The sequence below is a fragment of the Plenodomus lingam genome (assembly GCF_022343315.1).
Source record: "Plenodomus lingam strain CAN1 chromosome Unknown contig_19, whole genome shotgun sequence".
Taxonomy (NCBI): Eukaryota; Fungi; Ascomycota; class Dothideomycetes; order Pleosporales; family Leptosphaeriaceae; genus Plenodomus; species Plenodomus lingam.
The window spans coordinates 577880-1456155 of record NW_027093936.1 but is presented as its reverse complement, the minus strand read 5'-3'; the positions used below and the strand labels follow the sequence as shown (position 1 = coordinate 1456155).

General features: G+C 47.6%; 298 protein-coding genes across 298 annotated transcripts; 159 read left to right on the top strand and 139 right to left on the bottom strand.

Annotated features, from left to right (window-relative positions):
* Positions 1-79503: 79503 nt before the first annotated feature.
* IAQ61_004511 (uncharacterized protein) lies at positions 79504-81151 on the top strand (the record flags this gene model as incomplete). Its single annotated transcript, XM_003839111.2, has 4 exons — positions 79504-79703; positions 79754-79898; positions 79983-80515; positions 80562-81151. The coding sequence occupies exons 1-4, from the start codon at positions 79640-79642 to the stop codon at positions 81149-81151; spliced, it is 1332 nt and encodes a 443-aa protein (XP_003839159.1). The 5' UTR covers positions 79504-79639.
* Positions 81152-82006: 855 nt separating this feature from the next.
* On the top strand, positions 82007-83522 carry IAQ61_004510 (uncharacterized protein; the record flags this gene model as incomplete). The annotated part of the gene is made up of 5 exons (XM_003839110.1): positions 82007-82779; positions 82838-82908; positions 82962-83043; positions 83101-83309; positions 83362-83522. The coding sequence occupies 5 exons, from the start codon at positions 82007-82009 to the stop codon at positions 83520-83522; spliced, it is 1296 nt and encodes a 431-aa protein (XP_003839158.1).
* A 1390-nt stretch (positions 83523-84912) lies between these two features.
* Positions 84913-85197, top strand: IAQ61_004509 (uncharacterized protein; the record flags this gene model as incomplete). Its single annotated transcript, XM_003839109.2, has 1 exon — positions 84913-85197. The coding sequence occupies one exon, from the start codon at positions 84913-84915 to the stop codon at positions 85195-85197; it is 285 nt and encodes a 94-aa protein (XP_003839157.2).
* Positions 85198-85570: 373 nt separating this feature from the next.
* On the top strand, positions 85571-89492 carry IAQ61_004508 (uncharacterized protein). The gene is made up of 3 exons (XM_066096380.1): positions 85571-85977; positions 86130-87894; positions 87940-89492. The coding sequence occupies exons 1-3, from the start codon at positions 85820-85822 to the stop codon at positions 89338-89340; spliced, it is 3324 nt and encodes a 1107-aa protein (XP_065953698.1). The 5' UTR covers positions 85571-85819; the 3' UTR covers positions 89341-89492.
* Positions 89493-89546: 54 nt separating this feature from the next.
* Positions 89547-96756, bottom strand: IAQ61_004507 (uncharacterized protein). Its single transcript, XM_066096379.1, has 3 exons — positions 96644-96756; positions 95679-96581; positions 89547-95632 (listed from the first exon to the last, which is right to left on the bottom strand). Exons 2-3 carry the CDS (start codon positions 96216-96218, stop codon positions 90356-90358), a joined length of 5817 nt encoding a protein of 1938 aa, XP_065953697.1. The 5' UTR covers positions 96219-96581; positions 96644-96756; the 3' UTR covers positions 89547-90355.
* Positions 96757-97842: 1086 nt separating this feature from the next.
* Positions 97843-98364, bottom strand: IAQ61_004506 (uncharacterized protein; the record flags this gene model as incomplete). The annotated part of the gene is made up of 1 exon (XM_003839106.2): positions 97843-98364. The coding sequence occupies one exon, from the start codon at positions 98362-98364 to the stop codon at positions 97843-97845; it is 522 nt and encodes a 173-aa protein (XP_003839154.2).
* A 256-nt stretch (positions 98365-98620) lies between these two features.
* IAQ61_004505 (uncharacterized protein) lies at positions 98621-98980 on the bottom strand (the record flags this gene model as incomplete). The annotated part of the gene is made up of 1 exon (XM_066096378.1): positions 98621-98980. The coding sequence occupies one exon, from the start codon at positions 98978-98980 to the stop codon at positions 98621-98623; it is 360 nt and encodes a 119-aa protein (XP_065953696.1).
* A 21-nt stretch (positions 98981-99001) lies between these two features.
* On the top strand, positions 99002-100032 carry IAQ61_004504 (uncharacterized protein; the record flags this gene model as incomplete). Its single annotated transcript, XM_066096377.1, has 5 exons — positions 99002-99010; positions 99058-99101; positions 99323-99386; positions 99474-99866; positions 100009-100032. The coding sequence occupies 5 exons, from the start codon at positions 99002-99004 to the stop codon at positions 100030-100032; spliced, it is 534 nt and encodes a 177-aa protein (XP_065953695.1).
* A 252-nt stretch (positions 100033-100284) lies between these two features.
* IAQ61_004503 (uncharacterized protein) lies at positions 100285-103401 on the top strand (the record flags this gene model as incomplete). The annotated part of the gene is made up of 1 exon (XM_066096376.1): positions 100285-103401. The coding sequence occupies one exon, from the start codon at positions 100285-100287 to the stop codon at positions 103399-103401; it is 3117 nt and encodes a 1038-aa protein (XP_065953694.1).
* Positions 103402-103507: 106 nt separating this feature from the next.
* IAQ61_004502 (uncharacterized protein) lies at positions 103508-103828 on the bottom strand (the record flags this gene model as incomplete). The annotated part of the gene is made up of 1 exon (XM_066096375.1): positions 103508-103828. One exon carries the CDS (start codon positions 103826-103828, stop codon positions 103508-103510), a length of 321 nt encoding a protein of 106 aa, XP_065953693.1.
* A 78-nt stretch (positions 103829-103906) lies between these two features.
* Positions 103907-105635, top strand: IAQ61_004501 (uncharacterized protein; the record flags this gene model as incomplete). The annotated part of the gene is made up of 3 exons (XM_003839105.2): positions 103907-104002; positions 104063-104788; positions 104847-105635. 3 exons carry the CDS (start codon positions 103907-103909, stop codon positions 105633-105635), a joined length of 1611 nt encoding a protein of 536 aa, XP_003839153.2.
* Positions 105636-106739: 1104 nt separating this feature from the next.
* IAQ61_004500 (uncharacterized protein) lies at positions 106740-107228 on the bottom strand (the record flags this gene model as incomplete). Its single annotated transcript, XM_066096374.1, has 1 exon — positions 106740-107228. The coding sequence occupies one exon, from the start codon at positions 107226-107228 to the stop codon at positions 106740-106742; it is 489 nt and encodes a 162-aa protein (XP_065953692.1).
* A 710-nt stretch (positions 107229-107938) lies between these two features.
* On the top strand, positions 107939-108346 carry IAQ61_004499 (uncharacterized protein; the record flags this gene model as incomplete). The annotated part of the gene is made up of 1 exon (XM_066096373.1): positions 107939-108346. One exon carries the CDS (start codon positions 107939-107941, stop codon positions 108344-108346), a length of 408 nt encoding a protein of 135 aa, XP_065953691.1.
* Positions 108347-110087: 1741 nt separating this feature from the next.
* On the bottom strand, positions 110088-110590 carry IAQ61_004498 (uncharacterized protein; the record flags this gene model as incomplete). Its single annotated transcript, XM_066096372.1, has 2 exons — positions 110088-110470; positions 110542-110590. 2 exons carry the CDS (start codon positions 110588-110590, stop codon positions 110088-110090), a joined length of 432 nt encoding a protein of 143 aa, XP_065953690.1.
* A 584-nt stretch (positions 110591-111174) lies between these two features.
* On the top strand, positions 111175-112806 carry IAQ61_004497 (uncharacterized protein; the record flags this gene model as incomplete). Its single annotated transcript, XM_066096371.1, has 4 exons — positions 111175-111319; positions 111379-112077; positions 112127-112369; positions 112415-112806. The coding sequence occupies 4 exons, from the start codon at positions 111175-111177 to the stop codon at positions 112804-112806; spliced, it is 1479 nt and encodes a 492-aa protein (XP_065953689.1).
* A 951-nt stretch (positions 112807-113757) lies between these two features.
* Positions 113758-117145, bottom strand: ADA1 (putative zinc finger protein; the record flags this gene model as incomplete). Its single annotated transcript, XM_066096370.1, has 4 exons — positions 113758-114337; positions 114392-115512; positions 115558-117068; positions 117136-117145. 4 exons carry the CDS (start codon positions 117143-117145, stop codon positions 113758-113760), a joined length of 3222 nt encoding a protein of 1073 aa, XP_065953688.1.
* A 166-nt stretch (positions 117146-117311) lies between these two features.
* Positions 117312-119126, top strand: IAQ61_004495 (uncharacterized protein; the record flags this gene model as incomplete). Its single annotated transcript, XM_066096369.1, has 5 exons — positions 117312-117335; positions 117380-117448; positions 117826-117977; positions 118105-118623; positions 118685-119126. 5 exons carry the CDS (start codon positions 117312-117314, stop codon positions 119124-119126), a joined length of 1206 nt encoding a protein of 401 aa, XP_065953687.1.
* A 723-nt stretch (positions 119127-119849) lies between these two features.
* On the top strand, positions 119850-121894 carry IAQ61_004494 (uncharacterized protein; the record flags this gene model as incomplete). The annotated part of the gene is made up of 3 exons (XM_066096368.1): positions 119850-120020; positions 120125-120696; positions 120778-121894. 3 exons carry the CDS (start codon positions 119850-119852, stop codon positions 121892-121894), a joined length of 1860 nt encoding a protein of 619 aa, XP_065953686.1.
* Positions 121895-122217: 323 nt separating this feature from the next.
* Positions 122218-123456, bottom strand: IAQ61_004493 (uncharacterized protein; the record flags this gene model as incomplete). The annotated part of the gene is made up of 1 exon (XM_003839098.2): positions 122218-123456. One exon carries the CDS (start codon positions 123454-123456, stop codon positions 122218-122220), a length of 1239 nt encoding a protein of 412 aa, XP_003839146.2.
* Positions 123457-124076: 620 nt separating this feature from the next.
* IAQ61_004492 (uncharacterized protein) lies at positions 124077-124292 on the top strand (the record flags this gene model as incomplete). Its single annotated transcript, XM_066096367.1, has 1 exon — positions 124077-124292. One exon carries the CDS (start codon positions 124077-124079, stop codon positions 124290-124292), a length of 216 nt encoding a protein of 71 aa, XP_065953685.1.
* Positions 124293-124298: 6 nt separating this feature from the next.
* Positions 124299-125396, top strand: IAQ61_004491 (uncharacterized protein; the record flags this gene model as incomplete). Its single annotated transcript, XM_003839097.1, has 3 exons — positions 124299-124573; positions 124628-125192; positions 125253-125396. 3 exons carry the CDS (start codon positions 124299-124301, stop codon positions 125394-125396), a joined length of 984 nt encoding a protein of 327 aa, XP_003839145.1.
* A 389-nt stretch (positions 125397-125785) lies between these two features.
* IAQ61_004490 (uncharacterized protein) lies at positions 125786-129214 on the bottom strand (the record flags this gene model as incomplete). The annotated part of the gene is made up of 2 exons (XM_066096366.1): positions 125786-128188; positions 128885-129214. 2 exons carry the CDS (start codon positions 129212-129214, stop codon positions 125786-125788), a joined length of 2733 nt encoding a protein of 910 aa, XP_065953684.1.
* Positions 129215-136504: 7290 nt separating this feature from the next.
* On the bottom strand, positions 136505-138967 carry IAQ61_004489 (uncharacterized protein; the record flags this gene model as incomplete). Its single annotated transcript, XM_003839095.2, has 1 exon — positions 136505-138967. One exon carries the CDS (start codon positions 138965-138967, stop codon positions 136505-136507), a length of 2463 nt encoding a protein of 820 aa, XP_003839143.2.
* A 934-nt stretch (positions 138968-139901) lies between these two features.
* Positions 139902-140932, bottom strand: IAQ61_004488 (uncharacterized protein; the record flags this gene model as incomplete). Its single annotated transcript, XM_003839094.1, has 3 exons — positions 139902-140168; positions 140385-140771; positions 140828-140932. The coding sequence occupies 3 exons, from the start codon at positions 140930-140932 to the stop codon at positions 139902-139904; spliced, it is 759 nt and encodes a 252-aa protein (XP_003839142.1).
* A 1228-nt stretch (positions 140933-142160) lies between these two features.
* On the top strand, positions 142161-144815 carry IAQ61_004487 (uncharacterized protein; the record flags this gene model as incomplete). The annotated part of the gene is made up of 1 exon (XM_003839092.1): positions 142161-144815. The coding sequence occupies one exon, from the start codon at positions 142161-142163 to the stop codon at positions 144813-144815; it is 2655 nt and encodes an 884-aa protein (XP_003839140.1).
* Positions 144816-145213: 398 nt separating this feature from the next.
* LSM2 (U6 snRNA-associated Sm-like protein LSm2) lies at positions 145214-145675 on the top strand (the record flags this gene model as incomplete). Its single annotated transcript, XM_003839091.1, has 3 exons — positions 145214-145227; positions 145294-145441; positions 145541-145675. 3 exons carry the CDS (start codon positions 145214-145216, stop codon positions 145673-145675), a joined length of 297 nt encoding a protein of 98 aa, XP_003839139.1.
* Positions 145676-146732: 1057 nt separating this feature from the next.
* On the bottom strand, positions 146733-147937 carry IAQ61_004485 (uncharacterized protein; the record flags this gene model as incomplete). Its single annotated transcript, XM_066096365.1, has 4 exons — positions 146733-147100; positions 147221-147533; positions 147837-147864; positions 147930-147937. The coding sequence occupies 4 exons, from the start codon at positions 147935-147937 to the stop codon at positions 146733-146735; spliced, it is 717 nt and encodes a 238-aa protein (XP_065953683.1).
* A 2514-nt stretch (positions 147938-150451) lies between these two features.
* IAQ61_004484 (uncharacterized protein) lies at positions 150452-150826 on the bottom strand (the record flags this gene model as incomplete). The annotated part of the gene is made up of 1 exon (XM_066096364.1): positions 150452-150826. The coding sequence occupies one exon, from the start codon at positions 150824-150826 to the stop codon at positions 150452-150454; it is 375 nt and encodes a 124-aa protein (XP_065953682.1).
* A 535-nt stretch (positions 150827-151361) lies between these two features.
* IAQ61_004483 (uncharacterized protein) lies at positions 151362-157034 on the top strand. The gene is made up of 8 exons (XM_066096363.1): positions 151362-152835; positions 152899-152943; positions 153010-153540; positions 153591-153923; positions 153982-154263; positions 154313-154866; positions 154917-155389; positions 155440-157034. Exons 1-8 carry the CDS (start codon positions 152733-152735, stop codon positions 155783-155785), a joined length of 2667 nt encoding a protein of 888 aa, XP_065953681.1. The 5' UTR covers positions 151362-152732; the 3' UTR covers positions 155786-157034.
* A 1881-nt stretch (positions 157035-158915) lies between these two features.
* Positions 158916-161612, bottom strand: IAQ61_004482 (uncharacterized protein; the record flags this gene model as incomplete). Its single annotated transcript, XM_003839087.2, has 1 exon — positions 158916-161612. The coding sequence occupies one exon, from the start codon at positions 161610-161612 to the stop codon at positions 158916-158918; it is 2697 nt and encodes an 898-aa protein (XP_003839135.2).
* A 341-nt stretch (positions 161613-161953) lies between these two features.
* IAQ61_004481 (uncharacterized protein) lies at positions 161954-162811 on the bottom strand (the record flags this gene model as incomplete). The annotated part of the gene is made up of 3 exons (XM_066096362.1): positions 161954-162240; positions 162353-162713; positions 162782-162811. The coding sequence occupies 3 exons, from the start codon at positions 162809-162811 to the stop codon at positions 161954-161956; spliced, it is 678 nt and encodes a 225-aa protein (XP_065953680.1).
* Positions 162812-163743: 932 nt separating this feature from the next.
* Positions 163744-165029, bottom strand: IAQ61_004480 (uncharacterized protein; the record flags this gene model as incomplete). Its single annotated transcript, XM_066096361.1, has 2 exons — positions 163744-164324; positions 164408-165029. The coding sequence occupies 2 exons, from the start codon at positions 165027-165029 to the stop codon at positions 163744-163746; spliced, it is 1203 nt and encodes a 400-aa protein (XP_065953679.1).
* Positions 165030-165219: 190 nt separating this feature from the next.
* Positions 165220-166113, bottom strand: IAQ61_004479 (uncharacterized protein; the record flags this gene model as incomplete). Its single annotated transcript, XM_066096360.1, has 2 exons — positions 165220-165614; positions 165822-166113. The coding sequence occupies 2 exons, from the start codon at positions 166111-166113 to the stop codon at positions 165220-165222; spliced, it is 687 nt and encodes a 228-aa protein (XP_065953678.1).
* Positions 166114-167861: 1748 nt separating this feature from the next.
* Positions 167862-168689, bottom strand: IAQ61_004478 (uncharacterized protein; the record flags this gene model as incomplete). The annotated part of the gene is made up of 2 exons (XM_003839083.1): positions 167862-168405; positions 168469-168689. The coding sequence occupies 2 exons, from the start codon at positions 168687-168689 to the stop codon at positions 167862-167864; spliced, it is 765 nt and encodes a 254-aa protein (XP_003839131.1).
* A 1248-nt stretch (positions 168690-169937) lies between these two features.
* Positions 169938-174810, top strand: IAQ61_004477 (uncharacterized protein). The gene is made up of 8 exons (XM_066096359.1): positions 169938-170433; positions 170484-170508; positions 170559-170811; positions 170866-171544; positions 171901-172076; positions 172097-172839; positions 172892-174069; positions 174124-174810. Exons 1-8 carry the CDS (start codon positions 170261-170263, stop codon positions 174710-174712), a joined length of 3816 nt encoding a protein of 1271 aa, XP_065953677.1. The 5' UTR covers positions 169938-170260; the 3' UTR covers positions 174713-174810.
* Positions 174811-176413: 1603 nt separating this feature from the next.
* IAQ61_004476 (uncharacterized protein) lies at positions 176414-177226 on the top strand (the record flags this gene model as incomplete). The annotated part of the gene is made up of 1 exon (XM_003839079.2): positions 176414-177226. One exon carries the CDS (start codon positions 176414-176416, stop codon positions 177224-177226), a length of 813 nt encoding a protein of 270 aa, XP_003839127.2.
* A 506-nt stretch (positions 177227-177732) lies between these two features.
* Positions 177733-178169, bottom strand: IAQ61_004475 (uncharacterized protein; the record flags this gene model as incomplete). The annotated part of the gene is made up of 2 exons (XM_003839078.2): positions 177733-177981; positions 178071-178169. The coding sequence occupies 2 exons, from the start codon at positions 178167-178169 to the stop codon at positions 177733-177735; spliced, it is 348 nt and encodes a 115-aa protein (XP_003839126.2).
* Positions 178170-178744: 575 nt separating this feature from the next.
* Positions 178745-179906, top strand: IAQ61_004474 (uncharacterized protein; the record flags this gene model as incomplete). The annotated part of the gene is made up of 3 exons (XM_066096358.1): positions 178745-178801; positions 179113-179350; positions 179479-179906. Coding segments are annotated over 3 exons (723 nt in total), but the record flags the coding sequence as incomplete, so codon positions are not given.
* A 44-nt stretch (positions 179907-179950) lies between these two features.
* Positions 179951-181943, bottom strand: IAQ61_004473 (uncharacterized protein; the record flags this gene model as incomplete). The annotated part of the gene is made up of 2 exons (XM_066096357.1): positions 179951-181136; positions 181186-181943. The coding sequence occupies 2 exons, from the start codon at positions 181941-181943 to the stop codon at positions 179951-179953; spliced, it is 1944 nt and encodes a 647-aa protein (XP_065953675.1).
* Positions 181944-182361: 418 nt separating this feature from the next.
* Positions 182362-184690, bottom strand: IAQ61_004472 (uncharacterized protein; the record flags this gene model as incomplete). The annotated part of the gene is made up of 5 exons (XM_066096356.1): positions 182362-182729; positions 182782-182954; positions 183005-183165; positions 183229-183730; positions 183783-184690. 5 exons carry the CDS (start codon positions 184688-184690, stop codon positions 182362-182364), a joined length of 2112 nt encoding a protein of 703 aa, XP_065953674.1.
* An 815-nt stretch (positions 184691-185505) lies between these two features.
* Positions 185506-187428, top strand: IAQ61_004471 (uncharacterized protein). Its single transcript, XM_003839075.2, has 2 exons — positions 185506-186468; positions 186538-187428. The coding sequence occupies exons 1-2, from the start codon at positions 186029-186031 to the stop codon at positions 187238-187240; spliced, it is 1143 nt and encodes a 380-aa protein (XP_003839123.1). The 5' UTR covers positions 185506-186028; the 3' UTR covers positions 187241-187428.
* A 162-nt stretch (positions 187429-187590) lies between these two features.
* On the bottom strand, positions 187591-190406 carry ATP1 (Alpha subunit of the F1 sector of mitochondrial F1F0 ATP synthase). The gene is made up of 7 exons (XM_003839074.2): positions 190118-190406; positions 189743-189894; positions 189622-189678; positions 189445-189565; positions 188959-189394; positions 188852-188893; positions 187591-188618 (listed from the first exon to the last, which is right to left on the bottom strand). The coding sequence occupies exons 1-7, from the start codon at positions 190187-190189 to the stop codon at positions 187849-187851; spliced, it is 1650 nt and encodes a 549-aa protein (XP_003839122.1). The 5' UTR covers positions 190190-190406; the 3' UTR covers positions 187591-187848.
* Positions 190407-190442: 36 nt separating this feature from the next.
* On the bottom strand, positions 190443-192143 carry IAQ61_004469 (uncharacterized protein). The gene is made up of 4 exons (XM_003839073.2): positions 191837-192143; positions 191758-191781; positions 191636-191695; positions 190443-191541 (listed from the first exon to the last, which is right to left on the bottom strand). Exons 1-4 carry the CDS (start codon positions 191867-191869, stop codon positions 191080-191082), a joined length of 579 nt encoding a protein of 192 aa, XP_003839121.1. The 5' UTR covers positions 191870-192143; the 3' UTR covers positions 190443-191079.
* Positions 192144-192752: 609 nt separating this feature from the next.
* IAQ61_004468 (uncharacterized protein) lies at positions 192753-193416 on the top strand (the record flags this gene model as incomplete). The annotated part of the gene is made up of 4 exons (XM_066096355.1): positions 192753-193001; positions 193055-193135; positions 193186-193344; positions 193393-193416. 4 exons carry the CDS (start codon positions 192753-192755, stop codon positions 193414-193416), a joined length of 513 nt encoding a protein of 170 aa, XP_065953673.1.
* Positions 193417-194046: 630 nt separating this feature from the next.
* IAQ61_004467 (uncharacterized protein) lies at positions 194047-196839 on the top strand (the record flags this gene model as incomplete). The annotated part of the gene is made up of 1 exon (XM_066096354.1): positions 194047-196839. The coding sequence occupies one exon, from the start codon at positions 194047-194049 to the stop codon at positions 196837-196839; it is 2793 nt and encodes a 930-aa protein (XP_065953672.1).
* A 310-nt stretch (positions 196840-197149) lies between these two features.
* On the bottom strand, positions 197150-198228 carry IAQ61_004466 (uncharacterized protein; the record flags this gene model as incomplete). Its single annotated transcript, XM_003839070.2, has 3 exons — positions 197150-197416; positions 197483-198058; positions 198130-198228. 3 exons carry the CDS (start codon positions 198226-198228, stop codon positions 197150-197152), a joined length of 942 nt encoding a protein of 313 aa, XP_003839118.2.
* A 1115-nt stretch (positions 198229-199343) lies between these two features.
* On the bottom strand, positions 199344-200084 carry IAQ61_004465 (uncharacterized protein; the record flags this gene model as incomplete). The annotated part of the gene is made up of 1 exon (XM_066096353.1): positions 199344-200084. The coding sequence occupies one exon, from the start codon at positions 200082-200084 to the stop codon at positions 199344-199346; it is 741 nt and encodes a 246-aa protein (XP_065953671.1).
* Positions 200085-200288: 204 nt separating this feature from the next.
* Positions 200289-201646, top strand: IAQ61_004464 (uncharacterized protein). Its single transcript, XM_003839069.2, has 3 exons — positions 200289-200400; positions 200447-201195; positions 201428-201646. Exons 1-2 carry the CDS (start codon positions 200371-200373, stop codon positions 201074-201076), a joined length of 660 nt encoding a protein of 219 aa, XP_003839117.2. The 5' UTR covers positions 200289-200370; the 3' UTR covers positions 201077-201195; positions 201428-201646.
* Positions 201647-201718: 72 nt separating this feature from the next.
* On the top strand, positions 201719-202612 carry IAQ61_004463 (uncharacterized protein; the record flags this gene model as incomplete). Its single annotated transcript, XM_066096352.1, has 3 exons — positions 201719-201861; positions 201919-202488; positions 202540-202612. 3 exons carry the CDS (start codon positions 201719-201721, stop codon positions 202610-202612), a joined length of 786 nt encoding a protein of 261 aa, XP_065953670.1.
* A 1766-nt stretch (positions 202613-204378) lies between these two features.
* On the top strand, positions 204379-205058 carry IAQ61_004462 (uncharacterized protein; the record flags this gene model as incomplete). Its single annotated transcript, XM_003839067.1, has 2 exons — positions 204379-204440; positions 204497-205058. The coding sequence occupies 2 exons, from the start codon at positions 204379-204381 to the stop codon at positions 205056-205058; spliced, it is 624 nt and encodes a 207-aa protein (XP_003839115.1).
* Positions 205059-205563: 505 nt separating this feature from the next.
* On the bottom strand, positions 205564-206626 carry IAQ61_004461 (uncharacterized protein; the record flags this gene model as incomplete). Its single annotated transcript, XM_003839066.2, has 3 exons — positions 205564-205747; positions 205796-206375; positions 206608-206626. The coding sequence occupies 3 exons, from the start codon at positions 206624-206626 to the stop codon at positions 205564-205566; spliced, it is 783 nt and encodes a 260-aa protein (XP_003839114.2).
* Positions 206627-206761: 135 nt separating this feature from the next.
* IAQ61_004460 (uncharacterized protein) lies at positions 206762-208162 on the top strand (the record flags this gene model as incomplete). Its single annotated transcript, XM_003839065.1, has 5 exons — positions 206762-206824; positions 206877-207191; positions 207240-207404; positions 207464-207659; positions 207708-208162. 5 exons carry the CDS (start codon positions 206762-206764, stop codon positions 208160-208162), a joined length of 1194 nt encoding a protein of 397 aa, XP_003839113.1.
* A 773-nt stretch (positions 208163-208935) lies between these two features.
* Positions 208936-210210, bottom strand: IAQ61_004459 (uncharacterized protein; the record flags this gene model as incomplete). Its single annotated transcript, XM_003839064.2, has 3 exons — positions 208936-208991; positions 209047-209684; positions 209744-210210. The coding sequence occupies 3 exons, from the start codon at positions 210208-210210 to the stop codon at positions 208936-208938; spliced, it is 1161 nt and encodes a 386-aa protein (XP_003839112.2).
* An 884-nt stretch (positions 210211-211094) lies between these two features.
* Positions 211095-211639, bottom strand: IAQ61_004458 (uncharacterized protein; the record flags this gene model as incomplete). The annotated part of the gene is made up of 2 exons (XM_003839063.1): positions 211095-211514; positions 211562-211639. 2 exons carry the CDS (start codon positions 211637-211639, stop codon positions 211095-211097), a joined length of 498 nt encoding a protein of 165 aa, XP_003839111.1.
* Positions 211640-212226: 587 nt separating this feature from the next.
* On the bottom strand, positions 212227-212412 carry IAQ61_004457 (uncharacterized protein; the record flags this gene model as incomplete). The annotated part of the gene is made up of 1 exon (XM_066096351.1): positions 212227-212412. The coding sequence occupies one exon, from the start codon at positions 212410-212412 to the stop codon at positions 212227-212229; it is 186 nt and encodes a 61-aa protein (XP_065953669.1).
* Positions 212413-212459: 47 nt separating this feature from the next.
* Positions 212460-212717, top strand: IAQ61_004456 (uncharacterized protein; the record flags this gene model as incomplete). Its single annotated transcript, XM_003839062.1, has 1 exon — positions 212460-212717. One exon carries the CDS (start codon positions 212460-212462, stop codon positions 212715-212717), a length of 258 nt encoding a protein of 85 aa, XP_003839110.1.
* Positions 212718-214834: 2117 nt separating this feature from the next.
* Positions 214835-217374, top strand: IAQ61_004455 (uncharacterized protein; the record flags this gene model as incomplete). Its single annotated transcript, XM_003839061.2, has 6 exons — positions 214835-214985; positions 215043-215138; positions 215224-215593; positions 215647-216034; positions 216082-216262; positions 216312-217374. The coding sequence occupies 6 exons, from the start codon at positions 214835-214837 to the stop codon at positions 216893-216895; spliced, it is 1770 nt and encodes a 589-aa protein (XP_003839109.1). The 3' UTR covers positions 216896-217374.
* Positions 217375-217582: 208 nt separating this feature from the next.
* Positions 217583-218677, top strand: IAQ61_004454 (uncharacterized protein; the record flags this gene model as incomplete). The annotated part of the gene is made up of 3 exons (XM_003839060.1): positions 217583-217661; positions 217712-217809; positions 217871-218677. 3 exons carry the CDS (start codon positions 217583-217585, stop codon positions 218675-218677), a joined length of 984 nt encoding a protein of 327 aa, XP_003839108.1.
* A 612-nt stretch (positions 218678-219289) lies between these two features.
* On the top strand, positions 219290-220310 carry IAQ61_004453 (uncharacterized protein; the record flags this gene model as incomplete). The annotated part of the gene is made up of 4 exons (XM_066096350.1): positions 219290-219328; positions 219389-219403; positions 219459-219509; positions 219561-220310. 4 exons carry the CDS (start codon positions 219290-219292, stop codon positions 220308-220310), a joined length of 855 nt encoding a protein of 284 aa, XP_065953668.1.
* A 1364-nt stretch (positions 220311-221674) lies between these two features.
* On the top strand, positions 221675-223063 carry IAQ61_004452 (uncharacterized protein; the record flags this gene model as incomplete). The annotated part of the gene is made up of 1 exon (XM_003839056.1): positions 221675-223063. One exon carries the CDS (start codon positions 221675-221677, stop codon positions 223061-223063), a length of 1389 nt encoding a protein of 462 aa, XP_003839104.1.
* Positions 223064-223987: 924 nt separating this feature from the next.
* On the top strand, positions 223988-226828 carry IAQ61_004451 (uncharacterized protein). Its single transcript, XM_003839055.2, has 2 exons — positions 223988-224609; positions 224662-226828. Exons 1-2 carry the CDS (start codon positions 224082-224084, stop codon positions 226366-226368), a joined length of 2235 nt encoding a protein of 744 aa, XP_003839103.2. The 5' UTR covers positions 223988-224081; the 3' UTR covers positions 226369-226828.
* A 747-nt stretch (positions 226829-227575) lies between these two features.
* IAQ61_004450 (uncharacterized protein) lies at positions 227576-228109 on the bottom strand (the record flags this gene model as incomplete). Its single annotated transcript, XM_003839054.1, has 1 exon — positions 227576-228109. One exon carries the CDS (start codon positions 228107-228109, stop codon positions 227576-227578), a length of 534 nt encoding a protein of 177 aa, XP_003839102.1.
* Positions 228110-228659: 550 nt separating this feature from the next.
* On the bottom strand, positions 228660-229450 carry IAQ61_004449 (uncharacterized protein; the record flags this gene model as incomplete). The annotated part of the gene is made up of 2 exons (XM_003839053.2): positions 228660-228904; positions 228955-229450. The coding sequence occupies 2 exons, from the start codon at positions 229448-229450 to the stop codon at positions 228660-228662; spliced, it is 741 nt and encodes a 246-aa protein (XP_003839101.2).
* Positions 229451-229625: 175 nt separating this feature from the next.
* On the top strand, positions 229626-231566 carry IAQ61_004448 (uncharacterized protein; the record flags this gene model as incomplete). Its single annotated transcript, XM_003839052.2, has 1 exon — positions 229626-231566. One exon carries the CDS (start codon positions 229626-229628, stop codon positions 231564-231566), a length of 1941 nt encoding a protein of 646 aa, XP_003839100.2.
* A 380-nt stretch (positions 231567-231946) lies between these two features.
* IAQ61_004447 (uncharacterized protein) lies at positions 231947-233666 on the top strand. The gene is made up of 4 exons (XM_003839051.2): positions 231947-232156; positions 232211-232558; positions 232625-233198; positions 233260-233666. The coding sequence occupies exons 1-3, from the start codon at positions 232063-232065 to the stop codon at positions 233164-233166; spliced, it is 984 nt and encodes a 327-aa protein (XP_003839099.1). The 5' UTR covers positions 231947-232062; the 3' UTR covers positions 233167-233198; positions 233260-233666.
* Positions 233667-234392: 726 nt separating this feature from the next.
* IAQ61_004446 (uncharacterized protein) lies at positions 234393-237474 on the top strand (the record flags this gene model as incomplete). Its single annotated transcript, XM_066096349.1, has 6 exons — positions 234393-234998; positions 235054-235093; positions 235148-235241; positions 235301-235607; positions 236063-236127; positions 237444-237474. 6 exons carry the CDS (start codon positions 234393-234395, stop codon positions 237472-237474), a joined length of 1143 nt encoding a protein of 380 aa, XP_065953667.1.
* A 224-nt stretch (positions 237475-237698) lies between these two features.
* On the bottom strand, positions 237699-238197 carry IAQ61_004445 (uncharacterized protein; the record flags this gene model as incomplete). The annotated part of the gene is made up of 2 exons (XM_066096348.1): positions 237699-238052; positions 238123-238197. The coding sequence occupies 2 exons, from the start codon at positions 238195-238197 to the stop codon at positions 237699-237701; spliced, it is 429 nt and encodes a 142-aa protein (XP_065953666.1).
* Positions 238198-238240: 43 nt separating this feature from the next.
* IAQ61_004444 (uncharacterized protein) lies at positions 238241-241576 on the bottom strand. Its single transcript, XM_066096347.1, has 2 exons — positions 240452-241576; positions 238241-240345 (listed from the first exon to the last, which is right to left on the bottom strand). Exons 1-2 carry the CDS (start codon positions 241258-241260, stop codon positions 239205-239207), a joined length of 1950 nt encoding a protein of 649 aa, XP_065953665.1. The 5' UTR covers positions 241261-241576; the 3' UTR covers positions 238241-239204.
* Positions 241577-242573: 997 nt separating this feature from the next.
* IAQ61_004443 (uncharacterized protein) lies at positions 242574-242885 on the bottom strand (the record flags this gene model as incomplete). The annotated part of the gene is made up of 1 exon (XM_066096346.1): positions 242574-242885. The coding sequence occupies one exon, from the start codon at positions 242883-242885 to the stop codon at positions 242574-242576; it is 312 nt and encodes a 103-aa protein (XP_065953664.1).
* Positions 242886-247522: 4637 nt separating this feature from the next.
* IAQ61_004442 (uncharacterized protein) lies at positions 247523-249237 on the bottom strand (the record flags this gene model as incomplete). The annotated part of the gene is made up of 3 exons (XM_003839044.2): positions 247523-248982; positions 249036-249072; positions 249187-249237. The coding sequence occupies 3 exons, from the start codon at positions 249235-249237 to the stop codon at positions 247523-247525; spliced, it is 1548 nt and encodes a 515-aa protein (XP_003839092.1).
* Positions 249238-249779: 542 nt separating this feature from the next.
* Positions 249780-251078, top strand: IAQ61_004441 (uncharacterized protein; the record flags this gene model as incomplete). Its single annotated transcript, XM_003839043.2, has 1 exon — positions 249780-251078. The coding sequence occupies one exon, from the start codon at positions 249780-249782 to the stop codon at positions 251076-251078; it is 1299 nt and encodes a 432-aa protein (XP_003839091.1).
* Positions 251079-251418: 340 nt separating this feature from the next.
* IAQ61_004440 (uncharacterized protein) lies at positions 251419-253627 on the top strand (the record flags this gene model as incomplete). Its single annotated transcript, XM_066096345.1, has 3 exons — positions 251419-251435; positions 251697-252744; positions 252833-253627. 3 exons carry the CDS (start codon positions 251419-251421, stop codon positions 253625-253627), a joined length of 1860 nt encoding a protein of 619 aa, XP_065953663.1.
* A 4186-nt stretch (positions 253628-257813) lies between these two features.
* IAQ61_004439 (uncharacterized protein) lies at positions 257814-258618 on the bottom strand (the record flags this gene model as incomplete). Its single annotated transcript, XM_003839041.2, has 2 exons — positions 257814-258399; positions 258464-258618. The coding sequence occupies 2 exons, from the start codon at positions 258616-258618 to the stop codon at positions 257814-257816; spliced, it is 741 nt and encodes a 246-aa protein (XP_003839089.2).
* Positions 258619-259317: 699 nt separating this feature from the next.
* Positions 259318-259984, bottom strand: IAQ61_004438 (uncharacterized protein; the record flags this gene model as incomplete). The annotated part of the gene is made up of 2 exons (XM_066096344.1): positions 259318-259843; positions 259914-259984. The coding sequence occupies 2 exons, from the start codon at positions 259982-259984 to the stop codon at positions 259318-259320; spliced, it is 597 nt and encodes a 198-aa protein (XP_065953662.1).
* A 482-nt stretch (positions 259985-260466) lies between these two features.
* On the bottom strand, positions 260467-263292 carry IAQ61_004437 (uncharacterized protein; the record flags this gene model as incomplete). Its single annotated transcript, XM_066096343.1, has 1 exon — positions 260467-263292. The coding sequence occupies one exon, from the start codon at positions 263290-263292 to the stop codon at positions 260467-260469; it is 2826 nt and encodes a 941-aa protein (XP_065953661.1).
* A 405-nt stretch (positions 263293-263697) lies between these two features.
* Positions 263698-265225, top strand: ARC2 (ARP2/3 actin-organizing complex subunit Arc34; the record flags this gene model as incomplete). The annotated part of the gene is made up of 5 exons (XM_003839040.2): positions 263698-263915; positions 263984-264225; positions 264281-264703; positions 264753-264902; positions 264955-265225. Coding segments are annotated over 5 exons (1113 nt in total), but the record flags the coding sequence as incomplete, so codon positions are not given.
* A 210-nt stretch (positions 265226-265435) lies between these two features.
* IAQ61_004435 (uncharacterized protein) lies at positions 265436-266737 on the top strand (the record flags this gene model as incomplete). The annotated part of the gene is made up of 1 exon (XM_003839039.1): positions 265436-266737. One exon carries the CDS (start codon positions 265436-265438, stop codon positions 266735-266737), a length of 1302 nt encoding a protein of 433 aa, XP_003839087.1.
* A 619-nt stretch (positions 266738-267356) lies between these two features.
* On the top strand, positions 267357-269591 carry IAQ61_004434 (uncharacterized protein; the record flags this gene model as incomplete). Its single annotated transcript, XM_003839038.2, has 3 exons — positions 267357-267607; positions 267661-267946; positions 267999-269591. The coding sequence occupies exons 1-3, from the start codon at positions 267453-267455 to the stop codon at positions 269589-269591; spliced, it is 2034 nt and encodes a 677-aa protein (XP_003839086.2). The 5' UTR covers positions 267357-267452.
* Positions 269592-269776: 185 nt separating this feature from the next.
* On the bottom strand, positions 269777-271184 carry IAQ61_004433 (mitochondrial 54S ribosomal protein mL54). Its single transcript, XM_003839037.2, has 2 exons — positions 270366-271184; positions 269777-270232 (listed from the first exon to the last, which is right to left on the bottom strand). The coding sequence occupies exons 1-2, from the start codon at positions 270790-270792 to the stop codon at positions 269991-269993; spliced, it is 669 nt and encodes a 222-aa protein (XP_003839085.1). The 5' UTR covers positions 270793-271184; the 3' UTR covers positions 269777-269990.
* A 686-nt stretch (positions 271185-271870) lies between these two features.
* On the bottom strand, positions 271871-272701 carry IAQ61_004432 (uncharacterized protein; the record flags this gene model as incomplete). The annotated part of the gene is made up of 1 exon (XM_003839036.1): positions 271871-272701. The coding sequence occupies one exon, from the start codon at positions 272699-272701 to the stop codon at positions 271871-271873; it is 831 nt and encodes a 276-aa protein (XP_003839084.1).
* A 1755-nt stretch (positions 272702-274456) lies between these two features.
* On the bottom strand, positions 274457-274798 carry IAQ61_004431 (uncharacterized protein; the record flags this gene model as incomplete). The annotated part of the gene is made up of 1 exon (XM_066096342.1): positions 274457-274798. The coding sequence occupies one exon, from the start codon at positions 274796-274798 to the stop codon at positions 274457-274459; it is 342 nt and encodes a 113-aa protein (XP_065953660.1).
* Positions 274799-275394: 596 nt separating this feature from the next.
* IAQ61_004430 (uncharacterized protein) lies at positions 275395-277129 on the bottom strand (the record flags this gene model as incomplete). The annotated part of the gene is made up of 3 exons (XM_003839033.2): positions 276877-277129; positions 275956-276826; positions 275395-275910 (listed from the first exon to the last, which is right to left on the bottom strand). The coding sequence occupies exons 1-3, from the start codon at positions 277086-277088 to the stop codon at positions 275395-275397; spliced, it is 1599 nt and encodes a 532-aa protein (XP_003839081.1). The 5' UTR covers positions 277089-277129.
* A 209-nt stretch (positions 277130-277338) lies between these two features.
* PRP16 (DEAH-box RNA helicase prp16) lies at positions 277339-280308 on the top strand (the record flags this gene model as incomplete). The annotated part of the gene is made up of 1 exon (XM_003839032.2): positions 277339-280308. The coding sequence occupies one exon, from the start codon at positions 277339-277341 to the stop codon at positions 280306-280308; it is 2970 nt and encodes a 989-aa protein (XP_003839080.2).
* Positions 280309-280556: 248 nt separating this feature from the next.
* Positions 280557-282919, bottom strand: IAQ61_004428 (uncharacterized protein). The gene is made up of 2 exons (XM_003839031.2): positions 282256-282919; positions 280557-282201 (listed from the first exon to the last, which is right to left on the bottom strand). Exons 1-2 carry the CDS (start codon positions 282481-282483, stop codon positions 280756-280758), a joined length of 1674 nt encoding a protein of 557 aa, XP_003839079.1. The 5' UTR covers positions 282484-282919; the 3' UTR covers positions 280557-280755.
* A 705-nt stretch (positions 282920-283624) lies between these two features.
* On the top strand, positions 283625-284632 carry IAQ61_004427 (uncharacterized protein; the record flags this gene model as incomplete). Its single annotated transcript, XM_003839030.2, has 1 exon — positions 283625-284632. One exon carries the CDS (start codon positions 283625-283627, stop codon positions 284630-284632), a length of 1008 nt encoding a protein of 335 aa, XP_003839078.2.
* A 376-nt stretch (positions 284633-285008) lies between these two features.
* Positions 285009-285974, bottom strand: IAQ61_004426 (uncharacterized protein; the record flags this gene model as incomplete). The annotated part of the gene is made up of 2 exons (XM_066096341.1): positions 285009-285890; positions 285954-285974. 2 exons carry the CDS (start codon positions 285972-285974, stop codon positions 285009-285011), a joined length of 903 nt encoding a protein of 300 aa, XP_065953659.1.
* Positions 285975-286138: 164 nt separating this feature from the next.
* On the top strand, positions 286139-290127 carry IAQ61_004425 (uncharacterized protein; the record flags this gene model as incomplete). The annotated part of the gene is made up of 3 exons (XM_003839028.2): positions 286139-288559; positions 288610-289012; positions 289064-290127. Exons 1-3 carry the CDS (start codon positions 286313-286315, stop codon positions 290125-290127), a joined length of 3714 nt encoding a protein of 1237 aa, XP_003839076.1. The 5' UTR covers positions 286139-286312.
* A 1071-nt stretch (positions 290128-291198) lies between these two features.
* Positions 291199-292743, top strand: IAQ61_004424 (uncharacterized protein; the record flags this gene model as incomplete). Its single annotated transcript, XM_003839027.2, has 2 exons — positions 291199-291457; positions 291527-292743. 2 exons carry the CDS (start codon positions 291199-291201, stop codon positions 292453-292455), a joined length of 1188 nt encoding a protein of 395 aa, XP_003839075.2. The 3' UTR covers positions 292456-292743.
* Positions 292744-294834, bottom strand: IAQ61_004423 (uncharacterized protein). The gene is made up of 3 exons (XM_003839026.2): positions 294543-294834; positions 293507-294382; positions 292744-293452 (listed from the first exon to the last, which is right to left on the bottom strand). The coding sequence occupies exons 1-3, from the start codon at positions 294549-294551 to the stop codon at positions 293165-293167; spliced, it is 1173 nt and encodes a 390-aa protein (XP_003839074.1). The 5' UTR covers positions 294552-294834; the 3' UTR covers positions 292744-293164.
* Positions 294835-295143: 309 nt separating this feature from the next.
* Positions 295144-296197, top strand: IAQ61_004422 (uncharacterized protein; the record flags this gene model as incomplete). Its single annotated transcript, XM_003839025.2, has 2 exons — positions 295144-295417; positions 295479-296197. The coding sequence occupies 2 exons, from the start codon at positions 295144-295146 to the stop codon at positions 296195-296197; spliced, it is 993 nt and encodes a 330-aa protein (XP_003839073.2).
* Positions 296198-296816: 619 nt separating this feature from the next.
* IAQ61_004421 (uncharacterized protein) lies at positions 296817-297199 on the top strand (the record flags this gene model as incomplete). Its single annotated transcript, XM_066096340.1, has 3 exons — positions 296817-296906; positions 296951-297003; positions 297058-297199. 3 exons carry the CDS (start codon positions 296817-296819, stop codon positions 297197-297199), a joined length of 285 nt encoding a protein of 94 aa, XP_065953658.1.
* Positions 297200-298671: 1472 nt separating this feature from the next.
* IAQ61_004420 (uncharacterized protein) lies at positions 298672-301152 on the top strand (the record flags this gene model as incomplete). Its single annotated transcript, XM_066096339.1, has 4 exons — positions 298672-298697; positions 298756-298814; positions 298949-299161; positions 299282-301152. 4 exons carry the CDS (start codon positions 298672-298674, stop codon positions 301150-301152), a joined length of 2169 nt encoding a protein of 722 aa, XP_065953657.1.
* An 812-nt stretch (positions 301153-301964) lies between these two features.
* Positions 301965-302351, top strand: IAQ61_004419 (uncharacterized protein; the record flags this gene model as incomplete). Its single annotated transcript, XM_003839023.1, has 1 exon — positions 301965-302351. The coding sequence occupies one exon, from the start codon at positions 301965-301967 to the stop codon at positions 302349-302351; it is 387 nt and encodes a 128-aa protein (XP_003839071.1).
* Positions 302352-302473: 122 nt separating this feature from the next.
* IAQ61_004418 (uncharacterized protein) lies at positions 302474-303043 on the bottom strand (the record flags this gene model as incomplete). The annotated part of the gene is made up of 3 exons (XM_003839022.1): positions 302474-302658; positions 302722-302832; positions 302890-303043. The coding sequence occupies 3 exons, from the start codon at positions 303041-303043 to the stop codon at positions 302474-302476; spliced, it is 450 nt and encodes a 149-aa protein (XP_003839070.1).
* Positions 303044-304031: 988 nt separating this feature from the next.
* On the top strand, positions 304032-305535 carry IAQ61_004417 (uncharacterized protein; the record flags this gene model as incomplete). Its single annotated transcript, XM_003839021.1, has 6 exons — positions 304032-304035; positions 304097-304148; positions 304205-304412; positions 304465-304621; positions 304670-305055; positions 305104-305535. 6 exons carry the CDS (start codon positions 304032-304034, stop codon positions 305533-305535), a joined length of 1239 nt encoding a protein of 412 aa, XP_003839069.1.
* Positions 305536-305988: 453 nt separating this feature from the next.
* On the top strand, positions 305989-308971 carry IAQ61_004416 (uncharacterized protein; the record flags this gene model as incomplete). Its single annotated transcript, XM_003839020.2, has 8 exons — positions 305989-306072; positions 306402-306493; positions 306601-306643; positions 306701-306760; positions 306941-307407; positions 307456-307717; positions 307768-308434; positions 308484-308971. 8 exons carry the CDS (start codon positions 305989-305991, stop codon positions 308969-308971), a joined length of 2163 nt encoding a protein of 720 aa, XP_003839068.2.
* A 1154-nt stretch (positions 308972-310125) lies between these two features.
* Positions 310126-311362, top strand: IAQ61_004415 (uncharacterized protein; the record flags this gene model as incomplete). The annotated part of the gene is made up of 3 exons (XM_003839019.1): positions 310126-310245; positions 310383-311140; positions 311239-311362. 3 exons carry the CDS (start codon positions 310126-310128, stop codon positions 311360-311362), a joined length of 1002 nt encoding a protein of 333 aa, XP_003839067.1.
* Positions 311363-311758: 396 nt separating this feature from the next.
* On the bottom strand, positions 311759-313669 carry IAQ61_004414 (uncharacterized protein; the record flags this gene model as incomplete). The annotated part of the gene is made up of 2 exons (XM_003839018.1): positions 311759-312938; positions 313329-313669. The coding sequence occupies 2 exons, from the start codon at positions 313667-313669 to the stop codon at positions 311759-311761; spliced, it is 1521 nt and encodes a 506-aa protein (XP_003839066.1).
* A 591-nt stretch (positions 313670-314260) lies between these two features.
* TIF1 (translation initiation factor eIF4A) lies at positions 314261-315678 on the top strand (the record flags this gene model as incomplete). The annotated part of the gene is made up of 3 exons (XM_003839017.1): positions 314261-314294; positions 314446-314589; positions 314666-315678. The coding sequence occupies 3 exons, from the start codon at positions 314261-314263 to the stop codon at positions 315676-315678; spliced, it is 1191 nt and encodes a 396-aa protein (XP_003839065.1).
* Positions 315679-316433: 755 nt separating this feature from the next.
* Positions 316434-317716, top strand: IAQ61_004412 (uncharacterized protein; the record flags this gene model as incomplete). The annotated part of the gene is made up of 3 exons (XM_003839016.2): positions 316434-316502; positions 316625-316808; positions 316899-317716. 3 exons carry the CDS (start codon positions 316434-316436, stop codon positions 317687-317689), a joined length of 1044 nt encoding a protein of 347 aa, XP_003839064.2. The 3' UTR covers positions 317690-317716.
* A 256-nt stretch (positions 317717-317972) lies between these two features.
* IAQ61_004411 (uncharacterized protein) lies at positions 317973-318680 on the bottom strand (the record flags this gene model as incomplete). The annotated part of the gene is made up of 1 exon (XM_066096338.1): positions 317973-318680. The coding sequence occupies one exon, from the start codon at positions 318678-318680 to the stop codon at positions 317973-317975; it is 708 nt and encodes a 235-aa protein (XP_065953656.1).
* Positions 318681-319405: 725 nt separating this feature from the next.
* On the bottom strand, positions 319406-323138 carry IAQ61_004410 (uncharacterized protein). The gene is made up of 3 exons (XM_003839014.2): positions 322600-323138; positions 320857-322544; positions 319406-320807 (listed from the first exon to the last, which is right to left on the bottom strand). Exons 1-3 carry the CDS (start codon positions 322693-322695, stop codon positions 320063-320065), a joined length of 2529 nt encoding a protein of 842 aa, XP_003839062.2. The 5' UTR covers positions 322696-323138; the 3' UTR covers positions 319406-320062.
* Positions 323139-323345: 207 nt separating this feature from the next.
* IAQ61_004409 (uncharacterized protein) lies at positions 323346-324649 on the top strand. The gene is made up of 2 exons (XM_003839013.2): positions 323346-324438; positions 324491-324649. The coding sequence occupies exons 1-2, from the start codon at positions 323477-323479 to the stop codon at positions 324579-324581; spliced, it is 1053 nt and encodes a 350-aa protein (XP_003839061.1). The 5' UTR covers positions 323346-323476; the 3' UTR covers positions 324582-324649.
* Positions 324650-324978: 329 nt separating this feature from the next.
* RPS15 (40S ribosomal protein uS19) lies at positions 324979-325796 on the bottom strand (the record flags this gene model as incomplete). The annotated part of the gene is made up of 5 exons (XM_003839012.1): positions 324979-325048; positions 325112-325408; positions 325490-325547; positions 325708-325726; positions 325779-325796. 5 exons carry the CDS (start codon positions 325794-325796, stop codon positions 324979-324981), a joined length of 462 nt encoding a protein of 153 aa, XP_003839060.1.
* A 657-nt stretch (positions 325797-326453) lies between these two features.
* Positions 326454-327115, bottom strand: ALTA5 (ribosomal protein P2; the record flags this gene model as incomplete). The annotated part of the gene is made up of 3 exons (XM_003839011.2): positions 326956-327115; positions 326690-326901; positions 326454-326636 (listed from the first exon to the last, which is right to left on the bottom strand). The coding sequence occupies exons 2-3, from the start codon at positions 326846-326848 to the stop codon at positions 326454-326456; spliced, it is 342 nt and encodes a 113-aa protein (XP_003839059.1). The 5' UTR covers positions 326849-326901; positions 326956-327115.
* Positions 327116-327169: 54 nt separating this feature from the next.
* Positions 327170-328481, top strand: IAQ61_004406 (uncharacterized protein; the record flags this gene model as incomplete). The annotated part of the gene is made up of 2 exons (XM_003839010.2): positions 327170-327360; positions 327417-328481. Exons 1-2 carry the CDS (start codon positions 327355-327357, stop codon positions 328479-328481), a joined length of 1071 nt encoding a protein of 356 aa, XP_003839058.2. The 5' UTR covers positions 327170-327354.
* A 474-nt stretch (positions 328482-328955) lies between these two features.
* Positions 328956-330920, top strand: IAQ61_004405 (uncharacterized protein; the record flags this gene model as incomplete). Its single annotated transcript, XM_066096337.1, has 1 exon — positions 328956-330920. One exon carries the CDS (start codon positions 328956-328958, stop codon positions 330918-330920), a length of 1965 nt encoding a protein of 654 aa, XP_065953655.1.
* A 68-nt stretch (positions 330921-330988) lies between these two features.
* IAQ61_004404 (uncharacterized protein) lies at positions 330989-332952 on the bottom strand (the record flags this gene model as incomplete). Its single annotated transcript, XM_066096336.1, has 5 exons — positions 330989-331216; positions 331279-331886; positions 332017-332253; positions 332334-332438; positions 332559-332952. The coding sequence occupies 5 exons, from the start codon at positions 332950-332952 to the stop codon at positions 330989-330991; spliced, it is 1572 nt and encodes a 523-aa protein (XP_065953654.1).
* Positions 332953-333460: 508 nt separating this feature from the next.
* IAQ61_004403 (uncharacterized protein) lies at positions 333461-334054 on the bottom strand (the record flags this gene model as incomplete). Its single annotated transcript, XM_003839007.2, has 1 exon — positions 333461-334054. The coding sequence occupies one exon, from the start codon at positions 334052-334054 to the stop codon at positions 333461-333463; it is 594 nt and encodes a 197-aa protein (XP_003839055.2).
* Positions 334055-334465: 411 nt separating this feature from the next.
* IAQ61_004402 (uncharacterized protein) lies at positions 334466-338113 on the bottom strand. The gene is made up of 4 exons (XM_066096335.1): positions 337624-338113; positions 337410-337550; positions 337331-337344; positions 334466-337277 (listed from the first exon to the last, which is right to left on the bottom strand). Exons 1-4 carry the CDS (start codon positions 337657-337659, stop codon positions 335207-335209), a joined length of 2262 nt encoding a protein of 753 aa, XP_065953653.1. The 5' UTR covers positions 337660-338113; the 3' UTR covers positions 334466-335206.
* Positions 338114-338626: 513 nt separating this feature from the next.
* Positions 338627-339019, top strand: IAQ61_004401 (uncharacterized protein; the record flags this gene model as incomplete). The annotated part of the gene is made up of 1 exon (XM_066096334.1): positions 338627-339019. The coding sequence occupies one exon, from the start codon at positions 338627-338629 to the stop codon at positions 339017-339019; it is 393 nt and encodes a 130-aa protein (XP_065953652.1).
* Positions 339020-339530: 511 nt separating this feature from the next.
* On the bottom strand, positions 339531-342911 carry IAQ61_004400 (uncharacterized protein; the record flags this gene model as incomplete). Its single annotated transcript, XM_066096333.1, has 2 exons — positions 339531-340643; positions 340692-342911. The coding sequence occupies 2 exons, from the start codon at positions 342909-342911 to the stop codon at positions 339531-339533; spliced, it is 3333 nt and encodes a 1110-aa protein (XP_065953651.1).
* Positions 342912-343502: 591 nt separating this feature from the next.
* IAQ61_004399 (uncharacterized protein) lies at positions 343503-343880 on the top strand (the record flags this gene model as incomplete). Its single annotated transcript, XM_066096332.1, has 3 exons — positions 343503-343574; positions 343649-343678; positions 343752-343880. 3 exons carry the CDS (start codon positions 343503-343505, stop codon positions 343878-343880), a joined length of 231 nt encoding a protein of 76 aa, XP_065953650.1.
* A 670-nt stretch (positions 343881-344550) lies between these two features.
* On the top strand, positions 344551-345447 carry LCL3 (putative endonuclease lcl3; the record flags this gene model as incomplete). Its single annotated transcript, XM_003839002.1, has 1 exon — positions 344551-345447. The coding sequence occupies one exon, from the start codon at positions 344551-344553 to the stop codon at positions 345445-345447; it is 897 nt and encodes a 298-aa protein (XP_003839050.1).
* Positions 345448-346169: 722 nt separating this feature from the next.
* Positions 346170-346445, top strand: IAQ61_004397 (uncharacterized protein; the record flags this gene model as incomplete). Its single annotated transcript, XM_066096331.1, has 2 exons — positions 346170-346277; positions 346329-346445. The coding sequence occupies 2 exons, from the start codon at positions 346170-346172 to the stop codon at positions 346443-346445; spliced, it is 225 nt and encodes a 74-aa protein (XP_065953649.1).
* A 195-nt stretch (positions 346446-346640) lies between these two features.
* Positions 346641-350455, top strand: ARG4 (argininosuccinate lyase; the record flags this gene model as incomplete). The annotated part of the gene is made up of 4 exons (XM_066096330.1): positions 346641-346994; positions 347064-348580; positions 348744-350294; positions 350348-350455. Exons 1-4 carry the CDS (start codon positions 346655-346657, stop codon positions 350453-350455), a joined length of 3516 nt encoding a protein of 1171 aa, XP_065953648.1. The 5' UTR covers positions 346641-346654.
* Positions 350456-351791: 1336 nt separating this feature from the next.
* Positions 351792-352757, bottom strand: IAQ61_004395 (uncharacterized protein; the record flags this gene model as incomplete). The annotated part of the gene is made up of 2 exons (XM_003839000.1): positions 351792-352216; positions 352268-352757. 2 exons carry the CDS (start codon positions 352755-352757, stop codon positions 351792-351794), a joined length of 915 nt encoding a protein of 304 aa, XP_003839048.1.
* Positions 352758-352999: 242 nt separating this feature from the next.
* IAQ61_004394 (uncharacterized protein) lies at positions 353000-353881 on the top strand. The gene is made up of 3 exons (XM_003838999.2): positions 353000-353304; positions 353357-353563; positions 353653-353881. Exons 1-3 carry the CDS (start codon positions 353170-353172, stop codon positions 353848-353850), a joined length of 540 nt encoding a protein of 179 aa, XP_003839047.1. The 5' UTR covers positions 353000-353169; the 3' UTR covers positions 353851-353881.
* A 1822-nt stretch (positions 353882-355703) lies between these two features.
* Positions 355704-356270, top strand: IAQ61_004393 (uncharacterized protein; the record flags this gene model as incomplete). The annotated part of the gene is made up of 2 exons (XM_003838997.2): positions 355704-355873; positions 356166-356270. The coding sequence occupies exons 1-2, from the start codon at positions 355727-355729 to the stop codon at positions 356268-356270; spliced, it is 252 nt and encodes an 83-aa protein (XP_003839045.2). The 5' UTR covers positions 355704-355726.
* Positions 356271-357346: 1076 nt separating this feature from the next.
* On the top strand, positions 357347-357697 carry IAQ61_004392 (uncharacterized protein; the record flags this gene model as incomplete). Its single annotated transcript, XM_066096329.1, has 1 exon — positions 357347-357697. One exon carries the CDS (start codon positions 357347-357349, stop codon positions 357695-357697), a length of 351 nt encoding a protein of 116 aa, XP_065953647.1.
* Positions 357698-358961: 1264 nt separating this feature from the next.
* On the bottom strand, positions 358962-360146 carry IAQ61_004391 (uncharacterized protein; the record flags this gene model as incomplete). Its single annotated transcript, XM_066096328.1, has 4 exons — positions 358962-359083; positions 359150-359613; positions 359692-359848; positions 359906-360146. 4 exons carry the CDS (start codon positions 360144-360146, stop codon positions 358962-358964), a joined length of 984 nt encoding a protein of 327 aa, XP_065953646.1.
* A 7493-nt stretch (positions 360147-367639) lies between these two features.
* IAQ61_004390 (uncharacterized protein) lies at positions 367640-367864 on the top strand (the record flags this gene model as incomplete). Its single annotated transcript, XM_003838991.2, has 1 exon — positions 367640-367864. One exon carries the CDS (start codon positions 367640-367642, stop codon positions 367862-367864), a length of 225 nt encoding a protein of 74 aa, XP_003839039.2.
* Positions 367865-368394: 530 nt separating this feature from the next.
* On the bottom strand, positions 368395-368802 carry IAQ61_004389 (uncharacterized protein; the record flags this gene model as incomplete). Its single annotated transcript, XM_066096327.1, has 2 exons — positions 368395-368702; positions 368790-368802. The coding sequence occupies 2 exons, from the start codon at positions 368800-368802 to the stop codon at positions 368395-368397; spliced, it is 321 nt and encodes a 106-aa protein (XP_065953645.1).
* A 766-nt stretch (positions 368803-369568) lies between these two features.
* Positions 369569-372719, bottom strand: IAQ61_004388 (uncharacterized protein; the record flags this gene model as incomplete). Its single annotated transcript, XM_066096326.1, has 2 exons — positions 369569-372310; positions 372396-372719. The coding sequence occupies 2 exons, from the start codon at positions 372717-372719 to the stop codon at positions 369569-369571; spliced, it is 3066 nt and encodes a 1021-aa protein (XP_065953644.1).
* A 1788-nt stretch (positions 372720-374507) lies between these two features.
* Positions 374508-375990, top strand: IAQ61_004387 (uncharacterized protein; the record flags this gene model as incomplete). Its single annotated transcript, XM_066096325.1, has 4 exons — positions 374508-374541; positions 374591-374650; positions 374757-374864; positions 374989-375990. The coding sequence occupies 4 exons, from the start codon at positions 374508-374510 to the stop codon at positions 375042-375044; spliced, it is 258 nt and encodes an 85-aa protein (XP_065953643.1). The 3' UTR covers positions 375045-375990.
* A 646-nt stretch (positions 375991-376636) lies between these two features.
* IAQ61_004386 (uncharacterized protein) lies at positions 376637-377156 on the top strand (the record flags this gene model as incomplete). The annotated part of the gene is made up of 3 exons (XM_066096324.1): positions 376637-376673; positions 376731-376957; positions 377007-377156. 3 exons carry the CDS (start codon positions 376637-376639, stop codon positions 377154-377156), a joined length of 414 nt encoding a protein of 137 aa, XP_065953642.1.
* A 363-nt stretch (positions 377157-377519) lies between these two features.
* On the top strand, positions 377520-378470 carry MDE1 (Methylthioribulose-1-phosphate dehydratase; the record flags this gene model as incomplete). The annotated part of the gene is made up of 4 exons (XM_066096323.1): positions 377520-377627; positions 377706-377849; positions 377925-378259; positions 378356-378470. The coding sequence occupies 4 exons, from the start codon at positions 377520-377522 to the stop codon at positions 378468-378470; spliced, it is 702 nt and encodes a 233-aa protein (XP_065953641.1).
* Positions 378471-378843: 373 nt separating this feature from the next.
* IAQ61_004384 (uncharacterized protein) lies at positions 378844-382289 on the bottom strand. The gene is made up of 6 exons (XM_066096322.1): positions 381675-382289; positions 381380-381542; positions 381194-381324; positions 380942-381145; positions 380536-380893; positions 378844-380411 (listed from the first exon to the last, which is right to left on the bottom strand). The coding sequence occupies exons 1-6, from the start codon at positions 381995-381997 to the stop codon at positions 379323-379325; spliced, it is 2268 nt and encodes a 755-aa protein (XP_065953640.1). The 5' UTR covers positions 381998-382289; the 3' UTR covers positions 378844-379322.
* A 207-nt stretch (positions 382290-382496) lies between these two features.
* On the top strand, positions 382497-382886 carry IAQ61_004383 (uncharacterized protein; the record flags this gene model as incomplete). The annotated part of the gene is made up of 3 exons (XM_003838985.2): positions 382497-382504; positions 382568-382698; positions 382747-382886. 3 exons carry the CDS (start codon positions 382497-382499, stop codon positions 382884-382886), a joined length of 279 nt encoding a protein of 92 aa, XP_003839033.2.
* A 403-nt stretch (positions 382887-383289) lies between these two features.
* On the bottom strand, positions 383290-387087 carry IAQ61_004382 (uncharacterized protein; the record flags this gene model as incomplete). Its single annotated transcript, XM_003838984.2, has 1 exon — positions 383290-387087. One exon carries the CDS (start codon positions 387085-387087, stop codon positions 383290-383292), a length of 3798 nt encoding a protein of 1265 aa, XP_003839032.2.
* Positions 387088-387682: 595 nt separating this feature from the next.
* On the bottom strand, positions 387683-390867 carry IAQ61_004381 (uncharacterized protein). Its single transcript, XM_066096321.1, has 3 exons — positions 390240-390867; positions 388888-390134; positions 387683-388822 (listed from the first exon to the last, which is right to left on the bottom strand). Exons 1-3 carry the CDS (start codon positions 390583-390585, stop codon positions 388370-388372), a joined length of 2046 nt encoding a protein of 681 aa, XP_065953639.1. The 5' UTR covers positions 390586-390867; the 3' UTR covers positions 387683-388369.
* A 5807-nt stretch (positions 390868-396674) lies between these two features.
* On the bottom strand, positions 396675-398820 carry IAQ61_004380 (uncharacterized protein). Its single transcript, XM_003838980.2, has 2 exons — positions 398334-398820; positions 396675-398271 (listed from the first exon to the last, which is right to left on the bottom strand). Exons 1-2 carry the CDS (start codon positions 398497-398499, stop codon positions 397427-397429), a joined length of 1011 nt encoding a protein of 336 aa, XP_003839028.2. The 5' UTR covers positions 398500-398820; the 3' UTR covers positions 396675-397426.
* Positions 398821-398845: 25 nt separating this feature from the next.
* Positions 398846-400439, top strand: IAQ61_004379 (uncharacterized protein). The gene is made up of 2 exons (XM_003838979.2): positions 398846-399469; positions 399528-400439. Exons 1-2 carry the CDS (start codon positions 399256-399258, stop codon positions 400148-400150), a joined length of 837 nt encoding a protein of 278 aa, XP_003839027.1. The 5' UTR covers positions 398846-399255; the 3' UTR covers positions 400151-400439.
* A 24-nt stretch (positions 400440-400463) lies between these two features.
* Positions 400464-401705, bottom strand: IAQ61_004378 (uncharacterized protein; the record flags this gene model as incomplete). The annotated part of the gene is made up of 3 exons (XM_003838978.2): positions 400464-400989; positions 401045-401313; positions 401368-401705. The coding sequence occupies 3 exons, from the start codon at positions 401703-401705 to the stop codon at positions 400589-400591; spliced, it is 1008 nt and encodes a 335-aa protein (XP_003839026.2). The 3' UTR covers positions 400464-400588.
* A 1234-nt stretch (positions 401706-402939) lies between these two features.
* On the top strand, positions 402940-404893 carry IAQ61_004377 (uncharacterized protein; the record flags this gene model as incomplete). The annotated part of the gene is made up of 3 exons (XM_003838977.2): positions 402940-402990; positions 403038-403664; positions 403715-404893. 3 exons carry the CDS (start codon positions 402940-402942, stop codon positions 404891-404893), a joined length of 1857 nt encoding a protein of 618 aa, XP_003839025.2.
* Positions 404894-405258: 365 nt separating this feature from the next.
* IAQ61_004376 (uncharacterized protein) lies at positions 405259-406363 on the bottom strand (the record flags this gene model as incomplete). The annotated part of the gene is made up of 3 exons (XM_066096320.1): positions 405259-406047; positions 406164-406222; positions 406288-406363. 3 exons carry the CDS (start codon positions 406361-406363, stop codon positions 405259-405261), a joined length of 924 nt encoding a protein of 307 aa, XP_065953638.1.
* Positions 406364-406414: 51 nt separating this feature from the next.
* IAQ61_004375 (uncharacterized protein) lies at positions 406415-408194 on the top strand (the record flags this gene model as incomplete). Its single annotated transcript, XM_066096319.1, has 5 exons — positions 406415-406466; positions 406701-407332; positions 407393-407587; positions 407637-408056; positions 408108-408194. The coding sequence occupies 5 exons, from the start codon at positions 406415-406417 to the stop codon at positions 408192-408194; spliced, it is 1386 nt and encodes a 461-aa protein (XP_065953637.1).
* A 722-nt stretch (positions 408195-408916) lies between these two features.
* IAQ61_004374 (uncharacterized protein) lies at positions 408917-412725 on the top strand. The gene is made up of 4 exons (XM_003838974.2): positions 408917-409548; positions 409604-409936; positions 409988-411753; positions 411805-412725. The coding sequence occupies exons 1-4, from the start codon at positions 408945-408947 to the stop codon at positions 412546-412548; spliced, it is 3447 nt and encodes a 1148-aa protein (XP_003839022.2). The 5' UTR covers positions 408917-408944; the 3' UTR covers positions 412549-412725.
* A 2480-nt stretch (positions 412726-415205) lies between these two features.
* On the bottom strand, positions 415206-418802 carry PRP10 (U2 snRNP component prp10; the record flags this gene model as incomplete). The annotated part of the gene is made up of 1 exon (XM_003838973.2): positions 415206-418802. The coding sequence occupies one exon, from the start codon at positions 418800-418802 to the stop codon at positions 415206-415208; it is 3597 nt and encodes a 1198-aa protein (XP_003839021.2).
* A 477-nt stretch (positions 418803-419279) lies between these two features.
* On the top strand, positions 419280-419501 carry IAQ61_004372 (uncharacterized protein; the record flags this gene model as incomplete). Its single annotated transcript, XM_066096318.1, has 1 exon — positions 419280-419501. One exon carries the CDS (start codon positions 419280-419282, stop codon positions 419499-419501), a length of 222 nt encoding a protein of 73 aa, XP_065953636.1.
* Positions 419502-420428: 927 nt separating this feature from the next.
* On the top strand, positions 420429-422321 carry IAQ61_004371 (uncharacterized protein; the record flags this gene model as incomplete). Its single annotated transcript, XM_003838971.1, has 1 exon — positions 420429-422321. The coding sequence occupies one exon, from the start codon at positions 420429-420431 to the stop codon at positions 422319-422321; it is 1893 nt and encodes a 630-aa protein (XP_003839019.1).
* A 480-nt stretch (positions 422322-422801) lies between these two features.
* IAQ61_004370 (uncharacterized protein) lies at positions 422802-424688 on the bottom strand (the record flags this gene model as incomplete). Its single annotated transcript, XM_066096317.1, has 1 exon — positions 422802-424688. One exon carries the CDS (start codon positions 424686-424688, stop codon positions 422802-422804), a length of 1887 nt encoding a protein of 628 aa, XP_065953635.1.
* Positions 424689-425016: 328 nt separating this feature from the next.
* On the bottom strand, positions 425017-425735 carry IAQ61_004369 (uncharacterized protein; the record flags this gene model as incomplete). Its single annotated transcript, XM_003838969.1, has 2 exons — positions 425017-425327; positions 425381-425735. The coding sequence occupies 2 exons, from the start codon at positions 425733-425735 to the stop codon at positions 425017-425019; spliced, it is 666 nt and encodes a 221-aa protein (XP_003839017.1).
* A 766-nt stretch (positions 425736-426501) lies between these two features.
* Positions 426502-428265, top strand: IAQ61_004368 (uncharacterized protein). Its single transcript, XM_003838968.2, has 4 exons — positions 426502-426916; positions 426972-427111; positions 427165-427402; positions 427457-428265. The coding sequence occupies exons 1-4, from the start codon at positions 426641-426643 to the stop codon at positions 427814-427816; spliced, it is 1014 nt and encodes a 337-aa protein (XP_003839016.1). The 5' UTR covers positions 426502-426640; the 3' UTR covers positions 427817-428265.
* A 285-nt stretch (positions 428266-428550) lies between these two features.
* Positions 428551-428892, bottom strand: IAQ61_004367 (uncharacterized protein; the record flags this gene model as incomplete). The annotated part of the gene is made up of 1 exon (XM_003838967.2): positions 428551-428892. One exon carries the CDS (start codon positions 428890-428892, stop codon positions 428551-428553), a length of 342 nt encoding a protein of 113 aa, XP_003839015.2.
* Positions 428893-428966: 74 nt separating this feature from the next.
* On the top strand, positions 428967-430923 carry IAQ61_004366 (uncharacterized protein; the record flags this gene model as incomplete). The annotated part of the gene is made up of 8 exons (XM_066096316.1): positions 428967-429027; positions 429095-429125; positions 429364-429386; positions 429438-429599; positions 430274-430345; positions 430398-430485; positions 430534-430826; positions 430877-430923. 8 exons carry the CDS (start codon positions 428967-428969, stop codon positions 430921-430923), a joined length of 777 nt encoding a protein of 258 aa, XP_065953634.1.
* A 69-nt stretch (positions 430924-430992) lies between these two features.
* IAQ61_004365 (uncharacterized protein) lies at positions 430993-431586 on the top strand (the record flags this gene model as incomplete). Its single annotated transcript, XM_066096315.1, has 3 exons — positions 430993-431036; positions 431097-431432; positions 431490-431586. The coding sequence occupies 3 exons, from the start codon at positions 430993-430995 to the stop codon at positions 431584-431586; spliced, it is 477 nt and encodes a 158-aa protein (XP_065953633.1).
* Positions 431587-431833: 247 nt separating this feature from the next.
* Positions 431834-434202, top strand: IAQ61_004364 (uncharacterized protein). The gene is made up of 2 exons (XM_066096314.1): positions 431834-432236; positions 432290-434202. Exons 1-2 carry the CDS (start codon positions 432003-432005, stop codon positions 433910-433912), a joined length of 1857 nt encoding a protein of 618 aa, XP_065953632.1. The 5' UTR covers positions 431834-432002; the 3' UTR covers positions 433913-434202.
* A 434-nt stretch (positions 434203-434636) lies between these two features.
* IAQ61_004363 (uncharacterized protein) lies at positions 434637-438143 on the top strand (the record flags this gene model as incomplete). The annotated part of the gene is made up of 1 exon (XM_003838963.2): positions 434637-438143. The coding sequence occupies one exon, from the start codon at positions 434637-434639 to the stop codon at positions 438141-438143; it is 3507 nt and encodes a 1168-aa protein (XP_003839011.2).
* Positions 438144-438353: 210 nt separating this feature from the next.
* IAQ61_004362 (uncharacterized protein) lies at positions 438354-439720 on the top strand. Its single transcript, XM_066096313.1, has 2 exons — positions 438354-438936; positions 439091-439720. Exons 1-2 carry the CDS (start codon positions 438827-438829, stop codon positions 439494-439496), a joined length of 516 nt encoding a protein of 171 aa, XP_065953631.1. The 5' UTR covers positions 438354-438826; the 3' UTR covers positions 439497-439720.
* A 92-nt stretch (positions 439721-439812) lies between these two features.
* IAQ61_004361 (uncharacterized protein) lies at positions 439813-442733 on the bottom strand. The gene is made up of 3 exons (XM_003838960.2): positions 441868-442733; positions 441689-441766; positions 439813-441571 (listed from the first exon to the last, which is right to left on the bottom strand). Exons 1-3 carry the CDS (start codon positions 442067-442069, stop codon positions 440793-440795), a joined length of 1059 nt encoding a protein of 352 aa, XP_003839008.1. The 5' UTR covers positions 442070-442733; the 3' UTR covers positions 439813-440792.
* Positions 442734-443293: 560 nt separating this feature from the next.
* Positions 443294-443539, top strand: IAQ61_004360 (uncharacterized protein; the record flags this gene model as incomplete). The annotated part of the gene is made up of 1 exon (XM_003838959.2): positions 443294-443539. The coding sequence occupies one exon, from the start codon at positions 443294-443296 to the stop codon at positions 443537-443539; it is 246 nt and encodes an 81-aa protein (XP_003839007.2).
* Positions 443540-444273: 734 nt separating this feature from the next.
* On the bottom strand, positions 444274-444783 carry IAQ61_004359 (uncharacterized protein; the record flags this gene model as incomplete). Its single annotated transcript, XM_066096312.1, has 1 exon — positions 444274-444783. The coding sequence occupies one exon, from the start codon at positions 444781-444783 to the stop codon at positions 444274-444276; it is 510 nt and encodes a 169-aa protein (XP_065953630.1).
* Positions 444784-448948: 4165 nt separating this feature from the next.
* On the bottom strand, positions 448949-451805 carry IAQ61_004358 (uncharacterized protein). The gene is made up of 4 exons (XM_066096311.1): positions 450677-451805; positions 449977-450620; positions 449675-449914; positions 448949-449582 (listed from the first exon to the last, which is right to left on the bottom strand). The coding sequence occupies exons 1-4, from the start codon at positions 451326-451328 to the stop codon at positions 449406-449408; spliced, it is 1713 nt and encodes a 570-aa protein (XP_065953629.1). The 5' UTR covers positions 451329-451805; the 3' UTR covers positions 448949-449405.
* Positions 451806-460903: 9098 nt separating this feature from the next.
* Positions 460904-463275, bottom strand: IAQ61_004357 (uncharacterized protein). Its single transcript, XM_003838957.2, has 5 exons — positions 462911-463275; positions 462551-462833; positions 462368-462498; positions 461655-462308; positions 460904-461600 (listed from the first exon to the last, which is right to left on the bottom strand). The coding sequence occupies exons 1-5, from the start codon at positions 463028-463030 to the stop codon at positions 461085-461087; spliced, it is 1704 nt and encodes a 567-aa protein (XP_003839005.1). The 5' UTR covers positions 463031-463275; the 3' UTR covers positions 460904-461084.
* Positions 463276-463964: 689 nt separating this feature from the next.
* IAQ61_004356 (uncharacterized protein) lies at positions 463965-467168 on the bottom strand. The gene is made up of 2 exons (XM_003838956.2): positions 465573-467168; positions 463965-465437 (listed from the first exon to the last, which is right to left on the bottom strand). Exons 1-2 carry the CDS (start codon positions 466214-466216, stop codon positions 464324-464326), a joined length of 1758 nt encoding a protein of 585 aa, XP_003839004.2. The 5' UTR covers positions 466217-467168; the 3' UTR covers positions 463965-464323.
* Positions 467169-468220: 1052 nt separating this feature from the next.
* IAQ61_004355 (uncharacterized protein) lies at positions 468221-468721 on the top strand (the record flags this gene model as incomplete). Its single annotated transcript, XM_066096310.1, has 2 exons — positions 468221-468291; positions 468487-468721. The coding sequence occupies 2 exons, from the start codon at positions 468221-468223 to the stop codon at positions 468719-468721; spliced, it is 306 nt and encodes a 101-aa protein (XP_065953628.1).
* A 509-nt stretch (positions 468722-469230) lies between these two features.
* IAQ61_004354 (uncharacterized protein) lies at positions 469231-470691 on the top strand (the record flags this gene model as incomplete). The annotated part of the gene is made up of 1 exon (XM_003838953.2): positions 469231-470691. One exon carries the CDS (start codon positions 469231-469233, stop codon positions 470689-470691), a length of 1461 nt encoding a protein of 486 aa, XP_003839001.2.
* A 1501-nt stretch (positions 470692-472192) lies between these two features.
* IAQ61_004352 (uncharacterized protein) lies at positions 472193-472579 on the bottom strand (the record flags this gene model as incomplete). Its single annotated transcript, XM_066096309.1, has 2 exons — positions 472193-472398; positions 472561-472579. 2 exons carry the CDS (start codon positions 472577-472579, stop codon positions 472193-472195), a joined length of 225 nt encoding a protein of 74 aa, XP_065953627.1.
* A 38-nt stretch (positions 472580-472617) lies between these two features.
* IAQ61_004351 (uncharacterized protein) lies at positions 472618-475056 on the bottom strand (the record flags this gene model as incomplete). Its single annotated transcript, XM_066096308.1, has 4 exons — positions 474113-475056; positions 473199-474039; positions 472936-473106; positions 472618-472849 (listed from the first exon to the last, which is right to left on the bottom strand). Exons 1-4 carry the CDS (start codon positions 474588-474590, stop codon positions 472618-472620), a joined length of 1722 nt encoding a protein of 573 aa, XP_065953626.1. The 5' UTR covers positions 474591-475056.
* Positions 475057-475557: 501 nt separating this feature from the next.
* Positions 475558-476491, top strand: IAQ61_004350 (uncharacterized protein; the record flags this gene model as incomplete). The annotated part of the gene is made up of 5 exons (XM_066096307.1): positions 475558-475721; positions 476161-476211; positions 476260-476273; positions 476372-476436; positions 476486-476491. 5 exons carry the CDS (start codon positions 475558-475560, stop codon positions 476489-476491), a joined length of 300 nt encoding a protein of 99 aa, XP_065953625.1.
* Positions 476492-476504: 13 nt separating this feature from the next.
* IAQ61_004349 (uncharacterized protein) lies at positions 476505-477976 on the bottom strand (the record flags this gene model as incomplete). Its single annotated transcript, XM_003838951.2, has 2 exons — positions 476505-476762; positions 476816-477976. 2 exons carry the CDS (start codon positions 477974-477976, stop codon positions 476505-476507), a joined length of 1419 nt encoding a protein of 472 aa, XP_003838999.2.
* A 648-nt stretch (positions 477977-478624) lies between these two features.
* IAQ61_004348 (uncharacterized protein) lies at positions 478625-479104 on the bottom strand (the record flags this gene model as incomplete). Its single annotated transcript, XM_066096306.1, has 1 exon — positions 478625-479104. The coding sequence occupies one exon, from the start codon at positions 479102-479104 to the stop codon at positions 478625-478627; it is 480 nt and encodes a 159-aa protein (XP_065953624.1).
* Positions 479105-479208: 104 nt separating this feature from the next.
* On the bottom strand, positions 479209-479778 carry IAQ61_004347 (uncharacterized protein; the record flags this gene model as incomplete). Its single annotated transcript, XM_003838950.2, has 1 exon — positions 479209-479778. The coding sequence occupies one exon, from the start codon at positions 479776-479778 to the stop codon at positions 479209-479211; it is 570 nt and encodes a 189-aa protein (XP_003838998.2).
* A 2112-nt stretch (positions 479779-481890) lies between these two features.
* IAQ61_004346 (uncharacterized protein) lies at positions 481891-482623 on the top strand (the record flags this gene model as incomplete). The annotated part of the gene is made up of 2 exons (XM_066096305.1): positions 481891-482112; positions 482309-482623. The coding sequence occupies 2 exons, from the start codon at positions 481891-481893 to the stop codon at positions 482621-482623; spliced, it is 537 nt and encodes a 178-aa protein (XP_065953623.1).
* Positions 482624-482901: 278 nt separating this feature from the next.
* IAQ61_004345 (uncharacterized protein) lies at positions 482902-484248 on the top strand (the record flags this gene model as incomplete). Its single annotated transcript, XM_066096304.1, has 5 exons — positions 482902-483042; positions 483093-483365; positions 483431-483506; positions 483559-483722; positions 483769-484248. The coding sequence occupies 5 exons, from the start codon at positions 482902-482904 to the stop codon at positions 484246-484248; spliced, it is 1134 nt and encodes a 377-aa protein (XP_065953622.1).
* A 411-nt stretch (positions 484249-484659) lies between these two features.
* Positions 484660-486658, top strand: IAQ61_004344 (uncharacterized protein; the record flags this gene model as incomplete). Its single annotated transcript, XM_003838948.2, has 2 exons — positions 484660-485785; positions 485842-486658. 2 exons carry the CDS (start codon positions 484660-484662, stop codon positions 486423-486425), a joined length of 1710 nt encoding a protein of 569 aa, XP_003838996.2. The 3' UTR covers positions 486426-486658.
* A 367-nt stretch (positions 486659-487025) lies between these two features.
* IAQ61_004343 (uncharacterized protein) lies at positions 487026-488128 on the top strand (the record flags this gene model as incomplete). Its single annotated transcript, XM_003838947.1, has 4 exons — positions 487026-487043; positions 487090-487161; positions 487231-487377; positions 487460-488128. The coding sequence occupies 4 exons, from the start codon at positions 487026-487028 to the stop codon at positions 488126-488128; spliced, it is 906 nt and encodes a 301-aa protein (XP_003838995.1).
* Positions 488129-488210: 82 nt separating this feature from the next.
* IAQ61_004342 (uncharacterized protein) lies at positions 488211-489197 on the bottom strand (the record flags this gene model as incomplete). Its single annotated transcript, XM_003838946.2, has 1 exon — positions 488211-489197. The coding sequence occupies one exon, from the start codon at positions 489195-489197 to the stop codon at positions 488211-488213; it is 987 nt and encodes a 328-aa protein (XP_003838994.2).
* Positions 489198-489218: 21 nt separating this feature from the next.
* Positions 489219-491075, bottom strand: IAQ61_004341 (uncharacterized protein; the record flags this gene model as incomplete). The annotated part of the gene is made up of 1 exon (XM_066096303.1): positions 489219-491075. One exon carries the CDS (start codon positions 491073-491075, stop codon positions 489219-489221), a length of 1857 nt encoding a protein of 618 aa, XP_065953621.1.
* A 904-nt stretch (positions 491076-491979) lies between these two features.
* On the top strand, positions 491980-493884 carry IAQ61_004340 (uncharacterized protein; the record flags this gene model as incomplete). Its single annotated transcript, XM_066096302.1, has 5 exons — positions 491980-492190; positions 492251-492457; positions 492505-493031; positions 493099-493630; positions 493688-493884. 5 exons carry the CDS (start codon positions 491980-491982, stop codon positions 493882-493884), a joined length of 1674 nt encoding a protein of 557 aa, XP_065953620.1.
* Positions 493885-496799: 2915 nt separating this feature from the next.
* Positions 496800-499236, top strand: IAQ61_004339 (uncharacterized protein; the record flags this gene model as incomplete). The annotated part of the gene is made up of 3 exons (XM_066096301.1): positions 496800-498419; positions 498477-498691; positions 498748-499236. Coding segments are annotated over 3 exons (1869 nt in total), but the record flags the coding sequence as incomplete, so codon positions are not given.
* A 397-nt stretch (positions 499237-499633) lies between these two features.
* IAQ61_004338 (uncharacterized protein) lies at positions 499634-501157 on the bottom strand (the record flags this gene model as incomplete). Its single annotated transcript, XM_003838943.2, has 3 exons — positions 499634-500038; positions 500108-500770; positions 500825-501157. 3 exons carry the CDS (start codon positions 501155-501157, stop codon positions 499877-499879), a joined length of 1158 nt encoding a protein of 385 aa, XP_003838991.1. The 3' UTR covers positions 499634-499876.
* A 1738-nt stretch (positions 501158-502895) lies between these two features.
* On the bottom strand, positions 502896-504641 carry IAQ61_004337 (uncharacterized protein; the record flags this gene model as incomplete). Its single annotated transcript, XM_003838942.2, has 2 exons — positions 503715-504641; positions 502896-503663 (listed from the first exon to the last, which is right to left on the bottom strand). Exons 1-2 carry the CDS (start codon positions 504078-504080, stop codon positions 502896-502898), a joined length of 1134 nt encoding a protein of 377 aa, XP_003838990.1. The 5' UTR covers positions 504081-504641.
* A 1557-nt stretch (positions 504642-506198) lies between these two features.
* IAQ61_004336 (uncharacterized protein) lies at positions 506199-507322 on the bottom strand. Its single transcript, XM_003838941.2, has 2 exons — positions 506760-507322; positions 506199-506707 (listed from the first exon to the last, which is right to left on the bottom strand). Exons 1-2 carry the CDS (start codon positions 506845-506847, stop codon positions 506253-506255), a joined length of 543 nt encoding a protein of 180 aa, XP_003838989.1. The 5' UTR covers positions 506848-507322; the 3' UTR covers positions 506199-506252.
* An 8-nt stretch (positions 507323-507330) lies between these two features.
* On the bottom strand, positions 507331-509194 carry IAQ61_004335 (uncharacterized protein; the record flags this gene model as incomplete). The annotated part of the gene is made up of 5 exons (XM_003838940.2): positions 507331-507378; positions 507564-507658; positions 507736-507902; positions 507998-508833; positions 508901-509194. Coding segments are annotated over 5 exons (1440 nt in total), but the record flags the coding sequence as incomplete, so codon positions are not given.
* A 276-nt stretch (positions 509195-509470) lies between these two features.
* IAQ61_004334 (uncharacterized protein) lies at positions 509471-509908 on the top strand (the record flags this gene model as incomplete). The annotated part of the gene is made up of 1 exon (XM_066096300.1): positions 509471-509908. One exon carries the CDS (start codon positions 509471-509473, stop codon positions 509906-509908), a length of 438 nt encoding a protein of 145 aa, XP_065953618.1.
* Positions 509909-510211: 303 nt separating this feature from the next.
* IAQ61_004333 (uncharacterized protein) lies at positions 510212-512791 on the top strand (the record flags this gene model as incomplete). The annotated part of the gene is made up of 1 exon (XM_003838938.2): positions 510212-512791. The coding sequence occupies one exon, from the start codon at positions 510212-510214 to the stop codon at positions 512789-512791; it is 2580 nt and encodes an 859-aa protein (XP_003838986.2).
* A 274-nt stretch (positions 512792-513065) lies between these two features.
* Positions 513066-514801, bottom strand: TRM5 (tRNA(m(1)G37)methyltransferase; the record flags this gene model as incomplete). Its single annotated transcript, XM_003838937.2, has 2 exons — positions 514270-514801; positions 513066-514216 (listed from the first exon to the last, which is right to left on the bottom strand). The coding sequence occupies exons 1-2, from the start codon at positions 514670-514672 to the stop codon at positions 513066-513068; spliced, it is 1554 nt and encodes a 517-aa protein (XP_003838985.2). The 5' UTR covers positions 514673-514801.
* Positions 514802-515371: 570 nt separating this feature from the next.
* Positions 515372-520093, top strand: IAQ61_004331 (uncharacterized protein; the record flags this gene model as incomplete). The annotated part of the gene is made up of 1 exon (XM_003838936.2): positions 515372-520093. One exon carries the CDS (start codon positions 515372-515374, stop codon positions 520091-520093), a length of 4722 nt encoding a protein of 1573 aa, XP_003838984.2.
* Positions 520094-523650: 3557 nt separating this feature from the next.
* On the top strand, positions 523651-524602 carry IAQ61_004330 (uncharacterized protein; the record flags this gene model as incomplete). Its single annotated transcript, XM_066096299.1, has 4 exons — positions 523651-523992; positions 524054-524121; positions 524170-524246; positions 524298-524602. The coding sequence occupies 4 exons, from the start codon at positions 523651-523653 to the stop codon at positions 524600-524602; spliced, it is 792 nt and encodes a 263-aa protein (XP_065953617.1).
* A 1630-nt stretch (positions 524603-526232) lies between these two features.
* On the bottom strand, positions 526233-527821 carry IAQ61_004329 (uncharacterized protein; the record flags this gene model as incomplete). Its single annotated transcript, XM_003838935.2, has 2 exons — positions 526233-527600; positions 527675-527821. 2 exons carry the CDS (start codon positions 527819-527821, stop codon positions 526233-526235), a joined length of 1515 nt encoding a protein of 504 aa, XP_003838983.2.
* A 316-nt stretch (positions 527822-528137) lies between these two features.
* IAQ61_004328 (uncharacterized protein) lies at positions 528138-529548 on the top strand (the record flags this gene model as incomplete). The annotated part of the gene is made up of 3 exons (XM_003838934.2): positions 528138-528270; positions 528361-528589; positions 528645-529548. Coding segments are annotated over 3 exons (1266 nt in total), but the record flags the coding sequence as incomplete, so codon positions are not given.
* Positions 529549-529836: 288 nt separating this feature from the next.
* Positions 529837-532181, bottom strand: IAQ61_004327 (uncharacterized protein; the record flags this gene model as incomplete). Its single annotated transcript, XM_003838933.2, has 4 exons — positions 532047-532181; positions 531798-531993; positions 531381-531592; positions 529837-531330 (listed from the first exon to the last, which is right to left on the bottom strand). The coding sequence occupies exons 1-4, from the start codon at positions 532125-532127 to the stop codon at positions 529837-529839; spliced, it is 1983 nt and encodes a 660-aa protein (XP_003838981.2). The 5' UTR covers positions 532128-532181.
* A 286-nt stretch (positions 532182-532467) lies between these two features.
* SSB1 (Heat shock protein ssb1) lies at positions 532468-535529 on the bottom strand. Its single transcript, XM_066096298.1, has 9 exons — positions 535383-535529; positions 535274-535324; positions 535089-535215; positions 534869-535034; positions 534435-534813; positions 533774-534285; positions 533709-533722; positions 533449-533476; positions 532468-533388 (listed from the first exon to the last, which is right to left on the bottom strand). Exons 1-9 carry the CDS (start codon positions 535423-535425, stop codon positions 532864-532866), a joined length of 1845 nt encoding a protein of 614 aa, XP_065953616.1. The 5' UTR covers positions 535426-535529; the 3' UTR covers positions 532468-532863.
* A 737-nt stretch (positions 535530-536266) lies between these two features.
* IAQ61_004325 (uncharacterized protein) lies at positions 536267-536747 on the bottom strand (the record flags this gene model as incomplete). Its single annotated transcript, XM_003838931.2, has 2 exons — positions 536267-536533; positions 536595-536747. 2 exons carry the CDS (start codon positions 536745-536747, stop codon positions 536267-536269), a joined length of 420 nt encoding a protein of 139 aa, XP_003838979.2.
* Positions 536748-537507: 760 nt separating this feature from the next.
* Positions 537508-538901, bottom strand: IAQ61_004324 (uncharacterized protein; the record flags this gene model as incomplete). The annotated part of the gene is made up of 3 exons (XM_003838930.1): positions 537508-538277; positions 538326-538781; positions 538838-538901. The coding sequence occupies 3 exons, from the start codon at positions 538899-538901 to the stop codon at positions 537508-537510; spliced, it is 1290 nt and encodes a 429-aa protein (XP_003838978.1).
* Positions 538902-538919: 18 nt separating this feature from the next.
* On the bottom strand, positions 538920-541303 carry IAQ61_004323 (uncharacterized protein; the record flags this gene model as incomplete). The annotated part of the gene is made up of 6 exons (XM_003838929.2): positions 538920-538964; positions 539015-539087; positions 539663-540077; positions 540134-540303; positions 540351-540994; positions 541043-541303. The coding sequence occupies 6 exons, from the start codon at positions 541301-541303 to the stop codon at positions 538920-538922; spliced, it is 1608 nt and encodes a 535-aa protein (XP_003838977.2).
* A 766-nt stretch (positions 541304-542069) lies between these two features.
* RPS13 (40S ribosomal protein uS15) lies at positions 542070-543092 on the top strand. The gene is made up of 5 exons (XM_003838928.2): positions 542070-542278; positions 542332-542378; positions 542434-542475; positions 542589-542691; positions 542740-543092. The coding sequence occupies exons 1-5, from the start codon at positions 542133-542135 to the stop codon at positions 542855-542857; spliced, it is 456 nt and encodes a 151-aa protein (XP_003838976.1). The 5' UTR covers positions 542070-542132; the 3' UTR covers positions 542858-543092.
* Positions 543093-544070, bottom strand: IAQ61_004321 (uncharacterized protein). Its single transcript, XM_003838927.2, has 2 exons — positions 543807-544070; positions 543093-543721 (listed from the first exon to the last, which is right to left on the bottom strand). Exons 1-2 carry the CDS (start codon positions 543924-543926, stop codon positions 543290-543292), a joined length of 552 nt encoding a protein of 183 aa, XP_003838975.1. The 5' UTR covers positions 543927-544070; the 3' UTR covers positions 543093-543289.
* A 286-nt stretch (positions 544071-544356) lies between these two features.
* Positions 544357-551118, bottom strand: IAQ61_004320 (uncharacterized protein; the record flags this gene model as incomplete). Its single annotated transcript, XM_066096297.1, has 4 exons — positions 544357-546633; positions 546685-546831; positions 547162-548676; positions 548867-551118. The coding sequence occupies 4 exons, from the start codon at positions 551116-551118 to the stop codon at positions 544683-544685; spliced, it is 5865 nt and encodes a 1954-aa protein (XP_065953615.1). The 3' UTR covers positions 544357-544682.
* A 1220-nt stretch (positions 551119-552338) lies between these two features.
* IAQ61_004319 (uncharacterized protein) lies at positions 552339-554978 on the top strand (the record flags this gene model as incomplete). The annotated part of the gene is made up of 1 exon (XM_003838924.2): positions 552339-554978. One exon carries the CDS (start codon positions 552339-552341, stop codon positions 554976-554978), a length of 2640 nt encoding a protein of 879 aa, XP_003838972.2.
* A 1725-nt stretch (positions 554979-556703) lies between these two features.
* On the bottom strand, positions 556704-557516 carry IAQ61_004318 (uncharacterized protein; the record flags this gene model as incomplete). The annotated part of the gene is made up of 1 exon (XM_003838923.1): positions 556704-557516. The coding sequence occupies one exon, from the start codon at positions 557514-557516 to the stop codon at positions 556704-556706; it is 813 nt and encodes a 270-aa protein (XP_003838971.1).
* Positions 557517-561662: 4146 nt separating this feature from the next.
* On the bottom strand, positions 561663-563215 carry IAQ61_004317 (uncharacterized protein; the record flags this gene model as incomplete). Its single annotated transcript, XM_003838921.2, has 3 exons — positions 561663-562453; positions 562507-562832; positions 562908-563215. 3 exons carry the CDS (start codon positions 563213-563215, stop codon positions 561663-561665), a joined length of 1425 nt encoding a protein of 474 aa, XP_003838969.1.
* A 361-nt stretch (positions 563216-563576) lies between these two features.
* IAQ61_004316 (uncharacterized protein) lies at positions 563577-564814 on the top strand (the record flags this gene model as incomplete). The annotated part of the gene is made up of 2 exons (XM_066096296.1): positions 563577-563853; positions 563913-564814. 2 exons carry the CDS (start codon positions 563577-563579, stop codon positions 564812-564814), a joined length of 1179 nt encoding a protein of 392 aa, XP_065953614.1.
* Positions 564815-565238: 424 nt separating this feature from the next.
* IAQ61_004315 (uncharacterized protein) lies at positions 565239-565981 on the bottom strand (the record flags this gene model as incomplete). The annotated part of the gene is made up of 2 exons (XM_003838919.1): positions 565239-565517; positions 565586-565981. 2 exons carry the CDS (start codon positions 565979-565981, stop codon positions 565239-565241), a joined length of 675 nt encoding a protein of 224 aa, XP_003838967.1.
* A 584-nt stretch (positions 565982-566565) lies between these two features.
* Positions 566566-568633, top strand: NPL4 (nuclear protein localization protein 4; the record flags this gene model as incomplete). Its single annotated transcript, XM_066096295.1, has 4 exons — positions 566566-566774; positions 566836-568300; positions 568350-568461; positions 568626-568633. 4 exons carry the CDS (start codon positions 566566-566568, stop codon positions 568631-568633), a joined length of 1794 nt encoding a protein of 597 aa, XP_065953613.1.
* Positions 568634-569081: 448 nt separating this feature from the next.
* Positions 569082-570491, top strand: RFC2 (Subunit of heteropentameric Replication factor C (RF-C); the record flags this gene model as incomplete). The annotated part of the gene is made up of 2 exons (XM_003838917.1): positions 569082-569197; positions 569303-570491. The coding sequence occupies 2 exons, from the start codon at positions 569082-569084 to the stop codon at positions 570489-570491; spliced, it is 1305 nt and encodes a 434-aa protein (XP_003838965.1).
* Positions 570492-570815: 324 nt separating this feature from the next.
* On the bottom strand, positions 570816-571490 carry IAQ61_004312 (uncharacterized protein; the record flags this gene model as incomplete). Its single annotated transcript, XM_003838916.2, has 1 exon — positions 570816-571490. The coding sequence occupies one exon, from the start codon at positions 571488-571490 to the stop codon at positions 570816-570818; it is 675 nt and encodes a 224-aa protein (XP_003838964.2).
* A 1981-nt stretch (positions 571491-573471) lies between these two features.
* Positions 573472-574145, top strand: IAQ61_004311 (uncharacterized protein; the record flags this gene model as incomplete). Its single annotated transcript, XM_066096294.1, has 2 exons — positions 573472-573525; positions 573594-574145. 2 exons carry the CDS (start codon positions 573472-573474, stop codon positions 574143-574145), a joined length of 606 nt encoding a protein of 201 aa, XP_065953612.1.
* A 398-nt stretch (positions 574146-574543) lies between these two features.
* Positions 574544-575041, top strand: IAQ61_004310 (uncharacterized protein; the record flags this gene model as incomplete). Its single annotated transcript, XM_066096293.1, has 1 exon — positions 574544-575041. One exon carries the CDS (start codon positions 574544-574546, stop codon positions 575039-575041), a length of 498 nt encoding a protein of 165 aa, XP_065953611.1.
* Positions 575042-575412: 371 nt separating this feature from the next.
* IAQ61_004309 (uncharacterized protein) lies at positions 575413-576171 on the top strand (the record flags this gene model as incomplete). The annotated part of the gene is made up of 1 exon (XM_066096292.1): positions 575413-576171. One exon carries the CDS (start codon positions 575413-575415, stop codon positions 576169-576171), a length of 759 nt encoding a protein of 252 aa, XP_065953610.1.
* Positions 576172-576819: 648 nt separating this feature from the next.
* CKS1 (Cyclin-dependent kinases regulatory subunit (Cell division control protein cks1)) lies at positions 576820-577336 on the top strand (the record flags this gene model as incomplete). The annotated part of the gene is made up of 4 exons (XM_003838915.2): positions 576820-576935; positions 576993-577137; positions 577188-577246; positions 577303-577336. 4 exons carry the CDS (start codon positions 576820-576822, stop codon positions 577334-577336), a joined length of 354 nt encoding a protein of 117 aa, XP_003838963.2.
* Positions 577337-578883: 1547 nt separating this feature from the next.
* IAQ61_004307 (uncharacterized protein) lies at positions 578884-579090 on the bottom strand (the record flags this gene model as incomplete). The annotated part of the gene is made up of 1 exon (XM_066096291.1): positions 578884-579090. One exon carries the CDS (start codon positions 579088-579090, stop codon positions 578884-578886), a length of 207 nt encoding a protein of 68 aa, XP_065953609.1.
* A 1799-nt stretch (positions 579091-580889) lies between these two features.
* On the top strand, positions 580890-585078 carry IAQ61_004306 (uncharacterized protein). Its single transcript, XM_003838913.2, has 3 exons — positions 580890-582037; positions 582302-583506; positions 583561-585078. Exons 1-3 carry the CDS (start codon positions 581676-581678, stop codon positions 584232-584234), a joined length of 2241 nt encoding a protein of 746 aa, XP_003838961.2. The 5' UTR covers positions 580890-581675; the 3' UTR covers positions 584235-585078.
* Positions 585079-585456: 378 nt separating this feature from the next.
* IAQ61_004305 (uncharacterized protein) lies at positions 585457-591729 on the bottom strand. Its single transcript, XM_003838912.2, has 3 exons — positions 591368-591729; positions 588582-591313; positions 585457-588535 (listed from the first exon to the last, which is right to left on the bottom strand). The coding sequence occupies exons 2-3, from the start codon at positions 591204-591206 to the stop codon at positions 585860-585862; spliced, it is 5301 nt and encodes a 1766-aa protein (XP_003838960.2). The 5' UTR covers positions 591207-591313; positions 591368-591729; the 3' UTR covers positions 585457-585859.
* A 1770-nt stretch (positions 591730-593499) lies between these two features.
* Positions 593500-596046, top strand: IAQ61_004304 (uncharacterized protein; the record flags this gene model as incomplete). Its single annotated transcript, XM_066096290.1, has 1 exon — positions 593500-596046. One exon carries the CDS (start codon positions 593500-593502, stop codon positions 596044-596046), a length of 2547 nt encoding a protein of 848 aa, XP_065953608.1.
* A 414-nt stretch (positions 596047-596460) lies between these two features.
* Positions 596461-597678, bottom strand: IAQ61_004303 (uncharacterized protein; the record flags this gene model as incomplete). Its single annotated transcript, XM_003838909.2, has 1 exon — positions 596461-597678. The coding sequence occupies one exon, from the start codon at positions 597676-597678 to the stop codon at positions 596461-596463; it is 1218 nt and encodes a 405-aa protein (XP_003838957.1).
* Positions 597679-598389: 711 nt separating this feature from the next.
* IAQ61_004302 (uncharacterized protein) lies at positions 598390-600267 on the top strand (the record flags this gene model as incomplete). The annotated part of the gene is made up of 1 exon (XM_003838908.1): positions 598390-600267. The coding sequence occupies one exon, from the start codon at positions 598390-598392 to the stop codon at positions 600265-600267; it is 1878 nt and encodes a 625-aa protein (XP_003838956.1).
* A 2564-nt stretch (positions 600268-602831) lies between these two features.
* Positions 602832-603460, bottom strand: IAQ61_004300 (uncharacterized protein; the record flags this gene model as incomplete). The annotated part of the gene is made up of 3 exons (XM_066096289.1): positions 603307-603460; positions 603063-603173; positions 602832-602879 (listed from the first exon to the last, which is right to left on the bottom strand). The coding sequence occupies exons 1-3, from the start codon at positions 603433-603435 to the stop codon at positions 602832-602834; spliced, it is 288 nt and encodes a 95-aa protein (XP_065953607.1). The 5' UTR covers positions 603436-603460.
* Positions 603461-605270: 1810 nt separating this feature from the next.
* Positions 605271-607920, bottom strand: IAQ61_004299 (uncharacterized protein). The gene is made up of 3 exons (XM_003838905.2): positions 607008-607920; positions 606749-606959; positions 605271-606702 (listed from the first exon to the last, which is right to left on the bottom strand). Exons 1-3 carry the CDS (start codon positions 607138-607140, stop codon positions 605391-605393), a joined length of 1656 nt encoding a protein of 551 aa, XP_003838953.1. The 5' UTR covers positions 607141-607920; the 3' UTR covers positions 605271-605390.
* On the bottom strand, positions 607921-609795 carry ERG10 (erg10, acetyl-CoA C-acetyltransferase). Its single transcript, XM_066096288.1, has 5 exons — positions 609476-609795; positions 609341-609390; positions 609193-609265; positions 608643-609132; positions 607921-608568 (listed from the first exon to the last, which is right to left on the bottom strand). The coding sequence occupies exons 1-5, from the start codon at positions 609538-609540 to the stop codon at positions 608050-608052; spliced, it is 1197 nt and encodes a 398-aa protein (XP_065953606.1). The 5' UTR covers positions 609541-609795; the 3' UTR covers positions 607921-608049.
* A 167-nt stretch (positions 609796-609962) lies between these two features.
* On the top strand, positions 609963-613325 carry IAQ61_004297 (uncharacterized protein; the record flags this gene model as incomplete). Its single annotated transcript, XM_003838903.2, has 3 exons — positions 609963-610078; positions 610137-612855; positions 612914-613325. The coding sequence occupies 3 exons, from the start codon at positions 609963-609965 to the stop codon at positions 613157-613159; spliced, it is 3081 nt and encodes a 1026-aa protein (XP_003838951.2). The 3' UTR covers positions 613160-613325.
* Positions 613326-615788: 2463 nt separating this feature from the next.
* Positions 615789-616073, top strand: IAQ61_004296 (uncharacterized protein; the record flags this gene model as incomplete). The annotated part of the gene is made up of 1 exon (XM_003838902.1): positions 615789-616073. The coding sequence occupies one exon, from the start codon at positions 615789-615791 to the stop codon at positions 616071-616073; it is 285 nt and encodes a 94-aa protein (XP_003838950.1).
* A 67-nt stretch (positions 616074-616140) lies between these two features.
* On the top strand, positions 616141-616512 carry IAQ61_004295 (uncharacterized protein; the record flags this gene model as incomplete). Its single annotated transcript, XM_066096287.1, has 1 exon — positions 616141-616512. One exon carries the CDS (start codon positions 616141-616143, stop codon positions 616510-616512), a length of 372 nt encoding a protein of 123 aa, XP_065953605.1.
* Positions 616513-617255: 743 nt separating this feature from the next.
* IAQ61_004294 (uncharacterized protein) lies at positions 617256-618015 on the top strand (the record flags this gene model as incomplete). The annotated part of the gene is made up of 3 exons (XM_003838901.2): positions 617256-617511; positions 617568-617638; positions 617701-618015. The coding sequence occupies 3 exons, from the start codon at positions 617256-617258 to the stop codon at positions 617740-617742; spliced, it is 369 nt and encodes a 122-aa protein (XP_003838949.2). The 3' UTR covers positions 617743-618015.
* A 337-nt stretch (positions 618016-618352) lies between these two features.
* IAQ61_004293 (uncharacterized protein) lies at positions 618353-619927 on the bottom strand (the record flags this gene model as incomplete). Its single annotated transcript, XM_003838899.2, has 1 exon — positions 618353-619927. One exon carries the CDS (start codon positions 619925-619927, stop codon positions 618353-618355), a length of 1575 nt encoding a protein of 524 aa, XP_003838947.2.
* A 215-nt stretch (positions 619928-620142) lies between these two features.
* Positions 620143-620439, bottom strand: IAQ61_004292 (uncharacterized protein; the record flags this gene model as incomplete). Its single annotated transcript, XM_066096286.1, has 1 exon — positions 620143-620439. One exon carries the CDS (start codon positions 620437-620439, stop codon positions 620143-620145), a length of 297 nt encoding a protein of 98 aa, XP_065953604.1.
* Positions 620440-620531: 92 nt separating this feature from the next.
* On the bottom strand, positions 620532-621338 carry IAQ61_004291 (uncharacterized protein; the record flags this gene model as incomplete). Its single annotated transcript, XM_066096285.1, has 1 exon — positions 620532-621338. One exon carries the CDS (start codon positions 621336-621338, stop codon positions 620532-620534), a length of 807 nt encoding a protein of 268 aa, XP_065953603.1.
* Positions 621339-621741: 403 nt separating this feature from the next.
* On the top strand, positions 621742-623299 carry IAQ61_004290 (uncharacterized protein; the record flags this gene model as incomplete). The annotated part of the gene is made up of 5 exons (XM_003838898.1): positions 621742-621800; positions 621857-621961; positions 622011-622016; positions 622085-623044; positions 623110-623299. 5 exons carry the CDS (start codon positions 621742-621744, stop codon positions 623297-623299), a joined length of 1320 nt encoding a protein of 439 aa, XP_003838946.1.
* A 302-nt stretch (positions 623300-623601) lies between these two features.
* Positions 623602-624448, bottom strand: TVP23 (Golgi apparatus membrane protein tvp23; the record flags this gene model as incomplete). The annotated part of the gene is made up of 3 exons (XM_003838897.1): positions 623602-623756; positions 623862-624194; positions 624352-624448. 3 exons carry the CDS (start codon positions 624446-624448, stop codon positions 623602-623604), a joined length of 585 nt encoding a protein of 194 aa, XP_003838945.1.
* A 479-nt stretch (positions 624449-624927) lies between these two features.
* On the top strand, positions 624928-625842 carry IAQ61_004288 (uncharacterized protein; the record flags this gene model as incomplete). Its single annotated transcript, XM_003838896.2, has 1 exon — positions 624928-625842. The coding sequence occupies one exon, from the start codon at positions 624928-624930 to the stop codon at positions 625840-625842; it is 915 nt and encodes a 304-aa protein (XP_003838944.2).
* Positions 625843-626339: 497 nt separating this feature from the next.
* Positions 626340-627970, top strand: IAQ61_004287 (uncharacterized protein; the record flags this gene model as incomplete). Its single annotated transcript, XM_066096284.1, has 4 exons — positions 626340-626541; positions 626719-627066; positions 627312-627531; positions 627616-627970. The coding sequence occupies 4 exons, from the start codon at positions 626340-626342 to the stop codon at positions 627968-627970; spliced, it is 1125 nt and encodes a 374-aa protein (XP_065953602.1).
* Positions 627971-628883: 913 nt separating this feature from the next.
* On the bottom strand, positions 628884-629066 carry IAQ61_004286 (uncharacterized protein; the record flags this gene model as incomplete). Its single annotated transcript, XM_066096283.1, has 1 exon — positions 628884-629066. The coding sequence occupies one exon, from the start codon at positions 629064-629066 to the stop codon at positions 628884-628886; it is 183 nt and encodes a 60-aa protein (XP_065953601.1).
* Positions 629067-631000: 1934 nt separating this feature from the next.
* On the top strand, positions 631001-631426 carry IAQ61_004285 (uncharacterized protein; the record flags this gene model as incomplete). The annotated part of the gene is made up of 1 exon (XM_066096282.1): positions 631001-631426. The coding sequence occupies one exon, from the start codon at positions 631001-631003 to the stop codon at positions 631424-631426; it is 426 nt and encodes a 141-aa protein (XP_065953600.1).
* A 118-nt stretch (positions 631427-631544) lies between these two features.
* On the bottom strand, positions 631545-633245 carry IAQ61_004284 (uncharacterized protein; the record flags this gene model as incomplete). Its single annotated transcript, XM_003838892.2, has 5 exons — positions 631545-631958; positions 632008-632784; positions 632832-632986; positions 633035-633121; positions 633170-633245. The coding sequence occupies 5 exons, from the start codon at positions 633243-633245 to the stop codon at positions 631545-631547; spliced, it is 1509 nt and encodes a 502-aa protein (XP_003838940.2).
* Positions 633246-635515: 2270 nt separating this feature from the next.
* IAQ61_004283 (uncharacterized protein) lies at positions 635516-635767 on the bottom strand (the record flags this gene model as incomplete). Its single annotated transcript, XM_003838890.2, has 1 exon — positions 635516-635767. The coding sequence occupies one exon, from the start codon at positions 635765-635767 to the stop codon at positions 635516-635518; it is 252 nt and encodes an 83-aa protein (XP_003838938.2).
* A 682-nt stretch (positions 635768-636449) lies between these two features.
* On the top strand, positions 636450-637695 carry IAQ61_004282 (uncharacterized protein; the record flags this gene model as incomplete). Its single annotated transcript, XM_066096281.1, has 3 exons — positions 636450-636830; positions 637077-637423; positions 637509-637695. Coding segments are annotated over 3 exons (915 nt in total), but the record flags the coding sequence as incomplete, so codon positions are not given.
* A 1252-nt stretch (positions 637696-638947) lies between these two features.
* On the bottom strand, positions 638948-641947 carry IAQ61_004281 (uncharacterized protein; the record flags this gene model as incomplete). Its single annotated transcript, XM_066096280.1, has 2 exons — positions 638948-639028; positions 639089-641947. 2 exons carry the CDS (start codon positions 641945-641947, stop codon positions 638948-638950), a joined length of 2940 nt encoding a protein of 979 aa, XP_065953598.1.
* A 790-nt stretch (positions 641948-642737) lies between these two features.
* On the bottom strand, positions 642738-642974 carry IAQ61_004280 (uncharacterized protein; the record flags this gene model as incomplete). Its single annotated transcript, XM_003838886.1, has 1 exon — positions 642738-642974. The coding sequence occupies one exon, from the start codon at positions 642972-642974 to the stop codon at positions 642738-642740; it is 237 nt and encodes a 78-aa protein (XP_003838934.1).
* Positions 642975-643530: 556 nt separating this feature from the next.
* On the top strand, positions 643531-644702 carry IAQ61_004279 (uncharacterized protein). Its single transcript, XM_003838885.2, has 2 exons — positions 643531-643715; positions 643789-644702. Exons 1-2 carry the CDS (start codon positions 643538-643540, stop codon positions 644637-644639), a joined length of 1029 nt encoding a protein of 342 aa, XP_003838933.1. The 5' UTR covers positions 643531-643537; the 3' UTR covers positions 644640-644702.
* Positions 644703-644772: 70 nt separating this feature from the next.
* Positions 644773-646332, bottom strand: IAQ61_004278 (uncharacterized protein; the record flags this gene model as incomplete). The annotated part of the gene is made up of 1 exon (XM_003838884.1): positions 644773-646332. The coding sequence occupies one exon, from the start codon at positions 646330-646332 to the stop codon at positions 644773-644775; it is 1560 nt and encodes a 519-aa protein (XP_003838932.1).
* Positions 646333-646458: 126 nt separating this feature from the next.
* IAQ61_004277 (uncharacterized protein) lies at positions 646459-648097 on the top strand (the record flags this gene model as incomplete). Its single annotated transcript, XM_003838883.2, has 6 exons — positions 646459-646889; positions 646947-647006; positions 647054-647172; positions 647220-647839; positions 647888-647957; positions 648004-648097. The coding sequence occupies exons 1-6, from the start codon at positions 646560-646562 to the stop codon at positions 648095-648097; spliced, it is 1293 nt and encodes a 430-aa protein (XP_003838931.2). The 5' UTR covers positions 646459-646559.
* A 717-nt stretch (positions 648098-648814) lies between these two features.
* Positions 648815-652875, top strand: IAQ61_004275 (uncharacterized protein; the record flags this gene model as incomplete). The annotated part of the gene is made up of 4 exons (XM_003838882.2): positions 648815-649246; positions 650150-650164; positions 650633-650955; positions 651006-652875. 4 exons carry the CDS (start codon positions 648815-648817, stop codon positions 652873-652875), a joined length of 2640 nt encoding a protein of 879 aa, XP_003838930.2.
* Positions 652876-653274: 399 nt separating this feature from the next.
* KRE33 (killer toxin resistant protein) lies at positions 653275-656717 on the top strand (the record flags this gene model as incomplete). The annotated part of the gene is made up of 5 exons (XM_066096279.1): positions 653275-653291; positions 653344-653383; positions 653441-653586; positions 653641-656421; positions 656501-656717. 5 exons carry the CDS (start codon positions 653275-653277, stop codon positions 656715-656717), a joined length of 3201 nt encoding a protein of 1066 aa, XP_065953597.1.
* Positions 656718-657003: 286 nt separating this feature from the next.
* Positions 657004-658859, bottom strand: IAQ61_004273 (uncharacterized protein; the record flags this gene model as incomplete). The annotated part of the gene is made up of 3 exons (XM_066096278.1): positions 657004-658268; positions 658329-658508; positions 658568-658859. 3 exons carry the CDS (start codon positions 658857-658859, stop codon positions 657004-657006), a joined length of 1737 nt encoding a protein of 578 aa, XP_065953596.1.
* A 407-nt stretch (positions 658860-659266) lies between these two features.
* On the top strand, positions 659267-659638 carry IAQ61_004272 (uncharacterized protein; the record flags this gene model as incomplete). Its single annotated transcript, XM_003838879.1, has 1 exon — positions 659267-659638. One exon carries the CDS (start codon positions 659267-659269, stop codon positions 659636-659638), a length of 372 nt encoding a protein of 123 aa, XP_003838927.1.
* A 185-nt stretch (positions 659639-659823) lies between these two features.
* On the top strand, positions 659824-660927 carry IAQ61_004271 (uncharacterized protein; the record flags this gene model as incomplete). The annotated part of the gene is made up of 1 exon (XM_003838878.2): positions 659824-660927. One exon carries the CDS (start codon positions 659824-659826, stop codon positions 660925-660927), a length of 1104 nt encoding a protein of 367 aa, XP_003838926.2.
* A 441-nt stretch (positions 660928-661368) lies between these two features.
* Positions 661369-662487, bottom strand: IAQ61_004270 (uncharacterized protein; the record flags this gene model as incomplete). The annotated part of the gene is made up of 4 exons (XM_066096277.1): positions 661369-661545; positions 661655-661782; positions 661875-661985; positions 662334-662487. The coding sequence occupies 4 exons, from the start codon at positions 662485-662487 to the stop codon at positions 661369-661371; spliced, it is 570 nt and encodes a 189-aa protein (XP_065953595.1).
* A 3055-nt stretch (positions 662488-665542) lies between these two features.
* IAQ61_004269 (uncharacterized protein) lies at positions 665543-666203 on the bottom strand (the record flags this gene model as incomplete). Its single annotated transcript, XM_003838874.2, has 4 exons — positions 665543-665584; positions 665651-665843; positions 666019-666109; positions 666170-666203. The coding sequence occupies 4 exons, from the start codon at positions 666201-666203 to the stop codon at positions 665543-665545; spliced, it is 360 nt and encodes a 119-aa protein (XP_003838922.1).
* A 415-nt stretch (positions 666204-666618) lies between these two features.
* Positions 666619-666943, top strand: IAQ61_004268 (uncharacterized protein; the record flags this gene model as incomplete). The annotated part of the gene is made up of 2 exons (XM_003838873.1): positions 666619-666655; positions 666735-666943. The coding sequence occupies 2 exons, from the start codon at positions 666619-666621 to the stop codon at positions 666941-666943; spliced, it is 246 nt and encodes an 81-aa protein (XP_003838921.1).
* A 206-nt stretch (positions 666944-667149) lies between these two features.
* Positions 667150-668467, bottom strand: IAQ61_004267 (uncharacterized protein; the record flags this gene model as incomplete). Its single annotated transcript, XM_003838872.2, has 2 exons — positions 667150-668285; positions 668359-668467. 2 exons carry the CDS (start codon positions 668465-668467, stop codon positions 667150-667152), a joined length of 1245 nt encoding a protein of 414 aa, XP_003838920.2.
* Positions 668468-668748: 281 nt separating this feature from the next.
* SMG1 (Serine/threonine-protein kinase smg1) lies at positions 668749-669163 on the top strand (the record flags this gene model as incomplete). Its single annotated transcript, XM_003838871.1, has 4 exons — positions 668749-668778; positions 668832-668903; positions 668952-669059; positions 669119-669163. The coding sequence occupies 4 exons, from the start codon at positions 668749-668751 to the stop codon at positions 669161-669163; spliced, it is 255 nt and encodes an 84-aa protein (XP_003838919.1).
* A 424-nt stretch (positions 669164-669587) lies between these two features.
* IAQ61_004265 (uncharacterized protein) lies at positions 669588-671640 on the bottom strand. The gene is made up of 4 exons (XM_003838870.2): positions 671021-671640; positions 670854-670952; positions 670598-670794; positions 669588-670517 (listed from the first exon to the last, which is right to left on the bottom strand). The coding sequence occupies exons 1-4, from the start codon at positions 671117-671119 to the stop codon at positions 669803-669805; spliced, it is 1110 nt and encodes a 369-aa protein (XP_003838918.1). The 5' UTR covers positions 671120-671640; the 3' UTR covers positions 669588-669802.
* A 770-nt stretch (positions 671641-672410) lies between these two features.
* On the top strand, positions 672411-674759 carry IAQ61_004264 (uncharacterized protein; the record flags this gene model as incomplete). Its single annotated transcript, XM_003838869.2, has 1 exon — positions 672411-674759. One exon carries the CDS (start codon positions 672411-672413, stop codon positions 674757-674759), a length of 2349 nt encoding a protein of 782 aa, XP_003838917.2.
* A 355-nt stretch (positions 674760-675114) lies between these two features.
* TMA22 (Translation machinery-associated protein 22) lies at positions 675115-676602 on the top strand. Its single transcript, XM_003838868.2, has 4 exons — positions 675115-675368; positions 675420-675439; positions 675497-675584; positions 675660-676602. The coding sequence occupies exons 1-4, from the start codon at positions 675326-675328 to the stop codon at positions 676076-676078; spliced, it is 570 nt and encodes a 189-aa protein (XP_003838916.2). The 5' UTR covers positions 675115-675325; the 3' UTR covers positions 676079-676602.
* Positions 676603-676952: 350 nt separating this feature from the next.
* IAQ61_004262 (uncharacterized protein) lies at positions 676953-683609 on the top strand (the record flags this gene model as incomplete). The annotated part of the gene is made up of 1 exon (XM_003838867.2): positions 676953-683609. The coding sequence occupies one exon, from the start codon at positions 676953-676955 to the stop codon at positions 683607-683609; it is 6657 nt and encodes a 2218-aa protein (XP_003838915.2).
* Positions 683610-684189: 580 nt separating this feature from the next.
* IAQ61_004261 (uncharacterized protein) lies at positions 684190-687193 on the bottom strand. The gene is made up of 2 exons (XM_003838866.2): positions 686405-687193; positions 684190-686124 (listed from the first exon to the last, which is right to left on the bottom strand). Exons 1-2 carry the CDS (start codon positions 686627-686629, stop codon positions 684262-684264), a joined length of 2088 nt encoding a protein of 695 aa, XP_003838914.1. The 5' UTR covers positions 686630-687193; the 3' UTR covers positions 684190-684261.
* A 279-nt stretch (positions 687194-687472) lies between these two features.
* On the top strand, positions 687473-688208 carry IAQ61_004260 (uncharacterized protein; the record flags this gene model as incomplete). Its single annotated transcript, XM_066096276.1, has 2 exons — positions 687473-687785; positions 687913-688208. 2 exons carry the CDS (start codon positions 687473-687475, stop codon positions 688206-688208), a joined length of 609 nt encoding a protein of 202 aa, XP_065953594.1.
* Positions 688209-688297: 89 nt separating this feature from the next.
* Positions 688298-688510, top strand: IAQ61_004259 (uncharacterized protein; the record flags this gene model as incomplete). Its single annotated transcript, XM_066096275.1, has 1 exon — positions 688298-688510. The coding sequence occupies one exon, from the start codon at positions 688298-688300 to the stop codon at positions 688508-688510; it is 213 nt and encodes a 70-aa protein (XP_065953593.1).
* A 1311-nt stretch (positions 688511-689821) lies between these two features.
* On the top strand, positions 689822-690049 carry IAQ61_004258 (uncharacterized protein; the record flags this gene model as incomplete). Its single annotated transcript, XM_066096274.1, has 1 exon — positions 689822-690049. One exon carries the CDS (start codon positions 689822-689824, stop codon positions 690047-690049), a length of 228 nt encoding a protein of 75 aa, XP_065953592.1.
* A 556-nt stretch (positions 690050-690605) lies between these two features.
* IAQ61_004257 (uncharacterized protein) lies at positions 690606-693622 on the top strand (the record flags this gene model as incomplete). Its single annotated transcript, XM_066096273.1, has 4 exons — positions 690606-691447; positions 691499-692006; positions 692060-692129; positions 692190-693622. Exons 2-4 carry the CDS (start codon positions 691506-691508, stop codon positions 693620-693622), a joined length of 2004 nt encoding a protein of 667 aa, XP_065953591.1. The 5' UTR covers positions 690606-691447; positions 691499-691505.
* A 2-nt stretch (positions 693623-693624) lies between these two features.
* On the top strand, positions 693625-695277 carry IAQ61_004256 (uncharacterized protein; the record flags this gene model as incomplete). The annotated part of the gene is made up of 4 exons (XM_066096272.1): positions 693625-694398; positions 694480-694599; positions 694660-695087; positions 695136-695277. 4 exons carry the CDS (start codon positions 693625-693627, stop codon positions 695275-695277), a joined length of 1464 nt encoding a protein of 487 aa, XP_065953590.1.
* A 391-nt stretch (positions 695278-695668) lies between these two features.
* Positions 695669-695968, bottom strand: IAQ61_004255 (mitochondrial 54S ribosomal protein mL53; the record flags this gene model as incomplete). The annotated part of the gene is made up of 1 exon (XM_003838860.2): positions 695669-695968. One exon carries the CDS (start codon positions 695966-695968, stop codon positions 695669-695671), a length of 300 nt encoding a protein of 99 aa, XP_003838908.2.
* A 346-nt stretch (positions 695969-696314) lies between these two features.
* On the top strand, positions 696315-697800 carry IAQ61_004254 (uncharacterized protein; the record flags this gene model as incomplete). The annotated part of the gene is made up of 2 exons (XM_003838859.2): positions 696315-696676; positions 696741-697800. Coding segments are annotated over 2 exons (1422 nt in total), but the record flags the coding sequence as incomplete, so codon positions are not given.
* Positions 697801-698374: 574 nt separating this feature from the next.
* Positions 698375-699767, bottom strand: CYS3 (cystathionine gamma-lyase cys3; the record flags this gene model as incomplete). Its single annotated transcript, XM_003838858.1, has 3 exons — positions 698375-699398; positions 699495-699580; positions 699642-699767. The coding sequence occupies 3 exons, from the start codon at positions 699765-699767 to the stop codon at positions 698375-698377; spliced, it is 1236 nt and encodes a 411-aa protein (XP_003838906.1).
* An 854-nt stretch (positions 699768-700621) lies between these two features.
* IAQ61_004252 (uncharacterized protein) lies at positions 700622-702355 on the bottom strand (the record flags this gene model as incomplete). Its single annotated transcript, XM_066096271.1, has 3 exons — positions 700622-701556; positions 701622-702280; positions 702345-702355. 3 exons carry the CDS (start codon positions 702353-702355, stop codon positions 700622-700624), a joined length of 1605 nt encoding a protein of 534 aa, XP_065953589.1.
* Positions 702356-702859: 504 nt separating this feature from the next.
* IAQ61_004251 (uncharacterized protein) lies at positions 702860-703728 on the top strand (the record flags this gene model as incomplete). The annotated part of the gene is made up of 5 exons (XM_066096270.1): positions 702860-703273; positions 703324-703382; positions 703434-703498; positions 703563-703589; positions 703643-703728. The coding sequence occupies 5 exons, from the start codon at positions 702860-702862 to the stop codon at positions 703726-703728; spliced, it is 651 nt and encodes a 216-aa protein (XP_065953588.1).
* A 278-nt stretch (positions 703729-704006) lies between these two features.
* Positions 704007-705365, bottom strand: CYS9 (Thioredoxin reductase; the record flags this gene model as incomplete). Its single annotated transcript, XM_003838856.2, has 6 exons — positions 704007-704155; positions 704209-704932; positions 704983-705098; positions 705149-705204; positions 705291-705297; positions 705347-705365. The coding sequence occupies 6 exons, from the start codon at positions 705363-705365 to the stop codon at positions 704007-704009; spliced, it is 1071 nt and encodes a 356-aa protein (XP_003838904.2).
* A 944-nt stretch (positions 705366-706309) lies between these two features.
* On the bottom strand, positions 706310-707924 carry TRM82 (tRNA (guanine-N(7)-)-methyltransferase non-catalytic subunit trm82; the record flags this gene model as incomplete). Its single annotated transcript, XM_003838855.1, has 4 exons — positions 706310-706498; positions 706552-707434; positions 707489-707688; positions 707772-707924. 4 exons carry the CDS (start codon positions 707922-707924, stop codon positions 706310-706312), a joined length of 1425 nt encoding a protein of 474 aa, XP_003838903.1.
* Positions 707925-708127: 203 nt separating this feature from the next.
* IAQ61_004248 (60S ribosomal protein uL10) lies at positions 708128-709193 on the top strand (the record flags this gene model as incomplete). Its single annotated transcript, XM_003838854.1, has 3 exons — positions 708128-708371; positions 708436-708568; positions 708620-709193. 3 exons carry the CDS (start codon positions 708128-708130, stop codon positions 709191-709193), a joined length of 951 nt encoding a protein of 316 aa, XP_003838902.1.
* A 426-nt stretch (positions 709194-709619) lies between these two features.
* On the bottom strand, positions 709620-710765 carry IAQ61_004247 (uncharacterized protein; the record flags this gene model as incomplete). Its single annotated transcript, XM_003838853.2, has 1 exon — positions 709620-710765. One exon carries the CDS (start codon positions 710763-710765, stop codon positions 709620-709622), a length of 1146 nt encoding a protein of 381 aa, XP_003838901.2.
* A 1122-nt stretch (positions 710766-711887) lies between these two features.
* On the top strand, positions 711888-713618 carry IAQ61_004246 (uncharacterized protein; the record flags this gene model as incomplete). The annotated part of the gene is made up of 5 exons (XM_003838852.1): positions 711888-711974; positions 712035-712335; positions 712402-712625; positions 712674-713281; positions 713345-713618. The coding sequence occupies 5 exons, from the start codon at positions 711888-711890 to the stop codon at positions 713616-713618; spliced, it is 1494 nt and encodes a 497-aa protein (XP_003838900.1).
* A 2441-nt stretch (positions 713619-716059) lies between these two features.
* On the top strand, positions 716060-718082 carry IAQ61_004245 (uncharacterized protein). Its single transcript, XM_003838850.2, has 5 exons — positions 716060-716334; positions 716390-716426; positions 716486-716553; positions 716605-716987; positions 717039-718082. The coding sequence occupies exons 1-5, from the start codon at positions 716179-716181 to the stop codon at positions 717550-717552; spliced, it is 1158 nt and encodes a 385-aa protein (XP_003838898.1). The 5' UTR covers positions 716060-716178; the 3' UTR covers positions 717553-718082.
* A 275-nt stretch (positions 718083-718357) lies between these two features.
* Positions 718358-719353, top strand: IAQ61_004244 (uncharacterized protein; the record flags this gene model as incomplete). The annotated part of the gene is made up of 2 exons (XM_003838849.2): positions 718358-718694; positions 718767-719353. 2 exons carry the CDS (start codon positions 718358-718360, stop codon positions 719351-719353), a joined length of 924 nt encoding a protein of 307 aa, XP_003838897.2.
* A 390-nt stretch (positions 719354-719743) lies between these two features.
* Positions 719744-721093, bottom strand: IAQ61_004243 (uncharacterized protein; the record flags this gene model as incomplete). The annotated part of the gene is made up of 2 exons (XM_066096269.1): positions 719744-720838; positions 720902-721093. The coding sequence occupies 2 exons, from the start codon at positions 721091-721093 to the stop codon at positions 719744-719746; spliced, it is 1287 nt and encodes a 428-aa protein (XP_065953587.1).
* Positions 721094-721464: 371 nt separating this feature from the next.
* On the top strand, positions 721465-721791 carry IAQ61_004242 (uncharacterized protein; the record flags this gene model as incomplete). Its single annotated transcript, XM_003838847.1, has 3 exons — positions 721465-721474; positions 721534-721592; positions 721651-721791. The coding sequence occupies 3 exons, from the start codon at positions 721465-721467 to the stop codon at positions 721789-721791; spliced, it is 210 nt and encodes a 69-aa protein (XP_003838895.1).
* Positions 721792-722087: 296 nt separating this feature from the next.
* On the bottom strand, positions 722088-723889 carry IAQ61_004241 (uncharacterized protein; the record flags this gene model as incomplete). Its single annotated transcript, XM_003838846.1, has 2 exons — positions 722088-723438; positions 723486-723889. 2 exons carry the CDS (start codon positions 723887-723889, stop codon positions 722088-722090), a joined length of 1755 nt encoding a protein of 584 aa, XP_003838894.1.
* A 288-nt stretch (positions 723890-724177) lies between these two features.
* Positions 724178-726653, top strand: IAQ61_004240 (uncharacterized protein). The gene is made up of 4 exons (XM_003838844.2): positions 724178-724398; positions 724797-725348; positions 725395-725687; positions 725737-726653. The coding sequence occupies exons 2-4, from the start codon at positions 724815-724817 to the stop codon at positions 726380-726382; spliced, it is 1473 nt and encodes a 490-aa protein (XP_003838892.1). The 5' UTR covers positions 724178-724398; positions 724797-724814; the 3' UTR covers positions 726383-726653.
* A 1890-nt stretch (positions 726654-728543) lies between these two features.
* Positions 728544-730958, top strand: IAQ61_004239 (uncharacterized protein; the record flags this gene model as incomplete). The annotated part of the gene is made up of 4 exons (XM_066096268.1): positions 728544-729024; positions 729085-729374; positions 729438-729673; positions 729731-730958. 4 exons carry the CDS (start codon positions 728544-728546, stop codon positions 730956-730958), a joined length of 2235 nt encoding a protein of 744 aa, XP_065953586.1.
* An 816-nt stretch (positions 730959-731774) lies between these two features.
* On the top strand, positions 731775-733982 carry IAQ61_004238 (uncharacterized protein). The gene is made up of 2 exons (XM_066096267.1): positions 731775-732258; positions 732314-733982. The coding sequence occupies exons 1-2, from the start codon at positions 732056-732058 to the stop codon at positions 733728-733730; spliced, it is 1620 nt and encodes a 539-aa protein (XP_065953585.1). The 5' UTR covers positions 731775-732055; the 3' UTR covers positions 733731-733982.
* Positions 733983-734641: 659 nt separating this feature from the next.
* On the top strand, positions 734642-736408 carry IAQ61_004237 (uncharacterized protein; the record flags this gene model as incomplete). The annotated part of the gene is made up of 3 exons (XM_066096266.1): positions 734642-734950; positions 735002-735754; positions 735833-736408. 3 exons carry the CDS (start codon positions 734642-734644, stop codon positions 736406-736408), a joined length of 1638 nt encoding a protein of 545 aa, XP_065953584.1.
* Positions 736409-736800: 392 nt separating this feature from the next.
* Positions 736801-738419, bottom strand: IAQ61_004236 (uncharacterized protein; the record flags this gene model as incomplete). Its single annotated transcript, XM_003838839.2, is given in 2 exon segments — positions 736801-738051; positions 738063-738419. Coding segments are annotated over 2 exon segments (1608 nt in total), but the record flags the coding sequence as incomplete, so codon positions are not given.
* A 1135-nt stretch (positions 738420-739554) lies between these two features.
* On the bottom strand, positions 739555-739794 carry IAQ61_004235 (uncharacterized protein; the record flags this gene model as incomplete). The annotated part of the gene is made up of 1 exon (XM_066096265.1): positions 739555-739794. The coding sequence occupies one exon, from the start codon at positions 739792-739794 to the stop codon at positions 739555-739557; it is 240 nt and encodes a 79-aa protein (XP_065953583.1).
* Positions 739795-739834: 40 nt separating this feature from the next.
* On the bottom strand, positions 739835-741421 carry IAQ61_004234 (uncharacterized protein; the record flags this gene model as incomplete). Its single annotated transcript, XM_003838837.2, has 1 exon — positions 739835-741421. The coding sequence occupies one exon, from the start codon at positions 741419-741421 to the stop codon at positions 739835-739837; it is 1587 nt and encodes a 528-aa protein (XP_003838885.2).
* A 137-nt stretch (positions 741422-741558) lies between these two features.
* IAQ61_004233 (uncharacterized protein) lies at positions 741559-742482 on the bottom strand (the record flags this gene model as incomplete). The annotated part of the gene is made up of 2 exons (XM_066096264.1): positions 741559-742008; positions 742099-742482. 2 exons carry the CDS (start codon positions 742480-742482, stop codon positions 741559-741561), a joined length of 834 nt encoding a protein of 277 aa, XP_065953582.1.
* A 353-nt stretch (positions 742483-742835) lies between these two features.
* On the top strand, positions 742836-743385 carry IAQ61_004232 (uncharacterized protein; the record flags this gene model as incomplete). Its single annotated transcript, XM_066096263.1, has 3 exons — positions 742836-742876; positions 742940-743069; positions 743314-743385. The coding sequence occupies 3 exons, from the start codon at positions 742836-742838 to the stop codon at positions 743383-743385; spliced, it is 243 nt and encodes an 80-aa protein (XP_065953581.1).
* On the bottom strand, positions 743368-743661 carry IAQ61_004231 (uncharacterized protein; the record flags this gene model as incomplete). Its single annotated transcript, XM_066096262.1, has 1 exon — positions 743368-743661. The coding sequence occupies one exon, from the start codon at positions 743659-743661 to the stop codon at positions 743368-743370; it is 294 nt and encodes a 97-aa protein (XP_065953580.1).
* Positions 743662-744757: 1096 nt separating this feature from the next.
* On the top strand, positions 744758-745755 carry IAQ61_004230 (uncharacterized protein; the record flags this gene model as incomplete). The annotated part of the gene is made up of 3 exons (XM_066096261.1): positions 744758-745076; positions 745129-745663; positions 745719-745755. The coding sequence occupies 3 exons, from the start codon at positions 744758-744760 to the stop codon at positions 745753-745755; spliced, it is 891 nt and encodes a 296-aa protein (XP_065953579.1).
* A 735-nt stretch (positions 745756-746490) lies between these two features.
* On the top strand, positions 746491-746752 carry IAQ61_004229 (uncharacterized protein; the record flags this gene model as incomplete). Its single annotated transcript, XM_003838834.1, has 2 exons — positions 746491-746542; positions 746598-746752. 2 exons carry the CDS (start codon positions 746491-746493, stop codon positions 746750-746752), a joined length of 207 nt encoding a protein of 68 aa, XP_003838882.1.
* Positions 746753-749341: 2589 nt separating this feature from the next.
* Positions 749342-749723, top strand: IAQ61_004228 (uncharacterized protein; the record flags this gene model as incomplete). The annotated part of the gene is made up of 2 exons (XM_003838832.2): positions 749342-749530; positions 749592-749723. Coding segments are annotated over 2 exons (321 nt in total), but the record flags the coding sequence as incomplete, so codon positions are not given.
* Positions 749724-751018: 1295 nt separating this feature from the next.
* On the bottom strand, positions 751019-751606 carry IAQ61_004227 (uncharacterized protein; the record flags this gene model as incomplete). Its single annotated transcript, XM_003838831.2, has 2 exons — positions 751371-751606; positions 751019-751321 (listed from the first exon to the last, which is right to left on the bottom strand). The coding sequence occupies exons 1-2, from the start codon at positions 751593-751595 to the stop codon at positions 751019-751021; spliced, it is 528 nt and encodes a 175-aa protein (XP_003838879.2). The 5' UTR covers positions 751596-751606.
* A 563-nt stretch (positions 751607-752169) lies between these two features.
* IAQ61_004226 (uncharacterized protein) lies at positions 752170-752812 on the bottom strand (the record flags this gene model as incomplete). Its single annotated transcript, XM_066096260.1, has 2 exons — positions 752170-752481; positions 752531-752812. Coding segments are annotated over 2 exons (594 nt in total), but the record flags the coding sequence as incomplete, so codon positions are not given.
* A 436-nt stretch (positions 752813-753248) lies between these two features.
* Positions 753249-754692, top strand: IAQ61_004225 (uncharacterized protein; the record flags this gene model as incomplete). The annotated part of the gene is made up of 3 exons (XM_066096259.1): positions 753249-753616; positions 753682-753825; positions 753883-754692. Coding segments are annotated over 3 exons (906 nt in total), but the record flags the coding sequence as incomplete, so codon positions are not given.
* Positions 754693-755188: 496 nt separating this feature from the next.
* Positions 755189-757725, bottom strand: IAQ61_004224 (uncharacterized protein). The gene is made up of 4 exons (XM_066096258.1): positions 757423-757725; positions 757184-757362; positions 756649-757124; positions 755189-756598 (listed from the first exon to the last, which is right to left on the bottom strand). The coding sequence occupies exons 1-4, from the start codon at positions 757469-757471 to the stop codon at positions 755473-755475; spliced, it is 1830 nt and encodes a 609-aa protein (XP_065953576.1). The 5' UTR covers positions 757472-757725; the 3' UTR covers positions 755189-755472.
* Positions 757726-758448: 723 nt separating this feature from the next.
* IAQ61_004223 (uncharacterized protein) lies at positions 758449-759657 on the top strand. The gene is made up of 2 exons (XM_066096257.1): positions 758449-758874; positions 758988-759657. The coding sequence occupies exons 1-2, from the start codon at positions 758794-758796 to the stop codon at positions 759249-759251; spliced, it is 345 nt and encodes a 114-aa protein (XP_065953575.1). The 5' UTR covers positions 758449-758793; the 3' UTR covers positions 759252-759657.
* Positions 759658-771985: 12328 nt separating this feature from the next.
* PCN1 (DNA polymerase delta processivity factor) lies at positions 771986-773258 on the top strand (the record flags this gene model as incomplete). The annotated part of the gene is made up of 6 exons (XM_066096256.1): positions 771986-772034; positions 772262-772270; positions 772324-772364; positions 772416-772845; positions 772902-773191; positions 773241-773258. 6 exons carry the CDS (start codon positions 771986-771988, stop codon positions 773256-773258), a joined length of 837 nt encoding a protein of 278 aa, XP_065953574.1.
* A 319-nt stretch (positions 773259-773577) lies between these two features.
* IAQ61_004221 (uncharacterized protein) lies at positions 773578-775081 on the top strand (the record flags this gene model as incomplete). Its single annotated transcript, XM_066096255.1, has 6 exons — positions 773578-773631; positions 773681-773691; positions 773738-773817; positions 773874-774086; positions 774136-774253; positions 774307-775081. 6 exons carry the CDS (start codon positions 773578-773580, stop codon positions 775079-775081), a joined length of 1251 nt encoding a protein of 416 aa, XP_065953573.1.
* A 252-nt stretch (positions 775082-775333) lies between these two features.
* On the bottom strand, positions 775334-776273 carry IAQ61_004220 (uncharacterized protein; the record flags this gene model as incomplete). Its single annotated transcript, XM_066096254.1, has 2 exons — positions 775817-776273; positions 775334-775611 (listed from the first exon to the last, which is right to left on the bottom strand). The coding sequence occupies exons 1-2, from the start codon at positions 776229-776231 to the stop codon at positions 775334-775336; spliced, it is 693 nt and encodes a 230-aa protein (XP_065953572.1). The 5' UTR covers positions 776232-776273.
* A 2029-nt stretch (positions 776274-778302) lies between these two features.
* On the bottom strand, positions 778303-778662 carry IAQ61_004219 (uncharacterized protein; the record flags this gene model as incomplete). The annotated part of the gene is made up of 2 exons (XM_066096253.1): positions 778303-778540; positions 778619-778662. The coding sequence occupies 2 exons, from the start codon at positions 778660-778662 to the stop codon at positions 778303-778305; spliced, it is 282 nt and encodes a 93-aa protein (XP_065953571.1).
* A 90-nt stretch (positions 778663-778752) lies between these two features.
* IAQ61_004218 (uncharacterized protein) lies at positions 778753-780492 on the top strand (the record flags this gene model as incomplete). Its single annotated transcript, XM_066096252.1, has 3 exons — positions 778753-778850; positions 778919-779948; positions 780004-780492. The coding sequence occupies 3 exons, from the start codon at positions 778753-778755 to the stop codon at positions 780490-780492; spliced, it is 1617 nt and encodes a 538-aa protein (XP_065953570.1).
* A 641-nt stretch (positions 780493-781133) lies between these two features.
* IAQ61_004217 (uncharacterized protein) lies at positions 781134-782418 on the top strand (the record flags this gene model as incomplete). The annotated part of the gene is made up of 2 exons (XM_066096251.1): positions 781134-781142; positions 781876-782418. The coding sequence occupies 2 exons, from the start codon at positions 781134-781136 to the stop codon at positions 782416-782418; spliced, it is 552 nt and encodes a 183-aa protein (XP_065953569.1).
* A 211-nt stretch (positions 782419-782629) lies between these two features.
* IAQ61_004216 (uncharacterized protein) lies at positions 782630-783687 on the top strand (the record flags this gene model as incomplete). The annotated part of the gene is made up of 2 exons (XM_066096250.1): positions 782630-782886; positions 783408-783687. 2 exons carry the CDS (start codon positions 782630-782632, stop codon positions 783685-783687), a joined length of 537 nt encoding a protein of 178 aa, XP_065953568.1.
* Positions 783688-784197: 510 nt separating this feature from the next.
* Positions 784198-784407, top strand: IAQ61_004215 (uncharacterized protein; the record flags this gene model as incomplete). The annotated part of the gene is made up of 1 exon (XM_066096249.1): positions 784198-784407. The coding sequence occupies one exon, from the start codon at positions 784198-784200 to the stop codon at positions 784405-784407; it is 210 nt and encodes a 69-aa protein (XP_065953567.1).
* A 2182-nt stretch (positions 784408-786589) lies between these two features.
* IAQ61_004214 (uncharacterized protein) lies at positions 786590-787066 on the bottom strand (the record flags this gene model as incomplete). Its single annotated transcript, XM_066096248.1, has 1 exon — positions 786590-787066. The coding sequence occupies one exon, from the start codon at positions 787064-787066 to the stop codon at positions 786590-786592; it is 477 nt and encodes a 158-aa protein (XP_065953566.1).
* Positions 787067-788453: 1387 nt separating this feature from the next.
* Positions 788454-789504, top strand: IAQ61_004213 (uncharacterized protein; the record flags this gene model as incomplete). Its single annotated transcript, XM_066096247.1, has 2 exons — positions 788454-788826; positions 789182-789504. 2 exons carry the CDS (start codon positions 788454-788456, stop codon positions 789502-789504), a joined length of 696 nt encoding a protein of 231 aa, XP_065953565.1.
* Positions 789505-789546: 42 nt separating this feature from the next.
* IAQ61_004212 (uncharacterized protein) lies at positions 789547-791111 on the top strand (the record flags this gene model as incomplete). Its single annotated transcript, XM_066096246.1, has 3 exons — positions 789547-789796; positions 789894-790330; positions 790617-791111. 3 exons carry the CDS (start codon positions 789547-789549, stop codon positions 791109-791111), a joined length of 1182 nt encoding a protein of 393 aa, XP_065953564.1.
* Positions 791112-791499: 388 nt separating this feature from the next.
* On the top strand, positions 791500-793074 carry IAQ61_004211 (uncharacterized protein; the record flags this gene model as incomplete). The annotated part of the gene is made up of 1 exon (XM_066096245.1): positions 791500-793074. The coding sequence occupies one exon, from the start codon at positions 791500-791502 to the stop codon at positions 793072-793074; it is 1575 nt and encodes a 524-aa protein (XP_065953563.1).
* Between the last annotated feature and the right edge of the window lie 85202 nt (positions 793075-878276).

Below are 878276 nucleotides of genomic sequence, written 5' to 3'. Positions count from 1 at the left end.
TATCTATTTAGTCTTAGTAGTGCGCTATCTACTTTCTAATAATATATTAATACTACGCTTATAGAGTTACTTAGATTATATATAATAGCCTACCTTAATAATATCCTAATTTATTTAGGAGGAGACTAGTTTAACTATATAGAAAAAGTAAAGCGTGTACTTATACTATTAAAAGAAGCAGGACTATACCTAGACTTAGAGAAATGTGCTTTTAGTATTAAGGAGGTACGCTACCTAGGCTATATTATTAAGGCAGGCAAATTACTTAGACCTAACCCTAAAAAGCTTAGGGTAGTATAGGAATAGGAATCCCCTAGAAATATAAGAGAGGTGAGGAGTTTTCTAGGTTTTGCTAACTTCTACTATAATTTTATCGCAAAGTTTTCTAAAGTAGCAGCGCCTTTAAACTAACTAACTAGGAAGGATACCCTATTCTAATAGGGAGAGGAAGAATAGAGTGTATTTAATATACTAAAAAAGGTATTTATATCTAGACTAGTACTAATATAATAGGACCTAGCTAAAGAAATATTATTAGAAGCAGACTATTTAGGATACGCTCTTAGGGGTTACTTATTATAAAAAGTTAGGGGCGTCTAGCGCCTAGTTACTTACTACTCTATAGCACTAACACTAGAGAGACAAAACTATAATATATATAATAAGGAATTGCTAGCTATTATTAAGTGTCTTAAAAGCTAGTTAGTAGAGTTATAGAGTATTTATAAACTATTTATAATATTTATAGACTATAAAAACCTAGAGTACTTTACTAGCCTTTAAAGCTTAAGCAAGCAATAGTGCTGCTAGGTAGAGGAACTTTTAAAATATTAGTATATCCTATAGTATAGACCTAGCTATCTTATAGGATAACCTAATACCTTAAGTAGGTAACTATAAGACTTAAACTCCTCTAAAGCAACACTATAGTTAGTAATACGCCCTAAATTAATTTAGGTTATAGTATTAGAAGTAGAGGAGGCGTCTAAGTTACTAAAGGGCGCTAGCCTTTTTGCTAACCTATATATATAGACACTATAGGACAAAGCAGTATTAGAAGATAAGATATACTAAGTGCGTCTTAATACAGTTTAGAAAGGCGCTAGGTCTTTCCTAGTTCTAGCTAATATAAAGTAATAGATTAGGGACTATACAATTAGTATATATAGCACTTTGCTTTAGAGGGGCGTTATTTAGTTACTAATATAGGAACCCCTTATAACTACTATTATATAGCAAGTATATAAATTAGGTTTAGTAGGATATCTAGGAAAGAATATAATATTTTAAATACTACACTATAACTATTATTAGGATAGAATATTAAGAGATATTACGTAGTATATATAGAACTACTATTTTTATAGTACTTATATCTCCTAGAAGCGCTAATAGGGCCTGTTATAACCTATACTAGTTATATTATAATACTAGTCCTAAATATCTATAGATTTTATAGTTAACCTACTTATAAAAGATAATAGCAAACCTTAGTTCCTATTAGTTATTACTAATAGATTATCTAAATATATTTAGCTTAAAGCAACAGTCTCTATAGTAGCTAATTATTATATAAGGATCTTCTAGGATAACTAGTAGTAGTTCTAGGGCTTCCTATCCTCTATTATTACTAACTAAGGCTCTAACTAGTTAGGATCCTTCTAGATAATATTATGCTAGATAATAAAGATAAACTAGTTACTATCTACTACATATTACCCCTAGACAGACAGCAGGACAGAGTAGGCAAACTAAGAGGTGTAGGTAGTGCTGCGTATAATAGTATGCTTTAAGTAGACTAACTAGCCTAACTACCTACTAGCCTGCTAACTTGCACTTAATAATAAGGACTCTAGTATAACTAGTGTTAGCCTAAATCTACTTTTAAATAGGTATACTATAGATGTAACAACTTAGGTAGGTAGGGCATCCAAAAGGTATCCTATACGACTCAAAGGCATATGGGAGTGCGCGTCTATACGGAAAAGGATGAGATTCCTACACCTATAGGTCTTGTACGAAAGGACAAGAAGAACATGCCTATCCTAACTATAGGCGAGCTGTTCTCTATATATATAAGTGAGTTAGGCCTTTATTAGGCCTAACTTGGTATGGAATAATAGGTAGGTAATTCTGCCTTATTATTACACTACCCCCTCCTATAGAGAAAGGATAGTCCCTATCCTTAGGATTAGGTTTAGATCCCTTAGTAAAGAAGAGCTTTTTGCAAAATAAATCCACCTTTACCTCTACCTTTACCTTTACTTCTTCTTCCTATAGCACAGACCCCTATCCCTAGCCTGCCTATAACTAGCCCTCTACCTACTAACTTTCTTATTCCTATATCCCCTAAATTTTTAAACTTTTTAACCTATATCTATCCTATCTAAAATCTAGTAAGTAATAGATCTATATAATTAAAATAGTCGCTAATCTAAATTAGATCTAAATACTATACCTATCCTAGTGCTACTAGGAGTCTTGCTAGCCGCCTACTGTACTCTGTGCATGCGAGCTATTAGGGCTCTAGCTTAGGGCAAGTTTATTAACTTTAACTTTGCTTTATAGAACTCTAAGAAATACTAGTACTATATTTTATAGAATAAGTATTGCAATCTAGTTTATATCTAAGTCTGCTAGGTTTCTTTTCTAACTATAATAGATTCCTAGTTATATTAGGCCTAAGTACTCTCTTCTTTAAGGTGCTTTAGATAAGTACTATAGTTAGATAGTAAACCCCCCTAAGGAGTCTGCAGGAGCCTAGGTGTTAAAGCGCTATTAGAAGGATATTAACTAATTTAAGGCTACTATTTAGAGGACTACCTAAAACCTAGCTAAAACTATTACTATTACTAAATCTTAGACTAAGGGTATAGAAGCTACTAAGATCCTTATAGCTATATATTATACTGCTACATCTAATTCACGTTAGCTTTAGAATAGTATTTATAAGATAGTCTTAGTAGTTAGGGGCTTAATAAGGGCTATTAATAAACTTAAAGAGGAAATAGTACTAAATTAGGAGGTAACCTTTATAGTGTAGGCTAAGATAAAGGTATTTAATAAGAAGGCGTCTAAATTAGTTCTAGCTCCCACACCTGCTACACTAGTTATCTAGAAGCTAGCTAAGAAAGATAGTCTAGGCGCTATCTTAGCTAATACAGAGTCTAAACTAGGGTCTAATAGAGAGATAGATATAGAATAAGGAGGTTTCCTAGGGGTAGTGTCCTAGGAACCTTAAAGGTTCTAAATAGGATATAATAATAAATAGTAATAAGAATAATAGTAATAGGTAGTAGTTAATAGATAATGCGTAGCTAAATAGGATGTGAATTAGTTCTAATACTAGGTATAATTGTCGTGAAGTAATGTTAGATCCTCTTTACCTTTTTCCTAGGCTTAAATCTATTTTAGTAAGCTGTGTAGGGGACCTAGCTAATTTAGATACTATTAGTAGAATACCTATAATTTATAGGGAGCACCTATAAAGTTAGAGGCAGGATACTAAATAGGATTAAGATTGTGTCTAACCTACTTAACCTTATATTTTAGCTTAGATTAATATAATTTGCTAGCTAGGATTTCTTCTACCTCCTATTCCTTTACACCTTATATAGGGGTACTAGGGGGCTTTAGAGCCTCTTATCTAGGTAATAGGTCTTAGGGATCTTTATATAGTATATTAGGAGAGAAAACGTTATAGATCTTAGAACTAGGTAGTAATTAGAGGCAATACGCGTTTCCTACTTGTTCTAATACCTTAAAGGGACCTTCCTATTATTTAGATAGTTTTTAGCTAGGTCGTGAAATAGCAAGATTAGTAGTAGATAGATAAATATAGTTACTAACCTTCTAGTTAACTAGATAGTAATAGCAATTAGTAGTAGAGCGTATTTAGTCTTAAGCTCTTTCTATATTTTCTTTAGCAATCTTCTAGGCGTTGTGTATCTAAGTAGCAAGGGATAAGGCGTCCTTATAGTTTAGTTTCTCTAGTATAGTAGATAGGGTCTTTACTAGTTTCTAATACTAACTTTGCTTTAGTAAGGAACTAAAGAGGAGCTAATATAGAGCTATGCTAATAGATAAATATAGAAGAGTACTTTAGGCACAGTCTATTATAGGTAGTAGGTTGCTCTAGTTATCTTAGTAATAGGATACAAAAGGCCTTAGTCTCTGATTAATATACTTATTTATAATCTTAGTTTGTCTATTAGTTTATTTATAGTAGGTAGTAGAGAGCTTAACTTTAGTGCCTATAATCTAATAGAACTTAGACTAGAAACTAGATATAAACTAAGGGCCTTAATTAGAAATAATAGTATCTAGAGTGTGTCTGAATTTGTACACCCACTAAACAAATAAGGTAGCTATACCTTAGGCGTCTATAGTTTTGTGGCAAGGGATAGTAATAGCTTGCTTTAATAGGCGATTAATAATAACCATAATCTAATTGTAACCACGTTAATCCTAGGGAAAATCCTTAAAATTAATGCACAGGTGTTGCATTGGTAGACTAGGGATAGGAAGGGGGTAGAGCATGCTAGGGAGTTAGTGCTATCTTAGGTGCCCTCTCCTACATAGGATATAGTTTTAAATATAGCGTTTACAGGTAGTCTCTATACCTTTCTAGTAGTAATATTAGGCTAGAATCTAATAGGTTTTAGTAGCTAATAGGTAGGTAGTAGACACTTAATTATAAGCCTTACAAATTAGTCTAGTACATAGGACTAATCTAACAGGCACGCAAAGTTAATCCTAGTAGAGAAGGAGTTAATTTTCTATCTAATAGTGCTTAGGTAGCTCTAATCTTTCTATTAGGAATAAGGACCTATTTTCTTAAAGAAGAGTTTTAATAAGTTCTAGGGATCTAAGAGTTATAGGGTTCTAAACTACTATAATTAAAGCAAGGATTAGTAAGGAACGCTTAGCTAGGTAGTCTTGCGCTAAGTTAGAGTTAATTTAGGGGTGTAACCTATCTAGGGCGATTATTACTTGTAAACAATTATCCCTCTAAGTAGTCTTAAGGTTAACTATATCCTATTCCCTTCTACTTAGGATATTAGCTTAGGCGTTATAAGATCTAGGAGTATACTTGATTTAGAAGTTAAAAGGACTTATAACCTCTAGCTATCTAGCTTGCCTAGCACTAAGGACTTTAGTAGACATAAAGTACTCTAGTACTCTATAGTCTGTGTATACTCTAATAAGGTGCTAAGTACTTATTAGGTTAGCACGCTATTTCTTAAAGGCGTAGATTATTGCAAACAATTCTTTATTATAGATTTCCTAGTTAAGTTTAGAACTAGTAAGGGTCTAACTAAAGAAGGATACAGGGTACTATTTCCTATTAGGATGCTCCTGTAAGAGGACAGCTGCAATAACTCTATTAGAGGCGTCTATCTCTAGTTTTAGAGGGTACTTAGGATAGAAGTAAGCCAAGCTTAGGATTGCTAGCAGGGCATTCCTAAGCTAGTTAAAGGCTTGTTAGCATTCTAAAGTCTATACAAATAGGGTAGCAGGACTCTAGAGAGTAGTTAAGGGCTTAGCTATCTTAGAGAAGTTTTCCACAAATTACTAGTAGAATCTAGTAAATCCTAGGAAGGACTTTACTCTAGTTATTGTCTTAGGAGCGGACTAGTTTTAGAGTACTTTAACTTTGTTAGGGTCTACCTCTAAGCCTTTGTTAGTAAGGATATATCTAAGGTAACAGGTACAAGTTATGTAGAATTCGCTTTTCTTAATATTAGCCTGTAATCTAGTAGAATAAAGACGCTTAAGGACTTTTTAAACATAATCCTTGTAAGTAGCAAGGTTCTTAGAGTAGATAAGGATGTTATCTAGATAGGCAATGCAGAAGTTATCTAAATAGTCTATTAGTACATTATTTATATAGCGCTAATAGGTTATAGGTCTGTTATATAGCCTAAATAGTAGGACTTTGCATTTATAGGCACTATACCTAGTGCAGAAAGTAGTATACTCCTCTAAGTTAGGGTTTATTTAGATCTTATTAAAGGTAGCATAAATATCTAGCTTAGTAAAGATTTTTGCTTTAGCTAGCTAGGATAATAGATTATCTATGTGGGGTATTAGATACGCGTCCTTTCGCGTTAAGCTATTAAGCTTACAGTATTCCACGCAGATCCTAAGGCCTCTATTTAGCTTCTTAACACACAGGATAGGAGAGGCGAATAGGCTCTAACTAGTCTCTATAAAACCTTTCTATAGGTGCTCTTGTACATATTCCTTAGTAGCCTAGAGTTCCTTAGTATTTTAACAATAGAGGGGACTCTAGTAGTTTAGAAGGGGTTCCTCTAGGACTATCTTATAGTTATAAGGCTAGTAGATTAGAAGTTTATTAGCCTTAGCCTTATTAAAGACGTCCTAATAGGAATTATAGTTAGATAGGAGCTTCTAATCTAATAAGCTATAGTTAAAAGTATCCTGTTTAGATAGTATTTAGATCCTACGCTTAATCTTATATAGGCTAGTAGTAAAGAATTTATTAGAAGGTTTTTTTATATTAAAATAGAAAGTATTAGTAGAAATAGTAGTAATTTAGAATTTTGCAGGTAGGGTAATAGTTAGCGATTAGACTAGGGTAGGTAGCGTAATAGGTTTAGTAGCAGCCCTATAAGTGGCTAGAATTTTAAGTATACCACGTATCCTGTTAATTAAACTAGGACTGTTTTAGTTCTAGTTCTCCTCTTAATCCTAAAGGGCGTCTCTTCGCAAGATGTCGTGGGTAAATAGAGTAGATAGCACTTGCTAGTAGAGTTGTACTAGAATAGGAGGTGCAGGGTTGTAGGTTAGAGGATATTTCTCTAGCTAGATTAGTTAAGATTTATCTATATTAATTAGGATTTAGAACTATTTTAGCTAGTGTTATCTAATAATATAATCCTAAGAACCTAAGTCTACTATTATAAAGGGGCAGTTATAAACCTTTTAGCTACTAACTATTATATAAAGCTAAATATAGTAGGCAACTAGGGAGGTAATCTAATCCTAGAACCCTTTAATAGTAAGCTTATATAGTAGCTTTTAGATAGGTACCCTAAGCGTAGAAGAGATGTTATAAGTAATTTTTAAATTAAGAAATAAGTAACCTTAGGCCCTAGTATCTACTAAAGCGTTTAGGCAAACACTAGATCTATTAAGGCACAGGGTTATACATGCAAGTAAATAGGAACTAATAAATAATTTAGTTAAGGAAAGGTTTAACAGGTTATATTAAGTTAGGCCTAGGAAGGAGGATCCTCCTAGGCGTTATTGTTTCCTGTCTAATAGCTATCTAAATTAGTTAATTTAGCGGTTTCTTCTTCCTTAGAATTCTTAATAACCTGTTCTATATCTATAGCCTAAATCCTAGGGGGTTTAGGGTAGTTACTAGAGAAGTGCCTAGGCTTTCTATAATTATAGCAAGTTGCTAGGGTTCCTGTTGTGGTAGCGCTAGGAGTGGCTAGCGTGGCGGATAGGGGTTAATTATTTTAAGGGGTAGTGCCTTGTTATTAAAAGTAGGGCATATAAGGTTTAGCTATTAAAGGTCTATTATAGGGTTTCTAATTAGCGTCTAAATAGGACTAGTTTCTAGAGTGTTAGAAGGGGGTTAGTCCTTTTCTAGATAACAGAGTAGTCTAGATAGGAGTAGACAAGGTAGGGTATAGGCAGCGTTCTATGTTAAAAGCAGTAAGATAATCTACTATAGTCTTAAAATTATTGTGCTAATTCTGTTAGAAAGCAAGGTTTAGCATCCTTAGGGAAGGTGTAATCTTTATCTAGAGGTAGTAATACTACTCTAATTAAGGTACTTCTCCTCTAATAGCAAGACTCTAGAATTATAACTTAAAAGTAGGGAACGTCTCTATATTAGTTATATACAGGCAGTTAAATATAGTCTAACTCTTAGCTATCTTATTTCTAGTAATAAAGTAAGTTTAAAGGAGGGTAATTATTTCCTTAGCTTTTTAGAATTAAAGACTTAGGGAATTAGATAGGTAACGTGGCTCTAAGTATTCTCTTGCTAGTCCTAAGCAGTGTCCCTAGACTAACGCTATCTAAGCTCTAGAAGAGGGGTAGTAATTAGCGTTAATCTCTAGCCTATCCTAAATGGATGCTTGCTATTATCTAAAAGTAGGGTTAGCACTATTACTAAGTGTGGAGATATTTAGCGTCTTTTTAGATTATCTCTTAGCTTTTATAGCATATACTATAGGGTTTAATATAGAAGCTAAAGACTAGCTAGGTTAGGTAGTACCCTATATCTCCTTACAGAGGGAGGTGTTGTACAACTAATTAGTGAGTTGCTTAACTTATTCCTCTAACCTCTCTTTTTTAGATAGGGTTAATATATATTTATCTTTAAGGGAAGTGTTGCTTTAAGATCTCCTAGGAGCACGAGGTACCTCTAGAGATAGATAGGAAGCAGGTCCTTCTAGGAGGGCGTTGTTAATTAAGTCTTCCTTATCTAATTTCTTTCTATTAGTGAATAGGCTTTTAAAGGTAGCTAAACTAGATACCCTTCCTTTGCCCTTATCTAATATTTTGTAGTTAATAAGAATAATAAATATTTTCTTTCTTCTAGGGGGTTTAGTTATAGGAGGATATTAGCTTTGCCTCTAATTCCTCTAGGCTTTTAGTAGTCTCTAGGTCTCTACCTTAACGCAATCTAACGCGACTTTTCTAAAGGTAATCTAGCACCACCTATAGGTCTAGAAGTCTAAGCCTATAGGCTTTAGTTATTAGAAGTTCTAATAGCTATTCTAACTGTAGAGTTGCAGGGTTAGGTAGCTACTAGAACTAAATTAGTAGCTTAAAATAACAATAAGTGCGATATTCTTACATGCTATTACTAGCTAGGATAATGTTCTTCTTGTAATATAATAACTTAGGTAGGTAGGGCATCTAAAAGGTATCCTATATAACTTAAAGGCATATAGGAGTGCGCGTCTATATAGAAAAGGATAAGATTCCTACACCTATAGGTCTTGTACGAAAGGATAAGAAGAATATGCCTATCCTAACTATAGGCGAGCTGTTCTCTATATACATAAGTGAGTCGGGCCTTTATTAGGCCTGACTTGGCATAGAACAATAGGCAGGCAATTCTGCCTTATTGTTACAATAGACACGCTATAAAAGATAATATTACTACTAGTAAAGCCTAAGAATCCTTATAGAGAGGCTATAGCGTTCTTGTCGCACCTATAGAGGGGTGTAGAGCTAGCGTAAGCTACTATTATATTCTAATAGTAATAATAATAGGAAGTAATAAACTAGTCCTAACGCCTAGCTAAAAAGTTCCTAAAAGGTAATATAGTTTAGTTTATAATACGTAATATAAAGATAAACTAACTAAGTAAAAAGTTTAACTAGCTATAGGTAAAGTATAGAGTAATAGAAGTCCCTACTCTACTTATAGTAGTATTAGATTTACTAGGGAACTTATATAAGACTATATATATAGATCTACTAGAGAGAGCTACTAATAACCTGCTACTAAGCTAGAAGCTTTAGGACTTATAACTAGGTCTAATAGTTACTCTAGAAAATAAAGATATAATGCTAGATAAATAGGAAGTAGAAGAGATCCTTTATACAAAGAATATAAGAGGAAAAGGAAAGCGTTAAGTCCTAGTAAAATAGAAGGGGTATATTAATCTAATATAGCACCTGCTAGAGGTAGTGTAGGATACTAAGGCTCTAGATAGGTTTAAGGAATAGTATAGGGATACTATGTATAATAATAGCCTAATACGTATAAAAGTTAGGAGGTAAGGGTAAAAGGAAACTAGAATAATAACTTAGACCTTTGTTATAATTAAGAAGTAGAAAGGTATTAGAGATATCTTTTATTTATCCTAATAATACTCTAAGTAAGTGCCCTACTACTAAAGTTTTATAATATAGCTAATAATTAGGTAGCAGTGTCTATACTATTACTATCTATAACTAACCCCCCCCTAGCCCCCCTTAACTATTATTTATATTATTCTAACGCCTCTATATCTCTTAGTAATAGTAGTAATGCTTACGCGTGTTATAGGTAGGGGAAGACTTAGTTAACAAGTATAAGCAGTAGTAGTAGTAGTAGTAGTAGGAGGAGGGCAGTACTTTAATAGCTTGCTAACGTATAGTACCCTAGGCCTAAAGAAAGCAAATATTAGAATAGATATAAAGGGAATAAGGGAAAATTAATACTAATAATAAGAGTCTTAATGCTACAGGTAGTGCGCTTAGCAGCGCTCTTAAGCTTATTAATATAAAGGTTAGTTTAGGCCTAGGTCTTATTTATACGCTAGTTAATACGCTAGAAGGTAATACTAGTAGTAGTAGTAAGCTATATAATATTATTATTACTATAACTACTATATAAAGGCGTAATAGCAGACTAAAGTAGAAACGCTAGAGCACTAGTAGTAGATAGAATAATAGCACTAAGCTAATACTAATTATAGGCGCGTAAGTAGGTAGTAGGGGCAAGTAGAGTAATAGTGTTATTAGTTTAAGCCCTTAATATAAGATCCTTAAAATAATAGTAGAGTTAGTAGAACTATAGCACAAACTAGTAATAGGTGCCTTTAGTAGGTTTCCCTATAAAGGTGCTAAGGGTCCCCTTCTTTGCAATATAGAGGTAATCCTCCTAGTAACTATAATAAAACTAAAGCTAGTTATAAAGAGCTTAGCAAACGTTAGGATTATTAGTAAGGATAGCTTCTAATTAAGTATAGGTCTTGTAGCTGCAATAGCAGGACTTGTATAAGCGCCCTAGATATAGTTAGAACTTGCTACAAAGAAAATAAAAATTAAGGGGAACTTACTACTACCTTCCTAATAGTTATACTTACTAAAGAGATAAAGCTGGTTAATATACTAATTATAGGGAAGTAGCTTTATAAAGCTACTATTATACTCCTTATTATCTAAGTTACTAGAAATAATAAAGCCGCTAAGTAGCTATATTTAGGGAGGTGTGTGCTAAGCAAAAGTTAGTGCAGGAAATATAGGGAGAACACTAGAAGTACGCACCTTATCTTAGTAGGCCTAGCGCAGGGTCTAACTGCCTTATGGTAGATCCCTACTACTAGCACTAGCAGCTGCAGACAAAGATATAATAGGAACTAGAGGGGCAGGATTAATAGAAAAAGATTAGAGAAAGGGCCAATTAGTAGGGAAAATCTGCTGTGTAACAAAGTAAGTTTAGGAAATTTATAATAGGGTAGGATAGCTATATTAGAACTTGTGGAAATTTGGATTACTAAGGTTAGGAATAATTTGGGAGATGGATTATTAGATTGTATCTACTACGATTGTACTCATATATATAGAGCTTCAGCTACCCTTACTAGAAGGTGAATAATTAGTAAACCTTCCTTACTAGAGCTCCTGCTTTTTATTAGGCACTTAGCAGTAAGCTAGCAGTTAATTAGATAGTAGGTTATACAGGGGTATTAATTAGGATTAATTAGGATTAAGATGCTCTATAATCCAGTTAATATCCCTCCTACAACACACCCCCTAGGTATAGGTAGATCTTTTATTGTTATAGTTGCGCTTATAGTTAGTAGGTAGTGTAGCTAATTAGAGCGTTGTATATCTAAAGGGTTAAATTAGCTTACCCTTTAGATACTAACTAGCACGCCTTCCTTATTTAGCCTACGCTTACACGCGTAGATATTATCTAGATAGAGCTCTATAACTCTATCTACCTAACTATAATCTTTACTATAGCTTAAGTTATAAGATTATCTAACCCTAAAGATCTAAACTATGCCTATATCCCTACTAACCTATCTTAGTTAAAGTTAAAACCTGCTACTTGCGCTTACTCTACCTGCGCTACCCTTATCGCCTCCTGCGTAGCTAAAGCTATAGTTGCTAAAGCTACTACTACTAAAGAAGAGCGCGCTACTACTAAGCGTAAGGCTATTATAGAGTGTGTAGTAGCTAAGTGCGTAGCTACTACTACTATAGCTAAGATTATAAAGCTAAGGCAAGGCGCTTCTACTCTAGCTCCTACTACTCTAGCTCTAACTCTAGCTCCTACTCCCCCCTAGACCCTACCTAAGGCCCCCGCTCCTGCGCCTGCTCCCTCTCTAGCTCCTAAGGAGACCCTAAGATCCTCCTACTATAGAGAGCCTAGTATTTATTATGCTAAAACTTATCTAAATTATCTACGCTTAGCACTCTTTAATAAGTCTAATAGCAAGTGCTATAACTTTTCTAGTAGGGGGACTTAGTACTAGTAGTGCTCCTCTAGGTATAGCTATGTCCTAATATATATAATCTATATAAGAATTTTTCCTTTATAACGCTTTTAGTAAGATCTTATACTAATAAACTAATAGCCCTAAGCTTGCCTAACGCTCTACGCTGTCCTTCCTAGCAAGGAAGTAGGCAGGTAAGAGCTAAGACCTTCTTAAGGATAAGAAGCAAAGGGTCTTAGTGCTCCTTAAGGAGAGCGAGGCTAAACAGCAGGAGCTAGTAAAAGCTGCTGCTACTGCTGCTAAGCTTGCGCGCAAGGCTGCTTCTGCAGCTAAGGGCGCCTAGAGCTCCTTATTAGAAGATAAGGACTCTAGCTCCTCTAAGGTTCCCCCTATAGATCCTAGGATAGGGCAACCTAGGTAGCCCCCTATAGACTCTAAGGCACGCTTTGCGCGCGTAATAGAGCTCCTTAGGGAAGCTACCTAGTTAATAATAGAGAGGTAGGCTATAGTTAGTTATTTTTATATTATATTAATAGATCTTATATACTACCTTACTTTAATTAACGCTATATAATATATACTCTACTATTATATAACTTTAGGTGCTCCCTAAACCTTATAAATTATTGTGTAGTTAGGTTTTTAGTAAGCCTATTAGCTAGTATATTGCTAGTAGGTAGGTAGGTAATGTAGAAAGATCCCTTTGTATACTCTTACCTAAGCTACATGTTTTAAATATCTATATAGCGTAGCTTAGTAGTGATCCTTTTATTATTACCTACTACTAACCTAATAGTTTGTTAATTATTACAATTAATTGTCTAGGTAGTATCTAAAGTAAGGTGTATTTTAGTTAAAAAGCGTTTTAACGCTATTGCTTCTTTGCTTACTTGCTTAAGCGCAAGGAGCTCTGCCTTAGTAGTTAAAGTAGTAATAGTTAATTATTAAGCTGCCTTCTAAATAATAGGTCCTCTAAAGAGCGTGATTAGGTATCTATATAATAATTGCTAAGTATTAATATTATTAGTAAATAACGCATTACTATATATTATAAGCTTATTAGGATCCCTATTCCTATATTAGATTAATTAGTATTAAGTTTAGTATAGATAGACAATCACTTAATTAACTGTATTAAAGTGTTGTTTAGATAGGTTAGTAAGGTATTAGGAGAGCTAGGAGGCTATATAGGCAATATTAGGGCGCACCATAATTAAGGTGTAAAGGATTAATCTAACGCGCTCCTGATAGTCCTTAATCTCCTTTTTAGTGGCTTCTCTAGTGCTCTTTTTAATATCTTTACTTAATAGTAGTGTAGTAGGGAATTTTCCTGTCTCTGCTAGATTAAATTTCTTTGTAATCTTGTTAATGTATTTATTATAAATAAGCATTATTATCTATCTCTTTCTATCCTAGATTACTCTCACCCCTAGAAACCAGCTTATAGGTCCCTTCTCTTCTATAGTATATCTTTGCTTTAGAGCTTGGACGACTTTGTAAGCTTAGCTTGCGTAGTTTTAGTGATAGAGCGATAGGATATCGTCCACATAGAATATTAACAAGATACTGCGATCTCTGTTAAAGAATAGGCATAGCTCCTCTTTAGAAGCAATAAGCTTATTTTCTTGGAGTGTAGTTAAGAGCTTATTATACTATAATAATAGTAAGTCTTTTAATCTATATAGAGCTTGTTTAAGCTTAACGCACTTCTTAGGTATTTAATATCCTTTAGGTAGCTTACAGATAACTATAGGGTGTTAATCCCTTAAGGCGTTAAGGAAAGCTCTAATAACGTTATATTAATATATCTTAAGGTTAAACTTAGCTCTAATAGCTATTGTAGTCCTAAAGGTTTAAGCTGCTAGGGTAGCTACGTAGGTTAAATAAATTAAGTTAGTAAGCTGTAGATCTCCTCTTACTACTATCCTTGCTTTGCACTTAATTTAGTAACTATCCTAATTAAGCTTGTATATAAACACCTATTTATATAGGAGTAGACGCTCTCCTTTAGTTAGCCTATTAATCTCCTCCTAGGTACTAGCTTTTAGTAGAGTATTAATTTCTTTATATGCTGCGTCTCTAAATTGCTGTCCTATTTAGTGGTTATAGAGATCCTTCTATTGTTTTGGCTCTTTTTGTAGAGCGTCCTAGTGCGTATTCCTTTTAGGGTTTTTAGGAGATTTGCTCCCTATTGCTGCTACAATCACAGCGTAGATTATAGCGTTTAGTTTAGGATATACTAAAAGATTATATAAGGGATTTCTAATTAGATCTATATCTAATAGATCTATTACTATATATATCCCTACACTTGTAGAGCCTCCTAGTGGTTTATTAGGGTCCTATCCCTAAGCTTGCTTACTAACACGCGTTAGTGGCAGTCCTTTAACTTGCAGTTTTCTACTTCTTCTAGGAGCTCTAGGTGCCGCTTGTAAGGGATCTGCAGGAGATATAGAATCTAGTCCTAAAGCAGGTAGGTAGGAGCTCTGCTTACCACCCCTATAAGAGCTAGATAGGGTACCCTTACCTATCTCTGTGCTCTTATAGAGTGACCCACTAATAGCACTCTCCCCTCTAGGTCTTTCCTAGGAGCTACCTATTGTGGTGTTAAAGTAAGTTAGATTACTACTATCTTAGGTAGTAAGACCCTAATCTATAACCTGTATAGATCCTTTGTCTCCTGTACTAAAGTTTAGTTCTAGTGTTAGTTTAGGAGTTTAGAGCCCTATTAGCTTAGGGGACTTTGCATAGATCCTTTGTGCTAAGCTGGCCGTGCTTAGTACCCACGCTAGAGGTGTCTGCTTAGGGGGTTATAAATTACTAGGCTAGCTAGCCTAATTATCTACCTCCTCTAGCTCTACCCTACCCCCTAGCTCCTACGCTAGGTTTAGTCCTCCTTGCTTACTAGACTCCTTATGTTGCTCTGCCGCAATACAAAGCTAATTAAAGATATTAAGCTCTTTATATGCTTCTCCTGCATCGCGGATCTTATCTTTGCTAATAACATTAACTATCTTTTAAGCCTCTAACTATTAAAGCTGCTCTAGATCTTTCTCTTTATAGAAAAGATCCTTATTAAAGGTAATATTCCGCGTTGTAATAATCTAATTAAGTAAGGGGATCTATATCCTATATATATTAGATGCTCTATATCCTACTAGATATCTAATATAACCCTAAGGGTTCACCTTAAAAACCCTCTTATGACGCCTAGCTGCTTAATCTTAGTTAAGGGGGTAAGCTTAACAGCCATAGGCGTATATTCCGCTCCAATTAGGGCAGAGATTAGTAGTTGCCTTCCTTATCTGCTCTAGTTGCCACCACCTAAAGTATCTAGTAAACTAACAATCTAGCACTTTGTTAGGTAATATTATATTGTAAGTATAGGACAGGCTTATATTGTAGAGCTAAGTCGCTGCTTTAACAATTTTAGGCTAGAGCTTTGTTAGTAGGTTAGCACTAATCCTTATTTTAATTAATTTCGTTATAATCTCCTGCCCTACTCTTTCTGCTCCTCTATTAGGTTTATAGGTATATACGGGTAAGCTCTTAATTTTAATACTATTATTAGCTGCCTAGATCTAAAAGCGAGATTCGCCACGCTAAGGGAGCGTTGCAACATCGTTGTCTTGCATAATCTTAACTATGCTAAGCTTATATTAGTTAAGTATTAAGCTCTTGAAATTTTTAAACACCTATATAATCTTATTAAGGTTTTTAGCTTGCAGTAGATAGGTATAAAGCTTTCCTAAGTAGTCGCACTTTAATACCAAGATCCATTGCTTGTAAGCCATACCTGTTAGCATGTTAAATAGATCCTATAATACCTAGTAGTATAGACGTGGTAATCTTTCCCTTAGTTATCTTAATATAACCTGTTAGGCATGTGTAATAGCGCAGTGCTCGCATTTACTCCTAGGAGTTCCTTTAATCCTAACATTTATTACTAACTTAACTAGAGCTTTAAGCGCCTTAGGTCCTAAATAGCCTAATTATTAGTGCTAAAGCTCCTTACTATCGTGTCTTAGGTAAGTCGTCTAGGATTGTTAGGGTTATTTAGGCACTATACTTTAGATTATTTAATAAGGGGTAGAGGGCTTGTATTCTAGGAAAGTTAAGTTAAACTTGCGTAGTAACTTGGCTAATACAACACTCTTTTCTAATAATCCAAACCATAAGGTGGCATCTAGCCTAAGGAACTAAACTCCTACTTTAAGCAATTAAGCTTCTAATATAATATTTATATAAAAACCTTCTACTAACACCACGTTAGTGAGCACTAAATCTTCTGTTTTTGGACCTCTTGGTCCATTAAGAGCATTAGGGATCACTCTAGTCCCTCTACCTAAGATTAGAAAAGCTTAAGTTCCTGCTTTAACTATCTTATATTTAACTAATCTAAACAAGCTTTCTTCTAGGTAGCTTATATTATTAACTAGGTGCACTGCACCCCTGTTATTAAAGATAGTGCTCTTTAATAGAGCGTAAGCTTTAAAGTCTATGGTTAAATAGATCCTGTTTGTTTTCTCCGCTATTAACATAGGGTTAATTAGTGCCGCCTAGATACTGCCTAGATAGGTAATCGCGTTTTCTTTTGCCTTACCACTATAATCTTAATTAATAGGATAGGACTTAATTAGAGTTTTTCTTAACTCTTTGAATTTTGGATTCCTATTAATCTTTTTCTTAATCTCTAATTGTTAAGTAGTAGTAAGCTTGTTACCTGTATTAATCTAAGCTTTAATAACGTTTTTATATTTAGGAGGTTTCTATAGGTAAGATCTACTGTATAGATATAAAGACTCCTTCTTAGGTTAGTTAGAAGGTGGAGCTCCTATTATTGCAAACACTCTAGGACCCTTAGAGCTTAATCTTATGTTGTTTTCTTAGAGCAGTAATAAATAGATCTTAGTAACCTATAGGAGGTTATAAGTTAGCTCTCCTATTACTAACTTTTTAATAATCCTTTAAAACATAGTTTAACCCTAATCTAGTAAGATCCTAGTAGATAGAGCTTTAAGATAATCCTATACTATAAGCTGTCCTTTAATATTAGGAACGTTATATACCTTAGCTTGCGTATACAGGATTGTCTACTCCTTCTGCTAGTAATTAGCGTCTTAGCTACTCGTCTTTACCTTAGCAAGATAAGCTTTGTACTACAATCTTGCTAGTGTTGCAGCGCTTAAGTTAGTTAGCGCTAGGTTGTTGCGGAGCACTTAGATTAGTGCTTAGAGGGTTACTCTTCCTTAATTAACAAGCTCTATATAGGCTAGGGTAAGGATCCCTTAATCTACTATATTATTAACCTATGTAAAGAGGTTCTAGATTGCTAATAACTTTAATACCTAATCTAATAAGCAGGCTTAGTACTAAGCTATTTAGAGCTTGTACTGCTCGCTCGTTGTGTTAGATAGCGTGATATCTGTTAGCATGTTAGGCTTAATAGGTTTATTTTTAAAGTGGTTTTCAGCATCTAGAGCCTTAGGGTCTACCTCTGCCTAGATCCCTTTGGTTAGGGCATGGTATCTAAATTGAATGTACCAGGTGGGCCAGTTGGTTAATCTAGTAAGTAGGATATCCCCCTTTAGGATTTAGTCGCTTATAGTGGAAGAGTAATAAGTAAGCTTTTTGCTTAAGAAATAGTATAAAGAGTAAAGCTTTCTAGCTTAGTGTCTAAGTTAAATAATACGCTTAAATAGATAGGACAATCTTTTAATAAGGTAAAGCGCGAACCAGGCTTATAACTGTAGAAATTTAGATTACTAAGGTTAGGAATGATTTAGGAGATAGATTATTAGATTGTATCTACTACGATTGTACTTATATATATAGAGCTTTAGCTACCCTTACCAGAAGGTGAATAATTAGTAAACCTTCCTTACTAGAGCTCCTGCTTTTTGTTAGGCACTTGGCAGTGAGCTGGCAGTCGATCAGATAGTGGGTCATACAGGGGTATTGATCGGGATTGATTGGGATTGATCGGGATCAAGATGCTCCGTGATCTAGTTGATATCCCTCCTGCAACAGAACTTTTATAGTAGGGTGCTAAAACAAGCGTATAGACGCCACGCGCGCGTACTACTTAATATATAGGCCTATTACAAATTAGGAAGAAATATAAAGATATAATAATAAAACCTAAGAATATATAGAAATAAAGCCTAAAATAGATTATAGGGTATAAAGATATAACCCTAGACCCCTAGAAAGATAATTTTATAATAGTTTATAGGGAAGGTTAGGGGTATGTAAAGGGCTTAGGCTTATGCCTAAGCCTAGGTCTAACACAAGACAGACCAAGTCTAACACTACTACTAAGCGAACACATTGCATACCTATAAAAAGGCGCTAAGGGCTTACCTCTCCTTTAAGATACTAAATACTATTATCAACGCTCATTGCATTCTCCCTTAAGGCCAGTCCATAACAGTTAAGGAGAAGCTAGTAGGGGGTTAGGCCTAGATAATAAAAGTATAGATACTACTACTTAGTAGTTAGCTATATTATAAAGTTTTATTAGTAAGGCACTTACCTAGAGTGTTATTAGGAGTAAATAAAAGCTATCTCTAGTACCTTTTTGCTTCTTAATTATAACAAAGATCTAAGTTATTATTCTAGTTTTATTCTACCTTTACTTCCTAGCTTTTATACGTATTAGGCTATTATTATATATAATATCCCAATACTATTCCTTAAACTTATCTAGAGCCTTAGTATTCTATACTACCTCTAGTAGGTGCTATACTAGATTAATATACCCCTTCTATTTTACTATAACTTAATACTTTCCTTTTCCTCTTATATTCTTTATATAAAGGATCTCTTCTACTTCCTATTTATCTAGTATTATATCTTTATTTTCTAGAGTAACTATTAGGCCTAGTTATAAGTCCTAAAGCTTCTAGCTTAGTAGTAGATTATTAGTAGCTCTCTCTAGTAGATCTATATATATAGTCTTATATAAGTTCCTTAGTAAGTCTAATACTACTATAAGTAGAGTAGGGACTTCTATTACTTTATACTTTACCTATAGCTAGTTAAACTTTTTATTTAGTTAGTTTATCTTTATATTATATATTATAAACTAAGCTATATTACCTTTTAAGAACTTTTTAGCTAGGCGTTAGGACTAGTTTATTACTTCTTATTATTATTACTATTAGAATATAATAGTAGCTTAGACTAGCTCTACACCCCTCTATAGGTATAATAAGAACGCTATAGCCTCTCTATAAGGATTCTTAGGCTTTACTAGTAGTAATATTATCTTTTATAGCGTATCTATAGTATACTTATTTAAAAGTAGATTTAGGCTAATACTAGTTATACTAAAGTCCCTATTATTAAGTACAAGTTAGTAGGCTAGTAGGTAGTTAGGCTAGTTAGTCTGCTTAAAGCATACTATTATATATAGGACTACCTATACCTCTTAATTTACCTACTCTATCCTACTATCTATCTAGGGGTAGTATATAGTTAATAGTAACTAGTTTATCTTTATTATCTAGTATAATATTATTTAGAAAGATTCTAACTAGTCTAAGACTTAGTTACTAATAATAGAGGATAGGAAGCCCTAGAACTATTACTAGTTATCCTAGAAGATTCTTATATAATAATTAGCTACTATAGAGACTATTACTTTAAGCTAAATATATTTAGATAATCTATTAGTAATAACTAATAAGAACTAGGGTTTACTATTATCTTTTATAGGTAGGTTAACTATAAAATCTATAGATATTTAGGACTAGTATTATAGTGCTACTAGTATAAGTTATAATAGACCCTATTAGCGCTTCTAGGAGATATAAGCACTATAATAATAGTAGTTCTAAATATACTACGTAATATCTCCTAATATTCTATCTTAATAGTAGTTATAGTGTAGTATCTAAAATATTATATTCTTTCCTAGATATCCTACTAAACCTAATTTATATACTTGCTATATAATAGTAGTTATAAGGGGTTCCTATACTAGTAACTAAATAATACCCCTCTAAAGCAAAGTGCTGTGTGCGCTAATTGTATAGTCCCTAATCTATTGCTTTATATTAGCTAAAACTAGGAAGGACCTAGCGCCTTTTTAAACTATATTAAGACGCACTTAGTATATCTTATCTTCTAGTACTACTTTATCCTATAGTATCTATATATATAGGTTAGTAAAGAGGCTAGCGCCCTTTAGTAACTTAGACGCCTCCTCTACTTCTAATACTATAACCTAAATTAATTTAGGGCGTATTACTAAGTATAGTATTACTTTAGAGGAGTTTAAATCTTATAGTTACCTACTTAAGGTACTTAGTTATCCTATAAGATAGCTAGGTCTATACTATAGGATATACTAATATTTTAAAAGTTCCTCTACCTAGCAGCACTATTACTTGCTTAAGCTTTAAAGGCTAGTAAAATACTCTAGGTCTTTATAGTCTATAAATATTATAAATAGCTTATAAACACTCTATAACTCTACTAACTAATTTTTAAGATACTTAATAATAGCTAGTAATTCCTTATTATATATTATATAGTTTTATCTCTCTAGTATTAGTGCTATAGAGTAGTAAGTAACTAGGCGCTAAACGCCCCTAACTTTTTATAATAAGCAACCCTTAAGAGTATATCCTAAATAGTCTGCTTCTAATAATATCTCTTTAGCTAGGTCCTATTATATTAGTACTAGTTTAGATATAAATACCTTTTTTAGTGTATTAAATACACCTTATTCTTCCTCTCCCTATTAAAATAGGGTGTTCTTCCTAGTTAGTTAGTTTAAAGGTGCTACTACTATAGAAAACTTTATAACAAAATTATAGTAAAAGTTAGTAAAACCTAGAAAACTCCTTACCTCTCTTATATTCCTAGGGGATTCCTATTCCTATACTACCCTAAGCTTTTTAGGGTTAGGTCTAAGTAATTTACCTACCTTAATAATATAGCCTAGGTAGCGTACCTCCTTAATACTAAAAGTTTATTTCTCTAAATCTAGGTATAGCCCTATTTCCTTTAATAATATAAGTATACGCTTTACTTTTTCTATATAGTTAAACTAGTCTTATCCTAAATAAATTAAGATATTATTAAGGTAGGCTATTATATATAATCTAAGTAACTCTATAAGTATAGTATTAATATATTATTAGAAAGTAGATAGCACACTACTAAGACTAAATAGATATACTAACTATTTATATAGCCTAAACTAGGTATAAAACGCTATTATAGACTTATAACCTTCTACTATTCTAACTTTATAAAAGGTAGTATAAATATCTACTTTTATAAACTATTTTACGCTATATAGTATATATAAAGTTTCCTTAATAAGTAGTAGTAGGTATTAGTCTAAGGTTATTATACTATAAAGTATCTAGTAATCTATATAAAGGCGCTAACTACCTAATAGCTTCTTTACTAGTAATACTAGAGCTCTAGCTATAGAAGAGCTTACTTAAATCTAGCCCTTATCTATTAATTTAGTAAGTTATATTCTTAGTTCTAGTAATTAGTTACGTAATATAGGGTCTAGGGGACCTTATAAGGGGTTAGGCTAGGTTCTATCTAGGAGAGTTATTAACTAAATATAGTAATCTATACTACCTTAATAGGGTAGTAAACTACTTACTAACTCTTTGTTAAATAGGTCCTTAAACTCCTATAGTTCTAGTAGTAACTTTATCTTTCTAGTTTTATACTTAGGTTTATAGGAAACTATATAGTAATATAGATAGTATATATATTAATAGGGCTTCCTTTATTAATACTTCCTAGATATTTTATTAGGCGTAAGTTATATATTACCTATAAAATATCTAGTATATTTATTATAAAAATTTATACCTATATATCTTCCTATTAGGATTCTTACTTTAGTAACCCTACTATAACTAGACCTAAGATAATAGAGATACAGGTAGGATATAGGCGTCTCCTGCTCTCTTGCACTACTATATTTCCTGCCTCCCTAATTATTAATTTGCCTTATAGAATATCTATAATAACGCCCTCTCTATATAGCTATAGTCTACCTAGTATTAATTAATAGAAAAGAATAGGTACTATATAAGCTAAAAGCTAAGACTACTAACTATCTAAATTATAGTCTAATACTACTAACTATAAAATTCTTATACTCTTAGTAATTCCCTAGGTATATTATAAGGGTTACAGGGGAATATTAATATAGTTCCTACTAATCTATCTTGCTAACTTTTCCTTAACTATACTAAAACACTAGTACCCTAAATTAACTATTACTTACACGTTCTCTACTCTACCTAGGAGGAGGGGAATAAAGAAAGGAGGATTATTTAGCCTAGCCTTAATATCTAGGGGACACTTAATAGCCTCTACTATTAATAATTCCTCTATTATAGTGTCCTCCTTATACCCCTAACTTAGCCTAGGGTTAGGGGTAGCTAGTTTCCTAAATTAGGGCTGCTTGCTAATACTATAACTATCTTAACACCTACTAGTTATAGTAATAGGGTATTAGGATATACCTATATAAAATAACTACCCTATCTATACTAGGTATAGACCCTTGCTAGTTTTTGTGTATTAAACAGGTCCTATAGGATCTAGTTAGAATATAATATTAGTAGTTTAGTAGGTATACTTAATAAGGCTACTACTTCTACTATATTTATATTACTATCCTAATCTAGGGTAGACTTCTACTAGGGTTTCTTACACTTACTAGCTTAAAGAAAGTCTAGTTCTAGGGAGGCTATTTTAATATCTACTATAATTATCTTATATTCTTTTATAGCTATATTATAGTTTATCCTAGAGACTCCCCTATTAAGGGAAACTAAGCGTATATAGCTATTTAGTAATTAGTAAAGTTATAAAAGCTTCTATTTATTATCCTAGTATAGACCTCCTAACTATATAAGAAGCTATATAAAATTTATAAAGAACTCTATAAAAGGCTAATTTTAGCCCTAATATAGGTATTCTAATATAACTTAGGCGCGCTCCTGCCTATAATAGTTACTATAATAGAATACTAGGTAGTTAAGAAACCTACTTATATCCTAACGCTTGCGTGTACTATCCTTAAAGTATAGTGCTATAGCGCGCTAGACTATAGGTAATAACTAGGACTAAATATATATACACCTTGCCTCTTTATCCCTAATAAAGACCTTATCTATACGCAGTTTAAATTCTATAGTTATTTACTAAGAGGAGAAGTTTGCCTTAGTGCTATTATATAGCAAGCTAACTAGGAAGGGTTTATAACCTAAGGTAGAGGGGGGTAGAGGTAGTAGATTATTAAACCTAGCAGGCTTAGAGGGGGGTTAGGATAGAATCTAATTACGTATTTCTATATTCTATTAACGTAGTATAGCTATTATAGCAGAGTCTTAAGCCTATAATTCTATTAATCTATAGACCTGCTATATTAGCCTTTCTACTATATTAGGTTGCACCTAATTATTCTAAGTATCTAGCGTATCTATCTCTTATTACTATTATAGTATATTTAGAAGAAGATACTAAAATATTATAGACTAGCCTTAAGGGAGAATATAATAAGCGTTAATAATAGTATTTAGTATCTTAAAGGAGAGGTAAGCCCTCTACGCCTTTTTATAGGTGTGTAGTATATTTACTTAGTAGTAGTAGTGTTAGACTTAGTCTATCTTATATTAGGCCTAGGCTTAGGTATAAGCCTAAGCCCTTTATACTAGCTAGTAGTATTTAAGAATATTGTATTTATTATTATTCTAAGCTACTAATTTAGTTCTAGTAGTAGTCTAACCCTATAACTCTATAGTTAGAATAGCTATTAGAACTACTAATAAATAAAGCCTATAGGCTTAGACCTCTAGACCCCTAGGTAGTGCTAGATTACCTTTAGAAAAATCGCGTTAGATTATATTAAGGTAGAGACTTAGAGACTACTAAAAGCCTAGAGGAATTAGAGGTAAAGCTAATATCCTTTTATAACTAACCCCCCCCCCCTAAAGAAAAGATTTATTATTCTTATTAACTACTAAAATATTAGATAAAGGTAAAAGAAGGGTATCTAGTTTAGCTACCTTTAAAAGCCTATTTACTAATAGAAAGAAATTAGATAAGGAGGACTTAATTTATAATGCCCTCCTAGAAGGACCTACTTCCTACCTATCTCTAGAGGTACCTTATACTCCTAGGAAATCTTAAAGTAACACCTTCCTTAAAGATAAATATATATTAACCTTATTTAAAAAGGAGAGGTTAGAGAAATAAGTAAAGTAACTTACTAATTAATTATATAACACCTCTCTCTATAAGGAGATATAAGGTACTATCTAACCTAGCTAGTCTTTAGCTTCTATATTAAACCCTATAGTATATACTATAAAAGCTAAGAGATAATCTAAAAAGACGCTAAATATCTCTATACTTAGTAATAGCGCTAATCCTACTTCTAGATAATATTAAGCGTGTATTTAGGATTAGCTAGAGATTAGTACTAATTACTACCCCTCTTTTAAAGCGTAGATAGCGTTAGTTTAGGGACACTACTTAGGACTAGCAAGAGAATACTTAGAGCCACGTTACCTATCTAATTCCCTAAGTCTTTAGTTCTAAAAAGCTAAGGAAATAATTACCCTCTTTTAAACCTACTTTATTATAAAAAATAAGATACCTAAGAGTTAGACTATATTTAACTACCTATATATAAGTAATATTAAAATTTTCCCTACTTTTAAATTATAATTCTAGAGACTTGCTATTAGAGGAGAAGTACCCTAATTAGAGTAGTATTACTACCTCTAGATAAAGATTACACCTTCCCTAAGGATAGTAAACCTTACTTTTTAATAAAATTAGTATAATAATTTTAAGACTATAGTAGATTATTTTACTACTTTTAATATAGAATACTACTTATACCCTACCTTATCTACTTTTATATAGACTACTTTATTATCTAGAATAGGACTAACCCCCTTCTAATACTCTAGAAACTAGTCCTATTTAGACGCTAATTAGAAACCCTAAAATAGACCTTTAATAGCTAAACCTTATATACCCTACTTATAATAATAAGGTACTACCCCTTAAAATAATTAACCCCTATCTACTACTCTAGCTACTCCTAGCGCTACTATAATAGGAACCCTAGGAACTTACTATTATAATAACTTAGGTAGGTAGGGCATCTAAAAGTTATCCTATATAACTTAAAGGTATATAGGAGTGCGCATTTATATAGAAAAGGATAAGATTCCTACACCTATAGGTCTTGTATAAAATGATAAGAAGAATATACCTATCCTAACTATAGGCGAGCTGCTCTCTATATATATTAGTAAGTTAAGCCTTTATTAGGCCTAACTTAGGATAGAATAATAGGCAAGTAATTCTACCTTATTATTACACTACCCCCTCCTATAGAAAAAGGATAGTCCCTATCCTTATAATTAGGTTTAGATCCCTTATTAAAGAAAAGCTCTTGCAAAATAATTCTACCTTTACCTCTACCTTTACCTTTACTTCTTATTCCTAGGGCACAGACCCCTATCCTTAGCCTGCCTATAACTAGCCCTCTACCTACTAACTTTCTTATTCCTATATCCCTAATTTTTTAATTATTTAACCTAATTAATCTAAAATCTAGTAAGTTTTTAATCTATATAATTAAGCAGTTGCTAATCTAAATTAGAACCTTTAGCTATACTAGTACTAGTACTACTAGGAGTCCTTCTAGTTGCTTATCGCGCTCTCTATATAAGAGTAGTTAGGGCTCTAGCTAGGGGCAAGTTTAATCATTTTAATTTTAAGTCTAAGAATTCTAAGAAGTGCTAGTACTATATCTCCTAGAATAAGTATTATAATCTAGTAAGTATCTAAGTCTAATAGGGTTCCTTTACTAATCCTAGTGAACTAACAGGGAGAGTAACCCATTCAAACAAGGAGAAGTGGGAGGGGCAAGGTTTAATAGTAGTAATCCTATAGCAGAGGATATAGGTTTAATGCAGAAATATAAGTAAAAAGATAATATTATAGCGTTAAAGTAAAGTCTATAGGAGTTATCCTTTTTCTATCCTCTAATCCTTTATACCTTTATACTATTTAATCCGCCTAACTTTTTAGGCTAAGCCTTGTTTTTCTCCTACACATCCTATACTATAGCACAAACCTCCCCCTCCTTTAAGCTTAGCCCTATTAAGCTTAGCCCTTACTCTCCTCCTCTAGGTTAGCAACCCTGGTTCCTAGCTCGTCAAGCTTTAGGTAAGGGAGTAGGGGTATCTAGGGTCTCTAATCTTGAACCTAAACTTAATAAGACAGTTCTCCTCTGCGCCCTTACTAGGCTTCCTGTATAGCCTAGCCCTAGGCGCCTAGATCCCTCTACCTTTTGTTCCTCTTTAATAGCTCCTAGATACTTTTTAACTATATCTAGAGTCTCTAATTACTTAATCTATCTATTATACCTCTACTACTCTCCTACCTTAGTAGGCTATACCCCCTTTATACTAAAATAGGATTAGTCTAGTACCCTAGCTTCCTTATCCTTACTAAATGTAAGCTTCTTATTCTTAACGCAGATAGCCTAATTCTTCTTTAACTCTTTTACTATCTTAACCTAACTCTTCCTAATCTATACTCCTATCCTTTCTCTATTTAAATCTCCTATTAGGTACTTCTAGATCTCTACCTTTACTAAAGGGTTATCCTATTAAACCTAATATATAATTGCCTTTAAGACTTAGGTTAGATAGGTAGCCTAGATATCTCTAGGAAATTGCTATTAGACTCTACTATATTTAACTAGGTGCCCTAATAGAGTCTTTAGGGCTATACTTATCTATAGGTAGGCTAGTGCAATCTCTATATATATCCCTATCTCTAGCACCTCTATTATTATTATATTATCCTATACTTTTATATACTATAGTAGAACTATATACTATATTTAAGTAGTAGGTCTAGTAGATCTATATAGTATTACTAGGCTTATAATCCTTACCTATCCTTTTTAATAGATTTCCTTCTCCTATTTTACTATAGGGCACTTCTCTCTTAGCTTTTTAGGCTAGTGCACCCTATCTTCCTATACCTAGATATAGGCCCTCTTGTTCCTCCTTAACCCCCTATCTATCTAATTTACCTAATTCTTCTATACTTCTTTAAATCTAATTAGGAGCTTAGTGTAGTTATCTTAGTCCTTATTATTAAAAGAAACTAAGCCTTAGATTATCTTAAGCCCTTATCCTAACTGCGCTGCCTTAGAAAGGTTTACGTCCACATAATAAAAGAATATCTAGTCTCCTGCCTAGGCGTACTTAGTGTAGTATAGGTATAAGATTAGGTTTATAGTTTCCTAGATTATAGTATATTAGAGCTAGTATCCTATATCCCCTTATACTAGCTATTAAATAATAGAGTGGTATATAGTCCTGCACTACCCTAAATTAGCTACCTGCTTTATCTCCCTTAAGTGCTATTTATACATCTTAAAGCACTTATCTACTATCCTTACTAGTTCTAGGTCTTTATAGATCTAGGTAAAGGTGTCTAGGGTTATACTTCCTTTCTATAAGAAGCCTTAGTAACTCTGCTTAAATTTTATTACCTGTTGTAGTTAGGCCTAGTTAATTATTAGTGCTATCTTCTTTAGCTAGTAGTAATAAGCTTATAAATCCTTAGAGGTGTAATCTTAGTTAAATAGCTTAGTAAAAGCTACTATAGTAACTAGGTTAGCTTGCAAATTTCCCTATTCTCTAGGCTTATAGTATAGCACATTTAGCTATCTATTACTTACCTCTATATTTAGAGTCTAAGTGTAGAGCCCTATCTTGCTAGTAATAAACTTTAAGTAGCTAAAGCATACCTAATTTAAATCCTGCACTATCCTCCCCTTAGCGTCCTAGATAGGGCTGTAATTAGTAACTTTATAGTACTATACTTTAACTAGCTTCCTTTGCTTAGTGTTATTAAGTACGCTACTCCTAATCCTGGCAGCAATTAATTATAGTGCAGAGCGTTAGTTTTTGCACTAATATGTTATGGACTGGCCTTAAGGGAGAATGCAATAAGCGTTAATAATAGTATTTAGTATCTTAAAGGAGAGGTAAGCCCTCTACGCCTTTTTATAGGTGTCTAGTGTGTTCGCTTAGTAGTAGTGTTAGACTTAGTCTATCTTCTGTTAGACCTAGGCTTAGGCATAAGCCTAAGCCCTTTATATACCCCTAACCTTCCCCTATAAACTATTATAAAATCGTCTTTCTAGGGGTCTAGGGTTATGTCTTTATCCTCTATAATCTGTATTAGGCTTTATTACTATATTTTTTAGTTTTGTTATTATATCTTTATATTCCTTCCTAATTTATAATAGGCCCATATATTAAGTAGTACACGCGCGTAGCGTCTATGCGCTTGTTTTAGTACCCTACTATAAAAGTTCTAACGTAGCTATCCTACCCTACTATAAGTTTCCTAAACTTACTTTATTATATAGCAGATTTTCCCTACTAATTAGTCTTATCTCTACTCTTTTTCTATTAATCTAGCCTATATAGCCTCTATTATATCTCTATCTACTACTACTAGTGCTAGTAGTAAGGAACTACTACAAGATAGTTAGACCCTACGCTAGGCCTACTAAGATAAGGTGCGTACTTCCTATATTCTCCTAATATTTCCTGCACTAACTTTTGCTTAGTATACATCTCCCTAAACCTAGCTACTTAGCAGCTTTATTATTTCTAGTAACTTAGATAATAAGGAGTATAATAGTAGTTTTGTAAAGCCACTTCCCTATAATTAGTGTATTAACTAACTCTATCTCTTTAGTAAGTGTAACTATTAGGAGGGTAGTAGTAAGTTCTTCCTAATTTTTATATTCTTTATAGCAAGTTCTAACTATATCTAGGGCGTTTATGCAAGTCTTATTATTACAGTTACAAAACCTACACTAGGTTAGAGGCTATCCTTACTAATAATCCTAACGTCCGCTAAGCCCTCTATAACTAGCTTTAGTTTTATTATAGTTACTAGAAGGATCGCCTCTATATTATAAAGAAAGGGACCCTTAGGACCTTTATAGGAAAACCTACTAAAGGCACTTACTACTAGTTCGTGCTATAATTCTACTAGCTCTGCTATTAGTTTAAGGATCTTATATTAAGGGCCTAAACTAATAATACTATTACTCTACTTGCCCCTTCTACCTACTTACACGCCTATAATTAGTATTAGCTTAGTACTATTATTCCCTTTACTACTAGTAATCTAGCGTTTCTACTATAATCTACTATTACGCCCTTATATAGCAGTTGTAGTAACAATAATATTATATAGCTTACTACTACTACTAGTATTACCTTCTAGCGTATTAACTAGTATATAAATAAGACTTAGGCCTAAACTAACCTTTATATTAATAGGCTTAAGAGCGCTGCTAAGCGCACTACCTAAGGCATTAAGACTCTTATTATTAGTATTAGTTTTCCCTTGTTCCCTTTGTATCTATTCTAATATTTATTTTCTTTAGGCCTAGGGTACTACGTGTTAGTAAGCTATTAAAGCACTACCCTCCTCCTAACGCTACTACTACTACTGCTTATACTTATTAACTAAGTCCTCCCCTACTTACACTACGCGCAAGCGTTACTACTATTACTAAGAGATATAGAGGCGTTAGAATAATATAAATAATAGTTTAAGGGGCGCTAGGGGGGGGTTAGTTATAAATAGTAATAGTATAGATACTACTACCTAATTATTAGCTATATTATAAAGCTTTAGTAGTAGGGCACTTACTTAGAGTATTATTAGGATAAATAAAAGATATCTCTAATACTTTTCTACTTCTTAATTATAATAAAGGTCTAAGTTATTATTTTAGTTTCCTTTTACCCTTACCTCCTAGCTTTTGTGTGTATTAGGCTATTATTATATATAGTATCCCTATACTATTCCTTAAACCTATCTAGAGCCTTAGTATCCTATACTACCTCTAGTAGGTGCTATATTAGATTAATATATCCCTTCTATTTTACTAGGACTTAATACTTTCCTTTTCCTCTTGTATTCTTTATATAAAGGATCTCTTCTACTTCCTATTTATCTAGTATTATATCTTTATTTTCTAGGGTAACTATTAGACCTAGTTATAAGTCCTAAAGCTTCTAGCTTAGTAGTAGGTTATTAGCAGCTCTCTCTAGTAGATCTATATACATAGTCTTATATAAGTTCCCTAGTAAGTCTAACACTACTATAAGTAGAGTAGGGACTTCTATTACTTTATACTTAACCTGTAGCTAGTTAAACTTTTTACTTAGTTAGTTTATCTTTATATTACGTATTATAAACTAAACTATATTACCTTTTAGGAACTTTTTAGCTAGGCGTTAAGACTAGTTTATTACTTCCTATTATTATTACTATTAGAATATAATAGCAGCTTGCGCTAGCTCTACACCCCTCTATAGGTGTAACAAGAACGTTATAGCTTCTCTATAAGGATTCTTAGGCTTTACTAGTAGTAATATTATCTTTTATAGTGTGTCTATAGTATACCTATTTAAAAGTAGATTTAGGCTAATACTAGTTATACTAGAGTCCCTATTATTAAGTGTAAGTTAGCAGGCTAGTAGGTAATTAGGCTAGTTAGTCTGCTTAAAGCATACTATTATGCGCAGCACTACTTACACTTCTTAGTTTGCCTACTCTATCCTGCTGTCTGTCTAGGGGTGGTATATAGTAGACAGTAACTAGTTTATCTTTATTATCTAGTATAATATTATCTAAAAGGATCCTAACTAGTCTAAACCTTAGTTAGTAATAATAGAGGATAGGAAGCCCTAGAACTGCTACTAGTTGTCCTAGAAGATCCTTGCACAATAATTAGCTACTATAGAGACTGTTACTTTAAGCTAAACATATTTAGATAATCTATTAGTAATAACTAATAGGGACTAGGGTTTGCTATTATCTTTTATAGGTAGGTTAACTATAAAATCTATAGATATTTAGGACTAGTATTATAACACAACTAGTATAGGTTATAATAGACCCTATTAGCGCTTCTAGGAGATATAAGCACTATAATAATAGCAGTTTTAGATATACTACGCAACATCTCCTAATATTCTATCCTAATAATAGTCGCAGCGTAGTATTTAAAATATTATATTCTTCCCTAGATATCCTACTAAACCTAATTTATATACTTGCTATATAATAGTAGTTGTAAGGGGTTCCTATATTAGTAACTAAATAATACCCCTCTAGAGCAAAGTACTATATGCGCTAATTGCATAGTCCCTAATTTATTACTTTATATTAGCTAAAACTAGGAAAGACCTAGCGCCTTTCTAAACCGCATTAAGACGTACTTAGTATATCTTATCTTCTAGTACTGCTTTGTCCTATAGTGTCTATATATATAGGTTAGCAAAGAGGCTAGCGCCCTTTAGTAACTTAGACGCCTCCTCTACTTCTAACACTGTAACCTAAATTAATTTAGGGCGCATTACTAACTATAGTGTTGCTTTAGAGGAGTTTAAATCTTATAGTTATCTGCTTAAGGTATTAGGTTGTCCTATAAGATAGCTAGGCCTATACTATAAGATATACTAATATTTTAAAAGTTCCTCCGCCTAGCAGCACTATTACTTACTTAAGCTTTAAAGGCTAGTAAAGTACTCTAAGTTTTTATAGTCTGTAAATATTATAAATAGCTTATAAACGCTCTATAACTCTACTAACTAACTTTTAAGATACTTAATAATAGCAAGCAATTCCTTATTATATATAGTGTAGTTTTATCTCTCTAGCGTTAGTACTATAGAGTAGTAAGTAACTAGGCACTAGACGCCCCTAACTTTTTATAATAAGCAACCCCTAAGAGCATATCCTAAATAGTCTACTTCTAATAACGTTTCTTTAGCTAGGTCCTATTATATTAATACTAGTCCTAATATAAATACCTTTTTTAGCGTATTAAATATACTTTATTCTTCCTCTCCCTATTAGAATAGGGTGTTCCTCCTAGTTAGTTAGTTTAAAGGCGCTGCCACTTTAGAAAACTTCGCGATAAAATTATAGTAGAAGTTAGCAAAACCTAGAAAACTCCTCACCTCTCTTATATTTCTAGGGGATTCCTATTCCTATACTACCCTAAGCTTTTTAGGGTTAGGTCTAAGTAATTTGGCTACCTTAATAATATAGCCTAGGTAGCGTACCTCCTTAATACTAAAAGCACATTTCTCTAAGTCTAGGTATAGTCCTGCTTCTTTTAATAGCATAAGTACACGCTTTACTTTTTCTATATAGTTAAACTAGTCTCCTCCTAAATAAATTAGGATATTATTAAGGTAGGCTATTATATATAATCTAAGTAACTCTATAAGCGTAGTATTAATATATTATTAGAAAGTAGATAGCGTACTACTAAGACTAAATAGATATACTAACTATTTATATAACCTAAACTAGGTGTAGAAAGCTATTAAGGACTTATAACCTTCTACTATTCTAACTTTATAAAAGGTGGCGTAAATATCTACTTTTATAAACTAACTTACACTAAATAGTGTGCGTAAAGTTTCCTTAATAAGTAGTAGTAGGTATTAGTCTAATATTATTATACTATTAAGCATCTAGTAATCTATATAAAGGCGCTAACCACCTAATAGCTTCTTTACTAGTAACACTAGAGCTCTAGCTATAGAAGAGCTTGCTTAGATCTAGCCCTTGTCTATTAATCTAGTAAGTTGTATTCTTAGTTCTAGCAATTAATTATAAGATATAGGGTATAGGGGACCCTATAGGGGGTTAGGCTAGGTTCTATCTAGGAGAGTTATTAACTAAATATAGTAATCTATACTACCTTAATAGGGTAGTAAACCACTTGCTAACTCTTTATTAAACAGGTCCCTAAACTCTTGTAGTTCTAGTAGCAACTTTGTCTTTCTAGTTTTATACTTAGGCTTATAGGGAACTATACTATTAGTAATATAGATAGTGTGTATATTAATAGGACTTCCCTTATTAACACTTCCTAGATATTTTATTAGGTATAAGTTATATATTACCTATAAAATATCTAGTATATTTATTATAAAAATTTGTACCTATATATCTTCCTATTAGGGTCCTTAATTTAGCAACCCTACTATAACTAAACCTAAGATAATAGAGATACAGGTAGGATATAGGCGTCTCCCACTCTCTTATACTACTATATTTCTTGCCTTCCTAATTATTAATTTACCTTATAGAATATCTATAATAACGCCCTCTCTGCACAGCTATAGTCTGCCTAGTATTAGTTAATAGGAGAGATTAGGTACTATATAAGCTAAAAGCTAAGACCGCTAACTATCTAAATTATAGTCTAATACTACTAACTATAAAATTCTTGTACCCTTAGCAATTCCCTAGGTATATTATAAGGGTTGCGGGGGAATATTAATAAAGTTCCTACTAATCTATCTTGCTAACTTTTCCTTAACTGCACTAAAACACTAGCACCCTAAATTAACTATTACTTACACGTTCTCTACTCTACCTAGGAGGAGGGGAATAAAGAAAGGAGGATTATTTAGCCTAGCCTTAATATCTAGGGGACACTTAATAGCCTCTACTATTAATAATTCCTCTATTATAGTGTCCTCCTTATACCCCTAACTTAGCCTAGGGTTAGGGGTAGCTAGTTTCCTAAATTAGGGCCGCTTGCTAATACTATAACTATCTTAATACCTACTAGTTATAGTAATAGGGTATTAGGACATGCATATATAAAATAACTACCCTATCTATACTAGGTATAGACCTTTGCTAGTTTCTATATATTAAATAGGTCCTATAGGATCTAGTTAGGACGTAATATTAGCAGTTTAGTAGGTATACTTAATAAGGCTACTACTTCTACTATATTTGTGTTGCTATCCTAATCTAAGTTAGACTTCTACTAGGGTTCCTTAGACTTACTAGCCTAAAGAAAACCTAGTTCTAAAGAGGCTATTTTAATATCTACTGCAATTATCTTATATTCCTCTATAGCTACGTTGTAGTTTGTCCTAAAGACTCCCCTATTAAGGGAAACTAAGCGTATATAACTATTAAGAGATTACTAAAGTTATAAAAGCTTCTATTTATTATCCTAGTATAAACCTTCTAACTATATAAGGAGCTATATAAAATTTATAAAGAACTCTATAAAAGGCTAATTTTAGCCCTAATATAAGTATTCTAATATAACTTAGGCGCGCTCCTGCCTATAATAGTTGCTATAATAGAACACTAGGTAGTTAAGAAACCTGCTTATATCCTAACGCTTATATACACTATCCTTAAAGTATAGTGCTATAGCGCGCTAGACTATAGGTAATAACTAGGACTAAATATATATAAACCTTGCCTCCTTATCCCTAATAAAGACCTTATCTGCACGCAGTTTAAACTTTATAGTTATTTACTAGGAGTAGAAGTTTGCCTTAGTGCTATTATATAGCAAGCTAACTAGGAAGGGTTTATAACCTAAGGTAGAGGGGGGTAGAGGTAGTAGATTATTAAACCTAGCAGGCTTAGAGGGGGGTTAGGATAGAATCTAATTACGTATTTCTATATTCTATTAACGTAGTATAGCTATTATAGCAGAGTCTTAAGCCTATTATTCTATTAATCTATAGACCTGTTGTATTAGCCTTTCTACTATATTAGGTTGCACCTAGTTATTCTAAATATCTAGCGCGTCTATCTCTTATTACTATTATAGTATATTTAGAAGAAGATACTAAAATATTATAGACTAGCCTTAAGGGAGAATACAATAAGCGTTAATAATAGTATTTAGTATCTTAAAGGAGAGGTAAGCCCTCCACGCCTTTTTATAGGTGTCTAGTGTGTTCGCTTAGTAGTGGTGTTAGACTTGGTCTGTCTTGTGTTAGACCTAGGCTTAGGCATAAGCCCAAGCCCTTTATATAATAGGGCGCTTTATTCTTAACTATAGCATACTTATCTTTAGTAACACCCTCTTCTTCTAGTATTATTATCTTAGTATCTAGAGTCTTATTAAGTTCCTTAAGTAGTCTAGGTAAAGAGTTGCGTAATTTATTTATTACCTCTATATTAGTATCCTATAGTTATAGGCCTGCTACTATATATTAGCTAATAATTCTAAACTCCTAGTAAATATTCTCTCCTATCCTTTTTAAGAGCTAGGCAGCGTGTCTTCCTTAAGCTCTTGTTATCCTTTGTATAGGCGATTCTACTAGAGATTCTTCCTCTAAGATATAGGTGGCTAATTTAATTTCTCCTAGGGTAGTATCTAGTATATCCTTTATCCTCTTCTTATAACTCTATAACTCCCTTACTATACTTCCTAACCTTAATAGTCCTCTATTCTAGACCACACTCCTATCTAGTAGTATAGTCTAGGCGCGTCTAGCGTAGGATATAGTCCTAGGTAGCTAGTTATAACCTAGATTCTTAATCTCTTGTGTTACCCTCTCCTCCTCTACTTTCTTTTTAGCTACTTCTCTGCTTTCTTATAAAGAGCTAGCTAGAATATCTTTAATTTCTTTTAGTACTAGTATCCTATAGTTTATTAATAACCTTATACCCTCTTTCTATATCTATTTACTTAGGGGGATTATACTAAGTAGCACCCCTACCTAGTTCTCTAACTTCCTATACTATTATAGTACTAGGTGCTAAATCTTAGCGTAAGTACTATCCTCTTCCCTATAGTGTATATTAAAGTTACAAGGGTTGCTTATACCTTTAAGCATTAGTCTAGGTAGGGTATATAGGCCTGTTACGTAGTAATAAATAATTACCCTAATACGTTGCAAGAAATAGTCCTCTAGTTCCTCCTTAGCCTTTAAGATAGTATCTACCTTTCCTATTAGCTTAGTAATTATAACCTAGACCCTATGCTAGTTAGTAATATTAATAAAATTATCTTTTAACTAGTTTCGCCCCTATATTCTATAGTATATCTCTAAGTTTAGGAAGCTAGTAAGCTAGTCTAGACCTACGTGAAATAGGAGGTACCTTACGTCTATGCATCCTTAGTGTGTCTAACTAACTTATAGGGTAAATTAGCTTAGGTATTTCTAACTAAATTTAGTATAATTAGTGTAGATATACTATATTACTAAGCGTATTTTATTAAGTCGCTTCTTATATATATTGCGCGCTTCCTTTATAAATAGGTACTATAACCTAAAATTAGCTACACTACTATATAACTGTATAAGTGCTAGGCTAGACTCTATAAAGCTCCCTGCTACTAGTATTAATCCTAAAGTTTTATTAAAGTGCTCCCCTAGTGCTCCTATAAAGTTGTCTGCAATATTCCTCTATTACGTAATAGTGCTTACACGTATCTTGTTAATCTAGCTACCTATAGTTGTACCTCCTTTCTATAGAAGAGGGATACCTTTATAAAGTGCCTAGGTCTGCGCGTTAAACTCTTTAGGCTAAACTAAGTCTAACTTTTTAATAGCTAAAAGACTCCTCTATTATAATATATACTAATAGTCTAGTATAAAACTTCTAGGTGTTATAGGCTATAGCTATAACCCTCTAGGTTATAGGCTTAACCTTAGGGACTGTAGGGAACCTATTAATATTAGGGATTCTAGTAAGCCTAGCTTAACTACTAGCTACTTTCCTTTCTAGACTTCTAATAACTATTTAGGGCTTATTATTTTATTTAGGATCTTCTAGTAGTAGCTTTATTAGATACTTATAGTTTTATTAGATATCTAAAGTTTTTAGTGTAGTTTATTATAGTAGTAGCGGCGTAGGTAGAATATATATAGGAACACGTGTGCCTTCCTATTATACTTACGCCTTCCTATTATTCTCTTACCTTTACTTTGTTCTACCTTTACTTATTTATTATCCTTCTACCTTTACGTATTTATTACCCTTCTACCTTTACTTTCTTATTATCCTTATTGTAATTGCTTGTCTACGTGTAGGTAGGTAGTTAGTATAGCTAATTAGAGCGTTATATATCTAAAGGGTTAAATTAGCGCACCCTTTAGATACCTATTTAGGACTAGCGCGCTTCCTGCCTTCCCCCTACTAATCTTACGCCTGTCCCCTAGCGCATCTTTTCCTAAGTTTTAACACTAAAGTATTAATACTATTAACTCTTAATTATTAATTATCCTCCTCTTAATTACTTTTGCTAGAATCTAAGATATTAAAATATTAGTATTCTGCTTATTCTTTGTCTAAGAGCGTCCTAGGTCTAATCTTAAGAGTAGGACTGCCTATATCTAGTTGCAGGATTTCCTAGTCCTAATTCTCTAATTTAACTTCCTTATTTTCTTCTCTTCCCTCTATACCTAACTTATTAAACTGCGTAGGTGGCGCTTAGAAGATATACCTATTTTCCTATAGTGCCCTATCCTATAACTTTATAAGTCCTTAGTCTTCCTAGTTTACCTTATCCTAGCTTCTCTAGTAAAAGATCTTTATCCTCTAGCCTAGTATTATATATATAAACTTAGTTCTATCTAAATTTTTTAGCTAATACGTCCCTAACTCTAGAAAGCTCTACGCTACTAGGTATAGACCTAGCTATTTATTACTAAGTTTCCTATCTCTAGATATATCTATCTAGCAGACTAAATCCTATAGTAGTACTAATAAGCTAGGGCTAATTTCCTCTCTTTAAATTTCCTTATAGTTATCCTAATATTCTTTCTTCTATAAGCGTAGCCTCTTAATTCTTAACACTATATCTTTAAGAAACTAATCTCTTAGGTTAACCTAGGTAGCCCTTACTACTAGTAGCTAAGCCCTATCTATTATCTGCCTAAAGGGAAGCGTCTACTATATTAGAAGAGCTAGTTTAATTAGGAGCACTAGGTTCTAACTAGTAACTAGCTAGTATATAGAGTATCTAGTATTTTCTTAAATAGATATTTAGTTAGCTAGGAGTACTATTAGTAGATTAGAGACCTAGCTCCTCTAGAGCTTTGCAAGTGCGTTAATAATTAGTTTATACCCTCCTTTAATTTTTCTATTAGCCTAAGGGTTATAGGCGGAGATCTAAACCCTACGTATACTATAGACAGTGGCTAAATTATAAATAACTTTTTAGAAGTTAGGCCCCCTATTAACTATAATCCTTTGCACTATGCTCTATCTATATAGGATGTCTTCGTATATAAATTTAGCAATAGTTTTTAATCTATTATTTAGTAATACTTATACTTTAGGCTACCTGCTTAAATAGTCCTAGGCTATTACTAGGAATTATTTCCTAGAATTATAAGGCATGTAGACTACGTTAATAGCTACTATCTCCTATAGTATATAGGAGTAGGTGTTAGTAAGTATGTTAACCTTCTTCTTGCTGCTTCTTTTCTAACACTTATAACACGTATGTAGAGTAAGCCTTACTATCTTATATATCCTTTCCTACTAATATTGCTAAGCTATTATTAAGTAGATAGTATTTACCCTATAATAACTAACAAGGTGATGTATTTCTTATATAGCAGCAATCTTAATATCTTTATTATTAAATACTTGTCTTACTACTATATTTTAAGATATCTTGCAGAAGAGGAACCTATCTCTTATAAAGAAGTTTAATACTTATTTCTTCTATACCCTTAACTCCTTCTATAGAATATCTAGGATTTTAAACCTAACTAGAAACTAGGCAATTCCTTCTAACTTAGTGCTATATTTAGGACGTAGTACTTTGTCCTTTATTAGATTATATAACTTAACGTTAGTAATTATGTGCTTAATAAAGTCTTTAATATTATCTTTGGTTTTATCTAGGGGTTCCTATCTATCCTCTTTTAGATATTAGGATAGAGTATCTATAACTATATTCCTCTTACCTAGAATATATTAAATTTTAAAGTCCTATGCTAAAATAGTAGCAAGCTACCTATTTATTACCCCTCCTAGTATTTTACTTAAGGACTAATTAACCTAAGCAATTAAGGTTTAAGCGTCTATCTTAATAATAAATAGTATTCTATAGAGCTAAACTCTAAACTTTTTTAGGGCCTATAGCACTACTCTACACTCTAGCTTAGTAGAGTGCTACTTTGCTTTAGACTTTAACTACACGGTACTTTTAAACTAGCATAGATATTGCCTTCTATCTAGCCCTATTTGTTCTAGGGAAGCTCCTACGCCTTCCCTACTAGCGTTTACTATAAGGTAGATAGTCCCTCTAGTCTTATAATTAATAGTTATTAGGGCTAGTGCTGTAGTAATAAAATGCTTAAGCTCTTTTATTACTACCCTCTATAGTTCTTCCTATATCTACCTAGTGTCGCCTTGCAGGAGTATAAATAATAGCTTTGCTTAGATAGCAAAGCTAGGAACCTATATCTAGTAGTAGATACAGATCCTAATAAATATCTAGACTTCCTTTATATTTCTATATTCTAGCTATTTTATAATCTTTTCTACCTTTATATAGTTAGGGTATCTTCCTTTAAAGCTAACCTTATAGCCTACAACGCTAAGATAAGTTATACCCTAATAATATTTCTTTCCTAAAACTATACCCCCTACTCGCTTAATATCTACTAGGACTTGGTTAAGCTACTACACATGCTTAAGCACAAATCTCTAGACCCTAGGAAGCGCCTCTTCGCCCCTATAGTTAGTCTTAGGCCCCCCTGCTATTATATTATCTATAAATAGTATTATATAAAGGGAATAATTATATAGTATTTTTATTATAATTCTCTAAAAGGCTACTACTAAGTTTGTTGCTCCTTGTACTATAGTGCAGGATTATAGTAGGCTAATAGAGGTGTGTATAGTAGTTATATCTCTACTATCTAGGTAAAGGGTAATCTAGTTATATCCTAAAAACATATCTATTAGGGATAATATCTTACACCTAGCAAATTTCTTAGAGAATTTATCTATAGTTAGAGGTAGGTTTACGTCCCTCTAGCTAACCTTATTTATATAGATAGTATTTTAGACTAGTTAGTGCTTCCTATCTTTCTTTACTACTAAGAAATATAGGTTCTAGTATAGACTATTACACCTCTTAAGTGTTCCTTAATCTAGACGCTCTTCTAATATCTAAACAAATTCTTCTTCTACTACCTTAGCTACTAGGAAACTATATATTTGCTATACTTTATATAGGATTATCTTTATTTAGTAAGGCAGGCTAACATCTTAAGTAATACGTCTACTTTCTCTAAAGTTAAAGGTAATAGCTACTTCTCTATTAAGAATTATTTCTTAAAATAGAGTCCTTTCTACTACTAATAAGTCTAGACTAAATTTCTATTCTTGTATCCTCTTAGTAGTTAGCCTAGACCCTCTTAGAAATAATATATATCTTTTCTTAAAAAGATAGTTAAAAGGGCTAAGGTTAACTCTTTCGCGAATACTAAGCTTTAGTAGTTAGTTTTCCTTAGCTACTATTTTCTAGTCCTCCCTTCTAAACTCTATATCCTTATCCTTCTCTTTTAGGTTGTCTACTAGTTAGATTTTCTTACTAACTTTTTTGTACTTAGTGCTTACCTTAGTAGCTATTTGCACTACTTTTTATTATGCACCTTAATTTAGCTTATATATTACTAATATTAGGTTTAGCTCTTAGATAGCCTATAGGTCTTTGCTTGCCCCTACACTATATCCTATAGTTTATACTGCCTATTTTTCTAGTATCTTTTTGTCTTCTAAGGTAAATAGTTATTTATATTTACTAAATCCTATTTATAGCTCTATATAGTCTACCTCTTATAGAAATTTTAAATATACTATATATTCTGCTATGTAGCATTTATCTCCTAGGTATTAATTTTATAGGATCTCTTTCCTAAGCAAGGGTCCTGCTGTTAGTTTTCTAACTTGTCTTCCTCTTCTATTTTATCTCTATCTTCCTGCTTTAGATCTAAGGCTATAAAGACCGCATTCCTTTCCCTATCTAAGGATAGCACCTAGTAGGTAACCCTCCTATAGATATTATACTAAATAGCTAGCCTAGTAGAGGTACACTATAGCCCTCCTAATATAGCTAAGTAGGTTAGGTTTGTAATTACTCTAAAATAAGTTAGGGTCTCTACCTCCCCTATACATACTAGCATATTCCACGCGGTTCTAATAAATAGGTCTATCCTACTATTAGCTATAACTACCCCCTGCGTATACCCTAGGGTCTAGGTTAGTGTCTTAATAGGTACCTATAACGCCTGCGCAGCACTTAATCTTAAGAGATTTATTTATACCCCTATATTAATTAGGTAGTTTACTATATTCCCCCTTATACTAGTCTAGCAGGTTAGTAGTTCTGCGTAGAGAGTTATCTAATTTAATTCCTAGTTAGCGTAAGACTTATCTTTTTCTTCTTATATAACTAAATCTTTTCTATATCTATCTAAGTTTTATCTAAATTAGAGCCTTACTTAGGTATTAAGTACTTCTAGCATCGCGCGTATATTACTCTAACCTAGCGCAGGGTTCTTTACCTCTAGCTCCTCTAATTAGTTAATATATCTAAAGGGTGAAATTAGCGCACCCTTTAGATACCTATTTAGGACTAGTGCACCTTCTAGGCCCCCTAGCTCTGCTATATTTACCCTGCTAAAGTAGTTATTATCCTATAGGACTTAAGTCTAGGGTTCCTGTAATAATGTCTTGATTTATTCCTATAGATAATCTTACCCTAGTAGGTTAGCTACTATAATTCCCTAGACTTCCTGCCTAAGAAAAGTAGCTACTATTTAGTTTAGGCTTAGGCGTATTATTCCCTTAAGCTCTTTATTCTTTACTTCTTTAAACTATACTTTTCTTCTTATTATTAGTAGGTCCTGCTTAGGCCCTAAATTTATATAGCCTTTACCTATATTATCTAGTAGCTAGATTATTATAAAGGGGTCTATATAGGCCTAAGCTAGGTATAGAATCTCTAGGGTCTCTTTAAGTTCTATCTCCTTACTTACTCCCTCTTCTTAGTTTACTAGGTTTTGTGCTAGTCTTCCTCGCCTGCGCTTCTAGATTAATCCTATCCTTACTTCTTCTAAGACTTAGTCCCTTTGCTTTTCTTTCTCCCTTGTAGAGGCGTAGATCCTAGGTGTATTCTTGTCTGCTAATCCTAGGATAATATATCTTAAGTCTACATAATCTAGTGTTATTACTACTATATCTTCCTTATTAGTTTATAGTATTTAATAGTTTAAGAACTACTTATATTCTTTTTAAGTATCTACTAGTTCTAATCCTTAATTCTAGGAAGATATTATATTAGCTCCTGCTCTTTTTGCTGCTAGGTAGTCTAGTCCTTAAGTCTGCTTCTACTACTAGCCTCTTAAATCTATTCTATTAAATAGTTCTAGCTTAACCTATAACACTAGCTAGCTAAGGATATCCTTAGTAACTTTATAGTATTTACGTAACTTTTTCTTTATCTAGTAAAGAGTATAGTTCTATAGTGCTAGCTTAGTAACCTACCCTAGTCTTTTATATAATAGTCTATAGTAAAATATCCTAGTCCTTATTTCTAGATTCTAGGAAGTGCTTACCTACCCTAGCGCTATAAGTTCTAGCTAGGGGGGGTAGTCCCTTACTAGGTAGGTTTCTAATCTATATATATTATAGGTAGGTAGTTTCTTATTATACCCCCTATAACTCTATAGCCCTAGCTAAGTAGTTAACGTTTGCGTAGGGCCCTAGGTTCTTAGCTAGTTTATTAGTAACCCTCTAATTACTATAGTATTCTAATATATTCCTTGCTCTATCCTAGCGTTAGTTATATATAAAATAAAGTAGAGCTAGTTTACTAGGCTTTTTAGTAGCAGGCCTATTACGTAGTATTCCTATAGCCTATTAGCCTTAGCTAAACTTATCTTTATTTTTCCTAGTACCCTAATTAACTAGTCTATTTCTAGGTTAATATTTAGTAGTAGTTAGGTAGTAGCTTGCTCCTTTCTAACGCCCTTTACTACCTCTATAATTTCCTCCTTTATAGGCGTAGCTTTTACTAATTCTAATATCTAATATACCTACTAAGTATCTTCTTCTATTTAGCTAGCTAATATATATTTTATTCCTTCTCTTTACTAATAGATTCTTTTAACGTAGGTATAGATCTTCTCTAGCTTATAGCTTGCTACCTTATTACTATTAGGCCCTCCTAGCATACTAAGCAAGACTAGCTCTTTATCTACCTAGGGTAACCCTCTAAAGAAGAAAAATCTAACTTTGCTTTTATATAGCTATTTAGATACTAGGCAGGTATTACTATATACTATAAAATTAGTATAGTAGTCTAAGAGACCTAGGAAGTTTCTAGAGGCTTCTTATATATACGTATCTAGGAAGGTTTAGGTACCTATCCTTTAGGCTATATCCTAGTCCCTCTAGTGCTCCTTTATAGCTTCCTGCAGCTCCTTCTAGTCTTGCTTCTAGTAGGGTCTAAGCTTCTTTATAAAAGTTCTGTATATAGTATTATAGAAGTCTAGTAGAATTTTTAGCTAATCTACTTTATCTAGCCCCCTATTTTCTACCTAGTAGTTATAGTTATCTAGGAACTTTATAACCTCCCTTCCCTAGAACTAAAAGTTAGTTTTCCTAGGCCTTATAGGGACAAGGACTCTTCTTAGGGGTCTAGAGGTTTCTATTTTAGTTAACCCTAGGGTAATATTACTTTCTCTAGGTATTATTCCTAGTAAAAAGGATAGGCTTAGTTAAGGTAGTAGGCTTCTATAAATATTAAAGGAGGTGTATAAACTAGTAATATTAATTAAAATTATTACATAAGTTAGTATCTGCTTGCTTATATTACTTCCCCCCTTTCTTATCTCTTACTTTTATAGACTATATTTTATTTTTAGTAGATTCTTATTACGTTAGTAACTTTAGCCTAGCCCTATTTTCCTGCTAATAGCGCACACTATCCTATAGCCTTTACTATAGCTTTTCTATTAGTAGCAATATTCTAGGTGTTCTAGCACTTCTAGTATTGCTAATGCATTTTATAGTTCTAATTATTCTAATAGTTCTAGTTATTCTAGTTCTAGTTGTTCTAGTTCTAGTTGTTCTAGTTCTAGTTATTCTAGTTATTCTAGTTCTAGTTATTCTAGTTATTCTAGTTCTAGTTGTTCTAGTTCTAGTTATTCTAGTTCTAGTTATTCTAGTTATTCTAGTTCTGGTTATTCTAGTCGTTCTGGTTCTAGTTCTTCTAGTTCTAGTTATTCTAGTTCTAGTTATTCTAGTTCTAGTTATTCTAGTTGTTCTAGTATTTCTAATGTTTTCTAGTTAGCCTCTTAGTATTGTTACTCTATTCCTACTAACGCGCGTTAGCCACGTCCTAATATAGGCCTACTATTTTTGCCTTAATAATATTAATTATTAACACCACCTATTTTTTAATTTTTCTCTACCCTCCTTATACTTAGAGAAACGTCCTCTTAGTTATATACTACTAGGCCCTCCCCTTTACTAAGATAAGATAAGTTCCCCTTAGGCTTTGCTATTTAAACTAACAGGGAGAGTAACCTATTTAAATGAGGAGAAGTAGGAGGGGCAAGGTTTAATAGTAGTAATCCTATAGCAGAGGATATAGGTTTAATGCAGAAATATAAGTAAAAAGATAATATTATAGCGTTAAAGTGAAGTCCACAGGAGTTATCCTTTTTCTATCCTCTAATCCTTTATGCCTTTATACCATTTAATCCGCCCAACTTTTTAGGCTCAGCCTTGTTTTTCTCCCACACATCCTATACCACGGCACACTAGTAAATTCCTTCCTTTATTAGCCTAGAGTACTCTACCCTTTAGGGTACTCTAGATAAGTTCTATAGCCTAATCGCAAACCCTGCTAAAGGGGATAAGGATAAGGATACTATAGTTACTTATTAGAAGGATATTAAGTAGTTTAAGGCTACTATTTAAGAAGCCGCCTAAAACCTAGCTAAGTGTATTACTATTACTAATACTTAGACTAAGGGTATAGAAGCTACTAAGATCCTTATAGCTATATATTATACTGCTATATCTAATTTATATTAGCTTTAGAATAGTATTTATAAGATAGTCTTAGTAGTTAAGGGCTTAATAAGGGTAATTAATAAACTTAAGGAGGAAATAGCGCTAAATTAGGAGGCAACCTTTATAGTGTAGGCTAAGATAAAGGCAATTATTAAGAAGCTATTTAAATCTATTCTAGCTCCCGCACCTGCTCTAAAACTAACTACACTAGTTATCTAGAAGCTAGCTAAGAAACCTAGCCTAGGTAGTATTAAAGCTAATATAGAGTCTAAACTAGGTTCTAATAGGGAAATAGATATAGAATAAAAGAGGTTTCTTAGGGGTAGTGTCCTAGGAACCTTAAGAGTTCTAAGATAGTTCTAACTAGGATAAGATAATAAATAATAGTAAGAATAATAGTAATAGATAGTAGTTAATAGCTTAATCTATATCTAAATATAATATAATTTAGGTCTAATATTAGATATAATTAATATAAAGTAATATTAGATCCTCTTTACCTTTTTCCTATACTTTAATCTATTTTAGTAAGCTATATAGGGGACCTAGCTAATTTAGATACTATTAGTAGAATAATAATAATTTATAGGGAGCTCTTATATAGTTTAAGGTAGGATACTAAATAGGATTAGGACTATATCTAACCTACTTAACCTTATATTTTAGCTTAGATTAATATGATTTGCTAGCTAGGGTTTTTTCTACCTCCTATTCCTCTATACCTTATATAGGGGTACTAGGGGGTTTTAGAGCCTCTTATCTAGGTAATAGGTCTTAGGGATCTTTATATAGTATATTAGGTAAAAAAACGTTATAGATCTTAGAACTAGGTAGTAATTAGAGGCAATACATGTTTCCTACTTGTTCTAATACCTTAAATAGACCTTCCTAGCGTTTAGATAGTTTTTAGCTAGGTTATAAAATAGCAAGATTAGTAGTAGATAGATAAATATAGTTACTAACCTTCTAGTTAACTAGATAGTAATAGTAATTAGTAGTAGAGCGTATTTAGTCCTAAGCTCTTTTTATATTTTCTTTAGTAATCTTCTATACATTCTATATCTAACTAGCAAGAGATAAGGTGTCCTTATAGTTTAGTTTCTCTAGTATAGTAGATAGGGCCTTTTCTAGTTTCTAATACTAACTTTACTTTAGTAAGGAGCTAAAGAGGAGCTAATATAGAGCTATACTAATAGATAAATATAGAAGAGTACTTTAGGCACAGTCTATTATAGGTAGTAGCTTACTCTAGTTATCCTAGTAATAGGATATAAAAGGCCTTAGTCTCTAATTAATATACTTATTTATAATCTTAGTTTATCTATTAGTTTATTTATAGTAGGTAGTAGAGAGCTTAACTTTAGTGCCTATAATCTAATAGAACTTAGACTAGAAACTAGATATAAACTAAGCGCCTTAATTAGAAATAATAGTATCTAGAGTAGATCTAAATTAGTACACCTACTACACGAATAAGGTAGCTATACCTTAGGCGTCTATAGTTTTATAGCAAGGGATAGTAATAGCTTACTTTAATAGGTAATTAATAATAACTATAATCTAATTATAACTATATTAATCCTAGGGAAAATCCTTAAAATTAATAGATAGGTGCTGTATTAGTAGACTAGGGATAGGAAGGGGGTAGAGCATGCTAGGGAGTTAGTACTATCTTAGGTACCCTCTCCTATATAGGATATAGTTCTAAATATAGCGTTTATAGGTTATCTCTATACCTTTCTAGTAGTAATATTAGGCTAGAATCTAATAGGTTTTAGTAGCTAATAGGTAGGTAGTAGATACTTAATTATAAGCCTCACGAATTAGTCTAGTACATAGGACTAATCTAGTAGGCACGCAAAGTTAATCCTAGTAGAGAAGGAGTCTATTTTCTATCTAATAGTGCTTAGGCAACTCTAATCTTTCTATTAGGAATAAGGACCTATTTTCTTAAAGAAGAGATTTAATAAGTTCTAGGGATCTAAGAGTTATAGGGTTCTAAACTATTATAATTAAAGTAAGGATTAGTAAGGAACGCTTAGCTAGGTAGTCTTGCGCTAAGTTAGAGTTAATTTAGGGGTATAACCTATCTAGTGCGATTATTACTTATAAGCAATTATCCCTTTAGGTAGTCTTAAGGTTAATTATATCCTATTCCCTTCTACTTAGGATATTAGCTTAGGCGTTATAAGATCTAGGAGTATACTTAATTTAGAAGTTAAAGGGACTTATAACCTCTAGCTATCTAGCTTACCTAGCACTAAGGACTTTAGTAGATATAAAGTACTCTAGTGCTTAGTAGTCTATATATACTCTAATAAGGTGCTAAGTACTTATTAGGTTAGCACGCTATTTCTTAAAGGCGTAGATTATTATAAATAATTCTTTATTATTAATTTCCTAGTTAAGTTTAGAACTAGTAAGGGTCTAACTAAAGAAGGAGATAGGGTACTATTTCCTATTAGGATGCTCCTATAAGAGGATAGCTATAATAACTCTATTAGAGGTATTAGTCTCTAGTTTTAGATAATACTTAGGATAGAAGTAAGCTAAGCTTAGGATTGCTAGTAGGGTATTCCTAAGCTAGTTAAAGTCTTATTAATATTCTAAAGTCTACATAAATAGGGTAGCAGGGCTCTAGAGAGTAGTTAAGGGCTTAGCTATCTTAGAGAAGTTTTCTATAAATTCCTAGTAGAATCTAGTAAATCCTAGGAAGGACTTTACTCTAGTTATTATCTTAGGAGTAGACTAGTTTTAGAGTACTTTAACTTTATTAGGATCTACCTCTAAGCCTTTATTAGTAAGGATATATCTAAGGTAATAGGTACAGGTTATATAGAATTCACTTTTCTTAATATTAGCCTATAATCTAGTAGAATAAAGACGCTTAAGGACTTTTTAAATATAGTCCTTGTAAGTAGCAAGGTCTTTAGAGTAGATAAGGATATTATCTAGATAGGTAATATAGAAGTTATCTAAATAATCTATTAGTATATTATTTATATAGTGCTAATAGGTTATAGGTCTATTATATAGCCTAAATAGTAGGACTTTGTATTTATAGGCACTATACCTAGTGCAGAAAGTAGTGTACTCCTCTAAGTTAGGGTCTATTTAGATCTTATTAAAGGTAGCATAAATATCTAGCTTTATAAAAATTTTAACTTTAGCTAGCTAGGATAATAGATTATCTATATAGGGTATTAGATATATATGCTTTTATATTAAGCTATTAAGCTTATAGTAATCTATATAGATCCTAAGGCCTCTATTTAGCTTATTAATGTATAGGATAAGAGAGGCAAATAGGCTCTAACTAGTCTTAATAAAACCTTTCTATAGGTGCTCTTGTATATATTCCTTAGTAGCCTAGAGTTCCTTAGTATTTTAATAATAGAGGGGACTCTAGTAGTTTAGAAGGGGTTCCTCTAGGACTATCTTATAGTTATAAGGCTAGTAGATTAGAAGTTTGTTAGCCTTAGCCTTATTAAAGACGTCCTAATAGGAGTTATAGTTAGATAGGAGCTTCTAATCTAATAAAGTGTAGTTAAGAGTATCCTATTTAGATAGGGTTTAGATCTAACGCTTAATCTTATATAGGCTAGTAGTAAAGAATTTATTAGAAGATTTTTTATATTAAAATAGAAAGTATTAGTAGAAATAGTAGTAATATAAAATTATATAGGTAGGGTAGTAGTTAGTAGTTAGACTAGGGTAGGTAGCGTAGTAGGTTTAATAACAGCCCTATAAGTAGTAAAGATTTTTAGTATACTACGTATCCTATTAATTAAACTAGGACTATTTTAGTTCTAATTCTCCTCTTAATCCTAAAGGGCGTCTCTTTACAAGATATTATAGGTAACTAGAGTAGTTAGGACTTGCTAGTATAGTTAGACTAGAATTAGAGGTGCGGGATTATAGGTTAAAGGATATTTCTCTAGCTAGATTAATTAAGCTTTATCTATATTAACTAGAATTTAGAACAATTTTAGCTAGTATTATCTAATAATATAATCCTAAGAACCTAAGTCTACTATTATAAAGGGATAGTTATATACCTTATAGCTACTAACTATTATATAAAGCTAAATATAGTAGGTAACTAGGGAGGTAATCTAATTTTAGAACCCTTTAATAGTAAGCTTATATAGTAGCTTTTAGATAAGTACTCTAAGAGTAGAAGAAATATTATAAGTAATTTTTAAATTAAGAAATAAGTAACCTTAGGCCCTAGTATCTACTAAAGTGTTTAGATAAATACTAGATCTATTAAGGTATAGGGTTATACGTGTAAGCAAATAGGAACTAATAAATAATTTAGTTAAGGAATAGTTTAATAGGTTATATTTAGTTAGGCCTAGAAAGAAGGATCCTTTAAGGTGTTATTATTTTATAACTAGTAGCTACCTAAATTAGTTAATTTAGCAGGTTCTTCTTCCTTAGAATTCTTAATAACCTATTCTATATCTATAGCCTAAATCCTAGGGGGTTTAGGGTAGTTACTAGAGAAGTGCCTAGGCTTTCTATAATTATAGCAATTTACTAGGGTTCCTATTGTAGTAGCGCTAGGAGTGGCTAGCGTAGCAGATAGGGGTTAATTATTTTAAGGGGTAGTGCCTTATTATTATAAGTAGGGCATATAAGGTTTAGCTATTAAAGGTCTATTATAGGGTTTCTAATTAGTATCTAAATAGGACTAGTTTCTAGAGTGTTAGAAGGGGGTTAGTCCTATTCTAGATAATAAAGTAGTCTATATAAAAGTAGATAAGGTAGGGTATAAGTAGTATTCTATATTAAAAGTAGTAAAATAATCTACTATAGTCTTAAAATTATTGTGCTAATTCTATTAGAAAGCAAGGTTTAGCATCCTTAGGGAAGGTGTAATCTTTATCTAGAGGTAGTAATACTACTCTAATTAGGGTACTTCTCCTCTAATAGCAAGACTCTAGAATTATAACTTAAAAGCAGGGAATATCTCTATATTAGTTATGTACAGGCAGTTAAATATAGTCTAACTCTTAGCTATCTTATTTCTAGTAATAAAGTAAGTTTAAAGGAGGGTAATTATTTCCTTAGCTTTTTAGAATTAAAGACTTAGGGAATTAGATAGGTAACGTAGCTCTAAGTATTCTCTTGCTAGTCCTAAGTAGTGTCCTTAGACTAACGCTATCTAAGCTCTAGAAGAGGGGTAGTAATTAGTGTTAATCTCTAGCCTATCCTAAATAGATGCTTGCTATTATCTAAAAGTAGGATTAGCACTATTACTAAGTATAGAGATATTTAGCGTCTTTTTAGATTATCTCTTAGCTTTTATAGTATATACTATAGGGTTTAATATAGAAGCTAAAGACTAGCTAGGTTAGATAGTACCTTATATCTCCTTATAGAGAGAGGTGTTATATAATTAATTAGTAAGTTACTTTACTTATTTCTCTAACGTCTCCTTTTTAAATAAGGTTAATATATATTTATCTTTAAGGGAGGTATTGCTTTAAGATTTCCTAGGAGTATAAGGTACCTCTAGAGATAGGTAGGAAGTAGGTCCTTCTAGGAGGGCATTATAAATTAAGTCCTCCTTATCTAATTTCTTTCTATTAGTAAATAGGCTTTTAAAGGTAGCTAAACTAGATACCCTTCTTTTACCTTTATCTAATATTTTAGTAGTTAATAAGAATAATAAATCTTTTCTTTAGGGGGGGGGGGTTAGTTATAAAAGGATATTAGCTTTACCTCTAATTCCTCTAGGCTTTTAGTAGTCTCTAAGTCTCTACCTTAATATAATCTAACGCGATTTTTCTAAAGGTAATCTAGCACTACCTAGGGGTCTAGAAGTCTAAGCCTATAGGCTTTATTTATTAGTAGTTCTAATAGCTATTCTAACTATAGAGTTATAGGGTTAGACTACTACTAGAACTAAATTAGTAGCTTAGAATAATAATAAATACAATATTCTTAAATACTACTAGCTAGTATAAAAGGCTTAGGCTTATACCTAAGCCTAGGCCTAATATAAGATAGACTAAGTCTAACACTACTACTACTAAGTAAATATACTACACACCTATAAAAAGGCGTAGAGGGCTTACCTCTCCTTTAAGATACTAAATACTATTATTAACGCTTATTATATTCTCCCTTAAGGCTAGTCTATAATATTTTAGTATCTTCTTCTAAATATACTATAATAGTAATAAGAGATAGATACGCTAGATACTTAGAATAATTAGGTGCAACCTAATATAGTAGAAAGGCTAATATAGCAGGTCTATAGATTAATAGAATTATAGGCTTAAGACTCTGCTATAATAGCTATACTACGTTAATAGAATATAGAAATACGTAATTAGATTCTATCCTAACCCCCCTCTAAGCCTGCTAGGTTTAATAATCTACTACCTCTACCCCCCTCTACCTTAGGTTATAAACCCTTCCTAGTTAGCTTGCTATATAATAGCACTAAGGCAAACTTCTCCTCTTAGTAAATAACTATAGAATTTAAACTGCGTATAGATAAGGTCTTTATTAGGGATAAAGAGGCAAGGTGTATATATATTTAGTCCTAGTTATTACCTATAGTCTAGCGCGCTATAGCACTATACTTTAAGGATAGTACACGCAAGCGTTAGGATATAAGTAGGTTTCTTAACTACCTAGTATTCTATTATAGTAACTATTATAGGCAGGAGCGCGCCTAAGTTATATTAGAATACCTATATTAGGGCTAAAATTAGCCTTTTATAGAGTTCTTTATAAATTTTATATAGCTTCTTATATAGTTAGGAGGTCTATACTAGGATAATAAATAGAAGCTTTTATAACTTTACTAATTACTAAATAGCTATATACGCTTAGTTTCCCTTAATAGGGGAGTCTCTAGGATAAACTATAATATAGCTATAAAAGAATATAAGATAATTATAGTAGATATTAAAATAGCCTCCCTAGAACTAGACTTTCTTTAAGCTAGTAAGTGTAAGAAACCCTAGTAGAAGTCTACCCTAGATTAGGATAGTAATATAAATATAGTAGAAGTAGTAGCCTTATTAAGTATACCTACTAAACTACTAATATTATATTCTAACTAGATCCTATAGGACCTGTTTAATACACAAAAACTAGCAAGGGTCTATACCTAGTATAGATAGGGTAGTTATTTTATATAGGTATATCCTAATACCCTATTACTATAACTAGTAGGTGTTAAGATAGTTATAGTATTAGCAAGCAGCCCTAATTTAGGAAACTAGCTACCCCTAACCTTAAGCTAAGTTAGGGGTATAAGGAGGATACTATAGTAGAGGAATTATTAATAGTAGAGGCTATTAAGTGTCCCCTAGATATTAAGGTAGGGTTAAATAATCCTCCCTTCTTTATTCCCCTTCTCCTAGGTAGAGTAGAGAACGTGTAAGTAATAGTTAATTTAGGGTACTAGTGTTTTAGTATAGTTAAAGAAAAGTTAGCAAGATAGATTAGTAGGAACTATATTAATATTCCCCTGTAACCCTTATAATATACCTAGGGAATTACTAAGAGTATAAGAATTTTATAGTTAGTAGTATTAGACTATAATTTAGATAGTTAGTAGTCTTAGCTTTTAGCTTATATAGTACCTATTCTTTTCTATTAATTAATACTAGGTAGACTATAGCTATATAGAGAGGGCGTTATTATAGATATTCTATAAGGCAAATTAATAATTAGGGAGGCAGGAAATATAGTAGTGCAAGAGAGCAGGAGACGCCTATATCCTACCTGTATCTCTATTATCTTAGGTCTAGTTATAGTAGGGTTACTAAAGTAAGAATCCTAATAGGAAGATATATAGGTATAAATTTTTATAATAAATATACTAGATATTTTATAGGTAATATATAACTTACGCCTAATAAAATATCTAGGAAGTATTAATAAAGGAAGCCCTATTAATATATATACTATCTATATTACTATATAGTTTCCTATAAACCTAAGTATAAAACTAGAAAGATAAAGTTACTACTAGAACTATAGGAGTTTAAGGACCTATTTAACAAAGAGTTAGTAAGTAGTTTACTACCCTATTAAGGTAGTATAGATTACTATATTTAGTTAATAACTCTCCTAGATAGAACCTAGCCTAACCCCTTATAAGGTCCCCTAGACCCTATATTACGTAACTAATTACTAGAACTAAGAATATAACTTACTAAATTAATAGATAAGGGCTAGATTTAAGTAAGCTCTTCTATAGCTAGAGCTCTAGTATTACTAGTAAAGAAGCTATTAGGTAGTTAGCGCCTTTATATAGATTACTAGATACTTTATAGTATAATAACCTTAGACTAATACCTACTACTACTTATTAAGGAAACTTTATATATACTATATAGCGTAAAATAGTTTATAAAAGTAGATATTTATACTACCTTTTATAAAGTTAGAATAGTAGAAGGTTATAAGTCTATAATAGCGTTTTATACCTAGTTTAGGCTATATAAATAGTTAGTATATCTATTTAGTCTTAGTAGTGTGCTATCTACTTTCTAATAATATATTAATACTATACTTATAGAGTTACTTAGATTATATATAATAGCCTACCTTAATAATATCTTAATTTATTTAGGATAAGACTAGTTTAACTATATAGAAAAAGTAAAGCGTATACTTATATTATTAAAGGAAATAGGGCTATACCTAGATTTAGAGAAATAAACTTTTAGTATTAAGGAGGTACGCTACCTAGGCTATATTATTAAGGTAGGTAAATTACTTAGACCTAACCCTAAAAAGCTTAGGGTAGTATAGGAATAGGAATCCCCTAGGAATATAAGAGAGGTAAGGAGTTTTCTAGGTTTTACTAACTTTTACTATAATTTTATTATAAAGTTTTCTATAGTAGTAGCACCTTTAAACTAACTAACTAGGAAGAACACCCTATTTTAATAGGGAGAGGAAGAATAAGGTGTATTTAATACACTAAAAAAGGTATTTATATCTAAACTAGTACTAATATAATAGGACCTAGCTAAAGAGATATTATTAGAAGCAGACTATTTAGGATATACTCTTAAGGGTTGCTTATTATAAAAAGTTAGGGGCGTTTAGCGCCTAGTTACTTACTACTCTATAGCACTAATACTAGAGAGATAAAACTATATAATATATAATAAGGAATTACTAGCTATTATTAAGTATCTTAAAAATTAGTTAGTAGAGTTATAGAGCGTTTATAAGCTATTTATAATATTTATAGACTATAAAGACCTAGAGTATTTTACTAGCCTTTAAAGCTTAAGCAAGTAATAGTGCTGCTAGGTAGAGGAACTTTTAAAATATTAGTATATCCTATAGTATAGACCTAGCTATCTTATAGGATAACTAAGTACCTTAAGTAGGTAACTATAAGATTTAAACTCCTCTAAAGTAATACTATACTTAGTAATACGCCCTAAATTAATTTAGGTTATAGTATTAGAAGTAGAGGAGGCGTCTAAGTTACTAAAGGGCGCTAGCCTCTTTACTAACCTATATATATAGATACTATAGGATAAAGTAGTACTAGAAGATAAGATATACTAAGTGCGTCTTAATATAGTTTAAAAAGGCGCTAGGTCCTTCCTAGTTTTAGCTAATATAAAGCAATAGATTAGGGACTATACAATTAGCGCACACAGCACTTTGCTTTAGAGGGGTATTATTTAGTTACTAGTATAGGAACCCCTTATAACTACTATTATATAGCAAGTATATAAATTAGGTTTAGTAGGATATCTAGGAAAGAATATAATATTTTAGATACTACACTATAACTACTATTAAGATAGAATATTAGGAGATATTATATAGTATATTTAAAACTACTATTATTATAGTGCTTATATCTCCTAGAAGCGCTAATAGGGTCTATTATAACCTATACTAGTTACGTTATAATACTAGTCCTAAATATCTATAGATTTTATAGTTAACCTACCTACAAAAGATAATAGCAAACCCTAGTCCCTATTAGTTATTACTAACAGATTATCTAAATATATTTAGCTTAAAGCAATAGTCTCTATAGTAGCTAATTATTATACAAGAATCTTCTAGGACAACTAGTAGCAGTTCTAGGGCTTCCTATCCTCTATTATTACTAACTAAGGTTTAGACTAGTTAGGATCCTTCTAGATAACATTATACTAGATAATAAAGATAAACTAGTTACTATCTACTATATACCACCCCTAGACAGATAGTAGGACAGAGCAGGCAAACTAAGAAGTGCAGGTAGTGCTGTGCATAATAGTATACTTTAAGCAGACTAACTAGCCTAACTACCTACTAGCCTACTAACTTGTACTTAATAATAGGGACTTTAGTATAACTAGTATTAGCCTAAATCTACTTTTAAATAGGTATACTATAGATACGCTATAAAAGATAATATTACTACTAGTAAAGCCTAAGAATCCTTATAGGGAGGCTATAGCATTCTTATTATACCTATAGAGGGGTGTAGAGCTAGTCTAAGCTACTATTATATTCTAATAGTAATAATAATAAGAAGTAATAAACTAGTCCTAACGCCTAGCTAAAAAGTTCTTAAAAGGTAATATAGCTTAGTTTATAATATATAATATAAAGATAAACTAACTAAATAAAAAGTTTAACTAGCTATAGGTAAAGTATAAAGTAATAGAAGTCCCTACTCTACTTATAGTAGTATTAGACTTACTAAGGAACTTATATAAGACTATATATATAGATCTACTAGAGAGAGCTACTAATAATCTACTACTAAGCTAGAAGCTTTAGGACTTATAACTAGGCCTAATAGTTACTCTAGAAAATAAAGATATAATACTAGATAAATAGGAAGTAGAAGAGATCCTTTATATAAAGAATATAAGAGGAAAAGGAAAGTATTAAGTTATAGTAAAATAGAAGGGGTATATTAATCTAATATAGCACCTACTAGAGGTAGTATAGAATACTAAGGCTCTAGATAAGTTTAAGGAATAGTATAGGGATATTATATATAATAATAGCCTAATACGTATAAAAGCTAGGAAGTAAAGGTAGAATAAAACTAGAATAATAACTTAGATCTTTGTTATAATTAAGAAGCAAAAAGGTACTAGAGATAGCTTTTATTTACTCCTAATAACACTCTAGGTAGGTGCCTTACTAATAAAACTTTATAATATAGCTAACTACTAAGTAGTAGTATCTATACTATTATTATCTAGGCCTAACCCCCTACTAGCTTCTCCTTAACTATTATCTATATTATTATAACACTTTTATATTTCTTAGTAGTAGTAGCAGCGCTCTTATATAGTATAAGTAGGGGAAGACTTAGTTAATAAGTATAAATAGTAGTAGTAGTAGTCGTAGTAGGATAACGGTAGTGCTTTAATAGTCTACTAATATATAGCACCCTAGGCCTAGGGAAAAATAAGTATTAGAATAAATATAAGGGAATAAGGGAAAATTAATACTAATAATAAGAGTCTTAATAATATAGGTAGTATACTTAGTAGCACTTTTAAGCTTATTAATATAAAGGTTAGTTTAGGCCTAAGTCTTATTTATACGCTAGTTAATATATAAGAAGGTAATACTAGTAGTAGTAGCAAGCTATATAATATTATTATTACTATAACTACTATATAAGGGCGTAATAGTAGACTAAAGTAGAAATACTAGAGCACTAGTAGTAGATAGGATAATAGCACTAAGCTAATACTAATTATAGGCGCGTAAGTAGGTAGAGGAAGTAAGTAAAGTAATAGTATTATTAGTTTAGGCCCTTAATATAAGATCCTTAAACTAATAGTAGAGCTAGTAGAATTATAGTATAAATAAGTAGTAAGTAACTTTAGTAGGTTTTCCTATAAAGGTCCTAAGGGTCCCTTTCTTTATAATATAGAGGCAACCCTCCTAGTAACTATAATAAAACTAAAGCTAGTTATAGAGAGCTTAGTAGATATTAGGATTATTAGTAAGAATAGCCTCTAACCTAGTATAGGTCTTATAACTATAATAGTAAGAGTTATATAAACGCCCTAGATATAGTTAGAACTTACTATAAAGAATATAAAAATTTAGAAGAACTTACTACTACCTTCCTAATAGTTATACTTACTAAAGAGATAGAATTAGTTAATATACTAATTATAAGGAAGTAGCTTTATAAAACTACTATTATACTCCTTATTATCTAAGTTACTAGAAATAATAAAGCTACTAAGTAACTAGGTCTAGGGAGATATATACTAGGTAAAAGGTTAGTATAAGAAGTATTAAGAGAATATTAGGAGTATACACCTTATCTTAGTAGGCCTAGTATAGGGTCTAACTACCTTATAGTAGATCCTTACTACTAGCACTAGTAGTAGTAGATAGGGATATAATAAAGGTAATAGGGGCTAGATTAATAGAAGAAAGAGTAGAGATAGGGCTAATTAGTAAGGAAATTTAGTTATATAATAGAGTAAGTTTAGGAAATTTATAGTAGGGTAGGATAGCTATATTAGAACTTTTATAGTAGGGTACTAAAATAAGAGTATAGATATAACACACGTGTACTACTTAATATATAGGCCTATTATAAATTAGGAAGGAATATAAAGATATAATAATAAAACCTAAAATATATAGTAATAAAGCCTAATATAGATTATAGAGGATAAAGATATAACCCTAAACCCCTAGAAAGATAATTTTATAACAGTTTATAGGGAAGGTTAGGGGTATATAAAGGGCTTAGGCTTATACCTAAGCCTAGGCCTAATAAGATACACTAAGTCTAACACTACTACTACTAAGCAAACACGCTACACACCTATAAAAAGGCGTAGAGGGCTTACCTCTCCTTTAAGATACTAAATACTATTATTAACACTTATTATATTCTCCCTTAAGGCTAGTCTATAACATATATAACTTAAAGGTATATAGGAGTGTGTAAGGTTCTAGTTGTAGGTAATAGTATTTGCTTTATACTAGATAGAATAGTGTAGAGATGGCTATTAGTATAGTATTAACACGAGAATAATACTTGTCTTGCCTAAGCCCTACGTAAAGCGCAGGTTTTACGCAGCTTAGGCGCTAAGACACTAAACCTAGCTAGGGATGCACCTAATTAACTAGAACACTATAAGGTGTCTTTATAATAGGGTTGTTATAGAATCTCCCCCTCTAGCTATAGTCCCTAGTAGCAACCTATAGCCTTAATAAAAACCTTACCCTATAGGGAAGGAAAAGAGTATCTATAGTTTAACCTATAGATATGCTATATAAGCGTTCCTTCTACGTGTTACGTATATTATAGGCGTATAGTGCGCGCGCATTGTTATGCTATAGTATAGAAAGTTAACTATTTACTTATTACTTAGCCTAAGGCCTAAGCTCTATATATTATAAATAACTAAATACTTTACTACTATATACCTTAATCTTTAAGCACCTATAACGCACCTTAACTATATATCCTACGCCTATTAATATAGTTTACTATCTAAACCCTAAATATATTAAGAAGTTATATCTTTATAGTGCCTAGCCCTACACGTTTAACGCGCTAGCTAAGCACGTGAATTAGGTAGCCCTAGCTACAACCTGCCTATGCTACGCTTAAAATATTACTAAGCAGAAAAAGGATTATAATATACCTAAGCATTATTACTATAAGCACTACACTACTAGTAACTATAGTAGGTGTACTAAGGTTAGTACTAAGAGTTTACTTTAGGTGCGCTATAGCTAATTTCTATAGGTGCCTTAGGTAATAAATAGTTAATTAAATTGTTTATACGCCCTCTACGCTAACTACAACACTATAGTTATAAAAACTACTACTCTAAGAATAGACGCTAATATAATTGCTATAGGCGTTAAGCTTACACGCTACTAGCGCTAGTTTAACTTAGAGCTATTAAGCTACTGCTACGTCGCTGCCTATACTAGAACACCTTTAGGTGCAGCTACCTAGGTCCCTACTACTTTGCCCTAATTCCTTAGCTTAATCCTTATAGAGTAGTATTATATTATAGCTGCGCTTAAGTAGATTATAGGCTATATAGCTAGACTTATAAGTGCGCTTATTAAGTGTATATAGGGCGCATACTAACTAGTTTTAGGCTCCTAATAGTAGTAATAATACTAATAGCTCCTCTAGTAATAATAATAATAAGGAGGGTGCTAGTGTTAAAGCTAGTAATAGTAGTAGAGATAAGGAGGATACTAAAGGCAAGGAGGGTGCAGTTAAGGGCGAGGGCGCTTAAGAGGAGTAGGTGTGTTGCGCGTAGGGCGCAATTCCTATAAATTATGTTAGGCGTTTTTATATTTATAGATACCTATAGGCCTAAGGCTATATTTAGGCTAGAGGCTATATAAGAAGATATACTTCTTTACTATATTTTCTATATATTACTTATAATCCTTTTTTACTTTCCTTATATAAGGAGCTTTACTAAGTTTATATTATTAAATTATATTATCTATATTCTTAAAGTCTAAGAGTAGAGTCTAGGTATCCTAGGATTTATTATAGCCTTTCTAGCGGAGTAGGTATTATAGTTAACCTTTCCTTTTCTACTTCCCTAGGATCTTCTCTACCTCCTAAACTTCTTCTCTTTTAGGTGTTACGTCTAGTAGGAGGGTGTTATCCTTTTCTCCTATCCTAGGATTCTAATATTCTAGTAGGGAAATATAGAATACGTTATAAATATAATAGGAGGGTAGAAGGAGTAGGTAGTATACCTATATTCTAACTACGCCTTATATCTAAAATAGGCTAATAAACTTGCTAGATAGCTTCCTGCTAGGTTATTTAGCTAAGTTAATATACTTAGTACTAAGTAGTACTAGATCTCCTAGGTAGAAGGTTTCTTCCTTATATTTCTTATTATAGTATTAGCTCTAATATTCGCGTGCTTTCTCTAGCTATTCTTTTATTATTGCTCTTACGCTATACATACGCTTTACTCTTTTAATTACGTCTAGTATCTCCCCCTCTAGCCTACTAACCTTAAGTAGCTTAGTAAGTAAGGGATGCTTGCTATATACTACCTAGAATAGGGTAACTTTTATTAACTTATATACTAAATTATTATAGGCAAACTACGCTATAGGTAGGAGCGTTACCTAGTCTTCTTAAGAGCTTAATATAAATATTCTTAAGTATTATTCTAGGGTCTAGTTCTAGTGTTCTATTTGCCTATCTATCTGTAGATAGAAGGTAGTACTTAGCCTGCGCTTTACCTATAGTTAGTAGCAGATTTCTATCTAGAATAAAGAGGTAAAAATTGCTCCTCTATCTAATATAATACCTTTCTAGATCCTAAACTTTAAAATAATATATATAAAGTAAGCCTCTATAAACTATTTTATATCCTATATTTTTAAAGTAGGTATATAGAGTACTATTTTTAAGAAGTAATATACTATTATAAGGATTGTATTAAACACGCAACCTATAGGGTCCTTTGCTAGTAGTAGGCTAGTAATAAAGTCTAGTGTGACTTCCTTAAAGATTTCTCTAGGGACTAGCAGTAGTAATAGCTTTCTATATTAGGTATATCTTAGAGCTTTGCTCCTCTAGTAAATAGTATATATTCTTACGTAATCCTAAATATCTTAATATAGAGTAGGCTAGTAGTATATCCTCTTAATTAGCTTAAGCGTCCTATATACGCTAAAGTAGCCTGCTATATATAAGTTATAGTTCTAGAATAAAATCTCTTACCTAATAGCTAGTTCCTCTAGAATATATATTCTACTATTATATCTTAGGACTTCCTTCTTATCTAAGCGCTAAACATGCGCTTTTCTATAGTTTTAAGTGCTATCCTTAGGTATTAAGCTTGTAACTTGTTGCTATATAAAGGCGTCCCCCTACTATAACTAGCGTAAGGTCTTAATAAGTAATTAGTACTCTACTATTATAGGTTTACTACTAGCTAATACCCTAGCTAGTAAGCGTGGCACGCATAGCGTGCACACTATAGCGCTAGTAGTAGGGACCTTTCTAGTTCTATAAACTATAGCAACATACGTCTTACACGCGCCTAATAAGCTCTACTTATCTATAGATTTACTTACTCTACTAAGTCTATCCTTTATAAGTAGTTTACTCTATAAGGTAGGTAATAATTAGGTTAGTAATAGGTTCTCCTATATATAATCTGCCCTTCTTAAGGGGCTATCTATAGAGTTAGTTTTCCCTAATCTATACTCTACCTTAATGTTAAAAGCTCCTAGATATATTACCTAATAAGCTTATTACAGGTTTAGCTTCTATATAGCGCGTATCCTATATAGGTTATTATAGTTACTTAGCACTTATATAGTATACTAGGTGCCTTAAAGCTATAAATAATAGCTAGTAGCTCTAAGTTATAGACTTTATAATTTAGCTTAGCAGCTTATAATTTCCTTAAGATAAAGGTAACTAGGTGCTATTTATTATCTTTAAAAAGTTATAAAAGGATACCTACAATAGCAAAGGTAGAAGTATCTATTTCTACTTAAATAGGGCGCTTAGCGTTAAAGTAGTATAAGATAGGCGCGCTTAAAAAGTATTTTTTAAGTATCTTAAAAGACTTATCTATAGTAGGTGTCTAAGTAAAGCTATTATCCTTTTAAAGTAAATTAGTAAGGAGGGCAGTCTATATAGCAGAGCCTATAATAAAGCGTTAGTAGAAGTTAGCAAAACCTAGAAAAGATTATAGTTCCTTAATATTAGTTAGCTATAGCTATTAGGTAATAGTTTCTACCTAAGCTAGATTAGTGTATACACCTTACGTGCTAATAATAAAGCCTAGAAAGTAGACCTTATTAGATATAAAGGTGCACTTTAGTAGGTTAATAAATAACTCTACTTTATATAGTAATTAAAGCACAGCGTGTATAGCATGCTAGTAAAGCGTAATATTATTACTTCTAGTATAAATAAGGATATTATCTAAGTATACCACGTATATATAATCTAAATATTTAATTAAGGCTCTATTAATATAGGCCTAGAAGCTAGTAGGGGTATTAGTTAGCCTAAATAGTATTACTAGATATTTAAAATAACTATAGCGTATATAGAAAGCTATTTTCTATTTATCTCCTATCTTAATCTATATTCTATAGTAGGCGTTCTAGAGGTCTAGGGTTGTATAGTAGCGTGCGCCTAATAGGTAGTCTAGTGTCTCTCTAATTAGTAGGAGCAGGCAATAATCTTTAATAGTAATTACATTTAAACTATAGTAATCTATGTAAAGGTAAAGTATTCTATCTTTCCTAGGAATAAATAGGATAGGGGCCCCTATAGGGCTAGTGCTATAGCAAATCTAGCTATTACGTAGCGCTTATTCTAAGTACTCTCTAAGTAGCTTTAGCTTATATAAGGAGAGGTTGTAGAGTAGACTATATAGAGGCTCCTTGCCTTCTAGAAAAGGAATAGTATAGTCTAAGGACTTAAAATTTAGAGGGGTAGTAGCTACCTCCTTACTAAAGATATTAGAGTAGTCCTTTAAAGCATCTAGTATACGCAGCTCTTGCGCTATATATACTTAGTAGATATAGGTATTATATTCTAAGTCTATACTAGTAGTCTATATAATACTAAGAAGTAGTAGGTTAAGACCTAATTATTATATATCTTCTTCTAACTCTTTAGTAGTAATAAGCTAAATACTAGCTACTTTATATCCCTATCTCTAGGCTTAAGAGCTATAGTTAAGGTAAATATATCCTTACTAAAGGAATAGATTACTAAGTAGTAGTAGCGAGCCCTTCTTATTAACACTATACACAGTTATCTATATATAGCGCTTAATACCTATATTATTAGCTAAGTGTACCTAGAGTGTATATACTGCGTAAGTACTCTATTACTATCTTCTAATCTAGCCTAACTAAGGAAGCTCTGCTCCTTTAATAGGTAGTAGGCTTATTTTAATAGCAGTCTTTTAACTAATTAGGCTAATATCTACCTAAGGGTCTAAAATAACCTATAGTTATCTCTTTAGGGTTATCTCCCTAGCTACACTATATATGCGCTTTATGCCTAGTAAGATATATATTAGAATACGCCTTACTATCCCTAGGTTATTAGTAAGGCTTAAGCTTTTCCTGTCTTATTAATACGCACAGGGATCTAATTTAGGTTACTACTTTTATACTTATTAGTATAGTAGCCTTTCTTTTAATATTTAAAATAAGTAACACTATTCTTATCTTAAGGTAGCTTATTTATAAAAGGAGGTAGCTTCTCCCCTAGCTTCTAGTCCTTATATCTAGTGTTTCCCTTAGGACATATATTATAATTACGCGTTAGAGAGGGTTAGTGTAGGTTTTACTTAAGTGTAGAGCCTAACACTATTAAATCCTCTCTTATTACTAGTACTTAGTAGTAGTTAGTAATTACTTGCTATATCTCTAGCCTTAGCTTTAAGAAAAGATGCTAGACTCTCTATTATTTAGTTTAGGGAGTAAGTTAATCCTCTAGGACTTTAAGGTATATTATAAAGGAGTAAACTATTTAGTCCCTACGCTATATTACCTAAGTATACGTTATAGCTACTTTAAGTATATAATTAATAGGGTTAAAGAGTAAGTTAAGTATATACGCCTTAAAATACAACTAGGTTAGTATTATAGTAGTTGCTCTAAACGTGCGCTTAAAGTGCGTGTACTATAGTTCTTAGGGGTCTCCTACTAAGTACTATATAGCCTAAAGAACCTTATCCTTATTATAGTACAAAGTCTATAGTAATAGTAGAAAGGCTCCCTTATAAGAGTAAAAGAATTTATAATATTTCTTAAGGTTTTTTCCCTTATATTCTAATAGATCCTTTAGTTTTAGCATGCGCTTTAAAGGTAGGGGCGTTAGCGCCCTAGATACGCCCTACTTATATATATTTTTAAGTGTCTTAGGGATATCCTCTATTATACTCCCTATTAAGTCTAGGGTAGTGTCCCTTTCTAGGCTTTTAAGGTGTAGGATCTTAGCTTCTAGTTTACGTAGGCGTTATAGTTTCTAGAGTTTATTACGTCTCCTTTAGGCAGCTTAGATACGCTTATTAAGCGTTAAGTCTATATCTAGTATAGGGGTTTGCTACTTATTGCTTAGGGGGGAACTACTTACTAGTTCTTCCCTTAGTTATAGCTTAATAGGGGGTGGTTATATTTTTGCTAGTAGTACCCCTTAGCTATTTACGCGTGTAGATAGAGCTATCTCTAGACTATTAAATAAGAAGTATTATTATATAAGGTTCTAGTTATAAGTAATAGTATTTGCTTTATACTAGATAGAATAGTGTAGAGATAGCTATTAGTTATAACAACTTAGGTAGGTAGGGCATCTAAAAGGTATCCTATACAACTTAAAGGCATATAGGAGTGCGTGTCTGTATAGAAAAGGATAAGATTCCTACACCTATAGGTCTTGTACAAAAGGACAAGAAGAATATGCCTATCCTAACTATAGGTGAGCTGTTCTCTATATATATTAGTAAGTCAGGCCTTTATTAGGCCTAACTTAGTATAGAATAATAGGCAGGTAATTCTACCTTATTATTACACTACCCCCTCCTATAGAGAAAGGATAGTCCCTATCCTTAGGATTAGGTTTAGATCCCTTATTAAAGAAGAGCTTTTTGCAAAATAATTCCACCTTTACCTCTACCTTTACCTTCACTTCTTCTTCCTAGGGCACAGACCCCTATCCCTAGCCTGCATATAACTAGCCCTCTACCTACTAACTTTCTTATTCCTATATCCCTAATTTTTTAAATATTTAACCTAATCTATCTAAAATCTAGTAAGTATTTAATCTATATAATTAAATAGTTACTAATCTAAATTAGAACCTTTAGCTATGCTAGTACTAGTACTACTAGGAGTTCTCCCTATTGCTTATCGCGCTCTCTATATAAGGGCAGTTAGGGCTCTAGCTAGGGGCAGGTTTAATAATTTTAATTTTAAGTTAAAGAATTCTAAGAAGTGCTAGTACTATATCTCCTAGAATAAGTATTGCAATCTAGTAAGTATTAAAGTCTAATAGGGTTCCTTTACTAATTCTAGCAGATTCCTTCTTTTATTAGCTAAGAGTACTCTACCCTTAGGGGTGCCCTAGAAGAGTACTATAGCCTAATAGGAAACGCTACTAAAGGGGATAAGGATAAAGAGGCTATAGTTGCTTATTAGAAGGATGTTAAATAGTTTAAGGCTACTATTTAAGAAACTACCTAAAACCTAGCTAAGTGCGTTACTATTACTAATACTTAGACTAAGGGTATAGAAGCTGCTAAAATCCTTATAGCTACCTATTATACTACTATATCTAATTTATATTAGCTTTAGAATAGTATCTATAAGATAGTCTTAGTAGTTAGGGGCTTAATAAGGGCTATTAACAAACTTAAGGAGGAATTAGCACTAAATTAGGAGGTAACCTTCCTAGTATAGGCTAAGATAAAGGCGTTCTATAAGAAGGAGTCTAAATTAGTCCTAGCTCCTGTACCTGCTCCTAAGCCTGCTACACTAGTTATCTAGAAGCTAGCTAAGAAAGATATTCTAGGCGCTATCTTAGCTAATACAGAGTCTAAACTAGGTTCTAATAGAGAGATAGATATAGAATAAAGAGGTTTCCTAGGGGTAGTGTCCTAGGAACCTTAAAGGTTCTAGGTTAGTTCTAAATAGGATATAATAATAAATAGTAACAAGAATAATAGTAATAGATAGTAGTTAATAGCTAATACGTAGCTAAATAGGATATGAATTAGTTCTAATATTAGGTATAATTATTGTAAAGTAATATTAGATCCTCCTTGCCCTTTTCCTAGGCTTAAATCTATTTTAGTAAGCTATGTAGGGGACCTAGCTAATTTAGATACTATTAGTAGAATACCTATAATTTATAGGGAGCGCCTATAGAGTTAGAGGTAGGATACTAAATAGGATTAGGATTATATCTAACCTACTTAACCTTATATTTTAGCTTAGATTAATATAATTTGCTAGCTAGGATTTCTTCTACCTCTTATTCCTCTACACCTTATATAGGGGTACTAGGGGGTTTTAGAGCCTCTTATCTAGGTAATAGGTCTTAGGGATCTTTATATAGCATATTAGGCAAGAAGACGTTATAGATCTTAGAACTAGGTAGCAATTAGAGGCGATACGCGTTTCCTACTTGTTCTAATACCTTAAAGGGGCCTTCTTATTATTTAGATAGTTTTTAGCTAGGTTATAAACTAGCAAGATTAGCAGTAGATAGATAAATATAGTTACTAACCTTCTAGTTAACTAGATAGTAATAGTAATTAGTAGTAGAGCGTATTTAGTCTTAAGCTCTTTCTATATTTTCTTTAGCAATCTTCTAGGCGTTATACATCTAAGTAGTAAGGGATAAGGCGTCCTTATAGTTTAGTTTCTCTAGTATAGTAGATAGGGTCTTTTCTAGTTTCTAATACTAACTTTACTTTAGTAAGGAACTAAAGAGGAGCTAATATAGAGCTATGCTAATAGATAAATATAGAAGAGTACTTTAGGCATAGTCTATTATAGGTAGTAGGTTGCTCTAGTTATCTTAGTAATAGGATATAAAAGGCCTTAGTCTCTAATTAATATACTTATTTATAATCTTAGTTTGTCTATTAGTTTATTTATAGTAGGTAGTAGAGAGCTTAACTTTAGTGCCTATAATCTAATAGAACTTAGACTAGAAACTAGATATAAACTAAGGGCCTTAATTAGAAATAATAGTATCTAGAGTGTGTCTAAATTAGTACACCTACTACACGAATAAGGTAGCTATACCTTAGGCGTCTATAGTTTTATAGCAAGGGATAGTAATAGCTTACTTTAATAGGTAATTAATAATAACTATAATCTAATTATAACTATATTAATCCTAGGGAAAATCCTTAAAATTAATAGATAGGTGCTGTATTAGTAGACTAGGGATAGGAAGGGGGTAGAGCATGCTAGGGAGTTAGTACTATCTTAGGTACCCTCTCCTATATAGGATATAGTTCTAAATATAGCGTTTATAGGTTATCTCTATACCTTTCTAGTAGTAATATTAGGCTAGAATCTAATAGGTTTTAGTAGCTAATAGGTAGGTAGTAGATACTTAATTATAAGCCTCACGAATTAGTCTAGTACATAGGACTAATCTAGTAGGCACGCAAAGTTAATCCTAGTAGAGAAGGAGTCTATTTTCTATCTAATAGTGCTTAGGCAACTCTAATCTTTCTATTAGGAATAAGGACCTATTTTCTTAAAGAAGAGATTTAATAAGTTCTAGGGATCTAAGAGTTATAGGGTTCTAAACTATTATAATTAAAGTAAGGATTAGTAAGGAACGCTTAGCTAGGTAGTCTTGCGCTAAGTTAGAGTTAATTTAGGGGTATAACCTATCTAGTGCGATTATTACTTATAAGCAATTATCCCTTTAGGTAGTCTTAAGGTTAATTATATCCTATTCCCTTCTACTTAGGATATTAGCTTAGGCGTTATAAGATCTAGGAGTATACTTAATTTAGAAGTTAAAGGGACTTATAACCTCTAGCTATCTAGCTTACCTAGCACTAAGGACTTTAGTAGATATAAAGTACTCTAGTGCTTAGTAGTCTATATATACTCTAATAAGGTGCTAAGTACTTATTAGGTTAGCACGCTATTTCTTAAAGGCGTAGATTATTATAAATAATTCTTTATTATTAATTTCCTAGTTAAGTTTAGAACTAGTAAGGGTCTAACTAAAGAAGGAGATAGGGTACTATTTCCTATTAGGATGCTCCTATAAGAGGATAGCTATAATAACTCTATTAGAGGTATTAGTCTCTAGTTTTAGATAATACTTAGGATAGAAGTAAGCTAAGCTTAGGATTGCTAGTAGGGTATTCCTAAGCTAGTTAAAGTCTTATTAATATTCTAAAGTCTACATAAATAGGGTAGCAGGGCTCTAGAGAGTAGTTAAGGGCTTAGCTATCTTAGAGAAGTTTTCTATAAATTCCTAGTAGAATCTAGTAAATCCTAGGAAGGACTTTACTCTAGTTATTATCTTAGGAGTAGACTAGTTTTAGAGTACTTTAACTTTATTAGGATCTACCTCTAAGCCTTTATTAGTAAGGATATATCTAAGGTAATAGGTACAGGTTATATAGAATTCACTTTTCTTAATATTAGCCTATAATCTAGTAGAATAAAGACGCTTAAGGACTTTTTAAATATAGTCCTTGTAAGTAGCAAGGTCTTTAGAGTAGATAAGGATATTATCTAGATAGGTAATATAGAAGTTATCTAAATAATCTATTAGTATATTATTTATATAACACTAATAGGTTGCAGGTCTGTTACACAGCCTAAATAGTAGGACTTTGTATTTATAGGCACTATACCTAGTGCAGAAAGTAGTATACTCCTCTAAGTTAGGGTCTATTTAGATCTTATTAAAGGTAGTATAAATATCTAGCTTAGTAAAGATTTTTGCTTTAGCTAGCTAGGATAATAGATTATCTATATAGGGTATTAGATACGCGTCCTTTCGTATTAAGCTATTAAGCTTATAGTAATCTATATAGATCCTAAGGCCTCTATTTAGCTTCTTAACATATAGGATAGGAGAGGCGAATAGGCTCTAACTAGTCTTAATAAAACCTTTCTATAGGTGCTCTTATATATATTCCTTAGTAGCCTAGAGTTCCTTAGTATTTTAATAATAGAGGGGACTCTAGTAGTTTAGAAGGGGTTCCTCTAGGACTATCTTATGGTTATAAGGCTAGTAGATTAGAAGTTTATTAGCCTTAGCCTTGTTAAAGACGTCCTAATAGGAGTTATAGTTAGATAGGAGCTTCTAATCTAATAAGCTATAGTTAAGAGTGTCCTATTTAGATAGGGTTTAGATCCTACGCTTAATCTTATACAGGCTAGTAGTAAAGAATTTATTAGAAGATTTTTTTATATTAAAATAGAAAGTATTAGCAGAAATAGTAGTAATTTAGAATTTTATAGGTGGGGTAACAGTTAGCAATTAGACTAGGGTAGGTAGCGTAATTAGTTTAGTAGTAGCCCTATAAGTAGCTAGAATTTTAAGTATACTACGTATCCTATTAATTAAACTAGGACTATTTTAGTTCTAGTTCTCCTCTTAATCCTAAAGGGCGTCTCTTTGCAAGATATTGTAGGTAACTAGAGTAGATAGCACTTGCTAGTGGAGTTATACTAGAATAGAAGGTGCGGGGTCGTAGGTTAGAGGATATTTCTCTAGCTAGATTAGTTAAGATTTATCTATATTAATTAGGATTTAGAACTATTTTAGCTAGTGTTATCTAATAATATAATCCTAAGAACCTAAGTCTACTATTATAAAGGGGCAGTTATAAACCTTTTAGCTACTAACTATTATATAAAGCTAAATATAGTAGGTAACTAAGGAGGTAATCTAATCTTAGAACCCTTTAATAGTAAGCTTGTATAGTAGCTTTTAGATAGGTACCCTAAGCGTAGAAGAGATATTATAAGTAATTTTTAAATTAAGAAATAAGTAACCTTAGGCCCTAGTATCTACTAAAGCGTTTAGGCAAATACTAGATCTATTAAGGTATAGGGTTATACGTGTAAGTAAATAGGAACTAATAAATAATTTAGTTAAGGAAAGGTTTAACAGGTTATATTAAGTTAGGCCTAGAAAGAAGGATCCTCCTAGGCGTTATTGTTTCCTGTCTAATAGCTATCTAAATTAGTTAATTTAGTAGCTTCTTCTTCCTTAGAATTCTTAATAACCTATTCTATATCTATAGCCTAAATCCTAGGGGGTTTAGGGTAGTTACTAGAGAAGTGCCTAGGCTTTCTATAATTATAGCAATTTACTAGGGTTCCTATTGTAGTAGCGCTAGGAGTGGCTAGCGTAGCAGATAGGGGTTAATTATTTTAAGGGGTAGTGCCTTATTATTATAAGTAGGGCATATAAGGTTTAGCTATTAAAGGTCTATTATAGGGTTTCTAATTAGTATCTAAATAGGACTAGTTTCTAGAGTGTTAGAAGGGGGTTAGTCCTTTTCTAGATAATAGAGTAGTCTAGGTAGGAGTAGACAAGGTAGGGTATAGGTAGTGTTCTATATTAAAAGTAGTAAGATAATCTACTATAGTCTTAAGATTATTATACTAATTTTGTTAGAAAGCAAGGTTTAGTATCTTTAGGGAAGGTATAATCTTTATCTAGAGGTAGTAATACTACTCTAATTAGGGTACTTCTCCTCTAATAGTAAGACTCTAGAATTATAACTTAAAAGTAGGGAATATCTCTATATTAGTTATATATAGGTAGTTAAATATAGTCTAACTCTTAGCTATCTTATTTCTAGTAATAAAGTAAGTTTAAAGGAGGGTAATTATTTCCTTAGCTTTTTAGAATTAAAGACTTAGGGAATTAGATAGGTAACGTAGCTCTAAGTATTCTCTTGCTAGTCCTAAGTAGTGTCCTTAGACTAACGCTATCTAAGCTCTAGAAGAGGGGTAGTAATTAGTGTTAATCTCTAGCCTATCCTAAATAGATGCTTGCTATTATCTAAAAGTAGGATTAGCACTATTACTAAGTATAGAGATATTTAGCATCTTTTTAGATTATCTCTTAGCTTTTATAGTATACACTATAGGGTTTAATATAAAAGCTAAAGACTAGCTAGGTTAGATAGTACCTTATATCTCCTTATAGAGGGAGGTGTTGTATAACTAATTAGTAAGTTACTTAACTTATTCCTCTAACCTCTCCTTTTTAGATAGGGTTAATATATATTTATCTTTAAGGGAGGTGTTGCTTTAAGATTTCCTAGGAGTATAAGGTACCTTAAGAGATAGATAGAAAGTAGGTCCTTTAAGGAGGGCGTTGTTAATTAAGTCTTCCTTATCTAATTTCTTTCTATTAGTAAATAGGCTTTTAAAAGTAGCTAAACTAGATACCCTTCCTTTACCTTTATCTAACATTTTGTAGTTAATAAGAATAATAAATCTTTTCTTTAGGGGGTTTAGTTGTAGGAGGATATTAGCTTTACCTCTAATTCCTCTAGGCTTTTAGTAGTCTCTAGGTCTCTACCTTAACGCAATCTAACGCGATTTTTCTAAAGGTAATCTAGCACTACTTATAGGTCTAGAAGTCTAAGCCTATAGGCTTTGGTTATTAGAAGTTCTAATAGCTATTCTAACTATAGAGTTGCAGGGTTAGATAGCTACTAGAACTAAATTAGTAGCTTAAAATAATAATAAGTGCAATATTCTTAAATTCTATTACTAGCTAGGAGGATATTCTTCTTATAATATAATAACTTAGGTAGGTAGGGCATCTAAAAGGTATCCTATATAACTTAAAGGCATATAGGAGTGCGCGTCTATATAGAAAAGGATAAGATTCCTACACCTATAGGTCTTGTACAAAAGGACAAGAAGAACATGCCTATCCTAACTATAGGCAAGCTGTTCTCTATATACATTAGTAAGTCAGGCCTTTATCAGGCCTAACTTGGCATAGAATAATAGGCAGGCAATTCTGCCTTATTGTTACATTAGTATAGTATTAACACAAGAATAATACTTGTCTTGCCTAAGCCCTACGCGAAGCGCAGGTTTTACGCAGCTTAGGCGCCAAGACACTAAACCTAGCTAGGGATGCACCTAATTAACTAGAACACTACAAGGTGTCTTCACGATAGGGTTGTTATAGAGTGCGTATTTATATAGAAAAGGATAAGATTCCTATACCTATAGGTCTTATTACTTATATAAAAGGATAAGAAGAATATACCTATTCTAACCTAGGTAAGCTGCTCTCTATATATATTAATAAGTTAGGTCTTTAGTAGGGCTAACTTAGCATAGAATAATAGGCAAGCAATTCTGCCTTATTATTACAAACCTAACCTAAGCACTAGGTCTATGCAACCTAAACCTAACCTAGTACTACAGCTAGTGTGCACTAACCTAGATTTACTAGCCTACCTATCTTTGCTAGCCTATACTTAGGTCCCTTAGGCTAGCGGAGGCCTATATCCTAATAATACCTATAACCTAATTTATACCTATAGTCTATATAACCCTAACTTAACCTAAGTGTAGAAATTTGGATTACTAAGGTTAGGAATAATTTAGGAGATAGATTATTAGATTATATCTACTACGATCGTACTTATATATATAGAGCTTTAGCTACCCTTACTAGAAGGTAAATAATTAGTAAACCTTCCTTACTAGAGCTCCTGCTTTTTTATTAGGCACTTAGCAGTAAGCTAGCAGTTAATTAGATAGTGGGTTATACAGGGGTATTAATTAGGGTTAATTGGATTAAGATGCTCTGTGATCTAATTAATATCCCTCCTGCAACACACCCCCTAGGTATAGGTAGATCTTTTGTTATAGTTGCGCTTATAGTTAGTAGGTAGTGTAGCTAATTAGAGCGTTATATATCTAAAGGGTTAAATTAGCTTACTCTTTAGATACTAACTAGCGCGCCTTCCTTATTTAGCCTGCGCTTACGCGCGTAGATATTATCTAGACTAAGCTCTATAACTGTAACGACTTAGGTAGGTAGGGCATCCGAAAGGTATCCTATACGACTCAAAGGCATATGGGAGTGCGCGTCTGTACAGAAAAGGATAAGATTCCTACACCTATAGGTCTTGTATAAAAGGACAAGAAGAACATGCCTATCCTAACTATAGGCGAGCTGTTCTCTATATACATCAGTGAGTCGGGCCTTTATTAGGCCTAACTTGGCATAGAACAATAGGCAGGCAATTCTGCCTTATTGTTACACTAACTCTATCTACCTAACTATAATCTTTACTATAGCTTAAATTATAAGATTATATAACCCTAAAGATCTAAACTATACCTATATCCCTACTAACCTATATCTTAGTTAAAGTTAAAAACTACTACTTACGCTTACTCCACCTACGCTGCCCTTATTACCTCCTGTATAGCTAAAGCTATAGTTACTAAAGCTACTGCTACTAAAGAAGAGCGCGCTACTACTAAGTATAAGGCTATTATAGAGTGTGTAGTAGCTAAGCGCGTAGCTACTACTACTATAGTTAAGATTATAAAGCTAAGGAAGGGCGCTTCTACTCTAGCTCCTACTACTCTAGCTCTAACTCTAGCTCCTGCTCCTCCCTAGACCCCGCCTTATATCCCCGCTCCTACTCCCTCTCTAGCTCCTAAGGAGACCCTAAGATCCTCCTATTATAGAGAGCCTAGTATTTATTATACTAAAACTTATCTAAATTATCTACGCTCTACGCTCTTTAATAAGTCTAATAGTAAGTGCTATAACTCTTCTAGTAGGGGGACTTAGTACTAGTAGTACTCCTCTAGGTATAGCTATATCCTAATATATATAATCTATATAAGAATTTTTCCTTTATAATACTTTAGTAAGATCTATACTAATAAACTAATAGCCCTAAGCTTACTTAATATTCTACGCTATCCTTCCTAGTAAGGAAGTAGGTAGGTAAGAGCTAAGACCTTCTTAAGAATAAGAAGTAGAGGGTCTTAGTGCTCCTTAAGGAGAGTAAGGCTAAGTAGTAGGAGCTAGTAAAAGCTACTACTACTACTACTAAGCTTGCGCGTAAGGCTAATACTATAGCTAAGGGCGCCTAGAGCTCCTTATTAGAAGATAAGGACTCTAGCTCCTCTAAGGTTCCCCCTATAGATCCTAGGTTAGGGCAACCTAGGTAGCTCCCTATAGACTCTAAGGCACGCTTTGCGCACGTAATAGAGCTCCTTAGGGAAGCTACCTAGTTAATAATAGAGAGGTAGGCTATAGTTAGTTATTCTTATATTATATATTAATAGATCTTATATACTACCTTACTTTAATTAATACTATATAATATATACTCTACTATTATATAACTTTAAGTGCTCCCTAAACCTTATAAATTATTATATAGTTAGGTTTTTAGTAAGCCTATTAGCTAGTATATTACTAGTAGGTAAGTAGGTAATATAAAAAGATCCCTTTTTATACTCTTATCTAAGCTATATATTTAAAATATCTACATAGCGTAGCTTAGTAGTGATCCTTTTATTATTACCTACTACTAACCTAATAGTTTGTTAATTATTATAATTAATTATCTAGGTAGTATCTAAAGTAAGGTATATTTTAGTTAAAAAGTATTTTAACGCTATTACTTCTTTACTTACTTATTTAAGCGCAAGAAGCTCTGCCTTAGTAGTTAAAGTAGTAATAGTTACTTATTAAGCTACCTTCTAAATAATAGGTCCTCTAAAGAGCGTGATAAGGTATCTATATAATAATTGCTAAGTATTAATATTATTAGTAAATAACGCATTACTATATATTATAAGCTTATTTAGATCCCTATTCCTATATTAGATTAATTAGTATTAAGTTTAGTATAGATAGATAATTACTTAATTAACTATATTAAAGTGTTATTTAGATAGGTTAGTAAGGTATTAGGAGAGCTAGGAGGCTATATAGGTAATATTAGGGCGCACTATAATTAAGGTGTAAAGGATTAATCTAACGCGCTCCTAATAGTCCTTAATCTCTTTTTTAGTGGCTTCTCCTATGCTTTTTTTAATATCTTTACTTAATAGTAGTATAGCAGGGAATTTTCCTATCTCTACTAGATTAAATTTCTTTGCAATCTTGTTAATATATTTATTATAAACAAGCATTATTATCTATCTCTTTCTATCCTAGATTACTCTTACCCCTAGAAACTAGCTTATAGGTCCCTTTTCTTCTATAGTATATCTTTGCTTTAGAGCTTAGATAACTTTGTAAGCTTAGCTTGCGTAGTTTTAGTAATAGAGCGATAGGATATTGTCTATATAGAATATTAACAAGATACTATAATCTCTATTAAAGAATAGGTATAGCTCCTCTTTAGAAGTAATAAGCTTATTTTCTTAGAGTATAGTTAAGAGCTTATTATACTATAATAATAGTAAGTCTTTTAGTCTATATAGAGCTTGTTTAAGCTTAACGCACTTCCTAGGTATTTAATATCCTTTAGGTAGCTTATAGATAACTATAGGGTGTTAATCCCTTAAGGCGTTAAGGAAAGCTCTAACAACATTATATTAATATATCTTAAGGTTAAACTTAGCTCTTATAGCTATTATAGTCCTAAAGGTTTAAGCTACTAGGGTAGCTGCGTAGGTTAAATAAATTAAGTTAGTAAGCTATAGATCTCCTTTTACTACTATCCTTGCTTTGCACTTAATTAGGTAACTATCCTAATTAAGCTTGTATATAAACACCTATTTAAGTAGGAGTAGACGCTCTCCCTTAGTTAGCCTATTAATCTCCTCCTAGGTACTAGCTTTTAGTAGAGTATTAATTTCTTTATATACTACGTCTCTAAATTGCTATCCTATTTAGTAGTTATAGAGATCCTTCTTTTATTTTAGCTCTTTTTATAGAGCGTCCTAGTGCGTATTTCTTTTAGGGTTTTTAGGAGATTTACTCCTTATTACTACTATAATTATAGCGTAGATTATAGTATTTAGTTTAGGATATACTAAAAGATTATATAAGGGATTTCTAATTAGATCTATATCTAATAGATCTATTACTATATATATCCCTACACTTATAGAGCCTCCTAGTAGTTTATTAGGGTCCTATCCCTAAGCTTGCTTACTAACACGCGTTAGTAGTAGTCCTTTAACTTGCAGTTTTCTACTTCTTCTAGGAGCTCTAGGTGCTGCTTATAAGGGATCTGCAGGAGATATAGAATCTAGTCCTAAAGTAGGTAGGTAGGAGCTCTACTTACCACCCCTATAAGAGCTAGATAGGGTGCCCTTACCTATCTCTATGCTCTTATAGAGTAACCTACTAATAGCACTCTCCCCTTTAGGTCTTTCCTAGGAGCTACCTATTATAGCGTTAAAGTAAGTTAGATTACTACTATCTTAGGTAGTAAGACCCTAATCTATAACCTATATAGATCCTTTATCTCCTATACTAAAGTTTAGTTCTAGTATTAGTTTAGGAGTTTAAAGCCCTATTAGCTTAGGGGACTTTATATAGATCCTTTATGCTAAGCTAGCTATACTTAGTACCTACGCTAGAGGTGTCTGCTTAGGGGGTTATAAATTACTAGGCTAGCTAGCCTAATTATCTACCTCCTCTAGCTCTACCCTACCCCCTAGCTCCTACGCTAGGTTTAGTCCTTCTTGCTTACTAGACTCCTTATATTACTCTACTATAATACAAAGCTAATTAAAGATATTAAGCTCTTTATATACTTCTCTTATATTATAGATCTTATCTTTATAGATAATATTAACTATCTTTTAAGCCTCTAACTATTAAAGCTACTCTAGATCTTTCTCTTTATAGAAAAGATCCTTATTAAAGGTAATATTCTGCGTTATAATAATCTAATTAAGTAAGGGGATCTATATCCTATATATATTAGATGCTCTATATCCTACTAGATATCTAATATAACCCTAAGGGTTTACCTTAAAAACCCTCTTGTAACGCCTAGCTACTTAATCTCTATTAAGGGGGTAAGCTTAATAGCTATAGGCGTATATTCCGCTCTAATTAGGGCGGAGATTAGTAGTTGCCTCCCTTATCTACTCTAGTTGCTACTACCTAAAGTATCTAGTAAACTAATAATCTAGCACTTTATTAGGTAATATTATATTATAAGTATAGGATAGGCTTATATTATAGAGCTAAGTTGCTACTTTAATAATTTTAGGCTAGAGCTTTGTTAGTAGGTTAGCACTAATCCTTATTTTAATTAATTTTGTTATAATCTCCTGCCCTGCTCTTTCTGCTCCTCTATTAGGTTTATAGGTATATACAGGTAAGCTCTTAATTTTAATACTATTATTAGCTGCCTAGATCTAAAAATAAGATTCGCCACACTAAGGGAGTGTTATAATATTATTATCTTGTATAATCTTAACTATACTAAGCTTATATTAGTTAAGTATTAAGCTCTTAAAATTTTTAAACACCTATATAATCTTATTAAGGTTTTTAGCTTGTAGTAGATAGGTATAAAGCTTTCCTAAGTAGTTATACTTTAATACTAAGATCTATTGCTTATAAGCTATACCTATTAGTATGTTAAATAGATCCTATAATACCTAGTAGTATAGACGTAGTAATCTTTCCCTTAGTTATCTTAATATAACCTATTAGGCATGTGTAATAGCGTAGTGCTCGCATTTGCTCCTAGGAGTTCCTTTAATCCTAATATTTATTACTAACTTAACTAGAGCTTTAAGCGCCTTAGGTCCTAAATAGCCTAATTATTAGTGCTAAAGCTCCTTACTATTATATCTTAGGTAAGTTGTCTAGGATTATTAGGGTTATTTAGGCACTATGCTTTAGATTATTTAATAAGGGGTAGAGGGCTTATATTTTAGGAAAGTTAAGTTAAACTTGTGTAGTAACTTAGCTAATATAACGCTCTTTCCTAATAATCTAAACTATAAGGTAGTATCTAGCCTAAGGAACTAAACTCCTGCTTTAAGTAATTAAGCTTCTAATATAATATTTATATAAAAACCTTCTACTAACACTACGTTAGTAAGCACTAAATCTTCTATTTTTAGACCTCTTAGTCTATTAAGAGTATTAGGGATTACTCTAGTCCCTCTACCTAAGATTAGAAAAGCTTAAGTTCCTGCTTTAACTATCTTATATTTAACTAATCTAAACAAGCTTTCTTCTAGGTAGCTTATATTATTAACTAGGTGCACTGCACCCCTATTGTTAAAGATAGTGCTCTTTAATAGAGCGTAAGCTTTAAAGTCTATAGTTAAATAGATCCTATTTGTTTTCTCTACTATTAATATAGGGTTAATTAGTGCCGCCTAGATACTACCTAGATAGGTAATTATGCTTGCCTTACTACTATAATCTTAATTAATAGGATAGGACTTAATTAGAGCTTTTCTTAACTCTTTAAATTTTTAATTCCTATTAATCTTTTTCTTAATCTCTAATTATTAAGTAGTAGTAAGCTTGTTACCTATATTAGTCTAAGCTTTAATAATATTTTTATATTTAGGAGGTTTCTATAGGTAGGATCTACTATATAAGTATAAAGACTCCTTCTTAGGTTAATTAGAAAGAGGAGCTCCTATTATTATAAACACTCTAGGACCTTTAGAGCTTAATCTTATATTATTCTCTTAGAGAAGTAATAAATAGATCTTAGTAACCTATAGGAGGTTATAAGTTAGCTCTCCTATTACTAACTTTTTAATAATCCTTTAAAATATAGTTTAACCCTAATCTAGTAAGATCCTAGTAGATAGAGCTTTAAGATAATCCTATACTATAAGCTATCCTTTAATATTAGGAATGTTGTATACCTTAGCTTGCGTATATAGGATTATCTACTCCTTCTACTAGTAATTAGTATCTTAGCTACTTATCTTTACCTTAGCAAGATAAGCTTTATACTATAATCTTGCTAGTGTTATAGCGCTTAAATTAGTTAGCGCTAGGTTATTATAGAGCACTTAGATAAGTGCTTAGAGGGTTACTCTTCCTTAATTAACAAGCTCTATATAGGCTAGGGTAAGGATCCCTTAATCTACTATATTATTAACCTATATAAAAAGGTTCTAGATTACTAATAACTTTAATACCTAATCTAATAAGCAGGCTTAGTACTAAGCTATTTTAAGTTTATACTGCTTGCTTATTATATTAGATAGTATAATATCTATTAGTATATTAGGCTTAATAGGTTTATTCTTAAAGTAGTTTTTAGTATCCTAAGCTTTAGGGTCTACCTCTACCTAGATCCTTTTAGTTAGGGCATAGTATCTAAATTAAATATACTAGGTAGGCTAGTTAGTTAATCTAGTAAGTAGGATATCCCCCTTTAGGATTTAGTTGCTTATAGTAGAAGAGTAATAAGTAAGCTTCTACTTAAGAAATAGTATAAAGAAAGAGTAAAGCTTGCTAGCTTAGTATCTAAGTTAAATAATACGCTTAAATAGATAGGACGATCTTTAATAAGGTAAAGCGCAAACTAGGCTTATAACTGTAGAAATTTAGATTACTAAGGTTAGGAATAATTTAGGAGATAGATTATTAGATTATATCTACTACGATTAGACTTATATATATAGAGCTTTAGCTACCCTTACTAGAAGGTAAATAATTAGTAAACCTTCCTTACTAGAGCTCCTGCTTTTTTATTAGGCACTTAGTAGTAAGCTAGCAGTTGATTAGATAGTGGGTCATACAGGGGTATTAATCAGGGTTGATCGGATCAAGATGCTCCGTGATCCGATTGATATCCCTCCTGCAATACTAAGCTACTAGCCTATGTAACCTAAACCTAACCTAGTACCTAACCTAGTGTACACTAACCTAGTTTTACCTCCCTAATTCCACGTACGCGCAAAGACGCCACATTAGTCTGTAATCACAATATTTCTACAGATCCTAACGTCTACCTGGCTAGAACGGTGCATCCATAATGTCAACCAATCTATGCCCCGAGTTAGCAGACGCAGTTGTCTATTGTCCACGTGGGGTTAAGCGTAAGCTACAGACATAGAACTTGCCAACTGAAAAATTAACCGAGTCACAGGCAGAAGAGCTTCTACAATCCTTAATCCCAAATCCTACGTGCAACAAGAGCTTTGGAGGCAAGCGCCAGTTTTGACTGGCAACACCAAGTTTGAGCCACTAGCAAACACAAAAAATATTCTCGTTACTGGCGGTGCTGGGTTTATGTAGGTATTCATCTTTTTTTTTATCCTACTCGTAACTTTAGCATAGAACTTGTTAGTCCAAGAGCACTTGCTGACATGCTGTAGTGCATGCTGGTTTGTCCGGCATCTGGTCCTCACGTACACCCACTACCGGGTGGTCTCTTTCGACAAGCTCGATTACTGTGCAACGCTCAACAATACACGAATCCTGCATGATCGACCTAATTTTGTCTTTGAGCAAGGAGACGTGACTTCGCCGGCTACCGTAAAGCGCGTGCTTCGCAAATATAACATCGACACCATTTTTCACTTCGCTGCACAATCTCATGTCGACCTAAGCTTTGGCAATTCCTACGAATTCACCAATACGAACGTTTATGGTACACATGTCTTACTGGAGAGGGCCAGAGAGCATGGCGTCGACCGGTTTGTACACATGTCAACGGACGAAGTGTATGGTGACGTGGAAGTTGGGGCGGCAGACCTGAGTGAAGCAAGCATATTGGCACCTACGAATCCATATTCGGCCAGCAAAGCAGCAGCAGAGATGATGGTGAGCGCGTACAGAAGTAGCTTCAAGCTGCCCCTTATCACAGTCAGAGCCAACAACGTATATGGTCCCCATCAGTTTCCAGAAAGTCGGTGCCTCATCTTAGTGGTCTACCATGAGCTGACGCAATGCAGAGATTATCCCGAAGTTCATCATGCTTCTACAAAGACAGAGAAAGCTGCTATTACATGGTGACGGTTCACCGACCCGTCGCTACCTCTATGCTGGCGACATTGTTGATGCACTGGATACGGTATTCCACAAGGGCGACATTGGCCAGATTTACAACATTGCCTCGAAGGACGAGATATCGAATATTGGTCTATGTCATAAATTGCTGGATATCTTCGGCTATCCACATAGTAGGGAGGAAGATGTCGAGGAACGAGTACAGCGAACCGAGAACCGGCCCTTCAACGACCAACGATATGCGACAGACGGCTCCAAACTCGCAGCATTGGGTTGGCAGCCCACGACGACCTTTGAAGATGGACTTCGAATCACAGTAGATTGGTATCGTAAGTTTGGCGAGGTGTGGTGGGGCGACATTAGCAAGGTCCTGACTCCATTTCCTGTAGTGGACGGGCGCGAGATATGGACAAAGGAGGAGCACGAAGACTTGTTGTCATCGTCGTCGTCGTCATCGTCGCCATTACCGTATGAAGGCGAAGTGGGGTCCGAGACGCCGAGGAGTAGAGATATGGAAAGAGAAGTTAAAAGATGATGAGATGACGTTGCAATAGTGAAGGTGTCAAAGGCTGTGCCATGCCCCCCTCCCTTTGCATTTGCATGGAGGGTGAGAGATGAAAAGATGAAAAGTAAATGCATGAAGGGGATGAACGGTGCACCGTAGCTAGCCCACCAATTAGTCTTAGACAGAATGGCTCACATTGAGTGGTAGCACCCAACCACTCACTGCCGACTGCTGGCTGGCTAGGGGAACGTGCCAATGGAAAACCCTTTTTTATTATTTTTTTTTGGACGAGGCTCAAGCAGTCAATGGATGGGTCGCATGGCAGGTTCATAATATTTCCGTCCCGACGCTTTCTTGCGTGATGCATCATAGGACAGTAAAGCACCTATGTAGGTGGAGAGAGATAGTGCAGCCAGGCACACCAGACACCACACTGCGCACACACACCGCACAGCCTCTTGCGCGCGTCAGCCATGGGGCGCTCTGGGCGCTGGTCTGATTCGAAAGATTGAAACACGCAACGCTCCACGCCTCCACTGTGCAGAAACGCTCGCTTTAGTTTGCTCGCCTTTTCTGCTTCGGCGCATTGATTCAATTTCAATCCTCCTCTCTCGACCGGCCGTAGTTAATCGATAAGAGCTACCGTCACCCGTTACCCCCTTCCCGTCACCCATCACCTATCCGATCCACCTACTCATCAAGTTGAAGTTGATAAACTTCAAGTGCCCCTATCACATCAGTTGCCCCGCACGTCACCTGTTGCCCAACCCCCTTCTAAGTATCTCTGCATACAAAGGCGCGCACCTACTTCCACATTCACGCACGCGCACGCGCACACGCGCACGCTCGTACTTACGCTTGCCACATAGTTCCAAAGACCCAAGCATGGGCTTCCTCAGCAAGAAGAAAGACGAAGGCGATGACAGCAATCGTTCGGCCTTGTTCGGCGGCCGCAAGAAGGAGAAGAGCGGCGGCGCCCCTGCACAGAACCCGTACGCTGCGCCTGTGGCCCAAGACGCCTATGCCCAACCACCGCCAGCTTACTCCAGCCCCAGCGGCCAGGATAGATATCGCCAGGAAAAGTCGCCCGCAGTGACGGCCCCGGGGCAGAACTACGGACAACGACCCACGCCCTCTGCCGCCCCCTCTGGCTACAGCGTCCAAGGTGGAAGCTACGCCGCCCAGCCAGGTTATGGCAACGATCGCTATGGGGGAGGTGGGGCAGCAGCGGCTCCTTCGCGCGGCCCTGGAGGCTACGGGGGACTGGGCAGGACTGCATCCAACGATACAATGAGCACCGACATGGGCCGCAATGAGCTCTTCGGCAACGCTGCACAGCGACAGCAGGCGAAGCCATCCCAGCCAGCGGGCTCTGGTCAGAGTGGCGCTTACGGGGACAGCCAGAGCGGGGGATATGGAGCTACTTCCGGAGGGTACAACGCGGACACGCCTGGGGGCTATGGTGCCTATGGTGACCGTGAGTTGACAGCCGAAGAACAGGAAGAAGAGGACATCACCGCGACAAAGAACGAAATCAAGTTCATGAAGCAGCAGGACGTTTCCAGCACACGCAACGCCTTGAGGCTAGCCCAGCAAGCCGAGGAGACTGGACGCGACACATTAGCACGACTGGGAGCTCAGGGCGAGCGCATTCATAAGTACGCCAGACACTCCACCTCCTTTCCACGTATAGACATGCTGCTGACCCCCCACCAGCACTGAACGTAACTTGGATCTGGCCAGCACCCAGAATCGCATTGCCGAGGAGAAAGCGCGGGAACTCAAGAGTAAGACCCTCAGCATGGCCTTGTCGTGTACTGGTCCATTGACAACCACACAGCGTTGAACAAGTCCATGTTCGCAATGCACGTTGCCAACCCCTTTACGGCGTCCTCCCGCCGTGAGGAGCGCGACAGGAAGATGTAAGCTTGGACCCAGGATCGTGATCTAGCGGCCAACATAAGCTAACAGTCGACTAGTATGGAGACTCACCAGGCTGAACGCGCACAGCGAGATGCTACCCGCAAAGCTGCCTGGGAGACTTCGGCTCGTAACGATGGTGTCAATCGCTCACTGCAAACTGTCGGAGCAGCAAAGGGCAAAGGGACCTTGGCCGAGCGTGCCAAGTACCAGTTCGAGGCAGACTCCGAGGATGATGAGATGGAAAACGAGATTGACAGTAATCTTGGTAAGTTTTTACATTGCAGAGTCAGTCATGATCAATAGTAATGTCTCGGCAGATGCACTTCATGGTGCGGCTAAGCGCCTCAACCATCTCGGTCGTGCCATGGGTGAAGAAGTGGATACGCAGAACAAGCACATTGAACGCATCATTGGTAAGACGGATAGGGTGGACGATCAGATTGCCATGAACCGCGCGCGATTGGACCGTATTAAATAGGAGCTTCCTCTTCATCATAGACGTGTGGTTGCTCAATCTGTCCTGCAAGCATTCAAATTACTCGAGCCAGACACGACACATGCGTCTCCAAGAGACTATACAGAAGGGTGTCTATACAACGAACTTGGCAGCCAAATCCTCTTAATGTGGCATGTCCGTGATGATGCGGTATTTGCACAGATATTGCATGCGGTTTCTGACAAATGAAGAACTCGCAGACTCTTGACAGCGCCTTGAGATGATGACATCCTGTTTTTCTTTCTGGTCAAATACCTCCAGCAAAGCCGTCTGGCTTGTCTTGAGATTGGCGTGGAAGGAGATAGCAGATTAGAGAGCACGACTGGCAGGCAAGGTAGATGATGGTAATTATACAGGAGTCACTATTATATATCAGCGGATCTCTCTATGTTTACATTTCTAGAATCCATAGCTTAAACAAAACTTGCCAATGCCACATGATGAAATCGAATCTGTTGTTCTTAGCTCTCTAATTTTACAGGTATGGAAGTTTTAAAGGAACTAGTAATAATAGCATATAGTACTTGCTGTAGTCTAAATCTGCTGTCTAGGGCATTGCCATTCACTGTCGATCCGTAGTCAGGGTCACCCTACACTTCACCTACACCTACACCCAACCCACCATAATAGCGCTGATATTTCATTTTCAGGACTGAAGTGCCGCTTAACACTATCACGATTACATCTTACAATCTAAACATAGTCGCCAAATATCGAACATGATAGATCTACTCTCTTCTCTCATTTTCACGCCCCTCAACACTACGGCAGTCGCAAAACCAGATTCGACGCCTGTAGCGCTTACCTTTTGTGCTACGGTCGCGCATAAACCGTGCTGGAGAGACGTTCGTCATCCTTCTAAAGGTCGCAGTCCGTTACAACATGAGTACGTTGTGCTGGTTGCAGGGCCTGATGAGACCATCTTGCTTAGTGCGGATGCGCAGCAAGCTTGAAGCCTGTCGGCCAGGTCAACAAATGTGGTAGACCATACTACCTCGAAATACCCTGCTCATGTACGTACGACGATATTATCGTCAACATCACCGGCCATACAGGATGATTCCCTGGACACGTCCTCGCCCCCTGATATGTCGCCACCGCACACGCCTTGTTCACTCAATGGACGTGGATCGGGAGCAAATGAGTGCGAGGACCCCGAGAATATGACCCTGAATATGCGACTCACCTCGTCGCTGGGGCGATTTCGGAAGATGAGCTTCAACAACGCCGAGAGAACGAGGAATTATACCGCGTGCGCTATGCAGATGGCAAAAGGTGGGGCCGGGAAGGTGAGGCGAGGCAATGGCTCTTTCAAGAGATACTGTGTAGGGACATCAGGCGAGCTTGTAGAGGTTACGACAGGGCACTGAAGATGACAGCCGAGATGGAGCAAAAGAGAACTGCTGGTTGGGCTAGAGATAGGAAGCTCGGTGGAAAATCCAGGCTAGGCAATGGCACACCAGGGCACAGGGGACACGAGAAAATGCAAGAATTCTTCCAGGACACGATGAAAAGGACAAATATAGGGACCTTCGACGTAGAAGAAGAGGGCGCTGACTCAGAAGCGGAGAGGAGAACGAGGAAGAGGGCTCACAACATGCCTCGCAGGACTGACTTCCAGGAGCAGACTAGCGAAGAAGAATCGGACAACTATTGAGGCCGCGCAGTTGCGGGAGAGCCGGGAGAAATGATCTAAGCCAGAGGCGAGTTTTCTCGACAAGATAAATGCAGCAGATAACGACTACGGCTTTGGTGGTACTGTAGACAGCTTCCAGATGTTGAACAGGGTGTTAACGGGCCAGCCCAGACAATAGCAGTGGAGCAGCGGAGCAGCGGTTCGGTCCGGTTTGGACAAGAACGGAAGCATGGGCGGCAAATCCTGCCAAGCCAGATGCGGGGAGAGGTACCAGCTTACTTGTACTACAATAGCACTATAGTTACCTAGTGCGTTTGGTACAGTGAATTGTGGGCTATAGCTTTGCTGATGGCTCCAGATAGGTAGCTGCTGCAAGGTACGCCATATCATACTACCTAGACACCATCACCACCATTATCACCTGGACACCACCACCACCACCACCACCACAAGCACTGCTGCAGCCACTACTGCAACCACTTCCATACATTGCCTGCCACCTGACTATCTACTGGACATTCGTTCCCGCTCTATATAGTAGTGGTAATCTATCTTCACTTCCGCCACCACAACACAACCCCACACAAGACATACACCACACCACGCCAAACCCTTTACTCAATAAATTGTACGCACGTCAATCATGGGCGGAGAAACCCGTCATCGCACCATGCCTCCTCTTTCGCAAGAGTACCCAACACGGGCAGCGGGACCTGTTGGCAAGCAGATTCACCACATCTATCAAGACCGTCTGAGACAATTCCTCGATGCTGGACAATACAGAGAGCAAGGACTTATTGGGTAGGTGATGGTGGCAGTGCTGCTGCTACTGCTACGTCTTCTTCTCCTTCTTAGTCTTTTTGCTGCCTCACACCCTCACCTCCCTCCCCTCTTCCGGAACAATCTAAGCAAAGACTGGCGCACGGACTCGGTGCTGACAAGCGGGGATGCAGCAAGCTCCACGAAGCCACGGCATCCGGTCCTGACTACATCAAGCTCTCCGTCTACTCGCCGCCCGATCTCACGCGGCCCCTGTTTCGCGATGCCACCTCACACAAGTTTAAGCCCACCAAAGTCGGCGAGTCGTTTGGTCCCAGCTGGTCGACGCACTGGTTCAAAGTGCAGCTCACCGTTCCCAAGGCGCTGCTTGACAAGGAGCACCTCGAATTTGTCTGGGACGCCAACAACGAAGGTCTGATCTGGACAGAGCAGGGCGAGACAGTCCATGGCCTCACCGGTGGTGGCGAGCGCACCCAATGGATTCTGCCAAAGTCGTTTCGTGACGGCAAGGAGCACACATTCTATATAGAGATGGCCTGCAACGGCATGTTTGGCAACGCCCCGGGCGGTGATTCCATTCAACCACCGGACCCCAACAGGTACTACCAACTCCACACCGCCGAGATTGTCGCCGTCAACCTGCAAGCCCGGGGCCTCTATTTTGACTTCTGGGAGATATCTGATGCGGCTCGTGAGTTCCCTGTTGACTCAATCGAAGCCCATGACGCGCAACAGATTGCCAATCGCATCATTGACACCTTCATCGCTGGCAATGGAAGTAATCAAAGCATTGTCGCGGCACGCAAGATAGCAACTGAGTATATTGGAGCTGTCGACTCACATAAGGTCTATGATAGTGGCCAGGAGGCTATCGTAACAGGTATTGGATACTGTCATATCGACACATGTTGGCTGTGGCCTTTCGCAGAGACGAAGCGCAAGGTGAATAGATCGTGGTCGAGTCAGTGTGATCTCATCGATCGATACCCCGAGCTACGCTTCTGCTGCTCACAAGCCCAGCAATACAAGTGGCTGGAGCAAGACTATCCCTCGACATTTGACCGCGTTAAGGAGAAGGTCAAAGACGGAAGCTTTCAACCCATTGGTGGGAGTTGGGTGGAACATGATACCAATCTACCGGGCGGCGAGTCTCTCATCAGACAATTTCTATATGGCCAACGCTACTTCGAGAGTAGGTTTGGCCAACGCTGTCGCACGTTTTGGCTCCCAGACACCTTTGGCTACTCGACTCAGCTACCGCAAATATGTCGAATTTCAGGCATGACGAGGTTCTTGACTCAGAAATTGAGCTGGAACAATATCAACACCTTTCCCCACACAACCTTCAATTGGGTCGCTCTTGACAACAGCCAGGTTATTTGTCACATGCCGCCGTCAGAAACCTACACTTGCGAGGCAAATTTTGGTGATGTCAAACGAAGCGTGTCCCAGCACAAATCTCTTGATCAGGACAAATCATCACTTATTGTCTTTGGAAAGGGTGATGGCGGAGGCGGCCCAACTTGGCAGCATCTTGAAAAGCTCAGGCGATGCCGCGGTATCAGCGACAAGACTAACCTTCTGCCTCGCCTCAAGCTTGGCGATTCTGCCGATGACTTCTTCGACCGTCTAGAGAAGAAGATTGCGAACGGCGCCGAGCTTGTGACATGGTACGGCGAGCTGTACTTTGAGCTACATCGTGGCACGTACACGACTCAGTCGAACAACAAGCAGAATAACAGAAAGTCTGAGATCATGTTACGCGATATCGAATATCTAGCTACTTTGGCTACGCTTAGGAATGGGTTCGGCAAAACCAGTTCATACAAATACCCGAAGAAGGAAATCGATGACATGTGGGAGAATGTTCTACTTTGCCAGTTTCATGACTGTCTTCCAGGAAGCTCGATCGAGATGTGTTATGATGATTCTGACAAAGTAAGACTCATATTCCGCCTGCTGGATCAATATTGACATATCTAGATATATGCGACAATTTTTGCCATTGGCGAGAGACTCATGTCTGAAGCACTTGCTGAACTTGGCTTCGATGATACATTTAGCCTAGAACCAAGCAGCAAGTTGGCTGCGCTAAACACCTTGCCATGGCCGCGCAATGAGATTGTCAGACTCCCATCTCCTGTCGGTCAGACTACTTATGGTCTTGCCCATGGTAATGGATTGGGTCCAATGTCTATTCGACCTCTTGCATCCACTCATTCCGCAAGCATCGCATCCATTGAAGAAGTCCGTACAAATGTCTTCGAACTTCGCAATACTCAATTTGTCGTAGAGGTAACGGATGGTGCTATCACTTCGCTCTACGACATTTCTATCGGCCGTGAACTCGTTCCCAAAAGCAAAAAGGCTGCCCAATTAGTCATTTATGATGACAAGCCGCTTTATTGGCAGGCTTGGGATGTCGAAGTATACCACCTAAACTCTAGGAGGGAACTCTCACCTTCCAAAGTGACTATTGCTGAGGACAGCATTCACCGTGTCTCTTTGATCGTTGAGACAAAGATTTCAGACAAGTCCTGGATTAAGACGACCATCTCTCTCCCTGCTGCCATTGGCAATGCACCAACTGCGATTGAATTCCACGCAGAGATTGAATGGCACGAGACCATGAAGTTTCTCAAAGTAGAATTTCCAGTTGATATCGTCAACACCGAAGCAAGTTACGAAACTCAGTTTGGGATTGTTCGACGTCCCACACACTACAACACCACATGGGACATGGCCAAGTTTGAGGTTTGTGTCCATAAGTGGGCAGATCTGTCAGAAGCCACGTATGGTATTTCAATTCTGAATGATAGCAAATACGGTTTTGCGGTCGCTGGAAATGTGATGCGACTCTCACTCCTTCGTGCTCCTAAAGCGCCAGACGGTCACGCAGACATGGGGAACCACAAGACCCGCTACGCAATCTTTCCTCACGCCGGCCCCCTGAGCGAAGTCACTGTCCGCAAAGCTTTCGAATTCAACAATCCACTTAGGATTGTGGGGCACAAGACCAGTTTGTCGAGGAATCCAAGTTTGCTGAGCACATTCCAAATCCACGGCGCGCCGAACCTTGTTCTTGATACTATTAAGCGCGGTGAAGATGATGAAGATGTTTCACGCGGTGAGTTGCCAATCCAAAAAGGGCATAGTGTTATTTTACGCGTGTATGATGCGTTGGGCGGGAAGAGCAAGGGTGTTCTTACTTGGGGTGAGGTACCCGTGAAAAACGTAGTAAAGGTTAATGCGCTAGAAGATGATCTACTGGATCTTAGTGAGAGTATGGTGGAAGTGGAAGTGCAGAATGAGAAAAAACAGAAGGGGTTCAAGCTGGAGCTCAGGGCGTTTGAGATCGCAACGTACAAACTAGTGCTAGAATGATGGCATGGTAAAATATTTTTAGCTTACAGCATGCTTTGATCTTTCTGTATTGCATCCTTTTTAAGCACCTATTAAAATGGGCTCCTTACAGATGTTCCCGCCCGTACAACAAGCGAAACCATCCAACAGCACAGAACAAATGAAAGAAAAACGTTATCATTCATCACATCCTGGCCGCGCATTCAGAACAGCTTTGCACCAAAAGTCTGGGTGCCGCCTCAGCAGTCAATGACAACCGAAGGCGACGTTACTCTAACAGTTTGACAATTAAATGACAGCGACATAACAACCACCATCTCTGTGGCTGGACATCGCCCGCGTTCGGAGCCCATCAAAGTCCAACTTGATGTAGCAAGTAGATGATTGTACACGTGAAGGTCAATCAGTAGCCCGATGCTTATTGTTCTCCAGTGATGTAGCAGGGGGAAAACACTATTGTCCCTGTGAACTCTTCCGTCGCTTCTGCAAAGTACGTTCATTGAGGCCTCTTGATTGACGAAACATAACCTTATTGAATGAGATGGCAAGAAAAGCGAGCGATGGTATGAACCCAACTTGAGCACTTCATGTGAGATGGGTATATACAGCATGCACAACCAGAAGCCAAGCGAATGACAACTCCTCCAATGAAAAACGTCGACGAGACGTAGCTATGATCAAAAACAAAAGATACGAAACCACAAGGGGAAATAAATATATAGACCAAGTTAGAAGAATCGCATTAGCGCTTTGAGTACATCCGACTGACTCTCACGGCTTTGATGCCGTGGGAATCACATACTAGAGCAGCTTTGCTATGCGAGATAATTGTAAGGTCCGGGCAAAGGTACACTCCGCAAACTAACTGCAAGCTGTTTCCTGGTGCACTACCATTCGAAACACCGCCAACACCAATGCTTGCAAATTTTGCATACCAAACTGTGAGCATACGCATACAACCAACTGGTTTAATGCGTGAAATGAAAAATAAAAGGGCAATTTACTGTAAAAGTACCAAATTATAGGTGTAGATTTTTTACGCGCCTCTATCGTGATTAGCTCGAGGCGTAGGATCGGCATCCGGTGTCGTTGCATCTTCTTGAATGGGTGCTTTGGGAGTCTCGATGGCGAATTCTGCCACGGCATCGCCAGGAGCGGTGGGGAAGATCTCTGGGGGAGTGAGTGACGTGGGCGGGGCCTCGTGGATGGCTAGACCACCTTCGTATTCCTCTGCAGCTTGATCTTCGGTGATCATCGGGGGAGGGGACGACGGAAGCGTTGATTCGTGGACACCAACATCGTCGACAGAAATGACACTACCCCTGCTGTTTGTGCGCATCATCTCAATACCCAGTTTAGATGTGGACTTTGGACGCGACTTTGGACTTCTGACGCGAACATTCATATGGCCCAGCTCGTCGTCTTCGTCGTCACCAGACTCGGCTGATTCGTGTTTGCGTGTCTCAAGTATACGTCGTTTAGCACCAACCTGCTCTGCCGACCGTTGACGTCGGATGGTTGAGTCCTGAAGGACAGCCGGTGCAGAGTCTCCATGGGGTAGGTCAGGCGCACCTGAACGATTGTGCACCGCCGTCTTAGGATCCCGATTACCTGCATCGTCTGTAATTCCCAGGCCACCCATAGCTCTTGCGATATCACGCTCGCGCCAATCGTCGGCGTTATGGCAAGCTATGAGAACAGGCATATCCTCGCCTGCGCGACTATCAGTATCGCCGAAGAAGCTAGAGCTGATAGAGTCCTCGCGGCTGGACCCTCGATAGCTACCAGAGGGCACTGGAGGGAAGCTGGAAGAGTTTGATGTGGGGCTGTCCTCCTGGCGTGTCGATTCCTGTCGAAGCCCGGATGAGGGCAGTATAGACGGAAACATTTGGTTTGGCGTCCATCCTGGTGGAGGTGCTTTCCACTGACACAATCTCCCCAAGGTATCTGTAAGCTTGGCGATCGTTGGAGGTTTCTCAATGAGTGCATCAAAGTAATGTGGGGCCTGGAGCTCCTTCAAATACCCTGTAACTGCGACGATGGGAGTGTGGGTGTTGGCATTTTTTGTGTCTCGGATCATGCGAGCGACATCTGCACCATTGACTTGTGGCAGTCGGAACTCCATCATGATGACGTCGAACTTGACTTCACCCATTGCATAACGAACAGCTTCCGAGCCATTCGTGACCGTCAGTGTGCGGCAGCGCAATTTTTCAAGAAGCTTCTCCATAACCAGACGTGAGACTGGATGGTCTTCGCAAATCAACACGTCCAATGGTCTGAAGAATGGTCCGTCCCCGAAGCTAATCTGTGACAGTCGACGAGAACTCTGCCGGCGCCGTTGGACCCGAAGAAGGGCTTTCGCTCTAGAATCCTCTGTATCAGACGATGAAGGAGAGACATCTAGCACTTGACTACGCCGTTTGTAATGCCCAGGCAGCAGATCACGCACAACATCGTCCTCTTGAGAGCCCAGAGTCTGAGACCGGGCACGTGGTGAGGAAGCACTCATCTGGCCCACAGATGTCTGTTTCTGGCCAGGGACAAGTTTCTCAGGAGGTGCAGTAGCCGGCCCTGACGGCGTTTTCGCGAACTTGATGGGCGAGACAGCTTCTGATGATGGTCTCAAGCCAGAAGGTCGCGAAGTATCAAAGAAGCTGCCAGGCTGCAACGAGGACGGATTACTAGTCGAATGTGAAAGCGTGCTTGAGCTGCTCGAAGTCTTGCGGCGGTCATGGTGTTGCCCTGTGCTGAACTGGACTAGCAGAGGTGATGAGGGCTGTGAGCCACGGCTTGGTGACGAGTGAGGTCCACTAACAGAGGGCGAAGATGGCCTTCCACTAGCTCTGTTCGTTGAGAGTGTACGCTTAAGAGGTCCTGGCAACATTGGACTGTTCTCCAGGGATGGTGATGTGACATTGGGGGATTGCACCGCAGGACCGGGCTTATTCTGTGGAAGCATGGCCTCTGCACGCAGCTTTTGGATGACGTCTTTGTTCGCCTTTTCGAGCACAGGCAAATTTTTGTAACTAAAGTTACCAAAGTCGTCCGCGGCCATCGGCTCACTCAGCCTTCGTGTTCTGCCCTCACGCACGTGGGCTGGAATGTGAAGAGGTATTAGACCTCGTTTCATGGTTGAAACGGTAACCTGCGAACGCACTCTAGAAAGCGCATCATGTGGACGGTCTGGGTAGTCAGCGCTGGGCGTGCCTGCGGACGAGGTGGTTTGGTCTTCAAACTCTGGGGTGAAATTGGCCATAGCAGCTCCTCGTGCGTCAAAATATTCCGTATCTTCCGGATTCTCCGGCGCTGGAATGAAAGAGGCTTCGTGGTCACGTATATCATCCCAGTTGACTCCGGCGAACCAAGGGTGATGCTTGATTTCCTCGCCCCCACTCGCGTACTTTTCATCCTTGTTGGCTCCAAGACGTTGAGTGGGATCAGAACACATGAGCCTATTCATCAAGTCTTTGGCATCATCTGAGATATCATAGAGCTCATCATCGTCCTCAGGCCAGTCAATTTTACGCTCCAAGATGTTCTGAAATACCTCGTCTGGTGTGTCAGCGTGAAAAGGAGGGTAGCCGTATAGACACTCGAACAAAATACATCCCAACGACCACCAATCGCTGACCTCATCCTGGCCATTTCCAGCAATCGTCTCGGGTGCAAGGTAATCTGGGGTACCGACAAATTTGCGATTGTTGTCTTCTGGGTCGAACAAAGCCATTGGCGGAGGTGGCATTGTCGAAGTAGCTGGCGGAGTGCTGTTTTGAGCAAGGGCAGAGGAGCTCATAGATTGGGGTGCTGGGTCCAAGTCGGGGGAGCCATCGTCACTATATGCTTCTTCCTCAATAGGCGACCGTGCACGTGGTGGACCGGCAGAGTCGTCGATAGAGAAGCGACGGAGCATTGCCTGAAGCGCATCGCTGTCTTGACTTTCGCTCTTACCAGATGTTCGTCTCGAGGGATTGCGACCTTGTGAGCTTTCTCGATTGAGGCTGAAATAAGATGGCTGCCCAATGTCTCCAGCTAAAGCAGGCGTCATGTGTGGTGTCTGAGATGGCGATGGATTGAGGTCAAACGAAGCAGATCGTGATGAGCCCATGGAAGTTGCTCGATGGAACGGACCGGTCTTCAACAGATCTGGAGCTTGATCTGCAGACTTAAGAGCGCGCTTCTGACGGCCAATCATGCCCATACGAGACAAGCCAAAGTCAGTCAATTTCAAATGGCCCTTGCCATCAATGAGGAGGTTGTCCGGTTTCAAGTCACGATGGACGATGTTTCGACTGTGAAGATGTTCGACACCAAGGACCACCTCAGCCAAATATTTCTTGGCCCAATCTTCAGGTAAAGCGCCGAGAACCTTGATCAAAGAGGCGCAATCACCGCCATTAAGATACTCCATGACGAGATAGAGATAGTCCTTGCTCGAGAACGTCCAGTATAACTTCGCTACGAAGTCGCTCTCGCCTTGCCACATCATAATAGCTCTTTCGGCCTTCACGTTGGTGACTTGATTCTTTGCAACCATGTCCGCCTTCTTTAAGACCTTGATGGCATAGTATTCTCCGGTAGACTTCTTTTTGGCAAGGTAAACACTACCAAAGGCACCTTTACTGATCGGTTTAATAATTTCGAAGTCTTTGATGGAGGGAGGAACAGCGCGAGCTTGTGGTTGAGTGGTAGGTATGAGTCGGGGCGAAACTGGTCTTGGACCATCTGATCCTGCCGTCGATGACTGCCTGCGATGATGATGATGATGATGGTTGAGAGCGTGCGAGATAGCTGGCGAAGAAAATTCAGTTGTCGTCAAGACTGGCGAATTGATGGGTGACTGCAGCGCTTCTACACCACTGGGAAGACGTGGCTTGGTGGTCCTTAGCGGTGAAGACGGCGGTGGAACCATCGTACGAGCGGGGGACTGCTGTCGGCTTGACAGAACGCTTGGAAGGATGAGACTCTTACGCTTCCTTTCTCGTGAACTTGCAACTCTGCTCAGTCCAACGTCCGATGCCGCCGGTGAGTCCGCTCGTCGTGGGCCAGACAGTACAGAGGAATGCATGCTCGTGTCGCTTTCAGCACCAGCATCACTCTCGAAATGCATAGAGTGGCGCTTGTTCTGGTTGACAACATTAATGGCGCCTGCATGGGTTTTGGGGGTTTGGCAACCTCCTTTGGGACTGCTGGAACGATTCGAGCCAGCAACTGACGACTCTCGACGACCTACACGCGCAGGAAGCGAGAAGTCGGAGGCATTGTTGCGTAGAGCCTGGGCTATGGCCGACGGGGCGTCGAATGAACCTGGGAAGATGCCTTCTTCTGCAGTAGAAATGTCATTCGAGTCCGATGGGGGCTCCTCTACAACTGGCTCCTCTTCAGACGAGCTGTCCTCACCAGCCGCAATGCGCGCAGCCTTGACTATTGCGGCTTCGATGCACTCTTGGACCAAAATGTCAAATTCTACACGGAGACGCTCAGAGTACTCTAGAACCCGTCTGTGGCGTGTAACAGCATCGATCTTGGCCTTGGCCAATCTATTGGTATCTTCACAGAGCAGCTTTAGGCCTTCAGTATGATCGGATGAGCCTGATGTCGGAGATTGCCACTGCAAGACCTGCGAGATACGATTCTCCGACTGGGGGGACTGCGTACGAATCTCAGCTGCGGACTGTCCGCGAGCAGTATCTTTGATGGCAGGCGTGTTGATCTCAAGTGCAGTATCACACAAATCGAGAACCAGCTCCACGATTCGAGCCAAGGGCCGACGCACAGCGAAGGAACGTGCACGATGATGACCAAAGCCCGTAGATCGCTCGGTCCGCTCTCGAGATCTTGAAGGAGGAGAAGCAGGCGAGTTGCGTCCAGATGGTGTGCCTGATGAAGGGGTGGATGAGGAGTGGATTATCAGTCCCTTATATTCAGCCGGCATAAGGGGTTGGACAGGATCCATCGAGGCAGCACGAGACCGCTGACTGTGTGCTTCGAGCGTGTCCAGCACCCTGACGATGGCATTGCGGTGTTCGGCGAGGGTCTCTTGAGCCATCTGCACGTCCATCTCGGCACGATGTTCCTGAAGACAAAGCTCAGAATGCTTTTCGAACCACCACGGCGTGATCTGCCGCTCGCAGATGCGACAGAGGACGGGGAGTGGTGGCGGATGGTTCCTAGGGTCGTTGGCTCCTTGCTCGGCGAGGCCCGTCAGATAGTGAGCTAGAACCTCTGCACCCACTCCCAGCGATTCGACCAGAAATTCGGGCAAATCAATCGTCACTTCACGAAGTATGGAGGGTCGAACCATCCACATTGTCTGCACACAGTTAGCTCATTTCCAAGCCCCCGACCAGCAAACCTACATGGCTCTCTTCCCCCGTGGTACGATCGTACACCATGATACCCTGTGCCTCTAGGTTCAGGAGCTGCTCCTCTTCTTCGGCAGCTAAGGTGGGCGATAGTGACGAAGCCTCTTCGGCCTCGAGTGCCGTTGGCTTCGACCGCCGCTTGTGCAAGATGGAGTGCTGGCCGAGGCGGACAGAGAAGCGGACAATGTGGCTGCGTGAGTCGTACTTGCGAACCGACTCGATGGTCTCGGCGAAGGCGTCGGCACCAGCGTAGATGATGTCGAGCACCGGCTGCCCTATGACTTGATCGGGCAGAGAGCCGATGACGTCCTTCCACGACGGACTTACGTAGCGGATCTTGCCCTGCAGGTCGAGGTCCATGATGATGTTCAGGCTGTGTTCAGCAGCCTCCTTGAGATCTTGACGCTCCTCGCGCATGTCCTGGCTGACGGTACGCTCCATGTTGACGCGGTTACCAGGCGTGCCCACGGCTTCCTGCCGCAGAGCAGTGACGGCTGGCGGAGCCAAGGTTGCAGGCTTTGTCTGATCGGCCATGGCGGAGCCGCAGTGTTTGTGTGGGGGCCGTTCGCCCTCAGGCGGACTGAACGAATGCTATGAGCAGACGACTCCCATAGTCTGGCGGCCGAGGGAGGGGGCGGACTTGTTGTGGCGGTGGGAGAAGCGTGGGTTGGAGGGTGGTGGTCGGTGGTCGGTGTCAACAGAGGACTGATGGCAACGGCGCGGCAAGAGCAGGCGGACGAGCGCGACCGGAACGGGGAATGTGGCCGCCGCAGACGAGGCTAGACGTACTGCATTGCGCGACCGATGTAGCGATTGAGTTGTGGTGAGCGGCTTGTAGAGGTCACAGAATGCGGGCGCGAACGTGGTGTTGATGGTGGGCGTGGGTGTGGCTATGGACTTGGGTTGTGGTTAGGGGCGACCGAAAGAGATAGAGCGGGGAAGTAGAGGGGGGACAACACACACACACAGAGAGAGAGAGAGAGAAGAGAGGGAGGGAGGGAGAGAGAAAGCGTCGGGAGAGAGTCGGGAGAGACAACAGAGACAACAATTTTGGCGCAATGGCCGGTCGGACGTCTGCCCAGGTTAGAAAAGAGGGGTAAGCAGGTCTCTAGAGAGGGCAGCGGCAGCACCAGCAGCGTGACCATGGCGGCGCACGCTGCAACAAGACGGAAGAGATGGGCGATCAATCCCATAGGCAAAAACGCTCCGCCCAGGCCTGTGAGGATCCCAAAGGCAGGCTGCCCTACTACCCGGTATTACTACTACTACTGCTACATAAGTAGCCCACCATATAGACAGTACACTGTACATCGTACACTACACACAATACACAATACACAATAGGTACACGCGCCAGACAATATAGATCAACATTCAGACATGCACCACCACATTAGTCGTCCCAAGGCTGCTGCTGCTGCAGCAATTGCTGTCCCCAAGAGCGTGCAAATCACTTACCTACTCTAGGACAGCACCGCATTATTGTCACGTTCGTTGATCTGTGTTGACAGTGTCTCTTGTTTTTTCTTTCAGATCCAGCTATCCTGTACACAGATGGTTTGCCGACACTGACAGTAGCAGGACTGACAGTATGACAGCCCTAGAAGTCTTGAACCGTCAGGCTGGCGTCAGGCTGGCGTCAGGCATTCTCTTCATCAGTCCACCGTCAGGCGACTTCCATGTCCGTTGAAAGCTGTCTGCAGCCAGCTGTTGAACGTTGCACTGCTTCGCTTCTTTATTGCTTTCTTGACAACCATGTGCCCCCTCGGTGCATGCAGATCCCTATCAACGAATCATAGACAGTGAGTAGCTGCAGCCATACACACACACACACACACACTTAGGTACATGTATACTACATACACACACTACATAGGTATTACATACTATACAACACACTACATATATACTATGTAGAGTATCATAGTATAGGTACCAACCATGGGTGGGTATGGTGCGGGGCAAACGGCTTCCGCCCCGAGCCAATCCAAATCCACACCAAACCTGGGGAAGAGGGTTGCGCAATCCAGCGATCCACTGTTTTCAACGTTGGAATGTGACAGCAACTCGCTGAATGGGCCGCATATGCAAATATTCCCTCGGCCGTTCGTTCTGTTTTATGTGAGGGTATGTCTGCAAATGCGTTGGGCCCTCTGCCTCAGTCAAAGTGCACCGCCTCAGGCTTATGTACACATATCCTGCCCGAGGCCGCGCTCTTCAAGACGATGCGGGGATCCTCTCGGCTCGCCTTCACTTTCTTGCCATCCACCTCCTGCTGCTCGTACAGAACCTCCACTACCTCCCCATCAATCCAACCTGGCAGGGCATACCATTGCGCTGATTGACCCTTTTTTGGCACACGTGTTATGCTTCCCGCCGCACTCGATGGCTTGTTCTGCTTCCCATCAATGCTCGTTTGCTTCTTGCTTGGCCTGCCTGGATGGCTCGAATGCTGATCGCCTGCTCGTTTTTGACCGCCAGAAACATCCGAGTGTTGTTCATCTTGAGACGTTTGGAGGGCTTTGCGATTCTTTACAAGAAATTTCTTGTACTCTTCCCTATTTCGTTCCATGCTCTCTGGATCATCCCAATATGAGGTGCAATCAGTCGCATCCTTCCTGCCGTTGTTGTGATATGCGCCATGGGCTGCCGCACTCTTTGCATATTGTCTGGCCGACATTTTCGATGAGAGTGATCTCTCGGCTGGTCGTGCGGCACACAAGGATGCGGGATAGGTGTGATCACTGTGATGCGCAAGTCGACAGCGGATTGCGAATGCGAATGCGAATGACTTCCTCACAGGTCTGCAAACTACGCGAAACATGCTGAATAGGCGCATGCAGCTTTATGCCTTCGTCGAGCCAGCCCCCTTTGTACCAAACTTTTGAGGAGCACTTTCTCTGACGTAGGTATCAGTACCGGTACCCGAGCAGGCCTCATTTCCATCTTGCCCAGCCACACGTATCATTCTCCTTTCTCCCCAATGACGATGCTATGATTCTATGAACAGTGCTCGATTGTGGTACCAGGTATTTCAATTGGTCGCATCGTATGGTACGCAACGCCTTCGCTACGACGTCAACGAATGCGGGATGGCGTTGGCCCTCGGCGCATCTATTAGCCAGATCGTGAAGCACGGCCCGATTCGCAACATTTGGGAGCAACTGGCGAGCATACGGTAGTGTGAAAACGTTTGACTTAAATCTTGCTGGTACAGTGTACAGCACATACCTAGTGCTCGCTACCACGGCCCCAAGCTCGGGAGTTTCGAAGTTGCCCAACAACTTACAGGGCATACAGTGTGTGTACCTTTGATAATGGTAAAGGTGCGCATGCATCGAGAGATGCCATTCCAATGCTACAGTCCACATAGCAAAACGCCAGCGCAGTCTATGGAAAGGGGAACCCGCTGCTTAGGTAGGTACCATACCATATCTCTCTCCTCTATATTGCATCCTTGTGTAATCTAGGCACATTACACTGATACATAGAACGATGTTGGTCATCAGAGACGCGTCGCGTGGAGGCCCAAACGCGTGATCATGTGGCTGCCTGTGCAAGCACGGCCGCTAGCATGCCATTGGCCAATGTGCCACCTCCTGTGGTGAGACACTGAGCCTGGCACACAATTTCTCGAGGTCTGTATCCTCCACACTCGACGGCTGCGCTGGTGCTCGTATTCATTCTCTTGCTGCTAGTAAGGTAAGCTTCCGTCTCTTCTATGGCGTGGCAGTACTGGTACATGTCTGCGCCTGCGAAGATGCTGTGCGCTGACTCACTGTCTTGTAGAGCCTCAGCCTGTTGTTTCCTTTGGCAACCCTCGCGTCGTCTCTCGTCCCCCACGAGCCCCATCTCTACTCTACACCACCAAGGCAAACACCTGTCTTTGGCACTTCCACTTTCACGTCCACGCAACGCATCCCCATCACTCCTTGCCCTTGGTCAGGATTGCATCTACGAAGCCGTCCCGCCTGCTTTGCTGCTTTCGAGCAGTGCATCGCCAGCGGTATCCGCACACTGGCACCTGTATTGCATAAACTGTGCAATTCTTTGTCAACGCGACCAAGGCAAACGCCTGTTTCCGTGCAAAAGAAGCAACCTTGGCCTCAGAAAGACAGCCTGTGTCCCTGCGTCGTGCATAAACCCCGTTACCTAGTGAAAGACTACCTGGCGGACGACGGGGTGAGTGACAAGTCTTCTAGGACGCTGTACTTTGCCAGCTTAACTTGATCTGGTCTTCTGTTGTTCTCCCATTGATTTGGAAGACGTATATACAACGCCTTCATTTCTTTCCTGCTCCAGAATCTGATCCTCTTCTGGGTAGCTTGAGAGGTTGTGCCGCGATTGATCGATCATTTGATCGCCACAACTGCAAACGAGTGTGTTGCACCTTTCACAGCAAATCTCAACAAATAGCGGCTCGAGCACGATCGCAACGCTGCGCTGCCCCTCCAACGCACATATATAGATCCTCATCGCCTGCGCCTTTCATCGAACCAATAGCTTTCTCCAACCATCCCCTTGACCGTCACACTAGACATTCACTTTCAAACCTCGTACCATATCGATCGCGCACAACATATCCTCCTCCACCAGAAGAATGGACGCGAACCCATCACAACAGACACAGCCGCTGACCCAGCAAGTGCTCGACCCTCGGCGATTGGGAAGAAACAATTCTGGTCTCAATGATGGCGACATCGCTGACGTCCTTCTTATCCTTCATCCGGCAACGCCCACAGCGATACGCATCGTCGAACAGGCAGCACATCAGCGGCCCGAACATGTGCTCTTCCGCAACTCTCTTGAATCAATGGGCAGCTCCTTAACCGACATCGAAGAGCAGGAAACAATCATCATCGATGTTCATGGTGACAGGACGGGACATAATTCACGTGCCGGCGCTGACCTGGCTTTGCGAATGTCTTCGGCTCGTCGACTGAAATGCAAGGATCTTGGTTTCATCTTCGGTCGCAACCCCGCAAGCGCAGACATCATATTTGGGAACGATTCCGGAAAGCGGATCAGCAACCAGCACTTTCGGATATACTTGAACACAGATGGCATCATCATGCTCGAAGACATGTCGACAAATGGTACAATTGTCGATGACGTGCTGTTGAAGTGCAAAGACGCTCGATTCTCCAAGATTCGGATGCTAAGCTCAGGTTCCATCATCTGCATACAGAACTCAAATGACGCAGAGATGATCAAGTTCATAGTCCGCATACCATCGCGCGTGACTTCAATGTCGCGTTTTCAGGAGAACCTCCGTAGATTCATAACCGAATGCACCCCTCACACGGACGAAGATCAAGATGAAGCTGTGCAGCGGATCACACAGCATTACGGTGGGCCTGCCATGAAGTGGGATGGAGGTGCAAATTACAATATAATTGGTCAAGTTGGTAAAGGCGCCTTTGCGACTGTGTACCAAATCGCGACCAAAATGGATGGCAAAGTTCTTGCTGCGAAGGAGCTTGAAAAGCGCCGCTTCGTCAAAAATGGCATGTTGGACAAGAAGATTGACAACGAGATGAGAATTATGCAAGACCTGCGACACCCGAATATTGTCGAATTTGTGGAGTACCATGACCAAGGCGATTACCTGTATATCATTATGGAATTTGTACGTTGTGGGGACTTGCAAGGTTACCTTAACCAAGTCGGGCTGATGAAGGAAGATGTTGCGAAGACGATGGCCCAGCAAATCTTGAGTGCGCTCCATTATCTCCATCGATCACAAATTACGCATCGCGACATTAAGCCAGACAATATACTTATCGCTGACGTGGATCCATTTACGGTCAAATTATCAGACTTCGGCCTGTCCAAGGTGGTCAAGCACGATGAGACTTTTCTCAAGACCTTCTGTGGCACATTGTTATATTGCGCTCCCGAGGTATTTCCCGACTACGGCACTGGCTCCGTCAGAGGTACCAAGCGTCGTCGCGGCGCGAAGGTGTACCATTCGTACAGCTCCTCAGTGGACATATGGTCGTTCGGAGGTGTTTTATGGAATGCCCTCTGTGGTGAGCCACCTTTCAAGGGCATTTCGGATGCTACTGGAGAAGCCATGTACAACAATATCATGTCCTCACACCTTGATCCAACGCCACTGCAGAGAGCTGGCGTCTCAGCTCAGTGCATCGATCTGCTTATGCAGATGCTTCGCACCGATCCCTCCAGACGCCCGACTGATCGAGAGTGTCTCAGCCATGAATGGTTGAAGGATGGAGCTGATGTTCTAGCCGATCCCATCTTACAGTCCATCGTCGAAGAAGATGAGTTGGAAGACCCGGAAGAGCAGCTTTCTCAGCTAAATATACGTGAGAAAGTCCCTGAGTCAGATGAGGACGAAGAGGCAGACATCCTTTCCGACGATGAGCTTATGGGCTTACTGGACGATCGAGCTTCCAAACGGCCACGAGCTGACCCACTCTTCCCACGGAACCAGCTCCGTGACCACGATGACTCCAGTGCAGCTCCTTCATTCCAATCGTCGCATCTAGTGGGGGAAGGCGAGAGCTTCCAAATCATGCCAAAGGCGAGGCAGCCACGCTTATTTGGTGAGATCGGGCAGTCTGTTCTGCAAAGCTTCAGGACCCTCCATGCTCATGCGGAAGATGCCTTGGCTGATGACCAGTTCATCCATGGTACGCCAGATACTGGCGAGGCGGATATCAGTCACACCGTCGGTGGAGCTGAGCAGGACGGGGCATCTACACCACATTCCAAAGGAGGCTGCAACTTCTCGTCTCCAAGTCTGCTAGGTACAGAATCTCTTGTGCGCGATATGAACGTAACATCGCCACACTCGCCAGGGTCAAGGGCTCAGAGCCCCGCTCTGCCCGCCACGCCAAAAACACCAGAGTTCCTACAGAACAGCTCGCTACATCGGTCGTCAGGGAACTTCAGCCAGATTAGCGAGCCGACGCCTAAGGCTAGGCAGCCTGGCATCAATCGACAAATCAGTCTTCCCGTGACGGCATCTTACTTCTATGACCCCATGGATCCCAGCACACATAATCTAGAGTATGCTTCTAGAGTGAGTGGTATTGACTTTGTGTCACAGGGAAGTCTCACAGATGGTGGCGCAGGAACAGAGAGCAACACCACGCACGGCTCACAAGCCAGCGGATATTCGACAAGCTCAAGCGCGGCAGCAGTGTCCGCACCAGCCGTCCCTAGTGTTCCCGACCAGCTGAATAATGGACCGTCGACGCGTCATCTCGGGAAGTTGGTCGCCACTCCGGAATCCTTTGCTTCGAATCTCGTTCTGAACATCGATCAAAGCACGACGTCTTGGGGGCGTCTACCCAAGAACACAATCGTGTACGAGGACTCGCATGACACGCGCATCCCAAAAACGGCTTTCATCATCTTCTGGTACTCTTCGGGTGGGGACAGCCGGAACATAGTGGATGAGCTGTCGCAAAAAGGCAAAGATTGGACGAGCCTTGAAAATCTCCATGTCGGCATCTGGACATGTGCAACATTTGGCATCACGGTGAATGGCAAGCTTCTCAAAGAGCACAACGACAAGGGATATGCACTGTATGGTCATTTGCATACAGGCGACATTGTGCAAGTGTATCAAGACCCCAAAGGACCCGCCTGTCAGAAATTTAGATGCGAGTTCTATCTCGGATCTGGCCGTGAGCCCCGGCCAGCTGGCAGCAGTTTCGACACTCTGGTCGGGACCAAGGTGGTTTAATGTGGACCAAAGAAGACGACAAGAGTGAACAAAAGTAACGAAGGAGGGAACATTGTTAATGAATATGGGTTAGCGGGGCGCTGGTGGATATATGTATGTATCATGTTTAGTATGCAGTTAGCATTGCATTTTCATGGCGTTTGGCCTGCAGGTTCAGAAGACAAATAGTCAATCTAGTGGGGATTGGTGGCATCACACAACAATTTAAATCCAGACATTTCTCGTCTTTGCGTGCCTTGACGGCAGCAGTAGCGGATGGTGGATGGGTGGCAGTTGCATGTAGTTGCAGTAGAGTAATGTCTAGGACTCGGTTTGGGCCTAGCGACCCGGTTTTGAAGTGACATGTGGCCCGAAACAGAACAAGGGTAGGTCCAAGGCCAGGTAAGTTACTCAGCATGCCGTCGACCCTGCCTGGACGGTCAGACATGTATTCTACGCTGCGAGTGGACACACCCAGTCCACTTTGCCCGTCCACACCCTCTTCCCAGTGCATCCGTCTCGCGCCATGAGGCACTTTTGGGCCCTGCCCGCTGTATTGCGCATTGCGCTTGCAAGCCAGCACGCCTTCAGTGTGTTTGATGACCTGCTTGCATTCCCCCAGGTACCGTGACTAGGATGCGCTTTGCGCTGTTGACACGTCATTGCTAACACTGTGCACCAGTATGAAATCGCATGGCCAGACACGTTTGTTTCCGAAAAGCATGCGACATCGCTCCTCTCTCAGGGCTACTCACCCAGCTCCAGTGCCACGACACCCGGCACGCAAGCGACGCAAGAGCTCTCCAAGCGCGCGGCCTCGCACGCAGACAGCCCGCTGCCCACCGAAAAGAGCCTGGGTCAGACGTATGAGGCGGTTGTGTTGCACGGGCAGCGCTACCTCTGCAGCATACCCGTGATTCCCGACCAGGAGCCGCAAAACAGCACAACGTCGGCCGAAGATGCCAAAGCTGAGGAGGAGAAGGAATTAGTGCGCGCCGCAGATCGTGGGTGGCAGCTGCTCGAAGGCATGCGTGGCAACTGCATCTACTACCTCAGCGGCTGGTGGAGCTATAGCTTCTGCTACATGGATCATGTCAAGCAGTTTCACCAACTACCGCCTAGTCGGGGGGTGCCCATCTATCCGCCCGTTGAAGACACTAGTGTGCACAGCTTCATCTTGGGCAGATACCCAAAGAACGACAAAGGCAGCAAAGCCGGCGGGCACAAGTCGTTGGGCAGCGAGCAGGGCAGCAAGGCAGCATTCGACGACGAGGGCAATCACCAAGAGGATAAGGGCCTCGAAGTGCCACGTCTGGAGACCAAGGGCGGCAGCAGATACATGGTGCAGCGACTTTCGGAAGGTACCGAATGCGACCTCACGGGGAGGCCGCGCAAGATCGACATCCAGGTAAGCGCAACGAGAGCAGCATGTCCGTCTTGAGCCTGACTAACCACAGTCCCATTAGTTCCACTGCAACCCCCAATCTGCCGACCGCATCGCCATGATCAAAGAGACCAGCACTTGTTCCTATTTCATGATCATTGACACCCCCCGCCTCTGCCGCGACGCTGCCTTTCAGCCGCCCCAAAAGAACCTCGCCCACCCCATCGCCTGCCACCCTGTGGTTCCAGACTCCCAATTTGATGCCTGGACCGCCGCGAGAATAGATTCCGAGAGTGCTGCGCAAGCCGAGCACCCAACCACCGAACCCGACACAGCCAAATCGAACCCTCTGCGCGACATGAGCGAAGGCGTCGAGGGCACTACTAAACCTAGGCCCATCATTGGCGGCATAGAAGTTGGAGGCCAGACCCTCGTTGGCAGCGAAGGTAAAGTGATTGAGAAAAGCGTGGTGGTGGGAGGCGGCAAAGAAACCTACATTGGCACCGTCGCCAGCAGTACAGGCAAGCAAATGTCCAAGGAAGAAATGAAGAAGCTTGAAATTGCCGATCCGAAGGATGTGGAGAAGCTCAAAGGGAATCTGAAGAAGTTGGCGGGCAGGAAGGGGTGGAAGTTGGATCTCGTGGACACACCGAGAGGCAGGGAGTTTAGGGGTATCATTGAGGCAGATGAAGAAGACGCAGAGACGGAGAAGAAGGTTGAGGAGGGCGAAGGGAGAGCAGAGGAGAAGCACGGTGGCATGGACAAGGGCAAGTGGGCAGGAGGCGATGGCGATGAGGAGCGGCAGGTCGAGTACGAAGAGGAAGAAGAGGTGCAGGAAGGTAGCGAAGAGGTTTACAAGGACGAATTGTAAAGTGAGGCGTGTGGAGTATAGTGCTAAACTGGTAAAGAATACTAGAGTCAACCCTTTCTAGTCGTCTACGACACTTGCTGAAGGTTGCGCTGCCGCGACCAGACAGCCAAAGTGTATGAAGGATGCGCAGTGTTGATAGTGTTTGTACAGCTACCGTGTACGCATGAAAGAGAAGAAGCAACGAGGTCGGAATAGGCACCTCTTTGAAGTCACCGCCTACACAGGGCGCACCTTGTTGAGCCATCCGATCCGCTCGCGACCCATGTTTTGACAATCCTCATGGTATCTTGCGTCGGTTGCTTCACAGCCCAGACTCTCTGTCTCTAGCCTGGACCGGTAAGAGTAGGAAAGGGAAGCAAGTCTGGGGGGGGGATTCATGGCACATCCGACTAGTGGCCATGACGCTAGTGTACACTCATGTACTCCTTTTTTCGCATACTCTACATACATATATACTCTAGCTAATGCAGTGCAACTCCTGGTCCTGATGAGATAGGTAGCGGCGGTTGCAAGTAAATTGCTTGCCCGAAACATGAGCTGAGCGTACATGAAGCAGCCCTGTAGTAGTCTGTCTGGATGGCTTTCAGGGGCACCGCATGTGTACATGCCGGTCTCCACGTCTGTTGGAAAAAAAATCAATCAATAGGACTCGTGAAGCATCGGACCAGGTATCCCCTTCCCTGTCCAGCAATGCGCGTGTGACAGTCCGCCCGGGTTAGCCATGTAGTAGTACGACCATGATCGTCCAAACATGATCTGCCTATCAGCAGCCAACGAGCCAATGGTAGCCAGTTGATCGCGTCGGCGCACGGCATGTCTGGTTCGGGCCATGTCTTGGATAAAGTGGATGTAGCCATAACCTGTCGCGCTGGTGACACGTTGCCGTTCATCAATCGATGCTGCAGGCTGGAGCAGTGGCTTAGATCGGACCCGATCTACGCCTGGGATGATCCAGGTTGGGGCGGAGACTCCACTTCGTGTCTCTATAGCTCAAAGGATTTCGAGGTACGTTGTGCGAGTGATAGTATAGTCTAGAGTACTAGAGTCTCGTCTTTGCACATTTTCCAGCGTCATTTGCGAGGCGGGGGGGCACCGGGGACCGGCTCATGAGCCGTCGTTGCTCGTCCAGGACACACAAGTACAAAGCATGCACTGGCACCTGACACAAGACCGTTGCATTGAGGACCTGGTTGTGGGGTTGAGCATGTGGTTGCACAATCTACGTCCAAGGCACGACTTTGGTGGCGATGGGAGGGCGCCATGTGGTCTGCAGGTTGGTTCCAGTCCACCTGAAGGCCGTGACATGGGAGAGAGGCTGGCAACGGCCCAGCTATGTGTGGTGGTCAAGACTTGGCCCAATCCATGTAGCTTTCCTTGGGTGAGGGAAGAGGGAGACGGAAGGGGGAACGACTTTGGACCGGTCCTTCGTCTGTGTGACCAAGTGATGCGGTCATGAAACCCTGTCTTTTGTCTCAAGTTTGAAGTCACGGAGCTCGGCCTGTGGAAATGCGGGAAAGGTGGTTGAAGGGCAAGTATGGCCTCGCTGTAACCCAGCTCGCGCCCAGTCATCTTACTAGCTTGAGCTACAGGCATGTTGTGCAACTCGCAACTCCCTGATACAGTAACGATGGATGCTGCAGGCCGAAGTCGCAAAAGTCAGCTAACCAAGGACTGGCTGGTTGTATGGTAGGCTGTGCATGATTGATTGCCGGCTGGATGCGTGACTGCTTTGGGAAGTAGTGAGGGAAGTAGGGGGGAGGGAGGTGGGGCTGGTGAAAGACATGTCGCAGGCGTCGTGGTCATCCGTTAGCCAGATTGCGGTATGGGCACGATGACGGCAGGTCAGAGGTGCGATGCAGACTTGTAGGGGGCTTTATTTGGGCTAGGTTGCATTGGCTGTGCATGTCAAGATGGGCTGCAGGCGGCCATGGAGGATCATGGACGGCTTGGGGGCGGGTTTTTTTGTTGTTTGTTGTTTTTTGTTTTTTGTCGTTTTCTTGTTGTTGTTTTTGTTTGTGGTCGGGTGGAGATCCGGTTGGATTACCGTACCAGGGACGGTTGCGGCAGCGTGGAGCAGCCTCGTGGGCTGCACAAGGGGGGAGGGGGCTGGAGGAGCCAGGCTGGAGGTTAGCACGATGTGCCGGGTGGGCTGGCGGTGGTAGAAGTGACAGGTGGGGGGAAAGGACGGGCACAAAGAATGAAGGGGGAGGGGATGTTGGTGTCGTGTCCTCGACCAACGTTGACGGCCTGCAGTGGTCGAAAGAGGGTTAGGCGGCAGGCGGCAGGCGGCAGGCGAGGGATGGATGTCGTTGATGTCGTTGGGACAGTCGTGCATGGGCAGGAAGCACCTACTAGAAGGACACCAACATGTTGATGTTGATGTTGATGCTGATGTTGATGTTGATGCTGATGTTGATGTTGATGTTGATGCTGATGTTGATGTTGATGTTGATGCTGATGTTGATGTTGATGTTGATGCTGATGCTGATGTTGATGTTGATGTTGATGCTGATGTTGATGTTGATGTTGATGCTGATGCTGATGTTGATGTTGATGTTGATGCTGATGTTGATGTTGATGTTGATGTTGATGTTGATGTTGATGTTGATGCTGATGTTGATGCTGATGTTGATGTTGATGTTGATGTTGATGTTGATGCTGATGTTGATGTTGATGTTGATGCTGATAGGACAAGGCGTGTGGTAGAGTAGCCATCCATGTCTATTCCCTAGGTGCTGTGCTGCCTACTCTAGATGATGTTGGAGATGATGTAGGCTGGTTTTGGCTACCGGTACCGGTAGTTTGTATGCATTGTATACTATATACTCCTACATGCATATGCCTATGTGATGGACCAAGGTTAGACATGGCTACTCTACGTTGGTAGGTGGACAGTGTAGCATGTAGGTAGTAGAGTAGGCCTCCTAGGTACAGGACTCTACAGGTCATGTGTTCAATGCATATGCAAGTAAAGCCTACCTACCTTGTCATCATGGCCGGCAGCAGCTAGCCGCCGCTAAGAGCGAACCAAAGCCGATTTCCCACGTGCGGCTTGCTCCACCCTCCAGCTTCACCCTTACAGTACAACGAGGGACTATCGCAACTCGAGTCTAGCAGCCCCTCTCTCCTCTCTCTCTCTTGCCTATCCCCTGCCCCTCGCCCTCTTCTGCTCTGCCTAGTTAAACCAATGGTGCATGCATTCATCTAGTCACCATACACACACACACACACACACATCTCTCTCACTCTCTCGCATCTCGTTTTGTCTTACTCTCCTTTTTTTGGGGGGGGGGGGGAATTGAACTTTGGCTGCTAGCTATCCTACCCACCCCTACCTACTACCATACCTCCATACCTCGCTGCTGCAATCCACGGCCGCCTGCTGCTTTGCGAGCCGTCTGTCTGTCCATCAAAATTGCCGCTGCGTCGTCGCACAACAAGGACTTCTAGACCGCTGCCTGCCTGCCTGCTTGCTGGGAGAGTAACCACTGCTGTCGCTAACGGCTACGGCTGCTTCTCTAACGGCTACTGCGACTGCGACTGCGACTGCGACTGCGACTGCGACTGCGACTGCGACTGCGACTGCGACTGCGACTGCTACTACTACGGCTACTACTACTACTACTACTTCTACTACTACTACTACTACTACTACTACTACTACGGCTACGGCTACGGCTGCTGTTGCTGTTGCGTCGCCCCGTCGCCTAGTGCCATCCAGAGCCAGTCGTGTGTTCCCGCCGTGGATGCAAGGCACGCACTGCACTCGTTGATCCGGCTGCGACACCCACCCTCCTCTCTCCTCTCCAACCAAACCCAGCCCTTGACGCTGTCGCCGATGCGTGCTCCCCCCTCCCCCCTCCCCCTCCCCCTTCCCCCTGCTTCCCATCTGTTCTTGCTCTTGCGCGCGCGCGCTCTCTCTCTCTCTCTTTCTCTCTCTTGCTCTTCTGAAATCCTTCCTGTCATCCTTCTTGTTGTTGTAGTTGTGGTTGTAGTTGCTGTGGTTGTGGTTGTGGCTGCTGTTGCTGTTGCTGCAACGCTATCGGCCATCGTCGTCATCGTCGACTGCGCGAACACGTGAGCTTCTTTTTTCAGCCCAGGCGCCATCCTTCGCCGCATTCAGGACCGACGCATTGTCACTCCCGAGCAGCCAGCCGCCAGAGCAAGTCTCACCCTCTCTCGGCCGCCGTGTACGACCGCGATATACATAACGACGCCACTCACAGCAGCCCCCCAGTGTACCCGTTTGCCCTCCATCTCCCAGGGCACTCAAGGAGAGCCCGCAAAGAGAGCGCGCCTGTGCTGGTGCCGGTGCCGGTGCCAGTGCCAGTGCCCGCTGCAGCGCCCTCCCGGACTGGAGAGACGTGCAGCCCGCTCGCCAAAACAAGTCCAAGTCCAAATCGCATCCATCCGCGCTCGCATCGCCATTGCCAGCCTCTTGGCCACCAAACATCAATCCTGGGAATCTCCCCCACCCCCATCTCCATCCTCCCACCCTCCCATCCACTCACCACCGCTACCGCTACCGCTGCCACTCCCACTCCCACTCTCACTCTCACCACCGCTACCGCTACCGCTACCGCTACCGTTACCGTTCACGTTACCGTTACCACTACCGCTACCACTACCGCTACCATCACCACTCCCGCACTCGCGCCTGCCCGTCAAGTCCTCGAGTAGTAGTCCTTGGCACGCAATTGTCCCTCGCCCTGACCACACGGGTCCTGTCCTATCCTGGTCCTGTCCTGGTCCTGTCCTGGTCCTGTCCTGGCACGTCCTGGCACGTCCTGGCCTGCCCTGGTCCTGTCCTGTTCTACCCTGCCCCACCCCACCCACTGATCCACGCCCGCCTCGCTGGGGAAGGAGCGTCCGAGCATCCTAGCATCCTACCATCCTACCATCCTACCATCCTGTCCCTCCAACTGCTCTCGACTCTGGCCTCGACCATCACCCATCACCCATCTTCCTCTCTTTCTCTCTCTCCCTCTTACTCTCCCTCTCCCCCTCCCCCTTCCTCCCCCTTCCTCTCCCTCTCCCTACCCTACTCTACTCTACCCTCCCCGCCCCCCTCTTCTCCCCTCCACCCCCGGTCGCTCGCCATCCATCAACCCTCTGCGCGCCCACCGCTGCTGCCACTCCTTCTCCCTTCCACCACCCTGCCAGTCTCCCCACACCTTCCCCCTTCGCTCTCCTTCCCCCACTCCCCACCCTCTTTTGTCCGCCTCTTCGTCCTCTACTGCAAAGGACTTTCAGGCCCCATTCTGAGCGCAATCGCTGCCGAGCTACCCTAGGTATCCCTTCATCGTTCTCGCTACCTCTTGCTCTTCACTTGCACCCACCTACCTCATTGACTAGCCTCTCTTTTGTCTTTACTTTCCAACACCCTCTCTACATCGACCATTCACCAGACTTTGTTCGCTGGTTTACCGCCTCACACGCTTCTCCCTCTCCGCTACTCGCCCCGCATCCACGCCGCTCCCGCACATCTTTCTTTATTCATCATCCTTGGCAACAAACCAGCCCTCTGTCTCCAGTCACGATGTCTCAGGGCCAAGCGCTTCCCCCGATCACCTCGTTGACGAGCAGTCTGTCGCCCGCGGAGCAGAGTCCCAACCCTCTGAGACAGCATTCAGAGGCTCGTGAAGTGCGCGACTCGGGCAACTGGTCCATCTCCCAAAGTAAACGTGCGTGTCCCAGGCCTCTGTCATTTTGCACGTGTCCAACCATCTGACAAGTTTCTTAGACTCCTCCAACGTGTCCCAAACCATGGGTCTGCAGGTACAGACACTGCTCAATCCTTCCGACGACTCGCCGGCGCGCGGTGGTATCCCGGATACTCCCTCTTCAGCCAGGTATCCATCCGGACTTTCGCAGCTATCACAGCACCAGCCGAATGCTCTTCCCTCGCTGAACCAAGGCTTCGACAACCGCCTCAGCTACGAGGCCGGCTCCATGGTCGACTCTCGACGTAGCAGCGTAGACAGTCGCATGCACGCTGGCATGACGCATCTTGCCATCAGTCCTGCATCACCCTATGAGAGCCAAAATGCCTCTCGAGTATCACTCGTCTCCAATCTCCAACACCAGCGTGGCATCACCAATGCTGAGACACGACCTAATGGCACCTCTCCCTTATCGCCCATGTCCCGCAGCAGTACACGAGCAAATCATCCACCACGGCGAGCTCCTGTCATCAACCCTAATCCACGAAGCGTATCGGGCATGCCGGATCCCATGGCTGCTGCTCCTACAAAGGGCTACGCATGGGCGTTCCCAGCCGAATTTGAGCCACCAGATGACAGAAGAGCTTCAAGTAGTGGTGAGTCCAGTATAGAACGCTCCACTGTTCCATCGCGTCAGAACAGCTTCGCTACGTCCGTCAACAGCAGCATATTCACCTCGGATTCCAAGCTTCCCATGGGTCAGCAGCGACTAGATGATGGCAGGCACACCTATTCTTCTCGCGGTTTCCATGCACTAACCAAGCATAGATGTTCAGAGCACTCATCACCATTCGATGCAGCATCGCAGCGTTACCAGTCTCCACAGTATGGATCATGGTGCTGGTCTGCCCGGCAGCGGTAATTACAGTCGTACGCCAGAGCTTCGTATAAGCCACAAGATGGCGGAGCGGAAGCGGAGGAGTGAGATGAAGAATTTATTCGATGAGCTGAACAATATCCTACCAAATTCACCGGGAAGCAAGTCCAGCAAATGGGAGGTTCTGACCAAGTGTAAGTTCGATGCTACTATTTAGCTCCTCAGCTAACCTCTTGGAGCCATCGAGTATATTAGAAACCTGAGCGCGTCTCACACGAGGGCTAACAGAGAAGTCGAGAGCCTACGAGCCCAGGCTGAATATGTTCGCCAAGCCCGACAAGAAAACATGGATTTACGCAATGAATTGAACGCTGTATGGACTGCTCTGCGCCGCGCGGATCCCGCCGGTCCACATGTGTATGGAACCAATACTGCTGCCTTGGCGCAGCAACACGCTTCGGCACCCACTCCTTCCAACAACATTCTCCCGCCATTACAACAGCAACAACAGCAGCAGCAGCAGCAAGCACCTCCACCGCAACAAACCGCTCATTGGATTTCGTCTGCACCATCTGCAATGCAGGGCGTCGAATTCGGGGGTGTTCGACCTTACGAGCATCCTCATCGCTGAAACACTGCGAATACCTGGCACCATATCAATTATTGATGTCACCAGCGCTAGGAGCATACCCTGCGCCAGGGAAAATTTACGCCTTTGATTCAATCTAACGTCTCGCCATTTTATTTCATCAAAAAAGTTATCCCATCTTTTGACTTTCACCCACGGGACTGCCTCCACAAAAGGGCTCCTTCGCAGTCGTCATCATCGTCTACGCTAGAGAGAGCCTCTTTCAAAGGGTAGCACTTTTGTTTCATCGCATGGTCGCACAGTCAATGGACCAAAGTCAGCGCTGTTGCAACTTGTCGACCAGTCAAACCCAATTTTTTTTTCATTATAAGTCTCTCCTATAATGGATTAGCTTTGCCCGAGGGGCGCATTCAAAGACCTCTTTCTCGTCGGTAAATCTTTGTTCGAAACTCTTACGCATGTTCTTGTTACTTTTGGGGAGAAACATTGGCGCTATCGGGAGTTCTCTATATACCCATGAATCGAAAATATGGGGCAAAAGGAAATCGGACCATCGGAAAAGTTTGTCGGGACTTTCTGATGCCATGTGCCTAGCACGGTGGTGCCTGGACCAAGGTCTTACTTGAGCTTTTTTGAGAATTTGTTTGCACGGCTGCTCGCCATGACGGGGTTTACGTCGTGTTGGCCGAGGGTCTGTTTCCATACCTTTTTTGTCGGGCCTGCGGACAGGCAACCCGACCTTTTCAATCCATCTGTGCCTTGGATTCCTTGTGCACTGGCTTCTTTTGCTCGCATCATGCTGCTGCTGCTGTAACACCATGAAAGATTCGGATAAGGACGCGTTCAACGCGGTAGTTAGCGCCTGGACAGTTTTCATCTCGGGTAGACGTTGTCCATAAATAGGAGTCGTCTAGTCCACAAAGCTAGTCTATATTTCGGAATCATCTACGCTTCATCATCGTTATCTTTTTCCTCCACCACCATGCCCGTCTGCTACAGAGGCCCGGACCTTGTCTGTCCCTCTCCACCCTCCTCCGTCTGGCTGGTCCTCATGCTACTTCTCCGCCTACTCCGACTAACGACGCCAGGAAAGATTCTTGGCTCGCCATCCAAGGTCATGCTACTCGTTACTCTCGACAACCCCATTGGCTCCTCGCTGTCGAGATGCTGGGGACTCTGTGGCGGCTGGGGTGCAGAAAAGATATTGGGCTGGACCGTCATACTAGAAGTACGGCGCAGGCGTTCAGGCTGGCCTCCCTCTTGAGCGCTAGTAGGCGAGCCAGGCTGCGGTTGCAGAGCAGGCACGTCGGGTGTCGAGGCAGACGGATGTAGGCGAGCTTGTTGGGCTGGGAACATGGGCCCCGAGTGGGCTGCTGGCGGTAAGGTGGAAAAAGGGTGCGAGTGTTGTTGGTCGAGGACGCTTGAGGAGGGATGCCCGTGCATGGAATGGTTTGAGGAGCCAGGCATGCCGTGAAGAGACTTGGGTGTTCGGGAGACTTCTTCCGTGGGCTGCAGATTTGAGCGCGTGAGATTGTTACCGCTCGTCTGGGCGGCGCGGGTGTAGCGATCGATCCTATTTTGTGTCAGGGTTATGCGACCTCATACACCCCACGTGTTCTGGACCTACATCTGAAGCTCTTGGTTGAGCGTTTCATGTCGGAACGCCTCCCGGACGCTGGGTACATTCGACCTCGCCATGTCATTGCCAGAGACACCTGGAAGGTGATAGTTGGCACCCAGCCACTTCTGCTTAACAATATGTTCAAAGCCACTTTGCTCAACCGAGTGTTTGGCAAGTTCGCACATGTCTACCGCACTCAACTTGTAAATTTGCGCTGCGACTGAATATTCTTCGATGAGTGGCTCTTTGGTAAAAGCGAATTGAAGAGGGTCGTCGGTGGACAACGAGACATTGAGACCACGGCGAAAGTAGCTCAAAAAGGGGTTACGTTCATAGGCCAGGAACAATGCGTTATTGCTGAGAGGCGACATGGCAACACCAATTTGTTCGAGATAAAAGATATACTGTAGGAGTGGAACTTTGCGAAGCAGCAGACCATGACTGATGCTGTGGCAGCAAAGAACAGCAGCAGCTAAATGGTCAGTGTCTCCAGCTTCACCACAGTGTGGCCGAAGTAGAAAGGTGTTGAAGCCGCGCTGCTTCCTCCAGACATTCAAAGATGCCATGTTCGCAAACAAGTAGTACATCCAGTAACTGTAAGGAGGATTCTGCTTTGTGCTCCATTCCTTGGGAAAAGGAAACTTCTTGTACACTCTCCTTTCAACCTTGCTCTCGTCATCGACGCTATCAAAGCCAATGACACGTTGTAAAAATATATGAAGTTTGGGGTGAGTCGTAGGATCTTTTGTGACCTCAAACAAGGGCTGGAATATGTTCACAATCACTTGTTGGAAATTATCCATCAATCCAGTCGCCTTGTAAACGTCAAACAGACGCGGCACCTGTACTAGCCAGCGGACATTTGGCGAGAAGAGCTTATTGTCAATGACCCAGGCAGCAAGCTTATCCCATTCGTCAATGTCACGACCGTAAATAGATATGCGCCACTCCACGAACTGGTACTTGCTTGACTCGAGATCGGCGATGACCTCTTTGGTAATCTCAGCGAGATAGCGTCCCTTGATAAAATTGTCTGTCTTGAGGAAGATGGTTCGCAGACGTGACTCTCCAATGGGATTGTACTTGAGGTTGAACTTGTCGAATCGATGGAATGAGTCGGTGTGTGCCTATCTTGTAAGCCGATGTCAGGAATCAAGTGGTCGGCCACCTACATGCATATCCAAAGTGTCAATACTCAGGTCATATGCTGTCAAATTAATGGATTCGAAAACTTCCTTCAAGGTCAAGTGTTTACCATCACGGAACAAGACTACCTCGTCGGGTGATTTCTTCATCTTTGACTTGATGAAACGCAGTAGGTGCTTTTGATTCATACAAGCCGAGTGATGTACGTGAGTGTCGACTTTTCTTACATTGTAAAAATCTCGATGTGGTACCTTCTTGCTATCGGCCGTCTCTTGGTACTCGTTTAGAAGGTAGTATAGGTTGAATTTACCCTCTAGATACTGTAGGCGACGGAAGGCAAAGCTCTTGCTAGGTCCGTCAGAAGAAATTTCAAGGATAGAATCAAGATCAATGTAGAATTCACGCAAAGTCGGGATCGCTACGATGGGCTGATCGAGCTCCGCCGACTTGGCAGTTTCGTACACCTGGAATACACCACTGTCATCCAGACGGAACGACATCTCTCCAGGACCCGGTACTGGTAGTAGGTCGTCTAGGTAAAAGTCTTCTCCGATGTTTGTACCCATTTTACGCGGGGGTTTTGGTGGGTCTGTAGGCTCTAGTATGGTGCTGCTCTGCAGACTACTAGAGGCATTGCGACGCTCTTTGGAGGTGTCATTCCACACCGGCTCTGGGTGAGGTGGGTATATGCGCCACCCTGGCTCGTCTTTTGGATTGTCGAAATTACGCTGTAGCGATAAGCGGATGTACTTGTGACGTAAATCCAGCACTTTTTGCACATTTGTATAAATGGCACTGAGCTCCGCTGTGACGTTGGAGTCGGACATGGCAAAGCCTCCTGCTCCCGATCCTACTCCTATCCCTGCGCCTGCGCCGTGTATGCCTTCTGCAGCAAGTAGAGGTTTCGATTCACGGGGCAGTTCCGGATGATGTGTGTGAGAACGAGCGTTGAGGTCGGCCTGAATCAAGGGGTCGACTTGATCATAGCTTCCATGAATGTTGGCAGCGTGTGATGGTGAATCTTGTGGGGCATCTGCATGTGACAGGCCAACAGGCAGTGCAGACCTATTTCCTTGATTGGTGAGACTGGCATTGCTCTTGCGTGAACGAATGCTGTCGGTTCTGCTCACAAGGTCGACGCCTTCCGTGGCCATGGCCATGGTGGTGGGGAACGTCTTGGCTCGTAGGGCTGGACTGTACGTGTCGCCTGCTTGCGAGCCGCCATACTGGGTTTCCAGCTGGTGGCGCTGATAGAATTGCTTGGCTTCCGTATGGCTCATTTGCTTCTCGGCCGTGTAGTCATAGAAGGCGGTACGGCGTTGTTTGTCGCGGGGTAGCATGCCATCGCCCTCCTCTTCTATGCTACCGTCGGCCGGGTCCTGGATTGTGGCCGTCGCGCCACCGCCTGCCCGTGTAAGGCTGCTGCCATCAGGCTCAGGCTCAGACAGAGTGGCACTGACATCGTCTTCGGAGCTGGGCATCTGGTCGTCTTGAGGGCACAGGTCGGGCGATGCATCAGCATCTGCAGAAAAAGTTCCTGGCAATAGTCCATTAGCAGAGGGAAGGTGCAATCGAGGTAGAAGGTTGATTTTGGCCTATGATACCTTTTAGCATGGTGCTGCCCATCACTGCTATGGTGTTCAGGTAGGGATGGCAGTGACAGCAGGATTGTGGATTGTGGGGAGAAAGGAGGGGAGGGGAGGGAGGGGTGTCACAAATGTTCTCTCATACAGGACTAGGTACATATGGGCAGTAGTGACGCGCTTCGGAGATGGCCGCCATGTCGCCTAACCCCGTGATCGACGTACCATTTGTGGCACCATTTCAAACTTGACCCGATGTGTGTAGGTGGTGGTGGGTGGCTACATGACGAATGCTGGTGCTGGTGCTGGTGTCGGTGTCGGGCGCTCAGTCTGTGTGAGTAAGAGGGGATGATTTACCTGCACACAAATATAGAGAGAGAATGCTAGATGTGTGTGTGTGTGTGTGTGTGTGTGTGTGCATGTGTTCGTGGTCGTGGTCGCGTCGTGGAGACAGGAGAGCTACTGCTCTACTACCTGTAGATAGCATACGTGTACAGAGCTATACTATATTCTCTATCTTTCTGTCTCTCTGTCTCTCTGTCTTTCTCTACTTACTTCTCAGGCTTCAGCCTCCACGCTCCACGCACGCCCTTGAAGCGCTCTCTGGCGCAGTTGGGAAGGCCAGCACCATCAGTCGTCACGTGAGAGTGATGGGACTACCATGTAGCCTTATCCTAATCCGACCAAGTGCTAACTCCTAAACAGACCTAGCGAGTGGTCCAAGCGCTAAAATTTCAAAGTCAGTCGGAAGCCCAGACGGCCAACGGGCGAAGAAGAAACTCTCAATCTTCCTCAATCGTCCTCAATCGTCCTCAATCGTCGCCATCACCACCTACTGCACCCAAAAGTTGCCTTACCATCATGTAAGCTGTCGCTCACTCCCTCGCAAAAACGGGCCCCCTTCAGTGTGTACTCGGTGCACATGAATCTTCTCTGCACGGGAGCGTCTGTTCACGTCAATTGCTTGTGCTCATTATGCATTTCTTCTAGGTTTCTCTTCCGACGCAGCGCTGTGCGTGCATTCAGCGCCACGCCCTCGAAGGCCTTCCTTGCCCAACCACGCTCCATTACTTCCATCACACCTTCCGCCCTCCGCCTACGACAGCAATCTTGGTCCGTTGCCTCTTTCCAGCGCCGATTTGCCAGCGACGAGGCGACCAAGACCGAGTCTGCAGCTGAAGCCGCCGAGGCTGCTGAGGCAAAGGAAAACTTTGCTCAAACGGCAGCAGAGGCTCCCGTCGAGGAGAACTTGACGCCGGCACAGCAGCAGGCGCAAGCTGACCCCACGAACGCCTCTGCGACTGTCACGCCTGATGCTCTCTTCACTGCTGAGACTACGTTAAGGACCCGACCCCGCCGCGATACTTCAGACGCTCCACCAGGCAGGACACTGTACATTGGCAACCTTTACTACGAAGTCACTGCAGACCAGCTGCAGCGCGTCTTCTCGAGGTTTGGTGAGATCGAGAATGTGAAGATTATCTACGACAACAGAGGCCTGAGCAGAGGGTAAGCCTCTTCCCACGTACTTGTATCTCTCCAATGGTCGTGCTAACCCTGCTGCGCTCAGATTCGGATACGTCGAGTTCAAGAACATCCCAGATGCACAGACTGCCATCGATAACCTCGACATGCAGGTGTTCGAAGGCCGCAACCTCGTTGTCCAGTTCCACCGTGAAAAGCCTGGGTTCGGCAAAAATAATCGCGCCAACTCCACCAATTCTCCCTCCAAGACTCTGTTTATCGGCAACATGTCGTTTGAGATGTCAGACAAGGACCTGAACGACCTGTTCCGCGAAGTCCGCAATGTTGTCGACGTTCGCGTTGCCATTGACCGACGGACCGGCCAGCCCAGAGGATTTGCTCACGCAGATTTCCTGGATATTGCCAGCGCCACACATGCCAAGAATATCCTGGCCAACAAGGTTGTCTACGGACGGGAGCTCCGCATCGACTTTAGCCACCCTGCTATCGAATCAAGAGACAAGCGCGCGGACTCTACTCAAGAATAAAAGAGAGAAGAGGTGATGGTGCATTCCTACCAGCCCAGGAGCAAGGGAAACTTCGGCCAAATAATGACACTGGATGTGCAACCGAGGCAGGACTGCGAATGAACTGCCGACGAAGATTATGGCACGTAGCAATGCTCCACGTTGTCGCGGATAGGCTGTTAATGTATGGGTGGCTCGGACTGCATGTACTGGATGTGAATGAGGAGTGATTGGCGTTTGTTGTCTCTCTTCCTGCATACTCTGAGCAGATGATGGGGGGAGGGCCACACGCTCTGATGTCGTCTCAAAATGTACAATAGAAACTTCTTCACTACCTAGTAACAGAACTTGAACGATCATGGATTTGTACCTTGTGACTTGGTCGTGTGCGTATTCCATCGAAGGCGGGCATGATGCGGCGCTCGGGTAGCCCCACCCGCGAGCGAGAAACGACCAACTGCCTCTCTGCCTGTGCCTGTGCCGAGGTTGCCGCCACCACCACCACCACCGCCGCCGCGCCTTCCCCCACCCAGTGTTGATGATCAAGCAGCCAACACATCATACATGGGATCTATTTGACAACAAGACAAGCTTCCAGCGCCTCGACACGCCAACAACTCCGATAGATTGACTCATTGTTGATACACCGGCAAGCCAACTTCATCGACACATCGACGGCCGAGAGAGTGAGGAGGCAGCAGCTCGTTCTTTTCCTTCTTCTTTCTTGTTGGTCTCCTTGTCGCAATGTCTTTCCTCGGTGGTGCAGAATGCTCTACCGGCGCCAATCCACTCAACCAATTCACCAAGCACGTACAGGATGACAAGTCGCTACAGCGGGATCGCCTGGTCGGGCGCGGACCTGGCGGGCTCCAGGAGAGCATGCGAAGCCAGCAGATGGGCGGTGGCTCAGACGGTGTAAGTTGTGCTCTCAGTGAGGCCATGTACGGATTTTGGGGGGGGGGGGGGTCTATGGTAGCAGAGGACATGATGGATGCTGACGGGACACGGCGCCGCCGCAGATGATGAACGAGTTCATGCAGCAGAATGCACAGCTGTCCCAGGGTGCCGGCCCCGCCTCACCCTTTGCCATGGAGCAGATGCACAGAGAACTGGAGAGGGCCCAGCATAGCGCCTCGCCCGCCTGGGCAGCAGAGTTCGATCCGGGCATGCAGGCACCCCAGATGGGCCCCGCGATGCAAGAGCGGACCGCAGGCTTCAATCCCGCAGAATTTGCCAAATTCCAGCAGATGAACCCGGCCGCACGCACGGCGAGCCCGACGACGGCGCCCCAACCCTCCATGCAGGGCTATCAGCGGCCCATGTACGGCATGAATGGTATGGGCATGGGCGGCATAGGCGGCATGGGCATGGTGGGCGGTATGGGCATGATGCAACAGCAACCGTACGCGCCCCAGAACTTTCAAGAGCCCATGCAGGACTCGGGCAAGGGCAAGGGCCGCATGGTGGAGCTCGACGACCAGGACTGGGAGGCCCAGTTTGCGCAGCTGGAGCAGACGGACCAGCTCGACACGGAGGCGCTCGACGCCCAGGCGAACAAGGACATCGAGGCCGAGCTCAATGAGCTGGACAGGTCAGTAGCCCAGGAGGCCGTTGATTTTGGCGACTTCGAGTCCGTCTGGAAGGGGATCCAAGCTGAGACTGAATATGCTAGGCAACTGGCCAACGAGGACAACTTTGTCGAAGGGCACGTGGGCGATCTGGACCAGTGGGAGGGCTTCGACGGCTTGAACACGCACTCGGTCCGCGACCCTGCCATGGGCGATTACCTGTTCGAGCAGGAGAACCTGTTCACCAACGTTACCAACCCCTTCGAAGAGGGCATCAAGATCATGGAGGAAGGCGGGAACTTGTCTCTTGCCGCGCTTGCCTTTGAGGCGGCTGTGCAGAAAGACCCAAATCACATCGCCGCCTGGGTAAGACTGGGAGAGTCTCAGGCACAGAATGAGAAGGAAACGCCGGCGATACGCGCCTTGGAGCACGCGCTGAAACAGGACCCCTCCAACCTCGAGGCCCTGATGGGCCTTGCAGTATCCTACACGAACGAGGGCTACGAGAGCACCGCATATCGGACCCTCGAACGATGGCTTGCCACAAAGTATCCCTCCCTCATCAAGGAACCGCTGTCCTCCGACGCCGACATGGGCTTCACTGATCGCCATCTACTTCACGAAAAAGTCACAAACCTGTTCATCGAGGCTGCCCAACTCTCGCCATCTGGTGAACAGATGGATCCGGATGTCCAAGTTGGTCTCGGCGTCTTATTCTACGGTGTAGAAGAGTATGACAAGGCTGTCGACTGCTTCGGCGCCGCGCTCGCCTCCACCGAGTCAGGCGTTTCGAATTCTTCATCACAAGTCCATCTCCTCTGGAACCGACTTGGTGCAACGCTCGCCAACTCGGGTCGAAGCGAGGAAGCCATCGACGCCTACTCACGTGCACTTGCTCTTCGTCCCAACTTTGTGCGCGCACGATACAATCTTGGTGTATCTTGCATCAACATTGGCTGCTTCACGGAAGCGGCCCAGCATTTGCTGGGGGCTCTAGCCATGCACAAGGTTGTGGAGAAGGAAGGCAAGGAAAAGGCCAGGAAAGTCGTCGGTGAGGGAGTGTCGGAAAGTCAGCTTGACAACATGATTCAACAGAATCAGAGTACAAATCTATACGATACGCTGAGACGAGTGTTTGGCCAGATGGGCAGGCGTGACCTGTCAGACATTGTGGGACCGGGTATGGACGTAGAGCGATTTCGAGGAGAGTTTGAGTTTTGAGCGTGTCAAGGATGGAATGCAAATAATTACAGATCGTGTGCAGAAGCCGGAAAAAGGCGATGAGGTTTATGACGATTGGCTTTTAGAAAGAAAGGTCAGGATACGGCAACGGGACAGCCGGGATGAAGGGGAACTAGGGAACAGCTGCTGTTTTGGCACGAAAGTGGTCGATATTAGCATGGACTGTGTTTGGAAGTTGCATGGTGGCATTTGACAAGTTTGTCTACATCAGTCTCGGATCCAGACTGTAATCGTTTTTTGTACACATTTACAGTCTATATATATATATATATATCCATATATATAAGTAGCATAAATAGTCATCAGACGACGACCGTCTCACCCACATCACATAGTCCAACGTCAATTCCCCACTCCAGCCCTTCTGCCTCCACCCCCTTCCTCCAACGCTCACTCGGCTCGGTGACGGGCTCAAAGCTTGCCGAATAGGAGCCCCGAAAGGTGCCGTAATGCATGCCTATACTTCTTTTACTTCTCACATCCTTGTGAATACTAAGTGAGTCTTCTGGACTACAGTGTTGATTTGAGAGGACGGAGCGTGGTTTGAAACATCCAATGGGCAATAGCGCAAGATCAAAAGGGCCGTAGAGTTGTCCTATGTCTTTAAAGGCAGGACATGATGGGTGAGGACTATGGTGATGGGAGAATTGAGCGTCGGAATCCACAGCGCAATAGCCCGTATCGCCCGCAAAGAAGAGCCGTTTGCGAGTGTCCATGTCTTGAACTCCATCTTTTCTTTTGTCGGCATCTGTGTCTGTGGAAGGAGCTGGGGATTGGATGACCCAACTGCACCATAGCGTGCTGTCGAACCCCCAAGGCGTTCGTCCAGATCGGTGTTGGGCAGGCGTACAAATGACCTGTGCAGCAGCCACTCCCTCCTTTTCCATGGTAAATCCATGCCACCAGTCCATATCCTCGACTTGGTTTGCTCTGATACCCACACCCAGGCCTGTCAATACAGCTTTGACGCCCAATCCGCAAAAGAAGCGCAAGTCACCGTTTTGCTTGGCCATGAGTTGCTTGAGGGTTGCCGAGTCAAGATGATCGTAGTGATCATGCGAGATGAGTACTGCGTCAATCTCTGGCAAGTCGTCGATAGTGCAGGGCGGTGGTGTAAACCGGACGGGACCGACGAGGTTATATGGCCCTACGCGCTCGCTCCAGACGGGGTCGAGCAAAAGGCGCATACCCCGCTCCCCGGGTTGTGAGGCAGGAGTCTCGATGAAGAAAGAAGCATGGCCGATCCATATTACCTTGAAACTATTCTTTTGCTGCCGTGATGTTGAGGTAGGAGTGAAGTCAGGTCTCCGTACGCCAACGAGTCCCGCGCGATCACTGGGCACAGGAACAAAGTTTTTGGTCGTGTTATGAAAGCGGCCACGGAATGCAGATATGATACCAGAAGACTTGTACGACGGCCATGGGTTCCGAAAGCTGGTTGGTGGGTTGTCTATGTGATGGGCTGTTGTGTATCCGTCAGGTTGGAGTTGGGCCAGGGCGGAGATGCGGGAGCTCGGATTTGACATTAGGCAGTCTTCCATTTCCTCTCTCTCTCTCTCTTTCTCTTTTTTCTCTTTTTTCTCTTTTTTCTCTTTTTTCTCTTTTTTCTCTTTTTTCTCTTTTTTCTCTTTTTTCTCTTTTTTCTCTTTTTTCTCTTTTTTCTCTTTTTTCTCTTTTTTCTCTTTTTTCTCTTTTTTCTCTTTTTTCTCTTCTCTCTCTTCTCTCTCTTCTCTTTTTTCTCTTTTTTCTCTTTTTTCTCTTTTTTCTCTTTTTTCTCTTTTTTCTCTTTTTTCTCTTTTTTCTCTTTTTTCTCTTCTCTCTCTTCTCTCTCTTCTCTTTTTAAATGTTGAACTAATTATCCAGTAGGGATTGTTCAGCGTGAAGATTAATCTCCCACAGCAGTAGGCTAGGAGTAGCCAATGTAGTCCCACTTGGTCATGTGCACATGCGCGAAACGGCATTCCCATTCGTCCAATGGCGCTCTCGCGTAGAGGTAGGTAGCAACTATTCTTCTTTTCCAATTCCAATTCCAATTCCTCTCTTCTCTCGCCTAACTAAATACCTATTAGCTAGGTGACTAACTACGGTCCTGTTCATATCTTCGCGCCATCCACCCAATCATCCGACCAATCGACACACGTGAGCATGTCTCTAGCTAAACATGCGGCTCCTTTGTGCGTCGCCGCCGAAGCGCACCCTCAAGCCAGGGGTTTGGTTCTGCTACCTGCCCGATAAGGCCAAGAGGCCGTGTGGCTCGCCATTTGGTCTGGAAAATTTCGACCAAGTTATAATTCCTGGTTCCCGGGATTTTGGGCGGGAGCCTCAGCTCTCCTCCCTCTTTAAGAACGACGACTACACTGAGCTCTGCGACCATTGAACAAAGATGAGACAGTTCGTCATCAGTGCGAGTGCAGCATGGCTGCTTGCCTCTACTACGCAGGCACAGCTTTATCCCAACCAGAGCCCATTGAACCACACGTGTCAATTGCAGAAGCCAACCTTGTCTTGCCCAGAGCAAGATCCCTCTCAAGTTGATTCTTGCTGTGTGGAAACCTTCGGTGGTTTGCTGCTTTCAACTCAATTCTGGAATACTCAAACTGGTCTCGAGTCCAAAGGACAGGTACTCCCAACAGATACATGGACACTCCACGGCCTGTGGTAAGAATACCTCTCTTGGAGAAAAATCTGTTACCGTATCTCAAACTGCCATAGGCCCGACTTCTGCAACGGCTCATACACCCAATACTGTGACCTAACGCGGCAATACGACCCCGTCCCCTCCCCCAACACCACCACCGGTCTGCCCAACGGGACCTTCGTAACCCCCTACACCGGCCCTGACATTGGCACCTTCCTTGAGCCCTTTGGCCGCTATGACCTACTCTCGTACATGAATACTTACTGGGTTGCCCAAAACCAGCCCAACCCGGACTTTTGGGCCCATGAATTTAGCAAACATGCTACCTGTTTTTCCACCTTCAATCTGCCTTGTTATGGACCACTGTATCGTCAGCACGAGGAGGTTGTGGATTTCTTTGAGACTACAATCAAGTACTATCAACGATTCCCCACCTTTGATTGGTTGGCCGCAAAGAATATCAAGCCTTCCAACTCTACAACATACACGTACTCTAGTATGCGCGATGTGCTGTTTGAACAACACGGTGGAATTCCTTTCTTGGGCTGCTCAGGTCCACGCTTCAATACCACTGCTGCTGGCAGGAACTCCACGGATAATGGCTACACTGTATTAACCGAGGTCTGGTACTACGAACATGTAAGCTGGGCCATGATAGAATGATGACGAGAGTAATAGCGGCTGACTTACCACTCCCAGGTCTATGGCCGTCCTCAAGAGGGAAGAACAGTGCCAGTCAACGCATCGTCGACTTATCTAACAAACTGTGCGAAGACAGCGGGTGCCATTCATTATTACGAGCGTGCGAACGGATCCGAGAAGGATCCTCGTATGCCATTCTAGATTCATGGGCACACAAAAATAAACGGCAGACGGATTTCATAGACTATGTGATGGCCAATTAAAACTATAGTCGATTAGAAGTATGCGCTCGTGGGCAACTATTGCACCATTCACGCCGCAATACTAGAACCAATCTTGCACAACAGCCTCATCGCATTGGACATTGGCCGGGTGCGTATAGAATATGAAACGAGTGTAGAGAGTATGGAAGATGGTCCACACCTGGTCTACACGCCCTGGTAATGCCCTCAAGGAATTTACAACTTTTGATATGAAAGTGAAGTGGCGCTAATGCCAGGGTTTTCTTTGCTCGCTCGATCTCCAGGCTGCACCAAATGCTTGGCCTACAAAATATCCTGACTATGAGTGTATGCAAGCCAGATGATCGTTTAGGATGCATCAGTCGACTGGGTCTCCGGAATGGCCGGATTATTCTGACTCTCCGAACGGCTTGTAGGTGACCCACTAGCCGCTGTCCTCTGTGCCTCTAGCGTCTGCACCTGAATACCAGGGCTACTATCCCTCGGGGTTGTTTCGGCGCGCACCTCCTCCTCGTGTGGGCTTTGCGTGTCGGCAATGGGATGGGACTCGACATGCTCGCTCTTGATCTGCAGCGAAGATTTGGCGGTAGATCGAGTGGTCTGGGCCCGCGAATGAATGGTATCCTCGTGGCCCTTGTCAAAAAGCTCGCGCGTATAGTCATGCTGTAACCGCGATTCATCTACCCCGCGCGGAAACATTTTACCCATGATTGCATCATGCTTAGACTTTGCAGTCTCCAAGGCTCCACGGCCACTTGGACTGGGCGTCTCGGTCGCCTGTGTCGATGCATGGTCTTGAAGATGGGTGGGCGTCCCAGAGGGCGACGACTCACTCTCTCCCTCTCGTCGCGCATGCACCTTACGCAGGTTCGCTGCTGATGACTGAGAGCGCATATCCGGGCGACCATCTTTGCGGATCAGTATGCCATCAGCATTCCGAACAGGTTTAGTTCGAGTCTTCTTTCCGACCTCGTACGTCTCACCACCAGACTCGACGCCAATGGCAAGAGTCCCACTAATGGTCATCGCACGATCGGTGGAAGGCGTATAGCCACGACGAGTACTGCCTCCGCCACCTCCGGTACCGCGGCGTGCGATACCAGGCGTTCCACGCACAGCATGATTGTAGAACCCATCAGTAAGAGTCTGTGACTCTGACGCACCACGCCAGTCCTCGCGTTCCCAATCTGGACTGTGGAACTGGACTGGCATACTCTTTCTGACCCTTCCGCCGCGACTTCCGGGTCCCCCGCCTCTTCCTCTGTCACGAGGACGGTGTTCTACATCTCGCTGAGAGGCTGCTCTCCAACTGTCATCTTGGGGGTAATCGTGTGTACCGAATGGTGCATTCGAGGGTGGCTGTGACTGAGTACTGACAACTGACCCATTCAAGCGTGGCTGTGAGGGTAATGGGTGTACAGGCGGCATAAACTGAGACTGAGAATCTTGGGCAGGTGTATGAGATGCTAGCGTAGAGCTGACGAAAGACGGAGCCGACTCGGTGGTTAATCTTTGTCGCTTGGCCGAACTAGGAATTTGTGCATGAATATTGTACAGGTTATCCACTTCAGTCCCATGGCTGCGCTTGACACCGGAATTTACGGCTGCCCATCCACTGTTTTGGCTAGGTACATGATCATGATGTAGGGTGGTCTCAGGCGTCGTCGTCGTTGTCGTCGCGTGCGTCGTGAAAGGATGGTGCGGCTGCAACTCTGGGGATGGCTGCGCAGAAGTGGGTTCGCGTAGATTTACAGGCTGTAGAACAGGTCCAGGACCGGAAGGTTTACGGTCCGTTTCTTCTAGGCGTTGGATCTTGTTCTTCATGATCTCAATTGTGATTTTAAGCATATCCACCTCGTTTGCCTTTTGTGTAGTGATTAATAATTGCTGAGCCATCAGTTCGATAGCCGAATCTTGCCCGCTCGCTTGTTGTGCTGATGGTGCCCCTGGATGTTGTTGCGGGTGGCCTTCAGCCCTACTAACGTTTAATTCATGCTTCAAACTCTCCAGAACCTGCCGCATCGCCTGTATTTCGTGTGATAATCTCACTACTGCGCCGTCAACACGCTGCAGCTCTCCGCTCTGAAAGGCTATCTGGCTGCTGAATTCGCGACGCAGTGTTTCTCCAAGGTAAACATGAGACTCTTCCCCGCGTCTGATATCACGGGTATGGGCGGCAAGAGCACCGCTATTCTGAGAGATCTGAGTCTGCAGTCGCTGGATCGCGTCAAGGCTGACCTCTGGCGGTGAACGAGGATAGGGCTGATGTTGCGACTTGCGAGATTCGTAGGGAGAGTGTTTCATAGTCCCGTCTGGCGCATGTGCATGCGTAGCAGTGAGTGGTGCACTCACAGGGGCAGTGAATGAACCATTCTTATAGTTCCTCTTCTCGACAGTCGGCTGAGTCAGCTGTGGCGGTGTTTCCCCTTGGTGATTCTGGGCTTTTGATCTGCTGTTGGGCCGAGCTGTGGATGTCTGGGGAGAACGTGCAGCTGTTGATATAGACAGCCGTCTGTTGTTGTCGCGGTGTTGCACCATGGCTTGTTCATAGGTAAGATCCCGGTGAGATTCTTGGTGGGCATGTTGATAACCCTGTCTGGGTGGAAGTGAGTCCATTGCAACGCCTGCCATGAATGTGGCCAATGCTGACGGTTCCGGTGTAGGTGAGGGGCTGAAAGAATCCTCAGTCTTCAGGAGATCTTTCGATGTGTGCTCCAAAGGCTTTACAATGATAACTTGGGTTGGCGACAACTCGCATCTCAGTTCGATGCGGCTGAGCTTGAAGAAATCTCGGTCGCTGTCCACACATCAGATTTCAGGAAGTTTGGTCTCAAAGGAATATGGCGTGTAGGAGAGAGGACAGAAGGACGAGGGATTTAAAGGGGAGGCATGGACGAACTCGTGCCAACAAGTACCCCAACCAAGACTACAGTGCCGATCGCCAGGTTTATGACGACGGCTAAAGACTGAAAACAGGTGCAGAGGGAGAAGTCGATGAGATTACCTACCGATAGTGCCGTTTACCAGGAGGCGCATCTACTACGGAAAACCCAAATGGCGATTCAGTGCAGAGCGCTGGACAGCAAACGGGCTGTATTGTGCTTGGTAAAGAGTCAGCGATGTGAAGTAATGCGCGAGCAGCGGCGGGCGGGTTTAATAGATGATAAGGTTATAGCGTAGGAATTAATAGGCCAAACTAGCGCGAGTGCGCTTAAAGAAAAATTAAAATGCCATGTACCTCTGATTGGTACCGGGATAAGACCCTATACTAGGCAGATATTGATAGCTTACTGGAACGGGAATTGTGCGACGAGAACGGGCGGACAGCGTGAAACGTAAAGGCGAGCTTACCATCCTTCAAGATCTGTACCCCTGGCCGCTGCCTGTTGCCTGCCACTGTTGACCAAGAGGCTTCGGTAAGATCCGCGCAGGGCAGGGACATAGTACTAAAAGCAAGTCGATTACATCAGTCCTCGTTGCCTCTGCACACCCGACGGCTGTCTGTCTCTTGTCACTTACGCTGCCAGTGATCCTGCACCAGGAATTATAGAACTCGCCCAGGTAACGGTTGCACTTCTGACAGTACCCTTTCGTCGAGCGATTGTCCGCTGGAGCCGGGATAGGGACGTCTTCTATGCGCTCAACAGGATTCGCCCCCATGGACACCACGTCGGCCTGCACATGGACGGTGACTTTTGGCGGCGTCTGGACGGACACGCACTCGTGCTCAGGTGAAGGAGAAGCGCCTGCAGGGAAGCGCTGTTCCGTGGCTGCCATATGTCACAACAAGGCACGAGTCTCCTACGCGTAATGGCTCCTGTTCCAGCGTACTCGAGAATGATGAACGGGAAACGGGCCGAGTTCTGGTGCGATTGAGTATGAAGCAAAGTCTGTTTTCTCCTTCCTTGGGCGCTAGGAGTGGGGAGGGGGTGTGTGTGTTAAGGTAAGCGTGAGGTGTAATCGCGTAAATTAATTATCTAGGGGGACCCAGAAGAAGCGCTTCCCCTGCGAATTGCCACCGCGATTTGAATGAAGGTGAATGGATGATGGAAGGCAGACAAAAGGGCAAAAACAGCTGGGGAGGCGGTGGGGGGGGGGGGAAAGGGTTGTTCACTCGAGATTAGAAAAAGGGCGATGGCGTAACATTGAAAAGGGCAAAAAAAGGAAAGCATGTAATTTAGCAGGAACCATTCCAGGTTGAGCGGTTCAGGCTTCCTGTTGAAGCCTAGCGTCCAACGCTACAGAAGCTTTGCATCCATTGTTTGGTTTTGCATCCTTGCTATATCCTCTACAATACCCCCAGCGGCCCCGATTCATCATGTAATATACTTTTGTTCGGAGCTGCCTTTGTCTGCGGCCATGTACGTATGTACTATGGTACTACTCTGCATATTGTGCCGGGAGGCCCAACAACGTCTCCTAATCCTAATCCTAATAGTAGGTAATACCAACACTTGGCTATGATGCTAACGTGAACCTAATTACGACGCGCTTACGGAGTACCACCACCCACCCACCCGAACCAAGAAGTCCATTCAAATCTTGCCAACCCACCTACTCTGTGTACATGACATGACCGTCTGCCTACTTTACTTTGCTAACCCAGCCCATGGCAACCGTAGCTCTGTTCGTCCCACCACGATTGCCCGCTAAATCAACAGTGACGATGACACACCATTTGCACAGCCAGATCATGTGCCATAGCAACAAAAAAAGCCTTTCGTAATCACAAATACGGTAAGGGTGCCCCGAGCATGAAGCGGCCAAGCGCTTGCATCCTTGGATTCAGCTATTCCCTCCCCCTCCCCCCCACAAGGACAATAGATGGTATGTATAGCGGAGCCGTCTTCCCCTTGTTACGGACCACGAGTCTACAGTATATTGTTATATACTATACATACTATATCATGCGCTTCGATAGCACATGTACATAGGTAGCCTGTGACAAGCCTGTCTGCTCTAGAGTCTGTTTAATTTCCTCTTGACGCCAGTCTACTGCATAATCCAACCGGCTAATAGCTGCTGAACGCTTGATTCCGCACAACATGAGACAGTGCATGCGCCCAGACCAGCACATCATTGTTTCTAGAACCCAGCACATGATGCGAATCCATCCTTTGTCCATGCCGTGATTCGCCCGTTGTCTGTCGACAACATGAGATCTTGTGTCGTGCTTTTCATTGCAGGAGCGGAGGGCGCAGTTCATATAACCATGGAATTAGCGCTGCGTGAACTTGTATTTAGCATAGGGTTAGGCTATGCCAAGCTCTACTAGCTAGCTAAGCAAGGTTAACTAAATATTATGCTATAAGATTTTATAACACGTTCTAAACCTATTCTAAATATATTCTATACTAGTAATACTATAAGCTACTACTACTATACCTATTACTAATATATCCCTTATATCCTATATAAGTAGATTAAAATATATTTAGAATATATTCTTAATAGGTTATAGAAGCACTATTAATAGTACCTTACCCTTAGCTACGTCCTAGATAATATTAGGGTATAGCCTATAGTTAGCCCTAATAAGGTAGTTAAGATAGAGAGTAGAGAGCGCTACTACTATACTAAGATTAATAATAAGGGCACCTTATATAGAGTAAGAATAGGTTCTAAACGTGTTCTAAATAGGTTCTAATATTCTTAGGCTATTCTAGGTACTAGGGGCACTCTATATACCTATACTAAAAAAGATTATAGGCTTAATATAGCCTACTATAAGGTTAGTAAGGTTAAGAAGACTAGCTAGCCCTTTATAATAAAGGTTTATAAGGTAAAGAGTAAATATATTATTAACCTATTCTTAACTTATTATATTAATATATATAGACTTCTATATAAAGGTTATATATAATTACTAGAATACTTCTTACTATAAGTTATTTAGAATATATTTAAAACTTATTACTAATATATTTTATAGAAGTTCTCTAAGCCTAGCTAGTAGCTACTATAGGCCCCTTAATAAATACTAATACCCTTCTAAATATAATTTAGAAGAAGACTTATACTAGCTATAATAGTAATAAGGTATAGCCTATAAGAACCTATTAAAAACACGTTACTAACTTATTATAGCTTAACTTTATTACTATATCTACCCTACTAAGGATTTAAGGTTATTAGGTTCCTTATACTATCTACGCTTATAATTATCCTAGCTATAGTAAGTTATTTATAATATATTATTAACCTATTCCTAATATATTTTAAGACTATTACTTTAATACTAGTATAGACCTTACTAATTCCTACTAGAATACTACCTAGTTCTACTTGTAGTATACTTTTATAGAGCCTAGGGAGGATAGGAAGGATAGAGAAGATACTAGAGAGGGGGAGGGAGATAATAATAGTAATAAGTAGGAATACGTTAAGAATATATTAAGAATAAGTTCTAATAAATAATATATAATAGTATATAACCTAAAAGGGTAGTAGTAATTACTAAAATAAACTCTCTACTCTTCTCTTTTTTTTTCTATCTACTAAAAGTAAAGTACTATTTACTTTTATAGGGTCCTTTAATAGTATATAACTTTTTCTTTTAACTTTTATAAGTATTATAAAGCTCTAGTAGTTCCTTAGATTAAAGAAGAATCTAGTATTTATAGGTGTCTAGCTATAATATATTATTAATATATTCTAAATATATTTTAAGAGACTAGACTTATATCTCCTTTTTACTACTTTTACTAAATATTATTTATAGTGTAAAGGGGAGCAACTATTTACTCCTCTTCTTTACTCTCTACTTCCTCTTTAGCCTCTACTCTAGCTACTACTTCTTATTATAGACTAGCTATCTTAGAGGGTTCTTAAACCTTAGAGGAGGCACTTAGTATAGTCTACTCTACTAGTAGAGAATATATTATTAATGTGTTTAGAATATATTCTTAAGCATTTACTATTAAGCTCCTATAGAAGATCCTTGCTTCTATAATACCTTATATTATAGTTCTGCTATAGTTTACTAGGGCTATTTAAACCTTAGGATAATACCTTTTAAGGTAGTAGATAAGATTACCTCTATTAGAGAAGTAATACTAAAATAGTTATTAATATATTATAAATATATTCTAACTTATATATATATATACTCTATAAAGTTCCTATACCCCTAATCTAGCCTAAATAGCCTAGTAGAAAAGCTTGCTAGGAAATACTATACACCTATTATTTAGGTAGGATATTATAGGAGAGAATACCCTAGTATTAGATAGAAGTAACTTAAGCTTAATATATTACTAGTATAAATCCTACTTAGTATTAGAATAAGTTTATAACGTGTTCCTAACATGTTCTATTATATACTAACTTTAAAAGATCTTTATAAACTATATTAACTAGTTATATCTAATAATATTAGGAAAGATAGATAGTAAAATAGTATTAAACTCTTAAATATAAAAAGTTCTTATAGAGTATAAGAAGAAAGAAGAAGAAAGAGAAGAAGAAAGAATATATATTTATCTACTTATATATACTTATATAATAGACTAGAATATATTAAGAACTAGTTAGGAACTAGTTACTATATTTATAGACTAACCCTACCTTATATAAAAAGTAGCTATCTCTTTCTTAAGTTTAAACTATACCTTTTATAATTTAAATAGTGCCTTTTTCTATGCAAGTTCTTCCTTATCTACCTCTAGCTTTTCTTTTCTCTCCTTTAGAGCCTAATTACTAAGAAGAGCCTTTTATTATAAAGTTTATAGTTATAGACTAATAATAAGTTAGGAATATATTATAAATATATTTTATAAAGCATACCTTTAGGTTACTATTAGTAGAGAAGAAGAGCCTAGTAGTAGAGAAGATAGAAAAGGGGCTAGTAAACTTCTTTCTAATACCGCTCTACTACTTACCCTCTAGCTTTAGGCTTTTAAGCATACTCTTTTATTTCTTATTAGGACTAAGATATATCTAGTTAAGTTAGATATAGCAAGACTTGCTTTATTATTATCTAGAGTATTATTATTATTATAGGACGCGTTCTAAACACGTTTTAAACATGTTTTAATTAGTAAATATATATAATACTAGTATAAGACTTACTTTCTTCCCTCTAAAGCTTTTTAAGGTACCTTTACTTAAGCCTATTAGGAGTTCTATAGTTATAGTATATTCTAAACTTACTCTAGGCTTTAAACTCTTTTATATCCTATAGATCTATCTAGTATGCACTATATAATATTACTTATATAATTCTAATAGGTTAAGAATAGGTTATAAACTTACTTCTAAGTAGCCTTAAGAATACTTACATGCTTACTAGTTTTATATCCTTTCTAGCCTGCTTGCTTAGCTATATTTAAATAAGATTCTAGTTTTTCCTATACCTCTTTTAATATTTTACTATAGTATTGCATAATTCTAGTAGTAATTACTAGGTTTTTCTTATAGATTACCTAGTTTTAGGTATCTTTAGAGGGTTTATATTCTAATTATATAAGAATAAGTTAGGAACACGTTTAGAATAAGTTTAGAATATGTTTACTTACGTAAGAGGAGGTTAGTAAGCTAAAAGTATTCCTCTACTATTAATGCCTATAGTAATTTACTTAGATATAAAGAGGTAGTATTAACTAGCTCTCTTTTATATGCTTTATAAATACTTCTTTATAGATATACTTAATAAAATCTTATATAAGATTAAAGTTGCTAGCGCTAGTTACGCTTATAGGGATTAATTAACTAGAGATAGCGCCTAAGTCCTAGAAACAAGTTAGAAACACGTTACAAATAGGTTATAGTGCGCTATAAAACTTGCCTATTATCTACTTATTATATATATTAATAGTAGTCCTATAGAATCCCTATAAGTAAATATGCCTCTATAATACTTATCTTTTTATAAGTGCTTTACACTTCTAAAAGAAGTTAGTAATAGTAACTTAATATATCTTAGTTATATCCTTATCTATAATAATTTAGCTAAGTATAATAACTATAATATATTAGAAACATGTTATAAACCTATCCTTAATATATACGCTTCTTTTCCTATAGGTAGAAGATTACTATTAGAATCTCTACCTATACCCTATATAACCTCTTACATAATATATCTATCTAGAATATATCTTAATCTAATAGAATTAATACCTACTCTTTAAAAAGGTAAATAATTAAGTTACCTAAGCTTAATATAAAGATTTGCTATATATACACCTATAGTAATGTGTTAATAATATATTCTAAACCTATTCTCTTACACTATGTATAGTTTTAGGATCCTAATACTTTATCCTCTACTTATAGTATACTCCTCTAAGGCTACTCTTAAATAGGAACTATAGAAGCTTTTTACACTTTATAATATATAAGATTTTATCTTTATTTATAAAGCTAATATATATTTCTTTAATAGAATAGAAACCTTTAAGTTAGAGATAGGTTTAGAGCTAGGTTAAGTTTAGGAACTAGGCTATAACAAGTTAGGAATATATTTATAACAGGTTATAAATAACTTATATTATATAAGCTATAGAGTAAGTATAGGCTATAACACCTTTACTACTTCCTTAATATTACTATTAGATAGTATTAAGGGAGGAGGAGGTATATATATATATATACTAAAAGAAATAATAGTAAAAAAAGGTATTACTACTATATCTATTAGTATAATTACTTAGAAGGTAACTTTATATAGGATTTTAAATAGAGATCCTTGCCCTTATAGATAATTAACGCCTAGAATATATTAGGAATATATTAGGAATAGGTTATAATATGCCTACTACACTTCTTTATCTAGCTTAACTATAGCTTAACTACAGAATATAAAGCAGGACTACTAGAAAGATTTAATATCTCCCTAGTTAGAAGACCTTATAGATATATAGAGTCTACCTCTAGTAGTACCTAACTAAAATAATATTTTTTCCTAGTAGTAGATATTAGGCTATAGTTCTAATAGCTAATATATAGTTAAGCCTATTCTATAATTTACTAACTTGTTATTAATATATTTTAAATATATTTAAGTTTTGCTCCCTACCTAATTTACTATAGTCCTTATTATAGGATAATAAGACACCTAGTAGTCCTTATAAATCCTTAAAGAGAAGCGCTTAATAAGGCTATAATAATAGCTTCTTATTTATAGTTCTCTTTATAGAATTTTCTTAGGTACTATACTTTTTAAGGTTTAGATCTAATTATATAATATATTATTAATAACATAATAAGAACACATTTATAACATGTTCTTAAGATACTTATACACTTTTACCCTAGAGTATTAGTATTTATACTAGCTTGCTAGCTAGCTATTAAAGAATAGTAAAGTTATAGGCCTATTAAGATAGATAGACTAGTAGGAGTATTATACCTACTAGAATTAGAATAATTTAAGAACATGTTCTTAACGTGTTACTTATATAGCCTGTATAAGCACCTCTTCTTTTATTAGGTAAGAGCTATCTTTATATTACTAAACTAGTATTATATACCTATACTCTTAGCTATATAATTAAGGGTATACTAGGAGAATAGCTATATACTTAATAATTACTAGTATAAGTAGTAGTCCTTAACTATTACTATAAGTAAGGTATATATTATGCCCCTATAATATATTACTAACCTATTCTAAACTTATTCTATTTACTTTTACTTACTTCCTTAATACTACTACTACTATCCTTCTCTAGCACTTTATATAGTTGCCTAAATTTATCTCTAATATTACTATCTAGTTTAGATATATTATCTAGTACTACTATACTAAACTTTAGTATAGTATTTAGGAACACCTATATATTATTAAGAATAGGTTTAGAACACGTTTAAAAAAGATAGTAATAAAAACTGCGTTTACTTGCTTAAATTACCCTAATTTATACTTAACTATAGGCTAGTTTATATAACTATAAAAATTTGCCGCTGTGACGTAGACTTGAACCTATAGGGATATTCTAACCACTCGGAGTAAAGCCCAAGTCGCCCGACGCTAAACCCATGGTCATATGACATGCCACCACGCAGGAGCGCCCATGGACTCACGAGCAATTAGCAAAGGCGGGACCCCTCCCACGCCTGTCCTGTTTACTTTACCGCAATCAAAGCAATCCCGTTGCGCGCGTCCTGACAAGCGCGCGATAATGCCTGTATTTCGGTATCAGTCCATTTGACACTGAGATTATCCCAATTCTTAGTAGCGTATTCCCGACGATATTGCTGTTGCATTGCCTGTAACCGGCGCATCTCTCGTGGATCGCTGGTTCCGCTGTATACGATAAAGGCAGTGCAGCGCGGCAAGGATTCGTAAATCCGGCCAATGCGCTTGACAGTGTGCGAGACAATCTCGCTGAGCTGCGCATCTTCAGCGTGCTCACTGCCCTCCTCACCATCGGTCGTCGGTCCAAGTCGTTGTATACCATCCAGACGAATGGCTTCAACGTCAGCTGTCTTGGCATCATCCCACCAGCCTCGTTTGAGTTCGAGTTCGCGCAGGCGTCCCCAGAGGAAATCGGCCCCATCAGCAGCGCCGTCTTGATCCTCAGCTCGGCCAAGCATCACACGGCTGATGCCCTCCACCACCTCATCGTCGGTTCTACACCCCACCGACATTTGCGCTTGGCCGCCGTGACCGCGCCTTGGTTCACCCCAATCTACCACAGCACCAGATCGATGCATTTCATTCGAATGGGGCCGTATGGCGCGCTCAAGTCGCTTGAATATGGATTCAGCATTGGTATCACCCGATCCCCAGCGTGGGCCCTTTTCGCACTTCTGCTTGACCAAGTCGAGACAGGTGCGAGCGTCCTCGACACTGTCATGCCCACTCGCACCTTTCTGAACTTCACGCTTGAGATACTTCTGTGCAAGCCACTTCAGCGATTGCTTATACGGTGGCCCGCGCGGATGCGGGTAGAGAATCCCTGTATCAACCAAGAAAGGATGGGTAAGCTTCATTGCGGTGAGATCTGAGTTCAGCGAGTGTCCCACGAGGATTGTACGTGGAGTGATGAGCTTCAGCAGTTCCTTCTGTATTTCCGACAGTGTGGTGGTGACATCTTGTAGCATGGCCGCAGTTATGCCCGACCACTGGGTTAGATAATCCTTGATAGCCACTTCGGGCTTGACAAGCTTATCCAGAACTACGGTACCCTCCCAGTTCATTAGGCTGATTCGGGTGAGGACAAGCTGATCGTCTTCGGCCTTGCACATTTCGCAGTCGATGGAAAGAACATGTCTCCCTGCCGTGAGACTACCATGCTCGATCTGCTCTTCCGGCACTTCTCCGTCTTCCAGTTTATCCACATTAGTGTCTACCCAACCGTCTTTCACGCTTTGCTTATGCTGCTCCCTTTGTTTACGGGCGGCCTCTTTTGCCTCTGCGGTGACGAACATGGCTGGATGCAGGACGAAGTCATTCTCCTGTTGGTCGACAAGCGTGGCCAAATACTCGGTGATTCGTGTGCGCTTGTTCTCCCAGTGTTTTGCATTTTGAGGCATGGGCCCTTTGTGCGTGCCACTCTTCTTCAACTGCTTTTCTTCTTGGGTCTTTGGTATTTGTGAGGTTAGCATGGTGTGGATGGGCGAGTGCACTCTGGTGTACTGATTGTTACGATGCTCTCCAGGAGTCTTGATGGGCCATACGTGGTCGAATATTTCGGCTAGAGGCTTCAAACATGTTGGCAGCCGGTCGGGCCGCAGACTAGCCGGATAGAAGTCATCAGGAGTGATGTTCAAATGCTTGCGCTGCACAGTCTGCTCATCCGCGGCTGTGGCATCGGACTTGATGTCCTGGGCGTCTGCTTCGCCTCTGGGGCTAGATGAGGGTACAGGCTCAAGAGATACGGTGCCATTGAACATGCCAATCTCCAGTCCCGGCACCAAGAGCATGACAACCCGCTGAATGCTAGCGCGACTACGCACTGAGACCCACTGCGGCGCATTCCCATCCGCAAGCAGATAAAGCACGAGCGTTTGCAGATCCCCCAGTTTCACATGCGATTGCAAGCGAGCATGAGGTGAATGCTGGATGGCTGGATAGCTCCGCCGTAGCTTGCGCTCCGTTCGGCGCTCCGTTCGGCGCTCATCAGGCTGCTCAGAGCCCGACTTGTGTGTAGCAATGTTGTCCTCATCTTCTTCATCGTCAGCATCTATGGGCACCTCGACGCTGTCGGACTGTCGCCGCAGGTTGCGGTTGGGTGAGAAAGATGTCGAACGACGGTGGCCATGATTGCTGCGTTGAGCCTTGCCCGCCCGCCGTCTTCGCTTCGAGGGGCCGACTACCTCCCAGTCGCCTCCCTCTCTATTCTTGTCGGCGGCGGCGGTCGTGTCTGGCAACTGCTCTCCTCGCAGGTGCGCCAATGTCGCGCCGAGGCCCACGTCGATGGGCGGTTGGTCGCGGTCGCGGTCGCCTCGCTTTCGCTTTGACATTTCGGAGGCACTATCTGGCGGGCGGGTGCGGTGAGGGTGAAAAGGGCTCAAGGCTCGGGCGTGACAGACGGGCGAGAATTGAACTTTGAAGCTCGAGAATTTATTCCAGTCGGCTGACATAACCGTAGCGGTGGTAGTAGGTAGGTGCCTCCCCTTAGCGCCGCGCTAACTCTGCCGGTGGCCTCCCTCGCCAGCACTCTCTCATAGTGATACTCTGCTCTCACGATGTCACCTTCTCCGCTCCCGGCATCTCAACGTCCACTAGCCGTATCCATCAAGAGAGGCTAATGAGTAGGAAAATAAAGTTATTGAAGCAATACATTACTCCCAAGCAATTGGCAAACTTTGTTATCAAGTCACGCCGAGTCTAGGTCAGAATTGCTACCGAAGAAAGATTAAAATCGCCTTCATTCCTATATGAGTGAAGGCTAAGTGAAGATTAGACGTAACACATTGATAGTCTTCTGAACTTTGATTGATTGAAGCATCATTGCTCTACACCAGGTTTCTCCAGTTCAATAGAAATACAGAGTGCATATCTACCTATACATGCATGTACAAAATCTCTGAAATTGCCTCACTCCGAAGTATAGACTATGTGCCACCCCATGTGGGCATCATACAACAGACAGTCATTTGATGCGTTACTGCAACATCGCACTCAGACAGACGCAAACCTTCGAAGACACTGGAATGTTCACCTTACTCACCAGTATCACTATGCACAATCTTGCATCATCTTGTATCTTGTGTTCTTGTATCATCCTCACAGGCAAAACATGCTCCTTGCTTGATTGCTTCCTGGGTTCATCCGCTATGTACTTTGCCACTATAATTGCGATACTTAGAACGATCGATCGATCGGATGCACTCGCGAGTGCATGCTGTTATGACAGGTCAGACAGCCTCTCATGTACGTCTTGCTCTCGCCATGAATGTCGTCCAGGAAAAGTTGATATAGTCAGTACACTTAACAATACATGTGAGGCTGGCTCCTCTCAGGTTGACGTGCGGAACACATCGAGCTACCCAGGCTGCCTCTTCGTCCACTGTTTCACAGCTTTCCTCTTCTACTGTCCACAGCGTCTCTGAGCTTTTGAATCACCTCACCAGGATCCGAGGCGCCGAAGACAGCGCTACCAGCAACGATCACGTTGGCGCCAGCGTTCGCAGCCTGATCGATGGTCTTCTCGCTCAAGCCACCATCAACCTCGATGTGCAGTTCGGGGTATTTCTGCCGCAGCGCTGTGACCTTGGGAAGCTCTGAAGCCATGAAGGACTGGCCACCAAAGCCAGGTTCAACAGTCATGACCAAGACCATCTGCCAGAGTTAGCATGTGTCTGGTCAAACTGCATGAGCTGGCAGAAGTCGGCCAACTTGAGCGGAAATGGCTGAGTTGACTGAGTTTCACACTTTCACAAGCTGTGGGTCGTCGTAAACGGACCAGGCCTATGCCTATGCATCATTTGGCTCGCTGCTTAAGCGCCTTGAGGAGAAGCCGCTCAAGCAACGTCACTTGAATCGGAAGTAACTCACATCAGGTACCTCTTCCTTGACAGGGTTTGCTAGGATGTCCCACAGCACGTCGACAGGAGTACTAGGCTTGATAGCAATGCCAGCTTGCATGCCTTCGTTGTGGATATACCGTATGAGTTCTTTGGGCGATGTCTTCCGGTCCGACTTTCCGCTTGGGGACTCTGCGGCCGTCGAGGAGATGGCCGCCTCATAATGGAAACAGTACAAATCACAGCCTGCTTTTTTGAAGTCGCGCACCCACTTCTTGGGCTCGGCAATCATCATATGGCAGTCAAACGTCCCTCTCCCGTGTGCGGTGAGCGGGCGATCAACGTGAGAGCGGATCTTGGTTACAACAGGTGCACCAAAAGTCATGTTGGGCACAAAATGGCCGTCCATGATGTCGACCTGCACGCGTCAGTCACGGGTTCCGTGAATGAGACGGGCGGGTGCAGAAAGCACACATGAAGCCAGTCGGCGCCTTGGGCCATGGTGTCAGAGCACGCTTTGCCCAGGGCTCCAAAGTCGGCCGACAGAATCGACGGCGCGATGATAGCGGGCGGTGACATGGCGGTTAGCTGTTTCTTGAGGAAGAAGTGCGGTGTGTTTGGGGAGTGTGGTTGTAGGTCGGATTGGCGCCAACGACGAATGGCTGGAAGCTCGTGATAATCAAGTCTGGTGTTGTACTCTAGATGGGTGGGTGATACTGCCCCTCCAAGCCCCGCGCCATGCTTGGCACACCGTACCGCTACCCCTTCCTTTCCTTCACAGATGCCGGGTGCTCCCAGCCCATCACCACCACCGTGGACGTCAGTTCACTTCTTCGGTGCACGAATGCTCCCGTGTGCTGGCTGGCAACCCACCAAATTAGAGTTGCAGGTACCGTACACTCTGTCACTCTGTGACATTCGTTGTTATACTCGTTGTTTTTGTTGTTGTCTCGGTTTCCTGATCCATACCGGTACTCTACCGGTATTTTATCCCCTCTCCACCTCCCTCCTCTCACACCCTTGCTCTCTCTCCTCTCTCTCTCTCTCCACGCTCACGCTCCATGGGTCCATTCGACCAACTTCTCGAAGCGGAGCACCCAGTTCGATAAGGCGACGCGCCGCTACGGTTATTCACAGGGCGAACATGCTGTACTTTGCTGCTGCGTTGTCGGATTGGCCAACCGTGCAGAAGACAGACCCCCGAAATAGCACAGCCGGGCGCTTACACTACCCACACCCCCCAGCCTTCATGTGTAGCGCAACCTCCCTCTAGTCACAATCAAGCAGCGCGTGGTAACCATCTTGCCCGCTGCAAGGACCCACGAGCCAACCACGATGTTTCTCTGATGGTCGGCATGCCGTGGCCATACCTTGCCGCTATCAACTCCCCACCTCGCCTCGGCCCTCTTTCGCCAGTGGCCAAACTGCTGGCAATGCAGGTCCCCAAAGTGCCACGGTAGCACTAGCCTGGGTTGAGTTGACAAGTAGGCGTCTAGATGCGATATATCCTCTTGTTGCTGCGCTCGAGATGCCATCTCGCCCTTTTCCGCCATTCACTTCTTATCTCCCTTCCGAGTTTCTCTCTGCCCCCAAGTCTTCGTTGATCGAAGCATTTCATTTTTACGAGTAAGCTGTTGACCAGCGCCTCTTTGGGTTATTATCCAGCTTAATATCGCTTCCATTCACTACCCTGTATACATCTGCGTTCAGATCAGACTACCACGCCGCATCCCCAACACCTCGGATTTTAAAATACTCTTAGTAATAATAGCATAGGGCTGTGCTCACCTCAGCTCAATATACCATTATGCCAGAGTTACTTCATACTGCAGGACACCAATCTGCAGCACTTGGCATGGTAAACCCCCGCTATGCTGCGTCTCCGCTGGTTCAGAGACCAGCGCTTAATGTCACTGATGACGACGACGACACCATCGCCGCCTACTACTTCGCACCACACTATTCCTCTACTTCCACAGATCTTTCCAACTCAATGTCCTCAGAGAATATGGACGACTTCCCGACACCGAAAGCACGCTTATTCGACATGACGGCCCACGTCTCACCCGGCTTCCCTGTGCAGTCAGCGACTGGTCCCATGTCGCAAAGGGCTAGTCGCACAGATAGTGACTTCGATTCATTATACGACATGTCCGAAGACGAAGCAGAAGTACCTCTTCATGCTTCAGCGTCTGTTAAGAAGTTTGCCACCCGACCGAGGAGAGCCCATTATCCGTCAATTGTTATTCCATCACCTTCAGCTTGGCCTACGATCGAGAAGCTAAAGAGTGCGACATCTGCGGTACCCGTCACTACTACGCCTTTACTAACCCCGTCCCGTCGCTTTCTTGAGATGATTGATTCACACAACCTGCAGGTGCCTGAACGGTCCGCAGCACCATCCTTGGACGGTAGTCTAACATCAGAAGAGATGGACAAACTCAGTTGTCCGGCAACTCCCGATGTATTGCGGCGACGCGGATCCTTCTCGAGCATCGATTCTTGGGGACCAATGCAGCTTGACATGCAGGCCATGGAAACGCTTCAACATCTGGGTAATTCGCCTTGCACGGAACAAGACGAGCTACAGACACAGCCAGTTGCTGATAGAAGAGGGGAGATGCAAGAGTTGCCCCGCCCGAATCTCCAGCTCCAGATTCCAACGGCCGTCTTCGGAAACGGATCTTCTGGCAGCACCCCTGTTTCGATCCTTTCCATTCCATCTCCAGGAGGGTTTTTCTCCTCACTCCAATCGAATGCCCGTCACACTTGGAGCATGTCTAAAAGGGAAGATTCAATACCAAACACCTCAACAGCCGAAAATTTCTACAATCTCCCATGGGACAACCGCAAGGAGGTTTCGTCAGAACCAGTTCCAAAAATACCACAACGATTGTCTACGCTAGCAGGATCGACTCTCGATGGCTTCGACGAGCCTCTGGCGACGGCACGACCCGTTATCCTCAGTCCCGTGGAAGAGAATGTTGAAATCAGGGAAATCAAGCCAAGCAAAACCATTTTCCAATACAACGAGAATTACAACGCCGAGCTTGAGAAAGTGTCATGCGTCAACCTCGAGATGACAGGCCGCTGGTTGGAAGAGCAGGATGAGCTACAGGCCGCTCTACGTACTATGAAGAACGTGAGCTCGCCCAGGCTTTCCGGTGGCACTCACAGCCGCGGAAACTCACTCGAAAAGCTTGCCGTCAAGAAGTCTGTCAAGTTCGCCGAAGAACCAAACAAGTCGCCAGCCCACGACGAGTCGGCACCAAAGCAGATAATGACCTACGTTCAAGGCCTTGAGTATCTCCGTTCCCGGTCTCAGAAGAAGGACACCTTCATCCACCGTCAGACTCGCGCTGAGGCAATGCACGTACAGCGCCGATGCAGTCCTCTTGCACACCGCAATCAACTCCTTGGTAAGTTCGAGCTTAATCAGCCGGAACGCCCGGCGCCACCGCGTCCTGTGTCCGAATTCTTCGTCAATGACCCAACCGTACTTAAGGAGAGGATTGCGCGTGCACAGATGGAGCGCCAGGCGCTCGACCAAATGCTTCCGATTCACTGGGTACTGCAAGCACAGAAAAAACTCAACGGTGGAAAGCTATTAAGCAAACCCGCTGCACGATGTGTTGCGCGTGCCGATACACCACGCATCCTTGACGTCGGCGGCGTGCCTACGAATGACTGGGCCTGGGATGTTGCATATGATTATCCCAACGCTACAGTGACTACCGTCTACACCGCGGGCAGCAACTTGTCAACCAATGTCGCAGGGCCAGACAATCACAAGAACCTTGCAGTTCCCAACCTGTGGACTCTTCCCTTTCCCTCCAACCACTTCGACGTCATCTCCGCGCGGACACTTCATGAGCTCTTGAAGACTCGCAAGCCCGTAGGTCGCTCCTCAGATGAGTATGATCTCTGCCTCAAGGAGTGTAACAGGTGCCTTAAGTCCGGTGGCATCTTGGATTTCTCTCTCATGGACGCTGATATGGTTCACGCTGGTCGCAACGCCCAGGCCATGGGCGTTGAGTTTGGCTTCAATCTGAAGACCAGGGGCTATGATGCGCAAGCCACAAAGACCTTTCTGCCTCGTCTCTCAAAGGCTGGCTTCAAGAAGGTACAAAGGGCGTGGATTATTCTGCCTATGGGCAAGACAGCGGCGAATTGGAAAGAGAACCTTGCCGTGGGCGCTGAGCCAAATATTCAGGAGAGGAGAATTACTGATGACGGATCGATCGAACTTGACACTGCGCCAGTATATGGCAGCACAATGGATGCAGCGATGATGACAGGTATCGTAGGTAGTTGGACGTGGGAGAGGTGGCTGTTGAAGCTGCAGCTAGAGATGGGCAAAGAAGAAGAGAAGCTTCTGGAGGGTGTTGTTCAGGTTCTAGAGGAGGGTGCTCAGGGAGGTGCTGGATGGAGGACGCTCACAGGGTGGGCGAGGAAGCACTGAAAGGGCGGCATAAGCACTCGGTGGTAGGTTCCTTCTGAAATTGGATTGATATTGGCTGGCATAGTAGACTTCCAGAGATACCTTTATACCAAGTAGCATGTTGGAGTGTTCGCAGCTCACTTGCAAACATGACATAGTCAGTAAGCATGGCCTTCGCTTATGTGACGTGCACTACGTCTCATCTCACGGCTACCTCCAAGGGATCGCAGCTACGGGTGGTGAAGGGGCACTTCACGTGAGGCCACGGTCCAGAACAGGCGCGCGAACCCCACGCGGTCCAAGCACCCACTAACGTTCCCCAACTCCCGACATCACACACCTTGTGCAGCGCAATCCATCAGTACCAATAACGGCCTTCCTCTTCTCTTCCTTCCGTTTACTCCATCTCAGCAATAATCATGCTGTTCTTCAGGTTCGCACCACCTTGCCGCAAGTGAACAAAGGGAGCATACGCCTAACATCACCCTCCTACACACAGTTTCTTCAAAACGCTCGTCGAGCACGAAATCACCGTCGAACTGAAAAACGAAGTCCAAATCCGCGGTACATTGAAGAGCGTAGACCAGTATCTGAACATCAAGCTGGACAATGCGGAGGCTGTAGATGAGATGCGCTGGCCGCATCTGGTGCGTCCTCTCCCTCGCCCCCACTGTACCCACTTTCCCTTCTCATGGATTCTGCGCGTGTTTTGAGAAGAGTAGATGGGCTAAAGAGACGAAATGTAGTGCTCAACCAAGGACATGTTCATCCGCGGCTCGGTCGTCCGATACGTACATTTACCCTCTGGCGCGGTGGACACGGCGTTGTTGGAGGACGCAACGAGGCGGGAGGCCGAGGCGGCGAAGAACAAGGCGAAGTGAGGGGTCGGTCTGTCTGGCTTATGGAGATTTTCTTTTGGGCTGCAAGGTGAGGGGATGGGTATAGCTACAAAAGTGGCATGAAGGAAAGAGAGAAAGGTCGCACGACACCACAGATGTCTTGAAGGAGTGTACGCACCGCGCGCTGGCAATGAACGCGCAGTATGTGGTAGCAAACACGTGGAGGACTTGACGCTTGAATACGACCATCACACACACGATACCCAGAGACCGCGAATGGAGATGGAGGCTCGATACCAGTCAAGAACAATCGGCTGTTTCAGACATCTCTGCTTAATGCGATATACAAATCTTGTCCCACATGTGAAGCTCTCCCAACTACCAACTACATACTAAACACGCCCAGAAGATCATTCTCTCTTAGTGCGCCGCACTCTCTGAGAAAAGTTACGGCATCCATGACGCTATTTTCAAGGCATACATTCACGACTTTGGGATGGTTGGCGGCTCGGCATGTGCTTTCATTCGGTTCTATTGGGAAGTTTTCTTCCGACACAGATGCCGCCTCTCTACGACTTGTTTACAACTACCATCATACCAGAGTGGTGGTATACAACACCATCAACAAATCAGCATAAAAGGACGTATTGGTACGCACATAGTAGACAACATCTGTCTCGGCTGATACAGTCGATCGGAACTACAGTCTTCAGAACAGCGAGACGTCGAATATTCAGCTTGCTGCCAATACCTCGGGGATTCTCTCTTGCTACTTCCCATTAAACATTCCCTGGTGGGTGCAAACTACTTTAGTAAGTATGGTAGAGATTCTCTTGTTCTCCTTTACCATCTTCTCCCGCGTTATCATTTTAGAAACACTGCCGTGCTGTTGCAATATATCTGCTTTCCGATGTTCGCGGCATCTCGATGGATGGAGGATATGTTCCATCTCCGCCGACTTCAAGTCTAGACGTCGGAAGAGCGTTGTTTGGATAATATAAGGGACCAAACCCATAGGCTGAGACATCGATGTGGAGTAGGACCTATGGGATGGACACGAATCACAGCGTTTTGAAATTTGTCTTTGACCGTGCGGGCATCATTCACAAGTGGCAAGCATCTTCTTGAGCACGTTCATCAAGGTACCATTCTCGAGGGCAGCGGCAACGCGTTCCTTGTCGCCAAGCTGCTTGTTGACCTGTTCATCTGTGCTGTGGGTGCCCTTTTTGATGCGCACATCGACACGGAAGCGCGGAGGGAGAGCCTGCTCAAGACGAACACGCACGCCTAGGCCGATGACGGTGGCCAGTGAGCAATGGGTAATGGTCGGTGTGATCTCGACCAGGACAGTGCTGATGGCAGATAGCGGCGAGGTGGGGGGCAAGATGCGGATGTCAGGTAAGTTGACGACCGAGAGCGAGCCGAGCGAGAGGGGGTGTTCGGGATCGCAGATGGTGGAGATGAGGTCTGGGGGCATAAGGTGGCGGGTTAGTTTAAGAAGACACAGGCATGAGGTAGGCGAATTGAAGAGAGCAAAGAGAGAGAGAGAGAGAGAGAGAGAGAGAGAGGAGAACAAGTTGGCCATACCGTAAATCTCCTGCTCGTCAATGGCCTCGGAGGTCTCGTCGTCATCATCGTCGTTGTCCGAGTCGGTCGCTGAAACCGGGGCATCAAAGGGGTCGCTGAAGGGGCTGTAACGCGGTATCAGGTCGGTAATGAAGCCAGCCCCGCCACTTTGCTGCCGCCTGCCCGTCGACTCACGGCGGCGCGAGGGCAGGTCAGACGGGTTGAGGATGGTGGGGTTGGCATTATCTTTGTCGAGCTCCATCTGGAGTAGTTCGCGTTTGTACGGCGTGGTCTGGTAGCTTTCAGGACAGGAAATCGGTGAAGGATGCTGGTCCTGATTTCTCGAGTGGTTGGCATCATATCATGGCATACCTACCTGGGCATGGTGGGGTTCGGTCTAGGCGCTTGGCAAACTGTACTGTATTGTACTGTATCTACCATACCGGCGTTACCCAAGGGCTTCTCGGTGGCTTAGTCAGGGAGAAAAAGTCTCTTCCACCTGCATCCGTTCCGTTCATCCGTCCGTCCGTTCACACCCCTGGGCCCTTCTAGACTACATGCCTACCCACTCCTAACAGTACAACAGTATTCACGGTACTAGAGTACACACAGTACTAGAGCAATGTACTACTCTGACTTTCCTGGTCACCAATAGACTACCCTGGCTGGATCCTGTTAAGCATGCTCCCTCCATCAACTCATCTCTCACTCCATTCTGCGCAGCACTTACCAACTCATTCAGGGCAGCGACAATCACACACAGCGTTCAACTTTCAATCAGAAACAAAGTTCCTCCTCCGTCCCCTCCCCCACGACTCAGTTGAAACAAAGCAGCTCACCCCACCAAGAGGGGTGTCATCGTCATGTTCGATAGACATCTCTGCCCAGCTCATCGTCACCTTGTAACGCCTGGGATGAGGGGTGGGGGCGAGGAGGGGCGAATGGGCCGGCCAACTCCAGGCTCTGTTAGCAATTGCTGTACTAATAATCGCCCGACAGTTTAGCCGCCTGCAAGGATGCCCGCTGCCGTGTGGGGTTTGTCGTTTGGCTGCACTGCACTGCACCGTGCAAACCACTCTTGTCTTGTACGCGCATCCCGCATCCTTGCTGTTGTTGCTGGGTCCCGCCCAAGTATCACCAGAGGCTCCTCGTGGTCCTGCAAGTCATCCGCCCATCTTAAATGCGTTCTCCGTCCAACCCTATTCTGCTGTACCGCGCTTGTGTGAGACGGTCGTCTCCGTGCCATGTCTACCATAGTACCTACATATCGTGGTACTCTACACAGTACTGCGCTCGAGAGCCTGTTAAACACTAAATCCCGCCTCAACTGTTAGTAACACGTGCGAGGCTGCCCTGTAGACTATGAAGAGTAACTACTAGTATGGCATGGTCGCGCAGGGAAGCCTTGGAAGTGTACCAGGCGTTGCCGAGCCTTCCTTTGCATGCAACCCAGCCACTGACAGGTGTTGGCGTTACCGTAGGGGACTGCACCGAATCTTCCTCGATACGACACTGGCAACATAACTGGAACCATGAAGGAAAATAGCGCTAATCATTGCCATCGCTTTCGTTCTCCCGCACATATTCAGGAACAAGCGGCGTTGCCGAAGACGACCCACGACCCAATACTAAGGATTCGGGTCCGCTGTAGTCAGAGCCATTGTAACTTGATTCGCCATATGCCGCTGCGAGGATTCCACTATGCGAATCAGGCGGGAGCAGCCGGTCATGTCTTGCACCAGCACCACCATCCATCTCCATTGGGAAGTGCTAATTGTCCTCGCCACAATAGACTAATCGTCCTCGCCCTTCCTAATAGGGAAGCGCCAAGGGGTAATCGCCCAAGTACTCCGTCTCGGCGTTGAATGTAATTTTCTATGATACAAGGAGATACAATACCTACCCAATTCGCTTTACGGCTGTTGCCAGCGGTGAAGTTGCGGCTTTCGCCAGCAAACCTAGGGTGGGAGTGAAGGATATACCACGTGATTATATTAACCTAACTACTAATATTAAGGTTAAGCTATTAGTGGCTGCGATGGGCGAGGTAAGGGTTATAGTAGAGGTAAGGGTTGCGGTAGAGGTGGAGGGTAGAGGTAAGGGTTACAGTTAGAAGTTTTAGTATTCTACTCTAAATGCACGGACTAAATCTAACTTAGATAGGACTAGCTATAACCTAAATAGGTTAGATAAGACTAGCAGGTTCCTAAATAGGACTAGACTAGGGGGTAAAAATTTTCTATAGAGCTTAATACCACAAAAAATATCACGATATCTTAAACACGCTCTAGAGTTCAGCACCTATTTTAGCTAAACGCGTCGCCTGTTAGTACCACGCCATCACGTACAGGTTAGAAACTAGTAGGTGAATATAAGTAATACTTATCCTCTGCCTACTTAACTCGCCACTAACTACTAAGATAGTTATCTGCTATAATCCTACTACCGCTCGCTTAATTTTTTTATCTATAGAATTTTTCCTTACTAGATATTTACGTTTTAAAAGCACGATACAGTTAGTGCTACCTTAGCTTGCTACTAATTTGCTAGGCGGCCGGGGTATCTGGCGCTAAGTGCTTAGGGCGAGGACGATTAGTCTATTGTGGCGAGGACAATTAGCATTTCCCATCTCCATTGTCTCTCTTTGACACGCTCAGAGAGTAGGCCAGTTCTCCACGGCGGTAGCCCGCAGACTCAGGTGCTTTGACAGCCTATCCCCACCAAGCCTGACTCGCTCTAGGTGCAGGATGCCATACTGTATATCGCAGTGTTCCAATGTGCAAATCGCACGCCATTGTCGTCGCCCACTGCAATCATGCTTCCCCGGTGCCGATGAATGGCCAGCCGTACAGAATAGCTACAGTATAATCGGCAAGAGGAAAAAAAAATCCCGGGAAGCCCTACTCCTCTGCCGCTCTTCTTTGCAGCCGGTAGATAGCGCGGTGGATGTAAGGTAATGTTCTGCCTCGTGTTCGCTTCATGCGATGCCTCGCTCCCTGTCTGTGCGACACGACGAGAAGGTCATTTCGAGGTAGATAGTGGCATAGATAGTGGCAGACGGGCAGCATGTGGCCATTTGGAGTAATATTGTTTCATGCGCGTTCTGCTGAAGGTGATGCGTCTGTTGTGGGAAACCTGGCACACGCTTGCAGCCAACTAGGCGTCTGTACGAATCAATTCGCCGAGGTATCGTGCTAGCACACGCTCAGCGATTCAGCGATGCAGGTGCACGGCAGATGACGGGATTCCTCTTCATGCCCAACCCGGCCGTTGGCGTTTGTGAGCGGAGGTCGAATCTGTGGACATGGAGGTGGTGCCGGTGGTGGTGGGTAAGGGCGGGCACGATACCAAGGCACGGGCAGCAGACATTGAACGGCTCCCGCCGTCTCTGATGATAATCGCTGCGGCGGGCTGCTGTGTCAAGTGTGCAGGCGTCGACCACGAGCTCCTGAAGATCGTGCCAACAAGGTCACAGGTGTACGTACAAGAATGATGATCTGATGATCCAGAATAGGCTTGCCACTTGGCTCTTCTCCTCGGCAAGCCTGCTCCTGACGACTTGGTGTCGTCGTATTCCATGTCCAGCATGGTAATACAAAATGTGCCTATTATGTACGTATTCGTCATGGGAGACTACTGTCGTGCGTTTCTGGAAGGGAAGGGGGAGGGGCATTCTAGAAGACCCGCCCGGTGGCACTGGGGGCGCTGTCACCCTACATACTGTACTAGATACAGTAGTACAGTATAGCACCGTACTGAGTAGGGAAGGGTTGTCCAAAGGGGATAGCAAAGCTTCTACGGCGGCTGAGCTGTTTGGATCCAAGTACGATAGATGGCAGCACAGCACTCTATCAGAGTACAGATTACTGTACCCAGTTACAACGCTGGAGTACTCTAGAGCATGTAACCGTATCGTAACCAGGCCCATCAGGCCGCATCGACCAGACGGGAAAGACAAAGGACAGAGTCTTGAGAGGACTGACTCGCGAGTGGCCATGGGCCTGGCCTGAACCATGGTCACGACCACGGCCCATTCGGCTGTCTGCGGGCGCAAGGGTTATCGAGACCTTTGATCCAGCCCTATCAGAGAGGCAGGGCGCGACTAGGAGTAGAGTACTTGTGCGTCTACGATGCCTCCCCAACGGGCGGCAGCTGTGACTCTCCGCCTTGCTCTTCCCGCGATCCAACGATCCAACGATCCAACGATGCAAACGAACGCAGCCGCCCGTTCGGGGGATGGTATGACTGGCAAACTTTGGATGCCTCTTCTATGCTGAAGATTTCTGCCCTCGAACGCGCTGGGTGAGCGGTGTTGTGTGTGCGACAGGCGACGACCACCTTCCAGCTGCCAGGGCGGTGTTTTTTTTTTTCTTTTCTTTCCTCTTTTTTGCCCCTGCAGTCTATATTATAATAATAGAAGCCATCTCTACATACTGCTCTCGTAGTGAATGGCCATACCAACCCTAGGCACTGTACCTAGCATCCACACGCTTCCCGCCGTTGCTTGTTCGACACAACTAAGTTGCCTTACCTGGACAAGTTTAGCACTCCCTCCCCCCTTCACCACTTCACACCCCTGCGACCAAGCACCAGGGGCCCCCCCCACGAGCACGGTAGTTCCCATTGCCCGCCGCTGCATCTTTGGAGACGAGCTCTCACGCGCTTGTGCCTACACAGAGTGCGTAGACTGGGCTTGGTGCCTGCGGCTCCTGGCTCCTGGCTCCTGCAAGTTGCAAGTTGCATCGACTAACCTACTGGCTACTGGCTGCCAACTTGCCCCTTCATACAACCACGATCCGCCCTGGTCCTCCTCCCCCCCCTTCCAAGGCTCTTTCAGCTCTCAGGACTCAGGAGAGCCCATACTCTTACTCTAGTACATACCCTACCACAAACCAGCCCCTCCCCCTCCCTCCCCGACGACGCCACCAAAGTGCGCACGCGTGAGCCACGCTGCGAGCCCGCTGCTTGTGCGCTTGCAAAAGTCCCCCCGACATGACAGACGTCGTCTCCACCCTCTAATCCCTTATGCGCCTTGATCTGCCCGTTTTTGTATAACCCAGTAGGGCAACCCACCCACCCGGCACTGCGGAGATTTCGCACCCGCCTACGGCCCTGAATACCTCCTCCTACTACTGTTACTGTTGCCACTGCTACTACGACCGAGTACATACTGAGAATCCAACTTTCTTTCTTTCTTTCTTTCTTTTTTTTGGCTCTTTCAGCAGCCATCAAGCAGTCGCCAGCCTCTAGTCCTTTCACCCTTTCCCCCCCTCCCCCCCCCCTCTTCCTCCTCATCGAAACTTCTTCATCCCGCCAGCAGCCTTTTGCATTCTGGACCGCACGCGCCGCCCCCCCCCCCCCTTCCCCTCCCCCGCTTTCATTGGCTGTTCGCCGACCATCGCACACAACCTCACGCTTTTAGCGGGCTGGCTGCCGAACAACCCCGCTGCTTGCGACCATCGCCCCCCAGGACCCGTAACTGTCTCCCCAGAAAGCCAGAAAGCCTGGAGAAGAAAGAAACACCAACGACGGCATGCCCCCGGAGACCTCTGGACGGCCACTGCTGCCCCAGACGGCACAGATGCAGAGCTTCACTTTCGCGCCGCCAACGCTGGCACCGCGCGAGAACCAGCGCAGTGAGTGCTTATGCCGGACTTCGCCGAGACTCTCAGCTTGCTCATGATGCTGATGCGGTGTAGATTATGTCTTCGTCGACGAACACAACAGACACAAGCGTCTCAAAGGTAATGTCATGGTGGTCCCTCTCGTCCCCTTTGCACCATGGGTGGCCACTTGCTGATGCTGCGCAGTGATGAGAGCTTGTGAAGGCTGTCGGCGGCGCAAGATCAAATGCGATGCTGCCACAACCAATGCATGGCCCTGCGCCGCCTGCATCCGCCTCAAACTCAACTGCGTGCCACCGACGGTCAGCTACGACAAGGATTTCAATGGCTCGCAAACCTTTGAACTGGAACCCAAGCCTCTCGAGTACGCGCCAGAGGAGCAGTCTCAGCACGATTATCAGCGCCATGCCGTCGTGCCCCATGGAATGCCTCACCAAATGACATCCTCTCTGCCTTCACCCGCACAGGGCATGTACCATTCGTCGCCATACGGGGATCACCAACCACAGGAACCAGTCCACTACCAGTCCATGTCGCAACCCCAAGTCGTGCCGCAGAGTATGAGCTATGCCCCGCAACAGGCGTATGCTCAGTCATCAGCGCCTCCCCCTGCCATGACCATGACACCACCAGAATCCGAGCCGAATTGGCGTAACGATTCCGTGTCCAGTCTATCCGATGCTCTCGGTGAACTCAAAATCGATCACACAGCCATCGGTGAGTATCTGCGCAATCGGCGAGACGAGTGCCACTAACCCCACATACAGCGCCGTACATTACAAATATGAAGAAGGCACTGGCTGAGACGCCAGCGCAAGAGGAGTTTGAGGTGCAGTTGCCGCCTTCCGTCAACATGGACCAGACCGTCCGCATCCCTCCAGAGATGATGCCGTCGGAAGACCGCGCATTGCACTATTTCGACTACTTCTTCACCAACATTCACCCTTATTGTCCCGTCGTCAACAAGGCCTATTTCTACCAACAATGGCAGAATGCGCGTGATTCTATATCGCCACTCATGCTCGAAGCCATGTTCGCTTGCTCTACATTGATGTTGGGCCACGTAGAAGAAGGGAGCAAGTGGCTGGCGTTGGCGACAAGTCAGTACCTTTGACTTAGAATCTATCTGCATGTACTGTTTTGACTAACCCAGTTCAGAGCACGAGGAAAGTTTCAAAGACGTGTCGCGTTTAAGCACGATGCAGGCAATGGTCCTCCTCCTCAAAGCCCGCGAGGCCTCTCCGAAACGAGGCTATTTCTGGCGCTCCTGGATGGCCACTGTCAGTCTTGTTGCCATGGCAAAGGATCTAGAACTGCACGAGCACTACGATACCCACCGAATGGGCAAGGACTGTGGTTCCACCGCACACGATTGCGTAGCTAAGACGAGGGTCTGGCAAATGTGTTTGATCTTCGAGGCCATGATTGGAGGCCCTCAAGGTACGTTGTGATTTCGTTTGTCGAGGGATCTGCACTCACGTTGGTATAGGACGATATGACTTTGGGGTTGATCCAGAGACAGTGGATCTCGAGATGCCGAGACCGATTGCAGGACAAGACCCTGACGAATTCCAAATCGCGCGCCAGTTCGTTCAATACACCCGCGTTGCTAGGAACGTCTACGGTTCGGCGTTGTTGTTTGGGAAATTGAGGAAGAAGACGGCGGATTGGGCATTGGATCCTGCTTTTGTGGCCCACAATGCAGACTTCTCGCTCTGGCTACGAGAAGTTCCAGAAGACATGCAGATTGTGTATCCCCAGGATGGCAGTGCGCCCTGGATACCATCTCATCAAATCGCCAACTTGCACAGTTATCACTGCCTGGCCATAGTCATGCACTTCCGCCCGCAGCTTCATGCCGTTTCAGACTCTTATGACGGTATATGGAAACAACATATGCTTACCTGCTACTCGGCCGCCAAGAACCTTTGCAAGCTACAGGAAGCCATTTTAAAGACGTACGGAATGCCCGGCCTGCTGTGTATGGTGAGGGGCATCAGCTTTCACATATATGCCATTTTGACATGCACCATGTTGCACCTGGTATGTCCAATCCACACAGCAAACTGCATTGATAAAGACTGACAATCTAGGTTGCTATAACGTGTCCTGATCCAGACATCAACGACGAAGCAAGGGACTTCTTTGTACGCCATATGCGCATCTTGGAAACATGCACCCCTTCCTTCCCCATGCCTGAGATGCAACAGCAAGTCAACAATCTTCGTCAAGCCTTTTCTGCCGATGTGTCAAAGCCATTCGAATTGAAGCCGACATTCCCATTTGGAAGCCCACAGGTCGCTCCTCAGTCAAGTCCGCTAAGCAACCATGGCTCCTATCGCCCTCGTCACCCAAGTCATCCCTCGCCGCTGGAACAACCAGGTCAGATCAACTACCATGCCCATCCCATAACTCCACCGATTTCGGCATCCGGCCACGAATCGAAGACTGACTCTCCCGTAGCCCAGTCTCTGGTCATGATGGCATCTGGTCAACGCGCACCCCAGTCGGCCTCTGTTATGCAAATGCCAGACAATGTGCAATGGAACCCCCAGCGTATCTTTGAGTAAGTCAGGTGTCGGATCGTTGTATTGCCATTTCACTGACGCTCGGAAGACAATGGAATGTAGCATTTGGTACGCCACCCCCCACCAGCGCGTCTTCACAGTCCTCCCCGCCGCTAAGACCCCCTCCTTCAGGCAACTACGATCTACGGGTGTCTCAGGATGCCTCTCAATCTGGCTATCAATTACCAAATGCGTCTCCTCAATCGAACAATATGCATGGAACTTCAGGTCAAATGCCGCCATCATCGACCTATGCCACACCCAATGCTTCCTATGTCACGCCTACAATGTGGCAGGAAGTCGTGGCTAGCTCGTTTGGAGATGGTCTCAAACGCAGATGGGATCAAGGAAACTCCCCAATGGCCGACCAGTCCATGTACAAACGAGCTCGTTGAGCCTCGAATATTCCGACAGTCCTGAACCACAACAAGGATCCGGAGGATCACGAGAAGCTTGGTGTGGCTTGAGGTCTTGTATGATGGAGCATCTCATTTGACGAACCTTCGGCGATTGGCTGGGGAATTCTGCAGTTGTGGCGCTCTTACTTTACGATGCATCGGCGACAAAGGCAAAAGCGTTGACCAGGCCCCTGTATTCCTGGCAGTATCACGTCACTGGAATGTCGGGTAACTGCTACAATGCGGTTGAGAATTGTGCTCCCAAGAGCATTTATGCATTTCGCACGCACAGCAATGCATGTTCGTGGGACGATTGGCGCTGCGTGACGCATCGGATCACATATTGGAACAAACTCAATGTTCGCTACTACAGGCGTTCCCTGCTTGTTGCAGCTTTGGATGACGCAACCCAATTTCCTCAAGCACAACGAGATGATCATCGTCTCGCATTTGATGGTATATGAAGGATCCACGAGTGCATGGCGCGCAGCAACGAACTACGCACAAGACTCGATTGTACAAGAGTGTGGCAAGAGGGCCATTTCCAGCCAAACTAGCGAAACCATGCAGCACGCTCAAAACTTAGAATTGACATCTAGCCAACTACTCCGCACAGTGGTCTGCAAAATTAATTGCAGGTTATGATATACCGGAGGACCTTCCTATTCGGTCAAAATGTCATTTGCTCGTGATGACAAGGGAGCGGCCGCCTCCGACTCGTATCGCGCAGAGTCCTGACGATCATCCTTGATAATCGATTAACGCCTAGCGACAAATCTAGCCGATGAACTTTTTAGACCTGCTTCGCTTCCGGCCATGAAATGCGACGGCACGCTTGCATCTCACCAGACTGCATTTGTGACAGACAGGGATCCTGCGAACCTCTGTAATGTTCTGTACGGGTTTCAAAATACGCCATACAGAGACTTGATTGCGCAGCCTCATCATATGACTGCAGTCTATCAACCGCACCCAGGATTCCCGGAAGTACACGGGCTTTTGAAGAAAAAAAAACAGGCTCCGTTACATGGCGATGTACCAATTGCGCCTTCGTAGTCCATCAAGTGGCATACTCGGGCCGAAGAAAACTGACTGCCATTTGAGCGGGTTGTGTGTATACCACAGCAGAGTAAATATTGGACGCGCGTGTAAATAGCCATAGATAGCCAACAACACTGTGTAAAAATAATGCTTGTTGACCATCTATAATTATTACCAAGCAATAAAACTCGGACCATTGCGAGCCTGAAAAGTGTAAAGAGATCGACTGTTTGCCTAACTCACGAAACAGGCTCGTGGGCATCAACGTAGAGTACCCAGGCCAGACGCTGACAATATTGTGCTCGCGCATCCGTCGACCCGGGCTAAGAATCTGTGATGTCGATCACAACGATGTCATTGCTTACTCCATGATGTTCTAAGCAATGGGAAATGGCTATTTGACCGACCAACAAGTCGATGGCCATGAAACACGCATCCAAAAGACTTGTCCTCTTCTCTGCTGCGTAAGCCAATCCCGACCCTGCATACCCCATCTGCTCCCCAATGCACCGTTACTCCAACGAGTCCCAGCCTACGCCATGTCCAGGTTATCGCTGTACCCAAAGGTGAACTTTCCGCACCCTAGCATGTAAGAGTAGGCCAGATAGCCACACCCCATCGTGTTAGGTGGCATGGCCAAGATCCTACTTTGTTCATCAACTCGTTCGCCAACCCGTGTCCCAACCAACGGCGGGCTTGCGAACACCTCCAAGCTCAGCAATGACACTCAGCTCGTGTGAGCACGAGCAAACCACCCGTCACAATGCAACGCCCCCTCCCCTTTCCCCGTCTCATCCGCCTACGCATACCTCTACTGTAGGAAAAGGAGTCAAGTTTACCCGGGGCACAGCGGCTCGGTGTAATATCTAGTAGCGACCATCAAGGTCGACCACAACCTTGGATTTCCCCCCCTACCCGATCCCGAGGTACCGTACGCGAAACAAACGATCAAGGGATAGCAAGCCAGCGTGAGAAGCATGTGAAAAGAATAAAATACGAGCTCGGACGGGACTCCGTGCATGGCAAATCCTTGTGGGGAAGCGGTTCCGACGACAGGTCGGAAAGAGGGTTCCGAACGTTGGGACGAGGGCGGATGGCCTGCGTGTGAATAGAGTATTGGGGGCGGGAGGGAGGGTACCATGGCGAAGGTAGGGGTGGCAAGTGCATGTAACGGTATAACAGTACATGTACGCTTTTACTGGGTGCCTCGGGGTGCGCTGCGTTTATTTAAGGGTTACAAAGCAATGGGGTAGGTATGGCGAATGCTGCGCTGCCAGGGCGTGGGATGTTTTGTGTTGGGCACCTGTGTCGCCTGGCTGCCGTATCAGGGATGTGGGTTAATATAGGCGGACAAAGGATGAAGCTGGATGCGATTGTGTCCAACACTTATCGGCGTGAATGATTCGTCGAGGATGAGAGGGTATGTCATCACATCGCATTTCACCCGTCGCCTACCCTGGCAGTACACATTGCCAGACAAAGATCGAGTTGTGGTATGCGTGCCCTCCTCCCGGACATCGTCTCCGAGCCGTTCCTGCGTTCTTGAGGCCATTGCCACGGAATATTCACCCCAGCTTCGTTATGCATACTGTGTAAATGCGAGTCATCCGCGTAGTCTATCATGATTCAATCAACCTGAGCCGACTCGTATTGCTCGAGACTTTTTCTGCTGGATTGATATCTTTCATTGTCAGGGCAGGGTCCAGTCGCCTCTACCGTGGTGCATCATCAGCCCACCTTGTATCGAATGGTGGGGGCAACGATCGCACAGGTTTGGCGGTCAACCTTGACATGGCTTGACTCGAAGCAGAAGCAGTAACTCACAGTCAATAAAGAAAGGGTAAAAGATACAGTACATACAAAGGCAGGACACCTGACTAATGGGAGACTCGGAAGGTATTCGTGCAGGCCAAGAGGAGAGTGGGAATACTAGAATGAACGAGATACATAGTATATCCGAGCCATGTTTCGTTAAAATAGCAAGAAAAAAGCACTGCTTGAGTTGAAGTTGAGCCAAAGTGGGATCCAGATATGGTGTTTCCGTTAGCACGGTCATCTGAAATTGGCTAATGTATCTGAGTATACACTACACCCACCCTTCCCCATCTTTCCCCAGCTTGAACAGCCCGTTCTTCTTCTTGTCCACAGCCCACCTCTCACACCAAGCCTTCATCTTTTCCCTACTCTTCGCACTCCCCACATTGACTGTAGGAATGATTTTGTCAATCCTAAGCGCACAACAAAACATGGAAAGCTCCCTGAAACTACTGTGTTCACTATAGGGCACACCAAAGCAGCTTGCACGGCTGGTGCTGCCTCGTTGTGGCGCAAGGTCCTTCATAGAGAAGCTGCTTTTCCAATTCTGCGAGTGCAGGACTGTTTGCACGGCAGGGGATTCAGTGAATCGACTGTTTGGTGGGCGGTAGTTCCAGCCAGAGGGCCGAAAACCGACGGCGCGGGAGAAGGTGTCGGCATAGTCACGCAGATAGTCGTCAAGGGTCTCGGCACGGATCTCAAAAAGAGGTGTCATGTGCACCTGCGCATCTCTTGGATCTGTTGTTAGGAGGGCATCGAGTTCCGGATCTTCGAGGGCCTTGCAGATTCGTTGTTTGTTGGGAGGAGCGTAGATCTTGCTCTTCAGAGCTTTGGCAATACCAGTGCATATTCGCTCTTTCCCAATGCTGTAGGTGCCTACGATGACGAGGAGACGGCCTCTTTGGGGACTTTTGGGCTCGTCTGGGTTTCTTATGTTGGAGTCTTTGCGCACAAATTTGACCATGCCTTGACCAGCTCGCTCTCGCTTCATTTGCTCCCATCCGTCTGATTCGTCTGCATTTACCTTGTTGAGACTGACACACATGTCTGCGCAAGCCTGTATAACCTGCTGCTGTGGTGGAAAAGCGTACTTGGGATTGAGATAGGTCGTGTCAAGGTAACAAGCATCCAGCTTTTGCTTTCGATTTTTGCCACTGACCGCGTCTAGTACGTCAGGTCTGAGCAGTGGGTGTTCAATATGTGCCTGGCAAGCGCGGAAGTCACCGCAATGTAGCACGCGTTGAAGCTTCATCATCTTTCCTTGTCCCGTTTCCTTTTCAAAAAGGAACAATGAACTGCCCGGGCAATGATTTGCTGATATCATCGTGACATGTACGCCTTGTGTGCCGGGTACCTCTGTCTTCTTCTCGAAGTCGAGATCGACGACCCATTTTGGGTCAACACGGAGTTGCTGTCGAACAAGATTTCCAGTGACTTTGCTGCAGTAGATGGGGCCGTGAGCCCATGAAGACGTGAGCCCAATGTAGTGATCACTGTGGAAATGGCTCAGAAAATATGCGTTCTGACCCTTCACTGCTCCATAACGGAATGCATCAACGGCGATGAAGAATCCAGGCATGATCTTATAGAAAGGGCAGGTGCGCTGAAAGGCTGGCTTCCCTCGCGATGCGTTGTTCTCAGCAGCGGCAGTTGCCCAAGCAGCATCTTCCGCATGACCAGCCATCAACTTCGAAAACGCCGACTTGGGCTCGGAGCTGAGTGTTGAGATCTGAAATGGATTTGTCTGCGCCGGCTTAGCGGGCCGGATCGGCCGTTTAAAGGCTTTACTGGTAGTGGTGGGGGTTGTCTCTCGTTCATTCTTGGCTTGAGTTTTCGGTAGAGGACTTCCATCCAAGCAAGCGTTGACATGTTGGGATATCTCTCGCTCAGCAAGACCGGAAAGGGTGCTGCTACAGATGGGGCAGGAGGGCGCATCGCCGGCATCTTGAGCTGGCTCTTTGAGCATGACCACATCGGTTCCAGAGTCAGGGAACAATTGCGGCGCATCAAACTTGTCGGGATCACCTTCAAACCCAGCTTCCTGCATCTCCAGTTCTCTTTGCGCCTTCATCCAACGCCGCTCGTCATATTCTTCGCCTTCAAGTGAGTCATCGTCTTCAAGGTCTTGAAATTCGTCAAAGTCTTCATCGCCAAATTGCGATGTACCCTCAGACTTCAACAGTGGAGGTACATGAACAATGGGTGTTCCAGCGACGTCGATGTTTGCGTTACCAGGGCTTGTGCTTTCGGGTGCGTCCTCACATTTGATGCTGACCAATACATTTTGCATTTGCTCAACTGATTCTTCGACTTCAGAGGCGTCGGAGTCGGAGTCAGAGTCGTCTATAAAGGGTCCAGATTTCTTGCGTGCTTTGGGTGCTTGCTTAGGCACCTCCACAGCCTTTGACCCGTCCGAGGGAACACTCTCATCGGGCAGTGGAAGAGGCGGGGACTGTGCCAATACTGTTGTTACAGGTTCTTCATATGTCTTCCTTTTCTTGTGGCTGCCACCATTCTCATTGTATCGCTCCTCGCCACTGTCTGGGGTACCCATGTAATGCCCAGTATCAGTATCATCGCTCCAGCCAACATCCTCTTCTGTCCCGTCCAACACAACGGTCGTATTGCTTCCACGTTCCTGGAGGAATATGCGATTGTTGATATCTTCTGCCTTCTTGAAGAAGGCCATAATGTTTCCATTTGCCGGCGTTTGCGGTTTCGGCCTCCGACCATGATTTGCAGATGACTTCTTGGCCCAGTCCGAAGAAACGAGCGTTGTTTGTGTAATTTTCTTTTTCGCGGGTGGCGTAGCTGTCTTCGATTTGGATGTATTTGTAGGGATTGCAGTTTTGACAGCCATGTCAGCGACGTAAGACGAGACGCGGGGTGGCGAGGGGGCGCGGCCGGTAGAGGGCACCAATTGCAGTGTCTCAGGCAGAGCGCAATTCTCCCTTGGATTTCTGAACATCAAAAGGAAAGACAGGTCACGAGGGGCGCATCGACGATGTTGGTGGTGGTGGTGGTGTTGCTGTCTGGTACCAAGGCACTGAAGGCAGTGGCAAGCAGGTCGCGCCAAGAGAAGACGCGCAGTCACGTGTTACAGTGGATGATCAATCTTTGACCCATTTTTGGACAAAATCCTACAATGTCAACTTCCGTCAGCAACGAGATACAGTCAAGTCGACAAGGTAAGTTACATTGACGAAGAAACATCTGCTTGCAAGCCAAACTATATCGTAGCCCTTCCAGACGCCTTTCATACGTATGGTGATTATATCTACAGCAATTATACCTACGGTAATGAGCCGTTTATTTCCCATCCCATACTGGCGGCCCAGGAGCTGTGTAAGTGGTCGGGATCGGATAGTACGACCATCTCAACACTGAACCATTCGCATTATACGCCCCTGGAAAGGCTACCAATGGTTTTGGCGATCCATCCCCACCCTCTGTGACCTGAACTTGAGCGCAAGAGAGATACATTTGTGCACCACCAACCGACGATGCTTGATGCAATGCAATAGACTCCACACGAACAAGGTATTTACCGCTTGGCGTAGCCTTGGGGATAACAAACTCAACCCGTTTCTTCTCTGCTTCACGTGTCAATAAACGTTGCGCCGGAGATTTTGATATCTGACGGAGACATACGGTAGGCGGGCCATGTGCTCCCACTGCTAGTCAATGGGCTCCCCACTGTACTGATACTCGCAGCTTTGAACCACAGGTCACCCTCTGCCTCCCATGTGTTGATATCTGAATTTCCCGGAACTTTCGCCATGTAGAACTGGACAGGGCCAAAGTGCGAGATGGATGTTTCAGCAACAAAGCCTAAAGTATCACCAGCGGCAACAATCGCAATTCCAGTGCCTGGCTTGCTCTGAAAGCATCGCATGTCCGCACTTATCACTGACGTTACACCAGAGTTTGTTTGATAGTTCTTGGTCTGGCGGATTGAAGTCCATTCTTGAGCTTCGGCGACTCCATTGAGAATAAGTTTCGGGAAGCGATCTGAGTGCATTAGTAGAATCTTAGTCTCAGCAGTGGTGGAACTAACAGTGGGCCTGGGCTGCTGTCGCCAGGAACATTAGGAGGGTAAAGGAAAGCATGTTGGTAGACCGATAGTCGACGAAATACGGCGATAGGCCATGAAGAAAATGTCCACATCTTAAGATGTCGCATGCTGTGAGACACATGCCGCTTGCAGTCATGCGGTACACTAGACATACCCGCATAGTATTGCGATGGATATGTATCGGCAGTTCTGAGCGAGTGGACATTGACGAATAGATTATTCGTATAGGATGCCGGGATCGAGCTCGAATGGTAGATATCGCACAACACTCGCAATGGTATCCATTTGTTAGAATAGTATTTTCAGATACTGCGGCCACTTCAAATGGAACTTTCTCTGCTATAGTGGGTTCAGGACTGCCATTTCAAAAAATGATGAATGATAGGCCAGCACGTGATGGCCAGTGCTATATGTTGGAGCTACGAAGACATAAAACATTTGATACCTGTGTGGTCAGACTACCATTTTCAATAACTCTAAAAGTTCACTCTTTTTCTCCTCATGCAAGGTTAGAAGCATACGCATTTTGTCCAAGAATCTAGCCACCGTGTACACTCAAGCCATACAATCCGATATCTCATCCATGCTCAACACCACTTCTCATTCACAGAGGCCCACTCAGGAAATTTCATCGTCGTCTTAACCAGAAATATAATCAGAAATACTAGTCTGTGCTGAAGTAGAATGTACGAGATACACCAGTGATAGAATCCATGCATATTAGACCTCAACTTGGTAGATAATATAGACAATGTAATTAGATAAATTGGTCTTTTTTGAGAAGTCATGGGCGACACAATCAAGGAATTTGATCAACTAAAGTTAAGCATGAAAACGGTCACTAAGGAGCTTCATCATAGAAAAGCTGCTTTAGTCATAAGCGGCAAGGAATGTATGTTATACGCGATCAGTGCGTGGGGGCAATTGTAGCGACTGTGAAAAACAAAATAAAGCTCACAACCCAAAACCCATATTTACTTCCATGAAAACATAACAAGGAACATTCTGAAGATATATCAACAACCTAGTAAGGGCAGATAAAGACAGGCTGGCGCATCTTCCCACCACACTCATACTCTCCTTTGTCCGGCTCGGAATCACCCGCCTCGTCGAAGCAAGCGATTTCCTTGCCATTACAGAACAGAGCGCCTGGGTTGTCTCCCGAATTCTTGTATTCACACTTCTCTCCAGCAAGGTCGACATCCCATGTTCCTCCTGGGTAGGTCATACCAGTATCAGAAAATGGTACCGTCTTCGGCTCTGTCGCTATGTCGGTACGGCACTCAGCACCTGTATCGTAGTCTATGGAAAAGAAAAGCCAGTCGAAGGTCGAGGCTTCGGGTGTATATTCGCCGATGATGCTAAGAGCTTTGGTAGGTCCCGCTGGAGGCACTGACTGACCATTTGCTCCAGGGCTTTGGTGGTCAGCACGAGTGGCGCCGTTCCATATAGTCCGACTTAGCCCTGAGTCATCCCAGCTCGATGAGTCGCTGCGAATGAAGTCTTCAATTGCTTGTACACGTTGCTTTCCTGTCTTTGAGTCGTCCCATGGCTTTGGGTCATAGTTGAAGTATGTAGCAATGACACCAGCTACAATCGGGGCGGCTGAAGATGATCGTTAGTCTTTCTTATCATTGGCCAGTTTCACTACTCACCGAACGATGTGCCTCTCTCTTGGCCCGGAGTACCTTCACCTTCGTTTTTGTTGAATCTCGATTGTACTTCAATCTTGCGAGCGTCGGTACCTCCAGGTGCATATATCATGTCCTCGTCTTTGCCCGCCTGAGAGTAGCTGGTTTTCTTGCGTTGATCGTCAACAGCACCCACGATCAGGATGGGCATGTCTGGCCCAACCAGCGTTTTGGGTAGTTTGTTGATATCAGGTAGAATATCTCCAAAATTACCAGAAAATGTAACAAACGGTATACCTAGCGCAAACAGGCTTTCAAAGATGGGACGCAAAAAAGCGGTGTGTGTGGGGTCCGCCTGAGAGAATCCTAGACTTGAGATGATCACTGTTTTCGAACGTCGGTCGGCTCTCTCATCATCAGCTAGATGATTCACCACATCATCTATAGCCTTGATGAAGTCTGCCGTCGATCTAGACCTTTCGGGCCTCATCTTAACTGAGACGAGAGTCGCCCGTTTGGCTACACCATACTTTTGACCCACAGCTTTAGAGGAAACCTTTGTGCCGTGCGATGTGTCGCTGCCATCTGAATCTTCAGCCTCACCAGCGTCCTTGGACGGCTGGGTCTTTGGACGGCTGGGTCTGCAGTGTTTCGACGTTTCCAAATTCCGACTGGCCATCTGACTGGAGTGAGGGTCAGCATTCAAGAAAAGGAATATATTGTCATGAAAGAACGCACATTTATGACTCTGAGCGCAGCCCCAGAGTCAATGTCATAAACCCAGGTTCCAACTCCGGCATTGTCGTCGTACACAAAATCGCTCACTTGGTCATCTTTCATCTCTCTGGACAAGGTCAATACGCAGTTTCTTAGGTTGGGCTGGACGACATGACTGACTTTGGCTGACTGACCATGTTCAAATCCCAACTGGCGGGTGCTTGTTTTGTCCACGTAATCGCACGTTTAAAGATGGCAAGACGACTAGTGACAGCCATGTATGAAGAATGGATCATCCCCGAGAGCCTCGATGCCCGGGCATTACGAGGAATTTCAAGTCCACTGTCGGAGACAGCTCGCTCATCGTCAACGGGACCATCTTCCCCCAGAGGTGATACGATGCCAGCATATGCCTCCAGCTCGCTCTTAGCCGCTTCCCTCAATTGAACATGACCCCAGCCAAGAACATGACTAGTTCCCGGATAAGTAAACTCGATGATCTCCTGATCGGGATTCGTGAGTTTGGTGTTGATGAAATCACGAGTCGCTTTAGTCTCCTCGTCATTGTAGTAGTCCTTCGCAGCAATGTTGTAGAACAGATCATCGCGTGGAATATGCCGGCACGCTTCGAGCGCCGCCTGGAGAATGCAGAGAAAGTCTCCTTTGAGATCTCATCAAGCTGAAGCCACGGGTGCTCTAGTGATCGAAAATTGTTAGTATACTATTACGTAGACTGTCAACTCAATGTGCATACCTGGAAGGTACTGAAGTGTCTCTCGGTCGCTCAAAGTGACCAACCAAGATGGAGTCCCGTCAGATGTTTGATGAGCTCTGACGTGCTCAGACCCGCAAATATTCCTAAGGTTCTCCCCAGCTTTGGAGATCTGCTCAGAATTGGTAGGATCAATCGGACGGACAATGATAACATTTGGGCCCAAATTCGGAATGTCTGCTTCTACCGCAGCGCTAGATCCACTACCCCATATGTTAGGGAAAGCGTTGACTACAACGTTGGCGGATATCAACAAGAGGCATGAGGCTCGCATCGTGAAATAATAAAAGGGGTAGTTGACGAGAAGAGTACGATAATGACAATTTGATCACCGTTGAGAATACCGTGTTATATAGGCCATGTTATCACATTGGTGTGAAGCAAATTGCCTTTGGCTCTGCAGTCTCATGACATGCAATCCCAAAATAGTGACTGATGGGCATGAAATTACTGTACACATAAAGACCATAGATCTGAAACGAAGGAAGCAGATCACTGCCAATGGATGGCAAACGGAGAATAGAGAGGGCACGAAAGAGGGGGATGGTGACCAAGGCGCAGCATGGCGGAGGATCGCTGAGTAGTACATCGCAATCATTGCTAGGGTCAAGAGCAAGTACCGTACCCGGGGCAAGACGAGCGCCACTGGGCCTGATGAGCGAGCGGGTTGACCTCTCAATGAAAAAGGATATGCGCCCCGAAACAAAGAAGTGTGATATTAGAACAGTTTGAAGCAAGTCGAATGATGAGAACGACTAGAGCTTACTTGTTTGAGGCTTCTTCCATTGCGCGGGTAAATCGACGAGCAGACCTTAGTTTTATAGCCTTCCTACGATGGTGCCGATTGTTAGATGGCGAATAAAAAAAAATCAAAGTTGGGACCAGCACATCAGATAGCTCTTGGCATTCATATTGAACTTGACGAGGGCCCCCGCTATTCAAGACGTTTGCGAACATGACGTCACCTGATTACCCAGATATACTATGTGGTTGAGCCAATCTTGCAGAGCGCCTAAAGGATCAGTATCCGAGACAGATGTCTACCTGATTGATGATTGATAACCGGTGCATTGACAGGGTAGCCCATGAATCAAGATACGAAATACCACTTTTACTGGTCAGCACATCGATCGCACATCATGTTGTGGATTCTGTGTGCGTTGAACGCTCAGCTTCGATTGTGTCGATTCGCCTTCATGTCTTTGGTACAGAATAGTCTCTGGTACATCTCACAGTCGAGGCGGTTCATCTCATGGCAATGCAGTAGCGCAGTTACGTAAACGTATATCTTCGTTTAGACCCAGAGGAATTTCCAAGGCAGTTGATGTCACGGCCTCCCATCTGACCAAAACTGATGCGAAGATAGCCCAATGTGACTACATACTGATATGTTCTTCCATCTAGCCGATCACAATTTGTACAGTACTGTCAATGAGTTATTTATGTTCGCTGTTTTTGAAGCATATGTGCTACTAGTTTGCTGTATCTTTCCAGAGATATTGATGTATATCTTATTTCGTGAGGGTGGGAGGCCGATAGGCGTCCATAGGTAAGTGATTCTCCCCGTTCAAGATTGCGTCAGCTGAGTCAATGTCTCTAGTGAACGTAAGAAAATTCTATTAGGTCGCCCCAGTGCATGATACTTGGATCGATGATCATACCACAGTTGACGTGTGATGTAGGTTAGGCAAAGGAGGCCATGACTTTCTACACTAACTCCTTGCGTCACCATTTCCAAAATATAACAAACACCAATTACCTGTTTGATTGTAGTCGTTTCTGTAGCACTTTCGGTGGGCTTATACCTATGTCCGCAGGGCTTGAGCTTCTGCCAGCCCCATTGTGGCCATGAATTTGCCGGTTAAAGTTCAAGTTCCACCACAGCTTTCATTCGCGGTAGTCGCTACAACAGATATGGGCTCTGACGTCTCACTAGGAGTAACCGTAGGGTTTATTCCGCGTGATGTAAGCTGCATGCGTACATAGGGCATCATCTTTGGTTGTGAATATGAGGATTAAAAATTAATAATTTCCGCGTCCTCGGCCCCTACCTCTGCCACGCCCGCGCTTCTTGTGGTCCCAATTACCTCTGAAGCCTCTACCACCCTGATGACCGTTTCTTTCGTCTCGCTCCCTGTCTTCCTCTTCTCTCCGCATCATCTCTCTCTCTCGCTCCACTTTCTCTGCCTCCAGCTCTTCTGGACTTTTTTCGACTCGTACCTCTGGCTTCTTGAGGTCTGTTGGATATCTTGGATGCGCTCCATATTTACAGCCTTTGCCTTCTGGGCAGAACCCACACAGGTAGTATGGACATAGCTTATCTTTCTTGTTGTGCTTGAGGGCGCAGTGTGGCCCTAGGGGACAAAATCCGCGATCGTAATGGGGGCATGCTGGCCGTTTTGCTTCCGGATCGATGTGGAGGTAGAGGCAGTCGTCGCCGTTAGAGCATGTTTGTGTCCGCGCGTAGTATGAACACTCGGGCATTCGGCGCAGATTGTACTCGTGAAGAAACTCGCAGGTATCACCCTTTTTACATAGCCCCCTAAGCCAGTGCTTGCACACAAGACTATAGCGTACAGATTAGTTCAAATACGCACACAAGATGGCCGCGAATAATGGAGCTACACACTTGTTATAGGAAGACGTGACATGATGCTTATTTGGGCATCGATTGCCGTCTGGGCAGTGGCCCTGCATGAAAGCTTTACATGTCGGTCGATCAGGGTTCAAGCCAAAGCGATATTCGCGTCGAAGAAAGTCGCTGAATTTGAAGGTATATGTTGGCAGTCCAGGCTCCTCCTGCGCCTGGTTTGGTGTCTCCGCAGCTACTGGCGTCATGACTTCGGCCATGGTGCAGCCAATCACTATGCTCGGCGATCTTCGCCCTACAAGTACATCCAACGACGCCTATCAAAGAAATCTTCTTCCAACACTGTGTGGGTGGAGCATATGAGGAGACAGTCGTGTGGAGGATAACTGGGCGGTTGCAGACACAGATAGGATATGCACGCCTGTGGTGTAGTAATGGCCTGCCTGTGTTGAGTTCCAAGCAGGGCTCGATTGTGTGCAGTTCTGGTTTGTGTTGGTGGTGACTGGTGAGACCCCGTCTACTCTATCTGAGCACTTGCAAGGTCGACGCGACTAACCAGCTGCACGTGATTAGCCAAGACACTAGCGCGTTTTTCGTCATTATCATCTGCAATCTTTCTCACATACTCACATCTTCTGCGCAACGCGAATGATCCTTGCTGACAGGACGACCACGCAAACATCTCAATCGACTAAGTATCTCATGAAGCCTTCGCATTTTTATCTGCCGCTGGCACAATGACGGCAGCATATGCAAAGCTTCGGGGCGAGATTCACAGCTTTTTGTCGATTGATCATTATAATCACATCGCTGTACGAGTAATCAGTAGAGTAAAACTTCTAAACTGAAAAGCAGATTTCGTTTTCACAGATATGCGACTATCGACTCGTAATGCTAGAGCTCCACAGCGTGCATCTACAGTAGCTGCGGCTTTCCTACCCGGCTTGGCTTTACCTCGCAGAAGTCACGCAATCTTTTCCCCTAGCCAGGTTCCTGCACAACCTGTACACGGCCTCTAAGACAGTGAATTCAGTTCACAGTTTTCGGCCACGTACACAGTACGCACCAGCAAGACTGTAGTTGATCTCCCTAGTATCTTCCGTTGTGAACGGCTTTGCTGGTCAAAGGCTGCGAAGATACAATTCTGTATTTGTATCGACCAATAATACCATCATAGATCCGGTAAACCAAGCAGGTCTCGGTTGCGACGATGTCATGTCACCACTGTCAATTGCATGACCAAAGATGATTATAGTCTTTACTACTCTTGGATCGTCTACGGAAGCATGGATCTTGATGCATGTTCCGGCAAATCCAGCATGAAACCCAACATAAGCCTACTCTAAGGAGCACGAGTACTGCCTAGTAGTGGAGCGAATATGTGAAGTCCCGCGCGGAAGACGTTGCCTAATGCAAGAACCTGGCGCAGTCTATTGTGAGAGGTTATCATCGACTGCGGTGCTTCCGCCGCCATCCTTAAAAATCACTACTGTAATGAGATATATAATTTCACGGTCGCATATAGAGGGTATTTCTCCAGTTCCCACATCAACTTCGGAAGCAGTATAAATATCGCTGAAGGACCCTCATTTTCCTTGGAGAAATAAGGTTGTAGCGATGGCTGCAATGTGAGGAAACTTCGATCAACTGCCGAACGTACACTCGATACACTCTTGACCACCCGTGGGAATATTTAGTCGGCACAGGCATGAGGAGAGGCACAGTATAATTCCTCCAAGAGCCGGGTACCGATCTCGAAGCTCCCTCTGTTTCCTGGAGTGTAGGCCCAGTGACGCAGCTAAGCTGCTAGTTACCTAGCTGACAGCCGACCATGAGCCGAGCGTACCTCTCTTCCCACGACCACCTCGACGCCAACTTCCCAGCACCACCCGAAGCCATGTATTGGAACGGTGTATACTATCCCAATTGGCGCATCTATCGCGAACAGGCGCCCATCTCCTTGAACTATGATGTCATATCGCACGTTTTCTATGCATTTGCCTGGTTAGTTGTGTGCTCGATGGTAGCATCAGCAATGACTGACACTAGTATAGGGTGAAAGATGATGGAACAGTCTACGTATGTCCTGTGACCGGTGGTGAACGACATGAATTGACCGCGCATTATAGCTCAGTGATGAGTGGGCGGATACTCAGATCGAAGTAGCAGGTACTGATGATATTCCGGCTACAAAGGGCTGTTTGAATTCTTTCGCTCTGTTGAAGAAGAAGTATACCAAGCTTCGAGTGGTTCTTTCCGTTGGTGGCGGTGGGAAAGGCAGTGAGCCATTCGCTGGGGTTGCTCGAGATGCCAGCCACCGCGAACGATTTGCCCAATCATCATTGCAGTTGGTGCAACAATTCGGGATTGATGGAATTGATAGTGAGTTTGGCAGAAGTCCCGTTGACTTGTGGTCGCTGATGAAATTTCACATAGTCGATTGGGAGCACCCTGCCGATGCCAAACAGGGCCAGGACTATATTGCTCTGCTTGCTACATTGCGACAGTATCTACCAGCTCCCCAATACACCCTCTCCTCGGCTCTTCCTGCTGGTGAATGGGCCCTTCAGCATATCAACCTAGGGCATGCTGCCTCCTACCTGGACATGATCAATCTAATGGCGTACGATTTTTCTGGCCCTTGGGTATCTAAGACTGGCCACCAGGCGCAGCTATTCACTCCACAAGTGCCGCATTGTCCCGAAGCTGCCATATCCTGTCACTCTGCTGTCTCATACCTCGTGCGACAGGGTGTGCCACCGCATAAGATCATTATGGGGGTGCCTGCATACGGTCGATCTTTCACGGGGACACGCGGTGTTGGCCATTCGTTCAAAGGCCAGGCTGGTGAAGAGGGCACATTTGAATACCGGGATCTTCCATGCCCGGGTGCGGAAGAACACGTCGACCAACAGCTTGGTGCGGCTTACTGCATAGGTGGAGACGGCGGGTTCGTTACCTACGACACGCCTCAGACAGTTCGCATGAAAGCAAACTATGTGCGACAGAATGGCCTGGGAGGGCTCTTTTACTGGACGGGAACTGGTGATGCAAGCTCGATTCATCAAAAAGACCGTAGTTTGGTCTACAACGGCTTCCTTGGTCTGTTTCCGCAGTAAGGTTCCCTAGATTCCTACCAAGTCCTTGGTCGGGAGTGTGGTGTGGTTCCTGGATTGAGAGGGAGACTGGGAAAAAGAAGTGCATATCAGCATAGCGTCTTAGCATGACCAGAAGCGGGATTTGTGGTCTAGCTACGTGTTCATATCGAGAACCATTGTGAGCTACGAGCCGACTGATGAATTGCGAATGAGTCGGATTTAGGTAGTGAGACGCTCGGGCCACATCTGATAGGTGAACTCAGCTAGGCCCTGGGTTCAACATGAAGCATGAGCGCCGCTTAGAGGCCAGACGTCACACACTTGCAACGGACCACAGCCACCAATCTGCCTCTGCACCCACCGTCTGATGAAGAGAAAGTGGGGAGTTGGGGAAATTGAAAAAGCCTTTCGATTCGATAAACAGTGCACCTTCCTCTCGATCGACACAAGCGCTCATCTCCAATTGCGCGTGGGTTAATGCGGCCGTCTCTTGGCCCCCCGTGCCTGCACCCTCTGCTCTCTTCACACCCTCTACGACGCTCGAATCTAGTACGCCGGCCCGGTGACAGGATATATGGGCATGGAGTCAGCGCTGACGCTCAACGCAGCTGAATACAATCCCATCGACCACCTGAACGTCATCTTCTCCCACCCGACTGCCCTCTCGTCCATCTCCGCCACCGCCGACGCGCTCCGCAATTACCAGGATGACCTTGACGAAGACATTGCAGAGGTGGTCGCCATACAGTCGGCCTCGGATGCGGACAGCGTGCGGCGCATACAGCTTGCTAAAGCAGAGCTGGCAGACCTCTTCACCAAGATCGAGAGCGTGCGCGAGCGAGCCATGCAGACGGAGCAGACCATCACTGAAATGACGGCCGACATCAAGCGTCTTGATAGCACCAAGAAGAACCTCACACTATCCATGACGGCCTTGAAGCGCCTCCAGATGTTGACCACGGCGTACGAACAATTGCGTAGCTTGAGCAAGTCACGCCAGTATCGAGAGTGTGCCCAACTGCTGCAGGCAGTCATCCAACTCGTGGCGCATTTCAAGAGCTACCGCTCCATCGATCAGATTGCAACGCTCAGTCGCAACGTGGCAGATGTTCAGGGCGAGCTTTTGGAGCAGGTCTGCGAGGACTTCGAGCTTACTTTCGCAAAAGACGAGACTGCACAGCGTAAAGCTATGCTCGCAGAGGCGTGCTTAGTCATCGATGCACTTGGCGAGTATGCGCGTATAAGACTAGTCAATTGGTACTGCAACACCCAGCTGCGGGAGTATCGGCAGGTGTTCCGTGGCAACGATGAAGTGAGTGCACGACTCAGAAGGTGCCCTATGTTACTTTACTGATTGGGTCTAGGCTGGCTCGTTGGACAACATCGCCAGACGGTATTCATGGTTCAACCGGATGCTGAAGACTTACGATGTGGAACATGCTTCTATTTTCCCGTCGTATTGGCGGGTGAATGAGCAATTGGCCAACTCATTCTGTGAAGGTACACGGGAAGACTTTAAAGGCATATTGCGCAAGTCAATGCAAAGAGGAGACGGCCAGACTCTAGACGTGGACCTCCTTCTATCTTGTTTGCAGGAGACACTCAACTTTGAGCAAAGTTTAGAGCGGAGATTCTCCAATGAATCTCGCTCCTCTATAGACACAATGGCTTCCAAGGACGACCGACAACCTGGCTTCAGTCAAGCCATCTCAGAAGCCTTCGAACCTTACATGAGTCTCTGGGTAGAATCACAAGACAAGCAACTCGCTAGTCTGATGCCAAAGTATCGACAACAGCCGCTACGAAATACCGAGGAAGAATTCTCGCACCAAGCTGTCATGCCGTCGTCTACGGAACTCTTCCATTTCTATCGCCTGACCCTAGGACAGTGTGCCAAGCTATCGACAGGGGCCAGATTGCTAGAGTTATCCACGACATTTGCGAGATACTTGGATCAGTATGGGCAGCAAGTGTTATACTACACGCTGAGCGAAAGAGCCGGATCTCAAGGACCTTCTGTAGAGGACGCAATTCTGATCCTCAATACTGCAGATTACTGTTATACCACCTGTAATCAGCTCGAAGAGAAGATCAAGGGTCGTATTGACGAGGAATTCAAGACGAAGGTCGATCTTCAAAGCCAAGCCGATGTCTTCATGGGCATCGCCAGCGCTGCAGTACGCATGCTAGTCCGTAAGGTTGAGCTTGCATGCGAGCCCAGCTGGCGGGAGATGCGTAACACACCTTGGGCGAAGCTCGAAAGTGTTGGCGATCAGAGTACATACGTTGCAGAACTTCTCCGCAATGCCAAGGAAACCGCTGGCCCGATATTGAAGTATCTTCATAAGCATCAATATGCACGAGCCTTTTGCGACAACCTTGTGGACCTGATGGCCTCTACCTACATTGGCAACATTGTACAATGCAAGCCCATTTCCGAAGCCGGGGCGGAGCAGATGCTGCTGGACTCGTACGTCTTGAAGAAGGGCTTCACGGAGCTGCCTACGCTCAACGAAGAAGCAGGCGTAGCCCCGCCAGCTAGGTAGGATACTGCTCCACCTCCCACCTATCCAAAATCTACTAACAACCCTACCAGCTTTGTCAAGCGTGTAAACCAGAGCATGTCCAAGATTGATCCCCTCCTCAAAACACTCCAAGTTCGGCCCTCACCCCCCGAAGCCCTTGTGCAAGCCTACCTCATTCACATCGCCGACAAATCCGATGCCAACTTTCGTAAGATCCTCGAGCTCAAAGGCATTCGCAAGGCTGAACAAACCCAACTTGTTGACCTTTTTTCGGCCTTCCGCGCAAGCCCGAATCATGAGAATCTTGTAGCCAACTCGCCCTTTCTCACGCCGCTGCAGATTGGCCCTGTCCACGGTGGAGGTATTGGCAGTCTAGGGAATGCAGGTAGTGTGATGTCACCAAACTTGGGTGTGGGTGGCAGATTCGATGCGACAGGCTTGGGCAACATGCTGGTGAATGCGGCAAGGGACGGAGTGGATCGTTTTGGGAGCCCAGCGCCGGGAGCAGGGCTTTTACCATCTGGTGGTGGTGTTGGTGGGGATAGCGCTGGTGGCGATGCAAAAGCGAACCTGGAGAGCAATTTGAAGAATATTGGGAAATTTTTCAGACGCGATACAGGCGGATTTAGGGGGTTTGGAAGGAATGAGGATGGGAGATGAGGTGTTTTATAGTGTCGAATACTGGTATGGATTCTAGTATGGAAGTTGTCAAGATGGCAGTACATATAGACAGTAACGGCGCAACATGGTATTGCTACTTACTAGTTGATATATGATGATCTTGCTATTTCCATACGATAGTTTAGACAGTCTTTGCAACAATGAGTTTGTACCTCTCTCTGACTTACCAGAGACACGCCACACGCCTGTCAAGACGCCCATCCCAACCGTAGCAAACAAGCTCGTACAACCAGGCTAATACTCTACTGATGAGCTCGTTCCCAGACATATCGGAAATAGAATTCTCAACATGTCATCCCCTAGCTATAGTATGCCGAAGTTTGCGGCTTTCCTCCTCCCCCCCGCCCAACCACACAGGCGAGCAAAGACTTGGTAGGTACTCTACAAGTAGGTATGACGTGGATCCATCCCCGCCACCCTTGAACACATTCCCGGCGCATCTCGGCCGCGCATCATCATTCTCCCAACCAGGGCCTGGTATGCGCTGAGAAGCATACTTATATGCGCGTGATGTCGAGGTGCGTGTCATACCCGGTATGGAAGAGGTTATATCCGCTGCGGGTGTTATGCTTATCTAAGATAGGTAGTGCAGGATTAGCGTTGGTGGGAAAAGTTGGGGTTTCTTTTGTTCCCCTGCTGTGTTGGATGTTCTACTCTTTTCTTGTGTCTTTTTTTCTGTTTCTGTTTTCATCTGATTTGTAGATTGGTTTGGGAGGTGAAAGTTTCGTGGTGGTACTTTTTGTACCTATTGTGTGTGTGGGGTGTGACTACCCACCGTACCTACGATTTTGTTTGCCACTTTTGGAGAAGACCTACCTACCTACCACATCACGAGACGGGTTTCCCACTCGTGCGGTTGGTACCGGTACCTACACCCTCCTGGAGGAATTAAACATCAAATTACAAGCTCAGCAGTCGTACGCAAACCAAACTATCACAATGCAATCGCCTACTATCCTCTCCCGTACAAAAGGCTTTTTAGGCATCACATCACTCAACCACGTTGGCCGAGATGCGTACATCATCATCACCCTGCGTTCCCTCCGCATGTTCACAGCGGGAATCCCCAGCCTCATCCTGGCACTCTTCTTCTCCTCGCTGAAGTTTCCAGACTCGCGAATTGGCATCTTCATGACGCTAACACTGTTTGGCGACGTCCTGCTCTCACTGCTCCTCACTCTCGTAGCCGACAAACTCGGGCGGCGGAGGATTCTGTTTGGAGGAAGCGTGATGATGGCCGGCTCGGGTGTCGTGTTTGCGCTGTCGGAGAACTTTTGGGTCCTCTTGGTGGCCGCCGTGTTTGGCATTATTTCCGTGACGGGCGCGGATTGTGGGCCGTTTCGCGCGGTAGAGGAGAGCGTACTAAGTGGGTTGACGGATGAGCGGACGAGAAGTGATGTGCTGTCTTGGTATGTGACGGCGACGACTATGGCCGGGGCGGTGGGCGCAGAGGTGGCAGGGAGGACGGTGCATGCGCTTGAGAAGAGTAGCGGGGATGTTACAAAGGCTTATCATGCCTTGTTTTGGGGGTATGCAGGGTTTGGGGTGTTGGGAAGTATATTATGTTTGGGGTTGAGTGATCGGTGTGAAGCGGCGGGTGAGAAGAGGGCGGAGATGAAAGAACGGGGGAGGGGGAATGGAGAGGGAGACGGGGAAGAGGAAGAAGTGTTGTTGGAGGCCATGACACCTAGTACAGCAGATGGATTCGAAGACGGCGAAGAACGCCGTGCGCGACGACGGGATCTTCGTGTCCCGGAACCGCAGAATCAGAGCTACTTCAGCCAGATATCCAAACCGACAAGGACCATCATGTTCAAGCTCTGGATCCTCCTCGCCATCGACTCCCTGGCCGATGGCATGACGCCTTATTCTCTCATGAACTATTATGTCGACCAAAAGTTCCATCTCTCCAAGTCCAGGCTCGGGGATATCCAGTCAGCCTCGCAGTTCCTGTGCGCTGTCAGTGCCGTGTTTGCTGGCCCCCTTGCAAAGCAGATTGGGCTCATCAACACAATGGTCTTCACTCATCTTCCCTCGTCAATAGCAAGCGCTTTCATCCCTCTACCTAAGACCGTGGGTCCCACGATTGGGTTATTACTGTTCCGCGCTGCGCTCAATAGCATGGATCAAGCACCGCGTACCGCCTTCATCGCCGCAGTCGTAAAGCCAGAAGAACGTACAGGTGTCATGGGTATCACGAGTATGGTACGTACGCTTGCCATGAGCGTCGGTCCGTCAATCACAGGTTTACTCTCGGGATCTGGAAACTTCTGGGTTGCATTTCTCGCCACGGGCATCTGCAGGATCACGTATGATCTGGGGCTCTGGGTACTATTCGTCAACGTCAGGGTGGACAGAGATACGGGGAGGCAAGAGGACACGGATAGCTTAAATGATGATGCATGGGATGGATTATTGGGTGACAGTGATAGCGAAGGGGGGAGCGAAGGGGGAAAGGTCAAGGATCTTGACCGTGACGAACATAGAGTCTGACATATATGCATATACACCCTCTTTAGGACTACATGTTACTAGCTATCAAGCAGTTCTTAATAAGCCATCGTCTCGTCCCCTATTCCACAGACTTTGAGGCGTTCGCTGTCCTTAATTGCAGCGCTTATTACAAAAGTAACCCGCGAAATATTATGTGCTTGACTAGTCGTCCGGTTAGAAGCTCTTAAGTTGCAGCTGCTAGCTTGTCTTCGTTCAGCCAGCATGTCATGCCTCCAAACATCTGCCCATATACAGCCGCCATAATCATAACGTGCTTTCGTATCTCCAAAATCCTTCTCCTCCGCTTTCCCCTCTCGCATAGGACCTTTTTTTCCCGCCCAATGCGCTCTTCCTTGGAACCTTCCAGTGACTCATCATGTCACCTAGCAATTTCTTTGCCAGTCCTCAAACCACCACCTTGGAGCTCAATTATCCACCGATGGACATGTGACGCTCGTCCACATCCACCATTGCAATGGTCAACTCTCCTGTCATCCCAACCCGTCTCAAATCACCCCACCCAAAGCCCGCTCCACACTCCCCCTCGCCTCCTCCAACGCTCTGCTCAACTCCCCTTTCTTATGTGCCTGCTTGACTTCATAATGCAGCCTTACTAACTCCTTTGCGCGCTTAATGTCTACATCGTCGTCATCGTTCTTTTCCTTCGCGTCTCCGTTCGTGCTTGCAGTCGTGGTTGTAGAGTGTTGCACATCACCAGGGCGTGCAGAAACAAGTGCCAAAGCGGCAGCGGGGTCCTGTTGGAATTCATGTCAGCGGTGGTTCTTATACTGCATATATATGCTGGAGAAGATGGAGGGGCGTTGGGTAGAGGGAACACACGTACGCAGACGCGGAGGGACACGAGATCGGAGAGGATTTCTGCGAGGCGCATCGAGGGTTGTTCAGAATCCGGGATTGAGGAGGCTTGTTCGGTTTCGGGCATTGTGGATAAATTTAATTTCGTCGTTGTTGCTGTCGTTGTGGACCTTGGTTGCGCGGCTGTACCGGTTTGTGCAGCAGCGTCCTGTGGTGCGGTGCAGTGCACCGTAATCAAAGCGTGTATATTTGATGAATCTCTTTTTCCCTCTTTTCCTCTTATACAATGATGTCAACCCCTATCAGAAACGGTTCCCCATATGTTCTGTCGACGACACGCTCGTTTCTGTAGCCAAGAGCGAGAAGTAACATTGACATCGAAGTTGACGTCGACAAAGCCCCCAAAGCTCAGACCTCGTTCCTCCCCCACCACCCCCAACCCAACCTAACCTAACCCCACACGCACAACTCCGCAAGCGTGTTTTTCCCACAAGACAAAAGATTGCCGGGTATATACCTCGTTATTGCCGAACTAGTCCGGAATCCGAACGTCAAAACTTTCGGCCTCTTTTTAACACGCAACGTCAGGTACCCCATTTCAAAAACTTTTTGCTTCTGACCAATCTACGCTCAAACTCTCGCTATTTCTTAACTCTTGGCATTGTGTCTCGCTCTTGGGAGGTTTAGGGATACTAGGTATAGCAAGACTGGTTGCTGATCATGGCGAGTATACAAGCTATACGGGCGAATTGCCGCAAGGTACGTGTTTTTGTTTTGTTTTGGGGTGAAGGTGTTGGACCGATTGCGTATTATGCGTGGGTATGGTGAGGGGGATGATCACCGATGGTAGAAAGAGCATGAAAGAAGGAGAGTCGATTGAGGGGGATAAGATGTGGGATATCAGGCTCGAGATGTACCTAGGTGTGAGCAAAAAAAAAGAAAAAAAAAAGAGAGGCTGGATAATATATTTTCAGACGGACCTTTTGCCTGCGCACGCAAAACAACAAAAGTATTTGGGGGGGAGACATGAAAATTTGATCAAGACATACAATTCCTAATACAAGGAATAGGTCATGTGCATAGGCCGTAACTACGCCGATCACATCAAGGAATTGTCGTCTGCCACACCCAAGCAGCCGTTCTTTTTCCTCAAGCCTCCCTCTTCCATTCTTCTTCCAGGCGCTGGTCCTGTACTGCGCCCGCGTGGGGTGAATATGCACTACGAAGTCGAACTCGGTCTCATCATGGGCAAGCAATTGAGAGATTTACACCCAGAAGATACAAAAGGTGCCATGGATGCTATTGAAGGTATGTGAAATAACAAGAATTCTTGTTCTGCTCTGGCTATATTCCATGCGTGAAGACCCCACAATCACCGCCCAAATGAACAATGTAAATATGATTATACAGCCCAAGGAACTAACACATGAGACAAGGATACATTCTTGCCATCGACATGACAGCTCGGAACGTGCAAGACGAAGCAAAACGCAAAGGCCTCCCCTGGTCCATAGCCAAAGGCTTCGACACTTTCATGCCTATTTCAAACTTCATTGCCAAGCACCGGATCCCGGATCCTCAGAAAGCGCATCTCTGGCTGTCCGTGAACAACGAAGTAAAGCAGTCTGATAACACCGAGTTGATGCTGTTCCAGATCCCGAGGCAGTTGAGCGATATCAGCAGGGTCATGACGCTGGAGAAGGGCGACATTGTACTGACGGGAACGCCCAAGGGCGTGGGGCCGGTAAAGACGGGCGATGTGATGAGGGCCGGGTTGAAGGTTGATGGTAAGGACATCGAGGAGGCAGGGATTGAAGTACCTGTGAAGGATCGGGAAGGCCTGTATGAGTTCAGTGAGACTTAGATGGGAGCCCTCTGACACAGCAACAAGAGAAAGCTTATGCAGGATCAGAATTTTGGATTCTTCTTCTTCATCTTCAAAAATGTATCAAAATCAAGATCCCTGGTATCAGGAATTGCCCTTCTGATCCGGCGGGTGGTGTTGTTCGAGATTGCAGCTGTCGCCCGTGTCTTTGCTACTCTCGGACGTAGCGACGCGGAAGGCTCCTCTGGGTTGGCTGGTGGTGTCGAGGAAACCGAACCCTTTCGAGCTATACTTCCTCCCCTCTTTGCTCTATTTGACCGAGCAATTGCATGAGACTGGCTTTGTTTCTTTTGAGTATGGATTGTTTTATCCGAAATGTTTTGTGTGATACTGGCTGCCTTGTCCAGCGCATCCGGACCAGCAAGCCCATCGTCTCGTGCCACTTTCTTCCTCGGGCTCACTGATGTGGACTTGACTGGTCGTATCTGTGCCTCTTGAAATGGCTGATATACGCACGAATGACCTTGTGAGCGCTTCACGCATGGCCCGCATGTCGGTTGCGCTTTGTCGCATGCCATGTGCCGTTGTCTACATGAAGTGCACGAGCGTGCCTTGACCACTGCTTTCCTAGGCGGTGTATTCACACTTTCTGCTGCGCTATGCTTCATGAAATCAACGTTGCTCTTATTGGTTCGCGTACTTTGGGTCTTCAGAACGACGATGAGCTGCTCCCGTTGGCTCGAGCTGGCTGTGTCCACGTGAGATGGTGGCCTTGCAGGTGCAACGAATCTGGGTTTCTTCCGCGGACTCGTAGCAAAGAGCTGGACAGACTGCTTTGATGTGCCTTGGGTGATGGTTGATGACACCCCAGTACCCATGACCCGCTTTCTTGGATTCGCTGGGCGTCTAGTGATCGTTTGCATTGGCTGTTCAGATGCCTTCACTTCGCGACTTGGCAAAGCCCGCTCATCTCTGACCTTTTCAGGAGTCCACGAATTTGATGGAGGTGTTCGTTGAATATTTGTATTTTCGATAGCCTGTGTGTGTTCTGATGTGCTGCTTGCGGTGACTAACAGCGTGGCAGGAGCGATGGGTGCTATCCGAACTGGCGAACCTGGTTGGATACCACCACCCTGCCGTTCTTGTCCATCATCTAGCAGTCTTGAAAGCTTTGAATTGTATATGGACGGCCTCTTGAATAACCTTTGTCTTGCAGATCTGATGAACGGGAGCTGAGGGGTTGGTGGCCGTAGCAATGCATCTAAAGCGCTGATTCAGTCAGCAATTGCGGGTCGAAGGTGAGCCTCTCTGCACTGACGTCTCAGTTCCTGGACTTGCTGGGACCTGAACCTCAGCACAGCCTATTTGTGCATTTATTCTCTGAGGAATATTTACACACTCATCTTCAGTCTCTGAGTTGTCATCTACCCCTGGAACTGGAAGCCTGTGAGTGGGGGTTGTGACTTGATGATAGCTCGACTGCCGTTGAGCGGGGAGATGCTGCACTATAGGCTGCACTGTGGGTTGCAATGGAGCCGGTATTTGTTGTCCACAGTTCAGCCCATGAAGCTCCTTCTCCAGTAGTTTGATACGACAGGCATCCTCCTTTTGTCGAGAGTCGAGAAAATCGACACGTCTGGTCAATTTTACAAGCTCATCAGGCAGCAGCTTCACGTTGACCACGTCGTCTGCCAGGCCCTCAACCTGTTTGTCAAGCTCAATCTGCTTCTGCCGAACATTCTTGTTTTCGTCTCGAAAAGCTTTCAGCTGAGTAATCTCGGCCATAGCCCAGTTCTCAAATCTATTCTCCTCGTCCACAGCTTCCATGGCGATCATCTGTTGTTCTACATGCCGAACGCGAGCAGTTGCAGCTTCAACAGCTTCGGCGATAGCTTCAGTCGTCTGGAGGCGAGCATCGTAGGCTTCATGCTGAGCGGTCAGACCTCGCATTTGCTGCAGAAGCCATGCGTGTTGCTTCTTTATTTCCGGGCCCCATAGCAATGCCTCGGCGGTGGCGAAGGGTAGACGTTGGGGTCCAGTATCATTCTGGGCAGAGGAAGGTCTTCGCGGCGTCATGTTGATGGAAGACTTACGGGGTGAGACAAGGGGCGAGGGAGCATTGGAAGCAGCAGCGTCGTGCAAGGGCTGATGAACGGTGGAGTGAGCCGACGACGAATGACGGGGCGAAAAGAGCGGACACAAGCGAAAGGTGAATCGCGATGCTTCTTGAATCCAACCAGGGAATGCTGGTACAAGAAAGGCGATGGAGTTTGGGAAATGACAAAGTGGGATGCTCGATGCGACGTGTTCTTGTTGATGGAGGTAGGCACGACACTGGGTGTGACTTCCACGGCCGCACTACTGATACGGTTGCCAAGGGCGTCATGAGAAACGACATACACAAACAGCACTGTTCGAGTCAACCTTGCCAGCAATGCGAAGTAAACCTCTTTCTTATTTCATGCTACCTACGAAGTTGCCTCCAAAGGTGACTCTACTGCTTCGGTCCTTTCGGTGCATCTAACATCTCATCCCTCTTCATGATCCTGATTTTCAAATCGCTCTTTTCGCTGCTCGACTCGGCTTCAGCATCCTTGGATCTATCCGCAACAACACTTCTGTCGTAGCTACTGGGGTCTATGCCTAGGATACCACCGACATTATTGCGGTCGCCTGGGACTGAGAACTCGCGAAAGGCATAGCGCCACTCATTGAGAAAGCCACGAATTGCCTTGCCGACTTTGTCCTTGCCATTCTTGGAGTGATGGCCGGTGCCGGTGATGGCGTAGACAGGCCGGGATGAGGAACTGTGCTTCAGGAGAATGCCCTCGAGGTATGAGACGGACTCGTCTGGGTGGAGGCCTAGTAGGGATGAGTGAGGGTTCCCATTGTTCCGCAACGGAGCGCTACTCACCGTGGAGATCGACGTACAGCTCTTTGAAGCCGTCCGCGTCTTTGTTGCGCTCTTCGTACAGAATGCGAGCAGCTTCGCGGTGGGCTTCGCGCATCAAGTTGTTCTCGCTCTGTCCGCGAAGACTGAGAGCTTTGGCAGCACGTGAATCACTTCGATTCCAAGCCTGAGCGGCACTACACACTGTTAGGGATGATTGAGCCATGCAGCAGATGATGATTCCTACCTCTGCAGAAACTTGTTACGTAAGCTGCCGTGCTTGAACGCTTCAGCGCGAGCCTTGAGATACGCTTGATTGCCTTTCTCGCCTGTTTCCAGCCAGGGTATATGTTGGGGAGCTGGTATCGCCTGCGCGGCTGCACTGTTCTCTCGAGTGCCATTGAAGCTCTTCGCTGGCCTTAGCGTCTTGCGAACGGGGGTGGCAGGTGCGGGGGATGGTGACATGCGTACAACATCTGCAAGATTGTTGGGCCCGGAAATGTCTCTGTGGCTATTATGACCACCCCGCTTACCGTGATGCCGCTTTCCCGTCTTTGCTGCAGCTGCGGAACCCAAGCTTGGGAATGCCTCGTTATCATCTACGGCCAGTATGGAGGGAGTAGGCGCACGGGACTGTTGTCGACTGCCTGTCCTTGATTGTGGACGACTGCCCGCTCCTGGGACGAAGTTGGCAAACGGACTCAGGCCCGGTGGAGGTCGTGTAGGTCCTCCTGTGAGGCCATATAGCTGCTCTAGGGAAGTCGCTTCTGATGTGGAGATCTGGGGTGTTCCCAGTGAAGAACCGTTGTATTGGAGGTTTGGAAACTCATAATCAGACATTTGGAAGTTTGGAAGAGAGGCAGGTGGTGGGGGAGTAGCAGCATCCGAGACGGCCATACGAGCCATTAGCGCTGATGGGTCATGGGAGAATAAGCACGTCTCGCCAGCTAAGCAGTTGCCATTGAGGAAGTACCTAAGCATTTTGTCAGTATGCATGCATCTTGGTTGCACGCGGGTACACTCACTTGCACAGGGTCTTGCTGGTATCATGGCTAAATCTACAATCCGCCCTTGCACAGTGTCCCGTGGACAAGAAGTATTTGCATACAATGTTACTCTTCTGCTGGCCAGCAGGTGTTGCGGGTCTGAATGCAGGACTCATCGACTTCCCGATGACGAAGCCGGCCTGCTCCTGGGAAGGTGTGGGCATCTGCTGCACGTCTGCCGTCTGGCCCATGAGCGCAAGCAGCGCCGCACTGAGGTCGAAACCATTGGCCTCGAGCACCTTTTCAATCTCCTCGTCGGACCGATCGTCGCGTAGAATCGATCGAAGCATGTCATATGGGCCCATGTCCATGGTTTGCGGTTGCACCCATTCTGCGGCGGCGCCATTGAGCGTGCCCTCGCCCATGAGGGATGATTCGGTGCTCCCGGAATCGTCATTGACCAGCCAGTCGACCGAGTGGCCGTCCAAGTCGCCATACGTCTCCGCACTGGGACTCACGCCTTCACTGAACTGGTAGGCGCTCAGACTCGGACTATGAGGGATGTGCGGGCTCGAGAAGGCGAGGCGCGGCGACGGTCGAGGCGAGGTAAAGGGGGATGCGGTCGACGACTTTGCGCGGTTGAAGGCAGGCGGCGCAATGCCAAAGCCGGGGGGAGGGTTTGTGGTGCGCGGGGAGTGGTTGGCCTGCCATGGGGCGGGCGATGGGCGGCGGATGATGGTATGGCGGCTGGGGGGAGGTGAGCTGGAGGAGCTGCCAGCGTCTCGATAGCGCCAAAGACAGTCGAGCACCACGTTCTCCAGAGACTTGCCCGTGAGACCGGTCTCCTTGCGCAGCAGCTCCTCGAGCCTGTCGGTCTTGTCCTCGTCATCCAGCGCCTCGTCCTGCAGCACGGGCAGCGCGTGTTCGTAGATGTTGTCGGCGACCATGGTGATAGCGACTCTAGTAGGGCCGCGGAAGAATACGGGGCGCGTGTGGGTTTACGGGCGGTGATTGGGGGCGGGAGCGGGGAAAAAGGATTATGGAGTCTTAAAACGGGACAGGCAAGCAGGTGCAGCAGTTGCACAGGAGCGAAGGCGCGGCGGGCAAAGGAGGCTGGCCTGGTGAACAAGTAGGTAGGTAGACAATAAGATGGGAAGAGTAAGCGGCCGGCGCGTCGTGGTGAAGCAAGCAGCAGCAGCAGTCGAGGGCGAGTTTGTCGTCCCGCAGACGTCTGCGAGACTCTGCAAATGCGCCAACAGGGGCCAAAGGCAGTGTCAGGCTGTGAGCCAATGCCTGGGCCGATGGTGATGGCGATGGTGAGGGCGAGGGCAAGGTCGAGTGAAGCTCCGGGCCAGGGACTACACTACTACTAAGTTACTGCTGCTGCTGCTACTACTAACTACTACTACTACTACTACTACTACTGCTACTACGCTTACTACGTTGGGACGTATGTGGGACTGGACTGTCCCTATGCACCGCCTGGCACCAACTACTCTCTCACCTGGAACTCTCTTGGCTGGGCTCTCTCTTCTTCACTTGGTTGGCACTCTTTCACTGGGGTGCAGACAGCTGTGTCGACCCAAGGAAGCACGCTATTGCTAAGAGCAAGCAGCTGAAGTGGCTAGGCAGACCATTCCAAGGTTCGATGTTACCGGTACCACGCTGTAGCAGCAGCACTTTGTATAGAGTTACGTAGTCTCCAGTCTCCCCCCAAACCCCAAACAGGCAGAAGGTGCGAGGGACAGCGCGAACCTGAGGCCGAGTCACGTGCAAGCAGCCCATGATCATCTACCATGATGAAACCAGCACACCAAAAGGAAGGCAGCCTCCCGCCCCCAAAGCACCAGCGCTAGAGTAGTTCGACCGCCGTCATCATCTCAACCGCCACAACACACCAAACGTCTACCGCAGCCATCCACGCCAGAGTACATGCCCAACTCACCTACCCATACCGGTACCCCAGCCCAGGCTCACCCCGTCTTACCTCCCGTCAAGCATACGTTTCTTGACGAAATGGCCCCTCCCAGCCATACCAACTAATCTCTTCTCTCCATCCTGCCCATCCTTCCCACATCTCATCCCCTGCCGTCTCTTACTCCCGCGCCGTTCCGCATTGGGACAGTCAGCGACTGCATACATACAGTAGGTACATACATACATACATACATACCTACCTACCTACCTACCTACATCCATACAACCACATTGTGATCGCATCACAGCCCTCCCTCCACTCCCTCCCAAGGGTGAAGGGTGAAATACACCACCCACTTCTGTTCAGAATGCCGGCTTCCGCCGAGTACGATGTCCGCGCCCTCGCGCTGCCCCTCGAAGACGAAGAGACCGGCCAGTCCCCCATCTGGAGTCGTCGGAGTCCCCAGTCCTTCCGTCGCGCAACCACAACCCCAACATGGAAGCAGCGCGTCTTCTCGCAATATTCTTCCCTCACCCGCCGCATCTCTTCACAATATGCCAAACTCAGCTTCATCCAAAAGATCCTCTTCATCCTCGGGAACCTGCTCATGGCAACCCTGGCCATACTCTTCCTAGTCTACAATGAGAAGATCTTTGCCAAACTGCTGCCCGCAGCGAAGAAATGGAGAGAGGTACCAGGCGGATGGTGTATACTGTGGGCGGCCATATTCTTGGTCTCGTTTCCACCCTTGATAGGATACGGAACTTTGTTGGCAATATCCGGCTTCGTCTATGGCTTTCCAAACGGGTATGTCTCTCTCTGCTCGACACTGTATTCTCCAATCTACTCCCCTCGAAAACTAACAAATCCTCCAAGATGGTTCATAGCCGCCACCGCCACAGTCGCCGGCAGCACAGTATCCTTCCTCATCTCCCGGTCGCTCCTCAAATCCCTCGTCCAGCGCCTCATAGCAAAAGACACGCGGTTCACCGCCCTCGCCCTGACCATGAAACACGACGGCCTCAAACTCCTCATCATGATCCGCATGTGTCCGCTGCCCTACTCTCTCACAAACGGCGCAGTCGCCACATTCCCCACCGTCCACTGGGCCTCATTCGCCCTCGCAAACGCCATTGTCAGCCCCAAACTCATGCTGCACGTTTACATTGGTTCCCAGTTTGAGAAGCTGGCGGATAGCGGCGGGAAGATGGATCCGGGCACCAAAGCCCTGTCCTACATTTCCATTGCCATTGGCATCATTGCGGGCGTCGTGACGGGCTGGTTCATGTACCGCAAGACGAAGCAGAGAGCGGCGCAATTGGAAGCCGAGGAGCGCGCGGGCATACGGCGGACGAGCATCGAGGACTTGGAAAATGAATACGTTGATGATCCGAGTGCGCTCGAGGCTGCGGCCAGGCTGCGCGAAGACGACGACGACATTAGTCTACGGAGTGGCTGGAACAATGATGTCTATAGCGATGAGCCGCCGGAAACGAGCGATGCGGTGGAGATTGGCGACGATCCGTTTGGGGACGGTGATGGGGAGGAGACGGATGAAGACGCGAGGGAAGACAAATGATTGGGTTCACGTGCATAGATGGATGGGCCACAGGGAAGAAATATAAATGGTGGCGTAGAGCAACATGAATGCAACATGAAAGAATACAAGTGCGATTTTCAGACTTGTTTTTTAAAAATAAAATAGACCCACTCCGCCTCACTGCAATCAATGTACACACTTCCCCCTGGACGAACTACCAAAACACACTTGCCCTTCTCGAACCATTCTCTCTGGCTCAAGTCTGACAATGTGACAGATGAATACAATGACTACACTACTACTACTACTACTACTACTACTACTACTACTATCACAACATGTACCAATACTTTCAAGACTGACAAAGGACAAATGAATACAATGACTACACTACTACTACTACTACTACTACTACTATCACAACATGTACCAATACTTTCAAGACTGACAAAGGACAAATGCATCAAGCAGGCTGCATGTCGGAAATGTCACAATCAACAGTCATTCATCCAGGCAAGCGTCAAGTGTACAAACTGAACTTGTCTTCGATATTGAAACAGCTGATGACAGCTCATGATCGAGAACTCATCATACTATTATACATCTGTTCCCAAAGATCTCCGGTCCACCATTCATTCTCCACGCCTCTAGACAAATGACTTGGTGAAAGATGTGGCAACCTCCTTCAACTTCGACTCGATATCCTTGCTGAGAGCGCCTTCCCGATCAATGGTGTTGAGCAATTCCTGCTCGTTGGACTTCAGGTGAGCCAGGAAATCAGCCTCCCATTGCAGAACCTTGTTTACGGGAACCTTGTCAAGGATACCGTTGACACCGGCGTAGATCAAGGGGACCATCTCGTTGACAGCCATCGGAGTGTATTGCTTCTGCTTGAGAAGCTCGGTAAGACGCTCACCACGGCTGAGGGTCTGCTTGGTAGCAGCATCCAAGTCAGAACCGAACTGGGCAAAAGCAGCGACCTCACGGTATTGAGCCAAGAAGAGCTTGAGGGAACCAGCGACCTGCTTCATGGCCTTGACCTGGGCAGCGGAGCCGACACGAGAAACCGAAAGACCGACGTTGATGGCAGGGCGGATACCCTTGTAGAAGAGCTCGGCCTCGAGGAAAATTTGTCCATCGGTGATAGAGATGACGTTGGTAGGGATATACGCAGACACATCACCACCTTGGGTCTCAATAATGGGGAGTGCAGTCAAAGAACCTCCACCGAGCTTGTCATTCATCTTGGCCGAGCGCTCCAGCAGGCGAGAGTGAAGATAGAAGACATCACCGGGGTAAGCCTCACGACCGGGGGGGCGACGCAGCAACAAAGACATCTGGCGGTAGGCGACGGCCTGTTTGGTGAGATCGTCGTAGATTACCAGCGCATGCTTGCCATTGTCGCGGAACCATTCACCTGAATGCTCGTTAGTAAATCTGTCGTTCTATGTGTCGCTATGTGACATTGATTGTGTCGTCAAAAGAGTCTTCAACTGTGCCGTAGTAGATGCGTTACATATTGACATATGCAAGAAATGGAACGAGTATGCTACCGTAGAGGTTGCAAGGCCCGTCACATGAGATTGCAACACATAACCAGAAAACAAGCAAGAAAAAAGCACAACACAATCATAATGCAATTTCACTTACCCATAGATGTGCCGACGAACGGCGCGAGGTACTGAAGGGGAGCTATGGCGTTATAGTTAGTATTGGAGGGTACAGAGTGCATTATAAAGTTTCGTGTTTTGACATACCGGCCTCTGAGGCGGTGGCGGCCACCACGATGGAGTATCGCATAGCGTCATTTTCTTCGAGGGTCTTGACAAGCTGGGCCACAGTGGACCGCTTCTGACCGATTGCAACGTAAATGCAGTAGAGCTTCTTCTTCTCGTCGGTTCCCTTGTTCCATCGGTTCTGGTTGAGCATGGCGTCGAGGGCAACGGCGGTCTTTCCGGTCTGACGATCACCAATGATCAACTCACGCTGTCCACGTCCAATGGGCACCATGGCGTCGACCGACTTGAGACCAGTCTGGACGGGCTCGCGGACGGACTGACGGGGCAAGATACCGGGAGCCTTGAGTTGAGCACGGCGCCTCTCCGTGGTCTTGAGGGGACCCTTTCCGTCAATGGGGTTACCGAGCCCGTCAACGACTCGTCCGAGCAAAGCCTCGCCGACGGGGACATCGACCTGGAGCTGTTAGATTCCTGTACTGGGCCTTTGACCGGCGATTGACGTACAATAGCTCCGGTACGCTTAACGGTCTCGCCTTCCTTGACCAATCGATCGGAACCGAAGAGCACGACACCGACCTGGCCGGCTTCCAAGTTCATGCACATGCCCTTGACACCGGAAGCGAACCTGGGTATCCGTTAGTGTCCGTGGTGGCTGGCTGGAGGGTGTGGGTCTTGGCATACTCGACGAGCTCCTCAGCCTGGACGTTGTTCATGCCGTGGACACGGGCGATACCGTCACTATTGCCTCGTCAGCTCCCTGCTCCTCTGGAAAAGCAATGCACGCAATGGCGCGCTGGCGTACCCGACGGAAAGCACACGTCCTGTCTCGGCGAGGCTGCTCTCCTCCTGCACACCGCGGATCCTCTGCTCCAGGATGGAGGAGACCTCGGTCGGGCTGGCTTTCGCCTCGGAGGCATAGGAACGGATTGCGCTGGTAAAGGCCGGGGCGCGGGTCTGGTGTGGTTGAAAAAGTCGTCAGTACTTGGTCGGTCTCAGGCTCGGCAGAGGGGAGCTCCCCCCTCCCCCATCTACCCAGCGCTGCCGCCGCCGCCCAGATCCGTCAACCATCGATAACGGTCAATTGCGGTGCCAATGGCATCAGAGCGCGCTTCTCTAGGCGGGCAATGATGGCTAGGCGGGCGGCGGGCGCAGGTGTAGGCGATTGCGATGGACTTACCGATGCAATTCTACCCGTGGCAGAGATTGCAGCGACCCGGCGGCTCGACTGGCGGATGGCTCTCGAGAACATTGCTGCGGTGCTCAAGAGACGATTTCTGGGGCACTGCAACCAATTGAGATTGATGCAGGAAAGAAGGAGGGGAGATGGTGATGGAGTGGAATATGGGGAGCTCTGCTACGAGGAAGAAAGTCCTGCGGCTTCGGGAGGAAAGCGCAACCCTTGGCGGCTACCCTAATCCCAAAAAAGCCCGCAACGAAGTAAACACGGCGGCGAGAACCAAGGTTGGAACTGGCCTTTACCCACAATCACACCCACGGCACCATACTCCATCCACGACACGTCCTCTTTACACTCTCTGTCTCTGGGTTGTGTTTATTAATTTCTACATTGGTAAAGCATCAATCACAGCTCACCACCTGGACGAATCAAACAAATGTGAAAAGTCAAATCGTATCTACTACGAAACTCGTGTTTGTGTCAGATGTAATGGTTTGCTGAGCCAGAATGCCTTTGTGATTGCAACTGTTGTCTATATGCATCTCTGGGATTCGGAGAGTTTTTTTTTCTTTTGATTCCCAGAAAGTAAACCAAGTGCATTTTCTACAGATTCCAAGGTCATGGTGATTATATTCTAGACTAAGCATGGCGATAGTGATAGCATTCTGAAGAAACTAAAAAAACACTTTCCACAAGGCATACGGATGTCTGCCATCTCCACTCTCCACCCCAATTCAACCAAGCCAAAGGACGACAAAGACTGTCATGAACGCCACGTACACCTCGCTTGTATGCAAAATTATGCCCTCCGCTACCTTCAATACAGACCAGTTCCTCCAATAATACCTAGCTCTTTTGGTGCCTTCCAACGCTCACGTACATTACTTGGCTGGCCCATTCTTATACAGTTGACGTTTAATTTACACGTATCCATCCTCGTGTCTCTGTGCAAGTACTCCCAATCATTTGGCCGAGCCATTCTGGCTCTTCTCCTTGCTCTTCCTGAATTTCCGAATCTCCTGCTCCACGGCCGAGTCTACCCTACGCTTCAACTCGGGTCGGTAGCCGAGCGAGAAGAGGATCTCAAACCAGACGAAGAAGGGGGCAAGGAAGATTGCCTGTACCAGATTGTCGAGCAGGGCAGGTGCGCGGCCCTCGAACTTGCCATGACCGATAAACTGCGCCAACCAGCATGCGATGTTGATTGCGCCAGCCCATGAATTCGCTGTTGCGCCGTACGTTGATGTAAGATGGTTTGCGACAGCGGTACCTCCAATCAAAATGGGTGCAAGTAGTGCCCCAGCGACAGGCTCCATCAGAATGTAGAGTGTCGAGTAGAGGACGGCCCCGACGGTTCCGACGTTCAGGGGCAGATTGGGTATCGATAGCCATGATGGTAGTGGGACGTTAGGCGTGTTGGTGAGCTGGCCATTATAGTATTAGCTAGAATGTTGCATCATGGCGTGTATATATGTATATATATAGGGAGAGAGGGGGGAGAAAGGGAGAGAGACTTACAAGCAAAAACGACGTCAATAGGATCGGAGGCACACAGAGTATGTGTATCCCAACATTGACCTGACGGATGCGTATTAGCTGACATGTGAAAAAGCTGCGTTGGAACACAAGGTATTATTCACTTTGTTGTGATGATAGGCGCCATACTGTGTCCAAGTTAGCCTGAGTCGCACAGTCGGCCCAAGGAGAGATTCATCATACAAAGACGAGCTGCTTCTCGAGGTTCAAAGACATGGTAGCCGGATGCGGAACTGTTGCGCGCGCGTGTGAATGTTGCGAAGATTGGGGAAAGCTACCACATGTCTTGAAATCTGGCTGGTGCAAATCAGACGCAAAACAACGACTTGGGGCCGGGTTAGAGAGGTAGAGACGCAGTGACGAAGCAAGCAAAGAAAGATGTGGCAGGGTGTGAACGTCTGACCAACATGAGCGAGCGGGTGGGGTTGCACGAGCTGGCAGGTTGGGTTGGCAGGTGGCGGCTGCCAACGACCGCGCTGTGCTTAGGCGAACGATTTTCCGCGCCGAACATTCTGGGCCCAGGAGTCGACTCACTCTACTCTACTCTACTCTACTTCACTCTACTTTACTCTACACCGGTACTGACTGTCTTGCTGCCTGCCTGCCTGCCTGCCTGCCTGTCTGCCTGTCTGCCTGTCTGTCTGCCTGCACCCAAGCTGCTTCAGTCTTTCAAAAAGATTTAGATCCATCCACACACCCTTTGTTCTCCCAGAGATACACCACATCGCACGCCAAACCCGCCATTTCCTGTGCTTCGGACCCTCCTTCTGGTACACAGCGCAAACGTAGACACACATATATATACATATATATCGCGCATGGACTGCTGAAGACCGACTTTTGAGCGCTGCGCTCTTGGAGGAAGGCGCCTCTCACTCAGCGCTCTTGCGCCCGTCTCAGCACCCGCCCGCTCTTCCAAGTGGACAAGCATAGAATCGCATAGCTCAGAAGAGCTTCATCCTCTAATCCTTCGCCTGACTGAGTGTACTGCCGACCACCACCAAGTCGCTTACCAAACCCGCCAAACAGTACCAAAAGCCACGCGCCCTACCCACATACTCCCCCCCCCCACTTCGAACCTGTCGCACAGTTCGCAGTCATGTTCTTCCTCAAAGAGCTTGAGAAGACGATCCAGCTGCATCCCTCATACTTTGGCCCCCTCATTCGCCAGCATATCCATCGAGAATTACTGCAAAAGGAAGAGGGCTCAAGCACAGGAAAATATGCCATCGTGTGCATACTGGACGCGTTCGAGATCTCTGATGGTAAAGTGATGCCTGGGTCTGGATCTGCCGAGTATGTCGTGCACTACAAGGCCATCGTCTGGCGACCATACAAGGGAGAGGTGGTATGTGCACTCTCGAGGGCCAGCTTACAACGTTGAGGCTAACCATTGTGAAGGTGGACGGTGTCGTCGTCTCCGTCCTCCGCACTGGCTTCTTTGTAGATTGTGGTTCTCTGCAGGTATTCGTGGGCCGCCATGTAAAGCCAGCCTCGAGTAGTCTCTCCGAACTTGAATTAACAGTTGATAGATGATTCCGAGCGAGGTCAAATTCGATGCCAACGCGACACCACCGCAGTGGACCGACGATGGTGAGCAGGTGATTGAAAAGGGTACCAACATCCGCATCAAGATCAAGGGTCTGAGATCTGAGGTGGAAAAGATGTACGCTGTTGGCACAATGAAAGAGGTACATGTCTTGGCTGTCATCATTCCTAATCTTTTACTGACCCTCCAGGATTATCTCGGCCCGCTGTCATAGAGTCTGCATCTACATCAGGCATCAGTGTCCTCACACTTAAGCGCAGTGCCTTGCTTCCGTTAAGACGACGACGCATTGCCAATTGGTTTGCGCAAAGCAAAGCAGCGAATGAACACAAGGACTATTGTAACAACACAGCTGCACGAGGCGTTTCGTCAACAGAATTACGAAGTTTTATCGCGTTTGAAATAATTTGGATTCTGGAATTTGTAATTCGATCTCACGGTATAGGATACAGCGTCCTCTTGGAAATGGTCCCAAGTCAGGGCAACTTGCTGCGTCATGCAATGCTCGTTTACAACAACATTTGATAGCCATCACACCCAAGCGCCCAAATTGTATCTGAATAGAAATGAACATTTTGAGCTCTTTGTGTTGCACCCTACTAGTGATGTCCCCGCCCCGTCTCAAAGAGTGGCTTGGACCATTTCGGCCAACGCGAGCTCTCACACCTCCGCCTAACTCCGCAGCTGAGGACCCCTTGGTCACCAACTTGCAGCGCGCAATCATAGCGCAACAACTTGCTGCAGGCTCCTTTACCCCCGGCAGTCTGCAAACTATTTTCAAAAATATGCTGTAATCACAAAAAAAACCTCTACAGAATACACACACCTTACACACGACGTCAGCATGCCTCGCGAACGCGCCGTGCACGAGGAGGAGGCGGAGCTCTTGTCCAAAGAGCAATCCGCACGCCATCTAGAAGATAGCTACGATGATTCTACATCTTCTATATCCACCACCTCGCTCGTTCTTGAACATATCAACGATCCCTCTATCAATAGCACATTGCGTGCGCAGCGGGGAGAGAAATATACGGATGACGATGAGCCCGGGCAGACACACGAGCAATTCGACATTGAAGACGGACGATATCAAGCCCCTGTAGCCGTAGACAAAAAGGCACGCAGGTTGCTATGGATCATCGGGTCGATATGTGTAGTTGGCTGGGGCCTTGCGCTGGTGTTCTTCCTGATGAGCGGGTCCTATAAGCCGATTTCGAGTCGCCCGCACGATCCGTTGGCAAGTTCTACAAAAGGCTCTGGGAAGAAGGTGACCATGGACGAGGTCTTCGAGGGGCACTTCTCCGCCCGACGACAGAGCGTATCTTGGATATCGGGACCGAGCGGAGAAGACGGCCTGTTGCTTGAGAAGGGTGCAAGCGATGGGGCGTACCTGGCGGTGAAAGACATTAGGAGTAGAGATAAAGATCATGCATCAAAGCCTGCACCCAAAACGATACTCATGAAGAAGGGCAGTTTCGAGGTAAATGGAAAGACAATCTCCCCTTCCAACGTCTCGCCTAGTAAAGACTTCAAGAAAGTGCTGGTCAGCTCCGACGTCAAGAAGAACTGGCGGCACTCAAGCACGGGCAAGTTTTGGATCTTCGACGTTGAGACGCAGACTGCAGAGCCTCTCGACCCAGAGCACGCAGAGGACAGGGTACAGCTGGCACAGCTGTCCCCACAGTCCGATGCGATTGTCTTTACACGGGACAACAACATGTTTTTGCGCAAATTAAATTCTAAAGAGGTGGTCCAGATTACCAAGGATGGAGGATCTGAACTCTTCTACGGCATACCCGATTGGGTCTACGAGGAAGAGGTGTTTGCAAGTAATATAGCAACCTGGTGGTCCGAGGACGGCAAGTACGTCGCTTTCCTGCGCACCGACGAGTCAACTGTGCCCACATTCCCTGTGCAGTACTTTATTTCACGACCAAGTGGAAAGGAGCCCAAACCGGGTGAAGAGAGTTACCCTGAAGTCCGTGACATCAAATACCCCAAGGCAGGCGCGCCAAATCCTATCGTATCATTACAATTCTACGATGTTGCCAAGAACGAGGTCTTCAGCGTCGAAATCGAAGATGACTTCACAGATGATAATCGTCTCATCACTGAGATTGTCTGGGCTGGCAAGAGTGGGAAGGTACTCGTCCGGGAGACAAACCGAGAAAGCGACATACTCAAGGTGGTACTTATCGATGTTCAGAAGCGCTCTGGAAAGACTGTGAGGACTGAAAATGTTGCTGAGCTTGACGGTGGCTGGTTTGAAGTTTCGCAGAAGACATCCTTTGTGCCTGCTGATCCTGACAACGGTCGCCAAGAGGATGGGTATATCGACACCATTATTCATGAAGGCTATGATCACATTGGCTATTTTACTCCGCCGGATAACGACAAGCCCGTTGTGCTCACACAGGGTCAATGGGAAGTTGTAGATGCACCCTCACGAGTCGACCTGAAAAACAACCTCGTGTACTACATGTCTACGGAGAAGAGCTCCATCGAGCGGCATCCTTATTCCGTATACCTGAATGGCACCGGCAAGCAAGAAGTCGTAAGCGACAGTGGTTCTGGCTACTATAGCGCCTCCTTTTCCTCTGGTGGATCCTTCGCTCTGATCTCCTATGAAGGCCCGGGTATTCCCTGGCAAAAGATCATTAGCACACCCACCAATACGGAAAAGTATGAGAAAGTGATAGAAGAAAACAAGTCCCTCGACCGCGTCGTCCGCGAGCGGGAGCTCCCCACTCTCCACTACGAGACTATTGACGTCGATGGCTTCACTCTCAACGTCCTTGAACGCCGCCCTCCTCACTTTAACGCGAAGAAGCAATACCCTGTATTGTTCTACCAATATAGTGGTCCTGGTTCCCAGACTGTGGACAAGCAGTTCAGGGTTGATTTCCAATCCTACATTGCTTCTTCTCTCGGCTACATCGTCATCACAGTTGATGGTCGTGGTACCGGTTTCCTCGGCCGTAAATTTCGTTGCATCACGCGTGGCAACATTGGGTACTACGAGGCCCACGATCAAATCGCCGTAGCTAAGCTCTGGGCTGCGAAGAAGTATGTTGACAAAGAGCGTCTTGCGATCTGGGGTTGGAGTTACGGCGGCTTCAACACCCTTAAGACGCTTGAGCAAGATGGTGGGAAGACGTTCAAATATGGTATGGCTGTTGCACCTGTGACAGATTGGAGATTTTATGGTAAATCAACCCTCTCCTACTTCGATGCCTTCTTCCCGGGTCCATCGCCCACCCCACCTCCCAACTTATGCCCGAATTCACTAACATCCCATGCCTTTTCAGACTCCATATACACGGAACGCTACATGCACACGCCCCAACACAACACCGCCGGCTACAACAACAGCACGATCAGCGACGTAACCTCCTTGTCCCAAAATGTCCGCTTCCTCGTCATGCATGGCGTGGCTGACGACAACGTGCACATGCAAAATACGCTTAATCTACTCGACAAATTGGATCTAGGGGGTGTGGAGAATTACGATGTCCATGTCTTTCCGGATAGTGATCATAGTATTTACTTTCACAATGCTAATCGCATCGTCTATGATAGTAAGTCGTATGCCTTCTTTCTGTGTCGTGATGGGAATAGGCAAGTAGGAGACATGTGAATGTGAGCTAATGTGTATGGCAGAACTACGATGGTGGCTTATCAATGCGTTTAATGGTGAGTGGGTTAAAATCAAAAAAGCGGAGCCCAAGGCACAGATTGATGGAAAGGACCGACGGCGCTGATTTGGCAATATGGTTGATTTCCTCTTATGCGGGTCAATAAATCTTATATCTCCTGTTGCTCACTGTTGATTTCCACACTCAAAGCCATCTGTGCACTTGTCCCTAGCCACATCACGCGTCCACAAGAAAGAAGAATATGGTCTTACCCTCGTCAAACAACCACAAAAATACAATTTGACCATGCATTCACACCGACTCTCCAAAAATCTCCAAATTTTCGTGTCCACCCCTACGCAAAAAAATCTTCATACTCTCCAAAACTTGCTCTTTCAGATTCGGCCGCGTCAAATTCTGGCCCGGGAAGCCGCCATATGTCGAGTCAAAGTCGAACGGCTCGAGCGCTTTCCAGATGCCATGAACCTTGGCAGGCGGTAGTGGAATCATATTAGGATACGACCACATGAACGCATAGGACACGGTGTCTGGAACACGATGGACATTGTTGAACGCAGACTAGCATATATGATCAGTACTAAATTCTCCAAAGCAAAATGAGGGTGAAAACGTCCCAGGACTTACGGGGACACTCATCATCGTATCCGCGATGAACAATTTCTTCTCCCAGAGCAAAAACGCACTTCCGTCGAAATGGCCTCCTGCTTGAATCATCTTGACCGCACCGCCCACCTCCTCAATCGGCGTAACACCGCGTGTGAATTTCCGCACGCCCTCGACATCCTCGCGGTTCAGCCAGTCTGCATCGTCGCGGCTCATGTACACTGGACACTTGAACGCATGTGCCCATTCGAGATGCGTGGTGTAGAAATGCGGATGGCTGATGACGATTGCTTTCAGCCCACCCTTTGACTGGACAAAATCGATGGTCAGTTGATCAAGGAAAGCAACACAGTCCCAGAGTAAATTGCCCTTGTCAGTTTGGAGGAGGATGGCGCGTTGTCCGATCCCGAGTTGTTTGCGCGTGGTGGTCGTGTCTGCAAGACCTGGCGGCAGTTCCGAGGGTGTTAGGGGCCGCGTGGAAATATAGTGCATGCGGGCATCATTGGGGTCAGTTTCGTACGTGTTTTTCTGGAGAGAGTTTTCTTGCTTGAGACTGGTCCAGGATTGGCCGGATGGGGGGACGTATTGGCGGGGGTCCTAGGGTGGTTGTCAGTGTGCATGTTGGGTGGTGGAGTAGTAGTAGTAGTAGTAGAATGCTTATGACGTACATCGCATATGCGACAACTCTCTGGATGCTGGGAGAGAGGGACATCGTATTGCGTGCCGCATGTTTCACAGATGGCTAGGTCGCTGGGTTGAAATGCCATGTTTGCAAGTATTGGATTGAAATTGGGAGATCGAGGGTAATCTCCTAAGAAGCTGCGGAGCTGCGAATGACCGTAGTGGTGGAATGTTCAGTGATACTTATCAGCTTCCAAAAGTGGGGTTAGAGCTTAGGAAATATAATTACCCTGGACAACTGCGTACTCGTGCGAGCTGTGACAATATAATACTTACAATCAAGAGGTGAAGATACGAGATTTTCAAGTCTAGAACATTAGCTTATCAAGTAGCTTTTCGCTGCGCAGTTCTCATCAAGAGATGCTAGTGGCTATATCCCATACTAATTTCTACAGGTAGCATGGTCGATAATGCTTGCTAATCAGCCCTGAACATGTCATCATAGTCTCGCTCTCTGTCCATGAATCTGGACATACAAATCTCAGTAAGCAAATTTTGAGCAGCCATTGTTGTAAAAGCTTTGGGGTTGCTTTGCATAAGGTCGGCAATGTTGGTAACTATCTACTTCTTCAGCCAATCATTACTTTGTGGGCGAAATGCTTGGTATCTCTTTTTGCACCGTTCATAAACTTCGATGGTATTAGCAGCGATTCAAAGAGGCCCTGTTGTAATATGTAGTATTGCTTGTGTGTCATTTCTCTTCTCAGGTATGCGAGATTAGCTACGCCAAAGAACCTTCGACGATCCAGACCTCCCCATTCGAGACTTTGTCGGCTACGCTCGTGACTGCCACATCGCCAGGTTGAATCTGAAAACTTGGTCAGCCCGCTATAATTTATGACAGTATTAAAAGCAATGTTCATGCTAATCTGCGATGAGCAAGTACGGTAATCAGAACAAAAAAAAGGCTAAACTGTCTGGAGAAGTAAGTCGAGAGCAGCACTAGCTGGATTGATAGGGCGTTCCGCGGCCCTGATGTAGTTGAACGTGACCCACGACTTCGATCTGGCCAAAAAAGAACCTGGGGTATTTGGCTGAAGCCAAACGAATGCTGATGAGAGTGGGACCTGTAGACTGTTAATATAATGCTAACTAGCCGTAATCTGCATGCCAACGTACTCGAACCCACGCCACTTTCGTGACCAGGAATAATATGTTAAAGGTCAACCTTAACCTGGCGCCATAACCAACTAGTTATATGTTAGAGAGTCAAGTAACGGGAATTGGATACTACGAACCTCGGCCATCTCACCATTTGATTGGTTGCTTGATGAAGATTTGACCAGATGCAGGCAATATAATTGCGAATTCGGTATGCGGGAGTAAAAGAAATTTGCTTGCGGTGGGCACAATGTGGGTCCCACAGCAAGCAAAGACTGCCGACAAATGATGAATCGTTCAGGCTTACCTTCTTTTGGCCGTCTTTGCTCTCCCACCAAACCTCATTGCCATAAAGTGTCTTGACCTTCTTTCCCTCCTCCCAGGGGCTCTCTGTCACAATGTGTCGCTGTACGAAGCGCTCCAGATTCTTTCGCGCCCGGTCCTCGCCACTGCTGCCCTCATATGCATTTGCGCCAAACGAGTTGTAGTCTTCTGGATCTTCCCATGGTTTCCTCTTAAGGCCACGCATAAAGGTGTTGTCTGGCGCCAGTACTGTTGTGTTTTGGGCAGCATCATCCAAGCGACCAGAGACTGCGTCTACATCGCGAGTCAAGCTACTGAAGATGGCGATATTCTGCGTTTTCCCTATCACGTCTGAGATGATGACTCCGGTAGAGACCTGGCCTTCGGGCTTGCCCATGAGATAGCTACGAAGTGGTGATTGCTCGCTGAGGATGTCAAATGACCTGATGATACTGTCGAAGGGCCGCGACTCGGCGGAGCAGGCAAGATACAGACTGACGGTAGCAAGTGGGTATACAACGATATTCCGAGCTCGCATGGTCGTTCAAACGTTGCGCGTTTGAATGTTTGTGGCGGATGTTGGGAATCTTGAGAGACACAGACGCAGTGGTGGGTTGCATTCACACACGTCATGCCGCGGTGAAGCCAAGCCTCGTGACTTCGTGAGTGATCGGCAGGCGCGGCTAGTACGATGGGTAAGTTAAGAAGTCGAGATTCGCGATTCTTAGACTTGCCCATGTCCACTCACCACACCACATGGCACATGCCTTGACAACAGCAATAAGTTGCGCTCCCCAGCGCTTGCCTGGATCGTAAATCTAGTCATGGAGTTTTCGGTCCCGACGGTTACTATTGTAGGTCTTGCGCTTTGTGATTCGAGGCAATGAGCTGATTTCATAGGACGATTTATGCGCGTTTCACGCGACACATTTTCCTCACGTTGTTCTGCCTGATCAATTTCTGCACGGTGCTGGAAACATGATCGCTCAGGACCATGCTGAACCCACCGAGGAGTATTTCGACGTGGAGCCGGAAGATGATCTAGGCTATTACCCTGATGGCGCCAAACGTACCCTCACCGATGAGCAAATTGCCATTTTCCGACACTCAGAAATTCGGGAGATTTTGCGCGAGCGACGATCGCGATATAATCATGGTGATCGCTCTGAAGGTGAAGTCTCAGGAAATGAGCTTGCCTCGGCGGATCTACCACCTCACGGTCACGGGAGCCCCAAGACGACTTGCGCAGCCACATCTACAGGCAATGCATACGTCGAAGATCTCAAGCAGAAACATTCGGGTCCAGGGGAAGAATCCAAGGTACAACGATGGGCGACAAGCAGTGCACGTACCAAAAGACGAAACAAGAGGAATCGTGACAAGTACCATGCGAAGAAGAGAGCTGAACGGGAGAAGGAGCAGGGACCAAACCGCAAGGACAGTGGTGATGAAAGTGACGAGTGGGATCCCTGGCATCAGGCTACGGGACCGGATGCGCAGAAAGAAGAAGTTTTCGATCTGGACTACTGAAGGTTATGAGTGCTGTATTGCCAGAAAAGTACAGTCGCAATCCTACGCAGCCGACTCGTAGCACATGAACACAGTGTTGATGGTCGAAAAGGGCACACGTAGGACTATTACGTGCTACGGTGAGTTCCAAGATCTTTTTCAAAATTATGTTATGATGAAAATTAGTTATCGTCATCCTTAGGCAGAGATGGGATTGGACTTGAGCTGAGTACGAAGGCCCTTCTGGAGTCCGACTTTCGGTTCGTCTAACCTCATCAATGACGAGTAAATAATCTTCTCTCTGATTGCATGTTCTCCATCACGATTTTTGACAACGAACTTTTGGTATATACTTACTGACTTCTACTTAAGGCAAGCTGTATGAGACGGCTTCTTCTCTCCATGCGCGCTAGGAATAGATATTGTACCATTGCCATTCTGCGAGAAAATAAATATAAGTCTAATTAGTACATATGGGTCAAATTCACCTTTGAAAAAGCGGCAAAATGTCTCACCTTCACCTCACCTTTATCTGTTTGTCTTGACATGTGTGCGCTGTTGCGCTACACTACCGACGCCTAGTTTCATGACCTCAACAATTCTCTGAATCTCACGCAAACTCTCACCTCAGCCAGACAGCGTAGCAGAGACCCACATACCGACATGGCGCGTGCTACTCGTGCCAAACCTCCAAGGATGGAACAAGAGAGACCAGTGAATAAGGTCATCAAGCGGCCTGCGCGTGGTTACCACAAATTCAGAAATGGGATCCTGAACGTGAAGCCTAAAGGCGGCGAGAAAGCAATGTAAGCTCAATCCATCATACACGATCGTGCACGAAAGATAGCTAACAGGTCTGGTAGCACCAAGACCAATCAGAGCTCACCTTTGCTTCGACTACCTGCTGAAATTCGCAACAAAATCTGGGCATTGTCGCTTGGAGGACAAGTGATGAGGCTTCTAGGGAGTGTTCCTAATGGATCTCGTCGTGTCATAGCACTGTCATCAACTGAACGCAGTGGTGTCGCACTGCTCCGAGTATGCCGTCAAATCTACGCAGAAGCTGCGGGTATGCCTCTATCACTCAACACGTTTTCATATTACCAGCACCCCGCGGTCTCGCTTTTCAAATATTTTAAGCCGCACCAACGCAAGCAGATCACCTCCGTAAGAGCGGACTTAGACGGCATAACATTCGAGACATCGGGGGGTTTGGATCTCGATTGGACTAGAAGACTTTTTGAATTTTTGCCTGCACTGAAGACATATCGATTGTGCGTCTTCAAAGAAGATACAACATCCCCTGCCAATAGCCATAAAGGTGGGGTAATAGAGAGAATCGTGTACAAGCGAATCAAGTCCCTGGCTTTGGGCGCTGCCATCAACTTTGGGGTAGAGTACATTGCGCAGGACTTGCGAACTTTCAATAGCGAGTAAGTCGTTTTCAGCCTATTTGATGAACAGCACAACTCACAAATGTTTAGGTGGCACAGCAAGGTCCATAGAAATACAGTGGCAGGTGGTACACTATCAAATCCTGGACCGTCAGACGGTTGATCGATTCTTGTCGCCTCCAGCTCAAGGATTGCGAGTCAACAACGGCGTGAACTTCTGGGAGTAGGGATATTCACTGGTCAGTTAGAAACATCTGAAGGAGCTGCTCGACTACCTCTAAACAGGCCGGAAATCACAGCTGCTCATAGTCAAGCAAGCTCTGAGGGTTCTGCACATAAAAAAGGCCTAGTTCCTGAAGACTTTTGGAGGTCCAAAACAGGGCTTTAGAGTAATGCCATAGTGGAACAATTACGATATGGGCATCCTTGTACGACCAAAATGCTGTGGATTCATGGTCATGACGACGTCAAACTGACTAACTGACACTGTTTCGCCCTATACTCAGATAATTACTCTACCCTCGACAGAAATTATCCGTTGGCGTGAAAATTGTATTTGTTTGCCTCGTACTATTTGGACTAATCGAAGTCGGCCTCGCCAGCAACCATCACGTTGAAAAGATCGAGTAGGTGACGTAGCTGCACACTTCTCTGCTCACTCGAGGCGGACAAACATGAGGCTACTTGTAGACCAAGAAGATGTCTCTTGATAAGATTAGTATAATGGCTTTCGCTTTGGCGAAACTATCACTAATCACACCAAAATACAGCACTACTGCCATTCACTTCTAGAAATGTGTGGAGAGAGTTCGGATGATCTCAATGTACAGCTGAGATGGGTTGACATACGCCCCGGAGTCAAACTATCACTTCCGTTAACATGGAAGCACATCATCTCTGCTGGGATATTGCCATATTTGACCTAGGTTGGGCCGCAATAAGAACTTATTATAATCATGTATCAAGGTTTGAAACACTTACGAGCAAGTGGACCTGGACTATCGAGTATGTTAGATGTGGTTCCTCTTCTTCCAACGCATCATAAGAGAGATACTGGATTTCTGCAAGGAAAAGAGCTTAGTGGGATACCTTAATAAGGATGGTCATATGGCTGGTTGTGAAAGTGTCTTGAGGTTCACGATAACAGGGACATGGAAGTTATCTTCGGTTTCTTTTCACTCGACCCATGTGGGATCAGGGTTTTGGGGTACTTGAAGTTCTTTTACTAAACATCAAGCATGCTCTAGCCCATGAGAGTGAATTTTGCTCGATTTCACTGTTAATTTTTTATGGGACATGTGTATAACGTTGTGTATACTTGACTGTAATTAAATTAACCCTTGGAGAGTTACATTCTTATGCATTTCCAGCTAATTTGACCATATTGATCCCAAAGACATCCTTGACTGAATTAAAAATTCATTCTCAATTTTTTACTCGTGATAGCAGACACTCTCGAGTCCAAGTAGGAAACATGGAAACCAAATATCAATTTACACGTGTACATTTTATTATGGTTATGATGCGATGAATCCTATGGTGAAGTGAAACGACACACGCGAACAAACCACATCATTCCATTCCCTCTGCACTCTAGGTACGCAATGAGCTCCCAAATTCTAGTCACGCCGTTTGTATTTCACACCCAAGAGCAAAGGCGTACTAGTCTGTTCACGCGGTCCATCTTTCACACCCAGGAGCAGAAGCGTCCTAGTGCGTTCAAAAGTACCGTGCCGGTGGCCTCTGCGCGTTTGAAGCCTCTCCTCTCACTTATATCGATGCCCTCTCTCCATAAGCTGGACTATACAACTGATTTACAAACTCACTCAACTACATCTTTCCGCCCCAGACTTTGCAGATTCATATTTGATCCAGGACAAAACCACCAAGCTATCAACTGATCATAAAATACAAGACTTCGCAATCAACATGTCTTTCCAAAACACAGAGTCAGTTATCCTCGACATCGAATCTCCATCCTCCCGTGCTCCGTAAGTCACTTCCCAATCCCGAATTCAAACACCTATCCACTAACAACACAACCCAGAGCCTACACCATCCAAACCCAATCCCCATTCTTGCGCCTCCCAGCCGAAGTCCGCAACCGGATCTACAACCACCTCTACACTCCTGCCGCAGCCATCGCGCGCAACAAACCTACCTACCATCGTCCCTCCCCCTTCATCACCTCTCCCCCAAATCTACCCGCCCTCTCACAAACTTGCCACCAACTCTGCTTCGAAACCCGTCTCCTCCCTTTCTTGTCATCCGAATTCACCGGCAGCCCTTCGAAACTCATCGCTGCCCTGCGCGCTCTAGCACCAGAACATCGCGCACTGGTTACACACGTGACTTTCCTAGTCAGCTACGATGACACTCGATTCTCACCCACGAGACCTCCGGTGGGGTTGCTGGGGTACGAATTTGCGGAGGCGTTGCAAGCATTGGTGGAGTTTGAGGGCGTGGAGATGGTGAGCGTGGAGCGGGTGATGGGGTACTGGAGTCGGGGGGTGGAGTTGGAAGATTTGGTGTATGAGGAACTTGAATATATGGGTATGGATTATGTGGATGTTGTGGTTATGCCTGAGCAGGGAGGGCGTAAGCGATGATGAGATGATGGGCATCCTGGGGTGATCGCATGCCTTGAGAACTGTTCTGGATGACATGGTGTTCGAGATTGAGATTCGGAAATTCTGTCTGATGTTGTGGGGTTGGCACTTGGCGTGGTGATGCTGAGAAGAGCTATTGGGAGAGTCAGGATACGGTTCGGAGAGTTTGAAGCTTTGCGAAGCCCTAGAAAATCGACAAGATTGAGCGGTCGATGGCACTGTTGTGAATTGAAAGTGCAACGCGTCATCGTGATACCATGTGACTTACTTCTGAATGCCCGAATACTAACATCTCGAACGCTTTCGATCACGTTGAAAGGTTCTGTGTTTGATGTAAGGTATAGACTCAATTTATACACACTGTTGGACGCACTACGATAAGCAGCTTGGGTAGTATGATGGTAATGAGGAATGAGAATTTTTCAGGATTTAAAAGCGTCCAGGGTAACAAGAAATAGGACTACTACACTACTGCGAATGAACCTCTCCACACTTCTCAAGGACATCATGGACCGGCGCCAACCTTAAGCATGCTTTCTACGATAGGCTGGACATCAACACCAGCCTTCTTCTTCTGCGTGAGAAGCACCAGTAGGGGAGTCACTTCTTTGGGTGCACGCAATGCTGCAACCTTCGGTACAACCTTGCCGAGTATCTTGGCCTTGGCTCTATCTTTTTTGCTAGGCGTCCTCGTTACAGTCAGTCAAACATCACAGCATGCACACAGATCAACTCACAAAGATTTCGTGTCTGCGGCGGCAGCAGCTTTTGCTACTTCTGTCTTCACTGCCGAAAGATCTGGCGCGGACGTAGTCTCGGGAACGGCCGATACAGCTGGATCTGGCACAGTGGGAGCTGCTGCCGCTTGGGATGGGATGGTTGCAGACTTCGCTACGGTCGCAGGCTCCGTCTCATGGGGCACTGATGCCGCCTTTTGTAATGGCGCTGCTGCATCCTCAGAAATCGGTGCGAGTGTTTCTGCAGGAGCTGCTGCGATAGCGTCGTGTTCGGACTCCACTGGGTTGTCGACAGCCGTATATGCAGGGGCAGGTTCAGGTTGCGAGATAGGTGTGTCTTCTTCAACTGCTGCGACAGGCGGCGGCTCAGGGCTCGATACTGTTTCTTCTGGTTCGGGGACGGGTGCTGTTTCCGCAACCGTGGCTTCTGAAGGCTCTTCTGGAACCTCTTCTACGATAGGTTTGGCCACAGGCTCCTCGCCCAAAAGTGCAGGTGGCTCAGCGGGCTCGACGTCGGACATGCTAGAATGAGGATGGTATAAAGGAAAGGATGGACTGCTAGTGAGGTGTGACGGTAGAACTGAATGCAAGAGAGTAAGACGTGGGTTGAGAATGTTGGACTGTTTGCGGATGATGTGAGGTGGGAACAGTCCATTGTTCTCAGACGAATTGTATTGTTGTTATCACGATGCTTGGAGGAAGGAGTGAACAACGCAGATGGCGCGACATGTATTTGTTCTTCTGAGAAGGCAGTGACACTACTGAGATGAGGCAGGTACAATTTCTACTGAAGTTCATGTATACCTACTTACATGCAATGTATGCGATCATCGATTGATATGCTGGCTTTGCATCGGTCAAGCTTTGGTCGCAAATTAACGGCGGCAAGCACCCTAGTGCCACAAGCAACTGTCGGGATGGCATTGATCGAGAGAATGCTGTATCAACTCTGGAAGTGTTGATATGATGTCGCTTCCAGATTCCGACAAGACGGGGGAGGTGAAGTCGAAGCAGGTGGTGGTGATGGAAGTGGGTCTGGGTAACCCTGTCTGCCTGACGTAATCAAGCTACTAGCTAGTAGGACACGGATGCGTCAACCAACGCTGGAGCCATCAACCTCAAACATCGACTATACGCGTCGGCTGGCTGCGGCGCCATTATCCCATACCACTCAACTCAACGCGATCCTGCCCGTCTTGAAATGGCATCAACCGTCGACCAGAAGCGCCTGAAGGCTACCAAATTCCCACCCGAGTTTGACAAAAAAGTCGACATCGAGAAAGTCAACATCGACCTAATGAAGAAGTGGATCGCGAACAGGATCACGAATATTCTGGGAGATGAGGACGACATTGTGGTGGAGACATGTTACAACCTAGTTGAACAGAATCAATTTGTAAAAGAAACTCCTACCGCTTGCCGCGACACAGACTGACCTCAACAGCCCAAGATTAAAGAGATACAAATCCAGCTCACAGGCTTCCTCGGCAAGGACACTGCTACCTTCTGTAAAGAACTATGGGACTTGATGCTGAGCGCTCAGGAAAGTCCCATGGGCGTCCCCCGCGAATTGCTCGAAGCGAAGAAGCTGGAGCTACAACGAGAGCAGGTAAGGTAGCCAAAGCTTGTGTAGTAAACATTGCTAACAAGCACTCTAGCTCTCTAAAGCCGCTGCCGAAGCTCGCCGCCTGGAAGAGAAGGAGCAGAACGACATGGTTGACTCTTTCCGCCGAAGCGAACGTGCAGACCGACCAGAGCGTGGTCGCGGCGGAGGTAGAGGCTTCCGTGGAGGCGACCGAGGAGGGAGAGGCAGAGGAAGAGACTTTGATCGAGGACCGTCGCGACGTGATTCGAGATCGCCTCCGTATGTCTGCCAATGCTTAATCAAAGGAATTTCACTGACTTGTAACAGAAGGCGGAGATCGCCGCCACCGCGTCGCGAACGTGACATCTACATTCCCAGTAGTAGAGGTCATACACGTCGAGGACGTCGTTCTCCTTCTCGCGAGCGCCGTCGCTCACGTTCAAGCGATCGCTCCATGTCTCCTCCACCTCGTCGTGCACGCCGCTCACCCTCGTCAGATCGATCACGAACACCGCCACGACGCCGCCCACGATCGCCCTCTACCGACCGTTCCAGATCACCACCTCGCCGTTCGCGACGTTCTCCACGATCTGGGGGACGGAGAGACAGGTCATGGTCCCCCAGCCACGACAGCAGGAGGCTACCCAGGCATACTTCGCGATCTGTTTCCCCTCCAGTCAAATCGAGCTCACCAGCGCCCAGGGTGTCAGTATCGCGTTCCCGAACACCGCCTCGACGTCGTCGCAGATCGCCTTCTAGCTCACGATCAAGAAGCCCTGTGAAAAGCCGACGACGTAGGTACAGCTCTTCTGGGGTTGAGTCTGCAGCTTCTCGACCTGATATAAAAAGGCGGAAGCGTTCGCTCAGCTCCAGCCGGTCAAGGTCACCAGTAAGGACGAGCAGATCACGGCGCAAGCATACGCGTTCTCCCTCGCGCACACCAGAAATTCTCTGAGAATGTACCGAAGACATAGGTCAGTATGAGTCAACTTAGACTATCTTCCAGATTCGGTACTATGAGCCGAGGCAAACAAGCCATAACACTAAACGTTCGCCATCGTGGAACTAGTCGTTCTTCACGAGCGCTAGCCATCAGGAACGACAACCCTGTTTCGGGCTGCCATCTGCAGTACTGACCATGGTACAGTCCCTGCGCGCCACAGAGCGTGCCAGTATGGCCTCCTTCTTTCTCTCTACTATATACGATGATGTCCATGTGCATCTATCCCAGTCTCTCGTAAATCACTTCTCTATACTATGCCTTCCCAGATAAACATATTGAGCAATGTCAAACAATGCCTTTCATGTTGATCATTCTTCCCATGGTCATGTCGTGATTGTTACTGTTGCCGCGACTTTCAGGTGTGTGGTTAGGTGTCGTTGGCTGCGGGCATTACGCACTACCCTGCCTGTGCTGTAGTCATTCGACTGTCCCGAGCGATTCGACGCTGCATCGAGCGTGTAGCTTTCTGCCAATAGAGGAGGCGTCCCGTTTAAACGTATTCTATAAACAAGTTGTGTCTTGGGTCTTGGGGACCCGGATTCGTATGACGTCTCAGCCTTTTCGCCGCTTACATTGTGCAGCCACTACGCTGATATCGTCGAGTTTGCCTGATGATAGCAAATTAACACACTGCATTGCCATTGAGCGTTGTATTTGACGTACCTCCTTCAATCGACAAGCCTTCATCGATCGCCTTCTCCATATATGGACTTTCTGCAAACGGATCCTGCGCAATCGTCCTTGCAGCATTGACAAGTCGCTCTGCCACGAAGCGCATGCCGTCAGAATACGTCTGGTTCTCGGTCTCGTTTTCACCGCGCCACTTTTCCAAGCTGTCCAGCACGTTTTCTACGACTTCGTGCTCCCAGAGATTGTCGACTACGCCGTCGGTCATGGCAAGCACAATGTCTTCTTCCGCGATCTCTATGCGGTCCATGATGGCGTTTTCATTTGGCGTGTCCGGGCTGTTCGTCCCAAGTTGTCGCGGACAATCAAACCAATGCCACTGCTCCTGTGTCTTGTATATGACCTCCTTGCTACTAGGGCGGATGACGAGGATCTGGCTGTCGCCAAGTTGCGTGACATATAGGATTGGGTGTCCCGGTTTCTGTTCGTCAGACGTGAGTAGGGCGCCGCAGACTGTTGTGGTACCGTGCCATTCATTCGGCTCGGTTGTGGCTTTCTTAGTGAGGTCGTACGCCGTCTGGAGGTATGCGACTGGGTCAGGTGGTGAGGTGGGCGAGTAAGATGCGCCTTTAACTTCAAGCGCCCAAAAGTGGAGGATCAAGCGGGACCAGAGACTACAGATGCAATATGTCGTTAGTTCATACAAAAAACTCTCTCTCATTGTAGAACGTACGCAGCGTGGCCCTTCTCTCTCGTCGCCCAGGCTCCGACTCCGTCGTTCGCTGCTATGAAGCTTTCGTTGACTAACACCGCATCGTCGCCATTGGTAACCCCGCGTATCATGTCTCCATTGACCCTTGGTCTTCGGTCTCTACTCTTGTCATGTGTGCTCAGCGGCTCTGAGAAGCTGGTTGAAGGCAATGAGAGAAACGGCGGAGGGAATGGGCGTGAGGGTCTCTTTGCGAAGAGCGCATAACCAGCTTCGAAGTAAAATGGCGACTTGATCTTAGACGGTTGTGCGTCCGAAGGTACAGGTGTATTGGTGCCAGCGCCTGTTTGGGCCTCTGCAACTTTTTGGGCGAAGCATCTGGTCGACTGCGCGAGTAATGCCCTCCGCGGTGGTGCTGAGATCCACCAGCGCGAAGTATGGAAGAGCGATCTGGGGGTGGGACTGCGCAGGCGAAATGAAGGCGCGAGCATGCCAGCGGCTTTTCGAAAGACAAAAAGTTATCAGGACTGAGCGCCCGACGCTGTTATTAGAAACGCATAGAGGCGTTGAGGTGCTTCGGCTCGTTTTCGGCGTGCGGAGAGCCTACGCACATCACTCGTAGGCCTTTTGGAATGGTTGAGGACGAGGCTTGCATGCCAAGACTGCACCTGATGACGTCGCGGGAGTGTTGTACGTCTGGTACCGGTATTTGCAGATTTCAAGACTTCAGATTGAAAGATGAAATGTGCTTCTAGCAACCACAGGCGCAAACGGCCAGATCCAGTGCTCGGACACAGTGGAGGACAGACGTGTGGAAGTCAGCTCTCATTTCCGTGCTCATCTCGCTTCTAGTCTATCTCGTCATGCAGGAACTCGCATTTCTAGAGCCACTTGATCGTGGCTTAGTATAATCATCAATTACTCTGAAATTGGTCGTGATATACACTGCGAAATGCTCATCTGGGAAACATGACGGAGAATCCGCCCAACTGTTGAAGCTAGATCGGTTCATCTGGAATTAATTCTGATATGTACAGAACGAGAAGGTAATGTCAGTTTTCAGAACCACAGAAAGCACTGACGGAGGGCTCACCACTGTAACAAGGGCCAGAGAGGTGATAGTGAAAGAGTAACTTGGCATCAATGACATTGGTGACATTGGCTGTAGCTACTTACTTGGTTTCAAAAGCAATTAGGAGCGTGTGCCCGCTCATCTTGCATCTCACGCCCCCTTTTCTTTTAATGGCCCTTCCTAGAGCTGTAACCACATGGGCCAACGTGTTGAATCGATCCTCTGGAGAGTACGCCCTGTGGTATCGCGAACAAACGCCTAACAATGCAAAGCCCAATCGTTTCGTCCATGCACCCAGCTTGTTTAAGCCCTTCGCTTTGCAAAGTTTTCCAAGTCTGGTTTGGTAGCGACGCCCAGTACAAATTTCCTACTTGCATCTGTGACGACAGCGAAATCTTGCGCTCCGCTTCCATCTACGCCGCCCTTGAAGAACTCTTCCAGCTCCTCCAACTCGGTCTCGGTAGTAATGACCTTGTACCTCCGGCCGCGACGTTGGAATTTGTGCATAGCCTCTTGTACTGGATCGCTTTCTTTGACCTTGCTTTCTTTCAGGAGCTGCTGCAAGCGTGGGATGCTGATATATCCTAGGAGTGCGCGGTTCTCTTGCGATATGACGGTAAGGTGTGTGTAATCACGCTCGAGACCAGACATGAGCGCCCATGATATGGGATCGGTGGGTTGTACGGAGAGCGCAGGAGGAGGGTCGAGATCTTCTACCGTAGCCTGCCGCCCATCAGTCATGACTGAGTGAATTGTGGTGCATCACGTACACCACGGTACTTGTTCGCCCACACGGCCTGGAAATCGCCCTCGGTTGCGCCGTTAGGAGCGGTTGCTGCTGAGGCCATTGTTGGAGACTTGTGCTGAAGTGTGGCTGGCGCAAGTTTGAAGATTCACGGCAACAGATGATTGTGCAGGGCCTACCGGTAACCATGCACGCGCCAACAGCTTTTTGGTACAAGTGTGGCCGCATCGATTTGCATAGCGCCTAGTGTTTCATAAGCTGAGCACTACATAGTACATACTAGCAGGCGAGGTATCCATGTACACTTGTTTGGTCTTGATGAGCTACTGTGTGTGTGTGTGTGTGTGTGTTGCTGTCAGGGAACAGCGGAACAGCGTGCAAGCGCAAGTCGTGAGTTGGGGACAAGGAGCTCGCAGCATGGGAGCAAGAAAATGATACACAGTAGAGCTCTTCAAAGCTATGGCTCAAGCAGCCTGTTAGTGACACCGGGCGCTATTCAATACCATGTGTCTTCGGACACGCATTGACAGACTTTTTCCTATTACAATTCTTATAGGCAGGTGGTGACGAACCCGAAAAGCCAGTCATGCCTGATGAGGCCTGCTGGCGAAGATATTGTAGCATCTTTCCACACTAATTCGTACCTACAATTTGATAGGCAGGTTGTAATATTCACCGAAGATACATGCGTCACAGGGACCCAATGTTCGCGTTCGTGCTCGTGTTGGGTCTCTGCTCGCTCATTCCTACTTGGTACTGGTGTTCCTGTCCAAGATGATACACACGTGATGGGATCGCGCGCCTAGCGACAACCTTCAACCACAGACACTCGCTCTTCTTGAAGGTCCGCAACTCGTACACCATTTCCAACAGCATTTTGGCTGCACTGCCACCTCTTGGGATAGCTTTACCCCGGCACTACAATGATCGCATCCGATGCCTACGAGTACAATACTACCGAGGCACACATGGCCGCCGTCACCGTACCTATGCCCCTCGATCGACCAATAGTTTCACGAGACGAGATCGAGTACATGCGTTGCAAGCGCTACTGCGCCGAAAGATACTCAGGCCGAAGCACTAAACGAGGAATATATCTGGGTGTTGTGCGGTTGAGACCTCAAGATGGCTCCCCTAAGGCAACCGCTGGAAATCTGGCAAGACCGCAGGAAAACGTCTGATCGGAATACTGAAAGCACGCTGCCCAGTTATCATTGCGATCTAGAGGGCATTAAACCACTCCACGTGCGACCGTGAACGATGCGACCAGAAATGCGCCAACGAGTCTCGCCGTGTCCAAGACCAAGATCAGACTGCACGATAAGGAGGTTCAACTTGGGGAACGATACAGGTATGAGCGATGGGAGCAGCTTCGAGGAGTCAGACGACACCGAAGTATACCTTCCTGTACATGGGGAACGCTTATCGATAATTAACACCGATACGAAATTCCCCGCCTTTCGGCCGTGACTCGCATGCGGGAAGATCAGGGAGATGTCCTGTTGAACGCCTTTAGATCAATCGCAACGTATTTGGACCGTCCGGTAGAGCCATGACATCGGTAAACTGTGTATTTCTGGCGATGACTATCTTTTCTGGCCTTCGGATGATCTAGAGGATATGGAGATTCTCCGCTCAAGTTGCAACCGCTTTTCGCATGAGCTTTCAATATTCTGATATTCAGCTCGTCTCTGTACCTTTCCTTCTCCTTGACAGGGTACCCTCGTTGCTCTCTGCCTTATCAATTTAAACCTGCTCGACGATTTCATCACACAAGCGCTTCAGATTCAGGGTGGATCATCGGAGGTCCGTCAACACTACAGCTGACAGATGATCGCATTTGCAATGCAGCAGTTGCCTTTTATGTCTTCCTACCCTTTCCAAAACCGACTTGTTTTCCAACACGGAGAGGAACGCCAACGATACGTACATGAGTGGAGCCTTCGCAGAAATGGCTGCGCCCAGTACTTGGCATAGATTACTGAGTGAATTGGACTATTCCCTATCCAATAACAAGAATTGAACGAACTTCGAGAGGTTTTCAGTGGCTTGTATGGTTCCGAACTATCCCCAGATTCCTGCGTTTTACAATCGATCTCTCCAATTAACTAGCCTAGGTCATTGGCTTACGTCACACTATCTACTGTATCCGAGGGCTGGACCAAGTCGCAAGCTGTTTTATAGCAGTGCGACGCTGATGCCACAGTACAATGTTTGAAGCTGGCCTACTATCAGTATATCTACAGGCCGGAAATGGCAAGCATTCCTACAAGACTGTATTGCCGGTGTGAGGTCTGACACGCTAAAATCGACCTGCGTATTGAATGGGCTACTTAATAGGCCAACCTGCGGATCGGCTGCGTGGTAGTTTGTTGTGAGTATCATAATTGCCTCAAGTGCATTCTACTCTGGCTGGTGCTAACATCACTAGGTACATAGTCGAATAGCAGAAGGCTATGAGTGTCATTCACATAGCAAACGCTATGTCCTAGGGCTTGTGGATCGTACTTTTACTCTCGATACGCCACTCTAGGTAGCCCCTCAGCACGAGCACGAGCACCAATACTGTACCAAAGAAGTCTGGCCACGCCACACAACAATTTCAATAAGAGCTTGGAAATGTCTTGCACCGAGACACATGGTTCAGAAATCCGGGTACTCTCAAGTGCGTACCGCTTTGTTACTGATGACCGTCCGTCAACGAAAGTCACGTATATCAGCAATCCGGTCCGAGTCATGAGAAGGTGGAAGCCTGATCAAGGGAGTTGTGCGGCCGAGCAAGAGCTTGTGAGAACACCATTTTCGGCATCATCTCAACACGGCGGACTCATCCCTGAGGCTTGCTCGTGAGGCCGCGTTGCACGGGCCAAAACCACCGCTTCGCGACAGCACGAACAGCAAACCCCCAACAACATAGCAAACACGACTTATAGTCGCTGCATCTTTAGCATTTTACTACGGCGCTTCTAGTAGTGGCGTTGAAATAGGCCACGAGCTCAAGATAACGGCAGCGCCTGCATTGCGGTGATACCTACCTACCTACCTACCCATCGAGGGCACGTGACCGAGAGCCCAGGTCGAATTCAATAGCGCTGCTGCTGCGTTCTCTTAACAACGTTCTCCCCACACCAACCCGCGACACGACCCAACCACCCACTGCGCACCATCAACCAGGACACCCACCCATCACCTGCGCGCCTCACTCAACGCGCCTGGCATCTCGACAAGGTAATTCGCGAACTTTCGCATCCCTTACGCGTCAACACGACATCGCACAACCGTCAGCTCGACCCAAGCAATGGCGGAAGAAGTCAGCGCACCCGTGTCTGCGGACGCCACCAAGACTTTGGAGGAGACGACGCGTTCTGAAGGCGCCATTGCAGAGCCTGCCGTCGCAGAGGCGAGACCGGACGAGGGCGGAGTCGTAGCCACCTCAGGTGTCACGGAAGGTACGTACCCTATCCGTGCAGAGTCGCGTAGAGATGGCTGACTCGGCTCCAATCTAGTCCCTCCCACCGACCCCACCACAGAAGAGCCCGCTGCCAAACACGATGACTCTGCCGACGGGCAGGCAGACACGCCAGCCCCAGATGACAAGACTGGTAAGAAATCTTAGCATTACAGTTGGCCAAAGACTTCATCGGATGGCTGTCGAGGAAGCGTGCATTTGCTGACACGCATCTTCAGACGCACCTGCCACCGAAGATGCACCCACGAGCAACGGTACTCCCCCACCCAAAAAGGCTACAAACGGCAAACGCAAGTCTGGAGCGGGTGTACCCGAACATAAGAAGAAAACACCAGCCAAAGGCAAAAAAAATGCACCTAAATTGCGGCTCGATGTCTCAGCAGGGGACATGTTCATGGTCGCCATGCGTGGATATCAGCCATGGCCTGTAATTGTGTGCGACGAGGAGATGCTCCCCGAGTCCTTGCTCAGCAAGCGTCCTGTCAGCGCTAAGCGCATTGATGGCACGTATCGTGAGGACTTCCTTGAGGGCGGCAAAAATGCGAAGGATCGGCGATACCCGGTCATGTTCTTGGGCACCAATGAATTGTGAGTATAGCCTTGTTCGTTCTTGACTTGCTCCGTACTGACGCGCATCGCAGCGCTTGGCAAGTGAACACCGAACTCCTGGACTTTGACATTGAGGAGGTGAAGAAGGACGTCGAGTCCGGCAAGCAAGGCAAGAAGAACAAGGCTCTGTGGGAGGCTTATCAAGTCGCTGCAGAAGGCCATGATCTCAACCACTTCAAGCAGTTGCTGGACGCGCACGAGTCAGCATTGCAGGAAGAGACTGCAAAGCTTGAAGAGAAGGAGCAGTTGAAGAAAGAGAAGGCTGAAAAAGCCACGAAGCGCAAGAGCACGGCCGCGGCTGGCTCGGAGGATGTAGAGATGGAGGATGCTGGTGACGGTGCCACCCCGTCCACGAAGAAGAAGTCTACCAAGAAGCGTAAGAAGACTGACGAGAGCGACGGGGAAAACGAGAATGACAAGGTATGAGGTACCATTTGCCGAACCATCAATCGCTAATATGCTGACAGCCTGCAAAGACCCCTAAGACAAAGCTGAAGCTCACCACCAAGACTCCTAAGGAGGCTTCGGCAGCCAAACCAAAGAAGGAGCCCAAGTCTAAAAAGAAGGCAAGCGAAGAAGCTGAGCCGGCTGTTCCTGAAGAGCCTCCAATGACTGAAGAGGAGCGTCTGCAGAAGCGCGAGAAGCAAGGTAAGCAGGCGATCATCTTGGGACTTTTTTTCATGCCTGACCGTATTAGTTCTCTATCTCCGCCATCGCCTCCAAAAAGGCTTTCTCGCACGAGACCAGGCACCCAAGGACGAAGACATGTTGAACATGTCCGACTACTTGAAGCAACTTGAAGCCCATGAGGACCTCGAGGCCGAAGTGATCAAGAAAACCAAAGTTCACAAGGTGCTCAAGGCTATTATGAAGCTAGAGACAATTCCGTTGGAAGAAGAGTATAACTTTAAGACGCGCTCGAACGATCTCCTTGGAAAGTGGAGCAATGCGTTGGCCTCGGAGAACGAACCCACCAGTGGTGTAGGTGGGCCATCGGCCGAGCCAGCCACAAATGGTGCGAATGAAGGAGATGAGAAGAAGACGGACTCAGTCAAGGACGAACAGATGGCTGAGAAGACCGACGACGAGGAAAAGAAGGATGATAGCCCGGCAGCTGATGCTACCGCCACGAAAGCTGCCGACGCAGATGGCGACATTGCAATGTCTGAGGCAGACAAAGAGATTATCAAGGACGCACCAGCAGTAAAAGCTGGGGCTGAAGCAACAAACCCAGCTGCGGCAGAGAATGCCACCGATGATACCGAGATGTCCACTGCGTAGGTTGGCCGCTGCTCGTGGTTCTCGCGGGGCAGCGAAAGGCCCGGCTTCCAAGATGCGGGTGGCTGCCTTCTGCAGACTCTTTAAAAAGAAAACACGGCCCCACGGTCATTTAATTGACGGGGCATCGGGACAAGAGTGTATCGTGTCTAGCGTTTGTTCCTTGATTTCACTGGCTTTCGGGTGCTTCGAGCTCTGTACATATATTCCAGTACGGTGATGAAAGTGGATTGGGCGCCGTTGTGGGAGGAAAGGCGGGGACTATTGTCGTAGCGTGTTCCGGACGTATTGCTTACGGTAGAGTAGCGTCGACAGATTGCTAGGCTGCTGGCGTTGTCAATTTGTCAAGTCTGCAGCTACCCGGACGAATGAGACCGTTTGGAGATTGATATAACTCATGTGTGATGCACCATTGAATGGCCTGTCGATTTCAAGACCTCAGAAGAGCGTACCGGTATGCCGCCACACGTTTCCGCGATGGCATTCCACCCTAGATGTGGCGCGTCGCGCAGCTTGCCCCACGTATCATGATGACGTCTCGTCAATGCTGAGGTCCACAACGAAACCATACACGGTAAATTCGCAAAGCTCGTGAAATCGAACAATACCTGGTCTCTCTTAATTGTGCTTATGAAATCGCACTTTACATCTCAACTACATCTTCCACTCAAACGGCCAACAATCTACAAAATGGCAGGCGCAGCGCGAAAGGACCTCCTCAAGAAGGTGTACACAATGGTACCGCCCATGCTTGAGAGTTTCCATAAAGGTAATCAATGCAAAAATGAATCACCATCATCTGGCTAATGCTTTCATCAGGTCAATTGGGTCGTGTAGCGGTCATTGGTGGCAGCGAAGATTATACGGGCGCACCATACTTCTCCGCCATGGCCTCTGCGAAGCTCGGCTGTGATATGGTATGCTCTGGTGGTCACTTTCCCTAAAACCTAAAACTCCAAAGCTCTAACAAGTTCCTAGTCACACGTAATATGTGAGCCCGGCGCCGGCGCCGTCATCAAAACGTACTCCCCTAATCTCATGGTGCACCCATACATGCGCCAATCCAAGAACCTTGCTCAATCTGAGAGCGCAGACACCGTCTCCAAAGAAGTCATAGGCATGCTCTCGCGGCTACACGTCATCGTAATCGGACCCGGCCTCGGTCGTGACAAGCTCATGCAAGACACATGCGCAAAGGTCATCAAGGAGGCGAGAAAACAGGGTATCCCGTTTGTGCTTGATGCAGATGGTTTGTATCTCGCTCAGACACAGCCAGAACTGGTGGAGGGCTGTACTGAGTGTATTCTCACACCCAATGTGGTTGAGTTTGGACGATTGGCCAAGGCAAAGGGTGTGAATGTTGATGAGGGTGACCCAGCGGAGCTCTGCGCGAAGCTGTCGAAGGCATTTGGAGGTGTTACTATCATCCAAAAGGGGGCGAAAGACTACATCTCCAACGGATCCCACACTCTTGTCTCCCATGGCAAAGGCGGGCTGAAGCGATCCGGTGGCCAGGGAGACACCCTAACAGGTAGCTTGGCTACCCTCCTGGCTTATAGAAAAGCGTACCATGACAAGATTTGGGATCACGGGACAGATATGTCAAGAGCCGAGACACTTGCCCTCGCAGCGTATGGTGGTTCGTGTATTACAAGGGAGTGCTCAAGGTTGGCGTACAAGGAGAAGGGTCGGTCGCTACAAGCCAGTGATTTGACAGATCATGTGCATACAGCATTCCTTAATGTTATTGGAGAGAAGGAGGAGAGTCCGATGCTGGAAGAATAGCAGACCAGGGTCCGCTGGAAATACACAGCGCAGGGAGTCATGGATACATATGGCACGTAAACACATAGGCAATAGATATTGAGTGTACCAAGCACGATTTCTCGAGGCAGGTGATTGATTCCCCTTGTCTTCTCAAAACTCTCGGCTCTTGACCAGACGAACAGCTGTGTCCAATCTGGATCTGGGTCTCACGGCAGCCACCATGTGTCAGCCTGTCTGCGTTGCAATCATCGTCTGGGGCCATTATTCGCACACGTATTACAGCATGCGCTACGAGCGCATATTACCATCAGACAAGTACGGTATATGCAGCCATATTCCTGCTCGATCCAGCTTCACGGCATTGGACCAATGATGATCCTCTGGGTATGTCTTTCTTTACAAGCTGCACTTGCCCCACCTCCACTTCTCCAAAACACCCACATCCTACGGTAGCTCACGCACGCTTATACCCGTTCAATTGCGATCGTGGCTGATGCGAGGTTGCGCATCATCCTGCTCATGTCCAGATACTTGGTCACTCCTTTGCCAATGACACCGACGGTATAAGAGCTGCCATGTCCTCTCCCCGCTCGATGAATTACGGCCAGTCGATTGGTTTAACGGTACAATATGACAACTTCCCTTGACCTTACCAACCAAGCTCCAGAGGTATTTCATTCGTTATCTGTCACCTTTGACCTTTGACAGAAGCTGAAGAACACCATCTAGGGCACCAAATTATGGGTTCGACCAATACTGCTCGTAAATGCACTCTCTCAAATCACTGACTCGAATCTAGCTACTCCATCTAGGCAATCTCGAAGTCGACGATGCCTGGATCGTCCGCGGTGTACACACCCTTTCCCCAACCCCATCACCCCCCAACTCATTCCCCACATAGGCCAACACCTCGACCCGCTCCAACCCCAACCCCCCCAACACGCGCCGCAAGCTACTCCTCGCAGCTTACCTAATCGCCCACCCCACCCACGGCCTCATCCTCTTTGAAACCGGTGCAGGAACCGACTACCCTGAAATCGTCGGCCCCCAAGTCGACGACCTCTTCTCCCGCGTCGACTATGACGCCTCGATGAATCTCGACGCCCAAATCGCACTCACGGGCCACTCGATTCGCGACGTGAAAATGGTAATCATGGGCCACTTGCACCTCGACCACGCGGGAGGATTGGAGTATTTCAAGGGCACCAATGTCCCCATTTACGTGCACGAGCTGGAGCTAAAATACGCCTTTTATAGCGTCGCAACCAAGATTGATAACCACGTCTATCTACCGCACTACCTGACGTTTGACTACAACTGGGTACCGCTGCATGGCTCCCACGTCGACTACTTGGCACCAGGTCTTACCGTTCACCATGCGCCTGGCCACACCCCTGGGCTGTGCATCTTGCAGCTCCATCTCAAGCGCACGGGAACCTGGCTGTTTACAAGCGACATGTATCATGTAGTGGAGAATTATCGGGATACAGTGCCCCAGGGCTGGCTGGTGAGGGACTACGAGGCTTGGTTTAGGAGCCATGCAATGGTCAAGGGGATTGTGGGGCGCACGGGGGCAAAGGTCTTGTTGGGGCATTGCTGGGATACGGTGAGGGAGTTGGGGGTCGAGTTTGCGCCGAGGAGTTATGAGTAGGTGGGGGTAGGTGAGGGAGAGATGTGAGAGAGCGGTCCGGGGAAAGAGGTCGTAGGGTCGGGGCTGGGAGGAGAAATCATGGCGATGGTATTGGTAAGCAGTCATGTTTAACTGACGTTCTTTATGGAAAGTAAAACTATAGTAAACAATGCCGACAGAGTTTTTATCCGTTAGTTCGTCGTCGGTTACATGTACATGTACAATCAAGGCAATAGGTATGCCTCGCACCCTGCCTACTAGGTTAACATGGCTACGCAAACATAACCGCTTCGATTGCTTAACACTAGACTGTTTTACACATGAAAGATTTCATCTCACTAACATCATCATAGCTAGACAAGAAAATCCTCCAACCCCATCATTGCCTTGGCAGAAAAATACTCACATGTCACCCGCGCAGCAATTCCCATCCCACCACCCTTCCAACCCAAACCACAATAAATAATACCCACCATCCCTCATCGAATTCCGGAATGAAACACCATCACACAGCCCCATCCCCTCCACAATTTTTCCTTTGAGAGAGGTAGGAAGCGGGGTTTGGCGGGGATGCAACGATGTTCCCTCTCCTCCGGCTCTCTTTCCCTTCCAGATATGTCTGTGTGTGTGGGGGGGGGAACCCACGGGGTTGCATAAGTTGACCAGGGTGCGTGCTATATAGATTGATGAAAATTCCCGCTTCGATTAGTTTCACACAGTGCGCACGAGTCGGGCGGAGGAATGTGAGACGTGAGAAGAGAGGGGGGGATGTGTATTTATAGGGTTGGATTGGATGGGGGATGTGGAAATGGGAATGTGGTTGTGGTTGTGAAGATGGGTATGGAGTGTGGAGTGGCTGGGTGGAGTGCAGTTGGTGGATCAAGGGCTTGAGCAGCGATTACAAGATTACAAGGTTGGGAGGTTGGTGTAGTGGTTCTGGGTCCTGAAGTGCAAACAGGTGAGCGTGGAGGTATAGGCAAGGGTCGTCCGAAAAAGGCCGTTTGTTTCCCCCGACCACAAAACACAGGCAAGAGAGAGTGTTAAGGGGCCGTCATCTGATTCCGGGTACCGCCAGCCCCAGTCTAAGTGTTTCAAAGATCTGGTGTGAAGGTGGTGGACGCGCTAAGCCGGCGTGAGATAAACCATGGGACACTTCCTTTGTCTTTCCTTTCAGAGAGGGTGAAGAGTTGCACTGCCGCATGCTCTGTGCAAACCCCCCCACGCACCCACGCACAGCATGACTGTCTTTGAACAAAGAAGAGAAAAATGAAGACCTACCGCATGTTGCAACAGTCGAAGATTCTATGGATGGACTGGAGTTCCATCCTTGCGCTCATCAATTCACTGCATAGGTGAACGACTGCGATCACGTCCCAGTGCCGAAAATGGAGCCCAGGGCAGAAGACTACTACGACATGCCCGTCGACCTGTTGCCGTCGGCCAACTTTGCGGGCCGGCCCATGAGTGACATTAGCATGCTCGATGGGATGTGGACAATGATCATTTCATCCTCGGACGAGGAGGAGGACGGTGAGGACAATGTGAAAGGTCAGATCACATCAAGACTAAATCTGCCGCAAGCAGCAGAGACGAAGGCAACCAGGCCAGGCATACAGCCAGAGATCAGGATATCGAGTTCATCGAGCGAAGATCTGAAAGCGCGGTTGAGGAGATTGAGTGACGACGTCAAGATCATGGAGCGACCGCGACCGAGGAAGAAAAGTAAAGATGACACGAGAGCAGGTGGAAGCATCGAGAGAAAGTTCAATGATGCCGAACTCCCTCCACCTTGGAGGCCGCTGCCACCTGTACCTGAACAAAGAGGTGCGAGTAATAGTAGTAGTCGCTTTGAGGTTCAAAAGACATCTGACTTTCCCGGCTCTATCTCGCAAAAGTTGCGCGTGCAAAAGACGTTGCGGCAGAAAAAGATGGGCACCCTGAAAACGCATCCTCTGGAACGCGATGCAAGACGAGCGCCCAATTCGGCGAATTCCATGTTGAAAACCCCTCGTGAACTCTATGCGATTCCGGAGAGACAGGCCACGCACGGTGAAGAGCGCGACCCACAAGTTATACATGATGCGCCCTCGGAAGGGATCGATCCGCATTCTTGGACACGAAGATCAACACGGGCGATATCCCCAGCCAATACTGTGGCTGCGTCACCGTCGCCAGTGCAAGCAAGCGCTCCTCTCGGTGATACCCAAGAGATCAAAGTTGCGATCCAAAGGATATACGAGCCAGGACCCATCCATCTTCAAGAACATGCAGCGATGCACCGACGAGATTCGGTCGCTAGCCTGGATGAGTTTGATGGTGCACAAGACAAAACACAAGAATCTGCCGACAGGACTGCGGAGGAGGCCGTCATCCTGTTCTTTGCAGATCTTGGCGTGGTGGACGAGGTTACCGATGCCAGCCTGGACAGATACTGGCTCGGACCTAGTCGAAGATACAGCGTGGACTACTCCTACTGCCATGAGCCAGATGAGTCGTGGCGCAGGCCCAGCAACACAAGTGTGACAGAAACAAGAGCCGTGAGTCCTTCTGCCCGTGTGGCGCACAGCCTCGACGGTGAGGGCGACGGCGACGGCTCGAGGTTCTCGTCTTCCTCCACGTCATCCAATACATACTCGCCCCCGGCGAACAAGAGCGCACGGACCAGGCTAGGCAGGCTACTATCGCCAGCGCTTCCTGGGACAGCCTTCTTGAGGGCCCCTGCCATTTTCGAAAAGCAGGCAAAGAGATGGCAGGCTAGAAATGAGGGAGGGTAGCCTAGTAGGCGGCATGTTGGAAGAAATGAAGGTCAGCTTTTGCAGCGGAACGGAAGGTCCTGTCAAGCTCTGCTCTCAAACTCTGAAGATTGGAGAAGCGAATTGTGGGAGCGGGCCCGGCAAGGATGGATGTCGGTGAAGGAGGGTCATGGGATGGGTCATGATGGGGATTGAGGATGGGTAGGAGAGCGGGCCTGATTAGGCAATTCGTGATGTTTCGTACAGTACCCGATTGGAAGTTGCACGGGAATGGGCAGACGATCGTTCAGTCTGGAACGCATTCGATTGTCGGTCGTGCAACTAGGGCATGATGAGGAGGAGGAGGAGGAGGAGGAGGAAGATGACGACATGTGCTGACGACATGTGCTCTCTGGCTTTGAGCGACAATGAGCAGAGAAAGGGTGAGCGGTGGTCGGACGGAAAAACGAATAACGGGTGGAGGAACCAGGTTGTGGTCGGGGTGGACACGGGATAGGCAAAATTGGATCGATTTGTGGGCGTGGTCGTGTTGAGTCTTGCCATACAGGTACAAGTCTACAAGGAGATTAACCACAAGGAGATAGGATACAATAGAATACAATAGAATACAATACAAGACTGCCCATGTACGGCACTTGATGCAGTCAAGGGCGATCCCCTGTGCCAAGCATACTGTTTGTGATGGGACGGGCAGTCAGCTGACTAGGACAAGGGTCGGCCCTCACCCCTCCGAGGCTCCGAAAAGGGCAGGCTCCCTTGCCCAGAAAAAAGTGAAGGGACGAATGACAAGGTCGGACGGGGGGGGGTGCAGCCAATCACGAGCCAGTCTGACCCCTGTTGATCCTCCCCGTGCACCTTGCCCCCTTTGGCCTAGCCAGCTGCTTTCTGATCGTCCTTTTCACCCACCGCCCAGGACGGGCCGCAGTCGTCAAAAACGGGCGCAAAAGCAAACGCCAGCCAACGCCAGCCAACGCCAGCCAACGCTGAGCACGACGCCAGACGCCAGACGCCAGACGGCCGACACGAGCCAACGCATCGCATGAACCCTGGTCGGCCTATGGTGCCGTGTCAAAAAGCCCCATCGCGCCCACATCTCCCGTCTGGTTTGTTTCTATTGCCCTTTACTGTCTTGACAGCCCACTTGTTTGTCTGCTCTGCTCTCTTGCAACTCTACTCTGCCCCTCCACCACCACCACCATCATCATCATCATCATCATCATCATCAACCAATTTTTGCTGTTTGCACCCACCATACTCAACGACACTACCATCCTCCTATCCTCCACCTATTATGGCTTATACTCTGTTCTACAGTAGCAGTAGCAGTAGCAGTAGCAGTAGTGGTGGTGGTAATAGTGGCGGTGGCTACATCAACAAGCTCGAGCAAGCCAGACAAGAATTCTGGAGCAGTCATCCACATCTCTCAGAAGAACAGCTTCAGCTGTCGTGGTTACAGACCGTCTCTGCACCCCCCTCCACCAATTCCTGCCCTCCCACTCGGCCGTCGATAGCCAGCCAAACACCCCGCACGATGCGACACAGTATGCCAAGCATGGCCGATTTCTCGGTAGGAGATAGACCCCTTGTTTTGCACACCCTCCCCCTTCTGACTTCCTCAGCCACCCCATTTCGGATACATGGACCGTACTCACTCAGCGCCTGGCGTCACTCATCCACCCTCTGCCATCGGCCTAGACAGCTCTGAGCTTGAGAGATGCACGACCAGCTACTCAGACTGGCAGTCTACCGCTCAAGAGCCAGCAAACGACTACACACTCTTCTCCCAGAACTCGATGAGAGCCCAAGCCCTCCTCCACCCAATCGACGAGGCAGCCTGCTTCCCCACCGGCAACGGCAACGGCAACGGCATGGTCGAGTACAGCCCCAACGACTACGTCAGCAACTGCATTGAGCCCATGAGCTCGAATTCTCTCTTCACCCCCACTCCCCACCACTCACAACAGCAAGGTCAACTGACGCCAAATCAGTGGTGTTCATCGTCTGATGCATCCACCTCGCCCAGCACCCCCGTAACCGCCCTGATGACGCCCGTCACGCAGTCGAGTGACATGAGCCGTCAGGGAAGTTATAATCCTCATTTCGTTGATCATGTTTCCATGTTGCGTGTTCAGTCTGCTTCTTCTTGCGCGCTTCCCATCCTCCCTGAGGAGGATGGAAGTTTTCCTTTTTCGTTTGACGCTGAGTCAAAACCCATCAGCAGCAATGCTGATGGTGCTCAGTTTTCGCACTTCACTGGCTTCAGTGAGGGTTTCCTTTCTCCGTCTCTCCATCCTGTTTCTGCAAGTGCGCACGGACTTGCTTCTATCGACAACGAACAGTCGGACCTGGCGGAAGATATGCGGAGGTCGACATCAGCATCCTCTAGTGAGAGCAGTAGGAGTGAGGCCTCGGTGCCCCGCTCGACCCATTCTCGCCGTTCCCGTCGCGAACGCGAGATCAATGCGCAAGCCGCCTCTCGTAAGATTGCCCCCAAGGCAGTCGAGCGCCTCCAAGGGACCGAGTCCATGACATCCCATGCTCAGATGGCAAGGATAAGGTCCGAGGATGGCTCCTCGAAGACGGTTGGTCTTCTCACCAAGACGCCCTATGTGCGGCCTTCCCACCCGAAGATCATGTGTTCGTTCTGTAGTGAGCGTCCCGATGGCTTCCGTGGTACTCATGAACTCGAACGTCATATTGCTCGTGCTCACGCGCCAAGTCGCAAAGGCTTCATCTGCATCGATGCTTCAGCTGATGGCAAGTTTCTCGCAAACTGTAAGCACTGTCGTAACAAGAAGGTCTATGGCGCCTACTACAACGCCGCCGCCCACCTTCGCCGTGCCCACTTCCACCCGCGCAAGCGAGGCCGAAAGGGCAAGAATGACGAAAAGCGTGGCGGCATCGGCGGCGGCGACGACCCACCCATGGACTATCTCAAGCAAAACTGGATCCGAGAGGTCGAAGTCGACAACAACAGGCCCACGCCTCCTTCTCCACAAACTGCTTCCGACGAAGCCACCACCACATCCACCAATGAGACATTCGATTTCAACGCCCCAAGCCCCATCGACCCCTCCACTGCCTCTTATTCTCAACAACAACAACAACAACAGCAGCAGCAGCAGCAGCATCAACAGCACATGCCATCCTCAATCCCCACCCAAGTTCACATGGACCCCAGTCTTCTAATCGACTACGGGATGAGTATGAATGCAAGTGAACCCATGATGCTGTACGCCAACCCAGCTTTCCCCAACTTCGACCCTACCCTTGTAGTCCCCAACGACATGAACCACTTCCAGTTTGACGCCGATGCTGGTTACTAAGTCTTTTTTTTTTCGCCTCTCTCTCCATCTCTCTCTCGCGAGATTTCACTTCATGTACATACATTTTCCTCACCTCGCCCGCCCCCTGTTTCTGCACAGACACGGTCCTGTATTGACCACCGGTCGTTTTCTACAAGAAGCGATCGCGGTAGGCCTGCACCCGTGTCCCTGCTATGATTTCTTTCAACGAGCGCATGCGTTTTTTCTCAGCTGCTTCTTACTTTTGCCGCAGCTCGCACTGTGCGCCTTTTTATTTATTTCTTTTTTGCTGGCTTGTTGTTGGCGTGTTGTTTTCAACGGCGTCTCGGGAAGGGGAAAGGGGGTTTGTGCTAAATGCTGGATGCGTTGTGCATGATGTTTTGGGTTGGGTTTTGGGTGGTGGGATTCGGGATTTGGGTTTAGGAGCTGCGGGTTCCGTACTCTAGAGCTCTGTGCGTATGGCTATACACGTTGGTTTGGCTATGGCTATGGCTATGAATCTTATGAATCAGTTTCAACATGACTTGGCTTTATTACTTTGTGTGCATGTGTGTTGTGTTGCGTGTTGCGTTGTGTGTTGTGTTGTGTGTTGTGTGTAGGGGAGTAAGGGTATGGGAGTAGATTATACTATGCTGTACTCTACTACACTCCTGTCCTGTACTGTCCGGTCCTATGTGTATACCACCATAAACCCCACCCCATGCACAAGCATATCCACAAGCACAAGCAAGCATAAACCACCCGTTACTTATTCCGTTGAAGTGATGATTCGTGGTATACTACTTGTGCAAATCTACTGATGATTGATCTTTTCACGCGATGTGCTTAATCTTCTTCCTCCTCCTCCCTCCTCCCTCCTCCCAGCCCTAAATACCATCCACGAAGGACGTTGAAGTCGTGTGTGTTGGGTTTGTGGGTCAGTAATGGGCTAGCGGGATTCTGTGGTTTTACTTGTTTCGAGTACTGCTTGCTATGGCGGGGTGTGGGGTGTGCGTGAGGCGTGGTGGTTGTGGTTGGGTTTGTGGGGAGGGATGGCTAAATGCAAGAGAGAGAGAGAGAGAGAGGAAATTGGGGGTGTGAATGAATTGGATTGTGGAATATATGTGGTCGAGAGTGCTTTGTTGTGTTCTTTTTTTCCAAAATGGTGTTCACGTATACATTCGTTTCTTGGATTTCCGACAAGAAATCAATCTCTCATCTTTTTCTTTCTTTACAACCTCCCCTCTGTTTAATTAGGATAATTCCCTCCATCCAACCTACCCACCGGATTCGCTGGCCCCCCAGTCTGCCCCTTTTCTCCCCCAAGCCTCACCGCCCCCTCTTTACTCTGATCAATCGCCTCCCTCGCCTCCCTCTGCTCCGCCTTCTTCCTCTCCAAATCACTCGCCAGATCCGGTTGGCTCCCACCACCCCCCATTCCCTCGCCCCCCTTGCTCACCGCATCTGCTACTTTACCCTCACCAGGCGCGGCCATCTGCTCGCCATCGAGCTCCCGGTGGCGCCCTACGTCTTCGCTGCCGAGGCCTTTTGCTTCTTCGCCGGCGGGTGCGCCGTGGATGCCTTTTCCTTGGCCGTATTTTGCGTTGAGGAGGCCCGAGGCGTCTGAGGCTTGTTTTGTGGGGAGGGGTGTCGAGGTTGGAGTGCTGGCGGAGGTGGTGGACTTGGACTCGGTGGGGTCTTTGGAGATAGGGTTTGAAGGGTTGGTGTAGGCTGTTGATTGAGGAGGTTGGGTGGCACCGGTGGGGTTGAGGGCGTCTGACATTGTTGCTGTGGTGTGGTGGTGGTGGTGATGTGTGTGGTGTGGCAATGATTTGGTGTGTGTGGTGAGGACTTGAAGATTGCTTTTGATGTAGGAGAGCGTATCCTGATTCCAGAGATTAAGTTGCTTTCAATGGCAAGTTTGAAGAGGGATTAAGGACAGAAGAGCTTGGTTTCAGGACTATACTTTCCTCAAGTTCCTATGACGTAGGCGGGGCCTGGATCGTCATTCACCACCTACTTGATACCCCCCGCAACAAGCATCTGTGCCCTAGTCATGTGAATGCGCGTCAAAAAAAAACCCCGTAAGAGTTTTAGTGGGCTGTTCTGATAAGGGGCATAACGTCAGTTGGCTTGAACACTTTCATGTCTTCTTATGTAAGCGTTCCAGGAGCCATGCTACACTGTGCTCCATATATAACGGTGACTACGCACGCGTAAAAATAGTAAAAGATCCCCTCAGGTTTTCCCCGTTTCGTAGTAAATAACCCATGACGCCTATAATGATCCTCATCCAAACGCCTTCGCTATGCTTAGAGACCAAGTAGGAGGAATTACTCCATTTCCATGACTACATCGACTGAAGATTCTCTGGTCTCGACGTGATTTGTTGTTTCGCGGCTCTCTCGCTTCGATTCTGCCGCCTTTGTCGCTTGTTCTCGTGTCTTGCGACACCACTCTTCAATAGAGTCTACTGCACCGCCTTCGATTTTGATCGTCTTTGGTTCCGCTGGAACTCCGAGCGCCGTTCCTTGAAAGCGTGATTCGACACCAGTCTTGCTGTGCTTTTTCATAAGGGCTGAAAGCTATTAGTGAATCAGTCCCCAGCAGCAGGGGGTGGATGCATACTATTCAAGTAATCCTCCATCTCCAGTTGATTTAGTTGCTCCGTAGGGTTCTGAGCCACGGGCTTGTAAGTGCCAGCTATCCGCCTGATCTCTCTGTTCTGGTCGCCTTTGACCCATTCAATAAACTCGTTGACGTCGGCTGTGTCTTCTGCATTGCGACGCGCTTCTTCGTTCTCTCTCGCAGTCGTGTTTGCATCGTAATCCTCCAGCGGTTTGCGCAGAATCTCTTTCCAGAGCTCTTCACTAGCTGTCAGGGTCGGCACTAGCAACCCGCAATCCTGCATAGCCATGCGCACGTCGGTGATGTCTGGGGTGAGGTCGTTGTGATTGGAGAATGCGTTGTAAGCTGTGCGCTCGGCGAGCAGGGAAATGTAGCGCGCAGTGAGATCCACGACGGTGTCCACAGCCGAAGGCTTCCCGTGATGGAAGCCCGTTGCACGCAAAATATGTAGGACTGCCGGCCGCAAGAGGCTGAGGAACAGGTCGTTTTGAGACATGTTGGCGCGCGTTGGGCGTTGAGCGTTGAGCGTTGAGCGTTGGGTGGTTCGGTGACGGGGTAATATTTTATGGCTGAGCAAGACAGAACATGTTTGTTGGTCACGCGATGGTGCAGCCCAGCACCGTGAGGAAGTTCGGCGGCCTGAATAGGGCGATATGATTCAAGTGAAGGAGATGCAGAGGTGTTCGGGTTCGCGACCGAAGATTCATAGTTGCGCATGCCAAGCCCGCAACCACGTCCTCAGACTTCCCGAAGACGTCTCCATTTGTCCCCCCAGATTCTACACTACATTCGACCGCGCAAACGCCACGAATGTTGCGCCCGCTGGCGTCCACACCCTCTCCTCGCGAGTCGTCTTGCAGTCTCTTACTTGCATCGCCTCGACCGCGAAGATGAAGCTCAAGCTCAAGAACCCAACAGCGGCACCCGCCCACGCGTCTGGAGAGGCCCCATCTGCTGATGCTGCCACACCCGTTTCCGCCAAACCTGGGGGAGGACTGAAGCTCAAGCTCAAGCCTGCTGCGTCTTCCACACCCGTTGCGCCCTCTACAGCCTCTGCGCCTGCTGCGCCAGTCGCGCCCACGGCCCCAGATGCTGCCGAGGGCGCCAAGCCAAAGCGCAAGTACAATAAGAAGCCCAAATTCGATGAGAGCGGGGCGGTGATTCCCCCAGGCAAACCAGGCCCAAAGAAGCGAGTGCGCGATGATGAAAACGACGAGTTAGACACCCCCGCTGCGAAGCGCAAGCCAAAGCCCACCGCAAAAAGCCTGGCCATGGCCAACGACAGCAGCGACGACGAAGTCATGGCCGAACCTGCTCCACGACCCCAGCCACCCACCCAACGCGTACCTTCTCTCAAACTGTCTATCAAGCCCAAGACAGGGGCCTCTGGTACACCTGCTCAACCTGGCACCAAGACAGCCATCCTCAAAGTCAAGGGCGCCGGGAAGCCACCCGTTCGGCCGTATGGCGTTGGTTACGACAGCGAAGCAGAAGAGGCCGAGGTAGATCCAGCCATAGAGTCACAGTTCGTGCTGCGAATGCAACCAGGTCCCGACTGTGATCTGCTGCGCAAGTCCATTGAGGAGAAGACGATTGGCAAGTCCGTGTCCGCAGGAGGCCCCGGGGTCTATTTCAGGTTCTTTGACCGTGAGGGCAGGAGAGCTTTGATTCAAATACAGAACCGACAATACGCCGCTACCATGGTCGAATTGCCGGCCGTCATTGAATCATTAAAGAGCTGGAATAAGAAGGATTGGGTCAAGACCGCGGACATTTGCCAAATGCTTCTGGTCCTTGGTAGAGTAAACAACGAAGAGGAAGCCAAAAAGTACCCTCGCCCATCCTACGTCGAGCCAGATTCGCATCGCTTCCCTCATGGTCTCACGCCACCTATGCAATGGGCCCGCAAGTTACGCTTCCGACCTCGCAAGTCTTACCTTGATGTCGAGCGAGCTGAGGCACAAATGAATCGACTCCTAGCAGAAGACGAAAAAGCCATTTCCACCAGATACGAGCTCATCGACAGTGGGGACGAGTCTTCTGATAATTCTAGTTCCGAGGAAGAGCTGGATGACGAAGAGATGCCCGATGGCAACCAGGTGGAAGACGAAGGAATGGATGCTGCCGAGATTGAACAAATGCTACATGCAGGTTTCATGGAGGATGACGAGGTCGAAGTAACGGGCAATGGTGATGATCTCGAAGCTATGTTTGGAAACTCGGACAATACATTGCAAGTCGAGACCCCTACGACTGCCCACGACGTGGCCATGCACGCCATCAACCCGAATGGTAGTATCACACTGGAGACAGATACTGCAGCATCCACCCCTGGAGCGGCGACATCGGCAGATGACGATGACGATGACGATGACGCTGACTCAGACGATGAGGTTGACGAGGTTGACGAGGCTGCAGCAGCTGAGGAGCAACGTCAGGAGCAACTTAGGGCAGAGATTGCGGAACTGGAAAAGGCCATCGCACAGAGCGTAGAACAACGCGAGAGGCATACCAACTTGATGTACAAGAAGCGCCTGCAAGCCACGATCGACAAGCAAAAGGCGGACTTGATCATCAAGCAAAGGCAACTGAACGAGGAGGTCGAGGAATAGGCACAGAGCCCGGAATTCCCCACAGGAAGGGAAGAAGCTTCTGGCATCAGATCTCATAATTTTTCCACAGCATTGCATGGCCATGGCGTTTGGACATTATACAGTAGCATTTCAAGGCGTTGAAAGGATGAAGACAAACAACCATCTCGATTGCAAGAATACCATTCTATATCATTAAAGTGATAAACATGTGTTCTTGATTATGCGCGCAACCCTAAGCTCCTGTCCATCGTGAATAAGGACCCCGAAGAACCTGGGAGCCTGGATACCTTTGAAGCCCTGTGTCATGTCACGTGTCACAGACACTGCCAAGACCACCTGATAGCGCTAAATCTAGCCGCCCATGCATTCATTGCCCCACGTTCTTTCTTTGATCCTCCAGCACCAGTGCAAACAAAACCCGACAAAGACCTTCCTTCGCACGCCTTGAATTGAACTAACATTCACCTTTTAGTAAACGACTGACCCTAGCTTTCTTAACCAGGCGAACATCAATATGCCACACATCGGCCGACCTCCGTACACGGAAGCGCAGATTGCCGCGATGACCTCCAAGGAGGAGAAACTCCGTGCGATCGCAGAGTATCAGAGTATGTGATAGAGGAGGCGTTGGGACGAACAAGGCGTTGATGAGTCAATGACAGGCTATAACTTGCGCCTGAAGAAAGAGGTTGAAGCGCAAGCTGCGAGATCCAACGGCCACGCAGGACAGGGAAACCCAGGCGCCGAAACGTATCGCAAGCCCTACGATTATTCCCCCGGTCCCAAGCGTGGTGGCTACGCAAATGGCATTCGAGGCCGTGGTATCTATCATCCATATTTGCGCTCGCAACCGCATTTCAAGAACAAGACTGCCATCTTCAACAAGTCAGATACCGAGGGCTCAGACACAAACGACGCGAGTACATGGCCATCTAGCAACAAAAGCTCAAAAGTGATCCGCCAACCAAATTCCGAGCCTGCGACGCTTTGCCCAGCGCTCACCTCGACAGGTAAATCCGTGACGAAACAATCATTCGGGTCCAGCATGTCCTTGCATGATTCTAACTAATATTCAGGTGTATGCACACGCCACGCATGCCCATACCACCACGATCCGAACAAACAAGCCATCTGTAAGCGCTGGTTGTATAAGGATGACTGTCCAAAGGGCGAGTTCTGTCCGCTTTCGCACACCGCCACAGCTGAGAATGCACCGACATGTCTGCACTTCCAGGATGGCCGATGCAATAATGATGAGTGTCGATTCGCACATATTCGCGTCAACCCCGCGGCGTTGAACTGTGAGGCATTTGGACGCTTGGGTTATTGCGTGAAAGGGGACAATTGTGCGGAGCTACATGCACACGAGTGCCCCACTTTCTCCAACACTGGTGACTGCTCGTATGGGGATAAATGCCGCTTAGGACATGTTTACCGTGCATCTCGGATGAGAAAGACTACCAGGCCCTCATCCGAGGCGTCTGACAAGTGTGAAGATGATGTGGACACGGCAAAAGATACCCAGACTTGGGTCCCAGATTCCAGGGATCCTCCCACTTACAAGTCTCAGCAGTTTACTCAGCAAGCCGATTTTGTTCCCTTAGATGCCGACGATTAGATTCGGTCTACCAGCGGTTCTGTTTCGACCTTGTAGGTGATCCTGCCCTGCTGTTTTTTTCAAGGTCGTTGCCTAATTTCCGTCGTTTCAAAGTCTTGTCCCTCTTACAACTTAGCGCTGGTAGGTTTTTCGTTTCTAGTGTTTGTGGCTCGTCTTGACTGTCCAAAGTCACAAGTTTCAGAGTCACGGTGTGTATAGGGCTTTTGATGATACCCCTGCTTCACGCGATGTTGTTTTCCTTTCAATCGATTCTGCATTTGGCAATTGTTCATGTTTGGGAGACTACGACGAACCAAAGAGAAGGCTGTCACGTAGTTCGTGCTGCGCAAGGCGTCCTTGTGGTTGACGTTGGCTCTCTAGTATATACCCAAAGTTTCCATTACGAGAGAAGACAGAAAAAGCATGTAATGAGAGAAAAAGGTTATAATGAAGAGACATGATGACCTGATACATGCCGTGATGCACTGATGCTTGATGGCGCTGCGAAAAGTGATTGGTGCTGTTTGACATTATTCTCATTGTGATATCTGAACCTCCTGGAAACCTCGCCACCAGTCCACGTGAAGACTGAGTCCACATATTATCAGGGAATACACTTTAGCTGACACTGAAGACTCAAAAGGCAATCGGACCGAGCCTCTGACGTAATAGTTGTCAATCCATTTGCACAATCTCTCCCAAATAGAAACTACGGGAAAATAAAGTGCGTCCAGTCAGCCATGCCTTTACAACGGAGGCTGAGACTGTCGGGATGGTTGCTGCGGCCTGGGGGGGGGCCTTGGCAGGTCCCCTCGTCCTACAATTCCCTGGCACGCCTTGCCATCCCGCCCTTCTCATTCGCACAACAGCCATGTGCGCTGCCACTTTTACGAAGAGCCTACGCAAGTACAAGACTACGCTCAAAGTCGTTTGAGTGAGGGGCTGAGAAGAACTGTAGAAAGAGCTGAGCAAAGGGCCTGAACCGGTTCACGTGGAATCTGGAATTGAGGATTGCGTGTACCTTGTTTATTTGGGCTTCGAACGAGCCGTGTTTTGGAAAGAAGACTTTCTTCAATCACGCGTGCGTGATCATTTGCACGAGAAGTTTACTTGTCCAGGCCCTGGTCTGCAATCGCGACGTTTAGCACTCGGTACAGTCGCAATTGTACCGAAACCGTGACGACGACGACGACGGCGACGACCGCAATCGCACTTGCAATCTCACCTCTCGCTCCCAACTCGCAACCATGACGCTCAAAGATTTGCTCAAGAAAAAGGACAAAATTACCCAGGATACCAGCACCACGACTACACAACGCACACTCTCGCCCTCGATCCCAGAATTCCAGTTCCTGCGCACGACCACGAGCACGCAGGAGACGATCGAACCACCGAGTTTCCCGGGCGACCCTGCGAGAAATGACAAACCTCTGTTGAGCCCCGAGCCGTCTAGTAGGTTTGGACGGTTTAGGAGCAAGAGTAGTGCGGGTGCACAAGGGCAAAGCAGTGGTGCTGGCTGGCAGGGCACTACACCCGAGGTTGATACTGGTGGGAATGGAAACAGCAAAGGCAAACTGTCAGAGCGATTGCACTTTGGACGGTCACGCTCAGCCACCAGTGTTAATGTGCCAGACAATCTGCCCGATGTCGGGGGGGATGGCGTAGCAAGGACAGAGGAAGAGGAAGCGAAGTGGGAGAAGAGGGCCACGGTTCTTGTCGCAGGGGGTCTTGCGCATGGCGCTGGGAGCGCAAGTCAGCCTGGGACACCGGGTTTTGAAAATGCAGATTTTGGGGCGGTGAGGCCTGGGCTTCCGAGAGAGAGGATAGGGAGTGCGAGTGCAGCCGGTGACGAGGTGAGTTTTGTGATTGTGAAAGGCGAGGGATGGGTCGGCTGACGGTGTGATTTAGGAGACTATACAGGAGGCTATACGGCTGCATGAGAAAGGAAGTAAGTGGCTTGGGTAGCTTTTTCAGGAGAGTTGGGAGCTCACGAGATGAGCAGATCTTGAAGCATCAACAGCGCTCTTTGGCAGACTTGCTGAACCCAATGGCGCAAACAATGCTTTGGCACAGGTCCTCTACGGTCTTGCATTACGGTACGTTGATGCCCTATCAAAGCCTGAGGCAATGTCTCCTTGGATCTAACACAGTGCAGTCATGCATGGGGCATCGAGCCTGATCCCTCCCAAGCTGTACACTACCTTTCCATGGCCGCTTCTAATAGTGCGTCCATTGAGTCACTCGCTCTCCAGGCTGGCATCACCAAAGGTGGCGCTGCAAAGGGCGAGCTGGTCCTTGCCATGTACGAATTAGCCAATTGCTTCCGCAATGGCTGGGGGGTGAAGAAGGACCCGGCAGCTGCGAAGATGTACTACGAGACAGCGGCGAATCTAGGGGATACAGACGCCATGAACGAGATTGCATGGTGTTATATCGAGGGCTTTGGGTGTAAAAAGGATAAGGTACGTCGGACATTGTTTTTTTCCATTGCTCAAAGTCTCGTTGAGTTGGTTCTACCTTGCTTTTCTTCACTTGATTGGGTTTGCAAGGCGCGCGTTCCTCCGCTTGCTAGGAATATACACCGAACACAGGCCCCTTCACCGGTCACATTTGCTATATATTCGATTCAAGTGTGTTACGCGACGCTGTACGCCCAACAGTCAGCATTCATCCTTGGCTATTTTTGAGACGCCTTGCTGCTTGCATCTCAGCCACGACCGTGGGGTGCGCATCTGAGACATGCAGACTGCCACCAACATCGCTCGCCTCCCCCGTCACCTCTTCGCCTCACTGTTTGGGCAGCAGTGGACAGCAGCTACTGTTCGCATTGTTGTTCGGCTGATGCGGAGACGGGTGGATAGGATACTGTACTCTATGCACAGTACCGTACCGTCGCTAACGCCTCAATCTAAACCAGTTCAAGGCGGCTCAATTTCTGCGGCTCGCGGAAACGAAGGGGAACAAGACTTTAGGCAATACTTGGTAAGTCCAAACATCTTTCCTTTACACTGCCGCCATGCCGTCATGATTTCGTTTTCCCTTGGAGGAAGCGAGCGAGATGCATCGAGATGGCATCTAGACACACAACGTTATTTGGCTCGTAGCCGCGGGAACAAGACAGCCCGAGCCTCGCGCCGTCACATTGCCAATGAAGGGCACACGATCCACACGATCCACACGATCCCATGGCAGCGCCATCCGCCATACCATCAACTCCCGTCAAATCAATACAAGACGACCAAGTCCCCAAAACGACCATGACGCTGCTCCGGCGCTATCCACCCTCGCCGCCAGCCAGTCTCGACCCGCATCTGCCAAGCGACATCGATTGGCCGTGCGGCTCCCATTTGCAGCCACACCAGTCTCGCTAAGGCGGACCGCACGCGGACACTGCTCGACGGCCCATACGGCATCTCGCCCTCAACCCGCACCAGCAACCTGTCACCCTTCTGCTGTCCTGTTGTTCCCCACACGCCCACTACGAGTCCTCTGCTGCGCTGCACACATCATCCCATTCGGCTGTGACATGGCCGTTTTACCACTTTCGGGCCTCCCCTCCAGCCTCGATTGCGCCGCCATGGACCACTGGCGCGGTTGGGAGGGGGGTTGAAAAAACTGTCATGCTGACCCGCGGCCCTGGGTCGCGTTGCCTGCTCAGACATGGCATTGGTACACGTGGCAGGGTATTGCTGGCTACGCTGTCGTGGGGAGTGCGGGCTGGAAGGGGAGGGTTTGCGACCATGGACGGCGCTGAGCGTTGACCGTGTTGGTGTTTTCTTGTCACTTGTCCAGAGTAGGGTTGAATCGATGGGGGGGGGGTAGAGGGAAAACGACTCACGAGGTGTGTGTGGGTTTGACCTTGTCCTGCCCTCGTCTCGCCTCCTGGTCGCGACAAAAGCCGTCCGCCAGCAACAAACGACGGCAGCCGCGCATCGCGACAGAGAGACGGACGCGAGGGACAGGAAGTTGCGGGAATTGTACCCGCAAGGGCACGACTTGTCTTTTCCTGGACCACACACTGGTTCCGTCATAGTATTCCACTGGGGACCACTCTACGATGGAACCTGCATCAGCCGACGGATTTACCCACCGTACAGCAACAAAGGCCAGACCAGAACACACGCTCTATCCGCCCGATACCTTTCCCCCCCCCCTGGCACCTCACCACTGGACACGCCACACAACTGACAAACCCCATTCATTCATTCTTGCTTGCCTGCTCTTGCTTACTTTCACTCTCACTCTCACCTGCTCTCCCCAGACAACCCCCCATGCTAACCCCTTGTTCGCGCAAACAGGATCTGGAAGGACAAGTACAATCCAAAGTAGGTCTAGCCAGCGTACGCATAGCCATCCACTTGTGAGCGGGCTGTGGGAGGAATCGCGGGCGGATTTCAAGGTACGCGGGGGGTGGGAGTTGGGGGAGGGGAGCGAGTGGTGTGGAGACTGGGATGCGTAGTGGTGAGGCTGGAGTGCGGCGCGTGTGCGTACAGTGTGTGTGTAGGAGTGGTGTGGCGCAGCGGGGCACATTGGTGCTGATGATAGTCATCCTCCTATTCATCCTCATACCCCCACACCCACCCATATCCAACTCCCAACCCCCCACCACCAACAACTACTACAGCAGCACAGAAGCCCAGATGCATTTCCCTATCCTGAAAACTTGGTGACGCTATAGTGGAAAATCCGGGTATGCTTATTGGTTGTTTGGTATTCTTTTGCGCTGCTTTATGTAGGGCTGGGTAGGGCAAAGGGAATGGATGTGTGGGGATAGGTTTTGGGTTGGGGGAGCGAGGTAGGCAGGTTGGGTAGAACAGATGGGTGGGCGAGGTAAGAGGCAAGTTAGCAAGGCTGGATGGGTATGACCTTGCCTTTGACTGTGACTGTGACTGTGACTGTGACTGTGACTGTGCATCACAAGGTGATGCCTGAAAAACGGCAATCTTTGATTTCTCTGCTCTGATCCCGTTTCCATACTATTCCTATCCCCATCCCATCCCATCCCATCTCATCCCATCCCATCTCATCCCATCCCATCTCATCCCATCTCATCCCATCCCATCCCTCCCTCCCTCATTACCAACCCCAACCCGCCTCAAATCCCGGAAAAACGGGGGCAAAACAAACGCCACAAGAACAACAAGACATGTGTATATATAATCAACGAAAAAATCAAGGCTCAATCTCGCGGCAATACACTATTGTGGTGAGAACAAAGGAGAAAGGAATTCCATTTACAATGTATCAATCATGCCGTGCATCAGTTTCCATCAGTTGCCATCAGTGCCATCAGTGCCATCAGTGCCATCAGTGCCATCAGTGCCATCAGTGCCATCAATCATCCATCCATCAATCCACCCATGCAGGAGAGAGTGCCATTTCGGTCACTTCTCGTTCCTTGATTGCCTCCCCACTTCCCCCTAATCATCCATCATCCATCAACCATAATCCATCATCATCATCAACATCTCAACGCTCGCTTCGCTCTGCATCAACAAGTGCCAAAACAAAAAACACAAACAAAAGAAAAGTACAAAGGAAACAAAGGCAAAGTACAAAAGTCAAATCCACCTCGACACGGCAGACCGACACCCGACCACGGCTTCCCACCTCGGCCGGAGAATGAAAACCCATCCCAAAAAAGGAAGAGCAAAAGCCCCCAAGTCCCGCCATGTTGATGCTCAAAAAGAAAATGCCCGACGTTGCCGTCCCAACGATGTTGTATAGAAGTCGCGGCACAGGCCAACAACCAAGAGCGAGGATGGAATAGGAAAGAGAAAAAAAATGGCGATAAAAGGGTTGAGAAGCCAAGTATGCAACTTTGAGACCCTATAGGTGTGTGGGCCCCCCTTCTTTCCCCCCTCCTCTCTTCCCATCCATGTGTGGGAATTGGGGGGGTGGGGGGCCAAGAAGTGAAGTCGCTATGCTGGGTTTGTAAACACAAATGAAATCAAAGCAAAACAGCAAAATATATGCAAGCTTACGCAAGAAAAGGGTGATGTTGGGTTCATGCATTTGGGTGTGTGGGTGTTTGTGGGTGGGCGAGGTGTTCTCGACCCTCAGGTTTCGACCTTGGTCGGGCCATCCGACGTCGTCGGTCGGGACATGGCAGCCGACTCTTCGACGATGCGCTTGAACTCGTGGACAACCTCGGGAGCGATCTTGTCCCAGAGCAGACTGCGAGTGTAGATTTCGGCGGCCGAGTCACCCTTGTTCTGCTCGCGCATGGCGGCCAGGGTTTCGGCCAGGTTGCGACGATGCGAGGGTTGGGAGCCGGGCGAGAGTGGGTCACTGAGCTCGTCCGTCGTCATGCTATATCTTTGGCGAGTAAAGTCCATCGAGGTCAGGCTGTTGTATTGCGCAGGGGTGACGGAGAAGAGCTGTTCGTGCTCTTGGTCCTTGGTCGGGCCGGTGAGATGGGAGTGCAGTTGATCGAGGTGGGAGCCAGAGAGGCCAGCCAGTTCGGAGCCAGAGAGGGTGGTCTTGGGCCAGGCCATGCCCGAAGGCGTGGGTTCCATGCCGGTGACATGATTCGCAATGATGCCTTGCTCGTTCAGCGTGGTAGAGACACCAGCATCCTTGAAGATGCTGTCCAGCACGGTAGCCGAGGCCGCGCGCACCTCATCAGGCATACGTGGAATCGGCGGGGCGGCGGTGCCAGACTTGCTTGCGACAAAGGCGCCACACAAGAGGAGCATGAGAAGAAGGCCAGAGGCGACAGGCTTCTCCTCCTCCTTGGTGCGGGAGACGAGCGACAGTTCTTGCGTCTGTTGAGGGGGCGTCTGCTCGTCCGAGGCAAAGTCGTTGACAAAGATGTAGTTGTCCCAGTCGCTGTGGCCCATGTTGAGGTTGTCCATTTCCGAGGCAAAGTCGGTAAAGGTGGTGCTGGGCGCAGCGGCCATGCCGTTGCTGGTGGCCGCCTCGAGACGTTCGGTGAGGACGGAGACCTTCTTGCGAAGCTCGCCCGACTCGAGCGTGTGGGTGCGGACAAGCTCCTCCTTGTCAAACTGCAGCTGGTTGATCATGTGATGCATCTCCATGGACTCGCGGTGCCAGTTCTCCTTTTCGGCCAAGAGGGCCTCGTACTCGACACGCATGGCGGCAAACTCGTCCTGCATGCTGCACATCTTCTCGATCCAAATCTTCTTTTCCTCTTCAAGCTCCTCGGTGTGCTTCTTCTTTCGTTGCCGGGAGTCAAGACTGCGGTCACGTTAGCTGATGAACGAGGGGAGGAGGAGGAACCAAAAAGGCAGGTGATGGACCCGAGCGAGGAACGCGTGACCAAAAACCCGAGGGAGTTACATACGCGGCCTGTCTGTTGCGGAGAAGTCGTTTTTGTTGCTTGAGCTCCTTGAGGTCTTCTTCGTTGGTGCAGTTTTGGATGAGGTTGTCAATGTTGAAGAGATTCCGCTCGGCCGGGATGTCGAAGCGGGCATTCTTCTTCCGGATGCCGCCGTCACGACGGGGGGAGTAGGAGCGAGGGGGCGTGTTGGGCCTCATCCGCTTGGGGCCCGGCCGTGAATCCATCTCTTGCTGGTTGAAGGCCATCCAGTCCGAGTGGGTGTGGGGCGACATGGGCTGCTCGGGAGCGGCGGCCTGGGGGAAGACGGCACTGGGTCGGACGTTGGTGTTCATGGGCAGGCCGGGGTAGGACATGTGCTGCTGGTCGACAAAGGGGGCGGCACCAAAGTCTCCGGGACCAAAGGGGTTCAGGGCCTTGGGGCCCGTCGGCGTCCTGGATCCAGCATTGTCGGTGACGGGCCACGACTGTTGGCCATAGGTGGCGGCCTGGTTGGGGGGCAGGCGGGCAAAGGGGTTGTTACTTTGCTCGGTGAAGAAGGGGTTGTTGCCGTTGGTGTTGACGACAGAATTGGTGGCCGTACGGTCGATGAACTGGCCGTTGCTAAAGTCTTCCCAGATGGAAGTCTCTGGGGAGAAGACGCCCTGGGTGCTGGTGGAGGGCGACATGAGGACGGGGGTGTCGAGGATGTTGCAGTCCAGGGTGGTGTTGTCGTCAAAGGAGAAGGTCGAAGGTTTCCGGTCCATGGCGTTGATGGTCGAGGACGGCCGGTGAAAATCCATATGATTTTGGGGGTTGGTGGAGGAAAAGTCCATGGCGGGCTCTTTGTAGCAAAGTACCGGTGTAGCCGCGGGACTGGCGGTGTGGATTGCTCTTTTCGGTAATCTCGATCGCTGGGACGGATAACCAGCGAGGGGAAAACAAAGTTCAGGTTGGGAAGATGGACAATCAAACGTGCTAGAAGAGGGGCAACAGAGGCGATGCGCAGTCTCTTGAAGCGAACGGCAGGTGAAAGCACTGAGGCTTGCGTCGTACCTAGTGAGAGGAGGGGGGAGGAGGGGTGGGGAGGGGGGGGGGGAAGAGAGTAGTAGTAGAGGGGGCCGTGTGATGGTGGTGGTGGTGGTGGTGGTGGTGGTGGTGGTGGTGGTGAGTAGTAAGTAAGTAAGTAGGCAGGTGGGGAGACGGGACTAGCGGTAGATAACTAATTGATGGGACACTTGGTGCGGTGGGCGGGGTGCGAGTTGTGTGCGACTGCGACGAGGGGGGGAGGGACCATGGGCAAGCCGGCGTGCACGACTACTTTGCTGGGGCTTGCTGGGGAGGGGGAGGGTCACTCTCTTTCCGTGGGGATGCACGCAAAACCGGGCTAGCGATGCCGATAGGATGCTCTGGGGCCTGTCGGGTAGGCATGCATCACTGCAGCACTCTCCACCCAACTGACTGGCTGACAGCGCTCGGTCGACGAGTGAATGGAGCCGTGGCTGGCGCTGGGGGGGGGGGAGGGGGGGGAAGAGGATGGAAGGGGAGTGGAGTGGAGTGGAGGCCTTCCCCCCCTCTGTTTGCCCTGCACTCTCACGCGAGCCATCGCAGTGACTGCTTCCAACGTGCGTAGCAAAAGTGATGCTGGGGCCGTTGGTTGTTCCGACAAGCGGCCGTCATGGGGAGACGCTGGGAAGGGGAAGGCGAAGGGGGGGTGTGACAATGAGTGTTCATGGCAATGAGAGAGATTCACAGGCGAGCGAACGGGGAGAAGAGAGGGGGAGAGGGAGAGAGGGAGAGAGGGGGGAATGGGAGGATGGAAGGGAAAGAGGGGCCCAGCTTGGTTGGCTGTTTGTCTACCAGTAAGCATAGTATACCATTACAGTACAGGTACAGTACGCACAGTCAGACTACAGAGTACCGGTATACAGTCGTAGACAATGGAACATGGAGAGAGTGCCTGCCTACTCTGTCGACCAGGTAGAGTACGGTACGGTACGGTACGGTACGGTACAGTAGGTTCCCGTGCCGCTTCCACTACTTTGTCCATGGCCAGCTACGACTACGGCAAGTCCATGGTCTCTCAATCGTATCGATGGCAAGTCCCAGTGACTCTATTGTACATAGCCGGTACGGTAGTAGACTCTACCTACCTACAACCAAGTACTACACCCACTCTAGCCCTGCGCGGGCCGGCCCATGAGCCAGCCAGAATTCCGCCGCGGTCATGACCCTCATTCGTCACCGTCTGCCCGCTTCCGTGGTGAAAACTCTGGTCGATACAGGCAAAGACGAGCAGGCCGGCCATGCACCAAGAGGGGCTCTCCCGCGACGCTGGTCCTGACTCTTGCAGCAATCCACACTCCTTGTCCATGTTCGTGTTGTTGTTGGTATTACTGTTGTTGCCGTGGCTGCTGCTGCTGCTGCTGCTGTTGTTGTCGTGCTTGTCGTGCCTTGTCATGGGAATTGTCCATGATGTTTTGGGTAGTGGACGGCGCGCATCATGCCATGGAGAGTATAGTAGTAGGTCAGCGTGTACAGAGTAGTCTGGCTGGCATGGGTAGCGTGTGTGTACCATAGGGTAGTGGGAAGCAAGTCAATCATGGGTGCACATCTGCTGAGCAACACCATCCGGACACTGGACAGGGGGAGGGGGAGGGGGGAGCAAATGGGAAGCACCCGCCTTTTTCCGATCCATCCAGTCCATCCAGTCCATCCCCCAACTTTTGCCCTGCCTCAACACCACGCAACACAGTCCACACACCACACACACACACACAACCTCTCTCTCTCCACACAAGCCAAAACTAAACTACCCGCGACAAGCCTACCTTGCCCCCACAAGTCACCCAACTCTGAGACTCACCATCTCTCTCTCTCTCTCTCTCTCTCTCCTCCTCTCGCCAATCTGCCCACTTTTGCCCGTCAACCCACTCTGCGCCAGACCCCTCTGGTCCGCCATAATGCCATAATGGTGTCATCTGTCCAACTTTCCCTCGGCCGCCTCCCTTGGGACATGGCCATGCCTGCGCACGAGTCATCTCACCGCTCTCTCCCCCACCACCGCCTCGCGCGCGCACTTGCACACACGCACCCACTCCTTGCCTTCCCATGTCTATTTTGGCTCTTCTGTCTTGTCGTCGTCGACGGTGACTATACCCCTTCCTGTCACGCTTTTCCTCTTTGTTTTCTGTAAGCTCACTCTGATCTTTTCTTGAGTGGGGATGGGTCCAAGGCACCAAAAGTAGTTGCATCCCCATCTGGCGGCAGTAGGTATGTACTCCTAGTAGTAGTAGGAGTAGTAGTAGGAGTAGTAGTAGTAGAGTAGTAGAGAGAAAGAGGGAGGAGGAAAGGGGGGCCTTGCTTTGTGTCACCATGTGCGGCAAACACTGCAGCCACCACCCAGCTGTGCTTGCCCGTTCTGTGATCACGGTTTGAGATCCGATGATGCGCCTTGCCGGCTGGTCGGTACGGTACGGTACGGTACGGTACAGGCGATTTACGACGGACTACACTACAGACACTGCCGTACTACCCAGCCCCTAGTCCCTTTGCCCTACTCTACTACCTACTCTAGCAATACCTACCGTACATACTACATACTGTATCCTACCTAGTTTGACTGACTGCCCTGTGCGTCATTCCCACATCTCTCTCTCTCTCTCTCTCTCTCTCTCTCCCTCTTCGAGTTTCTACACATTGCCATGATTCCTATTCAAGTCTCCAACCCTGCTTTGCCCAGCCCCAAGACTCTAAACCTGTCATGCTAACTCTGTCGTCAAGCGCGCCTGCCAGTCTCACACAGTAACCAAGCCCACCGGCCGTGACATGGAATTCCCATAATATCAGTATGAACAAGCAACCAGCCACCCAACCCGTCCATGAAAACCTCCCCAAGCCCTCTCTGGCTCCCTCGCTCCCTAGATAGCCCAGCACTAAAATTAAATCCTCTAAACACAACACTGCTGCACTCCTCCTGCACACTGCGGGCCGATCTCACACAGCCACATGGAGACACGCACTGCGGGCGCTCGGGGACCTGGCTTGTTTGCTGCTGATTCGTGAGGCCTGTTTCTCAGCGTAAGAGGGGGGTGGCGCCGAGTCTGGTACGTGTGTATGCAACGCGGTGTTTTGGAGGGGGGTTTGAGGTTGAAGTTGGATTTTGGATTTTGAGGGTTGAAGTTTGAGGAGGAGGGTAGATGAATTGTACTTTGGACTGCACTGTACTGTATTCACACAAATACTGTCTCAGGAAATCTCCCTCCATCATACAATCCCGTCCTGTCCAGTCTATCCAAGTGTAAAATCAACACACAATCATCCCTCACCTCAACCCCAGATCATCACATTGCCCTGCCCTTCTCTTCTCTTCTCTACTCTACTCTACACCACTCTACACCACTCCCCTCCATCCAACCTACCCTGCATACCACAAAACACAACACAACACCACACCCCCCATCCCACTTCACCGGAACCCACAACCCAGACCACCAAAAAAAACCCCCAGCTCAGATCCCCTCCGCTGCATCGTGACGTTGCCCTCCCAGCCCACACACACAAACGCATCACACACACTCAACAGCCTCATCCCAGCTCGGAAAAAAAAATCAAGCCCCCCAGTCATCCATTGTCAACAACAACAACAACAACAACAACAATGTCAGTAGTACCAACTACAGTACAGTATAGTAGCAGGCACAGTACCAACAACAAAATAACAACACCACCCAACCACAACACCGCACAGCACCGCGTCCGAGCCCAACGCGTGCAGCGCATATCTCGCTCCCACCAGCTCACCCACTTGCGCCCATGCCCATGCCCATGCCCATGCACATGCCCCTCTCCCCATGTCCACAATCCAATCCAATCCAATCCACCTACCGTGCCCACGAAAAAATCCACCCCAGGCCCTCGCGTTCCTATCCCGCCCGGAGGCAGCCAATTGCGGGGCGGGAAAAGATGAGGCTGTAGCGGTGTGTGTGTGTGTGTGTAACCCTTGTTTTTTGGTTTTGGATGGAGGGGGGTTTTGGATGGAGGGGGTTTTGGATGGGAGGGGGATTGTGGTGGTATTGTGGGCATGGAGATGTAGATGCGCGGATAGATGGGTACATGCACGCATTCACTCACACACACACACACATGTACTCACACACCTACATACTCACACACCTACATACTCACACACCTACATACTCACACACCTACATACTCACACACCTACATACTCACACACCTACATACTCACACACCTACATACTCACACACCTACATACTCACACACCTACATACTCACACACTCACACACCTACATACTCACACACTCACACACTCACACACTCACACACACTCGCACACCTACATACTCACACACACTCACTCACACACTCACATACACACAGGACACCTACATACTCACACACACTCACTCACACACTCACATACACACAGGACACCTACATATGCACAACCTCCCCCCGCGCTTCCCCGATTGGCGAGCCATACCTACGTCCCAGCCACACGTTTTTCCAACCCAGTCAGATCTGTGCGGAGGGAGGAATTTCCTCTGGGAATCTCGAGGGGTGGGTGGAGAGGGTGTTGTGTGGTATGTATGTATATGTATGTATGTATGTATGTATGTATGTATGTATGTATGTATGTATGTATGCATGTGCGTGTGTGTTGTGCATAGGTACCGTAGCTGGTGGGTAAGTAGTAGTACAGTACCCGTACCTTGAAGTTCGTAGCTTGGCAGAGTGGGGGGAGGGGCTGATCCCGTCTGCGCTCTTGCGCGCTCTCTGCGCGTAAAAAAAGATTTGAGCGTGAGCAGTATCGAGAATGGGTGGGAGAGTGTGAGTCACATGGCCATGCTGCTTTCAAATGCTGTCGCGGGGTCTTGTCCCTCTCCCGGACGCCCCGCCCCCAATGGGAAAAACAGGAAGAGCAAAGAGGAATGAATGGATTGATAAGAGCCGGACCGAGCGTACCCAGCACGGTGCTATTATGGTTTTTTCTTTACACAAAAACCCCCCTTCCCCCCCCCAGCCCCGCGCAATCCCAACTTTAAATAAACACCTACCGAAGCCTGCGCGAGATGGGGGAAAAAGTGGCCGTGGCGTGGCTGATTGTCGCGATCGCTCACGCTTGTGTATGTTTGCGAGGCCGAGCTCCATGGCGCGAGACTGACAGCGTGAGATACGGCATGGCAACCTATAGCTGTACGCGGATTGATTTTAGTGAGGTGGGACTTTTGTGCTGAAAAGGCGAAACGGATGCGGTAGAGGATCCCATTGATGAGCTGGAGCGCACAACGGGCGTGAGTCAACCAAGTAGGTTGCAAATCTGAAACATTGGACCGCTGCGCGAGCACGGATAGAACGGCCTCAAGCAGGTAGAGCCATTCCACTGTTGTTTCGGACGACGCGTCTCGCTGTTGTTGTTGTTGTTGTTGCGGTGAGGAAGGCGGACGCGCATTTGTCAGATCAGGTAGGGCAGGCAATGAGCGGTCAGCATGTCATTCTCCCTTACGGCCGTGGAGGTGTGTTTGACAATTGTGGGATGAGACCATCGCTCCGTTACCATGACAGGTTACAGGCCGAAGGGTAGACCGTAGCAGCATCTCCTCTCTCGTGCGACCGGATCCTGGAGCTTGGAGCATCCTGAAAAGGCACGTGATTACACCGTCATGGCCTCGGGGATGACTCAACGACAATGGACTGGCCCCCTGAAAACGGCGGATGAGTTGTAAATGAGGTCATGGATGGAAGGACAAGGAAGATAGACACAACAGATGACATGGCACGGAGAGATGGCTGTAGAAAGAACAAGGGTCGACTCGACGCGTCCTCCAGCTTCAACTTGACCGTTGTATTGTATTATTGCCTCTCACTCGTGTGAGGACGTCTGGGCATCTTTGGACGAGCTGTTGCTTTGTGCCATTCAACATCCGCAGAGAGCGAGATTTGGGAGGATACTGACCTTTGAGTGCTCCCTTCCAAATTTCTCATTCTCGCTGATTTGATATCGGCGTGTCTCTCTTCACCCTCTTTTCAAAGTGGTCACAAGTGAGCCGTGGCTATACGATGCGCCTCCTCTTCATATGCCCTCATTGTCGTCCCGAGCCCAAAGCTTCACCGTGCGGTCCTTTCCTCCGCTCACAATCCAGCTCGCGTCGCTCGTTACATCGGTGCTGAACACTGGGCCTGAGTGTCCTTGCAATGTTTTGCAGTGAGCCCAGTCATCGGCAGAGAATATCTGAATATTCTTGTCGAATCCTGATGAGATGACAAACGTCGACGCTTTCTTTGGGATGACTTCGCCTTCTGCAGTCTCTTGAAGTGGTACGCCGCTTGCAGGCCCATCCGTGCCCCTATACCAGCGCAAGTCTGTGACACCTCCAGTGTTTGCGGCAATCGAGTTGGTTTCTCGCATAGCCCGGACATCCCAGCATTTCATAAAACCATCTCCAGATCCAGAGAGTAGACGGTGGCCGTCTGTGGCCCAATCAAGACCGTAAATTGGTTTGATGTGGCTTTCCAACATGTAGATGACACGACCTGTGCGAATGTCCCACACACGTCCAATACTATCCAAGCCTGCGCTTGCAATCAGCGATCCATCTCCGTTGAAGCTCACAGCATAGACTTCCTTGGAGTGGCCTTCCTGAGTAAGAAGCTCTTGCCCCGTGTTGACATCCCACAGTCGCCATGTTGTGTCATCCGAAGCAGAAGCAAGATATCGTCCAGACGGATGGAATGCCAATCGACAGACACGGTCAGTATGCCCTTCGAGAGTCCGTAACGGCTTATCGTCCTCCAGTGACCATAGTTGAATCTTTCCACCGGCGCCGCCAGACGCAAAGTTTACGCTCGAAGTCGATACCTGGCTGTCGGGCAGGGTCGCGCCTGGCATCCAGTCAATACCAGTTGTGCGCTCGGTATGTGCTCCACGATACGCTTTCTTCTGCGTTAGACTCGGTATCTCCAACAGCGTAACTTTGCCACCCCAGGTACCATATGCGATGTATTGGCCATTGGGTGAAACTCGAACGATGCTCACTGGCCGGTCTGCAGTTTGCGATCCGTACAACTCGAACCCCTTCAGCCGGTCTTTGATCTTATTGCGAAACTCAATGTGTGTCTTCAGCGGTATTGTGGCTTCGCGACGCTGGTATGCGATTCGGTCCTTGGCCCGGGGGAGAGAGTATTTGGCCATATCACGTCGCGCATCGAGCAGGGACTGCGTGCCCTGGGTGTAGAATTCCTCCTGTTCATCGCCAGGCGCATCGTCTGCCTCCTGCATTTCTACATCTGCTGCATCTTGGCCAAGTGCCTCGGCAGCGTCAGCCAACAGGGCTCGAAGACGATCTCGTCGCTCCGAAGGTCCTTCACCAAACAGCGTTATGGGCTCTCCCAGCGACCGCAGCTTGGCTTTGACATGACGATCCGCAGTCGGCACTATCAGCTGCGCGGCCCGTCGCTTACGATCGAATTCATCCATGAGGGTCGCAGCATTTTGGTTTCCTGCACCTGGCAGAGCATGGTCGCGGTCGATGGCTGGTTGGGTTAGCCCCTAGCAAGCACCACAGGTGCACTCTGGGAGAACATACGGACGTTGCCAAAGTCGATGCCATCCATTGCGCCATCCTAGACATGTTGATCAGCTTCATGTTGTGAGCATACCGTGTCAGTACATAGACAGCTCGTCAAGCACGTGAAGGCATCTCTCTTGCCTAATTGCCAAGTCTAAAAGCAACTCACCCCGCCATTTTCCTCCTCCACATAGGCCTGACGCGCCGGATGCATACTCATGCTTGTGATCTGTCCCACCACACGGGAAGGTTTGTTGCTGCTCGAGATAAGTGAGCTTCGAGAAAGGAAGTCTGGTTCCCCAGCTAACTATCGGCCGTTCCGCAGTTTAGGCGGTAGGGCTGGGCTAACTTAGCGCCGGTTATGTCATGTCCTATGGGCACCCGTGCTCCAGAGACGCAAGACACCTGCTGTCTGTTTTGACAAGTGGACAAGCCAACGTCAAATTGGGCAATGACCTTTGTCAAGACAAGTCTGACAATCACCTAGGCCACTTGGCAATCTTTTCCGCAAGACAATATCCTCGCCGCCATGCTACTGGTCATGGTACGTACCGCAATCATAGCCCTCAGACGACAGACACTAGCCGGATCGGCAATGACGACCGCCAATGCCCTTCCCTAGGCCAAAAGTCTCTTTTGCCTTCAACATTCATTGTCACTCACACTTATACCGCGATTATGCGCAACAATCACTTTCTGCACCTCGCTATTGTCTCGTCTTCTACGCACTGATTCTTTTGCCTCTAGTTTTGGGCGGTGGCCATGTCATTCGCCATTACCAGCGCCGCGGGTCCCGCTCGGTTATCACAAATGTCGCGACGCGCAACCTCTACAAGCTTCTTCATGTTGGCCCTCTCCGCATCCTCAATGGGGGCGTCTGGACAATCTAGCCGGTCTAGCCAAGTGCAGTACGCCCCGCCAACCTGCCCCCTCAACAGGAACACCTCGCCTGCTACAATCGGGCTGCGATCGTTGCATTCCACTTCACACAATTGGAAAGCCATGCCACAGTTCACCTACCATGTCGCTGCATCCTATTCGGCAAAACAAGACCGTTTCAATGCGGAGCAGAACCTCTTCACAAACCCGCCCTATGACCCCAGCATAAGCAAGGATACCGATGTACGAGAGTGCAAGGGAGCGTTGGACAAGCGGCGTCGGGCAAAGAGTGGTCAAGATGCTTTTTTTTACAGTCAGGTGGGCAACACGAACACGACGGCATTTGGTGTAGCAGATGGTGTAGGAGGATGGGTCGAATCTGGCCTGGACCCCGCCGACTTCTCCCATGGATTGTGCGAGTACATGGCTTGCGCTGCTCGATCATGGCCGCACGGCTCGAACACGACTTCGTTACACCCGAGAGACCTGCTACAGGTCGCTTATGATGAAGTGACCGAGGACCGCAGCATTGAAGGTGGAGGCAGCACAGCCTGTCTGGCCGTCGCAGAACCAAACGGCCATGTCGAAGTGGCCAATCTGGGCGACTCAGGATTCATGCACCTAGGTTTGAACGCCGTGCGACATTTCACGCAGCCCCAGACGCACGCCTTCAATACCCCGTACCAGCTCTCCAAGACGCCCAAGCGCATGCTCGTGCAAATGGCTGTGTTTGGTGGACCCGCAGCACTATCAGACTTGCCCAAGGAATCGAGTGTGACGCACCACAAAGTGCGCCATGGAGATGTGCTCGTCTTTGCAACAGATGGCGTATGGGATAACCTCAGCCCACAGGATGCGCTAGGCATCGTCAGTCGCCACATGGTTGACCTAGGTGCGTGGGTAGAGAAGGATGGAACGCTGGAAGTTGGACATGATCTTGCGAAGCTGGTGCAAGCGGATTCAGCTCGCAAGGCAGATAGCGGGTCCCTCCAAGCTAAGATTGCAACAGCGATTGCGAAGGAAGCCAAGATAACTGGATTGAACACTCGCCGAGATGGACCATTTGCAAGGGAAGTGCAAAAATACTACCCTGGAGAGAACTGGCATGGTGGCAAACCCGACGACATCGCTGCTGTTGTAGCTATTGTGCTTGAGCAGGCACCGCCCCGCGCAAAATTATAATTACATTCTGTCATTGTCTTGTTGTTTGGCTGCATGGGAAGGCGTTTGGACATATATCAGAGCACAGAGAATCTGGGCGGCGCAAGAGGGTAGAAGTTTACAGGTTGGTGTCTATCTCGATAGTACAGTAGATATACCGCATCTTTCAATGACTGTTATGTACACGACTATAAAAGGAGGCTGGGAATAACAGTCGCATAATACTCATAGTGAGGCAGGCAGACCTGATGGGCTACGTTTGGAGACGTAGTCTAGAGGTAGTGCTCACCACTCGGCCTCTACTACAAGGTCGATTGAAGATAAAGGTGTCTTCGTACTCGCAGAAAACTTCAAGAAGCATATGGCACTTCGTGTATCGTACATGGTGTTTCGACCGTTGGCTATCATTACTCGTGCCGGTGTATTTGGACGGTTGGGCCTAGGCTGGGTGTTTGTTTATGGAGAGCGGGCAGTTGCCTGGCAACGCGCCCACGCGAACACCAGCAATTGGCTGCCGCGCGCTTTGAACGTCAACCAGAACTCACCCACCGCCAGCATCCATCCCTACGACAAACAGCCGCCTACCACCTAGGCCTTATGTATGCGCAACTAACACTACAGTCGACAATCGCTAGCCAGCATATCCTCCCATCTTCCTCATAACGACGCGCCTGGTCCACCGCGCGAAACCACGACAATGGCTACCGCATCACCCACGCCTCTGGGCGGCTCGTCGTATGGGCGCATGCGCTCGCATTCTATGATCCGACCCAGGAGAGATTCCCCTTTGTCGGTGCTTGGACAGTCGCAGGGCTTCTCCGCAGACGCGCCCATGATGCAAAACATCAACATCGGCGACAGCTCCGATGACGAAATCCCTCAGCCCATGAAATTGAGCGCTTTGACGACAGCTCTGCTGGCGCAAAATGATGTCATGTCGCCAGAGAAGAGGAAGCCCAAGCTACGAATTACGCGCAACAGCTCTGGCTCAAATACACCGGTGCAGGATACCGTCACACCTGCGCCGAGTCTGCGCATAAAACGAGTACCACTACGAGGCGCCCCTATGAGGAGGTTGCGAAGAACGCCTCAAAGCGAAGAAGAACACCCTCCCTCTCAAGATCAAGAAAATCTGCCCGTTTCAGTGGTCAAAGTACAGCATGAGAACGTCCCCGATTCCGTCCTTAAAGTTACCGGATCTGTCATGAAAGTAGCAGAGGATCGAAACGCACAGCAACCATCACAATCACAATCGCCCATCCAGAGACAATCACATCAGCAAGAAAGACCAATGCCATTACAGTCGATAAGCGCGAATACACCCCGAAGACCAGCACCACCCCCACCTCCGCCAAAGATGTCAGTCTTAGAGACAGCCACAGTTGCCGCTGGAGCAGCTACTACCAAGACGAGAGAGCGAAAAAAGCGTAGTACGCTATCCGTGAATGGAAAGCATTACTCGCAAATGGATCGGATAGGAAGAGGGGGTAGTTCGGCCGTGTATCGGGTCATGGCGGAAAATTTCAAGTTACTAGCACTCAAAAGAGTGAAGCTTGAAGATGCAGACGAGGCTGCGGTTCGAGGTTACAAGGGCGAAATCGACTTGTTACAAAAGCTCAAGAATGTAGATAGGGTTGTGCGACTCTACGACTGGGAGGTAGATGAGCAGCGACAGGTTCTCAGCGTGGTATGTCTCAATCAGCTCCAAGACAAAGGCAAACTTGCCGCACATTTTGCATGTGACTAACATACCATAGCTCATGGAACTTGGAGAGTCTGACCTAGCACGCATAATACGAATGAAGCTTGACCCAGCTGATGGTGACGGTAAACTTGATTTGAGTTTCACCCGCTACTACTGGAAAGAGATGCTTGAATGCGTCGGCGCAGTCCATGATCACGACATTGTACACTCTGACCTTAAACCCGCAAACTTTCTCCTCACTTCCGGCCGCCTCAAACTCATCGACTTTGGCATTGCCAACGCCATCGAAGTCGACCACACAGTGAACGTGCATCGCGACTCGCACATCGGCACACCAAACTACATGTCTCCCGAGTCGCTCGAAGATTCCGCCGGCGGAGCCAAAGGCCAACTGTCCAACGGCAATGGCAGCAAAGACATGGCCCTGGGCAAGCCATCGGATGTGTGGAGTCTGGGCTGTATCCTCTACCAAATGGTCTACGGCCGGCCCCCCTTCGCCCACATCGCCAATCAAATGGCCCGCGTGCTCGCCATTGTGAATCGCGACTACGAAATCCAATTCCCCGACCTCGGCGTCGGGGATGTTCGCGTGCCCCCAGGTCTCAAAGCAACCATGCGCCGCTGTCTCAACCGCGACGCCTCCAAACGGCCCAACATTGCACAGCTCCTCGACGAGCGCGATCCCTTTTTGTACCCAGACGGCGGCGAGGATTTGCGAATCCCACAGGATCTGCTCGGCCAAATCATCCAGCGCGTTGCGGATCGGTTTAGAGATCCGAATAAAAGTGCGCCGACGGATGAGGAGATCCGTCAGTATCCAGCGAGTTTTTACGAGAAGATTAGGCAGTTGCTTGAGCAGGACTGATTGATCATGGCTTTGTCTATTTATCTTATCTATCCACCACCCACTTGCATCCTTTTGGAAAGAAATTTCCTTGCCTCTTTGGGAGCTGGCGCTTGCGAAAACTGTATGACCGATTTTCCTCTGGGCTCCAGTGTTGTTTTTGACTTTTTCAGAGGGGTTTTCTTGGATCCTTATTCCCCCTCCCTTTTTCTTTGGGCTCAAGAGCATTTGGAGCGTTTACTAGCGAGGCGCTTTTCTGGCTGGTTCATGTTTGTTCGATCCCATGGCAGGTTCTTCTCATGCGAGGCATGTGCTTTCTTTTGTCTTCACTGTGCTCTCGACGCCTTTTTTATTGTATATATACCCGTGTTTTGAGATGATCGTGGTGAAATAATGACTCTTTTACCTTTTATTGTTGATGTATTTGTGGATATGTCGTTGGCCTTCCTAAAAACACGGAATGGGTTTCAACTGGCTTGACTTGAATTGATGAAGTTCGCGGGAGATGCTGTGTAGGGTCAATGCGGACACTTCTGACGTGGACTCAATCCCTAGAGTGTGAGGGGACCTCCTGCACTACACGCACGTGCTCGCCCCTGACGATTTGAGATCGAAATCCATCTAACGCTGCATGTATATGGTGAGCTGCTCAAGATCTCCCTATTTGAGTACGAATCCTTCAATTATATCGTGGGAGCTTCATGCGCATTCTGTATAGGTGATGGGGTAAGGTACTCAGGTGATGATATACGTCGATCAAGGCAGGAGTGTGGGCGGCCAAATTCAATGGACCTCTGTGCAAGTGCTTTAGCCGTGCTTGAAATGTAGAGTGAAGTCGCTTAGCACACTTTATGAATTCTAATAGTGAATTTATCACTGCAAGGCAATGAAGGTAACGATTGAATCATTTCTAACTAAGAAAAGTGGAGCTGACTTGGAGCTGTACTGTGTAAGCTTCGATGCTGTGGAGACAGTCACCTCTACAGCGACCTCGCGCTTTCAGTACAAGCTTATCACGTATGAGTGTCACCTCTCTCTCCCATTAGCAATCTCCTGGGAATCTCGTCGCTCACCTTCTTCTTCGCCTGCACTCCCTATTTACTGTACCCATGATTTTTCATTTGTGAGCAGACCAAAGAATTATCGCTCGACATTCGATTCCGCCTAGGTTGATTTAAGCCTATACCTTCTAGGTGTAAAATCTACATGGCTTTGAGAGATAGTTGCTATGAAGTTCAAATCCGTTCAGTATTTTGTGGAAGATACTGAATGGGTTTAATTTTACTTGCTTGAGTTCTCGATGATAAGTTCACTGCAACAACATGCAGGCGAGCGGAAACGTGGAGTAAAACTCCAATGGCGACTCATCATTCTTATAGCACTTCCAGGCGAGTTATCTTCGTCAAAGTTCCATGGTAACAATTTTTTGGCGTGGAACTGTGCAGGTGTTTAAGACATATATTGAATTTTGGAGTCCCTGCTACATAAGAATGATAGCACTGTCTTCGCTCGTTTCTTACACCGATCCAACTTTACTACATTATTCATGTCCCTGAACATCCGACTCATATGAACCTCTTCACTCAAACGCACCAGCTCTCACTCCAGTAAGTTAGTATGCCAGCCTTCAGCTCTCAAAAACGACGTCGATGTCTCCACGTCTCGTCCTAATATGTCTATCCCGTCTTTTTTCGTCTTTTCTATTTCTGTGCGGCCACGTGAATATAACAGCACGTCTTAGACTTGGGAGCAATATTGATGGAACTGTCCAGATCGAATTATTGGTCTGGAGTAGCCCTCCAATACTACGTTCATCCGAGTCACATCTCTCGTTTCAGTACTGAGCCTCATGTGATTAATGCTGTTCTGTCCGAAGGAATGAAGTCTGCGGAACCAATCGAAGCAGGTGATTTTGGCACTCTTGGATACACTGGCATGATATGGTAGTATATTCGCTTTCGTATAAATCTGTCAGCAGGTTTGTCCTCAGGATCGATTGGGTTGTGAGATTTACAACATTTCTGTGGCGGAAATTTGCTGTACGCTCGATGCTGAATATTTTGTCTCCGAGGACATGCTCCCATATCTGGGTTCTAATTTCGGCAGGTAGACGAAGGAGAGGCAAATCTTGCACATTCTTCTTTCTGCTACATGTTGCCAGTACTTTGTGAAAATAGCATAACGTTCACGGCGTCTTAGTCACTTACATCTTTGTCACGCGTCATGCGCTTGGTCTTCAGCATACCGTTCTCGAACTGACAGCCCGAATGGCCAGCGTGGGTAACTTTCTGTGAGCGTTGCGACTTGATTGACTTCTTCTGGTTGACTTCCATGTAATGACTTAGATATGCAATTGAAGAAAGTTACAAAGAAGGTGGAGGGATTGAAGAGGTGGGGGAGTCAACTGCAAGTTATATAGAGATTTGCTTGGAAATTTGGTAGAATCCTTGGTCATGCTTCCTTGACTTGAGCACCTAGTAGGAGAGCGTTTATGTTGCAACACTGTTATTGTTTGGGAAACTACCTGCGGAGCACACAGATGGTATTACCTACTCACGAAGAAGCTTATGTTCTCCGATGTACCGCTGCAACAGATTTAGTTGTACTCATGTGTCCATAGGTCATATAACACTACGCTATGACCATATCGAGATAAAAGACAAGGCTGCTGTATAGTCTGTAGTAGTCCAGAGGCATATAAGGAAAGCTAGTGAGATTATAATGAGGCCGTCACTCTTGATCCTTGGAGTCCATGCATCGAGAATTATGACCTCTTTGAGATTTTGCAAGGAGCCAGAACAAAAGTTTGACCTTCAAACCTCCACTCAAACGCTCCACATGCTGTCCACACACCGTCTCAAGCCCCAAGAATCCCAAATCCCCCACCCTATCTACCACGCCAACCTACACTCAAACCCAAACTCGAAGGCCTTCCGGCCCCTGCTCACCCTCTTCTCGATCCTCTGATCGATGTTCTCCTTCCTCCACCTCTGTTCGATGGCCGCACGCAGCCTCGCACAGTTCACTGAGAAATCCAAAACAACAAGTCTCAACCGCGGCAACCGTTCCACCAAGTCAGCCACGCGGTAGGACATAAAAGGAAGACCTAAAGTGCCTTGTAACAGCCAGTACCTCAACTCAATATGAATATCACAAATCATATTCACGCCGGTCGGTGGCAGTGGCCGAAGCAACAAGTACACGCATGATTTAGGGTAGGTGAAGAAGCAATTGTAAGTGTAAGGATACAGCATGGCTTCCGCGTAGATCTGGCGGCATGCTCGGAGGAGGGCCACGCCACAAGTGTTGGGGGCCGGACCTGTCGGTTTGGCAACCATGACCTTGGTAGCCCTATAGTCTATGTAGAACTTGTTACCACCGAGGGCGAGCTGCCAGATTTGGTTCCGGATTTCAGGGGGGAGACGGAGAAGAGGGGAAGCGATGTTTTGTTTGCAGCTGTTGCGGTGTTGGTTGGCATTTTCTCCTATGTGGTTTGTGGGGTTGGGGACTTACATTTTGAAGTATTTCCCGCTCTTACGCTCGACGTTTAGTAGGCCGTTGTCGAATCGTCGGACGGGAGGGTAGCGCTTCCTTTTCTTGATTGCAATGGAGCTGGACGATAGGCCAGGTTTTGGTTGAGTTGAGGGCGTGTGTCTTTTGGGGGCTATGTTATCTGCTTGGGTGTGGGTATGTGATTGGGATGTAGATATATGATTGGGTGTGGGAATAGGATGGTGGAGACCGGAAGATGGAAAGTTTGGACGGGAGGAAGTCTTATATTTATTATCCTGTTTGGGGGCCACTCACATAAAAATAGCCGCTTTAGGTTCTCTCACTTGTTAAGTAAAGGCAGGACGATGATGTGGCTTACGGAAGATGGATTGCTTGCTTTCCTTCACCATTGAGGCCGCTCAGGCGGACATACAGACTGAAGTTTACAATTGAGCTCATTGTCACAAAACCATTGAGAGAGCATTTCGCCAGCATACATTGCAAGATAGACTTGGTATTGGGCAATTTCCCTCTGATGTTCCGGTTTATACCATACCAAATCGCTAGGGCTGCCTATACTTCTTGGAATGCTCTTCTTACCGTTCAGAAGGTCAATCCCGATTCGATCACAAGCACATGCACTGTGTATGGATAGAATATCTAGAACCAATGATATCCATGTGTCTGAATACAGGTCGATGAAGCGAGATGGACCTCAGGTTAACACAGCCGATTCGTACTCAGCGACAATCTCATCAATATCTTTGTACTTCCTCATGAACATATCCAATAAAAATTGCCGGGCCTCCCCAGTGATTTCTATCCAACGATATAGACGCCCATCCCTCTTGGGCTCGTGAAGATAGATTCTTTTAACGACACGTCTCAAACTGCCGAAGATCTTTGTTATAGGTGGACGAGAGTATCTTGCAGATTTTCTCAAGCGACGTGATTCCAGGCACTTGCTGAACTGGAGTTCCATGATGTTGTCTCGCACGTATTGGGGTAAGTCCTTTGTCTTTGTCTTTTTGTTGTGTTGACCATCAAGGATGTTGAGCATGTTGCGTTGGTAGGGGTAGCATATTGCCTCTGCGTAGATCTGGCGGCATGTGCGTAGAAGGGCAAGGCTATACTTTGGCTCTTGTCGGCTCTTGTCTGTACGTGTGTATTGATTTACCGTGCAGATTCGCCCATGCTGAAGCCATGCGTTCAGCTCTGTCCCAACTAATGCCAATTGCCAGATCTGAGTCCGAATTTCAGACGGCAGGCAAAGCAAAGGCGGCCGAGCATTCTGCTTTGTACTATGATATGTCAGATCAACTTTGAGTCTTCCATATTACGTGTATGGCAAAACCATGAGCTTACATCTTGCTGTACTTTCCACTCTTGCGCTCAACGTCCAATATGCCGTTCTCAAAGCGACGGACAGGCTTGTACTTGCGCTTGGACTTCTCAACCCGAGCATCAATGAGTTCTTTGCTGGATGGGAGTTCTTTGGCTGCGCTTTTCTTGGGCGCCATGGCTGCTGGTGTGGTTGTACCGATGCAGATGTTGGGAGGTGGAGGGGGGAAACGGTGAAAAGGAAGAGACTGGAGGCCGCTCAGGGGGGTAATACGTGGTGAATGATGGAAAAGAATTCGAGTGAACTTCATTTTTCTGCTCTTACCCTGTTGGTGAAGGTGAGACGCGTTACTGGCAAGAGCGACACCTGCTCCACGTCACTAGCAATCTCACCTGTGGTAAGTATAATATATTAATTTCTACTTTCTTCACTGTTAGCTTTACCTACAAGCTGCCGACCAAAATTGAGCAAGTCAACTTCACTAGTACAAGAATTCACAATATTCCATAAGCTACCAGACCTGTTCCAGGTAGGGCTGGATCCTCAGTAAGTATGCAATCGACTTTTCTCTTTCAAAAAGCCACAGAGCGCCCTACAAGTAATCCTACCAGTTATACTGAGATATTTTCAGTTTTTCGTGTAAATGCACACTTCTACCACATGAGCCTTTTTGGGGGTTTACAGGACGGTCAGGTGAACAGTGAATTATTTATTACTACGAGAACTGCGATATCCACGAAGCAGAATTACCTCCTCACATCCTTACTCATCGTCAACTCAGCTTATACCTTCGCCCTCGTTCTCACCAGCCCGGACCAGATTTTGCGGGTGATTCTTTCCGATATGGTGTCGGATTCCCACCTGCTCACCGGTCTGGCTACTGGTATACAAACTCGAGCGTCACGTCCCAGCCAGCTCTTCTGAACTGGCTGGTGAAGCCGTTTTTCTGCCTCAACTTACCTTGCTCATCGATCGCACCCGTGGACACAACCACAACTACCTGCTTCAACTCACGAGATAGACCCCGTAGGGAGACGCCCAAAACACCCACTTCGTCCTCGCGATTGTCCCAGCGTGAGTACGGCTCACACTCGAGACGAATCTGCTTGATGCTGTCGTGGGCGTAGCCCTTCATCTGATCCATCGCCTGTGCGGCGAACTTGCTGAACACGAAGGTGTTAGCCTGGTATGGCAGCAACGCCGTCTCAATGTACACCTGGCAACAGGTCTGGAGGAGTGCAAAGCACTGCCTCGGGCAATTTTTGCCCTTGATCTTGGGGAGAGGCCTCAGGCCCTCACTCCCAATCTCGAGCGTATGACCGCTGAGGGCCAACTGCCAGATCTGGTTCCGGATCTCGGCCGGCAAACGCAGAAGTGGTGAGTCCCTCGCGTTCTGTTCCAAGCTAAAAACTAATCAGTGCCTTTATTGGTGCTAGAATTGTCTAGTGACAGTGTGATATCTGTTAAGCCTACAGTTCGAGCTCCCTCTCACCCTTGGAATCCATGTCGATGACCCCATTGCTGAGACGCTGGATGCTGTCCATGCTCTTCGCCTTAGTGATACACGAGCCGGTCACGGCATGAGTCTGAAGTTCCTTGCTGGGTGAAGGACGCCGGGCGGCCCTGGTGAGGTTGGCGGGTGTGGGTGAGGGAATTGAAAGAGAGAAACGTGTATTTGGAAAGGGAAATGGCTGTGGTAAGAGAGGATGATAGCCTACGCCCACAATGCCAAGCAATCTAGTACTGACATGCAATCCGTGTAACTATAGACAGCCGCCTGTAGAATAGTCATAACTGCAACATCAGCTCGCTGCCCTACGATGGTGACGGTGAGAGTTGCCTGCTCCGTCTCTCATCTATGTATGCCTTATTAAAATATTGGACTATGGACTGCCCGTGAAATTGTATCTTTGGATTTGCGTCTCTACAATGTCTGGTCAGTCTCACCCTTTAGGAAGGAGCTCGAGGACGAGTTTCCCATACCTACAAATGCACTGCCAAGCGCCTTTGGCCCCTACATGATTGTCTACGCAACGTCGACGAACGCCCTCTTCCTCCTCCCTCCAATCCTCTCCTTCTCCTCTGCCTCCATATCCTCCAGTCTCACAAACCTCGCCTCATCGACTCTTTCGCTCACATACCTCAGTGCAGCCACATTGAATCCGATCTGATCTTTATTCCCCACTAACGTCTTCCTTAGCTCCGCTCTCATGTTTTCCAACACTGTTTTCAGCTCCCGGCTCGCAACAATCTGTTTCTGATGCGTCTTCAGCATGAAGAAGAGGACGCGGCAGGTAAGAGTGACATTCCATTGTTTCTGGACCCACAAGGCTATGAAGGTGAAAAGAGCGGGTAGTGATGCGAATGGAAGAACGAGAAGCGCGTCATGGAGTTGTGCAGCAGGTATCTTGGACAAGGTGTTGAGAACGTGGCGTTCTGCTGATATATTTCCCAAGGCAAGGTACAACGGATTCCGCTGCGGTGGAGCCATTTTTGGGTTGAGTCTGCGCTGCGCTTCCCAGTCTCGAACAACTTCTAAGTCTTCGATGCCGAGATCTAGTGCTTCTTGAATGCGCTCACCGGCCGTGAGGGTGCTAATAGTCTGTTTGGATGCGTCGACTGCTTCGGCACGGTCACCGTTGAGGTTGTCTTCATCTTCAAGAGAAGTGGCGAGTGTTTTTTCATACATGTCTTCCAATTCACGCTCACGCTCTTCTTCAAGAAAGATTGGTTCGTCAGACCGCGTCCAAATGCGTATGCTCTTGTCGTGACTGGCTGTGACGATGAAGTCGCCTGTTCGGGCGACGGTCATGGCCCAAATCTCGCCATGATGACCCTTGAACTTCTGGATTTGCTCAAATTTATCGCCGTCCCAGCTCTTGATTGTGCGGTCTTTGCTGGCGCTGAAGAAGATGTGTCGTTCATCGGTGTCAACGGGATGCGGGATGAAAGAAATTTGCATGATGCTGTCTTCGTGGCCGAAGAGGGCTTTGTGACAGTCACCAAAATCAAGACCCCAGATTCGAACATTTTTATCGGCCGAGCATGTTGCAATGAGTTTACTGTCACTAGATATTGACATGTTGAGGACGGGTAGCTTGTGACCATACAGGTTGAGGAATAGCTTAAGCGAATCAACAAAGAATACCTTGACTGTGTTGTCCAGAGTTGCAACGGCGAGCAGTCTGGAATCCGGGGAGAAGTGGATACTCAAAACGTCATCATTAACTTTTAGTATGCGTGACTGTATAAGCTTGAGCTGAGGTGTCGTGCGCTTGGTACCAGGAATCTCTTCCTGTACAATCTCAAAGTTCCAGAATTTGACAGTCTTATCTGCGCTACCGGTGATGAGTGATTTTCCATCCGGATGGACCTGCATTGTCCAAACCGCGCCTTCGTGTGCTGGAATCTTGTCGAGTAGAGAGGAGGCTGCAATATCGTATAGTTCAATATCGCCATCCTTTGTGCCCACCACTACGATCTTATCACCAGGTAAGAAGGCGCAGCACAGGGCGTATCCACATTCCAAGGTTCGCAGGCAATTCTGCGTCTTGACGTTCCAAATTTTCAAGCCACCACTTGATGCAGATGCCAGCATACGGTCGTCTGAGCTGAGTGCCAATGCACGTATGTCGTTTCTATGGCCAGAAAGCTCCACTGACAAGGTTCTGCTGTAGTCTGGCACATCGTCTGACTTGGTTTTGCTTCTCGTGGGTACTTCGTAAACTTCAATGAGGTTGTTGTTGGTGCCAACCAATAGTTGGAGTTTCTTGTTCCCTCTTATACGCATCCACGACACTGATCTGACCTTGCCCGCTGTGCGTACAGTGACATATGGAACGATGATGTCACTGATTTCCGCGTCTGCGAGATGGACTTTCTCCTCTCCATCCACATCTTCAGGTGCTTCGCCGTTGGTTTCGTGTTTTGCCTTTTCACGCCTCCTCTTCCTCTTTCTGATCAACGCTTTCCGGACTTCCTCTTCGCTCTTTATTCGCCAAAGCTCGACTGCCTTCTCTGCACCGTGCACCGCAATGTAGCCGGACTTATTGTGGAAAGAGATTCCCTGCGTTCTGTCCTTTCCTGTCCGATACAGCAGGCCTCTCGATGTGAGGTAGCTTTGTTCTGTTGCATCGCCGATGGTAGTTGCTGCTTTGCGGAGTCCAGTCAAGTCAATGGCCCATACTTTCAGCTCACCATCACTGCCTGCTGTGATGCAGCCGCTACCATCTGGCTGGACTCCTAATGCCCAGCACTCCCCATTGGTCTGTGCAATGTGAGTCTCGATGCAGTGTTGCGTTGTGACGTCCCAGATCTTGATCAATGCATCTTTACTGGTGGAGAGGAGATATGCCTGGTCGGTGTCCATGTTCGTGTCTTGAACCTCACCACCATCTTCCTGAGGCGCCGCGCCAGGGTGTATGAAGTGCAATCCGGTGATCTGGCCCTTGTGCCCCCTCAACTTGAACAGGCCAGTCTCGGACACTAGGTCCCATATCACAATGTCTGTATCTTTTGCACCACTGGCTAGGCGCACTCCCGTCTGGTCAAAAGTCAATGTTGTGACGGCTGATTTGTGTCCGTTGAAGCTGATGACGACAGTCGACGTGCGCGCATCCCAGATCCGTATGCTACCGTCCGCATAGCCCACAGCGAAAACGTCCTGGTCGATGTCGCTCCGACATATGACAGTGACCTCTTCCGTGCAGGTATTGTCTCGCCACCTGCTCAGCAGTTCGCCCTTCTTCACGTCCCAGCAAAGTACTTCTTCGTTGGCAGCGGCGTATGCGCGGCCAGCACCCGCATGCCGGCTGGATCCAGGCTGGACGAGACCGTCGGGAGTCCATAGCATGTTGGAGGTGGCCGTCGCGACCACACCGAACGCGTCGGTCTGTTCATACTTGCTGCGCCAATTGTTAGACGGAGCTCTACTCGGACTGCGCTGTCATGAGAGTTCACCTACCTGTACGACTTGACCATTGCGCCTGCCTGCTTCTTTCGCAGCTGTCAAGTCTGGGTAGTGGCTTGCTTGCTTGTGTTTGTGAGAGTGAAATGTTCTATTGAAATCGCATGCTTTCACTGTATCGATATTGATCTTGCACCACGGACACTTGGTCGTTCGAGGGGGAGAAAACAGGGCATGTATGGTTGTCGTTGACTTTTCGTCGCACTTTTTTGACAGGGTAGTTAACGTTAGTTGGTCAGTTACGGCAAGTTAAAGGTAAAGTGAACCAACCCCCACACATTGCGCTAAAGTGTTTGTGCCTACCAGCTTCATGCACAAGCCACCAAGGGCCCCACTCTCCAACACCACAACGACACCCACAGCGACACCTCCGACACTCCGCATCAGCCTCGGGCGACAGCTTCCCCTACTGCCTTTTGCACACCCGTGGGAAGCCCAACCGTCACCATGCTTCTCCTCGACTACCAGAACGTCCTCATTGAGTCTCTGCTGAAGGACCGCTTTGCTGGGTGTGCACTCCCCTACCCCGCCGCCGCCGCCGTCCGCTTCGCCCAGCCAGGTAGCTAATCGTGGACAGAGGTGCTCCGGCAAACATTGACCAGGTCGTCTCTGACTTCGATGGCGTCACTTTCCACATCTCGACCCCAGAAAGCAAGACCAAGATATTAGTGTCACTCAACATCAAATGCTACCAAGAGTTGGTCCAGTACGGTGCACAGTCGGTGCTGGAGCGCGAATATGGGCCGTACATTGTCGAACCCGAGTCTGGCTATGACTTCTCTGTACTAGTCGATCTGGAGAATCTGCCAGAAGGAGACGGTATGGGCAATGGCAAAACAAGCTGCAACATGAGCCTCGTGCTGATAACTCACAGCGGAGAAGGAGGACTTGGTCAGGCGCATCTCTCTGCTCAAGCGAAACGCCATGGCGGCACCCTTTGAGCAGGCTTTCGACGAATTCCATCAATTGCAGGAGGAGGCTTCGAAGTACACCTCCGAGTCGGCGCCGCAAGGTGTGGCAGAGGGTGGTGTCGTGCGTGCAATCCACTATCGTGACGAGGAGGCCATCTATGTCAAGGCCAGCCACGACCGCGTCACAGTCATCTTCTCTACCGTCTTCCGTGAGGAGACGGACAGGATCTTTGGCAAAGTCTTTCTACAAGAGTTTGTGGATGCCCGGCGGAGAGCTATCCAGAACGCACCACAAGTGTTGTTCAGACACGACCCACCACTAGAGCTGCAAGGCATTCCTGGGGTTGACAAGTCTGGTTCTGCCGATATCGGATACATCACATTTGGTATGCGTATTTCATAAGTCGGGAATCCCTCTGCTAACGCGTGCAAAAGTGCTCTTTCCTCGCCATCTCACCAAGCAGAGACGAGAGGAGGTCATCTCACACATTCAGACCTTCCGAGACTACTTTCACTACCACATCAAAGCCTCCAAAGCCTTCATTCACTCTCGAATGCGCAAGCGGACGGCAGACTTCCTGCAAAGTATGTCGAAACGACAGTTTTACGGTCAGGCGCACATGCTAACAGATTACAGTACTACGTAGAGCCCATCCAGAGACAGAGGAGAAAGAGCGCAAGACAGCTAGTGGACGTACATTCAGGGTCCAGGCGTGATACACCCTGAATCTATAGTCTAATACCTCTGCTATACTAGATGAATTTCCCTTGAGCGTATCAATTTCGGCTTGTGTGCGTTGGTTGGTACAGTGGGCAAAAGCTGAACCTGTCGAGTTGCGATGGTGTACCGGTACCTATGCACATGTCATGAGTGTTTGTTAAACAATAAACACAACATTCAACCATGCAGCCGAGTACTCTTTTAAGATGTGATATGTCCGCCCTTGTAATCTAAACTTGAGAACCTGCTACGATACTCACCAGTAGCTGGTGTTGCGCATTGACCCCTCACAAGTCGCGACTCCTCCCACTTTAATCGCGTCCCCTCATGTTCGCAACCCCAGCTTCTGTGAACAATTCGCATCAGCGCCATTACCACATCCTGCTACGCCTCCAAAATGTCCGAAGGCACCCGGCCCAAATACGACAACCTCCCAGGCATTGATACAGCACCCGATATTTACGAGACCCCCGATCTCGCTGAGGATGTTTCGACCATTCAAGCCTCCACCGCTGTTTCCGAATCAGACGGCGACGACGACGACGATGAGCCAAACCGATCTGCAGTGAATCACCGGCGACTTCAGACGGATCAAGCCCGCAGTCGCTTCCAGCCTTCAAGGGTAGATGCACACGGTGTCGACTTCTCAGACAACGTCGCTGCACAGCGTCGATCATACCGGACATCCACACAACGCCGGCGGCGGAGAGGGGAAATAATAGGTGATGACAGCGATGAGGAGGAGGAGAGTTTTGCCAGGAAGCTTCTGAGGTTGAAGCACGAGCTGGCTGGCCTGGAGCACGAGTATGAGCAGAGACTGGCAAGCGGTGACAAGTCGAAAATCGAAGAGCAGGACCCCAAAGAGGTAATGGACATACTCTCAAGCAAGGTGGACGTCATTTATGCGGCGCATAAGGGAGGCGCACGTGGTCCAGAGGCGATTCTCGATCGGACAGTAAAAAAGTTCGACAGTTACAAGCCCTTCGACCCGAGTCGGCATATCAGCAGGGCAATCGAGAATCAACCACCGCTACCAGGAACGCAAATACAAAAGGGTCAACTCGAACTTGTGTTGAAAAAGGCGGCAGAATTTGATCAACGCATTACGCAACTGGAAAACAGCCTGGGCTTGAGTGGGAACACAATGCCAGAGATAAGCGAGAGCTCTACGTTCCCAGTCTTCACCACCTTGACGAGGCTGGAGCAGACACTCGCGTTGATTGGAGACGCTTCGTCAAACAATGTGGAGGCTGCATCGCAGCAAATCAAGAAACTCACAGCAGAAGCTGAACACCTCAAGGAAGTCAGGGAAGAGGCTGCACAAACGGGCTCAAGCTCTGCAGATGGCATAGCCGTAACATATCCAGACCAAGAAGCGAAAATAAACGCGCTCTACGGAACGCTACCCTCAATCGACAAGCTATCACCAGCACTTCCCTTGATGCTTGAGCGATTGCGCACATTACGCCATGTACATACAAGTGCGTGGCAAGCGGACCAGGTTTTGACTGAATTGGAGCGTCGCCAATCGTTACAAGAGGGGGAGATCAAGAAGTGGGAGCGACAGCTGGTAGTAATAGAACGCGATGTCAAAAAGAGCGAAAAGGCCATGGTCGATAACATCAAGGTTGTTGGTAACGACGTCAAGATGCTCGAGGAGAGGGTAGCAAAGCTACTTTCAGATGCGCCCGGGCAGTGAAAGCCAGGGAACTAGTTTTCAATGCTTGAGTATTGTGCATAGCCTCCGTACATTACAAGCCTTACAACCTGTACAGTGGTATAGAAAACGATCTCGAAGATGGGCATGGTAATCTGGACAGTGAAGCATGCATAAAGATACCCAATTCATTGCTTGGTTTCACCTATCTTTGGCTATAATCTTCTTCTTCGGCTGTGTATTATGTTCAATCTGCTCTATTGCTACTTGTGACTCCTGATGCTCTTGGACGATACAAAGTCTTGCTATGCTATCAAGGCAAAAAGCGCGAACTTGGCCATGGTGTTGCAAAGCGTTAAGGTATGGGTGAAAGGATACTAAGCCTATTGTTTATCGGTACCGTACCGTACGTGGTTAACTCAGCATCGGCCCAGCCAACCGGAGCCCGTTACTCCTCCGCATAATTACACTGTCTTGTTGACGAACAATTGCGCATGCATCAGCGCGATGAGATTATGCAACCATCATTCTCCTGGTCATAGTCCTTGCCAAGCCTGATAATTTACCATTTACCATCTTACTACGTACTGGAGCAGCTGCCCTATTGTTGCTGTCTCTCAAGGTGGAGCGATGGTGGTGTGAGGGGTGATCGGCGACAATTCCAAGGTTCCGCCGACGAAATTTATGTAGAACCAGCCTCCAGCTATTTCCTGGCTCCAGTACTTGATCACTACTCTCATCTTAAGCAATATAAATCATGTCCAAACGCAAGAATGAGTCGCGCGCCATTCGTACAGCGAAGAAGAGGAAGGCAGCCATTACCAATGAGGAAGTGTACAAGAACTTTCGCGCCGGCCTTTTTGACCCCAAGGTGCTCGCAGAATACACAAAGTACTACGCGAACTCGCAACCGTATGCGCCAATCCAATTCCCTCAGATCGCAACGTGCCTAATTCAGGGTGTAGCTATAAGCATGCGGTCATACAAGATCTAGTTGACGACAAGCTGCTGCGCAATGTCCGCAACGAGATTCGCGAAAACATACACTTTACGCCCAAGGAGACGGATATCTACAAGATTCACCAATCCGGTGATTTGGCAAACTTAGATGGCCTTGAAGATAGCGCGTTGGAGCGCCTACCGTCGCTACTCACTTTGCGAGATTCCTTGTACTCGTCGGCGTTCCGAAAGTACCTCTCTTCGATCACCAACTCTGGTCCATTGAGTGGTGTAAAGACTGATATGGCAGTGGTGCGTTGAGCTGGAATCATGTCCATATATTTTCATGCTGATTACGATGCAGAATGTATACACACCAGGCTGTCACTTGCTCTGCCACGACGACGTTATTGGCAGCCGGCGCGTGAGCTGGATCCTCTATCTGCTCGATCCCGACATCCCATGGAAGCCGGAGTATGGTGGCGCACTACGACTCTACCCTACCGAAAACCTCAAGACACCTGACGGCGATGCGGTCAAAGTGCCACAGCCTGACTTTTCGCTCTCGATACCTCCAGCATGGAACCAACTGTCCTTCTTTACCGTCCAACCCGGCGAGAGCTTTCACGACGTCGAAGAAGTATACAGGCGCGGCGTCGAAGAGAAAGTTGAGGAAGATGGCGGACGCATCCGCATGGCCATTAGCGGCTGGTTTCACATCCCACAAGAAGGCGAAGAAGGCTACGAAGAAGGTCTGGAAGAGAGACTCGCAGAAAAGTCCTCGCTTGTTCAACTACAGGGTGGCAAGGCAGACATCTTCGACGAGCCGCGCGCCCATTGGGTCGAGAACCCAGACTTTGAGGAGCAGGTCAAAGACGAGGATAAAGCGCTGACTGAAGAAGACTGCGAGTTCTTGATCAAGTACATGAACCCGCACTACCTGGTGCCCGACACGGTGGAGGAAATGTCCGAAAGATTCTCAGACGAGTCAAGTATCCAAATCGGACAGTTTCTCTCCAAAAGGGTTTCCGCCCGCTTGCGCGAATACCTCGAGTCCAAGGACCAGGAGCCAACCCCCAGTCTATCACCAAATCCCCACTCCGAGGCGTCCAAAGTTGGCGTTGCGCGACCCCCGCATAAACAGCGCTATCTATACCGTCAAGCCGTCCAGCCTCGACCCTCGACGCCCTACCCAGAAGACGACGGCACAATGACGCCGTACGACCAATTAGTAGACGACCTGTTCCCGCACCCAGCGTTCCACAAATGGATCTCCATTGTCACGGCGACGACGGTGAAGAAGAGCAATATCTTCGCACGTCGGTTTAGGCGGGGCATGGATTATACGCTTGCGACTGCCTATGAGGAGGAGGAGCCGCAACTTGAAGTCTGTCTCTGCATCACGCCGTCCAAGGGCTGGGGCGACGATGAGGCCGAGCAAGGAGATGCAGATGATGGAGGTGAAGAGGCCGACAAAGCACAGCGGAACGGTAGCAACAAGGACAAGGCCAAAGCCAAGGCCAAACCACAAGAAAAAGAACAAGAACAAGAAGAAGAAGCCATAGAAGTAGGCGGCTACGAAATGTACATGGCCGGCGACGACTCCGACTCCGACTCCGACCCCGACTCCGACTCTGAAGACACACCAGCACCAGCACCCCCAACCACAACAACAACCACAACAACCACCACCACCGGCGCCGGCCCCCGCCGCAAAACAAAATCCGACCCCGCAATCTACAAATCCGCATCCCACAACGCCCCCGACGACGGCATCCTGCTCTCCCAACCTGCATCCTGGAACCATCTTGCGGTTGTGCTGCGCGATCGCGGTGTCCTGCGCTTTACAAAGTATGTGTCGAGGAGTGCGCGGGGGGATCGGTGGGATGTGGTTGGGGAGTTTGGGGTGGAGTTTGGGGAGGATGAGGGGATTGAGGGGGAGGGAAGAGTTGGGTAATTTGTGTGAGGGGTGTTCATCTTGAGGGGATTTCTTCTTCTTCTTTTCTCTCTCTCTCTCTCTCTCTCTCTCTCAACAAAGCCTCTTCCCCTGTGTACAGCATTAGTCTACATGAGAGGAAAGCAACTCGAAAAAAACAGAACATAGCTGTCAAATAGCTACACGTATCAAGTACAGAAAAAAGGGCAAAAATTGGATCCTTTCTGCGGAATATAGTCTGGAGTATTTACAGTCGTATACATGCGCACATATTGTACATTTCTTTCTGTCTTGTTTTCCGGACATGTACAAAAGTCACGGATTCCATGCATCCATGCATCCACGCATCCAGACACATTCTTCAACCCCTCCAAAGTCCACAAACACAGCCAACAACCCCCCAACAGCTTATCCTCAGCCCTACCCCATAGCCTTCAAGAAATTCGCCTCCTTGATAGCGGCCCGGCGCTTATTCCGCAGCGCCTTTGTCAACTGCTCGCGCGCATCCTGTGCGGCAATTGCGCCGGCCAGACTGCCGTCGCCGGCGGGCAAGTCGATTGTTTGTTCGTAGATGGGGACCTTGGGGACCAGCATTTCCGGGTTCATTGCTTGTTCCTTGCGCAACCGTTTTGCGGCGAGACGGCGTTGTTTTTTGGATTTGGCTGAAAGGGACAGGGTTAGTGTGGTGGTTGTGAAAGTTGTTTGTGTGTGTGAGACAGAGAGGAAAGAAAGATGATCCGAGCAGTGAAAAAAAAAGGGCAAGGGAGAAGTAAACAGTCTCCAAAGAAAACTTACAAAACAAATCTCCCGCGCCCCCAACATCCCCCTTACTCTCCTGCCGCGCCAAAACCGTCCACAACCAGGCCGGATACTCCTCATCCGCCAACGCCACGGGATCCTGCGCGTTCTTCAAAAAGTTCAGCCCCTTGAGCGGTTGGCCGGCCGGTATACTGCTCTTCACAAGGGGCCCTGCCGACGGTTTCTTCTTGGCTGCTGCCGCGCTTTCGGCAGCTTGCGCTTTCAGCTCGGGGGAGGGGGCGGGAGTGAGGGGTGCGCTGAAGGGCTGTGCGGATGAGGTCGAGGTTGCGGTTGTGGAGTAAAGGGTTGGAGTGGTTGTGAGGAAGCGTTGGGCTTGTTGTTGGCGTGGTTGGTGGCGGGGAGTTTTGTTCTTCAGGGGGAATTGGGAGACCCTTGATGCCCGAAGGCAGGTGCGGCATATCATTTTGAAATTGTGTTGTTGGGGGGGGGGGAATGCTGGCTGGCTAGCAATCGGTCGAGGCTTGCTGGTTGCTGGTGTTCTCAAAAGTTTGAGGCATGGGGAGAGATCGGGATGGCTCCGGTGGGTTTCGCCGATGCCGAGATGGGGAGGGGCGCTCAACCATCAGCCTTGTGACTTGCGAGCGTATGTGGTTGTATGAACCCGGCATGTTAGGAGCTCACAACGACCAGATAGTCATTGATGCATGAAAGAGGATCCTGGCATCGGTGCCATGGGGCATGATGATTCCGGCTTCACATGCACCAATCTATAGCTACTGTCTATCTGGCTGGCAGTTGAGGCCCGCAATATACCGGTACACATGCCACCACTGGACATGCCACCTTCCCTATTCATCCACCGTCCCGCGTGGGGAACATCCGCATGGCCCGGACAAGACCCCAATGCTGTATGCCATGGCAGCGGAGAACAGACCTGAAGTCCGGCTTGATCATGATACCAGAGAGGAGAAATGACAGACACCACGAGTACACAAGACATGTTGTCGTGAAGTGTTTGATGGACATGTATATAACATACTTCAAATTGCGACCATGTATATCTGAGTAAGGCAGATTGCAGTATATGCAGTGTAACCAACCCTCACACCCATCACATCCACCATATCCGACGCACATGCCGCGCGCACTCGTCATCTGCCCATATGGCTGCCTGACGAAGCGCCTACTTCAACCCTCCAATGAGATCGTACAACAATGAAAACATGAAAAATTCGTGAGAGAAGGTCGGGAACGTGTGAGTGAGTGTGGGAAAGTAATGATTCCCAAATCGCCTGCCTGCCAAAATAGCCGGATTTGCCAGAACGCCGTTGTTTCCAGATTTTTGCGTCGCTGCAAAAGCCAACCGAGTGCAAGCAAACTCAAGTTGCAAAATAGATAATAGGATTATGTCAAGGAGTGTGAAGAATGAAAACATCCGATATGTACATGGGAAGCGAGAGCAAGGCAAAAGACCCATCTAGAGGTATCAAGTGGAGAGACGGTAAAAGGACCAGACCAGAAAGAACGACATGTCAGAGAGCTCAGATCCAGGCCATGGGTGCTGCCTGGTGAGCAGTGCCAAATCGGCTGCTGAATAGAGGTTGGATCTCGGAGAGATAGTCTGCCGCACAAAACGCTGCGAGGTTCCTGGAGCGCATCACGCTGTGATCGGCCTCTGACTCGACGTCTCGTGCTACGCCGCTGAACTCTTCGACAACCTCGTTAAGTTGCTCAAGCTCCTTGCCAAAAGGGTGGGATTCCTCCTCGATCGTGGCTTTGAACATGTCAAGTGATGCTCGCTGCTCCTTGGAACTGCGGACTGAGTTGAAGCTGTTGCGGCCAGGAACATGCTGAAGCGAGCGCTTGTGTGCCAGTCGCTCGTGGGCACGCTTGCTGTGGGAAATTGCTCTTGACGGAATGGCGGGCACTGGCTCTACAATCTCTTCCTTGACCTGCTGAAGGCTCGTGGTCGACGCAGACTTCTTGAGTGGCTTGCCAGCAGGCGCAAAGTAGCCTGAAAGGTGGTTCGTTTTTGGCGAAGTAGGCGAAGAAGATTCCACGGACGAAGCATCGGTGAGGGCGGTATCTCTCGAAGCATGTGAAGAAGCACGGGAGCGTGTTGATACGCTGTGGTCTGAGTCCTCGGCCGACGACTGGCTCAACGAAGTGGACGAGGAAACATGTCTGGTGCCAATGATATCCGGGGCGTTGTAGCTGAGCATGTTGGTGGTTGAAACGAGAGCGACGGGCAAGGAGATCTTGTTACGGTCAAAGTGCTGCGACATATTCCTCATGCTCTGGCTTCTGGTCGGGGTCGACGGCTGAGCCTCTGTCCGCTTGATGCGTTTCGTCATGGCACGAGCAAGCGACATGATGGCTTAATTCCGGATTGATTTGGAGGAATGGCAGGCTCACAGTCCAGTGGTGGGTTTGGAGGGCCGGTAATTCTAGGAAGGACTGCAGTTGGTCGCTTGCCGGAACAAGTGCTGCACGTCAGTGGGGTAGTGCCGAGGATAAAACAGATTCCAGAAGGCACGAGGGCAGACAGGTCGAGAAGTGTCCCGATGGTCTTGACTAGTGCGCCTGGCGTGCGTCGATTGTCTGGGAAGAGAAAGTAGTTGCAGTCAGGTCACGCTGTACACTGCGAGACGCTCGGTCGGAATCGCGTTTGTCTTGTGGTGGGTAGAGTGGTAGTAGAGTGCGACACCGCCTCCTGAGTCGTGATTGGAAGTGGTACTTGTGCTACCAAGGGTCGCAGTACTACAAGGCTGACGGATCGAGAATAAGTTTCAGGCTAGGAGGGTGTCCAGATGAGTTTCTCTGCGTTCTTTGCCGTGGTTTTGCTGTTCTTTTTGTTTTTGATGCTGAGCTCGCAGCGGTTACTGTTGCTGGAAGAAGTGTGTTGAGAAAGGAACGGGGTGGGAAATGATGTGAGTGTGAAGAAAGAGGGTCTGTCAAAGAGAGTGTGTGGAGACCAGCTGTGTCGTAAGGAGCGTACACCAGGTCGCGATCAAGGAGTGAGTGATTGCTCAGGGAAGCAAACAACGTAGGTAGAACGAACGAACGACGGAAGGGAGGAGTCAAGGAAAAGGACCTTGACAGAAAAGGGCAGATGCGCAGCGAGGGTGCGGGTTTGAAAAGCCTAGCACGGTCGTGGCGATGGGCTAGACAAGGCCGCCGCGTCGACATGTCTTCCAAAGATTGGTAGGGATGACAAGGGTTGGGGGGGGGGGGGGTTTGTTTTTTGCCAGGAGTGAATTGGGGCGGGCCAAGAGCCAGCATCGACCAGCGAACCACATGGCGAATGGGAAGCCAAATCCACGAATTTAGTGGGGCCGCAACGAGCTGGCAGAGTTTAGCGGATAGTGTGTTTTTTTCGCTGTGCTAGCGAATGGGCGGCGTGCGCACCAAGAGGAGAGATTTGCCGCCCGTCGTCACAGATTGAAGGGGGGGGGGGGGGGGGGGTTGTGGGAAGGGGAGAGAGAGAGAGAGGGAAGGGGAGGGTTGTGGAAGTTTTGGCGGAGTGCCCCGGTTCCCTTCACTTGGTTGGATGCACTGGCCGACTAGTTGTTTCAACACTTCGGCGCCCACAACACACTTGGCCGACCCTACGGTACCTTGGACCCATTCTCAGCTAGATGAGACGGGCTCCATCCCGTGACGCGGCATTGACGTTGAGAAATTGTGAAGAGAATGGTGGATGTCGAGCGAGCAGCATACTCTACCGTCCACAGAGTACAGTCGCAATAAAACTGTCGTGTTACAGTAGTGAGTGCCGGTACAGAGTATGTTGGTGTTGGCTGTAGGTGTGGTGGGCGCAGCATGCACGCATCCATCCCTCCTTTCCCTCGTCTAGTAGCATCCACGCATCTGTCAGGTACCGTGGCACCGCTCAAAGAGGGTGGAAATAGGATGTACCTAGTAGTAGAAGTAGAGTATAGTACTGTGCTGTAAGTATGAGTCTGTACGTACGTACGTGATTTCTGCGCCCACGCCCAACGTGAACAGCCGGCACTCTTAGAACCCTTGTCCAAAGGCGCCAAAAGCAGGCCGTTCACTCGATAAGATGGATGACCCTGCTTGATTGGAATCCTGTGCCTTGCAGTCGCGCGCATACCCTCATTCGGTCACAATGCTGCTGCACAGTAGAGTAGTATCAGCTCAGCTGCTCGTAAGCTGTGCAGTGCACTGCTCATCTCTCCCCTCTTCATCACAGTGCACCTCGCCGCCGCCTTGCATCCTCGCTGCAGTTTCGAAACAATCTCCCACCGACGACGCTGACGGCGCGGACGTGGCCCAACTTGCATGTTCGAGACTGGCTCGCCTATTCCGTCGGCTGGATCGAGGGGTTCCACTTTTTTGCCTACGCTTTTGTCGTCTTCGGCCCAGTCCCGTCCATGATCGGCGCTTGTTGGTCGCAGAGACGAACCGTTGCCCTTTCGCTTGAGCCGACTCATTGCCATGAACATAGAGTAGGTCGGGTACCAGGCATGTAGGTACAATTTACCATGTATGCCATCTGCCATCATCCAATGTCAGACCAGCGGGAAAAGTCTTCATGGGCAACCCGTCATATAACGACACATGATACAACCACGTCGCTCCGCCGTCGAGATGAAAGGAGCCCAGGTCGGCAAGGGCGTGGCACCGAGAAACAGAGGAGCGGAAGATTTGTGAAACATGTGTGAGCGCATGAATCGCCGCCGCCGTGGTGAGAGCAGCCTCGCTACTGTCTGTATGTGTGATGCCTCAGATAAACTTCCGACCATGGTGATTGACAACTGTGAAATCCGCGCCCAAACTACCTAGCCCGACGCACATTCGATAGTCGCTCAATAACCTGGAGCGTGTAAAGTAGGAAAGGTAATCGCCCATGAGACGAATAATCAATCCCCACCACTACCAATCAACGAGACCATGTCATCACAGCTGAATAAGGGGTCCACCAACAACACCACCACCACCACCATGTCGTCGGAAATAGAGGGTGTTGTGGTCCACTTGGAACGGGGATCAAACCTGCCACTGCTGATTTGCTGTGTCGTCACGCATGCATATCTCGGTATTACTCCTCCATCGATTCCCATCCCTTGTCTACACCATCACCCTCTTCCTCTCCATCCTCGCTCTCGCCTTCCTCGCTATCAGAGTCGGTATCAGGTTCATCGAGCCCAATGAGACGTTCTTTGCCATCTCCCTTGATTTCTGGAACCTTGCTGGCGAACGCTGCACGTACCGCTGCGTTCGTGCTCGTGTCCCAAATCTGCACGGCTCCTTTGCTGCCCGCAATCGCTAGCCGGAAACCTACTTCCTTGTCGGGTGCAAACGATGTCGAGAACACTCGTCCGACGCCAAGGTCTCGCGACACCACCATGCTTGGGCCGCTTTCTTGAATGTTCCACAGCTTCACTTGCTTGTCTGTCGAGCCTGTCACAAGGAAACCAGGTATGATGGGATTGATATCAAAAGACGAGATGGACTCGTCGTGCGCTTGCAGAACCCAGACTGGTTTCGATGCAGACGGATCTTTTGGCGCATTGCGAGTGTCGTGGTAATGTATCATGCCATTTTCGGTAGACACCTGTTACAGTTAGGATTCGTTTTTTGGCATCATGGTAATACTCACATAAAAGTAATTGGGGTCATGAGGGTTCCAACGGACAGTCTCGACGTCACTTTCAACACCCCATCGGGGCGCCTTTGCTTCGGGAGCTCGCATATCCGCAGCCACCACAGTCCGATCATAACTTCCACTTAGGAGCGCTGTAGACTCAACTGGGTGCCATGCTACCGAGCAGACCTTGTCGGTGTGGTAGGTGTATGACTTGGCGCACTTGGTCGTATTCAAATCCCAAAGCTTGATGGTCTTGTCTGCGGATGAGGAGGCAAGCAGGTTGCGGTGGTGACGATTGGCGGCAAGAGAAAGCACAGAGTCGACGTGGAAATCGTCATTTGCCTTCTTTGACTTTTTCTTTTTCTTCTTGGGCTTGCCTGCACTGGCAGCATCCTCAGCACCCTGGCCCAAGACTGCGTCTGGGTACATGCTATCCACGACATCCAAATTCCAAATCTCGATGTCCGGGTCCATGGTACCAATCGCCACGTAGTTTCCCTTGCCATCGCTTGAGCCAACAGACTTACCTACTGGCAAATCCAGCCATTCGACAGCAAGTGGGATGGCGGGCAGCATGATGTCGTGGTGGACGTAGAGATTGTCGTCCTCGTCCTCGTAAACGTAGACTTCCAGATGTGCGACCTCGTCTTCTATCCGTCCGGCCAGGACGAGATTGTCTGTAGCCAAGATCTGCAGCTCTTCCCGTTCCTCATCCTCGTCCTCCTCTCCGCCTTGCATGGTGATGTACGGGTCGTCTTCGTCGTTTTCGTGAAAGACCAAGTTCTTCACATTGCCAAACATGGCCATGGTGTCGCCCTGGTCTTCGGCAACATCGTCGTCATAGTGCTCGAGGTCGTATTCTTTGAGGTCGTCATCCACATCGCTATAGAATGAGTACAAGGCCGTGCATGTCAGATGGAAAGAGAGGCTCACTCGTTCTCACTTGCTTTTGGCTTCTTTCCAGATGTGCCATTCTTGACCTTAGCTTCCTCTTGTGCCTCTTCGAGTTCTTCCTTGGCGTCCTCGAGTTGCAGGTTTGCCAGTTTGGAGATGCGCTCATATTCGTCTTCGTCGAATTGATATCTTGACGGGAATGGTGCTGCGAATCCACGCGGCACCCATGTTGTTGCTGTGATCATAGACATGATGTGTGGTGAGGAAATGGGGCCGGCGCAGTAAAGCCTTGCTGGTGGTAAAGTTGGAAATAATTTTGGCCTACCCCACCGTAACTGGCTAGAGCTCTGACGTCTATCGATAGCGATAACCTAATTTGCGGACCTCCGAGCACTCATCAGTTGATCACCGCCCGAGAGCCACATTGCTAGCATCGCCGGCTCTTTCACTCACCAGCCCGCATTGCACGCCGCATTGCTCGCCAACAAGAAAACGCCCTATATGGATCGTGAGAACAGCCCAAAGAGGCGGAAGATTGATAGCGAAGAATATTCGATTGCGCCTCGCCCCAAATTCCGCAAGCCAAATCACCCTCGCGACTCTGCACCATCTTCACGAGCGCATACGCCCAGACTACACGATCAAGGCTCCAATGGCCACCATGGCCCCCAGAAGCCTTTTACCGGGCCAGAACCCCTGGTTGAGGATTTCGACTCGATGGCGCTGGATCGCGACTGGTACGGTGGGGAAGAAAACGGGCATACCTTTGGCGACGACACGCACAACCCATTCGGAGGCGCCGACAGCACCTGGCAGGACGCGCAGCGAGAGGCTGCTTTGACCGAGAAAAAGCAGAACAATCGCGCAAGCATGAGGGCGCAGCAGAAACAAAAGGACGTAGACGCGTGGGAGACGAATCGGATGCTGCAGTCTGGTGTGGCCCAACGACGAACCTTTGACGATGACTTCGACGATGATGAAGAGGGCATGCGCGTGCATATACTGGTCCACGACCTCAAGCCGCCATTCTTGGATGGCAAGACCGTCTTCACAAAACAGATTGACCCGGTGCCCGCTGTGCGTGACCCACAGAGTGACATGGCCGTCTTCAGTCGCCGAGGCAGTCGAGTTGTAAAGGAAAAGAGGCAGCAAAAGGAACGGCAAAAACACGCACAGGAAGCTACTAGCGCCAAGGGGACCACGCTGGGAAACATCATGGGCGTCAAAGAAGACGACGCGGACAGTGCCGCTCCCATGCCCGAAGAGGAGGAGAAGCAGGGTGGAAGCAAGTTTGCACAGCATCTGAGTAAACAAGAAGGTGCTAGCGCTTTCAGTAAGAGCAAGACGCTGAGGGAACAACGCCAATATCTCCCAGCTTTTGCAGTGCGAGAGGATCTCTTGCGTGTGATTCGCGACAACCAGGTCGTCATTGTAGTCGGCCAGACTGGGTCTGGAAAGACGACGCAATTGACGCAATTTCTCTTCGAAGACGGATACGCCAAACATGGGCTCATCGGTTGCACGCAACCACGTCGTGTAGCTGCCATGAGTGTAGCCAAGCGTGTCAGTGAAGAGATGGAGGTCAGACTAGGAGGTCAGGTTGGCTATGCAATTCGATTTGAAGACTGCACCAGCAAAGAGACCAAGATCAAGTACATGACTGACGGTGTTCTGCTTCGAGAATCTCTGGTTGAGCCAGATCTTGACAAGTACTCGTGCATCATCATGGACGAGGCTCACGAGAGAGCCTTGAATACCGACGTGCTCATGGGGCTACTGAAAAAGGTGCTTGCACGAAGAAGAGACCTCAAACTAATAGTCACGTCAGCTACGATGAACTCTGAGAGGTTTTCGCGATTCTATGGAGGGGCCCCAGAGTTCGTCATCCCTGGACGTACATTTCCAGTCGACATTCAGTTTTCTCGGTCGCCGTGCGAAGACTATGTGGATAGCGCGGTCAAGCAAGTCCTTGCCATCCACGTCTCCCAGGGTCCTGGCGACATCCTAGTCTTCATGACAGGCCAGGAGGATATCGAAATCACCTGCGAGCTCGTGGCTGAAAGGCTGAAGCTCCTCAATGACCCACCGAAGCTCAGTATCCTACCAATCTACAGTCAAATGCCTGCAGATCTCCAGGCCAAGATTTTCGAGCGTGCAGCACCAGGTGTCCGCAAAGTCATCGTGGCGACGAATATTGCAGAAACGAGTCTAACAGTCGACGGCATCATGTACGTTGTCGACGCCGGCTTCTCCAAACTTAAAGTCTACAATCCCAAAATGGGCATGGACACGCTCCAAATCACGCCCATTTCCCAAGCCAATGCCTCGCAGCGCGCCGGTCGCGCAGGCCGCACGGGTCCAGGGAAATGCTTCCATCTCTACACAGAACGGGCATTTCGTGATGAATTCTACATTCAGACCATTCCTGAAATTCAGCGCACGAATCTGGCCAACACTGTGCTCCTGTTGAAATCCTTGGGTGTCCGCGACCTCCTAGACTTCGACTTCATGGACCCACCGCCACAAGACACAATCACCACCTCCCTCTTCGACCTCTGGGCGCTCGGCGCCCTCGACAACATCGGCAACCTCACCCAGCTCGGCCGCACAATGACGGCCTTCCCCATGGACCCCTCGCTCGCCAAACTCATCATCACTGCGGTAGACTACGGCTGCACGGAAGAAATGCTCACCATCGTCGCCATGCTCTCCGTCCCCAGCGTCTTCTACCGGCCCAAGGAACGGCAAGAAGAATCCGACGCGGCGCGCGAGAAATTCTTCGTCCCGGAAAGCGACCACCTCACCCTGCTGCACGTTTACAGTCAATGGAAAGTCAACGGCTACAGCGACTCGTGGTGTCTCCGCCACTTCCTCCACCCAAAGGCCCTGCGCCGCGCAAAGGAAATCCGCGACCAAATCAAAGACATCATGGACAAGCAGAAAATGGCCCTCGTCTCCTGCGGCACCGACTGGGACGTTGTCCGCACCTGCATCTGCAGCGGCTACTATCACCAAGCCGCAAAAGTCAAGGGCATCGGCGAATACATCAATCTCCGCACCAGCGTCACCATTCAACTTCACCCGACCAGCGCCCTCTACGGCCTCGGTTACCTCCCCGACTACGTCGTCTACCACGAACTCATCCTCACGAGCAAGGAATACATGTCCTGCGTCACCAGCGTAGATCCCCATTGGCTCGCAGATCTTGGCGCCGTCTTCTACAGTATCAAGGAGAAGGGCTATTCGAAGCGTGATAAAAAGATCGTCGAGATTGAGTTTAATAAGCGGGCTGAGCTCGAGGCTAAAATGGCAAGGGATAGGGAGGACGAGGAACGCAGACTTCGGAACGAGGAGGAAGGGGGTGTGAGCGCGGCCAAGGTGGCGAGCGTGAAGAAGGGGGGTGTGGGTGCGGAGGCAGATGGAGATGGTGTGGTGAAGAGGCCGGTTAAGAAGAAGTTTGGGCGTAGGTGAAGGGCGGGCTGGGTTGGGATACATGGTTGCGGGATTTTGCATGTATGTAGGGTGTTTCGTGGATTATGGTGTCCCTAGCCTTTTCTCGCCTTTACCGCCCTGTCTATGTGTACCTATAGGCATCGTGACTATTCTTCTTCCGCTTGGCCATGTCAACAGCATACTGACACGATTACTCGTCGCATCCATAGAGATCTACTATTTCCAATTGTACATAAACTACAGTTTAATACACAGCATTGAGGCCCCTCGACTTAAACTTAGACATAGACATTATAATTAAGAGAACTCTGTCACGATATATACCCATTCCGAAACAGTCCACTCCAGCGCCGTAACAACAAAGGGTATGCTAAAGGAACACGTAAAATAGTTAATCACAACAAACAATAAGCCTCCATCAGCATTCTTCTTCGTCTTTCCCAAGCCTCCAATTGGCCCCTAGCATCACTCTTCTGCAGTAGAGTTCATCTTATGCGCCGCCTTGACGAGCGCCTTGAGTCTCTTCTCCATGACGCTGCGGCCCTCAAGCGTATGCCATACCTGATGCGGTGCCTTCTTAACAATATCAAAGGCTACCAGGTTATCCGTCAGCCTGGTCAGATCCTCCTGCTTGCGCTCCCACTCGCGGTCCTTGCCACAGGAGATGCCGCTCGACACAATGGCAAGCGGTGTATCAGCGCTTTGAATATTCCTTGACGAAACGACTTCGTTCTTGGTGAGCGAGTCGGCAAGCAGGTTCTCCTGGAGCTGTGCCTTGATAAATTTGCCGGATTGGTAGGCGTTGCGGCCGTAGACACGGTCTTCGCGTGTGCGACCTTTGAAGATTGCGCCGGCGAGACGGACAGTGCCAAGAGGAGAGATGATGCCCCATGCCCATAGAAGAAAACCGCGACCGGGGCTACCAATGCGGTGAAGCAGGTCCTCGTGGAGGGGATCGATCATCATGATACCGACGACTTGCTTGAGGTGGCGGGAGCTAAAGATACGCGAGACGATGCTTCCAGAACCGGCCGAGACGAGGATCCATGGGCCTTCCTCCCCAGTTACGGAGAGGGCCTCCGAAAGCGCGTCAGCCGACATGCCGGCCGAGTGTGGAGAAGGAGCGTTGTCGGAGAAGGCATAGCCTGGACGATCCCAGTAGCAGTAGCGCGAGATGGTGCCATTCTTGTAGGCTGCATAGGCCCAGTGCTCGAAATCGTACTCGAGGGGCTCTTCTCCAGCCTCGAGGAGAACGGTAGGGTCCCTGGTCTCACCAGTGTAGGTGACGTTGCCAACACATGCGAGGTGCACAGCATACTTGTCACCATCGACGAGAACACGGTCGCCGTACATCTTGAGGGTTGCATCGCTGGTGCGCAGGCCGAGGGTAGCAGTCATTAGGATGACAATGATGATGAAGAGTACGGTCAAGGTAGTTGCAATGAGAACCGCAACCCACTCCTTGAGAGTGCGTCTTGTCTCTGCCCGGCCAGTCAGACGCTCCTCCTCTTCCTTCTTGCCGTATGCGACGACACGATCTGTTAGGATGCACCAGACGGCCATGAGGAATGCCCAAATGACACTGGCAATACCGACCCATCCTTCCTCCAGCCGAAGACGTGGTACAGCCAGAATGATGATCATGTCAATCGCAAGGAGCACCGCAATGATGGCCGTGGTGATGCGCAGTCCTTTGGCTGGCGTGACGAAGAAAATGGTAGCCACGAGAAGATTTCCGAGAGTAAGACATGTGTAGGCGAAGTCGAAGAAGCCCGATCCGCGCGTATGAAGACCAGGTGGAGAGACGAAGATGGAGACCAACAAAAGCACCCACCACAGGAAGGTGACGACTAGGAAGAGAACGGTCAGGTAGCGCATAGCCCGCACCGTCCAGAGATTGTATGGAGATACCTAACAAGATCAGACATGGCCCAGTTTGTGCGTGTATACTACAGTCCAACTTACCGCTGGGTCATCTGGATCCAAGTAGCCATCGGCGTTCGGTGGCGGCCTGGGACGGTCGAGAAGACGGGTACGCTCGTTCGGCTCCTCATAGCTTCTCCTCGAGGGCTCGTAGCTACGTCTCGAAGACCTGGAGACGCCATCATCCTGTGGAATTGGGTGCGGTGGCTCCACGTTCAGTTGATCGCCATTCTGCGAACTGTTCTGGCCGCCTTTCCACATGCCCGACATCTGGAGTTCTCTTTATTGAGCTAGGTGTGACCACCCCTACCAGTGTGAGACGGACTCTGGGAGGTCGTGGGAGGATAGACAACAGACGTCCTGGGTCAGCTGGAAAAGCAACAAGAAACCACAGAGGGATTCTACCGCGGTATGGAATGTATTAGAAGCTTTTGAAGAGCTTGTAGAAGAAGAGCAGACAGTTCTGAGGGGGCGGAGAGAGGTTGCTTTTGTTCGAGGCTCGAAGTTGCGCTAATGATTGGGGATCGACGTCATGGCCGTCACCTTTGACTACTTGCACCTAGCACGGTAGACTTCGAGACTTGGTACATAGACTTGGTAGAGCTAGGGCATACTACTATGGTAGTAAGTATACTGTACTGGATTACTCCCAGCTACGCATCATTTTGAAGCCCGTCCAGTCCGTGTTACTGGAGCTCAGCCCTGTGGCGGAACTCTATTGCCCACCACAAAAGCACAGAATGCCAGGATACAACATCTCCTCCCCGAAAATATACGGTAGACGGTGGATAGGAAAAGTAGCGTGCGGTGCCTCCAAGCCTGCTTGCCGTCGTCTATCTACTACCGTGAGGGCCCTTTGTACTCTAAGAGTAAGTTGTTCCAAGTGGCCACAGCCCCGCATACGTCATTGAACTCCTTCCCCCCCCATCTCCCCCTTCTTGCTTCTGTGTCTCCTTGGCCTTCTTGCATGCCATCGCGCTCTCGCTGTTGGAGATGTTCGGGACAGTGAGCCAGCAGACATCTCTCACGGCCGTGAAGATCTTCATCCAACCAGGATATTTTACACAACTTACTGGATCCCTGTCTCCCTCACTATCAGGCACCATACACCACCCCACATGCCGTGAACCTGCCTCACTCCCCTCACCCCTTGTACATCCCCGTTCGGCGTCACCCCCCCCCCCCCCCCCCCCCTCCACCCCACGATCCCCCAATCTCCACCCAGCTTTCTTTCCCAAATACCGGTCAACGTTTGACGCGCTTCCAAAAGTCGGCCAATCACCCAGCTGCGGATCACCACAGGCCACATTGATCACAGAACCTTGTTCTAGAGCAACTTACAGTAAATAGGTTTCAACACACTCTCCCTCTCTCACACATCCACGCACCTGTCTCGAGCCAAGACACGGCCATGTCGGACCTGGCGAAGCAGTTTGCAAAAACCAAGCTTTCCGCCCTGCCCCCACCAGAGCCGCTGGTGGAAGAGCAGCCGGAATACGAGGATGATTCGTCTTCGGCTTCGTCCATGTCCAGTACCGGCACAGTGATACCGTCTGGCGCTTTGAGGCCTGCGCCTGCGATACACTGGTCCGACTACTTTGCCCAGGAGTTTTATTTGGAGCAGGATAGGCCAGGACAGGGCCATGCAAAGTTTCATGTGTACCTGACCCCGCCCGCGAATGTCAAGGCGCCATTGCTCGTCTTGCATCATGGAGCTGGTAGCTCGGCGATGAGTTTTGCCCTCATGGCCAAGGAGGTGCGCAAGGCTATGCCAGACATTGGTATCTTGGCCGTCGAGGCACGAGATCATGGAAGTGTGGTCTGGACTGCAGACGGACAAGTGGATGAGAACCTCAGTGTTGAGCTGCTTGGACTAGATCTGGTGGACATGATGCATCTCACGCAGACGAGAGTAGGCTGGCAAGAACTACCCCCCATCATCTTGATCGGCCACAGTCTCGGTGGTGCTGTAGTCACCGAGGCGGCCAGCAAAGGATTATTGGGCAACAAACTGCTTGGTTTTGGTGTCTTGGACGTGGTCGAGGGCTCGGCCATGGAAGCACTGGGACACATGCAAACCTACCTGTCCAGTCGGCCACAGACTTTCCCTTCTCAAGCGGCAGCAATCGAGTGGCACATACGATCACGAACACTTCGCAATCCCCAATCAGCGAGAGCAAGTGTTCCCAGTCTTTTGCTGCAGACATCAGATGGCCGGTGGGCGTGGCGGACAAAACTGTCTACCACCGAAACATACTGGGAGAACTGGTTCACGGGCATGAGCGGAAAGTTTCTGAACAGCAAGGGGGCGAAGCTGTTGATACTCGCTGGAACAGATAGGCTGGACAAGGAATTGATGATTGGACAAATGCAGGGTAAATTTCCCAGAGGGCATGCTATTCGTCAAAGAGGTATTTAACACCACGCAGGTAAATTCCAACTGCAAGTCTTTCCAGCCGCAGGCCATTTTCTTCAAGAGGATCAGCCCGAAAAGACAGCCGAAGTGGTAGTCGAATTCATCAAACGCAATGATCGAAGTGCGCTCGTGCTGCCCCCAAAAGTCTCAGATCTGCTTGCTCAAGGCAAGAAGGTATAGATTCATAGAAATGGCCTGTCTCTGCTCGGTTCCATGAGCATGCTCTGTGGATAAAGACTTAGGCTGCCGTATGCTGAGGTATGTAACGACTGCATCTCTGGATTACCATTTTTTTTTCTTCCTAACAACGCCTAGTATGCCTCATAACGCCAGGTATAGATGCATGCATACAAAAAAATGTGGACAGGGGGGGAGAAGTTCAAGGTGAACCTGCTTCTTCACCGTCTGCAGTAACACTTGCTCCTGCTTTAGACCTGTACTTCCGTCTTCTCTTGCGAGGTGCTGGATCATTAGCGTCGCCTTCGTTGATAGCATTTTCACCGGCACCTGGTGCGGTCGGTTGGTCCCCATCTTTCTCGGCAGACTTTGCTGGCTTGGTAGCCTTGGGTTTGGGTGGGCCTGTGTCTTTCTTGGCCTTCTTTACGCTGAGCGGATTAGGACCCTTAGGGCCCTTTTGACGTTTCTTCGAAGGTTTTGCGTCTTCCGTAGGCTTAACCTCAGTAGGTTCTTCATCGTGTGCCTCGCTATCATTGCGCTTCCGCTTCTCACCTGCCTCCGGCTTCCGCTGACCTTTGAGCCCCATTCTAAACTTTGACTTCTCTTCTCGTTCGCGCAATTCCTCTGTGACATCTGCCATGGGCTCCATGAGCACCACCGATTTCGAAATGTATATGAGCGGTACGCCGGCAATGCGGCGCATTCGTTTGCGCACGTCGACATCGTTGCTGCATACAATGTAGCGGAACTTGTTGGTCTTGTTGTCTTTGGGGTCCACGACTGAACTCAGACACTCGAGGGTAGACAGCGGTTGTTCGAGATCCTGATGGTTACATCTTCGCCGCTCGTACTCTTTTGCTTGGAGGATCAGGGTTTCGTTCTTGGGCTTCGCGAGGTATAGATGGCGCATGTCGCATGTCGTGATCATGGGCTTGACTTGGCCACCGAGCATCTTCTGGAGTCGCGCGACAAGGTCGATCTTGCATCTGTAGGCATCTTCAAGGATCTGTGAGTCGAGCAGGACCTGGTAGGGTTCGCGGAAGCCGAAGTTGAGTTCATATTGGTGAAGAAGCTTTTTATAAGCCTTTTTTTTAGTCAGTCAGTAAGTAGATTCACCTTCATCTCAGGAGAGAACAAGAGAGCCTGCCTTTGCGCGCTTCAGCTTCATTGCGGACGCGAGATGTGTGGTTTTGCTGGGAGTTTGGCAGTTGTGGAGACAAAAGTTCGGTGATGCAAATGTTCTCGAAACTTAATGCGGCGTCAGCGTCCGTGCACCCAACATGCCGCATCGACGTCTGCGGCCTTTACAGTAGGGCAGGCACCCCCGTTGACCTCCGCCTTTCGAAGATCAAGGCCTGAGGGCCCCCCCGATTGCAGCCTGCCTGTACATAATCCAGTGCTTCTCCCATATATATTTGGTCTTGGTCGAATCGCCCCTCCCATACACATCCTGGCCCCATTAGCCTTTGCGTCTAATTGCTCGATGCGCCCGCGGTAGCACCCAACATGTTGAGCGAGACCCCCGCTGACGCTCAGAGCGACGAGGCCAAAAGTAGCGCCACCAGCGCCAACAGTGGCGCCACGACTGTGGCTGCTGCTACAAAGCCCCCTGATGTATCCAAGGCAGAGGTTGAATATGATGACTTTGGGCTACCTATACGGAAACGGCGGCCTAGGACGCCCGTCAGCGAGACGTCAGACTCCTCCGATGAGGGGGAGAAGTTCGAGGACACGGTAGCTTCGAAAGCGGCCGGCCACGATATAGAAGAATTGGCTAGGGTGGACAAGCAGGATGATAGTACAGGAAAAACACCTGGGCTCGTGACAGAGATTGTACCCGAGGAAGCGAAGTCAGAGAGAAAGGCGCCACCCCGAATCAATGACCGTGCAGAAGACACCAATTCGAACGCTGGGCACACGGAGAACGACCAAAAATCAACAGGGAAGGAAGATGCTGTTGGTGCAACATCGGCGATGAAGGAGAACCGTGAAGAGGAGACGAAGGATGCAGAGAAGCAGACGTTGAAGAAAGACGGTGTGGAGGAATCGGTAGAGAAGAAAGAGACTCCAGACAAGCATGTGGATGACAAAGGTGATGGTGATTTGGGCACACAGCAACTTCAAAGCACACAACAGTCCTCAGCAGCGAGTGCAACCGCGCCTGCACACCGCCATCAAACCAGCATCATATCCGTAAACGAGTACTCGCATCAGCATGCTGTCCTACAACCTAAACAGAAAGAAGAAGTAAAGGAGGATGAAGGCGAATGGCAGACCATGCCTGCGTATGCCCACTATGACATGTACGACGATGACAACCGCCTCATTGCAAAGGAGAATGCGGAAGAGCTGGAAGACATGAGTGGGTACGCCAACGTTGGCGGAGCGGCGAAAGGCTACACGAGGGTCATCATGGACGATGATGCGGATTCGCAAACAAGCCTGGACGACAACACCGCCTATTTGTTCAAAGAGAAAAGCACCGCACTGGCTGACGAAGACGAAGAAGGCCGAGATCCACTCAGCCAATTGCAGACTACGAAGAATCTCCTTACTGAAGGACAACGTGTCGCATACGTCGGGCTAGTTCGTCTAGCCATGGTAGAGATGGGAAACAAGTTATCCAAGATTGAAAGAAAGAGCAAATCTGTCAAGAAAATGCTGGACATGCATACAGAAACTTCAAGAATGTGGGCTCAAAAGATCATGGTCAGATTGTATGGACACATGGACATCAATGCTTCCGAGCAGATCATGATCGAGCAACTCTCGGAGCATGGCGTCGTCCCTGCAGATCTTGTTCCAGCTCTGATGCAGAACGCTCGAGTGAAGAATCCTGCTGCCGAAGAGCCGGAGGCGTCAGACTCAACAAAAGATGGCGGGTCCGCGCGACCATCTGTCTCTTCCCCGCGACCTCAAACACCCGTAGACGGAGTACAGTCCCGGCGAAAATCGGATTCATCAGATAGCCTACAGTCATCATCTCCTCCGCCATATGAGCAACACCATGGAGATGACTATCCCGAAGTGAAGAAACCCTCACAATTGCCCAAAAGTAAAAATTTGGATATCGATCTTCGGTGGACAGTACTTTGCGATCTGTTCCTAGTATTGATCGCAGATTCAGTCTACGACTCGCGCTCAAGGGAACTCTTCGAGCAGGTTGGAAAGTATCTGAGCGTGGACTGGCTCGAGATTTGCCGGTTCGAGAAGCGCGTGACAGACGCTTTGGAAATGCAAGAACAGGCCGACAAGGAAAATTGGAATGAAGACGAACACATGGTCAACCGGGCGAAACGGGCGCGCAACAAGCGTCTTGCTTTCATGGGTCTTGCCACGGTGGGAGGTGGCCTTGTTATTGGTCTATCTGCTGGATTGCTTGCTCCCCTCATCGGTGCGGGTCTTGCAGCAGGATTCACGACTATTGGTGTCGCGGGGACTAGTACATTCCTTGCAGGCGCTGGAGGTGCAGCCATCATCACCTCGACAGGCGTTGTCACGGGTAGTACGGTAGGTGTCCGAGCTGCCAACAGGCGGACGGGTGCGGTCAAGACATTCGAATATCGACCTTTGCACAACAATAAAAGGACGCATCTTATTATTACTCTTGCTGGATGGATGAACGGCAAGGTCGACGATGTCAGGCTACCATATAGTACTGTAGACCCTGTCATGGGCGATATATACTCGGTTCTTTGGGAGCCCGAGATGCTGAGGAGTATGGGTGCTACCATCAATATCCTTGCCACCGAAGTGAGTAGAAAATGCCCAAGGTGCGACACCGTCCGATTAACACGTATTAGGCTTTGACGCAAGGTCTGCAACAAGTGCTTGGAAGTACTATATTGACAGCTCTCATGGCTGCTATGACACTTCCTCTTGCGCTCACAAAGCTATCGTATCTCATCGACAACCCGTGGGTTGTCTCGCAAGCCAGAGCAGACATGGCCGGTCTCATTCTTGCCGACTCGCTCATTGACCGCAATCTCGGAACGCGGCCTGTAACGCTAGTCGGTTTCTCTCTGGGATCGAGAGTTATATTCTCGTGCTTAAAGGAACTTGCCAATCGTGGTGCTTTTGGCGTGGTCCAGAATGTATACATGTTTGGTACGCCTGTCGTTGCCAAAAATGACGACTATGTCAGGGCAAGATCCATTGTTCCCGGAAGGTTCGTCAACGGGTATGCTACAAATGACTGGATTCTTGGTATGTCTTGGGAGATTGTTCTACTCCGTCTGTTGCTGACTGCTTAATCAGGCTACTTATTCCGTGCAACTAGCGGCGGTGTTATGCGCGTGGCAGGTCTCGCACCTGTGCAAGTACCTACGATCGAGAACGTGAACGTTACTGAGTTAGTACCGGGTCATATGGCCTACCGTGCTGCAATGCCCAAGCTCCTTCGAGAAGTTGGGTGGATCGTGGAGTCTGATGAATTCGCTGAGATCGAAGACCCGGATCCGGACAATCACGAATTGCGCCAACGCGAGCTCATCAACGAGATCGAAGAAGCTCGCAAAGAGCTTGAGAAGAAAAATGCTGAGAAGGAGAAGAGGGGTGGCAAGCTAAGTTGGTGGAAGAAGAAAAAGGGAGACAAGAAGGAGTGGGAAGTCTATGACGAGAACTCCACACTGCCGCACCATAAACCCATTGATGCGGATGGTGATCCAGCAAAAATTGCAGAAAATCCCATCATGTTCGACATTGACGCCATCAGGAAGGAAGTTGCCGCACTCGCAGCTGAAAGCAAAGAGTATAATGCCGAGGCCGAATTTGAAATCAAGGAAATCAAGAGTACGTTACCGCCGATGAAGATCGATATTAGTACCGTACCATCACCGCCGTACTCGAATCTTAGGGAGACGAAGAGTTATAATGATAGTCTTGCGACGTCATCAATAGACAGCAAGACAGCCACAAACGGGGCACACACCTCGGCCGGCACCAGTACGTTTGGAAAGAATACTTTTGAAGAATACGATGAATACGATGAAGGTGCGGAGCACATGGAAATGACCTTTGAGTCCTCCTTCCGCGAACCATCACCATCAGCAATCAAATCTCCGATGCCAGCGAGCACAGGACACTCGGGAGCGTCAACGCCTTGGGAGCCGACGCCGATCAAGTCCCCATGGAACCCGGAGTCACAATCCGCCTGGGACGACCTGACACCAGCGGAACGACCACCATTAAAATCAATGAAGACGAGTCCCGACCCAATAACTTCAACCAATACAAATGGTAATCCAGGATACAACGCTTGGGCCGATGAGTTTGATGACGACTTTGGAAAGGAGAAGGAGGTTCAGATGACGTTCATGTGAAGCATCATCTCTCTTGCTTTGGTTGGTGCGTCCGGGTGTATTGTTTGTACTTTCAGCGCGCATTTTGGGCGTTGGTCTGGCTGTTTTCTCATGGCGTTGTCTGCTCTTCTGGACTGCCCTCTCAGCCATTTTTTGGCTGTTCTCGTGGAGAGAAGGGAGTGTGATTTCAAGGGGCCTGTTTTGGGTATGTGGTCACCATACAGCATCAAGACTTTGAATTTTCCGACGCTACGTATTAATGTTTAACAATCTTATCATGTCAATATTGTACTCCGACTAGGCTCTCCTGCTGTGCGATATTCGCAGGCATAGCAGCATATCTAACCCAAGGTTCAGGTTATGGGATTGAGCTTGTGCTTGGACCAACATCGTCATACGTCTCGATGCGTGCCACACCCGCACAGCAACACAGCACAACACTGCGCAACGAATGACGACGGAAGAAGCATCCCCTCGCGCCACAACTCACACTGCAATAAAGCCATGCGGTGAAACCGTGCAGCAGTGGAAGCCGCGTGTCTTGCTATTTTGGTCGACCAAGGAAGACCAACTTTACACTCGCTGATGCGGGGAATGACGGAGGCCAGCCACTGGCGCAAGGGGGCTCCGTTCGTCATAGTTGAGACAGTGGCAAGCCATCTTTACAGCGGCAACCCTAATAGCAACCCCAGCAACGTACCTGCGACGTAATACTAGTGGTCTGCTGGTGGCTGCTCAGCTGTTTAAACTGGTGCCAACAGTATTCCTCTTGGTTGTTCTTTCTCCCCCTGCTGTAGATCCTCGAGTGGCTTCCTTGAGGGCATGGATATCACTTGAACTATTCTCGAGTCATCTTCTTCATCGTTTATCCTCTTGTTGTACAGCTCAAACCCGGACTAACCAATGTAAACGACATCCATCATCATGGCCATAACAACGATCCAGATGCGTGAAGGCAAAGAGCTCGTCGGCGAGAACGGCCAACGATACCTCCTCGTTCAGGCCATGGGCCAGCCAAACGTTTGGATTGCCGTCGACGCTGCCACACAAGAGAAGCTTTATATAGTTAAGTAGTCCAGCGACGACGACGATATGCCAGGATGGCCACGCTTCCAACACGAGATGGTCATGCACGAGCTGTTCAAGGAACACGATGCCATACGTCCACAACTCGACCGTATCCCACCGACCTCGCACGCCGATCCACCGAAATTAGTGCTTGAGCTCTTGCAGACGACATTGTGGGATGCGCGGCGGAAGCGCGAATTTAGCGATGCAGAGCTCAAGCAGGTTATGCGGCAGATTCTCCTGGGTCTGCAGGAAGTCCATCAACGGGGCCTTGTCTACGCTGGTACGCACTTTTTTTCTTCTCGGTCATTCTGATACTGCTCTTTCTCACAAACTCTAACACGCTATACAGATCTCAAAATGGAGAATATACTCCTCAGCAACTTTGTCCCATCCGCCTCGTCCTCTACTCCATCCTCCACTAGCCCGAACCCTTCCAAGCCAGATATCACCGCCAAACTCGGCGACCTAGGCATCGTAATGTCTCCCATGCGCGGCACCGTACAACCCCTCGCCTACCGCGCCCCAGAAGTCTACTTTCGCCAGGAAATCACACCAGCAGCGGACATCTGGTCCTGGGGTCTCATCTACTGCCAGCTCCTCGAAGCGCAAGCATCTTTCCAGAACTCGGGACTCTATGACGAGTTACTCCAAGGTAATGGCACGGGTTTTGTGCAAAAGGAACTCAGCGTCAGGAGGGCTATTGCCAAAGACTTTGATCTCGGAGGCGTGCGGTATTATGACGGTTGCGGGCTCGAGGGGATGGGAAGAGAGGGCGGTCAGTGGGAGGCGTTGAGACGGAAAGGGGTTGGGGAGCGAGCTATCGGATTTCTAAAGTGGATTCTTAATCCTGTGCCTGGGGAGCGGCCAACGGCAGAGCAGATTCTCAACTCTGAATGGCTGGCTTCTACATTTCGTGAAGATGCTACTCCCGCCTCCACCTCCTCTTCCACCATTACACCCTCCACCACTACTCCAGCCCACCCTCCCGCGCAAAAACCACGCAAAAATAGTGAACCAAGCCTCGTCACCAAACTCTACAACCAAATCACCAATACCAAGCGCGACCGCTCCCCCGACTCAGAATCCTCGTCGCAAACAAGGGAGGAGCAGAGAAACGTCCGTCCCACGCCTTTAACAGACTTTGGGGCTCGCGAAGCGGATGCTGCTGTGAATGTGAGGGAGCAAAAGGGGGTCACGGACAGGCCAGGGACGGCTAGGAGTAGCTCTGTGGATGTGGGGACGGGGACGTTTTTGAATTATGGAGGGTTGATGGGGTGAAGGGGTGGGAAGGTATGGATGGGTTTGTGTCGGGTTTGCTTTATTAGTTCGTAGAGGGAAGGGGGATAATGTTCATGACGGGCTTGGTCATGTATCCTGTGTTGCGTATCATATTTCATCTTGCGTCTGTGATGAGCGTGTTCGTACCACACCGTACTGTGCACACACACTAGACATCTGGAATCCCCGACTCACTGATTTTCCAGCCAGGCTATCCTTGCGCCTCTGTACCAAGATTCTATATCACACCGAGCGTATGCAATGCATAAATGGTAATTCAAAATGTCATCACATTGCAATGCAATACTGTGTGTTTACCTGTTTTATAACCCTAAACGCTTGTACATATGTCTGATTGAAACGATGAAACCGGGAAATCTGGAAATAATGACTATTTGCGCTTGTGAGAGCCCTACATTTTAGGCAAACATTGATGCAGCAAAGAACTGCTGTGCCAACCCATCTGTACGTTGGCCAAAATTGCAAAGATAGCAGTGGATATCCTAATTTTTCCCAATCTTTCCAAAGAAAAAGATTACAATCCTGGTACGTGATCCATTCATAACAGACGCAATTTCCGGGAACCTTTTGTACAGTTTTGCTAAACGAAGCTTGTCCCCAACCTGCCCCTCCAGTCCCCAACAATCCTATTCAAACTCAAAAGAATATCGCCCCGCATCGGATACGCCTGTAGAAGGCTTCGAGCCCTCTACGTCTCGACTTCCTGCTTGCGGCGACGCATGCTGCCAAAGCGTTTCTTTAGGCTACTGCCCATACTAAGGCCATTGAAGCCACTTTGGCCAATACCAGAGGCGTCGGCCGTATAGGGGCCAGCGGGAGAAAGGAGTGCTGCGTCTGGGTGGCCAGTGCTCTTGCTGCGGGAGTGGCGAGTTGATAATTCGGTTCCCGTGGCGCCGAGGCGCTTGTGGTCTTTGAGAGCCTTTTCAATGGTGAAGGAGGGTTCACCTTTGCCTTTGAGGTCGTCGGGGTGGTAGTGCTGGATAATGTGTTAGGAGATTTTTTTTACTAAAGGAGATCTGGTGTAACTTACCTGTCCAGGCCATCGGCGGTAGTCGCCGCCAGGTTCACGCTGTAGGTCAGCGCCTTCTTGATAGTGAAGAACTCTGCCGAAACGATCAGGCATGCCTGGTGGAATGTTTGCGACGCCTTCCAGTGGACGGTGGCGGGTCAGAGCGTCCTTGATATTCTCCTCTGGAGTGGCCCTCAATGCCTCCTCGTTGGATTCCCGAACCGCTGCGACTGGACTGTACTTTTCATTCCTGTTTCGCGCAAGACTGGCGGCATCATACGGGCCTTCGTGATGGTACTGGGAGAATCCCGCGCGATCGAGACGGTCGATGACGTCGGCGCCTTGAAAGTTCTTCTTTCTAAGATGAGGAGCACGATGAGCAACTTTCACTTCTTTACGGATTTGGTCAAGGGGCCGGTTGGACGTGTCACCGGGGTAGCGTTCCCGTAGTGATCCTCTGCGAGCATGTGCGTTCGTCTGAAAGGTCGGTTTACCAGGACTGCTCGATCGTCGAGGACGACCTTCATTCAAGTGCCCCAGAATTTCTGAGCGATAGTCGTGAGGCCGGAGGAAGTTCTCACGACGAGGGCTAGCCGATTGGGGAGGAGAAGGATAATTGTGCCTCCTATCATTCTTGGGGCTTGAGCGCTCACGAGGTGTTCCAAAAGGATTTTTTGTGTCTGAAGATGCTCTTGATCGACGGTACGGGTTGGTCTCCACAGAACTCCCCGTTCTTTGCTCTCGAATATTTAAGGATGCAAGGTCTTTTGTGATTCCATCTGAGCCAGGAGGTGTAATAGGTTCTGCAGGTGCAAAAGTGGACCGAAAGCGTGTGTTCAATCCAGTCTCGTCACTTGGGTCTGGCTCGATCAGAGGATCGATCAAAGCATGTTTCGCCTTGGAAAGTCAGTATTATTGATGTTGCAGCAGAAGCGATGCAGTAGTTGAGATGAGTGAGACAATGAAGTTTTCTTCTTCTTCTTTTGGAGCGAGGCTCGAATGACATGTCCCAAACACGTGCGCAACGCAAGGGACGACACGACAGAAGCTGACCTACCTGCTCCATAATGCTTTTATTATTGAAAGATGTTTCAAGTCTTTGAACGGCTGAATAGGCTGGCTGGCTGGCAGGGTGGAAGATGTTTTACGAGGGAACGAGGGGGAGATCTAGAATGCGAGCAGGTGACAATGGGAATCGGCCTAGATATGGCAACGATGGAAAAGGGCTTACTTGGCAGGCACGACGACGCGTAACATGTCATCCTGCTCGCCCGTAAACCGCGTCAGTCTCTCTGGCTGGGAAACCCCAAAAAGATGCCAACCCAAAGAATGCCAACCCAAAGGTGCCCACTCGCAAAGAGAATGACGTACGCCGGATGCGCTAGGGCCGAGAGCGGAGCATCAAGGGTATAATCAATCCTTAGTTCAGCTGTGGAGCCGCCTTTCTCTCTTCCCGCCCAGCCACCTCCCACACCCCCCCCCCCCCCCCAGTGAGCTGCAAGCGAGACTGTCGAATGCCTACTCCTTACGACAATGAATGGAAGATTGACCACAGCCACAAGATCAATATGTTGTAACCCTCCTCAAGATTGATTCAAAAGGAGGAGAAGAAAAAAACCACCCCAGAAGCCCCCAAGGAATCAAACCAGAGTCCAGACATGCCCCTTGTCGCTTACCCAGACTCCGAGTCTGACGAGGACGATAAGAGCAACACGGTATTGGCACAGCCAGCACAGCCTGTCAGCAAGTCTGCCGCCGTGAAGCGCAAGCACAGCGGAGAGCACAACCTCCCACCACTACCAGCAACTTTTCATGACTTGTACTCGACAAATGCCCGCGTCAGTACAAGCGACAATCCCAGTCTCCACGGCGGCCGAAAGCGGGCTGTACCGCACGTGCAAGGCAATTGGCCGAGCCATGTCTATCTAGAGTGTGAGATCTCGTCTTGATATCCGTTTGCGATGGAGGGTGACTGTCGGCTGACGTGATGGAGGGATTCCTTCACAGACCGAAGCAGACGGGTTGCACAAGTTGATTAAGCATGTCAAGGACTCTTTGGAACTACAGAATGCCACTCGGGCAAAGCAGCTTCCCATCCCAGAGATCATACCCTCTCTCCAGTCAGACCTAGCTTCCCCGCTGCCATTGCATATCTCGTTGTCGCGAACACTGCAGATCAAGACGGAAGATAGAAGTGTCTTTTTGGAATCGTTGGAGCACTCTATACGGAATTCTGCAGTTCGCACCTTCCATTATGCTTTTCATGGCCTCAAATGGGTGCCCAATTTTGACCGCAGCAGATGGTTCTTGGTTCTCAATATCACGAGGCCGCCACAAGATGAACTCAATCGACTGCTCAACGCCTGCAACCAAGCTGCCCAGAAGCACGGCCACGCTGGTCTGTATACCGGTGGAGAGGGTGACGGGCCGATGGAGGCCAGCGAGACCTCTCCAGAGTCTACCAAGCGCAAGGCGCCAACCTTGGGCGACCGCTCCGCCTTCTTCCACGTCAGTATCGCTTGGAACCTGTCTGAGCCTGCTCCTGAATGGATCTCCTGGGTCAAGAACATTGATGTCGGCGCATTCACGCAGCCGCCAGAAGCTGCGATTGATGTAGTCAAAGTGAGGATAGGCAATGTGGTTACCAGCATCGCCTTGGGATCCAAGCGACCTGGCCTGGCCATGCGAGGCAGTCTCATGGGCTTGGGTTGATTGTTATGCGCGATGGATCAGCATGGATGTGGGGTCGATCTTACCAGGGGTCCCTCGGCTTCGTCAGGCGTCGATGAGTTGTACTCTGAATATCCAATCAGAGCCACAGTTGTTTTCGACGTCATCCCATATGTACTGTGTAAGGTGTGGCGCGGCCATGATCTGGACTCGTGTCAGTTGTCACCTTCATCCCACCTCTGACCAAACCTCACATATTTCACAAAAAGTTCTCTGTAGAGTACAGTGCAACTTCTTCCCAAGCTATCAGACCGACCCAGTTATGGAACCGGGGGCTGCATCCAGACTTTGTGCACAGGACGCATGCAGTGGTGCAGGGTTGAAGGCATACGTGAGAGACAGTAACCCAACATACGTCATCTTATAGCCAACGCTGTAACAGCTATATGGCCTCACCGCAACAACGAAAGGAGTTGAGAACAGTCAAGTGTGTACATTTCAAGCTTTGAAGTGTGCCGTGATGGCCCATGGTATATCCCAGCTTCAAATGTGCTTCTTCTAGTGTAAGAATCCTACTACGCCCGAACTGCACGTAGACTTGACTTTTCGGAAACTATCCGACGTTCGACTTGAGACTTGTTTACTTGTGACTTCATCTACCATGCGACGCAGTAGACCACCCACTCTGCAACGCGACCATGGGGAAACTATGCTTCTAGAACCGTCGACATATGCCACAACGCTTTGTGAAGTATGCTGCCACTCCATCTTATCATATGCAAGCTAACATCGTAGGTGATCAATACATCTTCCTCTCCAGCTGATCAGTCGGTCAATCGCCTTTGGATGTAAGCTGCTCTTGTCGGCAGACAATGACGAGATTGGTCTAAAATACGAGATAGATATAAACATGCCGGAGCACTTTTTGCAACCACAAAAACCCTGAACACAATGAGACTTCAAACATCTTTGAGTGCATTTACACCGCGATGTGAGCCCGCTTTCCAACACAGCATCATCTCGCTCCGAAACTCAATAACGTGAGACCTTCCCAGCCTGCACACCCACTTGCACGCTACTTATCCCCAAGTCGTCGTATTAAACGATACGGATGGAGAGCAGTCTCAATCTTCCTATTGTAATGCCGAACATCCGCGTTGTGAAGTAGCAATTCAAGGCGGAGACGGCCTAGTGTATGCTTATACAGCAAGCTGAATTTCATCGAGTGCCAATGCGCCAACCAACAATATGCACAAAAACAAACCCCCCAAGCCAGATTCGCACAAAACCAGAAGATCTATACTTGTAGAGATGGGAAATATCCCAATTTCAACAATGGCTTGTGTACGAAAGGAGGTAGATTTGCTATTGCTTCACAAAAGCCCATGTGGAGAGAGAGGCGTGGGTTCCAGAACCAGGCGATCATTGGCGAAAATGGAATGGATGGGCGAATACGCCCCTTATATAGCCAACTATTAATTGTCAGTTCTTGTTCGTTTGCTACTGGTCATCTGGCGATCGAGCTCTCGGCTGATGTTGTACGTTGAGGGAATTTTCGCCTGAGTAGTGGTATGTAGGTAATTAAAATACCAACTACTAAGCCAGTCAGTGCCAAGTTAAGCACCAATAAGACAGATTCTCGGGGGCTTCCCTTGTTGACTACCATGTTTGCAAGGGGATGCTCATACATGCTCTGCAGGGGGATTACTTTGTGGTGCAAAAGTGTGTAGTCGGATGGACTGAAGATGAATGATGCATGGTGTCGTATTATGCACGCTTGGCCGCGATCCGAATCGAGTATTATCGTAACCAACAAGTCCAGACTTTTCAGTTGGAGCGGACATTTTGATGACGAGCAGACGAGATACCTAGCGGCGATGCCATTGCTCCTGAGTCGTGATACCAAGCGCACATGCCTCTGGCAATAAGTTTCAATGTCTTGGGATGTGGGATTGAGCCAATTAAAGAGGCATAGAGCAGGGATGAAGGTTAGAAAGTGGGCACGAGTCATTCTGTACCTGCATCTCGGCAGCGGTAACAATGACTGCAGACATGGGTTTGTCGGTCTCATCAAGGCGGTCACAAAGTCTAGCCGTTGGCGTCTTGTAGGAGAGATTGTGTTGCGATTTGATCGGCCATTCTTTGGCGATACGAGCGCTTGTGCGGCCTATTGTTCCTCAGAGTCGTCGATTTGCTGCAAGAAGAGATCAGCCGTACGGTAGTGGAAGACCGAAGGACCGAAGGAGCTCGACAGCAACATACATTGTATACATATTATAGAGAAGACCCAACCAACTTCATTCGAGGTCGGGAAGCTGGTCGCCTTGCTGCAGTGATTGAGGGCGATGGAGCTGGAGGAACCAGCCCCCTTGTCAGGAGAGATTGGTGCTAGGCCACAACCACGTCGCTTGAGCTATCTCGAGAACAGCACCATACTGATTTCGTCGACTCCTACCCCAGGACTTCATTTCCACAACACGGCCACGATGCCGCACTATGCGGGGCCTGAGGTGTGAATGCTTGCCGCCCAAGCCCTTTCCCTGTAACTTTACCCACTGTGGTATGTTAATCTCCAGGACCCCTAACCTAACGGCTTCGAGGCTGGCGAGCCACTCTGCCTCCATGGCCAAGGCACATCCATCAAAAGCGCTGCGCCCCCGTAGGTTGGTCGAGTTTCCTCTCCACGCAAGGCTATTCCGTTACGCATCAGCAGCCTCGTTGACAAGTCCTTTGGCCTTTGTGCCCAATTCACTCTTTTCTATACTTAATATAATACCCGCTTCACTCGTTCAGCGGACCTTCACTGCCGACAGCCCGCGCTATACGCAGTCGACAAGAAACACAGGATGAAGTACTCGTTTGTTGCCGCCACCCTTGTGGGCGCCGTTCTGGCTATCCAACACCATGGCCACGCTGGCTTTCACGCTCGTCGTGGAGGATACGAGGTGAAGCAAGAGGATGTCTGCACGGTCTACACCACCGTATACGTGACTGCACCCGCACCTGGTAAGTCCGTCTCGGGCCCACGGAGAGTCTTCGGGGCACAGGCATGAGTGCCTTTGTTCTGAGCAAAATAGTTGGGAAAAAGCAGTTGGGCTTGGAATATCTGAGGCTGATGCGACCTAGTTCCTACTGCCGTTACGAACTCGACCACTGGCTATCCAGAGGGTAACCCGCCCGTTTGCACCTCCTGCAAGCCTGAGACCCCAATCCAGACGCCCGTTGTCCTGTCCTCGACCCACGGCGCACCAGTGCCCTCCAAAGAGGCGCACCCTCCTGTCCCCGTGGCGTCAAAGGAGTCGCACCCTCCTGCTTCAGTTCCGGCTTCTTCCACACCTTGCGAGGAAGAGGAGGTTCCTACTCCTACCCCTGCTGTGCCAGTCGCCTCCAAGGACGGTCAGCCTCCTGCACCAGTCCCCGCCTCATCTACCCCTTGTGACGATGAAGATACTCCTGCTCCCACTCCTGTTATATCCGTTGCCTCGAAGGACGGTCACCCTCCTGCTTCAGTTCCCGCCACATCTACGCCCTGTGATGAAGAGGAGGAAACTCCTGCTCCTACCCCGGTCGTGCCAGTTCCTGCTTCATCCACGCCTTGCGACGAGGAGGAAGAGACTCCTGCTCCTACTCCAGTTGTGCCTGTAGCCTCTACGGAGGCTACCCCCTCTGCTCCTGCGCCAACGTCGTCTGCCCCTTGCACGGATGAGGAGGAGACTCCAGCCTACACTCCTGCGCCTGTCCCCTCCCAAGCAGCATACCCTCCTGGCCCGAAGCCTGAGACACCGAAACCAGAGGTCCCCAAGCCAGAGGTTCCCAAGCCAGAAACCCCGGCGCCACCTTCCCAGGGATCATACCCTCCTGGCCCGAAGCCTGAGACACCGAAACCAGAGGTCCCCAAGCCAGAGACCCCGGCGCCACCTTCCCAGGGATCATACCCTCCTGGCCCGAAGCCTGAGACACCGAAATCAGAGGTCCCCAAGCCAGAGACCCCGGCGCCAGTCCCTTCCCAGGGATCATACCCTCCTGGCCCGAAGCCTGAGGCACCCAAGCCCGAGACTCCTACTCCAAAGCCCGAGACTCCTAAGCCAGAGACCCCCAGCCCTGCCCCTAGCACCTCCAAGGCGGCCGACAAGCCTAAGCCAACTGGTGGCTACAGCTCTGGTGGCCGCATCGAGACCAACGGCGACAAATGGGCCATTACCTACACTCCCTACGCCGCCAACGGAAACTGCAAGACGCAAGACGAGATCAAGGAAGACATCAAGAAGATCTCCGAGCTCGGTTTCACCACCATCCGCTCCTACAGCACCGACTGTGGCGTTTTTGAGTTTGTTGTGCCTGAGTGCCAGAAGTACAAGCTGAAGATCATCTACGGTATCTTCCTCGAGGGTGCTGGCAAGGGTCCTTTCTCCGAATACGCCAACGCCCAGCTCGAAGACATCAAGGAGAAGGCTCCCAAGGATAGTGTCGCCATGGTCATTGTCGGCAACGAGTGCATGTTCAACAACAACTGCCCAGCTAACGAGCTCGCCTCGTACATTGATTACGTTCGTACTGAGCTCCAGAAGGCTGGTTTTCCCCAGGACATTGCCATCACCACCACCGAGACTGTCGGTGTCTGGGAGGAGAAGGGCGCCGCTCTCTGCGGCCACATTGATGTCTTCACCGTCCAGGTTCACCCTTTCTTCACCTCCACCGTTTCCGCCGAGGATGCCGGTGACTTTGCGGCCCAGCAGCTCGAGCAGGCGGCCAAGGTGTGCCCTGAGGCTGCTGCCAAGGGCATGTACATTACCGAGATCGGGTGGCCGAGCGCCGGCCAGACCAACGGCAACGCTGTGGCTAGCAAGGAGATGCAAAAGGTGGCCATGAAGAAGATTATGGAGAAGGTTGGTAGCAAGGCCTGCGTCTTCTCCTTCCAAGATGACTTCTGGAAGCCCCCTGGTTCGCTCGGTGTCGAGCAGAACTTTGGTATCCTCGATGCTCTGACTTCGTACTAGACTTGACTTGCTTTTGGCTCTTTCTTTCTTTCCGACGCAAAGTTGTTTTGGCAGGGAAGACGGGAAGAGTGTACTATCTTGTACTTTATGTATGTAGTGCGCGCACTTTTTTGTGTCAATAATCTTCGGCCTACTTTACGCGTCTTACGCTTTTTCAACGTCTATCCCTCCATCCACCTACAACCTTTTTCCCTTGACTAGGTCTGTTATCCTTTTTGTTTGATTGTCGTTGTTCTAAGCCATGTCGAATAGCGGTGGCTTGTCGGTAGTTTTTAGTTTTTAATCTCGTATTCCTATACTACACACCTCATCCTTGCCTTGCAGTTCATAAACAAGCTTTTCCCGAAGCCCCGATCAGCCCGTTTGCTCATCTAATCGTGCTGAAGAAACAATCTCTACAGTGGGGGCCTGCTGTTGGTCTAATTTCCGAGCATGCCGGGCGTGGGCAAATTCGTTTATTAATTATTGCCAGTGTGCTGGGATGAGCGGTATGTGAGAGCTGAATCAGATGCTGGGCGCCTGTGAACAAGAAATGTCGTCCGCTAGAGCCGCTACGAAACGGGACGAGTAGCTATCTAGATTCTGATGTGAGATTACAGGTAAATGTGAGATAGAGTAGATATGTACCTACATGTGTCGATAGAATGCATCCTGCCAAATCTAGTTAACACTTTCAAACATGACGGGAGATCGACAACAGACACCCGTTTTGCCCGTCCTGCGTCGAACCTTCGGTTCCCAGCTTCTAGCACTCGCCCAACCCACGATAATTATCGATACGAAAAGCACACCCACCCGCCGTCCGCTTAGCCATGCCGCCCAATCGCGCCCGTGCTCGGTACCGTCCGTGGACAGTGGCTACCGCCGCTGGCGTCAGCTCGCTCGTGCTTCCTGGCCTGACGCTGGCTCGCTTGTTCGCCGCATCGCACTCGCCGTACCCGATGGCTTATGCAGGGCTGGTTAGCAGTGTCACGTTTGTCTTCTTTGGTTATGACAAGATGCAAGCGCGGAACTTGAATTGGCGGGTCAAGGAGTTGACGCTCCATGGGCTGGCGTTGGCAGGAGGGTGGCCAGGCGCACTTGCTGGTATGCATTACTTTCAGCACAAGACGCGCAAGACCGACTTTCAAGTGCTCTTTTGGGGCATTGTCTTGCTATGGGAAGCTCTGTCCTACGCCGTCTGGCAAGGCCTGGTATGAACGGCATGAAGAATGAGGTGCCTTGACGGATAGTATAACATACAGAGGCAACTACTACGAGGACCTTCCTACCCAACCAATCCAGTCTGCAAAACCCGGCTTATCCCACGGTTCACCCATTGTTACTCCGCCTTCTTGCTTGTTGTATCAGCCTTGTGCTCGACCTTCTGAGTCGCTTTGCCCGTCATTGTTGAGACTCGGTCGAGCGCGCTCTTCTGGTATCCCTGCAGCGCCTCCCAGTCGACTCGCTCCATTGCACCTTTCGACAAGTTCTGCGCCGAGCCCCAGATCTGGGTCGCTGCTCGAACTGTGACAAAAGAGTACCATCAGCGGCCGGTCAAAGGGCTAGTGAGTCGGTCTGCAGTTTCACCAGCTTGCTCTCCAACTGGGTTCTTCATCGCGCCACCGGCTATGCCACTGATGCCTTTCTTGAGGGTAGTCAGGTCCTCCTGGTCGGAAGTTGGGACCTTGTTGATTTGGTCTAGAGCATGTTAGCCTAATTGATCTATCGAGCCTCCCAGGGTAAACAGTTCCCTACCTTGCAACATGTAAGACATCTTGTTCTCTCCCATGGTCTTGAGAGCTTGCTTCTCCATGGCGCGCTTGGCTTCAGGGGAGAGGCCGAAGAAGTAGAGGTAGGCGCCAGCCAAAGCCAGGAGGCCAGCGACGATGGTGAAGAAGCCAACAGCCATGACGAAGAAGTCGGTGTAGTAGTAAGGTGAGGGTGTTGAGAAGTAATTGAAGCTGCCAATAGAGGGGTAGGACGGTTGAGATTGAATGTGTGCGATTGAGGGCGTTGGTGTAGCCGTTTATGTATGCACCTGGGCATGACGTAGAAACGTCACTGTTGCAGTATCCAGGTCTGCCCCTGGTCGCCCTGTGTACCTTGGTAACTGTGAACCTCTTTCTCGGCAAGGGGGAACAGTGTCGCTCCCAACAGAGCTGGCGTGGGCGAAGAAGTGTTCCAGCGCGGTTACATGTTTGAACAGGATGGTGCCTGCCATGGAGAGGCGTAACCTGGGAAGTGGAATGCACTTTAGCTGTTGGAAAGCTGCATAGGTGGAAGCAGTTGGCTGTTGCACCTTATGGTAGAGAGAGCCCCAAAGTGTGTGCAATGTCATAGTAAGTATACAGGCCTACTTCCGTGTATAATACAAAAGTCGGTGCCGACCCATAGATGCCGTACACAACAAACAAAAGGGCTAGTAGTACACAGTGTGCTGACCGGTGCGGTTGCTAGACGGAATCGAGTACATGGTCTTTGGTGCATGCTAGGAAGAGGAGTAGCTCCAGATGTCTCTCGTCCAATTTGCTGCGCCACAAAACGACAGGCGCAGGCCGCGAGGCGGACACGACCAACGAATGCGCCTTCCCCCCCACCCACCTCCTTTGGGTCTTTCAAGACCACTGACGGAGCGCCTGGTTTTACATCTTCCTCTGCCTCCTGTTGCACTATTCTCCTCCTCTACCCCTTGTCCCTTTTTTCTTCTTTCATATTCGCATTTCCATTGATACCTGTTGTACCTACCGACGAGAGAGAGAGAGAGAGAGAGAGAGAGAGACCCCTCTTCACCCCCACCACATCAGCTGCAAGACGCGCCTGATAGGCAGTCCAGGTCTGACAGTCAGCCGCGAGCCAACTCAGCTGCAGTCATATTACTGCGAGAAAGCTCGCCCATCATGAGTAGGACTGCGTCCCTCACTCTTTGTCTTCTATAATCGGCCCAGCTAACACCGAGTCGCAGTGACCAACATGCTCAACAAGCTGCATGGCCAGCCGGACAGCTATGATCGCAAGTCAGTACCTTGATACCCCGCCAATGATACTCGCATGCTGAGCAGGCCCGCCACAGATCCCGATATCGCTTTGGCAAGACTTTGGGCGCTGGAACCTATGGTATTGTCAGGGAAGCCGACTGCCCCGAGGGCAAGGTGGCCGTGAAGATCATCTTGAAGAAAAATGTTCGCGGCAACGAGCAGATGGTGTACGATGAGTTGGAGATGTTACAGCGCATGAAGCATCCACACATTGTCAAATTCCACGATTGGTTCGAGTCTAGGGTAGGCATCGTATGGGCAGCCTGTGCCGTAGCCTCGAGCTGACAGCGGGTAGGACAAGTACTACATTGTGACCCAATTGGCGACTGGTGGAGAGTTGTTCGATCGCATTTGCGAAAAGGGCAAGTTTACGGAAAAGGACGCTGCCGAAACGATTCGACAGGTACTGGACGCCGTCAACTACCTCCACCAGAACAATGTTGTCCACAGAGGTGCGTTATCAGCCCCAACAGGAGCTTACATGGCTAACAATCCCTTAGATCTCAAACCAGAAAACCTCCTCTACCTCACACGCGATCCGAACTCGTCCCTTGTCCTGGCCGATTTCGGTATTGCCAAGATGCTCGACTCCAAGACCGAAGTTCTGACTACAATGGCTGGCTCCTTTGGATACGCAGCACCTGAAGTTATGCTCAAGAAGGGTCATGGCAAACCAGTAGATATGTGGTCTTTGGGAGTCATCACCTACACTCTCCTATGTGGATACTCACCATTTCGGTCAGAGAACCTTGCAGATTTGATTGAGGAGTGCAAGAACGGCCGCGTCATCTTCCATGAACGTTACTGGAAAGACGTAAGCCCCGAAGCCAAGGAGTTCATCAAGAAGCTCCTGGAGCCAAACCCAGACAAACGACCCAGTAGCGAGGTTTGTCCAAAAAATTCCCACTCCGAGGCCTCCTACTAATAGGAACAGGAAGCACTCAAGCACGTATGGCTCAGTGGAAGCACCGCCAGCGACCGCGACTTGCTACCAGAGATCAAGGCATACGTTGCAAAGGCACGTCTCAAGCGTGGCATCGAGCTTGTCAAGCTTGCCAACCGCATCGAAGCGCTCAAGATGCAGGAAGACGAAGAAGATACCCCCCCAGGAGAAGCAGACGTGCCAGCCAACTCTCGGCAAGCTGCCGGCGAAGCAATTGCAGCACACTCTACTGAGAAGGGCTTGCCTACCAACGAGGATGCCAATGCTGCTTCTGGTTCTAGCAAGGGACCTGGGCGTTTGAGCCGGCTTGCCAAGGGAGCCATCTTCCGAGAGATCGTGCTGGCCAAAGTGCGGGAGATGAAAGAGCAAGAAGCCCAGAAAGAGTTCGAGAGGAAGGCTTCAGAATCATCGAAGAAGGGTTAATCACGGAGAAGAAACGGCTCGTCTCTTTGTTTGCGTGAAGTTCCCAGAAACCCAGGATAACTGCGGTTTTAGCAGATGTCCTTGACTTGTTAGCGGCCTGTGACTCAGCCAAAACCGGCGACGATTGTGTATAGTGGCCAGCGTGAAAAGAATGATTGCTTGTGTCTTGTCGTTGTATCCCAAATGTGCTGTTATGCGTGATTGAAATCGCGGATTCTACCATTGATGTTTGCCAGCACGGAGTGATTGCATGGATAGATGTTTGGATCCAACCGGACGGCCCGTTGGGGTCTAGCGCCCTTGGCAATGAATCCCTAGACAGATGGACTTGCGGCGCGTCAACGGGTTGAGCCCGCAACGCGCATTTCACTGCACCAGCGACACGATCCAGTCCGGCCTCGACGACCCTTGGCATCTGCTTGGATAGATTCTGCGACCAGAACGACACCAAGGATGGAGAGTGCGGCGAAGCGCAAGGCTGGCAGTGCAGCAACGGCCGACAGCGATGGGCGCCCTAACAAGCGCCAGAAAGTACCGGTACGTGCAGCCTGCAATCGGGGCGAGGGGGCGGGGAGGGGGGGGGGGGTTTTTGTAGGCATTGTCGGTGGTGGGCCCCGAAATAGACGAGGGAAAGAGAGAACGAGAGAGAGAGAGAGGAAGTTGTTGCGATGCGGCATGGTTCCTGGACAAGGAGCGCGCGACACCTAGGAGTGGTGGCTCAACGAGTCGCACATCACCTCCGACGGCCCCTCCCATGGCGCCCGCACAACACCAAAAGCAGCCCCGCGATAGCTACGTACAGAGCCGCAGAGGGGCCTCCAGTGTCTTCTGTGCGAAAAGATGGCTAACGCAGCGAATGCACGCAGGCCGAGAACACCCCCAGCGCTGAAACGGTAGAGTCGACAACGGCGCAGGGCTTGAAGTTCCTCGAGAGCTTGAAGCAGGCAAAGGACAAGACGTACGTACCCGCCCATGGTCGCTAGCCTCGCTCGGGGCAGCTCATCTGTTCATGCTTGCGCTTGAGCACCTGCTACATGGCTCCGTCGACGGACTGACACTGCGTAGGGGACGGCCGATAGCGACCCATTTCCTCACCCTACCCAGCAAGGTACGCATTCACCATGCTGATACATCCAGCCCATGACCCACTGACGCTTGCCTGCAGACCGAAGTGCCCGACTACTACGAACAAGTCAAGCTGCCCATTGCTATAGACACTATCGAGGTACATTTACCCTTCCTTTCCACCCCGTGCTGACACCATGCCCCACAAGTACATCTCATAAGCCAGCTTCCCAAGCTAAACACTCATCTTTCGCCCTCCAGACCAGCAACAGCTTGCACCCATGTTTATTCCATCTCGTAGTGGACTATGGACATGATACTAACAAACATGTACTTGTAGAACAAGCTCCACAAAGGAGCTTACGCAACTCTCGCCCAGGTTGAAAGCGACTGTAAACGCCTAGTCAACAACGCAAAGGCTTTCAATGAGAAAAAGTCGCTCCTCTACGAAGATGCCGAGCGTCTACGGAAGACGGCGTCGAATTGGATGGTCAAGCACAATCCGGCCTACCGAGATGGCAACTATATCGCAGTCCCAACACCTATTCCCGGCGAGGAGAACGTCACTCCCGGAAGGCCTACTCCTCGAGTCGTATCCACACCACGAACTGCGCATACCCCAGCAACCATAGAGACTGTTGACCGTCCACGACGAGCGGCTGCCGCTGCACAGGCCACACCTGCGCCATCAAAACTACGCCATTCCGCTTCTGTAGCTCCGGAAGAGGACGACAATCCAGAATACACAGGGAAGACCTTCCAGCAGGCACAAGAGCAAATTGTTCGCGAGCTCATCGAGCATGAAGAGTGAGTGACGACTGCATCGAATCGAAGCCTCGACTAACCATAACCCAGTGGCGGTCTGCAGATATTCGTACCATTCCAGAACCTCCCATCAAGAAGTCTGAGAGATTATTACCAGCTGATCAAAGACCCCATGTCATTGTCAGCTGTGCACAAGAAAGTTCGAGGCATCATCGGTCGTGAGGCGCCAACCGGCCAAACCCTCTTCAAGAGCTGGGACGCCTTTGAGAACGCTGTGAGCTTGATCTGGAAGAATGCACGCATCTACAACGAGGATGGAAGTGACATTTACAACCTCTCCCTAGAGTTTGAGGTACGCAATAGTTTCGCCGATTCATCAAATGAGGTGTACTAACGGATTAGGAAATCTTTTACAAAAAGCTCAGAGAAGCCAAGGCGAAGGTCAATGAACCAGCTCAGCCGAAGCTCAAGCTCAACTTGTCAAACGCTGCTGCAGCTCCTAAGCAGCAACTTAAGCTGAAGCTCAGACAGAGCCCAGCATCAGATCCAAACACACCAGCTGCACGTAACTCTACTACTCCTGGTGTCATTGTTGATAGCGATGCCTTGATACGACAACAACGCCACGTCCTTGACAGCATGGCCGGTGGTCGACCCTCCCGTGCATCACCAGTCGTCAAGGCTTCAACACCATCAGTATCCACTAATCCGTTCTCTGGACCGCGAGGTGGATCAGCTACGGTGGCACCACTTCCCACTACTCAGACCAGGACTGCTAGATCACCACCAGCTGTTAACGGTGTCAAGCAAGATGTCCAGTCCCCTGCGTTGAGCGCCATAAAGCCGGCCAGCACCACGTCAGATGGCCAGGGAGCGCGTCTTGGCGTTCCATCGCAAACACCACATCCAGCCATGGCACCGCCTGCCCTCAATCGAGTATCAAGTGGTAGTCCACATCCCAATGGAATGAGTCAGCCAAACGGCGTATATGGTACACCGCAACCACCGACTTACTACGCTCCTCCCGCTGTCCCACGTGTGGACAGCTTCCGCAAGGTTCCCCTCAAGAGTAAGTCCTCCTTATCCAACTACTCCGTCATATACTTATGATTTGTTAGGCATCGACGAAGCTCTCATACCCAGAATAACACTGAATACGCACCCGGCTCTCAACCTTGCTAAACCCTGGTCTGTTGTCGTTCCGGCCAGCTTAACCAAAGTCTCCCACAGCGCCACCATTGTCGTCTCCCCCACAAACTCGTACATCCAAATCACCCCCAAGGTCCCCATTGCTCTGACAAATCGTCTCTACCGCCTCTTCGTTACTGTAAATGGAAACCGCACACTCGAAGTCAATCGTGTTCCTGTCACCGCGGGTATCAACGGTAGTAGTCCCGGACCTGGGTACGAAGGCGGCAAGAAGAAAGGTGAGCCAGTTTTCGAAGCAAAGTTGGTCGGGGGGGTAAACAGGATTGAAGTGGAGATTGTCGCGGAGAAGGAGCACAAGGATGGCGGAGGGGATGCAGCCAAGGACAAGAAGGAGGATCAGATTGAAGTTGAGAAGAGCACGATTTTCCTGCATCTGATGAGACAGGCGTCGTACTAGGCGGATGACGAAGACTTGATGCAGTTTCAGTGCCATACTCAATGATGGCAAAGGTTTGAGCGGACTGAAAGCGGGAAGAGCCACGGGGAATTTGCATTAACTGGTGGTGTTGTTGGTGTTGTTGATGTTCTCCTTGTCCTTTCCCAACAAAGGGAATTGGGCGATTAATTGAAAGGTGGACCGGGAATACCAATTGGGATCATGGGGGTGTGGGTGGTTATCGGCGAACAGTGTATCTCTCTGTGTTTGCCAATTTTATATTTTTCTATAGGGTTTTGCTACACGGCCCATGGGGACTGTGTTTCTTTTAGGGTTCAGGAGCGATGTCATGGCTATGTGGGGGAGGGGAGCGCATCGAGAAGTTTTCTAGTTCCTCGATTCTCGCTCAGGCGATGGATGGGTCTTGTTCGATTAGGGCTTGGGTTGGGATATGTAGTAGCAGACTTTTCCACGCATTCTGGCCTTTGTTCTTCATACGATTGCGATGTGGAAGCGGGTGGTTGTCGCAGTAGTGGATTTATTTTGGTGGTGGACGGTGTGGGTTGCGAGTTTGTTGCTGTGTCTTGTAGGAATAGTATGATAGTCAATCAGATTGTTCATGTGGGTATGTGCATTGTTGCTTATGGGTAAGTGACGGTCAATTCTTGGTAGTAGGCTTAGATGAGTGGTTAAAAGGGAGCAAATATGAACAACTGTGGAAGATGGTGGAGGTATTGATGTACCCCTTGCGGTGTTGTTTTATTTAGGCTAGGTGTAGGGCCGTTGGTGAAGCACTATTTTTAGGTTTACTAGTTTAACATCTACACTCTTACTGTACGGTACGGTACTGTGAGCATGTGTATAGCTAGAATCTGAAATCTTGTGACTTTACGATAGTTGTTAATCACAATGAAAAGGGCCAGACAACTCCCCACATGTGCGTATAGATCAAGACCAAGATAAATGTGGTGGATCTCAAATAGTAGGAAACTATAGTTTCTAAAACCTAACATTCGGATTGTGGACATGGTGATGTTATTGTTAGCATCTCACCCACGTGAGATCGATCGACATGCTTTCCTGAGTTTGACGCTAGTACCCCAGAAGTTTGGGGCGATCCAAGGTGCGACAGCGCAACCACACACAATGTCCAAACACCAAACAAACAACACAAAATGACGAACCTGGACATGCTGCTCCTCAAGGGAGCGTCGTCCAATAACCCAGAAGAGAACCTGAAAGAATTGCGCTACACTGTACTCACAAAAGGAATCCCATCCAACCTCGAGGGCATGGTACGTTCATCATCGCCCTGTGACGCTGTCGCCTACCCACCACCCTCCCCCAACCCCAGCAACGCATAAGAACCACATGTCCAGAGATGGCTGCCGAGTTCTTTGTTGGCTGACTATTTCCCACCCATCTTTTTCAGTCCGAACTGCGCATCTACGTCTGGCTCATCCTGCTCAATGCGCCGCCGCTCAAAACTGACGTCTACCTCGACCTCGTTCGACAAGGCGCGTCGCCCGCGCACGCCAAAATCCAAAACGACACCTTTCGCACCTTCCAGGGCGATCCGCTGTTCCGGCGGCGCGTCACGCAAAACAGCATCACACGCGTGCTCAACGCCGTGGCCTGGCGGCTCAACGATGCGCACGAGGCGCGCGTCAACGGCTGGCAATCCCCCCCGACGCTGTCCGAGTTTGGTGGCAGCCCAGACGCCTCGATGATGTCGCGGCATTCGCTGACCGGGGGCACGCGCACAGAAGCCTCGACGACAAACGACGCCGAGCAGATTGGCTATGTGCAGGGCATGAATGTGCTGTGTGGGCCGTTTTTATACGCGGCCAGGAGCGAAGTCCAGGCTTTCACGGGGTTTGAAAAGCTGATTACGCAGGAGTGCCCGGGGTATGTGAGGGGCTCGATGGAGGGTGTGCACAAGGGTCTTGCGCTCGTCGATCGCGTCCTCGAGGTGGTGGATCCCAAGCTCTATGCACATCTCATGGCGCACCACATGGAAGCGAGAATCTACGCCTTTGCCTCCGTCCTCACAATGTGTGCCTGTACCCCGCCCTTGCCAGAGGTCCTGCAGCTCTGGGACTTTCTCTTCGCATACGGCCCCCATCTCAACATCCTCTGCATTGTGGCACAGCTGGTCCTGCTGCGTACCGACATCTTGAACAGTCCTAGGTAAGTAAACGCTACAGTCATTTCCTGAGGAGCGGCTACTCTCCCTTTTCTTAAAAAGATATTTCCAAGTCACCTGTACTGACCCTTTCGTCAAACAGCCCAAACACTATCCTCCGCAATCTTCCCGGCCTCAATGCCTCCAAGATCATCGCCGTGGCTATGAGCTTCGCAGGCAAGATACCAGAGGCCATGTATGCAGAGATTATCAATCATGCAAAGTGAAGGGGCCGGGTGTGCATCGGATTGACATGACGCTTGATACTGGGGGGTGGTTTATTTTTAATGAGATATGACGGTATGACGGTATGATACCCTTGAGCAGAGATAGGCTTGTAATACGCAATGAATGACTTGTATGACTGGAACGATATGATGCTTGTGCCTCTGGTATTTTACCTGTGAGCGAGGTTTCGTCAAGTGCATGAAGTTGCCGCGCACCTTTTGAAGGAGAAGGTTGATGTTGGGGACACAATCGGCAGGGGCTTATCAACATATTTCTACGCAAGAGTTCCGGGTCCCCTGGGATTACGCGTAGAAGTCAAGAAGCTGGATTGCGTGACATGGTACTTGATACTATTCTGGCCCTCGCATCAAATTAACGTGGACATGGATATATGTTCACGGCACCTCAGCATCATCATCATCGCCTCCAAACCCAAAGCTAAACCTCCCTTCCCCTTCCACATCCTCGACCCCCTTTGTCAACGCCTCCCACCTCCCCCGGCCCCCCTTCCCCCTCTTCTCCAACTCGGCCAAGCCGTCTGCCAAAACCTCCGGAAACCGCTCTCCCAACCGCTCGACAAACAATTCATACGCAGAATCACAGACGTCTTCGCGGAAGCCACTGACCTCTGCCCTCTGGTCCCTCAAAAACGCCAGAACATCTGGTAATTTCTTGCGGGGCACAAAGTTCTGTGTGAGCGCTAGACTGTCTTCGAGATTGAGGACGAGGTGGAACCAGCCAGAGGGGACGTGCAGGACCTCGCCGGCGTGGCAGATGCCTTCTTTGCAGCCGGGGGTTTGCCGCGCGAGCTCGTGGAAGGTGAGCATGTACTCTGCGATGCTAAGCGGGCTTGTGATTTCGCTCTGGTCGTCGCTCACGATGACGCCGGGGGGTGGTGGGATGTCGGGGCCAGCAGGGAACATGAGCCAGTACTTTGACCCTGTGAGCACGGCATTCCACGCACTTGTCGCATTGGGGTCTTTGTGGAAAGTGGAGCCGCTGCGGGCAGGGCCCATGATCATCCAGCGGCAATCTGGGCGGTGTTCGTCGAGCACGCCGAAGAGGTCATCGCCGAAGCAGGTGGGGCTCCAGTAGGAGGCGTGGGGGGAGTGAGGGGGAGCCGTGATGTCGATGTTGGTTTTTGGGGCAAAGGCGCGGTCGAAGAGGTAGAGGGGAGATTCGTCGGCGTTGTCGTGCATGTAGGTCATGTAGGTTGACATGGGCCAGTCTACGGCTTCTGCACGGAATTTGGTGTCTGCATACTCGGACAGCAGGTATTCTGGGGTCCAGGTACCGTACACGGGCCATTCTTTGACGGGCGAGGTGAGGATGAAGGGTTTGTCCACCCAGGTTTCGGCGTATTCTTCGTAGGTCAGGTCGGTGAGTCGGGAGATTTCATTGCTTTTTGGTATTTTGGCGGCGTAGGAGTTCAGTGGGGTGTGGGCGCATTGGAAGGGTCGGTAGAGAGTGTCAGAGAAAAGGTTGGTGCACGGTATGGATGTGATATGTTCTCTGGGTGTGCGGAGGTATGTTGCTCGCCATGTTCCACGCCACTCAAAGTCTTCTGGCGGTGAACTGGTCGGTGATCAGCAATCGCAAATCGTGGCTGTACTGGTCGTTGAAAGAAGGATTATAGGCACAAAGTTGTGCAAGAGGATACATGAACACATTCCATGTATCAATCTTTCTTATGCATGGCACTGCAAATCTCACTCCTCAGATACTTGGAGGCTGGCAATGCTAGGAACAGGGAAAGCCCATTTGCACAATGAGTGTCGAAGGGCTCTATCATCCGAACCGTTTGCACACCGCTATACATTCCAAGACACAACAGAGCGGCGTAATTTCTCTCCAAAAACAGGTCGAGTGGAATTGACAGGGAGTGGAAAGGTCTGATGACTGCAGGTATGACTGGAACATACGAAATGGGAAAGATGGTGGCAGCATCCCAAACTTAAGACTCACCTCACAAACAAGGCCCTCCAGAGTTCGTCCAGTCTGGTGAAAGCGTACAGGGCTCGACATGTGCTTCCCAGTCGTACCAGGACGTCAGCATCGAATGACTCCAATATGTGGCTGAGAAGCTCATCGGGCAGCCTGGCGAACAGTCCACAGTGCGACTTTATATTTTCAGTCGCAGTGTATGCATTCCCGGCGGGCTTGATCCCAAGAGGATGCGAGGGGAGTGCTATCGCCACACATTCATCGTCGTCCTCGAAGTTTGCCTCTTCCGCGAACTTGATTTTTTTCGAGGGTCGTGATTCGACATAGGCGATGCTGGGATTCTCTACCATTCCGGGTGCCATGTTCACGGCCGGATTGGGAACGATGGATGCTGCGTGGTTGCCCACAGTCACACACGTTGTAGCAAGAAAAAAAGAACCCACACATACACACACACACACAAAAACACAGAGAGACAATAATAGTATGAGGCAAACGTAACGCCTTCCAAAGAGTCACACTCGGGTACGAGTAGTGCAGTGTGCAGTGCGCAGTGCATGGATGGCGTGGGCAAGGTATCGTTGGGCTAAAGTCGGCCATGTTCCGTTACTGCGCGGCGTGGTGGCGGTAACCGGTTCGGGTTAGCGTGCAGCGCGACTCTAAGAGTTTTTTTGTCCCAAGGTTATATCAGTCGCCCACCACCGAGCCTTTTACTTCCATCACACCAACCCAACCCACAACACAACTATACACACACACACACACAAACACACATACCTGCTTAGATACCCCTTCGATTCTCATACTGAGGATCTGGTATCTATTTCTTTTTCACCCACCTCACCTTCACACACGCGGCGGCATCCAGAGGATCCCCCCGCCTTAACCCCACCACGAGCAAATCTTCGACTACGGTGCAGCACCAGTAGTCGCCCGCGCTCTTCTTCGCAATCATGGCTGACAAAGGTCTCGAGGATGTGCCTGAGGGTGAGTGCTATCCATCTCCTGTGTCGCCGTCTGCGGTTGCGCGCTCGCTGCCGCCGTGCGACACACACTGACAGTCCGCCCGCCCTGCCTTGGGCTGCTCAAAAATCCAAAATCAGTGTTCCGAACAGTTAGCTAAGTACGCGACACACAGGCCAGATCGAGTCCAACTACGACGAGACCACCGACTCGTTCGACAACATGAACCTCAAGGCTGAGCTCCTTCGCGGAGTCTATGCCTACGGTTTCGAGCGCCCGTCTGCCATCCAGCAGCGTGCCATCATGCCCGTCATCAAGGGTGAGTTTTCCCACCCACCCACCGCACCAGCCCACGCTGGCGACACAAACAGCAAATAACTAACTCGCCACATCAGGTCACGATGTCATTGCACAGGCCCAGTCTGGTACCGGTAAAACGGCTACCTTCTCCATCTCCACCCTGCAGAAGATCGACTCCAACGTCAAGGCCTGCCAGGCGCTTATCCTTGCCCCCACCCGTGAGCTCGCCCAGCAGATCCAGAAGGTCGTTGTCGCCATCGGTGACTTCATGGACGTCCAGTGCCACGCCTGCATCGGTGGTACCAGCGTTCGTGATGACATGAAGGCCCTCCAGGACGGTCCCCAGGTCGTTGTCGGTACTCCCGGTCGTGTCCACGACATGATCCAGCGTCGTGTCTTGAAGACCGACCACATGAAGATGTTTGTTCTCGACGAGGCCGACGAGATGTTGTCCCGCGGTTTCACCGAGCAGATCTACGACATCTTCCAGCTGCTTCCCCAGTCCACCCAGGTCGTCCTCCTTTCTGCCACCATGCCTCAGGACGTCCTCGAGGTCACCACCAAGTTCATGCGTGACCCTGTTCGCATCCTCGTCAAGAAGGACGAGCTGACCCTCGAAGGTATCAAGCAGTTCTACATTGCTGTTGAGAAGGAGGACTGGAAACTGGACACTCTCTCCGACTTGTACGAGACGGTCACCATTACCCAGGCTGTCATCTTCTGCAACACCCGCAGGAAGGTCGACTGGCTCACCGACAAGCTCACTGCCCGTGACTTTACCGTCTCGGCCATGCACGGCGACATGGACCAGATTCAGCGTGATGTCATCATGAAGGAGTTCCGTTCTGGATCTTCCCGTGTCCTCATCGCCACTGATCTCCTTGCCCGTGGTATCGATGTGCAGCAGGTATCCCTGGTCATCAACTACGATCTCCCCGCCAACCGCGAGAACTACATCCACCGCATCGGTCGTGGTGGACGTTTCGGACGTAAGGGTGTTGCCATCAATTTCGTCACCGCCGACGATGTCCGCATGATGCGCGAGATTGAGCAGTTCTACAGCACACAGATTGAGGAGATGCCCATGAACGTGGCTGATCTCATCTAAGAAGTTGTTCTTCTTTGATTTCTTTGACTCGTACTCTCCGCACCCGCTAGCTTTGTTGGCCTATCTGGTGCAGAGAGGGTGGTCATCTAATTGAGTGTGCCTGCACGGTCGGGCGGCGCTCGTCGATTGATTCGGTTAAAAAGTGGTACGAGATAAGGCGAGCCGTCGCCTTTTCATCGCGGCATCTCGGCGTTGGTCTCTAATGTGCGAAATGATTTCCCTAAAAGAATGTCTGCATATGATAGAGATGCGATGCTTTGTGGTGGGATTGTCTCTCTTATGCAGTTTCATGTTTCTGTTTTACGATTTGGAGGACCAGCTGCGAGTTGTCACGGCTTGTCGCGGTGGGATTTGTTTTCCGTGGCCACGACTGTCGACGATAACGATCATGGGTTTCCAATCATATAGAGATGCGGTTCAATTGCATGGATTTTTACTTCACTCGCTTCAACTTTGTCACTGTGACGTGCATGGGACCGACGGGTAATCGGATGTGGATCCTTCCACTTGGACAGCATTAGTGTCCGCGCCCAGAGATGATTGACATGTGTAGATGGACGTCTTCAAGAGCCAAGAAGAACCATCATGTCCATATCAGTCAAATTGTACTACGGAGTAGAGTAAAGTCGAGTTGTACTGCGGAGTAGAGTGAAGGCTCTCGCAGATCACCCACCGCTTCCATACTGCACGTATCGATAGCCTCGGCCCATGACATCAACCCCTCCGACTCCGAAGGTCCCCAATTCGCGCTTCCCATGAGACCAACAGCATGGCTCGCCCAAAGCAAAGCCATTGCGACCATGGCTCTTTCCCAGTCTTCTATTGTGAGTCCTTTCTACGTTGTATTTCCTGTCTCTTGGTGCCGTACTACTCCTCCTCATCATCATTACACAAACATTGCTTTGGCCTCATGGGAAGTCACTAGGTAACCTTGGATCTCTTCTAGCAAGCCTTGAATCGCCTTCGAACATATACCCCTCCACCAACGCAATGGTACAACTGTCCGCTCACACGGCGCGCTGCTGTCCTGATACTCCTCTTCCCCGACCGACATGGCGACCTCAAAGTTGTTCTCACAATGCGAAGTGCACAGATGAGGAACTACGCAGGTCAAGCTGCACTGCCTGGAGGTAAGTTCGGCAGACAAACTACACTGAAGGAGTAATCCTGAGAAATACCACGTATAAAATTGGCTAAAAGCGTACATCTATTTTCCACAGGCAAAGCAGATACCCTGCAAGAAAGCCCTTGGGACACCGCCCGCCGCGAAGCCTACGAGGAGATTGGTCTTCCCATGAGCGACGACAAGCTCCGTGGCTTCAGCGTAGAACACCTCTGCGAACTACCCACCAACCTCGCCAAAACAGAACTCGGCGTGCGGCCCTGTGTCGCATTCTTGCGACCATCCAACCTACCATCCGACAATAGCACACCTACGTCGCAAGCAGATGACGTATCCGTCGAAGAACGATTGATACCCCGTCTCGACCCCAAAGAAGTAGCCGCAGTCTTTACCGCACCTTTCCACAACTTTCTATGTAAAAAATGGGAGGGCGACGGGCCCGGGCCTGTACAGAAGAACGGGAAGCCTGAGAAATGGTACAGGGGTGCTTGGACGGATTGGCATGAGTCTCGATGGCGAATGCACAATTTCTACATACCGCGGCCTCCACCTTTACCTACTTCCATACTCCGAAACCCAGCCAAATCTGCACAAACTTTGACTTCATACTCCTCGACGGACAAGGCACATCCGGAAGGCGATGACCCCCGACCTGAACCTAGCGCCCTAGACGATCTCACAGCGTTCAGGGTGTTTGGCATGACAGCGCGAATTCTAGTCGATGCGGCAAGGGTAGCGTATGGTGAAGAACCACAGTTTGAGCATAACAGTCACCATGGAGATGAGGATATGATTGGGAGGCTGTTGAAGATGGGTCGGTTGAGTGAGAAGGGGCAGAAGGGGGAAGAGTTGACCAAGGAGGTTTTGACACAGGCTAGCAAGATGTGAATGCAATGCAATTTGACTCAAGAGCAAAGTTTCAAGAATATCTCCGGGTGATTACTTGAGCGAGAAGTGCAGACTAACTGAAATGTGAGCAGTTCAATCATTCAATCGAACCAAGGAGAAGATGTTTAAGGGCTTTGATTCCAAAGCGTACTATAGAAGCATTTTCAAAGTCCCTAGCTAAATACCGGCCCGGTCTGCAAATAACATCTGCCACCACGAAGGACCTCGTGACACAACCAGACTTGTCCTCTCCGTCATAAACGTCTTTGTTTCCATGAATTCGTCAATTGCTATACACCACACCATAGGTGGCCGGCGGATTCCCATTCGAGACTTTCCGATACGACACTTTTGCCTCGCACCACATCTCCCCTTTTTCATTGTAATACTCAAAAGAAACAGCCAACCTCCTCTCTTTCGCATACGCCTCCAGCAGCGGCCAATCCTCCTTATAAATATTAATATTCCTAAACGCAACCGTCCTCAGCCCCGCCAAGTCATCCAGCCGGGCTATCAAACCCCTCACATCTTCAGCCAACGGACGCTTCGCGCAAAACTTTGCACCAAAGAACACTTTCCTAACGGCATTCTTGCCGTCCTTGTCCACTGGTCCCGTCAGGAAGGCTGGCAGGTTGGCCGGCTGCTGGCCCACGGCATGTTGAAAGGCGTTCAATTTGTACGCCAGCAATTTGGTTTCGGCATGGGTCTGGTGGCAGACTAGACTTAGGGTGAAGAGGTCGTGCCAGGTGTAGAGGAAGATGGCATCGTCGCTTTCGGCTGCGGGGATCAGTTGGCCTGAGCTGGATACTTCGTGGCCGCCGATCACATGGGCGTAGATTTCATCCCGGATTTCTCGGGGAAGGCTGAGGAGGGTGGGGGGGCTGGTTGGGATTGTTAGGGGTTGTGGATGGAGAGGTTTGCGGTTGAGGTGGTTTACGTACGGTTTTGATGTGATGGGGGAGGAAGATGGTGTGTCCTCGCATATGGTCATTGTGGAGTTTGGAAAATCCGAGACCTCGTGGTTGGAAGGCAGTCTCTTTCGTTGATATTATGGGTTTTATAGTTGAATGTTGGATGTATTTGTGTGGTGTAGAGCGAACGAATTTGATCAACAGTGAGGACAAGCACAGGGCCAAGGGCAAGTGAGTTACAAGTTAGCTTTGACGTCAGATGAACTGATCGGGCTCTCTTATATAAGAAAAATAAAATATCAGGCTTGGAATTCTAGGTACGAATCTATATTCTTCTTTCTTAGTGTATGCACGCGCACCATGGTTCTAAACTGCACTAGTGACCAAATATCCAACGATTATATTCGACATGGAACTTCACTGGCCGTGCTTGCATGTTTGTTCGCCTAGTTTTGAATCATAGGATACTGTATTGAAATTACTGCGCAGTTGCAATGTATCCGCAGTCTTTCAAAGGTACATCTTTGAAAGCAAATCTTAGTCGCAACGCAGCATCTCTAAACAACAATCTGGTACATTCCTACAATGTAGCCAAGTATACATGTTCAGCACCTACAAGTATTAGCCAAATACATGGTTACAATAGCGTATATAAAATTATTTAGCAAAAATGCGTTTGTGCATGCTTTATGGCCCATAACACAGATGAATACAAATTCGCTTCATGCATGCATCGCGTGCGCAGTAGTTTCATTACTAGGAACGACATCATCACCACGGAAGCAATGATCTTGATTCTCACCATCTCTACCACTTTTCTCGTCAATGCCGTGCTTTGTAGCTCTCGCAAGTAGTCTACAGTCATGAGTCCGTATTTGGATCGAGCTGGTAGGTATCTAATCTCCAACGAATCCCTTCTACATCTAGAGAAACATGGCTCTATTCCATATCTTGAGTGAAGCAAATCAAGGTTACAAGGGGTAAAAAATGTCGCAACCTGAGCTCTATAACGTAGGCACGCGCTTCGCGTCACTGCAGGCTCTGGGTTCATTGTGGTGAGATTGTATTGAATGGCGTTTGGAGCAACAAGAACGTTTGCGATCATTTCCGGCTAATTCTTGCTCCTTTGGTCGAATGCGCGTTGTCTCATGGTTGTCACCTAGTATCTCCTGCAGATAGAGTAGTCGTCGCAACTTTGATGTGACATGTATGGTAATGTGGTTCAAAGTGTATGCGGTGCAAGGTTGCAAATTCAGCGCAAAAGGAAGAGATTGAACTAAATGAAGATTCGCACTCAACCACCAAATGATGCAAATAGCAGAGGTGAAGGTGACAGATGAGACTACATTTCAGATTTGAAATGTAAGGGAATTTTGTAACGGTAGGCCGAACATGATTGCTAAATCCACGCCGCCAAAATTGTAGCTCTTCGTTTCATCTGCCAGATTTTGCAGTCAACCTACTACATTCCACTAAGCACGCTCTGCACGCCCACAGTATTGACATCATCCCTTCTGGCAATATACAACTTGAGCTCCTGCGCATCTTGCCCACTTGCTGCCCTCAACCTATCTCTCAGCGCCTCCGGCCCAATGATGAACAAGGTGCTCACATCTGTCAAAACATCCATAGCCCCGGGCTCCAGCTCGTCACCCATGGGCCAATCCCTCACAAGCTCAACATAGCGATTCATGTCTTTCGACACACTCAGCCCGCCGACCTGCGAGACAGTGAAGCGGAGAAGATGCGCAAGGACTTGGGCGCGCAGGCCACGAGCTAGTTCAGCAAGGAAGAGGGAGAGGTTGCGGCCAGAGAGAGCGGTAGTGGCTTGTGTAGCGACACGACTGAGAAAGGCGGAAACTTCTCTGCATGCTTGGGTTTCGCTTGTGACCATTAGGTCGTCGTCTTTGGGTCGAAAGTCTGTCTTCTTTTGTTGGGAGAGGAGTTTGCTGACCCAGTTCAAGGAAGCCGTGAGAGTGAGGTTGAGAATATTGGAAAGCTTGGATTCGAGTGTTGCCATTGTAGAATTGCTGGTCTTCTCGAGTTCGCGACGAATGGTGAGGTTGGGTGCACAGAGTGGTAGGAGGATCGTGGTAATGGTTTGTTCCAGTAGATGGAGAATGGTGGTTATGGTGTGAAGAGATGGTAAATGCGTGAGGTCTGGTGGTGTTTTCGAATTTTCCTGCAAAGCGGCGTGGTCTTGTGCACTACATTGATGTTAGCACCTCATATGTATTCTTCATCGCCATAACTTACGCCTCTAGAGCAGTCTCGAGATACATCTCGCCCATTTGCCGCAGGAGCAGGTTCAGTAGAATTTGTACATCTTTTGGCGTCTCGTTATTGGGCGATAGCTCTAGTCCTCGCCCAACCCCTTCTGCCAGCCACTTGAGCATTCGCTTAGCAACTTGCAGGGACAATTTTCCGTCTTCATCTGTGACTTCGATATCCTTCTTCTCTTGCTGATCTTCTCTAAGGCCGGCAATGCGGAGCAACGTGGCTTTTTGACTTGCTGGCAGATCTGTGCTTTCGAGGCGCTCCATGTACTTGTCGCGCGCAGACGCTGCAAGTTCTTTGCCTCTTTGAGCAAGTGATCCAAAGTATGATGTTGGCGTCTTGCTTCGTCGGGAGTGGTATATAGTAAACTTTAGTAGCAGGGAAGAGTAGAGCTCTTCTAAATTTTTCTTTTCGCGCTCAATATACTTTTCGCCAATGAAATAGGAGGAGAAGAGCTCCTCAAGCTGTTGATCCAGTGTGGCCGCTATTTGCGAGGTTGCAGGTTCTGGATGCTCCGTCAAGCCATGCGACTTTAGGTCATCTACTAGCTGGGTGATGTACCCTCGCGAAGCTTGCAATGAACGCAAGAAGGCAAGGGAAGACAATTCGCTTGCCTTTTCCAAGACCATCTCAAGTCTTTGTTGTATCGACTGTTGAAATATACGCTCAATGAATTTCACCAAGACCTCCTCATAGTATGGAAATGCTCGTCTGATGATCGCAGACTCTTCTTGAACAACAATCTTAACCTCATCGATCAGCGATTGCAGCGTTGGCTCAACACCGGGTGGCTCTGCATCCGGATCTTGGAGGCGATCCCAAGTCTCTGCATCTGTTGAGAGTTCTTCTGCAGTCAGTTGCATCCGCTCAATGAAGAATGAATGCTGGTTAACGTATGTGCCAATGACACTCGAGCCATCATTGAATCCTCGCAAGGCGATGGCACAGTCGCGCATGCCATTGTAGTTCGGCCGCCTATAACACTCATCAAATTTGACGAGTAAGTCTTTCTCTAGATTCTCCAAAAACTTCTCAATGACCTCGTTCGTGTTGTATTTCGATACTTGCATTGGCGTCTTCTTCACGCCATTCTGTGCCTCGCCATTGACACGATGGTTACTGTCTGGGTTCAGACGAGTACTGATACGCAAGAGTTGGCGGGCAATCTCAGCACAACGCACAATGTCACCACTTCGTCGGTGATCTTCCAGGATATTGAGTTCACCCCGCTCGCTGACCTCTTGCCAGCATTCGATGAGAAACTTGGCGTCCAAAGCTTTCTTGCGTTGACGATCTAGCTCCTCCAACCTCTCGCCGATGCGCATGGCAACGTTGCCACCAGAATCTGATCCGCCATCGTCGTTGCCGTTCAACGAGCTGTCGAGTTTCTGGAATCGGTCCATGGATTGCTCAAGTCTCCGACCCAAAGACTCCACATTCTGATTATGCTGGGTTTCGGCGCGTCGTACAGCCCCAGAGAGCTCATTTTCCTTCTCCTCCAGATCCTCGGATAGGTACGTCAGTCGTGTCAGGGCATGTTCGAAGGTTCGAATGAGCGGTTTCGGATCAAAAGTGACCTGGCCTGTGGTGGCTCCTGATCTTCGTGAAGCGGGGACGGCGGCATCGGAGAGGTCTTCGATGAAGTCCTTTACTATGAAGTCTTTGCTCTGATTATATCAGTAGGCCGTACAACGTGACTTCTGTTCCTCGCGGGTATCTTACCGAGAACTTCTCTAATGTGAACTGCGGTGCTCGCAACGAGGTCCGCGAAGTCGCGTGAACAAGTGTAGATACTGACTCGCGATGGCGAACCTGCATCGTGTTGCGAGTCTATTTTGGTACCTGTTGAGCGCAAGAAAGGGTACCGTCACTCTTTCACAGCTTGGTGTCACCGCCTTGAAGCTGCTGGTTGGGCGCTGTCGCAAAGCATAGGGCACTCGCGCTCACCACTAACACTGGCTGGCTACGGCCAGACTGTTTTCGATACGGACGATGTGATATTAGGATTGGGCGCGCGCCATACGTGGCTGACCACTATGAAGACGCATCAACAAGCTGCTGCTGCCTCCTCGCGTTCGAGCTTCAGGGTGGTTGGATGTGGCTTGTTGCGCGGCACCCCCACGCCTCGGTGGCAGCTCAAGCCGACTAAGCAATGGGTGGTGGTGAGTGCCATCATGCACCCTTGGAGAGGATCCCTCCCCCCCCCCCCTCTCTTCCATGGGAACCATCATTCTTCTCCTCGAGACCCTGCACAGGGCAAACATGGGAGAGCATGCTTGGACTGCCCACAGCCATGCGCACTTGCGACGACTTTCGCACACTTGTACACTTACACGCAATGGCGCGCCTCGTTCTAAGGCGGAGCACCCCGGCTGACTTGTGCTCGGCAGCCACGGCCACGGCGCGCCACACGTACGTGTGCACCAGCCTCACTTGGGAATTTCCCATATGTGACCTCACACCCCCCCCCCCCGGGACTTGACACGCGCCATTCACAAGTCCTGTATTTTAAACCTCGTATACTGTTGACTCGTCTCTAAGAAGTCCAATCGACGGTTGATTCTACTGCGGAACCTCAACCTCAACCTCCTTGCTCGCAATGGCAGCCACAGGCATCACGCCGTTACAAGAAACTGCCTTCCGCCGCGGTACCTTGAGAGGAAAGCCACTAACCGCCCAAGAACGCGAAGAACTCATCAAACCTTTCCTCCCCTCCGAACCCGCCACCTCCTCCGAATCAGAATCGAGAAAAAGGAAGGCAGCCCGCGACCGCAAACGCGTAGCTCAACAAACCAAGCGCAAGCATGGACCTGTCAAGGTCTTCGTACACTTTGCTGTATACCACTTCATCGCACTGCTTTTCAGCATCTTCTTCCGCTTCCGCCGCGCATACCGACTTGTACGTGGGAAGATAGTCTCGCTGCTCAAGTACCACCATCGCACGCCCGAGTTCATTGCCCACGATGTCAAACACCTCGAGAAGATGCCCAAGCACCTTAGCGTAATAGTCGAATACCAAGAAGATGATGGCAGCCAGGGAACAGCCGGGCTTGAAGGCCTCGTAAACGATGTATGCGAGATTGCAGCGTGGACGGCCAGTGCAGGCATCCCATTTCTGAGCGTGTACGAGAGGACCGGTGTGCTGAAGAACTATCTCCCCCAAACACACGCCAGTATCTGGAGCACTTTGGAAGCTTACTTTGGGCCTCAGCGGAAACCCTCGCTCTCCCTTCGCGCGCCCCACTTGAGTTCTTATTCTCCGCCAAACACGCCTCTTCAGAATGCAGAGCTCAATGAAGGGGCCCCAAAAGAGGAGCGACAACATCTGACGGTTCTTCTCCTCTCTGAACACGATGGTCGCGACACTATAGTGGATTTGACGCGCACACTCGCTGAGATGGCCCAGAAGGGTGATGTGCAACAAGAGCAAATCAACAGTGATTTGATTGACGCCCAATTGAACGACCACGTCTCGAGCGAGCCTGATTTATTGGTTTTGTTCAGCCCGACTGTACAATTAAAGGGATACCCACCATGGCAACTTAGGTTGACAGAGATCTTGTAAGTTGCCAAGCTATCGACACTCTAGATACGACCACTAATCCACGCCCAGCCATCTACCAGACAACAAGGGTGTCAACTACCAAGTCTTCCTCAGAGCGCTCTACAACTTCGCCAAGGTTGAAATGCGCCTTGGAAGGTGACCACATCACACATTCTTCTGTTATAGATTTCGTAGTTTCCAAATACCCAAATTCAATTCAGCTATCCACTACGTGACTCATTGACATACCGTCTTCATTCAAGCAAGTGCGATCTCGTGGTTTGTCAACGTGTAAAGTGTACTTGATATAGAGGACACTCAGTCTGATGTTGATCCAGTCATCCCGCCACATCACGTAAAGTTAACCAAGAATGGATAATTTGGAGGTATCTTAGATGTGATAGATGGTGCTATCAACACCATATCTTTATGCCCACTGCGACTGCTTTTGTGCGTCACAGCCATCGAGTAGTGCACCTAACACCTGTATTCGTTGTAGGTCATCAAGTACATCATCCACCCCACAAAAGAACCCATGCAACCGAGACCCAGACCATTTACTTGAGGGGAATGAAACGGGAAGAGTGAGTGGCACCAATACCGGGCCTTCCGTGCTTGACGGGCTTGCTGTGTGAATGTTAGCCATCTCTTCAACGTCAAAAAATCAATTTCTTAGGAGGGAATACGCACTATGAGATGGAGAATTCTCCGAGGTAGTGGCCAACCATCTCGGGCTTGATTTCGACCTGGTTGAACTCCTTTCCAGAGTAGACACCAATGACGCTGCCGATCATCTCGGGAACAACGATCATGTCACGGAGGTGGGTCTTGACGAGGTCGGGCTTCTCGTTGGGCTTGGCCTCCTGCTTCGATTTCCGGAGCTTCTTGATGAGACCCATGGGCTTGCGCTTGAGACCGCGGTTGAACCTACGGCGGGCACGGGCGTGGACGAGATCACGGAGCTCTTCTGAGCCAAGGTCCAGAAGCCTTTGTATGTGATCAGTATATTGCAGCGAGTTTTTTCATTTTCAGCGCAGGCGACCTGTCACTGAGTTCGGAAGGACGTACTGGTCAAGGTCGACACCACGGTACGAGAACTTGCGGAACGCCCTCTTTGCCTTAAGAGCTGTGAATTATATCGTCAGCCCAAACTCTCTCTTGTTGTGCTTTTGTCTCCTCCGCCAGCGCATCTTTCGCGAATTGATTCGAGGACATTGTCTAGCGATGTGCGATCGATTGTAATGGTACGAGGAAAAGGGTTGGGTCGGGGGAAGGATAGAGCATACCGGCAGCCTCCTCGGCGTTCTGTGTCGCAGTTAGCATCCAGTGATTTCCATTTAGTACAGCCAACACATACGTATTCTGTGTCAGCCATGATTGTAGTTGTCGAAGTAGCTAGACAGTTGACTTCGGAGGGGTCGCAAGGTAGTTGTCGGTCTGTCTTGAAATCGATATTGCGGAGTGTGCTGACAGGAGGGTGCTAAGCGAGCCAAGACGCGCGAATCTAGGTCACGTGCGAAAGGGCTCTGGAACATCACCAAGGGCACCATCGTTGGACAAAGGATACAGCCTCTTTTGTAATTTGCGTGAAAACGATGTACAATTCTAATTTCAGATTTGATTGAGATTCCATGTATGAATACTGCACCGGGTCGTGTCTGACCGTGACTGAGGCTCCCAGTGCTTTTCTCTTCGCCCTCGCACCCTGAGGAATAACGCAAAAATTAGTCAAATGAAATTCCCGAATTAAGTTTCCGGTTACTGTATGGATTTCTGCATCATTCCAATGGTCACTGTCAAACTCACGACAAAGTCTCACGAAGAGGAACAACATATCACTGAGGGTGCATGGCATCAATTCCGGGTGTCCTAACAAGTGCATAGAATTGCACTGTTGTGAATATTTTCTCCTCCTCCCATCAACCGCTCGCACGACACCGCCCAATGCTCGTAATCGTTCCGCATGATTCTCGTGATAACCGAGAGATTGACCAGATCATACTTCGTAGACGTGTGACGCATGACGATACGCTTAGTCGAAGAGACCGAAGCCCATGTCGTCGTCGGACTCCTCCTTCTCCTCTTCCTTCTTCTCCTCAGCGGCGGGCGCGTCAGCAGCACCACCAGCAGCAGCGGCGCCACCAGCGGCGGCAGCACCGCCACCGGAGCCACCAGATGGAACTGAGGCGAGCTTGGCAGATCCCTCAGAGATCAGCTATTGTGTGTTAGTATACGATCATGATAATGCGCACCCAGAACAATGCTAACCTCGTTGATGTCCTTGCCGTCGAGCTCGGAGATGAGCTTATCAAGACGCTCATCGTCGGCCTCGATGCCAACAGAATCAAGGACGGCCTTAACATCGGCGGCGGAAGGGGAGGCGTTTCCACCGAGACCCAAGAGGAGGTATGCCGCGAGGTGCTTCATTTTGACTGTGTTGGGTGGTCGATTGGGAGGAACAGGAGTTCAATCGATTTAACCTGTAGTTATAAGTATTCGCCTTGCAAGTATTGTATGAAGGGGAATTTGCATACCGTGATAACGGAGACTGAAGCTTCAAGTTCTAGTCGTGTTTGTCGTGCGTAGGAAAGTTCGGTCGCTTGCGAATATTGATGTGGTGGGATTTCGACGGACCAACGCTAGACCTATCTGGTCAAGCGCAGATCGCCGCGTTCAGACACGTGATAGGGCTTGGTCAAATAGCGAAGTATAAAGCAACCTGTCTGCGCCTTTGCTTTGCGCTCAGTCTCCTGGCCGCCCACCCATTTAATATCTCGTACTCGCCTCCCCGTGCGCCGTCTTCGTCTGCGCTTTCCTCCGCGCCCCCCCCGACTACATATACCGGCGACTTTTCCACTTGGAAAGCATGTACAACTTGCTCTCACATCGATTCGGCTGGTAACACTGAGTCAACCGCTTATCAGTCGCCCAATATGAGTGTGAGCACTGCGCGCCCAACCGCGCCCTTTTCTGTATATTAATGTACTCTGTTTAGGCTTTCAGGGATCTGATGTCTATAGTAGACCCTTCAGCTCCAAAGACATCCACTACATCCAAGCCAGTCGCACCCGCTGGAGCGTCCAAACCGGTGTCGCGACCAGCTGGAGGGGCAAACGGTGCTTCGCCGTCGCCTCAGCTAAAGCGCAAGGCATCTGGTTCAGTAGAGAGCAGCCAGGCCAAGATTCAGAGGAAAGAAGCTGCTAGTCAGACCACAGCGAACGGAGTTGTACGTTCCACGTCAACACCAGCGGCGCTGAAACCGACCCCTGCGCCGGTCACCACAGTTCCATACCGTGGGACTGCAGCCCCATCCTCCATGAAGACCACAAGTCCGGCAGTACGCAAGCCTCCTACACCAGCAAGCGCCCCAACAGCCGCTTCTAAGGCTGCAGCTCCAGCTCCGAAACCCGCTCCGGCATCCACTGCAGCTCCGAAGAAAGGCTATTTGGCTCTATTACAGAAGGCGAAAGAGAAGGATGCGACAAAGCCCATTGCCCCCCCTATCAAGCACGAACCAACCAAGATTCTAACGAAGAAAGAGCGGTTGGCCCTGAAGGCAGAGGCCAGTGCAGGTGCCAAGGGAAAGAAGCCTGTTGCTGGACTACCTTCAAAAGCAGTTGATTCCAAGGCCGATGCATCAAAGCGGAAGCCCATTGAAGTCGGCTATCAAGGGACAGCGCGACCCGCCAAGAAGCCTGTCGAGGTGGGTTATAAGGGTACCGCTCGACCCGCTAGTGCTCCAGCATCATCAAGTCGGAATGGCACACCGGCTGCAAAGGCTAAGCCGGCTCCAGGCAAGGGACGCTACGATGGATACGCCGATTGGGATGAACTCGATGATTTGGAGGACGATGAAGAAGACTACGAATCCGATGCCTCCTCCGTCATGGAGGGTGGTATCTGGGATGTCGAACAAGAAGAGCAACTTGCCCTTAAGGTTGCAAAGAAGGAGGATGCTGAAGCGCTGGCCGAGGAGATGAGACTCAAGCGTGAAAAAGATGCTCGGAAGCAAAAGCTGTTAGCCATGTCAAAGGCAGCTGCAGCAAAGAGGAGATTTTAATATTGGGCTGGAGTAATGGTTTACGACTACACGGACGGGCATACCAGTTTTGGGGCGTTTCATTAGCATCTGCATAGCCATGGGTCAGCGGAACAGTATTTGTTTTCATCAAGGCGCATATTTGTTTGTCCATACCCAAGGCCATAGCCATGCCTTTCAAGTGAGTATATGACTTCGACTAGTGTAGAGTATCAAGGCTAGCAGTGATCAAGCCTCTAGTCTCAGAAAGGAAGATCGGTACATACATTCGCCTCTTCGACCACAACCACGCCAGAGTGTGAAATGTCCGGCATCGAACGCGTGGAGCTTTCATTCACGATCCATGCCCTTCATGCTTTTAGCAGCACGAGTGCCACTCTGGCCAAGTGGACGGTCGCTAACAAACCAAACATGTAACAACAGCACATTAACAAACAATTACGACTGTCTGGCATTGACAGCTCACAGCCCAACTCATAAACTTCGTCGGTCGACATGATCACCAAGCACCCATACAACTATACTATATCCCCCTCCACTTGCCAACATCCTTTAGATAATAACGCCCGTAACGCCAAAGACATGCCCGCATTCCTAAAGCGTCTTAACAGTCGGTTCTCTGGTCGCTCTGAGCGTACCCACTCCTGTTCAACACCATCGCTACAGCAATACGTAGGCAGTGCGAAAGCTGGCGACGATGGCCGTTACTCTACCGACACTATCTACACCAAACCAAGCAGCAGCCGCACTTCCCTCGTAGCACTCCCTGTAATCACTGACAACGGACCACCCGGCCGCAACCGCTATGTAGACGACGACATCTTCTGGAACAGCGTGATGCTGGAAGCCGACCATGATCCCCCGAGGCACTCATCGTTACCCATGAGTCCAGGGCAAAAGCCGGGCTTTTATAACATCGAGACAGTGACCAATGTAGACGCGAAGGATCCGCTTCGCGGATTTCAGGACACAATGAGAGAAGAAATCCACAGGGAACACTGTCCCAAGCCACCTATACGACGACACTCTGCTTGGCCCACAGCTGGGCTTGGAGAAAGTGCTATTCCTCGCGATGAGATCAGGCGGAGTAAGACAAACAACGATCTCATCGTCATAATGGCACGGCCTCTAGACAGCGAGCCTCCAGCGCAAGTCCCACCATTTCCTTCCGGGCCGCCTGCTCCCACTGCTGTCGATGTTTCCTCAGTTGAACATCTAGATCACGCTTATGATCCACCATCGCGAAGAGCCCAGTCGCCCCCTCACACATCCGCCGAACAGTGTGTCGACGATGAGGAGGCTCGGAATAACGAAACACTGACATGGAACTCAGTTCTTGGTGAGATTTTAGCCAACGGTGCACTGAATCCATTCATGAGAGAGCGAGTCCATGAGCGCGTTAAAGCCAGCTCCTTTACTAACGGTATCGGACACGGCAAACGACCCGTGACAGCCCGAGCAGCAGGCCTGGTGCCGAACTTTAGTCGCCCTGTATACGGAAGCGGATTCTACTCGAGAACGAGTGTAGAACCTCCAATGAAGATAGATGAGGCACATGGGCCAAGTCCCGTAGGGGAGGATTCTAGTGAAGCTGCGCCAGAGAGCAACCTCCCTAACGGCACTCATTCCTCCGACAACCTTTACCGCTCTCCCACTCCTGCATCTGACTTCCCAGCCAATTTTAGTGACCTTCTCACAGAACACCTCACACCCGCCGAATTCTGCCTCTATAGCCGCCTCATTGGCCTCCCCTCCCCCTCTCATGACCCAACCAGCCCATCCTCCTCCTCAGCAACACCCCTCCACGCCCAGCTAGTCCACAGCCTACACACGCTCCTCCTAGGCCTACAAGAGCGCAACAACACGCTCAAAGAAGACCCCAAGCCGCAGCACAGCAGCAACCTCGAAGCCAAAAGCACGGCAACGCACGCACTGCAAGAAGACGTGGCGTTCCGGGAGGAGCAAATCATCGAGCTGAAGCGCTGCTTCGACTATGCGATCAAAGTCCTGCAAGGCTGCTGGGCGCGGGAGTGGGAGCTCTGGCGCACGCTGGCGGATATCAGGAGGAGGCATTTGGCAGCTGTCGGGCTGCTGGGGAGATTAGTTTCGCGGGGGGTGGGGAGGAGGATTGGGGAGTTGGCGGATGAAGAGGGGGCTTTGTATCGGGGGATGCCGGAGGGATATCCGCGGGGGTATGATGCTCGGCAGCTGGGGTGTGAAGACTGGGATGAGGATGATGAGGGGAGGGGATCTGGGCGACGCGGTGTCGGGGAGAAGGAGTTGGATGCGTTGATGTTGATGGCGAAGCAGAATGTGGAGATTGTGAAGCTGGATGTGGGCGAGGTTGTGTATATGATGCGGGAGTTTCGGTGTATGGTGAGGAAAGCGGGGAAGAAGATGGAAGAGGAGCGGGAGCGTGAGAAGGGGGAGCCTGGGGAAGGGTCGTTGAGAGATGCTTGAGCTATCTTTTTTTCTGTATATGCGTAGTGTCAAGTTTTGAGTTGGAGTGCGTGCATGCATATACCAAACTATAATCTTGACGGTTTATCAAAGCTGAACAGCCCTCTTCCTTCCTTCTCTTTATCCTGCCACACCCATCCAGTCTTGCCCACGATCTCCGACGCGCCACTAGCCATTTGTCGTAGCGTATTCTCATCGCCATGGTTCGCCAGAAAGCGCTTTCCATCACTCTTCAATCGTCCAACAATATGGCCTCGGAGTGGACTCCCATCTCTCTCAAACTCGACCGTGTATGTCTGTAGCTCGTCAGCCTCATCACCCATTTTAGGCCTCTTAAAATTAGCCAAAAACTACATACCTCAACAATAGCATCACCTTCTGCTTTCACTGCCAATTCTGGAACTCCCACATCAGTGATCTGCTCTGGTAGCGGATTGACCAATGGATACCCCCCTTCCTTCCTCGGCTCATTTGATAATACAATGGCACACTGATAACTCATGACCCCACCATTACACAGCACAAGCCCCGTTTTCCCCTTGCTCTCTCTCAACGCCCTCGTCATGGCCGTGAGCGCGTGCATACTGTAATTATTGCCCGCGCCACCAAAACTCGTCAATCCACCCAACAGCGTCAAGCTCTTCTCTCCGCCTAGGATCGGTAATCCCAGATGCGTAGCAACCATCTTGGGAACAATGGGGAAACAAGAGTATATATCCAGGAGATCGATGTCGGAAGCCGAAATCCCAGAGAGCTCAAGACAGGTGTCGATGGAGCGAGATATACTGGGTGATGTGTAGAAGTTTGGTCGTTTCCAGAATTCATCGCTGTCTTTTGTGCTGGCGCCACCGAGGGGGTATATCCATTTTGAAGCTGGGATACCGAGGGTGCGGGCGAAGGAGGTGGATGTGAGGATGATTGCTGAGGCGAGGTTGACTGTGTTGAAGGCGTTCATGAGGAGGGGATCTGTTTGAATTGGGTAAGCAAGTCATGGCGACATGGATGCGAGTACGATGAAGCAAGCCTTTTATGCATCCATGCGTGTTGTATAGCAGAAAAGTATAGGCCGGGGAATTGAAGCCAGAATAAAACATACATGGAAAACAAATCATCCTGTTTCTTCCTCCGACCGTCCCAATAACTTCCTCACTATCTGCCTTTCCCTGATTCCATGCAAACTCGTTACGCTCTGCCACTTTTGAAAATTCGGCGTAGAGTTTTGCACTCTCGATGTGGTTCGCTTGCACACTTTGTCCACGGTGAGCACGAAATGCGTTCTCGTAGAGGGGGTAAACGTGTATCGGTGCGCCAATCTGATGCACCGCGCCCAGATCTATATATCAGAGCAGGTGAGTGAGTGAGCGAAGAAATAGAGCCGTTGCTAACGGAGAAAAGAGAAGAAGAATCACATACTATTGCCTAGATCACGACCGGTAGGTGTGAAGACCGAGTCTACGGCTTCAGAAGGGGCAGTCCAACCAGGTGGGGGAAGTTTCCGAGCTGCTGCACATGCGGATACTAGGGAATGCCAGAGTAGAGGTTAGCAATATATTCCTGATTCAACTTCCTCCCGGAACAAGATAAAGACTGAAAGAAAGAAAAAAAGGAATAAGAAATAACGAGTAGAGAACTACTCACAAGACGCCAACGCCTCCCCTCCAGTAACAACAGCAACCCTACACTCCCCCCTCGCCACCCTCTTCGCCGCCTCATCCACCAACTTCCCCGGCTTATCCCCCCCATGCTCCGAATACCTCTTCCACCCCACCTTCGCCCCAACCTCGAGCTTCTCCGCCAACAAGCCCGGCAAATCCGGATACGGCCACGTCCACGTCCTCACTACGTCGAGACTATCAATCGCAGCCTGGAGCTCCGCCACCGACGAGGAAGATGGAGGAAAGGCATCTTGCAAGGCTGCGTGAATGGATTCTAGCATGAGTATTGCAGGCTCTTTGGCGTCGGCGAGGGCGGTTGAGCGGTTCTTGATGTCGCCGACTCCAATGATTATGGGGATTTCGCGGGTGGTTGCCATGGTGGAGAGTGTCTTTGGGGAGGGAGTAAGGGTTGTGTTGGTGCAATTGTTCTCTGGGATGTAGAACAACTTGATGACCGTGGGCGACGGTAGCTTATATATCTATACTTGATTCATGTTTAGGAGCTTATGATCAGGACCAGAGGATATGGTCATTTTGGCGTCCGTAGACGCGCTTTTGAATGGGGATGAGAATGGGGTTGTGGTTTGCCGAGGTAACTTTGTCAGGATTGGGATGTTGTTGTTCGGCGCTTTTAGTTGCACTACGTACGTACAGTCTGTAACATCTGATAGTATCAGTATGGCGCAGGTACAATTGATTTGTACATGAAGCTGCGGTTAGTTGAAATTGGTTGGAACGGGTACCTTTATAGCACGCGGTGCAGTTATCCAAGTAGCTTGTTATTCGCATTTCACAATCCAATCAACCAAACACCACCACAAAACCCAAGAGCGCACAGAAATAAATATTCCCATCCCGCATATCAACCATCCCACCCCCCTCCCTTCACGACCCAGCACTCTCCCTGCACCTAACAACCGAACCCTTGAAATACCTCCGATAGCGTTCAAAACCAAACCCACCCTCCTCCAACTCCCCACCCTCCGGATCCCCCGCCCAACAAACAACCCGACACCCGCCAACGCGCTCCCCGCCCTCGACCAACACCCGCTCACACGTCTCCCAGCGATACGCCGCCGTCTCGTACGCCGCGAGCCGCGCAAACCGGTCTGCAGAGGCGACGTGCCAGAGGACGCCTGTTACTGGGACGCTGCCGGTCAGGCTGGGCAGTAGGGCGGGATTGATTCCCCACATTTTGATGCGGTAGCCGGTGAGGGTGGCGGGTTTGGGGGAGGGGGGTTGGGGCAGAGCGAGGATGGATTGGAGAACTTCGGGGTCCATGAGGGAGCCGTAGAAGAAGATGGGGAAGGGGTGGAAGGGTTCATTGGGTGGGTTTGAGGTTGGGGGATTGGGGGGGTTGGTTGTGGGCTGGGAGGATGTGGGTGGGGGAGGTGGAGGGGGTGGACGTGCTCTTGAGGGTTTGAGTAAGGGTGTGGGTAGGGGTGGAGGGGGTGGAGGAGATGGAGGTGGAGGCGGCATTGTGGTACTTGGGATTCAAATCTTTGTCTTCCTGGTGAGATGAGGGTGGATGTGGATGCGGATGTGGAGGCGAAGGCAGAGGAGCATGGCCCATTATTGAAGCTACTACCATAAGCGCCAAAGTGCACATTCGCATTTATGACAAGACCGCTCTCTAATATTCAATATTACAACAAGCAGCTCACCGCAACTGTTTCGCTCCCCAGCTCGCATGGCGCTTATTGCGGCGTAGCCCAGTTATATCCCACATGCACTGCAATGGTAGTAAGCCATCCGCGCTGGCCCCTCCCAACACCACACCACACCACACCAAGCATCTAAACAACAACCCTCTTCTAATCCCCCCAAAACAAGCCCTAAAAGAGTCTTGAAGAAGCCACAGACCCTCTATCCTCTTCCCTCCCCCCCCCCTCAACCCCACAAACCACAAACCACAGCGCCAAAACAAGATCGCCCATCCACCCCAAAACAACAACAGCAAAGCCCTTCAAAAGAATATGCACATTCCATACCATCTCCTCACCCTTGCCCCCTGATTATCCCATCCATGTCTGCAAGTAATTACAAGCACAGCAAGAAGCCGTATCCTTCTTTCATCTTTCTCTTCCAAACTCAAGGCCCAAGGTCTCGAGGCCGGAGGAGCGAGACCTCGATCTCGACGTCGGAAAGAAAAAGCAAGGAAATAAGAAGAAAGCGGGAGAAAGCGACAGAGAGAGGAGGGAAAGAAAGAAAGCGTCACTATACACAAGCACACACGCCCGACCTAAAAAAAACATAAAAAGGCCAGACAAGGGGGGGGGGGTCATCCCAAGCCACAGGATAAAGAAAAACCAACAACAATGCTCGCTGTGGATCTCTCTCTCTCTCTCTCTCTCTCTCTACATGTATCTCCTACCCACCCTCACTCCCAAACGTGTCCCATGCTAACAACCGAGTTTTGAATCCCCTCCAAAATTCCTCATAGTGTCAGGTAAATAAACAACAACCGGGAAAAGGAGAAAGAAAGTCCGAGGAAAAGAAAACACCCCCCCCCCAGAAAAGTAATACATGTTCTTTTCCTCTACATGCAAGTCCCTAACCTTTCCTTCTCAGCAGCGCCCCAAATCCTATCAGAGAAGATAGTAATCCATCCCCCAACCGCCCTTGTTGTGTCTAGAATTTAAACGTACTCTTCTTCCTGCCCAGGCTAAATCGATTCTTATTATGAGCCTCCGGAAGAGACGGCGGCTGTTCGTCGTGACTATTCTTGTGCCCATGATCATCTGCGCCATCGCTCTTGTCCGCTTTTGCCTGCCAAAACTTTGGTTTGCCTTTTAGACTGATGCTCGTGTGCCGGAAGCGGCTCAGACCACCTTTGCCTATGCTCGCGTGGCCATTGGCCGGTTTATCCGATTCGGCATGGGCCGTTGTCGTTGTTGTGGAACTCGTTGTAGCGTCCCCGTTGGATCCACCAGTCGTCCCTCGTTTCTTCTCTTCCTCAACCGCGGAGGCTTTGCTCGCTGCTAGGGCGGCACGTAAATCTTCTTCCTGTCTCCTGTAGTTTTCGCGGCGTTGGAGCTCCATTTCTTTGCGCTTTTGCTTCATTTGCTTTTCGAGTTCCTTTTCGGCTGCTTTGCGCTCCTTTTCTTCTTTGCCGCTTTTGCCAAAGAGCCCCAGGTTGCTCTTCTTCGGGGCGAGAGCGGGTATGGTGGTAGAGACGTGTTGGACCGGCTGGTCTTGGGTGTCGGCTTGTACGTGGGCGAGTGGTGGTGCGGTAGCTGCGTGATCGAGACTAGCGAATTGGTCGCCTTCTTCAACTGTGGGCGTGGTGGCGTTGTGAAGCGGGTGCTGCACGTAACCGTTTGCCAAGCCATTAGACTTTGGTGTTGTGACTACGGCTGCTTCTTGGTTCAACTTTGTAGCCATTTCTGCTGCTGCGAGACCCTCTGCTTCTTGTTCCTTCATCATGGCTTCTTCGGTGGTTTCCTGGTAGAAGAGAACGTAGGCGCACGCGAGGACGTTTTCGCCGCCGAAGAAATTCCGAACGTAGGCTTTGTCGACGGGCTCAACCATTTCGTCGTCGAAAAGTAGCCAGCCGCGATCCTGTGTCTTGATGATTGACACGTAATGACCGTGATAGGGACCGCCGCCAATATGCACCACGACTGCGTACAGCTCGTATAACCGATCTGGATCCTCGGCGTCATCTGTCGTGTTGAACAAGCGCAGGTAAAATGGATAAACGACGCGGTGGAACAGCTTCTGCAACCGTTGCAGATCCTCTGTATATTTGAACCTCTTTAAATGCAGTGCCAAAATCTTTGGTAGTCGCTTAATCTTCATGCGCTTCTCCGCCTCTTGTAAGCCACCACAATTGTCGCAGTGAAACTTGTTACGCTCGCACAACATCTCTTCCTCGGAGAATTTCCGTAAACAGCTGGTCACGGACGAGTGCTGCTCGAGATCGACGGACAGATCCAAGAAGATCTCGTCTCGTTGGGACGTATTCTCGCATGTCAGACATCTAGTCTCTGATGTCAATGTGCCTTCAAAAAGTTCATGTACCCAGCCAGAGTTCACCTTGGTGGGCGCTGGTGTATCTCGAGCGACGACCTCGCCGGAGGTAGTTGTGGTTCCGTTGGCCTCTGATTCGCTATTATCCATGATGCGGTTCTTGGAGTAGTGCTCGACGTTCTCTACCACCTCGTTTAGCAAGAGATTTAAAAACTCGTGTGCATCTTGGTGCATTGGTGTCCGAAACATTTCGTTGTCTCGCCGCAGAATCTCGAGGAGTTTGTGAGGACTGACGACGCCTATGCGTGATCTGTGTGCGATGACGGCCTCGAATATGTCTTTCAACGAGGAGAATAACGAATCCTTCATGCCATAGGCACTTGCATTTTCATAGTCCATTTGCAGTACAGGGCCTGCTGCCAACGCCTGCTTCTTCTTGTACTCTGGGGAATCCTTGTTGTCTTCCGGCTTGGTTCCTCCAGGCTGGTTCGGGCCACCAGGGGTCGTGGCTGGCTTCCCCGGTGTCTTGGACGTCGGACTCGACAACGAGGTCCGCGCAGCCGGTGACAGCGCCGAGTTTTGGCCATTGTTGAGGTTCGTGTTCAATCGAGGAAGCGCGGCCGATGCAGGCCGCTCAAGCGATTCTGGCGGCGAACGGGCGGGGAAGTTGATGACCTGTTCCCGAAAGGGGGCCGAGTAGTATAGGCATTGCACTATGGAGTTGCAGTAACTGGGAGAAGGGTAAGTGAGGGACACAGGCGATACAGATGGGCTAGATAATACCATGTGCTTCCAAACTACAGGGTGGGTGGGTGGTCAGCATACAGGCGTGGCAGAGGAGGAGAAGAGCGACGGGACTTACATTCTCAAAGCCAAAGAACTTGTCGCTGCCGTCGGTGCGCAATGGTCCAGCGTTGGCGAGCAGCTTCTCCAGCGGTGTTGGCTCGGGCGCGTTGGGGTCCTTCTTTACGGGTGCGGTGCCGACTGCTGGACTTGTGGGGGCCTGCAACAAACGACGTCAGTGTCGGCCATTTGTACGCCAGCGCGTGCGGTGGGGGCGCGCGTTCAATACATACAGCGCCCGATTTGAGACGGCCAAAGAAAGAGGTCATGAGTGCTTGGCCGGGCTGGGAGGGCAGAGGACGGTGGGACGTGCAAGAGTAGTCGGAAGGGGCATGCGGCGCAGTCGCTGGTCAAGCAGCGGACAGGTGGGCGTAGGCAAACTGGAGCGAGCGGGCGTGGACAAGTCGCGGAGTGTGATGGTTGGCTTGGGGGAGGGGTGTGGGCGTAGGCGTGGGTGTGGGTGGATGTGGGTGTAGGTATGGGCGTGGTGTGTAGAAGGAGCATGGGGAGAGAGAGAGAGAGAGGAAGAGGAAGAGAAATGAGAGATAGAGCCAGAGAGGGCGGAGGAGCAGCAGTGCAGGATTGCGCTTCACGGTACGCAGGCCGAACGCGAGGCTTGGGCAACTAACGGCATCTACAGCAAGATGGGGATGGGAAGGCCGACGCGCAGGGCAAGGTTGCTGCGAACACTCGGTATATTCGGTATGGGGACTGGGGTCTGTTCTGTACAATGATATAGTATCATGGAAGCTGGTGTATCGTATGTAGCCGTTGGAACCACTTGGCATTCAGCCGTTGAGACTTGATTGGTTGAATGGACGATTACGTGTGACTTGCTGAGAAGTGGGCCATTCTATACCTGGAATACGTACACACAAATAGATACATTACGGTATACATACTCGTCTAGTCAGTCGCCAAAACCACCCACCTCCCCCCTCGCAGTCCCCCGACAGTGTGGAGAGAGCTGGTACGTCTTCAGTATGGGCAGATACTACCTCCATATAGGATAGAGGCTGCCTATATACACCGTCCCCGGAACCTGGCACCAAGCGAACCCGTCTTTCGTCACCCAATCTCCTTGCACTCACAGCCACTGTGCAGCCAAACAATGTGGGGAGGGGGGGCCCTCTGATGCACCCTCGTTCAACGGCCGCCGTCTTCACACACACACACACACACACACACACACACCATCGGCCATCCACGACGGACGACGACCGATCACTGATGCTGATGAGCCCACATGCAGTCTGCCCTGATTTCCCCCAACTCTCCACCACCACCATCACCATCACCATCACCACCACCGCCTCCTCTTCCTCCTCCGCCGCCGCCGCCGCCGACGCACACCCAGACTCCATACCGCCCGCCGTGGTGGTGTCACCACCCACACCCAACTTGGTGTGCCTGACGCCTAGGAGTACTAACTCATTCCATTTGCCCCAAAAAATAACTCGCCAAGTTCCACCAACCACGTGCGATGCAGCCTCGAGCTCGCTTCTAGATTCAACACAACTGGAACTTCTGGAACTGGTCAACTCTGGCCCTAGCCTCCCTTCCCCGTTCTCGGGTCAAGCTTCCAGAACAAAACACACAGACACAGACACGTTGCCGCTAAGGCTGTAAAAAGAAAAGGCAGGCAACTGCAGACATGGGAGGTTTCACAAACAATACAGAGTAGGCTGGAGCTCACTTGATCTCACCCACTACTCTCAGTAGGTTTTGCGTTTGGCGGGCGCAGTAGAGACGGGGTGCGCATGCATGCTAGGCCCCCCCCATCAAACCAACCCGCACAGCACAGCTCATGTACCTATGCCAGCCGCCAACATCATCCATGTGCCCCGCAGCCGCCCCCAGTCGGTATTCCATCCGGTGGTCATGGTGAATGGAAACTGCTGAATAGAGGACAACCAGACCATTTCATTCCACCATGCCTTCCCCGCTTCCTCAACACTCGCTTGCTACCTGAGCTGCTCTAGTAGCAAGCAAGCATGCTCGACGCTGCAAAGGTATATCCCATCACTCACCCCTGCTGCACCCACGGCAAATGCAGAGGCTCGCCCAACAAAGTATGCAAACAAAAGACAAACAAAAAAAAATACAACAACATCAGCTTGCAAAGCCCCCATGTCCGATACTACAACCTCCGCAGCCGTTTGCTAGCGCCTAGTTCAATCGCAGTCCGACTGTTAAGAATCAGGTCCTCGTTCCCTCCTTCGGGCGGATTCGCCTGAATGTACTCTCGACGTATCCGTGCAGCTTCCTTGTCCCATGTAGCCACCCGCTCCTTGAAGTCCGCTGCATGCGCCGTCGCATCCTCTCGTGCATGGCTGGCTTGCTCGAGGTAAGGCTTCTTGACCTCCTCGCTTGCCATGCGCCATCGGAGCCCAATCGCGTTCCTGATCTCTTGTTTCGACGCCTTGGCTTCTGGGTTCCCCGTCGCCGCCTTGCGTGCATCATCCCCCTCCTGTTTGCAAATATACCAAAAGTCCTTGGTGTACAGCAGGAAAGGATTCACCCCCGTCCGGCCTGGCTTGATCGGCCGTTCACCAATTTCCGTCAGTATGGCTCCGATGATGGCAGCCTCATAGTCTTCGTCCCGCTGCACTCGCGCTGGCTTAGCGTTCTTCTGCGGTGATACCGCAGGTTCAAAGCGGCGTTTGCCATCCAATGTCGGAGTCGTCGAGGCCTCCACTTTCATCTTCTTTTCCACGAGCGGACTGGGTATCTGTATAGGCCCAAGGATCGTCTCGGCCACTTCGGCAGCAACTCGAAGACCTGACAAGTAGGCCCCGTGAACCGTCGCTGGATGTGTCCCACATGTAGCTTCACCAGCAAAGTGCAATGGCCCATGTGGCCGTGCCATGACATCATAATCGCCTGCTTGTGTCTGTGGCCCAACGTACGAGTAGCTACCGCGAGCATAAGGATCTCTCTTCCACCGTGTAACAATCGTTTCCGACGGAAGTGGGACGGGGTTGGGTGCGAACATGGAATCGAGTCTGTCGGTGACCTCTTTGACTAATTGGTCATTCGACGTCGCTTCGGCGTAATGAGCAGCATCGCCTGCCATCAGCGCAACGAGCACAGGCTTGCCACTTGTCTTGATGCAGTTCCAGAACAAGTAAAACCGCCCGCGTTTGGCTGAGTAGTCTTCAGGGCGCATGCTAGCGTCGATTTCTGCCTCATTGAGCAAGCCGAACATGTCTCGTTCTGGCTCCCAAAATGCCTTCTCGTAAACGAGGATGATCTACGCAGTTTGTCAGATCTGTCATTGCAACAGTAAACGAATACAGACCTTGTTGAGCAGGCCAAAACCCATGCGTGCAATGACGTCCTGCTTCCAGTCTGGAAGTGGGGGTTGAAACTCAACAGAACCAGACTTGAGCACGCCGAGAGGAGTGGTCAGGACGATCTGGTCTGCTTCATATGTTTCCCCATTGCTGCACTCAATCTTGACAGCTTTGCCGCTTTGGCTCCCGTCCGTCTGATAGCGAACCGTCCTGACTGGCGAATTGAACCGGATATCGAGCCTGCTTGGACTTTGCCATAGGCCTCGTGGAACCTGTTGGAAGCCCCCAATCACTTCCGAATGCTCGCCCTCAAACTCGTTCCCAATGTCTTGATCCCATCCACTCAGACTGAGTTGATTCACACTTACAGCATTGGCATACTCAAGATTAGCATGATGCCAACTAAGCAGACGCATGTCTTTGGGCTGCATATCGAGAATGCTCTGGTATTGTCGAAAACCTTCGTCCATGGTCTGTCCAAGCGTTGGGAAGTCGGAGCCTTTTGCGATGGTGTCCAGATCTAATGATTGTGAAGTGGAGGCTCCAAGTTTCAGCTTCCATCCCAGGCTCTGCATAGTCTCTGCTGCAGTGATGTCAGGATTGAAGCCAGCACTCAGTTGATATGCTCGTCCGGCCAGCTTCTCTACACCCGTCGTAGGCTTCTCCTCCTTCGTTGAGGCTGCATGATCAGCGTTCGCTAGCAGCGATACGTCGGCTTCCTCAGTTTGCGCAATTGTTGGGCCTCCGTTATCGCTAGGCTCGCGGCCGAACAACAAGAAGCTGCGGTCACCCTCTACCGTCCGTTGCACTGCCGGCTTGTTACGATAAACAGCTGCACGTTCTAAGACGTCGTTGTATAGCTTCTCCACCAATATATCTTGGCTTCTCTCGACAACCGTCCCATCATAATCATAGAGAATGGTATTGTCGCGTAAGCCATGATAGGGAATGCCGAGTTGCCCACGGATGATCGTGTTTAGGGGATTCCCATGCTCGAAACCTGTGACAATTTGTGCGCCCATCTCAGCAGTACAACGATGTCCTGGAGGGAGGGAAGAACTCGACTGGTTGAGGAAGGGATGTGAATACACCCGACCACCGACCCGAGGTCGAGCTTCAAGTATGACGATCTTTGGTGCACGCTCGCCTGCTTCTGTCAGTTGGTTACCAAGCTGAGCGAACAAGCCTTCCAGATGTCTCGCACAACCTAAACCGGACATTCCCGCACCAACTATAATGATTGTTCGTTGCAGACCAGCTTTAGCCTTGGATTTGGGAGTCGGGCCAGCGGTATTCGGTATCTCCACGCAGCCAAAGTTGATGTAACCATTTCTCAGCAGCCACATATACGCCACTTTGGCCAGTCCAAAGTGCCGCTTGTCGCGCGCACAGCCTGCTGCTTCTTGTAGAGACACATACACGAGCGGATTGCGATGCCATATCCGTAGTATGGCGTTTCTGATGTTCAAATAGATCGTCACCTGTGCTTGATTGATGTGTTCTCGCAGAAGCCGGTACTCTGCGGGATGGAGAGCGAAAGGGTTTAGTCTGCTGTTCTCTGCTGCCAGAATGCACTGTCGTCCAAACTCCTGCCATGATATCGTTGTAGGTATACTTGAGCTTGCTTTTAATTCAATCACCTTGCCGCGAGCTGGTGTGGAATTGGTCCTCCGGTGGACGCTGGGCCGACCAGCCATCTGAGGAAGTTCAGGAGTGGAAGAAGCATGTGATACACGATCCAGACTTTGCGGCGTTCTTGCCATGACACCAGCGTCTTCTTGATGATTTTTCAGTGGAGGATGCCGTTTTGGATCATGGGTTGCAGTACGCATATTCGGTTCAGCCTGCACGTTGTTTGTCCCATTCCCCATGTTTGACTGGGGAGTGAACGGATCCTGCAGCGGCGAATGAGCGTACATGTGTCCATATCCGTTGATAAATGCTCCAGGGGTAGACGCTTCATGATCGTCTCCGCCACTTATATGGCCAGTACTAAGCTCGGACGTATCGTGGGATTCACCATAGTGTACCGAGGACGTAGTTGACTCCCTGCCGTATTCCAGGTTACTAAGCCCGGTCATGGGAGTGATGCCGCCTTTCAGATGTATACTGTCACTGGACATTGGCACCGACAGAAGATCATCGTGGGATTGATCGAAGAGGTATGTTCCGTCATCGAGTGCGCTAGGATCGGTGGTGGATGCGAAGGTGGAGGTAGAGAACATTATATGATGATTGGAGGGCTAAGCACAGGAGGACGAAGCGCACGAACGCCGAGGAAAGGGCTATGTGCAAGAATGAACCATCCGGCTAGATTCGCTGGCAAATCGGTGATATGTGTGTAGAAAGACTGGATGGGAAATTGCAGTCATGTAAAGATTGGTTATCGATGGCGGGAGCGCACATGGTAGATGCGATGCCGTTCAAGCGGTCGACTGAGGTCGAGGCGTTGAAAAGGCGGATGTCACGTGTGTGCGGGCCGTATGCGTCGACGATAGCTTCCCTTGCGGTCGGGAAGGGGCTTGTCCACTACATCGCATCTCTCCGCAACGCTTCGCTGGACACTGGCTGTTAGGCTGGCTCTGTTTCAGGAACGATGGGCCACAGAAACGTACTGGCGATGGGGATACTTGAAGACTGGTCTCACGACGCGGTTTCCGCACGGTGAACTGTGCCTAGCCCGAAAGGTGGCAGAATCCCTCCCAACTCCCAATACACTCAAATGCGACTCCGCCACTGCTACACCCAGGATTGATTACCACAACGTAACTTGCAAAGGGACGAGTAGACTCCCACTCGATTGGGCCAGCAAAAAAATGGTCCTGACTGTTGACGCACAGTTTATCCGCATTGCCATGTTTTCTAGGCAGCAATCAGCCACCAGTAGAGTACACGGTCAGAGGACATGGATTGTCGTGAAAACTCATCGCTCCTACCTAGGAATAGCTTAACAAAAACATAGGGCAGGAAGCAAACTACCCGTACAGTTGAGGTGAGTGCGTTACAGTCATCAGTCTTCCTCATACATGACATGACAAGTACCTGGTACTGACGACACTATCCAGTTGATAAAGATGCTGCTGAAACTATCACCAAGCACCATGCAGTTAATACTATACACCAGTCTACGACTCCCAATCACCACACTATTGGCAACATCTGCATCCAAGTTCACACGGATACACCCATCATAAACCACCATATCTTTTTCTTCGATGACAAGATCATGGTATACTTGGTAGATTGCAGGATGTTGGCAATATATCTAGTCACTGGTCCATGAGTATGTTGGCGAGTCGCGACTCTACCATCCATCAATAGGATCGATGGGTACGAGAGAGAGCGGCAGCACCAACACCAGCACGGTGGAACAAGTGGACCATTCAGCGCGTGTCTATCTTTGGTAGCGCAACAGTGTTCTCGAGGGCCGGAATATCGAATAGCATCAAAGAGGCATGTGGCTGTAGAGTTTTGACCATGCTAATTGGAGCGATCTGCAAAGACTTAGTCTGGCCTCAATTACCCCAGACTGTGACATAACGAGGACCCCTGATTTACTCAATGAGTGACCATCGTCATCAAATACTCTACGATCTTCTGTGTGGTAACATAGTGTCCATCAAATCTTCACGTCGCGATGTACTCATGACTCGTAGCCCAACCTATTGAGACTTTATCACATCCATAATTACAAACTTCAACAACGACACAGTGCTATATGTGAAAGATGCTGGGCATGCCAAATTCTTCATAAAACAAGTCACATGGGGCACAACACGCTAGCGCGGAATTACGTCCTGATCCCGCGTTGCTGCTTCTTCACTTCCTTGAATTCTCACCGCTACACTCTTGCGACAGTAAACAATGCGATGGCCTTGGTCAGGCCATGACGAGGAAAAGAAGAGGAATGCCGCTACCAGATCAAAGCGAGCGGAGACAGCAAACTCCTGGACAGGGACGTTGTTAGAGTCGCGGACTCTAGTTCCTTCTGTCGCATTGACAGTCTCGACGGTTCTCGGACTGCGCCTCTACAAGGCGTACTTTCGGCGTATCCCAACAGTCAATCACATCAAACCCGATTATTTTCGACGCAGGACTCTGTTCGGCCAGGTTACGAGCGTTGGCGATGCAGACAACTTCCGCTTGTATCACACCCCAGGTGGAAGATTAGCGGGGTGGGGATGGTTGCCATGGAAAACTGTACCGACCAAAAGAGAGGCGCTCGTCAAGCAGACGGTAGGTCCTGTACTGATTCTATGGAGATTACGTCCTCGGCGCATCTCTTCTGATTGGATGCTAAAGGCAATACAGCTTCACATTAGAATAGCTGGTGTCGATGCACCGGAACTTGCCCACTGGGGACGCGAAGCGCAGCCGTACTCGAAGGAGGCCCTGGACTGGCTGACGCAATTAATCCTCCATCAACGAGTGCGTGTGCGCTTATATAGGCGCGATCAATATGATCGGGTGGTAGCACAGGTTTACTACCGCAGGTGGTTCTTCAGGCAAGACGTGGGATTGGAAATGCTGAAGATGGGGCTGGCAACGGTGTATGAGGCTAAGAGTGGGGCCGAGTTTGGTGATGTTGAGCAGCAATATCGTGCTGCCGAGGAGAAGGCCAAGGAGAGTAGGGCTGGGATGTGGGCAAAGCCAAATCTACTACAGAGACTGGGTGGGGCGGGGACAAAGGCGCCGGAAAGCCCTCGGGAGTACAAGAGCAGACACACGGCAGCAGAGAAACAAAAGAAAGCGGCGTGGTAGTTGTAAAGGAGAAGACCACGTTGAACTTGAGGTTGGGTGGTTGCAAGCACAATTCTGCAGATGGAGGGAAAGCTGCGTGCGAACTGTACATGTAAGAAGATGGGACCTACTACTACTACTACTACTACTACTACTAAACTTATACATGCATACACTATATGTACATACACAGTGCTATTACTCCTCCTACCCTGTGGTACAGAAGAGCAACAGGACATGACTCGCACAAAAGCATGGAGATCGCAAGAGAACAAGTTCATCCAAGACGTAGATCGTCTGAGTCACTGGACAAGCAGACTTTGCAGTGGAGGTGAAGATGGCCAAGGACAGACCAGTCATTGTTGAAGCCAATCGAAGTTGAATTTTGGGTGCGATTTGCCCTATGATTCACGATCGCAGCCACGGAACCCATGTTCCCTCCCCAGGCTGACGGAGACGTTGCAAGTGGACAACTACACAACAGAAAATTTTGATTCCCGTCCAAGCGTTGGTCTTTGTATGTAGCGCCGCGATCGGTGCGACGTGTAGATGAGTGAAGTGTGGCTCGCGTGGTCTGATGTTTGCATTTGCTGGACAAGAAAAAGGCATGCTATGGTGATAGTTCCATAGGTAGCGAGGATAGACCAAATCTGGCCTTGCAGCAGAATGCTTTTTAAAGACTTCGCCCTCGGCCATGGTAGGAACTGGCTGCTGGCTCGACAGCTTTTGTTTACTGAGCGACCATGATCCTGTCCCATGACTCTCCTCCTCCTCCTCCTCCTCCTCCTCCTCTCTTGTGTCCTGACCGCCCGGAAACGCGTCAGAGGGCTGAGGGCTTATCAGTATCATCAGTGCGACCCCCCCCCCCCCGGGTATCGGCCGAGTACTGATTGGCCGACCAGTGCAATCCTTGGGGATTTTTTTTGGGCTATAGCATCACACCTCTCCCCCACAGTTTACTCATAAATCATATCAAGACGGGAGGTCCTTCGCACTCTGCTCTGCTGGGCTTGAGCTGAAGCAGTCTTCAATTGCACCCTCTCCGCCCATTGAGCGTCCCTTCCTTTCGCGTTGCCCGCCTGCCGCCTTTGTCCTACCAGCACTCATCGTCTGGAGATAGACAGCCCTATCTTGACTCTTGAGCTTGCAACCTTTCCTTCCCCCTCCCCCTCGCCCTCCTCTCCTCCTCCTCGCCCTCCCCCACGGCTGCTCAGATCGCCTGTGCGATATGGCTTTCGGTCGGCTGGCTGGACGCGCACCTGCCCTCACTGCACGACTCCGCTCCATTGCACCTTCCACTCCCTCCTCTCGCACCTTCACAGCGAGGAGTACCAGGCCACTGACTGCGCTCCGATCGAGCCCCGAGTCGCCTGCAGCCCTCCGCCAGCTGCGCGCTTTCACACACGTCTCTCAGTCCTGGAATAAGACGCAAGAGGCACCCAATGCGCAAGCCTATCTGAACAGCGGCGCCATTTCTGGTGCACGTGATCTTGTCGATGTGAAGAAGGTTTTGGTCATTGGTAGCGGTGGTCTCAGCATTGGTCAAGCGGGAGAATTTGACTATTCAGGTAGGTGAAAGAGAATGATCCCAAGAGCGCACAATCCCTCAGAAAACTTGAAATTGACCCAAAAGCCAGGCTCACAAGCGCTGAAGGCTCTGAAGGAAGCCGGCGTCAAGTCGGTCCTCCTCAACCCCAACATTGCGACTATCCAGACATCGCACGTGCTCGCCGATGAAATCTACTATCTACCTGTCACCCCCGAATACGCCGAATATGTCATCCAAAAAGAGAAGCCAGACGGCATCTTCCTCAGCTTTGGTGGACAGACTGCGCTCAACTTGGGCGTCCAGATGGACGCCAAGGGCATCTTCGAAAAATACAACGTCAAGGTGCTGGGAACAAGCGTGCAGACATTGAAGACCAGTGAGGACCGTGATCTGTTCGCGCGTGCTCTAGACGAGATCAACATCCCGATTGCAAAGTCGATCGCCGTAAGCACGGTGGACGAAGCGCTGGAAGCAGCGGAGAAGGTCGGATACCCCATCATTGTTCGTGCGGCGTATGCGCTCGGTGGTCTTGGTTCCGGTTTCGCCAACAACGCAGAGGAGCTCAAGAATTTGTCGGCTCGATCTCTGACTCTGTCGCCGCAAATCTTGGTCGAGAAGTCGCTCAAGGGCTGGAAGGAGGCTGAATATGAGGTTGTGCGCGATGCAGCGGATAACTGCATCACGGTCTGCAACATGGAGAACTTTGACCCGCTGGGTGTACACACCGGTGACAGTATCGTCGTTTCTCCCAGTCAGACCTTCAGTGACGAGGAATACCACATGCTCCGGTCTGCGTCCATCAAGATTGTCCGACACTTGGGAGTGGTGGGCGAGTGCAACGTGCAATACTGCCTGCAACCAGACGGTCTTGACTACAGAGTCATTGAAGTCAATGCGCGTCTCTCTCGTTCCTCTGCATTAGCCTCCAAGGCCACTGGATACCCATTGGCATACACTGCCGCCAAGATCGGTCTTGGACACACCCTTCCTGAACTGCCAAATGCCGTCACCAAGACCACTACGGCCAACTTCGAGCCCAGTTTGGATTACGTTGTGACCAAGATGCCCCGATGGGACCTTGCCAAGTTCCAGAACGTCAAGCGCGATATTGGTAGCTCCATGAAGTCGGTTGGTGAAGTCATGGCTATCGGTCGTACGTTTGAGGAGTCCTTCCAGAAGGCCTGCCGACAAGTGGACCCCAAATTCCTCGGTTTCCAGGGCGAAAAATACGGCGAAAACCTCGACAATGAACTTGCGAATCCCACCGATCGCCGATGGCTCGCTGTCGGCCAGGCTCTATTCCACGAAGGATACACTGTCGACCGTGTACACGAGCTCACCAAGATCGACAAATGGTTCCTTCACAAGCTCCAGAACATTGTCGATTGCACTCACGAGCTCGAGGACATTGGCAGTCTCTTTGGGTTGAAGAAGGAGATCATTCTCAAGGCCAAGAAGATGGGATTCTCTGACAAGCAGATTGCAAAGGCGGTCAACAGCACCGAAGACGAGGTTCGCGCCCGCAGGAAGAGCTTCGGTATCAGGCCCTGGGTCAAGAGGATTGACACACTGGCTGCCGAATTTCCAGCAAACACAAACTATCTTGTCAGTCATGCCATTATGCCCAGTGAGAATGATTACTAACGTGTGTGTAGTACGTGCGTATCCCACACTGCTGTCGTGTGAGCGACATGGCGTCTTCTAGGACCCATCATGGCCGTAATCACGAACATTGTTTTCGAGTGTAGACGCTAACTTGTATCTATAGACAACCTACAATGCCTCATCGCATGATGTCACGTTTGATGATCACGGTACAATCGTTCTTGGTAGCGGTGTCTACCGTATTGGTAGCTCTGTGGAGTTCGATTGGTGTGCTGTCAACGCTACTCGCTCTCTGAATGCGCTCGGCAAGAAGACTGTCATGATCAACTACAACCCTGAGACCTACTCGACTGACTTCGATGTCGCTGACAAGCTGTACTTTGAAGAGTTGAGCTACGAGCGTGTCATGGACATCTACGAGTTGGAAACCGCAAGCGGCGTTGTCGTTTCTGTCGGTGGACAATTGCCGCAAAACATCGCTCTTAAGCTCCAGGAGTCTGGAAAAGCCAAGGTCCTTGGTACTAACCCTGAGGATATCGACAAGGCCGAAGATCGTCACAAGTTCTCCTCCATTCTCGACTCGATCGGTGTGGACCAGCCTGCATGGAAGGAGCTCACATCTTACGAGGAGGCCAAGAGTTTTGCAAGCTCTGTTGGATATCCTGTCCTTGTCCGCCCATCATATGTTCTCTCTGGTGCCGCCATGACCGTCATCCGTAGCGAAGACGAACTCAAGGAGAAGCTGCTTGCTGCCTCCTCTGTTTCCCCAGACCACCCGGTCGTCATCACCCAATACATTGATGGGGCACAGGAGATTGATTGCGATGCGGTTGCTTCAAACGGCAAGGTTCTCGTACACGCGGTCAGCGAGCACATTGAGAATGCCGGTGTCCACTCTGGTGATGCTACCCTTGTTCTGCCTCCTGTCAACCTGGACAAGAGGATTCAAGAACGTGTCAAGGAGATTGCCGACAAGGTTGCAAAGGCCTGGAACATCACTGGTCCCTTCAACATGCAAATCATCAAGGAGGAGGTCGAGGGCGCCGAGCCTAACCTGAAAGTTATCGAGTGCAACCTTCGCGCATCTCGCTCATTCCCCTTTGTCAGCAAGGTTCTCGGTACCAACTTCATCGATGTTGCCACGAAGGCACTTGTCGGCCGCGATGTTCCTGAACCAACCGACTTGATGGCTGTGGAAAGACCCTACCTTGCCACCAAGGTCCCACAGTTCTCATGGACCAGGTTAGCTGGTGCTGACCCTTACCTTGGCGTCGAGATGGCGTCGACTGGTGAGATGGCCTGCTTCGGAAAGGATCTTGTCGAGGCATACTGGGCATCAGCCCAATCGCAAATGAACTTCCGTCTGCCACAACCTGGTGAGGGTCTGCTTTTCGGAGGTGACACCACCGCGAACTCGCTCCACTCCACGTCCCTTGTTCAGATCGCCAAGTACATCCACTTCCTTGGTTACAAGTTCTTTGCTGCCAACCAGGACGTCAAGACACTGCTTGAGAAGAATGTGGAAGGTCTCAAAGTTGATGTGATTGAATTCCCCAAGGAGGACAAGAGAAAGCTGCGCGAGGTGTTTGAGAAGAACGACATCCGTGGATGTTTCAACCTTGCCAAGTACAGGGCGAACGGCCTGCTTGACGAGGACTACGTCATGAGAAGGAACGCTGTCGACTTTGGCGTGCCGTTATTCATGGAGCCCAAGGTGAGTAACTCATACTCTGTTGCCACAATGAATCTATGCTAATAACATCGCAGACCGCCGTCCTCTTTGCTCAGTGCATGAGCGAGAAGCTGCCCAAGAAGGAGGGTATCCCTAGCGAGGTTAGATCATGGAGCGACTTCGTCGGCGGCCGCCCATTGTAGATGACAAGTCACGGTCACGTTCACGGTCATGAAGCATTTGAATGAAAGGGGTCGAATGAGAAAGGGAGGAGAAATCGAGGCGAAAGAAGTGTACCCACTTCTGATTAGTGTGGTTTGAGCAACGGTTCAGCGGAAGCACTGTAAGAGAGAGAGAGAAAGGGAAAGAAGAAGATCCTTTCCATGTTCATGTACATCTATTCTCACCTCTCCATCATGTGCCTGCTTTTTTGTCGGCCAGTCTTACAAGTCCGAGGGCGTTGAGGAGGATTGGTTGGAAGCAACGGCGTGCGGTCACGCTTCTTCTTGTTCCTACTTTTCTTCTTCTGTCTTTTCAGGATTCTATCATTATCATTACTTTCCGGGAAAGCGAAAAAAAAGGTCGGCTCGGGCGTCTGTTGAAGTCTAGCGCGGGATTTTCAACTTTTCTAGCGAAATGGGCGAAAAAACAGTACCGTATTCAAAACTCGGGTTTTTTTCGTTTTCCACGATTATATATCTTTGTGTTTGATCCTACTAACACCTAGCTGCGTGCGGTTCATGTATCCGTATCACTTTAGACCCCCGTTTATTCCCGTCTGGCAGACTCGTGGAGGTAGAGGTATATATCTATGGGTGTTGGGCTCAAATGGACTTACTTTTGTACGTGGTGGGTTGGGTTGGGGGAAGGGATGCTGTTTGTTTGTTTGTGGTGGTTGTAGTTGTGCGTGTATATTCGTTGTATCTGTCTGTATGCATGCATGTAGTACAAAGAGCACCGGCGGCAGCAGCAGCAGCAAGCTCCAGTTTAAACACAGCATATGGTATGAGGAGGATGGTGTGTACCATGCCAAAAGCGATGGTGCAGGAGTGGATAGGCTGGTGTTGAGAGACGTGCATCGTGTGTGAGATTAGCACTGGAATAACGGTTGTTGTGCTCTGAGGGAGGGAAGAAATAAATATATATATGTAGAGAGAGAGAGAGAGAGAGGTGGGTGAATAGTCCATGAGCAGGGATTTCCAGCTGGACTTGAAGTACGCATGGAGCTACGAGCTCTTTCTCTGTCTTGTCTGTCTAGTCTCTCGTGCTCGTGCTCGCTCTTTGATGGGAAAGAAGAGCAGTGGAAATAAGGTGGGGAAGGAAAAAAATGGAAAAGGAAAAGCGTAGAGAAAACACTCCCACCACCAACCACCCTCTGTCCGGGGGGGAGAAAACGCCTTGCGCACCCGCTCGCATCAACTTTCTTCAATCAAGAAATAAATAAAAGATGAAATCGTGTGTATTGTCAAGTAGACTTTGCAGTCTGTACATGACGTATCACGATACCCATCTCTCTCTCCCTCTCTCTCCCTCTCTCTCTCATGAAAACTTCCACCGATTCCCGCAATTCATGCACTCGCAAAACGTCGTCATCGGCTCATCGGCACTCCTCGTCTGCGCCTGGCTGTACGAGACCATCTTCTGCTTGCACTTGCCGCACTGAAATTCCTTTGAGATTGCCTTTTCCACCTGGGCGACCATGGCCTGGTTGATATTTTCCTGCTCGAGAATCTTGTCTTCTGCGCGGCGCTCGTCCGACTTCATTTCATCGTGCGTCATGACGACGAAGCGCTTGGCCGAGATGTCGCCGCTGAAGACGCGCTTGCGGAGTTGGGGGTTGGTCTTGTTCTTTAGGTTTTGGAAGAGGGAGCGCATCTTGGCCTTGTAGGCGTCGTTGATGGAGCCGGCGTTGGTGTAGGCAGCTGCTTCGACTTGCTTGGCTATGACGAGGATCTCATCGGGCACTGTGCTGGGTTAGCGAGCTGGGTGAGTAGTGTGCGCTGCGGTTGACCTACTGGCTTCACTCATAAACGCCAGACCGTCGTACATGAGCTTTACACAGGCGTCTCGTGAGTCGTTGCCAGTGACTTGGTACTTGACCTTGTCGGTCCTGTGGTTGCGCTTGTCTGCGGGCACATCGTGCTTCTTCTTAGCCGCTGCGGGAGCAGGCGATGCGGTGCCTGATGGTGGAGGAGCCGGAGATGCGGATGCGCCGCTGTTGGCTGCCGTCTTTGCGGGGGTGCCCTTCTTGGGTTGCTTCTTGACTTGATCCCTCCATTTTGATACCAGCTCGGTAGCTAGCCTTTGCACGGCCGGGTCTTTGTGGGTTCGCAGGCGGTTGATAGTGACACCGATCCGTGTTGAGCGCAGTAAATCCTCGGTCGCGTCGACACCAGTCTTGAGGCCGTTGAGTAGGTTGAGGATGTTGGCACTGGGTTCGTTCTCCGCGACGGCCTTGCCAATCGCCTTGCCGCGCAGTTCGATCTCTTTGGCGTCCATGGCCATGTTGATGATGGTGGTGCCGAGCTGGCTGCGCAGATGGGTCGCGTGGGGGCGATGTCGGCGTTGTGGATGGTTGTGTGTGTTGGGACGAGTCAGGCGACAGTGATGGGGTTGTTATCACGGGTGAAGGAGGTGGTGTGCGTGTGTGAGTGTTTGTTGGCGGTTTTGATGTGTGCACTGAAGTTGTCGTGTGGTTTGCAATGACGAGGTCCGAGCGTGAAGACGCGCGCTAACTAGTCTCCGCGTCCACCTTCGACCTTCTGAACGATGGGAGGCTTGAGGGAGCCGCAACCGTCCAATTGTGCAACCGCGCCAGCAAACAACCACGTCCGCTCTACAAAGACCAGATTCACACCAATCTCCTTGTTTTCCTATCACGCATAAGCACACAAACACACCAATACACACATTCAACATGACCGAGAATGCGCCCCCGGGGAGCTCTGCCAACACCGGCGCAGATGGCTCGCGCGGGATGCCATACTACGAGAAGATACGACGCGATTTGCGCGAGTCGTTGAACAAGAAGCGCGGCATTGACGCTCAGCTGGTGAGTACAGCCATGCGACGCGCCTTGTGCCTTGTGCTCATTCCTGGCGCAGCACCAGATTGAGGACTCGATCAACCGCATGGAGACGGCCTATCTGGAGGAGACGAGCGCCGGAAACATCATCAAGGGCTTCGACAACTACATAAAGGGCGCCGCCACCACGACCACGGCCGGCGGAGCCAGCAATGCGACCAGGCGGAAGGCCGTCATCAGCGATGCAGACAGGATCTTCAGCCGAAGCTCAGCCAGCTTCCTCAGGGTACGTTCACACCACGGCTGGCACAACGACAGATCAGAGTGCAGCCCTCCAAGATGCAAGCCCATCATGTACTGACTTTGAAATAATAGGAAGCCTCCACTCCCGCGACCACTCCCTCCCATGCAGCCACACCGACCTCATCTTTTCCCACGCGCGAGAATAGCCAGCCGACGTCCAATGGTAATAAGATGGGTGGTGGGAGCAAGAAGAAGAAGACGACTGCTGAAGACGACGACGAGGACAGTAGCAAATCCAAACGTCAGAAAATCTCCTACGGACGAGATTGAAGTGATAGCCCTCCCCACCACATCCCCCCCCCCCAAAAAAAAAGTGTCATGACAAATATTCGACATTTGCCCGTAACATCCGAGACAAAGGAGATGTGAGACAAACCCGTGGCAGTGCGGTAGGCATTGATCTTGGTGTTTGGAACGACACCCTTGCAAGTACGCGTCCTTTGGAGACCTGAGACGCAAGCAAAGCAAAGGACCCACCGAACACCAAATCCTCAAAATAGTAAGGTTCGGGGACATGGCGGTGAAGCGGTCCATGAGCATGGGATCCGTGCCAGCAACGCGCGTTGCAAAGCCAAAAAAAGAAGAAGAAGAAGAAGAAGAAGTTAACTGGCCTGCCTGGCTCACTTCAGCTGGCTGTGTCTTGTGCCGACCAGGGAAGATTGTGGGAACAGGCATGGCTTTAGCGTAAGACCTGGTCGCACCCCCTCCCCTTCCCCGCCCGCCTCACAAAACCATGCAGGCCTGCCCCATGTCATGCCTTTCTGAAACCACTGGAAAAGCCAAAGATCGGATCGTGCATTCACCTTCGCGGGGTATCCGAGTACTGTGTACGTACGTACTGTTACTACACATGTACCCGCTCCTTTGGCAGCACGCATGTATCGTGACGATGCCTGCATGCGCCACGCGTGCGTACCACACCCCCCCCCCCCCCGCCCACTTATCCACCTGCACGCCACGGCGCAATGTTTTTCATCTCGACGCATGCAATGCATCACGGAACTGGGCGTTTCCCTTTGCAGATGCAAGTGGAGATGAATAAGTCACACTGCGCTTGCCGCTTGGGTTGGGTTGGTTGGAGGAGGTGAAGCAGGGAGGCCAGGGCGAGGATCAAGTCAAGATGCATGTTGTATGCAGTGTGTAGGAGTAGATTGACTTTGCACTTTCACGCCTCTTGTTTTGCTATGGGATGCTGTGCGATGCTGTGCGATGATGCCATTTCTCAAACAATCAATCAGTCGACCAGCCGCAGGCCACACGGATGGAAAGGAAAATAGCAAAGAGTATACCGACATCAATTACATCATGGCAATGTAGTGTACTGTAATGCACGACCAGAACATTCGCTCTATACACTATGCATATCATACTCGCTTGAGACCTGGACAAGTCTTACTTGTTCTACCATTTATGCAGATGATTGTTGTTATATTGAATCTCACGTAGAGGTGATGCCTGAGTACTTGGCTTTTATTAAGAACAACAAAAACTACTGGCGGACGAATACCACCATACTGTGAGACTAATACACCGAACTCATGACCTTTCTCTGAAAGAAAAAGGTAGGTATAGCATGATATCTTACATGCACTCTTTCAACCTTGAATTGATGCTTGGATTGGGTTGTTGGAAATAGAATCGGGATGGGACGAATTGGCACATGTGTGGAAGAATGCACCGCATACCGGGTGCAATTACAGTGCAACACCCAACAGATTCAACCGGAAAGGAAGAGAGGAAAAAGAAGAGAAGAAACAAAGATCTAGAGAGACTTGTCCCTTGGAATTGCCTAGCTTGATCATGGACAGTTTGTCAAACAAGACACCGCAGCTAGACACACGGTACCGTACCCGCCATGATGACCACACCCATCCTCCAAACCCCTCTCTCCCCATCAAGCCGACAAACTAGTAAGTAGTAACCTCCCGTCTCCCTCTCCCACACCACCTCAGCCGCACCCTCCAACTAGCTGCAAGCCAGCCCAACGCCAGTTGCAGCGGGCATAACATAACATTACGTTAGGGGAAAGGGAGCCCCCCCCCTCGCCTCACCCAGTCTATCTACGATTGTACACATGGACATGTGTACCATCATACATACATACACACGTACACATCGTATAGTACACACCACATACCACACTACCATGAATGCGGCAATACCAGCGACACCGCATCCAGCCACACCTGCTTTTCCTCCGCATAGCATTCGAAGCCTGAAAGCAGCGAGCGCCGGCGACTGTGGACCTGTTCAATCGCACAAACCTACAAGTACGTGTCCGGTACCCGGTCGAGTAGGTAGATATCCTTGACTGTACGCCACGATCCACAGCCGTGCCAGTACCTCATCAGTGAATATTGCGATGGATCCTACCCATCCCCTACGAGAGTGTACAAGTACATGGCTGAATCACGCATACCCATCCACCAACCTCGCCCAACCTAACCCTGCCCACGAGCCAAGCTCCCCAATTCCCAATGGCAAAACCTCGCGATCCCTCCAACGCGCGCTCAAGACCCATGTCCTGCCATGCCCTGTCCTGCCATGCCCTGTCCTGCCCAACAAGCCCAACATACCTATGATAGTACCATACTGCGACTCCCTACCCGAACCAGGGACACCACGAAACGCAGATTCTAGGTCTAGGGGGTTTCCCCTGGTGTGTTGGTTGGTACAGGCTAGAGGGTTAACCTTTTGGCTGGTGTGTAGATGGGGTGTAGGCTGTGGGGATGTGGGTGTGCTTGTTACTTGGAGATGGGTGGATGGGTGGGTGAAAGGTAGGGGAGCGTGGGGAGAATCGGTACGATCCAGAATGGACAGTCTTGTCCTCTTGGCCTACTGTAGATGAACGGAGGGAAAAAAAGACAAGACGGTGGATTTGTTTGATTCGCTGGGGTCTGCTTTTTGTTCAGCGATACCGGGTTCATGAGGGAAGGTTATGGTTGCAATTTTTTTGGTGATTTTCTTTTGGGTTTCTTCGTTCTTCTTTCTCTATTCAAAATAACAATGGATTTTCCTAGTCGCATCTTGGAGAAGAAGAGAGAAAGAAGGACAAACACATGATGCATTATTTCCCTACGAAGCCCTGTGTTTCACATACGCATATACTGTACATAGTTGCTCCGTGAACATTCTCTGCGCCCCCCCCTATGTATCATCCCAAACCACTTCAATCCATCCCAACCCACTCCCATCCTCTACCTCGAGCAAGCACCTCCCAAAAGAAAACAAACGGTCAAGTTTACCCACGGTCCCACGCACTACGATACCCTCACGATCAAGATCGCGCGATACTTCCCATCGGGCCGATTACAAGAAGCCCCGCCGCCAAAGTACAGGACTACAGCACAAGAGGCCCACAAAGCAAGCGCGCTGATTGGACGGATGATACGCTGACACAAACCCGGGAGATTTGGTTGAGGGGGGAAAGGAGGGGTGGGGGGCAGGCGGACAAAGGTCGTCGTTGTCTTTCGTCGTCGTCGTTGCGAGGGAACAGACCGCTTTTGCGGCCTTGGCCGCACAGAGAAAGAAAGCCGACTGCATCTCGAACTCGTCAAGTTACATGCACGAGATTTGCTTTTCTGCCAGCTGTGCGTATGACCAATGTCTATGCGACAAGGTCCATTTTTTTTTTCAGACTTCTAAAACACAGCTTCGGGAGGGGAAAAGGGTAAGGGAACCAAAAGCAGCGGCGGCGGCGGAGGAAACAGACCGAGGTTTCTTCGTTTCGTGTGGCTGAGATAGCTGGTAGGTACGGTAAGTTACGATGGGTAGCCCCCCAAGCGGCCGCAAAGTGGCTACCGGGCAGGACAACCAGACAGTCAGACGGTCAGTCAGTCAGTCGGTCGGTCAGTCAGTCAGTCAGTCAGTCAGTCAGTCAGACAAGGGCATCCCACTCGTCGTTGTCGTAGTCAGCTTCAAGGGTGAAGAGTGGAGTGGAGAGAAGAGAGAGAAAGAGAGAGAAGGAAAGGGAGTGGAGTGGGTGCGGTGCCGGTGCGTCAGGGTCCAGGACGACGCTAGTCAGCAGCCGACGCACGATGATGTAAGCCAAGGCCCGGGTCTTTTGCAGGCGAACAAGCCCCTGCAAGTAAGCGCAGGCCTTGCGGAACGCCAATGATGGCATGACGGAGACTTGGGAGACGCTGGGTGACCACACTTTTGTCGCAACTTGCTCTGTCGGACCAAGGAACCAAGCAGGCCCTTCCCCCAACCCCACCGCATGTCCGGGAGAGAGAGAGAGAGAGAGAGAGCGAGGGGTCCAAAATGGGGACGGTTGCAAAGCTGAGCGGCCGGTCGATCGAATCAATCATAGGCTGGGTCCTCTCGATACGTCGTCCCCGTTACTCTAGTACCTGCGGGCCCAAACTCTGTCCTGTCAGACGCGGTTAAACGGTCGAGGCGAGCAAATCCAAAAACAACAACGATGACCCAAAGGGGAAAGGGGGGTGAGAAACCAGCAGATGCGTATATAAACAAGGGTCTATGATTTCTGGTCGCATTCCTCTAGCAGGAATGTTGCGTCATTTCGCTCCATTGCAGGCGTACTTTCCGACACCAGAAGTAGGTAGTAGTAGTATAGTTGGATTGCCACCACACATAACCCTGCCAACTTATTTTGCCATTGGAGGGGAAGGGGGGGGGAAAGCAAAGCCAAAAAAAATATATAATGCGAGGGCGTTTCATGCACGCCTTCTGAATTACTGTACAACGTCATGCAAGCCCGCCCCCGAGGACCAAACACCCGAGTTCGCTCTTCGCTCGCGGGGCGGGTGGGCTAAGTGAGAGTCTATAAGATTATAAGGGTATAAGCGAATGAGGATGCTCCATGACGACAAAAACAAGGACCGGGGCCAAGTTGTTTGTTCGAGCGACCGAGGTCGGGAGACAGGGATTACAAAGTAGGCGCACCGAGACAGAAAGACGAGTCTCGGTGCGATATAGGCGCGCGTGTTGGTACAACCAGTAACGATGACAGTAGGGTGTTTCGCTCATGAGAAACAAGGGGGTACTCGTAAAAATGTAGGGGAAAAAGTGATGGGGAAAAAGAAAAGTGAAAAACGCCGTGGAACGCCATGACGACACCCTCGTGCGGTGGGTGGTCGGGTATTGGTATCGCAAAGAAGCCGTGGGGGGTGCAGTGATTCAGCGATGGATAGAAGAAAATTCGTCCCGTCCTGCCGTGCGTGACAGGACCCCGTCTAAATGTGCCGACCTGAAATGTTGCTCTCTGAAAACGCCAGAAGACTGATGATTGTGCCTGCTGGTCCCGAGAACGTGTGTGTGTGTGTGTGTGTGTGTGTGTGTGTGTGCGTTCGAGTGTGCGAAGCAACCAAATGGCTGCTATGGGATCGAGCCGTGCATCACCAGGAATTTTTCGCTCATCAAGCCTCCTCGGGCGAAGGATGGTCCATGCCGCCATCGTTCTTGTGCACTTTTCGGTGTCTCCTTAGGTTGGAGACAACAGAGAAATGACGTCCACAGCCATCCACTTCGCACGCAAATGCTATTGTCCATGTTAGAATCATTGAACCTCCCGTTTTTTGGGGTTCACTCGTAGAATTAGACTTACGCTTCTCTCCAGTGTGGCTGTACATGTGCGTTTGCAACGAACTTGGGCGGGTGAACCTCTTGTCGCAAATCTTGCACTTGTGCTTCTTCTGCGAGCTCGACGAAACCTTGGAGCTGAACTGGCCCATCATGGATTGCGGGGCCGGAGGCATGCTTGCGCCCAGCAATGCGTTTGGGCGGGGAAGGGTTCGCGAGCTGGCCAAGTCGACGGACTCGGAGGCGGAGCTGTAGTCGGTCACGGAGCCGTCTCCAGCGTAGTAGCCATTCGCACCATAGCTGGCCGAGGATATCGACGAGTGTGCGGAATGTGTCGACGGGAAGCCATACGAATCGGTCGAGCTGCGGCTGGTGCCGTGGGAGCCGTAGATGTTTCTTGGGGTGATGTCAGATTGGCTGAGGGAGACCATGCCGCGACTGGCATCCAGGGCGTCGCTAAAACTGGTGCGGGGTGGCTGTGCGTTCATTCTGCAAAAGTCAACTAGTGCACTTTGGCGTTGCCTCTGTGAATCCGTGGATTCACAGAATGCAAAGGAGGGGACTGACGAATGTGAAGACCGGCGAGAGGCATCCTGCTGGTATGCGTATTGGCTGCTCTCTGCCGTGCCATATTCCACCTGAGTGTAGGGAGCCGATGTGGGGGCATACGTTTGGTTGTTGGGAGACGCGGACGAGGCATAACCATAACTTCGCGACAGGAGATCTTGAGAAGCATCGAGTAAGTTTGTGGTCGCGAAGTTGCCATCCGGGAGAATAATACCTTGTCCCATGGGAGGGGCTGTGATGGGTATGCCATGGTAGGGAATGGCAATGCTCGTAGGCCTTTGCTCGAGTCCAGCAGAGACGGCGGGCGAGACTGAGGTCGAGTACATTTGCTGTTGCGGGGGTGCGGCGGATACCCATGGGTTGGTGAAGTGTGGTGCTGGTGCTGGATAGCGCATGTGTTCGTAGCCCAGACCGTTGAGCTGGGACTGTTGACGATTGTCGACGGCCATTGCCATTGTGGTGGAGGTATGGTGGTGTGGGATTGGGTGAGGGAGGGGGAGGGGGCGGCGGGGGGTGACGGGGTTGAGGTTGCAGAGGAACAAAGGAAGAGAGAGATGTGACACAGGCGGACACACTATAGAGGCAGATCGGAGGATTGAAACAGATAGTTCGAGGGTCGAAAACGTGGAGAACAGTCGATCACAGGTACGCAGCGGTGGGATCTGCGAGCTTATGAACTTGAGTCTGACACTGGGGACACCCGTCGTATGGTAGACCAAGTCGAGCAAGGATAGTCGTCGAGGTATGCCGATCTGTTCAGGTGTACTAAGCCAGGAGCCGTGGCGATGAACCAGCGAAATGAGGTGTAGGGCAGCGCGGACACCAGTGACGGAGTGGCAGGCGCTCGAGCGTTTCAAGTGCAGGACAGCAGTGTGGAGAAGCTCCTCTGTCGAGCGGGTGCAGGGAGGGACCCGTGAGCGGCTGGGTTGCGTGTCGTGGTGGTCAATGTCGGCCAACGTTATTCGCTTGCACGCGGCAGACCAAGAGCAAAGCGGCAATGATCTGACGGCAGCCCCAGGGCGATTCAAGTGAGGATGGCCGTGTAGGCTGAGGAAGCAGTGCGGCTGGTTAAAAGATGGTTTCGAATTGAGGCCAGCTTAAGCAAGTAGGTATAGTAGGTATAGTAGGTACTATAGAGAGCCACTATGATGTATACACAGGCTGGGATATGGAGAGCAGGTGAATAGGAGGATGAAGGATGGAGGGTGGATGGATGTAGATCAGTAGGTAGTTAGAGAGGAGGTTGAGAGAGAGAGAGAGAGAAGAGAGATAAAAAGAAGCTACAACCGAAGGGGATACAGCTGGTTGATAAATTTCCGGTTGGATGAAAGGCGTCTACGTACGTACGTCGACGGGATGTTCTTGGGCTCACAGGAACTCCTCTCTTTCTCTCTCGCTCTTTCACTCACACACACCACACACACTCTCTCTCTCTCTGTTCTGTGTGTGGCATCATAGGCTGGCAGCCAAGGCTGGGAAGAGAGCAGTGCAGGGCCCCTCCCTCCCTCCATGATCCATCCATCCATCCCTCCCCTCCCACCCCGGCCACACTACGTCGGTGCAGCACAGGGTTCATGCGCCACTAGAGCACACCGTGGAGGGCTGCTTTTGCGCGTGTGGGGAGAACAGTGCGCGGCGGGCCATGAGTAAATTGTCGTCCAAGCCGTGCGTGGTGCTCTGCTGGCTGCTGGCTGCTGGTGCTCCCCAAGCGGACAGAGTCTACCCACAACTGGCCTCAACACCAGGGAGGGTTGGCGCAAGCCTCTACCGCTGTTTGCTGTGCGCTATCGTCGGCAGCTTTCACAGCCGTGAGAGCCCGGTGCGCTCGCCAGTCCACAAGACAGTGCCCAGTGCCCACTTTGCCCCAAGCCGTGACCACTATGCTAGCAGCGCAGTCACCGGTACGTAGTAGTAGTAGTAGTAGTTAGTAGTAGTAGTAGTAGTTAGTAGTAGTAGTAGTAGTAGTAGTAGTAGTAGTAGTAGTAGTAGTAGTAGTAGTAGTAGTAGTAGTAGTAGTAGTAGTAATAGTAGTAGTAGTAGTAGTCAGTCTTTCAGCCATTCAGTCAAGTCAAGTCAGGTTTCAGTCATCTCAAGTCACTGACCGCACAAGCATCACCGCCTCTCTACATGCTCTATTCTCAGTCTCGAGATGGTAAATGTACATGTAACATGTACAGGCATGGTACGTACCTACGTCCGTACCAACCTAGAGTAGGTACGGTAGTATGTACATACCCTAACCCTACTATACAACCACACCCAGTCGAAGTACGCCGCACGCGAATCAGCAGGCGTCAGGCGCGGGATGGCTTTGGCCCTGGTGTTTTGGCCTGCCGCCATGCAAGCCACCAGGCCCAGGGTGGACCAGGGGGCTTGAAGGGGAATAGGCCATTCACCCACAAAATCGCATGCTGCCGGATTGGGCGACACAGGCACAAGCTAGCCAGTTGCGTGGAAAGGCCTCTGGCTCCTTTGCGCAGACCGCTGGCGGGTGTGCCGGCCCTGTGTGGGCTCAGCCTGGCCTTGTTCTGGCAATGGCCCAACCCCTACCCATTCACTGCTGGCGCTGATGTCAGTGTGGAAGCAGTGTCGACTCTGTGGACAGTGGCCTGCGACAAGTGGTTGCGCAGCACGCGACGAGGCCACGAGAGGGACCGAAGAAGAGCCTATGCCATCGTCGACTGGTAGCGCACCGCACCGGGAACCGACCGGAGAGACGCTCTCACGCGGTAATCGGACCGCAAAAGCCCTCTTTCTCCTCTTCCAAAGAGCCTGAGCCTGAGCCTGAACTCTCTTTACCGTAACAGGGCTTCTCCCTCCAGGGCTCTACCCTCCAGGGCTCAGTCTCCACGTCGCGTGGTGAGTGGAGGGGAGCAAGGGAGGTCTGAAGTGGTCGACGTCTGAGGCATGGCCACTCCTCTCTCCTCCCAGGGCCCTCCTTGTTTAGCGCTGCTTCCGCTGTCCCCTCTCCACTGACTCTCTCCGTCCAATGTCCAGCCTGCGTGCAAGTGTGGGTGTGGGTGTGGGTGTGTGTGTGGTCGACTCCACTGTTCGTCCACTGTCGTCCACTGCCACTTGTGCGCACAGGCAGCACAGCACAGCAGCGCAAGCACACTTCAGGGGACTTCATTTCACATCTCGGGCGCTTTTGCAATGCCCCACCGTGGACGGGCTAAGCACTGAGCAAGCGTTTGATCGCCGTCCATATTGCTTTTGGCCATGCGCGCAGCTTAGCCAGATGGCGGGCAGGTCACGAGGCGCTGAGGCTACCATAGTGCAATAGATACCCTACCCTACTCTACCAACCCTGGGTGGGTTTATGTATGTAGATAACACACTGATACAGTAGTACTCTGGGTACTGTTGATGTTACCACCGCAAGGCCAACTGCGTGCGACGAACATTCCGCCCCGAGCCATCTCCCTCCAATGAGGCCGAAAAGTCAAAGACAGGGGGGGAGGGGTTGGGGCGCGAGTCGTTTGCCATCCTCGTCGTTTGAGCATTTTTCAAGACATCCTATGTGCAGCTAGGTAGTTGGATGGCTACTAGGTAGCCGGGTAAGCTAAGCTGGCCGAGTCAACGACCTGTGCTCGATTCTGCCTACATGGACAATACATAAGCATCAGTGAGAGTAGTACCATGTTAGTGAGAAACAAGAGCAGGCGGTGGTGTGGAGAGAGGCCGTATGTCCGCCAATGAGCCGGCTGAAGTGAGCAGAGCGAGGCAGCGCGTCGACGTCGTTGTTGCAGAAGGCCTTCGTATCGTCGGCCTGTCGTTGACGCAGACGGCTTGCTAGCTGGCATGAAATGATGCGGGCCAAGGCCGGGCTCTCTGTGGTTCGCTGCCACGACTGTGCAAAGTGGGTGGAGGGGGGGTGGAATGTGGTGAATGATGTGGGTGAATTGCGCTGGCTCACAATGTCGTCATTGGACTTGTCTTGGGACGGTTAGGGTAGGGTTGGGGTGAAAGGGATGATGGCCTGGTGTGCCTTAAGGGGGGGGGGAAAGAGAGGAAGAGAGAGTAGGGGAGAGGAGGGAGCACAGACGCGCGTGCACGGAAAAGGCCATTGGTAGCCGTTGGACTGGGTTGTTGGGTTGTCCTCACGGCAGTGGAAAGCATGCCAGCATTGCAGTAATAGTAGTAGTAGTAGTAGTAATAGTAGTAATAGTAATAGTAGCAGCATTCAAAAGTCAAGTGTTGCAGTTAAAGGCGGTCAAGGGATTGGAGTTGGGGGTTGGAGAGAGAGAGCCCATAGGTCACTTCTTGTTTACAGCAATACCCAGCACCCATTCATTCTTCCCTTTTTGCTCGATGGGAGAGGGAGAGAGGGAGAGAGAGAGAGAGAGAGAGAGAGAGAGAGAGAGAAAAAAGAGTACCTTCATATTCTGGCCCATAGTTCAGCCGCCATCGCGCCCTCTCAAGACTCAAGAGTCGACAGCCTACTATACAAAGCCGTGTTTTGCGTCCTGCGTCCTGTCCTGACACATGCACCGGTGGCAAAGAAATAACCGCATTGCGTCCTTTATCGCTGCAAATACGGCGGCGTGGCAATGATGCCGGCAGAAAAGAAAGAAAAAAAAAAAGCGAGCACCAAAGAAACCGTCCGAAGCTTTTTTCTCTTGTCTCACCGCCGTACCGCTTCCCTTTCTTCCCACCCCACCAACACCACCCACGTCTTCCTTCTGGTTGGCCATGTTTTGGAGAGCAAAGGGCCGCCTTGCATCCTCGCAACCTTCACCGCGCCCAAGCCCCCCTCTTCTCCATCCCCTTACCCTCCCCTTACCCCCCCCCCCTCTCCCCCTCTTCACACCCAACCATGGTGAAGGAGGCGTCTGGTCATGCAGGGCACAACCCATCGGATAGGAGCAACGCCATCCGCTGGCTGTGCCCATCGAGGCTTGCGTGCGCACTGCCATTGGCTTGTGCAAAGAAAAACAAACCCCCCCCGACTGCAAACGTTTCGAGGCTTTGGACGCCAGGTTCCACTTGAGCCATGTACAGCATGTACTCTACTGTGCTCGGGGAACTAGCAGCTAGGAACTACAGGTACCTCATCAGAGTTTGAAGCTTTCTAACGTCCTTTGGTCAACAGTCACGGCTTTTCGACGGCTAAGGATGCGGGCCGGATAGGCCGCAGGCATGTTTTGTTGTCTGGTTAAGCCGCTGCCGCTCTTACTCTACTGCGTATCTGCTCAGTACCGTAACGGTAGTAGGCAAATTCTTGCTGCCCAGGTCACTGTTCAGTGTGCGCTAAGATGCCCTACATACAGTAGAGTATGTACACCCTGGGAGCCACTTAGTCCTCGTGTACAGTAAGAGGAGAGGAGATGGCCCCACGCTGCCACTGCTGTCCCGGCCAACAATAGTCTTTGCTTGTTTTTTCTACTCACTTGTACTAGTATTGCTGGACCCGTCCGCGATGCACTCCACTCAACAGTCAACACTGTCTGCAAACAAAGCGTACATTGGCCTGCATGTACACTTAGATTATCGTATGCGCCCCCCCCCCCCCAAGTGTTGTACCGGGTCGCCACCACAGATGAACCGCAGACCCTGCGTTCTGCCATAACAAACTTTAGCCGTTGTTGCCCCCTCCCCCAAGTCCACACTGCCTCTTCATGGCTTGCCAAGGGAGTTTGGGCACTCTGCATAGGGCTTGGTCTTGGTCCTCTAGTCCTCACTACGGTAGTCAGTGTCTCCCTATCCCCGGCCACAACCTGGTCTGTGACATGCAGGTCTTTTGATACATACATCCTGCGAGTAACATGTGGGGGACGGAAGGGAAAAAACACAAAAAGGAAAAAACCAAAAAGAAAGGTTTGTCCACTCCGCAGTCCCTTGTTGGGTGATGGGCGGAAAGTGATTAACCCATTTCCCTCTCATGATCATCATATGGATTACTGATATGGCCACACCATTCCCCACACGGCAACGGCGAATCGTGTTCCAACCCGGCGTGTGGTCCGTCCAACAGATCGATCTGCACCGTGTGATATTCAGGCACATTATCATTATTGTCGTTATTGATCCAGAGTGTCTCTCAACCTCGCACTGGCCCACGTCCCCTACCAGTGCGATACGGATTTCTGGTGCACGCACTTTTGTCCCTTTTCCCTTATATCCGCGTGGGGGGGGCGGCGCAGAACACTTGTCCTTTTCTGCTCACCCCAGCCGCGGCGGTTCCGCCGCGATCCAGCGCCATCACGGTAGCAGGTGGCATCGCGAGTAGGGAGTAGGGCCGGGTATAGCAGGAGGGCCGAGGAATCGCGCCAAGTCATGTGTGTGTGTGTGTGTGTGTGTGTGTTTATCTGTAGTATGCGCGTGTATGTATGCGTGTGTTGTGCGCGAATGTGGAGGGAGAGACAAGGCACAAGAACAGCACAGGTAAGACGTGAATGGCCAGTAGTCGGCGACTCAAATATCAAAATGAAAAAAAAAGAGAGAGCCATTCAAGGCCCCCAGTACATCGGTAGCAACCATTTTTTAACATTTCGAACGGGCATCTCGGTTTAGTGGATTGAATGCAAAGGGGACAGGGCCAAAAAAAAGTTTCGGTGTGCAAGTGTCGTGTGCTTTGTGTGCTGGTGGGCAGTGTGCGTGCGTGCGTTTCTGACACCGGCCACGAAACAAGAGGTAGCATTAGATGGCTACTCGCGCCAATAACGGGACCCAAGTGTTTAGAGTCTACCGTGTACGTACACCGGTACATAGATGCTGTACGTAGTCCCGTTGGCAAGGTTTTCCTTTCCCTCCCGCCATTCTCACCAACTCATCTGCCCAGGGTCCGTGGCAACTGGCGATGGGAATCATCTCCCCGCAACAAGGCCGATGTAACGTCCTGCCAGTGCCAACGTGCATAGCGTCAACAGTTCGGTTTGTTTAGCTTGGGAGCCTGGAGGGATGGAGGGATGGAGGGATGGAGGGTAGCTTCCGCTCGTTGCATCATGTCCATGTTCCCACCCAAAGTCTGTGCGCACGTGTTCACCTCAGATCCTACTTAGGTCGGTTGAGAGATGGCCCCGTCCATCCCTCCGCGTCCATTCATCCCTACAAACACACCCTTGCCATGGTTTGCTTCTTGGTTGGCCGGATCATCATCCCTGAAGCCTCCCGTTCGAGACTAAAATGCACAATGACCACCTTTACCGCCCACCGATTGCACACTGGTAATTTACCTACAGGTACACCAACTACCTGCTAGCTGCCCCCAGCCCTGGGGAGGTGTGGATACCTACAGCATGTACGGTAGGGGGGGGGGGGGATGGGACTACGGTCAGCCAAGCAACACATCAGCGTGGGAAATTACAAGACTGCCGCTTTGAGACGCTGTCGACGACTTGATTCAGCAAAGTGCCGCATTCTCGCGATTTGTAGATCTCAATCAATTCTCCTATTCTGTCTCGTTCGGGGCGAAAGCCAAAGCCTGCGTTGAGACATGTGGCCCATGTCCTTTTGTTCTTTGCCTTTTCCCCTTTGGAGAAGAGTCATGGTCCTTTTGGGGGAGGGGGGGGGGGAGAGAGAGACAAGAACGCGCAAGGCTACCGGAACTTGCATCAGGTTCGTGATGAGATACAGTCAGCGCACTCGTGGCCAGCAGCCACGTTTTCAGGATGGGTCCCGCAACACCTTGGGCTTTGAATAAACTTTATACTGTCTCTGCAGACTGCAGCCCTAACGTCCAAGTTTTCGATCTACATGTAGTATACATGTCCATTTTCCATGTACTTCCCATGTAGCCCTAGGCTGTCTAGGAGAGAGAGTACTGTAATGTAGGCCAGATCGGTACTGTACATGCACACAGCACAAGATGAACAGACTCTGTGGCATGTGTCCCCAATCGCCCCCCAAACTGCTCTGGGCGCATTGTTGTTGATGCCAACCCCTCGTCCGACATGGCCGTAGTCTTCTTACAGAAGAACCCTCTCAGCCAAACTATTTGCCAACAAACATGCCTGCCATGCTGTCAACGACTTTGATTACGTCTCTCTATCCGGTCAAGGTCCATGTAACCACCGTCCACGTGCTGAGATCTCGTCAGACCAGGTTGGGGGGGGGGAAGAGTCGAACCTGGGCTGCGTATGCTCAACTCGGCACAACCTTTGGATACTCTCACACCCCTTTCTCGGTGCGTCGCGGCAAGGACGAGAGAGAGAATGGACAGATCGAGGTGTGAATTGCTTAGTGCAAAGATACGCATCAAACCACAAAGAGTGCGCTAACGCGCAACCAGCCGCCGCACCAATAAAGTGAGGCTGTGAGCGCTCGAGGTCGGCGAATACTCGCACCGCCGTAACCAATTACGAGTCTCTGCAATCTCCCTGCCTTTGCGCTCTGCAATTCTACCATGCTGCATTTTCGCAAACTTACCACCACGCTGGTTTTTATGAGAATACACAGGTAGTTCGTAACCCAATCCTTGTTCTTTCATTTTTCTCTTTGCCCGCATCATTGGCACGCGGTTGGCGAGTAGTGTACGGTCCGCCTGGCTTGTCCTGCGAACGGCCCAAGTGCCCAGCAAGACCATGGCATGACCTTCTCGTTGTTTGTCCTCAGACCATTCAAGCAACAATCACTTCGCGCTGCCTTCAACCATCTCGGCCTCTAGCAGTATCCCTCTTGCATCCACCTGCACACCCGGGCTCTTCACCTCGACCCTGCCACTGCTGGACTACGCTGAGGAGCCTGTTGGCGGGATGCTGTCCTTCAAGCTACAGGGGCATCTCCAACCTGTTCGTGGGCAAGCTTCTCAATGTTCTCTTCCGTCAATGGCATACATGGTTCCGTTTCTTGCCCCTGAGAACTGCTGTGGTGCATGGCCTGCGGTCTTGCAAGAGATAGGAGCTTTTCGTCCCGTAGTTTGGTATCTCTTTCCTCTGCATTGATTCGTCGCATAGCCCGGTCGCCTTCATCCTCAGCGGTCCTCGCAAACGCCGCGTCGCTGTGGTGGTTGAGGCGGTCAAGTGAAGCGGTCAGTGCTTGCGCCGTTGTTTCAGGCGATGGAATGGGCGTCTCTAGTGATTGCGGGAGATCATTCGCACTAAGGCTCGCTGCGGAAGTTTGGGTTGGCTTGACTGCAACGCCATGTTGATCAGCTATACTTTTGGATAGCATGATGTTAGCCCTTTTTCGCCGCCCCTCAATGGCCCATTTGACAAGCATCTTCAAAGAGTTAGCAGGTTGAGTGGTTTGCACCAGACCCTGCAGTTCTACAGAAATGGCTACCGATGCTATCGCATGGACCCATCGATGGAGAAGGATGCAGGGCCAGGTGATGATCGCATGGACGACTTACCTTCTCGAGCAGCTTGCCTCTGACAGGCTTGGCCAAGTAGTCCTACAACGTCTCAGCGCCATGTTCCTATTGAGCAGGCAAATAATATCAAACACTCACATCCATCCCACACGAAACACACTTCTCCTTGTCCCCTTGAATCGCACTGGCCGTCATAGCAACAATGGGAACACCGCGAATTTCAGGTCGGTTGCGCCAGGGAGCTTCTGTCCGTATCGCATGGGTAGCAGAATAGCCATCCCGAATGGGCATCTGTGCAAAGGCTGTCAGTGATTGTCCTGTCGAAAATCGACATGTCTTGGATCAGCAAGAAGCTGTCTGGTTGTCCAAAGGCGCCACGCATAGATTCCTTCTTAAGACATGTCACACTTCGCTATGCGTACCTGAACATCCATCAAAATAATATCAGGCCGTGGATGTGATGGACTAAACTCCTGCTCGAGGTAATCGAGCGCTTCTTGGCCGTTCCATACGGCGTTGACCGAGAAGTGGAATTTCGTGATCGTTTTCAATGCGATTTGCTGGTTGATGTGGCTGTTTACAGATTAACAAAACCTGTGAGCGGTTGTGTTGGAAAAGGAGAACCTACTTGTCTTCGACAACTAAAATGTGCACTTTTTGTCGTTCGCTTTCGGTAAGACTCATCCATTGATCTGGAATATAAGAATTTGCTGGATGGGATTGCGTATGTCCATTCGTAATTTGAGGCGTCATCGGCGGTGTATGTCCCTCGGAACTGCCACAGGATACTGACATATCACTCTGAAGTCGATCTGGAATGGACTCCAGATTCACGAGAGGCGACCCATCGTTCGCACAAGGTACCTTACTGAACGGTATCCAGAAGGTTGCAGTCGTGCCCTGGCCCAGTTTTGAATCCAACCAGATCTGACCTTTCATAAGTTCGACAAGATTCTTACTGATGGCCAGACCCAAGCCAGTTCCTCCAAATCGTCTGGCTGTACTTGAGTCTGCCTGACTGAAGGGTTGGAAAAGCCGCTTCCGGACTTCTTCCTCTATCCCGATACCCGTATCACTGACAGTGAAGTTCACTGTGACTGTGTTCTTTGTCTCACGGCTGATGCCGACTGTGAGTTTGACAACGCCCACTGATGTAAACTTGATACTGTTGGTCAAGACATTGATCAGAATTTGCCGTAATCGACCGGGGTCTCCCATTACCCTTAAATCCATCTCAACCTCATCTTGGATAAAGCTCTGATAGGCTAGACCTTTTCTTTGTGCTGCGAAAGACATCATCTTGTTGACGTCCCTCAATACCACACTCAGACTGAACTGGACTTCTTCCACATCCAATCGCCCGGATTCTACTTTGGAGAAGTCCAAGATATCATTAATCACCGTTAATAGACTGCTGGCTGAGCGATGGATATTCTCCGTGCACTCTTTTTGTTCCTCGTTCAGGTCCATGTCGAAAAGCAATTCACTCATGCCAATGACCCCGGCGATTGGTGTACGTAATTCATGTGAAGTGTTCGCCAGCAGATTGCTTTTCATACGGCTTGCTTCTTTTGCAGCTGCGGTGTTGGCGAGAAGTCTCGAGTTTTCCTTCTCTTGTTCGCGCAATTGTTCCTCTCTTTCGCGCAATTCGGTAACATCCATGGACACGCCAATGACCCCATCAACAAACACCTTTCCATCCACTCCTGCTGTCCGGGACGTGTTTAGTAAAGGGACAAGGCGTGTTCGATAGAAGCGTGCTTCGGAAATATATCGACCCATGACAATTTCAGTTTGCTGTTTCCCCTCGAGGATCTCGTGAATCGGTTCTTGCCAACGTTCTCGTTCCATGGCAGGTATCTGGAACACATCGTATATGTCCTGGCCCAGCATCTCTTCTCTGTTTCCACCCCCTCCAAGCTTGCCATCATCCTTCGTATCTCCATCGTCACCTTCGAGAAGCACCAGCTTGTTGTCGCGGTTCACAGCCCACAAAAGGATCTTGGCATGTTGTATAACTTGCTGTAGCTGCTCCCTTGTTCGCCGTGCTTCTTGCCTCGCCACGACTAGATCATGAATGTCAGTACACGTCCCGATCCACTTCACAATCCGCCCCGAGTCATCGAAGATTGGCAGAGCTCGCCCAAGCATCCAACGCCACTCTCCGTCGAATCGTTGGCACCTGTACTCTGTGTTGTACTCCTCGCCCGTTTTCAAACAGTGAAACCAGCTTTTTACAGTTATTTTCATGTCCTCTGGATGGAAGGGAAGTCGCCAGCCTTCGCCAATGGATTGCTCAACTGTGAGCCCAGTATAATCATACCAGCGCTGCGAGAACCAATCATGTAGTCCGTCTGGTGTCGTTGTCCAGACCATGACCGGCATAAAGTTTGCGATGGACTCAAACTGTCTCTCATTCTCTTGGATCTGAGCGGCAATCTCATTGGCGTACTCGGTGATGTCCTTGAAAACCACGATTCCACCAAGGAACTCACCACTTTCATCATGATAGACAGGCTCTCCGCTGACCTCAAATACGATTCGGGTACCTGTGACAGGTTGTCGCATACCGATTCGCGTCTTTACTCGTTTCCGTGAACGACAGACTTCTACGACTGGGAACTCATCAACTGATAATGTGCGTTGAAAATCGTCAGTCCACACGGGAAACTGGGAGAGAAAATCTCTTTGATCGCCTGCTGAGTACATTCGATCTTTGGGGAGAAGGCGAAGTAGGGCTTTGTTAGGTAAGCCAAGGCTCTCGTCATGCGACAATGCAAAACTTGGGAGGTTGATTGAGTTTAGTATTGCGTCCTTCAACTGTGTGACCTTCTGGAATACAGATGCAGAAGCTGTGATATCCCCCCGCCGCTGCGGTGGACCCCTGGGAGGAAATTCCGGTTGCTGTAGTATAGGCGTAACAGCTTTGGAAGCTGTGTTTGAATTGCTCCCGGAACGGTGACCAGAGGATGTACTGGAGCCAGAGCTTCGGGATTTGTTCAAGTATGGCCCCGTATTGGACCGGTTCACAATTCGACTGGAAGCTTTGGGTGTAGTCTCAGTAGCGTTCGCGCTTGTAAACGACAGCGTGTAATAGGGGGTTTCCTCGATGCTCCAGATGGAAACGATACAGGATACCTGCATGGCATGTTTGTATGCAGAGCTTCTGTCGGGCTTTTGGAGCGGGGCAACGACAACGTCCACAGCAACATCGTAAACCATTGTACGTGCGAGATTGGTGATGCTCAATTTGGGCAACGGCTGGTCGTCAGGCGGCATCGCTTGCTGAGGTGTCCTTGCTGCAGTAGGTGTAGTGTGGCCGCTGCCTGTGGGATCTTCACTCTCTGCATCGGGAATGTTGACCAGCTTCGAGTCTTCTACGACACTGTCCAGAAAGTCCTGTGTTTAGTTAGCAAATGTTTCTGAATTATTGGAATTTGGAAGAACGAACCTCCCAGGTGATAAGGACCGGGGAACCATTTTGAAGGATGTCGATGCCAAGTTCGCCCATGGTCTTATTTTGAAGCACTTCTGAAATACTCTCGAAGTCTATATCCAATAACCTACCCATAGCTTCATTTGCCAGTGCCACTGTCTTTTGGGAAGACAAGACCAGGACGGGAATCGGCAAGTATTGTAGGGCAGCAAGGGACGCCATGATGGGAGAGGGTGCATGCATAGACAACGGATCGCTTCGTATTGAACTTGGCGATCCTGATCTGGATCCTTCACCCATGGGGAAATATCCACACTCATGGTTGTCTTGATCAGCCATTACGATTATGTAGTATTATGCGCAAATATGATGCTCAACAGGACCTGGTCCAAGGAGGAAGGATTAGCCGTGCGACTGTCGTCACAGGGGAAAAGAACCGAGAGCGCCCTTCAGCCCGCAACATAGGAAGGCCTTCAACAGATCATGGAGTGGAGGGGTGCGCTAGTGGAGGTTTGGAAGAGAAAGGAAGGAGTCGAATGACAGGTTTATCACAGTGTTTGGAAATGCGAGGACGCCTGTAGATGGCCTGTCCGCGGACTGTGGGGAGGGAATTCGATGAACAAGGATCCTTAAGCGGGAAGGCCACTGCTTCTAGACTGCACTTGGTTGCCGCACGGGCGGGAGATTGTCAGAGATCGTTATTTGAAGGCGGCTACGAGTCCACGAATGATCTGGACGTGGCAGAGATTCAGAGTACAGGCTTTGTTGCAGAGAAATAGAGTACTTGGACTGCTCGGCTAAAGGTCTGGGACAGCTCGTCCGGCTGCGATCGTGATGACGTCCGTCCGTCCCATGCTTTTCTAGAACAGCGAGGTGTAGCACACGTCTTATACCCGCTGGCAAAGGCTCCGCGCCCCGCTATTCGAGAGTGGCTCTCATCTGATGGCAGTCTGGCCCGCGCCACCCAGCCCCGTAAGGATTTCTGATCGACTACACGACTGCAGCTGTCAAGTTCGTTTTAAGACGTATCATGATTCAGTTCTAGTATCGAGTCTGTGGCTGTCGGGTCTGTAGTCCTTGAACATAACGGCTGTGGATGCAGTAAGCCCCAAGATCCAAGTACACTGTGCCCATGATCAGGATATGAAATAGTGCTGAGGATTTGTGCTTTTAATCATTGCGAATTGTTGCAGGCCTTACCTTTATCATTGGTACCCATGTCGCACTAAGTACTGTACTACCATACCCTTGTACATGGCAGATCAGGAGATTTAGAACAAAACAGTCTAAGAACGACAGTCACCAGGAGACTGCAACTACTTAGGCTCAGTCAAAGCCATTCGTAGCAAAACATCGCTTTGGCTTGTAAGAAATCGCCACGTTTATTCACAGTCGGTTCCAAAGTTATCACACTACATGCCTTTGAGTGCAATCACCCGTATATGCATTGAGACGTCAACCTTGACGATCACAGTTTCCGCTCTGACCGACAATCCCACAAGAAGAGAATCCCATCCTATTAGAGATTATAATGGATGGGCAATTCTCGGGAATGTGATCAGATTGCCATAACAAGATCCGCAGATGGCCCGATTCAAAAGTCTTGACAGCCTTAAGGACAACTGTAGTCGCTTGGCAAACAGCTAACGCACAGGATCATGGTGCGCAACGACAGCTTGAGATTCAAATATCCTTTTGGGCTCGCTGCTATGGTGATGCCAATAAAGTGGTGGAAGCGAAATGCTGCAAGATGCAGACCAGTGTAAATGCGATATAATTTGTCGTTGCAGACAGGACACTGGTACTACCGCATTTTCGCATTTGATGAGATATGCAAATGTGGTGACATATGCCTCAAATCTTTTGTACTACACTCAGACTATCATATTACCCAGAAAATATTGCAGAGTGGTGACTACGCTACATCTACGTCTGTGAGGTAGAGCCCAGATGGCCCAGTAGATTACCAGAGGTCACGTGCCTAGAATATCTTGGCGTCTCAACTCCAAAGTTCACGACAGCTGGCGTCCAGTGTAGGCTGCAACATCAGCGCCGCTCCTTATTTTCCACATCCCCAATTACCTCAGCGTAACAAGCGGACTTTCTGCGCTTACAATAGACCCAAAGATGCTACTCTTTGGGCTCGGAGGGCTTCTGACTAGTACGAGAACACACCACGCCCAACTTGGGAATATGACTGACGCAGCCAGGCGTCGTTCTCCTCATCAATGCCATAGCGATACTTTCCGAAGACCGATTTCTTGCAAGAAGTACGTTTCTGCCTCCCCAGCGAAACACGGCCCTATACGATTTCAACCCTACGCGACACCCTCCTTGAGCGAGCGCAGAACAGAGGACTGACATACGTGTGTATAGTTGGTTGGACGAATGCGGTGGAACCTGGATTTGGCGGGATGCGCGATGATGCGAGTATAAAAGCGCGCTTGATAAATCTGGTTTCCTCGGTTCGAACACTTATGAGAAGTACGTGAGCACGGCGTGAACCATCCCCGCTGTTGTCATGGCCTGCATACTGCGCGACCTGCATTTTCCTCAGAGGCCTCTGACATGGCTTGTACGAAAACCCAGGGTTTACTAACGTCAGCAGTACCACTCATGTTCATCAACACTTTCATGATCATCTACTACCTTGTCCTGGGTTAAGCGCGGCGCATACATACAAAGGGATACGGCGTTTGGAAAGCACTGTCTTGGCGTTTTTAAGCGGGAGCACATCAATGTGCAAGTGAAAGATATTGCATATTGGAATGTTAGCATGTTACGGCCTTGATCCATCTTGAATCGATATACGCGGAGGCTTGCTGCCCCCGGCATCTTCGACGATTTTCGCTTCGCAATGGGCAGAGGACATTCAAGCTTTGAAAAGCGCATGCCATTACGGCAGCTCCCTTGAGCTCATCTCATACTGGCATACGGGCTTCATCTCTATCAGCGTATGCATGCTCAACATTCCGGCGACAAGGCTTTTGGAGAGCAGGACGGATACCGGAACTAGCAGCAGAGGAGTGTTTAGATTTTGGACAGTGTTTATGATCAGTACCGAGCAGGACCACATCGAGATTATTGGCCGACATATGGCGGACAAATCAAACTCACTCGACAGCTTATGCGCATAGTGCATTGTTCTTCGACAAGTCAGCAATATAGGAAGTGGCCTATGAACACATGATTGCGCGTGCTCTGACCGCTATACATGAAGCTTTCAGGATTGGTCGCGGCTATTTCCCTAATGTGATTCCATCTCTCATGGGTAGGCTACGATAGGATAGGGATCCACAGATGCAGATGACCATGGCCATTGTCAAGCACGTGCGTGGACCCTGAATTCCGAGGTTGCACATGTGTGTGTGTGTGTGTGTGTGCTCGACCGCGGTGTTCCTGCGTTAGGGGCTGTCAGAAGGATCACGACGATGCCAAGGTCAGTCCTTTAGGAACCTAGAGCACAGTGAGTATCTAGAGTACAGCAAGTGTCTAGAGTAGAGTGAGTATCTCGGGTACAGCAAGTGTCTAGAGTAGAGTGAGCATCTCGGGTACAGCAAGTGTCTAGAGTAGAGTGAGCATCTCGGGTACAGCAAGTGTCTAGAGTAGAGTGAGTATCTCGGGTACAGTGAGCATCTCGGGTACAGCAAGTGTCTAGAGTAGAGTGAGCATCTCGGGTACAGCAAGTGTCTAGAGTAGAGTGAGTATCTCGGGTACAGTACAGTACAGTACACCATCTTGAAATGCGCCCAAATCCAACGACCGCATGCAGGACTGATGAAGGTTGCCTACCGCTACCCTACCTACCGATGCCGCGTGGGATATCCCGTCCAAAGCCCGTTTGCTGGACGAATCAATCTCGTTGGCGTTATCGCGACCATGACCTCACCTCATCACCTAACCACGTCCATGGCACAATAAACACTTCCACATGCTCGTCAATTTGCTTGGCTGGACATGTTGCTTGTCTCTCAGCCGACTCGTGACCCTACATGGGCGTCTAATTCAAACTGGGCAACCCTTTCCATCCCGCGCTGCTAGAGAATCTCAACGACCTCGAGCACGCGGTTGCGTCATTTCGAGATTCACGGTGGCTTGATTTCGGCGTGAAAGGAGTAAATATAAGGCCTTGTCATGCAGTCGCTCCGTCGTGCAAAGGCCCTGACATTCACACCCTACCTATACACACTCTGCGCCTAATCTCAGCCTTGCAACTTGCTTTTCGCAACTTATCCAAACCTTTGGTCTTGTTCCCAATGTCTGGCCAACCAATTCATTCGACCGGCCGTGGGGGTTAGTCATGGACAAACAACGACGATCACCCACCTTGATGATACTGATCACTTGCAGGTGCTGGTAACATTGGCCCCGACGTCAACGTCTACACAGATGGTGGTATTGTCCGCGAAGGTGTTCAGGGAGAGTCAGCCGACGGTGAATTCTCCACTGGCCGTGGAGGTGCCGGCAACATTGGGGTGTCCCCACGTCTTGATCCACAGTCCAACGAAGGCCGTCGCTCAGTCGACTTTGTGCCCGAGATCAACCAGCGCAACCCACAGGACGAGTTCCACACTGGTGTATGTCTCCATGCGTCTAACCCTACAGACATTGCTGACACAAGCGTAGCGTGGTGGTGCCGGAAATGTGTACAAGGAGAAACACGGCGGTCACAGCTCATCTTCTGAACGCAAGGGACTGGGCGAGAAGGTCAAGGCGGCGCTCCATCTCGACGGCAAAAAGGAAAAGCCTGAGCCGTCTCCTCCTGCTCAGGACTAGAAGATAGCCCTTCAAGCGACGACTGCGCCTATGGCTTTGCAAAGCCAACAAACAGGTTGCGCGAGATACCCCATTTGACGATACCATACTAGAGCAGGATCCTATATTTTGCAAAGTACTTTCTATTTTGATTGCGCCGTTATAGAAAGCAAATATACCCCAAACCTTGTTTGCCTCAGGCCCCCGGGCGTGCATATGAGCAGGAAAAGCTTCATGGTGGGGTAAATATCAAAGCCAGAGCGCGGACCAGGTGGGGTAGTTAGCTTCCGCCTTTCTGTTCCCTCCTTCTGGCTTGTGGAAACCTCCAAAGAATCCGAAAGCTCAACAGTCGAAACTTCTCACAAAAGGGACAAGCTGCCCATGATGACCACGCTCGAACAAGAGGCTGAATCTCTCGTGCACTCGAGTGACCCAAATCATCCTGCTAATCACATCTGCACGCTCTGCGCCAAGTTCTACACCTTAGGCTGGGTACGCTTCACGAAGAAGGGTGGCAGTGCTGGTGTGTGGCCGATCGATCTGTTGACTGACAATCAAGCCTTGAAATAGGTAACAGGAACAGGAGGAGGGACAAGCATTCGCCATGAAGACAAAATCTACATTGCGCCCAGCGGAGTCCAGAAGGAGCTCATGAAGCCAACCGACATGTTCGTAATGGACTTCAACACCAAAGAATACCTTCGAAAACCCCAGGTTTGTCTGAACTATATATCCAAAGAAAATCAAAATCCACCACATGAATAAACCTCTACTAACAAGTCTCCCAAGGTCCTCAAACCCTCAGCCTGCACCCCTCTTTTCCTCGCCGCCTTTGAACGCGGCGCGGGCTGCTGCATCCACACCCACTCCCAATGGGCCGTCCTCGTCACCCTCCTTGTAGAACGCGACTTTGGACTCGAGGCCTGCTTTGAGATTGAAGAAATCGAGCAGATTAAAGGGATACCAAAATTCCGCGGTGGGCGCGAGAACCTGGGCTACTATGATCGACTCCAGATACCCATTATTGAGAACACGGCGCACGAGGAGGATTTGCGGGAGAGCTTGGAGGCGGCCATGGAGAAGTATCCAAATTCATACGCTATATTGGTTAGGAGACATGGCATGTAAGTTGCTGATCTACTGTGCTCTTTTCTTCTTCTTCTTCTTCTTCTTCTTGAGCGGACAGAGAGAACAAAGGACGTGTAGCTGACAAGCAGCAGATATGTATGGGGCGACAACGTACACAAGGCAAAGACACAGTGCGAGAGCATAGACTACATCCTCCAACTCGCTGTCGAGATGAAGAAACTAGGCCTACCGTGGACAAAATCATGAGCCAGCCCAGCAACCAAAAAAAAAGCCTCGATATTTCACAAGAATACCCTACCAACCCTTTGCTCTTACGAATCATACACAGACTTCTAGGCCCCCGGGAGGATAGAGAATAGAGAATAGAAACAAGCTTCACGTTTTCATCTGTGTGCTAAACAACCAGCTCGATTAGGTCGTCATGCCCATCGCCTGGAGACAGACATGACCTCACCTAGTTGACCTTAATCTACTTCACTACCATGCAAACATATATCAACATTACTCCAAACCCGCCTCATCTCCCAACAACAATCCCTCCCCTTTAATACATTCACAGAACACCCCATCCCCACATCTCACATTCCTACTACAATCATCGCAAACGCCCCCCGCAATCAAACCTGTAACCTGCAAACCCAGCCCGGCGTAATACTCATATGATAGTACTGTATACGCCCGTCACAAGGCGATATTTTTTCAAAGGATGAGCTGTGCACAAATACACAAGTGCAAAAGACATTTATTCCGAGTATTCTGCTCAAATACGAATGTACAGAGTGCGCGGGCGATGGTTTGTGGAAAGCGAGGGGAGTACACGGGACGGGACACTCAGGGTCTGAAATTCCCATAATTGTTTGATTGCGGGAAAAAAAACCTGGGTGGAGCATGCTGGCGCATTTGCATCTACCAAGGTAACGCAGGAGAGAACCACCGCCCCAAAAGCCTGTCGGCTCATGTATGAGCTTCGACGGCGAGAAGGTAACTCGCGTCCCATCCATTGCGCATGGTGATATCATAATATATATATAGTCAAAGAAGGAAAAAAAATTGGTGATCAGGGAAGCCATTTCAAACCACCCGACCTCATCTAGGGGTTCACGACGCAGCCTTGACTTCCAGCGCTCCATTCGCACTCTCCCTGGCCAACTGACCCTCTTCCTTCTTCACCGTTAGCGTCGGCGTACCTGTAGACTCTTCGCCTAATACCTCTGGCCTCCACCTCAGCAGCAATTTCCTCACGCTCGGTCTCGCACGCTCATTGTCCCTCCACATTTCGGCCAAGACGTCAACGACCAAAGTCCGGACTGGCGGTCGAAACATGTATAGGTACTGTAGTACCCGGCTAGCGAGGTCGATGCGCTCCGGATCCTCGGCCATTTTCTTTATCCGTGACAGGATTTCTGCGTCGATGGCGGGGATCTCGGAGACGAGGCGCAGGAGGATCTTGTCTGTGTTCTCAATGTATGGTAATAGGCCGTCGATAAGGCGTAGTACGCAACGGCGGTAATTGCCTTTGGGGGGATCTGATACATTGTGTCCATTTGTCGTGCCGATTTTTGTAGGGTTTTTTGTGGACTGCGCAATGACTATATCGTTGTACCACTCCTCGTTCAACCAGGATATCGCGACGTCGATCCGCCTCTTCCAGTCGTACATGATGTACTGGTACAACCCGTCTCGGACAGCATCGCCAATCTTTTGGCTCCCCTTTGCGCTCTTGACGGCAAATTCGTCCTTGATGCCCTCTTCCGGGTCTTCCAGGCCAGCGTTTGCTCGTGTAGCTAATCTTGAGAGTATGGTGACCCATGCATCGCGTCCATAGTCACTTGCAGCGAGTCGGTTAAAGCCGCCCTTTGTCACCTTGCTCTTCTGATTCTCGTCTACACTGCTCAGCATACCAAAGGCTCGATGTATCGTCATATCGCCATACTTCTGAACCTCCTGCTCAGATAGCGGAGGCGCATCGGGTAGCTTATATGGCGCAAGTGCTGTAGTAGGTCCGGATTGTAGTTGTAGTTCGGTTGGAGGGGCGCCATCAAGCTTGTTGATCAACTGCTCTGCGTCCTCTGGCTCGAAATCAGGCTCATATTCCTCTTCATCATCTGCGTCTGGGGCAGCAGCAGCTTGCGCAGCGGCTTGCTGAGCAGCGGCTCGACTTAGTGCAGTGTATCGAGAGCGAACAACCTGCCAAATATTAGTTCAAAACTTGAAAAAAGTTAAATTCATGGACCGAAGACGACCCATCATGTCAGAGAACAGGGTTAATACGTGCTCTGGCACGAACATAGAGGGACGAAGAAAGACATACATTGATAGCCTGCTCGAGCTTGGCCCCGTCTACTGACTGTAAGACAGGTACAACAATTCTGAGCAGTTGTTCTGGATCCTTGAAAGCTTGCACATCAAAGTTCAAAGAATTGCCTTCCGAGTTCAGAGTATATAGTTGGCGCCAGCTCACTGGGCCCGGCGGTAGTTCCTGGACAGGAGGCGGATGCGGCGATGTCTCAGCAGCAACCAAGCGCTGCCTCTTGGCTTGGTCGAGACCGTCGGTCGGTTCACTGGGTGCGGGACGTTTGCGACTAGATTCTTCAAAGACTTCGATACGTGTGCGATGCATGCGCTCAAGATATTGTTGTATCCGGCCGTTGATCGGGTTTTCAGGGTGTCTTGTAATGTAAGCTTAGTTGGTCGAGGCCAGAATGCACTGAACATACCTCTTCATGATGTTCACGAGCAGTGCCCGAGTTGTGCGTTCAATCGACTTTATTATGACCTTGTTCTTGGGTGTCATGGGCGAGTTTGCAAGCTTCAGGGGGTTGAAGTTGAAGATGCTATTTAGGATCTTGTTTGCAGCAACAGGACGTCGGTGGAGAAGCATGCCTAGACTATTGAGCGTGCCTGTTACCAGCAGACCATCACTGTGTTGTGTCAGACGAGATTTGGCAGTCTGTAGATGGCTATCTAACCTGTGATCTCCATGTATGATGTCCAGCAATCGGTCCAGCAGACCATGTCCTTCTGCCTCAAGGGCCGCATACGGAATGAGGGGGTGATCGCGGGGTACAAGGGCGAGTGAGATGTCGTTATGATCAGGTCGCTGCAAAATAATTAGTTGGGGGGTTCGTTCATGTCTTCGGAAGGGTTGTATTCACCCTAGGGTCCATGACGCCAGGCGTCTGTACCAGGACTATCTGCTGTAGGAACTTGACACAGCAGATGCGTATCCCTGGAGCGGCGGAATCCATTCTGCGCAGAATATTCGATTTGATGGCAGCCATGAGCTGCCAGTGTTGAGCATCGCTGGGATCGGAGACACTGGGGCACATTCAAGTATGAGAGAATGTTCATATCTAACAACGAGCGCATAGAGGCACAGGGGTCATGATAGCAGATGCCAGTCGCATCATTGCAAAGGGAGCGTCTATCTTAAGTTGGGGGCTCACTTACGTGTGTCTGTAGACGAGCGGGTACACGCTTGCGGCTGCTTGCACGGCGCTCTTGATGACGCTCTTGTCGTCGACATTCTCGAGATAGGCCTTGAGGGTAGCCAGCACGGACGGCGCAGCGTTCTCTTTCACGTCTGACGGCCATGTGGGCGAGCCAAAAGCTTCAGCAAGAAATTCGGCGCCCCATCGCTGTATCTCGATGGGCTGTTCTGTAGAATAGCCGATGATGGGAAGCACGCCTGGTATGATGGTCGGATAATATCTACCGTCGCCCAACGCGAGCGACCGCGCCGACTCCAACTGCTGCATAGTTTGTGCACTCATCAAGATGGCTGAGCGCAACGCACAGCTAACGGAGGCTGGCTTCTTGGCCTGGAGTGCCGGCTGAGTAGTATGGGGTGACGCTTGTTGTTCACGCGCGAGATGCAATCAAATTCAAGAGCGCGACAAAGCCCGAAAATACCCGCCGACTAGGGCTTCTCCCATTCCCAGCTAAGCTAACAGTCAAAAGGCGAGAGGATGTGATACAGCGAAGGGTAGGGGGGAGCCGGGGCTGGGTGGTGGTGCTGAAGTTGGCTGGTGTTTTGACGCTGGCGATGGTGAACGTACAGAGAGGATGGGTGAGGAGTGACGCGCATTGTCTGGCGCAGGAGCGAGGGATCGTCAGCAGCGATATGCCAAGCCCCACTAGCCATTTTAGCGCGTGGAACATCTCACCACCGCGGCCTTCCAAGTCCATCCATAACTATGTGACGAACGGCTCGTGCCTCTCCCCCCGCCCCATATCCCCGCCCGACGATTGGAAGTCGCAAACACGCCAACCATGGGATAGTGAGTCTGCGCACACGTCTGTGAAGTCAAAAAGGAGGCACTCTTTCGTGCTGACCATACCAGCAAACCATTCCGATCAACCTACTACGACGACCGTATGCGGGCCTCACCAGCCCTGCTGCGAGCTCGAGCACCGTACCTGGTCAAGAACACCATCACTGGGTTTGCTATCGCCACCCTCGTGGTTGGTATCTGTACGCTTGGCCCAATCCATGTCTAGGCACTTGTCTCACGCTGGGCAGACACATATACCATCAAAGCCATTTCTCAGGACGAGTTCGAGGACGTTCTCCCACCCGACCTGCCGCCGGTCCAGCAGTCTGTGCAGCAACCTGTGGGCACCCTGCAAGCCGTTCAGCAAGCCAACGAGGCACGGAAGTAAGGGGCCTTGTTGATACCGAGGCTGAGGCTGAGACTGTACATTGGTGTATAAAAACATGTATGCATTGGGCTGGCGCCATTTTAGGGAAATACCACTACTCGGACAATCGCAAATTTCTTAGTTCCTGTCACGCACCACTCTGGCAGGCTGAGCAGTTCTTCGTGACCGGCTGAGATGGCCTGTGCAACATGAACGTCGTCTTTGGTGCCAGATGACTCACTTTGGGGATGAAGTAATGAACCTCATACTCCTATTCGCTGGTCATAGGTACCCATGAGTACCTTCATCACCACACTGACACCAGCAGTTGTAGACTACAAAAGCAATTCAAAAATACTATGCATTTTCAAAGCTCAACCACGCATTGTGTATACATACAACAGCAACAACAAAGCGAATGAATCTAGACAATCTCCGCCTCCTTCTTCTCAGTCGCCACTCCAATGTCTGTCCTGGCACGGAAGCCAATCCCTGGAATTCGACTCCTCAGCGCCAGACTACTACACACTACACTCACACTACTCAACGCCATGGCCAGACTCGCCCATACAGGATCCAAGCGAATGTGCTTCGTGCCACTATTCTCCATGGCCATGCCGCCCTCCATGCCAACGCCATTGTGATGCATGGCCATCTTCTTTGTCCCGGTGGTGATGGGGAACAAAACACCAGCTGCGACAGGCATGGCGATAAGATTGTAGACGAGGGCCCAGCCGAAATTAAAGTACACTCGACGAAACACGACCCGAGATAGATCGAGTAGTGTGAGAATGGTGGTGAGGCGGCTGTTGATCAGAATGAAAGACGAGGAAGACAGAGCGATATCCGAACCACTGCCTACTGCAATGCTCAGGTCTGCTGCCGACAAAGCCGGAGCGTCATTGATACCGTCGCCCACCATGGCGATAGTGGCGCGCTTAGTTGTATTTGGCTTTTTCAGCGTCTGTTGAAGATACTTAATCTTTTCCGCTTTCTGTTCTGGAAGAACGCCGGCAATGATGTTGGAGGCTGGAATGCCAACTTGCGCCCCGACTGCGTGTGCCGTGGTTGCGTTGTCACCGGACAGCATCCATACCTCGATGTTGCGCTTCTTTAGTGCCGTGATGACACCGACTGCTTCTGGGCGCAGGGGATCAGCGATGGAAAACATGCATGCAAGGTTCCATGCTGACACAGCCGGCATTGCGATTTGGGTGGCTGAAGATGCCTCTGAGTGGTTGGACAGGGCAGCTTCCGGCAAGCTTATGATCGACGCTGGTAACTGTAAGGAAAGCAAGGCAACAGAGTGGCCCTGTGCTTTCCAATTCTGGAGAGTTGCAGCTTGCTCAGGCGATATCTCAACATGGTGGTCGGCCATGTAACTTTCGTTTCCAATAATGGCCGTAATCTCGTGTGAATCAACGCGAAATGCGCCCTTCAGGCCCTTCCCGGGGACTTCGTCGACGTTGATCGGTAGAGTCGTATCGTGGCTCTGCTTGTCACAGAAAGACAGTAGCGCGCGAGAGATGGGGTGATTGCTGTTTTCCTCCAGGGCCTTCACGATGCCGAATATTAAGCCACTCTTTTGCAGGCCAGAAAGTGCATGGTTCGCCACTGTCGGATCTCCACCTTGAGTCAAGGTACCTGTTTTGTCAAAGACAATACAGCCCAACGAACTAGCCTCCTGAAAGGCTTCACCACCACCTCGAACGAGAATCCCATGTTTGGCTGCCAGTCCACCGCCTACGAAGAGTGCTGTGGGTGCTGCCAATCCGATTCCACACGGACAGGCAATGACAAAAACCGCAATGGCAAAGCGCAGCGACCACAACGCCCATCCACCTGTACCCTCACTCTTCCAGTCTTTGGGAATACTGCCTGTAGTACCGAGGACCAGCCAAACGAGCCAAGTCAAAATGGCAACCGCAATGACAAAAGGAACGAAATGTGCGGTGATGGTATCCGCAACTCTCTCGACCGGTGCGCGGCGTGTCTGGCCTTCCCGTACAGCATTGATAATCTGATCCAACATTGAGGTACCGGATATTGATGTGATGCTGATCTTGACTGGGGGACCTTTGTTGACTGTGCCAGAGTACACAGTGTCACCCCTTTCCTTCTTGATAGGGCGTGATTCGCCCGTCAGACTAGATTCATCAAAAGTGGCGCTACTATCCAGGACTGCTCCGTCAAACGGTGGTGAGGTACCATGGTTGATACGGACAACATCGCCATATTCAAGAAGATCTGTTGCGATCTTGTAATCCCCCTTATCTGCATCGACTAGGGTAGCTTCAGTTGGTCTTAACTTGCCGAGGGAGGTCACAGCGTCCCCCGTCTTTGCCTTGCTGTATGCTTCAAGAAATCGGCCTATCAGCAGAAACATTGTCAGGAACACAACTGCATCAAAGTAGGAATCTGTCATGGACCCAGACGACTTCTTGGTAGCAGCCAGAGCCAACTCCACAATGGATGCAAAGTATGCAATACTTGTGCCAAGCGAAATGAGCAAATTCATGCTACCAAATCGTATAAACCGGTGTAGGAGAGGCGTTCGGCTCCCGGGTCTCCACATGGCTTTGAGCTCCTTCAATGCGCGACGATGGAAAGTATCAGCCACGAAGAAATAAACGGGCGTTGCGAGGATGAACAGTGCCCAGCTCAATCGGTTGACATTGCCCGCCCACATGCTCTCCATCAAGTAAGCACGAATAGGATTTTTTTCGCTGATAAGGCTCATGAAAACGATTCCGAGAACGAAGGTTGGTAGTGCGATGATGACGCAAAGTATCAGGCGGAACAGAATACGTGTTCGCTCTAGGGCATGCATCTCTCGCGCCCTCTCTTCAAGCGTAGGAGGATGATAAACCGATGGATCGAATGCGGGGTTCAAGCTCTTGATAGTCTCGAATATATGCCGGATGGTCATGTTGGCTGGATCTGGGCTGTATGAGACTTGTAGTAGAGGCCTTGATAGTGATATAGGCGGGTCGTCAATCGCGAAAGTACCCTGAGCAGCATACTTTTCGATAAGCAGACGCTCAATGTTCTGTGGGCAATGGTGGCAAAACATCCCATTAACTTGAACTACGACTGTTCGAGTCGTCGCGTCGGTCGCCTTGCTCTCCGCTGGAACCACGCTGTCCAAAGATGCTTCATAACCGATGTCTTCGATGGTTTCCTGAATCTCTGGTAGATGCTCCTTGCCTTTGAATACAATGGTCGCACTGTTCGATACCAGGTTGATGTCAACTTGTTCCATCCACTCCAGTGGCTTCAAGGCTCTGGTAACGTTTCCGACGCACGCAGCACAGGTAAGACCTCCAAGAGCGTACGTGGCACGCCATCTGTCTGCGTTCGGCTTCGAGTCTGTTCTAGTCCCAGGCATCGAAACCTCCTCGACCTTCTCCACGGTGACATCGAATCCACAGTCTTCAATGGTTTCGACGATCTCGTCACACCTATTTTTTCCATGAAAGACCACCACCCCGCTGCTCGTCAAAAGGTTGATGTTTACAGTTTGTACCCATGTGTGCTGCTCTATGGCGTGCGTGATTGCGCCCACACAAGCACTACATGTCATGCCTGACAGGGCAAGGCTCGCCTTGTAAACGACGTTTGGCGATGTCTGATCGACGGTAACGAAAGATTCGCTTATAGGCGACTTAGGCTCACACGTGGAGGACTCGTCGAAGCTGGGCTTGGGTGAAGCGGTAACAATGGGTGCTGGCTTGAAAGACAGCTCATCTTCGCTGTTGATCTCAAGGAGGACTCCTCCATCTTCTCTCTTGCATTGCAAGCATTGCTCAACGTGTAGCTCCTTCTTACGCATCTTGTCACTCGTGTTCTCCAGCCCCTTAGGATGGATCCAGCTCGACACTGCGCGCTCCAGACTCGAATGCCACTCTTTTCCCTGTGTCTCTTGATTCTTCACCTCGACAGGATGCTGAACGGCCTTGTTGTTCTGAAAGATACTGTGTACTTCGAACCCAAAAATCTCGAGCGATTCGGATATAGTGTTGAGGGCCAGGAATGCGGAGTGGGTTACGACAACGGAATGCGACACTATAGAGACAACAATGTTCTGAGGTGTGGGTACGAGTGCGCTTAAAGATATCTTGATTGCCTCCACACATGATGGGCAATGTAGATTGGATATGAAAAAGGTGGTAGTGATGGTTTCCTGTTGCGGATCGCGCAATCTAGATGTGGCATGTGACATAGCGATCAGGTCTCGAGGGTATGTAGCCTGTCGTGCAAAAAAATCTCGGTTCCCGGCTTTGCTGATTGTTGTGTACGGGTTGTTGTTTTGGATCATGGATAAAGTGAGTACAAGTTTGGGATGTGGCCAGCGGCTGTCGTCATGCAATCAAAGTAATTTGGGAAGTGACTGGGCGCGCAGATGGAGGAAGGAAACAACACAGCGTCTCACCAGGAATACTTGAACCAGCAGAATGAAGTCATAACACGTTTCCAGTATATTCTGCAAGAGAAAAGAACCAATTTCGCATTTCTCACTTCTCCTTCTTTGGCACAAGTCACTCCAGTGGCGGCGCACATTTGGCGCATCGCCCAATTTTCTGTGGGTCGTCGCGTTTGCGTTTGTCCGCACAAGCAGCGCAATCTGATTTTTCTGTCATCAAATACTTGCCTGCTGGCAGCATGCGCAATGTACCAGACAAGCTTGCACGACGCAAGAGTGACTCGATTTCTAGCTTCACAGTGTTGATCGCTAGTACCGTGCGTTGCCAGTGGACGGTTTTGTACCCATGCGGAAGGCCTCTGTCAAAATAAGCTTCTCGCTTCCACCAGACCTGGCTACCTTCTACGCTTTGATAGGGCCGATGACCGTGTGCATAGTATGAGGACTTATCGATGTAATCTGGGAAATACCGACATATGCATGCGGATCGTCACAAGCTGGGTGTGACATAGATTGCGGGGCGCGACTGCCGCACTATAAATCCTGGCGCGATGCAACGAAGAAGACTGGTTCGAGGCTTGGGCATGTATTGCAGGGAGCGTATATGCTCCACCAGAAATTTACTTGGAGGTGTATTCGGGTGCACAAACCCAAAGGCGCCAGCCTCAAGAGGAGTGGTGCTTCGTTAGCAGGGGTCAGTATAATGCCCGGTAAGCATGACTACAGATTGTGTAAATTCGCTGGAACCGCTTTTGGAAAACCATGAAGATTTGAATATGTTCTTTTTTGCCGGAAGTAAATGAAAAGCCAAGATGGTCATCTGAGCTTTTATCCAACAAGGCTACTGATGCGAAACCATCAAGTGCAAAATCTCCACTGTCTGCAAGAGTTTGTGATCGGTCAGTGTAGATTAGCGTGTGAATATGCGATTACGGCTGAGTTGCAGCTTGCTTCTCATTTGCCATATCATCGTACGTCAGAATAACAGAGGATTGATGGCTAGCGATAGACCCCCCAGTAAGGAACTTTGACTCAGCCAAGGACAGTGTAAAGCAAGGAACTTTCTGTCTTCCAACGTGCATCATTTCAGTACGCTTCCACTTGTGCATCTACCCTGATAGTCCTTGCCCTCATCCAAGCTGTGCTGGTCTGACGCGGATCGGTCCACTGCTGCAAGGCCACCCTCAGCGTTGACCACATCACGTATAGGTTTGCCAGCAAGCTCGCCCTTTGTCTCAGTCGCGACCGTGGGCTCAGTACCCTCGTCCCTTCGTCCGATGGGAATGAAAGCATCATAGTATCTCGGCATGACAAAACCTAGAATGATGAAAATCATGGTGAGGATCGACAAGATGAACCCAGTAATCATCATGGGGTCGAATCTTAGCGTGTGGAACTCAGGGAAGGCAAAGGAGAAGATAATGGCAAGCACAGGGCCGCTCAGGTATCGTAGGAGCACAGGTAGGAACGCAGGGATCTTCCAATTCTTTCCTTGGCCCACAATGACGTTGAGATCGCGACGGAGTTGATTACCCTTGAACTCATCTTAGCTTGTTGCTTGGGTTGCAGTCAGGAGTGCTGGGGGTATCGATTACTTACCGAATAAAATGCAAGGAACCAAAACCTACGTGCTACGGCGGTATGATTCCAAAAACGAGCTGCAGGCGCTTCGGGCGTTCGTGCGATTATTGTAGCAACGATAGAACACAGTATGTAAAACCCGATGCCTGCGCCTGCACCAATTCCAGGGCTGCTGATACCGTGTGCCAGGCTAATACCAAGCATTTGGCCACCGAAGAATCCTGTGTTGTACACGACGAACGAACTGAGCCCGGTTTGGTCGATAATATCTGTCCATCGATACACGGTAGTAGCGCTGGAAACTTCGCTCCAGACAACGAAGATCAGAGCCACGTTGTTGACCCAACGGTCAACTCCATCCAATAGGTAGTAACCAAACTCCGTGCAATACGGAAGACAAAGCAAGAAAGAGAATATCGTGAGGGCTGTGACCACTTTGGGTCGCGAAGCTTTGGTCATGCCGGAATCGCAGATGAGAGTGACGACAACGTCCAGCATGACGAATGCAGAGCTAAAGCCGAGAACAATGAGGGTGAAGAATAGCAGCACAGCCCAGAAGTTGGCGGCCGGCATCTGCAGTACGGCTTCCGGCAAGGTGATGAATCCAACAACAAATGCCCCAAGACGAACGTCGGGAGCAGGCCATCTGCGAAGATATCCCACAACGCCAAAAACGGCAAACGCTGCAAAGTTCTCGAAGATGACGTTGCTGCCACAGATAAGGACAGCATCCATAACTGCGTTTGCGTGCTTCTGGTTGTAACTCGCATAGGTTGTGAAGTAGCCGAAGCCGATACCAGTCGAGAAGAAGACCTGGCCAACAGCAGTCTGCCAGACGGTTCCCGAGGCAAGTTGATCGCTACGCCAGGTCCGCCATACCAAAGCCACGCCTTCGCTTGCATTTTCAAGGGACAATGCTCGACCAACAAATATGATTGTGGTGACAATAGGCAAGCCCATCGTGAAGTAGACGACGCGTCCAGTGGTGCCGACTCCACGGAAAATGGAGAACCAGATAAGAAACCACACGAAAATGCTCCACCCAACAGTCTCTCCGATAAGGCTTCTGGCGGGATATCCAGTAAATGATAAAACGGAATTCCCACCAGGGGACAATGCGCCTTCAGTGATGTTGCCAACTCTGAGAACATCGTTCCAGTAAAAATCTTCAATTCGACCAGCCCAGGGCAGTGGACTGGTAAAACTGTGCCTGAAATAGCTTGCTATCCAAGCCAAGTTGACTGTGAAGTATTGGACTACGAGAACTTTGTCAAGTTAGCAAAGTGTGCTATGCACCAAGTTTCTTGTTTGTGAGCGGGAGGAAGGGACAAAAAAGAAGAATCTGTCCAGGCGCAGAAGAAGCCACATACAACTGACGATGACAGGCCCAAGGCCAACGCCTTTCAGCCTTCTATTTACATTGTTGAATGCAATCACAGTGCCACCTCTATATGCTTGGCCTATCGAGACTTCTAATATGAGAGAGGGGATGGCAATGAGGAACACGGCCAATAGATACGGAATGAACCATTGTAGACCGTGATTGTTGTATAGTACCGAAGGATAGCGCAAGAGGTTGCCTTGCCCGGCACAGCCACCCATAGCAGCTAGTAGAAAGGCTGTCCTCGAAGGCCACTGATCTCGACCATCATCAGACTTGGCTGGGGGCGGCGCAACGTAGTTGCCAATCTTTACAATGAAGGTCTTGACACCCATGATGGCAGACTATGGCCCGAGTAGCAAGATACAAGTGACAGGAAGAGGATTGGACCTCGATGGATTAGGTACCATGCAGCTCAGGGTCTCTTGTATTGTATCTAATATTCCACTAATGCTTGCCAAGCCATTGCGCCTCTAGTACAGGATTCATGATGTGCGTTCATCTCTATGTTGGATGTTGTTGGTATCCAGTTCGGTGCACAAGTCCAACATCTCATGGGTCAGTTTCAACGCTTGGAATGGCGTAGTAGAACGGCGCGGTTTCCACTTAAAAGCAAGCAAAGCTTGCAGGAAGATCCCATGGCGTGATGAACCCCGAGAATACCGTCACTTTGGTTCGAGGAAATCGCAAAAAGTCATGGTTCAATGCCAAGGTCCGCTGCGCCATGTGGATCAACATTCGTTCGGCGGAGCCCTGGCACACGTCAGCCTGTTCTCGCAGGAGGGCGCAGTTCATATGACCATGGAATTAGCGCTGCGTGAACTTGTATTTAGTATAGGGTTAGGCTGTGCCAAGCTCTACTAGCTAGCTAAGCAAGGTTAACTAAATATTATGCTGTAAGATTTTGCAACGTATTCTAAACCTATTCTAAATATATTCTATACTAGTAATACTATAAGCTACTACTACTATACCTATTACTAATATATCCCTTATATCCTATATAAGTAGATTAAAATATATTTAGAATATATTCTTAATAGGTTATAGAAGCACTATTAATAGTACCTTACCCTTAGCTACGTCCTAGATAATATTAGGGTATAGCCTATAGTTAGCCCTAATAGGGCAGTTAAGATAGAGAGTAGAGAGCGCTACTACTATACTAAGATTAATAATAAGGGCACCTTATATAGAGTAAGAATAGGTTCTAAATATATTCTAAATAGGTTCTAATATTCTTAGGCTATTCTAGGTACTAGGGGCACTTTATATACCTATACTAAAAAAGATTATAGGCTTAATATAGCCTACTATAAGGTTAGTAGGGTTAAGAAGACTAGCTAGCCCTCTATAATAGAGGTTTATAAGGTAAAAAGTAAATATATTATTAACCTATTCTTAACTTATTATACTAATATATATAGACTTCTATATAAAGGTTATATATAATTACTAGAATACTTCTTATTATAAGTTATTTAGAATATATTTAAAACTTATTACTAACGTGTTTTATAGAAGTTCTCTAAGCCTAGCTAGTAGCTACTATAGGCCCCCCTATAAATACTAATACCCTCCTAAATATAATTTAGAAGAAGACTTATACTAGCTATAATAATAATAAGGTATAGCCTATAAGAACCTATTAAAAATATATTACTAACTTATTATAGCTTAACTTTATTACTATATCTACCCTACTAAGGATTTAAGGTTATTAGGTTCCTTATACTATCTACGCTTATAATTATCCTAGCTATAGTAAGTTATTTATAATATATTATTAACCTATTCCTAATATATTTTAAGACTATTACTTTAATACTAGTGTAGACCTTGCTAATTCCTGCTAGAATACTACCTAGTTCCACTTATAGTATGCTTTTATAGAGCCTAGGGAGGATAGGGAGGATAGAGAAGATACTAGAGAGGGGGAGGGAGATAATAATAGTAATAAGTAGGAACACGTTAAGAATATATTAAGAATAGGTTCTAATAAATAATATATAATAGTATATAACCTAAAGGGGTAGTAGTAATTACTAAAATAAACTCTCTACTCTTCTCTTTTTTTTTTCTATCTACTAAAAGTAAAGTACTATTTACTTTTATAGGGTCCTTTAATACTATATAACTTTTTCTTTTTACTTTTATAGGTATTATAAAGCTCTAGTAGTCCCTTAGATTAAAGAAGAATCTAGTATTTATAGGTGTCTAGCTATAATATATTATTAATATATTCTAAACGTGTTTTAAGAGACTAGACTTATATCTCCTTTTTACTACTTTTACTAAATATTATTTATAGTGTAAAGGGGAGCAACTATTTACTCCTCTTCTTTACTCTCTACTTCCTCTTTAGCCTCTACTCTAGCTACTACTTCTTATTATAGACTAGCTATCTTAGAGGGTTCTTAAACCTTAGAGGAGGCACTTAGTATAGTCTACTCTACTAGCAGAGAACGTATTATTAACGTGTTTAGAATATATTCTTAAGCATTTACTATTAAGCTCCTATAGAAGATCCTTACTTCTATAATACCTTGTATTATAGTTCTACTATAGTTTACTAGGGCTATTTAAACCTTAGGATAATACCTCTTAAGGTAGTAGATAAGATTGCCTCTATTAGAGAAGTAACGCTAAAATAGTTATTAATATATTATAAATATGTTCTAACTTATATATATATATACTCTATAAAGTTCCTATACCCCTAATCTAGCCTAAATAGCCTAGTAGAAAAGCTTGCTAGGAAATACTATACACCTATTATTTAGGTAGGATATTATAGGAGAGAATACCTTAGTATTAGATAGAAGTAACTTAAGCTTAATATATTACTAGTATAAATCCTACTTAGTATTAGAACAAGTTTATAACATATTCCTAACGCGTTCTATTATATACTAACTTTAAAAGATCTTTATAGACTATATTAACTAGTTATATCTAATAATATTAGGAAAGATAGATAGTAAAATAGTATTAAACTCTTAAATATAAAAAGTTCTTATAGAGTGTAAGAAGAAAGAAGAAGAAAGAGAAGAAGAAAGAATATATATTTATCTACTTATATATACTTATATAATAGACTAGAATATATTAAGAACTAGTTAGGAACTAGTTATTATATTTATAGACTAACCCTACCTTATATAAAAAGTAGCTATCTCTTTCTTAAGTTTAAACTATACCTTTTATAATTTAAATAGTGCCTTTTTCTATATAAGTTCTTCCTTATCTACCTCTAGCTTTTCTTTTCTCTCCTTTAGAGCCTAATTACTAAGAAGAGCCTTTTATTATAAAGTTTATAGTTATAGACTAATAATAAGTTAGGAATATATTATAAATATATTTTGCAAAGCATACCTTTAGGTTACTATTAGTAGAGGAGAAGAGCCTAGTAGTAGAGAAGATAGAAAAGGGGCTAGTAAACTTCTTTCTAATACTACTCTACTACTTACCCTCTAGCTTTAGGCTTTTAAGCGTGCTCTTTTATTTCTTATTAGGACTAAGATATATCTAGTTAAGTTAGATATAGTAAGACTTGCTTTATTATTATCTAGAGTATTATTATTATTATAGGATACGTTTTAAATATATTCTAAACACATTTTAATTAGCAAATATATATAACACTAGCGTAAGACTTACTTTCTCCCCTTTAAAGCTTTTTAAGGTACCTTTACTTAAGCCTATTAGGAGTTCTATAGTTATAGTATATTCTAAACTTACTCTAGGCTTTAAACTCTTTTATATCCTATAGATCTATCTAGTGTGCACTATATAATATTACTTATATAATTCTAATAGGTTAAGAATAGGTTATAAACTTACTTCTAAGTAGCCTTAAGAATACTTATATGCTTACTAGTTTTATATCCTTTCTAGCCTACCTACTTAGCTATATTTAAATAAGATTCTAGTTTTTCCTATACCTCTTTTAATATTTTACTATAGTATTACACAATCCTAGTAGCAATTACTAGGTTTTTTTTATAGATTACCTAGTTTTAGGTATCTTTAGAGGGTTTGTGTTCTAATTATATAAGAATAAGTTAGGAACACGTTTAGAATAGGTTTAGAATATGTTTACTTATATAAGAGGAGGTTAGCAAGCTAAAAGTATTCCTCTACTATTAATACCTATAGTAATTTACTTAGATATAAAGAGGTAGTATTATCTAGCTCTCTTTTATATACTTTATAAATACTTCTTTATAGATATACTTAATAAAATCTTATACAAGATTAAAGTTGCTAGTGCTAGTTACGCTTATAGGGATTAATTAACTAGAGATAGCGCCTAAGTCCTAGAAACAAGTTAGAAACACGTTACAAACAGGTTATAGTGCGCTATAAAACTTGCCTATTATCTACTTATTATATATATTAATAGTAGTCCTATAGAATCCCTATAAGTAAATATACCTCTATAACACTTATCTTTTTATAAGTGCTTTACACTTCTAAAAGAAGTTAGTAATAGCAACTTAATATATCTTAGTTATATCCTTATCTATAATAATTTAGCTAAGTATAATAACTATAATATATTAGAAACGTATTATAAACCTATTCTTAATATATACGCTTCTTTTCCTATAGGTAGAAGATTACTATTAGAATCTCTACCTATACCCTATATAACCTCTTATATAACATATCTATCTAGAACGTATCTTAATTTAATAGAATTAATACCTACTCTTTAAAAAGGTAAATAATTAAGTTACCTAAGCTTAATATAAAGATTTACTATATATACGCCTATAGTAACGTATTAGTAATATATTCTAAACCTATTCTCTTATACTATATATAGTTTTAGGATCCTAATACTTTATCCTCTACTTATAGTATACTCCTCTAAGGCTACTCTTAAATAGGAACTATAGAAGCTTTTCACGCTTTATAATACGCAAGATTTTATCTTTATTTATAAAGCTAATATATATTTCTTTAATAGAATAGAAACCTTTAAGTTAGAGATAGGTTTAGAGCTAGGTTAAGTTTAGGAACTAGGCTATAATAAGTTAGAAATATATTTATAATAGGTTGCAAATAACTTATATTATATAAGCTATAGAGTAAGCATAGGCTATAACACCTTTACTACTTCCTTAATATTACTATTAGATAGTATTAAGGGAGGAGGAGGTATATATATATATACTAAAAGAAATAATAGTAAAAAAAGGTATTACTACTATATCTATTAGTATAATTACTTAGAAGGTAACTTTATATAGGATTTTAAATAGAGATCCTTGCCCTTATAAATAATTAACGCCTAGAATATGTTAGGAATATATTAGGAATAGGTTGCAATATACCTACCACACTTCTTTATCTAGCTTAACTATAGCTTAACTATAGAATATAAAGCAGGACTACTAGAAAGATTTAATATCTCCCTAGTTAGAAGACCTTATAGATATATAAAGTCTACCTCTAGTAGTACCTAACTAAAATAATATTTTTTCCTAGTAGTAGATATTAGGCTATAGTTCTAATAGCTAATATATAGTTAAGCCTATTCTATAATTTACTAACTTATTATTAACACGTTTTAAACATGTTTAAGTTTCCCTCCCTACCTAATTTACTATAGTCCTTATTATAGGATAATAAGACACCTAGTAGTCCTTATAAATCCTTAAAGAGAAGCGCTTAATAAGGCTATAATAATAGCTTCTTATTTATAGTTCTCTTTATAGAATTTTCTTAGGTACTACACTTTTTAAGGTTTAAATCTAATTATATAATATATTATTAATAACGTAATAAGAATATATTTATAATATATTCTTAAGATACTTATACACTTTTACCCTAGAGTATTAGTATTTATACTAGCTTGCTAGCTAGCTATTAAAGAATAGTAAAGTTGTAGGCCTATTAAGATAGATAGACTAGTAGGAGTATTATACCTGCTAGAATTAGAATAATTTAAGAACGTGTTCTTAACGTGTTACCTATATAGCCTGCATAAGCACCTCTTCTCTTATTAGGTAAGAGCTATCTTTATATTACTAAACTAGTATTATATACCTATACCCTTAGCTATATAATTAAGGGTATACTAGGAGAATAGCTATATACTTAATAATTACTAGTGTAAGTAGTAGTCCTTAACTATTACTATAAGTAAGGTATATATTATGCCCCTATAATGTGTTACTAACCTATTCTAAACTTATTCTATTTACTTTTACTTACTTCCTTAATACTACTACTACTATCCTCCTCTAGCACTTTATATAGTTACCTAAATTTATCTCTAATATTACTATCTAGTTTAGATATATTATCTAGTACTACTATACTAAACTCTAGTATAGTATTTAGGAACGCCTATATATTATTAAGAATAGGTTTAGAATATATTTAAAAAAGATAGTAATAAAAACTATATTTACTTGCTTAAATTACCCTAATTTATACTTAACTATAGGCTAGTTTATATAACTATAAAAATTTGCCGCTATAACGTGGACTTGAACCTACAGGGATATTCTAACCACTCGGAGTAAAGCCCAAGTCGCCTGACGCTAAACCCATGGTCATATGACATGCCACCACTTCTCGCAGGATGCCATTCGGCTAATCAATCTTCACGCTCGTGCCGGATCCCGTTCAGTAAGTCTGGGCAGGTATCTTGGCATCCATCCTACGCGCTCCTCCGTACCAAGTTAATAGGGCCATCTACGAACAGAGACCGATGTAGAATGTCGTCATTCGTGCTGTAAATAATGCTATTGCGATTTTGAAACATTTGGCTCGATGCAAATTACCGCAGTAACTCCTTGCGCTCGACCACGAATCATCAGCACATTTGTGGTCGAATTATTTCAAGAATGCCACATCGCCAGCCGTATCGTGTCAGACGTCCTGTCTTGGATATGACCTGTGAATGATCGATTCTGTTGAGGTAGGTACGGGCTGTCCTCGTACTCGATCTGCTGCAACACTTCGATGGAACGGACTCGTGAGGTTTGTCCTCGGATCGTACTTGAACGTATTGCAGATCACTTGCTGACCTGCAGACACAATATTCTTGACAAATTACTTGCGCTAGTATCAACCCGCACATGTGCTGTGATATTTTACCACTGGGGTGAGTGAGTGAGTGAGTGAACATGGCTGATGTCCGATTGAGCATGGATCTCAAGTGTTTGGAACATCGCCTTGGGCTTCCCATTGAAGATGCTTCACCATTGCTTTCTCTGCTTCTAACTCAGCCTCAAGAGTATTGATGCGGAAATTCAGTTCTGTAATTTTCGCATCTTTTGCTTTGATTGTTGTCCTGAGGACATCACGGCCCCTTTTGTAACCCTCGGCGCTCTTTGAGTGCTTTGCTAGAAGGGCCCTAATGTCGCTCTCTGTGTGAGATTTAAGCTGAGTGTTACTTTCTCGCAAAAGGGCAAGCACCTCGCCAACCAAATCTTCGACACCAACATTCTTGAAACGGACAGGCGTCGGTGTTTCGCAGGACAATACAGATGTGGCTGCCTGATGAGAATCACTCTCGTCTGCTTCGGACGGAGTAAACAATGACCTGCCTGCAATTGACTTGCTGAAGGCAGACGCATCACCAGAGGCTTTGCGATCTGTCTGAGGTGTTTGTAATCCGTGTGAGCTACCATGCGGCTGCCATGGAAGTTTGCGCCTGCTTGGTGTAGCGACACTTGACGTCTTGGCGGCTTTGTTGGGAGTTTCCACCTCGGTCATGACTTGGTTCAGCTCGGTATTGAAGTCATCATCGGCTTGCTCGAGTCCATATTCGTCTGATTGATTACGGTCGGAGCGAGGGCGTTTGCGACTATTCGATGCTGAAGGATCTATTTCCACTGTATACGGCGGAGGAGGGGATTGCTGCCGTTTCGAGGGTGTGATGGGGCTTGGCTCGGTGCGAGAGTTGTTCATAAGGACTGCCTGCTCACGCGGTTGTGCTTGGTCATCCCAAAGAAAGAAGCCACATCGTGCGCCGTCTGGTTTCTGGCAGGAGCGGACTGGAAGGTGTCAGGACTTGGATGTGATATAAAAAGTTTGTGTGTTGTGATTGATATCTTACACCATCTTCCTTTATTTGGGCCAGCCTTTTTCGTCTCGAAATGGATTGCAGGCTCACGTGGATTGCAATCACAATGCCATATCCCGTTGATGAAGAGTCCCTTTGGTGGTCCTGTAGCAGCAGCACCACCGCCACGCCCTCGCCCTCTTCCTCTAAAGCCAGACATGACAGATGATGCAATTGTAGGTGGGGGGGACAGGAAGGGGTTTGTGGGGTGTGTGCGTATTGATGACGATCACAACCACTAGTAGGACAATGACAAAGACAACATAGAAAGGAGGAAGCTATGGGTTCAGCGCCGAAGCCATATGTTCAGGCGCAAACCGAGGTGGCTGGTGAACGTGAACGTGATGGTGAAATTAACGTGATGATGGTGATGATGATGATGATGATGATGATGCTGGGGTCCGCATTCTAGCCCAGCGGCCCCACTAGAGAGCCCATAGCTCATTGTCCCTTAGACCCCTTACCTAGACTATGACAACCCCTGCATTAGGCTTCCCACAACAGATCTTCCCCCAGCACTGCATTTTCTCCACCTTACCGCCTCGCCTAAGAGAATAGTCGTACAATCTTCTATCACTTCATTGCATGACCCTCACTCGCACGCTGACGGCTGCTATGTACGTGGATTAGAGTAGAGTCGTCCGCAGTTGCGTCGGCTCCACCCAAGAGTCCGAAGCAGCAGCCTTGGCCCATCTTCTGCACACATACGCACACACACACATATGAACCGGGCCAATCCCGTCCACATCTCTCTCCCATGCTTGGCTTTCGCAGTGCCACCACTGGCCAGTGACCACTGGTTCAGTACCATGGTCCTGTAGCCCAGTCTCCCAGATGCCCCCCTCGCACACGTTTTCCTTTCTTACTTCCTCTCGGTGGGAGTAGCAATCTGCGACATTCCTGCATACCTGGCAGAATGCTCTTGCGATCGTTGAAAATCCCGCCGTCGCTGGTCCTGGCCCTCCTGTTCCTGGCCTTCTTCGGATGGCAGCTATGTCAAGGCCCAAGTCATGAGCCGTCTGCCGCCCCGCCACCAGAGCCAGCAAAGGATGCGCTGCCCCGTATTGCCGTCATGACGTTTGTCACGGAACAGAGATCATATCTCTATCTCTCACTCAAAAACAAGGCTCGTGGGTTCAGGCTCTCCGTGGTCGCACATTGGTCGCACGCTAATACAAGACTTGATAGACTATACGCGTCGCCATGGCTACGATTTCATCATGGAGTACGAATCGCATACGGACCGTGCTGTTGTGTTCTGGAAATTTGACATGGCCGAGAGGCTTATCAAGTCTGGCAAATATGACTGGATTTGGTGGGTCGACTTCGATACCATCATCACAAACACCGATGTCAAACTCACCGACATCATCGACGAAGCACTTCGCAATGCGACGAATCCGGACGAGATTGACTATCTCTTTACCCACGATTGTAATGGGTTTAACGCGGGATCGTTCCTAGTTCGAGGGCACGAAAGGTCTCTCCAGTTCATCCACGACTCCTGGGCCATACATGACAAGGCAAAGGAGGAACATATCAACATGAGTGAGCAAGACTCGACAGTCAAGCTGATGAAGGAAGACAAAGTATCTGCAAGCAGGGTGCACGTAGTGCCACAGTGGAAGCTGAACGCCTTCCCGTCCGAGATCGCTTGCTTCGACGATTCGCACCGAGTCTGGGAGCACGGCATGTTCGTTTTACACTTTGCAGGCGCGTGGGCTCACGTCAAAGGGGACGACCCGACAGGTTATCTCATGAAGAGATACGAAAATCAGATCATCTGGGGTGATTGGAAGGACATGTCTTGATAGATTGAGAAAAACATGCATGGGTCGATTAAGAGGCGCAGGCGTTTAACTAGCGCAGGAGTTCTGGATGGCACACAACGATATCCACTGGGGCATACTATTTTTCTTCGTCATAATAATATCAGAACTTCCCTTGTCACTTGAATTCCAGTACCAGAGATTGAATGAGCAAGTTCCGGGTCCCCATCTTAATATTGTCATCTTCGATTTGACCCAGGAAGAGTTACAATGGAGCTGATAGGAAACGAATCAATATAGTACAGGTGCTGTATGGAAATCTCAATTATCATACACCAACTCATAGTCTAAGCCATGCTACAACGCTTTATGCATAAATTACACTGATCGATTAAACATGATCATCAAACAGAAAAGGGAGGGTATCATCTGTCATGACCAATCACTACCAACTGCCCACAAGAATTACGTCTCAGACTCTCAGGACCTGAGACCCTCTTCATCACTCCTCCTAGTCTGCCCTTCTTCCGCTTCTCTAGCCCTAACCTTATCCTGATCCGCATGTTTCGCAGGATCAAACACATAGATTGGGAATTCCAAAAATATGGTCCGTTTCAAAAAGACTGGCATCCTTGCGTACAGTTGAGGCGGGAACGGAATGAGGATACTGGTTCGGTGCAAATACTTCTCGTAGGCCGGCCAGTTGTTGCCCTTTTCGTATCTCTTCTTCGCTCCGGGACGCTCCTGTAGCGTCAGGCCAGACACAAACATGAGTAGCGTGGTGAGGAAGAAGGCACCGAGGATTGAGGCGTAGAGCGCCGAATGGGCACCGCCAGTTACGTAGCCTTCTGCTGCTGGCGAGACGGCGATGGTGAAGATACCTTGTGGAAATCGTTAGCCTATTTTTCCATTCACATTTCCTCAATTATGCTTTACCGAATTGAATGATGATCTCCCCAAAGTAGTTGGGGTGCCTCGTCCATGCGAAGAAACCAACATCACAGACCGCGCCATCACTTCCGTGAGCGCTGCGGAACCTGTATTTCTGAATATCCGAGACACTTTCCATGATGAAGCCAATAGACCACAGCACCACACCCGCAATGTCGCGACCTGTGCCAAAGCTCGGTTGAGGAAAGCGCGTCACCTTGGGCGAATTGAGGATCGTCACTGGCAGCGAAACAGTCCACACCCAAAACATTTGACTGTGACAAAATGATTAGCACATGCTTCTTCCCGGCGAATTCCAAAGAACGTACAATACCCAGAAGCCCAAGAAAGACCAGAACTTATCGCGCTTGTCGTCGAAGCGGTCATCTTTGCCCGTTTTCAGGATCCTGAAGAGTAGGAATCCACTCAATCTCGCACCCCAGGCGATGATGAACATGGAGACCACAATATTGCGCGCATCGCCTCTGTTTTCGCTGAATGCGAGTGTAAGAATGGCAAGGACCACAAAATTGGTGCCGCCGGCGAAATCGGTCAATTTATCGAATTTGAAGCTGAAGGCGATTGCGAAGAAGAAGAGCTGGTATCCAATGGTGATGAGCAGCGTGATTGCGAGGTAATAGTCGTCAAGGACGTGAACGGCGCCCATTCTGGCGATGCTGCTTCCTACTCGAAAACTCCTCCAACAGTTAGGAGTGAAGGTCGGGTGTTGCAAGGGATGGCCGGGACAGCTCCAGACATATACAATTCCATATGCAAACCTTCAGTCGTCACACACGCATCCGTAGGAGCCCAAAGCTACGTAGTCGAGGGACTATGAGTTGCTCCGATTCCGATTCCAGGCAGTGCTTATGCTTACGAGCTATGCGTGCGACTTTCCCCATGGTCGGGTAGATGATGATGTAATGCATCGGGATCTGGGGCTTACGGTGCGATCCGCTAGCAGCAGACTTGGGACTGGGATCTCTCAGCCCTACACCGCCCCGGATGTGACCAAGTCAAACAGCCTCTCATCGGTGAATTTATAGCCGAGTCTGCACGTACATGATGATATGGACAAGTCAGCATACGGCACATGTACAGTATGATCACGACACGAGATCTTTGGTCCGCAATGGAAATCGTGGCGGACGAGTGAAGATGTGGGAATTCCAAGGAAGAAAGGATGGGCAATCAAGCCTTGCTGAAACTCACCAAGTGTGAGAAAGTCGCCAGCTCATGCACAAGACGTCTCGCATCCTACCTTCACAGCGCCTGGCCATACCATCGCGAGGTTTGACTTGCCGTAACACGATCTCCTCTGATCCTATCGACCGAGATATGCACGCGTTGCGTTGTTCACAGTAGGCACCACCTCCGTGCCCAGTGTTATTAAAGAAGCGAAATGTGTATCGTTCTATTCCTCCGTTTTCTGTATGTTTCCACCAGGCTACACGTAGTCGCTTCCCCCCGCAGCCCATGAGACAAATTCTGAAGAGGTGGTCAAATGGCTTCAACCACTGATGATCTCGAAACCCCTCAAACCCCCAACACATGGCTCGGAAACAGGGACCGGCGGGTCGTATGCGCGAGCGCGTCGGATCCATTAAGTAGCGGTAGTCGCTGCCTCAGGTCAAGAGAGCTCTGAGAGGTTTGGTCGCCTTCACTCGTTTGATCTGAACTACACGTTCTCCTGCTTCCCTTTTGCGACCCGCCTTTTTTCGTTTCTTATCTTTGCGACTGTGATTTCTGCTGTGCAGTGTCGAGAGTGTGCACGCATGTCTGTGACACGCATAACGGATCTTCGACAGCTGCGCTGCGACTAGACTCTAGATCGACTAATACTTTACTGTTTGAACTTTCTCGCTTCACTTCAGTAGCCATCTGTGTTGTTGATCTTCACCATGCGACGCATCAAGGCTTCATGGCTGTCAGCCCTATTGCTGATGAGTACAGTACGCAACTACCTCTTGGTACTTCTTGCATGTACTGATTCCCATAGGTGGCTGTCAACGCAACCCTCGACCTTCATAACATCAATACCAATACAAGGGTCCGAGGAAAGAGAATCGAAAACCTGATATCTGGTGTCGACCGTAATCCTGAGGATACCACGAAGGCCAGCGGATTTGATTCTGAGAACATTGCCGCTCGACGAGCCCCAGATGCTGGACTGGATGTCCACCCGTTGGCCGACAGTGTTGCAGATAGTGAAGATGATGGAAGCAAAGCCAAAGGGCAGAGCAAAGGACACGATGGCACGGCTGGAGTGGACGGACAGAGTCAAGGCGTCTACCGTAACCAAAGTACACCAGCAGAGCAAGGCCAGGGCGATGCCAAAACTAGCAGTGGCGATGCTCTGATACTCGAGGAAAATGCTCATATGCTACCCACAGCGGTCGTCGAATTGCCTGGAAAGCAACATGAACCCGAAGAAGCATCGATACCGGAGACTACCCTGCCAGAAGTATTACGCTCGACACGAGAGAAACCCACGCCACCCATAGCACCAGAACCGCATCCTGACATAGCGGCCGAGAAGCAGAATAGCACAGCTGCGATCGAAAACTCGAAACCAACAGCAAAAGCCGAGTCAACTGCACCTTCTGTTGAAGGACTCGACGCTACAGTATGTCCAAATCGCGAGAAGCGGCGGTCATCACTAATACAGCAATATAGGCTTCTTCCCCAGAGCCAGCCAAGGCCGTGGAAGCGACGCCAATAATTCCTGCTTCTGAGTCAATTTCTGCGGCGATGAACCATACCTCCGTAGCGGCGGTCACTGTGGAAGCTGGAAAAGGACCTTATCCAGAAGCAAAGGGAGGCGGAATTGCATCCTCGACAAATGCTACAGACTCATCGAGTGCCGCAGTGGCAGCAGAACATACCTCGTCAAGTACTACTACTATGGCGGCAGCAATAATCGTAGAAGCCGGACCAGCACTCAACGTGAGTTTCGCACTCGACCTGTCACCGACAAGCATGAACGGAACTGCACTACCAGCAGCACCAACCAGCACGACAACATCCACGACGACGTATACAACAGCCGTCACCGTCGTAGCAGGCGTAGACCCAGCTCCCTCCCACGCACCCATGGCACCTGCCTTCACGTTCCCCAGCGCCCCAGACAGCACAAACACAAGCACTACATCGCACGCCGCCCTCAACACCACATCGACAAGATCCACAGCTGCAGTTGCAACACCCGTCCCCAGCCCCGCGGCCGGTCTACCAGCAGCTATTGTTGGCAACGTCTCCGCTGCCGAACAAGCCGCCGCCAATGGAGGATGCCATTGTGCATGTGCATGTCCAGCCGGTTCATTTCCCATGGCTGCACCACCGCCTCCTCCAGCCTTCCAACTAGGTCCGATGATGAGCATGAGCACGATGCAGACAGTTGTGACACCAAATCCTGAGACGTCCTCTGCACCGAATAATACTGCGTCGTCGGCCCCCGCGACGCCGACTGCTCTGCCACCCACCGTCGTCACAACATCCACATCTGCATCCATTGAAATCCCTTTTATCCCTCCCCCGCCAGCCACAAACGCTCCCTTCTCTTTCTCGCCCCCATCTTCGAACCCTGGAGCTGCATCTCCATCACTGCCACCGCCACCCGCACTTTTGTCCTCATCCACGCCCTCCCCAACACCCACGAACGTCCCTCTCCAAAGTCAGGCCGCAGCCGACGCTCCCCCTGCTCCCCCACAGGACCCTGAGTCCCCGACAACGACGCCAGCCGGGCAACAGCTGGGCAACAATGGGCTTCCGTTTGATATCAATACTATTGCGCTGGTGAGCCGGGTGACTGTGAATTTAGGGCGGAGGGCGGCCGAGGCAACTGCTGGGTTGTGAAAAGCGGAAAAGAAGAAGGGCGTCAATGTAGAAATGTTTGAATTCTTTAATGAGTAAACTTGTGGTCTTTTGTTTGGCTTGGTGTGAGAGGTGACAAAGTGGGCATTGAGTGCTCGTAGCTTTGCTTGCTAGTAAATATATTTCATGTTTCAGAAATTCCGTAAATGGTAGAGTGATGATTGTGGATAATTGATGTTTGTGATTTTGTTGATCAGGACTGTGAGTGCAGGGATCTTGTGATTCTTGGATTGGGTGTCATTGTATTTTCTTTTCATAAAAGTGTTGCAGGCGTGCATGGCTGCCTGTGTCTAATGGGTATCATATTCTCGTCTTTCAATCCTTGCTTTTCTGGCCTGCACATGGACTCAAGATTGGGTTGTTTCCTTCGGCTTTGGATCAAGGCGATGAGTCAGCAGCTTTGCAGTGCTGCCGGCATCAGTTTTCGCCATCTTATTGGCCTTTTGTTGACGTTTGGACAGTGGCTTCTCGCCGCTCAAGTCTCCAGGCCGCTTCCCATTTGGATTCTTGCTGGCCTTGTTCTTCGCCTCTACCAAAGGCTTTTCCACCGGCTTCTCTCCCCCGTTGACAATGTCGATGATGCCCTTGAAACTTTGACGCTTCAGTCGTGCAAATTCGACCACGCTCCGTGGTTCTTTGATCAGGCCGTCTTTGCCTCTTTCGGTGCCTAGACCCCATACTGAAGCTAGATTCATGATGTCGCTTGGTGCTCGTATGCCCAGGACGCTCTTGGCTTCGGAGCTAAATATCAAGCCTCGTCCTCGCGTGACGCGTATGAGCTGTGTTGCGTTGCTGATCAGGTTGCGCTTCGCCATGGGATCGCTTGACAGCATACCCTGACTATAGCACAACTCGATCTTGATGCCACGTGCCAGCGCTGAGCCGATCATGGGGAACTTGAAGTGCTTTTCGAACCTGCTGGTGAGGTCAAGGGAAATGATGTCGACATCGAGGCTCTGGCATGCTTGCTGCAGTGTCCGCTCGTCTGTGGGCCGTGCAGCGACCAGGTCGTAATGCTGTTGCAACTGTGGGATGCGAAAGTTGGAGGCCGAGTCAGTCAGGAAGATGTTGCATCGCCGCAGTATTCGTAGTCTCGCAGGTGTGGGGAAAGGGAGGGGGTTTGGTACGGGGGACGTCTGTAGTACATGCACGGTAAGTAACTGGACTGTTGGACTGCTGGGCTGCTGTGGTCTCTGTTTGCGCGGAAGAGGGGGAGGGCAAACGGGAGGGGGGGCAACTCTCTAGGACATACAAGATCGGCGGGCAGCTTCCCTGAATATGTGTGCGTGAGCGCAACGACATCGTATCCTACTGTACTGTGTCAGCTCCACAGGCATACGACTTCTTTTCTACCCTCACCACCAGGACACTCTCACATTCGTCGAGAAAGGCGACGGTGCGCTGCAACTCGCGTGTCGCATCTGTCCAGGGCACATTCAGGTCGTGAAACATTTTCTCTGGCCTTCGTCTACCGGTATGCACTCAGTGGACAAGCAATCTCCGATGAGCGAGACGCAAGTAAGTCAGCGCGACAAAAGGCTACTGCTATTACCAGGTAGGTTCGCGGTGCGGCAGTGTATAAAGTACCATGTACCATGTACCATGGAATCAGGCAGTCAGGCAGTCAAGTCAACTGGCATGGACGTGGTGGTGTATCTACTACTAAGCTACGTCCCTCGCGACACGTGATCTGTCAGCCAGCCAGCCAGCCAGAACACTGCAGACAGCCTGCAGGCAAAAGCTTGGGTCTCCACTGAACCAACAACCTTGGAACTCTAACCAACAACAGATACCCGAGTAGCCTCTCCGCCGCCCACCAACCCGCAACCCCGTGTCCATAGCGACGGCCTCTTGCGGCGCCTCATCTGGAACAAGGCAGTTGCCTTTGGCCTGGTCGCAGTCCTTGCCTACCTGCTCTCTAGTTCCGTCCACGTCCGCTTCTTCCCCCCACCTCCACCTTCACCACCACTCGACCACCCCTCTGCCCTATTCCCCGGCGCCTTCACTCCTGCACAGACAGCTGCCCCCTCTCCGCGCGCCCAAGGCACCCTCGTTCCCCCCATGGCGCTGAATAGCACGACCGGGGCCGCGAGCCTCGCGCGGGTCTACGCAGATGTCAACGCCAACATGCCCCGCTCGTACTGGGACTACGACTCGGTCAACATATCCTGGGGTGTGCTCGAAAACTACGAGGTGGTCCGCAAGATTGGCCGCGGAAAGTACTCGGAAGTGTTCGAGGGCATCAACGTGGTCAACTACCAGAAATGCGTCATCAAAGTCCTTAAGCCGGTCAAGAAGAAGAAGATAAAGCGAGAAATCAAGATCCTGCAGAATCTTTCTGGTGGTCCCAACATCGTCTCGCTGCTGGACGTGGTGCGCGATAACCAGGTTAGTGACGGTTCCGACTGGGTTGGCGACTGGGTAACGAGTCTCGCCCTACTGTCGTACCCAAGGGTGGAGTGCTAACTCGTTGTGGTACAGAGTAAGACCCCTTCGCTGATCTTCGAATATGTCAACAACACCGACTTTCGAAGTTTGTACCCCAAGTTCCAGGACTACGATGTGCGGTACTACATTTTTGAGCTGCTCAAGGCCCTCGACTTCTGCCACAGCAAAGGCATCATGCACCGCGATGTCAAGCCTCACAACGTTATGATCGATCATGAGAAGCGGAAGGTAGGAATTCTAGGTGTTTTGATGTAGAAAACAGTACTGATCCACCCAGTTACGGCTCATTGATTGGGGTCTCGCCGAATTCTACCACGCGGGCACCGAATACAACGTGCGTGTTGCGTCGCGGTATTTCAAGGGCCCCGAACTCCTTGTCGATTTCCAGGAGTACGACTATTCGCTCGACATGTGGTCATTGGGTGCCATGTTTGCGTCCATGATCTTCAGGCGGGAACCATTCTTCCATGGTAACAGCAACTCTGACCAGCTGGTCAAGATCGCGAAAGTGCTTGGAACGGAGGATTTATTCGACTACCTCGACAAGTACGACATTGAGCTAGACGCTCAGTACGATGACATCCTTAGCAGGTATCCCAAGAAGCCTTGGCACTCCTTCATCAATGCGGACAACCAGCGATTCGTCAGCAACGATGCAATCGACTTTCTGGACAAGTTACTGAGATACGACCACCAGGTACGTTGGGCTGCCGTCACTCGATTCGCACTGGATACTAACATGCCCTAGGACCGACTCACGGCACAGGAAGCAATGGCACACCCTTACTTCTCGCCCGTCCGACAAGCTGCCCAGCAAAATAGCACGGCGGCATGATTGATACCCACTTTACGTAATTAGACGTTATGTAACAGTATAAAAGAACCGGCTTCGACACTTCACAGCTCACATGAGGCTATGCACACCTTTGCACCAGGCAGACGAGGCTTAGCCTACGCAACCGTGTCCTACAAGCTATGAGCACGACATGGAGAGTAATGCTGACCGAAAGCATGGGCTTCATAATGGGGCGAAAACTATCTCAAATGACTGGCTTGGATATTCATTGTTGGGGTATGATTGGCCTAGCAAGCAACTACATAATCACAATAGTGGAACAATGAAATAGGCCCATGATAATGAAAGCATGGATGAGATGTTTGTCCCTGGACATATTGAGAGAAATTGAGAGAGATGTTCAGATTATGCTGACCTTTTCTTGCACTTGCCCCTTTGAATATAAGCTGCGGACATACCAGTTTGACGTTCACCCATGGCTGCCCCGCTTAGGAGGAGTTTGTCCAAGCAGTACCGGTATGCGCCAAAGCGAATAGCGGAGCGTTCCTTATCATGAGCACGTTTTGCTTTTGAGGGCTAAAGAGTGTACTATGTCTTGAGTTGAAGGAGTTGCGCTGGACTGGATAGACTGGACAGGCAGGTTGCAAGTCTCCCATAAGCTGATGATGGTGGCCTTGTGGTGGTGCGAACGCGTCAGTGCGCAGATTTTAGTGAACTTACCTGCAGGCCGAGGTGGGGTGGGGTGCAACGCTTTTGTGACTCCCAGCAGTGCCCGCACTTGTTATATTTATGCTCTCCCGCGTAAGTCTGACCGGGGGAAAACATCTTCCATACACTCGACTAGGCCGTTCCCTTCACTGCTCTCTGCCTGCACTGTACGCAAGCCCAGTGCGACCGCATAACCGCGTCCCTCTGTACGCTGAGCGCACTCTCTCACTCGACTACTCCACCGCAACAATGGCGCTCAACGCCTCTTCACACAATGTCACGGGCGAGAAGACCACTCCCAATAGTGCGCCGCCTCCAGTTCTAAGCGAGGACACCAAAAAGGACATACTGGACTCGGCCAATGCAGAGGGCACTGGCCAATCGGCGCCTGGTCGTGAGAACGAAAAGGGTATGGAGAAGAAGGAGAAGTCTGCCAAAGAACTTGAAAAGGAGCGCAAGAAGGCCGAAAAGGACGCAAAGTTTAAGGCCAAGAAGGCGGCTCAAACCGCACCCGACCCAGCGAGAGAAGGTGCGCCTAGGGAAAATAAGAAGAAGAAGGGCAAGGAGGAGGAAAAACTTCCTGAATATGTCGAGGAGACACCCAAGGGCGAGAAGAAGCGTCTGCAGAGCCTGGATAGTCCTTTTACAAAGGCATACATTCCCAAGGTCGTCGAATCGGCGTGGAGTGAGTATTTCAGAAGCGAATGCCAAATGATTCACAGCATATTGACTACAGCCAGATGATTGGTGGGAGAAGGAGGGCTTCTTCAAGCCTGAATTCCAGGCAAACGGCGAGGTGAAGCCAGCTGGAAAGTTCGTTATTCCGATTCCTCCACCCAACGTCACCGGAAAGCTCCACTGCGGGCACGCGTTGGCCACAGCACTACAGGATGTCATGATCCGGTGGCATCGCATGAAGGGCTTCACCACTCTATACCTACCAGGCTGCGATCATGCTGGTATCGCGACACAGAGCGTCGTTGAGAAGATGCTCTGGCGACGAGAAAAGAAGACGAGATACGATCTTGGCCGAAAGGCGTTCATTGAGCGTACCATGGACTGGAAAGAAGAATGTAGGTCCGGAAAGTCGTTTTGAGAGATCTGGCACTGACACGCTTGAACAGACCATCAGCATCTTACACATACCTTGAAGCGCATGGGAGGATCATTCGATTGGACTCGAGAGGCATTCACAATGGACGCGAACCTGTCGCATGCTGTGACGGAGAGCTTCGTCAAAATGCATGAAGATGGCCTCATCTACAGATCAAACCGAATCGTCAACTGGTGTGTACAACTCAACACCGCGCTGTCGACGCTTGAGGTGGACAATAAAGAGCTTACCGGACGGACTGTACTTTCCGTCCCTGGATATGAGCGCAAGGTCGAGTTTGGTGTCTTGACGCACTTTAAGTACGCCATCGACGGTACCGACCAGTTCATTCAGGTCGCTACCACACGTCCAGAGACCATGCTGGGCGACTCTGGAATTGCTGTACACCCCAATGACGAACGCTACAAGCACTTGGTCGGCAAGAAGGCAAGACATCCCTTTGTCGATCGCTTGATGCCCATTGTTGCGGATGACTACGTTGATCCAGAGTTTGGTACTGGTGCTGTCAAACTTACTCCGGCGCACGACCCGAACGATTTCAATCTTGGAAAGAGGCACAATCTCCAGTTTATTAACATCTTGAACGACAACGGTACGATGAACAAGAATGCTGGGAAGTTCGAGGGACAGAAGCGGTTCGACGTTCGCTATACTGTCGTAGAGGCGCTGGAGAAGGAGGGCCTTTTCGTCAAGAAAGAAGACAACGCTATGAAGGTTCCTATCTGCTCAAGATCAGGCGACGTTATCGAGCCTATCATGAAGCCTCAATGGTGGATGAAGATGAAGGGCCTTGCTGACGCGGCACTCGAGGCTGTCCAGAAGGGTGACATCAAGATCCGTCCCTCCAGCTCTGAAAAGACTTTCAGCCACTGGATGAGGAATATTCAGGATTGGTGTTTGTCTCGACAACTCTGGTGGGGTCATCAGATTCCTGCCTACTTGGTCAAATTTGAGGGCGAGGCTCACTCAAGTGACAATGAGAAGTGGGTCACTGGCCGTACCGAAGAAGAGGCACATCAAAAGGCTGCAAAGGAATTCCCTGGCAAGAAGTTCACGTTGGAGCGCGACGAAGACGTGCTGGATACTTGGTTCTCCTCTGGATTATGGCCTTTCAGCACACTTGGCTGGCCTAAACAGACGCACGACTTGGAGAAACTCTTCCCTACGTCTGTTTTGGAGACAGGGTGGGATATTTTACCCTTCTGGGTTGCCAGGATGATCATGATGTCGCTGCATTTGACAGGCAAGGTTCCATTCAACGAAGTCTTTTGTCACTCCCTCATTCGAGACTCCGAGGGTAGGAAAATGTCCAAGTCGCTTGGCAATGTCGTTGATCCTGTTGATATCATGGACGGTATCACCCTGCAAAAGCTACACGATCAGCTTACTGCCGGTAATTTAGACCCTAAGGAGTTGAAGACAGCCGAGAAATACCAGAAGACGGCCTTCCCACAAGGTATTCCTGAGTGCGGCGCTGACGCTCTGCGTATGGCTCTCATCGGCTACACTACTGGGGGAGGTGATATTTCGTTTGACGTCAACGTTATTCATGGCTATCGTAGATTCTGTAACAAGATCTATCAGGCGACAAAATATGTTCTGGGACGCCTTGGGGACTTCACTCCACGTGCCACCATCACCAAGACCGGAAATGAGACTCTGCCTGAGCGATGGATCCTGCACAAGCTCACAACCTCTGCCAAGAAGATCAACGAGCACTTGGAGGCACGCGAATTCTCGCTTGCTACCCAAGTTGCCTACAGATTCTTCTATGAAGTAAGCCATTAGGTATCAATGTATGTGGCAATTGTACTAACCAAATCACAGTCACTCTGCGACACATATATCGAGAACAGCAAAGCAATCTTCGATGAGGGCACTGAAGCAGAGAAGGAGAGCGCGAAACAGACACTCTACACTGCTATCGAGGGAGGACTGACTATGATCCATCCCTTCATGCCCTTCCTGACCGAAGAACTGTGGCAGCGGCTGCCACGCAGGGAAGGCGATAAGACCCCTTCCATCACCATTGCTTCGTTCCCTCAATACAACCCAGAATTTGAGGACAAGGCAGCCGATGCCGAGTATGAGTTGCTTGTGGACAGTGCAAAGGCTCTGCGTTCATTAACAAGTGAATACTCGATCAAAGAGGACGCAGCTACCTACATCAAATCTCTCGATGACACCACACACTCGGCTCTCTCCTCACCCACTTCCCTTCCCTCTATCCGTTCCCTTGCCGGGAAGACTGTGTCAGAGATCAAGATCCTTTCCCCCGCTGATGCCGCACCAACTGGCTGTGCAGTCTATACCATCGGTTCCTCCGCAACTGCGTACCTCGACGTCAAAGGCCGCATTGAGATTGAGAAGGAAATCACCAAGGCTCAAGAGAGGTTGTCAAAAGCCAATGAGACTATCACAAAGCAGAAGAAGCTCATGGATGACGAATGGCAGAACAAGGTCAGTGCCGTTGTCAAGGAGTATGAGAGGGAAAGGCTTAGGGCTGCGGAACTTGAGGCAAGGAATTGGGAGGCGAGTATCCAGCAATTTCAGAGCTTGAAGTTGGAGTAGAGTGGACTTTAGCGCTCTAGTTGGTAAGGTAGGGGGACGGTGGAATGGCCACAGGTGTAAAGCATTCATGTTGTAGACATGTAGTAACTGTTCTAAAGTTTACTTTAAGACCCTGTTTCACTGGCCATGTGGCAAACTTTGCCTTCAAAGGTGTGTATACTAGATAAAAAAAGGTCGTGTGCTTATATGTAGCCCTATTTTATGCGCGAAATTGCCTAGAGATGTATAACATGCAGCTCCTTCTACAAGTTTCTTGGCATAATCAAGGGCCAGATAGATTTCGCAGCACTAATACCACTGCTTCTCACATAGACAATATAGCACTACCACGATCTATATTATACTATCCTTATTTCACAGCAAGCAATACCCTCCCTTCCCCTCCATCTCTTCTCCCTTACCTACAAACTCTATCTCACCACCAAAACCTCCCTTCCCTGGTCTTACTACTCCCACAAATCTCTCCTACAAAAACTCGCCATCATCTCACCATGCTCAAACAGCCGCATTGGGAAAGTTCAGTTGCAGGGTGTGGATTACTATTAATTTATTATCTGTGTGGTGGAGAATAGGGATAGGGATACTCTGCTAGGGCGAGCAAACGGCTTTATTCACTATACTAGATTGAAATTACTATATCAGGAAGGGGCCTATTCACCACACAACGTGTAAGTTACTGTATTAGGAAGGTTATGTGGTAGAGAGTGGATTGCTGTAGATTATTACCTGTGTGGTGAAGGAATAGGATATATTCAGACATGGTGCCCTTCACTCTTACTACAATTTTAGGTTACTGCTTTAGGAAGGTTTTATAGTAGAGTGTGGATAGCTGTGAATTATTCTCTGTGTGGGTGAAGAAAAGGGATAAAGGAATAAGTTGTAGGGTAAGCAAGTGGTTTAGTTAACTGCGTTTTGTTTATATTACTACATTAAGAAGTTTTCTAATTTAGTGTGTAGATTGCTGTGAATTATATTCTGTAGGAAGAGGAGCAAGGGATTAAGCAACGTCTCCTCTAGGCAAGTGAGCAAATAGCACTCTTCTCTTCACCTTGCTATCTGCTATGTTTGAATTACTTCATTACGAAGTTTTCGAATCAGGTTGTAGATTGCTATATATTTTTTCCTCGTAGAGTGAAGAAAAGGGAGAGGAGCAAATCCTGCAAGCAAATGTTCTCCTTTACTATTGCCTATACTGTAGATACTGTATTAGGAAGGTTTCTTTATAGGAGTGTGGATTATAGTAAATATTTATCTGTGGGGTGTGTGAATGGTGAACAATTGGGAGAAGCAAATAGTGCCTTTCACCTCACTGTGTTGAAAGTGTAGATGTTGTGGTAGTGTATAATGACATGGTGCTGTAAGCAGGGATAATGTGGGTGTTTGGCATGTACAAGAAGATCTAACCAGTCATTGCGCTACCAGTGAGAGGTGAGAGGTGAAGATGCTGTTTTGGTTGCATGTGAAAGCGCAACAGTGAAGGAGGAGTGTGTGAGTATCAGTTGGTACGTTAGCCGTTGTCGTTTTAGAGGAGGGAAGAGGGTGGTAATGTCTACCCTGGTAGAGTTGATTATGGTATGATATTAAGCTTTGTGTGCGACGTTGAACAATTTGCAAGTTGGGAAGACGGATGCACGTAGATGTAGAGAACGATTCTGTATGTACTGTTTTATTCTGTTCCAGCTTCTACTCTTGCTTATCCCCGCTCTTCGTGTTGCAGGTGAGTCAGTTTTATACTTGAATTATAGAGAAAGCGATACAAGGCATAACACAACACAGGGCCAAGCAGGACAATAGTAGTTATAGAAAGCTTAGTGGCTGTGAGTGTTGCCGCACGTGCCTAAGCTAGATGCATGTTCTAAATGGAACAAGGCATATCTCGAAAAGTTCGATGAGAACTTGTGACATTAGGCCAAGTAGGTCTCGTTATAGATCTCCCCGATTTGCTTCATGCAGTGGTAGTCAATGATTATCCATCAAGATCACACTCGGTGATAAGCCTATAGATATGCCCACGCAAGAGTAGTGACGAGGGGCTCACCATTCACTCAGATTTCGCAAACAAGAATATTCCAGTATATACCAAACCTGTGCACGCCGCTTCGCCTGCAGGAAGAACCACCTCAGTGTGACAAAAGTTCAAAGATATTGGCGGGGTTCCTGGGTTATCATAGAAGCGTTTCGCTCTTAATGTTTCAAGTCACGCTGATCTGATTCAAATACCCTACTCACCCTTCTCTGTCACCTGCAAGGTTCAGTAGACTTTGAGAAAGCCCAGCACACAGGACACATACAAGCGGACACTTACCGTTCAACAAGACCAAAGCAAAGGCTGATGGCATACATGGGATGGACAAACATCATAAGAGCACTGTATAGGATCAGCACGACAAAGTAGTTGCCAAACATTCTCAATTACCCTGACTCAACCACCTGCAGGCGGACTGTCACACCCGCACTCCTCCTTCGGCGTCTCCTTGTTACAAGACTGCTCGACGAAGACCATGAAAAAACCATTTCCCCCTCATCCCACGCAATTCAGTCTTGAAACAACCCGCAAACTCCCTTCCATGCTTGGATATAAAAATTACAGACACAAATTCTGACATGCCCAGAAAAAGATGCAGATGAGAAATGAGAAAGGCCAGGAGGGCTCTTACCTAGATAAAGATATCCAGCTCGTGTCTCCTGACCGTCTCGTCCTCGAACACAGGGAATGCGGGGACCATAGCGTCTGCATTCTGTACGTATGCATCGTTGTATATGCGCCAGTATGGTTGTCGAACTTTGCGAGCAGGGTGGAAGAGACCGGCCCAGACGTAGTTCATGACAAGCGGGGTACCGACCGCCATGCGGACGCCTTCAATGGCCTCGACGATGCGATCGATAACGTGAGGACTAGTCTCGAACAAGTTTGGCCAGAGTAGATTGAGTAGATGAATCATGGCGTCTTCGCAGTCCAAGCCAACACAGCCTAGGGCGACATGCTTGACGACCGAGGCAGCAGTCTGACGATGCACTTGATCACGATCGATGAGGGCGTCTTCAAGTAAAGGTGTGATGGCATAGACGTAATCTTTCGCCATCTCACCGATATACTCGAACATGAATGAAAGCGACTTCAGAACACCGTTCTGAACGTTGAGCTCAGGAACACGGTACTCATTCATCAGGGCAGGTAGGACGGTGAAGGGCGCACACGTCTCTGCCACAATGCCGATAGCGACTGCTGTACAGACACGGGACTGACGCTCTTGAACGCGAAGATTACCTAGAAGAGTGGCCAGCACGTCCTGAGGACCAATAGCTTTTGCAATGTAACCGAAAGTGTTGTTGGCAGCACGTCGAATACCCTTCTTGTGCGCTTTGAGCATATCCAGGAGTTCGAAGCAGATGCGCATCCATTCTCGAGGGTTGACATAGTTGGCTCCTCGATCAGCAATACGACCAACCAAATCAATGGTGTTCTCTTGCACTTTCTCGTGTCGGTTGCGCAGAATTGGCGTCAAACGGGGTAGCAAATCCTTGATGGGCGGTTGCATGGCGTGTAAACCGACGACAGTGACAATGGCGCGAAGGGCGCCTAGAATAGAACCGAGAACCTCAGGATATTCTTCACCGAGGTATTCATACAACGCCTGCGCAAGCTTGATAAGCTGGGGATCTTCGTCGCACTTCTGCATTACAAACGTGATTCGCGAGATCAAGTCTGCAGCTTGCTGTCGAACGGTGGCAGATTTATTATTGAGCCGTGCGAGAACGGTGGCGACAATTTGTGGTAGGTATGTCTTTGTACGCTCCCCAAGAGCATTCACAACGGTTGCAAAACCATCAATTACAATCGGGTCCTCGACGGTCTGGTCTTGGAATGCAACAAGCACGCCGTCGATAAGCTGTTCTTCTAACCGCTGGTCCACGTCATGAGCACCAAGAGTGCTGATAATTTTGTCGACGGTCTCCACTGTCATTTTCCGGTAGGCTTCGTTTTCGTCCTTCATGTTGTTAACAATCCGGCCTACGACTTCCGCAACCCCAGCTTTCTGCGCCAGATCCACAGTGGTGTCAACCACCTGTCGGTAGTTGCGCTTGTCAAGAGCCATCCGCCGTACCCAGAAATGTTTGAAGAACTCTGGTAGGACGTTGTCCTTAAGGTAGACAGGTGTGACACCGGCTGTATTTGAGCACTGCGACACCACCTTGAGAACGACCTTCTTCATCTCCTCGTCGGGCGACTGGAATTCTCGGATGACGATCTCCATAATTTGGCTTGTATAGTAGTTGGAGTACTCCTCGTCCATGAGCGGGATGACATAACCAACAGCCTTGAGGAAGGATGCGAGTGCCTTACCGCGCTGGCGGCGCGCTCCGGTCCAGAGGGGGTTGAGAATGTCGTCGAATGATTCGATACCATAAGGACTTGCAGCTTCGGCCAAAGCGGCGAGAGCAAGCGCTGTGACCATGCGAACTTTTGGTTGTTCATCGTTTAAGTTCTCGCCAATACAATCAACTAGTCCCTTCAAATGGGGAAGAATAGCGCAACCCATCAGGATCGGGATCTGCTGTACAATCTTCACACCAGTGTGACGCGCGTGCCACGACTTTTTGGATCTGCAAACAGCTCGTAGGAAGGGAAGAAGTGCTGGAATACCGAGAGCGGATGCCACAACAGCAAACGCTCGGGCCGTTGTGTTTCGGACATATTCGTCTTGATGGTCAAGATCGGGACGCATAGTACTGATCATGTGTGCAAGACCAGCAGCCTTTGCCAGGTTCGAGATAATCTCGCGACCTTCAACGCGCGCATAATAGTCTTGGTCGATGAGAAGAGGTTCAATGACAACCAAAATCTTGTGAACGTAGGGTCGTACCAAGTCATCGAGCTTGTAAAGTACACGGTCAATGACCTTGACGAGCAAGTGGCGCTCCTGATCCTCTAGAGTGCGCTCCATGAGGAGTGGTAGGATTTGGTTGAAGAGTGCTCCAGCACCGAATTGACGGGCATTGTCTGTCAACTGTCGAAGCGCAGTCTTTCGCATGGGTGGTGTTCCGTTCTTGACCTTCAACAAGAGACGCATGATTTTCCGCTCCTTGAGCTCCTCCACTGTCATCTCGTTCTCATCCGCACCGTCTGTGAGCTTGCCGAAGTACTTCATGTCTTCGTTTTTAAAGAATTGTAGATCGCCGACACCCGGGATTTCGGTAGGTAGCTGCTTGCCCATTGCAGCCAAGCTGTTGTCGGCCTCGGGAAGCAAGAAGCCTTGGTATCCAGTAGGAAGAACTGGCATGCCTACAGGTCGCCGTACAGGTTCGTAGCCAGGGGGCGCCTCCAAGACTTTGTAACCCTCAGCTTCACCAGGGAGCATCATGTCGAGCTGCTCGTCAGAAAGGGGCGCGTTGCGGCTGGAGATGTCTGTCCCAAAAGCGAAAGTCGGTGGCATGACGGGGTGGGCACCATTTGCAGCAGGTGCAGCAGGAGTAGCACTGGCGGGTACTACTGCGGTTGTGTCCCAGCGCGATCGCACTGGTGCAGCATCTTCGGCGGGCTTCTCGGGCTCTGGCTCTGGCTCGCTCCACCGCGAGCGCTTGCTGCTGCTTTCAGCCTCTTCCTTGACATCCTCTTTCACCGCAGGGGCAGGGGCCTCATCGGTGACCTCGCCCCATCGTCTCCTCTTGCGCTTCTTCTCCATTGGAGGTGTCTTGTCGCCATTGACTGCTGGCGCATCGTCCTTGAGCGTGGGATTGTGGTCAAGCACTTGGTTCCCGCCAGACTTTTCCTTCTCTTCAATCATGCGCTGCACACGCGCTTCCTCGCGCTCAAACTCACGGTGCTTCATGACATCCTTGTACGTCTGGCCGCTGTCCTCGCCGTCCTTCGCGAAGGGGTCGGCGCGTGAGGGAGACAGCGCGCGGTCGAATCGCCGTCGTTGATAATCGGTTTCGCGCGAGGCAATCTGCGCCTGTTTCTCGCGGCTGTCGAGGATGTCGGCCTCAGCAGCGTCGCCGTGGCTGAACTCGTTGAGCATCTCCCTAGAGGCTGTGTATTGGCCCACCAGGCTTCTGCCGTTGAGTTGCACATCCTCCATATCGTCATCTTGATCGGCAACCGCGATGGAGGTGTCGTAGCCGTTGAACTTGTCGGCGCCGTTTCCGCTGTAGAGGTCCTTGTCGAACGCCTCGCTGAGTGAGACTTTGCTCGACGAATTTCCGTCGGCAGAGCCATTGGCCTGAGACTTCTTTCCTGCGCGCGGTCCGGCCATTGTGCTGCAGGGCGATATTCAGGTGAGGTTGACGAGGGGGTGAGTGAGGGGACGGTGGCTCATGGAGCTCAAAGTTTCCAGATGGAGATGCAACACTTGGCAGTCACGTGCTAGCGCGTTGGGCTTAGTCACGCATCCCAGTTCGCCCTAGCGTGTCACCGTGTCCTCCTCCGCACGCTTCCAAGGTATCTTCCAGGTTGCCAAACAGGTAGAATGGAATCAACATGCTCAAGTGCAGTAAGTAGAGTATGGGGATTTAGACTCTCGCAGCGAATGCACTCAATACTTCTCATTACACAGTACCTCCATGTCATTCCCCGCTTTCAGGCACAGACGAGGCTCCCTCACAGTCTAAAGTCCTGTTGCACTCTAAGTACCTACCCACGTTCCGCGGTGCTTCCCTCCACTGCCACCACTGGCGTGGCAAAGCCTTGGAAATACTTCCTGCTGGCTAAATACAAAGTCTAGTCGCTTGCAATGACGAGATCGGATAGCAATAAGGCAGCAATCAGCGATCAAGTAAGTGCAGATCAAGCTTACGCATACCAAGGCCCACAGCCCAACGGTCAGCCGCCGTGGATTGAGATCGTCTTTGCCGTCTCCACCTCTGACCTGCTGAAATTGCACAAGAGGCCGCAATTGTTTCAAAACAATAGAACATGTAAACAACTGATCCAAGTCTCGAGGCTGGAGCACTAGCAGATGAAGTGGCGCTCTGACGGACATTAGATGAAGTGGCGCTCTGACGGACATTGAATGACTACATACATTCTGTTGAGCGAGGATACGGAGGCCGACGGCTTAAGTGTCATCGCAACGAGGCTGTCTCCTTAGCAGCGGACCAAACTTCTAGTTCCAACTTTGGCATTGTTGTTGGTGTCATTGTAAGAGCTACTACGACTAGTATCGCGCCGAAACACCATGCCGTTCAAGTCTAACAGTATGAATGATGCTACATAGCAGCAGATGATGTCCATGCAGAGACAGAGGAAGTGCTAGCCCAAGTGGATCACGAGATAATCATTGTACAATCAAGCCATACATGCTTCCGTCAGCATTGCTGGGCAGTTCGTGGCCCAGCAGCACATCCCAGCTCGCATGACTTCAACCCAACACTGGCCACGCCACAAGCGACGCGGCTTTCGGACGTGCTAGCCCAGAGTGAAGTCTCCAGAAGCCTCCTATCGCTTCTAAAAATACGACGTGGGAATCTCACCTTGCGGGGCAACCACCCACAAAGAGTCGATGGGCGACTCGTAAGACACTTCTCCACGACGGGTTGAGGCTGCGTACAAGTGCGCGAGGCAAGTCAACGGTCGCGCACGCTGCTGCAAAGCCTTCTTGCAAGGGCTATGAAACAGGCAGATCACTGTCGCGCAACAACGACCATTTTGGAGCTACTGTGAGGTTGCACGGCCGGGGTTCCGTCGGCATCGTATTTGCCTGTGCTGATAGTGCACGCTGTCCCACGTCGTGGTTGCGAGGGGGTCGGTCCTACATTCCGATTTAACCAACGTGCTGCTTGTGCCCCCATCTGTTCTCTTTCCATTCTGCCTTTTCACGCCTCTCTTTCGTTGTGGTTGCTCTCCTGTAAGAGTTTTTGCGTTTCATCCGAGCGTCTTTGTAATGGCGGCTGTGGCGCAAAGTCGGATTCAAGATGACGTGCATCCACTCCTTCGACACCCCCGACCGATAAAGAGAGATCCAGCTAAAGCGCAACGCATGCTAGGGCTGATTGCCGACTCTGAAGAAAACTTCAAGGAATTGCAGCGCGAGAAATCTGTAACGACAAGATGGCTAGAAAGGCCAATGTACGAACATCTGGAGAAGTCCAATGTCGAGTCAGAAAGAAAGGAGGTTGGCAAAGTGCACGAGTACGAAAAGGAGTCTTCGCCTGTACAAGAAGCGAGTAAAGAAGAGGTTGCAGTAAAAGAACAAGAAGAGGAGAATGATGCAGACCTACTCGACCGCTGGACAAACCCAAACCGACCGACATCAGTTAGAGCGGAAGCCCTCCAGGGCTTGGTCGAACCAAAGACGTTGCTCGACACCTCCTTCGCCAAGAAACGACCGCAACCGCTCAATTGCCCACGGCCTATTTCCTACAATGCACAGCATCTCTTGTCGCCAGAATGGACAGCATCACCGTCTACCATGAGCCCAAACACGCCCGCTCAATCAACCTTGTCACACCCTGACCACATTCCGGCATCGAGCATCGCTTCATCGCCCAGTAGCGTATATTCTGATAGGATCGTGCACCAACAGCCGACATGGGCTGCCCCTACTAATCAGATTCCCACACGCATGCGAGCAGAACGCCCTGTATCATTTCAACCTCAGAGTTCTCAGCCGCTTGGTAGTCCCCAAGCAGCGCAACGCCCACGTCCGACGTCTTTCGCGACGTATCACCAGAAAAATCGCTCCAACACCAAGATAGCATCCTCGCGAGGACTACGAAATAATAGCTTTCCCAACTTGTCAACGGCTCAGGCGATTGGTTCAGCGAAAGCAGTGCCCGGGGAACAAATGGAGAATGATGTGGTATACAATCGATTTGCGGATGACGAGGTTGGACCACCCACACCATCATCACCCTTTCCAACATCTCCAATGCATACTGCAGTAACGTTTACTGAGCAGGAGGAAGAAGTGAAGGTGGAAAAGAAGCAAAAGAATAGGTGGTCGGCCATACCACAAACATTCAAGAAACTCGCAGCAAGGCGAAGATCGTCTGCAGCAATGCAAGAAAGACCAACATTCGAGGTCAAAGTCGACAACCCACACAAGATGAATCTGACCGAAGAAAATCTGGCCTGGTACGAACAGGAAGTCAACCACATCCCCAGTACTCCAAGGAGCCGTCTCTCAGCAGTTGACCTTGTCCCCACCCCAGCATACTCTCCTACAAACATGAGCCAGCCATCGTCCGCACCACAAACAATCAGCAGCTCAAAACAAATGGCTCCTTTGCCCCTCCCCTTCGCACCCTGGGCCGCCGGCGCACCGCCCAGCCCAGCTGCAACCGCAGACCGACGTCGGAGCTCTGGCCAATCTTCCCTCTCCCCAAACCGAAACTCCATGCTGCACCACCACCCATCAGCCGAGGTCGTACCACAAGCACTCCGCCCCGCCTCCTCGTACTCGCACCGCAGCAGCCTTGTACTCCCCTCCCCACCCTGCTCAGCCACACATCCCTACCATCAACACCAGCCCCAACCCGCCACGTACTCCGCTCCCGCCAGCCCCCGTTTAACCTATTCGCGGCTGGGCACGCCAATCCCCCACCCTACTTGTATTCTGTGCAAGACGTCCAAGCCCTCGTATGAGTTTGTCGATCGCAGGATCACGGCAAACTGCTGGCATGAGCCTGCCACCTGTCTGGGCTGCATGCAGGCCTGGATTCAGAATCTCGCGCATACACAGGGCTGGGATCGTTGTGCGTGTCCCGAGTGCGGAGAGGCGATGAGTGCGGAGGATGTTGGGGCTTTTGTGGATACGGGGAGGTATATGCGCTGAGGTGGATGACTGGTGTCAATGGTTATTGGGAATCTAGTAATGTATAGTCAGATTGTATCGACATGTTTGTTGATGGGAAGTCGGCGCTCTTGCGGAATGGCTTTAGTACGTCTGGGTCTTGTGCGTCATAGAATGGCGATGGTTTCGCGAGAGGGCAGTGCAAGCTGTAGTGTAGGTACCCCGTGGTCCCGGAGGGGGGGGGGGGGGGGGCATGGCGTTGAAACACCAAGCAGAGGTCAACGGATTAGGCATCTGGCGGAAGAGCAGGCTGAAAGAAGCGAATGAAGAGCATCGCGCCATCAAGAAACGATGCAGCAAAAGGAAAGATTGGAATGTACGACGCGATGGAAGCATACACAAATTGGCATCCTATACGAGCCGTCAGTCTGTCTACATGACACCCTTCAGCAATGATTCATAGTCATAATCTTAACTTGTAAATTCCACAACCGTAGAACTCCAGATATCATGAACTAGCTGTCAAATAAGTATAAATTCCTTTGCATCCTCTTCTTCCCACATGACATCCTCTCCAAACATCACGCCCTCGATGTAGCAATCGCCAATCACCTTCCACTGCCCCTGCTTTCCCTCTCCTCTTTTATCATCCTTATTGTCTTCATCATCGTCATCTTCGACAACCCGCTCTAGAATAATCGGCACACAACACCCGTGCAAAACCACAATCACACTGCCAATCTCCGTACCAACCCTGGCCCTCGAATCCATCCAAGGCGCCAAACCCAATCTCCCCCCCTCCGTCCTCATAAACTTACGCCCACGCCCCATCATCAAACACGCACCGACCGCATTCTCGTGCAAAAGCAAATGCCGCTCGGAATCCGGGAGCACAGCGGGTGCGAGACCGAGGATCTGCTCTGCGGTTTCTCGAGGGGCGGTTCCGTTTGAAGCTGCGGTGTTGAGAAAGTGGATGAGGTCAATGTAGGTCCAGCGGTCGAGGCCTGGGATGTCAGATTGGAGCTGCGAGGTAAGAGACACGAGATAAGAAGTGTCCACGTCGAACCACTTTGCAAAGCGAGTAGTGCTTAGGAAGGAGATGTGATCGATGATTTGGCCGCGAACATGGAGACGTTTGGTCGTCGGTGTGTATGGAGTTGCGTTGTGGTTGTGAAGACGCCCGGCTGCTGCGTTCCAACTTATATTCGTGCCCCATGAGCGTACGCCTCCGACTGCGAGACGCCAGGGTGCACAAAGGGGTGTTGCGGTGAATGAGGGGACCCAGGAAGGAAAGTCGAGAAAATCGGGGTGTGTGTTTGGAAGGCGGGGGTCTAGGTTTGCGGACCAGAGGGAAAGGAAGTCGAGGGAGCCATATTGGCGGGCAATGGTAGTTGCGAAGCGGGTGAAATTCTCCTTTATAGACGAGTTATAGTCTGGAACAAAGTCAAGTCCTTCGATGAGGCCTAGGAAACCGTATAGACGATCACATGGCTCTTTTGTCTTGAACTCATCACCCACTGCTGCCATTGTACGGAGAAACTTACGTGGCTCCGGCGTGGTCGTGAAAGGATCTGTCTTGAGCTGCATTAGTACTCGATAACTCAAGATGCCATTATCGATATCAGCCTTGAGATCTGGATATTCTTTGAACCTATCCATAGGCGTAGTGAACAGATCTTCGAGATCTTGCAAACTGAACACGATATCACCAGTCAGATACAACAACTCCCTCGCAAGTATCATTTCCTGCACCACCCATCCCCTTCGAAACCACGGTCGACTCCAAAATCTACCAATCGCAGGAATCCAGGCGGAGCTTGCGTCAGAGCTCGTGAAAGTATCCATGAGTACTACTTTCCGGATATTAGAGTCATATTCTGGACTCCCGATCTTCACTAGCTTCTTCAAATTGAGTTTCGGTATCAGCTCATCGACAGCTTCAAGCCATTGCTTGCAGAGTCGGCTGTTTTCGTCCTCTTGGCCCAGCCAGACAATTGTACGAGTAGCTCTTTTGTAGATCTCGGACATGAGTCCTAATTGAATGGACTTCTCGGTGCCATCTTCTTGATTGATACATAGCTGATCGATCCACAGGCACTTTGTGGCCGAATGTTTGATGATGTGGGGCAGAGCTTCTGCCAGGTTGGCTGTGAGACCAATATGTCCGACTCCATTGTCGATAGGAACACTGAAAAGACGGTCTGATATGCCCCACGCATATGAAATTGCTTCAAAGTCGAGCTGTGTGTCGCCGGGAGGCAGTTCTACAGAGTTGAGGCTGTACAAGGGCCGTGAATGATGTTCCTCATCCGCCGCGCAGTACGAGATTTTCAAAAGTCGTATGTGACGTCGATTTGGTAACGACTTGTAGACATATGGCGTGGCAGATACAAGAGCCTTCGAACCCATAGCTTCAATTAGCAGACCATTCGATCGTCTCGAAAGTCACCTAGAGGTGGCGATGTGGGAGAGCGAAGCATCGTGGCTGCCTGATATATGCATGCGATCAGAAAGGGCAAGTGCTACACAGCCTCCGCTCGCTGGACATACCGTACGGAGGCAGAAGCTGAACGAATTTAAAACCTTGGACGCGCCCAATCAATTGTGATTTTCAAATACATTGTCATCAAGGAAATACCATCCAAATGTTCTCGCCAACCAAATATATCCTACAGGAAAGGTACTCCGGCACGTATGCCATGCTCACATCAAGATATCAGATATGAACGGCCTGGGCTTATTGCGACAAAGCTTGCTTCGCAGCAATCCAGGCTGGATCGCGTTCAGCAGCAGCAGTAGTACCAATACACTGGGTCAAGAAGTTGTGCCAACCATCGACCGTCTCTGCGACCAAGCCAGCGCGGACTTTAGGCGTGCATTTTGTGGTTAAATACCAGGCAGCACTTCCAAAGCTCTTCTGATCGTCAGCGTTCGCCAGTGCTAGCACAGCGACGAGACCAGCATCTCCACCTGCAGCTTCTGCCTGTGCGACAGCGTCCGCACCTGCAACAGTGGTCGTGTATTCGTTGACATAGTTTGGCATGGCCACTATTGCACAGTTATTACCTGAGTCAAATTACAACAAGGATAGGCAAACTCACTCATTCGTGTACCTTGGCCAGGACGTCCTGGATAGTGATTCTGCTTGTACTTGTAGTTGCCCGACTCGAAGAGAGTGTACGCCACCAGGGCCGCAACCTCGCCGACGGCGGTGATCTTGTATTTCTCAAAAGAGCCGTTGAGTGCGGCTGCGGCTGTCTTTGAGTCGGCGCACTCTTCGGGAAAGGGAGCAGCGTCACATGTTGCAGTGGTCGGTTCGATGATTTCGATTTTCGCTGCAGACAACAGTGCCTTGTTGGTACTATTGCCTTGTTCCTCTGAGCAGTCTGGAACAGGTGCTGCAAAGACTGAGAATGCAAGAGCGCTTGCAAAGAGGATGTTACGCTTGATACCCATGATAGCGGCGTGTGTCTTTCAATCTCGAGTTGTAATTCGAATGAGTGGAGAGAGAGTCGCGAAGAAGAAATGAAGTTATTTTGTACCAAAGTGTTTGTGAAGTGAAGAGAATGAAGTGAACGACTTGAGCAAAGACCTTGGATCAGTAAGAACAATTGACAAGGAGACGCTGTGAATTTGGGGGTGACTGTAGGATTCAAATGCAGTGTTCGAAGCGGTCTGATATAATAAAGGAATCTGGTCGTGGCATGGGCGCAGACACTGTGCATTCCTATCCTGTAGACAGTGCCTCATAAGCACGATCAGGGGTAAATTTCGCGACAGGGCATTCCTACCAGTGCTTTTTGCGCTGAAAGTTGGATGGAAGCACATGATGTCGTGCTTCGTGAGTGTGATTGGGTTCGGATGTGTTCTAGGAAGTACATGTTTCGAGACATGAAACACATGGCTGAAGGGACCGTGATTAGGCAGCTAAGCTTTTGCCAACACAATCCATTCAACACGAGGAGAAGCTTTGAACGAGGGCGACTTCAGCTTACGGTCATTTGGCATCCTCGCATGGTAGCGCTCGTCTGTAGCTGTGATTCGGTGATGATGTTGGTGGAGGAGTCGTTCACCGTTTGCCTGAGCCGCCCGCCCCTTTGAGAAAGCCGGACGGTGAATGCCGCGCTGGCTTTGAATGGTCCGGCTGTGAGACTTGAGAGCCGCGGAATTCCGCTGCTTATTTCCGCTCCTTCCTCATGCGTAATTGCGTTACATCATCATTCTACGTCCTTTCACATTGCCCCACCAAAAGGAGCCTGACATTTGCCCCTCATCCAACACAAACTTTTATATTCTGAACAACAAGTCTGCTTCAAGGTGAGACGTCTAGTAAGTTCAATTGCAGGAAATCAACGCCCAAAATGCCGCCAGCTTCAAAATTCGATCCAAAGGACATGGAGTTCCGAAAACTGGGCTCCGGCCTCAAAGTGTCAGTCCTCTCATTGGGAGGGTGGCTGACCTACGGCGGAACTCAAAAGGGCTCCATTGTGAAAGAATGTATGCAGGCAGCTTGGGACCATGGCATCAATTTCTTCGATACAGCAGAGGCATATGCCGCTGGTGATTGCGAAATTGAGATGGGTCAGGCACTCAAGGAGTTGGACTGGCCACGTGATGAGTATGTCTTGTCCACCAAGGTATGATGTTTGAGTCCTAGCCATCATACAACATGGAGCTGAATGTTGGGTCCAGATCTTCTTTGGTACCAAGAGAAAAGAGCCAAACACCAGGGGCTTGTCGAAGAAGCACATCGTTGAAGGCTTGAAAAGCTCATTGGCACGGTTGGGGACACCCTACGTGGATATCGTCTTCGCCCACCGCTATGACCCAGAGTAAGTCTTCTGCGCAGGTTCGAGAAATAGGACTGCTCCTGACGATACACCAGTGTTCCGATGCTGGAGATTGTAGAAGCCTTCACACAGACAATTCACATGAACCTCGCCTACTACTGGGGTACCTCGGAGTGGAGCGCGGCACAGATTCAAGAAGCCACCGAGATTGCCGAAAAGTACAATCTAATTGCTCCTGTCGCCGAACAGCCGCAGTACAACGCCTTCCATCGTGAGCGATTCGAAAAGGAATACAAGCCTCTGTACGAGAAGCTCAACTACGGAACAACTATAGTAAGTTCTTATAAAATCATTTCACGGAGAAGTGGGCTGACTGGAGCTTTTCAGTGGTCGCCATTGGCCTCAGGCCTGCTCACAGGAAAGTACAATGATGGTATTCCTGAAGACAGTCGTTTCGCCAAGAATCCAGACATGATGAAGAACAACATCGATAGTCTGAAGACAGAGGAGGGACAAAGCAAGATCAAGAAGGTCAAAGAATTGACCAAGATCGCCGAAAAGCTGGGAGGGACTACCACTCAGCTTGCCCTGGCATGGTGCGCAAAGAATCCGAATGTCAGCACGGTTATTCTGGGCGCTACAAAGCCACAGCAGGTTGTGGACAATTGCGGCGCGATGAAGCTGCTCTCGAAGCTGACTCCAGAGATAATGAACGAGATCGAGGGTATTCTTGGAAACAAGCCGTGATGTATAGAGAGAGAGAGAGAGTAGTCAGGTATACCAAATCTAGGGCATGTGTATGTGCCAGCGGAAGATTGCTCATGTATCCTACCGCGGCAGACAGACAGTTTCGATGCCATTTGCCATATGAATTTGTAGAGTACGTGAACTTGTAGAGTACGTGCACTTGATGCAAAGAACATCCTGCCATCACCAAGGTGCAGCACTAAGCTGTGATCGTCGATAGGACACTAAAGTAGGTATGTGTAGACGTCATGCAACATCCTCAGCCCAGAGAGCGCGAAGAAACAAACTTTGAGCTCGTAGGAGTAAAGTCGTGCAACGTGTGCTCATCGTTACTTTGGAGTCTCTTACCCACTTGGACTGGAGTTGTGTTTTTTTAGTTGGCAGAGAGCTGAGTAGCAGAGAGTGGTGGGTATTCATGGATGGGTACAAGAGGGAGTGCCATAGTCCCGTGATCGAGGCCAAAAGGGTTGCTTCAAGGTTGGTACTCTAGTAGTAAGAGATGCCAATGAAGATGCCCTTTGGGGTAACATCCACGAATCATGTGCATGATTGGCCGATCTGAAGAATGCATGCGCACGGTACAACACGGCGGCATTGACGAGGGTAAGCCCTGCAGTAGATCAGCTCATGAATGCAGTGCGCATCTATTGAATGGATTTCCCCGAGGCCTACCATGACATTTGGTTGCCATCGCCGTGGCCTGCAATCCGACCACTCGTCTCTTGCCTCTCCGTTCAGCGTTTGAACAATGTCGGCAGTCTATCCTGTCCATCTTGAAAATAATCGGTAGCTACTACACGCTGTGCCTTCTTCTTCTTCTTCTTCTTCTTCTTCTTCTTCTTCTTCTTCTTCTTCTTCTTCTTCTTCTTCTTCTTCTTCTTCTTCTTCTTCTTCTTCTTCTTCTTTCTTCTTCTCAGTATTTGATTTGGCATTGCAACCACCTGCGCCAGGTCGAGAGATCTAGAACACTGCGAGGAGCCACACACTGTCCAGCCTAACGGCAACGGGGGCGAAAACTCCTTCGCGCTGCACTCGCTTTCATCGTAGTAGAAGCTTGTCCGGCTCGTTCCGCGCATTGGCGTCTTTGTGCGTCCAACGTTCAGGTCGCCCAATTCCAAATCTCAGGGCCAGGCTATGCAGGCCTCGCCGAATGGCCTGCCTAGGATTTGCTGCGCATGGCTTCCGGGCCCAGTCGCAGCTGGATTTGTGTTGCACGTCTCACTGCAAGTGTAAGAGCTGCTCCGAGCTACGTACTAACCTTGGTGCCCTTGTACACAGACCTGCCCGCCCTTGGCTGGGACCCGTACTGGTACTACATACTACATATGACACCTGAACCATCTCACGTCGCAATTCCAACGACCTTTACCTCCACGTGCTTCTTCTCACCACTACCGTACCCACCCCCACCCCCACAGTGCCAGGAGGCGTTCGTTGCTTCACATCTTTTGCAAGAAAAACATTCGCGCCCCGCCCAATCGTCACTACCCATAGCTTCCAACCCCCGAACATCTGTCACTGAGCCACTCCGGAGTTCGTTGTCTCAGCAAGGGGGATCTACCCCAGCGTTGTACGTTTTGGATGCGCAACAGGGGTCGAACAACCATTTACGAGTCTCTAGTGCTGTGTAAACCTAGTGTCAAATCACCATCATTACGAGGCGCTGCAGGGGGGGGAGAGGCTTTCACGATATCAGGGCCACACATCAATCGACGCTGCAGCAGCATGGCGGCCATCAAGACCGACCCTTCGATTGGCGACAGCGACCATCATGAGCGAAGTGGTGAGTTTCCGAGATTTTCTTGGCCTCTCTTAATGCTTTGATCGCTTTGCGTTTGATGTTGAAGTCGTTTTGTCTTCGCCGCGCGATGCCCACGTTTGTGCTTGGCATCAGGCAAACCTCCCATCATTCGTCCTTTTACATTTATGCTGCTTGTGCCTATTATCTTATGTATCTGCAAGCACACTGCGGAGACACGATGAGTCTCGTCGGTGACAGGCTTTGACGAGATTGGCATGTCCGATTTGTCCATACGCTACGGGCAATGGGCCTCCCGGTCGTCGTCGATACCGATGCATGATCGACATGGAAGCATGCGAACCGTTGGCCAACACAGACCTCGCAGTCTACTACATATGCATAGCCTTGCGGTACTCTGATCTTGCCTGAGCTTTCCACAGACATACACTTGTTCTACACCCTTACCTTTAATCCTTTCATCTCTTTCCCACACCCAATCATGTCTCATCATCGCTACATGTCATGGCCTGACGCGCGTATACTGACTATGGCGCCCACATACCCTCCAGTCGGCGCTGGCCCCGACTGCCCTTCTCCAGCTGCTTCCCGTCGACCATCAGAATGCTTTTCTGAAGTGAGCATGGGGAGCAGCCGAAGGGGTAGCTTGGGTGGCTTCGTGTCAGAACTGGAGAGTACAGGGCAATGGCAATCAATAGGCAGCGAATCAAAAAGCCCACTAGCACAGTTTGGTTTTTTCAAGAGCTTAACCGAAAAGAAAACAGCAAGAGGTATTATGAAGGGATTAATGCTTGATCGTCGCAGGGTGTTGACGAATGATAGATGGCACAGCGCCGAAGAGACGTGGTCCTAAACCTGACAGCAAGCCAGCCTTGACGCGGCGGCAAGAGTTGAATCGACAAGCACAAAGGTGATGGCACCGGAACGGAAAGCTTCATCCTAGACTAATTTAATTTAGAACGCATCGAGAGCGAAAAGAATTGTATATCAAGGCTCTTGAACAGGAAGTACTTCGTCTCAAGGATACTTTCGCCGCAACGGCAAGGGAACGCGATGCTTTCGCCGAGGAGAATCGAAAATTAAGGGAGCTACTAATATCTCATGGCATCTCGCTTGATTTACTCGCCCCGACGAACGGCATGGGGCCTGTTGGTAGCTCGAACTATGGGAGCTCAACTGGTAGCGTATCTGGTTATGGACCTGGCTCAGCATCCACTGGTTACACTTCGCCGCCGAGCGTTCAGCATCATGGTTCAATATCACAGGATAGCATGGGTCAACAGCCTCTGACCATGCAACAGCAAGTCCACCAAAGGGATCCGCATCAGCCAAACGGATTGGACTATGATCAACTTGGGATAGACTTCGTTTTAACGTACGACCGAACGCCCTATCTTTCTCCTCCACCTCAACAATAATGCCTTCATTCACCTCTTCTTGCTTCCTTTTTTTGCTACTTGTGTACGTCTTGTCACATCTCTTTTATCTTACACGCTCTGTTCTGACTCTTGTGTCTAACAGCCTCGAACGGCCCTGTATGGACCACATGCAGTTTCTGATGGTACGCGCCCACGACACCGACGAAACAATCAGCGGGCATGCGCTCATGGCAACGGCGCCACCTGATGCGCATATCGCGAATTGTCCTGAGGAGAAATACCCGCATCAGATGCCGGACGTCACAATGCCCGATCTCCTGAAGTTGCTCGATCTCAGCAATCGTCTGCCCCTTGATGGGGAGATTACGCCAATTATGGCTTGGGCTAAGATACTCCAGGACGAAAGATTTGCTGAGTTGTCCAAGGAGGATGTTGGGTTCATCAAGGACAATCTGCTCGCTAAAGTGCGATGTTACGGGTAAGTTCGCTTCATGTGTTCTTTTTATGCGAAGCTGCTGACATGGTCAATGGATAGCTTTGGCGCTGTCCTGGAGGAATTTGAAGTCAGAGATGCGCTGATGACCATTTATGCTGGAAAGTACTCAAATGGGAACCAGACGCCTGTTATGTGAATGTCGTTGGGAAGGGGAGACGCGACATTGATCATCTCTAAATAATATATAATGTTGTTTGCTTTCACTATAGTATCTACACACGAATGAATTTAGTCAACCTTGAGTTCCGATCATCATATGTGTGCATGGAGCATGTGCATATGAATGGCAGCCACAGATTAGACATAAAACCAGGGTCCAAGCTCGGGCCACCATTGGCCAGGGCCTCGGTGCGTGCATCATCTTATTGCATTCCCATGCTGGTGAAACAGCTCTCGATCGTTTTTAGATTTCCATATATCTGTCCCTACATACGCCCTTGTTTCAGGAGAACGTACATCGCTATTGTCCAAGTTGAACTGCTGCAACTCTGAACGCCATCCATCCCCTCCTCTCCTCGACCGCCCCGCATTCACTCTGCGCTCAATACCGCCATGGAGCTGGCTGTTTGGGACAGTGATCCCACAATCTATCTCTTCACCTCCCTGACCGCAGGATCTTCGCACATTGTCACAGCTACGTCACGCATAGAAACTATTCTAAGAGCGAACAAGATCCCATTCGAGGGCGTGGACACAGCAACCAACGAGCTGGCCAGGAAGCTTTTTCAGCGGAGAGCAAGTGGGAAGAAGCTCCCGCTGATAGTCAAGCAAGGCTATGTATTAGGAGTATGGCTGATATACCGAGGTCTAGAGTATTAGGTATTTCTGACACAGCACAGGGTATCGAGGAAGTCGAAGAATGGAACGAATACGACGAGATACATGAAGCTCTGGGCATAACAGAGACTTTTACACCATTCCCGCCGAAGCCCCACGCGATGTTCGAGTCTGCTGCTCCACCTGCCACCACCAAGCCTACTACAGCTACTACCACTACCAACACCACCACTGCTGCAGCTGCAAAGAAGGAGAATCTTCCACCACCAAGCGCAGAAGCGAATCTGGCGATTCGGCAGATGGGCGCTGAGGCTGCGAGGATCGCAGCGGCGAAGAAACAGCCACCGGCGAATATCAAGATAACGAATCCACTGTTGAGTGAGAAGACAAACACGCCCAGTGACTTTCTGACACCAGACATACTGTCTCCGAAATCAGTACCGCTTCCAATGACGCCGTTTGCCTTGACCCCAGCTGCTCTCTCGCCAGCTACATCGACGCCCAAATTGAAGACCTCGAATATAACGAAGGAAACAAAAGATACAAAGGTTGCAGAAGAGGTGAATACGGATGTTGGAAAGGAGGTAGAAAAGCAGAAGGATATCGATGACAACACAGAGTCGAGAACAGATGCTGAGGAAAAAGATCAGGCCGAGGTCGAAGCTGCCATTAATACAGAAGTCGAGAGGAAGCCTGAAGGAGCGAAAAACAAATTGGTGGAAGCTAAGAAGGAGAGCAGTAAGGATGCAAAGAAAGATGTCAAGAAGGTTTCCAGCAAAGACACCAAAAAAGTCACAACCAAAGACACTGGCAAGGAAGCCAAAAAGGAAACTGGCAAGAGCGTGAAGAAAGATACGAGCACCAAGGATGTGAAGAAGACTGCGACGACGACTAAGGACGTAAAGAAGGACGCCACCAAAGACGTAAAGAAAGACAGTACTAGCAAAGCCACCAAGAAGGATACCAAGAAGCCGACTATCATGGGTCTTCTCGCAACGAAGAACACCACAACGAAGAAGTCTAGCACAGCTGCTAAGACAAGCGCAAAATCGGAGGTCAAGAAGAGCACAAGGAAGGAAACTAGAAAACCGCCTGTACCCAAGCTTTCCGATCTACAGAAACCAGTTCATGCGCCTGCACGAATCAAAGCTGGCAAAGAAAACCCAGAGCTGAGCAAGCCCCCGAAAACGACGCAGAAAGAGTCCAAGTCTTCCAAGGACGCCCCTGAAAAAGAGAAAGAAGACTTGGCAGGGGAGTCTGTCGAGGAGTCTGAGGCTGTAGCGTTGACAAGCACAGAGGAAGCAAAGGCTGTAGACGATGCAGCAGCAACAGCGGAAAGTTCAGAAGCAGAGAGTAGCGAAGAGGAATCTGACGAAGAAGAAGAGTCAGATGAAGAAGAAGAGGAGGAGGAGGAGACTGCAGATTCAAAAGTAGTACCGGGAAGCGCAAAGGACATTGCCATGGAAGATACACCAGAAGAGAGCAGTGAGGAAGAGGGCGGTGAAGAAGAAGATGAGGAGGAGGAAGGGGAAGATTCTTCGGAGGAAGAAGAGGCTGAAGTGAAGGAAGAAGAAGAAGCGGAGAAGCCAGCTGTTGGCAAAGCCAAAGAAGCCACCAAGAAGCAAGACACAAAATCACCAGTCGAGGCAACGGTGGGTGCAAAGGGAAAGAAAGGCGGGAAGTAAGTCGATGTGTGGATCAAGGAGGATGAGAACGTGTACATAGACGGCTGTTTGTATTGATAATAGAGTGAGGAGTTTAATCCATCAGGTTACTTGTTACCAGTCACATTAGGTTCGTGGTCGTGATACAGTTGTTATTGTCCTATTGTGCATGGTCATGGGCCACACTCCAGGGCAGACTGCTTAGCATGATATTGCGCACAGTTAGAGAGTATGACTTATGTACACGAAGATTTGGGATGCTAGGCAGTGGAATTACGCTAATAGGACCGGTCTTACATGTTTGATACCTTAACTGCACATGCACTTGGTTCGCATGATGTTGGACTTGTTGTTTGCAAGCGGTAGGGAAGAGCAAACGCCCCCGTAGTGGGTCCTGGTGTCCGGGTCCAAGCGTCACGGGAAACGCGAAAGCGTGAGACGCGTAAAGTGGCATACCGGTAGTGAATCTTTTTTGGCCTTGCCCGCCACAAGCTCGCTACCTTGCTACTTTCCTCTCCTTCTTCCCTTTCTTTGACACGCGCGAACTACCACCAGGAGGGCAAGCATGCCTATTGCTTTGTCAACGACGGAATTTCTTTGTCTGTCTGCTTAATCCATTGTGGCCCTATAGCGGCACCCTACCTACCTTTATGCCCGGTGGAATACTGTCATCGCACATACATTCCGTTCTGTCTGCCTGCTCCGCTCCAACCCTATACCGACCTTCGACCGCGTCCTATACACAATGTACCGCCGCGATCCGATAGTTTCGTCTTCACCACCTCCCGCCGCGCTACAACAGTATTCGGATAGCGAAGACGACGCCACCCAGCCCACACAAATTCTGGATTCGCGCTCGCCCTCTGTCGCCGCCCCGTTTGCTAGCACCCAGCCAACGCTCCTCCTCACCCCACGCGCAGACCGCGCCAAGCTGCGCGAGTGCTCCCCGCAATTACAGGTCCAACGTTCCTCTCCTGCTCCTGAGCGCTATTCGTCGCCAGGCATGTCGCAGTCACATTCGCAAAGGCCTGCTGGGCACTACAGCAACCCAATGGCACCGCCAGGCACATCGTTCTTCCCTCCACAAGCTGTTCGCAAGCCAGTCTACGACCTCACCTCGGACGATCCGCCCGTTGAACCTGACCCAGATGAGGAGGTTTCCGAGTTTAGATCGAATATTCCGCTGTCAAAGGTGGAGCTGAATGCGCGCACTTCGAGGGTGGAGGAGACGCCGCAGAAGCCCATATTTGATCTATCAGCTTACATCTACGACGAAAGCAACACTCACACTCGCAAACGACCGGCCACAGACGAATATGGTTTCGGTATCTCAGCCAAGAAGCAAAAGCCCGTGCAGCGACAAGGCGGTCCGTCACGCGCGATGCCTGTGGATCTGACTGGAGAAGATGATATGACTCTATCGGACATTGCTGACTTTGTCATGAAGCGCAAGACGATGCGTTTGCAAGTAATCTACCCAAACAGGCCGGTCAAAGAAATATATGAGGCCTTGGTCAAGAAGAAGGGTCACTTTGAAGATGCGTCTGCGTACTTGGCCGACCAAGACTCAGATGATGAACTTCTTCACTCGCCGAAGCTTGGTGTCGCGCAGAGCAATGCCAACCCTGCGGTGAAGAAGACGGCGCAGCGCACGCTCCAACAGCCTGTAATGTCATTGCAGGAGAAGTACTCGCGGTTGGCACCTACTCAGAACACCACCGCCGCAAGTCCTGAAAAGCCACCAAAACAGAAACGCCGTCTGATTCGCGGACGCAAGCCTTCACCAGCTTCGCCCACAAACACACCCCCACGACCACAACCACAGTCCAAAAAGCAAGCCCCAGTAGTCATATCCGATGATGAAGATGAGGGCATTGCTGCGTTCGACGACGATGACGGTTCGTCGGCGGGAGGTTCGGTTAGGGAACACAAATTCGAGGCTGATAGCTTGCTGGACTTTTTCAATACATGCACAGTGGAAGCTATGGTTGACTTGTCCGGTCACAAGGTTGAGGAAGTGCGGGAGGTTCTCGACCAGCGCCCGTTCACCTCGCTCGAAGCCGTTCGGCAGATCCACGTTGATCTAGCACAGAAGGAGTCGAAGAAGAAGCCTCGGAAACCGAGAATTACATTTGGTGCACGGCTTGTAGAAGCTGCAGAAGACATGTGGGACGCATACTCGACCATTGACTCTGTGGTCAAGCAGTGCGAGGTACTCGGAAAACCCATGGTTGCTGGTATGGCACGATGGGGTATTGACATCTTCGGTGCTTCGACCGACGATGGTGGTGTTGATATCACAGCCCTAGACGATACAAGCGACACCAGCTCTTCGCGTGATTCGGGTTATCATACACCACGAAGCCCACCTGGCAGTGACACAGAGGCAAAAATTGTGCACAAGGCAGCGAATCGCACCAAGCTGCTCAAGCAACCAGCGATTATGAACGATGATATCGAGTTGAAGGACTATCAGGTGGTTGGCTTGAACTGGCTGAATCTCTTGTGGCAGACAGGTACCTCTGGCATTCTGGCCGATGACATGGGGCTGGGCAAGACTTGTCAAGTCATTGCATTCCTGTCACATTTGAAAGAGCAGGGTGTGGGCAAGCCGGCGCTCATCGTAGTGCCGGGGTCTACTCTGGAGAATTGGTGTCGAGAGTTTGAGCGCTTTTCCAGCAGCATCACCTTCACGCCTTACTACGGCTCGCAGGCGGGTCGTTTCGAGCACCAGGAGACCATTTTGCACAACATCAGCCAGGACCATTGCGACGTGATCATAACGACGTACGACTTGACTTTTCGCAAAGAGGACAATGCGTTCTTGCGCAAGTGTAAACCGGAGATATGCATCTTCGACGAAGGCCACGTCCTAAAGAACGCAAACACGATTCGTTATAAGAGCTTGATGCGCATTGCGACACGTTGCAGGATTTTGCTCACAGGTACACCACTGCAAAACAGTCTGCAAGAGCTCATGTCCATCCTGGGATTCCTCATGCCTACGGTCTTCCACAGCAAGAAGGAAGACGACGGGGACAATGTCCAAGAGATGTTGCAGATACTCTTCAAGCACAAGGCCAAGGTTACGGAGAGCGACTCCCACAGCTCTCTGCTATCTGCCCAGCGGATCCAGCGTGCGCGCACCATGTTGACCCCGTTCATTCTCCGACGAAAGAAGGCCCAAGTCCTGAAGCATCTGCCCAAGAAGACCTCTCGAGTGGAGTATTGCGAGCTTACGCCGACGCAGTCTACTCTGTACAACGAGCAGCTCGCAAAGCAGCGCAAGATTCTCGAAGATCGCGCCGCTGGACTACTGGTCAAAGATCATGCAAACGTCATGATGAAACTTCGCCAGGCTGCTATCCACCCGCTTCTCTTCCGCCACCGCTACAACGACACCAAGATCAAGGCCATGTCAAAGGCGTGTCTGAGGGAAGACATGTTCGCCGAGTCCAACGCAGACATCATCTACGAGGAGCTTCAGCTGTACCAAGACTACCAATGTCACCAGCTTGCGACCAAGTACAAGGCGCTCAAGAAGTTTGAACTCAAGAATCACGAGTGGATGGACTCTGGCAAAGTCACCGCCCTGCTCGCTCTCCTCAAAAAGTACAAGGAGAATGGGGACCGAGCGCTAGTGTTTTCGCAATTCACGTCTGTCATGGATATTCTCGGCTGGGTCTTTGATGACCACGACATCAACTTTATGCGCATGGATGGCAGCACACCCATTGCAGAGCGACAGAGCCTGATGGATGTGTTTTACTCGGACACCTCTATTGAACTCTTCATGATCAGTACCAAGTCCGGAGGTGCAGGTATCAACCTCGCGTGCGCAAACAAAGTCATCATCTTCGACTCGTCATTCAATCCGCAGGACGACATCCAAGCCGAGAACCGCGCGCATCGCGTTGGTCAAACACGGGAAGTGGAAGTCGTGCGCCTGGTCACCAAGGGCACGGTGGAAGAGCAGATTTACGCGCTGGGCGTGAGCAAGTTGGAACTGGACAAGATGGTGCAGGGTGAGGAGGCGGAGAGCACTGCTGGAAAGGGTAAGAAGAAGGCAGATGCTGATGCGAGCATCAGTAAAGCAGAGGAAGCAGGTATCGAGGCCGTAGAACAGATGTTGCTCGCACAGATGACTGCACCAGTCGAGACGAAGGAGGAGGTCAAAGTAGACAAGACTGGAGATGTCAAAGAGCAGTTTCTGAATGGCTTGAAAAAGGCAGGGTTGGATGTCGCTGCTTAAAGGGAATTGACCGTTCTCTTGCTATTTGGGTCTTGGTATGTGAGAAGTTTGACAAGGGAGAAGGAAATGTTGGTTGATAGATTTGATATGCATAGCATAGCGTCGGCGTTGAGTGAGGGTTAGATACAACCACGTATGACGGAAGCCTTTGCAAGTAATCTGACCCGTGTCAAGGCCATGGGTTAATAATGAAACCCGTACTGCCACCATTACATTACACATCTAATCCGCCCCGTCTCTGGTATCAATACCACCATATGCATATCCTGTCATTCCAAGACCGAACTCCCAGAAAGAGGCGTGATTAAAATCCCATCTCATCCGATACTACACAAAACCAGACCACCCACTCCACAACATCTGCAGAAACACATAGCCATGCCAGCGCCGGCGCAAACACACCGTGGCTGGATAGGTGCCTAGTCCAAGCTCAGCCCACACTCTTGGCACCACTCCAACCAGCCAGCCAACCAGCCACGTGACCACCACCAGCCACGCGCTCATGCATGCAACCCCATCGCCATCGCTATTCCCATCCTCCATCCCAGCCATCTCCCCTTCACCACAATATCCCAACCATCCGCGCCTAAAATACTCCTGCCACCGCACTAGAATAATTCTGTCAAGAAAAAGGCTAAACGGAGATAGTCCTGATACCTTCCCGCCGACCCGAAACGGAAAAGATGGCCACACGACGCGTTGTTGGCGAGAAGAATGGGGTCGATGAGGGACGGGGTGGTGGTGGTGTTGGTGGTCAGATGGAGGGGTCGGATACGACGCCGGCGGTGCCTATGTATGTGGTTTTTTTTTCTTTTTTGGGGTTGTTGTTGTTTTATGGGTGGAGGGGATGTTTGGATGGACGTTGAGAAGGGGAAGGGGGTGTGGGAGAGGAGCGGGGGAGAGTGAAAAGAGAAGAGAAGAAATGAAAGCTAACAAGGTGCAATTAGGTCTGTGGTTTGGAAACTCATGTCTTTTACATTTGCAATGATTTGTCTACCTATTGGGACGTATTTCTTCACAGCGGCATACGTGTTTAAAGGTATGATGAATCTTTTTTTCTTCCCATGCTGCCTCCATTTTCATTTTTGCTGTTTTGTCATAAAAGTATGGGATGGGTATATACATGTACGTATGGCTATACCCATACCCATACCCATATTCACATATCAACCCCATCCCCCACCCACAACCAACCCACCAACAAGACCAAAAACAACAGGCAACGCAACCTACGCGGGGGGACTGGCAGCGCTCATGGCCAATGTGGTGCTGATTGCATATGTGGTCATGGCGTTTAGGGATGATCAGGAGGAGAGGAGGTTGGATGATGAGGCGGCGAAGAAGAAGATGTGAGGGGTCTCTTTTGGAGGGAGAGGAAGATGAGAAGATGAAAGATGGAATCCGTACGGAAAAGGAATGGGAAAAGGGTTGTAAGTGACTATAAGAATTAGTAGATGGACTGTCTGGATGGTAGGTAGGATTTCGTTGTATGTTACCTTGTGGTTGCAAACCATGATGTATACTATACATCATCATACTACGCACTATTCATTGAACACACTGCACTATTCATCGAACACACTGCACTATTCATCGAACACACTGCACTATTTATTAAACACACTGCACTATTTATTAAACACACTGCACTATTTATCAAACACACTGCACTATTTATTGAACACACTGCACTATTCATCGAACACACTGCACTATTTATTAAACACACTGCACTATTTATTAAACACACTGCACTATTCATCGAACACACTGCACTATTCATCGAACACACTGCACAAGAAGCGCGTCAATGTCGTGTATTCAATCGTCCCACGTCTCAAACTTCCTTTTCATTACCATTATCATTCTACCTCGTCTGCACTATGCTATCCCATCGAGTTCAGCCAGATACCCAACTGCCCTCGTTGGCTATATCGCTGCCGCCACCGCCATCGCCACCGCTGCCATTACCACTACAATAACCAACGAATAAAAGAATGGACGCAAGCAAGCGCTCGAAAAAAGCCAGCGTGCCTCGTGTCGATGAAATGTAGCATCTGCTAATCGGCGAGCCATTCCATTCAAACAAGCTAACCGGCTACTCGCCCTCTCAGCCATCCGTCAAATCCTCCCTGTGCCTCACATCTGCCCATACCAAGCACAACGAGAAATAAATGAAGGACCCTAAAAAAGAACGCCCAATTAATAAAGCCAAAAAGATCGTTTCAAGCGACGAAGATGAAAATCGTGGAAAAGATGGAATAGCAATGATAAAAAGAGGATCCCCAATGGCATCATAGCAGCAAAAAATAAGACTCCCAATCATGTCATAAGCAATACAACCAAAAACCAGGTAGCACAATCGGGTTGTCTCGCGATCAACAAAAATTCCTCATCGTCGTGATTCTCGTTGCAATCGCCATAGCCATCGCCGTCATCATGGATCATGACATAAAACCACGACCGGCAACCTGTCCTTCTCTTCTTCGTCTCCAATGGCCAATAAAAATCAAAGCTCGCGCTCGCGCCCACGGTGTAACTCATTCAAAAAGCCAAACTCTTCTTCGATGCCTTCATGATCCTCATGACTGGGACTGATTACAACCACGCATCCCAACCATTCTTCCAAAAAAAAACTCTGCTGAGATCCTAATCTTTGCTAAAGCGCTTCTTGAACCAACTCTTTCTCTTGTCGTCTGATTTCTTCGACGCAAGCGGTGGTCGATGGGCGCCCGCGTCTGGCGGCCCCGAATTACCCAATTTGATAGGCGCCGACGGTGTGGCATGTTTCGGTGGCGGTGGCGGCACACCTTGATTCTGCTGTTGTGAAGGAAAGTATGGACCCTGTTGCTGAGACGGACCCTGCTGTCCATACTCCTCCCTTATCGGTCCCCGGTTGAAGCTGCTATATCCAAATGGGTCGCCCATGTCGTGTTGCGGGGGTCGCACGGGAACACCACGCTCAATCGAACTGTTATCGCTACTAGGTTCGTTGGAGTGAGGACCGTCGCTGTGGCTGCCGTTGGAGCCGTTCGTGTTGACTGTATCGCGGGATTGTTGGTAGCCGTTTTGCGGGTAGACATTGTTCGCTCCGCCACGATTCCACCCAGGATCGGATTGCATCCGGTTTCCGTAGCGCATTCGTTGGTAGCCGCCGACGGGGCCGCCAGCGCCGTAGGCATCGTAGCTGTCGCGGCCGGACTGGCGGTTGTACGGGGAGTTGTTGGCTTGAGAATAGCGGTTCTGCTCGTGGCCGCCATAGTAGCTGTTTCGTCGGCTGCCGTAGGCGCTCATGACCTCGCTCTGATCACCGCGTGTGGTTTGGACGCGGCGTTTGTATTCGCCGTCAATGGCGGCTTCGAAGGAGCGGATGGTGTCGAGGGGACGTTCCCATCTTGAGCGAGTGGGATTGGAGAGATCTGGGTCGACTGGAGGGTGTTAGAGGCGTGGTCATGCATCGTGCGTGGTTCGACAGGCGACATGACAACAACATGAACGACGATCATGGCGACAACAGCCAACTCAGGAGGGAAGCAGCAACTCACCAATGGGATTTCCTGTAGAATCAGTGTGCTGGAACGAGCGAAGCGACTGAAGCGTGGGCTTTTCGAGGGCAGCGGCGACTGCATCCAAAGTCAGCAAAGGCCAGTCGGTGTACACAAGCACGGAATGCATGCACGCAGCAGGGGAAGAACAAGAAGGAGATGGAGAAGAAGAAACGTACTGGGCTGAATCTCATTCATGGCGGCGTTGGGATTGGCTTTGGTGTTGGGGTCGTAATGGGTCTTGCGCTTCTCGCCCTCGCTGATTTTGCGCTCGTGTTTGGAGCTCTTGTCGCTGTGGAAGCTGAAGGCGCTGGACTTTGCGCGCGGACGAGACGCGCTGGCCGGCGGCTGGGCTGGCGGCTGTTCTGTGGCGGGCGACATGGCTGCTGGTGCAAAGAAGCCCAGTTTTATTGTGCAATGTCCAGGTCGATCGGGTCCTGGCGAGCTTCTAACGCAGGAGCTGTGACTGCGGTGAGGCTGGTGTGACGGGTATTGCGGAGTCGGGACAGGCTGCCCGGTGGATCACGGCGCGTAGCGAGATTAGGTAGAGATATAAGGCTGGATGCAAGACAGGGCGTCGTGCAGCAGCGATAATGTAATGTGATGTAAGTGACAGTTGTTTGTATGTATGTAAGTGTGTGTGTGTGTGTGTGTGTGAGAGAGAGAGAGAGAGAGAGAGAGAGGGGGGGAGGGGGGCAGAGAAAGAGAGAGAGAAAGAGAGAGAGAGAGGTGTTAGCAGCAACGATGGCAACAGCAGTAACAGCAAAAGAAGATGATGGGCACAAGTAGACGGTGGAACGAGGATGGGGAGGCCGGTGGCCGGTGGCCGGAAGCCGGTAAGGCAGTCTTCCAACTATGGTAGAGTCCAGTGCCAAGTGTGAATGACAACAGCAAGCGATTGGCACACATGCACACACATAGTCATAGATATACTGCCGCCCATACCTAGTCACACAGCCACAGGAAAAGAAGGCGGCAGACCGACATGGCAACACGTCTGACGACGACGACGACGACGACGACGACGACGACGACGACGACGACGCACGCCCAGAGCCCAAAAAAGTACGCGCGGATGTTGAAGCTTGTTGAGCATCCGGTCTCGCCGAGCAGCCAATGGGCCAATTGAGGCTACAAGCACATGCTTGACCATGGAAACCAGCCAGTATCGTGCTATTGCCAACTAATGTCTGACTATTCCTGGCTATTGACAGCTGCCCTGTTACGCCTATTACAGACTATCACGGTGTATGCTAGTACCGTATGCATGCGCCATCGCGGCTATCCCTGACTAGCAGCAATGCTATACCTACTCTATACGCTCAATCGATACGCCCGACGACTTCCTTTTGGTAGGATACACTTACTCTTGTGACTTGTGGACATGCTAGCCTGATCTTGATTCCTCACATTTCTTCACTCATCTTCTGCCAAGTCGTGATGCGGCCTTGGATTCGCAGCATCGCAGCATGACGGCCCTTTTTATTTTTCTCTTCTGAGCGCTACCCTCTTGAGGCAATTTTTTTTTCATACGAGCCACATAAAAGGCAAACCTAATTTGGGACGCCTGGTCTATATAACAAGTACGCTGGGAGTGGCCATGGGATGGTACCAAAACAACTTCTACACACATCATCACTTACTCAGCTATTGCAACCCTACACTTATCTTTCAAGAAGGAACAACTCCCCTCTTGCCTTGAACGACAACGCAAACATGGTCCAGCTATCGACAGTCCTCTACGGTGCCTTGTTGGCTCCGCAAGCCATGGCCCAAGAGACCACCAGAATCGCTGTCTGGGACTCAAGAAACTTAGTTCTCATCACAAAACTAGCTCAATTACTGACATAGATTTGGAGAACTGGCACCCAAATATTTTGCGCACACTCCACGTGTAAGTCTACTACTAAATCATGACCCAGTGACCCCGACTGCACTGGTACCGCCAGCGTGGACGTTCGACCACCCGGCGCAGGCCTTAAAGACACGATGTCGGACAACATGCTCTTCTCGGCAAAATGTGCCATTACATTGTAAGATGGATCTATCATGCATGCTATGCTAGTGCTGGTTCCAAGTGTCCGTCTTCGTCATCATCATCAACTCATCAACTACTACCCCATGCACCTACCACTATGTAGCCTCTTAGCATAGTAGTAGAGTAGACTATTTTGAGATATCCTGCTACTTCAATGACACCTCCGTGGAAGCATTTCGCATCATTCGACTACCCATTTCCACAGTCCATGGTTCAATAGTCTGCCATCCGCGTTGGGCTACCGGTATACCCAGCGCAGTGATTCTCCATTCCTCCATTCCTCGCCCCACAGCCCACCCCTCCCCCATCCCCACTCCCAGCCTCCACAGCAACCGCAACTGCAGCGAGCAAACAAGCCGTCAGCAGCCCCATGGTGCGTGTAAGCTGAGATGGAAAATCTTCTTGGCACGGCTGTTCATTTACACCGCAACTTTGTTTCATGTACCCGTACCGGTACCGGTTCCCCCAACTCAATGCGGGCAGGGGCTTAGGTACTGCATCAGCTTCCTGAACAAGGCAGGTTTTCGTAAAGCGGATTTTCGATTTGCTATCGTATGCTATCTGGTGCCCATGGTAGAGTACCGTAGGGTTTCCGTGCACACAAGTCGGTAGTGCGTGGATCATTGTGATTTGCCACCAGCCACAACCAAGCCATTTTTGTGAGTGATGTCTGCAATTCCTGCGCCGACGAGTTGCTGTATCCTGTAGACATCATTCTGACTGTATGGTTTTGATGCCTTGAACTATCATCATTTGCAACAATCACCTTCCCAGTCTTGCAAATCAATTGGAAAATGGCATGTAATGAGGAATTTACTATCTTTTGTAGTGGACGTACACAAATTGCATTTTGGCACGTCTCATCCGCATGGCATTTCTCAGGTGAACAAGTTCCGATGGCGTCGCAAGACAATGGGCTTGCTAGTGTTACTGCATCCAGACGTTGAATCAAATCTTTACTTACTCCCATACCCTGTCTAATACAAGTGCCTACAGTTCTGCATTCTTGTGCCACAGTAAGCACAGGGAGAAGAAACATTGCAAAGGATAGCTTCATGATTGATATTGTGAACGCTTGTAGGTAATTGAACTTTGAAAGATGTCAGTGCTGAAATCTGTGTTGATTGTGGTGGTGAGATGAAGGAAGAGGGCAGAAAACAAAGGATTTATATACGACTGACTGACTCAAACTACGTCAACATGTACTGCACATACGGTGTCACCCAGTCCGTCCTCAGTCTTGCTCCTCACGCTCACTCCGCACCTTCGGGCCAGTATAGGCTTGGCCTCAGTCAGCCATACACCGTACTTTTGGCCACTGCTCATTCATCGTTATGCTGTTCCGACTGGGCCGCATTGAACCGAGGGATATCAGAATCCCATTATATTATGCCGCATTGGCTTTTTAATCTACCAGCCCACGTAATGTAATAACAAAGGTATAGTCTCCCCTGGTACACTTACGCAACCACGGGGAGCGCACTTCTGAGCACTCAACCATTGATCTCTCCAGCGACCCGGTTCACGATCAGGCCGAGGATAACTTCCAATATGCTTGCCTGTTGCAAACCCACTCGCCTGCTAAGCCTTTTATCTTACGGTCTAGCCCTGCTTACAAAGTTGTAAACACTACACTCACTTTTACACTTTAAACATACCGGCCGGCGGTTCTTCTTTAGTTGCACCACCACGACGATCAATCATATCATACAATTCCATCTACAGCTTGACAGCACTGTAGGTGTTGAACCGTTGACCTGTTGTATAACAAGCACAAGGAGAAGAAGCACTAGATTCACCAAAGGACAGTCGAATTTTCACTGCCAGCGCTGATGATTGAACTCCTAAGGATTTGAGATGGTGAGTCAGAATGAGTGATATTTGCCAAAGTAAATTCAGGTAGTGAGACAAACAAGAAGGGTAGAAACAGGATATTTATGTACAAGAGTCTCAAACTTGTCGAGGCAGTACGTAGGTAGGTCCTGCGTGGTCCTGAAACTCCTGCTCACTTGGCACATTCGGGCTCATACGTGCTTGTCTAGATATCGTACGCCTTGGTCGTGGCCCATATCTTATATCCATGTGCCTATTTACGGCAAAATTGAACCCAGCAGTGATAGGTATCTCCGCCGCCACCCTTTTAGTCTGTTAGACTACTGGTATGTGATTACAATCTTTCTTAGTGCACTTACGCAACTACCTCTTCTGCAAAACTCACCATCTGCGCAATGTTGAACTTAAAGTTGAAATTAGATTAATGCTCTGCCGAAGAGGGCTCTTGCGACTGATCACTGTAGAGGTAGATCAAGGTAGTGAGACTGACAAGTATTAAAAGGTGACGTTAGAAACAAGATATTTATACCTGTGCAGTCTTGAACAATCTAAAACTTCATGTACCTAGGTCCTGCTTAATTCTGAGGGTCACACTTACTCTGTACAGTTGCACATTTAGGGTAATAAAGTTAAATTTAGACTTCTTGGCTACTGCTTAATCTTAAAGCTTGCATTTACTTACACTACACAATGACACATGTAGGCCAATAAGGTTAGCTTACACTTTTTGGCCACGACTTAGTCCTAAAGCTTACACTCTCTTACACCGTACGGTATTACTTCAGGCCAATAAGGTTAGCTAAGCTTTGTACTCTTTAGCCTCTGCTAGTCTAGAAATAAATGATATAAAAAATTTCATGAACAGAATATACCCATTCTTCCTATGCGCATGTTGTTCAACAAATCTTTAGACTTGAGAGATTGATCCATGATAGTCAAACTTACTTATGGTGGATATCATACCGATAGGCCAAGGTTGATTCATTTTATCGTGTCTAAAATGAAAGTTTATGGTCAATACGGTAAGCTCTAATATGACATGCAAGCCAAGAAGCTTCGCCATGTACTTTTGGCCACTGCTCAATCCTGCAACTCACGTTCCCCCACACCATTTCATTCGCAACAATTTGTCCAGCAAGTGAACATTTGTCCGGTTAGACCAGGGCTTTTCTGTTTGTCTGGGACCTTTCTTTGTGAGACTGTGCAATTACGATTTCATTTTAGTGCACTTACGCAGCCGCCATCAGAGCATGTATACCCCGATCAAGATAGTGAGACTGATGAGTATTAGTATTACAATGTACCATTGGTAATCGAGACATTTGTACCTGTGCAGCCTTAATCGCTTTGACATATTTTGTGCCTACACAGTAGATAGGTTTTGCTTAATCCTAAATCTTACACGCCGTACGCTAGGATTTTAGGCCCTAGTAAGATCAGCTTCATCTTTTTTTTAAATCACTACTTAATCCCAAAGCTTACGCTCACTTACAGTAGCAGATTCAGGTCAAGTAGCTTCACCATATATTTTCGGTCACTACTCAATCCTGAAACTCGCGGCTCACTTGGCACATTCGGCCCAATAAGCTCAGCTCCATACTTCTCGGCCACACTGTGGTCTTGTACCGGTGACGGTATATGCCGATCTATCATACAGCGTCAGACAGAGAGCGGTGAATAGATACCGTGTACACGCATGCGTACTCGATCGATGTGCACACGCGCATGGGAAGATGACAATGATCAATCCAACAAGACTGGCCGGAACCACTCCGACGTCGAGATGAACCGACGGGAAGCAAGATAATAATAGGTAACGGTGGCAAATAGCAATTGGGATTGAAAAAAGTCAATCGCGATCCCATTAGACATGCACACATAATCGCACTACACAGTACTTCACACCGTCTTGCCGGCCACTCTAAAGCAGCATTCATTTCTACAACCAGTTCGCACGCCAGCATCGTCATCACCCCACAATCACCTCACAGTAAACAGAAGTAGTACCGCACCCGTACTATTACATCCATCCATCAAAATCATTCATGTGTAACCCCCCCATAACTCCCAGCCCCGTATATTCCTTTACCTCGCAGCTTGCATGCCAATCCCCGCCCTCCCACACACACGGAAACCCAGGCAACGCAACGTCAATCCTCGGAACCAGCCTTCCGCTCTTCCGCGTTCGTGCACCCGCTCGAATTACCGTAGCTCAATGTACGGTACCGGTAGGTGCCGTCTAACAATAGGCATGCAAATCAAGAAAAAAAAGTCGGGATTTGATAACTAGCAAAGTTTCGTTTTTGCATACCAGACCAGGACGGATGCGGAAAATGTGCGGAAATTGTTGTGGCGATGCTATAGACTGGTTTAGACGGGGAACGGGAACGGGGGTACGGGGCCAGATGCAGTGTGTACGTATAGTGTGGTATGGTATACTCCTCGTATAGAGTAGTACTCATGCGCTCGGGTAGTTTGAGTATCATGTGATTTGCCACTGCTACATCCTGGCTATTTTGATGGCACAAGACAAGTAACGTGATCCTCAAACTAGCCGAGACAACTAGTAGGAGATCGGCCCTCTACGATGATCGCCATTTTGATCCCAATAGTACTACAGTACGCCACTCTACCAGTAAACCAACCGCCGCTCTCGGCTACTCCATGACTACACACGGTGTGGCAGTTATCATACTGTGGGGTGACGACGCTAGGGGTCGGAAGTTGGAGTCGCGATCGTGATCGTAAGATATAAGTACAAGGTCAATATTGTAATCACGATTGCGATGGCAGCGGATGGGCTTTTACACAAGCGCGTTGTGGTACTTGTCTGATTTATGATGGATAACCCAAACCCTATGCCTCTTATCCAGTGCACACCGCGCATAATCTGGTGTACAACAACACTACCGTACCCTCTATTCTAGCCAAAAAAAAAGGTGTAGGTAGATTACGGTACAAAACTTTTTGTACCGGTATATGCAGTTTAAACGCCTCTTGCTCCTCTTCTCTCCCCCTACCATACACAATGCCACAACTGCCATCGTTGCTGCATGATACATCACACAGTACAAACACCCAACACCACATAGCCCAGTACACAGCCCAACACAGCTGGCAAACCACCCAAGCTCAAGTCCAAGTCCCAACCTCCTTCAACTTCCATACGGTCTGATCCAACCCATCCCAATCCCCATTTTAACCCCCCAAGCACAAACTCCCTATCCCCCAAAGCCCCCAATCCACATCCACCCCTTAAGCAACTAACAAGCAACTAGCAAGCCAAGCTCCTTCCAAGCCTGAAAAATGAAGCGTGATTTCGCCGCATAAGTAGCTGTACAGCTGGGCTAGAGACCAAGACCAAGACCAAGACCAAGACCAAGACCAAGACCAAGACCAAGACCAAGACCAAGACCAAGACCAAAAGCAAGGCCAAGGACTCAAAAAGCCTGCTAAACATACCGGTACACTCCGCTATTATATTTACAGCTGCGGATATTAACCCTAGTATCGTATGTTTCAATATAAAATCCTAAATCTTCTATCCTGTATCTAAATCCCCATTCCATCCGCATACCTAACACCCCCCCCCCCCTCCCCCACCAAGGAAAAGGTCACAGAATACGAGATAGTTTGAGGTGAGGAAAAGCGATCGAATAAGTCACAATGTCATCAAGTATTCCCATAGGCTAAGATAAATGTTCTCATTCCCGTAATGCTTTTTTTCATGTGCGTTAGATACATGGAGAAGATACAACACAACACGACACGCTATACAACACCAACCACCTAACCACGCTACCCAGACCAACATCCAACTCGATCCGTCGCGACCCCAACACCCCCCTAACTATGCGTCGGCATATTCACCGCCGCCCTCGTCGCCACCGCATCCTCGCTCCGCCACAAACTTGTCACCGTCTTCTGCTGCGTGTAAAACTGCAGCCCAGGCTTGCCGTAAAACGTGTTTGCGCCACCGCCCGCAACCGACTTCTTATTACCTGTGAAGGAGAACATGGGGAGCTGGCATGACGTGTTAGCCTGGCTGCGTGGGGAGGAACCATGGATTTATGAATCGTGGGGTGCTGTCAAAAGAAAAAGGGTCCAAAACTTACAGGGACGGGAATGGGCACGTTGATGCCGACCTGGCCGGCCTCGATCTCGTGCTGGAAGCGGCCGGCGGTGGAGCCAGAGCGGGTGAAGATGGCGGTGCCGTTGCCGTACTCGTTTGCATTGATGAGGTCGATGGCTTCGTCAATGGTGTCGACATTGAGGCAGACGAGGACGGGGCCGAAGATTTCCTCGGTGTAGCACTTCATGTGTGGCTTGACGTTTGCAATAATCGTTGGTCCGACCTGGTTTTCCCCCCCCTGTCAGTAGGAGAGCGTGGCGGGACTGTGTCTATCCATCAACTCACCCAGTTGCCATTGGCATACTTCTTGTTCGCAGGCTTCTGCCCACGTCCATCAAGGAGGATGGTCGCGCCCTCGGCCTCCGCACTGGCAATCAAGTCCTCTATCCGCTTCTTCGACTGAGGTGTAATCACCGGGCCTAGGTCTGCGCCCTCTTCAAACCCACCGTTCATCGACAGCTGCTTTGCGCGCTCGGCAATCTCAGGGACCCAGTCCTTGGTCTCGCCAATCATGACCAGGGTGCTGAGAGCCATGCAACGCTGTCCGGCAGCACCAAACGCAGCTCCAGCAATAGCGTTCAAAGCGTGGTTCTTGTTGCAGTCGGGAAGCACAGCGGCGTGATTCTTCGCACCCAGATTAGCCTGGCAACGCTTCCCGTTCGCCGAGGCACGCGAGTAAATGTACTCTCCAGCCTTGTTGCTACCCACGAAGCTAATAGCCTTGATGCGGGGCTCGTCGAGAATAAAGTCGACCGTCTTTGCGGCGCCGTGAACAATGTTGATGACACCAGGAGGGAACCCAGCCTTTTCGGCGAGCTCAGCAAGGATCATGCATGCTCCAGGATCGCGCTCCGACGGCTTGATGATACAGGTGTTTCCCGTCACAGTCGCAATCGGGATGGTCCAGAGGGGGATCATGGCGGGGAAGTCTGGGGGATAGGTGGGTTAGTTGCGCCGCTCAGCCATGCTGCTCATCAACACTCACTGAATGGGCAAATGGCAGCCACGATGCCCAATGGCTCCCTGTAGCTGCGAGTTTCCATGTCCTTTGCCACCTGGAGGACCTCGCCTGTCATTTGTGTGGTAATACCACAGGCGTTCTCGGCGACCTGCAGACCACGGAGGACATCACCACGCGCATCGGCAAAGGTCTTGCCTTGCTCCAAGGTGATGCTAGCCGCCAGTCTGTCCCAGTTTTCGCGGATCAAGTGGGTATACTTGAACATGATCTGTTGCCTGTGAAGCAGGCTCGTCTCCCTCCATGGCTTGAATGCCTTCTCCGCGCTATCCACCGCAGCTTTGAGCTCCGCATCTGTGCTTTGGGGCACCCGTGTGACCAGATTGTTGGTCGCGGGGTCGTGCAGGTCGATCCATTGCGATGATTGCGAGGCTACGAATTTGTTGTCGAGGAAATTAGGCGTGTCCGAGGGTGACTGAATCGGCTCGTGATTCATGGGATACGACTCGGTGGCAGCTGATGCGGGCATCAAATGTTGGGCAGTCGCATGTAACCGCCGTGCCGCCACTTTACTCTGGCTTACCGGCGACGACATTCTCGTGCAGAGAGGGGTAGCGCGTGGGAGAGAGGCTCGAGCGGTCAGCGAGGGAAGCCGTGAGATGGCTCGGCGGGTGGCCATGATCCTGTGGTGTGCGAAGGAAGTACCGAACTTGGATGTGGGGTGTTGTGAGAGAGCTCACCACGCCACAAGCAAGGTAAATGAAGCAGACAAGGGCACTTTGGATTTCGGCTTAAAAAGAATTTAGACGGCTCAAGGAAGAAGGGGCACGGAATGAAGGACCGGAGTAGTATATAATCAACCGGCAAGTGCAGGCTGTTACGGGAAACCCATTCCGCTCTCCGCATTTGCTCACAACTGGCTGAAGCTACTCATCATCCCGCCTAGTCCAGAAGTCATGTAATTGGACCCACTGTGGCGAAACAAAGCATCCTTAACCACACAATCTATTAATTTTAGCGGGGTTTTAGCAGCAGTATTTAAGTTTACAATGCCTTATTATAGTAAGTATTTGCGTAAGACGCGCTCTACTATTATTACCCTTTACTATTAAGGTCTTAGATAGACTATAATATTAAAATAGCTACCTATCTTACCTACTAGGGCTTAAAACTTTATAAAAAGACTCCTTAATTAAGCTAGTATAGCCTATATAGTAGCTTTATATTCTCTACCTCTTACCTAATTACTTTAACTCCTACTAACTAAGACTTACTATAGTTATTGTAACAACTTAGGTAGGTAGGGCATCCAAAAGGTATCCTATATAACTTAAAGGCATATAGGAGTGCGCGTCTATACAGAAAAGGATAAGATTCCTACACCTATAGGTCTTGTACGAAAGGACAAGAAGAATATGCCTATCCTAACTATAGGCGAGCTGTTCTCTATATACATAAGTAAGTCAGGCCTTTATTAGGCCTAACTTAGTATAGAATAATAGGTAGGCAATTCTACCTTAATATTACACTACCCCCTCCTATAGAGAAAGGATAGTCCCTATCCTTAGGATTAGGTTTAGATCCCTTATTAAAGAAGAGCTTTTTGCAAAATAAATCCACCTTTACCTCTACCTTTACCTTTACTTCTTCTTCCTATAGCACAGACCCCTATCCCTAGCCTGCCTATAACTAGCCCTTTACCTACTAACTTTCTTATTCCTATATCCCTAAAATTTTTAAACTTTTTAACCTATATCTATCCTATCTAAAATCTAGTAAGTAATAGATCTATATAATTAAAATAGTTACTAATCTAAATTAGATCTAAATACTATACCTATCCTAGTGCTACTAGGAGTCTTACTAGCTACCTACTATACTCTGTGTATGCAAGCTATTAGGGCTCTAGCTTAGGGCAAGTTTATTAACTTTAACTTTGCTTTATAGAACTCTAAGAAATGCTAGTACTATATTTTATAGAATAAGTATTATAATCTAGTTTATATCTAAGTCTGCTAGGTTTCTTTTTTAACTATAATAGATTCCTAGTTATATTAGGCCTAAGTACTCTCTTCTTTAAGGTGCTTTAGATAAGTACTATAGTTAGATAGTAAACCCCCCTAAGGAGTCTGTAGGAGCCTAGGTATTAAAGCGCTATTAGAAGGATATTAACTAATTTAAGGCTACTATTTAGAGGACTACCTAAAACCTAGCTAAAACTATTACTATTACTAAATCTTAGACTAAGGGTATAGAAGCTACTAAGATCCTTATAGCTATATATTATACTACTATATCTAATTTATATTAGCTTTAGAATAGTATTTATAAGATAGTCTTAGTAGTTAGGGGCTTAATAAGGGCTATTAATAAACTTAAAGAGGAAATAGTACTAAATTAGAAGGTAACCTTTATAGTGTAGGCTAAGATAAAGGTATTTAATAAGAAGGCGTCTAAATTAGTTCTAGCTCCTACACCTGCTACACTAGTTATCTAGAAGCTAGCTAAGAAAGATAGTCTAGGCGCTATCTTAGCTAATATAGAGTCTAAACTAGGGTCTAATAGAGAGATAGATATAGAATAAGGAGGTTTCCTAGGGGTAGTGTCCTAGGAACCTTAAAGGTTCTAAATAGGATATAATAATAAATAGTAATAAGAATAATAGTAATAAGTAGTAGTTAATAGATAATACGTAGCTAAATAGGATATAAATTAGTTCTAATACTAGGTATAATTATTATAAAGTAATATTAGATCCTCTTTACCTTTTTCCTAGGCTTAAATCTATTTTAGTAAGCTGCGTAGGGGACCTAGCTAATTTAGATACTATTAGTAGAATATCTATAATTTATAGGGAGCACCTATAAAGTTAGAGGTAGGATACTAAATAGGATTAGGATTATATCTAACCTACTTAACCTTATATTTTAGCTTAGATTAATATAATTTGCTAGCTAGGATTTCTTCTACCTCCTATTCCTCTACACCTTATATAGGGGTACTAGGGGGCTTTAGAGCCTCTTATCTAGGTAATAGGTCTTAGGGATCTTTATATAGTATATTAGGAAAGAAAATATTATAGATCTTAGAACTAGGTAGTAATTAGAGGCAATACGCGTTTCCTACTTATTCTAATACCTTAAAGGGACCTTCCTATTATTTAGATAGTTTTTAGCTAGGTTATAAAATAGCAAGATTAGTAGTAGATAGATAAATATAGTTACTAACCTTCTAGTTAACTAGATAGTAATAGTAATTAGTAGTAGAGCGTATTTAGTCTTAAGCTCTTTCTATATTTTCTTTAGTAATCTTCTAGGCGTTGTGTATCTAAGTAGTAAGGGATAAGGCGTCTTTATAGTTTAGTTTCTCTAGTATAGTAGATAGGGTCTTTACTAGTTTCTAATACTAACTTTGCTTTAGTAAGGAACTAAAGAGGAGCTAATATAGAGCTATACTAATAGATAAATATAGAAGAGTACTTTAGGCACAGTCTATTATAGGTAGTAGGTTACTCTAGTTATCTTAGTAATAGGATATAAAAGGCCTTAGTCTCTAATTAATATACTTATTTATAATCTTAGTTTATCTATTAGTTTATTTATAGTAGGTAGTAGAGAGCTTAACTTTAGTGCCTATAATCTAATAGAACTTAGACTAGAAACTAGATATAAACTAAGGGCCTTAATTAGAAATAATAGTATCTAGAGTGTATCTAAATTAGTATACCTACTAAATAAATAAGGTAGCTATACCTTAAGCGTCTATAGTTTTATAGTAAGGGATAGTAATAGCTTGCTTTAATAGGCGATTAATAATAACTATAATCTAATTATAACCACGTTAATCCTAGGGAAAATCCTTAAAATTAATGCACAGGTGTTGCATTAGTAGACTAGGGATAGGAAGAAGGTAGAGCATGCTAGGGAGTTAGTGCTATCTTAGGTGCCCTCTCCTGTATAGGATATAGTTTTAAATATAGCGTTTATAGGTAGTCTCTATACCTTTCTAGTAGTAATATTAGGCTAGAATCTAATAGGTTTTAGTAGCTAATAGGTAGGTAGTAGACACTTAATTATAAGCCTTACAAATTAGTCTAGTATATAGGACTAATCTAACAGGCACGTAAAGTTAATCCTAGTAGAGAAGGAGTCTATTTTCTATCTAATAGTGCTTAGGCAGCTCTAATCTTTCTATTAGGAATAAGAACCTATTTTCTTAGAGAAGAGTTTTAATAAGTTCTAGGGATCTAAGAGTTATTAGGTTCTAAACTACTATAATTAAAGCAAGGATTAGTAAGGAATACTTAGCTAGGTAGTCTTGCGCTAAGTTAGAGTTAATTTAGGAGTATAACCTATCTAGGGTAATTATTACTTGTAAATAATTATCCCTTTAAGTAGTCTTAAGGTTAACTATATCCTGTTCCCTTCTACTTAGGATATTAGCCTAGGCGTTATAAGATCTAGGAGTATACTTAATTTAGAAGTTAAAGGGACTTATAACCTCTAGCTATCTAGCTTGCCTAGCACTAAGGACTTTAGTAGATATAAAGTACTCTAGTACTCTATAGTCTATGTATACTCTAATAAGGTGCTAAGTACTTATTAGGTTAGCACGCTATTTCTTAAAGGCGCAGATTATAGTAAATAATTCTTTATTATAGATTTCCTAGTTAAGTTTAGAACTAGTAAGGGTCTAACTAAAGAAGGATATAGGGTACTATTTTCTATTAGGATGCCCCTATAAGAGGATAGCTATAATAACTCTATTAGAGGCGTCTATCTCTAGTTTTAGAGGGTACTTAGGATAGAAGTAAGCTAAGCTTAGGATTGCTAGCAGGGCATTCCTAAGCTAGTTAAAGGCTTGTTAGTATTCTAAAGTCTATACAAATAGGGTAGCAGGACTCTAGAGAGTAGTTAAGGGCTTAGCTATCTTAGAGAAGTTTTCTACAAACTACTAGTAGAATCTAGTAAATCCTAGGAAGGACTTTACTTTAGTTATTATCTTAGGAGCGGACTAGTTTTAGAGTACTTTAACTTTATTAGGGTCTACCTCTAAGCCTTTGTTAGTAAGGATATATCTAAGGTAACAGGTATAAGTTATATAGAATTCGCTTTTCTTAATATTAGCCTATAATCTAGTAGAATAAAGACGCTTAAGGACTTTTTAAATATAGTCCTTATAAGTAGCAAGGTTCTTAGAGTAGATAAGGATATTATCTAGATAGGTAATATAGAAGTTATCTAAATAGTCTATTAGTATATTATTTATATAGCGCTAATAGGTTGCAGGTCTATTATATAGCCTAAATAGTAGGACTTTGTATTTATAGGCACTATACCTAGTGTAGAAAGTAGTGTACTCCTCTAATTTAGGGTCTATTTAGATCTTATTAAAGGTAGCACAAATATCTAGCTTAGTAAAGATTTTTACTTTAGCTAGCTATAATAATAGATTATCTATACAGGGTATTAGATACGCGTCCTTTCGCGTTAAGCTGTTAAGCTTATAGTAATCCACACAGATCCTAAGGCCTCTATTTAGCTTCTTAACGTACAGGATAGGAGAGGCAAATAGGCTCTAACTAGTCTTAATAAAACCTTTCTATAGGTGCTCTTGTATATATTCCTTAGTAGCCTAGAGTTCCTTAGTATTTTAATAATAAAGGGGACTCTAGTAGTTTAGAAGGGGTTCCTCTAGGACTATCTTATAGTTATAAGGCTAGTAGATTAGAAGTTTATTAGCCTTAGCCTTATTAAAGACGTCCTAATAGGAGTTATAGTTAGATAGGAGCTTCTTATCTAACAAGTAGTAGTTAAGAGTATCCTATTTAGATAGGGTTTAGATCCTACGCTTAATCTTATACAGGCTAGTAGTAAAGAATTTATTAGAAGATTTTTTTATATTAAAATAGAAAGTATTAGTAGAAATAGTAGTAATTTAGAATTTTGCAGGTAGGGTAATAGTTAGCAATTAGACTAGGGTAGGTAGTGTACTAGGTTTAGTAGCAGCCCTATAAGCAGCTAGTATTTTAAGTATACTATGTATCCTGTTAATTAAACTAGGACTATTTTAGTTCTAGTTCTCCTCTTAATCCTAAAGGGCGTCTCTTTATAAGATATTGTAGGTAACTAGAGTAGATAGCACTTGCTAGTAGAGTTGTACTAGAATAGGAGGTGCAGGGTTGTAGGTTAGAGGATATTTCTCTAGCTAGATTAGTTAAGATTTATCTATATTAATTAGGATTTAGAACTGTTTTAGCTAGTGTTATCTAATAATATAATCCTAAGAACCTAAGTCTACTATTATAAAGGGGTAGTTATAAACCTTTTAGCTACTAACTATTATATAAAGCTAAATATAGTAGGTAACTAGGGAGGTAATCTAGTCCTAGAACCCTTTAACACTAAGCTTATATAGTAACTTTTAGATAGGTACCCTAAGTGTAGAAGAGATATTATAAGCAATTTTTAAATTAAGAAATAAGTAACCTTAGGCCCTAGTATCTACTAAAGCGTTTAGGTAAACACTAGATCTATTAAGGCACAGGGTTATACGTGTAAGTAAATAGGAACTAACAAATAATTTAGTTAAGGAAAGGTTTAATAGGTTATATTAAGTTAGGCCTAGGAAGGAGGATCCTCCTAGGCGTTATTATTTCCTGTCTAATAGCTATCTAAATTAGTTAATTTAGTAGTTTCTTCTTCCTTAGAATTCTTAATAACCTGTTCTACCTCTATAGCCTAAATCCTAGGGGGTTTAGGGCAGTTACTAGAGAAGTACCTAGGCTTTCTATAATTATAGCAAGTTGCTAGGGTTCCTATTATAGTAGCGCTAGGAGTGGCTAGTGTGGTAGATAGGGGTTAATTATTTTAAGGGGTAGTGCCTTATTATTAAAAGTAGGGTATATAAGGTTTAGCTATTAAAGGTCTATTATAGGGTTTCTAATTAGCGTCTAAATAGGACTAGTTTCTAGAGTGTTAGAAGGGGGTTAGTCCTTTTCTAGATAATAGAGTAGTCTAGATAGGAGTAGATAAGGTAGGGTATAGGCAGCGTTCTATATTAAAAGTAGTAAGATAATCTACTATAGTCTTAAAATTATTATGCTAATTCTATTAGAAAGTAAGGTTTAGTATCCTTAGGGAAGGTGTAATCTTTATCTAGAGGTAGTAATACTACTCTAATTAGGGTACTTCTCCTCTAATAGCAAGACTCTAGAATTATAACTTAAAAGTAGGGAATATCTCTATATTAGTTATATATAGGCAGTTAAATATAGTCTAACTCTTAGCTATCTTATTTCTAGTAATAAAGTAAGTTTAAAGGAGGGTAATTATTTCTTTAGCTTTTTAGAATTAAAGACTTAGGGAATTAGATAGATAATATAGCTCTAAGTATTCTCTTGCTAGTCCTAAGTAGTGTCCCTAGACTAACGCTATCTAAGCTCTAGAAGAGGGGTAGTAATTAGCGTTAATCTCTAGCCTATCCTAAATAGATGCTTGCTATTATCTAAAAGTAGGGTTAGCACTATTACTAAGTATAGAGATATTTAGTATCTTTTTAGATTATCTCTTAGCTTTTATAGTATATACTATAGGGTTTAATATAGAAGCTAAAGACTAGCTAGGTTAGGTAGTACCTTATATCTCCTTATAGAGGGAGGTATTATATAACTAATTAGTAAGTTACTTAACTTATTCCTCTAACCTCTCCTTTTTAGATAGGGTTAATATATATTTATCTTTAAGGGAAGTGTTACTTTAAGATTTCCTAGGAGCATAAGGTACCTCTAGAGATAGATAGGAAGCAGGTCCTTCTAGGAGGGCGTTATTAATTAAGTCTTCCTTATCTAATTTCTTTCTATTAGTAAATAGGCTTTTAAAAGTAGCTAAACTAGATACCCTTCCTTTGCCCTTATCTAATATTTTGTAGTTAATAAGAATAATAAATCTTTTTTTTCTTCTAGGGGGTTTAGTTATAGGAGGATATTAGCTTTGCCTCTAATTCCTCTAGGCTTTTAGTAGTCTCTAGGTCTCTACCTTAACGCAATCTAACGCGATTTTTCTAAAGGTAATCTAGCACCACCTATAGGTCTAGAAGTCTAAGCCTATAGGCTTTAGTTGTTAAAAGTTCTAATAGCTATTCTAACTGTAGAGTTGCAGGGTTAGGTAGCTACTAGAACTAAATTAGTAGCTTAAAATAATAACAAGTGCGATATTCTTAAATACTATTACTAGCTAGGATAATATTCTTCTTATAATATAATAACTTAGGTAGGTAGGGTATCTAAAAGGTATCCTATATAACTTAAAGGCATATAGGAGTGCGCGTCTATATAGAAAAGGATAAGATTCCTATACCTATAGGTCTTGTACAAAAGGATAAGAAGAACATGCCTATCCTAACTATAGGCGAGCTGTTCTCTATATACATAAGTAAGTCAGGCCTTTATTAGGCCCAACTTGGCATAGAACAATAGGCAGGTAATTCTGCCTTAATGTTATAGTTATTATAAATAGTTTCCTAAGGACTTTAATATTACTAACGCCTTAGTATAGATAGTAGTAAGTAAGTAGTACTAGGAGACTCCTTATTACTATATAATTAATAAAGTAAGTAATAAGCTTAGAGTATATATACTATATACTATAGGTTATAAGGTATTAAAGGAGGAGGTTACCTAAACTAAACTACCTTAAAAGCCTTAACTTAATAGCTAGCACTAACTTAATTAATTAATATTTATAGAGTAGGCACTTAGTAAGTCCCTAATAGGTATAATATTTATCTTTACTAATAAAACCTCTATAGACTATAATTACTACTATTAGTAGTAAAAGGTAAGCTAGCTTAAAGGTTCTAATCTATTTAATTTAAGCTACCTACTACCCTAAAACTTTAATAGCCTAATATTCTAGGGCGTAATTTATAAGGGCTTCTAACTAGGCCTATTTTATATATAGGAAAAGAAGACTTTAGAGGAAGTATAAGTAAATAATAAAGCTATAAGGTATAATAACTAGGTATATTTTAGTAGTAAGGTAGGTAGGTTAGTAGATTAATAATAGTTGCTACCTACCTACCTACCTACCTATCTACTAAAACCTTCTATTACTTTCTATTAATAAGGGCTAACCTTTACCTTTACTAGTAGGAAAATATTAACCTTATAGCTTATAATTAGGCTACTATAATAATACCTAGTATATAATAATACTACGCTCTATAGGAGCTTAATACTAATATACGCCTTTAAGATTATATAAATCCTTTACCTAGTAGGCGCCTACGTAGGCTACGTTGTCTAGAATAGTATTTTTAGTAGGAGCTAGAGATAAGAAATAATAGTAGAGCTAGAGGTATTAATTAGTACTAGTATTATAAGTAGGTTTTAAAGCTATTACTATACCTATATACCTACTAAATTTTATAATAGACTAGCCACATTATATATATTATTAAGGATAACGCCTTACTATATATTAAAGCTAAGAGGCTCTTAGAGGCTAAGATTACTTAGTATAGTAGCTAGATTAAAACTATAGTATAGCCCTCTATATTACTAGATCTTAACTATATTAAATAAATCTAGGATTACTTAAAGGATCTATTTAAAATACTTATAGCTTACTACTATAGAGTCCTATTATAATAATATATTAAAGATTAGATTATAGAGGTATAGTAGTAGCTACTATAGTTAGTAATTAATATAGAGACTTATAGCTTTTAGGTAAAGCTCTATAAAGTAATAGATAATTAAGGTAATAATAACTTCTATAGTTAGTAAAGCAGAATCTATTAAAATTGCCGCAAAATTTAACTATCTACGCTCTTTATTGCATAGTGTTAATTGTCGCGACAATAGGTGGCAACTGGTGGCAAACCACGTGACTTCTGGACTACCCGAGCGCATGAGTATCCCACATCAACCCCACCAAAGCTATCCGAGGTCTCAGCGGTCGGCCTTGTGGACGCGTCTAGGGCGTATACTATACTGTCCGCTTATCATCGCTCTTATTGGACACAACATTTGCTTTCACACATTATACATCTAGAGTTTAGATACTCTCTCTTTCTCTCCCCCCCCCTCTACACTGCATATGGAGATCAAAGGACACCCTCACCACGCCACGCTGCAAAATGGAGATCAAAGGTGCAATTCTTCCCGACGCTGATAATCTATGGCCAGACCCCGATCCCAAGGCCGCTGCGCGCTCCGCAATTTCGAAAGATGAATACTTATAGTACACTGACCCTGCGCCGTGACCCCAAGAAAACTTTGTATGTAACAGACGCATAGTGTGATCCAAGAATATAGAACAAGTCGGCTCTGTCAAATCAAAACAACCGAGCCCCGTTTTGATCAGCTAGCCCCTCTCCTCCGCATAGCTGAATATCAGTCTTTTCCGTCCTTCGCCCCGGCTCTGGCAAGCATCTACGAGCTTGAACGAGTAGTGCGCTTGTTGACCTCAGCCTGAGCCTTCTCGGCCCCAGTAGCGACAGCCTCGGCAGCCTTGTCCTTGGCATCAGCGGCAGTAGCCTTTGCCTTCTTAGCTTGAGCCTTGACCTGCTCCTTGGAGGGAGCAGCGCTGGCACCACCGAAGAGGACAGAGGCCAAAATGGCGAGAATAGCAACAACAAGAGCACCGATACCGCCGGCGACTTCAGGAACAAACTTGACGGCCTCCATGGGATCACGCTTGGCAATCTCGATGAACAGGTTGACCTTCTCCTTGACAAATGTGACTGGGTCATCCTTGAAGGAGAGGTCAGAGGGGGACTTGGGCTCATCAGAGGGCTTGGGCTTGTTGGCCTCCTCCTCGGCCTTCTCAGCCGCGATCTTGAGGTCAAAAGTCTCAGACTTGAGCTTCTCAGCGTCCTCAAGGGAGTGACCAATGTAGATGTTGTCGAAGAGGATGTCGTTTTGCATGGTCCAGATCTCGAATCCAATCTGTTCCGTGTTAGCAGGTGATTACGCAGTAGTGGCGTGTGTACAAAGACTTACAGCGCCCATGGGCTCGAAGTTGGCAGGTTTCTTGTCCTCGAAGTAGTTGGGGTTCTTGATCTTGCGGGGTGCCCAGACACCCTTGTAGGCTGGGTTGTCAATGAGCTCAGGAGTCCACTTGCCCTTGTAGGCGGGGTTCTTCTTCATAGGAGGCTCCCACTTGCCACAGCCAGAGACTTCGTCACACTTGGGGTTGGGAACGGTGGGAGCTACCCAGTCACCATCCTCCTCGTCATCCCAATCCTCGGGCTTGGTGGCCTCCGGGTCGGGAATAGTGGTGGGCTCATCGTCAAGCCAGTCCTCGGGCTTGGTAGCCTCCTCGTCGACAATCTCGAATGGCGCATCCTCGTCCCAGTCCTCGGGCTTCTTCGCATCGGGGTCAGGGATACGGGCCTCGTCGACCCAGTCTTCGGGCTTCGTGTCCTTGGGGTCGTCAATCTCCGCAGGGGGGTTGACTGAGGGGTCGAAGTCCTCGAGAAGGGTACCATTGCGGACCGACTCGCCATCAATCTTCATCTCGAAGCTCTGGTCGGGCTTGACGATGAGCGTGTAGAGCGAGGTAGTCTTGACGACACGAGCCATCGGAGGGTTCTTGAGGTGCTTCTCCTCATACTCGCCAGTCTTGGGGTTCTTGTGGCGGAAAATGAAGTGAACCTGGGTGGGGGCCATGTCAGTGTTCGAGTCTCTCGCAAGATGGAGTAGTCTCCACCTACCTTGTTGGTAGCACCGCACTTGTCGGGACCAAACATGATGACATAGGGGGAGCTGTTGGAGAACTCCTCGGCGTGAAGCGCCTTGTTGTCCTGAAGCAGCTTCATGTACGCACCACCGCACTCCAGGCCGTCTAGAAGCTGTTAACACACTGGCTGGTAATGGTCATCGGGCGAGAAGCCTACTCTGGAGTTTGACCTCGTATTGCACAACCAAGGTCTTGTCCTTGTTGTTGATCACCTTGGGGAATTTGGCCGAGATGGCGTGGTGGGCAGCCTTGTCCTTGAGAACAAGACCCTTGTCACCCTCCATGCCCTTGAGCACAGAAGGCTCCTCGACGGCCCAGTTACCAACATATGTCCATTCCTCGTCGTCGGTCTTGGTGTCCTTTTTCGCATGCGAGGGCTTCCACCGGCTGTCCCAGTCATCTGTGAACTGTTCAAGGAAGGGGGCCTTGAGGGTGCTAGGCTGCGGCGGGCATTAGTTATCGTCATGGGCCAGCAGACGAGCAGAACGGGGGGTTAGGTAGGCAGAGAAGAGCTTACAGTAAAAGTAGGCTTGGCTACGGCAGTCGAGGCAGAGGACTCGGCCTCGACGGGGCTGGCATCGTCTGCACGCACGACGGCGGCAGCGAGCGCAGCAGTTGCTCCAATGGCAAAGCGCATTGTGACTGCCTACTGTCTGGGGTAGTGCAGAGGGACTTGAATTAGGTTGGGAGGTTGAGAGAGAGAGTGGATCGGCTACAAAGGTTGAGGCGCCGAAGAGAGCGGATAGATAAATAGATAAATAAAGCAGTCGTGTGAAGTTGACACGTTGGAGCTTCACGACAAGCGGGCCCGGGCGATGGCTCTTTCCCTGGCCCCATTGGCCCGCGCCCCTGCCCAACCTCTGGACGGGGCGACGGCTATGAAGGTTCGAGAAGCACTGGGCCCAAGCAAACAATGCTGGACGCTGTCCGGCTAGGGCAGTTCTGATATCTATCCTGGCGTTCTTCATCTCTTTTTTGGCGAGAGGATCGTAATTATCGTGCATCATCCATCTCCCCGCTGGCCGGCAAGGAAAAGTCTGTCTCTGTCTCTGTCTGTCTGTCCTGGTCTGTCTTCAACGAGAGGGCGCCTCCCCCCGCCCCTCCCCGTGGAGAGTACCATCTGTTGATTGTACAGCATACCTAGTGCTATCTAAGACAGTAAGTCTTACTTGTTCTATGCCGTATACCGTAGGACCCGTGGAGGCCATGTCGTAGGTAGAATTCTGGACGAGGCCTTCACACGTGATTTGTCCCTAGCGTAGACCGCCGAGGTCGGGTGTTTGTGGGTGTTCGTCGTGACTTACTGTGGTACTACAACATGTGGTACTACGGTAGACTACCCAAGCTCTGCTCTACACCCACATGCACACAAACTGAACAAGACAAGTGATCGGGTGGCATGGGGACACGTGACATGTCTGGCCTGCCACCTGCCTGCCGCTACAGTGTACATAGTACCTAATCACTCTTCCTCTTTTCCTTGGCCGAGGTTCGCAGTCTGCTAGCTACTGCTAGCGGTCCAACTGTCTCGACTGCCAAGTGCCAAGCCACTGTACTCTGCCAGGTGCGCGTCTGGGTGTCGGCAGGTGCACATCCAGTGGCCACGTTTGCGTGATTATTTCATTAACGTATACATCTGATTATCCATCTGCTAGACCCGCCTAACCCCCGCCACCATAATCATAGCTGCGCCCATCCTCTAATGCAAAACAAACAAAAGGCCTCTCTTTTCTCGATGAAGCCCTTTTTTTCAGTACACCGCCCGCTTCCTGTTTCCCAGCCGTAGTAGATATGATAATCCCATCCTTGATGCAAAAAAAAAAAAAAAGAACACTCCCTCCTGCCTGCCCAAGACCCAAACCCTTATTGTGGAACGGGGATCAGCAGCGAACCAAAAATAGTAAACGCCAAACGCTAATAGTCCACGTCGCTAATTGCTCCATGCTGCATTCCAAATGACATGTCCAATGTCCCGCGCCGTGTTCACCGTGTCCACTACTCGACCGATAAAGGTCGGCGGCAAGGCGTCTTCTTCGTTGTCTTCAAATGGCATAAACATGCCCGATGCCGTCCGTCGCAGTCCTCCAGATTCGGATGAAGACGCTTTCTTTCGTCGCAGTCCGTACGGATCCGAGCTCGTCGGAGTCGGAGGCCGCTTTGAACTCCCACCATACGCGCTACCAGGCTCAAAGTAGTCGTCGCCCTCGCCCTCTTCTTCTTCTTCTTCTTCTTCTTCTTCTTCATCATCCTCAGCAAGCAAGAAATTCCTTGATGAATTCGACGGCTTCAGTGTCTCTGATGACGGCGACGGCGATAGGCCACCACGTGGTTGCCAGAAACCAAGTGAATGAGACTGCTGTTCCGTAACATCGGGAGAATCTGTTCTCGACTTCAACGTGGTCGACGGAAGCCTGGCAATGGTTTTGTTGTCGTTGCTGATGCTCGTGGTCGAGACCGTGCGTGAAAGGGGCCGCTTCTTGCGCGACCGCTTCATCATGACTACACCCTCGTCCGAAGACGAGTCCTCTTCTTGATACTTGGCCCAGGGGTTGTGGTTGTAGTCACCATCCTCGTCGTCATCTGCATCTTTGCATTCTACTGCAATGCACTGCTCTACCTTGTCATCGAAGCGTATATGCTTCTTCTCGCCCAAATCAGGCGTCTGGAGTCCTGATGTCGACTTGGAGGTGAAGTAATCGGTCCCTTCCCAGGTCAATCCTCGAGACAGGGTGGAAGAGGTGGAAAAGTCCGGGGTCGGCCGGCCGATGATGGGCCGAGGTCTGCGCAGCTCCCATGTCGCACCTGTCGCCTGTTGTGCCTGAACCGAGTCGGCGGCCTGCTGCAGCAATGACGACGTTGACAGCGACTTCTGCAGCATGGCTTCCGACATGCTGCGCTTCTTGAGAATTGGCTTCTTGACGCCATTGACAAAGGACCCGCGCTTGGACAGCTGGCTGGCTGGCTCAGAGCTCTGTTGCGAGCAAAACCGGTTGGAGGCGGGCTGCATGGGCCCATAGAGCCAAGTCACGTCGACGTCTTTTAGCCTGTGGGTTGGTGGTTAGCCGGTTACGAGACTGAAACCTGCGGTGAGGGTGCACGGATGGGGGAGATCGGCGCACCCCCTCCCCTCCCAGGACAGGGGTGCCGATGGCACTGTGGCCGTACTCAAAGAGACTCACCAATTCAGAGTTTCAGGCGAGACGGTCCTGAGCTTAAACTGCGACTTGGCCCATGTTCGCCACGAAGCATTTTCGAGCCGTGAGCGCTCCCCATAGACTTTGCGGTGTTCGACAATGTGCCGCCAAGAGGACCAGATATCCTCTTCACGCCAGTTGTACGACAGGTAGTCGACGTGATGTGAGGGCTCCTTGCGCACGGCGGTGTCGTCTTCTGAAATACCGTGTGGCTCGGGCGTGCTCAGGGGGGTGTCAGAGGAGAAGGCGTCGGAAGGCGAGGGAGGTGGCGGTGACAGCAACGTGGCCGGCCGAAGGAGCAGAGCGTCCATGGGCTTCAGCGAGTCCATGTCAAGAGTAGGAGCAGGAGCTTGTGTCTTGTATTGGCGGGCAGAGCCGTGGTCTGGAAAGGACAGGCCATCGTCCTCGCTGCTGGACTCGTCGGAGCGGGTGTCGAGGGAGAGGCTGCTGGAGGGTGTCGAGTGCAGGGACGGGGTGCGGGTAGAGGTCAGCGATGGCGAGCGCAGATCGGAGAGTGAATATGGGTTCTTGCGGAGGGCCGTGTACGAGTCGTAGGCGAGTGAGGTGCTCGAGGTCGAGCGAATTGGGCCGTGGAAGGGAGAGCCCTGTCGCTGCAGCACTTCGGCCATGGCGGTGACGGGGAGCGGCGGACGGGGAGCTCAATGGGGCGCACACAATGGCAGTCTGTCACAGCGAGAGGATCACGGTGGTGTTTTGGAGCCAGACGCCCTCCACTGCAGTCGGTCGTTCGCTCAATGTCGACATGCGGTCTGTGGCAGCGCTGCTCGTTGCGGAGAATGGGCCCGCCGCGGTGGGGGGAGGGGGAAGGGGAAGGGGAAGGGGTGGGGGGAGGGTGTGGTGGTGCAAGAATGCTCGGCTGCGCAGATCAGGCAAGGGAGGTGGGGGGGGGGGGAGTGAGAGGGCGGCTGCTGCTACCTATGAGGGAGGGGGTGGGGGTTCGACGGTTGGTGGCTGCGTGGGGAATGTTTGTTCGTGAGCTGGGAAACGGCGGGCGGGAGGCAGGGCTGATATGCACATACGCACACGTACAACCAGGGGCGCATGCAGAGAAAGGGAAGGTGAGAGGAAGACGGAAAGAGAGACAGCCAGTCTACGTGTGTGAGAGAGCGGGAGAGTGAGAGTAAGAGTGAGAGTGAGAGTGAGAGTGAGAGCGAGAGCGAGAGCGAGAGAGAAAGAGAGAAAGAGAGAGAAAAAGAGTTAGTTGGCTCATGGCGGGTCGCGGGATGGCTCGACTTGTGGCCCTCTGTGTGTGTGTGTGTGTGTATGTGTGCAGGCTCAGGCGTGGAGCTAAGGAGGAGGTTGACTGAGTCTAGCCGGGTTTGGGCCTTTGGGGGGCAACCCGGCAGAAAGGGATTTCTTAGCAGACATGGACTTGTACCCACACACACCTCTCCACCTCTCCACCCCTCCCACCCATGAACTTTGAAGCTCTTTGGCCAACCAGTTCGAGCCACTGCAATGGGGAAGAGAAGCGAAAAAAAAAAAAGAAAAAAAGAAACGAAAAAGAAAGTCCAGCCAAAGTAAGAGGATAGATAGTCAACGAGGCAATCCGACGTTTCTTTCATGCTGTCTGTGGTGCACTCTACCGGTACATGGGAAGGTAGCGTGGAGCAGAGTAAGTGCCTTTAAGAAAGTGACACCCTCATCACATCTCACCACCACACACCTTCACCCGCAGCTGACAGCCGGTAGTGGTAGGCACAAAGACGCAGACTTGCGACGACGTTAGTCATTCGCACACGACAAGCCTGGAAAAGCCTACTAGCTAGGTAGCCTACCCTGTCTGCAGCCTGTGTTCATGGAGAGAAGGGCAAGGGTGCGCGCTTGTGGCCGCGGCCGTTTGCCGAGCCTGCAAGCGGATCCGGTTGATCAGGTTCAAAAAGGATGATCCATGCAGCCCAACAGGCGTGCCAGGAGCCTAGACCGTTGCACCAACAAAGTCTCGCTCACTCTACTCTAGTACTTGCTCCTACTCCTACATGCTACATAGCTTCCACCCCGCCGCCCTGCCTGTCTCGTCTGTCTGCCTGCCTGCCTGCCTGTCTGTCTGCCTGTCTGCCCGTCTGCCTGTCTGCCCGTCTGCCTGTCTGGGATCCTTCATCTACTAACACCAGGCAAGTATAGGTACCTACCTTTCCGACGAACGAGGTAATCCGCCCCCCTTCGTCACTCTGCCAATGCCTGTTCCCACAGCCGTCCACTCTTCTCCTCCATCTCCTCTCAAACACCCACAGCACTACGCATGCCCGGAACCCTCTGCCGTTGGTGGTGGCTGTTGTTGAGCTGGTGCTGAAATGGGTGGGTGCGGGGAAGGAGGGGGGGGGCGTTGCTGTGATCATTGCCTTTCCCTCCCTCCCCCCGTCATCAGCCTCCCCCGTAAGTGATTGTGAACCTTGATAGAGATTGACTGCAACCGTGATTGTCTGTCCTTGTACGCCTACTCGCCGCTGTGCCTGCACGATTGCACTAGCCGCACCTCTAGCTTCTCAACACCAAAGCAGCGCAGCACTTTGAGCATTGCACTGCACTGTCCAACTCTAACCACGACGAAATCCACCCTGGCCACCCCCCAACCCACTCAACCGCTGCTCCTCCACAACCCACAACATCGCATGCCCAGCGCTGGGGAACCAGGTGGAGCGGCGAGCCTGCCCTCCAATCGTTCCCGCACAAGTCCCAGTCAGTTCGCTTATTGTGAACAGGTCAAATAACATGTACTATTCATTCCCTCGATCGACCAACGAATGCAGCCAATTTTCTTGTTTGGCTTGGGTCGCGCCATGTTGGAATCGGATATCCGTCTCGTCCCACCATAAAGGGAAACCATGCACCCGCAATACCGCTGATGACGAGTCCTCCACACGCATCCCCAGAATAGCCCTGCCACTTGCGGTCAACTACGGCTGTTCCGCCGGGTGATGGTCCAACAGGTCCGGTACGCCGCGTGGGTAGGGGATGGATGCTACCACCATCGTAGTCCTGCTACCAGAGAGGCCGACCAACAGACAGCAGACCCTGTTTCTAGTCCAGCAGACCAACAAAGGATGAGGCCACTTGTGTTACTTACCTTGTCCTGGCCTTGGAAACCCCCTGCGCTACCCAGCTTGACCTGACTACTAACCAAAGGTCAGACATTTTGCAGTGCACTACATCAAACACCAACACACACTTCTATATCCTGTCCTGTCCTGTCCTGTCCCACGCAACATGTGGCTTGATGATGACGGGAGCTGTGATTGGACAATCGCGCTACCAAACATATTGATCTGGTGCTGGCAGTCACCTCGGTCAAACTGCGTGGCTGACGTCGAAGACTTGTATTGCCTGTTATAACTGATTCGCATCTTCCCAATCATCTCATTCATCTCAATTCCGTATGGTTGTCGGCCCCACGAACAATGGAGATTCGCCATGGTCGTCGTATCGACGGGACGGTGACCGATTCCGCGCTCAAGTCTGAACCCCCTGCAATCGGCGTTAACATTATCACCGTGTGACAAACACACTGTTTTGTTCGAACGAGGATGGACATCTCAGATGCCCCCAAACATGTCTTAAACGTTTGACAGGCTCAAACCTTACTTTGTGCCTATCTCGGATTTTGCATACCATCTCATTTGCTATGAGTCTGCCACAGGATGCGACTGTCCGACTGGACACCGAGACACCAAGTCAAAATACACCGACCATTGCAGCCGACGCCGCAACATCGTCACCGAGTATAAAGAGCCTTGCCGGAAGAGAGGAAGCTTCACATGAAGAAAATGGAGTGAAAAGAGAGGCAGAAGGAACACAAGCTGCAGTAGAGGGACCGCCTGAGCAACATGTGCCAGCGCGTAGCAAGATCACCATCGCGCTGATCATGTTCTCACTCTGTGTAGCGGTGTTGTTGGTTGCCTTGGACATCACCATCATTACCACTGCGCTGCCAACCATCGCCACCGAGCTCAACAGCGCATCAGGATACACCTGGGTCGGCTCTGCCTACCTCATTGCCCAGTCGGCTGCGACGCCCATATGGGGCAAGGTGTCAGACATATTCGGGCGAAAACCCATCTTGCTCGTCACCAATGCCGTCTTCTTCGTCGGCTCGCTGATTGCTGGTGTCGCGGTGAACATGGACATGCTGATCGTGGCGCGAGTGATTCAGGGTATAGGGGGCGGAGGTCTCGCTACGCTGGTGAATATTGCCATCTCTGATCTCTTCTCCGTACGCGATCGAGGAGCCTACTATGGCATGGTGGGTGGCATATGGGCCGTGGCTTCGTCTCTCGGTCCCGTCGTGGGCGGTCTACTCACCCAGAGGGTGTCGTGGCGGTGGTGTTTTTACATCAATCTACCTTTTGATGGCGTCGCCTTTCTCATCATCGTCTTCTTCCTGGATGTCAAGACACCCAAGACGCCACTACGACAGGGACTCAAGGCTGTGGACTGGCTTGGCTCACTGGCCATGGTTGGCGGCGTCATCATGTTCCTGCTAGGTCTGGAGTTTGGAGGTGTTTCCTACCCATGGGACTCTGCCGTGGTACTCTGTCTGATCATCTTTGGAGTGGTCGTCATTGGCATCTTCTTCTTGATCGAATGGCGGGTTGCCCCTTACCCACTGATGCCTCTCGACCTCTTCTCCAAAAGGTCGAACCTCGCCGCTCTCGCAACCTGCTTCATCCATGGGTTTGTCTCCATCGCCGCCAGCTACTTTCTACCGCTTTACTTCCAGGCTGTGCTCGGCGCGTCGCCAATCATGTCTGGTGTCTACTTGCTTCCACAAGCGCTCGCGCTATCCGCGCTATCCGCCTTCACCGGTGTCTTTATCAAGAAGACCGGGCAATACCTCCCGCTGATATGGTCCGGCATGGTCGTCATGACACTTGGATTTGGCCTCCTTATCGATTATGATGTTAACCTATCATGGCCCAAAATCATCCTGTACCAGATCATTGTCGGTATAGGAGTCGGCCCAAACTTTCAAAGCCCGCTCATCGCCTTGCAATCACTCGTTTCCGTAAGTCGCCCTCCTTTTCTCCAAACTTTGGTTGGCGTGAGAGGCTCTAGTACGACATGCAGGAATGCATGGTTACGTTGAAAAGAACCCGTCGTGCATGCTTCGATCCGCACCGTTTCCCCCCACGCAGCCGCATCCTTTGCGGGCCATGGCTTCCCTCATCTCTGTTTCCAAAATAGATACACCAACATTTTTTCTCCTTAGAAACGCGACATCGCGACTGCTACCTCGACCTTTGGCTTCACGCGCAACCTCGGCTCCGCCATCTCCGTCGTCGTCGGCTCCGTCGTCTTCAACAACCAAATGGCCTCCAAGCAAGCCGAGCTCGCCGCGAGTCTAGGTCCCGACACAGCCTCGTCCTTTCCGGCGCCAGCGTGGGCCTCATCCGAGCCCTGCCCGCTGCCCAAAAAGCGGTGGCGCGCAAAGCGTTTGCAGACTCGCTCAGCACCATGTGGATCATGTACGTCTGCTTTTCCTTTCTGGGCCTGCTCGTCTCGCTCGCCATTACGCGGAATCGGCTCGAGAAGACGCATGAGGAGGCGCAGACGGGCCTTGAGGCCGAGAAGGCGAAGAAGTTGGAGCGGGATGCCGAGAGGGCGGAACGGAGGAGGAAGAGGGCGAGTAAGGCTGGCTTGCAGGCTGATTCTGGACAGCCGGGTGGTGGTCCTGTCGAGCGGGAGGGGAATGAGAGTTAGTATGATTACGGCCGTTTTGATGCCATTCTTAGGGGGGCGAGGGGGGGAGGGGTAGTGTTAAATATTGGCATGGGACTGAGGTTCTCACGCCGAGACGAGTGAGATTTGTTGGTGCAGATGTAGTCACTATACGTAACAAATACTATACTGCATACACCTCACCTGCAACCACATACCCCCCTCCATAACCAATCAACCCACGAACACAGGTCCTCGACACAATCCCCTTTCAGACACGACACGTCAAGATTGAGAAAACACGTGTTTAGCTACAAACTATGAGAACAATGCACTCGCTATCCAACCTAAGACTTTAATCTCGCTAGCTACTCTAGCAGCCAAAAAAAACACTCCCACCTGCACCGCGTTATCCAAAAGCAGTAGTCCATAGTAGACATAATCCAGCCAAACAAGGATTTGGCGCAAAAAGAAATGGTATGAGCTCCCAGACTGGGAATTGAACCCAGGTCTCCTGCGAATTCCGCTTTTCAAAGCAATGACAAGCAGAAATACTGACCACTATACGATCTGGGATGATCTGATTGATGAAAGAAGGTGGATTGGTAGAGAATATATACTTGGTCTGTTGGGGGTGGGAAGGGGATGTGGTTGCTGAAGTGGGATAAGTAGACTAGACTAGGGTGGCTAGGGGGCTAGGCGGAATTGGGGGGGGGGGGAATGGTGTGACAGGGGTGGGGAATGGTCTGGTGCAGTGTGAAAAAGTTCAAGGAGGAGTTTGGTGGTAGGGATGGTTGAAGGTGAGGGATGGTAGTCGGTTTGTGATGTTTTGATGGCTACTGTAAAACTTACCCTGATACCTACCTTGCTACCGCGATATATCAATACCCCCCCACCTTGCTACCCGCTTTTACAAAGGAGCCCTTAGCTTACCGGTACAAGCCACGCTTCCCAAAGACACCATCGCCGCACCGGTCAACAACAGCCGCGATGTTCATTCCAACAAGGAGCGCAACGTATTCCGCAACGCCTTGACGTTTCGCATTCGTAGCTAGCTGCATTGCTTCCTTGACCGCGACACCAAAGACGTATCCTAGCGAAGACGACTTTACTACCTCCCAGAGAAGTAAGCTTACTAACAGGCTGGCTCGTCAAGTACATAAACCAAACGTGCACTGATGTGCAAGACTTGTGGGACTGAAATATGCCCAAAGGCGACTTTGTTGGTGTTGTTGACGCTCTTCTGGAATGAGATTTCCTGATCTTGTCGTGCAAAGGGTATACTACCACCTACTACCCAGTGCACCCCAATGCATGCTATACTAATCCTCACACCACGTCCAAACCATCCATGTCAAAATTTCAAAACTGTCCGAGGCACTTTTGTGTCACTTGACAAACTGCCATTCCCGGCAGCAAAAGGCAAACCCTGGCCCTCGACGACAGTCTCTCCGCGACCCAGCATCATATGATCGATATTGACTTTTGGCCCCTTGAACCATGTGTGCGCGGAGACGAACCACCAGATGAGGATGAAAAGCATCGGACCGCCATACACGACCGCGGTCCAATTCATGGCCTCGACGCTGCGGGGTGTGCTGGTCAGTGATGGGTTCGTGCGGGGGATTGTGTGTGATACATGCGCATGTGGCAGGATGGGTGCAGGACGTACGTGAGATCGGGCCCGGTGACGCTGGGGAAACAGAGAATGGGGACCATGAGGATGACAAAGGAGCAGCCGATTGCGCCGACAGGCAGGGAATATCTACCCAGATGCCACGGGCCGGGACGGAAGCGGTTTCCCACGATGAAGACGCGGATGAAGATGGGTATGGTGAATGCCCTGTTGTGGCAACTTAGTAAAACGCTTCTTTCCGTACTCCTCGAACTGTTTTCAGCGTCTTGGGAGGAGAGAGAAAAGGGGGAAACACTCACACAAAAGCAGCAATGGCGCCAATGGAGAATAACGCTCCAATGGCCAACTCTCCGCCAAAAATAAGCAGTAAACATAGGATCCCAACCGCACAATTGAACCACACCGCATTCGCCGGCGTCTGCGTGTACCTATTCACCACTCTCCAGTATCGAGAAAAGGGGAAGCAATCATCCCGTGCATAAGCAAATGTCACCCTACTCGCCGCAATCATACAGCCCTGGCCCATGCTAAACCCCGCGACAATGGTCAGCGCTAGAATACCCAGCGTAATCTTGCGCGACATGCACTGCATCAGGTATGCGGCAAAGGGCTGGCCCAGCTCTGAATCGAGCACCTGGTCGATATCCACGACCGTGTACGCAACCACGAGTTGCAGAAACCAGCCAAAGATGCCGCCGGTGGCCGACGTCATGACGATTGCGCGCGGGGATGCCAGGTTCGCGTTTGAACACTCCTCGGCGATGTGGAAGGGGCTGTCGTAGCCGCTCATGGTCCAGATGACGCCGATGAAGGACATGAGGACGGAGATGCCGGGGGGGAAAGACGTGCCCTTGTACATTGTGCCCCAGACTTCGCTGGATGGGGAGAAGCGAGGCAGGCCGCGTGAGGGTCGGTCTGTGCCGGCGGGGATCAAGATGATGACGACGATGAGGGCGAGGAAGTTGAAGGTGGAGCCGGCCGAGTTGAATTGCGCGAGCCACTTTGTGGGCATAGAGGAGAGGAGTGCGTGTAGGATCATGATCAAGAATGTGAGGAGGAAGGTCTGGTAGTTTGTAGGGACGTATTCTGGATTGTGGATCGAGGCTGCAGCAAGCATCATAGCAGAGATGCCATAGTTTACTACTTGAACATATCAGTCCTCGTATCCACCATACCTGGAAGACAACACTGTAAGACACGCAAGACCACTGACCAGACGGCGCCGCCGTAACCTGAGCAAGCCAATTACTCCACCCAGTAATCCAGGCAGCAAACGGCCCCCATCCCTCGGGCGCCAAAACAGCCGCAGCATAGTACAGTCCACCACTGGTAGGCATGGAACTGCAAAGCTCCGCCATACTACACGCCACACACTGTATCCCCACCATGGCAATGATCCAACCCCACGTCATCCCCGCCGTCCCCGCATATCCCATGCCATAGTACAGCGTACTGGCAAAACTGGGCAACAAGCCCAAGACGGCAAAGCTGACGCAGAAGGTGGTGAAGAGGGAAAACTCTCGCTTGAATTCACTCTTGTAGCCGAGAGCGGCGAGCACTTCTTCGTCGGCGTTTAATGCGTGCGTGGATTCGTAGGGTATCTCGCCTCCTGGCAGAATGGATGTGACTTGCTCTTCAGCGACGGAGCGGTTCTGATGGCCCAAGGAGGAGGGTTCGCGTTTGGTCGCCATTGTTGGCCAATGGCCGCGGGAATGCGCGAGGTTTGCTGGCTGGCTTGTGTTGGAGGGAAAGCAGGGCAGTCAATACCGGTAGCGCCCAAGAATAAGAAGATCAATCAAAGAAAGAAAGACGATGGTTACAAGGGAAACCCAGCTGTCACCCAAGACCGCCAGGAGCTATGCTCTAGCAGCAGACCAGATGAGGCAGCTCGAGTATGTCCTACTACTATGTAGGAACATGCTCCAGGGCCCCCTCCCCCCATCCCTTGGCATATCGAGTTAGCATATCAATGTGTGGAACATGACGAGCGGGGGGTTCCGCAGAACGAGAGTAACACTACACAGGACATGGCGACGATGGATGTGGCCCAGTAGATTGGAGGACAAGGCGTGCGTGCAGCGAATGACGTTGGATGGTGTTGCTATCTCTTTATCAAGATCATCTGTGGCCATACCGGTACTCTAGCCTAGGTTCGCCTAGCCTCTTCCCTCTGTACGGTAGGCAGGGGTGGAGGAGAGGGGACTGGGAGAAATCCCGTCTGCCATTTAGAAACGCCCAAAAGCCTTGGCTTAGGTACCGCCGGTTACCGGTAGGTACATGGACGCAACGCTGACATTGCTTCCCGTGTCCGAAGAGCTGAACGCCTAGTACTGTTTACATAGCCCAGACACAGCAGATCTTGTGGATCCCAGCCTCCTGCCCTCCCGGCTGGACATGCTTCCATAGGCATAGCTTTCGGGCCTGCCCGTCAGTTCGTGCCGCAAGACATGTCAGTCTAGTGAGGGTGGAGAGCTGGATGGACAATCTAGTCATCTGGCTGACACTTGGCGATCTGTTGAAACCGTCGATGGACAGCCAATAGGGGGTAGAGCATTATTGTGAATTGTTTCTTGTAGCCAATGGGATTGCTTGTTTAGTAATGCATTTTCACGGTTAGCAACATCGAACAATCCAACTGTACCTTCAACGCTGGACTTGATGTCCCTCTTCAACCACACTTCTTCCTCCCGCTGCTACTACCACCAATCTGGAGCCTGTCTTACGTGGCATATCCTGTTTGTACCCCCACAGTGTCTCTCCATTGCCTGGCTGTTCAAGGGCAGCCCGAGTCCTCGAAATCCTTGGAAACAAGTCATCATTCGGTAGGTGGTAGTTAACTTACTCATCCGATAATGGCAACCACGGTGGTCAGTATCCGGGAAAGAGGTATTGGCTATCCTCCAGTACGGGACTAGCGTCTATTGATGTCTTGGGTTTATCATGTGGCTCCTGCCCATCCCATAACCCTTTCATCAACCCAATAACAATTCATTCGATTGCCAAATACCCACCGCGACACCTTCTCTCTCGTACCTAACTCAATACCTGCCTCAATATCCACTCGATACCCGCACAATATCCACCTCGATGTCTACGTCAATACCCACCTCAGCCCACGCCCTATTGCCACATGTCGATACCACGTTGATGCTCACGTTGCTGCCCGAAACATGGATGGAATCACGACCAACCAGTATTCGTTTGGAAGCTTCCTTGAGCTACTACAGCCAATACACATTACAGCACAACTGATTTTCCAAGGGAACCCAGTATGCGATACTATTCGGCCAATTGCATTGCAGAACTTCCAAGGTCTGGGCGGGATAGCTGAATTCGCCGCCCCTGATTCTTGTCGTATAGGGAAGGCAAAAATAGTAGGCAATTTTTCATGTCTGGAATACTATTAGCAAAGGCAAAGGTCTTCAACAAGGCATTCAGGATTGAAATGAACTGCCTGCTGAAAATCTCAAAGTTCAACAAGAGGTCACGTCTGTTGCAAATTTTGCTCACCGAGTAAAGTCAAAGACTGGTTGGATTGTGAGTTTTAGACAAGAGCATTGAGCAAAATATGTGCTGATAAGAGTAGCAGTGAACGAAATCGGCGTTTAGTAGTAGCTCGAGCTCGGCACATAGTCTGCCTTGGTACCAGGAAACGCGCCCGCAGGTGCACTCCGCTCATCTTCGTCAGCACTATCTTCTTCCTCGCCTCGAAAGGCATCACTCGGATCGGGTGGCGCCCTCATGCGGATGAGCGAGTGCTCATCTAGTGCTGGAATGACAAACATCTTTGTTGTATGATACTCGCGACCCGAAGGCATACTTGCAAGTAGGGGTTCAGAAGGAGGAATCAACTGTATACCGGCCTGGAAAGAATGTTAGTGGAGATTCAACTTTGAAATATGTGTCTTGAACATACTGTGTCATTTTGCTTCTCCCACTTCTTCAGAAGCATATCCACAATTCGTCCCTCTTCAAACTTGCCTGCATCTGTGCCCCAGTCGACACCCTTTTCGATCTTGCGGTCCTCACGCTTCTCCTGCCAATCCTGCTTCAGTTTGGAAAAGCCAGACGGCTTCTTTTCGTCCTCGGCACCCAACGAGGCGAAACCAAGTTCTTTCTTTGCACCTCGAAGCCAGGCGATGCCCTCCCCAGTCTTGCCACCCCCTTCTGCATCACAAGCAAGAAATCGACATGCCTTGCCCTTGGCAGTCCGCCGCAAGTCGTCCACGTACTTTACAAGGTCCTCGTTGATCCTAGAAGAGCGGCCTAGCATGGCTTGTGCTTTGGCTGCGTGTTCGGAGGATGCGAGGCACAATCGTGCAAAGAGATGCGCGCGAACTTTGGGTATATCGACGCCCTTGAACATCCAGTTCTTACTCTGCTTGTTCCTATCTTCTATAACGACAGCGGGGTATGGGTCGTCCTTGAGTACGGTGATGAGGGTAGCTTCAGCCATGCTAAGCTCAGCCAAGGCGCCCAAGACTGAGACCGAGATGTCTACCGCTGTTGGCTGCGAATTCCATTGCCCGGCTCGATTGTACAGGTATGAGTGTATTGAGTTGGCTTCGAGAAAGTGCTTCATAGCAGTGCTAATCGCCGTTGCCCGTTGTTCAGGCGATGGCACGGTCGCATTATAGAGTGTATGTAGCTGTGCCCGAGCTTGAAGGCTATAGACATATGCGAGGGTGGACAGCGTGTAGCAGAGTTCACTCTCGAGACTCTTTAGCTTAATCCGCGCTGGCTCACGCCCGGCTATCGAAGTCCCAAGCGTGGATCGCCAGTCCACTTCCAGCTCTTTGACCAGTACCAGGTCGATTTCTTCTCCTGCGCAACTTGTCCCGCTCAGCCCTGCGTCTAGCGCAAACAAGTATGGTATGTAGTCATTGAGGGCGGATATCACCGTGGAAAGGTTCGATGCTTGGGCGGAAGGTGGGATGCGCTTATGTCTCTTCAACACGTCGCGGACCACACCCCGCGCGGTCGTGGCGCAGTTTGGTAGCGAAGGGTGTGTACTGCTATTGAAGAAGTCTGTAAAGGATATACTCGAAGTGGTCGGGAGTACGAAGGGAAATGGCATCTTGTGGCGCGTTAGTCGGGGCTGTTGGGGGTAGTAGATGCAGGTACGCGATCGTGGTGGGGTTAGATTGTGAGGCTTGGCCGCATCATGGTAGGTTTGGCCTATCTGTCAACCACATATATCTGTGAGCTACTTGGCTAGCATATGAAACGTCTTGAACAATCTTGGATGGTTTCAAGCACCCAAGTCTTGGACGCACCATGTAATTCTATACTCCAATCGCTGTCTCGTGCTAGGTAGGCTACCCTTCTGCGCCGGATGTATGTACAGAATTACGAGTGGCATAGGCGTGAATGCAATTACACAAAGGTGCTATTCGTCAAGGTAAAAAAGACCCATGTCGTCCTGGAGGTCTGAGAGTAAATCGTTCCCTACGCGAATCTCATCGCCTGCCCTGTGTTGCTCCTTCAAAAATTGCAAAGAGGTCCTGTCGCCTGTAGCCTCGCTGCTTATTTCTTCCAGGCATCGTCGAGGTAGTTCTGCTGCGCAAAAAGGTAGCCCTTGACCTTTGCATCCTTAAGCAGCTCAAAGTATCGTTCTGCAGAGCTTCTGTTAGTCTACCATGTCGTGTCTGAGACTATTGTGCGAAGCAGGAAGCGACAATGCACCTTGCCATCTTCAAGATGAATACCCTGAACACAAAATGGCCTAGGGTTTCGTTTCTTCAAGCCAAGTGTTTCCCTGAACCTTCGACAGCATATTCCGGGGGATCCTACCTCTCAAATGCCCGCATTTCTCCAGATGGTTGACACCTTCCCGTCGGTAGCACTTGCCCATCTCGTCCCTCACTAACCGCGCCATCATGCTCTTGACCCATTGCTCGCGGATAATGGCATCTTGTGCAGCCTTCAAGGCGGTGTTGTCGTCATAGTCGACGCCTTCAAAGGTTGGCGCAACCTTTGGCTTCTTCGCCAGGAACATCTCGGACTCGGGAGTAGGCATTGCGGGAGCAGAGCGTGGTGCGCAGGATAGAGAATCGGGATAGGCAATTGAATCGATCGTCAGAAACGACCGGTGCGTCGGTTTCAGCGGTTGGGCGGCGGACGTGGGGTGGGAGATGCGTTTGGAGGTGGTGAAGTTGCGAGCTTCCCATGACGGACGGACCCGAGCTGCATTTGCACGTGACATGACTATTCCCTCGTCATGACTGGACGAACCACCTTTCGCTTGGTTATACCAGATTACGACATTAATTGTAGAGCAAAAAGACTAAGGGGCATAGAACTAAGAATTCACTTCCACCAACCCTCAACTGCAGTCCCCATTCCCCATAGCCCGCTCGCTCGTTTTCCTTCCTTTCTCACTCCAGACTCATCGCCTCTGCCAGCGCGCGGACCCTTCGTGCCCTGGTATTTCCACCGCCATCTCGCTGGTTCAAATCTGATCTCATCTGTCGAGCTCTCAAGAGCCTGAAGTCTCTGGTCGCGGTCGTACTCACAGATGGCACAGAGCCGCTCAAGCCTTATTCGGTTGAACGGATGGGCTCGACCATCTGCGCAGGGCTTAAAGTCGTCTATAGCAGGGGACGAAGATCTTGGGAGTGGCTTTTTGATCTTATGCGAGGTTTTTGTCGTTCCTTGAGTCTCTAGTCGGACTTGGTCCCCAGATGGTATGATTGTCTCGCCCGCTTCATCAATCTTTGTCGTCGCACTCGACGAACGGCTGGCTGCATCGAGAGATCTTTTGCGCCTTTTGGTATTAGCAACTATGTTGGATTGCGCATTTGGGCAAAACCTGAGAGGCCTTGCAGAGAATGTTGAGTGGCCGCAGCCTAGGAATATGAAGAGTCTATAATAACACATTATTGAGTAAGTTTGTAGGTACTGGTGTCTATCCGGGGGTTCCGAGACGCAAGCCGGATAGAAACTGATTTCAGGTCTGAACATTCCTTTGTTATGACTAGGCCATGGTAGTTCTTTGACGGACTCATTGCCTTTGACGTCAATGTGGACCCCTTTGTTGCGTTGTGTGCATGAACAACCTCAGCTCCAAGCTCACCCAGACCCCGTGAAGAAGGATTTGGTCGTTCGCACGGCAGCACCAAGTATGTACATGATGGGACAAAGGGTCTGACTGTGTAGATGCTATAGTGACGACCTATATACTGTTTACTTATCAGTGTCAGTGACGCAAGCCTGAGAAAAGAACGGACCAACTTGGACCAAATTTGTGAGATGTCGATGAATCAACTTTCAAGGCAGTCCGTATAAGGAGCAGTGATTGTAGTGTTAGTTGATTAAGTTGATTAGTAGTTGTTCATCCACAATCTGATCAGTGTTCGCGGATGTAGATATCTGTTGCATAAGATTCAGTATGGGATGTGGAAGTCATTTCATTTTGCAGCGTCAGTGTCAGATTGCAGGCGGGAATACTCTACATGACAATGTTGCATGGTTGAATAAGAATTATCGTCAAGTCTAATTCACTCTAGTCACTGTCTCTAGCGTTGCGATGCCAGCCGGAAATTTGCTTCACCCAACTGGGACCGTCGTCAATCTACCCTACCAGCCTATGTACAATACTTGACTTGAGGCTGCAATTACGCCTAGGTAAACTACATTTAGTGTTGGTTAGGGTAGTACCAAGTTATTACTTATCTTAGATGCAATATGAATAATGCTGGCACAGTTTCAAATTATTCATGTCACTGTTCAGCAGCATTCCCACGATCAGCAAATTTCCGGCTATCATCGCGACGCTAGAGTGTCTGACTGTATCTATCTGGAAAGCATTGATAGTTTCGGGCTCTTTCTTGGGAACTTCAGTGAGGTACCCCTTATAACGATAGCCGTCAGTCAGCTGATTTTTATCGTCATAGTGAAGATGTCGCTGTGATACCCATTCTCTTAGCGCTGAGTCAGGCATGACAAATCAATATATCTATAGAATTTCTTGTCAGCGGTGTCTAAGCTAGCTTGCTGCCTACTCTAAGCCTCTAGTTAGCTGGCGAGGTATGGTGGAGGTAGCTGCGAGAAAACACCAAAGGAACACGCGTTAGAGACCCTGCATATGTAGCCTTACCTACCGGTATCTCTAGCTGATTACCTTAAAAGTATCGCCGTATCACGATATTGCGTATTGCGCTAAGGACATCTTAGATTCTGGAATCATCACTATTTTGATGTAAGGACTGCCTGTTTGGCGAAATTATCGTTGTACCGCATGTATCCTTGCAATGAGTAATCGTTATAAGGGGGAGGGGGAAGGGGATTTCTACTGTGCCTGCTACGATGCTGACTTGGCTTGGCTACAACGGGCTCATCTGAACTCTGTACACTTAGTATGGTCGGCATAGAACCATGCTGACAGCGAAGACACGTATGGGTAACCCAGAATGCAGTTGCTGAGCCAAGAGGATCTCTCGCAATGAGGTACCGGTATACCTATCGTCACGCATCGTGTCTCCGGCAGGAAATCGTGACGGCAGCAAATGTGCCAGTTTCCTCGGATCGAAAGAATGGCTAGCATGCCATATGATTGGTGTAGTCCTTGGTGTTGCATTGATGATCTCTCAGACACAGGTGAGGGGAATTACCGGTAACCTGCGAGGCCACGGACAAAAATGATGAGTTTCCTTGGATTGGATGGGCTACTCTAGAGTATCACAGTCAGCCCTGGAGGCACTCTAGCCTGATGGTGTTAGTTTCAGGGACCTGCGTTAGCTCAAGCCCGTTTAGGCTTGGCTCCGAGAAGACTAGGCTGTCACCGTGTGGCTCCTTCCTCGTACAGAATTTGATAGACCCTCTCCCCTCTCCCCATCCTTTCCTTTCCTGTCCACCTTTAGTATCCGCTAGGGCGCCTGACTCCAACCTTCGATCCATGAAGCCCCCCTGTGCTTTCTGTCGAGTCCTTGACTCTTGACAACACCAGTGACCAGAGAGACGCCATGTGGGGATGTCTTAGCTTCCAGAAAAATGTCTCTCGAGCCTGTTCACTGGATACCGGTACCCCAAGTCATCCATTACCAACAGCTGTTACTGCAACTTTCTGTTCGACTCGTGTCTACCACCCATCCCGACACTTGGTGGCATCACGACACCTACCTGCCCCTCAATCCCGTCTTTGGCCCCTCGCCGGACGGTCGGTACTTCTTTGAGACGCGGCTGTCAATGGGTGTGCCTGGGAACGAGAGCGGCGTAGTCGTCGCATGAAAAGCCTTGCGACGATACCTGCACGATCCTCTACCTACCTACTGGCTTTGTCTTCTCAGCTTGAAGGTTTAGAGACATCTCACGACGGATGGATGCTTGGTCTTGTCGCCATGCCAGCAGTCATGGATACAGGCCATAGGTTTTCATCGACTCTTTGTGACAATTTTATGCGGTGAAGGAGCCCGTACTGCAGACCGTTAAAACCGATGGCTTCTTGATCACGCTAGCTCCTCAGGATCCGCAAGTGTCAACATGCGGTCCGATTGCGATCGACATTGGGGATTCCAGAGTGACCCACGTGGAGGTGGAGTTCACTGTGCCTGGTAATGGGAAGGTGAGCAGCATCTGCATCCTCGATGCATGCTGGGGTGTCAGCTCTTGGACATTCTCCATAGTATCCAACTTTCAAGGTTGGACCTGGCCTGAACAGCACAACAGCACTCTTATTCCCCAAGCAGCGGCTGCTATATCCCAAATCGACAACTACTGTGCATAGGTACTCCGGTCAATCACATGTTGAGCCGGGGTTGTTACCGAAAGAATCACTGCATCAAGATTGCTCTCACTAGTCCGCAATATGGCTCGGCTGCGGACCGAGCGCACATTTGTGTCAGTTGTGTGTTATCTGTGCAGCCTGCTCCCGCACTCCACTGTCGTTGCCAAACCTCCATCGACAGTGGCGGTTGCTAGTGTTGGTCTGACAGACTACAAAGACCTCTTCACTATCCATTGTCCAGTTCCTTTCTGCTCTGGCGTCATCGCGCAAAACCGCAGATGTCGGTTCTACAACCAGAGACGGGCATCTTCTACGGCCTCTGCTGGGTCGTCATCGTCGTCCGATTGATCTCACGAAGATTACATAGAGGCAGTTGGAAACTCCTCCAATGGGACGACTATCTGACATTAGTAGCCATGGCAAGCAGATCGCAGTGCGTGAGCTTTACTACTACTAACGCACGAAACAGGCTACGGATTCGGTGCTTATTGCAGTCATGCACGAAATCACCAAGACCAGCAGCAACCTCATTCCGCCCGGCGATGATGTATCTCAGTACTCAGCTCTGGAAATTCAGAACCGCATCTACGGGTCAAAACTAGTCTTGGTGGTGGAACAGATGCAGATTCTTACCATTTGGCTCATCAAGACTTGCCTATTGCTCATGTACAATCGTATGACAATGGTATTGCCTCAACACAAGGTGGTCATAGCTACGTCAGTCTACGTTGGTTTAACATTTGTAGGTTCGCAGTCTTAGTACCTCTGGGGTGCGGAAATCTGCTATGTAATCTAACATGGTTTCAGGTCGCCATGGAAGTACTGTACTTCGGCGTATGGTGTCGCCCTTTCAATCAATACTGGGCCGTTCCTACATACTCCAGTAACAGAGTTCCCCAGTCTCTCGACATGATGACGATTGTTGACTGAACCAGGCCAATGTTCTGCTGCGACGAATCACCTCATCACGAATGCTGTTTTCAACATCTCGAGCGATCTCATCATCATAAGCATACCTATGCCATTACTGTTCAAAGTTCGTCTGCCGAAGAAGAACAAGGCAATTCTTTTCATGATCTTCCTCATTGGCGCATTCACGGTACGTACCATCTCACTGCGTGCATTTCAAAACTGATCACTCCTAGATCGTTGCCGCTGTTTTGAACAAATACTACTCTTTTACGCATCCATTCGGAACGCAATGGACCATATGGTATATCAGGGAATCATACACCGCAATCCTCTGCGCCAACCTGCCGTTGACATATCCACTCGTTCAACGCATTTTCAAGCTCCGTAACTGGAGCGATCCGACCAATGGGGGTAACACATACTCTTCGAGGATGCAAGCCTCTCGTAACATCAACGCATCGTCGAGCGGAGTTCAAAGAGCCTGTCAGTTACCAAAAGGCTTTCGAGATGTTTTCAAACGCATGGAAAGCCAGGAGGATATCAATGGGGTACTGGGGAAGCAGCATGGGGACAGCAGGGAACCCCAATTCATTACTAGCGTCATTGAAATGGAAGAGAGGAGGTCACTTCCAGTTCCAAACCCGGCCCCTCATTTGAGTTGGCGAAGTACTGACGAAGGCATAAGGCAACAAGATCCTTATCATGCCGTTTGAGGGCATGCCAGATGCAGTAATACCCAAGCAACTCAATACCATCCGACACAATTACGAATGAATGAGATTTAAGATAACACGCATTGCAGCCTCGCATACTTGACAGTGCCCCCCCCCCTGCGACACTTTCCGCCTGATTACACCATGCATCAGGCCAGAACACATACAGAGAACACTGATTAATTGATTCATCCATTATTGTGAGGAAGAATTGACAGTTTACGAGTGGCTCCCGTTTCGCGTCATGCAAGAGCACCATGATGGAGGGATGGACGCGCCTAACCCCGAGCCTCGCCATCAAGGTACATCAAACACTCAGGTGCAATGCTCCGTACCTCATTACTCTGTCCTGCAAATTAACATTTTTTCCCCTTATTTTTCATACGTATAAGATCAATTTCGAAGACGAAGATGCATGTCCACGACGTCCTGATTGTGGGAGCCGGTCCAGCTGGACTAGCTGTCGCTGCGAGACTTCGTGAGCACACACCCTCGGCAACTTTCACAGATGACGAGCATGAGCGGTACCACTGGATACGGAAACATGGGCGAAAGATGAATATCAAGAACTACCGCACGAACAAAGACTCTTTACCTTCACCACCCTCTACACCTGAAGATTCTGATGGTGGACCAGACAGCTCGACCTCAAACGAGGCATTAGATATGCTCGTTCTGGACGCTGACGGGTGTGACTGGATGTCGAAATGGAAACGTCTTTTCAAAACTTTCAACATTGACTTCTTACGGAGTCCAATGTTTTTCCATGTGGACCCTGCCGATCGCGATGCCCTTCTAGGGTACGCTTACGAAAAGAAGAATGGAGAGAAGGACCTCTTAGCACTTCCCGGCTGCGCAGGCAAAGAGATCAGCAAGCACAGAAAAAAGAAGAAGCTGAATGGGAAGGGAAGATTCCTAGGACGCACGCCGGATGTTGACGAAAGAGATCGTAAAGATTACTATACCCCAAGTACCAATCTATTCGAGTGTCATTGCGCAGAAGTTGTACAACGCTACGGCCTGAGCAACGACATGCTGAGGTGTGAACGCGTGACGGATATTCAATATGATGTCATCAGCACCATGCACGACGTTGAGCACGATAGCGTAATATCAGACGATGTCCTCGAGGACGAAAAGAAGATCTTCCGCATCAAGACCGACCTTGGGGTGCACTATGCCCACGTTGTGATACTCGCTGTCGGTCCTGGAAACGCCCCTACCATACCTATCATTCCTGGGTTGCCAAACGAAACCACACACGAAGGCTTTGCGCACGCTCTGCACGTTAGGCATTTCCCGCCTTCATACGTTATGACCAAGGTCAAAGCTCGCCGACCCACGAACCTAGTCATCGTTGGAGGCGGCCTGACAAGCATTCAGCTTGCAGACGTCGCCATCAGAAGTGGAGTCAGCCGAGTGTGGCTCCTGATGCGAGGACCGCTAAAGGTTAAGTATTTCGATATGGACTTGGACTGGGTGGGGAAGTTCCGTAACTTCAGGCAAGCCGAATTCTGGACAGCAGATACCGACGAAGGTGCGTTGAATGCCATGTGTAAATGATAGTTATGAGGATTGAAGCTAATCATGTAGAACGCTTCGAGATGTATTCGCGAGCTCGCAACGGAGGTAGCATTACACCGCGCTATCGCAAAATCCTCGACGCACATGTTGCAAGTGGAAAGATTGCTATGCATACGTACACTACTCTTCAGTCGCTGTCATGGGACCCTGTGCTGAAGTCTTGGTCTTGCACCACCTCATCGCCTGAGGCTACACTTCCGGCCATTGACTACATCGTCTTCGCTACCGGTGTTCAGTCCGATATCCGCACTATACCGTACCTACAATCGATCATCAAAGAATACCCGATTGAATGCGTCGGCGGATTCCCATGCCTAACTGACGATTTGATGTGGAGCGAAGATGTTCCGCTCTTTGTCACCGGCCGTTTTGCCGGCTTGAGGCTGGGACCAGGGGCGCCGAATCTAGTAGGTGCGAGGATTGGTGCGGAACGAATAGCTTGGAACGTTGACGATGTGCTGAAGAAGTTGGGGCGGACTCGAGGCATAATAGACGAGGATGATAGCGATGATGATGGGAAGTTAGAGGCATATGCTGCTGCGAGGGATAATCGGTTCGGCAGCTTGATAGACATGGAAGATGCTTCGTCCTAGAGCTCAACGTGTACAATTTATAGGACAATGGATTTCTGTCAACATTAATACTTGCGCCTATGCACCTTTCGTCTCAACTCTTGTTCCTTCACAATCGTCTAACATTGCTGGGTAAGCGTCAAGCAATGAGCTACCAGTAGTACTAGGTACTACGAGGTTCTGGTCGGGAGAATCTAGTGAAGGTGAAGAGCTGAACAATTAGACTATCGAGTCTCAAGGCTATTCTGTGGTGCCGATGCAAGTTTTTTAGTTTTTTTTGGTGAAACGCCATCGTAAAAGGGCACGTGATTATATCTGACTGACGTCACGGTGGAGGAACCCTGTCATATCACCAACTAGACGTGTAACTGTTTCGTGCGAGGTTGTTTCTTAACTACAAAACGATTCCTTGAAACATAATTCAATTAGAAGCGCGCAACTGACGCGCTATCGATTAGTCCCAGCCGCCATCAAAGTAGCAGGCCGCGCTTGTGTGAGCTCGGCTATCGGCTACCTAAGTTACACGTACCTGCATCCGCGACTATTTAACGGAATCTTGCGGCACAAACACAGTGCCAGTACAACAACATAACGTCGCTCCTATTCCCTTTCCGCTGTCCAATGGTTTCAGGCAGTAATGTAGGAATTCCACACATGTGTAAAACAAAATGTTCATTGTTTGCAGGACAAGAATACACCGGCCGTAGTTTCCTTGGTTGCCGGGGGTATAGCAGGAGGAATTGAAGGCTTCTTATCTGTATGTTCAATTGGCGACCTGTTGCCACAGAATTGCGTCGCAGAAATACGTGACTGATACCTTTTGTAGTACCCTTTGGAATTCGCGAAAACTCGAGTGCAACTAAGAGCTGAAAAAGGCATACCGACACCACGAAATCCGTTCGCCGTTGTGACTGGGGTCTACCAACAGGAAGGCGTTAGGGCTTTGTACAAAGGTTGTGGAGCGCTTGTCGTGGTGAGTATCTTCCCGGCCGAATCCTGCACGACTATCACTACTCCAGCTGGTCGCATCCGATGTATGCTAATTCGGAGTGTAGGGCTCAATAGCTAAAGATGCAGTGCGCTTTCTCTTCTTCGATCAAATCAAGGAAAGTTTCGCGGACCCTGAGACGGGCACCCTCTCACCATTACGAAATCTTTTGGCAGGCATGACTGCTGGAGTAGTAGCATCCATTACAGCTGTTACGCCGACAGAACGTATCAAGACGGCACTTATTGATGACGCACGACACGAGAAGAGATTTCGATCAGGTTTACATGCAACTGCTACTATCTGGAAAGAGCATGGGATCTTGGGATTGTACCGAGGTTTTGCAGGAACCACTCTCAAACAAGCATCTGCCACAGCCTTTCGCATGGGAACTTATAATATCCTGAAGGACTACGAGAAGACAAAAAACATCGAACAAAATACTCTGGTCAATTTTGCCAACGGTTCCGTGGCTGGTGTAGTTACGACGCTATCCACCCAGCCCTTCGATGTCATCAAGACACGTAGCCAAAGCGCAAAGGGTACCACTACTCTCGAAGCTATGAAGAGCGTTTTGCTGGACTATGGTATACGTGGATTTTGGAAGGGTACAACTATGCGGCTAGGGCGTACAGTGTTCAGTGGTGGCATCCTTTTCACAAGCTATGAAGCTGTTGTCAAGATCATCATGCCCTTATATCCAGGGCTGAGTAAATCTGCAGATGCTGCGTCTTAAAGGTCATATCAGTTCTAAGGTTCCTAAAATTGGCCATCTCATTCCTATCGGAGTGCCACTGCTATCTTACTTTGACAAGTGATCAGGCCTGCCCATCATATTCGTCAATCACGCTGACTGGTTTCACAAACTTGCCCAACGGTCGATAATCCAAATGGTGTAGCCCGAAGGCATTTGGACCTCCGAGCTCAACACCTCTGGGGCTGGTCCAACGCTCACTAGCAGTAATGCCAATCACTGAAACTAGTAGGCCATATCTATACTCAGGAGTTCCAATGGCCTCGCCATTCTGTGCATCGATGACTGCTACCAAGTCTGGTGCGATGGCCAGTACATCCTCGTTCTTTTCTTCTCCAGCCTTGGTCTCTCCGCTTTGAGGTATGTGTATCGCGGCAATGTTCTCGTTCTTGAAGGGCACTTTGATGCGTCCGTGGTACTTGGCATCTGCCCCCTCGATAACTACTTCACCATAAACATGTCCCATGTAAAGCCTGCGCTCCACACCTACGATCTTGCCTTTGAAGAGGACACGCCCGGTATCGGATCCTCCTACAGCATCAATAATGGCTTCTGCAACATTTTCGATGCGATTCTCCTTTCTAGCGCGTGCGACTTCTCGACCAATGCGCCATGATAAAGAGATTGTGTGTTCAACAGCCCACCTTCTTGTCTCGGCCCCAGTGACCGGTGCATCCGCAGTCCCAACACCGCTGCCCATTTGGCTGAGTGCTGCTCTTATGACTTGTTCGACTTTCAGATCGCTCGTCGCTGACCCCATGTATAGTGTATTTCCGTTGCCATCTGCCACAGCAACTGGCGCAAAGACAATCTCGCGCTCACCAAATACAACAGGTGTGGTCTGCCATTTCGTGGGATACGCTCGACCCATCCAGTCGGCATCCACGCATGGAATGTTCATATTAGTTGATGCACCCAGTACAAGACCTTGCAGACCGTTCATCCCACCGATCTCCAAGGGTATAATGTGCGTGGCGGCTCCACCCTTATACAGCTCGTAAAGATGGGTCTGCGCATCCATCATCCTGTCGATCTCGGTTAAATCGTGCATATTCTTCAGACCAAGAACAACTCACTCATCAGCAGGTAGCCTTTCAATACCTACAGTGGGACTACCAGCACCGCCACCGCATCCTACTCGATCATCGTCTCTCAGATCGTCCGGACTGATCACGCGTACTTTCCCACCCGCCCGTAATATCCCCCGTACCCGCAGCATCGTCGAATACGGGGAGCCTCCGCCGCCAGTTCCTAGAATATAACAACCTGTCGAGATCCAGTTGAGATCGGTTTCCGATATCCACCATTCGCGATTGATAACTTTTGGCTTGTACGTGACAATGTCGACCTCTAGCAGTGTTTGGTCTTCAACCGGGGGGACGTCGTCAGATGGAATAGCAATGTCATCTTTCGTGGCGTCCTCCTCGAATGCAGAGGAGACCTCTCCATCCCTGGTGACGTTCAGGTCCGTGAAGTCACTTGCCCGCGAAAAGTCGAAATCGCCTGCCGCTCGAACAATGAAGCGCGATTTGTTCGCCACATACTGTAAAGGCAAGTCTTCAACCTCGACGATGGTGACAGAGTCTGCCAAAGCTCCGGCCTCGATGGTCTTTTGCTTGGCTTCTTCGCAGATGTCCGCGAGTATCTCCTTGGAGGTATGTGTCTCGGTTGACTTTACAGTGTCGACGAGGGCACTTACTCGTGCCATGGCTGCGCCAATGGCGTTGGCCACCCCTGACCACTGAGGCTTGAGAACTCGACTTGCGCCTCTTAAACTGTCTGGGGCTATGACCGCACCGCCTCCGACAAGCAAGACTGGTATATCTTCGGGTGCAGTCTTCATCGTATCGATTATCCTCTCGAGCATATCTTGAACTTCCTTCTTGAAGTCCTGAATGTCGGTCTCTTGTACTTTTCCGCGTACTTTATCGGTATCGCCTATCCTCACCTCTGATGAAGCAGCAACAGTGTAGTCTGTAGCTGTCGGTACAGCACCACCGAATACCAGTGCTTTTTCTGGCAGTTGATAACCCACAGACTCTGGTCCAACCCGGAGCTGTCCATCCAATCGTCTCACCAGGCTCCCACCTCCTAAACCAATGCTCTTGACATCCGGGTAGGAAAAGTTCATTCTCACGCCTGATAGTTCCGAATAAGCTGCCTGCTGTCTCGGGAATCCGTTCGCCAGCAACAAGCCGACATCGGTAGTTGTGCCACCCATGTCGACCACCATTATCGCCTCATTGAGCTTCTGGCCGATGAGATATGCAGCACCGCGCATGCTGTTCGTTGGTCCGGAAGAGAAGGTGCGAATAGGTAAACGAGATGCGGCTTCACCACTCAATATCGTCCCATCGTTCTGAGTGATGAAGACAGGACAATTCAGCCCAAGCCTCCTAATTGGATCCTGGAACGAAGCAATTGTTTTGCGCGCAAATGACAGGATAGATGCGTTCAAGATGGCGGCATTTTCGCGTTCGATGAAGCCAAGATTTGCAACTGTCTTACTAAGGACGATATCGACTTGTTCTCCTAGCTCGCGTTTGACAATCTCAGCTGCTAGTTCCTCCTGCTTCTCAATGGTGTCTATTGGACTGAAGACCCCATTAATGACGATGCTTTGGATTTTCTTCTCTTTGATGATCCTACATTGCTCCACTATCTCTTGTTCCTTGATATCGGAAATTAGACTGCCATCGACCTCTAGCCCACCCTTTACGAGCGCGTAGTGGCCGAGGACTATGTTGCGCAAAGACGCCGGCCAGTCTAAGCAGGGGGGGACGTATTTGCTATAGGCAGAAGAGAGACGAAGGACTGCGACCGTGGAGAGGCGTGTTGAGTCTCTTGTCACTACGGCGTTGACGAAGTGAGTTGTTCCGATGGTTACGCTGGCTATGGATCTTGGATCTATGGATACGGATTCGAACATGGAAGTGATTGCGTTCGTAATTCCATGGCTGGGATTCAATGTCGTCGGGGCCTTGTGCCTAATTGTGGGTAAGCTTATATCTTTGACATGACAGTCAAGATGTCTATTCAGCAGTTCATAATATTTTGCCCATCTTTGAGGTCGTCTTGCAAAATAACATTTTTAATGTCGTCTTGTGGAATGATCAGCTACCGAGAGGACGCGGGTTTTCAGTCACAGCTGAATCAAACACTAAAAAACCGATGTTCGGCCTTACCATGCTACAATTCCACGATCCTCTTCGTGTGCTCTTGTTGGATCGATAATCACACCATCGGTATTTGTACTACACGAAGTTCATCAGCCTACTAGGTCATCTACGTCTCTGATTTCAGCAGCTTACCCCCCTACATCCACGCCTACCCTCAAAGTCTTGACAGTAGCCATTGTCACGAAGATATCAGTATCTCCAAGAAGAAGTGTCTCTCACCAATTGAATGTGCAATCTCAGGATCTGATAAGATTTCAGAGCACTAGTGGGGGTGGGGTTCTAGTGGCGGGTTTCGGGCCTTGGTAACCCCACTCTTGTGTCAACCCATGGATGCCTCGCAGCTTCTTACTCTCTATATTACAGTGCATAATCTGTAGCTAATCATTGGTGCATGGATATGCTAACCTGGTAGTGCAACAGCATGCAAATAAGCTGGATCTGGAATTCCACATAGGATGAGATGCCTAATCCATATTGTTCTCCGCTTCAGATCTATCTTGGTATGCTGAGTTGACTCTAGCACTATCAGTGAGAGCGGCATAGCTGCATACTCGGATGAAGGATGCCGAGATGGCTCAAATGACCAATCTACAGGTACACGCTCATTTTCTCTCTGCTTCTTGAAAATTCATCCACTTTACACATACAACAACCATGGCGTTACGTGAGCAACTTGTGGCGCTTGATCAGGCTATACGTGTGAAGGGCGATGAGGGAAAACATGAGTATACAGATGCATGGAGCAATCACGACCTCATACCCTTGCCGCCGAGTCGAAGGACCTGGGGATGGTTCAACTTCTTCGGCTTCTGGGCGATCGCGTCCTTGAATCTCGCTAATTGGCAAACGCCAAATACCTTTCTGAGTATGCTGTCATTCTATACATGTCATGCACAGCAAAAGTGCTAACTAACTTTTCGCAAAGCCATGGGCCTTTCTGTGCCACAATCTATGCTCATCATCGTTGTGAGTAGGGTGCTGATAGCTCTCTTTTCCACCCTTGTCGCTGCGGTTGGCTTGAAGTGGCACATTGGATATACCGTGCAAAATAGGTATAGCTGGGGAATGAGAGGAAGTTTTATTCCACTCGCGCAAAGAATCATGCTGAACTTCATCTGGAACGCAGTTCAATGTATGCTCAACATCCTTTTGAGAGATCTTTTGACTTACTTCGGTCAGGTTGGAACGGTGGCCGGCTTATCGCAGTATGCCTGACTGCAATTTGGCCCTCTTATGCACGTATGAAGAATACCTTTGGGCCAGATATGCCGACCACGACGGACCAATTTCTTGGCTTTGTGATTTTCTGGATCATATCAACACCCTTTCTCTGGCTTCGACCCGAAAGATTCAAGATACCATTCTTGATCTTGGTTATATGGTGTGGCACTGGAATGCTGGCTTGGATGATCTGGGCTCTCGCAGTGGCAAAGGGCGTAGGCCCACTCTGGAATTCGGGACAAAATGTCCCTGCTGGATCTCCGTTTGGCACTTCGTGGCTGATTCTGGCTGGCATCAATCAGAGTATCGGTGGGCTAGCTGCCGGCATAACGAATGGATCCGACTTCTCCCGCTATGCGCGCGCTCGCAGACACTATGTGATCGGCACGATAGGTAGTTGTGTCATTACCGGTATCCTAGTCTCACTTGTAGGTCTTGTGACTGCTTCGGCGGCGCAGAAGATTTATGGTGAGGTGTATTGGAACGTAAGTGTGAATCTTGGTCAAGACATCGAGAAACAAACATGCTGATTCGCAACTTTACGCCCTATAGCCACCAGATCTACTCATGCGTATGATGGATAACGGTGATGGATCATCGAAAGCTCGTGCGGCTGTCTTCTTCCTAGCCGCAGGTTTCGCGTTTACGGCGATGTTTGAGAACATTTGCGGTAATGCTGTGGCTGGCGGTATTGATCTGGCTGGCATTTGGCCACGTTATCTCGACATACGACGCGGTGCTATCATCACATTCTTTGCGGCGTGGATAGTTCAACCCTGGCAACTCATCAATCGAGCGGAGACTTTCATCTCTGTGCTGTCCTCGTTTTCAGTCTTCCTGGCGCCAATCATCGGTATCATGACCTGTGACTATTATTTGTTACGAAAGCGGCGGATTCGACTGAGCCACTTGTATCGCACAAACGGTTCGAGCTACTACTTCTGGAAGGGGTTGAATTGGCGAGCGATACCAGCGTGGATTTGTGGATGGGCACCCACCATTGGTGGCCTTGTGGTGAGTGTCAGAGGAGATGCACAGCCACCGAGAGCACTGATACAGCTATATTATATGGCTTTCCTCATCGGTAAGCAATGCCAATTTGTTGCCAAGGCCAAAGTCAACTCACATTTGTATCATGTAGGATTCGCAATCAGTGCTGTCATATTCTACATTTTGAACATGATTTTCCCAGTTCAAAGCATGGATCAGATTGATGACGTAGATCTGTATGATACCTTCACCAAGCCGGAGGCTAGAAGGATAGAAGTCCTTCCGCTGGAGCAGTCCGAGCGGGAATCCAAGGACAACGTCAGATTTGCCGATGAGAACCGGTCATGACCGAGCGACGAGCTTTGGCTACGCTTTTCGAGAACGCCTCGCCGTTCGGGCATCGACAATCGTTGGCCCGAACCCACAGATGTTTGCAGATGTAATTGTTCCGTAAAAATGTGTATCCAAACATGTGAACTATGCTGTACATCCGGTATTTCTCGGATCTGCCGAGCGCTCCGCAAGATCGTATGTGGCATCGATGCAGGCTGGCATTATGGGATCGCAGGATCCCCTTGTACAACAGACTCTCGCAGGAGTTTATACACTGTATATCGGGACTCTTTTCGCAAGGCCTCCGAACCTTGTCGACCGACAAACTTAAGTCGTGCTGATATCACTATCGGTACGAGCTAATTTACTGGACAAGAGTGATCGTAGCAAGCCATGCCACAAACAGGGCCGACTCAGATAGCACAGACTGATTCGGCGTCAGACTAAAGGGGATAATGATGTTAACTATCTTGAATCTTTGCTTCGTATTTATCGGACATTTGCCACAATGTCAGTATATATAGTTACTACATCGTTTCAAGGATAGTATCTTCTGGTATTCATATCGTAGACTTTGTCTCAGGTCTGCACTAGGAAGTCTACGGTAATGTGAGGGATGCCGCAGCTACCGGCTGGAGCGGTCCGCTCCCGTGATAGTCGAACATCCTAAACACCCACTGTACCTCCATTGAAGCCGATTCACGGTGCACTACCACACCAGCTGCGAGGAAGCGGAAAGTTTGTATGAGTGAGCGCAGGGGTTCTTGGCTAGACTTGGCATGTTCTAACGTTGAACTGTTGATGTTCAGATCCCCTAAACTACCATGAGAGTTCCCAACTTCATCCCTGCAGGGCCAGGCGCGTTCATGTTAGGGTTAAATGGCGCCTCTGCCTCTTCCAACAATTTGCTTGATTGGTCATACCACCTAACTTGAATCGTTCAGTTTCACTTTGAATATGATGCTCTTTCCCAACGACGCGCTATCTGGCTATTCTCGGACCAAAATTCGAGAAATTCGATTTTGGCTGTGCACACACTTATCTGCATATCCTTTAGTATGAGGAACCGACAGATGGTGAACTAGGTAGATGTTGAAGATGTCAATGGGCACAGCGCCACCGGAGTATTGATCTTCCTGGACCGACACACGTGATTGAGCCCGAGCCCCTACCCTCCTATCACATTGCCCAAACCAAAGGGAAAGCAACTCTTTCGTTGATCTTTTGCCCAATGATCTTTTGCCCAATGGCCCTTGCGCCAACTATTCGGTCCTTAATTGTGCCTCCTTGCCACGAGAAATCAAAATTATCCTCGACTGTGTACGGTACGTGCTACCTAACTTACGCGTACTCGGTGCTGTGGGTTTTCTGATGAATTGTGGGTCTTTCGCCGACCTCTCCCTTTCCGCTATCCCTGGCTTGCAATCCACTGTACTGGTACATCGTGTCTGGTCTGACAATGTCTCGAATTGCCCCGTCTATCGATGGACTTGTTATGCAGACACAAGCTACTGTAGCAAAAGATACTATACGTGTAACAGCACTCTATCTGGTGTTTTGCAACGGGCGCTATCAGGTGTTCGTGGCCATGGGGTTCTGCGCAGAAGCCACCTCGCATCTTACAATCGCCCATTTGCATGCTTCTGGACCGTGCAGGGGCACAGCGCCTTCCACGAGGTCGAGATAGGCTTTGTGCCTAGGGCTTAGGCTTGGTAAGAGCACGGCCAAGTCTCTGTGTGGGCCTGTGAGGTCCAGGAATGCCCGTGAGGAGCTAGCTTCAGAGTCTGATCGACCTTATCTATAGACAAGGCTGTCCGGGACACCTTCATCGACTTCATAACAGTGGGGGGCTTTCCAGCTCGTTACGTTTGGCGCAGGCCCCCCTAGCATCAAGTCGACACAGTTGGATCCGCTTTGGGCGTTTCGTCATGTTTCAACCGCCCCTTCTGCATCGCGAATCATGACCACCCTCAACGACTTGAGCCGCATCTTCTTCCCAGACTGCTTATCTCCCGCGATTAGAGTCCGCCCTGGGCATCATGGGAAGATGTTAGTCCGCACCCTTCTTCATGTTACGGACCGGAGACCGCCTGCCCTATGAGCCATCCGTTGAAGCATAGCATGTCTTCTGAGTTCTGGTTCACACCGTCACTGTCTCACTTGTCCTCACACCCTTTAATCCTCTCATCTTTGTCATATTCGGTCTTGTTCTGATTTCCAAAGTCCTGAGCGTATGTATTCTATGATCGTTTCCTCGCCAGGCTTTCCTAGTTGTGTGTTGGTGGACCATCCGACGATTTGTCTGTCACATGCGTAAGGACCTAGCAACGTTGGGCAACGTAAGCATCACGAAACGTTGAATTAAGCCGCGTAAGGTGTGCGAATGATTCTCTCCACACAATGATCCGCAGCTCTCTACATACGAGCACTGACAGTGCGAACTGGGCGACTGCAATGGAGTCAACTGCCTTGTCAGTGTCCGCTCTGCCAAGAGTACAATTCCCCTGCTATGCAACGTGTCGAGGCGAATAAGATCGCAGAGAGCTCTAGGTACAAATGCACGTGCATTGTAGGAGCACAGAGCTTATTTGATGCCCCAAAGTGGATACCAGGAGATGATACGCAACACCTTCACAACAGCCAAGCCCAAGGAGATTCCATTGCACCCCTACAACGTTGCTTGAACCTGGGTTGCTAACCGCCAGAAGTCTTAGTGCTCAGGATGTTGCGCGGTTCGAAACAGGGCCGATCTGAACTACACTGCCTACGACCTTGCTGATCTTGAACAGTGCTCCTTATACACTGCCTCCATCCCTTATTTTATATCATTGTTTCTCTTGTAACGGCTCGGTGTTGGTGCATTCTTTTCTCTTCCTTTTCATTATTACTCGCCTGTTCTACATGCATCGATCTTTCCTACTCATCTCAAGCATCGTCGTTCGTTGAGCCTCAAGGTGCAGGACACCACATTACATACGCCAACAATGGACACCCGATTCCAACCCGAAGGTTTGTCCTTCGACAACAAACCCTCATCCAACCCCGATTTCGACCCTACTCATGGCTCAGACCAATATCCTCTTCGGCCAGACCAACAGCAAGGTCCATACTCTTATCCAAACACACAACAGCAACCTCAATACTCTCCTTCGGCTCAGCAGCCAGGCCAGTATGGACAATTATCAGGCCCTCGTGTAGCAACAGGACAACACCAAGCACCGTTTGGCCTACCCACTGGTCCACGATTGTCAAATCCCCCGCAAGGACGCAATTCTCAGGGACCAGTGAACAACCAGACCCGTGCGTCCAATCCCTTCCCAGCCCCGCTACAGCACGGAAAGCAGCCAGCTCAGTACATGCCTACATCGGGTCCTCAACAAGATCAGTACCAGTCTGGACAGACCACTCGCTCCAGCACCTGGGTACAGACACCAGGTGATTCATATCGATCCGGTTCTAGGTACTTTCCTGGGTCTGCTGATGCCTATAGGTCCTCGATGGACAAGAAGGATAGGCCATCACAACCAGGAAATCCTTTTCAGGAGCAATCTTCGTTACCACCACCGTCGGTATCAACAACGCGAGACTCCATTGATATCGAAAAACAAAAGCATGAAGACCCATCTGCTTATTGGGACAAGCACACAAAGATTCCAGGCAAGAAAGATCCCAACCAACCGTATCTTACCTTTGGCCAGCGCATTAAACATTTCACCTGGGCCAATTATACTTTGACGATGGCGACCGGTGGTATTGCAACGTTGATATCAATCCAGCCACACTCTTTCCCTGGATTGATCACAATCGGTGCTGTATTCTATGTTCTCAACATTGTTCTTTTCACGGCGATCAGCTTGACGATGGTCATCCGCTTTACCAAGTATGCTGGTACTTTCAAGAGCTCGATCATGCATGAGCGGGAGGGTCTTTTCCTAGGGCCATTCTTCCTTTCTATTGCAACTCTTATTACATCAACACAAAAGTATGTCATTGAATCATACGAGATGGATCATCCGAACCGAGAATGGGCCGTCACGACGATGTCTGTGGCATTCTGGGCATACACATTTATTACCTTCTGTCTGGCCAGCTTTCAGTATTCCTTCCTCTTCTGTGTCCATACCTACAAGTTGGCCAGCTTCATGCCATCATGGCTGCTGCCAATCTTCCCGGTCATGCTTTCAGGAACAATTGCCTCGGTTATCGCAAAAGAACAGCCCGTGACTACTAGAATGCCAATTCTTGTGGCTGGACTTGGCTGTCAAGGATTGGGATTTACGGTGGCCATATTGATGTATGCCCATTACATTGGAAGGCTTATGCAAGTTGGCTATCCAGACCGTGAGCACCGTGGGGCCATGTTCATCGCCGTCGGCCCACCGTCTTTCACATGCCTTGCCCTCATTGGCATGGCCAACGCCCTCCCGGACAACTTTGATCTACAGATGGACGGTCTCATCGACGCCAAAGTACTTCGCACAATGGCTCTTGTCGTTGCGCTGTTCCTCTGGGTACTCGCCATGTGGTTCTTTATGATCACGCTTGTTGCAGTCAGTAGTCCCTATTGAAAAAATCCGTCCCAGGAAACTTTACTAACATAGACGCAGGTTCTCAATTCATGGGCAGTGTACTTTCACTTGGGTTGGTGGGCCATGGTCTTCCCTAACACAGGATTCGTCATCGCCACCATCAGTATAGGAAATGCACTCCAGGACGAGACTGTACTCTATGTCGCGAACGGTCTATCAATCGCCATCGTTACCATGTGGCTCTACGTGCTCTTCAATCATGTCAGGGCCGTGTACGTTGCCGACATCATCTAGTAGGTTCTACCTTCAATCTTGCTTGAATTTTGAATCAAACTAACTCCCAAATCAGCCCAAATATGGACGAGGACGTCAACGACCATTAGCCTCTGCAAGGTCAATCAAGGCATGAGCATGTTGCAGAACACGGAAGAATCCACAACCCAGGGCCTCCTACCCGCTTTCCCATGTCAAATTCATTCGTTGTTAAAGCATGCATTCATGTCGCATCTTGAAGCAGCATAACACTCTTTCAAAATTAGCGCCATAGAATTTCGTTTCATCTTTCATTTCTCTTCTTCTGTACCGAGTCGCCAGCAGGACACTGCGATTCCCAATATATTCATCACCTGCCGCGACATACTCGGAGATTTTTTACTAGATTTACCGTTTCTCTTTCCATTTCTTCAACTTTTGCATAGCATCGGCGTCAAATAAAAGGGGAGGATGGTACTCAAACACTACAGGCAGATTCATTAGTCAGGTTATACGTCTAGCTTCGGGATAGGGTTAGGTGCATAACGCACTAAAAGTCTACAAGAATGATAGACGATAACATTTCAATGCATCAGCATATTGGCTATCCTTCCTAAAACGTCTATTCTGACATGGTCTGATACTAAAAACGTTCGGTCCACAGCTACCAGACTTGGTAACACCGGGGCAAGTCTACATGAAACAGCTCAACAGTCTCGCAATCTGCGGAAGTCGAAACAACGGATCAATTGGAATCATGGTGCGTATCTCTAGATCCGAGCGGTATCATCTCTTGACCGTTTGGGACATGCGAGTCGAGATGCATGGGTTGGCAGAGGTAAATCTAGCGATGCCAAGGATGATAACAACAAGCATTGGAGTTTAAAGACATGGTTACTTGACGGTCGTCAACTATGAAGCACTTCTTGTCTACCCTAAGCCTTCCCTTGGTATATTTGCACGGTTGGGGGAAAGCTCTGAGTCGAGAGAGTTTGATGTTGATCCACATGAGTAGTGCTTGCGACATACCCCAGAATTTCAGTCTCCGTGGATCTCAGATATAATGCATGATGTACGCTCTAGAGCGTATATGCATATATCACCGTGTTAAGAGAGAATGGACGACCTTCTTTGGAGCCCCGTCAACTGACCAGGGTGATTCCGTGGTTCCCCGGCACCATCTCTGATTCAGAGCCGCACCTGGACCCTGTAATTTGTGTCTTCATTCAGAGACTGCTGCTCGGCTTTTCTTTCTCCTTGAGAGAGCGTACCCTGGCTATTGCTGCATCCAAGCCTTGCTTGCTCTTTTCAAAGTAGACATGGGAGAAGTCGCTGCTGGCCTGGCCGCTGATTGTACGGGCCTGGATACCATGCGCGATGGTGCTGCCCTGGTAAATCTGTTAGATTTTGATAAAGAGTATCTTTTTTTGGAACCGCAGGACCGAATAAATACTTACTCTCATCAAATGGAAGATTTTTGCAATCTCCCATTGGTCTTGTCTAGGATTCCATCCTGTGATCTTGGTGTACTCATCTAACAGCTCGTCCATATTTGGCATCCCACTTTCCCTCTGGTTTTCTGAGTCATACACCTCTCCACCCTGGTCATCTCTTGCTTCAGCCCTGGAGTCTCCAGCGACGCCATGGGAGCTTGCACGATTCCAGTAGGGTCCTGTAACGTATACAACATCTAGAAGAGGATGGCCGATTGTGCTAAGCTCCCAGTCCAAGATGGCAATGACCCGAGGTTCTGTCGGATGCAAGATGATATTGTCAAACTTGTAATCTCCGTGAATGATGCTAGTGCGATCACTGGGCACATGTTTGCGAATGTAATCCACGATTTCGTCAAAATCCGGATGCGCACGACCCAGTTCTTTACCAGTCTTTATGTCCTTGACTTTTGCTTGTTGGGCTTCGATTCGGGAGAAGGTATTGCAATGCCGAGTGTAAAAATTGGTCTTTCTGCCAAAGTCATGTAGGCCAATGGAGTCAGGATCAATTGAGTGTAGCCAGGCTAACGTCGAGACAACCGATGACCAGGCTGCACGACGATCCTTTGGCTCGAGGGTGGAAAGATTTGGATCGGTGATTATTCGTCCCTCGACATATTCCATCATCTACTTCGCCGTTAGTGGGCTGCTACAGGCTGTTGTCAGGCTATAGAATCCTACATAGAAAGCGGTTCCGATAATCTTAGGATCCATACACAGGCAGTACACTTTCGGTACCGGAAACCCTTCAATAGTACCCAGTGCCTGGAGAACTTTATATTCCCGATCCACTTGATGCGCCACAGGCGATATTATCGTCCCGCTTGGTTTACGCCTCAGAATGTATCGAGTTTTCCCTGCATCGTCGATAAAGTAAGTCGGATTACTTTGGCCATATCCAATCTTTGTTGACACGATTGGAAGCTTAACACCGGTTATGTTTCGTTGGAGGTACTTGCCGAGCGCCTCATCGTCAAGATCGTGCCGTGACTTCTCCTTCACAACTCTGGCCATGATTGATCGCTTTCCCTTGCGGTTTTCCTGAGAACAAGTCCAAGGGATCTCGAACGCAGATGCCAGTTACTTTGTGCTCGGCTTGCATAGCAATTCATAAAGATACCCGAGTAAGCTGCACCGAGTCGCTAGAGATGCATCTCCAAGCGGTTAGTGCAGCGGGGTCAAGGTGAACTACAACTCGCATTGGACACTCGCCTTTACAGTCGCTTGGGCAAAACATTCCTCATCTTTACAACTCAAATATAAGTCTTACTTGTAAAGATAAAGATCAAACAGAGCTCTCTATAACACTAATTGTTACTCTGGGTTTTGTCGTAAGCTACCAGTACCGTGTGCAATTTCCTTGTTGATAATTTTGTTTGCCTAGGAAAGGGTGGGTAAATCGCCTCTAATAAAGCACATCCATTACCCTTTCACCACGATCTTCCGTAGTTTCTACATAGCATGCCTTTATACTCGAGAAGAAGCAAGCAGATTGCCTTTCCAGATCATCGGTTCTTGCGTTTTAGCTCCCAAAATTCTATGTTAGGCCTAGCAAAAGTAGTCTGTCGGGTAAACATGCAAAGTAATCCGCATGCTTATGGCTAAAGTGCCAGTCGTTGCTGACATGTAGTGTTCCTGATGATGCTTGACACGTGTAGATATGGTAGAGAAGCTATGCGCGCTTAGACCGACATGGGTATGTGTAATATCTGGAGAAACTTGTGTGCCAGGTGGTGAAGTTTGAAAAACAGGCGTTTTTGAAATCGGTGTCGCGAGGATGACCACCGTATGGTAGTAGGTACCGGTACATGTAGCTATTTACGGTATTTGTACTTCACAGTCGTCCGAATACAGAGGATACGAAACAGCCACGTTGCCCAGTCAGAGCCTCGAACCCCACGTCCAACCTGCCCTTAGTCCAGACCCTATGATTGACAATCCACAATCTGGCAACAAGTCCCAGTCTTCTCTCCACACCCACACACGCCCTCAACTTCCGCTTTGTCACACTCAGCCCAGATGCGCCTTCGCCGATTACCCACATCACACACTAAGATCTGACATACATTTCATGACGAGCACGCCGTGGGAACCACGCCAATCGCTCCGCTGAATCGACCCGACGGAGCATTACTACCGGTACGTTAGTCGTAAATTACTATACTCTGGTAAATAAGTCAGACCACTGTTCTGAAACATGCAAATGGCGCTGCAGGCGTGCGCGAGCCACGGACCCGACTACCGAATGGGATAGCGGTATAGGCATGGGGGACCTGGTATGCCAACACTTACCTCGCGGTCATGTCCCCATGCAATTGTACACACGTGAGCAGTTGTGTGGCCTCTTGCGACCCTACAGTCTGCCAAGTTGACGCTGACTCAGAGTGAGGACTTTCCTTGCCATTTTGTATGATTTGACCTATGAAATGAAAATGGGCAGTTTTCCGCGATTGTCTACCGATTGTAAAGTCTTGTGTGTAATACCGTGAGCCTTGCCTGGCTACGGTGATTAGGATGTGTGGCCATGTAGTAAGCCGACTTTGAGAATGTGGATATATTGACGGTGTGGTCATCGTGTCTAGTAATGGCCTCCGCCCTGAAACAGGCTCTTGTGAAAGGAGCGAAGATCCTAAAAAATGAAGAGAAATGGTATCTATGCCGTACCCAAAGGAGATGGTACAAAAGTCGCCTCGCTAGCAGAATGAGTGATGGAACATTATTCGCAGGGTCCTTCAATCTCTGCCATGAGACATTACTCCATAGCCGTGAAGAGGCAAACCTGCCTCGACATTTGACTGGCTAGCAGTATTTCTCGAAAGACCTGATCCATTCCACCTTTAAAGTGAATCGTGTAGCTGTCCACTTTGCCCTTCCGTCTCTTCTCGCCCCAGACCAGCTTGATCATCTTTGCGTCATCACATCTCTTGCCTGTCCTACTTCCTGGCTTTGCCCAGTGATTTGTGTATTCGTATAGTGTCTCTGGCATGGCATCGTCATGTGGGTCTCCTTGCTTCCATACAAACCGCCGACCACCGTACGTGAACCGGCGTGGTGACCACGGAATCTTCTGCTGGCGATCGGGATACTCTTTGATGTCTTGGGAGAAAGGGCCGCGAATGTGGATGCATCGCGATTTGTATGCCGCATCCTTTGGTGAAGAGTGGGAGATGCGCTGCTTGTCGATGCCTGAAAGTAAAATGGAAATGCAAGGCTGGGGATATTCCGCGACCCGAAAGAAGTCTGCAGCATTGACTTGGCTGTCGTCTCTGTGCATAGCTTCGAGCATGTACAAAGCGTACTTGTCAGAATAATCCCTGGCTGAGTAGACGTATTTCCTGAAGCCCGAGGAGCCAGGAGGAGTCCACTCTCGTGTACGGTGGAGATGGTATGTGGTTGTGGGTTGAGAAGAGTCGAGTAGTGAGTGGTAAGGGATATCGGGCGAGGGGAGTTCGTCAAGATCGTAGAGGGGCGCATGAGATACTGGTGAGTATGTTTTCTGCCAAGTGAGAAGATTGTGAATCTATGTGAGTCAGCACACCACCCTAGACATGAAGACGAAGAGAATACCTACTGCTGACAAGCTCGCGCTCTCTTCATCCAAATCGCCATTTGCACCCCATTGGTTGGGTGCAGGAACGAAAACACACTCGTTTCCTTCTTCATCTATCCGATCGCTTCCACTCTCCAGGTGTGGTCGCAATGCCCTCTGTCTCTCTCTGTGAATCGTAATCTGCGTTTTGAGGATTCGGATCTGTTCATCCGAGTTGTCATCAGGCGATATGCTGGCATGTGATTGCTCGATCTCCCGCTCCAGTGCCAGAGCTGCCGCTTCATGCTGCAAGTAGGATGTGTCGTAAAGCCAAGCATGTTCGGATTCGAAGGCTGAGCTTCGCAACAGCTCAAGGTGGTCCTGTGTTCTGTATCCTGCTCTATTCATGGTGGGCTGTGGGGTATTGGTTATTTCACTGCAATGACGGCCAAAACTTGGGAGCGACAGAGATGGTCAGAGTCTTTGAGGACATCCAAACGGCGGACACGGGATATTTCAGTCGTAGTCACATTAAAGAAGAGGAGTGATGCCTTGGAGGAATGAGCGACAGCGGGCTGAAAAGCATAGGAACCAACCACTAGGCTGGGGCCAGCTGATGAACCACTCCAAGAAATCTTGGAAGGAGAGAACCCGTGCCTAGGGCGCGCTGGCTCCCCGTCGTGCCCGCAGCCCCTGTCATACCGATGTTTGCTTCGTGCTGCATGAAAGGAACGGGGGGCCAAGTGCGGTGAAAGGCATGGGGTTGCAGCTGAGGCGCTAGCTAGTTGCGGCATGCGCAGCAGTAGAATGGAAAGCCAAGAAGGGAAGTATTGAGGACAGGTGCGGAGGATTCAAGTGCCATACGGCATTCTAGGCCACTGGCCATTGCATCCTCTTGATCCCTCAAGCACACGGCGACACCAGAGGCTCCTCTTTCTTGCGCATTTGAATAGCAGCATAGTGGTTGTGTGGATGGATCGTGGTGGTGCGCCTGGAGTGACACCTACCCAATGTCAGATACCATACCTAGCTATTGGCATTCCGCCCTTTCGCGCGCTCGATGATGGCTTGCATAAGCTGGGAGTGGGCTTGCCCAGAGTGTGAGACCACACCTGGCAACTTGCACATGACAAGTCTCACCGTCCCTATAGCAGCGAATCTGGGCGCTTCAGCAGCCATCGGACTCCGAACAGGCGGTCTGCTCCAGTTTCCTCACCCACTCACGACGCTTGCAATGTACAGTGATGCGCAGTGCCCTTGCCATAAGATCCTGTTAACGTCCTTCGAGAAGGTTTGGAAGCCTCTGGACGCAGACTAACCGCGCCCAGCTCATTCCTTCACGCAGAAGCCAACATGGCGTCGTCATGTTTGTGACGCTTAGAGACGCGTCCAAGGGTGGGCCAGCCTGGCCAGCAATGCGTCTCAGGCTGAGTTAGTGGCTTCTGTACACACTGCCTCTACCCCACACGCATATCAGGTGGATGCAGCCCCTCCGACCCCTACCATGCAAAAGCAAGAAAAGCAGGGTGCTCTGTGTTTGTTGGACTTCTGTTTGCATTGTTGTTGACATTGTCGTTGTGAATTTGGGCCTTCCTACTCGTGAACACAACCAGCGATCTTTGCTTCTATTGACATGGTTTAGGGCTGAACCGAATGCGGGCCGGATCGACTTCCGTCTACGGGTAGTGGATAAGTTACGTAGCGTCTTGGGACAGCATGTGTTGTATGAACTGATCGGGGCTGGTGCAGATGATGGTTCTACATAGGTAATACATGGAGGAGGACCTCCCAAAACCAAACCGAGTCAACCCAGGGGTACGCTTAGTTTTTTTCTCTCTTCACCTTCAGTGCACGACCAGCGGCATCCTACGGGCTTATTGACAAAAGTTGGAGTGAAGACAAGTCCCCACAACAGGCCTTTCTGTGTTAGTCAGGTCCATATGCATCGGCATGGTCCTCATGTCGTCGAAGGCGATAGAATGCTGATACGGTGTACATACGCTAACCCTCCATGAGACCATTGTGTTATTCTCCTTACCACAACTTCTGGTCAGGAGTTCTCGAACACGATGGAGGAAAGCTGGCCTCAATAACTATCTCGTCATACTAAACCATGCAGCCTTTGTACTCGCATTACGTTTGATCGTACAACTTAAGCTACTTGAGTGCATGACAACTACGCGCGCCCTCAAGACGCTTTCGTAATAGTAGGGCATCAATAGACCATGACGATTCATTGACAGTTCCTATCAACATGGGCTATTGCCGCTGACTTGCCGTCTCTATGATTGTAATGCCTACAGGGGAGATAGCGCGCGCAGGCCACTTGGTCGCCGAATTGTGGAAGGGTGTCACCAGCTCTAGTACTGTGCCACTTTCGTTTGCTACACAACTTGTTCTAGAGGGGCTATCCTATTCCTTTTATCAAGTCGTAATGCAAGGTACGCAGAAGCACGTTGGGACTATAGCAGAACCGTACATGTTTGAGTAATATGATGACTGTCTTTAATACTATTCAGTGTACGCGTGGCCAGCATGGTCAGGATTCGAGCTGCATCTATACAGCCCGTGTTTGACTGATCAAAACGTCGGGTCGCTCTCATCAATGGGGACCAGACTTCCCTTCCCTTTGAAGACCTCGATAACGTGGGCCTGCTCGGACAGCATGAACCGACTGGTCTGCGTGCCCACTTCCGCCAGCTTCCTCCATCGCCCCAAATCCTCTTTCTTCCTCTTATCGCCCAGCGCTTCTTTCGCCCTCTTCCAGTGCCCCTCAGAGAACGCGATCAGGGTCGTCATCTTCTTGTTTGGGATATCGTAAACTGCGGACACAATTGATCCCGTCTCTTCGAGCCAATTGATTTGCCATAGTTCGCCGGGACGTATACATTGGTATGTTGCTCGTTGGTAGTTGATGCGGCCCGCCATGGGACCGCCGTGAATCGCATAGACGACGCGATCATCGGAGAAACACCATAATTCATATCGCCATTTCTCGGGATTGCCTTCACTGTCCTGGGCATCGTAATCATAGACTGGGTAGATCATGAGCGTTGGACGGTAACTAGGTTGTTGATTATATCCTACTCAGGTGAGTGTCTCGGATGTCTTTGTCAAAAGAGGCATCGAGTTTAGTGTTGGTGAGAAAGTCTGGAAGATTTTCGCCAGGAGCCATGGTATTTGATTGTGCTTTGGTGTATGAATGATGATGTCGAAGGTTGTATTGAAGTAAATGAATCTTATGGAGCAACTAAAAGAAAGATCATGACATGCGTACTCGTGTGCGGCGCTACCGGATACTATGACGTATCGACAGAAGATGAGGTCTATAGCCTTTTCGATCTAATCACCAAGTCTCAACAGTTCAAAAATGGAACTTTGAGCTACTGTTTTCCGGCGAAGCTCTCGGCAATTGAGCCTCACCGAAGACCGTACGACAATTGCAGGACATCTCGTGAGCCTCGTCACCTTAGATGGCCATAACGTGATGTATCAGGAGAGAACATAGAAATTTTGTTGTGGGTTTTCAAGTCATTTTCACTTTGAAATCCATGACGTCGTACCATGTTTCCCAATTGATCGGCCAGAGACTGCGAAATGATGAGTGGATACACACACGCTGGAAGTTGTTGCTTCCAGGAGATGACTTAGCGCCTCACTAGTTGCGGTTGATCTTCGGGATTCGCAGCCTCCTTCTTCCGAAAACCTTCAACTTTTCTTTAGCTGCACCAGCTTTCCGCGACATCATGACGGACAACGCTCTGCCATAGAGATTGTGATGTCGTCACACTATTATAGCTCTAGGAGCTCTGCAAAGTATACTGGATGAATGCTCAGAAATTTATCTCAGAGAACAGACACCGCCCGGGCCTCTCTTCGCACTGTACGTACAAGCTTTTCTTCAGGCAGGATTTCACTGCGCACATGCTCAAAGATGACAATTACATCGACCATTACATCTTTAGGAAGAGCCGGAAAAGGTATGGCTAGCATCGACATATGCTATGCCGTCGCTGCTTATAAACTGGTCTCTGAAGAGCTTTGCCTTCATCGCACAATTTACGTGTCTTTTTGGGGCTTCGGCTAACAATGAACATCACAGGATCGTTATGTAAACCTGCCAGCTCGCGCAACCTTCGCGCATTCACAATACGGGCGAAAGCGTTCTCCGAGAAGGCGCGGCCCTTTGAAAGATAGACACGATGGACTGTGATATCGAAATAGCTCCGCCTGCGAACAATCTTATTCGGTGCTTATGCTAAAATATAGAGCATATTGATCCACGGATCATGTCAAGCATATTCTTGTCGCTCTTCTCTGGCTACATTGGGATAATTCTTGAGATGTTATCGCAATTGAGCAGAGCAGCTGCGTCCATTTCAAAGGTGGACACAGTTGCTGTCGACTTGTGGTCGTAGAGCATGGTAGGGTTTTGCAGTGTTGCAAGAGGATCTACTTGCCAATCACCCACGGACGCGCAGATTGGTAAGGTGTCGTTCATCATGTGAAATTCTGTAAACCAGGCTTGGTCGGCATCGTTCACATAGCTCTCAGCACCTGTCTCTAGGGCAGGATTTGACTGCCCTGCAAAACATGCATGTGTCGTTTCTCCGTCTGAGTCGACTCCATAATCTATCATATCATCGAATTCAAATATGCTGGAGCCACACACTGGCATGCTGCTCTCTATCGGTGTCGGCAATACCGGGGTTGTACTAGAGCTGCTGCGGCGAGATTGTTTGTATGTTGCGTATTCTTTGGGCGTGAAACCAGTCTTGTCTTTGAAGATCTTGTGGAAGTAGCGTGGAGTGAGGCCCACCTTAGTTGCTAAGTCCTGTAGCCGGAATATCTTGGAATCGTCTTCCATCAACGCTTCCTTGATGAGCGAGCATGCTTTCTCTACTGCACGCTCCTGTGGATCCTCAATGACGGTGTTGGGCTTGCACCTTTTGCATGCTCTGAAACCCGCAGCTTCTGCATCTAATGGCGTTTCATAAAACCCAACATTTGCTCGACGAGCCAGGCGCCCTGGACACGCCGGTCGACAATAGATGTTGGTAGATTTGACCGAATAGACAAATTGGCCATTTGCAGTGGCATCGCGGGTAACTAGCGCTCGCCAGCGAGTGGCCTCTGTGGCAAAAGCCATGAATTCGAGAGACTAGGAACGAGCAAACGGTTAGTACTGGGCTCCATGCATCGATTGAGTCGAGTCAAAGGTAACTTACGTGTGCTTCACTGTAGTAGACACGCCGCAAGGGCAATGTAAATGTCCTAGTTTTGTAAGGGCCAGATACGTTCTGACGTTCGTATCTATGACATTTCGATGTTGCCGAAAGAAAAAGTTTGGGATGGAAAGAGGATGCTCTCTGAGTCTTGCGAGCATATGGCGATGCGTACAGAACGTTGAGAAATGCGTACGGGCGTTGATATGGGCGGACGGATACTTGAACAAGCTGCCTCTGATTGGTCACATTGAGAACACGCCGATGACGTGGGGCATCATCCCTTTGCCACAGACGATGCTCGCAACAAGGTCCTAGCGAAGACTTGCATCGGAACAGAATTTCATAAAGTCTAGATGCCCCAATTGTTGCACACGTGATGATTGAGGCCTGTACACGTGACACCGCGTATGTGTCGTGACGGCTCCTTCCAAAGCGGCCTCTTCTCGTGTCGCGACTGGCAAGCACGATGCAGGTCCACAGCCTCAACCGCGCCCAAGCCTATATCTCTTCTCCACAGTTCTCCCTCTGCGGCGACTAGACGACGTGCCACGTTCTGCTAATTCATCGAAGATGGCAGAGAGCCCAAGAGGTTCACTGCCCAATATCGCGGCGCTATCACCAACCACAGCAAGGCAGATAGGTTCAGGTCAAGTCTTAGTCGATCCCAGTTCAATCGTGAAAGAGTTGATCGACAACGCTCTCGATGCCAGGGCGAAGAGCATCTTTGTAGACATCGCTACTAACGCCATCGACACCATTCAGGTAAAGGATGATGGTCACGGCATTCCGAGTCAAGACAGACCCTTGGTATGTCGTCGCTACTGTACAAGCAAGATCCGTGACCTTCAGGATTTGAGAGGAATAGGAGGCAAGTGGCTGGGATTTCGCGGTGAAGCACTTTCGAGCGTGGCCGAGATGAGTAGCTCGATCTTGGTCACTACGCGAGTGGAAGGAGAACCTGTCGCTGTCAAGCTGAAGTTTCAACGAAGCGGCGAGCTCGATAAGTGAGTTCCATGCTTCATGAATCAACCTTAGTATGGCCTTGATTCACACCAAAGTAGTGTCGAGCGCGAATCGCACCCAGTGGGAACAACAGTGAAAGTCACTGGGATCTTCGAGCACATACCAGTGCGGAAGCAGACTGCACTCAAGAACGCTTCAAAGTGTTTGGCGAAGATTCGGCACCTCCTACAAGGCTATACGTTTGCGAGGCCAGCCGTTCGCTTCCGACTCCGCGTCCTGAAGGCCAAGAGTGATAAGAGCAATTTCGTCTACGCACCAAGTTCGATAGTGAGCATCGAAGATGCTGCCATGAAGGTGGTCGGTAAGGATTGTACCCTACAATGTGACTGGACCGCCCTACAAGCGGAAGGTTTTGAGATACATGCCTTTCTACCCAAGCCAACTGCGATTGGGTCAAAAGTTTCGAACCATGGCGCCTTCGTTTCTATCGATGGGCGTCCCATATCTAGCCGACGCGGGACTGTCAAGCAGATGGTAACAGCCTTCAAAGCCCGACTTCGCAAGATGAGTCCTTCAGTCTCCTGTGTCAAAGACCCTTTCATATGTGTCAACATCGTTTGTCCGCCCGATAGCTACGACCCAAACATCGAGCCAGCCAAAGACGATGTTATGTTTGAAAATGATGAGGTTATTCTTGATGTCTTTAACCGACTGCTGAACACATACTATCCAGAGACTGCAATGGTTCCGGCGAACGGCAATCTGCCTGTCTCCGCCCAACAGCGTCAGTCGGCAGAAGCTGAAGTCTTACCTCGTCGCATGTGCACTCCCACACAAGAACACGATGCCGACTCTAATCCAATTGATGGGGCTTCTGCATCTGATTCTCACGGACAGCCGCCATGGAGATCTAGCATGTATGGCATAGATGAAGATGATATGCACTTTATCCAGGACGGGCAGCCTCCGATCGTCGAAGAAGAGGAGGGTGTACGGGCCGCAGAAGTATCAAATCCTTGGACCATTGCGCGGATGAACGCGGCAGTCAAGCCTAGGAGGCCAATTGTTGTTAATCCGTTGCTGAGCCCAGCGAAGAGTCAATGTGGTTTATCATCACAAAACTCCACCACTACTGTCAATGCACCTCGCCAAGATTTGTACATGGACCCTCTGACTCCACAAAGCTTGTCGAAGGTGAGGACGTCAAATCAGCTCGACGACGAGCTGGTGGGAAGTATCACCTACAAGGTACCGCACTTGCGATGTGAAAAGGCGCATGATGTTGGAAATCATGATCAGTCTGGCTCTCCTCTGATGAGAGTGTCTGAGGTCCCTTCTCCAACCAACGGCATATTGACTTGTTTCAGCGGATCAAATCATCGAAAATTTGACAGCAAGATATCTGGTGATGATAATATTGTCAGCGCAGCTCAGAGAACGCATTTCCCAAAGACATCGATCTCACATCAGAAGCGGCAGAGGCGACAAGTGGCATCCGTGAACAAGCCTTACGCCCTTGCAATTCCAGCTACAGAAGATCGTGACACATGGTTTGGACAGCCAATGGCAGGCTCTGGATCCCAGTCCAAGTCTCGTCAGATAAGTCGTCCGAAAGTTCAAGGTGCTGCCGTGTTCTCAAGTGAAAGAATACCAAGTCCACGAAGACGTGTCGTCAACACTACGGACCGCACGATGGCAAATCAACTCTACTCGGAAGACAACACCAATATTCGTGACTTCTTTGTTCGTGTTAGCGAGCGAGAACATGGCACTGTGTCGCCTAGACTGTCCATGCCTACCGTTTCTTCGCCTCGAAGAAGTCACCGAGAGATCAGTGAAAGTCCCGGCGACTTAGGAGAACAGCTTCGAGCTTACGCCGAGCGAGCAAGCCCTACAAGAGCGTCCTCGTTAAGTGCTACTTCAATTCTACTAGATGCAGGAGATGGGCAGGTCTACCAGCACAGTCATCCGTCTACCATTTGTATGCAACCTTCCTTTATGGGGAATGAACGGCAATCGCCACTCCTAGATATGCCAGCCTACCCGCCCACCGTCATGAGTTGCCACCGCAACGAAGAACAATCAGGAAATTCGAAAGCAATGGAAGCCCACTTCAAAAACATTGAGGCGCGCGAAACACTCCACTTAAGCCAACATATCCCTTCCATCCACACCATCGCACCTCGCATCCCCCTTCTCCCCAAGAACCCAACAAAACCCTCATCACGACGCCGTCGTCGCACAACCGACGGCCTGGAACGTACCAAATCCTCCAGACTCCCACTCGAGCGTGTACCCCGCGGCTACCATATCCAAAACCTAATTCAGCCCATGCAACTCACAATCGCGACCCTAACCCAAGCGACTTGCAACCTCGACATGCGTCTCAACAGTCTGGAATGGGGTCGTCTTGCCGACGCGGACTCTAAAAAATGCTTTGCTGAGCCGGCGTTGGTGGGTAGAGTTACCATGTGGACTGTTCGGCTCGACGGCTTGCTAGATGCGCTTTTTGGCCGTCGGAGTGATGTGGATACCATTTGTCTGCTGCATGAGGGCGTGCAGAGGGGACTTGAGCAGAGGAACGAGGAGGGGTTGGGAAGTCCTGGCATTTTGCATGCGGGTCTGGCTGGAGGTGGGGTGATTGATGGTGTCGTTGGTACGGGTGGAAAAGCAGGTGTGGATGTGGATGACGATGTCGTCTGTACGACGCTGGGAGATGGGATTGTAGATGTGGATGATGGCCGGGATCAGAGCGTGCAAGTTAAGAAAGCAGATGACGGAAACGTCAGTCTTGATATGTCGCAGTTTCTCAATCTGGACGCTGATGTCCCAGTGTCAACGGTAGAGGAGGTGGCAATGCCGAACCTGGTTCAGTCGGATGAAGAGTTTGCAAAGGAGATTGATGACGATATGTTACTTGAGCTCTGATGCCGCAAAATGGAGGAGAAAAGGGTTGGCAAAAGGGGTGGAGAAATGATGAATGGTGTATGTTGTGGCAGATTGTGGGATTTTGATGTGATCTATAGAGGGCAGGATGCTGTTTTGCGCTACGCAGGTTCGATCAATATCCAACAAGGAGCAATGCGCCATGGTCTTGTGTGGTATATTCAACTGCCCGTCTAAAGATCTCATATGCGTTTCTAAAAGCTTCATTGCATCTAATGGATATTCCATTCGTATATCATCTCATATCATCTCATCATCACGACGAAACATGGCGGAAGGCAACTTCCTCTGGCAATCTAAAGCTCGCGCAAAACATCCTCTTCTTGGGCGCCACATCCCTGACATCCCAGATGGTTACCTCGGGAGTGTCAGGCGTGATATCGTGTCCGATTTGCCTGCTAATTTCCGCACAAATTTCCTTTGTCTCGGCGAGATTGTCTTCGCTTTTGGTGCTGAAGCAGTGGACGTGGATCATGGGTAGTTTCTGGCTGGTGTGGGGGGCGAGTAGCTTCTTGATGTCCTCCGCAGGCATGCCCGGTACATTGGCGTACAGACCGATGAAGTTGGGGAGGAAGGTTATGGCGGAGGCGGGCAGATTCATGACGTAGTGTGAGAAGAAGCGTGGTTGGACGAGGGTCTTGAGTGGCTCAGGTTTCTTGTTGGTCTCTGGTGCCGACCTGGAGAACTTTGTCTTTGGGTATATGGGGACCGAGTGGGGCTCGCTCTTCAGTAGGTCTATTGCAGATTGTTTTATGAATGCTCCGCCGTCGGTGTTGAAGGGCTGTACGTAGTCGCCGACTTTGTTGATCTTGATGTTGCCTTGGAGAGACTTGAAACTCTCTGGGTTCAAGTCATTGGCCCAGACAAAGCATTTTTTCTTGCCTGCTGGGACGGCGAAGGGGCCTACACCGGCCATGACATCGCATATGGCTTCGCCCTCCTGAAAGAGGCTGCACAGACGCTCGTGCTCGGTCTGTAGTCTCGTGTTCCAGTACACCTGGGCGAAGTCGAATCTAAATGTACAGCCTTGTTCGCGCAATTCGACGTTCAGGTCATCCGGTCCGTGAAGCACTTCATACTGGAAGGTTCGAAATGCGTTCTCGCTGCCCACATTATCCAGCTTGTTGATGACAGTCTTGACACTGGGGTTCTTGTCGGCGAGTACGGTCGCGATAAGGTGTTTATAGGGCCAATAGCGCTCACGGAGGTTTAGATGGGCCACGTGCCCGGCGAGCGCGAAGCCCTGGGGTATCTCGTCGTCGTTCTTCTTCTCTGGTGCGGGGATGATGGCGGAAGTGATCTCGGAGTAGGTGAAATAGTCGTAGTCGAGCTGCAGCTGATATGGGATGACACCAAGCGTGCCCTGCTGCTCGAGATTGCGCAGATTATTGCTCCATGTTGTTCGATCTGCCTGGGTTCAGACTCAGCACGTCAAACATCCCACCCTGCGCAAGACTCACCACTGTGGACGACTTCTGGGCGCAACAACAGACACTTGGTGCCCTTTTGTGCAAACTCGGTATCTGGGTCTGGCCTGATGGGATCCACGCGATTCGTCGGCAGGGTATCGTGACCTGCAGTCAATTCCTTGCGGCAGCGCGAGATATCCTTTGGGTTGAAGATGCGAGCGGCCGAGGTGGGGATGGTCTTGCGGAAGAAGCTGCGATCCAGCACCTTCATAGCACGGTTCACAGGCGCCGCGAACATGTCGTCGTCGTCGTTGGAGGGGGCAGGCGTGGACATGGATGGTTCTTCCTGATTGCGTGAAGGGTTGGTGGAAAGGTTTTGGAGTTGAGAGAATCTGGGGAATGACGCAGGGTCCAGCGGGCCAGGCACGACGCTCACGTTTCTACAGCTGAACATTTTTTAGAGTTAGGTATCATCCGCGTTAAAACCAAAATAGACTGGAGGCTCCAAGGAATAGGATGTTTCTATAAATTGTGGGTGGTGTTGATCCATTATTACTGCTTCAAATTGGGAAGCTCTTTTTCTCCATTCCCCCCTTTGCGGACTCACGTGAGGGTCGTCGGGAGTTAAGGGTGGCGGGATGCCACTTCAGGTGAGCTCTCTTTCTCTCTCTCCCGACGGTCGGTCCGCCTGAGCGTTGCAGGGCTGCAAGGATGCACGCTTAAGTTACCGGGACTGTCAAGACATCTGGATGGTAATTACGCGACTCGACAACAACAACACCCACGTTCGCCATACATAAAGGACCTCCTGATTCCCCCCTGCGACGCCCTCGGACGCCCCCTCCCCCCCCCCCCCCCACGACATGCCATGAGACTCTCGAGATACCGCGCATGAATGCAGATTTGCCTCTGAGCTGCGCACTGGCCGCTCTCCCCTAGGAACCGGTACTTGTTTCTTGCAGCCCTGAACCACGCCACAGGTTGTCGACGGTTGACGAACTACGGACACGATGGCGTCCAACGGAGGAAACATCAAGGTGGTGGTGCGATGTAGGCCCTTCAATGGGCGAGGTAAACTCCAGACCTTCTGTTCCAGCTACTCCCCAGTTAACAGTCGGCAGAGACCGCTCGCAATGCACAATGCATTGTCAAGATGAAAGGTGACCAGACCATCCTCTCCCCACCCAGCGAAGTCAAGGGAAAGGCCGCCAAAGCCGCCTCCGAAGGTGTCAAGACATTCGCCTTCGACAAATCGTACTGGTCGTTTGACCGCAACGCCCCAAACTACGCAGGCCAGGATAACCTTCATGAAGACCTGGGCAAGCCACTGCTTGACAACGCCTTTCAGGGTTACAACAACTGCATTTTTGCGTATGGGCAGACGGGGTCTGGAAAGTCGTACTCCATGATGGGCTATGGGGCCGACCCTGGTATCATCCCCAAGATTTGCCAGGACATGTTTGAGAGGATCAAGGTGGTGCAGCAGGACAAGAACGTAGGCTGCACCGTGGAAGTGTCATATCTGGAAATCTACAACGAGCGCGTGCGCGATTTGCTGAACCCTTCGAACAAGGGTAACCTGCGAGTTCGCGAACATCCTTCGACCGGACCCTATGTCGAAGATTTAGCCAAGCTGGTGGTACAGTCCTTTCAGGAGATTGAAAACTTGATGGATGAAGGAAACAAGGCCAGAACCGTGGCCGCCACAAATATGAACGAGACATCCTCGCGATCGCACGCCGTATTCACCTTGACCTTGACCCAGAAACGCCATGATACGGACGCTGGCATGACGGGAGAACGAGTCGCGAAGATTAGTCTGGTCGATCTGGCAGGCTCGGAAAGAGCGCAGTCTACCGGTGCGACAGGAGCTCGGTTGAAGGAGGGTGCAGAGATTAACAGATCGCTGTCCACTTTGGGTCGAGTCATTGCAGCACTAGCAGACATGTCGCAAGGAAAGAAGAAGACACAAGTACCATACAGAGACTCGGTTCTGACATGGCTACTGAAGGATTCGCTAGGAGGCAATAGCATGACTGCCATGATTGCTGCCATCTCGCCTGCTGATATAAACTTCGAGGAGACGCTCTCCACCCTTCGTTACGCCGATTCCGCGAAGCGCATCAAGAACCACGCCGTGGTCAATGAAGACCCCAACGCACGTATGATTCGAGAATTAAAGGAAGAGCTGGCAAAATTACGAGGTCAATTGACCGGGGGTGGAGGTGGCCCAAATGGCATCATTGAAGAACAGTACGCTCCAGATACTCCGCTGGAAAAGCAGATAGTCTCCATCACCCAACCGGATGGAACGATCAAGAAAGTCTCCAAGGCCGAAATCGTGGAACAGTTGGATCAATCGGAAAAGCTCTACAAGGATTTGAATCAAACATGGGAAGAAAAGCTCCAGAAGACCGAGGAGATTCACAAGGAACGAGAAGCCGCTTTGGAGGAGCTGGGCATCAGCATTGAGAAGGGCTTCGTCGGGCTATCGACACCAAAGAACATGCCACATTTGGTGAACCTGAGTGACGATCCTCTACTTACTGAATGTTTGGTTTACAATCTGAAGCCGGGCACAACGACGGTCGGCAACTCTGATGTAGAAGGTCAGACTGCTCAAATACGTTTGAACGGTTCGCAGATCCTCGCAGATCACTGCAACTTCGAGAACGTAGACGGCAAGGTCACCGTAATACCAAAGGAGACTGCAAGCGTCATGGTCAACGGTGTACGCATCGATAAGCCAAGATTACTCAAGAGTGGTCACCGCATCATCCTTGGCGACTTCCACATCTTCCGTTTCAACAACCCGCAAGAAGCAAGGGCTGAGCGTGCAGAGGTAGGCACAAGCCTTCTTCGTCACACTGTAACCGCCAGCCAACTGAATTCTCCTTCCCCTGCACCACGGCCAGGCCATGACAGATCGTTCAGTAGCATCAGCGTAGCAAACTCTGATTTCGATCCCGATAGCCCACGCGCTGCATCACCTGCGTTCTGGCAACGCGGACGAGAATCCGAGTTCTCATATGCTCGTAGAGAAGCCTTGGCCGCTTGGCTTGGTCCTGAGAAGCGCATCGAGAATCTGCCAGACGAAGACTTTGAAGCCCTTTTCGAAGATCTCAGCAGACTGCGCGAAACACGCAAGACACGTCCAGAGAGTCGTGTATTCAGCGACGAAGACCTAGAGTCTACTTCTTCGTATCCCGTAAGAGAGAAGTATGCTTCAGGAGGAACGTTCGACAATTTCTCACTCGATACCATGTTGACAACACCATCTACACCGATGCAGGATGGGAGCGAGAAGATGCATGACATTCAAGAGGATTCGCAGGAGAGGGTGAATGCACAAAAAGACGACTTTCAGACAAAATTGAAGGCTGGTGTAGAGGCCAAGGCCGAGCTTGAGGAGCTTCGAGCAGCGAAAGAACAAATGCAAAAACAGCTTCGGGAACAGAAGGAGTCGTTTGAGCGTCAACTCCGTGAACTCGGGCACGAACCAACACCGGATCCAGATGATGAGCAACCGACCGAATCATCTGGGCAAAATGAAAAACAACTTGAACTGGCCAAAAAGGTCTTTCAGCAGTGGCGACGGCGTAAGTACGTCACCATGGCCGAGACACTTTTACAAAATGCGGCAATCTTGAAGGAAGCCCAGATCCTAAGCCAGCAAATGGACAAGCGCGTCGTGTTTCAATTCTGCATTGTCGATATCGGTCACACTGTACCCTCATCTTACGACCTAGTCAACATAGACGTTCCTAGCGAGGATGATGAGTATCTGGATAGTCAATCGAAGCCATGTGTTGGCGTCCGTGTTATCGATTTCAAGAACGAGGTCGTTCACCTGTGGTCAATACAAAAGCTCCGCGATCGCGTGCGACGAATGCACCATATGGCTCAGTACATGAATCGACCTGAGTATTTCCAGCACTTCAACCCCGAATCTCCCTTCTCGGAACCTTGCATGCCCGAGTTCTCACGTATAGGTGACGTGGATGTTCCTCTTGCAGCAGTTTTTGAGTCTAGAGTGCGGGATTTTAGCCTTGATGTAATCTCACCATACACAGCCAACCCAATTGGCATCATTCGGTTGTCTCTTGAGCCCTCGTCGGCGGAAGCACCATCCACAACATTAAAGTTCAATGTGGGTATGCATGAGTTCATCGGCTTCCCAGAAAGAGAAGGCACTCAGGTTCATGCTGTGTTATTCGTACCAGGAATCTCAGACGAGAGTGGTGCAACGACGACGACGTGGATATCAGGTTTCAATGAAGGTCCGATTCGGTTTGAGAGCGTGCACAGCATGAGCCTTCCGTACCCGAGCCCCCGCGAAACGTTCCTCCGCATCTCTATATTTGCCAAAGTCTCTGACATACATCTCGACAAGCTACTTAGTTGGGATGACATGCGTGACTCTGCAGACAAGCCACGGGAGAAGCGACGAAACGCGCGATTACCGGAGTCGGAGTTTTATACTGAAGATACACATGATATTTTCACTCGCATACAGATTCAAGAGATCACGGATGACGGTACATATAAGCCTGTTGACGTTACTCAAAGTAGCATCATGGACGCTGGAGTATACCAGTTGCACCAAGGATTAGCTCGGCGCATCGTCGTCAATCTCACTCACACGTGTGGGGAGACTTTACATTGGGACAAGGTCTCATCGATGCGCATGGGCCGCATCAGACTGATTGATGCCTCGGGAAACACCCCTGGTATTGATTCCCCAGTGAAGGAGATCCCTGTAGACTTTGTCACGCCTCCAATTGTTCGAGAGAATGCGGACGGCACAACAAACGTCAAATTTGTAGGGCGTTGGGATAGCACGGCACATGGCTCCCTCTTACTCGACCGTGCAACACAAGACAAATACCGTGTCTCGGCGACGTTGCTTTTCGACGTTGCCTCCTCAAAGCTCACCGATCCCATGACCTTCTCTCTAGACCTGGGATTACAGATTCGTGGTCGTTCATACATGCGCCAGACCTCACTGTTCTCTCTAGCCACAATCTGGAACACTGTGAAGATTGTACACTCCACAGTAGGCATCTTCAACGTCGTGATTCGCCCTGCTTCTGTCAAGCGTGCAACCGATCTTTGGCGTATGAATACCAAAGATGATTACATCAAGGGCGAAGAGCAACTTGCCGGCTGGACACCTCGCGGTGTCTCCTTGGTGCGCGATTTCATCGACCTGGAGAAGCGCCGCCGCCGGATTGCAGAAATCGAAACCGCGCGCTCAACCCTATCCTCCAAAGCCCTCAGCGTCTCCGCATCCGCCTCTCCAAGTCCCGCCCCTGATCTCGACGACAGACAGAAAGCGCTTCTCCAGCGTATAATCTCCCTCTGGAAAACGAAAAAAGCCCCCGCAGAAATCATTCTCAACCCAACAAACCTCGAGCCCCCCTCCAACGGCGCCGCCTTCGCCCCGCGCTCGCCATCACCCCTGCCTGTTCCAAAACCCAGCCTTACAGCCACGGTCCGCTTCATCTCAAAAAACCCAAATCTAATGAAAGCCTCGTACCTCCTCACCCCCGACACCACAAACACACGCTGGGTGCGCCGCTACGTCGAGTTACGCAAACCCTACCTGCACATCTACTCGACCGACGGTGACGAAATCAACGCCATCAATATCTCCACCGCGCGCGTCGACCACTCGCCGCAGATTGCGCGTCTGCTCGGCGGTGGCCAGTGGCAGCAGAGTAACGGTGCGGCGACAAAGGATACGGTGTTCGCCGTATTTGCGAGGAGTAATACGTATATCTTTCGTGCGCGCAGTGAGCGCGAAAAGATTGAGTGGATCTTGAGACTCGATCAGAGTTATTTTAGTGGCGAGGGGAGTGAGGCGAGTTCGTGAAGAGCGCTTTGAGCTTATGGCAGAGGGAAGACGGTGAATTAAAAAGCGTGTGTGGATATATCAGGGGGATATAATGGTATTTAGACGTTCTTTTTGCGCTAGGACTGGGATGGGACTTGTTGTCGTGCGTTAATCCGTTTTTGACAATTGGGTGGTTAGTAGCGTCGATGGCGATATGCATCGTTCGTCGGCTGGTGGGCGCGTTTGGACGTGTTTCATTTTTTTGGGATACCCTGAGCATGATTGTTGTAATGTGCTCGCAATTGCGATTGGTATTAGTGGCGTGTGGTGTGTTTTGTGTGTTGCATGTTGTGTCGTGTCTATCTGTGTGAGAAAGAGGGTTCTATCGTTCATCCTACCCTACGGTGATTTCGAAACTCTGCTTCGCTCGCGGATGTGATGCAATGTCATTTTGTAACTTGCCATGCGCAGAACTCGATGTAGTTATGCTGAGAGCAGCACTTTTATCGTCATATCCTAACAGCACATTCCCCCCCATCTCTCCCCCAAAGCCCACATATTCGCCCTGCCCACCCTTTTTCACACCCACCCAATCATGCAAAAAGCGCCGCATGCCTGGGTCACAGACACACCATGGAACCGGTTCACGGCACATGACATGTCTTTTGCGTAAATGTGCTTCTGCCGCACAAACAGGTGGATCGCTGGATGGCCGGGGAGGCGGTGCGTGCGCTGGGTATAGGTCGTGTATATATATATTCGCCATTGGGAGATGGGGCATGGGCTATGCTTCCGTGTGCAGGTAGCCCGGCACCGGGTCTGGAGTTGGTGTATGGAATTGGGGGTTTTTTTTGCAATGGCAGTCTTCTTTGACATGGTAAGGTTGTTGTGCAAGTTTGAATGTTTGGAAGTGGAAGGGGAAGGGGGGCAGAAGAAATGTTATGGGCTTTGCGAATTTTGAAATCGCTCGAGTGATGTGATGTCGCTGATCTTGACATCAATTTTCTTTTGTCGGCTATCTTGTCTTATACGATGGGTAGGAGATGATGCTTCCAGATGGATCATCATGCACTGTGCGCAGAGTATTTTGGTGGCGCGATGTAGGTCTTACGACGGAGCACTGAACATATGGAAAATGTTACAATCTTTGATCTTTAATTGGTACAGTGGACGATTTGGCGGTAGGGAGCCGGCAAACATTCGTCTTCAACATTGTTTTTTTAAAAGTAGACAGTGACATGCTTGATGAGTCTGCGAGAGAACATCGCGCATCGCATTCGGTCTCGACTCATAAACAGCACTACATGGTGGCTTGAGAGGGCGGAGGGGGAGGCAACGGTCATATTTCTTCCTTTGTTTGTAGTCTTGCTCACAACACACACATTCAAGGAGTATGCCTGGTTTTCAGAACGTAACGAGAACTGGGTAGTGATGAGGAATGGAAGTAGCAGGACGCGGATTTTATAGTCGAGCAAAAAAGGTCAAGGAGGTCATCGAAAAACGAACCCTCGTTCTCATGTCTCAAAATGGAGAAATACTTGCCGCCACACAATCCATGACATTTTGAGATAGTCGTTTGCTTTTTGAGCAAGCATGAACACGTCCGTCATTCACTTTCATAGATCACTCTTCTGGATTTTTGGAGGAAAAAGCTCAAGGTCGCGGAAGGGTAATGATATCTTGCACCCGGGCTAGGGAGCGATAAATCGAGATTATGAGATTGCTCATATCTCGCTTGACTTGTAACATGGAATTTGGCCAACATTCCCATCGGGTAGCTGTTGTGCAACGATGTTGCTCGACGGTGGGAAGACAACATGAGCAGAATTGTTTCTATCTTGAACAAGGGCAAAAGTTTGTGTAATGTAGGTAATAGTATTGCAAAGTGACTAGCATAGTCTATATGGTGATTCTGTGGTTCAGACCAGAACTTTCTACCATCGCGCCACGGTCATGACATTTGTTTTTCGTTAAACAATCAATAAATTCTATTTTTGAGGCGTTTGAAAATTCCCACGTAGCACCTGTGAGGCCGGTTTCTCCACTTTTGTATTGGCAATGACTTTGCAAAGTTATGAGTGAGCCGGCGCTTATATGTTCGTAGTTAATTATAGACTGCATAACACATATATGTGTGTTAAATAGAATACTGAAAATGCAATAAATGAACCAGAAGTAAAAGCAAAGATTGAATTTAGAATATGCACTGCCCCGGTCTAGGTAATTACCTTCAACCTTTTTCATACAAAGAAAGATCGGGCGAAACCATATCATCTAGCATCGCGGCCCTCTCCAGCATCCAGACATGCAAATTCGACCAATTGACGCATATGTGAGCCTGCGGCACTCGAACCGTATGCTTAACTCGACTATGAGGTGTCCATTCAAGCGTGTAGACCGAAACATCAGGCTGGCGTAGTAGCGTCTGCCTTAAACTTTCTAGGCAATGGTCCACAGCCACACGTCAAAACTTGTTTCTGCTAGAGTTGCAAAAATGGGGGTTGATGCAACACTCACCTACATGAGATTCGACTTCATCCCAATCTTGCTCTTCGGATGAGCGTTTCTCCCCAGCATTCAAAACGCTTCGATCTCCCCTTAAACGCCATGGAAATGAAGTTCCTTGTGTACCTGGGTTATACTCTGCTATCGGCAGTCTTTGTCACAGCTGCACCATTCCCAGGTACCACGCATCGTCAACCTAACAGCGGAATGATGCTGCCTCTGATATTCTAACAAGTTCAAGGCACGGCAATCAAGAAAAATGGATCTTCGGAGTTCAACACAGATCTTTGCATTCTGAAGAAGCGGGGAGATATCCTTAGGGTCGTGATCGACAATTGCGATAAGTGACGATCAGAGCAGTCACTACAGTACAAAACCAGTTTACAGTAGCCATATTTATCTAAAGTAGACTAAGAAGTGGTTTAGGTAGAAGAAGTAAACCTAAATAGGGTTTATTATCCTATATATTCTATAAAAGTAAACTACTTTTATTTCTACTTCTATTAATCTACTAGTATTACATAGTAATAACTAGTTTCCTACTAACTATTTAAGTATTTTACCCCTCCTTTCTTTAATCTTCTTCACCACCTCTATTATCACCACCACCACCACCTCCACCACCTCTATCACCACCTCTACCACCACCACCTCTATCACCACCTCTATCACCACCTCTATCACCACCTCTATTATCACCACCACCACCACCTCCACCACCTCTATCACCACCTCTACCACCACCACCTCTATCACCACCTCTATCACCACCTCTATCACCACCTCTATTATTACCACCTCCTATTAGCAAAAATATCATAACTCATTATTATATTATATGTGCGTATAGCGTGAAGCTAATCTTTTCTACCCCTTTTAGTCTTAGTTAAGTATTATAGTGTATAATAGAAATAAAACTACTTTTTATACTTAATTTAAACCCCTACTATAAAAGTAAACTACTACTTTAAACCTATTTACAGGTATACACAAGGTCAGTTTACACCTATATAGTAAACCCCTAGCGTACCATTCTACAGTAAACAATTTTTTACCGTAGTGAAACAGGTACGATAGCAGGCCACGAAGTCATGGCTGAAGCGCTTACCAACGTCCAGATTGAACTCGCATTTCTTCTCCTTGCTATCCTCGCTCTTGGACTTGTTAAAACATCAGTATGCTTCTTGTACTGGCACCTCTTCGCGACGGTGAGGTTCCGCCGGGTCCTTATCGTGTGGTTCTTCATCATAGTTGGTTGGACAACTTCGTTCATTCTGGCAGGCTTGCTCGAGTGTGGCAAACATCTCAAGGCTATGTTTGGAATGCCCGAGGAGTATTCGCAGCGATGCGGGTCAGCTATCCCGACTGGATGGGCTTATGTCGGAAGCGATGTCGCTACTGACTTGATCACCCTCATCATTCCTATACCGATCGTAAGAAATTTCTCTACGCCTATCTTGCCTTAAGAGCGTGAAGCTGACGCTAATCTTCCAGATTATTTCTTGGCAACTATCGACGGGACGTAAGCTTCTCGTCATTGCAACATTCATGATCGGTGCGCTGTACGTTTCCGATGCTGCACTAAAAGCGTCTTTACTAACGCCTATGAGATCCGTGGGAGCCAGTGTAGCGAAAGCGTACATATACATCGAAGCAATGCTGGGCGGATACACAGAAGATGCCATTGGTATGTGTACTGTGCATGTTGACGATCTGTGTGGCGCTCACTCATGAACAGTTGTTCTTACCGGCTTGTCGATCTGGAATCTCGTTGAAGTCCAGTTTGGGATTATCGCGGCCTGTGGGCCGACGTTGCGTCCCATCCTCACCCATATCCTTCCTACGGGAAGCATTCGCTCTCTACTAGGCTCGATGCGTGCTCAAAAGACATCTCAGAATGCAGAAGATCTACCTAGCTTCGTCAAAATAGGGGCCGGTACCTCTGGAGAGCGCAATGCCAATGTGAACGAAATCGCACAGAATCTGGCGTGTATTGATTCGCACGAGTTGATCTTTCTGACTGGGTCTAACCAGAAGACCTAGTATATCGGTGTAGGTAGGGGAGGGTGTTTATGCCGTTCTCTAGGTAGTATTAAAAACATGCGGTCTAGCAAAGTAGCAACTAGGAGAAGATTGTATTTATAAGGTAGAAGGTACCTTATAGGCAAGTAGATTACATAGGTAAGTAAAATACTCTACTAAGACTATACTCAAATCACCCCCTATTATAGCCTATTATTAGGGTGGTAGATAGGTACAGGTTAGGTAAGGGTTCTTACATAATCTAACAATATCAAGCTATTAAAGTACAAATAGTATATAACAAAAGTTAAGCCTCGCACTATTATATTTTCATAACTATTAACATACTTAGCAGAAACTATGGCAGTTCTATTTTGAGTAGAAACCAGATTAGACATGCGGGTTTAGAAAAGGGTAGAATGTATCACATGGTGTATATTGCTACCTAAAAGATCACTCTGCGCCATCAACCACGACAGAACATGTCAAATCTTTCAGCTGACGGATGGATAAAGCACATGCTGAAATTTCAATGGCGTCTCAATAGACAGAGTCAACTTTGCCTCTGATGTGAACATTTCTAAGCACATTTTTATCTCCCCAGGGGCGCTCATTGTATAGATTGCTAGCAAAAGGCCAGTATTAAGTCATTTCAGTCGTATCTTTGGCGTTCTAAGCTCAAAATCGCTCCAAGTTCTGGGCGTCAAAGCGTGTGTGATGATAGACCAACAATGACTGTCGATGGAGAGTTTGCAGAGCTGAGTCCTCACTCTTGACAAACAGGGCTTTCCAAAAAAAATCTTTAGTTTTGGTCCTGTGCAATCTTTTCGGCAGAGTGGGAAGAAATCATGGCCCTTTTGTCAGTCATGTTTGCAAAAAGACTTGGGCCCATTGTCATGCAATGAACGCTCGCGTGATTTGACAGACTTCGCCATGTGTGTACACCCAGTTTGATTCGATTCAGCATACCCAAGAAAGTCCCACTCCCCAAGCCACACGCGTTCATTTTGCACGGCTTGCGACCGCGGTATCTACTCCAGTTACTGTCGTGCTGCGTCATCTCATATATACACCGTACACCCACAAATCCCCCCACAGCACCCCATATACATCATGATTTGCAGCATTTTCAACCAACCACCCCACTTCTGTCAGAGAGCCAACAATCTTTCTCAAACAGAACATGGCTTCTGTGTTTGTCTTTGGTCAATACAGCACATGTATCGTCATCGTGCCCCATTTCTGGATTTTTTGATTGACTGGGGTGTGATAATCAGGTGGAGGACAAGGAAGAGCGAATAGGGGGTTTATATGTAGCCCATTGTGTCCAGGGCTTGGGGAAAAGGATGTTTCTTCGAAAGTAGGTGGTAACAGACGCATGTTTTTATGTGAGTAGTAAGTATCATGAATTGCACGCGTCGTCTTACCATATATCTCGCAGTCGTCTTGGCTAGTAGATGGAGTGGAGATGAGGAGCGAGACGTGAATAGTGAAGATGATGTACCAATAAACGAGTCGTATCACACATTAGATATTGGATGAAAAGCAAAAGAGCAGCCTTTTACAAAAGTCAAACATCGTCATGTCATCCAAGTGTGTTTCCATTCGCCTCATGCACACTGTACAAAATATCACTTGAATTCTTCCACACTCATAGCTCGTTATGCTCGGGCTGCGCCTCCGGTGCTGCCTCAGTCTTCTCCTCGGCCGCTGCCGGCTTCTCGGCACCAGTCAACAGAGACTCAGGCAGCTTTTCCTTCTTACCATCTCCCATGCGGATAGCATCTACCCAAGATTCAATCTCCTTGACGCCAAAAGCGTTTCCAGGATACTTCCTATACCAGGAACGCTTACCATTGGTGGCAACGAGGTGGACTTGGTCTCCAGATCCAAGGCTCAATTCGGCAAGCAAAGTGGCGGCAAGAGGGTTCGATGCTGAGACCCCGACAAAAGGGAACAGGTTGCTGCCAATAGTTTCATATTTCTTGTGGATTGATGCAAGAGAGGCTAGGGCAGTCTTTGCAGCCTCTGATGATTCGTCTGTTGGCATGATGGCGAGAATGCACGTCTTGCTCTTCTCATTCAAGCAGAGCGACTGGAGCTCAGGGGCTTCAGTGAGAATGGAAATCTTGGGCTTGAGCTCCTCTTCAGGAATCACGATAGGTTCCGGTGTAGTCTCATCCTTCAGGTTTGCGTCAGGTGACTCGGTGGCTGCGATGGGCTCTTCGACGGTCTCGTCTGCAGCTGAGGCAGTCGCGGACGAGGCCTCATCAGCCTTGTGAGCGGCGGAGGATTTGGCAAACTTGCTCGAGGATTTTGCCTCTTTCTTGTTCTCCTTCTTGCTGTCCTTCTTGCCTTTTGCCTTCTTCTCCTTTGGTGCCGGGCAGTCGGGGTTCGGTGGAGCGATCTGGGACAAGAACTTGACCATATCGGCCTTCTCCACCTTGCCATCATACTTGATTGGTGTGTCTGATCCAGCTGGTAGGAGGATCAGACTGGGGAACTCGGTGATGCCATACTTCTCTACAGCCGCCTTCTCCGACTTCTTGATCTGGGCGATAGAAATGACACCAGCGAAATCAATGGCCAGCGAGCGTAGAGTAGCGCTGACGATGCCTTTGTCGCTGAACAGAATAGCCTTTGCGCTTTCCTTGTTCTCCTGTAACCACTCATCCAAGTTTTTGTCGTTGACCCTCTTGACGATGTTGGGGACCTTGTCCTTGACCGCCTCGACGATACCTTTGGCCGAGCGCGGACCTTGGTAATCTTCCACCGTCGGCTTTCCTGGCTTCTTGCCTGGGCGAACAATCTTCAGGGTAGGGAAGCCCTGTACGCCCATCTTCCCGCAGAAGGGCTTGTTCATCTCGTCGTCGCAATTGACGGCGGCGACTTTGGCGATCCCGGCGAGCGACTTGGCGGCCGTCTCGTAGGCGGGCTTGAGGTTCTTGCAGTGGCCACACCATGGCGCGTAGAATCTGGTAAGGTAAGAAGAGTGCCAAGTTGAGGTTGGGGGAACTGCCTACTCAACAATCTAAGTCATTGTTAGTGTCAAGCTCAAGTATTGTATTGGATGCAATCAATCTGGGAGCTCACCGAGGTGTAATTTGAATTTGCAATGACTCTGTCATAGTCCATGCCGTTGATCTGTAGGACACTGGATCCTTTGCTGTACATGCTCTCGGCCTGTGCATTGAGTGCAAGTGCTGCCGTGGCAGCAAACAGAGTGGTGGAGCGCACCATGATGGGTATTGAGGTATACGTGGCGTCAGATCAGATTTGGAGAAGAAAAAGACGAGGAGTGTAGAGGTGTAGGCTTATTATATAGATCTGGCATCACTTCTCATGTTGCCAGGTTGTCCTTTCAAGGGCTACTAACAATGTATAAATGAAGCTCTGAGGCGGGAAACGGATGGTCCTAGCGCGTTGCGGGGCATGCATGGCCGGCCTGACAGGGATGTACGAGTTTCCATGAGTGCCTACCGGTATCCTAGGTTGTGACCACATTTGCTCTCCAACCCTCAGCCAGAAACAGAAACAGAAAGAAAAATAGAAATAGAAAGAAAAACACAAAAACTGTACGACCACCATGGCGGACACGATCCCTACAAAGCTCAAGGGCCTGCAGCTGGCCTCATTTGCGAAGCGCGCAGCCCAGCTTGAGCGCTTCAAGCCCATTGTCACATATTGGCGTGAGTACCGACTGAGTGACGGACTGATTGACTGACAATCAAACTGACAGCACCGCCTCATGACAGCTCAGATAGGCTGACCCCAGACAGTGCGCTTCTACATTGTCCAGCGAATCATCTCCAGTGGCCTGCACTCGGCCGATCAAGAATGCACCGCCTACACCACCGACCTCATGGAGAAGCTCGAGCAGGCCAAGGCAGACAACCCCAACGAAGATGCCTTGCTGGACGACACAGTTGCGAGCGCCTATTGCGAGCAGTTTGCGCTGCAGACCCTCGTAAAAGGAGAGAAGGAAATGGCAGAGAACAGAGCCAATGGGTATGCACATGGCCTCTTTCACAGGCATATTGCCCACATAGTGACCATAGAGCAGCGCTACAGCAGACACCCTTCTCGCCGCCTCGACCTTCCTCGAAATCATGTCGATATGGAAGACAGAATCCGACCCAGAAATCACATCCAAGACCAAGTTCGCCAAGTACCACGCTCTACGCATCGTCAAGGCCATCAAGGCTGGTGAAGATCCAAACCTCACCAATCCCATACAAGAACAGCAAGCGGTCGCGTCACCGCCTGACCTCGATCCGAGCGACCCAGAAGTCCAGCGTATAGATCCAGGTGCTCCAATGCAGCCACCCCAAAACCCATATCAGTCGTACGTCGAAACGGCACCAAACACATCCGCTCAGCCCTCCCCGACCTTCTCTGCACCACCGCTATCGCCGCCTCCTCTCAACTTTCCCTCCGCTCCCACGGGGAACTCTCAACCCTCTCATAACGATGTATCTCCCATGTCACAACCAGCTTCATCCCGTCAAGGCTCCGTAGTCTCGGTAGGTGGCGGCTACTTTCCAAGGACAGACCCTGCACCTCCCACCTTCACAGCGGAACCGACAACATCCGGTCTGCCCACTGCACCCTCGATGGACAATGACCCAATCATGTCTGATTTGCCGGACGCTCCCCAGACACAGACACCATCGGCCTCGGATGCCGCAAGCTTCTACCAGAGCACCACCTCTCCACCACCAATTATGCAACAACAGCCGCCTCCTCCACAACCACAATACCCGTCTGCACCCCCACAGAATCCGTACGCTCAACATTCTGTCCCACCTCCGCCACCAGCGTCACAAGGGCCGCTAAGAAATGACGAGGACTCTATCATGGAGGCTACTAAGCATGCAAAGTGGGCCATATCGGCCCTGAACTTTGAAGATGCTGCGACGGCGGTCAAGGAACTACGTATTGCCTTGAGAGCTCTAGGTGCAAACTAGCCATTGTCACTTGGGAGAGCAGGCTAGAGTTTGCAGTGGATTGTGATGGCCTCGAGATTTAGCATGACATGTTTTTCGTTGGTGTTGTATACCCTGGTCACGTATATGGTTTAAAAGGATGGTAGTATATAGTGTGGTATCTAGTCATCAATATGACCAATCAAACACTACATTCGCAGGTTCAAGCTGTAGATTCCATCTTATTGACATGGACGTATAATCATCATGCGTAAACCTGCCACACACCACCCAAACATGCATGTATTCACAGTCAATCTTTCCACCCACCTACGCCTTAAACCCTACTTTCTCGACCGCACACCCCACCAAATCATCCCCACGAATCACATTCGTCGCAGCCACCACCACACGGCTGCCTCTCCCCTCCCCTCCCACCTCCCTCAACTTCCCGCCTACAAACCGCAAGGCCGCAATCTCTGCCCTCGTGACACCACCCAAAAAGAAGACGACGACCGTCTTGCCGGCATCCCCATGACTCCCATTCAGCATGCTCCGCGCCTTGACCGCCTTCTCCTCTCCCTTTTGCACTTCGTCAAACGTCGCGCCCTTAACGTACTTGCTCGCGTCGTCGAAGATGCGGAGACCCTGTGCGAGGGGATTGGCCTGGGCCGCGGTGGCAGGATTCGCCGGCGGTTTGATGGTGTTTGCCAGCGTTTGTTTCTGGATGAGGGACTGGACGATGCGCACGCTGAGGGGCGCATAGCCTGAAAACGTGTACGAAATATCGTTTGGCTCTGCTTCATTCACCTCGTCGTCCCAGAGTTTCAACGTCTTGCGCAGCGGCGTGTAGTTTGTTACGCTGCCTGGCTTCGCGGGCGCGCCACTGCTGATACCCACGACTCCACCGCGGACACCCAGGAGTCCCATTTTCTCGAGCGAGGCAAGTGTGAGAATGTGTTGCGGGCCGTAGGCTTGGATGATTGCACGTTTGAAGCTATCTAGGTCTTTGGGACGGATACCGGCGTTTGTGGTGCTTTCGAGGCAGAGAAGGCGCAGGATCAGGGGAAGGGGCACGTCGCGGTTTATGAGCTCAGTGATGGTGTCATGCTGGGTTATTGGGTCGGCGCCGGACATGATGTTTTGTTGGATTTCTAGGGAGCGAGTGAAGATGTCTGTGCGAGTGTATTTGATGATTTCTTCGGCGAGGGAGGTGTGTAACTTTAGACTGGCTTGTTCAGCTTGATAGCCGGGGAGTTTGGCGACGAATTCTCGAAGCTCAGATGTGGTTTTTGCGGCGAGTTGGTTGCGTTCTGTGCTGCTTTGCAGGCGGCGGGCTACTTTGTTGAGGAGATTGCCCACTATGGCGAAATTGGCGTCGCCAAGGTCATTGTAGAGTGAGTCCTTGGAGTCGATCATGATCTTACGCTTCATGCTTGTCGATGCTGAGCCTGTTTGGCCGGGCTGTGGGCCTGCGCCACCAACGACAGATGAATCAACCTCTGTTTGGTTCGCTGTGATGTTAAAGACCTCATCAATAAGGCCTTCATAGGTAAGCTGTGTCAGTAAGACAGTCGGAAAGTCAACCTCTCGATCTACAATGATCAAACTGTCAATATTCGCGCTTGGTACTAGACCTAGAAACGACAGTCCAACACTATTTAGATCCTCTCCAGCTGTAACCTCTATACGCATACGAATCAGTAGATCAGCAAGACGTTTGCCATTGTCGCCCTTGCCGATGATTCTGGGAAAAAGCCCATACTTCTGTTGTTGAAGCATTAGGGCCTTTGCTGATAGGTAGATGGAAGTCGGATCCTTCTTCTACGATCTGTTAACTTTCATATGGTGACTTGATGCTCAGGACCACGGACCATATACAGATCCGACACGGAATCCTCCAACTCGAGCGAAAGTACGTCGTCGGCCAAAGGTACAAAGTACAAAGGCCATTCGCTTACACTAGCCTCACCCAGCACGCCTGCTTCTTCAAGCAGCTGATCCGAGGTCATAGTGCGTCTCGGCACCCAGAAGATGGAAAACTCATGCTCGATCGAGCTATCCCGTCGTATGCGTTTGATCTGATCTACGTATATTGTTAGCACCGTACAATAGACTGTTCCTACATGAAATATAATAGGCAATCCAATAAAAGCGCCGAATTTTGTATAGGGATCGAGACTTGACCAAGCAGAGTGGAGACTGTCTGCCTAGCATCTTTTTAAGATCCCAGATTGTGTTACGCAGTGCACATTGCAAAACGAAGTATCGTGTGGGGAGCCTTGACATACCAGCAACAGCCATCACAGTCTTTGCCTTCTCGCCTCTAACAAGGAAGACGATGTTGCGCTGGGAAAAATCGACATTGTCGTTCTCAAGAAAGAAAGGCTTGTCTACACCATATTCTTGCAGGGTAGAGAATTTGACGAGCAAGTTCAATGGACCTGCAAGCGTCTTCTCAAGGACCAGATTCTTTTTCCCTCTAATCTATACATATGCGTCAGCTAGAGTGGTACGTTGTCACGTTGACTTTACCTTACACCCTCAAGCAGGAGCAACAGATCCCGCCGCGCTTTCTCAGTTATGTCCGCCGCATTCAAAGGCGTGATAGGCGCCATCATTAACTAGAGGTGCAGAACCAGTTTCATATCCACCAAAGCATAGTGATGTCGTTTCGATACTGGAGTATGAGGTAGTCTGGGTGGTGAGCGAGAGGTTGGGCCCTACGCGTAGATCCAAGGCACGTGCGCGGTGATGTCTTGGCATTCGGATGCACTTCCAGTACATTATATCCCCTTGTACATTGAATGTATCTAGTGAGAAATCTAACAACGTCATTTAATGGATACATAATATTAAATACGTTGTGTGATGCCTTCTAAGCAGCCACTAACACAGACGCAGGCTATGGCCGATGGTGAAAACCACAGGACCTGGTGCCTTACGACTAGATACACCGAGTAGAAGTGTATACTCGTACTTCGTGTTCCAAGTGAGACATCACAAGAACAATTTGAGGTGATAAAATTTGTGAAATTGAGTCATGATTCTTCTTTTCTCGTTCGCTCTTAGTTACCTCATCAGTACATAAGAGACAATTGACCGCCAGGCATACTTTTGCAGAACATCCATTACGATCGTTTCGTCAGGCATCGTCATGAGAGAAGTACCCACAATACTTTTGCATCCTCATGAATGCCGAAGAAAAAGCCCAAAGAAACCAGTCACACCAAAAGTCTATCGTGAAATGTCGCAAAGATAGAAACTCCGATCGCAGCTCGCAGTCTCACAGTCTGGGTATACTGCGCGCCCACGCCATCCTTCCTGCTTGGTCCACCAGGCAAATACTTATTGCAGTTAGCGGGTGGAGAAAGCCTTGGTGACAACGCGCTTGAGCGCAAGCTCCTTCTTCTTCAGGTCCTCAGCGGGAGCATCCTCGATCTCGAGCTGAGCCATGGCGTCGGAGAGAGCTGATTCAATCTTCTCCTTTTGACCGCGCTTGAGGCGGATAGAGGTGGTAGGGTCTGAGACCATTTCCTCAACACGGGAGATGTATGACTCGAGCTGTTGCCTAGACTCGAACTTCTTGCTGAAGGCCTCGTCGCTGGACTTGAACTTCTGTGCGTCGTTGATCATGTTCTCGATATCAGAGGACGAGAGCTTGCCAACGGCGTTGGAGATGGTGATGTTGGCGCTGCGGCCAGAGGTCTTCTCGGTAGCAGTAACTTTGAGGATACCGTTGACGTCGACCTCGAAAACGACCTCGAGAACAGCCTCACCTGCGCGCATTGGAGGGATTGGTGCTAAGGTAAATTCTCCAAGAGATGTGTTGTCTTCGCAGTTAACACGCTCACCCTGGAAGACAGGGAATTGTACAGTTTGCTGTTAAGGTATGAAGTCAGTGTATGTCTAATGTGCGTTGCACGGGAAATTTTTACTCACTTGGTTGTCTGCGACAGTAGTGAAAGTTCTGATGCAAATGTTAGTAACTGTCAATGGTAGATGTCGAAAAGCAAATGCGGTGAAAGGAGCAAAGAGAAACAGAAAAAGCCATGAAAACTGGGTGACTCGATTGAAGTGACTCAAAAACTCGTTTTCGAGGCGTACTGAAGGCATGTAGGAAATGCCAGGTGCAGGAGGAGGGGTATATATGCAGAACGGGAATGGACAGGAGTAACAATGGAGACGTTGAGAACACTTGCCTCTTCTTGATAGTCTTTGTTGTAGGTTAGCGAAAGCCAGGTCAAAAAGCGATGGCAATACGTACAGGGACAGTCTGTCCACGGGGAACGACGGGAGCGAAAATGTTACCCTCCATAGCCACACCGAGAGAAAGGGGAACGACATCGAGAAGTAGGAGGTCAGCAGTCTCGGCGGAAGTGGCCTTGCCAGAGAGAATACCGGCTTGAACAGCAGCACCGTAAGCAACGGCTTCATCAGGGTTGATGCTCTTCTCGAGCTTTTTGCCGTTGAAGAAGTCGCTGAGGAGCTTCTGGATCTTGGGGATACGTGTGGAACCACCAACAAGCACAATCTCGTCGACCTTGCTCTTTTCAAGGCTGGCATCCTTGAGTACCTGCGCAACAGGATCCAGAGTGCCAGCAAAGGCCTTCTGGTTCAAGTCCTCGAAACGAGCACGAGTGATGTTGGCATTGAAGTCCTCACCGTCGAACAGCGAGTCGATCTCAACAGTGGTCTGGGTAGCGTTGGAGAGAGTACGCTTGGCACGCTCGCAAGCAGTTCGAAGGCGACGGAGGGCGCGGGGATCTCCGCTGATATCTGATATGTATGTTAGTTGATGATACTGTCAAAGTGTGACGATACAACAAAGCTCTTAACTAAGCGTGGAGAATACGCTATCAAGGCGTACCGATACAATAGAGCTCATAACTCAATGTAGCAACGATGGTGCCTCGAGGGTTGCTTACCTTTCTTGGTCTTCTTTGTGAACTCCTTCTTGAAATGCTCAAGAAGAGCTGTATCGAAGTCACTTCCCCCGAGATGTGTGTCACCCGCAGTAGCCTTGACAGTGAAGACACCACCTTGGATGTGAAGGAGAGAGACATCGAAGGTACCGCCACCGAGATCGTAGATGAGGACATTCCTCTCCTTGTCAGACTTGCCAGAGCCAAGACCGTAGGCGATGGCAGCGGCGGTAGGCTCGTTGATGATGCGAAGAACGTTGAGGCCAGCAATGGCACCGGCGTCCTTGGTGGCTTGACGTTGGTTGTCGTTGAAGTAGGCGGGCACAGTAATGACGGCCTTCTCGACCTTCATTCCCAGCTTGGTCTCAGCAACTTCCTTCATCTGTTGATTATGTCAGTAGTTGCCCCACCAAGTTAAGTCGCAAATAAAATTGTACCTTGACAAGGACCATAGCAGAGATTTCCTGAGGGGAGAATTGCTTGCGCTCGCCGAGGTACTCAACCTCGACAAGAGGACTGCCACCCTGGTCAACGACCTTGAATGGCCACGACTTGATGTCCTTTGTGACGGTCTCATCCTCGAATCGGCGACCGATCAATCGCCTAGAAAGGTCAGCGAACTGCGGTCTTTTCCTGATAAACTGGCGAAGAACTCACTTGACATCGAAGACAGTGTTCTCGGGGTTCATAGCAGCCTGGTTCTTGGCCGCCTCTCCGATCAAGCGCTCCTCGCTGGTGAACGAGACGAACGAGGGAGTGGTAAAGCTACCCTGTTCGTTGGCGACTGTGGTCATGATGGTTAGAGGACATACACAGTGAATAAAAGCTAGGCGGGCGCATACTGATCTCGACATTGGTGCCCTCGTAGTTGGCGACGCAAGAGTAGGTCGTGCCTGCCGAATAATTAGCAAGGCGCACTGTGGGGTAACGATATTCAAAGATATCACTGACCAAGATCGATGCCAATGGCACCCTCGTAGACTTCGTCGCTCATGATGGATATGGGTTTGTGAGAGACTGGCGAGAGGTTGAGGAGTGTAAAAATCTTGGGGACCCGCGTGTGATAAAAGAGGGTGTTTCCTAGCGTGTGTTCGTTCGTCGAAATTGAAATTTCTCGCCCGCCATGGGTGCTGCCCGCCCACCAAGGTGGTCCGTGTACCCTAACCGAGGCGTGGTGGCGCTATTTTCTTCACACCTACTCAAGCACCGGGTAGGACGAGTACACAAGCTCTACTTTAGAACGGCAATGACTGGTATTCCGCTATCATTAAATCTTGACTGTGATTCCGACCGTCCTGGAGATATACCGGAAGATTTGTGAAACCCATCAAGGAGGTTCCTACTGATCTGTGAGCAGTCAAAATTGCAACAAAGGGCTCGGTCATCTGGACAAGTTACAACACGACATATCGCGTCGGCTCTTCATGAATATACTCTGGGGAGACAGTGTCAGGAATTTTCTTTGGTGCCATTTCTATTCTTGTGCATATTACATGTAATCTCAAACATCATGTTTAGTCAGAGTATGCGCAATTTCACAACACTGATTTCCAAAAGTCCGACAAGACGTGCGCCAAACAAGACATCAGGCAATGAACACATAGCACCAGCAAGTTGGTAGAGATACATTAGATTTGCACTCTCTATCACTCCGCAAAAGGATGTAGCAAAGGCTCTACCACCTGCCAAAGTATCGCAGCTATTGTAAACGCCGATCGGTATCATGCCTCTTTTCCCAAAAACAAACGCCGTCACTTAAACGCCTTATGCCATGCCAAACGTATGATGCATTTAACGCACACCTTGCCCTGCCCACCAAGTAGCCCTGTGGCCTTTCAAACCGTCTCGTCATGAAACACAAAGTTGATATCCCTGGGCCGCTGGGTGTTGTACCTCACAAAGTTATCGTCGCCCTGGGGCCTCTCCTTCTTCGTGTTGCTTGTAAGCATGCTCTGCAGGCTGACACATACGCTCTCAACGTTATGAACAGGTGACCATCCTGAACGGTCGAGCAGATCCAGACAGATGATACCATTGGAGTAGATATGCGGGTGCCAGGGAATGGGATGTTCGGCGTCCTTGACGAAGGTGACTTCTGGGGCCTTGAGAAAAGACGATCAAGTTAGCAGTGAGTTTTGGAGGTTTGAATATGAGTCTGCGTACTTCGATAGGGTATGAGTCGCTGAAGACAAACTTGAGTCGATATGTTTCTCCGGCATAGAGCGGGTTATTGTCCATGACCTGAATGTCCACGAGCCAGGTCTTGAAGTCTTCGGCTTGGATGAGGGTAATGCCAGGTGGTAGCTTGTCGTGCATCTGATGTGAGAGTCAGCAGGCTACACATAACCCAAGCGCAGTGTGAATGACCTTCTGGAGCTCCTAAAGGCATTTGTTAGTGTTGTACATCTTCAAAGGTCTGCAAGCATGCGCTCAAAGTTAAGGTGCGAGCGCATGCAGCTGTCACACACCTTCCCTAGTCTCTTGGACGCGAACATGGCGGCAGCCGTTTTCGAAGTACTGCTTGCTATTTCGTGGTAATAGTATGCGGTGCACCGTAGAGTGAGCGCGAGATTAGCCAAACCTGATAGTCGCCCAGAGAGCTTGGGCAGGGTCTCTGGTCGTGAAAGCGCGGGGGCGGGGCAGTGGATCTAGGAACTGGCAGCCTAGCCACGTCGAAAGTACAAATCGGGCAGATATCGGTGATGCAGGACATTATTCGTATACATTTTGCAGAGGAATGGCGGTATCAGTTGTTTGAAAAGACAATCACTATTTTCAGATGACATGCTTGCAAGACCTCCGTCCAGAGCAACCTTGAATGGAGTGCCACTGGAGTTTCTCACACGTGATGACATTCCACTCATCTTCATAGCACAAGTCATAGTAACAAGTAGAATGGAGGTATATTGAAAATGCCAATATCATAAAACGCCTTGCGCCAAACCGTAGCTTTTCCCAGCCAACATGGTTCGTAAAGGAAATCTGCTGGCTATACTGCCGCATCACAACTAAACCTACCAATGTAACGCCATTCGCGATATACATGAATGAAGACAGAATTATGTTGCACCAAAAACTAAGAGTAGAATGCACCCTTCTGGAAGCTTTCAACGCCCATATCGCCGGCCTTGCTGTCAATCTTGGGGCCAACCTTCTCAGGCACCTTCGCCTCGGTCATAGTTCCAGTCCTGCTTGCCAGTGTGCTGCTCGTCATCGTCTGTGTTCGGCTGACAGCTGGGCTTCCACTCTGGCTCCCGCTGGTAATCTGTGCGGGCTGCTTTCGTTGGATAGGTTCCAGGTAGATACCAGGGAGGTATCCCATCCTTCCATCTCTCGAACGGCACTTCCACCACTCCGAAGCATTGCCCATTGGGTCGCTCTTGCTCAACACAGCGACCATGTCGCCCTTCTTTACAGACAAGTCCATTCCCTGCATGTTGGAGTTTGGCGTGAAGTCGTACAGCGCACGGCAGAACTCTAGTTTATTGGGGTCTAGGGGCTGGCCCGCGTGCGGGTTTTCGAGCATCTTCCGTTGCTCTTCCGCTTCTTGTGATCGTGCAAGTGATTTGATGAGCTTGCCCATGAGGTATGGCAGACCGAAGACTGCGAGCATGAAGACAATGAAAGGTTTTTTTGATGGTTTAGCAGGGGCTGACGAGCCATCTGGCAGCCGTCCATTGAAAGCAGCAAAGCTCGCGGGTGTTAGGGCCGTTGCGTCGGCTGGTAGTGGTCGGCCAGTAAGTTTCGCAATGGCTGTTCGTATCCACCGCATAACTGTGTAGATACCGAGAACTGAACCGAGCGTTTGCCGTAGGTTTCCGAATTGCTCTGCTACTGATACCATGGCTGGTTCATGTTAGTGCTGTACACGCGCAATCCGTGCTGGTGACATACCGAAGAAAGATGAATGCGTCGCCATATAGGTGCTTTGCAGCATCTGCGCGAATCCTCCAAACGCGCCAACAATGTTCTCAATCAGCTGGAATGTTGCCGCAGTGCTTTGACTGAAAGACTGTGTTAAGCTGTTGTTGGGGTCGCCTGGCATGCCGCCCATGCCGCCCATGCCCCCATACATGCCACCCATCCCCATACCGCCCATGCCACCATACATACCGCCCATACCACCGTACATGGAACCATAACCACCGCCCATGGTGGAGTATGGCGAGCTGTAACTGCTCATACCACCATAGCCACCGCCGTAGGGCGAGGAATACCGGTTGTTCATGTTCGAGTAGTTGGACGCGTTGCGATTTGCGACCGTCGTCAGCGAATCGGGCACTGATGGCAAGGGCGGCGCAGTGGAAGATGTGGATGACGAGGTTGTGCTGGTGGACGAGCCGGTAAGTCCTGCGCGGGTGTTAGTCGTGTTTGTCTGTGATGATTCCAGATCACGGGGAACTGACCAACCGAGGCACTCGTCGCACCTCCGCTCGTCTCCCAAGGCTTTGGCGGCGATGAAGAAGACATGAGTGAGCTTATGCCGCCTCAGCGCACCGTGTTGTCGACTTTTGCGTGCCTGTCAAAGATTTGCTATGGAGTTGTGAGTGTGAGGTTTGGGCGATGTCAAAGAGCCGGCTAACGCTGCACGGGCGATCGATGGCGGCGAAGTCTGCGGGGGCCACCCGGATGCCAGTCGTTGGATGGGCGGATCCGCTTCAACAGCCAGGAAGTAGAGTAAATGGTGGGTAGGTATGTAGTAAATGTTGCACGGGCAATCCCACGCGCGTCTTTGATGGGCCGTTTGGGGAGTGGGCGACGAGGAACTAGATGGAAAAGCGATGAGTGTGAGATGCGCGCGCAATGTCAATCTTGGACGGTTGAGGTGCGGCTGTTCATGTTCAGAATCATACCTCGGTCTCTCTCTTTCTTTTGCGCCCTTTGGGGCAACGGGCTACCGGTACCCGGCGCAATCACAAGCCAACCACCTCGAGTCATGTCGCCACCGCCGACCTCCGTGCAAGCCAGTCCGTACTCTACCTGGTGGGGCTTCTGCAACACGCAATGACCTACTGATATCACAGGCTGCTATTGATGCTGAAGATGTGATCAAAGTTACGTAGGTATATCAAGTCTATATTCCGTAGGTGACAGCAACAGCCAACATGTACTTCTACATGGTGAAATCACGCCTCCTCGATGACCTACCGTTACAGTGCTTGACATCGCCGAATCAGTCTCCAATAGGGAACAACGAATGCACCCAGCTGTTCGGATCATACTGCACCAACCTTTGCACCAGTGCATCCGATAGTCTTTCCCCAAAATCAAAACTGTCGTCCAATACCATCGCTGTGATATGAGGATAATGCCAGACCACTGCGAACTTCATCGTTGCCCCCACAGGTCTCTTGAAGTAGTTCGAGTCACCTCCTTCAAGATTCCCCTGGCGATGTAATGTAGACTTGGCTCGTTCTTCGCCGTTCCCGAGGACCTCAAAGGCGTCGAACTCGCCGCAGCCGGTCGACCAACATGAACAAGGCACGTTGTTGCGGTCATTACCGTATTGCAGGATACGTGGGATGGCGGCGTTGAGGAACCAGTATGCTGGTGCGTCCGAGATGAGTCCTTGGTCAGTGCCCTGATTTGGGTAGTGGTCCATTTGAAATTCGATCAAAAAGGCTTTGGATGAACCTGACCAACCGTCTACATGTGGTCAGTATCGAGTCACGAAGATGGCGAGTAAGACGGAGAGGTTGTACAGTGAGATGTGGCGTCTGGCCTCCAGTAGGGACAGTCCTGATCGCATCCTTTGTCTGACATGACGACTATCTCGCGTTCAGAGGTGTCCAACGTGCCATCAAATGGAAGACTTTCAGAGGCGACCTGGCCGCCGTTTGGCATCACGTAGCCCAGTGAGTTTCCGAAAGCACTGTCCGATATTAGCACTATACTCACCAGAAACTACGAAGCCCGTACTAGTCAAATGTGCCGGACTGCTCCGGGTCACCTAAGTTGGCAAGGAACGACAGTCCTGTTGCTTGAGCCGCTGCAGCTGAATTATAGTATGCGACCCGGCTCCAATCGGGAGGACTTTCAGCTCTAGGAAATTCATCTCTTCTGGCCACCTCATCTGCCTGCGCCACTGGTGCTGGCATCAAGGCAGGGAGAAGTGTAGGCTGCCATCTATCTGATCTTGTGACCGAAGGAGTGCTGTTGCAGCCACAATCTGACTTTGGTGCAGAAAGGATGGAATTAGAGGGTAACGGTGCCGAGGTATGCAGACAGGGTAATGGAGGACCGATATACGTAATGTCATCCGTGGGTTCCATTGTAGTGGGTGTTGTGCAATCTGTTATAGTGACAGTCGAGGTAACGGTCAGCTGGCTGCAGCTTGTTGTCTCACATCTTTGTCTGAACGCTGGGAACCAACGAGCTTTTGTTGTCTGGGTCGGTTGCTTGATCGTGCTTGCACTGTGTTGTGAAGCATCTCGCTGTTTTAGAGTTCGCCGACGGTTATAGAAAGGTATGGTGCTTCTCCTGTCCAACGAGTGCATCTCACTGGGTAGTTGATATACTGCCAATTGCGAGACGTTCATGGGTCCACGCAGATGCATAGATACCTAAGGGTGTTGTCAGCCTTGGTGGCAGTACAGCTGCATGCACCATACTTCTCCAAAAAGTGGAGTATGTGGCCCTGTGCTAGAATAGTCTTGACGGGCATGACTGCAAAGCCCTGTGCGCGGATCGATGGAGGTCGTACGATTGTAGGCACCGGGTTGGCTGATGTTGTGGTAGGTGATGGCCTCTACTTCGGAGCAATACCAATTGCCATCCTCGGACAGTACAGCAGTACCAGAACAAAGCTGGCTTGACGTCTTGCTGTACGTGAATGGTAGGAAGATGGCTGAGATGAGTATAGAATGTCTCATGGTGTATGTTTGGCATAGAAGCTGATGCAAAAGCGATTTTGGTTGTATTATTCAAGGGCGGCAGGGTGTGTTAATGGATCAGGTCGTTGGGCGATTGTGAATTCCATTGTAAGGCAGAGGCAAAGGCAAGAGCTACGAGAAAGGCCAGGAGGCAAGCACATGGTCAGAAGTGAGTGTTGAAGAAGGCACAAAGGTTGTATTGTCTAAGCGAGCATAAAGCACCTGCCGGGAGAACCATCACATAAATGAGCAGAGTTCTTGTAGCCATTGACTGCGATGGGCAGCTCCGTTCATCTGCTGCAAGTCAGTCAGGGTTCAGCTTGATGAGTTGAACTGAAAGGACAGTAATTGCGCAACATATCAGAAGAGTCCGTTGAATGCATCGACACCAAGAAGGCGTCTAAAATAAGAGGTACCAGAAAATAAGTATATGGAAATGTTCATCCTTGTGCGATGAGGGAGAGAATGGGTAACGCATGCGTGAACGTACCTGGGTGAAGAGCTATCTGGCGATGAGAAGCTGCCCCCAAAAAAATATCCAGTTGCGTTAGTCAGGCCAACAGTGTCATTCCATAACGAAGGGTAGTTGTTGTTGCGCGGCCAAGTCACATTCGGTGAGTAGAGCTGGCTGATTGTTTGCTGTGAGGTCGCGTTGCTCTCGAAGACTTTTTATTGAAGCTCGAGGCGCTACGTCGCCAAGAGGTCCAAGCGTTTTAAGCGACCACAGCAATTGTGGTCGAGCGAAAATCGATCACGAACTTGAAGTCTTCAGCCCACCACTCACTTCCGTACTAATCGACCAGGTCGCCGTCCGGTAAAATCATCCAACATGGGTCGTCTTCACAGCAACGGAAAGGGTATATCAGCTTCGGCCATCCCCTACTCCCGCAACCCACCTGCGTGGTTGAAGACAACTCCCGAGCAGGTTGTCGAGCAGATCTGCAAGCTCGCAAAGAAGGGCGCCACTCCCTCCCAGTAAGGACGATTGCGCTGGAAGAAGGAAGGCAGATGTACTGACGGAATTGCAGGATTGGTGAGATCCTCCGTGACTCTCACGGTATCGCCCAGGTCAAGGGTACGTTTTGCGCAACTTCAGAATTCCTATTGGGCTAGATACTGACATGTCGTAGTCGTCACCGGAAACAAGATCCTCCGCATCCTCAAGTCTTCCGGTATGGTTGCCTGTCCCAGTTGAAGCGCAAGTCAACAGCAGTTCTGCCTCGGTGCATCTGCCGCGCTATATAAACTTGCCTCTGTTGGTTCAAAGCTGACAGGGTGCCATTAGGCCTCGCCCCCGAGATCCCAGAGGACCTTTACATGCTCATCAAGAAGGCTGTCGCCGTCCGCAAGCACTTGAGCGTCAACCGCAAGGACCGTGACTCCAAGTTGTACGTTTTCGCAGCGTTGGTTCACCCGTTCTGTACTGACTCAATTAGCCGCCTCATTCTCATCGAGTCCCGTATCCACCGCCTATCCCGCTACTACAAGTCCGTCGGTGTCCTCCCTCCCACCTGGAGGTACGAGAGCGCCACTGCCTCCACTCTCGTCGCATAAGCGGTGGTTGGTTGGTCGCGTGGTTATCATGCAGGTAGACATTTAAGTGGAGTTCCATGGGCATAGATGCTTTAAGGATACCCAGCAGGGTCATGATCTGAAATGAATCAAAAGCATCATCTCTGAATTGAATACATATCAACGTGCCATGCTTTCTCTGATTCTTAACATGATTTGTTGCACTTCGGGTATCTCTTGACCTTAACACCTAGTGGCCCATTGCTTTTGAACGCCAGCACACTTCTTCATTGGAGTCCCGCCGAAGTTTTCTACCACTCCTTTGTATGATATCTAGCCATATCCCCATATTACGTCCCCATGTTCCCGCTGGCATGCGAAACCTCGACAGAACCGTAGAACGCGCATTCATGACTCTACCTCTCTCCTCCCCGCATGTACTTTCCCATCTCCACCATCCCCCCACTTCACTTCTCAAGGTCCCTCAATCTCCAGACTCTTTTGCGCCAAAAACTCACTCAACCACTTCAACGGCTTATCCGGCTCGGCAGTCGCCAAATGCTTCATCGCCTCGAGCAGATGCGGCGTCACATTTTGATTCAGGTAGACGCGTGTCGGACTGCCGTGGGGAATGGGTTGCGTGGGTGCGGTTTGCGCGGCTGTGCTGGGGTGCGGCGAATTGCGCGATGAGGCTGGGGCAGCGAGGGTGTGTGCGGGTGTGGGTGCTGAGGAGGGGGCCGAGGGTTGGGTTGCGAGGGTTGCTGTTGTTGTGGTGGTGTTGGTAGTTGGTGCTGGTGCTGGTACTGCTGCTGGTGCTGGTGCCGGTGCTGGTGCGGTAGAGGCTTGAAGGTCTGATGCGGTGGTTGTTGGGGCTGTTGTTGAGGTGGGTTCGGTGGGAGGTTGTGGCTAATTTTAATGGTGTTAATTTTGTGTTTGGGTGTTAGGGGGATTGAGTTTGAGGTCAAGATTGATCAAGGGGGCGTGTATATACCTCTGGTTGAGCAATTGAGTCTGTCATTTCTACATCTGTATGTTCGGTGTGGCCGTTTGTTTGGGGAGTTTGTTGTGTTTCCGGGGCGTGAAGCGTAGGGTCTTGGTTGAGTTCGGCCATTGTAATGGATGTGGGTGGGAGCTTGAGAGTGTTCTTGGTTCGGAGAGGCGCGTAGAGGGATCGATGTCGTTATGGTAAGGGAGGTTGTTGTGAGTTTGAGTGGTAGTCAAGTTGGGTCGACTGTGAGAGCTTCGACCCGTACTTGATGCTCGGCGATTGGGCGGAGATGGCCCATCGGTTCGGACTTCGCACTCCGCGTTAAGATCCTCCTGCGACATAGTCGTTGAAGTTGCCCACGACGTCGCAATGGGTTTTGCAATGGAATTCTAATTAGCTTACGAGTGAAATAAGTTGATTCGATAGCCCATACTGATTGTGATGGAGCTTGTCAGTGGCGCCACAACAGGACATGGAATATCAGAGTGCTCATACTCAAGGTCTATTCAAAACGTCATGTTTCATTTGACAGTGCATGAAATGTGGAAGGACCTGTTGAAGGCGTATAGTAAACAAGGAGATAAAATTTAGGTCATCTAATGTACAAAGTCGTGTCATGACAAATGCAGCAGTAGGTATGAAGCGAAAGGAAAGTGAAGGAAAAACCATCATTAACGCCGCATCATGGGAGCAGTCTTGCTCCATCATCGTTCATCGTCAAACAAAACTCTGTCGTTACACATGCCCATCCTTCATTCATATTCTTCATACTCGGAATTCGACCGTCGCTATGCTCGCATCAACTGCATTAAAAGCACGCCGGTAATGCCATGCAACCACGGGTTCTACCAGATCATGAGAGGGTATCTTTCGACCCAACTACTCGAAACGCTGCCAAACAACTGTTGTAGGAGGATTCGCCTCCTCACTCACTCGACTCTGGCTGTTGGTATCCCAGGTGCCATTGTCCGATAGAATGAAGCTCTCGCTCTTTTCTCTCCTCAATTCCTTGGTATCCCTAGTTGAATCTCTGGTAGACTCCTTTGCCGAGTCCCTACTGTCACGATCCCTCCTTTTCTCGCTCTTCACGGAACCTTTGGATGCCACATCGGCGCTTCTTCCAGCCAATGGGCCATCTGGGTACAGCGCCTTGACAGCGGCACTGCGACTCTCGCACAGATAGTGAGACTTGGGACGTCCACTCTTACTGGACTTCTCTGACTTTGAGGTTCTCTCCGTCCGGTCAGTGTCGCCTGATTTCGTCGATCGATGACTGGGTGTGTAGGTGCTGCCTCGGCGTTTAATCTCGGAGCCCTCTGGGTTGATGTCAGGCAGTTCTCCATCCTTACCAATGTCTACAGAGCGGCGAGTGAGTGTGGAGCGCCGTCTGGAAGACGCAGTTGTTGGACGGCTACTGCGGCGAGATTGGAGATCATCAATCTCATCGACTGCCTCAAGGAGAGGGGAGATGGTGCGCTCAGGGGAGCTCGAACGAGACTCAGGAGGTGTCGGCAATTCCCAGGTGTCGGGTCCATCCAGTGTCGATTGAGCATCAAAAGTAGACTCTGAATATGACTCTGGGAGAACAGCGCTTTCCATGGGCGACGGCTCAGGGAACGTCTCTTGAGATGTCTCTGGCGGCGGTGGAGGAGGAGGATATGTAGGCGCAGCCTTTCGCGACCTCTGAGAGTATGGCGAAGATGACCCTAGTAGAGGTATTGAAGTCCTCGAAAACGAGCTCGGTGGATGCGAATTAGCCAGACTTTCGACTGGTGGCAAAACACCGATGAGGTTTCGCGGGCTAGCGAAATCACTCGGGGCCGGAGGTGGACGCTTGTAAGCTGTCACCGGCTTGTATGGTGTCGTATCATCAAAAGATGGTATGGAAGACGGAGGCGGTGGAGGAGTCGACTTCTTCCTTCGATAAGTCTTTTCAGGCTTCTCTGGCGAAGGGGGTGGCGACTTGGATCCCGCCAACAATGACCCTATTTCAGACGCCTCGATCGCGCTTTCGGGAACGGAGCGACGAAGTGCGGGAGGGGAAGGTAAAGGCTCGCGTGGCGGGGGGCATGCCGGCGGCGGAAACTTGCCTTGTTCAGCACTCGGACTCGTCGTAACAGTGGTGTAGGGCGGCAAACCAGCAGATTTAAGCTCCTCGGTCCTCGTGACCACGGCATCTGCATCACTATACAGTGCCAATCCATGATGGAATATGCAACCTTTATCACGCTCTTCCCCATCTCGATGGAAGTTTTCGTGCTTTGGCTCACGATAAATGACTGGGAAAAGCCTCAGTAGGAGTTGAGGCTGCTCGTTAGACTGGGGCGCGACGCCAACTAAGGACCCTATCAGTGTACCTTCCGGTCTGTCGCCTTCAGGTTTATAGGTAGGCCAGTACTCTGGCCCTGTAAAGGAGTGTTCCTGGTCTTCCAATGCAGGCATGACAGCTGTGATCATCTCGCGCTCAAGACGTGCGAAACGCCATGTCTCAGCAGCCACCTTGACGATTCGCTTTACCGCAAGTTTGATGCCCTCTTCCTCTTTCGGATCGGCAAAATGTTTAATAGCGTTCACGATTTCCTCGACAACGGTACCAGCCGCAGTGTTGATGCGTTGCTTGGCCCCACTACTAGTGAAAGCAGCGAGCAATGTCTGCTGGCGCCATATCGCCTCCTTGCGAGTGCTCTTTGCGCGAATATGGGTGCTCATCGATGAGAACAAAGAATCCGCTTTGTCGTACCGAGTTCCTAGGCTGAACAAGAAGGGACCAAAGACACGATAGGTGATCAGTTTGGAAATCGTGTGCGCTATATAAGCAGCCCGAACTTGTCTAGAATCGCAAAGTGTCAGTGGATGATATCGACGTAAGAAGCTGACTTACCTAGACGCTGCAGTATCTCCAAGGAAGGACGGAAGGTTTGATGGAACTTGCGCAAGATCTTCGGCAGGAGGTCGTACGGGGAGATGCATGAAGTGAGTTGAGGCAAGATCGATGATCTGCTTTTGGAGCTGAGAGAACGAGACTAGACTGCACACGACGGTCAGACAGGGATTTAAGATGCGAGCAAAACAACGTAGGGTGGGCAAGAGAAGAGCAAATATTGTATTACGGTGGAGCAGACGCTACAGATGGTGTATAGAGACATGAGTTGTGCTCCAATTGAGCTTCCAGAAATCCATGCTACAAAGATAGGGCTGTACAACTTCAGCATGCTTTACTGTTCCCAAGGAAACTGCAAGAGACATCGAAGGTACCCAGCCTTATCCTTGATAGCATGGCTCTACTGTTACCTTCGCTCTCTGTGCGGTCTGCTACCACCGGGACAACATTGTAAAAGCTGCACACGAATTGACTTACTAGTATGAATCACCCTTACTCTTGATTTCCGCAATATCCCCATAACACTCCATGAGCTTCTCGAGGCGGGACTTCTCCGACTCAATATTCATGGCAACACTCCTGATGACATCCCTCTCTTTCTTACTCTCTTCTTTCAGCGCATTGAAGCGCGTCATCAGTTCCTCATTCTCTCTAGCCAGCTGATCAGCTCGGGCCCTCTCCTCATCAGCCTTCTTGATAGCATCGGCGTGGAGTGCGGTCCAAGCAGCATCAGACTCATCTTTGGCCTTCTGGTACTGAAGCTCCAGAAGATCGCGCTGCTCTTGCCAGGCCTTCTGGAGACTTTCGCGGTCCTCCAGGTGAGCCCTGGTAAGATGTTCGCGCTCAGCGATCCAGACTTCTTGACTTTGACGCTCATGCTCGATAGCTTGTTCGCGATCGATTTGAGCAACAGCCAGCTTATGCTCAAGCTCAGCGCGAACCTGCTCAAGCATAGCTTCATGGTCGCGCAGTTGCCTTTGATGCTCAGCTTGGAGCTCCTCCTTCTCTTGCATAAACACTGCGGCAGCCTCCTGTCGTTGGTTCTCTGCGATGATGTCCGCCTCCTTCAGCTTCTTGTCGAACTGAATAGCGAGGGCGATTTTCTCGGCATCGTTCTTGGTGTTTGTAGTCGACTTCCAGTCTTCAAACTCCTTCCAAGCCTTTGCATGAGCATCTTCCAGCTCCTTGTACTTGGCCTCCCAAGACTTCATTGCTGCGTTTTGCACTTTCCTGGTGTCTTGAACCTCCCTTTCTGTTTTGTATTTTAGCTCACGTAGTTCCTTGACTTGCTCTCTTAGATTGTCAATCTGGAATCGAAGCTGAGCTACCTCAGCAGAGTGCTTGCGATCGAAGTTGTCAATCTCGTCCTTCAAGTCCTCGATCTCCTCATCCTTTGCTCTTATCTTGGCTTCCTGTTCTACGCTTGCTCGGCGGAGTAAGTCTTCTCTCACACTTAGCTGACTGTGTGTCTCTTTGTACTTGGCCAGCAAAACATGCAAGTCAGGGATGGCCTGCGCGATGCGTGAAAAGACGTCACCAGAATCTTCGTCTGTAGATACGTTTTCTATAGCATGCACAGGATAGTCCCTTGAGCCTGAGGAATCATGTCGCTGAGGTGGACTGCCATAAGGAGGATACCCCGGTGGGTACTGGTTCCACGACTCTTGGTAGGGAGAGGAGGAAGAGTGTGAGGAGGGGCCATAAGGATGATGATTTGGATAGCCCGGCTGACTCATGCCAGGGCCAGGATTCTGGTAGTATGGTGGGGCTGGCGGTGCATAGTATCTGGGATGATAGCCTGGAGGAGGCGGTGGAGGGTTGGCGTATGACGGGTCTACGGGCACTCGCGAGGCGAACCCGCCACGATGCGCTGGCGTAGACCCCAAAGTGGGTCCACGCGAAGTGTCATGCGGCTCACCGCCTCGAAACTGTCGCCTAGACCGGATTAGAGCTGAGTCCGACTCGTCTTCAGACTCGAATATCGAATTTTGCCTGGAAGAGATTTCAATGTCAGTCAAGCATTCACTGTGGCTAGCAGAGTGTATGAAGCCTGATGGAGGGGAGGGGGTCACGAGCCTGCTGAGCGTACTCGTGGGTGTAATGGCTTACTGAGGGGGAGGGGGTCTTGGCGATGCGAACATCGTCGGAATATTGTGGAAAACGTTATTGCGTAATGACATACCTAAGATGTGCTCTGCCCATTGGTGGGCTTGGAGCGGGCGGCCTGTTGTTTTCTATCAGTTGGGTGACGGCCTGCGGCCTCGGTGCGTGAATCGGATCTGAATCCCGTGATCTTCGTTTCGGCGCTTCACCCCTCCTGGAATGAGGCGATTCTAGGTTCCGGTTTGAAAACCTCGGGTCTGACCAGGAAGGAGGTGGACTGGCTACTGCAGGTGGTGCTGGAATGCTTGCTGGCTGCATTGCTCCATCGACCACCTCAGCACCTCGCAGGGGTTGCGGTGAAAGTACACGAGCTGATTCGCGTGCCTTGATATCTGGAACAGCGTTCGCGTGGGTCTTCTGCATGTCTCCTATCGCCGTGTTTGAAGCATTGGGAGATGATATAGACTCCAAGTCTGCTCTTCCAACAGTATGTTTTGTGTCATCATTTGCAGCCAGAGTGGGCGGTTCACGCAAGGCCTCTTCTGCAGCAATCCGGGCCGCCTCAGCCTCTTCAGCTTCCTTGATCGCCTTCTTCGCAGCCTCCAGAGCAGTTCGCGCTTCGGCTTCGAGTCTTTCTTGCTCAGAAATTTGATCGACTGTGTGCTTGTCCTCCCCAGCAGCTGTCTTGACTATTTCTTCTTGACCTTCGGGTAGTCCTTCCTCTTCCCCAGCTACAACGTTATCATTCTGCCCGTTCTGTGGCTCCTTTTCAGACTCTTGGTTTTCGAAGTCTTCACGGCGCTTTGCCTCTTCGGCTTCGATTGCTTTCTGGGCTTCAGCAATGGCCTCAGTAGCCCTCCTGATCTCTTCTTCCTCGGCAAGCTTCTGTTCCTGATCTTTTCTATCCTGCTTCTCTCGCTCGATGTTCTCGTGCTCAGCTCGTGCAAGCTCAGCGTCTTCTTTTGTTTCTCTTTCTTGCACTTCCGTCTGTTCAGCAGCTTCTTCTGTAGGTTGATCTGCATCTGCAGCAACTGCTTCTCGAGTCTCTGGAGTCTCAAGAACTACAGTAGCGTCTCCTACCCTAGGGCTCTCTGGTTCTTGAGAAGCTGCCTGTACTTCTGGAACCTCTGGTACTTCAGGAACCTCTGGAGCTTCTGGAACCTCTGGAGCTTCTGGAACCTCTGGTACTTCAGGAACCTCTGGTACTTCAGGGGCCTCTGGTACTTCAGGAACTTCTGGTGCTTCTGGAACTTCTGGTGCTTCTGGAATCTCTGGTACTTCAGGAACCTCTGGAGCTTCAGGAACCTCTGGAGCTTCAGGAACCTCTGGAGCTTCTGGAGCTTCTGTTGCTTCTGTTGCTTCTGTTGCTTCTGTTGCTTCTGTTGCTTCTGTTGCTTCTGTTGCTTCTGTTGCTTCTGGTGCTTCTGGTGCTTCTGGTGCTTCTGTTGCTTCTGTTGCTTCTGGTGCTTCTGGAACTTCTAGTGCTTCTGGAACTTCTAGTGCTTCTAGGACTTCTGGTGCTTCTGGTGCTTCTAGTACCTCTGTTTCTAAAGGAGCTATTGGTGCTTCAGGAACCTCTGATGCTGTGTTGATGGTAGGATCTGCGTCTGGAACTAGGGCCGGCTCGCTGCTTAGTGTTGCTAGGGGTATCGATTTGTCGTTTTCTGTCTGTGGTTCCATTTTCGATGGTGGGCCGTTTCCCATTGAACTCACAGGCTGTTCAATGACAGGGGCTGGTACCAAATCGTTGACGTCTTCTTGTGTGAGAATCTCCGGTGGGTTGTCAGATGGTGATTCTGTCCCTGGAGGGGTTTCTTGTGGTTGTTGAGTTGATTCGTCCGTCAGTTGGATTACTGGATTGGTGTCTTCGACTTGAACTTCGCTATGTTCAATTGGCTGCAGACTTGAATCTTCCTGATTCACCACTGGTTGCCCTTCGCTCGGAGGTGGCTCGACGTCGGCCGCAACTATTGCGTTATTGGCCGACAGCTGTTCGCTTGGATCCGTCAGAAGGGCCTCCGGATCCTCAGCAGGTGCAGAAGTGGGTACTTCTTCCACAGGTTCGAGAACCACTGGCTTGGCAACCTCCGCCTCAAGTGGATATGTCCGTTGCTCGGTCTGTGATGGTTCTTCGGAGGGTATCTCTGCGGCTTGTGCGTCTAATGGCGCTTGGGCCTCGTCCGCAACAGTTGTTGGCGCTTCTGCTGTCAATGATATGCCTTCAGGCTCGTCTGAGAGGGGCTCTGCAGGTGGTGGCAATGGTGCGCTGTCAGGTGGAGCGGTCGTCTCTTCCACCTGCTTGGATGACTTCTTGCCGTTCTTCTTTGCCATGATGGCACCGTGATAGATCGTCGTATAAATGTGCAAAGACAGTCACGAGCGAGCAGACGATTTGTGTGCTCTCACAACAAAACCGAACAATCACGAAGTTGAGGCTAGGCGCCTGCTTGCGTGGCACGACAACGATGGAACATGTCAAAAAGTGATGAACACGCGCATAAAGACCTATATAGGGTGTACTGTAACGCCAGGCCTCGTGAACGAGCAGGGCTCCGATTGTGATGCAAGCGTGGCCAATGGGAGAGCGGCAGGAAGGTTGCCAGCTCATCGAAGAACGAGGCTACCAGTCTATGCGCCCCAATTGAAACGCCGTCGGCCTTACAGCACAATCTGATGTGCACGTGGAGTATATCTAGTTGCAGAGAGTCGCTTCATTTCGTGCTCTGCTCTGCCACGAAGGTAGCCAGGCACGGAGCAGTATCAAGGAGATATAGACAAAATAACATATGAAACGCTCACGAGTAGATAGAAGCAGAAACTACGTACCGCAGCGCTGGCAATTTGCAGTGTGCATGGTGGAAAAATTTGGCTCGTATGCACCAAGTTGCTGGTGCGCATGTGTGTTATGCGCTGGTTGGCCCATCGGAAGGCGACGTCAGACGCATGCAAAGCACATACAGATCAGCCACCTAGAGTAGAAGCGTATAAGCACACCCGGCAGCCCGCAGCCTCAAGCGGGAAGGCCAAGCGATGATGCAGCGGTGTGGGTGGAGCGTTTGGGGGGGGGGGGGTTGGGAGGAAAGGGACAGGGGATCTGAGGCCTGACGACGGGGTAGTACAGAGTAGTGAGGTGTCAGACTGTCCCGAAGCGATGTTCAATTGGTGTCGAAGCCTTGACGTGAGTGGTGAGTGGTGAGTGTTGAGTGGTAGATAGGGAGTAGTGAACGGTGAGTAGTGAATGGTGAGTGATGAAAGGAGATAGGTCGGTGGTTGGGGCTACAGAGAGTAGTTAGGCGTGTGCGCGAAGAAGATGTTAACCATGTTCGGCTAGGTAACTTACAGAATTAGCGCCATCACGTCCCGTTTTATTTCTCCGCTTCCGACGCGACCACCACTTGCTCATCTATACTACATAGTACACCCCCTGCTCTTTCGATCCTGTCGTCACCGGCCTGGCAATGGCACGAAAATGTCATCTTGCATTGCCGCTGTAGTAGGAGGAGTAGTAGCAGTAGTCCTCTCTTCCGTGCCATTGAGCCATTCAAGGCGGCATGGTCAAGCCGCGAGCAGCCCGCAAGCAGCCCGTCGTGCTTTCATCCGATTCTGAGCAGGAGGATGATGAATCACACTCACCGCCTCGCACGCGACCCAAGAGGGGCACACTAACCGCCACCTCCAATGAGCCGCGTGGAGACAGCCGTAGACAGGCACAGGCACAGGCACAGGCACGCCGTGCAGCATCGCCCCAGTCGCGGAAGGCTGCTCCGAAGAAGGCACCAGCTAAATCGCCAGTGAAGCCCAAGGCGGTGACCAAACCGATCACATCCTTCTTCAGCAACGTGCCGCGGTCGCAGGCCTTCTCCCAGCCTACCTCGAGCCCCGAAAAGACTACTGATACACCGCCCGCGCCTATCGATGAGATCCTCGACTCCTCTGATGACGCTCGCCCACTGCCCCTGAAGCCGGCCGCCGCTCTGCCAGTTCGCAAGAGAGGAAACGATGCGACCACCGCTGACATTGACAATGCGGCGCTCAAGGCACGACAGAAGTTTCTGCGTACAGGGAGTGGCGCACGCAGCACGCCTCCGCCGTCCCTGCCAATCCGTCCAGAGTCAGAGGATCAGCGGCCTTGGACCGAGAAATACGGGCCAGTGTCGCTCGAAGAGCTGGCAGTGCACAAGAGAAAGGTCGCCGACGTGCGGTCGTGGCTCACAGATGTCTTCAATGGCAAGTCGCGCAAGAGGTTGCTTCTTTTAAAAGGCCCTGCTGGCAGTGCAAAGACGACGACCATGGCCCTCCTGAGTAAGGAGCTGGGAATCGCCATGCACGAATGGAAGAATCCCACAGGTTCCATGTCAACCTCTGAAAATTTCGCCTCCGCTACTGCACAGTTTGAAGACTTTGTCGGCAGGACTGGCACCTTTGGCAGTCTTACCTTCGATGGAGTGTCCCAGGGCAGCCAGCACAGTGTTTCTAGCAATTCGTCTAGCAGACAAAAGCAACTGGTGCTTGTAGAGGAGTTCCCAAATACATTTACACGCACATCTTCCGCTGTACAAGCCTTTCGGTCTTCCATCATCAACTATCTTACCGCGAACACCCAGTCCGCCACTACCTTCTTCAACGGCCAAGCTGATACTGAGCTCTCTGTGACTCCCATTGTCATGATTATTTCTGAGACTCTTCTCTCCACAAATACGGCGGCAGCTGACAGCTTCACTGCTCATCGGCTACTGGGTCCCGCAATCCTTACCCACCCTGGCGTGTCCGTCATTGAGTTCAATCCTATCGCACCCACGTATATGACAAAGGCATTGGACACGATTGTTGTCAAGGAAGCGCGGAGATCTGGTCGAAGAAATACCCTGGGCCCGCAAGCTATCCAACGTCTCGCAGAGCTCGGCGATATCAGAAGTGCGGTCTCATCACTACAGTTTTTGTGCGTACGTAGAGACGATGCCGAAGGCTGGGGCGCCAAGGTCAATTTTGCAAAGAAAAAAGGGTCAAAGGATCTGGTAATGACAAAGATGGAGCAAGAGTCTTTGGAACTTGTGACGCAAAGGGAAAGTACCTTGGGGATCTTCCACGCTGTTGGCAGAGTTATGTATAACAAGAGATTGCCTGAGAGCACGGGGTCACCGATCGCGCAGCCACCAAATTGGTTCCCTGAGAGAAGAAGACCAAAAGCATCAGAAGTTAACGTTGACACTCTTATCGATGAGACAGGAACGGACACGCAAACATTTGTCGCTGCGCTCCACGAGAATTATGTACTGTCATGCGGAGGGGCGGATAGCGAAGAAACAATCGACTCCATTGAGGGCTGTATCGAGGCTCTATCTGATGCCGATCTTCTTTCGCCAGATCGTTTTGGCGCTGGCTCTGGCAGACGAAACCTGCAGGGGACAAGTGCCGACAACCTGCGTCAAGATGAGATGAGTTTCCAGACCAGTGTGCGTGGACTCTTATACAGTCTACCAACTCCAGTAAAGAGACTGGCACCGCCACCTGGCGTTATGGGCATCAAAGCGCACGGCCAGACCACCACATCTAGCGCCCCAAAAGGAAGCGCCTATGTCATGTACTATCCCGCATCATTGCGAATATGGAAGCAGCAGGAAGAAATTGGAGGATTGCTGGATATGTGGATTACGCGTGCGCAGCATGGGGATCTCCTGGCCGCGTCTCACGGCGCACCGAGAACCGCTAGTGCCACTGGTGGTGTGGATACGTGGAGGAAGAGTCCATCATTTGCCTCCACCGCATCGCAAACAGCCACTAAACCTTCCGATGATGAGCAACTGTCTTCCGTTCTACTCGGTAGCGGCGGCTCCGCCCGCTTCGAAATGTTACTCGAGCGTCTTCCCTACCTCCCCACCATTCTGCGCAAATCGCACATGCCGTCTCCATCCACCGCAGCTACCATCCGCGAGATCCAGAAGATCACTGCTTTTGGAAGGGGCGGTGTGAAAGGCAGCACCGATGACGACGACGATGCTCAAGATGAAGCCGTTGCTGGACATCTGGACGAGCAGGAGCTGTGGAGTACGGATCAGCCTGCGGCTGAGACGCCGAAGAGGAGAAAAGAGGTCAAGTTCCAGATTAGGGAGTCAGAGCGCGAGGCTGCGGTGCCGGGGATTACCGACTCGGCTACTGGGCTTGTGTTGAGCGATGATGATATCGAGGATTGAGTACGGGGATGGAGGGGGTGTGTGTATGCAGATTGTGTGTCGAAGAAGCAAAGAGATATGTATATGTTTATATGATCCAGATGACCTTTTTCGCGCTAGGCATTATAGTTGGAGTAGACCTCAAGTCTCGAAATTTTGGGTCAGTTTAATAAAATATAGAATGCGACTCCCATAAACAACCATCGTTGTCAGTTGCGAAAGCATGCCTTCAATCCTATTGGCCCCTTTTTTTCACCTCCGATCTTACAGAACGGAAATGATGGCAGTTTACATGGTTTGTGTTACGCGAGACGAAGATGGGTGTCGTGGGATGATATATGATAGTGGTGGTGTTGGACTGCGGTAAAAAAAAATTGTGGATGTGTGAGTTACTTTTATTTTTCATAATCCAAAGGTGGAGAAACGGAGAGAGAGGAATGCGGTCACACGAGTATTTGTATCTCAAGATAACATAATGTGAACACTTGGTCTAACAATAAAGCACTGCGTTAAAAGGGTAGCTGCACGTATGGAGAGACTGAAAAATAAATTGGGATATCATGACTGCATACGGGTGTATCAGGTTTTTGTAATCACAGCGATTCAACATTCCCATAACAGCGTGCTTTTCTGGCTTTTTTGTTTCTTATTGGGGAGAGGTTTGATGACGGGAAGGGGTTGTGTTGAATACAGTACGGTACAATGTAGTGATATATGTAATTTTCTAGTATTTTCCAATACTGGTAGGTTGAAGGTACTAGTTGAGTTCAGAGACTGTCAGTTGAATGTAGTTCCCCAACTTGCATATCCCCAACTAACCCAAATCTAACTTACTGTAAGTCTGGCCTGCCGCAGCTGACCTGGACTTTTTGTCAGGTTTCTCTACCATTGCCTCCATGATCTTGCTATAACCTTACAGCTTACCTAGACCGTCTAACCAACCGACTTGATCGACGGCGCCTCATACTGCCCCGGCCCTAGTACCGGTAAGCAACTTGCCGCTGGGACTACAGCCGATGAATAGTCAGCAGCACAGCTGCAAGTTTTGGCTATCAATATACAGTGTGATTAACACCACGCGGCCTAAGATATCGCAGCATTAGAGGCAGTATACGCATTTAACGGAGATGACGATCTTGTTGCACATTGGTAACCCAGGTAGGTACTCTTTAGGAGAGAGTAGCGTTTACACTTGGAAAATAGCGTCACAACCTCCCTGGGTGCACCTACACACAATCATGAGCACCACTAAAAGTATCATGTGCGATTGGAATGCTTTTCGCTTCAACAGATGACCAGATTGATCTCAGGGGCACATGAATGGGTAATATCTCTTGTTAATTTCTTCACTACCGTTCAAATCGGATTTACTCAAGCTATGATGATCTATAATAGTCGTAAAGTGGTTTAGTCGTGTCGGATGATTGTTGTGGGTAAGCTGCGTTTGTGATTGTGTGTTGGGCATTGTGCATGGTCGGGCTTTGATGGAATCTCACCCTTTGTTCTGGGAAACATACTTGCTGCATTTCCGACCACACCAATCATCATTCCTGATGATTGGTGTGAAGCGGACGAACTGAATCACACAAAGAATTGCACAAAGAACGGTAGTGAAAGATGACTGTGATCTTGTATTGACATCGAAATGGTCAATGTACGTGTTCTATACACATGAAGGTGCGAAATTGTCTACGGAAGAAGCGAAGTCATGACGTCGTGATGTGTCTCTCCCAAAGGGACTCCATCTTAAATGGAAGCGTACACTTGTCCAGCAGCAGACAAGGCGTTTCCAGCAGCGTTGATGAGGAACTGGGCGCCTTGGTCAGGGGCAACCATGTGGTACGCATAACGCTCGATCCAGGACTGGCTGTCCATCCAAGGCAGGACTTCCTTGAGGAATTGTTCGGCGTTGCCCTCGGTGACCCCGAATTCAGTGACCCAGACGGGCTTGTTGAAGGTGCTGTGGAAATTCTCGAGGTAGTTCTTGAAGTCCTCGGCCTTGTCCCAGGCGTAGTAGTGGGCGACGACGAAGTCAACCTGGCAGTCGCTGCACTGTGCCATGAATTGCTTGAGCCAGTTGATGCCCTTGTTGGGTTCGTTTCCGTTTGTGACGGCGGGGGAGCCGAGGCGAAGGCCTTCTTTACCGAATGGGTTGATGAATTGTTTGTAGGCTGCGACTGCGCTGCCAACGTCCATGTTGCTGCCTCCGCCGCCGGCCTGGTCTGGCTCGTTGAAGCCTAATATGCTAGTGACTCTGTATTTCTGGCGTGCAGCAGCGACGTTGGCAAACCAGCCCTCAGTGCACCAAGGCTGGTTGGAGTGAAGGAGAGGGACGTATTCCAGGTCAATGGCATCGCCGATAATGACTGCTTCCCAGTTGTACATCCAGAAGAGCTGGTCCGACCAGTCGAATTGATGAGTCCACTGGGAACCCGGTTGACCATTGTGCTCCTTGGGAAAGGCAAGACCCCGCTTGCCTGCATTGCGTCTCTGGAGAGGAACAGCACCAACGAAAGTAGAAAGACCAGCCAGGGCCAAAAGGAGTGTTGATTTGAACATTTTGAGAGATAAGGATTGTGGGGTTGCTATAGAGAGCGTAGGGTGACAAAAATGTCGAGAAAGAAAGACTTGATTGACCAAAGTATTCACTGCATCGTACTCCACGCTCTACTTAAGAGAATGGGAAATTACCAGGCGCTGTGTTTGCAAACCTAAGGCGCGGGGGCCCACTCGAGCGCATAAAGGCTCTAGGCCTTTGTCCTGTACATTGCACTGTGCCTACCTTTCTTTTGTTCCCGCTTTGGGCACCTGGGCTATGTTTCAGACCAAGACTGCCAACTCCGACCAACACGAGTGGTAAGGCCACGGCATCCTCGTGTCAGCCCCGGTCTGACGACGCCTCAGGGAAGGTCAGATCATTCGTCGGAGTCGGGTAGGGCTACGCGGCCAAGCGAATGTGGAAATGAAATGGCCAACGGCTGTCGAATCACGAAGCTTGCCGGACATTTTACCGTAGGCACGAAGCTGCTGGAGCCATGACAGGATCACATCCCGCTCGGTAAAATAATTTTCTAGCACATGTGTTGGTGGAGTGGAGGCGGTTGGTAATCGATTGTGGCAAACATCCTTGTATAGTTTGAAATCTTGCGCAGGAACAGCGCAGGAACAAGACGAATTCGGAGCGGGGGGGGGAGGAGAGGTGAAGACAGAGGTTGAGCGTCCAGAACGGGACACCGTCTACTAGTCCCACACTAAGTCACTAACCACGACACATGGCACGGAGAGGCGCCAACCGTAACACGAACATGTATGCCCCGCCGATCGGCTTTGTTTCACGGCTGCCATTTCACTGCCTCCTACTCTTGATCATAATACACTTGTACATACACAGTGCACAGTGGATTCAAATCGACAAAGCCAAACACCAAAGGAAGCGAGCGCTTGAGATTTCAGTCCACGGCGCCCAGCAGACTTTGCCAGCCAGAATCAGTCCGTCCGTCCGTCAGCGAAGCCCACACTTTGAATCTCCACACATAAACTTTTCAACAAATCCCTGTGCATCTGCCAATCAACGTCGGCCTAATAGTCCAGACTCGTATTGCGTGGCCCGATCCCGAACCGTGCCGTCATTCATGCCCGACCATAAGGAACCTCTACCGAGTCGTCGTCACATGTATGCAGTGTGTAGATAGCAACTGTAACTTTAAGCGGTCGAGTCGACTCCTCTTCCTCATCGAGCTGAGGGATCTTATGGCCGTTGCATCATTGGACCTTCTGGAACAGCAGTGTCTGATGTAATGGCACAACTGCCGCGCCTGACGGATCATGAAAACGCTCTGCCATTTGTCAAGAGTCCGTCAGACGAGCTTAGTTTCGATCGCAAGCAGGGGAAGACTCCGCGCCATCGAACATGTTGAGAGCCGAACGTTCCAAAGGACATCAGACCTCAACAATGTACACTCCTCGGGCAATTCTGCTCGTTTTCATCTTATCTTGAGCGAATCAGCGTCTTCACATGTACAAAAATGCAAAATGCGTGGCGCAAATCACACTTTCCAGTGTTCCAGTGACGATCACAAGCACATTGACAGACAGATCGAAATACACACTTCACACCGCTTACTTGTGCTCGTTGGCATTTGCAGCAGAGGTCTCATCATCCGTCTCTGGTTCTAGCCATTCCCTAGTGGCTGCGGACATTTTGCTAGTCTAAGAGACCACCCGACACCATGTTGAAGCTCGAATTTAGCATTGACAGCTAGAATGACGTTTGAGAGCGTGTCAATCGGTGCTAATGTGCATGTGTACGTCACATCTTCACTTACTCACATTTTACTCTCTTTCTGCTGTCACATGCACAAGAGGATTCTGTCAATTCAGTGCGCGCTTTTTTTTTGGCGTTATGATGGCAATTCAGGGAAGGCCAGCCTTTTGAGACGTTCGGTGACCTTTTCACAGTGAGGATGGTTTCCAAAAAAATCTCTTCATGAAAGACATGGTGCTGATACTGATATGTTTTTTTAAACCGAATTCTTCGACGACTCGCTGGACATGAACCATCATGAAGCACTTTTGAGGACAACAGATGGGATGGTCAATTTCCTTGTTACTCTCTCTTGACATGCAGACTGGTGATGCATTTAGCACATTACATATGAGTAAGCAAATCCCACTATTAGACTTTTTTTGCGCTATGTAAACTAATTTGAAGCGAAAATGTCAATTCAACAATAAGACTCGCTTTCAGACAGCACACAGTCTCATATGGCTCGTCCTAACTATTTTTTAAACAGCCGTGAAGTCTACATGCAAAGAAACGATCATTTGTCTTTCGATCCCACGTTTTTATAACTGCTGGTGCATAAGTACCGGTACTCAGGGTCTCCACACCAACTTCTCACATATATTTATCGTCATTCGTTTTCAGAGTCGCGTGCCGATATGCAATGTCAAAAGCAATGCTTTGCAAAAAGACACAACATAAGATGCTGCATCATATTTTTTGGAACCTGACCGATCACGCCCATACTGTAGGTACCCGGGCCAAGTCGCAGCGAATCGACATCACGAGCCGGACATGAATGCATGGACATCAAATTTCAAATACGAAGAAAACAGGAGGAAAAGCTCGTCATAAGTTGATAGTACGATGGTTTTTGCATAGCGTAGGCGATATACCATTTCCTGGCTCATACTCTCTCGTCTCTCTCCTCTTTTGGAAGCTGAGGTGGGGGTGTGTGGGGAAAAGAAGGTGAGAAGTGCAGGAAACCAAGTACGATTCAAATACGAAGGTCAGTTCTTAATAAGTGGATACGAGCAATTGGAGATCTGACAAATCATGTCCTATTTCGCTTTTGCTTTGAACAGCTGGCAGCACATCTGTGATTGGCTTGGAGACACTTGATTAAATCTAACTTTCGACATGGTTCTTTGTAAGGTGTGGTTGGTGACGACCAAGGGGACTCCGCAGACAGATGTTATCCTCGCATTACCAGTCCAACGCGTGCAAAAGCGGCAGATGACTACCCACAATGGTAACGTCCTGCACTTTCCACATGTGACATGAACCATGACCACGGATGTTCCCCCCCCCCCCCTCCGTTGAAGATTCCAAGCTTTGTGTCTGTCCAATTCTCAAAAACAAATATGGGCCCATCCAAACGTTAGTTCACCAGCACATGTCTCCAGTTCAACAGCAGAAGAAAGACAGGTTATACAGCGTAAGAAGCAAAAGAGATGACATATATATGCCCCATCGTCGTTTTTTGCTCCCAAACGCTCTTCGTGCAGATGGCGTATGATTATATCCTCGCCTGCAGGCATCAGGATTCGTGATTGGGGGTTTTCAACGTCTCCAGCAGGATCTTCCCTATCCAAACATTCACTCCGAAATATCCGAGCCAGCAGCAATAGAACATCATCAAAAAAGGCAGCAAAAGCGATATTCAGTACTTTCTAGGTTATATTTGCAAAATGAGGCGAGGACGATATGGAATGCATTACATGATAAAGCGTTCTCCATGAGAAAATTACCGTTCTGCATAAGTTCATACAGCCCCCAACCCAAACACGCAGAAAAACCATCCATAACTAATAGGAACTGTTCAAGCCAGCCGTATTGACACCCCAGCCTAGTCACACTGCAAACACTCCCATCTGTCCACAGAAGCATTCTTGAGACAGCCTTTCTTCTCGAAATCAGAGCCATGCACAGTTTCGGACACAGTTTTGGACGGATATTCGAATTGCAGGAAAAGTTTGTTGTGGAGTGTGAGGCCTACTGCTATTGCAGGAGGATTTTTTCATATGGTACAATGATTTCACGGGGTGAAGGCACTGGTGAGACACTATGTAGGCCAAGCACATGGCACATGGATGGGGCATTGATTCGGGAAAACCCAATGGAGCAAAAATGGGGGGAAAGCTATGTATAAGAATATGCTACCAATGCGGTGTAATGTTTCGGATCTCTTATTCTCCACAAAAAGGGACTGAAAGCTTGCAACGATCCATTCTTCATCGCTAGAGATGCAGCAGCTGCTATAATGATGAAACATAAGACACACCGTCTGCCTATCGCTCATATCTCTCCAAGACCAAAAAACCCCCCAATTGTACAGAAAGACCCTCCTTTCCCCCCTCATCTTATACTCCTGTTTGCGCCGGGTATCATAAATGCATCCGTCCACAAGCTAGCACTAGTATTCATGGCCCTCCCTTGGGTGACTGTCGATGCTCTTTAAAGTTGAATATACCCACATTCATGGCAATGTATTTGCCCTGTTTAGGGTCGTATACTGCTGTTGTGTTGAATGTCACGCGCGCCCGAGAGCCGTGAACTTCAATGATTCCCTTGACGTAGAAAGATCCGCGGGGGCTTTGTAACGTTGAGGGTTTGGTTCCCTTTGCAAGGTCTCGCCGGAAATGCGCGAGGTCCATTCTGAGCGTCTTGGGATCTGGGAGGAGGAATTTTAGTGTGCTAGAGGGAGCGCCAACAGGCGCTGGTGAGGCGGAGGCTGAAGTCGTAGATTGGTGGGCGGTATCTGGTGGTGACGATGTGGCTGAGGGGTTCGGTGTGGCGTCAGACGAAGCCGCTGCACGACTAGAAGGAGACAGTATATTTATGGGAATGGGTGGCAGGCCCAGAGGCACAGATGTCGCAGTAGTCTTTTCATCCCAGCCGAAGTAGGCCTTGAAGTCTTTCAAGAATCGACTAGCTCTCCTCTGCACGTCTTGGGAGACTGCATTTGCGGCCCCAGTAGGTTTGAGTATTCGATGGAGTCGGTGGTGGTCTTCTTGTTCGACAGGCCGAACGACCTTAACCCACTTCAGCTCGTCCGTCAAGGCAATGCCAGGTCTTTCGTACCCGTTAGGCGGACAGTCTGGAAACATGACTTCGACCCAGGCCGAGCCTTTGGTCTGATCGACTTTGCCAATCTTGGCTTCCCATTGCGGCATCGAGGCGACCAGAGAGCGCACCATGGCCACGAGTTCCACTGGGCTGCTGTTAGCCAGAGTATCATCAAAGAATGGTGATGCAATCTCAAACCTCTGATCTTCTCAGCCCGTCCCTTGTCTGCAGCTATCCTCTTAAATTCTTGCCATTCTGGGTCCGAGCCTTTGTAGAACGTCTTGGGTGCTGGTCGTGGGAGGCCGGTGGGCAGGAAAAGCAATGCGTTGTCAACTTCTTCGGCCTCTTCTTCGTCACCATCATGCACTTCTTGTCCCACCTGTGGCCACGCTTTCTCGTCGTTTGGGCCGCCTGGACGACTCTTTCGTTCCGCCTCGCTCACTACTTGCACGTCGACTTCCACTTCGAGGTAGCGTATGAGGCCATGGAAGGCAAGCGTGACAATGAGAGTGCCAACCAGGCGTCTGTACATGTGTCAGTTGGGTGTCTTGATGCCCATGTGCGGGCCATGGCCACAGTGGGGCAGGAGGGGAACCTACGATCTACTGAAGACAGGCCTCTGTATGCGAAAGCGCTGGATGGTCACATTCTCATGGTTGTTGCGAGCAGCCGACCGTACGAGGTGCGAGTGCGGGACTCTGTTGAAGAGGGACAAGTTCCGCCGCAAGACCTGTGCCCTGAACATGAGGCCGTCGCGGGGGACCAGACGGATGTTATGAAGGAGGAATCGTGGGGGTATTGGTAGCAATGGAGGGCGACATGGAGGCGTTGTGGTGGATGAGTGTGGCGAAATGATCTGGGAAGACGAAGGCTTGGCTACAGGTATGCGAGCGCGAGAACGCAACATTGGGCTAGTGAATGAAAGGATAAATTACCGGTGTTGACAGTCTGCAACATGGAATCCTAACCAGCTATTCTATTCTACCATCCGTTCGCATGTGAGCGAGCGAGAGAGCGAGCGGACGCGGAACTCTTACCGCCGCTTATCCCGCTGTGGCGGCGGTGGCGGTGCGACTAGGGACGGCAAACGCCGACGACATCTTGGTGGTCGCAGCTTGATTCACTCTAGTCTACGGTAGGTAAGGGTACTGACGTTTGGCCCATCATCGCCGCAACCCTCCCCCCCCCCCAAGCTTCTCTCCCAAACAGTAGCAGCAACAGCAGTAGCAGCACCTTCATCAGCAGCAACAACAACAACACCAGCCACGATGAAGCTTTCCTGGGGCTTCGTCGCCTCGTCGTTGCTGTACTCTTCCGTCTCGGCTGTCCGGCCGTCTGTCAGCCCTGAGACAGCGCGACTGATTCTCGCGCAGCGACTCGGCCTATCGCGATTCCACTCGATTGACCAGGCAGACCCCGAGGCAATTCGACACATCAACGCCTTTGGCGGTCGTCCACGGAAGCTCTTTGGCAAGGAGGATGCCAGTCGTTCAAGAGCACATCTGTTGGTATGGGTAGACAACGCCGACCAAGATGAGGCAACAGGTGGGCATATACGCCAACAGGACCCGTGCTCTGGGGAACAGGGGACTAATCAGCTCTAGTAATTGTCAACGACGGCTCAGACCGCACTCAAGACTTCACTGTGACGTCTGCGCCGCCTGCTTCGGACAACGATCGCCTTATCCAAGACTTGATCACCCAGGCCATGTCATTACCAGCCTTCACAGATCCCCAGCAACGAACCTACTACTCGGAGCAGGAGATGCGAGAAGCTCTCCCACCGCACTCCACCAAGAGCTACAATGGCTACCTCAACATATGGCGCACCGACTCCCGACAGGAGCAGAGCAGCGAAGAGGTGGCCAAGATCCTGAGCAGAGTCTACAAGAAGGCTGAGAAGGAAGGCTTCTCGGTCACGACTGTCATGATGCCATACTCTAAGCAGTCCAAACGTGCCGCCAACTCATGGGGTACATACGCCGTTCCCTCCAAAGAAGCCCGACGCCAGAACCCCGAGGCGGTCCTCTCCTCACATTCTGTGCCATCATCATCACCCAACCCACAGGCCCCCGAGCATGAGGATTTCGCTACCGTCGCCCAGGCCAAGGAGCAAGGTCCCGTATTGGGTATATTGCCAAGCTGCTTCAACTCCTTGTCTGCCTGCCAGAAGTCAACGCACAACTGCTCCAGCCACGGCGAATGTAAGCTCCTGCACAAGGGCCGCGGATCTGGCAAAGATACAGAGACGGTAGATTGCTATGGCTGTGCCTGCGCTCCTACTGTCAAGCAGACAGGCGAAAAGAAGGGTGAGCAACAGGTGACCTACTGGGGCGGTCCAGCTTGCCAAAAGAGGGACATTTCAGTACAATTTTGGCTCTTTGCTCTGAGCGGTGTTGTACTGGCTTTCTTGGTCGCGGCTGGCATCGGCATGCTGTACTCAATGGGCAGTGAGGAGCTCCCTAGTGTCATCGGTGCTGGCGTCAGTGGGCCTGTGAGGAAGTAGACGCCAGCCACAAGAGGAAGAAGACTCGAGGATTCTTTTTCGCTTGGTAGGTTAGGGTATAAGACCTGAGAACGAGATTTGTATATTGGGGTGTGTAACACCGCTGATGGATGAGAGAGTCCACAAATATGTATCATTATCTTGACCGGGGGTCATTTCCGTTTCAAGGCGTTGGATAGCATTGTAATTGACCACATGAAGTACCCAAAAAGATCACAATAAGAGGCCACCGTGAATATACAACCAGAACTAGAGCTATCATGGCATACACGCAGACCCAAAAACCCAAACGCCCGGCAATGCAAGAAGCGCGGTCATGAAAGACCATCTCTCCTGAATCCACCTTGAAGCCCCAAGCCGATGGTCGGTGATGCGATTCACCCTACCCACCCCCCCTGCCTTCTGTTTCCCGACTGTCGGCTATCTACGCCTTCGCAGCCTTCTTCGTGCCCTTGCCAACGCTGCCAGCAGGACCACCAGCCTCTACCAGTACAGCCTCGTCTTCGCTGCTCTTCACCTTCTCCTCGTCCAGCTCCTTCATAAAGGCCGACTGAATCTCCGCCTTGCGCTTTGCCCACCACTCTCGCTCTTCAGATGTCTTTGACATGATCTCACTCAGGCGGTCCCTGATCTGTGTGTTTTGTGCCATTTCCGATGCTGACTGGAAGATAGTCTGACCCCAGTTGGGGGCAAACGCGTTGGCCTAGGCAATCGTCTGTTAGTATACTGCACCATGCTAGCGTACAAGCGGAAAGGGCTACTATTACTAACCTCCTGTACGACATCCTTCAACTCCTCTTCAATCTCCTTCTCAGCCCTCTGGAACCTCTGCCACAGATCATCTCCAACGCTGCCCCTCTGCAACAAGACCTGCAGCGCCTGCTTCGCATTACGAATCTGCACGATCCTGTGGATGTCCTCGGTTGCACGGCGAAGGAGGGCAGCTTTTAGGACGCTGTCAGGCACCTTGGGCTCGTCCATGTGGAGGAGGGTCAGATAGATGTTGCGCTGGAGGTGGGCGGGGAACCATGGCTCGAGGGAGGCGGCAGATGCGGCTTTGCGCTTGCGATAGAGGTTGGAAAAGACGGCGAGGGATCCGATCAGAATGAAGAGGTAGGCAATGGGGATACTGAGCATAAGCCAGTCCACGGCGTCGAAAGGCCACATGTTGCGCGGTCTGATGTGGGATGTGTGGGATGGAAGAAGATGGCCGGGTTCGAGGGGTACTCCCAAAGAAGATTTGTAGAAAGGCTCGATGAACCAACCGTAAAGGCGGTTTTACCGGTAGTTGGATTGATGCAAAAGGAGGGGCAGTGATATCATGAAGGGGATATAGTACCACGAAAGACCAAAGCCGCTGTTGTTGTTGTTGTTGTTGTAGTAACAGTAGAAGGAGAGATGGTCGGGGAGTTGCGCGCGCCCGCTATTGTGAATGTGGCTTTGTTTGGTGAGTTGCCAATTATCTGGCCTGTTCTTTCGGAAAGTTCCGAGCGTTTCGCGTATTGGACTTTGGGCGCGCGTCATTCTGCCGCCTTCCATGTCGAGAACTCGCGAGCGTCGACATGGAGAATAGGTAATCAGAATCAGAGCATCTCTCACCTTCATCCTCAACCCCACCTCCCCCCCCTCAAGCCCCCACCTTTTACTTTGGCCTGCTGTGCTGTCCTCTCTATATTGATCTCACGGAACTACCAGCCCCATTGTTCTGCCACCTCCCGTGGATAGACAAGAACAGCCTTAACAAGCCTGCCATGATACTTAGGTTTGTGAGCAAAGAGGGCCAGTTCCGGCTGAGCGTCGAGCCCACGACCACCTTCCCAGAGATTCTCCCACAACTGGCAGAGAAGCTGCCCAAGAACGTAGATGTCCAGAGCATCAGCGTCAGTAACAAGCCACATGGAGGCGATGCGAGGAGAATTGCCAGTCTGCAGGGCGTCTCGTTTGAGCAAGTCGGGCTGTCGTGAGTAGCTTTTGCTTGCAGCTTTCCCGAACCACAGCATCATTACTAAATAACGTCATAGCCATGGTGCACAGCTCTTCCTCAGCTTTGACGAGCAGTCTTCGATATCAAATGGCCACGATGCCGCCCCGTCAGGCTTCGCTCGCCTGAATGGCAAGCCCGTCGCCGCTTCGGACGTACCCTCCGTACCCCTCGGAGGTGCCACGCAATACATCAAGAAGCCATGGGAAGTTGTCAAGCAGTCACCCCTCGACGACAGATTAGACAAGCTCGACGGCAAGATCCCCCGCAAACGCGATGCTCGCATGTGCACCCACGGCCCAAAGGGCATGTGTGACTATTGCATGCCCCTCGAGCCCTACTCGGCGGACTATCTCGCCGAGAAGAAGATCAAGCATCTTTCCTTCCACTCGTACTTGCGCAAAGTCAACTCTGCGAAGAACCGGCCGGAACTTGGAAGCTCGTACATGCCCCCACTCACAGAACCGTACTATCGCGTACGTCCCGACTGCCCCTCGGGTCACAAGCCGTTCCCAGATGGCATTTGCACAAAGTGCCAGCCCAGTGCCATTTCGTTGAAACCTCAGGAGTACCGCATGGTGGATCACGTCGAATTCGCCTCGATACAGGTGGTGGATGATCTCATCAACTTTTGGAGAAATACTGGCTGTCAACGGTTAGGCTTCTTGTATGGCAGATACGAGGAGTACACAGAGGTGCCACTGGGAACAAAGGCTGTTGTAGAGACCATCTACGAGCCACCGCAGGTCGATGAACAGGATGGCATATCATTGACAGACTGGAACAACGAAAAGGAGATCGACGACATTGCAGCACAGTGTGGTCTCCAGAGAGTTGGTGTCATATTCACAGATCTGCTCGACGCGGGCCAAGGCGACGGTTCTGTTGTTTGCAAGCGTCACTTTGATTCATACTATCTTTCGTCTCTCGAGATTGTTTTTGCGGCACGGTACCAGGCCAAATACCCCCGACCATCAAAATGGAGCGACACTGGGAAATTTGGATCTAACTTCGTCACTTGCGTAATCAGTGGAGATGATAAGGGGCAAATTGGCATCTCATCCTACCAAGTATCGAACGACGCAGTCGAGATGGTTCGAGCTGACATTATTGAACCTTCGGCTGAACCATCGGTGATGCTGGTTCAGTCCGAGGAAGACAACGAAGCTCTTAACCGCGCGCGCTACATCCCAGAGGTATTCTACAGAAGGATAAACGAACACGGCGCAAACGTACAGGAGATTGCGAAACCAGACTTTCCTGTCGAGTATCTTTTGCTTACACTAACGCACGGCTTCCCAACGCAACCAAATCCTCTGTTCACAGGTGGCAAGTTCCCGATTGAGAATCGTGAGATTATGGGCGAGATGGCGGATGTCTCGACATTAGGCAAGACGCTCAATGCAAAGGCAAATGGCCTCGCCCTCAACACATCAAGCGGTGTAAACGCTATTTCGAATTTCCATCTGCTATGCTTCATCCACAATCTAGGCATATTGTCCAAGGTATGTATCCCACTGTCCTTTCTCGCCTACATGCTAATTGATCTGATAGGACGAGGAGTCCCTCCTCTTCAAAGTAGCATCAACACACGACACTTCAGAGGGCTCAGCACTCCAACACAGCGGAGGCTGGGCAACACTTTTGACAATTCTCAAAGAAAGTGGTGAGCGCCCCCCGAAACGTTCCTTCCAGTCTTCCCCTCCTTTCTACCAGACCGCACGGGGGGCTGCTCATTCACATCTTTCTGCTGAGCAGGAGCGTCGTATTAGGCGGCAGCCCTCCCAAGGTTCAGACTCCGATTCAGTACAGTTGGCTAAAAGGGTCAAGGGGGTTAGGCTAAACGGGACTGATGACATGTTATGACCATGCCTGATGCCTGAAGCTGGTGCCCTGATTCTTAGGTTCGATCCGGATATGCGATTCTTCGCCACGAGCGATGTCGAGGTCGGAATGGCACATGTTAGGCCATGGGATAAATGGGTGTGACTTTTGAAGAGCAGGCAATATATGTAACTACATCTACATGCTCACGATCCATTGTATGAAGTCGAATGAGAGGAATGAAATCAATATCGTCTAGAGAAATATAACAAATTATACATTCTCTTGAGCAATGTTCTACTTTCAAAAGCTGAAATCGTGATTGGTGACGACGTGACGACGTCCGTGCGCTCAACGTGAATTCGCGTTTCGCGACGCGTTCCACTTTAGCCTCGCGAACGTCTGAACCTCACGCAACAGTTCAAAACATTCAAGTGTTACCACAACAAGTTGTCAGCAAAGATGGCAGACTTCTTCAACATCAAAGCTCGACAACAACAAGCTGCACAAGCTAGCTCCTCAAAAGCACCCACCTCCAAACAAGAGTCAAATCGCCTCCAACCATGGGTTGAGAAGTAGTATGTAAATTCACTGCCCTACCATTCCCCCCACTCTCATAATCATGATTCGGAAGTAATAATAATACAAGAAAATAAAAATCTAACACCATCATAAAACCCCAGCCGCCCCAAAACCCTCTCTGAAGTGACAGCACAAGACAACACCATCCAAATCCTCTCGCGGACCCTCCAATCCTCCAACCTCCCACACATGCTCTTCTATGGCCCCCCCGGCACCGGCAAAACCTCCACCATCCTCGCCCTCGCCAAACAACTGTACGGACCCGACCTGCTCAAATCACGCGTGCTCGAGCTCAACGCCTCGGACGAACGCGGCATCAGCATCGTACGGCAAAAAGTAAAAGATTTTGCACGACAACAGCTCAGTCTCGCGCCGAGCTACTCGGTCATGGTCGAGGATAAAGCAGCGGCTGGACGGGGCGAGGACGAAGCCGCAGGCACAGGCGAGAAGAAAATGGCACGCTATCGCGACGTCTATCCCTGTCCACCATTTAAAATCATTGTCCTAGATGAGGCAGACAGCATGACGCAGGACGCACAATCTGCACTGCGCAGGACAATGGAAACATATAGTCGCGTCACGCGCTTCTGTCTCGTATGCAACTACGTCACGCGCATCATCGATCCGCTCGCGAGTCGGTGCAGCAAATTTCGCTTCAAGAGTTTGGATCAGGGGAATGCGGTTAGGCGGGTCGCCGATATCGCGAGGCTCGAGGGCGTTGCGCTGGATCCGGGGGTCGCGGAGGAATTGGTTAGGGTGGCCGAGGGTGATTTGAGGAAGGCGATTACGTTTTTGCAGAGTGGGGCGCGGTTGGTGGGTGCGGTGCAGGCGAATGTGGCTGCGGGCACGGGGCGGAAGAAGAGGGTGGTTGAGGAGGGCGAGGGGGAGGGGGATGAAATGGATATCGATGCGCCTGCGGCAGCTGCGCCGTCTACGGCTGGGACAACGGTGTCGCTACAGGCTATTGCTGAGATTGCAGGTGTGATTCCACCAGAGACTTTGGCTGGCCTGATGGACGCTCTGTTTCCAAAGTCAAAGGCAAAAGCGATACGGTATAATGAGATTGCAAAAGTGGTCGAGGATATGGTGGCTGAGGGCTGGAGTGCAACGCAGACGGTCAGTCAGCTGTACGAGAAGATCATGTATGATGAGCGGGTCGAGGATGTGAAGAAGGTGCGGTTAGCCGGTGTCTTCAGTGAGACGGATAAGAGGCTGGTGGATGGTGGGGATGAGCATTTGGCGGTGCTGGATCTAGGGGTGAGAGTTGCGGGAGTGCTGTGTCAGGGTTGATGGGATTGAGCATGAGCATGAGCAATTGGAGATGGTGTGAGCGTTGAACAAGAGCAATGGGTACATTAAAGCAACAAAAGCCTGGAAAGCTTTTTTGAAAGCAATTGGGGATATCTCGGAAAGTAATGTACACCGTAAACGCCCATCCGCCCACCATTAGTGCCACCTATGCGGAGACCCCCCATCGTAATTCGTAACGCCGACTCCATGTTCCAATCGAATCATGGCCGACTAAGAGTTTTCCATCTTCCCTTAAAATACCTCCAGAGGTCTTGAGATGTCTTGAATGTGCAACTCGTACGAAGCCCAGGCACGATAAACGCTCTAAGCAAATAGACAAAATCCAGCACCAACCGCAAACCACATGACTGCGGCCAACGCCTCCGTCCCAACCGTATTTCTAACGCCGCCCGAGACAGCCGACGTGGTAGCCGAAGCAGAAGGCGCACCGGTAGTAAGAGTACCATTGACGGACGGAAAAAGCGAGCCCGTTCCAGTAATGCTAGGAGCATGCTGCAGCGACTTAGTGATCGTGATCTCCGAAACCGCCAACGTGCCCGATACAGATGTGGCATTGTTGTCTATGACCGATACCAGTGAGACGGTACTCGGGCTCGACTCGCCATCCATCGCCTCGGTCGCCGTGGCACTCGCTGATGCTGCTTGACTAGTGGTACTCACACTGAGGGCTGTGAACTCGGCAGTAGGCGTAGCATCGACTGCGGCCACCGAGACGACAGGAGTAGCGGGATAGAATTCAGGCAAGAGACTCTTGACATCCTTGGGGAGCTTGGCGAACCATTCTGGCTCCGGGGCGTCGGATGGAAGGGGCGTGGATGGCAGCGAAACACTAGCCAGCGCCGTCTTGAGGACAGAGAGAACGGAGAGTTGAGTGGGGTTCATGTTTGAAGGGTCGATTGCACGACCTAGAAGCTCATTCTGAGCAAGGGAAGCGTACACGCTGGCGGTGAGCGCAGGAAGAATGAGGAGGAGCTTCATGGTTGCTGAAGCTGAGTGTGCGTTGGGATTATGGATGTGGATGTGGATGTGAAATGTGTTTGTTTGTGTGTATTGGCGAGGAACTGTCAAGTAACGAGTGTGTGGTCGACGGGAAAGAAAAGACTGTGGGTTGGTGGGCCAAAGTTGTAATGGGCAAGAGCAGAGAGCGAGTGAATGACGTGACGAGCGTTTGCTGTTGTTGACTAGCAAATAAACGCAGGACGGGAAGGCGCGAGTGCGCACAGCGCTGAAATGATTGAAAAGAGCGAGCGAGCGAGCGAGCGAGAGAGAGAGAAGAGAGAGAGAGACAAGTACCGGTAACAGGTTGGCCTGAGGATGTTGTAAACTTGTAAAGCAATTGCACCTCTGCTTGAGCAATCGCGCACTACAGTCTCTCAGAACAACCGAAGTAAGGACAGCAGCGTAGGTCGTACAAGAGCATTTTCCTTGTCCTCACGAATCACAGCCCTGGCACCAATAATCGCGACTTTCTGAGATGAGACATTGTGACACATTACCATGAAACAAAGGCACAATGAGAAATTGGCAGGACAAAGGTGCTGGAGAAGAGTGGCATTGTGCCATGCAAAGATACGCCAAGGATGTGTAGGAACATTGACAAAAGGCAGTGGGCCCTTCTTTGCGATTCAACAACTCAAAGCACTCCATCACGTTGTATCTGCGAGATCTTTGCAAGTAGACGTGGTCATGTTGGGTGATGTTGGCGATGTTCACCCCTTGCGCTCATTTTCTGCTGGCTGTGTCGCACTACGTTTGGCACTAAGGGATATCAATAGAGTGAGAGCATATTATGTAAGTTGACCATCGCTTAAGTCCTAGGCTGCAATCTGTAGTCATGGTTCCTTTCGGTACTCTAGTTACACATCATTCAGGTAAGCGTCGATTGAGTTCCAGCGTGCGTGATGTACCATCTTGAAAAAAACTCTGCTGAATATGGATCACTTGCTCTACCCTTGATAACACACTCGACAGCTGTTTCTAGGCTTATCTCAGGGCCCTTGTTGGATATCGAAGCCGAATCCCAAGCATAGGGCATATGAAGACTCGCTAAACAGTACCGGTACTTGCTAGTACTATGCACCATCCTCGGGGACGAGCAGACTAGATACTTCTTTCGCAATTAAACTAGGGAGACATACCCAACACTCCAGCGGGTAATTTACTCGACAAGTTTTCCATGAAGGGGCTACGATTCAAAGATGCAGGATTGGCTTGGAGAAAAGGCTCGGAAAACTCGGGGTGAAAGCAATGCACTGTTGTTGACAGTCGGACCGTGTAGTATCTGTTCGGGACCGATTTTCAACTTGTAGTCCACGTCTGGCTTACCGGCTCAGGTTACGAGATATATACGGTTCAATATGTTGCGAATTGATGAGGTAGATGATCATGGTACACCGCATATACAGACGATGTGATATACTGTAAGGAATATCGTTGCCGGTACCTACCGGTACCAGAGCGATGCAAAGTCGCACATGCTGATTTGATGGAAGTAGGCCGAAAAGCTTGTAGCTACTGACAGAAAGATGCTGTCGGATATCCCGGCCAACTTATAGTACCTAAAGCTTACATATATGTGTATCGCTCTCCCGACTTATTGAAGTCGCATGGATGGTTAGGATCAACGCTCTGAATAGGCCGCAAGCGCCGCACGCACAGACACATGGACTACCCCACAGGCGGACGAACCGAGGTATCCATCCACATTGTTTGGGTCAGGAACGCCTACAACAGTGCCATGTGAATGATGGACTCAAGATCTGGCGTCTTCAGTATGGGCTTGCGGGGGCTTGGGCAATATTCCATGGGTGTGAAGGGCTAGGCAAAGGCTCGTAACGTGGTCGCATGTAGGTATATAGGAACAACACTCCTCCCACTTGACCTCAAGACACTGTCAACGTACCACCTCCATAGTAGCACCACCACCACCTCCAAGACACATACCACGCAAGCATACAGAATGGCTGCTCCAGCAAGCGTAACTATCAGGGACCTTCAGGGCAAGTGGGTCATGGTACGTTGCAGCACCTCACCTCCACGTCAGATTGTACCCGTTCACAGGTACTGACAAACATGCATTAGAACAAGTCCCTCTCCGACGCCTTTGACCCTGTCCTCTCTCTCCAAGGCATCGGCTGGTTGACCCGCAAAGCTCTGGGTGCAGCAACCGTAACCCAGTCTCTCAGCCAGTCCTCGGTGACTGGTGAAGACGGCCAGCCCACCACCAAGATCCTCATCGACCAGACCATCACTGGTGGTCTCAAGGGCACAGCCGAGACCCGCATCCTGGACTGGCACTACCGCAGTCACACCGACTGGCTGTTTGGCACGCTCCAGGGCCGCTCGCGTTACCACACATTAACCAAGATTCTGGAGGAGAGCAAGGGTCAAGGTGTGGTGGAAGAAGATGCAAAGTACGTTACAGAGGGGTGGCTGAAGGAGACGGAGGACGGTGAAGTGCTAGAGAGCTTTGTGGACAACGATGGGAACAAGTGGACAGGTTGGCAGGTGTGGGGCTTTGCCGAAGTCGACGGCAAAAGGATGTTTGTGAAGAAAATTGCTGTTCGACGAAAGGACAAGGATGAGGTCAAGAGGGTTCGCTTGGTGTATGACTATGCTGGAGCATTGGAGTAGATTGTTTTAGGGTCACGAGAATGTCTTAGTTCTATCAATGCCACTACTTCTCGAGTCTTCACATGACGCGTTCGTCTCCATATTCGGCGTGGAAATCCCTCGAGAGCAAGATCGTGAGTGACACGGCTTCCATCTATTGCGCATCGTGATGCACCGGAAGATGACGTACGACCGCAATCGCTTTAGCCGGGGCGTTGCACAGTTCAAGAAAGGAAGCCATTTGCTGGTGTGTAACCGAGTCAATAGATACTTGTGAGATAACGAGTAATGCTATAGCCAGGGGATGCGGCTCACAAAAGACTGCAATTAACTGCAGTGTACATATCACGACCGACGCCAGCTATGCACGAGTATCCAACAAAGCTCCTCCACATTATCAGCCACCAACTCATTCAGACATGAGAGTGTCCATGGTGTTTGAACTTATCATTGCCTTTACAGTCCTGACGGCTACCATCCTTGTCGCTCTTCTGCTATACTTCTTCCATCATCTCAAGCGGCGCAGGGCTCAACAAAGTACAAACCCAGATCACGAGGAAACCAGCCAATACACACCAGCAGAACTTCTTTCACGCAGCTTGTCTCGTCGGCTGTTTCATCGGCCATTACCAACGGAGCGAGACGTTGAGCAGCAGCGCCTGTCCATGAAAACGCCACCTCTGTTATTACTACCAGAGATCGAGACGAGCGACGATCGGGCTCTTGAATGGCTTGAAAAGGGAAAATGCAAGGAGGTCCGTTTTGAGGACTTCGGCGTGGAACATCCATCCAAGACCTACCAGGCGAGGGGGGTCATGAGCGACGGGGATCTACGATGGGATTGGTCGAGTAGACAGAAGCAGAGGACAGACATTGTTCCAGCCTCAACCACGAGGAACAAGTTGCGTGAGGTATAGCGGCTAGGAACACTATGGAATGGGAGTTGATTCTTGATCGTGGTTTCAGTCAGCCATCCAGTCGGTTGGGCGGATGGACAAATGGAGTGGACACAGCATGCACAGAGATGGAGGCCTGTATACAGCCTGGAATCTCTTTCGCGACTGCTTTGACATGTATTTGTTTCTTGATCGAGTAAGTTGTCAGTTGGCTTGTAGATCCAAAATCAGAAAACATGATGGTCGAACGCCGGGCAACACAAGTCCTACCAGAGTCTCTCGCTTCCCTGTTCCACATTTGTACATGCATACACTTGCGCACCTTTGTACCCAAAGAAATGTTCGCATACAGCGGGGGTGTATAGCCCCTAAACAGTGGAGCAATTGTACAAATGGCCTCACTGGCTCGCACACAGCTCGCTCTGGATTTTGCTAGTTTACAAGTCACTTTCGTACAGTCTCCAAACACATCACTAGAACATAAGATGCCAAGTAATCCAGAAAGGCTGATGTTCGACACTCACGCAGCTCCAAGCGCAGGATCCAGTCAAACATTTCGAGTGGAGCCTTGGCGTGGAGACTTACCTTCGGTGGTGGTCATTGTCTCGAACACGCTAGACTCTCCTCACGTCAAGTCGATCGCTTCAACAGATGTCGGGTGGCTAGCCTGGGTCACGGATGGCGATTGGTACCAATCGGCCGACACACATGAGGATAGCAGCACAACCATTTCAGGTTCGCATACAGCAAGACCGAGCACCCAGTCATGGATGGCAGTCCCGACCACGGCAGGAGTCCATAACCCGCATGAGACTATTGCCATTTCCGAACCAAGCACTGTATCGAAAATTGACTTGGTCTTCATCATCATTGGCAGCGTCATCGGCTTTATCGTGATCTTGGTTGTCATGGCGCTATGCTCCATTCACTTTGCAAGAAGGCTCTCCAGACGCCAACAACAAAGGGCATCTGAGGAAGCCGCGTTGGAGGAAGTTTTTAGATCAGGCTCAATCACGCCAAGAGGCCAAGGGGTCGGACTAGAAGGATTGCAAGAGGCTTCAAAGTGCAAGCGGGAGGCCGAAGAAGTTGTGTTGCGTATGCCTGAGACGCCCAATAAATCAGACCAAGATGACTTGCGAGAGAAGCCGTGAGAAGGAAAACTGCGAGAATGTGGATTGTGGACCGTGGAACAGAAGCATGGCGGTTGTGTGGAGATGGATGCCTATTATCATAGTACAGTAGCTCAATCTAATGGGGATGATTACAGCCACTCCATCCCAGTTTTAGTATGTACTGATGTTCAATCTGGTAGCAGTAGGTGTTGGGGATGCGGATTCTCATCTTTTAGTAGACCAAATATAGAAGAGTATACCGGTAAAGGAGAGGGGCAACCGAAATGAAACTGCTGGAATGTTCACGCACGTGCAGTGAGAGAGGGACGTTGGGGAAGACAAACGTGGTTGACGGATACGCTAGGCTACAACAGGCCACTAGCGCAGAAGCTCGGAGCCGTGTGGTGCTAAATTTCACGACTTTGGTAAACAAGTGCATGTTTAGATCGCGCCTGGAGCTATTCTTTCTCTCCCCATTCGCAACTCTGTGCAGCCCTGACCAACGTGACGACTGAAGACGCCCTCTGCTGGACCTATTCGCCTGTTCGCCTGCTCGCTGCCACCGTTGCAGTCAGCCACCCAGAGCACCAGCGTTTATTGTTGCTGCCCGCACCCGATACAACCGCCCGCGTACCCCCGCCGCACGAGCACACGAGCTCTCCCTCCCTCGCGTTCTCATATCGCACCATGACGGCCGACATGGACATTGATTTTACGCGCCGGAACAAGAAGCCGCGCCCCTTGTCCGAACACGAAAAGGAGAAGCTCGACGAGTTCATCGACGCCATTCACTATTCAGCAAGGTGTGTTCATTACATGGCATCATCTACATGGCGCGCCCTCGATTGACCGCGGCTCAGGTACTCGGATGACGAATATGAATATCGCCATGTACAGCTCCCGAAGCAGATGCTCAAGATGATCCCCAAAGACTACTTTGACGGTGCGCGGGGTACCCTCAAGTTACTATGGGAGGACGAGTGGCGGGCGCTCGGCATCACTCAAGTACGTAGACTACCTGCAGTGAGCTGGAAAGTGTGCTGACTGTTGTGCAGAGCTTGGGCTGGGAACATTACGAGGTCCATGAGCCTGAACCACATATCCTGCTCTTCAAGTGAGTCGACTTCTCCCCACTTCTCTCAAGCCCACCGGCTAATCCACACCTGACAGACGACCGATCAACTACCAGCCTCCCGCGCATTGATGTAGCCCAACAGCATCGTGCGAATGACGAACCGCTGGGCTCATACTCGTCAACACACACTTGTTGCGTGAGGCCGTATGCGCGCGCGACACCTCCACCTCGCGACACCACCTCTTATCTTCTTTGTCTATTTTGAGCGAGAAACGTTAGATATGACGACGACATGATAACGGCGGAAATCAAAGGGCTTTGCCGGCCTACCCGTTCCCCGGCTCATCCGACAGAGAGCCTCCCAGATCCTTTTGACGAAGGAGAGAAGGGGCAGGGCAGGACTGTACGGAAGCTTTCACATGTGTATATAACAAGTGTCGTTGAGAGCGGGGAGGGATTGTCTGGCCGAGTAAGGATTTTGTGGATTAGGTGATTTACAAGGCTGTCTGTCTCAGCAGGGAAAAGGTTGCAGGAAATTCCATTTCTCAATCGCCTCCTTTGGCCCGGCCTGATTTTCCTTGCCACGACTCCTGCCGCTTTTGACTTTTTTCCTCTCTTTCCTTGCACCAACCTTTTTGGAAAGCTGTCCTTTTTTTTTTCTTCTTTCTTCTTCTTCTCCTCCATCTTTCTTGAAAACTGTCCTCTAGGCGAGATGAATGTATTTCTTCTGGTACAGAGACAGATGCATTGATGGGGCCCAACATCATCACATTGTCCACTCGTTCTCACTGAAATTCGTTCAAAATGTCGTGTACAGTACAGTACAGTACAGTACAGTACAGTACAGTACAGTACAGTACAGTACAGTACAGTACAGTGCCTACCTCGTCCGCACCACCCACCCCACCAGCCTCCGCCAGATCCAGAGTACACCTGCACCTCCCCTTCGTCGACAGAAGATTGGTAGATACCCAGATCGCGAGACTTGGCAAGCACGCATCCTACCTTACCCAGCAGACAGCGGTTTGCAGGACCAGAAGTATGGGCAAGGAAGATTCGGAGCAGTTGTGTGGGCTGAGGGGTTTTTCTTTTGTGAAAAAGTGAATGGGAGGGGTAACATGGGGTTGAGGTTGTGAAGAGGCATTTTTTTTTCTGGCTCGGATGCTTTTTGATGCCAAGGTTGGGGTTGGGGTTGGGGTTGGGGTTTGTGGGTGAGTTTGGGTTTTTTGCTGGGGATGGTGTGGTATGTGAGAGTTTGAGAGATGGGTTGTGCGCATCATCGTCACTAGAGTACTGCATGTGTGTATGTATGTAGCATGTAACACATACCCGACGATGCAAAAGCCACCGTGACCATCAACCCAAGAAGTACCGTACATTGGTACTACTAAGATACAGTAAGTACCAAGCTCGGCTCCGGACAAAAGCGGCCCGACAACCCAGACCAACGATGTCATCAAGCCAGGGTTCGCGCACCGCCCTTGACCATCCATGCAGATCTCGGATCCCAGCCCCAAGCCCTGGGAGAATTCGTAACGGCAAACGCTAGTACGATAATGACAAGTTAGCAAATGGGGCCATGCGAGATCCAAGGCCTTGTTCTGCCAAGGTCCCCGAGACAAGGTTGGCTTGGCTGCTTGGGGAGAGCGGAGTGGGGAAGCGTGTGTGGGCTTTTGCTATTGTGTTTGATGGGAGGGTTCTTGATCAGCAGGATGCTTATTAGTAGGAGGAGTAGAAAGAGAAGAAGAAGCAATGGCAGCGGCGGCAGCGGCAGTGCCAGCACCATGAGCAAACAACGAGCCGTTGCAGTTCGGTGTAATCAAGAATCTTAACAAACCAGGGTCTATCGGGGGATTCTCCCTCTCTCTCACCGCGTTCACCATTCCGCCTGTCCCTGTTGAGCGATTTCGACGAGGCAAGTGCGGGCGAGTGTTGCGGCAATGGAGGAAAAATCAGAAAAAAAGAGCGAGTGAAACGGAAGGCGTGGTTGTTTTGGATTGCGCAGCAACGGGTTGAAACCCAAGGTTGAGGCTGCGGCTAAATTGACTTTTTACGTACACTGGCGTCCTTTTTCTTCTCTCGTTTCCTTCTCACGCTCTTTGCTCACGGCGCCAGGGGGGTGGAAAGGCAATGGAGAAGTGGTTGTCGAGAGGGTCGGGCGTTGTTTGATTGGCTGTGGGAAGGAGCCATGGTGTAGATAGAGTAGCGCGCGCTGCTCTCTGCGCTGCGGGTGAGTGTGTGCGATGGAGACTTTGGACTGTGAGCGATGATGTATATGGGATGTGATGTGAGTTGTGTGCCAGTAGAGTATTCTATGTTGTAGCCGTGTACAGTACTGTTCTTACCATCATCACCATGTACCATGTAGGTAGGGTAGGTAGGTGGGTATGGCAATGGTGATGTGCAAGGGCGCGGGCGAAGAGGGACTGATGACATAATCCATCCTTCCTGCGCCGATCAGATTGGCGGAGTTTTCCCGAGGCGGAAGGGGGAGGGGCGTGCAGGCTGAGCACTTGAGCTATCGCGGCACTTTGAGCGGAAAACCCCCGATTGGACCCGGAAAGAGCGAGCGGTGAGGGCAAGGCGAGGGAAGGAAGCAAGCGCAAGAGTCCTAGCCTAGAGTCCTGAAGAGGGAGACTGGGAGAGGGAGTGAGGTGTGTGTGTGTGTGTGTGTGTATGTGTCTGTGTGTGTGTAGTAGTATGTGTCTGTGTGGTGTCGGGCGGCGGAGCGGAGATGGCCACGGCAGGGTCCTCCTGGGGGGAGTCCCTGTGGAGACCAAAGCACGCGACTCGCTTCGGAGAAGAGAGGGGATGGGATGGGAGATTGATATTGTATGGTACAAGCATGGCTATCGCAACAGGCTAATGATTGCGCGTGCAACCGTCAGATCTCGGTGGCAAGGCCTTTTTCTTCAGATGCCGACTGGCTGGCCGACAGGGTGGGACTATGTAGGTAGATATGGGCATGTCGGTATGCAAGTCCGTACGGTTACTCTACGGTCTCTTTTTTGATGTTCCAAGGCTGTACCCAGGAGAATATTACTCTGTTGATATTTGCTGGTCTCGTTGTAGTGTTGTAGTCCTACGCACGTAGCCGAGTCTTGAGGACAGACGCTTACTTGAGTCTACCTACTCTATTACTCCCTACCCACTCTACTCCCTACCTACTCTACTCCCTACCGGTACTCTCCACCTCGACCACGGTTACACACGCGATCTCGAGAGAAAGACAGGCCGAAGAAGAATCATGTTGGATCCATGCTTGGGGGGGAGGGGGGGGGTCGAGGGCAGTGGGCTGGCGTGCAGGCTTGCCCATGTTTCGCGTGTAGGAGGTCTGGTAGGATCGAGTAACGAGTACCTAACAGCAATTCAGTGCTTGGTTGAAGGGGGTTCAGACAGCCTCGACGGGTCCATTGGCAAGAGATAGCAGGCCGGGTTGCGGTTGCAAATCCTTTTATCACACGGAAACCGGAGGGGCAGGCCGGCCGGTGATTGGCCGGGCGGGGATCCCTTATCGCTCGGTGGGCGGATGGGTGGCCAAGGGCGTTGAAGTCGGAAACGGCAGCTAGAGCGGATGGGCGCGCTATTACTAACGAATTCCTCCACCATGGCCCGTGCTCCGACCCTTTTCTCCCAGTCCATGTTAGGCTTCTTGCCCTATCCTTGCCCTATCCTTGCCATCCTTGCCGTACCATCCTCACCATCCTCAACTCTATCCTTACACACACACACACACACACACACACACACACACACACGCACATGTTTGCCATTCACACAAGACCTGAACTTGCTGATTTGATCTTGTCCACGCCTTTGGTGCCGAATACAGAGGCCATTCAAGTCTAGTCCACTCCCACTCACTCACTCACTCACTCTCATCCCCTCCCACTCACTCACCCACTCCTACTACTTCCACTTGGACAGACGGGCTGACTGTTCCTCCTCCTCCCCCCCCACAATCCCATACCCATACCCATACCCAATCCACGACCATCATGCCTCCCCTCTAGATTCACTCTTCCTACCCATCCTCTACTGGTAGAGTAGTCCACCAGGCCAGCCTCGTCACGCTGCTTCCCGCACGCGACCATCCGCACCCGTGAATCCTACAGACCCTCAATGACGGCACCATCCATCCACCACCTCATCCTTCTTGCTGCCGTAACCGGCAATCTTGGCCCCCTGATCAGCTTCCCCAATCGTCACCCTCTGCCTGCTGGCTACCCGGAACCCTCCACCCAATATACACCTTGCGACCCACGCCGATAAGCAACAGCCCTGTCACTTGTATCGCTACCACCACCTGCAACTGCAAACCAAGACCCGTCCGTCTACCATTACCTGCTTGGGCTCTCTCCCGGATCCTAGCCTACGGCCCGCACCTGATAACTAGTCCTCCTTATCTTGTCTTGCCCTTCATCATCCTATCCCCCCCAAGGCCGATCCACCCTTACCCTCTATCAGCATGACGACTGCCGTAGCCATGCCCTCGATGCACCAGCACCGCCCCCCCTCTGTTCCCATTGCCCTCGCTCCCGCCCCTGCCCGCAAGATCCAGAACCTCTCTCCTGGCAAGGAGAACAGAGTCACCGGCAAGCCCACCTCCAACAACGGCCCCATCTCCAATATCCGCTCGCGCAGGGAGCGCCCTTGTGACGCCTGCCGGAGAAGAAAGAGTCGGTGTGTGATACACGAAGGTGCTGCCCTGTGTGTCTTGTGCGAGTTTCACAAGCAGGACTGCACCTTTGTACAAAGTCCTCTGCCAAGAAAGCGAAAGGTCGTCGTCGACGCCGACAAGAAGGACTCGCCCAATGCTACGAAGAAGAGGTAGGTTGACGCCTTTCCACTACCCTCCCTTTTCCTCGTCTTGGTCTTGGTCTTGGTGACTTTTCGGTGCACCTGCCTGGCCTCGCGTTCCGATGGTTGGCCATGGGCGTTCCCGAAACCACCGTCACGTGCCCACGTGCGACCGTGGTCCGCGTCCTCAGTAGCCATCTCAGTGGAGCCTTGGTCGTGGTCCAGCAGAGGTCACACTTGGCATCGCGTGTGTCACGTTGCTAAGAAAAGATTCGACTAACATCTCACTCCTAGGTCGGTTGACACAGAGCCTCCACCACTAGCGCTATCAACAGCAAAGATCGCTGCGACCACCGCATCAAGCCCTCCACCATTACCACCCCCACCTCCATCACAGCTGGCCCGGCTGACCAACGTTGACCTTCCGCAACTGGGTGAGACTTTAGGTCTACAACGCCGGCAACATAGTCGGTACATCGGGCTGAGTTCTCCATTCGACTCGTTGCTGATTGGCCTATCCCAATTCGATACCCGCAACGAATCCGCCTTTGATCTGGGTACCCTTCGACGCGTGAACGACCATGAATGTTTCATTATGCTACCCGACGAAAACACACAAGACTATGCTGGCGAAGCCGACGCACTGAATCTTGTCGAGCAACTTGTGCATCCGCATGGCCCTGCTCTTTTGGATCTCTACTTCCAGGTCGTTCATCCTAGCTTCCCCATCATTCAGAAACACCTCTTCGTCGAACGCTATCGCAATGGTGATCGATCCTTTTCACCGGCCCTCTTGGCCGGCATGTACATACTAGCTCTGAATTGGTGGTCCCTGAACCCTAAGCTCGCGAGCTACTCGAAGCCTGATGCAGCTCGGCTAGAAGCCATCGCGATGAAGGCCTTGACCATGGCCATGGAGCGACCGAAGCTGTCGACCGTCCAGGCTGGTTTGCTGCTGCTGCAGAGACCAGAGGCCGACTCGTGGAGTCTAACGACGCAATTGGTGGCGATTGGACAAGAACTGGGCCTGCATCTCGATTGCACGTCGTGGTCGGTGCCACTGTGGGAACGTGGGCTACGCAAGCGAATTGCATGGGCGCTCTACATGCAAGACAAATGGAGCTCGCTGATTCACGGTCGGCCGTCACACATTTTCAATGCCAACTGGGCCGTCAAGCCAATCACCGAGGACGACTTCAACGAACAAGGGGACGGGTACGACACAAAACACGAAGAGACGGAAGACGAGCGGGAAGAGAGTGACAGGGGTCGGATCCTCTTTGCACAAATGATTAGCCTGACGCAGATCATGGCCGAAGTCATGGACACCTTTTACACGCAAACAGCCATTCACGACTTTGCCAATGCGGGCAAGAAGTCTACCGAGTTGATCCTCGCACGCGCCAAGCCGGTGCAAATCAAACTTCGTCAGTGGCACGAGAAGCTGCCTGCGGACGTCAAGATGCAAGCGCCAGCCAAGGGCAAGCTCACCTCGACAGGTACGTTTAGCAATGGGCACACATGCATATTGGCCCTTTACTTACCAATGACAGGTTACCTCCATCTTGCCTACTTTGCCACGGAAATCACTCTCCACCGCCGCATCGTCCAGTCTCTGGACGCGGCGAACCCCGACTCATACGGCCTCTTCATGTGCCGTAATGCGGCAAAGACACGACTGATATCCGCCATGGACTTTGTCAACCGGCTCAAACCCGAGCACCTCCAAGCCTTTTGGTACTTTGCCTCCAAGGTAAACTTCACCCTCATCGGCACCTTTGGCTCCCTCCTGTGGGCCACGGCCCCAGCCAAGGAAGAAGCAGAATTCTACAAGCTCCGGCTGCGCGAATACCGCTGGACCCTCTCCGTCTCGTCCAAGCGCGCAGACTTTCTCGAGTATGCCGTCTCCATGCTCGATGCGAGCCGGGCCATGCTCAACAATCTGGCCGAGAAGCCCAGCCTGGCTGAGCAGATTAGCAATGCGGGTGTGCCGCCGGCAGCGCCTCCACGACAGTACTCGTCGTTTTCGTCGTCGCACATGGCGCAGCAGCAGCAGCAGCACGAGTTTGCGCGGTATGACTGCGAAGATGTCGACATGGATGACGACAATGATCTCCAGCGCATGTCGTCTGGCGAGAGCTTCGAGGGCTTCAACGATGGATCGCAATATGGCAGCCAACCACCGAGCCGGCCACACACGGCCGGTAACTCCCCCCACTCAGGCTGATCCTCTTTCTTTTCCTTTTGCATCACGCTTTTCTTCTTCTCCAACCGGCGGTGTTCTGCAAGACCTCGTTTCCCATCCTGCGCAACGCAGCATAGATTTTTCTTTCTTCATTCATCTTCCCTGATTTCTTTCTTTCTTTCTTCCTTCCCAGTTCTCCAAAAAAGGGCTTCACGTCTCTTTTTGCCTTTGTTGGTCTCCCACTCTGCCCCCCTTTGTTATTTTTTGAAAAATCTTGGGTTTTTCTGCTGCGGTCTTTGTATCCGAGGCATATATGCACTCCTGAGAAGATCGTTTCTTTTTCTCGCCAGGAAAAAGGGAGAGGGGAGGCGAGGGAGGCATAGGGCGGGTTGCGTTTATACCTCCGCCGTGGGCAGATTGCGTGAGAATCGCGCCATATTGCGACGTGCGTTGCTCCCACACCACACCACACCATACCCCCCCTCCCCTCCTGGCCTCTTTTTTTTTTTCGCTTCGCTTTCACGTATGTACTTTTCATCACTTTTGGCACTTGAGCACTTGAGCACTTGAGCACTCTGCGACTTTTAGCGCTGTTTGGACTTGGGTTTGAAGGCTGCGCGGATTATGATGCTATGTTGGGATGATATCTTAGACTTGATGCTTTTTTTTTGTTTTGTTCTTCTTTTTGGGGTTCGAGGGGGAGGGGAGGGCGGTTTAGTGGGGTGTTTTTGCAAAGGATGGGATAGGATGGGATTTACGATGCTATGTTGGGCTGGATATTGGGGAGCTTGTTGAATGTTGAATGGTTATTGCTCACTGGACCCGATGCGTGTGGGCGTGGGCGTGGGCGTGGGCGTAGGTTGTAGCGGGGGAAATTAACAAGGGATTATGAATGATTATGAATGATTTCAATCTGCCTTTTATGCATGTGGTTATGTGTGAGGAGTGAGGAGTGAGGAAGTAAACAAGTCCCTGTCCCATCTCCTGTCCCCTCTGACTACACTACCACCACCACGCCTTGACCACCACGACATCATACAGCCCATCTCCCTTGACTAGAAGCAGCAGAAGAGAAGAAGAAGAAGAAGAAGAAAAAGAAGAAGAAAAAGAAAAAGAAGAAGAAAAAGAAGAAGAAGAAGAAAAAGAGTGCGTCAACTGATTGCCACACTACTCAAGAAGAACACAGCACATCACATCACCCAAGCCAAATCAACAAATTAAAAAGGTCAAGATAGGTCAAGATCAGGTTTACGTCACCGTCATGCGTTATTTCAGGTTGAAATTGCATTGGGAGAGAATAACCGCCACACCAGCCCTCAACCTCACCACAGTACTTTCTCCACACCCCCAAACCCCCAAACCCCAAGAATCAGCTACTATACCAACCACAAACCACAAACAGCAAAACAAGCAAAAAAAAACAAAACCACCATAGCACAAACGCAGCGCTCCAAAGCACGAAACCCACTACCCGTCCGGCTTGCAGCCCCTGATTGGTACAAGTACTCATTAGTCGTGAAAAAACAGAGGTCAAACAAAGACGACGGTTACACAATGCAAATGCACATGCAAATGCAAACAATAAAATGCAAAACACTCCACCATTTCCGTTTCAGAATTGCAGGCATGAAAAGTGCATCACCACCGCTCAGTACTCAGTCCCTCCTCTACGAGCGCCAAATCCGCCATGTCCTCTTCTTCCGCGGCATCTGAAAGCTCTCCTGACTCATAGGCTCCCCACGACCACTATAACTCCGCCGCTCGTCGTCAAAACTTCCGTCCTCGTCCTCGTCCTCGTCGTCTTCATACCTGCCGTCGCCGAGATACCTGGCGCCCACGCCAGCGCTGCCATTGCGTTGCGGGTAGCTTGGATACGGGTTTGTCCGGTCGTAACCGCCGCGTTGGGGCTGGGCGTACTCTGCGCGCTCGACCGGCTTGGTTTGGTATTCCGAGCTGATCGAGGGCTTGCGTTCGGCAATCGGGTGCATGGCTGGGTGGCCGCGGCTACCAGGTATGGTGCTCGGGTACGTCTTGCCGTCGCGTCCGCCGCTGGAGAAGTAGTCGCCACCTGCGATGTCGTTGCGAGCTTGCATGCCTGCTGGGCCATCGCGCGAGTATGGCGAGCCAGGGCCCGCGCCGACGACGGCTGGGTGCGGCGGGTACGACTCGCGCTTGGAGCGTTTTGTCGAGGGTGTGTGTGCGAGAATGTGCGCCTCATGCTCCCACTTCTTGTCGTGAGAGTGCTGGTTTAGAATGCCGCCCATGGACCGTCTGTGTACCTTGGGGTCGTCATATTCAGTTCCCGCAGCTGGAGCTGGAAGCTGCGACTTGTGCGACGAGTTGTAAGTCGGGTTCTTGCGAGTGGATGCGGAGCGGGATGGGAGGACCACCGTCTGGCTTGCAGTCTTGGTCTGAGGCGGCGGGTGTTGAGGAGCGCTTACGTGTCTCTTCGCGGAGACAGATTGCCATGCAGAAGCTCTTGCTCCAGTTCCTGCATCCGCGTCCAGGCTCTGCCTTCGGCCCTGACCTTGTACTGCCCCATTGCGAGATCCATGTTGCACCTGCTCCGACCCTAAGTTCTCAGCTGTATTAGAATGGTAACCAGAACTCAATTGCTTATCAGTGGAAGGAGCTCGGGTAGAAGGAGTGGGCTTGTTCTGGGAGTCAAACGCTGGGACTCTGGGCGCGACCTTGTACTTCTGCTCAGCACGCCCTTCTCCCTCTTCATCCGTCATCTCCCCAAGATCACTTCCGCTCTCACTACCAGACATGGAGTAACCGTCGTCGCTGATCCTTTTGTTTCTCGCACGTTTACTGCCGCTGCCGAAGCCACCAAAGATGCCCTTCGACTTGCGGCCTTCCTCCAGCGTTCCAGGCGCAGGTTCTGCATAACGGAGGACTGGAACAAGAAGACGGTATGGCACGGTGATGCCTGCTGGATCATGCTGCGAGACTTCCACGTTGAGAGAAATGTCTAGTCCGCCTTCAAGATCAATGAACTCGCCATGTTGCTTCAGTGCTTTCTTGCCGAGTACACTGGGACGACGGTGGAAGTTGGAGGGTCGACCCTGTGAGACACTGTTGCGAGTACGAGGAGGTGAGAGGCTTCGATGTGATTCTGGACGTGTATAATCCGTCGATGTACGACGTCGGAACAAAGAAGACAGCGAGTTGCGGCGCGAACGAGTTGGTCTTTCGGGCTCAGATCGGTCGGGCGAGAACGAGGACTGAGGTTGACCGTGAGTTGCCACCTGATCCTGATCCGCAGCCGCGTACGCAGGGTTATTACGAAATGCTACCGGTGGCCCGCGGCTTCGTGCTGAAGGCCGTGTTTGACCACTCAATCTTCTGACCAGTTGTCCAGGCGCAAAATCAGAAAGTGCCCGCGCGAGACGCGGACCAGCGTCTGGCGTTGTAGGCGGTGAAGGTGTCACTGAACGACTTGATTCGGGTTGGTATTCTCGTATGCTGCACCAGTTCCGGTGCGGAAGCAAATGAGTGTTGTTTCGTTTCTTTCCGTCTACACCATGCGTGAAGAGTCCAATCATATCCTCGTCTGTACATGAGTCGAGATGATGGATCTTGTTGCGCTTGTTGATGATGTCGGCCATGACATCTGGGGGTGGTGTGTTGACAATGGCCGAGGACACGACATTTGGCATGTACCTATGATCCTTGTCCTTTGGAATGTTGAGCTTTTTGTTCGAGTAAAATTGTCCAACACCTGCGAGGTGGACATCTCCTCCCAGAATGGTAATGCGAACCGATTTCGTCGAGGCAATATGTTGTAGCTCACGAACTAGCCAGTTGCGCTCTTCTTTGTGATGCTTGGCGGTCCAGTGATCGTCCAAGTCGTCCAAGATCTCAACACCACCATCGAATTTGTTGATCAAGTTACCCAGCAATCCAGCACGTCCAAGGGCTTTCAGAGGGTCCATGAGTCGGCTAGTCAAGATATTCTCGAGAAAGTTCAAGCGAGGGTAAGCGATGGGCACACCCAGGAGGACGATGAGATGCTTCGTCTCTCCCTTGATGATTTCGTCTTCCAAACGATCGAATATAATGTCGTAGGAGTCCTCGGTGAGAATTTCATCACGTTGGCGTTCTGTGCGACAGTCGAGGCCCAGGAAAGCAACGCTGCGACCCAAATTCAGGAAGACGCTTCTGGAGCGTTCCCTTATGTACGGACCTGGGTTCTTGCCCAAGACCCATGAGGGTTCAGTCTGTTCAGTTTCGGTGGGCAGAGACTGGTGTTGGAAGAGCATGTAGTACTTGAAGGCCACAGCACCGACTCCGGTAAAAACAGGCGTTTCCATGAAATGATGTGGATAAGAGCCGAATCCCTGAAGACTTTAGTAGGATCAATGAAAATAGTAGGTGATAGCTTACGTCAATGATGTCGTGATCATCCCAGATATTGACCATCGGTATCTGGGAGTTCGCCAAGCCGAACATGCCTTGCGAAAACCACATCGAGTATCGGTCAAGGTAAAACTGTTCCAATTCGTTCTGCATCTCTTCGGAGAATGGTTCATGATGCTTTTGCAATGGATTCCTGCTCTCGGTCCATCTCCTGAAAAGCGTGGTGTGGTGCATGGCAGCATCATTGTAGATTTGATCTCCTCCACCAATCATCACATGAAAGGGTCTTGATTGGTGAGAGTTCAACACGTCACGCCAAAGCGGGTCTGGTCCACAAAACTCATCCGGGTCAACACTAAAAGAGAAGCCATTGCAGCTGTAGAACATGATGTTCATAGATTCACCTTTGGCAGGCACCCAGAAACCAGTAGCAGGGCCACGGTTGATCTTGTAAGCGACGCGTGTTTGAGTGCTTCCCAGCTCAATCTCAAGACTGAATCGCCAAAAAGTGACACCGCGCTCAGCATGCAGGCGTACCCCAGGGATATCGCGCAACTTTCCGAGCTTCTCACCATCCTTTTTGTGAATCCGAGTAGACTTGGCTCCCGATCCACTTGTTCCATGTGTACTCCGACTATGCGAGAACAGGCCGCTCTCGTCTTCGATACGTGAAAGATCCTTGTCCTCGGCAATATCATCAATTGGCTTGACGTAGAGCGTTCTCCCGGTACGTGAAATCTTGGTTTGACCTTCGATAGGATCTATGTAAGAAGGATCGAGCTGATCGACATCAACCTCTTCTGGAGGTGGCGGAAGAATATCCATGGGCTGCTTGAACACTCGCAGGGTGGGTGGCTTGTTGTACGAGGATTGGGCATCTGTCGTGACAATCATAACGCTTCCTCGCCAGATCTCGCGGTCCTGCCCCGAACTACTACGCTCTCTCCTGAGACCAGTATAACGCAAAAGCGGCCCACACTTGAGATATAACGGAGGGGTGAAGGTAGTCGGCTCCGAAGGCTCATCGGCATAGCCATCGAACGTCCGTTGAGCATAGCTTCCAGAGCTTCGTCGACGAAAGGATTGGGTTTCTTCCCACCATGCTTTGTTGCCGCTATGCGAAGTGACTGGGGCGTTCAGATCGAGATCATCAGCTGTCAAGGTTGCAACTTGTGCCTTTTTCCATTCTTCTAGCACGGGAGTCGCCGTATACGTGCGTTCCGGCTGGTCATGGAGACTAAAGTACGAGTGATGGCGGGAATCATGGGATGTCTTTTGCTGTAGTTCGACTTCAGGGTCCATGAAGCCAACACTCTTACGATTGCCAGGAGCCAAAAGAGGATCGGGCGACGGGCGTAGCGTGCTGACGGGCGAACGGATGATCCCCTTGTGGTCTATGCGCTGCTGCTGCATCTCCATTTGAGCTGACATGATGCCTCTGCTATCTCGGCGCGACCTGCTATCCGAACGCGTGATTTCGGCACCAGCAGAGGCGTCGTCTACACCCTTTAGACCGAGCCCAGCGGCAGGGGACACTGACTTTCGCTGCACATTCTGCATGGCAGATGCTGCACTCCGATCACGGAAGCTGCCTGATCCTCGTGCCACGCCGACAGGCTCTTTACCTTTGAGACTGGCGTGCGGTGGTATGGCTGCATCCGTATGCGACACATTCTGATAGCCTGGAGACAGACGACGTTCTTTCTGGGATGTCACTCGCTGAGAAGGAGTGATGCTTTGTCGTGCGGCAGGATCCCAAGGCTCACTAGCATCATAAGTGTATTCCTCCTCGGTTTCCAAGTCTCCCATCTGAGGCGACATGGACTTGCTCTGTATGGGTGCAGAGACATGACGCTTCGAGCCGCTGGTTCGAACGGGCGCCCCCACAGGCTTCTCTGCTCTTTGCGCTGGCTGGGACACGATCCGCTGCTGTCTCTCTGCAGCCTCACGCGCTCTTCTTGCTCGTGCCTCCGCCTCGACCTTCTCTTGGGCGGCCAGCTCAGCCTCTAGCATCCGTGCTCTTCGTTCCTCTTTGCTGATGTCGTCCAGTTTTCCCTCCAGCTTCTGGAGCGGGGATCGATCGGGCACAGAAGGCTTGCGGTGCGAATTGCGGCGCTCCATCGTCCCCGTCAGGGCCTCGACAGGCGCATATGGGGGCGATCGCAATTCATACAGTCTGTCGGCAGCTGTCTGGAGTGTCGCCTGCTGCCTACTGGGGTTCAGATGGAGCACCGGATCGCGGGCTCGAGCAGAAACAGAGCGTGTAGGGCCATGTGCGCCCGCCTTTGATGCATAAGGGTCTTTGTAGGACGAGGGTGGTGCGCGTGGCACTTCTGGCGCTGGGGGAAGGGGCTTGTCGAGTGCAGCGGCTGTCGGTGGGGATACCTGTTGGCTCTGTCGCCGTCTATGTGATGAAGATGCGCGGGCGACGCCAGAGGCACCTTGTGCGGTGATGACGGGGCGCGCAGTATTGCTGGGCATGTTGCTGGCGTTGAACATGGCGGACATGGCTTGCGACGATTCGGGCGATTGCGCATTCATGGAGTGGCGGCGGTAGCTGTTACGCTTCTGCGAAGATTCGTCGGGCTCGTAGAGGAGAGAAACGTTAACGGGCCTTGAGGCGTGGGCGACACTGTCCCTGGTATCATCCATCTTGCGACGCAGACATGAGGGTGTAGCGCTGGTTGTCGCAACCTACCACCGTCTGGAGGTAAGTGGGACGAAGGACGGGTGGGGTTAGTATATGAATGAGCGTCGCACTGTCACATCAGATCTTAGATGAAATCTCAATTGGTGCCATTCGAGGTAGCTACCTAAGAAGGAGGCGGGTGCGGAGATGCGGAGGCGATTGTGCTGGGGTGTACAAAGCATGCGCCGCCGAATGTCGGGTTGAAGTACAGATGGCGAGAAGGAAGAAGAAAATAGAAGAAGAGTGGGCGGCCAACAAGTGAAGCACGCGAAAAAAACAAACAGACGTCAGTGTCTATGTACAAGGGTGACAGAGCCTACTAAGGAGCGGGAGCAGGGACGTAGCTGATGATATCCATTGCCAGTACAGTGGGATGGAAATTAGGATGGCGGGACGGGAAGCTGGGCTGGCCCATGTCGAAGAGAGGATTTGTGTGTGTGAGTGGGTGAGAGGGTGGATGTGTGGCTGGGGGCTGGGGAGGGGGGAGGGGAACTTGGGAAGGGGACGAGATCGTGGAACGGCAGGCGCCACGGTTGCCTACTAGTTGAGACAAGCCGCCCTCGTGTTCCTGGTCACGATGAGTTACAACTTGCAAGTATGTAACATGCCTGGGTCAAGTGCGTTTATGTATTAGCGACTTGGAGTACAACAGTAGCTATACCCTGGCTGTATCAAGCATGAGACAGAGAGAGAGAAAAAATACTAGGCGGTGAGTGAGGGTGAAGGAGCTCACTATGAGTCCCCGTTCCAAGTTCACCTCACATGCAGTCCCTCCTCCGCTCAATGGACTGCTGGAAGCGTATGTGGCGCGTGTGTGGTAACGTGACTAAGCTGATCGAGCAAGTTGATGACTCAGCAGCAAAAATACAGGATGGAAACAATATACAGTCAGCGTAAGACTAATAGTAAATCGTAGGAGTAGTAATGATAATCCATGTAGGACCGTGATCAAAGCCTATCTTAACGTGCAAAAGCATAGTCTTTGGGCGTATGGTGTTAGACTTTGAACGCTGCAGAGCCTTCACGGAAAGGCTGCAGAAGAAAAAGAAGAAAACTTTGTGTACAGGCAGGCAGCGGCGGTCCTGGAGTAGATAGTAGGTAGTTTACCCTGGAGTCTATGTTAGGTACTGTACAGTACCTAGTTTGTGGCAAAGGGCGAGCAGTACCTATTGTTACCGACTGTGGTCTACTGTCATGAGACCAGTAATTCCTTGCTCGTCTCCCTCTCCAACCCGCAGCTGCCGGCCTTACCGGTCGCCTGCTTTGATGACTGAGTCGGACGTGACATGGGAATCTGGCTTAGATAGTACCTACATAGTAGAGTACATAGTGCCAGACTCGACAGGGTACCAGCCTGCTACATGGCCTATCAGGGTTGCTCGGATGCGGGTTAGCGCCGGTAGCTACAAATTGTCCTTGATGTATTGTATTGGCCGGCGGGTGCGGCAACTGCTGCCCACTGCTGCCACTTGCCACTGCCACCTCAGGGCGCCACGCCTTCCTAGGATGATAGGCAAAGCAGTTGCCCGTAACTTACTCTTGTATATACTACTACGGTACAATCGGGTCGGTACAGTAATCCTGCAAAGCAGGTGGCAAGTGCCAGGCAGCCCTGAGCCCTGGCTTAGCGGTATGTACTGTATGGTATAGTACTGCACAGTAAGTACCTAGTAATATAGTATAAACTGTGGCTGCACGCCTTACCTAGGGCTTGCATGGCTGTCGCGAGTGGGTGAACGGGTTGCCTATGGCCCATGTTGGAAAAAAACACCCGCAACGTTTCACCGAGCCAGGACCTTGTTTCTAGTAGTACACACTACATACCTTCCCTCCTCCATCCACCCACTCACCACCACCACCACCACCACCCCCACCACCCCCTGTTGCTCATGCAAAACTGACTCCCTCCCCCCCATCCCGCCTTTTATAAACTTTGATCTCTTTCTTTTCTTTCAACTTGCTCTCGGCTTGTGCAGCGCACGCTTTGTGAAGCCCCGTTCGGACCCTGAGCCCCCACAGCCAGTCCGCCTTGAAGGGACAAGTCGTCGTAATCGGTCTCAATAAGCTCAATACCCTCCGTACAGCCCTTAACCTTTACCGCGACCCCCGGTCCAACACCGTCGCCTTCCCACGTCCTCAAAGACTCGACGGCCCGCAGTCACCTTCGCCTTGATTCACACGCTATCTCGCCAACTCCATCTTGACACATGCCTGCAGCCGGCTGCTCCTAGTCTATTTCTCTGTTGCGCCTTCGCCATGCGTCTTCACCACCTTTGGACCCTGCTGTCCGCCGCCACACTAACAGTACCAGCAACAGCAACAGCAGCAACAGGCCAGCACCTGCCTGCTCGCAACTACTCGAGTCACGACTACTATGCTGTCCACATCTCGCCCTCTGCGTCGCCCTGCGAGTTGGCCGCCCAGCTCGGCCTGACATACGAGGGCCCCTTGGCCGCCCTTGCACACTATCACGTCTTCAAGGCCCCCAAGCACGACACCGATATTGTACAAGAGGCCAGGCAAGAACTCAAGAGGCGACGACGGAAGCGTGAAGTGGGCACCGAGTACAACCCCCTCGACAGTGTACGCTTTGCGCAAAAGCAAAAGATCAAACCTCGACATTGGAAGCGAAGCGTCATTCCACCGCGCCCAGATCGAGCGGGGCCGCCTGTGACGGACGCCATCAAAGCGCAGCGCGAGGTCGCCAACAGACTGCAAATTCAAGATCCCATTTTCGAAGAGCAGTGGCACATCTTCAACGTCAAGACTCCGGGCAACGACATCAACGTGACCGATGTATGGATGCAAGGCATCACGGGAAAAGGTGTCACGGCCTGTGTGGTCGACGATGGCTTGGATTACGACAGCATGGATCTCAAGGACAACTTCTTCCCCGAAGGCTCGCACGATTACAATGACCACACCGACTTGCCCACACCGAAGCTCTCAGACGACAGGCACGGTACACGCTGCGCAGGCGAAATCGCGGCGGGGAGAAACAATTTTTGTGGTGTAGGGCTGGCCTATGACGCAAAAGTCTCTGGCGTGCGCATTCTGTCTGGCGATATTACGGATATCGATGAGGCGCTTGCCATTAATTACGAGATGCAGAAGAACGACATCTACTCGTGTTCATGGGGCCCTCCCGACGATGGAAGGACCATGTCGGCGCCTGGCATTCTGATCCAGCAGGCCATGATCACGGCCGTTCAGCAGGGGCGTGGCGGCAAGGGCTCCATCTACGTGTTCGCCGCGGGCAATGGTGCGGCCAGCGACGACAACTGCAACTTCGATGGTTACACAAACAGCATTTACAGCATCACTGTGGGCGCAATCGACAAGAACAACGACCATCCGTATTACTCAGAGGCCTGCTCCGCCCAGCTCGTGGTGACGTATAGCAGTGGCGGCGGCGACTCCATTCATACCACCGATGTAGGTCTAAACAAGTGTACGAGCTCCCACGGAGGCACATCTGCTGCTGGGCCCATCGGTGTGGGCGTTTACGCCCTTGTTCTCCAGGCTCGTCCAGAGCTCACTTGGCGCGATATGCAATGGCTCAGTGTCATGTCCGCCGTACCCATTGATAAACCCAGCGATTGGACCAAGAACGCCTTGGGCCGCATGTACAGTCATCAATTCGGCTATGGCAAGCTGGACGCATGGGCGATTGTCGAAATGGCCAAGACCTGGAAACTGGTCAAGCCTCAGGCCTGGTTCTTCTCTCCATGGATGCATGTAAAGAAGGAGATTCCAGAGGGTGGCCATGGCCTGGCTAGCAAATTCGAAGTCACTGCAGAGATGCTGAAGAAGGCCAACTTTGAACGTGTCGAGCACATTACGCTCACCATGAACGTAGAACACCAGCGTCGTGGAGACTTGAGCGTCGAACTCACCTCTCCCTCGGGAATGAAGTCTCATCTGGCCATCGCTCGCCGCGACGACGAAGCACCGCATGGATTCCAGGACTGGACGTTCATGTCTGTCGCGCACTGGGGCGAATCCGGAATTGGCGAATGGACCGTCATCGTCAAGGACGTCAAGCAAGGCAACCTCAAAAAAGGTGTCTTTACAGACTGGAAGCTCCGGCTCTGGGGCGAATGCATCGATGCCGCCAAAGCCAAACCCCTGCCTATGCCCGATGAACACGACGACGATGATCACGACAAGATTGACGATCACCCTGCACTCACCACTAGCGTCGGCCTACCTTCTGGTACCCTTCCTACCATCACCTCGCTTCCCGACGACCATCCCGACCGCCCTGTCAACCAAAAGCCCTCCCAAACCCAAGCTAACCTGGCTCAGACAAGCAGCCCGAGCGCCACGCCCTCGAGCGGGCCGTCGGACAACTTCCTCCCCAGTCCATTCCCGACATTTGGCGTCTCCAAACGCACCCAAATCTGGATCTACGGTGCCCTCGGCCTTATTGTCGTCTTTATTGCTGGCCTTGGTACCTATCTCTTTGTCGCGCGTCGCGAACGCATGAAGAACTCGCGCGAGGCGTACGAGTTCGAAGTCCTGGATGGCGACGAGGATAGCGATGACACGGGCTTGCTGAGCGGCGCCGCAGGGGGACGGAAGAAGCGGGCTAAGCGTGGTGGAGAGCTGTACGATGCTTTTGCGGGAGAATCGGATGAGGATTTGTTTAGCGAGGATGAGGACGCGGATGTAGATGACAAGGCGATTGAGAAGCCGTATCGGGATCGCGATGAAAAGGAGCAGTATGATGAGAAGGATGGCCAGGCGGAGGAGGAGGATGATACGCAGAGTAGTGGTAGTTCGACGGGGAGAACCGGTTAAAGATAGATTGCATTGGGTTGATTGAGCGGGAGGACTGGGTTAGAGCTTGTTATGGCGTCGAGGGAAAAGAGGGGATTGGGGTTGTATGAATGAGTTGTATTGTAGGGGTTTGTTTACCACTTGATCATTCATTGGGCGGCGTTTAATGAATTTGTTTTATCTTTCAACTTGGAAATTCTTCATCTTCTGCCTTCTCTCTCTCTCTCTCTCTCTGTCCTCTCTCCTCACCGCTTCACAGTACTTACTGGATGGGAATTTTCAATTCAGCAAATAACGCCCGAAGAGACGCACAAACCAAAGCAAGCAAGAAAACGAAAACGGGGGTATCATATTGTCATATACAGCAATCACGTTAATTTTTCTTCTTCTCCCAAGCGTAGAAACAAGACCAAAAAAAAAGGGGGGGGGCCAAAGCTATGCAACCTTGCGTCCAACATTGCCCACGCCTTTGCCCACAACACTGACCACAACAGCATCGCTGTCTTCCCCACCCGCCTCTCTGAAGCCCCACCCACTACCCCCAAAAACCTTTGCGTCGCGGGCTAGCTGCACGAGTTCCTCGCTGGCAAGAACGTGTTTGCTCAGGGCGAGACGGCCGACGTCTTCGGAGCCCATGGCCATGAGCATGAGGACGGTTGGGGCGGCGAGGGAGTCGACTGCGCCGCCGTGGCTGATCTTCTCGAGGAGCTGGTAGGCACATTGTCTGCCGATTTCGTCTGCGGGGACGCCGCCTTCGGGGGGTGAGCAGACGTCTGCAGAGTAGAGGCAGCCTGTGCTTGATTCTGCGACGAGGCTGAGGCCGAAGCCGACTGCGCCTTTGACTTTGCCGGACGGGTGGGTCTTGATGGATGTGGGGATGAGGGGCGCGGCCGAGGCGTCGGAGAAGATGTACGTGTCTGGTACGAATTTGTTGAGGAGGCCTCTTGCCTCGAAAATCATGCGCTCGTTGTTGCTCTTGGGGACCTCGACGCAGTAGGCGACGCCGCGCACTCTTTTGACGCGTCCGGGGTTGAGCAGGTGCAATGTCTTGGGTAGCCGGACCTGGTGGTTGAATACCAATTGGACTTCTCCGCCAGCGCTCTTTCCGCCTGCGGGCGCGGCACTGCGTTTGAGGATCCGGAGCTCAATGTTTCTTTCGATGCCGAAGTTTTTGTACAGAGGGAGGATGGCCGTGCGCACCGTGTCTGCGCTGACGTCCCCCGCCATGGTGGCGGCAGTCACGCAGCCCTCGCCGTGGAAGACGACGTTCATGTTGCCTTTGCTAAAGGGCGCGAGAGTGCACAGCGGTATCAGCCAGGCGCTCACCCCCCTCTTGCGGCATTCAGATGGTATCTCATGCCTGATTACGCCGCCGCTTGCGCCGAGGCCTTCGGCGCTGCCTGTGATGAGTCCCGGGCGGTAAACGAGTGTGGTGCCTGTCATGGAGAATTGGATATGTGAGCCATTGGTTATGGCGTCGAGGAGGCGGATGAAGTTTGTTTCGTGCCGTGTGAGACCGGGATTTGTGGACGAGGACCGGATTTGCGATATGCGAACGGGGCGGCCGGTGAGGGTTGCGAGGACAAGCCGGTTGATGAGTTGGCGGTGGCCGGTGAAGTTGAGAGGTTGTTGGAGGGATTCGTCGAGCGCCATTTCGGGTGAGATTTGGGGGGACAGAAGGTCTGTGGAGGAGAGAGGGGGCGGGGAGGAAGGTTGAGAGAGAGAGGCGCGCAATTGTGTTGGAAACGTGAAGACAGGATGGGAACTTTTTTTTGGAGCTGGGCCTATCGATAAGATGCTAGCGCGGCTTCACGTCAGGACCAATCTTCAGGCCTTTTCTAGTCCAGTCCACCCTCTTCAACCTTTCTACAAAGGAAAACGGGCTTGAATTGCGTGGAACAGACTCACTTTGAGAATAGACCGGAGGTCTGGCGCACTAGAAGTCGTGGAATCCCAATAAACTACCCCTTACGACTTGTTCAGCCAATGCGTGACTCCATCAGCTCCACGGTTTCCTATTCTTGATTTAGTATCAACTGTCGCTGTATTCAAGCGGTGATGGCTTGACAACTTGAACAAGACAGATTTTTTCCACGCTTTTCTTTTCTGTACTTTACTAAATGGATTTCCTCTCCACTCTGGTGAATATGACGCGCAAACTTACATAAGCATGTCATCTGCACGTGCAACCGTGCGAGAATGCGGGCGGCTGTGAGTGGTGGACAGGCGCCCACTGTTCCACGCGTCTTGCATGCTCGAATTGACGATCAATCCCTCCACATTTGCTACGACCAATCGCAACACCCATTCATTCGATGTTGCGCTTGTTGTGAGCAGTGAACAGACTTGAATTTCCACGCAAACATGGTCCTGTTGAGTCGTCGCGGCGCACCCTCGCTCCTTAGAACGGTAGGTGGGAAGATGCATGCGACGGACAAAGACCACGAAGAGCCCGCGCAGAAGAAAAGGCGGACAGAAAACGGGCGCAGGACCAGGGAAGACGGAAATTCTCTGTACGCAGAACCAGAGTCGTCGGAGGACGAGCAATTACGAAAACCCGCACCCCCAAAACCAAAGACTTCAAAGCCAGGATTGAGAAATGCGCTATCAACGCAAGAGGACGAAGACGCCATCAACGCCGAACCAATGTCCTCTGACGACGATCAGCTACGCAAGCCCTCTCCACGAAAGCCAAAAGCCTCGATACCCATACCACAGCCTCAGAGCAGTCAGGAAGACGCGGACTTGAGGAAACCGACTGCGAGAAAGTCGGGACGAAAGATTCCCGAAATTAGAAAACCCGCGCCTGGATCATATGCAAAAGGACTAGCAGACAAGGCGAAACGGACAGGCGCAGCCAACAAGGAGAACGCTCCATCAGGAGCATCCCCCTCGTCCGTTGGATCGGTCACCGATGGAGGCTACACATGGGGTATGGGGCACACGAGTCAAAAATCCAGTCAGAATGCCAGGAGTTACGGTTCGCAAAGAAAGGTGACGAACATACATGCGCTACCGCAAAAGAAAACATTTGGCAGACCAAAGGGTATGTCAAGGACGAGCAGTCCCAAAGGACATTCGTGGAATATGAAGGTGCCATCGAGCAAAGACGATGATGACAGCGGATCTGATGTATCTCTCAAGGACCCAGTTGAGTTGAGTCCGGGTGATTCTGATACCAGACTTGGTTCTAGTGTCGAAGAGGCTGAAAATTCAGCACTGCGGACGAAAATCCCCAAATCCGCCTGCAGAGCTTCTCGCCGGGAGCCTCACGACTCCACTAGCACTCTTGAAAACTTGTCCGACGGACTTGCGCTGCCCTCTGCGAAGTCCAAGAAAAAGAAGACAACGAGCACATTGAATTCTCAAACAACCATGCTAAATGATGATGAGCTTGAAGACCTCTTGAAACCTCCACGCGTTCGCGATCAGCTCGAAGACTGGATGCAAGACCAACCGATACTATCCTCCCAGCCCGACTCTAGTGCGCCTCAGGAAGCTCTCGACAACCTCCAAGATTACATACAGCAGCTTCCCGGACAAGAGCTAGAAGGCACGCAGTGTACTCTCTGCAAAGCGCCCATCGAAGTAGAAGACTACTGGGAATTCTGGAAAGGCAAAGACAAGACGGTCAAGAACCACACGGCCTTTTGTCACACCCACCAAAAGAAGAGCGCCCAAGACAAATACCGCAGAGAAGGCTACCCACCCATCGATTGGGAAACGCTCCCCACCCGCATCCGCAAACACCGCATCCCCCTCTTCCAAATCCTGACCAACGACCGCCCCAGCACCTACCGCGCCCGCTACGAACCCCTTGCCCTAACCGGCAAAGCTGCCGCTATCCCCTCGCGCCGCAAAGACCTCCCGTCCAACATCCAAGACGAACTCGACTCGTACGCGCTAGACGACCAGTCCACCTACCCCGGCTACTACGGCCCGCATGGCCGCCGCGCAATCACGGAACACGTCATGCGCGTGTTGAAGACGGAAATCAAATACTGTAAAGACGCAGTTGTCCAAGGCTCGGGACCCGCGGCGTTTGTCCAGGCGGTGCTGGTGCCCGAGTGTGCGATCCTGCTTATCATGGAGGATTGCCGCGTTGATCGCGAGAGGGCGGAGGTGATTAGGGAGAATACGTATGAGATGGGGTTGTTGTTGAATGAGGAGGTCGAGGATGAGGTGGAAGGGGATGGGGGCGAGGCGAGCGAGGATGAGAATGAGTATTTGCTTGATGAATAAGGGGCTAGAATATATATGGTTGCCTTTGCAAGTTTTTGTTTTGTTTCAAGGCTCGCTTTGCTGTTGTACTCCGCTGCTATCAGAGATATCTGATACACAGCAATACTCACTATCGTGCAACGCATAGTTGTCCACTATCCACACCCGCATGTTGTATCTCCCCTCATCCTACACCCTGCCATGACTCAAACGTACACAAAACCCCTTCCATGTACTCCTCGCCCTTGCATCCTTGCACTCTCGCCTCACTTGTACACCCTATCGCGTGCAAGAAAGTATCCGCCAGGTCATGTGTTTGCTGAGTCATTGTTTCTGACAACATGGCCCTTTTCAAGTTTAAGCTTGCTTTAGGGATGATTTAGGGGGAAGAGCGTGAGTATGCGAGCATATCTGCTGGCTCTAAATCACACTCAATCGTCATAGCTCGCTTCAGTAGCCTTTCCTTGCTCTCTCAGGGACATTTACAGCTTTGTGCGATGTTTGTTTACGTGTGGATCTTGGTGTGGGTGGACGCGGTGTCTTTGGAAGGTTCTGGTGGCCTTTTATGGTATGAGTGATGCTGTTGCCTGGGGTTTTTTTGGCTGGTTGGGGTTTTGTGACCTGTTTGGGGTATGTTCTTTTTGAGGATGTGTATTCTTCAGGGTGCTCTCTGCCCTAATCGACCTTATATTCGACGGCTTTCATTTCTCGTCCTTATCGATTCGTACGTTCATGTCGCCCCTTGGGTTTTGATATGGACGGTAGTATCCACTCTCTTCTTCCTCATGTCCTCCCATGACTTTTTTTTTGATTTGTTCTTGTCTTTTTGGCAAAGCAGTCACTTTCTCAAAGGTCGTTTAATAAACACATACACCTTTGATGGATATCCACATATCCGCTGTTGGTCCCGATCTCTTCTTCAACCTGTTCCTGGGGTTTTTCTCGCAAATTCAAAATCTACCCAGCCATACTCCGTGTGTTCGCCTCTACCAAATTCTTCATGTAAGGGTTCCGTTTGAGGCTTCTCTTCGTTTTTTTTTCTCCGCGCGCGATATCGAAGGCATGTGATCTTTGTCTGTTTGATTGCTCTTGACTTCGAATACGGCCGATGTTGGGAGTTACAACTCATCGAATGGACATCTCGCACTTATACTTCTTCTACGATAGCGCTATTGTTTTTGTAGTAGTCATTTTGACTTTTCTCTAGTAGAACGAAACACATTTGCAGTGGCACGGGATTCTCCATGTCAAGCTTGACGCTTATCTTGTTTTTGTATAGTTGTCTACAGCACATACAACCCATTTTTCACCATCTTTTTTTTTCTCTCGTAAACCCATGGAATGACTCCTCCATGGATTCAATTACCGATGAGATCGAGGTGGTCCTGCAAGAAGAATTTCGACGAGTGTTGTTAATTTACTACTAGATCTCAGTCTCGATCTTAGTCATACATGGGTTAAAAGTAGTATTTCTACCAGCGCGAGTTTTATACTCTAGGTTTGGTGCTCTGAATTGACCCAGAAATCCTTGGACGACTGCAAATGCTAGCTACCCACTCTGTTTTTTAAATCAGAGTGTGTTGTGATAATAGGTATCACATTCTACAAGAGCCTTAGTTAGCATTTCCTGCGCGAACACATTGATTGAAACATGTCAATCGCTCTTTTTTTCCGGGCCAATGGGTAAACAAGTCATGTTTGTAAAAATTGTGTCCTTTTGCTACCGCCTCAGAACGTCTTAAAACTAATCTTCTGCTGTGGTGGTGCTAGAGACGTTACAATAGGCTATGAGGTTCTAAACGCAGACTGAAAAATCAGATTCCCCTTCTTATAGGTACACTTGTCCCGCTATTGGCAAATTCATGTACTAGTAGCATAGACATAATAAGAGTACTCGAGATTTTTTGTAATTCTACTCGCCGGATGCAATTAGGAAGGCGCCAATTGCTCTGCCCCACTATCTTGGTCTTGCCGCAAATAGTTCCCTATACGCTTGGTCATTGATATTGGTACTATATATTATAGTAAAATCTGATTTTCTTCATCAAAGTACAACTCGGGCGCTTGGTCTAGGGGTATGATTTTCGCTTCGCATTAATGTGTGTGTTTGTGAAAGGTCGTGGGTTCAATTCCCACAGCGTCCATCCTTTTGCACTTTCTTTCATTGTTTTGGCAGGGGCTTTTTTTGGCATTGCGTGGTAGATAGATCGTAATCATAAACACAGTAGGTAGTAAGTAGTAAGCTTCACATGAATAGCATAGCATATCTACTTATTGTCCTTCTCCTCGCAGGCTAATAGATAATTTTTATTTAAATTAAACAGTTAATAAATAGGCTTAGGAAGTTTAATATGTGCGGCCCCTACACACACAGTGTTGTGTATATAACAAGCTCACAAATAGTTTAGAAGATAGATTATTATTTAGTAACTACCTATGTAGTGTTCGTCTGTCAAGCCCAACCATGCTTAGTTACTACCCGAAGAATCGCGGTTGCTCTAGTTAGTATACCTATGCTATCTATCACTACTCTATATCTGCTGGTATCGCGCTGTCGCATAAGTCGGCAGGCACTCGGTGATGAGTTAACAATAGAGCCAGCCAAGATCAAGTGGCTTGGTGGATTGGCAGAGCTAGAATCGAGATGTTCCTTTGCAACACATAGGCTACGTGTGCAATGATTAGTTCAACACTGTCCTATGACTTAGTAAAGAAAGCTACGCATTGCAGTATCAAATTTTCTTACGCAGTAAATATGCTAAATAGGTTAGTTAGTATATAACTGTGCCAAAAAGACAATGTAGAGTAGAACTTACACCTCCGAGACAAGGTGTAATAGGTAATGCAGGCGCATCACTATCCGGCAATCTAGGCTCTTCACAATGTCGCAAAGTAGGTGAAGTAACCGGATGCATCTCAGGGTGGCACTATACTTAGGCTTAGAATTCAGCTCTAGTAAGTGTTCATAAATAACTCACACAAAACACACTAGCTCCTGGTTTCTATTTTCGTTAGTATTCATTAATTTCTACACAGGATACGTGATCGATTTTGATATACCTGGCATCTTGTGTTTTCTGGCAATGGACCTCCCTCATTGTTACAATATAACGAGCGACCAGTGTCTTTTTTGGCTAGTGCTCCTGTCAGAGCCTGGGCTAACAAAGTAGAAACAAAGATAGCCTTCATGATCAGAGCGACTTGTAGTAGTAGGCTAAAAGCTTAGAATAAGAATTGCGAACTTGTTGTGTGATCAAGATGAATTTTTGGAACGATTCGACAGCTCTTTTATATAGAGCCCATGCTTGCCTACTCAAAGGATCGCGATTTGTATATCCACGCTACCTCGTACTCTAAAACAATCAATGTAACTGGGCGTTAATTTTCTCTTGAGGCATATTTTGGTCAGTGATTAAGGACAGGTCTCTCCATCTACCTCAAGAGCGAAACAAACGCAAAGCCATATTGAATGTTACTAAGTCTGCTATCCCTACTCTCTATTTGCCAGGATCGAGCGGCTGCATGAGCTAGAACCTGGCAGGCATTTGGCAACGAGTGGACAATACATCTACTCAAAGATCAAACAGATTAGTGAGAACATAATTATTGTATAATCACTACTTAGGTATGAATCTAAATGTTTAAGGACATAGAGTATTGTAACGAGTGCAACCCTCGTTCCATCTTAGACCAGCGCAGTTAACCCAGGCCCAGTGCCAATACCGCCCCAACTCTAGTCTAAGTCCCCTCTACCTCCACATATAAAAGGAGCCTTATACTTATAGATACATAGAAAAGTTCCTCTTATCCTTTTATATAAAACCTCTAGGTATAAGAATTAATTGATTTAATCTCTATAGACGGGCACTCTTATATACCTTTAAGTTATCTTAGACCCCTTTTAGATATTCCTACCTACCTGCGTCGTTACAATCATGAAATTGTAGTTCTTAACATAGAGCCCAGTCTATAGCTAAACACAAAATCACGGATTGAGAGTACGACTGCGAGATGCACTGACACCTGCTAAGCCATCATAAGCCAATAGAAATGTACCGGCAGTGAGTGTGAAATATATCACATTACCGTCTACTTTGTACTCTCGCTGCGCCATATAATTAAAAGGTGCGTGTAATTTTAGTGCACCAAAGATAGATTAAAGACGAGTGGAATCGTATGATAACGACTGCAGCCTCAGCTTTGTTAATCAATTATTATTAATTACTGGTAGGGTAACGGCCAAAATCTCGGCCTTAAGTCAACAAACTAAAACCACGCAGCTATCTATGTCACATAGTGAAACTTGGAGTCTCGCAGGATACAAGTGCTTACTGCACTGTCGTATAATTTGCATACACAGCACATGCTCGATTGGTTAAGCGGCATATCCGTGGCTCCTTACAGCAAAGTGTTATAGAGGCTGCAGAGGTTGAATTCTATGCAGATAGCGTATTCTTGAATCTTACTGATACACCGTAAAGCTAAAAAAGGGAAGGTGAGGGAGATTTGGAGAGCTGGCGACCAACTTCTATAAAGTTTAGAGGAGAACGGCCGAGAGATAATATCAGGCCGAAGCGCCATGGGTGAATGGGTAAGACTTGTTGGGCAAGAGGGTATAAATACCTACCCGTCTTTCGTTACATTGAGAAAGTAGCGCGACTCGTCTAAGTTGCTTTCTACTCATATTGAACGTATCATTCACGAACCTCTACGTATTATATATTATCCTGCTGATTCCCATTTCTAGCAAAATGAACGGTCAGGGAGGGCAGGAGGACACTCGCCTGTATGTCTGGAAGGCTAGAGAGTAGAGTGTTGGAAGATGGAGAAGGGAGGTACAGCTCTAAAAGCCTGATATAAGTTAACACGTCAGAATGTTGTTCTAGTTAGTAAGGATCCGTCGATATATGTACGAAGTGAAGAAGACGTTCTTTCAGAATCAATGTTGACATTCGTGGAATGTATGTATATATATACAGGAAAGAAGCAACATTTGGCATAAAGCCAAAAGAAAAGAAACTTCAGCCGCTACACACCACACTATACAAACAACACCATCCCCTCTCCAAGGTCGTCAATACCAAGCCGGCAAACAAAACAACTCTCCATCCTCGGCACATGCTGGATTCCCACCCTCCTTACTTCTACATCGCCACGTTATGCTTCGTAAGCCTCCGCCTGTGCTGACGTATATGTCTCGCATACCGTGCCTTATTTGGAAGAGGTGTAGGTGAGGTTGTAATTTCATCTGCTTCTTGGCTCTGAGCAGCGCGGGCGGCATTCGCATGTGGAACGGGGTTATCAGTCGCTCTTGGGACAAGGTCGGCCGTGATGAGGATAGAAGGCCCGTCTGATCTAGCTTGAAGAACATCATTCGCACGGGGAACGATAGTATCAGTCGCCCTTGGGACAAGGTTGGCCGGGTTGGGGGTAAAAGACCTGTCTTCCCGCGCGGCGAGATCTCCTCCAAAGCCCCGGGCTACTTGAGCGCCATTAGCAGGTGGGGGTGTGAATTTTGGCAGGCTGTCTCCTTCTGCTTCACCTAAGGGCCATCGGAAGTCTGGATTGCCGTTAGCGTCAGCGGGATTGGAGTTTTGTACATGATCAGGTCTTGTTGGTCTTGTTGGGCTGGGCATAGGTGATTGGGGTTGGATTGGAGGGCGACCCTGAACTGGCTCCTGAGGGTCGACAGCGTCTTGTTCCAAGGGGTTCTTGAAGTTCGGTCTAGATGGAGTGTTTTGCGCTGGCGGAGTTGAGACTGCCGGGTCTGGCTGCGTAGAGACTCTGATGGGCGCAGGAGATGGCGATTGAACACCTGGACTTTGAGGTGCAGGAGAAACAGGACCCCCCGCGGCATTATTCTGATACACCCTCAGAGCGTTGACGGTCCAGTAGGCCTCCTTAAAGGCCGTTGGGTTATCCCTCACATAGTCCACGCACTTCGGCGCCTTCTGCGCGCAAGAGCTGGCGCCCCACACGGCATCGGCACCAGCCCACTCACCGCAGAAGGTGGTATCAAAGACGATTTGCTGCTGCTTGATGAACTGCGGAATGTTACAGCCACCGGTGAACTTGGCTGCTGGCTTGCCCCAACCGCTTGGGTTTGGGCTGGCGCCGAGTACATCTTCTGGGATCGAGTTGCGTGGGAAGAAGTATACGCTGATGGCTTGGTCCGTCCAGTCTACGGCGTACACACCTCCGCCGATTGCATTGAGACCCTCGCCATAGCTCTGGGTCGAGGGATGCTTGATGGTGCATCCCTTGTTCTTTGACTGTCCCTCGGCGTTGATGTCACAGTTCTGTGAGTCCACTGTGCCAGAGAACACGGTTCTGTCTTCACCGATCTTACATCCTGGTCCCGTGTGCAATGTCATGCCATTGTTGGTCTGGTCGTTTACACCCTCGAGAATGTCAATCTCGCCGCTGTTGGGCCAGTTTGGACCGAATGTCCAGAAGCTGAAAATGTGAGTGGCATGCACGTCATGAACTTTGTCAAACTTACGCAGGCCATGTACCGCAACCAAAAGGCATATGGGCGACATCGATCACGATCAAGCCACGGTCATATCTCTTCTTGCTCTCAAGACGTATACTTGGTCTACCTTCCGGGGTTTTGTTCTGAACATCGACCCCCCATTGCATCTTAGTGGTAGAAGTATTGCTGATAAGACCAGTCTGCTGGGCCGTTGTCTGATCGATGTACTTGACAAAACCTTACCATGGTTAGTACAGGCAAAATCACGTCTAAACTCGGTGCATACCTTTTGTCGGATCAGGGCCAGTAAAGAAGTTGAAATTGCCGAAGAAGTCGGTCATGTAGTCGTCTTGTAGGACATAGCCAGCTATGCTCGTTTCAAAGAGGGCCGCAGCCGGAAGGAGTGTGAGGAAACGCATCGTCGAGACGCAAAGGGGCTAAAGGGAGAACTGAATGGAAAATGCGTACTAGACGCTTGATGAGAGAAGGGATAAAACTGGAAACGAAAAGAGAACGGATACAGCAAAGACGGTAATTGACTCCAATGTGACGGGTTAGAGGCTGAACAGAGGCGACCCATCTATATACCATCGTAGGTGGCATCACGACAGTGCATTGCCGTGTCCTACTCCAATCAACCCTTGATTTGCTCTCACGGAAGACCTGCAGAATCCGACTAGTTCCAACAGGTAATGTCCAGATTCCCATTATGATTTGTTTCAATCTGATTGTTCTACTGTGTGTGCCTAGTCACAGGCAAAACGATACCCGCTTGGCTCTATTCATGGAAACCTGCATAAGCCAAAGAAACGTCTAAGGCAAGGGCTCAACGCGCTCAGCGAAGCTGGACGGTTGTTTGGCCAGACAGACCATGTTTCAAGGGAATTGGAGCGGGAAGGCTTCTGGAGAAAGGGCTTGAAACGGGTGTGAGAGCGTGTACAACGACACACTTGGGGCTAGTGGGGCCTGGGCTGGACCGTCCTGGGACGGATGTTTGTATTCTTTTGGACGATTTCTGGGCTAGGTGCCTGGGGATTCTGATTTGTGAATGGCAATCTGAAACACGGAGCGCTCAGGTGGTGTTGGGTGATGAGGGCTGGTGACCAATCCGCGCTTGGGCGCTTACGACGCGAATCTGTTACGAAACAAATCCTTTGCCCAACCAAAGCTTTTATAACAATTATTTTAAAGTTCCAGGGGCATGGGTCTTAAAATAAACTCAATGCGTGAACGTACTATAGTAGAAAGTGGTGCTAAAGTGATCAGTCGCTCGTTTATTCATTACTCCACGATCTTATCAATCATTATGCGTGCATTTTGGGGGATATCTACTGCAGGGACTCGATGACGATAGCAGACGCTCCACCACCGCCATTGCAAATACCGGCGCAACCGATCTTGCCCTTCTTCTCCCTCAGCACATTGATTAGCGTGGTAGCGATTCTGGCGCCTGAGGCGCCTAAAGCGTGGCCGAGCGCAACGGCACCACCGTGAAGGTTGACCTTGTCTTCGTTGATACCGAGTATCTTCATATTGGCCAGCGCAACAACACTGAAAGCCTCATTAATCTCGTAAGCGTCAACGGCAGACAGCTCGACACCAGCGTGTTTCAAAGCCTTGGGCATTGCAAGTGCGGGTGCCGTGGTGAACTTCGATGGGTTCTGCTCGGCATCGCCCCATCCGAGAATCTTGGCGACAGGCTTGAGATTGTACTTCTTAACGGCAGCTTCAGATGCAAGAACGAGGGCGGCGGCGCCATCAGAAAGTGGTGAAGCGTTGGCAGCAGTGACAGTTCCGTCCTTTGGCTTGAAAGATGGGCGGAGGGTGCGTGTCTTGGACTCGTTGAACTGAAGCAAGTTTAGCCAGTGAGTCTGAGAGTACTTGAGAGTACTGAACAGCTGCCCGGTAGCTCTGTACTCACGTTGTTGGGCTCGTCATCCTTGTCGACGACGACTGGTGGCTTTCCACGGCCAACCGGGACCTCGATGGGAGCAATCTCCTCCTTGAACCAACCAGCCTCCTGCGCAGCGATGGCCTTTTTATAGGAGCGGACGCAGTAGTCATCCTGGTCCTCACGAGAGAAGCCGTGGTCGCCAGCGCACTCCTCTCCCTGAAGACCCATGTGCTCCTTCTTGTATGCGTCTGTGAGGCCGTCCTTGAGCACACCATCCACCAGTGACTGGTCTCCAAATTTGGCACCCGTCCTCATGTTGGGGAGGTAGTGTGGGGTATTGGACATGCTCTCCGTGCCGGCGGCGACGACAATGTCGGCATTGCCAGTGATGATAGTCTGGGCGCCGACAATCAGGGCCTTGATCGACGAGGCGCAGACCTTGTTGATGGTGGTTGCGATGGTCGACTCGGGAAGGCCAGCACCAATGGCACACTGGCGGGCAGGGTTCTGGCCGAGGCTGTGATAAGTCAGCATGTGTGAATAGAAACGTCTGAGTGAGATTGCAGTCATGTCTTACTTGGCCGAGAGAACATTACCAACAAAGACCTCTTCAACATTCTCTGGCTTGAGACCGGCGCGTTCAACCGCAGCTACAGTAAAGATGTTAGATTATCATGCGACGTCAAATTCTGTTATGTCATGATGCAAGAGTTTATATTACACACCTTTGATGGCGTGTGAGCCCAGCTGGATGGCTGTCAGGCTGGAAAGGGAGCTGTGATAGTGTGAGTTGGTGTTGCTGTAGTACCCCTCTTTCAGGGCTTCGTCTGTGGCAGGCGTCACCCAGAAATCTCACTCACCCTAGGAACTGGCCTGTAGGCGTGCGGGCAGCCGAGACAATGTAGACAGGGGGGAGGGAGGCCATGTTGAAAACGTGGTGGACTTCCTAATGTGAATGGAGAAAAGGCGAAAGTGAAGAAGCAAAAGGAACGGAGAGAAGGGGGAGGGGAGAGGTGAAAGGAAAGGAGAGCAGGAGAAAGTAGCTATGTGCTTGTACAGTTTATGCAGATTCCCCCTCCCCAACAAAAGGAAGGCAGACGTGGGCCCTCGAAGATTACCTACACAGTATTGTTAGGCAGTGTTAGGCAGTGTTCGCATTATTCATTATTACAAGTTCTTTCGCTATCCGGACATGCATCGGAGGCGAATAACGGTTCTGGCGTGTCGTTTGCCTGAGAGAAGCTGCCTTTTGATTGGCCGGCCACTGCCCACCTATCGGCAGTTGACATTGGCTCACCGCCTTCAGAGACGGCCGAGGGGCCTCCTCCGCGGACGCTAGGCAAAACCATGGCGCCGCGTCTTGGGAACTTTTGCGACAAGCTGCAACAACCCTGGGGCTGGCGTCGCATCATTGCCAGCTGCACTTTCACGCGTATCGCAGCCATGGACGACCTTTATGACGAGTAAGGCACCATTAGTTCTACATACAACACGTGACTGCACGCGACTGACATTGCACAGGTTTGGAAATTTCATTGGCGAGGCCGAGTCCGACGGCGATGTCCAGAGCACTGGCGAGGCCGCAGACGCCTATGTCCTCGACGAGGATGAGGCCGAGGACGAGGCCAACGACCAACAGCTTATGGAGGTAGATGAAGGCCCATCCAATGCTGTAGTCCTCCACGAAGACAAGCAATATTACCCCTCCGCCGCCGATGTATACGGTCCCGATGTCGAAGTGCTCGTACAAGAGGAAGATACCCAGTCGTTGTCCCAGCCAATTATTGCGCCGGTGGTCCAGAAGAAGTTTACCATCCAGGAAACAGACCTGCCACCCGTGTTCCATTCGCGGGAGCTTCTGACGGATCTGATGAACTTTCCCGACCAAATACGAAACATCGCACTGGCCGGGCACTTGCACCACGGAAAGACAGCCTTCATGGACGCGCTGGTCATGGAGTCGCATGACATTCAAGATCGTCTCGACTACAAGAAGGGTCGCAAGCGGGAGGAACAATTACGGTACACCGACGTGCATGTGCTCGAACGGGAACGAGGCGTGTCGATCAAGGCGGCGCCCATGTCGCTCGTCCTACAGAATACGAAACTAAAGTCGCATCTTTTCAACATTCTCGACACACCCGGACACGTGAATTTTGCCGACGAAGTCGCCGCATCTCTGCGCCTGGTGGACGGAGTGGTTCTCGTGGTAGATGTGGTGGAAGGCGTCCAGGTGAACACGGAGCAGATCATCAAACATGCAGTATTGGAAGATTTGCCCCTCACATTGGTGGTCAACAAGATGGACCGCCTGATCTTGGAGCTAAAGCTGCCACCAAGCGATGCATACTTCAAAATCAAGCATGTTATTGAAGAGGTCAACACCATCATCGAGAACACCATCCCAGGCCGCGGCGAGAGCAGACGTGTAAGCCCTGAGAAAGGCAATGTCACATTCGCCTGTTCGAATATGCGCTGGAGCTTCACCATTCAGTCCTTTGCGAAAATGTATTCCGATTTCTACCCTGGGCCTTCCCGACTTCCCGGTTTCGGCGTACCTATGAAGGGTCTTGATATTGAGAAATTTGCAATGCGACTGTGGGGCGACATCTTCTACAATCCTGGAAGCCGCAAGTTCAGTCGCAAGAGGCAAGAGGAGGATTCACAACGATCCTTTGTACACTGGATCCTGGAACCGGTCTACAAGCTATACTCCCACACTCTGAGTGAGAGCGCAGAAGATCTCAAGGACACGTTGGAATCTTTGGGTATACGGTTGAAGCCTTCGGAGTACAAGACAGACGCAAAGGAGTTGATGCGCCTAGTTTGCCAGCAATACTTCGGTCCTTCACTCGGTTTCGTGGACATGGTGACTCAACACATTCCATCGCCTGCTGAGGGAGCGAAAAGATTGCTCCAACGGCACTACACTGGCCCATTGGATTCCAAGACTGCGCAAGCAATGGAGAACTGCGACCAGGATGGACCGTTGGTGGTGCATGTTACCAAATTGTTCAATGCAACAGACGCAAAATCCTTTACTGCTCTGGGTCGTGTGATGAGTGGCACTGCAACTTCTCCACAATCTGTGCGGGTGCTCGGTGAGGGCTACACGTTAGAGGATGAGGAAGACATGGTAGTCGCGACTGTGACGGACACATGGATAGCGCAGTCCAGATACAACATCCCGGTCAGTGGCGTACCAGCCGGGAATTGGGTCTTGCTAGGTGGTGTCGACAACTCGATAGTCAAGACCGCGACGATTGTTGCCTCTAAACTTCCCGACGACGAAGATGCCTACATCTTCCGACCCATCCGACACTTTCTCGAGTCCGTGTTCAAAGTCGCAGTCGAACCAATCAATCCCTCCGAACTACCCAAGATGCTTGACGGTCTACGAAAGATCAACAAGTCATACCCTCTCATTACAACCAAAGTTGAGGAATCAGGCGAGCATGTCATCCTCGGTACCGGTGAACTGTATATGGACTGTGTATTGCATGATCTTCGGCGATTGTACGCGGATATGGAAATCAAGGTTTCCGATCCCGTCACACGTTTCTGCGAGACTGTCGTGGAGATGTCTGCCATCAAGTGTTACGCACTCACGCCCAACAAGAAGAACAAGCTAACCATGATCGCTGAGCCATTGGACCCTGGTATTGCTGAAGATATCGAAGCTGGAAAGGTCAACATCAAGGACCCTGTACGGGTGGTCGGAAAGTTTTTCGAGGAAAACTACGGCTACGATCTGTTAGCATCACGCAATATTTGGGCCTTTGGACCTGACGACATGGGTCCTAATATCCTGCAAAACGACACATTACCATCAGAGGTCGACTCGAAAATTTTACGTTCAGTCCGAGATACATTGAGACAAGGCTTCAGCTGGGCCACTCGAGAAGGACCGCTCTGCGAAGAACCCATCCGCAACACCAAGTTTCGTATCACAGACGTCGAGCTTGCGCCTGAAGCCATCTTCCGTGGAGGCGGTCAAATCATCCCCACAAGCCGACGAGCTTGCTATTCCAGTTTTCTAATGGCTAGCCCCAGGCTGATGGAACCAATGTACTCTTGCAGCATGGTCGGCCATGCCGACACAAAGAGCAGCTTATACACTGTACTCTCGCGGAGACGAGGACATGTGCTACAAGATGGTCCCATTGCTGGTACCCCACTTTACAACGTGCGAGGGCTGATCCCGGTCATTGATTCTTTTGGTTTCGAGACCGATCTCAGGGTATGTTCATCTCCGTTTTCCTTGTTCCATGCAACACATACTAACTAGATTTCTCCAGATCCACACACAAGGCCAAGTCTCCCTCTCCCTCGTCTTCGACCGCTGGAGCATCGTGCCGGGCGACCCGCTCGACAAGGAAATCACCACGCGCCCACTCGAGCCGGCAACTGCACAGCAGCTCGCACGCGACTTTGTCCTCAAGACGAGGCGGAGAAAGGGGCTTGCAGAGGATGTCACGATTAGCAAGTTCTTGGAGCCCGATCTGTTTAGGAGCTTGAAGGAGAGTGGGGTGCTTGATGGATAGGCAATGGGGAGTATTGTTGGTGAGGATATTGTATGCATGTATGATGGGATTTGGAAGTATTGTTGGTGAGGATATTGTATGCATGTATGAGGGGATTTGGGAGTATGGCGCTTTGGGAGAGCAGGTGATTGGGCGCGTTTGGCAATGTAGTCGTTTCAAAAGCGCATTCTGGAGAGTAGAGCTGTCATGACAGGTAGCGTCCTTGGGCCCGATTACTTGAAAACATTTCGAATATGCCCATTCATACATGAGCTTTTTGGGCCTGTCATGTCTTATTTGCCACCATGATGTTCTGTTTTGGTGGCTTTGGTGGCGTTTGATTGGCGTCATTTATACATGTTGTAGCCTTTGGGCTTTGACGTGTGTATATATATTCATTTGCACTTTTCTTTCCTTCCTCCTTTCCTCCTTATCCCCTCACTCATCCCATTCTGTCAACATCTGAAGATGGAGCATACATGTCTTTTTGCTCTGGGCACGGTACGAGGGAAAGCGCGTGATGTGAAGATGATTTTTGTTTGGTCAGACGGGGTGTGGGATATACAATGGGTTGAAGACTAGGGTTGGAACCGCTTGACGAGGATTGCGTTTGTAGAGAATGTGGCGTAGTGGTCATGTCCTATTATATCTTAATGTGTACTATGTATGCGTCTATTAATATCTGTATCTATATCTACATTATATTTATATCTATATCTTCATTTATATCTGTATCTATATCTACATTTATATCTGTATCTATATCTTCATTCACATCTGTATCTATATCTATATCAGTATTCACATATAAATTTAATACCTATATACTTATATCCCACAAATAAAGTGGCATGGAAGTCTTCGCTTTTCCCCCGTTTTCTGGGTCCGACAAAATGTCATTATACTAGGGGAACAAACAAAAGGTTGATGTGGAATGTTTTGGTAGGAAGTATTTCATGAGGCAATGGTCTACAGAGAATATGAACTTGGTTAATGAGTACGAGTGGGAAAAAAAAGGAAAGACAGTTACGTTTTCGTGGTTTTGTCTCTGGTTTTGCGTGTGGTGTATTTTATTCGTGATCGAGTTTGCTGGATGAGACATTGCATGTTTGATTGTGATTTGGGTGATATGACTAGGGGTTCTTTGAATTGAAATTGGGGAAAGGTGGCGTTGATAGATGGAGATGGGGTAGAGTAATTCTTGTAGAAAAGGAAAGAAGAAACTGAATACGACGAATACAGTAAATGACTTAGTAAGCATGGTTGGGGGGAAGGGTACAATAACAAACACCTCGAATGAGTAATCGACACAGGGATAAAAACATGTGAATTTCATATTGTTCACTTGGTTCGCTAAGTAGGAATAATACATGACTCGGGCCAAGGATTCTAAGCATTTACTTGTACTTCACACGATGCTCCCAGGACACTGACTGTATTTGAATCAACAAGACGGTCTCTGATCATCTAATTGTGTTGAAACGTGAGGGTATTTGAAACATGTAGAGGGAAGACATGCTATCAGGTAGTTTGAACATGTGATTGCTTTGCGCAGTTGCTAGACAAGATCTGAAGAACGTTGTGGACGGCATGATGCCTACCTTTGTGACATTTATGGCATGTGTTGTGTGGATGGATGCTGTGATGCTGTAATGCTGCTCTAGTACAGATGTGGAATATGAATTTCACCGCCCTTGGTCTTGCACACGACGGCCCATCATCTACATGTGATGGCGTCTTGATGCGTCTATAAACTACGTGACCGCTATTTCGGTTGCAAAGTTGCTGGCTCGGTTGAAGGTGAAGCGGTGAGAGAATGACTAGACAGGTGTCTCAGCGACTGAGGCGTCTGAGTGAAGCAGTTGACCTTTGTCCAAACGGGCGTAGGGAGACGAGGTAAAGTCAAATCGCAGGTATCCAGCCTTGACATTGGGTTGGGTAGAGTATGTGGCGTTGGGGCCCAAGAGGTGTAGCAAGAAGTTTGTCAGCATGGCCAACAGAATTCTGATCGACGTGGAATAATAGAGTTAACGTTGTCGTGACAGCCGACCCGTTGTCACGGGCTTCAACGCTAAGCGCTAGAGCTAAGCGAGATGACATAAGCAGACAAGATAAAAACCCTTCCATCCTCGTCCTCCCTTCTCTTTTCCTCATACTTACCTTCTTGCGACTCAGTGAGCTCAAGCATTCACTGGTCTAATGCTCTCGCCTGCATTGCACAGCGCGGCGTGGGATCATTACGAGCTTCCTTCGGGAATCTCGGCGGGGCAATTTTTGTTGGACTGCCACACTTGTGTGTTTTGGTGTGTGTGTGTGTGTGTGCGCGCGCTTTTTCATTGATTCTTCTGCCAAGCTGGTGCAGTTGATTGAGGAAGGAGAAATGAGGGTTGCGTTTGGATGAGTTGGCATTGTTCACCTGTCATGGCTCGTTTGCTATTGTCGCACAAGATGGTTGCAGAGGGTTTGCATGAATGGTTGGTTCAAGTGTTTGTGCTGCTGCAGAGCTGGCTCCATTGAAAGCTGATCAGCATACACGACATCGAGTTAATGGTGGACAGCGGTCACAGGGGAAATGTTTGCAACAATCCAATCTCTCGGCGGTTGCTTCCAAGCATGTCACCTTGTTACGCTGTGTTGTACGAGAGTCGCCATGTCTCGCAACTGTGGCTCAGGGGAAAGAAGCGCCATGGTGCAAAACAGAAGCAGGCAGTCCTTGTCACGTAACGCACATGGACTGGGTAGCTGCGCCGTTGAGTCCGCTGGCGGCCGCGAGACGACACTGTTGACACTGTTGGCACTGTTGGCGGCGGCAATCATGTCATCAACCATGGCGTCACACGTGCTCTGCGCACCACCAGCGCTGCTGTATGCCGTAATCACCAATTTCTTACAAGAAAAGGAGGTCAGCATTTACTTGATCGCCAACGCCAAATAGTCGACACCAAGGTTTTTTCTAGCCCACGTCGTATGCTTACGCGGATAGAGTTTGTCATTCGAGCGCAATGAATCCGAACATTCACCGCATCGCAACCTGCGAGGAGACGGAGAGCCATCCGATGATCAGCTCTGGGTGTCCTGTATCACATGAGCTGCTCGTGCCTCTGGGGTACAGTGCTGCTGCTTTGTGGCGCACAAACGAGCTGGGATATACAGGACGCGAATGTCACGAGATCACAGACCGCCAAGCCAGCATTCACGAGAGAGTTTACGCACACCGATACTCCCCGCCTGAGGCTGAGCTTAGACCCTCCCCGTTTCCTGTCCACCTTGTCTCAACTAGGCACTGCGACGGTGCGAGCCAGGAAATGGTAGGGGGGCCAACCGTAGCTACGGCGCGGATCATGGACGCCCGGAACTCAATGTACAGCTATTAGGTTCGTTTAGGAAATGCCCTGTGCGGGATCTACCGGCCGGTGAGATTCCATCTCACCACAATTAGACCTCACTACGACGAAAAGGACGGAAAGGACGCAGCCCTATGAGTCGTGCTAGAAGACTGGCCTTGGTTGACGATCAATGGAGCAATCATGGGAAGCTACGATGCAAAGGGTAGTTTTCCAGACAAGACACCCACAGTATTGTCGCCGCAACAAGTATTCTGCAGCTACAACTAATGAGTGTTATTTCTCCAGTACCATCAGTTGGTCGATCAACATATCACGAATACCGAATAACGTAGATTTTCGGCGGTGTGGATATAGCACCGACATCAATTTTAAAGCTGACTGTAAAGAAGCTAGCCTTACCAATCGGGTTACAATCTGTCGTCGCTCACCTCGCAAACCCTGGCCCGGATAGGAGTTGTAGGTCTCAAGCAGTGGGACGATTGACCGTTTTCAGGCACCAGCAAGGGCCCAAATCTCTTGGAAGACGAACTAAGTTCCAACGGCCTTCTGGATGCAACGATCCAGAAGCACAAGGGATCAACGTCGAGGGGGGTACATGCCAGCTCACACACGAGCAACATCAAGTATATAAGTCGTGCTGGATACCCCCCAAAGAACTCATCATCAGCATCTCACTCTTTCACTACTACATTACTATAATCCTCCTTTACCAACCTACTTCACTCGTTAATTAGCTTTCAGCTTCTCCACCAAAACAACCAGCCATCAAAATGCAGTTCTCCATCATCGCTCTTCTCTCCATCGCCTCTGTCGCTGTCGCCAGCCCGACCAGTCTCAAGGCCCGCACCCAGCAGCAGGCAGTCAATGGCTGCGCTAACCAGGCTAGTGCTGCTTGCTGCATCACGGATAACAATGCTACAGGCGGCAACACGGCCACTGGACAAGGAAACGTGCTAAGCGGCATAACCAACCTCATCAACCTTCCGAACCTTGGCCTTACCTGCAACTCCATCAACTTGAATCTTTGTAAGCATCCCGTTTCTCCATCTTGGGTGTCACAACAATGCTAATCCCTAAATCAGTGTCCTCCGGCTCTAACAGCGGCGTTGACTGCCCCGCCACCCACCAACTCTGCTGTGAAAAGGACGAGTCGGTAAGTTGCTCACGAATCCTCAAAACATGCATCTCCATTACATCATCTAACATCTCCCATAGGGCAAGGCCAACGCCGACAGCTGCGTCAAACCAACCCACTAAACGCATTCATATCCATGCACTCCTTCCGAAGCGATGCCCTCACGAGCGGGTCAAGGCGGTGGTGTGTGAATATAATGCATTTTGCTTTCTTCATTTTAATGAGCGGGCCGTCATTCTCCCCTCAATCATCCTGTTCTTTTTTCGCCGAACATTTTGATTTCTCGTCAAGCGAGTAATGACCCTGCGGTTCAAGTTTTTGTAGTGTAATGTAGTTAATGGGTGAGCGTGCGGGAGGATTTTCAGGCACCATGACAATAGAATCACTGATGATCCTCCATTGTTCCACTCTTGCTTTGTGCTGGCTTGCTTTTTGCTGAATTGCTGAATTGTAGGTTGTCTTGGTCGTTGTGCAGCGCTCTTTGGGCACTGATTGGGTGGGTTGGCGCGGTTTCATGCTACCTCTCCTGATTCTTTGTGGGTCGGTAAGTATGTTGATCTGCAGGGAGACATGCGCGGCATTCCGAACTGACCATGATCTAGACTTTTGTCATCTATTGTTGTACAACAGCCAAGTCGTTGCTCTCCCGGCTTCCCCGACACTACTCACCCTTCACATCACACCACATCACACACAGCATAAAAGACATAAAAGACATGACCGCCTTCCCCGCTAGTAATCCAACGCCTCCCCCACCATCCTCCGCTGATACTTCTGCACCACCTCCTGGCACCTAACCAGCACCGCAGCCGCCAACCCCCTTACCCGCTCCTCCTCACCACTCCCAGCCGCCAGCCCGTCAAACAGCATCTTGACCCAAGCCTGCGTCTCCAATACCTCTTTGCCCTGCTCCGTCGCCAGCCGCGCATGATCCGCATTCGTCTCGAGCAGCATGAGAAAGCCAAAGAGCAGTGCAGCCAAGACATTGGTATCCGTGGCGGCGCGGCCGCGCAGCGACAGCAGGAGATCCCAGTACTCGCGGGACATTTGGGGGAGGGCGAGGGTGTTGGGGCCCGCGGCGTGGAGGAGGATGGAAAGGGTGTGTAGGAAGGGCGGGAGGAGATGAGAGGATGTGTAGATGGAGTCTGTGTTTGCACGGCTGTGTAGCCACCAGCGGCCGGTGAGGGGGAAGAAGAAGTCGTCTGCGACGATTTGGGCGAGCGCGTTGGGAATCGGTTTGCTTCGCTTCTGCTCGACTTGCATGCGTGAGGAGAAGGTGTGGACTTTGAGGATGTTGGGGCCTGTAAGTTGGTCGGCGGCTTGGGAGGCGAGCGGGGAGAGCATTTGGCGGGCCATGGTGCTGGAGAGTTTGGCAAGTGGCGAGGCGGGCTGGTCGGAGGTGTAGATGGCGTGGAGGTGTGGTGGTAATTGTTTGCTTGGAAAGGATGACTGTGTGGGTATGAGGTCGTCGGTCGACGAGTCTTTTATGCCGGCAAGTTCGCGCGCCCCGAGACCGAGAGTGGTGAGCATGGCGATGCGCTGGGTGAGACTGTAATCGCCTGAGAAGAAAGATCTGGCGAACCATTGCGCCATTTCTGCAGGTTTGGCGAGCAGCACTGCGATCAGAGCCTGTTGTCTCTGTTGCGCAAACTCATCGAGTTCAGAGTTATCTTGCAGCCCTGTGAGAATGGTCGCAAGCTCTTCGAGGTGGTCAGTCACCTCTGTGCCGAAGTTGGCTTTGCGTCTGATCAGGGAGGCAGCCGTAGATAAGGCGAGTTTGTGTCTGTCGTAGTCCTCTTGGTCGCGCAAGCCTGCGATTAGGTCGCGAATATATACTGGTGCTGTTGGTTTGTTGCGGTTGACTGCAGTGGGATCGTCAGTGTCATCTTCTGGGTCCGAGTCTGGCTTTTCGTATGCTAGGAGGTCATCATCCTCTTCTTCGTCGTCTGATAGGATTTCGATTACTCGTGGGCCTTGGGTGGTTGCAAACTCAGATGCTTTGAGAGCAGGCCTGGCCTTGGTCCGTGGTGTACTACTGTTAGGTACGACGATATTGCTCCCGGAAGCAAGGTCTTGTATACTTCCAACTCGGTCGTTGATCTTGGTGAGTTGTTGGTACCAGTTCGACTCTTCCAGTTCAGCCCCTTCAAGCTCAAACTTCAATTGAAGCTCTGGCTTGTCAACCATGTTCGAGATCGCAATTCCAACAGCCATTCCCAGAAAGCGAGCACGAGCAGATGCTGCACCAATACGGTTCGACATGCCATTTACGTGATAAGTGGACTTCACCATCATGGTAAGGAACATGGGTTGTGTCCGATGGACGTAACCAGCAGAAACAACCAGGGTTTGGGCCAAAGCTACGACGTGTCAGCGTAATCTTTATTCCCGAGAAAGGTGATGTACCTTCTTGCTGTATAATTGGAGTATGCTTGATGTAGATGGAGTCTCCAAAAAGCTTGATGGCGTTTTCAAGTAGTGTATGCAGCTTTTCTGTGAGGTCACTATTAGCCTTAGTGCAGTCATTGTAATGTGACTTTCTCACCATCATTCCTGGAAATGACAGCAATGACACTTCTCCGGGCAGCTACTGAGTCATCCAGAGATGGTATAGTTGATCGAATCAGTGTGGATACGAGGTGATCTTTGAGGGCGTCATTGTTTTCGGTGAGTTGCATGATCAAGCCAGCAGCTCCGGATATCCGTTTGGAGCTAGTGACAGCTACATCAATCTTGCTAACAGACTCCTTCGAAAGATGATCATGTACGATGAACGCTATTGTGGCGTTGAGAAACTTCCGCTGTTCGAAGCTTTTCATCTTTGAAAGCACTCCTGTAAATCGTTCAATGCTGCTATCCCTGATGAGCATTGAAAAGATGGACTTGACAATTTGATCTAGCTGGTTAGTTTTCAATCATAATAGTATGTGGCTAACTCACCTGTATAACCCAGTCCCAATAGCTTCGTACAAAACTCCACGCTCGCAGTTACATGCTCATCGCTTGTTTCCTCGCTTGTAATGAGTTCTACCGCGTTACGTCCCAGCCACACAGCGTACTCTTTGCCATCTGCGACCCAATTTGGCGCCCTTGATACTCCGCCAGTATTTAGCACATCCTCTGCTTCGGCTGTCAGGGAAAGAAGTCGCCCTGAAGCTGTTTGTGCAAGATACTCTTTCCATATGAGATTCTTCTGGATGGAGTTTTTGCCATAGGCTAGTATGTCTCTCAGGACTATTCTGGATGTATCTTGCCCATGAAGAATGCGATCAATAACGTCGAGAGTATCTTCAATGTGCTCGAGCGTGTTGCGTGCGCCACCTGGCGCCTTTTTCTCTCGACTATCGGCGATCAACGTACGAAGCCTGGTGATGACATGTCCAAGCCCAGTGGGATTTCGGAGAACTTGGGCAATCAGTTTTGATTCCGGTGCTCCTTTGAGAACTCGCCAGTAGTTTGGTACTGTGTCATTTACAAGTTGGTGTGCAATACTCGCGCTTGATGGATCAGGAAGTATGAGGTTGAACCCGTGGCTGTTCAGATATCGCAAGACATTAACAACGGTACGGCGACTAGGTTGGCTTTTCAGGGCTTCCAGTGCTGACTCGACAGATTTAATCGTGACTTCATCGCTGGTGTTTCGAGTTTCAATCTCTTGAACAAGACTTTTGGAAGTCGTGGTCCTCTTACTCGATACTGCCGTCAAAAAGTCGGCCATAATGTGTATCTTTTTCACACAAAGTTGGTTGCGTCTAGGTAATATTAGCTTCATTCGACAGGTCTGGTTACTGGTCTGTGTGTACCGGTAGGTACCTAGGTACACTTGGAATGTGAAGATGCAACGATGGCTATTGTGGTGAAGCTAGTAACACCATCACTCACACATTTGAAGGAATCTGTATCAAGGCGAGTACTACCTGTTATTATGAGGCGCCTGCGTATTTCTGATCAGTCCCAAGATTTGCCTTGTCGATGGGTAAGGCAGCTCGAATGATCGGCAATTCCTTCCCCATCTGCAGTCTACACCCTAGCGCCTTGGCAGACATACCCACTAGGACGCCTACAACAGTCGTTTGCTCGACTTGACTTCTTCCACTGTATTTCGTATACATCAAAATTAAATGGCAGTCAACATCGATACCGTTCGTGATGCCTCGGCTGCTCTCCCGCGGGCGCGATGGTGGGTCTGGTGAACCATCGATTGTGTTGTCAGCCAAGGCTAATACACACTTGTAGGAAGCATTTAGACAAGTTCTTGACGCGAACGGGCCCTTTTACAGATGAAGATACTTTTCAGGTTGGCGATAGGGTAATTGAGTGGCTAGGTGATATCAAAGTCCTGTAAGGAAGTTCTTTTACATACACGAGACTCTCAGCTAACAACGTATAGCGTCATGTGAGTTCCACTACTCCGCAACATCGACTGCAGCAAATTACACGAGTACAAGCTGACGTCTACAATAGCGGAGCAGGTGGTCTAGGATGTGAGATCCTCAAAAACCTTGCCCTGTCTGGCTTCAAGGATATCCATGTCATCGACATGGACACCATCGACGTCAGCAATCTAAATCGCCAGTTCCTCTTCCGCCAAGCAGATGTAGGCAAGTTTAAAGCCGAAACCGCCGCGGCATTTGTCGAGAAGCGCGTAAAAGGTGTCAAGATCACACCGTACTGCGGTAAGATTCAGGACAAAGATGAAGCATACTACATGCAATTTGCCCTTATCGTGTGCGGTCTAGATTCCATCGAAGCACGGCGATGGATCAACGCAACCCTGATTGGCATGGTGGACGAGAACAACCCAGACTCGATGAAGCCGTTGATTGATGGTGGAACTGAAGGCTTCAAAGGCCAAGCACGTGTCATCTTCCCGACGATGACTTCATGTATAGAATGTCAGTTGGATATGCACGCTCCACGCGCCGCTGTACCGCTCTGCACACTTGCTACCATACCCCGCCAACCGCAACATTGCATCGAGTGGGCGCACATCATCGCCTGGGAAGAAGAGCGCAAGGACATAACTCTTGATAACGACGACCCCGAGCACATCACCTGGCTGTACCAAAAGGCTCTGGCCCGCGCCAAGGAGTTCAACATCGAGGGCGTCACGTACAGCATGACACAAGGTGTAGTCAAGAACATCATCCCCGCCATTGCAAGCACAAACGCCATTGTCGCGGCCAGCTGCTGCAACGAAGCCTTCAAGATCGCAACCAATGCCAATCCCTTTCTCGGCTTTCCCGAAACGGATAATTACATGATGTACACGGGCGACGAATCCGTGTACACGTATACTTTTGAGCACCAGAAGAAAGACGACTGTCCTGTTTGCGGGGCGGGCAACATTGCGCGTCCGCTTACCGTGAATCCCAACACGACGCTACAGGACTTTATTGATGGCCTGGCGGAGAGACCAGAGGCGTATGTTGTGACCCTTATCTATGGTTATTATTCTTGGGAGCGTTGGCATGCTAATGTGTTATTAGGCAACTCAAGAAGCCTTCGATCCGCACTGGCGAGAAGTCGTTGTATATGCAGCTGGCTGGCCTGGAAGAACAGACACGGCCCAATCTGGAGAAGAAGATGAGAGATTTGGTCGAAGAAGGCGAGGAGCTGCTCATTACGGACAAGAGTTTTCCGACGCAGTTCAAGTACAAGGTCATTTATTCAAAGTGAGCTTGTTCACAGAGGCATGGATTTGAATTGCGGGAGTTGTTGAAGTGGATGCATCATCGAGGAATTCTCTGTACGAACAGACAGGAATTGAAGTCTTTTGGCCGAAGAAGTGATGAGATATTCTACGCAATCCGCTGGAAGCATCACTATGCCCAAAGGTTCCATAGCATGATGCTAATAAATGGGAAATCTAGAATGTAACATGCCACCCCTCTGTGACCCAAGCGCCGCGAAATGTACCCGACTCTTCCAGTATTGCCTCCACCCTTGACGCCTTGGCCTATTCCAAATATTTTCACAGATCAGCGCCTAAACCAGCTCGAAATCATACCACCGGCCAGATTTCTTGCAAGCCCAGAGCCGTACATTGCATTCGAGGCAAAGCCAGTCGCCTGGCTAAACTTGTCGCATCTCGAGAATGCAAGGGTATTCGTAATCGTGAGGACAAGCGCAATGACTATTAACGATTATCAGCTCAAAAACCTTGCTCTGGCCTTTTCTCCCTCCTCCTCGCGCTATTCCGGAATCCAGAGGTTTTGTTTTGAAAAAGGGATGTACTCACCAACAAGCGTCAACCAAATAAATTGCAAACTAACCAACGCCACCACGGCCAGTACAATCCACAGCACGGGTTGCGCATACAACGCCAGCCAGAAAAACCGCTTATCCGTCGCATTCACATCGCGTGTCTCTGGATCCGCGCTCTCGAACACCCAGCGCCCGTCGCCTGTCTGGCTATCCACCTCGTTCCACCAGCGGAGGCCGACGAGGCGTCGCCCTGCGATATTTTTCAGGTAGTAGAAATCCATTGCGAGGAGGAGAATCGTGATGATGAAGATGAGGACGAAGTTGGAGGTGAGGAGGCGCAGGCCGAGGAGGTAGACGAGTAGGGATGCTGGATTAGGAAAAAAGTGGCGTTAGCCATTGTGATATCGAAGTTGTGTATGGATGACATTGGAGAGGTTAGAGTTTCCTCCTTCTCTTCCTCAATGGGTAAACATGTACTAGGAGAGAGAGCCGGGAGAACCCCGGCTGGTGGGTGAGGGACGTACATATGCGGAAGAAGAGAAAGGTAAGAAGGGTAATGGGATGGCTGCTTAGCCGCCAGCTCAGCGACCCAGGCTGGGGGGCTTGCTGTGCGGTCTCCATGATGCAGGGCGGTGGTTGTTTGATGACATTTGAAGTCGTGGCTTGATGTCAGCAAGGGAACGCGTTGCGGCGGATCGGCGAGTCGGCGTTTGGGTTGGAGCTATCCCGGAGCTCTCTTCCCCGCACGTCATAGGGCTAACCGCTTATGTAACCATGCATAGGCTATGTGACGCGCCGAGGTGGGTGAAGGACTGAAGCCGACTTGGGGCCTCGTCTCCTCTCGTGTCGCCATTGAGATAAAGATACAATTCTCTTGTCTTGTCGTTCTGGCCTCAAGGGGTTCGCTATGCAGATATCAGGCATTGGCCAACAGTAAACATCATGGCAGCGCCAATCATCCGTCGGGCGTGCATGTACGGTAAACATACTCTGACTTCAACTATTCAATACTCCCGCATACTTGCATCGAGTATCCTTCCAGGCCAGCAGAGGAGACAGGCTGATGATGCTACCATGCAGTCCCGTCCTCATCCAAGAAGATGCTCGAGAAATCCCTCACCCTCCAAGCCGACAACGTAACCTACGACCTTGAAGACTCCGTCGCCCCACACTTGAAATCCGAAGCACGATCGAATCTGCGCTCCATCCTCTCACAGCCACGGCCTCCCTCGATAAAGGAAAGGTGTGTGCGAATCAACAGCGTCGACACAGGTCTTGCGCTCGCCGACCTCACTGAAGTCCTCAAGGGTGAATACCTCGACGCCATCATGCTGCCCAAATGCGAGAGTGCTGCAGATCTCCATTTCGTCACCGACGTGATTCGACATTTGAGTCCAGAGCGGCATCCTAGTACCTCTTCAAATTCCCACGAACAACCAGCTAAAGAACCCCTAAGAATAATCGCCCTCATCGAATCCGCAAAAGCCATCCTCAACCTCCCCGAGATCTGCTCTGCCTCACCCTACCTCTCCGGCCTCGTCTTCGCAGCAGAAGACTTTGCCAAAGACATGTCTATTACGCGCACGCCCTCGCTCACGGAATTCCTCTATGCAAGAAGCGCCATTGCGACGGCGGCGCGCGCGGCTGAGCTCCCGAGTACAATCGATCTCGTCTGTACAAGCTACAAGGGGGAGGCAGGCCTAAAGACGCTCAAAGACGAATGTCTGAATGGAAAAGGCATGGGCTATAATGGGAAACAGTGCATCCACCCTAGCCAGGTGGCGGTGTGCCATGAAGCGTTTAGTCCTGGGGACCAGGAGGTAGAGTGGGCAGTTAGGGTGGTAATTGCAGATGAGAAGGCGAGTGAGATGGGGAGAGGGGCATGGACACTGGACGGCAAGATGATTGATGTGCCTGTTGTCAAGAAGGCCGCTGCTGTGCTGCGACATGCAGAGGTTTGTGGCATAGATGTTGGCGCTGTGAGGGAGAGGTGGAGGGAGCAGGAGCCCGAATAGAGATGGATCGACATATACTGTATCTCTCCCTCTTTGGTTACCAGGGTGTCTATGAGTGCCCATATTTCAAAGCTATCGCCCGTCAGAACTTAGAGTCAACTCTGAACCAGGAGAACTATGATGGAACCGCTGATGTTCGGGTGTCACCTTGCTGAACTGGAATTACACGTCGTGAGAGCGGGAAAGGCATTCAAAGGCTATATAGGATGAAGCTAAATGATTTCGAGAGAAATGCCGACGATCGATCTCGTCATGATAACTAAATAGAACGCACCGGCACTACCCTACCGAGTTAGTCCACCTCCGCCTTCCCCACTGCTCTTTCTAATAAACTTTGGGCATACCGTTTCCTGATCTCACAAAATCTGCCCCAATTCGCTGCAATTCTTTGGCATTACAAGTTTCCCTTGTTCTAGCACATCTGTCCATCTCGCATCTTGTGACGGCAAATACGCAGTCGTTGTACTTGAAACTTTAGTTCATCAGGAATTGCTCGCATGGTGGCGACGGGAGGCGGAGCAGATCTGCCATCAAAGGAACGCAAGGAGGTGAATGGATCGAAGCAGAAGGAACTCGTCCTATGCGCATTACCATGGCCCCAGGAAGGTGCCCAGAGAGCCATCAAGGCGTTGAAAGACACATTCGATGATGTTGACGTGGAATACTTCCAACGTACGGACAACACCGAAATACCTGCAGGTACGTACGGTATGGAGTCGCAGATTTGTCGTACAAAGCTTTCCGAAGTCTTGGTCGCCGGTGTCAGCACCGTCATTGTAGGTCGCTTAGCAGGCCGCTCACACCATGCTACATGCGACGATATGAGGAGCTGAATATCTAATCTGGTATACACATCAACGACTGACCACATTGCAGACCTCCTCACCCGTGCATCATACCTCGCCACGCTTTTCTGGCTTCCATCTCAGCCTTCCGACCTTCCCAACACCCAATTCATTCAATTCTTCTCTGCCGGAACTAATCACGTAGCCCAACACCCAATCTATACCGAGTCCAAGATCCCACTATGTTCGGCCAATGGCGTACACGGGCCGCAGATTGCGGAATGGGTGATTATGATGGATCTCGTACACAGTCACAACTATACGAAGTTGTACGGGTTGCAGCAGAAAAGAGAATGGAAACCAAGTGCGGGCATGAACGTGAGTGATCGCGTAGGGAAAAGAGTGGGAATTTTGGGTTATGGAAGTATTGGACGACAAGGCAAGTACCGACTCTTTTTGCAAAACTCTTCCATTGGTCTTGATGTTACGAATGTCTCGCAATGCCAAAATGGCCGCATCCCAGGTCTACCGGTGGAGGTAGCCTGTAAATACTCGGCTTTGTATACGATCCGCCACCAACCTTTATCAATGCATCCCCGGAGTTACACTGCATACGACCCGCGAGGCGGTTTCCAACAACCCGGTTGACTACTCTGAGCAGTTGCTGACCAGAGCTCAATGCAGTGGCCCGCGTTGCCAAAGCGATGGCCATGGACATCATCGCCTACACAGCCTCGCCGCGCAAGACACCAGAGTCCAAACACGACAATGGGTACATCGTACCCGGCACTGGTGATCCCAAGGGTGAGCTGCCAAGTGAATGGTATAGTGGCACAACCCGAGAAGACGTGCATGAGTTCCTGAAGCAGGAAATCGACCTGTTGGTTATTGCTGTGCCATTGACGTACGTAACCTACCCGCTACACACAATGCTCCGCTGAGACATGGGCGAAGAGGAAGGGAAAATGCTAACGATGACTGTGTATAGCGAAAAAACCAGACACGTTCTCTCCACGCCTGAATTCGAACTCCTCCACAAGTCCAACCCCCGAGGAACTTATGTTGCCAACATTGCGCGCGGCCCGATCATCGACCAAAAAGCCCTCGTTGATGCGTTGGAAAAGGGACTTATCAAAGGCGCGGCGCTCGATGTAACGGATCCTGAGCCGCTGCCTGCAGATGATCCGCTATGGACTGCGCCGAATGTTCTGATTACACCGCATATCAGCGGATCATCGGATGTGTATGCAGATAGGGGGTTTCAGTTGCTCATTGAGCAAATCAAGAGGAAGAGGAGTGGGAAGAAGCTGATAAACGAGGTCAATCGTGAGAGGGGATATTGAGTTGAGTCAAGTGTACAACACTAGGATGTGAAAGTGTGGACACGCCAGAGATGGGAGTCCTACGATAATTAGGCAATCCGATGGGATGAGCTTTAATACCATCGCACGATACAACACATGGATCCGACGATCGTTTCGTCTGGTGGCAGGGGAATCTTGCTCAGGAGAAACTCAACATGCAGCATACTACTCAGGTGTAAAACTTTTGTCTACGCGAGGTTGCATGACACAGGCGTCCTACGCGACCCACAGGACCAGCACAGCATCACAAATTCATACTCATCTCCTCGACAAAAACCCAGGGAAAAAGCAAGAGCTCAACCTATCTATGAAGCCATCTATGTGGCTAGCAACATCACCTGAATCCCAGCATGACGGGCTTTTAAGGCTCCGACCCAGGCCTCTTCGCGTAAACAATCAGCAGAGAATAGCAAACAAGGTGCGATTGAGCATCTCGGACCGACTCTGTACCCGACGTATTACCTACCGGTAGGTACTGTATGCACATGTACACTTGATGGATCAAACTCCCTATATAGTACCCTACCTACTACCACGCTCCCAAGCGCAATTTGCTGATCCCGTTTTCGTTCCCGACCTGGCCTGGCCCGGCTCGCGCGTCAACGCTGATCGCCGACATGATGCGCGCCATCGACCTTGCTTGGAACATTCGTCCTTCCAGCTCCCCCCTACCTATAACACCTTCCTACTATTGGTAGGCATGATGGTACAATATTGTACCTACGCCCACACGGGTCCGCTTCGCTTGCAACGGACAACAACGCCGGTCACGATGCCGGGCCGTTGGGTACGCGACGGGCTGGATTTGGGGACCGGGTGGGCCGTCGTGTGCTGTAATGGGTAGTATAAAAGGCGTGGTATAGGTGGATGTGGTAGGCTGGTGTCCCACGCATCATCGGGCAGTTTGTTCCGCGGGATGCAAGAGGCCCTGGTCTGGCTTGTGCTGGGTCTTTTTTACCTTGTGTCGTTGCGTGAATATTGGATCGGTGCGTGTTTGTTGAATGGTGTGGGTGTCATGTTGCTGATGGGGAGCCGTGAGGTTATAGCTGGGTGTGATGAGGGAGGCGATGGGCATGACTACAGTGTCGTGATACCTGCCTACTGTGTACGCAGGCACAGGTTACGAACATACGTTCAGGTACTCTATCCCGTACCCATACGGCTCCATTAGCACACATGCCATATCCTCATCTCCCCTCCCTTTCAGAACCAGGCCATTTACCCGCCCTTGTCCGCGGCCCAGGAACCACCAGGCCCCGACACCGGTCTCGTCTCTGTATGCTACCTACTCTAGACTCCATCGCTGCACTCGTCCTGTTTAGCCTAGAGTAGCGACCACGCGTCTACCCTATCCAACTGTGCCTTGCAGTTGCTGTCTCGCATCACAACAACCTCGAGGCAGGGCAGGATTACCCGGCACCGCGGCAGGAAAATGCCAGCCTACCGTATACAGCACATGGTTCGCGACAAGCGGCCATTGCTACTCTTCCCGCTGCTGGAAACGCCGTGTTCTTGGGACGCGGGTTCTTTTTTTTCTTCTTTTTTCCCTTCTCGTTGGGTTGGGGTGCTGAGGGGATGGCGAGCCCGCGGGTTTGGGCTGTAGGTGCCGTACCGGTAAGCCTGTGGCTACCGTCGCGAAGTCTGAAGAAGGGAGAGGCTGGATGCATGGGCTGGGTAGAGGGTAGATACATATCGGTACACAAGACACATCTCCACACGCATGTCTAGCCCTAGGTACCATGATGCATACATGCCCGCCGACACGCAGGGCCAAGCACACATAGGGAGAGACACGGGCATGCAAGTCCATACCATACCGGTACCTACAGCACCTACCTACCCGATTCCTCCCTGCGCTGCGACTCTCACAGCACCAACCCATCCTTCACCCCCAACCTCACCCATACTTGCACATCCTACACACGACCTGCCATGCCCGCCCAGCACCCATCCGCTCGTGAAAGCGTCCAGCCCCCCTTTCCCACCCCCACTCAGCCGTTCCCAGCAGAATTCCAAACGCAGACACTTCTCCTGTCAGCACGGCAGAATAGGTAAAACGTGAGGCAGCAGCGTACAGTAGCTGGATAGGTACTCAGCTACCCTACCCTACCCTACCTTACCAACCCATTGGTCACAGTACCGATACGTACCGGTACGATATCCCAAGCTCTACCTACTCGTCCGGACCTCGCCCTCCCCAAACGGCATAATCCCGCACCCACCTGTCCCACCCACCCCCATCTTGACGAGAATTCCTCCACGCCGAGGATTTTTGCGCTTGACGCAGGGGGAGGGTGGGGAGAAAGGGGGGGGGGGGCAAGCCTCCGAAGCTGGAATTGTTTGGGGAGGAGGGGTGAGGAAGAGGGAATTGGGAATTGCGAGTTGGGAATTGCGAGTTGGGACTCGTGTTGGTTGTGTAGTTTGAATGTTGCAATGCGATTACACGCATGTCTTTGCAAATTGCGCCATGATGGCATCGTTGGTACCGAGAGGAGAGTAGATGGAATCCATCACAATGGGTAGTCATATATCTAGATCCCCAACTTATGCCTATTTCTCCAACTTCAAATCCTACATCTAATCTTCCCAACGAACCATCCCAACAGCAAATAAAAAAGGGTATACACAAACAAAATCCACGCGCTCACAACGATTACGGATTACGTACAACTGACCTTGCATCCCACATACTGTGAACCCCTCAGCTACGTTTCACGAATCCTCCATTCACGCCGAGGTGGCATAGCATAGTTTGCGCAAATTACAAGTTTCGAAAAAATGTTTCCATCCAAACGGTACTGAATACTTCTTCTTTAGGGAACGATTGACCAAGACAGCTGAGAATTCTGTTTTCTTCGTGGCTAGGGAAACAGGTCTTGGAAAGATTGGGTTGGGCTGGCTCTTTCATACCGAGGAGATGGCTGCGTCTGTCCTCAACCCTATCATGGTTTCCTTGCGGACTGCGTTCTCCCACTCCAGCACTTTGCCTAGTTGCATATCAACCATCTCATGATTCTGGACCATGGCAGTGTCTCAAAGATCATGTATGACAATGCAGTCAGACTCCCACTCATGAAAGTAGGGTGCTTATATGCGCAAGCGCAAAACGGATTCGAATGGCCGCTACGACATTCCCAGCGGTCATCAAGGTCGCATGTGATCGGTGTCGAAGAGGACTCTTGCCAAAAATTTGTGGTCGTGTGGGGTAAGGCATACGGTATAGATGGCATGCACTATAGGAGGCTGTTTGGTGGGTATTTATCCAAGAATTCCCAAGAGTGTGGTTACTTTGTCACGGAGTTTACAGACGCATCCAGTCACACAGCGTCAATCGTTGGCCCGACCTGGTCGGACGAAGGAGCTGGGATTCACATGGCAAGCGAGGTCGGCGACCAGCGATATCGGTTGCAGGCTGTAAGTGACTATGCATTGTGACATTTGGATGCAATATACCAGGTCCAGTCGCAGTGAGCGAGGACTCGATCATCAGGAAAATTGAATTGGTGGAAGAGAGCGATTTCGAGGGGAATTAAGTGTGCATTTTCATTGAGGTTCATATTTTTGCGTCGTAACCCGGAGGATGTAGGCCCAGTCCTCCTCGTGCATGCGACGATCTCGGATCCCATTCTACATTATTAACTCCAGCTCGCGATTGTGGTCGCGGCGTGGAGAAGCTTAGAGTTGGACTGCGGTAAGCCCGCTCCGTCTGCATCGACTCCTTCGTAAGATAATCTGGTGTGTCTGCACGGGGCGTGGTAGCTATGGCCGCGTAGCTGGCAAGGCCAGGGCTATAGGCATTCATCGGTTGTTGCAATTCGAATTTCTTCAGCTCAAGGTCTCCGGCATTCTTCTTTGCGTCCAAAGACACGAATTCGCGATTCTTGCTGAACTTTGCTTTGAAATAGTCGATCCATCCTGTGATCATGGTCCACCGAACAAGCAAAATGAAGCACTGCAGTCCAGCGACCTAGAGACATGTTAGCATAATGAACGGTGACAGCCGGAAGACGTCCTACCGAGAGCATCATCAGGATGGCGACGACCGTGGACTCGTCAACAGATAGCTCCTGACCAAGCGAATAACATGGTGCCGGATCGTTGGGGTTTTTGAGCAGACAGCCGACAAATGGTCTGAGGTCCTCCATATCCTCTGTAGCATGCGATGTGATGTCGTTGAGCCAGATGAATACAATGGAGAGGAACACGACATCGACAAGAATAAATACCACAATCGTGATTCCTCTCCATTGCAGCCAAAGGACCTTGCGAACACGTCGATACACAGCGCGCGCCGAGCGAGTTCGCGTACTGTTGGTGTAGGATGGTAGCCCGGCACTGCTTTGAGTCTCCGTGCCTTCGTCGCTGAACATGTTCTGGAGATAGACCTTGATGCAGTAGAAGAAGGTACCGATTTGGAGGAGAGTGGCTGCTCCGGCAATGGCGAGGAGTGGACCCCAGAGGTCACCCATTGAATGTGCCGCATTGACATGGCAGACATCACCGAATCGGTATGACACGCCGGTAATGGTGATGGTGACGGTGAAGAAGGTAGCGACAACGGACCAACCCAGTCCTTGAGCCCAGTAGAAGAACCTCTTGCCAGGCGTCACATCCCAGCAGATTTGGAGGTGCATCGACAAAGCGCGAATGAAGATCCATACTCCAAAGGAAAGCCCTCCGGAGATGAGAAAAGCGCCTGAAAATGCGCATGTCAGACTGGTGTACATGTCGTTGGGTGTTATTTCGTCATAACACTGTTCAGGTTGTGCTCCAAAGGGTACGACGAAGCCGAGCTGGTCTGCATAAGCATACGCATTTCTAACGAGCAGGTTCTACTTACTGCCATGAGAATTGCGGCGATGATCAAGCAATAACTCAAATAGTGCCGTCTAGTTTTCTCGGCGGGCAAGACTATGAATGTAATCAAGAGGAATACCAGACATATCAAGCCCACCACGTTCAACGCTTCTGCCACACGATAGTATGTATTGAAACCTGTGATTGATCAGTCTTGCAGTCTAAAAGGCATGGAGATTTACGTACGAGGTGGGTAGATGAAATCCGTCATTGGACATGGCAGACAACAGACCAGGTTTGCTGCAACAGGTGCGCAGAATCTTCCATCAACGACTACTTCTATCAGCGTGGGCCATCTTATACCCTGAGCAATGTACGTACATCCTTCCAGACTGAATTTTGAGACATCGAAGAAGGGCGGGGGGCAAAACCCTCGAAGTAAGGTGATGTTCGACATGTCGAATTAGAGAGTCCAGTATGAATTGGATAAGGGTGTTGGCGATGTAGTAAACATCAAGATTCGTCCAGCGGTTTGCAAACTCCCGCCTGAGGTCCGATGGAAAATAGTCGATGGGGGTGAGATCAGTGCAGCTAGAATTCTGTCTAGACCTCGAGGGTCAAGTGGTGCTGTAATAGGAAGCCGAATGGCAGTGATATATTCGCCCAACTGTTCAAACTGTAGAAGCGAAGAGGATAGGCAACTGCCCAGGAACCAAAATGTATAGCGCGGGGGGAGGTGGTGACGCTGGCGTCGCTAGTCAAACCCAAGCACGACGAGAGAAAGGGAGGAAAAAGGTTGGTTCCAAAAGAGAGAGGCACATGAAGCCCAAGAGCGATTGACAGTGAACGAGAGACGTGACGGTAAAAAGAAAAGAAAAGCCGTGGCGGCACAGATGGGTTTGGCTGCAGACTGTGGCCAGGAGGAGGAAGCGGCCGAGTCTTGAATGCAAGCTGTGGTTGGGCCAGCAGGCTGAAGTCGATGCAGGAACCATCAGGTCTTGTCATCCCTGCAGGCTTCTGGAGCCTAGTCTAGCGTCAAACCCCCCCAGTACGGTGGTGGTGAAGCCAAGGGATCAGGCAGGCCTGTACGAGCGGCCAGGATGATGGATGGGGGGGTCTACTCTACCGTCTACTAGTATACAGACACACCCTACCACCCTACCAGGATGGCCAAAGTCGAGTCGACAGACGGACTCGCTCGCCACATGGCACTGGTCGGAATTGCGCCGGCAAGAGGCCATGTGCTCCCTTAGTTCCCGTATGTGCTTCGTGATGATTCGAGAACATCTTCGCGCGGGCAGCACACGCGATCACCGTTGGTTGGTGTCGATATGGGGGGGGTTGAGCGCCTATGAGAGCAGGGAGACGGCCCAGTTACCGCAAGAGGTGTGCCCCTTCGGAAGACGGTACAGCGAGGTTGCGGAAGGTCAGGACTGTTCTCATGCGTGACGACTCTCTGTACTGCTAGGTCAACGCCATGGCCCAGAGTACCTGTGTCTGTCATGGGTGCCAACCAGTGTAGGTGCAAGCAAAACGGCCAGAAAACGGCCGTCTGTAAGTCTGTAGAGATTACAGTGTGCGCTCTGGGGCAATAGCAAAGTGTTGGTAAGGGCTGGTCATCGCTGGGCGAGCATACAAGCAATAGTGAAGGCGTGTTATGCGATGTAAAGAGTGTTCATGTCCAGGAGAATCGCCCACCGGATTTTCGCGACTGGCTCAGGTGGCTTTTAACCGACAACCCTTCCCCACCAATCGTAGCCTGCCGTTGGGTTTCGCTGTGGAGAAGGCACGAGCAGATCTTTTTTGATTAGAGGCAAGCGACCATGTTCATGCAGATGCCTTTCCGCCGCGCCGCAGTAGCGAGTCCACACTTTGTACGTCTTTTGCTGCAGAGCGGATGTGAATCGCCATGGTTGCGTCCGGGAGAGACCCCCTGACAAAGTATGGATGGAGGGGCACCACTGTACGACGACGACGACGACGACCACCACCACCAAACCCTCCAAGACGATGGGAGAAAGCGCTGTCAGCGACGGATGGAGGGGATACGAGAGACTCCGGGCTGGTGGCGCAGTGATGGAGGGCCTTCAGCTTCATGCAATCCGCGGCGGTTTCCAGTGCCGTGTTAGCGGGTTGTCCTGCTACTAGGAGGACCGGTAGGTAGCGGTACCATACGGTACCTATTGCCCAACAGACGCGCACAACCGCGTAACGCATAAGAAGCTGGCCAAAGAGGGCAAAGGTCGGGATGGCGTCTTCAGTCTTCAGTCTTCAGTCTTCAGTCTTGAGCCTTGACTTGCGCATGCGAGCGGAGAAGGTGGCCATGGTCCAACACAACACCGAGCCAGCTTGGGAGGCTCCACTGACATGAGACGTTCATCTATGCAACTCGGGGGCTGGCATACACGTGACTACATCCAAACAAGACTGGCCCGATTCCCGAACCGACGGCCTTTTGAGAACAGCTCTAGACAGTTTCAGACTTGCAGTCGACACCATAGTCTCGTAGTCAAAGTACACACCATCTCCACCACTACCGACAGTAAGTAGGATGATCACCAGCATCCCTCCCCCCTCCATCAGTACACACCTGCTCCGGCTCTTTCCTTCCACTACGGTACCCAGACTTTGGCACGGCCGGCTTCGCTTGATAGCCTCCATCTCGTTAGCCCACGGCGAAGACAAGTGTTGGCCTAATCGTCAGTGACCAAGGGCTGTTTCCAGCTGCTAGAGTACCGTGGGCATGTATCCAGCTACATACCAATGCAGAGCATCGCACTGAATAGAGCGGTCTTGCAGCATGCGAACATCCTCGTTCGACAACTTTCGCCGTGAGCCTGACAGTCCCAAAGAGGCAGCCATTGTTCTGTCATGATTGGGAAACGACTCGAGCATGGTCCGATATTCGAGTCGGCTGGGTGATTGACACTCGCGACTGCTCGCGACAACCGACTCGGCACTGTTCGACATCGGCGGCATTCTGGCGTACCAAGAGGCCGTCGGGGTGCAGATGAAACACACGCAAGAACAAAATGCCAGTTCCTCGTTGTTCTAGCGTGCACGCTATTCTCCAAATCTCGACTCAACCAGACATCACATCTCGCACTTGTCATCGCCCTGCAGCCACCATGGCCGAATTCGTATGCCAGGTGCTCTGGTGCTAGCAAACCTTGACCCGAGTGCAAGGCCAGATGAAACATTGTCGTCGTTTACTACCACTACATCAGCTTGCAAACGCGTGTCGCATGCCACCTATTCTTATCCCAACTTACACAGGAAAAGGGCGCCATTCACTACCAGATCTGGGACTGATGGAGACGTCTCGTGAGATATCTAGCACAAACATCCCCCTCTGCTGCCCAACACACACTGAAGACTTCCTGCCGACTTTCTCTCCGGCCATGTACGCCAACAAAGAACGAACTTGCACATTAGATGAGCAACATGCTACAGAGCAAACCGTGCTGCAACTCGATTCAAACTTTCCACCTCGAATATTGTGAGAGAGCATTGCTGTGATGGCTTTGCATTAGGTCCAATAGCAGCTGCAGTACACTCTGAGGCACATCAATGGAGAGTAGTCTTTCTCGGTCCGAAATACGGTAGGTACAATACGGTCCATGGCAGACACTGCCCCAACTAGCAACTATGGAGTAGGTAGAACATCGCAATGTGTAAAGCAAGCTTTGAACATGGAGTTGCCCAGCGCATCACGCATCACGCATCTTCTCAGCTCGTCGACCCCTTCTCCGTGTCGACTTCTTCACTGGGAGCTTGCCCCATTATATTCGAGACAATCCGCACATATTTTCCACTTGCAATGGACTACAATCAACCACCAGCAAACTCATCAGCTGATACCACAAGCAAAAGCATACCACCAATCGCCCTTTGCAACTTCCGAACCTCCGATGGATGGAAGATCTCTACCCCGTACAAGATCCACCCTGAATGCGGAGTGACCGTACGTCAACCTTCCAACCGTGCCTCACGAACCCTGGTCCGTGTCCCGACTCCCCAATGTCCTAGCTACGGTAGGTATGTATGTACATCGGAATCCTACATTCGCCCATTCAAACGCCGCCAGATATTCCCTATCCAATCCTCACACCCTCACCCACCCAATCAACCGGACAAAAAAAATCATCTTCACATATTTCCCGCACACGGGATCGCTCACGGGATCAGCGGTATGCATGTACTGTATGTAAATTGTACTGGTATATACCCTTGTGCCGTACCGTACCTACGTGTGCAAATTCACCCACATTGTTGCGTGCTTGCGTAGCATCGACATCCCACCAACGAAACGAAAAGAAAAAAATCAGCGCGAAAGCACGCCTCATGTGTCGCACAAGAACGTGCCGTGTTTGCATATGCCGCAACCGTTTATGCTCCTGCTCCCGTGTCTAACACATGTACCCCCCAACCGGAAAGCCAGGAATCTGAAATCCATGCCGCGAGCACCGCGTTCCTAGGACGCGAGACTTGTGTGGAAATGAAAATGTTGGCTTGCGCAGAGGTTTGCCAGCCCGGTATGGAGAGTAGACAACCCCAACCCCCAACCCCGGCGCGCCTGTCCCAGTACCGGTACTCGCAGGATTCCAGCCAAGCGTCAGCACGACGACGAATACAGTAGGTAGCTCGTCTGCCACGAAACCACCCCCCCCCCCCATGCAGTGCGTGAAATCTCGACATTGCATATGGCGGTTTGCTACAGACAGATTACTGATATTGACTGGACGCCTGTTGGTCGCGCGGGGCTGGTGATGGATGAATCTAGGTCAGAGGTTGTGGTGTATGGTGCCAACGTACCCAGGGTACAAGTACGTAGGGTACGTAAACGTCACTGTATTCGAGGCGGCGGCGGCGTGGGGAAGAAAACTGTCATGATGATGGCTAGGTAGGATGATGGCGTGGTTTTGTTTCCAGACCTGCGGGTTTGGGTTGCGTGAGCTGGAATCCTGGGTGTTTTCATCATGGAGCAAGTGGTGTAGGTAGTTACGGTACGGTACTAGGGATGCATCATCCCCCCACGAAACATATGAAACATTTGGCAAACATTCAACCCAATCCATCACACGCGCTCAACCTACCCTTTTCTTCCTTTGTGCTCTCGCCATCGCCCACACCACTCGCTCGTTTCATAATCCACGTTTAAATCCTAGGCCACCAAGAACGCTAAACGCACTAAAAATAAACAATACAAACAGCGGACCACTGCTTTGGGATGAAAACCTCGCAAAAGATGTCATGCGTTGAAACTGTGATGGTGTGTCCATCTGTAGACACACACACTTACACTTTACCCATTCCGCGCCCGCAGTCGACGTCCATGATTCAGTATAGTAGCAAACAAAGTCGGAATACACACCCTGTTCCTTTGTGCTTATTTCCCGCACGCGATCACAATGGCGGGGGGTCTGGGGAAGGGCTGTGGAGATGGAGGGTGCTGTGTGACTGGGAAAGAATACCGGGGGAGGGGAGGGTGCTACGGGTAGTTTATGCTTTTTATATCTCTGTTGGGCGGAGGTCTTGGGAGTGGGGGTGGAGATTGGTTGGGGTATAAGAGGGTGTTAGAGTGATGGGATTGAGGGGATTGAGGGTGTATGTAGGTATATATGTGTTTATAGGTGTGTGGGTTGTACGTGTAGTTGGATAGAGTAACATGCATCAGTCTTGCGAATACCTCAGTTGGCTGGAGATGGTAGATAGCAAGTAAGTGAATAATAGATGGGTGAATTAATAAATAGGTAGATGAAGAATGCAAGAAAAAAACACGCACCCACTCTCCCAATCCAATCCAACCTACACCAACCCCAAGAAAACCAACTCAAAAACCAAACCAAACCAAAGCAAAAAAGGGTAACATACACACATATCAATTTCTCAGCCTCGAGTATACAATCTAAAATTTTCAAAAACACACAAAAAACTCTCGTTGTCGTGTCCGTTGTACTGCTTTGCTCGCTGGGCTCTCGCTCACTGGTACCAAACTACAACAAGTACAGTCACAGTATCATCCTGCATCACCTCACTGTCCCACAAATACAGTCTCTCACACTACAAACACGCATCCACATCCACATCGCCAATGAATCATCAACGTCATCATCATCAACACCACAACACAAACCCCCTTTCACATAGCACATCAACTCACGCCCAATACACACTGGGACGACGCTCACGCCTCCCCCTCCGCAACGATCGACCCCGTCCTCTTCTTGAACTCCGACCCTACATTATCCACAATTAGCACAAAGAGATTCACGCACAGACATCAGAACGGGGGCTCACACAGTAATTCACATCTGGCTTCTCATCGTACCCCTCGCCGTAGAGGTCCGCAACTGCATCCTCTACGTAGGCGGGCGCATTGTACTGACCGGCATCATACGGGTCGTACTGGTCGTACCTTGAGTCGCTGGGCTCGTAGTCCGGGCTGTGGTAGTCGGGCTCGTAGGGCGAGTAGGCAGAGCCGTAGTAGCCTTCATCGTCGTAGTCGTAGTCGTCATAGTCGTCGGAGCTGCGATGCCCGGCGCGAGAGTTGCGATGTCCGGACTTGGCGGTCGCGTACGAAGCCTGCGTGATGGCGTTGTACTGGCCCATGGGGTCGAGGCTTCCAGCTGGACCTGCGATGGCGTGGAGGGCGGAACCAAGCTTGGAGGCGTCGTCGAGGTCGACGCCTTCGTCGTATTGTTGGCGGGTGCGGAGGCCGTGACGCATGGTGCGGCGTTTGGTGATGAGGTCGCGGCGCATGAATTGTTTGGTGGAGCGTCGCTTTGTTGTACCGAAGTCACCGATGGCTGGGAGGGTGTCGAGGGTGCCGAGGATGTCGACGGTACCGGCGGCAGGGGGGCCAACGTTGGGAACAATGGTTGTGGTAGGGGCGAAAGCTGCTTCTGTGTTTGGTGATATAGCGTCAGTGGTAAATGGTCCAGGGATCTCGGTAGACATCTCGGTAGGCATCTCGGTGGTCGTTGGTGCGTCGGGGGTCATGGCCGGAAGGATGGCCAGTGGAGCAGCAGATGTTGGTTCTGAGGCGATCATGGTTGAGTTAATTGGTGGTTCGGGATCAGGAGTGCCAGGTCCGGGGGCGCCGCCGGGAAGCTCTACACCCTCAAACAAGGCCTCCAGAATCAACAATTTGTCAGCTGTCGAGATGGTAGGCTCTTGGATGATCTGTAAGAAGACATACGTGTCCAATACGAACCGCCTCAGCTGGTCGGGAAGGTTGTCCATTCGCAGTGAATTATATGGCGGCACGGGGATCCTGGGATCAGTGAGGATATCTGACAGACCCTGGGCAAGGATGGGGTCCAACTCATTGAGAACAGGGAAGTAGTAGTGGAACTCTGAAGTGTAATAGGCGATGAAGGCCCTGCCATCAAAGCCCGGTAGGCGAGGATCAGTAACAATTCTTCCTCTTCTTCCCCTTCGACCTCCTCTCCGTCCTCTTCCTCTGCCCGGCCTTTGCCGCTTGACAAGCTCATGCTGAGTGGTCTCGTGTTTAAGGGCTTCGAGAAGGGCTGCCTGGCTCGAAGCGTCAAGCTGCTTCAAAGAAGCTCTGAGCGTATCGGAAAACGAGGCTATGCTATCCACTGAGTGGTCACTCGAACTCTGAAGTGAAGCATAGAACTTCTCAATGGCATCAGTAGCAGGACTTGCGTCACGCTTCGTGTGGCCACGATGAGATCCCTTGTTAGAGTGCGCGTGTGACAGTTCCTGGCCAACCACCTTATTCACAATATCGAAGAGATCCGATGTCGCAACAGGTCCGTTGTGCTCCCTCAAGGCTAGTTCAATCTCCTCTCTTGTCTGGTTTACACCATTGTCGTTGGGAAGGAAATCGAGGCCCAATACCTGAAGAATGAGGCTGAGAAGCTCTTCGATGAGGGCCAAGGCGGCTGCCTCACTATATGGCTCAGACTCGTTTCGTGATGGAATTGTCCCGTTGATAACGGCTGCGATCCCAACGGGGAGGAGATCAACGGGTAGTTGAAGCACATCGTGACGGAAGGCGCCAAGCGAAGGTTGCTCGTCCTTGATGGTCGCTTCGGTAGGCTTGTTAGCCCCCGCGCCACGGGTGATGGCATTGATGATCGATTCCCCGATTCCGCCGAACCAGCCCTTGTCTTCACGCTTCTTTAGAGGGGAACTGGCACGGGCAGGCATGTCTTCTGGCTCAGGGGAGAGAAGTTTTGGAGATGGCGTGTCGGGAAAGACAGGTCCCGGGATAGCAGCTTCCGCGGCAGATGCATCAGGGAAAACTGGTCCTGGAATAACCGCGTTTACGAGAGATGATTCGGGAAAGACAGGCCCTGGAATAGCAGCATCAATGGAAGATGGGTCCGGGAAGTAAGGCTGGGAGGGCGCGTCAGGAAAGACAGGTTCTGGTGCAGGAATCTCCGAAAGTAAATCCGAAAGTGAATTCGAAAATGTCAGATCCGGTAGAGGTAGCCCGGAAAGTTCAGGGAGAGGAACAGCAATCTCAGGTGTTTCAGAGATGATAGACTCAATTCTGGGCTCTGCGATAGGACTTTCCGGTGTGTCTGAGATAGTTCCCGCAAAGATTAGGTCTCCTGTTGCCTCAGTAATAGGCTCAAACACGGAGCTCTCCAATGAGTCAATGTTTGGAAATTCAGGGAGCGGAGTCTCCATCGCGTCCAAGATCATGGGCCTAACAGTCGGAAGCAGACCGGGAAGCAAATCCTCAGCATATCGGTGCACGAGAACCTCATCTTCCGGCAGCATGTCTTCGATGATGTCAAGCAGTGGCTGCAGAATCTCGACGAAGGTTTCCAAGCTCACAGAATCCCCATCGGCAATAGGAGCTGGGGAGATGGTGTGGTAGGGCCAGTCTGAAGTAATGGGATCGACATAAATCTGGTCGTCGTAGATGGGATCGAGAGGAACAGTCACTGATGGTGCTGCTTCCTCTTCATCAGGCTGGACATCCGTGGGAATTAGATCGACCAAAATGTCTGTTTCCACAGGCGACAGATCTGGTTCTTCTGTTGGCGTGGCAAGCACCGCCTCACTGATATCCGTCGTTGTACTGATAACGATGGGGTAAGGTGGAGAAAGTTGCGGTAAAGACCGTACAAGTGGCAGAGACACAAGCAGCAGCTTGACAGCTGCGGTAGTGCGAGACATGCTTGCTCACGCGAAGGAAAGAGACGCGGAGCTGGGAAAGGAGAGACAAGAGGAGAGAGCAGGGATTTGGGAGACACCTCATATGTGGTGAAGGTGATGGACCGCATTCCTACCGTTGGGCGGACCGATAGCAAATGCTGTCAGTGCATTGCATTCCACTGAGCAGCCCGAGAGAGATGATAGATTGGAAAGTCACAAGTACAAAGACTCGAGGCAAGGGAAAGCAGAGTGTTGGATTTAAGATCGCGGGTGAAATCGCTCCATCGTTGCTCAGGCGGGCCAAGGTCATCGATCTGCCCTTGCAAGGATGGAAGGGCATCCTGAATCATACAGATCAAGGCCAAAAGCCGGAGAACCTAGCAAAGTGCAGCCTCTCAACCAGATCCAGCTTCCTCCAACATGGAAAAACAGAGAGGGGGCGCACGAGTCTAGACCTTCAAAACACATCATCGACGCTCGAACGTATCCAAATCTGTCAGTAGTTAGTCTAAGCGTTTTGTAAGGGAGGGGTTGGCTGTGTTTGTGGCCTCACCATTGATCATTCTGATGTACAAAACATACGGAGTCTCCTCCGAACAATGCGTCCAAGACATGCCGCCCAGCAGAGTGAAGAAGTCACACAGCGGTGATATAAGCAGGTTGCCAGAGCAGCAAGTGCCGCGTGGAAGTCTCCTGGATGCGAATTAAAGGGCTCAAGCAGTGTCGCCAAAGTGCAGAGTACGATCATCTGCGACTTCAGACAAGAGGTCGAGTTGAAGAGCGCCGGTGAAGAGAGCCGGATGGAATGAGTTTAGTCGCCGCGGCCGGCACCCATGATCCTATCTTTCTGGTTCTTCTTGGCGGGAGGCTGCTCGACAACAGTCCTCTCGCTGGAGTTAGTCGAGTCAGTCGAAGCTGCTTGTGCTAGCTGTTGCTCTTGCTGCTGCTGCTGCAGTTTCTTCTCCTGGAGCTTGCGCTGACGATTAGCCTCGTACTGCTCTACGTCCGCTTGTGTCAGCGAGATGGTGGTAGGGTCACGACGAAGCATTGTGACGGGCTTGATAATGAAAGCAGTTGTTGAATGAGTACGTATCGCAGAGCTGAGATCAGGCGAGCGTGAACGCAAGAGTGACTGGTCTGACTGCAGGCCGGATTGCTAGCAAGAACAAGCAAAGATTTTGCAGTAGATTGGAGGAGAGTAAGGCTGTTCTGTGTTGATGTCCAAAAAGAAAGAGCGCAATGGATGGAATGGAAATGAGTGATCGTGGGTCGCGGGTGGTGGTGGTGGAGGTGGTGTTGTCTTTGTTTTGTGACTTCTGTTTACATGAAAGAACAGAAAAGAAACTAGTTGACGTGATCCCGTCTGAAAGATGAGATGAATTTAACTGTTAGTACGTGATACGGCGCGTTGACCAAGGCAAACAAGCAAACGGGGGCTATTGAACAAACGGTAGTGTTGTGGTGGGGTAAGGACAGTGAAAATGCTGGGCACGTGTCGTCTCTGGCTCGGTATCTGCCCGAGTTGATTAGCCCGACCCCTGCATGCCAAGAAGTCGTGATGGTTCGAAAAGTTGGTGACCGCATCGAAGCAGCGTCACATAACAGTCCGCTATGGCTCAGCGCTACATGTGCCCGTCCATGGCCGCGCTACGGCGCTCGCTGATGGCAGAATTGCCCGTCTGTTTCTCATCGAGAGCGCTCCACAGCTCCGCGCGCAGGCTGGAGGAGGAGCAGGGCAAGCCAAGTAATAGTGGTGGCAGTGACAATGCTGCAGCGCCCACGACGCCCGGTACGATTGAGTGCACTGCACTGCATTGGGCGCGCCAGCCTCTCCATGGCCTTTTGAACTGACAATGGCGAAGCTCCCACCACACGCAAAGACCGCGCCGAACTCGCCCTCCGCCAAATCACCAACCTCCAAAACCGCCGTGCGGTTACCCACGCCCGCGGTCTCGTCCGAGGCAGCTTTCCCAGCGGTCAGCACATAGCCAAACGAACAGCCCGTCCCGAAGTCGACGAATTGGGCTTCCTCCCAGAAGACGGCGCCTCAAGCACTCAAGGCAGCAATGGCGGCCCTCTTCGAATTACCCGCACTGTATCTGATCCAGCAGCCAACGCCACTGCTCCTCGCACTGCTGCACCCCCCGGCGGTCGAATGGTCCGCGCCCCCTCTCAACTCCGCATAACCCGCAATGCCGGGCGCACAGCTCCAGGCGATGCTCCTCGAGGCCCCAATCTTCGTGGACGCGATGGCGGTGCACCCAAGGGCCGCAGCAAAGGCGGCGACAACGCCCCCAAGCAGCGCGAGAGGAAAGCTGGTGGAGGCGATAGACCGCCCGGCACGACCGTGGCCGAAGTCAATCCCGCTACCACGCTCTCAGACGGCATGGTGCACCACTTGCTGCGGTTGCAGAGAAAGGAGTGGGATCGTGTGCAGTATGAGCCCAAGTATGCGAAGGGCAGCTTTACGGCAAATGAGCTGATACACATGGGAAGAGAGCTGTTCAGGGGGGAGAGCCCCCCAGTCAATATTTTTGGGCCCTTGGAGAAGGCCATTGGTGTTGTGGGCATGCATGGAGCCGAGGCTACCTTGCAGATAAGGAGGGTCAAGGACGGTGATGCGGAGCCTTTTGGTCAGGAGCGGCCCGACGAAGAAGTGGCGACGTCTGCTAAGGAGGCAAGTCAGACACCCGAGGTCGCTGCTGTGAAATGAGCGAGGCCATGGAATCATGTGAACTACTTGTGACTATTGAATTGTACAATCATGAACATGTCTCGTCCTCTCTTTGGAGATGATGATCGCTGAAGCATGTGTCATGTCATGTCATTTTTACATTATGCTATATCTACATGGTGATCATGACACTTGCGTTCTTGTACCAACTCAACAATGGGTTGTCCCCATTCTTGGTACTCGTCTCCGCAATATCCGCTCTGCCTGCCATGAAATCCTCATGCAGATAGGTGCGCGCAAACCGACCCGTGATAGCCGTATACATGGGCTCCATGACCTCAAAGTCAGTAGGAAAGAGGATATCAAAGTAGCCCTGGTGAACCTGAACGACGACAAAAATTAGCCACGACTGTTCCCGCGCATAGAACAGGTAGAGAAACTGGATGCATACCAATGGTGTAGATACGGGTATCATCTGCCTCTGATACCTCGTCTGCACAACAGGCGCATTAATGCCCTCGACGGAATCGCTCAACTTGTGGAAATCACTGCTAATCAGCTTGTGATTGGGGAATTTTTCGTACAGCATGTAGAAGAACTGCATCAACCGCGTGGGTATGTACTCTGGTTGACTCAAGTTGGAATGCCATGGCACCAGACTTCTCAGATTGTGCATCATTGACGAGCCTTGCAGCGGATGTGGGTAATTTTTACATGCTGCATGTCTCCGCTCGAGGAACTGGGTGGCGACGGGGTCTAGCGTGCGTGAGTAGTATTCGAAGAGCTCGCCGCGAGGGTCAATGACGACGTGGGATTGGTAGGGTGCGCCGGTCTCGAAGTCGTATTTGAGTGCGTCGTGGGCGAAGTTGTCAAAGACTTCTAGCGCGAGGAAATAGCAAGGCGAGGAGACGTATTGGTCCCAGTCGAAGATGCTCCGGTTAACAATCTCCACTTTGTCAGAGTGGCCACGTGCGTACGCAGAGTGACCAAGGCCCTTTTGCTGCAGATCTGCGAGCTGACTGGATATCTCAATGATTCTGAACTTGGTCCGCTCGTAGACTTCTGGGTATACATCCCGGATGTAGTCTAGGATGTTCAGCATCATGGTGCCGTTGCCCGCGCCCATTTCATATATGTTCAGGTCGTGGTATGGATAGAAATTGAACTTGTAATCCTCGACAAGATACCGGGCAATGGCTTCACCATAGTAAGGCGAGAAGAGCTCGGTAGGCGTATGCCACAGCTGGCGAAGATCGTTTGGTTCTTGGTAGTCGAGCGCATCTTCGAAGGCTGTGTAGCGATGGCGCAGTTGCTGGAAGAAGTCATGCTCGGATTCCATTTCGTTGAATTTGAACGGGTCACCGGGGGAGAAGATGACGACCTGCTTGGAGAAGTAGCCATAGTTTGGATTATAGAGACTGTCTTCTATAAAGTCCCGTAACAGCATCTTCACTCTCCGCGGTCTCTCTCGCCTGCTCCGCAGCATATCCGCCGTGACCATGGGGTATCTTTCAAATTCCTCTGTCCTCTCATGTGGAAATGTGTTCTTCCTCGGCGTCCATTTGCTCTCTCTCGTTGTCTCGCCCTCACCGAGCCGGGAAGCCTTGCCTCGCCTTTGGAACTGTGGCGCGCGGGCAGCAGCGAGGGCAGGGCGAGCTCCACGTGCCAGGCATTGCGATGCTCGATGCGAGAACAGCTGGCGAAAAAGCTGGGTGGCGAGCGGCGAGTCCATTGGCGCCTGAAACAAACCCTCAGAAGGGATTGCGACACGGTGGGAAGCTGCTGTTCACCACATGTGGGTCAGTTCTGCGGGTGGGCAATGTTCAATGCCAAGCCGCGGGCATTGTCAAGACTCCAAAGACTCCACCCAGGTGGGCAAGCTTTCCTCCGTCCCTGACCCCGGAGTTCGCAGCCACTCCGACAGCCCGATCTGGACTTCAATTGCGCACATGTCTGGCCATGTCTGACTATACTAGGTATCATCTCCTAGGCGCTTTGCTCCTCGGTATAGCACTGAGGGCTGCATATCAGGAGTGGACCAAGGATAAGACACCGAGCGATCAAAGTACAGCAGATTTGCTCAAGCAAAAGAACAATATGCTGTCTAAATTTGCAAAGATAAATCATCTCAAGACATTGAAGACGGTTCCATCAGAAATCGAAAATGATTTTCGGCATGGAGCGGGAAGCATCAGAGAAGGCATTGAAGGCTGCATTGGCGACACTCCCCTTATCAAGATAAAGTCACTGTCGGAATTAACAGGATGCGAAATTCTGGCCAAAGCAGAGGTAGTGCTAATGTTAAATGGACTCAGGCTGATTAGAACTTGACTAAAGTCATGACAGTTTCTCAATGGCGCAGGCAACAGTCCCAAAGACCGAGTTGCTCTAAGCATCATCGAAATGGTATATGCGTACTCTTACGTTGACATTACAATACCTAACAAGATCAGGCTGAGGAGAAAGGCTTGCTAGTGCCACATTCGGGGGATACCATCTACGAAGGTACTGTAGGAAGTACTGGTATCTCACTCGCCGCGATATGCAGAGCGAGAGGATACAAGGCACACATGTGAGTCATCAATGTGATGTGCCTGATCAACCCTTGACCATCAGTAGTTGCATGCCAAACGATATGGCAGTCGAAAAGTCAGATCTCCTTTTGAAGCTCGGCGCAGAGGTGGAAAGAGTACGTCCTGCGCCGATTGTCGACCAAAAGCAGTTCGTCAACCTTGCCCGCACAAGAGCTGCCGAACACACCGCAAGCCCTGAAAAGCCTGGACGTGGACTCTTCGCAGACCAGTTCGAGACTGAAGCGAACTGGCGTGCACACTTCACCGGAACCGGTCCTGAAATCTACGAACAGACTGGTGGCTTCTTAAATGCCTTTGTCAGTGGTGCGGGTACAGGAGGCACCATCTCAGGTGTTGCCATGTATCTAAAGTCGAAGTTGCCCAATGTTCAAGTTGTGCTTGCTGATCCCCCAGGAAGTGGCTTGTTCAACCGCATCAAGTATGGCGTAATGTTTGACCCGAAAGAGAAGGAAGGAACACGGCGGCGACATCAAGTTGATACTATTGTTGAAGGGATCGGTATCAACCGTGTGACGCACAACTTTGAAGTGGGCCGTGAGCTTATTGACGATGCCATCAGAGTGAGTGACGATCAAGCAATCGCCATGGCACATTGGCTGGTCGAACATGACGGAATATTCGTTGGCAGCTCCAGTGCTGTGAATTGTAAGCTCGATACTTCTTTTCTACCTTGCTAGCGCTGACTACTTATAGGCGTGGCCGCCACGAAACTCGCAAAGTCACTTGGGCCTGGGCATCGCATCGTCACAATACTGTGCGATAGGTAAGAGCACTAAATCCATCCGATTGACTGTGCTAATTGTTCATAGTGGGGCGAGACATTTAAGCAAATTCTGGAAGAGCACTGAGCCTGTCGGTGGCGCAGAGAACAGTGTGTCTCTTCAGGCCATTCTCGACGTCTGAGACACACAGTCATCGCTAGTGACTGATCATTTGTTCAAGACCGCGACTCGCATCACCACGGACCTCAGCCAGCCACAACCGCGACTGGTACCAGATTTTGATCACATTCTCAACAGCACATAACGAGCCAGATCTGTGGACAATGACACGCGGATCTTGAAAGATTTGCCAGCGCTGCACAATGTCACTTGAAGCACGCAACCACTATCTTCAACAGGACTGATGGCTACCAAGAGTACTCTTCCGCCATTTCCATAGAAGAAGTGACATTGTACAGAATATCCTACGACCGACGAGAACACAATGGCCACCTGATGAACAGAGACAAAGACTTATGCTTCACAGTCACCACCACAGCGATGTCTTAATATTTGTAACAAAGAGCAAAGCTCCAACAATAGCCGTACTGACACAGGCCTTGTGCGTTTGTGTATCCCTTTATAATATTCCCATGGCCCTCAACCCTGCACTTTGCTGCACATTCCCGAGCTTACTCAACCACAAAATTCATCCGCTTGCCGCAGCAAACTCTTCGCAAAATTCCCCGGTACACTTCCATTTCACACCACGCAAAAAGAGACTAGGCTGAAAAGGCAAGAATCATCATACTTGATGCGTACCCCACGCATGAGCGATACAAACGGAATCAGCAAGAAGACAAGCAAGCGAAAACCAAACCCAACCCAACCCGGCCTCCTCGACCGCAGAATAGCCAAAATGGGCCCTCGCACGCGCAACCCGGCACTCGCCTCCAAAATCGCCGAAATGCGTCTCAAGATCGCCCCAATCGTACATGTCGAAACCGGCATCCGAGCCCCAGACTTCCCCTCCACCATGCTCGACCTCTTTCTCCTCACAGAAGATCAAATCGACGCCCTTGCCCGCTACTACAACCAAACCACCCCAACCTCGCTAACGCACCAATACCCCCAAACCATGAACTGGGACCTCGCCTTCCTCGACAAGGATCCCGCGCTGCCCGAAACATGCAGACTGAGCGAGTTGGAGCGCTTGAAGGTCAAGATGAGAATGTTTGCGCGCTTCATTGGTATGAGAGGGGCTCATACGCCGCACTGGGAGTATGAGCGCCAGATTGAGATTCTGAGAAATAAGATTGCGAGGCGTGTGCGGATGGAGGAGCAAGACGAGGTAAGTTTGAAGAAGTTTTATTGGGGGCCGAGTTCGCGGCCTTGAGGGGGTTTTTCTGTGCTGCAAATTTTTGTCATGGGCAAAGCGAAGATTAGAGTTGGAGTTGATTTAGCGTGCATGGCGGTCTTGAGATGTAGTGCTTATTATGTTTGTTCTAATATGCATTTGCAAGTAGCTGTTGCAGTGAGTGGGCGTGTCTGGATATGAGGACTTGAACTCGTTGCGACGTCTGATGTTGGACAGGTGGGTGGAGTAATTACACATTTTATACAACACTCAAATTATAATCTGCACAACTGCTAAAGTTCACATAAAGGCGGGGTTAGAATAGCTAAAGGAAAAAGAACAGCAAGAAAAAGAGAACAATGTATAAGAATATTACAGAGTCACACAAAACTGCACCCAAAAAAAAAAGAAAAAGAAAACCCGTTAAGGCAGATCTAGTCCTGGTGGGGATCGAACCCACGACATCTGCATAGCATAGATGGCTCATACCTATCCGTCTTGCAACAGAGAAATATAAGAGCAGCGCGCTACCACTGCGCCACAGGACTTTTGAAATCCCTTGGACTAGTGTTTATTGGATTTTTCAAATTAGAGATTATCTATCGCTATGTGAAAAGATGGTCTCGCAGCAGAGGAGGCAAGAGCAAGCTCCGTGTTACAACCAAACTTTTGGAATTTGGGAAGTTTAAGGCAGCGAGTCTTATGGTGAAAGGTGGCAATGTGGTGGCGGGGCGCTAAGGGCGGGGCCAGCGTGAGGGGTGCATTTGCCAGCTATGTTGCACGTGACTTGACAACCGACAGGTCGGAGGTGACACGATCATCTTGGTGCTCTTGACCGCCTCGATAGATTCTACACTGAAAACTGGTATAAAGACGAAAGACCCTTGGTGAGCATAGATCTTCATAATACTCGTAAGTGTCTATCGCCGTACAACGACCTTTCTCTCTCACGGATCAGCTGCCTCAGCACATCAGCTAGCCTGGCATTATGCATACTTTCCGTGGCCATGGTGGCTCATTATGACAGGTTTCCTTCGATTGTCTTCCTAGCTTGGTGGTATAGAGGTTATATACAGAAGATTGTGCTTGTTATGGCTGTCTGATAGCGATTGCTGGAGAGGCGTCAGATGCATTATGTTTACTTTCCTCCCAACCCCGTTTCGGATTCGCGAGACGTTCATTCATTTACATGTAGCCAGTCCAAAAAGGGTTCAAGTATCTGGCCTTGCAAATTTTCGATGCTATAGATGTCACATGTATTCCTTCACTTGCCGTGGACAAGCCAAATCCATAATCTTCTTGCCACAGCTTGCCGCCTGGTCGTCATCTTTCTCTAAGGGCGCAGCCACTACTTCCAGTTTCTCTGCTAACCACTCACAGCAGAATAATCCCACCATGACTATCAGAGCGGCCAGATTTGAGCCCAAAGTGCTCCTCGAAGCTCCACGTCGATCGCAAGGCAATCCGAATTCCAACGCATCCAAAGTACTATACAGTGTCTCAACTTACAGTTTCTCCGAGCATGACAAAAAGTCGGAAATTCGAATCCTAGATGTCGAAACTCAACAAAGCAGCCTAGTCACAGATGACAAGGGGTCAAGCGAAGCCAATTGGTTAGATGACGATACGATTGTACTTTTGAAATCCAACGAGGACGGGACTACTAGTGTTGTCATTGGCGATGCTGGGAATTTCGAGAGCAGGTATGAACTACTGTTGATTTAAGCTGAATCGATAGCTCACAATTCAATAGCAAGCACATTGCCGGTAGTATTGAAGGCCCAGTCGGCGACCTCAAGATCCTCCCTCTCAGCCACCACGAATATGGCTTTATTGTTTCCGGCAAAGCCAAGCCAGACGGCACACTGTATAATCCATCGAAGGCGGAGAAGCCTCCGTCTTCGGGGAAGCTCTACAAATCGGGATTCGTGCGCCATTGGGATCATTTCATTACTGAGAACCGCAATGCATTATGGCTGGGCAAGCTCTCTGAGAATAAGGGCAAGTTGCAGGTTTCTGATCTAACAAACGCACTCAAAGGCTCAAAGTTGGAGAGCCCAATCGAGCCATTTGGCGGCAAAGATCATTTCGACATATCAAAGCATGGACTGGTGTTTACTTCCAAGGATCCTGATCTCAATCCAGCTACGCACACCAAAACGAATATCTATGTAGCAGCATCGCAAAAATTCTGGGACGAGCTGGGTGCCAAGACAGACATGAAGATTGAGAAGGTGACTGTCGATGGCTTCGAAGGCGCAAGTACTAGTCCTTCTTGGTCGAACTCGGGAAACATGATTGCGTTTCTCTCCATGAGGACTGATGGGTACGAGTCAGATAAGAACCAAGCGTTTATTATGCATGATTGGCAGAAGCCGTCGCAGCTGATTCCGCTTTACGCTTCTGAAGATGGCAAAGGGAAATGGGACCGAAGCCCTCAATCGATTGCATGGAGTCCGGACGACTGGACTCTCTACTTCACTGCTGAAGAACACGGACGCGGAAATCTCTACTCAGCTGGGCCTCCGAAACCTGGCGATGACAAGGAGAAACTACCCTCATTGCTTGTCAAAGGCGGTAGTATCACCGCAGTGCAAGTGCTCAAGAATGGCGATATTTTTCTCACCTCTACCAGCTTGATTGAGAACAGTCTCTACTCGCTAGTTCCTCTTACTGAGCGTTCCTGCGCCACAGACACATACACTCTGCCCATCGATGATCGACCATACGATTCGAAGCCAGACAATCTAACAACGAAATACATCTCTTCCAACACGCGTTCAGGATCGATGTTCGGACTCGCACGCCGCCAAATTGACGAGATTCATTGGTCTGGCGCAGCAAAAGACACCTCAGTACACGCCTGGGTAATCAAGCCCAGCAATTTCTCCTCCGATAAAACATATCCACTTGCCTACCTTATCCATGGGGGTCCGCAAGGTGCCTGGACAGATGGTTGGAGCACGCGCTGGAATCCCGCAGTATTTGCGGAACAAGGCTACGTTGTCATCTGTCCAAATCCCACTGGGAGTACCGGCTACGGGCAAGACTTTGTCGATGCTATCAAGGGCCAATGGGGTGGCCTACCTTATGAAGACTTGGTGCTAGGCTTCGATTACATTGAAAAAAACCTGGCCTATGTCGACACCAAGCGTGCTGTTGCCCTTGGTGCATCTTATGGTGGCTACATGATGAACTGGATCCAAGGCCACCCCTTTGGTAGAAAGTTCAAAGCCCTCGTTACGCACGACGGCGTCTTTAGTATGACGGGCCAGATGGCTGGTGAGGAGCTCTACTTTCCCTTCCATGATCTCGAGGGCAACCTATGGGAGAACCCTGAGGGCTGGGCAAAGTGGGACCCAGCACGATTCGTTCAGCACTGGGACACGCCGCATTTGATCATTCATAGCGATCTGGACTACAGGCTAACGATAAGTGAGGGACTGGCTGCATTCAACGTGTTGCAGACGAGAGGTGTAGAGAGCCAGTTCCTAACATTTCCTGATGAGAATCACTGGGTACTCAAACCAGAGAATTCACTTATGTGGCATGAGGTTGTGTTGGATTGGATCAATGAGCATGTGGGACTGGAGAAATACACGGAAAGTCGGAAGAACGAGTGAAGGTATATTCTGGCAATGATACGTCTCTTTTGATGTACAAGAAGTTATTGAATACTGGAATTTGCAAGTTGAAACCAACATAACGTGATTATACACCTTTGACTTGTCTTTCACTTGTGTCATGGAAGAGATGTGCCGAGGCGGAGAGGTTTTTCAAGTCAACGCTAAGTTGATTGACTTATCGATAAGCCAAAATAATTCTCGGGCAAGCTTTAGCACGACCTAGACCATCACAACCACGCGACTCCCAAACCACCAAGTCTGGGGTCTCTGTTATTATAACCTTGTCAAAAGATTCCAGGTCCCTTTGCGACTCTAATCAACTGTATATTGCCCTTGCGCCGGCGCGTTAGAATCCGTTAGCGGCGAAGAGGCGGGGAAGCCAACGGAGCTGTCAAGATGCCCAAGAAAGCAATGTAGGATGCTCTTGCAATGACACGCAAACTTCGCACACTAACGACCTTCTAGTGACTCCCGTATTCCGGCCTTGATCCGTAATGGTGCTCAGGTAGGCTTCACTTCGCCATGCTCACAACCAGCTCAATGTTGACTTGAATCTTTGTAGGAGAAGAAACGAAGCTTCTTCGTCGTTGTCGGCGATCGCCAAAAGGACGTCATTGTGAACTTGTACCACATTCTACTCAACGTAGACGTCAAACTGAACAAATCGGTGCTTTGGGCGTACAAGAACAAGTTGCTGGGTTTCTCGAGGTGCGCAAGGTGAACGAGTTGAATAGCTGGCCAAGGCTAACATCGCTTTGACAGTCACCGAAAGAAGCGCGAGAAGAAGATCAAGAACGAGATCAAGCGAGGCATCCGCGACGTTGATACCGAAGATCCTTTTGAGCTATTCGTCTCAACACAGAACATCCGATATGTTTACTACAAGGAAACGGACAAGATTCTGGGAAACACATACGGCATGTGCATTCTCCAGGACTTCGAAGCACTCACACCGAACCTACTTGCGCGAACGATAGAAACAGTCGAGGGTGGGGGACTTGTCATTCTGCTGCTGAAGGGCATGAGCAGCTTGAAGCAGCTATATACGTTATCCATGGACATTCACTCGAGGTACCGGACGGAAGCGCACAGCGATGTGGTGGCACGATTCAATGAGCGCTTCATTCTGTCCTTGGGCAAATGCGACAGCTGTTTGGTTGTAGATGACGAGTTGAACGTGCTTCCAATCTCTGGTGGGAAACACGTCAAGCAACTTCCGCCACCAGACCCAGAATTGGAAGGAAAGACTCCAAAGGCAAAAGAGCTGGTAGAGATCAAGGACTCATTGGCAGACTCGCCGCCTATAGGCGATCTTATCAAACTCGCGAAGACGGTGGATCAGGCAAAGGCGCTGTTGACGTTTGTGGATGCGATCGTAGAAAAGACACTACGGAGCACTGTGGCATTGACTGCAGCTCGTGGACGAGGAAAGTCTGCAGCATTAGGTGTAGCTGTAGCAGCAGCGGTAGCTCATGGCTACAGTAATATCTTCATTACGTCTCCTAGCCCGGAGAACTTGAAGACCCTCTTCGAGTTCGTTTTGAAAGGGTTCGACGCGCTTGGATACGTGGACCACCAGGATTACAGCATCATGCAATCGACACAGCCCGATCAAAACAAGGTCATTGTACGAATCGACCTCCACCGCCAGCACCGACAGATTATCCAATATATGAAGCCGGAGGACTCACATATTCTAGGACAGGCAGAGCTTTTGGTCATTGACGAGGCTGCGGCGATCCCTCTACCACTTGTGCGCAAGCTGATGGGACCATACTTGGTTTTCATGGCATCCACCATTAACGGTTATGAAGGAACTGGACGGTCGCTCTCGCTGAAACTCATCCAACAACTTCGTGAGCAGTCTCGGGGCAAGTCTACAAACGGTTCTACTCAGGTTGTGGACCGCTCAACCGGAAAGGAGACTAGAGACGGAACCGAGACTTCAATGACCGGCCGCTCACTCCGTGAGATTACACTCTCAGAACCCATCCGTTACGCTCAAGGTGATTCTGTAGAGCGGTGGTTGAACGACCTGCTCTGTCTGGATGCCACCCTTCCTCGGTCGAAGATGACTACTCAAGGATGTCCACACCCTTCCGAGTGCCAGCTTTTCCATGTCAATCGTGATACCCTGTTTTCCTATAATCCGGCAGCGGAAAAGTTTCTCCAGAAGATGATGGCTCTTTACGTCGCAAGTCATTACAAGAACACGCCTAATGACCTTCAACTCATGTCTGATGCGCCCGCGCATCATCTTTTCGTTCTCACAGCGCCTGCAGAGGAGAACAAGCTGCCTGAACCGCTTTGTGTTATCCAGGTAGCGCTCGAAGGCCAGATCAGCAGGGAGAGTGTGTTGAATAGCTTGAGCAGAGGACAACGGGCTGGTGGTGATCTGATTCCATGGATTGTCTCGCAGCAATTTCAAGATGAGAACTTTGCCAGTCTGTCAGGTGCACGTATTGTGCGGATAGCAACGAACCCAGACTACGTCAAGATGGGTTACGGATCACGAGCACTTGAATTACTTGTCGAGTTCTACGACGGCAAGCTGGCAAGCTTGTCAGAGTCAGAGCCACAAGAGATTGAGCAGATGCGAAGAGTAACAGAGGAAGACCTTGAAGATACATCATTGCTCAAAGATGTCGTCAAGGTCAGGGAAGCAAGCGAGATGCCACCACTTTTCGCTCGTCTCCCCGAGCTCAAGGCTCCACGCCTCGACTACGTCGGCGTCTCCTACGGCCTCACTGCACAACTCCACAAATTCTGGAAACGGGCAAATTTTGTACCCGTATATCTTCGACAGACACCTAATGACCTCACAGGTGAGCACACATGCATCATGCTGCGCTCGCTCGAAACCACAACCTCAGATGGCAGCTGGGTCGCCGCCTTCGCCAAGGACTTTCACAAACGCTTCCTCTCCCTCCTCTCCTATCAGTTCCGCAACTTCCCCTCTGTCACCTCGCTCTCGATTGAAGAATCCGCATCAGCAGGCTCCAAACTAGACGCTGAGCTTGCACCCAAATCCATCACCAAGGCCGAACTCGACGCGCTCTTCACCCCCTTTGATCTCAAGCGTCTCGACTCGTACGCAAATAACATGTTAGACTACCACGTCATCCTCGACATGCTACCCTCGATCGCACATCTCTACTTTACCGGCCGTCTGAGACGGCAGGTCAAGCTCAGCGGTGTGCAGACGGCCCTGCTGCTCGCCATTGGCCTCCAGCGCAAGGAATTCTCAGACGTGGAAAAGGAACTCCATCTCAATTCGAGCCAGCTCATGGCCATGTTTGTCAAGGTGGTGCGCAAAGCCGCAACCGCGTTCCGCAGCATCGTGGAAGGCGCGGTCGAGGAGACGATGCCTGCGCCTATGGACGTGGATGATGCGGGACTGGACGGCGAGGCCGAGCCGGCGGAGAAGAGGTTCAAGCCGCTTGAGAAGGACCTCGAAGAGGAGTTGCAGGAGGGCGGGGACGAGGTGCTCGCCGAAGAACGCGAGAGAGCTAGGAGTCTGATTGATGCTTTGCCTCTACATCGGTATGTCCACTCTCACTCTCCCATTCTCACCCCCTTTCCACGCTCCCCACCAAATCTAATTCGCTAACGCATTCCACAGCTACGAAATCGGGGCCGGTGCCGCAGACTGGGAAGACGCCGAACGCGCCGTCAGCAAGGCTGCAAAGTCTGGCGGAGCTGCCAACGTCACGGTTGCGGTCAAGACGGGCGAGAAGAAGCGGAAAGTGGGCGAGGCAGTCGAGGAGGCGTATAAAGAGGCGGAGAAGTTTAAAGAGGGGGCGGGGAAGAAGAGCAAGAAGGCTAGGGCTCGGAAGTAGGGGGCATCTGTGGGGGGTTTGGGGAGCTTACATAGTTTAGTTTAGGATTTCAAAGGGCGGGGGATGACGCGTAGCTGGGGAAAACGAAAAGGTGGAAAGATGATTTACTTGAGAAGTTTTTTCTGGGGGGCCATGCATGCCATTTATGGTCGGAGTGCTTTTGTTCAGGGAAGATGTATGCATGCTTGCATGATTGATACCTCCTCTTCTAAACCCCCCAAAAACCAACCATGTAAAGCCCATATCTCACATCGCACTATACATTTTCCAAACCCACGCCTCCACATCACCGTCCCAAATTCCTCAAAATCCTAATCCTAGGCACCATGTCAATCTCGACCCAATAGCCGCGCAACACCCTATATCTCAGCGCCCGCTCCGCCCTTTTCCACACCCGCGCCACGCTATCCGTCCACGGGTGCTCCCTCGCCGTTTTTCCCTGCATCGCCGCTTCCGCCTCCACCTCCGCAGCACCCTCCCTCTCCTCCCCCGGCCTCAACACCTTGACGCCGCCAAACCCATAAACAACATGGGCAACGTCCCACTTGCCAATGACTTTCTCGGGCCGCTCGGCGAGCACGAAGTCGAATTGAGCCCAGAAGGAAGGGTCACGGTGAGCGATTGGATCCTCGGATTTGTCGTAGATCCATGTGCGATTTTGGCGTGTGGCGTGCGCGTCGAGGATGTCTGTGATGGTTTGGGAGGTGGGGGAGTGGGATTCCAGGAAGCGGGTTACGCCGGTTTGGCAGGCGAGATTGTCGGCGTGGATGGCGAGGGGGTGGGTTGGGGTCTGAGTCTGGGTGTGAGGGAGGTGGTGGTGGAGGGTGTGGAGGGCGTGGGCGCCGGGGTAGTTGAGGGAGGAGATTGCGAGGAGGGCGGTGGAGGTGGCAAAGGAGGCGACGAGGGAGGCGACGAGGGCGAGGGTGAGGAGGGCGTAGAGGGGGGATTTGGAGCGACGGTGCCAGAGCCAGGATGCGCCTGCTGCGGCGACGGCGGTGAAGCCCGGGATGGTGTAGAGGATGAAGCGCCATTCTTTGTGGGGGAGAAGGCTGTAGAGGGCGATGAAGGAGAGGAGGGGGATGAGGAGGTCCAGGCTGCGGCGGCGGGTTGCGGGGTTGAGGAGGGCGATGGGGATGCAGAGGAGGTAGGTGGCTGGATTGAGCATGAGGCGGGGGAGGGCGTTGGTGAAGTAGTAGTGCCAGGGGGAGATGCCCCAGTCTGCAGAGTGGCCTTGGATGGTGTTGTAGTAGAAGGCGGTCCATTCGGGCCACAAGGGGAAAGATTGCCAGAAGAAGGAGTCTAAGGGTATGGTGCAGAGGAGGCCAATGGTAAGACCACCTAGGCCGGCGGGGATGATGACGCGGACAATGGAGGTGCGTTGGGTGATGAAGAGGTAGAGAGTGATTGTGCCGACTAGGAGAGCCAACTCGGAGCGGAAGACGACACCGGCAATAGTTAAAAGATAGAGACTTAATCTTTGGTACTTGGAGACATCTTGACGACTCCATGGCATTGCGTACGCATTCATCAGACTGGACAGTGCCAAATTGCCTTTGGTGTTGCAGTCAGCAAAACGGCCCGTCCCTGTGTTAAAACAAACCACCAACTTACTAAAGATGAATGCAAACATATTGGGCAACGTCCGCGAAGCATAATACATGACATGGAACTGGCTCGCCTGAAACAAAGCATACCAGACTCCCGCCGTCGACCCAAATGCCCCAGGCAGCTGTACACTCCGTCCAAAGGCTATGAGCGCAGCGGCATTCAACATGCCAAGCACACCTCTGACTAGACGTATTCCATGAGCTGTAAGTAGGATATGCGTTGCAAGACCAATTTCTACCCACCGAGTAATTGCAAGTGCGCGACATCTCGCACCAGCCAAACAAAAGGCCTCGATAGCCCGCTCAGAACCAACGCGCCTGCAAAGGTCCGGGGCACACTGCCCGGAAACGAGACATGATCATAGTTTGCGGTGAGAAAGTGGTCTGCGTTTTCGGTTGGGATGCCGTGGATCAGAATGTCGTGGATGGCTTGGATGTTGAATGATTCCTCGACTTTGGTGTATGGCGATGCAAACAGGTGTAGCAGAATGACTGTTGGGATGAGCAGGAAAATCGGCCATGTGGGAAGAGCCATGACGATCCGCTTTGCGCGTTGCGAACGCTTCGGATGTGCTCTTGAGAGATCCAAGGGGGAGGGACTTGGGTTTGAAGATGATGCAACGCGAGATGAAGTTGAACATGCTTTGGGTAGAGTACGGTAGACGCGTAGTTGACAACCAATGACGTTTGCCTTTTCCCTCCAGGACCCACATGCAAGTTACCCGAACCCTTCCCACCACCACATCAACACCACACACACACACACACACACACAGACACACACACAGACACACACACAGACACACACACACATAGATCTCTCTCGGCCCTCAACACACGACCACACCAAACCTCATAGCCAGAAACAGTACCATACCATGCACGCACACAGCCAACCGCCATCCCAACAATCCCTCTAATCCCTCTTCCCCTCAAAAAAAAATGGAAATATCCCAACTCGCAGTGCCCTCTGTCTACTTCCTCATCTTCTTCCTCGGCTACCCCTCGCAATGGCTGCTAATGCACCTGGAACCCCAGCCGCTAACAAGAAATGAACTCTTGGTCTCGAACGTCTTGTTAGTGCTGATTTGGATTACCTATACGAGAGCCGTGTTTGTGGACCCGGGACGGATACCGCGGGATTGGGCGCAGAGGCTGGGGGAGCTGGGGGTTACCGGGGAGGGGATGGAAGAGGAGGAGAAGGGGGAGGGAGAAGGAAATAGTTTTGCGGCGGTGAAGAGTAGGAAATGGTGTCGGAAGTGTGATGCTGCGAAGCCGCCGAGGGCGCATCATTGCAAGGAGTGTAAAAGGTGAACAAACTTGAAACGAAAAGTCTCCTTCTTGCAACCTCTCTGCCATTTCGGATTTCCACTATTTTGTTTTATATCATTTCATTCCCTACTATTTCATTCCCTACCATTTCACATCAGTTCACATCACCACCACCTCAAAACAAAACACCAACCTAACCCACCCAACCCCCCAGATGCATACCAAAAATGGACCACCACTGCCCCTGGACCGCAAACTGCGTCTCCCACACCACCTTTCCCCACTTCCTCCGCTTCCTCCTCTACACCACCCTCGGCCTCTCCCTCCTCCAATACTTCCTCCTCCTCCGCCTCCACCACCTCTGGCAGTCCCGCACCCAACCGGCCTCCCTCGGCCCCACCCCATTCCAACTAGCCCACCTCTTCACTACCCTCCTCACAAACACCCCAACCCTCTTCGCCCTCTCCCTCCTCTCCCTCCGCAACCTCTACTCCCTCGCCTTCAACACCACAACAATCGAATCCTGGGAAATTCAACGCCACCGCACCCTCTGCCGTCGCGCCCGCTTACTCGGCGGATACCTCGATGCCCCGGATGGTCGGCGCGTGCGTATCCGCCGCCAGGAATTCCCGTACGATGTTGGGGTGTGGATGAATGTGGTGCAGGGCATGGGATCTGCGAACCCCATCCTCTGGCTGAATCCCTGGGCCCCGACGCCCAGCCTCGCCCGCGGTCTCGCGTTTCCGACGAATGGGTTCGAGGCGGCGGGGACGGTGTGGCCGCCGCCGGATCCGGATCGGATGGTTAGGGCGAGGAGGGAGGCGGGGAATGTAGCCGCGTTTACGTATCAGGATTCTGGGCTGGAGGGCCGCGAGGCGGTTGCCGCGTTCAAGAAGAGGCAGGCGGAGGATGTGCTGAGGCGGAGACCGTTTTTGGAGAGGCTGGAGGCGGAGAGGGCGGAAACTGGCAAGGCCTACAGTCATCCGGTAACGGGGGAGTACAAGCCCTGCGCCCATCCACAAGCACCACTTTCCACCCCCAGCACTCTCGACCCAACATCCACCAACGAACCCGCTCCACCCACCGCCACAAAAGAAACCCCCATACTACCCACGGACAGCACCGCCACCGCTGACGAGAACGACGACGCCGCGCGCGAAGGCGAAGAAAGCTGGCGCAATTCCGAGGGCGAGCGATTACAAGACTTTGGCGTCGACGAGGACGTCGAGTTTTACGATGAACAAGACGATGATGTTCCGTTGCAGGAACTGTTGACACGGCGGAGACAGGCGGCAGCAGCAGCAGCGGCAGCAGAAGCAGAAGCAACGTAAGCCATGTAGTAATAATAGTCAGTTCAGCATGTAATCACCACGTGCAGGATCAAAAGTGCCAACGGAGCGCAAGGAGAGGGGGAAGGGTCATGAGGCTCGCGTGAGCTACTACGCAATCTAATACGATTATCCGAATAGGAAGAATAAGTAGATAGAGATGAGCACACAAGTCCCATGCCCACTGTATTATCCGATTGTGTGTTTCCTCCAAAACGAAAGTTTGTTTGGTAGATGTTGTTCCTCCAGATTTCCAGCCATGTGCTCGCAATAGATTTCCTCTTGATACAATTTGAGCATCCGGACCATTGCTTCCTGTCCGTCTCTTCTGCCGCCTCCCACCTAACCATGCCTTTCTCCGGTAGTCTTTCCAACAAAAAGAGATCATTTGGGGGCTCCTACTTGACCTCCGTCCTCTTGTACGACTACCGACGCACGACGCGGCTAGTAGTCGGCCGAGCCGTTGCCGTTGTGAACCGTGTATCCAAACGCGGTGCCGCCATCTTCGGTCATTTCGGAATCGCCGCTCAGTACATGTTGCTGGTTCTCTGCGCCTGGGTTGGGCCCGCTGGCCCCGGCTGCAAACTGCCCGGTAGGCTTGTTCTGATTTGCGAGGAGGGTCTCGTACCACCAATCAATACCAATAGTTCAGATAAACGTTTTCGCTTGCGTTGAAGACAACAAAAGAGAGGATCGGGGGGGGGGGGCGGAAAGAAAGTAGGCAGCTTACCTCGCGATAACGAGACAGATAAATCTTCAGGGCCTCGGAGTAGTTTTCGAACCCCAACGAGGTCATGGCGAAGAGAATGTCCTCGCCATTGACCGTCTTGCGCTTCTCTTGCTGGCACTTTTCCGAGGCTGTCGATGCCATGTCAGTGGTCGGTCGCGGCGGAGCCCAGCGCGCTTTCGCAGCGAGGGCAAGAGGGGCAGGACCATGGGCGCAGGCTTACCTTCGCTTGTGATGAAGGAGATGAACTCGCTCACGCACTCTTGCATGCACTCCTTGGCCTCCTTTGCAATCTTGGCATTGTCTGGCAGCGCCATCTTCATGATGCGGGCGACTGGAGCAAAGTTACGTATGTTAGCATCGGACGCGACATTGCTGGAGTGGGTGGTGGTGGAGGAGGAGGTGGTGCCCTTGGGGGTATCGTGTGGCGGCGAGGACGACGAGTGTGGAGACGAAGAGGACATGTCGGAGGGGGCGGGCTGCACGTCGGCGGCTTCTCAGGCACGCGGGGACTCTGACTGGCTGGCGGCCGTCACAGAGATGCGCGATTCGACGCAGAGGCGCGCGATCGGAGGGTATGTAGGCATCCACAGACGCCCGTGGAGAATCCGTCGACATGCAGATGGGAGCGGATATGTGCGCAAATCAAAATGACGCGAAGAGGCAAGGGAAATAGACGTACCATTGGCGATTGGAAGCCATCGATCCTGTTCCTTGACTTCGAATTCGTACCCGAGTCCTTGTGCTTGTGTCTCCTCAGCGTTCCTGTCCATGGGTTCTTCGTCAGGCGACTGGGCTGGTTCCACACCCTCCTTCTTTGGGGGACTGGCCGACATATTATCGGCTGGCTGCTGGCACCTGCTGAGACGAGCTGGGACGGAGCGTGTGCGCTGGCGAGTAATTCGTTGGCGTCCACGTCACTGGAAAGACGACGGGGAGGCTTGGCGGCCGAGTATGCAACCGTCGTGTAACGGGGTGGAGGTCTGAGGGGAGGGGGGGAGGGAGGGGGGGAAGGACAAGGGCAGATTAGCGGCATGCAGCAGCCAGCAGCGGGCAATGCAGCTAAGGGGGGAGGGGGAGGGGGAAGGATACGTGGGGGAGGTGGAGGGGGGTGAGGGGAGGGCGCGGGCGGGCGGGCGGGCGCAAGGGAGTTGCGGCGTTGACGGTGAGTGAAGCGTTTGGTGGAGGGGGGAGCGGAGGGGGGGGGAGGGGATAGGCCGACGGGTATACGGTACACGGAACGGTGTACAGTACACGGGTATACGGTACACGATACACGGACGGTATACAGTACACGGGTATACAGTACACGGTACACGGACGGTATACAGTACACGGTACACAGTACACGGTACACGGTATGTATACGGTACACCGTACACACGGTGCACAGGAGGCGACGACTCAGAGGGAGGGAAAGGGCGAGTGAGCGACAGAAAGTGAGAGAGTGGTGAGTGAGATGGCAGGCGCACCACTCAAACAGGCAGGCGCAACCGTCGTGAGAGGGTAGGCGCAATGGACACTTGCTGGACGAGGGCAGGCGCGGGCGCACACTGAGGGCGCGCAGAGGACGTCTGGTCGCGGGCGGGGGTGTAAGGTGCCGTGCTGTGCGACTGCGACTATGCGTGCGACTGCGACTGCGACTGCGACTGCGACTGCGACTGCGACTGTGACTGTGACTGCAACTACCACGGCGCAGCTATCGCGGTCTTCTGGGGAGGCGGGTGGTGGGACTGCATGCAGGAGGTCAGAGCTAGAGCAGGCGGTGGTGTCAAAGCGGGTGGGATGGACTCTACAGAGACGGAGGAGGAGAAGGAGGTGGAGGAGGGGGTGGACCGTGGATGGGTGGATGCAGGCAGGGCAGACGGATAGACGGACTGGCGTACGGGCAGAGCGGCGGGGCTGATGGTGCGGTCAGGTCAAGCAATCCGTCAAATCGATCAATCGATGTCACGAGGCAACAGCAAAAAGTTGGGACTGGACTTCCCAAGCGTAGTAGGGTAGGTAGTCTTTGTCGCAGAGAGAAGGTTGGATAGCTAACCACGCGCCTGGCCAATGGGAGCGCGAGGCGAGCTTTCAGCCCTGACGCGTGCGGACTGTGCGAAGCTTGGATCAGGATATGGATATGGGGTTGGGGTGGACTGGCGGAGAGAGAGATGGGGTTTGCAGAGTGCCGTGGGCGAATCGTGTTGGGAGGGAGAGAGAGAGACTCGCCCGACTTGTTCGTTTCGGTGCGGCCCGGGTTTCGGTAGGTACACAATACTACAATCGTCGCTAGCCATGCTTTCACGTTCCCATGGTTACTGAGTCATGGTTGGTGGTTGGTGGTTGACGGTGCCGAAGGAACTGCTAGGTAACAGCAGGACGCATGCCCTCAGAACTGGATGCAAACACATGGCACATACATGCCATAAAACAGGTTGATATTGCATGCGCTGTGGAGAGCGGGCGAGCGAGCGAGCGAGCGAGAGACGTCAGCGCACTGCTTCTGTTCAACTTCTGTTCTGCATGGCTCGGCCGCGTTGGGAGGGCGATCAGATAGATCATGCCTCAGGTGCTTGGGGGTGCTTGGAGCTCTGCATGCAGGGCCCCCCCCCTCCTCCTCCTCAGACCTCCCACTTATCCACCAACCACCCATCGACTCACCTTCGTGTTCTTTTTTCCAAGTATTTTCCTATTGGAGCGATCCTATGCAAATATCTCATTGGTTCTATTCTCCACATTGCCCTATCATGTAGAGTACAGTACACGCACACGCACACTCATCTACACGTACCGTCATCAGATACACAGTAAAGCCAACGCTGGATAATACTTGCCCACCCCCGCCTGACGTACTACTAAGCTGTAGGTACTGTACTCTAGGTAGCGTCTGCGATGGGGGTACCCTCACCCTCCCCCCACAACGTGTCCATGCACATACACACACACACACACACAGAGAGAGAGAGAGAGAGAGAGAGAGAGACAGCCTGCTGTCGTCACGGCGTGGGATTCTTTCTGCCTGATGTGCTGTTCCTTCCTTCTGTCATGATCCTAGCCCCGTCCCGAAGCCTTGTCCTTTGGGCTCAAGTGCCATGCCCATATCATCATCATCATCATCATCATCATCATCATCATCATCATCATCATCGCCATCCTTGTTTCAGCTTCACTCTTCAGCTTCAAACAGGCAATGACGTTGACGTTGACGTTGAGCCCGTCCACTCACATGGCTGCCCTTGACCGTTCGCCGTATCTTCCCACGGTACCCTATGAGCAGTTCTGTCCGGGCCCGTGGATTCACTTGCCTCGCCGATCACCGCACTCTGACTTGACGGCCACCTCATCCTGCAGCAGCCCTCGATGCAGCCAGCACGTGCCGGCCAACTGTCCATTCCGCCACAACGGCACCCAACTACCCAACTCCTCCTCTCTCCAACCTTGCTGGCCCGCCCGCCTTGTTCTTTGCATACGACCGGCCTGCTGCCTGGCGTCTCAGAAAGGCTTGAATGGCCTAGTGCCTGGCCTACGGAGATTTCTTGGGAATCAACAGCACAAATCTCTGCAACTTCCATGGACAATATCACCGTTTGAGAGACACGTGGGATTCGAAGGCCCGAGTGCCCGATTGCCCGAGTGCTGAATGCCTCTTTGTTGGATGGAGTCTATCTACCACTGGCATGGTGGTGATATGGGTAGAGTATCAATCATCCAAGCCCCCTCTCCCCCATTCCCCTTGTAGGTATCCCCTTCCCGACCCTGCCCAATAGCACACTTTGCCATGTCATGTGACGCGATCCACTCATCAATGCTCGTATGCAACAACCGGATCTTTTGCGCACTCTCAACCACCCAGCTTTCATCGCCCATCGTCGCCTAGCCTCCAGAGTCATGTGTGCTCCCTGACTCTCACTGACCCGGCTGCTGAACAACCTGGACATTGTTCTTCTTCTATAGACGATGCAGTGATTCCCGTCAGTCTCCTGTACCCGCAACCAAGTTTACAGATCAACGTACCTTCCACTTCTCCATCTCATCCTGCTTCGACTTGTACTGCTTGACCAGCTCGTCTAGCGCCTTCTTCAACCCATCCGAGTTGGTCTGCAGAATCGGTACCACCTCCTCGACCGTCCGCTCAGTCAAAACGCCGTTGATCATGCGGAAGCATTTTCGGTCTCCCGGTAGTGGGGTCAGGGTCTCTAGTACCAGTCTAGAGTAAGTCAGTGGAAGCGCCTGCTATGTTGATCAGATAGAGCGGTGTATTATCAACTGGGGTAATAGAGTTCGACCGTCGACGACAAGCAACAGCAGCGGGCAGGAATAGCGGTGTACAAATGAAACGAAAAGGACCGAAAGTTGAGAAGGAATGGCGTCTGGTGACGTACTTGTGCTCTTCGGTTTCTTGCTCAATGTCCCCGATTTTCGCGGCAATGGTTTGTAATGTGTTCTTGTAGTTTTGATATGTGGATTGAAGTTCTGCAGAAACATGAGTGTCAAGAGTCAAAGTCATTCTAGCTCGATTATGCCGCTACTTACCTTGCTGCTTCTTCAGCTGCGCTTGTGACGCCATTTCGATGTGTTGGTGATGTGCTTGGCCGCTGTCCTGTATGTTGCGGGGAAACCGGAGACGAGAAGATACTTTCGAGCAACGACGACTGATCCAGCGCCGGGGGAAACCACTTTGTGCTCAAGCCGTACAAGAAAACAGCACTCGATTGCCGTCCTGGAAAGTAAAGACGTATTTCTATAGCGCAAAAGTCGGGAGTTGTGAGGACGGTGGAGTAGCGCGCTAAGACTCGAGATCACGAAATCTTGTGACTTCCCGATTTGTCGGAACGATCGATGTTGGACATGGACAACTCCACTTGCACTTCCACGCCACCATACCAACCCCCATCACCACATGTAACCCTCGCAACCTCCACACTCCGCAACCAAACCATCCCACCCCGCGCCAACCCACTCCCAACCCACAAAATCGCACCATGCATCCCCATCTCCACACCGAGGAAGTCCAAAAGAGTACGCCTCATCCCCACACATCTTCCCTCCCCACCCCAACCGCGCCACTAACAATTATTCCCCCCCCGCCCTCTTCCAGGCTGCGCAGAAGTTGTAGCCGCACTCGACGAATGCCACGCCCGCGGCTTCCTATGGAAAGTAGCGGGGAATTGCACGGATGCGAAATACAAGGTCAACATGTGTTTGCGCGGATTGCGGCTCGAGCGGACGAAGCAGAATCGCGAGCAGGCCAAGGAGAAGAGGGAGAAGATTAAGCAGGTTTGGGCTGAGCTGGATGCGAATAAATGAGGTGTGGGGAGAAGGCGGACATGGAGGGAGTATCGGGAGGGGGACTTGTATAATATGGGAGCATTGTGTTCATGGGCGCAATTGGATCAAGGGTATTTTGACTTGAGTTTTCGGAGCGTCACGGCATGCGTTTAGGGCATGTAGTAATCTGATTACATGGCCTTTGAAGTTTTGGTTGCTGCGCTGGACGGTGAAAGCGACTATTGCTACTCTTCGTCCGACTCTGCGCTCGAACGACCTGCTACAGGTGTGGTTCCAAGACTATCAAGACCGCGCTCCGTCAAGAGCCGGCCTCCTGCCCCATTTGTAGGCAACGCAGGCAGACCAGCTTCCTGACGCATCTTCTCATACTCATCCCCAGTCTTCTGTAGCTGTTCCTGCAGGAACTTCTTTCGCTCTTCGATCCTGACCTTGTCGTCCTTTAGTTCCTGCAGCTTTTGCAGAATCAACTGTTTGCGCTGCTGCTTCGTCCGTATGTCCATAGAGAGGCCCTCGAGCACTTCGTCAAGGTCCGGGAGTGGTGCGATGCGAGGAGGCGTCTTTGACCCGTCTTCCTCGTCCTCTATCTTCTGGCCATATCTTCCAGCACGAGCCTGAGCTGCTGCAAAGGCAGTATTCCTCTCCTCTTCTGAATCGTCCGTTGCCTCATCCTCTGAGCCTCCCTCCGCCTCGTTGATAAGCTCTGCCATCTCTGCTCGCCGCCTCCATTGCGCTTCTTTCTCTGACTTGCGACCAAGAGCTATCTTGCCGTCTTCGACAAAGTCATCAAACCCCTCTGCAATATCCTCGTCCTCATGTACCAGTCGCGTCTCTGCATATTTTTCCTTTGGCCGTAACGAGATCGCACTCCTTCTTTGGCGAAACTCGTCCTCGCCTTCGTCATCGGATGCCCATGGTTGCTCTTCGTCGTCATGAGCGTTTTTCTCTTGCGCCAAACGTCTCCGGCGAGCCTTCTTTTCCTGTATCTCAGCCTGTGTAGGTATCGCGGACGAAGGTTCGGGCACGACTGGGCCAAACTTGGAGGCTATATCGAGGGCACGCGTCTCCTCTTCCTCCTCTGCGGATGGTTTTAGGTCCCGAGGCGTCGAGGGTGTGGAGTTTCGTAGTTCGGCTATGTAGTCTTTGCTGTACTCTGTAGGACGAGAGGCTTCGGGGACGAGAGGGGATTGCGCACGCAACTGCGCACTCTTCTCCAGCGCTATGCGACTCAGGTTCGATTTCTTCGGTGTTACGACTGTGCCATCGCTAGATCCGTCGCCATCGTTGGCATCTTCGCCAGGACCGAATGATATTCGCAGTGATGATCGCTTCCTGGCTTTTCCAAATGCAGGTCGCTTGACAACTACGAAACCAGTCAGCAGGGAAGGCCTAGTAAGGTCAGAAAAGCTGGCAATCGCGACGAGGTGTGGACTAACCTGCTGGCTTCTGCACTTCACTCTGAGAATTGTTGGTGCTCTCAGCGGATGCTTCGTCGTCGTAGGAGCCAATTTTGCGGGCAACGCGATTTGAACCTGATCGCTTCATGGTGCTGGAGCTGGGAGTGAGCTCATACGCGATGTCAGGCTATATTTTGGGAGTTTGGAGGTGACAAGGACAATGATCAAGCCAACAGCGCTCACATGCTACTGTCGTGCACGGGCCGCCGTTCGCCGAGCATCAAAAAGCTGTCCCGCATACGCGACTCTGATCATACACAACGCTGCCACGCGAGTCCCACTACAGCGCATCATAACATCTACGCCAAGCAGTACCTCGAAACTTGAAATACCTGCATTCCAGATCACAAGCAAACATCTGCCGCAAACATGCCTCAAGCGCAACCAGAGCTGAAGAAAGTAAGTACGCAGCGCAAGCCATCATGACAGTGCAGTGTGTTAACTCTCCGTAGTATCTTGAGAAGCGAGTGCTCGTGCAGCTCAACGGCAGCCGCAAAGTCATGGGCATCCTTCGTGGCTACGATGTACGTAAAACGGAGTTCAGCCAGGCCTGCGCAACGCTGACGACACAGGTCTACTTGAACATTGTCCTCGACGAAGCTCTAGAGGAGAAAGCCGGAGGAGAGAAGGTCCGCATAGGCATGGTGGTCATCCGCGGCAACTCCGTCGTCATGCTCGAGGTGCGTATTTTCTGGCTCCGAGCTCAATTGCACTGGTTCTAACAAGCTCTACTACACAGGCTCTCGATCGCATCAACCAGGATGTCCCCAAGATCGGTCGATAGAGACTCGCGCCGCTCACCCAGATCTGTACATAAAACGGCACCGCTACGTTTGGGAATAATTGCAGAATGGGCACCAGCAAGCACGATTTCGCATAACAAGGCGTTCAGGGCGTTTGGGGGCGCAGCAACTCGTGGGTATGCCTCTCCAGGTTCACATTCCCACCTGGGGTCGCTGTGACAGGCCGGATACTGGCCTGCCGTTTTTTTCTTCAGAAAAAAAATACTTGTCATGTTGACACTTGAGTTATTTACAGGACTACACGCCTACGATATGATACCAGCTTCGGGTTATTTGGCCGCCTGGATAACAGGAAACAGTGTGGAAACAAAAGGAGTGCAGCTCCAGATAACTGACATCAACATCATCATATAGCCAATGATACGGAGCAAGTCCAATTCAAGCCCTCACACAGTTTCCAGAAACCCCTAAGACTACTTTTGATGCACCATTCCTCTCCAGTGGATCCTCGTGAAATCTGACACGCATGGATCAGGTACAGTATTGGAATGCATACACCACAGATTTATCGTCTGCAGCACTACTAACAAACGGTCTTCCATGCTGTCACACTGGGTACTCATCCCATTTCTCATTCACTTGGCACACGAAAACCACCGACATTTTTCCAAAATCTCAATCTAAAGTTTCGCCTTTCCATGATCCCTCTTGTACTCTTGCACCAAATCCCAAGCAATCTCAGCAAACGGCTTCATCATCTGCCCATACTCCTGCGCCTTGGCACTACTTGCCTGCCGCAGCGCATACCGCGCCGCAATACCCTGCATGATGATGGCAGTGCGGTACGTCGTAAACGCATGACCCCATGTGAAATCTGGACGAGGGTCCCAGCCCGCCACCTCGGAATACCAGTGCACGAGCTGGTCCTCGGTGGGCAGGCCCGGTGTAGCGCCCGGCCTGAAGCCGGCGTGAGCTCTGCCGACGGCCTGGGCCTTTGGCGACTCCGCCGTGACGTAGGGAGCGAGGAGGTTGTTGAGGTCGGAGAGTGGGTGACCGATTGTGCTCATTTCCCAGTCGAGGATGCCGATGACTCTGGGCTCGGTCTTGTGGAAGACAATGTTGTCGATTTTGTAGTCTCCGTGGACAAAAGTGGCGCGGTCTTTGGGTTGGGTTCGTGCGTCTTGGAAGAAGGCGACCATGTCGTCTTGGTGGGGGATTTTGCCGACGGGTTCGCCTGTGTCGGCGTCTTTGGCTGAGGCTTGTGACTGCGAGATTGTGTTGAAGGTGGCGATTTGGCGGTTGTAGAAACCAGAGGGTTTGCCGTACGAGGAGAGGTTTACGTCGGCCGGTTTGATGCGGTGGAACTTGGCGAGTGTGGTTATGGCGGAGTGCCACCTGGTTGGATTTTGGGTTAGCTTGTTGTATGGATATATGGAACATGGTGTTTCTTCTTTTTGAAGGCTAGGTTGACGTACATCTTGGTGCGCTCTTCGGGTGTTACGTCTGGGATGACAGGGTCCTCGAAGATGCGGCCGTCGAGAAACTCCATGATATAGAAGTCGCTGCCAATGACCCTCTCGTCTTGACATAGGGAGAGTGCTCTGGGCACTGGGACGTCGGTCTTCTCCAGCGCATGGATGATGCGGTATTCACGGTCGACCTTGTGTGCAGTCTGTCAAAGATGGTCAGTTCCGCCCCATGAAGCCAACAACAGCTTGGAGATGTGCATACCTTGGACAGAAGTTGGCCCGGAGGCTTCTTCCTCATGACATATTTCTTGCCAGTTTTATCCGTCAACTGATATGTCGGGTTCGACTGTCCATACCCAAACTTCACCCACAATCAGCTCTATTATGTTTCACCTTCCCCCCAGCTTCAACACTGTTGTAACAACGTACCTGCTTGACGTCAACGGGTACCACAATCTCAGGGACATTGTCGGCAATGTAGCGCTCTAGCGAGGCTACATCGATCGGTTGTCGCACTTCGGCAGCCATTATAAAAGTGTTTGACAGGTGTGCGTGGCATTGCGCGGGCACAAGGGCGATATGAAGGTTGGGGCGTCGTGCTTTCGCAAGCTGAGCCGAGGCATCTGGGGACTCCGCATGTTTGCTCGGGAGTGGTCTTGACTCGCCGCACGACGTGCATACTGACCCAACGTCGACATTGACAGACAGAGTTGTGCCTGGGCATCGCTTTGGGTAGGATACTGGATATTATCATGTGTATAGAGCACGCAATGCAATTGCAGCACTTGAAAAGAATAACACGAGCGTTCTGCTGGATGGCTGAGATGAAAGCATGTGGCGTATACCGGTAGGGGGAGTTAACCATCTCTTGTGGCATGAGTATTTCTGATGACCTCAGACCTTAGAGCTTTTAGACGACAGTAGATGAATTCAGTAACCGTTCATGCGACACGATCTTATTCGAGATAGTCATCTCAACTTGCACTGGTGGAGTTTGAAAGCGAGATCGCGCACGTGCTCACGCGTCGTTCGTGGCTATTGGTACCTATGCATGCACCAAACCTACGCATAGTAGTTACCTAGGATACGAAAGCTTTGTGATTCCACGGACCACGACTGTCTGTTTGGCAAGTTCAAAACAATGTTGCGTGAGGAGTGGCAAGAGAAGTGTAACTGTGGGTAGTTTTAGATTGTAGAACAAGTACGGCACTCGTAAGCGTTACCGGTAGTGGCTTTTTCAATGGCGTCGTACCCCGAGAAGCTAGCCATTGTTTTGATGTGAGCTGGGATGGGATGTCACCATGCCAATATGCTGCCGTGTAAAGGATAGTCTGCTGCATGGGTCTGTAATTGCTCAGTCAAGCGTGTTTGGTACAGAGGGAGAACCTGAAGGGTGGGTTCTCGTGGGTGTCTCCAACCAAGTAGCATTGCAGGGCAATCCAAGCCTTGGATGGTTTATGCGCATGGCCGATTCGTCTCAGTATGTACTCAATTGAACCTGCATAGGGAACTTTGTATTTTTACACACATACTATCACAGTAGACCATGAGAAAGAAAAGACAGAAGGTGTGTGGAACATGCTGGACAACTGGGCAGAGTACTTGAACAGAAAGGGGCGGCAACCCAGCGCAACCATGGTCGTCGTAATCGTGATTGGGCAGGCTGCGGGCCTGTGGTGTGTCATCATCCCTCGGCCGTTACTACAGGACCCACCCCGGTCTCACCCTTCCTACGACAATAACAAACAAAGTCTCGCCTTCCTTGTGACACACTACGCAGGACGTTCCGTCCCTGGCCAGTGGACTCTGGAGAGCAGCAATGTCGATGCATACCCCACGACGCCTAGGGCCCGCCCGCCCTGCCATTGCGCCCCACGCCTCATCGCCCAACCTCTCTCTGGCCGCCAGCAAGAACATGGCCCGCCAGGCTTCTCTTTCAGCGCTCGTCGGCGGCAGCACCGCTTCACCCGGGAACAGAATGGGGGCCGACGGACAGAGCATTGCCGTCGGCGATAGTGTGGATGTGCCGGGTGGAATGCACGGCGTGGTGCAGTTTGTGGGGTCCATCAGAGGCAAGGCAGGCGTCTTCGCCGGTGTCGAACTCAGCAGAGAGTATGCGGCCCGCGGGAAGAACAACGGCGAGGTCGATGGCATCCACTACTTTCACACGTCCATACCTGGCTCAGGCATCTTTCTGCCCGTCCATCGCGCCCAAAAACGCCAGTCCGCAGACTCGTCCGACTTTCCCCTTACGCCCCCAACGCCTTCGTACAGCAACAACTTCAGCCTCTCCACCAGCAACACGCCCATCTACGGTGGCGGGGACTCGCCTTCAAAGCTCAAGGCCAAGTTCTCGCAGTCCATGGGCCCGGGCACTCGTGTACGCCGCCCATCACTGTCACGTCCAGAATCGCCAGTGCGCCAGAAAGTCAGCACTGCTGCGGCGACCCCGGGCAGAAATGGTGGCCTCACACCGTCTGGATTCTCCAAAAGCGCAATTGGGGCACCTCCTAGATTCGCAAGTCCCGCACCCCCTAGGTTCGCAAGTCCTGCACCCTCGAGAGCAGCGCCTCCCCCAAAGCCGCGAACACCAGGGCCACGCCCGTATTCACGCAACAACAACAACAATTCTCGCATGGGCCATCATGATACCATTGACGAAGACGGTGAGACAACACCCGTCGGTGCTTCACGAACAAGCAACGATTCCATGGCTAGCTACAAAGGACGAAGGCCTGGCTCTCGGATGGGCGCAAATCAAGGCGACGAGGTGCAACGACTGCAGAAGCTGTTGGAAGAACGCGATACGCAGCTCAAGGAACAGGCGTCGTCTTTGAGCGAGATGGAAGCAAGCTTGTCGGAAATACAGAATTTGATCCCAGAGGATGGTACCGACTATGGTTCACAACATGGCGAGCCCAATGACATAGCCACACTACGAGCCTTGCTTAGGGAGAAGAACGACAAGATTGCTATGCTCACCTCAGAGTTCGACGCTCACCGGTCCGACTTCCGAAGCACGATCGATACCCTCGAACTTGCGAGCACAGAGACTGAACGAGTATACGAGAAGAAGGTAGAAGAGCTACAGGAAGAATTGCGCGAGTACCAGTCCCGTACAGAGGACGTGGAGACTGTGGCCATGCAGCTTAAACAACTCGAGGAGCTTGTACAAGAGCTGGAAGAGGGTCTGGAAGACGCTCGTCGAGGTGAGGCTGAAGCACGAGGCGAGGTTGAGTTCCTCAGGGGCGAGGTCGAGCGCGGAAGATCAGAACTCCGACGAGAGCGTGAGAAGGCGGCAGCAGCTTTGAAGGGCGCAGACGCTCTGGCGGATGCCCCTCACACACCAGGCCAACGCGATATTGAACAACGTGACGATGAGATCCGAGGCCTCAAGGCCATCATCCACTCGCTTAGCTCTGGTGGAGGGGACGAACACCGCCGTTCCCCACTGTCAAGACAAGGCTCTTCCGTAGACCCAGAAGAGTTCAAGCTGGCGCAGGAAAATGTAGAGCGTCTTGAACGAGAGAAAGAGGAATTACGAGGCCTTGTAGAGCGCAAGGCTTACAGGGAAGAAGAGCTGGAGCGTGAGCTCGAGAAGCTGAGGAGCCAACTTGGTCTGGCCGAGCAGCGCGCGAGTGTCATCAGCAACGGTGCATCCGAGCACACTGCTGTTCAAGAGAAGCGCTCGTCAGGACACGACTCGAAGGGCACCGTCGTCGACTGGCATGAACCAGCACGGCGCGATGCTTCCTCCACTCTGGCACCTATGGCCGAATCGGATGGTCGCTCTTCCGCTAACAGCAGTTTACTTTGGTGCGAAATCTGTGAGACTGGAGGCCATGACATTCTTAATTGCCCTGCCATGGGAGCTAGCGATACGCTTGACTTTTCGAAGGAGAATGGTATTCGCAACGGCAAGGACGTTGTCATCGAAGGTCTCCGCGGTCTCTCCGTTGATCGGACTGCCCGTCCCTCTGTCCTTAGCCCATCGAAGCCGCCCGGCAGTGCACCCACTGCTCCTTTACCTACACCGGGCCCGAATGCATCGAACTCGAATCTTGTTCCAGCAAAGGGTGCGGCGATCGCGGACCCAGACAAGTGGTGCGCGCTTTGTGAGAGTGAAGGCCATGATGTTACTGGCTGCCCAAACGAAGATGCTTTCTAGGAGTCTTGCAAGAGGAGGAAGGGTTAGGAATACCTCAAGAGAAAGAGCCGTTCTTTGCGCAGATGATATCCCCGTGACGGCCGCTTGTTGCTTTGATGGTCCATGTACGACGAACACCATTCTTCCTTTGAATGTTAATAATAGCCATACCTATGGGTGTCAATTCAATTCATTACTAGAATTCCTGACAGTATCAATGTGACATGCCCATTCACAAAGAATGGTTTGTTAACTTAAGTTCGTATTGAATCTGAAGTCTGTTCTGTCTGTCAGTAGAGGTATCAGATTTCTTTAGGATTTCCTTTATTTCGAAGACAAGTAACTGCGAGATTTCACAGCAAGCGAAATTATACGGCAAATGAGTCGACTTCCAAGGTCGTTGTGAGACCAACTATCCCCGAGGACTATGAGTGCACATTACCCCGCCATGCGGTGGATCTGCCCCACCATTACACTTTCTCGTGTTGGTCGCGACGACCATCTGTTACGCCTCCCTTCTTGAAATCAGAACACTCCATCCCTCTTCAAGGTAGATTTTCGCTATTAAAGACTTAGATCCTGCGAACATGTCTATAGACACACTACCCAAGTCCGTGACATACTGTGGAGGTATGTATACATTACCTGAGCGCCTCAAAGGATGCAGCTAACAAGAGACAGTATGCAGTTTACCACCAGAAGTAGGTACGACAGTGATATTGTCCAAGTCGGGGTGGAACTAACCGGGGGACTCGTAGTACTGCGAATTTGGTGGTACAACGAAGAAGTGTGAAGAATGGCTCGCGGAGACACATCCAGATCTACACAGCACGCTGTACTCAGAAGGTAGGGAACGACGCAGGATATCTATTCTCAGAAGAACACTATACAAACGAATGGCACGTACTAATGTCCTTCCAGAAGTACTTCAACAAAACATGTCCGCCCTCTCCGTCGACGCCCAGAAACGCGCAGAAAAGGATGCGCAGAAGAAGGCCGCAAAAGCCGCCACCGCTGAAGCACGCGCAGCCGAAACCCGCGCCTCCTCGAAGATCCTGATCAAACGTATTGAGCGCAACAAGCGGAAATACGTCACGGCCGTCCAAGGTCTTGAGGCATTTGGTCTGGACATCAAGAAGGTAGCCAAGGACTTTGGCAAGAAGTTTGCAACAGGCTCGAGTGTGACGAAGATTCCGGGAGGGGGTGAAGAGATTACAGTGCAGGGTGATCTGAGCGAAGACATTCTGGAATTCTTGGTGGACAAGTATGAGGAGGTGCCAGAGGATAATGTCGAGTTGATTGAGGACAAGAAGAAGAAGAAAGCCGAGGGACAAGTCTGAGGGATGAATCAAGTTTGGATGGACAAGACAAAATGGGCCATTCTCTGTGAATCTGAACCTGACGAAGGTAGTCAAGGCTGGACGGTACATTGCCATGCGTGTAAGGGACCATGCGATCGAGGCTTCACCAGACCGGTGGATGACTAGCTAATGTTGGAAGCCTCTCTAAGAGTTATCATATCCCTGGAAGTATTGGGTTACCCTGAACGGACTTAAAGCCCGCCAAACAGTCACTTGAAGAAATATACCCTCGTGAACACCTGCGCCGATGTGATTTTCCTACTTAGGGGAACCCGACTCTGTAGCACTTTATGATCAACTATGATTTACTCTCAATACATCTTTCTAGAGAACATCCACATAACTTTTGGCAGAAATCTCGCAGCTCTTGTGAAGAGTATTGTTGAGCCTCCTGTATCCCTGGGACTTCAGCGTATCTTTCAGAAGGAGAGACTGCTATCTTGTAGTTTCCGGAAATCACAAGACTAATTTGGGACGCATTTCATGATGTGCCCACTGTGTTCCCAACAGCCAATATGGCGATGTTCCATTTGGCGGTGACTGATAGAGTCTCGGAGGTGCAGCGGCGAGGACACGTGATCTAGATGCTGGCCTAACGTTACCGTGACCTAGTCGTGAAGCTCCATGACCTTTTTTTCGCGTTTGCCGACAGACTCACTTGCATCAATCTGCAGGGCGCGCCCGCAGAACAACCTACTATTAATCGCGCCAGGCCTCTCCTTTCGTTTCACATAGAATTCTCACTGTTCATTTAATCACCGTCAGCATTCTATATATTGCGCCAGCGACGCGATCGAAAAAGAGGCGACAGTGAAAGCGCAAGCCGCGCGAAAACAAGACTCCAACCGCCACCATGTCGAAGGAGCCCAACAACCTTGCACAATTCAAATATGCGGCCATGTCAAACTTGGTCCTGCAGGCGGACAGACGATTTACGTCGCGCCGACCAGACGACCACACGGGCGATCCCGAGTCGCTTGCAGGTCGCATAAATATTCGGGACATGGGCGGACGGACTGCGCGAGACAACGCGCCCACGCAAGCGAAGAAGCCAAAGGGACCTGGTGTGGAGCGTGGCGATCTGACAGAGGGCGGCGACGTGCTCGCCCGCGAGCTCAAGAAAAGGAAACGGGATGAAGGCATGAACGCATATGGAGCGAGCGCAACCGTTGACTTTACCATTGAGGGCCTCACCTATAAGCCTCGGACACCTGCGACACGGGCGACCTTTGAGCTCATCACAACCATCGTCAGCAAAGCGCTTGGTGATGTCCCCGTCGCGACTACGAGAAGTGCAGCAGATGCAGTCTTGGAGTATCTGAAGGACGATAGTCTCAAGGACTTTGATAAGAAGAAGGAGATTGACGATCTACTTGGAACCACAATGGGCGCAAAAGAGTTCAATGAGCTGGTCAACCTGGGCAAGAAGATCACCGACTACGATGCGCAAGACGAGGAGGATGGCGGCGACGAGGCAATGGCCGATGCTGACGGCGCTGAGAACGGCGACAATCAGGGTGTGGCAGTTGTTTTCGACGACGAAGACGAAGATGAGGACGGTCCACAGACGTTTGAAGTTCGTGATGTCGATTCATCGGACGAAGAGGAGGAGGCGGAGATGGAGATAGAGCAGATTGGCGGGGAACAAGATCAAGAGGACGGAGCCATGGCGAATGAGGAAGAGATGGTCATACAGGGTGACTCTTCTGCCTCTGCGGACCGCAAAGACGGCAGTGAGCAGCTCATTCCCGCACACGAGATCGACGCATACTGGCTTCAACGGCAAATTGGTCAAGTGTACGAAGATGCGCACACGCAGCAGGAAAAGACACAAGACGCTTTGAACATACTCGCAGGAGTATCTGAAGACGGAGAAGAGAAGGCTTTGCGCGAGATTGAAAACGATCTCATGGAACTCTTCGATTACGAACACCACGAGCTGGTTGCGAAGCTTGTCCTTAACCGTGACCGTGTTGTCTGGGTCACACGGTGGCGGAGAGCAGCGGAAGACAACGATGAACGAACGGCTGTCGAACGGGAGATGAAGGCTGCGGGCCAGCAACGCATTCTCCAAGAGCTGCGCGCTCGAGAGACCGGTATCAAGGCGGAGGACGGTACTGGTGCAGGGAAGATGAAGTTCAACCTGAAGGACATTAGCCTACCAGAGCCATCAAACGATGTGGACATGGCAGATGCGAAACCGGACGGCATCGTTGGTGGACTGCAACCCTCTAGCCGCCTTGTCAATCTCGACAACATTGTCTTTGAGCAAGGTAATCATCTCATGACAAACAATGGTGTCAAACTGCCACAGGGATCAACGAAACGTGTGTTCAAGGGTTATGAGGAGGTTCACGTGCCCGCTCCGAAGCCTAAACGTGATCCAAATGAGAAGCCGCTCATGCCTACCTCGGATTTGCCAGACTGGGCGCGTGCAGGCTTTGGATCCTCAAAGTCTCTCAATCGTATCCAGACAAAGTGCTTCCCCGCCGCTTTCGAAGACGACGGCAACATGCTCATCTGTGCTCCTACTGGATCTGGAAAGACAAATGTTGCCATGCTAGCCATGCTCCGCGAAATTGGCAAACATCGAAACCCCCAAACCGGAGAGATCGCTCTCGACGACTTCAAGATCATCTACATTGCACCTCTCAAGGCCCTTGTCGCAGAACAAGTTGGTAACTTTGGCAAACGATTGGAACCCTATGGAATCAAGGTCTCTGAGCTTACTGGTGATCGCCAACTCACCAAGCAGCAAATTGCGGAGACGCAGATCATTGTCACTACTCCGGAAAAGTACGATGTCATCACTCGCAAAGCTACCGACACCAGCTACATCAATCTAGTCCGCCTGATATGCATTGATGAAATTCATCTGCTTCACGACGATCGAGGTCCAGTCATCGAAAGCATTGTGAGCAGGACCCTCCGGCGCAGCGAGCAGACCGGCGATCATGTTCGTATCGTGGGTCTGAGTGCCACCCTCCCCAACTACCGCGATGTTGCCAGCTTTCTTCGCATCGATCCCGAGAAGGGTCTCTTCCACTTTGACGCCACTTTCCGACCATGTCCGCTGAAGCAGGAGTTCATTGGTGTGACGGACAAGAAAGCCATCAAGCAACTAAAAACGATGAACGATGTCTGTTACACAAAGGTCCTCGAACAAGTGGGCGAGCACCGCAATCAAATGCTGATCTTTGTGCATTCACGAAAAGAGACTGCAAAGACGGCGAAATACATACGTGATAAAGCGCTTGAAGAGGAATCAATAGGCAAGATTCTACGGTCAGACGCTGCGAGTCGAGAGATTCTGCGAGAGGAAGCCGAGTCGGTTCAAAACGCCGACCTCAAGGATTTGATGCCCTATGGATTCGGTATTCATCATGCCGGCATGTCGAGAGCAGACCGTACCTCTGTTGAAGATCTGTTTGCTGATGGATCCATCCAAGTCCTTGTGTGTACAGCTACGTTGGCTTGGGGTGTCAATTTGCCTGCGCATACAGTCATTATCAAGGGCACACAAATCTACTCTCCTGAAAAAGGTAGTTGGGTGGAACTCAGTCCTCAGGATGTCCTGCAAATGCTTGGTCGTGCTGGTCGGCCTCAGTATGATACATACGGAGAAGGTATCATCATCACCACCAAGGATGAGATTCAATACTACTTGTCACTGCTCAACCAGCAACTACCGATTGAATCGCAGTTCATCAGCAAACTCGCGGACAATCTCAATGCAGAAATTGTGCTTGGCAACGTACGCAATAGAGACGAAGCAGTAGACTGGCTCGGATACACGTATCTATTCGTTCGTATGCTGAGATCACCCGCCCTTTATCGGGTCGGCCCGGAGTACGAGAATGACACGGTATTGGAACAAAGGCGTGTGGATCTTGTGCACGCGGCCGCACACGTGCTTGAGAAATGCAGTCTCATCAAGTACGACAGAAAGACCGGACAACTTACACCAACGGAGCTTGGAAGGATCGCCTCTCACTACTACATTTCCCACAACTCGATGGCGACCTACAATATGCACGTTCAACCTGGTATTAGCGCAATTGAACTGTTCCGCATCTTCGCTTTGAGTGAGGAGTTCAAGTTCATTCCTGTCCGTCAAGACGAGAAGCTTGAACTTGCAAAACTGCTTGGAAAGGTTCCGATCCCTGTCAAGGAAGGTGTCGAGGAAGCTCAGGCCAAGATCAACGTTCTTCTACAAGCGTACATCTCTCGACTCAAGCTTGAAGGCCTTGCTCTGATGGCTGATTTGGTGTACGTAACACAATCAGCTGGTCGTATTCTGCGAGCCATCTTTGAGATTTGCCTCAAGAAGGGCTGGTCTCAAGTTGCGAAGTTGGCTCTTGACATGTGCAAGATGGCGGAGAAACGCATGTGGCCAACCATGACTCCTCTTCGACAATTCCCCACCTGTCCCAGAGACATTGTGCAGAAGGCGGAACGTATTGATGTTGACTGGTCAAGCTACTTTGGCCTCGACCCACCCAGTATGGGTGAGCTATTGGGTATGCCCAAGGCTGGTAAGCTTGTTTGTCAACTGGTCGAGAAGTTCCCTCGTCTACAGATTGAAGCCACGCCACGACCGGTGACACGGTCCTTACTCCGCATGGAGCTCATCATTCGACCTGACTTTGTGTGGGACACCGAGATACATGGAGCATCGGAAGCTTTTTGGATTATGGTTGAAGATTGTGATGGCGAGAACATCTTGTACCACGATACATTCCTTTTACGTAAGGATTATGCTGACGGAGACGTCAATGAGCATCTTCTCGAATTCACAGTACCTATTGATGAGCCTATGCCGCCGAATTACTTCATCACGGTCTTGTCAGATCGATGGATGGCGTCAGAGACGAAGCTGGCTGTCTCCTTCCAAAAGCTTATCCTACCAGCCAAATTCCCCGCCCACACGCCTGTGCTCGATCTCCAACCACTTCCGGTCTCGGCCCTGAAGAGGAAAGAGTACATGGGCTTGTACGAGAACGTTGGCCGCTTCAACAAGGTGCAGACACAAGTTTTCAACTCTCTGTACACAACAGATGACAACGTCCTTGTTGGAGCTGCTGCCGGCATCGGAAAGACGTTTTGTGCTGAGTTTGCTATACTGCGACACTGGGCCAGTGACAATGAGGGTCGTATCGTCTATCTCGCGCCGTTCCAGGAACTTGTGGACACGCAGTTTAAAAACTGGAGTGGACGCCTATCTGGACTAGGAGGAGGCAAGGACGTGGTCAAGCTTACAGGCGAGACAACGGCAGATTTACGCCTGCTCGACAAGGGCGACCTCATTCTGGCTACGCCATCGCAGTGGGACTCTCTCTCTCGTCAATGGCAACGACGGAAAAACGTTCAGTCAGTTGCTCTGTTGATTGCTGATGAGCTTCACATGCTTGGCGGTATCGGCGGACATGTCTATGAGATTGTGGTCTCTCGTATGCAAGCCATGGCTGCACAGCTAGAGTCGAAGCTGCGTATCGTCGGTCTCAGTGTGTCTCTATCAAATGCTCGAGACATTGGCGAGTGGATCGGCGCGAACAAGCACACCATCTACAACTTCAGTCCTGCCATTCGAGCAGTTCCGCTCGAGTTGAAGATTCAGTCGTTCACTATTCCCCATTTCCCTTCGTTGATGATGGCAATGGCGAGACCGACATACTTGGCCATTACACAAATGTCTCCGGATAAGCCAGCCATGGTCTTCGTCCCCAACAGGAAGCAGGCCCGCAACTCTGCTGCAGACCTGTACAATGCATGTGTTGCTGACGAAGATGACGATCGCTTCCTGAATGTGGAACTCGACGAGATCAAGCCGATCTTGGAGAAGGTCAACGAGCAAGCACTGGCAACCTCGCTCTCCCACGGTATCGGATACTTCCACGAGGCGCTCAACTCGTTTGATAAGAAGGCAGTACAGCACCTGTTCAAGGTCGGTGCCATTCAGGTTCTCATCGTATCGCGCGATTCGTGCTGGGAGATTGACGGCGGTGCCCACCTGGTCATCGTTCAGGGCACACAATTTTACGAGGGCCGTGAACATCGTTATGTTGACTATCCTATCAGCGATATTCTGCAGATGTTTGGAAAGGCTGGCAGGGTCGGACAAGACAAGTCGGCCAAGGGTGTGCTCATGCTACCTGCTGTGAAGCGCGAGTACTACAAGAAGTTCCTCAATGAGGCATTGCCGATTGAGAGTTATCTCCACGATTACCTCCACGACGCTTTCGTCGCTGAGATTAGTGCAAAGACGATTGAGTCAACACAAGAAGCTGTTGACTGGTCAACGTACACTTACTTCTACCGCCGTCTGCTTGCCAATCCGAGCTACTACAACCTGCATGACACGTCGCACGAGGGTCTCAGTGCGCATTTGTCCGAGCTGGTCGAGATGACGTTGAAGGAGCTCGCAGACGCGAACCTGATTGAGCACGACGAGGAGGAAGACGCGATCACGCCGCTCAACCCATGCATGATTGCCGCCTACTACAACATCTCGTTCATCACTATGCAGACACTGATGATGTCTCTCAACGGCAAGACGACCCTCAAGGGCATCCTCGAAATCATCACTGCCGCCACGGAGTTTGAAGACATACAAATTCGCCGCCACGAAGAGCACATCCTCCAACGCATCTACGATCGCGTGCCCTTCAAGATGCAAGAACCCAACTTCGAGACGCCCCACTTCAAAGCTTTTGTCCTCCTCCAGGCGCACTTTTCCCGCATGCAACTCCCCATCGACCTCGCCAAGGACCAAGAAACCGTGCTCCAGAAGGTCCTCCCCATCCTCTCCGCCAGCGTCGACGTGCTCTCATCCGAAGCCCACCTGAATGCGCTCTCGGCCATGGAACTCTCGCAAATGGTCGTGCAAGCAATGTGGCAAAAGGACTCGCCACTCAAACAGATTCCCCACTTCGACAACGACACCATCGCCACCGCCGCCCGCTTCTCCCTCACCGACGTCGACGACTTCATCAACGCAATGGACCCAGACGAAAACCCAAAATACAACGACCTCCTCTCCGCCCTCGCCCTCGACCAATCCCAACTTGCAGACATTGCAAACTTCACAAACACTTTTTACCCAAACCTCGACCTCGACCACTCCCTCGTCAACCCAGACTCTATCACCTCCACCTCCCCAGCCCACCTCCGCGTCCACATCTCCCGCAATCTCGACCCCGAAGACCCCGTCCCCACCGCCGTCCATGCCCCCTTTTTCCCCGCCCACAAGACGGAGAGCTGGTGGCTTGTTGTGGGTGATCAGCAGGAGCGCACTTTGCTGGCGATCAAAAAGGTGCCGGTCATGCGGGTGCTTGATACTACGCTTGAGTTTTCGATTGAGAGGCCGGGCCGCCATGAGCTTACGCTTTTCCTGGTGTGTGATTCTTATCTTGGGGTTGATCAGGCGCCGCGGTTTGAGGTTGAGGTTGCGGAGGGGATGGAGGAGGGGAGTAGTGAGGAGGAAGAAGAAGAAGAAGAGGGGGATGAGTAGGTGGAAGTAGAGGGGTGGGGGTTGAGATTGTGTGCGTGTGTCTGTATATGTGGTAGGCTGGTGGTCTGGTTGGCAGAATGGGAATGGGAATAGGAATGGGAATGGGGGTAGTATGACAACTGGCGTTTCTTTTTTTTTTTGGTAGTTTCTTCTTTTCTTCTTCTCTTCACCAGCACTTTTGTATACGGGAATACAGCGTACATGTACTGTTTACTTGTCTCTCTAGATGTGTGTGTATAATTGAATTCCCACACAAGTGTAAAATCCAAACCAATACCTCCACTCCACAGCTCCACAACCGTTTTTGCCCGTTTGAACCACCAAGAACAAATAAACAGGATAAAAAGGGGGAATTATAAGTATTGTCTACATGTTTGATGGGGTTATATTTACATCCTGACATATGGTGGTGCATGGGACGTGTAACACGCACATATATATGTCTAGCCAACTCAAAACTCAAAGACCCACGACATGAGCACTGATGTTTCAACTCCCCAACCCCTATCCCATGAATCTATCCACGTGTATACACATCAACAACGACAACAACAATAACCCAGGACAACCACAACCCCCCTCATCCTCCAACATTCCATCTCCCCCAAAAACACATCTCCCCCTTCGCCCCCAAGCCACTCCTCCAAACCAATCAAACCCCCACGAGCCCACGCCCCATCCTCGAGCGAAAAAGCGACTCGAAGCCAAAGACACCAGTGCGCACGATTATGTCGCGAATATCTGCGCCAAGTGTAGATAGTCTAGCAAGTCGGTCTTGCCCATGCTGCTCACGCATCTGTGTCAGCGTCACGGCATCCCACCCGCCAAGTTCAGGATCGTAAAAAGGGCTATCTGGGTCGGTGGAATTCAGGCTCCAGGGACTGTTTTCGGGGACGCAGAGGGTGTTTTTGGGCGGCAGGTTGCCTGTTTGAAAGTAAGTTTGCACGTGGGCGAGTGTGCAGGTGGAGGGTGTGGCGAGGGAGCAGTGGCCCTGGGCGTCTGTGACGACGAGGGCGCTGCCGGGGAAGAAGGGGTGCATGAGGTTTGCGGAGCGGAGCGGGGTGACGGGGTCGGCGGTGTTGGCGAGGAAGAGGAGCGGGTGGCTTGTCTGTGGTGCGCCAAAGGGGCCGCGGAAGCTGTGGGATGCGTGGATCGGCCAGGCGGCGCAGCGCAGCTTCAGCATGGACCAGTAGGCGCCTGCGGTGGGGAAGCTGGAGGCCATGGTGTGCCAGTGGGTAGAGAAGGCGGGGAGGGAGAGGCGGGTTTGGTCGTGGCCATCGCCGCAGAGGATGGCGGTGGTGGCGACGTTGCGGTGCGGGTTGTTGGTGTAGGAGGGGAAGGTACCGTTGACGGGACACGAGTAGATGTGGGGGAATGGGTTTGCGTCGACGAGGAAGTCGAGAAAGGGAGTTCCACCTGTTTCGACGGCTGCGAGGAGGGTGCTGAGGAAGGGGAAAGTGGCGCGGGGTGTGTACAGGCTGCTGAAGATGAGGGTCTTGACGTCGGACCATGTGAGGATCTCTGGGCCGCGTGGAGTGCTGATTGACAGCGGGGCGTGGTATAATGACTGGATGATTTTTTGGACTCGCACTCTCACTTGGACTGCGGATCCATCTGGCGTTGCTAGTGCGCAGCTGGATGGGCCGGCTTCGTGGCAAAAGGTGTAGAAGGATTCCATGGCTTTTTCGCTATCTGATAGACTGCCATTGCCCAGAGAATCCAGATAGTCATACGAGCTCACCACGCCGTCGAGTACAACACGTCCTACTCGGTCTGGGAACATGGAGGCGAAGGTAGTCCCGAGGAAGGTTCCGTATGAAAATCCCCAGTACTGCAGCTTGGATTCTCCTGGTCTGTATCCAGTATCATGGCCCCCTAGAGCCTTACCCGTCTTCTGAGCTGCTAGGTGCGCTCGTTGCTCGGCGACGTACTCTGCATGCTTCTCGGTGATCTCGAGCATGTCTCGCGCCACAGATGCCGTCGACATGTATTGCTTGATGTCAGGACCATCTGCATCTTCCGAAGCTATCGAACAAGACGATCCAAAGGCATGTGTCATAGACCAAAGTCTCCCCTGCACAGCATCTGAGCTACCTAGGATACCTTCATTGTTCTCCCTCAGCTCCCAAGACCATGCTGAAGGCTCAGATGGCATGCACTTTGCAAGAGGCTCAGACATGCCGATTCCGCGAGGGTCAAACCCGATGACATCGTAGTACTTTGCCTCAGGTAGGGCGTCTGAAGGATGGCTGCTAGAGTCGACGACTTGCTGTAAAGCACTTGCCACCAAGAAGGCGAACAGAGCTCCTGCACCTCCTGGGCCACCGGGATTCAAGAGAATAGGGCCGCCATAACGGGGATCATTCACAGGAACTCTTGCAGCATACTTCGCAATGGCAATGCTTACAGTTGCATTGGGATATGTTCCGTTGAAGTAATCGAGGGGCAGGCGCAACTTTGCACACTGAAAACCCTCGTTGCAATCATGAAAGTCCAAGTAATCTTTCGATTCGATCTGAAATCCTGTTAGCTATGGTTAGAGCAATGTGTTGCCATCACGATGGTCTGGTAAGGGGTACATGTAGCAATGACTTCGAGGTCGCAAGAGGAAAGTGATAGTAAAAGTGCCAAGCCGCAAAGTATTGGCAGATTCTGTACTCGAGGTTGTGGGGACTGAGGATCCAACTTGGACTTCTGGCATTGGCTATGGAGTTTGCAAAATTGAGCGGCGCTGTTTTGACGAAATGGCTCCTCGTCATGTCATGCTTGTGTAATGAAGACGGCAAGCAACGTACCTGGGACCAGTCAAAGGGCTCTAATAGAGCATGAGTGCCCGAAGATTGCGAGACACTGCTCCATGAGGTTGGAGTTAAGCAATGCTTTGCATCAGGAAAGACAGTGTCCAAACCAGCAAGAATCACAAGCGTGACAAATGTCGCGCTCAGCACACGCTGGATCAGGGGCCGTTGGGGCTTGAATGTTGGTGCAGTGACAGTCTCCAGTCCATTCCCACTCTTCATGTCGATTCCGCGTGGGCTCGACCAACAACCTGGATAGACGATATCGGTGCGATGGCGCTGCAGGGATTGGAATAGCAATGGGGTTTATCGTCTTTGGTGGAAGCGGGGTTCAACAGACGGTCGACCATCTCAGCAGATGAGTTCCTTGCGTGCCCAGACGGCCCTGCCCTCTATCCAACGCCACCATGAAGATGACATGTCGCCAGGCAGCAGTCAAGTGGAAGAGTGTGGTCGCACGCTTGGCTACAGCGGACGGCAAAGCACACCGGGCAGAATTCACAAAGCTCCCAAGGTTACGAGTGAGTGAGAGTGCAGCAAAGAAATGCACTTCGTATGCAACAAGCGTGCAGAACGTACCGGCGGCTATGTATGCGCTATGCGGGCTGGTCACAATGTGTTGTCTCTGATTGCATGGTCGTGTGCGGAGATGGACTGCAAGCTGCAGTTTCCTGGAGGCCTCAAATCGTGTGCGGGCGTATTACGTAGGGCCTTTTTTCGAACTTCGATGCGATCGAGTGTGGAGAGAGTGTTCCGAGGACAGGGGTCGTGAAGAGTGGATGCCAGATGGCTTCCCTGCGCTGTGGCCCCAATGTGGTACTTCCCTGGTCGCAGAGCCTCATCTTGATAATGGAGGGTTGCCATTGCCAGTCTTCTTGCCTTGGTGGTGCCACCATGTGACTATCAGACTTCAACTCCACATACATACATACATAGGTAACTGGCAAAATCTGCGACGTGGACAGAGGACATCACGTGCACCCAAAGACCCCAGGAGAATGTGGGCAAGGAATTGGAGTCTTTTCTTCGCTAGACAAGTACAGAGTAGCAGCACCTCCTGATTCAATGGGTATCGCATCTCGTCAGTACCAACCACCCTCACTGCCATTAACAGTCACTACACCGAGACACCTGAGGTCATTACTCTTGCCTCTTTCTCTGTCTCTCCTTCGACGAGCCTATTCGTGTGCTATCATCTCTCAAAAGCAAGGGACCGCAGAAGGCAGCATCGAGGAATCTACCACTGCTGGCCACCCTGACCACCTTCCTGGCCACCGTAACCTCCACCCTGACCGCCGTAACCGCCACGAGACTGGTAGCCGCCGCCTTGCTGGCCGCCCTGAGGAGGTCCCCAAGAGGAGCCACCTTGTTGACCACCGTAGCCTTTGTCACCATGTTAGATCTTGATCAACGTTTGATATGTTTTGCGAAAGCTTACCACGGTCACCGCCGCCGTAACCTGTTGAATTGATTAGCTCATGTGTGTGATATACGGGCAACCCTAGGACTCACCACCACCTCCGTAACCACCACCACGTTGGTAACCACCACCGCCGCCTCCGTAGCCACCACGACCGCCACCGCCACCGCCTCCAGCACGGTCGGAGGCCTTGTCGACGCGGATCCTACGGCCGTCGAATCTATGACGGTCAGCGCAATTCAGCCAAGGGAGACGAACATGGCGTCAAAAGTGAGTGCGTTTCTGCATTTTGACGGTAGCGTGGGCGATTGGGCGGCCCAGCGAGGGGGGGGGGGCGAGGAATGGATGTCACGCACTCCTCGTTGTTCAGAGCCTGCATAGCAGCATCTGCCTCAGCGTCATTGGCATAGCGCACGAAGCCAAAGCCCCTGCTGCGGCCGGTGTCGCGGTCCTTGACGACCACCTGGTAGATGGTGAGCGAAAAGTGTGGGTTAGCATGGGCGGATTGCGCCCAGCGTCCGACTTACGGCTTCTTCGACCTGGCCAAACTCCTCGAATTTCTGACGCAGGGCCTGGTCGTCGGTATGCCATGCAAGGCCTCTGTTGGGAGGTGTCAGTCCGTGGCAGGCGCACCAAAGGGACGGGGTCGCACTTACCCAATGAAGAGCTTCGACATGATGTAGTAGAAGGCTGGATCGAACACTGAACTGTCTCAATACAAGCACTCAAAACGTAACGAACAAAGCGCAAGGCAAGACTGTCGAGACAGGTAAGGACAGGAGATGCAGGAGGAGGAAGAGAAGGCCGGGGGAGAGCGAGGAGGCCATGGCGGGCAGCCTATATGCAGGCAACATGTAGCAACGTGACGGAACGAACATTTAGTCTTGTAGCACCAGGCTGGATCGGTGTAGATGGCGCAAGCGCGGGCTTGGAAGAGTTTAGAGAGCGGGAGAGTGGGAGCGATGGGAGCTGCAAGGTTTTGTGGCAGAGAAGAGAGAAGGGTGTGGGGGGGATGGCAGCTGTCGAAGCAGAGATAGTGAAGGTGTCCCAGAGTTGGCGGGGCAAGGAAGATAGACCCCTCCAGGCGATGAAAGAGCGCTAGCTGTATTGGCGCTTGGACGGTCGGGACCAAGTTCAGTGAGTGAGTGGACTGGGCGATCCGGGTGAGAGAAGGGCAGCAAAAGCAGGGCAGCAGGGGCAGCAGGGCAGCAGGGCAGCAGGGCAGCAGCAGGGTAGCAGGACAAGTGGTAGGGCAGCAGCAGGGCGGCGAGGGAGACGGAGACGGACAGACAAGACATGCAATTGGGCCTTTTCACTAGGGACGAGTGCAGCCGGGAGAGGAGGGGAGGGTATACAGTGTGAGTGTGGGTGTGGGTGTGGGTGTGGGTATGCGGATGATGTGGGTGTGTGTGTACTCTACATAGATGGGATGCAACCGTGAACAAGGACGATTCGCCTGCCCCAGTTGGTATAGGTATATATATATATACATACATGTGTTTGTGTTTATGTGAGTGAGTGAGTGAGTGAGTGAGTGAGTGAGTGGGTGTCTGTGGCAGATACGGCGTATTACTGCATTTCCCCCAGACATGGCACACCCACACCCACACACACATACATATATACATCCTTTCTCTCAGTCTCTTCTCTCAGACACACACTCTTAGTCTCACGCACTCTCTCTCTCTCTCTCTGACACACACACACACACATACACACAGGCCATGCTGCAGGAGTAGCCAGGGCCAGGGCCCAGAGGTAAGTCAGTCCTTTTAGTCTGTCCCGTGTCCGTCTCCTCATGCTGGACATCTGCAGCCCAGCGTAGGTTAGGGCTAGAGGGGCCCAATCACAGTCTGGCGGGCGAGAAGACCCTTTGGACCCATGCACCAAGCGACGACTCGATTTTCATCTTCTGGCTACTCATAAGCTGGCTACTGGTTGCTGGCTGCGGGCTTGCCAGGGCCAAGGTAGATAGGTGGTCTAGAGTACCGTCCATGTTCTCTAGGAGTACCTACGGGTATAGTACATGGCATGGGTCCTCTTTGCTGTACCAAAGTACGACCCCTACCGTGCCGGCAGGTACATGGCAACACAAGGGTAGGAACAGAGTGAATGCATTAGGTAGCAGGTATGCCAGAGTATCGTATGTACGCGTCAACTGGAATGAGTGGGCGCAGCACGAGGACGAGGATGAGGATGAGGACGCGATGCGTGGCCATTGAAGGCTGTGCGCACGATAGGCTAGGTTGGCAAGGCAGTGGCAGTTGGGCAGTGGCAGTGGGCAGCTCAAATTGGTAGGTAAGCAGACATTTGCCATTGCGTGCTTTTGCTCTCCCACCTGGCGAAGCGACAGACCAAAAAGCCGGAAACGGTAGAGCGATGGGAGGTCGCAGTGTAACTACCTACACAGAGACAGACAGTACAGTAGTCGCAGGGCAAGGGCAAAGGCGGAGGGGCGGAGGGGCCATTGTGGGCGCGCATTGGACAGCAAAAGACTGGTTCAGGAAGCTTATCATGTCGGCCATGGGCCAATGGGTGTCATGGACGATCATCAATCGCCCTCCGCCAGCCTGAGGAGTGTGTGGGCAAGGGCAAGGAAGGGCAGGGAAGGGCAGGGAAGGGCAGGGAAGGGCAGGGAAGGGCAAGGGCTGTGGGGTCCGGCCGGTCTATTGTGAAAAGCCATGGATGGGAGGTTGGCTGGTGCCGCCCCCTCTAGCCTGCTCAATGTGGAGACCCTCTTCTCCCTCCCCCTCCCCCTCCCCCTCCCCTCCCTCCCCTGGCCACCTCAACCCCCTTCCATAGACAAGTAAAGCCATGCTGTGGCCAGACAAACGTTGACGTTGCCTTGTCTCACCCTCACTCCCGCTCCCACTCCCACTCCCACTCCCACTCTCACTCTCACTCTCACTCTCACAGTCTTTGAATCGGCCTGGATCCAAATGGAACTGCAACATGACTCATCCGTACCGAGCACCCAAGTGTCTACCTAATGTTTACTAACCTGTCCACTACTGTACTCTAGACTAACCTGTCCACTCTGACGCTTCGACGCCAAAATACCCTAGGTACTTCAACACCCCAGACAGGAAAATGATACACAACCGCCTCAAGTCTAGTAGTAGGCACAGTGCTGTGTACTACTACTAGACGGCCTCGGATGCACACAGAAACAACAGACATAAAAACTGCCCGGCACTCACTGCCCAAGTACCTCTTGAACTTTTGATGTGGGCGAGAGCACCATGCTCTTCCCTCACCACCCACAATCTAGAGTACATGGTGAGCTATCCAATGGATCCACCTTCCATCCTCGTCCTCATATCATCCGTCCATCGTCACTTCCTCTTGGACCCTGCCCTGCCGGCTGCACGTCATGTCTCCTTCCCACAACCCACAAACATAATTCATCAACCTGTCCACTCTCCCTCATCCTTGGCCAGGGCTTTCCTTCCCGCTCCGTGTTACACAAAATCAAGCTCCCTTGAACAGTACTGTATTCTCCCACCGCATCTTGCCAATCCATGGAATCTTGTACAACCACCAACAAAGCTCCAGAGCTGAGAGGCGCACAGACTGGCTTTACCACGCGGCTTCCTATCTCTGTCCATCTCTGGTCACTGGTGAGTCCATCGATGGCGTCTCCACTCTACGTCTGACTCTGGCTGTCGCAGCCCCCCAATGGACATTTCCAAATGGCTGGATGAAGTGGCAGCGGCAGAGAAACTCGTCAGCTTCCAGTCAGCCCCAATCCCAGCTCTGCGTGGCCGTGAAAAGGGGCTCAAAAGAAAGCACACGCGGGAGCGAAGTCGGACTGACAGCTCACTGCTCGAATCTTTGTCTCCGCGGCCCACGACCACCACGAGGCCTCGGAATCTCCCTAGCGAGGGTGGGACAGACGAGAGTGCCCATGGAGAGCATCCCGGCCATGTACGCGGCGATCCTACCCGCTTCAGCACGTCCAGCGAGCGGTATGCACGGAGACCTCGCCGAAAGACACGCCCGGGTCGGTACGAGCATTCCCCCAAGGTCGCTGGGGAGTGGGGCAGGCATGTCCATCGGAGCCGGAAAGGCGTGGTCCAAAAGACACAGGGCAAGTCTAAGCGCAAGCATGAGAAAAAGCACGGCAGCGGCGTGGGACAAGACTTCTACGCCAAGAACGTTACAGGAGATCGGCTGACGGTAAGAGCTGCCATGTATGCAGTATAGGCATGGTCCGCTGATGATTGGTCAAGCTCAAGCCACGGGAGCATTGGGGACTCTTCAACAAGGGAAAGACTTCGACGGCTGTCAAGGGTCGCGGTGGTAAGCATACCTAACATCGGAAGCTCACTATTAGTTTGCTCTAGCTAATCACACTTGCAGTGCCGGATCTTGTCTTCTCCGAAATGAAATTCTTGCAGAAGCATGAAGAACAGTCAAGCCTGCCACGAAGACCAGAAAATACCAAGAGTAGGCGCAAAAGGGACCATGTCCACTCGAAAGAGGGAGAGATATCTGCCTACTTCACGACTGTACGACCTACTCTGGTGGAGAAGGACCATAGTGTGTCTGATTGTCGAAGAGCACATGTAAAGGAGTCGGTTCCCATCTCAGTGCAACAGGACCAGAAACCACATCCCCTGAATGACGCAGCAGTGCCTACTATTGAAGCACCCACCAAGGCTTCGTACCTGGGATTTGGTAGTAGACGTCCACATCACGACAGCACAAGCTACGTAACTTGGTCCGAGTCAGGTAGAGCTCACAGTACTACTCCAGCCCGCCCACTGGATCGGAGCAGTACGCGTGAGCTTCAGGTAAGATTATCAGGGCGTAACCACAATGGTAGGCCCATGGATAGCCGTCGGGGTTCTTCTGTTCCACGGGCTCCTCCGGCAATATCCCGGCTTGAAAGTAGTCGCTCGTCGAAGCGACTCGAGGACTCTTCCCCACATCCCTCACGCCGTTCAGTGTTTAGATCTCGGTCATTTCCTCAGCGCACATCGTCCCCACGACGCATCAATGCCATTGACCAAGTGGCCAGTTGTCAGCAGGCTGACAACGCTGCATCAACCTCGTCAATGCCACCTTCATTACCTACCCATGTAGAGCTCAAATGTATCAGGCCCAAACCTGTCCATACGCGTGAAAAAGAAACATGCGCTTCGACCGCTGTTCCATATGCCAAACAAGTCTCGCTTTCTGGACGGCGGCGACACCGTGAGAGTGTAGTAGTAGTAGAAGAAGAAGAAGAAGAAGAAGAAGCCATGTACGAGATGGCGCCATCAACGGCTTCTGATTTGGACAGAACGATACAGCAGTGCAATAAGAGGTTCCAACAAAGAAGCCGGCCTACGACTGCACACCACAATTTCGCTGAGCGATGTGAACGGTCGCATTCGGCCCGAAGAGCAAGAAGTCATAGAAATCCAGACCTCGATGTAATTCCAAGGGTGCGCTTTGCAGGGACAGAGCCGCGTAGGCCAGCGCTAGCCAACATCGCTGGACCAGGCGTATATGAACAGCAGGCACAGTATGGGCGATCCCGTGGGTTCTGCTTGGAGGAGGCTGCGTTGGACTCGTGCTGTGTGGAAGCAGATTACATGGACCATGATGACAAGCTGTTCTTGGAGGAAGCGGGTTGGGAAGAGGAGCTGCCAGAGGAGACGTTTGCGTACAGACAGGGCGCAGACGGGCTGGATAGTGGAATGTATGGCAGGGACATTGGACTGGAGTCAGATGGCCTTGTCCAGCATGTAGCCTCTGGTGACAGTGTAGTGGCAGCTGGGTTTTGGCGGCCAAATCGGTTGTATTGACGATGGGGGGAAGGGCGGGAACGGCCGAGAGAGAGCTGCAGAGGACGTCCGTGCCCTTTTCCTCTTTCTGGTCTGTGTTCACTGTGCACTTGTTGCAATGTGATTGTCTTTGCCATCTGATCCTCGGCCCAAGGCCCATCAACCCAGAGGAGGAGCCGGCAGCATCTGGGCAGGCTTCGCACTTACATACTTATAAGCTGCCACACTGCCCCAAGTGCATGTCTGTCCACCGCAGTCTGCAGGGGCTCCTTTCCGCCCAACGAGCCCAGCGAGCTGCTGCCCTCCTGCCCACGAATTGCGCCTTGCTGGCTGTGCCGACGGCTGTCCCATGCAGGCAGTCGGTCCCGACGTTCGTCACCGTGGCTTCCCAGCGCTTTCCCCCCCAAGGCCACTGGACACCACCCCCGCCAACCGCCAGCCCCACTAAACCCCTCGCTGAAGTTTTCAAGTCGCGGGCACTGCAAGTGTCTAAACACCTTCACAACCCAAGTCCAGGCTCCACCCCCGCCTCGGTCTCTTCCTTCTCCTCTTCTTCTGCTCCTCGGAAGACTCCTACCTCTCCCAAGACACCTGCCTCTCCCAACCCTCCCCCTCCCACCATGTCTTACACCACCCGTAGAATCGGTGCGGCGAACACGCTCGAGCACCGCGTCTACATCGAAAAGGACGGCCAGCTCGTCTCGCCATGGCACGACATCCCGCTCTACGCCAATGAGCAGCAGACGGTCCTCAACATGGTCGTTGAGGTTCCTCGCTGGACCAACGCAAAGATGGAGGTGCGTGTGCTCCGTCCATGGGCCCCCTCCCCGCATTTTGTTATCATCGCGTGCACTGGACTGACGAGCCACCCACCATAGATTTCCAAGGAGGAGGTGCTCAACCCCATCTTGCAGGACACCAAGAAGGGCAAGCTCCGCTTTGTGCGCAACTGCTTCCCCCACAAGGGCTACCTCTGGAACTACGGCGCCTTCCCTCAGGTATACAATGACATGAGCCCGATATCGGACAGGACACAGAGTCACTGACTGCTTGCACAGACATGGGAGGATCCCAACGTAGTCCACCAGGAGACCAAGGCCAAGGGTGACAATGACCCGCTCGACGTCTGCGAGATTGGAGAGCTCGTTGCCAAGCCCGGTGAGGTCATCCAGGTCAAGGTGCTCGGTGTCATGGCTCTGCTTGACGAGGGCGAGACCGACTGGAAGATCATGGTCATCAACGTCAACGACCCCTTGGCCCCTAAGCTCAACGATGTCGAGGATGTCGAGCGCCACCTCCCTGGCCTGCTCCGCGCTACCAATGAGTGGTTCCGCATTTACAAGATCCCCGATGGCAAGCCCGAGAACCAGTTTGCCTTCTCCGGCGAGTGCAAGAACAAGAAGTACGCCATGGACATTGTTCGTGAGTGTGCCGAGGCCTGGGAGAAGCTTGCCACTGGCAAGACCCCCAAGGAGGACCTTTCTCTGTATGTTCCATCTTCTTGTGCATCTCGCTTCCTCTAACCTGCCTGCAGGGTCAACACCACCGTCTCGCACTCCACTGAGCGCACCGACCCCAAGTCGCTCAACATTCCCCCGGGCGAGAACAAGGCCCCCGCTCCCATCGATCCCAGCATCGACAAGTGGTTCTACATCTCGGGAGCGCCTACCAGCTAGATGTGTTGCACTCGTCTGAATTAAACATGACTTTTGGGGTTGGCAATGATATGATGCACGTGACCAAAATGCCAGAATGAGGGCAATCTACATAAGACTCTAGAAACAACTCATCTTACAAGCTCATACGTGTGCATGAGGAATATCCGTGACGCCGTCCCAATGCATTATCTGAACTCGGAGGAACATGGTGTACATGGGTGATGCAGATGTGGGATGTATGTATCAATTGCCATTTAATTCCTCCTTCCGTGCCAGCGACCGTGAATGTCTGTCAACCTCTTCGACAACCTGCGGGATCCTCATGGTGTCCAATTGGAGGTTCATCTCCTTGCCATCCTCTACACAAGCATTAGCAATGACACAACCACAACTATATTGTTTTTCCCCCCTAATCCATCCGCTTGAACCAGGAGCCCTCCGAAGCCAACTCGCACATCCTGTCTGCTTCTCCCCGGACCCCCCTCCAACCTCCTCTCCAACAAAACAAAAAAGAAGCAGTAAACGTACTGAACTTGACAGCCAGCGTCGCAGGCGCCTTACTAGTCCGTGGCAACATTGTGGATTCAATCTTCATGCCGTCGGCACGCGCATTGGGCGGTATGAGCGATAGGAAGAGGCGTGCGGGCTTGGAGCGCGGGTTGAAGGGGTTGAAGGTTACGCGCACGTCGGTTAGGAATCTGGTTATCATTGCGGGTGGGCGGGTTTGGGTGTATGTGTATGTGTGGGAGGTGTGTTTTGCGCTGTGATTGGGGCGGGGGGAGGGCTCGTTGCGGGTTGTGCTGGTGGTTTGGAGATTTGTGGTTGGGTTGGTGTGTGCGGCGGATTGGTTTGCGATGAGCTTGTGTGGGAGTGGGGGTGGATGGGTGGCTTTGTGAGGTGTGTACTTGGGTCAAACGGCTAGCTGGAATTGTGAGGTGTGTACTTGGGTCAAACGGCTAGCTGGAATTGTAACGTGTGCACTCCGCTCCAACGGCCAGCCGTAGTGTCTCCGTCATAGTACTTGGGCGCATACATCTACCTTCCCCCCCCCCCAGGACGCAAACGCAGCCATGCCGCCCCTCCCTTCCACCACACAAGCCCTAACAACACGTCTCACTGCACTATCGGAGGCGAACAAGGCGGCTGGTCAATTGATACACCGGCTCGCCAAGCTAGAGTTCCAGCCTGGATCGCTGCCACTCGACGGCACGGACGAGGGAGACGTGCGCTTGGAGTTGAGTGCTGAGATACACGAGACGTTGAAGGGGATCGAGGAGGACTTGGAACTGCTTCGTCAGGAGGTCGAGGATATTACGCAGCAGGCTCGTCTTGACGGTAGGCGGAAGGACGGCGCTAAAGAGAACGAGAGGAATAGGCTTGCGGTGTTGCTTGCACGGTTGACTGAAGATCTCAAGTCGTATGTTGCCCCAGAATCTAGACCCACATCATCACATCGTGGCATGTATCCTGATTATTTGTAGATCACGAGTACAGTATCGAAAAGCCCAACTGACAGCCAAACACAACGCCGACCGTGCAAAGCTCAAGGAACGCGAACTCCTCTTCAACAACCTCCAGTCCGGCTCCTCAACCCCCTCCTCAACCTACCGCCAACGAAAGCAGCAAAAAGGCTTCTCAGAGGGCGAAGTCGTAGCCCAAGCCTCGTCGGACGTCACCGCCGCCCTGCGCCGCACGCACCAGTTGATGCAAGACGAGCTGTCGCGCTCGCGCTTTGCCCAAGAAACCCTCGAGCAGTCAACGGCGGCACTGGCGGAACTGGGGGAAAAATACGCAGATTTAAACACGTTGTTGGCGAATAGCAAGGCGCTGGTGACGACGCTGCTCCAGAGCACAAAGAGCGATACCTGGTATCTCGAAACGACGTTTTACGTGCTCATCACCACCGTCATCTGGCTCGTCTTTCGCCGCTGGCTCTACGGTCCCCTCACCTGGTTCCTCATCTGGCCCCTCAAACTCGCTTTTCGCCTCTTCTTCGCCCTTTTGCCCGTCGGTGGCGGCGCCGCTTCTGCAGCAGCAAGTTCCAGTCCCGCGCTCTCGTCCTCGTCTTCGTCTAGCCTGATTGTCAAACCCAGCGCAACAGGCGGAATTCCAAGACGAAACACGGATCCCAACGCCCCTCCGCATTTCGTTCGCGTTGGCGGCGGCGGCAGAGGTTATATGCAGGGTGCGGCCGATCCCAGTCCGCCGCATTCTCACTCGCAAATCGTTGGCAATATGGCGGAACAGCAGCAGGATCAGCAACAAGAAGACACCCCCATCCACCCACAACTCAGAGACAACCCCATGCAGCAAGGCGATGATGACCCCGACGCCCCGGTCCGACGCGGCGACGGCACTATTCTAGAGCCGGGTCATGGCCCGCGCAATCCCAAGAAGAAGATGTGGGATGAACGGGTTGAGGCCGCGAAGTTTGAGCAGCAGCAGAAGCAGGGGGCACAGGAGCAGGAGGGTCAGGCAGCGCAGACAGGGCAGGCAGGGACGCAACAGGGTGAGGCGCAGAGACAGAGGGATGAGTTGTAGTTGGCTAGTTGGCAAGGTGGTGGAATTGTATGAATGGATGGATGGATGGAATAGTATCATTCATCTATTTTCTACCTGCTTGTTCCCTCTATATATTGATCTTCTAGACTTGTCTGTCGTCAATCGTCAATCGTCGTCGTTGTGGGATAGTAGATGATTAAATTAAACATCAACATGCACACACATATCATCAACCTCTGTCATCTGTCAAACTCTAATCTCTTCTTTTTCCTTGGAACAACAAGAAAACCCAGAGTTTGTTCATTGTCTCAGCTCCATCTATCGCTCTTGCTTCATTGTCTTGTTTGACCGTCTTACTTCACCATCTTGCTTTACCATCTCAGACATCTCTCTCGTAGATATCACAAGCGGGTAACTCTTAGTCCCAGCTCTCCCTCCCCCATCCCCGCCCTCTAAAGAAAATGCAAAAACAAAGAGACGAAAAAGAAGAAAAAACGCCTCATCTATCATGCTCATATCCATTCCTCGTCTCTGCCACAGAATGGGAAAGAAGACGAAGAAGGAGAAGAAGATCTAAAAGTAAACCTCCCACAGACTCTCCATCATCCCCCCTCTACGCCACACCATTCTTAACCTTGGGCCCCACAACCGCCTTCTCGAGCGCCTGCAACACATCCGCCACCAAATCCGCCTCGTCCTCGACACCGCAGCTGATGCGAACCAAGTCGTCAAACACACCAGCCGCCTCGCGCTGGTCCTTGGGAATCCCGCCGTGCGTCATGGCGCTGGGCACCTCTACGAGCGACTCGACGCCGCCAAGGGACTCGGCGAGCGTGAAGATGCGGGTGGCCTGGCAGAAGCGCTCAGCAGCCTCGTGGCCGCCCTGGATGCGGAACGAGAGCATGCCTCCGCCCATGCCATCGCGGTGCTGCTTGAGAGCAATGGCGCGCTGGGGGTGCGATGCCAGACCCGGGTAATTCACCGAGACGACGTGGGGGGATGTCTCGAGGGCGGTGGCGACGTTTGTGGCATTCTTGGTGGCTTCGCGGGCGCGCAGGTGGAGGGTTTTGAGACCGCGGTGGGCGAGCCAGCAGTCAAAAGCCGAGGGGACGGCGCCGATTGCGTTTTGTAGGAAGGAGAGGCGGTCGAAGAGTTGGGGCGAGTTGAAGGCAGCGACGCCCATGACGACGTCTGAGTGGCCGTTGATGTATTTTGTGACGGAGTGGACGACAATGTCGGCGCCGTGGTCCAGCGGGTTCTGCACATAGGGTGACATGAAGGTGTTGTCGACTACAACCATGATGCCATGTTGGTGGGCGATGGTCGAGACCTTGCGGATGTCAACGAGCGTGAGGGTGGGGTTTGACGGCGACTCGATCCAGATGAGCTTGGTCTCGGGGCGAATGAGCTCGGCAATGTCGATTTCTATGCTCGGGCTGAAGGTCACTTTGACATCGTGTGTGAGGGCGACTTTGGTGAAGTAGCGGTGCGTGCCGCCGTATACGTCGGATACCGAGACTACGTGTGATCCTGCGGCGAGGGATTGCAGGATGTTGGCTGTGGTTGCGGATCCGGAACTGAAAGCGAGCGCATAGCGGGCGTGCTCGAGAGCGGCAACGGCACGCTCAAAATTGTCGCTAGAACGTGAATTGTTAGATTGATTGATTGTGTTTTTCATTCGATTCTTCGCTGTTTCTCTTGGGAGAGAGGGGGAGAGATGCAAATTAACCTACCGGTTCGGGTTTGAAGATCGTGCGTACTCGTACTCGCCCACTGGCTTTCCAACCGCCGTTTGCGCAAATGTAGTCGAGAGGGAAATCTACCGCTGTCAGGACTTGGAGGTTTTCAACGAACACGGGAGGGGTAACTAATATACTCACAGCTTCAATCACAGCGCCCGTAACAGGATCATGAGGACTTCCAGCATGAACTGCCAGCGTGCCAAATCTATGGACTGGCGAAGGGGCGCGCGGGGGCGTATCAATGGGTTGCTCGGAGACTGTCATATTTTTTGCTCGAACGGTCCGAATGAATCCGCAATTGTTTTTTCTTTCTCGCCCTGTGCTCAATTCGATAGGTGTGGGCGTCACAGAGTTGAAAATGTCTCTGCGGAGGAGGAGAAGGAGGAGGAGGAGGAGGAGGAGGAAAGAAGAATCAGGCGTTCAAATGGGATGCGACTTCCTGTTGTGAAATAATGATACTAGTGCGCCTGCCAGACTGCGGGGGGGGGTGGATGGGGCGGTTCGCTATATGCGCGCCTTTGTTTGGCTGAGGGTGCAAATGCGAGTTGCTATGGTGTAATAGTATCCAGTTCTCCCACCTGGAGACGGCCTTTTCCACCATCTTTATATATACGAGCGTTTCAAAGTTTTTCTTCTCCGCCCGGCGGACGAGCTGTTAGATTTCTCAGCAACGGATTATTAAAAGCCCAGAGAGGAAACGAGAGGCGGCGCGTTCTGGGTTCGTTCTGGGGGGAGCGTTAGTGCGGATGGCACCATTCGACGACTTCCCGCGAGGCTTGTAGCGGCCTTGGCCTTTTGGCTTGCAGTCCATGTCTACCCGGGAAGATCTTGTTTCCGATGCGGTCTCCATGTACCATTACAGTGACTCTGCTCTTTGCCATGAGAAGGGCTAGGGTGCTGCAGGTGAGCATCATGCCAAGCAAACCGACTTGGTTTGTTGTAGGCTGGTGCCACACTACCTATTGCATTCTTGAAGGCGTGTGTTCAACCTACTAGCAGAGTGCATACTTGTACCGAAACAGTACTTCTGGCACAGTCTGGTTGATGTACGAGAGGTTATATTCCATATCGAATCTATAATCTACTACTGGAGCATATGCCATCTTTCACATCTGCCCTCATCCCTCAGGTCTGCTCTTCAACTTCATCCACCCGCTCGAGCCTTTCCTCCGCCCAGCTTGCTCTCCTTCCGATGCATCGACCCTCGATACCAGCGAAGACTTTCCATTCGACGTCATAGAAGTAAGGAAGCTGCGTCCATCACCAACCGGTACATGACCCCGCCGTTTCTCCCCGACAACAACAGGATCCTCGGCCATGAGATTCTCCATGTCCTCCCACTCCTTCTGGTTGACTACATCCCACTCTTGTGCCTGTTGCTCAGCAAGCAGGAAAGATTTGAGTTCGTCAACAATCTTCGTAGCCGTCAAAGCCCATCCACTTAGATACTGTGCGTTCTCCGCAATGTTCATGAATGAGTGCGAGGTTGCATGGGATAGCTGCCCAAACCCCACAGCCGTCTTTCTCAAAGCCGCCCTTGATGATTTGCTCGTCGTCAGATCCTTGTGCAGTGGATTCTCCAGTCGTTGCGGGAGATAGCTTTCCTGGGCGATAAGAAGACGGTACAGGTTGCGGCCTACAGGACAGACATCTTCCCACTGCTTAAAACTGTCTTTCATGCCCTGACTTCGGCACAGCCAAGCGATGTTATAGGCGAGCAAGGAAACACCCTCCATAAAGGATGAGTACGCTAACGGGTCTTCGGCGGAAAGATGACCCAAAGGACGATCAACAAACAGTGTCCGGGGCTTCGGTAGATGTACGCGTGGATCAAGTGTACGGGAAGCTTCTGGGCTTGCCGTCGAGGAGTGCGAGGGTGTCGAGCCAGGAAATGGCACTTTCTTGCCTTGATACGACGAGGCCGGGCTGAATATGGTGGGTTGTGGGTAATCACTATGAGGTAGTGTGATCTCAGCAGGAAGGCGGATGCCTAGATAAGCAGCAACTCGGACAAGCAGTTGGGCTACTGCAGCCAGTGATGCCGAAAGCCCGTCTGGCGGAGCATCTAGGACCACGTTAGTATACAGCATCAGTTTGCAACTTCTAAAACAGGCTTACCATTCAACTCTCTCAAATCCCAGATTCGCAGACGTGTGCCCGGCCCAATACTGAAGACTTCTTTGTAACCTCCGTCCCTCGTTTTTCGCTTAGTGAGCTTGAGGCCCGCCAGTTTGGCAGAGGTCGTGCAAAGCTGCATGCGCAACTCCACCGTGTCATGGTGCATCTTCTCTGATCTGTATTCTAGCTTCTTCACATGCTGCTGGACCTTGTCTAGTTCGTTGGCGCGGCGTGACTCAATGCCATATGTCGCAGAAGAGAAGTCGGACTTGCGTTGCGCAGTCTCCGCGCGCTTGGCCTCGATCTGCCTCCTCGTAGCCTCCATTTGGTTTCGAAGCTGGGCTGCCTGCGCGGCTATACACTCGAGGCGTTCTCGTATGACTGCGGTCTCGGCCTTGGTACGCTGCCAGTTCAGGTTGTTGGTACACTCATGTCGATCGACAAGCAGGCCGCCCTTGGAGTCGGTCAGAGAAACGTGCTGCACTGCCTCGTCCTCGGAGCCCTGGACGACCGCGTTGACATGCTTCTCGACAGCATCGCGGTCTATCAGTATGCGCGCAAGGTCGATGCGGGGTTGTTCTAGGTGGGAGCGGGCACAAGTGATACAGTGGAGGCCGTGGCCTACGTCGCCGGCCTTGCCACAAATGTCGCACTCCATCCTATCGGAAAGGTTAGGTATTCTCGCCGCCCGGTATTCCGTAAAGTAGTAGGGCTGGAAGGTACAGCGAGCCCATGGTGAGGGTGCGTTGCCGTGGAGGTTTGCGGGTATCTATGTATCCATGGAGCCTGCCCAGCAACGGCTGCCTGGTTTGGGTTGTGGAGAGTTGGGAGGTGCTGGCTGGGAATAGAATGGATGTGATGTGCAAGAAAAGGAACAAAACAGAACAAAACTTGTGCACGCCGTGAACTCGGAGGCTGGAGGCTGTGTGACCGAAACAGCAGCAGGCGATGGGCGCAAGACGCGAGTCAGACGCTCTTTCCAACCGATGTCATGCTGCGTGTGACGGAAACGGAAAGCACCATGCTTCACGTGATCGTCCATGGACATGCATCACAGCGGGCCGCGCCGTTCCTGCATTGGCTGTCGCTCACCATCTGCAACATAGCGGTCTATGTCTAGGTATCACTCACCCATAGAGACGGACGCGTCGAGAGCCCTCCCTGATGCGGAGAGGTTGCTGGTATCGCTGCTGATCATTAACCTACAGCACTGACCCCGTGCATCCTCATCATCGCCAATGAGCAGCCCAGGCAACGCGTTTGAATCGTCTTTACCACTTGACCTTCCGTCAGAGATTCGCTCATCACCTCCGGTACTGACCCAAGCCGCGTCCCAGCTACCTGCCATGGAGGATAAACCTTCTGCGAAGTCTGAGCCGCCAGCGACCAAGGACGCGGAAGCCTCGCGACCGGCCCACAAGCGAATGAACTCCGATGACACAGCGCGTCCGCCATCAGCCCAGCAGCGAGATGATGATACAGGTGAGGAGCAATCTGATGTCAACAGCGAGGACGAGTCAATCGACAACGGTCCAGCGGATCCAATCTCTGATTTTGATTGGGATGACCTACATTCACGCTACCATGCAGCCATGGACAAGTGCCACGGTGAAGAAAATGAGTTGATGCTAGAGTTTGACAGTCTGATGAATGTACTGCTTCGCGTCGACACACATGTGAACTGTATTGACACCGAATATAGTATTTCCGCATATGGGCAGAGTCTGGACACGCGCATGAGACAGGGCGAACGTATCATCGGTATGGCGGAAGATGAGTACAATATGAAATGCATCGCTGATGACGTTGAAGTCTCCAAACCCGCTCAACCTATGTACGACACTCGGAGGATACATTGGAGACGACACGCAATCATTGTAAGATGATCATCCTCTGCACTGTAAAACCCCCGTATTTGGAACAGTTCCTGACTTTGCGCAGACATCAGCGTGGTGAAGGCTTTCGAAAGTGCGCTCAACCTCCTTAGAGCCCCTGGGTTTGGTCGTTGATATGTGGCGTAGATGCTGTATATCTTACACATCACCCTACTAGGGTTTCGGCCAGGCAGCAAACGCACTTACAAAAAGTGCATTGCATCGTAATGTGACATTGAACTATCGGATCTCTTCGTCCTTGATATCTTGTTGCCGTCACATACAGCACATACAGAGCACAGACCTCAAACGTCGAGCTGGGAGCATGCGGATCTTGTATGACTGCTGTCTATACCAGGTGGCCAATTCTATCTAGATTCTGTAACATGCTTGGCCCCGGGCAAGCCTGTGCCAAAACATTATCCCTGGTCTATATATGCCCCCATATCCCAAAATAGCCGCTAAACATGACGCAAGTATTCTACTAAGCCTTGATGGGCAAAACGACAAATCACAGCAGTGGGTTGGAGCGGTATTCCGGCACGACGCCGTTTGTCTGCGACTTTTCGGCCTGGTTCTCAGTCTCCAACTCGTTGTCCACGCCACTGTCTCGCTCAGCGAGCCACTTCTCGGCTTCGAGGGCAGCGATGCAGCCAGATCCTATTTAAAGATTAGCAATGCTTCCCAATGCAGGGTAGATAAAGGGTACGAACCTGCACTGGTAATGGCTTGACGGTATCGCTTGTCCTGAACATCGCCAGCGGCAAAGACACCCTCTACGCTAGTGAGACCCTCTCCCGGCTTCGTGATGAGATAACCGTCCTCATCCATGTCGAGTTGGCCCTTGAACAGCTCAGTCGCGGGATCGTGACCGACGGCGTAAAACAAGCCCTTTGCTTCGAGGACAGTCTCCTCTTTGGTCACGTTGTTCTTGACCACAAGGTGGGTCATTAAACCGTTCTTCTTCTCCTCGCCCTTGATTTCGCTCGCGCTGGTGTTGAACATGACTTGAACCTTGGGGTGGGTAGTCAATCGTCGGGCATTCGTTCTGCTTGCTCGGAGCTGGTCTCTCCGTACAAGTACGGTGACCTTCTTTGCCTTCTTGGTGAGGTATAGTGCCTCTTCAACTGCCGAGTCACCACCTCCAATGACCACGAGGGGCTGATCACGGAACATGGGCAGGGAGCCGTCGCATACTGCGCAAGCGGAGACGCCGTTGCCCCAGTATTTTTCCTCTCCTGGTAGATTCAGCCGTCTGGCCTTTGCGCCTGTTGCAATGATCAAAGCGTCCGCAGTGTGTTCCTCCTCCTCGATCTCTTCATCGTCGCCCATGGGGTGCAACCAGTATTTGAAAGGACGTGACTTTAGGTCGACCTTGGCAACGGTTTGGGAGATGATTTCGGTGCCGCAGGCTTCGGATTGTTCGCGCATTTGTTCCTAGAAATTGTGAGTGGTGTTCAGGTGTAAATCGTGTACGCAAAATTTACCATCAATTTTCCACCTCCGATCTTTGTGAACCCTGGGAAGTTCTCAACCTCATCCGTGGTGGTCAATTGACCACCTGCGGCTATACCGAGGGCCATAAAACCTTCGTAAAGGACAGCTGCACATTATTAGCAAAGATTACCCACAAAAATAGTACGACTGTCTTACGTTGCAGATCGGCGCGTGCAGCATAAATGGCTGCAGTGTGGCCTGCTGGCCCTGAGCTAAGAGATGTTAGTTTCCATTAAGATGGCAAATTCCATAAGACCGCGCCTGATAGAGACAGTCGCACATAGTAGCGGAGACTCACCCGATAACTGCATTCAATCAGTATTAAAATTTAAAGATAAACGGGGCAAAACTTACTAACTAGCTTTGAGTGCATCCTTCTCGTGTCGACCTTTGGCTTTGCTGTCAAATTTGCAGCAGATAACCCTGCGGTTGGCGATATGCGCTGGTTATAGGAACTAGCAGCAACGACAGGTATAGAGAATAAGGATAGAACCCGGGAAGAGGTCGCTCTTTTAAAGGCTGAGGCGAACAGTTTGGCGATGTAGGCGGGGTCGGCGCGTAAGTTGTGTCGTGGGTCTGAGCTGAGGGCGATGGAAGTTGAGCGTGCGAAGGGAAGGATGAAAGCCTTTTAAGTGAGGTCTAATTAGCACTCCTAGAGAAGGGGCTAGAAGGTGACTTGGTGAACAATCCAGATGCGGAGAATGACTGAGCAGTCGGTGTCTTAGTCAAGCCTCGGGAATTTCAAGTATGTTTGTTGGATGATGCGCCGAGGCGTAGGGAGTGGGGCAGACACGGGAAAAGTTTACAAAGATACTCGAAGGCAAGGAAGCCGAAGTCAACTATCAAATCTCTGGCAGGTAAGTGTTGTTGTACAGTTTTGGAACCAGGAAAGTCGTTGGAGACTGGAGAGTTGACGATTTTATCGGTACAAGAAAAATTGGCCGATGTTGCGGTTACGCCATCGGCGCCGGTGTGAAGATCGCCGCCAGATCTCTTAGAAATCCAAGTGTACTAGACCCAGGCCCATGTAAATGCATGGCAATCTGACACAATCATGTCACAATGCTCACAAAAACTGTCGCCAATGTGTCGACTCGCTAGTCCCGAATTTTGCATCATGTTGCCGAATGCTCTCCCAACAACTGCACTCAAACAACAGGGTCGTGTAAGGGGATACTTCCGTCTGATTACACCGTACGGTATGCCAGTCCGGAGCCGCACACGTCACGCGCAAATTGTCATGTTGTGCCGACTGCCTGAACGGGGTGGGGCATCTATTTCACTAAGTGATCACGCGCATTTTTGCTTCATTGACGTCTAGTCCTCCGAGCCTGGTCGCTTTCTGAGGTTCTCTACACTATATAGCATACTCTGTATCGCCTGTGTGTCAGTGGAGCTGGGCGCATCGCCGCATCCTCGTTCGAACGAGGCCAAAGACAACGACGCTTCCGCATTCTCCTGCCAGCAACCATCTAACGCCCTTGCAAAGTACTGCAGTCGAGATACCTAGGGATGTTATCAAAGAGCGTTCACCCATCAGTGCTTGATATTGAAATTACCTTGTCATCACGTGGTTCTGTTGTTGACCCCGGTTTTTGGATGTTGTCGATAGAGACGACAGTGGTGTATGATGTTTGGGATAGCTGTAGGAAAGACACGGCCAATGCGTTACCATCCAGTGCTATCGCGTGCCCAGATGCCGGACGCTCAATATTGAAGCCGAATAGCGCTGGTATGCCTTCACATGCTACCAGTATGTCTGTGCTGCTGTCCGGTACATTCCAGATGCCAGAAACTGCGACTTTGAAGCTAGCGTCGTCTTGAGGTATTACAGCTAGCTCTGGACGGCTTCTGAGATGGTCCAAGACGAGAGTACGGATGGGAAGTTTCTCCAAAAGTCGGTAATTCTGCCAATCCCACACGAACAGCTCGTCGTCACCACCACCCGAAACTAGTTTTCCTGACGCAGTGAGACACAGTTTGCTGACGAAGGCCTCGTGTCCAAAACAGAATCCTTCGATTATGTGTGCTTGCGGCTGGCCTCTCGAGATACGGATATGCTCGTCCCGATCTGCTGTAATGATGTACTTTCGACCATCAACTTGAGTGTAGATGATATCTGTGAGCATGGAGACGTGTCCCAAGAGCAGCTCGTGCTTGAATCGCATGGGTTCTTTGGATTTTACGATTCCTTTTGCTTTCTGTTTGAGCTGCTCTTCTAGTGTTTTTCTGTTCCTCCCAGAATGAACAGTGAGGGTGGTGGCGGAAGGTGCAAAGTCCTTTTCCTTTTGCGGTAGCTGCTCACTAGCTAGTGTCTCGGGCAGCTCATCATCGGGTGAATGAATGAGTGGGAGCGCATAGACATCTCCAAACTTGTCTGCGCATAGGATGGTCGAGTCGTCAGATGTGAGGACGATAGAACATGGCCGTCTCGACATGCATCTTTATGGCCTTAGTACCATCTCGTGGTTATTATTTTTAGCTGCTTGGGCTTACCTTTCGCTCAATTGATGCAGTTGATTTTGGGCATCGATGTTGAAGACTCTTATCATCTTATCTTCACCAGTAATGCCGACAAGATATTGTCCGTCATGAGACAGTATCAGGCTGGCAAAATTTGACTTTTGCTCCTTTTGATGTTCAAGCTTGATTCGCTTTCCAGGCCGTTCTTGGTCACCATCATTCTGGTGATCATCCTAAACGTATCAGCCGCACCCACACCGTATAGTGCTATGATGAAGGAATCTGCAGACAAGCCAACTGCACATTCTGCACTCACTGTCGTTGTAGTAGTTTGCTCTGGCCAAGACGAAATTGTGCCTGTGCTAGACTGCACTACCAAAGTTGGACCACTGGCGCCAAAGAGAGTCCATTGAGCCGGTGCTGCAGCAGATGAGTTTCTAGCAATTAGACACTGGTAAGGAACAGCCATGACTGATTGTGTAAGACATTCATCGGCAGAGTCAGTGACTTTTTCCAGAGCCGCGTCGAGATGCGCTAGCGTAAGGTTACGCGAGCACGGACCCCCACAGCAACTCGATCATTTTCGCAGCTTCGCGACAGACTTCCCACTCACCAACAAACATCACACAATACTCAAGTCCTTAAACATCCCTTTGCGTCACAACGAACACAATGGGGGGCAAGAAAGAATCCAAGGCCATCTACTTCGAGAAGCTTGAGGCTCTCCTCAAGGAGTACAAGTCCATCTTCATCGTCACCGTCGACAATGTCTCTTCGCAGCAGATGCACGAGATCCGTCAATCCCTCCGCGGTGAGGGTGTCGTTCTCATGGGAAAGAACACCATGGTCCGCCGTGCTTTGAAGGGTCTCATCAACGACTCTCCCGAGTACGAGCGACTTCTTCCCTTCGTCAAGGGTTTGTTGCCCCGCTCTGCGCGACTGCGCTTACTACACAACTACAATAACTTATACGGGTGCAGGCAACGTCGGCTTCGTCTTCACCAACTCTGATCTCAAGGAGATCCGTGACAAGATTCTCGCCAACCGTGTCGCCGCCCCTGCCCGTGCTGGTGCACTCGCTCCCGGCGATGTGTATGTCCCAGCCGGAAACACGTAAGGAGCCCTGTTGTGCACATGCGTGAAATGGAGACTGACACAATGCAGTGGTATGGAACCCGGAAAGACTTCTTTCTTCCAGGCTCTCGGTGTTCCCACCAAGATTGCCCGTGGTACCATTGAAATTACCTCCGACTTGAAGCTCATTGAGGCCGGTAACAAGGTCGGTGCCTCTGAGGCTACCCTCCTCAACTTGTTGGGAATTTCTCCCTTCACCTATGGTATGGGTATCTACCAGATCTACGACAACGGTCAGACCTTCGCGCCCAGCGTTTTGGACATTGAGGAGTCCCAGCTGCTCAAGGCTTTCTCGTCGGCCATCGCCACCATTGCCAGCATCTCGCTCGCCACCAACTTCCCGACCCTGCCTTCCGTCATGCACTCGGTCGTCAACTCATACAAGAACGTCCTCTCTGTTGCCATTGAGACCGACTACGAGTGGGAGGAGATTGCTGAGCTCAAGGACCGCATTGCCAACCCCGACAAGTATGCTTCTGCTGGTCCTGCCGCTGGTGCTGCCGCCAGCGGTGGTGCCGCCCCTGCTGCCAAGGAGGAGGCTAAGGAAGAGGCCAAGGAGGAGTCTGATGAGGATGAGGACATGGGCTTCGGTCTGTTCGATTAGAGTATTCAGGCTTTTGACAGCATTTCCTGAAAGATATCGGCATGACTACGGTCTGTCGAAACATGTCTTCATGATATAGAACGGTCAACGACAATACGATCAGATGAACACCGCCATTCTTGAGTGTATACGTGATGCTTGCCCAAGCAGTCATTCTCACTCGTTCAACAGGTAAGCCGGACCCTTGATCTTGTTTTTGCTGCTATGATTATTTTCTTTTTAACCCTGAGATCCCTCGATGAGGATCAAAAACAACAACAACAACACTCTAATTTTTTAATGAGCTACCTATCCTCAGCTTAATTTTCCACAAACCATCGAAGAGTTCGCAACTGACCATGGACAGATCTACCCGATTGTGTGCATGACTTTACTCTGTTCCATTTCCGCGTATGCTACGTTCTAATGTCACAGCACTCTAATCACTCACGGTAAATGTGTCAAGCCTCCCGCGTTCGCAAGGTCAACTCGCAGCCAAAAGCACTTCCACATGATTACGCCGCCCAAGCTTCTGCACACAATCTCGCTCTGCAGATTATCCGTATACACATCTGCATGTGACCAGGCGTCTCCCCGCTGATCGACCGCTAGCTCTGGCGCATATTGTCTAATGATACTGGCAGCCACAGCTTTCGCTATGCCTTTTCCTCTGTAATTTTCCTCCGTGTGGAGCGTAGTCAGTGAGCCATCAAGTCCAATGAACGTCCAAGCTATGATTGCACCGCTCTCTTCTTCGAACACGCCCAAACTGTCCAATGACAGCAGTGTGCGGGCTGATCGCGGAATAGAGGTTCTCGCCTTGACTATTTCAATGTCCTGTTCCCTCACTTTACCCCACCGCAGACCTTTTGGTAATTCTCGTGTTTCAGGCAGGGCCGAGAGCTTGAAAAGGAACTTGTTCAATTCCGCGCCAGGTCCGGGAAATTCGCTGCGGACCAAGCCAGCATCGTGGCAAATTCGCATGACATGACGATGGCAGGCTCCCAGCGTAACGACTTTGGGGTAGAGTAAGTGACGCATGTAGGTTCCTGGGGAGAGGGCATAACTGCCGTCCTCTCGAGGGTGTGGATGCTCGATTTCGTGCTTTTTTGCGAGCTCGAGAGCAAATTCGCTGTCCGGATGCATTGGAGGGACTAGGAGTGAAGACATGTAATCAAACAAGGACAATACTGCGATTCTACATTCTGAACAGAAATCCTGATTCGATGAGTGATTTGGGTCTTCTCCTGCAGCAAAGATCCATAGCTCGGTTTCTGGACGCATGGAGCGGTCGAGATATGCTGCTGCCCAGCATTTCGGGACCGTTTCCATGATCGGAGGGAATGTTGCAATACTGTGTGCGTCTTTTGTCCGATTTGGGTGTTTTGTGCGATACACGAGAGTAATGCTGTACGGCAATGACGTCTTCAGAGCTCGTTGTAGCAAAGGTGACGAAGCATCGTGCTCATAGACCCTCATCTTGAAAGAGCAGTGATGTCGTGCAGGATGGACTACGATGAGTCTGTGGTAAGATGCGAGAAGGAAACTTTGATTACAATCGTTTGTGGGCAAGTCTCTCACTATTCCAAACATGTACCTTCCTTTTTAGGGCTGATAGCTTGGTTAGTTCGCTTGTTGGTCGCTACTAGCAGCACCATAGAACCATCATTGATAATAACGACGACTAAAGGCACTGATGATGACCACACATCTCCATCAATTAATGAGATTATTGGAATGCTTCCAGTGTTTGGGCCTAGTATGATTGACAAGGACGCGTTGCCGTACAATGAGCAATGATGATCTCCAGCAGATCCTCCACACAGTCTCGAAGCTAGTATCGTTGTCCGACTTTATACAACATACTGATGAGTATTGGTTGAACTGCGTCAACGCCACAATGGCCAGAAATAGCGCAATGGCTACCCGTCTCCCCGTCTAGGTTGTCTCGATTTGTATCCCTCTTACATGTGGACCACGCTTGCACTGCGCCTACGCATACGTTTTCTTTTTTCGTTAAGTGGAGCATGAACAAGGCGCAAAACGGATGATCACTCGCTATCAACGAAGTACCTCGACCCCGGAAGACTGTTACTGTTCTTGTGGCGTTAGACACTCGCAATCTCACCATAAGGGGCTATTTGATCTCCATCCTTGCCGCAACTCGAGAGATATGTGAAACTCGGGACCGGTCGATAATCTTCAGAAAAAAGAGTTTGAGTGAATATTGGATCATTTTCCAATTAACTGCGGGGTAACACTAAGCTTTGTTAAGCCTGGAAGATCAATTCCCGAGGACATCTTATCGTGACGTTACCTCGTGTTACACTACGCCAAACGGAGCATATGAACGGTAGTATTTCGTCGACACATGAGAACAATCACGAGAATAACTACAGGGCTAGCACAAGTAGCTGCTTTTTCGGAGAGAATATCATCTATTTTGAGAACGCCTTGGCCTAGACGAATGCTCCACTGTTAGTATTGATTGAAATATGTGGTCCATGACTGCATGCTGCTGTGCCATGAAGCATATGGATCACGAGAAGTGGCCTCGACTCATCGGAAAGATAGTGAGCCATGAAACCGAGTTCCCGAAACAGACAATGGCTGACTACTCGTCAATACGTCTTTGACGTCCTAAATGAACATGCTCGGACTCCTTGACCAGCATCTTACAGTTCTGGTTTTCACGTTCCTGCGTAGCTCGCACCCATGGCCCCATTTACACTCATGGGTATATTGGCACTGACGAAGCCAATGTTGGCACTTCTATCTGTTTTGGGGGCTATTTTTGTAAAGGTGAGATGTTTTGGGTAGTGATAGGGTGCTTGTAGAGGTCACTGACACCTCACATGACAGTTTGCCTACGTTGGACTTACGTGTCCCACGCGACATCTTCCCGGACCATGGTATACACGATTTACACATCTGCGTCTCAAATACGCGGTTGTGACAGGAAAGCGAATCTTTTACATTGATTCTCTCCACCAACGCTATGGCCCTGTTGTCCGGCTATCTCCCTCAGAGGTGGGCATCGCAGACCTGGAAGCGTTCAAGGAGATCCACAAGATTGGTACAAAGTTTCTGAAGAGCGAATGGTACCTGCGACTGGCCAATTTCCCAAAGCCTGGTGTGTTCACAATGCTAGATCCTCGCGAGCGTACGTATCTAGCCTTGACCCGGAACATGATTGGAGCATGTACTGACATGGTGATCTGATGATTAGACGGACCAAGACGCAAGCTCTTGTCGAGGTCGTTTAGCAGAAGCTATCTGGTGGACAATTGGGAGTCAACAGTTCGTGAGAAGGCTTTCCTGGCTGTCACCAAGATCAGAGAAAATGCATTGGATAGCATAGCTGATGTATACAACTGGTGGATGCTTCTAGCATCAGATGTCAGTGCTCATCTTGCATTTGGCGAGTCTTTCGGTATGCTGGAGATGGGACATGTAGGTTGAGCGATTCCTGACATAACGCCATAACTGACCCGCTTCGAGGCCAACCAGTTCATTCGTGTGCTCAAGAAACTCACAATGGGTGCTGGAATCATGGTTGAAATGCCGTTTCTCCGCCTTCTTCGATACATACCGGTGAACGCAATTCAAGAAATGTTCAACGCAAACGACTTCATCCTCCAAGGAGCAGGACGAGCTGTCGAAATGGCAAGACAGAATGCGGGAGAAGCCAATATATTCGCCAAGGTGATCGAAGACTGTGAGAAAGAGGGCGACGGACACATTGACGATATGGATGTCAGGATTGAAGCCATGAATGTGATAATTGCGGGCACAGATACAACCGGTGTCACCTTGACCTATCTTACCTGGGCGGTACTCCAGCGACCACAACTACAAACAGCGTTGGAAGCCGAGGCTGCAGGGCTAGCCGACAACTTTACTGAAAACGACTTGATCAAGCTTCCCCTGTTGAACGCTGTGATTGAAGAGACGCTACGTTTGTACGGAGCAGCGCCGAGTAGTCTTCCTCGTGTTGTGCCCAAGGGCGGAACGAGCTTCAGCGGCCACTACATCCCACAAGGCGTGACTGTGGATACGCAAGCTTATACTTTTCACCGTAACCCTGAGATCTGGAACGATCCATTGAGGTAAGTCTACTCCCATCGAACCACTCCCCATATCCTGTATGGTACTGACAAGACTTGATGCAGATTTAACCCACATCGATGGATCTCCTCCAAAGAGCAGACGGCAGAAGCCCTCTCGCCCGCCGCAAAGACCGCGTTCCATCCTTTTGGCGCTGGTGCAAGATCGTGCATCGGCATCCATCTTGCACGTATGGAGTTGCGGTACGCTGTCGCGTTCTTTTTCAGAGAGTGCAAGGGTATCCATTTGGTAGAATCGGCTACGGAAGAAAGTATGGAGTTTGAGAATTTCTTCTTGATTGCGCCGAAGGCGCACCGATGTGAAATAACTTTACGGTGAACACTGCCTCGACGACCGATGCTCACAGTGGGTAATGCAATGGCAAATTGTGGACATGAAGGGGAAGAATGTGGATCAACGTGGTACTGTTTGATACTCGCGTATATACTGTTCAAGGAGTTTCCTAGGTCTGGATGACAGGATGCAGTTGCCCTCCACGTGGCTCATGAAGACAGATATCACTAGGTACTTAGGTACCACATCCTGGCCTAGGTTAGTAAAGCAAGTTTCATATCGAGCAAACACACCATGACAACAACGTAACGTTGCCTCATGGTTATGACCCCAGTCTCAATTCGCACCGTTCATTGAATCTCAATCTTAAAGTATCGTTCTCGATTCTAAAGTTTCCAGCAAATTCTAAGTTTGCGCGTTCGCACCCCAACATCTCATAGGTCCTCATAGTCCCGGGCTTTACAGCTTGAGCGAGGCATGGGCACTCTAGGTGATGGCTAGTCATTGCCTTGCGTGCCTGGACTATGTATACCTACAGTATATGTTGTCAATCATATAGGACGATCATGTCTCCATCTCGATCACTCTAGCACTAGCACTAGCGCCGGATGCTGTATCAAGTTGAACACGGGCGAGTAGTTTGACCTGTGTAAACTAGGACAGGACAGTCAGGTTTTGCGCCGCGGTAAGCCCAAAGCGAAAACTTCAACATACTGGCTGCCAGTGCCGATCTGTAGCGGTAGCAATTTGGGAAGCCTCGAACTTGGGTATACCACGATTGCCGTGCTTGGTTCCCGCGAGCCGAAAGTGAGGCTGTGTTATATACCCTGACAGACAGTAGGTACATTGGGGTATTTTACCCCGAAGGGGGCTGGGGTCTGTTGGAGAGAATGATGCACCGTGCTGCAAATCCTTTGGCGGTTTATCTTACTGTTAAAACGTTCCGAGCGTCCCGCACGAACTAGGGGGTTGGCTGAGCGGATGCGGCCGTACCGGTAAGGTATATTGTGAGTTTGTGTACTTTTGATTTCCTACAATAGCATTCGCCGTTGCAAAAGAACCTTCTATTGACATGCCTGAACTTCACCCGGGGCCAGACTTTCCCTTGGGTTGATCTGGTTTGCCGCTACCACTGTTCTCCAACTTTTGCAAGGAGATATTTTTGGAGTCCGCCAAGACTTGGGGTGGATCTTCGGAAGGGGGTCGCGAATCGATACTGTGGCAACGGTTTGTGGGCAGCGTTGCAGAGGAGGGAAGATCGTTGGCAGCATGTGTTACTCCTACTCGAGGCGTCATCAAATAATAGGACCTACTATACATGGTACGAATGTATCATACCATATGGGCGTAGTTGGATGACTGTTCCACTTATACTATACTATCAGCAAAAACTTGCAAGCCGGTCTGTCAAGCTGAATCCTGATATGTATAAGCTCGCAGTGGCTGTCGCCGAAGCCGTTAGGTGGAAGATGAAAGAGGCTCCCCAGCCCCAGCAAGCAATGGCACGGTTGCCGGAAGCGTGGTGCATACTCTAGATGGATTCGGCGCAGACGTCCAGATGGACCGACTGGAAGCTGACATGCTACCGTATCTAGGGAGGTGGTAGACAAGGTCGGGAAGCCCGTGCAGAAAGGTTTGCAGTGTCCCGATCATGCTCCGATGGAACTGGCAAATATGGACGACGATTGCCTACACCCAAGTAGAGGGTATCATGGTATACCTACGCATGTATCGTACCGTACCATGGTATCATTAGGTACCTACGTGACGACTTGAGCGAAGATGAATTACGAAGATTGATCACCAGTTCACTCGGCTTGCGCGCCTCGGGCCATGACAACAGCAGGGGCAAAAGAAGCATGCAAAATAGCAGCAGAGCAGGAAAGCGACGATGGGAGATGTTGTGCTAGCTGCAAGATCTGAAACACACGTCTCATGGTGGTCTGTTCAGTGACAGGGCAGAGTCATGATGCTTGTGCCTACTAACGGCATGCGGTTGACTTCCAATTGGTTTACTTCACTCAGCCAAGCTCCGGAAACATTCATCCACGCCCCCCCCCCCTACCTCGGTATACCCGTAACCCTATACCCCATCATCTTGGGCTATTCTAATCATCTAATGCATCGTTGCAAGCCTCGTCAGCTGGGGTAAACAGGGTCAAACGGCTCAGGATGAAGGCTCCCCATGGCCCATTTCCAGTCGCAAGCCTCACGAAAGCAGAGCGAATGTTAGTGTACGGAGAAGGCTCCGCGGTATAAGAGGCACGGCAAGCCTCCATCCTAGCCCAAATCTCCGAGTCCTGCTCACAACGTATGACATGGGAGTCATCCGTGTACGAACTCGTTGTCTACCTAGGTACTAGAGCTTTCGGATCTCCAGGCCCTCACAGGAACACCCTTGCAGCGCAAGGGGGGGGGGGTACCTGCCAAGACGACAGGGCTCTCCGTCTTGGGCTGGAGGCGTTCACATCGTAAGATGGCGGCGTATTTGAGTTTCGTTCGCAATATAAGGAACTGACTCGGCCTCTGCGCGGTTCCTGTGCTATGACTTCTTGCACTCGTCGTTCGGCACCCGTCGTCAACTCCCACCTCTACAGGTACCATAATGGCAGTCGGTGAAACAGATCACCAAGCTATCTTCCTAGGTGTCGCATGGAGTGTGTATGGGCTGGCGCTGCTGCTTTCTTGCGCTCGTGTTTACGGTCGTTTTGTAATGACTCGACAGCCTGTCGCAGACGACTATCTCATGCTGGTGACCATGGTAAGCCATCATGATATGCTGGATTCTCGCATGCAAGCCCTAATATTTCATATAGTTTACCAGTACCGCTCAGATGATTGCGTCCACACTTCGTAAGTTGAACCACTGCAAAGCTGATTGTATAGGGGGTTGTGATGCTAATCCTGGTCAGTCGCATCGTTCATGGTTGGACGTCACTCCTGGAATATTACCTTGGAGGACCGTCGAAAAGCCTCGGAAGTGAGCTTGATTCCAGCCGGCAGCCTTTGCCCTGAATGCTAATTTGAGCAGTCCTACTATGCCGCCATCGCAAGCTTCATCCTGACCATCGCGCTCACGAAAATTGCCATCCTTCTACAGTTGGCCAAGATTTTTCGACCCTTCACTAAAAGAGCTTTGTATTGGGTCTGTTGGGGTCTCATCGGGTTCGTCATCATTTGGACGGTGGGTAGTGTACTGGGAGATTTATTGGTCTGCCGGCTACCAGATGCTAAGATCTGGGGAAAACGGAATTTTGTGAACAAATGTTCGCTGAGAAGTTGGACAGTCCAAGGCGCAATCAGCGTAACTCTGGATTGCATCATAATGATCCTGCCTACACGCGTCATATGGAAGTTACATATTCCGTTCAAGCAAAAGTCTTTAGCCATCGCGTTACTCGGCGTAGGCAGTATGTAAGTGATAAACCATCTGAAGTCTGTTGATGGATGACTAACGGAATTCAGCGGTTGCTTCTTCTCAATCGTCCGTACGACATCCCTTCATCTGATCAAACCAACAAACGACGCCGCCTACGAACTCTTTCGTATCCCCCTTTGGTTCACGCTGGAGGCTCTCATCGCTGTCTGCTGTGGGGCTTTGATGGGTTCAAAGCAATTGATTCTACAGTGGTTCCCATCCCTGAGCCCAAAGCCGCATGAGGTACTTCCGCCAATGCAACTGGATGCGACGCCAGATAATCGCAAAAACAGCCGAAACTACATCAGCCTAGATGCCGAGGACATCAACAAGCTCCGCCTTGAGAGCCTCATGTATCGTCTCGCAGTCATCGGCTCTCCATGGGCTCAGTTACCGAAGGATACCCCAAGTGCTTTGGAACAGGGACTCAATACAAAAACTGCGATAGAACAACAGGAACGACCCAACCGCCGTCCATCGTACACACCATCACGACCAAAGCCTGTCCGTCAGAGTAGAGGCCGGTCAAGGCAAGATTCGATTAACAGCACCATGGAATGAATGACCCGCTCCATTTTCTCACATACCGACGCGAAAACTATACACTATTACAGCACTTAAGGATTGCACCTTTTCATCAACTTACCGCTCATCCACCCAATACATACAGTATTCTGTACCACCTTGACGCCCGAGCGCATAGCATACCGACGCAGACATAATCAGGAAGAGGAAGGAGGAGGAGAAGGAGAAAAAGAAGAAGACGTAATGCCTGCAAGGAAGACGCTGCTGCCTTGTACCAGCAATTCAGACCAAATAGCGTCATTTGATGAGTCGAGAGCCGCCTGAAACAGCGGGAGCTTAGGTAGTGCCGGCACACCTTGAGCATTTTTTTGTATGGACGAGACGACGCTTATACCCATAGAACCGAAGAAGTAGGAGGAGGGAGGGAAAGAGGGAAGGAAATGAAGAACTAGTTTGGCAGAGTGGCAGAGCAATTGCCGTGATGACATCGGTGGCAGTACCATCCCGGTCGCTTGCGTCTGAGTCCACCGACTTTACATATACCCAGTTAGATGCTTGGAGAGAATATAATTAATACATGTGTACACAATCTAATCTGATGTGAATGATGTGAAGCTTTGGATGTCGTCTGCCTTCCAGATGTTTGATGGGAGGGAGGAGCAAACACAGTGATTGCAATATGCAGCACCCTCGCTCCTGCCTCACACGACGTAACAACCATCTGTCCGTGCCCATCAGGTAACAATCTGACCCTCTTCACATGTACAGCTACAACTCCTCTGCAAACACGACAGCATCGAGCCCACCAACTGACAAGCCATCGAAAACAACACGACCCGTCATGCCATCCTCCACCCTACCTTCTCAGCAGGATCTCTGCCACCAACTTGAGCAGACCCTTCTCAAGCTCGAGCAAGACCCCTCCCGTATCACCACGGAAGACGCCCGCCGTTTCTCCGAGAACTATGATGCCCACGACACCCGATCTGCCCGCATCATCTCGGCCGTTGAAGCATGCGCCGTTGCTAATCTCGAGGTCCACGATCAGAACCCCAGTTTCGGTCAAGAACTTCACACGTCGCTGCTCACTCTTGTCAAGGATTTGCAGGCGGCTGTTACCTGCAATCCAGGCGATGTCACTGATGAGGTTTTGAGGACTGCACAGAGCGTAGTCTCCAGTACGTTTCCCACCACTCTGCTTGGACTTGGACTGCGACGTCGATGATTGTAAACACTGACATGGTACATAGAAATGCAGAAAGCTGTTGGTAACACCAACGTAGCCCACCCAGAAGTCGAGGCCGAGCTTCAGCAGGAAATCATCAAGGTCGAGCGCAAGATCGAGCAAGGCACTATTACCAAGGCTGAAGCAGACCATCTTCACTCTCTTGAGTCGAGGGCCTACGGACATACAGAGAAGGGCGGTATCACGGCTATTGCGCAGTCTGTTGTTGCGAAGCGAGAGAGGCAGTTGTCACTGGGCACTGGTTCTAGTCCTGCAGGTGGGCGTAAGAGAGCGGATAGCCAGACGCAGCCAGGTCCCAGCCAGGAGAAGAGTATTCGAGGCGAGGCAAGCGATGCACCAAAGAACGGCCTGTATGTTCTGGGAGATTGGACTAACGGCTTTCGTCAGACTTCTTGTGGCACTGGCATTGAAACCAAGATCGCAGAGCTTGGTCTTGGATCCAAGGGCAACGAGAAGAATGAGAATGTTGGCAAGAAGGATAGCGAGGGTGAAGATCGCCACGATAGCAGAGACAATGAGGAAGGTCCTGTCGCTCCTATTGTGGCTAAGCCTCCTACTCGCAAAGAGAGCCAGCATGTTTTCGGTCCTTGAGTGGAGAATGTTGGGGACGGGTAACAGTTTTGAGTTCCTATGACAAATGCTTATGTTACTTGCTCCATTATACTACACGATCGAGCCAATTGTTGAGTGGAAGGTTAGGGACAATGTAAACGAAAGTATCGTACTGAGTGCTGTGCGCTGAAACATGACAACCTTTTGCCCGTCCAAGAATTCTACAACAGTGCTGTTGAGTAGACGGGCCTGCCATGTAACTTCGCCTTGAAATAGGATGAACGTGAGGAAAAGTGTCGTGATTGGGGTGTATATTGGTTTGGACATCATGATCAAAGTATCATCCATTAGTGCAAAATGCAGAATAGAACATCAGCTGTCAAAAAGAAAACACTTTCTTGACAATCAACCAAGCTCGCCCCGTCCAACCTACTTGATATCCGTCTTCTTCAACAAATCCGCCAAGTCATCCACCTTACCATCCTTATCCTGGGGCACATTACTCTCCTCCGCCCGGGTATCGTCCGTAAGCTGCCTCGCCGCCCGTTCCTCGACTTCGACACCGACCTCGTCATTATCGTCATCTCCTCGCTTCTCCTCCTCCTCACTGTCTTCCTCATCTTCATCCCCAGATTCCAACTCGTCGAGCTCATCGAGACCCCAGTACTCGTCGTCATCTTCGTGGTCGCCTGACTCCTCCTTTCGCGCATCAAGCACATCGCGCAGCTTGGAGATGCTGGGGTCCTCCTCGTCGAATTTGTTGCCGTTGAGTTCGACGCGGCGGAGCGCGGGGAGAGAGCTGGAGGATGCGGTGGCGAGGCCGGCGAGGCCTTTTGCGTCAATGTCATTGAATTGGAGGCGGAGAACTTGAATCTTCTTGTTCTTGCCCTTGTCTAGGGCTGCGGCGAGAGCGACGGCGCCACGCCCGCTGAGTAGGCAGTCGCCGACGCCCAGTTCGCGGAGCTCGGTCCAGTTTCCGACGGCGCTACTTAGGGCTTTTGCGCCCATGGCTGTGAAGGTGTTGTCCTGCAGGTCCAACGTGTCTAGCTTGGTGAGATGCGCAATCCCGTTTGTGATGAGGTGTGATATGCCCTCTTGACGAATACCGTTCTGTGTCATCTTGATCGTCTTTATACCCGTGTTCGCTGCGTATGCCTTGGCCCAGGCTGCCATGCTGCCGTTCTCGAGGCGATTGCGACCACAAATGACGAGCTCAAGGTCGGGTACATCCTTGCCTGCTTTGCGTGCTGCTTCTTTCTTTGCAGCCAGGGCAGTAAGCGCATCTGCGACGAGGACACCGGCGGCAGGTCCAAGACCGTTGTTGTTGAGATAGAGGTAGCGGAGGGGTGTGTGTTGGGAGAGGAAATCAACGAGCGGGGCTACGGTGTTGAGACCAAAGGCGTTGTCCGAGAGGTCGACGGTGTGAAGGTTTGGCAGGGCGAGGAGTGCGGTCAGCAGGTGCGATAGCGCGGGAGGAATCTCTGAGAGTAGACGGGACGTGAAGATGTCGGCGAGATTGGCAACCTTTGCTGCGGGGTCAGTCTTCATGGTCATCCCAAAGGAAGGTGGGGTGAAGGGGAGACATACCTGTAGATTCGTCTTGCTCTGCAGCACCTTGGCCAACGCCTCGCTGGCGCCAATACCCAGGGTATTTCCCAGGAACCTGATTTCTTCGACTGCATCGTTGCTCTGCAGTGCCTGAATATGTGGCGCAATGTCCTCGGCGGTGGTGAGTTTGAGGCCCTGGCCCTCGATGGAGAAGATCTTGGACCCCGACATGGTGTTCGCAAAACAAGCCTAGGACGACAAGTGGAATAACGATAATAGTGTTCCAGAAACCAAAGATGGTGAAGTGATTGGCAAATCGCAAGCAGAGGAAGCAGAGTGCCCGCGTGGGGTGGAATGTAGCAGAGACAAAAGAGGGCACTGTGTTTGTGTGGTAGTGGGGGTTTATTTTTGCAGGGGTGCTGGCCGTGCAGGGTCCCTAACACAAGGGCTAGGCGGCGAAGGGCGGAGGTGCCTGTGCGCCAAGCCGTTTTACCGGATGATGACATGCCCAGCGCCAGCCGGCTCATCTTTTTGGTGGTGCGCAGACAAGACCGATTGCTAAGCAGCAAGCACTTTCATTTGCAACACATCAACACATCACAATGTCCTCAGGTACGTCTTCATATGCCATCAACGCCACAGTATGACAGAAAGGCTCATGATGGACACAGCACCGCCAACCGCCGCCAACATGGGTGCCGACCTCAAGGACACTGCCGCACCCGCCAAAGTAAAGGCAAGTTGACTCGGACCCATCCGCATAGGCACAATGGCTGACCATCACCTAGCCCTGCTGCGTATGCACCGAGCAGAAAGCGAAGCGCGATGAATGCATGCTTTTCTCTACTTCGAACAACGCTCAACAAGAATGCGCCAGCCTAGTCGACCAATATCGCCAATGCATGGCTGGCTACGGCTTCAAGGTCTGAGCGAGTGCAGGGCGTGGAGTGCAGGACATGTATACGATACCAGGGGGACAGAACATGTATACGATACCAGGGGGACAGAGACAACCATGTACATCACCATGTAAATGACCGTGTACAATACCATGTACGATACCGTGTACAACAAACAGCATCCGATCCAGGAGGCGTGATAGCACTAGATGGATTCTGATACTGTGCACAACAAGGAAAATAAACTCGACTTCTTTCTTTCCAAACGCTCTCTGGGTATCTCGAAGTGATGTTGAGTAGAGTGTACAATTCTGCTGCCTCTCCATCTACAAGGTCTTGCTTTTTACTTTACCAACCAACTCGCTCTGCGCTACGAGTCGCCACAGACACCATAGATAGCAGATGCCAAATCCGCCTGTGCCGACGATTGCATTTGCCACTACCCACAGGTCCGGTTTACCCGCGGGTGGAGGCAAGAAAGCTTCGACAACATGCCATCCGACCATGGCGACGTAGATGCTGAGATGGATAATCTTACTCATAAGGTGTATTCCGCTGCGACTGCCTTCGTAATAGGCCGAAAAAGAGACTGGAGGAAGACCAAGTAGATAGGCCCAAAGTAAAGATATAACAAAGTAGGGTATCCTAAGCTCGTCTCTTTTTAGCAAGGGGAACATGGTCCAAACGCCTAGCATGTTTGCGAGCCCAACCCAGGCGCGAGTCGATGGTAGCAAGCCCTCCTTTCCACTCAAAAGCAGAGTCATGGGCATTAGCGGTAACAAGACATTTTTTTCGTGAACCTGATAGGAACAGAGAAAGAAGCCCCACGATACTGCTGCAAACGCAACGGGAAGCAATTGCTTCTTCGGTTTAAGAAAGAGGATGAGACATGGTGGTAGGATAGCAGCAGACGTAGCGACCAGGGCCAATCGCTGCAGGAGCTGGATAGGATATCTGTGGAGTTTATGGAACGTGTGGATCGTGCACCAGATATTGGCAACTTTGTCCTCGAAAAGGCCCCTCGAGAAGGGGAAGATGCGGTGGATAGACTGGGCCAGTTCTAGAACAAATGGGTAGTACCAGGCATTCATGTTCCAAGGTGTCATGAACCATCTTACGGACATGAACGGCGTTTCGAGATGATTAAACGAGAAGCCCTTGTGCGAATCGTACGCAACACCTAACAGGAACGGGAGGAATAGTACAGCGAATGCTGCAATGGTAGTCAGCGCAATGGCAATCAAGCGCACAATGTTGATCCTCGGAAAGACGCATATGCCCAGAAGATAGGCAAACACGGCAGGCGCATAGAAGAGAGCCATTTGCTTGAAGCCAAGGGCGCCCACAAAGAAGACACATGCCCATAATGGCCTACCAGCTACCATACTGGACAGGGTTGCGACTGCGAACCCCAGCATCACTGTATTATATTGAAAGTGGCCATGGTCGATTAGGATGACACCAGGTTGCATTAGAATCGCGACCAGGGCAATCGAGGACTCCCAAATGTTTACGCCTTGGAGGCGCGCGTAATGGCGGAGGAAGATGACCACAGCGGGTACATAGATGAGGTACTCTGATGCAAATACGGTGGCGCGCATATAAATCTTGAGGGACGGGTCGTCGAGGCCGCGCGATTCGTCCAGTGCAAACCAGGCGGGATCAATGGTAGAGCCACTGTAGGAATTAGTGAAGTGTAAGCAACTAGGAAAGTGTTAACGTACATGATGCCCAAAATCCAACTGTGGTAGGCAGTCAATGGTGGGTAGTCTAAGCCCCACCATTGCAGGTCATAGAAGTACCACTTGGACACAGGCAAGTGTGTCGTCAACTCCATCCAGTGCCGCTGCGCTTCAAAGTCGCCATGCATCGGAGGGCTCTGAAAGCCTGAGTAGCCCCAGAGGCCGACTGCCCAGCGGAAGAGGCCAACGGCCATCAGGATAAGAGGAATCGTGACCCATTGCGAGACGGTGCCCTTGGCGGGCCAGAGGAAGGCAACCAGAGGGAAGGCAGGCGTGCGGGCATTGGTGTTCTGATCGAGGTCAAGAGTACCGTGGGCAACATAGGCGAGAGAGCCCTCTTCAATCTTTCGCCGCCGCCTCGGCTTGTGACTCGCTGGAGAAGCCATGTTGGAGAGAGCTCTGCTGTGGAGGGGGGCACAGGGGACGTCGCAAACAGATACTCGTCCACTGGTACTACTTAGTAGAGTACTCACACAATACGTACTCCACCCTACCCGCGTGGACAGGTCCAAGGTGAGATCTGGACAAACACTAGACGGGCTACGGATTAGGTACGCATCCGAATCAGAGCACGCTTGTTGATGTTGTAGCACGCTTGTCCCCATGTAGGCTTGGCCGCCCGTTAGCCTAGGACTAACGCCACACCGCCAGAGAGCTTGGACATGGATCGGCAGAAAACTCAAAAAAAAGTTGCGCGCCAAGATTTCGCTGCGATTAAAACCCAGCCTCGTTGCCCTGCTCAACGTTTCTTTCTTCACCATCACCCATCCATCCACCTTTTCTCCAATCTTAACGTCGAACATTTCCAGTTCGAACATTCTACACAGAGGGCTTTACGAGGACTTCTAGTGGGCTACTGAGGGGCAAATACCATCAAGTACCAGATATATATCAAGTCAGTGGGCAACGTCGAGCTTTTCCTTTACACACTTTTGCAGAGGGCACGTCTGTCGCTCGTCAGAGCATGACAAGATCAACCAGAGGGCGTTTTGCTACTATGAGGGTTTTTCTTCTGTCTCCTCGGCGCTTGTGGGAACACACTGCCTTGGACTCAGTTTCTGTGGGCTCTTGTGGGCTTCTGTGGGCTTGAGGGACATCCGCCTTGCGCGGTCTCGAGAGATACCAGTGGGCTATTCGCAATTTGAGACAAGCAGAGGACGCCGGTCATTGCGCACATCGCCTCCTTGTTGGAGGCTGCGCATGAGCGGTGAGACGATGCCAATCATCTCCGCCTTATCCTGATGATTACAATGGGACTACAGTCAGTTCCCACATCGTGCTAATACAAACTAGATCTAGTACTCTACCATCATGTCTAAGACCAAGGTCACCGACAAGGCGTCCAAGAAGGGCAGCAAGGCTGAGCTCTCGAGCGTCAAGGCCGGTCGCGTCACCAAGCCTGCGCAGACACCCAAGTCCAAGAGCAAGGACATTGCCAAGTCAGTTGCCTCCGGTGTCAAGGACAAGAAGAAGACGAAGAAAGCTCCTACCCCCGAGCCTGAGTCTGATTCCGACTCTAGCGAGAGCGAAAGCGAAAGCGAGGATGCCGACTCTTCGTCCGACTCTTCTTCAGACTCCAGCGATGAGGAAGTTGTCGAGAAGAAGGCTCCTGCTAAGGCTGCCGCTAAGGCTGCCGTAAAGGTCGCTGCCAAGGCCGACTCTGATTCTGACTCGTCTGACAGCAGCGAGGAGGACAGCGACAGCGACAGCAGCGAGGAGGAGAAGCCTGCCGTCAAGGCGAAAGCCAATGGCGCTGCTAAGGCTGCTAAAGCTGAGTCGAGTGACTCGGACAGCGATTCCGACAGCAGCGCGTCTGAGGCTGAGAAGCCTGCCGCTAAGGCTAAGGTTCGTTATCGGTACCTCTACACATTCTCCATGCTAACAATGTTAGGATTCTGATGACTCTGACTCCGACTCCGATTCCAATGCAGACTCCGACTCTTCTGACAGCGATGAGGAAGAGGCTCCTTCCAAGAAGCGCAAGGCTGAGGAAGCTGCTGAGCCCGCCATCAAGAAGACCAAGACTGTTGAGGAGCCTGCAGGTGCCGAGGGTATCAAGAACCTTTTCGTTGGCAACTTGAGCTGGAACATCGATGAGGACTGGCTCCGTCGCGAGTTTGAGGGCTTCGGTGAAATTGTTGGCTGCCGTATCATCACTGATCGTGAGACTGGCCGTGGCAAGGGGTAAGTCAAATTGCTGATAAACTATCTGGATATTGGCTAACGGTTCTAGTTTCGGATACGTTGAATTCGCTACCTCTGCTGATGCAGCCAAGGCACAGGCTGAGATGCACCAGTACGAGCTTGACGGTCGTCCACTAAATGTCGACTTTAGCACTCCCCGCCAGAAGCCTGACGCAGGCAAGACCAACGACCGCGCCAACAAGTACGGTGACAAGCGCAGCGCACCAAGCAACACCCTCTTCCTCGGTAACTTGTCCTTCGACTGCACAAACGATAGCATCCAGGAGATCTTTGCCGAGTATGGTAACATCACTCGTGTCTCTCTGCCTACCGACCGTGACACTGGCTCCATCAAGGGCTTTGGGTACGTCGACTTCGGCTCTCAGGAGGAAGCTACCGCTGCTCTTGATGCTCTGAACGGTCAGGACATTGCTGGCCGCAACATCCGCATCGACTATGCTGCTCCTCGTGAGGACAATGGCACTGGCGGTGGCCGTGGTGGTTTCGGAGGCGGTCGTGGCGGTGGTCGTGGTGGTGGCCGCGGTGGCTTTGGTGACCGTGGTGGTCGCGGAGGTGGTCGCGGAGGTGGCCGTGGTGGCTTTGGAGGACGTGGTGGCGGTCGTGGTGGCCGCGGTGGAAGCTTCAACCGTGGTGGCTTCGGCGACTTCCAGGGACAGAAGAAGTCGTTTGACTAGATGTTGTTGTGACCATCAGGCCGCATGTCCTTTTAGCCATGGAGGTAAGTCATGGTCTGGATGAAGATTTGATGATCGGTATTCCCATTTCGTCTTGTGTCTTTGGCTCATGATGCTATGACATGAGGATCTATTAGTGTCGTACTATGGGCACGGCGTTTTCAAGGGTAAAAGTTTCAAAGTCTGCCTTGATTGCACGGCGAGACTCTAATTGGGACATGTAGTTTATTCAGTAGGAGTGGTAGTGTACAATGCTTTGGTTCCTGCACAATCCTCTTTGCTGCTGTACATGTGAGTGATGCTCACTCGTGACGTTGGTGACATGTGGTGTGCTAGATTTTCTCTTTTTCTGCGGCGATGGCATGCAGGTCTTGACTGTGGCTAGTACTAGTACTCTGCTAACTTGAATGTCTTTGTGACCAATCAATTTACATGTTGGGGCTAGAAGAAGAAGAAGAAGAAGAATACGTTTATGAGAAAGAGGTACGCGGCAGTCTAGATCTTTGACACTTTTCCTGGCCAGAAGAGGGTCGCAGGATCTTCCGAGGGGCCTTCGAGCCCAGTCCCATCGGTGCACAGTATGTACCGTACTATGGTACCACGTTGAACCCCATGTCAGAGTATACAAACGTAGGTACTCCTAGTACAGCCCTGTGTTGTGTCCGAGAGGAGGCTTGTCATCCAATCGATTAGACGAGATCCATGGGATTTGGCCCCCACGGTTCCGGTGAGCAGATCATGGACATGGGCCCAATGGTAGCGGACCCCAATGGTAGGGGTCAACATGCGCACATGTTCACATACGCGCAAACACGTCTCCATCCCTGCATGTCGAGTTGCTTGGTCGAGATGTCGAGAAGAGAAGTGCTGGGTGCGCAATTGTGCAGTCAAACAGGAAAGAGAGGGGACGAGAGGAGAGGAGGAACGAGGTCTTTTATCCGTGCTGACTCGAGAAGACAGGCGTCCCCCCCCCGGGTGCACCTCCAAGGGTGGTGTGATGTGACTGGGACGGCGAAAGTGGTTACATGGTCTAGTGGACAGGACAGGGTGTTTGGTGAAGAAGATGCAGGAGTTCACAGCCTCAGGCAAGCCACCACCCATCTCCACCCCCTAGCACACACTACAACCCGCTACAGCCAGTAGCAGCACCATAGGGCTCACCGGTCTGGCGCGCCATCAAGTCTTTTGGGTCGCTGGGCGGGCGGGAACACTGATTGACAATTGACCTCTGACCGCCCTTCGCAGCCGAGTTTTGGTGGCAGGCCGCGTCGTTGTGAGGAGCAAAAGGGGGAGTGGCCCGTGCCGGGTTCGGTATGTAGTCTGGAGGTCGTAGTGTAGTCTCTATCGCCCTGCACCTTGACTACGTAATAGACCCTTTCACCAGACACGAGTTGAGACAATACTATGGCTCCGGTGAATACTTGTTGGTGGTGTGCTATTGTGCTATGGGCCTTTCTGCGCGAACATTAAGCCTCGCAGTGCCGTGCCATGCTATTGTGCCTCTATTGTGCCGGCGGCGCGAATGATGCCATGGCCGTCGTATCGCGGTTGCGCATTATTGTGCTTCGAGGCTTAGCGGCCAGGCAGCAGCGCAAGGGCTTGGCTCTCTTCCCATTCAACGTCAGCTTCCCATCAAGCTGGCCCTTTTGTCAAGCATTTCCCCTCCCCCCACCCCCCCCTCCACCCCAAAACCGCTCACTCAAAACTCTCTCTCTCTCTCTCTCTCTCTCTTTCTCTTTGTCTGTCTCTCGACCGCTTCAACATCCACATCCTCAGGCTTATATGCCTTTCCTGTCCCCTAGCCCTGCCGCCCTTGTTGCATCGCTTGCCTCCCGCAGCCCCGTCTGACTCCGACCATCCGCTGCGCCTTCTATATACACTCCACTGTTCCCCTCCGCCGCTTCACGAGAGGACTCTGCGCCCTTCCCTCTCTCGGACCTATTGTCTGGAATCTCCGGCCAATCACGCACTACCTTCTGCACGCCGTCATTGCTCCACAGCTCCCGGTCAATGCAAACGTGATTCTTCTGTGCTTTGCACAACCATTCACGCTTGGACCTTGGGATCCCCCGGGCTGTGAACTGTCCATCAAGTGGCCGTGACTCATAATCTGAGGCCTCCTTCCCCAATCCAAACTCGCTTCGAACCAGTCATCTTCAACATGTCTGCACCCCACGGCCAAGACCGTCATCCTCGACGCCGCCCTGTTAAGGACCAGGCCTCCCCTCTCCGCACCCATGGCATGTCGCTTCGCAAGAGTGATACCTTTGCATCGCCCAACTCGGCCAACGATCTATGCGATCTGGACAATCAGTACTTCATGCCCCGTCGGTCTCCAACAAGCACCGAAAGGCTTGAAGAACTCCTCCAGGACTCCATCCAGGACCCAAGTGTTCGACGCGTCGCCAACCTACTCAAGGACTTCGACAAGAAGATTTCCGGCCACCTGGCGGCTTCCGCGGCCAGTGCTGATATTCTCCACGACCCGGAAGTCCTTCCCGTCCCAAGTTTTGTCCTCGATAACACCACCCTGGAAACCACGCCTATGGACATAGAGCCTAAGAGATCCACAACTGGACGGAACCCCCACGAACACGCTTCGGACAGCGGTCTGGGGTCTAGCATCAGTGGATCAAGATACGGTAAGAACTTGCAGCTACCCGTCTTGGTCTTGGACGCCCCGCATTCTAACATTGAAAAAGGCGAAGTCCGCACCCAACTCTCCAGCGTCCGTGATTCCATCAACACCTCCGTCAGCTCAACCCACTCAGCTGTCACGCGGTCCTGCTCATCTCTGGGTGCCACCGAGGGAAAGCATACGCTCGGAGAGTACGCTTGCAAGAAGATTCACGACTTGATCATCAAGCCTATCCTCGCCGAGGAATCACTGCAAGAGTTCCACCCTTTGATCAAGGATGTACCGCGACGCATAGGTGAGAAGAACATCTGCAACCTTCGTGATCTCGAGAAGACCCTCATCTTCCTGGCACCGGTAAGTCTTGTCCATTGTCGTTCTGAAAGTGCAGAAGCTTATTGCATTTTCCGCGGCATCAAGGAGCTTTCGATTTCGTCCACCTCGTACCTCCGATTCTGTGAACGGTCCATTCAACTCCTGGTTACGACAATCGGACATCTCCCTGAACGCGATCAGCGACTGCCGTCCGACCGCCCTTATACTAACGGCTACTTTCTCGACTTGATCGAACAGATTCGACGATACGCCGCAATCATGGCTGCGACCAGAGAAAAAGAAGAAAAGGGCGAACAGCTCGATGACCAGGACTATTCACGGTATGACCAAGCGGCCGGCTTTTTGTTCCGACGGAGCGCTAATCAAGCAAATCTCAGTGACGAAAAAATCACCCTTCGTGGTGGGCTCAGCCACGATGGTCATCCAATGGAGTTGGTTCGTGAAAAGAACGGCCAGATTTTGAGCATTGTGGAAGGCGCTGGCAACCACCGCAGCTTGTCCAAACGTGGACTACCTGGTGATGAGATGGATGAGGACGAAGTCACCCGCTCGATGGCCCGAAGACGGAAGTCGGAGAAACCCGGAGACGTCATCCATACCTGCCGTGATTGCAAGAAGGACTTCAAGCGCCCGTGCGATCTTACCAAGCATGAGAAGACCCATTCTCGGCCATGGAAGTGTTCTGAGCCAAAATGCAAGTATTTTGATCTTGGTTGGCCCACCGAGAAAGAGCGTGACAGGCACATGAATGACAAGCACTCGGCTGCCCCAGCCCAGTACAAGTGTCTTTATCCACCATGCACGTATGCGTCGAAGCGAGAGTCGAACTGCAAGCAGCACATGGAGAAAGCCCACGGCTGGGAGTATGTCCGCTCCAAGAACAACGGCCGCAAAAAGAGTGCGACGAGCAATGAGCGTAGCCCAGCCACCCCACTCACTCCTTTCGTTGGTACCCCTCAGTCTGTCAGTCTGAACACACCCATGACATCATTTGCTCCATCGCCACAGCTGCCTATGATGGGAGACTTTGATCATTATGGCTTTGGGACTCCAGCTTTGAGTGTTCAAGACGACTTCCGACGCGACTCTGTGACGACGAACGGTTCCCACTTTACGTACTCTTCTGGTCACTCACCCACTGAGCCCACATCTTTTGTTGACGCTGTCACCCCAGAGGATGTAGGCATCAACCACAACGATGTGCTCAACACAATGGGTGTAAATTTTAACACGGGCTATCAACAGCCCACACCAGCTTTGAGCACGGGGTTCGACTTTGAACCTCTGCCTTTTACCACAAATAGCACCATGCATCCTGGGTTTGCGCACCTTTCGCCGCTAGCCCAGCCTGATGTCACCCTTTTTTCTCCCCACATGCACATGGACGAAGGCTATGGCGACGTGGACATGGACATGAGCACCTTCAGCCGTCCAACTGAGGACTTCACCTTGTTTGATACAACGCCCGCCACCAACATGCCGCTCAATAACACTGTAAACTTCTTCCCTGATTTCAGTCAGTTGGGAGGACAGTTTGACAACCTGTACACCGAACCCACCACCACGCTGGACGACTTGATGGGCAACTACGGAGATCCGCAATAGATGACGAATTGCATTGTATACGATGAGCAGGTCTCTTGACCACCATATTTTCTTGAATTGCCTATTTCTTTCCATACAGCCCACCGTACTTTGAGCTCAAATGTTGGCGAATTTGGCATTTTTCCGCCGTTGGCGCTGACATTGGTCAGCGGAAGATATGGGATATACAGGCATGGCACATGGAATTCTTCTCTCTCTGCTATTCGAGTGGTTGAGCAACGCCGCATCAGAAAAGAAAACCCACAAAACAAACGGCCTTGGTTTGGATATGGGATTTATGGTTTTGGCGACTGAGTTCGATCTCCCCCCTTCATCTTCCTGTTTCCAGTGGAGTCTCGAGGCTGTGGTTGAGATCATCAGATAGATCTGTGACTAGTGTATGGTTGGTTGAATTGTATACAAAGGTTGTGGAGAATACAACATGTGCTGTACTGTGCTGTGCTGTGATGGGTACGAGATGGTTGTGTGAAGTTGCTTGTGTGTAAAGTCGCATGGTGGCACTTCTTCCAGAGAGCCAACTGGCAGGTTTACTACCAGGTAGATGAGTATGTACTGTACCTGTAACATCGCGGGATAGTGAGCGATGGATGACTGGGGAATCGCCACAGGTGATGTTCAGCAAACAAGCCTGAAACTGGCCATCTCAATCGCGTCGCCCGCTCCAAGCTAACCCATCTGACATGACAATGGACCCGCGTCAGGACTCAAGTGGGCTCCCCCATTGGTCTCGGCCGATAAGCGCTAGTCTCACCATGGCCCCCTGGAGACCGCGGTATCTGCACGGTCGTTTCAAGGGGATGGCTTGCGCTTAAACCCCCTCAACTCTTCGCCATGACTATGCCCATGCCGCCTTCTCGTCTTCAACCTCTCAATTCGAAGGCGGAGCATGTCACTCCCTTGACATCCTTTCTTGTCGCTCTCTCAGCATCTCATTAGGTCTCTCGTGGCCATTACAATCACTATCTAGGTTTACGCTGGTCGTGCCTGCCCTATCCATCCGATCCCTCCGCCATAACCGCGTCGTAGCAATCAGCGACATTGTTTTATTCTTGCAAAGTTTCGGGTTGTTCTTTTGGCAGAGGCTCATTGATTGCAGTATGTTGGGATTTCACCGAAGAACCAGGTCGTTGATTCCGGTCAAGGATCTGGCCAAGTACGATCAGGTGTTGGCTGTGGAGGAAAAGGAAGATGAAGAGCTGCTGGCCAGAGATGATCCATATATGCAGAGCACACTTGATATTTCAGACAGGTCGCGCTCATGGCAGTTGGTGCTCGTATTTCTCATCTTCTTTGCAGAAGCGTAAGTGCTGGCTTATCTGGAGTGGGATATCAAAAGCTGAACTGACCTGGGGCAGCATCATGGCATCAAGTCTACAACCTCAGCTCCAAATGCTCCTCTCTTCTTCCGATTACTGCGGTGACCTGTCAGCCTCCTACCTTCGAAGTATTCTGGACTGCGCATACGCTTTCGGCGGTACGACGGGTGTCTTCTGGGGTTATCTCGCCGATCGCATGGGACGGCGGCGGGTTACACTCATGGGTCTATGGGCCATGTTTGCGTGCTGCCTGAGCATGGGATTTGCGACAACCCTGGCCAGCTGTGCTCTCCTCCGCTTCTTCGCTGGCATGGTCAGCTCGACTGTGATCTGCACAAGCCTGACAATGATTGGAGATCTCAGCACATCGGCGCACCAACGGGCAAAGAACGTGGCTCGGCTACCGTTAATATCGCTTTGCGGCTCCGTTGGACCGCTGATGCAAGCCATGGTTACTGAGAGCCTGCATTCGTACGGAATGGTATGGGAGAAGTTCCCAACACTAGGATCTGAGCTCGTCTGCGGAACCATCCTGTTCGCCATTGCTCTCACGGCTAGCATCTTACTCAAGGAGACGCTACCATCCGACTCCCCATCGTCAACCGACAGCATGGACGTGGATTGCGAGAGGGCTGCCTTCTTGACACGCAACTCGGAAGACACCACCTCTACGCTCGTTGACTTTACACGCCCCGAACCCATCTCCATTGCCAACTTCCTTCAAGCTCCTTCGCTCATGGTACTCGTCTCCTCTTTCTGCCTCTTGTCCCTTCACGCCGCCACCTTCGACGTCCTCCTTCCTCACCTTGGCCACAGCAGCAGCGAATACGGCGGAATGGGCATTCCCTGCGATTGGCTCAGCATCGTCATTCTAGTCGTCAGAGGTCTGGCGGGAATTGCTATCTGGTTTGGCGTGCCTCTCGTTATGGAGAAGTACGGCCTGGTCAAGGTCTACCGCACTGTGTCCCTCCTCTTCCCTGCGATTTACGTGTTGACGCCCTTGCTTGGATTTGCGGTACCATGGGCAGGTGTTGCGCCTATCATCTCCGTGGTCTCCATACTTGGGAAGCATATCCTTGCTGGCTCTGCAGTGGCTCTCGTTTCCCTCCTGGTACTCAACACAACACCTGACGCGTACTCGGCGGGAACTGTTGTGGGCTTGATGCAGATTGCCAGTCTGTTCAAGGCATTTGCCGTTGCAGTCAGCGGGACATCGTATTACTTTAGCAGCGACTTGAGCGTTCAGAGTACCAATTTGGGCCTCTGGGCTTGCCTGTCCCTGTTTGGCATTGCTGGAGCGGCACTTGCATGGTTCGTCAAGGAGCGACCTAGTGTGGTAACAGACTATCCAACCGAGGTTCTGTGCTGGGAAATGTGCTTTGATGCGGATGCGGAGAAGCAGATGAGCGTGGACTCGGATGAGGAAGAAGAAGAAGAAGATGAAGAAGAAGCATAGGGGACGCAAGGGAGCAGCCTTGTTGATATGTCGGAACGTACTTATGGCGCGGCGCATTTGTTTTCCTATTGGCTCATTTTTTTTTGTCTCGTAGCGTCTGTTTCTTTCCACACACACTCTCTCTCCATCTGTCTGTCCTGATCTCTATTTCTATTCTAGAACCATCCCTATTTTTAACCATCAAATTTCAATTTCGGCATGCTGGTAGTAATCACTACTGGTAATCACAGTGTACAATCCCTGTCAAGTGTTGGTTGATGCTTACTACTTGTCACACGCAGCCCTGGCAACCAGCTTGGGAGCGGCAGTTTTGGCTATAACGCAGGCCCATAAGACAGGGTCAAGTCAGTATTCGCCATGTCGTGACATGGCAAAGTGCAAAAGGCAGTCCATGTCGCAGCAATCTGCGGTAAACATCCGTGGTGTGTGGGAACGTCAGTGTGGAGAGGGGCGGATCATGTTCGCAGGCCAGGCTGCACCGGTAGGACAGGCAGGACAAGCCGACAGTGGGCCACCCAGTGCGCCCACCCCCGGTGGCTGCCAGTGGATGCCCCTGCATTTATAAAACAACCCAAGGGTCAGACTGGCCAAATCCCGTCGGCCCTGGCTGCCTTGAGGCCTTGGAGGTCTTGTAATGCCACCCCCCCCTTTCACCCTGCCTACTTGAAGACGGCGAGACGGGGCGCGCAGTATTTGTTTACCCGGACTTCTGTACCACCACAACACCATCACCACCACCACCACCACCACCACCACAACCACAACCACAACCACCAACATCAGTAGCAAACCACCCCCGCTCAATTTCCCCACCCCCCCGCGCCTTATATCCATAGTCTCGGCAGCTCAGCGACAACAACATTTAACAAAAACAGCAGCCTAGCATAACAACCCTCTCGGATCTTGGGATCATGACGCTACGCGACACGTATGCCCGGTTCCTGGTCTCTCCATCCAAGGATGCGCTCGCTGCGAATGCGTCGCTGCATTACATCTCGACACTGACCAGCATCCATGATGCGCCGGCCATTATGAAGCACTTTGCTGTGCAGGAGAAGCTGCTGAAGAAGACCAAGCAGACCATCCTGGACGCTGTCGAGGGCCACGGCGGCTTGAGCGTCGATGTTGAAACGACGATTGAATTCAACAACGGCGGCGGCGCGTACCTGCCCGGTCTGGACGATAACTTTGTCGCCGACCGCACCGTGACATTCCCAATGGCAAGCAGCCACCCTGGGAGACAGTAAACAGCAAGAGCTAACCATGCGCAGGTCCACATTGTCCACTTTGACGGCGCTGGAAGCATCACGCAGATCCGCCAGTACTGGGACCAGGGCTCGCTTCTCAAGCAAATCGACGTCATCGGCTCGCGCTCGCGTAACTGGCCGATTCGCGACGGCAAAGACCAGAGTCGCTTGATTGCGACCAATGCAGCAAACTCCCCTCAGCCTGCCTCGACTGCTTCTTCGCGCCCATCCACGGCTGTCTCAAGAGGCACCGACGATGTGTCCATTTCCTCGCGCTCGCGCGGCTCCACAAGCACGGCCACCAACGACCCGCATGCATCGCTGTCCCTCTTTGCGCCGCGCGAGGTCTCAGAGGGCGAGTCATGTAGCTCGCAGCCATCAGCACCACGCGCGCAGTCCGCGAAGCCTCCGCCGCGCGAGTACTCTGAGCTGTTCGTGGGCGAAGACACTGGTTCGCCTTCGCCATCACCACAGAGGATCCCCGTAAAGGCCGGCAGTGGAAAGAACTTCAAGGCCAGCCGCTTGTTTGACGAGGATACAGAGGAGGACCGCATTGCTGCAACCCCCCAGGGTGTCAAGACCAATGCGAAGAAATACAACCACTTTGAATTCGGCGACGGCGAAGAGACGCCAACAGTTCGCGATTCCGCACGCGCACCTCCCAAGGGGACCAAGTCGCAGCCCAGCTGGAATTTTGAGGACTTTGCAACACCAGAGAAGGCCGAGACCAAGACACAGCCCCAGGCTGTCCGCCACTTTGGCTGGAGCGATGACGAGGTGAGTGCAATCTATGAGCCAGACACATCAGGGTTTCCTTGCAGTACTCTTGAAATGTGCTAATCATACTTTCCATAGGAGACTTCCCCAGTCCGACGTCCCATCGTCCACAAAGCTCGCCCAATGGACCCTCACTTCGACTTCAACGACGACGGCACTCCTGAAGCCCAGCGCAAGCAAGCCTCGACCAAAGGCAGTCTCGGAAACAACGGCCAAGGCCTCTATGAAGACCACGTCACTCACACCACCGACAGTCGGCAAGACCGCTCCTTCAAAGGCGACGGCCATCGCCCGCTCAACGACGTGACAACCGCCGTCGAGAACAAGAACCGCTCCAAAGACTTCGGCGCCCACTTCGACATGCAGGACAATAGCCCCGGCGCCAACGCACTCGCCAACAGCAAGCTGCCCAGCCACGAGACGCGCAGCTCCATGAACACCCACTGGGGCGCGCACCAAGACTCTCCGGACGGCCGGGGCATCAACATTGCGGGCAATGGCATGGGTGGCCGCAAGGGTCACGAGTGGTCACTGTTTGAGGACTCACCTGCCAAGAAGGAGAATGCAAAGACGACGGTGAAGAATACGGCCATCAAGACGGAAGGCGATGGTATGGGTGGACGGAAAAACGCAGAGTCTTTCTGGGACTTTTAGACTTTTGTGCTCTTCGGGCCGCTTCTTTCTTGAGTCGTCTTTTGATGCAACAACGGCTTTGATGACGGGGAAAAGGGAATGGGAAATGATTGTTCTTTCTTCTTTTTCCTTTGCCAACTTTCTCGTTCATTTTCTCTTTGATACCATTGGAGGGTTGGGCAACAGATGTACATGTAAGCCTGTTGGATCAATTGGGTATGTGTGTTTTTTGCCCATCTTTTCCTCTTTTTTCCTCTCCATCTTCTCTTGATCGCCTGTAACGGCTCTCGGGCACACTGGACACGTCATCTCCTTTTAGACGCCTGTCGTCTCTCAGAGAAGAAGGGGAGACACATGGCTGGTAGGCATACAGCAACAAGTACATGTTTTGCGAGCACAAACCCCCCAACCCCTCACCCCCTACTAAACAAAACATCCAACTCATCCCCCACCCGCCCAGAATCCACATCACCATCCCACGGCACCAACTCCACCCGGGCCTCGAGTCCAAACCGCCCATGCCCCTCCCATATCCCCCATGTTTCCTCCAACTCCCTCCACACGGCCCGAAACGCAGCGCCCTCGCCCTCGCGCTCCCCGCCTTCCTCATCGAACCAGATGCCTCGCTCGACCATGCGCCCCAGATTGTCTGCGGGATCCATGCTCGCCCAGACATCGCGTGGGGCGTAGCGTACGCGGACGTGTTGTAGGGTCGTTGTGGGCTTGTTTGTATTACCACCGCTGCCACCACCACCACCCACCAGCATACCCAGCGCATGCACACACACACTCACCCAATACCGCAGCTTCAACGGCAACAGCAGCGCCGGCCGCGCGCGCAGGTTCTGCGCCGAAAGAAAGTACAGCGGGAGGGTGAGGGAGGTGAGTGCGCAGCTGGGGGAGGCGAGGTAGGCGAAGAGCGGGGTGACTTCGTTGCTGATGAGGCGTGCGAGGTTGGTGGAGGTTTGGGAGGGAGGTGGGTCGAGGGTCAGGGATGGGGTGGTGGTGGGTGGGTTGGGGCGAGGGCGTGTGGGGTCTTGGAAGGGGTTGTGGGTTGTGAGGCCGAAGGGGTCGGTGGGGGTGGTTATGTGAGGGTGGTGGTGGTGGTAGGGAGGATAGATTGCTATACGCTCGCCCTGGTCGTCGTAGTCGTCGTCGTCATCGTAGTTGTCGTCATACCCCTGATCGTAGTCAAAAGAATCATCATAAGACCGCCCCTCATACCCTCTCCTACTACTCCCCGTCACCCCACGAACATACTCAACATCAACCTCCACCCCATCATACCCATACCCATCCCCCTCCCCCTCCTCCGGCCCCTCCTCCCCCTGCGGATACCACCTCAAATCCGGAAACGCCACCCACTCCAACTCCACCCGCCTCAACCACCCCAACCACACCCGCCCCTCCCCCTCCGCACCCTCAATCCCCTCCAACACCGTCCTCAACACATACGGCCCACAGCTAAACGCAACCGTATGCCGCTTAAACAACACCTCGAGTGCTTCGCGCGCAAACTGGCGCGACACGAGTAGCGCATCCGAGTGCAGGAGTAGCAGGAGGATGGATGCTGGCGTTGCGGTGAAGTGCTCGAGATGGCGGCGTTCGATTGGGGGGGCGTGGGGGGCGCGGGGGGAGGTGTGGAGGAGGATGGTGTGGTATATCTATGTTTCACGGAGGGGTAAGTATTTTGGTATGCTTTTGTTTGGGGGGGGGGGCGGAGATGGTGCTGTGGATGGGTGGTGGTGGTGGTGGTGCTTACTTGGTCGCGCAGTTCGCGGGGGAGTTGTAGGAAGGGGAATATGTGGGTTTGGGGCGCGGGTGTGGGTGTGGTTGCGCTGTGGGTGTCGCTTGGTTCGGCCATGATGGGTTGGTGTGCCGGTGTAGGCGCAAGGGTATGGGAGGGAGTTGGAGGTGGGTGAGCACGGTCACGTGATGGTTTGCGGAGGGTTTGTGGTGTTGATGGGTCCAGGGTCTTGCGGTGGATCTTGGATGGGGAGTTTGTGGTGGGGTTAACGGCAGGTATTGTACTCCTACACAATAGGCTACAGTATGTTGTACGCTTGGGCACGTGATGGTTTGTGCTGGGTTCGCAGTAGTTCTGTGGTAGATCTATAATAATCTATAATAGGGCTGCGATAAGGCTGTGCCGGCCGAAATAATTAATGTAGATCATATAGTGGCCGAAATCCTCTGTTTTCTGTGGGTATCAATCTTAGAAAATCTCATGTTCCAACATCTCATTCCATCAACATCGTCAGATGGCAAAGTGCAGCTTGGTCTTTCAGATCCCAGAATTCGCCAACTCATGCTATCCAACCCATGTGCAATGATTATAGTTGAGTAAGTTCAGGCAAGCCTTTACTATTTGAGACATTGACTCGCATGGAAATCACCAGCTATATGTTTCTGCGCGTTGCTTTTATCCCAGAAGCATAGTAGACTAACATTGCGTATCTACTCTCGCGTGGATAGCAGGCCAGATGAGGGCGCTGAAATACTTCTACCCCGTAGCTACGTCTTCAAATTGCAATTCTTATTTCGGGTGAAGGCTGTTCTGCACTGATAACGTGTGTGTCTACCCATATGGAAATTTGCACTTTTTCGTCTCCACCCCTCTTTCAGCATTTCAGCTAAGTCTGCAAGAAATCAGCGCGAGTTCACGTCCTCCAACTCCAGATTTTCATTTTACAAAATCTTCAATAGGCCAAAGCCAGAAATTCTGAGAAGCGGACCGAACTGTCCGTGGCCACAGGCGGCACCTGTAGCTCACATTGAGAGACAGCAATTTACTGCTTTGCTCCTATGGTAGCACCGCAAATCACCAGGCTGCAGCTTTTCGTAGAATGCTTATCTGTTGACACGTCAATCAGAGCATTTGCTTTCGTAAACATGCCTAATGTAGGTGTTGCTTCAAAATGCCCTGTCTCTGTTCCTATTGGCGCTCAAACACCGCAGCACCTAGCTTTGGTCGATTCGGGCATGTTTCTCCAATGTTCGTTGATCTGGTGAACAGGATTGCCTCCAAGTGGCTCGCTTTCGTTGGTAACGGATACGACACGTCTCTTATATCAGCCTTTGACCGGAGAGCGTTTTGCCACTGCGACATATTGCTCCGTTATATGAACTAAATCTTTGGCCTTGAATGGTTTCTGAACAACGTGGTCCTACTCAAAAGTGAGTTTATAGTCTTTGTCAGACATAAAATCTCCGATGGGCCAACATACCGCACCAGCAGCGATTGCCTGATCAATTTGCTCTTTGCGAACGTTCGCTGTAACAGCAATGATAGGTAATCGAGCTCCAGCTTGTGCACCGAGTGCCGTCGCCCGGCCTAATAAGCCTTGGCCCATCATCTCCTGCTCTCGGATAGATCGTGTGGCGGCTAAGCCATCTAGTATTGGCATCTGTGGACACGCGGCGTTAGTGTACATCTCTACCTATCGTTTACTGCAGAAGCCCACAAAGACTTACCTCAGAATCCATCAAAACAATGTCGAATATCTCCTGCTCAAGCATCTGCAATGCCTCCAGCCCATGGTTCGCGACTTCCACTACGCACCCAGCCTTTCTCAGCTGTTTCCCTGGTACTTGTTGGTTGATGACGTTATCTTCCACCAGCAAGACATTCATCTGGTACGATGTAGTCTCTGCATCGCTGCGCATCGCCTTAGGCCTGATCGGGAGATGCTTTTCTTCACGACGAGTCCGGATGTAGAAGCCAAAAGTGGAACCCTGCCCTGGCGCTGAGCAAACGCCGATTTCACCACCTTGCTTTTCAGCAAGCTCTTTAGAAATAAAAAGGCCTAGGCCGCTACCGCCGTACTGTACATGAGTCTTGACGTGGGCCTGCCGGAAGCGTTCAAATATTTTCTCAATTTCATGGTTGTGAAGGCCAATTCCAGTGTCCTGAACGCTGAAGGTGAGATAAATCTCCTCCCCAAATCCCCATTCTGGGTGCTTGGTTACGTTGGTGTCCTGATGACCAGTAGCCCAATACATTTTACTCGTGAAGGCTTGTCGTGAATTTGATCTGCAGGCGCCGAAGCGCACATTGATAGTAGGGGTTGTGTGGGATGTGACCATGTTTGAAGGCTTGACAAACTTAATGGCATTCGTCAATAAATTAATAAAGATCTGCGTGATTCTTGAGGGATCCAGATAGACTCGGTTTACGTTCAAGTCAGCTATGGACTCATCCACGATGATGTCCCAGTGAATCGAATGGCTCCTCATCTCGGGTTCAAACATATCCACAATAGAGTGAATCATCTTTGCAGGTTGTACCGCATCTGGCGTGATAGTTAACAACATTGAGTTGAGTTTGCTGAGTGTTAAAATATCGTCGATAATGCGTTTCTGATGACTGGCGCATTGCAAGACGATCTTGGCGCTCTGCCTGTTATCATTGAGGGCTTCAAGACAAAGTGCTGGTATTTTTGTAATGTGCAACTGCGCCTGGCACTCTTCCGCCGCCATAATAATAGCATCACAGCAATGTACGATGGCGCTCAAGGGATTCCGCATCTCGTGGGAAACGACATCGATGAAAGCTTCTTGCTGCCGTTTTGCTTCTCTTGCTTCAGCCGCGGATCGAGCATGGTAATCCTGCGCCCATTTCAGCCTCGAAATATCCGTAGTACAAGCCATGATAGACTTCACGTGGCCATTTTCGGGATAGGGAAATGCGACAACCTGAATTTGTGCAGGTTCCTCGTCACCGCTTGGTGGGACGTATGTTCGTTGCGAGCGGACTTCAATACTGACATGCCCTATTCCAGCAAGGAGACCATCCCAAGCATCCATGGCCTTTATCTGATCTTCTTCAAAAGGCATATTGGAAAAGACATGGCTTCCTTCTAGTTCTTCTGGAGTTTTGCCTGCAAGACGGTAATAATGATCGTTAGCCCAAAACATTCGGCCATTCAGTGAGATGTGACACATGCCCACAGAGGCATGATTAATCAGATGACGAAGCTTAAGATCAGAGAAAGCTAGATCTGCCACGGGCTGATCCTGCCGTCTCCTGGACATGTCAAAGTCAACGGCAGCTGACACAATGCTGGATATGGTTCGTTGAAGGTCGTTGACAAATTATTGAGCTTGGCTGTCAAATGGCCTATTAAGGGGGGTCAACTACCAAGTAGCCGGAAATGCGGCTGCCGGTGCCTTTAATGGGCAATATGGCTAAATTTTTTGGATGGTGAACCCCATCCTTTCCAGGAAATGCCTTCGAATCTATGATCGTAATCAAAGACGACGTTCTCTGAGCCTGCACGGCGCATGTCAGGGATCAGCCCTTGATCACAAGTTTCGAAATGCGCGCTCTGGATGAGGAACTCATGGCCTTTAGGTAGCCCAATTTGTCCTCGCGACTGTAGCACGCTTGGCTCAAGACCTTCTTTAAACTTGTATAACATAGCAAACGGGATATCATTGGGGTTTGTTTCCATAGTGGCAAGAACATGTACTAAAACATCATCGACGTTTTGGGAAGGTACTGCAGCAAGCTTGTTCATCATGGAGGTACGGCGATCAGTGAGCTTCTGCTGCGTCACCTCGTAGACGGAGTTACTGGAGACATATCTTAGCTTCAGACGGCCTGATTTTCTAGCAACCACCTACTAAAAGCCTTCAGGCTGATGGGGCGGGCCTATGGGAATGAATGTTCCCGAGAAAAAAGCTTCCTCTCTATACCCATTTCGTTCTACTAGCAATGGTGCGGCCGAGGAAATATTCTGGCCAGTACCAGTCCTCCGGCTTTCTTCAAACAACGTCTTGATGTATGGCCATATTTCAGGCAAACTTTGCGCATATGTTGAGCCCATTAGTGTGGGGTGGATACCTGCACACAGCGGTACAAAGTGCTCATTGTAAATGGCGATGGAGTCGGGCCCCCACCATAGACATGCTGCGCGTGAGTCTGCCAGTGCAAACCCTGTGAACAGACGCAGATTTGAATTCCAATCTTTCAAAGGTCCCAGTCCGCTCTGGGACCAATCGATGCTACGAATGAAACGGACGTGGTCGGTTTGAGGGAGTTGGTCCGTCCAGTCGCATGCCTTGGAGTTGGCTTGTTCGTCTTCAATTTTCATGGGTAGTCCGGTGGCAACAACAAGAGGTCAGTATGGAGAAAAGTGGCGGGCCTGACCAGCACTCTCACAAGAGCCGCCCGCTTGCGTCGGCAACGAATCTAGCGGCATCGCGATTGTGATGCTGGGAAGCACACTAGTAAGTCTTTCAAGAGCTGCAAGGTGACGACATACTGTAGATTCATTGATATGCAGATCTAATATTTCTGGTGTAACCACAATTCTTGCAAGACATACAGAGCCTTTTTCCACATTCACTGTTGTGTGAGAGACATGGTGAGAGAGAGCAGACGTCGTCATAAGTCAACAAGCCCCGCCAAAACCTACCGGTAGTTACGTCACGTGGCCAACCAATCATGAGTTACTATTACCGGTACCGACCAGCGCCTCCGTGGTCGTATGACATTTTCAGCGTTTATTGCAATGCAACCAACTCCAAGATCACCTGAACTTAAGACAGGGGTGCCACCAGAAATAATTTTCCACTCACATCTTTGAGCAACCAGACGGTCTCCTGGCGCAACAGCCATCAAATTACCCCAAATCACGCTGCACCCGTTCGAAGCACGACAGTATTAAAGGATCTGGATGTAAGTTCTGTCAGCGCATGATATCCATCCGCAAGGTGGAACAGTGTTCAGGTCAGCAATGTCAGGAATGCGTAGAGAGATGAAGAGTGGTGAAAATCCCCTACTAGTTTAATAGAACACGACCTGCAGGTCACTGAGGTTGTAGAGTCTCTGGTTGAGCGCCTGTCCTAGTTCCAAAAATGCTTCATTCAGTATCAACTCTTCACCCTGGTACAGACACTGCTGACAAGTTTGGTCCAAACAGTTCTGCATTTATTGCACGCTATGTTCCGTCAGAAACTCGTCAGTTGGGTGGGCGTTAGATGATAGGTTTTGACGAGGCTGATGGTTTCTTGGAGGAAGCGGTGTGTCCTCGATACTTGGCCAATCCGAAAGAAACAACACTTTGAATGAGGCTCAAAGGCATAACTGTAGGTGTGCTACTCTTGGATTCCACTGGCCTTGCGGATCGTAAAGGAGGTCTTCGTTGTCGTGGCTCAGCGTAATGGAGTGCCGCATGGTAGGAAATGTTGACCGACATTTCTTGCAGGGCAACATCAAGGTCCCATGATGGCTCTTCAAATGATTGAATGGCAAATGAGGCGCAGTACATTCACCCTAGCTGCTAGTTGCAGAATCGTGGCACACAAGTTCTACACACCACGCCGGGCGGCTCGACTGATCGATTGGTCTCCAGGCTACCACAGATAGAAGTATACGACTGAGATGCCTGCCCCCCCCCGCATAATATTGTGTAGTGTGGAGTCATCTGACATCGCGTTGGGGGCCAGCGCGTCTTCAAGCCAGTGACAACGTACATGGTTGATCGCTGAGGTTGCTTCTTTCAATACGCGGTCTCGCTTTCTAGGACCGTTACAGCGTCTTGTATGACCAGAAAACATCCAACGGAAGTTTGAATGACCGAGTGAGAGGTGTTCGACCAGGGAGTTACTAGCGATGACCAGCTCTTCGGTATACTAAAGATAGACGGCAATCGCGGATATTGCGGGGTCTTGTCGGGATAGGATTTGCGAACGAGGGTTCTTCGCTTCCGGAACAGCACTTGCACTTCGATACTCTACATCTTCCCTCCTGCTATTATAGTTAGTACAGAATGTTGCTATACCACCGTATGCGATGTTCCAAAGCCCCGGCCGAGCATGCGCCTGGTACGAGTTGCAACAGATCGCACATCAACCCAGATCATCTCCAGGCGACCCCGGCTCCTGTCCACGCAACACAGCCTTGTATGATAACAAGGGTCCACGATGCCTGCAGCTCTATTCCGCGAAGATATTTTGGATGGCCAATTGCCCAAAGGATCGTCGACGTTGCCCTGCACTCTGGATCCTGGCGTATTACAGCTTGCGGCAAAAAATTTCCGGTGAAGACTCTCCACCTGTGAATCGCTGAAAAGGTTATGGGCGGTGTAGTGAAGAACTAGGTGGTCGATGTTCATTGGGTTCCTACGCCGGTAACCTCGGTGTTGTGTTCAATCCTTTGTGACTTTCTTGCCATCCTGATCTTCTCTGCAAGAGTTTCAGCTGTCACCCTTGAGGAGCCGTTGACGTGAAGGGGTGTTGCATAAGATTCGATATGTGAATATAAGAATGGCATCCCTTCACATTATCAGTCTACTATCCCTTCTTGTATTCGACTCACGTGCCTATTATTGGAGAGCCTGAATCATTCACATCCACCTGTCGACAATGACAACAGCCTATGAAATGGACGGAACCCCGGGAGCAACTTCAGCACAGGCCCGAATCACGGCTTTGCACGATCAACTTGATACCTTCGAATTCATTGCCAAGCAGCCACAGCTTGCTATGTTCGACAGAATGGGGAGGGATCTGCCTTGTATATCACAGTATCTTGAAGGCGAGTTCCACGAGAAAGCGCTTTCTGCTAGGAAGTTTCTGCGAGAGCATGCTCATAAGCTTGAGGGATCTGATGTCAGTGAAAAGAAGATTAAGAAGCAGTTCAGAAAAGTCATGAGATCATACTTCGCTAGTGTTGTCGATTACGGTAAATATACTTGAAGGGCATGAAGAGGTTTCGGTGCTAACCTCGATGAAAGATCGCGTATTCAAAATCTCTTCGCGCATGGCAGCGGCTCCTTTGCCAGCAAAAAGGAACGTCGACATGTTTCGTGCCCTCAGTGGAAGTGTCGACGGACATGTCAAATTAGCGGCCAATGGACAGTTGCTGAGTATGTATGGCAATCCAGGAGCGCCCGTGCCGTTCAACCTGACTACGTCTTACGATGACGACCTCCAACCAATGGGTATGTTTTTACGAGAATGGTTGATGGATCCAGTAATCGAATACGCCTGTGTGCCTGTCATATATTATTTGCAACAGTTCGGAATACTTCGGAATCGACCCATCGACTATTTCCTTGAGAATATCAACAATGGTATCATTGAGGGCTTTGAGGAAGCCGCTATATGTTTTTTACTGGTATCAACCTTGGCTGTCGCAATTGGCACGCTTGGTGTTTCCCAGGGGCTGGGACTACGCATTATGATAATGTCGTTGTTTTCTTTTGCCATTGCGTTCTCGGCACAATTTATGGGAAGACGTTCACTCCTGGTATGCACACTGATCACAACGTCAGTACTTCGGTCCTTAAAGATTTAATCACTATGTATACTAACAAGAAATTAGCTGCTGGCAAGTTATGGCTTCAAAATTGGTACCTTGAGCTAGCGGAAGTAAGCAAGAAGGGTCGTGTTGGGGACGAAGAGGGTACCGGTACGAATTACGCTTCACCGCCTCGTAGTAGCTACCTAGCGCCAAGACAAATCCACTACTACACCGTCACGTGTTACTCCTTCTTGAGCCATGCATGTCTCTAACATGCCTGAGAGAAACATCAGGAAGTTAAGATCTGCAAGGCAGACTATATTCATCGTACGAGATAATCTTGTTCTGCTTCTATCGGTACTAACTCATCGCAATTCGATGTGTGTAGCCAAGTCACGAGTGCTCACAATCAAGTCATAGAACGTTTCTCACCCCCTCTATAGTTCGCATAACGACTCGACATTACGTCAAAGAGGTCCCTGCACAATCACGAAGCGCGCTTGGTCAAAGGTTTGAGGAAATGAAGATGCCTCAGAACACACAGCTAAAACTGCGCCTCCCGCCCACTGGCCAATCTTACCACTCTCAACAAGTCTCTATGCCCTGGCTTGAGATACGCTAAGACGATAGGTGCCCCATGCTCCAAGCAGAGACGTAGGTGAGGCTGTAGTTCCATGCTTGCCTTGCACTCTTGCCCGATTTTCCGGTCGCTTAAAAGATTCCATGGCGTAGCATCGCACAAATCTTGTTCATGGCCCCCAAAGTACTATTTAAACTCAATATGTCGGATTGACATGCCTCCTATATCCTCAAACAAGAACTCAGACTATCTTCTCAGGTTGTGTGGCGCATTATGACAGCACGGAAGCCCCCAACAGTTACCAGACGAAGTATTCGTCAAGCAGGTAAGTAGAAGGAATCATTCTATTGATACAGTATGCTGAGTCTGCCCTCTTATAGCAAAACATATGGCACCATCAGCACAATCCGAGCCACCAACAAGCAACGACGGCCAACGGGAATCATCGATGGATCAGGACATCGAGAGAGGTGGAGGTGTGCGCAGCAAGGAGCAGGGATCTGCCATTGAATCTAATCTTGGTTCTGGTACATAAGTTATCTCGTCAATCGACAGGCGTATTTGACAAGTGTGGCATGCAGAAGACTCGACCACGGTCAGAATAGTAGCCTACCTTTCACATCGAACGCAATACGAAAGTTCATTCCCACAAAATTTATAATAGAGCTGCTATATGAATTACTTCCTGCGCATTCATACTCTGTGTTGTGCTCTCAGGATATTACTACAGTCTTTGCGATGAAAGGATGATTCGTCTCGAACGCCAGTTCCGGGCCAGAACAAGTCACATAATCGAAACTGTGTTTATCATTTGCCTCCCGAAGTGTTCAAATATCTACTGGGCACATTTGCATGGCCACAGTACATTCAATCACCAGTCCGAGACACGATACTGCTACCGCGCGACCACCTCTTCTGCCACAACACTGGAGCGCCTACGCAACCATGGACAAATTCTCCCAATATCACCGTAATTGTATCGTGAAGAGTTAGAGGTGGGCTTTCAGAGCTCCAGCGACAACGCCGTATTCTGGTATGGACTTCATGTGGTTCCACGATCTCGTTTACTCACATGGTCGGCGGACCATGCAATAGGTTCGCGCGGCGACGCTACCGTGGGGAAGAAACATCGCGAAGGCCATCGTCTTAAAGATATAAGGATATTCTCGTGAATCTACAGCATGCTTACCTAGAATTACGAATAATCAGCTCTAGGCGCGTCACTGACGCGGACGACTTACGTGTGTATGCTGTTTCAGATGGACTGGACGCAAGCTCTTTGAATAAACACCACAGTTTTTTCAAGAAGTATGTGTCAGGTCTAAATCACACAGACGAACAGGCCAGAAATCGCTGATCAAAACTCCTCAGCTGTTAGCCTCTGACACCAGCAGCCGATATCGTCAATAGCTGTCACTCCAATGAATGGGCTGTGGCTGATGTTGAGGAGCGACAGTTCACATGGTCAATCAACTTCACGCACAGATATCTCGAGACTTCTAGAATCTTCGGTGACCCCGGACATTCTGAGACAGGGGTCTGACGGATTAACATGAAGGAGCAATCGCCAATGTTTGCCAAGGAGAATGACTTGCGACCCATCAAATTGAGTGGCTGGGCTGAGCGAGAAATGGTGTCGGCGAGGCGTGAGTTGTGACGGGATTAGGTAGACGCTGCGATGATCATTTCATTGCGCGTCTGAGCACTGATGGCATCAGCCTATTCTGCTGTACGCCTTAGGGTTTGGAAAGCATGTTGTGCGCAGGAGAGCAACAACAATGTGCTAATGGCTTGGAGACAATGAAATAATTTTTTCAATTCACCCACAAAGTGACCCACTTGTCTTCGTGAATCCATGAAGCTCAAAGATGCCTTTGACGGCAATACAGTATGCGAAAGAGTCGACCACCTGCAACAAATTGGCTGGACTAAATACTACCAGAGTCAGTCAGTTTACAAGCCAAAATGGCACTGTCGCTTCTTGAGACGTGAGAAAAGCTGGGGCCTTGGGTACGAACCAATGGCATTGCATCCACACGGAGTTTCTCTCATAAATATTTCAAAAGGTATGTAAAACGACTTTCATTCAGGTGAGTTCTGCTCAGGTCCTGGTACTCGCAATGTTGGGACACTGTCTGTCGATAGCTGAACTCGTATATCGAGGTGTGACCGCGCTGCCACTCGTACCTGATGTCACGGCTTACGTTAAAGGATAAGGGACCAGTTCTGTAACGACGCAGGTAAGTAAGGCATCCGAAAGATATCCGATACGACTCAAAGGCATATGGGAGTGCGCGTCTGCATGGAAAAGGGATGAGATTCCTACCCCTATAGGTCTTGTACGAAAGGACAAGAAGAACTTGTCTGTCTATCTATGAGCATAAGGCTCCTTTTATATCTGGAGGCAGAGGGGCCTCGGACTAGAGTCGGAGCCGTATCGGACCTGATGATATCTTGGCTAGTCTGATGAGAAAAACTGGAACGAGTGCTTGCACTTGTTACAAGTTCCATATATCAGCTCCATATTTTCTTAGGCACCATCTTGCGCAATAACCATAGTAGACAACTCTGCCTCTTCGTTCGATCAGGCATCCACATCAGCCAACACCCAAGGATGGCCATAAGCGTCAGCCAAACGGAAAGCCTTGCGGCGTGGAGCATGTCGCGCGGATGTTTGGTATAGTGGGCGATAATTCGGCCAATCCAATACATGGTTAGAAGGCATTGCTTGTATGTGCATTTGAAAGATTCAGAGTCCTTGCAGGTGCTCCAAGACGGGAAGAAGCTTTGTCCTCCTAACACTCTTCTAACTCCAGTAGGGAAATATGTCAGCTTACGGCGTCTACTCAAACTGCGCCGAAAAAAAAGTGCCAAAAACTGCGTACAATCCATCGAAACAACGAAAATGTATGACAGGTGAGTCATGTACCTAGATGTTCCAGGCGGTCCAACACCATCCAAGCTTCAGGACATAACCCAAGTATGCGACGAGCGAACCATTGAGTTGAAAGTGGCTTTTGCAACGTGAAATGGAGAATTCTCCTCGTGCAAGGTACGATACTTGATGGTAGGACGTCCTGTGCTGTGTCGTTAGCACAGCGTCCTTCCTCCCAAACAAACAGTGAGCGGTCTCCACTTGCCGCCCGCCCCGAAGAAGCTTGTAGATCGAGAGCCCCGGGGATCTGGGGCGCCGCGTTCCAATGGTGGACCGCAGTTAGAGGAGTGTGCTCCAGGGCGGCACAGCTTTCTCGACTCGAACATGCGAATGGAGAAATACGGCAAGGATTTTTTGTGCCCGGTTGAAATGATGCCGGTAAGCCTCATCATTCCATCCGCAATACCTCATATGCCTGTCATAACGTGGCAGATCCCAGACAACAGCATGCTCCCACGCCTATCCAAACATCGCCACGACCGACTACCGGTACCTAACTAACCAGTCTCGCGACTTGACAAGCGAGCTATGGACCGGCTCGTTTCCGCTCATCCCTGGTCGGACGTTGTAACTCCTTTTTCCGAAATGCTTTTCTACATTTTCGATGGCGTGAGACGGGATCGTACAAGTCTAGCTCCCATGCACTTAGTAGATCGTTCTTTGTTTCTGCAGGGGAGGGAGCAATAGCCTGGGGGTGGGAGACCTAGGTGCGATCTAGATTTTTTTGCGAGGTTGTGTTCAGTTGGAAGCCACGCTATGCCTAGATACCTCTCGGGGTGAATTAATCATCCGTTTACATCATCCAACGACCACGTTTTGGCCCCTTTAACCTCTTTCCTCCCCAAGACAAACCAGCTTTTCAAGTCCATCCGGGACAAGCATGCACGACGGACCTGTAACAAGGCTCTTTCGCCTGATGTTCCAGACCCACAATGTAGTAGAAGAAGAGGCTCCAAGACAAGCCAACCACAAATGTCCTCTAAAAATTCCGTCCCGTGTACAAGACCCTGCCATCCAGCCGCAACCTTGACCTGCAGACGCAATCACAGCACAAAGCAAGGCCAAAACTTTGACAAAGAACGGTCCAGTAAAACAAATCGTTGATCTAGCACTGCACTACACATGCTCATCGCCATCGCCATCGTCACGCCTAAAGAGGACCCCCAACGCCCATCTCCTCTAGCCAATCATCCTTCGATGCCCCCCCCCCCTAAAGACCCTAGCTAGCTGGAGGAAACGCAGTGGCTGTATACTAAGCTCATCTCATGCACCCTCTGCATAATCGAATTTCGATTGCAAGTTAGACCTGGCCGTTTCAAATGCTCAGTCGCTGGCTGCTTGTACGACCGTTAGTAGCATGGTAGCGAGTTACTGTGGTTTGTTAAGTGAACGCGCTCGCTGTTTAGATAGGGGTACCTAGTGTATGCGATGTGATGAAGTGTGATATGATGCACATGTGAGCTAGGTTGTCAGACGGATTACAGATACAATGGCCAGCCATCATCTCTTCAGAAGCCCAAGAAAGAACTGTAATGACGCATAATCTGGCATGAGGAAAATACGAAGCATTGCTTATAGCAAACAAGCATTTCTAGGAATTTTGCTGGTTACCGCTAATGTAGTAGACGTGGGGGTGAGAAGAACCAGGAACTACGGCGTTCCTACGCTCAACGGTCAGCAGCGATTTCCATGACCAACCAGTACAGACGCCACGGTAAAGCATCGGTTCCGCAGCCAGTGATATTGATTTTGCGATTATGCACGCAAGCAAAACATGTCATGCATCATCGGCATTCTGTCAGATGCGTCAGGACCTGTAGTCTGCGAGCCTCGAGGACGATCGGGATCTAGGAGGACCGACTAGATCTAGTGCACATTCTCGTATGCAGAATACTTTCGTCCTCCGGCTTCCAGGTCACGTCCTGGGAGTATGAAGCGTAGGGATTTTGCTACGATGCCGTGCATGAATACGTAGACACAAACCTCTCTCGCGTGTTCGTCGCTGGAGCATCGTTTTTGATGCGGCCCAGGGTATGTGTTATGTGTTGCTTCCGACACTTGCCTAGGGAATTTGCCTACTTGTGCTACGGTTGGCAGATATCGACCGCATAAACTCCGCGTCCACGCATGGGGGCACTGCTTTGGGACCTCAGTAAAACAAAAGAAGACCTGCATGATTGATTTGACCGCTCTTCTGTATACTCTTCACGTTACACACGCGAGGTTCCGTGGGGAGACCATGGTAATGCGTAGACATTCGACTTCGCCAGGACGAGAGTAGCGTTGACGTAGCCAAACTTGCAGGACCAGACTCGAAGCTGTTGTCCTTTGCGATCAGGATCTCTGCACTCTCGTTCGTCACCTCTGCAGTCTGAATCATGCTCGCAGCAAGGTCCTTTCTCACGATCAGCTTCAACATTAGCAGGACACGTCGTCTCATCATGAGAACCAATGCTTGGGAGATTTCATGGTCTTTGCGTCAGGAACAATGAGTCGAGGAATGTTTACACGTGCCCAGGACTGACGCGTGACCTTTCGACACACAACTGCAAAATACAGCTCCTTCGTGTACATCGCCCCTGACTTCACAAGGCTGTGTAGTCACGCCAATACAACCACAGGCGAGCCGTTTCGCAATTCGGCACCTGTAAATGCGAGTCGAACCGGTAGGGCGGCACTACATGAAATCCTGCTTTCGGGTATGATAGAGACGGCAAACTGTCCGCTCCTATCGGTGGGGACGACACACCAAGTATACAATCTTTCGACGTCTTTGAAAACCCGCCTATTAAATTCCTGGAGCTTTACCCGGTTTTTCCTTGTATGATGTACTATGTATGCTGCATAGGTAAGGGATGCGGCCCGAAACGCGAAGCTTCGGTAACGGCTGCGGTGGCAATGACGGGAGCCGGTACCGTGCTGTATTGACGTCGATCCTTCGCAATGTCAGACGAGAGACCAGCAGTAAAGGTAACACGATCATTTTTTGTTGTTCTCAACAAAACCACATGATATGTTCAGTAGTCATCGAATACCGGCCCACAAGAACAGCCTTTCAACATTGCCAGCTCCAGATCTGCTCTGGGGCCAGGGACGACCACCGCGGACAAGGGAATAGATTCAGGCACACGCGAACCGTGAGAGCTATGAGGTAAGACACAAGCCTTCCGAGTAGCTGTTGCAGCCCACCAGCCTGATGGGCTAGGCTCAGTGCGCGGTGCAGCCTTAGATTGCCAAGGCATAATGGGCCCTTTCATGGGGCAGCGCGTTTCGTCTGTTAGAAACAGTAGACCAGGGCAGCTGCTCGAGGAGTGTAAAGCCTCATCAGCCTCTGCAGCTGTTATCTAGCGACGGCATCATGCAGAGCAGCGACCTGACAATATACCCGTCGTCAATTGGTCCCAGTGGCGCATCGCCCCTCATGACAATATGCATTTTCCGCACATCGGTCGAAACATCGTCGCCCGTTATTCCACTGGCAGTCAAGCATCCCATTCCGTCGCCTCGCAGCTGTCCCGCCTGCCCCACGGTCTCTACTTGACTGTGCAACGGACCTTCATACCAGCCAATAACGTTTGCAAGCGTCGTGTTACTGTCAGATATCGATGACCATCGGTGGATTGGCGAACGCGATGGAAGATCCAATACATTTGTGGGTGTTCTGTATTTCGGTCATGCAGCGACATTGATGTTGCAGGGCAGAGCGTCTGCGTATTTGTGAGGAAGCATACGGTCAAGAATGCCTGTGAGTGTCGTGCCAGCGCTCAGGCTCTTGTCGTCCTTTAGGCTCTCTTGGATGAGGTTCAATTCGCTAGGTTCCCTCGCATGGCAGGCGCATTTCCACAGCAGAGCATCAATGGTCTGAGAAGCTGAAATAATCCAAGGTCCGATACATGGCTCTTTTATTTCTGCCCCGCGGATAGTTATTGAGTTCAAGACCGCTCTTGATACTAACATTAGCGGAAGTATCAATCCAGATCTCCAACAGATGAACGAGGTACCAGCGTCCTTATAGCACGTTGATCCGACCAACAAGAATATTTTGGTGCCATTGTGGAGCCTGACTAGGCTTTTAATTGCAGAATAATATCTACAGATATCCCGATATCCGGTCTTGGAGCCGCCGACTCATTACGCCATGGAGAACGGCGCTTGTACCAATATTGGCCACTATTTGGACAATAATCATATACGATTTCGTACGCAGCGCGAGGGTGTATGGGACGATGAAACGGCATATCCATGGATCCCGGCTCCACATTGTCAAGTTCCAGGTCGAAATCCAAGCGGGCTGTCGGAATTTTCTGGATCAAGCACGCTTTTCTGTCAGCCACACGATGGGCCTCATTCAACTTCGGAAAGTTGGAGTCACTATGTGGCGCCACCGACACCCGCCGCGACGGGATATTCCTTTCATGGTAATGGCAACGCTATGACTCCCGGCCTTCTAGCCACGGGATCCTGGTTGGAGGCCTAATCTTCTGGGTGGCATTCATTGTACGGAAATGATAAAAGAGAAATGCAGTAAGTGCAATCCTGGTTGGGAACGCTCGCCCATTACTAAGTCGAGTCAGTTCGCCGTCCTCAGCCATTGGCAGTCTGCATGAACAGCAAATGTATAATGAACCTTTGATGCAACTAAGCCAGTCCATATCGCCACCTGAACATGAGGGGTGAGTGCGCTTACATTTCTTTGAATGGTCGCTTTGTGGAGCTAACGCTGCATGTAGTTACACAGTAGCGCATCCGAATGAGTATGTGTCCCCAGACACGTGTGCCTTCTCTTCAGAGCCGATCGAGGAACAGTTTTCTGGTCCAACACCAGGAAAGGATGTTCACAAAGTGCTGTGTCCACATGGTTGTGGGACAAGCTTGACAGGCACGCATGCCTATGGCAATCTAACCCGCCACCAGAAGTCTCGAGTTTGTAAAGGCTCTGGTAGAGCAAAGACGAGGTACCACTGCCAGATGCAAGGTTGCACACGAGTGTATTCGCGATCCGATGGCCTCAAGGTGCATATGCGTAGACGACACGGTGCTCCTCTTGAGGGACCTAAAGGCGAGGAAATTTGTGGTGAGGTCGGGTACCGGTATGTTCTGGGAGATACCGGTAGTCGGTGGTAGATCGAGATGATGGTTTTGAAGCGCCCGCGTATCAAGAGCAGCGTGATCTATGCTCGCTTTCCAACCACCATTGTGAATTCCTGAAGACATGTCGGCTTATGTGTATGTTGCCGGGTAGGACGTGTTCGTTTCCTAGAGGTTCGAGGAGCAGCCAAGGCTGTTTGGGTAGGTACCTGAAGCTAACGGAGGAATTCGTGCTTGTCACCGACGCGTCTAGTTATATCCGACACGATTTCTATATTCGTACGATCTCGTGGTCGCAGCTGAAGGACAAAAGGACAACAAGTCAATTCGTGATGGAGCTTGAGAATTACATGGTTTGCAAGAGATGGATATGATGTAGTGAGTTCGCGCCCAACGAACTAGGGGCTCCTGGCTGGCCGTTCGACGTTGACTAGTCCTTCCCTGATCCACGGTACATAGGTAGCACCTTTCCGATATGACAAAGCGGGCCGATCACTTCACTAGCAGCAGCGATCGCAACATAATATCCAGTGCACCTTGGACATGACTCCGACGCTTTGAACGTTTCTGTCTGCGCATCGTCACTTGGAAGCGACTTTGGACAGCCGAAACAGAAGACCTTGGGCATGACTGTTTTAACAAGCAAGCTAGGGGGAGTTGGTGACATCGTAGCCATAGTATAGGACTACCAAGCTACACTTGAAGACCTATATATAAGAGTGGAATGGTTTAGGGGGCTTGATGTGAGCCTTCACTGAGTGAACATGTAGACATTTATCGACCATGTCAGCTATCAAGGGCTACCAGTTATGGGACACCCAGCATAGGTCCGTACTCTTTAGAAGATCATGTTGAGCTGCGATGGCCACGGCAAATGTGTAAAGGGAGCCAATGAAGTCAGATCAACTAGGTCAAGGTGTGAAGTTGACATGGCGTTGGAGATCAGAGTTCTTGTCAATATCTGTTTATTTCGATAGCGGAAATTTATGTACCTATGACATGTGCCTGTCTCATGGTTTATGCGATGTATATACGTTGGAATTTTTAAGCCTAAATGGGCTTCTGATGACATTAAGGAAATGAAACGATCGCGCAGTGGTGGTATAACCCAAATGCCCAGAATAGACGCCAGATGACAAAAGGAGATTAAGGTAGGATCAAAGGACAAGATAGGAGACCTTAACAGATGGCAATAAGTTTGACGATAGTGAACGACAAAAAGAGAAAGACGATCATAGGCTCGTGACTCGCGCACCATGCCCTGTAGCTCTGTGCGGCCGTAGGTTGATGACTGATTCGAGCTCTCTTAACATGTTGGTATTTGATTCGCGCTGTTCGCGTAATGATGCTTGCCGTACCCGGTCATCCTGTATTTTTTGCATTCTTTCTTCTCGCGACATGGTGGCTCGCGTTTTAGGAATGGCGATGGCTTCGAAGATTTCATCGTCCGATGTACTTCCCTGGTCGCTAGACGGAGCGCTCTGCTGGGGACTTAACAGACCCCCATTCAGCGCACGGAGCGCATCGGATGGACTGCCTTCATCAACGGCCGTTAAGCCGCCCAAGCTTGGGACAGGGGAGCGCAAACCACTTGATGAGGCCAAGGAGATGCGCCGTTCTTGTCTATCAATGTTAAGTGCAAGAGCGTTCTTACCAACCTCCCAAGCTTGCATCAGGCTCTTTAGATCAGCGCCGATGGAGTCGTATTGTGCCATGAGGTGATGACCAAGCTCTGTGACATCTTCTGTGTCTTCCAAACTGCGATTTGTTTCTTCTCTCAGCACTTGCATTTTAGCTTGCAGCCCCCGAATGCCCTGTGATAGTCCTGATAGTTTGCGGACTGAGTTGCGAATCTTCTCTCGGCCTGGTGTTGGTGCTATTTTGTTGGGTGAAGGTAGTATGAACTGCTCTTCCTCACTCAGTACACGGTTGAATTTCTCGCTCCACTGACCGACCGGTCGAGCTAGGCTCAGCATCGACTCTACAACACTTGACCATCGAGAGAAATCCGGCTTCCCACCGTCTGCTTCAAGAGCTAAGAGTGAGCAGAGATAGACTCTTCGCAGGGTAGACAGGCGGTATTGCAGGGTTCGCAGCGCTTTGAGGGTTTCGGCGTCGTCAAATTCAGATGCAGAATAACCCTGCGCCGCTTCTTGCAAATCAGGGTTGCTGATTTCGTAGACATCGAGATACTTTTCCAGATCGTCCTCTTGTATGAGTTGTTTCAGAATACCACATTGCTCAGCGAGAATGGGTATGACCTCGGCGAAAGCTGCTTGGAGATTACGTCGCAGCCGCTGGCAGCGCCTGGATTGCCCTCTCTCTTCCATCCTTGAGATGGGAGGTAAGGGGCAACTACTATGTGTCATGTCAGTGGGAAGGTGGCACACGCGGGGAAGCGGACATACAGTCGGTAGCCCCGTGATACCAGCTCCACCTCTTGTATCAGCGCAAGCGCCGACGAAGTTGAGGCCTCAAATGCCTGTAGATTTGTGACCAGAGCAGATGCGCCTTCCACCGCTTCCTGGCGTAAATACTGCAGCCACTGGCGCCGCATGTAGGTGTAGACGGCGGTCGCAACAACCGCGAATGCCATCACCACCAGCGTGGCTCTTCCCTTGCTGAATCGGGCCTGGCGGCGCGACCAATGCACCAGCCATACCAGAATGAAGGCGGTCGATCCTGTGAGAGCTGCGCCAGCAGGGCTTATGGTTGCGGCCTTGAACTCTTGCGGGCCCGCATGTCCGTGGGCTGCGAAGCTGGGAATAGATGAGGTGCGCAAGCTGCCCTGCTCGCCCAAGAGCTGCGAGGCGACTACAAGATAGCGAAAATGTTCGAGGAAGCGCTCGTTATCTGCGCGCCCAAGCCGCGAGTTTACTGCCTTCTACGCATTCCATTCAGTCAGCAAATGTAACCAGGCGATACCGGACTCGGCGGACCCACCGAACATGCCGTATGAATGCGCGCAATAGAGCCATGGCGCTCGTGGATCCGCAGTGGCTGTGGCAACTTGTCTCTAATCCGCGTTTGCAGGGTGGAGGGGCCTCGAGGGGCGAAGCTGGGGGAGTCGGAGGAGTGGGAGAGCGTTGGTGACGATGGACGAGAGCCTCCGCGGCCTTTGCCTAGCATCGTGTTAGTTCAAGTGGTGGGCTCCTCGCAAACCACGGCAGCCAGCTGCGTACCTTCAAGGAACTCGGCCAGCGGCGAGTCGTCGGGTATCACGTTCTCCATGCCGTGCTTGCTACCTCATGTTGCGCCGTAGTGTGGCTCGGTGGAAGTTGCGCGTGGACAGCTCGCAATGGCTTGATTGGGTGAGTCGATCGCTGGTACAGGTGACGAGGGGCGATGGCCGGGAGAAGCACACGGCGTCCAGGTAGCGTCAGTCGCGGACTTGTCGAGATCACATGGAATCTGGCAAAGGAGAGCACACGGTGGTGGTTTGAAGAAGCATGCGAGATTGAGCAGGCGCAGTACGGAGACGGTCCTCTTGTGATTGGCCTGGCCAGGGCGGACATTCACCCCATCCGACGCTTATGTCATTCGCTCTGTGCGTCTCCCCTCAAGCGCATCCCTGCAAATCCTCCCCTCTACCTTGCCCTAGGCGCGCGTTACGCTCAGGCACACGATAGAAACAGCTGCAGCCATTGGTCTGGCTTGCTTGTATCAGTCCCATGCTTTTGTTATGCCTACCGGTACTCCAAACATCAACAGCGTGGACTTTGTCACCCTTAACGTGAACTGGTCCGTTGCTGGATAGAGGGGTGAAACATCGCCACCTTCGTTCCGTTTGAAGCGAGTCAATTTGAGTCGGTGAGGTGCAACTCCTGAAATGTACGGTAACTCCCTCCCCCCCCCCCCCCCGCAGCCTTGGCCATAATGTAGCACTACTATATGCGCCTTCTTCAAGTCGCCTAACGTAGGTACTTGGTCTAGCCACTGCAAATACACCCAAACAAATGGCGCCTGGCGCCGTCTGCCACGCCGTGTCCTCTTCTGGCCACAATATACGTGCAGTATACCTACTGATATTCATTACCGCCTTGATCAACATGACTCCTGCGAACAATGCTTCCCCACTCAGTCCTGACGGGACGTTTAAAGATAGAATGATTCGCTTAAGTAAGCCGTACCAGTGCCAGCATTGGCAGCAGGCTCGTAACGGTGGTTCCTTGTGGGGTTTTCTGCCACAAGCATTCGCTCTTTGCTATGGCATTTGCAATAGTCTTTGCCTGTGCGATAAGGAAATGCTTGCCTCAGCTCTGTATTGCAATCAATCAACAGTCTTCACAGCAAGCATGGCCAGGAATGCACGGGCCAGGACGCTACGTTGCCGAGATCCAGGGTCGGCATCGTGAACTGCTTTCCGAATCCCGACATGACCTCGTCGCCCGTGCCATCACCAATTGCCTCACCCTCTCTAATCTCGCTACCTTCAAGCGCACACTACATCAATACCGGTTAATCATACCATTACATATCGACCCCTTCTGCAGACGATCAAGCCCTACTTAGACACATCTCTGTGCAAGGAAACCTCGTTCGACCCTGTCACAATGGCGGCATCAGCTCTCCAGGAGGAGCGGGAGCTTGCCATCCATCCCATCATCGGTACCAGCGTCCAGCACAACACACAGGTACGCTTGTTGAATAGTCACGCCATTCCCTGTCCAGCTTCCGCTTGGCACCCGCGTTCTTTATCTGGCAGACTGAATGGTGCTTGCTAGAAAACCGCTGATGTATCTTCAAGGTCGTCTCGAATATTCGCAATCTCACAGCCTCATTATTCGGCGTCGCAGCCGGAACGCTGGGCCTCGAATCATATACCGGCTTCATATTCTACCTTCTGGGATCGCTCTTCGTCTCAGCATTGCTCTTTTCACTGAAGGCACATGGCAAGCCTAGCACATACTTCTACAAGCCACTCGGCGACATGTGGCTTGGTGATGTTTTTGGAGGTCTCAGTGGGTTCGTACTAACGTGGACACTATTCTATGGTCTAGTCAGGGCGTGAGGGGAACAGATGCTGGATTGAATACACTTGTGCCTACGGTTCCATCATGACAGCCAATATCGACGGGGGTCAAGACGGTCCTGCAAATATCGACGGCAGTGTGGGATAGAACCGCAATTATTTTAGCAGACTCATGAAGGGATTGGACGGTGCTTTTCTATAGTAAAAGAAACATACTTCCAATACCCAAGGAGAGCATTTTAGAATGCAGCGGGACCATGGATGCCGGATTCACAGCTCACATCAAGTCCAATGTTGATGCGGTTGCACTTTCGCGAGTCGCGAGTCGCGCCAACCCGGCGGAGGGTCGGCGCTGCCCTAAGTGGCGCCAGCCGCTAGGGCTGGCGCAGCCCCCTATATATACCTATTATAAGGATAGATAGCAGGGGTAGATAATACACAATTAATGCACTACTATCTATATATACCTAGTGCCCTATCTAACCTTATCTATATTAAGTAGTAGCTAAAGCTTTTAATAAATAATTAGTCGCCTACTAAGAATAGCGCTACTATTAATTAGCTACCTAAGCTCTAAAAAATAAATAGAGCCTTAATAGACTTATACTACGCTATAAAAATATAGAAGTTATAATAAGCCTAGTCCTATTTTATTTCTATATAAATAATATAATTATTTTTATAAGCTTATAATACTTACCTAAAGTAGCTATTTAGGTATAGAAGAGTGCTAGCTCTTGCTACCTAAATAAAGGAGTTAGCAATAGCACCTATAGCATAGCTAGGAACAGCGCAGTCTCTATAAAATAGCGTAGTTTACTACTAAAAAGAAATTTTTTTAGTATTTAAATATATAACTTTCTCTTACTACCTTATCTCTTAAAACTACTACCTACTATAGATTAATTTAAAGATACTATAGAAAGCTAGACACTAGTTATTTTACTAACTACTATTGCTTACGCTAAGCCCCTCTGTATCTATAGCTAGGTTGCATAACCTGCCTGCAGACACTAGTATAGTAGAGGCTACTTAGTATTAACCTTTAGTTTTTGTAGTTAATAAATAGTATACCCTACTAGACCTAGATACTAACGCGTTTATATTAGCCTATTAGCTTACCTTATTTCTAAGCTATAACGTTGCGTATTAATAGGCTATCCCTTAGGAAACTACTAATATTATCTATATAGTAGTCTAGTTATATAACCTACTAACCCTATAAGACTTAGCGCGCCTTAGATAACCTAGTAACAAATATAGTGCTAAACTAGGATATCTATTTTAATAGAATTTTAATATTAATAAGTCCTTAGCAAAGAAGATCTTAAAACGCGTTACTAGCACTTTTTATAACGCTACTACCCTACTTACTAAGTATTAGCTTTTTTAGGAGTAGATAGCTAGATAACTCTAGGGAAGACACGCTAGATTTATTCCCCCTAAGACTAGGGATCTAAAGCGCGCTATATAATAGGATATAAGTAATAGGGATACTACTATAGAAATTTCCTCCTATAGCGTATCTATATTAACCTCTATAGGTGCTAAGTTATAAGTATATAAGAGAAGGGGCAAGCGTGTAAACTTATCCTTAAGAGGCGTTGTAAAGTATAAACCTAGATTAATTACCTACCTAGCTAAATAGCTAAAGTTAATAAAACTAGCTACCTATATTCCTAATTTAGACACGCTACTAGAAACTACTATATTATAATAAATAGACGTGTTATATAGCGCTACTACTTAAAGTTCTATAGAGGTAGACTAGGTTTTGCTATTAGTAGAACTAATAGGACTACTATATTAAGCTATAGCCTAACCTAAGCCTACTAAGCTAGGGCCTACTCCCTAATATACTACTAATAAACAACATTATAGCTAATTAGATTTATATACAGGCCTACTACTAAACAAACTATAGTACGCATTATCTAGGGAGGCTAACCCTATATAAGATATAACTAGTACTAAGAATAAAGCCTACTAGGGTATAGGAAGCGTACTAGAGGACACTAGCCCTAAATATTTTTTATTAGGGCATTATAAATCACGCAGTAACCTATTTAACGCAGCTATAGTAGATTATTCTACCTAGTAGCTATATTTAATAATTGTAACTACTAAGGTAAACCCCCTTACTATAGCTAGACCTACCCCTAATTTCCCCTAAATAAACCCCCTCCCTATAGCTATATCTACGCTACTAGCACTATTATAGGCTAATATTACTATAATAGTGCGCAGCAATCCTATAGTAGAAGGTAAAGGTAAAGGGTGTACTAATCTACCCTAGCCCTAGAGGATACCTAATATAACTAAACTAGCTACTAAGGAGCTAATTAAAGATATCCTAGACACACTTAATATAAAATTTAATACTTTATAGGCTTAGATTACTACTTAAAACTAAGCCCTAGATACCTAGTAATTTTCTACGTAAATAAGTAATAAGGTAGTTAGGGCAAATTTTTATTAAATAGCTACGTAACTATAAGCTAAGGATAATACCTACTAGACTAGCATATATTAGATTGCAATATAACTTAATACTCTAATAGGAGTAGTCTAGAGTTAGTAGTATATTGCCCTAGCGCAGGCACCTATAGTATAGTAATTACCCCTGCTAATATAGCTACTACTTTATTTTCTAGGCACCTAGTAGACCTAGATAGTAGTTCTAACGCTACTAGGAATATTTACTTAAATAGCGCCTACCCTAGTACCCTAAGCTCTAGCGTAAGCTAACGCGGACGCAGTAGAGCTATACAAAGGTAGTAACATCTACTACTATAGTATAGCGTAGATATAACTACTACCTAGTAGACCTTATTACCTACCCTAAATAGCGCTATAAGCACTAGCTAAGGCTACTATGCCTAGTATATCCTAATAGTAGTAATCCTTACAAATACTAGGTCTAGCGCCCCTACATAATATTACAAGAATACATATACTAGCACGCTAGGTAATAAATAACTAGGCTATAGTTTTACTATAGGGAATAGCTAGCAACCTAGCCTACTACTAACCTATAGCCCTTAGGCCTTTAATAGATTATAGAGACGGGTATTTTTTAACTATAGTAACTACTAAGGAGATTAGCGCTAAGCTAGAACGCGCTAAGCTTATAGGAGGCGGCAATCTAAGATTCTACGTAGAGGATACTAGGTATTTTAACCTAGGTATTAAGATAGCTAACTTAAATAGTATAAATATATATTAGGGATATATAACCTATAAGCACCTTTACCCTTTCCTTAATATAATTTAGGGCACTACTATAATATTACTAGACTATATTATATACTTATATTTATCTAAGTGCCTCTATAGTAACGCCCTTATATAGTTTACTAATTAGCTTCCTTATAGCGCTAAATAATACGCTATGGTTAGGCGCAGATTAGAAAACTAGACTAAGCTATTAACCACGAAATTCTAAAGGCCCAAGTCTAAGGTAGGAGCTAAGCTTACAAGAATAATATTTACACTTGCTAATCTAATAGATAACAAGTTAGTTACTACGTTTGCTATAAACATAGCTTGTAACCTATAGGAATTTAGATATAGGGATATAATAAGGGACAAACCTATATAGATTAATATAATTTACTAGAAGCTTAACCCTTATTTTAGGCTTGTGGTCTAGGACCCTATAGATAATAATAGTATAACCTACTAAAGGTTTATTTTAGTGCTTAAATCCTGCGCGAAGGTTTTTAAGGAATAGTAGAAAGCTAACTAATCTTATGCTAGATATTTAGGTAGGTACCCCCTAGGTAATTATATTGCGAACGCTACTAGCTAGATATATTATCTATTTAGAAACTAGCCTTTAGCTAGTCCTCCTAACTAAGGTAGGACGTTAGGACTATAGCTATAGTAGCAATAATACACCTATAATTCTAATAACCTATTCTATTAAATTAATAATCCCGCGCAGTATTCTTAATAGGCTCTAATAAGTAGAAGCGCGCTACCTATACGTGCATCTACGCTAACAGACTAGAGCGCTAAAAGAGGCCTAGACGCGTCTAGTTTGTAATTGTAACGTAATTTCCTGCTATAATATTACCTAGCGCTAAACTAGGGTAGCAGGTAAGGTTGCCTAGCGTAAGGATATAGTTTTTTAGTTAACAAAGTTAATAAAGGGGATATAAATAATAATCTATTTTAGCTAGGATCTATAGGTATAGATAATAACACCTATAATAGACACTTACTAAATAACAATATATATAATATAGCTATAACCTAATTAGGTATAGAGGTAGGATAGTTTAATAGTAATAAAGGCGTTATAGGAATCTAACTTCTACACTTTAATAAGGATAGGGTAAACCTAGACGTATTTATAGGTTTTGCGGGTTAAAAACTATCCTTCTTGCTATTTAGCGCTAGTACGCAGCTAGAGGAACTAATTATTAGCCTAAGAACCTATAGCACCTATAGCGCGAAATTCGCTTTAAATAACAAGCTATAGGAACACCTATAAGATACTAAGTATTTTATTTGCGCTATAGAGTATAAATATAGTGCTATATTTAATAACTAGGAAAACTTCTAGGCGTTAGGCACCTAATAAGTAAGCCCTACACTAATATTCGCGCAACACCCCTATATAATAGTAGCACAAATATAGTACTAACAAGATTAGTAGGGGTAATAGATAATATTAACCTAACTTTTATTAACTAAAGTCTATTATTAGTAGTATATACTATAGTATTATAATAATAGCAATAGTAGTATCTTAAAATAAACGCACGTTTTAGCCTAAGTAGTCCTTAGGTTATTATTACCCTAGACACTAGAGCCTGTATTACACTAGTAGATAAATATTTTTTAAAAAAATTAATCCCTAATATAGAGGTTTAGTGCTTAAAGGATCCTATATATATTAAAGGTATTAGTAATGCAATTTTATTCTACTACGCTTTTGCGTAGGTCCCTTTAACACTAGATAGGGTTAGCGCTACTAGCACCCTACTTTAAGTAGTTATTAAAATTAAGCTCTATATAGTCTAGGATCTAGACGCTAGCTTGCTGCTTAGAATAGACGTGCTAGGACCTAAGGACGTGGATATTAATATAGGTAAAAGAATTTTAACTTTCCTATACTATATAGTAGCTAGGATCCCTATCTAGATATTACCTAAGCTAGTATAGCACCTACTAACGTAAAAAGTTTTAGCGCGTTATTGTATAATAGTCCTAGCCTACTTAGTAGCTTTTGTCCCTATATTTACTAGAGCGCCCCTCCTAACTAGCTATAATTTAGAGTTTTAACTAGCAGAGAAGTAAGTAATAATAGCAACGCCTTATCGCGCGTTAATAGATAATACTACGCTGTGCATCTTAGTTAGAAATAATACCTATAAGGATATTACTATATAATAGCAAGCACTTATAGGGAAATACTTAGCGCTTAACTATAACGTATACCTCTAAATTTATACTAACTACGCTGCTACTATAGCTTTTCCCTCTAAGCTAGAGGAGGATAAAGAAACCACGCTCGCAAACGGCGTAAGGATACACAGCAACACAGACTCTATAACTATCTAGAATCTAGCTAATATTTACCTTAGATTTCCTAAGCTTTTCTCTAACTATAGTACTACTATAGCTATCCCTAAGGAATATTATATAAGGATACTACTTATTCCTAGATAGGAAAATATAAAGCTAAATATACGCCTATTTAATCTAACGCCTAAGGAAAAGGAGATAGTTAATGCTATATTTAATAAACTATATAAAGATAATAAAATATCTTAGGCTATAAAGGGTACCTACTTTAGCTACCTAGTGTTTATAGCCTAGAAGAATGTTATAGATAAGGATAGTAATATTACACGCAAGGGTTAGCTAGTTATAGACCTGCGCAGTTTAAATATAGCGTGCCTTAAGGATTCCTACCTGCTGCGCTAACAAGCTAATATTATCTAGGATATAAAGGGTTCCTTGTATATTAGCGTTATTAATAGAGTCTTATTTTTCTATTAATAGCTTATTATAGAGGAGGAGAGATATAAGCTTACTATTAATAGCTATTATAGATAGGAATATCTACACGTTACTATTATAGGATATATTAATAGTATATAATATATCTAGAGATAAATAGAGAATATTATAAGGGATATACCTTTTATTTAAGTATATGTAGATAACTTTATAATATTTTTACTAGACCTTATAGTATATAAGGACTATCTGCTATAGCTCTTTATAAGGCTAGATAAGCTTTATTTCTTACTTAACCTAAAGAAGTGTTTCTTAGGATACCCCTCTACTACACTACTTAGCTAGAAGGTAGACGCTTTTAGCATAGCTACTATAGATAAGCGCATAGTAGTAATTTAGAACACGCAGTTCCCTTTAACTGCGTTGCGCCTAGAAACCTATATTAGCGTAGTAGGATACTTACGCAATAAGATTCTATATTTTGCGTAGCTTTTAGCGCTGTTGTAAGACCTTAAAACTACCCTACTATAATATGCCCTAGGTAACAAGCGTAGGTAGAAGCTTTTTAGCTTAAAAATAGATATTGCGCTAGATAACACGCTGCTTACAGCGTTTAATATAATATAGTAGATACTATATTAGAATATAAAACTATATTACTATAACCCTATAAGGCTATTATTTATTAAGGCGGACGTATTAAAAGAATAGGGTTTTAGGATTTTTATCTACCACGTAATTAGCGATCTAGACCCTATTTTAGAACTAGTTTAACTACTACTAGGTTTTAAAGGTATAGAAAATAGCCTAATAGTATAGCTAAAGCGCGTTAAAGATTTTCCTAATAGATCTATATAACCTATCCTCTTTATATCTAAATAGTTATTAGTAGCTAAGAGAAACTATTTCCCTATAGAGTTAGAGATATCTACTATAGTTTAGGTAGTATAGAAACTGTGCTATATAATTACGGCCTCCTATAAGATATATATTTTTATAGACTATAGTGCTATTACTACTATTTTACGCTAGAGAATACTTAACTTAATATTAACTAAAAAGATAAATATAAGGCTTATCTACTACGCGCAGTACTTATAGTAGTTTGTAAATCTAGAGGTATTATATAGACTAGGCTAAACACATTTTGTGCCTAACTACCTAAGCTAACTCTAGGGAATTATAACTACTAAAGATTTAAGTACTAGCGTTTTAGATAATCTTGCACACTAGTACTCTTTCTCTATAGGTAGTTTTTTAGCAAAGCTAGAGCACTACAAATTTGTGTATAATAAGCCTATAAATTGCTAGAAGGTAGAAATATAATATAGCAACTATCTAAAGGGTAACCTAGTAGCTTTAGTAGATATTAAACTATAGTAACTACTAGATAAACGCGCATAGGTGCCTCTAGTGTAGCTATAACCCTTAAAGTAGACTAGCCTAGACGTAGGTAATTATACCTACGTGTTCCACGCTATACTTATAGCAATAAACAATAACTTTAAGTCTAGGCTATAGGCGGCGTATAGCTAGAAGCTATACTAGTAGAGGATTATTGCTATGCTATCCTAGCCTACTAATATAGAGCTAGAGCTATAGGAAGCTAGCATATAGACTACTAGACAGCTCTATAGTATAAACTTTATCCTTTATAACTACCTCTTATACTTTATAGATTAAATTAATAATATAGAAAAGCTTTATATTCTAGATACTCTATAGAAGGAGGTTTTTAAAATAGCGCATAACTAGCACCTATATTAAGGATATTACTAGACCTATAAGAGAATTTAATCTAGCATGTTTATCTACTAGCTAGCGCAAAACCTAAAGAAATATATTAAGTACTACCCCTTATGCTTAGAAAACTAGATAGAGCAACACTAGCTATACGGCGCATTAGAGCCTATATAGGCACTAGAATACCCTTTCTACACAATTATAATAGACCTTATTACTAGACTCCCTACTAGTAGTAATAGGCAGGATATATTAATAATAGTAATATATAAACGCACTAAGCAAGTGCTCCTTATAGCTAGTATAATAGACTAGTTAGTAGTAGAATAGGGCGCTACTCTTATTAAAGCGCTTATCTTATATAAATAGGGTTTACCTAAGGCACTAATCTCTAATTAAGATAAACGCTTCCTAAATAAACTATAGCGCGTAATATTCTAGGTAACTAGAATTAAATTCCTTATATTAATAGCCTAGCATCTATAGATAGATAGGCAATCTAAGCGTATAAACTAGATAGTAGAGATTACGCTATAATACTACTATACTATAAACCTAGATAAAGATTAGGAGATAGCGCTTCTATATATATAATTTTCGCTAAATATAGTAGTAAGCGTAGCTATAGGAGTATTGCTAAACTAGCAACTAATAGGTTTTAACCCCTAGGACACTTTATCTGCGCTAGCAGACTTGCCTAAAATAGACTTCTAAGCCTTGCGCTAGTAATACTAGGATATAGCTACTAAGGTATTAGCCTTTGTAGTAGTTAATATAAAGTTCTATTATAACTAAAAATATAAACTGCTAGATCTAAGGAAAGGGGACTAGGTTATGCTATAACTCTACTATAGTTACTAAGTCTAGGGTTATCTTAACTAGAAACTTAACGTCTAACGTTTATCCCTAATCTGCGTTATTAGAAAGGTAGGCAAGAACGTGTATAAGCTAGAGCTACTAGAGCATATACGTATATATAATATAGTATTAGTATCCTAATTAGAACCCTTACTAAAGGGTGTAGACCTATTTAGGCGCGTTTTTAAAACGCGCTAGGGACTAGTTAAAGTAGTAGATAAGGAGAACCCTTTATATAAGATTAAGCGGCTATTATCTAGGCAAATTAATAAGCACTTAGGACACTATAAATACCTAGTCTAATAGAAGGGATAAGGTAATATGCATAATATTTAGTATAATAAGTCTAATCTATTAGGAGCTAGGGAGCTTATATAGGAGTATAATAACTTATACCTAGAAATACTAGAGGAAGTAGAAATTAGGATAAAACTTTAAAGGCTAAAATAATCCTAGGAAGCAACGTAATAACGCTAGTTAAACGCGCTAAGTAGCCTATATAGTAAGCTAGTAGAGGAGGCTAATACTACTACGCTGTAGACTAAGTAACTAATTTTGCAGATACAGTAGGAGCCTAACGCACCTAGGCTAGAATACTACGTCCTACCTAAGCCTACTAACCTAAGTAAACACAGACGCTCTAGCTAGCCTACACGTATACCTACTTATTTTCTATAATAGGGAGCTACCTATCTAAACTATTTACTATATCCTAGGCAATAGTACTAGTATAATATAACGCGCGATAGATTATATAGTAACGTAACTAATAATTTAGGAGGATATAATATATATCCTACTAACCCCTATACCTTTACTTATACTAATTTTCTCTCTTACCTTTACGCTTTTATCTATATTACTCCTACTATAGCTTATTTTTACACTATTTATATTAGATATAATACTATATTTACCCTATACCTTAATTTATTTCTCTAGGATAGACTACACTCTATATCTCTATCTTTAGTATAGCTAACAAATTTTGCCCTATAATAGGCAGGCCTACTAAGCTATAGACTAATAGCGTAGGTAACGCTAGTAATGCTATAGCTACTAAGGAGCGCAAGCTAGTCCTAACGTAGAGCCCCTTTAGGAAGCCTAGATCTAAAGATTAAGTAAAGAGTGTAGTAGGAGACATGCGTAATAAAAAGTATATTAAGCTATATAAGTAGTACCTAGCTATAAGGGATAAATTAGCCTAGCTAGATAAGGTATATAAGGAGATTAAAGCTACTACAAGCTACTAATTAAATTAGATTAAGATATTTAAAGAGCTATATACTACGCAAGATAATACTATTACGCGCCTAGAATAGTAAGCAGCGTATCTATAAACTGCGCAGATAGATAATAAATCCTAGATAGCAGATCTAAAGTAGTAGCTAACTAGCTTAGTAAGGGCTACTATAAGCCTACCCCTAGCGCTGCAACACTCCTATAACGCGGTAGTAGAAGTAGTGCGCCTAGCTACTTAGGGAGTTAAAGTATTTATAGCTGCTACTATTTTCCTCCTACTAAGGATAGCGCCTTAGACCTAACTAATTAGCAAAGACAGTAGAGTCTATTATAGTTGCCTAATAGGAAAGTATTAGGATAAGGAAGTCTAGCAATTCCTAGGAGAACTAAGAAACAAGTTAGTTAAGGCTATATTAACTACTAGGAATAGGCTTAAGGAACCTATAAAAATTACTAAAATACTAGAAGAATAGATCTAGGAGGCTACCTCTAGCGTATTAAGTAATATATAGACGCTAATAGATTAGCTAATATATTTCTTAATAGTACTACGCAATTGCTAGGAGGATTAGAGTAAAAGTAATACTTATAACCCGCCTTAAACACATATAGCCCTAGCACTGCCTATAGAGGGTATATCCCTACTAGCCTCTAGCCTGCTCCTATTAAGAGTGTACTAAATTTTCTTGCTACTATTATATTTACGCGACGCCCTTACCCCTAATAGGTATATAGGTAAGCCTAAAGATATTACCTATATAGCACCTAAAGCACACCTACTTCTAGTAGATAGTAGAAATTACGCTTAAATACTAATATCTAGTTTACTATTATTAGACACGCGCCTATCTATTTTTTTGTTACTATTATAGTTATAGGATACCTAGGAGCCTTAGGGCTAGCATATAGATAAGATAGCTAATAGCGCAGCTAAAAAAATAAACAAAAATACAACACGTAGGCTAAGGGGCGTTATTACGTAAATAGGAGCTAAGGGTATATTATACTATAGATATAAGGCTAACCTACACTATATACTAGGCGCTACCCTTAATAATATCTACTAAAGCTACGTAACCCTACTTGCTAGAGTAGCCTATAAAATATATAATATTATTATAATAGAGCACGCTCTTTCCCTTAATAAAGCTACGTAGGGTATAGTAGCTAGGTACTATAAAATAAAACACGCTATAGGTAGAAGGCCTAGTTTTAGTAGAATATAGAGCTTATACCTAGATTATAATAAATCTACTAGTCTATAGGACCTAGATTACTACCTACTACCTAGAATATTAATTATACACCTTAATACTAACTACTTAGTTAACAAAGAGGGGCTATTTTATAATATAAACTTTCTCCTACTTAAGATCTTTAATAGTGCACGTCTTAGTATTAGAATAAACGTATTAATAATAAGAGGTAATATAATAGTATAGGCACCTAGGAAATAATATTAGTGTATCCTCCTACCTATCCTACTAGCCTTAGATATAGAGATAACTAAGGCTAGGGCCTAAAGCAACTAGCTTATATAGAACGTCTATAATATAGGTATCTAGATAAACTTAAAAAATAAGCTAGTAATAACACTAAACCTAATAAAGCAAGTCTACTACGCGCCTCCTTACTATAAGGCAAAGTAGATAGAGGTAAAAGACCCTTACTAGGATATTGCAAGGGCGGGGTGTTTCTAATCTACTTGCCTAGTTAAGGTCTATAATATAGGAATAGATAACCCTAACACCCTATAGGTTACTATAATAAATATATTATACTATCTACTAGTATATAGTATACTAGAAACTATGTTCTACCTATACTCTATATAGCTAATAAAGGTAGACATTAATAAATAGATGTAGATAGGGACCTTAGAAGGACTAGCTATAGATATTAGTTTGCTAGTGCAAAAGCTAAGGAGGGGATAAACAAAGCCTACTACACTATCTTTAACTAGTGTAATAATTACTATAGGCGCGTTATAAGCTACTACTATAATAGTAAAAAAGAGGGTATTTACCCCTATAACACTACCTAGCGTAATAATTACTATAGGCGCGCTATAAGCTACTACTAATATAATAGTTATTATAAAAGGCGCGCTATAGGTAGCTACTATAATAATAGCTATAAGCACGCTATAAGCTACTACTATAATAATAAAGAGAAGGGTATCTACCCCTATAATACTATACGCTAAAAAATTAAAGACTACGTAATAGTTTTTCCTAGATTAGAGAAACTACCTACTAGATCTAATAGTTAAATTATACAAAGTATTAGACTAGATAATTAGTAAGGAATTTAAAGTTAATAGTTTCTACCTAGTACGCTAAATAAATAAGATATATTAGAGGGGCATAAAATAGATACTATACTATAACTACACTAAACTAGGGCAATAGGAACTAGGTAAGATAGATTTAGTTATAGATACTAACTTAGATTAGATAGTGCTACTAGTAGGTTATAAGTTCCTAGTAGTGTTCCTTAAATATAAAGTATTATAGCTTAAACTAAGAATAATCTACTAAGTAGAAAATATAAATAATATACTAACTAATATTAAATAGCTAGACCTATCCTCTAAAAGTAAATAATTAGCGCAACAATCTAATAGAATATATAGGTAGAGTGATTTTCTTTAGGTCTCCTTTTCTCCTTTATCTCTCTATTTTTTTATAAGGGGTGGAACTAATATAGTTGCACTTTCGCGAGTCGCGAGTCGCGCTAACCTAGCAGAGGGTCAGCGCTGCCCTAAGTGGCGCCAGCTGCTAGGGCTGGCGCAGCCCCCTATATATACCCATCATGAGGATAGATAGCAGGGGTAGACAATACACGATTGATGCACTACCATCTATATGTGCCCAGTGCCCCGTCTGACCTCATCCATATCAAATGTGGCTCGAGAGGCTCCAAAGCCTCAGCGCATGCGCCCTGTCGCACCAATAATGCAGTATAATCAGTTACAATGGATGGCTCTTTGCAAGCATAACATCAGTCGTGTACTTGTTATATTCCAAACGAACTGTCTTCACTCGAGGTGTCCCGGTGGCCCCTGCTTGCCCATTAAGCCTTTGTGCCTTAGCGCGTAGTTGACGCGTTTGTCCACCGCTTTCGCGTTTCCCCCTCCATTAATTGTTTGCCTCGTCCACATTCACATCGCTTGCACCCACTCCTTGTATATTCACTTGCAGCATTCACTGTACTCTGATCATTCTGCCCAGCCGCAAAAAGTAAGACTTCCCACCCTCAGTCTTTACTTGGACTTGTTACTGACATGTTACAGTGCTCGAGGCACGCCTGGATCAAGCTCAACTTCTCAAAAAGGTACCGCGACGCTTAGGAGAGCTGCCACCGCCCTGCTGATTACAAAAAAAGGTTGTCGATGCAATCAAAGACCTTGTTCAAGACTGCAACTTCGACTGCAATGATTCAGGTATCGCGCTACAGGCAATGGACAATTCTCATGTCGCTCTCGTGTCCATGCTGCTACGGTCCGAAGCCTTTGCTCCCTTCCGCTGCGACCGAAACATTGCTCTCGGCATCAATCTCAGCTCGCTCACAAAAGTCCTTCGCGCGGCACAGAATGAGGACATGCTCACAATCAAGGCCGAGGATGCGCCTGATGTCGTCAACCTAGTCTTCGAGAACAAGACGAGCGACAGGATCAGCGAGTACGACATCAAGTTGATGGATATCGATCAAGAACACTTGGGCATTCCAGAGACAGAGTACGCCGCAACCATAACCATGCCCGCACCAGAGTTCCAGCGCATCTGCAGGGATCTGAGCGCTCTGTCGGAGTCAGGTAAGCCAAGAACTATAGGCAACGAGGCTTGATCGGCAACTGCTAATAGGAGATAGTGGCCATTGAGTGCACAAAGGATGGAGTTAAATTTGCTTGTCAAGGTGACATCGGCTCCGGCTCTGTTCAGCTCAGGCAGAACAGCAGCTTAGACAAGCCAAGCGAGGCTATCGAGATTGACCTGACTGAGCCTGTGTCTCTGACCTTCTCTCTAAAGTACCTGACCAACTTCTGCAAAGCAAGTGGCTTGTCAGAAACAGTCAAGCTGTGCTTGTCTAGCGAAGTGCCTCTCCTCGTAGAATACGGCCTCACAAGCAACAGCTACCTGAGATTCTACCTCGCGCCCAAGGTAAGTCATTCGTAGTCTTTTCTGCATACTGATACTGACGTGCATATAGATTGGCGATGAAGAATGATGGAATACAAAGTAGCTCTGTTTGACAAGCATTATAATAAGCATTTAAGTGGAGGAACGTATGGAACTCGTGGCGCAATGTCTTTGGTATAGCTACAGTGCAGCCCATGCTCGCAGGTCGTTTCGGCGTGTCTCGCCAACTCGACACGCGATCCGCAACTGTTCCGCGCCCTCGGCTCAGTAGGATAGTACAAGCCCCACCAACGTTTTCACGCCTTCGCGCGGGACATCAGTTAAGGCATCAACAATATACCTTCACACTTCAAACGTGTCTTATTCTTCTTTAGTCCAAGACTAGTTAAACACTTGCTTTGACCAATATGACCCTGGATGCGCCTGTACCAGATACGCGGGTCCTGGCGATTGCCAGCCATGTAAGACTCACAGGCACATGATGAAGCAATAGCGACTGACCGTATATAGGTCGTTTATGGGTGAGTGCATTCAGACACTGTTCGTCTCTCGCTAACTTGTACTGAGCTATGTCGGTAACAAGATGGCTACCTTTGTGATGCAAGCCATGGGCTGTGACGTGTCTGCGATCAATACTGTGAATTACAGTGAGTTTTTCCAGAACGACGATAGACTTGCAGGAACGGGTTTTAACATTATACAGGCAATCATACTGCGTACAAACAGGTTAAAGGCACAAAAACATCAGCTGGCGAGATGCTCGAGCTCTACGAAGGCCTGCAACAATCGAATCTCGCCAACTTCGATGTATTGTTAACGGGATACATGCCTAGCGCTGAAGCAGTCCAAGCCATAGGGAAGATTGGTAGGGACATCAAGTTCAACGCTGGTACAAAGCCAGGAAGCTTCTTCTGGGGTATGATGGAGTTGTCTGTTATGGGCTTGAGCTGATGTTCGTTCTTTAGTACTTGATCCAGTCATGGGAGACAATGGTAAATTATACATCCCAGTAGACGAGGTCCCGGAATATAAGGCGTTGCTGCGTGAAGCGGACCTCATTTTGCCAAACCAGTTCGAAGCCGAGTAAGTGGACTGTTTGCATGGCGTGATGAGGAAAGTACTGATTTGACACAAAGACTACTATCTGATACACCCATCACTGATCTCAAATCTCTTGCTACTGCTATTGAAGTACTGCACAAGACCTATCAGGTCCCACACGTCATCATCACCTCCCTCCGTCTAACACGCGACAACCACACCATCTCTCCCCGTGTGCCAACTAGACCAAGTTCAAAGGCCGGAACAGGCACACACACCCCTTCCGAGTCGCAACCCTTGACCGCAGCCACCTCCCACCCCTCGACATGGGCAACATGCAACCCATCTTCCAACCCACAAGCACCAGTCCAAGAACAGGACGTCGAAACCCTCACCATCATCGGCTCCACCGCAACATCAGACCACAAAGCCCGCCTCTTCCGCATCGACACCCCCCAACTCCCCCTCTTCTTCTCAGGCACAGGTGACATGTTCGCCGCCCTCACCATCCCCCGCCTCATCGAAGCCGTACGCGCCGGCTCGACCCCAGACTCGGACCTCCACGCCACACCCAGCTGGCGCTCCCCCGACGCCGTGCCCGCGACCGAGTTGCCGCTTGCCAAGGCCTGCCAGAAGGTGCTCGCGTCGATGCAGGCTGTGCTTACCAAGACGGCGGATGCGTGTCGTGATAAGATGGAGGTGTTTGAGATGAGGATGGGCAAGGTGGGGGCTGGGTTGGGCGGGGATGCGGAGATGGAGAAGAGGAGGCATTTGGCGCTTACGCAGGCGAGTGAGGTGCAGGTGGTAAGGCATGTTGGGGAATTGCTGGAGCCGCGGGGGTTGGAGAGGTTTACGCCGAGGGCTGTGTGAGGTGTGTGAGGTGTGTGCGGCGATGGGTGGTCTGGGGGGGAAATGAGGGGGTCATGCAGGATTTGATTTCAATGTTGTCATGGCATAGGCTATGCGATGGGGGTTGGCAGCATAGGAGGTCTAGAGTGTCTTGCTTTTTTCTACCAATGTTCTCACTCTTGTGATGTACAAGTGCCCACATCTCCATGTCACACAATGCTCTCCTCCAACCCAATGCCATAGTCTCCCCCAAACTCTCCACAATCTATCCCCTCAAGCCGCCTCCACACCCCCAAACCCACCCGTACTCCCAAACCCCCCCGCGCCCCTCACACTCTCCTCCAACTTGTCCACCACCACCACCTTGGGCATCACAATCCGCTCGACAATCAACTGCGCAATGCGATCGCCCACCTTGACCTCGAAGTCGTCGTCGGACAGGTTGGCGAGGATGACGCCGACGGGGCCGCGGTAGTCTGCGTCGATGACGCCGGCGAGGGTGTCGATGCCGTGTTTGTGGGCGAGACCGGAGCGTGGGGCGATTCTGCCGTCTGTTGGGGGGGGGTTTTTGTGTTAGTTGGGGTGAGCATGGGGGATGGAGGTATGTGTGACGCGTGAGGAGTGGATGGGAGCGTGAGGAGTGGATGGGAGCGTGAGGAGTGGATGGGGGCGTGAGGAGTGGATGGGAGCGTGATTGTGGTCTCTCTCGGTGTTCAAGACAAATCAACATGGAAAATCAGAAAATAAAACACGTACAAGTCCCAACCGGCACACTAAGACTAATATCCGTCGGCACCAACGCCCTTGCCCGCGCAGGAATCCTCATCTCCCGCGCACTATACAGATCATGTCCTGCCGCAAACGCACTCCCCTTGGTCGGCGCCCGGGCCTTGTCGCTCAGCAGCAGCACCTGCAACTGCTGTTCCGCCGCGGTCTGTCCCGTGGCCATCATGGTCTTTGCAGCAGGAGTACTGGTGGTAGCGGTAGTGCTCAGACTGCTGTTGGCGAGTGGGGTCGGTGTAGCGCAGCCAGAGTCTGTGCCGCGTGGGAGGGAGGCGGCGGGGGCAAAGGGAGTCGGGTCGATTACTTTTGTGCGTTTGGGGAGTGGGGAGTTGGGGAGGGAGGGGGGGTCGTGGGTGGGTGCGGGTGTGTGGGCGATTTCTTCGGACATGAAATGGGGGGGGGGGGTTTCTTTGTTTTGAACACGGTGCGAGGGTGAGGGGAGTGTTTTGTTTTTTTGTGGTTGTGTGGTTTGGGTGGGTTGAGGATTCGTGGGCGGTGTGGAGTGATGACGCGTTTGGGGAGACGCGTCGCGGGGTGATGTGATTGGTTGGGAGTGGGCACGACGCGTGAAAGGGCGTGACGAACGTCAGCTTGGGATGGTTGGCCAGTGACGGGTGATTTCTTTGAATGGCGCGCTTGTCAGCATCGGGATTGTTCTCTGACGATGAGGCTATCCCCCCATGTTTTTTACTGTATGGTCACGTAGGTAGAGATGGAGTGTTGACGGGTCAACGTCTGATACTCTCTTGCAACAGGGTTGGGCATGAACAAGCATGCCATGCAGACAAGCATTTTGGCTTGATTGGTTGGCAGCCGGCTTGTCTACTGATCGTCCTCGGGGGGCAAACACCAACCTCAGCCGTGAAACTATGATGAGGATACTCACAGCTACTCACGAATACCCACATGTCTGTTGTGCTCGCAAGGCTAGAGTAACACGCTTCCATTGTCCCTTTCTCGCCGATGGAGAAAATCCAGACAAGCAGTCTGAAACTGGGTGAGGCGACCAGTGGTTAACATTCAGATGCTTACCATGCAGTCATGCCCAGATCCGACTCCCCAACTGCGTGCCCCGCGTGAACAGGGCGGATGCAGTCGAGCGGAGAGGTTTCCGCATCTTGAATGCGACACCTCGATCCATCATCCATACCGATGCTGAGCAAGCAGTCGGTAGGTAGCCAGGTAGAGTAAGGACGAAATTGCCTCACAAAGCGCGTCCTGCGTCCCCGTAGGTAACCACGGACTGACCATCTCACCCAAGCCCGATACGAGCTAAAGGCTAGGGCTAGTCCAAGTGCGCTGCAAGAATTCTCCCGGGAGTTTGTCCAAGCGGATTGCAGCAGTAGAGTACTACCGGCACCCTGCTAGGAGTAGGTACTGGCTAGTCGAGAGCACATGCTACTACTACTCCTCTACTACTGTACTCTACTACCAGGCCGCCTCCACCAACGCATCAACCAACCGCTCTCGGCGGTCGAGAACGCCGCTTCCCTGCCTACGCACTAGCTAGACTACGCCAGACCAGAGTCCACACACGCTCAGCAGACAAGCGTGCGACGGAGAGCTTGTTGAGCCTCCGGGGCGAGACAAGGGAACTAATGCACCCCGCCGCCCCACCCTTCTCTCGTTTCTGCCTCTCTCTTTGCCCTCTGCCTTTCATGGCCAGAAGCAAAATCTGCTGGCACTACGATATCGTCCGTCCGTCAACCCTACCCGGGGCCTCTGTTGACTCCCCCGTCGGCGTCCAGATCCATTGGGAAGCACGGCATCAGCCGATTGCCCCGTCTGTAGTGCGGCCTGTGTCCATCTTCGAGAAAGAATGCTTTTCTTCTCTACGCCCTGGGTGATGGATACTGTCCATGGGCTAGGTGTGTGTGTGTGTGTGTGTGTGTGTGTGTGTATTTGCGGTGCGGCGAGGTCAAATGCGGCGAGGTTCAATCCAATTCCCACTGGCTTTGTCAACCCGTGAACGAATGGAGCACACGCTGGCGCAGTCCTCGGCCGATCACCTGACGGCTACCTACCACACTGGCCCCAGCGCCCGCAAGCTCGAGCTGTAGCTCTTTGTCCAAGCTGCCATGTGCTCAATCGCCTTTTGCCCTGGCCACTTGTCGCCTCCCCCGTTGTTGCTTGCAGCTGACAGCCCCCGTGGCCTCCAAGATGAGGTCGGTGATACGGCAGACGTACGAATCTGGATGGGGCATACCATGTACCGGTAGGCCTTGGCTCGCAGTCCTACTCTGCCAACCTATGAGAGTGACTACAAGGTGCCACCTTCTCGCCTCGCCATGCTCTTCTTACGCCGCCTGCCTGCTCTTCTTACGCCGCCTGCCTGCTCTTCTTACGCCGCCTGCCTGCTCTTCTTACGCCGCCTGCCTGCTCTTCTTACGCCGCCTGCCTGCATGCTCCTCAAGACGCGCATGCGTCAACGGGGGAGGGGCGAGCAGCACCCATGCATCTCACCTTTCGGAAGCCAGATCAACTGTGGATCTCGTGGCGGTTCGTTCGATGATGATTTGATCACCAAGTGAGATTAGCGGTGGTTCGGTGGCCGACAACACCTGGACCGGCATAGCTTGAGGCGGTAGAGTGTAGAGTCTCTGGCAAGTCATGCACACCATCAACGGATCTACTCCGGGGGCTGCTCTTGCCATCCAATCATCCCATTGGCGGCACATCCAGCCTCTACTTTCTAGCCTAGAGGCTGACCATGGGGGGGGGGGGGGGAAGGGGGGGACGCCCCAGGATCGTGCAAAACAAGAGGCTCGACAGTACTTAAGCATGCCCTGTCCGCCCCAGCGGTCAACACCTGTCTTCATCCGAGCAAAAGATCACCTCTCCTCCCTAGACCCAGGAGTCGTTTCTCTCTTCTCTTTCCACTCTACGTCACTCGTGGACGGACTGTCATCATGGGTCTCATGTTGAACAAGCCCGAGGGCGTGGCTGGCTCCATCGTGCCGGCCATCATCGTCGGACTGTTTGTCGCCTTTGGTGGTGTCCTCTTCGGGTAGGTTGTTTTACTTTGCTGCCCTCCCCGAGTTTGGATGAGCGTCTAGCTGACCCCGCGCCCAACAGTTATGATACCGGTACGATTAGCGGTATCTTGGGAATGAAGCACTGGAAGGAGCTCTTCAGCACGGGATACCGCAACGCTGATGGCGAACCCGACGTCGACGCTTCGCAGACTTCCTTGATCGTTTCCATCCTGTCTGCCGGCACTTTCTTCGGTGCTCTGACTGCTGCTCCGGTCGCTGATTTCCTCGGTCGCCGTCTCGGTCTCGTCGTCACCAATGTCGTCTTCTGCCTGGGTGTCATTCTACAGACCATTGCCACTGACATTCCCCTCTTCGTTGCCGGTCGTTTCTTCGCTGGGTACGGTGTCGGTATGATCAGTGCCACCATCCCTCTGTACCAATCCGAGACTGCGCCCAAATGGATTCGCGGTGCCATTGTTGGTTGCTACCAACTGGCCATCACCATCGGCCTGCTTTTGGCTGCCATTGTGAACAACTCGACCAAGGATCGCAATGACACCGGCTCCTACCGCATTCCCATTGCCGTTCAATTTGCCTGGGCCATCATCCTCTTCGTCGGCTGTATTTGGCTCCCCGAGACTCCTCGTTGGTACATCAAGAAGGGCCGCCCGGAAAAGGCCGCCAAGTCTCTCTCCATATTGCGAAGGCTCGATGTCGACCACCCGGCTCTTGTCGAGGAATTGTCCGAGATCACGGCCAACCACGAGTATGAATTGTCGCTGGGCAAGGCCACGTACATTGACTGCTTCCGTGGCAACCTTGGAAAGCGTCTGGCGACTGGTTGTCTTCTTCAAGCTCTCCAGCAGCTTACGGGTGTCAACTTCATCTTCTACTACGGAACTTCCTTCTTCCAGAACTCTGGAATCAGCAACGCCTTCGTCATCACCATGATTACGTCCTGCGTCAACGTCGCCTCGACCTTTCCTGGTCTCTATCTCGTTGAGAAATGGGGTCGCCGCAACCTTTTGCTCTTTGGAGCCGTCGGTATGGCTGTTTGCCAGTTCATCGTCGCTATTACGGGTACCGTTGCTGGCATTGACAATCTGTCTGCCCAAAAGGCTTTGATCGCCGTAAGTCTTGTATTATCACCGACTCTCGACACGTTTTACTGACCCATTTCCATAGTTTGTATGCATCTACATCTTCTTCTTCGCCTGCTCCTGGGGCCCCGTCGCCTGGGTCGTCACTGGCGAAATCTTCCCACTCAAAGTGCGCGCCAAGTCCCTTTCCATGACCACGGCATCCAACTGGCTCCTCAACTTCGCCATTGGCTACGCAACCCCCTACATGGTCAACGACGGGCCTGGCAATGCCAACATGGGCGCCAAAGTCTTCTTCGTCTGGGGCGGTTGCTGCTTCGCCTGCATCGCTTTTGTCTGGCTCATGATCTACGAGACCAAAGGCCTCTCCCTCGAGCAGGTCGACGAGCTCTACGGCAAGGTCTCAAAGGCCTGGAAATCCCCCGGCTTCGTGCCTTCGGTTTCCTTCCAAGATGTCCAGGACATTCGCGGGGATACTCGCCGCATGAGCCTGACGGATATCGAACAGGAGGCTACTCGCAAGAGGAGCGCCCAATATAACGAGAGTTACGAAAAGCCTGTGGCCACGGTTTGAAAATGGCCAGTCGCGCTGGTTTCGCAACGCGAGCAAAGGCCGCGATGTAATGTAGTCCGGTTTGCAGGTTCCCCTGCTGAAATCAATTTTGTATATGCATCCCGCATACCACAATACGCTCTCTGTAGACCTCGCCTGTGAATACTAAAATACAAAAATGTAAAATCAAAGCAATGATGATGATGATTTTAAACACACACTCAAATACCCATACACACACATGCGCACACGTATCGCAAACCTCCCCTCCCCCCCCCTCCCCGCACTCGCCGTCACACTCAAGCTCCCCCGCCAAGCACGCTACCCCAGGTTTGCCCCTCCCTTGGTTTCCCTCCCTGGTCTTTGGGCACCATGATCTGGCACTAAGACGCGCTAGCGTTATCAATGCCGTCATTGGGTCTGTGCGTTTGCTTGGGGGTGGGGTCGGATTTGATTGGCTGAGATGGGTTTGGTGAGTTGGAAAAGGGAAGAGGGAAGAGAGAAGAGTGGGTAATGGTTGAGATCAATCTGTTACGCGCGCCTCGTTGGTTCAACTATGGATGTATGTACTCTACTGATTGCATGTACATGTATATAGGCCTGTTTGTAAATGGTTGCCATTGTTTCTTACTTTATTCGATTTATTGCTTCTTCGTTTGGTTATGTTGGAAGTAGTCTTGTTTCTTTGTTCAAGATTGGACATTGTTTGTTTGGTAGATTACTCACAAGTTGAGTGCTCTTACTCGTTATGTGGGCATGCAGTCGTCGCCCTGACAAAATGATACATTGGTAGTCACCATCACTCGCAAACCCAAACAACTCAAAATATTCATTCGCGCTGTAACGCTACTAGTACAACACAATTCCCGAAGAGAAAAACAAACAGAGCGCCATACCTACAAGCCCCCAACACACCCAAACATGTCCCTACCTTGATAGAAGAAAAAAAAACTAAAAAGGATTGTTCCAAACCGGCCTATTATTCGTCCAGTCATTGTTCAACGCATCAATCTTCTGAATCAATCCCTTCAAAATATCCGCGTCCGGTGTCCCCCGATTCGCCGCATCTCGTTGCGCAGGCGTCGTATACCCATCCACCAGCTTGGCCAGGTACTTCTCCACGAGCGTATAGCTCGTGGTAATAGCCTGTGCATTCTGCGTCCGCATATACGTGTTCCACTTGGCCTGCAAGCCCAGACTAGCCCACGTGACCTGCTGGTTGCCTATGGTCTTTGTGATGCGCGGGAGATGTATAGTCTCGAGCTCGTTTAGCATATTGCCGACGCGATCCTTTTGGGCGATCAAGCGCGCCCGGATGGTCGGGTCGATGTGGTAGCGGATTGCGGCGATGCTGTCTTTGACGTATTTGAAGGCCTTGGTGCCGTCGCCGGTGTAGGTGTCTAGGGTGTCGGCATTGCGGGCCACGGAGACGCCCCAGAAGCCTTCTTTGAGGTTGTTGACTTCGGCGTCGAGCAGCACCAGTTCGTTGCCCCACGCGTTTTCGTGGCTGGGGAAGACGGCGCCGACCCAGTTGATGGCGTCCTTGGAGATGCCGTTGATGGTGACTCGGTCGGCGACCTTGGCGGCGAACCAGAAACTCTTGATGCATTTGCACATGTTGATGTTTGTCTGGATATTGTAGCATTTGACATTTTGCGACCCTCTGGCGATTGTGTTGAAGAAGTTCTTGACCATTTGGAATTCGAGAATGTGCTCGGTGGCGAACTTGGTCGTGTCCGTGGGTGTGGCGATTTGGCCGAATCCAAAGTCGAGGCAGTCGTTATAGTTGCTGTAGCCATAGGTAAGTGTGTTTGGAAGTACCTGGTTGACGTGAAAGTTAGCGACATGAGCAATGTAGACCTTTGGGCCTCGCACGGGTCTCAATGCCCTCGAAGCCCCATGAATGTTACTTACACCAAGAATTGTACCAGAGGTATGGAAGTTTGAGCTCCGAATACTCATCTTGCCACCGTCTTTGTCGCAAAAGTCTTGGTCCTTGTGGTCGACTGATCGGGCCTCGAAGTGGTGCAAAGTCCTATCGCCAGTCGCACGCTTGGACAATGAGTCACTTCCGACCACATGAGAGAGCTCACTGCATGCAGTGCCCGTGTTATCAGCACTGCCCTCGGGGCTTGGGCACAGCAGATCCTGCAGCGGAATGTGGAATGGTGGACCCCACGGCGTGACGCGTTTACCAAGTCGATGGGAGAATGTTTCGTTATCAGAAGTGCCCGAGTACCCATTCACGTCGTATAACGGATGCCTACTACCAATCGATTGGAGGCTACGCTTGGTCGGCTGCCCTGTTCGAAGGTCGGGACAAGAGCCACCCTCGGGAAGACCGACCTCACCAGAGCCCGGAAGATCCCAGGTTTTCTTACCCCATCCGAATGCTGAAGGGGTATCCACTTGTGCGTACAACTTGGCACCGACATAAAAGCCATATGTCCACGGGCATGATGCTTCAGTGCTCTTGCCAGCTCCCACCTCCATGCGGACATAGCCATCAGCAACAACACCTGCCGTCGCCGCCCCGACCTTCCAGCTGTCATCAAAGCGAATTCCAAACTCGGCGATGGCCTTGAGATGGGCTTCGGCTTTACCTGAAGCCAAAACCGAAGCATAGAATTGAGGTTCCAGCAAACCATTCTTGTCACCAGTTTCTCCAGAATCCAGCTCCTTATTGGCCTTTGGCTCATATTCTGTAGAAGCGGCGGGATACGTTTGGCGGACGTCCCAGTCTGCAAGATCGATTTTCGTCTCGATTTCTGCGGAGAGTGTGAGGCCGGCGTTGAATTCGCCGACGACGCGGACAGATGGACCAATGGTGACGATGCCAGGGACGCGGAAGGTTGCGCCTGGGAAAGGCAGTGTAAGAATTGTCTTCTCCCCGGACTCGTATGAGACTTTAATCATGGCCTCGAGGGTAAAGACAGCAGTGATTTTACCATTGTTGCTAAAGGTGAGGTACGACTGGCTCAGATCAAGAGAGCCGCCTGGATTGTCGAAATTGAGCTTGGTGATGAGCGTGAAGCCAAAACTGGTGGAGATTTCGACATCTGTCAGTGCCTGTACGAGAACATGGGCCTCGAACTTTGCCGGTCCTGTCCCACAGGTGACTTCATCGTCGATGATCTTGGCAATGAATTGCTCTTTGACGTCGTGAGTGAATTCCTTCTCAATCTTCGGGCTGACCAAGTTTGTCAACCAAGCTAGGACATCGGATCCAAACCATCGCTTGTGAAGCTCTTCACGGCTGAGTGCACCTCCGTGATAATCGTCTCGCCATTCTTCCTCAAGCCATCTCTTGTGGTTGCCGCCAAAGTCAGACAAGGAGCGTTTGGCCTTGCGCTTTGTGCTCGCAGCCGCGACAACATTATCCCAGTAGTCGTTCTTGTTCGAAAAGTCTATCCGCATTTGCGTGTCTCCAACATCGCGAGGGACGCGCCTGAAATTGTAGTCAAAGGTCAAATCATACACCTTTGGCATGTGTGATGCTCGCTTCCGTAGATGATGCGGAATCGTCTGGTTCACAGCAGGTGTCATGGCCTTGGCCACTGCATAGCGACCGGCTCCGCAACCAGCTGGCATCTCAAGGATGGTACCTGGCACACCGTGTCCGAGTCCAATCTTGTGGCAATTACTATCTTCTGACACATCTGTGCAGAACATCTGGATGGTTTGCTCCTCTTCGCTTGATCCGCCTTCGCAGTTGTATAGCTCCCAATGAGAGCCATCACGTTTGTCAAGGGAGTGTTGAAGCTCTTCAGGAGATGCCAGTACGACGAACTGGAATGCGGCATTGGAAGGATCTTCGTCGGTCCTGTCACTTTGGCCGCCAAAGGTATCGTCCACGTTGAGTTCGAAGTCCGTGTCTACATCGTCACCGGTTGGAGGATCCTTGAACAGTCTGTCCAGTGGAACTGGGAGGAATAGCTCTTTACCGTCTGTGGGGTCACAGCAGTAGACTCGCGTTCTTTCCACGCGCGGAAAACAGGATTGACCGAAACCATATGGACTGTCGGTGAGCTGCACTTGTTTCCCAACTGGACAATGGTTATCAAAGCAAGATCCGGGCTCTCCATACCATCGACAATTCTTCCAATTCTTTGCGTCCTTTTTCGGACAGCAGTACCGCTTTTGAAGGTCAACGTCAACTGCATCCAGCCATTTCACCAGAGCGGTGTCGAATAAAGACATGGCATCTGCAATATCGGCGACTGTGCTCATAAAAGTGCCAGAAAAGGTCATTGTCGCGTCGTCGTTGTTACAATCTTTGCCCACGCCTGCCCAGTAGCAGTCGTGGCCCTTGGCAGCAGGAGACTCGCAGCAGTATGCTTTGTTACCATCTTCACAATACTTTCCATCGCCCCATTTGTTCATCTGTAAGAGTACCTCGTTATCGTGGCAATGGCCATTGCAGGTTGCTGCTTCGCCCCGCCAATGACATTTGTCAGGATCCGGTGCACTAGAAACAGGGCAACACAGCTGGCTGTCCTTTTCTTTGGAGTGGCGTGTCACTGGTTTCGCACCACCGCAGGGTTGCTGTTCGATCTTGAAGAACCCGGCTTTGCAAGAGCCGCCGCAGTCGGTAACGTAACAATCCGGTACAGTGGCATCATCCCAAAAAGAAGCATCATCTGCGGTCTGCGCTAATGCCTTGATGGAGTTTGGTGACACGACGGCGTTGAGCGCTTCCAAGTCGTCTGTATCTTGATCGATCGCCCAAATGAGAAGGCCGCCGAGGCCGAGCTTGTTTGCAAATTCAATCTTGGCTTTGAAAGTCTCCTTATCATCATAGGATACCCATTGATCTTGGTTCCAGGTGATGTACTTTACTTGAGCATCCTTGTCTACAGATTGGAATACGAAGTCAGTGGAACAGCCACTTTGGAGGATAGTACAGTGGCTACTTACCGTAATAGGGCTTGATCTTGTGTTGTTTGATGATTTGCTGAATCTCCTTATAAGTCAGAGTACCCGAGTTAGCGGAACAAGGACCTGGAGATGCTCCACCCTTGAAACTGCAGCCAGGCTTGTAGCATGAAGGGTCTGATAATTGGAAGCTTCGCCCATAGAACCCCAGTCCAAGATGAAGCTTCTCCGGCTTGATGTTGTTGCGCCAGAATAGATCAAAGGCTAGCTTGATTTCTGTCAAATTCGAATGCCCGTATATGTTGTTGCCAATTGGATTGGTTGCATCCCAAACCTAGAGAATCAAATCAACGCTTGCTCAATAGTATAAAAGTGGTTGCGACTAGGACCTGAGTTGGTGGTGGGATTCTGGCTTCACTTACTCCGTGCAGATCATAGCTCATGACGTTGACGAAATCGACGTAGTCCACGGCCTTCAGATCAAAATGTCTTAGATACCAGAAACTGGTAGGTACGGTAAAGGAGACCACATAATGCATAAGCTGCTTATCATTCTCCTCGTTGAGCTCTTTCAAAAAGGTGACGAAGTTCTTGCCGTCTTCGGGTTTTCCGCCCCGATCGGTCGCACCCGGATATTCCCAGTCGAAGTCCACGCCATCAAAAGCATACTGCCTCATGAATGCAAATAGCTTTTTGATGAACAAGGCGCGGTTAGCAGCAGTGCTTACCATGTCACTAAAGACTGGCTGAGTTGCGGTACCATTGTCGTTGAAGGTCCAGCCTCCAAGCGCAATGACGGCTTTCAGACCAGGATTTGACTTCTTAACGTCGGTAAACTTTGAGAACAGATCAGGATCGAGGTCATCCATCGGAACAAGGTCAAAAGTGCCGGGGGAAATGTATCCAAAGGAAAAGAACAAGTGAGTGAGGGCGCCTGTAGGAATGTCCTTGAAGTCCTGTAGAACGCGTAAGCATGTTGCGTTGTTTTTTGTGGCTGGAGTTACTCACCATTCCTTGACATTTTCTGTCATGGGCCCAGGCTTCATAGTATCCGATGACTTTCTTTTGAACATCACCACCTGAGCCGCCAGAGCCTGGCTGTTCGCAGTTGCTCTGACATCCGGGATCTTCTTCTGTACCTTTGTCGCAGAACTCATCGGTCATACCGCAAAATCTATGGAATATAAGCAGGTTTCCCCTGATTTTGTTTTGAATACGTACCCGAATTTTGAACAACAAACATTCAGTGGGCACTTTGCACCAGGGACCTTGGAATCTCTTCCACATTCTGCTTTGGCGTCGCAGTTTGACCAGCAAACCTCGTTGGGGCTTTGTCCATTGGTACCGCAGTATTTCTCACCATAATTACAATAGCCAGTCGCTTTGGGACAACAAGCTCCGTTCTTGCAAGGTTTAGACTCGGAGCATGAGAAGTCTTCTTCGGCTCTTGGCTGCAGAGCCCTCGGGGCGATATGAGGACAGACAGGCGCACGTGCTTCATGTTTGGGTTTTGCAGAATAGTCAAATGGACTAAATATAGGTGAGTTTCCGAGAATTTAGACTCTAAGGATTGGTGTACATACGAGGTGGGATTGACGCAAGTTGGTGGTCCATGAGACCTTTTGTGAAAGCGCGCATGCGATTGATGTGCTGTAGCATTGAAAGAGAAAATGTAAAGAAAAATGAGCCACAGTGTGAACGTAGACGTCGACTGAGCCATCTTGAAGTCGAATTCCAGAGTGCAATGCAGGAATGGCTGCGAAGAACGGCTGGAAAAGAGAGAACTTAGAGAATAATGGTCGGAACTATCCTACCAATTTTACCTATCACTTACATAGATCAGTATCAAGACTTCAATCTAGACTTGCCCTTTGACATACTGGACGCCTGAATGTAAGTGGATTATAGTGGTGGCAAACTCTAGCCGTCAAATTTGCGTACCTACATATGGGGCTATGTTCACCGGACTTAGATCCATATCTGTCCAGGTGATTATTCGGCAGGATTTTTGACCATACGGCAGAACCATGATGTCCCATGTTAATTTGCTCTTGGCCGCATTGGCATCTCGGAGATCGTCTGCCAAGAGATACAAAGTTTTTTGTCGACTGCTACGTTCATAGATATAAGGTATGTCAATATCATCGTATAATAAGGAAGATCTACGACCGCTAAAAGACAATTCCAGGCAGATGAGAGTGATCAATGTCGTGACCAGAGTGACCCTCCGAGATCCTTTTCTTTGCAGTCTACCTGTATGCTGAGGTCTGCAACTTGGAAACTCCCAGGAATTTACATCATCGATAAGTTCGCCCCGTTCTTTAGGAGATACCGATAACCACTTGCTGATCTTAGGATGGGTCCCTCAGGGGTAGATATCTAATGAACCTGCACTAGTAAGACCAGACCTGTTCCCTGTACCGGTAAAGGCCATCAGAGCGATGGAGTTGCGATATACTCTTGCGCTAACCGCGAATAATATGCCGTCTTGATAATCCTTCAGGAGAAGTACAATAAACTGTCACAAATATGGTATACAGCTCGTTGGTCTTGCCAAGCTTCAGGGTCCAAGCTTGGCATGAGGCGTCCCGTCAGGCGGGCCGCATCAAGATCCATCTCTACCTTTGCCCCACATCATTACTGGCCTTGACGCTTATGGTTTGTCGCTGAACCTCTTACGGCCCCTAGAGGTTACTGATTAATTACGAAAATTTCTTCCACCAAGCTAAACGTCCAATTTGACTACTGAGATAGCATCAAGGGTGCTCCCGTCCCTGGTTCCTAGCGCTGACCGAGTGTGTTCCGTCGCTGTATTCGACCTACACACACCGACGCCAGGCCACCGATATATGCAGGTACATTATCCGGACCGAACAGTATCTTCAGGCCCTGCATAAAAGTCAGATGATGCATGATCAGGATATATTCCTGCCCTATCATGCAACTACACTACCTTCCGCGTCTTGGCGCAGAATGCATCTGAATATCCCGCATCATTTTTCTTAGTTGCCGAATCTCTTCTAATGTCCATTTTTTGTTATCATAGATGACTTTATGAATGGAAAATCCAGAATTCACCTGGGAATTTATTCTTATCAAAATCCAAAATGTTCTTACGGCTTTTGCCACTCCTTTGGTGTCTCCCATCGACAAGTGCTATTCCATTTTTCAATAACCAAACTATCCCATCCAACTTGACTACCAACTGTGCAACGGCCCTTTTGACAGACGTCAATCAATGCCCTCCAACTGTTGCTAGCTTTGCTAGTGGATATTACTATCCACCCTCGGTGCTTGAAGAAGCATGCACAAGCGCCTGCGTTACAGCACTTCAACGATATGAGGACGATGTGACAAAAGCTTGCGCCGGGCAAACATGGAGCGCATATGACGAGGTAGATGATGCGTCACTGGCGCTGATTCCGAATGTCATGCGTTTCAACCATGATCTCGTTTGCCTGAAGGACGCAGACCGGTGGTGTAATGTAGTCGCAGCAGCTGCTGCGGTACAAGCAGATCCTGGGCGTGAGTGGCATGCATATCAACATTGAATATGTATTGACTAGCACAGAAAGCCCAATAGGTTGGGACAATGCTCCACCAAGTGGCGTGGAGCCCTCTGGACCTTGCGATTTATGTTTCATTAAGAACCTGCAAAAGCAGGCCGGCTCCCCATACTATGACGGGCCGCAGATTCGGGAGAGCTCTATATACGAGTCCAAAACATCGAGTTGCAGTGTGACAGATTATCCACTAACTATTTCCACGCTGCCTTTCTCCCAGTAAGTAGACCTGTACTCGGCGAAGGCGTTACTCATACCTCGTAGACCTCCAGTCATCAGCTCGACTCCAACACCATCGCCCTGCAGTGGCAAAGAATACCAGATTCAATCGGGCGACGACTGCTACAAGATATCTAAGTCTCAGGGAATAGGAACCGCATGGCTCCTGTCAGATAATTCTCTCACCGCTTATTGCGCCAATTTCCCTCAGAATGGTGCACTGTGCATCAAAAACACATGTCAAATGTACACAGTGCAGCCGGCCGACACCTGCGAAGTCATGGCCATGTCACACAATATCACCATCGCGCAATTGAAGGCATGGAACCCGGTGAGTACAGGATGTATCGATCTCCTTAACAAGCAGCTATTCTGACATAATCAGATCATAAACGCTGGTTGCCACAACCTATACAAGATGAACGGAACGTCCATATGCGTTTCCAACCCAGGCGTGGCATATGTAACTCCACCTGCAATGCCTCCTCTAGCCCCAAGTACTGCTGTCAGCGCAGCGCCTGTCCCTACTAATGCAAAGGATGAATCGAATCGCCAGTGTGGGCAGTGGTACAACGTCGAGGGCGGTGACTATTGCAATCTCGTAACGTTGAAGTACTCGATATCACTGTCAGATTTTGTGTTTCTGAACCCGTCCATCAATGAGAATTGTACCAACCTTTTACTGGATATCAGCTATTGTGTAGCACCAGTAGGCGACAGTGAGTAGGACACAAATCAGAATCTTCGAGTTTGCGGCTGACAAAGCAGTCAATACCTACTCTGGACGACCAGGATATCATACTCCTGGACCTACGGGATTGCCCTGTACGTGGATCACCCTAAAAAATCTATGTGCAATATACACTGACTTCGTACCCCAACCTGTAGTCACCAAAGTTACTTTTACCAGTACCAAGCCTGCCACGACAACACCAACATCTACACAAATGGCTTTTGCAGAAGATACACGAGATGACTGTTATCAATATTTTGAAGCATCACAGATGGAGACTGATATATCAGGAACTAGTTTTCGCCACCAGTGTGACCTTGCAGCGGCCGTTTACGGCGTAGAATTGTCAGAACTACTAACTTGGAACCCCAAATTGGGCAACGATACTGAAGCTGCCAGCTGTAGCTTCAAGCCTGGGGTTCGCTATTGTGGTAGATTCTACTTTGAATTGCCACCACCTCCGTCTGAAGTAGGGCCATCGCTCGAATTCCCGATCAGGGTAAGTTGAGTTTGGCACTTTGATCAGGCATTTTCTGACCTAAGGAATCAGGAAGGATATGATACGAATTGTACTGAGTTTAGCGACGTACCTAACGACTTCACATGGTTAGTAGCTCACGGTGAACCCCTAAAAAGACCTATTACTGACTGAATATTTGCTAGCGATGATGTTTTAATTGTGTTCGAGCTGACTTTGGCTCAATTCTTCAAGATGAATCCAGCTGTAGGCTCGACCTGTGCAAATCTTTGGACAGGTAAGGCGTTATTTGCTACTTTTATTGAGTGCGTATACTCACCCGAGAACAGAAATGGCATACTGCATCAGATCACCCAACGCCCCAGCCCCTGTTACGAGCAGCAAACCGACCACAGTTATTACACCTAGCAGTACATCTGCTCTGGGGCCTTCAGCACCAACGCACAGCGGGCAGCCGTCGAACTGTGTTCGATGGCATATAGTTGTGGACGGCGATAATTGTTCGAATCTTGCCGACAAATACTTCATAACCCTAGCGCAGTTTTTTGCCTGGAATCCGGCTGTCTCGAAAGATTGTCTCGGTAACTTCTGGTTGGGATCAGCGTACTGTATAGGGACTTCGGACTCAATCACTGTGAGCAGATCAGCTGCTCCGCCGTCACCAACTCCCACTGCTTTCGTGATACCATCGCCAAATCAGCCCAATAATGCGGTCGACAATTGTAATAAGGTTGCACAGGCGCAGGAAGGGGATTGGTGCTCGGTAAGTTAATGCATATGACGTTGGCTCACTTTCAAGACTGATGTTGGGAATAGTTATTTGCTGAGCGAAACGGGATATCCTCTACGCAATTGTATGCGTGGAACGCTGCTTTAGATAACGGCAATGGGTGTGGTACTTCGTTTTGGAAGGATTATTGGTACTGTGTTGGTGTAGCCACGTAATGTTTTGGGGGGAAATGCATTTGTTTGCATTTTACCTACTATCGGGGTACCTAGCACTAGCGTCTTTTCTGGACATTGCCCCTTGATATATCTATCCTTCACCAGCTGGTCAAGACGCTTATGTAAACCCCTGCTAGCGCCTCGGCAGTCATCAGCACATAAGTGGCGGCGTTCCCGCAATATCAATTTACTCGCATTCCTTCTTCCATCGCATCATGGACAAATTACCACAGGAATTGATCAACCGCATTGTGTGGTACGCAGAACGTTACCCCGGGCAGGAGAAATGGTTTCCTGCAATAGGACAGTTTTTCATACCTAATAAGCCACCATCTCAATTCCCTCGTCTGGCAGGTCTCAATCGCTCATGGAAGGAGGCAGTTGAGACAATTACGTTTCATCACCTTGGTATCAAGAGCAATGACCTTGATTCGCTCCAGTCAATCATAACTGGAAATCGTCGCAGGCATCTTAGTAGGATCAGCTTTACAGCGCTATTGCCGGCATACTCAGAAGAAGCATGCGCATACAAGGAGTCAAGAGCTGAACAACAAGCCAACGACGAAGCATTCACAAAAGGAATATGCGATCTCTTTACGGTCTTGCGAACCTGGGAAGACAACGGTGTGCGGAGCGCTCTAGGTCTTGATATTTTGACAGCTGCGTCACCGACGGACTCCCGCCTGTACGTGGATGGCCCAGAGAAGGATGAGCTCCTGTACGACATTGCAATTGGCAAGCGAGAAGACATCCTTTCAGACCGCTGGGAAGAGTCACGCCTACGCCTTCTTCAGCCAGCCACTTTACCCACATTGTCTAATGTGCAGCGCATCAGTATCACCGGCAATGGCCCACGAAAACTTGCACCATCTGTGGCACCAGATTTAGCCAAGTCACTGCCAGGACTCACGTCAGTGGAGTGGGAGTTTCAGGACTGCGAGGGTGGACCCGAGGAATCAGATCGCGACTCATTGAATTCTGACTCCGACTCCGACTCCGATTCCGGCGTGGATTCTGCAACCTCTCCAAAGGCGCGGGGTGAGAATCGGGTGCAGTTTGCAAACGGGATTTCAAAAATCGCATTTGGCTCCCTTCATTCTGCTCAAATTACTTTCTACCATGAGTCTCCGTCAGACCAGAGGTATACGCGTACAAGCATTTTACCGGAAGGTCTCATGTACGACCCTTTCAGTACAGCACTACGTTATTTCTCACAACATCTTACAACTCTTACATTGAGTGCGCATCTAGACTCGACTCTATTCTGGCCAGCACAATCTAAGGACGAGTCCCCTTTTTGGCCATACTTGAAGTCTTTAGATGTCACGTTCGATATGGTAGCTCCATCAGGGGAATGGTACTTCACGGGGCCGCGGCCAGTAGACCATCCACATGACGACGTCGAGAGCGGCACCGTTGGAGGTGTGGATGTTCGCGATTATAGTTACAGGGACTTCCGCATACATCCAGATCCACAAACTTTCAACCCTTTCCTCGGCGCTTTCGCCAAAGCTGTTGCACAGATGCCCTTTCTCGAGTTCTTCATGCTTACCTCTGAACTTGTGGGCGATACAGGAAAGTTACATATCTCCTATCATGCGCCAGGGAAGGAAGCAGAATGGGGAGATGAAGGTCCAGAGGATCTCAAAAGCCGACGGATCTACTACGCCTGTGAAGTGGGCGAGGTATGGGTTCCGGAACCGGACACTGCGGAAGCATTGAGGGGCGCAGGAATACAGAAATTTGGTGGTGAAGCGATCGAGCGTTACTTGGGTAGTCAGTACTACTGAAGAATCGGACCACGCTGTATTACCAAAGTAAGAGCCAATTCGTAAAGAACAACCTTTCTCCCGAAAAGACTAGCTTCGCTAGGCACGTACCAGTTCTTCTACATGCAATGCTTATGACTTTGGTTTGGAGTTTTCCACATATGTCAAGAAATATTTTCAAATATCGGAAATCGAGAGTTGATGTCTAGATGCAAAAAACCTTGAATATGGCATGGCATTGCTACAATAGCATTTGGGTTTGCCATCACGAACGAAAATAAAACGTTAATATATTGCATTATGAACATGAGCCGGCTTCACATCAGACCCGTAAGCAAAGATCTATATCCCAACACAACCACGTTGCGTATTGTGTGCTAGGCAGACTGACCCATAAGGCGATAGGGACGCTAAAGTTTGGCCATCGTATGAGTAGCTCCGAGTAATAGCAAGGAAGGAAGTCAAATATCACAGGGTTAGTGACCAGGAGGCAGCGCAAATACTTCAATTGGGATTAGCGACCAACCTCTTGATGCTACTTGGGATTCTCGATATGTGAGCTACTACTTGTTGCTTTTAATAGTCAAGACTATGACAATGCCGCTCTAGCAAAGATACCTCGGGATTGACAGATTGCGAGCTCCAACTTAAAGGATTAATGAATATACTCGAACGCAAATGATTGGTATGAAGTGATCAGAATATACTAGATATAGGTATGCAGCTCTTCCGTTTGTACATTGAGATATAGCCCTGAAAGTAGCAAACGATTATTAATATCGTATCCTGAACGGGTGCGCTTCAGTATCGAAAACAAAATGGTCCAAACGGATTTCGTTAGGGTCACTAAAGACTAATAAACCTTACAAAGGGAGTTAGGTATAGAGACTAGTATCTTAATCTTATTAAGGTAACGCTTCTAGAGGGTTAGTGTAACGACGCAGGTAGGTAGGGCATCCAAAAGGTATCCTATACGACTTAAAGGCATATAGGAGTGCGCGTCTATATAGAAAAGGATAAGATTCCTACACCTATAGGTCTTGTATAAAAGGACAAGAAGAATATACCTATCCTAATATAGGCAAGCTGCTCTCTATATATATTAGTAAGTTAGGCCTTTATTAGGCCTAACTTAGCATAGAATAATAGGCAAGTAATTCTGCCTTATTGTTATACTACCCCCTCCGGTAGAAAAAGGATAGTCCCTATCCTTGTGATCGAGCAGTCGCTAATCCAAATCAGAACCGTTCGCCATGCCAGTCCCAGTACCACCAGGAGTCCTGCCTGTCGCTCATCGCGCTCTCTGTATAAGAGCCATTAGGGCTATAGCTTAGGGCAAGTTTAACAATTTTAACTTTAAGTCTAAGAATTCTAAGAAATGCTAGTACTATATTTCTTAGAATAAGTACTATAATCTAGTTAGTATCTAAGTCTAATAGGGTTTCTTTTCTAATTATAATAGATTCCTTCTTATATTAGCTATAAGTACTCTACCCTTTAAGGTGCTCTTAATAAGTACTAATGTGATGCACCACGAAGCGCCCACCCCCACCAAGCGCCCACTAACACCAAAATCACCAAGTTTTCAACACTAAATTTCTTAATAACTATAGCACCTATTAACGACGCGCTTGCAGCAATTAAATCCTTAACTCTTAGAGAAGATTTTATATACTTAGAAATAGCAGAAAAGTATAGTTACTTGTAGATAACTTTATCTAGACACTACTAGAAGATTTAGTAGGCGCGTACTACTACTCTACTAAATAGTTAAATACTTAATACTATATAAGAAAGTAAGCTTATAAAGTATATTAAAGAGCTTTATACGCAAGGATTACCCCCTATATAAACTATTATTTAAAATTTTATAACTAAATGTTGCAGGAGGGATAACAGCCGGATTACGGAGCATCTTAATCCTAATCAATGCCAATTAATCCTAATTAATACCCCTGTATAACCCACTATCTAATTAACTGCTAGCTTACTACTAAGTGCCTAATAAAAGAAGGAGCTCTAGTAAGGAAGGTTTACTAATTACACACCTTCTAGTAAGGGTAGCTAAAGCTCTATATATATAAGTCTAATTATAGTAGAGATAATCTAATAATCTATCTCCTAAATTATTCCTAACCTTATTAATCTAAATTTCTATAGTTATAAGCCTAGATTACGCTTTACCTTATTAAAGATTGTCTAATCTATTTAAGCGTATTGTTTAACTTAGACACTAAGCTAGCAAGCTTTATCTTTTAAACTATTTCTTAAGCAGAAGCTTACTTATTACTCTTCTACTATAAGTAACTAAATCCTAAAAGAGGATATCCTACTTACTAGATTATCTAATTAGCCTACCTAGTACATTTAATTTAGATACCATGCCCTAACTAAACAGATCTAAGTAGAGGTAGACCCTAATACTCTAGATACTAAAAACCACTTTAAGAATAGACCTATTAAGCCTAGCATACTAATAGGTATTATAGTATCTAATATAACAAGCAAGTAGTATAAGCTTTAAATAGCCTAGTACTAAGCTTGCTTATTAGATTAGGTATTAAAGTTATTAGTAATCTAGAACCTTTTTACATAGGTTAATAATATAGTAGATTAAGGGATCCTTAACCTAGCTTATATAGGGCTCGTTAATTAAGGAAGAGTAACCCTCTAAGCACTAATCTAAGTGCTCTATAATAACCTAGCGCTAACTAATTTAAGTGCTGCAACACTAGCAAGATCGTAGTATAAAGCTTATCTTGCTAAGGCAAAGATAAGTAGCTAAGACGCTAATTACTAGTAGAAGGAGTAGATAATCCTATATACGCAAGCTAAGGTATACAACGTTCCTAATATTAAAGGATAGCTTATAGTACAGGACTATCTTAAAGCTCTATCTACTAGGATTTTACTAGATTATAGTTAAACTATATTTTAAAGAATTATTAAAAAGTTAGTAATAGGAGAGCTAACTTATAACCTCCTATAGGTTGCTAAGATCTATTTATTACCTCTCTAAGAGAATAATATAAGATTAAGCTCTAAGGGTCCTAGAGTGTTTGCAACAATAGGAGCTCCACCTTCTAATTAACCTAAGAAGGAGTCTTTATACCTTTATAGTAGATCCTACCTATAGAAACCTCCTAAATATAAAAATATTATTAAAGCTTAGATAGATACAGGTAATAAGCTTACTACTACTTAATAATTAGAGATTAAGAAAAAGATTAATAGGAATTAAAAATTTAAAGAGATTAGAAAGGCTCTAATCAAGTCCTATCCTATTAATTAGGATTATAGTAATAAAGCAAAAGAAAACGCGATTACCTATCTAGGTAGTATCTAGGCGGCACTAATTAACCCTATGTTAATAGCAGAGAAAACAAACAGGATCTATTTAACTATAGACTTTAAAGCTTACGCTCTATTAAAGAGCACTATCTTTAATAATATGGGTGTAGTACACCTAGTTAATAATATAAGCTATTATAGACTAGCCTTAAGGAAGAATACAATAAGCGTTAATAATAGTATTTAGTATCTTAAAGGAGAGGTAAGCCCTCTACGCCTTTTTATAGGTGTGTAGTGTGTTCGCTTAGTAGTAGTGTTAGACTTAGTCTATCTTATGTTAGACCTAGGCTTAGGTATAAGCCTAAGCCCTTTATATACCCCTAACCTTCCCCTATAAACTATTGTGAAATTGTCTTTCTAGGGGTCTAGGGTTATGTCTTTATCCTCTATAATCTATATTAGGCTTTATTACTATATTTTTTAGTTTTATTATTATATCTTTATATTCCTTCCTAATTTATAATAGGCCTATATATTACGTAGTATACGCGCGTAGCGTCTATACGCTTATTTTAGCACCCTACTATAAAAGTTCTAATATAGCTATCCTACCCTACTATAAATTTCCTAAACTTACTTTGTTATATAATAGATTTTCCCTACTAATTAGCCCTCTCTCTACTCTTCCTCTATTAATCCTGCCTATCTAGCCTCTATTATATCCTTATCTACTACTACTAGTGCTAGTAGTAGGGATCTACTATAAGGTAGTTAGACCCTATACTAGGCCTACTAAGATAAGGTGCGTACTTCTAATATTCTCCCTATATTTCCTACACTAACTTTTGCTTAGCATATATCTCCCTAAACATAGTTACTTAGTAGCTTTATTATTTCTAGTAATTTAGATAATAAGGAATATAATAGTAGCTTTATAAAGCTACTTCCCTATAATTAGTATATTAACTAGCTTTATCTCTTTAGTAAGTATAACTATTAGAAGGGTAGTAGTAAGTTCCCCTTAATTTTTATTTTCTTTATAGCAAGTTCTAACTATATCTAGGGCGCTTATACAAGTCCTGCTATTATAGCTATAACACCTATACTTAATTAGAAGCTATCCTTACTAATAATCCTAATATTTACTAAGCCCTCTATAACTAGCTTTAGTTTTATTATAGTTACTAAGAGGATTGCCTCTATATTATAAAGAAGGGGACCCTTAGCACCTTTATAGGGAAACCTACTAAAGGCACCTATTACTAGTTTATCCTATAGTTCTACTAGCTCTACTATTATTTTAAGGATCTTATATTAAGGGCTTAAACTAATAATACTATTACTCTACTTACCCCTACTACCTACTTGCGCGCCTATAATTAGTATTAGCTTAGTACTATTATTCTATCTACTACTAGTGCTCTAGTATTTCTACTTTAGTCTGCTATTACGCCTTTATATAGTAGTTATAGTAATAATAATATTATATAGCTTAGTACTACTACTAGTATTACCTTCTAGCGTATTAACTAGTGTATAAACAAGACCTAGGCCTAAACTAACCTTTATATTAATAAGCTTAAGAGCGCTGCTAAGCGCACTACCTATAGTATTAAGAATCTTATTATTAGTATTAATTTTCCCTTATTCCCTTTATATCTATTCTAATATTTACTTTTTTAGGCCTAGGGTGCTGCGCGTTAGTAGACTATTAAAGCACTACCTTCCTCCTGTAACAATGAGGCAGAATTGCCTGCCCATTGTTCCATGCCAAGTCAGGCCTAATAAAGGCCCGACTCACTGATGTATATAGAGAACAGCTCGCCTATAGTTAGGATAGGCATGTTCTTCTTGTCCTTTCGTACAAGACCTATAGGTGTAGGAATCTCATCCTTTTCTGTACAGACGCGCACTCCCATATGCCTTTGAGTCGTATAGGATACCTTTTGGATGCCCTACCTACCTAAGTCGTTACACCTCCTGCTGCTACTACTGCTACCGCTCGTACTTATTAACTAAGTCTTCCCCTACCTACACTGCACGTAAGTGTTACTACTATTACTAAGAGATATAGAGGCGTTAGAATAATATAAATAATAGTTTAGGGGAGGCTAGAGGGGGGTTAGTTATAGATAGTAATAGTATAGATACTACTACCTAATTATTAGCTATATTATAAAACTTTAGTAGTAGGGCACTTACTTAGAGTATTATAAGGATAAATAAAAGATATCTCTAATACCTTTCTACTTCTTAATTGTAACAAAGATCTAAGTTATTATTCTAGTTTTCTTCTACCCTTACTTCCTAGCTTTTATACGTATTAGTGTTGTAGGAGGGATATTAACCAGATCACAGAGCATCTTGATCCAATTAATCCTTATTAATACCCCTGTATGACCTACTATCTAATCAACTGCTAGCTTACTGCTAAGTGCCTAACAAAAAGCAGGAGCTCTAGTAAGGAAGGTTTACTAATTATTCACCTTCTAGTAAGGGTAGCTAAAGCTCTATATATATAAGTACAATTATAGTAGATATAATCTAATAATCTATCTCCTAAATTATTCCTAACCTTAGTAATCTAGATTTCTATAGTTATAAGCCTAGTTCGCGCTTTACCTTATTAAAGATTGTCCTATCTATTTAAGCGTATTATTTAACTTAGATACTAAGCTAGCAAGCTTTACTTTTTCTTTTATACTATTTCTTAAGCAGAAGCTTACTTATTACTCTTCTACTATAAGCGACTAAATCCTAAAGGGGGATATCCTACTTACTAGATTAACTAACTAGCCTACCTAGTATATTTAATTTAGATACTATGCCCTAACTAAAGGGATCTAGGTAGAGGTAGACCCTAATACTTAGGATGCTAAAAACCACTTTAAGAATAAACCTATTAAGCCCAACATGCTAACAGATATCGCGCTATCTAATATAACAAGCAAGCAGTACAAACTCTAAATAGCCTAGTACTAAGCTTACGTATTAGATTAGGTATTAAAGTTATTAGTAATCTAGAACCTTTTTATATAGGTTAATAATATAGTAGATTAAGGGATCCTTACCCTAGCCTATATAGAGCTTGTTAATTAAGAAAGAGTAACCCTCTAAGCACTAATCTAAGTGCTCTATAATAACCTAGCGCTAACTAATTTAAGTGCTACAACACTAGCAAGATCGCAGTATAAAGCTTATCTTGCTAAGGCAAAGATAAGTAGCTAAGATGCTAATTACTAGTAGAAGGAGTAGATAATCCTATATACGCAAGCTAAGGTATACAACGTTCCTAATATTAAAGGATAGCTTATAGTACAGGACTATCTTAAAGCTCTATCTACTAGGATCTTACTAGATTAGGGTTAAACTATATTTTAAAGGATTATTAAAAAGTTAGTAATAGGAGAGCTAACTTATAACCTCCTATAGGTTACTAAGATCTATTTATTACTTCTCTAAGAGAATAATATAAGATTAAGCTCTAAAGGTCCTAGAGTGTTTGCAATAATAGGAGCTCCTCCTTCTAATTAACCTAAGAAGGAGTCTTTATGCCTATATAGTAGATCCTACCTATAGAAACCTCCTAAATACAAAAATATTATTAAAGCTTAGACTAATACAGGTAATAAGCTTACTACTACTTAATAATTAGAGATTAAGAAAAAGATTAATAGGAATCAAAAATTCAAAGAGTTAAGAAAAGCTCTAATCAAGTCCTATCCTATTAATCAAGATTATAGTAGTAAGGCAAGCGCGATCACCTATCTAGGCAGTATCTAGGCAGCACTAATTAACCCTATGTTAATAGTAGAGAAAACAAACAGGATCTATTTAACTATAGACTTTAAAGCTTACGCTCTATTAAAGAGCACTATCTTTAATAACAGGGGTGCAGTATACCTAGTTAATAATATAAGCTACCTAGAAGAAAGCTTGTTTAGATTAGTTAAATATAAGATAGTTAAAGCAGGAACTTAAGCTTTTCTAATCTTAGGTAGAGGGACTAGAGTAATCCCTAATGCTCTTAATAGATTAAGAGGTCCAAAAACAGAAGATTTAGTGCTTACTAATATAGTATTAGTAGAATGTTTTTATATAAATATTATATTAGTAGCTTAATTACTTAAAGTAGGAGTTTAGTTTCTTAGGCTAGATGCTACCTTATAGTTTAGATTATTAGAAAAGAGCGTTGTATTAGCTAAGTTACCTACGCAAGTTTAACTTAACTTTCCTAGAATATAAGCCCTCTACTCCTTATCTAATAATCTAAAGCATGGTGCCTAAGTAACCCTAGCAATCCTAGATAACTTACCTAAGATATAATAGTAAGGAGCTTTAGCACTAATAATTAGGCTATTTAGGACCTAAGGCGCTTAAAGCTCTAGTTAAGTTAGTAATAAACGTTAGGATTAAAGGAACTCCTAGGAGCAAATGCAAGCACTACGTTATTACACATGCCTAATAGGTTATATTAAGATAACTAAGGGAAAGATTACTACGTCTATACTACTAGGTATTATAGGATCTATTTAATATGCTAACAGGTATAGCTTATAAGTAATAGATCTTAGTATTAAAGTATAACTACTTAGGAAAGCTTTATACCTATCTACTACAAGCTAAAAACCTTAATAAGATTATGCGGGTGTTTAAAAAATTTAAGAGCTTAATACTTAACTAATATAAGCTTAGCATAGTTAAGATTATATAAGATAACAATATTATAACACTCCCTTAGCATAGTAAATCTTGCTTTTAGATCTAGGTAGCTAATAATAGTATTAAGATCAAGAGGTTACTGTAACAATAAGGCAGAATTGCCTGCCCATTGTTCCATGCCAAGTCAGGCCTAATAAAGGCCTGACTCACTAATGTATATAGAGAACAGCTCGCCTATAGTTAGGATAGGCATGTTCTTCTTATCCTTTTGTACTAGACCTATAGGTGTAGGAATCTTATCCTTTTCTGTATAGACGCGCACTCCTATATGCCTTTAAGTTGTATAGGATACCTTTTAGATGCCCTACCTACCTAAGTTGTTATATTATAAGAAGAATATTATCCTAGCTAGTAATAGTATTTAAGAATATTGCACTTATTGTTATTTTAAGCTACTAATTTAGTTCTAGTAGCTACCTAACCCTGCAACTCTACAGTTAGAACAGCTATTAGAACTTCTAACAACTAAAGCCTATAGGCTTAGACTTCTAGACCTATAGGTAGTGCTAGATTACCTTTAGAAAAATCGCGTTAGATTGCGTTAAGGTAGAGACCTAGAGACTACTAAAAGCCTAGAGGAATTAGAGGCAAAGCTAATATCCTCCTATAACTAAACCCCCCTAAAGAAAAGAGTTATTGTTCTTATTAACTACAAAATATTAGACAAAGGCAAAGGAAGGGCATCTAGTTTAGCCGCTTTTAAAAGCCTATTTACTAATAGAAAGAAATTAGATAAGGAAGACTTAATTAACAACGCCCTCCTTAAAGGACCTGCTTCCTATCTATCTCTTAAGGTACCTTGTGCTCCTAGGAAATCTTAAAGTAACACCTCCCTTAAAGATAAATATATGTTAACCCTATCTAAAAAGGAGAGGTTAGAGGAACAAGTTAAGCAACTTACTAATTAGTTGTATAACACCTCCCTCTATAAGGAGATATAGGGTACTACCTAACCTAGCTAGTCTTTAGCTTCTATATTAAACCCTATAGTGTATGCTATAAAAGCTAAAAGATAATCTAAAAAGATGCTAAATATCTCTATACTTAGTAATAGTGCTAACCCTACTTTTAGATAATAGCAAGCATCTATTTAGGATAGGCTAGAGATTAACGCTAATTACTACCCCTTTTCTAGAGCTTACATAGCGTTAGTCTAGGGACACTGCTTAGGACTAGCAAGAGAATACTTAGAGCCACGTTAACTATCTAATTCCCTAAGTCTTTAATTCTAAAAAGCTAAGGAAATAATTACCCTCCTTTAAACTTACTTTATTACTAGAAATAAGATAGCTAAGAGTTAGACTATATTTAACTGCCTGTATATAACTAATATAGAGACGTTCCCTGCTTTTAAGTTATAATTCTAGAGTCTTGCTATTAGAGGAGAAGTACCCTAATTAGAGTAGTATTACTACCTCTAGATAAAGATTACACCTTCCCTAAGGATACTAAACCTTGCTTTCTAACAGAATTAGCACAATAATTTTAAGACTATAGTGGATTATCTTACTACTTTTAATATAGAACGCCGCCTATACCCTACCTTATCTACTCCTACCTAGACTACTCTATTATCTAGAAAAGGACTAACCCCCTTCTAACACTCTAGAAACTAGTCCTATTTAGACGCTAATTAGAAACCCTATAATAGACCTTTAATAACTAAACCTTATATGCCCTACTTGTAATAATAAGGCACTACCCCTTAAAATAATTAACCCCTATCTGCTACGCTAGCTACTCCTAGCGCTACTACAATAGGAACCCTAGTAACTTGCTATAATTATAGAAAGCCTAGGCACTTCTCTAGTAACTACCCTAAACCCCCTAGGATTTAGGCTATAGATGTGGAACAAATTGCTAAGAATTCTAAGGAAGAAGATACTGCTAAATTAACTAATTTAGATAGCTATTAGACAGGAAATAACAACGCCTAGGAGGATCCTCCTTCCTAGGCCTAACTTAATATAACCTGTTAAACCTTTCCCTAACTAAATAGTTTATTAGTTCCTATTTGCTTGCACGTACAACCCTATACCTTAATAGATCTAGTATTCTCCTAAACGCTTTAGTAGATACTAGGGCCTAAGGTTACTTATTTCTTAATTTAAAAATTGCTTATAATATCTCTTCTATACTTAGGGTACCTATCTAAAAGTTACTATACAAGCTTACTATTAAAGGGTTCTAGGACTAGATTACCTCCCTAGTTACCTACTATATTTAGCTTTATATAATAGTTAGTAGCTAAAAGGTTTATAACTACCCCTTTATAATAGTAGACTTAGGTTCTTAGGATTGTATTATTAGACAACACTAGCTAAAATAGTTCTAAATCCTAATTAATATAGATAAATCTTAACTAATCTAGCTAGAGAAATATCCTCTAACCTACGACCCTGCACCTCCTCTTCTAGTACAACTCTACTAGCAAGTGCTATCTACTCTAGTTACCTATAATATCTTGCAAAGAGACGCCCTTTAGGATTAAGAGGAGAACTAGAACTAAAATAGTCCTAGTTTAATTAACAGGATACGTAGTATACTTAAAATTCTAGCTACTTATAGGGCTGCTACTAAACCTATTACACTACCTACCCTAGTCTAATTACTAACTATTACCCTACCTAAAAAATTCTAAATTGCTACTATTTCTACTAATACTTTCTATTTTAATATAAAAAAATCTTCTAATAAATTCTTTACTACTAGCCTGTATAAGATTAAGCGTAGGATCTAAACCCTATCTAAATAGGATACTCTTAAACATACCTTATTAGATTAGAAGCTCCTATCTAACTACAACTCCTATTAGGACGTGTTTAATAAGGCTAAGGCTAATAAACTTCTAATCTACTAGCCTTATAACTATAAGATAGTCCTAGAGGAACCCCTTCTAAACTACTAGAGTCCCCTCTATTGTTAAAATACTAAGGAACTCTAGGCTACTAAGGAATATGTATAAGAGCACCTACAGAAAGGTTTTATTAAGACTAGTTAGAGCCTATTTGCCTCTCCTATCCTGTGCGTTAAGAAGCTAAATAGAGGCCTTAGGATCTGTGTGGATTACTGTAAGCTTAACAGCTTAACACGAAAGGACGCGTATCTAATACCCTACATAGACAATCTATTGTCCTAGCTAGCTAAAGCAAAAATCTTTACTAAGCTAGATATTTGTGCTACCTTTAATAAGATCTAAATAGACCTTAACTTAGAGGAGTACACTACTTTCTGCACTAGGTATAGTGCCTATAAATGCAAAGTCCTACTATTTAGGCTATATAATAGACCTGTAACCTATTAGTGCTATATAAATAATATACTAATAGATTATTTAGATAACTTCTATATTACCTATCTAGATAATATCCTTATCTACTCTAAAAACCTTGCTACTTACAAGGACTATGTTTAAAAAGTCCTTAAGCGTCTTTATTCTGCTAGATTATAGGCTAATATTAAGAAAAGCGAATTCTATACAATCTATACCTGTTACCTTAGCTATATCCTAACTAATAAAGGCTTAGAGGTAGACCCTAACAAAGTTAAAGTACTCTAAAACTAGTCTGCTCCTAAGACAATAACTAGAGTAAAGTCCTTCCTAGGATTTACTAGATTCTACTAGCAATTTGTGGAAAACTTCTCTAAGATAGCTAAGCCCTTAACTACTCTCTAGAGCCCTGCTACCCTATTTGTATAGACTTTAGAATGCTAACAAGCCTTTAACTAGCTTAGGAATGCCCTACTAGCAATCCTAAGCTTAGCTTACTTCTATCCTAAGTACCCTCTAAAACTAGAGACAGACGCCTCTAATAGAGTTATTATAGCTATCCTCTTATAGGAGCATCCTAATAGGAAATAGTACCCTATATCCTTCTTTAGTTAGACCCTTACTAGTTCTAAACTTAACTAGGAAATCTATAACAAAGAATTGTTTATAATAATCTGCGCCTTTAAGAAATAGCGTGCTAACCTAATAAGTACTTAGCATCTTATTAGAGTATATATAGACTATAGAGCACTAGAGTACTTTATATCTACTAAAGTCCTTAGTACTAGGCAAGCTAGATAGCTAGAGGTTATAAGTCCCTTTAACTTCTAAATTAAGTATACACCTAGATCTTATAACGCCTAAGCTAATATCCTAAGTAGAAGGGAGTAGGATATAATTAACCTTAAGACTACTTAAAGGGATAATTGCTTATAAGTAATAATTGCCCTAGATAGGTTACACCCCTAAATTAACTCTAACTTAGCGCAAGACTACCTAGCTAAGTGTTCCTTACTAATCCTTGCTTTAATTATAGTAGTTTAGAACCCTATAACTCTTAGATCCCTAGAACTTATTAAAACTCTTCTCTAAGAAAATAGGTCCTTATTCCTAATAGAAAGATTAGAGTTGCCTAAGCACTATTAGATAGAAAATAGACTCCTTCTCTACTAGGATTAACTTTACGTGCCTACTAGATTAGTCCTATATACTAGACTAATTTGTAAGGCTTATAATTAAGTATCTATAGCCTACCTATTAGCTACTAAAACCTATTAGATTCTAGCCTAATATAACTACTAGAAAGGTATAGAGACTACCTATAAACGCTATGTTTAAAACTGTATCCTATGCAGGAGAGGGTACCTAAGATAGCACTAACTCCTAGGCATGCTCTACCCCCTTCCTATCCCTAGTCTACTAATGCAACACCTATGCATTAATTTTAAGGATTTTCCCTAAGATTAATATAGTTATAATTAGATTATAGTTATTATTAATTGCCTATTAAAGCAAGCTATTACTATCTCTTGCTACAAAACTATAGATACCTAAGGTATAGCTACCTTATTTATTTAGTAGGTGTACTAATTTAGACACACTCTAGATACTATTATTTCTAATTAAGGCCCTTAGTTTGTATCTAGTTTCTAGTCTAAATTCTGTTAGATTATAGGCACTAAAGTTAAGCTCTTTACTGCCTACTACAAATAAACTAATAGATAAACTAAGATTATAAATAAGTATATTAATTAGAGACTAAGGCCTTTTGTATCCTATTACTAAGATAACTAGAGTAACTTACTACCTATAATAGACCGTGCCTAAAGTACTCTCCTATATTTATCGATTAGTATAGCCCTATATTAGCTCCTCTTTAGTTCCTTACTAAAGTAAAGTTAGTATTAGAAACTAGAAAAGACCCTATCTACTATACTAGAGAAACTAAACTATAAGGACGCCTTATCCCTTGCTACTTAGATATACAACACCTAGAAGATTGCTAAAGAAAATATAGAAAGAGCTTAAGACTAAATGCGCTCTGCTACTAATCGCCATCGCTATCTAGTTAACTAGAAGGTTAGTAACTATGTTTATCTATCTATCACTAATCTTGCTATTTCACAACCTAGCTAAAAACTATCTAAATAATAGGAAGGTCCCTTTAAAGTATTAGAATAAGTAGGAAATGCGTATTGCCTCTAATTGCTACCTAGTTCTAAGATCTATAACGTTTTTTCTCCTAATATACTATACAAAGATCCCTAAGACCTATTACCTAGATAAGAGGCTCTAAAACCCCCTAGTACCCCTATACAAGGTATAGAGGAATAGGAGGTAGAAGAAATCCTAGCTAGCAAATTATATTAATCTAAGCTAAAATATAAGGTTAAGTAGGTTAGATATAATCCTAATCCTATTTAGTATCCTGCCTCTAACTTTATAGGTGCTCCCTATAAATTACAGGCATTCTACTAATAGTATCTAAATTAGCTAGGTCCCCTACGCAGCTTACTAAAATAGATTTAAGCCTAGGAAAAAGGTAAAGAGGATCTAATATTACTTTATAATAATTATGCCTAATATTAGAACTAATTTATATCCTATTTAGCTACGCATTATCTATTAACTACTATCTATTACTATTATTCTTGTCGCTATTTATTCTTATATCCTATTTAGAACTATTAAGGTTCCTAGGACACTACCCCTAGGAAACCTCTTTATTCTATATCTATCTCTCTATTAAAACCTAGTTTAGACTCTATATTAGCTAAGATAGCACCTAGACTATCCTTCTTTGCTAGCTTCTAAACAACTAGTGCAGCAGGGATTAGAGCAGGTGCTAGAGTAGGGATAGGAGCTAGGACTAATTTAGACTCCTTCTTGTAAAACGCTTTTATCTTAGCCTACACTAGGAAGGTTGCCTTCTAATTTAGTGCTAATTCCTCCTTAAGTTTGTTAATAGCCCTTATTAAGCCCCTAACTGCTAAGACTATCTTATAGATACTATTCTAAAGCTAACATAAATTAGATATAGTAGTATAATAGGTAGCTATAAGGATCTTAGTAGCTTCTATACCCTTAGTCTAAGTATTAGTAATAGTAACGCACTTAGCAAGGTTTTAGGTAGTTTCTTAAATAGTAGCCTTAAACTGCTTAATATCCTTCTAATAAGTAACTATAGCCTTGTTATCCTTATCCCCTTTAGCAGGGTTTCCTATTAGGCTATAGTACTCTTCTAGGGCACCCCTAAGGGCAGAGTACTCTTAGCTAATAAAAGAAGGAATCTACTAGGATTAGTAAAGGAACCCTATTAGACTTAGATACTTACTAGATTGCAATACTTATTCTAGGAGATATAGTACTAGCACTTCTTAGAATTCTTTAACTTAAAATTAAAATTGTTAAACCTGCCCCTAGCTAGAGCCCTAACTGCTCTTATATAGAGAGCGCGATAAGCAATAGGGAGGACTCCTAGTAGTACTAGTACTAGCATAGCTAAAGGTTCTAATTTAGATTAGTAACTATTTAATTATATAGATTAAATACTTACTAGATTTTAGATAGATTAGGTTAAATATTTAAAAAATTAGGGATATAAGACTAAGAAAGTTAGTAGGTAGAGGGCTAGTTATATGCAGGCTAGGGATAGGGGTCTGTGCCCTAGGAAGAAGAAGTGAAGGTAAAGGCAGAGGTGAAGGTGGAATTATTTTGCAAAAAGCTCTTCTTTAATAAGGGATCTAAACCTAATCCTAAGGATAGGGACTATCCTTTCTCTATAGGAGGGGGTAGTGTAATAATAAGGTAGAATTGCCTGCCTATTGTTCTATGCTAAGTCAGGCCTAATAAAGGCCTGACTTACTAATATATATAGAGAACAGCTCGCCTATAGTTAGGATAGGCATATTCTTCTTGTCCTTTTATACTAGACCTATAGGTGTAGGAATCTTATCCTTTTCCGTATAGACGCGCACTCCCATATGCCTTTGAGTCGTATAGGATACCTTTCAGATGCCCTACCTACCTAAGTCGTCATAGTTACCTGTATATACCTATAAACCTAATAGAGGAGTAGAAAGAGTAGGGCAGGAGATTATAATAAAATTAATTAAAATAAGGATTAGTACTAACCTACTAATAAAGCTCTAGCCTAAAATTGTTAAAGTAGTAACGTACCTCTATAATATAAGCCTATCCTAGGCTTATAATATAATATTACCTAATAAAGTGCTAGATTATTAGTTTACTAGATACTTTAGGTAGTAGCAACTAGAGTAGATAAGGGAGGTAACTACTAATCTCCGCCCTAATTAGAGCGGAATATACGCCTATAGCTATTAAGCTTACCCTCTTAATAGAGATTAAGTAGCTAGGCGTTATAAGAGGGTTTTTAAGGTGAACCCTTAGGCTTATATTAGATATCTAGTAGGATATAGAGTATCTAATATATATAGGATATAGATCCCCTTGCTTAATTAGATTATTATAACGCGGAATATTACCTTTAATAAGGATCTTTTCTATAAAGAGAAAGATCTAGAGTAGCTTTAATAGTTAGAAGCTTAAGAGATAGTTAACGTTATTAGCAAAGATAAGATCTATAATATAGGAGAAGTATGTAAAGAGCTTAATATCTTTAATTAGCTTTATATTATAGTAGAGCAATATAAGGAGTCTAGTAAGTAAGGAGGACTAAACCTAGCGTAGGAGCTAGGGGGTAGGGTAGAGCTAGAGGAGGTAGATAATTAGGCTAGCTAGCCTAGTGATTTATAACCCCCTAAGCAGACACCTCTAGCGTAGGTACTAAGTATAGCTAGTTTAGCACAAAGGATTTATATAAAGTCCCCTAAGCTAATAGGGCTCTAAACTCCTAAACTAATACTAGAACTAAACTTTAGTATAGGAGATAAAGGATCTATATAGGTTATAGATTAGGGTCTTGCTACCTAAGATAGTAGTAATCTAACTTACTTTAACGCTATAATAGGTAGCTCCTAGGAAAGACCTAGAGGAGAGAGTGCTATTAGTAGGTCACTCTATAATAGCATAGAGATAGGTAAGGGTACCCTATCTAGCTCTTATAGGGGTGGTAAGTAGAGCTCCTACGTACCTACTTTAGGACTAGATTCTATATCTTCTGCAGATCCCTTACAAGCGGCACCTAGAGCTCTTAGAAGAAGTGGAAAACCGCAAGTTAAAGAACTGCTACTAACGTGTATTAGTAAGCAAGCTTAGGGACAGGACCCTAATAAACTACTAGGAGGCTCTATAAGTGTAGGGATATATATAGTAATAGATCTATTAGATATAGATCTAATTAGAAATCCCTTATATAATTATTTAGTATATCCTAAACTAAACGCTATAATCTACGCTATAATTATAGTAGTAATAGGGAGTAAATCTCCTAAAAACCCTAAAAGAAATACGCACTAGGACGCTCTATAAAAAGAGCTAAAATAATAGAAGGATCTCTATAACTACTAAATAGGATAGTAATTTAGAGACGTAGCATATAAAGAAATTAATACTCTACTAAAAGCTAGTACCTAGGAGGAGATTAATAGGCTAAATAAGGGAGAGCGTCTACTCCTACTTAAATAGGTGTTTATATATAAGCTTAATTAGGATAGTTACCTAATTAAGTGCAAAGCAAGGATAGTAGTAAGAGGAGATCTATAGCTTACTAACTTAATTTATTTAACCTACGTAGCTACACTAGCAGTAAACTAACAGGGAGAGTAACCCATTTAAACAAGGAGAGGTAGGAGGGGCAAGGATTAATAGAAGTGATCCTATAGTAGAGGATATAGGTTTAATACAGAAACATAAGAGAAAAGATAATATTGTAGAGTTAAAGTTAAGTCCCTAGAAGTTATTATTATCCTATCCTCTAATCCTTTATGCCTTTATACTATTTAATCCGCCTAACCTTTTAGGCTAAGCCTTGTTCCTCTCCCTTACATCCCTTACTACGGCACAAACCTCCCCCTCCTTTAAGCTTAGCCCTATTAAGCTCGCCCCTTACTCTCCTCCTCCTAGTCTACAACCCTAGTTCCTAGCTTGTTAAGCTTTAGGTGAGGGAGTAGGAGTATCTAGGGTCTCTAATCTTGAACCTAAACTTAACAAGACAGTTCTCCTCTACGCCCTAGCTAGACTTCCTAGATAGCCTAGCCCTAGGCGCCTAGATCCCTCCGCCTTCTATTCCTCCTTAATAGCCCCTAGATGCTTTTCAATAGTATTTAGAGTCTCTAATTGCTTAATCTATCTATTATACCTCTACTACTCTCCTGCCTTAGTAGGCTATACTCCCTTTGTGCTAAAGTATAATTAGTCTAGTACCCTAGCTTCCTTATCCTTACTAAATACAAGCTTCTTATTCTTAATATAGATAGCCTAATTCTTCTTTAACTCTTTTACTATCTTAACCTAACTCTTCCTAATCTATGCTCCTATCTTTTCTCTATTTAAATCTCCTATTAGGTACTTCTAGATCTCTACCTTTACTAAAGGGTTATCCTATTAAACCTAATATATAATTGCCTTTAAGATCTAGGTTAGGTAGGTAGCCTAGATATTACTAGGAAACTACTATTAGACTCTACTATATTTAACTAGGTGCCCTAATAGAGTCTTTAGGGCTATACTTATCTATAGGTAGGCTAGTGCAATCTCTATATATATCCCTATCTCTAGCACCTCTATTATTATTATATTATCCTACACTTTTATATACTATAGTAGAACTATACGCTATATTTAAGTAGTAGGTCTAGTAGATCTATATAGCATTACTAGGCTTATAATCCTTACCTATCCTTTTTAGTAGATTTCCTTCTCCTATTTTACTATAGGGCACTTCTCCCTTAGCTCTTTAGGCTAGTGCACCCTATCTTTCTATACCTAGATATAGGCCCTCTTGTTCCTCCTTAATCCTCTATCTATTTAATTTACCTAATTCTTCTATACTTCTTTAAACCTAATTAGAAGCTTAGTATAGTTATTTTAGTCCTTATTATTAAAAGAAACTAAGCCTTAGATTATCTTAAGCCCTTATCCTAACTACGCTGCCTTAGAAAGGTTCACGTCCACGTGATAAAAGAAGGTCTAGTCTCCTGCCTAGGCGTACTTAGTGTAGTATAGGTATAAGATTAGGTTTATAGTTTCCTAGATTATAGTGTATTAGAGCTAGTATCTTATATCCCCTTGCACTAGCTATTAAATAATAGAGTAGTATATAGTCCTACACCACCCTAAATTAGCTACCTGCTTTATCTCCCTTAAGTGCTATTTGTATATCTTAAAGCACTTGTCTACTATCCTTACTAGTTCTAGGTCTTTGTAGATCTAGGTAAAGGTGTCTAGGGTTATACTTCCTTTCTATAAGAAGCCTTAGTAACTCTGCTTAAATCTTATTACCTATTATAGTTAAGCCTAGTTAATTATTAGTGCTATCTTCTTTAGCTAGTAGTAATAAGCTTATAGATCTTTAGAGGTATAATCTTAGTTAAATAGCTTAGTAAAAGCTACTATAGTAACTAGGTTAGCTTGCAAATTTCCCTATTCTCTAGGCTTATAGTATAGCACGTTTAGCTATCTATTACTTACCTCTACGTTTAGAGTCTAAGTGTAGAGCCCTATCTTGCTAGTAATAAACTTTAAGTGGCTAAAGCATACCTAATTTAAATCCTGCACTATCCTCCCCTTAGCGTCCTAGATAGTGCTATAATTAGTGACTTTGTAGTACTATGCTTTAACTAGCTTCCTTTGCTTAGTGTTATTAAGTGCGCTACTCCTAATCCTAGCAGCAATTAATTATAGTGCAGAGCGTTAGTTTTTGCACTAATAGGGCGCTTTATTCTTAACTATAGCATACTTATCTTTAGTAATACCCTCTTCTTCTAGTATTATTATCTTAGTGTCTAGAGTCTTATTAAGTTTCTTAAGTAGTCTAGGTAAAGAGTTGCGTAATTTATTTATTACCTCTATATTAGTATCCTATAGTTATAGGCCTACTACTATATATTAGCTAATAATACTAAACTCTTAGTAAATGTTCTCTCCTATCCTTTTTAAGAGCTAGGCAGCGTATCTTCCTTATGCTCTTGTTATCCTTTATATAGGCAATTCTACTAGAGATTTATCCTCTAAGATATAGGTAGCTAATTTAATTTCTCCTAGGGTAGTATCTAGCATATCCTCTATCCTCTTCTTATAACTCTATAACTCCCTTACTATACTTCCTAACCTTAATAGTCCTCTATTCTAGACTACACTCCTATCTAGTAGTATAGTTTAGGCACGTCTAGCGTAGGATATAGTCCTAGGTAGCTAGTTATAACCTAGATTCTTAATCTCTTGTGTTACCCTCTCCTCCTCTACTTTCTTTTTAGCTACTTCTCTGCTTCCTTGCAGAGAGCTAGCTAGGACATCTTTAATTTCTTTTAGCACTAGTATCCTATAGTTTATTAATAACCTTATACCCTCTTTTTATATCTATTTACTTAGGGGGATTATGCTAAGTAGCACCTCTACCTAGTTCTCTAACTTCCTGTACTATTATAGCACTAGGCGCTAAATCTTAGCGTAAGCACTATCCTCTTCCCTATAGCGTATATTAAAGTTGCAAGGGTTGCTTATACCTTTAAGTATTAGTGTAGGTAGGGCATGTAGGCCTATTACGTAGTAATAAATAATTGCCCTAACATGTTATAAGAAATAGTCCTCTAGTTCCTCCTTAGCCTTTAAGATAGTATCTACCTTTCCTATTAGCTTAGTAATTGTAACCTAGACCCTGTGCTAGTTAGTAATATTAATAAAATTATCTTTTAACTAGTTTTAACCCTATATTCTATAGTATACCTCTAAGTTTAGGAAGCTAGCAAGCTAGTCTAGACCTATATAATATAGGAGGTACCTTATATCTATATATCCTTAGTGTGTCTAACTAACTTATAGGGTAAACTAGCTTAGGTATTTCTAACTAAATTTAGCGTAATTAGCGTGGATATACTATATTACTAAGCGTATTTTATTAAGCTACTTTTTATATGTATTACGCGCTTCCTTTATAAATAGGTACTATAGCCTAAAATTAGCTACACTACTATATAACTATATAAGTACTAGGCTAGACTCTATAAAGCTCTCTACTACTATTATTAATCCTAAAGTTTTGTTAAAGTGCTCCCCTAGTGCTCCTATAAAGTTATCTATAATATTCCTCTATTGCGTAATAGTGCTTACACGTATCTTATTAATCTAGCTACCTATAGTTATACCTCCTTTCTATAGAAGAGGGATACCTTTATAAAGTGCCTAGGTCTGCGTGTTAAACTCTTTAGGCTAAACTAAGTCTAACCTTTTAATAGCTAAAAGACTCCTCTATTATAATGTATGCTAATAGTCTAGTTCAAAACCTCTAGGTGTTATAGGCTATAGCTATAACCCTCTAGGTTATAGGCTTAACCTTAGGGACTGCGGGGAACCTGTTAATATTAGGGATCCTAGTAAACTTAGCTTAACTACTAGCTATTTTCCTTTCTAGACTTCTAATAACTATTTAGGGCTTATTATTTTGTTTAGGATCTTCTAGTAGTAGCTTTATTAGATACTTGTGGTTTTATTAGATATCTAAAGTTTTTAGTATAGTTTATTATAGTAGTAGCAGCGTAGGCAGGTTATATACAGGAACACGCGTGCCTTCCTATTATACTTGCGCCTTCCTATTATTCTCCTACCTTTACTTTATTCTACCTTTACTTGTTTATTGTCCTTCTACCTTTACTTATTTATTGCCCTTCTACCTTTACTTTCTTATTATCCCTATTGTAATTGCTTATCTACGCGTAGGTAGGTAGATAGTATAGCTAATTAGAGCGTTGTATATCTAAAGGGTTAAATTAGCGCACCCTTTAGATACCTATTTAGGACTAGCGCGCTTCCTGCCTTCCCCCTACTAATCTTGCGCCCGTCCTATAGCGCATATTTTCCTAAGTTTTAACACTAAAGTATTAATACTATTAACTCTTAATTATTAATTATCCTTCTCTTAATTACTTTTACTAGAATCTAAGATGTTAAAATATTAGTACTCTACTTGTTCTTTGTCTAAGAGCGTCCTAGGCATAATCTTAAGAGTAGGACCGCCTATATCTAGTTACAGGATTTCCTAGTCCTAATTCTCTAATTTAACTTCCTTATTTCCTTCTCTTCCCTCTATACCTAACTTATTAAACTATATAGGCGGCGCTTAGAAGATATGCCTATTTTCCTATAGTAACCTATCCTATAACTTTATAAGCCCTTAGTCTTTCTAGTTTACCTTATCCTAGCTTCTCTAGTAGAAGATCTTTATCCTCTAGCCTAGCGTTATATATATAAACTTAGTTCTATCTAAATCTTTTAGCTAATATATCCCTAACTCTAGAAAGCTCTACGCTACTAGGTATAGACCTAGCTATTTGTTACTAAGTTTCCTATCTCTAGATATATCTATCTAGTGGACTAAATCCTACAGCAGTACTAATAAGCTAGGGCTAATTTCCTCCCTTTAAATTTCCTTATAATTATCCTAATATTCTTTCTTCTATAAGCGCAGCCTCTTAATCCTTAACACTATATCTTTAAGAAACTAATCTTTTAGGTTAACCTAGGTAGCCTTTACTACTAGTAGCTAAGCTCTATCTATTATCTGCCTAAAGGGAAGCGTCTGCTATATTAGAAGAGCTAGTTTAATTAGGAGCACTAGGTTCTAACTAGTAACTAGCTAGTATACAGAGTATCTAGTATTTTCTTAAATAGATATTTAGTTAGCTAGGAGTACTATTAGTAGATTAGAGACCTAGCTCCCCTAGAGCTTTGCAAGTGCGTTAACAATTAGTTTATACCCTCCTTTAATTTTTCTGTTAGCCTAAGGGTTATAGGTAGAGATCTAAACCCTATATATGCTATAGATAGTAGCTAAATCACGAATAACTTTTTAGAAGTTAGGCCCCCTATTAACTATAATCCTTTGTGCTATGCTCTATCTATATAGGATGTCTTTGTATATAAATTTAGCAATAGTTTTTAATCTATTATTTAGTAATACTTGTGCTTTAGGCTACCTACTTAAATAGTCCTAGGCTATTACTAGGAATTGTTTTCTAGAATTATAAGGCATGTAGACTACGTTAATAGCTACTATCTCCTATAGCGCATAGGAGTAGGTGTTAGTAAGTATATTAACCTTCTTCTTGCTACTTCTTTTCTAACACTTATAACACGTGCGTAGAGTAAGCCTTACTATCTTATATATCCTTTCCTACTAATATTGCTAAGCTATTATTAAGTAGATAGTATTTACCCTATAATAACTAATAAGGTAATGCATTTCCTATATAGTAGTAATCCTAACGTCTTTATTATTAACTACTTGTCTTACTACTATATTTTAAGATATCTTGTAGAAGAGGAACCTATCTCTTATAAAGAAGTTTAATGCTTGTTTCTTCTATGCCCTTAACTCCTTCTATAGAACGTCTAGGATTTTAAACCTAACTAAAAACTAGGCAATTCCTTCTAATTTAGCGCTATATTTAGGATATAGCACTTTATCCTTTATTAGATTATATAACTTAATATTAGCAATTATATTCTTAATAAAGTCTTTAATATTGTCTTTAGTTTTATTAGGGGGTTCCTATCTATCCTCTTTTAGATATTGTAATAGAGCATCTGCAACTATATTCTTCTTGCCTAGAACATGTTAAATTTTAAAGTCCTATGCTAAAATAGCAGCTAGCTACCTATTTATTACTCCTCCTAGTATTTTGCTTAAGGACTAATTAAGCTAAGTAATTAAGGTTTAAGCGTCTGTCTTAATAATAAATAGTGTTCTATAGAGCTAAACTCTAAACTTTTTTAGGGCCTATAGCACTACTCTACACTCTAGCTTAGTAGAGTGCTACTTTGCTTTAGACTTTAACTATATAGTACTTTTAAACTAGCATAGATATTACCTTCTATCTAGTCTAATTTGTTCTAGGGAAGCTCCTACGCCTTCCCTACTAGCGTCTACTATAAGGTAGATAGTCCCTCTAGTCTTGTAATTAATAGTTATTAGGGCTAGTGCTGTGGTAATAAAATGCTTAAGCTCTTTTATTACTACCCTCTATAGTTCTTCCTATGTCCACCTAGTGTCGCCTTGCAGGAGTATAAATAATAGCTTTACTTAGATAGCAAAGCTAGGAACCTATATCTAGTAGTAGATATAGATCCTAATAAATATCTAGACTTCCTTTATATTTCTATATTCTAGCTATTTTACAATCTTTTCTACCTTTATATAGTTAGGGTATCTTCCTTTAAAGCTAACCTTATAGCCCACAACGCTAAGACAAGCTATACCCTAATAATATTTCTTTCCTAAAACTATACCCCCTACTTGCTTAATATCTACTAGGACCTAGTTAAGCTGCTGTATATGCTTAAGCATAAATCTCTAGACCCTAGGAAGCGCCTCTTTGCCCCTATAGTTAGTCTTAGGCCTACCTACTATTACGTTGTCTATAAATAGTATTATATAAGGGGAATAATTATATAGTATTTTTATTATAATTCTCTAAAAGGCTACTACTAAGTTTGTTGCTCCCTATACTATAGTGCAGGATTATAGCAGGCTAATAGGGGTGTGTATAGTAGTTATATCTCTACTATCTAGGTAAAGGGTAATCTAGTTGTATCCTAAAAATATATCTATTAGGGATAATATCTTACACCTAGCAAATTTCTTAGAGAATTTATCTATAGTTAGAGGTAGGTTTGCGTCCCTCTAGCTAACCTTGTTTATATAGATAGTATTTTAGACTAGTTAGTGCCTCTTATCTTTCTTTACTACTAAGAAATATAGGTTCTAGTATAGACTATTACACCTCTTAAGTATTCCTTAATCTAGACGCTCTTCTAATATCTAAATAAACTCTTCTTCTACTACCTTAGCTACTAGGAAACTACGTATTTGCTATACTTTATGCGGGATTATCTTTATATAGTAAGGCAGGCTAATATCTTAAGTAATACGTCTACTTTCTCTAAAGTTAAAGGCAATAGCTACTTCTCTATTAAGAATTATTTCTTAAAATAGAGTCCTTTCCGCTGCTAATAGGTCTAGACTAAATTTCTATTCTTGTATCCTCTTAGTAGTTAGCCTAGACCCTCTTAGAAATAATGTATATCTTTTCTTAAAAAGATAGTTAAAAGGGCTAAGGTTAACCCTTTCGCGAATACTAAGCTTTAGTAGCTAGTTTTCCTTAGCTACTATTTTCTAGTCCTCCCTTCTAAACTCTATATCCTTATCCTTCTCTTTTAGGTTATCTACTAGTTAGATTTTCTTGCTAACTTTTTTATACTTAGTGCTTATTTTAGTAACTGTTTACGCTGCTTTTTATTACGTACCTTAATTTAGCTTATATATTACTAATATTAGGTTTAGCTCTTAGATAGCCTATAGGTCTTTGCTTGCCCCTACACTATATCCTATAGTTTGTGCTGCCTATTTTTCTAGTATCTTTTTATCTTCTAAGGTAAATAGTTATCTATATTTACTAAATCCTGCTTATAGCTCTATATAGTCTGCCTCTTGCAGAAATTTTAAATATGCTACATGTTCTACTATATAGCATTTATCTCCTAGGTATTAATTTTGCAGGATCTCTTTCCTAAGCAAGGGTCCTGCTATTAGTTTTCTAACTTGTCTTCCTCTTCTATTTTGTCTCTATCTTCTAGCTTTAGATCTAAGGCTATAAAGACTGTATTCCTTTCCCTATCTAAGGATAGCACCTAGTAGGTAACCCTCCTATAGATATTATACTAAATAGCTAGCCTAGTAGAGGTACACTATAGCCCCCCTAATATAGCTAAGCAGGTTAGGTTTATAATTACCCTAAAATAAGTTAGGGTCTCTACCTCCCCTATACGTACTAGCATATTCTACGCGGTTCTAATAAATAGGTCTATCCTGCTGTTAGCTGTAACTACCCCCTACGTATGCCCTAGGGTCTAGGTTAGTGTCTTAATAGGTACCTATAACGCCTACGTAGCACTTAACCTTAAGAGATTTATTTATACCCCTATATTAATTAGGTAGTTTACTGCGTTCCCCCTTATACTAGTCTAGCAGGTTAGTAGTTCTACGTAGAGAGTTATCTAATTTAATTCCTAGTTAGTGTAAGACTTATCTTTTTCTTCTTATATAACTAAATCTTTTCTATACCTATCTAAGTTTTATTTAAATTAGAGCCTTGCTTAGGTATTAAGTACTTCTAGCATCACGCGCATATTACTCTAACCTAGCGCAGGGTTCTTTACCTCTAGCTTCTCTAATTAGTTAATATATCTAAAGGGTAAAATTAGCGCACCCTTTAGATACCTATTTAGGACTAGCGCACTTTCTAGGCCCCCTAGCTCTGCTATATTTACCCCGCTAAAGTAGTTATTATCCTGCAGGACTTAAGTCTTAGGTTCCTGTAATAACGTCTTAATTTGTTCCTATAGATAATCTTGCCCTAGTAGGTTAGCTACTACAATTCCCTAGACTTCCTGCCTAAGAAAAGTAGCTGCTATTTAGTTTAGGCTTAGGCGCATTATTCCCTTAAGCTCTTTATTCTTTACTTCTTTAAACTATACTTTTCTTCTTATTATTAGTAGGTCCTAATTAGGCCCTAAATTCGCATAACCTTTACCTATATTATCTAGTAGCTAGATTATTGCAAAGGGGTCTATATAGGCCTAAGCTAGGTATAGAATCTCTAGGGTCTCTTTAAGTTTTATCTCCTTACTTACTCCCTCTTCTTAGTTTACTAGGTTTTGTGCTAGTCTTCCTTGCCTGCGCTTCTAGATTAATCCTGTCCTTACTTCTTCTAAGACTTAGTCCCTTTGCTTTTCTTTCTCCCTTATAGAGGCGTGGATCCTAGGTGTATTCTTATCTACTAATCCTAGGATAATATATCTTAAGTCTACATAATCTAGCGTTATTACTACTAGGTCTTCCTTATTTATTTATAGTATTTAATAGTTTAAGAATTGCTTATATTCTTTTTAAGTATCTACTAGTTCTAATCCTTAATTCTAGAAAGATATTATATTAGCTCCTACTCTTTTTACTACTAGGTAGTCTAGTCCTTAAGTCTGCCTCTACTACTAGCCTCTTAAATCTATTCTATTAAATAGTTCTAGCTTAACCTATAATACTAGCTAGCTAAGGATATCCTTAGAGACTTTATAGTATTTACGCAACTTTTTCTTTATCTAGTAAAGAGTATAGTTCTATAGTACTAGCTTAGTAACCTGTCCTAGTCTTTTATATAATAGTCTATAGTAAAATATCCTAGTCCTTATTTCTAGATTCTAGGAAGTGCTTACCTACCCTAGCGCTATAAGTTCTAGCTAGGGGGGGTAGTCCCTTACTAGGTAGGTTTCTAATCTACACATGTTATAGGTAGGTAGTTTCTTATTATACCCCCTGTAACTCTATATCCCTAGCTAGGTAGTTAACGTTTGCGTAGGGCCCTAGGTTCTTAGCTAGTTTATTAGTAAGCCCCTAATTACTATAGTATTCTAATATATTCCTTGCTCTATCCTAGCGTTAGTTATATATAAAATAAAGTAGAGCTAGTTTACTAGGCTTTTTAGTAGCAGGCCTATTACGTAGTATTCCTATAGCCTATTAGCCTTAGCTAAACTTATCTTTATTTTTCCTAGTGCCCTAATTAACTAGTCTATTTCTAGGTTAATATTTAGTAGTAGTTAGGTAGTAGCTTACTCCTTTCTAACGCCTTTTGCTACCTCTATAATATCCTCCTTTATAGGCGTAGCTTTTACTAATTCTAATATCTAATATGCCTACTAAGTATCTTCCTCTATTTAGCTAGCTAATATATATTTTATTCCTTCTCTTTGCTAATAGATTCTTTTAACGTAGGTATAGATCTTCTCTAGCTTATAGCTTACTACCTTATTACTATTAGGCCCTCCTAGCATACTAAGCAAGACTAGCTCTTTATCTACCTAGGGTAACCCTCTAAAGAAGAAGAATCTAACCTTGCTTTTGTGTAGCTATTTAGATACTAGGTAGGCATTGCTATACACCACAAAATTAGTATAGTAGTCTAAGAGACCTAGGAAGTTCCTAGAGGCTTCTTATATATACGTATCTAGGAAGGTTTAGGTACCTATCCTTTAGGCTATATCCTAGTCCCTCTAGTGCTCCTTTATAGCTTCCTGCAGCTCCTCCTAGTCTTGCTTCTAGTAGGGTCTAAGCTTCTTTATAAATATTCTGCATATAGCATTATAAAAGTCTAGTAGAATTTTTAGCTAATCTACTTTATCTAGCCCCCTATTTTCTACCTAGTAGTTATAGTTATCTAGGAACTCTATAACCTCCCTCCCTTAGAACTAAAAGTTAGTTTTCCTAGGCCTTATAGGGACAAGGACTCTTCTTAGGGGTCTAGAGGTTTCTATTTTAGTTAACCCTAGGGTAATATTGCTTTCTCTAGGTATTATTCCTAGTAAAAAGGATAGGCTTAGTTAAGGTAGTAGGCTTCTATAAATATTAAAGGAGGTGTATAAACTAGTAATATTAATTAAAATTATTAGATAAGTTAGTATCTGCTTACTTGTGTTACTTCCCCCCTTTCCTATCTCTTACTTTTATAGACTATCCCCTCTTCCTTAGTAGCTATATCCTTAACACCCTTCTTAAATAGTGCTAGCACTTATATTTGTTTTTAGTAGATTCGTGTTACGTTAGTAACTTTAGCCTAGCCCTATTTTCCTACTAATAGCGCACACTATCCTATAGCCTTTGCTGTAGCTTTTCTATTAGTAGCAATGTTCTAGGTGTTCTAGCACTTCTAGTATTGCTAATGCTTCTCGTAGTTCTAATTATTCTAATAGTTCTAGTCGTTCTAGTTCTAGTCGTTCTAGTTCTAGTTATTCTAGTTCTAGTTATTCTAGTTGTTCTAGTTCTAGTTATTCTGGTTATTCTAGTTGTTCTAGTTATTCTAGTGTTTCTAATGTTTTCTAGTTAGCCTCTTAGTATTATTACTCTATTCCTACTAACGCGCGTTAGCCACGTCCTAATATAGGCCTACTATTTTTGCCTTAATAATATTAATTATTAGCACCACCTATTTTTTGATTTTTCTCTGCCCTCCTTATACTTAGAGAAACGTCCTCTTAGTTGCATGCTGCTGGGCCCTCCCCTTTACTAAGATAAGATAAGTTCCCCTTAGGCTTCGCTATTTAAACTAACAGGGAGAGTAACCTATTTAAACAAGGAGAGGTAGGAGGGGCAAGGATTAATAGTAGTGATCCTATAGTAGAGGATATAGGTTTAATGCAGAAATATAAGAGAAAAGATAATATTATAGAGTTAAAGTTAAGTCCCTAGAAGTTATTGTTGTCCTATCCTCTGATCCTTCATGCCTTTATACCATTTAATCCGCCTAACCTTTTAGGCTAAGCCTTGTTCCTCTCCCTTACATCCCTCACCACGGTACAGCAGCTTAAACCTTTAGGACTATAATAGCTATTAGAGCTAAGTTTAACCTTAAGATATATTAATATAACGTTATTAGAGCTTTCCTTAACGCCTTAAGGGATTAACACCCTATAGTTATCTACAAGCTACCTAAAGGATATTAAATACCTAGGAAGTGCGTTAAGCTTAAACAAGCTCTATATAGACTAAAAGACTTACTATTATTATAGTATAATAAGCTCTTAACTACACTCTAAGAAAATAAGCTTATTACTTCTAAAGAGGAGCTATGCCTATTCTTTAATAGAGATTGTAGTATCTTGTTAATATTCTATGTGGATAATATCCTATCACTCTATTACTAAAACTACGCAAGTTAAGCTTACAAAGTTATCTAAGCTCTAAAGCAAAGATATACTATAGAAGAAAAGGGACCTGTAAGCTAGTTTCTAGGGGTAAGAGTAATCTAGGATAGAAAGAGATAGACAATAACGCTTGTTTATAATAAATATATTAACAAGATTACAAAGAAATTTAATCTAGTAGAGATAGGAAAATTCCCTACTACACTACTATTAAGTAAAGATATTAAAAAGAGCACTAGAGAAGCCACTAAAAAGGAGATTAAGGACTATTAGGAGCGCGTTAGATTAATCCTTTACACCTTAATTATAGTGCGCCCTAATATTACCTATATAGCCTCCTATCTCTCCTAATACCTTACTAACCTATCTAAATAACACTTTAATACAGTTAATTAAGTGATTGTCTATCTATACTAAACTTAATACTAATTAATCTAATATAGGAATAGGGATCCTAATAAGCTTATAATATATAGTAATGCGTTATTTGCTAATAATATTAATACTTAGCAATTCTTATATAGATACCTAATTACGCTCTTTAGAGGACCTATTATTTAGAAGGTAGCTTAACAAGTAACTGTTACTATATTAACTACTAAGGCAGAGCTCCTTGCGCTTAAGCAAGTAAGTAAAGAAGTAATAGCGTTAAAACACTTTTTAACTAAAATACACCTTACTTTAGATACTACCTAGATAATTAATTATAATAATTAACAAACTATTAGGTTAGTAGTAGGTAATAATAAAAGGATTACTACTAAGCTACGCTATGTAGATATTTAAAACATGTAGCTAAGACAAGAGTATATAAAGGGATCTTTCTATATTACCTACTTACCTACTAGTAATATACTAGCTAATAGGCTTACTAAAAACCTAACTATATAACAATTTATAAGGTTTAGGGAGTACCTAAAGTTATATAATAGTAGAGTATATATTATATAATATTAATTAAAGTAAGGTAGTATATAAGATTTATTAATATATAATATAAGAATAACTAATTATAGCCTACCTCTCTATTATTAACTAGGTAGCTTCCCTAAGGAGCTCTATTACGCGCAAGAAGCGTGCCTTAGAGTCTATAGGGAGCTGCCTAGGTTACCCTAGCCTAGGATCTGTAGGGGGAACCTTAGAGGAGCTAGAGTCCTTATCTTCTAATAAGGAGCTCTAGGCGCCCTTAGCTGCAGTATTAGCCTTACGCGCAAGCTTAGCGGCAGTAGTAGTAGCTTTTACTAGCTCCTGCTGCTTAGCCTTGCTCTCCTTAAGGAGCACTAAGACCCTCTGCTTCTTATCCTTAAGAAGGTCTTAGCTCTTACCTACCTACTTCCTTACTAGGAAGGACAGCGTAGAACGTTGGGCGAGCTTAGGGCTATTAGTTTATTAGTATAGATCTTGCTAAGTATTATAGACTAGCCTTAACGGAGAATACAATAAGCGTTAATAATAGTATTTAGTATCTTAAAGGAGAGGTAAGCCCTCTACGCCTTTTTATAGGTGTCTAGTGTGTTTGCTTAGTAGTAGTATTAGACTTAGTCTATCTTATGTTAGACCTAGGCTTAGGTATAAGCCTAAGCCCTTTATATATGAAGTTATTGTAGAAAGTATTAATTTAAAACTATTATAGGGGTTAGGCCGCTATATATACGCGTCACTACTAGTCCTAATTAGGACATGTTAATAACCTATCCACTATAGATGGGATAAGGGCAGTGACTATGGTCAGGAGGGCAATAACTATAGTTAGGTGTTAACTAGTAAAAGGCAGGTGCCAGCAATAAAAAATAACAGTCCCCTAAATTAATAGCACTGTGAATTAGTATATAAATAAAATAAAATGCTAAAAGGAGCTACTTAGTTAAACTGTTATCTCTAAAATCTTCTTATTAAGCCCTTCTAACACTAGACGTGGTAGAGCTTTAGTGCAGATATTAGCTAAGTTATTAGTAGAGCGAACATGTTAGATATCGTAGTCGCTAGCAAGGAAGTGTTCACGAATAAAATAATAGTAAACATGTATATGCTTAGATCGTGATGTAAGCTTGTAGTTGCAAATAAGTAATATAGCTAGTTTATTATCTACTATAAGCAAGTATAGTAGGGTCTAAATAAGTTCCTTAATAGCGTTACGTGCCTAGACTAAATATAATGCAGCATATAACGCTGCTATATACTCTGCTTTATATATGCTTTGCGCGATATAGCTCTGCCTCTTAGAAGACTAGGAGATAATAGAGCTATTAATCTTAAGGATATATCTAGAGAACAATTTAGAATTGTCTAGGTCTAAGGCGTAGGATGTATCTAAGAATATTACCACGCTTAATAGATGCTTAGGCGTGTGTTATAGGTATCTGCTAATATATAGTTAATGTTTAGAAGTCGCTTATATATATCTTAGCACTTAGAAGGTAAGCTTTAGGTGTTGCTCTAAAGGATTGGCATTATACAATCCTAGAAGCCTAATTGTAAACGCAAGATTAGGGCAGCTCACAATAGCTATAAAATTAAGTAACCTAATAATTAATTAGAATTGCTTTTGTCGTTTAATATTAATAGGAGTACCTAGTAGAGATTGTGGTGGGAATAAACTTGGATTAAGAGGTGTATAGCGACTATTACAGTTCTCTATTCTATATTAGCGGAGGACAGCTTTAATATATATTTATTAATAGAGCTTAATGCTCTAGTTATCCTTATATTCTATTTCTAAACTAAGGAGCAGCTTAGGTTATCCTATATCTCAAAATTTGAATCTTAGGCAAGTTATTTTAATTATTTCGTGGATTTAGACTTGTGTGCTAACCATAAGCATATTATTAACGTAGATGCCTAACACTAGGCTTAGTAAGATAAACACGCATAGGTTAAATTATAATTGCATAAAATAGTTAGCTTTTAGCTAGTTAGATAAGACAGCATACTATTCTTGGCTAGATTGCTTAAGTCTGTAGAGGGTTTTCTATAGATAGAGTGCGGCTTTGTCTAGGATATTAAGTCCTAGTAGAGGGCGGTATAGTATCTTGTGTTTTAGGCGGCTATTAAGGTATGCAGCATTAAAATCTACTTGTCGCAAATGCTAATTATGAATCTTCGCTAGCACTAGGAGCATGCGGAGGCTATTATACCTTACTACTAGTAAGTAGGTATTATTATAGTTAAATCCTAGACGCTGCGAGAATCCTTGTGCTACAAGTCTAGCTTTTCTCTTTACAATATTACTATATTCGTCTTTCTTAGTATTAAATACCTATCTAGTACCTATAAGTTTTGTGTTTAGTAGGACTTAATATAACAATATTACTTCCTAAGTGCTATTATCCTAATAGTTAGTAATTTCCTTATCTATAGCTAGCTGCTATAGTTAAACGTATAGGGAACTAATAGCTTTAGCAAATGTTTATAGTGTATTAGCTATATTACCTAATATTATAAACGCTATTAAGAACAAAGATATATGCGCTAAGGTATCCTCTAATATAGTAGTAGAGAATAGTTTAATTAGTGCTTAGTTACCCTAATATTACATAGGCTTCTTAGTGTAGCGACTAGCTTAGGTTATAGCCTGTGTTATCTCTAGTAATATTATATCTAATTGTGAATCTCTAGTTACCTTTAGACGCTTCCCTATAGCTAATAATTTAGGAATTAAATTATCCTATTGCATCTAACAGCGGGAAGGTGTAGAGATGCGGGCAGGGCTTCCTAGAAGGTTGTTAATTATACTTATAGCTCTAGACTTTAACCCTAGGGTTTATAGAGATTGTAGGGCTAATAGAATATTATTAATGTCCCCTAGCTCTGCATTAGGGTACATTTTAATAGGTAGCATAGTAGACTCTAGTTCCTTTAGGTAAAGTGTGTGGATGCTATTATTAAAATCTAGATATAGAGGCGCGAATAAGATTCTATTTTTAAGTTTAGGACAGAATTTCTGTGGTATTTAGGTAAATAGTGCAAATGTAACATCCTATAATTCTATAATAGCAGCGCGCTAGGGTATATAGAGACGGCTTATCCTAGTGCTCTAGCTATACCTAATAAATATACCTTCCTCTGCTCTATGCAGAAATTTAGTACCTAGTTTTTAGGCCTCTAAGGGAATGTGTGCAAAAGCCTTAATACTAAAGGGGTGCAGGTGTTAAATAGATAGCTTCTTCCTAAAGAGCTGTTTATGCGGTGTGCGCTAGAGGGGATCCTTTGTATGTGGCGTAATATTCTTAAGGAAGTTAGCTAACACTAATGCTTTAGCCTAGAGAAATAGGAGATTATTAGATAGGATTATAGATCGTGCTATTTAGAATATTGTACAGTTAAACCTCTCTAGGATACTATTTATCTTGTAATAATATAGTAGGACACGCTTATAGATAATTCCTTAAGTATAGAAATACTATTAAAGATTATGTCTAATATATTCGCCACTATTGTCTAATTTAAATGTCTAAACTTTAGAGCATTATAGTGTATTAGAAAATTAGGTGTGCAGGAGTGCAACGAAGTTTTTGATAGTTTATAGTGTATTAGCTTTTAACTTTAGGAAGCAAATCTATAAATGCTAAGTGTAATTATCCACAAATAAGATATAGTACTATAAGCCACTAATACTTTTAGCAGGCATCTTGCTAGATAGATTAGAATAAATTATTTAGAGAGGCCTTATCTAGCGTGGTGTCCTATGCGTAGGTACGCAATGCACTAACTTAGACTGTTAGCATATTATGCATGTAAAGTTAAGCGGTCGTAATAGTACTAAGTGCCTATTAGCGTAAATCCTAGATAGGTTTAGTATATATAGGTGTCCTATTACCTTATAAAATTCTTAGTATATCCTAAATATATATGTAGCCTTAGCTTGTGTAGCTACCCCTATTGTCTGTGTTATAAATAGATAGTTTATAGTAGGAGAGCTTAAAGCTAATGCTTAGATATAACTAGATGTTATGGGTAGAACGCGTTTAATTGTCCCTAATAGGAGAGGTGTATTAGAGAGAGTTGCGAACACTAATAGTGACTTTAGGGGATATTCTATTTAAATCTAGATAAGTCTATTAATATGCCTTGCCTACAAGGTATATATCCCTTGTCTAGATAGGAAGATATTATTACCTTCCCTATATATCTTCAACCTATGCTACACATGTAACTATAAGAATAGTTAGGTTCTATAGAGTTTAGCGCTGTAGATAGTTTGTGTTAGTTTAGTAATGTAGGTAGAGCTATTAGGAAGTCTGCATTACAGTTAAACCGTCCGTATGCCTTGTATAGGTAGCTTGATTCCGCTAGCAATAGTAATTGTGCCTAACTTTAGGGTTAAGGACATAAAGTTATCTACACAGCTAGACATGTGCTTAGAAGCACTAGTATTGTAGAGCTATATAGGTAGATTAGCGATTAATAGTTTATAGATTGCGGCGTATGCACTTACTAAATTTCTAAAGCGTTTACTATTTTTATTAATAGTAGGCTATAATAGTAATAATAGTAGAGAAGTCAAATCCACATAAACTATATAGCTAACTACTATAGTAGGGCCGTTAATATCTAATTCTCCTTTGTTATTCTTAGTAACAGTATTTGCCTTCTATTGTTTAGCTAGCTATGTATTATTAGTTTTTGTCTTTAGCTGTGCCTTCTCTTTATGTTTCTTAAGAGCGACATAGTTAGTGTAGATATAACTAATATAGGATAAGCTATATTTTTGGCACTATATATATATTAACTTAGTAGTAGTAGTGTTAAGCTATTTGCTAGGGTTAGGAAATAGTTTCTATAATATAGATTGTCTAGCTGTATATATAGCCATGGAATTAATGTTAAGGGAGTGTTTTTCTAAAATGTTAAGGATCTTAGGTTTAATATTGTGGAATGTGGTAACGTTCCTAGTTAACAAGTTATTAATAATATTATCTATTGTCTCTAGTAGGGTGGCTAGAAAGAATAAACCTTTAACGTAGTTAGATTTAAACATAGCTCTTATCGCAGTAGCTATAGGTTGTGTGGATGTTGTGTATCTTTTGGCTGTACGTGTCTAGTGTTAATAGAATTTGTTAAGATAGATGCGGAGGTTATCTCTATTATAGTATCGCAGATTTATAAGTGACTAAAAGAGAAGAATAGATGTATTTCTAGTGTCCTAATTAAACCTGTTAGCTAGATGCTTCTAGGCTTCTAGAGAAGTCTTGCAACTAGCAATGCTTATTGTGAGGTTGTTGTGGACAGATAATAAGAGCATTACTAGGGCTTTATTGTTACCTTCGTCCTATTCCTCTGCATTAAGGTTTAATATTAGGCGTGGTTTCTTCCCTAAAAGGATAGGCTAAATGCCTATATATTAGAATGCGATAGTCTAAGCAGACTACTATTCTAGGTAGTTTTCGCCGCGCAAACCTAGTTTAGGCAGTAATAATAGATCTAAGCGGAAGTTAAATATAGGCTTGGATGTTATGACTAGTAATAGTAGGAGTGGGGTAGTTAGGCTAATCTGTGGGTAGAGGGGAGGTACCTCTAATAAAGTAGCTAAGGGTGGTAGTGCTTGTAGTAGTGACTTAAACGGATTGTGGTATAAGGAAGCTATAGTAGCGTTATAGTGTTGTGGTAATGTAGTAGCTAAACAGGTTTATAGTAGAAAGGGTATTATAAAGAGTAATTAATGCAAAAACATTACTAACTGTAGAAGCTAATAAAAGGCTAATGCTAAAGAATGCTAGCGGTGAAGACTAGGCTTATAACCTAAAGTTATTGTAGAAAGTATTAATTTAAAACTATTATAGGGGTTAGGCCGCTATATATACGCGTCACTACTAGTCCTAATTAGGATATGTTAACAACCTATCCACTATAGATAGGATGAGGGCAGTGACTATGGTTAGGAGGGCAATAACTATGGTTGGGTGTCAACCGGTGAAAGGCAGGTGCCAGCAATGAAAAATAACAATATACCCCTAACCTTCCCCTATAAACTATTATAAAATTATCTTTCTAGGGGTATAGGGTTATGTCTTTATCCTCTATAATCTATATTAGGCTTTATTACTATATTTTTTAATTTTATTATTATATCTTTATATTCCTTCCTAATTTATAATAGGCCTATATATTAAGTAGTACGCGCGTATAGCGTCTAAGCACTTATTTTAGCACCCTACTATAAAGGTTCTAATATAGCTATCCTACCCTACTATAAATTTCCTAAACTTACTTTATTATATAACAGATTTTCCCTACTAATTAGCCCTCTCTCTACTCTTTCTCTATTAATCCTGCCTATCTAGCCCTTATTATATCCTTATCTGCCACTACTAGTGCTAGGAGTAAGGATCTACTATAAGGTAGTTAGACCCTACGCTAGGCCTACTAAGATAAGGTGCGTACTTCTAATATTCTCCCTATATTTCCTATACTAACTTTTTACTTAGCATATATCTCCCTAAATATAGTTGCTTAGTAGCTTTATTATTTCTAGTAACTTAGATAATAAGGAATATAATAGTAGCTTTATAAAGCTACTTCCCTATAATTAGTATATTAACTAGCTTTATCTCTTTAGTAAGTATAACTATTAGAAGGGTAGTAGTAAGTTCCCCTTAATTTTTATTTTCTTTATAGCAAGTTCTAACTATATCTAGGGCGCTTATACAAGTCCTGCTATTATAGCTATAACACCTATACTTAATTAGAAGCTATCCTTACTAATAATCCTAATATTTGCTAAGCCCTCTACAACTAGCTTTAGTTTTATTATAGTTACTAGGAGGATCGCCTCTATATTATAAAGAAGGGGACCCTTAGCACCTTTATAGGGAAACCTACTAAAGGCACCTATTACTAGTTTATCCTATAGTTCTACTAGCTCTGCTATTATTTTAAGGATCTTATATTAAGGGCTTAAACTAATAATACTATTCCTCTACTTGCCCCTACTACCTACTTACGCGCCTATAATTAGTATTAGCTTAGTACTATTATTCTATCTACTACTAGTACTCTAGTATTTCTACTTTAGTCTACTATTACGCCTTTATATACTAGTTGTAGCAATAACAACATTATATAGCTTGCTACTACTACTAGTATTACCTTCTAGCGTATTAACTAGCGTATAAATAAGACCTAGGCCTAAACTAACCTTTATATTAATAAGCTTAAAAGCGCTACTAAGCGCACTACTTATAGTATTAAGACTCTTATTATTAGTATTAATTTTCCTTTATTCCCTTTATATATATTCTAACGTTTGCTTTCTTTAGGCCTAGGGTGCTATATATTAGTAAACTATTAAAGCACTACCCTCTACCTACTACTACTACTACTATTACTTATACTTATTAACTAAGTCCTCCCCTACCTACGCTACGCGTAAGTGTTACTACTATTACTAAGAGATATAGAGGCGTTAGAATAATATAAATAATAGTATAGGGGGAGCTAGGGGGGGGTTAGTTATAGATAGTAATAGTATAGATACTACTACCTAATTATTAGCTACCTTATAAAACTTTAGTAGTAGGGCACTTACTTAGAGTGTAGTAAGGATAAATAAAAGATATCTCTAATACCTTTCTACTTCTTAATTATAATAAAGGTCTAAGTTATTATTCTAGTTTTCTTCTACCCTTACTTCCTAGCTTTTATATATATTAGGCTATTATTATACGTAATATCCCTATACTATTCCTTAAACCTATCTAGAGCCTTAGTATCCTATACTACCTCTAGCAGGTGCTATATTAGATTAATATACCCCTTCTATTTTACTAGGACTTAACACTTCCCTTTTTCTCTTATATTCTTTATATAAAGGATCTCTTCTACTTCCTATTTATCTAGTATTACGTCTTTATTTTCTAGAGTAACTATTAGGCCTAGTTATAAGTCCTAAAGCTTCTAGCTTAGTAGGGGGTTATTAGTAGCTCTCTCTAGTAGATCTACATGCATAGTCTTATATAAGTTCCCTAGTTAGTCTAACACTACTATAAGTAGAGTAGGGACTTCTATTACTTTATACTTTACCTATAGCTAGTTAAACTTTTTACTTAGTTAGTTTATCTTTATATTACGTATTATAAACTAAACTATATTACCTTTTAGAAACTTTTTAGCTAGGTATTAGGATAAGTTTATTACTTCCTATTATTATTACTATTAGAATATAATAGTAGCTTGCGCTAGCTCTATACCCCTCTATAGGTGTAATATAAACGCTATAGCCTCTCTATAAGGATTCTTAGGCTTTACTAGTAGTAATATTATCTTTTATAGCGTATCTATAGTATACCTATTTAAAAGTAGATTTAGGCTAATACTAGTTATACTAGAGTCCCTTTTATTAAGTGCAAGTTAGCAGGCTAGTAGGTAGTTAGGCTAGTTAGTCTGCTTAAAGCATACTTGTGGAAATTTAGATCACTAAGGTTAGGAATAATTTGGGAGATAGATTATTAGATTGTATCTACTACAATTAGACTCATATATATAGAGCTTTAGCTACCCTTACTAGAAGGTGAATAATTAGTAAACCTTCCTTACTAGAGCTCCTGCTTTTTATTAGGCACTTAGCAGTAAGCTAGCAGTTAATCAGATAGTGGGTTATACAGGGGTATTAACTAGGATTAATTAGAATTAATTAGGATTAAGATGCTCTGTAATCTAGTTAATATCCCTCCTATAACACACCCCCTAGGTATAGGTGGATCTTTTATTATTATAGTTGCGCTTATAGTTAGTAGGTAGTGTAGCTAATTAGAGCGTTATATATCTAAAGGGTTAAATTAGCTTACCCTTTAGATACTAACTAGCGCGCCTTCCTTATTTAGCCTACGCTTACGCGTGTAGATATTATCTAGATAGAGCTCTATAACTCTATCTACCTAACTATAATCTTTTACTATAGCTTAAGTTATAAGATTATATAACCCTAAAGATCTAAACTATACCTATATCCCTGCTAACCTGTGTCTTAGTTAAAGTTAAAACCTGCTACTTGCGCTTACTCTACCTGCACTACCCTTATTACCTCCTACGCAGCTAAAGCTACAGTTGCTAAAGCCACCGCTACTAAAGAAGAGCGTACTACTACTAAGCGTAAGGCTATTGCAGAGTATATAGTAGCTAAGCACGCAGCTACTACTACTATAGCTAAGATTGCAAAGCTAAGGCAAGGCGCTCCTACTCTAGCTCCTACTACTCTAGCTCTAACTCTAGCTCCTGCTCCCCCCTAGACCCCTCCTAAGGCCACCGCTCCTACCCCTACTCCCTCTCTAGCTCCTAAGGAGACCCTAAGATCCTCCTACTATAGAGAGCCTAGCATTTATTGTGCTAAAACTTATCTAAATTATCTACGCTTAGCGCTCTTTAATAAGTCTAATAGCAAGTGCTATAACTCTTCTAGTAGGGGGACTTAGTGCTAGTAGTGCTCCTCTAGGCATAGCTATATCCTAATATATATAATCTATACAAGAATTTTTCCTTTATAATACTTAGTAAGATCTATACTAATAAACTAATAGCCCTAAGCTTGCCTAATATTCTACGCTGTCCTTCCTAGCAAGGAAGTAAGTAGGTAAGAGCTAAGACCTTCTTAAGGATAAGAAGCAGAGGGTCTTAGTGCTCCTTAAGGAGAGCAAGGCTAAGCAGCAGGAGCTAGTAAAAGCTACTACTACTACTACTAAGCTTGCGCGTAAGGCTAATACTATAGCTAAGGGCGCCTAGAGCTCCTTATTAGAAGATAAAGACTCTAGCTCTTCTAAGGTTCCCTCTATAGATCCTAGGTTAGGGTAACCTAGGTAGCTCCCTATAGACTCTAAGGCACGCTTTACGCGCATAATAGAGCTCCTTAGGGAAGCTACCTAGTTAATAATAGAGAGGTAGGCTATAGTTAGTTATTCTTATATTATATATTTATAGATCTTATATACTACCTTACTTTAATTAATACTATATAATATATACTCTACTATTATATAACTTTAGGTACTCCCTAAACCTTATAAATTATTATATAGTTAGGTTTTTAGTAAGCCTATTAGCTAGTATATTACTAGTAGGTAAGTAGGTAATATAGAAAGATCCCTTTTTTTACTCTTATCTAAGCTATATGTTTTAAATATCTACATAGCGTAGCTTAGTAGTGATCCTTTTATTATTGCCTACTACTAACCTAATAGTTTGTTAATTATTATAATTAATTGTCTAGGTAGTATCTAATATAAGGTGTATTTTAGTTAAAAAGTGTTTTAACGCTATTGCTTCTTTGCTTACTTACTTAAGCGTAAGGAGCTCTGCCTTAGTAGTTAAAGTAGTAACAGTTAATTATTAAGCTGCCTTCTAAATAATAGGTCCTCTAAAGAGCGTGATTAGGTATCTATGTGATAATTGCTAAGTATTAATATTATTAGCAAATAACGCATTACTGCATATTATAAGCTTATTAGGATCCCTATTCCTATATTAGATTAATTAGTATTAAGTTTAGTATAGATAGATGATTACTTAATTAACCGCATTAAAGTGTTATTTAGATAGGTTAGTAAGGTATTAGGAGAGCTAGGAGGCTGCATAGGCAATATTAGGGCGCACTATAATTAAGGTATAAAGGATTAATCTAACGCGCTCCTAATAGTCCTTAATCTCCTTTTTAGTGGCTTCTCTAGTGCTCTTTTTAATGTCTTTACTTAATAGTAGTGTAGTAGGGAATTTTCCTGTCTCTACTAGATTAAATTTCTTTGTAATCTTGTTAATGTATTTATTATAAATAAGTGTTATTATCTGTCTCTTTCTATCCTAGATTACTCTCACCCCTAGAAACTAGCGCACAGGTCCCTTCTCTTCTATAGTATATCTTTGCTTTAGAGCTTGGATAACTTTGTAAGCTTGGCTTGCGTAGTTTTAGTAATAGAGTGATAGGATATTGTCTATATAGAATATTAACAAGATACTGCGATCTCTGTTAAAGAATAGGTATAGCTCCTCTTTAGAAGTAATAAGCTTAATTTCTTAAAGTGTAGTTAAGAGCTTATTATACTATAATAATAGTAAGTCTTTTAATCTATATAGAGCTTGTTTAAGCTTAACGCACTTCCTAGGTATTTAATATCCTTTAGGTAGCTTATAGATAACTATAGGGTGTTAATCCCTTAAGGCGTTAAGGAAAGCTCTAACAACGTTATATTAATATATCTTAAGGTTAAACTTGGCTCTAATAGCTATTATAGTCCTAAAGGTTCAAGCTACTAGGGTAGCTGCGTAGGTTAAATAAATTAAGTTAGTAAGCTATAGATCTCCTCTTACTACTATCCTTGCTTTACACTTAATTAGGTAACTATCCTAATTAAGCTTGTATGTAAACACCTATTTAAGTAGGAGTAGATGCTCTCCTTTAGTTAGCCTATTAATCTCCTCCTAGGTACTAGCTTTTAGTAGAGTATTAATTTCTTTATATGCTACGTCTCTAAATTGCTGTCCTATTTAGTAGTTATAGAGATCCTTCTATTATTTTAGCTCTTTTTGTAGAGCGTCCTAGTGCGTATTCCTTTTAGGGTTTTTAGGAGATTTGCTCCCTATTGCTACTGCGATTATAGCGTGGATTATAGCGTTTAGTTTAGGATATACTAAAAGATTATATAAGGGATTTCTAATTAGATCTATATCTAATAGATCTATTACTATGTATATCCCCACACTTATAGATCCTTCTAGTGGTTTATTAGGGTCCTATCCCTAAGCTTGCTTACTAACACGCGTTAGTGGCAGTCCTTTAACTTATAGTTTTCTACTTCTTCTAGGAGCTCTAGGTGCCGCTTGTGAGGGATCTGCAGGAGATATAGAATCTAGTCCTAAAGCGGGTAGGTAGGAGCTCTACTTACCACCCCTATAAGAGCTAGATAGGGTGCCCTTACCTATCTCTGTGCTCTTATAGAGTGACCTACTAATAGCACTCTCCCCTCTAGGTCTTTCCTAGGAGCTACCTATTGTGGCGTTAAAGTAAGTTAGATTACTACTATCTTAGGTAGTATAACCCTAATCTATAACCTGCATAGATCCTTTGTCTCCTATACTAAAGTTTTATTCTAGTGTTAGTTTAGGAGTTTAGAGCCCTATTAGCTTAGGGGACTTTATATAGATCCTTTGTGCTAAGCTAGCTGTGCTTAGTACCTACGCTAGAGGTGTCTGCTTAGGGGGTTGTGAATCACTAGGCTAGCTAGCCTAATTATCTACCTTCTCTAGCTCTACCCTACCCCCTAGCTCCTGCGCTAGGTTTAGTCCTCCTTGCTTACTAGACTCCTTATATTACTCTGCCGTAATACAAAGCTAATTAAAGATATTAAGCTCTTTATATACTTCTCCTGCATTACAGATCTTATCTTTGCTAATAATATTAACTATCTTTTAAGCCTCTAACTATTAAAGCTGCTCTAGATCTTTCTCTTTATAGAAAAGATCCTTATTAAAGGTAATGTTCCGCGTTATAATAATCTAATTAAGCAAGGGGATCTATATCCTGTATATGTTAGATGCTCTATATCCTACTAGATATCTAATATAACCCTAAGGGTTCACCTTAAAAACCCTCTTATAACGCCTAGCTACTTAATCTCTATTAAGAGGGTAAGCTTAATAGCTATAGGCGTATATTCCGCTCTAATTAGGGCGGAGATTAGTAGTTGCCTCCCTTATCTGCTCTAGTTGCCACTACCTAAAGTATCTAGTAAACTAACAATCTAGCACTTTGTTAGGTAATATTATATCGTGAGTATAGGACAGGCTTATATTATAGAGCTAAGTTACTGCTTTAATAATTTTAGGCTAGAGCTTTGTTAGTAGGTTAGCACTAATCCTTATTTTAATTAATTTTATTATAATCTCCTGCCCTACTCTTTCTACTCCTCTATTAGGTTTATAGGTATATATAGGTGAGCTCTTAATCTTAATACTATTGTTAGCTACCTAGATCTAAAAGCGAGATTCGCCGCGCTAAGGGAGCGTTGCAACGTTGTTATCTTATATAATCTTAACTATACTAAGCTTATATTAGTTAAGTATTAAGCTCTTAAAATTTTTAAACACCCGTATAATCTTATTAAGGTTTTTAGCTTGTAGTAGATAGGTATAAAGCTTTCCTAAGTAGTTGCACTTTAATACTAAGATCTATTGCTTGTAAGCCATACCTATTAGCATGTTAAATAGATCCTATAATACCTAGTAGTATAGACGTGGTAATCTTTCCCTTGGTTGTCTTAATATAACCTATTAGGCATGTGTAATAGCGTAGTGCTCGTATTTGGTCCTAGGAGTTCCTTTAATCCTAACGTTTATTGCTAACTTAACTAGAGCTTTAAGCGCCTTAGGTCCTAAATAGCCTAATTATTAGTGCTAAAGCTCCTTACTGTTGTGTCTTAGGTAAGTTGTCTAGGATCGCTAGGGTTGTTTAGGCACTATGCTTTAGATTATTAGATAAGGAGTAGAGGGCTTATATTCTAGGAAAGTTAAGTTAAACTTGCGTAGTAACTTGGCTAATACAACGCTCTTTTCTAATAATCTAAACTACAAGGTGGCATCTAGCCTAAGGAACTAAACTCCTACTTTAAGCAATTAAGCTTCTAATATAATATTTACATAAAAACCTTCTACTAATACTACTTTGGTGAGCACCAAATCTTCTGTTTTTGGACCTCTTAGTCTATTAAGAGCATTAGGGATTACTCTAGTCCCTCTGCCTAAGATTAGAAAAGCTTAAGTTCCTGCTTTAACTGTCTTATATTTAACTAATCTAAACAAGCTTTCTTCTAGGTAGCTTATATTATTAACTAGGTGCACTACACCCCTGTTGTTAAAGATAGTGCTCTTTAATAGAGCGTAAGCTTTAAAGTCTATAGTTAAATAGATCCTGTTTGTTTTCTCCGCTATTAATATAGGGTTAATTAGTGCCGCCTAGATACTACCTAGATAGGTGATCGCGTTTTCTTTTGCCTTACCACTATAATCTTAATTAATAGGATAGGACTTAATTAGAGCTTTTCTTAACTCTTTGAATTTTTAATTCCTATTAATCTTTTTCTTAATCTCTAATTATTAAGTAGTGGTGAGCTTGTTACCTATATTAGTCTAAGCTTTAATAACGTTTTTGTATTTAGGAGGTTTCTATAGGTAAGATCTACTATATAGGCATAAAGACTCCTTCTTAGGTTAGTTAGAAGGTAGAGCTCCTATTATTGCAAATACTCTAGGACCCTTAGAGCTTAATCTTATATTGTTCTCTTAGAGCAGTAATAAATAGATCTTAGCAACCTGTAGGAGGTTGTAAGTTAGCTCTCCTATTACTAACTTTTTAATAATCCTTTAAAACATAGTTTAACCCTAATCTAGTAAGATCCTAGTAGATAGAGCTTTAAGATAATCCTGTACTACAAGCTGTCCTTTAATATTAGGAACGTTGTATACCTTAGCTTGCGTATATAGGATTGTCTACTCCTTTTGCTAGTAATTAGCGTCTTAGCTACTTATCTTTACCTTAGCAAGATAAGCTTTATACTATAATCTTGCTAGTGTTGCAGCGCTTAAGTTAGTTAGCGCTAGGTTGTTACAGAGTACTTAGATTAGTGCTTAGAGGGTTACTCTTCCTTAATTAATAAGCTCTATATAGGCTAGGGTAAGGATCCCTTAATCTACTATGTTATTAACCTATGTAAAGAGGTTCTAGATTGCTAATAACTTTAATGCCTAATCTAATAAGCGAGCTTAGTACTATGCTATTTAGAGTTTATACTGCTTGCTTATTATATTAGATAGCGCGATATCTATTAGCATGTTAGGCTTGATAGGTTTATTCTTAAAGTGGTTTTTAGCATCTAGAGCCTTAGGGTCTACCTCTGCCTAGATCCCTTTAGTTAGGGCATGGTATCTTAATTAAATATACTAGGTGGGCTAGTTAGTTAATCTAGTAAGTAGGATATCCCCCTTTAGGATTTAGTCGCTTATAGTAGAAGAGTAATAAGTAAGCTTTTGCTTAAGAAATAGTATAAAGAGTAAAGCTTGCTAGCTTAGTGTCTAAGTTAAACGATACGCTCAAATGGATAGGACGATCTTTTAATAAGGTAAAGCGCGAACCAGGCTTATAACTATAGAAATTTAGATCACTAAGGTTAGGAATAATTTAGGAGATAGATTATTAGATTATATCTACTACAATTAGACTTATATATATAGAGCTTTAGCTACCCTTACTAGAAGGTAAATAATTAGTAAACCTTCCTTACTAGAGCTCCTGCTTTTTGTTAGGCACTTGGCAGTAAGCTGGTAGTCGATCAGATAGTGGGTTATACAGGGGTATTGACCAGGATTAATCGGGATTAATCGGGATCAAGATGCTCCGTGATCTAGTTAATATCCCTCCTGCAACAATACTATTATACGCAGCACTACCTACACTTCTTAGTTTGCCTGCTCTATCCTGCTGTCTATCTAGGGGTAGTATATAGTAGATAGTAACTAGTTTATCTTTATTATCTAGTATAATATTATCTAGAAAGATCCTAACTAGTCTAAGCCTTAGTTAGTAATAATACAGGATAGGAAGCCCTAGAACTACTACTAGTTGTCCTAGAAGATCCTTGCACAATAATTAGCTACTATAGAGACTATTACTTTAAGCTAAATATAATTAGATAATCTATTAGTAATAACTAATAGGGACTAAGGTTTGCTATTATCTTTTATAGGTAGGTTAACTATAGAATCTATAGATATTTAGAACTAGTATTGTAACGCGACTAGTATAGGTTATAATAGACCCTATTAACGCTTCTAGGAGATATAAGCACTATAATAATAGTAGTTTTAAATATACTACGCAATATCTTCTAATATTCTATCCTAATAATAGTTGCAGCGTAGTATTTAAAATATTATCTTCTTTTCTAGATATCCTACTAAACCTAATTTATATACTTACTATATAATAGTAGTTATAAGGGGTTCCTATATTAGTAACTAAATAATACCCCTCTAAAGTAAAGTGCTATATGCGCTAATTATATAGTCCCTAATCTATTACTTTATATTAGCTAAAACTAGGAAAGACCTAGCGCCTTTCTAAACTGTATTAAGATATACTTAGTATATCTTATCTTCTAGTACTGCTTTATCCTATAGTATCTGCATGTGCAGGTTAGTATAGAGGTTAGCGCCCTTTAGTAACTTAGACGCCTCCTCTACTTCTAACACTATAACCTAAATTAATTTAGGGCGTATTACTAACTATAGTATTGCTTTAGAGGAGTTTAAATCTTATAGTTGCCTACTTAAGGTATTAGGTTATCATACAAGATAGCTAGGTCTGTACTATAGGATATACTAATATTTTAAAAGTTCCTCTACCTAGCAGCACTATTACTTGCTTAAGCTTTAAAGGCTAGTAAAGTACTCTAAGTTTTTATAGTCTATAAATATTATAAATAGCTTATAAACGCTCTATAACTCTACTAACTAACTTTTAAGACACTTAATAATAGTAAGTAATTCCTTATTATATATAGTGTAGTTTTATCTCTCTAGTATTAGTACTATAGAGTAGTAAGTAACTAGGCGCTAGACGCCCCTAACTTTTTATAATAAGCAACCCCTAAGAGCGTATCCTAAATAGTCTACTTCTAATAATATTTCTTTAGCTAGGTCCTATTATATTAATACTAGTCCTAATATAAATACCTTTTTTAGTATATTAAATGCACTTTATTCTTCCTCTCCCTATTAGAATAGGGTATTCTTCCTAGTTAGTTAGTTTAAAGGCGCTACTACTTTAGAAAACTTTATAATAAAATTATAGTAGAAGTTAGTAAAACCTAGAAAACTCCTTACCTCTCTTATATTTCTAGGGGATTCCTATTCCTATACCGCCCTAAGCTTCTTAGGGTTAGGTCTAAGTAATTTACCTACCTTAATAATATAGCCTAGGTAGCGTACCTCCTTAATACTAAAAGCACATTTCTCTAAGTCTAGGTATAGTCCTAATTCTTTAAATAGCATAAGTATATACTTTACTTTTTCTATATAGTTAAACTAGTCTCCTCCTAAATAAATTAGGATATTATTAAGGTAGGCTATTATATATAATATAAGTAACTCTATAAGCGTAGTATTAATATATTATTAGAAAGTAGATAGCGCACTACTAAGACTAAATAGATATACTAACTATTTATATAACCTAAACTAGGTGTAGAAAGCTATTAAGGACTTATAACCTTCTACTATTCTAACTTTATAAAAGGTAGCGCAAATATCTACTTTTGTAAACTAATTTACGCTAGATAGTGTGCGTAAAGTTTCCTTAATAAGTAGTAGTAGGTATTAGTCTAAGGTTATTATGCTATTAAGCATCTAGTAATCTATATAAAGGCGCTAACTACCTAATAGCTTCTTTACTAGTAATACTAGAGCTCTAGCTATAGAAGAGCTTACTTAGATCTAGCCCTTATCTATTAATCTAGTAAGTTATATTCTTAGTTCTAGCAATTAATTACGCGATATAGGGTATAGGGGACCCTATAGGGGGTTAGGCTAGATTCTATCTAGGAGAGTTATTAACTAAATATAGTAATCTATACTAGCTTAATAAGGTAGCAAACTACTTACTAACTCTTTATTAAACAGGTCCTTAAACTCTTGTAGTTCTAGTAGCAACTTTGTCTTTCTAGTTTTATACTTAGGTTTATAGGTAACTATATTACTAGCAATATAGATAGTGTGTATATTAATAGAACTTCCCTTATTAATACTTCCTAGATACTTTATTAGGCGTAAGTTATATATTACCTATAAAATATCTAGTATATTTATTATAAAAATTTAAACCTATATATCTTCCTATTAGGTGTAACAATAAGGCAGAATTGCCTGCCTATTGTTCCATGCCGAGTCAGGCCTAATAAAAGCCCGACTTACTGATATATATAGAGAACAGCTCGCCTATAGTTAGGATAGGTATATTCTTCTTGTCCTTTCGTACAAGACCTATAGGTGTAGGAATCTTATCCTTTTCTATACAGACGCGCACTCCCATATGCCTTTAAGTCGTATAGGATACCTTTTGGATGCCCTACCTACCTAAGTCGTTACATTACAAGAAGAACATCATCCTAGCTAGTAACAGTATTCAAGAATATCGCACTTGTTGTTATTTTAAGCTACTAATTTAGTTCTAGTAGCTACCTAACCCTGTAACTCCATAGTTAGAACAGCTATTAGAACTTCTAACGACCAAAGCCTATAGGTTTAGACTTCTAGACCTATAGGTGGTGCTAGATTACCTTTAGAAAAATCGCGTTAGATTGCGTTAAGGTAGAGACCTAGAGACTACTAAAAGCCTAGAGGAATTGGAGGCAAAGCTAATATCCTCCCATAACCAAACCCCCTAAAAGAAAAGAAAAGATTTGTTATTCTTATTAACTACAAAATGTTAGACAAAGGTAAAGGAAGGGTATCTAGTTTAGCCGCTTTTAAAAGCCTATTCACTAATAGAAAGAAATTAGATAAGGAGGACTTAATTAACAACGCCCTCCTAGAAGGACCCTCTTCCTATCTGTCTCTTAAGGTACCTTAGGCTCCTAGGAAATCTTAAAGTAACACCTCCCTTAAAGATAAATATATGTTAACCCTATCTAAAAAGGAGAGGTTAGAAGAATAAGTTAAGCAACTTACTAATTAGTTGTACAACACCTCCCTCTGTAAGGAGATATAGGGTACTACCTAACCTAGCTAGTCTTTAGCTTCTATATTAAACCCTATAGTGTATGCTATAAAAGCTAAGAGATAATCTAAAAAGACGCTAAATATCTCTACACTTAGTAATAGTGCTAATCCTACTTTTAGATAATAGTAAGCATCTATTTAGGATAGGCTAGAGATTAACGCTAATTACTACCCCTCTTCTAGAGCTTGGATAGCGTTAGTCTAGGGACACTGCTTAGGACTAGCAAGAGAATACTTAGAGCCACGTTACCTATCTAATTCCCTAAGTCTTTAATTCTAAAAAGCTAAGGAAATAATTACCCTCCTTTAAACTTACTTTATTACTAGAAATAAGACAGCTAAGAGTTAGACTGCATTTAACCGCCTGTATATAACTAATATAGAGACGTTCCCTACTTTTAAGTTATAATTCTAGAGTCTTGCTATTAGAGGAGAAGTACCCTAATTAGAGTAGTATTACTACCTCTAGATAAAGATCACACCTTCCCTAAGGATGCCAAACCTCGCTTTCTAACAGAATTAGTATAATAATTTTAAGACTATAGTAGATTATCTTACTACTTTTAATATAGAACACTACCTATACCCTACCTTGTCTACTCCTCCCTAGACTACTCTATTATCTAGAAAAGGACTAACCCCCTTCTAATACTCTAGAAACTAGTCCTATTTAGACGCTAATTAGAAACCCTATAATAGACCTTTAACAGCTAAACCTTATATGCCCTACTTGCAATAATAAGGTACTACCCCTTAAAACAATTAACCCCTATCTGCTACGCTAGCCACTCCTAGCGCTACTACGCTAGGAACCCCCGTAACTTGCTATAATTGTAGAAAGCCTAGGCACTTCTCTAGTAACTGCCTTAAACCCCCTAGGATTTAGGCTATAGATGTGGAACAGGTTATTAAAAATTCTAAGGAAGAAGATACTACTGAATTAACCAATTCAGATAGCTATTAGATAGGAAACAACAACGCCTAGGAGGATCCTCCTTCCTAGGCCTAACTTAATATAACCTATTAAACCTTTCCTTAACTAAATTGTTTGTTAGTTCCTATTTACTTGCATGTATAACCCTGTGCCTTAATAGATCTAGTGTTTAACTAAACGCTTTAGTAGATACTAGGGCCTAAGGTTACTTATTTCTTAATTTAAAAATTGCTTATAACATCTCTTCCGCGCTTAGGGTACCTATCTAAAAGCTACTATACAAGCTTACTGTTAAAGGGTTCTAGGATTAAATTACCTCCCTAGTTGCCTACTACATTTGGCTTTATATAATAGTTAGTGGCTGAAAGGTTTATAACTGCCCCTTTGTAATAGTAGACTTAGGTTCTTAGGATTGTATTATTAGATAATACTAGCTAAAATAGTTCTAAATCCTAATTAATACAGATAAATTTTAATAAATCTAGCTAGAGAAATATCCTCTAACCTATAACCCTGTACCTCCTATTCTAGTACAACTCTACTAGCAAGTGCTGTCTACTCTAGTTACCTATAATATCTTGCGAAGAGACGCCCTTTAGGATTAAGAGGAGAACCAGAACTAAAACAGTCCTGGTTTAATTAACAGGATACGTGGTATACTTAAAATTCTAGCTACTTATAGGGCTGCTACCAAACCTATCACGCTACCTACCCTGGTCTAATTGCTAACTGTTACCCTACCTGCAAAATTCTAAATTGCTACTATTTCTGCTAATACTTTCTATTTTAATATAAAAAAATCTTCTAATAAATTCTTTACTACTAGCCTATATAAGATTGAGCGTAGGATCCAAACCCTATCTAAATAGGATACTCTTAACTACCGCTTGTTAGATTAGAAGCTCCTATCTAACTATAACTCCTATTAGGACGTCTTTAACAAGGCTAAGGCTAACAAACTTCTAGTCTACTAGCCTTATAACTACAAGATAGTCCTAGAGGAACCCCTTTTAAACTACTAGAGTCCCCTCTATTGTTAAAATACTAAGGAACTCTAGGCTACTAAGGAATATGTACAAGAGCACCTATAGAAAGGTTTTATTAAGACTAGTTAGAGCCTATTCGCCTCTTCTATCCTATGCGTTAAGAAGCTAAATAGAGGCCTTAGGATCTGTGTGGATTACTGTAAGCTTAACAGCTTAACACGAAAGGACGTGTATCTAATACCCTATATAGACAATCTATTGTCCTAGCTAGCTAAAGCAAAAATCTTTACTAAGCTAGACATTTATGCTGCCTTTAATAAGATCTAAATAGACCCTAACTTAGAGGAGTACACCACTTTCCGCACTAGATATAGTGCCTATAAATACAAAGTCCTACTATTTAGGCTATATAATAGACTAGCAACCTATTAGCGTTATATAAATAATATACTAATAGATTATTTAGATAACTTCTGTATTACCTATCTAGATAATATCCTAATCTACTCTAAAAACCTTGCTACTTATAAGGACTATATTAAAAAAGTCCTTAAGCGTCTTTGTTCTGCTAGATTATAGGCTAATATTAAGAAAAGCGAATTCTATATAACCTATACCTGTTACCTTGGCTATATCCTAACTAATAAAGGCTTAGAGGTGGACCCTGACAAAGTCAAAGTACTCTAAAACTAGTCCGCTCCTAAGACAATAACTAGAGTAAAGTCCTTCCTAGGATTTACTAGATTCTACTAGCAATTTGTAGAAAACTTCTCTAAGATAGCTAAGCCCTTAACTACCCTCTAGAGTCCTGCTACCCTATTTGTATAGACTTTGGAATGCCAACAAGCCTTTAACTAGCTTAGGAATACCCTGCTAGCAATCCTAAGCTTAGCTCACTTCTATCCTAAGTACCCTCTAAAACTAGAGACAGACGCCTCTAATAGAGTTATTGCAGCTATCCTCTTACAGGAGCATCCTAATAGGAAATAGTACCCTATATTCTTCTTTAGTTAGACCCTTACTAGTTCTAAACTTAATTAGGAAATCTATAATAAAGAATTGTTTGCAATAATCTGCGCCTTTAAGAAATAGCGTGCTAACCTAATAAGTACTTAGCACCTTATTAGAGTATACATAGACTATAGAGCACTAGAGTACTTTATATCTACTAAAGTCCTTAGTGCTAGGCAAGCTAGATAGCTAGAGGTTATAAGTCCCTTTAACTTCTAAATTAAGTATACTCCTAGATCTTACAACGCCTAAGCAGATATCCTAAGCAGAAGGGAACAGGATATAGTTAACCTTAAGACTACGTAAAGGGATAATTGCTTATAAGTAATAATCTCCCTAGATAGGTTACACCCCTAAATTAACTCTAACTTAGCGCAAGACTACCTAGCTAAGCGTTCCTTACTAATCCTTGCTTTAATTATAGTAGTTTAGAACCCTATAACTCTTAGATCCCTAGAACTTATTAAAACTCTTCTCTAAGAAAATAGGTCCTTATTCCTAATAGAAAGATTAGAGTTGCCTAAGCACTATTAGATAGAAAACAGACTTCTTCTCTACCAGGATTAACTTTGCGTGCCTGCTAGATTAGTCCTATATACTAGACTAATTTGTAAGGCTTATAATTAAGTGTCTACTGCCTACCTATTAGCTACTAAAACCTATTAGATTCTAGCCTAATATTACTACTAGAAAGGTATAGAGACTACCTATAAACGCTACGTTCGGAACTATATCCTATACAGGAGAGGGCACCTAAGATAGCACTAACTCCCTAGCATGCTCTATCCCCTTCCTATCCCTAGTCTACTAATGCAACACTTGTGCATTAATTTTAAGGATTTTCCCTAGGATTAACGTGGTTACAATTAGATTATAGTTATTATTAATCGCCTATTAAAGCAAGCTATTACTATCCCTTGCCACAAAACTATAGACGCCTAAGGTATAGCTACCTTATTTGTTTAGTAGGTGTACTAATTTGGACACACTCTAGATACTATTATTTCTAATTAAGGCCCTTAGTTTATATCTAGTTTCTAGTCTAAGTTCTGTTAGATTATAGGCACTAAAGTCAAGCTCTCTACTGCCTACTACAAACAAACTAATAGACAAACTAAGATTATAAACAAGTATATTAATTAGAGACTAAGGCCTTTTGTATCCTATTACTAAGACAACTAGAGCGACCTACTACCTATAATAGACCGTGCCTAAAGTACTCTTCTATATTTATCTATTAGCATAGCTCTATATTAGCTCCTCTTTAGTTCCTTACTAAAGCAAAGTTAGAATTAGAAACTAGAAAAGACCCTATCCACTATACTAGAGAAACTAAACCACAAGGACGCCTTATCCCTTGCTACTTGGATGCATAACGCCTAGAAGATTGCTAAAGAAAATATAGAAAGAGCTTAAGACTAAATGCGCTCTGCTACTAATCGCTATCGCTATCTAGTTAACTAGAAGGTTAGTGACTATGTTTATCTATCTACTACTAATCTTACTATTTCACGACCTAGCTAAAAACTATCTAAACAATAGGAAGGTCCCTTTAAGGTATTAGAATAAGTAGGAAACGCGTATTGCCTCTAATTACCACCTAGTTCCAAGATCTATAACGTTTTCTCTCCTAATATACTATACAAAGATCCCTAAGACCTGTTACCTAGACAAGAGGCTCTAAAACCCCCTAGTACTCCTATACAAGGTGTAGAGGAATAGGAGGTAGAAGAAATCCTAGCTAGCAAATTATATTAATCTAAGCTAAAATATAAGGTTAAGTAGGTTAGACACAATCCTAATCCTATTTAGTATCCTGCCTCTAACTTTATAGGTACTCCCTATAAATTACAGGCATTCTACTAATAGTATCTAAATTAGCTAGGTCCCCCACGTAGCTTACTAAAATAGATTCAAGCCTAGGAAAAAGGGAAAGAGAACCTAACATTACTTCACAATAATTATGCCTAATATTAGAACTAATTTATATCCTATTTAGCTACGTATTACCTATTAACTACTATCTATTACTATTATTCTTGTCGCTATTTATTGTTATATCCTATTTAGAACCTTAAAGGTTCCTAGGATACTACCCCTAGGAAACCTCTTTATTCTATATCTATCTCTCTATTAGAACCTAGTTTAGACTCTATATTAGCTAAGATTGCGCCTAGACTATCCTTCTTTGCTAGCTTCTAGATAACTAGTGTAGCAGGAATTAGAGCAGGTGCAGGAGTAGGGATAGGAGCTAGGACTAATTTAGACTCCTTCTCGTGGAACGCCTTTATCTTAGCCTAGACTAGGAAAGTTGCCTCCTAATTTAGCGCTAATTCCTCCTTAAGTTCTTTAACAGCCCTTATTAAGCCCTTAACTACTAAGACTATCTTATAGATACTATTCTAAAGCTAACGTAAATTAGATATAGTAGTATAATAGGTAGCTATAAGGATTTTAGTAGCCTCTATGCCCTTAGTCTAAGTATTAGCAATAGTAACGCACTTAGCTAGGTTTTAGGCGGTTTCTTAAACGGCGGCCTTAAACTGCTTAACATCCTTCTAATAGGTAACTATAGCTTTGTTATCCTTATCCCCTTTGGCAGGGTTTCTAATTAGACTATAGTATTCTTCTAGAGCACCCCTAAGGGTAGAGTACTCTTGGCTAACAAAAGAAGGAATCTGCTAGGATTAGTAAAGGAACCCTATTAGACTTAGATACTTACTAGATTGCAATACTTATTCTAGGAGATATAGTACTAGCACTTCTTAGAATTCTTTAACTTAAAATTAAAATTGTTAAACCTGCCCCTAGCTAGAGCCCTAACTGCTCTTATATAGAGAGCGCGATAAGCGACAGGGAGGACTCCTAGTAGTACTAGTACTAGTATGGCTAAAGGTTCTAATTTAGATTAGCAACTATTTAATTACATAGATTAAATACTTACTAAATTTTAGATAGATTAGGTTAAATAATTAAAAAATTAGGGATATAGGAATAAGAAAGTTAGTAGGTAGAGGGCTAGTTATAGGCAGGCTAAGGATAGGGGTCTGTGCCCTAGGAAGAAGAAGTGAAGGTAAAGGCAGAGGTAAAGGTGGAATTATTTGCAAAAAGCTCTTCTTTAATAAGGGATCCAAACCTAATCCTAAGGATAGGGACTATCCTTTCTCTACAGGAGGGGGTAGTGTAATAATAAGGCAGAATTGCCTGCCTATTGTTCTATGCTAAGTTAGGCCTAATAAAGGCCCGACTCACTAATGTATATAGAGAACAGCTCGCCTATGGTTAGGATAGGTATATTCTTCTTGTCCTTTCGTACAAGACCTATAGGTGTAGGAATCTCATCCTTTTCTGTACAGACGCGCACTCCTATATGCCTTTGAGTTGTATAGGATACCTTTTAGATGCCCTACCTACCTAAGTCGTTACATTAGGATTCTTAATTTAGTAACCCTACTATAACTAAACCTAAGATAATAGAGATATAGGTAGGATATAGGCGTCTCCCACTCTTTTATACTACTATATTTCCTGCCTTCCTAATTATTAATTCGCCTTATACAATATCTATAACAACGCCCTCTCTGCATAGCTATAGTTAGCCTAGTATTAATTAATAGGAAAGACTAGGTACTATATAAGCTAAAAGCTAAGACTGCTAACTATTTAAATTATAGTCTAATACTACTAACTATAAAATTCTTGTACCCTTAGCAATTCTCTAGGTATGTTGCAAGGGTTGTGGGGGAATATTAATAAAGTTCCTACTAATCTATTATGCTAACTTTTCCTTAACTCTACTAAAACACTAGCACCCTAAATTAACTATTGCTTGCACGTTCTCTACTCTACCTAGGAGGAGGGGAATAAAGAAGGGAGGATTATTTAACCTAGCCTTAATATCTAGGGGACACTAAATAGCCTCTACTATTAATAATTCCTCTATTATAGTGTCCTCCTTATACCCCTAACTTAGCCTAAGGTTAGGGGCAGCTAGTTTCCTAAATTAGGACCGCTTACTAATACTATAACTATCTTAACACCTACTAGTTATAGTAATAGGGTATTAGGACACGCCTATATAAAATAACTACCTTATCTATACTAGGTATAGACCTTTGCTAGTTTTTGTGTATTAAATAGGTCCTATAGGATCTAGTTAGGATATAATATTAGTAGTTTAGTATTTATACTTAATAAAGCTACTACTTCTACTATATTTATATTACTATCCTAGTCTAAAGTAGACTTCTACTTAGGGTTCCTTAGACTTACTAGCCTAAAGAAAGCCTAGTTCTTAAGAGGCTATTTTAATATCTACTACAATTATCTTATATTCCTCTATAGCTATATTATAGTTTATCCTAGAGACTCCCCTATTAAGGGAAACTAAGCGTATATAGCTATTAAGAGATTACTAAAGTTATAAAAGCTTCTATTTATTATCCTAGTATAAACCTCCTAAGTATATAAGAAGCTGTACAAAATTTACAAAGAACTCTATAAAAGGCTAATTTTAGCCCTAATATAAGTGTTCTAACGTAACTTAGGCGCGCTCCTGCCTATAATAGTTACTATAATAAAATACTAGGTAGTTAAGAAACCTGCTTATATCCTAACGCTTATATACACTATCCTTAAAGTATAGTGCTATAGCGCGCTAGACTATAGGTAATAACTAGGACTAAATATATATAAACCTTGCCTCCTTATCCCTAATAAAGACCTTATCTACGCGTAGTTTAAATTCTATAGTTTTTTACTAGGAGGAAAAGTTCGCCTTAGTACTATTATATAGCAAGCTAACTAGGAAGGGTTTGCAATATAAGGTAGAAGGGGGCAGAGGTAGCAGATTATTAAACCTAGTAGGCTTAGAGGAGGGTTAGGATAGAATCTAATTGTATATTTCCTTATTCTATTAACGTAGTATAGCTATTATAGCAGAGTCTTAAGCCTATTATTCTATTAATCTATAGACCTACTATGGAAATTTGGATCACTAAGGTTAGGAATGATTTAGGAGATAGATTATTAGATTGTATGTACTACGATTGGACTTATATATATAGAGCTTTAGCTACCCTTACTAGAAGGTAAATAATTAGTAAACCTTCCTTACTAGAGCTCCTGCTTTTTTGTTAGGCACTTAGCAGTAAGCTAGCAGTTGATTAGATAGTAGGTTATATAGGGGTATTAATTGGGATTAATTAGATTAAGATGCTCCGTGATCCAGTTAATATCCCTCCTGCAACACACCCCCTAGGTATAGGTAGATCTTTTGTTATTGTTGTGGTTGCGCTTGTAGTTAGTAGGTAGTGTAGCTAATTAGAGCGTTGTATATCTAAAGGGTTAAATTAGCTCACCCTTTAGATACTAACTAGCGCGCCTTCCTTATTTAGCCTACGCTCGCGCGCGTAGATATTGTCTAGATAGAGCTCTATAACTTTATCTACCTAACTATAATCTTTTACTATAGCTTAAGTTATAAAATTATATAACCCTAAAGATCTAAACTATACCTATATCCCTGCTAACCTGTGTCTTAGTTAAAGTTAAAACCTGCTACTTGCGCTTACTCTACCTGCACTACCCTTATTACCTCCTACGCAGCTAAAGCTATAGTTGCTAAAGCCACCGCTACTAAAGAAGAGCGCACTACTACTAAGCGTAAGGCTATTGCAGAGTATATAGTAGCTAAGCACGCAGCTACTACTACTATAGCTAAGATTGCAAAGCTAAGGCAAGGCGCTCCTACTCTAGCTCCTACTACTCTAGCTCTAACTCTAGCTCCTGCTCCCCCCTAGACCCCTCCTAAGGCCACCGCTCCTACCCCTACTCCCTCTCTAGCTCCTAAGGAGACCCTAAGATCCTCCTACTATAGAGAGCCTAGCATTTATCGTGCTAAAACTTATCTAAATTATCTACGCTTAGCGCTCTTTAATAAGTCTAATAGCAAGTGCTATAACTCTTCTAGTAGGGGGACTTAGTGCTAGTAGTGCTCCTCTAGGCATAGCTATATCCTAATATATATAATCTATACAAGAATTTTTCCTTTATAATACTTTTTATAAGATCTTATACTAACAAACTAATTAATAGCCCTAAGCTTGCCTAACGCTCTACGCTGTCCTTCCTAGCAAGGAAGCAGGCAGGTAAGAGCTAAGACCTTCTTAAGGATAAGAAGCGAAGGGTCTTAGTGCTCCTTAAGGAGAGCAAGGCTAAATAGCAGGAGCTAGTAAAAGCTACTGCTGCTGCTGCTAAGCTTGCGCGCAAGGCTGCTTCTATAGCTAAGGGCGCCTAGAGCTCCTTATTAGAAGATAAGGACTCTAGCTCCTCTAAGGTTCCTCCTATAGATTCTAGGGTAGGGTAACCTAGGTAGCTCCCTATAGACTCTAAGGCACGCTTTACACGCGTGATAGAGCTCCTTAGGGAAGCTACCTAGTTAATAATAGAGAGGTAGGCTATATTTAGTTATTCTTATATTATATATTAATAGATCTTATATACTACCTTACTTTAATTAATATTATATAATCTATACTCTACTATTATATAACTTTAGGTGCTCCCTAAACCTTATAAATTATTATGCAGTTAGGTTTTTAGTAAGCCTATTAGCTAGTATATTGCTAGTAGGTAGGTAGGTAATATAGAAAGATCCCTTTGCATGCTCTTGCCTAAGCCACATGTTTTAAATATCTACATAGCGCAGCTTAGTAGTGATCCTTTTGTTATTGCCTACTACTAACCTAATAGTTTATTAATTATTACAATTAATTATCTAGGTAGTATCTAAAGTAAGGTGTATTTTAGTTAAAAAGTGTTTTAACGCTATTGCTTCTTTGCTTACTTACTTAAGCGCAAGGAGCTCTACCTCTATAGTTAAAGTAGTAACAGTTAATTATTAAGCTACCTTCTAAATAATAGGTCCTCTAAAGAGCGTGATTAGGTATCTATGTAAGAATCGCTAAGTATTAATATTATTAGCAAATGACGCATTACTATATATTATAAGCTTATTAGGATCCCTATTCCTATATTAGATTAATTAGTATTAAGTTTAGTATAGATAGACGATTACTTAATTAACTGTATTAAAGTGTTGTTTAGATAGGTTAGTAAGGTATTAGGAGAGCTAGGAGGCTACATAGGCAATATTAGGGCGCACTATAATTAAGGTGTAAAGGATTAATCTAACGCGCTCCTAATAGTCCTTAATCTCCTTTTTAGTGGCTTCTCTAGTGCTCTTTTTAATATCTTTACTTAATAGTAGTGTAGCAGGGAATTTTCCTATCTTTACTAGATTAAATTTCTTTGTAATCTTGTTAATGTATTTATTATAAACAAGCGTTATTGTCTGTCTCTTTCTATCCTAGATTACTCTTACCCCTAGAAACTAGCTTATAGGTCCCTTCTCTTCTATAGTATATCTTTGCTTTAGAGCTTGGATAACCTTGTAAGCTTAGCTTGCGTAGTTTTAGTAATAGAGCGATAGGATATTGTCTATATAGAATATTAACAAGATACTACAATCTCTATTAAAGAATAGGCATAGCTCCTCTTTAGAAGCAATAAGCTTATTTTCTTAGAGTATAGTTAAGAGCTTATTATACTATAATAATAGTAAGTCTTTTAATCTATATAGAGCTCGTTTAAGCTTAACGCACTTCCTAGGTATTTAATATCCTTTAGGTAGCTTGCAGATAACTATAGGGTGTTAATCCCTTAAGGCGTTAAGGAAAGCTCTAACAACGTTATATTAATATATCTTAAGGTTAAACTTAGCTCTAATAGCTATTATAGTCCTAAAGGTTCAAGCTACTAGGGTAGCTGCGTAGGTTAAATAAATTAAGTTAGTAAGCTATAGATCTCCTCTTACTACTATCCTTGCTTTACACTTAATTAGGTAACTATCCTAATTAAGCTTGTATGTAAACACCTATTTAAGTAGGAGTAGATGCTCTCCTTTAGTTAGCCTATTAATCTCCTCCTAGGTACTAGCTTTTAGTAGAGTATTAATTTCTTTATATGCTACGTCTCTAAATTGCTGTCCTATTTAGTAGTTATAGAGATCCTTCTATTATTTTAGCTCTTTTTGTAGAGCGTCCTAGTGCGTATTCCTTTTAGGGTTTTTAGGAGATTTGCTCCCTATTGCTACTGCGATTATAGCGTGGATTATAGCGTTTAGTTTAGGATATACTAAAAGATTGTATAAGGGATTTCTAATTAGATCTATATCTAATAGATCTATTACTATGTATATCCCCACACTTATAGATCCTTCTAGTGGTTTATTAGGGTCCTATCCCTAAGCTTGCTTACTAACACGCGTTAGTGGCAGTCCTTTAACTTATAGTTTTCTACTTCTTCTAGGAGCTCTAGGTGCCGCTTGTAAGGGATCTGCAGGAGATATAGAATCTAGTCCTAAAGCGGGTAGGTAGGAGCTCTACTTACCACCCCTATAAGAGCTAGATAGGGTGCCCTTACCTATCTCCGTGCTCTTATAGAGTGACCTACTAATAGCACTCTCCCCTCTAGGTCTTTCCTAGGAGCTACCTATTGTGGCGTTAAAGTAAGTTAGATTACTACTATCTTAGGTAGTATAACCCTAATCTATAACCTGCATAGATCCTTTGTCTCCTATACTAAAGTTTTATTCTAGTGTTAGTTTAGGAGTTTAGAGCCCTGTTAGCTTAGGGGACTTTGTATAGATCCTTTGTGCTAAGCTAGCTGTGCTTAGTACCTACGCTAGAGGTGTCTGCTTAGGGGGTTGTGAATCACTAGGCTAGCTAGCCTAATTATCTACCTTCTCTAGCTCTACCCTACCCCCTAGCTCCTGCGCTAGGTTTAGTCCTCCTTGCTTACTAGACTCCTTATATTACTCTGCCGTAATACAAAGCTAATTAAAGATATTAAGCTCTTTATATACTTCTCCTGTATTACAGATCTTATCTTTGCTAATAATATTAACTATCTTTTAAGCCTCTAACTATTAAAGCTGCTCTAGATCTTTCTCTTTATAGAAAAGATCCTTATTAAAGGTAATATTCCGCGTTATAATAATCTAATTAAGCAAGGGGATCTATATCCTGTATATGTTAGATGCTCTATATCCTACTAGATATCTAATATAACCCTAAGGGTTCACCTTAAAAACCCTCTTATAACGCCTAGCTACTTAATCTCTATTAAGAGGGTAAGCTTAACAGCTATAGGCGTATATTCCGCTCTAATTAGGGCGGAGATTAGTAGTTGCCTCCCTTATCTGCTCTAGTTGCCACCACCTAAAGTATCTAGTAAACTAACAATCTAGCACTTTGTTAGGTAATATTATATCGTGAGTATAGGATAGGCTTATATTATAGAGCTAAGTTACTGCTTTAATAATTTTAGGCTAGAGCTTTGTTAGTAGGTTAGCACTAATCCTTATTTTAATTAATTTTATTATAATCTCCTGCCCTACTCTTTCTACTCCTCTATTAGGTTTATAGGTATATATGGGTGAGCTCTTAATCTTAATACTATTGTTAGCTACCTAGATCTAAAAGCGAGATTCGCCGCGCTAAGGGAGCGTTGCAACGTTGTTATCTTATATAATCTTAACTATACTAAGCTTATATTAGTTAAGTATTAAGCTCTTAAAATTTTTAAACACCCGTATAATCTTATTAAGGTTTTTAGCTTGTAGTAGATAGGTATAAAGCTTTCCTAAGTAGTTGCACTTTAATACTAAGATCTATTGCTTGTAAGCTATACCTATTAGCATGTTAAATAGATCCTATAATACCTAGTAGTATAGACGTGGTAATCTTTCCCTTGGTTGTCTTGATATAACCTATTAGGCATGTGTAATAGCGTAGTGCTCGCATTTGCTCCTAGGAGTTCCTTTAATCCTAACGTTTATTGCTAACTTAACTAGAGCTTTAAGCGCCTTAGGTCCTAAATAGCCTAATTATTAGTGCTAAAGCTCCTTACTGTTGTGTCTTAGGTAAGTTGTCTAGGATCGCTAGGGTTGTTTAGGCACTATGCTTTAGATTATTAGATAAGGAGTAGAGGGCTTATATTCTAGGAAAGTTAAGTTAAACTTGCGTAGTAACTTGGCTAATACAACGCTCTTTTCTAATAATCTAAACTGCAAGGTGGCATCTAGCCTAAGGAACTAAACTCCTACTTTAAGCAATTAAGCTTCTAATATAATATTTACATAAAAACCTTCTACTAATACTACTTTGGTGAGCACTAAATCTTCTGTTTTTGGACCTCTTAGTCTATTAAGAGCATTAGGGATCACTCTAGTCCCTCTGCCTAAGATTAGAAAAGCTTAAGTTCCTGCTTTAACTGTCTTATATTTAACTAATCTAAACAAGCTTTCTTCTAGGTAGCTTATATTATTAACTAGGTGCACTACACCCCTGTTGTTAAAGATAGTGCTCTTTAATAGAGTGTAAGCTTTAAAGTCTATAGTTAAATAGATCCTGTTCGTTTTCTCTGCTATTAACATAGGGTTAATCAGTGCCGCCTAGATACTGCCTAGATAGGTAATCGTGCTTGCCTCACCACCATGATCTTGATTGATAGGATGGGACTTAATTAGAGCTTTTCTTAACTCTTTGAATTTTGGATTCCTATTAATCTTTTTCTTAATCTCTAATTGTTAAGTGGTAGTAAGCTTGTTACCTATATTAGTCTAAGCTTTAATAATGTTTTTGCATTTAGGAGGTTTCTATAGGTAAGATCTACTATATAGGTATAAAGACTCCTTCTTAGGTTAGTTAGAAGGTAGAGCTCCTATTGTTGCAAACACTCTAGGACCTTTAGAGCTTAATCTTATGTCGTTTTCTTAGAGAAGTAATAAATAGATCTTAGCAACCTGTAGGAGGTTGTAAGTTAGCTCTCCTATTACTAACTTTTTAATAATCCTTTAAAACATGGTTTAACCCTAATCTAGTAAGATCCTAGTAGATAGAGCTTTAAGATAATCCTGTACTGCGAGCTGTCCTTTAATATTAGGAACGTTATATACCTTAGCTCGCGCATATAGGATTGTCCACTCCTTCTGCTAGTAATTAGCGTCTTAGCTACTTATCTTTGCCTTAGCAAGATAAGCTTTGTACTGCGATCTCGCCAGTATTGCAGCGCTTGAATTAGTTAGCGCTAGGTTGTTGCAGAGCACTTAGATAAGTGCTTAGAGGGTTACTCTTCCTTAATTAACAAGCTCTATATAGGCTAGGGTAAGGATCCCTTAATCTACTATATTGTTAACCTATATAAAGAGGTTCTAGATTACTAATAACTTTAATGCCTAATCTAATAAGCAGGCTTGGTACTAAGCTATTTAGAGTTTGTACTGCTCACTTGTTGTGTTAGATAGCGCGATATCTGTTAGCATGTTAGGCTTAATAGGTTTATTCTTAAAGTGGTTTTCAGCATCTAGAGCCTTAGGGTCTACCTCTACCTAGATCCCTTTAGTTAGGGCATGGTATCTAAATTAAATGTACTAGGTGGGCCAGTTAGTTAATCTAGTAAGTAGGATATCCCTCTTTAGGATTTGGTCGCTTATGGTGGAAGAGTAATAAGTAAGCTTCTGCTTAAGAAATAGTATAAAGAAAGAGTGAAGCTTTGCTAGCTTAGTGTCCAAGTTAAACAATACGCTTAAATAGATAGGACAATCTTTAATAAGGTAAAGCGCGAACCAGGCTTATAACTATAGAAATTTAGATCACTAAGGTTAGGAATAATTTAGGAGATAGATTATTAGATTGTATATACTACGATCGGACTCATATATATAGAGCTTTAGCTACCCTTACTAGAAGGTGAATAATTGGTAAACCTTCCTTACCAGAGCTCCTGCTTTTTTGTTAGGCACTTAGCAGTGAGCTGGCAGTCGATCAGATAGTGGGTCATACAGGGGTATTGATCGGGATTGATTAGATCAAGATGCTCCGTGATCTAGTTAATATCCCTCCTGCAACACCTACTATATTAGCCTTTCTAGTATATTAGGTTGCACCTAATTATTCTACATATCTAGCGCGTCTATCTCTTATTACTATTATAGTATATTTAGAAGAAGATACTAAAATATTAGACTAGCCTTAAGGGAGAATGCAATAAGCGTTAATAATAGTATTTAGTATCTTAAAGGAGAGGTAAGCCCTCTGCGCCTTTTTATAGGTGTGCAGTGTGTTCGCTTAGTAGTGGTGTTGGACTGGGTCCGTCTTGTGTTATACCTAGGCTTAGGCATAAGCCTAAGCCCTTCACATAAGCTACCTAGAAGAAAGCTTGTTTAGATTAGTTAGATATAAGATAGTTAAAGCAGGAACTTAAGCTTTTCTAATCTTAGGTAGAGGGACTAGAGTAATCCGTAATACTCTTAATAGACTAAGAGGTCTAAAAACAGAAGATTTGGTGCTTACTAACGTAGTGTTAGTAGAAGGTTTTTATATAAATATTATATTAGAAGCTTAATTACTTAAAGCAGGAGTTTAGTTCCTTAGGCTAGATGCTATCTTATAGTTTAGATTATTAGAAAAAAGTGTTATATTAGCTAACTTACAGCGCAAGTTTAACTTAACTTTTCTAGAATATAAGCCCTTTACTCCTTATCTAATAATCTAAAGCATAGTGCCTAAGTAACCCTAGCAATCCTAGATAACTTACCTAAGACACGACAGTAAGGAGCTTTAGCACTAATAATTAGGCTATTTAGGACCTAAGGCGCTTAAAGCTCTAGTTAAGTTAGCAATAAACGTTAGGATTAAAGGAACTCCTAGGACCAAATACGAGCACTACGCTATTACACATGCCTAATAGGTTATATCAAGACAACCAAGGGAAAGATTACCACGTCTATACTACTAGGTATTATAGGATCTATTTAACATGCTAATAGGTATGGCTTACAAGCAATAGATCTTAGTATTAAAGTGTAACTACTTAGGAAAGCTTTATACCTATCTACTATAAGCTAAAAACCTTAATAAGATTATACAGGTGTTTAAAAAATTTAAGAGCTTAATACTTAACTAATATAAGCTTAGTATAGTTAAGATTATGTAAGATAATAATATTATAACGCTCCCTTAGCGTAGTAAATCTTGCTTTTAGATCTAGGTAGCTAATAATAGTATTAAGATTACAAGCTTACCTGTATATACCTATAAACCTAATAGAGGAGTAGAAAGAGTAGGGCAGGAGATTATAAGAAAATTAATTAAAATAAGGATTAGTACTAACCTACTAATAAAGCTCTAGCCTAAAATTGTTAAAGTAGTAACGTGGCTCTATAATATAAGCCTATCCTATGCTTATAATATAATATTACCTAATAAAGTGCTAGATTATTAGTTTACTAGATACTTTAGGTAGTAGCAACTAGAGTAGATAAGGGAGGTAACTACTAATCTCCGCCCTAATTAGAGCGGAATATACGCCTATAGCTATTAAGCTTACCCTCTTAATAGAGATTAAGTAGCTAGGCGTTATAAGAGGGTTTTTAAGGTGAACCCTTAGGGTTATATTAGATATCTAGTAGGATATAGAGCATCTAATATATATAGGATATAGATCCCCTTGCTTAATTAGATTATTATAACGCGGAATATTACCTTTAATAAGGATCTTTTCTATAAAGAGAAAGATCTAGAGTAGCTTTAATAGTTAGAAGCTTAAGAGATAGTTAACGTTATTAGCAAAGATAAGATCTATAATATAGGAGAAGTATGTAAAGAGCTTAATATCTTTAATTAGCTTTATATTATAGTAGAGCAATATAAGGAGTCTAGTAAGTAAGGAGGACTAAACCTAGTATAAGAGCTAGGGGGTAGAGTAGAGCTAGAGGAGGTAGATAATTAGGCTAGCTAGCCTAGTAATTTATAACCCCCTAAGCAGACACCTCTAGCGTAGGTACTAAGTATAGCTAGCTTAGCACAAAGGATCTATATAAAGTCCCCTAAGCTAATAGGGCTCTAAACTCCTAAACTAATACTAGAACTAAACTTTAGTATAGGAGATAAAGGATCTATATAGGTTATAGATTAAGGTCTTACTACCTAAGATAGTAGTAATCTAACTTACTTTAACGCTACAATAGGTAGCTCCTAGGAAAGACCTAGAGGGGAGAGTGCTATTAGTAGGTCACTCTATAAGAGTATAGAGATAGGTAAGGGCACCCTATCTAGCTCTTTTAGGGGTAGTAAGTAGAGCTCCTACCTATAACGACTTAGGTAGGTAGGGCATCTAAAAGGTATCCTATACGACTTAAGGGCATATAGGAGTGCGCGTTAGTATAGAAAAGGATAAGATTCCTACACCTATAGGTCTTGTATAAAAGGACAAGAAGAATATACCTATCCTAACTATAGGCGAGCTGTTCTCTATATACATTAGTAAGTTAGGCCTTTATTAGGCCTAACTTGGCATAGAATAATAGGCAGGTAATTCTACCTTATTATTATACTACCCCCTCCTATAGAGAAAGGATAGTCCCTATCCTTAGGATTAGGTTTAGATCCCTTATTAAAGAAAAGCTCTTGCAAAATAAATCCACCTTCACCTCTACCTTCACCTTTACTTCTTGTTCCTAGGGCACAGACCCCTATCCTTAGCCTGCCTATAACTAGCCCTCTACCTACTAACTTTCTTATTCCTATATCCCTAATTTTTAATTATTTAACCTAATCTATCTAAAATCTAGTAAGTATTTAATCTATATAATTAAATAGTTACTATGGAAATTTGGATCACTAAGGTTAGGAATGATTTAGGAGATGCATTATTGGATTGTATCTACTTTGATTAGACTTATATATATAGAGCTTTAGCTACCCTTACTAGAAGGTGAATAATTAGTAAACCTTCCTTACTAGAGCTCCTGCTTTTTATTAGGCACTTAGCAGTAAGCTAGCAGTTAATTAGATAGTGGGTTATATAGGGGTATTAACTAGGATTAATTAGGATTAATTAGGATTAAGATGCTCTGTAATCTAGTTAATATCCCTCCTGCAACACACCCCCTAGGTATAGGTAGATCTTTTGTTATTGTGGTCGCGCTTATAGTTAGTAGGTAGTGTAGCTAATTAGAGCGTTGTATATCTAAAGGGTTAAATTAGCTTACCCTTTAGATACTAACTAGCGCGCCTTCCTTATTTAGCCTACGCTTACGCGCGTAGATATTATCTAGATAGAGCTCTATAACTCTATCTACCTAACTATAATCTTTACTATAGCTTAAGTTATAAGATTATACAACCTTAAAGATCTAAACTATACCTATATCCCTACTAACCTATCTTAGTTAAAGTTAAAACCTACTACTTGCGCTTACTCTGCCCGCGCTACCCTTATTACCTCCTGTATAGCTAAAGCTACTGTGCCGTGGTAAGGGATATATAGGAGAAAAACAAGGCTTAGCCTAAATGGCTAGGCGGATTGAATAGTATAAAGGTATGAAGGAACAGAGGATAGGACAAGAACAACTCCTAAAAACCTCACTTCAACTCTACAATATCATCTTTTCACTTATGTTTCTGCATTAAACCCATATCCTCCACTATAGGATCACTACTATTAAACCTTGCCCCTCCTACTTCTCCTTGTTTAAATAGGTTACTCTCCCTGTCAGTTTAAATGGCGAAGCCTAAGGGGAACTTATCTTATCTTAGTAAAGGGGAGGGCCCAGCAGCATGCAACCAAGAGGACGTTTTCTCTAAGTATAAGGAGGGCAGAGAAAAATCAAAAAATAGGTGGTGCTAATAATTAATATTGTTAAGGCAAAAATAGTAGGCCTATATTAGGACGTGGCTAACGCGCGTTAGTAGGACTAGAGTAACAACACTAAGAGGCTAACTAGAAAACATTAGAAACAACTAGAATAACCAGAACTAGAACGACTAGAACCAGAATAACTAGAACTAGAATAACCAGAATGACCAGAACCAGAACGACCAGAATAACCAGAACCAGAACGACTAGAATAACTAGAACTAGAACGACCAGAATAACCAGAACTAGAACGACTAGAATAACTAGAACTAGAACAACTAGAATAACTAGAACTAGAACAACTAGAATAACTAGAACTAGAACAACTAGAATAACCAGAACTAGAACGACTAGAATAACCAGAACTAGAACGACCAGAATAACTAGAACTAGAACGACTAGAATAACTAGAACTAGAACAACTAGAACTAGAACAACTAGAACTATTAGAATAATTAGAACTACAAGAAGCATTAGCAATACTAGAAGTGCTAGAACACCTAGAACATTGCTACTAATAGAAAAGCTATAGCAAAGGCTATAGGATAGTGTGCGCTATTAGTAGAAAAATAGGGCTAGGCTAAAGTTACTAATGTAATAAGAATCTACTAAAAATAAATATAAGTGCTAGCACTATTTAGGAAGGGTGTTAGGGATATAGCTACTAAGGAAGAGGGGGCAGTCTATAAAAGTAAGAGATAGGAAAAGGGGGAAGTAACACAAGCAAGTAGATACTAACTTATCTAATAATTTTAATTAATATTACTAGTTTATACAGCTCCTTTAATATTTATAGAAGCCTACTACCTTAACTAAGCCTATCCTTTTTACTAGGAATAATACCTAGAGAAAGTAATATTACCCTAGGGTTAACTAAAATAGAAACCTCTAGACCCCTAAGAAGAGTCCTTGTCCCTATAAGGCCTAGGAAAACTAACTTTTAGTTCTAAGGGAGGGAGGTTATAGAGTTCCTAGATAACTATAACTACTAGGTAGAAAATAGGGGGCTAGATAAAGTAGATTAGCTAAAAATTCTACTAGACTTTTATAATACTATATGCAGAATATTTGTAAAGAAGCTTAGACCCTACTAGAAGCAAGACTAGAAGGAGCTATAGGAAGCTATAAAGGAGCACTAGAGGGACTAGGATATAGCCTAAAGGATAGGTACCTAAACCTTCCTAGATGCGTATATACAAGAAGCCTCTAGGAACTTCCTAGGTCTCTTAGACTACTATACTAATTTTGTGGTGTATAGCAATACCTGCCTAGTATCTAAATAGCTACACGAAAGCAAGGTTAGGTTCTTCTTCTTTAGAGGGTTACCCTAGGTAGACAAAGAGCTAGTCTTGCTTAGTATACTAGGAGGGCCTAATAGTAATAAGGTAGTAAGCTATAAGCTAGAGAAGATCTATACCTATATTAAAAGAATCTATTAGTAAAGAGAAGGAATAAAATATATATTAGCTAGCTAAATAGAGGAAGATGCTTAGCAGGTATATTAGATATTAGAATTAGTAAAAGCCACGCCTATAAAGGAGGATATTATAGAGGCAGCAAAAGGTATTAGAAAGGAGTAAGCTACTACCTAACTACTACTAAACGTTAACCTAGAAATAGACTAGTTAATTAGGGCACTAGGAAAAATAAAGATAAGTTTAGCTAAGGCTAATAGGCTATAGGAATACTACGTAATAGGCCTGCTACTAAAAAGCCTAGCAAACTAGCTCTACTTTATTTTACATATAACTAATGCTAGGATAGAGCAAGGAATATATTAGAATACTATAGTAATTAGGGGCTTATTAATAAACTAGCTAAGAACCTAGGGCCCTACGCAAATATTAACTACTTAGCTAGGGATATAGAGTTATAGGGGGTATAATAAGAAACTACCTACCTATAATATATATAGATTAGAAACCTACCTAGTAAGAGACTACCCCCCCTAGCTAGAACTTATAGCGCTAGGGTAGGTAAGCACTTCCTAGAATCTAGAAATAAGGACTAGGATATTTTACTATAGACTATTATATAAAAGACTAGGGCAGGTTACTAAGCTAGCACTATAGAACCTTACTCTTTACTAGATAAAGAAAAAGTTGCGTAAATACTATAAGGTTACTAAGGATATCCTTAGCTAGCTAGCGTTATAGGTTAAGCTAGAACTATTTAACAGAATAGATTTAAGAGGCTAGTAGTAGAGGCGAACTTAAGGACTAGACTACCTAGTAGCAAAAAGAGCGGGAGCTAACGCAATATCTTCCTAGAATTAAGGATTAGAACTAGGGGATACTTAAAAAGAATATAAGTAGTTCTTAAACTATTAAATACTATAAACTAGTAAGGAAGACCTAGTAGTAATAACGCTAGATTATATAGACTTAAGATATATTATCCTAGGATTAGCAGACAAGAATACACCTAGGATCCACGCCTCTATAAGGGAGAAAGAAAAGCAAAGGGACTAAGTCTTAGAAGAAGTAAGGACAGGATTAATCTAGAAGCGCAGGTAAGGAAGACTAGCACAAAACCTAGTAAACTAAGAAGAGGGAGCAAGTAAGGAGATAGAGCTTAAAGAGACCCTAGAGATTCTATACCTAGCCTAGGCCCACATAGACCCCTTCGCGATAATCTAGCTACTAGATAATATAGGTAAAGGCTATGTAAATTTAGGGCCTAATTAGGACCTACTAATAATAAGAAGAAAAGTATAGTTTAAAGAAGTAAAGAATAAAGAGCTTAAGGGAATAATACGCCTAAGCCTAAACTAAATAGCAGCTGCTTTTCTTAGGCAGGAAGTCTAGGGAATTGCAGTAGCTAACCTACTAGGGCAAGATTATCTATAGGAATAAATTAAGACGTTATTATAGGAACCCTAGACTTAAGTCCTGCAGGATAATAACTACTTTAGTAGGGTAAATATAGTAGAGCTAGGGGTCCTAGAAAGTACGCTAGTCCTAAATAGGTATCTAAAGGGTGCGCTAATTTCACCCTTTAGATATGTTAACTAATTAGAGGAGCTAGAGGTAAAGAACCCCGCGCTAGGTTAGCGCAATATGCTTGTAATACTAGAAGTACTTAATACCTAAGTAAGGCTTTAATTTAGATAAAACTTAAATAGGTATAGAAAAGATTTAGTTATATAAGAAGAAAAAGATAAGTCTTACGCTAACTAGGAATTAAATTAGATAACTCTCTACGTAGAACTACTAACCTGCTAGACTAGTATAAGGGGGAACGCAGTAAACTACCTAATTAATATAGGGGTATAAATAAATCTCTTAAGGTTAAGTGCTACGTAGGCGTTATAGGTACCTATTAAGACACTAACCTAGACCCTAGGGCATACGTAGGGGGTAGTTACAGCTAACAGCAGGATAGACCTATTTATTAGAACCGCGTAGAATATGCTAGTACGTATAGGGGAGGTAGAGACCCTAACTTATTTTAGGGTAATTATAAACCTAACCTGCTTAGCTATATTAGGGGGGCTATAGTGTACCTCTACTAGGCTAGCTATTTAGTATAATATCTATAGGAGGGTTACCTACTAGGTGCTATCCTTAGATAGGGAAAGGAATACAGTCTTTATAGCCTTAGATCTAAAGCTAGAAGATAGAGACAAAATAGAAGAGGAAGACAAGTTAGAAAACTAATAGCAGGACCCTTGCTTAGGAAAGAGATCCTGCAAAATTAATACCTAGGAGATAAATGCTATATAGTAGAACATGTGGCATATTTAAAATTTCTGCAAGAGGCAGACTATATAGAGCTATAAGCGGGATTTAGTAAATATAGATAACTATTTACCTTAGAAGATAAAAAGATACTAGAAAAATAGGCAGCACAAACTATAGGATATAGTGTAGGGGCAAGCAAAGACCTATAGGCTATCTAAGAGCTAAACCTAATATTAGTGATATATAAGCTAAATTAAGGTACGTAATAAAAAGCAGCGCAAATAGTTACTAAAATAAGCACTAAGTATAAAAAAGTTAGCAAGAAAATCTAACTAGTAGATAACCTAAAAGAGAAGGATAAGGATATAGAGTTTAGAAGGGAGGACTAGAAAATAGTAGCTAAGGAAAACTAGCTACTAAAGCTTAGTATTCGCGAAAGGGTTAACCTTAGCCCTTTTAACTATCTTTTTAAGAAAAGATATACATTATTTCTAAGAGGGTCTAGGCTAACTACTAAGAGGATACAAGAATAGAAATTTAGTCTAGACCTATTAGCAGTGGAAAGGACTCTATTTTAAGAAATAATTCTTAATAGAGAAGTAGCTATTGCCTTTAACTTTAGAGAAAGTAGACGTATTACTTAAGATATTAGCCTGCCTTACTATATAAAGATAATCCCGCATAAAGTATAGCAAATACGTAGTTTCCTAGTAGCTAAGGTAGTAGAAGAAGAGTTTGTTTAGATATTAGAAGAGCGTCTAGATTAAGGAACACTTAAGAGGTGCAATAGCCCGTACTAGAACCTATATTTCTTAGTGGCAAAGAAAGATAGGAAGTACTATCTAGTCTAGAATGCTGTCTATATAAACAAGGTTAGCTAGAGAGACGCAAACCTACCTCTAACTGCAGATAAATTCTCTAAGAAATTTGCTAGGTGCAAGATATTATCCCTAATGGACATGTTTTTGGGATATAACTAGATTACCCTACACCTAGATAGTAGAGATATAACCGCTATACACACCCCTATTAGCCTGCTGCGATCCTGCACTATAGTACAAGGAGCAACAAACTTAGTAGCGGCCTTTTAGAGAATTATAATAAAAATACTGCGCGATTATTCCCCTTAGGCTAATAGAAAAATTAAAGGAGGGCATAAACTAATTGTCAACGCACTTGCGAAGCTCTAGGGGAGCTAGGTCTCCAATCTACTAACGGTACTCCTAGCTAACCAAATATCTATTCAAGAAAATACTAGATACTCTGCATACTAGCTAGTTACTAGTTAGAACCTGGTGCTCCTAATTAAACTAGCTCTTCTAACATAGTAGACGCTTCCCTTTAGGCAGATAATAGATAGGGCTTAGCTACTAGTAGTAAGGGCTACCTAGGTTAACCTAAGAGATCAGTTTATTAAAGATGTAGTATTAAGAATTAAGAGGCTGCGCTTATAGAAGAAAGAATATTAGGATAACTACAAGGAAATTTAAAGAGAGGAAATTAGCCCTAGCTTATTAGTACTACTGTGGGATTTAGTCCACTAAATAGATATATCTAGAGATAGGAAACTTAGTAACAAATAGCTAGGTCTATACCTAGTAGCGCAGAGCTTTCTAGAGTTAGGGACGTATTAGCTAAAAGATTTAGATAGAGCTAAGTTCGTATATATAACGCTAGGCTAGAGGGTAAAGATCTTCTACTAGAGAAGCTAGGATAAGGTAAACTAGGAAGACTAAGGACTTATAAAGTTATAGGATAGGGCACTATAGGAAAATAGGTATATCTTCTAGGCGCCGCCTGCGTAGTTTAATAAGTTAGGTATAGAGGGAAGAGAAGAAAATAAGGAAGCTAAATTAGAGAATTAGGACTAGGAAATCCTATAACTAGATATAGGCGGTCCTACTCTTAAGATTAGGCCTAGGACGCTCTTAGACAAAGAACAAGCAGAATACTAATATTTTAACATCTTAGATTCTAGCAAAAGTAATTAAGAGGAGGATAATTAATAATTAAGAGTTAATAGTATTAATACTTTAGTATTAAAACTTAGGAAAAGATGCGCTATAGGATAGGCGCAAGATTAGTAGGGGGAAGGTAGGAAGCGCGCTAGTCCCAAATAGGTATCCAAAGGGTGCGCTAATTTAACCCTTTAGATATATAACGCTCTAATTAGCTATACTAACTACCTACCTGCGCGCAGATAAGTAATTATAATAAGGATAATAAGAAAGTAAAGGTAGAAGGGCAATAAACAAGTAAAGGTAGAAGGATAATAAATAAGTAAAGGTAGAATAAAGTAAAGGTAGGAGAACAATAGGAAGGCGTAAGCACAATAGGAAGGCGCGCTTATTCCTGTATATATTCTACCTACGCTACCACTACTATAACAAACTACACTAAAAACTTTAGATATCTAACAAAACCACAAGTATCTAACAAAGCTACTACTAGAAGATCCTAAATAAAATAACAAGCCCTAAATAGTTATTAGAAGTCTAGAAAGGAAAATAGCTAGTAGTTAAGCTAAGTTTACTAGGATCCCTAATATTAACAGGTTCCCCGCAGTCCCTAAGGTTAAGCCTATAACCTAGAGGGTTACAGCTATAGCCTATAACACCTAGAAGTTTTGCACTAGACTATTAGCATATATTATAATAGAGGAGTCTTTTAGCTATTAAAAGGTTAGACTTAGTTTAGCCTAAAGAGTTTAACGCGTAGACCTAGGCACTTTATAAAGGTATCCCCCTTCTATAGAAAGGAGGTGTAACTATAGGTAGCTAGATTAATAAGATGCGTGTAAGTACTATTACGCAATAGAGGAATATTGCAGACAACTTTATAGGAGCACTAGGGGAGCACTTTAACAAAACTTTAGGATTAATAATAGTAGTAGGGAGCTTTATAGAGTCTAGCCTAGCACTTATGCAGTTATATAGTAGTGTAGCTAATTTTAGGCTATAGTACCTATTTATAAAGGAAGCACGCAACACACATAAGAAGCAACTTAATAAAATACGCTTAGTAATATAGTATATCCGCGCTAATTACGCTAAATTTAGTTAGAAATACCTAAGCTAGTTTACCCTGCAAGTTAGTTAGATACACTAAGGATATATAGACGTAAGGTACCTCCTACATCACGTAGGTCTAGACTAGCTTGCTAGCTTCCTAAACTTAGAGGTATACTATAGAATATAGGGTTAAAACTAGTTAAAAGACAATTTTGTTAATATTACTAACTAGCACAGGGTCTAGGTTACAATTACTAAGCTAATAGGAAAGGTAGATACTATCTTAAAGGCTAAGGAGGAACTAGAGGACTATTTCTTGTAATATATTAGGGCAATTGTTTGTTACTATGTAATAGGCCTGCATGCCCTACCTAGACTAACGCTTAAAGGCATAAGCAACCCTTGCAACTTTAATATATGCTATAGGGAAGAAGATAGTAATTACGCTAAGATTTAGCGCCTAGTGCTGTAATAGTATAGGAAGTTAGAGAACTAGGTAGGGGTACTACTTAGTATAATCCCCCTAAGCAAATAGATATAGAAAGAGGGTATAAGGTTATTAATAAACTATAGGATACTAGTACTAAAAGAAATTAAAGACGTCCCTACTAGCTCTCTACAAGGAAGCAGAGAAGTAGCTAAAAAGAAAGTAGAGGAGGAGAGGGTAACACAAGAGATTAAGAATCTAGGTTATAACTAGCTACCTAGGACTATATCCTACGCTAGACGCGCCTAGACTATACTACTAGATAGGAGTGTAGTCTAGAATAGAGGACTATTAAGGTTAGGAAGTATAGTAAGGGAGTTATAGAGTTACAAGAAGAGGATAGAGGACATGCTAGATACTACCCTAGGAGAAATTAAATTAGCTACCTATATCTTAGAGGAAGAATCTCTAGCAGAATTGCCTATGCAAAGGATAACAAGAGCCTAAGGAAGACACGCCGCCTAGCTCTTAAAAAGGATAGGAGAGAATGTTTACTAGGAGTATAGTATTATTAGCTAATATATAGTAGCAGGCCTATAACTATAGGATACTAATATAGAGGTAATAAATAAATTGCGTAACTCTTTACCTAGACTGCTTAAGGAACTTAACAAGACTCTAGACACTAAGATAATAATACTAGAAGAAGAGGGTATTACTAAAGATAAGTATACCGCAGTTAAGAATAAAGCGCCCTATTAGTGCAAAAACTAACGCTCTACACTATAATTAATTGCCGCTAGGATTAGGAGTAGCGCACTTAATAACACTAAGCAAAGGAAGCTAGTTAAAGCATAGTACTACAAAGTTACTAATTACAGCACTATCTAGGACGCTAAGGGGAGGATAGTGCAGGATTTAAATTAGGTATGCTTTAGCTACTTAAAGTTTATTACTAGCAAGATAGGGCTCTACACTTAGACTCTAAACGCGGAGGCAAGCAATAGATAGCTAAATATACTATACTATAAGCCTAGAGAATAGGGAAATTTGCAAGCTAACCTAGTTACTATAGTAGCTTTTACTAAGCCGTTTAACTAAGATTACACCTCTAAGGATCTGCAAGCTTATTGCTACTAGCTAAAGAAGATAGCACTAATAATTAACTAGGCTTAACTATAACACGTAATAAGATTTAAGCAGAGTTACTAAGGCTTCTTATAGAAAGGAAGCATAACCCTAGACACCTTTACCTAGATCTACAAAGACCTAGAACTAGTAAGGATAGTAGATAAGTGCTTTAAGATATACAAATAGCACTTAAGGGAGATAAAGTAGGTAGCTAATTTAGGGTAGTGCAGGACTATATACCACTCTATTATTTAATAGCTAGTGTAAGGGGATGTAGGATACTAGCTCTAATATACTATAATCTAGGAAACTACAAACCTAATCTTATACCTATACTATACTAAGTACGCCTAGGTAGGAGACTAGACCTTCTTTTGTTACATAGACGTGAACCTTTCTAAGGCAGCGTAGTTAGGATAAGGGCTTAAGATAATCTAAGGCTTAGTTTCTTTTAATAACAAGGACTAAGACAACTATACTAAGCTTCTAATTAGGTTTAAAGAAGTATAGAAGAATTAGGTAAATTAGATAGATAGAGAATTAAGGAGGAACAAGAGGGCCTATATCTAGGCATAGGAAGATAGGGTACACTAGCCTAAAGAGCTAAGGGAGAAGTGCCCTATAGTAAAATAGGAGAAGGAAATCTGCTAAAAAGAATAAGTAAGGATTATAAGCCTAGTAATACTACATAGATCTACTAGACCTACTACTTAAACGCGGCAAATAGTTCTGCTATAGTATATAAAAGTGTAGGACAATATAATAATAATAGAGGTGCTAGAGATAGGGATATATATAGAGATCGCACTAGCCTACCTATAGATAAGTATAGCCCTAAAGACTCTATTAGGGCACCTAGTTAAATATAGTAGAGTCTAATAGCAGTTTCCTAGGGATATCTAGGCTACTTACCTAACCTAGATCTTAAAGGTAATTATATATTAGGTTTAATAGGATAACCCTTTAGTAAAGGTAGAGATCTAGAAGTACCTAATAGGAGATTTAAATAGAGAAAAGATAGGAGCATAGATTAGGAAGAGTTAGGTTAAGATAGTAAAAGAGTTAAAGAAGAATTAGGCTATCTATATTAAGAATAAGAAGCTTATATTTAGTAAGGATAAGGACGCTAGGGTACTAGACTAATCCTACTTTAGCACAAAGGGAGTATAGCCTACTAAAGTAGGAGAGTAGTAGAGGTATAATAGATAGATTAAGCAATTAGAGACTCTAGATACTATTAAAAAGCATCTAGGGGCTATTAAGGAGGAACAGAAGGCGGAGGGATCTAGGCGCCTAGGGCTAGGCTATCTAGGAAGTCTAGCTAGGGCGCAGAGGAGAACTGTCTTGTTAAGTTTAGGTTCAAGATTAGAGACCCTAGATACCCCTACTCCCTCACCTAAAGCTTAACAAGCTAGGAACTAGGGTTGTAGACTAGGAGGAGGAGAGTAAGGTCTAAGCTTAATAGGGCCAAGCTTAAAGGAGGGGGAGGTTTGTGCTATAGTAAGGGATGTATAGGAGAAAAATAAGGCTTAGCCTAAATAGCTAGGCGGATTAAATAGTATAAAGGCATAAAGGAACAGAGGATAGGATAAGAATAACTCCTAAAAACCTTACTTTAACTCTATAATATTATCTTTTTACTTATATTTCTGCATTAAACCTATATCCTCTACTATAGGATCACTACTATTAAACCTTGCCCCTCCTACTTCTCCTTGTTTAAATAGGTTACTCTCCCTATTGGTTTACTACAGTCTCTAAAGCCGCTGCTACTAAAGAAGAGCGCGCTACTACTAAGCGTAAGGCTATTATAGAGTATATAGTAGCTAAGCGCGTAGCTACTACTACTATAGCTAAGATTGCAAAGCTAAGGAAGGGCACTCCTGCTCTAGCTCCTACTACTCTAGCTCTAACTCTAGCTCCCGCTCCCCCCTAGACCCCGCCTAAGGCCCCTGCTCCTACGCCTACTCCCTCTCTAGCTCCTAAGGAGACCCTAAGATCCTCCTACTATAGAGAGCCTAGTATTTGTTGTGCTAAAACTTGTCTAAATTATCTGCGCTTAGCGCTCTTTAATAAGTCTAATAGTAAGTGCTATAACTCTTCTAGTAGAGGGACTTAGTACTAGTAGTGCTTCTCTAGGTATAGCTATATCCTAATATATATAATCTATACAAGAATTTTTCCTTTATAACGCTTAGTAAGATCTTATACTAATAAACTAATAGCCCTAAGCTTGCCTAATGTTCTACGCTGTCCTTTCTAGTAAGGAAGTAGGCAGGTAAGAGCTAAGACCTTCTTAAGGATAAGAAGCGAAGGGTCTTAGTGCTCCTTAAGGAGAGCGAGGCTAAATAGCAGGAGCTAGTAAAAGCTACTGCTGCTACTGCTAAGCTTGCGCGCAAGGCTGCTTCTATAGCTAAGGGCGCCTAGAGCTCCTTATTAGAAGATAAGGACTCTAGCTCCTCTAAGGTTCCCCCTATAGATCCTAGGATAGGGCAACCTAGGCAGCCCCCTATAGACTCTAAGGCACGCTTTGCGCGCATAATAGAGCTCCTTAGGGAAGCTACCTAGTTAATAATAGAGAGGTAGGCTATAGTTAGTTATTTTTATATTATATATTAATAGATCTTATATACTACCTTACTTTAATTAATACTATATAATATATACTCTACTATTATATAACTTTAGGTACTCCCTAAACCTTATAAATTATTATATAGTTAGGTTTTTAGTAAGCCTATTAGCTAGTATATTACTAGTAGGTAAGTAGGTAATATAGAAAGATCCCTTTTTTTACTCTTATCTAAGCTATATGTTTTAAATATCCACATAGCGTAGCTTAGTAGTGATCCTTTTATTATTGCCTACTACTAACCTAATAGTTTGTTAATTATTATAATTAATTGTCTAGGTAGTATCTAATATAAGGTGTATTTTAGTTAAAAAGCGTTTTAACGCTATTGCTTCTTTGCTTACTTACTTAAGCGTAAGGAGCTCTGCCTTAGTAGTTAAAGTAGTAACAGTTAATTATTAAGCTGCCTTCTAAATAATAGGTCCTCTAAAGAGCGTGATTAGGTATCTATGTGATAATTGCTAAGTATTAATATTATTAGCAAATAACGCATTACTGCATATTATAAGCTTATTAGGATCCCTATTCCTATATTAGATTAATTAGTATTAAGTTTAGTATAGATAGACGATCACTTAATTAACCGCATTAAAGTGTTATTTAGATAGGTTAGTAAGGTATTAGGAGAGCTAGGAGGCTGCATAGGCAATATTAGGGCGCACTATAATTAAGGTATAAAGGATTAATCTAACGCGCTCCTAATAGTCCTTAATCTCCTTTTTAGTGGCTTCTCTAGTGCTCTTTTTAATGTCTTTACTTAATAGTAGTGTAGTAGGGAATTTTCCTGTCTCTACTAGATTAAATTTCTTTGCAATCTTATTAATATATTTATTATAAATAAGCGTTAATATCTATCTCTTTCTATCCTAGATTACTCTTACCCCTAGAAACTAGCTTACAGGTCCCTTTTCTTCTATAGTATATCTTTGCTTTAGAGCTTAGATAACCTTGTAAGCTTAGCTTGCGTAGTTTTAGTAATAGAGCGATAGGATATTGTCTACATAGAATATTAACAAGATACTGCGATCTCTATTAAAGAATAGGTATAGCTCCTCTTTAGAAGTAATAAGCTTATTTTCTTAGAGTGTAGTTAAAAGCTTGTTATACTATAATAATAGTAAGTCTTTTAATCTATATAGAGCTTGTTTAAGCTTAACGCACTTCCTAGGTATTTAATATCCTTTAGGTAGCTTGCAGATAACTATAGGGTGTTAATCCCTTAAGGCATTAAGGAAAGCTCTAACAACGTTATATTAATATATCTTAAGGTTAAACTTAGCTCTAATAGCTATTATAGTCCTAAAGGTTTAAGCTACTAGGGTAGCTACGTAGGTTAAATAAATTAAGTTAGTAAGCTATAGATCTCCTCTTACTACTATCCTTGCTTTGCACTTAATTAGGTAACTATCCTAATTAAGCTTGTATGTAAACACCTATTTAAGTAGGAGTAGACGCTCTCCCTTAGTTAGCCTATTAATCTCCTCCTAGGTACTAGCCTTTAGTAAAGTATTAATTTCTTTATATACTACGTCTCTAAATTGCTGTCCTATTTAGTAGTTATAGAGATTGTTCTATTATTTTAGCTCTTTTTATAGAGCGTCCTAGTGCGTATTTCTTTTAGGGTTTTTAAGAGATTTGCTCCCTATTACTACTATAATTATAGCGTAGATTATAGCGTTTAGTTTAGGATATACTAAAAGATTGTGCAAGGGATTTCTAATTAGATCTATATCTAATAGATCTATTACTATGTATATCCCTATACTTATAGAGCCTCCTAGTAGTTTATTAGGGTCCTATCCCTAAGCTTGCTTACTAACACGCGTTAGTGGCAGTCCTTTAACTTATAGTTTTCTACTTCTTCTAGGAGCTCTAGGTGCCGCTTGTAAGGGATCTACAGGAGATACAGAATCTAGTCCTAAAGCAGGTAGGTAGGAGCTCTACTTACTACCCCTATAAGAGCTAGATAGGGTGCCCTTACCTATCTCCGTGCTCTTATAGAGTAACCTACTAATAGCACTCTCCCCTCTAGGTCTTTCCTAGGAGCTACCTATTGTGGCGTTAAAGTAAGTTAGATTACTACTATCTTAGGTAGTATAACCCTAATCTATAACCTGTATAGATCCTTTGTCTCCTATACTAAAGTTTTGTTCTAGTGTTAGTTTAGGAGTTTAGAGCCTTATTAGCTTAGGGGACTTTGCATAGATCCTTTGTGCTAAGCTAGCCGTGCTTAGTACCTATACTAGAGGTGTCTGCTTAGGGGGTTGTAAATTACTAGGCTAGCTAGCCTAATTATCTACCTTCTCTAGCTCTACCCTACCCCCTAGCTCCTACACTAGGTTTAGTCCTCCTTGCTTACTAGACTCCTTATATTGCTCTGCCGCAATACAAAGCTAATTAAAGATATTAAGCTCTTTATATGCTTCTCCTATATTATAGATCTTATCTTCGCTTATAATGTTAACTATCTTTTAACCCTCTAACTATTAAAGCTACTCTAGATCTTTCTCTTTATAGAAAAGATCCTTATTAAAGGTAATATTCCGCGTTATAATAATCTAATTAAGTAAGGGGATCTATATCCTATATATATTAGATACTCTATATCCTACTAGATATCTAATATAACCCTAAGGGTTTACCTTAAAAACCCTCTTGTAACGCCTAGCTACTTAATCTCTATTAAGGGGGTAAGCTTAATAGCTATAGGCGTATATTCTGCTCTAATTAGGCCAGAGATTAGTAGTTGCCTCCCTTATTTGCTCTAGTTGCCACTACCTAAAGTATCTAGTAAACTAACAATCTAGCACTTTGTTAGGTAATATTATATTGTAAGTATAGGACAGGCTTATATTATAGAGCTAAGTCGCTACTTTAATAATTTTAGGCTAGAGCTTTGTTAGTAGGTTAGCACTAATCCTTATTTTAATTAATTTTGTTATAATCTCCTGCCCAGCTCTTTCTGCTCCTCTATTAGGTTTATAGGTATATATAGGTAAGCTCTTAATTTTAATACTATTATTAGCTGCCTAGATCTAAAAGTAAGATTTGCCACGCTAAGGGAGCGTTACAACATTATTATCTTGTATAATCTTAACTATGCTAAGCTTATATTAGTTAAGTATTAAGCTCTTAAAATTTTTAAACACCTATATAATCTTATTAAGGTTTTTGGCTTGCAGTAGATAGGTATAAAGCTTTCCTAAGTAGTCGCACTTTAATACCAAGATCCATTGCTTGTAAGCTATACCTGTTAGTATATTAAATAGATCCTATAATACCTAGTAGTATAGACGTGGTAATCTTTCCCTTAGTTATCTTAATATAACCTGTTAGGCATGTGTAATAGCGCAGTGCTTGCATTTGCTCCTAGGAGTTCCTTTAATCCTAATATTTATAGCTAACTTAACTAGAGCTTTAAGCGCCTTAGGTCCTAAATAGCCTAATTATTAGTGCTAAAGCTCCTCACTGTCGTGTCTTAGGTAAGTTGTCTAGGATTGTTAGGGTTGTTTAGGCACTATACTTTAGATTATTTAATAAGGGGTAGAGGGCTTATATTCTAGGAAAGTTAAGTTAAACTTGCGCAGTAACTTAGCTAATACAACGCTCTTTTCTAATAATCTAAACTGCAAGGTGGCATCTAGCCTAAGGAACTAAACTCCTACTTTAAGCAATTAAGCTTCTAATATAATATTTACATAAAATCCTTCTACTAACACTACGTTAGTAAGCACCAAATCTTCTGTTTTTAGACCTCTTGGTCTATTAAGAGTATTAGGGATCACTCTAGTCCCTCTCCCTAAGATTAGAAAAGCTTAAGTTCCTGCTTTAACTGTCTTATATTTAACCAATCTAAACAAGCTTTCTTCTAGGTAGCTTATATTATTAACTAGGTGCACTGCACCCCTATTATTAAATATAGTGCTCTTTAATAGAGCGTAAGCTTCAAAGTCTATAGTTAAATAGATCCTATTTGTTTTCTCCGCTATTAACATAGGGTTAATCAGTGCCGCCTAGATACTGCCTAGATAGGTAATCGCGTTTTCTTTTGCCTCACCACTATAATCTTAATTAATAGGATAGGACTTGATTAGAGCTTTTCTTAACTCTTTAAATTTTTAATTCCTATTAATCTTTTTCTTAATCTCTAATTATTAAGTAGTAGTAAGCTTGTTACCTGTATTAGTCCAAGCTTTAATAATATTTTTGTATTTAGGAGGTTTCTATAGGTAAGATCTACTATATAGGTATAAAGACTCCTTCTTAGGTTAGTTAGAAGGTGAAGCTCCTATTATTGCAAACACTCTAGGACCCTTAGAGCTTAATCTTATATTGTTCTCTTAGAGCAGTAATAAATAGATCTTAGTAACCTGTAGGAGGTTATAAGTTAGCTCTCCTATTACTAACTTTTTAATAATCCTTTAAAACATAGTTTAACCCTAATCTAGTAAGATCCTAGTAGATAGAGCTTTAAGATAATCCTGTACTACGAGCTATCCTTTAATATTAGGAACGTTGTATACCTTAGCTTGCGCATATAGGATTGTCTACTCCTTCTGCTAGCAATTAGCGTCTTAGCTACTTATCTTTGCCTTAGCAAGATAAGCTTTGTACTGTAATCTCGCCAGTGTTGCAGCGCTTAAATTAGTTAGCGCTAGGTTATTGTAGAGCACTTAGATTAGTGCTTAGAGGGTTACTCTTCCTTAATTAACAAGCTCTATATAGGCTAGGGTAAGGATCCCTTAATCTACTATGTTATTAACCTATATAAAGAGGTTCTAGATTACTAATAACTTTAATGCCTAATCTAATAAGCAAGCTTAGTACTATGCTATTTAGAGTTTGTACTACTCGCTTGTTATATTAGATAGCGCAATATCTATTAGCATATTAGGCTTAATAGGTTTATTCTTAAAGTGGTTTTCAGCATCTAGAGCCTTAGGGTCTACCTCTACCTAGATCCCTTTAGTTAGGGCATGGTATCTAAATTAAATGTACTAGGTGGGCCAGTTAGTTAATCTAGTAAGTAGGATATCCCCCTTTAGGATTTGGTCGCTTATGGTGGAAGAGTAATAAGTAAGCTTCTGCTTAAGAAATAGTATAAAGAAAGAGTAAAGCTTTGCTAGCTTAGTGTCCAAGTTAAATAATACGCTTAAATAGATAGGACAATCTTTAATAAGGTAAAGCGCGAACCAGGCTTATAACTATAGAAATTTAGATCACTAAGGTTAGGAATAATTTAGGAGATAGATTATTAGATTATATCTACTTTAATCAGACTCATATATATAGAGCTTTAGCTACCCTTACCAGAAGGTAAATAATTGGTAAACCTTCCTTACCAGAGCTCCTGCTTTTTGTTAGGCACTTGGCAGTAAGCTAGCAGTTAATCAGATAGTGGGTCATACAGGGGTATTAACCAGGATTGATCGGGATTGATCGGGATCAAGATGCTCCGTGATCCAGTTAATATCCCTCCTGCAACAGTTACTAATCTAAATTAGAACCTTTAGCTATGCTAGTACTAGTACTACTAGGAGTCCTCCCTATCGCTTATTGCGCTCTCTATATAAGGGCAGTTAGGGCTCTAGCTAGGGGCAGGTTTAACAATTTTAATTTTAAGTTAAAGAATTCTAAGAAGTGCTAGTACTATATCTCCTAGAATAAGTATTATAATCTAGTAAGTATCTAAGTCTAATAGGGTTCCTTTACTAATCCTAGTAGATTCCTTCTTTTATTAGCTAAGAGTACTCTGCCCTTAGGGGTGCTTTAGAAGAGTACTATAGCCTAGTAGCAAACCCTACTAAAGGGGATAAGGATAAGGAGGCTGTGGTTACTTATTAGAAGGATATTAAGTAGTTTAAGGCTACTATTTAAGAAACTACCTAAAACCTTGCTAAGTGTATTACTATTACTAATACTTAGACTAAGGGTATAGAAGCTGCTAAGATCCTTATAGCTATATATTATACTGCTATATCTAATTTATATTAGCTTTAGAATAGTATTTATAAGATAGTCTTAGTAGTTAGGGGCTTAATAAGGGCTATTAACAAACTTAAAGAGGAAATAGTACTAAATTATAAGGCAACCTTTATAGTGTAGGCTAAGATAAAGGCGCTTAATAAGAAGGCGTCTAAATTAGTTCTAGCTCCTATACCTACTCCTACACCTGCTCCTGCACCTGCTGCACTAGTTGTCTAGAAGCTAGCTAAGAAAGGTAGTCTAGGCGCTATCTTAGCTAATACAGAGTCTAAACTAGGTTCTAATAGAGAGATAGATATAGAATAAAGAGGTTTCCTAGGGGTAGTATCCTAGGAACCTTAAAGGTTCTAGGATAGTTCTAAATAGGATATAATAATAAATAGTAACAAGAATAATAGTAATAGATAGTAGTTAATAGATAATGCGTAGCTAAATAGGATATAAATTAGTTCTAATATTAGGTATAATTATTATAAAGTAATATTAGATCCTCTTTGCCTTTTTCCTAGGCTTAAATCTATTTTAGTAAGCTACGTAGGGGACCTAGCTAATTTAGATACTATTAGTAGAATACCTATAATTTATAGGAAGCACTTATAAAGTTAGAGGTAGGATACTAAATAGGATTAGGATTATGTCTAACCTACTTAACCTTATATTTTAGCTTAGATTAATATAATTTGCTAGCTAGGATTTCTTCTACCTTCTATTCCTCTACACCTTATATAGGGGTACTAGG

Coding starts and splice junctions, on each gene's coding strand:
- IAQ61_004409 (XM_003839013.2), top strand. CDS start 323,477: ATGGCAGCCACAGGCATCACGCCGTTACAAGAAACTGCCTTCCGCCGC. Junction 324,439..324,490: donor CTTAGGTTGACAGAGATCTT/GTAAGTTGCCAA, acceptor ATCCACGCCCAG/CCATCTACCAGACAACAAGG.
- IAQ61_004356 (XM_003838956.2), bottom strand. CDS start 466,216: ATGGCCGAAGTGCTGCAGCGACAGGGCTCTCCCTTCCACGGCCCAATT. Junction 465,438..465,572: donor TCGCCTGAAACTCTGAATTG/GTGAGTCTCTTT, acceptor ACCAACCCACAG/GCTAAAAGACGTCGACGTGA.
- IAQ61_004384 (XM_066096322.1), bottom strand. CDS start 381,997: ATGAGTGCACAAACTATGCAGCAGTTGGAGTCGGCGCGGTCGCTCGCG. Junction 381,543..381,674: donor CCGCTCGTCTACAGACACAC/GTAAGTGAGCCC, acceptor AATGTGCCCCAG/TGTCTCCGATCCCAGCGATG. Junction 381,146..381,193: donor ATCATACATGGAGATCACAG/GTTAGATAGCCA, acceptor GACACAACACAG/TGATGGTCTGCTGGTAACAG.
- IAQ61_004361 (XM_003838960.2), bottom strand. CDS start 442,069: ATGTCGCCCGCCACAGAACAGCCGCCAGCCCAGCCGCCGGCCAGCGCG. Junction 441,767..441,867: donor CATGAATGAGATTCAGCCCA/GTACGTTTCTTC, acceptor CTTTGGATGCAG/TCGCCGCTGCCCTCGAAAAG. Junction 441,572..441,688: donor TTCTACAGGAAATCCCATTG/GTGAGTTGCTGC, acceptor AACACCCTCCAG/TCGACCCAGATCTCTCCAAT.
- IAQ61_004261 (XM_003838866.2), bottom strand. CDS start 686,629: ATGAAGAGTGGGAATGGACTGGAGACTGTCACTGCACCAACATTCAAG. Junction 686,125..686,404: donor AGCCCTTTGACTGGTCCCAG/GTACGTTGCTTG, acceptor ACAGGATTTCAG/ATCGAATCGAAAGATTACTT.
- IAQ61_004433 (XM_003839037.2), bottom strand. CDS start 270,792: ATGATATGCCGCACCTGCCTTCGGGCATCAAGGGTCTCCCAATTCCCC. Junction 270,233..270,365: donor GGGCGCGGGAGATTTGTTTT/GTAAGTTTTCTT, acceptor TGTCCCTTTCAG/CCAAATCCAAAAAACAACGC.
- IAQ61_004464 (XM_003839069.2), top strand. CDS start 200,371: ATGGAGTTTTCGGTCCCGACGGTTACTATT. Junction 200,401..200,446: donor CGGTCCCGACGGTTACTATT/GTAGGTCTTGCG, acceptor CTGATTTCATAG/GACGATTTATGCGCGTTTCA.
- IAQ61_004374 (XM_003838974.2), top strand. CDS start 408,945: ATGCTCTCCCGCGTAAGTCTGACCGGGGGAAAACATCTTCCATACACT. Junction 409,937..409,987: donor CATGGACTGGAAAGAAGAAT/GTAGGTCCGGAA, acceptor ACGCTTGAACAG/ACCATCAGCATCTTACACAT. Junction 411,754..411,804: donor CCTACAGATTCTTCTATGAA/GTAAGCCATTAG, acceptor ACCAAATCACAG/TCACTCTGCGACACATATAT.
- IAQ61_004508 (XM_066096380.1), top strand. CDS start 85,820: ATGGGCGGAGAAACCCGTCATCGCACCATGCCTCCTCTTTCGCAAGAG. Junction 85,978..86,129: donor AGAGAGCAAGGACTTATTGG/GTAGGTGATGGT, acceptor GCGGGGATGCAG/CAAGCTCCACGAAGCCACGG. Junction 87,895..87,939: donor GTTATGATGATTCTGACAAA/GTAAGACTCATA, acceptor TGACATATCTAG/ATATATGCGACAATTTTTGC.
- RPS13 (XM_003838928.2), top strand. CDS start 542,133: ATGGGTCGTCTTCACAGCAACGGAAAGGGTATATCAGCTTCGGCCATC. Junction 542,476..542,588: donor CCGCATCCTCAAGTCTTCCG/GTATGGTTGCCT, acceptor GGGTGCCATTAG/GCCTCGCCCCCGAGATCCCA. Junction 542,692..542,739: donor AAGGACCGTGACTCCAAGTT/GTACGTTTTCGC, acceptor TGACTCAATTAG/CCGCCTCATTCTCATCGAGT.
- SSB1 (XM_066096298.1), bottom strand. CDS start 535,425: ATGAGCGACGAAGTCTACGAGGGTGCCATTGGCATCGATCTTG. Junction 535,325..535,382: donor TGCCATTGGCATCGATCTTG/GTCAGTGATATC, acceptor ATTATTCGGCAG/GCACGACCTACTCTTGCGTC. Junction 534,814..534,868: donor CTGCTATGGTCCTTGTCAAG/GTACAATTTTAT, acceptor CATAATCAACAG/ATGAAGGAAGTTGCTGAGAC.
- IAQ61_004364 (XM_066096314.1), top strand. CDS start 432,003: ATGGAGCTGGCTGTTTGGGACAGTGATCCCACAATCTATCTCTTCACC. Junction 432,237..432,289: donor AGCAAGGCTATGTATTAGGA/GTATGGCTGATA, acceptor GACACAGCACAG/GGTATCGAGGAAGTCGAAGA.
- IAQ61_004471 (XM_003839075.2), top strand. CDS start 186,029: ATGCCGGCTTCCGCCGAGTACGATGTCCGCGCCCTCGCGCTGCCCCTC. Junction 186,469..186,537: donor GTCTATGGCTTTCCAAACGG/GTATGTCTCTCT, acceptor AAATCCTCCAAG/ATGGTTCATAGCCGCCACCG.
- ERG10 (XM_066096288.1), bottom strand. CDS start 609,540: ATGGCCTCCCTCCCCCCTGTCTACATTGTCTCGGCTGCCCGCACGCCT. Junction 609,266..609,340: donor GGGCTCACACGCCATCAAAG/GTGTGTAATATA, acceptor TCTTTACTGTAG/CTGCGGTTGAACGCGCCGGT. Junction 608,569..608,642: donor AGGATGACGAGCCCAACAAC/GTGAGTACAGAG, acceptor AACTTGCTTCAG/TTCAACGAGTCCAAGACACG.
- IAQ61_004362 (XM_066096313.1), top strand. CDS start 438,827: ATGGCCACACGACGCGTTGTTGGCGAGAAGAATGGGGTCGATGAGGGA. Junction 438,937..439,090: donor ACGACGCCGGCGGTGCCTAT/GTATGTGGTTTT, acceptor AGGTGCAATTAG/GTCTGTGGTTTGGAAACTCA.
- IAQ61_004238 (XM_066096267.1), top strand. CDS start 732,056: ATGTTGGGATTTCACCGAAGAACCAGGTCGTTGATTCCGGTCAAGGAT. Junction 732,259..732,313: donor CTCATCTTCTTTGCAGAAGC/GTAAGTGCTGGC, acceptor GACCTGGGGCAG/CATCATGGCATCAAGTCTAC.
- IAQ61_004368 (XM_003838968.2), top strand. CDS start 426,641: ATGCCGCCAGCTTCAAAATTCGATCCAAAGGACATGGAGTTCCGAAAA. Junction 427,112..427,164: donor GCCCACCGCTATGACCCAGA/GTAAGTCTTCTG, acceptor ACGATACACCAG/TGTTCCGATGCTGGAGATTG. Junction 427,403..427,456: donor TCAACTACGGAACAACTATA/GTAAGTTCTTAT, acceptor GGAGCTTTTCAG/TGGTCGCCATTGGCCTCAGG.
- IAQ61_004423 (XM_003839026.2), bottom strand. Junction 293,453..293,506: donor ACCGCCGATGGCCTGGACAG/GTAAGTTACACC, acceptor CACATTATCCAG/CACTACCACCCCGACGACCT.
- IAQ61_004451 (XM_003839055.2), top strand. CDS start 224,082: ATGAACCCTGGTCGGCCTATGGTGCCGTGTCAAAAAGCCCCATCGCGC. Junction 224,610..224,661: donor CAAGCATGGCCGATTTCTCG/GTAGGAGATAGA, acceptor TGACTTCCTCAG/CCACCCCATTTCGGATACAT.
- IAQ61_004469 (XM_003839073.2), bottom strand. CDS start 191,869: ATGTCTTTGAACCTCGAGAAGCAGCTCGTCTTT. Junction 191,782..191,836: donor TCGAGAAGCAGCTCGTCTTT/GTATGATGAATC, acceptor ACTTGGACACAG/TATGGCGCCTATCATCACAA. Junction 191,696..191,757: donor GCGCCTATCATCACAACAAA/GTGAATAATACC, acceptor CGCATCCGTCAG/GTCAATGTTGGGATACACAT.
- ATP1 (XM_003839074.2), bottom strand. CDS start 190,189: ATGTTCTCGAGAGCCATCCGCCAGTCGAGCCGCCGGGTCGCTGCAATC. Junction 188,894..188,958: donor CGCCACCGCCTCAGAGGCCG/GTATGTCAAAAC, acceptor ATAACGCCATAG/CTCCCCTTCAGTACCTCGCG. Junction 188,619..188,851: donor GTTCGTCGGCACATCTATGG/GTAAGTGAAATT, acceptor ACGAGCATTCAG/GTGAATGGTTCCGCGACAAT.
- IAQ61_004483 (XM_066096363.1), top strand. CDS start 152,733: ATGCCCCCGGAGACCTCTGGACGGCCACTGCTGCCCCAGACGGCACAG. Junction 152,836..152,898: donor ACCGCGCGAGAACCAGCGCA/GTGAGTGCTTAT, acceptor GATGCGGTGTAG/ATTATGTCTTCGTCGACGAA. Junction 153,924..153,981: donor GTGGCTGGCGTTGGCGACAA/GTCAGTACCTTT, acceptor AACCCAGTTCAG/AGCACGAGGAAAGTTTCAAA.
- IAQ61_004507 (XM_066096379.1), bottom strand. CDS start 96,218: ATGGCCGATCAGACAAAGCCTGCAACCTTGGCTCCGCCAGCCGTCACT. Junction 95,633..95,678: donor CCACGGGGGAAGAGAGCCAT/GTAGGTTTGCTG, acceptor AACTGTGTGCAG/ACAATGTGGATGGTTCGACC.
- IAQ61_004381 (XM_066096321.1), bottom strand. CDS start 390,585: ATGGGTGTCAAGACCTTCATTGTAAAGATTGGCAACTACGTTGCGCCG. Junction 390,135..390,239: donor TGGGCCTGTCATCGTCAGTT/GTATGTGGCTTC, acceptor AACTTGACAAAG/TTCTCGTAGTCCAATACTTC. Junction 388,823..388,887: donor GGTTCCTTGCATTTTATTCG/GTAAGTAATCGA, acceptor GATGAGTTCAAG/GGTAATCAACTCCGTCGCGA.
- IAQ61_004358 (XM_066096311.1), bottom strand. CDS start 451,328: ATGGCCACCCGCCGAGCCATCTCACGGCTTCCCTCGCTGACCGCTCGA. Junction 449,915..449,976: donor AGTATGCCAATGGCAACTGG/GTGAGTTGATGG, acceptor GGGGAAAACCAG/GTCGGACCAACGATTATTGC. Junction 449,583..449,674: donor ACGTGCCCATTCCCGTCCCT/GTAAGTTTTGGA, acceptor ACGTCATGCCAG/CTCCCCATGTTCTCCTTCAC.
- IAQ61_004379 (XM_003838979.2), top strand. CDS start 399,256: ATGCTCTTGCGATCGTTGAAAATCCCGCCGTCGCTGGTCCTGGCCCTC. Junction 399,470..399,527: donor CTCACTCAAAAACAAGGCTC/GTGGGTTCAGGC, acceptor AAGACTTGATAG/ACTATACGCGTCGCCATGGC.
- IAQ61_004444 (XM_066096347.1), bottom strand. CDS start 241,260: ATGGACTTTTCCTCCACCAACCCCCAAAATCATATGGATTTTCACCGG. Junction 240,346..240,451: donor CTCCGCAACAGACAGGCCGC/GTATGTAACTCC, acceptor ACGTGACCGCAG/TCTTGACTCCCGGCAACGAA.
- IAQ61_004402 (XM_066096335.1), bottom strand. CDS start 337,659: ATGACCTCTTTCTTTGGCCGTCTCAAATCGGGCGCT. Junction 337,551..337,623: donor GCCGTCTCAAATCGGGCGCT/GTATGTATTGAA, acceptor CGTTTGTTGCAG/GCCCCCACAAGTCCAGCAGT.
- IAQ61_004265 (XM_003838870.2), bottom strand. CDS start 671,119: ATGGCTGCCGAAGTGCGACAACCGATCGATGTAGCCTCGCTAGAGCGC. Junction 670,795..670,853: donor CGGGCCAACTTCTGTCCAAG/GTATGCACATCT, acceptor CATCTTTGACAG/ACTGCACACAAGGTCGACCG. Junction 670,518..670,597: donor CCCGAAGAGCGCACCAAGAT/GTACGTCAACCT, acceptor AAATCCAACCAG/GTGGCACTCCGCCATAACCA.
- IAQ61_004428 (XM_003839031.2), bottom strand. CDS start 282,483: ATGTCGGGCATGTGGAAAGGCGGCCAGAACAGTTCGCAGAATGGCGAT. Junction 282,202..282,255: donor TGGATCCAGATGACCCAGCG/GTAAGTTGGACT, acceptor TGATCTTGTTAG/GTATCTCCATACAATCTCTG.
- IAQ61_004306 (XM_003838913.2), top strand. CDS start 581,676: ATGACGACTGCCGTAGCCATGCCCTCGATGCACCAGCACCGCCCCCCC. Junction 582,038..582,301: donor CCCAATGCTACGAAGAAGAG/GTAGGTTGACGC, acceptor TCTCACTCCTAG/GTCGGTTGACACAGAGCCTC. Junction 583,507..583,560: donor GGGCAAGCTCACCTCGACAG/GTACGTTTAGCA, acceptor TACCAATGACAG/GTTACCTCCATCTTGCCTAC.
- IAQ61_004224 (XM_066096258.1), bottom strand. CDS start 757,471: ATGGAGAACGTGATACCCGACGACTCGCCGCTGGCCGAGTTCCTTGAA. Junction 757,125..757,183: donor GCATTCATACGGCATGTTCG/GTGGGTCCGCCG, acceptor TGGAATGCGTAG/AAGGCAGTAAACTCGCGGCT. Junction 756,599..756,648: donor GTATCACGGGGCTACCGACT/GTATGTCCGCTT, acceptor CATGACACATAG/TAGTTGCCCCTTACCTCCCA.
- IAQ61_004336 (XM_003838941.2), bottom strand. CDS start 506,847: ATGGCTCCTGGCGAAAATCTTCCAGACTTTCTCACCAACACTAAACTC. Junction 506,708..506,759: donor CATCCGAGACACTCACCTGA/GTAGGATATAAT, acceptor TGATCTACCCAG/TCTATGATTACGATGCCCAG.
- TMA22 (XM_003838868.2), top strand. CDS start 675,326: ATGTCTATAGACACACTACCCAAGTCCGTGACATACTGTGGAG. Junction 675,440..675,496: donor TATGCAGTTTACCACCAGAA/GTAGGTACGACA, acceptor GGGGACTCGTAG/TACTGCGAATTTGGTGGTAC. Junction 675,585..675,659: donor CAGCACGCTGTACTCAGAAG/GTAGGGAACGAC, acceptor ATGTCCTTCCAG/AAGTACTTCAACAAAACATG.
- IAQ61_004279 (XM_003838885.2), top strand. CDS start 643,538: ATGGCTCAGCGCTACATGTGCCCGTCCATGGCCGCGCTACGGCGCTCG. Junction 643,716..643,788: donor TGCAGCGCCCACGACGCCCG/GTACGATTGAGT, acceptor ACAATGGCGAAG/CTCCCACCACACGCAAAGAC.
- IAQ61_004305 (XM_003838912.2), bottom strand. CDS start 591,206: ATGGATGATACCAGGGACAGTGTCGCCCACGCCTCAAGGCCCGTTAAC. Junction 588,536..588,581: donor ATGATCACGACATCATTGAC/GTAAGCTATCAC, acceptor TAAAGTCTTCAG/GGATTCGGCTCTTATCCACA.
- IAQ61_004394 (XM_003838999.2), top strand. CDS start 353,170: ATGACCGAGAATGCGCCCCCGGGGAGCTCTGCCAACACCGGCGCAGAT. Junction 353,305..353,356: donor GCGGCATTGACGCTCAGCTG/GTGAGTACAGCC, acceptor TTCCTGGCGCAG/CACCAGATTGAGGACTCGAT. Junction 353,564..353,652: donor GCTCAGCCAGCTTCCTCAGG/GTACGTTCACAC, acceptor TTGAAATAATAG/GAAGCCTCCACTCCCGCGAC.
- IAQ61_004410 (XM_003839014.2), bottom strand. CDS start 322,695: ATGCAGGTTCGCCATCGCGAGTCAGTATCTACACTTGTTCACGCGACT. Junction 322,545..322,599: donor TCACATTAGAGAAGTTCTCG/GTAAGATACCCG, acceptor TGATATAATCAG/AGCAAAGACTTCATAGTAAA. Junction 320,808..320,856: donor CTCGAGACTGCTCTAGAGGC/GTAAGTTATGGC, acceptor ACATCAATGTAG/TGCACAAGACCACGCCGCTT.
- IAQ61_004380 (XM_003838980.2), bottom strand. CDS start 398,499: ATGTCTGGCTTTAGAGGAAGAGGGCGAGGGCGTGGCGGTGGTGCTGCT. Junction 398,272..398,333: donor CCCAAATAAAGGAAGATGGT/GTAAGATATCAA, acceptor GACACCTTCCAG/TCCGCTCCTGCCAGAAACCA.
- IAQ61_004240 (XM_003838844.2), top strand. CDS start 724,815: ATGTCTAAGACCAAGGTCACCGACAAGGCGTCCAAGAAGGGCAGCAAG. Junction 725,349..725,394: donor AGCCTGCCGCTAAGGCTAAG/GTTCGTTATCGG, acceptor TAACAATGTTAG/GATTCTGATGACTCTGACTC. Junction 725,688..725,736: donor GAGACTGGCCGTGGCAAGGG/GTAAGTCAAATT, acceptor TAACGGTTCTAG/TTTCGGATACGTTGAATTCG.
- IAQ61_004357 (XM_003838957.2), bottom strand. CDS start 463,030: ATGCGCTTTGCCATTGGAGCAACTGCTGCGCTCGCTGCCGCCGTCGTG. Junction 462,309..462,367: donor AGTGCGGTGCTACCAACAAG/GTAGGTGGAGAC, acceptor GCCCCCACCCAG/GTTCACTTCATTTTCCGCCA. Junction 461,601..461,654: donor ACTTCGAGCCCATGGGCGCT/GTAAGTCTTTGT, acceptor AACACGGAACAG/ATTGGATTCGAGATCTGGAC.
- IAQ61_004447 (XM_003839051.2), top strand. CDS start 232,063: ATGCCACACATCGGCCGACCTCCGTACACGGAAGCGCAGATTGCCGCG. Junction 232,157..232,210: donor TGCGATCGCAGAGTATCAGA/GTATGTGATAGA, acceptor AGTCAATGACAG/GCTATAACTTGCGCCTGAAG. Junction 232,559..232,624: donor CCCAGCGCTCACCTCGACAG/GTAAATCCGTGA, acceptor ACTAATATTCAG/GTGTATGCACACGCCACGCA.
- IAQ61_004223 (XM_066096257.1), top strand. CDS start 758,794: ATGGCGGCATCAGCTCTCCAGGAGGAGCGGGAGCTTGCCATCCATCCC. Junction 758,875..758,987: donor GCGTCCAGCACAACACACAG/GTACGCTTGTTG, acceptor TGTATCTTCAAG/GTCGTCTCGAATATTCGCAA.
- IAQ61_004299 (XM_003838905.2), bottom strand. CDS start 607,140: ATGCGTTTCCTCACACTCCTTCCGGCTGCGGCCCTCTTTGAAACGAGC. Junction 606,960..607,007: donor TGGCCCTGATCCGACAAAAG/GTATGCACCGAG, acceptor AACCATGGTAAG/GTTTTGTCAAGTACATCGAT. Junction 606,703..606,748: donor GGTTGCGGTACATGGCCTGC/GTAAGTTTGACA, acceptor TCACATTTTCAG/CTTCTGGACATTCGGTCCAA.
- IAQ61_004477 (XM_066096359.1), top strand. CDS start 170,261: ATGAGCCGAGCGTACCTCTCTTCCCACGACCACCTCGACGCCAACTTC. Junction 170,434..170,483: donor GTTTTCTATGCATTTGCCTG/GTTAGTTGTGTG, acceptor ACACTAGTATAG/GGTGAAAGATGATGGAACAG. Junction 170,812..170,865: donor CGGGATTGATGGAATTGATA/GTGAGTTTGGCA, acceptor AATTTCACATAG/TCGATTGGGAGCACCCTGCC.
- IAQ61_004245 (XM_003838850.2), top strand. CDS start 716,179: ATGGCAGTCGGTGAAACAGATCACCAAGCTATCTTCCTAGGTGTCGCA. Junction 716,427..716,485: donor GATGATTGCGTCCACACTTC/GTAAGTTGAACC, acceptor AATCCTGGTCAG/TCGCATCGTTCATGGTTGGA. Junction 716,554..716,604: donor ACCGTCGAAAAGCCTCGGAA/GTGAGCTTGATT, acceptor TAATTTGAGCAG/TCCTACTATGCCGCCATCGC.
- IAQ61_004321 (XM_003838927.2), bottom strand. CDS start 543,926: ATGGCCGAACTCAACCAAGACCCTACGCTTCACGCCCCGGAAACACAA. Junction 543,722..543,806: donor ACTCAATTGCTCAACCAGAG/GTATATACACGC, acceptor CATTAAAATTAG/CCACAACCTCCCACCGAACC.